The sequence below is a fragment of the Gopherus flavomarginatus genome, chromosome 4, assembly GCF_025201925.1.
Source record: "Gopherus flavomarginatus isolate rGopFla2 chromosome 4, rGopFla2.mat.asm, whole genome shotgun sequence".
NCBI lineage: Eukaryota > Metazoa > Chordata > Testudines > Testudinidae > Gopherus > Gopherus flavomarginatus.
This window is the reverse complement of record NC_066620.1, coordinates 82,232,683-83,386,115: the sequence shown is the minus strand read 5'-3', so window position 1 is coordinate 83,386,115 and position 1,153,433 is coordinate 82,232,683. Positions and strand designations below refer to the sequence as shown.

Genomic DNA, 1,153,433 nt, shown 5'->3' with positions numbered 1-1,153,433 from the left:
TGGGCCAGAATGGAACTGGTGGTCAGTAGATGAGCTTGAGCTGGACATCATAGTGTTAACCAATTGGAACACCTTCCTGGGACCATTTTCTGCAATTTTTTATGATCTTCATCATGGTCTTTCAGCGGAGGTCGTACTATGAAGGCTCTGCAAGAACCAGCTACCTCTTATGCTGTCCAGTTCTGGCAACTCATGGCAGACATTGAATGGAACAGGCAGCCAAACTGTACCAATTTCAGTGAGGACTTAGTGATGAAGTAAAAGATGAGCTAGCCCGCATTGAGATCCCCCACCATCTTGGAAGCCTTTATTGATATTTCTCTCCATAGTGACAACTGGCTGCGTGAGGAAAAGGAGAAAAAGAGGAGAACCATGTTGCCACCTCGCTCACATGCCATGCTGAAAACCCTAGGGCCCAGACCGTGAGCAGATGTGGGTTGACTAGGCCTACCAAAACTTGACCCTGAAAGAGAAGGAACAGCAATGGCTTAATAACTTATGATTGTTTTATTAAGCGATGGGACATGACTTCACCTCTTACCCATTGAGGATCTCGACCAGCAAAGAAGAGGAAAACGAGTGAACCTAAGCCTCATGGGGGGGCTGACTTGGCACCACCAGGACACTATGTTCCAGAACTACCCCCAGCCCTTGATGGAGACTCTATCCAGCACACGCAGGTCCTCTCCACACTTCTAAGTACAGGTGCAGCTATGTATCACAAATGGAGTCAAGTTGATTTCCCCTCAGTGGGCATTGATTGAATCCAAGGCCGCCAATAGTTTCATAGACATCAAAGCTGCCTGAGCCTTACGAAGCCCCCTCCAGTTGAAGACTAGGTCAGATCTTGTAGACACAACTGACAGGTCACTCCTGTGCTCAGAGCCAGTGATGCAGGAAATGGTATCATTAGAGGCTGTACTCTAGGACATTATTTAGTCTGCAGAAGAGTGAAGTGGGGATTTGATAGCTGCTTTCAACTACCTGAAAGGGGGTTCCAAAGAGGATGGATCTAGACTGTTCTCAGTGGTAGCAGATGACAGAACAGGAGTAATGGTCTCAAGTTACAGTGGGGGAGGTTGGATATTAGGAAACACTATTTCACTAGGAGGGTGGTGAAGCAGTGGAATGGGTTACCTAGGGAGGTGGTGGAATCTCCGTCCTTAGAGGTTTTTAAGGTCAGGCCTGACAAAGTCCTGACTGGGATAATTTAGTTGGGAATTGGTCCTGTTTTGAGCAGGGGGTTGGACTAGATGACCTCCTGAGGTCCCTTCCAACCCTAATAGTCTATGATTCTATGATATCAGGAAGTATTGCAATTTAATGTGATTAATTCTCCAAACTTCCCATGATTCTCAGCATCACCTGGCTAGATTAGCATGATTCTTGCGTCTCCTGGCAAGAGAAGAGGATCAGCTTTCTCTCCAAACATTGCCAAAGGGTTTTCCTGCATACTGTTGGCTTCAATTCCCCAGATGTGGACTTATGCACCCAATCAGAGGCAATAGCACCTGTGGGGAAACCCTGGACAGCAGCAGTTAGCCAGAAGAAACCACTCCCATGTCTGAGCCTCCATCTCACTGATAATCCTGGATTTATGTGGACATTTTTGAAAAGAGAAATGCAGGCACGCTACCTCCACACTGAGACTACAACTGCTCCATAGACCTAAAGCCTGGGGCAAAGGTCCCTTACCGATGAATCTATGCAATGCCTGAGCTGAAACTAGCCACCCTTTGTTCATACACCCAAGACAACTGGCCAAGAGTTTCATCCAATGCTCCATCTTCCTGGCAGGGGCTTCAGTCCTTTTTGTTAAGAGAAAGGAAGGAACACTCTACCTCTTAGTTCAGAGCCTGATAATCTACAAAGTGATGGTTCAAAAAAATCAGTGTCTCCTGCCCTAATCTTGAAGTTGCGAGATTATGTTTGTTCTGGCAGTATTTTCACCAGACTGGATCTTTGAGAGATTTACAACCTAGTGCACATTAGGTCAGGAGATGAATGGGAGATGGTCTTCCAAACCTGCTATGGACACTATGAATACTTAGTGATACCTGTCCATCTGACTAATGCCCCCACAACCTTTCATCACTTTGTGAATGATGTGTTTAGAGACATCCTGGATCAGTTCCTCAGTCTGTTTCTTAGCAAATCAACTCCATCACCTTCAAATGCAGCACCCCTGTCCCTCGAGATACACCCTATTTTCCATATGTGCCTCCTGAAGCCTTACATTGAGGAACCCTTTCCTGATCAGTCTGAACAGCCACCCCAACCAGTCCAGATCCAAGGGCACGAGGAATGCATAGTCTGCCCTGTTAACTTTAGACTGTAGTGGGAAGGAGAGACTGTACTGCCTCACAGATTGCGAGGGCTATGATCCTGAAGACTTATCCTGGGAACTTGCTTACTATGTCCATTCCCCCAACTTGGTAACAAAGGCTTCATCAAGACCATCTGGGCCTGGTATTAACCCAGAGAAAGGGCACCCTGAAGTGAGGGTAATATAAGGATCCATGGCACTAGAACCCAGGTCTGCAGAGCCTGGGGCAGCTCATGTTCCTACATTACCACAGGCAGGCAACGTAATGCTGCATCCAAGGAGCAGTGTAGAGATTGGGCCATAATTCCTGTGGTGCCTAAAGGGCCAGAATGACAGCAAACTGCAGCCCTTTGATTGTCCCACATTACTATTAAATGCTCAAGGGTACCCCAGGAAGTTACCTGGGCAATCATGCAAACTTCCAACTGACTTGCTGTGGCTCCAGACATTGCTTCATTTTGCCGCTCTCCCTGATCTTCGGTCAAAGACTCTGTCCTGACTTTTGCCTACTGATTTTGGCTCTTGCATTTACTCTGATCCCTGCTCACTGACCACTGCTTTGTGACCGCCCTTTGACTTTTCAATACAAGCCCAGCAATAACCTTTAGGCCATACTGCCCATGTCCCACTCCCTTACAACATATTGATGGTGATTTGAACCCCTCTCCTGATTTTTGAAGACTCATTTGTAGCTTCCCAGAAGATTTATTAGGAATATTCTCCAGCAAGTTATGGAAGATGTAGATCAAAGTCTCATTGCTGAGTCATTGCCTGAGAACTCTTAATTATTGTTTCAATCTTCAATTTTGCAGAGAAGGCCTTTACAATTGATTCATTTATAAATCACACAGCATGATGGAGGAAATTTCTAACAAACATATGACATTAACGTTGCTCTTTGCAAAATTACATTTTTAAAATGTATTCAGTTTTCCCCTAATGGGAAACAAGGGATACAACAGTGAGAATGAAAGAAAGGACTTCAAATTTATATCAGACTGTATCAGTTAATTTAGCATAATTACTCTAACTACAGACACATGATAAGGTGGTTATTTCAAAACCCCAAATCTTTTGGGTGGAAACCCTCATGCTGTTTCTTTGTGCATTGGTAAAGCTACATTATGAGCTTTTGGGCTAAATTAGACAAGAATGGATTGAGTCTGCAAACCCTCTCTCTTATATTTAATGGCTCTTATGTGAGTAGTCCCATTGTCTTCAGTGAGACTAATTCTGGGGTTTTCATAGGAGCCTTAGGAATTTAAATGCCCAGATCCCATGAAATTCAATAGAAGTTAAGCACCTAACCTCAGGCTCTTGAATATTCTAGCCTATGACTATAATGCCTCCACTGGGATTGCTGGTGTGAAATCCTGGCCCTATTGTGGTCAATTGCAAAATTTCCACAATCCCAAACTAGGGATTGCAAAATGAAGACTAATACTAGCAAGTGGCTTATCAGGCAGCAGCTTCAAGATGAGTTCAGTATATAAAGAGTCTTCATTATATTCTAGTTTCAGGTCTCGAGACAGCATCTAAAACATACTTTTCTTTATCATAAAGAAAGAACATTTTCATTTACTAAAGATACACAATTTTGCACAAGGATGGAGCTAATTTTTGTCCATAGACGGATTAAATTTTGCACCCTCCTTCTTATTTTTCACAACCCAAACCTAAGGGGATTGAAGCTCTAGTGTCTCTCAACAATATTTTTACATTCCAAAGCCAAAAAATTGTACTTCAGAATTTTTGTATGTTTTTTTTTATCTAAGGATAAAATTTCCTGCTGACCTGGAAGGTTTATCGGTATTATGAGTCAGGGAAGAACTCCCCCAGAGATGGGAAAATCCTGACTATATTCCCCAATAATCAGAACTCTTCTTTTTCTTTTTTGTGAGCAACTCCATCATCTTCCTGTCCCTCAGTCTTGTAAACTCAGACTCATCTTTGATTTCAATCTTCTTAAACATTCACACTTAGTGTGGCCAGTTTTCCTTCCACAATATCTCAAAAATTCATCCATTCTTGACACCAAAACCCTTGTCCATGCTTTGATCTTCCCGTGTTTTGATTATGGCTGTGCCTTTCTCAGTGGCTTCCCTATAGACAGCTCTACCCCCAACTCATCACACACCCCATTCCTCCAGTCCTTCTAGAATAATAGCATTAAAACTCATCTAGCACATCCATGACTGAAGAAATTTCCAGACACTACTCAGATTCCTTCATTGGTTTCCCCTCTTCTTCCACATCAAACTGAAGTTCTGTCTTATTGCTTTCAAGGCCCTGCACAATTTAGCCGCTTCCTATTTTTATGTACTCTACTTTCACTCCTACCTTGCACTCCTTGTCTCTGTCCAAAGCATAAAACTAACCTCTACCTCTTTTCACTCTTGTTTTTGTTCTTATTTCCATGCAACTCCTTAGGCCTGGAACCCACTGCCTGATGCTGACTGTCACATATCCACTTTTCCCTTCATCTCAGTTCTTCTGGGATGCATATTTTTGCCCTCAGAGGGGTTGGTTAGCAAAATTACTAATTGCTGGAAATGGGTGTCAATATTGGCTACAGTTAACCAATGCGGAACACAATTTAACTGCAAGCATAACCGAGGACAAACTGTCTTCAGCACCACTGCACAAACAGTGGATAAACTCTGCTATAAGTAGCATGGTATATACGATGATATAGAATCACAGAAAATGCAGGGCTGGAAGGGACTGCCAGAGGTCATCTAGTCCAGTCCCCTGTCTGACAGATTTTTATCTAACCTGTTCTTTAAAATCTCCAGTGACTTGAATTCATTGTCTCTAAGTAACCTATTCCATTGCTTAATTAGATAGTTAGAAAGTTTTTATTAATATCTAAACTAAATTTCCTTTGCTGCAAACTAAGATGATTACTTCTTGGAATGGGTGCCTAGCTATTCTCTTGATCTTGCATGGTACGAAAAATGAAGCTCTGGCATACCACATCTTATAAGTAATTTTAAATTTCTGTCATAGTTCTAGAAAAGTATGAAAAAATACATAACTTATCATTTTGGGTGAGGGAGGAAAACCTCAGATTCACAGTCTCCTCTTCTGAGATACAGTTGCAATCATCGGGGGCCTCTCTATTAATTGTTGCAAGCCTATTTCCTTCAGCAGGGCTCCTAAGATTCTGAATTACAGTCCTGTGTGCTGTACACAATTTTTATCTGCCATTCCAGATACGACTCTGAGGCTTCTTTAAAATAAATTTCTAACAAATTGTAACGTTGCTTTTTTAAATAGAAACATTGAGGCAGATTCTCCATTAGTACATGCTTGTACCATTAATAAGTTCAGTCCATTCTCTTAAGAGTAGCAAATTTTCCAGTCAGTGGATTCCACACTGCGAACGAGCACTAAGTTATGAAATCTTCTTTAACTGTTTCCTTTTTCTAACCATCTGGTTATTTCTTAAACTCCATCAAAGCGCTGGTTTACTTCATCAAGTAAAAACACGGAGTTTAGGCTAACAATCGTATGCATTCTTCTGCGGACTGAATTATTCCGAATTTCTGCCCTCCCTCCCCTTTCCCTCAAGATTTACTTTCCTCTTCTACAGCATCTGATTGCTATATATAATAATCAGACGTGAAGTGACACCCTCTGATATTGCTATGGAGAAAGTACATAAGGAAGTGTTATTTACTCCTCATAACACAGGAACTAGGAGTGATCAAATAAAATTAATAAGCACCAGGTTTAAAACAAACAAAAGGAAGTATTTCTAAACCCAATGCACAGTCAATCTGTGGAACTCTTTGCCAGAGGAGGTTGCGAAGGTCAAAACTATAATAGGGTTCAAAAAAGTATTGGCCAGATGGGCAGGGATGGTGCCCCTAGCCTCTGTTTGACAGAAGCTGGGAATGGGTGACAGAGGATGGATCATTTGATGATTACCTGTTCTGTTCATTCCCTCTGGGGCACCTGGCATTAGCCACTGTTGGAAGAAAGGATACTGGGCTAGATGAGCCTTTGGTCTGACCCCGTATGGTCATTCTTATGTTCTTATGAACCTGCTGCCCTCATGAGTGATGAGCAGACTTCAAAAAGTTCAAGGCAAAGTTTTGGGGTAAATTTCAGATGCTCCTCTGAACCTTTGAGTCTCTTTAGATTGCAAAATAGAGTTTGCAGTCTCTCAAGGCAGAGGCCCACAAACCAACAGAAGGAGAAAACTGATTCACCTTCTAGAAAGTCCTCATTGTTTTATAATCCATGTACAGTGCCTAGATACTATATTGAAAGGCATTGTGGGAATGTATAGGAGGAAAGACATCTGATCTTTCTGAAAAGTTTTTTTTAATACTTCAGAGTCCATTTGTGCCTTAAATGTCAGAGCAGCCTCACTCATCACTGTATTTGTCACTTTCACTGCTGATCCTAGGAAACTAGGAGATGCAGTTTTTTGTTTTGGAGTTTTCAACAATTGTTCAGGTTACAACAGTTCTGTTTTTCTCTGAACCAACTCAGTTGTGCATAACAACTCAGCAACTGGAATAAATGCCAAAGTTTATGGCTAAGATAGTTCATTTTATAATAAAAACAGATCAGAGAAACACCACTCAGCACATGTACACTTTAAAATAAACTACTCTGAAAAAAAAGAAAAAAAACACCCTACAAACATAAATACAATGATGACAACACACTTATGCTCTATCCCCCAGGAGCAGAGGAGGAACTTTACCCCTTCCAGATAGGCCCTGCAGCATGCCCTGTATGTCAACAAACTCCAACTATGCAGGGACAGGGAGGGGAGTAGCCTTCTAGAGAAGAGGACTCTCCTTGCTGAGAATACCCTTCCTCCAGCTGCTCCCTCTCTAGGTGATAGCTCAAACACTTCAGCAGATCCCAGCTGCTATCATCATGTGGTGTGGCTTGTAAGGTAGATTGGACCCAAACCATTTATTGGTCAAAACGAACAGCTTGATTTGCAACCAGAAAATGAATACGAGCCCAGGTTTCATTCAGTCCCTGTAACAAGCACTACTGCTTGTTGATAGGCCTTGTTACCTTTCATTTTTGGAGTCAGTCATTCTATTATTCTCTCACCAATAGTTAGAAGCAAAAGAGAACACCCTTTGCCCCCTCCCCTTCCAGAGAATGTAGAAAGGCAGAACAAATTTAAAACACCAGGAGGAGCAGAGAAACTGTTAAACTTCCACTCAGTTAAACAGTTTTAAAGATAGTGGTAAATCAGCCAGTAAGATGACCTGCTCTACCCCATCCCCCAAACAGTTGTTTGAGAACATCAGCAATACTTTTAGCACTTACTCTCCACATGTGCATACAACTCCCTTTGATGCAAATGAGTTACTTCTACATATCATGGGGAAAATAGACCCTGTAAGTAGTCTGGGAATCCCTAAAGCACCAGATCCTCGGTTACTTCACTCCATTTCCAAAAGCTGTCTGCATATTTATGTGTCACCTCAACTCATTTGTCCCAGCAGGCAGCTGGTTCTGTCATATAATACCATGCTTGCTGCTCCATAAGTATCCTGGAATAGCTAATGTCCATTTCTGCATGAAAGCTTCCTCTTCACATCCCCTCTTATAATGTGCCAGTTTGCAGCTTTTGTGAGAATTCTCTGCAATAACACTATTTTATCATCTGGCGCTATAAACCTACAGACGTGACTCTGTACACTGACTCACCATAGGGGCTACAAGCTAATGGACAAGTCATCACCTCCACTTTTATGGACTAAGGGTAAAAATTACTAGGCCTGGGCATGGAAGGGCAGAGGAATGGTGTCTCATCCACTGCTGTAGCTTTGGTCACTTAATCTTTCACCTGAAGGGCTAGAATACATTCACATATGGATGTACAAGGGAGGGAGAGGGTACATGGAGCCAGCTGGCCACAAGCAATGAGGTGCCTGTTACCCTCTTTAAGGATGGTGCAGTGGCTGCGTTTTCCAGGAGTCACTGCACCTCCCTAAGGTACTTTGCATCCTGGAAGTCCCACTGGGACAGAACAGTTTTGTACCACCCCCGATGCAGGGCTATGGCTTAATATCACAGGTTAAGAGATGATTTGATCACAGTCTATAAGTACCTAGATGGGGAACAAATATTTAAGAATAGGCTCTTCAATCTAGCAGGAAGGGTATAACACAGTCCAATGGCTGGAAGCTGAAGCTAGATAAATGCAGAGTAGAAATAAGGCATCAATTTTTAATGGTGAGAATAATTAACCATGGGAACAATTTGCCAAGGGTCATGATGGATTCACCATCACTGACAATTTTTAAATCAAGATGGGATATTTTTCTAAAAGCTCTGCTGTAGGAATGATTGTGGGGAAGTTCTATGGCCTGTGCTATACAGGAGATCAGATGAGATGATTAACACATAGATTCTAAGGCCACAAGGGACCAATCAATCTATGAATGACTCCTCAATTCGATGACTAGAACCACAATACGATAATGGGATCCTAAAGTAAGTTGAATTTTGCTGATTAAAAAAACAAACAAAAAAAATACCGCTTTTTCAGAATTCCTGTGCTATTTTCATTGCTTTGTGGTATTAACTAAATGCTTAGACAATTGCTTTTACAATATTTAAACAAGAGGGGGTTTGGTTTAAAAATTTCCAAAGATGTCTAGCATTCAGACTGGCAACAGTTGTATGGAATAAAATATGTGGACATAATTACAGACCAACTGTTAATTTGGCACTTGCTTGTACAGGAATGAAATTTCAATTAAGTTTTGTCAGCAGCAAATATAAATGACAGATCCCATATGAAACTTCATAGCCAGTAAACTGCCTATATAAAGATTGGGATGTCATCCAGTTAATGAATTAGATCACATGCACTGATTATATACTTTGTAAATAATGTGCTCCTTTCCCCTGTTCTTGAAAATGAATTGTTTATCCAGTTGTTGTTTTCTTAAAGAATGGCCCATATGGCAGGTAAATTGGAACAGTCACACTCTGGGCTGACCCCTAGGACAAATGGTGCCCCAGGCGAGAAGCATCTTCAGCACTCCCCTCTCCTCAATTTGTTAAACTTTTGGATACCTTTTTATTGCATTTGTAGCCCATTTCATGACTTTGAGGCATGATTTGCATGCATGATTTATCCCTGTCATACGAGACAAATATTACAGCTGGGCTCTCACTTCACTTCAGTTCGTTCTTATATCTCACTTATTGACTGGCAATGCCTCTCCCCTTATATACCCATGAGGGTATGGCTGACAACATCCTAGGAAGTTTGAGGCAAGTGTAGCTCTCACAGTCTGGAAGGTTCCACAAGATTATACAAAGGTCCAGAACATTCTAGGAGGTTAATGAAAAATGAATCCACATACGGAATACCCAAAACAGGTTACTTCAAACATTCTTTTTTCTTTTTGTTGCTAACAACAAAAACAGCACCCCGAGCCTGGGACCCTCCAAGCTCCATACCTCCAGCAGTCGCCTGGGTCGCTTGCCCTAAATCTGGCTCTGATCACATTGTGTTTAGAGCAGGGTGATACAACTGAGTGAATTATCCCATTAGCCCGATAGGCCAGAATTAAATCACATGCAAGATTTTTGAATATATATAATAAAATGACTGCACAAGGTCACAAAGCAGTTGTATTCACATTCATTTGGAACCATGCAATGAAGTACAAAATCCTCTCCCAAAGAATTCATGTTGCTACCAGACAGTGATTCAGCTGCTGTTCTCAGAGGTCCCAGGAGAAAACCAGATTATCTCAGCACCATCAGCAAGTTTCTGGAAAGAGAGACAGATTATTAATGGGGTAGCATGGAAATGCTCACTAGCATTTCAACTATGAAATATGTTCCTGTACTGGATGAACAAGCACTACATTTCCTGTTCTGTCTCAGCCATAATAGCTACCAGTGGCTATGAATGCCTCCCCCCTTTTAAAAAAAGTATAATACTAAAGAACTCTCAAAAAATTAATTCCAGTCACCCAACCCAAAACTATTTTATTGTCTTTCCCCGCACTATAGTTAGAGCTTGGATTTCATTAACAAAAATACACTCTGCAGCAGCTGATCCATGATAGTTACTGCAGATCTTCTTAGTTTTGAAGCAGTGAAGGCAATGCCAGATTAAGCACGCAAATCTTGTACTGTCAGCACATGTAGAAGGCACCTCTAGACCTATTCTGCCTTCATGCAACCCCTGATATTTTAATCTGCATGCACCCTAAATTCTAAAATTGACAACTGCAGATTCATAAATGATATCACAGTTCCAATCTCATTCACACTGGTGTGATTCAGGAGTAATTCCATTTACTTCAGAGGAGTTACTCCAGCTTTACACTGGTGTAACAGAGATCAGAGTCTGCTCCAAGCATTGGAGAACTTCTTGAATATGCTTAGTGTACATATTCAAACATGCAAATGAGGAGGTACTCTACTTTGGTCAACATTTAGATCATCATTCAGCTGGAAAAGGAGATGTAGTGGGGTTGGGGTTTTTTTTGTATATTTGCTTATATTGAAGTTTTTGGTACTTTCATCCTTTAGCAGGGTTGACTGTGGAAGTGAAAGCTATCACCAGCACCATCCAGTCGTGATGATGAGTCATTTTAAAAAATGAAATGGGTGTCAAGCCAGCTCCTTAGTTTAAGTTTGTATAAGCAAGCTACTACAGTCTGTGATGGGGCAAGGCCAGATGGCTACAGTAAAGTAGTGAGGAACAGGTATGTTAGCCCCATGCTAAACAAATCCCTGGTACCATGGTAACCAAATGGCAGTTGTTCCAGGTTAATCAAGACACCTGGGGCCAATTAAGATCCTTCTAGAAGTGGAGATAGCTAGATTGATTGGGATACCTGAAGCGAATCAAGGGCTGGCTGAAACTAGTTAAAAGCCTCCCAGTTAGTCAGTGAGGTGTGGGGGTCAGGAGCTATAGGAGGGAGCTGTGCTGTTGGAGGAATGAAACAGTATGATACCATATCAGATGCAAGGAAGGAGGCCCTGAGGTAATGGTGAAGGAGATATTGAGTGGGGGATGTTGTGGGGAATACATGTCCTATTTCCAAAAAGTCAGCTACTGTAGCTGCTAATTTTAGGGTCCTTGGGCTGGAGCCCAGAGTAGAGGGTGGGCTTGGGCTCCACCCTCCCCTCCCTGATTAATCACTGAGACTGGAAGATGACAGAGACTGTGAGGGAGGATTGCTTCTCCTCACCTCTGTTGTTGGGTTATGATGAAAATAGCTCAGTAAGCTGTGACCCTTGCCTCTAGAGAGAGAAGGGCTACGTGGAGGGTTACAGTGAGCCTCTGAGGCTAGCAAAATCTGCTAGGAAATGCAGGACCCACGGAGTGAAGGACAGAACTTTGTCATAAGTCTGAAGACTGTACATTTCACATCACCACTATGATACTGGCTATCATAGGACACTGGAGAAGAGTTGATCTCTATTTATACTTTCCAGTAGCTTCACCTCAAGAAAAGCATTTTTCACCTTTTAAAATGGGCTTTGATAGGCCAGCCAATTTTTTTGTGATGTTTAATGAATGCAGAAATCAAGCACTCATACATGCTGCTACTCGTTGCAATCAGGCACACAGCAGTCAGCCAAAACGTCAGTAGCACAATCAAGGCATGGATTGCTCCCTAGGTTATGAGTGTTGGGAAACTATTTGGCCATTCAGTTTCTTCAGAAGATTAGGGTGGTGAGTGCTAATTTGGGGGAAAAAAATGGAATCATCTTCAGGACTTTCTGAAAAGCTTTTGAATTCCCATATAGCCGATCTACTATATAGTTTCTGGTGCATTAGTGGCAGCTACAAATACAGCTGCCCATGTGGTTCCATTCCAAGTTCTTGTTTTGAGTCAGTCAGAACATCCCAAAACTCATCAGGTGACATTTTATAGCTCTTAAAATAAAAATCTTCAAGAATAATTGTTGAGCAAAGTTAGTGCACACCCTTGAGTCATTTTTGAGTGTGAAAAGTCCAGGAATGCATTATAAATGGAGGGAGATTAACAGGATAGGGAGAAGTTTTGGGTAGTGGGAGGGAGAACAGCCCACCCTTCACCTCCTGGCCTCCATTTCCCTGCCCCCCAACTTAAAACTTCTCCCTATCCTGTTAATCTCCCTGAATGTAACTTGCTTATATGGGAAATAGTCCGGAAGAGCTATTGTAGCATAGCTATTCCACTCTGGTGCCCTGTGTGGGCAATCTTATTCTATACTAAGAGTGCCTTTGTGCCATTTAGCATAATTACTATTGTGAACTAGCTATTACACTTTAAATTCACACAATACCTTCCCCTGTAGACAAACCAGCTCCAGGCCCACTCCCTAGATATATTTATAAGTCAGTCTGATCAGGCCACATGTAAAAAGTAGGGATGAACTACGAAATAGGAAGTCTTGTTTGCTTTTCCTTTGATTTCTTTGTCTGCAAAATAATAATTAGCATACTCCCCATTCAAAGAAAACAAAAACCCAGAAGAGCCCAAATTCAACTTCTATTTTCTGTTTTGAACATTGATTTTATTTAGAATTCCACAGATAGTTCTCTGAAATTATTTAAGTGTTAAATATACTTTTTTCTTTCAGAAAGTCATCTCACAAATAATGGGACATCATTATGTTTATTTTTTCTTTAATGTACCCCATTATGAGAAATTAAATGTTACACTAATTTAAGAAAAATCCACCAAATCATGAGTAGTTTAGCTCAAGTAGTTTGGGGGTTCAGTAACAGTTGCTTTAAGATACGAAGTGGGTCTCTTAATACTGTACTTGTTAAATTATTCAGGCCTGAATCTATTGTGGAAAGTGCTATCTTGTTTACAGGGTACAAATTCAAAAATTCTTACAACTGGGAATTTCTTGGCAACTGGAAAGATTTGCCTATGATGTTATTTCCCCAAGCACAAGGAAAGGGCCATTATAAGCACTTAGATAGCCTTGTACATAATCATTTTACGTTGAATTTTAAATGAACCTATCAGGATGGTCAATCAAGGGTTCAGAAATCCTCACTCTCAGTCTTTCATGACAGAGCAGAAAGGTAGAGGGCTAAGGAGTTAGCTGAGAACAAAGTGGACAATCAGTCATTATTTCCAAACTTTATCACTGGTAGTCACTGTGTTATCTCCCATTTGCCTATGAGCTTCCGAGACCAAGATCAGGCCAGGGACCTATGAATGGTTGTTTGTAACTTGTAATATGTTTATTTTTCTTGATAGAAGAACTTTCCAATAGAATGAACAGTTTCCTACTGAACAGATTAGTAAATTGGTTGCTGCATTTTCCCATGTTATTTCATGTTTCCTGTGCTGTATTTATTTATATATATATAAAAGTTAATAAAAGCTACAATTTTCTTTGATTGCATCGTATTTAAAGATGCTACCTCTTGGAGCATGTCACTGAAGTACACTACCAAAGAAGAGAAGCTATACCCTATAAAACAAATCCCAGTGGTAAGGACTCTCCAGTTTGCCTTCACAAGAGGCAAGGTTTTGCTACACTCTGTGGTCTGTTGCAAACACTAAACTCTCTGCCCCTCTGGTGAAATTGGATCTAAGTGTGGGTGTCCTTTATTTAAATAATAATTTTTAAAGGTGCCTATCTAAGTCTTTACCTACTCTGAAACATCATTAATAGTATAACAAAATCCCAGCAGCATAAAAATAGTCATTTCAACAGCTCAGCCAGTCAGCCACCTACAGAGATTCCTTTCTACCCTTTCAGAAGGCCACCAAACAGGGCCACCGACTGTGTGTTCGGGCCCTGGTGAAAAAATTTTTTCGTGCCGCTCAGCAAGGACGGACTGGCTAAACAGGGCCGACGAAGCTGGGCCCCAGGCCCACTTCTGGACCACCAGGGCCCAGTAATTTGTACCTGCTTCCCCTCCTCTCGTCGGCCCTGCCACCAAATTCATTCTTCTTTCAGACCAAGGGGGTGGGGAAGAGAGAAGTTCCAGAGTCCTTCTGAGAGCACTTTGACACCCTCCCTCCACCACCTTCTTTCATAAGGAGAGTGATCCAGCCCAGGCAGCCCTGTTGATTACAGCTGTTGCAGTATGGTACAGGGAAAGAGGAGATCACTCAGTAGGCCAGTATCAAGATATGTGGAGCTTTATAGGTAATAACTGGGACTGGCAGAATTTGATTTTTTATAAAATCAATGTTTATTTCTAAGCATTTTTTAAAAAAGATTTTTATCAATTGAAATTTTCACAGTTGCAAGGAATTATGTGGGGGAGGGACAGAATTATTTAATGATAAAACATTGTGGTTCAACAAGTTAGAGCTTTATAAACCATTAAAAACAAATTGTCATAAGAACGGCCATACTGAGTCAGACCAATAGTCTGTCTAGCCCACTATTCTGTCTTCCGACAGTAGCTGGTGCCAGATTCTTGTGGAATAAACAGAATAGGGTAATTTATCGAGTGATCCAGCCCGTGTCTTCCACACTCAGCTTCTGGCAATCAGAGATTGGACGCCCAGAGCATAGGATTTCATCCCTGACCATCTTGGCTAATAGTCATTGATGGACCTATCCTTCATGAACTTATCTAATTTTTTTTTAACCTAAGCATACTTTTGTCCTCCACAATATCCCTGGCAACAAATTCCACATGTTGGCAGTGCAGTATGTAAAGAAGTACTTTGTTCTAAACCTGCTGCATATTAATTTCATTGAGTGATGCCTGGTTCTTGTGTTATATAAAGAGTGAATAAACACTTCCTTATTCACTTTCTCCACACCATTCATGATTTTATAAAGGTGTATCAGATCCCCACTTAATCATCTCTTTTCTAAAATGAACAGTCCCAGTATTTTTAATATCTCCGCCTATGGCAGCTGTTCCATACCCCTAGTCATTTTTGTTGCTCTTCTCTGTATCTTTTTCAATTATAATATATCTTTTTGAGATGAGGTGACCAGAACTGCACTCAGTATTAAATGTGTGGGCATACCATGGATTTAAACACTGGCATGATGATAGAGTCTCTTATTTATCCCTTTCCTAATGTTATCTTTTTTTGACTGCTGCTGCACATTGAGTGGATGTTTTCAGAGAACTATTCGTGATGACGCCAAGATCTTTCTTGATTGGTAAGAACTAATTTAGACCCCATTATTTTGCACATATAGTTGGTTTTCCAGTGTACATTACTTTGCATTTATCAACACTGAATTTCATCTGCCAGTTGATGTCCAGTCACCCAGTTTTGTGAGATCCCTTTGTAATTCTTTGTAGTCTGCTTTGGACTTAATTATCTTGAGTAACTTTGTATTATCTGCAGATTTTGCTACTTTGCTATTTACCCCTTTCTCCAGATCATTTATGAATATAAATATGGTGCCAATACAAAACCTTTGAGGACCCTGCTATTACCTCTCTCCACTGTGAAACTGACCATTTATTCTTATCCTTTATTTCATAGATCAATAATTTGGATACAATAGGAAAAGACCTTCGCACTTACTCCATAACTGCCTACTTTGCTTAAGAACCTTTGGTGAGGGACCTTGCCAAAGGCTTTCTGACAGTCCAAGCACACTATATCCACTGGATCACCCTTGGCCACATTTGATGACCCCCTCAAAGGATTCTAATAGCTTGGTGAGGCATGATTTCCCTTTACAAAAAAGCCCTGTTGACTCTTCCCCAACATATCATGTTCATTTGTGTGTCTGATAACTGTTCTATACTACAATTATAGTCCAGTACCATGCAAACTGGTTGAAAGTGCCAAAATTGCCTTTGGGGCCATAAAAAAAATTGGCATCACATTCGATATCTCCCCGTCATCTGATACAGAGTCTAATGTAAACAATAGGTTACACCAGTTAATAGTTCTGCAATTTCATATTTCAGTTCCTTCCAAACTCTTGGGTGAGAACCATCTGGTCCTGGTGACTTATTACTGTTAATGAGTTTCTTCCAAAACATCCCACACCTAAGTGTCAATAAAGGAGAGTTCCTCGGACTTTTCACCTAAAAAGAGTAACTCAGGTGCAGCAATCTCCTTCACTCCCTCTGCAGTAAAGACTGATGCAAAGAATGCATTCAGGTTTTCTACAATGGCCTTGTTTTCCTTGAGTGCTCCTTTAGCAGCTCGATCATCCAGCGGCCGTACTGATTGTTTGGCAGGCTTCCTGCTTCTGCTATAGTTTAAAATTCTTTTGCTGTTAGTTTGTGTGTTTTGTTAGTTGCTCTTCAAATTCCTTTTTGGCCTGACTAATTATAATTTTACACTTACAAAAGAACAAACTCTGGCTAGGCATTTTCCTCAGTAGGATTTGACTTCCAGTTTTAAAAGGATGCCTTTTTGCCACTAACTGCCTCTTTTACTCTGTTTAGCCATGGTGACATTTTTGGGCCTCTTACTGTTTTTTTATTTTTAATTTTATTTTGCGGGGGGGTATATAAATAGTTTAAGCCTCTAACATGGTGTTTTTAATAAGTTTCCATGCTGCTTTCAGGCATTTAATGTAAGCAGAAGGTGTCTTGTTCTATCAATAGACTTCTCCCTTGATGGTTTGACAGGACATTAGAATACTATTGTCCTCAACCACTGAGGTGGTCCCTATGTGTCCTCTTTTCTGGCTTCATTCTCATAGCTCACCCTGGCTTATGGATGATCTGTGACGAATGAAACAAGAGGGAAGATAGCTAGAGCACTGGTGGTGGAAGTATCATGAAGAGGTTAAGAAAGCTCTTTTCCTCCATCATCATATCTGCAAGATCTCAGAAAGTAAATTTGTTTCAGGTGGTAGATAATCCACATGTACCTGAGTAGCTCAGATTGTTAGCTAGCCTGAGTCCATTCTATTACTTGTTCTGTTAACAAGAGTGATCAGATTGGATGGGCTGTCTGCTTCCATGGTAGAGGGACCTAGGTCTTGAAAAAACAAAGGCCTCATTTTCTCTGCTAGAGTTCCAGCATTGACGGTACTGGAGATGTTAAGAGAACTTCATTCCACCACCGGTGCTTTGGATCTATGACCTGTCTGGTGAAGGTCAGTGGGGAAGTAGCAGGTCCTTTGCACATAAAGACTGTCATTGCCTCTCAATGTAAGTAGGCTGTCTATTGCTCTGAAGGAAACTTCCCCCCTCGCCACCCAAGAAGTCATCATTTGACCCCGATAATGTTGCTAACTATCAATTGGTTTCACTCATAGTTGACAATGGGCATGGATGAGAGCAAGGTGGCCCGGACTTAATCCACACCAGGGAGAGGTGGTGATGGTGTTTTAGGGGAAGAAGCTGACAGAGATGGCAAGGGTAATATCAGTCCCTTTGAGGGAGAACATCCATCACTAGTTAGTAGAGTTTGCAATTTAGGGATGATTCTAGACCTCCACCTGCTCTTTGATCATCATATTACAGCAGTAACCCAGTCAGCTATTTACCATCTGCATCTGGCTAGGAATTCTCAACCTTACCTTTCAGACTTGGAACTTGTCACTGTTATGGTCTTGTTACCTCAAGATTAGACTATTGCAATATGCTTAGAAGCTATACCTTAAAACTACTTGGAGACCAACAGTACTGCAGAATGCAGTGGCTCATTCTTGAGAGGGGTATCATGTGGGGAACATATGATACACGTGTATAGACTACATACTGCTCTCTGGGTGGAGTTTAAGGAGCTGATTATTATTAAGCTTGAAAGGATTTGATTTTTATGGATAAATGTCAATTTCACATCTCACACAAACTGACAAATATTTCCATCAATAATAAAAATTCTCAGAAAGGCAAAGAAACATGATGCTTGTAAACACATTAGAGTCAAAATCCAATGATAGACTTCTGAATTAGGTTTGTTACAAATGGCTCAGTGAATGAATAGTTAAAAACGGGTCTGATTTATTGATTTAAGGGTATTTACTTTGTGTACTTTGACATTTGATATTGACATGGGGAACAGTAATCAGGGATTTTATTATTAGAAATACAGCTAGTTGGGTTTGTGATGACTAGGAGAACTGCATGGTGAATTGCCTGCTGGTGTGAAGGTTCTAGAGCTTTACATCTAGAAAGACTTGCTGAGGAGGCTGGGAAATGGCAAATCGGGGCCAGTGGGAGCTGAGGGGCTCCGTGCCTCTGGACACTCCAGGTAAACAAAATGTCCTGGCCAGCCAGCGGCTTACCCTGACAGGCTGGGAGCTAAAGTTTGCCAGCCCCTGAAATATAGGGTCAGTTTATGAAAGGGTCATACAGTTTTTGGCATTTTTACCTATCCATCTTGTGGGGGTTGGGGGTCAGCTTATAAATGAACAGGCTAATGAATAAGTATAAATGGTATCTCTTTCTCCCATATATTAGCCTTGGTCTGAACTCACCTCTCCCCCCACCCCACCCCTTGCTCTCTTGTTTATGGCTATACTTACTTCCACATTGGATTATCCCAAAGTGGATTAATAATTTCAAAGCCCTCAGTTCTTCTGTGGATTCTTCACTCTTTCTGGAAGAGAGCTATTTATCTCCGCACACTCCCAGGGGTCTCCAAACAGAGGAGTCTGTCACTCCCTTCAAAAAGCACCATTCCACAACCTTATGGGTGAACCTGCCCATTTCCCCCACCCCATCCTTACTGCCCCCAGCCTAACAAAATTAGGTTAGCTTTTTAAAACAAACGACTGCAGGTGCTGAGCTTTTTGTTTATTCTGGCAAGGCTGAAAATAGCAACTGCTAACAAATATTTTGCCCTTCACAAGGCTTTTCAGAGATGCAGCTGTTATCTCATCCAGTAAAAGTGCCAGCCCTAAGGGGAAAACAGACACTTAATTAGGTTAGGATAAGCTTCAAAAAGGTGCCTCTTTAAAAGTAATACCCATAATGCTCTGTGGCATAGGAGCATTGAACTGAATTCTAGCTCACGCAGAGAAGAACATTGATTTTAAGCTTTTTGGTTTGTTTTCCTTAGTTGTGTCTCATGTATTGATAGCTTTGTTTTAATCATCAAAAGCAACAACGCTTCATTCCTTCCATTATATGCTGAAGCAGACAGATCCCCAGGACATAATGCTAAGCTTGTGTGGAAAAGACCCTTTCCAGATTCCAGAGTATGAAACCACCAAGAAATCTATATTTTACATTGAGTGTAATGTGGTCTGGACTAGGACCTGGGGAGTTTAGTCTGAGCTGTGCAATTTTCATGCAGAGATCCATAGAGCTCATATGTCTCACTACCAAATTTTAGTATTGTAATGTAAGGAGCTTCTTCTTGTAAATAGGGATGCAACAGTTTCTGCCAAGCTTACTAGGAATGAAACTGCATCCAGGTCAGATTTCAAATCATTAGATGTGCTGAAATATGTATTAGCATTTCCTTGCTTTTTGCGTCAGGCAACAGAAATGGGTTTGTATATAGTCACAGTTGTGTCTGGAATTTGCCGGTTTCCACCTTCACATCAATTCCAGGTCTCCTCTGTACACTTAGGCCTGGTCTACACTTTTGGAGTGGGAGTGTGTGTGTGGGGGGAAAATCGATCTAAGTTACACAACTTCAGCTACGTGAGTAACGTACCTGAAGTAGACGTACTTAGATTAACGTCCTGCGATGTTTTCACTGTGGTAAGTTGATGGCTGACACTACCCTGTTGACTCTGCCTCTTGCTCCAGTGAAGTACCAGAGTCCATAGGAGAGCACTCTGTGGTCAATTTATCTCATCTAATCTAGACATGACAAATCGACCTCCGCTGGATCAATTGCTGGCCATCAATCCTGCTGGTAATGTAGACAAGCCCTTGAGGAGTCTGTCTCACTAGAAAGGTGACAAAGTTGTAGATATCTTTGATAAACCATTCCCACACTTTAGAAGGTCACGATCTTGACAATAGGACAATAACAGGAAGTTAGAGCAGTTGTGAATGGGTACACCACAGATCCGAAGATGTTTCAAGTGAATCCTCAGCTAGATTAGAGCAGCCTGGCTGACACAACACTTAAGTTTCATAAGATCATTGCCATTTTCCTCAATGCAGCAAATAAAGTGAGAAAAGATTGCTGGAAATTGAGCCACACACCAGTGTGTCACTGAGCCATTTCTAGTCCACTGTCTAACACAGTGTCAGCAAATAAAGAAATTGCCAAACACAGGCAAGACTAACCAAAACATTGTACTAGCACATCTGCAGCTGCTTTTATCTAAGAATCTCACTCTGTCCATTAAATTAACCCAGCCTCACAACAGAACCATGAAGCAGGTATTATTGTCACCCCTTTGTACAGAAACTCAGCCACAGAGAGGTTAAGTCATTATCCTACTATTCCTCTCCATTACATCTGCTTCTGAGGGCTTGAGTGCTTGCCTCAGAAATTTTATGAAGACAACCAGGGCGGTCTGTCATTATTATTATTCCCTGGTTGTATATATAAAACTATTTTTAAAATTATGGAGTGCTGTAGTTTGCTTAAGGGGCACAGGGAATTAGGTCTGATTTAAAACACTTGAGTCTAAACAATGTTTGATATTTAAACAGAAACATCTTCATGGATTTCATTTGGAGCATGCTGAAGATATTTGTCGCTTCAGACATTTCACTCCTTGTTGAAATTGCAAAGTGAACAAAGTGTTTGCATAAGACCTTCAAATTTATTCAAGACGAAACCATACTTGCTCACGTACAGGTGAGGGAAAACTTTTGTTTGAGTTGATAGCTATGAATAGTGAAATGATAGAAGATTAGGTTTCAAGACTTGATTTGCACAAATTAGAAAGAGACCATGGGTGCCACATTTGTATAATTTTTTGTGGTGCCCAGAACAGGCTCAAGCAGAACTGTCCTGTCCATAGGATGGGCAGGTGCAACCACCTCAGGCCCTGTGCTTTGGGGGGCACTTCAGGGGGACGTGGGATCCAGGGCAGCCTGGGGGGTTAGCAGAGGGCCTGGCATCTGCAGCAGTGAGAAACCTGGCTCCAGCCTGCCCCTGCTCTGCGCCCTTCCTTCCCCCATTCCACCCCTTCCTCCAAGCCCCTGCCCCACCTCTTTCCGGCTTCCGCTAGTTCCCCAGTCCGCTTTGGTCCAGCATTCCCCTGAAGCGTGGGGGGCCCCCCAAAGCACAGTAAGCCCAAATATTGGTGAAACCAGGCCCACGTTCCTAAATATTGGTGGAGCACGGACACCATGGACCCATATAAGTCGCTGGCTATGGAAGAGACTCCTAAAGTATTGTCCCCAACTCAGACCAAACTTGTTTGTTAGTCTGAAAAATGGTGGGATAGTGTCCCCCATACCTCCAACTTCTGTGCTTACCAATTCCAGTCATAGAAAGCTGAGATGCCATAAAAAGCAAACAAACTTGAGTTGCCTTTCCAATATTTCTGTCCTGACAAGAAACTGAAAGTAGAGGAAATCTTATGAGAGAGCCTGTTCTTGCCCATTTTCCAGCCTAGATTTGCCATCTCAAGAAATTGCAACAGCTACATCTGAATGTTTATAGTTGTTTATCCAAACAGAAACTCTAAACCTTTTGAGGTGCTCCCATCACCAGAGAAGATGAGTTGAATTTTGTATCTCAATCTCAATGTGTCTACATCTTTGATTATAGCAAGGCAACATCTCCGCTCTTTTCCCCTGCCTGTCCTTTCTGAACAGGCTGTACCCTTTAGTACTAATACTCCAGTCATGTGAGTTATCCCACTAAGTTTCTGTGATGCCAGTTATGTCAGTTAGTATTCACTAGTATTTCCAGTTCTTCTTGCATTAGTATCTAGACATCTAAGAGGATTATATTTCACCCCGATATTTCCTCTTGTCTCTCCTGTGTCCCTGCTGTGATTGCCTATGTTCCCCCCAGATTCTGACCCAAGTCCAAAATATGGAGCCCTAACTATGCACTTTTGTTTCCTGCTCCCTCCAACCTAGTTTAAAGCCTTGCTTCACTAGGTTAGCCAGCACGTATTCAAAGATACTCTTCCCCTTCCTTGTTAGATGGGCCTCAGCAGTCCTTCTCCCAACAGGATCCCATGGGCAAGGAAGCCAAAGCCCTCTTGTTGACACTATCCATGCAGTGATGTATTTACCTCCATGATGTCTCTGCCCAGGTCCCCTTGACTGGAAGGATTGATGAAAACACCACCTGCTCCTCCCTTGCTCCCAGATCCCTGTAGTCACTTCTGATCTGCTCAGGGTCATACCTTGCAGTACCATGGATGAGCAGCATGGGGTAGTAGTCAGAGGGTTGGATGATCCTCAGCAATCCTGTCATGTCTCTGACATGGGCCCCTGGCACACAGCATACCTCCCAGGATGCCAGATCAGACCTGCAGAGGGATACAAATGTAAAAGCATACAATAAGTTAATTTCATATGGCAATAACTTCAGAATAGCTTTTTAATTATTGTAGTTATAATAAAGCACCAGATGTTCAGCCAATCAGATCATTCAATTAAGTGAAAATTCACGTGTCTGTTCTAGGACTATGCAGAAGACACGCTGCCTGGAGCAACATAAATAAATTCTTTCATTGTTACTGTTGAAGGAGAAGATTTTTTATATTAAGAGAAACCCCAAAACTCTAAAAGGGGGAATATTTCCTTAGAAATTATTAAAAGCTTCAGAAAATGCAACTGTATCCTTAACAGGATCTATAATAAAAAAATGTAACATTTCTAGACTGCCTTCCATCTAGGGACCTTAATGTGCTTTACAAAAACCAATTAACTCAGCCTTGTAATACATACATGTCCACGAACTCAATTAAGGTAAAAGATTATGCCATTTCTATGCCAACTGAAACCATTTTAAAATTTATCACCATAACTTTATCAGGAATCAACAGATGGCACTAGTCCCACTATCGTTACAAGTGGGGTGTTTCTGAATGAATCAGCAGCTAGCACTTGAAGAAATGCTGATCATCAGCTGTGGCGCAGTTAGGAATGGTGTGCATCTTTGGCCTGTGTGTGTGAGATACTAAGAAATGATTCTTAGGTAGGCCTGCAGGTTATACCCATACAAGAAAACAAAACATTACATGATGTCAAAATCTTTTAGTCCTCAGCCTTCATTTTTGTCTGCCTTTTAGAGACTGTAAACTTCTCAAAGCAGGGACTGTCTTTGTGTCCTTTGCAGCACTGAGCATTACAGACGGTGCACACAAAATAAAGTTGTCATAAACAGATAGTTAAGGGTTAATGTCTTTCACCTGTAAAGGTTAAGAAGCTCAGTGAACTTGGCTGATACCTGACCAGAGCATCAATTGAGAGACAAGATACTTTCAAATCTTGGTGGAGGGAAGTCTTTGTTTGTGCTGTTTGTTTTGTTGTTGTTCGCTCTTGGGACTAAGAGGGGCCAGACGTGCAACCAGGTTTCTCCAATCTTTCTGAAACAGTCTCTCATGTTCAAAATAGTAAGTACTAGCTAGAAAAGGCGGATTAGTTTTATGTTTGTTTTCTTACCTTGCAAATGCGTATTTTGCTGGAAGAATTTTTGCCTCCATTTGCTGTAACTTGTATTTTAGGCTAGCTGGGAGGGAGTCCCTCTAGTCTATATAAGCTGAAGACCCTGTAAACATTTTCCATCCTAATTTTACAGAGATAATTTTTACTTTTTCTTTCTTTAATTAAAAGCTTTCTTTTTTAAGAACCTGACTGATTTTTTCCCCTCGTTTAAGACCCAAGGGGATTGGGTCTGAACTCACCAGGGGATTGGTGGGGGGAAAGGAGGTGGGGGGAAGGTTAATTTCTCTCTGTTTTAAGATCCAAGGAGTTTGGATCAGTGTAACTCTCAGGGTAACCCAGGGAGGGGAAAGTCTGGGAGGGGGAATGGTTTATTTCCCCTTGTTTTAAGACCCAAGGGGTTTGGGTCTTGGGTCCCCTAGGGAAGGTTTTGCGGGACAGGGAGTGTACCAGACACTGGAATTTCTGGTTGGTGGCAGCGCTATCAGATCTAAGCTAGGAATTAAGCTTAGATGGGTACATGCAGGTCCCCACTTTCTGGACGCTAAAGTTCAAAGTGGGAAAGATACCTTGACAAAAGTAAAAAATGATAATGTACTTGACAGAAGTACAGTATTATCCCCAATACAGACATGAGAAAATAGAGGTATGATTTCCCAAGATCCCATTCCAATGAGAAATAATGTATGGCAGAGCCAGGAATAGCATTCAGTCCTAACTGTCTGAACTGCAAACCTGATTCCTAAATCAGAAAGCTACCTATCCAACTGTTTTTCCCTACATTAGAGTGCCTTTATATTCTTGATTAGAACTACACAGAGCTACTCATACCTGTTTTCACCTCTCAGTCCTTTTGGTTTCTGAAGTATGTATGTGTATGTATGTATGTGTGTATATATATATATATATATATATATAAAATAAGCTTTCATATAGAATGATTCCAAAACACACTGCAGTTCATAAACATAAAGGGATTGTTTACATGCTAGTGAAGTACAGCAGAGGTTCATTAAAACACATCTAGATTTATAGCTAATATAGACAAAGGACTGCCCATAAATATTTCCTCTTCAAGCCCCACTCTGAACAGCATTAATGAAGAGGGGGGAAGAGGGGCTTTGCAGAGCGCTGAGAAAGCTAACAAATCTGGGCTCTTGCAACTCTACACTGCAGTCTTTAGGAGAGGATAACAACTTTCGGCTGACAAAAAGATTGCATGAGAGTCATTTTGGATTTCCACTGGGGTAAACAAGCAGAATTTGGCACAGATCAAATACCCACATACATACCTCAGTATTAGGGACCTAATTCTGCCCGTAGTTAAAACCCATTCAAATCCAGCATCAGTCACAGTTAAGCCCGGGTGGAATTTGGCACTGCAGGTTCTGAATAGGGTCACATGCCCTCTGTTTTGTTTCAACACAAACCAACATTCTCTATTTGACTGCTTCATATTCATTGAGTCCACGGCCTTTGTGAAGAAGTTTTGTTAAACTGAGGTGTACTAAATTATTCATTCTGGTTGATTTTCTAATTAAATTGAAGTCCATGGGCCTGTTTCAATGTCACATATACGGCAGTAAGTTTAACCCCACTGATTTCAGTGGCATTACCCCCAGGGCCGGCCTTAGGATTTATGGTGCCCTAGGCGAGATTATTAAACTGGTGCCCCTGTGCCTGATCTGCTCTTAGCAACACAAACATAAGCTTACAGTATTGGAAAACTTGCCACATTCACGTTATTAAAACCAATTTAACTTAATTAAGCACACTGTAATGCTGATGGACTAGCACTAAAGAAGCAGCACTATAGAAAAAATTCTGATGACAGAATGATGCAAATTTTTTTTAATTTATCAAAATTTTATTGGAAATTTATATGAAGAGGTATTGAAACAAAGATTTGTTTTTAATTAAAAGCAATCTTTCTGGCTTTTTTGGCTGCAAAATCAGTAATAATGTCATCGTATGACAAAGACAAAGTCGTGTCTTGTTCGACTGCAAGAATAGCAAGACCAGTTAAGCATTCCTGACTCATTGTAGAGCGGAGATAGTTTTTAATGAGCTTTAGTTTTGAGAAACTCCATTCTCCTGATGCTACTGTTACAGGAATTGTCAGTAGAATACGAGTGGCAATGTACACATTAGGATATATGTCAACAAGTTTGCGGGTATGAATAAACTGTACACTGTCCATCACCGATTTTGCATGTGGCAACATTGATGACAGTGTACTGAATTCTTCGTACAGTTCAAGTCCATTTAAATCAAAACTATCACCGTGCTTCAGGAGGCTCTCTAGGTTCTTGCACTTTGTCATTAGTTGCTCTTGTTTTCCTATTTCGTTGAATTTAGTTATGTCATACAAAAATCCAAACTGTTCATGGTGTACTTGCAAGGTATTAAACCTTTCATCAAGAGCAGATACTGCTTTATCCATCACAACATTAAAAAATTCAACCTCAAATTTCTTTTCTGGATCGTCTATGGGCATGATCTGCTGTACAGATTCCTCACAAAGAAGTGTCCCTGGCCTTTTTAACTCATATTAACTATGTATTTACTTTATGAAAGTTGGAGAAAACATTGTGAAAACGTAAAACATTGGCTGCCCAAATTCTGGGCTGGCAAAAGTTATACTGACTCACAGGGAAAAAAAAAAGCAGGAGAATCTTAGTACAACATATGGTCACTCTATACCAGGGGTCGGGTCGGCAACCTTTCAGAAGTGGTGTGCCAAGTTCACTGTAATTTAAGGTTTCTCGTGCCAGTAATACATTTTAATGTTTGTAGAAGGTTTCTCTCTATGTCTATATTATATAAATAAACTATTGTTATTATCTGAGGTCTTGGCCACCGGTCCTGCTCAGGCCACTGCCAGCTGAGTAAATCAAACCCCAAATCGGCAGCGGGCTAAGCGGGGCTGGTGCCTGGAACCCTAGACAAGGATCCCAGGCCCTGCTCAGCCCGCTGCTGGTCTGGGGTTCTGACCACCAACTCCTGCCAGCCAGGATCCCGGCTGCCAATTTCCCCCTCAGCCCGCTACCAGCCTGGGATTCTGCTCACCCAGGCTGGCAGGAGTCAGAGTGGGGCTGGCGGCTGAGCTCCTGACTGGCAAGGGGCCGGCAGCCGGAACCCTGGAGTAGCAGTAGGCTGAGTGCTGCTGGCACCCCAGACTGGCAGCAGACTGAGCCACTCAACCCCCCATCGGCCCTGCTCAGCCCGCCACCAGCCCACTCAGCCTGCTGCTGGCTGAGTGAATGGAACCCCAGGCTGACAGCAGGTTGAGTGGTTCAGCTGGCCTGCTCAGACCAGTGCCAGCCTGGGGTTCCTTGGGGGTCCCCAGGCCAGCAGCAGGTGCTGAGTGGGGCCTATGGCTGGTACCCCAGCTGGCAATAGGACAGCAGCCGGAACCCCAGAGCAGTGATGGGCTGAGCCGCTCAGCCTGCTGCTGCATACCATCAAAAATCAGCAAACCTGCCACCTTTGACACGTGTGCCGTAGGTTGCCGACCCCTGCTTTATACACTAGTAAAGAGATGAGCATATTACAGTTGTTGGAGGGCTCTTATCAGGAGTAACAGGCTATAGGAAAGTCAGTCAACATTTTTGGTTTCTCGGATGAAAACTGGCCCACTCCCTGCCTCAAACCAAACCTGTCACTAATAATTGTCAACAACTTAATTTTCTGTTTTTGGCTAAGATATTGATTTTTTTTTAAATAATATTGAAATTGGATTCAGGATTGTTAGCAAGAATTTTTGGCAAACAAAGTTGTTAAATGACAATCTAAATGGCAACACAGTACTGCTTTCATGCTTGGCTCACCCCCCAGCCCGTTGGTCCAACAGCTGCAGTAGAGGAGGAGATAGGTGGAAAACTGCAGGATCCCAAAATCCATCTCTTGGGGTGCAGAGTGGCAACAGCAGCAGCAAACCCTCAGGTCCAATCACATGCCAATGGGCACCACCACCAGCCTTATGGACCATGGTGAAGTTAGCACAGCATCTGATCTCAGGGACAGGGCACCCATGGAGCCACAGCAGCTCATCCTGCCCTATGCAGCTCCCCCCGGAAGAGATAGATAGCTGGCAGCTGCCAGCCCGGGGGAGAGGCGCTCCCCAGCTAGGGTGGCCAGATCCAGATGTCCTGATTTTATAGGGCCAGTCCCGATATTTGGGGCTTTGTCTTATATAGGCACCAATTACCCCCACCTAGAGTGACTAGACAGAAAGTGTGTAAAATCAGGACAGGGATGGGTGGGGGGGTAAAAGGAGCCTATATAAGAAAAAGACCCCAAAATTGGGACTGTCCCTATAAAATAGGGATATCTGCTCACCCTACCCCAATCCCGATTTGTCACACATCTGGCTAACCCCATCCAAGCCCTGTGTGACATTCCAATTCTGGCTGCCTGCCCAGGAAGTGAGTTACTTTCACTTTCATTCCTCAGCAAGTAGCCAGCCTCCCCTCCCCCCACCTACCCCCAGCACCTCACCCAACCCAGCCCTGACGGAGGGGAGGGAGGAGAGAGAGAGGGGTGCTCCTGGGGAGGAGGGAGAAAGGAGGGGGTGCTCCATGGGGCGGGGGGGAGAAGAATGGATGTTATGGGAGACAACAAAGGATACTGGTTCCAGAGCCACAGAGCCTGCCTCACCTCACCTCAGCCGGGGGGAAAGAGTCACACTCACAGGTGAGCTCCTTTCCCAACCCTTACCCCCTCCCCTGCCCAGAGACCCCAGCAGCCAATCCCATTCCTCAGACTGTGCTGCATTCACCTCTCTCCAGGACCCAGCAGCCCTGCTTCTACACTGTCTGGGCTGCCTGCAGAGTGGTGCCCCCAGGCAGTGTGAGGCCCCACGCCCGTTGCCTATTCTGCCTATGCCTAAGGACGGCCCTGATTACCCCAGCATATGTTAGAGGAAGAGCTGGCCTCTTGATTCTAGGATCTGAGAATAGATTCCTGTCAGGACTAGATTTGTGCAATGGCAATACAATAATAATAATCCCATGCCTGCTTTTGATTGCAAAGATCCAAACATTCTTCTCTGTTCAGGGGCGGCTCTAGACATTTCGCCACTCCAAGCAGGGCGGCATACGACGGGGGGCACTCTGCCGGTCGCTGGGAGGGCGGCAGGCTGCTCTGGTGCACCTCCTGCAGGCGTGCCTGCGGAGGGTCCGCTGGTCCCACGGCTTTGGTGGACCTCCTGCGAGCCCTGGGACCAGCGGACCCTCCACAGACATGCCTGCAGGAGGTCCACAAGAGCCGCCTGCCGCCCTCCTGGCGACCGGCAGAGCGCCCCCTGCGGTATGCCTCCCCAAGCACCCGCTTGGCTTGCTGGGGCCTAGAGCCGCCCCTGTCTCTGTTGAATGGTGACGAAGAGAAGAAAGGGCTGCACAGACAGACAAAGGGCAAAACAGTGGAAGTGGGTGAAAGGGGAGCAATAGCTTTGTACCATGTTCCCCATAAGCCAGTAGAAGCTCCTTTGTTAACATTGCACAGATCAGACTCTATGTGGTTCAGGGGAGCACACTTCAACAGACAGCAGGTTTTCCAGCAGAAGTTAATGCTGCTTGCAGCAGTATTAGTTGCACTTCAGTGGCTTCTGCTTCCCCTTGTAGTGCACTGCTCGGCAGTAGTACAGAAGGCTCTGGCAGCCTAGATGTTAAATGGGCCATGCTATCAATGGTTAGAAGGGGTAAGGAGGATCGGGGGGCATACAGCATGGTTTCCATGTCAGCCACTGAACTGTGGAGCACACAGGCTCCACAAATTGAGAGAAATGGCTCCCACACAGCTTTTGCAGAGCCACAAACCCAGCAATTTATCCCCTCCCTGCTGGTCCAAAGGTGCGCAGCTATTAGCAACAGGGACATGGGGACCAATGGATACATGGATGCTATTGGCGGGAAGTTTGACAGTCTTCCGTCAAATAGAAGCTGGAAGCAGAGATCTGTGTTTTTACTCCCACAAAGGATCTTCTTGAAAGATCTTATTCTTCAGTGAGAAGAGAAACATGAGAAGCAGAAAAGGTGGAGAAAGATGACACCAAGCTGACTGTTCTCAGTATCCTTCATGATTCATTCTGACTCACCCATCTGATCTAGAGACAAGCTCTGGCAAGAGGTTTTTTTAAAAAAAAAACCAAACCAAAACGAACCTTGTAAGTGTGTTTTTTGCTGAATACAGCACAATCTATCATCCACATTGCCTATTCCCTCCTTCTTCACCCCACACCCCCCCAACTGTGAGAGAGAACACTGCCAAATGGAGAAGGAAAGACCTGTCAAAGGAGCTGGCAAATGGAGTAAGTCATCCACTTCTGAAACAAAACTCTCAAAGACAACACAGAGCATGAAAACTGCCAGATCAAACAGACACAGGAGCTGTCAAGGCTCCAAGTGGGGGGAAGTTACCTGCATTATGTCTGCATTCTTAGCAGTGTCAAACTATTTAGGGAGGGAAGGGGGAGTGGTAGCCTTAGTGCGGGGGGGGGGGAAGAAGAGGGGAGTGTTCACAGGGGGAGAGGGACGAGAACACAGGAATCAAATCCTGTGCCAACAGCACACACTGATAAGTCAGAAATGCAACAGGCATCTTTTTCGCCACCACAGAGAACAGACAGCCCTATGGAACTGTACAGGCATTGCATCAAGACCTGTAGTAATGGTGACGATGCACAGGGCACTTCTAGATCCTTAAATTATTAGTTATGCCCATGAAAGGAGTCAAACTGACAGATGTCCATTTTACCCATACGTGAGCTGCGGTTTGGGCAGTGCCAGTGCAAGCTTTTCTATAGCATCCAGGCAACATGTTGCAGCCTATATCTGGAAACAGCTACGCACAGGAGCATAGTTCAGTTTTCAAGCCCCTTCATTCCTTGGACTCTCCCTCTCTATGAGAGATAACAGGGCCAGTTGCGGAGGTGGTTCAAGTGAGGAGGAAAAGCAGGGAAGTACAATTATCCCTCCTTGGCTAAAAGTAGGCAGAATTCCCACCCTTCTCCCCTTTCAGGGCTTGAGGTTTCCTGGGAGGTGTTAAATAAAATGTTGATCTAGAAGGATAACAAATATACAATTCACGTATCAGACAGGATTTTTATTTATCTCTGTTGTGCATGGAAGAATCACAGAGCTGGCATTTGGATTTCTGTTACATAATTCTTCATTTCTGATTTAATATTGAAAGCAAATTTAATCAGAACAATAGTCTAAGCAGTTTCCAGACTGCTGAGAATCTGTTCTTATGTGAGAAACCCTGCATCACTCTGGCCCGAGGCTAAACACAGATAAGCTGTAACAGTTCTTGTAACAAATGTTTAAGTTTCGAATATGAAGAAATTAAGTGAATGTTTTCTGTATATTAATTAGTGTCATACTGTGGACTGCTCATGGGCTTTTTTCTGCAAGCATTCCTTCTAGTTGTCACTCCTTGCAATTTGAGATGGGAGCTACAGTATGTTCCCTGACTGAATGAGCTAACCTGTAATACACCTTTACCCCGTTATAATGCCACCTGATATAACATGAATTTGGATATAATGCAGTAAAGCAGTGCTCCTGGGGCAGGGCTGTGTGCTCTGGTGGATCAAATCAAGTTTGATACAATGTGGTTTCACCTATAACATGCTAAGATTTTTTGTCTCCCAAGGACAGTGTTATATTAAGGTAGAGGTGTAACTGCTTCTGGACAAAATAAAATTATATTTTTTCATGAAACAAGTTTGCACTTAATGGGCAAATGAAGCTTAAAAGGCTCAAAAGTTTGTTTTCTGTGACTATTCAACCAAACAAGACTATTGGCATGAATGTTCAACTAAAAAAGGCTGTAATTCAAGTGAAATTCTGGTTACAAATCACTGAACTATGAAGAATAATTTTCCTCACTATTCACACAGCTCTAATTCTTAGGCACTTGTAGACAATAAGCACTCAGTAGGTTCTTACTATTTCAATTAAATCATGGGCAATAGAATCAGATAACCAGTGCCTTAGTTGCTAGATTAAAACATTATGCAAAGCACAAATCTAGCCACCCCACTGTACTATTATTCTAATAATCTTTCTACAGAGCATTTATTTTTCTAGCCATGATAACAGATAGTTGGGGCCCAGTTCCACCCTGATGTCAGCAAATGCAGCTCCATTGATGTAAAGGAAGTTGTATTTACATCCCCCAGGCTGAATTTGGCCCTTTTTGCAGTCAGCCAAACCTAACAGATGAAACAGTGTGTTAACGTGATGTAATTAGAAGACTGAATGGGGGTACATCAGACAGCTGTCAAAACACAGCTCAGACACAATATTTAAGCAACTCTTATCACTGTTTATTCATTCCGACCTCATACTGATAGAGAAAAGCTCATGTCCATTAGCAAATCTCTAGCTAGGAAGCCAGGTGGGTAGCCAAATAAGAACACATGTGCTATACCACTCTATGTATGACTGTTCTATGTAAGTAGTTAATACATATGATATATTGAGCTGTCATGAATCACACCCCCTCACCCCATTCTGAGACATTGGAAATAATATGCATCTCAGATTGTGGACCCAAATTTCTTGACCCCTGCACTGGTGATGCAAAACAGCCCTAACCATGCAGAAATGGCCTTTGAATGCCTTCAGCATATGAGGTATCTGTGACCAGCACAGAGGTACTGAAAGGGCTTAGGTCTGCCCACCTCTTTGCAGCCCCAGGCATAGGGAACATGACAGAAGGGCATACAGCTATTCTGCACTTCCCATGGTCACTAGCAGCTCTGGTCAGTACAAAGGGGCTCTAATTTACACCGCTGGCCTGCCCATTGACTTCAAAAGAACAGGATTCACCCCAGATTCACCAAACTTCAATTGTGCAAATGAGGACTGCAGGTTTTGGACCAATGTGTTAAATTCCTCCTCCAACACCCTCTCAACAGAGCCAAGTTCTGCTCTCAAATCCATTCATGTTGCTATCAATGACTGTAAAGGAACTGAGGCCACAATTTAACCAGTAAGCTATATTTTAAATAACAGAGATTTTTGTTTATTTTAACAAAAACTAACCTAAGAGTCCTGCTGGCAGGGACCATACTCTTAAAGAGTGATATAAACTTGTGAGCCACCATAGATCAGTTTTTCATTCAACTTTAAATGATAGTGTTAAAAATACTCTTTACCACAATAGTTGTTTATTTCAAAGTCTGCAGGTCCGTTTGATGTCTATAGCCTCATAGCTCAGTTGGCTATGGAGTATTTTTTGAATTTATACAAACATGCATATACGGAAGCAGGTTTTCCCCAACCATGTACTCCCAGTTTGTTGTTTAGATTACCATAGTGGGATCCTACTTCACTCTTTCCATTTGTTCTAATTCCATTAGAAGCTGTTTCCTCCAGCAGCTTAATTCACAGCTTGTCTCCATCTGTTTCATGGCTTGATCTGCCCAACCTTTGTACTTGAGCCTATTACATCTGACATGAGTGTAGGGTCCTAGCGGAGGGAGTGAATTTTCCCCTCCCCCCCACCTTTTGCAAATGGGAATGGCTTTATTGTGAAATTGTCTGTTCTCATTTGTTCCTGCTGAAATTGAATAGAAGATTCTGAATTAAGTCTTTATGGATTCAGCTAAGGGCTAGTCAACACACAAGTTGCTCCAAGTTAAATCTGATTAAAGTCCAGGGCCGCCGGCGGGGGGAGGGGAGTGTCATAACATTTCTTCCCAGATCTGGACCTTAGCGTCCAAAATATGGGTGTTAGCATGAAAACCTCCAAGCTTAGTTACCAGCTTGGACCTGGTAAAGCTGCCACCAGCTAGGAATTATACAGTGCCTAGCTCACTGTGGTCTCCCCAAAACCTTCCCTGGGGGACCCCCAGAGTCAGATGCCTTGAGTCTTACAACAAAGTGAAATAACCCCCTCCCCTTGTTTCCTTGTTACTTCCTCCCAGGCTCCCCTCCCTGGAGGGCCCTAGGAGATTCCCTGCTTCCAGTCCTGGAAACACAAGTACCGAGAGATCTAATCTCTCTTCCCCCTCACCCAGAGGGTATGCAAAGTCAGGCTTAGTAAATCTAACACAAAGAGATTTTCCCCTTGACTTCTTCCTCCCACCAATTCCCTGGTGAGCTGCAGACTCAATTCCCTGGAGTCCCCCCTAAAGAAAAACTCCAACAGGTCTTAAAAAGAAAGCTTTATATAAAAAGAATGAAAAAAGACATTAAAAATAGTCTCTGTATAACGGTGACAATATACAGGGTCAATTGCTTAAAAGAAAAAATGAATAAACAGCCTTATCCAAAAAGAATACAATTTAAAACATTCCAGCAACTACACACATGTAAATACAAAAGAAAACAATATAAACCTATTGTCTTACTATCCTTGTACTTACAACTTGGAAACAGAAGATTAGAAAGCCAGGAGATAGAAAGATCACTCTCAGAGATGAGAAAAGGAACAGACCAAGAACAAAAGACTCAGACCCAAAACTTCCCTCCACCCAGATTTGAAAAAGTCTTGTTTCCTGATTGGTCCTCTGGTCAGGTGTTTGGTTCCCTGTGTTAACCCTTTACAGGTAAAAGAACAGTAACCCTTAGCTATCTGTTTATGACAGGGAGAAAGTGGGCAAGTGGGGCAATTTGCCCCGGGCCCCACAGGGGCCCCCACGAGAATATAGTATTCTATAGCATTGCAACTTTTTTATGGAAGGGGCCCCTGAAATTGCTTTGCCCCAGGCCCCCTGAACTCTCTGGGCAGCCCTGTTAAAGTCCAGTTTAGCTAAGTCAATTGAGAACACTACATGGGCACTCCTATATCTGTTTTAAACTGGTTATGCTGGTTTAGCTTGCAGCTGTACATATACCAACACAAGCCAAACCAATAAAAGGCAAGTTTAAAGCAATTTAAGAGTGGCCACAAACAAAGTTGCACCAATGTATGTAAGTCAGTATAAAAATGAAATAGGCCAGTGCAACTTTCGGTTAAGACCAGGTCTAAGAATCTTCTTACTGTATGTTACCCTTGAAAGTAAGGTTTTTCAAAACATGCATCCCCTTCCCCACACTTCAATGACAGTAATTTTCCAGAACTGTGTAGAACAGCTCTGGAGGTGGGAGGTCTGACGGGAGGCAGTGGAAGTGTTTGTGATGCTGGAGTGCTGAAAGGCTGGCAGTCCTAGTGGCACAGAGTTAAGAGTGTGCTGTGTCATCTGTTGTGTAGTGGTCATTCTGGTGGTGCACTGTGCATCTCTGGGGGGGAGGAGCAGAAGTTACGGCATGACAGATGCTTCAACTTTTAATTCCCCTGCTTTTGTGTGAAGCATATTTGTGTGCAACCTTAACTCAGGTTTTTATTAAGGTTGCCCAACATTTCTCATTATGAAGACCTAGTTTTCAGTTGCTCATAACTTTGCCAGACTAACTGTTTGAGCTGAAATTGTAACATGGAGCAGAGGATGGAGAGTAAAATTGCAGCCAAAATGGTTGAGCTCTTTCAGAGAATGAGCCTATGGAGGAAAAAAAAATACATTTTTTTGCTCATATTTAAATAAAAACAAAACAAAAAAACCCACCCCCCACCAAGAACTCTTGTAACTTTTTCTTTGAGAAGCTTTATCATTCGGATGCTGTATAGCAGCAGTTCTCAAACTGTGGGTCAGGACCCCAAAGTGGGTCCTGACCCCGTTTTAATGGTATTAGACTTGCTGGGGCCTGTGGCTGAAGCCAAACCCCAAGCCCTATGGCCCAGACCTGAAGCCAAAGGCTTCAGTTTTGCCACCCTTCCTCCCCCACCCCCCTGGGGCAGCAGGGCTCAGGCTTCAGTCCCCTCTCTGGGGGTCGTGTAGTAGTTTTCATTGTCAGTAGGGGGTCATGCTGCAATGAAGTCTGAGAACCCCTGCTTTATAGCAGGGACGTGAACTTTGGGGGGGGGTGGTCTTACTGTAAGGGATGTCCCTTGTCATACGCATGAAAATTCATCCAAATTTGATCAAGTTATAAGCCTTTGAAAAAAAGTTACAGTTCACATATGTTCAGTAAACTTGCTAGAGCATTGCAGCTTCATTCCTTGAAAATTCCATCTGTGCTGAGCGTGCTCCTGCCTGGGGCTGAGCAAGACTTTCCCCAGTTACAGTTGCCTACTGCTCTAGGCCATATCAGAGCTGGGTTCAGGGACTGGAGCTGGGAGCAGGGAGCCAGTCTGTCCTTTGTTCTCAACAATTCCGCCTGCTGGGCCCATGCACTATGGAGGAGAAAACTGCTTGAATTGAATGCAGAATTGAATGGAACTAGAGGATTGGGAGGGAACAGGGAGTAGCTGGAGAAGGGGAGAACCGGAAACACTGAAATTGGACAAGGAGTCTGGGAAGGGAGACTGGAATGGGGAACCAGTGAGTACAGAGAAGGTGGGTGTGGAGGTGACTGAAGGCTGGGGTTGGGAGAGGGGAAGGAGACAGAGACACAGAGACAGCTGCGGGGACTGGCTGAGCAAGGGGACTGGGATGGGAACTCAAGGAGTAAAGACTGGGATCAGTTAGGTGAGGAGATTGGGATGGGGTGAGAGAGAGAACTGGAGATGAGGAAAACAAAACAAAAAAATAAAAAAAACAAAACAAACAAACACACACAGCACTGGGACAGGTTGGATGGAAAGGGACCAAACCAAACCAAACGAGTCTCTGCCCATTACAGCATACTCTCCTCCAGAGCATGGAACAGAACTCAAGATTCCCAAGTCTCAACATTCCTCTGTGGTCAGCAAATATCTGCAAAACCCTTTGGTGAAGGATCTCATCCCCCTCTAGTGCTGGCCCACATCGCAGAAGTAGCTTGTAATCCCCTATCAGTTAGCTCAGGGTGGCAGAGGACTGTGGTGATAGGTTCAAACCCTGCTTATAACCCATGTGGGTTTCAGTAGAATGCCACATGATAAACAACCAAATAAACTGGATTTCTATTTTGTCAATTCTCTCCCCCCTTTTTTGGGAGTGAGGGGGAAGGGGAGAACCTAGGAAATTAAACAAAACATTAGAAGAACATTATCATGGCTGCAAAGTCAAACACTCAAAAGTTAAGTATCAGAGGGTAGCCGTGTTAGTCTGGATCTGTAAAAGCAGCAAAGAATCCTGTGGCACCTTATAGACTAACAGACGTTTTGGAGCATGAGCTTTCGTGGATGAATACCCACTTCCTCAGATGCATGTAATGGAAATATCCAGGGGCAGGTATATATATGTGTGCTAGCAAGCAAGCTAGAGATAACGAGGTCAGTTCAATCAGGGAGGATGAGGCCCTGTTCTAGCAGTTGAGGTGTGAAAACCAAGAGAGGAGAAACTGGTTCTGTAATTGGCAAGCCATTCACAGTCTTTGTTCAATCCTGAGCTGATGGTGTCAAATTTGCAGATGAACTGAAGCTCAGCAGTTTCTCTTTGAAGTCTGGTCCTGAAGTTTTTTTGCTGCAGGATGGCCACCTTAAGGTCTGCTATAGTGTGGCCGGGGAGGTTGAAGTGCTCTCCTACAGGTTTTTGTATATTGCCATTCCTAATGTCTGATTTGTGTCCATTTATCCTTTTCCGTAGAGACTGTCCAGTTTGGCCGATGTACATAGCAGAGGGGCATTGCTGGCATATGATGGCGTATATTACATTGGTGGATGTGCAGGTGAATGAACCAGTGATGGTGTGGCTGATCTGGTTAGGTCCTGTGATGGTGTCGCTGGTGTAGATATGTGGGCAGAGTTGGCATCGAGGTTTGTTGCATGGATTGGTTCCTGAGCTAGAGTTATTATGGTGTGGTGTGCAGTTGCTGGTGAGAATATGTTTCAGGTTGGCAGGTTGTCTGTGGGCAAGGATTGGCCTGCCACCCAAGGCCTGTGAAAGTGTGGGATCATTGTCCAGGATGGGTTGTAGATCCTTGATGATGCGTTGGAGGGGTTTTAGCTGGGGGCTGTATGTGATGGCCAGTGGAGTCCTGTTGGTTTCTCTCTTGGGTTTGTCTTGCAGTAGGAGGCTTCTGGGTACACGTCGGGCTCTGTTGATCTGTTTCCTTATTTCCTCGTGCGGGTATTGTAGTTTTGAGAATGCTTGGTGGAGATTTTGTAGGTGTTGGTCTCTGTCTGAGGGGTCAGAGCAGATGCGGTTGTACCTCAGTGCTTGGCTGTAGACAATGGATCGTGTGATGTGCCCGGGATGGAAGCTGGAGGCATGAAGGTAGGCATAGCGGTCGGTGGGTTTTCGATATAGGGTGGTGTTAATGTGACCATCACTTATTTGCACCGTGGTGTCAAGAAAGTGGACCTCCCGTGTAGATTGGTCCAGGCTGAGGTTGATGGTGGGGTGGAAGCTGTTGAAGTCATGGTGGAATTTTTCCAGAGTCTCCTTCCCATGGGTCCAGATGATGAAGATGTCATCAATGTAGCGTAGATAGAGAAGGGGTGTGAGTGGACGAGAGCTGAGGAAGCGTTGTTCCAGGTCGGCCATGAAGATATTGGCATATTGTGGGGCCATGCGGGTGCCCATAGCAGTGCCACTGATCTGGAGATATATATTGTCATCAAATTTGAAATAGTTGTGTGTAAGTATAAAGGCACAGAGCTCAGCAGCCAGTTGTGCTGTGGCATCATCAGGGATAGTGTTCCTGACAGCTTGTATTCCATCTGTGTGTGGGATGTTTGTGTAGAGAGCCTCTACATCCATGGTGGCTAGGATGGTGTTTTCTGGGAGGTCACCAATGCATTGTAGTTTCCTCAGGAAATCAGTGGTGTCGCGGAGATAGCTGGGAGTGCTAGTGGCATAGGGTCTGAGTAGAGAGTCCATATATCCAGACAGTCCTTCAGTGAGAGTGCCAATGCCCGAGATGATGGGGCGTCCAGGATTTCCGGGTTTGTGGATCTTGGGTAGTAGATAGAATAACCCTGGTCGGGGCTCTAGGGGTATGTTGATTTCTTCTGGTGTTAGTGTAGGGAGTGTCCTGAGTAGATGCTGTAGTTTCTTAGTGTATTCCTCAGTGGGATCTGAGGGAAGTGGCCTGTAGAATTGGTGGAACCAATTGGTGGAACCAAAACTGAGGAACCACCTGATCAGCATCCTATACAGCAAACAGGAAAACATCAAAAAAGAGCTCTCCAACCTGGAGACTCTCATTAATAACCAAACTTCTATACAAACGGACTTCACTAGAATAAGACAGGAGATTTACATTACTCACTTCACCTCTCTTCAAAGGAAAAAGGACTGTAAGCTGTCTAAACTCCTACCTGCCACATGGGGCCACAACAGTGGTACCCCTAACCCACCCAGCAATATCGTCAATCTATCCAACTACACACTCAGCCCAGAAGAAAAGTCTGTCCTATCTCGGGGACTCTCTTTCTGCCCTGCCACCCCCACCAACATGATACAGTTCTGTGGCGATCTGGAAGCCTACTTTCGCCGTCTCCGACTCAAAGAATACTTCCAGGACAACACTGAACAGTACACTGATACACGGGTGCCCTCCCACCAACAGCACAAGAAAAAGAACTCCACATGGACTCCTCCTGAGGGTCGAAATGACAGCCTGGACCTCTACATTGAATGCTTCCGCCGGCGTGCACAGGCAGAAATCGTGGAACAACAACATCGCTTGCCTCACAACCTAAGTCGTGCAGAACGCAATGCCATCCACAGCCTCAGAAACCACCCTGACATTATCATCAAAGAGGCTGATAAAGGAGGTGCCGTTGTCATCATGAACAGGTCTGACTATCAAAAGGAGGCAGCCAGACAACTCTCCAATACCAAATTCTACAGGCCACTTCCCTCAGATCCCACTGAGGAATACACTAAGAAACTACAGCATCTACTCAGGACACTCCCTACACTAACACCAGAAGAAATCAACATACCCCTAGAGCCCCGACCAGGGTTATTCTATCTACTACCCAAGATCCACAAACCCGGAAATCCTGGACGCCCCATCATCTCGGGCATTGGCACTCTCACTGAAGGACTGTCTGGATATATGGACTCTCTACTCAGACCCTATGCCACTAGCACTCCCAGCTATCTCCGCGACACCACTGATTTCCTGAGGAAACTACAATGCATTGGTGACCTCCCAGAAAACACCATCCTAGCCACCATGGATGTAGAGGCTCTCTACACAAACATCCCACACACAGATGGAATACAAGCTGTCAGGAACACTATCCCTGATGATGCCACAGCACAACTGGCTGCTGAGCTCTGTGCCTTTATACTTACACACAACTATTTCAAATTTGATGACAATATATATCTCCAGATCAGTGGCACTGCTATGGGCACCCGCATGGCCCCACAATATGCCAATATCTTCATGGCCGACCTGGAACAACGCTTCCTCAGCTCTCGTCCACTCACACCCCTTCTCTATCTACGCTACATTGATGACATCTTCATCATCTGGACCCATGGGAAGGAGACTCTGGAAAAATTCCACCATGACTTCAACAGCTTCCACCCCACCATCAACCTCAGCCTGGACCAATCTACACGGGAGGTCCACTTTCTTGACACCACGGTGCAAATAAGTGATGGTCACATTAACACCACCCTATATCGAAAACCCACCGACCGCTATGCCTACCTTCATGCCTCCAGCTTCCATCCCGGGCACATCACACGATCCATTGTCTACAGCCAAGCACTGAGGTACAACCGCATCTGCTCTGACCCCTCAGACAGAGACCAACACCTACAAAATCTCCACCAAGCATTCTCAAAACTACAATACCCGCACGAGGAAATAAGGAAACAGATCAACAGAGCCCGACGTGTACCCAGAAGCCTCCTACTGCAAGACAAACCCAAGAGAGAAACCAACAGGACTCCACTGGCCATCACATACAGCCCCCAGCTAAAACCCCTCCAACGCATCATCAAGGATCTACAACCCATCCTGGACAATGATCCCACACTTTCACAGGCCTTGGGTGGCAGGCCAATCCTTGCCCACAGACAACCTGCCAACCTGAAACATATTCTCACCAGCAACTGCACACCACACCATAATAACTCTAGCTCAGGAACCAATCCATGCAACAAACCTCGATGCCAACTCTGCCCACATATCTACACCAGCGACACCATCACAGGACCTAACCAGATCAGCCACACCATCACTGGTTCATTCACCTGCACATCCACCAATGTAATATACGCCATCATATGCCAGCAATGCCCCTCTGCTATGTACATCGGCCAAACTGGACAGTCTCTACGGAAAAGGATAAATGGACACAAATCAGACATTAGGAATGGCAATATACAAAAACCTGTAGGAGAGCACTTCAACCTCCCCGGCCACACTATAGCAGACCTTAAGGTGGCCATCCTGCAGCAAAAAAACTTCAGGACCAGACTTCAAAGAGAAACTGCTGAGCTTCAGTTCATCTGCAAATTTGACACCATCAGCTCAGGATTGAACAAAGACTGTGAATGGCTTGCCAATTACAGAACCAGTTTCTCCTCTCTTGGTTTTCACACCTCAACTGCTAGAACAGGGCCTCATCCTCCCTGATTGAACTGACCTCGTTATCTCTAGCTTGCTTGCTAGCACACATATATATACCTGCCCCTGGATATTTCCATTACATGCATCTGAGGAAGTGGGTATTCATCCACGAAAGCTCATGCTCCAAAACGTCTGTTAGTCTATAAGGTGCCACAGGATTCTTTGCTACTCAAAAGTTAGGAAATACCAGAATTAAGGTTGCTAGTAGAACCTTAATTTGGTCCCCTTGTGCATATGTATTATGGTATTGTCTTTAACCTGATCATGCTGTTTTTTCCACAAGACACTGGCTCATTCAGTGCATGGGATGGATGGTGCTCATTTAATGAGCGATTCAGTACTTTGTTTTCTCTTCACTGTACCATGTGGGCAGGGCTGGGTCCAGCTATTTTGCCACCCCATGCGGGGGGTGAGGGGGAAACCCGATCGACAGCACTTTGACAGCAGCAGCTCAATTGTGCCGCTTCATTCTTTGGCAGCGAGTCCTTCAATCCCTCTCTTCTTCTTCGGCGGCAGCTCAAAGAGGAAGAGAGGGACTGAAGGACCTGCAGCTGAATAGGGAACCGGAGGGGCTGCCACTGGTGTGCCGCCAAAAGACCACCAGGGAAGCCGCCCTTTCCCATTTGCTGACCCAGGCAGGCAGGGCCGGTGCAACCATTTAGGCGACCTAGGCGGTCACCTAGGGCTCTAGGATTTGGGGGGCGCCATTTTCTTCAGCAGCAGCCATGGCGGCTGGATCTTTGGCCGCCCCGGTCACCGCCGGCAGTTAGGCAGAGGGAGCTGGGGCAGGGGAGGGCAGTGAAGGCCGCCTGCAGCAAGTAAGGGGGCGGGGAAGGTATGCAGAGGAACTTCCCGCCCCAGCTCACCCCTGCCCCATCTCCTCCCCGAGCATGCTGAGGCGGGAGAAGTGAAGCAGCCACAGCGTGCTCAGGGAGGAGGTGGGGCAAGGGTGAGCTGCTTCACTTCTCCAATCAGCTTAGGCGCCACAAGCCTGAGAGGCAGGAGAAGTGAAGCAGTGACAGCGTGCTTGGGGTGCTCATGCATGGAGCAGGGGTGAGCTGGGGTGGGGGGGCGCCTCAGGGCAGAGGGGGGAGCTGCCATGGGGGGGGGACCTCAGGGCGGGGGTGTCATAAACAGATAGCTAAGGGTTAATGTTCTTTTACCTGTAAAGGGGTAACACCAGTAACTTGAAACACCTGACCAGAGGACCAATCAGGAAACAAGACTTTTTCAAATCTGGGTGGAGGGAAGTTTGTGTGTGAGTTCTTTGTCTTGTGTCTGACCCTCTCGGCTCTGAGAGTGATCTTTCTAATCTTCTGTTTCCAAGTTGTAAGTACAAAGATAGGAAGACCATAGGTTTATATTGTTTTCTTTTGTATTTACATGGGTGTAGTTGCTGGAATGTGTTAAATTGTATTCTTTTTGGATAAGGCTGTTTATTCATTTTTTTCCTTTAAGCAATTGACCCTGTATTTGTCACCTTAATACAGAGAGACCATTTTTATGTCCTTTTCTTTCTTTTTATATAAAGTTTTCTTTTTAAGACCTGTTGGAGTTTTTCTTTAGTGGGGACTCCAGGGAATTGAGTCTGCAGCTCACCAGGGAATTGGTGGGAGGAAGAAGTCAGGGGGAAAATCTCTTTGTGTTAGATTTACTAAGCCTGACTTTGCATACCCTCTGGGTAAAGGGGGGGGGGATTAGACCTCTCAGTACTTCTGTTTCCAGGACTGGAAATAGGGAGGGTGGAGTCCCTCTGTTTAGATTCACGGAGCTTGCTTCTGTGTATCTCTCCAGGAACCCAGGGAGGGAACACCTGGAAGGGAGAAGGGGGGGGGGGAAGGGTTTATTCCCCTTTGTTGTAAGACTCAAGGAATTTGGGTCTTGGGGTCCCCAGGGAAGGTTGCTGGGGGGACCAGAGTGCCCCAAAACACTCTAATTTTTTGGGTGGTGGCAGCTTTACCAGGTCCAAGCTGGTAACTAAGCTTGGAGGTTTTCATGCTAACACCCATATTTTGGACACTAAGGTCCAAATCTGGGAAAAATGTTATGACAGGGGGTGCGGGGGGGGGGGGGCGCAAGGTGGAAGTTTTGCCTAGGGCATGAAACATCCTTGCACCGGCCTTGCAGGCTGGCCCTGCATGTGAGGCTCCAGGTCTTATTTACTGCATATTATTCAAACTCTGCTCTGAAGACAGGATTATTAGTTTCCTGTATGGGTTTTTCTACGGTACTCATCACTAGTGTCTCAATGCTTCACAAATATTCATTTTCACAACCCTGTCTTGTTTTACAGATGGGGAACTGAAGCACAGAAAGATTAAGGACAAAAGTATTCACTGATTTTGGGTGTCCAGCTTGAAACACCTAGGATCTGATTGTTCAGAGTATTTATATAGCACTTTATATGTTGAAAGCCCAGCTGCCACTGACTTCAGCTGCAGCTGTGTACACTCAGCACTTCTGCAAGTTAGACTTTAGGCACCCAGAAAATGAGAAAATTAGTGACCACCTGTGAAAAAAGTCAGGTTTGAGTGAGCTGCCCAGCATCATATAGAACTCTGCAACAGAGGCAGCAAGAGAGTGCATGTCTTCAGGCAGCACTCAACCTCATAACCAGACAACTGTCTTTTCTCTTTTTGCAACACCCTGCCTCACTCTCCACCCCATCCAACTTCTCCAACAAAAGATGCAGTGGTCCTACAGACAGTCTCCTTCACAATACACTGATTCACTACCAGAGCACAGTCTATCCCGGGCACTGAATGGGGCAGGGATCCTGTGTGGGGAAAAAAAAATAGTATGTGATCTTGTAATTAAAGATTATCAAAGTATACAGCACAAGGTGGCATGCACAGGCAACCTTAATTCTGCAATTTTTTTTAACTGAGTGCTTGACTTTGCAACCTTAAGAATGTTCTTTTAAGACAGTTTGTGGTGTGTGTTAAATGTACAATCCAGGAAGAATTAGTGCTACAGTTTTATAGCATAAATAGGTCATTTTGGTCTACAATATTCAGGGCTCTCCTCAAAGAGCTCAGTTGTGCAAGCCTTACTCATGCAAGTAATCCTACTGAAGCCAAATGTATAGCCAAGAGAAAAAAGCCTCATCAGAACATGAGTCAAAGCTGCTGATTGAAATAAAAGTGCGCAGGACCAAGCCACTATTCTCATTTTCTCCTAGTACAACTGGCACTCAGCGAAATGAAAATGCTTTGTGGAATTAAAAAAAAAAAGTTAGAGCAAGGCCAGATTTTCTTGCTGCCAATGAAAACACCAACACAGGAGCCCAGGTTTTACAAAGAAAACCTGTGTCAGTATCTGGGTGTGTGTTATCTTTTAGAACACATATTAGGCATTCCTGCTTGCTGTGCTTAGTTTAAGATTCTGCATGTATATACACCTTGACCTACTTGGTCCTTCACCTATGCACTATGTTGCCCCTATTTTCAATCAATCATACATAGACCAGTTTTCTAGGTGAGCATGTCCTTGCCCCTACTTTACTTTTTCCAGTTTTTTTGGAGGGGGGTGTTCTTTTGATCTAGCTGTAAATTGATCATGGACAACCCAGCCTAACACATGAATCATGCCAAAAAAAACTCTCTCAAGACTGACTTCACACTAGCCTTAACCGTTTAAAGCAGTGCACATCATGTGCTTATAAAACTGATAGATTCTTAGTCACTCTCCCTGGAAAATTATGTTCTAGCTCTGCAGAGGAATTTCAGTGGAGAAAAGTTTGGTGACCTCACAAAGCAAGACCCACGAAGAACCTCTATGTTATGTCCCCCAACTTATCAACGTATATTTCAGCATTTCAATTTCTTTGTTGAGTTGGGACCCAATCTGGTCTTCTCCAAACATGACTCATGTGCATGAAGTAAATGGGATATTGTAAGGCTAATCCTTCCCTCACACCTGTGGTAGTTCCTTTTATACTGATGAAACTCCATCTCAAGTGGAAGAGAGAGCAGACTCAGAATTGACAGAGGGGCTCATTTAGGTTACAGAAATACAGTTTACCTGAGGGGGTCTCCTTGGAGGTCCTCCACACAAAGGCATCTCACTCAAGTCAGTAAGTTGTGTGTGATTTGCTTGCAGGATTAGGTCCTTGGCTAATTTTGAAAGCCTAGGCCCAAGTGACTAGTACCTGAGTGCCCAACTTGAGGCACTTTAAAAACTGCCACGAAGCCACTCTCAAAATTAACTCTTACAAATGGTCTCGTTCTAGGCAAATAAGTTGAGACCACCAAAATCACTAGGCAAGAACCACAGCTCTTATGGCTCTTATGTACGAAACTATTGGCCTAGATTGATAGCATTGTCTGCGCTTATACTTGTCACTAACATTGGTTTAGGTCAGGGTTTCTCAAACAGGGATCTCTGCTTGTGTGGGGAAAGCCCCTGGCAGGCCGGGCCGGAGTGTTTACCTGACCCATTCGCAGGTCCGGCCGATCACGGCTCCCACTGGCTGCGGATCGCTGCTCTGGGGCAAAGGGGGCTGCCGGAAGTGACATGGACCAAGGGATTTACTGGCCTCCACTTCCAGCAGCCTCCATTGGCCTGGAGCAGCAATCCGCGACCAGTGGGAACCGCGATCAGCTGGACCTGCGGACGGGGCAGGTAAACACTCCGGCCTGGCCCGCCAGGGGCTTTCCCTACACAAGCAGAGACCCCTGTTTGAGAAACCCTGACCTAAACCAATGTTAGTGACAAGTATAAGCACAGACAATGCTATCAATCTAGGCCAATAGTTTCGTACATAAGAGCCTAAAGTCAGGTTACTAAATCCATATTTAGGCTCCTGCCAGCTTTTCAAAGTGCTGAATGGGATGACCAACTTCTTGGCTGAAACACCAAGAACTGACCCAAGGACCTTCGGAGCTAAAGGCATTAGCTTGAGCTGCAGCAGCTTGACAACCAAGGCTTGCTAGGTGGGGCTGCAGCATAGTCAGATCCTCTGCAAATCGAAGATAGACGGGAACCTGACACACATTCACTAGAGGGTTATATGAGCATCCAAGAGCTCCCACTGGGTCAAATTCTTTTATTGTTCTATAAATTAGTGCAAAAATGAAGAACTCAATATGTGGAGGTCTGTGGGAGCAGTGAAGGATAGGCTCCTAACTTATGTTCCTTTGTTACAGTAAAGATTTTCAAACCTGCACCACTCTAATACCTAGGCACCAATTCTCTACTGGCATTAAGAATTCATACTGTTTCTGGAGTAGATACAAGGTGCATGGAGATATTTGAGGAGTTATCTATTCTGAACTCATATTTGGAAAAAACATTGAAAACAGTCTCCAAGAACAAATCTCTGCCTGTGGTTACATAACCCAAAACTCTCTAGATGAATTCCCAGTTCTTCGCACACCTAACAGAATGAGTCTAGGATAGTATGTCAATGTCTCCTGGTAAATATGGAGTAGAGTAGAGACAGGCTTATGGTACTTTGTGTTTTCTAATTAAAAACACTCATTGTTACATTAATAAGACAAGAACATTTTGTTACGATGTAACCCTAGGTAACATTTCAGGTCTTTTGAAGCAAATGCATGGAAAAGAAACAAACCCAGCAGATTCTGCCAGCAAGAAAGCTAGTAAATGAGCTTTTGGTGTGAAAAAGAAAGAGGGAAGGTGTGAGAGAGAAAAACAAGAAAGGGGAGAGATCATTCTGCTTGAGTCTCATTAGTATCAGTAGATTTATAGACTTCAGAGGTCATTATAATTTGTCTTTCACTTAGTTCATGATATCAAAAAGGTAAAAAGTCTCCCCCTCCCCATTATTCTCGTTTTATAAGACAGCATATTTCACTCACAACAGCTTTGTGAGGAGTAAATGAACTGGTTGTAGGGTGAATAGATCACTGTACTCTGAAGAGATTAGCTGAGAAATCTGATTCTTGTGCCTTTCCCATCTCTGAGATTTTTTTTTGCCAGAGTTTGATGCAATCCCATTTCCAACAGGGGTTGGATCAGTTCCCTGTTTGTACCATGCATGCTACTCTGGTTTATTGACAGTGCTCCACCCCTTTGCTGTTCTTCAGCTGGGTTCTTTGATGTACCGGTTTCCCTGAAAAGTACATGCTGCAAAGAGAAGTGGAGTTGCAGTACTTGTTATTTGGGTGCAGAAGAGTGACTTGCTAGCTGGTGAGCACCCACTTGTGGCAGCGCGTGTTGTAGCAGGCTCTTCCCCCCTCTAGTGTCCTCTGCTGACAGCTGCTCCAATCTTGTGGTGTTCTGCATCTTCCTGTGACTTGGTCCTTCTGCCAGGTCACATTTAGTCCCACCTCTTCCTTGGCAACAGAATCCCATGAAACAAAAGTCCAGTGACCTTATGCCATGTCTTTGGCCCAACCCTGGGCTCTGTGGGCTCTCAATGCCACCCAGGGCTGGCTCCAGGCACTAGCACAGCAAGCAGGTACTTGGGGCGGCCAATGGAGATGGGCAGCCCATCCGGCTCATCGGTGGCAATTTGGCGGTGGGTCCCTCAGTCCCTCTTGGAGGGAAGGGTCTGCCACCAAATTGCCTCTGAAGAATGAAGCGGCGGCGGTAGAGCTGCTGCTGAAGTGCTGCCAATCGTGGCTTTTTTTGTCACCGCTTGGGGCAGTAAAAACGCTGAAGCCAGCCCTGATGCCACCTCTCAGCTGCTATTAAGGAAACACCCTGGATTTCAGTCCAGGGACCGTGTAGCAAGCAGCTAAGGTCTGTTCCTTCAGATTCCTTGCTCCATCAGCCTGCCTCTAATCCCTTCCTGGGATCACTCCTCCACAGACTCTCTGCAGCATTTTTCTAGCTCTTGTACTGAGCTACATCTCCCAGGAGGGCTGGCTCCTGTCTGCCTCCCCCAGTGCTCTGTAGGTGTCCATATCTCTTGCCTCTGGAAATCCACTCCAGGCTACCTCCCTGGTGTCAAGTGACTCAGTAGCTCAGTCACTCTCTGTGGCTCTTCAGTGTCTGCCTTGGCCCTTTGCCAGTGCTCTTTTTCAGGCAAGGACCCCAAACCTTACTTTCCCCCTGGACTCCCTGCCTCTCTACTGCTTTGAAGTTCTCCTTTATTAGTCACCCTGTTCTGCTCAGCAGGGACTCATCCTTAATTCAGTCACCAGCTTCTTCCCACCTGTTTCAGGGTTGTATCCTTGCTTTGGAAAAAAAAAAAATCTAGTGATGTGTTATGTTACATCCCATATCCTTTATAGAATTATGCTCCTGATATGGCATAATATATTGTATGCACGGTGGGTCTTGTAAGGTATCATTGGAAAGGTTATGATTTACAATTTTGCAGCTTAATTCAGAAATCTGAAAGTCTAATGGACAGTTCAAAGTAAAATATATATATAGTAAACTAAACATTGTATTTTTGCAGTAAGGATTATAGATTGGTTACAAAATAGTAATTCATAGAATTTAAGACTAGCAAGGAATGTTATGAGCATCTAGTCTGGCCTCCAGCATAACACAGGCCATAGAACCTGATCAAGTAATTCCTGCATCAATCCCTAATAACTGCTGGTTGGACTGGGGCACATCTTTTAGAAAGGGATCCAGTCTTGATTTAAAGGCTTTAAGTGATAGAGAATCCATCACATAGAATCATAAAAGATTAGGATTGGAAGACACTTCAGGAGGCCATCTAGTCCAATGCCCTGCTCAAAGCAGGGCTAACACCAACTAAATCATCCCAGCCAGGGCTTTGTCAAGCCTTTGTCAAGATAGAGGTTCCACCACCAACCTAGGTAATCCATTCCAGTGCTTCATCACCCTCCTAGTGAAATAGTTTTTCCTAATATCCAACCTAGACCTCCCACACTACAGCTTGAGACCATTGCTGCTTGTTCTGTCATCTGCCACCAGTGAGAACGGCCTAGACCCAGCCCCTTTGGAACCCCTCTTCAGGTAGTTGAAGGCTGCTATCAAATCCCCCCTCTCTTCTCTTCTGCAGACTAAACAAGCCAAGTTCCTCAGCCTCTCCTCTTAAGTCATGTCTCCCAATCCCCTAATAATTTTCATTGCCCTCCGCTGGACTCTCCAATTTGTCCACATCCTTTCTATAGTTGGGGGCCCAAAACTGGATGCAATACTCCAGATGTGACCTCACCAGTGTTGAATAGAGGGGAATAATCACTTCCCTTGATCTGCTGGCATTGCTCCTACTAATGCAGCCCAATAGGCCATTAGCAGTGTGCCCTTGTTGCCAAGAAGGCTGACTCATATCCAGCTTCTTATCCACTGTAATCCCTAGGTCCTTTTCTTCAGAACTGCTGTTTAGCCAGTCAGTCCCCAGCCTGTAGCAGTGCATGGGATTCTTCCGTCCTAAGTGCAGGACTCTGCACTTATCCTTGTTCAATCTCAGATTTGTTTGGGTCCAATCCTCCAGTTTGTCTAGGTCACTCTGGACCCTATCCCTACCCTCCAGTGTATCTACATCACCACGTGAACTGTCCTAATGGTTAATTATCATCAGTGTCAACATGTGGCTTATTTCCAGTTTGAATTTCTCTAGCTTCAGCCATTGGGTCTTGTATACCTTTGTCTGCTAAATCAGTGATCCTCCTCCAGTCAGAAATCTTCTCTCCAGGTAGGCAAGTATAGGCTGATCAAGTCACCCCTTAAATTTTTTGTCCATAAACTAAATAGATGGAGCTTCTTAAGTCTCTCATTTTTATTTTGTATCACTGTTGTGGCTCTATTTTTCAACATACTTTTAAAAGCGTGGACACCAAAATGGGATGCAGTATTCTAGTAATGGTCTCACCAGTATTGCCACAATATCACCTCCCTGCTTGTACATCCGAAGATCATGTTAGCCCTGTTAACTACAGCATCAAAGTAGGAGCACACGTTCAGCTGTTATCCACCGTGACCTCAAGTCCTTTCCAGAATCACTGCTTTCCACAAAACAGCCCTCATCTTATAAGCATGATCTACATTATTTCTTCCTAAATATGAACTTGTATGTGGCTGTATTAATGCATGTTTGCATGCTCAGTTTACTAGATATAGCAGATTGTGCTGTATAAAAGTGGCCTGTCATTTCTCACCACTCTGTATCATCCACAAGCGTTACCACAATTTTATAACATCTTCTATCACTGGTAAAAATAGCAAATAGCAAATAGCATTGTGCTCAGAGCATAGTGCTCTGAGAAACCACTATGTGAGGCAGTTACAGCTATAATCTTAATCCCTTGTCAGGTAAATTATATCTTTCCTGTACAAGATATACAGCAGTCCAAAACGGCTGCATCTTTTTATTAACTCAGCTAGGCACCATGATCAAACTAAGGTGTTTAGCGTAAAACATGTTACTGCAGATTACTCTTAACAGCCCATTTTTGCAGTTGCCTATAAGCTTATCTAGCAAAGATTGCTTTAGGTAAACAACAACAACACTGTTGCACAACTCCCTCCCTATGAAGGTTGGGGGATTACAACAAGTTATGTTCAGTGGCCCTGAGCTTCAATTAATATTGGCTAACTATTCAATTAAGAATGGCTAGTGTTCACTTTAGGGAAGTGACAGGATTATAAAACATCTGGGCAACCATTTTCTGGCATTTAATAGGCATAGAGGGACTTGAACACATTCATTTGATAAAAGTATTATCCAACCTAGTATCCTGTCTCCAACAATGGCCAGTATCAGATGTTTCAGAGGAATGTGCAAGAATACTGAACAATGGACAAAAATTAAATTGCTTTCCCACAGAAATGTCTTCCAAAGTCCCATCAGTTATAGTAGTTGGCTTATAAAACCTCTTCCTTCTGGTCATATCTTATACAGTTTTCCTAATCACCTGGCCTCAGTGAAAAGTCTTATGGTAATGAATACTTTTTTTTTTAAAACCACACACACACACCCCTATCCTCCTTTCTGTTTTAAAATACATTGCTTTTCAGTTTAATTGCATGTTCCCTTATTCTTGTATTGTGAGAAAGCATAAATTGGAGTGATTTACCATCTCTCCACCCCTATTTTGTATATTTCTGCTGTCTGTCTTCCAGGTCTCCTTTATACACTTTTGGCTGACAAAGAATTCTGGTAGAATGGAGAGGCATGATTCTCTTACAGAAGTTATGTTGGTTTGTCCTTATCCTATCAGGTTCATCTAGGCTTTTCCCCATAACTTCAACTGCATTTCAACCAATTCACCAAGATGGGTTCAACAATAGGTACCATATCTTAACAGAAGATTGCACCTTTTGTTGGCAGATCAGCCATTTCATGTCTATGTTCCTTCAGAATTCTTGGATAAATACTACCCGATCCATCCTGGTGATTCTTTGCTTTCTGATTTAATAGTGCACTTCATATTTGTCTGTATCAAACAGCTACAGCATATCAAAAGAGAAATATAGGAGGTTAGGTTATTAAAAAAATCACTATATGTATATAGAAAGAGTGACATTTGAAATGTATTGAGCCAAATTCGTCCCTCATTTACAGTGGAGGTGCGGAGCATTCTGCCCTTTACACTGTGCAACCTCACTAAAGTCAGTGGTGTTACATGTGTCTAGGAGGAGGCAAATTTAGCCCTGTGGCTTTTGATCTATGTAGGTTGAGGGGAAACTACACAAATGCAAATATTTAAGAGGTTTTAGAACACCAGAAGCCCTAGCACAGTACTAACATCACAAATGGTGCTGAAAAATGGTAGTGACACCAAACACAATCATTTGTTTTGTTGACTGTGTCCCAGAATATATTACAAACACAAGACCAATAATACCTGCCAAGTATAAGGGACCAACTGTCACTTGGAAAAATTCTGCATGGATTCCACACTCACAGCCAATGCATTTATCATGCATACTACTAGGATGATTAGGGTTCATGGCTTCATTCCTTTATACCCTTCAGTTAAATCCGCCAATCAATTTTCTTCCTCCTTAGGTTTCACAATGTGTTGGAGAATCATCTGAACAGAAGTGGAGGCAAATGAATAGGAAGTCAGTTCAGTAGCTCTTATAAGATAATCAGGGTATTACACTTGCTAGAGAGATTCAAATCAGAGAGGATTTTTTTAAAGACATGTTTTAGGGGTGGTGAGTGGCTCAGGGAATTCTACTTTGTGAAGACAGAAATCATTGGGGGAACCTCACCCATAGGATTTCATTGTATTTGTTTAGGTTCATCTTACCAAGATTCCTTTATGATAAGATGTCTGTTGAGGAACAAAAAGTAACCTATGAAGCCTAGCTCTTAGAGATCTAGCTTTGTTGTGAAGTACAGAGTCTGCATTGATCGAATACACTCTTGTCATAAAAGGCAAGAAAGGCTGCTAAAAGTTCTATGTCTATTAATTTAAATCATTTTAACATTTTTCATTGCACAGTACTGTTCATTAACTATGCACAGTATATTGACGTTCTATGGACAGAAAAACAAGGGCATGGACAACACCTCAAGGTATCAAATTCTATTCGTCTGTCTCTATTTCCAGAGATTTAAATGAAGTAACAGATCTCATTCACCACCGTTCTTCTTTCTCGATCAGAGTTGGAGGTAATCTAATTACACATCATTGTAAATTTCTAAGACATTATCACAGACAGAAAAACTGTTACAAAGACAAAATACACCACATAACTTGCTGACATACTCAAAATACTGAATATACATCATCCTCTCCAGTGCCATCTGTAGGCCAATGAGGGAAGGTAAATGGGTTTTATGTCTCACAGCTGAGGCAGAAAGAGGTTTGCAAGATACTATATGGAGAATAAGATGACAATACATTATCTCTTGTTCATAATGAACAGTTTGGATGGAAGAACAGTCGCCAAACTGTATATGGGAGGGTAAGAGGCAATATGCTGTAGTGTCTAACAATGAGTGGATTGACCAAAGAATGACCTGTGGTTGGGTATGTGGGGCTTATGGGGTATGTGTATGCTGCATAGAGAGTTTGTAGCCCATACATTTGAGATTATATATATATATATATATATATATATATATATATATATATATATATATATATATATGATGGAAGGGGGAGGGGTTGATCTTTGGTCAGGGCTTGATGAGAATAAATTTTTGCATGGAAAGGGGACAGTTGCGCGCACGCGTGCACACACACACACACACTCTGAATATCCCCCAAACCTTATTTACTTGACTGTATGATCTGAATATTTGCATCCCTTCCCTTAACTGTTCATTTTCCACATTTTTAAATTCGTCGTGGCTTTGTTTAACTAATGTATAGTAGCAACTTCAAACCTAAGATATAAGTTTGGTGGAGGGGAAAGAGAATTCTTGGCAACGTAATTCTCTTTGCAAATTCCTCATGCCAGTTTAGATAACAAATATTCAAGTCAAAACTTCCTAGGGGAATAGAGTCCTTTTAACTGCTAATATTTTTTCAGCAAACTGTACACAAGAGGAATACATGTGTACTTGAGAGCAAAGCTATTTGAACACATAATGTTAATTAAGAGTTTAATTAAAGTATAAGTTTGCTTAAAGTTAAATAGTTTAATATATCCCCCCACCCCCAAACAAAAAAACAAAAACCCAGACATCTGTTTAGATACTGGCAACCATTAAGCTCAGCCTTTGCCAATGTATTACAGCAGATGTTAGTTTCCAATTGCTTGTTTCCCTAGGATGTGGGTATTGTTTAACTAGATTGTAATGAGGGGACTGTTTGAATTAAATGGAACCAGCTACTTTAAAAAATAGGGCATTGTTCTCCAATGTGACTTAGTTACATTGGCACATTGAAGTGGGAGGAAATAATTTATATCCCATGAAGAAGCTTCCATGCCATCATAATGTTGTTTGGCTGATATTTATGTACAACATGAAATAAGGCTCCTAATGGTTCAAGCTGGCATCTCGATGAAAATGTGTTACTCTGCCCTCTGAGTGGAATTTAAAATATTTTATAGGACTAATATTAAAAACACTTATGATTTTTTTTTTAAAAGTCTCTTTAGCAGGAAGGGAAAAAATAGTGATTTTCAACCTGTGGCCCGCAGACCTCTGGGGGTCTGCAGACTGTGCCTACGATTTCTAGAGGGGTCCACACTTCCATTCAAAAATTTGTAGGGGTCTGCAAACGAAAAAAGTTGAAAACCACTGGCTTATATATACAGGAGTCCTCCTCTCTCCACCTACCCCCTATCCATTCAGTCTTAGACTCATTAAAACAGCACTTCAACTGACCTTGTCTTGAGGTCCTGACAAGCTCAGCTACTTCCTTCTCTTCTTGTTTATCTCCAGCTTCAAAAACAAAAATGCTGCTGTTTTTTGAATACTCCAGAAGGGGATAGTCTTTCAAGTGATCTGGCTAGAGGACCAAGTCACAGGAAGAGGCAGATCACCGCAGTGTTGGAGTGACCATTAGCAGGCGATTTCTGATTGGGAGAGCTGCCATGCCACACCTGGCCACAAAGAGGCACTAGCGGGGAGTCAACCCCTTCACAACATCTAAGGAGGACTTGAAACATTGTGTACTTTAGAATAGTCTCACTGCAGATTCAAAACAACTGCTTCTTTCACACTCAAGGAATGCAGATAGCCTAGGTAAAGAAAGCATGAGCTTGTGGGTAAAACATGTGATGGGAGTCAGTTTGTGTCATAGAATTCCTGTGTGACCTTGGACAAGTCACTTAGAGAAGGTTTTTCCAGTTTGTAAAATGGGAGTAATAACTTGCCTACCAGCTTCACAAGCTAGGCTGTGAAGTTCATTTCGTTTGTCTGTAAAATGCTTACATCCTCCATTGTAAGGCGCTGAAGCTGTGCAAAGTATTTAGGTAAAAACTGTTTCTTCCAATTGCACACACAATCCAACATCAGGAAAGACATGCATTCGAAGTGCTGATCTTAAGACTGAAAATCAATAAGAAAAAACCAGCCTCTACATGGCAGCACCTTTGAGCCCAGAGAATGAAGATTCTGGGCTTGATCTTGCTCCCACAAGTGTGACCAGATAGCGAGTGTGAAAAATTGGGACAGAAGGTGGGGGGTAATAAGCATCTGTATAAGACAAAGGATTGTTCATATTAAAAAAATTGGGACATCTGGCCACCCTAGCTCCCACTGACATTCATGGGGGAAAAAACTCTCCAGGTGTTGAAAGTGGGAGCAGAACCCAGCTCATGGACCCTTCTCCAAATAAAGTAGATTGACAACATAAAGTACTAACAGACCCAGAGGCCAATTCTCTTAAATAGGGGAAGAGTTGTGCCATTTTTGCCACAATGACTTAGCACTTGTGGGTCTCACTGAAGCAATGAGTTTTGAAAAGTCAAGGGTGCATGCCTTGGGGTCAGAAACACGACAGGGACTCCAGAGGTAGCTATTCAAGACCCATTCCATTGACAGTGTCATGGGTTTCCCTTCTCTAACTCCTGGTACAAAGTCAATGTTAAGTCTTTCAGTACTCCAGCCTTATACCAGCTTCACCAAGCCCCGGGATCAACAGCAGTTGGTGAAGGAAGGTAAGCGGTAAACTCACTCCCACTCTATTTCTAGTTAGCCACCAAATACGTGTGGGGTGACTGCTGTCGTGTTCTCCACAGTTGCTAAGAGCTTCCCTTGAACCATTTCACTGATTTCCCCCTTTGAGGCACTACAGGACCCAGTACTTCCTATTAAGTACTGTAAGGGCCAATGCTAAAGAGGATGGAGCAAATCTAAGGCAGATTGGATGCAAGTGGCCAAGTTTAGACTCATTGGCATAAAAAAAAGAAGAAGCCCTGCATCATGCACACCTAGCACCATGTATAAACTGGTCAATTATTTTGTGACAAGCAGCAGGATACACACTGTATATCCCTGTTAACACCAGAAGTGGAGAGAGGCATCACTATAACGTTTTACGGTGCTTCATTAAGCTCGCCTCTTTATACATTCCCTGGTAACAGTATTCAAAAGTGTCAGTTAACCAGTGCAAGAAGCATGCACTTATGGAACAGATTGCAAACTGCCAATACATTCAACAGAATCAGATTCACTAAACTGAATGCCAAACACAGAACACATTTTAAGTCTTACTGGCATAAAGTACTTTATACAGAAAGCCAGAGTGAGAGATACAGCATAGCTTAAGTGGATACAAATCTGAGGGATGATAGTAAGCTTGGACTAGAGGAGCTGTGTGATATGCAAACAGTTCATCTTCATTATAGCTGCACACAGTTTCTTCCCTGTGTTCTGTTCATTAGAATTTACAAAGGTTTGTTTCCTTATGGTAGATAGAAAAATCTGGTATAAGTGACAAAGACGGTTAGTTACAGACCTCTCTTCCTGCCATTTTCAAGCAATAAAGCTGCCCTAAGCTTCTGTTTGTTGTGCATCTACAGACAGCACAATGATGGCCCTGCACCCTATCCATTCCATCAGCAATTTTCCAAAACTATTAAAATGGACATTCAGGAAATTAAATGCTCCCTTGCTTCTGGGGGAGTTGCTCTGTAAGGAGACAATCAGTGTCTCTTAAGCCCATGACTTGAACTGTGCTAGTGAAAAGTGTATTTAAACACTGTTGTTCCTGTCCTCTTCCTAATCACAATCAAGAGGGGAATTCCCCCCTGCACAGAACCATACTAACAAGTGTTACAACTGAGTGGGTTGTTTTTCTGTTTCTATAGCATGATCTTAATCTGTTATAGTCTGGTTCTAAGAATCCCTTCTTCAAGGTGGTCAGAACTCTTCAATGGTCAGGATCTCCCCTCTAAAACTCCAGTAGCAGGCTTAGCACAGAGACCTTTAAAATAATTACAGCTTCATGGTAGCCAGTTAGAGGACAAGGTTCAAGATGTGGCTCTTATTCCACTAGGATTTATGCTGGGTTCTATTGCCATAAACCCAGGAGGAAGGCTTTGATGGCAAAAAGTCCCCAAGAAGAGAGGGCTGGTGCACACAGAACCTACCGCCTTCCTTGAATTGGAGCTGCTATAAAGGGACCAGCACAACCCAAGGAGTGGGCAGTGGTGGACAGGAAGAAGGCACTTCTGGAGTGGCTGGGCAGTGTGCCAATTCAGTGCCTTCCACCAGGCTTTAAACAGACTCTCTCTATAGCAAAAGCCTTAAGGAAGGGCAATGAAATTCAAGGGAAATTCAAGGTACACCACATGGTGCAATTCAATAGGACCCACAGGTGCTGGCAGGTGTAATTTATGCTTTGCTGTGGCAGTGTTTCCAAGCATGGCCGAGACAGCCTTATCTAGAGAAGCTATTTATTTCCAACTGTTCAGAATGAAATTCTTTACTAAGTCATTTTCTTTGTTTTATTTTTGCTTTAGTGCTTATGCCTTGGGTTTTGACACATGAATTATATCTACCCAAAGGAAACATTTAGGTCTCAGTCTGTTTCTCTCTGATATGGCAGGCATATTGCCATGCGCTTTATCTTGAAAAATTAACTGCTGTTACTCTGATGCATATTGTAAGGGAAAGCTGAACAGCATTTGCCTTGACAAAGGGTGACAAATTCCAAGGCGCCTTAACTTGCCATAAGGCACAATTACATTCCTCTCTAAAGAGCCTACAATACTTTTTTCATATAAACTTTGAAGAGTAGCTAATACAAGACTGCTTTGTTGAGCCACCATTCCTGGTCTCCAAATACTCTGGTATTTCTTATGGTTGCTGCTTCTCATTCACTATGGGACATGAGCTATTACGCTGGTTTTGACCACCATAATCAGCACTGTGTGTACATTTTCAGAGTACTGGGGACAGGAAGGTCCTATAGATATGAATTCTTTAGAATGTTCTTACTTTGCCAATGTTTTGTCTGGTCTTAAATCCAGAGGTGGAAGTAAGCCGGCACGGCCTGGTATGGAGTACTGGTAAAAAAAAAGGTGCAGTAGTGTACCGGCGAATAAGTGGAACGTTCAGTACTGGCTTACTTTCACCTCTTTTGGCTGCATAACAAAAAGTTCAAACTCAAAGCTAATAAAAGCTTGAAAAGGAAACTCGCTGTCACATTTGTTTGTTGTTTCTCTCCCTCTCCTCCTCCAGCCAGGCTGCCCAACAGGGCTCGGCTCTGTGTTCCCCTGACCCTCCCACTCAGCGGGGGCTCCCCTCTAGCTTGTAGCAGGGAGCAGGGGGACTGGCTGAGAAAGAAGCCTCCCCAGGTATCCTGCTGCCTGTATAGGAACAGTTTAAATTTAGCTGTTCACTCCCAGTCTGAACCTGGATTAGGGGCTATTTCTGGCATCCTTGTTAATTTCACTCTCGGTTGTCGGGGGTGGTGGTGACCAAAGCCGGGGCAGTTCATTTATATTCAATTTATATGATTGAAGATTGCCTCATCCAGGGGGCAGAAAAGAACTGCCCCGGCTTTGCTCACCCCCCCACCAATCCCCGCAACAACCCTGAACAAAATGAACAAGATTGCCAGAAATAGCCCCAAATCCTATAGTTCAGACCGTGGGGTGAACAGCTAAATTTAAACTCTTCTTATGCAGGCAGCAGGCTACCTGGGGAGGCTTCTCCCTCAGCCAGTTCCCCTGCTACCTGCTACAAGCTAGAGGGGAGCCCCTGCTGAGTGTGGGGGTCAGGGGAATGTGGACCCTAGCCACGTCGGGCAGCCTGGCTGGAGAAGGAGGAAGGAGGACAAGGAGAAAAATGTGACAGTGAGTTTACAGTTTCTCAGGCTTATTCCAATAGTAAAGTTTTATTACAGATAGTACCGGTAGTAATAATAGTAGCTTTATTTCTATATCTAGGTCATGCAATGGGAAGGCTCCATGAAGTATTTAAGAGAGGTGGGTTGCTTGTGTTTGGACTGTACAGGTAAGAAATGTAACTTACTCCCACCCTCGCCCCTCCCCTTCCATCTGAAGCCCTGCCCCTTCAGAAGGAGTCTGGGGGGCGGGAGAGGGACCCGTAGCAGTAAGAGCTGTATTTTACTTTCATTCCTGCTTAAATCACCCTTCACGTTATTTTAGAGATCTATCCAAGCTTCATGATATCAGTGAGCCAAATACTTCCCCTGCCCCTGCTTATAGCAACAGAGGAAAGCCTAGATTAGCAGATCTTGATCCAAAGGGTCAGAAGTATCTCCAGCTCTGGGGGGCACACCCTGTTCTTCTGCCCAACCCTGCAGAAGTCACTCTACTGAGGTTTGTCATCATCTGTGATTTATAGTACAGTGGCACCTAAAAGCCTCAGCCAGATCAGGGCTCCAATGTACCAGGCACTGTACAAACATATCAAATGACAATCTCTGCCTCAAACTGCATGCAGTCAAAGAGACAAGATATCCACAGGTGCATTAAATAACCAAGCAGGTGGGGGCATGGGATAGTATAACAAAAACCAGGTTGCTGTAGCAAGGATTGATGTGCACAGTTCAAAGTCACCCAGCCCACATCACAACCCAGCCCTTGGCTGGTTCTACGGGGCTCTAGAGCCACACATTTGGAGAGGGTAGGCCAGCCATTATGCTACATTTTCCTTCCAGACACCAATACAAGTTAATGCTGACCTAGTCCACACCAGAGCTATTTCCCATGTCATACACTAAGTGAGGTTTAGGGGAAGTGGTAGCTCTTTTGAAGACATGCTGCCAAGAGCTAGAGAAAGTGGGGCCCTTGGAACCAGTGCAAATATAGAACCATTATGCAGCTTGTCCTAGTCACCAGTGTACCCTGTATTTAGCAGGGATATCAGGCTCTCTGTAAGTCTCCAGGTCCAAATCCCTCCAGATGGTGGTGGTGTGGCAAACCCACTGTTCCACCAACAATGGAATTGGGAATGCAAACGCCCAGGATTTCCAGCCTCTTAGGTGGGAAATTTCAGTTTTAGGAGGATACCTGCCATTTTTTGGCAGGGCAGGGAGAGGGAATTGCATGTGCCAGTATGGAAAGAGATTTTAGCTCTTTTGATTGCAAGAAGGGCTGCCCACTAGCACATGGAAAATCAAGCATAAAACCTGCCAATAAAATTAGAGAGAGCAAGTAGGAGTCTAGAGAGAAAGTAAAGGTCAGTGAAAGAATAAAATAAAGTACATATTATAGAGAGATTGTACTGCCATGGCACAGATGGCTTAGATGTGAGCCAAAGTTTGGTTTCTTACTGCTCCTGATTCGGCCTTAACAACTGAAGCTCTCAGTGAATATTTAGTATCTTTGTTCACTAGGCGTCATACTTAAATATCACTCTGTGCCTTAAGGAACTGTATGCCTGTCTTGAAAAGTTTAAAGATTGGTATTTTCTTTGCATGCTTTTTTGATTGCTATAGTCTTTATTGTAGCTAACGACTCCTTGCGGGAAGGTTTTGGGACCTGCTAGAGTTGAGTACCAGTTAACAGAGACAGGCTTGCCAGACTGCTCACCTGACAAACTTTATGACTAAGGTTGAAAGAATGGCCAGGAAAAATCAGTGCTACCAGCAAGCATAGTTTGTCAGAAGTGTAATTTAAGACTCCAAACAGTATATAGGTGTTTATAGTTATCTTGATAGTGATCTTACATTTACAGAGCACCTATCATCTAGAATGATTCCTTTACAAACTGTATACACTGTGGGAATAACTTTCCTTCGCCCTCATCACGCCAAGAGTGAAATGCTTAGACGGCCATCTCTGCAGTGAAGTGTCGCTTCTCAGCTTTATGAGCTAAGATGCGAAAAAATTATCTAAACTAATAAAACCCAAGACTGTTTAGGACAGGCAGTGGAGAATACTATACTATCCAACTGTAACTATAGAGGGGACTTTGAGGGAGGCAGATGAATTACTCCAAATACAGTTTGATCAGGATACTGGGGTTAACAGCCTTGTTCTGTCAAAAGATATCATGATGTCTTTCAGGACGATCTTACTTTTCCATCTCCCCATGCCATCATGTAGATTCTCTCTCAGACACCCCCCAACCCCAATGGCCACTTTTTTTTGGAGAGAGAGAAAGAAAGGGTACGTCTACACTACGGGATTATTCTGATTTTACATAAACCGGTTTTGTAAAACAGATTGTATAAAGTCGAGTGCACGCGGCCACACTAAGCACATTAATTCGGCAGTGTGCGTCCATGGTCTGAAGCTAGCATCGATTTCTGTAGCGTTGCACTGTGGGTAGCTATTCCATAGCTATCCCATAGTTCCCACAGTCTCCCCCACCCCTTGGAATTCTGGGTTGAGATCCCAGGGCCTGACAGGGCAAAAATCATTGTCACAGGTGGTTCTGGGTAAATGTCGTCAGTCATTCCTTCCTCCAGGAAAGCAATGGCAGACAATCATTTCGCGCCCTTTTTCCCTGGATTGCCCTGGCAGATGCCATAGCACAGCAACCATGGAGCCCGTTCAGCTTTTTTTTACTGTCACCATATGTGTACTGGATGCCGCTGACAGAGGCGATACTGCAGCGCTACACAGCAGCATTCATTTGCCTTTGCATGACAGTAGAGATGGTTATCAGTTGTTCTGTACTGTCTGCTGCGCCATTGTAAATTGGCAATGAGATGACGGTTATCTGTCGTTCTGTACTGTCTGCTGCTGTCATGGGTGCCCCTGGCTGAGGTCGGCCAGGGGCGCAAAGACAAAAATGGGAATGACCCCCCGGGTCATTCCCTCCTTTATGGTATCTAAAAATAGAGTCAGTCCTGCCTAGAATATGGGGCAAGTGTAATCGAGAACCAGTGTATCAGAGAACTAGAGAGCACAGCCGCTCCATGTCAGATCCTGCAGAAATGATGAGCTGCATGGCATTTTAGGGGGTGTCCCTGCAGCAACCCCACCCGTTGCTTCCCTCCTCCCCAAACCTTCCTGGGCTACCGTGGCAGTGTCCCCCCCCATTTGTGTGATGAAGTAATAAAGAATGCAGGAATAAGAAACACTGACTTGTTACTGAGATAAAATGGGGGGGGAGGCAGCCTCCAGCTGCTATGATAGTCCAGGCAGTACAGAATCTTTTCTTTACACATGAAAGGGAGGGGGCTGATGGAGCTCAGCCCCCAGTTGCTATGATGAGGACGGTTACCTGCCATTCTGTACCATCTACTGGGAATGACCGGGAATCATTCCTATTTTTACCCAGGCGCCCCCAGCCGACCTCACCTGAGGCCAGCCAGGAGCACTCACAGGCTGATTATGATGATGGATAGCAGTCATATTTTACCGTATGCCACCAGGGAGGAGAGGGGAGCGGATACTGCTCTTCACTGCTGCAGCATCGCGTCTACCAGCAGCATTCAGTAGACATAGGGTGACATTGAAAAGAGTCAAGAAACGATTTTTTTCCCTTTTCTTTCACGGGGGGGAGGGGGTACATTGACGAGCTATACCCTGAGCCACCCCGGACAATGTGTTTGACCCTACAGGCATTGGGAGCTCAGCCAAGAATGCAAATACTTTTCGGAGACTGCTAGGGACTATGAGGTAGCTGGACTCCTCAGTACCCCCTCCCTCCCTCCATGAGCGTCCATTTGATTCTTTGGCTTTCCGTTGCGCTTGTCACGCAGCACTGTGCTGTGGACTCTGTATCATAGCCTGGATATTTTTTTCAAATGCTTTGGCATTTTGTCTTCTGTAACGGAGCTCTGATAGAACAGATTTGTCTCCCTATACAGAGATCAGATCCAGTATCTCCCGTATGGTCCACGCTGGAGCTCTTTTTGGATTTGGGACTGCATGGCCACCCGTGCTGGGCAAGAGCTCCACGCTGGGCAAACAGGAAATGAAATTCAAAAGTTCACGGGGCTTTTCCTGTTTACCTGGCCAGTGCATCCCAGTTCGGACTGCTGTCCAGAGCAGTCACAAGGGTGCACTGTGGGATACCGCCCAGAGGCCAATACCGTTGATTTGCGGCCACACTAACCCTAATCTGATATGGTAATACCGATTTTAATGCTACTCCTCTCGTTGGGGAAGAGTACAGAAACTGATTTAAAGAGCCCTTTATATCGATATAAAGGGCCTCGTTATGTGGACGGGTACAGCGTTAAATCGGTTTAACACTGCTAAAATCGGTTTAAACACATAGTGCAGACCAGGCCAAAGAGAGAGAGAGAGAGAGAGAGAAAGAACACACACAAACACCATTTGCCAATACCTACCAAATAGTGGTAGCTGAAATAACTCTTCATAGGATCTCAGCTGCCACTGTTTGGTAAATGCTGACTTCTTAATGGTCACCACTGTGGAATAATAATGATTGCCAAAACAAACCAAAAGCCACAAGCACATTTGAAAAGAAGAGTTATGTTAATCCCCAAACTCTTGTTTAATGCAATTACTAATGTCAGGCTTATTTCTGCAACCCTTCCTCAAGCAAGTAGTCCTCCCAGACACAGAGTTGTTTCTTGTAGCAAGCAGAAGTACTTGTATGCATAAGAGTTACAGGTGAAGGCCTTTGCAGATTAGGGAAATGTAGTGAAAAAAATGTTTCCTTGAAGTGCTGATCACAACTCCATAGTTAACCTTAAAGTGTTGGGGATGGGGTCACATTTCTTTTAAGTCAGGTTCCAAGAAGGAGAAAAGAATTCCACCTTCATTTAGCCAAGAGCAAAATAAAGTCATAAGGCAGCTTCCTTTGAAAACAGGCCCAAACACCACCAAATCAATGCAGGCCAGCATCTTTCCTCCTAGTCTGAGCACCCACAAGGCACATGGCAACTGCTTCCTTCAGCCTAGGATCCAGTTAGGGAAAACATGAAAATACTTCTTACCATAGTTAGTCTCTGGGCATCAGTGTTGTCTTAGGTACAAGCCAGACAAACACATCCTCCCTTCCTTTGGGAGTCTGGTTCAGGAGTCTTCTAACTGAGAAGGAGGCTAAAGAGAACATCAGTAGAACCACAACCCTTTCTTTCTCTGCCTCCCATCCCAATTTGTTTCTGTTTCATGGCTTCCCTTACTTAGGAGGCACAGGTGTCAGTTTCATGTCCCAACAGCTTAACAAGCCACAGCTGTTGGCTCTTTTCTCCAGGTCTGGCAGTTCAAGTAGTCTTTAAGGGCTAGTTTCTGATATGTACGGTCAACCTTAACTCCAGTTTAATATAGCTTCTGTCTGTGATTTGGATTTAAGCTTCTGAAGGAACTGGATAAACACCAAATGGGTAAAAATACTATAACATGGAAATATTTAAACAATGTGAAGAAAGGTACCTTCTTCCATTGCATACAGAATGGCCACAATCCTGAAAACACTTACACAAGTGCTTAACCTTACTACCATGAACTATCCTATTGAAGTCAATGACACTATTCACAGTAGTAAAATTAGACACCTTCATCAGTGTTTGCAAGACTTGAGTTGGACCCCAAGAGTACTGTAGTTTTGGACACAACTGTACTAGACCATAGGGTTTTTTCTTTAAAAAACTACACTAGAAATGGATCCAACTCTAAGTCATGCAGATGTGCATTTAGAAAGCACATATTATGCACTAGAACTGTAAAAGTAAAATGAGCTTTACTCTTGGGAAAACAAATCTTCAATATCTGGCTACAAAACAAGCCACTATACCTAGCAACTGAGATTATAGAATAATCTGAAAATGATGAAGCAGAGTTTATGATGACAGCAACAGAGCTGTAGAGCAGCCTTTTAGAACAGTTTATGGGAGAAATTGGGCATAATGACCACATCATAATAAAGAACATGAAAAATGTAACTAAGTTGTAAAACACACGTTAACAAATAGTAACTAAACCAAATGGTAACCATGAAGATGGTTTTTATCTTTTGAATAAAATTCTTATACATCTGGTTGTTTAGATTAATTTTTTCCAAGTGACCATGAACTGGAAGAACCACAGAGCAATCACAATCTCATAATACGAAAAGCCAAAGGTGGCTTTGATTTTTCAGATTAGTCAACAGATGACCAACTGTCATTACAGAAAAAAGAACAGGAGCACTTGTGACACCCTAGAGACTAACAAATTTATTTGAGCATTAACTTTTGTGGGCTACAGCCCACTTCATCGGATGCATAGACTGGAACATACAGCGAGAAGATATTTATACATACAGATAACCTTTTCAGGTCTTCATTTCAGTGTCTACATTGAGAGAATGCTTGTATGTCTTCGTTGTACCGCCCCACACTCCACATATTATTGATTTGAACATTCTTCTTGGGTCATACTAACTGTAAGAAAAACAAATTCTCTGTTTCCACCAAAATAAGAAAATGGAACAAGAGAAGAAAATTCCACTTGCTAAACAAATACCACTTGGTGCCATCCTGTGGTTTTGTCAAAGAAACACAGGCGTAGGAAAGTTACACAAAATTAATCAACAGCTTCCCCTGAAATAAATCTGCATGAAATCTGTAATGACAGGTTTCAGAGTAGCAGCCATGTTAGTCTGTATCCGCAAAAAGAACAGGAGTACTTGTGGCACCTTAAAGACTAACAAATGTATTTGAGACTAAGCTTTCGTGGGCTTAGACTGGAACATACAGCAAGAAGATATTTATACATACAGAGAACGTGAAAAGGAAGCTTTTTTGGGAGGAAGCTTAGAACGATAAGCAAAGACACTGATTTCTCTGTGTTCAGGGAGACAGGACTTTGTGTATGTTCTTTGTAAATAGGATTGCAGAGAAATACCTGACTCCATCTTCAGGTTCTCCTTCTAATGGAAATAACCCGTGCGATCCCAACTATTGGCTAACCACTTGAGACAAAAAGGGCAACACCCCTAACTCTAGTCTCATCCACACACAAAAGCCCTTAATTTGTGGTGGTATTTTTAACCCAAGCTGGCTAACCCATCGGGGGAATAGGCTAAAGCCTGAGTTAGCACAACTCAGGAGCTGCTAACACAACCACACAGTAGTGTGGATGCTCCACAAACGTGCCACTAGTCCTCCACTGACATCCCACAATTCCCCTCACATGCCCAGAAAAGACAGACAAGTTCTCCCATAAGTCACTGGAGAAAAATTCATATGGTGGCTCAGCTTGCTACATTGTAAAGAACCATAGGATATTGCCTCCAGAAGTCTTAGTGCCACACATGAACAAATGCAGCGCTGGTGTAGATACACAAGCTCAAGTGTTATTTTGCAATATGGCTGCTCTCATTTGAGCTGGGCTAACTCAAAAGTAGTAACTCAAGTGTAGATAACAAGTTAGCTCTCCAGTGAAGACTTGGAAAGGGCTACAGAATAGAAATCAAATGCAAACAGCTGTCAAAAAATGCCCAACCTATTCTATGTCCCTGCCTGCAGGTATATGGGATCTTGGGGAGCAATTACCACACAGCTGGGGTTCCAATTAATTTCTTTATTAAAGGAAAAAAAAGGAAGTGGTGGGAATTTAATAATGAAATACGATGGGATGGGGTGTATAGGGTGTTTACAATAGACAACGATGGGGGAGGGTTCTTCTTATTGAACAGTGTAGGGAGTTCTAATAGTGGGCTACAGCAAGTGGGGTTCAGCACAATGGGGTACAGTACAGTCAATAAGCAACTCTAGATACAGTGTGGAAATGTAAAGCGTACCCAAACGAAATGCAAAATAAAATGGTAGCTTCTATATGAGTTAATAGCTAGATACACAATGTAACACAGTGGCATCAATGTAAATACAAAGTATATCAGAAAAGTGGAGGCAACCAATGGGGTGTTATAATTACAAGTAAAATGTGAGTTACAGTACAACAATACAATATCAATATAAAGGCTGGGTCAAGAAACAGGAGGGGGGGAGGGAGTGAGTGATTAGTGGTATGCAGACGAGCGGCTGGAAGCAGCGAGAGACTCTGAAGCCCTGCAGGGTAAGGACAATGGAGCAGTGTGATGGTGATCTTCGGTAGGGGAGGGGCAGCGGAGAAGTGTAAAGAAGGGCTAGAGAGAGGTTTAAGCAACAAGCGGACACCAAAAACAAAGGTAAAAAAACAGCAAAGGGTTTGGGAAGTTTCACAGCGGGAGAAGCAGCAAGGGGTTTGGGAAGTTCGGAGGGTGATGCAGACGCTGGGGGGGGGAAGCAGCAAGGAGTTGGGAACTTCGGAGAGAGTGCAGATGCGGGGGAAAAAGCAGCAAAGGGTTTGGGAAGTTATACAGGGGGAGAAGAAGCAAGGGGTTTGGGAAGTTCGGAGGGTGATGCAGACGCAGGGGGGGAAGCAGCAAGGAGTTGGGAAGTTCGGAGGGAGTGCAGATGCGGGGGAAAAGCAGCAAAGGGTTATAACAGGGAGACACGGAGGAGCACACAGAGAGGGAGATTGGAGCAGGGGAAAGACAGACACGGGAAAGTTCAGGGAGAGATCGGGACAGCAGAAAGGCGAATTTAAGCAGCAAAAAACCTTATCTATCTTAACCAACGACTAGGCAAAACAAAAATATCACAATTCTAAGCAAAGCTATAACAAGCAACTATACGGAGCAACAAAACAGTAAACTTATAACAAGGCAGTTGAAACTTACAAGCTCTACAATCTTAACAAACTATGACTTATTAAACTAAAAAAACAAGACCTATGGTGCACCTTATGCTATGGGGAGGTTACAGAGGGCAGAGTGGTATGTGTCCAGGACCCAGCTCCCAAGGAAGCCAAGGGATGGTGGCTACAGCGGTGGATACAGCTGAAAGCAGAGAGCCCCAAGGCAAAGCCCACAGGAGCATAGTTTAGCAGCGGCACAAACTTACTTTTAGCGGCAAAGAGCCCTGGAGTTTAAGAGAGGTTTTAAGACACAGAACAAGGTTTAGCTTGAGTCTGTGTGCTGGGGAAACAGAGCCAGCAGCTAAAATAATAAAATAAAAGTATAGAAATTTTTGCAGAGGGATTCTTACCAGTCCCCAAGGCAGCAGCAAAGGCAGAAGCAGCAGCAACATCAGAAGAGGCAAGGAGGGCTCGGTACAGTCTCAATAATCAGGAGATCTCTCAGGTAGCAATTCGTTCTTTGTGGGGGTGGTTCAAAAAACGGGGGTACGCTCAAAAATAAAACGAGAGCGGAGAAAGGACCCCCCAGAACCCCTGGCTGATCAGACCAGGCAGCAATGCAGGAACCTTTCTGAGGTGTGTTTCAAAAATGTCTGGTTTTAAAGGCAAACTTGGGCAGTTTCCCACCAGTAATCCTGATAGGCTCCCTCTGTCACAGGGGAGGAGGCACAGGGAAAAAACTGAAGGTAAGCCCAGAGACATGCCTGGACATAGTCCTGTGCAATAGGTGACTCAAGAGCACATGAGGCCTATGACTCATGCCCAGGATCTTAAAAACACATTAGGTCTTGCAGCTCTGGACATTGCCTACCCTACACCAAGCCCAGGCTCAACGAGGTGATAACAGGACTAACCCTTTGAACAGGGCAGTGGTCCCACTTAGCACGCAGCACAAGTGGCCATCCCTTTGAGAAGGGCAATGGCTCTTGTTAAACAACTTAAGGGGCCCTCCCTTTGAGACGGGCAGTGGCCCTGGTAAACAACTTAACAGCCAGGGAAGGGCGGCCACAGGAGAACAGAAAACAAAATGGAGTCTGGGGACAGCTGTAAGAAACAAAATGGAATAGGGGATAGCTGTAACAGACATTCTATATTGAACCCAGTCCCAGTAAGGGTCAATGCTTAGCTTCACTGCCTGTGGAGCAGGGCAGGAACTGAGCAGTGGGTGATAATCCGGTCCTTGCTTCCCCCTGGTTCTAGGAGAGGGCATAGCCTCAGTCAACAGACGGGGTAACACAGATTGCACACCCCTCTGCAGTGCATCACAGGGCTGAAGCCAAAGCTCTGTCCCCTCCTACCTCTGAGTGATCAAGTGATTACTCCATATAGCATCTGCTTTCTCCCCTGCACAGGCTCTAGCAATGCAGGTAGTCCATGCACAGGCACATGGGGACTCCTTACACCCTGTTACTCCTGTGCCGATACGTTGCAGATTCACAATTGCATTCTTTATGAATAGCCAAGTAGGAGCTGTACTGCTGGGCTAAGGCAAACAGGGCCATTCCTTGTTGACAGAATTATCAAAGCCATGTTAAATAGACTAGAATCTTTAACCTGTTTGCCTGTATTGTTAGAGAATCAAAGAATAAGTGCTAAATGTGTCTATGTTTACTTGCATTCTATTAGAAATCGAACAATGTGATAGCTTGTAGATGCGAAATCCAGTTCCTGTCTTGCATTGTCATTCGACTCAGTGATCAAAAGGGGATATAATCATTTAGATGGGACTTGTGGTGCATTATTATTGTCCTCAGCTCTCTTTGGCCTGGGCTACATTAGTGGGGAGGGAGGGGGGTTCGAACTAAGAAACGCAACTTCAGCTACATTATGCGCGTAGCTGAAGTCGAAGTATCTTAGTTCGACTTACCTGGCTGTCCTTATGGAGGCAAGTCGACTGCCGCGGCTCCCCCATTGACTCCACTTACTCCTCCTGCTGAGGTGGACGGGCATCGATTCTCAGATCGATTTATCACGTCCAGACGAGACGCGATAAATCGATCCCCGATACATCGAACACTACCTGCTGATCTGGCGGGTAGTATAGAAGTACCCTTTGAAACCTGTAATTCCACACAGTAAACCATCTGTGAACTGTCTGGATCATTTGAATGGCTGCTGCTAAAGTACTGTCTGAAAAAAGGACACATTGAATAGAGGTCACAAACTGTTAGCTCATTTTCATCATAGCCACGTGATGGAGTTGCCTGTCAGCACCCAGCCTGCTTCAACTATATAGGAAGCTTCAGACCTGATCCTTTCATCTCTAGGCTGATTAAACTTTGAACAGGGAATGTATAAGTTGTAAAACAGAGATCCTGCAAATAATTATATGGAATACCCCAGAAAATGCATGGAAAGGCTTGAACAGACTTTACACCTGAACTGCCTATTGGACGATAACCTTTTAAGTTGATTCCAGGAAAACTTTTACAAATCAGCAGCCTCACCATCTGTGCTATGAAACTGATCTAAGGACGTTACACATATTTGTATGTATATTGATCTTTTAACAATTTGCAGTTCTCTTCTTTCTTTTCCTTTTATCATTTAACCTTTAGTTTTAGTTACTAGAGGATTGGCATCAACATGATTATTAGGTAAAATCTGAGACTCATATTGACCTGGGGATAAATGACTGGTTCTTTGGGATTGGTGAGTCTCACATATGGTGAATCAGGTTTTCAATAACCTCTCACTACATTAAACTTCTCTGTTAGTCTATAAGGTGCCACAGGACTCTTTGTTGCTTTTTACAGATCCAGACTAACACAGCTACCCCTCTGATACATTAGACTTGACTGTCTTCATAGGAGTCAAGGGCTGGAATGCCTAAAGAGGACTATGTTTGGCTTCTTGTTAACCAGTGTGGTACTGCAGAAGCTGTTTTGTTACTGGCTTGGTGAATCGAATTATAGAATAAACCACCATCTTGAGGGATTGCCTGCCCTATTTTTTGCACTCTGCCCTTAGTATGGCATTCTCAGTGTAGCCCACCAAGGCACCCTGATCACAGGAGCGCTCACCATTAAAAAAACATGTGGTGAACATCCTTCTAAAAGAAAATACACCTTATCAAACTGGCGTTTCTCTGCCACACACTCCCCCAAGCTAACACTTAGCAATTCATGCTGATTAATTTTGTTTTCTAGGAAATAAGGCCCCAGTGAGACATGCTTTGCTTCCTTTTCCCTGGATTTTTATTATTCACTTCATCCTGTGGTGGGTTTTTTTGTTTGTTTGTTTGTTTTTTGGTCTAACTGGAATACGGCTTTATGCATTTGCTCTATGAGAGCAGATGCAACTGTGAGTGCTGCCTGATGTCAGAAGTTTTGGGAAAGAGGACTGGGAAAAAGGAAGCTATCTTGGTCTCCCAAGCAATAGCTGGGACTTGTTTCAAACCCAGATTATCGACTGTGCCGTTTTTATTACATCAATTGAAACTAAAAAGGGTTTCTGCAGCCATGTTGTCCAAAGGAGATGATTTCTCTTCTCTGGCCTGGTCACCTCAGCTGCCCAGATTGCACTCTCTGACCCATCCCAGCTGGGACCATTAAATAACCACCCACTCTCATGTTTAAAGCAATTTGACATCTATACTTTTGAGTTTCAGCATCCTGTATACCAAGAGCTGTGCCTTCATTGCACAAATATACAAGGCTTTGCCTTCCCCAAAGGAATTATGCTTTGCATTGTGCTAATGAGCTAGCTACTCATGTCAGCTGTTCATTTGCATGTTAATAGAGCCTACTCCAAGAGATGTTACTGAAAGCTTGTCAGCATGGGGGTTTTAAACTGGATGAACTCAAGTTAATCCAGTTTGAAAAATGCTTGTGTATGCACAATGCAACCCATCAGACTGCACACTAATTCCGCATTCATCAGGAATTCTGGAGTCCGCTTGCAAAGTGGACTGGGCTTGCTTCGAACTGAATTAGTTCAGTTAGGACTTTTGTTCATATGCATGCAATTGCAGTGCATCACTTTTTGTATGCTTACAACAGCTATCCACAATTCTTTGAAGGTCAATAGTTACTGACCGTGTTTGTAGGGTGATTATTTTTCTCTACACTTTCTCCACGCCTGCAGGGGTGATAGTCATCAGTTCTGCTCTGAGAAACTGCTCAATGTTTTGTTTTGCACATTGTAGGAAATAGTTGCACCCCCATGCACCCCCAGTATAGCATTCAAGCCCCTTTCTCACCTGCAGCTTTTCTGAGCGGGACCACCCTGTAAAGCTATTCAGCAGGAACTCTCTCATCTGTCTGCCTTTTGCCTTTTTGAATCAAGCCACTCTCTGACTGCTAGTTATGCTGAGATGGGCGACATTAAGAGCAAGAACAGCCTAAAGAGAATGTATAGGGGATTGCTATCCAGCTCACCCTTACAATGCCCCCATTACACCTCCAATGACGTAGTAGCGCCTCCAATGCTCAAACGAAACTTCAAAAAGAAACCTGGAATGTAGCTCCAACCACCGCACCCCAACAGCATGGAAGCAGGTATGGTAGACTGAAATCCAAGTGTACCCTGCACGCCCCATATATGCAGATCACTCACCATCACTAAGGTTCCCTCAAGAATGCGGAGAACCTCAAGGAGAAAAGGAAACCTATACATGCTAAAGAACAACAGCTATTGTAACTTATCTGGGATATAAAAAATTAGCAACTTTTTTCAGGGCCTCCATATACTGCTGACAGGCTGGCCAACTTAAGGGGGAGCAAAAGGAAGATTCAGGACAAGATGTTCACACAACCCATGACAGAGTCAGAGGAAAACCAGTCTGGCTGAAAGGGTGAGGTTATACACAAGGACCCAGAGGGAGAAATGTAACTATCCCAGGAGATTCTGGCAGTGGCCAAGGACAGCATCACAGTGGCTGTGGCCAAAGACAGTGTGTCACCATGGTGAAAGAGAGCACGAAAGGAGACAGGTGCAGAGGCAACTCATGGATGCTATCCTGAGCTGGAAATCCCCCTCCAAAACATGCTCCTGCTAAGCCAGCAGGTCCTGCAGTTCCATAATTTGGGACCCAGCCAAGTCCTTCAGCCTCTGGACAACACTGGCTACTAGAACCAGCAGCAACACCCAGCCACTGCATTCCCACAAGAGTGCTTGCAGCAGCTCCCATTCATCTTTCTGATCCAACTTCTGGGAACTGAGAGATGTGGGTGTTCAGCCTGCAATGCCCCTGAAAATTTTGAGCCAAGGTACGCAACCCCAGAACCATGCAGACAAGAAGAGCCAAAGGCAAAGCATCTATTCACCTTTCACGCCCCTTCTTGCCTCCCGAAAACTGTTGTATTTGAAATGTTCTTATTATCGGACTTTGAGTTTTGTCTGCACTGTTGGAGTAATTAAAGGTTTGTGTTTAATTGGTTAACAAAGAAAATTGGTTTGTTAAATGTGTTTTTCAAAGGTAATGTTTTTCCATTGGCTTCATTAAAGTTTTATTGTTTTTTAAATGTAGTTTCATAAAAAAAGCTTTACAGTAGATCCATTGAGTCATCATTGCACTTAATCCTTTCAATAGCATTCAGTGCTTGCAATGTCTATATGCCAACACTCCAGGGCTGCCTGCGTGGGGGGTGCAAGTGGGGCAATTTGCCCTGGGCCCCACAGGGGCCCCAACGAGAGTTTTTCAGGGCCCCTGGAATGGGGTCCTTCACTCACTCTGGGGGCCCCAGAAAACTCTCGCGGGGTCCAGGCCCCCGGAGCTTCTTGCGCTCCAGGTCTTCAGTGGCAATTTGGTGGCAGGGGGGTCCTTCCACTCCGGGACCTCCTGCCGAAGCGCCTGAAGACCCGCGAAGGGGGGGTTCTTCTTCGAGTGATTGCTCATATCCATTCCAGGTAGGTGTACGCACCGCGCGTGCACATTTGCCGGAAACTTTTTACCCTAGCAACTCTAGTGGGCCGGCAGGTCGCCCCCTAGAGTGGCGCCACTATGGCACTAGATATATACCCCTGCTGGCCCGCCCGCTCCTCAGTTCCTTCTTACCGTCGTGTCGGTTGCTGGAACTGTGGAGTGCGGCTTGCTGTCCACATACCTAGCTCTCCTGTACTTTGTTTGTTGTCATAGTTGTAAATAGTTTATAGATAGTTCATAGGTAGTTTGAGAGTATATTAGTTAGTTGTGTATTGTATATAGTTGTTTAACTTGCTCGCGGGTGGGCCGTTGCCCTCCCCGGAGCCCGGCACCGGGCTCATGCCTGGCTCGCCGGGCTTCAAGCAGTGCTCGGCATGCAAGAAGCCGATGCCTACTAGCGATCCCCACGACGCGTGCCTCAAGTGCCTGGGGGAATCGCACATAAGTGAAAAGTGCCGTATTTGCAAGGCCTTTAAGCCTCGCACGAAGAAGGAGAGGGATCAACGACTCCGCGCTCTCCTCATGGAAGCGGCACTGACTCCGCAGTCGGCCACTTCTACTCCGGCACCGGACTGCGCCGGCACCGGCAAGACTCCCCGGCACCGACCATCCCCGGCACCGGGAGCAGACTCATGACACTCGGCGTCTGCAACACCATCGAGGCAGGCCCGAGTGGAGCGCCCGGCACCTACCTTGGCCGCGGCACCACCTGCAGGGCTGCTGTCGACTCCGGGCCCGGAAGGTCCGTCGAGTCCAGCCCCTCCTAGCTCCCCCTTAAGATCAGGGGTCGAGCTGCTGGTACCATCCACGCTGGAGACCTTTGCCTCGGCACGGGACTTGATCGCGCTGACGGAGCCATCGCAGCCTCAGACGGCACCCCCGGGACGGGTAACCTCCAGAGGCAAACTGATGATGCGAGCACTGTCTCCAGAGTCCCGGCACCGATCTCCCCGGAGACGTGAACGCTCACGCTCGGGGCGCCGCTCGCAGTCCCGGCACCGTTCTCCCAGGCTGTACCGGTCGTACTCGCGGCACCGATCGGCATCTGTACAGTCCTGGTCTGGCTCCTCTCATCGCTGGCACTGAGACTCTAGGAGCCGTTCGCCTTGACGTTCGGCTCCTCGGTCGACCTCCTGGCACCGAACCGGTGGTAGGTCCCGATCCCGGTCGACCTCCCAGCACCGCGCCGGTGGCAGGTCCCGGTCCCCACTGCCATCCCGGCACCGCACTGATCGAAGGTCGCGGTCCCGCTCCCGGCACTGACATCGCTCCAGATCCCGCTCCGGATCCCGGCACCGGCTACCACGCCGTTCCTGGTCCCGATCCCGGCACCGATAAGGGTCGCGGCACCGACCCTCGGCACCGAGGGGAGCATCGGAGTCGGCGCACAGAGACACCTACCAAACAGGCTCAGCGCCTCCGTGGCCTTCTAGGGAACCATTGGTGTCCTCACAGGCGGACAGCGCCTATGACTTGGGCCAGGACAGACGCTCAGCCCTGTTCCAGGACCCTCCACCACAGGAGCGAGGGCCTCAACAGTGGGGGTTTTGGACCCCATGGGCGTATTCCCAAGCCCAGGGTTCACAACACGTTGCCCCCCGTCCTGCGGCGGAACGCAGGCCACCGGAGGCGACGGTGTCTAGACCCCCTCCCTCCCTGGAAGCAGACGGCCGGTCCAGCCACCAGGACCCAGAGCTCCCTCCAGTGACGTAGGTGCAGCCCCACTTAGAACCCCCCATGGACACTCTGTTGCCGGGGTTTTCCTTGTCGTCTTCACCGGATGAGGCGGTGGCGGGTACCTCGTCCTCCAGCCCTCCCCCGCTAGATCTTAGGGCACACCAGGACCTCCTCCGACGTGTGGCACAGAACCTAGACTTGCAAGAGAAGGAGGTCTCTGAAATCGAGGACCCGGTGGTGAGCATCCTCTCCGCCGATGCGCCCACCAGAGTGGCCCTGCCCTTTATAAAAACAATCCAAGCCAACGCAGCTAATATCTGGCAGTCACCGCCCTCCATCCCTCCGACCGCTCAAGGGGTGGAAAGGAAGTACATGGCCCCCTCGAAGGGCTATGAATACCTGTACGTTCACCTGACACCCTGCTCACTGGTGGTCCAGTCGGTGAACGACAGGGAGCGCCACGGTCAAGAGGCCCCAGCGCCCAAGTCGAAGGAGGCGAGACAAATGGACCTCCTGGGCCACAAGGTCTATTCGGCGGGGGCGCTACAGCTCAGGGTCTCTAATCAGCAGGCCCTCCTTAGCCTTCAACTCGTGGGTAGCGGCGGGGAAATTCGCAGAGCTCTTGCCACAGGACGCTCGCCAGGAGTTCACCACCATCCTGGATGAGGGCAAGAAAGTAGCGAGGACATCACTACAAGCCTCTTTAGATGCTGCCAACTCGGCCGCTCGGACCCTGGCCTCGGGGCTCACGATGCACCGAAATTTCCTGGCTGCAGGTCTCTGGCCTTCCACCGGAGCTCCAACATACTATCCAGGACCTCCCCTTTGAAGGCCAGGGCCTGTTTTCCGCTAAAACAGACCCCAGACTAAAGGACCTTAAGGATAATAGGGTCATAATACGGTCGCTGGGGATGCATACGCCTGCGACACAGCGCAGGCCATTCCGGCAGCAGAACCAACAGCAGCAGCGTCGGCCGTATCCCCAGTTCCGTCCGCGGCAGGACCTCGCTAGGCGCCGCGGCAGGAACAACCGACGCAGACAGTCCGGTGGCCAAACGGGGCAGAACCAGGGCTCCACCAAGGCCCCTCCGGGGCCTAAGCCTTCATTTTGAAGGTGCGCCCGAGGGCGCAGTACCAGTTTCCCCTCCGGATCCTTCCCCGCAGTTTTCCAACCGTCTTTCTTTTTTCCTCCCGGCGTGGACCCGAATAACATCGGACCGTTGGGTCTTGCGTACGGTGCAGGCCGGTTATCGCCTGCAGTTTTCTTCGCCCCCCCCCCCACCCTCCATCCTCGTCCCTCTTCAGGGACCCCTCTCACGAGCAATTCCTCCGTCAGGAGGTGCACACGCTCCTCGTCAAGGGAGCCATAGAGGAGGTTCCAGAGAGCGAGAAGGGCAAGGGGTTTTATTCCCGCTACTTTCTAATTCCCAAGTCCAAGGGTGGCCTCAGGCCCATCCTCGATCTGCGGGAGCTCAACAAGTATATGGTGAAGTTGAAGTTCCGTATGGTATCCCTTGGAACCATCATCCCATCCCTGGATCCCGGAGACTGGTACGCCGCCCTCGACATGCAGGACGCTTACTTCCACATCTCCATTTCCCCCCAGCACAGACGTTTCCTCCGCTTTGTGGTCGACCGCCAACATTATCAATTTGCGGTCCTCCCGTTTGGCCTCTTTACGGCCCCGAGGGTGTTTACCAAATGCATGGCAGTCATCGTCGCACACCTTCAACGTTGCCGCATTCACGTGTTCCCCTATCTGGACGACTGGCTGATCCGGGGCACATCGGAGCTGCAGGTCCGCGACCACATCCGCAGGATCAGCAGCCTCTTTGCTGCCTTGGGCCTCGTCATCAACGTGGAGAAGTCTACTCTGCTCCCCACGCAGAGGATAGAGTTCATCGGGGCTGTTCTGGACTCTACCCTGGCCCGGGCCTTGCTACCCTTGCCCAGGTTCCAGTCGCTGTCGGCCATCATTCTGCGTTTGCAGGCGGCCCCGCTGACCTCTCTAGGAACATGTCTGGCCCTCCTGGGCCATATGGCGGCCTGTACATTCGTGACGGCATATGCCCGTCTCCGCATGAGGCCTCTTCAATCTTGGCTCATCGCGCAGTACTGGCCGGCCAGGCATTCATTGGACACAGTCGTCACCGTTCCTCAGAGGGTACTGGACTCCCTTCGGTGGTGGCTGGACCAGTCCGTAGTCTGTGCGGGGCTCCTGTTTCATCCGCCCCAGCCCTCGGCATCCCTGACTACGGACGCCTCAGATCTGGGCTAGGGGGCACACTGTGGCGCCCAGAGAACTCAGGGATTGTGGACCCCGCAGGAGATGGACCTCCACATCAACGTACGAGAGTTGAGGGCGGTCCGTCTTGCTTGTCAAGCGTTTGTCCATCTCCTTCAAGGTTGTTGTGTCGCGGTGTTCACCGACAACAAGACGACCATGTTTTACATCAACAAGCAGGGCGGCACCAGGTCCTCTCCCCTATGTGCCGAGGCGCTGCGTCTCTGGGAGTTTTGCATAGCCCATGCCGTTCACCTTTCCGCCTCCTATCTCCCGGGAGTGCGGAACACTCTAGCGGATCGACTGAGCAGATCCTTCCGCTCGCACGAGTGGTCCCTCCATCCAGACGTCGCCCTCTCACTCTTCCAGAGGTAGGGTCGTCCCCGGATGGACCTCTTTGCATCCAGGGAGAACAGGAAGTGTCGAGCATTCTGCTCCTTCCAGGGTCGGGAGCCGGAGTCTCTAGCAGATGCATTCCTAATCCCATGGGAAACCCACCTGTTTTACGCATTCCCTCCCGTTCCGCTGATACACAGGGTTCTCCTCAAGGTGCGCAGAGACAGAGCTCGGGTGATTCTCATAGCTCCAGCATGGGCCAGACAGCATTGGTACCCCATGTTGCTGGACCTCTCAGTAGCCAACCCAGTTGCCCTGCCCCTACATATGGACCTGATCACCCAGGACCATGGCAGGCTCTGTCACTCGGACCTTCCGTCTCTGCACCTTACGGCATGGCTCCTGCGTGGCTGACAGGCTCTGAGTTACGCTGCTCTACCCCGGTTCGGGAGGTTCTCCTGGGCAGTAGGAAGCCTTCCACCAGGGCTACTTACTCGGCTAAGTGGAAGCGTTTCTCCTGTTGGTGTTCGGAGAAAGGTCTTCGCCCTATGGAGACTCCCATCACCACTATTCTAGACTACATCTGGTTCCTCAAGACTCAGGGTCTGGCGTTGTCGTCCCTCCGGGTCCACCTAGCAGCCATCTCCGCGTTTCATCCTGCAGTGGACGGATGTTCCGTCTTCTCCCACCCTATGGTGACGAGATTCCTGAAGGGGCTGGAGCGTCTCTATCCACAGATCTGCCCTCCTGCCCCTTCATGGGACCTCAACCTGGTCCTAACTCGGCTCATGGGTCCTCCATTCGAGCCATTAGCTACTTGCTCCCTGCTCTACCTTTCGTGGAAGACTGCCTTCCTAGTGGCCATTACCTCAGCTAGACGGGTGTCAGAGCTACGGGCCCTCATAGTAGACCCCCCGTATACCGTCTTCCATAAAGACAAGGTACAGCTGAGGCCACACCCTGCCTTTCTTCCCAAGGTGGTCTCAGCTTTCCACATTAACCAAGAGATCTTCCTCCCCGTCTTTTTCCCAAAGCCCCATTTGTCCCGCAGGGAGCAACAGCTCCACTCGCTAGATGTCCGTCGGGTGCTAGCGTTTTATGTGGACAGGACCAAAGTTCCGCAAGTCCCCCCAGTTATTCGTGGCGGTAGTGGACCGGGTCAAGGGGCTACCGATTTCCTCGCAGAGGATATCTTCCTGGGTTACCTCCTGCATCAGGACCTGCTACGACCTGGCCCACGTTCCGACGGGCCGGGTGACTGCTCACTCCACCAGAGCACCAGAGCACAGGCATCATCGCTGGCTTTCCTTGCTCGCGTGCCAATCCAAGAGATTTGTAGGGCGGCGACCTGGTCATCGGTCCACACGTTCGCTTCCCATTACGCCCTGGTTCAGCAGTCCAGAGATGATGCGGCCTTTGGCTCTGCAGTACTCCAGGCCGCGACCTCTCACTCCGACCCCACCGCCTAGGTAAGGCTTGGGATTCACCTACCTGGAATGGATATGAGCAATCACTCGAAGAATAAAAGACGGTTACTCACCGTTGTAACTGTTGTTCTTCGAGATGTGTTGCTCATATCCATTCCACACCCGCCCTCCTTCCCCACTGTCGGAGTAGCCGGCAAGAAGGAACTGAGGAGCAGGCGGGCCGGCAGGGGTATATATCTAGTGCCATAGTGGCGCCACTCTAGGGAGCGACCTGCCGGCACACTGGAGTTGCTAGGGTAAAAAGTTTCCAGCAAACGTGCACGCGCGGCGCGTACACCTACCTGGAATGGATATGAGCAACACATCTCGAAGAACAACAGTTACAATGGTGAGTAACCGTCTTTTCTTCCACCCCAGCCCCCCTGAATCCTCTGGGTGACCCTGCAATACTCTCACCCACTCCCAGGCTAACATGTTCAGAGACATAACCCAAAATCTGAACAGTAGGCATCCCTGGTAGCATTTCCATGCCATGAGTGTTTGTTCTCTACGGTATGCCAGGCTGTCTGCTTGAACCAATGAGCTAATCGCTGCATGCTGGCTTCCCATCCATCACTAAGGCTTTCCCTCTTGCTCTCACAAATACTATGTGAAATAACACATGGCTAGAGCGATTGGAACATTTTTTTCTGCTGCTTCCAACCTATTCCATAAGCAGAATCTGCCTTTGCAGATGCATCCTGAACTACTCAGTGGACAAGCTGGCTAATCTGTCTGAAAAGACAAGATGATATTGGATGTGCAGTGGAGACTTGATGTCCTATCAGAAATTAATGAATAACACTATTCGCTGTGCAGAATCTTGTCACATTAGCTAAATGATAATAAAGCTGATTTTATAAGATACATGGTGAGGCACAGCCATGTACAGCATTTGAGAGCAACAGTGAGAACAAAAACAAAGATACTGAAAGATCTCCAATATTAAGATACCAACGTATACCTTTCTGGCCTGACTCAACCGCTGCTGCACAAGAATGCTTTTCATTTCAGTCTGGCATGTACTAAAAAAATCAGATCAGGTTAATGGATAGGAAAGGACTTCAACAACCTCTCCCAAAAGAACCAAAAAGTGACTCTAGCTATAGTAAAAACTGGTACCCCACTAGTAAAACTAGGACTGTAGCGCTGTGGTAAGCATTCCTTCTATCAGGCTTCCACTAGTGTAAGCTATTGACCCAAATGGAGAGAGCAGGTCAAAGACAGAAGATTGCTCTCACTCTCCTGTCAGCTCTACCCCAGGGAACATCACTTGGATAAATGACGTTTCTTATCCACTGGTCTGGAAACTTGCTATTAATTAGTTTCTCCCATTCAAGCTAATGCTTTAGAAATTCATCCAAGCTTTTCACTGTACTATCAATATTCTGTATTAAATGTAGACTTCCCCTTGCCTGAAAACCTCCCATGATAAACTCTAACTTCAGCTTCAGTGTAAAATGACTGTAGCCATTTCAGTTATTTGGAAGCTGGTGAAGAAGAGCTTTAGGAGTCATTTGGAAAGTCTCATGAATTCACAGCGGTCTGCACTACATGCTTAGGAATAAATATACACTATCATTGTAGCATGGGGCAACTGACTCCATTGACTTCACTGTAATTACTTCAGATTTACACTAGTGTAATTGATCATTTATCCCCTCTACTCACTGAAGGTAGAAGTGGAAGAGACCTGTTAGAGCATCTAAATCCATCTCTCTACCAACATGATGTTATCCCGTTATACATTTACTAGAGTGTTGTCCTGTCTAGTTTTAACTATCCTAAACAGCTTTTGCCACTTCCCTTGAAAGACGCTTCTTACAGCCAGGAAGCATTTACAAAATATTATGCTTAAATGCTAAAACTCAGTTTTCTTGACTTTATACCATTACTCTGAGTTCAATTATTTAGATATAATAGATTTCCCTCCTTGGTATTTATACCTTTCAGATATCCATGGACAATTGTGCCTCCCTTTCATTTTTCTTAATTTGTAACTTCCAATGAGACTTGTGCTCTTAAGTCTTGGGCATTTTAAAAAAATCTTACCCTTAACTTTTAAATAAGTTACAATTACTCCAAATGATTCACAGGGGAGTCAAAGACAAGTGTTTTTACAGCTAGTGAAAAGAAATCCTGCTCCATCATTGCTGAGAAACTGTAACACCCCACCTTCAACACCCCATCCTATTGCTCTGCTGCTCCATTCTTTCCTTCATTGTCTGAAATTAAGCCCCAGTCCTGCAAACTTTACTCACAGTAGTAGATGATGCTATTCGTGAGTAAAGATAAGCATGTGCTTATAAGATTGGGACCTTAAATGCAAGATCTTCAGGTCATATATTATATTCCCATTCTACTATGGAACATCAAGCACCCTATTGGGTGCTATAAAATGCATAATATGCTATGGTAGTATTTAATTGAAAACCACCCTTCCTCTGAACACTTGTATTGCTTTTCTCTGAGCTCCCTCCAATATGACATTACAATGAGGTGCTCACAAATGAATGTGCATTCCAGGGGCTGTTGCACTACAGCAGAATAAAGAGGTACTATTATCGCCTTATTTTGTGATGTGATACCTCTGTGCATGCAGCCCAAAATGGCACCAGTGATTTCTTAGCATAACTTCTTGCAAATTCATGTCTAACCTAATTTGCTGTCCCTGACTCTACATTCTTTTCAGCGTTAATGCTTTATTCATAGATTCCAAGTCCTGAAGGAACCATTCTGATTATCGAGTCTGATCTCCTGTATACCACAGGCCATAGAATTTTACAAGTTTCTCTCCCCTACTGAAGTATTTATGTTTTGGATTAATTTCCCCCTGGATCTATTTGCTTGCATTTTTCCAAGCTGAATTTCATTTCAAGTTCTATCCATGTGTGATGGGATGTCTGCCCCCACACTAGATTACAAAGGGTCAATCTCAGCAGGGAGCAGTGGAGTGAGTCCTCCGAGTGGCCCAAAGAGGCTGAGTGAGGCACAGCCAATCAGGGAGGAGTTGCAGGGAGCAACTAATCTGGGACCGGCAGGTTCACATAAAAGGAGATGCAGGGTCACAATGAGTGAGTTGCTGCTGTGAGCTCAAGGAGTGAAGACTGCATCTCTAGCAGGCAGAGACCTGTAGCACTGTGGACAGACCAACTGCTGCCAGGGACTGCGGGAGCAAGAGGGAGCTCCTGGCTGGCTGCTGGGACTAAGTAGCTGCATGCCTTGAGACAAGGGTGAAGAAGGGGCTGGGGCCATGGGAAAGTGGACCAGAGAGACATAGCAGCATAGTGAGAAGTTAGGAGTCACAGCAAGAAGCTGCTATCTATAGGGTCCCTGGATTGGGACCTAGAGTAGTGGGTGGGTCTGGGTCTCCCCCTTGCCACTGGGAAAGTGACAGGATTTTGACTGCAATATTAACTCACCACTCCTGTGCACTGGAAGGGGGAAACGCAGATGGTGATGCAGTTAGAAGGCTGAGTCCTAAAGAGGATGCTGTGGTTCATGAGGCTACAAGAGGGGCTGCAGGCGGACAACAGAGAGGTGTGATGGTGGGCAAACCACAGACAGGGAGTCTTGGCCTCAAACTAATCTCCAGAGTGACCAGGAGAAGGTGCAAGACCAGTGGTGAGTGATGTGCCCTGTGACACCATGTTACTAGTGTCTTTAAGTCTTTGCATAAGGCAAGGTTGAAGAAGGCACCTGAAGCCCCTTACTCCCTAAATCTGCCCAGATGGAAACACTGCAGTTTCAAATTGGGCTGGTGAACTGGAAGAAATGTATAGGGGCCAAATACATTGCTTGGGAAAAGGAAAATTCTTAGAGCCACAGATTAAGGCTAGATGGGGCCAGTTGATCTAGTCTGACCTCTCTAACATAGACCATAGAATTTTAACCAATTACTCCTGTGTTGAGCTCAGCAACTTGAGTTTGACTAGAGACTGGGCCCATTTTCTACAAAATAAGAGGGAGGAGACATTTTTTTTGGGGGAAAGTAAGCAAATAAATTATCTGAAAAAAAAGTGTTTCCCAAGTTGAATTTTGAATATTTAGCCTTCTAATTTAGAGTTCAAAACTTAAGTATAATTTGAAAAATTAGTAAATTTCTATGGTTTTAATTCCAATACAGTTACTCAATATCCTGCACATCGTTTAGACAAGCATAATTTATCAGTTCCTACATGTCCCAACACACTCTTTGCATGTACAGGTCCCAGTGCCTGCCAGTGTGGCATTTCTGCAGCTACAGCATTGTGATACACACCCTTTGACACATCCACGAGTAACAAATTCTGCACAGCTGTTGGTGACTGGCTCCAGTGACATTACTTGGGTATCAGTTCTCAATTGTATTTGCTCCAACCCACATTCTCTGGTGAGGGTACTGTGGGGTTGTTGCAGTTTGCCTGCCACAACACCCTGACTTGCAAGCGAGTTCTTTGGATGTGATAGCACAGTGCGTCACTTGTGGAGGGCAATGCCTCTGGTGACTGGCATTTGGAGAACAGCATCATCTGTGCCTTGTCGCAGCTCTCCTCACTGGGTAAATTGTACAGGATTCAGATGAACTTTTCCACTGAAATGATTTTTTTCATTTTTTCAATTCAGAAGTCCATATTTCTCCATGAATACTGTCCAAGCAGTTTTCTTGCTGTGCCCAGTGCTATGGGAAGCAGTATCACAGCCTGTCAATGTACAGAAGGAAAGTATTGGTTCTATGTCTGCTTGAGGAATTACAGGTAGAAGCTTCTCTTGACTAGCATACACAGGAATGCATTTGGGTTATTTTGATCTAGCCTTCATTCACAACTTACAAGGTATTTTATAGTATGCCACTAACAGAAGAACGTCAGTGTCTTGTGCTGACTCAACAACACAGTCAGTATCTATGTGCATGCAGGGCAGTTTGGTCCTGGTGTTGACATCTTCATGGTCAGCTTGCAACTGACTTGTGCCCAGAGTTGGGTTTGATGATTTAACTGCGCTGTCTTCTATGAACCCTCTGGATATGTGCTGTGGAGCATTGGCAAGGAGTTCGAGAAGAAGCAACCAGATCAGCTTTATTTTTGGAATGGACCAAGAGGTCTGGCCAGCTATTGGCAAGAGAAACAGATCTATCATCAATGATTTTCCAAATTAGCTTGGAAACTTTGGAGAGTGTCTGTCGGATCATTTCTTTAATAGAATCCCATCTGTATCTATCAAAGGTTACATCAAACCTGCTAAAAGGCTGTCCAGAATGAAGAACTGACTCACCAAAAATGTTTGCAAAGTCACTAAAGGTTATACATGGAAGAGGTTTCCCTAGTGCCATACTTGGCCATTGATCCCCCAAAAGGAAGTACTATGAAGTGTAATCTCAGGAGGATAAGAGGTGTCTCCGGTTAAAATGTCTGTCATAGCAGACTGATTTCCAACTCCAAGATACTCATTTATCTCAGCAAGAGCAAGTGGAACTGGCATTAGCTCTTGACTTAGGCTAAGATTTAGTCACAGGTATTTTACTGAAAGTCCTGGACTGGTCATGGACTGGTCAATAAACAAAAATTCATGGCCAGTGACCGGTCCATGACTTTTACTATAAACACCCCTGACATATCTTAGTTGCCCCAGGGTGCCACTACACTGGGAAGGCCCCAGGGCTCCACTGCCTGGGGTCACCAAGCAGTGGCTGATGTGGTCGCCCCCAAGGCCACCGCTCAGGCAGTCCCCAGGGCCAGCTGCCAGGGGCCACCAAGCAGGGGTTGGTGCAGCTACCCCCGGGGCCACTCCAGCAGCTGGCTCAGGGGGCGGCTCCAGAAGTGGCCAATGTGACTAGCCCCAGGGCTGCCTGAGCAGCTGGCCCCTCAGCCAGTTGCTCCGGTACCCCTGGGGTCAGCCACACTTGCAGCTCCAGAATGTCAGAGGTCTCAGAAAGTCATGGAATCTGTGACTTCCATAACCTCCATGACAAACTTGCAGTCTTACTCATGGTGCAATATGATGCACAGCTCCATTGTCTTTTCTGTATTATAGGCAGCAGTGATGCACAGTACTATGACATGATCAGCCTTTATTATGTCTACTTTGTCTTTGCTTTTCCTTTTCTCTCCCAAATGTATAGAGTGAGAAATGTCAGAGCCCTTGTCTTTTTCAGTGGGTCACAGAATTCAGTATGGCCACTTCCCTCTTTTGGCATCATTAGTCATTCCTGAACAAAGATATTCAGTTGCTCCTGCCCAAAGATTTCTGCATTCAGCAGAGCTTTCTGAGTCACTTCTGTAGCCAAATGTTTTGGAGCATGTTGGAAGCTGGCTCGCTACTTAATCATTTGAATGTTTTAAGTGGCATTAACAGTTTATTTTCATCAACAGGATCATGCTGCTTTCATGTTGGTGTAGATTCATTGAAAGTCATTTGGTGATCAAGTCCACAACTGAATAATTTTCAACAATTTTGGGCTGCAATTTGGGCAGTGCTGTGTCAACTCAAAGTACCTCCTTGTAGCAGATAAAGTGCCCACCATTGTGAAACATGTGGACAATGGTTTGATTTGTGTCCTGGTGAAGTGTGCTTCCAAGCCCAACATGTTTGGGTGTCCACTTCTTATCTCCACTTACATTGTATATTAAATCTTATGCAATACTTGCATGATTCCTGTTTCTCACCTTCATATGCTTCTGCAACATTATCTTCTGTCCTCCTCCTCCTCCACACCACCTTCTTTAACTTCCCCTATTAACTTCCTCTACGTTAAGAATAGACTAGCCCCTTGAGGAGTTGCAAAAAAACATCCATACCTGTCTGACAAGCAGTGTTAGTGCCTCTTCCTCACCGATATTAAGCCCAGGGTATCCAGAAGGAACAAATATATGTAAGTATAATTTCAGTGCTGTACATACCATTGAAAGAAATTCATCTTCCAGCTCAGTCTTGTTACCTGGAATGGGTGATCAATTTTCTTTTCCTGCATTGTCCACCAATTTACAGAAAGGGATGTAATGGAATTCGACAGGCACTAATCAGGTTTGCTCTCTGAAGCAGGTTGATCACATAAGACAGTTGACTAGTAAGTACCATCAAGAGGTAGATTAAGTTTTTCTTTGAAGGTTGCCATACAGCTTATACATGAATATAGGACCTCTCCATCAGCTTCATTTGAGAGAGAAACAGTACTGAGTCCATGCTTGTGAAAGTGCCAAAAGATGGCCTTCTTCTGCACAACGTGTTAACTCATTACTAAGCCAGGCCATTGCAAGTCAGTAGCACTGTGAGTGGTTTCATACTTAGCTTTTGTGACTTTTCTCAAGAAATACTTATAGTAATTATGGTGTGTTTCTTTTTGAGGCTATAAGGTCACTACCCCAGCTACATATACACTGAGCTTGTGTTTATACTCTGCTGCCTCAAGTATTTGTTTGTTCATTTTGAATGTTGTTCCAGACAAAAATGTTGTTCTGTAACTTCCATCCTGGCAGAAAATGCAAAGACTCCATTTCACTGGGGGGTCTTTTTAGGAACCATTAGGAAAGGGATAGATAAACAGTAAATATCATAATGCCACTATATAAATCCATGGTATGCCCACACCTGGAATACTGCTGCAGTTCTGGTCACCAAATATAAAAAACGATATTAGAAATGGAAAAGGTACAAAGAAGAGCAACACAAATAATGAGAGGTATGGAACAGCTTCTGTACACTGAGAAATTAAAAAGACTGGGACTGGTCAGCTTAGAAAAGAGACTAAGGGGAGATATGATAGAGGTCTATAAAATCACAAGTGGAGTGGAAAAAGTGAATAAGGAAGTGTTATTTATCTCATCCCATAACACAAGAACCAAGACTCAGGCAATGATATTAATAGGCAGCAGGTTTAAAAATAAACAAAAGTATTACTTCACACAGCACACAGGAAACCTGTGGAACTTGTTGCCAGCGGGGGGATGTTGTGAAGGCCAAGAGTATAACTGGGTTCAAAAAAGAACTAGATAAGTTCATGGAGGATACATCCATCAATGACTATGAGCCAAGATGACTAAACCACAGACAGCCAGATGCTGGGACTGAACAACAGATGAATCAGCTGATAATGGCCCTGTTCTTTTCATTCCCTCTGAAGCATCTGGCATTGGCTGTTGCCAGAAGACAAGATAAGGGGCTAGATGGACCATTGGTCTGATCCAATATGGCTGTTCTTATGCTCTGAAGATCTGTTGAGGTTTTAGTGTTTGTAACATAAGATTGGGCTTGCAGTTCACCCTTAATAGTTGGTGAAGTAGCTTCAGTGGATTTACAAAGCCTGATAACTTTTCCTTTATCTGTGTACATTGCACAACAGTCTTTGTGCCAAAGTAATGATTGCATGCATTCAGACTAACGACCTGTTGGAGTTCTATCAATTGCATCCCTATTTTGAAAATCCTTGAGTTTGTCTTGCACTGATTGATCTGTTCACAGAAGCAAAAACTGTGTTCTTTTTCACTTGTTGGAATATACATTGTTCCATAAGATACTGTTGAGGGATGCTTCTGGTTCAAGACTGCCTCCTTGTTTTGTCTATTAATATCAGGTACTCAATAAATTACCACATAAATAATGAATAAATAATACAAATATTTACCAGTACGTAGGTCATGCCATGACAGAAGTATTGATTTGGATACCTAATTCTCACTGTAAGCAAAAGTCAGCGTTAGGTTAAGTTAGTGGTTAGAGCTAATAATTTCTCTTTTTGAAAGGGGAGAATTTACAGAAATAAACTATATCATACTGTGTTGTGCATGCTGTTTTGTGTGATGCATAGCTGTCATGGTATAATTCCCCACTCTGAACCTTAGCGTCAAAAGATGGGGTACCAGCATGAATTCCTCTAAGCTCAATTACCAGCTTAGTACTTGTAGCGCTGCCACCAACCAGGAATTCCAGTGCCTGGTACACTCTGGTCCCCCCAAAACCTTGTCCGGGGACCCCCAAGACCCAGTCCCTCTGGATCTTAACACAAGGAAAGTAAACCCTTTCCCTCACCGTTGCCTCTCCCAGGCTTCCCCTCCCTGGGTTACCCTGGAAGATCACTGTGATTCAAACTCCTTGAATCTTAAAACAGAGAGGAAAATCCACCTTCCCCCCTCCTTCTCTCTCCCCCTCCCAGACTCTCCCTGAGAGAGACAGTAATCCTAACACAGAGAGAAATTAACCTCTCTCTCCCCCTTCCCTTCTTTCTCCCCACCAATTCCCTGGTGAATCCCGACCCCGTCCCCTGGGATCTCCCACCAGAATAAAAAAAACGATTAGGTTCTTAAACAAGAAAAGCTTTTAATTAAAGAAAGAAAAACAGTAAAAATTATCTTTGTAAATTTAAGATGGAATATGTTACAGGCTCTTTCAGCTATAGACACTGGGAATACCCTCGCAGCCTAAGTATACAAGTACAATTAAAACCCTTTCAGCAAAATACAAATTTGAACTCCTCCCAGCCAAATACACATTTGCAAATAAAGAAAACAAACATAAGCCTAACTCACCTTATCTACCTAGTACTCACTATTCTGGACATATAAGAGCCTGTATCAAAGAGATTGGAGAGAAACCTGGTTGCACGTCTGGTCCCTCTAAGCCCCCAGAGTGAACAACAACCAAAAACTAACAGCACACACAAACTTCCCTCCCTCAAGATTTGAAAGTATCCTGTCCCCTGATTGGTCCTCTGGTCAGGTGACAGCCAGGCTCACTGAACTTGTTAACCCTTTACAGGCAAAAGAGACATGAAGTACTCCTGTTCTATTAACCCTTAACTATCTGTTTATGACAATAGCAATGCAAATATCTCCTTCACATATCAAAAATACCTGAAAAGTAGCTTACTTAATCTTAAGTGTTGACCTAACTGCAAAACCAACAAAATTCAAGTGGATCTCATTATGTGACCAGAAGAAGCAGAGAGTATGATCATCACCAGAGACTGCTCCCTGCATTTTCTGATAGCACAGTATTCCAGATTAGGAACATATTCCATATTTAGTACCTCTCCCTTACTTTCTATTTTACTTTTAAGTTACAAGTGGTAGTTTTTATTTATTTTTGTTTTTTGTTTTTTACCTTAAAATTCAGCTTGGTAAATGTTTTCAGATTCAGCACGTTCAAATTGTGAAAGAAAACATGTTTGCTAACTTTTTCCCAGGAAGTCTGTTTTGTTAGTATCAATTTGTCTGGGAATTTGGCCTATTCCACTGAAAGGCATCCAGTCTTGATTTGAAGATAGCAAGAGACTAAGAAGCCACCATTTTCCTTGGCACTTTGTTTTAGTATTTAATCACCCTCACACTTAAAAAATTGTACCTTATTTCTAATTTGCATTTGTCTGACTTACACTTCCAGCCATTGGTTCTTGTTATGCCTTTCTCCACCAGATTAAGGACCCCTTTATAACCCAGTATTTTCTACCCAGGAAGGTACTGAGGGCATGGCTACACTGGAGAGTTGCAGCGCTGGTGGTGGGTTTACAGCGCTGCAACTTACTCTGTGTCCACATTTGCAAGGCACAGCCAGCGCTGCAACTCCCTGGCTGCAGCGCTGGCTGTACACCTGGTCTGCTTGGGGTGTAACGATTGCAGCGCTGCTCGTCAAGTATGGCCACCAAAAGCGCTTTTATTGGCCTCCAGGGTATTAGGAGGTATCCCAGAATACCTTTTCAGCCAGTCTGCTCATCAGTTCGCGCTCTACTGCCCTGGGCTCAGGTGACCCGCCCTTTAAATGCCCCGGGAATTTTAAAAATCCCCTTCCTGTTTGCTCAGCCAGGTGTGGAGTGCAATCAATCAATCAATCAGTAACCATGCCTCCAGGCACCAAATGAGCCCCAGCATGGAGCACTGTTGAGTTGCTGGACCTCATCAGTGTTTTTGGTGAGGAAGCTGTGCAGTCACAGCTGCGCTCCAGCCGTAGGAGTTACGATACCTATGGGCAGATATCAAAGTCCATGTTGGAAAGGGGCCATGAGCAGGACACGGTGCAGTGCAGGGTTAAAGTGAAGGAGCTGTGGAGTGCCTATTGCAAAGCCCGTGAGGGAAACCGCCGCTCAGATGCTGCCCCCACGACCTGCCGTTTTTACAAGGAGCTGGACGCGATACGTGGGGGTGACCCTACTGCTAATCCGAGGACCATGATGGACAGTTTAGAGCAGGGAGAGGAGAGGGAGGTGGAGGGGGGGAGGAAACCGAGAGTGAGGGTACTGGGGTTGGGGGAGACACCCCGGAGTCCCAGGAGGCATGCAGCCAGGAGCTCTTCTCAAGCCAGGAGAAAGCTAGCCAGTCGCAGCAGCTGGAACTTGTTGGTGAAGAAGAAGCAGAGGAGCGTGTTCCCGGTAATCAGCTTTTATCTTCAGGATGGAAATGTTTCAGGAGAGGAGGGGGGGGTGTTATGGCTGCATGCATGCATGCCTAGATGTGGAATAGCCCATTGATGTGGTGTATCACGTCTCGGTAATCGGCGTCTGTAATCTCTTCAAAAGTTTCAGCCAGAGCATGGGCAATGCGCTTGCGCAAGTTTATAGGGAGAGCCACTGTGGTCCTTGTCCCAGTCAGGCTAATGCGTCCGCGCCACTGTGCCGCGAGGGGTGGGGGGACCATTGCTGCACACAGGCAAGCTGCATAGGGACCAGGGCGGAATCCGCATTGCTGTAGAAGACCCTCCCGCTCTTCCCAGGTAACCCGCAGCAGCGAGATATCTTGCAGGATTAAGTCCTGTGTAAAATGTAGGGATAGTGTTCAGTGCAGTTCCCACCACGCTGCTCTCTGCCTTCCCCAATGCACCGAAACCCCAGTGCTTCCCTGACCCAAGCAGTTCCCCTTCCCAGGTGAGCCGCGGCAGTGAGAGCACTCATTTCCCATTACTCACCATGTCTTCGCTGCTGTGGCCTCTCTGTGCTGTGCTTGCTATGTGCAAAGTACGCTACAATGAGACTAAAAACTCCTTCACTGTGATTATACACAATGCAGCCTCTGTAATAAATGTTTCAATTTTTGTTTTTTTTCTAATGACAGTGTCCTTGACTAGTACTAGTAACATACCAGCCCTATCACAGACTGCTGAAAAGCTACAAAACCTGAGGAGGAAACCAAGAAAAAGCAAAGAAGATTTGGTGAAAGCAGTTATGAATCAGTCTGCCAGAGAGAGCAAGAGGCTTCAGGACTGGAGAGAAAAGATTCAGCAGTGGAGGGAAACACAAAGCAGGAGAAAGGAATTGGCTAAGAAGAAAAGCACTAAGCAGCTGATAAGCCTCCCAGGCGCACCAAACGGACTGTATGCAGTCAGTGGTAGCCATGCAGGCAGAGCACTACCGTGCTGCCCCGCCCCTAGTCCCAAAGCTCTCTCCCTTGTGCCCCAATGTCAGCTCAAATCCCCCTTCTCCAGCATCCAGGTTCTTACCACCACCAGTTGCCCCCAACATCTGTACCTTCACCTACCAGCCCTGAGAACTACGACCCTTACCCTCTGCACTCAACCCCCATCACCGTGCAGCATTTTCATCCTGAAGTGCAGCAGTCATTGCACAGCACTCCAGGCAGGACATATTCAAACCTCTGACTGTACAGTTCACCACCCTACCCCCCTGCCCTTTTACTTACTTTATTTTCAATAAATGATTTCTTGGCTTTTAAAACAGTTTTTATTATTGCAGAAAGTGAGAGACCGTACCCCAAGGAAAAAACAGGCACTGCAAATCATTGTAACTACTGCACTTCATTCCCGTGCAAGGCACCAAACATTACTGTTGGCCTTCAGCCTCAAATTGCTCCCTTAAGGCATCCCTAATCCTTGTAGCCCTGTGCTGGGCCTCTCTAGTAGCCCTGCTCTCTGGCTGTGCAAATTCAGCATCCAGGCGTTGAACCTCGGAGGTCCATTCCTGACTGAACGTTTCACCCTTCCCTTCACAAATATTATGGAGGGTACAGCACATGGATATAACCGCAGGGATGCTGCTTTCCCCCAAGTCTAGCTTCCCATAAAGAGATTGCCAGCGTCCCTTTAAATGGCCGAAAGCACACTCCACAGTCATTCTGCACCAGCTCAGCCTGTAGTTGAATTGGTCCTTGCTCCTGTCAAGCTTCCCTGTATACGGTTTCATGAGCCAAGGCATTAACAGGTAAGTGGGGTCTCCAAGGATCACAATGGACATTTTGACATCCCCTACTGTGATCTTCCGGTCTGGGGAAAAAGTCCCAGCCTGCAGCTTCCTGAACAGGCCACTGTTCTGAAAGATGCGTGCACCATGCACCTTTCCAAGCCAGCCTGTGTAAATGTCAATGAAACGCCCATGGTGATCCACAGGCGCCTGGAGAACCATAGAGAAATACCCCTTCCGATTAATGTACTCGGATGCCAGGTGGGGTGGTGCCAGAATAGGAATATGCGTCCCATCTATCGCCCCTCCACAGTTAGGGAAACCCATTTGTACAAAGCCATCCAGAATGTCCTGCACATTCCCCAGAGTCACGGTTCTTCTTAGCAGGATGCAATTAATGGCCCTGCAAACTTGCATCAACACGATTCCAACGGTCGACTTTCCCACTCCAAACTGGTTCGCGACCGATCGGTAGCTGTCTGGAGTTGCCAGCTTCCAGATTGCAATAGCCACCCGCTTCTCCACTGGCAGGGCAGCTCTCAATCTCGTGTCCTTGCGCCACAGGGTGGGGGCGAGCTCCTCACACAGTCCCATGAAAGTGGCTTTTCTCATCCGAAAGCTCTGCAGCCACTGCTCGTCATCCCAGACTTGCAGGACAATGTGATCCCACCACTCAGTGCTTGTTTCCTGAGCCCAAAGGCGGCGTTCCACAGAGCTGAGCATGTCCATTACTGCCACAAGCAATTTAGCGTCACACACGTCAGGCTACTCGATATCACCGTTGGAATCCTCACTGTCACTTTGAAGCTGAAGGAATAGCTCAACTGCTAAATGTGATGTGCTGGCGACATTCATCAGCAAAGTCCTTAGCAGCTCGGGCTCCATTTCCCACATAAATCGCGCTGCACAGAGACTCACAATGGCGCCAAACTGCTGGGATGTGAAGCGATGCACCACGGGGCGTTGGGACAGGAAGCAGAATGACCCGCACCCTTCCGTCCCCTTCCCACAACCCACGGCACCAAAATGGGACGAGGTGCTCTGTGGGATAGCTGCCCACAATGCACCACTCCCAACAGCGCTGCAAATGCTGCAAATGTGGCCACACTGCAGCGCTGATAGCTGTCAGTGTGGCCACACTACAGCGCTGTCCCTACAAAGCTGTATGAACACAGCTGTAACTCCCAGTGCTGCACACCTTCAAGTGTAGCCATACCCTTAGACACCATAAAGTCACCTCTCAGTCCCCATTTAATAAATTAAACAGTGTGAGCTCTTAAGTCTGACTGTTAGGCATTTCCCCTAACCTCCAAATAACTTTTGTGGCTCATTTCTACACCCTCTTCATTTTTTCCAACATCCTTTTTGCAGTGTTGTTATCAGAACTGGATGCAGTATTCCACTATTGGTCTCACCAATGCTGTATTTAGAGGACTACACAGCTTTTAGTGACACGGCCGTGTCAACATGGCCATGTTGCTAAAAGTCGGGCAGTGTAAACGCTGTTTGTCAGCACTTTTGCTGACAAAATACTTCCACCTCCTATGAAAGGGGTTCGCATTGTCCACAGGAGAGCACTCCTGCCGACAACAAACCGTTTATACTGCCACTTGCTGGGAAAAACTTTTATCTTGGGGGGGGGGGGGCTTTTTTAAGCAACTGTGAACGACAAAACTTTTGTCATTCACTTGGCAGTGTAGACAAACCCTTCGTATTTGAGCAATACTACTTCCTGCCTGTTATGACACTAACAGGACAATACAAGGAAGGGAATTTGTAGGTGATTTTAAGAATAATGTAATTAAACTGAGGATACATCTATACTGCAAAAACCAAGAACAAATAAAAACCCATGACAGCAAGTCTCAAAATTTCGGTCAGGTAAGTCAGGCTTGTGCTATAGGGCTAAAAATAGCAATGTAGACATTCCCACTTAGGCTGGAGCCCAGGCTCTGAATCCCAGCAAGGAATTCAGCCTCCAGCCCATGCAGGAAACCTACTCTCGTAGCCCTGGTAGCACAAGCCTCAGCCAGTTGATCCAGGCTCAGAGACTCGCTGCAGCAGGGTTTTTTCTTTTGCCATGTAAACATACATGAGTGTGTGGCCTGGTGGAGAGAACAGTCAACTGATTATTAGGTTTTGTTCTCCTCTCTGCTACTGACTTCTTTGTGAGACCTTGGGCCAGTCACTTAATCTCTCTCTCTCTCTCTCTCTCTCTCTCTCTCTCTCTTTCTCTCTCTCTCATTCTCTCTTTCCTTCAGTTTCTTTATCTATAAAGTGGGAATAATAATTTACCTACCCCACAAAAATGTTGACCCGTATTTTATTAGTGTCTGGAAAGAACTTTGAGTTCCTCAGAACGAAGGAGCCATAAAAATGCAAAGCACTATTATCATACACTGAAATAACTTCTTGTTTCTATCACATTTTTAGATGACCCAGCTTTCTACAGACCTCATTCCTAACTGCCCTCTAAAGAAATGCTTAAAGAGGCAGAAAGAGTAACTAGAAAAGAGGCTGTTCGTCATCCTAGCAATACGCCGCTACCTCGATATAACGTCGCCTGATATAAAACGAATTTGGATATAACGCAGTAAAGCAGTGCTCCGGTGGATCAAAGCAAGTTCAATATAACACGGTTTCACCTATAATGCGGTAAGATTTTTTGGCTCCCAAGGTCAGCATTATATCAAGGTAGAGGTGTAGTACAAAACCATCCAAGGGTGGCCATGTGTAATGTACATATCTAAAATACTTTTTTAAATAATGGAAATACCTGTCTACCACCATGTACTTTTCTCTTGCTGATCTATGGTTCTTGAAGCTAAAAATGAATACTCTTAGTACTTTTGTGAAAATGATGAATAACCCTTAAATTGTGGAGAACAGTGACATATTAAAACAAAGGTGTGATAAAGACAGTGAACTGAAAAAGAGCATTTCTAATGAAAGGAAGCACTAAAGAGGACATGTCAGCCTTTTTCTAGGTTTTAGGTATTCTTTTGGTGCTTCTGAAAGGGAAGAACTAACACTATAGCCAGGCATAGTGCCAGCAAGTACCGTGCAGACTTCCTCAGAGTTTTGCCCATACACTTCACTCTTGACTGACATCCACATCCCTTTGTTCTATTACAAATCTTCATCTCTTCAGCACAAACAATGAGGCCAAGCACATGTGGTGTTTTGAGAGGTGGGTATACATCCATCAGAGTCTTTGTTAAGCTTGCCAAACTCATTTTATTTTGTGACCCAATTAGCTCAGCTTTCCAAGAGCCTATTGTATTACTCTAATTTTGTTATCTGTAACAGGTGGTTATCTTTGTAACTCAGCAAATGGACTTTCTCAAAGAGAACATAAGAATGGCCGTACTGGGTCAGACCAAAGGTCCACCTAGCCCAGTATCCTGTCTTCCAACAGTGGCCAATGCCAGGTGCCCCAGAGGGAACAGAACAGGTAATCATAAAGTGATCCATCCCCTGTTGCCCATTCCCAGCTTCTGGGTAGGGACACCATCCCTGATCATCCTGGCTAATAGCCATTGATGGACCTATCCTCCATGAACTTATCTAGTTCTTTTTTGAACCTGTTATAGTCTTGGTCTTCACAGTATCCTTTGGCAAAGAGTTCCACAGATTGACTATGCGTTGTATGAAGAAATACTTCCTTTTGTTTGTTTTAAACTTGCTGCCTATTAATTTCATTTGGTGACCCCTAGTTCTTGTGTTATGAGAAGGAGTAAATAACACTTCCTTATTTACTTTCTCCACACCAGTCATGATTTTATAGACCTTTATCATATCCCCCCTTAGTCGTCTCTTTTCCAAGCTGAAAAGTCCCAGTCTTATTAATCTCTCCTTATACGGCAGCCATTCCATACACCTAATGATTTTTGTTGCCCTTTATTGAACCTTTTCCAATATACTTTTTTTGAGATATGGTGACCACATCTTTATGCAGTATTCAAGATATGGGCCTACCACAGATTTATATAGAGGTAGTATGATCTTTTGTTTTATCTATCCCTTTCTTAATGATTTTCAACATTCAGTTCACTTTTTTGACTGTCGCTGCCTATTGAATGATTGTTTTCAGAGAACTATCCATAATGACTCCAAGATCTCTTTCTTGAGTTGTAACAACCAATTTAGACCCCATCATTTTATATGTATAGTTGGGATTATGTTTTCCAATGTGCATTACTTAGCATTTATCAACACTGAATTTCATCTGTCATTTTGTTGCCCAGTCACCCAGTTTTGTGAGATCCTTTTTTAGCGATTTGCAGTCTGCTTGGGACGTAGCTATCTTGAGTAGTTTTGTATCATCTGCAAATTTTGCCACTTCACTGTTTTACCACTTTTTCCAGATCATTTATGAATATGTTGAATGGGACTGGTCCCAGTACAGACCCCTGAGGAGCACCACTATTTACCTGTCTCCATTTTGAAAACTGACCATTTATTCCTACCCTTTACTTCCTATCTTTTAACCAGTTACCAATCCATGAAAGGACCTTCTCTCTTAGTCCATGACAGCTTACTTTGCTTAAGAGCCTTTGGTGAGGTACCTTGACAAAGGCTTTCTGAAAATCTAAGTACACTATTATCCACTGGATCCCCCTTGCCACATGATTGTTGATCTCCTCAAATAATTCTAGTAGAGTGGTGAGGCATGATTTCCCTTTACAAAAACCATGTTGACTTTTCCCCAACAAATTATGCTCATGTACGAGTCTGACAATTATTTTCTTTACTATAGTTTCAATCAGTTTGCCCGGTACTGAAGTCAGGCTTACCAGCCTGTAATTGCCAGGATCACCTCTGGAGCCCTTTTTAAGAATTGGCATCACATTAGCTAGTCTCCAGTCATTTGGAACAGAAGCTGATTTAAATAATAGGTTACAAACTAAAGTTAAGAGTTCTGCAATTTCACATTTGAGTTCCTTCAGAACTCTTGGGTGAACAGCATCTGGTCCTGGTGACTTATTGTTTAGTTTATCAATCTGTTCCAAAACGTCCTCTAATGACACCTCAATCTGGGACAGTTCCTCAGATTCATCACCTAAAAAGAATGGCTCAGGTTCGGGAATCTCCCTCACAGCCTCAGCTGTGAAGACTGATGCAAATAATTCATTTAGAATATTATCCATATTCAGTTTAGTTTCTCCGCAATGGCCTTATCATCCTTGAGTTCTCCTTTAGCAGCTCAATCATCCAGTGGCCCTACTGGTTGTTTAGCAGGCTTCCTGCTTCTGATGTAGAAAAAAAATTTTTGCTATTATTTTTGAGTCTTTGGCTAGCTATTCTTCAAATTCTTTTTTGGCCTTCCTAATTATATTTTTACACTCCATTTGCCAGAGTTTATGCTCCTTTCTATTTTCCTCACTAGGATTTAACTTCCACTTTTTAAATAATGCCTTTTTGTCTCTCACAGCTTCTTTTACTTTGTTTAGCCATGGTGACACTTTTTTGGTTCTCTCTGTTTTTTAATTTGGGGTATACATTTTAGTTGAACCTCTATTATGGTGTTTTTAAAAAATTTCCACGCAACTTGCATGGATTTCACTTAGAGCACTGTATCTTTTAATCTGTCTAACTAACTACCTCATTTTTGTGTAGTTCCCCTTTCTGAAATTAAATGCTACAGTGTAGGACTGCTGTGGTGTTTTCCCTGCCACTGGGATGTTAAATTTAATTATAGTCACTATTACCAAGTGGTCCAGATCCTGTGTTCCACTTAGGACTAAATAAAGAATTGCCTCTCCTCTTGTGGATTCCAAGAGTAGCTGCTCCAAAAAGCATTTACTTAAATGATTTAAGGTCATTTCATTTAACGGCTTTATTGTTCTTTAAATGATTAGTTTCCTGCATGCTAGAATATTTTATTTACATGTATGACAAGCACCTGCTTGTGAATGGAGCGACCAATATGTATTCAGGAAGTCAATAGATCATGCTGACCACAATAAAACACCCCTGACTCACCACTGACACCTTGATTTCTCCCCTCCCATCTCAACCCAGACAATGTTCTTCCCATGCTATTCTCAAAAAAACCTAAGGAAATAGTTTAACCTTGCAATTGCTTTCAAAGCCACAAAATCCAGAGCCTGTTAGGGCAAAGGGTGAGCATATTACAAAGTTAATGACTTCTTTGTAAGAACCCCAGCCACTAGTCCCTTCTCATTTAAAAGTGGGGATTGTCAGCTTGACCGACTCCTGTGATCACAGGTATTCAGACAAGCAAAAGTGGGTTTTGGGTCTAAAGATAGCAATAGGTAGCTAAGCGAAAATCGCAGTAGGGGCCTAACTCCTAGTGAAATCAAGGACTTCATGTTTACACAGTTTTCTCAACAGCCAAAAAGGCTCCAAAAATTAACTTGTTCTTGTTTAATGAAGGCCAAGAATCTCATGTAACTATAGGATTCCTTCATTTGGGCCTCTAAGAAAAAACAGGACAAAGCATGAGAGTTCGCAACAGCCTATCGACCATGAGGTGTTGGTAAACACACACCAGGCATTCCCTGGTCCCTTACAGAGTGTAGCAAGTAAAGTCTCATTTAAAAGTAGTAGCCGTGTTAGTCTGTATCAGCAAAAACAACGAGGAGGCCTTGTGGCACCTTAGAGACTAACAAATTTATTTAGGCATAAGCGTTCGTGGGCCAGAATCCACTTCATCAGATGCATGAAGTGAAAAATACAGGAGCAGGTATAAATACATGAAAGGATGGGGGTTGCTTTACCAAGTGCAAGGTCAATCTAATGAGATAAATCAATCAACTGCAAGATATCAAGGAAGGAAAAATAACTTTTGTGCCAGCCATGTACATTGGCCAAACCGAACAGCCTCTATGTAAAAGAATAAATAGACACACATCTGACATCAAGAATCATAACATTCAAAAACCAGTAGAACACTTCACTCTCTCTGGTCACTCAATTACAGCCCTAAGAATGGCAATTCTTCAGCAAAAAACCCTTCAAAAACAGACTCCAATGTGAAGCTGTGGAACTGGAATTAATTTGCAAACTGGACACCATCACATTAGGCCTGAATAAAAACTGGGAGTGGTTGGGTCATTACAAAATCTAAACCTAATTTCCCCAATACTGATTTCTGCCTACTGTTACTCACACCTTCTTGTCAGCTGTAATGGGCCACTCTCTTAACATATCAAAAGTTATTTTTCCTCCCTGGGTATCCTGCTGTTAATTGATTTATCTCATTAGACTGACCTCGCACTTGGTAAGGCAACCCCCATCCTTTCATGTAGTTATACCTGCTCCTGTATTTTTGTCTTCCTGCATCTGATGAAGTGGGTTATAGCCCACGCTTCTGCCCAAATAAACGTGTTAGTCTCTTAGGTGCCACAGGGCTTCCTCGTTGTTTTTTCTTGTTTAAAAGACTCTCAGCCTAGCTCTAGGGCATGACCCAACACTGCCTGCAGCTCCCCGAGGCAAACTCCTGGGGGGGGGCCCCTCAGTGCCAGGCTCCCGCTCCACCCACGCTTGTCCCTCAGCCCCACCCACAAGAGAAGGGGCGGGTGAGCGCTAAACGTGGCCTTTGAGTCTGGAAAGGCCCCTGCCCGGCGGGTGCCACGTTAATAACCAGCCTCCACAAAGCCCCACAGGAGACCCGCTCCCAGGCAGCCAGCGCGCGGCTAAGCGAGAAGAGCCATTCGCCGGCCCAGCTCCGGAAAGGGGGCGGCGAGCGGGACCTGCCGGAGCAACAGCCGCAGGGGCCCTCGTGACAGGCTCCGCCCGCCCCCGGCCCCTCGCCATGGCCAAGCATGTTTTCCTCACCGGACCCCCAGGTAACGCCCCGCCCCGGGCAGCGCGGCCCAGCAGCGGGGATGCTCCGGGCGCCTGCAGGGCCGCGTTGGGGCTCGCAGCGCCGGGGGCCCCAAACCAACTCGGGTTGGGAACCATCACCCCCCCGGTCTCCTCGAGTGCAGCGGGAGTCGCGGGCCCGCGGTGAATGAGCTGCAGGCGGTCCGCCCCCCGAACTGGCCTCCCTTGAGCCCCTGCAAAAACTTGCCCCCATGTTACTTAAAGAGCCTTTATCCCAGTTCAGGTTGGTACATTTCCAAATGAAGCTTACACCCATCTTAATGCTATTTAAACTGGCTGAACTCCATCTGCGGCTGTAACTAATTCGGTCATTTACACTGTTGCCAAAACCCTGCCTGAAGAGCCGCCATTTCTCTACTGGGTTCTCAACCCGGGGCAGTGTAAGTGAGGGAGGGATTGATTGATTGATTTGGTGATTACCTTGATTTCTCAAATTCTCCATTGAAACGCCCAACAAAACCCTTAAATACAAAACAATACAAATGCTGCTTTTGAATTAATCCAGTCTCCTTTCAAAGAAGTAATCTGCAGGTTGCAGATCTGTATCTCACTCTTGCTGTCTGCTGTTTAGGTCAGAAATGTTGATTTCACTAAATCAAGACTATAAATATACTTTTATTCTCAACAGATTAATGGCATGTAACTTGAATTTCCAGGCACTATTATTTTTTTCTCTGTGTCCTGACAAATTCCTAGACAACTAAGCCCAGATCAATTAAACTGCAAACATTAGCAATTGCCTTTGCATTAATATTTTCTGTAATTTAATTGGAATGAGTTAGAATGTTAAATCTAAATGTACAATATCATTTGTCCCTCTATTCTGAGGCGGTAATTGGAATCCCAAATGGATAAGCTAGACTATGAGTTGAAGAGGGCTGAGTACTTTATCACTGCGAGGGAATCTGATGATCAGTGAGGTAAAACAGGCAGCAGAAATACTATTGCTGTTTTGTTACAAGTTTAATTAATAAACCAACAATTCTTACTGCTTAGCTATCAGATTCAGGAAGTGAGATTATATGGGCTTGATTCTCCACTGCTTTGTGCCTTCTGTAGTTGTGTAGCGTGAGCATAAAATGCTACCAGGTCAAAGTGGTAGCATGTATGCTCACTTTGCACAGGTATAAATAACTACAGAAGGTGCAAGATAGTGGGGGATCAAGCCCTTTGTTTCTGGATAGTGCCTAAGGCTGCAAAGACCTCACTTATACTGGTTTAACTACATATGGTTTTAAATTGATCCAGTTAAAGCAGGACACCCTCCCTCTTCCACATAGGCACGTAAACTAGTTTAAATCTTGTTTGTATCTGTTTAGTTTGTGCTGGTAAACTACTGAATTAAAATGACCCAGTTACAGATCTAAAATCTATTCAGTTAAACTAGTACAACTTGTCTCATATAGACAAGGCTGGTGAGGAAGCGGATACTGCCATGCTAATCATTTTATTTTGATTTGAACGCTCATGGTCATTTTGGCTTAATCTGTGCTACAGTTTCCTCTGTATTGTGACCTGCTGCTGATCCCAGTGAAGCCAGCTGGAGATTTGCCTAAATATTGGCCCTTTAGAAAGAAGTCTTAAGAGATTCACAAATCCTTGCAATATAAACATCATAGACAAAACAATAATCATTACAACAGTGAGCTTTTGTTAGAGAAACATTAGATAGTAATAGAATCATTAGATTTCTCTGTTTAACAGGGTGGTGCCGTATTACAGGGTGAGAACCATCGTACTGCCAACAACATGTTAAAAAACAATTTTTAAGCACAGGCTTAAAAGCCGTTGGTTTCTGCAAAAGCTAATGCTGGTTGGTGAGGATGGGGCATAACTTTGAGGGACATTTTTCTTCATTATCTATTTTATTTTCTGTGCCGCCCACCAGAATACATGCACCTCATTTAGCCACTAATCTCAAACTAATGGTCTTTGTTAAAAATGCCTGGTTTCTGGTTTTTCAAAAAATTTAAAGGGATTAGGTTTTTTTTCATAGATGAATATAATAGTTATACAAAGATAATAACACGTGATTAGTGAGCATAATGAAGTACAGGTATTAATCTCATTAATTTCTCATTCTTTCAATATCCATTGCAACTGTTGCAAAGCCGTAAATTGCAGAAGTAATTACTAAAACCAGCGACAGATTAGAAAACTATATTTAGCATGGAGCATTTTTAACATCTAGTAGAAATCTCACTAAAGAGAAGGTCTAAGGATGTTTAGGATTTTACAAATTGGTTTGAACTAAGTTCTGTCAAATATAGGCATTTTCATTACTCACCACCATGATATGTGGCTGGTACAACTGTATTTTTAAAAAAACTCTTACCTTACCTAGCCTAACCCTGTGCAAACTGTACTGTAGATTAGACCGGTATCTGAGGATAAATTGACTGCTACCTTTATTACTTAGATATAAAGCTCTATGGGGCAGTCTTCTTGTTCTGTATTTGTATAGCACCTAGCACAAAGGTGTCCTGGGCCATGGTTAGGGCTCCTAGGCATTACAGTCATACAAATAATAATTATGCTAGTATGCTTGTGCTGTACAAGACACGATAGACTATGAGACAGATGCAGATAGGCGCCTATTTGGATTTTCAAAAGTGCCAATAGCCCAGATCCTCAGAGGCTCCCAGCTTCCATTAAATCATTTAAATCAACAGTTAGGAGTCCCAGTATCTTCGAGGACCTGGGCCTAGGTGTCTAATCCCTATCAAATTAGGCACCTGGGCAACTTTTGCAAATTCCACTAGATGTTTGCCTGTGTTGTGACACACCTAAATACCTTTACAAATGTGACCCATAGTCTCTGCCTCCAGGAGTTTAAAGGCCTGCTCTGCCAGATACTTGACACTTTTGATCCATAAATAAATCTGCTTCGACAAGACAGCTGACTGGTATGATAAAAGAGACGAAATAATGACACCAGATTTTGTGTGAGATGGAGGTAAATTTGAGTTTAAAATAAGAGTCAGCCAAGAGGTGTATTTGTGATGTAGCCGGGAGGGACACGTCCATTGTGGGATTGGAGAGAACCTCTGGAAGACTGCCAGCATTCACTTAGAGGAAGAGGCATATTAAATACAGTCTGTCCTCCCCTGGTGGGGTATGTGGTGAGAAGGATTTCTAGATCCACTTTGGGATGGATTATTTTCCCTTCTGTTTGTTTAGAAGTTGATTCCTTTCATTAGAAGTCATTTTGTCTTCTAAGGCCTGATTTTTCAGAGGCAATGAGCTGCGCACTTACCGCTCCTCTGAGGCCAGTGGGCGCTGCAGATGCTCAGCATCTGTGAAAATCAGGCCCAGAGGGAATGCAGTTATTTTTAACCATTTACTCTAAAGATGTGATGAACTCAGACCTTTTTGCCAACGAGAGAACAAATGGCACTGGAATAAAGGGAGGTTATGTACACCAGAGGCCTACAAACCTTCAAAATGTAATATGAAACCTGACTTCTGTTCATTCTTTTTTCCCCTCTCCTGAATAGGGGGAAAGTATTCAAATATTAAAACTTTTTTGGAGAAATCAGAATTAGGAAAAACATCAATCTGTATAAAATGTGTGCAACCAGCTATCTGTCTGCCAAATGTGATTACTGCCTCAGAATGGACAAGTTTAAAACCAGGCTTTAGCGCTTTGCTTGCACTAATAATGGGCATTTCCTTATTTTAGGGATTGGAAAGACGACATTGATCCAGAAAGCCACTGAAGCCCTAAAATCCTCTGGGGTCCCTATTGATGGATTTTACACAGAGGAAGTCAGAGAAGGCGGCAGGAGGATAGGATTTGATGTCGTCACTTTGTCTGGGAGACGAGGAACTTTATCTAGACTCGGGTACTCCTGTTTTATAGATTAAGGTGTTTACTGCTTATGGGGCAGTCCTGCAAGCCCTTCCACGCACTAAATGCCCCTGGAAGTCAGTGGAATTTCCACACACACAGGGCTTTAGGATCACGTTCTTTGTCTTTAGATTCTCTGGGTCTGATTCACTGTTATCCTTCACTTTATGGAGACATTTGCATCTCTGCCAAGTTAACCTAAAACCCTCTACCAACTCAGAATGGGCCTCCGGCTTTCCCACTGGTGCAGAGCAGCAATGAACTGGGTCCTCTGACTGCAGAATGGTCTCTGAGTCCCTGTAGAACAATAGAACATGCAGGCTGGTTTCATGATCTCAGACACTATTTTTTTCAGGTTGGAAGGAAAATAACTTAGTTCCTCCAATTACTTTCTAAGGGACAGACATGATGATCATGAATCAGAGAAGATAAGTTCAGATAAGCTGTCTACAACAAGCCACTGACTGTCCCATAAATCCCGCAACTGGGTTTTTAACTAGGCAAGTATTTCAGATCCCCATACAAGAGGTCTAAAATACATATGAGTTCAAAGTTTCTCCTGCTTCACTGGACATATTCTCAGCATTTAACACTCCATGCAAAACTTTGGCCTCTTCACCCTGTTATCTGTCTTTCTGAACAATGTTTAATACCACATTTAAATGATACTGTGACTAACCTATGATAGTGTGTCTATATACTAGGAGGAAAAGCTGTATATTTTCTGTTTTGCCATTTGCAGCATATCCAATATAGGGATTTTGTTTGTTTGTTTTTTGGAGGGGTGGAGGGAGTCGAATTTTAAAGGAATCTGGCTGGTTAGATAACCACTTCCATCAGCACAGCTAAAAGTATTAAAGCAAATTATCAGCATGTTTGTGGTTCATATTATTTACACAAACTTTTTTTGTAAATTCAGTTCTGATTCTTCTACTGCAAGACGCGAATATCGTGTTGGACAATACGTAGTAGACCTGGTTTCATTTGAGCACTTGGTGCTTCCTGTGCTGAGAAATGTGAGTATCTTATGAAAGCTTCTAGAAAGCAAGTACAACAGAGTATTATAAGACGACTTGATAGGTTAAAGTTGTTGGGTAGCAATAATGACTCTTGTTTTAGGTTTAGCTGTCTTGCACTCACTGTAGGATCTGAAGGAGGTGCGGGGAGCGGTTCTCCTGTGATCTGAGAGACTTTCAGGAGATCCCTTTGCCTCCTCAAAACCACTCTTCCTGGTCCCCCGTCCCTGAGGCAGCACATATCTCGTAGAACTACTCTTATGACTGCACTGTATCAGCTGTGACAGGGAGCCACAATCTTGGATATTGGAGGATTCAGCAGCAGATCTTGCTGTGGCAAACTGCTGTTTCAGTTCACTCCTACACCCACAAAATGTATGCTTTCTTCCTGCAGAGCTGCAGTGGAGGAGTTTCCATGGGCTTCCAAGAAGGGGAGCTTCCTGCAGAGCCAGAACCTCTCTCTTACTATGATCCACTTTTCCTAGCTTTCCCCTTCCTGTGAATGTAGAGAGAATGTTTCTGGTGGAAACAGTTTGGTTTTTTTAAATCAGTGTTTTCCTTTTTTCATTAGCCTTGTTTCAAGAGACTTGCAAACGTGTTACATCGGCAGTTGCTGATAGTAACTTGAGGATCTGTCTATTGCTGCTTGCAGAGCACTCTGTTGTATTTTAATTTCCATTCTAGGTATCATCTGTTCAAAGCACATTCAATGGTACAAGTGTTGTCAGCATAGGTTTAAAGAATTTTCACCAGCATCCAGTAGTATAAACTGGGGTCTGGATTTACAATTTCTGTTTCCAGGCTCCACACACACAGTAATGGGAACAATGTTTCTTCACTTATGAAATGTATTGCTGACAAAATTGGCACAACCAGGTGTCTGAAGTGTAAATAATGAAATGGCTTAATGCCTCCAGTGCATGTGTTCCTTTGTGCTCCATCCTCCTCTTTCCTTCCATTCACATGCTATCTGAAGTTTGTTTGAATCATATGTGAAGTAGGTAGGTGATAACACATCAGATACTGTGCTTGTAGTGAATAATAGACAACGTCCTTACTGGAATTGCTGCTCTCCTACCCCTCGCACCCAAATTAAACTAGAACAGATCTTCTGTGAGCATCTTCAAGTAAATATTGCAACAGCTGCTGACACCACTACTAGAGAAACCCTTTTGATGGTGATTTAACTACATTGCTAAAATTAGGTTAGGCTAGGGGAGAAGAGAATTTTGCAAGGCATCTGGAAAGGACAGGGAAACAGAGGGGGTAGGAAACAAAGGCAAAAAACCTCAACCTCATCTATTTAACACTTTGGAGAAGGAACAAAAATACAACCGTATGGCAACAAGGAGGATTGAAGGAATGTAAAGAGGGTAGGAGGACAAAGGGGAGAGGCGACATTAGTAATATTTACAGATTTTGATTTTTTTTAAAAAATGAAACCTCACATATAGTAAACTTAATCTCTGGGGCAAAGACCTCGCTAAACAAGGGCTGCACTTCATATACTCACAAAGGATAATGTAACTGATTATTTAATAATATAAATTCAACACGGATCTTACTAAAGGGACTCGAGGAGTAGTCACTTTTTTCACAAGCATAATGGAGCTGTGTGTATGTGTGAAAGAGAATCAAGAGTAGAAAGGAGTTGGAGAATTGGGATAGGGCCTCATCCTGCTCCCATTGAAAATAGTAGCAAAAGTCCTATTGATTCAGTGGGAGCAGGATCTTGCCTATAGGTGGTACAGAATGGGAAAGGAATAGTGTGAAAGGGAAGGACAGGATCAGATTGGAATAGGAAGAGACCAATGGAAAGTAAAGGTAGGTGAAGCAAAGTAGATATATAAGAACTAAAGGGGAAGGTAGGTATTGCAGAAGGGTGGTAAGCTAGTAGAAGTATAATAATACAAATAATCTTAGATGGTTACCAGTACATCTACAGGGATCTCATTAATATTTTTGTAGGGACCATGGGACAGCAGCATATGCCAGATAGTTAAAGTCCTGTAGTGGATGGTTTGTAGAAATAACAAAATATATCAGATGTTAGTCTCTGAGTCCCAAGGCCCCACTACAATTTACTGGAAAATGTAGACTGTCAGTTTAGAATTGGATTAGCCTGCTTTGATCACAGAACCTCTTGAAACAGTATATGCTACTTAACATATTTGTGGGACTGCTTAGACTCTATGGACCAGCTCACACTGACTTCACCGGGAAATAGAGTGACTGCTAAAGTGGGTTCTGTTTGGGGCTCTGGAAACTACACCTGAAGGGACTGAGGATTCTGTATAAAGAAGCAGCTCCATTTCTTAGCACTTTTCCTAGTAGCAGGTACTGACTTTTCAGTTCACTGATCTGTGAAAGGTTTTAGATAAAACTACCCCACCCTGCAGGGACTCAGCTCTGAAAGGTTTTAGGAAATATGTTACGTAGTGCATCCATTTTTGAAGGCGCTAACATTTTCTAGCTTCACGAGGGACAACATGTAGACTGGTTTCTCCTGAAGTTACATACATAGGTGATGTCTGCACTTATTCATAGATTAACAGTGGGGTTTTGACTTGGGTTGATTTGCTGCTTACAGACATAAATAATAGAACTTGATTTTTCAGTTAATAGCCTTGGAAGAGGGTGGTGAGCTTGCTTTCATCTAATCTGTAGCCTGTCAGATTTCTGTACTTTATTGTTGTCATGGTATAATTCCCCACTCTGAACCTTAGCGTCCAAAAGATGGGGTACCAGCATGAATTCCTCTAAGCTCAATTACCAGCTTAGTACTTGTAGCGCTGCCACCAACCAGTAATTCCAGTGCCTGGTACACTCTGGTCCCCCCAAAACCTTGCCCGGGGACCCCCAAGACCCAGACCCTCTGGATCGGAAAGTAAACCCTTTCCCTCACCGTTGCCTTCTCCAGGCTTCCCCTCCCTGGTTACCCTGGAAGATCACTGTGATTCAAACTCCTTGAATCTCAAAACAGAGGGGAAAATTCACCTTCCCCCCCTCTTTATCTCTCCTGCTCCCAGACTCTCCCTGAGAAAGTAATCCTAACACAGAGAGAAAATTAACCTCTCTCTCTCTCCCTTCCCTCCTTTCTCCCCACCAATTCCCTGGTGGATCCAGACCCAGTCCCCTGGGGTCTCACCAGAATAAAAAAACAATCAGGTTCTTAAACAAGAAAAGCTTTTAATTAAAGAAGGAAAAAACAGTAAAAGCCATCTTTGTAAATTTAAGATGGCATATGTTACAGGGTCTTTCAGCTATAGACACTGGGAATACCCTCCCGGCCTAAGTATACAAGTACAAATTAAAATCCTTTTAGCAAAATACAAATTTGAACTCCTTCCAGCCAAATACACATTTGCAAATAAAGAAAACAAACATAAGCCTAACTCGTTCTATCTACCTAGTACTTACTATTCTGGACATATAAGAGACTGTATCAGAGAGATTGGAGAGAAACCTGGTTGCACGTCTGGTCACTCTTAGAACAACAACCAAATTCTAACAGCACACACACAAACTTCCCTCCCTCCAGATTTGAAAGTATCCTGTCCCCTGATTGGTCCTCTGGTCAGGTGACAGCCAGGCTCACTGATCTTGTTAACCCTTTACAGGCCAAAGAGATATGAAGTATTTTTGTTCTGTTAACTCTTACTTATCTGTTTGACAATTGTTTTATGCACCATCTTAAAAAGTAGTTGTGAAGTGAATAGATGAAGCATCGAGCGCCTATACTATCAATGGCACGCATATCACAGTTTGGAAACCCCTGCCCTAATTTTAAGTGCATTTGCATGGGTCAACAGATAAATACAGAGTTTTATGGGTGCAGTGATGTGAATGCAGCTTTGAAAATCTAGTGCCCCTCAGACTTAACTACAGTAGCTGGCACGTAAAAATATTATCACATCTCTGCCAAGCAGCAGCAGATGTTGAGGCTTTGCAAGTCAGTTTCCTTGGGAGAAGGTATCAGTAATTTGGAGTCTAAGCATTTTCTTATTGTAACTTGTTCTTTATACTATTTACACCAGTCATTGAACAGAGGTGGTCACAAACCACAAGCAGACATTCTCCTCTTTTTCTAAAATCTTAGCCCAAACACTAATAACTTGTTCATAGGAAGCAACTCTTCACCAAGAATTGACTCTAGTTAGGGAGATTAAGTTGGAGAGCAAACTCTCCTGCTGTTTCCAACAGCTTCCCCCAAAAGAACCTACATCACAAAACTAAAAACAATATACTACATCTTCAAAGATTCTACACTACTCACATGCTAAGAAAAATAACATGTAAAATTGTGTGAATGCGTCGTCAGGTGATTGCTGCCCTAAAACTGCAAATCTCAGTCAAGAACAACTGTTGGGTCTTCCTTTCTTCCCATTTGGGATCCTGTTGTTTTCCTAGGTTACAGGCTGGTTGGCTGCTGGCATCCTTAGCAACTGGGGTGACTGGCTTTTCTGCCCTTATGCTCCAGCACTATTTCAAAGAAATGTTTTTCCTGAACTGACATTTCTCCCACAGAGAAGAGTGGCTCTTAGTTCAGTCTTGATTTCTTCCTGCTTTTTAATCCATTTGTGTATCTTTCCTGTAGGTCGATCTTGGCAGTGACACAGGGAAAAAAGTGCACGTAATAGATGAGGTTGGTAAAATGGAACTCTTCAGCCAATCTTTTATTCAAGCAGTTCGTCAAACTCTGACTGCTTCAGGGACCACAATTCTTGGAACTATACCAATACCTAAAGGCAAGCCATTGGGTCTTGTGGAGGAAATAAGAAGTCGGAAGGATGTTAAGGTGTTCAATGTAAGTAATCTCTGATACCTTTAGGTCACCAGTGTGAATCTGGCTCAATTTGAATGCTATCAATGGATGCCTGTTGGATAGCTCCAGTGAAATGAAGTCAGTGGTCTCAGTTGAGTTCTTAATGGGCAGATGTTCACATCACACACAGAAAAAGCACAATGGGCACTTTTGCTGGCAGACTCTCACCAGAGAAACTAGAGATTGAATGAATGGGTCTGTTGAAGGAATATTAGTACTGTTGTTTCTAGTGTTCCCATCACCATGGTACGAAAGTGCCAGACCAGTGTTCATTCATTCTTTCAAGTATAGTTCATCTTTGAAAATTGTCCTGCAGAACCTTTGCCACCAATAATATGTGAGAAGAAAAGAACCTACCTTGACACTGAGCTAATTTTGAGTTTGAAGAATTGGTAATTAGAGGAGAAAGAAGGCTTTTTTCTTTTTTCCCCCCTCTCGTAAATTCAGCATGCCTTATCTGGAGTCACAATAACATGGAACCCATTGTTACAGCACTTAGTTTTCAGATAGGAACTGCACTTTAAGACCCTGCAAATCAAGCGTAGACAAATTCTCAAATCCTTATCCTAACAGTTATGTAGTCTCCTCATAGAAATACCAGTCTAAGAGGTTTGTTTATTAAGCATCCAGAAAGATACTAAATGTTTAACAAAACAAGCAAAGAAATAAAATTAAAAAATTTGGTCTCTGCCATTCAGTTTAATTTTGGTTGATATTTATGAAAACCTAGCACACAGAATTAGACCATATTTCCAGAACAGAACAATAGATTCTTATGAACTACAAAAAGTCAATAATTGTGACTTGTCAGAAAATTAAGATGCATGGAGAGAATGTTTTAATGCAATACACCATACAAGTAGATACTAATGTATTGTAGTTCATGATTAGGGTGATGCAAGTTATGATGTGTGCTTATTATATTTTGTGTACATCAGTAATTAAGACTGAATAAATGATGATGAAACAAAATAAGTATTTATTCTGATGCTGCTTTATAGGCTGAATGATCTTATTTAGTGGTTCTGTTTAAAGCACATAATCATAGAATATCAGGGTTGGAAGGGACCTCAGGAGATCATCTAGTCCAACCCCCTGCTCAAAGCAGGACCAATTCCCAATTAAATCTTCCAACAGATTTTTACCCCATATCCCTAAATGGCCCCCTCAAGGATTGAACTCACACCTCTGGGCTTAGCAGGCCAATGCTCAAACCACTGAGCTATCCCTCCCCCATGAAAATGTTTGCCTTACTGTGCCATGCAGCTCCCCTAAATAGTCACTTATAGTGTCACATGTTATGTGGTACGTGAAATAATACTAATGGCATGGGATGGTCCTCCTCCCGCCCCACCCTGGAGCTATACAGTGTCCTTACTAGGAATGCCATTGACCATTTCTGCATCATCTAAGAACCAGTGCCTTGTATCTGCAGCATCAATTGTGAGTTATCCATCCCTGTCATCAACCACTATATACTTTAATGTCTCCTCGCTTTAAAATCCAGGAAAGCCAAATTTCTTCTTGGTAGCAGGCCACATCTTCCTCACTGAACATCACAGCATCACTCATGCCATCTCCACCTATGTCTCAGCAGACATCTGGACACTAGGCCATCTCCATTCACTATTGAAGTCAATTGGAATTTTTTGCTGTTGCCTCTACTGGGACTAGCATTGTAGACAACCGTATCACATTCTCTGAGAAAGTCAGCAGTCTGTTTACATTGCTAGGATCAGGATATATAGTTCTGATTATGGAAAACTGCTTACTTAATCCATTAGCTGAAGTGCAGGTGATGAGGAATGTAACAGCCTGTGATGGTTCTCAAGTCACAGGGGCCTAATGTTCTGAAGCATCATCTAGCAGGATATCTGCCTTGCATGTTAACATGAATATATTTATCTGTTCCTTCCCTGCTGGTTCAAATTTGTGCATGAAGCAGGAACTGAAGTTGTCTGTAATGATGCAGGTGTTTCTGCTGGCTATTGTAAGCAATAGATCAGTCTCCATTCTTGAATTGCTATAACATGGGGGAGGACTTAGCATGCCCCCGCAGCCCTTGCACAGCCTCTCAGTCCTCAGCCATTTCTTGCTGATTTGTGCCATGGTGCAGTTTGTTTTTGTCTCCCAGTGTACAGGTAGACAGGCATCTCCAAACCAAACCTTGATGACTTATTGTGGAATTAGGCCATGTATGAGGAATTTAGCATAGTTATCTCATATCCTCTAATTAATCTTTTAATAGGCATTCTAATGTCCAAAGCTGAGCATGCAAAGGCTGCTGTTCTTTTGCTTGCACCATTGTTGTCCACTTGTGACCAAATCCTTAGCTGGTGTAAATAGGTGCAGTGCCGCTAACAGTGGTTGAGCATATAGGCGTTAATATTTAATGTATTAAGTATGAAACTCCTATGTAATAAGAGCGATTTTGTATTGGTGGTGGTATTTTAATTACTTCTTGTAGGGTAGCATCTTGCAGCCTCAGTCTTAGATCAGGACCCAGTTGTGGTAAATGCTGTAAACTATTGTCCCTGCCCTCAAAGAGCTTACCCTCTCTTTTTGCATGGCTCCATCTTTCTGAGGGAACTAAATCTTCCCAGTGATAATGCAGGGTGGTCCACCTTCACTGCCCATTTCCCTAGAACTTTTCCTTTATAGGTGTAGTATTATACATAGTATAGAAGCCTAGGTTATACTCCAAAGCTGGCTTGCAGCCGTTTTCTCCTTAAAACCTTCCTTTTGCTTTTGTGAAAATACACTAGTGAAGTTTGGGTTTCCAGCTGTCTTTTTTTTTTTTTTTTTTTTTTAAGATGACAAGAATCCATAGTAGGTTTCAGTGTGGAAAAACATAGCATCATCATAGATCAGGGCAATCAAACCATGGTGCAAGACCCAACGCGTCACAGGAGGTTAGGAACCAGTCTACAGAAAGTTAACATCTTTGAATTATAAATAATGCATGTTCTTTCCCTGATATTCAATCAGATTCCGTATGACATGGAGTAAGAGTGTTTATGGACTGTTAATACATAATCTTTATGAACTGCCCATACATCATCATTATAATTCTAGTAAACTGAATTTATGTAGATTTTTTACTAGTAGAATGAAAAGCACCCATCAGCAGAGGTGTATTTCTAATTTATAAAATTATCCCTCTGAAACATGACCTTTTTCTAAGCCCCACACTTATGCTGTTTATTGAAAGCAATATTTCTCCCTTTCCAATTTTCACCTTGTCCCTTCTGTTGCAACATTTTCATGGAGATTTTTTTTTAAATAACAACACTTCCTTTCCTCTGTCTTCAGCTCTTGATATAGTTATCTTGCATTTGGTTTTTGTGGCATCTGGTAACTACATGTCAAATCCTATTTGTATTGTGCCTAGTAAAATCAGAGGTACCAGACACACAATCATTAAAGTCAAATGCCCAAGATGTTCCTGATCTATCTGTGTCAGTTTATTTTGATAAAAGTATTGAGGAATTTGAATTTATTTTTTTTTTGTAGTCCACTTGGTTTCCCTATTTTCTTCCTTTGCTCAGAAGAGAAAAGGGCTCTAAACAGATTTTTTGCAAATTGATCTTTCCCTGAGCATACTTGTCTTTTTATTGGGATAATGGACTTCATAGTGTTCTTGCATGCTTGGAATCTTGGTGGTGGTTCCTTCTTTCTTACCTAGGTGCTTTGTAATAGTGATGTCCACAAACACTTTCAGCTCTCTGGATATGAATATAAATACTGGCATTTCTAACATAGGATATAAGCATTGCAGTTTTTTGTTCTGCCATGTTGTTGTCTGGAAGTCAGCCCACAACTTGGGACTAGACCATCTCTAGAGGTTAATAAGAGCAGAACATAAGTACGGAAAGTCTTGCAAAATAGCCATGAAGATTTCCTAATCTGTACAATATGTTTGCCAGTATTCTCAGTTTAGATAATTTCTTGCTGCATATATATACATAAAGGCTTTGGATACACAGGTATTTTACATGCCTTGAACATATGGATATTGCTATTTTAAATGTTCAGCGGGTCACCTGAAAGTCAAGATAATGGGTGAAGTCAAGAGGCTTACTGTGGGACCATGGCATCTGACTTACCTGTGTTGTTCACTGTACCTTGTGTCCCATGATAAATATCCTGTAGAGTGATTGCACTTTTGAGTGCCTCACTCTTTGTGTTTTTGTTACTTTTCTTGGCCAACATTCTGAGTAACATTTCAAAGACTTCTTCCCTCCCTCCTGTTTTCCATGTCACTCTTTCAGTTGCCCATTATTGTATCTGCTCCCTGGAATTAAAACGGCCTGGATGAAAATACTATCTCAAATTGCATACTGTCTCTCTTCAGGTTCACAATGTCTGTGGTCAGCAGTTACATATGGCTTCATTTATTGTATAGAGTAACAGATTGGGATATTACCAATATGTTTTATATGTATAAAAAGAATACCCAGTATTACTGTCTGTTTTCAGCATTAACTGTTGTATTGGAAGGGATCTAGAATCTCATGCTTCAGAGCTTAAGTCAGTTCGATCTTTGTTTACAGTGAGACTTTACTGGGGGCAGATGATCCCACATCTGCCTACTTTGCGCTTTCTTGCACCTGCCTCTAAAACATTTGTTGCTGACCACTATCAGAGACAGGATACTGGACTAGTAGACCATGGTCTGATCCAGTTATTGCACTTGCATATAAGAGGTGAAATCTTGGGCCCCACTGAAGTCAGTGGGAGTCTTGTCGTTGACTCTAGTGGGGCCAAATGTTACCCCAGGTCTCCACTTGTGCAGGCACAAGTAGTTTTGTACATACACTTCTGAAGTGCAAACACTTGCATAAGTGTTAGACCTTGTACTCACAAAATCCAACGGTTGTACAGGCATAAGAATTCATCAGTTATGTGTAGTGGTGTTTGCACTTTCAAAAGCTCCTAAACTTTGTGAGACAAGGTGTGTGAGGTGTTATCTTTTCTTGGACCAACTTCTGTTGGTGAAAGACACAAGCTTTTGAGTTTACACAGAGCCCTTCTTCAGGTCTGAACCTAAGAAGCGCTCCATGTAAGCTCAAGAGCTTGTCTTTTACCAGCAGAAGTTGATCCAAGAAAAGATATATTACTTCACCCACCTTGTCTCTCTCTAACAACCTGGGACCAACACAGCTACAGTAACACCTAAACTTTAACTTTTTTTAATTTTTTTTTAAATTATCCAAATATTCTGAGAAACCTAGGTATCTTAGCATCAAAGCAGTATTGTATAATATTCAAGAGCTTGTTTTAATTCTTCACTGCAGAAGTAGTTGACACAAATAAGACATCCTTATTGAAATATAATCCTATCAAATACTGAAGACAGAAAAATCACTGCTGTGCAGCATGTGAATGGTTGAAGGTATCTTGTAAAGCATTTCTAGTAATGGAGAAAGTATGTGGTGGCTGTTTGAATGATTTCTGTCTGTCATTCACAAGTGAATAATCACTTGTATTTGCAGCACTTCTAAAGATTTATTCTAACAGTTTTACATAGGTTTCTAGGTGTAGCAGATGGGGGTGGCCTGTAGCAAGAGGAAGCAGATGTTTCACAGAGTTATTTCTCTCCTAATAGGGAAATATATGCTGGACTTGATATTTTTTTTTTTTTAAATTCAGATGACAGAGATTGGTTATTTAAAGGGTAAGCGAAATCCTAACATGTTAAAATTTTGATTTTTTTCCCCCCCACCCCTCCCATCTAGGTTACTAAAGAAAACAGAGACAACATTTTGCAAGATATTGTAACAACTGTGCAGAATTGCAGGAAATGAAGACCATTTCTTGTTTGTAACCATAAGCTCTTATAGTGGAGGGCCCAACCCTACTCCAGGCCTGGGGCAACTTTACCAGTGTCTTCAATATGAGGAGGATTGAGTCTGTAGCACTCTAAACGTGAAAATGGGACAGTGGGCTTCCATGTTTGTTTGTCAGTTGTTTACATATAATTTACTCAGTTCACAAGGTTTAAAAAGACTCATCCTGGGATCAGAAAGTCAAGCAGTTGTTTCTGATGCCAATAATAGTAGCGCAAATTCAATTAACTATTTATTAAATTCAGTGGAACTATTGATTCAGCCCCTAATCCTGCAACATATGGTGAGGGTAGCGTGCTGTGTCTACAGAGAAGCATTAAAGTCAGCTCTGCACAGGCCCCACAGGCCTCCTGCACATTGCAGAACTGGGGGCTGACACCTATGTAATAGAATGTTGTCTGTGCAAGATTTTGCTCGATCTGCTTTGTGCATTATCACCACCACTAACACTGACCCTGGGGTTCTACAGCAGTGTGCCTCAACTAGCTCTCCAGTATACCTCAGCTGGGTCAGCATTACGAATGATGATGAACAAAACAGAATAGCTTGATTCTCACGTTGCAGGATAAGTAAACTGAGCAAATGTGATCTGAAATCATAAGACAAGTCCATAATATAACTGGACAATTCATTTACAGAGTTGAATTTTAGAGAAAAGATTAACTTTAAGTTGCTCAGACAGTGCTTGATAGGAATGCTGCGTACTCTGTTTGTTTTTCACATTTTCTAATAGCTAAAAAAAAAGTCTTCAGGACCATGGCTTTCTTCATAAAATCTTGACAGATGTTTTTCATAAAATGTTTAAAATATCAAGCAGTAGACTTAATGCTGCATTTGACTATCCAGGTTTAAAACTCCATTATGGTTTATTGAGGCTTAACAATTTGTTTCCTTTTCCAATTCTGTGCATGTTTTTTGGTTAATGATGAAACAAGAAACGAGAGTATTAGACAACATATATCCCCAGGAGGTTTGTAAATGTGTTTAGGAAAAAAGCATTTACCACTTAATCAGTCTTGCATGTCATAAACTAAATTTCCAGCCAGGTATACTTTTGTTTTCATGCAGCTTAAAGAGTTTTCTACTTCAAAGATTTTGGAAGGAAAAGGACTGAATTCCTTCCTTTCTTGTGTAGAGTGTAACAAATGTTAAAATAAACATGTTGGTTAAAGGCATATGGAAACTTGCCTTGTAGTTAGTCATTTATTTGTACACTAGTTCATAGTTATGCTCCAATAACAGATCTATGTGTATTTATAAAGCCAGGTTCTGACAACCCTTTTGCAAGTGTACAGGAGGCTGTGGGAAAGCATGCAAGGAGGATCCTTCCTCTTCCCCATACCCTGTGCAAGGGCATGTTAGAAGTGAGTCCAGGTGTGGGCCACTGGAGGTGCACATCACTCCCAAAGGGATGGGGCTAGGGAACTGTTCTTAATATGTACTAGGGAGGAGAATTCCCCCCAGAGCTCCCTGTGGGCTTGTGCAGCTCTGTGCTACCCCACCACAGGGCTGTGCCTTAAAGCCATAGTTGATTTCTTAATTAAACATCAGATGTCCACATTAGCTAGGAACTGTGGACAACTCCAAGCTATCACTTAAAATACTGCTATTGGGTGACCCAATCTTATCCAAGAGCAAAACATTTAGATGTGCAACTTACCTGAAGTTCAACAAATCCTGGTTTTGTCAGAACAAGGCATGAGAGTGAGGTTTCTCCACTGTGAATAGCCAAGCCAAGCCCTTGTCCTCAAGCACTTGAATCTAGGGAATTGGTAGGTATGTCTACATTGCAATTAAAAACCTGTATCTGGCTTGAGCTGTAAGACTGTTTAATTTCAGTGTGGATGTTTGGGCATGGGCTGGCACCTGGACTCTAGAACCCTGTGTGGTCAGAGGGTCCCAGAGTTTGGGCTCCAGCCCAATCCAGAACCCTGAGCCTGGACATTTCTTTGAGGAGAGTGTGTGACTCACTCTCTTCTATAAAGACAGTGGACAGAACCTTTGCCAAATTTACCAGCTGCTTCCCGCATCACCTCTCTCAGCTGGAGACTCTAAGAAGTTGGGAATCAACTCTTTGATTAAATAATGTTTTGTATGAAAAGTGAAATGAGAAGCTAAATCTGACTTGCTGAAGCTTTTTACCATTACTTGTGCTACCTTTCAAGAGCCTGTTTGCTTTCATAATGCTAAAATACCCCAGCTGTGCAATTGGTGTTAATATAATTGTCCTCTATCATTACTGATCCTTCTTGCAATTTTTTGTACTTCATTTTGTAGGGGTGTGACACTATCTTGTAGGTTGTATAGTACCTAGTATGATGGATCCCCCCTCCTCCCAATGGGGACCTTTGTGCACTTTACACTACTAATTTTTCCATGATAAATGCTAGCTAAGCCATCTGTCAAACCCTTTTAGCATTCAGACACTACTTTCAATAGAAAAGCCCTTTTTTTAACTGCATTCTCATACCCACCTCTCTACATAGAATCCCTCCTTTCCTGGTAATTGATATATATATAGGGTCAGATTTTTAACTATACATCTGTAGTCTTGTATGCACACACATAGTGGTCTAGCCAAAAGTATACCTCCATAATGTGGGTGTAATTGGACTTAGGCACCACTGCCCTGTGGTTTCTGGTCATTCCCATGATCATCTTCAGAATAAAATTAGTTATGTGTAATTTCCTTCACAGTGAATTGGGGAAAGAAGACTGTTCTGCTTTGGTAGCAGTTTTCTCAAACTGTCCAGGGAAAAATCCAGAGGGGGTGGTGCTTAGAGTTCATTTTCCAAGTCCCTATTCAACAGCAAGGTTTCTTGAGTTACAGCTCTATTAGTGATTCATACTAGCCACGCTAATGAACAGGTCATCATGCAAAAATTATAATATTACACTTAACATATCTCCAAATGTGAGTGGTATAATACTGTGCTGAGAGGACATTCCCTATTATTTAATCCACACCTCCCACTATCTCCAACTAGTGTGTTTCCTCCACTTGCTAAAGGCACTTTAAAGGTATTAATTCAGGTTGGAAATAAGGCACAAGTCTTTCACTTAAACTGGAATAGTTTACCAAGGGATCTGGGGGATTCACCAGAATTTGGCCTAGGATTAGAACCCATCCTATTGAAGTCAATAAGAGTTTTTCAGCTTAATTCACAGGACCCAGGATTTCACCCTCTAAACAAGATTGGGTCTCTTTCTAAAAAAACCAAACAAACATGCTATAGCACAGCCATAAGCTATGGGCGTGATGTAGGAGTTACTGCATGAAATTCTCTCACTGGTGTTATGCAGGTGGTCAGACTTTGATTTTAATGGTTGCTTCTGGCCTTTAAATTTGTCAGTCCCAAAGTAATGTAACATACCTGTTTCAAATGTTCAGTAAGGGGGGCGTTCAGAAACTAAGTTCCAAATTAAGGTCAGCTTTTAAGGTACCCTATGTTCATTGTAAAGGTAAAAATGTATTGCCTGGTCTCATGTGCAGCATATTTGGGAAGCCTTAACAGCACAGTGACAGCTAGAGCATTGGCAATTCCCCCAATCAGCTCAGTTACTAATAGCAAACATTGTGTGATGATAACCTCTGATATGGCAGCAAGACTCCTGATGACAATGTTACTGCACCTGAAAATTTTAATTGGTGTAAAAGGGAGAGATTAATTAGTGCCTCCTATTTTGTTTAAGCTCGAGCATTGAGGACATTGTAGGCAAGAAGTTTACAACAATTCCAGCATAAAACAGTGCAGGCAGCCTGACATAAATAGAGGCTGCACTATTGAGCATGTGCCAGCCAATTTTTTACTCATGACATTTGGGAAGTCAGAGAGAGGGGTAAGTCTTTAACACTTGACCTGCTACAGAGTTAATAATAGGGCTAAGAAATGTCAGTCTTACAGAATTAAGTACAAGAAACAGTAAAGTGCTCTAATTAATTACCAATCTCCCTTCCATGGAGCAGGATAAAAATGGCACTAATTTGGTAGTTAAGAGGAATAATTTATTGACAAGGAGAGGGTTATTACATGCTGACAAATTTTAGTATTTATTCAGCTGTCCTAAGGTGAGTTTTTTGAGTACATCTAATCCTGAACCTGAATTACACAGCCTGTTTACCCAAAGAAGAGTAGGCTGGAGGTAGACTAAAGTCAGACCAAAGAAGCCATTTTCCCCTTCCCCTATCCTCAAACCTAAGCAGATGAGCTGTGAATTAAACCTTGAGGACTCCCAAGAACTTGATGACTACGAGGAACACCAAACAGTTGTGAGATGGAGAAGGGAAATCGCACTGATCTCAAGTAGGCTTGACAAAGTTTGTCCCGCTCTTGAATGTATGTATATATTAAATCCTTCTGTTTCCTACCGACTGTACAATCAGACAACTTCTATAAACAAGGCTTGGAGTCTGCCAACTGGTGACCAGATGCTAGGGTGAACATAACTGATTTAGCAGCCCCTGGCTGGCTTCACTAATGTTGCTGAAGTCATTGATTAGATACTCTGGGCAGATTCTGACCTAATTTCCACCAGCGTAAATGAGATGAGTGCCTAACCTTTACTGCATGACTTGAGCAAGAACAAATTAGTGAAAGAATAAAATAGGTTTAAAGAAACAAACCAAGAGAGGGAAAAACAGTTAATCCGAGGGCTAAACGAGACTAGTCTGCAATTGTTCACTCTTATTTTACCATATAACCCCACTACTCTGCTTCCTCGCTCAGTCCTGATACATTAGAGGGATTCCCCCCACTGCTTTCCTCCCACTTTGGTCATCAGTAAAATGTTACTGAGCCAGGCTTCATACAACACTCTGAAGATTTTTATTTTTGCCTATAACTACAGTATTTGGGGCCAAGGCTCTTCAGGTGGATCAGTGAATGGGTGGTGCCGTCATTCCCTCACCACTGGAAGTGTTTTCATAAAAGTAGCACATACGCTGATTGTGCTTGGAGAGTGGGAGGTTCTCTCTCTCAAAGGCTGGGGCAGTTACCGAATAAGCTGGGGGTGTCCTACTTGAAAGCAGCAATAAAGGATTCACCTGGCAGCTGACTGGCTACCCATTGCTGCATTGCATGGGTCATAAGTGACTTCTTGCCCCTGCTGTTTTGGAAAATTTCAGCATGTCAACTAAATCTTCAAAATATTGATGTGTTGGATCACGCAATACATATTTATTGGTCACAGCCATCCTCCAAGCACCACTGTCGCTGCACATTCTGAACATGTAACACATACAAACTGTTCAACTGTAACAGCTTAGTCCGTATACACTGCTGGATGGATATTAGCTACAGTAAAACCTGAATTATGTTCGTAATGCTGAACAAAAGTTATGGTCATTCTTTCAAAAGTTTACTACTGAACACTGACTTAATACAGCTTTGAAATTTTACTAGGAAGAAGAAAAATGCTACTTTTAACTATCTTAATTTAAATGAAGCAAGCACTGAGTTTCCTTACCTTGCCAAATCTTTTTTTTTAAACCTTCCCTTTATTTTTAGTAGTGTACATTTAACACAGTACTGTACTATATTTGATTTTTTGGGTCTCTGTTGCTGCCTGATTGTGTACTTCTGGTTCCAAATGGAGTGTGTGGTTGACCGGTCAGTTCGTAACTCTGGGGTTTGTAACTCTGAGCTTCTACTGTATAATCTGTTTACAGCTCCTCTAGCTCCAGTGCTGGCCCAGGGTTCAAAAAACCAAGACAATTACCAAAAGTCATTCAATAAAAACATCTACCTGGACCCCAATTTAATGATTCCCATAATCTTTGATTATGCAGTGGGTACTATTGCTCATTTTAAATACATTGAAGATATAAGTATTCTTATTGACAACATATCCAACATGGTCAATACAAATCTATGGGCTATTGTCTCGGAGAATACCTGTAACACTTTGTAATTGTTCCCGTTGGGAAAGTTTAACATTCTGCTGTTCACCCAGCCAAGATATTTCAATAACAATTTTAAAACAAAAGAAAAATATCTGCAACACGTATATAGATGCTAAAAGTAACTGGATACTTTGAAAAAATCCCTCCTTCCCTCCCCCCAGTAGGCAGTTAGGATTTTTTTTTTCAAATAACTAAAATGTGTAGGTCTAAAGCCTGTTGTGAGAGGCCTGGGCACCCTGTGCTTGGGGGGCGTGGATAGGAAGCCACCTTTATCTGCGCACCTGTGCAGCAGCAGGTTGGGATTCATTATGAGCACTCTCCTAGTGCACAGCTGCCTCAAGAGGCCATTGTGTGTTGACTTGAAATAGGACTAGAAGCCTCTGCTGTTCTCTAGTGGAGCAGCACTAAAGCACATACACCTGTCACCTTGCTCCATTCAGGCCCTGTGGAGGCAGGATCTCTCAGTGATACCTCTGAAGCACATTCCACTTTCTCCCGTGTGTGGCCATAATGAGGGAGGGCAGGTTTTGCCCATAATGTTCAGAGCTTTAGCACCAGGCTATTAATGAGTGGGAGACAAAATGTGGATTTCCAAAGTTTGCAAATCAGCAAGTAAGCAAATAAATGTGACTGAAAAGAATGAAAATTGCTGCATCACAGAGTGTACTTGGCTCATTTATTTTGACCAGTGTCATTCAGGTTTTTTACAGTATTAAATAAATATGCCATGTTGATGGACAGGCCCTGTAAATGTGAAGGCAACCGTATATTGTGTAAAAGGCATGAGACCTTGCTACAGCATCACCTATTCAATCTTGCTCATTTAGTGGGACGAGACAAGCTGGTTTTGTGTAGAAAACCACCATGGGTGTGGATTAGTGTGATAAGGATTAGAAAGGAGCTGCTGTAGTTACAGTAAGGAAGAACAGAGACACCGATAGTTGTAAATTGTTTAATTACAAAAAAATGTATGAGCGTGTGTGTGTATATACGATAGTACATTAAGGATTTGTTTAGCCTCTTGGCTTCAGATATAGGCATGCATTCCTGTAGACTGAACAGGAGCGCCGGATTACATGTAAGAGCAGTCGTGTATCTAGAACTACTTTGCTTGCAAATAAGGAGCACCATATGCTTTGTGAAGGCTTTCCATGCACTGGCTATACTTTGTTCTCAAAACTTGCCTTGTTGCAATGTGTAGTCTCTCTCTTTCATACAGTATTTCAACATGGCTGCATGCAGTATATCTTCACCTATATTAATATGTTGCTAGATATAATTCCATCTGCGTAACACTTTAAGGAAGAATGAGGTTTGCCTTTAACAATTCTCAGATTCAGCTCTAACGTTAGTGTGTATTGTACCACCCTCTTACATGTTCATTGCTTCTATTCAGAATTGTTCTTTGTGATGCATTATGTATAAAACGCCAATTATTTAACATGCAGTCCTCTTTCATTATGGCAGGAAACAGATGGCGAAAAGCACACAGACGAGTTGTATTAAGATCTTCCATTGCTTTCACTTGCACTTCCATGCATGCTTCTTTTTGAGCATGTCCAGATTTCCACCACAAGCGGGTCAGGACTGTTGCGGGGGAAGGATATCAGGAAGAGTTTATTCATTGTTTTAGAAATGTGAAGAACCTGAGATGAAGTTGCACTGCATTTTAGGACATCTTTAAATTCTGTAAAGGTCCTTCCATCCCAAGCCTTTTTGCTGAAGAACATCTGCACATTGGGATTCTTTCTCCAAAGTTAGAAAAATAAAGCGTTTTGAGATTTGTTGTTACACTTGAAATAACTGCAGCTGACTGACCTAGATGTGTTTTTCTGTACTTTGAAGGCGTACATATGGCCCTTGACCTAGGAATATTCTTCACTGCTCTTCAGAGAGGCTCTGTTGAGAAGCTGTATCCTCCAGGGCCATATCCTCCTGGCTGGCTCTTTTACACTCCAGATTATGACTGTCAAAAATGGCACGGGCAGGACCTAGGTCTTTTCGCTGTCTAGATTTTGTAGCATCAGTCACTTCATAAGACTCGGAGAATTGCTTAAAACAAAATTTAGAATAGTTTAGGAAATGTCTAGATGGCACTTGGTTCTTTTCAAAAGGACATTTTGAAACAAAGAGATGTTAGATTTCTGGACTTCATACTGTTTTGTGTAATTTTATATGATTCACATTTACTTATACCGTGAACTTCAGGAGCTAAAAAGAAACAAGAGAAGACCCCAGTGCTTGTCCCTCTTCATGTGATAACAGCATAGAACTGCCCACATGAGCAGACTACCAGATAGAGATTGTGCAGTAATACCTACACTGTACTGTGCCTGATCATGTTAAGTCTGAAAAGGATGCCCCAAATTACCCTTAAATGTAATTAATTTAATTCTGCTCCAACTTCACTAGAAGACTTCCTATGCTAAAGCAGCAGGTTTAAATAAAAGCCTTATTTCACACCACATGCTGGCAAGTAGCCACCCTGACTGCAAGAGCTCACTTGTGCCTGGCCACGCAAAGTGCTCATCTTAGCTCTCGTAATTTCAAAGGGAGTTGAGAATGGTTGACAAGATCCAGACCTTAGACTGTAAACTCTTTGGGCAGGGGTTGTGTCTTATCTGTTTGTGCAGTGCCTTGCATGTCTACTGGTGTTGTAGAAAGACAAAAAATAATACTGGCATAAGTAAGGCGAGCAGTAGGCCCTAGGTGAATAATGCTCAGTCCAGCTCCTAATGGAGATAATGGCAAAACTCATTGCCTTCATTTGGAGCAGGACTGATCATTACATGATGCGGTTAGGACGAAACTAACTTGAGGCATAGACAACCTTGGTATCATGTGGGTTAATATATTTGTATGCTATGTACATGAGAAACCAGACTTGGACTATCCATATCCAATGATTTTGTCCTAATGACAACAAATCAACTTACTTGGTTCCACTTGGTAATGCCAAATTATTTAATGTTAGTTATGCCCTCAAACTCTCATTCGATTTGCCAAACTGCTTCATGTCTAAGGACTATGATTTTATTTTACCACTCTGGAGGGTCTGTAGTGAGGATGATGGACTTCAGGAAGGAGTCTGATTGGAATCAAAAGTTAAATCATAAAGTAACCAACCAAACAAAATACTAAAGTGCACACACAAATTTTCCCTCGGGAGAGAAGAAGAGGAAGAGAGAATAAAAGCACGTGACAGATGTTAGTCACGATGCTTAATGCACTCCTGGCAGACACTTGAATACTACAGTGGTGAGGGCAGCATAAGAACATGAGTATAATAGAATAGAATTATAGCTCCTGCTAACGTGACTCTGCCTTACCCGTGTTGCTTGGCTTGCAGCTCTAGCAGATGGACCCATGGTAATGTTGACACTGCTGGATGACTGGGTATCAGTTGTGTTTCCTCCATCAGCAGCCGAGAGCCCAGATATCACCAAAGCACTTGAAAAACTTCTCTTGCCAAACAGAAGGCTGAGTGTAGAGCTGGTGGAAGAGGCCAGACTGGACCTGAGCATTGCTCCAGCTCTATCCTGGACAGTTAACTGGCCATCAGCAGGAATGGCAGGGGTTTGAGAAAACACAGATGTGACTGAATTGTGGAAGGACAACTGGCTTCTGGAAAGCCTTCGGACAATTTCATGGGCAGATGTGGAAGCTTGGATAATGGGCTGGTAACTTTCTACAAGTGGTTCAGAATGACTTGAAACCGGTGGCCTCTGGTTTAAGGCAGCATGTGTCTGAACAGACTGACTCCTGAATTTTCTTCTGCCTTTAAAAGAGAGAAATAGTTTTATTTTAAATTATATTTTCAGTTACATACCATCAAAGCACACACACTACTGGTTCTATCCATTTACTAGGGTATATTTTATGTAGCGTTCTTTATCACACATACACTTTTATACTGAGCATCTAAACACTTTACAAACAAACATTCAGCGCATCATAAAAATTAGAGATTGATAAAACATATGAAGTCATTTGGTTCATCCTACTGGCAGTGCAAAATGTTTCAGATCTTCTGTTGCCTTTGACTGGGGCAGAATTTGAGCCTTTGTGAGGAACATAAATAATGTAATTATTAAATCCATTTCACAGATGAATAAATGGAGAAATAGAGAGCAAGATTCCCAAAGATATGTAGGTGTAGTGATGCTGAGTGTCACCATGCCTAACTTTCAGGTGTCTAGAAAATCACTGTAATTCACAAAGCCAGTGTTCGATGCTCAGGCTCAATATACAATGAATAGGTGCTTCAGCATGGTATTCACAGAAGCCAGCATGCTAGGTGGCTCCTTGCCTAAGCTAGCCAATGGGAGATGCCTAAGCAAGGGGTGTATCTTAAGCCCATCCCTCTCAGGGAGTTTGGTGCCTATGGGCTGCAGGGAGGCATCTTCCTCTGCTTGGGACTCTCCGCTACAAACCTTTTCTTAGGTGTTAGGTGCCTCCACCATTTCTACCAGAAGTGAAGGCGGCAGCTCTCCCTCAACTTTTAGCCCTGCTGTTAGAGTACTTACCTAGGCTGTTGGAGTCCCTTAGGATATGATGCATCTGAAGAAGCAGGTTTTTTACCCACTGAAGCTTATACCCAAATACATCTGTTAGTCTTTAAGGTGCCACCAGACTCGTTGTTTTTTTACAATATGAGGAGATTTGAGCAGGGATTTACCACTGCTTAGATGCATGCCCTAACCACTGAGGTACTGGATATTCTGATGTGGGGCTCCCTCAATTTCTCTTGTTGAAGCTGTTCTACTGTGGAACTCTTAAGTGCCTAAATCCCTTTTTGAAAATGAGATTTAGGCCCCTATATCAGTTGGGCATTGCAACGCTGAGCACAGCAACATCCCAATACCTTTAAAAATCTCAGCCCGAGTACTTTAGAAAATTCCACTACTAAAGCTTTATATAGTTTAATTGCAAATTAAAACAAAGTAAGGTTACACAGAATTACCCTTACATTCCTAGTCCCTGAGGGCAAAGACACTTCCACCTCAGTGTCACAGGGCAAATTATTTACAACAAAGGAAGTTGTTTGAGGTCAAGAATTTAAGAGGAAGACACCTATGTAGGGGCAGATTATTCCACATCTACCTACTGCGGGGTGTTTGCACCATCCTTTGAAGTTCCTGCTTCCGGCTACTGTCAGAGAAAGGATACTTGTCTAAATGGACCTCGGGTCTGAGCTGGTCTGGCTATTCCTACATTTGTACATAATCCCAAATTTGTCCTAATGTTTACAACCCAATGCCTCACACTCACAGCCATCAGCCACGTGGCCAAAAGACTACACAGAATTCCCGCTGGGGCCACCTCTGCTCCTCCCTGATTGGACAGAAGGATTGTGATTGAGCAAAGAGGACCACTTAAATGCACAGTTGATTTATGTATTTAATTCTTGTACGTTTGCATGTTCACAGAATAAAATAATAATAAACCCCACCCACAAACCACTGAACACACCAGATACCTGCTTGTGGACACAATCAAGTCCGCAGATCACAGACAGCAGGTTGGCACGCACAGCAGGCACCTAATATGCTTGATGCTTCTCTGTATCGATTCTATGTCAAACTCACACAGAGCGCCTGTTCATTTGACTGCAACCTTCACCTTCCATAGCCAGGAAACCCAAAATGTTAACATACGCTGGTACTTTAATGTCATAGCTGTTATTGGGGGGTTAAAAAGTATTAATATTTTTGAAAAAACAGCAAATCTGTAAGACCTAATGATGCAGGCATGAATTTTGCCTTTCAGGAATTCCTAGGTTGTTGATCTTTTTCCCCCAGTGCATGAAATAGGAAATGGGGGAAGCAAAGGTGCTGAAGTTCTATTATAAGCAGCCAATTCCTTCAAAAACTGACATTTCTCAGCTGTAAAGCAACATAAATCCTAAACGGACAATTCTCTATAAATCTGATTGCTTGCTGAATTCAGGAATAATTTCAATGAAATTAATATAATAACCCAACATCAAAGATATTACTATTACTCAGCTCTTTTATAGCTCTCAAAGTGCTTTTCAAAGAATAGTATCATTATCCCCATTTTACAGATGCTGCGGCACAGAGAAGTTACATAGCTTGGCGCAGAGCCGGGAATAGAAACCAGATCTTGTGACTCAGTCAGTGTCCAATCCGCTGGCTGGCAGCTCATCTCTTTTCCCTATATAAACTGGCAGTAACATGATGGAATCAGCTTAGCTGGAAGAAAGTCTAGTTGGCCTGGCAAGTAGTGAGCAATTTTCCATACCATTTACAACACCACATTATTTTTACTTTTATACTCAGAACGATAAGAAGTACACTTTCAACAACTGCATACTGGGCAGTGGCCCCTGTAATAAAAGCCTCAAGACTCCCACTAAAGCCAATGGGACCAATGCAGCTAAGCCTCATGCACTGATTCAAAAACGTGCCAATGGATGCTCTGCACTTCAGATGGGATGATTGGGGAGAGTGTTAATGGTAATTAAAGACAGGCCTGAGCTGCCAAGTTTGGATCTAGATGCAGTTCTGACTTTCCCAAAGATCCAAAGTGTTTGAACTCAGGGGTTTTGGTTAAGCCCTATTTCTAGGTCACTTGCTTATTTTAATGTTATCTTCTTAAAATATAAAGGACAGATATGAATTAAGAACAGAGAGGCTGTGATTTGTGAGTTCCGCCAAATATGTACAAACATCTGTTCATGATTTAAACTGCCAAGCTGACCGCTGTCCAAAAATATTCTATATTCAGCCCAAATTCAGCAGTTACAGTGCTGTGTAGTAGACCACCCATATCTACACATAAATAGCACAGCCCCTGAAAACACTTTGGAAACAAAGGCTGTTCTATATACTATACTGTACTGTAAAGTAAAGACACTTTTTTTGGTGCACCCACCGTATTTTCATGCTTCTGATTTTCCTCATTTTTATGTAGGGTTGTTAATTGCATTTTGAAGACTGAATGGCACCAGCCAGTAAAGTGAAATATTAAATTAAGAAACATGAAATACAGTTGTTTCATAAATTGTAAGGCCAGAAGGGACCATTGTGATCATGTGGTCTGACCTTCTGTATAACACCGGCCTTAGAACGTCCCTGAATTAATTCCCGTTTGGATGTTTTCCTAAAAGATGTGCTCTAGTTCAAACTTGATTGAAAAACTTCCAGTGATGGAGAATCCCCCATAACCCTTGGTAAGTTATTCCAATGGTTAAATATAATCACTTTAAAAACGTGTCCCTTATTTCTAATCTGAATTTGTCTAGCTCCAGCTTCCAGCCATTGGCTCTTGTTTGCAAGAGCCTCTTTTTTCAAATTTCTGTTCCCCATGCAGTTATTTGTAAACTAATCAAGTCTGTTAAGGCATGTTTTCCAATCCTTTAATTATTCACTTGGTTCTTCTCTGAACCCTCCAATTTATCAACATCCTCCTTGAATTGTAGACCTCAGAACAGGACACAGTATTCCAGTAGCAATCACGTCAGTGCCAAATACAGAGGTAATATAACTTCTCTACTCTAGTCTCATTTATACATCCAAGGATCACATCTGTCTATTTGGCCACAGCATTACATTGGGAGCACACGTTGAACTGATTATCTACCATGATCTCAAAATCCATTTCAGCGTCACCGCTTCCCAGGATAGCATCCCTCACATTCTTTGTTCCTTGATGTGTGACTTTACATTTGGCCTTATGAAAATCCAACAAGGGCACCCACTCTCAGGCTTCCCCAGCCATTGCCTTTCTTGGATGAAGACCCAGGTCTCAGTTCCTTCCGACAGGGGTATTTCCAGGCTGCACAGTTCCCTGCCTTCACTATGTTATTCGCAGCAGAGAGGCTGCCCAAGCACACGTGCTTGCTTTCTCTTCAGTGATTAATAACAAAGTGATTTTCAACAGTTATTTGTAACATATGACTTTTCCTATGCAAGGCTATTTTATTCTTAAGGCAAAAAGCATTAAAACAATACTAAAAACCTATATGCACGCTAATAAGTTTACCAGATACCATCACAACTCTAATGTGGACTCTGGCAGGAGCAGTCCTTCAATCCCCACCCATGGGGTGTGATGACGAGTCAGCTCAGAACAAGCACCCAGTCTTATGGGGCCTCAGCCCTTCCAACTCAATCCTAAGGATAGGGGATCCCCTAAACCAGGAGTCTGTTTGCTCGATCAGGAAGAAGGCCACAAAACAGTTTAAAAGCTGGCTATTTATCTAAAAGTCCTTTCTTTGTCTATTGGTCCCTGGAGAATCTAGTTTGAAGTAGTATACGTGTAAGTCTCCGGAGGGCCGGGAGGTATCGTTAAAGGGCAGATAACCAGAGGAATTACATTAGCATCACCCACCTACCAGAGAAGGTACGTACAATGCCACAATAACACATACACAATTGCTTTTTTAATACAATGGACTCCAAAGGTATTAAACCTAAATCAATAATTTAATCCAATAAAATTCATTCAGGATATTGTAGATAATTGTCAGTCTGTCACAGTACCAAGTCAAATGCCTGACAAAAGTTTAAGTATACCACATGTGACAAAGTTCCTCCTCTACCTTGGTGGGTCCTGTGCTTATAGACGGATTTGCTCGCCTCACAGATTCACCCTGTGGGTCGGGAAACAGCCCAGAGATCTTCCCCTCTGATAGAAGCCACAGGCCAGGTCAATTCCTCCTGTGTTTGATTAGGAGTTGGGAGGTTTGGGGGGAACCCAGGCCCACCCTCTGCTCTGGGTTTCAGCCCAGGGCCCTGTGGACTGCAGCCGTCTAGAGTGCCTCCTGGTACAGTTGCGCAACAGTTACAACTCCCTGGGCTACTTCCCCATGGTCTCCTCCCAACACCTGCTTTGTCCTCACCACCGGACCTTCCTCCTGATGTCTGATAACACTTGTACTTCTCAGTCCTCCAGCAGAATGTCTACTCACTCTCAACTTCTTGTTACACACACACACACACACACACACACACACACACACACACACACACACACACACACACACTCACTCACTCACACTCTCTCTCTCTCTCTCTCTCTCTCCCCCCCCCCCCCCCCCGCCCGGTTCCCCTTGGCCTGACTGGAGTGAGCCCTTTTATAGCATCAGAGGGGCCTTAATTAGAGTCAGGTGCTTAACAGCCTCACCTGACCCGTAGCAGGTTAATTGGAATCAGGTGTTCTCATTAGTCTGGAGCAGCCCCTGCTCTGGTCACTCAGGGAACAGAAAACTGCTTATCCAGTGGCCAGTAGATCTCCCTTCTACTACTCTGCTGTTACCAGCTGGCCTGTGTCTATCACATACATCAACACTATTACCTTTATCAACCAGACTTGTAATCTCATCCAAAAAAATATCAAGTTAGTTTGACAAGATCGATTTTCCTTATACCCATGTTGACTGGCATTCATTATATTACCCACCTTCAATTCTTTATTCATCAAGTCTCAAATCAGCTGTTCAATTATTATGCCAAGATTGATGCCCTGCTGCCAAGCTTATAATTACCTGGGCCGTCTTGTTTACCCTTTTAAATTATTGGCACAATATTAGCTTTTTTCGAGTCCCCTGGAACTTCTAAGTGAAAATCAACATTAGGATCCAGAGAGCTTCTCAACCAGCTCTTTTAAAAGTAAGTTAACTGAACCTGTTGAATTAAAAAATGTCAAACCAGAGCTGCTTCTTAACATTCTCCTTGGTTACTTTTGGAATGGAAACTATTTCATCATCAACAGCATCTTCATCATCATCATACATTATCTGGCTTTTTCTCAAATACAGTGCAGAAATGGATTTAACACTTCTGCCTTTTCTGCATTATTATTGATGATTCTACCATTTCCATTTGGTAATGGACTAATACCATTGATAGGATTCCTGTCATTCCTAATATAATTTTAAAAAACTCCTCCTTGTCCTTAACTGTAGCTTCTGATTTATATTACTTTCATCTTCCCCTTTGTTGCATGTGTTATATATAATTTTTTAAATGATTTTTATAGCTGTTTTCATTTCTCCTCTCAGACAGGTTGGTTTTTAACAATGTAGCCTTTTATCACTATTGTGGCTTTTTGGGCATCTAGCAAAAATGTTCTTAAACAGTTCCCAGTTATCTTTCATTATCATTTGAGCCCCTCGGGGTCATTATTTTACAATTAAGCTTACCTTTCTGATTACGGCACTGTCAAATTGTAAAAGTGCACATGGGGATTTTGCTCCAACACAGGAATCAAAAGCAGCAGTTGTAAACTTACAATATAATTTATATTCAGGGCAAGATTCTCTACGCCTTGTTCATTATTTTTAAGGTAAGAGCCAACAGATATAACAAGAAATGAACAAGTATCCTGTTCCTAGTTCTCTGCCTCAATTTATAACCTATAGCGTAACTGTGGTGTACAGTCAATTAACTCAACCTTTCAGCAAGTTCTGAGCCCTCAGAGATGTGATGAGTATGACTTATTTTACATCAGTATTTCCAGTGAGCAGGCAGCTAGCCCTGCCTTATAGATCATCACAAATCTAAAATAGTTTTTGGCTCACAATATAAGTTCAACGCATGCTTTTGTTCATAAGTGATGAGGACATGAATTACTTCATATCAGAATGACTGGCCAGGTCTAAATGTTGGTTTTTTTCTGATGAGTACTGTATTTATATAATGGAAGCTACACTAGAGAAACAACTCCACGTGCATTAGTGATCAGGAAACCCTCTTGCTCATATAATCAGGACATTTTGTTTGCTTTCCCCAATGTCTCCCATTTAGCAATTTAGTTAAGAGTTTGGCACAATTTAAGGGTTAGAGTTCTCAATAAACAGTCAAGGGATAGGGCTCACTGAATTCACTTTTTAACTACTTCCCATCTGTGTTTGAATTTCCACCATTACAAAAAGCATCTCCTGGGCCAGAGATCTAGCATTCAGTAGTTTGTCAGTGGGGACTCAGGTAACTTCGATAGCCATTCTGCTTGTCCTATGCCCTCCCAATGACCCTCCCCTGGAAGAATAAGTCAGAAGGTCACCTCCTAAACATGCCTGCTTAATAATTTGCTTGGAAATTAGGGAAGTTGAGATCTCTATTTCTTAAATTAGGATTTCCAGTGGATATTTCTTTTGTTCTCATTCTGGCCCCTTTGCACTGCTCAGATGTCACAAAGGTGCCAGAATCTGATCATAGCTAACCAGAAGAGAATACTCCGAGTGAAGGGGAACCCTCTGTATAAACAGGGGAACTGACTCCTGTGCTCATTTGCACTACTAGTATATGAGGTAAGTTGGAGGTAGGAAGGGGGTGTGGCTAATATCATATGGTCCCTTAAGATGTGGACTGGTTCCCAGGATCAGGGAGCTGTAACCCTAACCAGCTCCTTAACACACCTCTCCTCTAATCCTCTACACTGAGTGGATCTTAGACACAGAGGTGAACCTGGCCCATGTTGTCACTTACGATTTTTTAAAAACTTTTCAAAACACTGTATTTGGTATGAAGTGTAATAATTTGGCAAGATTCTGGGCAGCTTCACCATCTTTGCCATGCTCACACATCCCATCCAGCTCATCAATAAGTTAGCCCATTACTCTGGAATTAGTTTCAGAGCAAAGAAACTCTTTTTCACTTTGGTTAATTTTTGTGAACATTCAAACTCAATTCAGCTCCAGCAACCACATTCCTCCCTGTCCCCTGCTGTCTTCCTCTCTTTGATAATGTGATATCAACCATGAGAAGGTGAAGAGTGGACTGTGTGTGCTGTCCTCAGCTTTACCAGAGCACGTAAATATAGGAGTGACCTAATAAATGTAAAATTTGGTGAGCTGAGAGCTGTGAAGCTTTTCTGAGGCCAGAATCACCAGCAGATATAGTAATTTGAATCACAGTTTATACAGTTTGACTCCACAGAATCTAGAAATTTAGATGGTTGTTCCTCTAAGTACTTGAATGCATCATGTCATAAAGCTATAAAATAAAACACCAAACACCCCAGTCACATTTTCCCTGAGGAACAACAAGCCTAAACAGACTGTTAATAGAGCCCATGTTTTGGTATACCTACCTGCATACTGATGGGAATCTTGTGAAGGAGGCTGCATCTGGGGTGTTCCACTTCTTGTGTGTTGTGAGCTACTACTCTGGCTTGAATTACTTGCGGAATTGTTTCTGGATGAAGACCCACCTCCACTATCCACCTCTTCAATGTTGTTTCCACTGTTGTGACTGGCATGACAGTCCTTCCGCATTCTGTTTGTGAGATGAGACGTACTCTCAAGTTATGTTGCTTATTAGAATTTGTGCGGCCAACATTAGATAAACTCACAGTACAAGTGAATAGCTGTGTTCCGACCAGCCCTCTAGATGTATTCAACAGGCGAACACCAGAGCTCTGACAGTTTTGAAGACAGTAATTATATTACATTATAGTTTAATATTAGAGGTGGATAATTTGGTTTAGTCAAAATAAAAAGCAACATAAAACACCATTCATCGCCCAAACCAAATCTGTCTTAGTAGTTGGCCTTGGAGCCCTGAAACCAATCCAATGTCAAATTGGTCCCAAAAGGTGAATCTTTATATGAGGCAGCCAAGTGGCAGGCTCTTCTCTCCCAAATCTCATATGCTCTGGGAATAAAGTGCACTCTGGGAGATTAATATACAAAGGAAACCCCAGAGTGCAGGTTAGAGCAAACAGAGCTGCAGTGATGAGTCAAGCAAACCAGGGTCCTGTCCCTTCTCTACAGCCATGAAAGGAATGGAGTGGATGGCAGGTCAAATGCACTATTCCTGCATGAAAAGTGCTTACAGAGTGAAAAAAGAAAGATGCGAGATACAGAATTAATGGGGGAGAGAGAGAGAGCTATTGGGATGATATATCCTGGAAGTTGGGGCCTGATGGTGGAGATTCAATAAAAGGTTAGACTGTGTAATACTGTCTGATTTTGCATTGTCTGGTCTTGCAACTTTGACAAGTGACAAAGTTTCATAGTGGTATACTTTGATTGGATATCCTGCAAAAATTTGCAGTATTTGGTAACATATGCAAGCTATATCTTTTCGTATTTTTTGTTATTTGTTCCTTTATGAAAATTACACAAAAAATAAAAAAAAGGTTAGGTGTATTTTGGATAAATATCAGAACTTGGGAATGCCTGTCTGACCCAAACTGCCAAAGTTTAGAGCGTAACACCTATATTCATGTTTCAACACGTTCAGAGTCACTGCAATGTGGAAAACTTATATTGCTATTTACAAAAAATAAAAGATAAAATGCCTTGGAATCATTTTTATTTTGAGAAATCATTCTTTTCTGAATAAGATCATTGCCAATAAGGCTAAGTAGTATGATGATGCTGCTGTCTGGCTGACAGAGGACTATACTTGAATGTCATTAATGGAGTTCAGAGTTTTCTTTCCACAGTAATTGGGAAGCTATTCTATATATTTCTTAATAGAAAATAACATGATTGCAGACTTCCTCCCCCGCATATCATAATACAGGCTGAATATTGTCTAACCACCTACCTTAACCACTTGGATCTGAACCATGTTTTAATGTTGTCCAAACTGATAGGTCCACCCCAGATGTTCATCAGCTGGCTGTGTGTCCCTATGTAAGATGTGGTTAATGGGGAAACATACATTGGATATCCCAGTGGCTGATCACATGAAGAGTTAATCAAGTTCCTCAAGACTTGTTTATTGTTCTGGATACTACCTCGCTCTGGATTACGATTGCGCAAAAAAATTAGCTCCTGTTGCTGCCCAGCCCAAAGCCCTCTGACACATTCCTTGTTTACCTGCAGTTAAATAGAAAAATATGGACCATTTGAAAATGTTTTCAATTAAAAAAAAATACTACGATGGTGTATAATCCAAATAGAACCATACTTTGTATTTACATAGTATCTTTTATCAACAAGTCTCAAAAAATTTTACAAATATTACTCAAATAAGCTTGAATTTTTATTTCAGACGAGTAAACAGAAGGACAGGAAATTTAACTGAATTGATCCTGGCCACACAGTATGTCAGGAATAGAACCCAGGAGTCCTGGCTCCCAGTCGCCTGCCCCAACAGCCTGATCAACCTCCCTCTCTTAGCTAAACCTGCTTACTCAACAATGGTATCCAGGTCCCAAGAATTCACCAAGTGAAGATTGCCCGTTTGTGTAGTGCCCTGGACACCGATGAAATAATACAAATCTGAAATTTAGAAAGATGTCTTTGGTACCTTGATAACTTTGAAGCTCAGGTAGCTTTTGTGGAGCATAATAACTTTATATTCATCTGTCCCTTCATCCACTATATGTCTCAAGGTGAGCAGCTCTTCTCTGTTAGAGAGTACAGCTCTGCGCCAGGCAGGGTCACCCTCATGACAAATTACAATCTTTTCTTCAAAAGATTGGATTGCCTCATACAGAACTGCAGGGTCCTCATACTCATCTGGACAGGTGAACTGGTCCTGGTATTAAATGAAATGAATATTACTATGGTCAGACAGTTCCACAAAAAGAGAACAGCTATTGAAGATAAACTAGTTCCCGCTTTCATTGAAGTCAATGACAAAGAACTGTTGACTTCAGTTGGAACAGGTTTGTGTCTATAAAGGCTACCTTAGAGATAACACAGGCTAAGGGTGGGGATTGGATGAGGGAAAAGGAACAGAACCATTAACACCCTAGTACTATAGAAGGCTACATGAAGAAAATGTTTGTATGATTACAACTAACCCACAGAGTATCCAGCCTCTTTACTGGATAGACACAAAGAATGGCAGTTTAACCACTTTAAGAAAAAAGGATGGAATTGAAATAGATAGACCTGCAAGTTCTTTCATGTAGGATGTGACTGAAATAGAACAACCTGTGAAATGTTGTACTTTAGGTGGAACTCCATCATTGATTTTATATATATATAAACCTACAAAGCTGAATAACACCTGGAGATATCACATTATTGTGCTGGTTCTTTATCTGATACACAGTAATATTACCACTGTTAATGTAAGGAGACAATGTCAATGAAGTGTGGGAGTTCATATGCTTTATATAGCAATGTTTATAGCTGTTTTAAAAGCAAAAAAGATTTGTTCCTGTCTACGACATCATTAAATTAATAGTCCCTTATAATTTATCAGCATCACAACCCCCCCTCATCTCTCTCCAGAATGTCCTTTTAAACTTTTAGTGTCCCTTTGATCTCTAGGCTAACAGCCTTGGGAAAACATATGTGTAACTATGAGATGGAGCCTGCAACTAGGCCACTCTTTGGATTGCCCCTGCACAAGTGTTTGTTGCAGGGTTGCTTATCTGTAGCCACTGGGGGTGCATTCCTGTTTGTTTTTCCAACAGCTCCCTAGCAAGCTAAATCAATACATCCATACCGGAAAGTCTAATAACCCAATATATCTAGGCAGTAATTCACTGACCCAGTTGCATCCAGTCTTCAGAAAATTGTTATTGGCCAGTATTCTTAGATTATTACATAGCAACTCCACCATCCGCTACATTCACAACATGTAGAGACAATGCTATCAATTAAATAACACATTATATAGAACAAAAACTACTGTATGGTTAGTTTACATGAACCATAATCTGTTCTGAGTTATAGAGATGTAAATCTCGAGTAACTGCAATGACCTCAATGGAGACACTCCAGGTTTACATCTGTGTAACTGAGATCAAAATGTGGCCCCATTGTCTACATGTTCAGAAACCTCATAGCACAGTCAATGAAACAACTGTGCCATTTGACTGATAAGAAGCGTCTTAAACCTTCCAAACAATTTCCCCCTCAACTACATTTTTAAAAGGCAACAATATCAAGTCATTTGTTTGTTAGCACATAAACGGTTAATAAAATAGCAATCAAATCAGTTTAATTTTAAAAAAAATATAGGAATGAATCTTGTAGTTCTTGTGCAGCTAAAACTTTGATTGAAGTCAATGGGAGTTTTATCTCCATGAAGATCAAGGACTCTGGAATATAAATGATTTAAAATTGTGTGTGTGTGGGGGGGAGACAAAGAAAAAAAGATCAAATGGTGAAATATACATGAAACAAATATAATCACGTGCTAAGCTTTTCTATTTTTGTCAAGCAAGTTATTCAGAAGAAAGCCACAACTACAACCTTCCTCTCTCATTTTATTTTGGACCAATTTCAGAGCATTCCTGCATTTCCTTAAGAAAACATGTATAATAGTAATGGTGAAAAACCTGCCTGATGTAGCTTCAGGGACATTCTGACTGCTGGAGCGACCACCTTATGCAACAGATCCATGTCTGCAAACACCCATTCATCTTTTGCTGTAATTCGAAAGTCTCCTTTGAACAGAGCATGGAGTCCATAAAGAAAGGAATCTAAACTGTAAAATAACAACATTAGTTATTCCCAGAACAACAGTTCCATGTTGAACCAATCATTGCAAATAGTTTTCCATTTTCACAAGTTACAGGAGTTGATAGCGTCCCTGAAAAAGTGAGAAATGCTACATGTAGTTCTGTTTAGAAACTGTGGTTCAACTTTAACTATTTTCTCCTGCAGCTTGCACAGTAAATGAGTGACTACAAAATGAGAGTAAATTGGATTGTAACTACTAAACAAGTGTGGCTACTTACTAGTAAGGTTTTTAAATATATCTTGGCTGATCATCTGACCTACACCTAAGAGAAGAGTCCCATTGATACCAGTGGGTCTACTTGCATGAATAAACATTGCAAGATTGGGCTCCTTATTTGCTGACCTTTAAAATGCATCTAGTGCCATTAATTTTAGTAGTTTGCACTGGCAACGCACAGAAGTTTAGATATAGATACGCAGATGCCAACACAGCTGCAGAAAACACTTTCAATGAAGCCTGAAACCTGCCTGGTTTAGGGTTTCATTACAAACCTGAAAGTTAAACCAGGCATGCTGTAAAGTGTATTAAGATTCATGAACGTTTCAAGGAAACCAAGGAACAGTTTTGAGCAAACGTTGGGGTGTTTTGCATTGAAATAATAAAAACAACACTGTTCGGTGAGGTTTTGATAAGAAGCCAGTTGGAACTTGGTGCTTCTGACTGAGCTTGGTTTGGAGGTTTTGAGTTTGCTTGAGCTTGACATACTCAAAGCAAGATACACAAGGTGCAAATTCAGGAGATCAAAACCAAAGAAAATGTTTGCACAGACACCTGGGAGGCAAAACTACTAAGTTCAGCTCTAATGCTTATCTGAGACCAAAAGCTTCCCAGGACTATAACAGATGTTTACAAAAAGTTTGTATTTTTAATGAAAATGACTTAAATCGCAGTCCTAAAACTATTCAGAAGAAGCAGGCCATGATGTTCAAGAAAATAGAATTAGACCTTGGGACATCTGTTACAAACCCACAGGACATTGTTTAATCTACCTGACATGATTTTATTCACTTTTACAAGAGTGAAGTTTTTTACATTTTAAAGACTCTTAGGAGAAAAGCAATAAGATCTTAGAGATTTCCATTACCATCCAGGCTTTCTCCAGAGAATGTGTGAGCTCTTCACTTAATTGAGTTTTTGTAATTATTTTAGGAGAAGGAGGAGGGGAGGGAGGAAGTAATTCTCTTTCCAAGGGAGAGAACAGGGAGATTAGGAAACTGCCTGGTCTATCTTCAGCTGCAATACATTTCTAATTTTGGTCTTAGTGGGTAGCATGTTTAAAAAATTGTAATAGAAGGATATAGGCTATTACCAGCTGCATACCAATTTTCTCTTTAAAGATGCTGTGTAATAAAAACCAGCTATCAGTATGAACTGAAGCCATACTGCACATAGACTGAAAGGCAGAGACCGATGTCACTGCAGGGAATGTTATAAATATAGGCAAGCCCCTCTGAGTTCTTAATTTACTTATGGTTATTAGTATTTAATAACACAGGGTGGGATTTTTTCAAAAGGGCCCAAGTGAATTAGACACCTAACTCCTTTTGACTTTCAATCAATCTCACCCAGAGATTGGAAAATGCTAACATCCTGGTTTGTACCTGGGAAATCAGTATAAGGAACCAGTTTAGAAAACAGATTAATATGTATATCTAGTCTAGTGAAACACATGTTTCATAATGAGTCATTCTCACTTAAAACTGGATAGAAGAAGTCCTGCTGCCTCACCCAAGTCACACATTTGACGAAACATCCAGCATACAACTGAATCCTCACATGGAGAAATTGCTATTGTATTTAAATCCTTTTTATTGGGATAAAAATTAAGAAAAAGCTACTAATAATGAGATTCTATAGTGCAGTTTTTCTAAGTCAAGAACACTAAATCTGCAGCACGCAGTTGTCTGGGATGGGAGGAGAGTAGGCAGCACAGTGAACTGGTTTTTCATTTCTAGAGATTCAAATCCAATTCTTAGAATCACAGCTAATGAAGAGTTTGCATTCTCAACAAAGACCCTTATGGACATTTGTGCATGTTACACAATCTGGTGTGAGTGGCAACACCTGCTAAAGAAAGGTCCAGGATTAGAATGGCTGTGGATGTAGCAAGTAAGAATTCAACTGAATCAGCAGAGTGGTGAGTGGAAAGCTTACGCAGCACCTGTTCTCACTGTGCCTGGATTTAGAAAGAACTGTCAACCACACATTGTGATGTATACTAAATTCACCCACCAAAATTTCCTAAGAACCAGTATTGCTACTGCAAAGGAGATTCATATCAGGAACAAAACAGTAGTGATCAGAATCTAAAGGGCAATTACATTAAATATTATATATCATCAAAACATAGGGCTGGAAGGGACCTCAGGAGGTCATCTAGTCCAGTTTCCCATGCTGAGATAGGATTAAATACACTTAGACTACCCTGATGGATGTTTGTGTCTATTTATCATCCCTGACAGATTATACATGTCTCCTGAGACAACGGGATGAATTTATTCTATAAAAAAACCAAAAAATAAAAACAATTTAAACAAGTTTTTTCTTATGCTGATCATAATTAGATGTGAGTACATCCTTCCTTTAGTTGGACACAGTCTCAATTCATCACTTCCATGTACTATATATTTATTAGTCAACACAACATGCAGCCATTGTTATTTCTCGTGTTAACATGCTCTGTGTATTGAAGAGTCACATGAGATTATCATGAAGCAATAGCCAAGTTCTTTGATTTCTGGCCTCTCTCAGGGCTGGGTTTTGTTTCTTGGCCCAGTTTTAACATACGCATTTTAGTATCTCTGTTGTAGTTATTAGCTCACACCAAACCCACTTGGCTACAATAAACTTCCATGCCAAAGAAAGTACATTTACTAAATGGAGATGTAAGTGCTACATATGGCACGGTTTCTAAACCTATTAGGTAAAAGCATTAAAAACTGATGTCAATTAAATTAAAGACTATTCTAGAGAATTATAAGAAGATACTTAGGACTGAACTGTCCCTTAAAGTATGCCGGTGAGGAGGGGATTAAGAGACAGGATAATCTGCCATGATGGCCCCATAATTATCAGAGGCAGGGCAACCAAGCCAAAGTAGAATTGTCCTTCTTCTCTCTGAGTCCAGGGCAGCCATTCTACATAAACAATGGTTGTGTGTGCCCACACTACTTTTTTTCCTGAAAAATGCCTTAATGTTGCTAACACTGGATCTTCTGCACTAATGGTAGCAATTGTAGGAAAGGAAGTGTAGACAGGGCTCTGGACAGCCACCAGCATTTTAACCAATGTAGTCATATTCTACTCAGAAGAAGTCTGTATGGCATGGTGGTAAAAAAAGATTCTTGTCTAGATTAGTGGTACCACTATTGAGATGGAAGAAATGTTGGGACATTCCTCAACCTAAAAGCCTATTATAGATGAGACCCTGGGTTTACTGGGTGGGGATGTAGTGAGCCAAAGGAGGACAAAACTTTGTTCCTCTGGTAAACCCATTTCTGACAGCCATTTTAGAGGGAGTCATTGCTCCTCATTAGATACCATAGCGTTGGGTAGTATATTAAAACCTAAGCTAGTTCTAACTCCCACTCTGAACATTCTAACCCCTTAATGGTTAGGGGAACACAAGCACAGGCAGGGAGGCAATCAGCGGCCCATACTGGCTCCTCAGCCAGCCGTGATGGTGAGGGCAGGTGAGAAGCAACAAGGAGGGGCAAGCCCTCCGCATGGGTTGATAACAGAATTTTCCATTGATCCTCAATGGGGCCCAGTGTCTACTTATGGATTCTTCAGACTTCTAACAAGAATGAGGCTAGAGAGAGACAGGGAGACAGAGAGTTTAGGATTTCTCTGAGTAAGATATTGACTCTGGTTTCACCCATTATGTTGCTGGAGTAATTGTTTACTGGAACCTGAGACTCCTTGCTTCCTTGAGAATTCTACATATTGGTGATGAGAGACCAGTTGGTAAAAATATTTGAGAAAGAGAGCAAGCCCCAATAAATATATCACACTGAAACCTTAGAAACTCTGCTTCCTCAAGAACTCAGAATCCATGTCGTTCACAGATTATTCCCAATGTGCTCTTTGCAAAGCCACAATACCACCCCACAGATGAGACAATAGCTAAGAAACACCAGAGAGGAAGCCACATGAACTTTCCCTAGTAAGTTTACTTTTCCTGTAATCTTGTTGCAGCAGGCGATGCTTTAGCCCTAGATTTATATGAGGATTTTTATCCCCCTGCGTGAGAGAGAGCTTCCCTTAAAGTTTACAATGATCTGTATGTCTTAGCTGACACTAGGAATATCTTTTCTGCTGTGCTACACATGCTTCTTTGAATCAGCTGCATTGGATATTTTGGATCCTAAAATATTATTAGCTAAGGGCTTACTTTGCTTCAGTGAGTATATGTAACTCCTATTTGCATACATGAGAATTATCCACAAACATCTATCATAGAATACACACATCCTACAGATTTTAGACAAAGCCTTTGAGGATTAATTTACTTCACAGTTTCAACAACAGTAAAAGTTATAATGGTGAATATTCAACAATTCTGTCCCTTTACTTTCTGGAACCTCAAAATTTCATACTAGGCACATTTGAAAAAAAGAAATCTACATGTATTATCATTAGACAATATATTTTATCAACAGGGACTTAATATTTATTTGGTAGTATCACAGACAGTGTTATAAAAACATCATGGGCCAGATTCGTCCATCATTTATACAAATGCAACTCCTATTTATGCCAATGGGAATATATACAAATGTAACTGATAGCAAAATATGTGCCCCTTATTCTGTTCTGTTTAGTCTAACAACATTATCCTACCCTTCCTTCACTTGTCTTCTGCACAAGACCTGCCACTGTCCTTTAGGATAATCTAATTTAAAGCCTCAAGAGAAAGTAGATTAAATTGAGAGAAATCACAATGACTACATGCACTAAAAGAAATTTAGGGCTGAACTCTTCCCCTGCACCAGTCCGAAGCTCGAGCATAGCAAAGATAGGTGTGCTGACAGTGAGCTGATCATGGCTTCCTGATTCTGCTCTGTTCATCCTTGGCAGACAAATCCACAGAGGGGCTGCTTTAATCTACATGTAATATCTGTAAAGGCATAGTGGAGTCTTGCTTCATTGTGCCTCCCCTACCTCTTTCCCCCTCATGATAGGCAGTGCAGCCCTGATGGGGAAGGAGGCAGTGGTGGTGACTGATCATGGAGCAGAGCTAGCTGCCTTCACCAGCTTTACTGGAGCCATAGATTCCCCTGCACAGAGGAATTCTCCAGGGGGAATCTTCAGCTGGCTGGAATAATGCAGCACAAAGTGAATTCTGCAGACCTGAGAATCCATTCCTCAAAGTTCCTGGAACTCAGTTAGTTTCAGGGCTATCTCATTTCTTATTTTCTGCATTACAAAATACTGTTGTTTTCCTTAACCTTCAGCAGATATCTGGTCCTCACATCTCCTCTCATGCTCTAAAACAATGACATGTGGGGACTCTTTACTGGAACATATTGACATATCTGGAATTTTTCCAGAGTCTAAATTTATATTAAAGATTCTAAAATGTAGCTTTTTTTTCTCTTTGAAGGATTAATGAACATATTTCTTTATTTTTTTAACTCTCATACACAAAACCTCCTACACTAAATGAAAAATGACATTTACACCTGAATAAACTAGTGGTAATATGATGTTATTCTTCAAGTCACCCTGCTGAAATGTGCAAGATGTTGCCTAATTACAATTGAAAAGCATATGTGATTTGCATAGCAATATTCTGCTTCCTTAATGAGTAAATTCATTGTGTAATCTAGTATCAATGCTGGGGTTGTAATGACATTTACATGAACAGACACGCTGAAAAATTATTTACATACGTTATATAAGAAGATTTAAAACCTTGGTTTACAGAATAACATTTACTGATTAATAGATTAGACAAAAACATGTGTAAATGAGTGTAAATTGATAGTTTACATACACTTTGTAAACTTCCATTTTGATGTGTGTGCGTGCAGCTCAACACAGCTTTTTGAACATGACTTTGGCAATATACATTAGCATCACAGATTCTCTGCTGATTCATTCACCTCTGTCAGAATGCTGCACCTCCTCCCATGAGATCTACTGAATAGAAATAGCTAGCACTCTACAATCCTGACTACCTGTTACATCTCAGGTTTTCCTAATGGGAATTCATAGAGAACCTCTAGGAAGTATGTAGACAGAAGGGGAAGATTTTACTGTATTATCATATAGCACAATGGAAAGTACAAGTAGTGGTCCAAGGTTACTTCTGAAGACCCTACCTATGATTATATCTAAGTCAAAGAAAACCCATACATAATCTTTTAGCATTTGGACATGACAGAGAATGTTTTAGTGGTCCTGAAAGCCAGGGACGGCTCTAGGCATTTTGCCGCCCCAAACACAGCACACAGGCTGCCTTCAGTGGCTTGCCTGCGGAGGGTCCGCTGGTCCCGCGGCTTTGGCGGACCTCCCACAGGCGTTCCTGCAGGAGGTCCGGCGAAGCCGTGGGACCAGCCGACCCTCCGCAGGCATGCTGCCGAAGGCAGCCTGCCTGCCGCCCTTGCGACGACTGCCAGAGCGCCCCTAGTGGCTTGCCGCCCCAAGCACGCACTTGGCGTGCTGGTGCTTGGAGCCGCCCCTACTGACCGCTTATAAATTGGGGCTAAGTCCTTTTACTTATCTGATAGGCCACTAACACACATCTTGGTCTACGTTTACCAACTACTACCCATTTGAACAGAAACTGTGCACCAAACCCAAACTAATTTAAAAAATAAAAAAACCATTAATCCAATAAGATCCACAATATGCTTTGACGTCCTTCCATGGAAAGGTGCTGAATTTTTGCCTTTTCCACTGGCAAAGAATTTATCTGTGTCCTCCAGTATCAAATGCATACTTGTCTTACCTACTCTTCCCTCAGTTTATTTTAATACAGCACTGCAATACAGTCCAAGTCCTCAACATCGTTTCTCTGAGTAGACAAAAAGTCTCAACACTAATAAAATGCCAGTATAATTTGGGTATATTACGATATGAGTTCCACTGAATTCTGGCTTCTTTGTGTTCCTAACAACTTGTGACACTGTTTCAGATGGTAAACATGATAAATATGACAAGAACTATGCTTGCTGCAGAAGATAATGGATCTGTAGTTTTCTTTGTTGGTTAACAGCCTTGATGTCAACAGGGAAATATTCTCACCTTGGTACCAGTTAGCATTGTTTTTCTCAGGGTCCCTATAACAGCCATATAAACTTTATTCTGACCTTTTTCTTCAGTTCATCTCTATGTGCTTCTGATTAAAAAGGACCCTCAAAGACAGATATATACTTATTTCACCATGGCCCTATGACATATGTTCCAGATGAGTCACTCCATAGCCTGGACTCTCGTAGTAGGCGTCATTGTTTAAAAAATCTATTCTGAAAGATTCTGTTTATTATAAGATTTGTGAACTAAAAAGATAGGCTAAGCGACAGGCTTCTAGGGAAGTGCCTTGTGAGGTGGTAGCAAAGAAGATATTGCCCGAACTATCTTAAGTCTCACTTTAAGCCTTTTTTTTTTGTTAACACATACCCTTGCAAGGTACTATTGTCCACAACACTGGTCAGCCCATCAGTACAATATTACTAAAATGAAAGACACAAACTTAATTGGAGGTGCCAAAATATCTATAAGAGGAAAACAAAATCATCATGGTACTGATATAGTTGTACAAACCACATGGCCACTCCATATCTCATGTATATGTTTCTCCCACCTCCCAAGAAAGGTATTGTTAAGTATGAAGTAGGCTCAGGAAAAGAGACATCCAATTAGCTGGTAATGCTTCTATGTGTGCGGGAATCTATAACCTACCTCCAGTGGTCACAATTAAAATTTGTACAAAAGTCTTTGCAGGTAATTAACCTTACCTGCAATATTCTCTCTATATTAAACTTAGGGAAGACTGAGATAAAATTATCTATTTGCAGTAGCAAAGATATTATTGGCAGCCACTCCATTTATCTACTAACCATCCAGGCTGATTAAATGTAGTTGCCTTTTCTATAGTACTGATGCACGGTAATGGAGATTTCAGTCCCTGAGGGTAACAGCTTTTAGGCAGCTTTACTGGTATCTATATATGCATTTCTAATGCCCTCATCACTGTGGTATATCTTTGGTAGGCACAGACCAAGACTGCTTTAATATTTTCCCTGAAAATCTCGTCAGTACACATCAGTTTTTCCACAAAGTCCGCATATTCTAAAATTAGATTCGCAGAGAAAACAGTGTAACTTCAGGAGAGACTGGAATATTGCTCGCTTACTAAAAATCACACTAATTTGAGTGGTTAAAAGTGAAAAGAAAAAAAGTCAACCCCATTCAAAATAAAGTTAAAACAGCAAGGAAGCATGCAGCTGTTAATAGAGACGAGATAAAGAAACCTCTGAAGAAAGCAGAGAAAAGCAACACACTGAGAAATAAGCAATGTGGGCCATGAATGTTTTGAGTTACTGGCTCAAAGAGGAAGACATAAAAGCAGACTTTATAGACATCTCAAATAAAGATGAGAAAGCTATAACAAATATTTAAAGGATTGCTTTATCTTGAGAAGGGACAGGCTTACCACATAAAATGCTTTCAAAGTAATAGAAGTTGGTGGTGTGCTCATTCTTCCTTAAGCATTCAAATAAGACAAACACACTCTAAGCAGAGTGGCTGGGGAGGATTGGACCTAGTCTACTCACAATTTTTATATCAATATAACTATGTCAATCAGAAATGTGCTTTTTTGCTTTTTTAAATAGCCTTACCGATACAGTCCCCAGGGAGCACGCTATTATACAGGAATAAAAGCACTTTCTACTCCTTCCCATATGGGAATAAGCTTTACCAGATAAGCATTTTTCTACCCATCTAACCTCATTCACACTAGAGAGTTGTACCATCTCTAACTAAGGGTATGGCTACACTTGAAATTTCAAAACGCTGCCGTGTGGTCGGAGCGCCAGGGCTGGGAAAGACCTCTCCCAGTGCTGCACGTACTCCACATCCTCTATGGGTGTAACTTGCAGCGTTGGGAGCCACACTCCCAGCGCTGCGGCACTGTTTACACTGAGGCTTTACAGCGCTGTATCTTGCAGCGCTCAGGGGTGTGTTTTTTCACACCCCTGAGCGCGAAAGTTGCAGCGCTGTAAAGTGCCAGTGTAGCCAAGGCCTATACCTGTATAGTTAAAGCAGTATCATTTGTGCGGCTAGACAGGACCTTAGTCCCATTTTTTATTTGAATGGAAGCACTTTGACGTCTCTGTCTCCCACTTCAAAATGTGCTCAAAGGTGAGAAGGTATATGCTGTAACTAAGGCCCTTCATTTTCAGTTTTTATTTTATTTTATTTTTCCCAGGAATTTATGAGTGTTTATTACCACCACAATAAAAACGGGAAAATCAGAATAAAAAACTATTAATAATTTTTCTGGGTAAACATTGGGGATTATTTTGGTGGCTGGAATGACAGGGGAAATAAAGTATTCAGTAGATTATTGCTTTGAATTCCATTTATCAATGTGGTTTGCTGCAGAACTAAAGTGGAACTCAAAGCACAGTGCCACCTCTAAGTTTAAGAAAACAATATATCTCTAATCCCCAAATAAAACTTTTCATTTGAATAAAGAGTTTACTGTTGTAAACTTAGAACTATTAGCCTAGAAATATTTACGTTTAATAATTGGGCCATACCATTTACAGCAGGTACAGTGGACTTCATCCTTTTCTCTTGTTTTGTTAAAACTTTCGAATACTTCCTTGTGTTCATAACATATTCTGACATAGATTTTCATTTTCTTCCCATTTATTTTGGCAAATCTTTAAACCATTATCTGCTAGCAGCTTGAAATGTGTATGTGATGGGCACGAGAGTCATCAATACATTCAGATGCGCACGCATTCAGAGCTAGTGTGCGTGCTGCTTGTCTGTTGCGTGTATCTTCTAGACTAGTACAAAGCCTTACTTCAACAGGTAGCTTTGCATATACACACACAGACTAATGTATTATCATAATACATATATCATGTAATGTATTGTATTTTCCTAATAAAACAAGTTATTCTTTATATATGTGAATGATACAAATGTAAGGTGAAAATCAGAAAAAAATGAATAATGCTTTTTGTGAAACCCGGCAATTTTTCAGTAAAAATCTGTTTAAACTGAAAACGAAGGGGCTTAGCTATAACCACTTCCTTTATCATGAGTTAACTTCTTCTTAAACCCTTCAGAACTCTTAGGGCATGTCTACATGAAACACTCAGGAAACTTAAGGTGAAACAACTAAAGGTGTGAAGTTAATTAGCATAAATTTAAGCATGTTAATTCCTGTGCAGCTGTTCTCATTCAGGCCTGAAGTAACTTTAGTTTGCTGTAACTTACTCCTTAGGCTATGTCTATATTGGCAATTGAACGACAAAACTTCTGTCTTTAAGAGGAGTTTAAAAAAAAAAACCCAAAACCTGAAAGACAAAAGTTTTGCCATGACAAGTGCTGGTGTAAACAGCGTGTTGTTGGAAGGAGTGCTCTCCTGCTGAAAAAGCAAATGATGCTCGCTGGGGGAAGACAGCGGCTACACTGTGCGCCTTTTAGCGGCATGGCTGTAGTGACACAGCCATGTCACTAAAAGCATTGTAGTGTAGACATAGCCATGGTTTAATTTCTGCACACTGAACTTCACACCTTTAGTTAATTCATCTTAAAGTGCTCTCTAGACATAGCCTGAGGGTTAGTCTACAGAAGAGTTTTTGGTCATACTGTAATTTGAGCTAATTGATTGCCAATTAGCACAAATCAACTGTAAATGTTAGTGTAGATATTCAGAAAAAAAACTTGTGAATTATAATAGGCTTTCCATAAATGTTTGTTCCTCATTGTGGTTCACCCTGTCACAAGTCTTGGTGAACCACAAGCAGAAATACATATTGTAGAGGGTCTACAGTAGACTTTACAACCATGCTAGTTACCTTGAGTTAATTAGCAATTGCCACAGAATTCCTGTGTGACCTGGTCAAGTAATTGAGCCTCTCTGTGCCTCAGTTCCCCATCTGTAAAATGGGGATAATAGCACTGCCCACCTCACAGAGCAGTTGTAAGGAAAAATACATTAAAGGCTGTGAGACACTCAGATACTACGGCGATGGGGGCAGAAAAGTACTGCAAAATAGACAGAATTAGATCAAGTTACAGGACAAACATGCTAGTGTAGATATACCCTTATATTAGTACCACCAGCTCCAATGACTGTCATTATTTAATGTGTCAATTTGTTTCAGCACCAACCTTTTGCCTTTGTCTTGCTACCCAGAGGCCTTATCTGCCCAGACCATCACAAGTTGTAATAATGTCTTGTTTGTATTCCAGTAGAGCCTAGGGGCCCCAGACAACGGTCAGGGCCTTGATGTGATAGGCACTACACAGACAGAAGTATACAGACAGTCCTTGTCTCAGACAGCTTATTATCTAAGTTTATGCAGTGCTGTTGTAGCCATGTCAGTCCCGGGAGATTAGAGAGACAAGGTGGGTAAGGTAATATCTTTTATTGGACCAACTTCTCTTGGTGAGAGTATGTTTCCTAGACCTGAAGAAGAGGTCTGTGTGAGCTTGAAAGCTTGTGCCTCTCCCGAACACAACTTAGTCCAATAAAAGCTATTACCTCACCCACCTTCTCGCTTTACATTTCTAATAGGATTCAACAAGTGGACAAAAACAGACCAATGGGGAGGATGAGATAACAGCAGAATGAACTTGGTGCACATCATCAGTAGTCTCAGCTTAAAAAGAATTTCTAGAGCATACTGTTTGCCTACAACCTGCTACCCAACAGTTAGTCCTGAACCTGCGATACCAAGTAGTCATTGCCCTAATGCTGAATTTACTCTAAATGAGAAATTTTTTGGAGCTCTAAGACTAGGATTCCTGAGGGGATGCCTTTCTGCTATTTAGTGATCTCTTACTCACTCCATTTAAATATCTTCTACCTCTAAGAGGTGTAAAGGGTGTGGATCTTTTCTTGTTGTCTCTGTGTCCAGTTAGTCCCCATAAATCCAAGACATTCTTTTAGAAATCAATGATCCTAATACTTTTCCAGGCAATTGTATCAATTTACCAAGCCAACAGTTGGGGGATCCACCACTCTCCTAATCATGCAACACTAGTATTTAAAGCAGAGGCTGTGACTTGTTTCCCTGGGTGAATTCAAATATCCTTGATATGGATAGAATCAGCTCAAATCCCATACTCTGTTGAAGTAGCAATAATTTTATTTATAAAGCACCTTTTTGCTTTCTGAGCTGCTCAGGCAGAACAATAATAATTAAGACACCATAAAATACACACTATCAAGAGCCAAACAAACCAGATTCACTAGTGAAGGTGGAAGATGAAGAGAGTCCTATACCTGGGCCAAGCATAAAGAAAACTAAACATATCTCTCAGAGAGAAGTGTTTTGAAACAACGTATAGAAGTGGAGAAGAATGAGCTGAGTTGCATGCTCTGGAGCTGGATCCTCTCTGAGTCACCACAAAGCTCCATCAAGTCATCCTATTGCACAACAAAAGTGAATACAGCTCTGTTGAACACAGGAAGCCTGCTGATTTATTATTTAGCCTATGAATCCATGTCTCACTGCAACCCTCTACTGACAGGTCAACTGCCAGATCATTTAGCAGTTTCTTGCCCTTTTGGAGATGGCCATCATTGCAGTATCTCATTTCAAGATTCAACCTAAAATGAATAATTACTCTGGATCCTCTGCTGTGTATGATTTTATTTTGTTAAATTAAAAAAAACATAATATTCATTATCGTACATGTTACAGAGACAAAAGGTGGTCAAGGACAGAGTTTAAAATTAATATATGGATGAAATAGCTCTTGTCTCTGATCTAATGACCTTTTAGTTTTCATAATATGTGAAAGAGCCAAACAGCTTCTCATTTTAAGATGAGGAAACTCCTGAATCCCTGGAAAACTTTTACTACATTTCTAGAAATTACCTGATGGCCATATTGTGGGCTGCTGTTCCCAAAGCTCTTCTACCCAGAATACACAGGGCAAAGGAGAGAGTTACTAAAGGAGAATCCTCATCACTATCCAGATGCTGCAAAGGTTTAAGGACAGTGTGTTAGTTCTACATGCAACCTTATAAAAAAGTGTTATGACAATCCTATAACTAAAATAGATCAATGCATGACTAAATTCATAAGACTTATGCTGTCATGTAACTATACCCAAACAAAGCACTCTGCTGTGCAATTAAACAGAATAGGAAGGATGACCATCATGACCGAGGGTCTGCTGCTAAACAAATGAAAGCTTATTTAGTGTAACAGCTGGAAACAAGAAGTTTTAATATGAGTTGGATCCCAGGGTTGGTGCTTTAGTGATCAGAGTCTTGGAAAGAGGTTGATGAGCATCACTGAGGAGGGAATACATCTGTTTCCACATGGGAAGCAGGATGTGTCTGAAATCCATACCCTGTGTTCAGATCTTAGAAGCACAATCTGACTCTGAGAAGATCTGCAGGATTGGGCCTTTAGTGACTGACATCATCAGTTATATCAATGATGACAATGCCATCACATTTTGACAAGTGGTCAAACCATTTCCTTTACATTCACCACCTCAGCAGACCCTTTTCTACAACTCTTCCAAAAAGCTTGATGTCAAACACAAGGGAAATTACATAACAGGAGTTTAAAATTTTGTTCTGTTTCAGTCCATACATTGATGAATTCTTCTTGTTGCCCTTACCCTGTTCCTGAAACTGAGGCAAACATTTTGCAACTCTCTCTATAAAGTACACCAATGTTCAGAGCTGTACAATGCAGTTCTATTTTATACAGCATCTTCAACACAAACTGTTTCACAACACGTTTCACAGTATTAAAAATACAAGAGAGATGCAAATTGCAGAGAAGAGTTGTGTAGAGACATTAGGTAGGGTTTCCAAGGCCACCAAGAGGATTTGGATGCCCAGGTCCCATGAACTTTAATGGAAACTGCATTACAAATCCATAAGTTTTGAAAATCTCAACAACTGTATGAAAAAATAATTAAAGCACTTAACAATAAGGGTGGGAGAAACAAGTTAAGATGGAGATCAGAAATATTCCAAAATTTAAATATTTAAAGAGAGGTGGAGTACTGATGAAGCAGAGAAATCCAGGAAAGTTGTTCCAGATGTCAAGAACTAGAGGAGAATGTCCTTGCACTACAAAAGGGAGAGGAGGCAGGGTCAAAAGATCCAGCCTTGTGAAGGACTGAGCATCTCTTTTGGAGGTGATGAATCTCCCTTCAACTCAAGAGCTCAGCACCTCCCAACAGATGCTCAGCACTTGAGAGTGTAGGCGCTAAATGAGTGGAGAAAGCAGACAGAAGAGTAGAGAAAGAAATAAGTTCTGTGAGAGAGAGAACAGAAAGTCCAGGTAGAGATTTAAAAATAATAGTCAAGGTGAAAGCAGAAGCAGCTGAAGTCACAGGGGAGAAATTCAATGGAACTGGAATCAAAGTAGTATCTAGATGGGAAATGGTGTGGAAGCAGCGATAGGAAGGTTTACAGATATGACAGACTGGAGAAGGAATATTAAGAATCAAGGAATTTGCCAAGCTTCTGGACAGTGGCAGCAATGGAATGTGAAAATCAACAATCCCAAGTGCACAAATAATATAATGTGATGGGTGAAAAAACTGTGTTGTTGATTTATTTACACTGTCATCAATAATCTGAGTTTGCTCAATAAAATGTGTATTTCTCTGACTCTATTTTACTCTGTGTGCTGTCAACAGAATCCCACTGAAATATAATGATGCATTTTAGTTGGGAATGCTGAACATCCATTATCTCAGGGCTCAGAATATAAGAAAAGGTAACTATAAGCTCCCACTTGGCTCTCTAGAGTTGAATGGTAATTTTCCACAGTTTTGCAATAAAGTGTCAGATTTGTACCAGGACTTCTCAGATTTGACCTGAGCTCTTGGATAAGTGGTATACTTCCTTAACAGCTGAAGGTTTTACCCACGTGTCACTGGAAGGGTAATTTTTTCTAAATTTGCAATCATATTTTGCATTGGACCTAAAACACTGAAGTTCTGATCATTTGGGCATTCTGATCCCATCTCTACTATTCCTTGATTGGGAATCTCCCTAATGAAGAGCAATAATATTTTCTGAAAAGTTCTAAATGCAGGGTTACTGCAGAAAACAAAACTAATGATGGTAGGGAAAGCGTATTCAAAGAAAATTGTTCAAAATTCAAAGGTTCACTCCTTTGGAATGTTTTTCATGCATATTTTCATTATAATATTCTCTACAAACATTTTTCTGTTGTACAAAAACATACATTTCCCCACAGTGTCATGTTGTACAGTTTAGATAGAAATTAATTTACTTGTATTATTCTTGAGTCACAAAAGAGTAACTATTCAGTAATTCAATGTTCTAAGTGTTAAAGACATACATTTACCTCCCTTCTTTTTCCAGCACAGTACTGAATCCAGTCAAGATAAACACTGCAGAAGCTAGCTCTGGTTATTCCTTGAAGACATGGAACATAGTCCTCATCAATGTTAATGTTGAACATTGCAAGGTCACGTTCAATGTAATGCCATTTGGCATAAGGCTGTAGTGTCTTCTGGATTGATTCATCTTTTATCCAGTGTGAGATTTTGGGTGAATTTGCTGTAAAGTATATTATACTCTGTTGACAAAATGCAAAATGGTTAGTTATTGTATCTCTGTTTAAACCAGAAACAGCTTATTGACAACACAGAAGAGAACAAATCAGAATAAGAAGATGACACTATCCATAATCTTACGTAATATTCCTGCTACTTGCCATCATTGATTCATAAGAGTATTTATTTTGTGTGATCGTAATAATTTATGTCTAAATGAGAAAGAAGTCAGTTAACTACTAACAGAATTTAAATGAATGAAACTTAAAAAGAATATTAATCACAAGCATCGTACTCTGAATAGTGTAGATAGTGTCAAGGGTAAGTTAATTTGAAAATGTGGCTGTCTCTATAGTGTATACCATAATGGATGATGATGATAAAAGCTTATATTTTTCAAAAACAATATGCAGTTTTATATGGTCAGAAATGTTTGCTTTTTCCCATGTGAACTTTCAGCTTTCTGAGGGTACAGTTTCCCCATTTCTTCAACAAGAACACATCCATCAATTTAACTATTAAATAAGAACTTGCAAGAGTGTAGACTATAGCTCTGAAAAACCCTCTTTTAATTGCTTTCTTCCCTCTGCAGTAATAATTTTGTTTTTGTTGCCTATTGGATGAGGAGAGTATAAGAAGAAGAAAAATGGGATTTCTTTAATACTTATGCTTAACACAAGAGCTGACTGGTGGACAATTCCATGTCATGGCACATTTAGAGGTTTCAAAATTTGTTTTTGTTTCATAGTCGAACAAAGGATGAAGTTTTCTAAGAAATCTGGTGCAATGTAAATGGCATTTCAACTTTGTCAAACCTATAGTTAAATCAAAGCAAAATATTGAACAGATTCGAACACCTGCCAAATAATAGGCTGTGAACATCACAGAACCTGCACCCTACTGGAAACATAACCATTCGCATACCTCACTATTGCATATCTTTTAGTCCTACTACATGCTAGCTCCCATGTGAACACCCATAGGTTGGAACTCTAAACTATTTAATTACCTTTCTGTTAAACTCTGCCTTCTCTGTTTCTGATGACCTCATATTATCAACTCCTTACATTCTTCTATAATTTAGCTGATTTTAAAAGAGCTAAAAAAAAATTCAACTTGCCAAATACAGCTGTTCAGTACTTTAAGATTAATGAACTAATTTGAGTCTAACTAGGCTTGTTTTACAGATTTCATTGACCCCATGAAGACTCTAATGTACTGAGTGTTGCACACAAGTTTAAGCTTAGGTCTGATTTCAAACTGATACAGTTAAACTGGTGCAAATGGCTATGCAGACACTCTTATTTCAGTTTAAACAAGGCATATTTCAGTTTAGCTTAAATCAATTAGGAACAGCTTTAAACTAACCATTTTTAACTTGAAATATGAGTGTTTGCTTAGTTAAATCAGTGCAAGATTATATGTGGACAAGGCCTTTCTGTGTATAAAATTGTTTAAGAAATTCCCATTTGTTTTATATAAAAGTCAAAATAAATGAACAAAGTGATTCAGTAGTCTTGATTCTTACTGTATTGTTCATTTACCTAACAAATCACCCACTTCACTAATTTACAATGTCTCCCCCAATCAGTGCAAATTAGCAAAGTTCTGCTGTAAACCTTGCTATTTAAAATTTAATACTTCTTGTAGGTAAACGTCATTCTCTATCTTTTGAAGACTGCAAATTTCCTACCTAGGAACGGTAGATAGAACTCACTTCACTTATTCTGTACCTTTATGTAATATCTGATGAGTATTCTTCGCAGATCAAACACTTGCAGCATTGTGGCGGCATTGTTATCAATGATGCTATATCCTTCCAGTATATACTGGGCTCGTGTTATTTCCCATGTCAGCCATCGGAGGTTAAAGGCTGCGTTGCATGATAACAAGTGAGGCAAGTGACCTGGCTGACAGCAGCAGCAGCCTTCATTGTCTTCATCTCCTTCTGTTATAGCTTCCACTTCTCTCTGCTGGCAATATGTCCCTTGAGAGTTAGAAAGGATAACGCAATGGCAGTTATAAAAGTGTAACCAAATACTTCAAGCACTTAATTAAAGGCAAATAAAAAAGAGCTACAACAATGAATTAAATTTGCCAACTGATCTGTGTAAAGCAGAGAATAATGAGGGATACATCATCTATTTAATACTTCAATCCAAACAGCTCAATATCATGGTCTGGGCATCCTGGCATGATTACACATATCACATATTGGAGTTAACAACCTCCCCTAATAAAAACTCACCAGAAAACAGCAATAAAGACTTAGGATGAATTGCTGACTTGAATACATCTAACTTATCTAAATATTCAAATCCTGCATCTTGGCAGGGAGTTAGACTTGCACCAGGCATGTTAACAAACCCCTCTGGGTCCTCAACCCACTTCTCCCAAAATGCACAGAAGACGAACATAGATTTTGCAGTATGTCACAAGCAGAGGTTGGTGAATAATTGATTTTGTTGGGTCAGCCAGCAAACTGAATCCACATCTCCCATCTCCCAGGTGAGTGCCTTAATCACCAGGTGAGAGTCATTTATACTCTCCCCCTTTGGCTCAGTAAATATTTAGGAATTAATACAAAGTGGAAATTGAGAACCATCCACCCCACAATAACCTGTAGCCTAGTGATCTGGATGCTCACCTGGGAGTGAGGAGATCTGAATTCAAGTTTCTGCTCCAGAGCGTGGGTTCAAACCTAAGTCGCCCACATCCTACGCAAGGCACATCTAAGCACTAGACTAAAGGTTACAAAGGAAGACAGACAGACACATGGAAACCCTTCTCTGGCCAAAACTAGCAGGTCAAATTCTCCAATAGTTTCTTTTTTGGTAAATAAACTAGAGGAGACTAACCAACCTGGGTTCTGGCAGGTCACTTGGGTGGCAGATTCCAGAGAGACTGCCCAGCTAGCAGCTCCCTCTCAATCAATTCAAAGCAGCTTCAGCTTACCTGCCTCCATTGATAGCTACTGTGAGAGTAGACCATGAGGAGGGAAGTAGGCTATTACCTATGGTCTTGAAGTCTTTCTAAAAATTATATCCAAAGATATGCTCCAGCTCCTCCAGAACTAATGGGCTAGATGCAGAAAACACTTGATGGCATTCTAAGCCTCACTTTACGAAGGAGGTCAGAGTAGATTATCGTAACACTTCCCTCTAGTCTTAAAATCCATGCATCTTGTCCCAAACAAGTTATAGCACTAAAAATCAAAGCCAAAACATTGAATGGCACCAGGAAACCCACAGGTAACCGGTGCAGCTCAAAGAACATCTGTGTTATGTACTATTGATGGATGGCTTGGTTTAGTGAGCACATTTACCCATATTATGGACGATTACAAAACCCATGCGACCACGTAAGTCCAACATAAGCCCTTTTCTGAGGCCATAAGTCAGCTTTAAGTGGTGTATAAATCTTCAGTGGACCTTTTGCAAATGGTTAATTTCACTCAGTAAAAGAGTGGTTGAATTCAGCTTTCAACTGATCTCAATAGTAGAGAAATTTGCTGGAGATGTCATTCATCAGAGAGAAGACCTACTCAGTTAAACTGTATCTGGCCAAACAGGACACTGGCCGCACAACACTTTGGACCTGAAAGAAAGGTGACCATGTTTACAGGCACTATCTTGTTTGCTGTTTATGATTTCTATTACAAGATCATCATTTTCTTTAGCTTAATCACCAGCTGATTTGCTTTTGCATCTTCATCATCATTTAGCTTTAATTTTGATGGGAAGAGCGACACAGAATTTTGTTCTTCACACGCCAGCAGCAAGTACACCCCAGATGAAGCACAACGTTTCTATAGTTAAAAAATAGAACAAAAACTCACTAGTTTAAAGAAGACTTTGGGCTTTTTCTTTTGGGTAGCGTTGGTTAAAAATGATTTCTGCAACTCCTAATGAGAATGTGATTGCTTTAGATCACATAAACAAAAAGTAGAACTACCACACAATACCACAAAATTAGGTAAAATTCCCCTTAAGGATTTATTATGGGCCAACTTCCTTTCATATCTATGCAAACGAACACACTGAAGTCAATTTTGTTGCACCCATGTAACAGAGAAGAATTTGGCTATATCAGTGTTTAATAATTAGCATTGTAATTTAGATTGAGGTAACACCCAGTGTGTGCTCAGTGCTTTTTAAACACAGATGAAGATATAGGGTAAAATTCTGGCCCCAATGACGCTAACAGCAAAACATTTCATAATATACTGTTATCTAAATTTATTTACATTCTCCTTCATATACATCCCCAGATCTAATAATCCAATTAGCAAAAGTATCCAGAAAGTAAGATGGTAAAGGGGAGAGGGGGGAGACTGAATGCTTTTTTAAGAGAAATAAGAAGATTAGCAAATATTTGTGTCTTTTTTTTCCAGCACTGAAAATAAAAAAAATTGGATTATTTTTTAAAGTTCTCCAATTAGTTTTCGTTAAATGAAAGCTGCTAATGTATGCAATCTGAGGGTACTCTAGAGTAGTTCACAAACAAATAAGCATTACTGTTTGGACAATTTAAGTACTACAGGTACACACAATAAAACAGATTAATATACCCCCTCAGATAGCCCTAAAATAAACATCTCTCTTTTCCAGTCTACTGCAAAGTATAAACCATGACCTATCAGTGTGACGTTTACAGCTGGACAGATACAAAGAGAGCTGTTTCTACGTTACATTTCACAGATTTCTACATGAATTAAGGTTTAACGTTCAACTATAAAAAAAGGCAGCAACTGCTCTTGGTCAATGGATCTTTTTCTTAAATAAAGTCAAAAGACATTGTACTCAAAGTAAACTGGGCAAAGAAATATTCCTATGCACATGGCTTATATATGTTGGATGCTAAAGAAAAATACAATATTTGCATTTTTTCATTTTTGTTTCTGTTTTTAGCTTTTTGAAAAGTTAGACCTCAAAATATTAAATGCAATTAACAAAACATAAATCTCCGTCATAGACCCTAATATAAACAATACTACATAAAGCTGATATTATGCTATTGTTGATGTAAAATGAAAGCAAAATAAACAGCCCTAAGTTTGGCTGAGTTGATTTGTATCAAGAAGAGTCTTGGTGTTGTATGTGCTGCTTGCATAAAAGTATGTAAAATATGACAATTCTCACCATTAATTAAACCAATATACAATATAATCACTGTGCTATTGTGGAAGAGGAAGTACTCCAAAAGGCAGGAATTATAACCAAAAAGGTAGTACCCACATTTTGTGAAGTTAAAGGCCATACTGACAACTTGCCAGAAGCCCAAAAGACTCATGCTAATGTGCATAAAATAACGCAGATTGTGGACACCGCCATCTTTAAACTATGTGTGAAGTTCAACTTGTGAAAACTACAGATCCCAGCATGGAGCATCACCCCCTCAGATGGAGGCAAACACAGGTCATGTTGCAGAAAACTCTGTGCTGAACTCTGGCCACCCAGACTGATAGCAATATGCACTTTGGTTAGCATTTGGACTTTGAAAGGAAAAGCCATTCTAAATGTGAAAACATTTTCTTACAAAGAGTCAGGGAACAAACCAAGCAGTCCAGCTGGTTACTTTGCAGATTTAGCCTGAGAAACAAATAGCAAGTATTTTTGAACAGGAAGTCCCATTTGAGATTAGTGCTAATTTCTAAATGACAAATCACAGTATTTACACTTGCTTTCAGCAGGTTTCAGATTTATCATCTTGAAGGGGGCACTGACTTTCAGATGACAGGCTAGAGTGTTTTATGTATGGGAAACAAGATTTATTTACTAAGGAGCAAATCTTGTCCTTCCTCCAAAGAGGGGTCCTGACCTAGCAGAATCAGGCAGTATTGTCAACCCCAAGCATTCAAAAATCTGAGCCAAGAATTATTCATAAAACTGAAGAGCAGCGGAGTAGAAAATGCATTAATTTATGCAATAATTAAGTATGCCACTATTACATATTAAAAAACAGGAGAATATTTTTACTGGTAATTATTGATTTTAAAATCCAAGGGAAAAAATCTTTTACATTTTATAAAGAGAGTAAGTTCTATTACTTTTCACACAACATTCATCATTTGCTGTGACACTTGCTAGTATAGATGAGACAGATTCATTTACAAGGTATCCACACTGGATGATTGCCAAAAATCTTCTGTTAATGTAAAAATATGAGCCAGATCAGTGAAGCAAGGTCAATCTATTTGAGCCCAGGAGAAAACCAATGTAAGAACTGGACCTCTCTCTTTTCCTGACACATCAGGATTTAAAAACTCACTTTCACTCTGCCAGAATTACCTGACCTAAATGAAAGTCAGGAAATTGAAACTCATGACTCTAATCTGACTCAATAGGATATACAAACTGACCCAATTTGATGACCATCTATCCAGCAAAAAACATTTCACTGTTGCAAAAATAATGGATGAAATAAAAATATGCTTTTGATTTTCAACTTGCAAACATGCTGAGTAGCAGGAAAAACCTTTTAAATTTTTTGCAGGGAAATACATCAAATGCATTAACACTATTAATGATCTAGAGTATGGCGTGGACTGCACCCTCAGCAAGTTTGAAGATGACACTAAATTTGGAGGAGTAGTAGATACGCTGGAGGTTAAGGATAGGATACAGAGGGACCTAGTCAAATTAGAGGATTGGGCCAAAAGAAATCTGATGAGGTTCAACAAGCACAAGTGCAGAGTCCTGCACTTAGGATGGAAGAATCCCATGCACTGCTACAGACAAGGGACCGAATGGCTAGGCAGCAGTTCTGCAGGAAAGGACGTAGGGGTTACAGTGGATGAGAAGCTAGATATGAGTTGACAGTGTGCCCTTGTTAGCAAGAAGGCTAACGGCATTTTGGGCTGTATAAGTAGGGGCATTGCCAGCAGATCGAGGGACGTGATCATTCCCCTCTATTCGACATTGGTGAAACCTCATCTGGAGTACTGTGTCCAACTTTGTGCCCCACACAGCCACATTTTCAAATGGTTCTGTGCACATAATCTTCTAAAGAATGAATGTTCAGAGCAATTCCATGAGGAAAAATGCTAGGTCCTTCACAGAATCATAGATATTAGAGGTGGAAAACACCTATTATTAGACTACGCAGCCCAACTTTCCCATCTCCCTCCCAATGCAGGATTGCTTCCTATAGTACATTTTCTAATATTTTATCTAATCTAGTTTTACATGTCTCAAGTGTAGTAGTAAGAGGGTCAAAAAAGATGTAGTAAGAGTGTCAAATATCAAGAGTGGGCAGAAACATATTTTTCCACCTACAATATGCAAGACCAATTTGATAGCCATCTTGCCAGTGATCTATGCTTTTGTTGCACTGCAGCTGGATTATTGAAATACTCGCTGCTCAGGGCTGAAAGTGGACATCATACAGAAGTTTAAGATGGTCCCACACATATCACAATGGTGTTCCATATGCCACCCTGGCTCCCCATCCAATAACGGTTCTAGTTCTATTCCATTCATTACCTACCATGATATCCAAGCACCTCTGAGGGCTGAGACCTAATTTACAAAACTGTGCACTAAGACCTGACTGCCTTAGGGACCCCTTCTCTTTGCACAGAATACATAAAATTCTTTGATCAGAAACGCTGTTATTGATGGATCCCAATATGAAACTCTTTGGTGCAGAGGAAATATCTGTCTATTAATATTAGAAAGGTGTGAAACCCCAGGATGGAGAGGAATTATTTAGGATTGTATGTGAAGGCCTAAATGTTAAGTCTCCCAGCTTTTGCTCTCTCTTAGCTAAATGATATATATCTAATTCTTTTAGTCTTTCCTCAAAAGGTGATTTGCTCCTAGGGTGACCAGATAGCAAGCATGAAAATCTGGGACAGGAGGGTGGCAGGGGGGAGGGTAATAGGCACCTATATAAGACAAAGCCCTGAATCCCAGGACTGTTCCTATAAATACGAGACATCCAGTCACCCTAATTGCTCCAGATACCTGAGTATTATTAATTTATTTATTCAATTGCTCTTCTCTGAACTCCCTTCAGTTTGACAATATTTTTTGGCAATTTGGTGCAGAGAATGAAACATAGTATCACAAGTGCAATTGCACAAAATCTATAAAGATAGGGACTCTTCTTTCCCTACAGCATGAAACTATTGTTTATTAAATATGAAAAGAGAGTTACAGCCATTCTTTATTTAAAGAATCATGCTAGCTAATAGTACAAAGTCTTCAGACACAAAATTCACATAAATATTCCCTACAATGGTAATGTGCTTGCTACTGCAATATAACTACATAAAGTACAAATGTACTGTAGAACAGAAAAATATCTGGCCTTAGCACTTTAACGACATTACTGTGCCTGGAATATATCTTTTAAACTGACCACGTTCATGAACCATTTCTTTTTTGGTGGGCAGATAAACAAGAAAATACATAGAAAACCTCATGGGTGATTCCACTGCCACTATAACAGCTGCCTTCCAGATGTGCAGTTATATCTGTGCCTGCTCTGTGCCTACTTTTTCAATTCATCTTACAAAGTTCCAAGTGAATCATGAATATTACATTTGCATCATCAGTAACAAAAATCATGAGAAATTTAGTAGCTAATTATATTACTGAAAGACAAAAGGAGTCAGTTAGAAAACAATACCAGCACTACTATCCATAAGTGATTTCCCCACATATTTTGCTTTACTAGACATTCTCCAAGAGACATTTTCTTGATGCACAGACTCAATTGAAAGATCCCCCCAATCCATTTTGGCTGGAAATAATGACAGTGCTTTTGCTCCTTCCTCTGTCACAGATTTCTTCTCTGTTCTTGGCTTCAAATCAAATGAAAAACAGCACTCCATGACTGGCATTTTGTTTTTTTCTGGCACATTGCTTTTAGTATGAAGTAGAAGTCCAAGATATCATGTATAGTTACTAATTGACCCACTTCTTTCAATTTGTTTAGCCTATATTCATACCGTGATCTGAGAGATTTTTTCAGTTAAATGCTGGGCCAAATTTGCCTATCAGATACAATCCCTTTAACTTCAATGGGTTTATTTTGTCATAAACTAGAGGTGAGTTTGAACCAGGGTGCTTATAATGCCAGCATCCTGCCATGGCTGAAATGCAATTCAAGTTACAGCCTCACAGCTACTTAACTGCATCCTTTCAGCAAACCTTTTTAGAAAGCCTCCTGTGGTTCAGTCAGCAATTTTGACACCATCAGCTCAGGATTAAACAAAGACTGTGAATGGCTTGCCAACTACAAAACCAGTTTCTCTTCTCTTGGTTTTCACACCTCAGCTGCTAGAAGAGGGCCTCATCCTCCCTGATTGAACTAACCTTGTTATCTCTTGCCTGCTTCTTGCATGCTTATATATATCTGCCCCTGGAAATTTCCACTACATGCATCCGACGAAGTGGGTATTCACCCACGAAAGCTCATGCTCCAAAACGTCTGTTAGTCTATAAGGTGCCACAAGACTCTTTGCTGCTTTTACAGATCCAGACTAACCCGGCCACCCCTCTGATCCTGTGGTTCAGAAACCTACAACTTTTCCCTCCAGAGCACTCCCTTTTTCACCTATACTATCAGCATAGCTTCCCAGGTACAGCAGTAAGAAATATTCACAACAAAATCTGGAACCACTCAACACACATCTTGTTTTAGATGTTGTCAGGAAATCTGAGATTTACGGTGGCCCATGCAACCTTAGTTTTGCTTTCTTGTGCACTGAATGATCATGTAATTAAAGATAATTATACATGCACTCTAAGTGTCACAATTAAGGTTGTACATGCAACCATAAATCTGGCATTTCTTAACTTCCGACTGTTTGACTTTGCAAACTAAAAAATGTTATTTTACATGTTTTTTGGTACCTTCTCAGATTTATTTTAAGGAAAAATGTGAAAAAAATCTGTTATGTACAACTGTAACACCACAACCCACCATGCGTCATCAAGAGGGTTCGAACCCTGAACAAAACTAACTGCATCAGCTAGCAGCAGGAGATGGCTGTTGGCATTGTGTTTGTGAGGAGCCTGGCCTGGCTCCTTGCCCTGGGAGCTGTATGTGTGTGGGGCTCCTATCCCAAGTGATGCCTCCAGAAGGAAGGGATGGGCTGCTGGGGTCACTCATTGGGATCAAGAGGTAGTCAGAGGAAATCTGTCTAGATTCTCTCTTTCTTCTCCTCCCCCCGCCCCCGATGGAGTTTGGAGGATCTCCTTCCCTTTATGGTATCCCCAGAGGTAAGGGAATTAGCCACTGTACTCAGTCAGGAGGAGGGAGGTGTAGTCAGAATAGGAGGGACCTCTGTCCTTCCTTTCCCCCACTGCTATTGCTACAGCTTCTTTGGCATCCCATAGGCTTTCCCATTGCAGAATCTGCTGCTGCTGCTTTGGCAGTGACATAGGAACAGCTCTTTTCAATGTTCATGTTCAGTTATTATTTTAGGAGGCTGCCAAAATTTTCTTGTAGAACACAAGTGAAAGAAGGGGAATTGTGATTTTTAGAAGTTTACAACTCAGACAAACTTAAGTAGAATTTCACGGGACAAGTGAAAGGTCCCTACTGAATTTCAAAGGCTTGCTGTAAACCATGGCAAAGGGAAAGTTTTAGGCAACTTAAATGTAGGGATCGCTACCAGTTCCACCTATAATTATGTAAATATATGATTTTACACACAGTTTTAAGATGAAATTTATCAGGTGAAGCTCTGTAGTTTAAGTGATCTTTCCTTCCAGATTCAGATTCAAATATTACTTGAGGGAATAAACCAGCTTGGATCAAAATTAAGACAACATTTTCATTAACTCTTTGATGTGAAGCCACTGAGTTTCACACAGCCCTAGTTCCAGCTAATTATGCTCTCCCAATATACTCCTGATCTATTCTTCCCCCAAAGACAGGTTTGGGGGCACTTTGTCAATTTGTTATTTGTTATTTACTAAGCTATCTGGGGAAAGAGCAGATGGAAACAGACCCAGTGGTACTTAATAGCAAGATGGCTGCTGCACAGAAGGAGTATACAATTTTTTTTTTAAGTGGGAATTTTTCTTTTTAGGCAGTTAAAGCTACACAATGAGATATTTTCACCCAAAGGGAAGATCATGTTAACAGCTTTTAAGTAAATATAATGGAGATGCTTCTGTCCATGTTTAAATATTCCCCCACCTCAAAAGAAAGAAAAATAATCCAAGCTTTTTCTCATAAATGTAATTAACATAAGAAGAACATAAGAACGACCATACTGGGTCAGACCAAAGGTCCATCCAGCCCAGTACTATGTCTACAGACAGTGGCCAATGCCAGGTGCCCTAGAGGGAGTGAACCTAACAGGTAATGATCAAGTGATCTCTCCCCTGCCATCCATCTCCACCCTCTGACAAACAGAGGCTAAGGACACCATTCTTTACCTATCCTGGCTAATAGTCATTAATGGACTTAAACTCCATGAATTTATCTAGTTCTCTTTTAAACCCTGTTATAGACCAAGCCTTCACAACCTCCTCAGGCAAGGAGTTCTACTGGTTGACGGTGCGCTGTATGAAGAACTTCCTCTTATTTGTTTTAAACCTGCTGCCCATTAATTTCATTTGGTGGCCCCTTGTTCTTATATTATGGGAAAAAGTAAATAACTTTTCCTTATTCACTTTCTCCGCACCACTCATGATTTTATATACCTCTATCATATCTCCCCTTAGTCTCCTCTTTTCCAAGCTGAAAAGTTCTAGCCTCTTTAATCTCTCCTCATATGGGACCTGTTCCAAACCTCTACTCATTTTAGTTGCCCTTTTCTGAACTTTTTCTAATGCCAGTATATCTTTTTTGAGATAAGGAGACCACATCTGGATGCAGTATTCGAGATGTGGGCGTACCATGGATTTATATAAGAGCAATAATATATTCTCCATCTTATTCTCTTTCCCTTTTTAAATGATTCCTAACATCCTGTTTGCTTTTTTGACCGCCTCTGCATGCTGCGTGAACATCTTCAGAGAACTATCCATGATGACTCCAAGATTTCTTTCCTGATTAGCTGTAGCTAAATTAGCCTCCATCATATTGTATGTATAGTTGGGGTTATTTTTTCCAGTGTGCATTACTTTACATTTATCCACATTAAATTTCATTTGCCATTTTGTTGCCCAGTCACTTAGTTTTAAGAGATCTTTTTGAAGTTCTTCACAGTCTGCTTTGGTCTTAACTATCTTGAGCAGTTTAGTGTCATCTGCAAACTTTGCCACCTCACTGTTTATCCCTTTCTCTAGATCATTTATGATTTGTTGTTTTAACATAGGATAATTGTTACTGGACATTACTTTTATTTTCAGATTAGCAAAAAAAACAAAAACAAAAAACCCCAAACCAAAAAAAAAAGGGAAAAAGAAAAGATACTATGTATTTTATTTTAGGCTACACCTAGCAGACATTCTGAATGAGAGGGTGTCTAGAAAGCTGATTGGCTTCATAAAAGTTAATTATTTGACATACAGATTTTTCAGTGATGGAAATCAGTGCTATGTAACAGTCCTTGCTAAAGGCAGAACTGACATGGGCCAGGCTGCCCACAAATACAAGTGGTTTCATTGTAACACCAATAAGTTAATGCATTTCCTGTTGTGGCTTATTGTTTATGAAAAAGAATCAGAAAAGGGGGTGGGGTCTGCTGGTCTGGGCATGAAAGTAAGAGTCAGCAAACCCTGAGCAAATCACAAGCATGCCATTAATTTCCTCTGTGGCCTTTAATAAGGCACATACTCTCTCTGCCTTAATTTCCCTATCTCTAAAATAAGTATACTACTACTGGGACATGAGGAGAAGTTAATGTTGGTAAAGATGTCTTTGAAAATGAAGAGTGCCAGAGAGCAGGGCTATGTATTATCCTAATAATTATATAAATATACAGGACAGATAAGTGAACATTTTTTTTCTCCTTTACTTCTCCTTCAGGTCATCTCTTCTTACAATCTGTCCATCTACCAAGGTACCTATAGTATATGGCCCCCATAATAATAGCAGCAGCAAAGAATCATGTGGCACCTTATAGACTAACAGACATTTTGGAGCATGAGCTTTCGTGGGTGAATACCCACTTTGTCAGATGCATGTAGTGGAAATTTCCAGGGGCATGTATATATATGCAAGCAAGAAGCAAGCTAGAGATAACGAGGTTAGTTCAATCAGGGAGGATGAGGCCCTCTTCTAGCAGTTGAGGTGTGAGGTGTGGTTTTGTAGTTGGTAAGCCATTCACAGTCTTTGTTTAATCCTGAGCTGATGGTGTCAAATTTGCAGATGAACTGAAGCTTAGCAGTTTCTCTTTGAAGTCTGGTCCTGAAGTTTTTTTGCTGTAGGATGGCCACTTTAGGATTAAACAAAGACTGTGAATGGCTTGCCAACTACAAAACCAGTTTCTCCTTCCTTGGTTTTCACACCTCAACTGCTAGAAGAGGGCCTCATCCTCCCTGACTGAACTAACCTCGTTATCTCTAGCTTGCTTCTTGCTTGCATATATATACACCTGCCCCTGGAAATTTCCACTACATGCATCCGATGAAGTGGGTATTCACCCACGAAAGCTCATGCTCCAAAATGTCTGTTAGTCTATAAGGTGCCACAGGACTCTGTACTGCTTTTACAGATCCAGACTAACACGGCTACACCTCTGATACATAATAATAGTGTCTGAGAACTCACAAACGTTAATGATTTTCCCCACAGCACTCCTGTGAGGTAACAACATATTATTATTGTAAAAGCTGGCTAACTCCCCTTAATAGATTACAAGCGGCCAGTAGGTGGGGGGGGGGGGGGGGGAGTAAGTACTGCTCATGAACACAGTAGCTTGCATTTTTGCACTCTCTCTTTTCCTCTGCCTCAAGGCAGGAAGATCCTGCTCCAAACCAGTTAGTTCTACTTAGATAAGGGAAACAAGAGATTTTACACTTACCAATCAAGTATTAACACGCAAGGGTCTTTGTCTAAATGTGTATAAAAGGTTTGTGAAATTTGTGTAAGACAGAGTCTTCTGTACCAAGGTACAGGCTCTCCTTGTTCTGCAAAATAAAGCATTTTTCCTTATCCCTGTCAGGCTGTTAATTGGCTCTCAGCTAGGCAAACCCAATATTTCGGTAACAGTTTCTGGCGACTCCAGACGGGACTCTCCTAGCTTGGACATTGGATTCCAGACGGCTGCGGTGAACTAGGAGCAGCGCCACTGGGGTGCTTAACCCCCCTTCCTCACTTCTCTGCGGCTCCTCGGGTTCGGTAACATTATCATCCCACTGTATAGATGAGACGCTGAAGAAGAGTGAGATTATACGACTTGCCCATAGTCACAAAGGAAATCTGTGACAGAGCCAGGAAATGAACCCACATTTGTTGCTTCCCAGTCTAGTACCTTACTTATAAGGTTATCTTTCCTCTGACATCTGATAATGGCCCTGTACAACACACAACCTTTCTCAAAAAACATAAGTCAATGACCTAATGTTGTGTGTACCCAAGAACCCCATAACCGGCTCTGCATATTTCTTCCTCCTACTCCACAGCCTTGCCTACTACTTCCCTTCTACACCCATTCCTTTGTATGCTGTGCCTTTAGATAATTAGCTCTTTGGGGTAGGGAGCTGCTTTTTCAACACCTGTAACGTTCTTAGCACATTTTGGGTGCTACATAAATAATAATGAGACCTCTCCTTTCCTCTTAGCACCTACAGCAAGCAACCACAGCCCGCCCATATCTGCAGCATGAAGAGAACTTAAAAGCTGTTGGTAAATTCTGGTTTAACTTCTCTTTCCCTTCCCTCCTATCAGTAACAGACCTAGGACAGGAGTGACTCCACAATGAAAAGCACCCAGAAAGGAATATTCTCCTCCCTTCTCCCAGCAAGAGGCAAAGTGGAGCCCTCCCTCCTCTGTTTCCAGGACCTCACTCAGCAGCTGCACTTTTTAAACCTGGGAGCTATGAAGCCCTGATCCAGGGATCAGTTCCTACTCTCCCCCTCTCCTCCCTCCCAGCAGGAAGGCAGGCAAGGCCATCTCTCCCTCTGACAGCCTTCAGCACCTCTTCAAGACATGAGCTAGCCCTTCATGCTAACCATGAATAGCTTAACAGCGACACTTAAAAACTGTAAATACTTGGGAGGTGCTTATGTTCTATGGTGATGGAGATGACATCTGTGTTGCCAACTCTCAGGATTTGATTGCAAGTCTTGCGATATCTGGTGTTTTTCTTCAAGCCTCAGCACATAGAGTCAGGTGATGTCATGAGAATCTCAGCTTTCATTTTAAATAAACTTTCTAGTCCTCCTGATTGTGGGAAAAAATCCTGAAAACATGATCCAAGTACACCCGACAGACTCAGAAACTAGAAGGCAATTAAAAAATCCTCAGTGCTTATTGTGTTTTTAAAATCTCAATATTTTCAGGGGCCTGATTTCTGATTTTTGAATGCTTGGGGTTGGCAGTACTCCCTATAAATACCTAGAGAAATAAGTCCTTTCAACAGTATGCTATGCTGCAAACTAGCTGGGGATTTCAGTATGTGAAGGAAGCCTGACGATTAATTTGTTTGTATTTGTCTTTTCCTCTTTCAGGTATGCAGATCCTTACCTCGAAATTCTAGCCCTCTGAGCTGGAAAGTGACAAGGCCATTTCCAATTTCGATCAAGTGAACAAAGGCATTTAAATAATCCGATGCCAGAATAAAACAGTCTCCTGAACTGTAGTTTCCCCAGCGGCCAAGAATCAAATCTCCACAAAGAGACTCCTGCAAAGATCTTGTCAGATGCTCATAAAAAATGGAGTTGAGATTATTGTCATCATTTCCTAAAATCAGAGCAACAAAGATTTTTAAAAGGTAAAATGCATTAGAAACCATGCCTCTGTGAGAGGAGACCTATGTTCTTATTGCTTCCTGTGCTAGAACCTCTTCCTGTGAGGTGATGATAGTGTCTCCTTGGAGACATACTGCACCTTCTACTCCTGTTTGGTTCTCATCACCTCACAGAATCAGATCCCTAGTCTTTAGCTGATAAGAACAATACCGTAAAACAGAACAATACACCAGTGACAACAACCACTTCATATATTTCATGCTTTATGATGGCAGGCATTTTCTGGAAGCTCCTGACTACTGGGCTGAAGGCCCTCTACTATATTAAGATAGGTTCTCTTCTTTGTGTTGTCATTAACTGTAGGGAAATACTTGTTGAGTTTATCACAGCCATCTAGGAGATTTAGTCACCCAACTTCAATTAATTTCAATCGGAGTTGTGTGGGTAAAGGCTCTAATTAGTTTTGAAAGTCTCCATCACCACAATGTATGATGGGTAATTAAAAATGTGTTGCTATTATCAAACTTATGTGAAAACCACTTTTCTATAAAAAATTTAACACAGAGGAAAAAAGATCCAGGCTGAACCAAATCAGCTGTCCTGATATGTAGTTCTCAGATCAACTAGTCATCGGAAGGTTGGGTGAAGTAGCACCAAATCAGTCTAAAAAACTCATGGGGAATGCATGCTAGGGGCATTTAAAATGTGATTATAATCAGCACTTAATTATGGTTAGTGAAATGAAATAAAATCTTCACACATGCCAAGACAGTGTCACAGAGTATAATAAAGTGTCAGTATACTTGAATTCTCTTACATAATAAGTATGCTTGGTTTGGCCAGTGCATTCATTTTCTACTTTATATCAGTGGTACAAGTCAGAAAATGGAGCTTTAAGCCATATTAGAGCAAATGCATGTTTTGCCTGAGTTATGTGTTTAAAACCACAATTTGTTATTGTATATCATAATGCTGAAGACTTGCTATCAAATGACTTGGGAAATATCTTTATTCAATACCTTGTCATGATAAATAGCGGATGTGGTTCATTAAGATGTCCTACAGTTTCAAAGCACTAACATCTCCCCCACTATCTAAAGATACATTTGTTCACTCTAATTTCTACTTCAAAAATATTGAAAATGCTGTAGTAATAGAGTTGACTGTATGAGAGGAAAAAATTAAAATGTATCTTCAAAGCTATTCTTAATATCCTTTGGAAGTTACAAAACTGAGTAATATTTGACATATGGGTAAAACTGCTTTTTTGATGACAGGACAAAAACATATTTACAATATATTATAAGGGGAAGTCCACAGGTGAAATCCTGGTCCCACCGAGTGGAAATTTTGCCATTGATGTCAAAGGGACCATGATTTAATCAGATTCTTCTGTAAGGTCTTGATCCTGCAGGACACTGAGCAAGATCTCTGAATTGCTGCATGCCCTCCATTCCCATTAACTTCAATGAGGGATGAAGGTTCTTCCTACTTTCCAGGAACTGCTCAGCATAAGCAGGAGTATGTTCTGTATTTGGGCTTGGGAGGATTAGATTTTCATCAGTAAACGTCGATTTCACAATACACACACAAGCCAATACAAAAATATTTCCATCAACGATCATCAAAATTACAGACAGGCAAAGTAAGAAAAATGCTGCTTGAAAATTTATTGGTGTTTGATTAAAGGATATTACTTTGTATATTTTGATGTATGACGTGGACAATTTGTGTTTTAATGATTATAAAGCTTTAACATTTTTAATCTCAACATCTACTATCATTAAATGGTTATTGTCTGACTTCCCTCCAATTAATTTCATACAACTATGAACATTTAAATGGTACAAATAGAAAAAATGATTAAAATAAATATCTATATTATCCATGAAAATTATAAAAAATGAATAAATAAAATTTGAATTCTGACAAGTCTATCTATATTAACATTTATCAGGACTGGCCTTACAGGCTGCTAAGCCAGATAGTAGCCCATGTCACTGTGTCACTTGTATCTTCCACTCTCCTCCTGCAAAATTTCTACTTGCTCTAATAAAATTAGTTTTCAAACAGAATTAGAGAAGATCATACGTCTACATTTCTTACTTGTAGGGGACCATCTTACACACTCTCTCTCTCAGAAGCCTGTTTGAACAAAGACTGACCTTGGATTTGATTTACTATGTCTGCTATTTATTATACTCAAACTGAAACTAATTTACAACTCAGCAGCTACCTAATCAACTCTAAATAACATACCAAATCACATGACTTAATCAGGATCTTTGCATAGTTTTTAATTGCTGTTATATTTTAAATTATCTGCTTTATTCACCCAATGCTTAAACACTTTGCATCTATTTTACACTTACAGGCAAGCTACAATACGATAAATCAATCACATTTTCTAAATTATGTAAGAAGAAATCCCATGCCATACCTGGGTCCTTTTCAATCTGAATTGCCAGTCTTGTATTGGAATGGTCCACTCTTTTTGTGCTGAAAATAGAGACACACATTCCATAGCTAATTCTCTTTTGAAACAGGACTTCCTTTCCCCCCTTCCCCCTTGAACATTTCTTCCCACACTTCCTATTTGTACAATCACATAGTCCATATTCCTAATCTGTTAATTGATTTACTCTCAATATTAACAGGTTATCACTATGAAGTATTTCTTTTTCTAACATAAATCACGCAAACAATTTATGAGCATCTACAATCAAAAGGTATGTTTCTGCCATCCTTCGCTGCCTTACTCCAATGGGACCATTCGTGTGCTAAGGTGTTAGTAAGGGTAGCAGAATCAGGCTGAAAGTTAGCTTTTGTCATAACAAACAATATATATCTAAATACTTACGTGGCCTCCATTGCCATAATAGCCAAGTGCCTCCCAGGTATTTTACACATATAACAATTTCTCTCTCCCTTCCTCCCCAGTCCTTAGGGGAGACAGCTGGATTAAATTCTAGGGTTTTTTGAACTTTTCGCAATTCTATTGAGGGAAAGGCAAGTCAAATAAATGAGTTCTGTAGTTAGTTCTAAAAGTGCAAGGCCCATGGTCATTCTTACCTCTGAAGGAAGTAAGTTCCATAGTCTAGATTCCACTTGTGAGACTTCTGCCTCCCACATTAATCGGCCTCTCCTTGTTGGCCAGCATTTTAATAGTTTCAGTGGAGCATTGTGGTCATGGAGAGAGCGGGGATGACTTAGGGATCTCAGGGTTTTGTTCATAGATATAATGGGGTGCACTAATAAAGCCTGGAGGTCATGAATGCAACCATAACTGTGTCCAGATCGGAGTCTGACAGGATGGGATGTAACTGAAATTGTAATTTATTTGAAAATTTTATCTTACATGAGAAATCCCCATAAAAACCCTGTGAGGCAGGTCTGTAAGCATTAATCCCCCCCTCTGTAAAATGGGGATAAAATAAAAAGATGAAGTGACTTGCCCAAGGCTACAGATGGAGACAGTATCTGGTTACATGTCAGGGGTGAGATTCTCATCTCCTCTCCAGCCCCTTTACCCTTTCCACTGGGTAAAAGGGCCAGAGGAGCATAAATTGGTTCCAAAAGCACTACAGTCAGCCATGGGAGAATTCCCCGGACACGGGAACTGAGGAAGACAACCACAGACTCTCCTCCACGGACCCATTAACAAGCCCTGGGGGAGAGGGGAGTATTAGGGTGGGACACAGCGATATAGAGAGATTTTGAGCAATTCTGCAGCCCAAAGGGTAGCTTGGAGAGACTGACATAATTTAGACAGCCCCCTCCCCACCCCCAGAGCTGTCTAAATTATGTTGGTGGTGTCTCTAGCCCCTGGAACAGCCCAAGAGTAGGCAGGCACAATGTAAAGCCACATTAGCCCACTCTATCTGGGAGGCAAGTTTTGGGCCGAGCCACAAAGCACAGCACCTCAGCCTTGGTGTTTCTCTCTCCAAGTTCTCTTCCCAGCTCAGGCCCTGCTCTTCCTCTTTTGCATCACCATGAAGACATATTGGTAATTCTACAGGTATAGCACCATAACTCCCAATTATTAAAAGGCCAAAAAAATGTATTTCCATTTGGGCTTTCTTCCCACCTATATAAATAGAAAATATCTTCTTAAACTTTTTAAAGTACAGTTTTTAGATTTATAATGGCAGCACATATGAAATGTAACTTAATTTGGTGACTGAAACCACTTGAAGGGTATTCTGACTCAAAGATATAAAATCTATTTCTCCCCTTTACCCCCTCCTTTCTTTTTTTTGGTGCTCATGATTTTTTTTTAATCACCACACTCCAATTACCTCAACCTTGGTTTAAAAGCCTTGATTTAACCTAACCCCAACACATCTTACACGTTCATGTGACTACTGTGAATTTCATTTCCAAAACAGCAATGGGCAGAAGGCAACATTTCTGAAAGGGATAAAACTTTAGGTTTTCTGGGATTACCTATCCAGAGATATGGCTTAATTCATTAATGTGTCAGACATTGGGTTGGATTTTGGATCTCAGCTCATGTTCTCCTGTAGCGGAAGAGAGGGGGCTAATGCCTGCTTCATCATGTGCTCATGACGTGGGATTTGTCAATTGGCAGAGGAAGCAGGGGACATGTTCTTGGTAACCCGCAGATGTCCCAAGGTCCATGAGGAATTGCTGTCACTCTCAGAGCCCATGCCCTCCTGTTTGCTCCTTAAGTCCTTCCTTTGTCCCTATCCCCTTGGCAGTATGTCTCTTCTCTCTGCTTACACCACACACATCCCAGTCAGGAGATCTGAAGTTTCAGAACTGGAGTTGGCATAAGTCAATGCTGACATTTTCCATATCACCTTGCTGTATAAAATCCCAATAACTTTCCTAATGTCAAGCAGAAAATTGCTGGCCATTTCCTCCAGCCCTACCTCCACCACAAAACTCAGCAGAAAATCAGCCATCAGAAATTGGAACAGGAGTTTCCACAGGATGAGTGCAAGAGAGTTGGTATTGCTCTGCCTCAACTCCCCACCTGCTACTGATTTTTGCTCAAAAGAAGTAGGTTTTCTACTCTGCTCTACAGGAAATATTGTAGGATAAAATATGGGCCTTAATTAGTATCAGAATATCATCTGCATACATTAACAATTCAGCTGATGTATTATTTATCTCTGTGCCTTCTATTTCCAGTTGGCTTGTTGCATTGTAACTAGTCTTCAACCCTAATGCAATAGAAAACAGTTACAAGCAGAGGTGGCTTTCTAAGGTAATGCCAAATATGAAGAGTTATTCTAAATGCAATACGGTTGGATTTTTAGGCATCTGATCCACAAAGTAAAGCAGAACGTCTGCTACAATGAGACTCTTATCTGATAAGAATTAGCCATAAATATCCACCATTACTCAGAAAATTATAATTTATATGAGTGGGAATCACTCAGCTCAGGATGCTGCTCTATACAACCAGTAGTTTTCATTTCTGAGGAGTGAGAGATTATGATGCTTCTCAGGATTACCCCGGGCTACCCTTAGCATGAGGAAGTCTTCTCTGTACCTGCCAGGGGCCAGGTCCCCAACTTCACAAGCCATGGGTAACATACGCACACCTCTCTAGCCCTACACAGGTCTGACTGCCTCCCTACCGGTTAGTCATTGGCACACTGCAGTCCCCAAGCCTGGAGTCATCAGCTCTAGACAAATGCAGCATTCACAGATACACTGTTTCTACAGGAGCAGTAGACCCCACTATACCAGTTATACCTCAGATCACTGCTCCATTTAACACACAGCACTTAGATAGGTGTATAGACTAGGGTTGCCAACTTTCTATTTGCACAAAACCAAACACCCTTGCCCCGGCGAACCACGGCCAGTGGGAGCCATGATCAGCTGAACCTGCGGACACGGCAGGTAAACAAACTGGCCCGGCCCGCTAGCGGCTTTCCCTGAACAAGCGGTGGCCCAAGTTTGAGAACCACTGCTCTAGATCACTTAAGCTATGAAAATAGGGAGGCTCAAGATGAAAGAGGATACGGAATATTAGTTTCCCTAATATCACAGAAAAAACCCTGGGTCTTCATCCAGATACTTTCAAGGCATAATTTTAATATCGTGTAAAAATCCAGTGGAAAATATAGTAGATAGTGGTTGAAAAACAAAATATGCATAAATGACTTTGGTACTGAAATTCAGTGGAGCTCAAGTAGCTCATCCACAAAGTTCACTTTGGATCTTAAAATATTGCACAATTATGGTAACTGAAGCTCTGTTTGTAGCTTCTTAAAAGGAATCTTCATAGTATTGAATTATAATATACTGCATCTAATAACCAAACTCAGCTGCACATTTCCCCTGGGCTTTTTGCTGTCAGCTAGGATCTCTTAAAAATGAACTTCTGGGACTACTGGGCAATTTGGGCTTTCCTTCAGTGGTTACTTCAAAGTTAGTTCCTACCATTCAGCTAAGGTGATAATTAGCTCAGTAATTGGATTTCTTCCTGAATTGCATTAATCTACACAAACTGAGTAAAGGTCCTTGGGCACTTCCCCTGAAATATGTCTGAATCTCTTCAGCAATGGTCTAACTAACTTTAAAGCCCGCATCCCACTTCGTTCCTAAAATATCTCACTACCTCCTGTTTTATCCAGTGCCTGAGGTAAACTGAACCGAGCCAGGCAAGGAGCCTAGCATTTTGGTACGACTTAGACCATTCTTTTCTTATTATAATGGGGTTACCACCAATATTTTCCTCCCACAAAAATACTGCCTTGCCTTCCAACCTAGAAATAGTTTCTCTCCACAGTCATTATCTCTTCCTCTGCCACTAAAAATAACAACCATGAAGGTAAAATAAAGCAAGGATTGAGAGATAGAGATTTGGAAAGTATGTTGCTCTGTACATCCCATGTCCCAGCACCCTCATGTTCATCCTTATATGATTGTGTTTTATCCAATGCAAAGTTTATCATGTTGGGTGTCTTCAGAAGGCTCATAATGCACTGAGCATTGTTGTTATAGTCATGTTACAGGTTGTAAATTCATGTATATAGTTATGAGGCTGAAAATGTGTCCTCATGGCTTAAAACAAGCCCAGGCAAAACTCTCCAGGAGCAGAGGGGAAGTTCACACCTCATCAGGACATGTATGGGACAAACCCAGCCCAGCCTCACAGGAACAGAGGACACTGGCCTAGGCAACAACAAAGGATCTGTTGGACTTCTGAGTGAGTCACCCCCCCTTCCCTTGGTCAGTTTGGGACTGCAATGAGGTAATGCTCACCTGACTCTGAAGAGTGCTGGGGCAAAGCCAAGAGGAAAGAAAAAATATGGTAAAAAGGGAGACATGTTTGCCATGCTGTCTCTCTTCCACTTTCATCTACAGACACTATCACCACCAAGCAACTGAAGCACTGATCAAAGGAGAGAACCTGGCTGAAGGGCAACCTGCCAGCCTGCAGTGACAAGAGGTCCACTTCCTAGACACTACAGTGCTAGTGAGTAATGGTCACATAAACACCACCCTATACTGGTACCTACTGACTGCTATACTTGCCTACATGCCTCCAACCTTTCATCCAGACCACATCACATGATCCATTGTCTACAGCCAAGCTCTAAGATACAACTGCATTTGCTCTGATCCCTCAGACAGAGACAAACACCTACAGGATCTCTATCAAGCATTCTTAAAACTACAATACCCACCTGCTGAAGTGAAGAAACAGATTGACAGAGACAGAAGGGTATCCAGAAGTTATCTACTACAAAACATGCCCAACAACAAAAGTAACAGAACACCACTAGCCGTCACCTACAGCCCGCAACTAAAACCTCTCCAGCGCATCATCAAGGATCTACAACCTATCCTGAAGGACGATCCCTCACTCTCGCAGACCTTGGGAGACAGGCCAGTCCTCGCTTACAGACAGCCCCCCAACCTGAAGCAAATACTCACCAGTAACTACACACCACACAACAAAAACACCAACCCAGGAACCAAACCCTGCAACAAACTCTGGTGCCAACTCTGTCCACATATCTATTCGAGAGACACTATCATAGGACCTAACCACATCAGTCACAGCATCAGGGGCTCATTCACCTGCACATCTACCATGTGATATATGCCATCACGCGTGAGCAATGCCTCTCTGCCACGTACATTGGCCAAACCAGACAGTCTCCACACAAAAGAATAAATGGACACAAATCTGACATTAGGAATTATAACGTTCAAAAAACAGTAGGAGAGCACTTCAATCTCCCTGGTCATTCAATAACAGACCTAAAAGTGGCAATTCTTCAACAAAAAACTTCAAAAACAGACTCCAGCATGAAACTGCAGAACTGGAATAAATTTGTAAACTGGACACCATCAAATTAGGCCTGAATAAAGACTGGGAGTGGTTGGGTCATTACAAAACCTAAACTTATTTTCCCCAATAGTAATTTCCCCTTACTGTTACTCACACCTTCTTGTCAACTATTTGAAATGGGCCACTCATTACCACTACAAAAGTTACTTTTCCTCCGTTGGTATCCTACTGTTAATTGAATTGCCTCATTAGACTGACCTCACACTTGGTAAGGCAACTCCCATCTTTTCAAGTATGTATACCTGCTCCTGTATTTTCCACTCCATGCATCTGATGAAGTGGTTCTAGCCCACGAAAGCTTAGGCCCAAATAAATTTATTAGTCTCTAAGGTGCCACAAGGACTCGTTGTTTAAGTGTTAAAATCAGCTTAGAATGCATTTTGCTTTTCATTTGACCAAATCTGACTTGCTGTGCTTTGACTTATAATCACTTAAAATCTATCTTTTGTAGTTAATACATTTGTTTTTTTATTCTACCTGAAGCAGTGCGTTTGGTTTGATGTGTGTCAGAGACTCTCGGGATAACAAGCCTGGTACATATCAATTTCATTATTAAATTGACAAAGTCATATAAGCTTGCAGCATCCAGCGGACATAACTGGACACTGCAAGATGGAGTTTCCTAGGGTTGTGTCTGGGAATGGAGATATTAGCTAGTGTCATTTGGTTCCACAATTCAAGCAGCGGCTGGCCAAAAGTGCTCACTCACATAGCTGAGAGCAGCTTACATGCCAGAGGCTATGTGAGAACAACCCGGAAGTGGGGATTCTCACAGCAGAGCTGGGTAAGGCTGGCTCCCAGAGTCAAGGATTGGAGTGACCTAGCAGCAAATCACTGGTCCAGATAACACCGGCGGAACGTCACAGATAGTATGTGTGAGATATGATTCATAGTGAGGAATCAGTCAGCTTTATGGAAAGCTGCTTCCTGTGCTTCTTTCCAGAAGTTGGAGAAAGTGAAGTCACATCTGCTCTTTCAGCCTTGCTGCTGCTGCTGGATTTCACCCCAAGAAGCAGATTAAGGAAGAACCTTTGGACCCTTAGGATCTGATGCTCAAAGTAAAAGGGGCCCTTCACTTTGGAAGAAGAGGTACAAAGACAAGAGCCCACTGGGTATGTGAGTGGGAAAGTCTCTCTCGAGGAAGCCCAAATTTTTGGTGGATCTGGGCCCCATTTTGCTTTAATATACACGGCCAAGAAGCCTAGTAAGTGGCCATGAGAGAAACAGCACTATAATGCAGCTGCACTGGGTGTCTGAAACCCTACATTTCCCACATGGAAGCATTATGCTGCTGGCATTATGAAGGGGAAGTTTACAGTAAAAGAAAAAAAGAAGATCAGGCTGGAGAGATGGGGAGGAAAATGAGAGTTCTCCAATGGCAGAATAAGCAGGCACCAGTGAAGATGCAGAAGATGCCAGAAGGCAGAGGTGTTGGGATTCATTGGAAGCGAGAGTATGCCCCTGTCGTTTTAAAGCAATTTAATGTAAGATGCAGAATGATTACATAGCAATTACTGCAACGCATTCTAAAAGCCCCTTTATGTATAAGCATCCCCAGGTTTTCTGACCATCTGTATGCACACAATGCTCTAGACTGAAACACCCACTATAACAAAGAAAGATATATTCTCTCTTCTCTTTACTCGATTTGAGTCCTATTTTCCCTACCATTACACCCACACTGCCTCAGTGCTCCATATAATAATGTGTAAGCAAACATTCTGCTTCTCAAGCTATCGCATCAGTAGTAGTAGCACCATCTGTACAGTAGAGAATTGGAGGAAAGCTACTCTGGGAGGCTTTCTAAAGTTATAGAAAAAGGCAACATTGTTGAAGATTTCCACTAAAATAAAATTTGAACTATAAGATTTGACTACAGTAAACCAGGTTGGAGAGATGAGGAGGAAAATGAGAATGCCTGCTTCTTATTTACACTGTTAATCATTCATTATGGATCTTTTTTTTTTTTCAGTTATAAGAATCATGGCTGTTTTTTAAGCAGTGTGAAATATTGTTTAATTTGAACTATATTAAAAACTTTCATCTCTTCTCAAGCCTCATGCTCCTGTAGATGAGCTGTTAGTGAGCCCCTGTACAAACAAGAATCTACCATGCAAAAGTTTGTAAATTTGAGGTATTTTGGGGTATCAATAACAGAGACCACGAGTTTCACATGTGGGTGCCCAGGTGCCTAACTATGGATTCAAGAGCCTAAATACAAGGGACCTGATTTTCAAAGGTGCTGAGCACTTGCAGCTGCCACATATGAAAATACATAGTCAAGGCACTCAGATAACCGTAACTTTGTCCTTATAGCCACGGTAGCCTCCAATTTTCCCTTCTTTGTTTGTCTTACACTTTCTACAACCACTATTATCTTAAGTAAAAAGTGATGTTTGTAAATTTATTAATCTTTTATTTATTCTCTGTGAATATGCTTTCCAAAAGGGTGAAGAAAAATACTAGATAGGTTTTAGTCCTCCAGTTCTGTATATTCCATTATATTTTCATGTTTTATATGATGCATAATTCTGAACTCGTGTCAAATACTGTGGTTAAAATCCCGACTGCATCATATTTAAGGTGGTATCTTCTCAGAACCTCTCTCAAAAACCTCTCTCACTAGCACAAGAATGTTTCTCTCCAAACATTTATACATACCCACTGTTTCAACATATAGTAGCAAATTTCCACCGAAGATCATACTGATGGGATCTTAAGTATTTTCTAGTTACAAGAAAAGGAAAAAAAGTAATCAAAAGATAGCCTTTCCATTTCAAAAGGCACTCTTCTGACCCCATTAGCTGGGTAACCGGAGAATATTTTAAAAAAGAGACTTTTGTACACAGCAAAATCTTTGTCTTATTCGAAGACAAGCTTCAGAAACTGTTACCACTGAGGTTAAAACTTGGTTGTCTATTAGAGCTGCTATTGGCTGCCTCTTAAGGATGAGTGCTAAGAGGATCATTGGGAAAACTGTCTGCAAAACTGTGTCTATATAATTGTTAAATTCTTATAGTCACAAAAAAGAAGAGAAGTGAGACTTTTCTATTCTTCACATATTTGGTGTTGTGTTCTTTATTACAAACCTATGTCTTCTTTCCCCAGAAAGACAAAATGGGTGAATTAATATATTTTATTGGACCAATTTCTGTTGGTGAGAGAGAGAGGTTTTTGAGCTTACACAGACTCTTCTTCAGGTCTTCTTTCCTCACTCAGATGACTTTTCATGGCAAGACTTCTCCTTTTTGTTTACCCTCTTTTCTTATTTGTTTTTCTTGTTTGAATTTTTGGTCTTTGTGTTTGGGTTCTTGCCTGGCCCCCACGTGTTCTTTCTTTGATGCCTCCCTTCTGTCTTTACCCTACTCTATCTTAGAATGATTCAATGAACTGGAGCTGTGAATGCATCTAACTCGGCAGGGAAGTATTGAGCACCGAATCTTGGATGCATTTCCAATTCATTTCCATGCGTATGGCACCTATTCAATTAGCCTTAATTTATTTTATTGGCTGCCATAGACAAAATTTGAGAAAAAATATGCTACCAGTTAAAGGGATACTGTCAAATATTTAAAATATAACTTTGATTTTTTTTTTGGTACTCTCCATTGGTTGTAAAAACTCTTAGAAGCTTCAAAGCCATTTATTTTTATACCAGTTTTATCCACTTGGCAAATACTTCTATTCTCCTCCAACCATACCTTATGAAGCACAAACTAATATATTTCTTATTCTTTGTTAACTTTTTTTGCCATATCTACACTGATACTTTCATACTGGTACGTGTGCCTCTGAAGGAGAGGGTGTTTCTTACCAAATATTTTTACAGACCCACTGTTCCAGTTTTTTACCAAAGATCATAATTGATGGGAGCATCAATGTTTTTCAGTTACAAGTAAAGGAATAAAAGTAATCAAGGAGGAAAACCATTTTCTATCTTTAAAAAAAAAATACACGAATGTCCCTGCCTTTGTATCACTGTCAGTCAAGGAGTCACTACCACATTATGATCACAGTGCTCCATCCTGCCCAGTGCTTGAATTAAGAGGGAAAACATTAAGCAGCAGGGGAACCCTGGTACTTTGCAGCTATTCCGTTTTTGGGCTAGATTAATGTGCACAGTCCCCAACAGCACTAGCAGTTGGTGAAGTTTGTAAGTAGTCTCTGACTGCATCGGAAATTAAATGACAAAAAACTTCAGTAATGCAAAGTTCTTGTTGCCCAGTGATAGCGCATGCCTTTCCAGAATGTTGAGTTCAGCACAATTCAAACATATGAAAACCAGGGAATACAGAGTTAAGGTAAATGCCCACATAACCTTAACTCTGCCCCCCTGAAGCTGGCAATTATCTGCATGCACTCCAGAGGTTTTCACTGTGTTAGATGCAGCTGTACTGAAAGTTGGAGGAATAAACTGGAGCACCTTGGAAGAGCTGTGCTTATGAGATATGAGAATTAGTTTGATGGGCATGCTAGAGCTGTGCTTGTGTTATGAACAGATCTGTGTCTGAGTCCCACTATCTGTGGTATCAAAGGAAAGCAGTATGTACATACCTGGAGGCTTACAGATTCATAGATTCCAAAACCAGACGGGAATCGTGATCATCTAGTCTGACCTTATGTATAGCACAGGCCAGAGAACTTCCCCAAAAATATCTTTTAGAAAAACATCCAATATTAAATTTAAATATGGGCAGTGATGCAGAATCCATCACGATCCTTAGTATATTGTTTCATTGGTTAATTACTCTCACTGTTTAAAATGTATGCTTTATTTGTCATCTGAATTTGTCCAGCTTCAACTTCCAGCCATTGGATCATGATACAGCTTTCTCTGCTAGTCTGAAGAGCCCATTATGAAATATTTGGATGTAGATACTTATGGACTGTAATCAAGTCTCCTCTTAACCTTCTCTTTATTAAGCTAAACAGCGTGAGCTCATTGAGTATATCATTATAAGACATGTTTTCTAATCTTTAAATCATTTTGGGGGCTCCTCTCTGAATCCTCTCTAATTTATCAACATCTTTCCTAATTGTGGACACTAGAACTGGACATAATATTCCAGCAGCGGTCACACCAGTACCAAATACAGAATAAAATAACCTCTCTACTCCTTCTCAAGATTCCCCTATTTATGCATCCAAAGATGTCCTCAGTCCTTTTGGCCACTTCATCACACTGGGAGCACATGTTCAGTTGATTATCCATACTCAAGTCATTTTCAGTCACTGCTTCCCAGGATAGAATCCCCCTTCCCATTGTGTACATATGGCCTACATTCTTTGTTCTTAGACATATATCTTTACATTTAGCCATATTAAAAACACATTGTTTGCTTGCGCCCTGTTTACCAAGCGATCCAGATTGCTCTGAATCAGTGACCCATCTTCTTCATTATTTATCACTCTCCTGATATTTTTGTCATCTGCAACCTTTATTAGTGATGATTTTATGATTTCTTCCAGCTCATTAATAAAAGTTAAATAGTGTAAGGCCAAGAACTGAAGCCTGCAGGACCCTATTAGAAACAGATCTGCTTGTTGATGAGTCCCTGTTTACATTTACATTTTGAGAGCTATCAGTCAGTCAGCTTTTGATCCATTTAATGTGTGCCATGTTAAAAAACAATGATGTAAAATTAACCAAAATGTCATGCAGTACTAAGTCAAAGGCTTTACAGAAATCTACGCATATTACATCAACCCTATTATCAATTTGCATCATTTCAGTACAGAACTGTGTAGGTCAGTGGTGGGCAATCTGTGGCCCATCAGAGTAATCCACTAGCAGGTCGCAAGACAGCTTGTTTACATTTCCACAGCCGCCCGCAGCTCTCAGTGGCTGGGTTCACCGTTCCTGGCCAACGGGAGCTCTGGGAAACAGTGTGGGCTGCAGGGACACGCTGGTTGATGCTTCCTGCAGTTCCCATTGGCCAGGAACGGCGAACCACGGCCATTGGGAGCTGCGGGTTGCCGTGCAAATGTAAACAAACTGTCTTGCGGCCCGCCAGCAGATTACACTGACGGGCCGCAGATTGCCCACCACTGCTGTAGGCTGAGTCCTCAGCAGGGCACTGGAGTCTTCTTGCCATGGGTATTATCAGTAGTGAGGTGGGGTATGAGAGCAAACTGTGGATTTAATGATGAGTAGCAAAAAGTATAGGTTAAGGTACTATATTCCGTGTGCAAGTGTGAAGGGTTTGTAAAAGGGTATGAACTGGTCGTTAAATTTTACAAATGAGGTATTCTTTTGGAGTAATAGGCTCAGTGTTTGAGTATAGGGTAAGTGCAAGTAGCACCTGTCCATTACAGCAAAAAGGCAGAGTAGGAGAATCTGTCTTATGGGCCTTTGGAGCATTCCTCTAAGAGGGCAGAGTTAAGGTTGCAGGGACATTAACCTTATCTCTATTTCCTGGTTTTCATAGGGCACTAGCTATTATCAGGCAACCTTAATTCTGCGTTAATGAAGATTTTTGCCATTTAAATTTCCTAGGTTTTTTTAAACAGAAAGAGAAATGTTTGTTGGAAGGTGTTAGTGGTCATTTAAGCAGTTGTAGTTCTCACCTAGGTTTGCAGTTCATATGTTACTGTAGCGATTTTTATAGATCTCTATCATATTCCCCTTAGTTGTCTCTTTTCTCAGGTGAACAACTCTAATCTTTTTAGTCTCCCCTTGTATGGAAGCTGTTCTTTACCCATGATCATTTTTGTTGCACTTCTCTGAATCCTTTCCAGTTTGCCTATTTCATTCTTGAGAGGGGGCAACCAGAACTGGATACAGTATTCAAGGAGTGGGTGCACCTTTTGAATATTCTGCTGTACTCATATTAGATTTCTTCAAAATAAAAAAGCAGCTACATAGAAAAAACACACTTGACAGAGACAGATTTTTCCCAAATGTTTACAGTTCATTCTCAGATTTCTGCTCAGAGTGTGTTTCAGGCTCAAAGTTGCAAGCTAAGACAGGTGTTAAGTGGCCTATTCATCTCAATTAGATGTTGTCAGAGGAAAGAGAATACCCCATGGAAGTGAATACAGCTGGAAACAATAGCTCTGAGATGCACAAACTGCCCCATTCATGTCAGTGGCTGTTATCTTGCCTACTCCCTAGTGCTGGAGAGTTTCTGATGTGTGTCAAACATACTAGTTTTCAGCTCCTCGCCCCAGTCTCAGCAGTACTTTCTTCTTGGTGCATGTGCTAATCATGCCTATTGTAAGCTCCCCAAGCAGAGGACAGGGATTTCCCATGAGTGGCAGGGAGGGGGCCTCAGATCCTCCCAAAATCTGGCTTACATGAGGGGAGAAGGGAGTGTGAGTGACTGTAGATAGACATGGGCCAGGATCTGGGGGCCCCATGTATGGGGGACAGTGAGATGGGCTCAGACACCTCCATATCCCAGCTCATATGAGGGGGGCAGATAGAGTCTCAGAACCCACTAGAAGGGCAAGACCCCTCCCAGATCTGGGCACACACACAAGAGGGGAGAATGTGTGGTTGACTGGTGCCCCTGTCCCTATGCTTCCCCAGTCCCCCACCATTCCTGCACCATATTACTTTCCCACAGTCTCACCCCTTCACTCCTCCTAGCCCCCACACCTACTTCACCTAAGCCCTCAGCTTCTTTCCCTTCCCCTACCATCCATCCCCATTTTTCTAGGCTTGCTGTAGCTCCAAATCCCTCTTTCCCTATTCTCCCACATTCCTACACCTTCCCAATTAATCTTCACCTCCAAGGAAGCATTGACTTGTCTAATTATTCCCCCATATACTTTGGGGGATGCACTAGAGTTGGGATACACTGACAGAGCTGGGGTGCACTGGCAGGGCTGGGAGTGAAAAGGGTTGGGGCACACTGGCAGGTGTCAATTCTTCCCTCACTTATGTCCCAAACTTTCTCCCTAGCTCTACCACCCATTCCCACTTATCCGCTTCTGCATTACCCCTCTCCTCTTGCTGCAGACTCAAACTCCTCTCCCCATATTCCCATAGTCCTCCACACCCTAATACTCCTCCCCTCCTAGGAAGCATTTACGTCTCATTTCCTCCCAAAAAATACTTTGATTACTTTCCCCCAAGCTATGCCATCCATGACTCACAAATTGCAGCCACCTCCAGCCGCTCAATCTAAAACTCCTTTTGTGTTAGGTGGGGCCTTGCCATTAATTTATTCTTAGTTATAATAATTGAAGGGTGAGTTCACAGCCATCAATTTCAATGAGGTCTGTGACTCATCCAGTCATAAATCTCTCTCAATTTAGCAGTACAAGGCAACAAAAGGAAATCATTTTTGGAGAATCTGTAACTCTGGAACCCCTTAAATGACTTCAAATTTGGCTTACTAATGTTATCCCATGTCCCCAAGAGGCACATCAAATTTCAAAGGAATCCAAGTAACCACTCAGATTTTAGAGCCCTTACAAGAGCCAAGCTTTAAAAGCATAAAAATGGCGGGAATGGAAACCCTCTAGTTTTCTGTACTGGCACATGCACCATGTAAAAATCTACATTTTAAAAAATACAGTTCTCAGTTTAGGTCCACCAAAGACTTAGTGGGTGCCAGGTGTAAAACTTAACAGATATTTTTCACTAGCATCACATCAATAGTTCGATCTTTAGGCTCTGTACATAAAACAGCCATCCAGAAACTTTTATGAAAAATGACTGTTTTGGGGGTGCCTTATATCTCTGGAACCTTTGGCTCAAATTACTCCAAATTTGGGTCACTAATCTGATCTTATACTCTCCTGAGGCACACCAAATTTCAAAGGAATCTGACTAATCATGTCAATTTTAAGGGACTTAGAAAGGTCGATCTTCAAACGGATATGATGCAACCTTGGCTACCATGGCACTGCTGCACTACTATAATTTGTGGCTGCTCCCTGCTGTGCACACACTCTGACTAGACTGGGAATGTGATGGCTGTCCCTGCCTTAGTAGATATGAGGGGCACATTTCTAGACTGGCATGAAAATTTCAGACGCTCCCAACAGGCACTGCGTTATCATGGGAGCAACCAGCAGGATCTGAATGTGCTAATGCTCCCTTGGCTCAGGCTGGCTTGCTCTGCATGTTCCCAGCTGGATGTGTAGTTTGCAGGAGTTCCACACACAGACGGCTACTAAGATCAGATCTGGAGTTTCCAGAGTACAATAGTTGCATCCCCGGCGATCTGATCCAATGCCCTTTGAAGCCAATGGAAAGACTGCCATTGATTTCAGCAGGCTTTAGAACAGGCCTAGGTGACCACTCTGTATTAAATGCTGGACCCTGAACATTCGAATTGCCACTAATGTGTTCATTTACCTCTACGTGTTTTATTTTATAAATCCTCTCTCTTAAAAAAAAGTCTTTTTTCTTTTACAGGCTTTTGAATAATTTGTCTGTTAATTAACTGTAGCCATTTAAAAAAAAGATTTGAAGGTCACTGCAGCCAATTCAATGTAAACTTCTAATAAGTGCACCATGGTAGTCAAAAAGCAAACAGAAATGTTAGTTGTACAGAGAGTGGGAAAAGAAATAATACTGAGACTATTATAATGTCATGATATTATTCCATGGTACTCCCTGCCTGACCTGGAATAATGTGCCAGCTTCCAGCCACCCACACTCATACAGATACTGCAGAAACAGAGCAGCACCAGAGAGGCTTCAGAATGAGGAGAGACTGAAAAAATGGGGACTGTTTACCAGTTCTTTAGAGTGGAGCTTAACAGGAAGTACATGAAAAATAAATACAAACTACAGTAGAACCTCAGAGATATGAACTAATGGGTCAACCACACATCTCATTTGAAACCGGAAGCACACAATCAAGCAGCAGCAGAGACAAAATAATAATAATAATAATAATAATAACAACAACCACCACCACCAACTAAATAAAAGAAATACAGTACTGTACTGTGTTAAACGTAAACTACTAAAGAAATAAAGGGAAACTGTTTCTCTGATTGTTTAACTGAAATTAAGAGGTCTTAAAAGCAGCATTTTTCTTCTTCATAGTAACATTTCAAAGCTGTATTAAGTCAACGTTCAGTTGTAAACTCTTGAAAGAACAACCATAATGTTTTGTTCAGAGTTACGAACAACCTCCATTCCCAAGGTGTTCATAACTCTGAGGTTCTACTGTAATGAACAGTATTAAGAAGCTAGATCAAGGGCTCCGATTTATCTTCTCTCATAATACAAGCATGAGGACATTCAATGAAACTGCAAGGCAGCAAATGTAAATCCAGTAAAAGAATTTTTTTTAACTCAATGCAATTAACTGTGGAACTCACTGCCACAATTGATCTTTGAGGCCAAGAGCCTAGTAGGAATAAAAAAATTTCTCTGAGTTATGGGAACACCCACAGTTATATTAGACAGAACATAACACAACTTTAGTAGGGATATGCTTGAGGGCATAAAGCAACCTCTAATCCATGAAGGTTATGGGCAGATTATTCCAAACAGAGTTTCTTGCCTTTTCTCTAAAGTATCTAGACCAATGTCAGTCAGAGACTACTGAACTAAACAGTATCTGCTATGATATTTCCTGAGCAGGGGTGGCTCCAGGCACCAGCACGCTAACCGCATGCTTGGGGCGGCAAGCCACTGGGGGCACTCTGCCGGTTGCCGAGAGGATGGCAGGCAGGCTGCCTTTGGCGGCATGCCTGCGGAAGGTCTGCTGGTCCTGCGGCTTCGGCGGACCTGCTGTAGGTGTGCCTGCGGAGGATCCGCTGGTGTCGTGGCTTCGGCGGACCTTCTGCAGGCGTGGGATCAGCAGACCCTCTGCAGACCTGGAACCAGCAGACCCTCCGCAGGCAAGCCGCCGAAGGCAGCCTGCCTGCCATGCTTGGGGCAGTAAAATGTCTAGAACTGCCCTTGTTCCTGAGTAAACCTCACTATTGTCAGGGTCTAAGAACAAGAGGAGGAATGTCAGATACACAAGACTAAAGAACAAAGCAATAGAAGACTTTTTGACATCATCTTGCATTTTAAACATATGTGAAAGGAAAAATATAAATAGTTTGCCATGTGTAACTTGCAAACAAGAATTATGGAGAGGTGGGAGGGGGAGGAGAGTTTGTCCCAGTCCAGACGCCATGACAATGGGAGAGGAGAGGTAGGCGGGCTTATTGACAAGCAGAAGGAACCATGAGGTATCATGATATGTGCTTTTGGAGGAGGAGGGATGATTATTTTAGATATGGGGAAGGAGCTGAATGGGGACATCTTACTTTTTAGCTCCCCATGCCCTGCATGCATGATATAGGTAAGTTCTAATTATGGCCACACTGGCAAATGTTTCTCCTCTGAAGTTTCTCTGTACTCCACCAGAAAAAGGAAAGGTTGACTTCAGTACATATGTTATGCAGGGCTTCTTATCTCTCCTTTCCCAAGAACATTAACATTATATACAGCAAACAGGAAAACATCAAAAAAGAGCTCTCCAACCTGGAGACTCTCATAAATAACCAAACTTCCATACAAACAGACAGACTTCACTAAAATAAGACAGGAGATCTACATTACTCACTTCACCTCTCTACGAAGGAAAAAGGACTGTAAGCTGTCTAAACTCTTACCTGCCACATGGGGCCACAACCATAGTACCCCTAACCCACCCAGCAATATCGTCAATCTATCCAACCACACACTCAGCCCAGCAGAAAAGTCTGTCCTATCTCGGGGACTCTCTTTCTGCCCAACCACCCCCACAAATATGATACAGTTCTGCGGCGATCTGGAAGCCTACTTTCGCCGTCTCCAACTCAAAGAATACTTTCAGGATAACACCGAACAGCCCACTGATACACAGTTACCCTCCCACCAACAGCACAAGAAGAACTCCACATGGACTCCTCCTGAGGGTCGAAATGACAGTCTGGACCTATACATAGAATGCTTCCACCAATGTGCACAGGCAGAAATTGTGGAAAAACAACATTGCTTGCCTCATAACCTAAATCGTGCAAAGCGCAATGCCATCCACAGCCTCAGAAACCACCCTGACATTATAATCAAAGAGGCTGATAAAGGAGGTGCTGTTGTCATCTTGAACAGGTCTGACTACCAAAAGGAGGCCGCCAGACAACTCTCCAATACCAAATTCTACAGGCCACTTCCCTCAGATCCCACTGAGGAATACACTAAGAAACTGCACCATCTACTCAGGACACTCCCTACACTAACACTAGAACAAATCAAACATACCCTTAGAGCCCCGACCAGGATTTTTCTATCTACTACCCAAGATCCACAAAACCGGAAATCCTGGACACCCCATCATCTCGGGCATTGGCACTCTCACTGAAGGACTGTCTGGATATGTGGACTCTCTACTCAGACCCTATGCCACCAGCACTCCCAGCTATCTCCATGACACCACTGATTTCCTGAGGAAACTACAATGCATTGGTGACCTTCCAGAAAACACCATCCTAGCCACCATGGATGTAGAGGCTCTCTACACAAACATCCCACACACAGATGGAATACAAGCTGTCAGGAACAGTATCCCTGATGATGCCACAGCACAACTGGTTGCTGAGCTCTGTGCCTTTATCCTCACACACAACTATTTCAAATTTGATGACAATATATATCTCCAGATCAGTGGCAACGCTATGGGCACCAGCATGGCCCCACAATATGCCAACATTTTTATGGCTGACCTGGAACAACGCTTCCTCAGCTCTCGTCCACTCACGCCCCTTCTCTGCCTACGCTATATTGATGACATCTTCATCATCTGGACCCATGGGAAGGAGACTCTGGAAAAATTCCACCACGATTTCAACAGCTTCCACCCCAGCCTCAGCCTGGACCAATCTACACGGGAGGTCCACTTCCTAGACACCACGGTGCAAATAAGTGGTGGTCACATTAACACCACCCCATACTGAAAACCTACTGACCGCTATGCCTATCTTCATGCCTCCAGCTTCCATCCTGGGCACACCACACGATCCACTGTCTACAGCCAAGCACTGAGGTACAAATGCATCTGCTCCAATCCCTCAGACAGAGACCAACACCTATAAAAATCTCCACCAAGCATTCTCAAAACTACAATACCCACACAAGGAAATAAGGAAACAGATCAGCAGAGCCAGACGTGTACCCAGAAGCCTTCTACTGCACGACAAACCCAAGAAAGAAAACAACAGGACTCCACTGGTCATCACATACAGTCCTCAGCTAAAACCCCTCCAACGCATCATCGGGGATCTACAACCCATCCTGGACAATGATCACACACTTTCACAGGCCTTGGGTGCCAGGCCAGTCCTCGCCCACAGACAACCTGCCAACCTGAAGCACATTCTCACAAGTAACTGCACACCGCACCATAGTAACTCTAACTCAGGAACCAATCCATGCAACAAATCTCGATGCCAACTCTGTCCACATATCTATATCAGCAACACTATCACAGGACCTAACCAGATCAGCCACACCATCACCGGTTCATTCACCTGCACGTCCACCAATGTAATATACGTCATCATATGCCAGCAATGCCCCTCTGCTATGTACATCGGCCAAACTGGACAGTCTCTACGGAAAAGGATAAATGGACACAAATCAGATATTAGGAATGGCAATATACAAAAACCTGTAGGAGAACACTTCAACCTCCCTGGCCACACAATAGCAGATCTTAAGGTAGCCATCCTGCAGCAAAAAAACTTCAGGACCAGACTTCAAAGAGAAACTGCTGAGCTTCAGTTCATCTGCAAATTTGACACCATCAGCTCAGGATTAAACAAAGACTGTGAATGGCTTGCCAACTACAAAAGCAGTTTCTCCTCCCTTGGTTTTCACATCTCAACTGCTAGAAGAGGGCCTCATCCTCCCTGATTGAACTAACCTCATTATCTCTAGCCTGCTTCCTGCTTGCATATATATACACACCTGCCCCTGGAAATTTCCACTACATGCATCCGACGAAGTGGGTATTCACTCACGAAAGCTCATGCTTCAAAACATCTGTTAGTCTATAAGGTGCCACAGGACTCGTCGTTGCTTTTACAGATCCAGACTAACATGGCTACCCCTCTGATACTTAACATTTCAAGGTGGCTATTTTCCAGATCACAGTGACTGGAACAATAAACATTGTGATACACTTGAAAAGCTGGAGAAAAAGAAGACTTGTTACAAGATTCTCAGTATAGCAAGGAGCCTGGAAATACAGTTCTAAGATAACCAGCAATTCAATCGTAACCTCTTTAGAGACACTTAACTAATTTAGTTACACCACACACCAATTCACTGGAGTCCCTCAAAGCAAATGTAAGCTGTGCCATACCCAAAATAGAAACTGAGACAGATGACTGAGAAAGAATATAAACAGGAAAGAAGGGGAGAGAGAGGCTTGTAAGTGAAATACCAAAATTCCTGGTGGCAGTTTGCTTGCTGCAATGCATCAGAGTTGTAGCAGCAAACACCTTTACCAGGCTGCTTTAAGTGGTCAAGCAATTAGACTCAGTGGGCAAGAAAAGTAAACTTACTGCACTATTCTGTCCATTCCTATATCCAAGATATAAAATAAGAGACATGGAAGAGAGAAGGGGGACTTTAGAGCTGAAGCATGACAAAGTATGTTTTAAAACAAGAAAAAATGGAATGAAAGGGTAGTTTTGGAAGAGATAGTTGAAGCTTTAAAGTGCTATATATTAAATGAGATTTACTGCTATTTCCTTTTCACTCCCTCTGACATTTATGGTCTAATCATCTGAACAGCTGTGAAAATAAAGAGTAAAACAGGACTCTTTAAACTGGGAGTGGAACACATGCTAGTGACAGGACAGAGCTGGGTTTTGTATCCAGCCTCTTTTTTTTTTTTAAAAAAGAGAAGGCAAAAATTTCTCAGAGTTTGACTCCCACGGGGCAACTAACGATCAAGTAGTGAGACAACTTTGCGCTTTTGTGTATCCCCCACCAAATGCAGTGCTGTCTACACATTTGCTAAGTTGTAAACAAAATAGTAGCGTTGTAATTTGCCCTTTCCCATCATTCTCCTATTTTTTTCTTGTTTACTTCTTTGAAGGTTTCTTTTTTTTTAAAACTAATTGATCTCTATGATGGATTGGAGTGATTATTAGATATTGTATATAGTCAGCTAGGGTGACCAGACAGCAAGTGTGAAAAATCGGGACAGGGGTGGGGGGTAATAGGTTCCTATATAAGAAAAGGCCCCAAAAATTGGGACTCTCCCTATAAAATTGGGACATCTGGCCACTCTATAGCGAGCACACATTTTTATTATAAGCAACTATTATATTCTGTTCCTGTACTACACACAATGTGCGAAGTGCTGTGCAGACCCAGGAGGGCATGTAAAAGCAACGCCTAGTCCCTACCCCAAAGGAAGTTTTGCTTACTGGTACAGCTTCTTTACCCGGTTACATTTCTCCATCCCAATTTAAAAAACAAATAATTGGCCTAATTCCGTGTCTCGCACTGCCCGCTCCCTACTCTGCTGCCCAAAGAGGTAGGAGGGTCTGTTGCCAAAGTACAGACTTGAGGGATTAAATTTTTCCTGTCTAAGCAGAAATGGAAAGATTAGAAGACACAGTGGAAATGCAGGACATGGTATAAAGAAGCTACTGCATATATCCAAGGAGCGGGGTAAAGAGATAGCCAAACTGCACTCCACTGCAGAGTTGGAGAAGTTGCTTGCTACCCAGACTGGTGGCCTCAAGACTCTCTCCGTCCTGGTCATCAGTTCTCTGTCATCATCTCCCCTCCACTCATCCTAATGCTTTGTCAACATAATAACAGTACTCAAAGCTTTACACATATGCACCTATGGCTCTCCCTTACAAAAACTACTGGACAAAATAGTTCTTCCTCAATGAACTCCATATCTAGTTATGAAATGCCAATTCCTGCAACATCTGCTTCTGTATCTACCCATTTACCTGTTAACAAATATTAGCTATCAATGTATGTAAACTTGGCCTAGACAAATTGGAGGACTGGGCCAAAAAAAATCTGATGAGATTCAGCAAGGATAAGTGCAGAGTTTGGCACTTAGCAAGGAAGAATCCCATGCACTGCTACAGACTGGGGACTGGCTGGCTAAGCAGCAGTTCTGCAGAAAAGGACCTGGGGATTACAGTGGATGAGAAGCTGGATATGAGTCAGCAGTGTGCCCTTGTTGCCAAGAAGACCAATGGCATATTGGGCTGTATTCATAGGAGCATTGCCAGCAGATCGAAGGAAGTGATTATTCCTCTCTATTCGGCATTGGTGAGGCCACATCTGGAGTATTGCATTCAGTTTGGGTCCCCTCCACTACAGAAAGGATGTGGACAAATTGGAGCGAGTCAAGCGGAGGGCAACGAAAATGATTAGAGGGTTGGGGCACATGACTTATGAGGAGAGGCTGAGGGAACTGGGCTTATTTAGTTAGCAGAAGAGAAGAGTGAAGGGGGATTTGATAGAAGCCTTCAATTACCTGAAGAGGGAGGGGGGTTCCAAAGAGAATGGCGCTAGTCTGTTTTCAGTGGCGGCAGATGACAGAACAAGGAGCAATGGTCTCTAGTTGCAGTGGGGGAGGTCTAGGTTGGATATTAGGAAATACTGTTTCACTAGGAGGGTGGTGAAGCACTGGAATGGATTACCTAGGGAGGCGGTGGAATCTCTGTCCTTAGAGGTTTTTAAGGCCCGGCTTGTCAAAGCCTTGGCTGGGATGATTTAATTGATGTTGGTCCTGCTTTAAGCAGGGGACTGGACTAGATGACCTCCTGAGGTCTCTTCCAATGCTAATCTTCTATGATTCAATGATTCTATGATAGTGTGCATTCTTCTGCACACCCTAAGACGGATTTGGGAGGTGCTAGAACAATGTTCCAGTCCAATTCAACTTCCTGAGTCTTTTGTTCTATCATCTTCATAAGATTTCCTATCCCTTAATGCATCAAAATGCAATCCTTTTGATTTTGTAACTTTCTCTGCATTAGGCAGACCCTTTCATGGAGCAATCTCTAAAAACTACTACAATAGATATTTTCCTACCAAGGAGCTTAAGAATGTAGATTAGTCTCACTGACTTCAATAGGACAGTTTGTGAGGAAGGACTGCTCATGTAAGTAATGTTTTGCAGGATCAGACCCTAAAACAGTGTTGGTTTGACACTTTCTGATTATCCTCATCCCAATATTGTATATTGTTCTACTTTTAATATAATATTGTGCCCAATTTTTATCTGACAGTGTTTCTTTAAGGCCCTCAGGAACTTCTAAATTCAAACTCTCACTCTGCTTAGAAAGCTCTACTATTCATGAAAACAATAAAAGATTGACATGAAAGTGAAGAAAAGTGGAATCAGAGCCAGAAGTGCTCATGACAAAATGAATATAGATGCATGTAAGGTGATTATATACAAGTTTTGCAGGCCACCACATGTTCGGGCAAATGTTTATTTCACTTGGCTGGCTATCAGAATCTTCTGCAAGACTGCTTTTTCACGTCCCTTTTAAAAAAAGGTGAAAAGGAAGCAAGAAACCATACCACATTTTCTTGTGCATAACAAAGAGCAAATTTGGCAAAAGAATATGGTCTTCAAAACATGAACAACTTTAAGAAGAAAGACAAAATGTTTAAAAAATTCTGAATGACAAACTTTGAGAAAGGTAGGGAGATTCCAGCAGGCATAAACTTTCACAGTTCCATTGACTTCAGTGGAACTATGGGAATACACACCAGCTAAGGATCTGACCCTTTGAGTACATAGCATTAGTATATGCTACATGTGGGGTGAATTAGTAAGCAAAGAAAGAACTACAGAAGGGCACTAAAAAAATGCAGGATGCTTAAAAGAAAATATGTACTGCCATATGTGTGCCATTTGTGTAATGAGTAAAAATGACTTCTGGATGAGTGAAGACCATTAAGGGTCTAATTCTGCCTTGTTTGCTCATAAAGAGTATTGCTTTAGTTCATGAGTACTCCCAATGATTTCAGTTGGAATACTTATGGAGTAAGGTACTACTCAATGCAAGCAAGAGTGGTAGCATAGGCCTGAAAATTACTTAGGAAGACAGACCCATTTGCTTGGGAATATAAAATGTCACTGAACAAGGCTATGCAAAACACAAATACAAGGAGTAAAGGGGAAAATGAACTAGGGAGGCAAAAGTAATAACTAAGATGAAAACAGAAATTAATGACAAACAGAAACAAGTGTTTTAAATACATGAGAAAGAAAGCACTAGGCAAGCACTCAGGCAAATTATCAAGGGGTTAGACTGAAAATTTAATGACAGATGTTAATGTTGCTCAAAGCCTATCTTCCCTCCTCCACTGCCCAGTTTTCATAAAGAACCTAAAGTTTGTGTGTATCTTCAAAACTAGAATATATTTATTTTGAATAGGAGAGAAAGGGCACTGGAATTAAATATTAAAACATCTACCCCAAGATTTTCAAACTGGGGAGCCAAATGTCAGGTGCCTAAATAAGTGGTTTGATTTTCAGAGATGATGAGCAACTGCAGCTCCCATTGATTTTAAGGGGAGCTGGTAGGAGCTCAGTCTCTTTCAAACATGGATTTAGGTGCCTAACATCAGGCATCCAAGTTTAAACATTTTGGCCTTAATTCCTTTTGATGAAAAAAAATGTCAAACTAAACCAAACCAAAACCGCCCACTTCCACCTAGAAATAACCTGAAGATATCCAGATCTCTGACCGTTAGCACTGGCACGATGTGCCCCATGCATTCATGACTGCCATGTTTGATTCTGTAACTCATATCTAGGAAAGAAGCCACATGCCTTCAAAAAACTCCAGCTGACATAAAATACAGCAATCCTTCTGTTTAGCAACACAGGACCCCAGGAACAGATCGCCTCAGTTCTCCACTCCATGCACTTGCACTCTAGCTACCTGAGAGGTTCTCTCTCCTTCCACTTCTATGACCTCACACAAAAGCTACATTCCACTAGATTCTAGAGCAATTAAACTAAGGGATGCTTGTGAGAGCAGAAGACAGAACTTTCACAAAAGCTGGACCCAGATTATGAAATCCCCCCTACCCTCCACAAAATATAACCAAAAAAAACTAATAATTTTTGGAAATAAATACAAACCCTCTTTGACTTCATAATATTCTTCGTTTATTTATTTCTTCAAGCCCATGCATTCACACCCATCCATTCACTCACATAAACCAAAACCAACCTAACAGAAAAATCTACAAACTAATCACACTACTTCTCCTACAGGCTGGAAAGGAAGAAAAAGAGATAGTTATTTCTATATTTAAATACTTGGGAGGTGCTCAGATATCATGCTGATGTGAGGTCATGTATGTGCAACAGACGCACAAAGTGTGCTTCACTCCTTGTTGGTCTGGTCAGCTTCTATTTTGGCTTACATTCTTCACTGCCTGTCCTAAACTACTCTGAGTTTCTGTCTGCTGTTCAACAGCTGCAATATTTTACTCCAAAGCAGGCTGCATATAAAAGGTGGGTGAAAAAAACTATATATAGTCTGTAAACTGCTTTGAGATCCTACTGGATAAAAGGCACTAAAATAAAATGTATAGAATCATTATTAAATAATTTCTATGTTCTTAAGTTTATTTTCTTGTCCAACTAGAAGACAGAAAACTACAGTCAAAAACAACCAAACATGATCTCAATATCTATGAAATATTACCTGTTAAAATCATTGCGTCAGACTCATCGGTTTGCCCATTCACATTTAGTGCTGAGAGCGCCCCACCATCTGCAAACTGGTAAAAGTTTGCTAACACTAGCTACTAAAACAATAAAAGACACTTATGATTTCTATAGCTTTGTTGCTGTCTGTCTGTACAGTAAATGTGATATGACATATCATATGTATGATCCTGATAATTATTTAAGTATATTTTAATAAACAACTGAGTAAGTACAAAATATTAATACAGTAGGACCAAGACCTTAAGAAAAAGGTTATTCTCATGCCCTAGAGCAACATGTAGAATTAGCTTTTAAAAAACAAAAACAGCAGAAATGAAACTAATAAGCAAAAAACATTCCAAATAACAGGTATACAAAACTTTAATTGTCTTACTTGTAGTTTTTCTCCCAGAACTTGACTGGTCTGGCATACGATGTGATAAAAACGACACTACCAAGAAATGGACTCAGTGGAGTAGAAAAGATCGAAGTGGCCAGAGTTTGAAAGAAAAGCATGGCAGAGTCTGAAAAGTTCAAGTTAAGGCAACATGAATGAGTTCATCACACTTTCAAATAATTCTTCAGACAGCTCCTAAGTTATTCTATTTTTATCATATTTTCCAAGGTGGGCGAGAAGCTCTGAAGTCATACACAACGGGACTAATTATTAAGATGAGAACTATAGCTCTTCAAATTTAAATAGTTCTAATAATGAAGGCCATATGTTTAGGTGAACAAGTTGCAGGGTGGAATGGCTGGCAGCAGAGCCACTTGTGTCAGATTTCTGCCAGAGTTTCCCTGTTCCGGGGGTGAAGGTGGGGAGGTTCTCTACCAGCCTTCTCCAGCTGCTTTAATGCCATTTATACAACAGTCTTAATGGACCAGAGGATCTGGTACAGAAATCTCTTATCCTTAAACATTTTGGGTGAAATCCTGAGCCCACTGAAGTCAATGGGAGTTTTGCAACTGGTATCAATGGATCAATCATTTCACCTTGTGTTTTCTTCCCCAAGAGCATGAATATATCATCAAAACTGCTGATTTGAAATGAGGCTTTCCAGCAAGTGGAACTCATCCTAACTTTCTTCAGATATTTATTATCACATACTGATTGCCTAGTAAAAATCTTCTACATATCATATTCATTGAATTGTCCACAAAGTGAGAAGAAGAGTGCAGGGGAAGTAACATAGGTAAACATCCTGGTGCATGCATGCATTCATGGTTTACTACTTTAAAATGATTATTATATTATACATTCTAGATGTGCTGAAAACGAATCTAGGAAACATAAAGAAGAGATGGATAAATACATAAAGAAAGATGTAACAAGAGCATGATTTAAAAGACTTGGGAACAAATTCTCATTTTAGTTACACCAGGCCCTTGATTTTCTGGAGAGAATGCTACATGCAACCTGTTGGCATGACAGACTCAATTACCCCATTTTACACCTTACTTGGAAAAAAAGGGTATTTTATAAAGCATCATACGGCTGCTGGGCAAGTATCAAAGTACTGGGATTACACCACCAATGGTGCCTCTCTGAAACCAGAATTAAAGTCCAATCACTCAAGAGCAATAGCCTTTTGATTCAGCCTATTCTAATAATGTCCAGTATATAGATTCTGCAATCTTTGCAAAACTAAAGCTCAATTTGTAATGCATATTTTATTTTAAAACTGAAAAATATTCACATTGCAGTTTTTCCACTAGAAGTCTATTAGCCAAGCTTTGGAAGCAATATGCAGCATTTACGAACAAATAATTAGCAACAGCGATCATTGAAAATCCTTAAACTTATTAAAAGAGAGTGGTCTGGAATGGTGTCTGAGTGCATTAGTGAGTTTGCAAACTGAGCTGCCCTAAGAGGCTAAAAGTTCAAAAACCATCAGAGAGAACATACAGAAGGGCAAAAGTTTGTCAGCAAACTTCAATCGTTACATTACACTGGAATCGTAACCCACACTGGTTCTGAAAGATAAAGAATTATTTGCAAGTGTCAAATACGCTGAGTGATCAGAGGAGCTGAAAAGATGGGAGGAAAACAAGGAGCACAGATAATGACAGTCTTCTAAAGACTGCTTCAAAGTAATGAACATAAAAACAGTCAACATGATGATTTCACTGTGGAATGTTTACATTAAATGTACAGATCAAACAATAACAATCGTTGGGTTCTCTTCCAGCCAAATGGCATAATGATTATTATGTCACTTGGAAGACAATTCTCATTGACTTTTGGAGAGCAGTTTTAATTAAGAGTGTAACATACATAGACAGATCATAGGAGCAGGTAACAGGACCATGCCCTCTTTCTTTAAATTTTGGAATCTTCTTATAATATTTGTATCCTACATGCTCCACATTTTCCAAATGTCAGGACAGGGAATTTGTTTTGTCACACATACTTTAGCTATTGTAAAGTGTCATGAATATTTATAGAACATGATAAATAATTTTCTAATTAAGTTCATTTCTAAATATTCCTTACCTCACTTTGATGTGTAGTGTGGGTAATTATTTTTGTCTGTGATCACAGATCTTTTAACTCATAGCAACTAACGTATTTTTATTATGTTCGTTTATGTTTGGTAGCGATGCACTGATAATGTTCAAGTATTATTATGGTACTATGGTATTATAGTACTTTTATTACCATGAATTTAAAAGCTTACTTTCCCATATTATGTTTCAGTTAATTTTCCCTGTGCACCATCTTCTTTAAGACTGCTGTATGAGCAGAATTCATCCCTTGGCAGAAGGCACACACAAGACCCTCCATGTTACGGAACTTCCATAATAAGCCCATATGGGGCAAAGATGGACAAAGCAGATACCAGAGGCTTCCACAAATTCCCACAAAAACCTGCATGGACTTCTTTTAGGGCAGCATGGAAGAAAAGACTAAAACTGGCCAAGGGAGAGGGCAACTGGATCCAAGTTTTGCAAGAACCAGTAGTTGTGAAATCTTACAGAGCGGTCATGGAGCGGTTAGCATAAATAGGTTTCCATCTCTGTGCATATATTGAAGGCTGGAATAGTGACTGCTGAGGTGTTCCACTACAGCCCATGATATGTTGGGCTTTGGGTAGATTCCATCTTTTCCAACCCAAACACACAACCTGAGTCTTAAAGGCTTCCTTCTGAGACCAGCGCTGGAGTCACAGGTCTCTGGGTGGCAGCAATTGGAAAAAGGAGATGGGGCAGATGGGTGCTTTTGGCTTGCTTCTCTGATATCAGTGCAGGAATCACAAGGCAGCAGTGGTGGCACATCTTAAACTGTGTAATCTGAAATACTAATAATTCTGCTCTTGATCCCACAGCCATTTTATTCACATAAAGTTCCCATGGACTTCTAATTATATTAACGTCAACAATGAGGTTGGAATTTATGGAGTACAGTCATATTCTCTAGTTTTATGTACAAAGGAAAATAAAACCATTTTAGGCTCTTAAGTCACCTAGATGCTTTTGAAAATTTTACTCTACATTTATTAGTAACTGGTTGCGGGGTTGGCCCTGGTCTACAGCTCTCATACTCCCACAAATTCATTAAGACTTCCAAAACCAATTTGTTCACTTATAGTTGTTATATAAATTATATACATAATAGAAGCAGTGAGATGATCTCATTATCTTTCCAGGCAATGTTGTTACAATGGTTCATAGCATGGGAGGAAAAGTATTTACTATATTAAGTTATGTGGAAAAGGTTCAACAATGCAAATAAAAATGTTAAGAAAGCACTTTTAATATGATGATGGAAATAAGTGTCACTACTAGTCTTCTCGTTTTAAGGGTCAGGACATAGAAAATGGGCAAGTTTCAAAATGATTACTGTACACCCCAAACCTGTACATCTTTGAAAACCAAATCCTACTTACATTAAGCATACAACAAATCCCACTGGTCCTCAGCGTGTTCATTTGAATGTCTCTTTACATATACATGCGAGAACATTAAAATACATGCATGTTATGTTTGGTTTACTGTGTGATCTCTCACTGGATTTTTTCTGTTTTTTTAAATGAAAGATATTATGTTATTGTAACATCACAATTGGAAATTTACCTGAACATAATGTAGTCAATTCCAAGTTATGGTTCCCAGATCAACCATACTGTAATTTGGCTCTTTTGTGCCTATGTAGCATTTTTGCATTATTTTTAATGGGGATGATGCATAAAAGTTAATAGAAAATTCCATGCTTATATACACAAGGACAGAGTTATTGTTGTTGTGGGAACAGTAACTTTTTCATGTGAATTCTTAACCATAACATTACGTTAAGATACTGTTTTGCATTTAACACGGATATCATTAACTTAAATAATATATACCCAGTCTAAATGTACTTCAACAATAACTACATAAATCAACTAAATCCTATTCAGTAACTACCTTACTTTTTAAAAAAATCCTACTTAGGGATTTTATTAACATTAAAGTTAATGTCACTACAAAATAATTGCATTTGAAGAGAAATCTTGTTAAAATATAATCTTCAGTTTTGAAATGTTCTGCTAAATAACTTTAAATAAACTGCTTAATTGCAATTCCTAGATAAAAATAGGGACTCAAATTAATACAGAATGTGGATTTTGATAATAGCTCTTGCTACACCTACTGCTTCAAAATTGGTTGGAGCCAGCTTTACTTTTACTATTAACTTTTGTTAATAATGTTTTTTTGGAATCTTTCCTTTTGAGGGCTATTGTAAGTATGTTTCCAGCTATCCTATGACATTTGATGTCTTAGAACCAAAAGTGGAAAATTTTAAAAGGAGGAAACTTCCCAACCCACTCAATGGAAAATCTGTGTAAAAGAAAATCAAAGTCAGACTACAATTAAGATGGGAAAAATTTAGAAGGATGCAACAGGGAAAAACCAGATGAAGCAAATTCCTACATTCAGGCATTAGCCAAGGCTAGCTGTTAAAAGGATGTTCAGCACCTCACAAGAACAGCATTATAGAGAAGACAGTTCACCCAAGATGGACAAATTGTACTGAGAATACTTTTTCTACACAAGACCCACTAAGTTTTATGCTGGGATGAGAGAGAACATTATAAGAAAAGAGAATTAGCTGAATATGAATGGGGAAGAAGGAAATAGCATTAAACATCCTGGTTCAAATTCTGCTCAATTCCCCAGTTGCAATTCCTAATGTAGTCAACAGCTGCATCCAAATAACAGAGAAAAACTGGGTCCCCTCTGTCTAAAGAGACCTTATTAGAAGTAACATGGTATCCCAGAATCACTGTAAAATATTTTCAGTGTTTTATTAAATGTTACTCTCTTTGTTCAAACCCTGTACATACATGAACAGTGAAACTGGGAGTAAACAAAAAAACAAACAAAAAATTTGTAAAGGATATGAGGTATTGAGAAGAGTTGAGCGAACACATGAAATGAAGATCCCCACGCAATCTGCCAGGGAGCAATGTATGTCATAACAAACTGTAATTTTTGCAGTAGTTCCCACAGCTGAAAACAAGAGAAAGAAAAAAAAATTAGTGGCACTCAAGTGGAGTTACCCTTCATCCACATTTCAGGGTGGTTGTGTTAGCAGCTGATGAGTTGTCTAAACTGACGACATTTACAGGTATCAAGGTAATTTCAACAGTAAAATTTTAAAATTCTAAAACCTTTACAATTGTGCATTGTCTGGTAACTGTACTGGAATGAATGAAATTTAGTTTCTATTGTGCTACTTTATTCACTCATATTAAGGCCCTGATTCAGGAAGATGCTAAGGCATGCACTTAACTTTAAGCATGATTAGTCTCATGAACTACTCAAGTGTTTAAATTTAGATACATGCTTAAGTATCTAACTGAACTGGGGCCTAAGTGATTTTCTTTTAAAAGCATTTGTGCTCAAAGGAGGAGTAAAATTGTACAGTTATGTGCTAACTTGGTTATCTTGCTAACTTGTACTATTATCCATTAACTTCTATGATATTCTTTTAGCACCACCAGGGAAAATTGAAGAATAGGCACATATACAGCTGAAGAATAGGCATGTTTCTGCTAGCAGAGATTCCCTTATTAAATTGGGACCTCTTGGATCTAATCTATATGCAGCCTAATCATCGTAAGTCTTCTGAGATTTGTGTCTATCAATTTCCTTTCACATCTTCAGCTGTTCTGGTCAGAGAAACAAAAAACACATTCTATTAAATAATACTTCTTAAGAAGTTCTAACATATTCATTTAAAAAGCCAGAGAAAAAAATGTTCTTTTCACTGTGCATGACAATATGGTAGAAAAGGTGAGAGATAAATATATTGGGAATAACAGTGAATCTGTAACGGGTGGTCAGTAGAGAAAACTGGAACGCTTCATATAATGAACCACACAGCTGGGACAGAATGGCAAAGAACATTGGTTTTGACTTTTGTAAAATGTACATGGCTAGCTCCCTACTCAAGCACACCATATGTCTATCTCCTGAAGTGGTGGATTTTTACCCCCAGCTCCCTCTGCCAAGGCCTGGAGCAGAATTTTTGTGCTGACTAGACTGAGTCATCAACAGACTCCTATTGCAGTGTTGTCACCTGACAAATTATGACAAGCTTTGGCCTTCAACCAGGGTTGGTAAGAAGCTCACATGCACTGTACACAAGAACAAAAAAGGAGTGTACACAACACTTCATAACATTGTAGCAACACATCCTGAACAAGCATTTTGTACCTACTACTTATTTTGACTGGTGAAATGAAAAAAACAGGACATTTTAGGCCTCCCAAGAAAAGCCTGAAGGACACAGAGGCTATGACTTCACTGTAGAGCTAATTCAAGTTATCTACACATGAGTTACTTCTCTTGAGTTAGCCTAGCTCAAGTGAGAGCATTCACACTGCAAAATAATACTTGATCTGCTGTGTCCACTTTGGTGCTGCACTCATTTGTGTGTGGCACTAAGATTTGAGGAGGCATATCCCATAGTTCTTGCTGCTACAGCAAGCTGAGCCACTCTAATGAATTCTTTCTCAACGAGGAAGTCGAAGAACTTGTCTTTCCTTTGCACACAGGTGGAACTCTTGGAATGCAATGGAGCATTAGTGGCACTCAAGTGGAGTTACCCTTCATCCACATTTCAGGGTGGTTGTGTTAGCAGCTGATGAGTTGTCTAAACTGAGCTATAGCCTATTCCCCCTGACAGGCCAGCCAATTCAAGGTACAACACCCCATACTTTTTGTGTGTGTGTGGTGGGGGATGGGACTCAAGGTAGTAGCAACACTCAAACTATTTTTGCTACAAAGACAAGTCAAGACATCATTTGAAAAACAAGGACAGTCCTGGTAAAACCAGGTTGTATGGTCTCTCTAAAACAAACCTTCATGACTCTCCCCCAGATTTCTGTTGTGAGGTTTGTTTGTTTTGGTATATAAGGAATTCAGGTCTTGACTTACAGAGGAAACAAAGTAGACACGATTACACTTTGGAAGGACAAACCAAATACACAACTACAAAATGGGGAATAATTGGTTAAGCAGTAGTATTAACAAAAAGGATCTGCGTGTTGTGGTGAATCAGAAATTGAATATGACTCAAAAATATGATGCAGTTGCTAAAAAGGCTAATATCATTCTAGGAGTTAACAACAAGAGTGTCATATGTAAGACCTGGGAGGTAACTATCCCACTCTATTTGCCATCGGTGAGTCCTCAGATGGAGCGTGTCCAATTCTGGGTGCCACACTTTAGGAAAGATGTGGCAAAATCGGAGAGAGTCCAGGGGAGAACAACAAAAGTGACAAAGGATTTAGAAAACCTGACCTATAAGGAAAATTAAAAAATGGGCTTGTTTAGCCTTGAGAAAAGAAGACTGAGAGGGATCTGATAACAGTCTTCAAATATATTAATGGTTATATAAAAAGAACAGTGACCAATTATTCTTCATGTCCACTGAAGGTAGGACAAGAAGTAATGGGCTTAATCTGCAGCAATCTCTAGAACAGGTTTCTAAGGCAGGTTGTGGACTCTCCATTGTAACAAATACATCAATTTCCTGCAATAATTTTGGAAAATCTTGTTGAATTAAGTTTAAATAGCTTTGGGGTATATTGTATTATAAAAGCAAAGTTTATGAATTATAGTTATTATTTTTTAGATGTAGCTTCTCCAGGGTGTGGAGATGTGGCCAGCATAAACTCTGGGAAGCACTATGAGTTTCAAAGAACTACTTTAAACAATGTGTCAGGCAAGAGGGAACTTTTGGGACAAACAAAATTAAATGGGTTTCCTGGGAAATACCTGGTGGTGAGATGGGGAATACAAATTCCCACCTCCAGAACCAATCTTTTGATGCTACACCCTGAAGAGAGAACCATTAGCTAGATGATTACTTATTCATAGTATCTGCAGTCAAAGACCCAGACTGTACAAAAGAAAGGGTAACCCATGCACAGGTGTTCTTGTTCTGAGCAAAAGCTGTTACAAACTTGTGACCACAGAAAAACTCCTTGGTGGGGTTTGAAGGAATAATCCTGCCAGAGCCCTTGTTGGAGTTGGGGGTGATCTCTGATAAGCCTGTTAGCATGTGTGTAAGTTTTTTTATAGTTTTTAATATGTTTTCTCTAACATTTTCACCTTAAGAATTAATGTGCTTGCTTAGAAAGGGCTGTGTGATAGCTTATAACTTTGGGTAATTATGTTGTTTATGGCCTTCAAAGAGTAGGGAAAGCACAGACACTGGCTTGGTTAGGCCACCTGGCTTGTTGCGGAACTCACAGTGTAGGCAGAGAACTGTACAGCCTGGAAAAATCCTGGTCAGGAGGGAATGAGACATGGGTCTCCACCCAAGAGAGGTGACGGCTGAGGAGCTGGGAGCCTAGAGTTGTGCCCTTGCTGAACCACAAGGGGGAAACACAAGTGCAGTAGCCCTGAACTATATCACCCATTTCTGGAGGACAGATTGAACAAACACCTGTCAGGGGTCATTAGATTTACTCGGTCCTACCTCATTGCAGGGGGCTAGAGGTCTCTTCCAGTCCTACATTTCTATGATTTTCTGACTTTGACTGGAGGACTATGACATTAAGTATGGCATGCAAGTGAAATCTGATTGAGAGTAGAGCAGACTTTTATTCAGGCTGTTTAATCTTCTGGGTTTTTTGTTTGTTTAACCTCTATATATCTGAAATGCTTGACTGAACAGCTGGGGGAAAAATATCTCTTTTCTTAAAAGCTAACAACTCAAATTTGAGACCTTCAAAAACTCAAAGTGAAAGTATGGTAAAAAACACAAAGGTCTGCCTTTTCATACTGAAAATCACAAGCCCGCAAATCAGCCCAAATGCACTCAAAATGCAGTCAACATTCACCAAATGGTTCTCAAAAGTCAGCAAACATAGTTCAAGTTTTGTGTTGTAATAAAACCTAAACTAGGGGGAGCCTTTTCTGTTTTGTTTCATTCGTTTTATGAATCACTAATATCTACACCGTTTTCCAAAATAGAAGGGACTCAGTAGGTCTTGGCTCTCTGCTGCCTGTCACCCACAACCTCCACTGCTACTTCTGACAGAAGGAGAAAGGATGCTTTCTCCATCCAGCCAGTTCATAAGCTCAATGCACTCTTCCTCCAGAAGCAAAGAGGAGGACAAATCAAAAAGAGTTGCTCTCCTCACTGGCCATTTCCTGAACTTTCTGCTATTTGCCATCACATAACTAATGATTCTCAGAGATGGGTGGTGGAGTGTGTTACCAACTTCAAAAAAAATTATATGCAAAAAGGAAAATTCTAGTGAGTTTTCCTTTTTCTGCAGAACATTTTAATGATGATGTGACCTCTAGCACTTTTCATAGTCTGACAATATTTGCCAGAGAAATTGTCACCTTCATTTATTAAGCAACCACAATATAAAGAATCAGGAGCTAAAGACTTTCCTTTGCCAGATCAACCTGAACAGGTTTTATTCATCACTTGTTTCATCTAGATCAGAAATTATACTGAATACAGTCTTCTATGCCTAGCTTGAGAACTCAAAGGATTTACATAGTAACATTATTTTTGCTTCAGAAAGGTACTGAAGCAGCTAAAATTTGCCTCTCCAAACACTATCCTCAACCACACAGGCAATATTATTGACTTTTACTGGTGGTACTCTCATATAAATCTTCAATTAAAGATAAGGTGCTGCCAATTTAAAAGAAAAGGTTAAAATGTTTGTAAATGATCAGAAATATATAAACTTACACTTACTAAAGCTTTCCTTTTACTTTGTTTGGGAAAGATGGTAATTAACTTGATCTTGATAAGTTTACGGTAATATTAGATCACAAGAATGAAATCTCCTATCTGTTGTGAAAGCCTTTTTTTTTTTAAATCCTATGCTGAATTTTTGCTGATAAGCAGAAGAAGCTCCATGACCTCTCCCTCGGAGCTGCATTAAGGATGGAGGTTCTAATTCAGACTACCTCTATCCCATATGGGGTGGGTTATCAGAACGTATTCTTATTATAACATTTCTTTAGATCTTGAGTGTTTTGTACAGTTCACTAAGCAGAGGAATGAAATATTATTTAGTGCACGTAAAGTTTTAGTGTTCCCAGATGTTACTCATGTGATAGTTTTGCACAGCAACCAGTTTCTTGCTTTTAAATTAGTAAAAATTACTAGTATATTCAGTGACTTTAAACTACTGCATTCCTTTCACTGTAAAGTTAGAAAGCAGAACAAATAGATTTTAATTATATTTATTTTATACAGATATGCATTTTATTATACTAATCATCTTTAAAGTCTTCTGTAAGGTAAAGCTGTTAGCAGCCACAAAATTCTTCCTCATAAGAAATACCTTCTGACTTAAATGTACATCAAAGAGAAAGAAGAGCTAAAGGCCCTGATCTGTAAAAATGTGTTTTTGTGTATGACTATTCTTGCCTTGTTGTACATACCTGTCATAAACAGATAGCTAAGGGTTAATGTCTCTTTCACCTGAAGCACCTGACCAGAGGACCAATCAGGAAACCGGATTTTTTCAACTCTGGGTGGAGGGAATTGTGTGTCTGAGTCTTTTGTCTGTCTGCCTGCTTCCTCTGAGCTTTGGAGAAGCAGTTTCTACTTTCTAGTCTTCTGTTTCTAAGTGTAAGGACAAAAAGATCAGATAGTAAGTTATATGGTTTCTTTTCTTTGGTATTTGCATGAATATAAGTGCTGGAGTTCTTTGATTTGTATTCTTTTTGAATAAGGCTGTTTATTCAATATTCTTTTAAGCAATCGACCCTGTATTGTATCATCTTAATACAGAGAGACCATTTGTATGTATTTTTCTTTCTTTTTATATAAAGCTTTCTTTTAAGACCTGTTGAAGTTTTTCTTTACTTCAGGGAAATTGAGTCTGTACTCACCAGGGAATTGGTGGGAGGAAGAAATCAAGGGGAGATCTGTGTGTTGGATTGCTAGCCTGATTTTGCATTCCCTCTGGGGGAATAGGAAAGTACTTTTTGTTCCAGGATTGGGAACGGAGAGGGGGAGACTCTCTGTGTAGTTTCACAGAGCTTGTGTCTGTGTATCTCTCCAGGAGCACCTGGAGGGGGGAAGGGAAAAAGGATTATTTCCCTTTGTTGTGAGACTCAAGGGATTTGGGTCTTGGGGTCCCAGGGAAGGTTTTTCAGGGGGACCAGAGTGCCCCAAAACACTCTAATTTTTTGGGTGGTGGCAGCAGGTACCAGGTCCAAGCTGGTAACTAAGCTTGGAGGTTTTCATGCTAACCCCCATATTTTGGACGCTAAGGTCCAAATCTGGGACTAAGGTTATGATAATACCAGATATCACAGATTAAATTCTGTGGGTTAATTCAATAGCAAGATTGGGTAATTACAGTTACTTACATTAAATTTGTCCTGTAGCATCTGAAATACAGTTTTGTTTCTTTAATTATCTCCTTGTCTCAGGTCTGGTGGGCTTCTATCATCAGCGTAGCAAGTATCAGTTCATTTAATAAACTGAGATTGAAGTTGATAAGGATACTTTGCAAGGCCCCTATCTTGCAAAAGTTTTTGTCCGCATGGACCTGTCTATCTGTGTGGCATCCAGTGAGACTGTGTGGGTAGATCCCTTTGTAGGACTGGAGCTAAAAAAGCATAAACATGGAATTTACCTGCCATAATTAATTCTTGTAAACATGTTTGGTTAAAACAGAATTTTTTTTTAAATATATTTGTATGCTTTGTGTGCAACATAAATGGCCCCTAAAACCATAGTCTTTAAATACAAAAACAATTTTTACTCCATTGGAACTGGATGCCTTATGGTTCCACTTCTTAAAATTTCAGGTTAGGCCTGGAGGATTCTGGGCTCAGACTTTCAAATGTTTCTTTGGCATTTAATTTTCCACATATTCTATCAGTTCTACTTCACTGACTGGTACCACCTTGTGTGTTTGAACTAAAATCTGTATTTGTAGGCCTAATTATTTGTACTTCATCTTCCTGATTATATATGTACCTATGTCCATATAAATTAACAAAAATATTTCTTTTTTTTAAATGGTCAAGTTTTTTTGTGGTAAATACTAAATTAAAACCTGCTGAAACCACTGTTTGTTTGTTTTTGTTATGCTGATGTTTGCAACAGAGCAGATTATGTCCCCCGTTCATAGCCTAATGTCATTTGAAACACATGCCTCTTCTGAAATCTTGGAAAACAGGATTTACTGGAAATAGTAATACTTTTCAGTGCTACTGCCACAAGCCATTATAACATTCTGTTGGCATAATTTGAACAGAAAAATCAATTTGAATCAGCAACAAACAGGTTCTGTACAACCCCTATTTGCATCTGCTTCAGAAAGCTTGAAGCCTTTATTCTGTATGATTTCTTGATGATTACCTAAATGAGACATGTACCATTAATGCATTAATAGCATGCTCACCATTTTAACAAGAAATGGAAGAAGGAAACTGAGTTAACATTTTTCCTCTTCACAGGTTATCTTGTTAATTCTTGCTATATAATGTGGTTTAGCAGCAAATTAAAAAAACGGATACATAAAAATACTTGTTATTAATCTCATACATCTTTTTTTTTAAATGCAACATATCAGACAGGGAGGGAGGGTGATCAGTCTGGGGTACTGAGAGTTGGGGCGTCTAAGCTCTAATTGTGACTCTGTCACTGCCTTGCTGCGTGATTTTAGGCAAGTTACTTAACTTTGCTGCATCTAAGTTTATCATCTGTAAAGTGGCAATTACATTTACCTAACACACAAGCATGCTGTGAGGGTTTATCAGGGCAAAGTTATCTGCATAATGCTAATAATCTGCTCTCTACATGTGCTGATCTCCCACTGATATCAACAGGAGTTCAACACAAAGTGAACTCCACCCCTTTGCAGTGGGCCCTGCAAAAGTCCTCCACATCCTGAAAGCCCCGCAACACCTGGATATGGATGGCAGAGTGACTGCATGCAGGGCTTCTGCATTCCTTGTGTACCACAGAAGTGTGAAATTTATCAGCTCTAAATGGAGCAGGATGGGTGTATTTCACCAATAGGGAGGGGAGAGGATCTGCATAAAGATTCACTGTAAAGATCAGATACAAGTCTTCTGCTTTTAATGTTTCTAGGGTCCTTTGAAATTTACAGATGAAAGGCACAGTATAACAACAAACAGCAGTAACATCAGTCTTCCAAGCACTGTAATTTTAGTGCCACAGAGCATAACAAATTACCTGGCAGAGAATGACATAAGAAGCACCAGACAAACCATACATGTCTTATCTTGGGAAAATGGCAATTTTCATTCCTGTAGAAAGAAATGTGTTGCCTGTAGGTGAAACTAAAAAACTTTCCCAGCGATTTGGAACTAGCCAGTGCAGCCTACAAAATGGGCAGGGTTAGCCAAAACAGGCCATGAGGGAGATTGATTTAGCAACTCAGTGCAGGCGACAGGGTTCCAGATCCCGGGTGAGCTCATCATCCCCTTGGCAGAGGGGCAGGCGTACCATCCCCTTGGCACACCGATGGGTTTCCGTGTCTGGCAGACACCCGAGGATACCATCCAGGAGATCTTGCAGAATGCCACCAAGATCAATGCCTCCCTGCTGGCCACCGTGGCAGAAGATAAACACCCTGAACATCTTCCTGATCTCACGCATCTCGTTCATCCTAAGGGGATTCTCCGTGGAGAGGCAGACAAGATCATTTGGCAGCTGGTGAAGAAGTGGCTGTTCCTTTCTCAGAGAGCCAGCAACGAGATGATCTACATTGCCCACAGGCACGGCATCACCAACGTCCCCCACATGGGTGACCTGTGTGACATCATGGTGATCACCCATGCCTTCCACCTGCTGATGTGTCCTGACGCCACAGTAAGGAACATCGTGGTGAACACCCTGTGAGACGTGATAAAGAAGCAGATCAGCAGAGCCCCCTCCAATCAAGACATCACCACCTTGGCTCCCTGGATGGCGAATTCGGACAGGACAGGGGCGACATCGCTTCACTGTGGTCCTGCGCTAGCAACACCACACGTTGCCAGGGGAAGTGTGTCAGCTGCCACTGAGAGTGGTGCAAGGAGCGCCAGGAGCTGAGAGTCCTGGTGCCGCAGATCAGGTTCAATGACAACACCATCGTCACACCGAGTGCCAGGGCATGCTGGAGAGGACTCTGAAGGCCGCCGTCCACTCGCTGTAAGTGGAAACCCTGAAGCGTAAACCGGACCAAGGTAAAGCCTTTGAACTGACCAACAAGTGGGACGCCTGCAACCACTTCCTCACCAGGAGCAGCTTCACCCGTTTCACCGAATGGCAGTTCATCCACCGGGCCCAGCTCAACTGCGTCCCGCTCAGTGGAGCTGTCCGCCACGGGAACTGAGACAAGCGTTGCAGGAAGTGCAACTACTCCAATGAGATCCTGCCCCACATCCTGTGCAGCTGCAAGCCCCACCCCAGAGCCTGGCAGCTGTGCCACAATGCCATCCAGAACTCCTTGTGAAAGCCATCGCACCACACCTGGGGAAGGTGGCCGTGAACTGCACCATTCCCAGTACTGACAGCCAGCTGAGACCTGACATCATTGTCACCAATGAGGCCCGGAAAAAGATCATCCTCGTTGATGTCACGGTCTCCTTAGAGAACAGGACACCCGGTTTTCGCGAAGCCCAAACTCGTAAGCTGGAAAAGTATGCCCTCCTGGCTGACACCCTGAGAGCGAAGGGTTACGAGGTGCAGATGGATGCCCTGATCGTCGGAGCCCTGGGCACCTGGGACCCCTGCAACAAGCATGCGCTGCGGACCTGCGAGATCGGTCGACGCTATGCACGGCTTATGCGGCACCTCATCGTTTCAGACACCCTCTGATGGGCCAGTGACATCTACACCGAACACATCACCGGCCACTGATAGCAGCAGAGGCGTGAGCCGGAGCGACATCATGCTTCGACTTCGAGAAAGGGACCGAGAGACTTTGTTCATTGGACCATATGAACTGGAACCAAAAACTCACTGAACGTTAATTCTCACCAACTGAGGGTCAATGCATCCTCATCATCGTATCCACTCATTATACTCCACACCTGAACATACCCTCATATCTCAATTTCTGTACTTTGACCAGTTTATCTTTTATCCCCAATTGGGGATATTGCAGATTATGTATTCCTTATGCCATCTGATCTTTAACTGAACTTTGTTCCCCTTGATAATCTGTACATTATTCCCTGATAACCAGAAACTTCCACGCTTAAACTCTGTACCATTCACTTTTTTTTGTAAAACATCATCTTAATTAAAAACATTTCTTTCTCATGCACATGGCTACTACAGAGCACCACTTGGAACTAAAAAGTGTATTGCCCAGCTGGAGCCTAGGGAAAGCTTGGTAATCACCTTTGTTAAGACCTGATGTAAAGAGCTGCACAGAAGAGGCCATTTGTAGTGCACATCATATTTTTGAGTGCCGTCTACAGGCACCTAATCTTTTAACTATTTACAAATATGATACAGAACACTCATAATAAGAACCTTCTCTCCCCTGGAGAGTTGCTACCCTCATCAGTACAGAGTGTGTGTGTAAATTGTACCACACTATACTGCTAATGGTGTGTTTGTTCCATTTTTATGCAGTGCCTTAGTCCCCCCCCTTTTTATTTTTTTACCCCTTAAAATTCAGGGACTGTGTCAAGAGCAAAGTCTGATGTGGAGATCAGTGATGGAAGGATGAATGAAAATAAGTTAAACTACATCTCCAATATAAAAAAGGAAACATGAACAGCTAACCACAGGGATTATCCTGTCAAATATCAGATGTAGCCTTGGGTATTTTTGCTCAAAAGAAAGTGTCTTATCAGGGATTTACATGCCAGATATCAAAAGCTGAGGAAACAGCTGTGAGCTACGAGGGTGTGGCTGATTAAAACATTGGATTTTAGTATGCACAAAAGGCAAGAAATGGATTAGAATCTGAATTAATAATTTAGTGCCAGAAGCTTTTAACTGAAAGATCAGAATTACAGAAGGAGACTGAAAACTGGAAGGGAAGAAGAAAAAAATCAGGATTCTGTCTTACAATAGTAACTAAAATCACAGAAGCTTGCAGGTTAACTACGAGTCCTGTAGTCTGTATTCACAAAGACAATCCAAAAGGTCCAAAATGTTAATTAGTGGGCTATAGCAAAGCAAGAAGATGGTCAAGGGTAACATTCTGTCATAAAATGGTGAAAAATAAGCCGACATGCATAAATTTCACTCTCCTTGAGGGAATCATGATAATGATGTTAAACTCTCACAGAATTAAGCCTAATCTGAACAAGTTTGGCAGGTTGTTAGTGCCCGGCTCTTAGTTGGAGTTGCTGTGACACGAGGATCATCTTTCAGTAATACATGACATATGGTGCAAAAGCAGAGAGAGGCTATATTAAAAAAGCAAACCTTTATTAAAAATAAAGTGACAAAATGTGGAGTTTTTATTACTCTAAAAATTCATGAGGGATGGGGGGTGAAACAGAAGAAATATCAAATAGGAAAAATGTATCCATAAGTGAGCTCAGCAGGAGTAAGACTACTTAGGCAAATGAATGCAGCGTTAATGAAGGCAAATATAACAAGCTCTTTGATTACTCTGTCTTATGCATAAAGATAAATTCTGAACCCTCAGAGAATTTGACTATCAGAAAATATAAGATTAGTTCATATTTTAGTATTGCTAATTAGTTCATCCACACACACAAATTAAGAGGCCATTAGACTGCCTGTCAATAGCATATTAAAGACAGGAAAAGCTAAGATATAGTCCTATTGATTAGAGATTTAATGTCATTGGGTCAGATGCTTCCCACTAGGATCTATATGCAAGATGGTGTGTGCGAGGATGTGTGTACTGTTTCTTTAAGATTACCAGGAAGCTAGACAGCTTTACAAAAATTCTGTTTTTTACTAGGCCCAAAAGTAAACAGGCCAAGTTAAAAGGCATCTTTTTTCATTTTGGCATTCCAGATGAAATAGTATCTGACAACGAGCCAGTTTGCCAGATCTGAATTTTAAGCTCCTGGCATACAGTATGATTTCAAGCTGCTTTCATTGTTGCCAGCTCCCACCACTCACAAGGGAATGGACGGCAGTGCAGGTTGTGAAGAGTATCCTCCAACCAAAGCATCCATTGTTGCTTTGCTGATCTCATAGGGCAACTTTCTACATTAGTCACTGGATTAAGCCCAGCTCAGCTGGGTATCGGTTAAGAGATCAGAACAGAACAGATCTGGAGACAAATCTTCATCCTATAGCAAGTGGCCTTGCTTAAAAGTATAGGAAGCTGAGATACACCAATTCTAAGAGGTCACAGGCTTTTTAGTTATCAGAATGAAGCATGAAGCCTAACCAAGCATGATTCAAGAGATAAACTAAGATCCTATATGGTAGATACTGATCAAGGTACTCAGATAGAAGAAATAAGCAGCACCTTAGCTTCCAAAGCCAGTTGAATTCTGTGTTCCCAGTAGCAATAGTGCTATTACTATAGCCTTAAAGGAGATAAACCTGTTGAGAACAGCTATAAACCTCTTAAACAGGAGTCTCTCTTTTTGGGGATTTGATAATCCAGGTGAATTAACTGTACCATATGCCAGGGCAGGATTAACCTTTTGTGGGCCCGGCGCCAAACATATTTGTGGGCCCCCATGGAGCATGGTGCAAGGAGGTCAGTACCCAGAATGCGGGGCCAACCAGGGGCAATGGGGCATGGCAGGGTCAGCCCCACTCCACCCAGCTCAGTGCAGGGCACTGTTTACAAACCAGCAGTTGCCAGGCACATAGTGGTATGCTTGGCCGTGCGCTGACAGCATGTCCCTTCCCCTCGGGGTCAGGCCCATGCCATGCCACACAGCCCCCTCCCAACTCCCTATGGCCAGAGACCCCCGGACCCACTATGCCCAGCGCTGCCTCCCCGCACAAATGCACAGGGCCCTGCATAACACCATCCCTACCCAGCACACCTCTGTCCACAGCCTCACCACAACTGTCCAGCACCCCCATAGAACCCTCACTCTCTAGTTCCCCAACACACATCTTCCCCAGCCTATCACAGCCCAGCATCTCCCCAGGCGACCCACTCCCCTAAGCCCTGCCTCCTGGCTGCACTCACCAGCCCTGCTGGGAGGCAACTGTGGCGCAATCAGCCAGACCAGGGCCTGCCCCGGTCGGGCTCCCTCAAGACCCACTTGCCTGGAGGGACTCAGCCAAGCCCCCCACACTGCCCTGTCCCTCCCCACAGGCTGAGACTGGCCAGGCTTCTGCACCAATCCCAGGTGGTTCAGCTCCAGGGAGACAGGCGGGGCCCACAGGTGGTGAGAAGCAGACTTCCTGGAGCCGGATGTGCACTGGAGTGTGGCCAGGGGGCAGAGAGGAGCAAGGGAGTGGGGCAAGGGGACAGAGAGGAGCCTTCAGCCATCCGGCAGACAGGCCAAGAGGAGCAATTGGTGGGCAGGGGGGAGAGGGGTCTCATGGAGCAATGCAAGCGGAGCAGGCCAGGGCCCCTTCTGAGCATGGGCCCAGCTCCATGGAGCCACTGGTGCCATTGTAAATCTAGCACTACCATATGCTCCTCAAGGCCAGAAAGTGGCCAAATTGGTACAAGAGGTGAAGCTGGTTAGAGCACCTGAATCTTTGTTTTAAAATACTAACTCTTTTAAAAAGATTGTTTATATAGAAAAAAGGGCAGGGGCAGGGCAGACGTATGTATAGTTTGCTTAAATTTGCATCAGGAAGCCAGGCAGGAGCGTGAGGCTGGGAAGGTTCTAAGAAGCAGTTCTACAGTGAAAGAGAGAGAGAGAAGCTTGATAATACTGTTTTCTTTATTCTAGTTTAAGTTTCTCCTACAGCATTAGAAGAAAGCAATTTTTTAAAATTCTCTACCCACTGTCACATGGGGAAGGATGCCCCCTTTACCTCTCCTCTTCCCAGGACCATACAGAGGGATCTCTACTGGGTCCAAGATCTGCAAATAAGGAAGGGCAGGAAAAGACAGGTCAATGAAAAGTGCAGTGTCCTCCCAGCAACCCCACAGTGAGTGCACAGAAGAGTTAATGCAACGTACTAGGAGCTAGAATGACCAGATGTCCCGTTTTTAAAGGGAAAGTCCCATTTTGGGGGGGATTTTTTTATATATAGGCACCTATTACCCCCCACCCACTGTCCCATTTTTTCACAGTTGCTATCTGGTCACCCTACTAATCACATCCCATAGAACAGGCTACTAATTTGTCTGGATATGATTTTTATATATAAGCAAACCACTGCATACAGTGTGCACACTAAGGGCCAAATTATGGCTTTCTGGTACAGGGGGTAAATAATGAAAAGGATAGGTCACTGATTCAGAGAGATCTGGATTGACTGGTAAAATGGAAGCCAGCAAACAATACATCTCTTAAAATGGCTAAATGTCAACATATACATCTAGGAACAAAGAATGCGGATCATCCTTATACAATGGGGGACCCTATCTTGGGAAGCAGTGACTGTGAAAAGGATTTGGGGGTCATGGTGGATAATCAGTTGAATGTGAGCTCTGAGTGTGGTCAAAAGAGCTAATGCAATCCTAGAATGCTATGACTGAATGCACTCCTGTATCCACACGCTATGTACCACTGTACTAATCTTTGTACAAAATATGCCTTGTGATATTATTTGAAAACCAATAACTTGCTTCTCAATAATATCACAGTACAATGTGTGTAGCAAGTTATTAATTCTCCCTGATTGGTGTTGGTGGCACATGTTCAAACCCACATAGCCCTGATTAGGTAGGACTGGTCAGGGTGAGCAGGTCCTAAACAAAGAAATGTGTGTTTACCTCAATTTACATATAAGTTATAAACAGGGTCTTCAGACAGCAGAGGGGGAAGACAGGAGACAAGGCAATCTGCATTTCAGCAAACAGAGGTGAGAAGAAACAGCATGCATCTCTGTCACCACCAGACACCATGTCACCTTATTTATTGCTTGAATAACTTTAATTAGTCGCTACCCTCTGGAAAATACATTTCAAAGGGTAACGGAACTACAAAAGTGAGGGGCAAAAACACCCCAAGTTCTAGCTCTCTCCCTATCCATCTCTCTCTCTTTCATCTAAGAGGATAAACTAACCAGTCTTTGGGAGCAGATCCAGAATGGAAATTTGGCCAGCCCTGCTGCTGGACGCATGTGGTAAGGACTTCACCTTGAACCAAGTCTAATTTGTTAAGTTTAGAAAGGTTTTATCTTTATTTCTCTTGTAGTCATTTCTGACTCAATACCTTATACTTAGAGCCCTACCGAATTCACAATCCCTTTTGGTCAATTTCACAGTCATAGGATTTTAAAAATCATAAATTTCATGATTTCATATATTTAAATCTGAAATTTCACGGTGTTGTACCTATAGGGGCCCTGATCCAAAACAGAGCTGTAGGAGGTGGGGGGGTTGCAAGGTTATTGAAGGGGGGTCTCGGTATTGCCACCCTTACTTCTATGCCGTTGCTGTTGGTGGCGCTGCCTTTAGAGCTTGGTGGCCAGAGAGTGGCAGCTGCTGGCCAGGATCCCAGCTCTGAATACCACTGCCAACAGCAGCACAAAAGGAAGGATGGCATGGTATGATACTGCTACCCTTACTTCTGTGCTGCTGATGGTGGGGTGCTGCCTTCATAGCTGGGCGCCTGACCAACGGCCGCTGCTCTCTGGCCACCTAGCTCTGAGGGCAACACAGAGGAAAAGGTGGCAATACCATGACTCCCTTACAATAACCTTGCAACCCCCCACAATCCTCTTTCGGCTCAGGACCTCCTGTTTGAGAAACACTGGTTTCCCCTGTGAAATCTGTATAGCATAAGATAAAAGTACACAGAAGATCAGATTTCACAGGGGAGACCAGATTTCACGGTTTGTGACACGTTTTCACAACTGTAATTTGGTAGGGCCCTATTTATACTTGAACTCACTTAAAAAACTCTTTTCATAGTTAAATAAACTTGTTTGTTTTATCCTTTAATTAAAACTAATCCAGTGTTGCGAACTGTTTGGGTAACTTCATTTAAGGTAGCAGACTGTTGTATGTTGACCCCCTTAAAGGGGCAATGGATCTAATATATTTTGACTCCAGGAGAGGGCTGGACAGTGCAGAACACAGGTTTGGGGCAGGAGAGAATCCAAGACTGGAGTGTGTTGAGGTCGTCCTGCAAACAGTAGCCAAGGCTACTGGAAGGCAGAATGCAGCTGTGTTTGCGGACAGGCTGCTGAGGTCAGAATTGCTGGACCAGGACTATGGCTATACACAGACTCTGATGGAGTGACCTGCATGTTGTTTGGCTGTTTGTGAGTGGCACATGTGGGAACTACAGGAGCAAAGCACTGTGAGGCACCCCAAGTTGCAGAGTAAGGGTGACACAATCCCTTACTGGTCTGGGTTTCACCCTGGAATGTCATAGATGCATAAAGAGGGGAATTTTGAGAAAGAGTAGAGAGATTATTTTACCGCTATATTTGGCATTGGTGTGACCACTACTTGAATATTGTGTTCATTTCTGGTGCCCACAAATCAGGAAGCATGCTGATAAATTGGAGAGGGTTCAGAGAAGAGCCACAAGAATGATTAAAAGATTAGAAACACACCTTACAATGATAGACTTAAAGAGCTCAATCTATTTAGCTTAACAAAGAGAGGTTAAGGGGTGACTTGACCATAGTTTATAAGTATCTACACGGGGAACAAATATTTAATAATGGGCTCTTCAATCTAGCAGAGAAAGATATAATACGATCCAATGGCTGGAAGTTAAAGCTACACAAATTCAGACTGGAAATAAGGCTTAAAATTTTAATGGTGAAAGTAATTAACCATTGGAACAATTTACCCAGAAGCAGAGCAGATTTCCCCCTCGCTGACAATTTTTAAACTAAGATTGGATGTTTTTCTAGAAGATATGCTCTAGGAATTATTTTGGAGAACTTCTACGTCCTTTATTATACAGGAAGTGATCATAGATCAGTGGTGGGCAACCTGTGGCCCAAGGGCTGCAGGTTGCCCACCACTGTCCTAGATGATCACAGTGGTCCTTTTTGGCCTTGGAATCTATAAATCTAGGTGCACAGAATGAAGAGAGGAGGGGACCCCCAGTGTTCCTGTACCAATGCAGCCATACTAAAACTGTCTTTACCCTCTGAGCTCCAGGGTGGGTGCTAGGGGCGACATCAGCATTCAGGGCTCCAGAAGAGATTTGCACAGACACTTGTGCAGATTGTGGCCCCACTTGCCATACAGCAGTTTACAGGTGCACAGATGCACTGGGGGAAGCACAAACTACACCTTTAACAAACAGCAAGGGTGCTGGGTAAGCATTTCCATTCCCATCATCCCTAGTGGCATTATGCCTGTTCTTGGCTTATGGCCTTGGCTGCCTGTGAGATCACCCTCATGGGTTCATCACACTACCAAATATATCCCTTTCTTCCTTGGCTTTTTCAGCCAAAAGTTGCAGCTTCCTCTTATGCCAACTCCCATAGCTACATGGCTGTCAAAGGGAGCTATACTGGGTGTATTCCATTTGTGATGTGTTTGTGGGATGAGGTGGGGGGTAAACTATGTGTATTATCCACATTGTGATTTTCCCTGGCTTAACTCAGTTAAGCAATTGATTGATGGATGTCACAGAGATGGAAGAACAGACCTTCCTCTCTAATATCCCTGAATAGTTCATCTCTCACCTCCCTCCCTGAAACTGAATAATCTTCCAGTTTCCATCTGATTATAGGAAGATACTCAATGCCGATCCTTCCCACATGCTGAGAAGTCTAAGGTGATACACATTCAATTCTTGTTCCCATTTCATCTTTGCCTTACCACTGAAGAGTATTTTCTCAGCTCTTTGTAACTAGATCTTTTCAGATAACACAGGCACCCCATAAGCTGTCAGATGGATACTCAGGATGCCTTCCAAGAAGCCTTGAGAGAAGTGATGGCTCATTTGAAGTGATTTCATAAATTTGTAGATTTGAAGACTAGAAGGGACCATCACGATCGCCTAATCTGACCTTTTGCATAGGACAGACCAAAGAACCTCATCCAGTAACTTCTGCATCAAGTCCATAACTTTTCTTTTATAGCAGGTCTTTTAAAAAGACAACCTATCTTGATTTAAAGACTTGCAATGGATGCACTTGGATATGTCTGAGGAGGACAGTTTGTGAGCAGCTAATGTAGGTTCACAGTATGAAAAAGGCTGAGAACCCCCTATTCTAGTTCAATTAAAGAGTCAGTCATTTATTAAAAATAAATAAATAAGCTTTTCTAAGCATTACCTTGTTCCTTTTCCATGGCAATTTGAAACCCAACCTGGCATACTCATTTTGTGTATTTCTAACCAGTTTTAATACTAAACTTTTAAATTTTATATAAAAGTTGTAGAATTTAGAGGACAGTAAATGCCTTCAAAAAAGCAGTAAATTAGTCATGTGACATAAGTCAAATAGCATTCAAAAAAACTGAAAAATTCATGTTGATTAAAAAGAACACCCCTCAAAAGACCCCAAACCAAGAGTCGAGTTCACTACATTCTCACGTTATCTGCATCACCTTGATGCAAATGGCATGGTTATTTGCAAATGTGGATAAAATCTGTGAGCAGTCATTTTTGCTGCAATGTCCTGATTTGCTCAGTGAGCAGTCATATTGATTTGAATTCTCTGATTTGAATGGATTACATTACTAGCATCACGATGGGGAGAAGAGGGAAGAAACACAATCACTAGGAGATTCAGAGATAATCTATCTGACATTACTAGTGGAGCTTATTCAACAGAAGTCTGCTTGAGGATCAACTAACAAAACTGTGAACGTCTGTCAAGTTTAAAGGTAGTTTCCTCCTGCGTCTGGCAGAAGAGAAAACGGATAGGTGCTCACTGCAGCATCACTTAGAGAACATGCATGCTGTCTTGTACAGTAACTCTGCTCAAAAATTATCATCAAAATGATTATGTAAGACATAACACAGAGTTCCATTATCAGACAGTGGAAACCTCACACCTACAATGAGTAAGTGGATCTGAACTGCCATTTTATGAATTTGTTCTGCGTCGGCAAAGGTGGTGGTAATAAGAACTTGTTTTCTATTTTTTTAAAAAATAGTTGTGAACATTGAGATTACTGAACTGTGCATTGATTGAAGCTGTCAGCTTCTCTTGTTGCTGAAGCTGTACAAACCACAAAACTTTCAAGAATAGAGGTGGATGCAGTCTGTTTAAAGCTGAGTGTGTGGAGAAATTCCTACGCCATCTTTGTATGTTGTTATCTTTAGCCCCAAAGTGATGAGATTCTATAAGAAAGGTCCATACAATTTTTAGAACTAATAAAAGTTCACAGTTTAATTAGAGTAAAAAACATGTGCTTTAGGATCAGAAATTAATACCATCCTTAATACTGTGTTTCAGTTGTTTTAATGACCATTGTGTAACTATGCATGTGGTTTTCTAATATAAATAATGTAGCCATTTTTAATTTTTTTTTTAAAATATCACAAAGCCAGGTTCGCCTGCTGAACTAATGACCTGAGAAATTTCTGGTTTACTGAGATTTGGAAACAGTAGAAGACCTATACTATAGCTCAGTGGTGTAACTAGGCATTTCAGCGCTTAGGGCGAGCAAGCATATTTGCGCCCCCTACCATTTTTCATCATTTTTACACGCCCCGTCAGCTTTGCGCCCTGGGCAGCTGCTCTGCTTGCCCCACCCTGGTTATGACCCTTCTTAACCAGACTCTTAATCATGTCTATAATACATAACTTCAGCCCAATACTGTAGACTTTACCATATCAAGCCTCCCATAAAAACACACAGTGTGGTAGGCTACATTTAATTTACCATACACTTTTGATTATCTCACTCCGAGGGTATGTCTACACTACGGGATTATTCCGATTTTACATAAACCGATTTTGTAAAACAGATTGTATAAAGTCAAGTGCACGTGGCCACACTAGGCACATTAATTCGGTGGTGTGCATCCATGGTCTGAAGCTAGCGTCGATTTCTGGAGCGTTGCACTGTGGGTAGCTATCCCATAGTTCCCGCAGTCTCCCCCTCACATTGGAAGTCTGGGTTGAGACCTCAATGCATGATAGTGCAAAAACAGTGTCGCAGGTGATTCTGGGTAAATGTCATCACTCATTCCTTCCTCCGTGAAAGCAACGGCAGACAATCATTTCGCGCCCTTTTTCCCTGGATTGCCCTGGCAGACGCCATAGCACGGCAACCATGGAGCCCGTTCAGCTTTTTCTTTACTGTCACTGTATGTCTACAGGATGTTGCTAACAGACGCGGTACCGCAGCGCTACACAGCAGCATTCATTTGCCTTTGCAAGATAGCAGAGACTGTTATCAGTTGTTCTGTACCGTCTGCCATGCCATTGTAAATTGGCTATGAGATGATGGTTATCAGTCGTACCGTACCGTCTGCTGCTGTCATGGGTGCCCCTGGCTGAGGTCAGCCGGGGGCGCAAAGACAAAAATGGGAATGACTCCCCGAGTCAATCCCTCCTTTATGGTATCTAAAAATAGAGTCAGTCCTGCCTAGAATATGGAGCAAGTGTACTAGAGAACCAGTGTACCAGAGAACCAGAGAGCACAGCTGCTCCGTGTCAGGTCCCGCAGAAATGATGAGCTACATGCCATTCTAGGGGGTGTCTCTGCAACAACCCCACTCGTTGCTTCCCTGCTTCCCCCAACCCTCCTGGGCTACCGTTGCAGTGTCCCCCTATTTGTGTGATGAAGTAATAAAGAATGCAGGAATAAGAAACACTGACTTGTTAGTGAGATAAAATGAGGGGGAGGCAGCTTTCAGCTGCTATGATAGTCCAGGCAGGACATTAAACGGTGCGGGGAAGAGGAGCCCAGCATCCCACTGCTATAATAGTCCAGGTAGTACAGAATCTTTTCTTTACACATGAAAGGGAGGGGGCTGATGGAGCTCAGCCCCCAGTTGCTATGATGAAGACTGTTACCAGCTATTCTGTACTATCTACTGGGAATGACTGGGAGTCATTCCTATTTTTACCCAGGCGCCCTCGGCCGACCTCACCTGAGGCCAGCCAGGAGCACTTACGGGATGATGATGACGATGGATAGCAGTAATATTGTACCGTCTGCCACCGGGGAGGGGAGGGGAGAGGATATTGCTGTTCAATGCCAGAGCATCACGTCTACCAGCAGCATGCAGTAGACATAGGTGACATTGAAAAAAGTCAAGAAATGACTTTTTTCCCTTTTCTTTCACGGGGGGAGGGGGGTTAATTAACGAGCTATACCCTGAACCACCCCGGACAATGTATTTGAACCTACAGGCACTGGGAGCTCAGCCAAGAATGCAAATACTTTTCGGAGACTGCTGGGGACTGTGGGATAGCTGGAGTCCTCAGTACCCCCTTCCTCCCTCCATAAGCATCCATCTGATTCTTTGGCTTTCCGTTATACTTGTCACGCAGCACTGTGCTGTGGACTCTGTATCATAGCCTGGAGATTTTTTTCAAATGCTTTGGCATTTCATCTTCTGTAACGGAGCTCTGATAGAACAGATTTGTCTCCCTATACAGCGGTCAGATCCAGTATCTCCTGCACGGTCCATGCTGGAGCTCTTTTTGGATTTGGGACTGCATCGCCACCTGTGCTGATCAGAGCTCCACGCTGCCCAAACAGGAAATGAAATTCAAAAGTTCGCGGGGCTTTTCCTGTCTATCTGGCCACTGCATCCGAGTTCAGATTGCTGTCCAGAGCTATCACAATGGTGCACTGTGGGATACCGCCCGGAGGCCAATACCGTCGATTTACGGCCACACTAACCCTAATCCGACATGGCAATACTGATTTTAGTGCTACTCCTCTCATCAGGGAGGAGTACAGAAACCGGTTTAAAAAGCCCTTTATATCGATATAAAGGGCCTCGTGTGGACGGGTGCAGCGTTAAATCGGTTTAACGCTGCTAAAATTGGTTTAAAGGCATAGTGTAGACCAGGCCTTACTCTGCTCACTAATCCATCTCTTCCAGGGCTAACACTCCAAATCTCACAACAGCTTCAAATAGCCAACATTTAAAAACAAACAGCAAAAAACCTCCACATCATCCACAGCCACAAATATGCAGCTTTCAACACAAAAAATTGTGACATGGCTATTTTCAAAAGTAACTATTGATTCTGAGTGCTCAATCTGAGATATCCTAAAGGGGCCTGCTTTTCAGAGGGCAGCACTTACTGCAGCATCCAAGCATCTGCAACTCTGGATCCGCCTTGCTCATTTGAGCTAGTGAAAAAGTTGAGAGCACTTAGTGAAAAAGTTGAGAGCACTTATAGTTTCTATTACCAAGATCAACAACAATCTCTTTAGAGAAGAGAATCCTGCCACCTCTCCTAGAGCAAACGATAATCCAGCTCGTACTTAAAAATGTCACTCAACACAACCAACCTCTCCAATTACCACCCAGAAACCCTGCTCTCACTTCTGAGTAAGCTAATTGAGAAGCTTGACAAAGGCCCTCTAACTCCATCTCGGTAGTGTCAATATCCTGGACCTTTCCCAGTAAGGCGGTTAGGACATCGAATAGAGACAGCACTGGCTGCAGCGATGGCTGGCATCCATATTTATATTGTTGGATCTCTGCACCACATTTGTTAAAGTTAACCATGAAATCATGCCTTTCCCCTCTCAGAAATGTGACAGAGTTTAGCTGGATCACACTGACAATATATCTACACTAGGGTAAAGCAAAAAATATTCTCACCAGAGCTACTACTAGACCCAGTTGTATCAGGACTCATATACCATGCTGATAGGTGACTGCATTAAAACAAAACAAAGTAGATAATCAGTATTAGCACTGCTGGGAGCCCTAGTGTAGACAAAATTCAAGCAATTTCTGGTATTTTAGCACCATGTCAGTTTAACCTGCTTTTGGTTTGTGAGGAGCTGAAGAGGTCATGAATTAGGGTACAATCTGGAATTATGAAAAGAGTTTTAAGACTAATTATAACTCAGAGGAAAAAAAGAGAGAGGACTATGATAAAAATCCATGACAATTCAGAGTTAATATTGTAAAAGTAAAGAAGAAGCTTGAGTTTAAGGTTAAGCACAGTATAACAAGGATAATGGCCTGAAACTAAGGCAGGAAAAATTTAAGTCAGATATTAGGAAAAAATTTCTTATCATAAGGATGATTAGATATTGGTCTAATTTCCCAAAGCAAATTGTTGAGTCAAACACCAGAGGCTTTCAAAGGAAGACTAGATAAAAATACTCATGCAATTAATACAAAGGGCAACCCCGCACGAATGGCTCAAAAGGCCTCTTTCAAGTCATTTATGACTCTATTCTTAAAAAATGTGAATTGTGAACTTTTGTAGCATCATGCAAACAAAGAGGTAAATATGAAGTTCCCTACAGAAACGGAAAATACATTTAACTTTAAAACTATTGGTTTTATCCTCCACTGAGATTTTTTTCTGTGATACCAATGGCCTGCTTCTGTTAAAATGATATTATAACAATTATGTTTAAAAAAGATATTTTAGCCATTTATCAATGCAGTGACATTGGAAAGATAATTCAAACTATGAAAACATTTTATATCAAGAAAACAATGGTGTTTGTAAACTTGCCTTGTGAAACACAATGGACATCATGAAAAAATCCAGCAAGAAATTCTCTGAGATATCTCTGTAGTCAAACTGGAAGAAGATTACAGTAAAGCTCAAAGTAACAAATTGATGAACCGGATTACAGAATGAGGATCGGAGCAGCTTCATCCCAGCAATTGTTATCAGGAAAATATCACAGCTGTGTGAGTGAGGGAAAAGAAAACCTAATCAAGTTAACATAACAAAAACAATTAAACTATAACTAATGAATATGAATAACCATATTAGACCTACTCTTGATTGGTATGTCTATCTACACACATATCATTAATTTATTTTTATATTAATACTAGTTTTTGTTTTAATAATCACGTTTATTTAATCCATCTGCAACAGCACAGTTTTACATTGCCAGCATTACATATCTCTGGAGTACGTACAGAGCTGTAACATGGGAACAATTCTGTATTATAAGAGTAGCATCCATTATTGTAGTAAGTACCTTATAACATAATAAAGATATAATTAAATAAAATCCCTAAAATTCATTTTCAACTTGTGACTTAAGTCTGGCACCATTAATTTATAGCACTACAATTTATACAGCTTTATATTAGAAAGCAGCCTGTTGCCAATTACAGGCAATAAGCCTGAATCACCATGTTATCCAATTTTAGGCTGGTGCAGTGATGAATCAAACCCACTATTTGTAAAATGCTGAAAATAATCCTCCATGCCAATTACAAAACAACAGAATACTTGTGAAAGCATGTGGCAATTGACAGCTCAGAAAGTTCTAAATGGAGTGGTGCATTTTTGTCATTTTAAGGCTCACAGTTTGTGCAATTCCAAATTTATTTTATTTTTTGTGGCATTTATTCACTACATGTTTAATGAAGATCCAGCTTTATTTGAGTCAGGCTTAGTCATCACTGACTGGGTGAAATGCCAAAAGATCTCATTTCTTACCTTGTCAGAGATTCTTTCAATTTTATTTGGATTTCTGAGTGCAAAACTAGGGACCAAAATAAAGTGTTTGTGACCGTCTTAGAACACCCCCTCAGTGGGATGAGAACATTTGTTGGATTTGATGTTCATCAAGAACAAAATTCTTGGGGCAGCGAGGAAGATTTTAATGGGGAGAGGCATAAAATCACAGAGCAACAACAGCAACTGAAAGACCCTTTTCCTGATCAGGTTGATATTTATGCTCGTCTAATATCCACAAAATTTCAGGCAGAAAGGAGTTTTTGAGCACATAATATCTTGCTAAAGGATAAGGGAGCATTTGCTTCCTGGTAATTCTCTCTCTTTAAAGATATTGCCACACAGGATTCTTTTTTTTTGGGGGGGGAGAATGGTGGTGGCAGGGGGGCGGGGTTGTCTTAACCTCCTAGTCAGAGGTGAAAGTAAGCCGGTACGGCATACCAGCAAGAGCCAGTACGCCGTGCCGGACCGCACTGGCTTCGGGGGCCAGGATTTAAAGAGCTCAGAGCTCCCGTGGATGCAGGCAGCTCAGAGCCCTTTAAATCCCACCAGTGGCTCTGGCGGCTGGGCTGGGGCTGGGATGTAAAGGGCTCAGAGCTCCCCGCTGTTGCAGGCAGCCCAGAGCCCTTTAAATCCCGCCTGCGGCTCTGGCGGCCGGGCTGGGACTGGGATTTAAAGGGCTCAGGGCTCCCCGTGGTGGCAGGAGCTCCAGGCCCTTTAAATCCCGGCCCCAGTCTGGCAAAGCTCGGGGTCCCCTGTGGCGGCCGGAGCCCCGGGCCCTTTAATTTTCCCCGGCCAGCCACCTCTGCAGCTGGGAGCTCTGGTTGATTTAATGGCCCTGGGACTCACAGCCGCAGCCGGTGCCCCAGGGCCTTTAAATCTTGAGAGGCTCTGCCTCTTCTGGATGAGGTCATGCCCCTTCCGGAGGAGGCCACGCCCCCCTCAGGACTCCAGCAGCACCAGTAAGTCCTGTAAGTTACTTTCACCCTTGCTCCCAGTGGAAACATGGTACAACTGCCCTAGCTCAGAGTGATCTCTTTTTGTTGTTTAACCTTTTGAGGCAATGACAGCAGCAGACAACATGGTAAGCTGCCCTAGATTGTCCAATATGCATCACCAACCACCACTCCCTTTGGTTCTGGAACATTCCAGTCAGTTTCTGACAGTGCCGTAAGCAAGGGCTCCAACCCCAGCTCATCATCCCTCCCGACCCCCCCCACGCTCCCAAAACACACACAGAGCAATGCCATTTTTTAAATCACAAAAACAGATGCAATTAGAAAAGTCAAATACATCCAGCCAGATAGGAACAAGAAGATGAAATTGCAAAAACACATTGTCTCAAAAAACATCCTTCCAAATTCTGATGGTAGGTGGACAAGTGAATGAGAATCTTGCAAGATGATATCTTAAAAGTAGAATTGCAGGCGTGGAAAGTAACTTCCCCTTCTTTAAGCTACTGTATACATGACATTCTTCTTCCTGGAGAGTATGTAGCTAAGAACGGAGAGATAACAAGAGGACTAAAGAAACAAAGAATCTAGGGCTGCCCTGCCTTAGGAGGAGATGATAGCCTTGCTGGCTGCTTTGCTGAGACTCTTTCAAGCCCTTTTGCCCTAGCAACCAGGTATTGGTGCAGTTAAGCAGGTGTTGTTAATGACTAGCATGTGCAAACCCAGACAGAGATATTTAGTGCTGAGGTTGGCTCCTTCAACTAATCATTTCTGGAGGAAAAGGGCTGGGAGTTGATTGGTGCCTTTCCCACTCTTCTCAGATAATACAAGATTTTGGGACTGCTCTTCACTCGCCCTGCTGCCTCCACCCTGATTCTTCTAGATAGTTGCCCCAGGGGACTTCATTTCAGATGTCATAACCAGGAACAATACTTTAACCTTGTTTGGTGCTAGAGGCTCTGGGGAGCCCTAAATCCTCCCAAATAAACTCCTTAAAAAAGAATTATTTAAAAATATATATATGGTACCCACATTTGGCAGTTTCTGCATTTCATCCTCACATTTGTTTTGCAAAAGTCAGATAAAAACTGAAGGTAGGTAATTCTTCATCTCAATTTCTTGAGTGATACAAGCTGATTTTAATTTTCAGATTACAAGGTCCAACTATCTTAACAATTCTCCTGATTTTATTGCAAGTTGTGCAATGTTTGGAATTTTTTTTCTTGTTCTTATGATGTGATTTCTGTATTATCCCTCAACAGTGAAAGTACTTAGCCACTGGAACAACTAACCTAGCAATGTAGTGGATTCCCTATCACTGAAGGTAAAACTGGATGTCCTTCTAAAAGATATGCTATAGCTCAAACAGAAGTTATGGGTTCGGTGCAGGAATTACTGGACATGATTCTATGTAGTATTTTATGCAGGAGGTCAGCCTAGATGATTATAACAGTCCATTCTGGCCTGAAAATCCACAAAATTTAAATGGTCATCATCTCCCACTGCTTTCACTGGGGGCTGAGCCAGGCTGCCTTCAGGGACTAAGGGAGACCCCTTAGTCATTAGGTGAGGGCAAGCAAGGATATAAGAAAATGGGAAGGCACAAGGAATGAGAGTGTAGAGCAGCAGGGCAGGAGACTGTGGTAGGATCATGAGGAGTCAGAGGAGTGTGGGGAGAATTAGGTAGACTGAGAGAGTTGCAGGGGATTATAATGTACAAGAGGCTGACTGAAGAGGAGTGCAGAGAAATAAGACAGGCTGATGTGGTGCCTGGGAACATGGAGTGCAGGAGGAAAGTGGGGTACAAGGGAATGTGAAGGGTGGGAAACAGTGAGGGGAAAGGGAAGGAAATACAGGGAGGCAAGCAAACATAGGGGCCATATGGGAAATGTGGAAGGAGAACATGTGTGGGGTAGCTGCCATTCTATCCCCCACTATGCTCCTCTCTAAGTATTCTGTCAAGTTAGGGAAGAGGCTAGGGAGGAATAGTGTGGCAGCTCTCCACACCAAATGGGATAAGTAAAAAATGAGTCCTCTGTGAGCAACAGTCAGGACCTGCATTTTTAAGTGTGTCTTCAAAAGGGTGAATTTAAAATCTGAGATGTTCACGCCTACATTGGCGACTGGTGGCATTCCCCTAAAGGTTAAACTATCAGAAGGCAGACCCAAATATGATTACTTTTTAAAATCTCATGAATTGGGGGGAGGGGAGTCTGACTCATGATTTTGAACAGTTGGGGTTGCAATTCTACTCTGAAAAGTTACTGTGTAAAATAATATCTTCTTACTCAACACATCCGATCCTCCAATGAATTCAGAGATATATCTGCTGACAAGCGTCAAACTAACATTTGGCTACTTTTTAGCTCTGCTAGACCTGCAGAACCACCTCATCTACGAGAGCGAGCTGTATTTCATTCCAGGTAAAATTTTCAAAACATGCCTAGGAAACTTAGAAGCTTAAATCTCACTGACATTCAATAAGACTTAGTTTCTCAAGTGCCTATGTCACTTCTGAAAATAGGTATTTTTGAAAATGTTGCCGTATGCTCCTGTACAAAAATTGATATAGTTTGTTTAGAATGTAAGCTCTTTAGGACCAGAACCCTCTTTTGCTATATGTCTGTACAGTCCATAGAATCATGGGTCTGGAGCCTCTACATGCTACTGTCATAGAAATTATTATTATTATTAATAATAATTAATAACAAATAGTTTTTCACTACATCCAAGTTAAAAATAATCTGATTTTAAAAACTAACATCCAGACAATCTGGATACAGGAAAAATAAATGCTTTATTTGTAAAGGTTCTTTGTTCCTGAACACAGGCCAGTTTTTTAACAATTTAAATCACTATAGTACTGAAAAAGGCTCTGTACTGATTCTGCTCAGTGAGGGTATTGCAATCACTACAATACCACTGAATCTCACAGCAGTTTGTAGGTCATCAAGCAAAAATTGTCACCACAAAAGGCTATCTTCAAAGAACATATTATAATACTGTGGATCAGCAACATTTAGTTCTAATTACAGTCACAGATATTAGACATGGAAAAACCTTATATTGTTTTCCTGATCAGATCCCTGCTAATTCAGGACAGTTCTGCACTCTACATTCTTGAAGGCTTTGACCAACCTAGCCTTCAATGACTCTAGTAATGAGGCCTATGACACCTCCTCTGAGACACTTTTCCACAGTCTAATAAACTTTACAGTTCCCTGACATCCAACCTAGATTTCTCATTTCATCTAATTAATCCTGGTTACTCCCAAGGTGTTTACACCCTTTGAACACTTACAGACTGGTATAATATCTCCTGGTTTTAGCTGTCATTTGGGCATACTATACATATTTAGTTTTGTAATCTCGCTATATAAATTTAAATCTCTCTAGCCTCAAACATGTTTGCTGTAGCACCAACAGCATCTCTTTTATCATATTTTAAGGCAGTTTGAATTGTCCTTTAACAGAGCCTATAAATGATAGTATTTTGTATTTATTGTTATTCATTAATAGCACAAAACCAAATTGTGACAAATAACCAGACTAATTTACGCAACATTAAACTTCCTAAAAACGTAAGAATGGCCATACTGGGTCAGACCAGTGGCCCACCTAGCCCAATATCCTGTCTTCTGACAGTGGCCAGACGTTTCAGAGGGAATAAACAGAAAACAGCAATTATCGAATGATCCGTGCCCTGTCATTCAGTCCTCAGCTTCTGGCAGTCAGAGGTTTAGGGACACCTACATTGTGGAGTTGTGTCCCTGATCATCTTGGCTAATAGCCATTGATGGACCTATACTCCATGAGCTTCATCTTTTGAACATTAGTCTGAATGTGAACAGTCTTAAATCTATGAATCACATACTATGAACTATAATAAACTTACTGTGTACCAAGTCTCTTGTATTTACTAATTGAAAAAGCATCAATGGTGAGGGCATTCAATATTATTGCTGGATACAAGATGTATTTCTCAAAACACTGAAGCCACACATAGAGTCTTTCAAACCACATTAAATGAGCAGCATCTGAAATAAAAACCCAAACAACAGACCATTTTGTCAAATTATTATTTTTTCAGTGTATAAATACTGTATAGACAATAAATGCATTAAAGTCAAAAGGACAAATCATGAGTTCTGTATATCATACTAGTTAATATAACCACTAATTTATGACACTTCATGTAATCATTAATTCTTTTGCCATATAGCAATCATTTTGTTCTCTGGGTCTGGCCAATATTTATACATTACATATTTTGCTTCTTTTTGCTGCATCCACCAGATAGGCACATATAGTAGCTGAAATGGTACATGCTAAAGGATAGATCCTGCTAAGTTTTTAGAAGTAAAACATGACATGATATTAATAAACATATTTGTTTTTCATCACTTTTCTTACTTAACAATAGTTATTTAACTTAAATACTTATTAAAGAATATTTATAATTAACAAACACCTTTCATGTGACCTAGTGGGGAAGCTGTGTGACCAAGTGGAGAGAGCACTGAATGAAGACTCCAGAACCCTGAATTTCTATTCCTAGCTCTGTCACTGGCCTACTTGCTGACCTTGGCTAAGTCATGTCCCCTCTCTGTGCCTCAGCTTCCCCATCTGTAAAATGGGGATAATGATTTGTCAAGCTTTGTAAAGTGTTTTGAGATCTAAGGATAAAAAGCACTATAAAAGAGCTAGGGATTATTATTATTATTGTTATCCCAAAGGACCCAAAATACTTTACAAAGAAGCTATTCTATATATGTAAATACAGTCTTTTAACAGTGCACAACTATATTATTCAGCAGTCAGACAGGATGTGACTACTGTGTCCAGTTGAAATTTCAGGGAGAAATTAGGCAGGCAGAGTGAAGTTTCCTGAGTAACTTGTATTCTTGCAAAAGTGACAGGAATTCTTTAATTAGCACAAATAGTTCAGGTCATCTGAAAAAAAGTATTTGCAACAGCAGAGTGCACCATACTGGAGTACTGATGCAGTACTGACTGAAAAGTAAGAACCACTTGCTGAACTACCAACACCCCTTCCTACAGCAAGAAGAATAAAATAAGTTATTTCAGCAATATGATGGTGAGAAACAAGAGGACACAGTGAACCAAGATTCCATTGTACCATATGTTCAATAGATACAAGCGGAAAAGTCATGAACCAATCCTTCCAAATTACCTTAATTCATGGACCTATGATATCTTTGGTTGCGGTAACAGGCTTTCAAAAAGCTATACATGAATTTCTGAGACTCAATATCCTTCACTCTTTATAGCTTAAAGTATTTCCTCTTATTACTGCCTATGGCTCTGATGCCAGGCTTTTTTCATAGCTTTAATTAAAAATGTGATTCACATTTCAAAATCAAGCTCTTTTGCCTTCAAAGTAGCAGGTAGAAATGACCATGGCAATGCTGTGAGGGACCTGTTTTCAAAATCATTTTTCATACATTCTAAATTCAATATATTCTAACAGATATTTCTGAGTACACTTCTGCAATAATTAAACCAATACAGACTAGATGAACCCCATAGGAAATAGAGAATACAGAAGAATCTGAAAATGCCTTGACTCCTGATTGTACAGGGTACTCTTTGCTTGAGTGATACAAGTGTTCCCAAAGTATGAGCTGAACCATCAATGCAGATCAGTCAAAGTGTAAAATGGATTTGCCTGGTATATCTCTACTCTCAACCTCTTTAAAAGCTGAGCCGTTACCTTTATGAAAATTATGTTTTTCCAATGAATGAAGACAGACCTAATGGGGATAAGGGAAGAAATCCTATAATGGTCTTCTATGATTAAATGCATGCAAAAGACAACAAAGCCAGGATAGTCACAAGGGTTGCTCATTATCAAGCAAATGAAGCCTTTTAAAACAAGGTCTTTCAGCTGGAATACAAATCATTAATAAGATTTACATTTCCAGTACACTTTCCTTGGCATTTTGTGGTAACAGTTAAAAGGCAACCTTCAATCAAGTCTCTTGGGTACTTCTTGGTACCCAGGTTTTGTTTTGAAGACATGATTTTTTAGAGGTTTAAATCCTTAATGTATGGCAAATGCATGATTTTGCAGGGGATGAGCAGAACCCTTTTGTTGTCTAGTTTGAAGAACAGGATACTGAAGTCCTGCAGCAGACTGTGCTTTGACATTATTGTTTTCAAGCACCTCAAGAACATAGGTTGAGAATGATCCATCAAGATATGACAAGCAAGTTTCCAGCTGGGAGCAAAGAGAAGATGACAGCTAAAAAAACAATCCAAGTCGTTTGCTGAAATAAAAACTGCAGGAGAACTAGAAATTAGTCTCTGAGATTCTAAAATATTTACAGATATTCCTACATACCAAGGCAGCACCTGCTGAAGCCAGTAGATATTAGCAAGATCAAAATATCAATGAAGTTACATTGTTTCATTCAGCTTTAGTGATTCTCTTGAGATATTATGCAGGAAATGAAAGTTACAGACTTAAGTAACCATGTCACTCAAATTTTAAACATTCAAAAGTCAAAATAAATATAATTCTGCCTCAGTTTCTTAAATAGGAAAAACTATTTAGCAAATATAATTCACTTTTAAACACAGATGTCTTAAACACAGAATACAGCATATCAAACTGCACACAATATGTAACAGAGGTTGTAATTGTAACTGTACTGTAACAGAGGGTTAAACGCTACAGTACAGTGTTCTCAAAATATAGCTAATACAGGTGTACATATCAATTGGTGATTATAAATAGAAAGCCCAGCTAGTAGGTGAGGTAAATGTTATTGGTAAAGGAACTTCTCTGTGCTATATTCTCTCTTACAGGTGTCTATATGGATAACCACTAAGGCTTATATCGACAGAGTGAACACAATGGCTAAACATCACTGATACAACATTCTGTGTTCTCACTTTTAACTTGATTTTGTTACACTTTTTAAAAATGAGAAATGCCATTTAAAAAAGAACTCTTCCCCTGCATTGTTTCATTGCTATATTTTCAGTAAATCCCCATTGCCACAGATGCCAGGGAAAGACATTATTTTAGCCTTATTACTTCTGCTAGAAGAATATTATGCCCTGCAGAAATACAGTGGAAACTATGTCTGTCATTAAGAAGTTTATATATAAAGTTTTTATCATTAATAATTTGAACATTCCCTAAAGGTCTTGGGTATTAAAAAAGAGAAGGATTACTTTTATTTTCTCTATACCATGTAAAATGGCTAGAAACTTCAGTACAAATATTAGGCTGTCCTTCAGTTTACATAACTCTGGATTAGGCCATCAGTCACTTGACTCATACACAGTAGCTCAATGTGATGCAAGGCGAAGGAGGTCTTTGAGCTTTCATCTTCCCTTCTATCATCTGTGTAAAATTAGGATAATACTGGCCTCCTTTGAAAAGTGGTTTGAGATCAACTTATGAAAAGCACTATAGAAGAGCTATTATATTTGATATGTCCTCCATTTCCATACATAACAATTCCCCTTCTCCACAATCTAAAAGTTAGACCAGGGGTAAAACAACTTGCATTTTACACCAAGTGGTAAAAAAGAGGTTAGGATGTTTAATAAACAGGGATAAATATCCACTTGGGATTGCATGGAAATCCATTTTGTCCAGTAAATAAATTCAGATTTGAATCCAGGCCTACAGAGGTGAAATGTTTGAACATTCATGTTCAAGGGAAGGAGTAACTCAGATTTAAGCCAGACTCATGAATAAATATTAGATGGGCTAGCAGCCCTGTTACCAATAATTTGAAGAAAAAGTCTGAGATTCTTCTCACCATTATATTCCAACACTTTGAAGTTCTGGTCAGAGGTACATTGTGATGTTAATGACATAAAACTGTGAATGTACAGATCATTGTTGCAGCCAGGGTTCTATGGCTGCACCAGGTCTTGTACAGAGGAGGCCAAGTGGGGTGTCTATGGAAAGGCTGTAGTTTGCTGGTTATGATTATGCTGTCTGTATGTGTGTACCATATTTGTATTTGAAGTTATGAATATTGGCTATGTACTTGTTTGATTTTAAGTAGCCTCAGTGAAGCATTTGGTCAGCTTCTTGAGAAAGGGCTATTCTCAGTAAGTGCCCAATCAAGAAACAAACATTTAACTGACAATGGACTTTGAGAGACACAAATCCACATCTGTGCTTTCCTGAGAATGTTCAAACTAACATGTAAACAATGGCGTCGGCCTGCAAAAGCTGAATCATCCATAGACATGTGACTTGCCCAGGTGGTACAGACTCTATCTTGTTGCTGTGATCATGCACAGAAGAAGAAAGGGGTTTCTGCCCACAAGAGAGAGAATATAAAAAGCCCTGGAAACCCCTCCATTTTGTCTTCAGCTGGCTCAAAGGATAGCCTCTCCACCTCTAAGAGATGCCTGAAAGAACCTGGAACCAAGGACAGTAACTGGGGGTGGAGAGGGGGAGGAGTGATTGCTGGACCCAGAGTAGAAAGGAGGCTAGTCTATGAAAGAAACTTATTGGAACATCTCTGAGGGTGAGATTTACCTGCATTTAGTTTCCTACTGTATTAGGCTTAGATTGCATGTTTTTGTTTTATTTTGCTTGGTAATTTACTTTGTTCTGTCTGTTATTACTTGGAACCACTTAAATCCTACTTTTTATACTTAATAAAATCATTTTTTGCTTATTAAATTGACCCAGAGTAAGTAATTAATTCCTGGAGGAGCAAACAGCTGTGCATCTCTCTCTATCAGTGCTAGAGAGGGTGAACAATTATGAGTTTACCCTCTATAATCTTTACACAGAGTAAAACGCATTTATTTGGGTTTTGATTCCCATTGGGAATTGGGTGTCTGGGTGCTAGAGACTAGATCACTTCTTAAGCTGTTTTCAGTTAAGCCTGCAGTTTTTGGGGCAAGTGGCTCAGACCTGGGTCTGTGTTTGTAGCAGGATAGCATGTCTGGCTCAACAAGACAGGGTACTGAAGTCCCAAGCTGCCAGAGAAAACAGGCTCAGAGGTAGTCTCAGTACATCAAGTGGCAATTCCAAGGGGGTCTCTGTGACCCAACCCGTCACATACGTGAAAGCTGATGTTTAAGGGAAAGAGGCCCTTATTAATAAGGAATAATCTTATTCTGTAGGGGGAAATCTGTTCAGGGCCCCAGTGGATTTCCTAGACACTTTGGTGGTTGGCGACAGGGTGTGAAGTGTAAGTAAGTACCAGCACTTCCAATGATTAAATAAAAGGGGAGAGAGGGAGCAACAAAGATACAAAGGGAAGAAGTTGTTTCATGCAGAACTACATTCCAAGTCTAAGTGTAATAATGGGGTAGGGAGCTGAAAAGTTTAGACACATTTTTAATGTGAATCAAAATGTTCCACTCTTCAGTTTAACTCCTATGTGCCCTATCCTACTGCACTTGAAGTCAAGTGGAGTTTACCTACTCACATCCATGGATTCAGGGCTTGCTTTTCTACATTAGAAATAACACTTCTCTCCTGCTGGAAGACTGTCTGGGGACTGGAGAACTATAGGATAATGAAATTCCAATAGGTAGAGTTTGCAGTGGCAATTTTGCTAGACCTCACTTAAGACAGGAAGTGATGTTTACACAGACAGTTTAAAATTCCTTGGGCTTGAATGTTTTTGCTAAAATTGGATAGTTTTAGCAGAAAGCTCTGCATGAAAGATTCAAACCTACCCACCTCTACAATGAAAAGTGGAAAAGTTGAAGTTGGCCTTTCTACCTATTATGATGTCACTGTATTCACTTCCGTTCTTCCAGTCCCTGAGAGAGTCATCCAAAAGAAATATAGGAATCAAAACTTGATATTTCTAAGTAAAACATGAAAAAAGAAACTCATCTTGGAAAAAAAATGGTCATCTTTAAACATCACAATGGACACAAGCAAGAATTTTTTTTCTTTAAAAACAAGACAAAATAAGGCAACATCAATCAATATTCTGACAATATTTATTACAAACCTCTTACTTCCCGCTGATGATATTCTTTGTTTTTAAGTATGGGGTGTGAAATCCACAGCCAAGGATGATGCTTGCGGAGTTGAGGAAGTATGTAATGTGTTACGAATCCCACAGTCCATGCTAAAGCAAACAGCACAATGCTGAGAAATGGCTGAGCCAAAGGAGGAAAATAATGGAATCACATTTACAAATAATGTTTTATAGATATATAATATTTTTAATGTACAACAATTTAATCTTCCTTATACATTTGCGAGAAATATTGATTCTTGCATAAAAAGTATCAAAGACTACAGGTGGGAAGCAGATGTGGGGCTCAGGAAATGAAAGCAACAACCTTTGTTCTTTTTCAAAATGTACTTTACATACACATTTAACCAGTATTGTAACTGGAAATAAAAAAAACCAAATTGGTGGGTTTATGTAAGAATCCCTCTTCCAACAGCTTCTATGTCATAAAAAAAAAAAAGACTAGTATAAAGCAAAGGTTTAGGGAAAACAATTACTAAATGTATTAAATTGTGCCTAATATAATATCTATAACTGATTTGCAGTGTATATCAAAAGCCTTGAAATTATCTTTGCCATTAAATAATTTTTCCTTGACTCTTCTCTTCACAGCTCCTCTCTATTCTTAGCCATGTAGTTTTGCATAATAGAGATGATATCTTAGGGGAAAAATATTTAAAAGGAGGGGATTATAATACATACCCTTAATGACAGAAACACAGTGCTGGCGCTGACTGCAAATGATAGGACCGCAGCCACTGTGCAGACAATGAGATCCGATTTCAAGATTTCCTTCTGTGAATATAATTTTTTTAAAATACAGAATTATCAAGTGAATACTATTTTCACTGGACAAATTACATTACACCATTATGAATTACTAATAGTTTGCATCGTGATGACACTAGTCATTGTTTTACAATATATAAATATACTTTAATGTACAGGTATTTTCTGCAATATGCTTTGCAAAATTATTTCCCCATATGCTATGTTTGTTAAAAAGACCGTCAAACATATTAAAATTTTATCAAAATTCATTTAAAAACATATTGTGTAAACATTGTTTAATTGTAATATGGGGTACTTAAAACTAAACTAAACTAAAACGAAAATGGTTTTACATTAAATTTGTGTCTCCGTTTATGCAATGGTATTTGTGGGGTTTTCTGTATTTCCGTTTTCAGAAGTGGGCCTATCTCTAGTATTATGTAATGATAATGAAAGATAAGAATCTACCTTCAAGTAAAGAACTATAACTGGGTTGGAGTAATTGTATTTTGGAGAAATAGGAAAATATGTTCTTCCTAACCCATTTTTCTTGTGATTAAAATATCATCATGAACAAACAAATTAACAAGGTAGTTTTTGAGCTATGTGAATTTTTGAACCAATGTATTTTAGAGCTTACAGAAATGTCTTTGGTTAGCAAATCAATAACTTGGCTTAGACTTATGACTAGATATATTACAGAGGGTTAGCAGTACTTAACACTGGTGGCAAATGCAGGTGCTGACCGGCATAAACTGAATGCCTGCTGCTAGATATTTATGTAAATATTGACTTGTAGTGCAACGAAATTTCACTTAAAAGAAAACCTCCTCTGATTCAAGATGTTACTGTGCCTGTTTACCCAGCCTCAATAGCCAGCCTAGCCAACAAGTGTTTCTGTGGGGAGGAGGAAGAAAACATAGAATGATAGGATAATAGACCCAACAACAGGGAGATAAAAATGAAACAGAGATGTAGGAGACAACACTTGATCAACAAATGGATTTTAAAGCATAGGGGGAGCTATCAGTAACCACTATATTTCGGATCTTAACAATTTGGGTTATCAAAAGATAATTGTGACCTGTTTCTGAGAACACTAACACTGTTTATAGCAGGCCTTTGAAATTTAGCTGGACTAAAGCCCTTAGGCTTGAGGAGTGCCTTTTCTGCATCCCATAAAACTCCACTCAGGTTTAGCATAAATATAAAGTGTTAATTGTCCTTTTCCTTCCCTGGCTTGTGTGCCTCAGGAAATTTTTGGCAGACTGCCAAAGTATTAATGGAACGTGAACATTCTAAAGAACTAGATCCAAACCACTGCTAAAGCAGCAGCACCAAAACCACCATGTACATGTTCTGGCAATGTATGGAAGCCAGGAGGAGTGCGATCAGAGCTGCTGCAGGCTTCCAACAAACACCCTGCCTGCCTGGACTCAGCACATGGCTCCAGTGGTCCACACCCAACTCTGAAGATACCACATCAAACAGAAGCATCCCAGCTCAAGGGGATAGAGTGAAAGAGAGAACCAGGCCAGGCCAGCCTCTCACCATCAACTAACTCCTGATCTCCTACCTGGTCCTGCCCCAGTGGCCCATTCCTACCCACAGGATAACAGCCTTCTCTTGCCACCAGCTAATGTAGTTAGCCCTGTAGCTCAAGTGGTAGCAGCTCTGCATCAGTATTGAAAGTTCAGGGTTGAAACCCTGATGATGATACACATAATGGAATTTATTTTTACCTTTTTTTCCTTACTAAAAATCCTAGGAAATCACATACTAAAAACTACATTAAAAGAACGTTATTTAGGTTGCAAAGTTAAGCACTTGAAAGCTAGGAAATGCTAGATTTATGGTTGCCTGTACAAACTTAATTTAGCCCTGCTGGGTATATGCATTATAATATAAAATATAATATAATATAATCTTTAATTACATAATCACATACCATTCTCAGTAATGACAACTCCAAGCATTCAAAAATTGTGAGTCAGGCCCCAAAGAAATCATGAGGTTTGCTAAAAATTAATAAATGTACTCGGGTCATGTTTTCAAAGCTAGACTGAAGGATAGAAACTTACTATTTTTAAAATGAAAGCCGATATTTTCATGTAATCATATGCCTCCCAGAGCTGGGGTTTTAAGAAAAACATCATATATCATGACATTTGCAACAAGATAGTGAGTTGGTGAGAGTAAATAAAACACTGCACATTTTCCACAAGACCTCATGCACAGGGGAGTGCACAGAATGGATGCCAAAGCAGGCTGAATTAAAGTTGGACAGGCCATGATTTCCTAACTTTCTAGTTCTTTACTTTGCACCTGAACTGACATGTTTTTAATGCAATGTTTGATACATGTTATGTGTGAAAGGCATGACCTCTGACCCTAGTAAAAATTCAATAGTGAAATAATCATTACCATTGGGATTGTTTTGAAGTTTTGGGTAAAAACAGATCATGCAGACAAAGACTCAATATCACCCACCCACCATTCTATCAAAGAAATATTTCTTTATTTTTTTAAAGGCTATTCTGGATACCTCTTGATTGTGAGAATAAACAGGAAAACATGCTATAATTTTTTTTCTTCTTGTTTTAAATTATACATTGGGAGCTTTGTATAAATCCTTTTACTAGCTATCTGACTGTTTGTACTAAAGGCCAGGAAGGAAGTTGAGTTTGAATGTAACACATTAACACCCTCAGGCTACTGGTTAATGTAGTAATCAACCATAGGGATGCCTATAGAAATTAATTATAATGCTAGGAAGCTCCATTCTCAAAGTTGAATGGTCAATTATCCATGACAGCTGCTTTGTAATTCCAGTTTCCAAAGCTGACAATTCTTACATAGCCATTCGAGCAGAGAAAAAATTGTAAAGGTCATATAGCTAAACATTACAAATGCTATATTGATAACTACTAACATGAATATGAAGTCATTATGCAACACAACAGATTTATTTTAATATTTAAACCTATTTGCTTTCATCTTGGGAGGTGAATCAGTTATTTATATCTTAAATTTACTGATTAAAAAGGTTCTAATTTAGCCTGAATATTATGCATGCTTTATACACAGGTGCATAGGCCAGTGGACACTGGACATTTTGTTGCACTTTGCCATCTTATACAATTGACAGTGGAGGAAAAAGCTTGTTTGGGCCATTACACAGGGGCATGCTGAGGGAAACAAAGGGGGGAAGGATATGCTATTAAAATTTCTCCTTCTGGTCCTCATGTAACAGTGCACCCAATTCCCAGATTGACCAAAGTTCTTCTTACAGAGGATCTGAAAGCTATTTTTAGTTTGCTTTTGAAAATTAATCAAAACCAGACCTGGTTACGATAGCATACTCCCTTAACTATAATGCAATAAGATCAGAATGGATTGTAGTTTGAATGTTTCCCTCAAATTTGATGCATATATCTTTTTAGCTGTGTACACTCACCAATTTGCTATATTGGCATTGCACTGAGAGAAAAATTGTGGAGAACCTACTTAACTTGGTTCAACTATTTATTAAGACATAGGTGCCAGCCACTAAAGGGTTTAGACAGAGCATGTATTAAACTACAATTGCAATCTCCCCTGCAGGGAGTACTATCTGTGTCCCAGCATGGAAGAGTTAGCACTACATAAACCAATTTAGACTCGTGCACATCTGCTTACATTAATATATAAACTGGAGGAAACCCAAACAGAGGAAGAAAGGAAGGTACAGCATTAGGAGGCCCTTGTAGCAGCCAGTAAAAACAGCCTTTGTTTCTGGAAAACTACGTGAGATGTCAAACGTGTGTAGCAGAAATGTGCAGCTGACAAGCACCATGTGAAACCAATTCCCTGGCAGAAAAGAGCACCAAGAAACAAATTCAACCACAAAAAAGGGACCAAGACACAAAGCCTCTGTCCATATTACCAGTACAGCCATGCCAGAGCACTACTGTGGAACACAGTTATTCACTTTTCCTAGTTACATGGTTCCAGACTGCAATATAGTCAAGACCTTAACTGTGTTTTTAACCAGATCCTCATCTGCACTCTGAAATGAAATTATTGTAACCAGTTCAAGGGATGGTCATATTGTTAACTAGGTGGTTACTGACATGGTTCGACTTGTAGAATAGAAGAGGTCGGACTGTACATTTGCCTCAGGCAATGAGCAATACGTAGAAGGGAAGTGTGGGTTATAAAATCAGAAAAAAAATATGCCTCCCACTATACCTACAATACAGTCAACCGGTTCACAGAAATCAGTTGAAAGTGGATTTGCCCATGAACTACATACCAAAAACACCAGAGTATGTAGCCAAGCTTTATAATAAATACTTTATATCTTTGCTTAGAAGCCTCCCTCCATTAATAGCCAGACCTCTACTATGCACTTTAACAAAGTAAAATAATTAAGTTTAACAGAAGATGTGGCTTCTACACCAAGCAATGAAGTAGCATATTTTCCATGCACTCCTTAAACACTACTTACTCACATAGATACTTACACTTTAGGGATTATCTGTCTCCCCAGTGTTTCGAGGTGGCCATTATGGATGCTGTGCTGAGGAGCAGGAACGGTTTCTAGAAGCAGGGCAATTCAGAACTTTTGGAAGGAATTAGCCAAACCTTAACCCTTCTGGGAACCCCATCTTTGACCAGCCTGAACTCCTGAGATATCCAGCTTCCCCCTGGGGACCAGTAACCAATACTTTCCTACGGCCATGTCTACAGTGGCAGAGTTTTTTCGCTGAAAGTTTTGTCGATGATCAAAAAGCGCTAAAAGAAAATGGTTGCTGCATATTCACACTGTCTTCCTCTGTCGGCAGAGCGCCTCTACACTTGAGGCAGTAGCATCAACAATTGAGTATGGTTAAGGGTTTCCACATGGGTGGATTGAAGGTTTACAGTACATAAAATAAATAATTTTAAAAAGCCTTACCACCGACTCTCTCATCTTCTCTGGGAGTGGATCTGTTGAGGAATCTCTCAAATTTTGACGTAGAAAGTGAGGAAAAAATTTACATTGAATAAGGGACCTATTACAAAAAAACATTTGTTAGAATACTTCAGAATAACAGCTTTTCAGTTAATGGGATTATATGCCCTTAGTAAGGGGAGAATAGACATTTTAGAGCCCAACTTTACCCTTACATACGCAGTGACTATTCTACTGTTGCATGGCAGGGGATTGCTATAGAAAAGCTGAAAATCTGGCCAGGGAAGTGTCAGCTTCCTCACCAATAAGGAAGTGTAGTCTAGAATCAGCACAGTAGCATTAATTGGGAAGGGGTCATGTGAGAGGGTAGTTCAGTCCCATGCCCTTTCTAATCTTTGACCACTACTGAGAATGCTGGCAAGGGGGTTCTTTTGTGCCACTTCTGATGTCAAACACTGATATTACAAATAGGATGACCAGATGACCCGATTTTACAGGGACAGTCCCGATATTTGGGGCTTTTTCTTACACAGATGCCAATTCCTCCCCACTCCCATCCCAATTTTTCACACTTCCTATCTGGTCACCCTAATTACAAAGGGCAAAACGCTCACCTCAATAAAAATTGCATGTTCATCCTCATTTTAGTTTTACACAACACCTTCTCCTTCATCTTAAAATTTATGCCATAGGCCATCCCTTTAATACTGTTTCCAATCCCCTAAACTCCATTTAGTTAAATTCAGAGTCATTAAAAAATATCTAAAATCTCTTTTGGGGGATTATATATTTTAATCATGATTATACAATGAATACTTGATGTTGTTGTAGAATCAGAAACTCAAATTTTAATCTCAAACAAGACATTTAACAACCATTTGACCTGCTGAGAATTTGATTAAGGTCGTTAGGGGATTAGAAACTAGATTTAAAAGGTGGCCAAGCAATGAATTCAAGGATTCAAAACACCTTATTTAAAACAAAAGATAAGAGTTTTTGTTTAATTAAAGACATTAGTGGACTGGGAATTATATCCTGAAGAAAATACACATTTAAAATCTAAAGAACTCATTCTTGAGAGCTTATTTGGTATTTTTCTGTGTGTATTTTACAAAAGAACCGATGGTACTTCACCCCACTACCATTTCTGTATTCTATAGCATCCTGTAGAATGAGTTATATGTCACTCGTAGTGAACCTGATCCAGAGCCCATTGAAATAAATGAAAAGATTCAATGGGTTTTGGATTAGGCTCCAGGAGAGTAAGTGGAAGCACTTCTGTGATGAAGTGGGAATGTTCATAATGTTTTCTCTGAATACTGTGTGGGTGCCTCAGTTTCTCCTATGCAGTTCGTAAGTAGCTAGGTGGTGGGAGAAGGCCGTGTGATTGTTGCAGATCCCTAGAGGGCAGATGTGATGCTGTCTGGGACAGAAAATGAACAACACTCTGTCTCCTGGCAACTAATGGCCTGGGCCCTTCCCCGCTGCAAGGTGATAGCTAAAGGTGTTGGAGCACAAAGGAATCAGGTGACCTCCTGGCCTGGGAAAGGAACAAAGCAGAGGAGGAGGGGCTGGAAGGTGAGTCAGTTTTGAAGCTGGCTGGGGATATGGAGTGAGTGCAGATGCGGGTGTCTGGCTCACTGCCCCACAAAATGGACCTAGCTGAGGGGTCCTGTTCTCTGTACCTACAAGCTCTGTTTTACACTGTGTTCCTGTCATCTAATAAACCTCTGTTTTACTGGCTGGCTTACACGGCTGGCTCCAGGCACCAGCATTCCAAGCAGGTGCTTGGGGCGGCAACCTGCAAGGGGCGGCAGTCCGGCTGTTTTTTTCCCACAAGCAGTACACCGAAATGCTGCCACAGACAGCGGGGGCAGTCTGTGTGCTGTTAGGGAGGCACGCGCATTTTCGCGGCAGTAGCAATTCGGCAGCAGCTTCTATGTTCAGCTGTGCACGGCGGCGTAGCTTCTGCCACCGAATTGCCGCCGCCGCGGAAACGTGCCTGCCGCCCTAACGGTGCACAGACTGCCCCCGGTGTCCGCAGCAGCAATTCGGCACGCTGCTTGGGGAGGCAAAAACTGTAGAACCGGTCCTGCTGGCTGAGAGTCATGTCTGACTGTGAAGTTGGGGTGCCAGACCCTCTGGCTTCCCCAGGACCTCCTCTGGGCAGACTCACTATGGGAAGCACACGGAAGGGCAGAGGATGCTGAATGCTCCAAGGTCAGACTCAGGAAGGTGGAAGCCCTGTGAATCTGCTCACAGAGAGGGGATTTCATCAGAGTCCCGACTGGCTTCATAGGGAGCAGTTCCAGAGCATCATCCAGGGACTGCGTGACAACTTCTTACCGCACTTCCACCTCAGACAGAATACAGCAGGGATCATGAGGATGATGACGGAATTTACATAAACCACACCGAAGAACTTCAGTTAATGCCACAGCTTCTTTTCACCTTCTTTCCTATTCCTGTTTCCGCCCCTGCGTATAACAACTCCCCATTGTCTCCCTCAGTATTACCTGGCTCTCTCTATGAATGCCCAAAAAAGGCCTGCACCAAGATGGCATGGGGCCCCATGTTTCTAGTTGCATCTCTGCTTCTGTCAGCCCAACCTTCAGATCACCATGTTGCTTGTTCTACACTGGTTCTTCAGCGGCCCTGGACTCAGCTTTAAATGCTTACTACCTTGAAGAGCAGTTAACGTCAGTGGAGAGGCAAAGGTGATGGAACTGACACTAGAAAAGAGTTGTGATCAGGTCGTGCTCCCCAAGGGTCAGAAACTCTTCCTCTTGCTTCTTAAGTGCTTCCTAATGCATATCCACAAACCCTGATAATTAGCTTGTCCCCAGGTAGCATCCATTGGGGATTAGCAAATTCCATAAGGGTTAATCATATAATTCCCAGACAGCAAAATCTGACCCAGAGAACTTAGTACTGATGAAAGGTACTAGATTTATTGCCCTGGTGGTTGAAGCCCTTTATTCATTTACTGAACTGGTACATCATAGGCAGCAGGTGTGAACACTTCCCATTTCATCAAAGTAATTTGAGTACCTTGTGATGAGAAATTGAATAGCTTGGTTTCTGTTTATTCATTCATTGTTCTTTCTGCTGAGACAACTGACAGTGGCACCATTTAGTGACAAATCTGATGGTAGTTTTGCAATGGAGACAGCTGGCTACTGGAATGGATCAAGACCAAAATATATTTCATAACTACCAAACTAATGACACTATCTTTCAGCCACTGACAGCAGTCTTTGACCCTGATCCTGCAAATGCTTCACTTTACTATTGTACATCATCTCATTGATTTCAACAGGACTACTCATGGTAGTACACTTAAGCACATACATAAACATTTTCAGGATCAGTACCTTATTTTGTACCATTTATCTAGAGGTAAATGTGTATCTTATTGCTAGTCCTTGAGATATCCAGTCCCTCTAAAAAAAACAAACAGAGTGCTTTCTAAAACACTGGTACAATAATCATAAAAGCCCTCCTTTATCATACTTTTTCAGCATGTTTCTTTTCGGTGAGACCCAAGTTTACACAACCAACTTTGTTAGAAGATCCCTTAAGTCACTGAATTCAAAAATCTCCAGACTTAAATATCACCCTATGCAAGTTATAGTTTATATGCCACACAATATAACCAGTAAAAAAAAAGTTTACTGACAACTTACGTAAGTACAGATGGATCACTGCTTTGCCTGCTAAGATGATAAGAAAGTGCAACTAAAAGGCCACAGAAAGCAGAGAACAGTGCTGGAATGTGGCGAGCATCCCATGGTTCCTAATGGGAAGGACAAAAAGCAGAGTACTTTTACGTTAGGAATGCAAAACTTACTTTTTAAAGGAAGCTAAATCCTACAATACAGTGCTAGATCTACAGTACTCAATACATCATATATCAAAGAGTTATAGTTCAATCATATCACAATCTATTATTGTGAGAACGGCTGAAATACTACAGACATACTTTAGAATTACACAAAACTATATACAAAAATATCTCCATAATCAGCAATTAGAAAAGAAACTAGAAAACACATGAAAAGCAGATTTTTTACCCTCTAAATAAACACCAGAGGCAAAATTTATAATCCTCATTAAAAGAACAAATTAGAGATGTGAGTAAAATAAATTACATTTTATTTGCTAAGCCTTAAAATCAAAGGTAGTTTACTCAACCTTTGGCAAGCTCTCTCAATAGCCTGCATAAAATCATAGAAGTTTAGGGTTGGAAGAGACCTCAGGAGGTAATCTAGTCCAACCCACTGCTTAAAGCAGGACCAACCCCAATTAAATCATCCCAGCCAGGGCTTTGTCAAGCTGGGCCTTAAAAACCTGTAAGGATGGAGATTCCACCACCCCCCTAGGTAACCCATTCCAGTGCTTCACCACCCTCCTAGTGAAATAGATTTTCCTAATATCCAACCTAGACCTCCCCCACTACAACTTGAGACCATTACTGCTTGTTCTGTCCTTTGTCACCACTGAGAACAGCCTAGCTCCATTCTCTTAGGAACCCTTCTTCAGATAGTAGTTCTCTTCTGCAGACTTCTCCTCCTAAGTCATCTGACCCAGCCTCATAATCATTTTCATTATCCTCCACTGGTCTCTCTCCAATTTGTCCATATCCTTTCTGTAGTGGGGGCCCCCTCAAAACTGGATGCAATACTCCAGATGTGGCCTCACCAATGCCAAATAGAGGGGAATAATCACTTCCCTCAATCTGCTGGCAGTGCTCCTACTAATGCAGCCCAATATGCTGTTAACCTTCTTGGCAACAAGGGCACACTGTTGACTAGTATCTAGCTTCTTCTCCACTGTAATCCCCAGGTTCTTTTCTCTATGACTGCTGCTTAGCTAGTCAGTCTCCAGCCTGTAGCAGTGCATGGGATTCTTCCATCCTAAGTGCAGGACTCTGCACTTATCCTTGTTGAACCTCTTCAGATTTCTTTTAGCGCAATCCTCCAATTTGTCTAGGTCACTCTGGACCCTATCTCTACCCTCCAGCGTATCTGCCACTCCCCACATCTTAGTGTCATTAATGAAGATGTTGAACAAAACTGGCCTCAGGACCAACCCCTGGGGCACTCTGCTTGATACCAGCTCCCAATTAGACATCGAGCCATTGATCACTACCCATTAAGCCCAACAATCTAGCCAGCTTTCTATCCACCTTATAGTCCATTCATTTAATCCATACTCCTTTAACTTGCTGGCAAGAATACAATGGGAGACCATATCAAAAACTTTCCTAAAGTCATGTTACATCACATCCACTGCTTTCCCCATATCCACAGAGCCAGTTATCTCATCATAGAAGGCAATCAGGTTGGTCAGGCATGACTTGCCCTTGGAGAATCCATGCTGACTGTTCCTGATCACCTTCCTCTCCTCCAAGTGCTTCAAAATTGATTCCTTGAGGACTTGCTCCATGATTTGTCCAGGGACTGAGGTGAGGCTGACCAGTCTGTAATTCCCCAGATTCTTCTTCTTCCCTTTTTTTTAAAGAGCGACACTATATTTGCATTTTTCCAATCATCTGGGACCTCCCCCGATCGCCACGAGTTTTCAGAGATAATGGCCAATGGCTCTGCAATCACATCAGCCAGCTCCCTCAGGATCCATGGACTTGCGCATGTCCAGCTTTCTAAATCATCCTTAGCTTGTTCTTTCACCACTGAAGGCTGCTCACATCCTCTCCATACTGTGCTCCCCAGTGCAGCAGTCTGGGAGCTGACTTTGTTTGTGAAGACCAAGGCAAAAAAAGCATTGAGTACTTCAGCTTTTTCCACATCGTCTGTCACTAGGTTGCCTTTCCCAATCAGGAAGGGTCTCACACTGTCCCTGACCACCTTCTTGTTGCTAACATACCTGTAGAAACCCTTCTTGTTACCCTTCACATTCCTTGCTAGCTGTAACTCCAATTGTAATTTGGCCTTCCTGATTACACCCCTGCATGCTCGAGCAATATTTTTATACTCCTCCCGAGTCATTTGTCCAAGTTTCCACTTCCTGTAAGCTTCCTTTTTGTGTTTAAGCTCCCTGAAGATTTCTCTGTTAAGCCAAGCTGGTCACCTGCTATATTTGCTATTCTTTCTGCATATCAAGATGGTTTGTTCCTGAAACCACAATAAGGATTCTTTAAAATACAGGCAGCTCTCCTGGACTCCTTTCCCCTTCATGTTATTCTCCCATGTGATCCTGCCCATCAGTTCCCTGAGGGAGTCAAAGTCTGCTTTTCTGAAGTCCAGGGTCTGCATTCTGCTGCTCTCCTTTCTTCCTTGTGTCAGGATCCTGAACTCGACCGTCTCATGGTCACTGCTGCCCAGGTTGCCACCCACTTCTACTTCCCCTACCAATTCTTCCCTGTTTGTGAGCAGCAGGTCAAGAGGAACATGGCGTCTAGCTGGTTCCTCCAGATGGACCGAGAAATATGCCAAATTCTATAGGCAATGTTAATGTAAACAGCAGCATGTAAACAAAAAATGAGGCATAAACAACACTCTTGCAAAGATCAACAACTCTAACATTATTATTTATTATTAGAGGGGGAAAAACAGTGGTTGCCATTGTTAAGGCTCAGCTCCAGCATCCACTTTCAGTTGTTCCTAACTTTCAGCTAAAATTTTCCATGTTTATTCTCAACTCAGAATATTCATGGAAACTTTGATGATAATTAATTGATGCCCAATATCCTAAAAATGCTCCATCAAATACATACTTCACAATATGACTGAGTCATAATCTGCATCTGACACAGTGCAGCTACACACTTCCCCATACGTAGGTCTTATGCCAAAGCCACAATTGACCCTTCGGTGTGTAACTTCTTTTCCAAAACTGAAATACATTGAAGAGCCTTGTGATTTCAAAACTACATTATACTGTATGAGACATAACTCCTTCCCCTTCCTAGTATTAAATAAACCCTATATGATAATATATATTCTTTATATTACTTTAATATTCCATTACGTCATGCACCCCTCTGTTCTTAGCCTGCTCCCACTTCTGCAGCTAGTTACCTCTTTACTGTTTTCCAGAATTAAACTACACAGCAATCAGGGAAAGCACATTCTATGCCAATGTAGTATGTTTTACAAAAAACGTGGACACAAAATGCTTCCATTTCTCTAGCATCACTGTAAATGAACCATAACCATTTTGTCATTTTCCTTCCTGACTAATGATGTCTGGTAGAGCTCTAAATTTAAAAAGCTGAAAGAAAAACATAGTTAATAATTGGACAATGATTCTTCTCCCCGGGAGAAAAGGAATGACAGGGTTTCACTGTTGGATGGTGATGTTATCTGTCATTCTGGAGAGGGAGTTTGTATTTCTAGTTGCCGTCATTCTGTTGAGGTGATGTCTTGCTCTTTCATTCCATATACAATTTTGACTCTGATCCACACACACAAATAGCAGTTTTTAAAGCAAGTGAAATGCAGATGCAGGGTTAAGGATGAAAGTGATGAGTTAAATAAACACTGAAGCTGAAAGAAAAAAAGTTCTGTTTCAACAAAGGTTCACCTACTCCCAAAACAACCAATTAAAAGGAGAATAGCTTCTCCGGAATTTAAAAGTTTGTTGCCCTAGAAATAAAAAACTATTTTTTTAAAAAAGTTAAGCATAGTAGAAGTATCCAAACAAACAGAAAACCCACTCTCGTGTCATTTGTCCTCTTTTTTAAAAAAAGATAAGACTTCTCAAGCCTGATACATCTTTACGTTTCAAAGGTACTTTGTAGTAAATCCTGCTCCCCACTCAACACCAGAGAAGGTCCTGCACATGGTAGAATCATTGTGGTAGCATGTAGTAATCATGATGGTTTTGATTTGGAAAATCCTCCTCATCACAGATAGCTAGAGCAGGCTGCTGCTACCATATCAGGAGTGAAAGTATAAAGGTTGTAAGAATTGCATGGTCACTGGCTGCAGTGTAGCTGGATGCTGAGACAAGAATCAGTTGTGTAAGAGGTGACGTATAGGTTCTGAGTTTTAACCCTAACCCTACATATTTTAGCAACACATGTTGAGAAATATTTTGCAACTACTTATAATTTTATCATCATTCAGCCATTTTTGTCCCCGCCCTATCCTAGACACACAGTACTCTTCTTTGGGCACAATTTACAATTTGAAATTCAGCTGTTTTTTATTCCTTTATTTTTAAAGACATTGTAACAATTGGGAAAAAACCCTCACCTTATTCTTGTAAAAATATTTACCTCTTGGCTGAGATCATACAAAACAAACTTTAGCCAAAAATATTTTTTTTTGAAAGTTATGAGCAAGTGGAACCACGTGGTTGTAACGGAAACTTCTCCACAAATTTAACCATAGTATTTTGTTACCAAGTGTATTCTATTTTCAATGAACGTTAATGACTGAGGACTGCCAGTTGCTCTAAGAGCATTTATTATGCTCATTAGTCCGTTTATGTCAATCCGGAAGTAAGAATCATAATGCTGATTTATTTAGATGATCTGTTGATGGCAGAAAAGTTATTAGAGTGAAGGGAGGAGCTCCCCATAAATTTCTGCAAAGCTACCTCACTGTTCTCCTTCAAAACCTTCCTTTTATCTCCTGTTCCATAGTGCCTACAAAAAAACTGTTAAGCCACTTGTGGGCTGAAACCAGTGCCTATTATGCTGACTAACATGGTCTCATTGTTTCCTCATAGTCAGGACCAGCTCTAGGCACCAGCAAACCAAGCACGTGCTTGAGGCGGCACATTTTCAGGGGTGGCATTCCGGTCATCTTTTTTTTTTTTTCCTTCGGGTGGCAAAAGCCTAGAGCCAGCCCTGGCAGCAGCAGCGCACTGTCCCCGGGGAACGCCCGGGGGCCACTGTAGTTTGCGCCACAGGGGAGCAGCGCCCACACCTTGTGGCTGGACCAGGTAGGCTCCGAACGGGGAACAGTAGGGCTAGAGGCTGCCCTGAGGGGCACACGGAGCCGCCTGCAGGTGCCGCAGGGTAGCCGCCCCCTAGTGCCGCAGCCAGGGCTGAGCGAAGCGGCCTGAGCCATCCAGGGACTGCAGCAGGGCAGCCAGAAGCAGCAGCAGCGGGGCCATACAGGGCGGGGTGCTGCCGTGCGGGGCCCACGTCCCACTCTCCGAGGCTCCGCTCCCTCTGGGGGCTACCCTGCCCCAGCTCCTTACCCCCCTGCCGGAGTGGTCCCCTGGCTCTGCCCTCCCGTGTCTTGGCTGGTACTGGAGGCAGGAGCCCTGGCTGGAGGGACCCTGGCCTGAGGTGCTGCCTAGGAGCCCCACTGCTTACCTCGACCCTGCCAGCGCTGGACCGGCTGGAGGTGAGGGAGGAGTGGGTGGAGTCAGCACTGGTGACAGGGAGACCAGGGCTGGGGTGGCAGGGGGTGCAGATGTAGGAGGGCACTGGTTGGGGGCGAGAAAGCTTGGGGCGGCAAAAAACCTAGAGCTGATCCTGCTCATAGTCCCATCTGGCTGTATACATCTGTTGTCTCTTCTCTTATATTTCAACTGTAAGCTTCTTGGGGCAGGGACTGTCTTTTTTGGTTCTTTGTTTGTACAGTGCCTAGCATAATGGGGTCATGGGTCCAAGACATGAGCACTCAGATGATACTGTAACACAAATAAATACATAATAAATTGTATTGAATTTACACTGAGCCCTTGCTGACATCTTTGTAGTTGTCATAAATCTCAAGAACATTATTAGGATCCCAAACAGTATCCAAAAATGGTAATGCTTTTTATATTTATAAACCTTGAAAACAGCCAGTATTAAAAACGAAGTTTCCATGTGCTTGGTTTGACCTAAGTTTCAGCTAGTTTTCAATTGTTAGTTATAAAACTCTAAAAATAGGGGGGTTTGAAAGGAATGGCCAACAGATTTTTCCATTCAGCTTTACTATGTGGCACTGTATACTAATATATTCATTCTCTCACACACAGAAATAATTTTGGACCTTCTCTGCTTCTACAAACAGGTTTCTGCAAACACATTTTACTTTCTTTTTCTTAAATTCAGAAGATAATATTTTCATCACCTGTGAAAAACACTGAAATATAACAAAGATGGGTTTTTTGGACATGGATATGGTTACAAACAACTTACTACTCATTGCAAAGCATAGTATTTGATGGCCCTCTCCAAAAGTTACATCCTTAATAGTTCTTGCCTGGTCCCCAAGGGTCTCAAAATTGGGAAGTATATGAATTGATGAACCTGTCTCCAGAAATGTGCTTGAAGTATTTTATGTTGTTGAAATAAAACTGCAATAGGCCTATAATTCTATATTTGGTCCCTTACTCATCTGGGAATTCTATGTATACGCAAGGGTCCATTCAATCTTGTTTGAAAATATTTTGGGGGCAGTTCTAGCTGTCTGAAAGGGAGCTTTGCATTCTATTTTTTTTGCCACGGTAGAGCTTTAATTAGCACAAATATATACCAAATTATTAGTGTTCTTAAAAAGCATGTATTAAGAAGCACTGCTCCACTCATTATTATGACTGCTGAGTTTAGGCCTAAATCAGACTACAAATCAAACTATACCAATTCTGCGATGTTATGAATGGGGCTTAGAACGGGCACTGAACTTTAGAAACAGCTCACCAAAAACCATAGATAAATTATTTTGTAATATTGGATTCCAGGCATACAGCACAGCTACTTACATACTGATGATACACTGCTAATGAAGACAATTTGCAATTATCTAGAGATGGAACAGGCCACCCATGCCATTTATAAAATGAGTACATTTACTTCAGATTAATATTTTTCCCTAAATCCAGTATCTGTTTTTTCCATGATGATTAAGATAACCCATATGTTCCTTAAACAATTAAAAGAAATTGTACAACAATTAATCTGGATCTTTATAAGCCACAAATCAGTCAGTGGCTATGTAGTGCAAATAGGGTTAATTTTAAATGGTTGGATGCCAAGTCATTTATTTTAAAAATTACTAAAAATATTTAGTTTAGCAAAACAAGAAATAGTAGGCCAGGTCTTAATAATTTACTGTGTGTGTGTGCGCGTGCGTGCGCGTGCGGTTTTTAGAGATATCAGGGAACCATTAATATTGAGACCAAGCAAAATAATCAGAATTATTAATCATGGCTATTTTATTATCAAAGAAAGGAAAAGAAAACATTAAGCATTAAACCTAACGATAAAATGGTTATGTCCATTACAATCTCTTCTGTATGTCTATCTGTCGAGAGCTTTTACCAGAGATTACACCCTTAAGCATGAAAAGCCTCTGGGGGTGTTCTTTCTTTGGTAAATTAAGACTAAAGTATCTTATTTCCTAATTAAGTATTTTGGGGCTTATCTATAAAGAAGGATAATACCCTCTATAAGGGTGTCATTTCTAAAGCAAACCAATGTGTTGTGCATTCACTGGTCCGTGTGAACCCTGCTGGTGTGTTTTAACACAGTGCTGTTTGAAACAGTATTACACTGAAGTGCACTGGAACCTTTAGTGTGTACCAGCAGGGTCTACATACACCAATTAATGCGCAACATATTAGTTCTCTTTAGAAATCACACCCCTGTAGAGTGCATTCCTCCTCTGTGTAGACAAGCCCTTATTAGATCATTTAAAACTGTTTATGTGTGGGCAACAGAATTTGTCTAATGGCAGGTGGATCCTGTTAGTTATTATAAATAACCAGAATGCTTACTTTGCCCAACTGTAAGTTATCTTAACTAAATCCTATGATATTGAAGAAAATATTTAAATCAGTTACATAGAAGAAGCCATTTAAGGATCTGTTTTAAAACAGGCCAATTACGAATCTTAAGAATCTTAAATCTAATTTAATCCCATTATTTCTCTGTTTACCAATGTTTAGTCCTTGCCTCATCTTGGTCTAACCATTTGGTGATTAACAGGAGAAACTGTTAATAATTTTAAATTATCACAGCATTTCCATATCCTAACAAAATTACACGAGATTTAAAATCTAATCCCTTGGAAGTATTTTAGTTAATTTTCTCTCACCAATCTATGTTGAAATCTTGGGGAGGTTTCTCTGGTTTGGTTTCTTCTTGAGTCTTTTCTATTCTTCTAAGCTCTTTGTAGTATTGTTTTTAGAGATGGACAGGATGAGTTGTGGTGTGCTTGCTGTTTAAGCAGGGTAGCAGAGGTGCTCACTTCAGAGTTTTTTTTATACTCTTCTCCATCCTATTTCCATGAAATTATAGAAAAATTATCTCTTCCAAGCTTGTTTAGATTTAAGTTGGTTACAATCATTTCGTCATTGGCGCCATACCGTCAGGGTTGGCTTAGGTGACACTTTCAGCTCCTGAACATGCAGTCTATTTAATGAATATGCAACATTTCTAACTACCTTTGTTCTTCATGTAGCAGGAAAATCCCAGATAATCTTTTGAAGTTAGAGGTTAACTTTTTCTTTTCATTCAGTCCATTTTTTAAACTTTTCTTCAATTTTATTAGAATTCAACAAGAAATGAAATTCTGTTTTTAAGAAGTCCAAACACTCCTATTCTTCATATGAAAGCTTTTAGTTCTCAAAACAATCATCCTAAATTAAATAACTCTTAGAAAGCCAGTAGCTTAAATAGTTATTTAAGAAGTTGTTGATTCTTTTATAACAATTTTTAGAGAAATGATTCTTCAGGTCTGTGTAGGTGAAGGGGTTGCTTGCATTGTGCAAGTAATTAATTATTTCCTCATTAATATAAATACTCTATACTTAAATGGCTTCTTACATTAGTAACTAGCTCATCAAGGTTATTAAATTCCAAGCATTTTACCATTAGCAATGAAATTAGGAAATTATATTAGGAGCTTTGCACTTAACTAACATACTTGAAAATATTCCAATCAAAATTATTTCCCATTTCAATATTTAAGAACTAAACAAAAATTTAAAATATTTCCAACTATATATGTTTTTTCCTAGAGGCTTTTAAAGAGACAAGCAGAAGTTTTTCTTTGAAAAGAATGGTTGGAGGAGCTTCATATAGGTCCACTTTACCCTTAGGTTTTATGGTTTGATAAGGCTCTTCAGTAACTCTTCTCTGACACCCATTTTGTGTGTACTAGTTGCAGTCTTTACAATTAAAATGTCTATCAAATATTTTATACACAGCACCAATCACGACAACCAAGCTTACATCCATTTCTCAAAACACAATATAAAAAATTCATAAGACAAAATTAAAGTAAGTTTAAAATGCAGCTTTTCTGAATGTGTATACATACAGTTCTATGGCTAAGGAGAAGTTATCTTCCTGACATTTGCTTGTCTTTGGGGACAGAAAGCAGAAACCTTATGAAATTTCTTTAAATCATCCTGAACATTTTATAACATAACTAACTAAAACATACACAGATAGTGTTATATTTTCTAGCACCCTGGCTATAACATACTTGTAGCTATATCTTAATATTCAGTAAAAGTGCAAGTTTGTAATGGACCTAATATTTAAAAAATAAGTTATAATAATTTTTGCATCAGTTTTGAGGTCTGTCCACCACAGTGGGAACAACATAGAAGAGAGGAATCTGGCAATTCAAAAATATTTCATGGTGTATTATTATTACTCAAAACAGAATGCTGACAGACTGGTTGCAGAAAGGAAACTAATTACAACGGTAAAGACGAAAAGTGACACTGCTAAACCCAGCAATCTTAATAATTGTGGGGAAAGAGGATGATATACCAAGGGGTTTAAAAAAGCATCCTTAAATATTTGGGCACAAGTCAGAGAACAGCTCAAAGAGGGCAGAAAATGTCAACACATCATGCAGTCCCATTCAAATCAATCAGATTCCACATTGATGAATTTGGCTCTGCATCTCCAAACTGATGAATACAATATCTGAGAATAAAACCACCTCCTCCAGGAAACAGAGAGAGAACCTCTTCATAGACTGTGTTCTAAGATAGCTAGGAGGACTCCCAATTTCTGTTGACGCTTACAGAACTAACATGTAGAGCAGAAATAAAGAGAGAGGCTCAAGGGAACAAACATACTTTTAAAACTAAACACACGTTACCAGCCACTTCAAAAGAGAAAAAGAAAGCTCTATAATTGATGCTGTTAGATACACTAATGGAAGGTATGACCAAAAGAGTCAATGAAACCCTACCCAGGCAATTTAATTTTATAGGAACCATAGCTAAAAAAGTAAATTAATAAAAGCCAGAAAGAATTGGAATGATGCCTTGAAGGATGATATAGCTAAGTGATGGTGAGGAGGAATAAAAGAAAATTTCCTTGTAACCAGGCAACAAAAACAAGTATTAGCAATCTATGGACTGTGACATTTATGTTCTCACCCTGTAAAAATCAATCAAATTAATATACAGTAGTCTGAAATGTAAGATTGAGATAGGCAGCTGGTGTCATTTTGTTCATATGATGTGGAAGTATCATATGGTATAAGATTTATGGAAAGATATTGTGCTGCAGGTAATGGTTATAAACAAAATAAAATTTTGCCTAGCTAATAAACTCTGTATGTTTCAAGATCACTTAGAACCATCACGACACTCGGTGGCTTCTGTACACCAACTGTGTCAAAAACAACATTATGATTCAAAAACTTTCTCCCCTCATGAAATTTTCTGCTGATTGATCCAAGGCATATCAATTATAATATAATACCCACTATTCAATAGGGATGCATACTGGGGTCAGCTAGTGTGGAACATCTTGCAGGATCAGGGCCTTGAATTCCTGTTATTCCTTTTTAGAGATTTTTGCTATTATGACTTTAGTTGTGGCCAATTACTCTGAACAATTTTTTTTGTTACTGTTGTGACAAAGTTCCTCCTCTGCCTTGGTGGGTCCTGCGCTTTTTGGCAGATTTGCTCGCCTCAGAGGTTCACAGCAGCCCTCGGTTTGGCCGCTTCTGCTAGAGGCTCAAACCTGCCGTTCACTCAGTTAACCTCATCACTGGCCAGCATGGGGGAAATGGAGAACAATCCCTGCAGTCTCTGTTGTCCCACCTAGTGGGTCAGGGACAGGCCAGATCCCTTTCCAAATTAGACCTCCTCTTCTGGTGTTTCTCACAGACCGGGTCAACTCCTCTTGTGTCTGATTAGGAGTAAGGGGGAATGGGGGGAACCCGGCCTGCCCTCCACACCAGGTTCCAGCCCAGGGCCCTGTGGACAGCAGCTGTCTACGTCTCCTGAATCTGCTGCGTGACAGCTACAATCCCCTGGGCTACTTCCCCATGGCTCCCCCCCAACACCTTCTTTATCCTCACTGCAGGATCTTCCTTCTGAAGTCTGATCACGCTTTTACTTCTCAGTCCTCCAGCAGCACGCCTTCTCATTCCGCACTCCTTGCTTGCCCTCCACTAACTGATGGGAGGTCCTTTTAAAACCAGATGTCCTGATTAGCCTGCCTGCCATAATTGATTCTAGTAAGTTCTTAATTGGCTCCAGGTGTCTTCATTAGCTTGCCTGTCTTAATTGGTTCTAGCAGGTTCCTGATTGCTCTAGGAAAGCCCTTGCTCTGGTCACTCAGGGAACAGAAAAAACTTTTCATCCAATGGCCGGTATACTTGCCTTCTACCAGACTCCTGTACCCCACTGGTCTGGGTCTGTCACACTGTTTACTGAACATTTTGGAATAAAAAGGAAAAAGCAGGTTAGCTGCAACACAACTAGTATAACTCCTATTCTTCATAACATGCAAAAAAAAGTTCTGAAGTGATGAACACATGGAGACACATACTTGCACCCCCACTGAGAGAACCAACAGAGAAATTATTTGCAGAAGGTTACAGAAGAGCTAAAATATTACCCAAGCATTGTTTTCAGAAAAGTTAACTGAAAAGTGGAGGAAAGTTATTGAGTATTTGGTTAAAACTAAGAATACAAAAAGAATTGTTGAATTCCCATGGTGCTCTCAAAGTGAACTTTTATAATTACAGCACAAGGAATCCATGTGAAATTATCCTTGCAGCATAACCAAAACAATGTTGAAATGTGACTGCTATGGAGTTATTGTTCTGGGTACATATATGTTTTCAGTTATTATAGAATGGAAAAATGAAGGTCACTTGCATTGTCTCAAGAACATAAGTTCATAAATGTGGAATGTAACTTCTTGCTCTTTATACTAAAAGTGAAAATTATATGGCAGTGTATTCTTTTTTAAAAGTGCCTCCAACACAAAACATGGTGTTAACATTGCTGTTTGAATAATCTTATGTATACATGTGGCTTCCACTATGCCAAGATCAATATTTATTCCCTGACCAAGACTTGGCATCCATTTTTTCATTGATTCATAGATTTAAAGGCCAGAAAGGACCATTAGGTCATCTAGTTCTAGTCTGATCTCCTGTATAACACAAGCTACAGAACTTCATCCAGTTACTCCTGTATTGAGACTAATAATTTGTATGCTTGGCTAAAGCATATCATCCCTGACCTTCTCTTTCTTCTTGATGCTGCTTCTCTAGCTTTACCCCTTTTGCTTGTAGCAAAAAATAAACAACCAACCAACCAACCAAGGCATTACACTCTGATCATAAAGTTTTTTTGGAAGCCGAAGTCATCACACTCGAGGAAGCTTCTGCCATTAATAACTCGCCCCCTTGTATACACACCTGTGTAACCTAACTGATGATAAAGGTCATTCATTCAGTGTGGTATATTCCAGTTCTGGTCAGCTAATCAATGCAGACGAGCCCATGGCATACCGGAGGGAACATGTCAGCCAGCTACCAAACGCACTCCCAATTTCTTTGGACCCTGATATTAGGGCCGTATGACAGGTATTGAAACCCCAGACTGGGCAACAAGGGGTTGAGAAGTTTCTTCTGGCTCAGCCAGGCCCAACCCACCACACCTGCAAAACTGGATGCACAGACTGGAAGAGGCATTAAAGGGGAGTAGAATGGCTCATTTGTGGACAGACCAGGGAAGAGAAAGGACCTCTACTTTGTAGCTCCCAAGAAAAGGGCTGAGGGATGGCAGGATCACTTTCTCAACAACTGCCTGACGTGCCCTCCCTGAGAGAAAGGAGGACCTGCTTCTGTTATATCCAGAGAGGGAGGCATTTCCCCCTTTAACCTACTAACTCTGATGATTCCCTCTCTTATTTATGGACTACTCCTGAAGGAGAGAGACTTGGCACTGACCTAGCTGGAGGGGTAAGGCATCAGAGGTGGCAGCTGCTGCTCCAAAAGGGAGAGAGCTACCATCCTTCACAGCTACGCCCAGTGAGCTGACCTCCTTCATAGCCTCCCATGATAGACTGCAAACTTTGGAGAATAGCAGGATAGTAGGCAGTGCCCTATGGAGGGCAGCCTGAAGGCACTCCTGGTGTCAGACCCTTCTGTTGCCCTCACAGGGCGCTGGGCTTGAGGCTGATGGAGTGGGAGGGCAAACACTTTCCCACCAAAACTGCCCCTCCTCCACATGTTGAGGGCCTAAGTGCTCACCATTAGCCAATGCTCTCCACAAGCAAAGGCCATCACAGGCAGCTACTAAGCTGACTCATTTTGCACAAAATGATCCTGGCAAATTCACTATCCATGAAATCCACAGAGCTGCAAAGAAGCATAAGGAATTAAGGCAACAGGAACCTGTGGAATTCTTGTGGAACTGTAAAAAAAAATGCTGGACCAGCTATTCTTTTGTGGCGACAGACATTGTTCGATCTCATCTGGAGAACAGAGTCGATCCTGTCTGGCTAGCAAAAAGGCCTTATTTTACCACTTTGCAAATGTAAAGGCAGCAAATGAGACTTTCATAACTATTGCAGCATTACTCTATCTGTCCTGGAGAAAGTTTTTGCTTCTGTCTTGTTGGCCCAAGCCGCTGATATCTTAAGGAGCAAGAGAAGACTACAACAAGTTGGCTTCACTCCAGGTCATTCTACAATGGAATAAATGCTCAGTGTGCCAGCTTGCTGACAGGTAATCTTTTGGCTGAAACTCATAGGCCTCCCTGACAAGTTCTATAGAATGATCCATCTTCTATATGATGACTCTCAAGCTGCGTTCTTGTAAACAGGAAAAGAACCACTGGCTTCCAAATTCAGTCAAGCATTCAACAAGCATGCACTGCCACCCTAGAACTCTTCAATGCTGTCATAGACTAAGTGCTTCACCAGACTCTAAGTAAATGGATTTTAGGCATATGCCTTGATAAGAAAGTTAACAACATTGATTTTGCTGACAACATAGTGCTAGTTGTCAAATCAATGGATGAGCTAACCATGGCACTTAAAGCCCTGGAAAGCTCAGTGGTAAAAGTCTGCCTGAAAATTAATTGGGGTAAAACCAAAATACTTTCAGTCAGCAATTTCACACACATTGAAGGCTCTGGTATCTCGGTGAGTGACCACACAGTTGATATTGTCAGTGATTTCACCGACCTCAGCTCTTTTTTAATAATATGGGCAGCACTGGGCAAGAAGTTGAAACCTGCACTGCAAAAGCATCATCAGTAAAGGGTGCCTCATCAAGAACATCTTTTGTAACCCAACCAACTTGATTCATAGATTCCAAGACCAGGAGGGACACTGTGATCATTGAGTCTGACCCCGGGTAGAACACAGGCTATAGAACTTCCCCAGAACAATTGCTACAGCATGTCTTTTTTAAAATATCCAATATTGATAGAAAATATACAATGACCCTTTGTAAATTGTTCCAACAGTTAATTACCCTCACTGTCACAAATTTACATCTTATTTCCAGTCTGAATTGATCTAGTTTCAACTTCTAGCCATTGGATCGTGTTTTGCCTTTTTCTGCTAGACTGAAGAGCCCATTATTAAATATTTGTCCCCATGTAGATACTTATACACTATAACCAAGTCATTCCTTAACCTTCTCTTTGTTAAGCTAAATAGATTGAGTGCTTTCAGTCTATCACTATATGGCAGTGGTGGGCAAACAGCAACCCATCAGGGTATTCCGCTGGTGGGCCGCAAGAGTTTGTTTACATTGACAGTCTGCAGGCACGGCTGCCTGCAGCTCCCAGTGGCTGCAGTTCACCATTCCCGGACAATGGGAACTGTGGGAAGAATGGACATAATAGGGAGATCAATGGTCCATCTAGCATAGTATGCTATCTTCTGACAGTGGCCAATGCCAGATGCTTCAAAGGGAATGAACAAAACAGGGCAATTATCCAGTGACCCATCTCTGGTCTTCCACTCACAGCATCTGGCAGTCAGAGGCTTTGGGACACCCAGAGCATAGGGTTGCATCCCTGACCATCTTGGCTAATAGCCATTGATGGACCTATCCTCCATGAACTTATCTAATTATTTTTTGAATCCAATTATAGTTTTGGCTTTCACAACATCCCCTGGCAACAAATTCCACAGGTTCACTGCATGTTGTGTGAAGCAGTATTTCCTTTTGTTTGTTTGAAACCTACCGCCTATTAATTTCATTGAGTGACCCCTGGTTCTTGTAGTATGTGTAGTGTTAAATAATACTTCCTTATTCACTTTCTCCACCCTATACATGATTTTACAGACATCTATAATATTCCCCCCTTAGTCATCTCTTTTCCAAGCGGAACAGTCCCTCTCTTTTTAATTTCTCCTCATAAAGAATTCAATTCTGTTACCCTTCTCTGTATTTTTCCATTTCTAATATATCTTTTTTGAGAGAGACCAGAAATGCACACAATATTCAGTATAGTGGCATTATGATATTTACTGGCTTATTATCTATCCCTATCTAACCATTCTGAGTGGCTCTTCTCTCAACCCTTGCCAATTTATCAACATTCTTCTTGAACTGTGCATGCCAGAACTGGACACGGTATTCCAAAAGTGGTCGCACCAGTGCGAAATACAGAGTAAAAAGAACCTCTCTACACTTACTCAAGATTCCCCTGTTTATGAATTCCAGGATTATATTAACTCTTTTGGCCACAACATCACTTTGGCAGGTCATGTTCAGCTGATTAGCCACAATGACCCCCACATCTTTTTCAGAGTCACTGCTTCCCAGGACAGAGCCCCCCTCCTGTAAGTATGGCCTACACTCTTTGTTCCTACATTTACACATTTATATTTAGTTGCTTTAAAACACAGATTGTTCATTTGTGTCCATTTTACCAAGAAGATTACTCAATCAGTAACCTGTCCTCTTCATAATTTATCTCTCCTGCAATTTTTGTGTCATCTACAAACTTTACCAGTGATGAGTTTATGTCTTCTTCCAGGTAATTGACAAAAGTGTTAAACAGCCGTGCCAAACACCAATCCCTCTGGGACTGGAAATACAGCTGCTTGAGGACTATTCCTCACTTACAACCACATTCTGAGTGTTATCAGTTAGCCAGTTTTTAATCCATTTAATGTGCGTCATTTGAATTTTATACTATTCTAGTTTTTTTAATCAAAATGTTACGTGGTACCAAGTCAAACACCGTCAGACAATCATAGAAAATTAGGGTTGAAAGAGACCACAGGAGGTCACCTAATCCAACCCCCTGCTCAAAGCAGGACCAATACCAACTAAATCATCCCAGCCAAGGCTTTGTCAAGCCAGGCCTTAAAAACCATTAAGGATGGAGATTCCACCACCTCCCTAGGTAACTCATTCCAGTGCTTCACCACCCTCCTAGTAAAATAGCTTCTCCTAATATCCAACCTAGACCTCCTCCACTGCAAGTTGAGACCATTGCTCCTTGTTCTATCATCTGCCACCACTGAGAACAGCCTAGTGCCATCCTCTTTGGAACCCCCTTCAGATGGTTGAAGGCTGCTATCAAATCCCCCCTACCCCCACTCTACTCTTCTGTAGACTAAATAAGCTCAATTCCCTCAGCCTTTCCTCATAAGTCATGTGCCCTAGCACCCTAATCATTTTCATTGCCCTCCGTTGGATTCTCTCCAATTTATCCACATTCTTTCTGTAGTGGGGGGCCCAAAGCTGGATGCAATACTCCAGATGTGGCCTCACCAGTGCCGAATAAAGGGTAATAATCACTTCCCTTTATCTGCTGGTAATGCTTCTACTAATGCAGCTCAATATGCTGTTAGTCTTCGTGGCAACAAGGTCACACTTTTGACTCATATCTAGCTTCTTGTCCACTGTAATTTCCAGGTCCTTTTCTGTAGAACTGCCGCTTAGCCAGTTATCTCATCATAGAAGGCAATCAGGTTGGTCAGGCATGACTTACCCTGGGAGAATCCATGCTGACTGTTCCTGATCACCTTCCTCTCCTCCAAGTGCTTCAAAATTGATTCCTTGAGGACCTGCTCCACGATTTGTCCAGGGAATGAGGTGAGGCTCACTGGCCTGTAATTCCCTGGATTCTCTTTCTTCCTTTTTTAAAAGATGGCCACTATATTTGTCTTTTTCCAATCATCCGGGACCTCCCCCGATCGCCATGAATTTTCAAAGATAATTGCCAATGGCTCCGCAATCACATCAGCCAACTCCCTCAGCACCCTCGGATGCATTAGATCCGTCCCATGGACTTGTGCATATCCAGCTTCTCCAAATAGTTTTTAACCTGTTCTTTCATCCCTAAGGGTTGCTCACCACCTCCTCATACTGTGCTGCACAGTACAGCAGTCTGGGAGCTGATCTTGTCTGTGAATACCAAGGCAAAAAAAGCATTGAGTACTTCAGCTTTTTCCACATCGTCTGTCACGAAGTTGCCTCCACCATTGAGGAAGGGTCCCATTCTTCTCCTGACCTCCTTCTTGTTGTTAACATACCTGTAGAAACCCTTCTTATTACCCTTCACATCCCTTGCCAGCTGCAACTCCAATTGTGATTTGGCCTTCCTGATTACCCCCCTGCATGCTCGAGCAATATTTTTATACTGCTCTCTAGTCATTTGTCCAGGTTTCCACTTCTTGTAAGCTTCCTTTTTGTGTTTAAGCTCACCGAAGATTTCTCTGTTACAGAAGTCTGTATGTATTACGTCAACTCTATAACTTTTATCAACCAAACCTGTAATATCATTAAAGAATATCAAGTTAGTTTGACAAGATCTATTTTCCATAAATCCATTTAATTTCTATTAGTTATCACTGATAAGCAGAGAGACTTCGATGGTCAGTATTCTGAACTATGGGACTGAAACATGGCCGTTCTCTATCAAGATTAAAAAGTCACTGGACCCCACTGAGAGGAAGCATCTCTGAATGATTGAAAACATCCAATGGTATGAATTCAAATCAAATGAATAGATTCATTTTCTAACTAAACAAGTCTCGGTCTCTCAAACAGTTGGCCAATGCTCTCGAAGGTAGTATGATTATCTGCTCCAAATGCCTGCCAAACTCCCTGAAAAATCACCTTCAACTATGACCCAATGAAAGCAGGATGAAAAAGAGCCCCCTGGAAGGCCTAAACCACAAGAGCTGGACAAACACCTGTCCCTCACAGCTATCTTACCCCATAACAAGCTGGATTTGGCTCAAGACAGATCATAAAGTCACATAACGTGTTCTGAGGGCCGTACGTTGTCCAGTCGACAGCATGAGAACTAACTTAACCTAATAGCAGATTACTGCTAACAAACCTCACATCTCTAATACCTTTGTTTGATCACCTTTCTAATCCTTTGATTACTCTCTAAACTGAAACAGTCTAACAAAGCCTCCTCAACCTACTTTCTTCACAATTTCTCACACTTGCATAACCCGTATTAGTTTATTCTAGTACTCACTGTTCATCCTTCAAACCAAGGCACTAAGGAAAAGATGAACAGTGTCATAATCAAATTAAAATATCAATTTTATTTAAAAAATATTTCCAATTTGGGAGTTTTCATATTTTAAAAGTATATCCATACTTCAATTTTTAAAGAAGGGCCAGAAAAAGTCTGTTTATGCAAATACCTAAAGGGGGAAATAAGGCTGAAGTTATTCATTCTACAAAAACATAAGGACACAAGAAGCTTTTAAGGAAGGAGAGGTTCAAGTTTGATATCATTGGAAGGTCTTTTTCCATCTGAGTGTTTGGCATGAGCAATAATCTGCCAGTGAAAACAGTGAAAGCCACTAGGATACATATCTGTTCTTCAATTTAGTTCAGGAAATAGAACATTGCTGCTTACACCTGCTGAGATATAAGACGTCCTGTCAATAAACAGGTATAGATTTGATGGATTTAAGTTTCAGACAAGCAATATGTTTTGTCTGCTCATAATTTCTGTTTCTGGGTCAAGCTATCATGTTTTCCAATCCTATATCTTTTGGCTGATGTATTTCTTTATCTCCATAGTATATTAAAAATACCCAGTGTGTGTTTTTTTCTGTTGCTTCTTACAAATTTGAATAAAAATAAAAAGAGACCCCAAAAAATAGTGAATTTTGAACTTTAGCATTGGTTAAGCCACTGGTGAACTGTAGTTTCTGCTTCTGCTAGCTGCTCTGTTCCTTACTTTGTCCTCCCAATCATCACTACCCAGATGTCCAGTCAAATCAAATGTATTATTATAATTCTTTAGCCACATGCCATAGCACATACAGGGTATAAGATAAATACACCCCAACTATCTGTGTCATTCATTTGTTGCATCTTGTTCCACATGAAGTTCTGAGGCACACACTGTCTTCTTTCAAGTATCAGAGGGGTAGCCGTGTTAGTATGGACCTGTAAAAGCAGCAAAGAGTCCTGTGGCACCTTATAGACTAACAGACATATTGGAGCATAAACTTTCGTGGGTGTCTTCTTTGTAATTGGTATGCACAGTATCTAGCACAATGGGGCCTTGATCCTCAGTGCGGTTTCCTAGGCACTACCTTAATATAAATAAATAGTAGCTTTGAAGCCTGACAAGTTTGGAATTCATAATTTCTGTCTTTGAGATTACCACATGCTTAATAATATCACTTTCCCCCATTCATTGGGAACTACAGCTTAATGAACCAGACTCTACGGTGCCTGAGCTTCAGTTTCTAGTGTACAATTGTGATGGAGTGTACCAGGCCCTTTAGCAGGGGGCCTCAAAGGCCTCATGGTCTTACCACACTACATCCCTGAAAGGAGACGTGAAGGTGGGTCCTCTCAGCCTGCCTAGAAAGGTTACAGGGAAGCAGTTCATCAGAGTGCAGCAGGCCCAGTTAAAAGGAGATGCTGGTTCTGAGCAGATCAGTTGCTGGCTGGGACCAGAAGGGTGATGAGGATTTGGAAGGCTGTGAAACTCTCCAGGTGAGGAGGCCTCAGAGAGACCCTGCTCAAGCAGGGAACAGACAGAGAACTTCATCCCTGAGGTAAGGGGCTACATGGGAAGTGGCCTAGGGAATAGCAACAGCAACTACAGTATTAAAGGAAGCAGCATAGGTTGCTGTTTATAATGTCCCTGGGTTGGGATCCAGAGTAGTGGGCAGGCCTGGGTCCCCCCGCTGCTCACTGGCAGAGTTGCCAAAGCCCTAATAAGGGGACAAGTTTTATTTAGAAGCCCAAGTTAAGGGCAGGACTTAAAGAATCTCCAGGAAGGAAGCAATGGGGCACTACTCTATAACAGGGCAGGGACAGGCTTAAAGCTAGCCCAGAAGGGGCTGAGAACTGAGCCCAGAGACAAGGCTGCAGACATTACCAAGGGCACAGCGACAGGCCCTGTTTGTTCATTCATGTGTTTGACTGTGTGACTTAGCCAGAGGGATGAGCTGCTGAAGACCCACCTGATGATGACAACAGCCAACAGGGAGCCCCTTGAACAGAGAGAGTGCAGGTTTGTACCCAGATCATAAAAGGCGCTCACAAGAGGTGAGTGCGCACTGTTATAACAATGATTTCAGTATAACTCAAGAATCAAGTCCACTACCTGTAAAGAAATACTACTTTGTTTCTGATATAGGCATAAGAACACATTTCACAATGGTCACTATTTAGGACCACATTCTGCTGCCCTCCCTTAAGTTGAATTAGTACGCTTCCTCCACAAATAGTCTCACTGAACTCAGTGGGGTTACTCACAGTGTCAGGTACTAATCATGAATAAGAGTGGAAGAATTATTCCCTTACAATAGTCTAGGTAATTGCATAAAGAGACAAAATGATTTAGGTGAGACTTGGGAACAAGGGAAGTTTATGCCAGTGCTGCTTTCATGTTGTATAAAGCAAAGATGTATGAGACTTTTAAAACCCTAGTGGACTAAGGTTATGAGCCAAAGCAAGTGGAATTATCTCTATATGCTTTAAATTATCCTGCTTATAAATATCTTCAGGAAAAGAGTACAATAAAAATTCAAATTAGGTATAATTTTTCTGTGTGAAGAGAAAGTCTGCACTTAACATAGGTAATTTACAGCAGATATCTTGTAAATCTCTCACAGCACTCTCCAACTTCAGGGAAGAATTATAAGCATATTTCTAAGCAGTTTGAAGTCTAAATCCCTGGGCAAGATTGCTTATCTGCAAAGCCACTTGCATGTTGCAATTTAAACTAATATGCTGAAAAAGAAAGAGTTGTATAAACGGGAAAATATTTTAAAAGGTTTTTCCCTAATGCTATTTACAAAAGCTATTTTTAAACTCTTCACCTCACAACCTCCCTGACTCTCCCCTACCTTACTGATCCTTCCTTTTCCATCTTCATAAGAGACCCGACCCTTTCCCAGACACCTACAACAACTTCCATCCCCCAAAGTGTCCCTCCACACCTGACCAGTTTCCTACTAATTGGCGCCTCAAAATCCTCTCTCTGCACATGGCTCTGACCCAACCCTCCTCTCAACTGCCAGTTCCAGACCCATTCACAGAGTTGAGAACTGGTGATAGCGATGCAGAGAACTTGTGCCAGGGACTGGGAAAGTTTTCTAGCATCATGGAAGTGGGCCAGGTGAAAGCAATACAATAGAGGACTGGGGACAGCAGTACCTGTAGGCTAACATTTTAAGTGAGGCACTGCAACATACCTTGACTGCACATGTGTTCACTGATTAACACCACCTATGAAAGTTCCTTAAGTTCTCTGTATGGGCTGCTAGACTTTGCGTCAACATGATTCTCCTTTTGCTGTTTTGGAATGTGAATGATTTCACCCTTCATTTACACATACGTGGGGGGGACAGGGACAAAAGCCCCATCTACACCTAAAACATAGGTCCACCGAGCTACATTGTTCAGGGCTGTGAAAAATTTCACCCCTTGTGTGATGTAGTTAGATCGACCTAACCGCACTGTAGATGCCACCGCCTTCTCAGAGAGGTGGATTACCTAAATTGATGGGAAAACCCCTACTGTTGATGTAGGAAGCATCTACACTACAGCAACATACCTGCAGCACCATTGCTGCGCCGCTGTAGGGTAGACATACCCTCAGATTTTTCAGTAGTAGAATCACTGTTGCCTAGCACAGGGGTTCTCAAACTTTTGCTTTCTGAGCCCCCCTCCCACACGCTATAAAAACTCCGTGGCCCACCTGTGCCACAACTGTTTTTCTGCACATCCACTAGATTAAAAGCCATGGCCAGCATTAGAGGGTAGCAAACAGAGCAATTGCCTGGTGCCCCACACCACATGGGGCCCTGTGAAGCTAAGTTGCTTTGGCTTTGGCTTCAGCTCCAGGAGGTGGGGCTCGGGCTTCAACTTTCTGCCATGGGCCCCTAATGACATCAGTCCTGCTCTCTAGTTTATTTTGGCGAACCTGCTGAAGCCTTGTCACGCTCCGCCCCTCCCCACCCCAGAAGAGCCACGGACCCTCTGGTTGAAAACCTCTGGCCTAGAAGGATGCTGAGAGCTGCTTGAAAATGTATCTCACACCTTCCTACATCTTTGAAACACCACTCAATGGATATTGGACAGGTGCAATAATCAGGTATCAAGTCTGCTATATAGTACTATAAAAACATTAAGGAAAAAGAAGAGTTTGTTTTTATCTCTTGAGATCTAGGGTGAAATCCTGAGGTCAATCAGAATTTTACCACTGACTTAAATGGAACAAGGATTTCACCTCCAAAGTTTGTTTGTTTAAACGACACACCAAAAATTACAGAGGACATGCACAATCTGATCATAAAAAAACTGAATTATGCCAAGCATAAAATTACAACAAAAATTAAAACACCCATTTTCCTCTATTTCTGCAACGTAAGCATTGCCAAATGAGAAGGACAGGGGCTGTGTGGTATTAGAGAAATTATATATAGTCTATATAAATTCATTTTTGACGCTAGATCTTGTAGGACAAATTTCAATATGGACCATACTTTTAGGGCTCAATGTTAACCCCTCCTCCCCCACCGCCCGAAACAGGTTTAACAATGGAAATGTAGACAGATTCTAATTACAGTGTAGTGTTAGTAGCCACCATAATTATGGGTACATCTATACCACAAAAAAACCCACCAATTACAGAGTCTCAGTGTTCAGGTTAACTGACTCGGGCTCATGCAATGGGGGTCCAAATAGCAGTACAGACATTCCCACTTGGGCTGGAGTTCAGGCTCTGAAACGCACGGAGAGGGGAGGGTTTCAGAGCCCAGGCTGCAGCCCGAGCGGGAACGTCGACACTGCTTTTTTGAGCCCTGTGAGCCTTAGTCAGATGACTCAGGCTTTGAGACTCACTGCCATCAGTTTTATTTTGTGGTTTTTGCATTGTACATGTAGCCTAACAATGTTCTGTAGAAAATATAACAAGCTCAAAATTAGAGCAACTGTACTGCATGCTGTTATAATTTAAAAAAGGGAGAGGGAAGTTGCTTGGGGTGTGTGTGTGCGCGTGCCGTTTTGTTTTAAAGAAAGCAGAGTCTTTGTTAAGAATTTGAACCAAATTAATCATGGGCATGATCAGGATAACTCGCACTGAAGTTGGTGCCTATTTATACCACAGCTGCTTTTGGCCCTTTGTAGTGAAAACACAATGCAACAATTTCAGGTAGGATGGCAAGACTCCAGTGTTCCATGAAGTAATGGGTGTTAGGTTAACATTTACACCAGTATTTCACTTAGATTTCTAATTATTATAGAGTAGCTTATAAGAAGTACATTTATGAGCCATGGTTTAAGTTATTTTGGGAAATAAGAATTGATAAAATGGATGCACAACAAATTAGAACTAAAGCCACTCACTAAACTAGAGTATCTCCTGAAGCATGGATAGTCCATTTTGCCACTGCAGTTATTCCCACTTACCTTCACTGCACTGAAGCAAAAAGCGTGCAGTACAATCACAACTACAAAGCTTCGAGAAATACTGTAGAGGGCAGATACCAATCCAGCAGCAGCTGAAATGCAGACATCAAAAGTTACTTTCTAGATGAAACAAGTTGCAACCAAAACAAAAAAAGGTTCGCTCAACCAGAATTTAATTAATAGAAATCTTGTATCACAGTGTTATCCTCTTTCTTTGTATAAAGAAAGCCTTCAATATTTTGATCAGTTGAACAAGCTCCTCAAGAGACTTAAAGGTGAAATTCTGGCCTCACTAAATCAATGGGAGTTTTGCCATTGATGTGAGTGGGACTAGGATTTCACCCTAAAGGTCTATCATTTTTTATATTTTATATTTGTATGCCTTGCCAAAATGTTGCTGCCTATCCTTTTTTCATTTTTGAAGAGGAGAAAAGGAAGGATGCTGTTTTAAAATGCTTTAACTCTTATACTGCTGAATTCCATTGCAGCATTCCTCTGAAACAAAAAACAAAATGAAGAGGGAAAAAAAAAGTCAGCAAATTTGGTAGCACTCTCACCAGCTGAAATTCTGGTTCCATGGAAGTCAGAGCAAAACTTCCCTTGACTTTGGTGGGGTTGGGGTTTTACCCAACATGTTTTGCCCTCAGATCTGCTACATTATTCAAGAGTCAAGAAGTTAAGGAAAAGCTACCCCACATGCATATGGTAGTTTTAGCCATATGATTTTTTTTTCTTATTTGAGCCGACGGGAAGGGGAGTGGGGACTACTAAATAGTCTCTCTCTTTTTGGGCTTATCGATACTGTGCTTGAAATGATGACAGAAATCACCATGCTTCTAATATGTTTTCCCTCATGTGGAAAAGGATTTAAGTTTTACCAAGGATCATGTTAGATATGCTAAAAATATTTCTGGGGGGGGGGGATTCATAGTCTAGCACACAGTTTAAGTACTGCTGTTCTCAGAAAAAAATCTTTGTCCATATGCAAGAAACCGTGTGTAACTGCGTGACTGCCACCAGCACCATTTCAACTGTAGTGTGAATGAGGCCTCAAAATGTGCAGTACAACCCAGCTTAATTTATGGCTGTGGGCATGAACAGATGAGCTCAGGCTACAATAAACTACTTACCAGAACCACCAAAAAGTAACATGTCTATTTGTTCCAAGAGATATATACAGAAGGTGTTGATTTGAGGGAAAAGGCCAAGAAGAGAAATTGCAGGGAAGCAATACAAAAACACTGAAATTAAAACAAGATGTATGTTAGCACATATTTGAATGTCACAATAACTGAACATATTTGTATGAAAAATAGAGAAGTTGCCTCAAACTGGGATAAGCTACTTTTCCATTATATTGTAATGCTTTCTGCACAGATTTTGATATTAGGAACAATGGTTACATTTTGCAGGCATTTCATTGTTATTTAAAATTATTATTAATATTTAATGTTTCTCTAAAAGCAATAATAGGTAGTGCTAGCTATGAAGAATTCATACAGACCTATTTATCCTCCAAAGCACTTTATCGACATTATTTCTCACAACCATCTGAGGTAAATATTATTTCCTATTTTACAGATAGATAAACTAATACACAAAGGGTTAAAGTTCAGTTCTACTTTGACAAGGGGCCAGGGGAAAAATGGCATAATGTAGTCTCTATTCACCATTTCTCAACCACTTTTAAAATCAATTCTGTTCAGTTTAAAAGTAAAAAACATTTTTTCCTTAACTTGAGGGCTCTGCAAACTCAACCTGGAATTACTGAGCTCTAGCTAATACATACATCATCATCAATTAAGATTCTGCAACTGGAAGTTAGTTACCAGTTCTGATGATGATGCCTGAGCAAGAACAGAATCCAGCTCACACTCTCATAGCTGCCTTGACTCTGCAGAACGGCCAGAATTAAAAAACAGAAACTTATTTAAATTGTAAAAAAAAATATTCAAAGGTAAGGTGATCTATTGAGTAAGTGCCATTTATACATAGCCACTTTTCAGAGCGGTCCCTCACTTTAAGTGACTTTCCCACGGTCAAATGAAGCAGGGTCTGTGCTTCCTGTCTTGTGTTCTGATCACATCGCTGCTGTCTCTGTGGGCTCAATCCTGCAATGTACAGAGCATGCTGGCTATGATCTAGCACAGCATTTAAGCACATGCTTAACTTTAAGCGGATGAACAGTCTCACTAACTTCAACGGGTTAAATTTAATCACATGCTTAAACACTGTGCTGGATCCTAGCCTGAATTCTCAGCACCTTGCACGATCGAGCCCTGTGTAAGCAACAACACTGGGATGGGTGCAGATAATCAGTGATGAGGGAAGCTGAAGCCAGACATATGCAGGTGGCATAGTAAATTTAGACAAGCAAGAAATGAAGTATTCAGAGTGCTGCAGAACAAACAAAATGAGGAGGAAAGAAACAAGATAGAAATGCCAGTATGTTAAAAAAAATGAGATAAGCAGATTCTGAAGAAGAGATTTTCTTGGTAAGACCTGGGAAAATAAAAGGAGAACGTATGGCAAAAGAGCAGCGCATGAATTGCTGCCAACACGAGTCAAATTGAAACTGTATCATAAGAAACTAAGGAAAATATGATCTGTAGTCCATGTTAAAAAGGAGAGAGGCAACACATGGCAGGTTACAGTTTTAGTCAAAGAAACACCAATCTGATAGTTATGTTAACAGGGCCATTGGAAGACTGTGAAAAATTGTGTTGCAAATTGCATGGATCATTTGCCTCATTTCTTACAGAAAAAATATTCTGCTGTTCCTGGCAATTTTCCCCGTGAACAAGCATGTATTTATTAGTTATACATGCCGAGCTGTCTGCATTTTTTTCTTATTTGTCCCAAAAATACTTAGATGCAATAAACTGCTGACGTTTCTCTTATTTCCATGCTGACTTTTAAAACAAAAACAAACATTACCAATGATATTTGTTTTCTTTGCTATATTCCAATTATCCCATTTTACTTACAGTCCTTCCTGCTAATGTATCTTGCTGGGTTAAAATAATACAGCAATATGCTCCGTTAGATCTGACTGCATATATTAGTGCTTCTTCACCTATCATATTATTCTACAAGTATCTAGTTTTGTAACTCCTGCTGAAGAATTCAAACACAGAAGAGACATGACAAGCTCAGGGCTTGGATGCAAAAAAAGTATAAAAACCATCGAGGAATCTGGTGGCACCTTAAAGACTAACCTTACAGACAAACACGGCTACCCCTCAGAGAAAAAGTATAAGTGCTTTAGGGTTGGTGTGACACAGCTCAATGAACTGAACACCTATGCTGGTATTTATAATGTGCCCATCACCAGGGTATCCTAGCACTAACAAAAATTGCATATGCATAAAAGGATACAGAAATACTGTGTTCTCCATCTCTTGCTTGTAAAAGCCTTTGAAAGTGCTTACAACAGACGTGGGCAAACTATGGCCCATGGGCCATATGCGGCCCATGGGACTGTCTTGCCTGGCCCCTGAGCTCCCGGCCAGGGAGCCTAGTCCCTGGCCCCTCCCCTGCTGTTCCCTCTCCCCCACAGCCATGCTGCCACGTGGGCCACACTCTGGCCCACCACTCCTGCTGGGCAGCGTGGGGAGTGCAGCTGGCTCTGACCGGGTGCTGCAGCTGCGAGCTCCTGCTGCTGGTAAGAGGCGGAGAACGGTGGGGTTGGATAAGGGAGTGGGGGTTACTGGGGGGCAGTCAGGGAGGAGGGGAGGCTGGATGGGGCGGAGGTTCTGAGGGGGAAGTCAGGGGATGGGGAACAGGGAGGGTTGGGAGTGGGAGTCCCGGGGGGGGGGGGATCTGTCAGGGGGCAGGGAGGTGGATAGGAGTCGGGAGGGCAATCAGGGGACAAGGAGCAGGGGTATTGGATAAGGATTGGGATCCCAGGGAGACAGTTAGGGGCAGGGAGTCCCAAGAAGGGGTGGTCAGGGGAAGAGGAGCAGAGGGTAGTTGGACTGGGGGTGGGAGTCCCGGGGCTGGGGGAGCTGTCAGGAGGCGGGGGTGTGGATATGGGTCAGGGCAGTTGGGACAGGGAGCAGGGGGGCTGGATGGGGGAGGGGGTCCTGGGACGGGGCAGTAGGGGACAAGGTGCAAGGGGTTGGATGGGTTGGGAGTTCTGAGGGGGGCAGTCAGAGGACGAGAAGTGATAGAGGGCGGGGGCCAGGCTGTTTGGGGAGGCACAGCCTTCCCTACCTGGCCCTCCATACAGTTGTGCAACCCCGATGTGGCTCTCGGGCCAAAAAGTTTGCCCACCCCTAGCTTACAACCTCCACTACCTTTACTTCTCTTCTTTCTCTTTTTTCTAGTCATATCAAGCTATTCTTGGATTGTTATTGAGGAAAAGCAATGGTAAAGATGGCAAACTACCTAAAGTTATCTGGAGCCCTCCATTTAATCACAGAGATTTTTGGTCCCCCAGACAAAACATTTCAAGATCACTTGAAATTCAGTAATCACAAGGAGGGTTTTGCAAAAGCCTGGCACTGAAACAAGAAAGAGATCATCACTGTGAGGCAAGGGGAGTCACTTTATAGCTAGCTTGATATGACTAGTTTGAAGGCTAAATGATTGGTCTATCTGTTGTGACCCAAGAACAGCCTGGGTAGGAGCGGGGGAGTAATTAATAGGACAGGAAATAGAACTCACTGTCAATGTGTCAGAGGAGAGTGTGTGAATGAAGGGGTGTAAGCATGAGAGGGGGGTGAGGGAGGCTGGCTGACAAGAGCAATCTTGCCATCTCACTCCCTCTTTGATGCTCCCTGGAGTAATCCTAAAACATGTTAATCTTATCCCTTTCCCAGGCTACTCCCTGACACAGGATGTTTAAAAGGTCCTTGCCTTTAAGAGGACTGGATGTAGGAGTTTTCTGGTTTCTCCTGGGAAGAGCAGACCATTAAGAAAGGCTAGTTACACAGTTAAAGTTGAATTATGAATCCCAGAGAGGGCTGGAGTACAATGCATTCTTTAAAGTACCTAGCACCTTCTTGTTTAAGTAGTAATGCGTGTTTGCACATGCAACACCACCAGCTCCGAGAGCTGCTATTTTCACATGCAGTTTGGAGGCTCCCTCCAATACAGTAATAGAAGGTGGGGGGGGGGTTATATTTGGGAGGGACCTATGCGCATTTTGATTTAAAATACCATGGTAACCAGCGGCAATTTTGGTGCAAGTATTTTTGTTTGTAATTGGTTAAAATAAGCATGTGATTTTATCAAGAGCTAGTATTAAAAGGCTAGTAATCCAAATACCTGGTCCGTTTGCAGGAACTGAGAGCTAACTAGCTTTATTCTAGAATGGGGGGAGGGAAGGGAGAGTCCTTTGGCTGAGGAAAAAACGGATACCCACCTTTTAGTAACTGTTGTTCTTCGAGATGTGTTGTTCATGTCCATTCAAAGTAGGTGTGCGTGCGCCACGTGCACGCCAGCCGGAAGATTTTCCCCTAGCAACGTCCGTAGGGTCGGCCCTGGCACCCCCTGGAGTGGCGCCACTACGGTGCCCTATAAAGGGGCCCACCGACCCTCCACTCCCTCAGTTCCCTCTTGCCGGCACTCCGACAGAGGGGCCGGAGGGTGGGTATTGGAATGGACATGAACAACACATCTCGAAGAACAACAGTTACTAAAAGTGGGTAATCGTTTTTTTTTCTTCGAGTGGTTGTTCATGTCCATTCAAAGTAGGTGACTCACAAGCCTAACCTTAAGTGGTGGGGTCGGAGGTCACTGTTGACTGGAGTACTGCACGACCGAAGGCGGCATCCTCCCTAGCCTGGTGCATGATGGCATAGTGCGACGTGAACGTGTGGATGGAGGACCACGTGGCAGCTCTACAAATCTGAGTCGGGATCTGAGCCAGGAACGCCATGGAGGAGGCCTGCGCCCTGGTAGAGTGGGCCGTAACCGGAGGAATAGGGGTTTTGGCTATACGATAGCATTCCCGTATGTAGGTTGCGATCCATGAAGAGATCCTCTGAGAGGAGACCAGGAGCCCCTTCATTCTATCTGCCACCGCAATGAAGAGCTGGGTCGACTGTCTAAATGGCTTTGTCCATTCAACATAAAAGGCTAGGGCCCTGCAGACATCCAGGGAATGCAGCCTCCGCTCCTTACCAGAAGAGTGTGGCTTTTGATAAAACCCCTTTAGGAAGATATCGTGTCCCATATGGAATCGGGAGACAACCTTGGGAAGGAAAGTTGGACCTTGTCCTTATAGAAGACAGTGTACAGAGGTTCGGATGTCAGTGCCCTGAGCTCTGATACCCTCCTTGCCGAGGTGATCGCTACAAGAAAAGCGACTTTGTATGACAGGTATAGCAGAGAGCATGAAGCCAGGGGCTCGAAGGGAGAACCTGTGAGGGCAGAGAGGACCAGGTTCAGGTCCCAGGTAGGAGCTGGTTGACGGACATGTGGGAATAGCCTGTCCATGCCCTTAAGGAAATGACCAACCAGAGGGTTTGCGGACACCGAGGTGCCCCCTTCTTCCAGGTGGAAAGCTGAGATGGCCACTAAGTGAACTCGAACTGAGGAGAAGGAAAGGCCCAAATGTCTCAGGTGGAGCAGATAGTCTAAGATAACGGGAACCGGGGCCCGCAACGGTTCCTGCCCTCGCCGACCGGACCAGAAGGAGAAGCGTTTCCATTTGGCCAGGTAGGTGGCCCTGGTCAAGGGTTTTCTGCTACCAAGCAGCACTTGTCTGACCTGTTGGGAGCACTGCATCTCTACGGGGTTCAACTAAGAGCAACCAGGCTGTGAGGTGGAGAGATTGCAAGTTCGGGTGGCGAAGGCAGCCGTGGTCCTGCGTGATCAGGTCCGGCAGCAGGGGCAGTGTCAGGGGCGCTCTGGTGGACATGTGCAGGAGCGACGTGTACCAATGTTGGCGCAGCCACGCCGGTGCTATCAGGATTACATGGGCATGATCCCTGCGGATCTTGAGAATTACCCTGTGTATCAAGGGAAATGGAGGAAAGGCATAGAGCAGCCCTTCTTTCCACGATAGGAGGAAGGCGTCCAACAGAGACCCCGGGCTGTGGTCTCGGAGGAAGCAAAACCACCGACACTTCCTGTCGTCCTTTGAAGCAAACAGGTCTAACTGGGGATGACCCCAGAGCCGGAAGATTGAGCGCACTACGTCCCGACGAAGGGACCACTCGTGGCCCCAGAAGGAGTGGCTGAGGGCGTCCGCCAGGCCATTCTGTTCCCCCGGGAGGTAGAATGCCGTCAGGTGGGTAGTATTCTGAACACAAAAGTCCCACAGTGCGAGGGCTTCCCTGCACCGGGGAGAGGAGTGTGCACCCCCGTTTGTTGATATAGAAGACTGCTGACGTGTTGTCCATGAGGACTGAGACACATCTGCCGGCCAGGTGGGACTGGAAGGTAAGACGAGCCAGGCAAACAGCTCTCAGCTCCCTGACGTTGATATGTAACTTGAGGTCCTCCTGCGACCACGAGCCCTGTGTTCTGAGATCCCCCAAGTGTGCTCCCCATCCCCGATCCGAGGCATCCATCACCAGGGAGAGGGAAGGTTGAGGGGTGGCGAAGAGAACACCCAAGCACACCTTCTGTGGAGAGAGCTCAGCACCAGCTAGGGAAGAGTCACCACTGAGTCCAGGGAATCCCTAGCCGGGCGGTATACCGTCGCTAGCCAGGATTGTAGTGGGCAGAGCCGGAGTCTGGCACGGCTCACCACATAGGTGCACGCCGCCATGTGGCCCAACAGCTTGATGCAGTTTCTTGCCGTGGTGGTCGGGGCGTGGTGCAGACCGAGAATGATTTCGGACATGGACCGGAACCTGGACTCCGGAAGATACGCTCTGGTGTTTGTTGAGTCCAGGACCGCCCCTATAAATTCTATCCTTTGGGTAGACGACAAGGTGGACTTGGCCTCGTTTAAGAGGAGGCCGAGCTCAAGGAAGGTCCACCTGATGAAAAACATCTGAGCTTTCACCTGCTGCTTGGAGAAGCCTTTTATAAGCCAATCGTCCAAGTAGGGGAATACCTGGATACCCCGCTTGCATAGAAAGGCCGCCATGACTGCTATGCACTTCGTGAAGAACATAAGAACGGTCGTACCGGGTCAGACAAAAGGCCCATCTAGCCCAGTATCTGTCTACAGACAGTGGCCAGTGCCAGGTGCCCCAGAGGGAGTGAACCTAACAGGTAATGATCAAATGATCTCTCTCCTGCCATCCATCTCCATTCTCTGATGAACAGAGGCTAGGGACACCATTCCTTACCCATCCTGGCTAATAGCCATTTATGGACTTAGCCACCATGAATTTATCCAGTTCTCTTTTAAACATTGTTATAGTCCCAGCCTTCACAACCTCCTCAGATACAGAGTTCCACAAGTTGACTGTGCGCTGCGTGAAGAACTTCCTTTTATTTGTTTTAAACCTGCTACCTATTAATTTCATTTGGTGACCCCTAGTTCTTGTTGTCTGTTAAAGCTGTCCCCCTGCTGCATTCCTTTTCCCCCTCTCCTTTCTGTTTGTCCTGTGTGGCCACCCCTCCCGGCCATTGTGCTAACTAAAGTCACAGCCCTATTCATAGGAATGGCTTGTACAGACTAACTGGAGCCATTGCTCTGCCTAGGGAGGGAGCTTCTTGCTTCTTTGTTTGGCTCCTTTGTTCAGACCCGGGCATGGTGTGGGGGGCACTGCCCAGAAATGCAAGACCTGAAGTGGCCAACTAATTAAGCATATGAGTCATACCTGTGGCTCAGAACATGCCCAGGCATGCTTATGCTTACCTGCAGCCCTTCCCTGCCATCTCTCCTCCCCTGTATCAAGAGGAGCCAATCAAAAGTACTGGTGGGAAATTGCTTAAGTTTGCCTTTAAAGCCGGACATTTTCTGATCAGACCTCGGAGAAGGTCCTTGCTTTGCCACCTGGTCTGATTAGCTAGGGATCTTTGGGGGGCCCTCTCCCCACTCTCGTTTGTTTTTGAGCGTACTCCCGTTTTTAAACTCCCCTCCTACGAACAATGAATTTGTGCCTGGAGATCTCCTGATTATTGTAAGTGAATCGAGTCCTCTCTCCATCCTCCGATGCTACTGCTGTTCCTGCCTCTGTGCTTGCTGCTGTCCTGGGGATTGGTAAGAACTCTCTCTTGCAGAGTCCCCCTGTCCTAGCTGCTGGCCTTGTTTCCCCAGCAGACAGACCCAAGCTAACTCCTTGGTCTGTATCTGTAATCTGTTTCTTGCTCCGTATCGCCTTTGCTGCTAAAAATAAGCCTGTGCCGCTGCTAAGCTGTGCCTTCCTGGACTGTATCCTGGGCCGCCGGCTTGCAGCCACCCCACTGCTGCAGCCACCCCCGCCCCTCGGGGGCTGTACCCTGGGCACACACCACTCTGCCCTCTGGAACTGCTCCCCCTCCCGATCAAAGAATCGGCATAGTGTAAGATGCACCTATTAGAATCAGGTTCTTGGGCTAGATAAGTTGTAATTTCATTTTGCATAGCTGTGGTTAAGTTAGGTTTAAAGAATTGTTTGTATTGTGCTCTGTAAGTTAGGTTTAAAAAAGAATTGTTGCATTGTGTTCTGTTACTTGCTAATTTGTGTAGTCTTGGTTAAGTTAATCATAAATAAGATTTTGCTGTGTTCTGTACAATTGTGGTTAAGTCTGTCTTCCCGCTGCCCTAACCCCCCCCCAAGCTTGCCCGTGTCTCCCCCTGAGCTCCCCAGTCACTTGTTGCAGTCTCTCTGCTGTTTAAACTTGCAGGCTGTCTGCTCTCTGTGTCTCCCTGAGTTAAAATCTCCCTCCGCAGTGCCTCTGCCTTTGGTCTCTGCTCCACCACGTCTCCTCTTCCCTCATCCCCCAACCTCATTCCTCTACCACTGCCTTTCTCTCTCTCTCTCTCTTTTAATCCCTTCCCCCACGTGTTCACCCCACTCCTGCTGCTGCCAAACCTCAATTGTATTACTGAAGTCTAGCATAAAACCCCATTGGTTATCCTTTTTCTCTCTGACACACCTCACATCTTACATTTACACCACTGTGACATATTTTTACCTAGAGTTGTTGGTTATTTAACACATTTTATCCATAACTATTAGTTGGCTATATGCTGCTGACACACACTCTTTACATAGAAATTGTTAGCTACCTGTTACATTTATACTTCAGTGTTAATTGGTTACCAACTGTATTGTACCCCACTGTATTGTACCCCACTATTGAAACCCCCATATACTATTTACTAAAAGAAACCCCTCCCCAATTGTCTACCTTAACAAACCCTATACCCCTCACTATTGAATTTTCCCTGTTTTTGCATTTTCTTAATAAAGTTTATTTTGCACCCCAACAGTGCAGTAGTTGTCCCCCAAGATCCCCTACCTGCTGGCAGGGTCACTTGTATTATGGGAATAAGTAAATAACTTTTCCTTATCCACTTTCTCTACATCACTCATGATTTTATATACCTCTATCATATCTCCCCTTAGTCTCCTCTTTTCCAAGCTGAAGAGACCTAGCCTCTTTAATCTTTCCTTTTACGGGACCCTCTCCAAACCCCTAATCATTTTAGTTACCCTTTTCTGAACCTTTTCTAGTGCTAAACTATCTTTTTTGAGGTGAGGAGACCACATCTGTACACAGTATTCGAGATGTGGGTGTACCATGGATTTATACAAGGGCAATAAGATATTCTCTGTCTTATTCTCTATCCCCTTTTTAATGATTCCTAACATCCTGTTCGCTTTTTTGATCGCCTCTGCGCACTGCGTGGACATCTTCAGAGAACCATCCACGATGATGCCAAGATCTTTTTCCTGACTCGTAGCTAAATAAGCCCCCATCATATTGTATGTATATTTGGAGTTATTTTTTCCAGTGTGCATTACTTTACATTTATCCACATTAAATTTCATTTGCCATTTTGTTGCCCAATCACTTAGTTTTGTGAGATCTTTTTGAAGTTCTTCACAATCTGCTTTGGTCTTAACTATCTTGAGTAGTTTAGTATCATCTGCAAACTTTGCCACCTCACTATTTACACCTTTCTCCAGATCATTTATGAATAAATTGAATAGGATTGGTCCTAGGTTGGTGTTACCAACCTAGGTAACACCACTAGTTACCTCTCTCCAGTCTGAGAATTTACCATTAATTTCTACCCTTTGTTCCCTGTATTTTAACCAGTTCTCAATCCATGAAAGGACCGTCCCTTTTATCCCATGACAGCTTAATTTACGTAAGAGCCTTTGGTGAGGGACCTTGTCAAAGGCTTTCTGGAAATCTAAGTACACTATGTCCACTGGATCCCCCTTGTCCACATGTTTGTTGACCCCTTCAAAGAACTCTAATAGATTAGTAAGACACGATTTCCCTTTACAGAAACCATGTTGACTGTTGTTCAACAGTTTATGTTTTTCTATGTGTCTGACAATTTTATTCTTAACTATTGTTTCGACTAATTTGCCCGGTACTGACGTTAGACTTACTGGTCTGTAATTGCCGGGATCACCTCTAGAGCCTTTTTTAAATATCAGCATTACATTAGCTAACTTCCAGTCATTGGGTACTGAAGCCGCTTGGTGCCGACGACAGGCCAAACGGGAGCACTGTGAAGTGCAGATGGGCGTCGGCTATGACAAACCTGAAGTATCGATGGTGTCGGGGGATTATGGCAAATATGCGTCCTTTAAGTCGAGGGCGGCATACCAATCTCCTGGATCCAAGGAGGGAATGATCGAAGACAGGAAGACCATGCGGAACCTGAGCTTTTTCACAAACTTGTTCAGCCGCCGTAAGTCCAGGATGGGTCTGAGGCCCCCTTTTGCCTTCGGTATTAGAAAATACCGGGAGTAGAAGCCTCTTTCCCTGAGCTCCTGAGGAACTTCCTCCACTGCCCCTGCTACGAGGAGGAACCGCACTTCCTGAATTAGAAGTTGCTCGTGAGAGGGGTCCCTGAAGAGGGACGGGGAGCGGGGCTGGTGGGGCGTGAGGGAGGAGAACTGGATAGAATATCCCCTCTCTACCGTGCGAAACACTCAACTGTCTGAAGTGATTCAGGACCAGGCATGGTAGAAGGGAGACAGATGTGACCCAAAGGCAGGGAAAGAAGGATCCGTAGTCCTGATTGATAGGCCGTCCTCAACCATACCATCAAATAGGGTGCCTAGGCCCCAACAACAGCCTTGGTTGGCCAGATGCCTGGCTGGAGGCGTGGTGCTGGTGGCGCCTCCGCCCGTTCCTGCCTCGTCTGCGCCCAACCTCTGGATGATTCTGAGGCTGGAAAGGGCACGGGGCCGCTCGTGGCCTAAACTGCCTATGTTGGGTTGCCGGGGTATGCAGGCCTAGCGAGTGAAGCGTAGCCCTTCAGTCCTTTAGACTATGCAGACGCTTATCCGTTTTGTTCGAAAACAGCATCTGCTCTTAGAAGGCGATGTCCTGGATAGTCTGCTGGACCTCATAGGGGAGACTCGAGACCTGGAGCCAGGCTCCCCACCTCATGACCAGACCTGTTGCCATGGAGCATGAGGCCAAGTCTAGGGCAGCCTGAAGGGAGGCTCGGGAGACGAGCTTTCCCTCCTCCACCAAGGCCAAAAACTCTGCCCTTGAATCCTGGAGAAGGAGCTCGGTAAACTTCGACATGGCCGAACATGTGTTATGGCCATATTGACTTACAACAGCCTGCTGGTTGGCTATTCATAATTGAATGCCTGCCGTGGAGTACACCTTTCTACCAAAGAGGTCGAGCTTTTTGGAGTCCCTGTTCTTTGGCGTCGACCCTTGAAACCCCTGACGCTCCCTTTGGGTGGCCGCGTCTACCACCAGGGAGTCCAGGGAAGCGTGGGTGTACAAATGCTCATGCTCCTTCGAGGGCACAAAATAATGCTTCTCTGTTTTTTTGGCAGTAGGGGGTCAATGAGGCTGGCGTTTGCATAAGGTGCAAAACGTGTCCTCTATGGTCTTGATCAACAGTAGGGCCACCCTGGATGGTCCCAATGGAGCCAGGATGTCCACTACCAGATCTACGTCCACCTCAATTTCCTCAGCCTGGATTGCAAGGCTCTGAGCCGCTCACCTGAGCAGTTGCTGAAGGACCCTAGCATCTTCCAGGGCCGGTGCCGTGGCCGTGCCCGCGAACACCTCACCCAGGGAAGAAGAGGAGGAAATCACTTGGATCGGCCCGTCCTCTGGCGCTCCCAGCCCTTCGGGGTCCGGCAGCACACGGTACCAAGGTTGCGAGGCCACTGTCGGTTCCAAATGCGATACCGCAGCCGGTACCGGGGTCACCAATGAACGGCTTGGCGTGTCTAGCGGCACCTGTTGAACAAGAACCGTGGTCGCCGCCAGTGCCAATGCCTGGCTAGGGGGTGCTGAACTTAAATGTGGCACACCCCTGCCCGGCGACGGTGGAGGAGGCAACTGCACTGGGGCCATACATGTCGAGGAGACCGAGGCCAACCTGGAGCGAGAACCAAACGCCTGGCCCACCGACTGGTGGTAGGCCCAGGGGGGCCAAAACAGCCACTGAGAGGGCAGTTGCCATTGCTGCTGCCACTGAGGTGGGTGCTGCTGGTGGCTCACCCCCGAAGTCGATCTGCTCTGCGACCGGCTGGAGCGATAGGAGTCCGCCTCTGAGTCTGAGGTCTCTTGAATAAGAGGACCTTGGGGGAGTGGCACCCATCGTCGCTGGGGAGCGGCGCGGAGCTGTCTCTCTGGTCCGGTGCCACCCAAGTAGCGCGGGACGGAGAGGGAGGCAACAGTATAGCCAGGTTGCCCCTAGACTGTACTGGGGGACGAGCTATGGTCGGCAACTCCCTGCCACGATGCGGGGAGGCCGGTACCGGGAGTCTCAGCAGATCTGAGGCTGCCTTGAATGCCTCCGGCGTCGAGGGGGGACGCACGTCTCCACTAAGGCCCGGGGATGATGGTTGCTCCGGACTCGATCGCCCTCTCTCCAGTGCGGGAGTCAACAGAGCAGCTGGGAGCTGTAGCCCAGCCTGTCCACTTGTACCAGCGGACGGTGTCGGCCTGTGGAGGTCCTGGAGGGGCAATACCTCCCTCACCGACTTCTTCTTAGCAAGCACTGGGGAGGGCAAGCGGTGCCGCACGGAGGCCAACTTCTTATGACCCGACTCCCTCCGGTGCCGGGTTTTAGAGGATTTGGGCTGGGCCCTAAGTCCTGATGCCAGTGCCGGGGCACTCAGCACAGACGATGACGTGCTGGGCACCACATCAGCCGGCTCCGGGTCCGAAGGTGGCTGCAAAGCAGCCTCCATCAGAAGAACTCTAAGTCTTTGTGCTCTGTCTTTGAGAGTTCTGGGACGGAAGCCCCTGCAAATAGTGCATCAGTCCCTTTGGTGGCTCTCCCCGAGGCACTGCAGACAAGAAGAGTGCGGGTCACTCTTTGGCATGAACTTTCCGCAGTCCTTGCAGAGTTTTTTAAACCCAGCAGACCCGGGCATGCCCCAGCGGGGCAACAAGTAGGTGTGGGGGGAACAGCCAACAGCAAGAACTATGTACAACTAATCTAGATAGACTAACTAACTATATACACAAGGTTTTTTGGACACTGCTAAAGTTGCTATCAGCAAGCAAAGTTCCAGCTAGCCGTCACCGGCGGTAAGAAGGAACTGAGGGGGTGGAGGGTGGGAGGGCCCCTTTATAGGGCGCCGTAGTGGCACCACTCCAGAAGGCACCAGGGCCGACCATACGGACGCTGCTAGGGGAAAATCTTCCGGCTGGCGTGCACGCGGTGCATGCACACCTACTTTGTCCACGTCCATTCAACTACTCAAAAGAAGAATAATCTTTTCTTAGAAAGGGAGCTGAAGAGAACATTCAGGAAGGCCTCCCCACACCCCCCAGAGAAGCTTAGTTATTGCTAGAGGTAACAGGCACAGATAAAAGATGATTTGCTATAACATCATCATAATGGACATAATGGGGAGACCAATGGTCCATCTAGCAAAGTATGCTGTCTTCTGACAGAGGCCAATGCCAGATACTTCAAAGGAAATGAACAAAACAGGGCAATCATCCAGTGACCCATCTCTGGTCATCCACTCCCAGCATCTGGCAGTCAGAGGCTCAGGAGCACCCAGACCATAGGGTTGCATCCTTGACAATCTTGGCTAATAGTCATTGATGGATCTATCCTCCATGAATTTATCTAATTCTTTTTAAAATCCAGTTATAGTTTTGGCTTTCACAACATCCTCTAGCAACAAGTTCCACAGGTTGACTGTACATAGTGTGAAGAAGTACTTCCTTTTGTGTGTTTTAAACTTGCTGCCTGATAATTTAATTGGGTGACCCCTGCTTCTTGTGTCATGAAAAGAAGTAAATAACACTTCCTTATTCACTTTCTCCACACCAATCATGATTTTATAGACCTCTATCATATCACCCCATAGTCATCTCTTTTCTAAGCTGAACAGTCCCAGTTTTTTTAATCTCTCCTCACATGGAAGCTGTTCCACACCCCTTATTTTTTTGTTGGCTTTCTAATATATCTTTTCTGAGATGGGGTGACCAGACCTGCATACAGTATTCAATGTGTGGGCATACCATGGATTTATATAGAGGTATTATGATATTTACTATCCTCTCATCTATCCCTTTCCTACTGGTTCCTAACATTTTTAGCTTTTTAGACTGCTACTGCACATCGAGTGGATGTTTTTAGAGAACTATCTACAATCACTCCAAGATCCCTTTCTTGAGTGCTAATAGCTAATTAACTCCTCATCACTTTGTATGTATAGTTGAGATTGTTTTCCAACACGCATTATTTTGTATTTATCACTGGTGAATTTCATCTGCCATTTTGTTGCGCAGTCACATAGTGTTGTGAGATCCCTTTGTAACTCTTCGCAGTCTGCATTGGACTTTACTACCTTGAGTAACTTTGTATCATCTGCAAACTTTGCCACCTCACTGTTTACTCCTTTTTCCAGATCATTTTTGTATACCTTGAACAGCTTTGCTCCCAATGCAGATCCCTGGGGGACACTGCTATCTAACTTTCTCTATTCTGAAAACTGACCTTTTATTCCTGCCCTTTGTTTCCTGTCTTTTACTCAATTTCAGATCCATGAAATGACATTCCCTCTTATCCCATCATTGCTCAGTTTGCTTAAGAGCCTTTGGTGAGGGACCTTGTCAACGGCTTTCTGAAAGTCCAAGTACACTATATCCACCTGATCACTCATGTCCACATGTTTGTGACCCCCTCAAAGAATTCTAATAGATTGGTGAGACATGATTTCCCATTTACAAAGCCTTGTTGACTCTTCCAAAACAAATTATGTTCATCTATGTCTGATAATTCTGTTATTCACTATAGTTTCAATCAATTTGCCTGGTACTGAAGTTAGGCTTCCTGGTCTGTAATTGCCAGGATCACCTTTTTAAAAAATGGGCAGCACATTAGCTATCCTCCAGTCATCTGGTACAGAAACTGATTTAAGTGATAGGTTACATCTCACAGTTAGTAGTTCTGCAATTTCACATTTGAGTTCCTTCAGAACTCTTGGGTGAATACCATCTGTTTCTGGTGATTTACTACTATTTTATTTATCAGTTTGTTCCAAAATCTCTTCTATTGAAATTTCAGTTTGGTACAGTTCCTCAGGATTGGTCACCTAAAAGAACGGCTCAGGTGTAGGAATTTCCCTCACATCTTCTGAAGTGACAACAGGTGCAAAGAATTCATTTAGTTTCTCCACAATGGCTTTGTCTTCCTTGAGTGCTCCTTTATCACCTTGATCATCCAGCGGCCCCACTGATTGTTTCCTGCTTCTGATGCACTTTTAAAAAAATGCTGTTAGTTTTTGCTTCTTTTTCTAATTGCTCTTCAAATTCTTTTTCGACCTGCCTAATTACACTTTTACACTTGACTTGCCAGAGTTTATGTTCCTTTCTATTTTCCTCAGTAGGATTTGACTTCCAATTTTTAAAGGATGCCTTTATGCCTCTAGTGACTTGTTTTACTCTGTTTAGCCATGGTGACTTCTTTTGGTCCTTACTATTATTTATAATTTGGGGTATTTAATGTGAGCCTCTATTGTGGTGTTTTTTAAAAGTTTCCCTGCAACTTGCAGGCATTTCATTCTTCTGGCTGTTCCTTTTAATTTCTGTTTAACTTGTTTCTTCATTTTTGTGTAGTTCCCCTTTATGAAGTTTAATGTTACTGTAGTGAAGTTTGTTGTTGTTGTTGTTGGTTTTTTTTGTTTTTTTGGTATTTTCCCCCTCCAGGGATGTTAAATTTAATTATACTATGGTTGCTACTACTGAGTGGTTCAGCTATATTCACCTCTTTTACCATATCCTGTGCTCCACTTAGGACTAAATCAGGAATTGTCTTCCCACTTCTGGGTTCCAGAATTAGCTGCTCCAAAAAGCAGTCATTAATGGTGTCCAGAAACTTTATTTCTGTAACTGTCTTGAAGTGACATATACCCAGTCAATATGGGGATAGCTGAAATCCACTATTATTATTGAGTTGTCTATTTGTATAGCATCTCTCATCTCCCACAGCATTTCATAGTCACCACCCTGGTCAGGTTGTTGGTAGCATATTCCTACTGCTATGCTCCTATTATTCAAGCATGGAATTTCTATCCATACAGAGTCTATGGTACAGTTTGATTCATTTAAGATTTGTATTATATTTGACTCTATGCTTTCTTTCACATATAGCGCCACTCCTCCACCAGCACAAGCTACTTTGTCATTCCCAATATTTTGTAGGTAAGAGGGAGCTGGAGAGAGATCACAAACTCATGTTGGAATTTGGAACCTATAAAAAATAGAAGCCAGCTGCCTTAAGCATCTCACCCTCTTCTTGTTTTCTAGCCGTGAAAGCAGGCAATTGTTGTAATTTTACTTATTTTAGTAGTGCCTAAAGCAGCGGTTCTCAAACTTTTGTACTGGTGACCCCTTTCAAATAGCAAGCCTCTGAGTGCGAACCCCATTATAAATTAAAAACACTTTTAAATATATTTAACATCATTATAAATGCTGGATGCAAAGCAGGGTTTGAGGTGGAGGCTGACAGCTCGCGACTCTCCATGTAATAATCTCGCAATCCCTTGAGGGTCCCAACCCCCAGTTTGAGAACCCATGGCCTAAAGCATCATTTCTGGCTCTTCCTCACCCATAGTCTGACCAAAATTTCTCATTTCTTTTATTTCATGGTTTAAGGGCTATGGCTTGCCTGAGTGAGAATGCAGGGCATTGACTTAACCCCTGCAGTCCTGCCCACCATTTTCTTCCTTTATAATGCAATCTTCCCTCCGTACAGCAACAGCTATGTTGTAATATTTCCTCATGGTCAAAGATTTGGACAACCTCTTGCTGTTAAGAACACATAACATCATCATATCAAGCTTCTGGATTCTTCAAGTTGGTAAACTTTGTACCCTCAAGAGGTAGCAAATCCATTCTTTCACCACATGAAGAATTCTGAGTGTAGATTCAAATGTAGGTCTTGTGAGTGGTTACATATTGTCCTGCCAGCCTGCTGGAGCTGTCTGGACTTAAACAGTTCCTTTAAATGGTGAAGATATTCAAGTATTTCTGTTTTCAGTATTCTAGACTGTGCTAATAATATGGGGTGAACTCCTGGCCCTACTGACGACAATGGAAGTTTTGCCATTAACTTTAATGGATCTAGGATTTCACCCATGGTGTATAGATCCCTTTATAGGTACAGCATGAACTGAAAAATAAGGCATAGTATAATAAATTACAAGCAAAGTATATTATTTTTAAGTGTTTTGGAGTTGGATATTGAGAAATCAATGAACTGTTGTCTAAGGGACATAGAATATAAAACAAGTTTTCCAGAGGTACTGTGTTATTTCTGTCTTATTTCTGATAACTATGAATATTAATATAGTATATATGAAGAAAATCAACCAAAATTTTTGCACTTGGAAGACTGACTAAGAAACTGGTCATTCTGAAGCTGCACAGTGAATTACTGTAAAAGGTTTATTACTAGATTGTGAAACAAACTCAATTCAGTAGAAACTTGTTAGATGCATAACATCATTACATATAAAATGTGTTTTAAACTGGTCTATGCCTTAGCAGACAATCCATTTAGGAGACAATCAACAATAAATCAATGCCAGTTTTGCTATCTACTTAAATGGCTGTAGGATCATGCCTTTAAATCAGTTTCTTCATTGGATTCAATCTTGAATTCCTTATTTCAGTTGACCTCATTGGGAGATTAACATAAATAAAAAGTGCAGAACTGAGCCTATTTCAGCCAATAAATGCTAAAAGCATGTTTGTTAATGTAAGTGGTTATGTATTCAATATGTGGTAGTTCTTATGAGTGAGATCAGCAAATCACTTGACATACATCATTGAACAGCATACATCAGATGCTGGCAAACTTTGGTAACTACTGCCCTGTGCTGGATTTGAACCAGTGACATAGGATCCATGTCTCATTAGCAAGCCCCTGAACTACCAATCACCCCAATAAAGATTTATTTGCCATTCAGTATTGAACCTAATCAATCTGAATTGAGAACCAGGGAAGCTAGTACGTGCTGAGCACTTGAGAAAATCCAGCCACTTCATTTAAGTACCTAAATGGGAGTTGAGTACGTCTGAAATCTGACCCAGGTTGCGGGTGCTGAGCATCACTAACAGAAAATCTGGTCCTTGATTTTCCCCAGTATCAGATATATCTGTGGGCCATTACTGCTGCTGCTGCTGCTGCTTTGCAGGGCATCTTTTCAGTGTGAGTGAGACATTTGAATGTTGTATTGAAGAACCAGGAAAAGATTCTATGAAAACTTCTTCTTTTAGAATTGAAAAAGGAAATGGCAAAATACAAAAATAAATTGCCACCATCCACTTACCTGGTGTTATCTGTTAAAGCGTACTGCAAACAAGCAGTACTACTTTTGGCCTAGGAATTTGTGATAGGTTTATTAGGAATTGAGGAATCTTTTGGGAAAAGAGCAGCCTAAATAGGAAGGATGAGCTTCACCTAAACGAAAACAGAACCAGATTGCTGGCATGTAAAATTAAAAAGGTCAGAAAGGAGTTTTTAAACTAAGGGCTGGTGGAAAGCCAAAAGGCGCAAAGGAGCACATAATTCAGACAGAGACATCCCACAGAGAGGGGATCTATTAATGAAGATTCTCAATATCCTAGTAAAGAGAGGATAGAATTTGATAAAGTACAGGTAGGAACTGAAGAGAAACAGTCAAATGAAAAAAAAGTCCCATTCAGTCACATCACATGAAGGCAGACAACTAAAAAGTGACTATTTTTAAAAGTGTTTGTATACAAATGCTAGAAGTTTAAATATTGAGATGGGCGAACTTGAGTGCCTGGTATTAAATGAGAATATTGACATAATAGGCATCCCAGAAACATGGTGGAATGATGATAATGAATGGGACACTGTAATACCAAGAATTACCTGCTTTCACAGCTAGAAAACAAGAGGGTGAGATGCTTAAGGCAGCTGGCTTCTATTTTTGATAGGTTCCAAATGCCAATATGAGTTTGTAATCCCTCTCCACCTCCCTCCCTCTTTTCCAGTCTGCTTCAAGACTCTGCTCTATGACGTCTCTAAGGTCAGCCAAAATTAGCACATTTATAAGCTCACTCATTCTATAGCCGTTGCTATAGTTTTTCCATTTATCTTATCCCTGGAGTCATTTAGGATTCTTGACGAATTATGTATCAGAGTTTTTATTGTTCACTTTTGACAGGCAGATAAAATAAGATGTAAGAAGAAACTGTAATCAGAGCAAACAAAACTAATGAAAATAAGTGATGCAGGTCTCTGTTTCCCCCTAGTCTGTGGTGAGGGGAAATGGAAGCCAACAAAGACGTACAATGCCATAAGTCCATCCTAAAAATAGCATAAGCAAACTTTAGCTGCAGCTACACACAGATATAGCGATCACAGATGGAAAAGTCCTATTAGGTCATCTAGTCCATGCCACAAGCTTGCTCACTCTAATACTTTGTTTTCTCTTGTTTTAAATGTCTTAAACAACTGGGTTTCCACCACTTCCTTGGGGAGACTGTTCTACAGCCAACCCATCTCAGTGTCAGGAAGTTTTCCCAATATTAAGCCTAAGTTTTTTTTTGTTTGTTTTTGTTTCTTTTTCAGTTTCATCCAATTTCTTCTCTCTACCTTAAATTATGTCACCCTTATTGTTTATATCCTTAATTATACTAGTAATTGTTATAATGTTTTCCCCTTCATCATTGTTTACACACACAGCTCTTTGACTCACGATGAAAATTTAAATCTATATTTGTTGCTCTTGTCCTAAGCATCATCAGATTGCAAATATTTTACCAGTAACGAGGTGCCCAGACACAATGTGGTATAGCAGGTGTGACTTCCCCAGAGCAGCAGAGTGGGGAAGGTGGCTGAGCTGTGATGTGATGTCTTTGTGTACATGACTACCATACAAGGCATAACTGCATTCACAGATGTCTTTTTCTAATATCATCAGTGACTGTTAGTTTTCTACAGAGAATATAGATATAACCCTTCTTGTTTCAAGAACTGATTTTAGGGTGAGTGATGGATGCCCTACGCCATTATATCTGCATGCTGCCTTCTTCAAAGTTTTTCTACAGGTTTAACCTTTAGATGAGCGAAGGAGACAAAGACACTACTCCATAACATTAATTTGATTGTCAACATGGGAAAATGCAGGCTCTCCACCTAATGGTTAGTTCATTTTTACATTCACAGGCGAAGTATCAACTCACCTATTATATGGTCTCTGGCTGATTGGAGAAATCCAGGAGAAAAGAGCTTCAAGCCATATACTGTGTAAATCGAAGGATTTTTGTCTTTAGATCCAGCATCTAGCAGCAAAATAAGGCCACATAAGATACAAAAATATACTGGTCTGCTGTACATTATGATTTGATTGTGTCCCTGGAAAAGACAAACAAATAAAATATTTCTTAATGTTGCACTTCATCTTCCTCTTTATATCCATGACAGTGGCTAAGCACTGCATAAAACTGATAGGGGGCAGAGACCAGGCAGTAAGTATTTTCTATACCATATTCCTGTTCTTCTTTTTGTCTTAGTTTCATCCATATGGGGTCAGTTCTTCGAGTCCTTCTTCTCCATTCCATTCTGTCTTGAAGCAGTTCCTCAAACTCCACAACTAGTCAATTCCTTTTGTTTGACATCCATTATTCTAGTTTTGGGACTTCCAGCTCTACTCTTACCCTCCACTTCTAATTTTAACATCCTGTTTCCTCTATATTTTTCCAATTTTTTCACATGCCTAAATCACCTAAGCCCGGATTCCCTCAGTGTTTCTGTAATTGATACCACCTTTACACTTCCCCTAAATTGTTTGTTCTACTAATAGTAGATAAAAAGTGATTTTATCCACTTCTGAGTAGATTTTCAAAGGCACAAATGGCAATTACAGAGCAGGGTGCCTATCTGCCATTTTTGAGAGTAGCAGCCATGTTAGTCTGTATCCGCAAAAAGAACAGGAGTACTTGTGGCACCTTAGAGACTAACAAATTTATTTCAGCATAAGCTTTCGTGGGCTACAGCCCACTTCTTCTTATGCATAGAATGGAACACAGACAGGAGATATTTAAACATACAGAGAACATGAAAAGGTGGAAGTATGCATACCAACAGGAAGAGTCTAATCTGCCATTTGTGCCTTTGAAAATCTGCTCTTTCAGACCTTTTAAAAATAATACAGAATTGTACAGAAGTCATTACCATACTCTGAGAAAAATCTAGATCTAGCTGAATCTTGCTCTTTAATTTGCTGCCAACAACGTATAAAAGGAGCTTTGGGGCTCTCACAGGCATAAAGCTTCAACAAGTATAAAGCTTCAACCTTTCTCCGTTGGAAAATTTTATGTGTGATGTGTCTTATTGTAGATTTCAAGTGAAATAAGTTTAAAGGTCTTGATTTAAATGCCATTGGTAGATGCCTGGTCATTTTACAAAATTAATACACAGTTTGTCAGAACAAGCAGTTCCAGCTCAGAGAACACCTTCCAGCTCATCCTCTCCAATTCAGAAATGGTAGGGATGGTACAAGGGAAGATTAACCCTCGAGTTCAAATATGGTTCTCTTTCACCTCTGATGGAGTGATTTCCACTTCTCCTCTGCCTCTGTTTCGCTCTCTATTGCCACAATTACAGCTAGTTCCCTACTTTAATGTTGTTTTGGCTCTGCACCAGGAATCCTAGTACTGCTGCCTCTGCTGGGCCATATTCCTACATTTGAGAAGACAGGAAGGGACTCCAACCACTTCCAGACTTTCTGGGGTAGACCCAGAAAAAAGACTTAGATTCAACATTGCAATGCCTTACTTTTAGTCACCCTGCCACCTAATAAAGTCTACAGCACCAATTTAAGTTCCCAAATTCCCTATACAATGCATGGAGAGAGTTAAGTATCTAAGAATGGGATCAACAAAAACTGACTAAGCTAACCAATGGGAGACCCCTCTGAAAGGAATTGCTCCTCTCCACTTCCCCCCAGTACTCTCTGATGCCACAAAAACGGTAGGCGCTGAGAGCAAGAGGGAGATACTGATCGGCAGGACCTGCCAGCGAGCAGGAGGCGCTGGGGGAGGGAGAGGTTCTGGTAGGGGGGCTGCCGGTGGCCACTGCTCGCCTCCTCACCCCCACCTCCTGCTCTCCTCAGCGTCTGCCTGCCCACCTCCTCACCCCCTTCCACCTGCCACTCGCCTCCTCCCCCTGCTTGTCCAGCCGCCTCCTGCTTCACCTCCCTACACGCTTCCTCATGGTTTTATGGAAGTGCAGGGGCCTCCAAAGCGCAGGGCTTTCCGGTCTTCCTGATTTGCTGTACCCAAGGGAGGCTCTGGGTCTCACCTCTCAAATGGAGTTAGGCACCTCCCTCTGCTCAGGATTTACAGTCATGAACCCTCTCCTGGAGCTAGGTATCTAAGTAATTTCTCGCACAAAACAATGGAGGAGGAGAAGTTGGTGGTGGTACCATGATAACCTTTAACCCAGTGGTTACAGTACTCACCCAGCATGTGGGTTACCCAGGTTCAAATTCCCCCTCTGCCTGATGCTGCTGTAACCACTGGGCTAAATATTACAGGGTGAGCAGGAGCATCACCACCTACATGGTTTTGTGACAGGCCTGATCTGGAAAGAGACCCCTACAAATGCCTACCAAATCAAATTGGTGAGATAAGCAGAGCAATGCCTAGTTTGAGGATTCCACTATAGCTTAAGCATGAGTTAGATGCCTGGGACTTAGATGACTGTGCACATGCAGAAATGTAAGTGCCATGCGGACTTTATCAGTGGAACCATAGGCACCTAGGGAAGTTAGGTTTTGAAGATTTAAATTTTCAATTTAAGCACCTCAAGTTTCAGTTAGGCAGCTAAATCTCTTTTGGATTTAGCCCTCTGTCCCCTCCAGCTGAAACAATCCTTGATTCAAAGCTGTGGGTGAGGCAGCCTATGAGCAGGAAGAGGGAGGGGAAGGAGTGCACCTGGAATGGTCACAGGGGTGAGTCACTCATCTCAATTCCCCCTGCTGCTAGCTCTTCAGGCAAAGGAAGAGTTGCTACTTGATGAGGCGACTGGGGGGAGAGGAAGGGAGAAGAGAGTGAGAGAGATCGTCAAAAGCATCAGAAAAAAGCAAAAGGTAGTGACACTTCTACAGTGAAGTTGGTAGGCAAACTCCCATTGGTCTGGCTCACCCAGATGCAAAGCTCTCGCTGCCTCTGTCCAGTTATCAGAGTATTAGCTGATATGACCCACTCAGAAGATAGCTTCATATTTTTACCTAATCTTGCAAACATACATGAGAATCAGGAATCTGTCTGTAAATCAGAGGTTCCTGCCACCTGTATTCTAAGTAACATACAGAAGTGTTTACAGTGGGCACCCTTCAACATTTATTTTTACCATTAGCCAAATCCTTAATGGGAATATATTTCCTATATTATTGCAATGGGCATTGCCACGATCACCAACTGAGATTATGCCTTGCACAGCCTGCTTTCATGTCTTATTTCTTTGTTAATAAATTCACAGCTTAGTTAAAGTTTTGTCCTGGGAGTCCAACCTCAAGATTGCTCAGCTCAGACCCTAGATCTTCTCAAGAGAGAGAGTCACTGATACCTTGACAGCAGTAACTAGCCACCTATCTGATAGATTTGGCAGAACTCATTCAACTCTTACTCTGAAGGATCAACACCAGCTAACAGGATTGGGTGTTTTGGGTAGACTCTACTAGTCAAATTTTACCTAATGATCAAAAGCTAAAAGGAAAGATGTTTAAAACTGCCTCTGCATAATACTGTTACAACCTAGCTGGCTCATTACTGGGTAGTTTCCCCTCACCAAGGCTGAGCTGGAGGGAGGTACTGGATCACTGCTCTGGGCCAGTGGGAGCCGCGATTGGCCAGACTTGCGGACAGGGCAGGTAAATACACTGCCCAGCCCGCCAGAGGCTTTCCCTACACAAGCTGTGACCCCTGTTTGAGAAACCCTGATCTAGCCAGCAAAAGGCACTGCCTTGCCCAGTTTAACAACCAGCCAGCTGAGGCGCCATAATTCTTAGAGGACATTAAATTGAAGTGTCTAAGTCAGAGGGGATTGGAGCTGCGCTGAAGGCTGCACTCTGGGAGCTGGCTGCAGACGGAAGGCTGGGGAACATGAGCCTGAGAACTGGGACTGCAAGCTGAGGGTTGGGCAGGAAACCTGTGGAGCCTAATGCCTGAAGCACTGACAGTGCTTGCCTCTGAGCTCACAGTAGACAGAGCACCCTACCAGACATCTAAGGGACAGGTGTTCATCACACACAGTGACATCCTGCAGTGTGGTCAGTTACACTACAGACGTGTGGCTATTTCCACATGCTCTAAACACTGTGGGGCCAAGCAACTGTGATGGAAATTCTAAGGGCAGGCACACCCAACATTTTCTGAATGTCCTTGCTTTTAGTCAGGCCAGAAATACCTTTAAAAACCCTCTTGCAATCCACCTAATCAGTGTTTAAATTACTGGGGGGGCTTGTAGGGAAATAGGCCCCTTATTAACGGGCCACCTCACTTCTATCTTATGGTCCCCTTACTTCTCACTACTGTTTAAATTAAAGCAAGCCACTTGACATAGAGGGACCCACTACTTCCCCTCCCCCATAACTATTTGGAACTGCACAGAGAACACAAAAATGAAAACTTTTTTTTTTAAAAAGTATTTTCCGACATTTAAATAATTCAGTTTATCACCCAGAAGATAGCTGAGTCTATTCTTTTCTTGTATCGGAATGTGGTTTGTCCATCACTAAAATACTGTACATTTTCATAAGGGGCTTCCTGACAGCTCTTTCAATACCAAGGTCTTTCCTCAGGCCTTATAAAAATTAAAATCCTGATTCCTTTCACTGTATCCTTACATTAATCTCCAATGTAGTCTGGGAAAAAACACATTATGTTATGTTACCCAGAATGTCCTACCTTTGCTTTTTAAATGAACTCCTATAATTACAGTTCTGATTCAGCTCAGCTGGTCTTGGTCTTTTTTTTTTTTCTTCAATCAATCATTCTTTGTTTTTGTTTTTTTTAAAAAGCACTTCACTGAGAGCTGAACTAATGCCACCTCATTTGGGTTGAAAGCTCATCATATCTCACAAGCTAAGTCATGTCAGCACTTGGATGAGAGACCTCAAAGGAAAATGCAGATTTCTCCAGGAAGTGACTGATGGTATGGGTGATTTAATAGGTGGGACCTCTTTTCTCAAAACCAATATTAAACATATGCCTTATGGTGCTGCTGAGTGGCACTGTGCTTTTGGAGGTGTTTTCTGAGGAAGCTTAAAAGTGAGGCGCTGCCCACTCTCTGTTATGAGAGATCCCAGTGCATATTTTGCAAGAGTAAGTGTGTTAATCTTTGTTTCCTATCTCAGTTCCAACTTGGGTAATTATATTTTGCTTTAATTCCCTGTGCAGTTTCAGTCACTATAGTATTATTCTTCCTGTCCTTAATCATTGTATAGTGACACCATATGATGGTAAACAGCTGCAGCTTTCCTCCCCAGGAATGCCTCGATTTCAGCAGTGAGTGAAGCAATTCCTGTTTGTGTACTGAAGTATCATAGTAGTTTTGCCTGTGTAAGGATAGTTGGATCAAACTCATGGCTTGTGGGATTCTTTGGGACAAAAAGGACTATGTAAAATGTACCATATCACCAATATTATTCTATTTTTTCATCAACGTGAGTCATTTGACTATACACTAATGTGCTGCTGCCTGAGGTAGCATCCCCCATCAAGTGCTGCCCTAAATGCCAATCTCTGATAGGAATGCTGCAGTGGAGGGTAAATAACCCCGTATATTTAGAATAAATTAAATGCCTTTCATTTACACGATTCAAGCTGGTTCCAAAACATTTCTGTGGAGTGAGAGATGGAGAAAATACCAGCAGATATTTAAAGAAAATATTAACAGCTCTTCTGACAGCAAGCTCAAGGGTAAATAGAACATTTTATACACTGGCAATTCAAAGGATGCCTTGAGTGTGAAAAGCCAAAATCAAAGTGACAAGGATTCAGGTTTGCCTTATAAAATGTTGCCGTAAACCCATCTGTATTTGCAAAATGTAATTTAAGTGAGCAACTCTTCTCTAGTAAAAGAGCACTTCTTCACAATCTGTTTTTTAATCTAGAAGAAGAGACAAAGTGACCATAATTTTTGGCCTTCAGCCAGGCTCATACTTTGGTATTAATATTGACTGACCTGTAATCGCTTTTGGGATCACTCAGTTAGCAAGGCAGCAGATTACTAGGAACTGGTGTGCTTACATTGCATCTTGGATTCAGGAAATGTGAATTAAGTCAAAGTGAAGCCTAGTTAGCATTTAGTCCTGGCCTCAACATTATACTAAAGGCTGCAATTTTCCCTCTCTCTTTTTCTCTTAAATAAGTTGTATGTCCATGAAAAACAAAGTAAAGGTAGAAACCTAGGTATAATGGTAAAATTAGGAGTGTTTTCTAGTTGTCTTTAGAGTGTTATTGTTTTAGAGTGTTATTCATTTACCTTAGAGACAAACTGCATCCAAGAAAAACACTTAAAAAGCATTGAATTTTAGGAACAATTCCTCAGTGCCATGTGCACTGACAGCTAAAGACTATTTGAGCTTTGAGCTACATTTTTGTCTTTTATCTATTGAATTTTGGTACCCAAATTTTGACTTTAGCACAGTAACTACTTTAAGTCTTATGACTAGCTGGCCAGAGGTTTAGTTCCAAACAACCCTCAATCCCAAGCGGATATATTTACTGTATAGTTCTTTAAATTTTACTCCTGCTATTGAATATGTTGGAATGAGGTTTCCCGTGTAGTAGTCATAGCATTTTGCATTTATGGAGATCCTTTATCAGAGAATCTCTAAACAGTTTACAAAAAGTGGGTAAATACTATTTTTTCCATTTTACAGGCAAGGAAACTGAGGCACAGAGGGGGAAACTCAGGCTCATAGAGATTATCTAAAATCAGGCGGTGGGTCACTGGAACACAGTTAGGAGCAGCATTGTATCCACAAGGACCCCAATTTTGTAACACCTTGGCTGTTGACTTTAGAGCTGGGAAAACATCAACAAAAACATTAATAAATATTCTCACTGACTCTAATCAGTGAGAATTCACAGCCCTTAAATATTCACATTATGCTGACATTCATCTGAAGAGGATTTGTTTATATGAAATAGTTGTGAGTTCATCTTGGAAATCTCTTTGTGGATTTGCGATAGGACAAGAAGGAAGTTAGAGAAAAGAAAAAGCAGCAACAGGGATGTGGATGTGATGGTGGGAGATGTCCAAAGAAGAAACAAGAGACGGTCCTCTGCTCTGGTAGTAATCCAGGCTTTTAAGTGCCTTTTAGGAGGCACCTAAAAATATAGCCATATGCCTGGAGAGCAGCCAGACAATCAAAAAAAGGAAGAAATACCCTATGGCACCCATCTGTTAAGGTGATATCCTGACATATTTGCCACTTGATGTCTCAAGGAGCAAATATTGCCTAGATCATGACAGACCACTCAAGCTCCCCAGTCACAGGGGACAAGCAGTAGCAGAGAAAGGGGTATTGCTGCTGATATGAGTGTTGAAGGAGAGCCTGTCAACTGTGCCTCACATGAGGGTGATTGCTCAACACTGAGAGGTTACTCATGAGGCTGGGAAGTGGATAATTGACAGGAGGTAGAAGTTCCTTGAAGAGATCCAATACCTGCTAATTCTCCTACAGCAGTACTTGCTGGAGAAAACAAGTTCCTGTTGTATCAACAACTGGAGGTGGACACATTAACGCTTTTCAGAGGTTTAAGGATTAGAGAAAAGCACATTTTCAACCCATGCCAGCTGGCTACAATGGGCATGCTCCCAGACCAGACAGCCTTCCATTGAAAAGGGATGCAGGGATTGCAGTTCATCATTGACACAAGGGAATTATAAATTTAAGGAATAATCTACAAAATATTACTTGCTTTGTACTGGTCAATTTCACCATAAGGAAATAACTTCATCCTGGTAAAGCTGGCCTGCCCTTGAGTCCTCCTGCAACATTTTTAGATTTAAAAAAAAATTTTTTTACTGGGATTACCTGGTTATATGTACAGCTGGTTGGCAAATTATTTTCCCCTGTGAAAAATTTGAAACCACTTTTTTAAAATTAATTTTGTGAAATTATTTATTTGAAATTTTTAGGTTTTGGAGTTTGAGTGTCAAAAAATAAATAATAAACTCCAAGCCTGATTATTATTATTTAAATTATTTCAACAACACTTGAAAATATTCAACAAAAATAGTTGGTTTGTTTTTGTTTTTTATATTTGTTTTCCAGCTATTTTTGTTTAGCTGAAAAGCCATTTTTTCAATTAAAGATAATTTGATGGGAAAATTTCAACCAGCTCTATGTAATATTTTTCTCCTGTGTGGCTCTATTTCTGAAAGACACACAAAATGGGGAGGAGGGGAAGAAGTCGTCGTGAGGGAGGAGAGGGAGGAAGCGTGTGTGTGTGTACACACATGTACGTACAAAGCAGGAAACTTCAAGGGGCTTATGAATGAAAGCCAAGTGTCTAAGCAGGTGTTAGGTGGGAGTTACTTGCCTGAGCTAACCCAGTGCAGTGTGAGTGAAACTCAGGCCCTACCCTCTCTCAGAAAGTAGCATTAGAACTGTCAGCAGCAAGAATTAGGCAACTAAGTACTAAAAGCAGAGAACATTCCAAACTAAATGCCAAAGCAAAGCATAACAAAACTATTGAGAACATAACATTAAACACAGAAACTGAACATTAATCACATTAAATGAGCTCTATGTTCTGTTCTGAAGCTCACTAACCTGAGACTCTGGCAGACAACTAGTTGGAAAAAATTTCAAAAGGCAGAAGCCATATATATCTACCTATCTAAAATGTACCCACCACCTTGGTATCTCACACTAGTCTGCTGAGACCTCGGTTTTTTGTTCACAGAAGTAGGATCCCAGATGATTTCATTAGACTGCTTCTATGAGGCCTGCTGTGATATCTACCACAAAAATTTGCTCTGGACGGACATACAGGACTTTCAGGCTATTCAGCAACACCTTAAATTGCATCATGAAGTGAACAGGAAACCACTGTAGAGATCTGAGCACTCGCCTTATATGCTCATAGTGACACACTCCACACTAGCAGGGCCAGCTCTGGCTTTTTTGCCTCCCCAAGCAAAAAAAAAAAGGGGGGGGGCGGAGTGGCAAAGCAGGAGGCGGACAAAAACATGGCACAGATGGAGCGGCAAAGCGGGGGGGGCAGCAAAAAAACAGTGCAGCCGGCAAAGCAGAGGAAAAGAAACAAACAAAAAAAACCCTACAGGGCAGCTGGAGCCAGGGTGCAGGAGGACTTCCTGTGCGTGCAGGGTGTGAGCCCGGTCTAGTGGAGGGGAGAGGGAGGGGGCGGGAGCGAGGGGGGAGACCAGCGCTTCAGTGGGGCACTCTCCGCGTGGCCCCGACTGCCACGCCGCCAGCCGGAAGGGTTCTGCGCCGCTCCAGTCGGCAGGGAGGGAAGGACGCGGGCTGCCCTGCTGAGCTGGCATACCAAAAAAGAAAAAAAAAAAGCAGCCGTGTCGCCCCAGGTTTGGCCAGAATGCCACCCTATAGAATCTGCCACCCCAAGCACGAGCTTGCTCAGCTGGTGCCTGGAGCTGGTCTTACACACTAGGCACAGGCATTCTACATCTCCTGACTAGATTAATAAATTCTAAGGCCAGAAGGGATCACTGTGAACATCTAGTCTGACTTCCTGTATAGCCCAGGCCATAGAACTTCCCCAAAATAATATCTAGAGCACGTCTTTTAGAAAAAAAAATCCGATCTTGAATTAAAAATTGTCAGTGATGGAGAATCCACCACAACCCTTGGTAAATTGTTGCAATGGTTAATTATCCTCACTGTCAAAAATTTATTCTTTATTTCTTATTACTCTGGGCTGTCTTCAAGGACAGTCCTAAATAGAATCTGTTACAGTAGTATAGTTTCAAGATGACAAAGCCATGACCGACAACTGCAAGATATGCCTGAAAGAGATTGGAAAGAATGTTTGGAGTCTGCTAGAAGCCATGGATGATCAAAAGCACGAGGGGCCACTGTAGCCTGAGAATCCAAGAATAAGAATGGACCCAGAAGAACCCCCAGATTATCCCACTGCTCCCTAGCCTTGTTTGGAAAATTTCAGCTGCATTGTCATTCAGCTTTATAACATTGATCATTCTTTAATCTCCCTGCTGTTCTGCATCCTCTCATTAGCATCAAGCTATCTTTCTACTTTAACTTTAATGTAGCTGTGTGAATTATGAAGTAGTACAGTATGGTATCCTTTCAAGCCTACTTGTTGTCTTATTTTTCATGATGCCAACTAATTCCAGCAAGCCTCCATTAATACATCTCATTTTATAAAATTTAATAACTTTTAAGTGATTATAATGCATAATGCAATACGGATTAAATCTTCTAGTTTAATTTATGTTAAATATAAACATGTTTCATGTTTAAAATGTTGAGTGAAAAGATACTATGAAAAAATATTTTACAGGCACTTCTTAATAAACCAAGGCTTGTGGGACGGTTGGGGAGGGAATCGTTTATATCATCACTTTGTTATAATACTGCATGACATGTAGAGTATAGTATGATGGATGATGTTATAACATTTTTACTGTGACTGTAAAATTCTAGCCATGGTATTGTATGAAAATATGCCTCAATAAAGCTTCATTAGTTATTTCGTCTTTGATACTACAAATAATTTAGGCTAGGATGTGATTATAATGAAGTTTTGATTATGCTGGTTACCACCCCTCTTAAAACAAATGTGCACATTATCAGTGTTTGCATGTGGAAGTGATTTGATTACTGTTCACATTATTGTGTGTAGAAATGTGTTAGTCGAACCAACAAATATGGTCTATTTTTGGCATCTTGAAAATTAGCTCTTTCCTGAGGTCTGAATATCTTTTAAAGTCCCTGGAAATAACATACACTACAAGAAATGGATTTGTAAACTAATGTTTATCAACACTGTCCAGTTTTCAGGTAGGCACGAATTGCCTGCAAATGTGCAATAGCTGAGCAATTCCATAATTTCTAGGAATGATTGATGCAGGAAAGGAAACTAAGAATCCTTCAAGTTCACCTTGGTAGAATTTACAACTATAAACTGCAAAGAACCCTGATTTAAAAATAAATTTATATTTCCAGTCTTCAAAATGACAGGCTAAAACTCACTATAAAAGGGAAAGAATCAAGGAGATGGTGCTGATTTGTAGTTCCCACCCTCACCACACCATTCCCAAGAGCAGCTTGCAAACAGCAAGTGCTCTTTTACCTAACTGCAGACTTCCCAGAAGGTGAGAGAGCCCAAAATCAACAAACTGAAGGATAGGCACAGATCCTGAGTGAGTACACCCAATATTCTGACTTGGAGAAAAAGTTCAATCCTCCTCCAACAGTTAGCAAACTCCTTCCCCTCGCCCCCTTACATTACATCACATTATGCTTCTAGATAAGGAAATCAACTGTACTGATTTTTGCTCATGCCCCTTACCTAGTACTGGTTGCCTTACATTACAGCTAACCAACTGATAAGTGTCAGAACACATCTCTTATTTGTTTAATGTACTGTATCCAATATCACACTGCCATTTCTTTCACTATCCTGGGAGCAATAGATGCACTGAATCTTTTCCCCTGGTGCACATGTTATTTCTGGAAGAGATATTCCTAGATAGGACAATCAGATGCCAGCAAACCAATGCATTTCCAACATAGAATCAGTATTTCTAATGTACTACTGCCCTGGAGATATGATTCAGAATACCAGAGCAGCTAATACTCGCAGTAAGGCAGATCCTGCATATCTCTTCTCAATGTAACCTAATACACATACTGCTAGTGACAATTTACAACAATACATTGCTAATACCTCAATTATACTTCTCCCAGTTATGGTACTTTGTGAAGGAAGGATGAATATTATATAGAAATACAACGATAGGAATAGATTAATTTAATAAGGAAGCATGTGCTATTTGATCAGTCAATTATGTACTTTTTCTTAATGACTTTGAGGAAAAGATCAGTAATAGCAGATTAAAAATCAATGATCTGTCTTGAAGATGAATTTTAAATCCCTATTGACTGAAGACTGAGGGATGAGTCTGGATTGTTGCTGTTTTAAAAGCCAACAGTTGTTAATGGAAAACAGAGGAAATGTTGGTCAGATGCCATATGACTGAGTTTCTGAATAATCTAATTCAGACATATTTATGTTTATTATATTTTAGGACATAGAGTACCCAAAAGTAATGATGAATGCAAATAATCAATCATGAATAAAAATAGTACTGAAGCCACAAAAGCCACACACAATAGGGTTCTTGATAAACAACCAACAATATTTACAAGAGCCACTTATTTAAATGTTTCACTGTTATGACACTAAGAACCCATCAGTGCCAACAGACAAAGGGTTCACTGCTCTGTAACAGCAACTCCTAGCAGATCTGACAACCTCATTACACCTCGCACCCTGCTTTCATAGTATTTATCATACAGAATGTTACATGAGGTCTTCAATAAAAGCTGGGTTCTTACTGATCATTAATGTCATTGTGAAATGTATGCACAAATGCCATGAAAAAAGTTGTGTATATATACTGAAAATATGTTCCTAGAAAGAGTCTCAATCGAGGCAGCATTGGTTTCTGCCAGACAAAGGGATGTATATTCCCCTATCTGTCTTGGTTCACATTTAAATTAAGCATCTAAAGCCAATACAAGGAAGCCCGTTTACACATGAAGTCAACATGAAGTCAACACACCAGGGAATAAACCATGGGGGGTCATTCTGACTCTTGGGACCAATAATGGATGTTTGGGAGATATAAGAAGACAAAAGGACACCATTTTATCATTAACCAAGGAAGCAAAAGGACAGCACTTTTTGCATTCATGAAATAGGGATCCCAGTCATGTTGGCTGGAGATGCTGGGAGATTGCTTTGGGTGACAAACTTTTGTAGACAGGGGCTTGGCCTGTTAAATATATATTTTTTTGGCATTTCTTCACCCCATTTTTCCACCCGGGGCAGCTGCCTCGCTCATCCCACCCTGCTTACAGCATTCTTATGTGTATACTGTCCCTCTGGGGACACCATATCTGGTAACTCTTGTGAGTGGCTGGTGGACAAGGGGCTGGATGCTACAGGAATTGCTTCGAGGACTCAGGGGTTGTTGCGTGCCTATCACTAGCCTGCAGAGAGGGAGTGAGGTTTGCAGAGGCCTGGAAGGTAGCGCTTGTGTTGCCAGAGGTTATTGGTTCCAGGGAGCTGGACTAGAACAGGCACAGATGAGATGACAGCACACTAAGAGCAGGTAGCGGTAAAGTGGTGTCTCATGACGACCTTGGGTAGCATCATAGTAGTACCAACTGATTCCCTCTCAGTACAAAAGTGATACTATAAAAAGCAAACTTGCTCTGCTTGCTGAGACTTACGTGTATTGGTGAGGCAGGGTCAGGCTGAACACTCTAAAAACAAAAACAGAAAAAAAATATTTATAGGTTTTTGGATCCCCAAAAATTCTAGGAGATTTTGTGGATAGGAAAAATACTTATTTCTTACCTTTAGAAGGGAATACTGGCAACCAGCCATGACAACACAGAACAGGAGGACCCAAATGTCTTTACAAAAGCCTTGGTTCAGAGTCAGGAACCCAAAAAATGAGACAAGAGCTACTAGAAGAACAGCCAACACATTCTCCTTGATAGCATCAGTCCTACCGGAATAAAATAAATAAAAGGAGTTTCAAAAGGAGAGAAGTACCCATGTAACTATTAGCAGATAAAGGGACAGATTCTCAGTTGACGTACATTGCCATCGCTGCACTGTCTTGGCTACAACACTACACCACCGGAGGATCTGCCCTCAAAATTCTACACCAACTGCTTGTGGACTTAGTGTATAATTCTTCATTCCAAGTCTTTAATTGTACATCTCATTATGACACCCAAACCTTGTATTCAAAGTTGTTTATTTTATTTCATAGTTGAATAGATTTTAAGGCTAGCAGAGACCATTATGATCATCTAGTCTGACTTTCTGCATAGAATTTCACCAAGTAATTTGTATACTTTAGTGTGCATTTCCCTGTAAATCTCTCTATAAAATAGTTTTTAAAGCGAATGATATGCATTCATGTACTAAAAATGCTAAAGACAAAATATAGTATGTGGCCAAAGGTGGCAAGCAATACTGTTGTCATGTTAAAATTATTCTTTAAAGTGCAACCCTAATAATATACAATTACAAAAGATATACAATTTGTTCTTATCTGTAGTACTGAAACATATTAAATCTTTCATATGTTTAATAAGATTTATTAGAACAGGTGTGCAGAGAAAAGCAATTTAAATACTCAATCCATAACAAAAAGAGTGTATTGTGGATATTTTTCCATGCATTTGAAGTGCTTAGACAAGGCACTATATATACAGCAGCATATATACTAGATCTAACTTATCTTACTACATACACTAAAGCTGTCTTCTGAAATATCTGCAGCAGAGATAATATTAACATGTATATAGGGCATACACCCACACAAAGAGAGATCAAGCTTATGACAGGCTAGCCTGCAGTCACTGTCTATGTAGGCTTAGTTGTTTTGGGTTGATAATAGTCTAGCAGATTATAAGGGGCAGAGGGTCTAGCAGCAAAGAGCACTGCCAAAACAGCTGATTACAACTGACATGGGGGAAAGAAAAGAAGAAGAGATGCCAGAGAAAGAAACAGAATTGTGTCTTGTCAAATAATTGAGTTAGGGTGGGGAAACAGGAGGATTCCCTCCTGCATTTTGTTCTTAAAATTTGGAAGTATTTCAGTGACAAAAATCTGGCACCTTTCCCTCTTTTCTTCTCTTTTCCTGATTCACACACAACACTAATTTTCAAATCAGTCATATAGGCGCTAACTTCCCCTCTGCCAGGTGGTTGCTCGACACTTCTTTGCCTCTGGCCCTGCCCCTGCACATGCACCACCTCTTCCCATCTCACACCACCCTCACTCCACCCCCTTTCCACCCCTTTCCCAAAGACCCTGCTCCCATTCCACCCCCTTCTCCCAAGTCCCCGCCCCATCTCTTTTCCACCTACTCTCCTAAGCACGCGGCGTCCTTGCTTCTCCCACTCCCTCCCGGAAAATCCTAAGTACTGCCAAACAACTGTTAGGCAGCGGCGGGGGGAGGGGAGTGCTGGGAGAGAGAGGGAGGAGCGAAGACATGGCATCGTGCTTGGAAGGAGGAGGCAGCAAGGCAGGGGCAGAGGGAGCTTGGCTGGTGCAGAGCACCCACTAATTTTTTCCCATGGGTGCTTCAGCCCCAGACCACCCACAGAGTCGGCACCTATGCCAGAGGCAGGGGGCCCAGAGTCCAGAGTCAAATTGGGGACTATCGCACAAATGGGCCCTCACATAAATCAAGGTCTCTTCTCATATAGGAGGAGGAGTCCTGTGGCACCTTAAAGACTAACAGATTTGGGCATAAGCTTTTGTGGGTAAAAAAAACCCACTTCTTCAGAAGCGGAGGAATTCTTCGGGCTCCTCATTGATTTTGTGGATACAGACTAAGATGGCTACCCCTCAGATACTTCTTATATAGAAGGGTCATGGGCCAGAAAAAGCTCTGAAGTTTGAGGCTTGGAGCACAGAAACATTTCCCCACACTTAAACTAAACAGGTATTTATTTAAAAGGAGTCCCACCATTCACTCCTTTTTTAATAGTTTGCATTTTTACCTGTGAGGAGAAATTCATGACACTAGTATGAAGAAAGCTTACCGATCCAGTAATGCCAACAAGGCAAGTCGATCATACCAGACTTTAATCCACTTGCCAGGAAATATAATAAATTTGTAAAACTGCCTGTTACTTTTTCGTTGAGCTGAAGAGCATGAAGAGTCCTCAAAGTCCTGACTCAGATGCTTTAAAACAAAACATACACACACACACACACACACAGAGTTTCATATTGGCATACTGTTGCCACTAAAGTACATGGTCTGAAAGTTAGAATGTACATGTCAATGTTTCATTCCAATTTCTTTATAAATGAACACTGGTGAAAATTTTTACTCTCCATTTTATTTCAACTATAAGGAACACAATATATTAATCTCATTTCTTATAGATGGTCAGAAGTTATACCAAACATGCAAAATACTATTAACAATACATTATCAAGCTTTAGTAACAAATTGTTTCTTTAATCCCCATGGTTTATCTTGTCTATGGTTTTCTGCCTTCTTCCACACTGCAGACCAACCACAGCATAAGCCACAACTGTACCTGATGGGAAAAGATTCTTGCCACTAGAATCCTAGTGATCAATAATTCCAAGTGACATCAAATATGATTTGAGACAGATTGTGTTCCTTCTGTCACTGTAATTTTTAAGCAAAATATGAATTCAAATAATACACAGTTTTTACATTATTTGAGTTACAATTCAGACATTTTACTTAATGTACTGTGAAGGATTTTAAAAAGCCAAAAGTGAAATATGAACATTTAAAATTTTTGTTGATAATATCTATCATCTAGGAGTGTTTTCTATATTTGGTCTCCTGGCTCTACAACCTCTGCTCCAACAGGAAGTATTATAGTAATCAATTTTCCTGTTCTTTTTCCTTTTTATTTTTAATCACACTCACCTTAAATTCATTACTACTACTCTCTTAATTTAGTTTTATGACTTGAAAAAGAGTAGAAAAATGACAATGCTAGCAAAGGAATTGTTTAAAAATCTAAACAGGGCACTATGGCTCTGATTTTCCAAACACTTCAGCATGTGCTTAACTTTACACACATGAGCAGTCCCATTGACTTCACTGGAATTATACATATGCATGAAGTTAAACATGTGCATAAGGGTTTGCAGGACTTGGGCCTCGATCAGGACTTCTGTGTTGTAATCAGTGCTTTGTCACTGACTGGCTGTGACTTGCATGAGGCCACACTAAATCTACTGGTGCCTCCATTTACCCATCCACAAAATGAATGAAATTAAATTAGGGCTTGTCTACATGAACACTTAGTTTACACCAAACTGGAATGTGACTCTACCCTGAATTAGTCTGTCCATGTGGCCCCTGCTGACATGCACTGACAGTTTGTTAGCGTGCTTTGATTTACTCCACTTTGACATGAACTGTAAGTGCACATCTATAAGGTCTACACAGAGAGTTAATGCACTGCAGGCTAATGCAGGTAGATTCACACTGCAGCTTGCTATGAACTAAATCATCATATAGACAAGCTCTTAGCTAATTTATATGAGTGTCTGAAGCTCTGACCTGGAGTAGTCAATATGTTGACTGTGGGCCAAATCCTGACTCCCAGACACTTTTGAATGGACTTCCACATCTTTTTAATTATCATCATTGTTATTTTTTATTATTATTTTCTCTGGAGTCTGGACCTTGACTATACTTTGACCAAGAAATTTGGACATAGACCCATCCAAGTCAATGACTAAACTCCTAATGACTTCAACAGGGTTCACTTATAATCACAAGATCAGAAGCCATAAAAACATGGATTCTAGTCCCAAACTTGCAGTATGATCTTGGGCAAGACATTCACTTCTCAATACCTCAGATTTCCTATAGATAAGATAAGGGTGATGATAATTCTCTAGTTAGCAGGTGGTTTACAAATATTTATTAAGCCTGCAAAGTTTTTTGAGATTCTTGCTCAGAAATCTCTATACAAATCTAAATTATCATTTTATATGCATTTATAACATACATAGGCAAAAAATGAGTTTTACAACAGCTACTTTCCTGTCAACTTTTAGTTCCTGTTAAAAATATAAGTCAAGATAAATAATTATCTGAGGTTTTAGGTTTATTAACATCAGACTTGAAGTGGCCATGCTGAAGGTGTTAGGGCATCTCCAAACTCTGGAAGACAGCTTGGAGGGTGTCAGAGACCCCAAACCCACAAAAACTATAAAAATAAACTATGTCCTTGTCATATTACAAACCAAACTGAACACTAAAGGCCTGCTTCCGACAGGTGATGAGCAGCTCCAGCTGCTGCAAGTGGAGGGTGCTCTGCCATCCCACAAATGATATCCAGGACCCAGGATGAGGCCCTAAAAGTTTTACTTCCCAGTTCAGAAAAGAGGAGACAGACCTGATATTTTAGGCCTACATGCCCACACTAATCTGCAAAGTAGATGCGTCAAACTATTAACATTTGGCAATGTGTATAAAATCCTAACAGCTGTGTTCTCTGGTTTTCAATTTTTACAATAAGAGATTATTTACATGTTGGCAGTCTCTTTGTACAGCTAACATGTGCCTAATGCAAATGCTTAGCAGACTTAGACTCATAGTAATCTCTAAATATTCTAATATAAGGCACCTTGGAAAATTTGTCCCTGCTATTAAAAAAAAGCTCCAAAATGCTCCTTAAGGACCCAGCTCTGCCACCTTTGCTCAGAGTAGTCCCTTATTATTTTTAAACCAATGGAGCTACTTGTCTAGTAAGATACTACTCAATGTGTAGCCAAACAAGCCCTCCCAGCAAAGCAATACTATATAAATACAAAAGGGTTAAAATGGTTGCCTTCACGCCAGGTGGTCAGTTCTACAACATATTTACGTGACACGATTTGTTAAAATGTTAGAAACTGAAATACAATGTACCCGTGGTGTTTCTGACAGGGTTCTTCGTGCCACCATCAGTAAGAGCTGCTGCTGGAGTGCACTTGCAGCATGATCTCCTGAAGATGGTTCCTGACTCTCCGAAGTGGTAGTACTAGAAGAACTGAACTGTGTTTCACTGTGCACAGGGGTAAAAAGAAATGAAATGGTTTTAGAAAGAGTCAAGTCAATACCATTTAAAACAATACAGCAGGAGGTCTGGCTGGCTCATGGGATCCACAATGGGACATGGAGCCTTCCACCTCATAGCTCAGGCCTCTAGTGACCAAGAGTAATTTGTTTTTGATGGCTGTTTGTTGACCGCAATCCAGTTCCCTATGGAAAAGTGTTCTTTTCAGAAATGCCACTATCTGAAGAGGGACTTCTGAAGATGTATACTACTTCTTTAAGGAACAGCCAGGATCTTGCAGCCAAAAAACCCTGGGTGTAATCCAACAGGCGCTCTGCTCTTGCTTAGCTCTCTGTTCCTGTTTAAATAGACCAGCCCCAGGGCAAAGTAGGGAACCTCTTTAATTACTCAGTTTGTTATGATTGTGAGCCCCTGGCTGTCCGTTAAAGAGGTATTATGCTCCTTCACAGCACCCTTTCTGGTAGTCTCAGCAAACATTTCAAGGATGAAAGGGCAGAGATTTAACTCTTTAAGCGCCAGAGGTGGTCCATCCACAATGGGCTGAAGGCACACCGTATGACTGTGTTAACATTGTCCACTAGTACTTATCATGTAGACAACAGATATCAGTTTCCAACTATGTCAATCCACCACATTTCAGGAGCACTAAAATTTACTTTAAATTTCTGCAAGAGAAATCTTTAATATGCTTTTTCTTTTTAGTCAGCCCTAAATCCCTCTTTCTAGGCGTAGGTGTCCGTTAGCCCATCATTTTAGATATTGTGAAAACTCCCTTCTTATTCAATTGCATCTGTAATTAAGGTCTTAGAATGCAAGTCCCCATGGCAGGTCTTTCTCTAGTCCTTTCTTCTTGATTCTGTACATTTAGCACTTAAATAATAAAACCTTAGTAAAGAGTCTAATATACACTGTTTAATAATTAAATAAATACATACATACATACATACTACTACACACTGGATTGCAAAAAACAAACAAACAAACAATCTCGTTACTTGACATCACTTTATTTAAATAAAATTCTTGCTGAGAAATTCATCATTTAAATGTTACTCTTGGATGGGATTCTTTTTTGGATACCTATTCACTTTTCCTGTCACAACTGGGGTTTCCACATCTGCCTTCCCATTCTAATCTCAGTATCTCCTAGCCTTATCAACCCTATGTATTTATGTGGCCCCCATTACCATAGTATCTGAGGGCCTCACAAGCTTTAACTTATTTAGTCACACAACACCCTTGTGAAGTAGGGCAGTGCTATTACCCCCATGTTACAGATGATGAGCTGACATACAGAGAGGCTAAGTGACTTGTCCAGAGTAACATAGGAAGTCTGCAGCAGAACAAGGAACTGAGGACAGGTCTTCCAAGTTCCAAGCTCAATTCAATTCCATTCAAATTCCTTAAGCATATGCCAGACAAAAGGGAAAAGTAAACAGATGAGTAGCTGTCCAGTAAGCTACAGAAAAAAGAATGAAGTGTTGCATGCTATGTTTACATAGTTCATCTCTTTAAAACTGTCTGCCTACTCCCTTAGCCATTGCTTTGAAAAAGCCAAGTGAAGTCTGGTTCATTCTTACCTTTTGTCTATTTTCTTTTACCCCATATCTAATAAGGAACGGCCTGGCATGATGATGCTACACTCACACACCACAACCCTCTGGCCAGAATCCCTTGCCCTTGCCCTTGCCTTCTGGACGAATCAAAAAATCTGAGAACATTAGTATAGGTTAAAAAAAAATCTTACCTAATCTCTCTCGTTCTTTATTTCTCATGCTGCCTCCATCATCAGTCTCCCCCCGCCCCCACCTTCTTGGTCGTCTTCCTCCCTATGTCCCACATGGCTCTGATCATTCTCACTTTCATGTGCTACACCCTTTCCGATGCTGAACAGTTTAATTTTTAAACTACTTATATTTAAAGATATACACCATGTCTGATGACACATCACTATCACACTAACAATGAATACCAACAAGAAATTTTACAGTTCTGTTTGTGTTTTTATAAACCTTTAACAGGGTTCCATAAAATTAGAATATATAATGTATAAATAGGAGCAAACACTCCCTAATTACTGAATAATTATAAATAAAGCTGAACGTCATAGTGTAAGATGGGGCCTTGATGAACAGAAAATACATTAGTTGGCAGAATCAAATTAAGGCTATCAAGATCTACTGTAAACGGCACCATTAATATAAGCAAATGTATAATTACACTAAATTTTGAATTGTAAATTAATAACTAAAGATATGTTTGACAAACATGTAACATATGCAGGACTAATGTGAAAGGCACAGAGCACCCTCTGTTGATAACTGAAAGATTAACATTCTACTATATTTTTTTTTACTCCGCATACAGTTTTACTACATCATGGAACAAGCATCAATTTAGCTGAACAATTGCACAACACTAAATATTTTATTGTAACCACAAAACACTTGAAAGTCTGTTTTATAAATTTCCTGTTTGTCTTTCACGACTTTTTTTATGTCATTGAAAATTTTTGCCAAAAATCAGTCTAAGCAATAACACAGCTCATGCTGATCCATATTCCACTACTTATCCAGCCATGAGACCAAAGTTATGAGGTGAGATCAAGAAAGAAGTTTGTGCATTTTCTTCAAATGCAATCTACTTCTCCCCCGATGGACCCCTTACTTAAAATGTGTTCATACTGTTCAATAAATGCATGGACAGAGACAATATTCTGGTAGGTTAAAAGTGAGAGATCTCCAAAATGTGGCCCAATGTCCACCTTCTGGTAGCCAAATGGTGCTGGTTTTTCTCTTTATCTAGTGTTGCTGTATTGAATTACAGTTGAAAGAACATAAAATATTTTCCTAATATTACTTTTCTATTGTAAGCAGCTGCAGTTGTGGCCACAGAGATAATTGTGCAATGACGAATGGGAAGGGTGGGGACTGTACACCTCTACAAGTGGGAACAAGGGAGTCCACAAGATACTCTATTAAGAATGTGAGTACTTGTGGCACCTTAGAGACTAACAAATTTATTTGAGCATAAGTTTTTGTAGGCTACAGCCCACTTCATCGGATGCATGTAGTGGAAAATACAGTTGGAAAATATATATATACACAGAGAGAACATGAAACAATGGGTGTTACTATACACACTCTAATGAGAGTGATCAGTTAAGGTGAGCTATTATCAGCAGGAGAGAAAAAGAACTGTTTGTAGTGGTAATGAAAATGGCCCATGTGATTCAGATAGTTAAAAATGTCAAGAACTCCTAGATTAAGTCCTGGGCTGATCTTTCCCTTTCAGCATGAATGTGAAGAGGTGACAGCAAATGCTGTGGCTAACATTATGATTGTGCCTAAATAATAAAAACAACATGACTAAAGAGATATGCCTAATAAGCTATTAAATGGAAAGATCCTATAGTCAGTGCTTCAGACTGCAGCGACTGGGTCATATGAACTTAGCAAGAAGTCATGTAAATTGATCCAACTAAAATATTTTAGCCAAATATTATTTTTAAAAAAACTAGGAAAAAACCACAACCTCACTAAGCAGAGGAACAATGCAGCCAAGAAAAATGTGATATATATAGAAAAGACACATTTTTAAAATTTAAATTTGGGTAAGGTCCTAATTCAGCCTGTTTCCTTTTTGACTTCCTGTGATTAAAGTTAAGAATGTGCCTAAATACCTTCCTGAACTGAGGCCTAACTGACGAAGTTAAACAAAAGCCCATTAAGGCTAACTTGGTAAGCATAATTCTGAATTCCTAGCCTTTTGTGCACTTTCAGATTCTATCAGTTTGTTGTACTAATGCAGGAGTTTGCATTTATGATAGTATAAGGATATAAGTCTTGAATCAACATCTGCACAGATTCCCTTTTCTCACCGCTGTTGTCTTCCTGCTGCCACTTCACAAGACTCGCTGCTCCTGCCCCCATAGAATGGATCTACACCAGCATTTCCTTATCATTCTTACTCCTCATTTGCATGGCTCTCCTGCTGTCTCCCTCTTCTACATTCATTGCTGCTGGAATGATTCTCCAGCAGCACTCATCTGGCTCATACATCTAGATAAATCATGACATTAAACCCATCAGTTATGAGGATTTTTTCTTTTTAAGCCATGGGAGGTTTACATTTAATGCATTATGACATTAGATGACAAGGCTTTCTTCTTAAAAATTAGAAGGCAAATTGAAATATAGAATGAAAGTAGAAATATATAAAATCAGAGCACCAGGAAGATTAGATAATTGCCCATCAAACTGATTATGACAGACAAGGAAAAAGCTGTGATGTTTAGGAAGCGCTCTTTGATCTTTTTCTATAAATTCACTAATTATGTTTTTTAAAGGGACATTGTCAACTGAAAACCCTATATTTTAATATTCCTTAACAATATTATTGATAGCAACTTAGATTATTAAAACCAAAGTAGTTTAAAATCCAGTTTGCATTTTGCTATCTGTACTACTCTGTTTACTTTCTGCATTTCTCTCAGCTAGGAAATAATATTAGTGAAATTAGATATCCTTTTTTAATAGGCAATTTCACTTTCAGGTTCTCAGTGCAGCCGTGTAAACAGAGTACTGAAGGGGAGTATTTATTTGTTTTAAAATTAACTTTTCCCATTAGAAGTTACAAAAAATCCTGAAAACATTTTAATTAGTCTTAAATGTTGAGAAAAAATATTTTGCAACTATCTAAATCTTGATCGAAATTTGATTTCATATTGTTTCTTTAAAACAACATTATGTATTATGTGTACAGTGGTAGTTGTAACACAGTTAAGGTTATGTTAGAGTTTCAATTTGACAGTGGAAAGAATAAGGAATATCTGGTCTGAGTTTTAATAAAATAAAAAATGGATAATAATCCTTGAATAAATTACAGATTTTGTGTTGTATGATTCAAAGTTCCACAGCTTAGTATATATTTTCCAGAAAAATGGGAGGAGGGGGTGGGGAGGAGAGAGGGAGGGATTTAAAATATTTTTCCTGGGAAGCATCTCACTTTTCTTTGTACTCCTTTTGCAAGAAATTGAACACACTCTGGGATCTGCGACCTGTCATTTAACTACATTGCTACTCCTCACGTCCCGATTACTAGAATACCAGTAATGCACTGGTGGTGTTTCTCTATAGAGCATTTTATATGTTTTTAGCCTAAACAGAAAATGTGTGTGTCAAGCTGAATCCACTGAATCGTAATGTGCCACAGCCAGAATATTGCCACTTCCCAGAATGATAAAAAAAAATGAGAGAATGAAAGCAAAGAGAGGAAAAACCTTAACTGTGGCAAAATAACTTCCCAAATGCATGGAATGGGTGAAGGGCATGTGATTTTAAAGTTTTATTTCAGTTCTTCCACGAGGGGAAAAAAAGGGTAAAGCAACCTTGTTGATGATCTTCCAGACTAAGCACCAACAACTATATAGCTGTAGAGACTTTTGTTCCTCCACAGGATTTTGCTGCCATCATGTGGCAATGGTGCCCTCACGGACTCATATTACAGTCAAAAGATCCATTTCTCATCTATGTTAAAAATGCAAGAATAGATGCTGCAGCAGCTGAAAATCTAGAAGAGATTGTAAATGGATATATGGTAATATGTTACAAATCCTTTTCCTCTTGTTTACAGAATGGATGCCAGAAAGATAGCCACGGAATTGTGTTGCATTTTTAAAGGGCGGTTCACCATTTGGTTTAGGAAAATCTGTTTGCATTTTGCTATCTGTACTACTCTGTTTACTTTCTGCATTTCTCTCAGCTAGGAAATAATATTAGTGAAATTAAATATCCTTTTTTAATAGGCAATTTCACTTTCAGGTTCTCAGTGCAGCCGTGTAAACAGAGTACTGAAGGGGAGTATTTATTTGTTTTAAGATTAACTTTTCCCATTAGAAGTTACAAAAAATCCTGAAAACATTTTAATTAGTCTTAAAAGTAAGTAAAAGTCTCACAAGTGAGTCTAGAATTCAAAGCAGGATGGAATTATAACTTTTAACCACAAAAAATAAATTAATGCTTAAACTTTCCTATAGAATTACATTTAAAAAGGACCCTGGAAGAACAAATCTTTTGAAATCATCAAATCCCAAAACTGGGTAGGTTTGGGTCTCTGAGTTTTCTCCTCTAATCCCCAAAGATCCCATTGTATTTTTATTGCATAGAGTTCAAAATCTGTGCAGTGGAGCAAATGCATACATTTGTCAAAGGGCAACGTGAGTTTTTCACTAATAGTAAGAATCAGCAGCTTGTTACTATGGCTAGAGGCTGTCTCTGTCATTTGAGTCACCTTGTTGAGCGGAAAAAATAGCTGTTTTAGTGATATGACATCTTTCAGTGCTGAACAACTTGCAAACAGTGTATGTTACTATTTCAACACAAGTCTGAAGTGCAAGGGTACATTTATAAGGTGTTTGGGGAATTTGCCAGAGGTAAAAACTATGACGTATTAATGCACTTATCCAGAAGATGTGTGTTGCTGCTAAGGTGTTCAGATAGACGCTTTCGTACAGTACAAAGCACTCAGCAGCTACTTTATTTACAGAAGTGAATGTGAATCAAATGAGACCCAGGCCAGAAACACTTGCATTTTACAGCCTTTAAAAGCTATGTTGGAAGGATATTTTAAATTAACTTTTTTCTTAGTTGTTAGAAACACTATTTTTGTTGCAATTAGTTCTTTTTAGCCTAGGGTCCCAACTGCTGCTAAAGAAAGAGCTGACTGTGAAAACAAACAGACAAAACCAATTAAACCAGAGAGTTCTCTTTCTGTAGGAATGAATTTCACATTATAAGCTATCACAAGGCCTATTGGCAGCCTAGGTTTAGCGGCAGGGCTTCATCTAACAGCGTGAGCAAAGAGTCCCTTGCTTTCTTAATTTGAAATCAAGAATTGAATAAATCTGCACATTTTTCTGTTTATGTCTACAAGGGTCTTAAAATGATCACCCAAAGGTCACTTAGGGAGAAAGGATGGCCTTGAGGTGAAGACACTGGACATGGATTCAAGGGAGCTGAGTTGAGTTCGCAGCTCTGCCTCATATTTGGGCAAGTCACTTACCTTCTCCAGGCTCCAATTCGCAATCTTCAGCTTGTACACCTTTCTCTAACCCTTTGTCAATTTAGATTGTAAGCTCCTCTGGGCAGGGACTGTCTCTTCCTGTGTTTGTACAGTGCCTAGCACAATGGGCACTGTTGAAGCCACTAGCTGCTATTGTAATACAAATAATGATAAAGAACTATAAAAAAATGTCCACGACTTAAGCTTATATTTGAATGAATGAATCGAACACTTTTGGATCAAAGAAGGTTGCATAAAGATTAGCAACCATTTTTGAAGAACAAACCATTCTAAACAGATATCAGCTTGGTACCAATCAATATCAATGCATGTGTGTCATGAATCTGTCCTGCATGGATTCTGTTCCATTTGCAAGAGTTTAAATACTTCAGAAAGGAGACAGGCTAAAGAATACAAGTTCACATCTCCCAAAGAAGAGTATTTGCTAACTGAACCTCTTACCTAAAACTAAATGACAAAATGCTTCTCTGATATAAATGGATGCAACTATAGATGACTTTGGTAGGAATCGCACCACTTCAAACAAAGATGTTCCAAAGCCCATAGGTAATATCAATTATTTGGGCACACCTATACTTGGGTCTAAAATCAGTAAGTTAGCCTCTGAAACACTACAAGCAAAAACTGCACTTCTGAGAATGATGCTGACTCATGTAATTTTTGGGCATATGACCTTGCATTGGCAGTCATTTCAGGGGATGTTGACAAATTACCCATTCCCACAGATCAAAGTGCAGTAGGAATTGTGGGGGTAGGGTGAACAGATGTCCCAATTTATAGAGACAGTCCTGATATTTGGGGCTTTTTCTTATATAGGCAACTATTATCCACTACACCCTGTCACGATTATTCACACTTGCTATCTGGTCACCTTATGTGGGGCTGGGGCAGAATACCATAGTATTTCATCACTAAGTGACATCTAATCAAATACTGTGTGAAAAACTCCAGTGTATCTTTTGCCAATACATCAGTAATTTAGGGTACGTCTATACTGCAATTAAATCCGTGGCCAGCTCGTGCCAACTGACTCGGGCTAAGGGACTCAGGCTCAAGGCCTGTTTAATTGCAGTATAGACATTTAGGCTTGGGCTGGAGCCTGAGGTCTAGAACCCTGTGACGGGGGTGGGCCTCAGAACCTGGGCTCCAGCCCAAGCCCAAACATTTACACTGCTGTTTTATAGCTCTGCAGCCCAAGCCCAAGCCAGCTGTCCCAGGCCAGCGATGGCCATGCCACGGTTCTTTTACTGCAGTGTAAACATGCCAGAAGATGTGAACACATTTAGGGTAAGATGTTGTGATACAAAAAAAACACTGTCTCATCACACTACCAAAATCTATGGTAGAAAGCAGCCAAATTTCACAGTGCAAACATAACTGTGGTGCTAATAGATCTGTGAGCTACTTCAAGCCCTTTAAAAATGCCCTGGGAAGTTTGGACAGCTTATCCAGTAGTTTGGGAATATATACTAGGTACTAAAATTTTCACTAAAGATTTACCAAAAGCAGCAAAATAATTTTAAATGGCAAAGCAAACTGTGAGGGAAACTTGACAATGGATGTATACATTTCATAGATTATTCTGTGATTGAAGCTAAGCATTCTGTGTGTTCACATTTAGATATTGGATTTTATGTTCAAGATTTCTCCAAATACCATTATTTTAATATTAAAACTTGTAATTTTACACTAGCACTTAAATTAGCAATATATTTTTCAGCATTAGCAGAAAAATCTAGACACACTATGAAAATACTCAACTTGGTTTTACATTAGTAACCTCAAGTTTATTTCAATTCACCTTCTTTTTGTCTTTCTAAACATGATGAAGTATTGAGAGGGTATGTGAACAGGTTCTGGAAGTCCATTACTTAATTCTAAAATGAACATCTCCCCAGTAGGTCAGAGACAAACAGAGGGTTATCAAATATTCAACTTCTCTAGACTATAGGTTCAGATAGTGTGTCACATTGCTACTTGTAACTTGAAAAAAGTGCAGTAGTTTGCAGTAACTGAATTCAGTTTTTGATTGATGTGAAACCAGGAGGTATAATGTGTCCACATAGTAGTTAATCAATCTCTTGTGTTCTTAGCCATTTAAAAAGACAAAATCCTTAGAAGACAATATTTCAGACATACATTCTGGAATGCCATGTTACTAGAAGGTAATAAATATTGACACATTTTTACTTTTACATTAGGATTCTTGTTAAGAGCTTGGCCTTCTAATGTGTAAATACAGCACAGTTCAGACAAGCAATTAAATATGTTTCAGGGATATATTAGCTTGGTGCTGCAAGATTCAGATCAGTTTACTACTGTATAATTCAGTAGCTGACATTGAGCTAAACCTTCTGGCCCAATTCACTCTACTGCAGGGGATAGAACTCACTACTGATGCAAAAATAGTTATTGATAAAAATATTACATTTATTATTGTAATTGTAGGTTAAGAGCTTGGTTTCACCTTTACTGAATTTTATGAGATATTTACAATTATTTTCACACACATATGCTTGAGAACAGGATAGCTGATGTGCTTATTAAAACTAGTTATTTAATTACATAAAATATACATGACAACTAAGGAAATTCCATGTAAATACCTGTTTTCTGTCAACCACTGACAGGCACCAAAAATGTCAAGGAAAACATCACCTCCTTAGTCTTAAAACCATATTTATTACCTTATAAATGTGATTTCACTGAATCTGGAATGCAGCTTTATAACTTCTATTTTGCTTTAATGTTCCATATTATTTTATTTTATACCATGTTTCTGAACATTATGTAATTGTTAGTTATTCTGATTTATTCCTTGTATAGAATATTTGACAGAAGACTTCAACTGTAAATGTATTACACCTGTATGTGGTAAATCAAGGAACCATTTGGTCAAAAGGAAAACAACCAAAAAGAGTGTCTTCTCAAACAACCAGACACTTCCCCCACGTACAAAACACCAGTTTGATACAGACATGAGCTTTATTTCAAAAAAACCTTTTAGAATATTTATGTTTTGGAAAGAAATATGATTGTGTAAAAGAATGTGAGGATGCTCTTCAGTCAGAATATTTTTAAAATGAGTGATGCTTAGAATGTGTTATCAGAGTGGGCCTCTTTATGTCTCCTCTTTGCAAAGAGAAAAACTTTTCATTTTAAGCCCACACAAAGAATTCTAGAAATATCCCTACTGAAATTGATTTCTTTTATAAACACTCTAAAGTCTTCAAATTTTCAGAACATTTATGCTTGGAAGTGTTTTCAGAAGAAACTGGTTACTTCTAACTCATGTTTCCTCTTAACAGTGACAACCTTTGTTGTCCCTCAAATGCTGAAGATAGGATAAGCTTCTTTTGAGATGTTTATTTGCAAATATTTTGCATCTAAATGCAAGCCCTAACTATATTAACTGCCTGATACCATTGTGATATGAACAGTTAGATGTTTTATAGACCAATATGTAAACCTACTAACTTGTTATAACTGGTTACTAACATTAGCAGCCATGAGTATAAAACACGTATCTAATTGGGGAATTAATCAGTTATCTGGCAATGTTTAAGGAACTCCTTTTCAAACTCAGGAAAAGAGGAAAAATCAGTCCAAGGGTTGTTAAGAAGGAAAGACATTATATTATTTAAGTTTAAAGACTCTCTTTATGAATCATTTAAATTAAAAAACACTATTTAAAAAAACCTGCAAGATTTTGATATAGAAAATAAGAGTGTTTGGACAAAACTTTAAACAGAATTTTTACTCCCATAAAACCCTGATGGAACTAATGGGATATCTCAGAACAAACTGAACACCACAAAGAATTAAAACTCCAGCTTTAAAAATGTTCGGCAAATTTCCTGCACCAAAGACAAAAGCAATAAAACCATAAAATTGAAGAATGACAACCTGTGGCATACATATTAGCAGATTGATTATCCATGAGTTGAAAATCCTACCACACCATATCATGAAAGTGTTGAGCCCAATGCAGGGTGACAGCAGCTGATATCTGAATCCAGCCAAGCCCCTGAAGGTGTGTTTTCCACCTTCAGAGAGTATGGGGAGAAAAGAGTACAAATTCTTTCAGACTGAGACATGCTCTCACATACTCTTTACACATTATTAATGCACTCTTATGCTCTCAGCTCAACAAGCAAGTAAGCAGCAGAGGCAAGACATATATGAACAACAACAAAAAAGAACACAGCATCAAGAAGCAGCAACTTTCAAGTCCAGTACTGCTTCTGTGACATGATGACATCATCAGGATTTCAGCATCATTGATGCTACCCTGGGACAACAGTAACAGACTTTATGATCAGTGTCATTTTATAATTACATTCTTAATCACAGAAAATTCCCAGACCACGCACTGTAAATTATGAAATAGAACTGAAAGCTATTCTCATACATGACACCTTTCTTTTGCATGCTTTATAAATCGTTTTTGAAAGAACCACACAAAGGAAGAAATCTAGCACTGCTTATAACCAACCAGCAGGCACAGAACACTCCAAAGGCTTTATCTGGAATCCAATATGTGGTCGTGGAGTAACTTGTGTTAACCAGCATGACTGTAAGATGAGCTCTAGAGTAAAGAAGTGTCTTGGAATAAATGGTTGTGGAGTGTCTAGATTAGCATTCACAAGTGTGGCAATTAACCAATCAAGGTAACAAGTTATAACAGGACCACAAAGCCAGAAATAGCAGTATTGGTAAAGTGATTCTGGAGGAGGAAGTAGAAGGAAACACAGGTTACTGGGAATCATAGAATAGAATATCAAAGTTGGAAGGGACTTCAGGAGGTCATCTAGTCCAACCCCCTGCTCAAAGCAGGACCAATCTCCAACTAAATTATCCCAGCCAGTGCTTTGTCGAGTCTGACCTTAAAAACCTCTAAGGAAAGAGATTCCACCACCTCCCTAGGTAACCCATTCCAGTGCTTCATCACCCCCCTAGTGAAAAAGTTTTTTTCTAATATCCAACCTAAACCTCCCCCACTGCAACTTGAGACCATTACTCCTTGTTCTATCATCTGCTACCATTAAGAACAGTCTAGATCCATCCTCTTTGGAACCCCCTTTCAGGTAGTTGAAAGCAGATATCAAATCCCCCTCATTCTTCTCTTCTGCAGACTAAATAATCCCAGTTCCCTCAGCCTCTCCTCGTAAGTCATGTGCTCCAGCCTTCTAATCATTTTTGTTGCCCTCCACTGGACTCTTTCCCATTTTTCCACATCCTTCTTGTAGTGTGGGACCCAAAACTGGACACAGTACTCTAGATGAGGCCTCCTCAATGCCAAAGAGAGGGGAATAATCACATTCCTCAATCTGCTGGCAATGCTCCTACTTATACATCCCAAAATGCTGTTAGTCTTCCTGGTAACAAGGGTACACTATTGGCTCATATCCAACTTCTCGTCCACTGTAACCCCTAGGTCCTTTTCTGCAGAAATGCTGCCTAGCCACTCGGTCCCTAGTCTGTAGCAGTGCATGGGATTCTTCCATCCTAAGTACAAATCCTCCAATTTGTCTAGGTCCCTCTGTATCCTATCCCTACCCTCCAGTGTATCTAACACTCCTCCCAGTTTAGTGTCATCTGCAAACTTGCTGAGAGAGCAATCCACGCCATGCTCCAGATCATTAATGAAGATATTGAACAAAACCGGTCCCAGGACCAACCGTTGGGGCACTCCGCTTGATACCAGCTGCCAACTAGACATGGCGCCATTGATCACTACCTGTTGAGCCCAATGTTCTACCCACCTTTCTATACACCTTATAGTCCATTCATCCAGCCCATACTTTTTTAACTTGCTGGCAAGAATACTGTGGGAGACTGTATCAAAAGCTTTGCTAAAGTCAAAGAACAACACATCCACGGTTTCCCCTCATCTACAGAGCCCGTTATCTCATCATAAAAGGCAATTAGGTTAGTCAGGCATGACTTGCCCTTGATGAATCCATGCTGACTGTTCCTGATCACTTTCCTCTCCTCTAAGTGCTTCGAAATGGATTCCTTGAGGACCTGCTCCATGATTTTTCCAGGGACTGAAATGAGGCTGACTCGCACGCAGTTCCCCGGATCTTCCTTATTCCTTTTTTAAAAGATGGGCACTACATTAGCCCTTTTCCTGTCATCCGGGACCTCCCTCAATCACCATGAGTTTTCAAAGATAATGGCCAATGGCTCTGCAACCACATCAGCCAACTCCTTTAGCACCCTTGGATGCAGTGCATCCAGCCCCATGGGCTTGTGCTCATCCATTTTTCTAAATAGCCCTGAACCACTTCTTTCTCCAGAGGGCTGGTCACCTCCTCTCCATACTGCGCTGCCCAGTGCAATAGTCTGGGAACTGACCTTCTTCGTAAGATAGAGGCAAAAAAAGTATTCAGTACATTAGCTTTTTCCACATCCTCTGTCATTTGGTTGCCTCCCTCATTCAGTAAGAGGCCCACACTTTCCTCGACCTTCTTCTTGTTGCTAACATACCTGAAGAAACCCTTCTTATTACCCTTCACATCCCTTGCTAGCTGCAACTCGAAGTGTGATTTGGCCTTCCTGATTTCACTCCTGCATGCCTGAGCAATATTTTTAATTCTTCTCCCTGGTCATTTGTCCAATCTTCCATTTCCTGTAAGCTTCTTTTTTGTATCTAAGATCAGGAAGGATTTCACTGTTAAGCCAAGCTGGTCGCCTGCCATATTTACTATTCTTTCTACACATTGGGATGGTTTGTTCCTGCAACCTCAGTAAGGATTCTTTAAAATACAGCCAGCTCTCCTGGACTCCTTTCCCCTTCATGTTATTCTCTCAGAGGATCCTGCCCATCAGTTCCCTGAGGGAATCAACGTCTGCTTTTCTGAAGTCCAGGGTCCGTATTCTGCTGCTCTCCTTTTTTCCTTGTGTCAGGATCCTGAACTCAACCATCTCATGGTAACTGCCTCCCAGGTTCCCATCCATTTTTGCTTCCCCTACTAATTCTTCCCTGTTTGTAAGTGGCAGGTCAAGAAGAGCTCTGTCCCTAGTTGGTTCCTCCAGCATTTGCACCAGGAAATTGTCCCCTACACTTTCCAAAAACTTCCTGGATTGTCTGTGCACTGCTGTATTGCTCTCCCAACAGATATTGGGGTGACTGAAATCCCCCATGAGAACCAGGGCCTGTGATCTAGTAACTTCTGTTAGTTGCTTGAAGAAAGCCTCATCCTCCTCATTCCCCTGGTCTGGTGGTCTACAGCAGATTCCCACCACGACATTACCCTTGTTGCTCACACTTCTATACTAAATCCAGAGACACTCAGTTTTTTCTGCAGTTTCATACTGGATCTCTGAGCAGTCATACTGGGAGATGTGGGAGTCCACATCTCTTGTGCATGCCAGAATAGTTCTCTGCTGGGATTCCTCTACTCCAGCACTTGCAGGTCTCTTTGGATGTAGGTAGGATCAGTGGATTCACAACTACACAGGCTCAACAGCCCAGCCCCTCCTTTTTAATGCAGACTTCAATAGCCACAGACTACGATAGCTCTGAAGCTGTAGGAGCAGTCCCAGAATGGCTACATTGCTATACTGCAGACTGGGGATAAGGAAGAGTTAAAAGTCCCTTGACTACAGAAGTCCTGGAGTATAGTATGCTCTCAGCTCAAGCTCCAGCTATTTGGCCTCAGGTTCTCTCTCTTTATTTTCAATGAGCTTTCCATTAGCCCACAGAAAAAAAACTTTGGGACAGTTGAAAGTAAAAGGGCATTTGCAGGGCTAGTGGGCTCCCTCACCATCCAATGAAAAACAATGCCATGCCCAAGTAACTTTCAGGTCCTTCCCTCCGGGCACAGTTTATCAACTCAAATACAAAACTTAAGCAAAACGTCAAAGCAAAGCATGGGCTACAGTTTCCAGAGGCTTTCTCCCCTAGCCTCTGTCAGTGTTGAGAAGAGGACATGCCTTCCCTTCAATTCCTGCTTCAGAGCCTACTGCAGGCACCCATGTCCCTCTTGCTGCTCTCTCAGCTCTTTATAGAAAACACCTGACATCCTCCCAGCTGAGTCTGAAAAGGGCTGCTGGTACCAGGATCTTAAAGGGACAGACCATCCTGTTACAGCATTCCACTAAGCTGTCACCATTCCTAGCATGGCAATACAGGCATCTTTGCAAGGTCTCCTCTGAATGCCCAATGTCACATTTATTTTTAAAACAAAATAATAGTTATGCCTCATGACCAATGAGCCTTCTCCCCTAACCTGGTCCTGAAGTTCTCCGGGTGCTGTTCAACATGACATAGAAAAATATTCAAATATTATCATAAAACCACCTTTATGAACTTTTATACAAAAATCCAAAAACATGGAGCATAACAGATAAAGGGATGGGAGAACACTGAAGTGGAAGTAATTAACATGGGTCATTTTAAAGCCAATTTGAGAAAAGAACAACAACAACATTGTTTAGGTACTGTTCTGAAGTGGCATGATGGCCATTATGTATTTCAGACAGTTAGGAGGGTTAATATCCTAGAGCCTGCAAAAGCATGCTCACTTGCTGACATAATACATGATGGTGAGAGCCATAAAAGGCCAGTAGGCAAGGCCAAATAAGCAATAGGACAATAAGCTGAAAGTTCAGACCTACCCCAATATGTTTTAATTACAGCGCCAAAGACACCTCTAAATATAAAGTAAAGTAGCTATTACTGGCTGATAAGAAAAACAAACCATAGTGGGTATTTTCCTTTTCCTTATAGATATCGACATCATATCATATCACATCACATCAAGTCCTGTGGTGATGGACAAGTGACGAAGCAGCAGGTGTGGATACACTGGGAGCTGTAGCCGCGGACCTGCACACAGGCGGCTCAGGTATAATGGTCAGCAGTGGAGCTCGGCGTCTTCTTGAGCGACTGAGCAGCCCTATTCAGGATTGCACTGCTCACCTCCGTAGAATGAGGAGGGGGCTGGAAAAGGTGCCCTAAACATTGCCTGCTTCACCTTACCCTGGCCAGCATACAGCAGCTGGCGGTGATCCCATAAAAGCGGTTGAACAAAAACAAAAAAACCTTTTGAGTGACACCGATCACCATTGGGACATGGAATGTGTGCACACTACTGGACAGCATCACGGCAGACAGACCGGAGAGAAGAACAGCACTTGTCGCCAGAGAGCTCGCATGCTACAACATTGACACTGCAGCCCTTAGCGAAACTCACCTTGCTAATGAAGGACAGCTGTCTGAGTCAGGTGGAGGCTATACATTCTTCTGGAGTGGCCAGAGCAGTGATGAGCATCGCAAATCTGGAGTTGGCTTCGCTATCAAGAATCATCTTGTTCGGAAACTTGCCAGTCCCCCCTAGGGTGTGAATGATCGTCTCATGACAATGCAGCTTCCGCTTCAAAAAGGAAAACAAGCTACTTTGATCAGCACATATGCTCCCACAATGATCAAACCAGAGGACGTGAAGGATAAATTCTATGAAGAACTAGATGCTCTGCTATCATCAGTGCACCGCACAGACAAGCTGATCCTGCCTGGTGATTTTAAACGCAAGAGTTGGATGCGATGCCACAGCCTGGGAAGGAGTCATCAGGAAAAATGGAGTGGGAAAGTGTAACAGCAATGGCCTGTTACTGCTGAAAACTTGTGCAGCACATGACCTTCTGATCACCAATATGGTCTTCTGCCTCCCTACCCGTAACAGGACTTCATGGATGCATCCCTGTTCCAAGCACTGGCATCTGATTGACTATGTCATCATCAGGAGAAGGGACAGACAAGATGTCAGGGTTACAAAAGCTCTGTGCGGCACTGACTGTTGGACGGATCACAGGCTCATAGTATCCAAAATGAAGCTTCGTATCATGCTGAAGAGACAACAACAAGGCTGTAAGGCTCTCAAAAGGATCAACGTGTCGAAGCTGAAGAACAGTTGCATCACTGAAAATCTAGCGGAAGACCTAGAGAATGAGCTTGCTGATCTCCATACTGAGGATGACGCTGAGAAAAACTGGGAGCGATTTCGCAACACTGTCCATATACAGCTGCATTGAAGGTATTGGGGCCCTCCACATGCAGGCGGCAAGATTGGTTTGACGAAAATGATGCAGAAATCCAGGCCTTACTTGCTGAGAAGCACCGCCTGCATTGTGCATATCAGAACGACCCATCCTCAGCGGCAAAGACGACAGCCTTTATCAACGCTCGCAGAACAGTACAGAACCGACTGCGCAAAATGCAGGACTTGTGGCTGAGCGCCAAAGCAGGTGAAATACAGGCGTATGCAGACAGGAACGACTATAAGCAGTTCTATGAAGTCCTCAACACACTCTATGGTCCACAGTCTTCTGGGAGCTTTCCCCTCCTGAACTCTGATGGCACTGTGCTCCTTATAGAGAAGATGCAGATTTTCCAGAGATGGGCTGAACATTTTGAAGCAGTTCTCAACTGCCCCTCAGCCATCAATGATGAGGCCATTGACAAGATGCCCCAGGTTGCAGTCAATGACTCCATGGATGCTTCACCAGAAGAGGACGAAGTGAAGAAAGTCATCAACCAGCTGTCAAGTGGCAAAGCCCAGGGTCAGATGCCATACCAGCAGAGGTGTACAAAGTCGGTAGACCCGTCCTGCTACGGAAACACACTGAGCTGTTTCACTCCTTCTGGAAGCAGGGATCCATTCCACAGGAATTTAGAGACGTGTCCATTGTGCACCTCTACAAGAGGAAGGGCAATAGCCAGGTATGCGACAATCACCGTGGAATCTCGCTGCTCTCTACAGCGGGGAAAGTTCTTGCACGGGTTCTGTTGAACGGACTGATCGCTCACCTGGAGCAGGGCTTACTGCCAGAATCACAGTGCGGCTTCCGCAAGGGACGTGGGACTATTGACATGATCTTCGCTGCGCATCAGCAACAGGAGAAATGTAAAGAGGAGAATCGTGAGCTCTACACAACTTTTGTGGACCTCACGAAAGCGTTCCACTCTGTCAGTCGCCAGGGCCTGTGGAGGATCATGTCGAAATTCGGCTATCCAGACAGATTCATACGAATGGTACATCAATTTCATCACGGTATGATGGCTCATGTTCTGGATGATGGTGAAACACCTGAGGCTTTCCCAGTCACCAACGGCGTCAAGCAAGGGTGCGTTTTAGCACCCACTTTGTTCAGCATGATATTCTCTGCCACTCTGACTGATGCCTTTCAACACTGCACTGAAGGAGTAGGCCTGAAGTACAGAACTGACGGGAAACTATTCAATCTGAGGCGACTGTGTGCCATCACCAAGGTGAAGGAAACTGTACTTCGAGACTTTCTCTTTGCCAATGATTGTGCTCTGAATGCTAGTACAGAGCCAGAAATGCAAGCCAGTATGGACTAGTTTTCATCCGCATGCAGCAACTTCGGGCTCACCATTAACATCAAGACGACTGAGGTCATGCACCAGCCAGCTCCCCACACTCCGTACTCAGAACCGTCCATCACTGTAAATGGACAGAGACTTCAGGCAGTGGACCACTTCATGTACCTGGGCAGTACCCTTTCCCGAGCAGTGTCAATCGATAATGAAGTAAACTGCAGAATTGCTAAAGCCAGCTCTGCATTTGGCCGATTGTGCTCCAACGTCTGGGAACATCGAGAGATCAGCCAACCAACGAAGCTGAAGGTCTACCGAGCAGTGGTGCTTTCAACTCTGCTGTACGCCTGAGAGACGTGGACTGTCTATCGGAGTCATGCACGAAGGCTCAATCACTTCCACATTTCTTGTGTGCAAAAGCGTCTAAAAATCAGATGGCCGGACAAAGTGCCTGATACTGAAGTCCTTACCAGAGCCAGTCTGCCGTCAGTTCACACACAGCTGATGAGAGCCCAGACCAGATGGGCTGGACGTGTCGTGAGAATGCCAGACGAGCGCATTCCTAAACAGTTCTTATACAGAGAACTCACCCAGGGAAAGCGATCCCATGGAGGACAAAAGAAGCAGTTCAAGGACACGCTGAAGACCTCTCTGAAGTCCCTTGAGAACACCACCACCACATGGGAAACCCTCGCACTGAACCGTCCAGCAAGGTGCAGCCTCATTCACACAGGCAGTAGTACTTCTAAGGCGAGGCGTACTGCTGAGGCTGAAAGAAAGTGTGAGCTGCACAAGTCCAGAGCTGTTCGCACATCATTGACAGTGCCATCACATGTCTGCCCGACGTGTGACAGGACGTTCCACACCCGAATCGGACTGATCAGTCATCTTTGGACACACAGAGCCCGGTCATCGAACGAATGAGTTGTTGAGGTCTTCACTGACAATGATGGATGATCATCATAGATATCCTTACAACATGGTCGCTTCCCCTCCCCCCCTTCTACATAAAATTAAAAAAAAAATCTGCATGCCTTGACATCTCTAAAACAGATTAGCAAATTTCTGACTCATCATATGTCTCTTTCACAGCTAGAATCGGTTCTGTAGCCTCCAGCACTGGAAAGTCTAACATGTTTAAAAATAAGAATTTACTTACTGAGCATCAGAAATACAATCATAATTTGATGTCTGATATTGAGTATTTCCTTCCTTCTGACTGCCAGCCTTTAAATAGCAGGATCTAATTTCCCCTTTAAAAACATAAAAGTATCAGTTACGTGATGTAAATTATTTGTTTACACCTACAATTTAGTAGCAATCTGGTTTTCTCAGTCAAAAAATAGTATCTGTAAACCAAATGTTCTAACTGCTTCTTTATATTTGTGATTGGCAGTGTGGACGTGTTTTAAAACATTATAGAACAAATACATGTTAAAATAAACACTGGAAAACTGGAGACAAAGCCACACAAATACAGATATTAAGGGCAAAATTCTGTTTCTTGTTGTAAGAGCAGAGTAAGAGAGCTCTGTGCAAATGAAGAAATGGACTCCTGCCCCAATCTAACCGGGGGAGGGGCGGCCCTGATCTGACAGTACCTTAAATACTGTGTAGCCATTCATAGGTGTGCAAAGTAACTGTAAAACATTACCAGAAGTATAAGCAAGTGGAGCATTCTGATTTGTTCATGTTTGCAGAAGTGTAGATGAAAGATACATGGCAGTGGAGAATCAGGCAAAAGATGGGTAGCCACGGTCTATTACATCCCCATTGCCTACCTAACATACATACGGGGCAGCGATCCTCCAGTGAATAAGCATACTACTCCCCTGGCCTGTCCACAGCTGCCCTCTCACACACATGCAGAACGAGGGTCCACAGCATGCAAGAGGCTGCACTGGTGCTACACAGGAGTGAGAAGGGAGAAAGGACAGGATACTACGAGCCATGAAACCCAGCTACATGGGAGCTTCTTTTGTGCTTCTTGGAAGAGCGATTTGACGTGGGCCTAAGTGACTTGTGGATCTGCTACTACAGAAATGCACTTGGCCAGTAACCCACAAGGCAGATGGCATTGGAACACCACAGCCACTATAACTATTTCAGCCCAAAGCCTAGAGTAGCTGTGGAGTGGCCCTGCTGCTTGGTGTGGCCTGTTGTCCTCAGGGAGTTCCCTGCACCAAAGTCAGGTACTGATGGGGAAAGGAGTCCATTTGTTCAATACCCTGGAGAGGATAGAGGACCATCACTCTGAATGAAGGCAGCCCCAACATGATGGGAGATGGCTGCCATTGAAATCACCACCTATTCACACTCAGCTTAAAGATTTGACAGCAAGGGATGGGAATCTTTTGGCCAAGCACATTGGCGTAATTCCCTACTCAGACAAGAAGTTCTATGGGATCTTCAGTATCCAAAAAAAAACACAGTAGAGACCTGTCTTTTAAGCTATCGTCAGAAAAATACGCTCAGCTCCACAGTGAATGTCAGACAAATACAAGTCTGAGATAAACTTCTGAGTTTTCTTTAGAAATCTCTCCTCATGGTTTAATAGTTACAGCTGCATAAACTTACCATGCTCATCTATGAACACATGCATTGCGTCCACAGATATTTCATCTTTCATTGAAGCCTCAGGTCCACTTATAACTTGCAAGACAGAACTATCTTGCTGGGAAGTTACCCGGTAGATTATCTGCCGTTGCCTGTTGCCCTGGTAACTTGACACAAAAATGTTTCAAAACTACTATGAGGAACTTTTTTCTTGTTCTCAATAAAACAGAGAGAGAGAGGGGTTAATTAAAAGTTTACGTCAATTCTACTCAATAACACAGAACAGCTGGCATCATCATGCTTTTGAAGTACAAAAAATATAAAGTAACTGCCCTTACTGTGCTGTAAATTGGGCAGGCTCTGGTAGCACTGGACTAGCACTAGCCCAGTCTTGACTTTGTACATCTGACTTTTCCTGTTTAGAAACATGCTTGTAGTGCTTTCCTGTTTCCAGCATTTCTTCTTTTCTCTCTGTTGTATTGCTATCTGAAAGATACATGAATAAAGAAAGGAGATGTTCTACACAGATCACTGTAAAGAGTTCTGTTCATTCACTTCAGAACAAGAGCATTTTTAAGGGAAAGTTGTCTAAAGACACAGTGCTCAGCTGGCCTCCATTGGTGAAAAACAAGTTAGTTAGGGTGAATAAGGTAAACTGCTAATAGGAGGATTACTTGGTTCTTTTTTTTGGCACAAGTTACCCTGTGTTGTGCTTCTATGTAGGCTGAACCTCCCCGAACTGGAAATCTCTTAACTTCCAGACCATTATGTGTAAGAAATTTTTTTTAAAGGGCCCATTTTTTTAAAATATGGCAAAAGTGTCAAAAGTATTTAGAAAATCAAATTTTTACTCCTTAGCCAAACAGTCCCATTTGAAAATAAATCTGTGCATTTCCTGTTTAACTAGTGATTTAAATTGCACTTTAAGCACAAAATTTCACTCTAGTTTAACTATGCATCTCATACAGTGTTCCATAATCTCATAACTATACTCCAACAGGGGACAAGAGGCTGCAGAAACCTAATTAAATCCATTTTCCCTAGGGAGTTATGGTTGTTCAAGGATTAAGAATAACTGATAGCCAACAAAAAGGTTATATTAATCTAATTGGTCTCACACTGCCTAATGCTGACTTGAGGGTTGAAACAAGATTTTTTGTTTGATGATTTAATGGCTTGAAGGGGGGGAAAGTCTCACTCTTTTCCATTCCAGGTCTCAAGTCTTTCAATTCTCTTTCCCTTGAAGTGGTGAAAATTAATAATAAATAAAAATGAATGACAATTCTTAGTGCTCCTAGCACTAGAAAGATATGTCAGGAGGGTCTGCAATGGGATTTTAGTACAATGATTCCTGCTGATTTCTCTCCACAGAAGTGACTTGTACTTTCAAGTTTTGAATGAAGATAACACATGGGGGCGGGGGGGAAGGGAGAATGGTTCTTCAGTCTCTGCCAATGAATAAACATTAATCTGATGACTCATAACTGTCAGCTCAATTCTTCCTCTAGATTTTGGTAGTATCGTTAAAATTAAAATCTTCATTTTTTTCCCTCTCTGCATCTCTTCTGCATGTTAAGATGTAACTTTGTCAATGATGTAATTTACAAATGCAGAAACTATTACTGATTTTTGCAAAAACGAACAAATACATTTACAGTCTGGATTGAAAATCATTACTGTTTACAAACTGACTCCCAGCAAAAAATTCTCATGATCTGTTTTTACACATTGCACCCTGGAGCTAGTTTAGTCAATAATGCAATATTCGAATGCAATTTGTCAGCTAACCTACATTTTGTTTTTCATGGTTTTCATTGAGCAAACTGCTAAACACAGACTTTAAACAAATATCTGTCACATGAGAAACAAGAGGATGCCAAAATTCAAAAATAGAAATAACTGATAAAAAAAACATAAAAAGGCAACAGACAATCTAGTAGAGTTTACATTTCAGTAAGTACTTGCTTACCTGGAAATGTACTTCCTCTGACTCAAATCCACAAGGATGGAGCCGCTGAGATTTATTGCTAAGTCAAGCTCAGGAAAAAAATTCTAATCACTCGCACAGAGATAACTAAGGCCTGGTCTACACAGCTTTTATGCCCATATAACTATTTCAGTTAAGGGTGTGATATTTTACCTGTATACATATAGGGGTTTAATCCTCTAGTGTGGAGGCAGATATACACGTTCCTTACACTGGTATAGCTTATTTCCCTTTCCTTTGGGAATTATATATGCCTCTGTAAGCACTATTATACTAGTATAACTGCATCCACATTAGAGGGTTTGTACAGCTTTAACTACATCAGTATAGTTAAACTGGTACAATTTTTGCATATAGACAATTCAGCTGTGTGACACAATGTGATTGTCTCAGTTTTTTGGCTGTTGGCTAATTTTAAATGAAATCTATTGCTGCTGTGATCAGCTAAAATATTTCTCTGAATTCTGCTTTTTCCATTTTAGATTGGTGTGCCAAGGTTTCTTCTGTTTATGCTCCTGATTTTAAGTGTGTCTGCCTCTAGCCCACTCTTATAGGTTTAGTTTTGTCCTCATTTTAATGTAAACTGAAATGTCACTGCTCCTATACATTTTAATTTTGTCTTGTTTCATTGATCTTTTTAAAAATCAAATTGAAGTAAAATTCAAATAAAAAAATCATTTCAAATAAAAAAATCAAATCATTTCAATATTTTCAGTTTTTTGGGGGGAGCAGTTTGAACAGAAATGTTTTGGCAAAGTTATTATGAATTCATGAATCTGCATTTTTTGGCAAAAAACAGTTGTCTGAAAAAATCTGCCCAGTTCTACTAATAATAGGTTTTAAATTTAAGCAACAATTCCAATATCTAAATAATATTAAGACTAAAGCCCATCTGATTTGAAATCTGTATCTTATCTTACAGACTTGCACCTGTCTATTCTGGGTGTCATATATTCTGTAATTCCTGTGATGCAGAATCTACTCTTTTCAGAAGAATTGCACTCTGGAATATAAACTTTCATTTAAAAAAATTAGACCTTTCTAGCCCTTATGGTTTCAAAGATAATTTTGTAAATGTAAGAAGACTGTACACAGCAGAAAACAATAGTTCTGAGACGTGTGAAATGTTCAGAGTGTACTCTCTGACGCCTAAGGATGACATTTTAATTGACAATAGTCTTAATTATTTCACTGTTGATCATTTCAGTGGAAAAGTCTAGCTCTGGGTCAGGCAACCTATGGCACGTGTGCCGAAGGCGGCACACAAGCTGATTTTCAGTGGCACTCACAGTGCCTGGGGTCCTGGCCACCGGTCTGGGGGGCTCTGCATTTTAATTTAATTTTAAATGAAGCCTCTTAAACATTTTAAAAACCTTATTTTCTTTACATACAACAATAGTTTAGTTATATATTATAGACTTACAGAAAGGAGACCTTCTAAAAACCTTAAAATGTATTACTAGCATGCGGAACCTTAAATTAGAGTGAATAAATGAACACCCGGCACACTACTTCTGAAAGGTTACCGGCCCCGGTCTAGCTAATATGTTTTTCCCACAATCCCAAACTGCCTTGGAAAGGTGCAAAAAAAGACATTTAAAAAATGTATGTGAGGCTGAGGCAGAATATCAACCACAATGCAGTAGAATCCCGGGATGGGGAGGTTTAGGTTGGATATTAGGAAAAACTTTTTCACTCAGAGAGTGGTGAAGCACTGGAATGGGGTACCTAGGGAGGTGGTGGAATCTCCTTCCTTAGAGGTTTTTAAGGTCAGGCTTGACAAAGCCCTGGCTGGGATGATTTGATTGGGAATTTGTCCTGCTTTGAGCCGGGGGTTAGACTAGATGACCTCCTGAGGTCCCTTCCAACCCTGATATTCTATGATTCTATAATTTTGGTCCAGCTTTCTGAGGAGTACATGAGATCTTAAGTCTGGTCCAATACTAATGCTGCAAGGTGCGCAGTGTGACAGTGTAGAAACACACATTTTGTTCCTGCTTCCCCTTCAGGCTAGTGGGGAGCAACTTATCTGCATCATATCCTGGGGTGAAATCCTGGCTCCACTGATGTCAATGGCAAAACTCCACTAAAGTTAATGGCAAGAAATTAAATAGGGGCAGAATTTCACCCTGTAGTGTGCTTTATTGAATATATGTGTATAAGGGGCTGTGGGGCCCTGGCATTTAACGTGGCAGGGCATAGATCAGCTCACTCTGCCTGACCGTCCTCTTCCCCTTTCAGGAGCTCCCTCTCCCTCAGCAGTAGCTTCACCTCCTCAGTCCATAAGACTCTACACTTGTGTCTACCATATTTTTTTAATCACTAGGTTTCTGTATGAGATCAAAGTACTGAAATAATATAGTTGGCGATTAGGGTAGCTTGGTGAACCTTATATCCATATGTATAATGGCAATTTTAAGGTTTTAGATCTGATTTTTGTTTAGCTTTGCCTCTAGAGACCCAGATATGCTTACCTCTTCAAAGTTGCCATCCCTAAGCATAAGTTTAAAATCAGCAGAGACAGCATTGTCTTTGTGGCGAGTACCTTCTGCAAACCTCAGACAAAAGAGTCTTCCAAAGTAAAAAGAGATTCAGGGCAGTCTGCACTACCACTTAATTCAATCTAATTTATGTCGCTCAGAAGTGTGAAAAAAGACACCCCTATGAGCGAAGCAAATTACAGCGACCTAAGCATTGTCCACACTGGTAGTATGTCAGTGGGAGATGCTCTCCCGCCAACATAGCTTCTGCCTCTCACAGTGTGGAGTAATTATGCTGATGGGAGAGCACTCTCCCATTGACATAGAGTGTCTTCACCAGACGCACTACAGTGGCGCGACTGCATCAGTGCTGTTGTGCTGATGGAGCACTTCTAGTGTAGACCTGCCCTCAGTCACTATGGTGAATAAGTATGTAAAAACACTTAGCTCATAAACAGCATTGCTCATAAACAGCATATATACCAGTAAATCTCCAAATGCTTTACAAAGAAGGTCAGAATCATTACCATATTTTACCAATGGGGAAACTGAGGCACACAGAGATGTGACTTGCCCAAGATCACCCAGCAGACCAGTGGCAGAGCTAAGAATATAACTCAGGTTTCCAGAGTCCCAGTCAAGTGCTTTGTTCACCAGACTTGACTGGCAAACCTACAACACACATGAATACCTCCAAATTAGCTCCCAATTTTCTCACAGGCATCAGCAAGAGTTGCCATTATATTTTGAACTTAAATATTAAAATCTGAAAATGTCTTTAAAATAATTACAATTTTTTTCTAACACTGGGATAATTTTTTGAGACCCAAAAGAGAAAAGTCAACATTGTGGTTTGTGCACTGCACTACATGACGAGTACAGATAGTCAAATTTCTGTTTTGTGGTAAATGTTGACCTTTCAAAATTTGTTTGGAATGGAAGTAAATATTTTCAATATTTCCCATGTGATGGAATTTCTGAAAAATTTCAGATTTGGAAAATTTTATTTTGGAATTTCAAAATTTCATTCAAATTTTATTTTATGGGGCAGTTATATTATTTTTATTATTTTGTTTCATAACTTAGTGACTAAGTATTAAACTGTTTCACTACAACATAAACTGGAGACACTGATCTAGAAAATAATTGTCGCAATCAGTACTAAATAGCAGTTACCCTTAATGATGTTGAAAATAAAATGCAAATAATACAACATTGCAACTACAATTTTATGTCTTATTATAACACATCAGTAGCAGTGCATAATATTCACTGATGTTTTTTATGTTTTGACATATGATGTTAACAATTTGTGTTAATGGCATATAAAGCTTTAATTTTTTGAATCTTGGTACCTATTGTCATTAAATAATCTTCCCCTCCCCCCTGCAATTACCTGCAACTGTGAAAATTTAAATTGATAAAAAATTGCTTAAAACATCCATATTATCCATCAAAATTATAAAAATAAAAATAGAATTCTGCCACGCCTAAGAATACTGTATCCAAATGAACATGTAAGGCCTCCCCCAAATAAGGAAGCCCACAAATAACTTGCAGGGAATCTAATTGGGGACAGACTAGGGAAGGCAAAGGACTAGTTGTTTAGAGTAGCCTAAGAAGCAGCATATCAACTGATGGGAGCCAAAGGGGAAGAAAATCAATTGAACAATGTGGTCTGTGGAGGCGTGGTCAGAAAGGATGTACTGAGGGGCCAGTGGACAGAGAATGGAGTGATGCTCTACGGTAGGAAGTGACAAAAATGGAATAGATCTTTAAACTGATTGGAGGTGCAGGGGGGGAGTGTGGATTGGGAGCAGAATCAATGGCTGAATGGGTTGGGGAATGTAAAAAAAATTGATTAGGGACAAAGAATAGACTGATAGGATTGGGATCTATAGAATTCCTTGGGGAAGCTACATGAAAGACAAGCAGAGAACTGAATGGAGAGGCTTGGGAGGAAGGGCCGAGAATGGACTGATAGTGCTGGAGATGAACAGTAAAGAAATAGATGGAGGGGACAAGAGAAGAGTATAGGAAAGAGAGCGAGAGCAGGGAATAGAAAGTAGCAATGAGTGAACAGAAAAGGGGAGAGTAAGTAAGAGTAGAAGAAGGGGAATGAAACAAAACTGATAACCTAACATGGAATAGAAAAGGTTAGAACTACAGAGCGAGATGGAGAAAGATGAGGGCAGGATTTAATGAGCTTGATAGGGGTCAGAAAAATGAAAAGGCAGGAGATAATTACAAGAGGAACAGGATACAAAGGAAGAAGAAAGCAAGTCAAGTGGATATCGTATGACAAAATGTTTTATAAAGTCAATCAGGTATGTGTGTGTTGGACCTCTTTTGTGGGATGTAGAATGTTTGCAGCTAGTCATGGGAATCCATATTTCCTACTGGAAAAGGAGGATAACTTCCCCATGGAGGAGGATAACTTTTTTTTAAAAATGTTAACACTGTTTTATTAGAACATTATAATACATCTCCTGTGTTTTATGGGAAAGGCATAAGTGCATTTTGGTTGCATGCTTTTTGGGTGTCTTCATAGAATACAGTTTACCATCGATTCCACACAAATAAGAGGCAGGCTTCCTAGGATTTGTTTGTTTTGGTTAAAGTCTTCTAAAATATGTGAAATTGCATTTGGTAGTTCAGACCTTGCTCTGAGAGGACCATGAGGCCTCTCCACTGTATTTTGTCTTACATCTCCACAACACATAGCCCTCCCCCTTAGTTTAGTTCAGCTAGATATAAGGCTAGATTTAGTTATTGTTTTATAGAAAGCAAGGTGCCAAAACAATTAGAAACAACACACCTATACATTGCGTTGGGAGGCACAGGGATGGAGAAGAGAGGTAGCAGAGCTAGTTGTGGGTGAAGAGCCAAACATTCTTATATATGGGAAAAAGAATATACAGCTTTGGTTTTATGTCATGGGTAGAGCAGCAGAAAAATTCTCAAACTATTTAAACAAAAAAAGCTTTTGACTAAATGGAATGTTTTGTGCAAAAGTTCCAGTTTTCATCAAAATTTTGGTGGCTTTTCTGTTATGAAAAAAATGAATATTCTTAGTTCTCAGAAACTGAACTGCCAACAAATTTTCAGTTTTCAGCTTCCAAAATATATAAATATTTTGATGTAAACCTAAAAACCTGTGTTAACTTTTTTTTGAAGGTTATTAAAATACAACTAGAGCTGCTCAGGAAATGTAGGGATCTGGGATTTGAGTTTGATTTTTAATACACATAAGTGACTCTGACTTTTTTAAATATGTGCATATATTTAAGAAGTCCTCATATGCACTTAATGGAAAGAGTATGACAGGGAGTGGCACAGCCATTTTGCAGGTTTTTGTAAACACGTATTGGTATTCTAACAGAACCAAGCTTGCCCCATGCAGGTTATTCCAATGTAGAAGTCCAGCTAAATACCAGCTGAGTGCTTACTTTACTTGCTCAAATCTTTTGCTTTGAAATGTTCAAAAGCCTTCTAAAACTACAGGAAACCGCACCAGGTATTTTTTAGGATAGACCCTTATGCCCACCCTTTTTTAGCACTTCTCCAAGTTGGATTTGGCTAACTTTTTATGGACCTGAGATTAAATTACCATAAACAAAGTAGGTAAGAATCTGGCAATCTTTCATTTTCTTATTCCAAAAGAGTAGTTTTAAAATATGATATGATATCATACTATACCTCCAACAAACCCATCATCTTTTGTAGTCTCTGTTTTGATATTGGACTGATTTGATGCTGTCACCTTTGCAGTATTAATGGATTCCAGCAGGGACACAAATTCTAGGAAGTTAGATTCATTGGGTATTTGTCCTTCTTTAGCTTCTAAGTCAGATTTAGAAGTTGGCAAGGTCTTTTCTTTATCACTGATTATCTCCATGGAATTCTTACTTAAAAAGATGTTTGTCCCACTGTCTACGCTCAGCACTCGAATGTGTCTCTTTTCATGGGCAGTTTTATAAGATAGAGGATCAAGGTTCTGTTGACTTTCTTTAGAATTGGAAGCGGTGACCAGCAAATTCTCCGAAGCATTCTCTAGATTTGGACCTAAATGAGTGTTAGTTTCTGAATGACTATTTGCTGGATTGCTATGGTCCTTTACTGCATTGTCCAAATCACCAGACTCATATCCAGAACACTGGTTGGATGATGCATCAACCTTTAAACGTTCTGGCGTTCTTTCACTTTCACTGGCTTCCAGATGAACATTGCCTCCACCATCATCAGACAATTCAAAAGTTATAACCGGAATTTTGATCTGTTCATTATTTTTTTGACTGTGGAGATCTGCTATAGCTACACCAGAGTCTGGGTTTGAGCCAGTTTTCTCAGTACCTGACACCTTCAGATGGAGACCACCTTCTATATCATTCATTGTATTTGGTGTACTACTCATTGTAATAACTATTTTAATGGGTTCATGTAAATTAAGTTGGTCTCCAGGGAGAGAACCATCAACAAGAGCAATAGCAACCTCACCATCTGAATAATCAAGATCTTCATCGGTGTTATCAACATGGAAAGAAATTTCCACAGGCCCATCAGTCTCTTTGGTTGCAATTGTATTACACTGTGGGCAGTTACGATTAAAGCTTTCATGCACTGATCCATCGGGGAATCTCTCTCTTTTGTAACTTTTTGGATTACTTAAATGCTCTGAAATAATAACTGAATTTTCACTGCCCCATTGCTCAAAAGAAATGCCAGTTCTTAAAATGTCATACTGTGACAGAGAGAGGTTTGACAACTTTTTAACCAGATCTTTGTCCATGAGAATATCTTCTGATCCAAAGTAGCCAGAAGGGTGCATCTTCTCCTCTTTTTCATTTGTTCCATTACTGATAAACATCTCCATAGCTGTTGGCTTTGTTACTATTGCCGATGTGGTAGAATCTGACATATGGGCTGTAGAAATAGGTAACATATCTGCTTTGATATAGGGTGAGGTAGATAAAACTGGTGGTGAAGCCTGGTCTTCTAACGTTGTTACCCCTAATAAGAACATACATATGAGTGAGGTCGCACAAACAAAAGTCATTATGCATTATAGATGTCAATATTCCTATGCATCAAAACCAGCCCGCAGACTTAAGGAAACATGGAAATACAGAACAAAATTGTTGATACGTTTAGACAGAAATTTACTATGGAATGTAATAATTGTTCTCTGCTAACTTCCACAATTTTTTGCATCTAGTTAACAAATTAGGAAGATAATTTTCTTGTTTAGGAATTGTATGAAAAATATTTTTATTTTAATTACCTGGAAATATGGTTCTTACTCATGTGAACAATAAGAGAAGAGTTTGCAGGCTCAGGCCCAGTCTCAGGGTAAAAGAGGCCTTTACAATATGTTAGAGTTGCAGTTCTACTCTATGTCAGGTTTCCTCACAGATCAAGAGATAGTAGCAGCAGCAGCATAAACATTTTAAAAAACAAAAATAAAATAAAAATCACAAGAACCCAAACAAACAAAAACAATCTACCAAACCGAAACATTACACTGCACACACAATTCTCTCCTTGGGGACAGGATGATAGAAAGAATGAACCAATGCAACAGAGATTAGTCATGTCACCTCATGCACTGCAGGAATCGTCACAGACACTACAGTAATGAGGGTGGTGTAAGAACCTACGGAGAATGGAATTCCAGAACTCGTCGTCCATGGACCATTGGAACTGAAGGCACACCAAGGCATGCTGGGAATGTTGTCAGAGTGTATGAGAAGAACCAGAGACTTTAAGGGAGCAGGATGTGTTGCTGAGTCTCTCCAGGCAAACAGCTCAGGAGGGTCTTTGGTGGAGATAAGGGAAGAAGCAAAACTGGTAGTGATTCTGCAGGCTGAGTTGAACTGAAAGGGGCCAGGCTATGGAGGAGCACCTAGGAGCTGGAAGACCTGGGAAGAAGCCAGAGGGGCAGATGATGAGAAGGACCAGGAACTCCATGGAAAAGAGAGTTCTATGGACTTTGTCACTGAGACATGGGTTGGATAAAGCTGGGGAGCTAGTAACAGACAGTTCTGAAGTACCGGGGAAAAGGTGGTGATAGGCTAAAGAGCCAAAAGTAGCCAAGGGGAATAAGAGGCCATGATCAAAAGAAGTATAGAAGGTTTGGGGTGTGAGCTGAGCACTAGCTTCCTGCTTTGGGGCCCATACCACAGGGCTTCCAAGAGAGAGTGTGAGGAAGTCCCCTTCACTCCCCTGAATCAAAGTGCACAAGATGCATAGATCCTTAAGGAAGGGCTGTGGCCCAGAGCAAGTGAAAGGTAGGGGATGGGAAACTAGTTTTGGGACTTTCTTTGGACTTTTGTTTACCCTGGCAGAGGTGGAGTTTTTCTAATTTAGCTAGAGAACTCAATGAAACTATACAATTAGCTATCCCCAAGGAGGGGAAAGTGATGCGGCAGCCACACTTGGCCCTGGAACTAGTAAGCCTCTGGTACATGCTGTGCATGTGCTGAAATACTTTTGGCAAGCAATGTTTATAGAAAACAATTAATAAAGGTTAAAAAAAAGCTTTCAAGATACCTTTGAGATCTTCAACAGTTTCTTGTGTTGGCAGCTCCTAAAAAAATGAAATATATTAAATTAATTGTATTTAAATTAATTTTAAAAATGCAGAATATAAATCCAACAATCATCTAATCAATTGTTAGTACATAACATTCAGTAACTTGTGAATGTACCAGTGGGAACTGCAGATAGTGAAAGGTGATGCTATAGTATCAGTCATGGTCTACCTAATAGTTCAAATCACATTTGTGACATTCAGGATAAATTCTGAGATGGATTTTTTTTTGTCAGTCAGCAGCCTCAGATGTGGGTTTTTAGTCAGAAGAAACAGAGAGCACATATATTGGTTTCCCTTTTTCAAACTATAGAATTTTTTTTTAAGCTGTGAGATGATCAGGTTTTCTTTCCAATACACCTCTACCCTGATATAATGCAACTCGATATAACACAAATTCAGATATAACGCAGTAAAGCAGTGCTCCGGGGGTGAGGTGGCAGGGCTGCATGCTGCAGCGGATTAAAGCAAGTTCGATATAACGTGGTTTCACCTATAACGTGGTAAGATTTTTTGGCTCCCGAAGACAGCGTTATATCGGGGTAGAGGTGTATTTGAAAAGAATTTCTTACACAGTGCTGGAAAAGAAAGCCATCTAATTTAGCAGACTAGGCTGATAACCTGAAAAAGAGTACTACGGAGAAAATCAACGTGGTGTTGCTCCTCCTAGTAGCCAGAAGTGCCTCTGGCACTGGGCACTAGAACTGAGAGCAGGAAGACCATTTCTCCTGTCCTCTTAATGCTCCTGCTGCTGATGCCCAGGCAAACAGGAGAAGGAACCTAGACTGGCAAGGGAATAGACTGGGACAAGGGGAGGTGAGAATAAGGAAGAGTGGAACTGGGACAAGGAGCTGAGGAGGGAGACTGGGACAGAGACAGTGACAGGTGGGGGAAGGTAGAGGCAGAAAGGTCTGTAATACCTAGAGCACATTTCCCTCAGAGCCTGAAGTAGAATCCAGTATTCCTGAGTGTCAATATTCCTCTGCTATCAGCAAATAGCTGTGAAACCCACTGGCAAAATGTGTATTTCATCTCCTTCTAGTGATTGTCCAAAATAGAGGATAACAACTTGCTACTTCTATCAGTTACACCATTATTACTCAAGTGGCAGAGCTCTGTGGATCTAAAGGGTCTAACCCTGCTTATGAGCCATGTGGGACTCGATATGGTTATATATGATGGAATTTGTTTTGTTAGTTACATTCTTAAAAGCCTAGGAAAGTACATTTAAAAACTACGTTAAAAAAAACATTAAAGTTGCAAAGTCAAGCACTCAAAAGTCAGAAAGTGACAGAATTCAAATTGTCCATGCAATCTTAATTCGTCCCCTTTGTGTGTATGCATTATGACACAGTCTTTAACTACATGGTCATGTAATATTTCTTCTACAAGACCCTGCCTCACTCAGTGCAGAAGAAGAACTGTGCTGTGCGACTGACTCAGGGTTGTGTAGTGAAAGAAGCTGTTTTCTGTAGGACCCCTGCCCACATTTGTTGCCAAAGTTGGAAAGTGTGTAGTGAATGAGGCATGGGACAGCAGGCAAATAAAGGATGATTTTATTGTTTAGGCAGTTGAATGATGCCCTTGAAGTTTATATTCTATCCTTACCTCTGTCAGAGTTCCTGTGTGAAGCTAGACAAGTCACTTAAACCAAAAACTTTTCACAGATGAATTCATTTTCTGTGTGCTTAATTTGATACATCTGGATTCTAATATGCAGAAGGTCTGAGCACTAACAAATGCAACTGAAATTAATGACAGCTCATCTCTGAATAAATAAAGCACTACCAAATGCTAAATTTCTGAAAAATGATCTCAAATTGCACACCGGAATTCATTGGCACTTTTGACATTAATGTCTCTGTGCCTCCGTTTCTCATCTATAAAATGGGAGTTATAGTATTACTTTACAGGAGTGTTGTGAAGATAACTCCATTAAGGTTTGTGAAGCACTGAAATGCTATAGTGGTAAACACCCTGGATAGACCTACAAGGAAATTAATAGTTCTGTATGCAGTGCAAGATTTGAATAGTGTGCAGTAAATAGGGGCTAGGGAGACACATTGAGCAATGAGGATAAAATAAAATATTGAATAGCTACTCATTAAGTGAGCACCATACAACCTGTGCACTGAATGAGGCAAAGGTTCTATTGAAAAATAGTATGTGATCACGAAATTAAAAATTTATCGTAATGCACAAGGGGGCTGAACTAAGGCTTCACAAGCAACCTTAAATTTGTCATTTCCTGAGTGCTTGACTTTGCAACCTTTATAGCATGACCAGATGTCCCTATTTTATAGGGACAGTTCCGATATTTGGGGCTTTTTCTTCTATAGGCGCCTATTACCCCCCACCCCATCCCGATTTTTCAACCTTGCTGTCTGGTCACCCTAAACCTTTGTGTTCTTTCTATAGTTTTTGGTATGTAATATGTACGTACATTGTCACTCAACTTCAACTGCCCCACTGGCTTTAGAATGTAACTGAGCCATGAATATTTCAATAGTTCAGAGTTCTATTCATGTTGTAAACCCCATCGTGGGAGTTAAGTCAAATGTGTATATTTCAAGACAGGCCCCAAGATGAGATATGGGTGATTTTATAAATCTAAAAATAAATACAGTAATGAGGAATAGCTGTGCAAGGGCTGTTACTAATGGTCCAGGAGAAAAGTCATTCTAGGCACACAAAATGGTTATGCCGCATGTCTTAGCAGCCTGCAATAAAAGTGCTCTCTTTACCCTCCAGGAAGATCCCTTTTCTTGGTTTGAAAGCAGCAGCAGGTCCTAGTTGTTCTGTGGCCTGAAGATGCAGACAGATTCCTACTGGAATTTACAAAAGTGCCTAAGCAGGTTACAAATGCGTTTGTAAATATGGCTCTTTGAAACTAGCAAAAACTGACCAATCCAGTGCAGCAAGCAAGCTGGCTGCTCTGGCCTGCTTGTGTACTAAAAGCAGACTGCTAAAAGTCAAACACAGGAAACAGCCTATGTACCTCTGTGCAGGATCAGTTCCATAATTTACATGCAGCTGTATGTACTCCCATAAGATACAAGACACTGTGTAATACACTGTATAGCTCTGCACAAAAAGAAGGTATACAGAAAACAGCCTACTAACCACAACTCCAGAAGAGTGGTGCAAGTTTATAGCCTGTACTCTTGAACTGCCATGGATTGTTGGGGTTGAGTCATTTTGTTTGACCTCTTCAATTGTACCATTCTCTCCTACGTTATTGCTGACCCAAAAGAAGAAAGTACGTCAGTGGTGGCATCTCTTAAAATAACTATGACTGTGTTTTCATACACAGCCGCTGACCCATATTTATGACACAAAAATCTTACCAAGATCACAGTACTTGAACTGGGGGTCAGAATAAGGAATATGGTAGGGCACTCCCCAAGTGACAGTATGCTTCAAGGTTTTCCTCTCTCCCACCCGCAAATGAGCAGCTGTGAAAACTGTACATGGCAAAAGTTTCTACTCCTCCCAAATTCAAACAAACACGGAAAGATCAACAATAGTATTTGTAGAAGTTTTATGAGGAACAAAAAGACAAAATCTTAGACCCAAAAAATAACACAAAATGATTCTGACATTCCAGAGAAATAGGACACAGCCAAGCTAAACACACAATGCCGCCACTCCAAACTCGGTATATAGGCTGGCTCACTTGTGTCTGCCCGATACTGGTTTACAAATTGATTTATTGCACCAAATACTGGCTTGCCCTTCCTACTAGTAGTATAATAATGAACTGTTAGTATTTCTATGTTACTTTCCATTTACATAATTCAACTTTATCATCTCGGGTATACTTTCTGTGCCTAATAGCTCAGTCATGTATGTACCTCCTCGTAATTATCCATTTGAAACAAATAAATACTGTAGTCACAGAGTTGCAGGAGATCTGTATTGTATTATATCCATTAGACACTGAACAGAATAGTTTCTTCTCTGCCTTTTGGCTAAGGTCAAGTGTAGAATCAGTTTAGCATATGATATGTCTGTCAGTTACAGTAACATATACTTAGCCATTCTGTGGAGATGTTTTTCTTGCAAGCAGATGAGCACAGACCCTGTTTTGTGGGCAAAGTACAATGTATATAAAGATATTCCATTTAAAGTTTCACTGCTATTACCAATGGCGTAACACCAAAAGATTTTTTCCCATTTATAGTTTTAAAACACAAACACTTGTAGCTCTATGTCAGCTATAAACTGTATTACATCGAAGTCACAAACATCTTCATCACAACACTATATTAATTTAAGTATCACGGAGGTAGCTGTGTTAGTCTGGATCTGTAAAAGCAGCAAAGAGTCCTGTGGCACCTTATAGACTAACAGATGTATTGGAGCATGAGCCTTCGTGGGTGAATACCCACTACATGGATGCATGTATTCACCCACGAAAGCTCATGCTCCAATACGTCTGTTAGTCTATAAGGTGCCACAGGACTCTTTGCTGCTTATATTAATTTAGTTATTTGGCTTCAAATATGCTATTTAAATATGATTCAAATGTCACATGTCTATGACCAGACTCCACTGAAAATTTTTGCCACCTGTCTTATAACCATAATATTTGAAAACAGTACACAGAGCGTTCATTTTCTACTATAAAATGAAGAAGGCCTAGAAAAATACCACTTAAAAATCATGAATACAGATTATCTTTAGCTATTATGGTAATCAAATGCCATTAATATATCCCTCATATGGAGAAGGAATTTTTCTTTATCAGGTTAAGAATTCTGCTGTAACATGGCTGAATAATGAATGTTTAACCAGAAGAGTATAGTGAAAACCTATTCATCTAGATGAGGCAGATGGGTTTGCTTACTTGTCACAATGCTTTATTTCAGTTTAATTTGATATTTGTATTTATTATTGATGGTGGAAGTGTGTGTTAGGCTGTGACCAAGAATTATGTAACTGAACTAAGCATTGTAAATGGGATCTCCTAGCAGAGGATGCCTGCTTGACATAAAATGAAAGTTTTATAAGAGTTACTACTTGGAATCATTAGCAATACAAAAGGCAAAAGAGTAGAAATGTATGCGTCTTCCATTGATCATATTTATTAAGGAATTTTTGGTTTACATTTCAGCAAGTCTAAAACAGTGGATGAGCCTCTTATGTCACTATGTCAGTATATCTGATGTTAGTAAAAAAGAAAATTATAGTTTTGTAGAACGGACAGGATTTAAAAGGACTGGGAATCTTAAACGCAAACATATACTTTTGACAGACACTGTGGAAATAAACATCTTTTATAAATACTGGCATCGGCACATCAAAGGAAGATACTTTTATAGCTAAAAGGGTTTTTTTAAGCAGACACTGACTTTCTCAAAAGAAGTTACTGCTGGGCAGTGCAGTCTCACAGGTACCTCAGCAATGCTAAAAGCTGCTAGCTAACTTAATTTCTTTCCTACTAAACTCAAGCCTGTTATGCCAATTTTCAGAGTCTTATCAAAGATTTAATGTTCAAGAATGAGAAAGTTTTAATTAACTTTTAATTTCTCTTTTCTTCTCTATTCAGTAAACTGCCAGTAAATAAATAAATTAAATACAACTTTTTTTAAAATGAACATGAATCTGGGGATGTTACCAAGTGGTGCTTTCACAATGCCTACTTTTGCTATATATCCTAGCATTGTACTGTGCAAGCAGTCTCATTAACTTCCATGGACTCTTTGTAAGGTAAAATACTACCCAGAGTGAATAATGGTGCAAGAACTGAGCTCATACGAAACAGAACACTGTCCTCAATGAAAGCAGAGAAAGGCAAATGTGATATATTGTGTATCAGTCAAGGGAACTGAGAAGGCTGAAGTTTTCCTTTAGAGCAATACTATAGAAGGGCCTAATGAAACCACTATGGGCTCAAGAAGTAGGGGTAAACAACTTGAGGGTACAGTATTCAGTCATATATTGGGGGAAAGAGTTACTATGTACATGAAGAAGCACTATAATAAGAGCACAAATACTGTAAGACAAAAAAGGATATATGTTAATCCTTATCCCATATGTCCTCATTGCAAGGCTTTATACTGACTTTCTATTGAACTATCTACTGTATACAGATATTTATACCACGCCCAACAATATGGTATTTAAGTGCCTGTATCTGAGTGTACATTCCTGAGCCTCATCCCAATGGGTGTCTGAGCTCAGACACAACCTTACTCTTGGGCATCCCAACATTGTATTATTAGATGGTATAAACTAGTGCCTTGTGCACTAACAGGGAGCACTTCCTCCTCACTAACATCTATCTTAGTCATCTCTCATTACTTCTTCAGGGCATCTGAAAATCTTTTCATTCCAAATGTGTTTTTAGCATTACCATTGTTGACTGGATATTCATTCCTTCTCTAGTCCTCCCCCTCCCCATTTTCCCCCTTTATTCAGACCATCTCAATTGGTTTTATTTGAATTTCTAGAAAGTAGTCTTCAACATTACTGTTTAAATAAAATTTGTTTTATAATGCTTTTTACCAAACCAAGCTCCTTATATAATTACTATTATTTGCCCTACCTTTCAGATTTTTTTTTATTAATTTGCGTTTAGTTTTAAAGGCTGTAATTAAATTTGCTGTGATTCTACATTGCATTGTGTAGCAAGAGTTTCTTCCCTGCTGAGATGAAGTTATATTATACAGAGATTTACTTGAAGTCAAACTAGTCCACTAGAGACACAAGGTAGGAAAGAGAGAATTAAGAGACCATAGCTGCATAAACCTGAAACCACAGCAGACATGCTCCCATGAATAAAAAGATGGTCACATTCCTTCCTTCCTTGCTCCTGCAACTCCCCTTGCAGCTCAGTGAGCAACAGCCCAGTAGCCTTTATTTTCTCTGCTCCTGCATTTGGCTCTGAGTACTGCCACAAGAGTACATGCAGTCCAGATGCAGAGTCACTAGTAGATGTTCTCCAGAACAACATCTAGGCAAGGCTGGGGCAAACAGAGGAAAGGAAACCAAGCAGAAGAGAACAAAAAAGAATGTGGAGGGAGGAAATTAGGAAGTGGAAGGAAAAAGACTAGAAAAGGACAACCAAGAGAGAAAACAGACAGGAAAAATGAAGAGATTGACAATTGTGCCAAGATATGATGCAAGAAGACACAAGGGGCGGGGAGAGGATCCTTTCCAATGATGATGGGGCACTGATAAGAGAGGTCTGGAAACCCTCAGGGTTAGAGTTAGCTATGTCCCTATGCCAGACTTAAAATACTGAACATAAACAAAAAATTAGAGTAACAGCCCACTTGTGCATTGCTTGCAAAAACAAAACACTCATTACAGTCAGCAGGAGTGTCTGCTGGGCTGGAAAGGCAGGATCGGGTTGCAAGCTTGTACTTGTGATGAAACTATGGAATGGTTCTGCATGATGAAAAACGTACCTAAGATTTGAGAAGTAAACTGCATTTTCTCTTTTGGCCTCTTTATCTTTGCTTTGCCTTCCATTCTTTCGCGAGATCCTTTGTTGAATTACTTCTCCTTTATCAAACATAAGGTGCAGACGATAACTGACTACCTTTATTATTGTGAAGAACACAGTCACAGAACTACAGTAGATAAAAACTGTCACTGCATTTGGAGGGAAAGCCTAGAGAAGAGAATAATAAAGAGTTAATGAAACAGTCAGCAATCTATCATAAGAAGATACTGTTATTTATGCACAATGTAATAACATTGTTTTACCCTTTATTTCTTATTGTCTGATACTGCTAACACCACTAAGTTTTCCTAACACTTCAGAATTGTTGCATCTACAAAGAATTTCACTATTTCAACTCATAAGAAGGCTGTAAATCTCAAAATTTCAAACCATTTCCTTTGGCTAGCTATGATATATCTAATATTATAAAAATCAAACAAAATTTTTTTACAATAGAGAGTTGCTATGAGCGCTCTTAAAACATTTCCCTCTCAGTCCCTGGGCTACCAACAATAGCAAGCATTACATATACTGTGTGCATACAGACACACAGTATATCATTAATCTACAAACTGGCTAATTCTCCCACAAAAAAAAAACTCCTCAGCCAAGAGTTTTAAGAGTAAAATGCTGTAATTTGATCTTCTATTATTCAGGCTTCATTGCTTTTATACAAAGTACCTTTACTGGTATGCCATGAACTAGTATAAATAATTAGTCTTATCTAGTCAAAATAAAGGAACAAAGTATATTTTATGATGCAGCTTTTTTTCTTTTAAAATCTTTGCAAATGTTAATGATTAGCGATGGCGCTCTCAATCATTAAAGTGAATTAGTAGAGTTTCAACTCTAGTTTGCAAAGTTCTTTCAGATCAAAGACATGATATATGCACATTTTAATGACTAAAGCCCCTGTATCATGCAAAGAAAATCATGCAGATGGACCACTGCAGTCCTCTTTACAGGAACAGGGCTTTTCCCTTGAATCCCCTTTAGTAATTTGTAGTCTCATAGCAGATTTTGATCTTTTATTGGAAACTTTTTAGAAGGGCTTCAGTATAGCACTCCACAATTTGGAGTGGGAGGGAGGCACAAGCATCCAAAGCCTGCTAAAGTCTGTGGACTTAAATGGGTTTTAGATTGGGCCCTAGATGTACTATCAACTCAAGGGTCATTTGGACACAAAAGATATTCCAAAAGAAATCTTGATTTATTTCACATTGGTTTTTCAAGTAGGGAATTCAGACATTAATAGATGACACAGCCAGGAATCTCTCTGTACACATAGGTATGAATTTTCAGTTTTTCATTGGAGTCCAAATAGATCACACACCACATTTTATTTCAAAAAAGTAATTTTCCCCCTTCACCTCAAAAAATCTCAGTGGTTATCTTCAAATTTATAGCAGCAACACAGATGAGATCTAGCATATACAGAGAGTGCAGTGTTACTTCTGTTCTGATGTCAGCTTAGTGTAGCACTTACTTTCCAAGATGTTTCTGGGAAATTTTTCAGGCAAATCTTTTTTTGAAGATCCAATCTGATTCTTAAGTAAGGAGTCTATTGCATAGGAGTGGAGTAACTATTAACAACTAGGTGTTACTGTGACGACCATTTTATAAATAACTAAAGATGTTAATTTCCACAAATTGAGGCTCAGTCTAAAGTACTGAAGTGCATGGTTAACTTTAAGCACACAAGCGGTTCCACTGAAGTCAAAGGGAATACTCACATGCTTAAGTTAAGCATGTACTTTAGTACTTTACTGGATGAAGGCCAAAGAGCTCAGCAGCTGGTAGGATTGAGCCCTCAGAGAAGTAAAATTTCTGGTCATCAGCAGTGGATAAAATATAATTTAAGACTAGTCCTAGTGCCTGTTCTAAACAGAAGTTTTTGAACGTTACAGGACTCAGATCACAATGGAGGTAGCTGTTAAGATAAGTTCCTGTCTGCATCCTAAAAACTTGCCCATACCGGTATTGCCCTGGCCTCTTCTTTTGTCATTCAGTGTTAAACGCATTCTAAACTATATGCATTTCCTTACCTTTTGGGGGCGAAGCCAGACTTTTAGGCACCTGCTCCCCTACTTGGTGTAAACTTTGCTTGTACCAATCAGAAACGAACACATACAGTTTTTGGGCCCCGTCCCCTATGACACTTCTATGATGTCATAGTGGGTACTTTAGGCTGCTCTGCCATGTGCAGGAAGAAGAGGAGAAAGAAAAACGAATCCTGTGTACCTTGTGCACATCCGTAACCGAGCCTGATCACCTCGAAGCCTCTCTCAGCTCACATGTTTTAAGCAGAGTTTCTACATTTGCCGGTCGTTATGAGTTGGTTTGCATTCGTAAGTATTGGTTATTACTAAATGCTGCATCTGTGTTTATAAATATTGTTTACTGCATCTTTGTTTATAAATATTGTTTGATAGTAAATACTTTAGCCATTGTGTTTTAAGTTCCATTAACCCTATTAGCTAATCATACGCTGCTCCCCTACCCCTTGTAACTATCCCCAATAAAACTTTAAATTAATTAATTTTAGTTGTGTGCGTGCCTGCAGTTTGCATCGTGATCCATACTCTCCTTGCATCCCTTACCTATACAGTCTATTGCCACGTGCAGCCTGGTAAATAACAGGACTGCATTTTTCTTTCGCCCCTAAAAGTACGTGGCAATCTACAGTAGCAAAAAAATCAAATAGGAATTTGTTCAAGAGGAACTGTTCCACATCACTCTCCAGGGACTCCCTCCAGGCTCCAGGTATTATAAACCTAGTCCCAGATTTGGACCTTAGCGTCCAAAATATGGGGGTTAGCATGAAAACCTCCAAGCTTAGTTACCAGCTTGGACCTGGTAAAGCTGCCACCACCCAAAAAATTAGAGTGTTTTGGGGCACTCTGGTCCCCCCAAACCTTCCCTGGGGACCCCAAGACCCAAATCCCTTGAGTCTCACAACAAAGGGAAATAAACCTTTTCCCTTCCCCCCTCCAGGTGTTCCTGGAGAGAGACACAGAAGCAAGCTCCGTGAATCTAAACAGAGAGACTCCACCCTCCCCGTTCCCAGTCCTGGAAAACAGAATTACCGAGAGCTAATCTCTCTTTCCCCCTCACCCAGAGGGAATGCAAAGTCAGGCTAGTAAATCTAACACACACAGATTTCCCCCTGACTTCTTCCTCCCACCAATTCCCTGGTGAGTACAGACTCAATTCCCTAGAGTTCCCCACTAAAGAAAAACTCCAACAGGTCTTAAAAGAAAGCTTTATATAAAAAGAAAGAAAAATATATAAAAATGGTTTTTGCTGTATCAAGGTGACAAATACAGGGTCATTTGCTTAAAAGAATATTGAATAAACAGCCTTATTCAAAAAGAATACAATTCAAAGCACTCCAGCAACTATATCCATGTAAATACAAAAAGAAAAACAATAGAAAACTTACTGCCTTACTATATTGTACTTACAACTTGGAAACAGAAGATTAGAAAGCAGGAAACAGAAATCACTTCTCATAGCCAAGAGAGAGTCAGACAGAAGACCCAGAACAAAGGACTCACACACAAAAAACCCTCCACCGAGAGTTGAAAAAATCCTGTTTCCTGATTGGTCCTCTGGTCAGGTGTTTCAGATACTTCTTTCCAGGTGAAAGAGACATTAACCCTTAGCTATCTGTTTATGACACTAGGCCATATTGGGAGACCTGTGGTTGTTAGACAACTCCCCACAGAACCCCATAATCCAGCTCTTCAATAGACCTGTGGAGAACCAGCCGCTATAATAAGAATGTTTTGTAGGTGACATTCATTAAATTTCATTGGATACTGAGTATGATTATTATCAATAAGATATCACAAAATAAACAAAGTAGCAGGCCCCATTTAAGTCATCACATGCATCTATAGGCACACAGTAAGCTCTCTCCACAAAGTACCTGATGCTATCACAGGATTTTTGGGGAACTACCAGACTTCTAGACAAGATGCCCTTAGGTGTGGTTAGATGAAGGCTATAAAATGTGGCTTTAAGATAAGGAGGAGGTAGATCACATGGGAATTAAATTATAGATTTACTTCTGATGTGCTGTAATTATAAATTTTACCATGTATTTTGTTGGATAACTATTTTCCTTAATCACATCAGCCACGCCATCAGGGGCTCATTCACCTGCACATCTACCAACGTGATATATGCCATCATGTGCCAGCAATGCCCCTCTGCTATGTACATTGGCCAAACTGGACAGTTTCTACGCAAAAGAATAAATGGACACAAATCTGACATCAGGAATCATAACATTCAAAAACCAGTGGGAGAACACTTCAACCTCTCTAATCACTCAGTGACAGACTTGAAGGTGGCAATTTCGCAACAAAAAAACTTCAAAAACAGACTCCAAAGACAGACTGCTGAACTCGAATTAATATGCAAATTAGATACAATTAACTTAGGTTTAAACAGAGACTGGGAATGGTTGGGTCATTACACTAATTGAATCTATTTCCCTATGTTAAGTTCTCCTCACACCTTCTATGGGTCATCTCAATTATCATTTCAAAGGTTTTTTTTCTCCTGCTGATGATAGCTCATCTCGATTGGACTCTTCCAGTTGGTATGCATACTTCCACCTTTTCATGTTCTCTGTATGTATAAATATCTCCCGTCTGTGTGTTCCATTCTATGCATCCAAAGAAGTGAGCTGTAGCCCACGAAAGCTCATGCTGAAATAAATTTGTTAGTCTCTAAGGTGCCACAAGTACTCCTGTTCTATTTTCCCTTTATCTCTTGAGGCTGGGATTCTACCAGGACAATGTCCCCCAGAGTCCTCTCACCACCTAAGCTTCCACTAATGTGGAAACTATATACAAGATGGACAATACAAGCGCCTGAATGAGAACGACTGTGCTGCGATGCATCATCCGCTTTTCCAACTTGCAATTTTACCTTCACATTTTATTTAGACTTTTTGTAAGAGCAAACTCTTTGCAGCCTGTACCTAACCAACTTTTTCCTTCTTTCATATCAAAAGAAATACTGTAATACACTGCATACTCATGCTAACCAGTATGTTTTATAGTTCTCAGACAGGTACTCTTTACAAGCATATAATCTCTATGCATCCATTAAGCATTTTTTTTCAAACATATCAACTGAATCTAAGTCTCAGATGAAAAAGATGTGATGAGTCAAAGCTGCTAGGTATTGCAGCTATTTGTAAGAAAATTCATCTGCACTAGAATGGGTACATTTGGGGGGAATTCCCCAAAAATATCCAAAGAAAATCTACAACTAACTTCATGGAAATTCATGTCAGAGTGGAGACCAAAAATCTCCATTTTAAAGATTCTGGTATTCAAAGAAAACTCAGCACCTTACCAAAACAAATGGAGAAACATAGCCATAAAGACAGGTTTCAGAGTAGCAGCCATGTTAGTCTGTATCAGCAAAAATAACAGAGTACTTGTGGCACCTTAGAGACTAACAAATTTATTTAAGCATAAGCTTTCATGGGCTACAGCCCACTTCGTTGGATGCATACAATGGAACATACAGTAAGAAGATATTTATAGATACAGAGAACATGAAAAGGTGGAAGTAGCCATACCAACTGTAAGAGGCTAATTAATTAAGAGAAGCTATTATCAGCAGGAGAGATAAACCTTTGAAGTGAAAATCAAGATGGCCCATTTCGGACAGTTGACATGAAGGTGTGAGGATACTTTAACATGGGGAAATAGATTCAATTAGTGTAATGACCGAGCCATTCCCAGTACCTGTTCAAATCTAAGTTAATGGTATCTAGTTTGCATATTAATTCAAGTTCAGCAGCTTCTCCTTGGAGTCTGTTTTTGAAGCTTTTTTGTTGCAAAATTGCCACCTTAACATCTGTCACTGAGTGATTAGAGAGGTTGAAGTGTTCTCCTACTGATTTTTGAATGTTATGATTCCTGATGTCAGATTTGTGTCCATTTATTTTTTTGCGTAGAGACTGTCTAGTTTGGCCAATGTACATTGCAGAGGAGTATTGCTGGCACATGACAACATATATCACATTGGTAGATGTGCAGGTGAACGAGGCTGCATGTATAAATCTCTGTATGTATAAATATCTTCTTACTGTATGTTCCATCCTATACATCCAATGAAGTGGGCTGTAGCTCACGAAAGCTTATAGTCATAAAGGTAATAACCATCTTTGAAGAAACCAGACTTTAAAACTTCGGACTGAAAAAGGCTTGCTTGTTATGCACGGTAGGTCGGTTATTATTCCTGATTTTCTCAAAAACAAGGGACAGGAATCATGATGGGGAATTTGGCCAAGACAGAGGTGCTGTGAAAGCCATACTGTTGGCTTTCCTCGTTCTTGTCCAGTTAAACTCTCAACTCTAATGCTAAAGTACTGTAGTTTCTCATTTCTATGTAATATATAAGATATATGCCTGCAAAGCACTGCGTCAGTAATTAGATAGACAGAAATATGCATAATTTTATTGTACTCCTTGGATTACGTGTGGGTTTCTGACAAGCAAGCAATTAACATGCTGATGGAAGGCACTGAGCTCCCACATCATTTCTACCTTTTAAGAGTGCTTCCAAAGCACCACAATATAGAAAATGTTATATGTCATTAAGTTTCAAGCCTTTACCATAGTGTGGTTTTTATTAATATTAGATGTATATTCCTTAATATAGAGACATTTAACCTTTTAACAAAACATTGCAGCTTGGAAATTTGACAGAGAAATTAAGGTTGGTTGTTATGTCTTCATGTATTACAGAGTAAAAACAGCCAAATTACCGAATAAACTAATATACAATCAGCTGACACATATAAAGAGGCATATAAAAAGAGAGACGGAGATAATGTTAAGCTGGGGCAGAAGATAAATATTCTGGTTTCGATAATATAGCTTGAGCGATTGTCACCAACTTGCCTGAGCCCATGAGTGTCTTGCAAAGTGAGCTCACCTAGTTTTCAATAGCCCAACCAACAATTAACTCGGGGAGGCCACCAGGGCCTTACACTCAAGAAGTCTCTCAGTGACCTAAACACAAAGTTTGGTCAGCAATGGGCCCTGACCTAGCCTAGCTTCTTGGGTTATGGTACAGGGAAGATCCTTCCCCCTGGCTCTGGCTTCACCCAGGAATTGCAACTATATGAAAGATGCAGTCAGCTCTTTTTTGGCCTGCTGGGCCCTGACTGATTGCCAGCTACTCCCAGCCCTTCTAGCCACTGGAGCTCCAGGTCTCACTGGCTCTACCTGTGGCTGAACCTAGAAGGCCTTTCTAGACTACCCAAAAAGTCCCAAACACTCTGCCCTTCTGCTTTTCATAAAGGGTCACTTCCTCAAGTGGGCTGAACAGTCTTTGGCAGAGGGCAGCGAGTGCCTGGTACACCTCATCGCAGAGATGACCAAGAGACAACCCAGTTCAATCACCTGGGAAAGCAAAGGAAAAGAAAAGCTCCTTGGGAACAAAATCTCAAATGTCATATTTAGATTTATTGCATCATTATACAATTTTAAAATATAATGTGAAAGAACCAATAAACCTTTACAATAGCAAGTTTAGGGAAGTATTCTGTCCAACAAAAGGCAGAAGAAACAGTCACTAAAACCACAACCAATGACTCATAAATACCTGGATGTGTATTGTCTTGTATCTTGTAAAATATGCTGCAGTTCAAACATGCACAAATTCATCCCTTGATTTTAATGGAATTACACTAGTAGGGATGAATTCAGCCCAATGACTTCGTAACTGTATTCTCTCACCCAGAACATAATAGAGCCCAGTGTAATTAGGTAGTATAAAAGATCTAATTTATAATGTCTTATTAGACCTGATAAAACAGCAGTTATAAGATATATGATAATTTTGGAGGGTTGATTACAATACTAGTTATGTTGCAAATAATTATTCAATGCATAATTTCTAAATGTAAGCCAACCATTACAAAGGGACAATTAGGAGGCTACTCATACTGAGGTACAGGTTTGTTTTTCTTGATAGTAAAACTATTGATAGTAAAAGGTACCATCCTGACAATGTTATGGACTGAAATCCTCAGTTCATGCAACAGGTTCAGTATTGGTAGCACTATGCTTTCAATGTTTCTCAACCTTCTTCTGGAAGAAACCACCTCTAGAGAAGGTGCCTATTCAATACCTACCCTAAGCGCTGAGACTTCCAACAAAGTGTGACGAAGTGGAGTTTTACTCCCCTTGTTATGTTGCATGTGAGTCTTACTGTTCTATACTAATACTGTGTGCGTACCTCAGTTTCCCTCTGTATTGCATCAAAGACTAGGCAGTGGGAATTGGATGCGTGACTTCTGCTGAGGCCCTCAGGGCAGGGGAGGCTGTTCAGAGGTCTGCATGAAGGAGATGGTTGATGCCCTTTGTAATCTGAGATCCGGGGGGGGTGGCGTGCAACCAGGTGACACTTTTTGCCCGGGGAAGCAAGACAAAAGACGAGGAGCAATGGGCGTGTGAGAGACCAGGCAGGGGGAATCAGGGCAGTCGGGTTGTGGGGGATTGGAGACGGCGGGAGTCCAGGTTGTCTGGCCCAGGGTTCCCCCAAGATGGACTCTGTTGAAAGTCACGGATTCTGTGCAAACAAGCTTTGTGCTACACTGTATTCCTATTGACCAATAAACCCTTCTGCTTTACAATACTGGCTAAGAGGCACCGATGACTGCGGAGTTGGGGTGCAGGGCTCTCTGGCTTCCCTCACCAAGGGGAAGTGTGAGGTGTGAACAGGTATGTTGAATACTCCAAGGTCAGACCAGGAAGGCCGTAAGCAAGGAGGCTTTTTGCCCTGGGCAGCGTGCCCTCAGGGGAATCAGGCTACTCAGAGTCCTGACTGACTTCATACCAAGCAGTTCCAGAGCATCGGACCTGTGACTCCATAACACAATGACATTAATTCAAACCAGTTTAGTGACATTCTGTGTGATGCTGACACATGTCCCCTTAGAAATGAACTGAAAGCAGCACCAAACTAATTTCAAAAAGGCTTAAAATGTTAGTGACTTTTGATCCTTACTAACCTGGGCCAGATTAAAGCCAGCCACCTAGAATTGAAAGGTTACTTCTCCCATTATTTATTGTCTATAGAGCCTACAGACATACTAGACACATGATAAAGACTAGTCCATATTCTGATAGTTTACAATAAAAAATGTTGCACTAAACAGATGAATGAAGATATAAGAGACACCATGAAGCAGGGAAATGAAAGTAACCAATATCAAATTAAGTGGATAATCCATGTAGGCATATATTACAAAATCCCTAAACTCCTCAGATCTTCACACAGAAATATCTTTTAATCTGGTTAAAAGCAAGACAATTTGCCCCAGATTTTGCCATTCTCATCTCTAAATTGGAACTGGAGAGTGCTTTGGAAGACAGACATTTTTATTTCACAGATATACTGGCAAAAACAGAATTAAACATGCAAAGGATATTTCCAAAAAGGTAATCTTAAACTCAGCTGAGACCTTCAAGGTGGCTGAACTACTACCTTTACCCACCTATTCTTTCTGGTAGCGATAATTAAGGCTACGATTTTATCATGGTTATTTTTAGTAAAAGTCATGGAAAGGTCACGGGCAATAAACAAAAATTCACATAGCTCATGACCTGTCTATGACTTTACTGAAAATAACCTGGGGACAGGTCTGGGTAGGGGGGAAGAATAGAGTACCATGGGGGGGACTGAGAGACCAAGCACCCTGCCAGCGGCTGCAGCAGGAGGCACACCCTTGTGGAGGCACACAGCCCCAGCTCGGGAGTTGGCTGCAGCTGCGTGACAGAGGTGCACAACCCCAGCTGCAGCTGCTGTCAAGCCCCAGCTGCAGCTGGGGTGGAGAGGTGCATAGCCCTAGGAAGCCATGAGGGGGGTGAATGGACCCCAGTGCAGCCGCCAAACAGAGACGTGTAGCCCCAGCTGCAGGTCCCAGTGAAAGCCGCAGGGCTGGAGCACACAGCCATGGCTGCTGCCCCCGCCAAGCCCAGGACACTGCAGGGCTGTGGCACACAGCTCAGGCTGTAGCCCCCGTCAAGCCCAGGACACTACGGGGCTAGGGCGGGCAGCCCCAGCTGCAGTCCTTGATGGAAGCCACTGGGCTGGGGCAAGCGGACCTGCCTGCAGCCCCTGGGGGAAGCTGCATGGCTGGGCCTGCAGAGTCCTGGTTCCACTCCAGCCAGCCCCAGTTGCAGGGCAGGGGTGCACAGTCCCACCTCCAACCTCCTTAAGCCCAAGAACCTAAAAGTAGGTTGGGGGGCGTAATGTGCTGTAAAAGTTAGCCCCTCTTGTAAACAGCTAATGAGGAAGATTTTCAAAAGCAAAAGGGAAGTTAAGAACCCAACCCTCACCGAAAAATCAATGTGAGATGGGTGTCTAATTCCCATTTGCACTTTTGAAAATCTCCACCCACAATCTTATTTTAAGACAAGATGCCACATGTGAATGAAAATAAACTTATCTGTGGGGAGATGTAAGTCAGAAATAGAAATACAATAGAACCCCATTTATCTGAGCCTCCATTATCTGGCTCTCCATATTGACTGAATCGGGTGGCAGGGCTCAGGCTGTCAACCCCACTGCCCGCGGGGCTGACATCCTGAGGCCCACGCATTCTCATTATCCAAATTTTTGATTATCTGATCTGGCCCCAGTCCCAATTAGATTGGATAAACAGGATTCTACTGCAATATGCATACTACAAAAGTCTTCCATTTGTCATATCACAAAACACCTGCTTTTTCCTGTTAGTCCAGTTGTTTTGTTTGCTCTTAGGATCAATTTCATTTTAAAGTATGGTTGTTGCACACTGAAACTACAAATACCAAACTGGCAGGTAACTGATAATTTTTAACCCTGAACATTGCATAAGATTCCCAAAACAAAACAAGTCAATTCAGAATGCGTTAAGGTTGCTAAATGAGAAGAACGTAGCTACCTGTCACAAAGTTTACAAAATCCAAGCACTCAAAAACAAGAAAATTGATAGTCAAAGACATCCTTACTCATAGACAGTCTCTGTAATAAATATAATATTCTTATCGAGGATAAAGAAACCTAATCATGGTACACTTGCTTAAGAACAGATTCTGCAGCTGATCAGATGATTCATCACAAAATTAGCCAACCTGAAAAAGGCAAGTCTACTCGGAGAGATGAGGAAGAAGCCCAGGAAGTGGAAAGTTAGGTCATGCACATAAATTAAAGTTGGGGTGTGTTGGTGGGAGAAGATCTAAATATTTTCACTATTTCATCTTTGTTTCACTCCATAGTTTTTAGGCCCAATGTTCTTTAAAACATCTCTATTTTCTATTTCATTTGTGATTAGTTTCCGACATCCTCCAGAAAAAGTAATATTTTCCTGCAGATATATTTCTATCCACACCTAGGGAAAGGTTTATTTCACCACAAATCAGAGTCTGTGAACAAGTTCTCATTTACAATTGCAATCTAAATAACAGAGATAGGATCTATAGCTCTTACTGTCTCACACCAGATATTGATCTGGCATCCTGGGAAGAAGCCACCCTCATGTTGTTACCTGATTGGAGTCCATGGGAATGCTCAGCAGAAGCAAATGGCATTTTTTCCAGGAAATAGGCTATATAGCCTGATTTTCAAAGATAAGCATCTGCATCTCCTATGGACTTCAGAGGGAGCCTTATAGGGAGACTGATGAGGAATGTTTAATATGGCAGGAAAGGTTTTTTCTTCATTAAAGAAAAATCTGCAGAAATGAGTTGAGTCTACATCCATGAGGACATAAAGAATGGCAAATATTAGAAGCTAAATATTGGGGAACCTAATACTAAAATCATGCACTACTTTACCTAACAATATGCTCTTGCTCTTTCTGCCTACATCGCATATTGATATCACGCTAAGAATAGACTAAAATATTTCATTTTTTTTCCAAGGAAACTATTTATATTTAACAAACAGAATGAAGTTCCTAGTTACTGCAATCCATTAAATTATAATTTAGTTGCATTTCTCACACTTTAATAGAAAGAGGTGGAGCAGTGGATGTAATGAAAAGCGGTGTGCTTTCACACATTATTTATGTTGCATCTGTGTCTCTATACAGATGGGGAGAAAGTGAGAGTATAATTTGGCCACATTGGTTATTGACTGCCAGCTTAACTGCTCATATACTTTCCTGCATAACAACTTGATTATTGGGCCTATAAGGCTCACCCATGTTCAGGACCGGCGCTAGAGTTTTTCGCGCCCTAGGTGCAAGGCCATTTCGCCACCCCGCGCGCCGCTCACGCAGCTCCGGTGGAGCTGCCGCAGCCATTTCTGCGGAGGGTCCGTTGGTCCACGGCTCTGGTGGACCTCCCGCAGGCACGGCTGCGGCAGCACCACTGGAGCCGCGGACCAACGGACCCTCCGCAGGCACGACTGCAGCAGGTCCACCGGAGCTGCCTGCCGCCCCACCCCCCGGCAAAATGCCGTTCCCCGAAAATCCTGGCGCCCTTAGCGATTGCCTAGTTCGCCTCAATGGAACCGCCGGCCCTGCCCATATTTCAGGATGAACACAGAAAGTACTGCTGGCAAAATTATAGTATTAGATCCTGGGGAAGGGTGGGATTAAAATTGGCATGCACCTCTCTAGAGCAGCTGCATTAGCCACTAAAATATACACAAAGTGTGTTTATTACTATTTATTCATCTTTCACTAGGACAGCAAATTCATTCAAAAATCTCAGCAGAGCACAATGATATCAGTACAGAAGACCACAAAATTGACTATGTCTAACAACAACAGGGCAGCACTTAACTGGCACTGACAAGGAGACACTGTCCCACAGTACAGTCAAAATGGTAAAACACAGCAAAGTGGGAGGGGGGATTTAAAAACAGTATCAAGAAAAAATACTCATCCAATTATATCAGGCTACTTCCCTGCCCCATTCCCTCTCTCTGCCGCCCCTCCCTAATTCCAGCCCTCCGTTCCTTGCCCCCACCTCCATCCCTACCCCATGGCCTGCGTCCCTATGACCGCCTCAGCCCTGCCTCCTCCGTCCATCTTCACCGTGGCCTGTGCCCCCGCCCCATAGGCAGGGCCCTGCTCTCCCGTATCCCCCCCCCCATCCTGTGCCCCGCTCCCGAGCCGGGCTCGCCCCTCACCAGGTGCAGGGCGAGCGGCAGCGCCAGCAGGAAGAGCCACAGATAGAGGTGGCAGCTGTTGGTGAATTTGCTCTGCTCCGGGTCGTGGTACCAGCCGCCGGTCAGCACCGCCCACACGCCCTGCCGCAGCAGCTGCACCGCCTGGGACACCATCGCCGCCCGCCACCGCCTCACCCGCCCCTGCACCGGCTCCTGCCGCAGCGGCTGCGGCTGCGGCTCCTCCCGGCGCCGGGCGCTGCGGCCGCCATGCCGGATGCTCGGGGGATTTTCCCATCATGCCCCGGGCCGCCGCCGTGGCTGAAAACTCCCCGCCCCGCCCCGCCCCCCAGCGGCCGGAGGGAAGGACCCAGGAGCCTCCCCCCGCCCCAACCACCGGGAGTCCCGCCACAGCCCTTCAGCCCCTGCTTCTTCCCACTCCCTCGTCACCCCCACTGCCCTTCCTCCTGCCCGCAAACCCCACGCCCCAACCCGCACCGCCCGTCCTCCTGCCCCCGCCTCACCCTCTCCGCCCTTCCTCCTGCCACCACCCCCCACCGCCATCTAGTGACTTGCTCACAAAGAGGGTAACAGTATATTGCTACTACCAATTACCTGTTAGCTGAAGTGGCAGAGGTCAGTGATACTATGGATGTAAAGATCTGAACCCTACTGTGACCCAAGTAGGGGGCCATTATGGTTCTATATGACGGAAGTTTTTTCCATTTAGTTGTAGGTTTGTTTTTAAAAACAAACCTACAGTAAAACATCAAGGTTGAAAATTTAAGTACTCAGAAGTAGGACGTGCTAAAATTAATGTTGCCTGGTAAAACTTGATTCAGCCCTCGTGTATGCACTATATGAAACAGTCTTTAATAAAATGAACCTATAGCTATATGGTGACATGCTATTTTTTTTTCCACAGAACCCTTGCCTTTGCACAGGATGGACTGTGCTGTGGGAATGAATCACGGCTGGGTAGTGATGATGTCTGCAGAGGCCCTACATCATTTGTTGCAGGAGGTGGATAGTGAATATGGCATAATTGCTGGAAGAGAAAGGATGGTCTCCTGGTTAAGGAAATTGAATGCTATCCTGGAGAACTGAACTCCATCCCTTCCGTTGGCACAGAGTTCCTACCTGATAGTAGGCAATTACTTAAACCAACATTTCATAGTTGGTTACTATGTTTCTTCATTTTCTGGATGCTATTTTTATGATACACTTGTGAGCACTAGGCATTTCTACAAATCTGGTTCCAACTGTAACAGAGGTCGATTGGAGTTATGCTTTGCAGATATAAAGTACTATTAAAATGCTAACTAGCTATTCTGAAAAATCAAACCTTAGGTGTCTCAAGTTGGGCACCCCAAATCAGTGGATACTTTTGAAAATGTTGGCTTTAATCTTCCTGTGCCTCAAATCCTCAATTATAAAATGGAAATACCACCACCTACTCTCAAATGTGGTATTGTGAAGATAAATTCATTAATTTGTGAAGCACTTGGATACCATGGGGAGAGCACTATCGAAATGCCATGAGGAAAATAATTCTGTATTAGGTGCCAGGGTGTGGATGATGTGCATTAAATAAGGCCTGAAGCCACACATTGAACTAAGAGGATAAAACAAGTGTTGAATAGCTAGCTATCCACTGAAGGAGCAGTTTCTGTGGGGGAAAAAAATAGTATGTGGTCATTGAAATTACTAACTGCGTCATCATGCATATGCACCAAGAGCTGAATTAAGGTTGTAAAGGAATCTTGGTTTCACCTAACCTTTGGGCACTTGACTTTGCAACTGTATTGTTCTTTTTATGTAGGTTTAGGGTTTGTTTGTTTGGTTTTTTGGGGGGGGGAGAGTTGTTTTAGATATACTGTAATATATTTACCCTGGAAAAGGGGTTTTGTAATTGCCAGTGAAGAGATTTCATAAGGATATTTGCTGAGGATGCAATGCAGATATACAATCTTATATTCCAAAATCAATTTAGCACTGCTGCTAAAACACCTGGGCATTCCTACAGAGAAAGCTAGCTGAAGAGAGCAAGAAGCTCCAATTCTTGAATTGGTTGTGTTTGCTTAAAGAAAAATCCACTAGAGGGAGCCATTAGAGAATTTATATGCATGTATTTTATTTTTTTAAAATATAACATTTTTTATTACCATAGCACCTCCAAGCCCTACACATGGATCAGGCCTCCCTTGTGCTAGGTGCTGTATAAACCCAGAACAAAAAAAATATTTATACTTGTGCCACAGTGGGGAAGTGAAACACATTCCACAGTTTATCAGTCATTGTGGCTTATGACAGATACTACATAAAATACAGTATGGAATTTGTTCATATGGCTGAATGTTTCTATTACATTTATAGCTTTTATAATGCCAAGCAAATATTCAGATAGAGACTATATTCATAACACTCCCATGAATGGCTGCAAATCTCTTTTATATAAGAAAAGGGGAAGAGAGCTGATAAAGACATACTGAGTTTTGATCATTTGACTTGTAGATAATGTTTTATTAAAAATACATTTTAATAAAAAATTATCTACAACTTTGTTGTCTTTCTGCAGAACTATCCAGGAGCACTGGGGTTGCCCATCAGGTACTAAAGGAGATGGTGACTTTCAATAAATGGTGGCAAATAAGTAAATCCTCTTTATCTGGAAGAAGTCAGTGGACCTGACTGGCAGTTGGGTCCAGAGGGCAGAGTCCTTGTTCTTAGGAAAGGCAGCTATAGGACATACATATAAAGAGGACCTGTGAGGTGTGGTTTAGGCTGTTGTTCACATGTGAAGCAGCTTGCTAGTGAGAACTGCTACACTGGTGTAGGAGGACAATGTGGAGCCCCCTCCCTGTGGAATTGAAACCTGGCAGGTAGGACCAACAACAATACCTAATAGATTAAAGAACTAGAGGATGCACCCCAGACAGTCCTGAGGGACCCTATCCTCTTGGGGGCTGCCCTCAACTAGCCAAATTAGGAACTATTCTGTTAATAACTATCTTTTAAAACTGCTGATATATTTACAGTTTTTTCCCTGTGAGTAAATAGTCTTTGTCTGAGTGCTTTTGGGAATCCATCAAGTGCTACAACCTATAGAGACTTCAGTACTTAACATGTCATGTGTACACTTGAGAAGTTATCAACTCTTTTAAAAAGGTATAATGTACACAGCACTCCAGTAGTCCCGCTATCTGGGGAGAGTGAACTCTTATTGACATTCTAATAAGAGGTTTGAAAAGATTCTTTTTAATTTGGAAGAGGGGTACTGGACTCTGAGGTACTGCAACCACTCTGTTAAATTCAGCACAATTACAGAAGAATGTTAAGGGTTACTTACATGATCCATTGTCTATAGCCAAGCTCTAAGATAGAACTGCATTTGCTCCAATCCCTCAGAAAGAGACAAACACCTACAAGATCTCTATCAAGCATTCTTACAACACCCAGCTGCTGAAGTGAAGAAACAGACTGACAGAGCCAGAAGAGTACCCAGAATTCACCTACTACAGGATTGGCCCAACAAAGAAAGTAACAGAATGCCCGTAGCCATCATCTTCAGCCCCCAACTAAAACCTCTCCAGCACATCATCAAGGATCTACAACCTATCCTGAAAGATGATCCCTCACTCTCACAGATCTTGGGAGACAGGCCAGTCCTCGCCTACAGACAGCCCCTCAACCTGAAGCAAATACTCATCAGCAACCACACAAAAACATTTACCCAGAAACCTATCCTTGCAACAAAGTCCATTGCCAACTCCATCCATATATCTATCTATTCAGGGGACACCATCATAGGACCTAATTACATCAGCCACACTATCAGAGGCTCTTTCACCAGCACGTCTACCAGTGTGATATATTCCATCATGTACCAGCAATGCCCCTCTGCCATATACATTGGCCAAACCAGACAGACAGTCTCTACACAAAAGAATAAATGGACACCAATCAAATATCAAGAATTCTAATATTTGTGACAAAGTTCCTCCTCTACTTTGGTGGGTCCTGCACTTATTGGAAGATTTGCTCACCTCAGTGATCTTCACCTCTGGTGGAACCCACAGTCTGGATCAACTCCTCCTGTGTCTGATCAGGAGTTGGGAGGTTTCGGGGGAACCCGGGCCCACCCTCTACTCCAGGTTCCAGTCCAGGGCCCTGTGGATCACAGCTTCCTACAGTGTCTCCTGTAACAGCTGCATAACAGCTACAACTCCCTAGGCTACTTCCCCATGACCTCCTCCAAACACCTTCTTTGTCCTCACCACAGGACCTTCCTCCTGGTGTCAGATAATGCTTGTACTCCTCAATCCTCCAGGAGTACATACTCTCACCTCTTACTCCCAGATCCTCACATGCACACTTCACTGACTAACTGGGAGGCTTTTAACTAGTTCCAGCCAGCCCTTGATTGGCTTCAAGTGTCCCAATCAATGTAGCTATCTTAATTGACCCCAGGTGTCTTGATTAACCTGGAGCAACTGTCATTTGGTTACCACGGTACCAGGGATTTGTTTAGCCTGTGGCTAACATACCTGTTCCTCACTACTTTACTGGGCTATCTGGCCTTGCCCCATCACACATTGAAAAACCAGTCGGAGAACACTTCAACCTTCCTGGACACTCAATTACAGACCTAAAAGTTGCAATTCTTCAACCAAAAAAAACTTCAAAAACAGACTCCAATGAGAAACTGCAGAATTGGAATTAATTTACAAACTTGATACCATTAAATTAGGCTTGAATAAAGACTGTGTAATGACCCATCCACTCCCAAACTACAAACTATTTCCCCATGCTAATTTTTCCCCCTACTGTTACTCACACCTTCTTGTCAACTGTTGGAAATGGGCCATCCTGATTATCACTGCAAAAGTTTTTTTTCTCCTGCTGATAATAGCCCACCTTAACTTATTACTCTCCTTATAGTTAGGATGGCAACACCCATTTTTTTCCATCTCCCGTCTATGTATATCTTCCTACTGTATTTTCCACTGCATGCATCTGATGAAGTGGGTTTTAGCCCACAAAAGCTTATGCTCAAATAAATTTGTTAGTCTCTAAGGTGCCACAAGTACTCCTGTTCTTTTTACAAGATTGTGCACTTGTTCTTTTTAATGTATTTTAATGCTAGATTGCCTTGCACCTTTCCCCTTTAGTCCTTCACTCCAGTTTTTTGTTTCTTTTACTGTCTGATTTGCATCATTATAATTTGCATTATTTTCTTCCCATAATTTTTTCCTCCAGTTTCCTTAATCTCTTCCCTGATAGCCTTGTCTACTACATTTTTTTCACTACATTTTCTTACCATAGGTAAGAATGGTGGGAATGCTAGTGTAGGCCATGAACAGTAGCCAGCATTTTAACCACCATGTTGGTTAGAGCTGGTCTGAGTAGATATAGATGACACCATAGTTAAAACAAACTGCAAACTGTCCACATTAATGATCTGCAACAAGTGGGAGCAATAAGGGGAAATTGTAAGGGGTGGGAGGAAAGAAAGCAATGCAGCCAGGGCCTAATTCACATGCTTACATACTGGCACGCCCCTCTCTCTCTGCCCCGTTACTCACGCCTTAGCACCGCTGTGCCCAGGCTTGTCTAGTCTCCCTCTGGCAGGGAAAGAGAGTCCCTCGTCAGCTTGGTTTGAATGCAAAGTGTTTGCTAAGTCTCTCCCCCAGGGCTGGAGGACGGACTTTGCCTTGTGTTGCACTAACACCTTCCCGCGCGCTCTCCCGGCGCGGTTGGCCCGACTCACCCACAGTGGGGCCCTGCCCCCAGGGCGCACTGGCCTATCTGCGGAAGAAGCGAGCACGGCACCTGCACCTGCTTTTGACCCGCCCCTCGCCTCTCCCCGTGGATCACGTGTCCCAGACTGGCCAATCCGGCGCGGTCGAGGGCGGACGTAGGCCCCGCTGGGCTGGGTGTCTGGAGCAGCTCTGGCCGGGGTGGCGCGGCCGGTGCTGGCCCCATGAAACTGCGGGCAGGGGCGGAGCAGAGACCGGCCTGGGCTTGCCCTGTTACCCCCCGCAGGCTTGGCCGCTCTAGCTGTGGGTCGCCCCCGGCCGCTCAGCGGGGCTCGCCCCACGCCGCCCGCAGGTGCGATTAGCGCGGCAGGTGAGGATGAGCTTCCCCGGCGGCGCCTCCGGCTCTCCCGGATGCCGCGGCTGAGGCTGCTGCGGCCCGTGCCCCGGTCCCTGCCATGGCTCTGCTGGGCTCCGGGGCGGCGGCCCAGGGCTCCTCGGCGGGCGGCGGCGGCCCGTCCTGCCCGCTCTGGACCGCGCTGTACGACTACGAGGCGAACGGGGAGGACGAGCTGAGCCTGCGGCGGGGCGACGTGGTCGAGGTGCTGTCCAAGGATGCGGCCGTCTCGGGGGACGATGGCTGGTGGGCGGGCAAAATCCGCCACCGCCTCGGCATCTTCCCGGCCAACTACGTGACTTACCAGCCGGGCCGGTACCCGCGCCAGCAGGAGCAGGGCGGGCGGCCGGCCCCGAGCCCGGCTCCGCAGGACTGGCGGGCCGGAGGCGGGGGAGACCAGCCTGGCTCCCTAGCCCAGATCGACTTCCAGCATCTGGAGCTGCAGGAGATCATCGGCGTGGGGGGCTTCGGCAAAGTGTATCGGGCCACCTGGCGGGGCCAGGAAGTGGCGGTGAAAGCGGCCCGGCAGGACCCCGATGAAGACATCATGGCCACAGCTGAGAGCGTGAGGCAGGAGGCCAAGCTCTTCTCCATGCTAAAGCATCCCAACATCATCGAGCTGCACGGAGTCTGCCTGCGGGAGCCCAACCTCTGCCTGGTGATGGAGTTTGCGAGGGGAGGCTCCCTCAATAGAGCCCTGGCAGGGGCAGCTACCACCGGCGGGGGGAGCCGTTGGGGCCGCCGCGTACCCCCGCACATCCTGGTGAATTGGGCAGTGCAGATAGCCCGCGGGATGCTCTACCTGCACGAGGAAGCTATCGTCCCCATCCTACACCGAGACCTCAAATCGAGCAACAGTAAGTCTTCTAAACGACTTCTCTTTTAAGAGGGTATTTTAACTATGTCCTTAGTGTGTTTTAACCGTGTTTTTTATTATGATCAGCAAAAGAGAGGAGGCTGCTGTATAAATCAGATTTATGGAGTGAGCCGGACATGGCCTGTTAGAGCTATACATTTGTCACAGGCTCCTGGATGTGGACAGCTGGAATGAAGGAGCAAACACGTGAAACTTTGACTTACACATTGTGCCTGTAATTGTGACTTTTTGTAACCAGTTAGACATGTTGATCTTAACTGGCTACAAGTTCAGTTGGTGTCCACAAACCAACTTATTGCGATTGTGTTGGTGTATCTGCACCCACTGTGTTGCTTAGGTTACATTATATTGTTTTCTGGGAAAATCTGGGCAGCTAGCCTGTGGTACCTCAGCGAGGCATAACATGCCCTCCCCTCTCCAAGTAGGTCCTGTGGTAATACATTTGGGGATATCCTTCTGTACAGAGAGTTAGAGAGGAGGATGACGACTGGTTAAAACCATAAACTTGACCCCATTAGGAAGTGCTATATTGAAATAAGTGTTTGCTTATTTGCTACTGGAAGACAGTCTTGTGGCAGTGTGAGCTTCTGGCAAGAGTGACATGGTTGGTTGGTTGTCTTGGTTACTGACTAGTCATGATATGTAAGCCAACCATATCACTAAATAGGTAGAATCTCTGTTAAAAATTAGCACAGAGTTTATATACCTAATTGTAACACAGAGAGCAAAGTCCTATCTTCCTAGACAGAAACTTAAAAAACCTGAGTAAAATAGCAGACTCATAATATACATTCTTCCTTGTCTGTTCTGTGGTTATAAAACACTCTACAATAAAATATATTTTTCAAAGTCTCTTATTTTGTGCTCTCCACCCCTATTTTTCTATTAATTAAAGATTTAATGATGGTGACTCGCATGATATTTGACTTCTATCATACTTTTTTCATTAACATGATTTAGTGCTGATGACTGGTGTCAGATTAATGGACATGAGATTCTAGTTCTTTCATGTCAAAAAAAAAAAAAAAAAAGCAGTGAGATGGTGGCAGTAGAAGTTCCTCTGCTCTTAATATAGAAAACCACCTGAAGGAGTGAGAGGGAGCTCAGTTTTTTTGCCTAGTGAATCCTTGATCTTTCTGCAGGAGTTGCTAAAGCTGCTGGTATTTTAGATCCTTTTGTCGTATGAGTGCTGGTCCCCTAGAAACTGGATTTAGACCAACAACACTTGGTTTTTACTATCCTAGGACATGTTTGAATTAGTGATCTAATGGTGAAAAGCTGTGTTCTTTTGGTTAATGTCATTTTAAGTTTTTGGGGCTCTGTCTATGCTAGCATTTTTTACTTTAATATTTCACACTAGTAGTTTCACCAGAGGGGGATAGTGAGGGGAGTTTTTCTTGCAGACAAGAGGTTTACACTGTTTAGACTTGCTCTGAATGGAGTGATTAAAATGTTAGTGACTGTTGGCACCTTATCTACACTGCTCATGTTGCAACCAGTGGTGATAAATTCTAGCTTTCATTTTAGATTTAACATTATAAAAACACTCATAGAAAAGCTCCGAGCACCGTGACAAAAATACTTAAAATAACCACCCATCAGCATTAATACCAATGTAAAAATAGTTCATCAGCTTTAAATAATCATACAGAAGTAACAATTTAGTTCAACTAACAAACAGTACAAATGGAAAAAAGCATCAGAAAAATCTTTGTACCCAAATCATACCCAGAAACATACCCTCATCTTTCTCTAGAAGACCTACCAAACCAAGACTTTTGCAGGTCATCAACTTTGGGTTGTTTTGGACCAAGATGGGGACCAAGTTCAGAGTCCTGGGGCCCTCCGTGAGAACACTCAGCTGATAGTCTTCTCTTGTTTTAGCAAAGGGGATCCAGCTTCAATGCTTCTAGTGATTGCAATTGCTGTGGTATGTCACAAGGAAAGAAGTGGTTCCTCCAGTAGGCTGTTGAGGGTTTTATAGGTCATAGCCAACACTTTAAATGCTACTAAAAGAACAATAGGCCACCTATATCATGACTCATTCAACAAGTGAGCTGTTGCATCTTCAGTCTGTGAATGGTTTTAAGCTTTAGCCCTGTGCAGAGGGCATTGGAATAGATTAGACATTTTAAGATGAGAGGCATAGCTAGATTGCAAGGTCCACATCTGAAAGAGGTCACAACATTCTGGCCAGGTGTGGTTGTTAAAAAGATGACTTGATTACTGTTCTAACATCAGCCTGGTGGGGGAGGTCCTGAGATCTCCACCAGGTTGTGAATTCAAGTGCTAGTCGATGCATTTCCTCAATAATAAGGGTTGATATAATCTCCAGAATCCTTTCTGGTTGCTTCTTCCAACCAACCATCATCATTTCTGTCTTGTATGGGTTGAGCTTCAACCAGCTCACTCTCATCTAATCTTAATCTCAATGAGACACTGGTTGAGACTCAGAACCATGTCATCATCTGAGTTGGATGTGATCAGCATAGTGAAAACACCACCCCCTATGCTCAGTACTGTCCTAATGGCCCTATATACATGTTTAATGTGGCGGGTGCAGGGTAGAATAGCACACTGCAGCTCCATTCACTTGAGTCCTTTGGGAAAAGGATCAGTTGTCCACAGCTACCTGTTGAAATCTTGCCAAAAAAATAAAAAGCTGCTAAAGGGCAACTGATCACTCCTGACAATGTTTGCAGGCTACTCAACAGCATCTTGTGATCAATGGTATCAAAAGTAGGCGATCTAATATAACCAGCATGGACATTCAGTCTACCAGAAGGAGATGGTCAATCACTGTATTCTGTCTGCCAGTGCTCGGTCTATACACAATTGAGAAGTGTGAAGATTATGAAAGGCATCTAAATACTTTGAGTTGTCTCATAGTTTGGGGAAAAAAATTAATGTAGCACAGCCTGGGAGTGTATCTAGGTACTTATTTACTGTATTAATGTGTACTCATTGTTTTGAAATATGTTCATGAAATGGATTACCTGAATCTGAAATTTGTCTGCCACTTTGATAGCATCCTCTTGTCCAATAATTGGTCCATCTGACTCAAAGTTTGGATTCTGCTCTATTCAGATAAGAGTTGGGTGGGGGGAAGAGGGAGGTTATTTATTGATTTCATAGAATCATAGACTTTAAGGTCTGAAGGGACCATTATGATCATCTAGTCTGACCTCCTGCACAATGCAGGCCACAGAATCTCACCCACCCACTCCTGTATCAAACTTGTGTCTGAGCCATTGAAGTCCTCAAATCATGGTTTAAAGACTTGAAGTTGCAGAGAATCTTCCAGCAAGTGACCCGTGCCCCACGCTGCGGAGGAAGGTGAAAAAAACCCAGGGCTTCTGCCAATCCACCCTGGAGGAAAATTCCTTCCTGACCCCAAATATGGTAGTCAGCTAAACCGTGAGCATGTGGGCAAGACTCACCAGCCAGACACCCAGGAAAGAATTCTCTGTAGTAACTCAGATCCCACCCCATCTAACATCCTGTCACAAGCCATTGGGCATTTTTATCGCTAGTAGTCAAAGACAAATTAATTGCCAAAATTAGGCTATCCCATCATACCATCCCTTCCATAAAATTATCAAGCTTAGTCTTGAAGCCAGATAGGTGTTTTGTCCCCACTGCTCCCCTTGGAAGGCTGTTCCAGAACACGTCACTCTTCTGATGGTTAGAAATTAGACGAAGGTTTCAAGTCTAAACTGATTTTGTACTATTTTCCTCAGTGGGAGCAGAATCTGACTTAAGACTCACTGACCTGTTCCCTACCTGGTGCAAGATGTTAATAATTTAAGATCAACAACCACAGTGCACACATGGAATATGCCCAAACAAGCATGTAAGTCATCTAATGTAGTTTGGGTCTTCTGGACAATACCTTTATAAGAGTACTATCTCACAGCTGCCAACCTAGAAGAAAAGAAAATCCTAGTTCATCAGGGCAGCAACAGTGAGAGCCAGAGCCATCCTTACCCATACGCAAAGTATGCAACTGTGTAGGGCACCAGGAAATTTGGAGCACCAAATTTCCTGGTGCCCTGTGCAGCTGCATGCTGCTCCAGCCCCTGCTCCGCCTCCTCCCCATAGCCCTGGCCCCAGCTCCGCCTCTTCCTGTCCCTGCCCCAACCCCACTCCCCTGAGGACTGCAGCAGGGCTGGGCCTGCACTCACCAGCAGTGGGAAGTGCAGCTGTCTGGCCCCAGCCACACCACCAATGAGTGCTGGAGAGTGGTTTCTCCTTGCTCCCCTCCCCCCGGCAGAGGCATGGGGCAGCTCCCCAGAATGCTCTCACCAGAGCTGTCCCTAGCTAATGAGATTTTTTGCAGAATGAGTATAAAGGCAGGCTAGCTTTGTGTAAACTTCCTCAAACCAGTGTCCATGGGGAGGGAAGCCAGTGGCATGTACTTTTCTTTATCCCCAGATGAGAAGGAAAGTTGGGAGGTGCCAGATCTGTCATTTTCCATCCCTGTGATGACAGAGAAAACTAGCAGGGAGAAAACTCCTCCTGTAGTGGGGGGAATAAAGGAATGTAGATTTATTTTGAGGGGAGGGACCTTTGTTTCCTCTTACCTGTTTTGAATGTGATGCTGTCAGTTTCACTTGTTCCCCTTATTCTCTGAGGAAAAGGTAGTTAGGACTTACCAGATGGATTTAGCTGGCAGATATCAGTACAGGATATCACTTCATATGGGAAGGCTCTGAGCACCGTAATCTCTCTATATAGGATCCATCTCTTCTATTTGTTGTGTTCTTGTTTCATGCAACTTGTGAAGAAACAGAAGGAGAGGATGTTCACAGGAAGCTGAGCTCCCAGAAGCATGAGTGAAGGGTACACTTTTAGCTGGGGTGAGGAGGTGGGAGAGGCATGCACAGCTGTGCTCCCCCATGTCCCCTCTTTCACACTTAAAGGTGTCATCACAAAAATACATAACAGATGTCCACTTTTGAATACCACATTTTTACTTTTAAAATATAGATGTAACATTTATCAATTTTCATGTATGCATTGTATATTTTGCAGTCTTCATGACCCACATCGATGGCAGTAATGAAGGAAGAGGTGTTTGGAAAGGAACATGGTCCACCTCTGAGTGGCTTGCAGGATCTCTTGTCACTAAGCAATTCCAAACTTTAGTATTAATCTAAAGAAATTCCAAGGCAAAAAAAAGTAATCAAGATTGAAAGGAGGATTTTACCTTCCTTTATCTGATGCATCTGCCTAAAGAATCCCGAGGAAATCATTGTAGTTTCTCAAAACATAAATAAGTTGAGAAATTATAAATTCACGTTCCACTTAAGAAAAAGAAAATGTTCAAAACTGTGCAATTACTTACCTGTACATCCTTAATTGTGTCCTTGGGGTACAATCTGAAATCAATCAGACACTCAAGTCTTCTTTAACTATCATATGGGTTTGTTACTATTAAAGTAATGTATTGTCTTATTGTTGCTGTTTGACTTAATGAAACTGATGGTTGAATGTTTATCTAAGAGTTTCTGGTTCACAGTTATAATACTGAAGAAAGAGTTAAAGGTGTTTTGGTGACCATAACTGTTTGGTTTTTTTTGTTTTAAATATTTAACTCTCTCTTTAAATAGTCAAACATTTACTTCTGAACAAGGGCACCAAATTAAATGAGAGGGCTAGGGAGATTTGGGTTAACTTGAGCCGTTGGCAGTCTTTCCAGGATCTTGTCTAGATTAGGATTCTATATTGTATGTTAGCGAACACCTATTAGCCTGCACTTTCCAAATGCTACTTTAATTCCAGTACCTGATTTTAGAACATTCAGTGCCTCCAGCTGGAAAAAACAAGTTCCACATCCTGAATGCATGTGTTAATACCTGCAGGAAACTTTCCATGGAAACTCAGAGTACAGTAGTTCATAATTTTAAAGGAATCGCACACAAAGTGAACAGTGAAACAACAGAAAGTGGACTGTCTATCTGATGTGGCTTTATTTGAATTAAGAAGGGAATAGCAAAACTGAAAATAGGAAACTGTGTTTTTAAAAGCTGAATAAACAACTGTGATGTAAGTAGATTAACGCTATAGTACCCATACAAATAGCATTCTCATGCACTTATTGAATGCTGTTATGTAGAATATGCTGAGGATCTCCCTCTCCACCCCACCCCCCAAATGCACAGAAGTTGGCTGTTTTAGAGATATTGAAGGGCTTGTTGTCATGGTTAAGAGGCACCAGAAAGGGATAGTGAGAAGGTGTCCAAGACAGTAGGACAGAGGTGCCTCAGGAACCAGGGTGGGGGTACTGGTGAGGCTGCACAGCCTGCACTCATTAAACTGCTGTCAGCTGTTAACCAAATCACTCTCTTGTTACTTTGCTCCTGACTGAGATAGGGCCCTGCTGCTCATGAGCAAGGCAAAAATCAAACAATCTTTCCTAGAGTTTCTCTGAGGTCCTTCCCAGCAAGACCACTCAAATTATGGTGGAGTGTACTATTAAAATAACAGAGAGAGAGGTTATTCCAGTCAGCAGATGATACTGAAATCTTGCAAAGACTTCTGTTCCCCTGGAGTTTCTTTTCAACCCTCTGAACTCAGGATTGTTTCTCTTCAGCTTTTCTTTCTTTGTCTTCTCCTTATGGAGAAAAATTCTTGGCTTTTGACAAGTCCTAGATTAATCTATATGAGCTATACTTTTCAGAACCATGAGCTCTCCTTAGTATGACAATTAGAGACAAACCCATAGCTTCATTCAGAAAATGTTGGGGACAGTTTTTCCATCCTGGAGTCACTGGGCAGTGTGGGTCTATGTTTTCATGTGATCTCCCTTGGCTTTGTGAGAGTTGGGAGGAGGGAGAGAGACTGCAGCGTTAAATTCTGTCGCTCAGTTTGCCCATCTATAACATGGGGGTAACGCTTGCCCATCTTGAAGTGCTTTGAGATCTATGGAAAAAAGGAGATATGTAAGTGGAAAGTAGTAGTATTGTCCATCTTGCAGCAAACTTTTCAGAATGCTGTGCTAGCATAGAACAATACTTGCAAACTTTAGTTGGTGTCATCTCTCCCTAATGACTTCCAAAGTAAGCCTTTCCTAAGGGAATAGGGTCTGTTTGCCACCTTTATCTATGTATCTTTTGTAAAATGAGGTCACGCTTTGTTTCTTACCTTGTATTTCTTTTGTACCGTTTTTCTTCTTCTTTCTTTTTTTGTGGTTGATTATACTCTCACATCAAGGTCTTGATTCTCCACACACCCCAAGGTTCTGAGCACCTGACATTCCCATGTTCTTGTGTGGGAGGCCCACATGCTCAGCACCACTTAAAAACACTGCTCTACAGCCAAAATGCTTCTGAAATAAATGTAGTTCAGCTTTACTAATTCTGGGTCACTGAGAACAAAAATGATGCTTAAAATTGTTGATTGGCTCTAGTTTTCAAGATATGCTATTGGGTCAGTATATACGACCCTTGACTTGGGAATGGCGGAGGATAAGTGAGTTATAAAGGGAACGGATCTCAATTTAAACCAGAAATGACTAAAATACATCTTTGACTGGATCTATGAATAAATCTATGACTGGGTTTGGACAGTACTTGCTTTTTAGGCAAAACAATGAATGCTGCAGTCTGAAGCTGGTATTGCGTCATACATGATATGAATTGCATCACGTTATTCCTAGAAGTCATGGATGATGCAATCATAAGGAAGCTTACATCACTCTGCTGAACAAATTGCCCTATATCAGCTCTAGAAATCATACAGTGTCGTGCTCTCTTATTTGTCAGTGTTTGATTTTGCAAAGGGACACATTTCTGTTTAGCCAAAGTGAGCAGAGATGCCTGGTACTTGTGTGAACAGTGCAGATAACTTCTGCTATGTTTGTGGTGAAGTGACTTTTGCATCACAAAAGCACAGTATAACCACTATGGTTAAGAGAGCCTATCACCTTTCTTTTGGCTGCAAAATTGGAGCTCAGGACAAGAGGTGGGCCCCACACATATGCTGCAACACTTGTGCAACAAATCTTCGCCAGTGGTTGAACAGGAAAAGGAGATCTATGCCTTTTGCAGTGCCAATGATTTGGAGAGAGCCAACAGATCATACTAGCAATTGTTACTTCTGCATGGTGCCTCCAGTTGGGAAAGGCACAGTCCATTTTTTCTTGACACACATTATCCAAACATTCCATCAGCTATACGCCCAGTACCCCACGGTGAAGGACTGCCGGTTCCTGATGCACCAGAATCATTCTCACTTGAGTCAGATGAGGAAGAGGAAGAGGATGAAACTTCTGGTCCTGAACCATCAATGTCACAGGACCCCCATTTTCTCCCATCCTCCTCCTCTGAACCACACCTCCTAACACAATGTTTAATGTTGTTGTTTTTCATTCAGTGGCTCTCTTTTGGAAATATACCTATTTTATTAGTTCTATGCAATACAGTGTTTGTGTATAAAGTCCTTAACCTTCCAAAGAGTGAATAATAATCAAGTTATGTCATATGTGGGTTGAAAACCTAACCTATTGAGCCAAAGCTATTAACTTTGATTTGCCTCCTCTGAATGTGTTAACTCTAACAAGTGGAAAAAAAATTAAAAATCCCGTACACAAACTTCTTTAAATTAGAGTTAAGGTTGGTCTGATACGTTTCCTTATAATGCAAATACCAAAAGCCAGGAACTCATACATTAAAGGCAACACCTAGTACAAACTGAATTTTCAAGCATTAGTCCACTACAGTCACAACACTCCACCATTCTACAACACTAATGCCTTCTCTGACATATGCAGTTTCATTTCAACAGGACTCATTCAGCCCAACAAACAGCTGACAAGCAACCTGAAATACACAGCTTTAACTCTGACCTATTCATTTATTTTGTTAAAGATTGTGATTTGCGTCTTTGCATCCCTGAACAGCGATTGGTTCTTTCAAAAATGTAGTCATGACCTAGTTTTTCCCTTGACCCTACTTGCCTCTCCAACAGCTTCCCCGTCTTTCTTGTTACATTTTAATTATTATTTTATATCTTCCATCTTACTTAAGTGAGCTGTTTTACAGCTGTTCTTTTGAGTTCCTTTTTTCCAAATTCCATCTTGAATTCCCTCCAGTCAAGTTTCTCCACTGGAAATCTTGGAGAGGGCAGGTTCTGTGACCTTTTCGAGGGCTAAAAACAGGGTTCAGTTCTAGCCCAAACATCGCATTAATTTTGACTGTTTTTTCCTCAAAGGAAAATATGTTTTGGAGCTTTTGATTGGTGATAGCCAAATTACTGCTATCCTAGTTGTAATGACATCAGTATTCTCGTGTGTGTGTGTGTGTGTGTGTGTGTGTGTACACACAAATAAAAAACATAACTTCATAATTTACCCCTTTTATACAAGGTCTCTAGAAATATTAGGCCAGATTTTAAAAAGTATTTATGTACCTAATGATGCAGATAGATGCCTAGTGGAATTTTCAGAAGTGCCTGTGTGTCTTAACTTCCATTGAAATTAACAGAAATAGACATCAAAAAAGAGCTTTTAAAACCTCGGGCCTCACACTTCTGAAGTGATATATATGCCAAAATAAAAGGAAAAATATGTTGCATGCTATTTAGGCCTATATATCATGTGGGAAGAAGAGGCTTTGTGTGGTGCTGGTAAACTTGAGAAAATCCAGCTTGATTTTCAGTTTTATGTTTTACTGTTTGGCATGAATGTGTTTGAGCACTGTTAGCTAGAACATAGAAATTCCATTAAAATTTTTACATAGACTTGTAAGAAGTAGAGAAGTAACATTAAGATTAACTTTGGAGCTTTAATACCAATTTATGGATTCTTGAAGAATCTAAAGGTTAAACTAAGGCCTTGTCTGCACTACAAAGTTGCAGCGCTGGTGAGGGGGTTACAGCGCTGCAACTTAGGATGTGTACACACCTGCAGGGCATTACCAGCGCTGCAACTCCCTGTTTGCAGCGCTGGCCGTACACCCGGTCGTGCCTCGGGTGTAGAGGATCCAGCACTGGATCACCAGCGCTGGTCATCAGGTGTAGACACTCACCAGCGTTTTTGTTGACCTCCATGGAATAAGCAGGTATCCCCGCGGTGTGCTCTGGCGTTCCCCGACCCCCGCTCCAAGCAGGTCTCCTTCCCCGCGGTGTGCAACAGTGCTGCAGCGTGGCCACATCTAACACCACTTGCAGCGCTGGTTGCTGTAAGTGTGGCCACTCTGCAGCGCTGGCCCTATACAGCTGTACTAATACAACTGTAACAACCAGCGCTGCAAAATTGTAGATGTAGATATACCCTAAGCTATTGGATTTTTTGGTTTGCAGACTGTCAGTTTCTTATCTCTCAAAATATTTTCAGCCTCTGTATAGCAGGGCTTGAACTGAAAATGGCTGTGTAAAATAAGTGTTTAAAATGTGTAGATGGGCACTTTGAATTATTATTCAGGGTACTGGGGCAAAGTTAAAAGCCTCTAGTCTTTCCTTCTTTCCAAAACTAATTCTAATGCCCTAAGTTAACAATGGCTCCAAAGAGTATATGCTTTTAAAAAAAAAAAAGTTTCATTTTTTCATTTTCTGAAGGTAGAATTAGCATGCATAGCAGCATAAAATTTGATGGAGTCTCTCATCAAATTTGATGGATGAGCTATAATTACTTATTGTGGATCATAAGATGAGACAAATATTTTAACATGCTTGTTAAATACAAATTAACTTGTGGTGTATAAGGATAGTAACAAACTTCATGACTTTACCTAAGTTAAATTTCTGACTTCTTGAATGTTGGAAGTTGTGACTCTTGGGATTTCACCTAAATTCCATCATGTCTGCTTTCTTGCACCACACTTTCCTATACTTGAAACCTTATTCCTGCACCTGTAACTCAAAGTAAATACCAAAATTACATTTTACAGAAGTTTTAAAAATCTTTTTGTGGCATCCAACGCTAGTGTATTAAAACCCGGGGTAATATACACTAATATGAACAATTAAAGCATTTGAGTAAAATCATAAATAAAATCTTCTCCCTCCCCCTAAAAGTCTCTTGCCAAGTTGATGCTTCTGTGTTTAGGGTCATAGCTCCAGTTAAATCAGCCCCAGACGTGCCAATGTTGGCAGCATAATCGGGCTTTGTTCTCTTCCTGGCAACTGAAATCTATGTTTTGACAGGTGTGCTTTTAACTCAGGCCTGATAAGGCAGCCCCTCCCCTTTTGTTCCTCCTAAAACTGCAGTGGTAACTATTTCACCTCTGTAGTTCATTGTTTCATTCTCCCCCCCCCTCCCCCAATAATATTGGAAATTTGAAAAGAAGCTTCACATTTATTTTTGTATTCTTGGCTTGTCATTAAAACCAAACTGAAACACTGTTCTCTAGTCTAGAGTCGTCATAGTGATTAGTCAAGCATTTGTTGTAAATTAGGAAAGCCTAGGTCAGCTTAGAATGAGAAGAAAAGTTTGGTGTCTTTTTAAATTATCAAAGTATGTGATCTTTGTAGCTCTCTTAACTTTGCACTAAAGTATGTCCATACAGTACTTTGGGCCAAGATTCGGAAAAGCCAGTTGCCGAGAGCAAGCAGGAATTTTTCTATGGGACTATCATTAAATTCTGCAGAATTTTAAAAAATGAAATCTTGAAGTGTTTTAGTTCTTATTTTTGTGAGAGAATTTCCAGGTGTGAACAAAGCATAAACCAATGCAGTCTTGTTTTCTTAAATCTACAGAGTGGCAACTCCAATGTTGCTCTCACTCTTAGGGTAGTGGGGGGCTGGCTATTGCTGTTATGAGCAGGAGACACTGCAAGGGTAGTAGGAAGAGGGCCCCCTACCATTGGTCTTCAGGTTGGCTGTGGCCTCCCTGCTCTTTATTACAGTTGGTCAAAAAAACAGACACTTTTTTAAATGAAAAATGTCCTTTTTCAAGTAGTCAGATTTTTGACACATGATTGTAAAAGCTTATCAGCTGTACTCAGTGGGCTGCTCCTTGGTTTTGTGTGGATTGGGATCCAGTCAAGAGAGGAGAAAACCTCTACCACCTCCTGCCCTGAGACTCGATTTAGTGGGACAAGAAGCCCCTGCTGCAAGAGAACTGTATATTGGACAGCATACATTGATTTGTTTTGGAAGGGAATGCGTGTTCAAATAAGGGCATCTAGAATGAATGGTCAGTTGCTCTTTCTTTAATTTTGTACAAATTTAAAGAAATATATTAAAATCTTAGAAGTGATTACTACTGTTACAAGTAACATTTATGAGCATTTTATATTTGAATCTCCTTGCATCATATTCAGAATTTTTCCGCAGTTGCTGGGTCAAAGGCAGAGGCTAGAGGAAAGCTATGTTTAAAAACAAAATAGGAAAAGTGACTGGCTTTATTTAAAAAAAAAAAAAAAAAAGGAACAAGAGCTCATGGGTAATTGTATAATACTTGAAATAATTCTGAGTGAATTTGCTCAAAATTTTAAGTTGACAGTCTCTATTGGTGACTGCTGTCTGTATGATGCAAAAATCACAGTCAGTTTAGTACTGTAATGTTTGTTTAAACATGGAGTTTAAATAGAAAAACTAATCTTGAATAATCCATTCTTTTAAGAATTACAGAATGCTTACTATTTAAGGTTCTTGTAATAATAACTTGTCTAATGAGAGCTTTAACTCCTGCATTTAAATTGAGTATTTAAAATAGCAGGGTTTTGTGTCTACTTGTAGTGGCTTACCACTCAAGTTCACCCTCCTAGAGCAGGATTGAAATTTCTATCAAGCATTCTAGCACAGCATCAGCTAGAACACCTGTAAAGTAACTCGTAACTTCTTTAACTACAATATTTATCTCCTCGGCAATTTGTCTAAACTGTTTCATTCTCCCCACAATGGCCATGTGCCCTAAATTGCTGTTATAAATATTGCAACAGTGGAAGTGGAGGGAGAGTTGATGATGCAAGGTGTGTTCAACCTACAGTGTATGCTTCATGAATCTTTTCATATTGTTGTAATTTAGCTTTTCATTTCTCTTTCCCTTTCCAAGAAAAAAATCAGATGATTTAATTTTGCATTTTGAGTGCATTAATTGCTTTTGCCTGGTGCATTTTCCTTGTTTATAATGTTGCCTTTCTCTTATGAGATTAGTAGCATCTATGTCAGCTTTTTCAATCAAGGCCTTTTCATGACAGTTGTCATCAAGTTCTGTCTCTGCAGTTGGGAGCACCTCTTTTCAGACTTGATTTTAGAATGTGATTGCTGTTGAGTCTAAAAATGTCTCCTTTTGTCCAATTTAAACAGTAGTGAGTTTGAGAGCAAAATGGAGTGGGTTGGAGTCTTCCACAGTTACTATCTAAATGGTGGTTAAAAAGCTATCAAAGGGTCTATAACAAGCTGTGAGAAACATTTTGCAGGTTATCTCTAGCCCTGACTTGGAGGGTGGACAAAGTTCTAGTCTGTCTCCCCATACTATTTATTTTCCAGGATAAAAAAAATCTTCTAATATGAATGGTGAGCTGTAAGAAAGTTCAGTCCACAGCTTGAAAGTCATTACATGCACAACATACAGGTGATATCCTTGCCCCTAATACTTAAAGGGAATTTCAGCTGTAGTAACTTGTAGGCAAGTGTATCGACAGAGGTGCAAACTCCTAGTGTAGGCAGGTAAAACCATTATTTGCCCTGGCAGAGTTTACTCAAGTTTCAAGAAATACTCATTTTTGCAACATAGATTATAATTGAGGCAAATCCCTCCATATAAACGAGGCACTTGTTGCTGTAGTGTGCTGTTAACTAGCAGGCATGGAACACATTTAATATAATGGCTAATAATTGGGTTTTGGAAAGAAGAGGTATATGATACCTGTCAGTTCAAATAAAAATGCAAGATAAGCAACTCTACTTCATGTTCATCTGGAATTTACAGGAACTGAATCAGTTGACAAGCAGTACTTAAACTGAGTTTGAGAGGGAAGTGATGTTGCCACCCTCCAAAAAATTATATGGTCCAACTTCTAGTCAGCCTATTGCAGTAAGAAGTATGGGATATGTGGTATAACCATATATAATTTGCACTCCTGTAGTCTCAAAGATCTGTGACTATCTATGGCAGCAAATGTAGTAGCACATAGGTACCTTCCGTTCTAATCTTGCTAGGTTAATGGCTAAGCAAACTAGCTTGTATTTGCAAAATGCACAAGAGTGAGCTATTTAGAGAAGTCCTAGATAAGGCAGTAGCAGAGGGTGCTGCAGAAACGAACTCACTATTAACTAAAGAAAACAAAGTGTGAATGTCCTTGTTCTTCTGTTTGCATCTACCAATAGCAAAAACTTGATAAAAAAGGACTTAGCTACTCCTGGAGAAGTTTTTGTAATCAAAGCATCAAAAGAAAGTTCAGGCAAAATGCAGTCAGTGATTGTCATCAGCAACTCTCAAATATATGACTGTCTTTGTGGTCTCTCCATGGTTAAAATTAGGAGAGAGGCTAACAATTTTTTGAGTTAAACTGCTATGGACTGCAGATCAACTAAAATCATTGGAGTATGCAATAGAACTTCTTCCAAAACTGCTTCCACAGATTTCATGAACCTTGTCAAACAGAAACGATGTAAGCAATTGCTTCATATTTATATTAAATAGGGATTATAGAAGAGCACCCGTAATTGGAGAAATGTAATAAAAAAGCAGTTTATTATATCGGCCTTTTTCTTCTATTTAATGTACTAGACTTGGAGAGAATGCACAAGTGTAACTAGAAGGGTAACAATTAGAGCTCACTAGTGCTGATGGGAAATCTCCTGGATATGCTGCAAACTAAAACTCCACCCCAGCCTCCCTAAGGAACATTGCACTGAGGAGGGTTGGGAATTCCTTGGCTACACTCTTTGGTGTTGTGAAGCACTTGTAACCACACTAGCTAGCCCTTCACCTCAGTACCTAGGGAAGCAGTTCTGGTATAATCCTGGTCCCATTGGAGTTAGTGGGGGTCTTGTTGTTCATTTCAGTGGAGTAGGATTTCATCCCATGTCTGTGTGCCTGGATCCTGCATTGGTATGTTCTGGGGCTCCTTGTACTCTTCTCTGTACCTCCACTCTCAAACAATCTCTAAGTTACACTACTCCAGCTATGTGAATAATGTGGCTAGAGTCAATGTAGCTTAGGTCGACTTACTGCGGTGTCACAACTGCGCTGAGTTGACAGGAGGCTCTGTCCCGTCGACTTACTCCACCGGAAGGAGAGGGGTAAGGTACCAGAGTCGACTGGAGGAGAGTGCTCTGCGATCAGTTTACCAGGTCTTCACTAGGCCTGCTAAATTGATCCCCACTGTGTTGATGACAGCAGCGTAGATCCCTGGTAAGTGTAGACATGGCCTATAACTTACATTGTAAGCTCTTTTAGACGGGCCATCATTTTTGTTGTGTCAGTGCAAGGCCTAGCACAGAGGGTCCCTATTCACTGTGCTACTGCAATTAGAAATCATAAATAATCTTTAAAATTCCCTGTCTCTTTAGTAAGCTACTACTTGTTTCCGTTAGAAAATGTTAATTAGCATTCCAGAAGGATTCCTTCTCAATAAGGGACCATAAGGAGGTGGGAAGAAAGTAACTGTTCCCTGGAAGTTCGTAGTTGTGGGGAACTGCCTTGAAAAGAGTATTTGGAGTGAAATGAAGCAGTGAAGAACACATTGGTATTAAAGCTGGGGAGTGCCACATTGGTGGAGGCTTGATTAGTATGATGATAGGCCAGGATATCTGTTTAAGTACCTTCATATGAGAGAGAGAATGAACTCTTATATCCTTGAAGATCAAAATGATCATAGTTTGTAACTGAAAGGAGGTAGTTAATTATGACACACAGATCCTAGGAGAAGCTAAGTACTTAAGAGGAAAGAAAAAAGTGGATGTATCAGATGTTGCTTTGCTCAAAGAAGCCTCAGACTAGGAGATGCAAGAGGGTGAGAGAAGAAAGCTGTCACTGAGAGATGGTCTATATAAACTGTAACTAACCCTATAGTACCTCCCTAGTTTATCAAATGTCAGGTTAGTTTGTAACTGTTTATATTACTAGAATGCCTAGGCTAAATAAACTAGCAGTTTTATGTATACTGTTTCTCTTGATTTAGATGGATCTATCATCTCAATCCTTTTATTAATTTTACAGTTTGGATCCCAGACTGGGAATTTCATACAGCCTTTCCCAAAGAGGAATTCAATATCTAAAAAGAGGGAGGATGTTGGGGGGGCTTGCCTTTTTGCGGTTCTGTCAAAATGGCACAGAATTCTCTTCCATTGAAGAGTTGTGTGAAGGGTTGTGGTCTAGAAGAGACGTTGGGAAATATTCAAGGGCAAAGGACAGGAACTTAGTCGAAAGGAGTAAAAGTGACACAACCAGTAGTTTTTATACTATCTATTTATTATTTATTTTTAAAATGTGGTTGTATAGTCACCCTTTCATAGTTCAGCACAGGCAACATTTGAATAGCAAGTATTTCAGGCTTTAGTTTTGCATTAAGAAATGTAGCATTTTAATTAAACAGCATGTTAGGTTGCCATAATTTTCAGAAAGCAAATACTTCAGAAGCAGTTTAAACACTTGTCCAGAGGGCTACTGATCACTTCCCAGTACTGGAGAAGGGAACAGGATACTGAAGAAGGGAAGGAAAGATTTTTTTTTCCTCAAGCATCCAGTCTGATAAATATATGCTATTCTTACAAAAGAGAGAACTCATTCTGTAGCTCTGTTTTGTTACAGCTGAAATGTTTGACTTTTCGGGATGTGTGTGTTTTGAGGGGGTGGGGAGTGGAGGGGAGAGGAGGAAGGATGCATAAGCTTTTACTTGCGCCAGTGGGAAATAGTTTTATTTAGTGTCTACGTTGTCTTGGGGGGCTCCAATCCTTCAGTTACATTTTGAGTAGTCCTGATTAGTAGCTTTTGGTTTTTCTGATTTAAAATTTGGATATACTATCTGTAGAGGACAAGTGTACGAGTTACTTAGGACCTGCGCTGGTGCTTTTCTAATGTAATTGTGACAGATTTATTGTTCGCAGTGTAAACTTTTTAAAATTGTCTTTGGAATTTGCTCTGAGATAGTTTATGCTTAAATTTTAGACATGCGAGAGTACTAATGTAAATGTAATTTTCAACAAAAAATTATATAACTTGTTATGCACTTCTGAATGCTGAGTAAATAGGTGATAAATTGAAAATGTTTTTCACCCTGCTTTAATATCTGCTGTAAATAAACTTCTTGGTTTATGAAAATATGTTTTCTAAATAGGGATTAGAAAAACATTTGGCTCAGGATTGAGTGAGCAGGCTAACAAGGTTGTGAAGGCCAGTTCTGGAATGAAGCTAATGAGGATCAGAAATCTGCAGAAGTCACAAAAGGATAGCCTAACACAGATTGCTAGGTTACCAGTCTAGAAGAATTTGCTATGGACCTGGGTTTTAGTTATGTTGAGCATTTTGCTTCCCAGATGATTAGTGTGTGTGTGTGTGTGTGTATAATATATATATATATACACAGTAATGTAGTTCTTCCTGACTACCAGCAGGAAACGGAAGTTTGAAGTGCTATAAGCCTTTTTGTACTTTTTGTAGAATGAAACTTGGTCATATTCCAATTATTGACTTGTGCAAGAGTCACTGTTTTTAGTTTCGGTGACACTGACTGACAAGGAATTTCAGGAATTCTACTGAACTCATTTGAAATGTAATTGAAAACAATAGGCCTTTCATTCAAATCTAAAGGTATAACACTCATAATTATTTTAATGTTCTCTTAATACTAATTATTGAGATCTTAGCCTACACATTCATGTTAGCCCCTTAGTATCTCCTTTAGAGTATAGGTGAGAAACTTATTGGAAGAGACCTATTTGCTTCAGTATTTTACCTCTAAGTTTTAAGATATAATTCTGAAATATCAGTAACAACTTTTTAATTTACTGCCCCAAACTAAAACAGTGATCAGTTAATACAAATGCAAGGTCATCAGTTCAGATTCTTGCTGAAACAAATTTCTTATAGGGCAAGATGATTCTTCATTTACAGTTTACTTGGTTACCTTGTTGTTTCGTGCTTTGCAGCTTATATTGCTAGAAAACACTTGTGCTCTAATTATTCCAATCTGTAACTTAATCTTTGATCTGTATGCCATAAATACTAAAATAACAGTTGCTATTGTGGGAAGGGATTGTGGGAACTGGACAATGAATAAAAATTTTGTGATAAGCAGGGTCAGAAGAGGATATGATTCATTGGGGTAGTGATCTGGATCTCCCATTGTGAGTTAGAACACATGATCAATCACACTTCTCTGCCTCTTTTTAATAAAGGAATCTATATTCCAAATCTATGTTAATACAACACGGTAGCTAAGATTTTTAAATACAAGTCAAGAAATTCTAAGTGAAACATGCACATTATGCTGTAGATTAACCGGGTAATTCATAGGGGCACAGTGCAAGGTTACAGTAGCTATCACATCAAAACTCAAAATTAGTCACTTCTGGCCACTTAAAATATTAACTACAACACTGAATTAATATAACATTAGTATTTAAAATGTTAAAATGTAAACATGTATTTTGCTACATGAGAACATTCTCAAATTCAAACTTTGTTTTTTCTGCAGTTTTGTTACTTCAGAAGATAGAACATGATGACATTTGTAATAAAACTTTGAAGATTACAGACTTCGGCCTGGCTAGGGAATGGCATAGAACAACTAAAATGAGTGCAGCAGGTACCTATGCATGGATGGCACCTGAAGTTATAAAGTCATCCGTGTTTTCTAAAGGAAGTGATATCTGGAGGTGAGTGTTTTTGTCCCACTTGAGACTGCTTGATAGCAAGTTCCTCATCCAGAGAATCTTGAAAAATGGATATTTGAGGAAATCCTCTGTGTTGAAATTGTTCTGTCTGTTTTAATGGTTTACTGATGGTGTTGGTCTGAGAGTGTGGAAGAAATTTACCATTTGCCAAGTAAAATTCTAATAATTCAAAATATACCCTGATTTGTCTACCTATGAATGCCCTTATCTTAACTGCCCACAGTAGGTATCCCTACAGATCGACATTCTGTCCCAAGAGAAGAATGACTGACTGAATCATTCTTACAATCGAGGAAATAAGTGGCCTTTTAAACGAAAACAATATTTCATTAGGAGCAGCCCTTCAGTTTTTCTGTTGAATATCCAGATGTTTTACTTGGGAGACAAAGGACTCTTTTATTCTTGTTACATTAATGCATGCACTAACTGATAATAGGGTATTTATTTTCTACTCAGAAAGCCTCATAGTGAATATAACAAATGAGACTAGTTCAGGATTATTTTATGTATAGTAAACAGAATGGATAAAAAAATCAGACGTCTAAAAATGTATTTTTATTTAAATTAAACATAGTTTTTTTTAAATAGCCTGATTTAAAATTAAATTTGAATTGACAACCTGTCTTTAAGTACTAAGCTTACTACAATTTATTAATCATTAAAATTAAACACAAAAATAATGTTAAGTACGTTTGCTGTCAGAGTTTCCGCTGAACTGGTGGAAGCCACTGGCTAAGTACATGGAATCATAGTTTGTTGGTATGCTAAACCAGATTTTAACAGCACTATCTTCTTCTGCAGATACGGAGGAATATTTTCTTCATTTCTGTTTATTGAACTACTTCAGTTCAATAAATAATTCTTTCAAAGTTCAGAAAGCAATTGGGAGTTAAAGCAAGAGAGCTTGTTTTTCCTCTTCCAATTTAGGAATGAAAACTAGGTGTGAGGATGAGATGTACAAGTTCTGAAAACTAGGTGTGAGGATGAGATGTACAAGTTCTGAAATCTTGAAGGACATAGTGACCAGAAACAATTCAGGTCAATTCACTAATGACAGATAATATTTCCTTTGTTTAATAAGTTTGGTTAATTTTTAAGTACAAAACATGTTTAAACTTCTTTTTTTTTCGAATGTATCCAGCATATTTAAGGTGGTTTTTATTTATTTTTTTAATACTCTTTTTTGGTGCATTTTAATTGAGTTTGATTATCCATCCAAGTAGAGCCTGAGACAAATCACAAGTTTAAAAAAAAAATCCTTTGGTAAATAAGAAATGGATCACAAAAATGTAAAGATTAATAATCTGACTAAATGTAAATAAAGCTATATAATGTCTGAATAAATGTGTGTAGTTATAGTGCATCTTCCTGATTAGCAAAAAATACAAAATTTAGTGTAAGGACTGCATTTAATTACAAATCAACATGTTTTAATCCCGTAAATGTGTACTGAATTTATTTCCATTAATCAGGATGGAGTTGGAGGTGCAGTCAGTATAAATTAAAACTGTATTTCTACTTTATCTTCTGCGGTGGGCCGCCTTGTTTTAAATTCATGTATAGTTCTTATTCAATAAGGACATTCAGGATACTTCATGTAAACCACAGGACTTTGCGTATCAATGAGGTTTTTGAATGAGACAGTTAAGTCTCTTTAGGATCAGAGGATAAAATCATTTAAAATCATTTGTGTAGGGGGGAAAAGTAAGTTATATTGTGAAAAGCAATCATTGTGAAATGGGCTTTCCGAGTTCCTGTGCTCTACCTGCAAAGCTCCTGTTGTCTGTCTTCCAAATTTGTATTTATTAGGAGAAACCAAAACATATGGGGCTGTGTAAATGGCAATTTGGGGAGGAAGGAGGCTTTAGCTCCACAATCTATTGTGTGTCTGAGGGTATGTCTACATCTACAATTTTGCAGCGCTGGTTGTTACAGCTGTATTAGTACAGCTGTATAGGGCCAGCGCTGCAGAGTGGCCACACTTACAGGAACCAGCGCTGCAAGTGGTGTTAGATGTGGCCACGCTGCAGCGCTGTTGGGCGGCTTCAAGGGGGGTTCGGGGAACGCGAGAGCAAACCGGGGAAGGAGACCAGCTTCGCCGCGGTTTGCTCTCGCGTTCCCCGAACCACCCTGCAAACCGCAGGGAAGGAGACCTGCTTGCTCGGGGGTTCGGGGAACGCGAGAGCAAACCGGGGAAGGAGACCAGCTTCGCCGCGGTTTGCTCTCGCGTTCCCCGAACCCCCCTGCAAACCGCAGGGAAGAAGACCTGCTTGCTCGGGGGTTCGGGGAACGCGAGAGCAAACCGCAGGGAAGGAGACCAGCTTCGCTGCGGTTTGCTCTCGCGTTCCCCGAACCCCCCTGCAAACCGCAGGGAAGGAGACCTGCTTGCTCGGGGGTTCGGGGAACGTGAGAGCAAACCGCAGGGAAGGAGACCTGCTTGCTCAGGGGTTCGGGGAACGCGAGAGCAAACCGGGGAAGGAGACCGGCTTGATTACCAGAGGCTTCCTCAGGTATGCTGGGATACCTGCTTATTCCACGGAGGTCAAGAAAAGCGCTGGTAAGTGTCTACACTTGATTACCAGCGCTGGATCACCAGCGCTGGATCCTCTACACCCGAGACAAAACGGGAGTACGGCCAGCGCTGCAAACAGGGAGTTGCAGCGCTGGTGATGCCCTGCAGATGTGTACACCTCCTAAGTTGCAGCGCTGTAACCCCCTCACCAGCGCTGCAACTTTGTGATGTAGACAAGCCCTGATACAACAGAGAACATGCACAAGATTTTTTTTTTTTAAACTAATATAGAGTCCTGTGTGGTTTTTTGTTTTTTGTTTTTTTTTTTGTAAGAAGTGTCTCACTGCTATTCTGCATTATGAAGTAATGCTTTTGGTATGTTCAGGTTAGTTCTGTAGACTTCACCACTTCTTTGTGATGCACCTCTTACCCATCTTAAGTTTGAAACTAATTCCTTAGTATGTTGAGTGTTTTATCAGTCTCAGATGGTGTCCATTAGAGAAGAGGCATTAATTTTTGTTTGGGTAGGGTGGAGGATGGATGTAGGTATTTCCCTAACCAGCTGTGTTCCATGCTTAATTACAGGTCCTGTCCAGTCTTGTTGCTGTGATTTTTTTTTTTTTAGGTATCTGAAAGGGGGTATGCTTTGGTGCAATTGTTGTATTCTACTACAACATTAGTTTACATTTTTGGAATCTACAGTATTTCTCTTCTTCACCTTCTCTTCTGCACGCCTCTCTTGTAAAAATGTAAGTATTTAGTTCAATGATGAGTTTTAACAGGAGAGGTTTTTAATTAGTAAGTCTTATGTTGTGCAGTTTGGTTTAGGCTTTCTTGGTTTCCAAATATTGTCTTTCGTTGCTCTTTACCCTTGCTTTAAATAATAGGAAGATGGATTAAAATGGATTGTAAAATGTAGTCACACTGTGACTGGGCATTGCTTCTTAAAAAACCTTCTGGGTGCAAAGCTTGGCAAGGATTTCCATACAGCATGTTTGATAGAATTCTGTACAGAATATCTAAATTGTGACTGATTTCCTTTTAGAATGTTCTCACCTTAAACTGCAATACCTTTAGGAATTCTGCCATACATATGTGTACCTCAAATCCAAAAATCTTCAGCAAGATTCATAAAAAGTATCAGCAGTAGACACTGATGAATTTCCTCCTTGTGTCTTGTGTTTCAAAATCTAGCAACACTAGGAAGCTCTGCTGGATGAAATTAAGTGTATGGTTTTGCTTTAGGAGATGAAGCAGAGAATAAAATACATTTTTAAAGAATATCTAAGTTCAAGCAACTATCATTCAGGATTGTATCAGTAGGAAGAAGCTGTGCTAGGAATAATAATTGAACTGAGTATGCAATGGCTGCCTTGTGTCTTAATACAACAGGAGTACTTGTGGCACCTTAGAGACTAACAAATTTATTTGAGCATAAGCTTTTATGGGCTACAGCCCACTTCTTCGGATGCATGGAATGGAACATATATTGAGATATATATACACATACAGAGAGCATGAAAAGGTGGGAGTTGTCTTACCAACTCTGAGAGGCCAATTAAGTAAGAGGGGGGAAAAAAACTTTTGAAGTGATAATCAAGATAGCCCAGTCCAGATAGTTTGATAAGAAGTGTGAGAATACTTATAAGGGGAGATAGATTCAATGTTTGTAATGGCTCAGCCATTCCCAGTCCCTATTTAAGCCTAAGTTGATTGTATCTAGTTTGCATATCAATTCCAGCTCAGCAGTTTCTCCTTGGAGTCTGTTTCTGAAGCTTTTCTGTTGCCAAATGGCTGAGCCATGTTTACCAGAAGAACATGAGACTTTTCTGTTTGCCTAAAGTTGGACTTAAAAGCAAGAGATACAGTGGTTCAGTAGAGTTCCTATTCGTGTTCAAAGTTCAGCACTCGTGAGGGAATTCTGTACACAATATTTTAAATATTTTAAAACTCCTGTAAATTTGATTATTCAATAAATAAATGGGGAGGCTCCAGAATGGCAATGGGGAGCGCAGGCCACTGGTGGCGTGGGGATAGGAGATCACCCTACATCCCCCTTCCGACGCGATTTCGGCAGCGAGGCTGTACCCAACCCTGACACAGCGCAAGGGCCAGGCCTGCCCTAGAGGTCAGGGTCCCAAGGACTGGGGAAGGAGGGGTTGCAGGGCGTTCTCCCACCTCCATGCAGCCAGTGGCATTGTGCTCCCCACTGCCATGCTGGAGCTTCCATGTTTTTTTATTGAATAATAAAATTTGCAGAATTTTAAAATATTGTGCACAGAATTTTATATTTTATTGGTGCTGTCAGGGTTCCTTCCCCACACTAAACTCTAGGATACAGATGTGGGGACTCACATGAAAGCCCCCTAAGCTTATTTTTGCCAGCTTCGGTTAAAACCTGGTACGCTGCCACCACCAAGTGATTTAACAAGAAACAGGGAACGGACCACTTGGAGTTCTTCTTCCCCCAAAATATCCACCCAAGCCTTTACACTCCCTTTCCTGGGGAGGCTTGAGAATAACACCCTAACCAATTGGTTACAAAGTGATCAAAAGACCCACAGCCCTGGGTCTTTGGACAATGGAAAAATCAGTCAGGTTCTTAAAAGAGAGATTTTATTTAAAAAAAAAAAATCTAAAAATTATCTCTGTAACATCAGGATGGAAAATAACTTTACAGGGTAATCAGATTCAAAGAGCCCAGAGGAACCCCTTCTAGCCTTAGTTTCAAAGTTACAACAAAACAAGGATACCTCCCTCTAGCAAAGGTAAAATTCACAAGTTGAGAAAACAAAGATAAACTAATACGCCTTGCCTGGCTGTTTACTTACAAGTTTGAAATACGAGCGACTTGTTCAGAAAGGTTTGGAGAACATGCATTGATGTCCGGTTCCTCTTGGTCCCAAGACTGAACACCACAAAAACAAAGAGCACAAACAAAAGCCTTCCCGCCCCCCAGATTTGAAAGTATCTTGTCCCCTTATTGGTCCTTTGGGTCAGGTGTCAGCCAGGTTACCTGAGCTTCTTAACCCTTCACAGGTAAAAAGATTTTGGTGTCTCTGGCCAGGAGGGATTTTATAGTATTGTATACAGGAGGGTTGTTACCCTTCCCTTTATAGTTATGACAGGTGCAGAATTCCCTCAGGAGTAGCAAGTGAATCAACTCACCAGGGTTAGCAGCCCTGCACCAGGCACACCAGCTGTGGGCTGGCTCGCTCAAGATCCAAGTGTGGAGGGGCTTAGTGTGTATGTGATCCAGGTATGGGGCTTTTGTTCCTTCCTAAAAAAAAAAAAAAAAAAAAATCAGTTTCACACATACAGAATGGGAAGAGACTGTCTAGGAAGGAGTACGGCAGAAAGGGATCTAGGGGTTATAGTGGACCACAAGCTAAATATGAGTCAGTAGTGGGATACTGTTTCAAAAAAGCAAATGTGATTCTGGGATGCATTAACAGGTGTGTTGTGAGCAAGACCCAAGAAGTCATTCTTCCACTCTACTCTGCGCTGGTTAGGCCTCAACTGGAGTATTGTGTCCAGTTCTGGGCACCGCATTTCAAGAAAGATGTGAAGAAATTGGAGAAGGTCCAGAGAAGAGCAACAAGAATGATTAAAGGTCTTGAGAACATGACCTACGAAGGAAGGCTGAAAGAATTGGGTTTGTTGAGTTTGGAGAAGAGAAGACTGAGAGGGGACATGGTAGCAGTTTTCAGGTATCTAAAAGGGTGTCATCAGGAGGAGGGAGAAAACTTGTTCACCCTAGCCTCTAATGATCGAACAAGAAGCAATGGGCTTAAACTACAGCAAGGGAGATTTAGGTTGGACATTAGGAGAGAGTTCCTAACTGTCAGGGTGGTTAAACACTGGAATAAATTGCCTAGGGAGGTTGTGGAATCTCTATCTCTGGAGATATTTAAGAGTAGGTTAGATAAATGTCTATCAGGGATGGTCTAGACAGTATTTGGTCCTGCCATGAGGGCAGAGGATTGGACTCGATGACCTCTCGAGGTCCCTTCCAGTCCTAGAGTCTGAGTCTATGAGAAGGTTCCATGTGGGGCATTGTGGGTGCATGTGGCTCGTTGTGGGGGATCTGGATGAACAGGGGCTCATTGAGAAGGTTCTTGGTGAAGGGATATTGAGACTGTGGGGGAGTCCAGATGATGGTGGTGGAGGCTCAGCTGGGGGGTGGGGGCGGGGGTTGTTGGGTGTGAGCAGATGGGGCTCCCGGGGGGGCGAGAGTGTCTGGGTGCTGGGGGAGTGGGGCTTGGTGGGATGGGGGCCTGGGTGCAACTGGTTTGGGCTCAGTGGGGTGGGGGTTGTCGGGGTGAAGATGTGAGTGCAGGGTGGTCTGGGTGTAGAGATGGGGTTCAGATGCAGGAGGGGGGTGGGTTGGGCTGGGAGTAGGGGTGAAGCTCAGCAAGGTGTCCTGGTATGGGGGCTTCAGCTGCACGGCGGTTGGGCGGACAGGGAGTGGGTCTGACCTACCCTAATTCTTGTAGTCTGCCCTGAGTTGACATTCTCAGCGTGGCCCGTCCAGGACCATGGTCACCCATACTGTATGTGGAGTTTGAATAAGGAGGTAGGTTTTGACTAGCAGTATGTGGGGATGTGTCAGTTGGGGTGACCGAGACACACAACTGTCAGACCTTGCTGAAGGAGAAGACATGCCATTCACCTAGGGTTGCCAGGTGTCCGGTTTTCGACCAGAACACCCAGTCAAAAAGGGATCTGGCGGGTCCAGTCCACACAGCTGACCAGGCTGCTAAAAGCCTGATAGGCCACAGTAGCTGGCATGTACCTCCGGCTTGTAGGCGCTGGTGTGACCAGGGGGCTCCATGCGCTTCCCCTAGCACTGGCTTCACAGCTCCCATTGTTGGGAAACTGCCAATTGGGGGTGGTGCCTATGGACTGGGGCAGTACACAGAGCCCCCTGTCTGCCCCTGTGCCAAGGGGCATCAGGGACATGCTGGCTGCTTCCAGGAGCTGCATTAGGTAAGAGCTGCCCAGAGCCTGCACCCCAAATCCCCTCCTTCACCCAACCCCCCCTTCCCCAGCTCTGAGCCCCCTCCCAAATGGCTACATTTTATAAAAAATTGTTAATATAGAAAACATTTATTGTGATTAGTGATGTCCTTTTCTCATTACACAACAAAATATCAAGACGACACTATCTGGACACAGTTGACTGCCACAAAATCATGTTTGTTAACTATATACAAATATTCAAGGTCTTAGTTTAATGAATACTTCTTAAACCATAGAAAACAGTGAGCACCAATACAGTGCTCACAAACTACTTAAATGACTGCTACCCTGTATCTATATATGTCTTTATTGTTGCTCCGAGATTCATACAGCAGGAATGTGACTTGGTACACTTCAGAGGAATTCGGAGAACTCTATTTGTTGCTAGAATATCTCCACCTCCTTTCCTTTTTCATCCCAAAATTACATCATAGAAGTGCCACTCATGAATTTGGCCAAGTTTATGGAAACATGTAAAGTACCATCTAATGTTGTATGTTATCCCAAAATGGTTCCCAGCGTTGCATGTTATCTCAGCAACTTTGCACCTATAATGACAACACTTTTGCTATAATGAAGTCTACTATTTATGTAAATAATGTTGATGATTCTGTTGAACTAAGCAATATTTGAAACTTTATTTTAAATATTAATGCTTTATTCCAGTTACATAGAAAAGAGCTACAGAGAAGGTAGATGAAGGATTTTTGTTGGGTAGGGACATATCAATTTTGTCTGAATAGTCAATGAATGGTATCTGAAAGAGGCAGGTCACCACGTTGAGATGCTTCCACCAAAATGCATCTTGGTTTCTTTCAACTTATTTGCTATCATGCACAGAAATTTCTGGAAATAGCCAAGCCGTCACATTTTTAATCCTTTTATGATCAGACTTATATGCAAGTGTAGTGAGTAATGGTTCACCATTAATGAAATGACATGTACTTGATTGAATTTGTTTGCTTTGGCTTTGAAACTGTAAAATCAGTAAAGAAGTCGCTATTTATAAAAATAAAAAATTGTGCAATTGTTGATGTTGGTGCTGATCACTGGTGACATCTTTAAGTATTCACAAGGATTTATATAGGACTTTTTGTTTTGCACAGAAAGGAAGTTTTTTTTATGAATTTCCTCATAGTATTGCTGCATAATTTGGTGCTGTCTCTCTGTGTAAAGAGGTTTTTATGGTCTGTAATCCTAACGCAACCAACCACTGCACCAAACCCCCCACATGGAGGGGAAACTTTGATAAAGGGGTGTGTGTGTGGGCGGGCGGGCAGGCAGGCAAGCAGGGTTTCAAAGATTTGCAGGCTGAAGGGGACCATTAGACATCTAGTCTGACCTCCTGTGTATCAGCATAGAATGCCATCCAGTGACCCAGCTCAGTAACAGCTTCTGTTTAACTAAAATATGTCTTCTTGAATAGCATCCACTCTTGATTTGAAGACATTAAGAGATGGAGAATCCATCACTTCCTTTGGTAGTTTGTTCTGGTAGTAAACGTGTTCACTGTTAATAAATTAAATAAAATAAAAATTTCTCACTTGGTTTTGTCTGTCTTCAGCTTCTAAACATTTGTTCTTGTTCGTTGTTTCCCCACTAAATTAAAGAGCCTTGAGTAGTACCCAGTGTTTTGTCCACATGAAGGTATTTATATGTTGTAATCAAGTCACAGCTCAGTTTTCTTTGATAAAATAATAGATTGACCTCTTCAATTCTCTCACCATAAGACATTTTCTCCAACCCTTCAATCATTTTTGTGGCTCTTTTCTGTGCGTGCTCCAATTTTTCAGCTTCCTTTTTAAAATGTGGACACCAAAACTGAATGCAGTATTCTAGTATTGGTCTCACTACTGTCATACGCTGAGGTAAAATCCCTCCCTAGACCTACTCATAACTCATGTTTATACATCCAAGGATCACAATAGCCTTTTTTGCCATAGCATCACAATGGGAACACATGTTCAGTTTTTTGTCACCTTCATGAATGACTTAGATAACGGAGTAGAGAATATGCTTGTAAAACTTACAGATTGGCACCAAGTTGGGAGGGGTTACAAGCAGTTTAGAGGACAAGATTAGAATTCAAAATGATCATGGCAAATTGGAGAATTTGTGTAAAATCAACAAGATTAAATTTAATAAAGACAAGTCTAAAGTACTACATTTAGGACAGAAAAAATCAAATGCACAAATACAAAATGGGGAATAACTGGCTATGCAGTGGCACTCCAGAAAAAGATCCTAGGTTTATTTTGGATCACAGTTTGAATATAAGTCGACAATGTGATGCAGTGGCCAAAAAAGCTAACAGTGCTGTGGTATTACGAGGAATATATAAGACATGGGAGGTAGCTGTCTTATTCTGCTCAGCACTGGTAACCCAGCTGGAGTACTTTGTCTTGTTCTGATCACCACATATTGGGAAAGACATGGACAAATTAGAGAGAATCCAGAAGAGAAAACAAAATGATAAAAGGTTTGGAATACCTGACCTATGAAGAAAGGTTTAAAAAAAAAACAAACCAAACTTGGCATGTTTCGTCTTGAGAAAAGAGGACTGAGGGGGGGACTTGATAAGTCTTCAAATATATGTTAAGGACAGTAATAAAGAGGACTGTGATTAATTGTGCTCCAAGTCCACTGAAGGTAAAACAAGAAGTAATGGGCTTAAACTGCAGCAGGGGAGATTCTAATTAGATATTAGAAAGTTTTCCTTAATTATACGGATAGTTAAGTTCCAAGGGAGGCAGTGAAATCTGCATTGTTTGAGGTTTTTAAGAATAAATTGGACAAACACTTGTGAGGGATAATCTAGAGGTATATTTGGTTGTGCCTCAGCATGAGAGGATGGTCTGGATAACTTCTCAAAGTTCCTTCCAGCCCTACATTTCTCTGATGCCTAAATACTTTTCAGAGTCACTGCTTTCCAGGATGCAATCCTCCATTTGGTAGGTATCGCCTCCATCCATTGTTCCTAGAGGTATTAAAACATATTTTGCTTGAATCCAGATCTCTGGAGGACGGCTCTGTCCTCATAATTATTTACCGCTCCACCAATCTTTTGTCGTCCAAAATTTCATCAGTAATGATTTTATATTTACTTCTCATTCATTGGTGAAAATATTCAATAATGTTGGACTACTGTTGCTCCCTGCAGAAGTCCATTAGAAACACCCATGTTCAGTGATGACTCTGTATCGACAGCTTCTCATTGAGACTTCCCCATTAGCGATTTATTAATCCATATAACATGCTTTAATGATTTGGTTTTTTTTTAAAGCACTATACAGTATCACTCTGTCATGCAGTACTAAATCAAAGTATATGTACTCTCCAGATGTTCTTATACCGCTCTCCTCATCCGGTATCTGAGCACCTTCCAGTAGTTGATCAAGCAGTATGATTACACATCTATCATATGGTGTTTGTGCTTTCATCCTCTTCCCAGGAAAAGAAGCATGTGCAATTGAGTTTCTTATTTTTGCAGGGATTTAGGTTTTGTTTTTTAATTTAACTATACAAGTTGCTATATATGTGCTAGAGAAGGTAAGTTCAAAGAAATTAGTCTTGCACTTGGAGCAGAAGGTGGCAAGGTTTATGATGCATTTTAGTTCCTGGGAGAGTTCATGCCACAGTCTGGGGCTGGCCCACAAGGAAGTTCCTTCTACTGCACAGACAAACTTTACCCTTATTATAGAGTTTCACTGTTCCTGACGAGCAGAATTGTTGACCACGGTCTTTGTTCTGGAGTTTAGGAAATCTTTTAGATATCCTAGGACCAGTCCATTGCGTACCTTGAAGATAGGGCCTGAGACCTTGAACTAGATTCTGAATTCTATGGGAAACCAGTGTGGAGTATGGATGTGATGTATTAGCGGATGAATGTGTTGCTGAGGAGAGGTTGTGCAGTGTTCTGTACTAGCTGAAGTTTCCTAAGTGCTGAAGGCTTTGTGGCCAGGAAATTGCACTGCTGTAGTCTAGCCTGAAAGGTGCTTCTACATAAATAGGTGCCTCTATATAAATCCATGATAGGTCCACATCTTGAATACTGCATGCAGATCTGCATGCATTTAAAAAAAAATGGAATTAGAAAAAGTACAGAAAAGGGCAGCAGAAATTATTAGGGGTATGAAAAAACTTCCATATGAGTAGAGAGTAATAAGACAGGGACTTTTCAGCTTGGAAAAGACAACTAAGGGGGGATATGATAGAGGTCTATAAAATCATGACTCATGTTGAGAAAGGAACTGTTTGTTCCTTCTCATAACACAAGAATTAGGGGTCACCAAATGAAATTAATAGGCCCCAGGTTTAAAACAAACAAAGGGAAGTATTTCTTCACACAATGCACATTCATTTTGTGGAACTCTTTGCCAGAGGATGTTGTAAAGGCCAAAACTATAACAGGGTTCAAAAAACAACTAGATGTATTCACGGAGGATGGGTCCATCAATGGCTATTAGCCAGGATGGGCAGGGATGGTGTCCCTAGCCTCTGTTAGCTGGGAATGGGTGATGGGATGGATCACTTGATGATTACCTGTTGTGTTCATTCCCTCTGAAGCACCTGGCGTTGGCTACTGTTGGAAGACAGTACAGTGGGCTAGATGGACCTTTGGTCTGATCCAGTATGGCCATTCTTATGTGTATAGCCAGACCTAAAATTAGACTCAGGCTCCCTGGTTATGTACCTCATAAAACTGATCCAGTTTGCCACTCCCGTTCACCTGACAGTTCTTGTATACTAAGCCTCACTGCTAGGCTACCTCCCTCACAAACAGAGAGGGAATAGCTACACAGAAACTTTAAATGCTGGTTCTGGTCAAAGCCTCAAGTGTTCCAGGAGCAAGGCCCTTACTCAGACACAGAGACCTGTCTCACCTGGCCAAGTCAGGGCTCCGCAGCTGAGTCACACAACACTCACAGAGAATGAACAAATCCACAGCTTCACCTTCTGAAATCCCTGTTAGCTGCTGCTGTTGCCCTGCTAAAGGGTATATGTGTGTTGAGGGGAGGAATGGTGACATGGGCCACAGTTCAGGGAGTTCCATGCCTTGCTACATTAGAGCAGTTTAACAGTGGTGGGGAAATGTCAGTTGAGGTGAGATATACAGTGGTGTTCTAGCCATGTTGGTCCCAGGGTATTAGAGAGACAAGGTGGGTGAGATAATGTCTTTTAGTAGAACAAGTTCTGTTGGCAAGAGAGACAAGTTTTTGAACTTACATAGAGCTCTTCCAGACCTGAGGAAGAGCTCTGTGTAGTTCAAAAGCTTGTCTCTCTTGCCAACAGAAGTTGTTCTTCTAAAAGACATTATCTCACCTACCTTGAGATGAAACTTTTTCTTTTTTCTTCTTTAAATCATATTGCCCTTTAAACCCTGGCCCCTTATATAAATTCCATATACAAAATGTAGGTAGGGGAACAAAGCTTTGGGTCAGAGACGGCATATCCTAGCTCCTTGTAGACAGGGCTGGCACTAGGTTTTTTGCCACCCCAAGAAAAAAAATTTTGGCTGCCCCTTACCCCAGCCTTGGGCTTCCTCTGCACCCTGCTGCCGCCCCAGCGCTGGGCTCTCCCCTCACCCGCACCTCCTGCAGCCCCAGCGCTGGGCTCTGCCCCCTCCTACACCTGTACCCCCTGCCGCCCCAACCTTGGGCTCTCCCCGCCACCTGCACTCCTGCTGCCCAAACTCTGGGCTCTCCCCCTCACCTCATCTGCACTCCCTGCTGCCCCAGCCCTGGGCTTTCCCCCACCAATGCTGATTCCACCCACTTTCCCCCTCATCTCCAGTCAGTCCAGTTCTGGCAGGGTCGGGGTAAGCAGCGGAGCTCCCGGGCTGTTCATTAGCCCAGAGTCCCTCCAGCCAGGGCTCCTGCCTTCAGGACCGTCCAGGACTTGGGACGGCAGAGCTGGGGGACCACTCGGCAGAGGGCTGAGGAGCCAGGGCAGGGCAGCCCCAGAGGGAGCGGAGCTCCGGAGAGCGGGGCGCGGGCCCTGCACAGCAGTGCCCTGGGCACTGGTCCCCACTATTTCCCCGCTGCTGCTGCTCTTGGCCACTCTGCTGCAGTCCTTGGGTGACTCGGGCTGGTTCTCCCAGCCCTGGCTGCGGTGCTGGGTGGTGGCCACCAGGCTGCACCTGCAGGCAGCTCCATGTGCCTTGGGGGGGCGGCCCCCAGCCACAGTGTCCCGCGCTCGGAGCCCAGCCGGCCGTAAGGTGCGGCCACTGCTCTCCGATGCAAACCACAGCAGCCCCAGGGCAGCCCCCGTGCAGGACGCACTGCTGCTGCCAGGGGCAGCTCTAGGCTTTTGCCGCCACAAGCGTGCCAAAAAAAAAAGATGGCCAGAATGCCGCCCCTGAAAATGTGCCGCCCCAAGCACCTGCTTGGTTTGCTGGTGCCTGGAGCTGGTCCTGCTTGTAGAACAGTCTGACAGTTGCCAAGATGTGTCCCTTGTGTTGACCCAGAACCTGTTTTGTCACACACGGCCAGTCAAAACTCAGTTGCTTATGCATATACCATATATAATATGGAAAGAGGTGGAGGTCTGGAATTCACCAGCATATTGCGCAGGAATAAAGATTTGGGTTGGCAAGTGTCATGTACCAGCTCCTTCAGAACAATCTGATGTTTGTGAGGACATGTCTCTTGGGGATGATCTGAGACACATTTCTCATACAGCTAGTCAAATCCCAATTCCTTATTCGAGGGCTCTGGGGAAAAAAAAGTGAGGGGTGTGATATGTGGCAGCATGTTGCACAGGATTGAAGCTTCAGGTCAGGATAGCATGTCCCAGCTACTTCAGAACAGTCTGACAGTCACAGGGGCATATCACTTGGGGTGACCTGGTATATTGTCATGTACCCAGCCAGTCAAAATCCAACTATTTATTTGATTATTTAATAATTAGTAATTTAAACTTTTATTGCGTTCAGTCACAAGAATTTGATGAAACTTCTAAAAATGTAATCCTACACTGATGTATTTTTAAATAATTTTGGCCTTTGAATAAGGAACTGGGAACTACAAATAATGAGGCTCAAGTTGGTTCCTTACCTTATCCTCTCCCAATTAAAGCCACCCCCAAAAAAGTTGTGGAACGAACATGACATTTACGATCGTCATATTGTTCACTCTACTGGTGTGTGATAGCTCTTTCCCCAACTTGTGTCTGTCTTGTCTGTTTAGACTGTAAGCTCTTCAGGGCAGTCACCATATACTTTTCTGTACAGTGCCTAATGCAATGGGACTCTACTCTGGTAGTGCCTATGGGCCAGCCAGTATTAAACATGCTTATTACAAGACAGATTTACTGGAAGTCAGAGAAGTAAAGAGAGTGAAATTGTTTTAATTTTAGGGTGGAGTTTGTATCTGAATTTCTTTTGGCTAATCTAATTAGCAGTGACAGGTATATTGGTACCTGACACACAATCAGGAGATAAAACTTTTCCTCTAAAATTTAGGAAATGTTTCCTCCCTTACTTCTGACAGCAAGCAATATTTTTTCCTTGCCTAGCCTGGCAAAAATGAAATTATGTCATGAGTCAATCCTGTTGTACATTTTATGAAAGGGAAAAAAGTTAGGGGCTCATTCTGCAGTATGCCGTAGGGATGCAGAAATTTCAGTTCTCAAATGAAGCCGCTTTTAATTCAAAAAACAAAATGGTGTGTCCATTGGGATAAATTGTCCAGGGATCAGTCTGATACTTCATTGTTTTGAAGTAGAACTTTTTAGTTCTCATCTGTTCTTTGTGCTTATTCTCTTCCTTTTCCATCCTCTTTTCATCAAGGTTTACATGGTAGTGACATCTGATTAAAAGTTGACTGGAACCAAAGTCTTTTTTTTTAAATAGGAGTTTTGTTTGTTTTGTTGTTTTTTTTTCTGCCAGCAAAGTGACAGTGATTTAGGTAGGATATGGTTACAATAGCCCATCCATTTGACTAGCATATCCAGTTTTACTAATTGCTATCAGAGAGAAGATAACAGGTGAGGGGGAATAGTCCCCTGAAGATTTTGACAAATGATAGTGAAGACAGTCTCTCTTTTAGGACTACATACTGGACAGAGTATCAACCTGTTTTGTCCCTGAGTAAACCGTGTCAGTATTCAGAAGATAAACTTAACTATTTAAAAATTTGCTTTATAGTTACGGAGTGTTGCTGTGGGAACTGCTTACAGGAGAAGTTCCTTACCGTGGCATTGATGGTCTTGCTGTGGCTTACGGAGTAGCTGTCAATAAGCTTACCTTGCCCATTCCATCCACCTGTCCTGAACCATTTGCTAAACTAATGAAAGGTACCTGTGCTGCTTCTCTCTACTTATCCTAGATGTAAATGTGTTTTAATATCTATGCTTTTTCTTATGATTTATAATAATTACACAACTCAAACACTTCATTTGGTACTGTGCTAACTCTGTATAAAGTAGTGGTTTCCCCTTTCTTGGCAATCCAGTACTAAGACATTTTAACCCATTTCAGAGTAAGCCATGCAATACTACAGTATCCCATATCATTTTTAAAGATGCATCACCTTAAGCAGTGGTTGAATTATTTCTTCTGTATTCTTGTGGTTTGTTTTCTTTTATATGTAACTAACTATAATGTCCACCAAATGTAGCGGTAAAATACAAAATCAATATGACTGACTTCTTGTGGGGAGGGGATATCACTAGCTGTTACCTCGTAGTCTTTTTGACTTCCAAAGATTGTTGGGTTTCTCCCTCCTTCTCCAGAGAGATGAGGGACCCTGACAACTGTGCATAATCATAGAATCGTAGATCATAAGGGTTGGAAGGGACCTCAGGAGATCATCTAGTCCAACCCCCTGCTCAAAGCAGGGCCAATCTCCAAATGGATTGTACTCACAACCCTGGATTTAGCAGGTGAATGCTCAAACCACTGAGCTATCGCTCCCCCTATGCTACAGTGTCCAAATGGAGTTCTTTGAGGTTTTTTATTAGCTCAAGAAGCTTAACTACTTCGGTGCTGGCAGTTCTGCTGCTTTACATCCTGAAAATAGAGGTTATGTTGGAAAAAATTGACTTCTCATAACCTTTTAAAAACCTTGATGTACTGTAGGGTAAGCATGCCCTATACCAGCAATGATAAAACTAGGCAATTCTCAGGGAGAGGAGTAAGCATTAGAACTTTGAAGTATAAATAACAAATATTTTGAAATTCATGCATTGTGTAAATAATCCCCCTAAAACTCTGTCAATAGTGGAACTGATGGGATTTTGATGAATTTTAGAATGCTGGGAGCAGGATCCTCATATCCGACCATCGTTTGCCTTAATTCTTGAACAGCTTACTGCCATTGAGGAGGCAGTTATGACTGAGATGCCTCAAGAATCTTTCCACTCCATGCAAGATGACTGGAAATTGGAAATTCAGCAGATATTTAGTGAACTAAGGACAAAGGAAAAAGTGAGTGAATTTTTCCATCTGCAAATGCAGTAGTTTTAACAAGAGAATAGGGCAATTGAGGAGCTGCTATTTTTTTTTTAAAGCAGTAGGTGGGTTTGGAATTCCTGGTAGTGTTCCAGAATATTAGAAGTGTGAATTTATTGTAGGACAGATTAAGTTTTTTTCATAAGTAAACTCCTTCTTAAATTTCATAATTTTTTTCTCATGCATATAATTACTGAAATATGTAAATCTTCTGGAAGAGGTTTAAAGGACTTGTTAACTGTCACTTAATTCATCTCAAGTTTCAAATACTCATACTTTCCTTAATTTCAAAAATAAAGTAACTGCATAAGAATGTGATTCGGAAGAGGGAACACTGGCATAATTATGTATTGATGAATGTTCTTTTCTTTTAAAATCTGCATGCAGCATGGTCAAAGAGAACTCTCTGAAAATTTAAGCATGATTTTAACTTCTTGCTTGTGTTAGTCATAGTGATTTTATCCCATACAGTAGGACTGCGGTGGCCCTTTAGAGAGGTACAAGCCCTCTACTCCCCGCCAAAACCAAATCAAACAAAAATACTCCAGTTTATATGCCAGGGGTCGGCAACCTATGGCACACGCCACAGACAGCACACGATGATTTTTAATGGCACGCTGCTGCCTGACAAAGTCCTGGCAGACAGCAGCATGCCATTAAAAATCCGACCTGGCCTGCTCTTCTCCGCGCTCTGCTCTTCCCCCCAACTCCCCCCCCCCAGGGGCAGGGGGCAGAAGCTTGGTCCTGCTGGCTCCGATGCCTCTTCTCATAGTGTGCTGGGTTCCTGCCCCTCCTCTGCCTCTCTGTCCCTCCCTCCCTGCCGGCCGATCAGCTGATGGCCCTTGCGAGGGAGGGGGTCGGGAAGGAGCAGAGTCATCATGCTCGCTGCTCCTGGTGGAGGCAGAGAAGTGGGGGCAGGGCTTTGGGGAAGGGGAGGTGGAATAGGGGCATATCCCCTCCAGCCCCCTTCCCTGACCCCTGTCACACACCTCTGCTCTGAGTCCCGCAGCCCCACACCCCCCCAGGCCCCTGCCATGAGCCCTGTACCCCCCTTATACACACCCAGCCCTCTACTTGATTTCTTCACACACACCCCCACAACCCCTGCCCTGACTCTGGTACCCCACACATATCCAGACCCTTACACCCCCACCCCCACCCTGAGCACCAAGCGGGAGCTCTTGCACCCCCTCCTCACATTCCCACCTGCACCCCTCTCACCAAATGGGAGCTGTCCAGATAAGTGCCCCACATTCAAACCTCCTGTCCCAACCCTGAGCCCCCTCCCTCATTCTAGCTCCTGGCCAGACCCTTCACCCCCAGCCTTCTGCTCAGTGCACTTTCACCCTCTGCTCAGTGCAGAGAGGAAGAGAATGGGCCAGAACCAGGGAGGAGGTAGGTACCCACTGTATGTGGGCAGGGCTGGGACCCCAGACCGGAAGCGGACTGAACGGGTCCATCAGCTAGGATCCCGTCTGGCAGAAGCCGTCAGATGGAACCCCTGAGCGGCAGTGGGCTAAGCCGTTCAGCCCACTGCTGGTCTGGGGTCCCGGCCGCCGACCCCGCACAGCCCGCTGTCGCTCTGGGGTTCTGGCTGCCAGACTCTTGCCAGCCGGGGTCCCGTCCACAGGCCCCGCTCAGCGCACTGCCAGCCTAAGTGAACAGAACCCCAGACTAGCAGCGGGCTGAGCGGGCCGGCGGCGTAAGATCAACATTTTAATTTTATTTTACATGAAGCTTCTTAAACATTTTGAAAACCTTGTTTATTTTACAATACAACAATAGTTTAGTTATAATATATAAACTTATAGAGAGAGACCTTTTAAAAAACATTAAAATGTATTACCAGCACGCGAAACCTTAAATTAAAGTGAATAAATGAAGACTTGGCACACCACTTCTGAAAGGTTGCTGACCCCTGTTATATGCAGTTATTTTTCTGTACTTTTGAAAGACAGACCCAGACATGTGATGATGATTATGCTTTCACTGATACTAAAAAGTAGATCAGTTTTTGGAACACACAGGCCCTGAGGGAGTAAGTTTTTGTTTGTTTGTTTTTAAAGAATATATTTAAATGTTAAATAAAAAAAAAAAAGTCCAAATGTTCAAAAACAATTGTGATCTGTGTTTGGAAGGGAAATCGGTAAGACATGCAGAATATAGTGGCTGGTACCCATAAGGGAACATGGTGTCTTCCAGCACTTCGGAACCACAATCAGAGGGATGAGAAAGTAGTTAAGGATTAGAATCCTGATTGACGGTTGCAAATTAAAAAAAAAAAAAAAAAAAAAAAAGCCTTAGTCCTTGGTGGATGATATTCTTTGTTACAGAACTGCTACATGGTACAACAAAACATGGCAACGTTTGTAGTCTAAAACAGGGGTTCTCAACATTTTTCTTTCTGAGGTCCTCTCCCCGCCCCCCACGTGCTATTAAAACTCCATGGCTCACCTGTGCCACAACTACTGTTTTTCTGCATATCTAGTAGATTAAAAGCCAGGGCAGTGTTAGGGGTAGCAAGCAGGGCAATTGCTTGGAGCCCCATGCCACCGGGGGCCCCATGAACCTAAGTTGTTCAGGCTCCAGCTTCAGCCCCGCGCAGAGGGGCTCGGGATCCAGTTTTCTGCCCTGCGCCCCAGCAAGTTTAATAGCTTTGGTCTCTGGTTTATTTTCTTAGACCCCTGGTTGAGAACCACTGCTCTAAGACTCAATACAGTAATATTAGGGATGTTTCAGTTCAAGCCATAGGACTTTCCTGGATCTGTACTAGTGATGATGCTTTTGGAATCTGGTTGTCCAAGAACTGCCTCTCTGAGCAGTATCTCTAATTGTTCTTCCAGTCCGACAGTCTTTTCATGTAGCACAGCCATCAACTTGTGTTGTGCCTCATACACAGGAAGTCCCTTCTGGCTTCAGGCAGGAAAGGAAACCTGACACATACATAGCAGGTCGCAACCACTGAGCCATTTCTGGCCATCACACTATTGAGTGTAAAACTGCACCTATAAAGACAGCCTCTCATATTCCCTTCATAACTGCCCAGTTCGCCTACTCAGGAGTTCACCTAACAACTGGCTTGTATACTAACACTCACTGCTCAGCTTCACCCCTTCGCTAATGGAGGGATTATCTACTCAAAGACCCCAAACACTGGGGCTGATCGGCGACTCATGGGTCCTAGCCACGTATCACGCTTTGAGACGCAAAGAACACAGTCCTATTTCAATTGACCTGCTCAGGAGTCCATAGTCCAGCTAAACAACCTTCATGGAAAGCAGACAGACAAACTAAACACACTACTCACCAAGTCCCTTTACCTCCAAGCTCAGTGTCCGCAAATATGCCCTCTGAAACTCCCGTTTGCCGCTTCTGTTTCCTTTTTTTTCTTTCTTTTTTTTTTTTTTAAGTGTGGGTGCCAGGACTGGACTGTATTCTATTAATGGCCCCAGTGATGGCCTCAGTTATGCTGTGTACAGTGACAATAACACGTTCCTGCTTCTATGGTTTGTTCCCTTACTTGTACATCCAAGGATTACAATTTTTTGTTTTAACCACCACGTCACACTGAGAGCTAATGTTCAGTGAATTAGCTGCCATGGCCCCCAAGTTCTTTTCTAAGTCACCACTTCCCAAAATACCAGCCTCCCAACACCTCTGTTCTCCGTGTGACCTCTATTCTTGGTTCCTAGATGTGTGTGACTTGGCATTTAGTTGTGTTAAAGTGAACACAGCTTACCAAGAGAGATGATTCTCAGGACAAAATTTTTTGTGGCCTCCGACTGCGGCCACCAACTCCTGCTGGTGGCAACTCTGGCAATTTTTCCTAAAATACTTAATTAACTTTAGAAAAAACAAATAAATATGTATGTACGCACATCCAGATCATTGCAATTTATTTATTGCTAGCTAGTAAGTCTGTTATGAAAAGTGATATTAACAAACATACAGGTATCACTTTTCACAGCGGCCTTACTTAACCCTGGCAAGCCTAGGGAGAAATTAAGCCCTGGATGGGGAGTCAGGAGGGGCAGCAGGGTCCAGGAGCAATGGGGAGATTTGTGGGGGGCAGGGCAGGCAGCAGAGGGCTGGAGCCTGAAGCCCTGCGCCCAAAGCCTGAAGCCCCATGGCCGGCAGATGGAGCCCTAAGCTGTGTGGCTGGAACCTGAAGCCGTGCATCCAGAGCCTGCTGTCCCACTAGCCCAGAGCTGAAGCCCAAAGCCTGAGCCCTGCTACCCTTGGGAAGGTGAGGAACTCACCTGCTCCTTCAGCTTTGTGCCCCAGCAGTCTTCAGAAGGGGGCAGGGCCAACCCTTGCTGGTGGCCCCAGCAATCAGCACCAAGGTGGTGCATCCTGGAGCAACAAGTATGGGGAATTTTGCCCCCCCCCCCACATCACAGCCCATGAGGCCCACACTGATCTAGATCATTCTGTAAAACTGACTTGTCCTTATAATTATTTACCACTCCTCCAGTTTTTGTATTGTCTGCACACTTGATCAATGATCTGAAAGAAAATATAAGAGCATTCCTGGTAAAAATGCTGAGGAGCATTTCGCTGTGTGGAACCTTGCTAGAAATGCCCTCATTGGATGACAATTCCCCATTTAAAATAAATGTATGTGATCCAGTTGTTAGCCAGTAACCCATTTAATGTGTGCTTTGTTGACCTTGCATGGTGTTAATAGACAAAGCAGACAAAAACGAGGAGGAGAAGTTCCATCATTTTACAAATGGAAAAAGGAGGCAAAGGGGCTGAGGCCATGTCTACACTAGCGAGCCTACAGTGGCATAGATGTACTGATGCAGCTGCACCACTGTAATATAGCTTGTGTAGCCGCTCACCTGTCTACATAATGAAACAACCACGAGCAGCGATAGCTATGTTGACGGGAGCAGATGCGCTGTCCGCATCGGCACGTCTGTTGGTGTAACTTTTATGTCACTCGGCTGTATTTTTTCATACCTATGAGCAACATAAGTTTTATACCAACGAAAGTGGCAGTGTGGACAAGCCATTAGTTCCTGTATGCAAGGTTATGCATGAAGTCTTTTAGCAGAGCCAGAAACTGAATTCTGATCTTCTAAATCCCTGTCAGTTGCCTTAACCAGAAGACCATTGTCCTCATCCAGATTCATACATTGTTGGTGCTGGGGTCATGTATCACATATGAACAAAACTCAAAGTGCTTGAAAGTTAAGAGGTGCCAATTTTATGGTTTCTCATGCATCCTTAATTCTGCCCCTTGTCCATCCAGTCTGTGCACTGAATGAGGCAGGGGTCTTGAGGAATGAAGTGTAAGTGATAATGCACCTGCATAAAGGGGCCAAACTGCGGTTGACAGGTAACTGTAAATCTGCCTTTCAAGTTCTTGACTTTACAACTTGTTTTAACTTAGTTTTTCTTAAAATGTAATTTCCTAGAATTTGGTGTTACCTTTTTTTCTTTAAAAGAAATCTGTATGTTTCTATAACAACCCCCAAGTGCATCGCCAGCAAGGTTTGAACCCTGAACCTTCAGCACTGCAGTGCAGACTTTTCCACTTGTGCTACAGGACTAAATATAGGGCAGAAGGAGAAAACAGTTAACTCAGAGAGTGAAAGAACCCAGCCCAGGCATTCCTGGGAGTTGTGTGAGCTCTGGGCCAACCAGGGCTGGCTCTAACTTTTTTGCTGCCCCAAGCAAAAAAGAAGCGTAACCTCCCCCCTGCGAGCACCGCACCACCGAAACCTCAACCCCCTGAGTGCCGCGCCAACCCCCGAGCCCCATGCCACCCGAAGCCCCACCCCTGCAGAGTGCCACGCTGCCCCAAGCCCCCACCCTCCCCAAGCGCTGCATCAGCCCCTGCCCCCCCAGCGCCGCGCCAAGCCCCCGAGTGCTGTGCCACCCGAAGTCTGCCCCCCTGAGCGCCCCGCCGCTGAAACAAAAAAAAACAAACCCTCCAGCGCTGCCTAGCCAAAGGGGATTCCTTCAGGGCCTGCTGCAAACAATTTAATCAGTTTGTTTTATTTATTATGTTTGTTGTGGTAGCACCTAGTTCTGAACTGAGAACAGGGAGCTAGGCACGATACCAGAGATGGGCAAACTACGGCCCGCAGGCCACATCTGGCCCACAGGACCCTCCTGCCTGGCCCCTGAGCTCCTGCCTGGGAGGCTAGCCCCTGGCCTCTCCCCTACTGTTCCCCCTTCCCCACAGCCTCAGCTCACTCTGCCACCAGCGTAATCCTCTGGGCAGCGGGGCTCTTGCAGAACTGTGGCCTGACCTGGTGCTGCATGGTGGTGTGGCTGGCTCCAGCCAGGCAGCGTGGCTGCTTGTCCTGGTGCTCTGGGTGGCGCAGCTGTAGCGCCGTCAGCCACCAATGCTCCAGGCAGCGTGGTGAGGTGGTAGGGAGCAAGGGAGTTGGATAGAGGGCAGAGAAGTTCAGGGTGGTAGTCGGAGGTGGGGGTGTGGATAGGGGTTGGGGCGGTCAGAGGGCAGAGAACAAAGGGGTTGAATGGGGGCAGGGGTCCCGGGGGGCAGTCAGGAATGAGAGGAGAGGTTGGATGGGGCAGTGGGGGTGGTCTGGGTGCAGTCAGGGAGAAGGAGGGGTTGAATGGGGGCAGGAGTCCCGAGGGGCAGTCAGGAATGAGAGGATGGGTTGGTGGGGAGCAGTCAGGGGTGGGAGGGATGGGGGCGGTCAGGGGATGGGCAGGAGCGGATGGGGCAGGGGTTCCAGCGGGGTTGTCATGGGGCGAGAAGCAGGGGGGAGCGGTCAAATAGTGGGTGGGAGCCAGGCCATGCCTGGCTGTTTGGGGAGGCATAGCCTCCCCAACCGACCCACCATACAATTTTGGAACCTGGTGTGGCCCTCAGGCCAAAAAGTTTGCCCGCCCCTGCACTATACAATCATAGAATAAGAGACACTCACTTCCCCAAAGAGCTTACAATCTAGGGCATGTCTTCACTGGCAGTGTTAAAGCACTGCAACAGCAGCACTTTAATGTGGTTTGTGTAGTCACGGCATAGCTAAAAAGCCACCTCAATGAGGGGTGTAGCTACCAGCCCTGGTGTACTATCTACACTGGCACTTTACAGCACTGAAACATGCAGCACTCGGGTTTGTGGTTTTTTCACACCCCCGAGCAAGAAGGTTGCAGCGCTGGAAATGCCAATGTAGACAAGCCCTAAATGGAAGATATGTTCTGGTCCAAGTATTTTTTCATGATCACCAATATCATGATTATAAATGCTGGGATCCCAGTGTATGGTGGTGTTGATAGTGCTAATGCTACCCTAGCTTAAATAAACTTTGATTGCAAATAGATGCCTGAAAGAAATTTCTGTATACTTGCTTGCTACAGAAAGAGCCGACTTTTGAAGACCTGAATAGCTGTGAATATAATGCTTATTTGTATTATGTGCACACAGTGTATCAAGAAAATTAATTAAGGATATATAATTTAGTGCTATGTTTTAAATAGACTAATAGCAGAAAGAATTGTTTTGTGATTTACCTATATCTATGTAAATCTCATTCTTAGGAGCTATGTTCACGTGAAGAAGAGCTGACAAGGGCTGCTCTTCAGCAAAAATCTCAGGAAGAATTACTAAAGCGACGTGAGCAGCAGTTAGCGGAACGCGAGATTGATGTACTGGAGCGTGAGCTGAATATTTTGATATTCCAGTTAAATCAAGAGAAGCCCAATGTGAAGAAGAGGAAGGGAAAGTTTAAAAGGAGCCGGTTAAAACTTAAAGATGGACATAGAATTAGTTTGCCTTCAGGTTTGAAATTTTTCTCCTCCTCTACAAAATCTTCCTTTCACAATTAAATATTCAGATTAAAGTTCCCTATCTGAAACATTTAGATATTGTATGTTACCCTGAAGATGCCTAATTCCACCACCATGGTCTCTGATCTTTTAGGCAAAAAGTATGCAATGGTTGATAAAAGGAAAAAAAAAAAAAAGAATCTAAATGGCCTTTAAGGGATAAAATCAGAACTCTGAGATGTACCAGAGTTTGCAAAATGTTTCTCATTTCAGTTGAATAAAGTTGAGGGAGAGACTCTTACCCTCCAAAAACATCTTGTATCCTAGAGGAAGGTACACTGAATTGGAGCCAGGGCATCATGAGATCTGGCCTAACTAGTGTTTATATTTCTGTGCACTTCTGTCCCTTTGCTGCCGCCAATACCTACCTCCATCCTCCGCAGCAGTCAAGTTTTAGGACCAAACACCCTGGATTTTACAAACGAGTTAAAAGAAGGTCCCCCATACCAGGCTGGGAGTAGACACCATGTCTCATTCACTCTGTCACATTGTGTCTCACAATGAATGGGCCTGTTGTACGTGCTTTAGCTATCCAGTTTCTAACAGTTAGACAGCACTCTCCTCCCAGAGCCAGGAATAGAACCCAGGAGTTGTGATCTTCAGTATTCTGCTTTGTCTAGCATACAGTTGTTGTATAACTTATTAACAAAGCGTCAAGTCCCCCTCATGGCTGGTCCGTATAAATAAGAGATCTGTGGTGGGGAATGAGAAGTGCCACAATTCAAACCCCACAAGTGACCCATGTAGGAGGATTTCATGTTTTCCACTTGATAGATTCTCCCCCACCAATTTAAAAAGAAAACAAAACATGTTATTTAATTCAGTGAGGAAACATCCTTTAAAGCAGGTTTCATAGTTAAAAGATATGGTGCAGACATAGGCCAAGTTTGCAGTTGAGAGGTGTGGATAAAACTTATTTTTCTACCCTGTTCAATTAATTACTTTAATGTTACCAAAACTTGTGGACATAGCAGTACTCATCTTTCCCAAATTGTGAGAAACAAATTTGAATCAGTCCTCCGTCCAGAAAGATCAGTTGGCATAAACTTATTTCAGTACTTAAAAGTATTGGAACTATGCAGTCGATGTAATGTTTTGTAGAAGGCAAAAGAAAAAGTGACACCTGGGTTGAATGCAGGTAGATAGCTAATTTTCTTAACCTACTGCCTTGTTGACCACACTTATCTTAGAGTGTTTGACTTGTAAGCACAGTGAGAAAAAAAAAGCAGAGCATAGTTGGTGTGGGGTGTGTGTGCACGTGCTGTATGTAGTGCGTAAAAATGTGGTAATAGCTAAAGAGGATATCACTTCAGGATCTGTTTTCAGGCTTCATGGGCATGTAGCAAAAGGTCACCATCGTGGCATCTGAACCCCCAATGGATATATCCCGTTGCTGGTTTATCAAGTTATTGTTCCTACAGGAGTCCATGGCAAAATATCTATTCACTAATGGCATTGTACTAATGTTGTCACTAGATGGCACTGTACACTTCACAAGACTGTGGGAAGCAGTGGAAAGACATGTTTCGTGATAGTAGAATCCTGCCATTGGTTGCTGCATTTTTTAATGTGTGTGAATTAAGTATTTGTAAGGGTGCCAGATGGAGAGTCCTAGAGACTGGAGTCCTAAGACTTTTCCCGTAATGGTACAGAACATCCAGCACCAATACAGCCTTCACCACAATGCCCTGCCAATATGTCTCAACTGTGACCTATAAAGAGCACTCTGAAACCAAACAAAATAGCTGTTTAGCTTTTTGAATCTACTGAGCACCAGCAAGGCTGCAGATTGGCTTGTAATGTTGATTTTCTTAGTTGAGCTCCCATTGAGCCACCAAACTAATTTAGAGTGAAGCTGTAAAATTCTACCGGCATGACTCGAAGTTCAAACCAATAATTGTACCAGCAGGCTTAGAATTTTTCTCTGTTACAATAGAAATCTTATCTAATGAAATTCACTTACATAAATATACATTTCATTTTGGTTAATGCTGAAAAAATACAATATAATCTTTCTTTCTTTAGAACAGTGAAATTTACCTAGTTTTGCTTTCTTCACAACAGATTTCCAGCACAAAATAACAGTGCAGGCTTCCCCTAATTTGGATAAACGAAGAAGCTTAAACAGTAACAGCTCTAGTCCACCAAATAGCCCCACAATAATTCCTCGCCTTCGAGCTATACAGCGTAAGTTTTCGTCACCGTTTCAGTTCATTTTTTTAACCATTATGAACACACTCATTTTACACAGCTACACTGCAAAACACTGGAAGGAATATGTTATATGTGGATGTAAAGAAAATGAATGTGTTTGGGCCCCTAGATGTTCTGTGAACAACATGCTGCATGAATTGATAGAGAAAATCTTGCTAGAATGACTGTTTTTAGTGAGTATTTCAAGATTTGTAGCTGAAGAGAATGCAGCAAATCATAACTTATCTGGCTTTTAGTAAAATGTTGAATTGTTTCAGGACATTGTACTTGGAAAAAATATAATCTGGTTTGGATGAAGTACTGAAGGATCATAGACAAAGGGCTAATGATAAATGGCAAAGTATCATGTGAGAGGGGGCTGCTGCCAAATGGAATGTTAGAAAATCAGCTGTCCTTGGACCAGAGCTGCCAGCCAAGCACAGGAGCATAATGTCCAAAGACACAGGGAATAATGCAGCCATAATATGTTCAGAAGGGCAAAACTCCAATTGATGGGAGGCGGGGAAGAAGGGGAACCAAGCACATGGGAAGCAGGGGAGGGAGGAAGAGAACAGATTGGGGAGGAGATAAGTGCCTTTTATTTATTTTTTTATTGATTGAAAATCACACACTTATTAAATACTTAAATGCTGTTTTTTGTAAGCAACTCCTGGGGTTGCTGTAGGGAAGTTGTCTGTATAAATGGCAGGATGAGGTAGCAGTTATGAATGGGAGGGGAACTAGTCCACAAGACACTCAAGATGTTATGCTCACTATTGATTTTTGAGAACACAATATCTAGAGATAGAAAAGATCTTTTAATATATATGTCGTTTCTTGATTTTAATAGTGTCTGGCCTTGTGTACAAAGCAGGCTGACCGACTGCCCATGGGCATAATGGAACACCACATGGGATGAACAGTAAAGCAAAATCTATTTGTTTATTCAGGGTCATTTCCCAAGAGACAAACATGTCATGTAGTGTCCATCCCAACAAATGAACCCAGGACCAGTTTTTAGTGCCAAAGTAGTTTAGAATCTAGGTCATCTTTTGCTTCTGAATGATACAGTCTTCTCTTTTTCCCCCACAAGATCCTCTGAGGAGAAAGATCCCAGTCTTTTCTCTGGTGCTTAATCAGAAGTATATGGCTCACTTTCCTGGCTATTCCCTTCTGGAGATCAGGTCTTCTCTGGTTGCCTTTGGATCTTGGGAACTAGCTGCCTGGGCTCCCTCTAATCTTGGGTAGAAAGACTCTTTCCCTCTGGGTGAGCATCACCGTCTTAAGCCTGCCCTCATCATTATCTCTTCATAGTCACTAGTTATAGCTGGAGGGCTGTCTTTACTAGAATGACCAGCTGAGCATTTGTTGGGTGTAGCTGATGTACTTCCATAGACTTGGAGCACTCTGTTACCTCATATCTGGTTGGGACGGGAAGGAGTTAAGTATAACCTGTTTCTTTATCGTAGTCTCAAGATTGTTTGAAAAAAGCATCAAGAGAAAATTGTGGGGTTTGTCTTTTCAAGATTGGTATAAGAAGTGTGGTTGATGTTCCCTTTTTTGCTACAGCCTGAAGAGAAATTATTTTTTATTAAATCTACCTTGTTTGCATGTGAAATTTGAAGTGCTGCCATGGCTGTTTAGGTGTAAGCTATTTTCAACTTCATGACGATACTTTCAGCTTAATACCCACTCTGGCAAACTGTATCATGAATTTAAATTGACCTTCCCAAGTTATAAAGGACTTCTAGCACTTGACAGCTAAAATGAAACAAAACACATTACATGAGATGTTTTTGGAATTCATACTCTCTGTAATTGTGAGTGAAACCACAGTTACCTGTCCCAATTACAATTACTGCACATCACCTTTTATACATTCTGCTAATCTTTTTAATATTTTTGGTAGGGCAAAACATTTCTAATGGTATATCTCATAAAACCAAAATCTTGAAATAAGGTTGCTATTTAATTTTTGATGTCTACAGCACTCAACATAGAAATGAAATAAAAGTTTCAGGTATTAGCCTACCTCTAGAATCTTGAGATTTTTTTAAAAAGGCAGAAAATAATTTACATTTGTACCCATTCTAACTCCCACAGTCATAGGCCCCTGTCCTTCAAGGAGATCCGCCAGTGCAGACCCATATGCCTGTGAGGAATTCAATTGATGGGTCTAACTGAGCAAATGTTTCCCATTGTAGGACCATAAAAATTACTGTATTAAACAAAGAGTCTCTCCCTCAAATGGAATACTTTCTAATTTTGAGTTTGGATTCCCAAGCTTCTAGCCAAAGTGCTCAGATCTTTTGAATATATCTGGCTGAAGCAACTTAATTTCCGCATCCCTGTGTAATTGCATTCTACCTATGTAAAATACCTTCCTCCAGTGCTATTTAGTCTTGATTAAACTTCAGAGCTCCCTTGTTTAGAGAAGATTTATTCAAGTGTGTGTGCTTTGAGCAAGAGTATCTAACAATTGCTTATTTGATCACACCTCTTTTGTTCATAATATTTCAAGCTTCCAAATCTAAGTTTCTTAAAAATGAAAAAGAAATCCTAGCTTATTGTAAAGAAAATTTAGTCAGAGGTTTGAATTCAGCTATTTCTGAACACTAATTTTAAAAAAAAGTAGGTTGTGAGTAGTCTCCAGAGAATCCTGAAAACTTAGTTGTAATATCTTAGCAAAGGCAAGCATCTGTGCTGCAGAGCAAGTTAAACTGGAGTAAGAGTTGGGGCAGGAGTGAGAAATAGGTGAATTACAAACCTCCTAAATTTTACCTTGTTAAAGACGGTCTGTCATGGCAGAAGTTGTGCTATGTCAATACTATCATCTTAGTTGTGAGCATATTGAGAATTTACTTTTCTAGTTGTCAACCTGATGCTGATCTGACACAGGAATTTTATTTAACTGATTCAGATTCACAGACTTTGGGGCCAATTACTGTGTACTCCTGTGACTGCTTGGCTCTTCCCAGGAGGCATTTTACACCTTTGGAACTGGGTTTCTGGTTCTAGAGCTAAAAGTATAAGGAAGAATTGGTCCCTCTTCTGCAAATAAAGTAAAACTACTAAGATCTCTACTGCATTCTCTTAATTTTTCCTCAGTGATTTCCAAAGCAGACACAAATACAGCTAATGGCCGAAGAAACAGTGTATATGTGTACCAGCAAGATGTAGATATCACAAGTGAATATGAACTTTCCAGTGGGGTTATGAAAAAAGGCAAGATCCAAATAAATTGTAAAGGGTGTTGGTTGTATTAACTCTGTAGCTGAACTTGTGTTAAGTGACAGACTGAGCACTTAAACAGAAAATATCTATTTTAAAATATTTGTTTTGGGTTAATGAAAAACAAAATCACAGTAATTGGTCATAACTGAGATATTCTAATTCATTTGATATGATTGCATCAAAAAAAGTTCTACTGAACAAAATATTAACTGGTAAATGCTCAGTTTGCCTCATGTATATGAATTACCTAAATATAAAGTACTGAGTTTTAAGAAGCATGAAAAATAAGATCTTTCTTGCTGCTTTGTCTTTAATTTTCATCTTTCTTGTCAGTTTACAAATTGTTCCTTGCTTGCTTATCGTTTTGATCAGTGCAGTTTGTATTTTGGCATCAGTGGGGGGGAAATCATCTCAATTTTTAAGTTGAACCTTTTTGATTTTGCTATTGTGATTCAGTTTTAGTGGAGAAGGCTGCTTTGCTAAAATCCAAATTCTTTCATTGGCTGTAACAATCCTTCTAATGAGCACTAAACTACTGTACCTGTCTCTAGTAACCTCAGATGAAAGCAACAGAACCTGGGGAAGAAGCACAGCTTGCCACCAAGAAGAATTTGAAGACTTGAAGAAAAGCTTTAAAAAGAAAGGTTGCACATGGGGACCAAGCTCAGTTCAAACAAAGGAACGTGCAGATTGTAAGGAGAGGTATGACTGCTGTATTTTATATTCACTTAACATGAGGACAGATATTTTGATGATTAGATTGGAAGCCAAATTTGGGCGCACAGTTCTGCAACCCTTATTTAGCTAGGTTGTTTTTAGCTAGAATTCCTCAGACCCTCATTTTATTAATCTGGGAATTTTCTGGTAGCCATAAATGGGATTCATGCAGACAAAGACTCACAGGTGCTAGAACAATCACTTACCTTACAGTCCCTGATTCTTTGAGATGTTCTGTTGATTCTTTGATGTGGCTTCAATGACCCACCCTCCAACCCCACACCTTCGGAGTCAGGCTCTATTGGAATCCTGAAATAGTCAGGAAACGAAGAGGCAGTCGAGGGCATTGTGCCTGTACCTGTTGCTGCAGTGTATTCCAGGCTGTCTAGATGCTGAGTAAAGGAAGTATTTCCTGTTTACTACTTTGAAAGGCAATACATTTTTAGAATGCTGTCATTTTGTTGTTAAGTGTTGAAAGCAACTGTCTGAATTTTCACTAGTACTCTTCATATTTTTTTTTTTTTTTTTATAAATCACTCAAGATCCTTCTTATCTCCTTTTCAGGGTATATTTCCTTGTCTGTCAAGTGTCCATCAATTGAAATGGGCACTTCCTTGATTGTTAAACATACAACATCAATATAAAATCATAAGTCTATGTTAAAAGCAGCCAGGTGAAAGTAACTAAAGGATTTACCAGTACGCAGTTGCCAGGGTCCTGCACAGAGAGGGTGGGGCCATTAAATCCCCCAGGCACTTTAAATCACTGCCGGAGCCCCGTGGTAGCGGTAGCTGCTGCAGCGGCTGGGAGCCCCAGGGCTCTGGTGGCAATTTAAAGGGCTTGGGGCTCCAGCAGGACCCTTTTAAATTGCAGGCCTGAAGAAGCTGCCCCCTGCCGGTACAGTTGGCTGTTTACTAGTTCTTGCTGGTACACCATACCGTACTGGCTTACTTTCACCTCTGAATACAGCTTCCTCTTTTGTGCTTGCTCTTTGATCTTGCCCAGTTCTCTTTTACAAAAGTTTGTGTTTTTAAAGAATTTTATAAACCCCCATCAAACAAGTTTTAGACCTTGTACCATATACAAACTTCCTAGCCACTGTAGCTTTTACTGTTTTAGCACTTTGTGTGTTACGTGTTTAAACATACACAAGAAAAGAAATTCTGTAGAATAGATAGCTTCTAGTTATTCCTTCTTTTTCTCTTTAAACCTATATTAGTTCTCATTAAAAAAGTTATAGAAACATGCTGTTCTGTACCGTGTCTAAAGAATCATTCTGATTTCAGAATAAGACCTCTCTCAGATGGCAACAATCCTTGGTCAACTATTTTAATGAAAAGTCAGAAAGGTGTTCCATTAGCCTCCCTGTTTGTGGACCAAGGTAAGAGTTGTTTATCAATTTATGGAAATTGCCATAAAATTATATGAATTAAGGCACCACTTCCTACGCACATGCTATATGTTAAGCACATAAATAGTCCATTGAACTATTCCTGTATATAAATTTAAGGCACATATTTAGATGCCAATTCTGCAAAGACTTAATTTTTTTTATCAGTAATCATTGTCTGTCTTGATCACTTGCCTTGGAAGTGTAGTTCTTGGTTTGTGTTGAGAAATCCATAAAGTTCCATAGTATCACCATTTCTAGTACCACCAATTGTTTTTCATTTACCGATCCTGATGTTTTAGTTGCATAGAACTATAGAACTGAGTTTTAGTAAAAGCTCCTTAGTTAGGGTTGTAACACCAATTCCATCCTTGGACCAGTTTTGAAATGCTTTCGTCCAATATGAGCAATAAATCTTTCATTTTGAAATTTGTATAGCTAGTCTTAGACCAGAAGAAATGTGTTTTTAGAAAGCTTGTAATCAGGCCAGGAATCTTAAAATTATGGGACTTACAAATATAAACAATTTTTTCTACTTTTTTGGAGAAATCTTTGGCCATTCTTCACTCACATCTCAAAAAATTTATTGAAAAGACACATATTTTACTCATTGATCCTTAATAAAACTATTGCATAAGCCTAAATTTCTTTCCAGAGTATCTCTTGCTACTCAGATTTCTCCACAATAATAATATAACCTCTGTTCAATATTTTGCAGAGCTTTGAAGTATGCTTCACGTACAGATCTCTCAAGTGCATAAAAACACAGAAAACTTTAGGTGCTGCAATCCTTATGTTTCCTGATTTATTGATTAGAAGCTTGCATGGTCTACAGGCACTGCATAGAGAATGCCCAAGTTTTGCCGGCACAGCCTGATCTGTATCTGTTCCACACACACAGTTCATGATCTATTATGGCCCTGAGCATATAGACTTTTTGGCAAACTTCCAGTTTTAATTTGAAAGTTTTTGTTTTTACTAACTAAGACACCTCAGGTTAAAATATCAGCAACGCAGAAGGAATCTTGAAAATATTTTATGAAATTTTAGTAAATTTGATTATTAATAAAAGGAAAGTTAGATGTATATGTCTTGTTTCTATTTTTAGAATTTGCACTCCATTCGGACAATGAAAATAACAGCTTCATTTTCTGTTTCTCATGCACTGGTATAATGTTAGACTGTAGTTAGCTAACTATGCTAGGAAATATTTATATCAAAACAATTTTCTTGGTATTTAAAAAAGCCGAGGAACCATTTTTATCATCATCATCTTTTCAAAGATTTTTTTTAAATAAGATAAAATTGAGGACTGATCTACTTCCAAGGTTCCCCTTAAAAACAAACAAAAAATCCCTTTCTTTTAATTTTATGCTGAAACTTTTAGGAAAATGTAGGCAAAACATCAAAGTTGTTGGGAGCAAAGTAGGGAAGGGAAGGGATGGAACTCAGCTGCAAAACATTATAATTAAGCTTGACTATCTAAGACAGGACATTCAGTAATTGAGACTGAAACAGTAATTTGAACGATCAGTGTTTACTGTCAACTCTTTCATCCTACCCTACTGTACAGAATAACAGTTCATGTACTTGAACTGTGACTCCTCCCATACAGTTACCACCACATAGAGAAAAGACCCAGTCTCTTATTTTATATGCTTGCCTTCTAAAGAGTCTAGTAAACATTCTGCAGCCATCACTTGCCTTCATTTGTTATTCCACTGTGAGCTAAAGAGCTAAAACTTCTGAATTCATTTTCATCATACAGACTGGAAATATCAAACTTATTCATAGTGGACCTAATAGTCCATTGAACTTAATGGAAATACTCCCATTGACTTCATACAAGTTTTGATTCAGAGCCAACTGAACAGGTCATACACCACAGCCTTCAGACGCTGCACACAAATATAGAGTGAGAGTGAGTGAGTGTGTGTGTGCGCTTGTGTCTGTATAAAAATCATGTATACTACTCACAATAATCTATTCACAGAAATATGCTGCAATTTAAGTTCTTCAACACAAAAGGAAAATGGAAGCAGCGAAATATATGTATTTATAGTCTTGGAAAAAAGTATTTATAATCCACCCAGTATTAGCTGTGTGATGGGTAGAGATACAGAGGCAGTTTGGTGTTTAGACTTTCACAAGTAAGGGTCAGTTTTTTAGATTTTTTTTTTCAAATTTTACAAACAATATGTAGCTAGTTTTATAACGACACCACTATGTCGATATAACGCCACCCGATATAACACAAATTTGGATATAACGCGGTAAAGCAGTGCTCCGGGGGAGTGGGGCTGCGCACTCCGGTGGATCAAAGCAAGTTCAATATAACACGGTTTCACCTATAATGCGGTAAGATTTTTTGGCTTCCGAGGACAGCATTATATCGAGGTAGAGGTGTATCATGGAAAAATGCTGCTGTTTGAATTTACATTTTGAAAATAGTGTATTTGTTGAAAAATTGCTTTTATTGTTTTGAGTACTAGAGATTTCTTTGATATTTATCACAAAGGATATGGAAAGATTTTGATTTTAGGAAATTTTGAATCTGACTTAATGGTTATCCCTGTGTGTTCCTCTGAGTCTCCAAAAGATGTGTATATGGGGGACACAGAACATCTCAGGGTAGGTATGTGTATATTTAATAATGAGGAATCCTAAGGTACATGTACAAGTTTGCCAGAAAAAAGTATCTTATTTTGCAATATTTAAGTACCTTCCAATATTTTTACATTATAGATGTTTGTACAGAGCAGAGACTTTTCCTTGAAGGTTCAGATGCAAAAAGACCAAAGCAAATGAAGTTGCCAAATCAGGCTTATATTGATCTACCTCTTTGGAAGGATGATCAGGGAGAAAACACTATAGAACATGAAAGCTTTGAAGAAGGAACCTCTGCTAATTCTGCAAATAGTACTCCGCAAATGACTCCTACAAACAGTCTCAATAGAACACTGCAGAAAAAGAAAACTGACTCTATATTGTATGGATGTGCTGTTCTCCTTGCATCTGTAGCTTTGGGCTTAGATATTAGAGAGCTAAACAAATCACAAGTTCCAGACGAACTGTTGCCAAAGGAGGAGAAGAAGAAGCGGGAGGGAATATTTCAACGTGCTTCAAAGTTTCGCAGGAGTGCAAGTCCTACAAGATTGCAGTCCAAAAAAGAGGAAACCCATATTCCATCTCTAAGTCCATCTGCAAATACTGTGAATCTTCTCTCTATGGCTTCCCTTTCCACCAAATGCTTGCTTCAGTCTGACAGTGAAGATGCGTTTGTAAGCATCGCTCCCGGTGATTGTGACACAGGCATTCCCACTGAGGCATTTTCATCTGAAACTTCGGCAACTAAGACGGGGGAACAAAGGGTAAAGCCAGTGCTTGACACTGATCCTGTGATGTTAAAGAATCAGTCTCCTATTCTTCCTCTGAAACAAGAATCTGAAAAAGTGCCAAATGACTCTTCATCAAAATTGAGACGATTGGGTCACAGACGAACCATGTCAGATGGAAATACTTTCCAGACTACATGTGGGTAACATAGAATATCAGAGAGATGCTTTATCTATAGTGCATAAACAAAATTGAAAATCTCATGGAATTATAACTTACTGAATATATTTTCAGTAAGTAATTATCAAGAATAGTATCTTACTCCAGTATGTGGGGAGGACAGGTGTTTCATTTGAAGTACAATATAAATTCCACTCATGTCAGCAAAATAACTTCACCTAAGGATTTAGTGGAAGTCTGTGGGGATGTGCTGCCTGGTAGGATATACCAAAATCAGTGTTGCCAGTGGAATTACCAAAATTGATGCTGAGGATTCCATTCAGGTGGTTTCATCATATTGTAGTTCTTAAAGCAAAACTGGATTGCCAAGTGTAATGGGAAATGTTGGTATTTCTATAAACATTGTAGCATCAGAGCTTCAAGAGGCTGAAATAAATGCTGAAATTGTTACTTAATGTAGCTTGGCAATTGTTCAACTGAGACTAATTCATTAATGTCATTTTAGTGATGTCCATTTATTAACTCATAGCAAAACAGGTTTAATAAGTTTTACTTCCCTGACTGGCACAGGACTCCTACCACACAATGAATATTTAATGAGCTATTGTTGAGACATATCCAAACTGAAAACACTTGTCCTCTAATCTACTGGTATCCAGTAGAAATGTTGAGTTTTGTGTTTGCTATTAATACTAGCATTGCCCTATGTAATTTGAAGAGCATCTTTTGCGACACAATATTGCTCTTCAATATTATTTTGCGGTTTAAATTCCTTAAATTAATTTGTTTTTCTCCTTAATAATTGAGGGTTTCCAACTTGAATGTGTCTTAAAATGATTTGGCAAAACTTGACAAACTTCTCAGCTTTATTGCATCCTGCTATTGAGCTGACTGAATTCTGCTGACTCTCTGACTGATGAGAAGTAGGCTCTCTTACCCTTCAACACAGGAACAATATGGTTCAGAGAAATTCTTTGTGTGTTGAATGACTGTGTCAGACCATTATCTGATGCTGCCATGCCTTTATGGGGCATCACTAATTCCTACCAGCCTGTGTAACTTTTTTGGTGAAGTAGTAGTTCAGGTAGTACCACTAAAGTTGCTGTCAGTGGTATGTGCTTTTCCAGATGTGAGAAGTAGAGGTGATCATCTAATATTGTCTTGTCTTCTCCTCCATCTAGCTAATGGAATCACTTCACCTAACGGAGTCTCTATGTTGCCAGTTCTTCCAGTTTCTGGGATTCTGCAGTCTACATCTGTTCCGCAAAGAAGCATGCACCATGACCCGTCACCTGAAAAGCAAAGAGCTGTCAATATTATATCAAGGCCTCGACCTTCTTCTCTAAGAAGCAGAATAGATCCATGGCAGGCTCTTCCACAAAGTATAAAACCAGACTCTACAGAAGTGGACTATTTAGAGAGTTATGTAGGTCCCAATGTTAACTTTGTTCCAGATACTGAGGAGAGAACTAAATCCCACATGCCCTCATTACTTGATATTGATGTGGAAGGTCAAAACAGAGACTGCACAGTGCCTTTGTGTAGAATGAAGAACAAAACTTGTCGGCCATCTATATATGAACTGGAGAGAGAATTTTTGTCTTAAGTGCCTGGCATTTTTAAAGTATTGCCTTTTTTAAGGAGAAGAAGAAAAATATTTAAATTCTTTTGTACATCTACTATTTCATGCTACTGTTTTCTAAAATACTGAGGCCAATACTACCAAAATTTTTGTAACAGGCAGCTAATTTTGTACAATGTATAACAAGGGGCCTATCTTGAATTTTTATGGGAAACCCATCTAGTAACTTTAAAACACAATGCTGGAAAACAGTATTCTTGACATACATCTCTAAGCACAGTTTGAAATGCTAAATTAACTTGTCCAATTACCTCCCACAAAATCTCACCTTTTCTCTGCTAGAGCTCTTGCTTTTTGGTGTGGTTTTTTTGTTTTTGTTTTCTCTCACACATTGAAGGACTAATTGGCATGCAGAGGATTTGCATTCAGATCATGGGGAGTTTTGTGCACATACATTTTTCAGGAACAGCCCCTTACGAACTGTGGAGTTAAGGATTTTTTTTTTTTTAAGATGCCTGAATAGAAGTGCTCTACCCACTCTGCCCCAAGTAGTTGGTTTTCCTTTGGCATTGACTACATTATGTGAGTAACTTATCACCACCAAATGAATTTGCATAGTTTTGCCCCTGACTATTTTGAAATACAGTAGATTGTCAATCGTAGAATTAGCTTACCTAGAAAGTTGTGCTATAATTTAAATTAAAACTAAATTTAAATTTGAGTGACTGGAATTTGGTTCAAGGTATTTAACGTTCTTTGTTTTTTGTGTATGTGAAGCAACATTCCATTAGGTAAAGATAAACTGGAACTTTAATGGTTGTGCTCTGACTTTTTTTGAACACATCAGTATATTTGCACTGAGACAACTATTCCTGATGATTTTTAATTAAAACTGAGTTCTCTGGGTTACTGTACCATCTGTTTGGGAAAGAGGAGTTTGTTTAAATGAGAGAGTACAGTTAACCAAGTTTAAGTTTCTAGCACAATTGCAAACTGTTACAGAGTCTATTTCAAAGTCAACCCTGCCATTTCTTCCTTATATTGTCAATGGGGAGCCCAGTTTTTCGTGCCAAGGTGTGGTATGAAAAGGCAAAAATCTGATACACTTGTCTGTAAATGTCCAACAAATTCATAAATATAGAGTTGTGGGGGGGAAGTGTACTTAAACTTGACCATGTAGCAACTTCATTTTCCCAAATCACTAAATTAGTGGTAACTAATTTAAAGGCTGCTTTACCAGTAATTGTTGGAAGTGCTGAAGAAGAGCAGCATTCGAATTAAGGAGTATTTCTTGAATTTTGACAACTAGAAATTCTCTATCATTTTTAGACTTAGATACGCTGCAGAAATAAAATTACTTAAATGAAAAAGAAATTTCATTTCCCATCAGGACATTTCTTGTTTTAAGGCCTTTGGTTAAATACTTTGTCTCCTTTACCCTTAAGTCTGGGAGTTCAGATTGTCCATTGTTAAGCAGAATTCATGAGCACCTAATATCAAAGCAAAGGAATTAAAAAGCCGTTTTTATTCTCTAGTGCACTACATTGGTTATACTGAAAGTGGGAGAGAAGAATTGGAGAATGTCAATCATGCAGTTTTAACCTTGCAGAGAAGTGGATAGATGGACATAACTTCCCTGAGAACAAGCTCACAATATTAAGAGTGAAAATGAGAGAATATTTTCTTAAAGTATTATTTCTACAAAAAATGTTGACACACTAACCAATGGTTGGCTGTAAACTGAGTGACTGTATAACAGGTTATTATTAAATTATTGCATTTTTGTTCTATCCTGTTTGTTTTCAGTAACCTGTATAATTTCTATTAAGTTTGTTGTAAGTACTGCATTCTTCAAAACTTAGGTACCACAAATTTCAAATACCATACAATGTTCTTTAACTTGTATTCTTTAAACTTGTACTTAATTTTATCAGGTACACTTCAGTAGATGAAGTTTAGTTTTTAATTGAATATGTAATGATTGGTTCTCATGTTGTACACAATTAATTACACGCAATGCTCTGTGGAAAACATGGATCACATCTTAAATATAGTTTGGTAGTGTATTTAATTTTGAAGATGAAAGTTACAGTTGTGAAACATTGCGTCTCCTTAAACTGTTTCAGGAGGAATCATGCCTTTATAATATTGAGAGACATTGAATTGATTATATTATACAACTATCCTCCTGGGGAAAGTACCTCTACTAGGCTTTCTAAAGGAAAATCTCAGGTGCTGTAGTCATATTGTCTTGTAAATTTTTATTCATTTTACTTGGTTTTATTTCATTATGAATGTTGAATTATGCACCATAGATTTTTGGAGTCTACAGTCAGCATAAAAACGACCCACTGTGGGCTGTTGTTTTCTCTTACCAGCGGTCCTTATCGTGATCTGTTTTTAAGCAGAATTCACCATTGCTTTTAATGGGGGATTCTTAAAAATGAATCGCGTGCTATGGCCCAATTAGTGCATGGTAACAATGTTAAGAGCTATATACTCAAGAGTTTGCACCCCAAGAAAAAGAAGGTATATAAGCCATCTCCAGCAAATTGGTTTTATTGATGCAGTCTTTTAGCTGTAGTATATAGTGCTTTAGAATTATTTTTTCACTTCTTCTTTTCTGTAGTTTAAAATTATAGGCCAGTCTTCACTAAAATGCAAAGATTAAAAATAAAGATTAAATCCATAGTTTCACAATTTCTATTTCACATGTTACCAGAGATACCTTTGTACAAGTAAGGGAATCTGGTGTATATTTATAATGATTTTACTTCTGTATTGGGTATAGCTGGTAAAAAATGTATTTATTGTCATGTATGTGAATAGTCTGACCATATAAGTGATAAATTTATACTGATCATGTTAGCATACAATTTCAAGGTGCTTACACTGCAGAGATTAAGGTAACTACTTGACATGCTGTTTTATAAAGCCTTATGACTGAAATCTTTTTATTTTAAAATAAACTTTTGTAGCTAGTGTATTGAATGTTGGCCTTGGCCTTCTTGAAATTAGGGCAGGTTTTAAAGCATTTTTATATCTTAAACTCCCTTGTACAAATTTCAGGGAGTAACCAAGAACTATGAATAGCCTGTTCTTAGTCCTTCAGAATGTGGGAACATGAAGTTATTGTCACTGAACTAAATGTAAGTGATTAATGTTAATCTGAGAAGTCCTGTAGGTTTTTGCAATCTTGAAATGCAGATTAAAATATTAATAGTAGCAGCCTGCACTTTCTTTCATCCATGTAAACATAACACTTCTCATCTGTAGAACCCAGTGCATTACAATGATGAGTAGGTGTCTTGTTTTGTAAAGATAGTTCGGGCACTGGAAGATTCACATAGTGAATCTGTGGCAGAATTGACTTTCTTTGGAACAAGAATATAAACCTTGGGTGAAATCCTCTCCCCATTGAAGTCAGTAGAAAAATTCTCAGTGACTTTAAGTGGGCCAGGACTTTGCTCCTTATATTTTTGTATTCATCGTTTTTATGGGTTCCTTCCAGTTTTTCTGAGATATGCTTCTGCCTTGTTAACCCATCCTTGCAAAAGAAAGTGTCTCCGTGTATACAATAGCAGTAGGAAAAGTGTAATATTACCTCTCCCATCACATTGAACTCTAATGATGGTGTGAACTTCAAAGCAGTGTGCCCAGTCCTGAAAATCTTTCCTCAGGTGAGTAATAATTCAATGAAACCATTCAAGTAATATATTTATGTGGGTAATGAATGGCAGGATTCAGTCCCAAGTTGGGATCATTTATATGTTAACAGACATTGGCAGTCCCTTCCAGGCTTCCTTTAAAAAAGGATACATTTAAAAAAACTACTATAATAAAATTATGTACTTAAGCATGTGTCAGGAACTGCAAAAGATTGAGATTCTCATAGTAACTGAGCCATTTTGCATATTGTAATTACTGGTAGGGGCAGTCAAGCAATTGAAAAAATTACTGGTAGGGGCAGTGAAGCGATTGAAAAAAATAATCACACAATTGAACAATAATAGAATGCCATTTATTTAAGTATTTTTGGATGTTTTCTACATTTTCAAATAAATTGATTTCAGTGACAACACAGAATACAAAGTCTGCAGTGCTCACTTTATATTTTTGTTTACAAGTATTTGCACTGTAAAAAAACAAAAATATTTTTTTTCAGTTCGCCTAATACAAGTATTGCAGTATAATCACTTTATCACGAAAGTTGAACTTACAAATGTAGAATTGTCTGGTTTAAAAGAAAAAACTGCATTCAAAAATAAAACCATGTAAAATTTTAAAGCCTGTAAGTCCACTCAGTCCTACTTCTTGTTCAGCCAATTGCTAAAACAAGTTTGTTTACATTTGCAGGAGATAATGCTGCCTGCTTCTTATTTACAATGTTCCGTGAAAGTGAGAACAGGCATTCTCATGGCACTGTTGTAGCTGGTTTCACAAGATATTTATGTGCCTATGTGCTAAATATTCATATGTCCTTTCATGCTTCAACCACCATTCCAGGGGACGTGCATCGATGCTGATAACTGGTTCTGCTCGATATCAGTCCAAAGCAGTGTGGACCAATGCATTTTCATTATCTGAATGTGACAGGGTGCTAAGCAGAAAACTGCTTAGCCAACCCTTTGTCACTCCAGCTCCAGTTAAGGGAGGTGAATTGGAGCAGGATAAACCACCTGGCCCTGGTTGGGGAAGTTTGAACAGCTGCTGCCTCATCAAGCTGGGGATGGATAAGAGCCCCTGGGGAAGGAAGCCAGGGGAAGCTGGAAAGAGGAAAGCTGCAGCAGAGGAAAGGCAGTGAGGGGAAGCAGAGAGAGAGAGAGTTTGTCCCCCTCTCTCTTGCTGGTGGACTGCAAGAAGGGGACTACTTGTATGGTGGAAAGGTGGTGGGAGCACAGCCTGTAAATAAAAGTATCAGGTGGGCACTGCACCTACAGCTGTCTGTGTGACTTTCTCAGCCCAGCGGGGGCAGGAGCCAGGAGGGCCCTGCAAGGACTCTGTTACACATGGGGCCTTGTCTGGGGTTGTGCCAGAGCAAGAGTTTGGCAGCCCGAGATGGAAGAGATCTTGCAGTGACTGATCAAGCAGCAGGCAGAGCTGTAGAAGGCAGTGCAAACCTTTCAGCAATCCCAGCAGCTGGAGAAGCAGGCCCAGCTCAGCTTGTAAGCTGAGCAGCAGAGGAGCCTGCAAGATTTTATTTGGGAGCAGACCACTGTTCAATAGCAGCTCCTCCTGAAGGTGATGAGTCCCCAAGTGGGGGATGGCATGCGAGCACCGGGCTTGGGACTATGTAAAATGGGCCCGGCAGATGACCCTGATGCCTTTCTAGGCACTTTTGGGCAGGTAGCTATGGGGGCAGGATGAGACGGGACAACCAGGGCCCTGTCCTTCACAGTCTTGCACTAATTCACCTTCATGGGCTTAAGAGACTCATTCCTTTGTTTGCCGTAGGGTGAAGACTGCTGCTGACTTCCTACCTCCTGTTCTGCATACGCTGCCAGATTGTTCCCAAGTTACTTTTTATGTTTTATATCCTTAACTCAGCCAGAGAGGTTCATAAATAACCCAACTGCTACACTGTGTATGTCCCAATTGGTTTTTAATTAAGAATTAAGGCCTTAAATCTGTTCTCTATCAAACAAAGTCACTGCCCCACTTCAAGACTATATTCAACAATAATGAGCAGTGCCCCTTCAGAAGAGGTTTTAAACACAATGCTGTGAAATTGTATTGATTCAATGATGTCACTTTCGTTATCTTTTTTGAGGGGTGGGGGGCATAAAATTTTCAGTGTATACATGATTTAGGAGACTCCTATATCCCACTGAGTTGTAATGGGACTTAGATGCTTTTGAAAATGTTGCCTTTGATCAGTTAGAGATCTTCTATCTTTTCCCTCATTGACAAGTTTAATTGCATGCAGTGAAAACATGGCAGTGAATTAGGAACTTCTAAAGTAGCTTGGTCATTTGAGTTTCTGCCTTGTTTAATGCAATGATATCAGAAGTGAAGTATTAACTATGCACCATGCCAAATGGTGATCAGATCACTTGAGTTTTACTCCCTGTTCTGCCACTGATTTTTGGCAAGTTACTTAACTTTTCTGCGCCTTGGTTCCCTTATCTGTAAGACATGAATAATTGTTTCACCCATCACTGTTAAGAACTTTGAGATCTGGGGATGAAAGTTACTGGAGGTGGTAAGTAGTAGTTTATTAATAAACTTTGGTTTTGACAGTATTGGTTATGCTATTAATGCGCGTGCACACACGCACAGTTCCAAGCAAGTCAAATGTTGATCCAGGTAGGGAATTCTTGTATTAAACTCTGATTGCAAATGTTTAACCGTGTCTTACTATAGCATAATAGATTTAATTTGTATAATTCTTAAATTCTAAAGATGGACCTAAACTGTAAAATTGAGCTCTGCATTCAAACTCCAATGTAGAAGCTTTTGGATTTTGCGTGCGGGGAGGGGGAGGAGGGTTCAAGCCATTTCTACGTAAATACTTTCATAAACATTCATTAAATCTATTTTTAAAGATTTATCAGTCAACACTGACAGCTGTTGTTTTTAATCTTAATTCACACACCATATGCTGCTAAATTTCTCCCTCTAAAATGTATCCCAGCCCAGGGAATACTAGTTTTCCTGCATTTGAAGATAGGGTGGTAAATTTCAGCAGCTCCTGTTTAATGCTGCTTATACACAGCAGCATTTTGATACTTTTTGCTGATGATGGTGAGATCAGATGAAAAGAAAGAGTAGATGGATAGTTTGCTGCAGAAGCTTGAGTGAGATCTTGACTCAAGCAGATGCTATATATAAGTCTCTTTCCTCTCCCCATTACTTCTTCTCAATTGTCTATAGCATTTTTTATACATTGCATCCTGTCTCTAAGGTAATGTGAGACAGGATGTGTGCGCTGAAGACAGTGCTAAGATACAAGAAAGCAGTGGGAGAAAATGTTCTTTATTTCAGGCATTTACCTGGCATTCATCACCATGGTAGCTGAGTGCCTTACACGGGTGAAGTTGAGCATTTTTCAAGATCTCAGTAAGAAAAATCAAACAGCATGGTCTCCTGCCTTCAGCTTTGAGTCTACTTGAACTTGGGACAGAGAGTGGCTTTCTGTCCTGCTTGTACAGTGCCTAGCACAACAGAGTCCTGGTCTATGTGTTAGGGTTCTTTTTCGGCACTACAATAATTAATAGGGAGCCACCTAGCAAAGCAGGAGAGGGAGAGGAGGCTTCCATTGCCTATGTTGCAGAAGTATAACAAATGGGCCATCTCTCTAAACAAGTCCTAGGTGCAGTTGTTTTTCTTGAAGTTAAATAGCTAGAGAATTCAAAGTGAGAATTCCAACAGATTAGATGATCCTCCCTAGGCTCCCCCCCTCCATTTTAAGTGGAGCAGCTTTCATCATTACCTTGTGCAGTGAACCTCGTACCAGTGTTAGGTTGTGCTGGTACATTAATGGGAGAACCTACAAAACATTTTGGTGCTGCAGGAAGTGGTGTAAGTGGCATACTCCTCTGGGTCCATAATGGTCCAATGCTCCAAGCTGGTGTTTCAAATCAGCTGCAGAAGTATGATTGCAATGGGAGTTAGGTGCCTAAATACCTTTAAGGACCTGGGCCTTGGTTCTTTTGAATGAGACACAAAAAGTAAAATCTTGTCCTCTTGTGGTTTGCAAGATTCTGTTCCATTTTCCCCCAAGAGTAGCACTCATATCCTGGCCAGATTCCAGCTTGTGTTCAAGAATTAAGTTCTGCCTCCCTAAATTCCCTAATAGATATAAATGAAGCTGCAGCTGCTCTGATCCTAATTTGCTGTACAGTGTTGATATAGACTGGTATTAAACTATTCCATTGCACTCCACAGGTGCCTGCATTTCAGTAAAAGCAGCAAAGAATCCTGTGGCACAGTATAGACTAACAGACGTTTTGGAGCATGAGCTTTCGTGGGTGAATACCCACTTTGTCAGATGCATTCACCCACGAAAGCTCATGCTCCAAAATGTCTGTTAGTCTATAAGGTGCCACAGGATTCTTTGCTACTTTTACAGATCCAGACTAACACGGCTACCCCTCTGATGCATTTCAGTGACAACCAAAGTAGTCCCTGTATGTCCTTAACCTATCTCACAGTGATAACGTGTGAGTTTTGCTTAATATTTATAAAGTGCTTTGAATTTTTTTATAGTAGTTATAGAAACATAAATCTTTCTTTTACTCAGTCAAGTTTCAGCTGCCCAAGACTTTGACTCCTATTAATGGACAGGACATGCATTAGACACTTGGTTTTGTATTACCCAGTCTTATCAAAACAGCTCTGCACAAATCAAAACTCTAACCTGAATAAATCGGTGTGTAATAAAATATGAATAGAGAAATATTACATGAAAAGTAAGTCACTTCCTAAGCACACAAGAAGGAAGCGGTGGGAATGGATTAATATAGTTACTACTGTGTGTGCTGCTACACTGAAATAGTGTTAAAAAGCTTTTGTAAATATAAGTAGCAGAGGAGAGTAGATGAGATTTGCCCAAAGGCTCTTTGTGTAGTAGATTATCTTCCCACAGAATGAAATATGAATTAAATTAATCTACTCTTTTTAGCCAGTGAAGTTTGGTGACTGTACAAATTGTGACAATTGCAGTAGCTGGAAGGAAGAAATATGTTGTGATGGGCATAATCAAGTCCAGAATCAAGCCATGATTTATAAGAGGCGCTAATGTCAGTGTCAGTATTTACAACAACGTTCTACTTTAGTATATCATATACATTACATTCTCTTATTGTCTTTATTGTGGCAGGACCACCCAGAGGATTCAGGGGGCCTGGGGCAAAGCAATTTTGGGAGCCCCTTCCATAAAAAAAAGGTTGCAATACTATAGAATACTATATTGTCGTGGAGGCCCCTGTGGAGCCTGAGGCATATTGCCCCACTTGCCCCCTGTTCCCCGTGGGCATCCCTGTATCATGGGCAAAGGAAATACACAATTTTAATTTGAAGGCCTGTACAAAATACAAACCAAGGTGGAAGGAAAAGAAGCGACATACTAATAATGAGTCAGGGTTTTTTAGTCATCCTCCTAGCAAAAATTAAGCTACTTGAGCAAGGAGCTAGATATGAGAGCAGGTTTGGGAGATCTCAAAGTGCTTCACAAAGTAGGGAGACCCACTATGACAGGTGAGGAAATGGAAAGGCAGATAGGATGTGACTTGTCCAATGACACATGATGAGTCACTATTAGAATAGGGGCTAAGGCCCAGGTCTCCAGATCAGTCCAGCATCTAATCCACTGGACCACACTACCTGTTCTGAATAAAAAGGATATCTGAAAGAAGTATATTTTCAGGAGCAACTTAAAAGAGCACATAAAAACTGTTTTATAGTCCTGTTATTTAAACAAATACTGTATGTCCCTGTATTTAAAAGTAATTAAAAAAAATACTAACAGGCTTTCTATTAACCTGTTTGAACAAAGGCAGTGTTATTTTAATGTGCTCATTTTTCTGTTACTATAGGTAGGCAATGGTGAAAAGTGTTTTGAAGTATTGTTGGGGGTGAGATTTGTGAGAGTTCACTAGTAGGCTAAAATACTCTTTGAACTCAGTTTAAATGTTTTGACATATTTTGTCCCCACTAGCTGTTGGAAAAACATAACACATTTAAAGGCTTATTGTTGCCTGGATACTGGTAGTAACAGACCTACTAGGGGGTGCGGGGGGGGGGGGAATTTACACATTTTATAGGTAACAATAGAGCTAAAACTAGCAACATCAGCTTAGGAAAATGGTCATTGGCTGCATTTATACTACAAAAATTGGCACCTATTGTGGAATAGGGACATCTTGTGGATATTGTATGTATCTAGCAGGAAGTGTAGAGGCAGCAGGAAGTAGGTTAGTAGGAAATAGGGAGATAGACAGGGGTTCTATGAGTAAGACATCTTGACCCCATGATGTTGTTTGTAATTGTTCACTAGAAGCATTTTCCTGAAACCTGAATCTCCCTGCTTTCTCGAGAATACCACACACACATAGAGCTCTGCTGTTGTAGCTCTACCAGCAGTAGCAACAGTGGGGAGTGTGGTGTAGGGTTGGAGGAGAATTAGAGAACATGCCCAAGTCCTTTTTACACCAGAACTTATGCTGATGTGAACCAGAGCAGTTGTAATGGTGAATTTTGTGTCCTGATTTTCCCAGTGTAGACAAAGTCAATGTGTTCTGCTCAACAAAGATGTTTGCACAAGGAGTGCAAGCCCAGTGTGAAGGTATCCTGCTCCACTTCTGGTTCTCCCCGACTCTCACAAGAGCCCCTGTTCAGGCTTTCTGTGAGCCTCCAAGAATGGAAACAGAGGGTTCTTCTGAGGTGAGGCCTGTGTGTGTTAGCTCAAACACACCCTAATTTGTCTATGGCACCACACAATAAATACCAGGCTATTGCTGCCAGAAACCGGAGTAATCTGGAAGCTGTAGCTGCCTAACCAGAATAAAGACTCAGTAATGCTGCATTATTATTATCATTAATGTGCATCAGTTTTCTAGCCAAAATCAAAGAGTGCCAGAAGTTAGTTTGAGTGATGAGTCCAATTTTGAATGCCTCAGCTACAAAAAATAAATAAATGAGAAATATCCAAATAAGGGAAAAGTAGGTGGCCAAAGGCAAGATGTGACAAACTCAAAGACAGTTAAGACAAAGGAAATAGTGTTTCTTTACCCAGCACCATCAGTTGTAGAATTCACTGCCAGAGGGTGCAGAGTCAGATAGTTCAACAAGATTATGAGGAGGACTGGATAATTTTATGGTCATCACCAACAGTGGCAATTATGCAAGCTAAGACAATGTTAAAAACATAATGAAAGCTCTTGCTTCAAAGCATAATTTGGCTGTTGGGGGAAAGTGTAAAGTTTTATTCCCACTCCCATGTTATAGCAGCATATGACTGGACAAGAGTAATATCTTGCTGCCCTTGCTATTTCATCCACTGTGGCCACAGAAGTCTTTGAAATGCAGTTGAACCACTGCTATTGTATTATATGGTTTGAGGGCAGGCTATTGAAAGACCATACACAAAGACTCACTTGTGCTACCTTGTGGTCTACTCCACAGAACCATACCATGTGGGAAAGGATTGTGAAGGAGTTGGGGTGGGCATCGATGGCACAGATCCACTAGGTACGACCGCTGTGTAAGAGGGACATAGTGCGCAGTTCACAAGTCGTAAAAGTGGCCATTGACTGGATGTGTTGGTGCCTTGGCACTGTTAGTTGCTGGTAAGGATGGTTTCCTGGGAGTAAAGAGGAATGGTGGTAAAGAGGAATGGGTGAAAGATGCACAAGATTATTGTCGGTTTAGGAATGAATTATTTTAACAAACTGAATCTTTATAAATATAGTTTGATTTATTTTGTTACTTGTATCCACTAGATGTCACCAGTGTATTCAATATTTCAGACAATTCAGGTTTGATTAATTTTGGAATGATTCATAATAAATATGTAAAATTTCTATTATCTACTAGTAAGATGTCTAAATTACTGTGTCTCAGCAACTTACCTTCATTAAATTCTGAGATAATTAATTTGCTTCCTTGAAAGAAGCAAGTGAAAGTATTGCTGAAAGAGAACTATAGAATAGTCTAACATGGGTTAAATTCATAGGCCCTGATTCCACAGTTGGATCCAGGCAAACAGACTGCTGCACCTGCTTAGAGTGCCACTAACTGCAGTGGGGTTGTGTACAGATGTAGGATCACCTCGTGTGGATCCAGTTGCAGGACTGTGTGCATGCTTATATATGTAACAATGCTGGTATAAAAAAAGTTTTAAAAAAATGACATTGAAGGGAGAAAAGAAAAAGAAAATCAATCAATCAATACTGCTGGGGATCACAACTCCTGATTCTCCCATCCCATCCCTCAGTGTGAAGCCTGGGACTCCTGCTTCTACCTAAAGGGGCCTGTGATGAGGGGTATAGACCTCAATCTGTGACAGCTAGGAAAGAGTTAATAGACCAATTACTCCTCCAGGGGTATTTAAGGGGCTGGTGTGCCACAGCTAGCATAAAAGGCTTATACATATACATATTTCTGTTCCAAAGAAAGATAGCAATAAATATGTTATGAAAAAAATTGTACTTGTGTGATCGCACACAGTTTCTGGGAGAAATTTACTCTTATGCATTGCTTATGTCTCACTTAAACTGTCAGACAGGGATAAGATGACATTTAAGAGGTGCATAGGCCTTGTTCTGGCCCTCTGCACAGGAGTGAATTTCATCCCATAGGCCAACTTCCATTAAATTTAATGGAAAGACTTTGACACAGGCAGACCAGGTGCCAGCTCATGCCAAAACCAGTCAATTCACTTGTGTGTTAGTATAGATCAAAGTAATTGTTAAATGTGTAAGTGTATTTGGTGTTTAAATTTCATTAAAATTAATGGGATGTTACATGCATTGTTTTGTTTATCTGAAGTCTTTTTATAATTTACTTTGTAAATACCCCTGTAACTAAATAACCCATCAGACAAGGAAGAAACCTTGTGAAATACAAATGAAGAACTTTAACAAAATAGTGCTGATTTCAAAGCAAGTAGTCATGTGTGATGACTGGAAGTCAAAGACTCAAAATGCATTGCTCACTCTGTATCATCAGAGGAAAAGCCCATGTGGGTAGTGACCCTGTCAGCTTGTTTTCTGTGAGAAGAAGCCATAAGAATGGATTCAAGGAAAGATCCTTCATCTCTGGGCTGTTTGGATTCTAACAGGGCTGAATAACTGAACAAAAAGACTCAGATCCCCACAGTTATTCTGGGTAGCCCTCAGAGACTTCTGGGAAACTGGCAGTCAGGGGCGGCTCTAGGGATTTTGCCACCCCAAGCATAGCAGGCAGGCTGCCTCTGGCGGTCTGCCTGTGGAGGGTCTGCTGGTCCTACGGCTTCGGTGAACCTCTGCAGGCAAACCACCGGAGGCAGCCTGCTGGCCACCCTCATGACACCGGCAGAGCGCCCCCCACAGCTTGCAGCCTCAAGCACGTGCTTTGCGTGCTGGGGCCTGGAGCCGCCCCTGCTGGCAGTTTACTACATCTCTACTACCATTTGGAATTATAGACTGTGACTTACCTGTACATCTATTTTACCTGCTTTAAAACCTCTCAACTCTCATTTCTTTTTCTTAGCTAATAAATCTTTAGTTTTCTATAGAATTGCCTGCCAGCATTGGCTTCAGTGTAGCATCTGGAGAACTAATTGATCTGGGGTAAGTGACAGGTCTCTTGGGAATGAGAACAGCCTGATGTGGTGTGATATTTGGTTTGAGTGACCTTTTATCACTAAGTCCAGTGTATCTGGGTCACAAGATAGACTGGACCATCTGTAGACTGTTACAGTGATCCAGGAGTTCACATTTGGTACAGACATCGTGAAATCTCATTACAGAACACACCACCAGTTTGGAGTGTCTGCCCTGTTTTCTGACAGTCAGCCCTGAGACAGGCATTCACAGCTGTGAGCCACAACAGACAGCATGACACAGACACTCATTCAACAGAAGTTGAATCAGGCTGTATATGCATATCTGGTGTGTATCTAGAGAACCCAGTCCTGGCTCAGGAAAAACTACTTTTCTAAGGTCGGTGGCGAATTTTGTCTGAGGAGGGACTGTAGAATCAAACTAAGGGTATGTCTACACTATGAAATTAGGTCGATTTTAATAGAAATTGATTTTTTTAGAAATTGATTTGATACAGTCAATTGTGTGCGTCCTTACTAAGCACATTAAGTCAGCGGTGTACATCCACAGTACCGAGGCATAGGCGTCAGGTTATATACATTTGCCGTGCTCGAGCACCAGGAATATTCAGGGCCGGGTGCCCTGCTCCAGCAATATTTGGAGCTGGGTCTCTTCCCCCGGCCCTGCCTGGATCGGGCCCTGGCCCCGGCGGGTCACCACCCTTCTCAGCTGCGTCTCTGCCTGCTCCTGCTGCCGGAGTAGAACGGATCCTGGCAGAGCTGCTTTCTGCTGCCCCAGGGTCCTAGCACCCGCCATCCACTAATGGCAAGGCAGGCTGCCCTTATCCTGCTCTTCTGCCCTAGCCCTGAGCCTCTCCAACGCCCCAAACCCCTCAGCCCCAGCCAGAGTCCTCATCCCCCTGCACCCTGATCCTCAGCCCCAGCCCTGACCCCCCCCCCACAGTGTGAACCTCTCAAATCCAGCCACAGCCCTCATCCCTTCATACCCTGATCCTCTGCCCCAGCCCTGAGCCCTCGCCCGCAGCATGAAAGCCTCATCCTCAGCCCCAACCCTCATCCCCCGCACCCTGATCCTCTGGCCCAGCTCTGAGCCCCCCCCTTCAGCATGAACCCCTCATCCACAACCCTCACCCCACACCCCAACCCTCTTCCCTAGCCCCGAGCCCCCCCACATCATGAAACCCTTATCCTCAGCCCCACAACCTTCATCCCTGCACTCCCTCCTATCCCCAAACTCCCTCCCAGAGCGTGCACCACATCCCCCTTCCTACACCCCACCCCCAGCCCAGAGCCTGCACCCAAACTCCATCCCAAAGCCTGCACCCCTCACCCCCTCCTGCACACCCACCCCCTGCCCCAGCCCAGAGCCTGCACCCAGCACCCAAACTCCATCTCAAAACCTGCACCCCTCCTGCACCCTAATCCCCAGCCCAGGACCTGCACCCGAGACCTCCCCCCCCAAAACCCCGCCCAGAGCCTTAGGCAGGTGGGGGCAGAGTTGGGGGGCGGGTTCTGGGCACCACCAAAATTTCTACAAACTTGCCACCCATGTACCGAGGCTAGCGTCAACTTTCGGAGCGTTGCACTGTGGTAGCTATCCCACAGTTCCCGCAGTCTCCGCTGCCCATTGGAATTCTGGGTTGAGCTCCCAGTGCCTGATGGGGCAAAAACATTGTCACAGGTGGTTCTGGGTATGTCATTAGGCCCCCCCCCCTTCCCTCTGTGAAAGCAACAGCAGAAAATCGTTTCTCGCCTTTTTCCTGGGTTACCCATGCAGATGACATACCATGGCAAGCACGGAGCCCACTCAGCTCACTGTCACCGTATGTCTCCTGGGTACTGCTGGCAGATGCGGTACTGCAGTGCTACACAGTTGCATCCTCTTGCCTTGCCTTGTGGATGGCAGACGGTGCAATACGACTGCTAACCATCGTCATCATCCCATGGGTGCTCCTAGCCGACCTTGGTTAGGTTGGTTAGGGGCTCCTGGTCAGACAGGGGTGCTCCAGGTTGGTTGGGGGTTCCTGGGCAAAAATGGGAATGACTCCAGGTCATTCTCTTCTTTAAGTTTTGGCTAACGGAGATTCAGTCCTGCCTGGAATATCATGCCAGCTGGAGGCTTCTTCCTCAGGCTGCTCTCCCAGTCAGCAGCACCACGCGGTCGCACCGACCCCAGCCTACCCCTTGCTCCCATGGCTCATGAAGCCTGGACAGTAGTAAGGAGAAGTTCAACTATAGGCTGAGCAAGTGCATAATGGTGGTAGAATGTGCCTTTGGACGTTTAAAAGCTTGTTGGTGCAGTTTACTGACTCGGTTAGACCTCAGCGAAACCAATATTCCCATTGTTATTACTGCTTGCTGTCTGCTCCACAATATCTGTGAGTGTAAAGGGGAGACGTTTATGGCAGGGTGGGAGGTTGAGGCAAATTGCAGCCAGACACCTGGGTGATTACACGCAGCCAGACACCTAGGTGATTAGAATAGCAGAGCAGGGCACACTGTGCATCAGAGAAGCTTTGAAAACCAGTTTCATGACTGGCCAGGCTACGGTGTGAAAGTTCTCTTTGTTTCTCCTTGATGAAAACCCGTCTCCTTGGTTCACTCTACTTCCCTGTAAGCCAACCACCCTCCCCTCCCCATTCCACTTTGATCTTCACTTGCAGAGGCAAAAAAGTCATTGTTGTTTCAAATTCATGCATTCTTTATTAATTTGTCACACAAATAGGGGGATAACTGCCAAAGTGCCCGGGAGGGGTCGGGGAGGAGGGAAGCACAGGGATGGGGTAGTTGTAGGGGCACCCTCTAGAATGGCATGCTGCTCATCATAGAAGAAGCATGTCCAGGGCTCTGACCCGGAGTGGCCGTTTGCCTCTCTGGTTCTTTGGTAGGCTTGCCTGAACTCCTTAAGTTTCATGCGGCACCTCTACGGTCCCTGTTATAACCTCTGTCCTTCATGCCCTGGGAGATTTTTTTCAAATATTCTGGCATTTCGTCTTTTGGAAGGGAGTTCGGATAGCACGAATTCATCTCTCCATACAGCAAACAGATGCAGAACCTCCTATTTTGTCCATACTGGAGCTCATTCAAAAGTTCGCGTGGCTTTTCCTGTCTGCCTGGCCATGTGCATCTGAGTTGAGAGTGCTGTCCAGAGCAGTCACAATGAAGCACTCTGGGATAGTTCCCGGAGGCCATTACCATCAAATTGCGTCCACGCTACCCCAAATTTGACCCAGCAGGGTGGATTTCAGCACTAATCCCCTCCTCAGGGAAATCAATTTTAAGAGCCCTTTAAGTCAACAAAAATGACTTCATCATGTGGATGGGCTCAGGGTTAAATCGATCTAACACTGCTAAATTCTACCTAAACTCGTAGTGTAGACCAGGGCTTAGTGTGTCTGTGTTCATATCAAGGGGCAGATTCTAGAACCCTTACTCATGCAAGTAGTTCTGACTTACTTCAATACTCACTTCACTTCAATACTACTCACATGAGTTGGAGTTAGAGGAATATGCCCTAAATAGTTCAGATGTAGTTATTTTGGTGTTACTTGGACTCTTCTTGACAGAGGTAGTTTTAACATGCACTTTAAATTAAGTGTGCATCTGATGCCAGATGTGGCAATGGGTCTACATGTGCTAAGATCTTTGGGGTGGAGCTTGTGTCTTAATATGACATGTCTTAGGGCATGTCTCAACTACAAAATTAAGTAGACTTAAGTTAGGTCGACCTACAGTCACCAGAGTAATTAAATCTGCTCTTCATGTCCACACTATGCTGCTTCTGTCGGTAGTGCATGTTCTTACCAGAAGCACTTTGCACCGACTTATGTGGGGCATTGTGGGGCACTGCCAGCCGAATCCCTGCTTCCAGCCCAGAGGCAGCGGGACTCACAGTTCAGGCTGTGAATGGCAGCAACAGACGATGTAAGCAATGCAGTGTCTACACTGACACAGCATCAACGTAACTACATCAACCTCAGCGGAGGAGGAATTATTAGATTGGTGTAGCAGGCGAGTTAAATTGGCAGGAGGAACATTGTAGTGTAGATGCTTACACAGTTAGGTCAACGTAAGCCACCTTACATTGACCTAACTCTATAGTGTAGACCAGGCCTTAGAGTCTAACAGAATGGGGTCTTGATCCTAATTGGGATCCTCTGGGAGCTATTGCAATACAAATATTGAATTATAATAAGTACGCTAATGAGCATTAAAATGCAAAAGTGTTGTTTCATTTGAAATTAGAGGTCAACCAGGCTTCTGCATTCAGCATGCAGATCATACAGTCACTGCAGCACTGCCATTCCTGTCTGAGGAAAGAGGAAAAAATGAATATTCACAACTTGTTTTTGCTCTTCTGAGACTATCATGGGCTGTGTCATTCTCTTTTTCTCTGTCTTGTTCTTTGAACTATTAAGGGAAGCTTGGAAGAAAAGGGGACAATTAAAACGTGTTCTCTCTTACCTGATTCATTTTCGGACTTTTATCTCAGTTCTGTTTAGGATTTTGCCCCTGAGCGAGTGTGTGTGTGTTTGGGGACAAATCATCTGAAATGTGCTCACTGAATGAGATCCACTGGCTGTAGAGAAGTAACTAACCTTTCTCTTCTCCCTACATTGGTGGTTACTAAAAATTGACTTTAAAAAATTCTCTCACACATCTGGCAGTAGCAACCACTCAAGAATCATCATCACCACACGTATGGCCTCATTAGGCTATCAATACAAAACATCCTCTGAGGCATTTACAGTTGTGTTTATGGCCATTTTTCCCTAAAGAGCTTTCCCTCTGCATAGTTCACTGGGAATTTGAAAGTACAAAAATCTAAAATCAAAACAAAACAAAAAAATCTCTGCTCAGTCTCTGATCTCCTCATTGTGTTGATCTTTGTTTGGGCTTGCTGATAGTCAGCCATGAGTGAATGACCCTGCTCAAGAGGATGATGCACATTCTATTGTTAGCAATTCTACTGTATTTATCAAAACTCTAATTTGTTTCAATGTTAGCACTGTATTAAGGAATGTTCACCTTTAGCACAGTGTTCAAAAACCAACAGGCCCTTCCATCTTTCCTTTTATAAATAAAAGCCATGGAGGTAACTAAAAGGGAAAGCAATAGATGCCTGCAGTTAGAAAGAATGATTGCTCTAGGACTTCTTTTCAACACCCATCAAATCATGCCACAAAGCACTTTACTGGGGAAAAACATGGGAAGAGGCTTTTCACATCAGATTTTCCACATTTTCACTCTAGCATGGCTGGGAATACAAAGAGAACAGCCTTTACATATTCCTAATAGGAGCTGTTGAAAAAGCTACCTAGTTTCCTGCAAGTGCACAAAAGCTTTAGTTTAGGGCTTGGGGAATAAATACAATTTGTGAACCATATTGTGTAAAGAAAGAGTATTAGCTGGTCAGAGTATCAGAAAATCTGAGTTTTAAGCTCTGGGTCAGCCACAGGTTTCCTGGCAGCCTTTGGCAAGTCACTTAACCTTGTGACTCCATATTCCAGTTTTTACAGAGAGGGAAGATAGTTACCTACTTACCTGATAAGGAGGTTGGAATTGCTCACTTATGTTTGTAAAGCACTTCGAGATTTTTGAACGGAAGGTACCATGTACATTTAAATTATGACTAGAGTTGAGATGGTGTAATCTGGAAGAAAGATAATACTGCATTTCCCCCTTACTGGGACCCTAGAAAAGCTCTTTTTTGTTGCTCAATAAGGGTCTTCATTCTCCTGGGTTTTAGGGGTGCAGATTGAAGCAGGGGCTTAAAGAAAGAGCTATGCTGCTGGGAAAATGTGGACTAGTGCAGCAGAGTCTGTGTGGCTAAGCATATAAAGAAGGCTTCTGTCTTCAAAGATTTGAGAGTGCCTTTGGTTTTGAGTCCTCTGATATGGTGGGGATGGGAAGCATTCTCCACTGCCCACTCCATTGTTCTCCCACGAGACCCTTCCACTAGGGTGAACTAACTCCTGAAAATTCCATAAAATGAACTTTGGAGTATTCGGTTTCCTTCTGCTCTGTTCCCATGGGTTTCTCAAGGGCAAAGGACCATGTAGTCCACAGCTGTTGCTGAATGCACTTCTTTATCTACTTGCTTTAACACTGTGACACAGAATATCACCTCTACATTAGAACGGATAATGTATGACATCACAAATCAAATCGAAGGGATGCTTTTACACTTAGGCAAAGGACTCTGTAGAACAATTTCTAATGGTAAACTTACACATTTTTTTGCTGTGTTCTCAATCAAAAGAGCGACTCAAAGCCCCAGTTCAAATATTTTTGGGCAATTATATGGAAATCTGCTCCATTCAATCTACCACCCTGGAACCTTAGTCACAGACCAGCAGCCAATTTGCACTCTAAACTGATTAAGGATTTTGAAGTTGTTTCTTTAGGCAGTGATACTGTCAGTCACTATAGGAATACAACACATCTAAACCTATTAAAAGCTAAGCATACAGTTAAGAAGAAGAACGTAGAGCACTCAGCATGACATCCATTACTTTTTCTGTTGCTAAGCATGAGTAATAAGCTCATAGTTACACTTCTGTAAGCAATTACTGGGTGGTGCTATCAATGCTCATCATGCTTCTGCAGACTGCCTTGCAAAACACGGTAGAACATGTGAACCAGGAAGTCCTGGAAAATTTGGCATGTTTATATACTTTTATATGTGATACCCATGTGAGAAACTGGAGGGGCATGCAATAAGTGTACCAGTATTCTCCTAGACTCCTTGTTGTTTCTGGATTCATCAAGAGCCAGAGCTGGGAGAAATCTCCTTTTCCATCTATGGCTGGCAGGAAACTGCACCTGCTCTTGCTGGATTTGCACTTCACCACAGTGTAGCAACTATTCATGACTTCCAGGTTTGATTATTGTAATTCTCTGTATCTAGGCATGAAAATGATGGTCTTAAAGGGTGTACTGGCTTGTAGTTAGGGAATTGGTCTAGGACTCTGAAGCCCTAAGTCTTCAATTCTTGGCTTTTCCTCAGACTTCCTGTGTGACCTGGGGCAAATGACTTAATCTCCCCAATTCTCTAGCTGCAAAACAGGGAAATGTATTTATTTTATGATGGTAGCAACTTAGAGCACTGCTCATGGTCCAGGACCCCATGGTACTAGGTGCTGGACAAATAGAACAAAAGATAGTCCCTAACCCTTCCTTTGTCAGCTCTTTTGTTCCCAAAAATCAGTCCTCTTCTGGGCTCAGTGGTACCCAGTGGTACCTTCCATGACTGAGGGTGTGGGCCTTTAGTTCTAGGTGGACTTAAGGCCCACCCCCTCAGGATGCAAATGGGCTCATAACACTATTACTCATTCCCTCCACCTAGGAATTGGTCTAAACTTGGCACAGATGATGCTGAGCCCCAAAGGCCCCAAAAATATGTGATAGAAATTAGCTTGGATTTGTTTATACAGTTGGCCCTAAAAGCACTTCTCCTCCTCCTTCCTGGCCTGCAAAGAAAACAGTGAGAAGAAACAGCAGCACCAGAGTAACTCAGGCAAATGTAGCAGAACAAAAATGAAACACAACCATGCCAAAACAAAAAACCTGTTCTCCCTTGTCACCTAGCAATGGAGGAGCAATTTATCTCAGTGCAATCCTATGGCAAGTGCACCTGAGATGTGCTTAATCTGTTTACTATGTTCTCAAACCCTTCCCACATCGTCATTGTAGATTCTGCAGATCAGATAGCAGAATCTATTCTTGCAGCTTTCACTCCTTGATCTGTGTGTTCTGAGATCACCCCAACTCTCCAGAATGAGAGCAGCATTGACTGTGCAAAAGTAAATGGCAGTTTGCTCTCTAGAAGCTTGTAATATGGATTGCTCCTGATCAGAGGAGAATCTATTTGCAATTGGAAAATCCACAATGGGGCCTATAGTTATCCAAGTGTGTGAGGGCATTAAGGCATAGAAGTGTGACTCAGCACTGTGCAGGATATAGTGCAAGGTTTGCAGCCGGAAGCAATAGAGGGGATGTATATTCCTATTCTGGAACTACTCCCCCTTGCCAGTGAGAACACAGGACTATTTTAAAAGCTGCAAGCTGGGACATACTTCCCTGATGGTGCATTACCAGTAGTGATGTTGAAATGCCAGTAGTGATTGTGGAGACCCAACCTACTCTTTACGCCCCTAGCTTATGAAACCATACATTGACCACCTCAACAGCATCACGCAAAGATTCAACTAATGGCTCAGCAGATACCATTCGAGTGGCAGTGTTTAATGACTCAGTCTCAGTGAGACAAACATTCCTATTGTTACTGCATATTGCATATTTCATAATATCTCTAAAGCAAAGGGGGAAATGCTACTGGCAGGGTAGAGGGGTGAGGTGGATCAGTTGTCTGAATTTGAACAGCCAGGCACAAGGCTATGGAGCCACCATGGAGCTATAAAGCTGAGGAATGCCTTAAAAGATCATTCTAACAGTCAGACATAGTAGCATTGCATGATGCTTTTAGGAATTTGTCTACCTTCATATGAATAGACCTTAAACGTGTGTGGGTTGCTAATGCTCTGTAATGGTGTGGCTGGAGTAACAGCCCCTTGTGGACCTTCCTGGCAGCCTGACACAGCTGCAAGTCTCCTCAGAAGCAAGGGGTAGGTAGGGGGACATAGTCTCTATCCCCTGTATCCACTGGATGCTCCTACGGTCTTCCCTGCAAAAGAGTTGCTGGAGGGTCTTATCCCAAAATGTTCCCAAGCAAAAAGTGAAGTAAACTCACTGTTAGCTCATCCCTAGTCTCCTAAACAGTTTCTTAGTTGAGCATCGCTCTCTCCTGGGGTCTATGTGCTTCTCCCTTGTGGCTGCCTGGGCTATCAGGACTGTTTCTCCACCAGCAAAGTCCCTTCACGCAGAGAGGCAGACCTCTGTCCTGCTTCCCCACCAGTTAGGCCAGATCTACACTATAAATTAACATCAGTATAACTGTGCCACTCAGGGGTGTCCAAAATCCACACCCCTGAGCAGCACAATTATACCGTCCTAAGTCCCAGCATAGAGACAGTGCTGTGTTGGCAGGAGAGCTTCTCCCAGCAACATAGCTACCGCCTCTCAGGAGGTGGGTTAACTACACCGATGGGAAAAGCTCTCCCGTTGACGTAGCTATCACCTTCACTGAAATGCTCCGTTAGCGCAGCTGCACCTATGCAGCATTTGAAGTACAGACCTGCCCTCAGTCCTGCACTGAGCCATCTTGTCTCCTGTAATTTCCCCTCCAGGCTTGGCATTGGCTACAGGTGGAGTGGAGTGGGACTAGCTGGACTAGAGCTTCTGTTTAACCCCTTCTCAGCTGGTGTGGGGCTTCTGCACTCCATTATACTCCCGTTACGAATTTTGTAATGTGACACATCTGCCTTGAGCAAACCTATATACTGAGTTTGAAAAAACAAAACTTGATTGCAGGCAAATAAAGAGGAAACAAAGTTAAAGTGCAAATAAACAAGTTAAAAACATTTTAGCAACACTGTAAGAAGGTGATCCATACCTATAAAAGCCCAGGAAAGCAATAAACACACATGTTTACATAGTACAATGTTTCATTCATGTTAAAAATAAGTACTACAGTGTGCTTGCTGACTGATCCTGTTGTTATGACAGGCCAGTGTAGGTTCTCCTTGTTTTCCCTGTCAGAGGGGTAGGAGGAAGGGTTCATGCCATGCTGCCACCTGTTATGCTGGGGGAAACAGTGAGCAGTGACCAAGGAGTATTCCAGGTAATGGCAAGGCTGCTGTGGGTGAGGTCTTCAGGAATTCAGCTCAGTAACGGTTCTGCAATGTCTGCATTTGTTGCCTGAGCAAAGCCATGAGGTACGGTGCACTTCTTGCTGCACCTCCTGTGCCTCTGGTAGCAATCGTTCTCTCCATTCTTGGTCATTCATCTCAGTCTTATACCTTCAGCCTCTCCACTCCCTATGTTCTCAAGCAGCCTGTGTAGAGGAGTGAAAAGAACTAGGAGTCCTTGTGGCACCTTAGTCTCTAAGGTGCCACAAGGGCTCCTCGTTCTTTTTGCTGATACAGACTAACACGGCTACCTGTTAGTGGAGTGGAGACTCTGGCAAAACGTATCCTCCTCGATCTGCTTCTTTCCTGGCTTGATCCAGGACAGCTGTTCAGCAGGCAGAGAGGAGGCACATCTCAAAGCATCCATGCCAGAGGCTGCTGATAAAAACAGACACAGCATTACATTTACAGTTGCAACAGACAGGAAAGATACGTCTCAGAACTCCCTTACATTATTCCCATAACCACCCCTAATAAAAAATGCTAATTGTTGCTTTAGCTTTGGATCACCTCATTACCACACCATTCTGTAGCTCAAGCCATAGGGAGTACAGACTAGCAAAGGGGGTGGGGAACTGCTAAATGGCAAATTTGAATGCTGGGCACCCCTGGCTGTGAGTATAGGGAAAGTGCAGTGAATATCACTAGTACATTCCAGGCAGTGGTAACTTTGGCTGATATCTCACTCCAGAGGGTGCCAAAAGTCCAGAGAAAGCAGCTGCTACTGGTGTCCTGAAGCCACCTGGGCCTGTATGCTGCCAGCCTGTTCACTGAACAGGGCCAGCAGATCTCATCCCAGAATGGCATGGAAGTGTCCTCTTTTGTGGAGGAATAAACAAGGCTGCCGTTCCTAGAAATGTTCAGGAGAGGATTGCAGAGTATCTCCATGAAAGTCTTGGAGATGATTTGAGAGAATTAAAGGGACAGCCCTGTTCAGATAAACAAAGTACAGTGCACAGGGAGAATTGTGCCTGGCCCCTGCACTGGGCAACAAACCAAAGGAAAGAAAATGCCACATCTACCTTCTCCCTCTATCCAAGCACAGGACGGTGATCTACTGTGGGCACTGTAATTCTGACTGCTATGCTAATCTTTTAAAATTCATTTCCTCGTAAGTAGTAGTTGATTAAATGGCAACAATATGTGCATTCCAAAGCATTAACTTTGATTGTATTTTAAGTACTGTTTTTAAAAGTAAAGCAAAGACTCAAAAGTCAATGTCTTTGTTCTGTAAAGTTGTGTATGGGCTAGGTGCCATTTTTTTAAATAGGGAAGAAGGGTGAAGGGGAAAGAGGAACGGTTTTGGTCACCGGATAAGGAAACAAACATGCTTCATCACCAGACTCATCTGTGCTCACCTGACAGAACTGGCTCAACTCAAGTGGAGTTTCAAAGAGCTTCGGGATCACTACATGCTTTGTGTCTCCCCCATTCCTCCTCACTGTGCACTGCAGGGGGTTTTGTGCCTAGCTCTTGCAAAATGTCCACAGTTCTATTTAGAGTGCTGGTAGGTTCCCTGCCAAGTGGGGCATGCAGTTCATTGTAGAAAAAGCGGGTCTGTGTAGCAGCCCCAGATTCTGATATATCTTCTGAAGTTCCACAGCTTTCACCCAGCATTGATTCTCATCCCTGTGGTGGGCAACCAGGAAAAAGCATTTAAAAAACACACTGGTTTTTGTGAAGGGGTGGTGGCAGGAGGTTAGCTTCTGTTACCTGTGACCCCCAGGGTTGTGAAATTCAAAATTGTGACCAGAACAGCCACTGTTGTAGGGACTGTACCATTGTGGGACAGCTGCCGTGGAGGACTGTTAGGGTCAAAACAGGTAATGCAGTGTCTACACTGGCATTACATTGATGGAAGTAGATCTTGCTTTGGCTCTCCATTGTTTGGGGTGCTGGTGTTGTGTCAATGAAATGGGCTGCCTGTGCCAGTGGGAGACAATTTTAGGCATGCAAAACTAAGCTGAAACAAGTCAACTTAGGTGGACGAAACTTTGTAGTGTAGACCAGGCAGATTGACCTCAGCAGCCCACCCTACCCCTGCATAAGGAAATCTTCTAAGAACAATAAATGACAGAATCATCAGCACGCCGCTGAGGTTCAGATTGCAGATTTGTGGCTACTGGGATGCAGATGCTCAATACTCTGCCCCCCATCTATGTCTCTATTTGAGTTTCTTTTAATTGGCTTTATTAGTGTGTGGCTGTTCTGTGTTTGATATGAGCATGTGATAGGACCATAATCTCTTGTAACCCTGACCCATTTCATGGGGCCAGGAAATAAAGGTCAATCCTTCCAGGAGAGCTGGCGTAACACATCTTTGTTTTGGTGGGAAAGCCAAGGTAATAGATGTCAGCACAGGATCAGGGTCTTAGTTTGTGCATACTTCTGAAACACGTGTTTGAGACCTTTCTAGTATAAGGTTATCACTCACTTCCTGTAGATTTCCATGAGGTGAAGATGGTGGTGGCTTTGAGAGAACATTCCAGGTATTGGGAGTAGCACAGCATAAATCACCATGATATTTGTGAGACGAAAATAAAAGGATTGTAGAGGCTGGCACCACTGTACAGAGTGAAAGGAGTGGAAGTAACATAAAATGAAATCAGGTTGGATATATAAGCAGCAGCTGCATGAATGTTTAATGTTTTTAAAAATATGGGTAATAAAATACCTAATTTTGATAGGACACTGGAAGCATAATTTACTGTTGCATTAGAAATGTGGTCTTTCTCTGGGTTTATTCCAAATCTCTCAAATCTTTTTTCCCCTTTAATCGGTAGGGATCTCTTACTTGTGCATTCTGCTATGATTTCCTGGAGTTCATGGCGCCTGAAGCTCTCCTGCAGTTGTAAAGTATTTCTATAACTAGTGATGGGTTCTCAGCACCATGCAAATACAAAATCCTAATTGCCTCCAAAGAGAAGCACTTGTAAAATGTTACATCCTCTAAAAAATATAAATCATTTCTGTACTGTGCCCTTCCAGAATATTGATCATGCTTGTAAATTGAAGGGCTTATAAAACTTTCCAGAAACTTTTTAAATTGCTCTGCGTGGAATAAAGTGATTTCAGCTGCTTGGACTGCATTACAGACCGAGTGGCTCTTTATACGTGGTGGCATGGGGGCAGTCAGAATTGGAGTCCCACTGGCTCCATTTGTTCCCTCCCACCCCCAGTATAGGTTGGCCAAATATTCAAAGTGCAATTGGACATCAGCAGGAGTGTCACAGTGAAGTGTTTTTTCTGAGGGAAGCATGAAGGAAAAACAGTCCTCTTTATAGTCCCCTTACCCACAATTCTGCCCCTTTCATACTGGAAAAAAACAGGGACTCTTTGCAGGAAAGGGAGTGCTATGAGACAACAATAGTGACCCTTTACCATACTGTCCCAGTCCTAGTGTGGTGTATGTCTAACCCTCCAGTCTAGCTCCTACACTTGTCCCCTCCCCACCCATTCATCCACACATGGACTTTCACCCATTCCCTCCACTTAACCCTATTTGCCGAGCCCTGCCAATCTAAGCCATCCCCATCCTGGCTCAGAACTCCTCTAGAATCTCTAGGCTTCTGACAACCCAACTTAGTTCTGCTCAGAAACCCCTCCCAACTGAATCTGTCTAGATTCAGGACACCCCTGAACCCCATGTTCAGACTCAGAGGTACCGAGATTGAAACCCAGCAGTAAAATAAGCAGGCAATAAACATTAAATTGCCATTTGAAAACTGTATCAGTGAAAGAGCTAGTAATTAAATTCTCCCTGTTTCCCCAGTGCCACAGTTTTTAACAAGACACAAAGTGAATTACATGTACAGGCAAGAACACAATTCAATAGGGCCAAAAGAAGAGAATGAAGCGAAAGCTGATAAGGTATGAAAGGAGACACTGAAAACTACAACTGATGAAAGAAAATTACTAGGAGAAAACATGGCAATGGGAGGGGACCAATTGCAAAGCCAGCCTTAAGAAATTAGTTCATTATTAGTCATGGAACACAGTGCATTTGGTGCATTTGAGTTTCTGTGGATACTTGGCTCATGTAGATCTATAGACTCATGTAGATCTGTAGAGCTGGCTGGCTATTTTGACATCTCTTTTCCCTTTCCATTGGGTTGCTGTTACTTTACTTTTTATTATTACAGTAACTCCTCACTTAACGTTGTAGTTCTGTTCCTGAAAAATGTGGCTTTAAGTGAAACGATATTAAGCGAATCTGATTTCCCCATAAGAATTAATGTACATACATTTTAAACAATTTTAAACAAGCAATTTAATATGGTATAAATTTTAAACAATTTTTAAACAAGCAATTTAATATTACCCTGAGAGGGTTTCAAAGCGTGGTAGATCAGAAGCGTTGCATAAATTTTAGATGGAATGAAGGGCCAAAGAGTCAAAGGTGTTAACATGACCCTGTAACCATCCAACATTAAACAGCATTAAATAAGGTTCGGGGGATGGTATATAGAGACATCAGGCTGCCTAGTCCCATGGAAAACACATCCTTAAAAATCCTAGCCTTTTATTAAAGTTACAGAAAAAAGGGGAAAACAGTTAAAGCACTTAAAATATAGAGTATTAAATGATGCTTTCATTTTAACATCCCTTGTTCTCTTTCCCTTTAGCTGGAGAGAGTATTTAGAAGCAAAAGCAACCCTTCTTTGACAGTCTTTTTCAGATGGCAATAGCTATCCTTGTGAGGAAAGGAGTCAGCTGAGGTGGACTGGAGCTGTTATTGCTGTTGTTGTTAAAGTCCAGTCCAGCTTCCTAAGAAGACAAACAAGACAGACACACATAAAAGGGGAGAAGAAAGAACAGCAAAGAGAGAAAACAGCTTGTCTCTGGAGAGACACTTGCAGCCTCACTGCTGGAGAGACACAAGTCCAAAGTCTTATTAGCCACTTTGAAAGCTGGCAAACTTGTACCAAATTGCCTCTCTGGTCACAAGCTCACAGCAGTGTTCTGAAATATGCAGTCTTGGCCTGCTAAGCCACATTTTTGAGAGAGAGAGAGAGAGAGAGAGAGAGAGAGAGAAATAAGATGGGGAAGGAAAAAGACACATGGGGAATGGGAGGAAAGATATGAGACTTTGTCTCCCATACCAGGTGATGGTCATGATTTAGCCAAAGTTGTAGGAGGTGGCGATATATCTGGGTCTCTCTCTGTCACCCAGTCTGGTTATGGCATCTCTCATGATTGGGACTAAGCCGATCCTAACTGTGAGAGATTTAACAGAATTAAAGCTTGCTGCAGTGGTTGTTAGTAGACAGCTGCTATTTTTTGCCCAAGAAGAAAATAAAGGAATCTTAGGATGGACCATTCCTTCCTTCATTTATTGTGTCTACCAATAGGCCTAATTTCCAACACAGCAATGTTGGTTCATTGATTTCCAGTGCTCTACTCGTCTTGTTTACCAATCATAATTTTAACACAATCCTTGAGTGGTATCAGTACAACTTTTTTCTGTTCAAATTAATTCGGTCTTTCTGTCTCCTTCATACATCTTTTCTTAACCAATTTTATGTAACATTGTGACAGTTTATGAAATTTCACTCACTCTTTGCAGTTGAGATTACAAGTCAAGTAAATTCATAAACCCAATTATTACAACAGAATGCACTAGGGAACCGTTAGTTTGTGGCATCAGCATCCACACCGGCACTTAGTGCATGTCAGACTAGTGAGGGGTAGATTTACAGCCCAGCTTGCATCAGACCAAGCGTTGTGTTGTCTCTTCCCAGCCAGGCTCCTGCCTCAAGCCCAGATCCTCAAAGGTATTTAGGTGTCTAACTCTCATTGAAAAAACAGTGGTAATTAGGCATCTAGAACCTTGTGAGTATCTGGCCCTACATTAGTCAGACATCTGCAGGGTGGGATATGGGGTGGGTGCAGGGAGAGGAGATTTAGCTCCAGCCTCTAGAAAGCCGAGCATGGAAGGCTGGCAAAGAATCTCCTTCAAAAGTGCTCAGGTGTCCCTTACAGAACCACAAGCTGTGGGACAAAAGTGATTCCCCAAATGGTGGAAAGCTCTGGTGGATATGTTCCCCCAACACACTGTTCATCATATAATCACACCCAAAACATTTAGGCTTGGTGCCCCCTTGGGTAAAATAATAGAAATCATAGAAATGTAGGGCTGGCAAAGATCTTGGAAAGGCAGGAACCCCATTGCACTGAGACAGGAACAAATAAATCTAGACCATTCCTGATGGGATTGTTCAACCTCCCTTGGAGGCCATAAAACCTTCAATGGCGAGGATTCCACAACCTCCCTTGGAAGCTGATTCCAGAGCTTAACTACCCGTATAGTTAAAAAGTTATTGCTAATATCTAACCTAAACCTCCCTTGCTGCCAACTTACCCCATTACTACTTGTCCTACCTTCAGGGGAAATGAAAAACAATTGATCACAGTCCTCTTAATGACAGCCCTTTGCATATTTGATGACTTATCAGGTCCATTCTTTGTCTTATTTTCTCAAGACTAAACATGCCTGTTTTTTTAAGCCTTTCCTCACAGGTCAGGTTTTCTGAACCTTCTATCATTTTAGTTGCTGTCCTCTGGACTCTCCCTACATATTCCTTAAAGTGTGACAACCAGAATTGGACACAGTACTCCAGGTGAGGTCTCATCAGTGCTAAATAGAGTGGGACAATAATCTCCCGTATCTTAAATACAATATTCCTATTAATAAACCCCAGATGTGTATAAGCCTGTTACGCAACTGTATAACATTGAACAGGAGTACTTGCGGCACCTTAGAGACTAACAAATTTATTTCAGCATAAGTTTTCATGAGCTACAGCTCGCTTCTTTGGATGCATAGAATGGAACATACAGACAGGAGATATTATTCATACAGAGAACATGAAAAGGTGGAAGTATGCATACCAACAGGAAGAGTCTAATCAATTGAGATGAGCTATCATCAGCAGGAGGAAAAAAACTTTTGAAGTGATAATTGAGATGAACCATAGAATGTGTGAGCACTTAACATAGGGAAACAGATTAAATTAGTGTAATGACCCAACCATTCCCAGTCTCTGTTTAAACCTAAGTTAATTGTATCTAATTTGCATATTAATTCGTGTTCAGCCGTCTCTCTTTGAAGTCTGTTTTTGAAGTTTTTTTGTTGCAAAATTGCCACCTTCAAGTCTGTCACTGAGTGATTAGAGAGGTTGAAGTGTTCTCCCACTGGTTTTTGAATGTTATGATTCCTGATGTCAGATTTGTGTCCATTTATTCTTTTGCGTAGAGACTGTCCAGTTTGGCCAATGTACATGGCAGAGGGGCATTGCTGGCACATGATGGCATATATCACATTAGTAGATGTGCAGGTGAACAAGCCCCTGATGGCGTGGCTGATGTGATTAGGTCCTATGATGGTGTCACTTGAATAGATATGTGGACAGAGCTGGCATCAGGCTTTGTTGCAAGGATAGGTTCCCACGGGATTCCTAACACTAGGGCAGGGAACCTACCCATGGAACCCCTAATGCTAGGGTGGGCACCCCTATCCATAGGAACCCTAACCCTAGCTGCAACTGCCCTACTCATAGGAACACTCTCCTGAGGGCAGAGAGCCCTGCTCATGGGAACTATCTGCATGACACCCTGAACCCTAGGTCCAGAGGACCTGCCCATAGGAAGCAGAACCCTAGGTCTGAGGGCACTGCCCATAGGGACCCCAACCAGAGGATGGGGAGCCCTACCCATAGGAGCCCGACCTATAGGAACACTAGCCCAAGCTCCAAATGTCCTATCCATAGGAACCCTAAACCTAGTGTGGGGGCCCTTTCCCATAGAAACCCTGACCTTGGCACTCACAGGGGCCTAAATGCCAAGTGCCCTACCCCAACTGGAAGGTGTGGAGCCCTACCCATAGGAACCCTAGCCCAAATGCCCTACCCATAGGAACCGAGGGTGGAGAGCCCTGCTCATAGAACCATCTCCATGGCACCCTGAAATCTAGCTCTGAGGGCCCTACCCATAAAAAGCAGAACCCTAGCTGCAAGTGCCTTACCCATAGGAACCCTAACCCTAGCTCCGAGTGCCCTACCCATAAACCCTGACCTTAGCGCCAAGTGCCCTGCCCAGAGGAACTATCACTCTAGGATGGGGACCCCCACTTCTGACTCCCAGTTTGAGAATCCCTGCCCTAGGATTAGGGTTCCTATGAGTAGGGCTCCCCTCCTTTGCATTAGGATTTCTGTGGATAGGGCGCTTGGAGCAGATGTTAGGGTTCCTATGATTAGAGCTCCCCACTCTAAGATTGGAGTTCCTGTGGGTAGGGCACTTGGAGCTAGGGTTGAGATTTCTGTGGGTAGGGTTCTGCACCGTAGGGTTAGGGCTGGACCGGAACAATTTACCAGAATACCAAAATGCGGCAATATCTGCCACTTAGCACTGTTTTTTTTTTATTAATCATAGTTTAGCTCAGCGGTATTGATGCAAGAACTGGTTCTTCACTTATACCACTGAAACAGAAAATAGATAACCTTGCTTTGGTCACTAATGACCAATGGATACGGGGTTTTATTTATTTATTTTTAAATGGGAGACGGAGAGTGTTCTCCTCCCCTCCAGTAGTCGTTCTACACTCCTTTCCACTATGCTGGAGAAGTAAGGTGCAGAGTATTCACAGAGAACTGCCTTTGGAGGAAGTGACCTGGGAAGGAGTTGGCTCGTGCCTTTTTAATACATGGTTTTCTTCCTTCCTTTGTGTCAGAGGAAGCAGTGGTAGATAGGAGTGAGAGAGTCCCAGCAGTAAACTAACCTGCAGACATGCATTTGGTTATCAGACTGTTCTGTGTTGTATAAAGCTTACTGGCTTGTGTGTTAGCGTTTGTTGGGTTTTTTTTTTAAATATTGCTTTTATATGCATTTAAATAATGAACACCTGGTTTTGCAAGAAACATCCATCTCTAGAGGGGTTTTTTCCCCCGTGGCTGCTCCAGGTCTTTCTGCCACCGCATATGTACTGTACAGTGAGATAAGGGTAGCTAGACGTTTACAAGAGGTAATGTGTTCAGAGCCCCAGTAAGGAATGAAGGACCCAGTATTATCCTGAAGGGACCTTTCTGACACTTTCAAAGGAGCATTGGAGGCAGCTCCCTCCAGCTAACTGTCACAATGTGGGGTTGTGAGTTTTGGAGCAGAGGGAAAAACAGAGAGAGTGATCTATGGGATCCCAACAGGCTCTTGGAGACTCTCTTAAAGGGTTGGAAATGGAGACTGAGAGAGGTACTTGAATTTGTCATCTTTCAATAGAAGGGATGTGTGAACCAATCAGGGGTATGCAGTGCCTCAAGGAACCCCTATGACCTGAAAGAGACCTTGAGCTTGTGAGAAGACTAAAGAGTACAGTTAACCCTGCATAAAACTTAAAGCACACAAAGGAAATGTCAGAGTGTTTTCATAGTTGTCAGCATGAGTACTGGGGAGGGAGCCGGTTTTGAAGTAGGACAGAACTAGAGACCTTTGTCTTGTGTGGCAGCAGAATGTGAAACCCAAAGTTCTATCAGGCGTGAAGGGAAATGTGATGTCATATATAAGTGACTTCCAGCTGACAGAGCTACTGTACTCCAAACGTTTACTTCCTCAACAACTCCCTTTGCTCACTCCCTTGGAACTGCTGCCTGAAGATCACAGGAGTCCTGATTCTCAGGTCTCAGATTACACAATGTTGAAATAATGCATTCAGTGAGGAAGGGAACATGCTAACTAGTGAAGTTTGCTCCACTATATGGCAATCATAACCCTATATTTGAATTCAAGGCACCCTTGAATGTGGACAAGAAGAGTTGTCTGAGAGATTAAGATTGAGACAATAAATCAAGATTATGCCAGGTCTCCTTGCTTGTAAAACAGCTAATTCCTAATAATTTACTGTGGGCTCATCTAAATAAATGCATTATATTCTAAGACTGTAGCACATTCAGAGATGATTACTCTTCCACTTAGTGTATGTGAAGTATTGCTTGCTTGTTCTCTCTTGATTAGTTAGGATGTCTGCAATTATCTGAGCATTCCTGTACCTCTGCTCATTGTATAAAGCAATATGACATTCATGTAGTGTATCAATGTGTCTTCCTCAAATCCTTTGAGCCTTGGGGGCCTTTCAAACACTACATTGAGATTCTGGGACTCTAGGTTCTCTGGCTCTGCCTCATTATTACTAACCATGTATAAAACTTTGACCACATCTTCTCCCTTTTCCATTCTCCTGGTCTCAGTCATTATGCTCAAAGTGGGGAATTATAGGCCTGTGAGTGCTTCCTGCCAGCTGGTTATGCATGTGGTGAGCCTGTGACATCCTCTATGAATGGAATTCACAAGGGGGACTTAGGGGCCTGGGTCCCACATTTAGGCCCACTGATATGCACAGAACCCCTGCTCAGCTGCCACCTAATCCTCTAAGTGCCTAAAATCTCTAGGTTGCTTAGTTTCCACTGCTAAAGTCTCCAAGGCACCTAAATTTTGTCAGCTGGGCATGTGTCCACCTAAGTCCTGACCCTGCCTAGCAATCTGGGACCTAACTTGTGCTTAAGCCTCAGTGTGGTTCAGAAAGTAGGCATTCCCCTGCCCTTTTTGCCTTTGGGTCCCAATCTGCTAGACTTGCTCTGGGCACATTTAAACCCACACAAAATTAAGGGAGGAGGAGGAGGTGGTGCCCCACCCTATAAATTTTAGCCCTGGGGCTAGAGCATTCCCCCAGGCTGTGGGAGATCTGGATTCAATTTCTCCCTCTGCCTGATGTGGAGCAGGAATTTGAAGTGGGGTCTCCCGTCTCCCAGGGAAGTGCCTTAACTACAGGGCTTTAGAGTTAATCTCTCTTTGTCTTTAGCCCAGTGAATATTTATTTATACAAAGTGGAACACCTTCAACAGGAGCAATTAAGAGAACCCCACCCCAGAATAGTCAATAGCCTAGTGCTTAGGGCATTGAGGCGGGAGACCTGGTTTCAAGTCTCTGCTCCAAATCAAGCAGAGTGGGGATTTGAAAATAGACCTCCCATATCCCAGATGAATGCCCTAGCCATTGAGCTCTTGACTATTTTGAGATGAACTTAAACACCACCACCACTCCTCCTGATCTCATTCCCAGCTGTCTTTTTTGTGGATTAGCCATGCTTGGGCACCACAGGCAAGACAGGTAGGTGAGTGCCTACTTTGTGAACCCCACTGGGGCTAAGATGTGAGCTAGGACACTGAGCAGTTCAGTGGTGTCAGACTTGAGCTGCTCTGCGCGTATCTACTGGCAGAAACTTAGGCGCATTGGGCATTTAGGTGCTCACAAGGTTAAGTGACAGCTGAGGATCTCAGGTACCTAAGTCCAACATTTAGGTACCACGAGTCTCTTTGTGGATCGAGCTCCATGTACTTAGCACATGTTTCTAACTCTGAGGAAGATGGGAATGGAAACTGATAATTTAAAGAATGAAAGGCTGAAATGCACATGATTATAATTGGAAAATAAGATGCTGCTTCTAGATTCCCTCTCACCCTGCCTTTTTTCCTTTCAAATAAATGCCAAAGGAAACTTCTTAGGCTGTGGAATAGTGCTCAGATTCATTCCACTCTCTCTTTCCTCCTTCTTGGTCCTTTTTCCACTCTGCAGGTGGGATTTTCTCTCTCCTTTTTTGTGTGTATGTAACTCCAGGCTCTCACATTCCTGCACTGCATCCTTCCCACCTTCCATAAAACTGAAACTAAACCAAACTCTAAATATAAATTGAAATCTTACCTATTTTTGGCACTCTTTAAAAATGGATTGTCCTAATCTTTGTGAAGAGCATTGAAGATGAAAAATAGTAGGAAAGTGCTAAGTATTTATTTATATTTTCTTTCAACATTGTCACAATCTCCCTCACATCCAAGCTGTGCCACTCTGTGCACACTGCAAGAAATTCAGATTAAGACCTTGTAATGCAGATGTTTATTCTTGGAGCCTGTTCCTCTACCATGTTATTTGATTGTGATTTCATTGTGTGCTGGCAAATGGTGAAGTGAAGTTTTGCTTTTTACTTCCTTGAGAAGCCTACAAAAAGGCAACATTTGCTCACTTTGTATGTGAAATTTTTGTCAGTCCAAAGGGCAATGTACCTATTGGGTTTCCGGGAAGTGAGCAGGCAGACAAAGGGCAATGTAGCGGGGTGGTTACCTGCTCCTGCCCTGCCGGGCTTGAAACAGCCCAGGAGAGGGTTGTGGCTAGGGCAAGAAGCCTGGGATGATTGGGAAAAAGCAGACTCAGCTGGGGCCATGCCCCAATCAGGCCCAGCTGGCCCCTATAAAAGGCTGTGAGCCAGAGGCCCAGGCAGTCTCTCTCTGCTTGTAGATGGAGAAGGGCCTGGCTGTAAGGTGCCAAGCAAGGAACTGAAATTGGAGCAGGGCTGGGGAAAGGCCTAGGGAGCTGGGGTGCTCTGGCCTAGGAAAGCCCCAGGCTGCAGGCCTGGTAAGGCCTATTAGATACTGGGTTGCAGGGGGCAGTCCATGGGTAGGCAGAGGCAGCAGGTCTGAACCCCCTTTGCCTATGATGAGTGGCTTACACTGCAGTCTGCCCCACTGAGTGGGGGCTAGATGGGGACTGGTAGTAGCCTAACACTGAGGTGAAGTGTGGATAGTGGGTGGGGGTTCCCCTGGAAGGGGGAGACCCTGAGGCTGTGAGGTGTTACTGCTGGAGGGGCAGCACCCCAGGTAAAAGGGCACTGGGTCCTGGGAGGGGCACAGGCCAGCAGTAAGGTGGATCACTGGCCTGTAGAGGACACTCTGGATGCTGGAAGAGTTAATTCCCAAGGACAACCAGCAGGAGGCACCGCAGGGGTGAGTCCGCATTGCTACAGGCAAGCTAGTTATTTTAATCACACAAACAAACTCAACCTCTCCACCTGACAAACAAAGACCTGCTGCCAGATAACATACTTGTCATAACCTCAGGCCCATATCTTGTCTAGTCATTTATAATAGCCTCATCATTACAGTCACAGGCTGCCATATACCTGATTAAGAAAACTGATGTTTCCCTTCTAAAGGACAAGACCCATTCTGCAAACTTAAGTGAAAATTCACACTTTATGATCCTTTCCAGAAGTGACGTTTCCAAGCTCTTCTGCCACAGGTTGTATTGAGAGAAGCCTTGCACAAAGAGAAGGCTACTGGAGTCCTAAAGGTAAAGAAGCTCTGTCTTCTGCTGATTTATGGTGGTAGAGAAATACACCAGCTAGGACTTTCCCCAGAGAAAACACTGCTCCAGTCCATAAGAGTTTCACACTGAGGATGGTCCGTTGCAGAGTTCTCATTCACTGAGCATAGCTGTCATGGTGGGTTGCTGACAGGAAGATGGTCTGTGAGCTGCTAAAGTTTAGAATAGGTAAGAATGACAAAAACAGAAATAATAAAAATTGCTTAGTGTTGAGTGGAGAATTGTTACAACATGCTCTAAGCCATTGCAGGAGATTGAAACATCCACCTCCACATACAATAGCTACACAGGAAATTAGATATAATTATGTTGTGGTGACTTTTCATTTAAAGTGTGTTCTCATTAACATTTCTCTTAGACCTCAAACTTTTGGTTTTCTTTGGACAGCTCTTGTGGATGGTAGGAATTCTCACTCATTTGAACAGCTCATATAGCCCTGGTAATTACACTACATCATAGCATTCCGGTCATTAACTGCAATGATCACTGATTTCCTCTGAGACCATTGTTCTATTAAAAATATGTCTGTGCAAAGTGACCTTCAGTAAGATTTCTGTATATAAAAATATCCAGCGGTTTTGAGCAATAGAACTGTACAATTCTAACAATAAACATTAGCTATCATAGTGCAAGTAGGAATGATTAGGTAATTAGTCTTCATTCTCATATGAGTAGCATTGCAAATGTTGGTTTGCTGCTGCGTATCACTCCATGTAAGTTTGAGAGATGCCCTTTGGAACTATACATTGTCTTCAATGGCCACAACTAATGCAAAGCCAAATCTCCCAAGCCCAGGATAAATCACCATGTTGCTTCTTTGTGACATCTCAGTCCTAGAGAAGCCCCAGTGTTTGGACATGACCCTGGTAGGAAAGGCAGCAGAGGGCCAATGATTTACTTAGTGCTGGCTGATGCTATTTCCCCTCTATATAACCAATTATTCACCTCATCTGCTTTTTGTCAGGCCCTCTAAAGACCACAACATTCCTAGACATTCTGTGATCAGCATGGCACTTCACCTCTTCCCTCTCCTAAACATAATTTAACTTTCAGCAGGTCCTGTCCACCCAGGAGAAAGGAAGCTATGCTAAAGCACTATCTCTGGGCTCCTGGGACCATACATCCATGCTTTCAGAAAAATCCACTAATTTTGTGTGCCTTCAGTCTTTTGTCCCGAAACTAAGACAACCTTTGTACCCAATTTTCTGAGATGCTGAGAATCCACAGATCCTATTGACTTCAAAAAATGGAGGTGCACAAAATTAGTGAATATTTCTGAAAAAATTAGCCATACTACATATGTGATTATTCATCAAGATACTTTTTCACATGAACAGGTGTCAGAGGGGTAGCCATGTTAGTCTGGATCTGTAAAAAGCAACAAAGAGTCCTGTGACACCTTATAGACTAACAGATGTATTGGAGCATAAGCTTTCGTGAGTGAATACGCACTTCATCAGATGATGCTCCAATACATCTGTTAGTCTATAAGGTGCCACAGGACTCTTCGTTGCTTTTTTCATATGAACAATAAATCAGCACCTTCTACATAAAATGCCTTGCCTCTGTCAAGTTTTCTAAATGCCAAGTGTCATAAAAGCTCCCATTAAAAAATTATTGTCCCTCTCAGTTCAGTGGATGTTTAGTACAGGTGTTACATTTGTAAATTGTTCTTAGATGGCAGATAACAAAATAGTTGGGGTCAAATTAACCTTACGTGTGGAGACTTCCTGATCAGTTCTGTCCTTCTCTAACTAGCATGGCATTAGATTCTTCTTTTCAGTTCCAGAACATTGTGACACTGACAGATATGAAGACAGACTTTCTCATAGCATTTCTTACATAAGAGAAATTCTAACTGAAATGTTCTTGAGTCTGAGTATGTGTGTGTATATATGGGGAGATGAGCAGGGAACAGAATAACTGCATTTTGAAAAGTTGCGGCCTTGTTGTTTGGCTGATACTAAAGTGATTTATATTTGTGTAATTGTTCTCCAGAATTCTAGTGAAATATCACATTACATCTTGGGAGGTAAAGTTATGTTATTCTGTATCTAAGCATTTAATGTAACTTATCTTTCCATGTAATTTAGCAGCTGGAAACAAGCTGGGGATCCAGCACTATGGCCCAGATTGTCAAAGATACTTAGGTGCCTAATTCTCATTAATTTCAATGGGAGTTAGGTGTCTAAATACCTTTGAAGATCTGAGCTTATGTGACTTCTCAGCTTTTAAAACCACTGGCATGTGTCTATGGACAAACTAGGGTCATGGACCACACTTTGCTAAGCTCTACTCTACTAATATGAAAAAATGTTGCATAGTTACAGAAATATCTCCAGTGGTAGAGAAACTCCATTATCATATGTCACGGACTCACAGATCGTGCCCACTCTTGGCCCTGTGCGGTCCATGGGGGGTGCCCCTTTTAGTGAGACAGCCCTTCTCGGGGGTCCACTCTCTCTCGGGGTCAGGCCCCTCCACCTCCTGGAGCCGCACCTCTCTGCCTTAGCATGTCTGTCTCTGCCGTGGGCCCCCTCCTGGAGTCCACGCACTCTGGACCCCCTGGGCCTCTTCACCCCCGAAGGGGCTGATGCAACCCTGTTCTCTAGACCAGAGTGACTCTCAGCCAGCATAAAACAGGAGGGTTTATTGAGAGTTGAACACAGCACAGGAAACTCTCAGGGCCTCAGGCCTGGCCTCTCACAATAATAGCACATCCCAGTCTCCCTGCATCTAGGTGGGCTCTGTCTGCTTCCCCTCACCAGCCCCGAGCCCCCCTGCTTCCCAGCTGGGCCTCTGATATCCCCGGCCTCAAGCCCCGCCTCTGTCCATTGTCTTCTCTCCAGGTAAACAGGGTCGTAAACAGGAAGGCCTGAGTCCCCTCTCCTTGCAGCTCTCCTCTGGCTGGAACCGGCTGGTCAGGTCACCGGGGTCCTCTCTCTGCAGCCCCTTGTCCTCCCACTGGCCAGAACCAGTTGTGTCTCCTGGGCTGGGGTCCCGAGTCCCTCTCCGGTCCTCTGTAACAACAAACTCCCTCTCCCCTCACCTCATTAAACCAGTAACACCCAGGTACATTGAGTCCCACCCCCTGTGCATGCAAACCCTGGAAAAGACAGAAAACCCCAAGAAAAAGCCCCCACTTCGTCACATCATCCCACATGTGAAGTGCTTTCTTGTAGCTGAAGATTTTCAGGTGTTGGAGAATCTGCTTGAGGGACCTAGAGGAGATTTTGAGTTCAAATTTTTAGTATTGCAATGGTTATTATGTCTTGTCAGCCTTCACAATAGTAAGCAAATACTTATTTCATTAAACATTCATTCTTTCTTATATATCACACCCTTAGTTTGTGTGTTAGACAGTGATCTTTGGAGGTGACATATCCATCTGAGCTAGGAAAGTGATTTATTTAGAGAGTGAACAGCTATCTGACAGATGAGATTTGGCAGAAAGAGGCCACCTTGACTGACTTGTGCCTATACCCTCTTATCCATGGTCTAGTTGCTTCATCTTTCCAAATCAATTTTGTAAATATTCCCAGTTTAATTTTCTAGGTAATTGTTGATTTGGGCCTGTTAGGAGAGTTAGGAAAAGAAATGCAGGTATTTGGCAGAAGTCTCATCTCTTTCATTACTACCAATTAAGGGGTGGGGAAAGCAATGTTCATACATTAAAATCTTGAATTATGTTTATTTGGGGGAAAGAGAGAGGATTTTAACTAAAATGAATTCAGAGAGCAGGGGATCACAGTTTCTGTATAAATGATGTTTCACATTTACATATCCACTGTTTTAATTGCGATCTCCAGTTAGAAGTAATCTTCTCAAAAATGAAATCTGCTAATGTTGTTGTAACCTAAAATTTCACCATGTTCATTCCATCAGTAATTGAAGGAGAAATTGGTTAGGATTCAAGCTGAATAAAGCACATCTTGTGCAGATGACATTTTACGTATCTCTTCCTCAGTCATTACTTCTAATTAATGAAGCTTCATTTATTTGAACAAATGACTTGTTAATAATACAACAGTAGAGTAATGGCAGACATCCCTGCTGTGTAGTTTGCCTCTGGAAAGTGTGAAGTAGGGATGGGCAAACTTGCTTGCCTGGTTATGAACTCACTCTAGCATTACAGGCTTGAAAGTTCAGCTTGAATTCTCATGAGCAGATGTGAGGGGGAAGGAGCAGAAAGCAATCAGAATGGAAAATCAGATACAGAGAAACTAGCACCATATCTACCTTACCAGCATGTCTAGATGAATAGTTAGAGTGCAAAAGCTGTGATGTACTATAGCACACTAGTCTGCTGCTCATTAACTGTCCGTGCTGCTCCTGCTACAGTGCGCTGAAAGTTCACTAGTGCACTCTAGTGTATTCTGTCTCAAAGCAGAGTAAATCAAAGTGCACTAGGGACCTTTTAGTGCTCAGTAGCACAGTCCATATGGACATATTTAGTGCACAGCTGGCTAATGAGCTGCAGATGTACACCCCACCTTGCTGTGCACTAATTGTTCTTATAGACAAGCCCCAGGAAAAAAGGGTGTGTAACAAGTTAGTTGATTGAGGTAGACCTTGGGGGAAGACCTTGGTGTTTACCACAACCAGCGAACAAGTTAAAACCACAATTGCCTGTTCATACTAGGATTTTAACATGCATTAGCTAACACCTGTTCTTTCCTAGGTCTGGTCTACACTACAGACCTATAGCAATATAACTACTTCGCTCAGGGGTTTAAAAATTCACACTCCTGAGTGACACAGTCATACCGACCTAATCTCCCATGTAGACAGTGCTATGTCAGCAGAATGGCTTCTCTCATCAACATAGTGAGTCTGGCACCATTGATTAAGGGCAAGGGATTGGAAAAGCCAAAAGGAGACCAGGTCCCAGATTTACTCATGGGTTGTGTGGTGAGGGGCCTGGAAGGCAAAGACACAAACATTGAATATGAAGTAAAGCCCAGAAAAGAGCCAGTAATGTGATTCGTAAATTAGAGGAGACCTGGCCAAAGTAACAGGAAAGAACCTCCTTATTGAGGTTGCAGGATTCTTATTGAGGTTGCAGGAAAAAACCATCCCTAAAGAATAGTAAATATGGCAGGCAACCAGCTTGGCTTAAAAGTGAAATCCTTGCTGATCTTAAACGCAAAAAAGAAGCTTACAAGAAGTGGAAGATTGGACAAATGACCAGGGAAGAGTATAAAAATATTGCTCAGGCATGCAGGAGTGAAATCAGGAAGGCCAAATCATACTTGGAGTTGCAGCTAGCAAGAGATGTTAAAAGTAACAAGAAGGGTTTCTTCAGTTATGTTAGCAACAAAAAGGAAGTCAAGGAAAGCGTGGACCCCTTACTGAATAAGGGAGGCAACCTAATGACAGAGGATGTGGAAAAAGCTAATGCACTCAATGATTTTTTTCACAAACAAGGTCAGCTCCCAGACTGCTGCACTGGGCAGCACAGTATGGGGAGAAGGTGACCAGCTCTCTGTGGAGGAAGAAGTGGTTCGGGACTATTTAGAAAAACTGGATGAGCACAAGTCCATGGGCCCGGATGCGCTGCATCTGAGGGTGCTAGAGGAGCTGGTGTGTGTGATTGCAGAGTCATTGACCATTATCTCTGAAAACTCATGGCGATCGGGGGAGGTCCCGGATAATTGGAAAAAGGCTAATGTAGTGCCTATCTTTAAAAAAAGGGAAGAGGGAGGATCCAGGGAACTACAGGCCAGTCAGCCTCACCTCAGTCCCTGGAAAAATCATGGAGCAGATACTCAAGGAATCAATTCTGAAGCACTTAGAGGAGATGAAAGTGATCAGGAACAGTCAGCATGGATTCACCAAGGGCAAATCATGCCTGACTAACCTAATTACCTTCTATAAGGAGATAACTGGGCCTGTGGATGAGGGGAAAGCAGTGGATGTGTTAATCCTTGACTTTAGCAAAGCTTTTGATACAGTCTCCCACAGTATTCTTGCCAGCAAGTTAAAGAAGTATGGGCTGGGTGAATGGACTATAAGGTGGATAGAAAGCTGGCTAGATAGTCGGGCTCAATGGGTATTGATCAATGGCTCCTTGTCTAGTTGGCAGCTGGTTTCAAGCGGAGTGCCCCAAGGGTCAGTCCTGGGGCCGGCTTTATTCGATATCTTCATTAATGATCTGGAGGATGGTGTGGACTGCTCTTTCAGCAAGTTTGCAGATGACACTTAACTCGGAGGAGTGGTAAATATGCTGGAGGGTAGGGATAGGTTACAGAGGGACCTAGACAAATTAGAGGATTGGGCCAAAGAAACCTGATGAGGTTCAACAAGGACAAGTGCAGAGTCTTGCACTTAGGATGGAAGAATCCCATTCACTGTTAAAGACTAGGGACCGAATGGCTAGAAAGCAGTTCTGCAGAAAAGGACCTAGAGGTTACAGTGGATGAGAAGTTGGATATGAGCCAACAGCGTAGCCTTGTTGCAAAGAAGACTAACAGCATTTTGGGCTGTATAAGTAGGGGTTTTGCCAGCAGATCGAGGGACTTGATCATTCCCCTCTATTCGACATTGGTGAGGCCTCATCCGAAGTACTGTGTCCAGCTTTGGGCCCCATGCTACAAGAAGCATGTGGAAAAATTGGAAAGAGTCCAGCGGAGGGCAACAAAAATGATTAGGGGGCTGGAGCACATGACCTAAGAGGAGAGGCTGAGGGAACTGGGGTTGTTTAGTCTGCAGAAGAGAAGAATGGGGGGAGATTTTACAGCAGCTTTCAACTACCTGAAAGGGGGTTCCAAAGAGGATGGATCTAGACTGTTCTCAGTGGTACCTGATGACAGAACAAGGAGTAATGGTCTCAAGTTGCAGTGGGGGAGGTTTAGGTTGGATATTAGAAAAAACCTTTTCACTAGGAGGGTGGTGAAGCACTGGAATGGGTTACACTGCTCTACAACCAAAAGGCTTCTGAAATAAATGTAGTACAACTTTACTAATTCTGGGTCACTGAGAATGAAAATGATGCTTAAAATTGTTAATTGGCTCTAGTTTTCAAGATATGCTATTGGGTCAGTATATACGACCCTTGACTTGGGAATGGCGGAGGATAAGTGAGTTATAAAGGGAAGGGATCTCAATTTAAACCAGAAATGACTAAAATACGTCTTTGACTGGATCTATGAATAAATCTATGACTGGGTTTGGACAGTACTTGCTTTTTAGGCAAAACAATGAATGCTGCAATCTGAAGCTGGTATTGCGTCATACATGATATGAATTGCATCACGTTATTCCTAGAAGTCATGGATGATGCAATCATAAGGAAGCTTACATCACTCTGCTGAACAAATTGCCCTATATCAGCTCTAGAAATCATACAGTGTCGTGCTCTCTTATTTGTCAGTGTTTAATTTTGCAAAGGGACACATTTCTGTTTAGCCAAAGTGAGCAGAGATGCCTGGTACTTGTGTGAACAGTGCAGATAGCTTCTGCTATATTTGTGGTGAAGTGACTTTTGCATCACAAAAGCGCAGTATAACCACTATGGTTAAGAAAGCCTATCACCTTTCTTTTGGCTGCAAAATTGGAGATCAGGACAAGAGGTGGGCCCCACACATATGCTGCAACACTTGTGCAACAAATCTTTGCCAGTGGCTGAACAGGAAAAGGAAATCTATGCCTTTTGCAGTGCCAATGATTTGGAGAGAGCCAACAAATCATACCAGCAATTGTTACTTCTGCATGGTGCCTCCAGTTGGGAAAGGTGTGTCAAAGAAGAAAAAGTGGACTGTGCATTATCCAAACATTCCATCAGCTATACGCCCAGTACCCCACGGAGAAGGACTGCCATTCCTGATGCACCAGAATCATTCTCACTTGAGTCAGACGAGGAAGAGGAAGAGGATGAAACTTCTGGTCCCGAACCATCAATGTCACAGGACCCCCATTTTCTCCCATCCTCCTCCTCTGAACCACACCTCCTAACACAAGGTGAACTGAATGACCTTGTCAGGGATTTGGAACTACCCAAGAGTAAGGCAGAGCTGTTGGGCTCCAGACTACAGCAGTGGAATCTCCTGGCAGGCTATCAGGGCAAATGGAGCCCATCAATGCTTACAGACTATTGCTGGACAGTGACAAGAGATGCTCCATTTAATGAATACAAGAGACAAGCCAAGAAGCGCCAAGTAGACACTGAATAGGACTAAACTATGTACATAATAGTTTTTTGCCTTTTGTTTCATAATAAATTTTATTTATATAACCCTTTTGCTGATGTTTAAAGTGTTACATAAACAGGACAGGTGAAATATTATCATGAAAAGCAACCATAAACATGAAAAGACCTAGGTTTACAATTTATGATTAAAACTCTACTATCTACACAATATACATAGACATAAAATGTAAAAACTTAAATATCTTAGAAACGGTAGCCAATCAGTTGTTTTAATTGTCATATTTGAATTCAGCACATCAAAATACATAATAAATATCACATTTTATCTCTGAAGCAGACGACTTCTCAAAAATTGTAGACCAGTGCTATCTAGGGAGGTGGTAGAATCTCCTTCCTTAGAGGTTTTTAAGGTCAGGCTTGACAAAGCCCTGGCTGGGATGATTTAGTTGGGAATTGGTCCTGCTTTGAGCAGGGGGTTGGACTAGATGACCTCCTGAGGTCCCTTCCAATCCTTACATTCTGTGATTCTATGTTGCCAGTATCCTGCTATCAAATCCACATAGGTGAACCTCTGCATCTGTGCTCAATCCTATGGACATAAGGGATGCCTGGGCCAGAGAGATGTTTGTGAAATATTATAATTGAGAAAGACTCCTTCATGAGGGATAGTAGTATGAATACAGGATTTTTGAGAGATGCCCTGACAGCAGCGGGGTTGAGAACAAAGGGTAGGTAAGTACAGCAGTTCATGGATACACCATAGTTTTTCGGAAGTTTTATTCCTTTCTCATTCACTAGGTTGTTTAATGAACCCCAAGATCATTTTGCTGTCTCTCTCTAGTTTATAGAAAGTGCCTATCATGTAATGGGAATTATCATAAATGATTCAGCCTGATCAGATCCTTGGCATAGAAAATTTCGTCAAGAATGTTTAAAGTTTAGCAACGTTATAAGCATCAAAACACAAGGTGTTATAATGAAAAATGTCAGGCAGTCTTAACTATGGGTATTGATACAAGCTCCTACAATGATAAATATCTCTAATCCATGTAGCCGCTACAGAGAAGAGGTCTACAAAATTGGCATTCGAACTATTGTTTTTAAGATCAACCATTCTTTCTGTGGTAGTTCAGGATAAAACCTTGAGTGTTGCCAGACTAATAAGAGACCAGAACTTGCTTGTTTTTGTGCTCAGCATTCAACCATTCCCAGAGACCATTAAAATGTTTCTCTTAAATCTAGGCTCTGATATCAATAAATTATTGACCTGCATGCTGCAGGGGTTTTATACAATTTACAGCATCTGCAATTTTCAGACAAAGAAAGTTTGCTTTGGTGTTTGGCATTCCTAACAGATTCTTTATATCTTGTACCAAAAAGCAGCTACCAATATCGCAATTCATATGAGCACATAGTGTACATGAATAGGAAGGGAACAGTATGACACTTGCTCGTGTAATACCGTTCCTTGGTAAATTGTTTTGCCATGTTACTCCTAACAAGTTAAAGAGCCTTTATTAGGGTAATGTAGCTTCATATGAGTTCATTTTCTTTCTCCCTAGTATCATTCTGTTTCTTTGCATAGAAGTGGTAATCTCCAAACTTCTAAGCAGGGCACAGGGAGCAAGTAATCTAAAAGTAAAGGTAAAGAATACATTTAGTTGTCCTGCTTTAGACCTTAGCTCTGCCAAGGTCCTCTATAGCCCTTACTAAATCTATGTATTATGCTTTGGAAACTCTAGCTGGGTCCCAAACTCTGGACCTGCCCTATAATCTTTAAACTCACTTTATGATCAAAAATTCTTGAAGCCAAATATCTAGTTTTCCTCTGACACTGAAAGAATCTCTGTTGGCATCAATGGAAGTTTTGCCAGAATAAGGACTGCAGAATTAAGGCCTACATTTTAATAATGTAGAACAAGATTTGTTTACATTAGTATCTTGACATAACCAAACATGCTAAAGCTTTCTATTTTTTCCTCCCTTTTTCAAGCCCTTTTGGCCTTTCCTGTAGTCCACTGTGAATGTCCCTGGGTATAAATTTTCCCCAAACAATAAATTGCAGATGGTTCTTGACAATCTCATCATCAAATGTTGCAAAGGGATACGTGGAATCTGCACCTCAGGTAAATATACTTTCAGTTAAGTGAGAGCATGGTCGTTGGATAGGCAGATGGCAGAAAGCCTAGGATTCAGTCTAACTGATTGATAACAATTTTCCAATGCCAGTAAATACTGTAACGATGCAGCTTGGGTGCACAACAAGGATTCCCTCCTAAATTATAGTACATGGGGTTTTAGAGGTTTGTTAGTGACTATGGGACGGGGGATGACTCATGAAAATTTTTGTCACAGTGGACATAGCAGAAAGAACTAAATACAATATCTGAAAATGTCTAGCCCAAGTCTCAACAGGCGGGCGACATCTATTTAAAAGAAAATATCCCAAGAAGAATGGAATTTCAATTTCATGTTTATTACAGTATTACCTAAGGGCCAATCAAGAATGGGGACCCATTGTGCTAGGCACTGTATGGACACAAAGCAATAGATTGTCCTTGCCTTGAAGAGCTTACGGTCCAAACAGACCAGACATAGACAAGCAGGGTGAACAGTGTGATGTGGCAAATATCATGTTAGTTCAACTCTTTTTTTTTTCTTTTTTTTTGGTTAGGGATTTTACATAGGAGATGATCAGCTGAAAGGGACTGAGGAGGATAGGTGGCAAGGGAGAATAGAGTAAGGAGGCAGGTGGTGAATGAAACTCAGGTGAAGCAACTGTGTGTGTGGAGGGGGAAAGGATGAAGCAAACAGCCTGTCTGTACAGGGCAGCCCTCAGGATGCTGGAACTTGTTACAGAGTTATCCCAGCTGTCTTTGGCAGACCTTTTGTTCCAAAACTGTCCCTCTTAATTGAGTAGAAAATGAAATGTACTACACTCAGAGGGGATAGGATCAACATCTTTAGATTTACAGAGCTGTAAAATCAATTGGTATTGGTTGGAGTCTTTAGGGCAATATAAATAAAATGTTATCTAAATTTCATTTATTGCATCCACTGGTGAATAGTTTCACAGCAGCTAAAATAGCTACTTTTCTAGTATTTCTTTGTGAATTGGGCACATTTTTAGGGCTCTCAGATTACCAGCATCAATATACTTCATTTTCTTACATTCCTAAAATCTCTTGGTTTTCTTCTGGCTTTGAAGCTTTTCCCTCTGCTCCTTAAGTTTTATCTCGGTCAGAATGCTATTCAGTGTTGACATGCTGGCACAATTACGAGATTCCTTGTGACATTGCCATCTTGAACAACAGCACCATTTTACTTAATGAGATAAAATGGTGTAATTGAATATAATAATATATTGTTATATAATAACAATAACCTGTTCCACTACACATTATTCAGGAGGGGAGTTCCTCTCTGCCTTTGTCTCAAAAGATGAACATTTTATAAGGTGTCTGATTTCGATACCCTTACTTATGTCGAAGATTACATCAGAATCAGGCCCAAAGTTAGTGGTAGTGGGGCTCCTTCATATTTTGTAAATTGCTCAGGAGAGATGCCTATTCCAACATACCTTGTAGGTCCACAGCTGGAAAGGGGCAGTGGTCTTCCACATCTGCACAGCTCCAAGGGTCCACCTGTGTATGGAACAAATCAACAGCGTATGACGGTGTCTGGCCAAATGCTTCCAGATCATGGAATTGACATAAGCTCTCACCATTTCTTCCATAACAGCAGAGCTTCTATTATCTGGAGAGTGAAGCTCCTTTAATTTTCTTTATTTCCTATCTCTGATAAAGTTAGAAATGAAATTCCATGCATAAAACTAAGATAATATTGAAGTTATATGGTTAAGCATACAAAAGTCAGGAAATGACAGAATTAGGGTTGCACGTCCAACCACAGTGCTAATTCCTTGTGCATGTGTTATTTGTGTTTAGTCAGAGAACGATTTTTCCATGGTGTCAGTTCTTTATATTTTATGGCGGTAAATTAAAATTCTTTTAGAATAATCAAACTTTTCTAATTAATAAATGCTCATCCAAGATTGACTTCCAGTCTTCATTTAAGGTTAATGTTCTAAAACAATTAGCAGTAACATTTACAAAAAAAATCCATGTGTAATTTTTTGTTGTGAATTGTAGATTTAAACAGTGAAGAAATAGCACCAACTATCAGCCCCCCATTAGGGACTAATTATGGAGAAATTATATTAAATGAGCTGAGCAATGCATTTGAAAATGTAACACTAAATAGTCTGGATATAGTTAGTTTGGCTGTAACAAAACTGAATGCTAAATTGAGCTTAACAGGTCAGAAAATGTTATGAATGCAAAATAGAATACTCTTTAGGTAGAAAATAATGAAGCTCACATAAAAGAGCAAATATGTTTAGATATTTAAAAAATGTCCTTTTTACTTAAGAACTTTGCAGGTTACTAAAATATTTCATGAGTATCTCTGGGGACAGTGAGAGTAGGTTATGCTAAAGTCAATATTCAAGGCCAAATCTACCATATTCATGGTATCTTCTGAAGAGCGGCTGGGGTAGAAAGTGATCATCCTTCCCTTGTCATAACCTTTGGATAAGAGTTAAATTAAGGGAACATCTGCAATTTTAAGCAAGAGGGAGAGAAAGGAATTTGCTTGTGCTACATTCTGCTCTTGAAAGTCCCTGTGTGGCATCCATCTGAAGGAAGAATGAGCTTCTGTGTAGGCTTGAAAGCTTGCCTCTCTCCCCAACAGTAGTTGGTCCAATAAAAGATATTACCTCACTACCTTATTAATAAAACAGTCACAGTGAAAAAGTAAGGGCACAGTTAGTAATATAAAACCGTTTAACAAAAATGAAGGTGATGACAGCAATAGAAGTGACATCTAAATGGGACAATAATGGCTCTTTAAAGATAACTACACAATTTATGGTTCAAAATAATAAAAAGGAGGATGGTTGTGTGGGTCTATAAAAGACTGTAGGTGACTTAATAGTGGGACCAGGAACAAGAACACCTTATTAGGTATAGGATAGACACTATTTCCCTCATTCTTGTTTAACTTCTTGAAGTGCAAAACAGTCTAAAGATGCATCCGACAAAGTGGGTATTCACCCACGAAAGCTCATGCTTCAATACGTCTGTTAGTCTATAAGGTGACACAGAACTCTTGGCTGCTTAGTCTAAAGTCTATCTCCAGGGTGTGTGTGGTGGTTGTTTGAACATTGGTTACAAAATGAACTAGAAAATTTGCCAAGAACGGATGTTCATAATATGATAGAGTAGAACTAGGGATGAGCTGTATAATCGAGTGAATGCAATAGTGAGGAAAAACAAAGATGCACAGTGTGGAAGAGGTAAGATATTGAACTTATATACCGGGAAGATGAAGAGTCCAATTACTTTATTTTGACTCATGAAGGAATCTGGTGCTTCATCCTGCCTCACTGAAGTCAATAGGTGTTTTTATTGCTGACTTTACTGAGTGCAGGATCAAACCCCTGGAGAGAAATATGCATATGTTGGAGCCATATCCTATTTGCCATCTCAAATGTTGGTCACTAGTGCTAAAAAAAAAAAAAAATTCAGAATACTGAGAATCCCTCTGATTACATGATTGAAGTGCAAAATACTGTCTATAAACAACGAAAAATCCTCTAATTAAGTGAGGCAGTGCGGCAGAGAACAGGGATGTTTACATGTGCATTTGGAAGGCAAGAAGAAGCTAATTCCCAGTTCACAGAATCAAACATACAGAATGACCATCTCCCTAACCCACAGACCTAGTTCCCAGTAGGGTGTTATTTCTAAGTGTTGCTTTTCATTACTATTCTTCACTGGCACTTTCGGGCAGGCTCCTGCAAAAAGGGAAATGCTGTGTTCAGTAAAGCCTTTAGATGGAATGAGACACAATTCTAAAGAGAGGAGGAAGACACAAGGGATGAGAGAATTATTTGTTTTTCCTCCATTAATTTTTCTATCTCCTATTAAAAGTACCAGGTGTAGCAGACTTTTTGCTTGGTGTGTATGCCAGTAGGGAAGAACATTTGACCTAAGAGCAGAATGTGGTTTTGAAACACCAGTGTACAAGTCTTAGCTCTTAATACTGAATAGCTTTTGAACTGATTGCTGTCTCATTTCACTGGATGCTGCCCTAACACAGGCCAACTCTCGCTTAGTCTCAGCACTCTGCAGGGGCTAAGGCTTAGCCAGAACATGTTTGATTTTTTCCAAGGCAGAAGGATTCCAAATGTCAATAAATCTCATATATAAATGAGCAAATTAACCCAATAAACCCCATCCAGTTACAAAGGAGCTCTTTCTTGACTGCCAATAAATTATTTTGTTTCTAATATTCTGTTACTTAGCCAGATTCTTTCTTCAAAGTTTTAAAATGGCTACATATTAAACTGCTTCTGCTGCAGAAACTGATTCCCTGCTTCAACACTCATTAAAAATTAGTTCACATCAGTTAACAATTTAATTAGCTGAAGTCTTTCAATTACATTCATTTATGAAGCATTCATTGTCAGTGAATTTATGAAATTCCCACCTCCATGAAACATCCAAAGGACACTTAGAATTGGATTGGAAACTCAGAATTGAAAAAGGTACAGAGGGCCAACAAATGATTACGGGTATAGAACAGCTCCATATGAGGACAGATTAAAAAGACTGGGATTTTTAAGCTTGGCCAAGAGATGACTGGCAGGGGGAGGGGGGAGGGGGAGGATGCGGTAGCAGTCTATAAAATTATGAATGGTGTGGAGAAAGAGAAAAGGAAGTGTTGTTTATTCCTTCATACATAACAAGAACCAGAGGTGTCACAATGAAGTTAATAGGCAGCAGGTTTAAAACAAAGGGAAATACTTCTTCACAAAGCGCACAGTCAACCTGTGGAACTCATTACCAGGGAATGAAGTGAAGACCAACGCTATAATGGGGTTCAAAAAACACTAGATAAGTTCATGGAGGCTAGGTCCATCAATGACTATTAGCCAAGAGAGTCAGGGACGCAGCCTCATGCGTTGGGTTTCCATAGCCTCTGCCCAAAACAGGGAGTGAACAACAGAGGATTGATCTCTTGTTTGCCTGTTCGTCCTCTGAAGCAGCTGGCATTGGCTGCTGTCAGAGGACAAGCTACTGGGCAAGATGTACTATTGGTCTGACCCAGTATGGCTGTTCTTATGATACTTAAGTGCTTTAACAGTAGCTGGGGTGGATTTAAGTAGCAGGGTCCAGTGGGCAAATAAATGCGGGAGGGTAATATTGAGGAAAGAAAAGCTGGAAAGTCAGATGGTAGCTGGGTGAGCAAGAGAAGGCAGGTCTTGGGAAGCCAGAAGAACAGGTGGTGTAAGTGGAAGCTGCAGCCCTCTTCTGTGGTCTGGACAGAGCATACTATCAAAGGGACTCGTTGCAGCTTCTGTAGCTCACATGGCTTTCCAACCACCCTCCATTCCCCAGATTCAGGGCTGGACTGGCTAGCACATTTCTGATAAGAAGTGCCTTTTGAACCACCTGAAAAATTTAGTCAGAACCCCCTTTTATTTATCAGATCTGGGTCTGAGTCTGTTACACAAGCTCAGGGACTTTGTGGAGAGTTAGAGCTGAATTCAGTGAATAGCTCTAAAGAACTCATTAGCCATATAAAGTCACCCCCTATGTATGTGCATAGAGTTCATTTTGGCACCAAATTTCAATATTGTAACTGAGGCTGTTATCCAGGCTTCCAGAGTTAATAAAAAATGGTAACTTTTTAAATTTTCTCTCCAGAATGCTGGTATCTTTTATCTCCTCTAATTTTGGAGAGCACTGGAATGGGACTCGGGAGATCTGGGTTCAATTCCAGAGACTTATTGTGTGACCTGGTCATATTGCATAATCTTTCCATTCCTCCTCTCTAAAATGAGGGTGACAATATTTCCTTTGTCAGTCTTGCCTATTAGATCTATAAGACCTTGGGGCAGGGATCCTCTGCTGCTATGCCTCCTACAGTGCGCATTACTGTAAGCCCCCCAAATAAGAAACCACAACTAAAATGCACATGCAATCTCAGTTTTAGATGATCTGCAGGCACTTGCACCACTAGTGAATTTATTCCTAAGTGTGCTGTTGTAATGGCCAGTGTGGCTGTGCAGATGCCACTTTGTGGTGGGAAAAGTTGCATTAGAAGGGTTAATTTAAAAACCGCGTCCTTCTACTGGATTTAGGACCACATAACTGTCAAGCCTTTAGGCAAGACATGTACACTGCTTGGAATGTCCTTTTAATTTCCAATATTCCCTAAATAGGCTTTAACATAATTTTTTTTGTTCATTTAAAATTGCTATTTCAAACTTTTCTTTAAATGCATTTAGACACTTCCCTGGGTGATCAATTATCTCAATTAATTTCAGGTTCTCCAGCATGAGCATTTCCTCTGATAGCAATAAATGAAATTCAGTGGAAAAACTCTGTTAAAAGTATTGAAGTCCCACAGCCACAGATCAACGTTCTCAGCTCATATAATGCTTCCCTAGTTACTTAAATTATATTACATGCCATTACACTTATAATAGCTCTTAATATTACTCCTCCTAACAACCTCCCAAACATTTGGAACTGAATTTACAGTCTCTCATCAATGCCTCTCTAAAGTTTGTTGCAATCTTTCTTTTTTAAATATTCCTGGGATCTGTGTTTCAACATTAGGCTTTCCCTCCAAGTTCTACTTATTAACTCAGTTATTACCTTGCCTTTTATGCTTTGTTTTGCTCTTCCACCACAACCCTATTTGTCTTACTCTTCTCTCGCCCCCTCCAAATGAGCCCCTCTCTAGTCAGCTGACAAATAATAATAATCAGTCCCAATTCTGCAAGACTCCAAGGACAGAACTCCCACTAGAGACCATGAGAGCACAGCACACAGTCTGGCAGGATCAGAACCTAATACCTCTTGGTGCCATTATTGTTTTTTGTAAGCCTAAGGCAGGCTCTCGTGAAGGAGAAAGGAAAGGCTGCTTTCTTGCTGATCACTGACTTTTTTTCCTTAAAAATACAGAACGTAATTTAGTGAAGCAAACAGAGTCCCTACAATCTCTGCTGTTTTTGCTTTTATCTGACCATCTGCTTCTCTGAATCGGTTTTCTATAACTGACTTCTCACATGCCCAGTTCAAGCTAGTAATTATTGCTGACCAAGCTGATCACAAGATTCCAGTGTATGGCTATGAGATTGTTCCCGTTTTATGCCTATTAATATAGACCCTGATGGGATTTTATTGTTACTAAAGCCACTGAAGCATCAAAACATGGTGGTATAATGATCTGGAGCCACCTGCTTGAGCTAAGCATCACTCCTAAATCCAGGTCGGAGTGTTTGAGTGTCTCAGGCTAGCCACAGGTTTTGCGTATCTTTCACATTTTCCATAGTCAGATTATATTGTGCAGGAAAGCACTGACAGAGAAGCAGGCTACAGTGGGCAGAATGAGTAGGTATCATCTCAGACTTATAAAGAGTTCTTCTTTAATGGAGAAAACATGTACTGAGTTACAGGCAAACTAGTGTAAATCCATTAAGATGACAAGGTTTTAGGATTTTTTAAATATTAAATGGGTTTGGACACAAATTCTGTACTTGGTACACCTGCTGAGTGGCTGGGCCACGTACTAATTTTTTTTGCAGGTGTGGGAAGAGGGGTTGGAATGCTCCCACCAGACAGCTCTGTAGCTGATATTGCAGGCCTGGGGTAATGGGTGATCTATATAGCCTCAAATTTGCTGGTACTGTCCCAGTTTCTCCATCCAGCCCCACCCCCACTATTCCTCCCAGTATGCCCAACACAAATGCCCGTTGAGAAATACAGCTCCATGGTGAATTTGTATGTCCTCTACAAGTTCCACAAATTCTGCTCTCTGCACCAGCACCACTACATCTGTGAATCTCTATCAGTCATGGAGCAGACTCATGCACTGGTTAAAAATTGGAAGGGAGAAAACTCTCTTTTCTAAACCGCTTCCAGAGAAGGGAAATGAGACTAGCTGCTGCTATGCCACACTACTAGCCAATAGTATAACGCTAGCATTCTAAGTAATGTGAGTGAAACCAACAGCAGAGTGTCCTTTGAATGAGCAACCACTCCTCAGCCATCTTATCTATCTTACATTTCTGTCAGCTCCACTGTATATTCAGACTTGCAGAAATCTGCCAATACAGCCTTTTCCAGAGGAGGAATACCTCCCTTATCATTGCCGCTCCTGAAGCCATATCGGCACTGAAGTTCTTCGAGATATAATTGCTGCAACTCCAAATGCAGGAGAGATGGGTACAAAGAGTACAAGGCATTCATCAACAAGGTAGCTTACATAGGAAGTGGCAGTGTGTGTGTGTATATATAATATATATATATACAAATTTTCATGTCTAACACTCTAAATGACAGTTATAATTAAATTCACCAATGCAGTCAATAGGTCCCAGTATTGTATAATTCCAAGTCTATACAATAAAATATTTTCTGTAGAGGGCCCAAAAGGCAATAGAATGGCCCTCTTCTTTTCATTGTTTGATAGCAGTCAAAAGGGAAATCATTATTTAGCTAGCTCATTATATAGAGAAGAATTCACTTTTCTCTGAGGCCATTCCTTAAATATTGTTATATACAAAAATATCTACCCTGCTAAAAATATTCTTCCCCCACATGTGCACTCACGCATGTTTCTAAAGTATGTTTGTGGGGAAAGCTTTCTGAACACACTTGTCTTCAGCATCCTTTTAGCAATTAATCCCATTGCACAAGAAGTCACTTACTACAGTCCAGTGTAGGATAAGCTACTATGATCTTCAAACAGCAAATGATGAGAACACACTGAATTAATTTTGCTGTCACTTGCGCTGGTGTAAATCCAGAGTAGTACCATCAACATCAAAGGAGCTATTATGAGTTACACTGGAATAATCCAAATATGGTCAGCAGAATAGAATTTGGACAATTCTGCTTTCATTTACACTGATGTCTCCCCACTGAAGTCAGTGCAGCTGCAATGGAATAACCGAGAGGACAATTTAGCTCATTGATGAAAACCCACAAAACTTTAGGGCCTCAATTAGTGCTCAAATGGTGTAAATCAGCATATCTCTGCTGAATTCAGTGAAGCTACACTGATTTATACCAGTTGGGGATCAGGCCCTTAACATCCATTGTAGAGGGGTTTAAGTTGACCAGAACATAACCAAAAGAAAGCAGGTTTCAGAGTAGCAGCCATGTTAGTCTGTATCCGCAGAAAGAACAGGAGTACTTGTGGTACCTTAGAGACTAACAAATTTATTTGAGTATGCTCGGGGGTCGCATAACTAGTTTATTTATTGCTCAAATAAATTTGTTAGTCTCTAAGGCGCCACAAGTACTACTGTTCTTTTTGCAAAAGAAAGCAGTGAGTTATCTTCAGGTTAACCTGTGCACCCATGATTACTGTATTCTTAGAAATGAATTGTTCTTGTGCATGAATATTGTAAATGTCCTTTTAATTGCACATGCTCACAACACACACACACACACACACACCAGTAAAAATGGTGAAATGGAATAAAACCTCTGAGAATTCCTAGGTGCTCTGTATTTCATATTTGTGTGTTCATTATCACAACCTTCAGTGAACTCTGTTCACGGTAAAGCAGGTTTCTCTTATGCTTAATGCAGAGTAGGTACAAGAAGAAAATACCATCTATTAATTCACTGACCTGGTAGTTATCTGATTTTTCAGCTGTTACATCTAAAGAGAAAAAGAAGAAAAGAAAACATAATTCAGTACACTCTAAAGATGCAATTCAAATTAAAAGAAGCAAGCAGAGTAAAACTGTCATTGTTCTTCATCTGTGTGTGTCAGTACTTTTTCACATCCTTTTCCTATACATTTCAGAATTCAGATTTAATGAACTGCAGTTACAAGTTACAGCATCTTGCTTTTAGTCAACCACCAGTTAATTTGATCTTCCTTTTAAATTTGATCAAAACCTCAGGAACCAAATCACTTATTAAAAATAATACTTCCACCTTCTGTTTTGATTGGCTATAGTTAATACAAAAGGCAAAAAATCTGAATTCAATTTGTCCACTGCTAAAGCAGGAAGCACTGTGATAACATCGCTCCTAAGTATATTTCTTAAAGCCTTAATCTAAAGATTTCTAAAGGTCTAATCTGTCCTGCTTCCATCAGTTTTACACCATAGACTTCATTGAAGTTAATCCTAATATACAGGCTGATCCTTGGGATATAAAGGCTACTCTAGTGACTAACGGATTGGGCTGGGTCAAAGAGATCTCAATTCATTTCCCAGCCACTGACTTCCTGTGTGACTTTGGGAAAGTCACTTAATCTATTTTATTTCCCAATTCTGCAATTGGAAAGTGGGATAAAATTGCCCCCACCTCATGGAGTGCTGTGAGGATAAAAACCATTTATGATTTGGAGGTTACTACACTAGTACAGGCCATAGGAGTATATCAATAATTAGATCAAACTCCCATTCTCAATGAGAGTTGGATTGGGCTATTCCACTAATGTGAGTGAGAAGAGAATTGGGTCCTCAATCTTCAAGGAGACTTCCCTATGTGATCATAGACTTTGATCAGAGACTTGCTTCTTACACTCAAAATTTGTAGAGCAGAGGCAGGGCCGGCGCCTCCATTTAGGCAACCTAGGCAGTCGCCTAGGGCACCAGGATTTGGGAGGGCAGCAATTCGGTGGCGGGGGATCCTTCCGTGCTCTGGATCGGCGGCAGCAATTCTGCAGTGGGTCCTTCACTCGCTCCAGGACCCGCTACCGAAGAGCCCTAAAGACCGGGAGCGCGGGAGGAGCACCCCCTCCGCAGAATTGCCGCCAATGACCGGGAGCACGGAAGGACCCCCTCCTAGGGCCCCAAAAACTCTGGCACTGCTTCTGAGCAGAGGACTACATCTACAGCAAGCTCAGTCTAAGAATCTACTTTCTTTGCAGATCCCTCTGGATCTACTCCACCTTCTCTTGCTCATTGTGCAATTAAGAATTTAAATAGGGCTGTGATAATTCAGCCCAATAGTGAGGTCTCTGTGGACAGGGACTTAATTTCCATTGTATCTGTTACAATGGCAAATTTCAGCATCTTTTCCAAGAGTGGACATATATTGCGGCTGATGAGTCACTTTTTCCTTCCCTGGGAATAGCTCTGTGAGTGCAGTTATCAAAGGATTGAAAAGACAAAAATCCATTGCTTTTATAAACAATTAAAAAGAAAAAAGTGTCTTTGATGCTACAGCAGTTTTCTCAAGGACAGCTGTAAATTATGGCTGCAGCATCTGAATAGAAATCAGAAATGATCTGAAATAAACAAAGCGATGAACAAACAACAACAAAAAGTAGTTTATTTCCAGGAAAGTCTTTCCTTCTCATTAATATAATTAGCACTTGGAGTTCCAACTCTGAATGCCATTTACAATTAAAGTTACATCATGTGCAAATGTTTTCTCTTTTTGACAGTGGAACAGGGACAAAGGCTTAGCAATGTCATTCCATCCATCTTCCTTATGCATAAAGGGATCTTCTCTTATTTGGCAATTTACCTCTCATATTTACAGACCTAGGGCTAGATCCCTTGTTGATATAAACCAGCATGGCTCTGCTCAGGTTCATGGAATTGTGGCAGTTAAAACTGGATAGTGATTACCACTGAAACAAGGATCTCCTTTAAAGAGGACATTTATAGTAAACATTTAGTGAATTATCACCGCTTTCCTGCTTTCCACATCCACTCTCTGGAAAATTCATAACATTTAAGTATTCTGATGTGTACTAAAGTGATACTAAGAAGAAAGTGTCCTTCCTTGATATTTACAGGTCACACTGTAGTGAAATGGTGGTTTGTAGATTTATGGCAGCTCTTCTGACTCCTGTCTGTCTTAAGAACTGGACACAAAACTGCAATTGTGAGAGGAGAATCAGCCTGATCAGGTTCCATTTAAATTCCATTGAGATGGATCCTGGAAAAGGGGTCTGGGGAGCTGCATTTCCCCAACTCTCCCTTACTTTAATCCTGAGAAACTAGCGCTGTGGAGTGGCAGCAGCTTAGGGGGATTTGTCCTCCCATTCCACCTTGTTAATGCACAACTGGGTGCTGCTGCTGGGATGTCCCTCTTCACCAAGGTTTTACCCCTGGCTCCCAAGCATACTGTACTGACAGGAATTACCTCACAGCAGGAAACAGTGCTCCCTGACTGAGGGCAGCTGCTGCTGAAATATGTCAGGGCTATAGATTCTCAGAGTAAAATGTAAAAGTCCATCATCTTGCCTTCCAAGCATGAGAAATCAAACACCAAACCCCAGGGGCAAGCAGCTAAAAAGTTCAATTGAGGCAGTTTTGGTCCAACCTCCCTGTCCCACTTTCTTTTAAAAACTAACTTTTTGGAAAGCTGACCCTGACGTTTGTGAGTCTCTCTTACTAACAGGCTGTTTCTGTTTTGATATTGTACACTTGCTGTTAAGCATTTTTGTACTTCTTTCCGTCCAGGCACCTTACCTTAAGTATAGGTCCAGTTCTGTCCACACCTGAATTCACTAGGATTGTGCCTGTAGCTTCCTCCGTTCCATACTGGAGTTGAGAGAAGTGTAGTGGATGCAGGGGGCACATTTTGAGAAGGCCCTATCAATAAAGTACAATTAATACAGATGGCCAATGGGAACAGAGGAACTCTCCTGCAGATTCTTTGCACAATTTAACAGGTTTGAATCAAATCTACCTACATTTTGTTTTGGTGGGGATGCTGGGGCACAGCCTGTAAAACCTAAGCTCTATCCATGACAATTGTGTGATGTTTAAAGAGTTATGTACTACAGTAAGCACTGTATTATAAGAACGGCCATACTGGGTCAGATCAAAGGTCCATCTAGCCCATTAGCCTGTCTTCTGACAGTGGCCAATGCCAGGTGCTGCAGACGGAATGAACAGAACAGGTAATCATAAAGTGGTTTGAGCATTGGTCTGCTAAACCCAGGGTTGTGAGTTCAATCCTTGAGGGGGGCATTTAGGGATTGGCCCTGCTTTGAGCAGGGGGTTGGACTAGATGATCTCTTGAGGTCCCTTCCAACCCTAATAATCTATGATTCTAAGTGATCCAGCCCCTGTTGCCCCTTCCTAGCTTCTGCAAACAGAGGCTAAGGACACTATCCCTGGCTAATAGCCATTGATGGACCTATCTTCCATTAATTGATCTAGTTCTCTTTTTAACCCTGTTGTAGTCTTGGCCTTCACAACATCCTCTGGCAAGGAGTTCCACAGATTGACTGTGCGTTGTGTGAAAAAATACTTCCTTTTGTTTGTTTTAAACCTGCTGCCTATTTTCATTTGGTGGCCCCTAGTTCCTGAGTTATGAGAAGGAGTAAATAACACTTCCTTATTTATTTTCTCCACACCAGTCATGATTTTATAGACCTCTATCATATCCTCCCCTTTAGTCCTCTCTTTTCCAAGCTGAAAAGTCTGACTCTTATTAATCTCTCCTCATATGGCAGCTGTTCCATAACCCTAATAATTTTTGTTGCCCTTTTCTGAACCTTTTACAATTCCAATATGTCTTTTCTGAGATGGGGCAGCCACATCTGCAAACAGTACCATGGGAGTACCATGAATTTATATGAGGCAAAATGATGGTAAAACAGAAAATATCTATCCCTTTCTTAATAATTCCTAACATTGTTTGTTTTTTTGACTGCTGCTGCACATTGAGTGGAGGTTTTCAGAGAACTATCCACAGAGAACTATCCACAATGACTCCAAAGTCTTTCTTGAGTGGTAATAGCTAATTTAGACCTCATCATTTTTATATGTATAGTTGGGATTATGTTTTCCAGTGTGCATTACTTTGCATTTGCAAATGCTGCACAATAGATGTGATTTTTTTTTTTGGTTGAGTCAGTTTGCCACAAGCTATAATTAGCAGAGTCCTTTGTGCAACTTTCAACTGCCCATGGAAAAATAAATCAATGCCATGACATTGTTTGATCTTACCTAGACTTCTGTACATTGAAATGAACATGATAGGGAGGATGTATGTTTTAAAAAAAAAATCAAGGGCAAAAACCTCTAATCCTTGTTCAGTCCAAACTCTCATTGAAGCAAAGGACTGCAGGATTTGAACCACACTTTGTATAATCTTTGCAAATACTTTGTTATAATTTTTAACTATAATGGTACTACTTGGGGGGGAGGTGGAGGGGAAGGAAGAGTCAATGACTCCACTTTATGAGAGAGTTTTGAGTTCTGCTCTCCAAGTGTTCATTCAAAAACATTCATCAGCAGAAATGTCTTTATACACAGTGTTTGTGCTGTACGTGTGAAGTGATGTATCTTAATAATGCAAGAGCACTGTCTGCCACAGATTGGTCATCAATATCACACTCTCTAGCTAATAAAATGGCATATGTGGTCATAGATTAGTGTTCCAATAGAGGATTGTGGGAGATCATAAATGTTCTTTATTTATGTGGATTTTGGGTGCTGTGAGAAGGTTGTTAATTTGTCCTGTGGCGTTAATTTTTCTGGGGAACAGAAGCCTACAGCTCTTGTTATATAAATCTTTTGTTTTAAAGTTCTTCAGCACTTGTTGTGTTGTCCATTTGTGCTTGCAGAAGTTATCTACTAGAGCATGCAGTGAGGGACTTACCAACTCATCTGGAAGTTCATCTGTGATAATTATTATAGTATGTTAGTATATAAAAAAAATCTTCTCTAACTAATAGTAACTATATGGGTCATTCAAAGACAGTTGGCTAAAACTCAGCAGGGACACAGAATCTCATTATATTTAGTGTTTGTTAGTCACTTACTTTATTTTCTGTTTCACAGATGCCAGCTGGAGAAAACTCAATGGGGGCAGCAAGTGCGTACAGGGGTGGCGGGGAGTGCAGGCATGGTTGGGGGTTGATTTAAATGTCCCCTTTGCAGCCTCAGCAATTGTGGGGATTTTTCTGGGATATCAGGAAAAGAAACATCTGAGGCCCTTTATGGGTTTGTGACACCCACTGGCTCTCAGCATCCTCCTGAGCTTGGCAGAGGGTTTCCTATGGCAGGCTGTGTGTACCCTAGCCATGTGACTGACTGGCCATGCTGTGGTAGATGCCCATCATCTGCCATGGGTTAGAATAGGACTGGGCGTGTTGTGGATGAGACACCGCTTGCCTTCTGGAGCTGCAAAGGAATTTTCCCCTCACTGCCAGATTCTGCTAGGAGCGGGGGAGGGTTTCAGCAGCCCAGTGGGTATGTGGGTTATCAAGGTGTTTATGCTGTTGCAGCTTGGCAGGCTTCTCATACAGGCCCTCCTTTAACAGAGGCTCCAGCTCCTTGAAAACCTGTAACTGGAATCTGATTGGGGGGAGGGCTTCCCCAAAAGAAAGTGAGGGCAAGCAGGGAGTGATCCTAATGTCTGGTACAGCAAGGGGCCACCTCCTTTTCTCCATGCCCTCAACCCTGGTCTGAAGGAAGAGCCAGAGGGGTCACAATAGTGGTGCTGGGACCAGGTCAAGGATTTGGAGGATGGAGTAGGGATAGGATGATGCTGTGGGCAGCCCTCTCCCAGGTGGTACAGATTACTAGAGGAAGGATGGCCTGCACTGGATGAACGTTGCCAGATAGTTTCCCAGATCTGTTAAGTTAATAAAGTTGCAGCCTGGTTAAAGCACAGTCATGGTGTTTTGTCTTTAAATCAAGTGATATCCAGGAGAACAGCCCTGTCTCCTCCAGTCTGGTGCTGCTCTCCACCTATACTATCAAAAGTGGGGAACGTATGATATGGATGAGAGCTGCACATCTTAAAATATTTGTCTCTAAGATGGGTGAAATAGCTGGGACTTGGTATCCCTATGCAGTTACTGGCAGACCTAGTGATTGGGGTAAAAAAGTCTGGGTGCTGCTGCTGGAAGCTGAAATCAGTTGGAGGGACTCTTTGACATGAATTTTGTCCCTCATTTGTGTCTTGCCATGGGGGTATTCTAATGTCCTCACAGGGTGGAAAGCCATCCACCACATATCCTGTGGGCATAGAGAAATGGGGTGAAGTTTCATGAAGTTTTAATGCTGTTCCTGCCTCTGAGCCAAATCATGTGCCCAAGATCCCTCTTCCCCACTCCACAGTGGGAAAAACATGGGGAAAGTCAGCTGTCCCCCCTTCCCTACTGGCACCATTCCTCCTCCCTTACCCTTATGTACACATTGACACCTGTGCAAAGGAGGTACAACATGCTACCAGTGGTGTCACTGTATAGAGAGTTTGGACTGGTAGTGTTTTGCAGCCACTCTTCACAGTTGTAAATGACCACATAAATTGGGGCAGTGAAGAATCAGATAAATGGGTGAATCTTCCATTTTCTATTGAACTTAACTGGATGCAAAAGTGAGAGAATCTCACTTTCTACAATCCTTTAAATTTTGATACATCTAAACATCCTTTTTTTCCACTTGACCACAGAGCTATATTGACAATGACATGAAGAGTTGAGATCAGGGAATAGAAATGACACTATTTAAGTCCAAAGTGAAGTAAGACATCTTGTCAGTGCAATGAACTGGAACCTTTGCCAACTCTCTGAGCATCTCAGATTTGTAAATTGACCAGACACTCTATTCTGGTGGTTTTTAACCACTGATCTCTTGGTACCACAAGTTGAGCATCTTGATGTTAATGTCTGGTGTGCTAAGTACAAGCACACCATGTCAAGAGTAAGCAACCTTTAATATTTCATATTGGGTCGACTCGCAAAATAGCGCTGTGTTCCTTCTTTTCTCACAGACATCCTATGGGATGTCTCTGAGACTTTATTGGAGCACTGCCTCCAGATTACAATGCATACAGATTACAGCAGCTCAACATCAGTTTCAAAACCAGTGCAGTGAATTTAAATCTTGTGGATGATGGAAGAGGACTGGGCTAATAGAAGGCAAAAGGATGAACCACAGGTCTTTAGAAGTCTCATTTTCTTGGCCTAATGCTTTCTCTTTTAGGACAAGATGTGATTGCTTTTAGACATTGATGCTATGACTCATTACTGCTTCCAGTTAATGAAGACTGGTTGTTGTCAGGGATTGCCTTTGATGGATTAAAGGCATGAGAATGAACTGAAGGGGGGAAGATACCTGTGATCTGCTAGTCTTGTTTTAAAAAGGGGGAAAAATTCTTTTCTGATCGGAGTCAGGAAAAACATTTTTTTGCTAACGCTTTTTATGTCTGTTTTATGGGAATGCAGTGAAGAAGACATGTCAGTTCCTTTAAATTTTAATCCTTCCAAATTTAGTGTTGGTGAAAGATGCTGGCATGACAGCACTGCCACTTGAAGCACAGCTATATACAAGGAGCCACCACTCCTTTCTCAGGATCTGACTCTGGTTTGACTTATAGGCTATAAAATCAGTGAAGTTACAATAGTAAAACTAGTGAGATCAGTATCAGTAAGACTGTAATACCATGGTAATGAGTGTAGTGTAATAACCTGAATAAAATAGAAATATTGTCAATGTCAGACTTTAATTTACATTCTCATTCACAGTTCCTTCCCTGGGCTTCTCCTGAGGTGATGCAGAGTGAGACAAAATCGTAGAGGAGTTATATAATGAACCTACTAATACTCTAAGACCCCTGGGGGTCCACAAATTATGTCTAAGATTTCCAAAGGGATACACACCTCCATTTGAAATTTTTTAGAAGTCTGCGAATGGAAAAACAGTTGAAAATCACTGCTCTGGGATACAGATAAGAATTAGTATTAGTATGTATACAGTCACGTTTTCTCAATAATCTTTTTTAAAGCAATTAATTTTACAGGGTTATTCCTACTTCCTAATTGTTCAAATTTCTTTATTTAACACAATGAAGAGAGATTTGTAAAAAAATCACCATCTCAACCATTTTGTCACTATTAATTTCATCCCTTTCTCATTTTTAATGGAGCTGTTGTCTCTCAAGTACTACTCCCCTTCAGCTACAACATGTGACATTTTTTCCATGTTTCTCTTAACCCCTTTAGCTAGCAGTAACTCATTCTGCGGTATTTGTTGCATTTTTAATTAAGGTTGCTGCAGCCCCTTTGGCCCAGAGGCCATCACTGCATGCTAGAAAATACTATAAGTCATTAACATGCATATTAAATACCAGCCAGCAGGGACAGCTGCTTCAAAGAGGCGCTAGTCAGCAGGCTGGACTGGGTAACTGAGAAGAAGGATGGTCCTGTAGTTGAGACAAGGGGTGAGGAAAGGTAGGTGGGGCAAAGCTGAATAGAGTTCTTCCCCACCCCCCAGAGAGAAGTCTGACTTCGTCTTTTTTCAAAAATCTTTAATATATTATGTCTGTAGCATGAATGCAGTATCCAAAACATTCAATATAATCTAGTAGGCATGGCATGTAACCAAGTGGAGGGAAAGGGTTTCAAGCGAAAATCTCAGTAGTTTGGAAAGCATCCTTGTTTTGTTTTTTGTGTTTGGTTTTTTTTGGTTTTGTTTTTTTAATATAGCCCTTTTAGGATTGATCATACATAATAAAACTACCCCAGCAAAATGTCTTAACAAACAATTATTCAAATAAAATGAGAGTAAATATACTCACTCACCATTCTCTCCTTAAATAGTGAACCTCACCATGGAAATCGCTTGGTTGATGAGAGCTTTCTGCAGTGAGTGCTTATGGGAGTGAGACTGGAATGGAGGGATTCTGAATATAAGAAAAGTTAGAATTGAATTTCTCCTAGATCACTGTGATTTAGGAGATCATGCTGTTTTGAAAGATACATTTTTCAAGATATGCAATATATGTATACTGTGATATCCTGCCCTCAACAATTACTCACATGTTCCATATGAGCAATACACAGGAATGTAAAACTGGCTAGAATTCTACTAGCGTTTGATTAGTGTTAAGATCCAGTCAAACAGCAGAAGCCCATTTTGCCAGGTCTTGTACAAACACAGGAAAAAAGATGTACCCTGATCACATGAGCCTGCAATCTAAGTATAAGACACAAGACACAGGGGGATAGCTATAGACAGGCGAGTGAGTAGAAGGCAACAAAGAGACCCTACTGCTCAGCATGAAAAGCATTAGTTGCAGAAGATCAGCTGCCTAATCAGAAGCAGCTCAAAATGAGCTGCTCAGTTTGCACAGTTCATTCATTTCTAACATTAACTTATTTACATTGTTATACTCATTCCATACACGTCACTCGGCAAAAAAAATCATTAGCTTAATAGTACGTTATTTGTGCATACATTTAAAAACGGTCATCTAGCGGTTACTGTAAAGGATTGGGAGTCAGGATTCCCTGATTTTATTCCTGGCTCTTCTACTGCCTTGCTGTGTTAGTTTAGTAAAGTGACTTGGCCTTTTGTGCCTCAATTTACCCATCTCTAAAATAGGTATAATATTATGGTCTGCAGTCATACTACCTTATGCTGTGATCTAAGCAGTCACATATGGTCAGTAGCTTGACATTAAAACAAAGTCCAGCAATATTGTGAGAGGTCACTGCGCTGTTGTAAGCATGCTGTCTTTTTGGAGGACATGTAGAATGAATTTTGTTACCATTTGGATCATTAAGGGTTTCAGGGAACTTTCTGTAAGATCATGGATGTTAACCTTGATATCCTGGCAAGATTCCAACTTGGTTATTTACATTTCACCTCCCAAAAATCCCTCTGATGGTTTCAAATGGTGAAGGTATTCTTCACTTCCTGTCCTAAACTGTGGTATGGGATTGCTGTTAAACACTGAGTTTCTGTGCTATATAAAGTATAGGTCTTTGGTACAGCTTTACATTTGAAAGTGGCTTTGAGATAAAAAGCTAATGAACACTGTTTAAATATAAGAACATTTGCTATTAGCACTATCTACCTACCTCATATTGGTATGAGGATTGTTGATGTTGGTGAAATGGTTTGAGTTCCTTAGATGAAATGAGATGTATAAATGCAGTCATTCTTATTAAACCATAAGCAAACCTGGTGTGTCAGAGTAAAAGTAATTATGACACACTTCAAGATATCTCATAACACATTTGCAAAATACAGTTCCCCATGTTAATGGAGGGTAACTAACGCAATAAAAGGCAATACAGCCAACTTACAGAACAATCTAAAATCATTTATTTTGTACAAGTACTTTAGGAAGATATTTGTTGTACAAGTAGCTTATTGGCTGGCTATGGTACGCTCCTGGCAACCAGAGAGAATATTAATCAAGTATATTGTATTGAGTCAGAAAATCCCCTTCTCTGAGGAGGAATTCTCCATGAAGATCATCTCACTGAGACACCCTCATTATCTTACTTGGGGAATGCTCTCCCTCTTCCTATGAAAATAGTTATGGGGGATCCAAAGATTCATGGGAGGCCAAGACCACCTCCATTGCAACTGTACTGCTGGGGACTCATTGCCCATGCATGTTCCAGGTCCCGCATGGAAATTGATACTGATAAAACCCTACCTGTAATATCCTTTTTTCTAGGGAATTTCCATAGTGCTAAAGAGGGGGAAAGATGTGTGTCCTGACCCACATGGTCTCTAACTCCTCCCCTATCATGGATTCTAGACCCATAGAGAGAACTCCAGAGAAAGAGAGAACAATGACAGGAATGGACAATTCCCCTTCTGCATGAAAATGAAGAGATCTAAGCAAAGAGGGTTCTCCATGCACACTTCAGGTAGGGTTGCTCCTGGTCACTCAGAGAAGAAAGGCTCCAGTGTCATACATAGGAAACCAGTGTTTCAAGGAAAATCATTCTTTTGCACCAAATTATTAGCATTTCAAAGCTAGTTGCCATTGGGAATATGTATCCACTCTGACATATTTCCCAAGGGGATCTATTCATATGGATCTCTCAAGAACGTGTTGATCCATCAAACAATGTCAGAATGTAGTTTCACTTTTCAAGACCTAAATACCACCATATTGGCTGCCTTTGTTACCCTTGGGAACCATTTATGTTCATAGGAATACTCATTAAGAAATAAAGATTGTTTCCAACAGCAAAAAATCACAGGGAAAGGTGTAATAAAGAATTCTGATGCCAATCTTAACAGCCAGTTCTTTCTCACACACATACCTGACCCATCAAACAGAAACAGTTCCAATGACCAGCACCTAAACAACTTTAACTCTGCCCCATGTAGCAGAATAACTACAAAGTGTAAATGAATCCTATCTCTTCATCACAGCGCTCTCTCAGAACTACACAGAAAAACACTACTATTTTACTCTCATTCATTGATTTCAAGGGGCCTTGAATCAAGGATTCTTTCCAATAGAAATTCATTTTTAGTTTCAGACCTTTGTATTTTCATGGTTCTAGTCACAGGCTGCTAGCTGTTCTTTACATTTTCTTCTTTCATCTAGTTCAAAATAACCAGGCAAGCATGCTATTCTAGTTGAATGTGTTCCTTAGTATAGATTTTAAAAAATATATTATTATTGGGACTGTTCGCAATGACAGATCTTGTGAGCCTGTTGTGTTTTTTTAAAAGAAATGACATCTGATTGCTAAGCCCAGCAATCTAAAAGGTAAGAGCCTGACCACCAGAAATACTCACTAAGTAACCCGTGGGACTGCTCACATGAGCAAGGTGAGCAGAATTTGGTCCCCTTCTATTTCCAGTGTAAATTTCTTAATTACAGTTGACACTTCTGAACTTGCCGCTGTTCAAAAAGTGCTGTAGTTTGAAACTCTGCCACATCTGGCTAATGTCACAAGTGGTACCGCTTTATCCTTGCAAGCAGAAATCAAATTGCAATCTAATCTAAACTGTTTTCAAATACAATTTATGCTGAGATGCATCTTTTTTTTAACCTTTCAGATGGCTGAGCTGAGTAACATGGTTATTTTTTCTTCTGAGATTCAGAAAAGCTAAATAGAGAATATGTGATCGACAACCAATAATGTTTGTTTTATTTACCGATAAAACAATTAAGACAAAGGTAAATCTCTGGGAACTGCAGTTTATTTGGAATGGAGGAAATCCAGCCCTTTATGGAACAATGTGGCAGTTATCCTGCTTCCTGGCTGTCCCCTACAAGTGATTGATTTTTCCATAATTAGAGTAGTGTTTAAAATGGTGAGTAGGGGCATTAGGCTTGAAAGCCTTGGTCAAGCTGGCTCAGCAGGCATAGAAAAAAGCTGCAACATACCTAAGCAGGATCACCATGGGCCAGATCCTCAGCTGGTGTAAATCAGCATCATTCAATAGTGCTATTCTGATTTGCACCAGCTGTAAATCTGGCCTTATGCATTCAAATCTCTACGATTCTCTGCTATTGCCAAAAAAGGTATCATACATAAGGAGCATACTTTATATGCTGTGTGTTCTAGCTATATACTACAGTAATCATAGCACAACAATTGCATGGCTAATAGGTTAAATAACAATAAGGACTTGTGGCCGGGTGCTGCTGCAAACACCTAATCAGCCCCAATCAAGGGGGATAAATTTGGGCTTGTTGAAAAGCCTATTGTCTGCCTGGGAATTGGCAACACTTACCAGCCTGATAGTCCAGGTACTACAAAAGCTGGGAAGGAGGTAGAAGGGGTAGGGGAGGTCCGTTGGTCAGAGAGGGAGGTGAAAGCCCTCTAGTTGGTTAATAACCTTGTCATAAACAGATAGTTAAGGGTTAATGTCTCTTTTACCTGTAAAGGGTTAAGAAGCTCAGTAAACCTGGCTGACATCTGACCAGAGGACCAATAAGGGGACAAGATACTTTCAAATCTTGGTGGAGGGAAGTCTTTTGTTTGTGCTCTTTGTTTTGGGAGTTGTTCGCTCTTGGGACTAAGAGGGACCAGTCGTCAATCTAGGCTCTCCAAATCTTTCTGAATCAGTCTCTCATGTTTCAAACTTGTAAGTAACAGCCAGGCAAGGCATGTTAGTCTTATTTTTGTTTTCTCAACTTGTAAATGTTCCTTTTTGCTGAGAGGATTTTACCTCTGTTTGCTGTAACTTTGAACCTCAGGTTAGAGGGGGTTCCTCTGGGCTATATGAATCTGATTACCCTGTAAAGTATTTTCCATCCTGATTTTACAGAGATGATTTTTACTTTTCTTTCTTTAATTAAAAGCTTTCTTTTTAAGAACCTGATTGATTATTCCTTGTTTTAAGATCCAAGGGGATTGGATCTGGACTCACCAGGAATTGGTGGGGGAAAGGGGGGGTTAAATTCTCCTTGTGTTAAGATCCAAGGGGTTGGATCGGTGTTCACCAGGGAAATGGTGAAAAAGCTTCTCAAGGCTGCCCAGGGAGGGGAAGCTTTTGGGGAGACTGGATGTGTTCCAGATACTGAAATTTCTGGATGGTGGCAGTGTTACTAGATCTAAGCTAGTAATTAAGCTTAGAAGTGTCCATGAAGGTCCCCACATCTGTACCCTAAAGTTCAGAGTGGAGGAGGAACCTTGACAAACCTAGCCTGCAGTAGGCAAGAAACCTGTCAGGCTAGTATGTAGTTGGACACTGGTGGTGGGAAAATGCTTAAAGAATAAAGGACATGGGTATTGCACAGAGCTGAAGTTTCCCTGGACTTATTTGGGAGAGCAACTGGGCCTGGAAGAAGAGGGCCTGACCATGCACCCTATGGCAGGAGTGTATTTGATTTAAAAAAACCTGTATGGCTTCTGCACAATCTCTGCAGACAAATCAATATTTAAGAGCTAGCAAAGCCTTGTGTGGCTGCCACAGTGGAGAGACTAGATGGATATTTTATTGAATCCAGCACTATGTAGTTGCAGAGTAATGTGTGTGGTTCATGCCCGGTAAAATAAAGCCCTGGCTGCATGGACATCAGTGCTGGCAACTTCCATACAAACGCATCTATGTGTGTGTCTGATTTGGATAAATTAACCATACACCTGATTGTATTTGAAATCTAGAAAGAAAGTTGGGAGTAGAAAAGATTTTGAGATACAAGAAGCAGCTGGTATCCTAAAAGGCGTTTATCTAATCAAGTTCCAGGGCTTTTGCATGAGGTTTTCTCAACATTGGACAAGTAAATGATGAGTAAAGGCTCAATTCTATAAACTTCTTCAGCCCATAAGATTCTTCATAAGATTGGGCCCTAATAGACTAGCCTCATCCAGCCCCTACTGAGGTCAGTGCAAGCCTTTCAGTTCATTTAAGGTCTGATCAAACTCCTATTAAATCAGCACATAACTAAAATTTATATTAGGGGTCGGCAACCTATGGCGGCACGCAAGCCAATTTTTAATGGCACGCTGGGGCCTGCCTGGACTCCAGCGTGCCATTAAAAATCCTGCCGACGCGGCAAGCCAGGGGGTCCGTGCTCCTGGGCTGGAGCACCAGGCTGAGCACAGCAAGTCGCAGGCTGCCCCCGCCTTCCCCTGGAGCCCTGCAGCCGCGCGTGCAGTGCTCTGGGGGCTGGGGCTGGGCGCTCCCGCAGGACAGCGTTTGGCTCCATGGGGAGGGAAAGACGCTCCCCACTCATCTGGAGCCCTGCGCACAGCGATCCGTGCATGGCGGCAGGGCTCCGGATGAGCGGGGAGCCTCATGGTAAGAGGTTCGGGGTTGGGGGGTTGGATAAGGGGTGGGGTCAGTCAGGGGACAGGGAGCCGGGGGTGTGTGTTGGATGTGGGGATTGGGATCCTGGGGGGGAGTGGTTAGGGGCAGGGATCTCTGGAGGGGGCAGTCAGGGATCAGGGGGGGTTAGATGGGGCATGGGAGTCCCGGAGCCTGTTAGGGGGTGGGGGTGGATAGGGGTCAGGGCAGTCAGGGGACAGGGAGCAAGGAGGGTCCTGGGGAGCAGTTAGGGTGGGGGTGTCTCTGGAGGGAGTGGTCAGGGGATAAGGAGCTGAGGGGGTTGGATGAGTTGGGAGTTCTGGGGGGGGGATGTCAGGAGGTAGGGGTTTGGGCAGGGAGCAGGGGGGCGTTGTATGGATCCAGAGTTCTGGGGTGGGGAGTGGTTAGATAGGCATGGGAATCCAGGAGGTTCTGTCTGGGTGCAGGGGTGTGAATAAGGGTTGGGGCAGTCAGGGGACAGGTGGGGGGCAGTCAGGGGACAAGGGGCAGGGAGGCTTAGATCGGGAGTGGGGTCCCAGGAAGGGGTAGTTGGGACAAGGAGCGGGGGGGTTGGCGGTTCTGGGGGGGGCAGTCACCCAACCCTCTGCCCTGACCCCCCACACACACACTCAGCCCTCTGCCCTGAGGCCTGCACCCCCCCACACACACCCCAGACCTCTGCCCTGAGCCCTGTACCACCCGCAGGCCCCACTCAGCCCACTGCTGGCCTAGGTGAGCAGAACCCCAGACCAGCAGCGGGCTGAGCGGGCTGGCGGCGTAAGATCAACATTTTAATTTTATTTTAAATGAAGCTTCTTAAACATTTTGAAAACCTTGTTTATTTTACAATACAACACTAGTTTAGTTATATAATATATAGACTTGTAGAGAGAGACTTTCTAAAAACCATTAAAATGTATTACCGGCACTCGGAACCTTAAATTAGACTGAATAAATGAAGACTCAGCACACCACTTCCGAAAGGTTGCCAACCCCTGATTTATATCATGTTAGGCTTGATTGTGCTCCCACTAGGGTCAGTGGCCAGACTCGTGGTGGTGGTGATTGTGGTTTATTTGTTTTACAGTAGCATGTAGCAGTCCCAAACCAAATTGGGATCCCATTTTGCTGTGCAATGGAGAAACATATGAAACAATTTTTGCCATGAAGAGCTTTACAGTCTAAATAGACAAGAACATAAGGGCCACATGGTCTCAGAGCAAAGGTCCATCTAGCCAAGGGATGGGCAAACTTTTTGGACCTAGGGCCATATCAGGTTCAGATATTGTATAGAGGGCTAGGTAGGGAAGGCTGGGAGAGGCTATGCCTCCCCAAACAGCAAGGCATGGCCTGGCCCCTGCCCCCATCCAGCCCACCACAACCCTCACCCCTATCCAACCCTCCCTGCTCCCCAATCCTGACTGCCCCCCCGGGACACCTGTCCCCTATCCAATCTCCCCTGCTCCCCACACCTGACCGCCACTCTGGGACCTTACCTGCCCCCATCCAACCCTCCCTGCTCTCCCCGCCCCATGTTACCTGTGGGTTGGGGTGGGAGAAAGGGGAGCTCAGTCTTTTCCCTGTGTATTTCCCCTGCTCGTTTGGGATCCCATTTGGCAGCCGGGCAGGGCTCATTCCCTGTCTGGGCCTGGCTGCTGGGGGGCAGGGGCCAAGCATGCTGGGGGTTAAGGGGGGCCCTGGCTTGCTCTGCCCCTTCCCTGGCAGCAGGGTCCAGGCCCCTGCAATGCTTCCTGCCCCTAACTGTGCCGCCCTGGAGCACCAGGTCTGGTGGTGTTATAGCAGTGCTGCCCAGCCGGAGCTGAAGCCATGTTGCCCAGGTGCTGGGGGAACTGAGACTGTGAGGGACGCAGGGAGAGAGGGGAGCAGAAGGGGAGGTGCCAGGGGCTAGCATCCATCCCGCTCACCATGCTGCCAGGGAGTTGGCCTGGCTCCTCCACAAGCCTGTCCTGACCCCGCTCCCTGGCAGGAACTCGGGGGCCAGAGGAAAGGGTAGCCAGTGAGGCCTGGCTCAGGCAAATAGAGTAAAGACATGCCTGAAGGGTTGTGGGGATGTATGCGAGTACAGACCTTACATGGCTCTCTACTCACCCAAGCTGCCCCTCCCCATCTACACTTGTATAAGTGTCCCACTGCCTCCTTGCTGCTGGAGTCTTTCTCTAGAAAACACTCTGTTAGCAGGGAAAGGCTCTGGCAGCAAGGAGCTGCTGAAGTCTTTCCCTGTTGTCTCCATTCTGCCTTTTACTGATATGTAGCTGCATACCCTAGTGTGTAGCTACATATACTACATGCTGCTGAAAGTGGTATGTAGTGTAGACATAGCCAAAGGATAATTATCAATTAACTGCTGTTTAACTTGGAGGACATATCTAGTGGGGCACACAGGGGTCAGTCCTGGGTCTGCTACAGTATTCAGTATTTTCATTGATGACTCGGGTAAAGGAGAGGAGAGTATTCTTATAAAATGTGCAGCTGACACCAAGCTGAGAGGGGTTGCAAACAGTTTAGGGGATAGGATTAGAATTTAAAAATCACCTTGACAAAGTAGAGAATCGGTGTGAGAGCAACAAGATGAAATTCAATAAAGGCAAGTGCAAAGTACTACACTTGGGAAGAGAAAAAAATCAAACACACAACTACAAAATAAGGAATAACTGGCTAGGTAGTAGTACTGCTGAAGAGGATCTGGGGGTTAGGTTACAGTGGATCATAAACTGAATATGAGTCAACAATGTGATGCAGTTGCCAGAAAGGCTAATATGATTCCCAGGTTTATTAATGGGAGTGCTGTATGTAAGACTGTGGAGATAACTGTCCCTCTCCACTTGGCACTAATGCTGCCTCAGCTGGTGTACTGCATCCAGTTCTGGGTGCCAAACTTCAGGAAAGATGTGGATTAACTGGAGAGCAATAATAATACAATAAAGTTTAGAAAACGTGACCTATAAGGATAGGTTAAAAATATTGGGCATGTTTAGTTTTGAGAAAAGACAACTGAGGGTGGGACCTGGTAACTGTCTTCAGATATGTTACGGGCTGTTATAAAAAGACAGTGATTAATTGATCTCCACATCCAGTGAAGGTAGGCCAAGAAATAATGGGCTTAATCTGCAGCAAGGGACATTTAGGTTGGATATTAGGAAAAACTCTCCAACTATAAGAATAGTTAAGTTCTGGAATAGGCTTCCAAAGGAGGTAGTGGAATCTCCATCATAGGCGGTTTTTAAGAACAGGTTGGACAAACATCTGTCAGGGATGGTCTAGGTTGTCTTGGTCCTGACTCAGTGCACAGGGCTGGACTTGATGACCTCCCAACATCCCTTCCAGCCCTACATTTCTATGATTCTCTGACAATTTGTATTACAGTAGCACCTGCAGGCTTCAGCTGAAGTCAGATTCCCATTGTGCGAGGGGAAATGCACAGGGAAAAGACTGAGCTGCCCTTTCTCCCACCCCAACCCACAGGTAACATGGGGCGGGGAGAGCAGGGAGGGTTGGATGGGGGCAGGTAGGTCCCAGGATGGCGGTCAGATGTGGGAAGCAGGGGAGATTGGATAGGGGACAGGTGTCCCGGGGGGGCAGTCAGGATTGGGGAGCAGGGAAGGTTGGATAGGGGTGAGGGTTGCGGGGGACTGGATGGGGGCAGGGGCAGGGGCAGGACCCAAACATTTATATCTGTGCTAGGTGGGCTATGTGGGTAGGAACTCTGCACACTGCCCAAAGAAGTGTGCAGTGGAGATGTATCCTTTGATTCTGGCTTTCAACCACTTGTGCACCCATTTTATAGTAATTTCATCTAGACTACATTTCCTGCATTTGCTTATTAGAATGTTGTGGGATTATATCAAAAACCTTACTAAAATCAAGGTATATCATATGTATACTGCTTTCTTCCTATCCACTGGGACATTAATCCTGTCAAAGAAAGAAATTAGGTTAGTTTGGCAAGGTTTTCTTGATAAATACATGTTGTCTATTCCTTATAAACCTATAATCCTCTTGGTCAGTAGTTCTCAACCTGTGGCCCATAGGCTGCTTGCGGCCCAATCAGCATAGAGCTGTGGCCCATGTGACATCCTCAGGGCCATACAGGTAGTATTGGATGCAGCCCACAATGGTAAATAGGTGAGAAGTACTGCTCTAGGTGCTTATAAATTGTTTGATAATTTGGTCCAATGTCTTTCCAGGTGTTAAAGTTAGGCTGACTGGTCTGTGATTTCCAGGTCCTCTTTGTTCCACTTTTTAAAGATAGGTGCCCTTCTCCAGTCCTCTGGTATCTCACCCATCCTCCATGAGTTCTCAAAAGATAACTGCTAATAGTTCCAAGATTGCTTCAGCTAGTTCCTTGAGTACCCTAAGATGAATTTTCTCAGGCCCTGCTGACTTAAATGCATCTAACTTATCTAAATAGTCTTTAAACTGCTTTTTCCCTCTTTTGGCTTGCATTCCTTCCCCCTTATTGTTAATATTAACTGTGAGTTGCTGATCACCATTAACATTGTTAGTGAAGACTGGAGCAAAATAAGCCTCCTTGCTGTCCTATTAGCTCTCATTCTCCGCTAAGTAGAGGACCTACACTTTCCTTCATTTTTCTCTTGCTTCTGATGTATTTAAAGGACCTTTTCTTGAGTCCCTTGAGGTGTAACTCATTTTGTGACTTAGTCTTTCTGATTTTATCCTTACATGCTTGTGCTATTCTTTTGTTGTACTCCTTTGCAATTTATCCATGCTTCCTCTCTTTGTAGGATTGCTGATTTTTCAGGTCATTAAAGAGTTTCTGATGAAGCCATATTGGCATCTTACTATTCTTCCTACTTTTCCTTTGCATCAGGATAGTTTACAATTGTGCGTTCAATCTTGTCTCCTTGAGAAACTGCCAGCTCTCCTCAACTCCTTTATCCCTTAGATTTCCTTCCCAGGGGACCTTACCTACCCATTCTCTGAGTTTGTTAAAGTCTACTTATTTGAAGTCCATTGTCCTTCTTCTGCTGCTCTCACTCCTTTCCTTAAAATCATGAAATCTAACTTTTCATGATCACATTCACACAAATTGCTTTCCACCTTCAGATTCACAACCACTTCCTCCCTGATGATTAGAATCAAGTCTAAAATAGTTGTTCTTCTAGTTAATTTCTCCACTTTTGGAAACAAAAAGTTGTCCCCATTACATTCCAGAAACTTAATTATCATAAGTGCAAGCAGAGTCTGAATGAGCTCTCCCCTGACATCTAGTGGTGAGCTGTGGAAAAGGACTTTAGGAGCTGATCTCATTTGCATGGTCATACCCACCCTGCCTAGGTGCTCAGCATGATGGGATTGCTTGCCCAAATGATCACTTGTGGCTGGTGTTGGATCCCCAATCTACTTGTTATTGGGGCAGGAGTAATAAAAGGTTGTTACCTTGTTGTGTGAAGTGAAGGCAGCAGAACTGTACCTGGCATACCACAATGGGGGGACTCATCCTCAACTGAACAGCACTTGCTAGGCAGAGGACATGGGTTCCAAAGCCAGCAGGAGGAGGGGATAGGCATTTGTATCTGGTGGTGTGGGTCCTAGACACTATTTGACCTGTCCTCTTTCTGTGGTAATTTAGCTAATTTAGACTTTGAGAGTCTTGTTACACTGTGTAATTCTTCCAGGTCACTGTTTGGAGTCTTAAGCTGATTTGGTGTTGTATTGGTAAAAAAGAAACACCAAGATATTGAACCCAGCCCTCGTTGCTGCTGGTTCTACATGACAGAAGGGTTACATAAGAAAAAATAACACAACAGCTATAAAGTTAAACAAAATTAATGCTGAATTACTTGGAGAAAATTGAAATCTATTTACAAATATTCCAGAGACAGAAAAAAATGTTGAAATTAAAATAATAATCCTTACAAGCCATTTGCTCAACATTATTTGTCATTTTGTTTTGTAATTAAGAGAAAATCTTAAGAGGACCATGAGTTTTATTACATTCCACTGAGGTGGTTTATGTGTTTTTTCTGATATATTAGAGCAAGTGACAGATAAATAATTAAAGGATAAAATACATACAAACATAAGAGTTTAAAAAACAAATCTATAAATAAAATGGCAAACCAATATTATCACAAAGTAAACAAGCATCATTTTGATAGCCATTGCAAGTGAATCTGTAAAAATGTGTTGTTATAAATGATGTCATTAGTTGTATTCTTACATTCTTGGGGGAAGAGGGAACCACGCTGGTAAGTTACCATAGTGATTATAACAAATGCATCACAGTTTTATTACTATAGCACCTTTCCTATGTATAACCATTTCAAATATTTTAGTTAAATCTTTGCTTTTATAAAAAGACACCAGAACAAAATAAAATATCACTGTTGAAATGCAGGTGCTATTTAAATAGAGCAAATAAGAGTTAGTTTCACTGTCACAGAATGAAAGGTATTTATAATAAAATTCTATGCTATCCTGAACCACAAAAGAGCCTATTTCCTTCTATGTTATAGCACCACATGAAGCAAGGAAAATAACAAATTGTACTATTGGCATTAGAAGAATCTATTACTGCACTAAACAATAGGTTATTTTTATAGCTAAATATAAAGACAGATTCCGCCTAAAGTATGTTGCAAGAATGCAATTTTCATAACAGAAGACTAAACTTTGAAAGGCTATAGCTGTCTGTTCCACTAGGGTTGCAGTTCGTAGGAATGTGAAAATGTGCTCAAACAGGTTATGCTTGAACTATATACAGATTTTTTAAAAAAACTCAACAGGCAATATAATTTCCTCTGTAGTTAACTGTGGTTAGTCTTAAAATAGTCTCCTTATTTTTCCCCTTTTGTGGGAGAGAACAGGAATGTCAATGCAAAAGTGACAAGTTGAAGATTCAATTTTCTGCTATAACACAACAAAAGAAATATGTTTCCAGTCTTGTATTTGAAGTATTTCATTTTCTGCTGCTATGTATTGTACTATTTGGCAGTAACTTCAGTCATAAAAGAAGCACCTTGGGATAGAAGTCACTTAAATGTCAAAAGCAAGCTGCATTATTATATTTAAAATGTTGCTGACTTTTCATAAATATTTAATGCCTTAGGATAAGTACTTCTAGCCTCTACTTCAATTCAAACCGCTCAGGACAGGGGCAAGATTATGTGGTCCTGTGGCATTTAACGTTTTGTTCTGCTAAAAAAATGTCCATATACCTATCACATAACATGAAGAGTGATTGCCAAGCAAATCAGAATTGGATTGCTATGCATTAGATTTTCTTCTATGAGAGGCTTTTCCTTATGTAATTTGGTGTCAGAACCATCCCCCTCCCCCAAGCTAGATAGCTATAAAGCTTTTCTTCTACACACTGTAGTCTATGGCCAAAATGTTCAACCTCTAAGTGCCTAAATCAGCATTTAGATGACTAAACAAAAGGTGTCTGTTTTTTCATTGGTGCTGAGCCTTTGTAGCTCCCTTTGAGATTTAGCAAAATGGTCCTTTGGGATTAATGGTCTCTTTGTCTATGGAAATAATCACACAGATTAAGAGGGGTAGTTTCTGCTTCTAATTGCAGGACTGTTGGAATTGCCATACTATGTCAGACCAGTGGTCTAGGTAGTCCAGTACTGGAGAGGAAGGGTGGTTCAGTGGTTAGGATGGTAGCTTTGGATGTAGTAGACTGCTCTGTCAGACTTCCTATGTGACTTTGGGCAGGTCACTAAGAGTACGTCCATGCTGCATTGTAAACCCAGAGCTGTGGGCCCAAGACTGGACTCCATGTTTCCAAGCCCAGGCTTGAGTTTCCATACTGTGGTGTAAACCAGGGTCCTGAGTGCTAACTGACCTGAGTCAGATGTGGTGGGGTTGGGCTCAGACTGGAATCTGAGCCTCGGTTTACGATGCACTGTAGACATATCCTTAAGGCTCGGTTTTTCAAGGGTTTTGTTGTGCTGGAAGGTGTTTATAGCTTCCAACAAACTTGTTTTTTGATCTATAGGTAATCACAGTCCCCATTAAAGCTGGAGGGCATGCTAGTCACCTTTCGTTCAAGCTCATTGGAAGAGCAATTAATCTCCTTTAGGAGTAAGACAGCCGAAGACCATGGAAGCGACCTCCCAATGCACTAGGCCTCATGCATGAGGCATCAGCAGCTAAGCCATGCAGGTGAAGGAGTTTCCTGGGTACTGATTGCAGTTTCAGTGGCTGGGACATTGAGTGGCTATAGTTGTGTGTATCTGTGTGAAAGCCAGCAGACAACATGAGATGTGTGGAGACGGAGTAGAGATAAAAAGCTCCTTGGGACACATGACTGGCTGAAAAAGGCAGGCTTGGAAATTCTGAGCAAGGGAATTGTCACTGTTGTTTATTCCTACCGTGTTCGGGGAAAGAGGACTGTGTGTACACTTTTGGTAAAAACAGGGCTGCACCAAAAATTCTATGCACATAATTTCTCCTCCTTAAGAAAACAATCTGGCAAGGCCCCAGATGTTGGCTAACTGCTCAAGTCAAAGGGCAACAGTATTTAGGCACCTAAGGATGCAATAGGCATCTAGTGGGAATTTACAAAAGCACACACAGTTAGAATTTCAATAGGAGTTAGGTGCCTAATCTGCTTAAGGCACTTTTGAAAATACCACTGGGTACCTATCTGCATCTTTTGGCATCTAAACACCTTTGAAAATCTGCCCCTTAGTCCCTTTGTGCCTCAGCTTCCCATCTGTAAAATAGATATAATAGCACTTGTGAGGATAAATACATTAAAGAGAGGCCCTCAGTTACTGTAGTTATGGGGGCGGGGGCATATAAATACCTTAGACAGTATTCTGAGAATCCTTGTAATGGGCAATTATAGAATAACTTGCCCAGAAGAAGTTTTTGTAACCTTAGGCATAATTACTTTTTCTACATAGTAGGAAAATAATTAACAATAATAATTCTTAGCTCTTATCTAGTGCTCTTCTCCCGAGATCTCAAAGTTTGAAGTAAATACACACCATGCTTCACTTAAGAGTACACAATCACATGATTCTTCACTGGTTTTGAAATTCAGCCTGTAGCAGCCAGTATGTACCCTCTGTTTTTGTCTTCCCTTGTTTGTTTTCTTTGTGCCTTTAGGTTGTTAGCCCTTTGAAGCACCTGCTATCTGTCTGGCACTACTTTCATTGCATAGCCCCAAAAGCTCTATGTTATAGCTCTTCAAAGCCTTTATTTTTAAACTTATTACATGTGTGGCTGTGCTTGAATACACTATTTTTATTTGTTAGTGTCTCTCGCACATTGATATTATACTCCTTAATGGGTCATCTGACCACATGTATTTAATAAGAATTAACCCTGTTAATGTGATTTCCCCTGTTAACATATTACAAAGTAAGTACCTTGGGCCAGATTTTTCTTTCTACCACTTTTCTTCAATAGTCACTTGAAACCTACTGAATTTTTGATAAGCTAGGGAAAGTGCATTGATTGTCTAGCTTGCTTGGTGAGGGAATTCTTCCTGACAATGGTGCATCAGGGTGTTTGCCCAGTGATTTTGCAAGCTCAGTATACACTGTGGAAAATAGTAAATTTATCTTATGAGTATCCTTTACTTATAAGTATTGCAGAGATGTTACTGGAAAGGGCAAGGCCATGCTGCCATCTAACTCCTGCTTGGTCATGGTGCTCTTTCTTTTTTTTTACGCTTATGTCTGTGCTCTATTGAAAGGACTTCAATATGTTATTGTGGCAAAAATATTTCAACTTGTGCACCAAAAGCTAGGCACCTACTCCATATTGGATCACCTTAAAGCCCTGATTTAACAAAATACTTATGCATGTGGGTATTCTCACTAACTTCTGTGGGATTACATGCTGATTCCGAGTATGAATGTACTTAGGTACCTTACAGTATCAAAGCCTACATTTCCCAATTTTCTAGCAGGCTGAGTGGGGCAAATAACAGATTTTTTTTGGTACATGGACAATTCCAAATCGATACATGAAATCATTTTGGGTTGAACTGGAAATGAATTTTTTTTGACATTTTTAGTGAATCAAAAAGTTAAAAAAAAAAATTAAATGGGCTCAGACAAAACACTTACTCTACCCAGAACCAAATGTTTCATTTTGACTTCAGGCATTTTTTTAAATCTTAAAATCTTTTAAAATAAAGGAAATTTCAAAACAAAAAGCCATTTTGAATAAAAAAACCTGTCAAAATAAAATGTTTTAATGTTGAAACAAAATGATTTGATTTCCCCTCCCCCCAATATTTGGTTTTAGGGGGGTGGCTGGGTGGGTGTGCACGTGCATGCTTGTTTGGTTGTTTTGTTTTTTAACCAAAACAACTTGGCAAACTTTGACATGAATTCACAAAACATTTCAGTTTAGCTGAATCTGTTTTGTGCCAAAAGAAAAGTTAATTGAAAAAAATCTGGCACAGCACTAGTGCTGAATGTCTATAACTCCCATTAACTTCAGTGAAAAATTAGGCCTAGGTATGTACTCACAGAAACACTTAAAAGATGTAGAAGAGGAAAGTGCAACAGGATTAGTGCACACATTTTATAAGTAATATTTTGAAAATTCCTTTATTTTCAGAGCATTATAATATAGGCTGGTGCCCCACCCCCCATTCTCTACTGAGATCAATGAAGCTTTGACACTTGACTCCAGCTGAGGATCTGTCCCATACTGTAGTCAGTTACTCCAGGCTCAGACTTGTAACTGAAAGCTGAATGTGGCTGATTGACTACAATTTATTTCTCTGACATGTTCTTTCTGTGGATTTTTCTAAAATCTTCTATTAGCTGATAAAAAACAACCATTTTATTTTAAGGCTATTGTAGTGCCACTTTAGCTACGCTCAGCCCAGGGATTGATGACATCAAAGACATTGCTGCTTATTTGTGATGCTTCTCTTGGGGTACCCAGAGCTGTGAGCCACTGTGTTGCCTGTCTCAGCTTCCAGTGGTCTGCCTTGCCAGTAAATGTTATAGGGCTCTGCAAGTCCCAACTCTGCCTTGCAGATAAGAACCAGTGAATTCCTGGTTCCCCTGAGAGTCTCTCTGCAGTGTCCAGTCTCTCTCTCTCCCTCTCTCTCTCTCATTCTCCCATTATTAAGTCAGCATTCACACCAGCCTGTTAGGTTAGCTGAGGACTCACTCTCCAGTTTCTTATATAGCACTGGGATGTTTTTTTAATGAATACGTTTATTAACAGAGATTTAAATGATACTGAGCAAGAATAAGAGAGACGGGTTGTTACAAATAAAACAAAACCTGCTTTGTAATGACTAAAACTTAATTTCACAAGTTATAATCTTTGTCTAAGCAGAGTTCTCCCCCGTAGTCAGTTTCCAGGTCCTCTTGCCTCCTAGGCCAAGAGGATCCCCTTTTCATGAACTCCCCTTTGTCCCTTGGGTGATGGATGACTCAAATGTCTCTTTGCCCCCCTCATATTACCCCATTGTCTCTGTTTCAAGAGCCAGGAAGGCTTCCTGGGGGTACAGACTCTTGCTCTCCATTGTGATCATTATGCAGTCATCTCACCCACTTGCCAGTTCTATGGCTTTGTTTACCTTATATGTAAATATACTTTTCATTGTCCTCTGCTATGAAGCTGCTCAGACATGTGAATACCAAGTTCATTTGTCTAGGGCAGGCTGGGCTTTATGCACAGTCTGCAAAACACGTTTTAAGAACATATTTCAGCAAACACTTTATAATTCTTTGCACCCCACCCCTACATACATGCAATGATTTTTGGGACCAGCTAGTTACTAGTTTGCATATTATATTTTACACAGAACCTTTTAGATGCAGATTATGACAATGTGTTGAGGCAATGAATGTGTCAGGCCTGATGTGAGTTATGGTACAGTGTTCCCTCTGCAAGTTGGTACTGAAGGGCTCCCAGGGTTACACTGATATAACCTTACCAATATTTCATAGCAGCAGTAACAGTTTTTCAATGACAAGTACAGCTTAGAAAATGGTGCTGAGATGTTAGTGAAGTCAGACTCAATGATGGAGAGTGGGATAACTTTAATATTCTGTTAATGGAATAAACATTAATAATGAAGAGGTACAGTATACTCAGTACTAATTACAAGACCTAATCTGACAGTTCTGTCACTGAGGGCTACCCTTCTATCTGAAGTTGGGCCCATCTGGAAGAACAAAAATCACATGAGGTGCAATGCAGATAATGCATCTGTCACAGAGTGTGTGGGAGTCAGGGCCCTGCACCTCCCACTTCCTGCAATTCAACGTGACTCTCAGCCAGCCAGTAAAACAGAAGGTTTATTAAACAACGGGAACACAGTCTAAAACAGAGCTTGAAGGTACAGAAAACAGGGCCCCTCAGTCAGGTCTACCTAGAGGTGTGGGGAGCCCAGACCCAGGTTCTGGGCCTCTCCCCAGCAAGCACCAAACTGAAACTCCCTCCAGCCCCTCCTCTGGCCTTTCTCTTTCCTGGGCAAGGAGGCCACTGATCTCTTAGTTCTCCAACACCTTCAGTTGGCACCTTGCAGGGGTAGGGCCCAGGCCATCAGTTGCCAAGAGACAGGATGTCGGCCATTCTCTGTGCAGACAGCAGCACACCTGCCCTCTAGGGCCCTGCAACAATCACACACCCTTAGTCCACCACCTAGGTACTTAAGAAATGCATAGGGGAAACTGAGACATCCACACAATATTCAGAGAAAACATTAAGAACATTCCCACTTTGTCACAGCATCCATAAAGAAACTGGCCAGAATTCAAGTGGGCAGGAAATACTGTAGATTGTCTGTTCTCTAGTTTCACTTGTTTGGCCTCAGTGAAAGAGGATGTGCCAAGTCCATTGAGAAACTGCTCCTATAGAAAAGGGAAAGAGCTCACTGGTGGGAATGGTGTGACAGACTGGATAATACCTTGCAATATCCTGGCAAACCTTATGGAATTAAGTAAATCTTACTGGATTAAGTATTTTAGGAACTCATATTATTAAAAATCACAACGTTTCTACACTGTTGTGAGACTGAATAAAATTTTGTTAGGAGGAAAACAGGATTAATGCAATCTCTGGTAAGTATTAGAAACTTCAAAGGATTTATTGGGACAATACGTATGAAGTGGATTTCTTAGGAAACAGGTGGAGTGAAGGGAAATGCAGATAACCCACCTCCTAATCCATCCTTCTGAAGCTCCACCTTGAGCAGAAAAACATTGATTGATTACTCATTCATGGCCTCTTCGAAGGCTCAAACTGGATAAATGAGTGACTCTCAGTCATGAAAGTTCTTGTTCTGATTAGACTGCAGTCCGCCCCAGGGTGCGAGGGCTAGACGGTGACTGGCACCAGCCACGACTGAGGTGAATGTGGGGATAGGGGGTGGAAGTTCCCCTGAGTGGGGAGACCTTGAGATTGGGGATTCCTGCCAGAGGGGCAGCACCCCAGAGAAAGGTCCTGGGAGGGACATGGGGCCAGCAGTAAGGCAGATCACTGGCCTGCAGAGGGCACTGTGATGGCTGGAGAGCTAATTCCCAACAAAGACCAGCAGAAGGCACTGCAGTGGTAAGTCCGCATGCTTACAAGCAGTAACTGAAGACAGAGTTGGGCCCTGCACTTGGAGTTCAAAACAATTCTGTTGATGATCCATGCACCAGAGTAGAATCCAGCTCACCACAGCTATGTGGTGATTCTGTCATGATAATAGCAGGAAAAACGTATTTCTATCTTTTAAAGTCAGCAGCTGTGACTCTGAATATACACAGTAAATAGAGCTGTTTAGTAAGAATGTGTCACTTTTACATAGTGACTTTTTTCAGACTAGAATTGCACTTTGTTAGCCAGAGTGTGCTGAATGCCAAAAACTCTTTGTATTTCTTCCTCAGCATTTGATGAGCTCTGCATGCCAACATTACACTTCAGCTTTGTGCAAGAAGAATTTCATCTTCTTATGTTTGTACACTCAATGATAAAACACATGAAACCAAGAAAATGAAAGAACAGCATCAAAAGTGGCTACATTTAGGTAAAAGCAAATGAACACATTTCCTTCTTTAACCACTGAAGGATTCTCCCCAGTCAAGTGAAAGCTGAAAATAACTGTTTGTATACCTAGGGTTTTGTGTGTGTGTGTGGACCCAGGGAAATAATATAAGAATATACAGTATTTTCTGACAACTGGATTAAATTAAGATGACAGTGTACGGCAGTTCATCTGGCTCAGTCAGAAATCAAGAAGCCTTAATATAAGAGGCAACTTAGTTCACCAGATTTCTTTACTGCCCTGAGCTGCTCTATCAAAATATTTCCCTTAGAGTGAAAGTGTTTGAAGGATTAGTGCCTTAGATGGATAGGTTAGATAAAACCTTTTTTAAAATCTTAAAACATTTCACTATGAACTTTATATAAAAGATGATTCAGGAGTTGCAAGAAGATCTTAATTGATTTGAATGACAGTTTTTTACATTACTTTTTTGATAAGTTTGATAGGTTGGTTGTGAGTCAGTGGGTGAAAATAGGACTCGGATTCAGTTTTGAGTCAGATCCCACAGTTGAGGAAAAAGTAGGACACTGTCGCTTGTTTTCCTTACCTCTGAACAAAAGGACTAAATATTCACAGGGTTCAGGTCTCTGGAGTGGGTTTTGTGCTTGTAATAACAGGTGCTGATGGAATTTTCACCAATGGTCACTTTTCAAAGAGAAGTACCAGTGGGGGTGTGAGTTAGACCTACCAAAACTGTCCCTGCTAAGGCAGGATAGCCAGAAGAATGAGCCTTTCCAAAGTGGCAGCAACCGCAGCTCCAAAATCTGTACCATAAATTGCACTCCATAATGTGTCCTCCCCATAAGTAGCTGCCACCAGCTGCTCTGTTTGTTTGCATCATTAGGCCAGCCATTTTTTCATACTTCAGCCAGATACAAGCAGACATTACTCAGGCAGCAGTTTGTGCCTGCTTGGCACTGTATCAGCACCATTCTTCTACCTCACAATAAGGATAACCCTTCACAAAACATTAAAAGAAACAAGTGGAAGCCCATTGGTCCTGGAGATGAACTTGCTTAGAAGGTACCTTTTCAGTTAAGGTATAAAGCAGTTACAGTTTGGGGGTTAGGAGAAGTAACCTAGTTAATGTAATGTTCACATAGTGGTATGAGAGATGAGTTAAGAACAATTTTGATCCTCAGTGAAACAAGCATTCTACATATCAGACACCTTGCTCTCCAAGCTCATGGCCTCCCCAGAATAATTGTGTTCCACTGGAACAACGGAATGATCAATCTTAACAGTGAGAGGTGTCTGCATGAGAGAGGCAGGGGTGAAGTGAGTGTTTTCTGATCAGCTGGCCAGAATAATTAGACCTACCACAAATCTCATCACCTTCAGCTTGAAAGGCAGCGAGGCTGAGCCCAAGCACACAACAGCTTTTGTTGAGAGGAAAGCCACTGCGATGGCTGAATAAACAGATTGCCAGATCACCATCTAAAGAGTCCTCTCATTCAGCCAGAGAGACTGAAGAGTATTGAATTTGTAAGTTCTCTATCCCCTCTTCCACCACTCCACTTGATGTGTGGGAGGAAGAAGATGAGAATCTAGAGTGGTTAAACAGGGGTCAACTATTGGATCTGGAGTAGATGGACGATATCTGCTTTGTTTCCCACTGGATCTTCCAGGGCCACCCTGGTGTAGTGAAGGTAGGGACATTGCCAGAGTATAGGTTTTTGTATTTAAAAAGAAAGAAAGGGGAGGGAGGGGAGAGATTTTACTAGTATCCACAAAAACAACAAGGAGTCCGTTAGTCTTTAAGGTGCCACCAGATTCCTCATTGTTTTTGTGGATATGGACTGACACAGCTACCCCTCTGATACTAGTATCCAGTATTAATTGAAATATTTTCATGATTTTAAATATACAATTTAGTGTAAACCTTCCTCTAAACATTTAGTTAAAACCCAGAAACAGGGTGCTAATTCATGAAACAGAAAGTGAAGCTAAGCATGCCAGATCATTCATTCCCCTAAATAGGAGCCAAAAAGTAAGATAATAGTATTAAGTGGCAAAACAATCCGACTGCTACTATAACCTGCACACCTGTTAATGCATCTACTATGCATCCTACGTTTCTGAACTCCAGGGCTCGTCCTGATCCTAAAACAGCATAACTGACTATTGCATCACTACATTTCCAATCAAGTGTTTTGTACCAAAGAAAACTTATTTTTTTAAATTCTCCACCAAGAACTAGTTCATTCACTACTGCATGCATTCAAAAATCAAGAACTGTGAAAGTTAAGCTTGCATGTACAACCTTAACTTTGCCTGTTTGTGCATATTGTGAGGGGGTCTACAAGCTGTAAAATCTCTAGTCTAGTGGCTCTAAACTGGGAGGGGTGTTTTATTCACATCCCTGAGTGACATAACCTACGTAGGTATAACTATGTAGGTATAACTACACTACCACTTAAGTGGCTTTCATAGTTAGGTGCAATTTAAAGGATGGTGCAGACAGAGCCTTGTTCATTACTGGAGACCTTACTATAAAGCTAATGATGTGCCATAATATGAACTATTAATAAGCTAGGAAGAGTTACACTCAGCATGACCAAACTCATATTTGGATAATACTATAGGGTAAACCTTATTACAAAGGGAAGTTACCTTTCCTATTGGATACAGACTGACTACACTGTGAAAAGTGCATATCCATCACTAATATATTCAGGATATTGAGATAATAGGTCACATAAGTCTTCATTGCAAATTTAAGGAATATTACTTTTACAAAGAATGTGGCATGACTAACAGTCTAGAAAAAGTTTGTGTCTGGCCATTCATATGAAAAATAAGCATTCTAAATGATACCATTCCATTACCTCATCCTTTCTCTAAATATAACCCATAACTGGCAGCACTCTTTTTTTTTGCTGCCTCAAATTGGTAGTTTTAGCTTTTGTGGACAATTCTGCACCATTACTGACAGAAAAGGATTATCTGAAGAAGCTACTCTATCTCCATCATTCATTGATCCCTCTAGATTAATGGGACCAGGCAGGATATTGAAAATGTTATGGACAAATTCTGCTGTTTCTTTTTTCTTTCATAGCAATAGCTTTTCTGTCAAAAATTGGTCAGACACATTCAGGTTTTTTAAATGTATCAATCTCCTACTACTATGTCTCTTTCCTACTACATTAGGTTGGGAAGGAGTCCTCCCTTGAGAAATTATTTTACTGGATAAAATCAGATGGTGAATTTTGACTTTAAAAGATGTATATTTGATAACCCATTTTAGGCAGGACTCCTTTTAGTTCAAGTAGAACAGCAAAACATGGCTACTAATTTTCTGCTTCTCAACTTACCTCTTTCTTGTTGGTGCATCACAAAGCTGTAGGGGTAGGATTCTTATAAATCCGTGCCGTCTGCTCACAAGAGCAGAGCAGGCAAGCGGAGTGATATACATATCTACAAGCACAAATAAATCCAGTGCTCTAAAGTAATTCCTCTGGTACATGACCCACTAAGAAGCAGAGATTCTAGGTATGTTTTAGCCCTCATTTAGGAGCTCTAACGGATACCGTAGGATGTGGAAGGAAATTGTTTTTGTGTCTTTTTTTTTAATTAATAAAATGTGTTCACAGGACCAACTGACCTTGTGAGTATCATTATAAGTGACGTCATAGAGGGCCTACATTTCTGGCTGATACTGTACTAATACTTTATGATTTGACCATTTAAGGTTTTGATTTCCTACATTTAATGCATCTATAATTTACCCTAAAGCCAAATTTGAAGGAAGGTCATGAAGGATGCGGCAGTTCATTATTGCAATTCAGTCTTCTCATTGTAACTTGAAGCTAATTTTGTTTATTTCAGGTTCTCCAAAAGTAATGACTATCTGGCTCCCATTCTGCTGTGATACCCTAGTGTGCACTGTGCTGTGATGTCATATTGTGGCTATCACAGAGCAGAATGAAGATTGCGCACATGATTTGGGTTCAGGAAGGGGACTTTATTTGATATGTTGCACAGAGTTCAAAAGTTTTTCAATATTATTACTTACTCCTAATAGAAGGTGGGTATTTAAAGGGATATTTTCTTCTGGAATCATCCTCATTAAATAAGGGGCCAGATTTGTAAAGGTATTTTCAACCTTTGAATTTGTAAAGGTATTTTCATCTTGGTGCCTAACACCCATTGAAGGCAATAGTATTAAGTGCCTTAGTGCTTTTGAAAATCTCACTGGGTGCTTACATACCTTTTAAAAAAATCTGGCCTGAGAGCCTTAAATTCTTTGACTACACTGGAAGAGGATAATCTAGAAGACAATGCCTCATTCTTTCTGGACTACATGCTGGAGAAGCCTCTCGACTAGCGACAAGAAAAGGCTGCCACTGCTGCTCCGTTGTAGTGTCAGAGAAGATCAGTGACTCCTTGTCACGTTTGGCATTCAGACCAGGCATGAAGATCACAGAAATGTGGCTGCCAGTTTACTTTTGTGGGGGAAATCAGGAGGACCTCCAGTTTTGTCCTCTACCACTTTCACTGGTAGGAAAATAGGAAGATGCGGAATTGGAAGAATGTGTGATCTTCCCCTACAGAACAGTGAGCTTGCAGACAAATTTATTCATGCCTCAGCACTGGGCTCAGCGCCATGGGGAGCATTGGCATCTGTCCCAAGAGCTCTTTCCCCTATAATATTGGCAGCATCCTTTCCAGCACAAGGGAAATTAGGGACTTAGCCAGCAGCACGGTCAGGTGATGATGTGATTTAATGAGGTATCTTTAATAGGATTAGGAGGAAAAAATTCCTGGATACAGGCAGTCCCATAACAACCTATTGCAGGGTTTTTTGCACCATCCTCTAAAGCACCTACTAATAGTTGCTTTGAGTGACAAGATAGTAGATTAGATTCACTGATCTGATCCACTTGGCCAATGCCTATGTAACACTGATCTTGACTAGCAAAGTGAGATGGGCAGAGAGTCAGATCTTACTCTAAGATTAAACTTGTTATATAGCTGAATGCAAAAATATGATACTATAATGGCATGTCTGAGAATTTAAACCCAGACAAGTCAGTATCACAATATCCTCCTCTCTGCTCCCTGATGTGTATACATTGCTATGGTATCTTTCATTAAATGATCAGTACAGATTCTGAGACAAATGTATAACTTGGGGGCTTTGAATTAAGACACTATTTTACGGAGTGTTGGCCAAAATTCAAAATGCCAGAAAGTCTGGTTTGAGAGCAAGAGTTTGAATGCTTAAGTGAAAAGGCCCAGCTCGGTTGTACTCTGTGACTGATCCCCATGTCCCATATTTCTGATGATCTTTGGAGAAAAGGTCACAGAGTTAAGAGCTGTGAAGTTTTGGGGCAGCAGAGAGGCTCGAGTCTCTCTCTAGGCAGGCATGGCGGTGTATGAGAATAACTGATTCACAGAAATGGAGAGCTGAGGAAGTAGCTGGGAGTCTAGTGGGATTCTATTGAAGGTTTGCGTAGATGTTTTTTCACAGCAGTTTCCTATTGCCTCTCATAAGAGGTGCATTCTTAACTAAACAGTTTCTAACTTTGAAAGGACATTTGTTTTGGGAGTTAGGAAAAGGTGGAGGTTGATTGTTATATTTAAACTAACTGGTTTGTCCATCCCTATCCCTAACGAGAACAGTATCTATTTGATGCTGTTATATTTTGGGAAACAATGTACTGTATCTCGGTCAGACTGAATGCAATGGATGAAAGCCCAGTGTCTAATAAATACTGCTTTCATTTAAATGGTATTTTTAATTACATAGGAATCTGGGGGAATTAATGATTAAGCTGTTGGAGGAAATGAGCCCAGGTGTGTGTTCGTGTTCTGCGTCATTACTCAGCTAGGTTTTCCGACTGCTCTCTGTATTTAATGACTTCTAAATACACACACTCCTAGATGGAAGCCAGAAATGTTTGCTCCAAATGCTCCCTTCAACAGTTTTGCATTGCACTCTTTTAGACATTTATTATTAATCATCATTACTGATTGCTGTAGCACTGTTCATTATGCATCAGTATCTTACAGCTAATGAATATATTTAAAGACAATTTAGTGTTGCTGAAAGATACTAGACTGACTGGGTTGGGATTGATTCTGCTGTGTAAGGAAGTGATGCCAAGTGATTTCTGGGAATACATTTCTAGGAATGTTGCTTCTTTAGAACTCCAGGTTACCTGCATCTCACCCCAATTTGATGTTTGCTTACTTTGATGTCATATACCTCGGGAATTCAGCATCATGGCAGTGGCAGACCTGGCGCTTTCATGGGCTGTGTGCACACAGATGCCCAGACCCCCCGGCCCTTGGCTGGCTGTTTCCGGAACTGGCGTGGGAGACCTCCCTTTCTCAGTTCACACTGGGCTAGCAGAGGAAGCGAAGCATTTCAGATCATACACACCTGTTCTGTTCGCACGACACCCCCCCGTTTTCCATCTGTCCCTGCAATCAGTTCCGTGTGGGGCAGGCTGTTCCTTATCTAGAGCCAAACCCAAGATAGCAGGCGGGCCCTCTGTGTACCGGGGGCGGGGGGCAAGGCAGGGAATGCGGGGCGCAGGAGGACGGTCGCAGGCCTGGCGCTGTGCGTGCGAGCTCGCCCGGGACTAAAGCGCCTGCACCGCGAGCAGGGCTGCTGCTGCTCCAGTGCCGGTTACCTGAGCCGGGAAACCACGTGAGTGCCACATCAGCGGCGCTTTTTAGCCTGAAAGTCACAGAAAGGAAACAGGCAGCGGAGAAGCGGCTGGGGGCGGCCGGCGCGTGGCTTTGGGAGGGCGGCCAAGGACTGGGGCGGGCCGCTGGCAAGTCCATTTCCCCGGGTGTTTATTAACCCCCCACCCCGGGGCCAGCCTGGTCCTCCCCGCTGCCCTGGAGGCTGCTGCGGAGCGAGCCCAGCAGCCCGGCCCGGAGGTGCTGGTTCAGCGAGGCGGCTCCCTCCCTGCCGCGCGTTTCCAGCTCTGTCTGCGGCGGCGGGAGCTGCAGGGCGGCGGCGGAAGATGCTGCAGTCCCTGGCCGGCTGCTCCTGCGTGCGGCTGGTGGAGAGGCACCGCTCCGCCTGGTGCTTCGCCTTCCTGGTGCTGGGCTACCTGCTCTACCTGGTCTTCGGCGCCGTGGTCTTCTCCTCGGTGGAGCTGCCCTACGAGGACCTGCTGCGCCAGGAGCTGCGCAAGCTGAAGCGGCGCTTCCTGGAGGAGCACGAGTGCCTGTCGGAGCAGCAGCTGGAGCGGTTCCTGCGGCGGGTGCTGGAGGCCAGCAACTACGGCGTGTCCGTGCTGGGCAACGCCTCGGGCAACTGGAACTGGGACTTCACCTCCGCGCTCTTCTTCGCCAGCACCGTGCTCTCCACCACGGGTAAGGGGCCGCGCTCCTCGCCCCTCTCCTGCCCCCAGGGCTTCTCCATCCCCCTCTGCACCATGGGCTGCGCTGGCTTCATCTCCCACCCCCTCTCTCTGCACTGAGGGACTGCCCCATCCCCCTGCACTCAAGGACTGCTCCATCTCTCCCCGCTCCTTAATCTCCACCTGCAACTGGGGCTTCCTTCTCTATCCCCTTCCTGCACCTACAGACTCCTTTCCCTCCTCCAGGAGCCCGTATCTCCAGGACCCAGTATCCCTGCACTAGCACCTCTTCATTCCCATCCTATCTGTCCCTATGGCCCTCTCTATCCTCCTGTCCTCCTTTGCACTCAGGACCTCTCCACTCTTGTGGAAGGTGCACAGAATCCCAGGGAGAAGAACCCCCATGCCCCGTTTCTTTCTTTACTTCTCTTGGGAGCTAAGGGCAAGAGAACCAAGGAAACGCCTTTACATCCCGAGGTCCAGTCTTCTCATCAAGAAAACTTAAGTAGCAGCCAAGCAGATACTATTTGCTTTGATGATTTTTTTAGTGTTACATAATCCAGAAGAGTTTTACTCAAACTGCTGCTTTTTGTCAGGGGTGTCCCTGCATTGCAAAAAGGGTTACTGGGTTTGTTTGTGGGGAGGAGAATAATTGGCAACATTTACTAAAGTAGCTGTTCATAGCTCTTTGCATTCTTGGATTTTCCACAAATCTTTATATCTGACATTACTATTGGGGGGGGGCGGGGAGGAGGAGAGGGGGAGAGTGTCACAACTCCTTTTGTGTTCTCAAATCAGTGGTGGGGATTGCAGCCATCCTGGCCTTTTCTGCAGTGCTCAGTGGGGAGGTTGGATGAGGATGGGGATGCTGATATGGAAAAGATAGAGAAGCACTATCTTACATAAATCAAGATAGCTAAATCCTCCATTTGTGAGGACGTAATACCATTGGCCATCATTCTGTTCCCAGTTACACAAGTATAAAACTATAGTCTCTCCACTGGTGTATGATTGTGGTAATTGGAAGAAAACTGAAAACTTCAGGGGCCTGATTTCACCCTATTGTTATACTGGTGTAACTCCATTGAAATCAAGGAGCTTATGCTAGTATAATAGAATAATGCTGTGGTGAATGAGGACCCAGGTTCTGTCAACCTGATCTCTTCTTGTATATAAAGTCACCCAGTGAGGCCAAGTGGGTATTGGTTTCTTTGCACAGTGGAAAAAACAATTGCTCATCCTGTGTGCTGGAAAAAGAGCACACCCATAACTAATTCCACATACGCTTTCACTTTGGGTACTCTTGATATTCATATTTAGCGAGTGCCTGCCAACACTGTGGTGTCTACTTATTTGTTTGGACTATGCTATGGTATCTGCCCCAAGATGTTTACCATGTAGTTAAGTTTTGAACCATCTGCCTACTTGTGGACTAATAGCTCAAACTAACATTTTTTTTCTTAAAGAGATACCATCAGCTTAAAACTCATGGCCCAAGGTTCTGAGATGTCTGGTGCTTGGTGCAGCTCATGGTGGAGGAATTGAATGTGGCTTTACTCGCCTTCACAGCCCCTGGAATTTGAGACTGGCCATGGGTCTTTTCCACAAATCTTTAATTTATGCCCACCTGCCCATGGCTCCAAGGGTCTATTCTGGCAGATGGGGTCAGTCAGAGTGAAGAGGCACCCTGGAAATGTCCCCTTTGTAAGGATACTACAGGGGGCCTCTACAGGGGAATACTACAGCTGCTATGTGACTCTACCGCCACCCACAGAATCCCCCTATTTAAAAGGAATTGAAGATACATCTACAGAGGGATAAAATACAGCCATGGCTGACCTGAGTCAGCTGACAGACTTGGGCTCACAGGGTCCCAGAACTCCCCAAGCCCAAGTATCTACATAGCAATTTTTAGCCCCACAGTCTGAATCCCATGAGCCTGAGTCAGCTGACCATGGTTCTGCAGGTTTTTATCCCTGTGTAGACAGATCCTTGTGACTGAGAGAACTTGTGCTGCCAACACAAATTTCTTTACTCGTGTTACTGTAACACTTTACATTCTTAAAAGTGAAACATCTTTAAAAATCCAACTTGTTACTATGGGCCTGATTTTTTCTTGAAAAGTGCAGATGGGTTCCTACAGCCCTGACTCCTATTGAAATCAAAGGGAGTTAAGACACCTAGGTGCTTTTGAAAATCCAAATAGGTGCCTAGCCACATCTTTAGGCATCTAAACCTTTTTAAATCTGGCTCAGTGCCCTTACTTCATTTTTTTGCATTTCTTTCCGTTTGAAAAATGAAAACCAATTAATTAATTTTCATTTTTGTTTATGTAGTCGCTTTCAATTTTAAATTCCTGGTGTATTATGTTGACTCTACAACACTACAGGAGAACGTGTATTTGCTTAAAAACAGCTACTTTCATTAGGATTTTTAAAAAGTTGTGGAAATAGTTTTTAGTTTTAGGTCTTGTAAAAGCAAGATTTTGTAAAATTTAAATTTTTTGCATCTAATTTAAGTTGACAGTGTCCCTTTAAGGGACAGTATAGGTACATGTGCCAGGAATGTTAGACTGTGATGATTTGAATGGTTGAGGTTTTAAGTGATCATTGAAACAAATAAGTGTCTTCTTTCATAACTGTGAGATGCTTTTGGAAACGCCCTTAAAATTGAATACTTTTCCGTTAACTGAAGATTTGGAATGATGATTTCAGTGATTTAACACACTGAACCTCTAGTATTTCAGTAATTGTAAATTTGTCACATACACTGAAGAGTTATAAACTCAAGTACTTAACTGTGTGAACTTTATGCTGTAACACTACAATGCAATATCTTCATTCCTAATCAGTGAAACTGTGTGTTTTTATCTATTGGAGAATATTAAAAAGTTATGTTAAGTATTTAAGAGCTATTTTTAATCTTCAAATTTATATTTTGTTATACAGTATTCAGATACATTATGGAAAATATTATACATTTTAATATCATTTGATACTTTTTTCTAGTGCATAATCTCTTTATAAAATAAAATTGTTAATCCAAAAAACCAAAATATGGTTCTTAATAATTTTGGTAAGTTTTACATTAGGGATGAGGAACCGTAGAAAAAGTTCAGCGCCACTCAAATAAACAAAGCAGTGGGATTTGGTTTTGACTCGGCAGTATCATTTACAGTTCATTATCCTCCCCTCCCAACTGCACATCTGCATAAGGTCTCAAGTGTTTAGCTGATTAGATTACAGAGGCCCTCAAAGGTGAATACTTGAACATACATGCAATCATCAAATATGTTAATAAACTTCTTGAAAACCCTCTTTTTAATGACCTTTCAAAACGTAGTCAACTGCAGTCTAATGGCATGTAGGTCCAAAACATAAGCAGCAGCAATATTTTCTCTGTATGTTTGGAATTAAAATGAATCCATCATTGTAAGAAGGGGAGAGAATTGTACTTCTTTCAGTGGGCCGAATCCAATCCATAGGGCTTTGGATGAAATCTGGAAGTGAGGAAAATAAAAATGTTGTTCCATTTATGTTTTTTAAAAAAAATCCGTTTTATTGTTTTAGTTTGCAGTATATGTACAGGGCCTAGCACAAAGAGGCCCCATTTTTCATTAGTCTGTAGGCACTACCATAACAAACATTAATAATATTGTATGTGTGCAGTAGTTCACAAGTTGATGTGTTCTGTTTCTTTGGGAATAGTAGGCCTGGTAATTCTGTGAGTGTTCAACAGATGAGGGGCTGGACTCTGCAGGAAACTCTCTGAGGACTTGGGTTGGTGTGCACCTGTTGGTACCTGTACAGAGAGAGAGAGGCCTGGATGGTAATGCTTGTGCTGCCAGAGGCTGATTGTTTCGGGGAGCTGATCCTCACAGGCACAGACTAGACTTCCTTAGGCTAAGGGACGATAGTGGTGAGGTATCTCGCAACCCTGGGTACCACTGGGAAGCATCACAGTTGTTCCTTTCACTATGTATTAAGAAACATAACTGTTTTCAACATTCAGAAGTTAAAAATTGTTGTACATCTAAACTGTCTTTCGCCTCTTCTCCCAGAACAATAAGGGCAAGCGCAGGAAAAAGAATACTAATACTTAGACCAACCAGTGAATAGCCCTGTGTTGTGAAGAGGATGGTTTTGTATTGATGGAGCACTGAAATGCTTTCTGTGAGCAGAATGGGTTGGCTGATCATCACTTAAGTAGATGGGATACCCGTTTCCTGGGCTCAAAGCTAACAGGGCTTGTTACATAGCTTTAAACTAAGTAGAAAAAGTGTAGCGGGGAACGATTTGAATGTAGCCAAAACAAAAAAAAATCTGGTACTTCCTTTCACTTGAACAATGTGGAGATGAAGATGACCTGAAGAAGAAAATAAAAAGGCAACTAAAAAAAAATTGTTAAAAATAGTGTGCCTATACATAAATGCAGTATGTGGAACAGGCAAAGTCAGATAAAATATTATTTGAAAACAATTCAAATTGGCCGGATAGGTGCATTATCACAGGATTAAAAACTCCGGCACACAAGGGGCAATCACAAATGGGAAAGAAATTTAGTTGAGTGCTTCTGGGACTGGCTTTAGGTTCTTTTTTTAGTAACTTTATTCCTTCATGTAAAATTTCAGCAGATACACAGAATCAAATATGAACAGAGTACATGCAAAAGGATCTCCCTCACTAGGTACCTACAACATAAACCATTTAAAAATAGTACATGAATGTATTTTAAATGTATTTTAAAAAATATTAATTGGAAACCCTTAAGAACTATGAACTACTTAAGAGCCCGGCTTGCTGCCTGGCAGGGTCTTAGCTGTCACAAGTGGGCCTTTTGATGGCAATGGCTCTGCTTCCAGTACTGTGCTAGAGGTGGCTGTTTGTAGGATCAGGCCCATAATGTGTAAGTCAAAATTTAATTGTAAACATGTGCTTACTTGAATTAAAAAATAGTAATTCTTGTCCTGGATGTTGGTCCCTGTCCTGGTAATGCATGTTGCCTGTCAGTGTGCAGTTCTGTGCCATCCCTTTGTATGTTAGAAATGGGGAAGTCTGTGAGTGGAAACAGAATGAAAAAGGAAGGTGGTGGAAGAGTTTGAAGAAGAGGATTGTTACCTGTGTTTATGAAACCTGAACTGATAGGCATCAGGGAGCATACAAGTTGACTTATCACTGATCCAACAGATTGAGACCCTCCTTTGTGATGTGTTCCAGCATGGGACCTACCTGATGTGAGAATGTCTGACAGTATTTCCTGGGAATGGGAGAATAAGTCTAGGCTGGCTGTCTATTTTGCATTATGAACATGAACACAGGTTTAATTTTCCACTTGGTCAATTGGGATGAGGGGTACCTTGGTTCTTTCCAGCATCTCAGTGTAATGGAGCTGTGAGAATAGACTTTTACAAAGTAGGATAATATGGGGTTGTCTTCACCCTTCTGCAATCCTCCACTTTGTTTTTCTGGATGAAGTGGAACTTCAGTGTGTTTTGTAATGCAGGTTCACATACTAGGGTGGAGAGAAGATTTCCTCTGGTCTAGCCAGATCTCCAATGTGATAATGAGGAGAGTGAGTTGCTACACCTCCATATAGGCACCAATTTCTGCTCGCACTGGTGGATGCTTGACCCCCTCTGCCTCTGGCCCCTCCACGACTCTCGCCCCTGCCGTGCCCCCATTCCAACCCCTTCCCCAAAGTCCCTGTCCCAACTCCACCCCCTCCCTGCCCCTATTCTAACTCCTTCCCCACATCCCCATCACCACCTCTTCCCATGAGCATGCCATGTTCCCGCTCCTCCCACCTCCCTCCTGGAGCTTGCTATGCCGCCAAATAGGTGTTTGGCAGCGGCAAGTGTTGGGAGATAGGTGGAAGAGCGGGGATGTGGAGCGCTCATGGGAGGAAGCAGAGTAGGAATGGGGTGGGAGCAGGGAGGGGAACTTGGCTGCCAGTGGGTGCAGAGCACCCACTAATTTTTCCCCATGGGTTCTCCAGCCCTGGAGCACCCACGGAGTCGGCGCTTATGCACCTCCAGCATGTCTCTGAACCTGGAAGTGTTGATGTTTGCAACATGGTGAAAGTGTACCAGAATTTCTTCCAGAATTTATCTTGCATTAACTGTATTTTGGGTGATTGAGTAGGTATTTCTTATATTGTGCAATGTTTTAGAGGTATGAAGCATAGAAACAGTGAGGTGCCAAGTTAAAATTTCTATTTGGTCTTGAATAAGGATGAGTATAGGATACTAGCAGCTAGATGCTGACAGTGGTCAGACCTCTGTAAATTACTTGATATTGAGTAAGGCATCAAGCAGAGGTGCATTTCAATATGGTGAGTTTTGTATTAAGGTAAAACAAATGCTTTGGGTATGGTAGGCAAGTGATATAATCCATCCTTGGTTACAGCTGATATAGTTCAAATATCATTTGACTCTCAAAAACCATTCTTCATTAGGTCTAGTTTTAATTAATATACTTATTAATGATTTGGAAGTGAAGTTAAACAGTGCATATAATTGCAGAAGATCTCAAACTGGGAGTGTTGATAGCACCAGTGAAGCCTGAAGGGTAACGCAAAGTGTCAAGGAAAGATTAGCAATAAAAAGGTTAGATCACTCTTTACCATGGTAATGTCCGGGGGGAGGGCGGGGCAGGTGAAGGTGAAAGAAAACTCTCTGCAGTTCTGCTCATGGAGTTTCCCTCATGTCATTCTATCAGGGTGCCATCTGTTAAGGTCACCTGTCTCACTCTCAGCAGCATAGACCCCAAAAACCTATGCGTCCTTCCAGTATCCATGCAGATCCCAGGAAGGCAGTATGAGGCCAAGGCCCTCCATCTCTGCAGCACCTCTAGCTGATTGCCAGAGCCATGTGGCTCCTACAGAGCTGAGCTAAGAGGATTACAGTTGTCCATAGGGAATCATCTTTTAAAAGGGGAAGATTCCATCAAGGAGCATCCCTCACTACCCCTGGCACTCTTACTGTTCGTTGGGGTCCAGTTCTCCAGCAATGAGACATCAGCAGGTAAGCCCACCAAGCCAATTTGGTAGCTAGTAGTAATATTTCATGAAGTATACTATTTCTGCTGTCAGATTTGCCATTGTATAATGTCTGCAACTCTGATAAGAAATCAGATAGACTTTCATCACCTTTGTGTGTGAGCATTTCAAAGCTTGTTTTGTCTTTGCCTGGTGCATGCTTTTGCCCCTTATCACTTTTTGGAGTTTCTTCATCCTGAAGTTTTCATTTAAAATAAGATCCACACCATCCGCCCACCTCTTCATCATCTGATAGTTATCACTAAGAAATGTTCTTTTCCTTTCCCTAATTTCTATCCGCTGATCCTCCTCATTGCTCACTTTTTGAAACATGGCAGCCAGAATTTCCACTTTTTCTTTGTTGGAGCTTATTACTACATGGCCTTCACCTCAGAGCTTGGTATTGTGTTGCCCTTACTCTTTATTCCAGTCATTTCCCAGAGTTGCTTGTATATCTTTATTTACTGTCCAGCAGTGTTGCATCCAGCTTTTTTTCTTTGCCATTTTTATAGCCCTTGTGCAACTGCCTTACTTTTTTAAAATATGTCAGTAAATCCTAGCAATTTGTGTAGTTTTTTCATTCTTATATGCCTTCTTCCTTTCCTTAATGACCTTGACGCATTCTGTGTTTCACCACGGTATACTTTTTACTATCTTTAATTAGGGTAGGTATTTTAGGAATAGCTAGGCTGGCTGTTGTTATAATTCCCTTTGTAATATTACTACAGAATTCCTTATCCTCTTCTCACCCACATAATCCTCACTCTTGTGTCTAAAGAGTTTCCAATTTGCCTTTTTTAAAAGTTCCAAATGCGGGTTTTATTCTTGTCTTCAATATGTCCTTTTCCTTGATATGTAATTAATGGTGGGAAGTGGTGACTACCCATTCCCTCCTCTCTGTAAAGTTCCCAACTGCATTTGCTTGCTATGTTACTAGAAGCTATTCCCAAGTCTAGGCAAGAGAGGCATCTGTCCTCTTCACAGAAACTGGTAGGTGCCTTATTTAATATTACTAAATTATTATTGTCACAAAATTCCTGTAGACATTTTCCGTTTGTATCATTTGTCCTACATCCCCACAAACTGTTGTGACTGTTCAGATCGCTCACATATTGAATGGGCATATGACATCTGCATTAATTCTTCCAGTTGTATAGCCTCTAGTTTTCTGCACAGGTTATAAACATATCATCTGAGAATTGTTTTGTATCAGTATCTCAATAACATTAGACTCAATATTTAGCTTTTTAACCTCTACTTCCAGGTTGTTTAGATTCTCCTTAATGAAGGTGCACATAGCCCCCCCATTTCCTATTTCTCTGTCATAGTTATATATGCCATATCCTGCAATTTTTATACTCTAGTTTTTCTATTAGCCAAATCTCTTGCATATATATTATGTCAAGCTTTGTTTTCAGGTCAATATGTTTCTTTAGCACCTATGTACTATAAGACTATGTGTATTCCAGCTATTAGTCACTCCCATTCTCTTACCCTTCAGTATTTCTTCCACTTAAGAAAATATGAAGTCGTTCCACTGATAGGGTGCTAGCTGGTAGGTACTTTTCAGCAGCTTTAACTGTAATTCTTATTTTCGCTGTTTGCATTCCTGTCTGAGGAGCACAATTTGACTTCAATCGTAAATGCAGTGAATCTCTTATTTTTCTATAAGTAGCACATCATCTGCTTCTACCCCAGTGTCACTCATTACTTCCTTCCCAGTGTTTTGTTGCTTGCTAATCCCTGTCCCCATACTGGGTTTTCTTTTTTCCTCCTCCTCCTTTTTTTTTTTTCCTCTCTTCCTTTTAGGTGTCTTCTGGCAGTTTCTGCATATGAGATATTGTTAATGATTTTGGGTTTTATATTTCTCTAGCTTGCTTTCCCTCAATACATCCTTCATGTACGGAGCTGTGTTTTCTTCCACAGTCAGAACATTTTCATTCTGTCCATTCCTCACAAATATATGAATAGTCACCTCCACACTTGCCACACCTTAATTTCCTTTTGCAATTATTTGCTACGTGACTGAATTTTTGGACACCTGCAGCATCTCAATGGAGGAGATATATAGGGCTTAGTCCAGAACATCTGATACCCTAAAGATATTTGCAGTGGTGGTGTAGTCATGTTGGTCCTAGGATGTTAGAGAGACCTTGAATTAAGCTATGACATGCTCCGCACCCTTCCCAGACCTGAAGAAGAGCTCTGTGTAAGCTCAAAGCCTTGTCTCTCTTTCACAGAAGTCCAGTAGAAGATATTGCCCCATGCACTGTATCACCCTAAAGTTACTCTATCTGGAAGTGTCCTTCTCTTAAATGTGACCAGCACAGCTATCACCACCTCTTCTGCTAGTTACCATCTTGGATGTATCATCTTATTTTCACCTATTCCTTGCTTTATTTCCTTTTCTGACATTCCAAATGGCACACCGTATACTATGTCTCTTGTTTGTTAGAAACCAGAGTGGCTCAGCTTATTTTCAGCTTTTCTAGCGCCTTCGTCTTAAGGAGCTACTCTTCTTGTTCTTTTGTTTTTGCTCTTCGCTAACAAGTCTCCATCAGGTAGTTTCCTAGCTTGTACTAAGCCCTGGTCTACACTAAAAATGTAGGTCATATAACGATGTTGCTCAGGGGAAAATCCACATCATAGTTATACCAACCTAATCCCCATTGTAGATAGCACTATGTTGGCAGTAGGGCTTCTCCCATTGACATAGTGACTGCCTCTCGGGGAGATGGAGCACCGACGCTGATGAGAGAAGTTCTGCTGGCATAGGAGTGTCTTAACTAAGTGCCACAGCAGCCCAGCTGCGGTGCTGTGCATGTAGACAAGCTCTGTATCTCCAGCACTTTTTTCTGAACCATTCTGCAATCATCGGGGGGTTGACATCCCCTATCGTTATGCCCTTTGCTAGGGATTTTACTGTTGGGGAGTTTTTCCCCATGGCCCATTCCTGCCTACCCATTTTCTGCTCCTTCTGCTGTCTCTAAATCTACCCTTTTCTTTTTCCTTGTTTGCATCCAATCTTCCTCAGTGCTTTCCTAATCCATATTTTCTAAGGCTGCTTTCAGTGTTGTTGACTAGTATGGGCTGATTAAAGTGATAAAAAATCTAGCCAAGCCACCCAAGCTCCCAGTCTGCTCTGACCCTTTATAGCCCCCAGGCGCTGTCTTGCCCTCTTAAGTGGCTCAGCTTAAGCACTTACGCTGGAACCCATTTGTTACTTAGCATCTACAAGAAAGTATAATTTGTTAGCAGGATTATTTAAAAAAGATCAGAGGACCACATGCTTTACTCTGCTAAGGTCATTTTGTGACTTAAAGCTGCTTTAAAGAGACAGCTTATGACTTCCTTAGTATGAAGGAATCCTTGTTAATTTCACACTAGTCCTTCCTGGCATCCCCAGTGCAAGAGTTTTGTTGGGGCTGTCTGAAGGTGGTAGCAGGCAAAGGTAAAGTGCAATGCACTGTCAGTATCTGACGGGTTGGATGTTACCTAAGCAACCTGCAAAACGGGGCCAGTGTGCTGGCCCCATGATTAGATGAGGAATACGAATGGTTTCAAGATACCTCCATGTAGCCTCTTCCCTTATGTGTCCCAACCCTGAGTTCAGTGCAGCTCAGGATTGTGCTCCATGGAAGTTGTGTGCATATATAAGGAGGCAGAATCATCCATATGAGTTAAAAATTCCATGTTAATAAAGGTAATCAGGGTAATAAGATGAAACTGGGGTGTCAGAAGTAGAGCTGGAGCAAAGTGATAATTTAAAACCAATAAGTCAGCAGGCCCAGAGGATATACAGCCAAGAGTTCTGGGAAGTTAAGTACAAACAAAAATATGCAATTGCACATTAAAAATCAGCCACTGTTCAAGAGGATTGGAAGGTAGCAAGTTTTGTACCTATAATTTAAAAAAGGCTCTCTGGATGATCTGGGGAATTGTATATTGGTGATCCTGTCATGAGGCCAGAGCATAACTGGCCCATGAGGCTCTGTGGGCTACACCTGGGAGTAATCAGGTGCTCCAGGGGGTGTCCCTTTAGCTAATTAGTAATAGAGCAGCTGAGCTAGAAAGTGGCTGCTAGAACTGTATAAAGGAAAGGGAAGAGAAGGAGTTCTAGAGAAGCCCTGTAGTAGGCTGGAAGGGGTCTATAGAAGGTGGGACCAGGCCCTGGCTTCTATTGGGCCAAGCCTTGAATGAGGAGTTGTAGTTAACAGTGAGAGCGCTTGCCGTGTCCCTTGGGAAGGGAGGCAGTGTGGGAATGCCTCTCGGGCTCTGGGAAGAGAGCTGCGGTTGGCCTCCAGATCAGAAAATCTAACAGGTGGAAACTGGTTTCTGGGAAAGGAGTAAGAAGGAGAGAGCTGGTAGGACAAACCTATGGGGAGCAGAGCAGACTAGACTCCTGTTGGGGAAGCCCTGAGGGCCTACAGAGGGTAGAACAAACCCACGAGGGAGCAGGTTAGGTTTCCATGGGAGAAGTCCTGGGATAGGTCTTGTAAGTGGGAGCAGGGTGACACCAGATGTAAATTGCTGGGGTCCCTGGGGCAGGGAGGCAGTGTGGGGAATCTTGCTGGAGAAGTAGTAGTTATTAGTTTGACCCAAGAGGGGCCAAAGAAGAATTATTACTTAGGATTTGTTAAGTTTTTTGTTTGTACCTTTTAATTATCCCATAAGAGGTTTGGGCTTTGTGATTGAGCCAGGGGAGATGACCTGTCAAAAGGCAGATATCCCCAGCACCTTCTGCTGGCTGAGGACCCCTTGCTGCATCACACCCTGACATAAGGGGGTGCTACAGGTAGTGAGAACAAAGCCTTATGTCTATACTTGGCAAACTGAAATAATAACTAATTAAAAATAGAATAACAAACAGCTAGAAGTTCATGATATGATAGGTTCTACAGCGTGGTTTCTGCAAAGGAAAATTGTGCCTCGCTAATGTCTGACTTCTTTGACCATGATAGAGTAGTGGATAAAAGAGAACTGGTTGACATAACTAATTTAGATTTTTCAGAAGGCCTCTGGAAAAATCCCTCCAGGAGAGGCTGCTAACAAAACTAAGGAGTCATGGGGTGAGGGGCAAAGTTTTTGTCATGGATCAAAAACTGCCTAGGAGACTGTAAACAGAGAGTAGGATTAAATGATCAGCTTTCATTATGGCAGCAGGTTAACAGTGGAATGTCTAAAGGGTCTGTATTGTATCCCATGTTTAATGATCTGAAAAGGAGGATGAGTAGTGTGGTAGCAAAATTTGCAGATGATACAAAGCTATTAAAGTTAGGTCTGTGAGAAAGTTCAGAGAGACTTGCACTCCCCGTGCATCTAGCTTGTACAATGGCAAATGAAAGTGTCAATAAATGCCAAGTATCAGAGGGTAGCCGTGTTAGTCTGGATCTGTAAAAGCAGCAAAGAATCCTGTGGCACCTTATAGACTAACAGACGTTTTGGAGCATGAGCTTTCGTGGGTGAATACCCACTTCCTCAGATGCATGTCATCTCATGACATGCATCTGAGGAAGTGGGTATTCACCCACGAAAGCTCATGCTCCAAAACGTCTGTTAGTCTATAAGGTGCCACAGGATTCTTTGCTGCTTTTACAGATCCAGACTAACACGGCTACCCTCTGATACTCAATAAATGCCAAGTAACACACACTAAATGGGGGAAAAAATTAAACCGGTACACTTCATGGGGATCCAAATTGACTATATCAGCTAAAGAAAAGGCCCTGAGCATTGCTCTAGATGGCTCAATAAAGACTTCTGCTCAATGTACAGTTGCAGTCAAAAAAGCCAGCAAGATGCTGGAGTCCGTAAGGAATGGGATGGTGAATAATACAAAAAAATTACTATGCCTTTATATAAATCAGTGGTGTGGTCTCATTTAGAATGCTGTGCAGTACTGGTCAGCCCATCTCAAAAATATATCAGAACTAGAGGTTGGGGGGTTCAAAAAAGGGTAACAAGCTTGATCAAGGGCCTGAAAAAGCTTTCTTATGAAGAAAGATTTAAAGGACTGGAATTGCTTCCCTTAGAAAGGTGATGAATGAGAGGGACATAACAGTACACACAAACAATTAATTGACTGTCAGATTGGGAACTTCCTTTCTCCCAGTCCAATGACCAAAAAAGAAGGGGACAGTCAGTGAAATCAAAAGTGGTTTTGAAAGGTGGCAAATTCAGAACTGATGGATGGAAATACTTTTTCAGCCATGTATAATTAAACTGTGGAACTGTCACAAATTGTTAAAGCTAGGTTTTAAGCAAGATTCAAAAAGGATATTGGATGGATATTCTTGATATCATAGAATTATCATGAACAAATTTTGGAAGGGATATTGACTTAAGTGCAGAAGCACCAAGGTTAACCTATAATTAATGCGAGATCAAGATGAGGTCTAATGTGGAGGGCAGATTATCCCACACCCACCTGCCACAGGGTTCTTACACTTGGTGCTGGTCATTGTCAGAGACAGGATACTGAACTCAGAGGGCCACGGGTCTGATCCAGTTAGGCAGTTGTTTCTATGTTGCCTTCTTAAGAAAAAATGTTGCTGTATTGTTAAGATTTCATACACTACTTAGTCTGACAAATTGGGAACTGAAAGAATTCCTATTTCAATGTGAGTCAGTATTTTTTTTTTTGCATATAGTTGAATTTTAAAAATCCATTTCTCCAAGCATAACCGTTGAAAGGGAACATGGGCACACTCCTCAGCTGGACAGAACACATGAGTGTTGCAGCTGAAGGAAGGGGATGGCAAAGATAGTTCCATGCCAGCTTTATGGCCTCTCCAATCATGAGGCCCAATGAGCAGCAAAACCAGTTTTTGGCCCAAATTACCCCTGGTCTACACTAGGGGAGGGAATCGATCTAAGATACGCAACTTCTGCTATGAGAACACTGTAGCTGAAGTCAACATATCTTAAATCGACTTAGAACTATTTACTTCGCATCCTTGCGGCATGGGATGGATGGCCGCGGCTCCCCTGTCAACTTTGCTTCTGCCTCTCACCAAGCTGGAGTTCAGCAGTCAATGGGAGAGTGATCAGAGATCAATTTATCATGTCTACACTACATGTGATAAATCAATCCCCAATAGACTGATCGCTATCCGACGGGTAGTGTAGACATACCCTTAGAGCACCCACAGGGCGGCTTTAACTTCTATAAGCTAGAGCAATGCTGGTCAGTGACTGGTGGAGCATGTAATTTTCCAGCTTCCCACTCCCACCAACCAACACACACACACACCTGGAACCTCCTGACCCTGTCCTGATATGCTCCTCCCCTGCTGGAGGACAACCCAGAATTTCCCCCATAGTGGGAGAATAATCCTCCATTGCTGCTTTGTCAGCTTTAGGGTCACTATAGTCCAGATCCTCAAAGGTGTTAGGTGCTTAACTCCCATTGATTTAAATAAGAATAAGGTGCCTGAATACCTGTGGGGATCTAGGCTTATTCACTGCTCCAGTTAGTTGTTTTTATACTTCAATATGTTTTAATGGATTGCGTTAAGTAATCAAAGGGTTAGTGTAAAGCCAAGGTTCTATTTTCCCGCAATTTAAGTTTATACATGGCCAGTTAGATTATTGCCCTGGTATTTCGGCTTTAGTTTGAGCTCTGGTCTTTCACCTCTCTAATGAAAGTAGAGGATTAATTTCTAGAAAATCTGACTGCTGTTATAAAGGCTTAAATTGCTCTATTTATATGGTACTTCTTGAGTCTTGAGCTGTTCCTATTCTGCTGACATCCCAAATTAAAATTTTAAGCACAATGTTAAGTAAACTTTCAGAGAAGGGTCTCTTTCAAGATCTGCAGACCCAAAATCCTGCAGTTCCTATTTGCTCCTTCCGATTTCAGTAGAGTTTGCCTGAGTGAGACTTTGCTTTGCATTTGTATAACTAAAGCTACAGCTTCCTTTACTCTCATAATGGAGAGAGAATTACTGTTTTGACCTCTTTCCACCAATGCTTGAGTCTCTTATGCCTCTGTTTTGCTCCCCATGTCCATCTACGGTGTATTGCTTTACATCCAAAAGCAATAAAAAGAAGAAAATAAGATTTTCCTATAATTTACATTAGAAGGAGACTCTTCTAATGCATCTTTTGACCAATGGTGGTAAAGGTGATGATTGCTTCTTGGAAATGGGAAGGTTTTGGTGAGGAATGGAAAACACTTGTGGAAATTTCCCTGGATTGACTTTACCGGTATGAAGGGTTACATCTATTTATTCAAGCAAATGGGACCACAGCTAAAGGAACTATGGGAGACATTCTTATAACAAAATAGGCTCAACAGCCAGACACTTCATCAGCATCTGTCCAGTTGTAAAAGTGAGACACTGGTCCACTCTTACATCTGTGATAACATGAGTTAATCTCCTCTATGAATCCTTAATGTGTACACAGCCTTAGCTATGGCTAGCATATCCATTATAGTTCATCACCCCAATGGTGCACAAAAACACTGATAATGCAAATGCTTTTTTAATTATTTGTAATTCTAAAGGGGAATTGGTGGGTAAGGAGGCCAAAAATATGCAGAAAAAATATAAAATTCCTACAATAGCCATAAATTAGACTTCAGTGTTTCCTCCATTGGTGAGCAGCATACATACAAATAATATGACTCTTTGCTCCTTTGCACGTGACCACTAAGGGCTTGCCTTCATTACCAGGGAGATTGACATTGCTGCAATCGATGCAGTGGGTGTCGATTTTAGCGGGTCTAGTGAAGACCTGCTAAATCAACGTCAGGGCATTCTGTGATCGACCCTGATACCTTACTCTTCTTCAAGAGGTGGAGTAAGTCAACTGGAGACCATTTCCCATTGACTCAGCACAGTGAAGACAATGGGATAAGTCGACCTAAACTACATCAACTCCAGCTGTATTCTTCACATAGCTAGAGTAGTTTAACTTAGCCCGGTAGTGAAGACAAGCCCTAAGTCCTCCCAAAAGCACTATGAGTGGAGCTGGACACATTGCTTCAGGTGATATAATAACTAATCCACATTTTTTATATCAAGCCTTTACTTAAAATACTTAGAGTGAACAAAAAAAGCTGTCCTCAAACACTAGCTAAGTATAGAACACCATAAGGGTACATACAACTATTAAGTTTTCTTGTCCCCAGACTATGAAGCTATCAGAAAAGGGGGAGGTGGTTACTATACAAAATGCAGAACCCCCCCCCAAACTAATACATGTATCAAACTCAAGATGATAAATAAGACCATCTCACAAAAGGCCAGTCATAAAGAGGACCAAAGATACACACTCTACTAATAATTTACTGTGACAGGGTGCCTGGTGGTAGGACTCATTTCTGCTTACTCGCCTGATAAGGGCTTCACTGTAAGAAGGAGAACCCAAAGAGTGCAAAATACAAGAATGCTCTGATGTATACAGTTCTGTATCCTTAAATTCAACCTATCCTCCATGAAGTGTGTTTCTTGGAAGGAACTCAGTGGTCCCCCTGCAGGACAGGTAGACTCTTAATGCCTCAAGACGGGTAATACTGCACAAAAGGTTGATGTTGAGGGTGGGAGGGTGATGAAAATACCCATTTTTTTTCTTTTCTTACAATGCTAAATCTTGGTCCTATCACATGATAGGTGAATAAACAGTGTAGAGATCCATCCTGCAGCATCAACTTAATTCTTAATCTGTATAAGCCAAAATACATTTAAAAAAAAAAAAGACCCTTCTTAATAATGGAACTGTCCTGGAAGTTTAATCTATTTCTGTATGACATCCTCACTGTGATTGATAGGGATAAATCTGCACATTACTCCATGCACATCATAACATGAGAAATGCATACAATCCTTAGGATAATTTTTGAGTGCATGTTAACTTCTGAATGACGAACACAATTTTGTTCATAATTTCTACAAAATTCCAATTTTGAATACAGCTCCAGAGAACCAGAGCCAAACATTGGTAACTGGTAATGAATCAAAAGACATTAGGAGAAATGTCTGACATCAGTATGGTTTTTAGTCTAATATTCCAGCTTTTGAATTTATCTGTTTCAATTGGTTTTAAAGGTAGGCAATTATATGGTTCTAATTAAGCATTTAGTAGTGAAGTGACAGAAATGAAGTAAAACTTTACAAATAGCTGTGCCTGGAAAAATTACTGGAGCTTTGTTATAACGTTAGCTGGATTTTCTTTATTCTGGAGAGAGAGCTAATAGGTTTTCATATTCAGAGATTAATAAGAGGGATGTCTATAGTCTCCAAACCACAAATCTGAACCTGTTGAGTTTACTCACGAATGCATACTCAATGTTAGAGATTACTCTTCACAGACTCTGTGCCCCAAGCGTTATCAACTTCAGCAAAACGTCTCTGCTTCTTTTTCTCACCTACGCAGAGGATTGATTTATGCCTGTTAGGGTCAGAGAAGGTATTGAGGAGATGCAGTGCTCTGGCAGCAGTATCTGGAAGTGCTGAGGGAATGGAATGTGCTAGGCGGCAGGTTTCCCCTGTATAACAGGTGTAACCCTCCCTGTCCAATCCTGCAGGTATGCAGAGAAGCTGGGTTGTGGCTTTCCCCAAGTCACATTCCTCCTGTTCTTTTTGCGGATACAGACTAACATGGCTGCTACTCTGAAATCTTTCCTTTCTGTTCACCTACCCTGTGGCCAAACTTGCGACAAATCCCTGAGTGCTAAAACAGAAAAGAGCTCCCTGTGTCCTCTTTCCATCCCACCCTATAAAGTGAGTGGAATAACTATAAGTGGGCCCAGAGTGTTCCCATATGTAATATAATTTGTCATTTTAAAATAAACATTATCTTGTAAAAGATCAGAAAGCACTAGCTTTGGTCCTGAAGTACCTCCCCTGCATCACATATTGAACTTATGTTCCAGCGTGTTAAAATGCAGGAATCCGAAATGAAAAGGTTAAAATGTGCCTGCAAATTCCATCCTACTTTTCAGTGTTTTAAAAACTTGTTTCTGTGCCACTCACTTATTTAGAGACTTAACATGGATTCAAGTAATTAAATAATCTTGAGAAACTCTTTCACAGCCATTTTTTTTTGCATACTGAAACCTTTATTTTTCAAGGCCATAAGTATAGACTGAATTTTTCTGAGAAATTCAGAGTTAGATGTTTAAAATTTTAATTAAAAGAATACATCATACTGCTCATATCTGAGGGGGTTTTTGTTTGTTTTTTTGTAAACAGAAATCTTGTCTAATAAAGAGAAACGTGTTTCAGAATATCTACTTTCATTTCTAAAAGTATATTTAGGTGAATTTTAGATTCAAACTTTAGTTTAAAAAATTGGAACTTGTGAGGTTGTTTGCAACTTGACTGAAAAGTTTTTTCATTTGTGATTAAATACTGTCCTGCAGTGTTTGCAGCTCAAACACTGAAGCATTGAGATGCCAATAAACACATGCTAATTAAAATCACAAGTATGAATACAAATAAGGAATTTGTGTGTGTGTGTGTGTATATAAATACACTCTCTCCCCCCCCAAAAGTAGAGATTGTTCTTCAACAGTGTAAAAGAATTGGGGTTCCCCAACTATGAATAAACAAATTGTTTTTGTACCTATGGAAAAATAATCCTCTGAAAGAGCTCAGTGCTTCTCCCTTTGAAGCCCATAAGTACCTATTTGTACTGATTTCAATGGGACATAGTTCTGGCCCAAAGTGAAAGACGGGCAAATCTATTTGGGGTAGTAATGAGGGGCTACTAATAGTCTTCAGGCACAAGTGAAAGAATGGAGAAAAAGGGAGTTTAACGAAAGTAGTATTTCCTCTTTCATTGTTCACTAAAAGTTGTGCAGAACTGATCTAAGGTTTTGTTCATGTGAATTTTGTTTCAGCATTTTGTTTGACTTTTCAGCACTGGTTTCTCATGCTAGCTGCTTTGTTTGGGGGATTTTTATTCTCATGCTAGCTTTGTGTGTTCTACATTCAGGTATCTTAAAAATACAAGGCAAACCACCTAACAGCAGGGGCAGCTCTAGGTATTTTGCTGCCCCAAGCATGGCAGGCAGGCTTCCTTCGGTGGCTTGCCCGCAGGACGTCCCCAGTCCCATGGATTCGGTGGCAGAGCGCCCCTCGTGGCTTGCCACTCCAGGCACGCGCTTGGTGTGATGGTGCCTGGAGCCGCCCCTGCTTAACAGCAATATTTGCCAGCATCATTCTTTTTTGTCCCTTTGGGACCCCAAAAGTTCTATGTTCCCGGGGTTGGGCTGCAGCATGTAACACTGTGGAGACTTCAAGAAGCACTACAGCCCAGGGCTGCCTAGAGGATTCAGGGGGCCTGGGCAAAGCAATTTCGGGGAACTCTTCCATTTAAAAAAAAATTACAATACTATAGAATACTGTATTCTCATGGGGGCCCCTGCAGGGCCTGGGGCCTGAGACAAATTGCTCCACTTCCCCCCCCCTCCCCCGGTGGCCCTGCTACGGCCTCTGAGCAACAGGGAAGCTACTGTAACTTACACAGGGCCCCAGGATTGTCTGAACTACATAGATTCCAAGGCCAGAAGGGACCAGAATGGGGATGGGCTATGCTTTGAGCAGGGGGTTGGACTAAATAACCTCCTAAGGTCCCTTCCAACCTTGATTATTCTATGATCATCTAGTCTGACTTCCTGTATAGCACAGGCCATAGAATTTCCCCACAATCATTCCTAGAGCAGAGCTTTTAGAAAAACATCTTATCTTGGTTTTTAAAATGGTTAGTGATGGAGAATCTACCACGACTCCTGGTCAATGGTTAGTTACCCTCACTAGTAAAAATTCATGCCTTAATTCCAGTTTGAATTTGTCTAACTTCAATTTCCAGCCCTTGAATTGTGTTATACCTTTTTCTGCTAGATTGATGAGCCCATTATCAAATATATGTTCTTCACATAGGTAGTGATCAAATCACCCCTTAACTTTCTGTTTGTTAGATTCAAGGAGCTCCATCTATTTAGCTTATCACTATCAGGCACGTTTTCTAACCCCTTAACTATTCTCATGGCTCTTCTCTGAACCTTATCATTTATCAACATCCTTCTTGAATTGTGGACACAGGATTCCAACAGTGGTTGCACAAGTGCCAAATACAGAGGTAAAATAACCTCTCAACACATGAACAAGAATATCAAATAGGAGTAAAGAATTGCATTCACCTGTTTGGCCACAGCATCACACTGGGAACTAGTGTTCAGCTGAGTATCCACCATAACCTCCAAATCTTTTATCAGAGTCACAGCATCTAATGATATGCACAGGATGGGCAAACTATGGCCTACATTTTTTTGTTCCTAAATGAGAATTCACAGTTTACAATGATCGTTTGAGACATAGCAGTTAGCCAGCTTTTAATCATGTGTGCCATGTTAATTTATCTTTTTAATCAACATTATCATGCAGTACCAAGTCAAATGCCCTACAGATGTCTAAGTGTATTATGTCAATGCTATTACCTTTACCAACCGAGCTTGTAATCTCATCAAAAAAGAGTATCAGGTTAGTTTTGACAAGCTATTTTCCATAAACTCATGGTGACTGGCATTAATTATATTACCCTCCTGTAATTCTTGGAATCCCAAATCAGCTACTCCATTACCTTGCCTGGGATTGATGTCAGACTGAAAGGCCTGTAATTACCCAGGTCATCCCATTTACCCTCTTTTACATCAGAGGCTACAAAGCAACCCAGGATCAGGAGGGTACAGAGATTAATAAACCTTAGCCCCACAGCCCCTGAGCTACAAAATCTGTGTTACACTTCCAAGAGGTGCAATGCAGCATGGGCTGTAGCCCCCACAGAAAAAAATAGTGGGTACTTAGCACCTACTGGCAGCCAGCTTCCCCCCCTCACCCGCAGTGCTTCCTGTCTGCTGTTGGCCCCTCTGATCAACTCCTCCCACTCCCACCTGCTGCAAGCAACTGTTCTGTGGCATGCAGGAGGCATGGGGGGGGAGGGGAGAAGGAGAGGGGGTGGAATGGAGCGGGAAGAGGCAGGAAGGAGAAGGGGGCTTGGGGGAAGAGGTTGGGTGGGGGCAGGGCCTGGGGCAGAGCAGGGGGTTGAGCGCCTCCAGGGTCTGGAGAAAGCCGGCTTCTGTGCAGCACAGAACTTCACCCAAGCTGAAATATGGGATTCAAATTTAAAAAAAAAAATGCTGCTTGTGTTCTGAATGGAATGGGCAAATTAATGCTCTGTTCACTGCATTGGCTACCAATTGACCACCAGATGAAGTTCAACATGCTGGTTGATATATCAGCCGTGAATGGTCTAGGCTCAGGCTCTCCAGGACTGTCTCACTATCTCCAACCTGCATATAAACAATGTTTTAAAAGTGCTAGAAATGTATGTCTCAAGAGTAACTATTGTGGGTACTGTTGGATGAGCTTTCTCATTAATGGCATCCTGTCTCTGCACTTCACTCCATGCAAAAATACAGTTAAGCAATAACTTGATCACTTCTAGAAAGAGTTGCAAGATGCATCTCTTTGGCTAGGCTTCCCAGGCTGATGAAAACCTGGTTTTCTTAATAAGCTGCAGGCCAGGGAGGGGAGGTGGGTATATGGTGTCTGATCTCTCTTACTAAAATCTTAAATGACTCAAGCCTTTTAATGTGCTCACATGCCATAGTGGTGGGTGTCAAATGAATGCTTGTAATTATAATTGATATGTTTGTAAGCCATTAAGATGATGACAAATTATAAATGCATTTAAGCTAAATTACTGTACTCTATTTGTACCAGCATCAGTGAAGGCTTAAAGTTCAGGCTTTGATATACAAATGTGCAATGAAACTTATGAAATGAGTGCAAAGATTTTTCAGGATTTTTTTTTTTACACTGTTTGTTTAAAAATGTGGTTATTTTTTAACCTATAGAAAATTGTGACCACTTAGCCTTCTGGGAATTCAATCACAGGTGCATGGCTGCTTTTTCCTCTTCTGCTTTAATATGCATAAAAGTGACCTCAATTCAGAGAAGCACGGGAGCTATGCCTGAAGTTAAGCATATGCTTAGGTCCTGACCAGAATGATGCTGGGACATCTTTATGTATAAATGTGCTCTCTGAGTACAAAAATTATATGCATGTATACTGATTGATCCTCTAAGTGGTGACTGGCTAACCTGTACTTCCCTGTGGCAACCCAGCATGCACTAGGCTGTGAAAGCATCTACTAACCAACCTAGTATTGGGTGAGTCTTGCGTAAACCTATTTGTTACTTCTGAACTTTCCAATGCCAAAGCAAATGGGCCACTTAAATGACTTCTCTTCCTTCTACAATAACTGGCTTCATGCTAGAGAGAGACAGCTGTAATGTCAAAGAATGGTGCATGTTGGGATTCACATCAGTGGTAACCAATTAGAAATATTTTCAGGGACGGGGAAGAAACAATAGATAGCCTTAGTATTTAGCTTAGTGTTTAGCTATTTGGCACATTCAGTGCAGAACCCTACATCTAGCTTATTTTGCAAACCAAAATATCTGCATTTCACTCTTAAGCTTATGCAAGAGCTGTCAAACCTCTATGCTGTATATTAAAGAAACAATTATTTGTCTAAGTGCAATGGTGCATCGGGGAGCCAGCTGCAGCAGGGCAGCCTCCTACCAACATCCTGGGCACAGCTGATCCTGGCAGAGGCTGCCTCACTGCACTTCTTGCGTGGTGGAAAGATCAGAAACCTTTCAGAAGTAACAATTTTAAGGTTTCGCGTGCCAGTGATACATTTTAAGATTTTTAGAAGGTCTCTTTCTATAAGTCTATAATATATAACTAAACTATTGTTGTATGTAAAATAAATAAGGTTTTTAAAATGTTTAAGAAACTTCATTTAAAATTAAATTAAAATGCAGAGCCCCCCGGACCGGTGGCCAGGACCTAGGCAGTGTGAGTGCCACTGAAAATCAGCTGGCGTGCCGCCTGTGGCACGTGTGCCATAGGTTGCCTACCCCTGTGCTAGCTGCTACTTGACCCATCGGCAGCCAGAGCTCACTGGCTGCTCAATTTATTTATACCCACAGCTACACTTGGTCCAGCTTCGTATGTCAGCCTGCTCCTGCCCAGCTCGCTGTTGTTCCTGCTTCAGCCCCTGCCCTTCTCCATCCTTGGTTCCACTTCCTGACCACATCTCCAGCTCACCCATTGGCTCTGACATCTTGGCTTCTAATCCCTGGCTCTTGCCATCAGCTCTGATGTCGACTACAACCCCTAGGTGTCCTGTGGTCCTGTTTCTTGACTCCAGCTCTGCTCTGCCCTAATTTCCAGGCCTTGCCATCCTGGCTCCGACCATTAGGCATGACTGCTCATGTCCTGGTCATGTCCCTGGAAAAGTGTGACAATTTGGAAGTCTGTCTCTGCAATTTGTGATTCAGTTTCAAAGTGGTAGCCAGGCTCCACAGAGGTTTTGGGCAAAATCTGAAACTAAGGCGCTCACCCTTCCAAAATTTTTTCCATAGAAAAGAGGCCCTGGTGGGGACAGGGGAGGTTGGAGAGTGAGCTCACTCTGCTGTGAATTGTTTGCTGTATGTATGTATTATATCTAGTTATATATATCTGGCTGTAGTAGGGCCTGCTAAAAAGACCATTGAAGTCAGTGGGAGTTTTTCCAATGGTTTCATTGGACTTTGGGTCAGAATCAAAGTGCCTAAGCTAAAAATATATTTTAAAATATTTTTAAAGTTGGGAAAAGTCATCACTTTTCTAAACAAAATTTGAAATATGCCTGTGGGACTGTGTTCCCTGCCATACAGAGAAAAGATATGGTCCCTGCCCCTAGGAGCTTACAACCTAAAGTGGGAGAGACCCTTACGCACCTTAGAAAATCTTTCACTCTGTTCCAAAGCATTTAGATGCATTATCAACTAATGCCCAATTAAATTTAAGTTTAAAACAGCCTCACATACTTTTCATGCCGGAACAGCACACTTGTTGCTATGAAGTTTTACTTGCGACTTCCTGAAAAAACTTAAAATCAGAATGCTGACTCAACCAGTAATGCAAAATAATCACTGCAAGAATCAAAGGCTTGTAAACATTTGACTACTTAATATGACTAAACTGTTGTAAATCCTAAGAGTTGATGTAGTGAGAAGGAGCTAAATGATGTAACCCAACCAGAATAATTAAACCATTCCTACCTCCTGAATGAAAACATTCCTACCCGCTGTTGAGGCAGCCAGAAGAGAATTTATTTTAATTGACTTAGCTGCGTTTGCATGTCCATCTAGACATAAAGAGCTCAGTGCTGTGCTCATACATAATAACTGCAGTTCCAGGTAAGTGAGCAATAAACTGTTAACACCACAGGATGCTGAAGAATGTGCACAACAGTTTACATGCTGGTAAGAAAAGAACAAATCCTGTAGGGGTAGCAGAAGTGTTTGCTGACTCTTTCATTATTCTTCTTCTTACATTTTCCTCCTATCCATCTACAATTAAAAAGTCAGACTCTGACCCTGCAGACAGAGCCATATGGATGCAGGAATCCAGCCTGTCTAATCCAATTGCAGGATCAGGGCCTAAAACAGTAAAGTCTGAAAATAATTTCCATCTTACTGAATTTCATATACTTTTATGAAAGCACTGTCTTCATTAGCAAGTACCTTTGGGGATGAGCCCAAACCAAAGGCTCTGACCACTCTTCAACTTTTTGGTAATTTGCAACAGAGATCCGAACTTCGTATCTGGGCACATCTCTAATGTGGGAGCTGGGAGTAATGCTTTACGTTTCTGTAGCACCTTTTGTTGTTTGGATCTGAAAGCATATGCACTAGTGTAAGGTAGTATTATTTTTATATGCATGGGTGAACTAAGTCAGAGGTTAAATAATTTGTGAAAGCTCCACCAGTGAATCATTGCCACCATCAGGAATACAAACCTATAAATCCTGATTTAGTTCCCTGCACTGTTAGGCTAGGAGGGAGTGATGCCTAAGTTTTTTCTATCCTTAAGATCGGCTTCAATGTGACTTGATGTTGTTGCATTTAACTTTAACATGCTCTTTTTTCTTTAAACAAAATAAGTAAAAATTTCACCATTCAACAGTGGTCGAAAATGCCACAGTGAACAAAGCCTTAAAACATGATCCATGTTCTACAGCTTTTTTGTCAGTAAAAGAAATGGCTAACCTCTTGCAGAGATACTGCTGTTCCCACGATTCCTCCATTGCCCACTCTGTGCAGAAAAGAGGCTGAGTCACCACAGCCCATCAAATGCATGAATGACTGCTAATAAAGCAGCCAGTGTATGTGCCAAGTTATATCATGTTGGTTGCATTTCCTTGTACATGGCACAGTATTTGCTCTATGAAAGTGTGTAGAGAGTCCAAAATGTGGAGAGGATTTAGCAGTACAATAAAGGGCAGGTCTACATTTAAAAAGCTGTAGCTCTTTAGTGAAGAGCTTCTCCTGTTGATATAGTTACTCCACCTGCCTGAGAGGCACAGGAGAAGCTCTCCTGATGACATAGAGCTGTTGACGCTGGGGTTAGCAACACAGTTATTCTGACCTCAGGGGTGTAGATTTTCCACACCCCTGAGCATCGTAGTTATACTGATAAAAGTTTGTAGTGTAGACCTGGCGAAAATGAAGGGTGTTTTGCTTCCTGTAGTGGTAGCATATCTGATAATTCTTACCCCCTCTTGAAGGAATGCTGCTGCAAACAAGATTAAAACGACAGCTAGCAAAACTGAAACCACTTAAGGAGAACCACATCTTAAAAAAATTACTAGCTATGGCCACTGAGTATTTCTATTATGTTACTGTGCTGGCCTCACATCCAATAGGCCTACAAATACAATCATGATACAAAGACCTTCAGCTGAATTTATGTTTGGGGAACCTCAGTTTTTTAATTTGATAACTTAAAACCCGCTAGCTATGGATGAACTGCAGTGCCTTTGAGACCAATTAAAAAAAGTTATAGTAGTGCATTAGTACTGTGTGACTCACCCTTGCTAATGGTCAGTGACCAAATGTTGTAAGAAAGTGGATATCCCAGTGAGGGCAGACTTCTGGAAAGAAATATCTCCTGTGGAATAGCTGTACAAGAAGCTAGCTTACATAATGCTCACCTAGACTGCTCATTACTGTACTAAGACTACAGTGTGGAATTGTAGGTGCAGATAGTCAATGCAAGGTTATACTGTGGTCACGAAAAATGGCAGATCACACTAGTCTAGACTCCTTTGTTGTGGCCAAGATTTTAAAACATGATTAGTGATTTGTGGCAACTTGAGACAACTTAAAGGAACAAATTTTTAGAAGCTGGTTGCTAAGGCCATTCTGAAAATCAGGCTGCTTTAGGATGTCACAAGTTGGGTACCAAAACCCACTGATCACTGTTGAGAATCTTGGCCAGAATTCTCAGGTCCAGATTCTGACACCCTTCTGCGCATTGAGCTGTAACTTCCTCCACAAGCAGTAGCCCCACTGATTTCAAGTTACACTGACAAACGTTGAATAGTATCAGATTCTGGCTCTTTCAGAGTGCAGTGAAGCACTGCCAGTGTGAAAATTCTACTACAGGAAGTTAGGGGTTTAAGAGGATCTGTAAAAGGATTGATTTTTATTTATTTTTAATTTGTAATAAACCATTTGAGGAAATGTTTGACCACTTGTGTGAGGTAAATAATCTTTAATCGGTGCATACAGTATAATAACTGAAAACCATGAAGCAAAAAACTTGTTCTCGCTTTATCTGGATATTGTCAGCCTACTTTGTGTTTTCGTGCATCTCACTGGAGTTTCTATCTTCTGAAATATTAGGTCACAATTCATTTCTAAGTAATACGTGCTCATCCTCTCTAATATAAACGTGTTAATAACAATTCTACTGTTTGCAGTTGCTGTGCCATTTTGTACTTTCCCTGTGGAAATATATTCCTTTTAAGTATCTTCCTTTGTATATCTTTCTTTTGGATGCTACATATCTGCACTCTCCCTATGTGCAGCAGTATATTCTGCCACGTTTCTGGTATTTCCCCATCTTCAACTAAAGAAATTCCTTTCCCATCATCCCAAAGGGAATGGGAGCTGAGGGCTCTCAGCAGTTCAGAGACATCAGAGACATAAGATTTTTTACGTTTGTCTTTTTCTGTATCATATCCAGAAAACCAACCTGAAAACACCACCTTCGCTTAGCACAATTTTACTGTGACCAGGGTTGCTAGAGGGGCCTCTCTGAGATTGCTCAATAAGATGAACTGCAAAGAATGGGGCAGACAATCCCCAAAACTAGTGGTTTATTTTAATAATTAGCTACAAAAGCCAGCAACAGAACAGCTTCTACAATACCTTACTGGTTATTCAGAACCCAAAAATACAGCTTCCCCCAGCAATCCAGATCTAGACTCCCACCCAGACAGCCAAGTCAAATATGGTGCGGATTATTTAAAATCTTATTCGCCATATATAAAGTTCTACCAATCCCAAGAGATCAGACACGTTGCCCATCAGGTCAATGCATATTTCAGCCTTTACCCAAATGCATGCTTACAGCCAATCCTTATTAACTAATCTAAGATTATTAAAAACGAAAAGAAGGTGATTATGGTTAATTCATATCTATATGTATAATGATCTTTTAAGTACTTATGTCAGTTTTGTAGTAGAGATGATGGGCTGCTGAGTTATATAAACATGTTTCCAGAGTCAGTTCATTAGATTACAGTCCAAATAGGCAGTCCATGTGCAGTTTCTTCCGTTGAAAAATAGCAGGTTAATCCAGACTGGAGCTGGAGGCCTCGATCTTGCGACTCAAACCTCCCCTGACCAGGTTCAAGCAGACTTGAGATGACAGGATCAGGCTCTAGAGTTTTTATAGATCTCCGGCAGGCTAGGACAGCTTCCTGATAGCAGATAACACAGCAGGCATTCCTTGGAAGAAGAATAGGTAATTGTTGCTTTGAAGTCCATTCATATATCCTGTGTACACACAGGTAATTAGTTACATTGATTAGCATAAGGCTATTAACCATTCAAAAGTTCACAGATAGTTTACTACAAATTTCAAAGAGAAATAAAGACAATGATATTATTACACCACGTGTTTCTTTTGGTTGCTAATATTCCTTTTTGATCTCTGAATCAATAGAACATAGTAATAGACAGGAAAAGAAGTTTATCGTCTACCAGCTAATGAGATCACCATTGAGAAGCTTCTAACAGATATAGTATCGGAGGGAGTAGCTGTGTTAGTCTGAATCTGTAAAAAGCAACCAAGAGTCCTGTAGCACCTTATAGAAAGCTTATGCTCCAATACGTCTGTTAGTCCATAACGTGCCACAGGACTTTGTTGCTTTTAACAGATATAGGTAAACTCCGACAAATACAATTAGTATTTACTTCTAATTCTCTGATCCTAGAGACTTGGGTTTCAAACACTTGGTCTATCTATCATGGCTTTGTTAGCTGTTTACAACAAATGGCACTGTTTACCATTTCAATACTTCCCCATGTATTAACGGTTGATCTGGGTCACTTTAGCCTGCTGGTTGCTTAACCCCTTTTCACTCAGTGTCAGGCTTATATATTAAGGGCTTTTGTACATTGGAGAACCTAACTGAGCTTGATCTATCCTTTGATCAATGTATCCAGAAATAGTGATGTAGTGCAAGATGCTGTGTTCACCATCCTAACATCAAAAGTGACAAATCAGTATCTCTATGTATAAGGTAGGTAGGGCTGATATAGTCTCAAAATTTGAACATGGGTCAGCAGATTAGTTCTCAGAGCAGTAAAAATATCTGCCTGCTGGTCCTCTCAGAATTAATACAGAACTTGGAACATGTGAATGTTTTTATATTTATTTGGGCCGATTACGATAGGTTGTACAATATATGATGGGATCATGTTTGTGGATTACTCAGGTCTGAAATGACCACATTTATTTTGCTTTGACCCTAAGAGAAACATTATGTGAGCTTCAGAGAGAAGAGTCTTACATTTTTAGTTACAAAATGGATCTTCCAGTTTGAAAACCTGTTCCATAGAAATGAAAACCTGTTCCATAGAAATGGAGAATTGTGTATTTTTGTCTGGTTTGTAATAGTTTGTTTCTTTTGACTGATTTTTAGGGATTAATGGGCTGTGAACACGTTTGGGAAGGAGAAAGGATAAGCCAGTGATTATATGTGGCAGTTGTATATGCTGTTAAAATTTTAATATTTCCAGAAATTGCTACATTATCAAATGAACCAGAATTAGACTGTCTCTCTATATATGAAAACATATTAAAATGTAAAAGGATTGGAAATGATGTATTAATGCATATGCTTTGAATGTCAAAATGTCCTACAGACATGGGTAGGGATTATCATCCTCATATTTCAAATGAGGGAACTGATGCTATGTGACTTGTCCGAGGTCCACATAACAAATCAGCTTTACGAATAGAAATTCCTCAGTTGGTGGAAAGTTGCATTTCTATTTAAATAAACTATTTGCAGATGTGACCTTTTTTTATTTTTTTAAACTATCTACATTATAGAACTCTGGTTCTGCGCACTAAACAACTGGTCTCATTCACTGATCCCACTCTCAGTTCCTCCTGAAGGTGCAGTAAATAGTATTCTGTTTGGGAGAGGGAGGTGGAAAGCAGCATACTCTGCAACTGGTTTGTTTCTCTATTCCCAGATGGTGGAAGAAATACAATTGCAGTTCATTTCAGTGCAAGAAATGATTACCTTGCAAAATTACATATCTTTTTCACTAATTAGATACTTGATTAAAGTACTGCATTAAATGGCTCTGCGACACCTTCAGAGCTATTGACACATCTAAGATGCATTTGAGAAGGTAACAGCAGCCCAATATCAGTTTTTAGAAGCCTGTTCTTGATGAACTGCACCTGACTTTTGTTCCTTTCAAGCTGAGTAACCATATCGCACAGGTGCGGGGCTCAGCATTGGCAGCTGGTACATCCCTACAGTGTGCTGTGCATAAACAAAGTCTTTCAAGTGGCAGAAGGCTCAAGTAATTGGGATGAACTTTAAAAATGGATGTAGCACAGAAAATGTTACTGCAGGAGAGTAAAAGCATAGCTTCGAGCCTTTCTGGAGATATCCTCCTACGCTAACCCCCAAGACAGCATGTATCCTCTGAGGCTCACTGCTCAGCTGCTGTTGCCACAACTAACACTCTCTGTAGTGGACTGTAATATTGAACAAATCCAGGGTAGTAGTATTTGTGGTACAGGAGCACCTAGATGGCCCAACCAAGGTCACTGTACAAATACATAGTATGAGGCAGTCCCAGCCCTGTGTGGGCCCTCTTCCTTAGGTGAATTTTACCCATGGTAAGTAATGGTTAAGAATGGGCTATGGTAGGAGAGCACAAAGAAATATGCTGCTACGCATAAAGGCACAAACAGCATACGCAAAAAAATCAACTCAAAAAGCTGTCCATTTTTGTAACATTTCAGTTGGATAGAAATAATGCTCTCCCTTCTAGAAGCCGTTTGAACTTCATTGAGTTACTGAGATTCTTGAGTGAGTTCTACCAGGCAACAGCCATAATGAAATAGCGTCTTGATGGGAGCCTGACTCTGGTACAAATTTGACCATCTGTTGCCTGGCAGGCATGTAAACCAATAAAAAAAAGAATAACTGGAGTTATCATTACTGAATCCTCAAAGCAACCCTCAGGAAGTCTAACCTTGCCTTTGACCTGTTGGTTGGCTGGTATTCAGCAGCCTCTTAATACTTGCCCTTATTTTTATTTTATTAAAAGATTAATCTGAGATCGGAGTTAAAAATAGCTAAAGCTTTTATGTGAGATTCTGCTGGAGATGGTAAAGATCAGGTGGATTTATTCTGTATTGGTTGGCTTTATTTCTAAATACATATTTTTATTTATCGTTGTGTGGGTGGGTGGCTGGGTGGGTGGAGGGGCTCCAAATGATTCCTGTTTTGATCATCATAAACCCTTGGGATCTTAGGTCCAGTTCTGACATGAGGGCTTCAGCTATAAAAACAAACACAACAAAACACTGATAGTAATGGAGGAAATATACTTAACTCTTTTTGACTACCATCAAATTGCTGTAAGTCAGAATTTTTCTGTTAAGGTATAGGTATAGTAGCTCTATATCTGCTAAATAAGCTTGTAAATTTAGTCCTTAGTCCTGCAGTGAGTGCTGTGTAGAACCTTGCACCTACTTGGCACACCTGGAAGCCTTTAATGATAGGTTGGCTCAATGTAATTGAAATAATTGGGGCTCTTTGTGCCCCCCAGATCTTAGCCACATGGAGCTCATGTCAGGGTCAGGATCAAGGTTTAAATGTATCCTAGTAAGAGGAGTTTCACTCTACGTAATTCTGTATAAACTGAGTAACATGCTAGTACTGTATTGAGACTTGAAAAATCTAGTTGCCCTCTTTTAGAGGGGGTGCGATTGCAAGATAAGTACCATCAGTTTCTGAAACATCCAGGCTTTCACCTCCTTCAGAAATGTTAGGTCTATTTAAAGGCATGTTTATTGGTCCTGGAAATGGTATGACTACAGTCACAACAGTTCTGTATCTTTCTTTTCTCCAGTGGATTCTTTTTTGGTGACAGTCGGAATGCATGCTTTCATGCTAATTAGACATCTGTTCTGGAGTAGTGTGATCATTTACCTTGAGTTGATGCTATATGCTTAGCTCGTGTATAATGCAAACTGAGTGGGATTAGCATGTCCGTGGCATAGGAAAATGCTATCATTTTCCACTTCAAGTCATTTCTGTGGTGGACAAAAGAATATACATTTCTCTCTGATGCTTATGCTGAGAATTGTGATTATTGAGCCAAACATTAATCTGCTCAAATATGACACAAGAATATATTCAGCAGTATTCTTATGCCTATAAATATAGAGAGAGTCTGTTCCTTTGCAATTGGCTGCCCTGTATACTTCTGCAATGCAGTAAACCATATGGCATTGTCATATCTAAATCTAGCTTCATCTAGTTTAGTCCAATTTCTAATCACCCCTGTAATTCATTATGGATGTCTGTCAGAATTTTTAAGTGGAAAAAAATAAATAAGAGCTGTACTTATTACACATTGTTTTTCCTGTCTTATTTCCATAGCAGGAGGAACAGCTCTCATTTTAAATATACAGGACAAAGTGAAAACACACACTTCTGCAATATGTAGTCAGGTAAATTCATCCATCTACAGAGACCTCTCCAGCACTAGCCACAAGGATGGAGGGAAGGGGAGCACAATCACCTTAGTCATGCTCCCCAACTGGAGACAGACTTGCAGATGCTTTGTAATACAGTTGTATCTTCTGCAAATCATATGGTGCTTTATAAGGGCTACCCTACTGGTCTCATTTTGGAATTGTGAAGTGCTGTTCATTACTGTTTGAGTATCAGAGGGGTAGCCGTGTTAGTCTGGATCTGTAAAAGCAGCAAAGAATCCTGTGGCACCTTATAGACTAACAGACGTTTTGAAGCATGAGCTTTCGTGGGTGAATACCCACTTCGTTAGATGCATGTCAGATGCATAATCTGACAAAGTGGGTATTCACCCATGAAAGCTCATGCTCCAAAATGTCTGTTAGTCTATAAGGTGCCACAGGATTCTTTGCTGCTTTTACTGTTTGAGGAGTTCCAGGAACTGATAAACTGCAGTTTGTGGTACTAGGTAGTGCCCTAGCAACTTAAAAATGTATTTTAAAATAGTCAACAGAGACAAGAGAGTCTTTTTATTACGGAGAGAGTACTACAGTGTCTTGACTGCTAAGATTGTAACTAGATTCCTATTCTATGCTCAGTACTGTTCTCCCTTTTAAATTCCTCAGAAATCATTTTACCCTCAAAATTCTGCAAGTGTGGTCAGTGGTCAAAGGAGTATATATGTATTGGTTCATAGCAACAATCTTCTCTTCTCCCTAGCAGCCACTACCTCTCAGCAGGTCTGGCAGACTTTATACAATTTGAAAAGGGCTACCAGATATCTAGCAAACTGCGGGAAAGGTGTGCTGTATGGCAGTGGTGGCAAAGTACAAAATCTCCCTCATGCAAATTTCTTGGGTTCAGGGGCTGCAAACTAGTATGTGAACTCCATGGACTGGACATCTAGGGTTTAAATAGATTTCTGACTTAGCTGACAGCCAGCAGAAATAATAAATTCTCATGCACCAAACTGTTTGGGTTCAAAGAAACTACAGCCTGTAGTGATTCAGCCAGTGGCATTTCTAAACATATTAGTTGAACCACTCTTTTTCAAGGAGGCTACAAACTTTGTTGGCAGAATATTTGTTTTAAGTATTTAATTTTTTTTGTTTCATTGGATTATGATAGCAAAATATAGTCTGTCAGAAGGGAATGAAACATTGTACAATATAGCAGATCTTAACAGTCAGTGCATTGGAATGTTGCTTAGAAAATCAGTGAATTCCCTGATAAACTTCAGGATACAGTTGGAATTATAACTAGAGATTAGTAAAATTAAAGTGTGGTTTTACTCCAAAAGATGATTGTTAGAACTCACTACTCGATAGACCTGCTAATCCCTTTGTATACTCAGTCATAAGTGCTTTATTTTATTGGTTAAAATTACTTTTTATCACTTTTTATTCATGTCAGCTTTCAGAAACTATATTACTATAGGAAGGGGAGCTGGGTTCTGTTCAGGTTCATGAATTAACAGGTTTTTTTTAATTAAGTCTTGATTAAATCTTTATTGTTGGTGATGTGAGAGTTAGAAGGAATCCAGCTTTGAGATTCCTGGTTGAGTTTGCAGGTTACAAAAAGAGCTTTTTATTTAAAAAGTGTACACAGTTGGTCTGGAGTCACTAAGATACAATAAATATGGACCCACACAATGCCATTTTAAGTCACTTTTCAGAGGAAAACCATGTTTTAAAAGAGCATTATTAGAAAGTTTGAAAGTCACGAAATTTCAAGGTTCCATAGACCATCTTAACTCTGATCCTCAAATCTATACCAGTATCATAACAGCCAGCAAACTTGTCTAATCTACATAAGAAGCACAAACCATACCACACTGTAAATATAATATATTAAAAACGGGATTGTTTATGGAAATTTCACAATTTTTGGCTGTGGTTCCTGCTATTTTTGGCATATGGTTCAGCTATTACATACATATCTAAAACCTCACCTGCTGTCATCTGCACCTCACCCCACTTGACCTGAACACAAAACCTCATTTACTTCAGCAATCCATTGTCGTCTGTAGAGAATATCTCATCTCCTATACCTTCATACATAGTATTGCAATAACATGCTTATAGCTACCATTTTCACTCGGAACCAAACGTATCAGTCTATGGTGTCTCTCACGTGATTCACAATATGTATTGTGGACATCTCCTTCCCCTCTTTGATTTTTCTCTTTCATTTACTACCAGACATTTCCTTTAGAGCATGCCTTTTTGTAAAATGAAAGTCTCCTTTCCCCAACGATGGTCTCCTTTCCTATGCTCCTGATATTGGGATCTTTCTCCCTTCTGCCCTCCATGATGGAGTCTGTCAGCCTGCTTAGAAAACAACATGATCAAATTTAGCTAAGTATTGTTGACCTCCTTAAAATAATAATTTTTACTATTGCTGTAGTAATGTACGATTCTGCTTTCATGTGTGTGTCCCCCAGTGGCATTTCTGTATTTTAAACCTTTGACTCAGTGCTAAGAAATCTTTTCAGGCTGCCTTTTGTAATTGAGTTGTGCATCTTTAATAAAGGGACATTTCCCATCCCCCCTTCAGTCATTATTCCCTTTCCCATCTTTAATGCAGGGGAAAGGTGCTCGCATGTCAGGTATGAGCTGAGAAGCTAATAAACTAGCTACCTAGAATCATCATTTTATTTTTAAAGCCTGTAACTGGTTCCTTTCCAATCCTAACATTGTCTGATTTTTTTTCTTGCAGAAACACAGGAGGCAAGAAATTCTTCTTAAAATGCATTTTAATTTAGATCTGACATTATGGCATGTTGACATAACATGTCTGTGCTGCACAAAGTGACCTTTTGAATTTCATTTTATTCATGCTGCATAATATGTGACCCTTGCCTCATAATTTATGCCCCAGCGAGCTTCTGTATTTTAAATAAACTCACTAATCAGTTTTTTTAATCCTGAGAGCAAGCTTCTGATCACTTGAGTTACTGCTGTGTACCTCCTACCAAAACGAAGTGCTGAAGAGTTGTATCTAGGATTTATATAGCCCATGAGCATATCAACAGCTCGTATAAAGGAAAGAGTCCAGCCATAAATAATCAGTTTGTTGCACTGTTAGCATAGGTTCCAGAGCATGACAAAGGCTTACACAAAAATAGTGTAGAAAGAGACTTAAAACATGTAATTGGCCTACATCACCCCTCAGTGATTCATGTATGGAAGGTGAGTGTCCATGAAGAAAGCGGAGTCACCCTTCACCGTTCCTCCTCGTTCTTCCCATTGATCCATGGATGCAAGCTCCTGAGCTTGGGCCAGAAAAGGATGGTAGCACTTTTCACAGCATCATGTGGAGATTTCTGCCTGGAAATTCAGGCTGGAGGTAATCCAGCTCAGAGCTGTATCATCTCTTCCTTCCAGGAGACCTCTGCCTCTGTTGCTGGAGAAACATACCAGGAATATGGTTCTGGTCTGATGTACTGGAATTCTTTGATCACTTCAACAAAATAGACAAAGGGGAACCAGCAGTTATAATTTTTTTGAACTTTCAGTAAGCCTTTGTCAAAGTCCTCTGGGAGGCCATAAAGGAAACAGTACGCTATTGTTCTGGATGAGAAGCAGTCTCAGGGATTGAAAACCAGGATTAATTGGTCAACTTCATGGTTTCCTCAAAGATCTGTGCTAGGACAGTATTTAAAAGATTTCTAAATTAATTGAAGGAGGGACTGAACAATGAGGTAGCAAAAGCTACAGATACACTGGACTAAATAGTTTTGACTAGCAATTGGGAAGCATGAGAACAGATAACTCAGTGTTGACAAGGTAATGCAATTTGGAAGAAATAATGTGAACCTCTCTTACGTGTTGCTGGGTTCTAAACTGATGCTAGCCATTTGGGACAAGGAACTGGGAGCTCAGTGAAAACATCTGTTTAATGGAAATCCGAAAAGCAAACAAAATATATGGCTATAGAAAGAATGGGATAGAAAATAATCTAATGCTATTTTATAAACCAGTGGCATACCTAAGATACTCTCCTCATTGCTAGGATATAGGAAAACAGAGGTATGGAAACAGATGAGGAAAATAACTAGAAGGGATCAATAATAGGGAACATGAGAGGCATATAAAATGAGTTGTACAGAGAAGGTAGAATCAGTAACTCCTGTTTACTGGTATGATACAAGAACAAGGGAACAATTAATGTAATTTAAACAGCAACAAATGTAAACCAATAAAAGAAAATGTTTTATCCAACACATAATTAACCTGTGTAATTGCCACAAAGTATCAAAGGTCAAGGGCTTAAAAGGATTAGAAAAATAATATCTGTTTCTATGGACAATGAGAGTATGCACAATTACATCCTATAAGATAAAAATGTATAAGTGTATACTATGCCTTTTAGGTTATAAAAGTAGCCATTACATGACTATTAGGAAAAACATCCCCTATGGACTGATTGTTGAATAACTTCCATTATGTGGGGGATGCTCTTTCCTCTGAAGCATCTGGTACTGATCACTGTCCATGACAGGGTGCTGAGCTAGATGGACCACTGGTCTCATCCAGTCTGGCAATCCCTCTGTGTTTTGCAGTGATTTCTTTTCTCCCTGTCAATTTTCTTGCAGAAGTGGGTGACATTTACACTGTTTCATATCTTTATAATTGCTAATTCAGTTACCAGATATGTTACTTGGACCATTTTAACTCTAGTCCCCTAATCAAGTCTGTCCCAGTCCTCTCTAGACCTCAGGTCCCCAATGCGATACCTGCGGGCACCACGGTGCCCGTGGGGGCATCTAAATGCGCCCATGTCCTGGTCGGCAGTGGAGCATCTATCGAAATGCCTCCAAAATTTGACGGCGTTTCAGCGGATGCTCCACCACTGCCACGGTCCTTCGTCTGGCGCCCACCAGACAAAACGGTTGGGGACCACTGCTCTAGATGGATTAAAGTAATTTCATAATTTTAATAATGGGACTACAATTCCCCTTAATTTGAGTCCTTTTCTCTCATAAGGAAAAATATGTCTTAGGACTATTGTTGTGATATACATAAACATGATTGCTTCAGCTGAATAATGGAAACTGACACATTATTATATAGCTATACAGAGCCAGATGTGTGCACCACTCTTAGAAAATCCTTGCCCTGAATAGGTTACAGAGCAAAGCGGCAACCCATAGATGAAGGAAGGAAATGAGATGCAACAGAAAGCAAGTGATTGAGCAGTAAGATTTAGCTTATCTGTTCAGTTCCCTGATTTTCTCTGAGACGTAAGGCTATCCTCTATTGTGTTAATACTTCTTACAAAGAAGGACCAAGATTTATAGGCATTACAAAAATATTGTAACTGTTCTTCAGTATTAAAGTGGCCTTCACTTTATCTTAATTCACTTTGGAAGTGAATGAATTCTGTGTAAGGGTGTTCACGAAGGGGTTAAATGCAGTTTAACTAATCCACTGACTTCATGATCTTTGGATCAGGCCCTAACATTTGTAAAAGGCAAAAAAAACTGTGGAAACCACTAACGGGATGGTCCGTGTATACAAAGTAGTTAGGAGTGATTTTTCCAGTTGTTTTTAATATGGTGTTAGATTTAGGCAGAAAATTCTATAGGGCCAACTCAATAAAATATGAACAGTTCCATGTACAAGTAAGAGGTATTAACAGTTTAGTGTGTTTAAAAATCTTTGAGGCTTGTAATGGATTTCAGTAGTACTATAAACATAAACAAAAAATGTACCCTGCAGCATGACTTTTTTTTTTCGGGAGTTCAAATGATTGAACTTGGATCAATTATTCATCAAGTCATTAAAATTCATGTAGGACTGAAGACTACTATTTGGTGCATAAGTTATATAAAGCAGAGAAGTTACACTGCATAGGGTTTCTTTGTGCATGTTGTAATGGGGAGGAGATGCAAATATTGCTTCCTCTAAGACATTTAGTACCAATTTTTAGACCACTGGAAAACTTTCAAGAAGGTTTCTTTTTTATGGCTGACTTGTACGGTGGATAAGATTGGAAGTACAGGATTCAAGTGACTCTTCATGAACTAGCAGATTTTTAGCTGTAAATGGCTAGGACTTGTCTGAACTTCGTAGCCTTTTATTTTACTTAAAGTAGATTTTGTAATGTGGTTTTACACCACCCTGGTTCGGCTCTGGTGGCTACAGTTTCAAACTCTACAGAGTGAAAGTCACCTCTGCTACCTAGAGGATTTAGGTACACAAAGACCAAAATTAGTGACCACACATACAGTTAGAAGTACATGGTCTAGTCTGTTTTACAAGTTTTATTAAAGTTTCAGTTAAGGTTATGATTACCCATGCATATAGAAATCTTACAAAAACCCACACACAAGTTAGAAATATAGTCATACTCACATTGTCATGGTATAATTCCCCGCTCTGAACCTTAGCGTCCAAAAGATGGGGTACCAGCATGAATTCCTCTAAGCTCAATTACCAGCTTAGAACCTGTAGCGCTGCCACCAACCAGGAATTCCAGTGCCTGGTACACTCTGGTCCCCCCAAAACCTTGCCCGGGGACCCCCAAGACCCAGACCCTCTGGATCTTACCACAAGGAAAGTAAACCCTTTCCCTCACCGTTGTCTCCCAGGTTTCCCCTCCCTGGGTTACCCTGGAAGATCACTGTGATTCAAACTCCTTGAATCTTAAAACAGAGAGGAAAATTCACCTTTCCCCCTCCTTCTCTCTCCCCCTCCCAGATTCTTCCTGAGAGAGACAGTAATCCTAACACAGAGAGAAATTAGCCTCTCTCTCCCCCTTCACTCCTTTCTCCCCACCAATTCCCTGGTGAATCCAGACCCCATCCCCTGGGGTCTCACACCAGAATAAAAAACAATCAGGTTCTTAAACAAGAAAAACTTTTAATTTAAAGAAAGAACAAAGGTAAAAATTATCTTTGTACATTTAAGATGGAATATGTTACAGGGTCTTTCAGCTATAGACACTGGGAATACCCTCCCAGCCTAAGTATACAAGTACAAATTAAAATCTTTTCAGCCAAATACACATTTGAACTCCTCCCAGCCAAATACACATTTGCAAATAAAGAAAACAACCGTAAGCCTAACTCGCTTTATTTACCTAGTACTCACTATTCTGAACTTATAAGAGCCTGTATCGGAGAGATTGGAGAGAAACCTGGTTGCACGTCTGGTCCCTCTGAGCCCCCAGAGTGAACAACAACCAAATTCTAACAGCACACACAAACTTCCCTCCCTCAAGATTTGAAAGTATCCTGTCCTCTGATAGGTCCTCTGGTCAAGTGACAGCCAGGCTCACTGTTCTTGTTAACCCTTTCCAGGCAAAAGAGATATGAAGTACTTCTGTTTCATTAACTCTTAACTATCCGTTTATGACACACATACTTAATGCTATTTCTTGAGGTCTGATGGATGCCTTGCCAATTGATCATCAGTAGATGGATGGTTCTGCTGGAGTTTTCCCATAGGGAACTCATTATACCCAACCTGGGAGCCCCGTCTTTTATAATATGATTCTGATTATTCCTTTTACCTTGCACATGTGCATGAAAATGTCAACCCTCTTTTCCCATATTTATATTGTGTCCCCCAAGAATATTGGGATACCGCATTTTTCATAGGTCATGTGTAGATCCTTTTGTTCTCATTAGCATTTATGCACATAGTGCACCCTGCAATTAGGACGCATGCTAGAAAAATGTGACTACCAGGTATCTTGTCATCAAAAATTAATCTTACAGTTAATTTTTTTTGCAGTACCACCGATTAGTATATCTTTTCTCATAATTTTGTGGCATAGGGTAATTCTTTTGTCACTTATTTATGTCAAGCATTTTTTAAGCTTATAGCCTAGTGTGGCTAAGCTGACGACATACAGGCCTCAGCCCGTAGGCCAGGCATTTCAGCCCTACTTACTTAGATACCTAATGTGTACTTATCACGTCTAAATACTGATTCAGCTTATTCTTCTACAATACTACAATTTAACTCTATTTCGCATACAATGATTGTATACGATGTGACATGTTAGTTAATCATAACATCACACAATAAATGAATGATAAAATGAACCAATTGGCTACAACTTGCTTGGAGTTATATTACTACAGGTCTTTCTGTTGGTGTGATTAACCTCCCTAGATTGCGGGAGACTTCCCCTACCCCACTACAATAACAGTAAAATATTAATGTCAGCTGACAAATAAAAGAATACGTTTACAGTTTACAGTGGATTTATTGTGCTTGTGGTTTACTTTTAAAACCAAATAGTCTGGCATGGTACACTTTCTGGCCTGGGACTAGCATAATTCCATACATTGGCATCAGCAGCCCGTACAGCACTGTATAAATTCCTGCATTCTAAATTAGACAGATTACTATTGACACTTATAATGCACCAGTGACCTGGTGAAGGTCCAGCCTTCAAGCTGCTATTTTTGCTGTGGAGGTTTGTTTTGTTTTTAAATATTCTTAGGGGATTATCATTGAAACATTCTATGAAAAAATGCAATGTGGCGTACTAATTACAATCATACTTTGCACTTTTTAACACTTTCCTTCTAAAGATCCAAAAGTGTTTTACAATCAGTTAAGCCTAACAGTCTTGTGAGGTAAGTATTATCCCATTTTGACAGGTCAGTAAATTGAAGCAAAGAAAGGTTAAGGCCCAGATCCTAAAAGGTATTTAGGCACTTCCATTAAAATCAGTGGCAAAGTGCCTAAATACCTTTTCAGGATCAGTATCCAGGTCACTTGCCAAAGGTCAAACAATAAGTCAGTAGGAGAACCAGAAATGGAACCCAGATGTCTTGATCTCTGCTCTCATGCTTAGAATACTAGACAACACACCCTTTCTCCAAAATATACACTGTTAAAATGACGTGCATAGTTTGAAAAATGTTTTCCCTTATCCTTTGTACTGTATATGTAGCTGTTAACTCCCAATAGTCTGGCTGTACCAATAGTTCAAAATTATCCTTGATAGTAGTACATTTAAAGTGTAGCAGAGTTCAGTTTTGTGAAAAGTTCTTTGTGTAACACAATACTATACAGTCCCATATGCAGCAAATGAGTTCCCCACTGGTGGTATGTGCCTGTTCCAATTTATTTTCCACATTTCATGTACACCCTTCCTCTGTTTGTTTGTTTTTTCCCTCCCCCAGGTTACGGTCACACTGTGCCTTTGTCGGATGGAGGAAAGGCCTTCTGTATTATATACTCCGTCATCGGAATCCCCTTTACGCTGCTTTTCCTAACTGCTGTGGTGCAGCGTATCATAGTCTACGTCACCAGACGGCCTGTATTGTATTTCCACATTCGCTGGGGCTTCTCCAAGCAGATTGTTGCCATCATCCACGCAGTGATTCTTGGGTTTGTTACCGTCTCATGCTTTTTCTTTATCCCGGCAGCAGTATTTTCTGCTATGGAAGATGACTGGAACTTTTTGGAATCTTTTTACTTTTGTTTCATTTCCCTGAGCACCATTGGTCTTGGAGACTATGTTCCAGGAGAAGGTTACAATCAAAAATTCAGAGAGCTGTATAAGATAGGAATTACGTGTAAGTACCAAACTAACCAATGGGATTTCTACATATTAGGTGCCTCTTTCTCCTCCTCCATATTCTGTGGTTACTTACCTGTTCATCTAGGCTTTGTGCCCCATTTTGAGTTGGTAACAGTGATTTTTAGGTTCTTCCTCATTCTCCCAGCCCCCTTCAAAAGCACTAATCTGAATAGGTAGTTGGTTAAATGAAGATTAGTATTGGGTATTAGTTTTTAGCTCTCTGGGCTGTAGGGTTGTTTTTTCCACTTCTGTGTGTGGGGTTTTTTTTGTGTGTGTGTGTGTGTGTGTGTGTGTGTGTGTGTGTGTGTGTTTTTAATATAAACTGAAATAATGTCTTGCCAGACAGTGATTAATAAACAAACCAGCATCCCCCGTTACAAAAACCCCAAGTGCAAATTGGCATTAATGCTGTGGCAGTCAAATAAGTGGTAAGGAGCAGGATAATTTTAGAACTAGAACTGGTTGAAATTTTCCAAACTTCAATTTAAAAAAATAAACAAAACACTTCCTTTGAAATTTCAAATGAGAGCCAATAAAGGGACAATGTTCAAGAAAATTACATCCAGTTTTTTGACAGCTCCATTAAAAAAAAAAAAAGAAAGCTGTGCAGGCCTCCCAAAAGCTCCGATTAGACCTTGCCAAAAAATTTCCAACTGGAAAATGATGATTCATCGAAATTGGAACATGTTGATTTTGAAGAAATTTCATTTTGGGGGAAAAAAATCAGCATTTCATTTTATAATTTTTATTTTAGTATTGTATAAAAAAATTAAGAATATGCAATAAATACGAAAGTATAACAATCTGCTTTTTTAAATTTTGACTTTTATTTTTATATTTGGGTCTTAATGCGTGTCACTGCATGTTTGTGAACACATGGCTATTGCATATGATGCTGAAAATTAGAATTTGGTTTTGGTGCTTGTTAATTTACATCACAGCTATACCAGTAGGGAGCCTGTGCACTGATAGAATAAGGAAGCAAAAAGGCTTTAAGATCAGTTAAGAAGTGACTTGCTAAGAAAAAAGAGGCAAAAACAAATATTCTGCTTCCAACTCTGAACTGCTGGTCTTACTATTTGTAATACTCTAGTGTTATGGACCAGGATCCCATTCTGTTAGGCACAATATAACTATAGAACTAAAAGATAGTGCCTGCCCCAAGGAGCTTACAATCCTAAGTAAAAACGAGAGACAATAAATGGCTACAGACAGATGAGGGAATACAAGGAAACATTGAAACAATATTGGGTAGCATGACAGGCAATTGTCTTGTATCCATAGCCTAACTGTTGTTAAGCTGCTTGTGGGCATCATGGAAAAGGACTTTTCAAGAGGGTTTTAATGGAGGATAATGAGGTAGCTTTGTAGACGTTTTATGGGGAGCTCCTCCCAAGCCCTAGCACTGGAGAAAATGTGAAACTGTGTGTTTAAAAACTTAACAAGTGGGCGATGGAGCTGCCATGGGCTGATTGGAGGCAGGAGTCAATAACTTGGTAGCAAGGACCTTGAAAGTTAAAACAAGCAACTTATGCTTGATGCGATAGAGAAGGGGGCACCAGGGGAGGGAATGCAAAGAGAGGGGTTACATGGTCAAAGCGATGGCCTAGGACAGGGGTTGGCAAACTACAGCCCACGGGCTGGATTCAGCCCCTCAGGGCTTTGGATCTGGCCCGTGGGATTGCCCCCTGTTGCACCGTGGGCCCGGTGCTGCTCTCAGAAGCAGCCCCCAGGCAGGGGGGCAGAGGGTTCCGCGTGCGTTGTCCTTGCCTCCAGGCACCACCCCCCGCATCTCCCATTGGCCGGGAATGGGCAACTTCGGGGGAGGTACCTGGAGGTGTGGCAAGGGCAAAGCACGTGGAGCCCTTTGCCCCTCTCTCCCCAGGGGCTGCAGCATTTCCTGGTGTGGTGCGGTGTGGGGCCAGGGCAGGCATGCAAGGATCTGCCCTGGCCACGGTGCATGCTGCTGCCACCGCCACCCCAGAGCTGCTTTAGATAAGTGACGGCGGGCCGGAGCTCAAACCCCTCCTGCACCGCGCCCTCCAACTCCCTGCCCTAAGCCCCCTGTCTGTACCTCGCACCCCTCCTGTATCCCAACCCCCTGCCTTGAGCCCCCTTGTACACCCTGCACCCCAACCCCCTGCCCTGAGCTCCCTCCTGCACCCTAATTCCCTGCCCTGAGCCCTCTTGCAGTTTGCACCCCTGCCCTGAGTCCCCTCCTGCAGTCTGCACCCCAACTGCCTTCCCTGAGCCCCCTCATATGCCCCTCCTCTGCCCCAATCCCTTGCCCTGAGCCCCTTCCTGCACACTGCATCCCCTCCCACACCCCAACCCCCTGCCCCGGCCCTGCATACAATTTCCTCACCCAGATGTGACCCTCAGCCCAAAAAATTTTGCCCACCCCAGCCTAGGAGAATGATCTGTTGCAACAGCATTCTGAAGGAATATGAACAGGGCAAGATTCTACAGTAGTAGCACAACGGTGCACATCATTTGCCTTCAAGCTTCATGCCAAGCAATCCTGAATCTATAATTAAAATGCAGACCAAGTCAAACAAGTCCTTTCATCACTTTGGTGGACTGCTGTGTGTGCCTCCCACACCAAGGGCATGATCCTGCAATCTTAATGCAGGTGAAATTCCTGTTCACTTAAATGGGTGGTGTGGTTATATAGGGACTGCAGGATCATGCCCTGAATGATCATTTTCAGAAGCAGAGACTTGAGCTACCCCGCAGTACACTTTATTTTTAACCTTTTTGGCAATATGCCAAATTACCCCTGTGGCTAAAGGTTTCCCACCTGTCACCTCTCCTCCCCGCCTTCCCCCCATCATGACTGTCCCATTGGTAGGAGCATTTAATTATTAATGACTATGCAGCTCCACAGAGTAATATGTCCAAGCTAGGGCTACGCTACAGCCTATGTTGATCTAATTTGCCATTCAGAGGTGTGACTAAGACATGCCACTGAGCGACGTAAGTTACACCAACCTAAGCACAGGTGTGCACAGTGCTATGCCAGCAGGAGAACGTCTCCCACTGCTAGCTGCTGCCACTCGGGGGGTGGATTCATTAAGTGGACTGGAGAACTCTCTCCTGTCAGCTTAGAGCAGCTACGCTAGAGAGCTTAGAGTGGCGCAGCTGCAAGCTTGCTAGTGTAGCCATAGCCCTAGTCAATGACAGGCTGAGAGCAAAATACAGTGTCCAAGTCTTCCCAAGAAATAAGGGGAAGACCTAGGGCTCTCAGTAAGTCCTGTGGAAATTCAAGTGGGTTGGGAAGCTCGGAAAGAATTATCTAGCTCCTAGTGCAGATTTAAAACAACCTTGCCATTGTTGTGCCCTATATAAATAGAAAGGTATCTTCATGCATAACTCACTTGGTGCTTTCATGAACTAAAGCTTTAAAATGCTACATAAATTGGAATTGTACTGTTGGTTTAGATCAGCGGTTCTCAGCCTGGGGATCATGACCAGGGGTGAAAGTAAAGCCAAAGACTTACTGGTACGGGGGCCGGGCTGGGGGTCAGTGTCCCCCAGCCAGCCCTTCCATACTGCCTGGCCCGCGCTGCCCGGGGCTCTAGCAGCAATTTAAAGGGCCAGGGCTCCAGGCCAGGGCCAGCTCCAGCATTTTTGCTGCACCAAGTGTCGAAGGAAAAAAAAAAAAGGCCGTGACCGCCACCAGAGGGACTGAGGGACTCGGTGCTGAATTGCCACCAAAGAACTGGACGTGCCACCCCTTGCCATTGGCCACCCCGAGCACCTGCTTGCTGCACTGGTGCCTGGAGCTGGCCCTGCTCTGGGCCCTTTTAAATCGCGGGCCCTGGGGCAGCTGCTCCTTTTGCCCCTCCCTCGGCCGGGGGCAAAAGGGGCAATGACATTAAAGCACTGCCGCGACAGCACTTTAAAGTCAGCTGGGTATGGGCCGGTACTGGCGGACACTTTTTACCAGTACACTGTACTGGCCGTACCAGCTTACTTTCACCCCGATCATGACTTAAATTGGTTTATAGCGGAAGAAATGTGGGGTCTGCGAAACTTTTATGCAGAATTTAGTCTGTCTTTATAAAAACTGGGAATATATATAACTCCATTATAAATAGTTTAGTCCCCATAAGTCTGTGCAATAATATGCTGTATAGTAATTATTGCAGCCCTTTACATTTGGACAGTGTTCTTGTAACCAATATATATTGCACAGATTTATAGGGACTGTGCTGTTTATAGTGAAGTCAATTCTTGCTTCCCTTAATAACACAAGACTCCCCACAGAAGCTGTACTATATTAATATGGGCACATGCAATAGTATTTCTGAATTACAAATCGAGGTAGTCTAGTTATAGTATTTAAAATAAGAAATCCTTGTTGGACTACATTCCGTGGAGTCCTGTTCAGGAAATGGGATGTGTCTGTGTTTGGAGAGGAAAATAAAAAACATGATGGATTGTTAGTCCTAGGAGGCCTGATTTTTCGGAAGAGCTCCAATGCAAATTCATGGGAGTTGGACCACCACAGAACCTCGGAGCATGATGGTTTTCCCTTACAAAAACAAAATCTCAAATGTGTACAATATGCAACAAAAGTCAATGGTACTATCTGTGTAAGTAACACCAGCAGGATTTTGCCTAATTAGCGTAATGTGTGTAATATGGGTACAGTCTTCATGATTCGACTGTGTAATTCTTGGAGGGAAAATAGAAACATTTGTCTGTTTTCAAAGAGCCAGCAGTGATTGCACATGTTTATGTGAAATTTTAGACTTTTTTTCTTTGATTTTTTTGCATACATTTCTAGGCTTTTGCACTTGATTTGTGATACAGTTTTTCTTATGTTTTTAAAACTATAAGTTTATACATCAGGAAAAGATACTTTCATGTTATATTGTTTAACTTTTCTGTATTATTGAACAGATTTAATAGCCAAATGACTGTATTGAACTTTGTAAAACTTCTACTTCTATTAACAATGTGCAATAGCAATAATGAAAACAAACTTTGAAGAATGTGCAATTCATTAAATGTTATATAGTGTACATGATTATTGAAGTTATAACATTCTTATGCATTGCATGTCATTGCCTGCTTTCCCGTACGGAACACAATGAACTAAAACAATTAGCAAATTATGACATATTATAGCATTTTCAGTGGTCTTGTCGAAAAAAAGTGTAATACAAAGGACTACATGCAAATTACTTTTCTTCTGTCCCCAAAAATTCTAGGACAGAAAGGAGGGGATCATAGGTGGGGAAAAACTCCAAGTTAGAGCTTTATCATCTCAGCTTTCCCTGATAATGCTTCGGGCCCTGTGGTGTTTTTCTCTGAACAAGCTCAAAAGCTTGTCTCTTTTACCAACAGAAGTTGGCTCAGTAAAAGACATTACCTCACAAACCTTGTCTCTCTCTTTGTTTCTTGGGCAGGTTACCTGTTGCTGGGCCTCATTGCAATGTTGGTGGTTCTAGAAACTTTCTGTGAACTTCATGAGCTCAAAAGGTTTAGAAAAATGTTTTATGTGAAGAAGGACAAGGAAGAGGACCAAGTGCATATAGTGGAACATGACCAGCTTTCCTTTTCTTCGATTTCGGACCAAGCAGCTTCCATGAAGGAGGATGAAAAAGCAAATGAGCCTTTTGTGACTGTTCAACCTGCAACTTACTATGATGGCTGTATAAACAATTAATACAAGGGCATCCATACCAATATTATAGTGTGCTTACATCATTACCGTAAGAAATAGAATGCCTCTTTATTTTTTTGGGGGAAAAAAGTTACGAAAGAAAGATTGTGCTGCATTAATAAGTATTCATCATTTCAGATGTTGAAAAGACTTCTGACACAAATGAATGTTGCTAAAATGGAGCTACACTGGGAGAGTGGGAGGATATGTAGCAGCTGGTGGGGTATCCATGGGAGGCGTTATGCCTGAAGAGACCAGAAGGAAGCAGCTCCCTGCAACACCCTTGGGATGGGTGTAATCTGCTCTCCTTCAGTGTAGCCCTATAGCTACTGGCAGGTGTGCAGGGAAGTCGTGCTTTATGCACACCCCTGTCCAGTTACCAGCCCTATGGGCAGTGTACATTGACAGTAGAGGTGGCCAGCCTCTCCACCATGCTTCTGCAGTGGGATCCTGCCCCATTAAAGTCAGCAATGATAGATATGCTCCAGTTCACCGCAAGCTGCCAGGCTAGATGCAGGAATCATTGAGTGAAATTCAACAGCCTGTGTTATGCAAGCAGTTGGACTAAATGATCATAATGGTCTCTTCGGGTCTTAAAATCTGTGCCATGAGAGTTTTACAACTGATTTCTATGGACATAGGATCTGGATCCTCTAGCACAAGTTGCCATATCAAGACTGCCTCCCACGTAAGAGCAGTGCTAGGGAAAGCCCTCTCCCCTGCAGTGCATGCATGCCAGATGGGCCATAACTTGGCTTTTAGTGTTCAAAGATGAATATCTTACTGTAATAAAGCAGCAAAATTAAAGTGTCTAGACTTAGCTGACGTGAGAATACTTGAAATTAATTACCTAAAAGATACCATATATGAGTTTAGTTATAGCTAGTGTTAAACAGATTTTGTACATTTTCGGGAAAACTTTACTTTATGGTTAAATCTGTTAAATCTATATGACTAAAACTTATATTTAAGCAAAACAAGCTAAAGATTTTTTTTGTTAGGTTGAAGCATACTGGGTTTGCATGTTCTCAACAAAGTGGCCATTTTTGTACAGCCTAAGTTAAAACACCTCTATTTATAATGAACATTTAACTAGTATATGTGTACATATATACATAAATAAATATATTTCTATACTGAACATATATTGTAGCCCACTAGAGTTTAACCGATTTAGGAATGATATTTTAGGTATATTTTTTTCCCCAAGATTTCTCTTTATAAAAGGAAAAACTCAAAATTGCAGCACTAAAAATGTTGACTTCAAGATTTAAGAGTAGTGTACAAGGAACATTTCTACTGTTTTTCAGTGACGTTTTTGAAGTTGTCTTCAGTACTTGAAAACACGATTTCTGTCAATTTGAATGTATTGCTAAACTCTGAAGAACATGACATGCATAGAAACAAAGTGATATTCAGTGTGTGCACAAATTGCAAAGTATAGACACTTGATACTAAAGCACAGAATTAAAAATAGAAGAAACAAGCTGAACAGTCTACTATGGTGTCTGTGAATATACAATACTGTATTTTAAACTTAAGGTTAAATAAACAGTGTGTGTGGCTTCTGGGTGCCTGTACTTAATTGTGCTCAGTGTTTTCTTTAAGAACTTATATGAAAAAAAAATGTGTGCATAAGGCTAGATTGTGCCACCCTAGCCCTGGTGAACAACGTCAATGGGACATTCATTCTGAATATGCTTGCCAGCATGAATAATGAATGTACAGTCTAGTCCTCTACTGATTATTCCTATAGAATGTTTAGTATTTGAAACAAAAATAAACTCACTTTAGAGTGATAACAGCAAACAAAGCACAGTAATGACATTTATTTTAGTGTCTCAAAATAACTGATAATTACGGTTAATGCAAAAATAGTCATTTCCAATTATTATTAGAGTCTATAGAAATATATGTTCTAGTTCGTACAAGTAGTCATGTGAAACCAAAGTTAAATTAATGATTGAGACTAACATGGTTAAGATGGGCTCTGGATTAGAAAAAGGAAAGATTCCTTTGCATCTTATCTAAATTGGAAATGTGTTGCTGAAGCTAATCAGAAGTCAGGCTGGCAGATATAAATTGAAAGAGAGAGCAAGAGTCTGCAAACATAAATGAATGATCTGTCAGGAGTGTAGAAGTCCTAAGAAGAGGAGTCAGAAGAAGTAAACACTTTTTTATTTTTATAGAGAACAGAATAAGGCCCTATGGCTTCAGTCTTCCACGTACTGTAAACCTCCCCCAACTTCAGCATGTATATGCATGTGCCCTATTTGCAATTAGAAAAGCATTATTACTGTGCAGACAGGCCATATTCTTTCTTTCCCCTATTTGTCTTGCATTTGTAGATGGGAATTGTTTGTTTCTAGGAACAACATTGTCAGACTATTCTGTAGCCACTTTTGTTGGGAGAAGTTTTGACAAAGTGATTAGTCTTTGGGCTTGTCTACACCACCTACCGGATCATCGCTTTCCCATCGACTCCGGTACTCCACCAGAACGAGAAGTGCAAGCGGAGTCGACGGGAGAGCGTCAGCTGTTGACTTACTGCAGTGGAGACGCGGTAAGTAGATCTAAGTACATCGACTTCAGCTATGCTATTCATTTAGCTGAACTTGCATATCTTAGATCAACCCTGTGCAGTAGTGTAGACAAGCCCTTATAGTGAGCCCTAAATGTGCTAGGACTATGGCTCTATCTAATCTCTAGTGTAGGGGAGTTTCACAGTCAAAATTCATTCTGCTGCAACCCTTCTGTCCTATCCTCCAAGAGTTTTTCACTGGAGACTGTCAGTGGCAGCTTGTCTGCTGAGTACAGCTGTTGCAGAGAGAGAAGCAGGCTCTGGGATAGCTAAACTATAACCCACTGAATGCATAAAGATTAGAACTGGGACCTTAACATCTAGCTAGCTAGACATTAATATCAGAGCCATTGCTATAGTATCTGATAAGGCTAGCAAGCCAGTGCACCCGTGTAATGTGCTCTTATCTATGTCCCACATAAGAAGCAGGCTGATGCACATAGAATCACACAGCGACTTTTATATACCCACCACGCTTTCAACTTAATCCTAGGTACAGTTCTTGCTATAACCAGCCCACATATGCCAAAGGCCTGGATTACTGTGGCTAGGTGGGATAGCCAAATGAGAGAGGTCCCCTGGCCACCTGGAAATAAGGAAAATGATTGTCACTACTACTACCTGGCTATTTGGGAGCAGTCTGTACACCACTTTTCACATGTTCCCTCTATTTAAATTTATGATATGCCCACATCTTGAATACTGTGTGCAGATGTGGTTGCCTCATCTCAAAAAAGATATACTGGAATTGGAAAAGGTTCAAAAAAGGGCAACAAAAATGATTAGGGGTATGGAACGGCTTCTGTATGAGGAGAGAGTAATACTGTGACTTTTCAGCTTGGAAAAGTGATGGCAAAGAGGAGATATGATAGAGGTCTATAAAATCATGACTGGTGTAGAGAAAGTAGATGAAGTATTGTTTACTACTTCTCATAACACAAGAACTAGGGGTCACCAAATGAAATTAATAGGCAGCATGTTTAAAACAAAAGGAAGTATTTCTTCACACAACGCGCAGTCAACCTGTGGAACTCCTTCCCAGAGGATGTTTGAAGGCCAAGACCAAAACGGGGTTAAAAAAAGAACTAGATAAATTCATGAAGGATAAGTTCATCAATGGCTATTAGCCAGGATGGGCAGGAATGGTATCCCTAGCCTCTGTTTGTCAGAAGCTGGGAATGAGCGATGGGGGGGTGGATTTCTTGATGATTACCTGTTCTGTTCATTCCCTCTGCAGCACCTAGCATTGGCTACTGTCAGAAGACAGGATGCTGGGTTAGATGAACCTTTGGTCTGACACAGTAGGGCCATTCTTATGAACTGAAATCTCACCACTCCATATGATTAACTTTAACAATACTCATATTTTGATAATGAAGGCTTTGTTGTACTTATAAAGCCAGCTGTTAGAAATGTTAGGTGCCCAGTCCCTAAACGAACAACACACAAATGCTGGCCCCTCTGAAATCAACAGTAAAACTCCCACTGATTTCACTAGGGCAAAGATTTGACCCTTAGTTCCAGATTCTGCTCTGTCTTAAATCTGAGGTAACTCAAATAATGTTAATGGTATTACTTCAAAGCTACACTGTTGTAAAAAGTTTGGTTCTCACACCATACAAAGTTAGACTAGTCATGCTTAATATTGTAATATGCTTTTAACATAATATTCTACTAGACACACATTATTTTTATCTTCACAGTGTACTAGTTCCATCAAATTTGTTTCACTTGGAAATAGTGATTTCTAATTGCAGTAGGGTCACTTTGACTTGATCTGAAAAATCACGTTATCTAATGCAAATTTCACTTGCTGAAGTATGAGTGAGTGCTTTTTATCGGTGGTGTCCTTTTTCACCAGGGAAGATTTCTTGGTCCAATTACTTTGAAATAGCATTATGTTTCTGCTGATGGTTAGTCCCATTGTACGGTGTTATTTTACTCATCATGATCCACATACACTGCACACATCATCTAATTGACAGAGAGAGACTACTGGGCACCATGGAGACTTTGATTAAATGACAGACTGGATAATCAAGAGGCAGAATATAGATGGGAACATGGAAAAAGCTGACAGTCATCCAACTGAGTGGCACAGTGTGAAGGCTTATTATGATGGCGAGCATAAATCTGAATGATGATAAATGTCATGATGACAACATGCTGACATTTTGCAAAGTGTAGCTCATGGTTTTAGCCTCAGCTGTTACATGGCTTTATTCCAGTGAGAGAGAAGAAAGTTTATAGTGTGAGGGAGGAGAAAAGATATTGCTAACCCTTACCTGAAATGAAATTCAATAGAACCCTTAGATGGTGAATTTTTTCCCCCATAGAATAACTTCACTATAAGATGAGGTTCACTGTATCTGGAATTGCCATGTATATGTAGCAAGTCACTAAAAACACTTGGAACTTCATCCTAACCAGAGTTGCACTGCTTTTGTGCTCATTGGAGGAAAATGATATTGTTAGAGTAAACAAAGGATTTTATATAAATGTCCCTATATTAAGTTTAGGGGATAAATGATCAGGTTGCAAGAAAGGTAATTAAGCATCACAACTAATGGCTCTAATTTGGTCGTACTTTTTAAGCTACTAGTTTACTTAATCTGGAGTTGCTAACATTGTTAGATCCTTATCTCTGCAGATGATAGAGTGATTCATTGAATGGTGTATCAGACACAGCCGTTCCTTCCAAAGTGAAAAAGCCACTCTGCTGGGAGGAGGAGGGTTCACACAACGCAGCTCATCACTAGAGGCCCAGTTTTCTGTTCTGTTACACAGGTGCAACACATTGATGGCAACAGAGCACAGAGTTGGTCGTAATCTCTTTCTTGGAGGTACCATAGGTAGGGAGCCTTGGCCTATCTCTGCTCCCACTGACTTCAATAGGAGCAGAGTTAGGCCAATCATTAAATGTTTTTGAATATCCTACTCACGAACAACCAAAATAGGCTTAAATTAACTTTCACTATTGTCCTTAGGCCTGCCAATTTACTTTTAAAAAATAAGACCAAGGTCCAACATGTGATTGTTGTATAATCCACCCAACTCATCTCCATATAAGTCAGCTAGAGTCATATTTCTTACCGAATGTCGATTATAAAAACTAATAGATCACACAGAGAATTCAATCTTAGTTTTTCCTACTTAAATGAATAGTTGCTGTGTTACTTGCCATATTCATACACAATAAATGCACTCAGGTTACAATGTCATGTTATCAAACACCTGAAAAGCTTTTGTTTCAGCTGTACGCTAGCAAATTTTAATTAATTTGTGTAAACAGAAGACTGCAAAATGTAATATCAATTTAGATGGGAATTAATGAACCCTAAGTCAGAATTCCATGGGTAGGTTTTCCTGATTGCAGTAGGTGATATGCTAAATTCATTCTGTGATTTACTGGCATTCCTTGAAGTCTTCAGGCTGAACACAGAGGTGATAAATATTGCTGTCCAGTAATAAAATACAATATGACCTTTGGGCTTAGTTCCTAGAAATGTTTATTTGGCTGCTTTAGCAGATTAATCCTATTTGCATGGAGTAACAAGAACTTGTCTGAAATTCATTATGCAGGATAAAATTGCAATCCATGCCCCATTTAACTCAAACTCCTAGTGCATGCTCAGGCAAAAAAACTAGGGCTCAGTTCTTTATCCTTTGAGTTCCCTGAGAGCAGTGCCAGGCAGAACTCCATCTTGAGGATAATGCAGAGCCACAGTCCCTCTGAAGGAGTCCAGGGAACAATTTTGCCTCAGCAAGGAAGTATTTCTCCCTGAGAATTGCAAGTGCAATTGCTGCTATATCCATGCCCGAAGTATTATATTTTCCCCCTGACTTGCTCTATGGACTGGTGTAGGAGGGGAGAAGCCCAGGACCTGCCCTCCCAATGATCCCTTTGTGGTATTATGTGCCCCAAGAGCCTAGGGGATGTGCAGAACCTGTGCTACCCAAGCACAGGGACTGTGAATGTGACAGGCCTTTTGTGTCACACGGAAGGGCTTGCACTCATGCCCCTCCGTGCATCTGTGTAAAGACCACTTTTGGGCTCACCGTGACCTCTGTTAAAAACTCACCATTCACAGCCCGAGGCACCAAAATTAGCCACAGTATCTTCAGGTGCTTAAAATGTGAGATATTGGGGAAACCCCAATCACTGAAGGGTGGAAAATAAGCTTTTAATGGCAACCAATGCACTAATTCTATTTGTTAGCCACTGAATGTGTTGCACCTGTACAAGCCACAAATGCAGACAATCTTCCCTTGAAGAGCTTTCAATCTAAGTAACAAAAATGGAGAAAATGGGATGCACTGGGAAGCCCACAGGTAAGAGTAAACTTGGAGCCAATGTTATTCTATGTATGGCTTGGTTCGGCTCACTTTTTGTGGGCATTGAGTCTCGAGAGATTTGAATGTGGGCGCATGGTGGCTTAACAAGCTGGAATGGGGATGACACAACATAGGGGAAGATCTGGAGATGAGAATGGGGTGAATGGGACATTGAGGTTGGCATCTGTGGAGCCAAGTAGGAGGTGGGTGACATGATGAGAGATGGGATCAGAGAGACAGACAGAGCAGTTATGTTTCATCTTACTGATGGGCAGAGCAGTGTCAAGATAAACCCTTTATTAGGAACAGGAACTATGTACACAAATGAGGTAACAAACTTCCTACTACTCTGTGTACTTGTAGCCTGTGACCGCCCTGTGATGGGCTTCTCTGTTTCTGCCCCAGCAGAAACTGTCCCCAGGAAATCAAAGACTGAAGAGAATATGGGAAGTGTCATCCCTACACTTCCTGGAGAACTTAGCTCGATAGCATATCTTTCCTTTTCTAGAGCCCCTTTTTAAAATTCTTTGTCTGAACTAAAACTCTATTAAATTAAACAATCAAATTATTACAAATACAATAACTGAGTTAACTGTCCAGGTTGCTTAAAGACAACTCTAACCTATCTCAATCAGTGTTGTAGGACATTTTAGTAATCTTCCCAATCTTGCAATTCCTCTTCAGTCAAATCCTTGTCTGTACCAGACTGTTCAGTCTCAGGGTAAATAACAAGGTCAGTTTGTTAATTGTTTTCACTTTGTATCTGCTCTCACTTCACTTGCCTTGGATCAGGTATCTCAAGCAGATGCTTACAATTCCTTTGTAAGATTGTGCCTTAATCTGTGATCACTTAGTATGAGCAAGGTGACTCTTCTTTGTTCACTGTAGCTTTGACTGGCCGGTGACCAGATGTCTCGATTTTATAGAGACAGTCCCGATTTTTGGGTCTTTTTCTTATATAGGCTCTTATTACCGCCACCTTTTGTCCCGATTTGTCACATTTGCTGTCTGGTCACCCTACCATCTTGCCAACTTCTCATTGAGTCTTTTGTTTTTTAACTGTGGAAGAAGTCTTGCTTTTATTGTAACATTTTGTCTGATGGTACCTGCCAAGTCTTTTCCTCACTATCACAGACTCTTAGTCATCCTCTGTTTTTGTCCTATATCTGGTAATCAATTCTTTATATGTCTGTTCTAGAGGAGTGCAACAGGTGACTTTCCACATTGTGGGCTTCAACACCACTCAGCTATGGGGTCTTACATAGCTGCCAAACCTTCCCCCCACCCCACACTACAACTGCTAGAGCATGGATGGGTATTGCCATGCTGAAGCCCACAGTCACCTGCAGCTCTTGTAGCAGCATGACGTATACTGGAGGGGAAACAATTAAAATGGGATTTATTTAATCAAGTTGCAGGTTAACATTTAGTTTAATAAAACCCTCATTTTCTTTTAATGTTTTCTAATCTATTCCACACTGTTAGGGAAATTGCAGTTTGACGCGGGGGGGGCGGGGGGAGACCAGTTGGTGTGATATTTAAATTATTCAGATCCTGCTGACCAAAGAATTCATGGCCCCTGGCTATACATCTTAATTATTTCTCTCCTATTTATTATTGTAACTCTTAACTCTGTAAAGTGCTTTGAGATTCAGTTAGTGTGGAAGATGCTATGCAAAAACAAAACTGTTTCGTAGGAGAAACTTGCTCCATTTACTTACAGGGAGATTGTGAAACTTGAAGTTGGTAAAGCACTGTGGGGGGGGGGGGTTGGATGCAGGGTGCTGTGGAACTGAAAATTTTTCTCTCCCTGCCCTAACAGATCCCTCATGTTCAGAACAGAGAAGAAATTCATTCTGAACATTTACCGTCCATGGCAGTGGGTATCACAGGCCAGAGGAGGCTGAGCCTCCCCAAACAGCCAGGCATGCTCCGCCCATACTCCACCCCAAGGCCCCCTCCTGCTTCCCACTCTTCCCCTGTGGCCCCAGCTTAGGTTGATCCTCTTCCCCAAAGCGGACAAGGTCTGGGGCTAGGGCCGGTCAGTGGCCTGAGATCCAAGGTGGCTGGGGCCAGCTCTGGGGCTGCCTGCCTGGCACTCTGGGTCTGGGGACACTCAGGCATGTGGGCGGGGGGTGAAGGTTGAGGTGGGGGCGCTAACAGCCGCAGTGGGGGACTTGTGGCTCTGGCACGGTGTGAGGGGCAGGCGAACTTGCAGTTCACGCGCCGCCCATGTTACCATCAGTGATTTAAAACAGCCACATGCTTTATAATACCTGTGGTTGCACCTCGCTTCTTCTCGGTGGATTACACTGATGCTGTCTCTGTTCAGCTTCCCGGTGTGAGACTATGTGCGGTAGTGTCCCTCAATATGTGTGAAGTTGTCAAAGCCAGGAGAGATATAGGCAAATTGTTGAAAGGGAGATTTAGACAATGGCCTTTAAATCAATATCAGAGCAATAACTTTAGGTTGTAGTGATAATTCATCATTTATCTTCACTACACTCCCAAGGACCATTGACTAAGCAAGTGCCTCGGGCATGAACAAGATGCCTATTTCATGTTTGAGAGTAAATACACTTCCATGGTACAGTGCTGCTTGTAAGTGAAATGACTTCTATAGTGGGCATTACAAGACGGGGTGGGGGGGGGAGGAAGAAACCGTTTATTAACCTCACTGTATAGTTCAGAAACATGACTTTAAAATAAATTCTTTTCATTTCATTAGAGTTGCTATAACACCCCATCTTCCACTTCAACTGCTCACATTTACTAACAGAAGGTATATCCATCAGCATCATGCTGCAACATAGGCCCTGCTACTGAGTGCCTTTAAACATAATACACAAGTATTTGGCCACTAAACTAAATAATGTACTGAGCTGTGTGCAGATACCAGGATATGGACTTGGAGCCAATAAGTGAGACACATGTTTGTCTATGGGGTAACATGTTACCCAGAATTAGAATGGGACAGGGAATGGTTTCCCTATCCCCCAAATGTTTTTGGCAGTTCAAAAACTTTTCCCATCTTGAAAGAAGATGAAAGGTCAATCTTAAAAATATTCACGAACTGGGAGGGAAAAAACAGTTCAGATCAATCACAAAAGTTTGTTTCAATAGTTTTGAAACTTTTTGGTTTGATTTCAGTGTTCTTTCCCTTTTTTTAACCTTTTCTTACTTGGCTTAAATTTTTAAAAAAGGTATTTTGATTCAGAAAATTAGAATTTTTCATTTAGAACATGTCAAAATGGAATATTTTGACAATTCCAAAACTTTTTTGCAATTTTATTTTGAGTCAAGAGATTTGTTTGAATGCAAACCTGTTTCATGACCACTTTTGATTTTCAGTGAATCAGTATGTTTCGACTAAGAAATGTTTCTTTTAAAATTTCCTGACCAGTTCTATCCAGAACCTTCCTTTCCAACATCGAAAACTATTTGAATACTGGGCCTGAAGAAAATGCCCAGAAAGTGTCAAATAATCATAGAAGTAAGAATTAGAGAAGGTCTGTTAATACCTATTAAGTCATCTAGTCTACCACCCTGTCGGTGCAATAATCACTATTAAAAATTTCCAGTCTAGTTTTAAATGTCCTAAGTGTGAGGTTCCCCAGATTCCCTGACGATACTGCTCAGAAGCCTTCTCATGATTCTTCAGCTGGGCTGTGTGATCTGAGCACAAGATAGGGCCAGAGCACGAACAGATGCCTGCAGTACTTTACTAAAACTCTTCTCCTTCCACAAAACCTTGCAACTTATCATTATACCCTTTCTGCTCCTTGAACCAGTTTTCAGTCAGTATTATTCTGCTCACATCAAAGCCATTTTGAAAAGATGATTTTGTGACACTGCGTCCAAAATATGATTACATTTCAAATGCCGTCATCTTGGCAGACAGACCTTAAGCTCTTTGAGGCCCATCCTGTGGGTTTATTTGGTATTTAAACAGAACCTCGCATATTGGGAGTTAGTGGAAACAAGCAACACATAATAATGCAATATGCAAAACAGGGAATTTTCATTCCCTTTTTATCTACAAATTTAGCATGTGAGTCAGAAGAAAGAGCCAAGTTGGTCTCGCTGGACCTAGTTTATAAACTCTTACTGCTGCTTGCTTATGGTTCTGTTATCTTCTAGAAATGTAGTTAAATTCTTTTCTCTTGAAATTTATGCCATTATTTTATTAGAGATCAAAATATTGAGGTAGGTAAGTGACTTACCATTAGAGTCAACAGCATGTTTGTAATAGAGCTGAGAATGAAACCTAGATATCCTGAGACCAAATCTAATACTTCCTCCTGTTTTGGGTTGGTAGAGTGAGGGTATGCAAGATGTTACTGCAGCATGGCTAGGCACACCCGTGCTAGCCTGGCTATAAATAGCGGTGTAGATGCAGCAGCACAGGCCTCAATGCAAACTCTACAAACACACCAGAGACCTTTGGGTATAGACTGACGTTCCCAGCCCATGCTGAATTCCATACAGCTGTGTCTACGTGGTTCTGGTATGCTTACCTATCCTGCGGTCACACCTCAAACTGCAATATATTCATACTCTGAAGGAAAGAGGAACAGTAGGTTAGGAAGGAACCATTACCTTCCCCCTTCATATTCTCCTCTCTTGTTTCAATTTGATTCATACCGCACACCCTACACAGCAGGCATGATACTCATTCCCCTCAGCACTCCGCAATGGAAAAATAAATGAGGTCTATTTACATTCAGACATTTCAACATAAAGCACAAGCCCCAGCATTTACAGTACTTCTGTGATAATTTATTGTTTAATCTGTACAGAATAACTCATATCAAGTTTTTACATAAAAATATTTGTGACATGTCATACATTTCCAGATGAACATTTAGAATATAACAGAACAAACACAAACAGAGAGTTAGGTTTCAAGTACCCATTAAAGCTGCATTATCCAGGTACAGTATTGCTCTTCAGAGAGAGGTTGCTGTCAAATTTGGGAAATATGATGGTTTAGTTTAATTACATATTGGACAACAATGGCTCTGTAGTGGGGCAGTTACCCCACTCCTGGGATAAAAGGAGTGAGAGCAGCCGGGGGAGGCTGGCTGAGTAGTTGGCCATAGGTGTGGCCAGCTCAATCAGGGCAGAGCTGGCTCTGATAAGAAGGCTGTGAGTCAAGAGCTGAGAGTGTCTCACTCCAACCTTGGAGTGAGAAGGACCCTGGAGGCTGGGCTGGGCTGAGGCAAGGCAAGGCAAGGCTGGCTACCTCCCAGGCTGAGGCCTGGCAGGAAGGCCTAAGGGTGTACTGGGGCTGTAGGGAAATAGTTGGGGCTAGAAAGGCAGCAGGTCCAACCTCCTAGCCAATGATGAGAGGCCGTTACAGACTGCAGTTTGCCCCAGAGCAAGGGGGCTAGATGAAGACTTTCAGTATCCACTGAGGCAACGTGGGCATAGGGGGAAGGGGCTCCCTTGGCAGGGAAGACCCAGAGTGTGGGGGCACTGCTGGGGGGGCAGCACCCCAAGGTGAGGAGCATGGGGCCAGAGGTGGTGGAGATTGATTGAAAGACAAGTAGCAACAGCAGGAGAGACACTGGCCAGCAGGGGGTGCTCCGAGACTGGAAACAGCTAATTCCTGGACTAACCAGCAGGAGGCGGGATGCTGGTGAGTGTGTGTCACTACAGGCTTCAAAAGAGATTATGGGTAAATAGTACTTCTGAGAAGGAAAACTGTCTGAGTAAGTGTTTACTTGGTAAATGAAATGCTGTAGGAGAAAAAATGTCTCAACTTATTGAGTTAATAAAATACACTTTAAAGATGCTTGCTTACAGGAGAGTTATTTAATTATGTTAAAATGGACTGTCTCGTCTCTGTATTTACATGCAGTTTTCTTTTTTCTAATTTAATAGCAATTCTCCTTTTTACTAAACACTATAAAAAATCCAGTGTGGATGTAAAGCTTGGGAATGGCACTAGTCTAAAGCCCCAGTCCAGCACACACTTCATGTAAATTTTTTTCTGCAGGGAAATAGGCTCTTTGAGTTCACTGGGATTATTCACATGCATTATTTCCTCACACATACAAATATTTGTAGGGTTGGGTCCAGTTCAATTCCCAGTGAAGTCCAAGGAAAGATTCCCACTGACTTCAATGACGACTGAAACACAGATGGTGATTGCTTTGTCCTAGATATTTTTTTAGTTTTCTTTGGTGCTTAAGTACATCTCCCATTAATGCTACATATTGGAGTTTGCGCCCCAAAATGAAACTTACATTTTTGAGAAAAGTGCTCCCATTCCTTTCTTTTACTCTTACTCTTTAACCAGTTCCACCTTTATTGGTTTCTTTTAGGGTAGGTCTACACTTCAGTGGTATGTAAAGTACAGACACTGCACACCCGGCTACCGTGGGTATAAATAGCACTTTAGATAGTGGGGCACTGCTTAGGTGAGTAGAGTACAGAAATGCCAGAATCCTAGTGTGTATACTCTACCTGGTTGTCTACATTGATATTTGTCCTGATGCAGTGACAGACTCTAGCAGTGAGGGAAAGCTCTGGCAAAGGAGAGGAGGGCAGCAGTGAGGAAGGGTGCCAAGAGATTCCCCTGGAATTATTCTCTGCTGCCTCACTCCTGCCAGAGGCTTTCACTGACACATGTAGCTATGTGCTACAATGTGGACTCCGCCTGCCTTTCACTGTGGGGTGTAGCTACGTGTACCATACTCACTGCCACAAGTGTAGACAAGGCCTAAACTATAGCTGATCCATTTAGTTATATAGTTATGATTATACAAGAGGAAAGTTTGGAGCCTATTGTCACTGGGTCTTTATGCTGCTTGGATTCATAGGGGCAAAGATTTCTAAGCATAAGCAAGGGATCCCCAGCTGCTTAGCCTTCATTAGACCTAAAATATATGTCAAGCTTACTTATTATAGAAGCTTTTACCATCTTTTGGAAACTCAAGACTGTAACTCACTTGTGTGTGCCAGTTTACATGCTTTAACCTTGTAAATAACTCATTTCTCTTTCTTAGTTAATAAATCTTTAGTTAATTTATTATAGAATTGGCTACAAACATAAGGTGGTGTTGACGTGGTGTAAGAGACCAGTCTTTTGGAACTGGGAATAACCTGAATATTGTTGTTTTGTTTTTTTTAATCGTATAAGGGACGATCTATCACAAAGACAGGCTTACCTGGGTGGAAAGATAGGTTGGAGTACCCAAGGGGATTGTCTGTAACTCATGTTAAGGTTGCTCTAGTGCCTGAGCAGTTCACACTTGGTTGTTGAAATCTATGTATAGAACTCGCAGCCCATTTTGGGGTATGTGCCCTACATCTTAAGTCTCCCCTGAGGTTGGTGCTCGTGCTCTAGAGCCACTCCAGACAGCTTGACACTGGTGTAGTCTTGGCAGGATTCACATGCCACAGGGTCAACTGGGTTTATAGATCATAACCCAGTGCTGTTAAAAGTTTAATCTTTAAAACTTTCAATATTAAGTTTAAAGATTAGTCCCAGTGGGTGAATTAATCATAGGAGGGTCTTGACTGAAAAGACCTTGAACAATTATGTAAGGAAAGGGGAATATCCCATAAAAAGAAAACTCCAGTTCAGGAGCTGAGAGCTTTGGACGCTTGGTCAAAACTTCTGAGCAAAGATCCAGCTGCCCAAGGCCCTGCAGGGGAAAACGCTGCAGTGGAACTGGCTCAACTGCAGGAAGTGGCATCGCAGGAAGAACACAAGCTCAAGAGACTGATGGCGGAAGTGCGACTCAGGGAGACTAAGGCAGCCCAGGCCAGAGCCAAAACCAGTGAGGAGGCTGAGGAAAGAGACCATCAAAAACTCAAGGCTAGTGAAGAAGCTGAGGAGAGAGCTCACCAAAGATGCATGAAACAACTAGAAGCTGAAGACAGGGCATGGGAGACAGATGGAAGCTCACGCATTGCAGCTTAGAATACTGGCGTGGCAAAAGGATCTTCCTCAGTCAGTAAGTACATTCCCTTCTCCTGCAACACAAAGGAGTGGGAGGAAGTCTGCCCAATTTATGAAGAAACTGCCTGTATAGAAGAGTACCTGTCCACATTTAAGAGACTGTGGGATGCATTATATCCCTGGGGATAAGCGGATGCCCAGTCTCCTAACTGGGGAAGCTGGACAAATTTTGAACGATCTGGAGGAAAGTGATACTATGGGCTGGTCTACACTGGGGGGGAGGAAATCGATCTAAGATACTTCGACTTCAGCTACGCTATTCACATAGCTGAAGTTGCGTATCTTAGATCGAGTTACCTACCGTCCTCAAGGCGTGGGATTGATGTCTGCGGCTCCCCCTGTCGACTCCGCTACCGCCGTTCGCGTTGCTGGAGTTCCGGAGTCAACAGGAGCTCATTCGGGGATCGATATATCATGTCTAGATGAGACGCGATATATTGATCCCGGAGAAATCGAATGCTACCCGCCAATATGGCCGGTAGTGAAGACGTACCCTAAGATACACACACACACACACACACACACACACACACACAAAAAAATATGACATTTTAAAGAAAATTTATTGAAAAGTTTTAAGATTACCCCAGCTTAACACCTGGGACCAACATGGCTACTACAACACTGCAGACAGGTAAAAAATGTTGCAGTTGTGGGGAGTGCCAGTAAACTTTTAACTGGTCTGACCTGATGTGGCAACTCAGCTGCTCTCTCCTGCAAGGTGGGATTTGAGGTCTGTGTATGCATCTGGTTTTGGCAGTTCACTTTTTTTATTGATTTGGACATAATGATTATTGAAGGAGCAATTGCCCAAGTGGATTCTTATAAAAGCATCATCATCAACGGTAAGAGCTAGATTCTTAGAGCACAGCTGAGAAAGGGCATTACAACAGAGCAAGGTGTAGCTTCCTGATGATGTAGCTCATTCTATGCCATCTCCCTTGTACTTCAGAGCAGCCTCTTTGCTGGTCTAAAATACCAGCCAGTAACAAATTCTCAGGGAGCTATGTACTGCCCAGGGATTGTTGGAACTCCGCATGCTCTCATCTCGTCCCCCTAGCCAACCTTCTATGCAGCTGAAAGGGGTCAGACAACAGCTCAGGATCTGGCTCTAAATCTAACTGATCTTTGGAACAAATGTTCTATTTTTATGATCCAGCTTTCTGACAGTTCTTCTGTGGTAATTAGGTTGAACTTTGTCTGTTTATCATTGCCTCTAACCCTCAAAAACATTGCAACAATGAATGGAGAAGGAAAAAAAGATTTTGTGTGGGTGTATAAGAGAGGGAGTGGATGGAAAAATAGTCAGAGCAGACTTACGTGTTAGGAAATACAAGGTCTTGACATTCTTGAAGCTGTTAAATATTTCTATCACTTTTGTTGTTGTTGTTCCCTTTTTAAGCATGGGTTACAGGTTCTCTGTATTGTTGCCTATACATCCCCTTCTCTGGCAAATCCTACATTTAGCTTGCACAGTGTCTTTTATACAAATGGTCTCTGAAAATGGTTCACAAAAGCTAAATAAGAGACACAAGGAGCTAGAGGATGCAAGTGTGGCCTAAGGGCCAAAGCCCTGGATTGGGACTCAGAAGATGTAGGTTTTATTCCCAACTCTGCTACTGACCTGCCAGATCATAGCACTTTGCCTCAGTTCCCCCTTCTGTAAAATGGGATAATGATACTGACTTCCTTTGTAAAGTGATTTGAGAGTTACTGATGAAGAAAAATGCTATCTGAGAGCTAAATATTATTGTTCGATAGATTTAAAAAGTAAAATCAGAGCGAAGTGAGCGAGACCTTCAGAGATGCAAGCAAGGGGGAAAAGATGCATTTTCTGATTGTTGACTCTCCATCTCCTTTCAAATCTGAAGTGGAGATAAAGGCTTACAGAAGAGAAACTTTTTGCACCATCTAATATCTTGCACTGTGAGAACAACTTTCATTCTCAGTGATCCTAAAATCCTTTGCAAATAGAAGATTCCTCTTTGTGTTTATATCTATTCAGTCACTACCTTGAATGAAATGCAGCAGCTGTGTAAAAAGGCAAAGCAATTCTACACAGTGGTTTAGGAGCAGTCTGATGGACGTTGCAAACCCATGCAGTACCATTGGAGACCACTGTATTAAATGTATGGTTTGCATGTGATTGTGTTCTACTCCATGGGAGAGGATTACCCCAGCTGCTACAGGAGCTAAAACAGTAGGGGATGATTACACTAGGCATTGTAAACCATTTCAGAGAAGTCCCACCCCCTCCCCCTTCCATCTGGGGTGATTTTTCCATCTGCTGGCTCAGGCTGGGTTTCTAGAGACTAGGAAACACAGAAACGGCTTTTGGTATAAAAGGATGAGGTTGAACTGACCCGTGGCCCTCTTTCTGATCCAACACATTGATGTGAACCATTGTGTGATGCGCTGCAATCCTGCCGAAGGGTTGGAAAGACTTTGGTTTACTAGGGCCTCTTCTGCCCCCTCCCTCCACAAGCAGACTGATGGGTGACCTCTGGTAAACTTCTAGAGTGAGTGTAGAAAGGTTTGTTTTTGTTTTGTTTTGTTCCCCCCTCTGTTATGCTTTTACCCTAAGGAGAAATGTGTTTTGCTTTGTGAAAGCTGGGAGGTAACTGGCATACACTATTGTCGCGTGGTTAACCACAAGGGCTATGCTAGACCCTGGATTAGACCAGCTGAGGAAATCACAGTGAGGAGAAGAGGGAGTGCAAGCTTAGCCCCCCAGTCTGGAGGGAGCAAGACTAGGTTCTCTGTCAGACAGAGGTGATGGCAGGGAGCCTGAAACCCTAAGTGGGTGCTCTCAAGGACCTGGAGGGAGGGTTGGGGGTTAAAGGTGCAGTTAGCCCTGAAACTGTGACAAGTAAATTAGCATGACCATTTGAAAGTGAGTGGACTTTAGCTCAGTGGTATATAATAGGCTACACTGGAATCAGGCCAGGACACCAGTGTTAATATACACTTACAAAGAGTGAAGTGAAGTTTTTAATGAGCAGAAGGACATTGGTTCTGCACCTCCTGAAAGGCATGAAAAGACTCACTGCATCAGTGGGAACTGGATTAGGTTTAAAGATGGGACTTCCAATACACAGTGCTGTCTGCAGAGCCTTGGTCCAGTATTAATTCAGAAGGTGCTCTGTTCAAACCGATAATGCTTCCTGCAATACACTGGGTTTTCTATGGAGGTCACTCCTCCAACTATGGGACTTGATAATATCACAGCCCTAAACTGTACAGCTACTGGCTATTTTACAATAACTGCTGAGTTATCTTGGACTGGCACTAGGCAGTAAAACTAACAGATGGTCAGGAAATCTAGCATCCTTCCACTTACTCCCATCAACACAAAACTCATTAATAAAATAGACTCTGCCAGTTTTCTCAGAAAGGTCAAACATATGCTGGCTAACATCAAACTGTTTTTTCATGATCTAGCTAATGTTGCCACTAGCTTGCTGTCTATTTCTGCCAAATGTTTACAGAATTTATCATCTACAGAATCAGCCTGCAGTTGCATATTATTATTGTTTCTTTAACCATTTCCTGCTTTGAGTGTTGGGGGATTTTTGTGGTTTGTGTCTGGTTTTTTTGTTGTTGTTGCATCAGCCACCATGCTCCTAATACTCCTTCATTCTGTTCTAATGCCTACTGCTATTCTTGGCATCTAAATCAATGTTAACTGGTATGTAATCAGCCTGTGTTTTACTGACCAGGCTTTGTTCCCTTGTCAGCTTTCATTTCGGGCTCTGCTCTGATGCCAGTTACTGTTCTGTTCTGTCTCTAACTCTGAATTCTTTGCCACATGCTGTACACCAGTATTTAGTCCAGTTCTAGTTATTTCTGCCTTGGGTTCTTGGGCAAGCAGCTGCATAGGAAACATTCTTCACTTCTTATTAAGCTCTCCTCCATATTCCTTCCTCACCCCCATTATGCATCAGTTTCCCTTGACCAATACTCTCCTGTCTCACATTTTCAGGACTCATATTCATAAATCCATAGCCTTTTTTCTTAAGTATAAAATAACTAAAGTGCTATATAAATGCATGCTGGCAAACTTTATGTAATCATAGGAGGATATTTTGAGTGATCTGACACAGAACAAATTCATTGCATTTGGTAATCAAAACACTATAAAAATTCATTCTACTCCATTTCCAATTCGTACTAGTTATTTGTTTTAGCTGAGTGCTGACAGTGTGTGCTCAGTGGTATAAATATAAGTCTGTCTATCCAAGTACTTGTGTTCTGCCAGTTCTGTAGATAGGTGTTCAGTTGTCATGGCTGTTTATCTGGCACCATTTTATCATCACTAAATTGATGTTAGTTATTCAAGGGTTACACACCACTCTCTCTAACCATAGATCTATGGGAAGTCACTTTTGAAAATGGGACTTAGGACCTTAAGAGTTGTTGAAAATTTTATCCTAATTCTTGTTTCCTTGGGTATTTTCTTCCAAAACATTTTTACTCCACCTGAAAATGATGTAAGCTGATCAGTATATTCACTGCCATATACTGTATCTGAAGGTAGGCTCAAAGATGTGTAAACCATATGCACAGCTTTACATATTCAGAAAATATTCGTGAACAAAAAAATCTGAAGGTGTACACCAGCATGGACAGGGTCAGGGTATGTGGCCTGAAGGAGTACGACAGTATCTGAGTTGTGATGCCTGATCTGCATTGAGGGCAAAAGAAGGGATGGTCTGATTCAGAAGTAGTGGACAAAGTCACAATTCACTATTCAAAGTTTCTAGCCTCCAACAGACATTATAATCTTCATGAGTTCTTAATTTCAGAGTCTATTAAGTTTATTTGCTCTCCAGGTAAACTAGAAGGCCTAGCACTTCAAAATACATTTAAGAACTTAATAATACCTAGCTTTTCCTCTCTAGATCCTAAGGGAGGGCACTATCATTATCCCCATTTTAAAGATGGGGAAACTGAGACACAGAGGGCCAAGTGACTTGCCCAAAGTTGCACTGCCAAATTGAACCCAGGTTTCTTGAGTGCCAATCCAGTTCCCAACACAGGCACACCACCACCCTAAGAAGGAGCCTCCAGAGGAGAGGTGATCTGTGGGACAGGGAAGGAAAGTTTGGGGTCTGAGGAATGGAATGTTAAGACCAAATATAGATTACATTTAAAAAAATGTTTTCCTTATTTAAAAGGATACATGTAAAAATGAAAAAGGCATTTAAATGGGCATATGTTCTCTTAACACTGTGGATAAGATGGAGTCACATGGGTTTCACAAAGAAGAAAATATTTTAGTAGAGATAAGGTGCAGTAATTGACTGTGAAAAAATGAAAGAAGACAGGCTGAATGCCAAGATAAGGAAAATGAGGAGGCAAAAGAAAACATGAGCTCAATAAGAATCTGGCAGGTCTTTTGTGTTGGCTGATGTGTTTTCAGAATTAGCTAAATCACCTTCTAAGGAAATGCCAGAGGACAGAATAAATGTAAAGCTGAAATCACTTCCATGTCTGCTACTACAGCGAGAGCAGATACTACCCCTAGATCTGAAGGAGGAAGTGAGTCTCTAACTTCTTCTGATTATAGTACAGAAAACATATAGCTAATGCTCAATGCTTTCTTAAGAGTTTGTTTTGCTCTTTTCAACCTTAGAAGAACTTTTTAAAATCGTTGGATTAAAAACGTTTTAAACATGGAACTCTTCTGCCAAGTCATGTCAGCAGCAACAACGGACCCTCACTTACAAACATGGTAACCTGCCCACCCTCCCTTCTATGTCACTGAAACATTTCCACTCCAATACAGTCAGATTTGATGGTCAGATGAAAAAGGCAGTATCAACAACCAGGGGCGGCTCTATGTTCTTTGCCGCCCCAAGCACGGCAGTCAGGTAGCCTTCAGCAGTGTTTCTGTGGATGATCTGCTGGTCCCGCGTCTTTGGCAAAGTCACGGGACTGGCGGACCTCCTGCAGGCATGCTGCCAAAGGCAGCATGACTCCTTCCCTCACGACGACCCGCACGCTGCCCCCTGTGGCTTGCTGCCCTAGGCATGTGCTTGCTGCGCTGGTGCCTGGAGCTGCCCCTGTCAACAACTAAACCGAGAAAGCTACAAGTTTCCAGAAAACTATTACTCCTGGTCTATCGTCTCATGAAAGCTGGCCTTGCAAGATGTAAAATTGCAGCCACTAAATATTATGTATTATTGTTAGGCAATTCTACCTTGGCTGACCCAAGGTCCCTTCCAGCCACCAGAAACAGGACTTCACTCCTGGTTGTTTTTAGAGTTGCTTTAACCACTTGAAGGAAGTGGCCATAATAGCTGCCAAAGTCTCTGTCCTATAAGTCATTTTTACACAACTTTTAGGATGTTCTGCATGGCTCCATGTAGAATTGCTTTGTCTGTTTAGTTGGTCATCTTGCCTCTTCATCTGACCATCAAATACGATGACTGGTTTGGAAAGATAATGTACTGTGCAGTTCCAATCTTCTGCTATTTTTGCCATTTAGTATTTGGTTTTAATGTGTTATGAAAACTGAATGTTCCTTGTACTGCCCTAACTAACTTGTAGACGCATTTTTCTCATCAATAACTTTCATTCTCTGCCCCCTGATCTTCCATTATGGACACGCTAACCTGATCCATGTATATCAAGTTGGTGGTATCCTCCACCTGAAAGCAGTTCCTTGGATCCAATGTTCCTAAGAGCATGTAATGAACAGTTAATGTTGTGTTGTAAAATTTGGATAATGATGGAGAACATTTGCTGTCAACCAACACAAGATCAGTCATAGTAGAGGAGAACTGATGTAGCCAGTAGTTCATATTCTGGGGAGATTCATGGTCATGGTGGTGAAGGAACAAGAGCAATAGTTAGAACCAGATATAATACAGACTGATACAGTGCAAGTTTTTACATGTAGCTTTATCAGCACCTCTCGATCCATTTTGGGTAGCTAAACTTCAACAAGCTCCACAATCCTGGGCAATTTCTGTTTTAGGATAAGTCTTACTGAGCTTCTGATACAATACATTTTTGCTAACATACTAATTTTGTTTGAGAATTTTCTGGAAGCAGCAGCTTTAGTCTGTGCCTAAAGAAATTATTTAATTCTCTGAGACTTTGGTCAATGAACAAAAATTATTGGTGATATTTTTCAGCTTCTAAAAAGAATAGCACCACAACTAACAAGAGTCAGTCTCTTAAGATCAAGCTGCCTGTGCATTGAGTTAAACGGAACTTGTAAGAATGTAATAATACCACTTCATAATATTACACCAACAATATTTTGCTTTCACTATGTGGTAGCTGTCAGGAACTGCATTTTCATTTGGGTTATCTCTGGTAACTTCATGAAAATTTGGTTATCATTGAACAAAGAGCCACTGCAGGGGTAGGACTGATATTATAATTTAGTATTCATCTCCTCACATACTTACTTGATGCCATGTTTCTGTCCTTCACTGCCATGATGGCATATCTACAAATAGTGGGTGTGAATCTCCTCTCACTTATACACATTTTACATCTATGTAATTGGTAACTTCACTAAAGGCAATAATCTAAATGAGAGGAGATTAGGCACAATACAATCTTCCCTTTAACACCAATTCAGTTACTTCATCCTCATATAACATTATTTCCAGATAAGCTATACTTGTTTGCATGCCATTAGAGCATGTACAAGATTAATAGGCTTTTTAGTTTTCACGTATCTCTCTAGAGCTCTTGGTGAAAATTACATTTGCTCTCCAAACCAAGATCAGAATGTTGTTCATCATTACCTTTATAAATACTTGATACCCCAAAAGGAAGGTCTAACTCTTCCTGTGCATTACTAATTTCTCATCAAGTTGTTCATCACAGTAATGATTACATGGTTTGCTTCTAAATTTCTTATCAATGTTCTCATCCATACTACCAGGTGCCATTCTGAGAAGAATCAATTATCTTGACTTTTTTGCCCTTAGAGACCGTAATTAATAACAAAACAATTCCCTTCCCACTCATTTCTCAAAGCTTTGCTTTGTAGGTGGTGAGGAGCGGCATATCTCTAGCATGAGCAGTGCGAGGCACAATCCTGTCCAGCACAGGGTGTGCATGCAGCCTGCTCTGCTGCCTGGAGTGGAAGGAGAATGGGACATGATTCTACTTCCCACAAGGAGAACCAGGAGGGAGAAAACCTGGTGCACAGGGGAGAGGAGGGACTATGACAACACTGAACAGAGGGAACAAGTATGAGAGAGGCTCTTAAGCATTTGCAATGTGGCCAGGCACAATGTGGCTTTCTGTCAGTTGGTTGCTGTGCTGGCTGCTTGTTCCTTGGTGTGCGTACAGGCACCCCCCTAAAGTGTGTGGCTTCTCTGATACCAGAAGAATTTGTACCTCAGGAAGTGATTCTACGTGGCAGTTCAGAGGTATCTGCTCTCCTGCCTCTGAGGGAAAGAGGCAGGAAGAGCAGTAACTCCAGCACCCAGGGGGCGAGCCACCTCTTCCAATAATAATGAATAGACTTGGTTCTTTTGGTACCTGATCCACTATTCCTGAGACTGTGCCTGCTTGTACTATGCTGCCAATAAATAAGCCATGAGGTCATGTAATGATACTTTAAGAATTGCCATGCACAAACTCTCACTGAAAATGTGGCACATGAATGGTCATGCTGATGATACTCTGTATGGCTCATAGAAAGCTCAAGTTTTGTATCTTAAGGGCCATATCTTGAGAGATGCTGAGTATCTGGAATATCCATTCATCTCAGTGGAAGTTCCAAGTGTTCAGCACCAAATTTAATTAACCTAAAAATGTCTGATGTCTAAGGGCAAAATTCTCCTCTCCTATATCTGGTGCATCTTGACTCAGATATTTTGCTCTTTGCAGGTGTGTGGCACGCCCATCAGCATTAACTGGAGCTCAAGGCTTGTAGGGAGGGCAGAATATAGAAACTGAGAGAGACCATGCAGAATTGAAGAATTTTGTCTCAAGTTTGCTCATATCATTTGTAGTTACTTTTTAATTCGATCTCTAGTTATGCATAAAGATGAGCAAAAAAGATAAAACCAATATAATTTAATGTAGTTTGGAGTAATGAGATAAATATATGTACTCACTGCTCAAACTGGGGGAGGAGAATGAGACAGCTTCAATTTTTTTGTGCCTTTCCCCTTCCCCCCACCTTATTTATATTTTTGCTGAACTGTAACCGCATGGGCTGAAATTTTCCATGCCAAGTGTCTGCCTCGGGCTGAATTTTTCTGGAAAATTTAAGCTAAAATGGTTTGGCAGTTTCTGAGAACAAGGCTAGGGCAAAATACATTGTCCATATTACATTCTCTTTATGTTTCAGTGGCCCTATAATTCAGAGCAGAGACTTGAAGTTTGATAGTGGAGTGACCTTTGTGTGCCTTTTGACATTGCCATGAACATCCACCCATATTTGGAACTGGGAATGGCTGGGCAAAGTAGAAAGGGAACAAGGTGAGGGAAGAATAGGACTGTGATGAGGAGTCCACATAGGTGGAGACTGGTACTGGCTAGGTGAGGGAAAGAGGACTACAATGAGGAGCCAGAGTGGAGAAGAGACAGGATTGAAACAGGGACAAATTGGAGGAGAAGGAGCAGAAAGGGTCAAGGTTTGGGGGAATTGGCAGAAGGATCTGTGCCCATTACACCACAACCTGCCACTCCTGCTCTGGAGGGGAAGCCTCCTGAAAGTCGGAGGGCCACCAGTGCCAAACCATGGTCCTGCCCTTTCCCCCAAGGTCCTGCCCTGCGCTGCCTCTCCCCCTGCACCCCTGACCCCACTCCTTTCTGTTCCCTCCTCCCAGTTGCTTGCTCTTACAGCCCTGCTTCAGAGCCTGGAATGGAACTTGGTGTTGGGGCAGCACATGAGGGCAAGGAAGTAGATGGTATGGAGCACAAGCATATACAGATGTTCTCTGGGTACAGTTCAAAGACATTGTCTGGATAGCATTCAGCCTGCTCAGGTGGTTTATGGGGAGACTGGGGGGCTTGTAGGGCAGAGACTTGATGACAAGCTCCAGAGGGTGGGGGTGGATAGGTAGTCACAGAACCCACTGAAGATAAGTGAAAGAAACAGAGGCAAGGCTGCCCTCCTCTCCTGGAGTACACAACCAGCATAGGCAACCCCATCCACTGGTCAAGCACCACAGGGTCTACTCAGTCCCTCCAACCATCACCCAGGAGGTCTCTGATTCTGGTTACATGAGGCAGGACCATGCTTTGGCTCACCATCTGCACACAAAGGTGAGAGTTGTGTAGCTGACGTTCTACAAGGTGGGTTTCCCCCTCAGTGGCCATGATGAACCTGGTTGCTGAAAGTAGCTTCAAGATCCAGGTAAAAGACCAAAAGCTCTGAGAGGCCTGGGGGAGACCCATCAGGTGGAGATAAAATAGCTATCAGTTGTATCAGAGCTCTTTGAAGTTGGCGGAGGAAGGCATGGGAAAGCATGCTCCATGATGGATTATGAGCACCACACAGGAGTCTCTTTAGGGCCTGAAGGTGAAAGGTGTGGACCTGGCTGTGAATGCAGACCAGGGCCTGTCTGCCCTCTCCCAGGAGGAGGGTCTGGGCACCTACAGAGATCCAGTGTTTCCCTAGCCAAAATAACTCCATGATCTTCCTCAGGAATCTGGTTAGTGTTCATGGAGGTGGGCTTAGGGTGCTGGACCTGCGCCAGAGCATGGACAGGTCTAGCTGGTTGATCACCCCCCCAAAGGGAAAGGCATTGGAGCTTCTCTGTCCTTTCCAAAACTAGTCAGACACCAGGGCCTCCAACTGATCCAGCGCCCCAGTAGGTAGGGATCAGTGAAAGAAAAGTAAACACCATGACAGAGCAATGAAACCACACCACACTGGATGGCCTAGAATGCGGGGGGCATGAAGCTCATCTCCCACCTGTCCCCAACCATCAGGATTTCAACCCAGTTGGAGGAGGCTGCCAAACAGGTGGCTTGGAAGGCCTCCACCTGGGCCAGGTTTGGGCCACAAGATGCACATTGTCCACATATCACCTTCATTCAACAGCTCCATCCACAAGTTTGGCTCTTAATGCACCAGACCTGTCATCCTCTCACAGATGAGATAGAGGATGAGCTCAGTGGTGATGCTGTATAATTGGCCAGGCAGCCGGCAGTCCTGATTTACTGCTGGACTCATCATGATGGAGCATTAATGCTGATTTTCAATAAGTCTTGGAGCACTAGGGAAGTTCCAGAAGACCAGAAAAAGCTAATATTGTACCATTTTAAAAAGGGCAAATGGAATGACCCAGGTAATTATAGGCCTCTCGGCCCAACATTGGTCCCAGGCAAGGCAATGGAGCAGCAGATACAGGACCTGATTAATCCATAATTAAAGGAAAATAATGTAATTTAGGCAAATCAACATGGGTTTATAGAAAATAGATCCTGTCAAACTAACTTGATGTCTGTCTTTTTTTTTAATGAGATTACAAGTTTGGTTGATACATTATAATAATGTTGACATAATTTACATAGATTTTTGTAAGGCATTTGACTGGTACCTCAAACATTCTGATTTAAAAAAAAAAACTATAATGACCAGACACCTGGGCCTGTAATTAATTGTAAAATTAATATAGCGCACATTAAATGGATTAAAAACTGGCTAAGTGATGGGTCTCAAAATGAAATTGTAAACGGAGAATCATCATGGAATGGGGATGCATCTAGTGGGATCCCAAATGCATTGGTTCTTGGCCCGATGCTATTTACAATTGTTATCGGTGACATGAAGGAAAAGGTAAATATCACTGATAAAGTTTAAAGATGTCACACAAAAACTGGGGGGGTGGTGAATAATGAAAAGGACAGGTCACTGATTCAGAGTGATCTGGATCGCTTGGTAAATTGGATGCAAGCAAATAATACACATTTTAATATAGGCAGGGTCTGAATGAGCTCTCCCCTGACATCTAGTGATGAGCTGGGGGAAAAGACTTCAGAAGCAGACCATGTTTGCATAGACATGCCTATTTGGCTTAGGTGTGCAGCAGATGGAGCTGCTTTGGCAAAATGATAAATTTGGGCTGGTTTGGATTACAAATGAAATGTTGTTATCCTTGGTGTAGGAGTAAAGGACAACAGAGCTGTGCTTGGCATACCTTAATTGAGGGGGTCACCCTAAACTGAACTCACTTGCTGAGCCAGGGGATAGGGATGTCAAAGCCTAGTGAAGAGAAGAATGGGTTGGGTTAGATATTTCCATTTTGGGGTGTGGACTGTGTCTGTGGAGTCCTAAACACCATTTGACCTGCCCTTTTCCTAGCATTTAAAGATAGAGCTGAGTAGACTGAAATGTGAATTCTTGTTTCTGGTTGGTGATTCCTGGAGCTGGCTCTGCTGCTGAACCAGTCTAGGGACTCTGTCTTAGACCTTGCACCAAAAAACAACACAAAAATGGCAGTGAGGGTCCCCGCTACCTGTTGACATCACTAAGAGCTGGGTGAAATGGTGGAACTGCCGCACATGACATTGTGGAAGCAGCAGCAGAGAGTTGGGGCAGACAGATGGGGTCAGCAGCCACAGAGAGACAGCAGCAGCTGTGAGCCACTTGCAGAAGTGGTAGCGGCAGAGGCATTGCTCAGGACAGAAATGATACAGGCATACAAATTGGATAATTGCATTTAGTAAATCATAACCTTTCCAATGATATCTCACATGAGCCATCTGGCATCAGGTATATCTCAGTTAAGTCATATTAATATCATAAGCAGATTTTCATAAAGAATATGGAATGACACATCACACCTTATTTTCTGGATAGCCACCTTGAGATCCTAGGCTCTGACTTGCAGAAGTGCTGAGCGCTCGCAGCTGCAATGGAAGTCCATTGGAGCTATGTTTGAATATATTACATCCTATAAAGTGATCTGAAAAATCAGATCATAATCATCTCAAATTGGACACCCAAAATTTAGTGGCTACCTTGACCTTTAAACTCTGTCTCAGTTCCCCCTGTGTAAAATGGGGATAACAGCACACCCAGACTGCCAAAGGGTGCTGTGAAAATTCATTAGTATTTGTGAAGCACTCAGATACTATAGCAGTAAGTGGTGTAGTAAAGTCCATCAAGAAATTAATGTCTTCAGTGCAGGGTTTGAACAGTGTGCAGTAAATAAGGTTTGAAGCTACAAACTGACCAATGAGGATAAAACAAAATATTGAATAGCTGCTCATTAATTGAATGCTGTCCAATCTGTGCACGAAATGAGACAGAGATGGAAAAAATATGTGATCATGAAATCAAAAACGGTATAATGCATATGCGCAAGGAGGACCAAATTAAGGTTGCACAGGCCAACTTAATCCTGGCTTTTCCTAGTTCTTGAGTTCTTGACTTTGCAACGTTAATGTTCTTAGAATATAGTTTTGTGTGTGTAATTTTTATGAAGATTAGATAAAATTTAGCAGACTTAAATGGAATAAATTGATCAGAGAATAGTGAGGATGGCAAAAGAATATATTGTAATTGCATCTCATTAGCATGTTTCTTCTTGTAGGGTGTGATTTTTTTTTTTAAAAAAGCAACAGTTGAGCCCCAACTGGCTGTTCCTACACGGCTGAGTGTCTTCAAAACTTATGCCTGAGCCAAAGTCCGCTGATGTTGATAGGAGTTTTTCCACTGACTTCAATGAACTTTGAATTTGGCCCGCATTAAGTTAATTAGGAAGTGAAGGCTGCTCAGTACAGCACATGAGCTGACCTTTAATGTTTTGAAAGAGCTTTTGGATCCCAGCTGAAACCTGCTAGCTGGACAGAAGATCAAAAATACTTTACTATCATTAGCCCTGCTGATTTTATAAACATTAAAATTCACTGCAATAAAGAAATGTCTTTGTTCCAACGAAAAAAAATATCAAAGAAGTTAAATATTTGGCTTTGATCTTGAGATCTAGAATTTTTTCATATCTTCCCATTACCCAGTGACTGCAACTTTCCAGCCTTTAAATTTGTAGCCCCGGATTGTAGAAAGATTTTTTTCAAGTTGTAGTTTTCCATACATTGTTTTTGTTTTGTTTTTTTTCCCCCTATGGGATGAAAAGAAGGTGGAGAAATAGCCAGGCAAAGACAAGTCTCCTCTTTAGAATTTCACTAAAACATTTAGGCAAAATTTTTTTTATATAGTCAATTTTTAACCAGTTGTAATTAGTAATGACTGAAACTCATTGGTGTCTATATTTTGGTGACTATGTCTGGATGTATAGGCCCTATGAACTCAATGACTGAGTGCTCTGAGGCTGAACAGACCTCCCTTGAGTTTCTCAACATTTGTGAGTGAGTAGAGTAGAGAGACAGTACATATAAAAGTAATGTAAGACATGTTCAGGCCACCTCTACAAGAGGACAGTTTCTGCATCCAAGAAGACAGCCCTCATCAGCTAGGTGGTTTTGGATCCCTGAAAGAGAATTTCTGGAGTGCAGTTAAGTGAGAATTCTTCCCTTCCCAGCTGTGTTTGTTTGACCAAATTAGCCAGAACAGGTGTCCCTTATTCTTCTCACAATCCATCCGGGGAGAGGAGACTGATATCTCCTATTACAGATGTGTTCTATAAAACAGAGGTTTATATGAAAACAGTTAATGTGCCAGTAGATGGCGCTCTCTGAATATACAGTTTTGCTCCTGTTTTATAGGACCAATAAAATTTCTTATTGTGCTCTACAAATGGTTTCCTTTGTGTAGCTCTTTTGTATGCCTCAGCAGGGATGAGAAGATGGAAATAGATTATGAAAATTCTCTGGCCCTACCAATGTCTGTGGCATGCTGAAGTTATTTTGTTTAAATGATGGTTAACGGTGTAAGGAAGAATGTGCTTTTTTTTTTATAATGGACACCAATGTTTGTCTTTAAGGCCTAGGGGAAAAAACAATAAATGCAAACTGTGGAGTGGAGGTTTTTTCTTTTTCTAAATAAATGTCCATCTCTTTTTAGGGGGCTGTTCCAGATTATCCCATGGTCTCTGCAGTGTTCGTCTTATGTTTAGCCCATCTTCTAGTGGATAATTGTCCATAGCATGAAAGCACAACTGGCACTAATTGATATTCTTGCTGGCAGCTTTCACAAAGTGGTAAAGGAGTAAATGGGCATGAATTATTGTCACTGAAATGGGATGTGTGTAAAGTACCACACACTAAATTAGACAAGAGAAAGAATTACCTGTCTATGAAAGAAACAGGGAAGAGGACCTGTCCTCTCCTGGAGATACTATTCATCCTGCTCATCAGCATGGGAGCGTGGTCAGCTGGGCTCATAGCTCAGGCTGGAGAAGGCCTCTGAAAGGAGAAGTACTTTCATCCTTTCCCCTTTCTTTCTGCCATGGAAGGAACTGGGATTAGGAAGATTCTGATCAGACCAGAAAAGATTTGCGAGAGAGAACCTTTCTGCAGTTTCTCTGTAGCCTGTGCTAAAGAAAGTTCATCCTGTTTGTTTTGCTGTTGTGTCTGGGGGGAAGCTGTGGTTCAAATACCTGTATTATAGAACATGGCTGAAAATACCTGTATTTTTGGGCCAGTGCTGAGGAAAAGTTCTAACTGGTATGCATGTGCCTTAAATGGATGAAGATATTGTATCTTCTTAGGGTATCTCAGCTCCAACCCCAAGCCACATACACACAATCCTATCTTTAGAGTGATCCTTCTATAATGGACTTTGGGTATACTCTAGTGTGGAGAACTTAAACTTCCAATGCTGTTGCTTATGTGATGGCCACCATCTTAGCCAACATACCAGGGATGGAGCACGGGACTTCCAGAGCTAAAAGAATGAGTCTCTACAAATTAAGCTAAAGAGTCAAGGTTCTTTAGCTAAGACCTGTATTAGACCTGTATCCCCTATGGATTGGGCACAGGGAAAGACATAATACATGGACTCATCAGTGGGTTATTATCCCTGCTCTATATCTGAAGGGATAAGGAAGGTATGTAGACTATCATACTAACTTTTTACCCTTACCCTTGTCATGAGGAACTAGCATTCTTTCAAAACTTGTCTTTAGCTCCCAGAGCAGAAATCAGTCACTTGACTTCTATAGCATAACAGTGTTGAAGCTTTCCAGAATTTCAGAATGTCTTTAGCCCAATGCCATAGAATATAGAAACTCTTTTTAAAAAGGAAACAAGAATTTTGTGTGCAGCAATAGGTTTGACAACTGAGGCAAATGCTATAAAAGCTCTAATTATATTATCCTGCAAAGACTTATACATATGAATAATTCAATACAACTGAGTGAACCTATTGAATTTAATGTGTGTACGTTTTTGCAGGACTCAGGTTTTAGTCTAGTCAATCAACTTTGCACTATAAAGTCCATTCAATTCATGCTATCAGCAGATTGTATTAGAAGGCTGTGGTGTCCCATGCTGTGGATAGAGGCAGCTGCCTCTCAAAACTTATCTTTGTTTTAACTCTCCATTGATTGTGCCTGTCTGTCGTACTGACCTTCTCTTCCAGTTCCTCAGCTGGCTCCTTCCATTCATCTAGCGCTGGCCTAATTTCTGTGTCTTTAGTCTTGTCCACTTTCTTTGCCTCTTGTTGGGAGACCATACTCCTGCAGTCTAATAGTCTTACTGTATCTCTCTGCCTCAGTAATTCATTTCTCTTCTCATTTGACTAATAATCCTTGATTTCTCCTTTCTATTTTATTTGTTACCTCTGTTTAACTCTGATATATTTTGGGAGTTCAAGGGACAAAATAGTTAAATGTTTTAACAAATGTAATCTTCTCTTCCCCTCCCCCTTCTCATTACACATTTGAGGCTCTTCTGACATCACTAGACATCATGCTTAATATCCCGTCATGTTTTGATGGGTGAGTTGCTTCAACTTTGAATTGCGCCAGCAATTCATGTGAAAAAGAGAGCTGTTGTACTAGTTTCATATCATTTTTCTTGGTCAGGTCTTTCCAGTCAAACTAAGTGTTCTCTCTGTTTTGATGTTTATAATCTCCCTGGGTATTAGCACCTCATATTTCCTCCAGTTGCCAATATTGTACTCCTCCTTGACTCAAATTGTCATGGAACCATTCCTTAATCTTCTGCTGGCAGCCCTCTCCCTGACCCCCTTTCCCAGAACATTATGATTGCTGCACTCTTTCTATTTCATTTGTTGTGTTCTGTTTCTTTAGAGAGATACATGAATCTACTGGTCCTTTGTTTGAAGCCGTTTTATCCCACCATTATAAAGGGAACATGGATGGACATTAGCCCAGGCTTGGCAGAGTTCTCAGGAGAAGTGACCAGCCAGAGTGTTGTTGTTCAGTCTCCTTTAGCCAGTTGAAGTGCCCACATCTCTGCTGCTCAACCGCTGGCTTCAGACAGTCTCTTCACGTGGTATTTGTTAGGAACACAAAAGAGTGATGTAACAGCTGAGAGGGGAGTGTGGATGATCTTGTTTCTAGGTCTTATCCCAGCCATTGGAAATTCTGGCTGTGGCCTTGTGTACAATACACTATTTTTTCCCTCTACATCATGAGTTTTTTTTGCAGCTAATCAAGTATGTAACTCAGGACATGTTTCTATTTAACACGTGATCAGAAACATCTTGCAAAAAGACTGGCTATTCACATCTACTTGTACTTTTTCTCTACAGGCTTTTCTGAATGGCTTTGTATCCTTTCCAATGCATTTTTACCTCGGCCAGTATATTGTTCACTACTCTTCTTTCCAGTTTTTGACATCTTCCACTTGTTTTTCACTCAGCTTGATTTGTTAATTTACACATTTTGTCCCAGCCCTCTTCAGGTCTCTAGCAAATTGTTTTTTGCATTGAATTTAACATTTGGAATGCTAATTCTTGTCAAACTAGTGACTGACTGAATGCCTAGGAGAGTGAATGCCTTTGAAGTCAATGGAGTTTTGCTGACTTGCACCACAGTCTGCATTAGAGGTTAGTAGAATGACATACCAAACCAGAAGAAGCTCCTGCAGGCAAGCACCAGGAAGCACCCAGAGAGCTTGGTCATTACTGCTATGTCCTTTGAAAGAGTGTCATACCATTTTAATAGCTCTCACTGTAGCAATTAAAGACTAAACTAGCTCTTTGCTTCCGTATACATAACACATACTTGGCCATGTCAGACGAGGAAAAAAATTTAATTTAAACAACTCAAAAAATTGCTGGAGATTACAGTCATCCCTTTAAATGCAAGTACACATCTGGCTTGGAAAGCTTTGGCAGAAAGTTTTGAGTGCATTTGTAAGATGCTACAATACACAAAATGAAACTTCATTAAAGAGAAATTAAAATAAATTCATCCCTTGGGTAGCACCAATTCAGTCAAGATAATTACTTGTAGCAGGGATCATTTTGGTCCATACACAATTTTTTAAAAAAAGACTATAGAAGATTATCCACCATGCCTCTTATCTAAAAGTACGAACTACTCATCATGCATTTTCAATGTGATGTGTATGATTCCAATCTTAATTGAGCCCCTGCAGTTTCTGTGCTCTTGCACATGGGGCTCCCTGGCGTTTCTTGCTGTCTTTCATTTGCAATTATACGGCATTGACAGGAATTGGCCCTTCTGCTTCTGTTACAGTATGTAATTTATATTCTTATCTTGCACTGTGGTTATCTGCAGAACTGACATCACACCCAGAATTACCTCCAATTTATGAAGGCTGCAATTGATTCTAAAATGGTGGCTGTTCATATTTTTTTGTTAAAATTTTCTCAGGCATTATAGAAAATATTAATATATTAAACTTTTGTTTGAATGTTCAGGGCATTCACTAGGTGCTATTGAGCCACAAGTGTTGATATGGTTTGTGTTTGCAAATTCGAATATGTCTATTGTCTCTTTTGATACATGCACTAGGCCACCAATTAATGCTAAGGGAAATTGTTAGTGTGCGTTGAAAGAATAATTCCGTAAGAATTTTTGCATGCAATGACTCTGCCATAGCTTCTGAAAATGTATTCTGATTCTCTGATATATCTGTATTTACATCTGTAATATAGCAATGCACATGGTGCCTTTAAAAACCTAGTTCGAACAGAGGCAGAGCTAGGGAGGGCAGTAGCTTCTGCTGCTCATGGGCATGCTCCGTGGCTGCAGGGTTGCTCAGGGATAGGGAGCAATGCTACACCTGGGCAGGCCAGGCTGGAAGGGCTGAGCATGGCCCAGAGTCAGTGGGTGAGTCACTGGAGCCATTGGCTGCAGTGGGGCTCCACAAGCGCTGTAGCAGCTTTGTGGGGACCCAATCGGAGTTCCTAATGCAACTCCTAGTCAGAGATCTGAGGCGATTCCATGGCATTAACAAGAGAGTCAGTTCTTTCCCAATCTCATCCCTATATTTTTTGCAGAGCTTTGGTAGAGTGGCTTCCATGGGATTCCATGAATGAATCAGCAAGCTGTAAACAGCACCCCTTCCTATTCCTTGCCCCACTTTGCTTCCTTTCTCCTGCCCTTTGACCCGACCCTAACAGCCCACACACACTACACTTCCATCAGCAGATTCAGCTTCCCTGAGCTTGTGGAAGTGAAAGAAGGAATCTGCTATCTTAAGAGATAAAATGATCATTAAATGATTCCCCCAACACTTAAGGCTGCCTCAGAGGCACCACCAAATTTAAATGTCATAATTTTCAAAAATGTTTTCAGATACTACATTTTCTCTTTGAATCCCTTGCCAGTTTTTGTGGATTTACATAAAACCTCTAAACCAGGCCAATTTCACTAGTTCAGTTTTCTTCATCAGTTGCATAACTGTAGCTCTTGTGGCATCTAGTTAGGTGTTCTTAAACAATTACCAATTATTATTAACATTTTTTCTTATTAAATTCTTTCTCCCAGCTGATTTGGTTCGTAATTGTTTTCAGTTTTGTGAAACTGGCCCTTTTAAAGCACCAAGTATATATATCACTGGTCTGCACTTTATTCTCTTTGCACATAATAAGCATGAGCATGTCATTGGTCACATGTATGTAAGCTACAATTAAGTTTTAGTTCTGTGATCAGTTCCTTTTTATCGGTCAGGAAAAGGTCTAATATAGAATTCTATGATGGTTGCAACATTTTTTGAGTTAGGAAATTGTCATCTATAATAAATTCTGAGGATGTAGTAGTACTGGCAGCATGAGACCTCCAGTAAGTGTCGATCAAGTTGAAGTCCCCCATGGGCATGCAGATTTCTTTTAACTACATGCTCTAGATGTGTGCAGGTCATCTTGTTCCCTAGTGTGATTTGGTGGTCTAGAGCAGACATCAGTTTCCCATCCCTGTGCTTTATCTGATGGGCCATTGATCCATATGTAATCATGATCATTTTCTTCTGAAGTATCAGAGGGGTAGCCGTGTTAGTCTGGATCTGTAAAAGCAGCAAAGAATCCTGAGGCACTTTATAGACTAACAGATGTTTTGGAGCATGAGCTTCCGTGGGTGAATACCCACGCATCTGAAGAAGTGGGTATTCACCCACGAAAGCTCATGCTCCAAAACGTCTGTTAGTCTATAAGGTGCCACAGGATTCTTTGCTGCATTTTCTTCTGAGTTATCAGTGACTAGGAAACCGGTAATGCCATTTTTGACAGAGTACTACTTCCCTTCCCCCTTTGCCCATTCAGTCCTTCCTAAATAGGTTGTAACCATTGATTGTTAACACTCTGGTCATGCAAATCATCCCACTACTTTTCAGTAACCAACTAGGTCAACTTTATGCTCACAAATGAGCAATTCCAACTTCTCTTGTTTGTTACCCAGGCTCCCAGGATTGGTGTATAGTCACTTCAATGTATTTAGTTCCTTGATTAATTTTGTTCACAAGATATTGATTTTGCGCTAAACGAGTGCTCATATCTTCCCCCTTTTTACCCTCCCCTTTTGTTATTCCTGACTATTTTAGCGAGCCTGTCCTGAGAAGATTGGTTCCCCTTCTAGTGAGGTGGAGGGCATCCAAATTGTCTACATCTCCATCTTCTCATACAAGGTGGACCAATGTTTCACAAATCAAAACTCTATACCACTTATTTAGCCAGCAGTTTGCTTCCAGAATCTTTTGCCCTCTGTCTTCCTTTGTTCATGAGACCGGAAGGATCTCTGAGAAGATTGCTTGGATGTTCTTCCTCTGCTTGCTTCAGAGTTCTGTTAAGTCTCTACTATCTCGTGCGAGAAATCTCATGATGGTGTCAGTGTCTTCGTGAACAAACTTGGTTTTCTTAGACAAAGCTGCCATCCACGGATGTGCCTGGACATTTCTCTATTCTCTTGGACCACCTGGATCTTGAGCAAATCTTCCATAGTGTCTATATTGAGGACCTGGTTGTGATGGGTTCAGTTACAGAGACACTCCCCCCCACCCCGGGACTATCAGCTGATGTGCTGAGACTACCTCTGAACCCATTTTCTCTGCCAGTTTGGGCCTCCAGAACTCTGCCTTGCTTGTGTGGCTGGCTCATCCTGATGTAACACAGACCCAGGGTCTTAACCACACCCCCAAAGCTGCAGACTTAACTGAAAACAGCTTAAGAAGTGCTTCTGACTCCAGCACCCAGGCCCAGCGGGATCCAAACCCCAAATAAATCCATTTTACTCTGTATAAAGCTTATACAGGGTAAACTCATAAATTGTCCACCCTCTATAACACTGATAGAGAGATCTGCACAGCTGTTTGCTCCCCCAGGTATTAATCACTTACTCTGAGTTAATAAAATCACTTTTGTTTATTAATTAAGTATAAAAAGTAGGATTTAAATGATAATAGAACAAGGTAAGTTACTAAGTAAAATAAATCAAAATATGCAAGGCTAACTTAATACACTAAGGATTTAGTTACAAATACTAACTTCTCACCCTACATGTTTTCTCAGGTACAATCCTTTTCAGACCAACATTGTAGTTTATGGCCTGGGTCCAGCAATCACTCTTATCCCCATAGTTACTGTCCTTTGTTCTAGTTTCTTTCAGGCATCTCTTTGGGGTGGAGAGGCCATCTCTTGAGCCAGCTGAAAGGCAAAATGGAGAGGCTTCCAGGGCCTTTAATATTCTCTCTTGTGGGCAGAAACCCCTTTGTTCTTCTGTGCAAAATCACAGCAACAAGATGGAGTTTGTAGCCAACTGGGCAAGTCGCATGTCCATGAATGATTCAGCTTTTTGCAGGTCAAAACCACTGTTTTTTACATGTTATCCCAGGAACGCTCAGATGTGGATTGGCGTCTCTCAAAGTTCATTGTTAGTTAAGTACTCCCAATTATTTGAATAGCCCCTTCACAATATATTGGCCAAACATCCTTTATGTGTTTCCTACTGCAAACACTTCAACTACACACATAGAGCCAGTGCTCATAACTTCAGATATAAAAATGACACATGCATACAAATAGGATGAATGTATTCAGTAGGTCATAACCTTTGCAAAGATGTTACATGGCATATCTAGCACAAAGCATATTCCAGTTATGTCATATTTACACTCATGGAAATATGCTTAAACATATATGGAGTGCAACATCACACTAGTATCAATTGGAAATGTCTAGTTTTGTTGAATTCCTTCTTGTTCTCATCTCTGTTAGTCACAGCCTGCGATTCTCATCTATCTCCAGCCATGTAGCATTCTGCTGTGACCTCTTGCCTCTGGTGGTTATGTATTGCTAGTTTCTGACTCTCCCCCCATCCCCACCCCCTTCTTAGTGGCCACTCTTTCTTCTTTGAGCCTGATGTTCTGCTGTTTCTCAAACCTGGCTGGCTAGGAACACCTCAGCTTCTCTGACTCACTGTAGCATTTCTATTTGCCCCTCCAATCCTAGAACCTTCTCCACCAGCACAGTCACCAAACTTGCACTTCGTACACAGGAAGTCCCTTCAGGCAGGAAAGAAAATATGGCACATCTGTTACAGGTCACCACCACCATTGCTGGCCATCTGGAAACTGCACATAGAGATGAACCTGAAAGGAAAGCCTGTATCACTCCCTCTGACACTCTCCTGTTAGCTTCCCCTGTTTGTGGCTCTCAAGTTTGCCTGGGAAGTGACTTTATACTAAGTCTCCCTGAGCTCCTTGCTGAGGCTCAGGTCTGCCTCTCCCCATGAGCAAATGATTAACCACTCAGAGATTTCAAACAGTGGGCCTGATCAAAGCTCCAGGGCTCAAAGCCACACAGCCCTTTCCAAGGCACCAACAAACCTGCCTCACCTGCTTATTCATGAGTCCACGGCTCAGCTATGCAGCCCATACATAGAGAACAAACCGACAGACCAAAAGCACCAGTCACCAGGGTTATAGGTTGGGCACCACCAGCATCACCTCTGCCTGTCAGATTTTGAATGAAACCCAACCCAGTAGGCATGCTCAGAGGTCACTTACCAGATGCACATGATTGGGGAGCTGAACACCTATCTTCCCCCATTTATGAATCCCTCTGAGATAGGGAAGCAGCAGCACGCATAATCAGAGGCAAAAACTTAGGCACCAAGGGAACTTGAAAGCTTGTGAACATGATGCAGTCCTGAAAACCTAGCTGCTGAGGGTTGGCGATCACAATTAAGCCTGAAACTGGGACTTAGGTGCATAAGCGCCAGACTTGGGTGCTAAGTCTGAGGTTCAGGAGCCAAAGAACCTGTGTGGGTCTGGGTCACTCTGACTTCTGAGTCCTGATAAATGGGCACAAGGCACTGCCTGCCTGGATCTATCCGCAGGATCAAGGCCTTCATTTGTGTCAACAGTAGGTTGGAGCTTCCTATTGTTATAACCTTTTGAGGAGGTGCACCCAACGCCATCTCTTATCTCAATATTATTGCTGTTAGTAAGGAAATCATGGCATCATGCTGTGACTCAACTCCTCTCCACCCTCCTGCCCCAAAATAGTCATTGACTTAATTGGACTCTGCATGGGCACAAGGTACCACCTGTGTGGATCCAATTATAGGATCAGGGTCATATGTGGCAGATTATTAAATAGAGAGGCCTAGAACATAACGAGCTTCAGCTAGAGCATATCAGATGGGCTAGGAAGACTGAAACTTTAATTGGTTTAAAAACTCTCAAAAAACTGCTAATAAACTTAAGTGCCTGGGGTGAGATTAAAAGTATTCTCCACAGAAATCAGCAGCTTATGAAATTAAGCTGAGTTATTTTATTACGGTGAGAAGGCAAGTACTTATTCTAGCCCTTTAACTTTGGAGCTGAGCTCGTGAAAATGTTGTTAAAGGAAATGAAGACTACATCTTGTGCTCTTCCAGCAAACACCAAAAAAGCCGTTGAGGAGTTACATAAAAATTGCATACAGTAGAAAAAGTTATAAAAAGGCAAAGGCAATATGCACTTGCTGTTTGGCTTGTATTGAGCATGCTTCTATGGACTGAGCATGCTTAATAACTGCCAAAGCCGGCTGCCCTCACTCCTCCCCTGCTACTATTGGCCTGCCTCAGGTCATCGCTATAAAGGGGAGATCAAAAAAGGAAGCTAAGGGCTAAGCTTTCCAGACTCCTGAAGGGTAAGTTACAATTAGATGTTTAAAAATATGGAGAAGGTCCTAGAGGTAATTAACTCCTTAAAGACCAATAAGGCCCCAAAGCCGGTTAGTTTCAATCTTTTAATTAAATGGCCCAAGAGAGAACTCCACTCATTACCAGATCATACAGACATCTTCTGAATCTGATCACTTTTACCTGATTCTGTGCATATATTGCCCCAGACCACTTAAATAGTGAACTTTTTTTCTTAATCTTTGGAATGACATGGTAATTCAATACTCTGCAATATATATAAGTACCAGCTGGGATTTATTCAGGGGATGAACTCTGCAGGTCACCAGAAAATGAAGCCTGCTGTTCTAATCAAATAACCTGCCCAGTCTATTGTTGTCTTTGGATGCAAAAGGGCACTGGACAAGGTAGAATGCCCCAGCTTGTTCACTGCTTTGTTTGTAAAACTAGAAGCAAAGGTAATGGTGAATGGTGGTTTTTGACATGTGCCCCTTCCTAATGAATGGGGGCTATTTCTGTATTGGGATGGTCACTTTTCCCTTTATCTGCCCTACCACTTGACCTCCCACAATTTAGCAATGAAAGAAAACTCCCCTAAGGAACAGAGGTGACTGGAATATGTGACAAGCCTTGGCTAACTAACAGTCCCTCCTATTTCTCAATCCAAGACTGTTTGCTTCTGTCTGGGATAAACTTCACCCACATTTCGGGTTATAAAATAACTGTATCAAACCTAGGTCTTTCCTTTAGACTTCTTCCTTCTGCCCACCAAAGCTAAGTGAGAATTACTTCATTTGTTACATTTCAAGGAGCATCTATTTTGAAATACATGGTTGTACACATAATCTTTAGCTTTCAGTAGGAACTCTAACTTCCTTGAAATATTCTATTGGTTCAATAAGGAAACAGTACCTTTTATGCAACCAGGATCAGAAGGATGGATGTTATCCAAGACTTAGTGATAAATGAAATGGTGGATTTTGTTTTAGAGGATCTGCAGTATTCTTTTTCTTAATTAATTAGTTGTATTACCATAATGCTTAGGAGCCTTAGTCATAGACTAGGACCCCATTGTGCTAGGTGCTGAACAAACACAGGACAAAAAGGCAAGTTGTTTACAATTAAGACAAGTGTGAGTTTTAAAGTGATGACTACTGCTTTAACCACAAAGGCAGCAGGTTTTCCACATGGCTTGTGTTCTACTTGTTATAACTATAAAGGGAAGGGTAACAACCCTCCTGTGTACAATACTATAAAATCCCTCCTGGCCAGAGACACCAAAATCCTTTTACCTGTAAAGGGTTAAGAAGCTCAGGTAACCTAGCTTACACCTGACCCAAAGGACCAATAAAGCGAAAAGATACTTTCAAATCTGGGGGGGAGGCTCTTGTTTGTGTGCTCTTTGTTTTGGGATTTGTTCACTCTTGGGACTAAGAGGGACCGGACATCAATCCATGCTCTCCAAATCTTTCTGAACAAGTCTCTCATATTTCAAACTTGTAAGTAACAGCCAGGCAAGGCGTGTTAATTTTATCTTTGTTTTCTCAACTTCTAAATGTTCCTTTTGCTAGAGTGTTTACTTCTGTTTGCTGGAACTTTTAACCTAAAACTAGAGGGGGTTCCTCTGGGCTCTTTGACTCTGATTATCCTGTAAAGATATTTTCCATCCTGATTTTACAGAGATGATTTTTACCTTTTTCTTTCATTAAAATTCTTCTTTTAAGAACCTGATTGATTTTTCATTGTTTTATGATCCAAGGGTTTTGGATCTGTATTCACCAGGACTAATTGGTGAGGGTATATTCTCAAGCCTACCCAGGAAAAGGGAGCAAGGACTTGGGGGCAGGAGGGAGGAATTAGTCTCAAATCTGCCCAGGACAGGGAGGGGTTAGAGACTTGGGAAATCTTTGGGGAAAGGCAGAGTTCCAAGTGGCTTTCCTCTAAGCTTTGGAATGCTTGGTGGTGGCAGCTTACTGTTAACCTAAGCTGGTAAATAAGCTTAAGGGGCTTTCATGCAGGTCCCCACATCTGTATCCTAGAGTTCAGAGTGGGGAAGGAACTTTGACACTACTGAATATGCAAGTGTGGTTTTGTCAGCACATAGTTTGAGTCTGAACCCCAGAGGAGCAATACATTCATGTTTTAATATCTATGATCAATAAAAACAAGTGACTTATCCAATAAAAAGAACTAGGCAGCAAGATAGGAAACTGATGAGACTTGGAATGAAGTTTGTGGTATTGATCTTTTATTTTATTTATGTATTTTATTTATTTTGGACTAGGCTTATTAAATCAGCTCCAACTTGATCCTTTTTACTGAATAACAAAGGAAGAGTTGTGGCAAGGAGCAACTTCCTTAGTTCTGTTAGAGGCAATGATCAGGGATAAGTGATTGCTGAACACCTATTTTGATTTTATCATATAGCAGAGAAGCATAGATGGCTTTTTTTTTTTGTGAAGGGATACTCTTGTGATCATTCTCTTACCTTCCAGAGTATTTACTTTTCTTCAGGTATTGCACAGTATATTGACTAGGTTATTCTGTGGTGATGGAAAATGTGTGCTAAATTCTAATATGTGGCCTTTTGGATTCTGAAGACATCACAGGCCAGATTGTCCACTCTGCCAAGTTTACTTCATACAGTAGGTCAGTCAGGGGCAGCTCTAGGAATTTTGCCGCCCCAAGCACGGCAGGGAGGCTGCCTTCGGCGGCTTGCCTGCGGAGGGTCCACTGGTCCCGCAGCTTCGGAGGACCTCCTGTAGGACCAGCAGACCCTCTGCAGGCACGCCTGAAGGAGGTCCTCTGAAGCCGTGGGACCAGTGGACCCTCCACAGGCAAGCCGATGAAGGCAGCCTGCCTGTTGTCCTCGTGGCACCCGCAGGGCGCCTCCCGCGGCTTGCCGCCCCAAGCACGCACTTGGCATGCTGGGGCCTGGAGCCACCCCTGAGGTCAGTGATGAAACTGCAAACAGAATTCAGGTCTCCTGATTCTTAGTCCAGTGTTGAACCCACTAGACACCACTGTCTCTCAAAATCTAATATTTTCAGTGATATCTGCCTGAGCAGTGCCAAACAAATGGTTAGAGTCATGTACTTGAATGTTTGGCAGGCCTAAGCAGCAGACAAAATAGTTACTGGATTTAATGTATTTAAAATTCATTTCTCCAGTAGAGCCAAAGAGCGTGTGTAGGGGAAAAGGTGCTATTAAAATGCAAATACCGTTCTATGTATATATGGCTTGGAAGAAACATAACCATGCATTTGAGTATACCACAACTTTATATATGGAGGATTATCAAATTTACATAGAGTGAAAATTTGAGGCATTTGACACGTGCAAGAAGGTAACTGCAACTAGACTTCAATGAATTGGAGTGTTGCAGCTGACTTGGTCTTCCGACTGCCCAGTGAATCAACATGACCCCATAAAAACTTATTAATAGTCAAATATCTACAAGAAGCCTTGCTCGTATAAAATGTACAATATTCAAGCCAGACTGTTTCACTTACCAGTGATTCTTTACTTTACCACCCTTGAGTGTCTGCCATCAAGGGCAATTTAAAAATACTTTGTAGTAATTCTAGCTTGTGGTATCATTTAGATAAATCCATAATGTATTTTCAGCTTTCACTACACACCCATGCAGTGGCATTAGAAAAATTTATATAGTGGGGGTACTGAAAGCCATTGAATGAGCTTTGTAAACCCTGGATATGATGGAAACCACTTCAAGGCAAGAGGTGTTGCAGCACCCAAGGACCCTTAGTGTCCAGCCCCCCTGCTCCCATGAAGAAAGATGACTGATACATCTTTCATTGTAGAACACAGAGTGAGGTTTCTAAGGTCTGCCTCTTCGCTAGTGGCTTCTTCAACAGCAGAAACTTTTATTTTGGTTTTGACAACTAACTTAGTAGTTTCAACAAAAGCTGAATAAGTAAAGTTGTTGCGGGGGGGGGGGGGCTGTTTTTCAAGATAATCCTCCAAAGGTAAGGTTTTGAATGAAGCAACTAAATACCAATGAGATTTTGTTTTCTGTTTTTTTTTTTTTGATCTGATGCTTATTCCAAGATAATACTGTAGATTTGTGTTGTGTCAGTAGTTCTTCTATAAATACTTGTTTTTTTGGAGTTTCTAATTTAACTGTTTTCGTGTGGTGTCGGGGGGGTTGTTTTGTTTTTTTAAAAGAATGTGTGAGGTTGCAATTTGATGCCTTGAGTCTTAGACTAGCAACATATTTACTTAAAAATAATAATAATCTTCATACAACCCTGTGTTATACACAGTGGAGTGTGTTGAACTGCTTTTGATGAGGGTGGTTTAGATTGTCTTACTACTCCGCAAAAGCAGATTAGTTATTTAATATGAAATGTTGCAGGTTCTGCAAATTTAATTTATACTTGGTGGTTGTGTGGGTTTTTGGGGGTGTCTTGGTTTTTTACAGTTAAAAAGATTGAAAATCTGCTTTTATATGTGATACATTAACGAAAAAAATAATGCGAATATGAGGCACTGTGATCTAAGGAACTGAGCATAGGAATCGGGAGGAACTGTGTTCTAAGCCTACTTCTTGAACTGACTTGTTCTTTGGCCTTGAGGAAGACCCTTCATACCTCTGTCCCAATCTATATATGTTAAAGCATTATATCCATTTCACGTGGCTTCTGTGAAGACTTAATGTCATTGTAAATGCTAAGTATTGTATTCAGAAAAGTTGTACAAAACTTGATAGAGTTGGTCTGAAGCATTCCTGAGAATTTTTTCTTGTGATGAGGTGTACAGGCTCATAATCTCAGTTACTTTGTGGGTCTTGTTTGAATCGGTCCAAAAGACGTAAGTGAAATTTGTCTTAAACAGTTGTGTTTTGCTTGGTTTGATGTTGAAGCCTTGGACTTCTGTAAGGTATCTGATACAATACTACATTGGAAATTTATTAGTGAATTTAAAGAAGATGGGGATAAGTATAAGTACTGTGAGGTGAATAAGGAATTGGCTAAGGGAGAAAGGCAACAGGTTGTTCTGAAGGGTGAACTGTAGGACAGAAGAAAGGTTACAAGTGGATTTCCTCAAGCATTGGTCTTGGGACCAATTTTATTCAATATTTTTATTAATGACCTAAGCACAAAAAGGAGCATGCTAATGAAATTTGCTGGTGATACAAAGTTGGGAGACATCATCAAAACAGCAGAGAATCAGAGTGCTCTACAAGAAGATCTGGATTACCTTGAGGACTGGAGTAACAGAAATGGAATGAAATTCAATAGTATAAAGTGAAAGGTCATGCACTTAAGGTCTAATAAGAATTTCTGCTATAGATTGGATACTCATCAGTTGGAAGAGAAAGAGAGAGACCTGGGTGTGTTGGTTGATCACAGGATGAAGATGAGCCACCAATGTGATGCAGCTGCAAAAAAGGCACACGTGATCCTAGGATGTATCAGGAGAGGCATTTTCAGAACAGAGAAGTATTAATGCCATTGTATAAGGCACTGGTAAGACCTCCTTTGGAATATGGTGCACAGTTCTGATTGACCATGTTCAAGGAAGTTGAATTCAAACTGGAGCAGGTGCAGAGAATAGCTACAAAGATGATCAGAGGAATGGAGAGCCTATCTTATGAGAGAAGACTGGCTTGGCTTGTTTAGCCTAGAAAAACACAGGCTAAGAGGCAATATGATTGCTCTTAATATATACATGCAGCAGGGGTTAAACACCAAGGAAGATGAAGAGCTATTTAAGCTAACGTACAATGTTGGCACAAGAACAAATAGGTATAAACTGGGCATGAACTCATTTAGGCTGGGAACTAGAAGAAGGTTCCTAACCATCAGGGGACCAAGATTCCACAACAGCCTCCCAATAGGAGTTGTGGGGGCAAATAACGTAATTAGTTTTAAAAGAGAACTGGAAAAATTTATGAGTGGGGAATGTTTGTTTGGGTTTGCTTGTGATGGGTGAGGGAGAAAGGGCACAGCAGTTCTAAAGTATTATGCTTCAGTCATTCATCTGCAGGTGTCTGGGGGAAAAATCCCTTCCTATCTATCCTGGCTTTTTCCCTCTCCTTTCTCTGGAGCATTGGAGATGGTAACAGCTGGATATGGGACAGGTTGCTTGGTGCTCTGAGGTGGCATTGAGCATTCTTTTTCTCATATGCTTGACTATCTGGTTCTTGCTCACATGTTCAGGTCTAACTGATCACCATATATGATGGGGAAATCTTTCCTGATCCCACCAGTCATATTGGCTAAGGCCTTGGGTTTTTACACCTTCCTCTGCAGTGTGGAGTGCAGGTCATTTGCTGGGATCACCTGTGTATCTCTCAGTTAATTCCCTGCTGTTGCAGGGACCTCAGACATTGGTACACTTTGGTCTCTATTTTCTGCCTATGGTGCATAATAGTCTAGTCTCCTGAAGGCTATGCTGCTTTGGTCTGGTTTTAGTTGCTGGGTTTGGTGTGCGGGTGCTGGATGGTGTTGGTGGCTTGTGATGATGTACAGGAGGTCAGTCTGGATGATCTGGAGGTCCCTTCTGGCCTTAAATTCTGACTGTTTTTTTTGCACAACCCTGTCTCATTCATCCTCCATTCTGTGTACTGGGGGTCTGATCCCAAATGTATTAAGTCAATGGAAATACTTCCAATGACTTTAATGGACTTTAGATCAGGACTTGAATGAGGTTGGTGTCTTGCAGAAATAATGTCATGACATTAAAGACTGTATCACAGTGCATACAGATAAGAGGACCGAATTAAAGTTGCATGAACTGTCTTTATTTTGACACTTCTGAACTCTTAAGCATTTGACTTTGCGATGTTAGCATTCATTTGATATATTTTTTTCTAATGGAATTGAGATGTAAACCTCGTTACTAACATTGGAAAGCAATGAGAGAATATGGATGGTGATTTCTCAGCTGCTACTGCTGCTGTTCCCAGGCTGGTTCAGATTGTAATTGTGACTGTCACTTACTGGCCAAGTAGACAAAGTGAAATGTTTGGCAGCCATTCCAGCTTCTCCAAACTTGTTTGGCTTGTTGTTCACATCAATATAATTAAAATTGAAATCCATAGTTTTGAAGCTGGCATTAGAATGCTTAAACACATAAACTTGGTGTTTTTGACTTCTTTAAAATTAGCTGGCTAAAGCATTTAAAATCCAAACTACAGGTCCCTGATGTAGGAAAGCATCCCTAGTCACAGTAGAACTTAAGCATGTTTAAGTCCATCTATATTTAGGATTGCATTTAAGCATGTGCATGCGCTTTCCTAAATCAGAGCCATAGATTATTAGACCGGCTAGATAACTAAACAAATTGTCACTGTGACACCCAGGGTACAATCTAGACTAGTGAGTAGCTGTGTCATCCTGCCCTTGAACCCAGGATGCCCTGTACATTGCTTTGCTATTGTTGCCTCTGCTCCTGAGCTGCTAACAAACAGCCTCCAGCATGTAAGTCACTCCGTTATGTCTGTGTGTGACTGCAAGCTGCTAGCCTGAATTACACTACAGGGTGACCCCAACACACTCCCAGATTTACCCCCACAAATGTATGTCTTGTACTGTTCAGCCCTCTCTTGGACAACAGAATCTCTCATAAAGTCTGTCATTTTATTATTAGAAATGATATGCATAAATTCTGTTATCCCAGGTGGAGGTTCCCAAATACTTAAATCAAACACACTGGTTTAGATAAAACAATAAAACAAGCTTATTAAAGACAAAGAGAGAGAGATTTTAAGTGAATATAAGTAATAAGGCACAGAAATCAGACATGGTTACAAGAAAAATAAGTTAGCCATTAGTTGTGCATTTTTTTTAATCTAAACTGTTAATTTTTTCTCACCACATGTTCTCAACTGTTTTACCAGCCAAACTTCTTAGGCCAGGGCCTCTTCCTCTGTACAATGTCTACTTCCTTTGTTCCTTCTGGTACAGTGAATTGATGAACAGAGTGAGTGAGCGAGAAGGGGTGCCTTTGCAAACGTGATGCATAGGGGATGCATGGAGGATACAAGTGCCCCCCTCCACCCCAAATTGGCCTGGCAGGCAGGAAGAGAGGTTCTGTTCTTCTCTCCCTGCGCTTTACCCCAGCACGTTTGGCCACTCTGCCAAACTGCCAGGGAGTGAGACAGAGCCACTTCTGCCTGAGAGAGCCTGGCTAGGAGGCTGTGGCGGCCTGCGGCCTGCTACCTGCCTGGGTGCAGCTATCAGGGACAGGGGCTATGCATGACGGGGAAGAGAGGGATCCAGGTTGCTTGAGGATTTCAGAAAAATTGCAAACATTTCCCCCCTATTTTAATATTTGAACTTTCCAAATACGAAAAACTGCCTGGTTCTGCTCCCATGTTCTCTTATCTATGCTGCTGACTCACTGGGAGACTTTGGGCAAAATGCTTTGATATACCATCTAATGTATTGGGGGCATGGAGAAGGATGAAGTCACAGAGAGCCTCATTCTTCCTCTGAGTCCTAACTTGATAAGGAGGAGGGTAATTCCTCTCTTTAGTACAAAGCATACTAGGGAAAGGGACCAGCACACATACTGTGTCACTGAAGATGCTCTGGCTAACAGAGTGTGGACCAGTCTGCTATTCCAAGGATGCAAAATGCTCCTACTTAAACCATCAGCAAAGTGTACGACAGCATGTCTTCTAGACCTCTGCCATGGAATCCTGCAATGGCCAATAGGATTCCTCTATCAGAGGACACATCTTCCAACATCTATGTTCTCTCTTTATAATACCTACCTGCTTCAGAGGGGCGGTGAGGATGAAGTGTTTGTTCTGGTGTTTTGAGAGCCTATTGTTATGAATCTTCTGCATCAGGCATTTTGGTAACTCCTCAGCAAATGGAAGCAAAGATCTACTGAAGATCACTTCAGATATTGTTACAGGATGAGGTGGTAGTACCACCTGTAGATAAGTTGCTGGACACATGTCATCATGATATCTTGCTTTCAGTTGCTTAAATTTTTTTTGCCAAACTTTAACTGTTCAGGCTGAGATTGTTGATGCTGAATATCTGCCTCAGGCTGAATCTTTTTTTGGAAAGTTTCAGCCAGAATAGTTCATCCATTTCAGAGAATGTTTGTGGGTGTTCAGTAATCACTCTGGGCCTAAGGGGCTTGAAAGAGATCTTCTGTATTAAGTGACACAGTTCCCAACTGCCTATGCATTCAGACAATGGGCTTCTGCTGTGCACCTCCCACAGGCTTCCTGTCTGGGATGCTAACCTAATTAAAGTTAATTCCCAACATTGCAATAAGGTTCAGGAAAAAATATTTTCATCAATTAAAAAAATTCTAACCACTATTTCACTGAGAAGCTTCTAATGCCCCCATGCGATGGAGCAAGGGTTTGAAATTTGGTCGGGGAGTGGCTTTTATGAAGGATGTGCCTTTTGTGTTCCCATGAAAAATGGCCCAATTTGGCCAAGTTATAAAATCTTCTTTTAAAAAAATTGGTTTGCACATGCTCACTAGAGATTTGTTAGAGTTTGGCAGCTAAATTCTCCAAAGATTCCATGTATGCTGAGTGTGTTCCATCCCAGGGCTGCAGGGGCTGAACTGGACTTTCCCTTCCATTACTGCTGCAGCACCAGAGCTGAGAACAGGGAGACTTTCTCTCCTGTGCTCGCAATGCTTCTCTCAATTCAGCCCCATTGTGCCCATATGTTATGATAGTCTTTAATGTACATGATCTCATACTATATTTTTCGCAGGACCCCTTCCTCATTAAGTGCACAAGATGGCCTGCTCTAGGGTTGAATCAGGGTTGTGTAATGAAGGATACTATCTGTAGGACCTCTGCTTCATGCATTACAGCAGTTGGGTGGTGTGTAGTGAATGAGACCGAAGACTGTAGGAACAGGAAGGATGATTTCATGGTTAAGGCAGTCGATTGCTGCCCTGGAGAACTTGATTCCATCCCCACCTCTTCCACAGAGTTCCTATTTGCCAGTAGGCTAGTTACTCAAACAAAACTTTTCACAGGTGGTCACTAAGGGCTTGTCTTCACTATCGGAGTGAGTCAACACAAGTTATGCTACTCCAGTTACATGAATAACATAGCTGGAGTTGATGTAACTTGGGTCGAATTACTCTGGTGTCTTCACTGTGCAGGGTCAACAGGAGATGCTTTCCGGTCCACTTCCCTTACTCTTCTCAGAGAGTGCTCTGCCATCGATTTAGTGGGTCCCACTAGACCCACTAAATCGATCCCTGCTGCATCAGTTGCAGCAGTGTCAGTCTCCCCATAGTTAAGACCAGCTCTCAGTGTCCGTTCCTTATTTTCTGGGTGCCCAGCTTGAGACTCTGGGATCTGATTCACAGAAGTGCTGAGAATTTGCAGTTGCATCTGAAGTCTGTGGGAGGTGTGCTATAAAATGCTAAGTACCCTCAAAAATCAGGCCTTGAGTACCTCAGATCTTTAATCTGCATGCCTCAGTTCCCCTTATCTCGCAGGGTTGTTATGAAAATAAATCTACTAATATTTATGAAGCCTTCAGATGCTATACTTACAACCAGAGCAGAAGCTGAATAAATTCAATGAATTAAGGTTTATTGCCACACAACAAACGAGAATAAAACAAAATATTTAATAATTGCTCATTAAGTTAGCCCCATCTATTCTGTGCACTGAATGAGGCAGGGGTCCTGTGGAAAAAATAGTATGTGATGATGTAGCAAAAGACTGGTCCAGAATATAGTCACACAGTTGGGCTGAATTAGGGTTGCATGGGCAATATTCATTCTGGTATTCCTAACTTTGGACTGCTTGACTTTGCCATCCTAATGCTCTTTTAATGTTTTCTGAGTATAATTAGGCCTGAAGCCAAATTTCCCAGTTCCAGTACTGAACTGTCACTGCCACATCAATTGCCCAAGAATGAATTAAATCCCTGCCTGACCAAGAAACAAAATCTACAGTGACTGTCTAGGATATGCAAGGCCAACACTTCACACATTTGGCCTTCTGCTTGGTGGATTTACTGTGCCTCTAAACTCTGTTGCTGCTGCTTCATGATAGTCTCTTATTAAGCAAGAAATTGTGGCCAAGTATTATAAGTGTGCTTTTGGCTGAAGTTTGCCAGACGGCTAGGTTTGTGTTAATAAATGCTCTTGAAAAGGTAAAAAGATTGTTACATCCCTTATTAATTAAAATATGTTAAAGAGCCATAAAAACTACGGAAAATCAATGATATAGTCTGAGTACCTGTGAGGGGTTCCGCCAGGGCTCGACCCTCCCCGAGGGGGAGGGGAGCCACACCGGCCTCACTGTCGTCCCCAGGGCTGCTCCTCGGGCCCGCGGTCCTGCCGCGGGGGAGGTCTGTCCCTGCAGTTACAATCAGCTCTGGCCCTTTGGAGCAGGGCAGAGCAGTGGCAAAGTCAAAAGGGACCCAGCCCTTGGCTCGGGCAGGGCACCAAACACAGTACAATCAGCTCTGGCCCTTTGGCTGGGGAGAGGGGGAGTCTGCCACCCGGATACGGGTGGCAGGGGGAACGCAGGCCCACCCACTCCTCTGCATTCCAGCCCGGGGCCCTGGTAGCAGCTGTCTCCGCTACCGGTGGTCAGTGGGGGTCCTGACCGAAACACACTGACATTGGCAAAGTTAGCTCTGCAGCCTGACTGAAGTCAGGTGCCCCTGGGCTACTTCTTAGCTCCCCCTTCTTAGCTCCTACCTGGTCCGGGGCCTCCGTTCCAGGAACGTCCAGGATCATCGGTTCCTCCCAGTCCGGGCTGGGTGGCAGGTCCGGTAATGTTTCGGGGAATGTGGGCCAAGCCTGGTCTGGGGGCTCCTCGGGGCCGTAGTAGGGGCGAGGCAGCTCCAGCAGCTCCTCGTCGTAGCAGCCTCGAGAATGCTCCAGCGGCTCCTCGTCGTAGTAGGGGTGAGGCAGCTCTGGCAGCTCCTGGTCTCGGCCTCTGGCTTGAGCAGTCTCCCAGTTACGGGCGTCAGGCGGACACATCTGCTCCTGCCGGTGGCAGACCTGCAACTGAAGGCTGGAGCCCGGCTTTTATTCTTCCGGGTCGCCGCCTGACCCTCTGAGGGGCGGGACTTCTGCTCAGCGGCCTCGCCCCCGTGGATGACTGACGGGGCTCGACTCTCCCTGAGGGGGAGGGGAGCCACACCGCCTCGCTACAGTACCCAACTGCTCTGGTGCTTACACAAACAGGAAATAACTTAAGCAAATTACATAATGTACTCCTTGAAAATGTGACATCTGTCCCTTCCTTTCGTGTATGACTGAGACTGTCATAGCTCTTTAGCTTCATACTACTCAGATAATGCAGGTTGAATAAAGGATTGTTTTTTCGGTCTATGCAAAGTCCCTGTTGGGGGAGGAAAAGGAGTTCTCTTCAAATAATAATACTACTTATTCAGAGGCAGTGCAGTCCCGTGTACTGCATGTATTGCTGTGAGTTAGTAACTCCAGAGCCATCCTAATCCTATGGAACTGACTTGCTGCATAGCTTTAACTTCTTTGTGCTATACTTTCCATATCTATAAAATGGATTGATCTTTCCTGCCTCCCTAGGGATTTGTGGGGATTAATTTAGATAAGGCCTGACCCAAAGCCAGGCTCCTGTTGTCTCCAATAGACTCTGGGTCAGGACACTTTAATGCTTGAAAAGCACTTGATAGTTATTTCCAAAGTGTTAATTTGACCCAGATTTTTACTATGGGAGTCTCAAGACAGAGTGAGCCATGAAAAGTGAGACTGTCCTTCAAAATTAGTCTGCATGTTACTAAATATCCCACATCTAGTTTGTGCAACACTCTGAACAACCCAGGGTTCATTCCAGCCACACATCCCAGAGATTAGTTCATATTGATCCATTAGAAATTTGTTCAGAGGTACAAATGCAAAGAGCTGAGGATAGAATGAAAATACTAATATTTATTAAGAGCACCTATCTAGGTTCTTATCATATGGTGATGGGTTCAGTGCATCACAGCAGCTGACGTACCCATTTGAGGAGCACTACATTTGTTCCCAGCCCCCAAACAGATTTTGGCATTTTGCATGGAAGGCATGTATTTGGAGCTGTAACTGATCCAATACCATTAATTGCAAATATCACGCTTATAAAGTAGCTAATATCTCCATGGGTTTTGTCAACATCCTACAGCTTTCTATCTATATCTGTATGAACATCTTATCGGCAGTCATTGTGAAGTTCTCACTCCACTTTGCCAATTTATTCTTGTACTGGACTGTAAAATATGCCACAGCAACGTTCTTCGTATATAGAATAATAAAGTACACACTTTGTCATGAAAGGCACTATACATGTGTCCAAGGAGCTGTACAATTTTACAGCTTTTATTTTAACTAAGTAAAAATACTTGTGAAGAATGTAACTCTTCAGCTTGTTTTATAAACCTAAGAGACAATGGAGCTTTGAACTCCAAAGTTTTGGAACATAGCAAAGCCTCTCAAAACAACTCTATATTATAGTCTGTATTTGATGGTATGTGCCTGTAGTCAAATAACATAGTAAGTGCTGGCATAAAAGGGAACAAGAAGACAAGCTAGATTGGTCTGTCTCTCGGAGCTTTTAAGTGAGTGCAGTTTTGTTTTTGTTTTTTTTTTTTTTAAACTATTTAGAAAGTTTTGAAAAGATTTACAAATCCTTGATATGTTAATATCAGAGACCCAAACAATAACCATTACACCAGTGATCCTTTGTTTGTTACTGTATAACGTCTCTTTAAAATCATCAGAGCTCTCTATTTAACAAGGTGCTACCATGTAACAAAACGAGCATCTTTACACTACCCATAACATGCAGCTTCTGATGACTTTATTAAATGGAGTGAAATCTTTGCTTACACATATTTAACAGATATGTCTATCAAATGTAAATATTCCAAAAAGATGGGACAAACATGCTGGGTTTTTTGCAGGTGAGTGTACTTTGTCCAAGAATTGAGTATCTATCTGTCCTCTGTCTACTTGCTAGGTATGTAGTTGGTGAGTTAATGTTTCCATATTTTTGAACCATTCCTCTGGAGTTGGACTACTTATTTTTTACGATGAGAGGCTAGTCGAGTGGCTGCTAGCGGATGAGAGGATTAACAAAGGATCATTTGGTAATAAATATCCAACAACATGCAATATTTGGTTATAAATTGCATCCCTATACACTCTAATAACTGGATATGTCCATCATATATGTATAAAATCTCCTCTCATGACTTCTCCAATATATAATTTTTTATTCTTAATTGATCAGTCATGGTCATTTCTATTAAAGTTAGCTTTCCATATAAAACAACTTTTCCTAGACAGTTGAGACACAAAATGCCTTACTTGAAAGTGCTTGTACTGGAAGAAAGTGGGCCAGTTAAAGTTAGTTTTCATCGCTAAATAATTATTTAAGTTTCTTCACTGAATAGCTGACCAACTAGATGTCTTCCATGGCTCTCCAAATCTTTAAAATTCTCCAAGTTAAGATCTGGATTATTTGCCATTCACAGAGTAATAGACTGGAAGAGACCTCGAGAGGTCATCTAGTCCAGTACCCTGCACTCGTGGCAGGACTAATAAGCCAATGAGTTTTTTGTATTTCAAGTTCTGAACATTCACGTAAAATTTTCAAAAGTGCTTAAATTACTTAGGGTCCTAAATCTCATTGGATCTTAGGAAATTTTTACCTCTCATTCTGAAATACTGACAGAAACCCTTCTAACTGAGAGATTGTCTTATAGGAAGGCCTTCTATCTCTATCTGGAGTTGGGGTTGGAGTGAGGACTTGAGTTAGGACAATGGGTGATAAAATAGACTGCTATTAATATTAATCTAACATTATTAAAAAATACTAATTCAACAGTGGGGGAAAAAAACAAATCTATGTTGCAAAGTGGATACTTTAAAATAGCCCATCTACTTTTGAAGTTTATAAAGAAACATGGTCTCCTTATGTTGCGTACTCAGGCGGGGATGGACCACAAAGCCATAAATATTTGGGGAAGGAGTTTTGGTAAGCCAGGCATGATTCTCAAGTGTCTTTTCTGTTTTCCATTTTGTTTTTAGGTTTTATGCATAAATATATACTCTTATAATGGAAAAGTATTGGATACAGGGATTTATTCTTTTATTGTGGTAATGTCCAGTGGCCCCAAATGGGGAACTATGGTGTATACCCATTAAATAAAGACAGTCCTTGCTACAGAGAGCTCATAGTGGCATTTAAAGAGATTGTGTAGAGGCAAAAATGTATCTTGTGTGTGTTGTTCAAATAATTGAAAGGAAAATTTAAACTAATCTTGGGCTAAATCATGCCTTCCTCGGTAGAAAGCTGATCTCCAATGGCAAAACGTGCTGCTTCAGGGGTGTGGTGTTTGCAAAGAACAAGGAAGAAGCAATTTTTGCTTCCCCAGAAGGTCAGATCCTCTGAGGTGCTAGGTGTCTTCAGTTCCTACTGAAAGCAGTTGCTGCTGAGGTTATGCAGCTCTTTATAGGAGAGGCCCATATTGAGCAATCAGCATGGCCTTTCTACCCTGCAGATATCCTGAGATCAGTGGGGAAAGGCAATAGTTCTCATCTCTGGGAGCCACCCTTGGATTCTTTTTAAAGCACAGTACAAATATTTAAAGCAGTGAACCTGCTGGTGCATAAAACAATATGATGGGTGCCAGACAGAGATTAACTCCAAAATTATATTTTTTAAAAGGGGAAGGAAAATCTTTATGCTATTTAGGGGGTTGTGTTTTATGGCTTCATCATGTCAAGTCACTGTGGAAAAACATGTCAAAACATTTCTGGAAATTCAAGGAGTCCATATATCATGTTGACACGACAATACACGTTCCTAAACATCTCTATGAATGCAGCTGCAAACAGGAAGAGTGACTGTCAAAACCTCTCTCATGTAGGATATATAGTTAGACAATTTACAGAAATGACATACATACTGGTATTTCTGAATGTACATGTGGCTTCATTTAGAAATGAGAGCATATCCTGCTTTTAGAGGAACAATTTCTCCTTTCTTTCTGGAAATGCGATGTTACTGTATTCTTGACAGAATAAACACATCTTCTAGGAATAGTCCAGGGACAGCCTCAGCGTCTTTAGTCATCCCAGTTGTATTTTTTTCCAACTGAATTGTAGAACTGTCCTTTGCAGTAACCTCGAATGGAGGTTTTTTAGTTCCAAATGTAAAACTCACTACTTCAACTTTAACAAAAAGGAGTCTGGTGGCACCTTAAAAACTAACATTTATTTGGGCATAAGCTTTCGTGGGTAAAAAACCCACTTCTTCAGATGCATTGACTTTGCTTTCCTACATAGCAACAGAGAACATTAACTACTCTAATCATTGTAGAAAAGAATGATGAATACTGTTTCTATAGAAATCTATGGCAGGAATATAATTCAGTAATACTGCAGAATGGTTCAAGAACATTATAGACATTTCAGTAGATTTCTAGTAATAATTTCTATAGAAAGTTTTGGTTTCATCCTTACTGCATTCCACAGGAATCTTCTCTAAATTGACTAAAAAAGCCAACCTAAAAGAACCCTTATTTAGCCTGAGTTTCACCTGAAGCAGACCTTTCATTCAATTAACTCCTTCCTCCTCTTAATGTTCCTCTAGCAACCTCTATGCAGTTTTCTAGCTACAGTCCTATTCAGTAGTCAAAAGTGACTAATGGACAAATACCAGTTTTATTTTTAACAGTTTGCTGGAATATCCCATTTAGAATTTTTAATTTTTTGGATTTTAAATAATCATTGAGGGCACAGAAGCATTGGACTTTATGTAAACAAAAAAAGGGAAACAAAATTATACGACTGGAAATGACGATGAAGAGAGAAAAGGCAGGGGTCAGGGCTAGGGGGGATTCTAATTTAATCTCACAGTTTTTTAAATCCAGAAGGGACCGTTAGTCTGAACTCCTGCATATCACAGTTCATTCCATGCCATCCAATTACCCCTGTTTGAGCCCCATAACTCATTTGCTGACCAAAGCATATCTTCCAGAAAAGCATCCAGTCTTGGATTCTCCATTGCTTCATGTCTTCACATAACCACCTCCCATGGTAGTTTTGTTCCAATGATTAATCGACTGCACTGTTAAAAATTTGTGTCTTAGTTCTGATTAAAATTTGTTTGGCTTCAGCTTCCAGCCATCGGTCCTTGTTGTGCTTTTCTTTTTTTTAGATTAAAAAGACCTTGAATACCTGGTATTTTCTCCCTGTGAAGATACTATCCACTGTAATGAAGTCACCTCTAAATCTTTGAACTAAGCCAGGGTGGCCAGCCTGAGATGGAGCCAGAATTTACCAATGTACCTTGCTAAAGAGCCACAGTAATACGTCAGCAGCCCCCCAATCAGCTCCCCCCACAACACTCCCAGCACCTCCCACCCACCGGCAGCCCTACTGATCAGTGCCTCCCTCCTCCCTGCCCGTACTTCCCGATCAGCTGTTTCATGGTATGCAGAAGGGTCTTGGGGTGTGGGAGGAGGAGTAGGAGGAGCGAGGTCACGGCAGGCTCAGGAGAGAGGGTGGGAAGGGGTGGAGTGGGGGCAGGGCCTGTGGCAGAGCCAGGGGTTGAGCACTGCCTGGCAGATTGGAAAGTTGGCACCTGTAGCTCCAGCCCTGGAGTCGGTGCCTGTACAAGGAGCCACATATAAACCTCTGAAGAGCTGCATATGGCTCCGGAGCCACAGGTGGCCACCCCTGAACTAAACAGCTAGAACTCTCAAATCTCTCACTGTCAAGCATTTTCTCCAGCCCTCAAGGCTTTTTTGTGGCTCTCTTCTGCACCTCTTCCAATTTTTCAACATCTTCTTTTTTTCAATAACTCATCCAGTTCTCTGATGTGATTCAGCAGACCGCCATCAGTATTCCCTCTTGATCTTTGAGAGTTAGCACATTGATCCATATTCAGTAAGATCCTGTGGTTCTCTTCTAAGAATACACCTTTACCCCGATATAACACGACCCGATATAACATGAATACAGATATAATGCAGAAAAGCTGTGCACTCCGGCAGATCAAAGCAAGTTCGATATAACATAGTTTCACCTATAACACGGTAAGATTTTTTTGGCTCCTGAGGACAGCGTTATATCGGGGTAGAGATGTAGTTTTCTCTTTTTTTTTTTTTTTTCCTCCAGTTTGAAGAGTCAAAATTTCCTTGTTGGGTCCTGGAATGTTGGGACCATCTAGATCAGGGATCAGCATCCTTTCAGAAGTGGGGTGCCAAGTCTTCATTTATCCACTGTAATTTAAGGTTTCCCTTGACAGTAATACATTTTAATGTTATTAGAAGGTCTTTCTCTATATGTCTATTATATATCTAAACTATTATTGTATGTAAAGTAAATAATAGCATAGTGAGGTGAGCAGAGTGGTATCCTAGGCCAGCAGCAGGCTGAGCAGGGCTGGTGGCCAGGACCCCGGCTGGCAAGGGGCCAGCGGCCGGAACCCCAGACTGTCAGCAGGCTGAACGGGGCCGGCGGATGGAACCCCAGACCGGCAGTGGCTCAGCCCGCTGACTGTCTGGGGTTCCGTCCACGGCTCCTGCCAGCCGGGAACCTGGCCGCCATCCCTGCTCAGCCCGCTGCTGACCCAGGGTTCCATTCATCCATGCAGGCAGTGGGCTGAGTGGGGTCGGCGGCTGGGACTCCGGCTGGCAGCAGAGTGCCACTAAAAATCTGCTAGCGTGCTGTCTTTGGCACACATGCCACAAGTTGCCAACCCCTGATCTGGGTTAAGTGATATAAGGAAAAATGTAATTATTGCTTAATACTGTGGATGTTTTATTCTTGTTTATTATGCAGCATAATCCTGTATTTCAAGGATTCTAATTAATTACCAATAGCAACCTGAAGATGCTAAATTTAAAGTAATCAAGGAGGAAACAAAAATCTCAGATTGCCTGTTGTGACAAAGTTCCTCCTCTACCTTGGTGGGTCCTGCGCTTATTGGTGGATTTGCTCACCTCAGTGATCTTCCCCTCTTGTGGAACTCACAATCTGGGTCAGCTCCTCCTGGGTCTGATCAGGAGTTGAGAGGTTTGGGGGGGAACCCAGGCCCACCCTCTACTCCGGGTTCCAGCCCAGGGCCCTGTGGATCGCAGCTGTCTATAGTGCGTCCTGTAACAGCTGCATGACAACTACAACTCCCTGGGTTACTTCCCCATGGCCTCCTCCAAACACCTTCTTTATCCTCACCACAGGACCTTCCTCCTGGTGTCTGATAATGCTTGTCCTCCTCAATCCTCCAGCAGTACACTCCTTCACTCTCAGCTCCTTGCCCTCTTGCTCCCAGCTCTTCACACACGCTCCTCCCTGCCTGACTGGAGTGAGCTCCTTTTTAAACCCAGGTGCCCTGATTAGCCTGCCTTGATTGGCTGCAGGTGTTCTAATTAAAGTAGCTATCTCCACTGCCTTCTAGAAAGATCTTAACTGGCCCCAGGTGCCTTGATTAACCTGGAGCAATTGCCATTTGCTTACCAGGATACTAGGGATTTGTTTAGCCTGGGGCTAACATACCTGTTTCTCAGTACTTTACTGTAGCCATCTGGCCTTGCCTCATCACACTATATAAAGAGACATTGCCTATAATTTGTGGTATGGGTTTTAGTAATAAAGGAGTAAAGCAACCTAATGAAGTCTTGTTGGTTTTTGTTGCTGTTTGGGCTCTGGAATTATGTTTTTGTCAAAACTGACAGTTGCCTTTTTGACTAGGTTAAGTTTGTGAAATGTTTAGAAAGTGTCTTTGCATGGATCCCAGAGAGTTCAGATATTGTAAGCTCACCCAGTGAGTCATGGTTGGAGTTGAATGAATGTGTTAGTTTGATTTCCCTCTTGGATTTTAAGCAATCTACTAAGAGCTTATGTTGCAGAGAACTTTACAGATCTAGGAATAAAAATAATTGGTTTTTCTGTGAGGGAGAAGTCAATCCAAGAGCTTAAGGTGGGTGACATTTTTTTTAATTTTTCTAATCCTAAATAGTTCCTAGCTATTGTACACATTGATTTTAAACAAAAGCATTTTGCTATTAGGTAAAGCATATTAGCAGATCTGCCTTTTACTTATTAATTTTTGAGCACCTTATCCTTTGTTACACACCTCAGAGAAATACATAGAGCTGATCTCTACCCAAAAGGGCATATAAACTAATTCAGATGTGACAGAACAAGAGAGGACAAGAAATCAAACAAAGTGGGACAATAACAAAGGAAGGACAAAGGTTACAGAAATAAAATCTGATTATTTAAATAAGGCACTCTACACCTCTTGTTCAGATAGTAGATATCTTAGTTGCATGAACTCACTTCCCCTATACAATAGGAGACACTGAAGAAGTGAATTTTTTGAGAGATTTGAATGAAGAAACTTTGGCCTGGTGAACAGATTTAAGGGAGAGCATCATACACAGACAGGCAACATGAAAAGAGGCCTGGGGGTTTCCAAGCAGGCGAAACAAATGAAGGCAGCTGACATCACTGGAACAGAGAACAGTAGGAGACATGGTCAGTTGTAGGTTGAGGATCAGTAATTGTCATAAACAGATAGTTAAGGGTTAATGTCTCTTTTACCTGTAAAGGGTTAACAAACAGGGAACCAAAAACACCTGACCAGAGGACCAATCAGAAAACAAGATACTTTCAAATCTCGGTGGAAGGAAGCCTTTGTTTGTGTCTTTTGGGTTTTGCTTGGTTCTCTCTGGGTCCTGAAAGGGACTAGACGTGCAGCCAGGTTTCTTGCCAATCTCCTTGCTACAGTCTCTTATATATTCAGAATAGTGAGTGTTAAGTAGGAAAGGCGGTTATAGTCTTTTGATTGTTTTCTGTATTTGCAAATGTGTAGTTTGCTGGAAGTATTTTAAATTGTATTTTGCTGGGGGGAGGCTTCTCTCTAGTGTCTATAAGCTGAAAGACCCTGTAACTTTTACCATCTAAATTACAGAGACAACTTTTACTTTTTTTCTTTCTTTTTATTAAAAGTTTTGCTTTTTAAGACCTGTTTGATTTTTTCCCCTTGTTGAGGCTCAAGGGAATTGAGTCTGTACTTAACAGGGAAGGAGAAGGGAGGGGAGAAGGGTGGAATCCCTTTGTTTTAGATTCACGGAGCTTGAATCTGACTCTCTCTCCAGGATAGCTCAGGGAGGGAACACCTGAGAAGAAAGGAGAAGGGGGGGGGAATGGTTTATTCCCCTTTGTTATAAGACTCAAGGAATTTGGGTCTTGGGGTTCCCAGGGAAGGTTTTTGGGGGGACCAGAGTGCCCCAAAACACTATAAATTTTTTGGGTGCTGGCAGTGTATCAGATCTAAGCAGGTTATTAAGCTTAGAGGAATTCATGCTGGTACCCCATTTTTTGGACTCTGAGGTTCAGATTGGGGATAGAATACCATGACAGTAATGTGATGCCTTGAAAGTCTAATCTTGGAAATGGTAACAAGTTGAACATCTGTGCATTTAACAGAAGCAGAGGAGATGCAGAGACCCACTTGCAAGACCAAGAGTGACTTGTCGTCCCTCTCAAATCTGAACTGCAAGCTCTAGAAGTTCCATATGCTCATTTGCCTCATTGGCAGGATAGTCACACAGGCACTGATTCAGCAAAGCAATTAACCATGTGTTTAAGTCCCAAAACGCCTCAAAACTGTTCTCAAAGTTAAACACATGTTTAAGTGCTTTGCTGAATCAGAGTTTCTGTCTCTAGAGAAAACCCTAAAATAGACTGTGCCGTGCTCTGTAATAAATGCTAGCATCCCAGTAACAGATACTTCTCTCACTAGGAAAAAAAAAAAGGGGGAGGGGGTGGACAAGAACTTCACATGCAATGTAGTCTGGAGCAAGTGGAAGGAGTCAAAGGGAGGTGGGATGTGACATAAGTGGCAATTGAGAAGTTATTTTGACAAAAGTATTTTGGGTGGACCGAAGGGTGAGGGGATTGAGGTTGCAGCAGTCATAGAGGAAGAGATCAGGGTATGGACAAGTGATATAGGCATCAAGATGGATATGAAAGTGCTTCTTTAAAAAATGTGGCAGAAAAAGCAATGGCGTTTAGTCACTTCCTAAATGCAGAGGGACGTAAGAGGCGAGAAGTAAAAGGTTGAGTTCGGTCTTGGCCATCATGAATTTGGAGTAACCGAGCAAGGGTCATGAAAATGCAGTTCTCTGGTTCTTCACTGGCTCTATCTACATCTGTGTCATAAACAGATAGCTAAGGGTTAATGTCTCTTTCACCTGAAAAAGTAACCTGAAGCACCTGACCAGAGGACCAATCAGAAAACAGGAGTTTTTTCAACTCTGGGTGGAGGGAAGTTTGTGTCTGAGTTCTTTGTCTTCTGCCTGTATGCTCTCTCGGATGAGGAGTGATTTCTATTTCCTGCTTTCTAATCTTCTGTTTCCCAGTTGTGAGTACAAAAGATCAGATAGGATTTATATGGTTTTTTTTTGTATTTACATGTCTATAGTTGCTGGAGTGCTTTGATTTGTATTCTTTTTGAATAAGGCTGTTATTCAATATTTCTTTTAAGCAATTGACCCTGTATTTGTCACCTTAATACAGAGAGACCATTTGTATGTATTTTTCTTTCTTTTTTATATAAAGCTTTCTTTTAAGACCTGTTGGAGTTTTTCTTTAGTGAGGAACTTCAGGGAAATTGAGTCTGTACTCACCAGGGAATTGGTGGGAGGAAGAAGTCAGAGGGAAATCTGTGGGTGTTAGATTTACTAGCCTGACTTTGCATTCCCTCTGGGTAAAGAGGGAAGTGCTTTTTGTTCCAGGACTGGAATTAGAGAGGGTGGACTCCCTCTGCTTAGATTCACGGAGGTTGCTTCTGTGTATCTCTCCAGGAGCACCTGGAGGGGGGAAGGGAAAAGATTTATTTCCCTTTATTGTGAGACTCAAGGGTTTGGGTCTTGGGGTCCCCAGGGAAGGTTTTCGGGGGGACCAGAGTGCCCCAAAACACTCTAATTTTTTGGGTGGTGGCAGCAGTACCAGGTCCAAGCTGGTAACTAAGCTTGGAGGTTTTTCATGCTAACCCCCATATTTTGGACGCTAAGGTCCAAATCTGGGACTTGCAAAATGTATTACAATAAGCTTTGCAATCATAAGAAGGAAATTAAATTTTCTAATTACACTATAAGATAAAATGAATGCAGTAAAATGAAGGTTTTGTCCCTTCTGATCTAGCTCCGCTATCTGACATAAGCACAATCCAATTTTTCTCATTATGTTTATCATGTAGTTCTGCAGAGAATTCAACTTAGTCACTGGTACCTAGAGAGAAACCAGTAAGTCAGAGACTACGGAACAATCTGTTCTTGCTCATAGTCTGTGTCATTGTTTCAGGACTAGCTGTCCCTCTGCTGCCTCTGAGAGCACCCACCTCAGATCTTGGACCTCTTGCCTTTACCGGGCTTGGGATGAAATCACATTATGCTTCCATTCTTAAACCGAGACCTAGCTATAAGTACTCTTTGTATATCAGGTCCTAATTACACTGTGGGTCTGACTGGCTTTGGGGCATCTATATTTCCTCAGTTTGGGAACCTGTGACTATTAATGTATTGACTAACAGCCAGCTTAAAACCAAGCATTGTTGTTTAGCCCTTGGAACAAAATGTTAGAGAAAACACGTAAAACAACAAACACCCGGCAAGCATATTGAATCTCATCTAATCTTACATTTAGCTACAACCTAAGTTAGGTAGGGTTTCCTCTTAAGTTACTAGAACAGAACTAGCTTCAATTATTTTAGGAAGCCAAGGAGCTCTTGGGATGCAGCCTAGTCTCTGTCTCCCAGAAACTCTCTCAGGGATTGTATCTAAATTCTCACCTTCCCTGTGCATGTGTCAGCCCTATTACCATATTGCTCTATGATGTCTTTGTTACAGGGCCCAGGTGTGAAGTCTTCCTTCTGACTTATATTGGTTTTTCCCAGTGGGCTTCCCAGGCCATCTAGGAGACTGTCCCTGTGATGGTTGCTCCACTTTTCATCAATCAGACCCATTCATCCTTCATGGCTTGCAATCATAGATGTGACTGTATTTCTGTGGGGAAGTACCTAAACCACATTTGGGGATACAAACCATTATGCATTACTGAGCATCCCATATTCATCAAAATATGTCTGTTTTAATCACTGATGATCAGATTCTGCCAGCCTTACTCACAATGAGTAGTACCTTACTCTATGAACAGCTCTGCTGAAATCAGTGGGATCCTTCACAACATAAATTACCCTCACTCACTCTGAGTGGTATCAGTTGGACCCTCCATTTTTAAGAAAGTGTTCTTTCATTTCTGGGAACAAGGAGGAGAAGCCAGCGTCATGTCACATGCCAGCTTTCCACAGTTCACCAACAAATGCTCTATGTGCCACCAATGTTTCACAGACTATTTGGGAACCACTGCCCTGAATAATCTGTGTCTGCAGTAAACTGAGACTCAGAGAACTTTCATACCTTGCTGTAACCAGGGTCGGTACAAGGATGTTTTGCACCCTAGGCGAAACTTCCATCTTGCGGCTCCCCTCTTAACCCTGCCCTGAGGCCCCCCCCCGCTGCAGCTCCCCCTATCTGCCCTGAGGCGTCCCCTCCCCATCCTACACCCAAACTCCCTCCCAAACCCCGAACTCCCTCCTGCATCCCAATCCCCTGCCCCAGCCCCTTCCTGCACCAAACTCCCTCCCAGGAAAAAGACTTGACTACAGGAGCCCCAAAAAATCTAATAGCCCTGGGCCCACAGGAGATTTAGTCCAGCCCTGATCAAGCTTAATGTTTTCCTGATTAAGTTATTTTCTTTATAGAATTATAGCTAGTTTCACATAGCCAGAGATTATGCTCTGCATTTATTGCATCATGTAAACATTTACTACAAGGACATAATCCTAAATTAAAAAATCAACAGAATAATAAAATCGCTAGGCTGTATACAAGTGTAACCCTTCTGCCCCTCTGAGTTGGCAACAACAAGGGCCGGGTTCAGTATCCAGGGGTTCCGTTTCAGTAACACAATGCATAACCGGCTCGAGCCCCTACCCAGTGACCTGGGACACTCACATATCACACCCCCCTGGATGCCTCTAGGAGGCAATACTTCCCCTCTCGCAAGCACAGAGTCTGAGTGTAGCAAAATCTTTTTAATAAAAGAAGGAATCAATGCGGCATCCCATTGGAGAAACACCACAAACAGGGTTATAACACAAACCATAAACAAAAACCCACCTCCAAGTAGGTTTGGCACTGTCCTTTTTCCCCTTAGGGTTTTAAGTCCAATCACCCCTAAGTCCAACAACCCAAAAGTCTCTGGTCAATGCCACCCCAGAGTTCGAGAGTTTATCTGTAGAGGTCCCTCCCCCCAGCCTGGGTAGAAAGGGGCACCTTACGTGGTCTGGGGCCAACTGCCCTGCCTCTCCATGGGTTCTGCTTCCGCCTTCTCCACGAACTGCTCCGTTTCACCAGCCGCTCCACTCTGCTCCTCCAGCCGTCCTCAGAAACTGCTCCGCTCCACCAGCTGCTCTGCTCCATGAGCTGCTCCAGTTCTCCCTGCAAACTGCTCGGCTCCGCTCACTATGTGGGCCGCTCCACCCTTCCCACAGCTACTCCGCTCTGCCAGCCGCTCCGCTGCCACCAGCTGTCCCGTGATCCGCTCCAGCTGTCCGCACAACTGCTCCACTCCACCAGCCGCTTTGTTCCACAGTATATCTTCAGGCTCCCCCACTAGTTAGCACAGTACTCAGTGCTCTCAGCTCAGTAATTTCAGCTCTTTAGTGATTTCAACTCTTAGTGATCTCAACTCTTAGTAGGGGAGCCCCAGTGCTAGTGCACCATTAGCCCAAAGTGAATTCAGCTCAGTAACCTGTATTTAGATTCTTGAGAGAATAAAAAATCAACTCTGACATTCCACCGTGGAGAGAGGAGGGGGTGGAACTGGTGCTTCTGGCTCCACAAGGAGACTGCACCACCAGGCACAGATACCTGTCCCCAGCCTCTCTCCCTTCACTGGGTTTTGGAACCCATGTCCCTTGTCTAGCAAGTACCACCCAACTGAGGGTGAGTCATTTGTCACCAAGCAGTCCCACAGCTCAGAAGTCTGGGATAGGGTAGGCGTGCCTATGCAAATACACTCTCTGAAATTCTTTCCACCAGATGTCAGGGTAGAGCTTATCCTGACTCTGCTTACACAAGCGTCTGAGGCACATGTAGTTAAATTACTCATAACTATGAGTAGAGATTCTGGGGCGGCAGAAATGATTACAGTAGATAATGAAAATGTAAATTTTTTAGTTTGAGAAGTCATGAAATGACAGGCAAAGGTGTCTCCCATCTGTCAGTTTTAATAGTCACCCACCCATTCTCCCTCCTTTTCCCAGGTGGATCACCCACCCACGCTGCAGTCTACAGAATTCCATGTCCACTGTTAGTGCCTGAGATTGCAATAGCTTCTGCTGCTCCAGTGCTCAGCCATTATCCAGATGGTTTGGATTGGGTCAAGTGCCTAAAATAGTTTGTATTTAGTCAACTTTTAAATTTGTAATTCCTAACTGGTTAGCAACCGGCTCTGACAAGGTCAGGTCGCTCTACATTAATTGGTAGCAAGATCCTTTTTTGATAGCCTGCATTACCTCTTGCTGCTTCTTTGTCTGCAAGAAGACCCTGATTCAGCAGACCACTTAAGTACATCTCTTAGCTCCAATTCTATTCAGAAAAATACTTACACCCATAGTTGGCACCATGGAGTAGAAGCAGAGGGACTACAGAAAATAATCAGTACCACCCTCTTTCATGGTTATAAGTTCTGTTCTGCTTCAGATACCTGGTGCCTTCTTTTAAAAATGCACATTCAAATCCACTCCTCTTGGAGTGTAGGAGGTTGATATTTTCTCCTGACTCAAAAATTCTGAACACTTCACCAAAAGAAAACTGGGCTTGCTGTATATATGGTTTGTCTAGCACTAAAATGAAATGCAGGCAGAAAACCAGTTGTCTACCTATCTATCTTAGCAGGCTTTAGATGGATGGTTCTGTCATCAGACAGACTTTCAGGTCAAACACACTTCTAGCAATGTATAAATTAAATAAAGCAAGAAAGCAAAGATAAATTCCAACACTACAAATAATTTTCAAGAGCAGACAGGCAAAATCTATAAGTTACTCAATCTAAAAGCACTTCAAAGGCTGGTTTGGTTAAATCTAGCACTGCACTTTACTTTAAGCATCAGCAAACATATACCTCTACCACATGACAAGCTACTTTTCAGATCCTCAAGATAAAGATGAAAAACACACACTTTAGTGTAAATATAGCAGGCGTGTTGTTTTAACCTCCGCAACCTCCAGATTCCTGAAAGAAAAGGATATCAATCAATACCTAATTATGATAAACATATTTGTATACTTCATTTGGGTTTTGAAAATTTGAAGTGAAATTAAAAACAAAAACAAAAACAAAAAAACAAGCCAACAATGGGAATGGTATGAGGGCCAAAAAAAAGCTTGCAAGGGATCTAAATCACACTGGACCTGATTCTTCATTGTCTGGCACTCTATGTAATCATTTATGTCTGTGCAAAATGGGTGTAAAATGCTACCCCTCACAATAGTAATGTTACATCCACTTTGCACAGCTGCAAATGACTAAAGTGTAGAGAGCTATGGAGAATCAGGAGTGACTCCATTTAAATCAGTGGAGTTACATTAGAATAAACCCAGTGTAAGCAAGAGGAGAATCAGACAAATATGCAGTTTACTATTCCCATGAAATGTCTGATAGTGATGCTTAGTAACTACAGTGGCTACCAGCTGTTCATATGGTACACTAACTTCTGCTTGAGCCAAAGGCAACCACCCTGCTAAGGGTGAATGGAACTGAAACTAAAAATATTAGGAAGGGTACTGATCATAAAGCATAGAATGAAGCTACAGCACAGGTGACTTGGTGATAACCTCTCGTTAGTCTGAAGCAAAACATAGATCAGAAAATATTGCCCCAGTTAAAGGCAGTTCTTCAGCAAATACAATATTCTCCCACCAATTGCCTTCACTTCTAAGTCACTAGGTGGAATGGATGTTAAAACTGTTAGAAGTTGGTATACTGCCCAAACTATCCAATAACTAATGCTAGCCCACTTCTAGCTTCCAAACACAGAAGTACAACAAAGATACTCTACTCAGATGCTGTTAGATAATCTGGTTTCTTCCAAAGAATTACAGTATTTATTCATGAAGTAGATCAATGTTGATTTAATTTCATATAATATTACAACATTGGAAAGTTTAGCACTTGTATATAGTCATGTGTGCAGTAACTTGAGAATGTGTCACTTGTGGTTCAAACATTTAATCTTTGCTTTGATATTAAATTAGCAACATAAGTCACTTATTACCATATACAGAGAACACTAATTACTGAAATATACATCAATCATAAAGTTTCCTTCTTCAGGCATATTCTGCATTGCATTGCTGCTGCACCTGACGTCTAGATGGCTTGCAAACAAGGGTATTCAACTATTTCATTCAAAACTGTCTTATTTAACAGTAAGAAATGTACATAGTTTAAATGTGCTTTTTCAAATGGATTGCATCCGTATCAATGGTTTAGTGGAATGTCTAAAGCTTTGAAAAATGCTTTTACCAAATGATTCATGGGAACTGGTAAAATTACCAAACAGTCAATTGGATATAGTGCATTAGCTCTAATTGCTTAAGGTGCATTATACAGTGTAGTTGCAGCTGTGTCAGTCCCAGTATATTAGAGAGACAAGATGGTTGAGGTAATAATGCCTTTTATTGGACCACTTTCAAGTTTGGTCCAAGTTTAAGGCCTACAATTTAGATTTTTATTCTAATAGAGGGGGAGGTGATGTTTTCATGATGCTTTGAAAAAATTAATAGTACACCATTTTATCAAATGTATTTAAACATTTCTCTGTGAAGGTGTGAACATGGACATACCAGGGTTGTTCTAGATCACAACCAAACAATAAAAATGACTCTCATGCCTGCTCAAAAATGGAATTAAAAGTTCACAATTGTTGAACTTTGTCAAAATTTGAAATTTCAATGAGAAACTGTCAACATTCTGTATTTAGAAATATTTTGACCAGCCCTACTGGCTAGAAACTGTCAGGGTACAAAAGTTAAATTAACCAGCCTGTTTTTAATTGCCTGATATGACTGAAATGGAAAAGGCAAAAATTATAAATGGTCAAAGGTAAATTAGATTAATAAGTGAAGAATTTTATAAATATAAATTGTTCTTAGTGTAACCTCTTTGTACTGGATTCTGCGTTCCATTTCTAGTAGCATGGGTGTGTTTGTTAAATGCCCATACAAGGAATGGAACACTTCTTTCATTTCACTTCACAACACTGCAACACACCTACCACAATCCATTAATTTGCTGTTAACAAGCTCCAGCCCACAATCCCTCTTTACATTCTTCTCTCTATGCTCCACACTTCATGGAGTCATGGTAAACGTATTTGGATTAAAGATCAGAACAAGATTCTCCTGATTCACATCCAGTTTCAATGCTGACTTTTGTGAAGAGACCGGCCCTTTTGTTCCCTGATTGCAAATTAGGGCAACACAATCCTCATAGCTCCAGTTTCTTAAGTTTACTCAATTCACTTTAGAGCTCTTATCGTGTCAGTCTGTCTAAATCAAGAATCCTCCAATTATAGACTCTTCTCTTCATCCCCAAACCAAGGGTTCTTATTTGTATTATGGTAGCATCTTGTGCTAGGCACTGAAGAATAAAAGGCAGTTCCTGCCGCCAAAGATTTTACAATATAAAAAAGATCAACAAACAGCAAAAAAAGATGCTTTGTACCATCAGGATCCAAATGAGGACACCTGAAGCTGGTGCTATTGAATGATTCCTGAAAAGTGCCTCCAAGTTTTTTCTTTCTAGTTCTTTTTTGGTGAGTTTCCACTGTTTCCTTCTTCAAATTACAAATATTCAGTGATTGATATATTTATGTCTCTCTACTTCAGGAGTTTGTATGGAACCTATTATTATACCTAAGCACTTTTAAACAGAAAAAGAGCAAGATAAAGAAGGTCACTTTTGAAAATCTTTCCATAGTGAGTTTGGGAGACTCAGTCTGAGACACCCTAAATAGGGTTTGATTTTTCAGAGGGTGGGTTCTCAGACCTTTCTGAAGATCACATGCCCTTTCAGTTATCTCAGATTGGACAGCCAAAAATCCAGCCATCCCAAATTACCTGACACATCTGAAAATGTTTGACCATTGCCTATTTTTTTGTCTTTAACATAGTCACATAAATCTCTTATAACAAATAACAAAAATGCTAAATTGTTCACTATATCAAAGTACAACTGTAACTTTAGGAATTGGTCCACATCACCATCTAGTGATGGCAAGAAGCCATGTTTCTAGAGCACTAACAGCAACTCCTTTACGTTAGTAAAAGATAGGACCTTTTTTTAAAGTGGCAAAAGGGAGAGATTCATGTGGAAAATGTCCCTTTAAAGTATATCTGCTGCATCAGAGTTAGTAGTGAGGTTTTCTCTAAATGTCTCCAGAAAACATCTATGGAGAGTCAAAATTCACAGAAATGTGACTGAAACATGGAGGACTGCCTTTCTCCTGGGCTCCTGGATTGTCCATATTTTGTGGAAATACTGCACATCTAGAAACCAATTCTTGTTTCCACCTTTGAATATAATATGTCTTACTCAATGGAGGAGAAGGAAATCATGTCAGGAAAGCAATTTGGCATAAGTATCCCTCACCCAGATAGGTTGTTTTTGGATTCAGGGGTGGCTCCAGGCACCAGCACTCCAAGCGCATGCCTGGGGCAGCAAGCTGCGGGAGCGCTCTGCTGGTCACCGCTAGGGCGGCAGGCAGGGTGCCTTCGGCGGCTTGCCTGCGGAGGGTCCAGCGGTCCCATGGCTTTGGCGGACCTCCCGCAGGCACACCTGCGGGAGGTCCGCCGAAGCCACTGGACCAGTGGACCCTCCGTGCTTGGGGCGGCAAAGCGTCTAGAGCTGCCTGTTTGGAATCTTCATTCACAATGGGTGAGGGAAAGAAATGCAACATAAAGCTATTCCTAGGCTTTCTTTGGCCCAAGATCTAGTTTCTCTACATTGACTGAAGATGCAGTGGCTTGTTATCTCTAGCAAGGGAGGCATTTAAACTATAGTTTGTTTTATATTTAAATTGCCCTGTTGGATAAATCAGATCTGATATCTCTCCGTTAGAAACCAGGAGCTAGATTCACAAAGGTGCCTAGGCAGCTAACTGCCTCTTTGGCACCCAACATTTAGGGGCCACTGACATTCACAAAAGTGCCACCTAACTCTGTAGATGCCTAATTCCTGGGCATGTAAATTTCTGCCAGAGGACATGCACAAAGCCATCTAAATCCTGATGACACCCCCACAGCTAACAATTTTGTCCGTGCTCTGCCAAAGCCCTGGCAGGACTCTCAAGCTAGATGTTCCCATCCTATCTCCCCAGCAGGAGCTGATCCTCTAGGTGTGCTCAAGTATCAGAGGGGTAGCCGTGTTAGTCTGGATCTGTAAAAGCAGCAAAGAATCCTGTGGCACCTTATAGACTAACAGACGTTTTGGAGCATGAGCTTTCGTGGGTGAATACCCACTTCCTCATGCATCTGAGGAAGTGGGTATTCACCCACGAAAGCTCATGCTCCAAAACGTCTGTTAGTCTATAAGGTGCCACAGGATTCTTTGCTGCTTTTAGGTGTGCTCAGAACATGCCTACAGGATCAGGCCCTGCACAAAAGATAGCCAGAGGTCAGCAAGGTTGTGTCTCTGTCCATCCCCATGTTAACAAATAGCCCAGTGGTTAGGGAACTGATGTAAGAGACCCAGATTCAAATCCTGCTCTGTCTGATATGGAGTAGCACCTTTTCCTAACCACCAGGCTACTGACTATTTTGGGGTGGGGATCTCCCTCCCAGATCAATGGGAGTTAAGCCCAGATCCTCAAAGGTATTTACATGCCTAAGCCCTGAACTTTTCCTCTGCTTTTCACTCCTGGCTAGCTTAGGCAGCTCCCTGCTCAGCTTGCTTCCTTGAGAATCCCTTTCTTAGGCTTGGTCTACACTTGAGGGGGGAGGGTCGACCTAAGATGCGCGACTTCAGCTACACGAATAGCGAAGCTGAAGTTGGCATATCTTAGGTTGATTTACCTGGCCATGAGGATGGTGGTGAGTCAACTGCTGCCGCTCCCCCGTCGACTCCGCTTCCACCTCTCACTGCGGTGGAGTTCCAGAGTCGACAGCAGAGTGATTGGGGATCGATTTTATCACGTCTATGTGAGATAAATCGATCCCCGATAGATCGATCACTACCTGACGATCTGGCAGGTACTGTAGACGTACCCTTAGGCACCTAACTGTCCCCAAGCCCTGTATGGAGAGCCAGAGTGGCTGATTTAGGGCTAAGAATTCCACTAGGCAGCAGGGTCCCTAGGAGTTAGGCGTTGCCGAGCCCATGGGTATGTTTACACTGTAATGTCAGCTCAGGGTTAGAAGAACACAAGATAGCAGACCCTGGGTTTGTTAACCTAGAGCTTGAGCATCTATACTCATTTGTAACCCCAGTTTAGGAATTGTTGAACCCTGGGTCCCAACCTGGGGCTCCAGCCTCTCCGATGCATTGTGCAGGCTTGAGTCCATCCCACACTTCCTAGCTCCTTCTCAAAATGTGGCCGCTCTAGACCTTTGTTGGTGGTGCAGTGTGGTAAAACATGACTGTCCAGAGGACAAAGAGTCAGCCTATAGGATTGTGGGATATTTTTGATGTATATTAGAGCCATACAAGTTCTCAAAGCCCACTTGGAAGACAAGCTCATTATAAGGACCCTCTCAGCATTTTAAGCCTTCAGTTTTCTATGGCTGTTGGTCTTCTTGATTCCCATCTTCTCTTTAGAAGCAACAGGACTTCTAGAGACTCTTTTTATTTTTTTTAAACACCTTGAACCTACCCTTCCCCTTTTTACTGCTTCTGATACTGCCTTATATTTGTTTCTCTGTTTACTATTACAGAGCTATGACTTTTAAAGGGGGCTTCTGGGAGCCCTACATAACCTGCTGAATGAATGAAAACCCAGACCTGGATTCTATTTTCCAGAATTTTACAGGAGCTAATTTGCCAGAATTCTAATCTGAAGAACTCTGTGTAAAATGCCATAGGCCATGCTTACTCAGAACTGTAGCATTGTTACTCACCTATACACTCCAAATAGTCTTTCAAATATGATGATGATTTAGCATTGAGCTGTTCCATATTTCCCAAGCTAAACTACCAGGTTCAGCAGTATGTCTCCTATTATTACTGATTTAAGAATATATTCTCTACAAAGGAGGAGTGACTGTTTCTATTCCCTTCTGATTTCTTTCTTTTGTGCAAATATACATGTATTAGACACCTGTGACTAGATTATTCATTGTCACATGAATATTTCACAATACATTTACTGAAATGGATTCAGCCTTTCAAAAACTGCTCTAAAGATTTAAGTAACTGTTAGTCTGTGTTATGAACAACTCTTTTGTATACTCTTAATAGTTACCCAAGATCTTATCAAGGCATGTGTACTTTTCATTAATTACTACTGGGTGCTAATTATCAGTAATTCTACCATCATGCACAGAATAACAGCACAGTGAAATATATTGCTCTATTCTGTACTCTATTTTTAAAATTAAAATTAATGCTTGCTATTAACTGAAAAATCAAACTCCCACTTAGCTGACTTTAAAGTAAGGAGTACTGGAGTATCAGTTTGAATCCAAACTCTACATACAGAAGTGTTCATACTTGGTCTTCCAATATGACCCTGCATATTGATAGGCCCACACATCTGATTTGTCCGTCTTGTGGTGATTGAGGGAAAACATGTATTCTTGTGTCAATATCAAGTTAGAAGTTTTATCAAGCAAAACCATCTTTGAGTTATCCGAATGCTAGTATTTTTGAAGTATGAAATTTCTTTGCAATGGTAACTCAGATCAAAATTAACAGCTTTTCCTCAAACACACATATAAACAGTTCACCTTTGAGCTGAGAACTAACATGATCAATTTAATCTAAAAAAGGTAACTTTTGAGTAAATTTATAAATATTTGGAGCCAGAAGTCAAGCCTGGCCTCTGAAGCCTTGCCTATAGTTTGGTAATAAATATGGTGCAGGTATCTATACAGGTTTACATTTGGGGTGGAAGCTGTTAGATTCCCGGTACTGTAACTTATTGTGTGGGTGGACCCATCTGCCGAGGCAGAACTCACTGGTGTCAGTGGGTCTCCATACTCTTGCAGGAGTCCACCCATATGGAACACATGCACAGGATTGAATTTGACACTGAGGGTATATCCAGACTACCCGCCATATCAGCAGGTAGTGATCAATTTATCGGGTATCGATATATCACGTCTCATCTAGAGGTGATATATCGATCCCCAATGCACTCCCGTCTACTCCGGAACTCCACCAGAGTGAGCGGTGGTAGCGGAGTCGACAGGGGAGCCGTGACTGTCGAGCCCGCGCTGTGAGGATGGGAGGTAAGTCAAAATAAGATATGTCGACTTCAGCTACGGTATTCCCGTAGCTGAAGTTGCGTATCTTACATCAACCCCACCCTCCCAGTGTAGAGCAGGCCTGAGTGAAGCTATATATGCTCTAGAGAGGGAGTTATTAGGACCACTAGCACCTCAGAAACTTGTTTCCTTTTATGCACAAACCAAATCTTAAGCTGCTCCGCAGAAATGTCTTGTTTATAAGACCACGTCTGTGCTACAAACTTTCTTTGATACAAATTATGTCAGCATACACCCGCCAAAGTTAATATATTGCTCATATGTGAGTATACTTGGCTGCTTGCATCTGTGCTGTATGCACTCACCAGGAGTGATTGTGTCAATGCAAAGTGTGCATCACAAGTAGGCATTCCAGTGTGCCGAGTGCCACCATCAGGCATGATACCTTTTGGGATATTTTTTGCAATGTGTCATGGGATAGACAAGACTCACTCAGGGATATGTGAGAGCTATAATAAACTTTCTAAAGATTTATTCACTAAGAAAAGAAAGGAGTTATTTACAAGGTTAAAGCAAGGGAACATACACACACAAATGAGTTAGTCTATCATTTCAAAAAGTAATTGCAGTTGCTGTAATGTACTAGCTCTGTGTGTTCTTTAGAGCTAATCCAAGCCAAATAGCCAGGGGATCCCTTGCTTATGCTTAGAAGTCTTGCCCTCTCCATGATGTCCAAGAAGCATAGGGATAAACAATTTCTTCTTGTCAAGGATTTTTATCCTCACCCCCCAGAGTTCAAGCTGTGATGAGATGAGTGTTGTGCATTCTCCTATTCAGGGGTGTGTGGGGAGCAATCAACGAAGTCTTTTGACGAGCCAGTCACAAGGGCTATTAAAAGAGTTCAGAATAGAGCTATACGGCTGAGAGAAGCTTTGAAAGAGCATTTTAATGGGCAGCCACAGTGGTGTTCTCTGGGTCTGGAGCTCTTCCCTGTCATACCCCTTTGCCTGCATCCCCTGTGCAATTTGTCTGCAGATGTCCACGTTTCTATGGCTGGTTCGTAGATGTGCTTGCACAGCGTCTTCTCCTCACAGGCCGAGGCAATCCAGCATCTCCTGTCTCCTCCAGGCAGGAGCACATCTAGTGCCTGAAGCCAGCACAGTCGGTTGGGCAGTGCACACAAAAAGGGATCACTGATAGATGTGCTTGCCAAGGTGGGAAACCAAGAAAAGGCATATTAAAAATATGGGGGTGGGACTTAAGATGGGGACGGTTTCTGGTCTCCAGGATCCCGGAGCAGTGGAATTAACAATTGTTACCCAACTGGTCACTTTCACAGGGAATGGTACATTGTGGGACAGCCGCTGGAGGACTGTTAGGGTAGACCTAGGTTGCACTGTGTCTACATTCGCACTGTGACCTCAGTAGGTCGATCATGGCTTCATACCATTCGGGGAGGTGGTTTTACTGTGTTGCCGTAGTGGGGCACTTACTTTAGATGGAGATAGTTTTCAATGTAGACACATGCAAAAACAAGTTGTCCCAAGGTGATTTACATCAGCCTAAAACTGTGGTGTAGGTCAGGCCTCAGTTCAGTTTTGAATGATCCTTCAAATGCTTATGCACACACTTGGGTAGCCTCATTCAGCTCAATAGGCCTACTCACATGCATTCTGTTAAGCATGGTTAGCTGCTTGTAGCATTGGGGATCTGCTGTCTATCTGCTGTCTTCTACTGTTATTGCCTTTTACATCAAGTCCTTTGGGATTTGAGGGTTTGATCTATTTGAGCTCAGTACTTTTAATTGAGGGCATGAGGATAACCAGTCTACTGCTTAAACAAACATTGTATTCTATGTCAGAGAGCAGAAGTCAAATAATGTGGTTAAAGACAGGCTCCCAAAAGGGGGAGGAGTGGGAGGGAAGAACACTGTGGTATGTTAGTAAATGTGCCCAATTAAGAGACAGGCACAAGGGATCGATACCAAGAATAAGCTGGAAAATGGTTTACAAGAGTAAAATGTATCTGTACCTAGGAGCTCCCATGCTCACTGTAAATTGCATATTTCTGGTTATATCTAATTGCTTACTTGGCTGAAAGAAAAAAATAAAGATTTTTAGGCAAATTAAGCCTAAACAGGAGTAGCTACACTAACTGCAGTGGTATAATCCCTTCCCTACACCAGGATTGAAGTTGGCCCCTTTACCGTCTAACAAATCAGTTCTAAGGCCCTTTATTGAACTCCTGCAACAAATAAAGAGGAAGTTGTTCTTTGTCTACATAAAAATATTATACTCATGTAACTACATTATTTTTTAAACGGACTCACTTTAAATCGGTGCAACCCCCTTGCATGGGTGCTTTTATTTCAGTTTAAGTGTCTTAAATAGATTTAGCTTAAGACGGTAAGGAATCAATTTAAGCTAACTCAATATAACGCAGTTTTAACCCCAAATGAAAGCAAAGGGAGTTGCATTGATTTTACTAAGTATGTTTCTAAAACGATTTACTTAAATCAAATCAATTGTGTAGACAAGGCCATAAAATGAAGGGTGGTTGTTTTTGGGTTTTTTTTAGCTACATCAATGGGTTTCCATAGTGTATATCTGAAGGGATTGACTTGGACTATTCCTCTAAATGAATATAAGAGTGTAGTGTCTGTACAGCTATCTAATTGAAGGTATTTCTAAAGTGCTTATTGTTGTGATATCCAAGTGCTGCACAGCAGTTAGAGAACTGAGCATGCCTCAAAGGGCAGTTCTTATGGCAATGTTTTCAGTTTTCTTTTCCCGGTGTGCATACCTTGTGCTGTGGTTGCTATTGGGTTTGGTGATATGTTGCTAATTTAAAATTCTGTCTTTTTCTCTAAAGCACCCAAGGAATAAGTGCTTAAACCAATTCACACAACCAGTGATCTGTGCATGGAGCTCTGTTGCTGGGTGTGGGATAACAGCACTCATGACATTTTAGATTAATATCACTCCTGCATGATGGCATCTGGCCTGCTATGTCCTCCTTTCCTTTCTTTTCTGTGGCTTGTTTTTTCTTTTCTCTTTGCTTTGGTTCCTTGTCTCTGAGTTGAAAACTACTATTTTGTTATGATTAATGTGCCTTTATATTCTAGCTGCATTTTTCTCCTTACTGTAATTTTTTCATTCATACTGTAAACACATTTAACAAAATCCCTCTCTCTAAGTATTCAAAATAAGGATGCAGGGTTGTTTACTCCTAGTGAAACTGTTGGTAACTGATTAATTATGGCCCAATCCAACAAATGTTGCTATTAGTGTTTGCAAGATTGAGCTTTTTGCATTTTTATTGTATTTTTTCTCTGTCCTTTGTTCTGCCTTATTTCTTTGCTGCACAATAAATTCTAAGACTAATGTAGGAAATAACTTCTTATGTATCAATCTGAGCACACGCATTCAACTAATGAAGTAAATTATCTCTTCCTCTTTGCCTCACAAACTTAGTGCTCTATACACCTTCTCTTTTTGGTATGGTGCTTACAGGAGTGCTCCTCAAAGTATTCAAATCAAAGGACAATATGTGCCTTTTTTTTGCTTTATCAGAGGGTTTCCCAGTAGCGGGTAATGATATACAGCCAGAGTGGCCCTGTAACAAAAACAGATGGTGTGGTCAAAGCAGTGCACAATAGTTAACCAACAGATACGTTAGTGTAGCACTTAAGCCACTTTGATGCATTAATTTCTCCACTGTGGTATGGAACTTTGCCAGTTTTGTGGATTGTTCTAGTAAAGGATAAGGTGCTGAAGTGCACAGGTACAATAGGGCTGAATTAATGCTATTCTAACATCCCCAGGCTCAGCTGTAACACTAGTGTAACTTTTTGTTTTGTCTAATTTCCTCTTGAGTCTTTTCATTTCATCATTCTCTTTGTTTGTTTCTGTTTTTCATAGAAACAACCGCAGGTCCTTTGCCATTCTTTACATACCTCTAGGTAGCTCTGTGACCCTGCCAGTGCCCCTTAAAGTGAATTGTAAAATGCTAGTGCACAAAGCCTGTGAACAGTAACTAACTACTTTCAAAACTCAGCATGTAGTCTCCAAAGGATTAAATGGCTTATTCTAATATGAAGGCTAGGGATAAATCCTAGCAAACTATCGGAAATTGGTCTAATGAGTCTCCAACTCTGCCACATACCAAACTTATGCTAATGGTGACTTATTGTGCATCCATATGCTGGATGTCAGAACAGAAACTTAATACAATTAGTACCTACTCCATTTAGCAATAATATGCATTGGAGGCTGTACACATTGCTAGTTAGAGAGCATATGCCTATTAATATGCAGAACACACACCAGGTCTAATACCCACATGTCACCTTTCAACAGGGCTTGCTGGGCTGTCTTTCTGTAGGTTTACAGGGGAACAAGAATTGAGATGGCCCTCCTTGCTAGTGTGCTCCAGCAACAGCATGAGAATGTATGGCATTTCTCTGGAATGTGACTAGCTAGCGGTATTTTTCCCTTTATGCCTTTTTTTATTAGTGCCATTTTTCTAAATAAAAATACATCAAGCTATCTAAATCACTTTGACATTTGAAAACTCAGATATGTAAACAAAATAATAATCATAGCAAATTTTAAAGTAATAACTTCAGAACCTTCCAAATGGCAACCCCTCTTACCCAGACTGCAGCATGTACAATGGGCCACATTTTAGTCAATATACCATTGGAGTTCCTGCTGTGAGGAGCAGAAAGCAGCACTGCACCAGAGAGAGGAAATATCCCTCACTGTATCCTGTCTTTAATACTTTCTACAGAGCCCACAGAGAGATGAAGGATTCTCATCCAATAAAAACTGAGAATGAATGGGAGGGATTGGAGAAGCGATGCGTCTGGCACAGACATTTTCAGCAGAGAAAGACATTGCACCCAACAGCAGTGATGCTCTGGGGCTTGGCTTAATGGTCTGAAATATTTAGTCTTGCTGGAGCAACAGGCTCAAATCTGGGCAAGGTTTATTTAGCCCTTCAGCCATCCTCAAGGTAGATAAAGCGAATCTTATGTTTACTGTCCAAAATCAGACAAGACATTACAGCTGAAGTCCTGGCTGCAACATGTGAATGTTAAAGCAGTAGGGGGTGTCACAGTATAAACTTTGCCCTTCTTCTATGCTGTTATGTAGCCCCATGAGTGATGCTTGGCTTCCTTGTTCCACCACAGAAGGCACTGCAGTTCAGTGATGTTGGAGTTATAATATGATTGTGATGATGTAACATTTATATATTGCTTCATAAGTTCATAGACTCATATGGCACTATCCAAGCAGAATAAAGGCATCATTTCTGTCCCAAGTAATTAATTTAACCCCGCAGACTGACAGGGTACTTCAGCATGTGCCAACCTTTTAAGTACTGGAGTAGTCTCACAGAAGTCAATGGGATTACTGATGTATTTAAGTACTTTGCTGAATCAGGTTGCAAACAGTGTGACATGATGAAGGGAGAGACTACAACAGAGAAGAGAGTGTGAACTCAGTAAATCCTGTTCACGTCAGCAGAATAACTGTTGTCAGTACTGGTTGTGAATGAGGGCAGGTCCAGTGTCAGCAATACAGTGGGTGTTCTGACCAGCAGAAACAGGTCTTGCCATCAGGGGATTGGTCACCTGATGAATTGCCCTGTTCTTTTCATTCCCTGAAGCATCCGGCATAGGCCACTGTCAGAAGACAGGGTACTGTATAGGTCAGGGGTAGGCAACCTGCGGCACACCAGTTGATTTTCCGTGGCACTCACACTGCCCAGGTCCTGGCCACTGGATCGGGGGACTCTGCATTTTAATTTAATTTTAAATGAAACTTCTTAAACATTTTAAAAACCTTATTTACTTTACGTATAACAATAGTTTAGCTATATATTATAGGCTTATAGAAAGAGACCTTCTAAAAATGTATTACTGGCACATGAAACCTTTAATTAGAGTGAATAAATGAAGACTCGGCACACCACTTCTGAAAGGTTGCTGACCCTGGTCTAGGTGGACCATTGGTCTGATCTAGTATGGCCATTCTAATGTTCTTATGTCAATACAGTTAAAACAAAATAAATGGCTTTGTTTCATACAAAAACATTTTTCATTTGCCATATTGTGAATCTCATCTAAGCCGCTAGAACATGCAAAAAGAAAGTGTTAAACAAGAATGAAGGAGATGAAGGGAGAACATCAGAAAAGGGTACTAATTATAATAATCCAGAATTTAGGTATAGTTTTGTGTAGAATCTTACTCAATGAATTTCAGTTTACCTTTTGAGTTTTAAAGCGAGACGTGGGAGTGGTGAGCTTACTTGAACCAATCCCACTTCCCCTCCCTGGTCTCAAACATCAGCAAACTAAAAAAAAAATGAGTTTTGCCCAGTTCTTCTCAGGCCAGCCAGTGGGCTGCTGTGTGACACACTAAGATCACATTACTTGTCACCAGAAATATGTGATATTGAAACTTTACATGGCACTGCTGATGCTAAGTTAGCACCAAAATAAACTCTTCTTCCGTCTCTCTTTCATGTAAACTATTGTGCTATCTCTTGAATATCAAAGTATTCTAATTTACATCTCTTTGGTGCCAGGCAGGCATTATGTTGTTGGTGATCACACTTATTTCCAAGGGCAAAGGAGGAGTGGCAGAGACAGCATCTTCCTGTTATTGATAGAAACATTAAAGATGTTTCCTCCATGCATGAAGAATTCAGTGAAATCGAGTCACTCCAGAAGTGACCTATATTTAGAAATTTGATTATGACTGAATATTGTGCGTAACAGGGAGGAAAGGAAGAGTAGAAGAAACTGCAAATCCATCAAAAGATCATTTAGGCATTTCAAAATTAGTTGGGAACTAATCAGGTTAGCTGAGATGAAGATCAGAATGGGAATGGTCCCTTTGAGCATGCCCAATACAAAATACAATTAGACTATCTATTTATAATTTCTCATGTGAATTACACTTGGTGCATCCATGGAGGAAGGAGAAGAGATACACAGGTGATGTGAAATTCCATTTCCTGGGACACTTCACTGAATGACTCTTTTGGTTCAGTTTATACCCCATTTTAGATTTTGATTGCGTTTTGCCTAATATAGTGGAAGCTGGATTGCATGTGTCCTTTACTTTAAAAAGTATTTGTGTACATGACCCACCAGTGTGTGGGAACAATGAAGACCCAGGATTTTTAACAAAGTCACATTAATAATAGCTAAATTAATGTGAATAACAACTTTGCAAACCAACCCAGTTTCCAACCCACTTCTGGGAAAAGTTCTTCCCCTTCTTCTGGCATATGCGTAGCATGCCCCTGTAACCTGAATGGGGTTGTGCACACTGGCACACAAATGGGTTTGTAGACAGAGACATCTTGTCTTCAGTCAACCAAATGCACATTTCATCATCATCCTGCAACTGTTCAGCAAGTAATTAAACCTTCACCTGCCAGGTGCTCTGCAATCAGGGTACAGTTTCATGAGCCAGACCCTGCATAATGAGCAAGTTGTCTTCTTTCTGGTTGATGCATCCATGTGTGCCTTGTTGGGGTGTGGACAGTGGGCACGTGTGGGCCACCAATGGTCCTAACACAATTCAGGAGCCCCCATCTCTCAAAGCCAGCTTTATTTTGAGGACTAACAAACTTCACCACCTGTGGGCAATAATTGCCTCACAAACTTCCAACACTACAGTACCAACAGCTGATTTGCCATCACAAAACTAGTTAGCTATGGACCTGTAGTAATCTGGGGTAGCAAGTTTCCAGAAGGCAATAGCAACTTGTTTCTGGACTGGTCTGGCCTCCCTCTTCTGTGTGTCCTGGCTTTTGGGTCAGAGGGGGTATATCCCCATCTACATCAGAAACGTGCAAAGAAACAAGTGATATCCCTCACAGAATGTCTCTCATATGGATGCTGTTAACTTGTGCACAGGCTAGCAGGGATGTAGATTCCACAATCTCCTTAGGTAACCCATTCCAGTGCTTTACCACCCTTGCAGTGAAATAGTGTTTCCTAATATCCAACCTAGACCTCCCCCACTGCAACTTGAGACCATTACTCCTTGTTCTGTCATCTGCTACCACTGAGAACAGGCTAGATCCATCCTCTCTGGAACTCCCTTTCAGGTAGTTGAAAACCGCTATCAATCCCACCCTCATTCTTCTCTTCTGCAGACTAAATAATCCCAGTTCCTTCAGCCTCTCCTCATAAGTCATGTGCTCCAGCCCCCTAATCATTTTTGTTATCCTGTGCTGGACTCTTTCCAATCTTTCCACGTCCTTCTTGTAGTGTGGGGCTCCAAATTGGACACGGTGCTCCAGATGAGGCCTCACCAATGTCAGATAGAGGGGAATGATCACGTCCCTCGATCTGCTGACAATGCTCCTACTTCCTTCTGTAGAGGTTTTTAAGGTCAGGCTTGACAAAGCACTGGCTGGGATGATTTAGTTGGGATTGGTCTTGCTTTGAGCAAGGGGTTGGACTAGATGACCTCCTGAGGTCCCTTCCAACCCTGAGATTCTATGTTGACTGACACTAGAGGCAGTTGATGAAAGCCTCTTGTCTTATGTGGCCAAGTGAGAGTGCTCGATACAAAACAAAACATGCCCCCCAAGGGTAGAGGGTGGCAGGCTCCAAGAAAAACTCTGCTCACTTCATTTGTGTCTGCAGGAAATGTCATTAGAGACTCTTGAAAAGTTATTGTGTTTTTTGGAAGAGGTGGCACATTAGCTGTACTCTCTAGGGCTCTAGACCAGTGGTTCTCAGCTAGGGGGTCTGAGGCCCCTGGGGGGCCACGAGCAGGTTTCAAGGGCGTCTGCCAAAATAAACCAGAGAGCAGGGTTGGTTTTGGACTCACTGGGTCCCAGAGCAGAAAACCAAAGCCAAAGCCCAGTCATGTGAGGCTGAAGTCACAGCCTGAACAACAAAGCTTCGCAGGGCCCCCCGGGGCATGGGGCCCGGGCAGTTGCCCTGCTTGCTACCCTGGCTTTTAAGATACTGAATATGCGGAAAAAGTTGTTGTGACACATGTGGGCTGAGGAATTGTTATAGCATCTTGGGGGCCTGAGGAAGAGAGAGGTGAGAACCTCTGCTCTAGATGGTGCTGGGCCTGGGTCAAATACAATAGATCTGATTCTTCTCTCTCTCTGACACTTGTGTAAATCAGGAGCAACAATTTTGTCAAATAAATTAAGTGATTGTGGAGGTAAGAGAGTCATTCTCTGGTGCAGAGTTCACTCAGAGAGGGAAATCAAGTACTTTCCAAGGCCTCAAACTTCATTTCTTCTCAACCTCATTTTTCAAACAGAACATTTCAAGAGGCAGAAGTTTGGCCTGCAAAGAACAGGTCTGCCATGCACTAATCTCACACAAACCTCTCTGGCTCCGATACCTCTTTGGCAATGGTTTTTCTGTTCATTTGTCAGTTTTGTTTTCTTTCCTGAAGAGTTTTGGTGCATAGTTCAGGAGACCAAGACAGCTTTCGTTAAAAATATAATCTCACTTTCCAATGGTAGATAATTAATAATGGAGGGAGAGGACCTATCAGAAGTACCACATCTGGATGATGGGAGCAGTAAATCTAAGATGTTTTTGCCACAGAAAAATGAGCTAGAAGCAGCCATGTCAGTAGAGTACAAGTGGCCCAGAACTCATGTTTGGGCAGAGCAGAACAAAAAACTCAAGCAATCTATGTTTGAAATTCTCCTCTGACTCTGGATCAGATAATTTTGAGTGACTCTTAGGTACAGTTACACTAACAGCTGCATTTTAAAGAATTAGGGAGAGCCTGCTAAAATCTGAGCCAACTCAAATCCTTATCCAGAACTTCATCTCAACCTTTACTGGGGTTCCGAGAAGTCTGATTAGTTAGTTTTTCCTGTGGATGACTCTGCAGAAAAAGCATCTTGTCTTAGATAATTCAAAGCTTCTCTTCCAGGAAAGGCCAAAAAAGTTCTTCCCCCGGCAGACTCTGAATACACTGTTTGATAGCCACAGGTATCCCTGAGGGGGAAAAACTTTCCCTGCTATAAGCTATCTTTATTAGCATTGAGATAGATCTCTCACTATAAATGGTGACAAACATTTTAAGATATGTTCCTTGTTTGAAAGAGTTTATAATCTACACTAGCTAGTGTAAAAGACACTGTACAGCATGTTAGATCTAAATTCTACATAAAGATCCTTGGCTTGATGCCGCATGGCCCTGCTTGATCAAACTGAGGAGCTCCACAGGCAGCGCCCTCCTTCTGCACTTCCAGCATCAGAGGATGTCAGCGAGAAAGGAAACCAGAAGAAGTTCTTACAAGGCTGTAAATCACCAGTACAGCATTTTTATGGATTGAGGCAACATCACATGGGCAGTTCTGTGCATCTTCAAAACCTGGGGAATTAGTTTATGAGCAACTGCATGTTGTCAAGAGGGGGTTGGTTGCAAATATGGAACCTCAATCATGGATCATGTGTGGTAGGGAGAGGAAAGGAAAAACCCAAACAAGGCTCATCTTTATTACTGGTATCAAAAGGAATTTATTGGATTTTGCCATAGTAGCACGATTGGTGCCAAAAGCCAGATTAAGAGTCGTTCTGAAGAGGATTAATTCTGTTTTAGTAGAGAAATTGCACATTTCAGGTTACAAAACATTAAATTTAACAATAGTTGAAAGCTAGAATTCCATTTGTATATATGGATGTGTGTAGTGGAGAATGACCAAGTGTTATCAGCAATTCTGTGTTAAAGCAGTAGCCTTGATTGATTTTAGGGGATATTTTAATTCCCTTTCACTGGTGACAAAATACATTGTAGGGAATATAGAAATCCTGTGTGATTACCTCTTAACTGCACAACAAAGCAGCTGGTACTGCACATATTTTTCAGTTTTATGGTGTGTGAAATTATAGCCAAATCATCCATATATAGTGTAAATAGATGAAAAATTAAATAAGATAAATAGCTTACTGATTTTTTTTTCTCCAGCATTTAATACAACCAAAAGTCACAGAGGTGTAGCTGTATCTGGCATAGATATAAAAAAGTCTTCACATTAGGATGGTTTGTAATCTTTTCTTCCGCCTTCCTGGTCACACTTTATAACCAGAGACTATCAAAGCTAGCTTAGCTTTCTTATTTATCTTTAAAGTCAAATGGCCTATTGCCAACACTTGAGCCTGAACAAAATCCAATAAAATTATTTTCACTTAATATTTCAACATAGGTCTGTTCAAAGTAATGATAAATTATAGTTGTGAAGAGTCCATGTGGCCACAAAGTTTGAAGAAATTTAAAGGTGGAGAAAGAAGACACACCACAACATTAATATTGCTGTAATGGTGTGCACTCAGCCCCAGAATGCCCCCTCATGTCAAGATTCAGCATTGCAAGGGTTCTGCCTCTCTAGCACCTTCTGGTGGCCTGATTCTGCAGTGGTCTACCACTTCCAAGGCCGAGCCCGCTGGCCAGGTCCGCTCTCAGTCCAGTTCCTTTCCGGGGTTAGCAGAAAACAAATTGAATCTCAACTCAAAATAGGAATCTAAATGTTAGAGTTCAAAATATAAACTCTAGTCCTTCATAGAGATCCAAGGCCAATGTTGTCAAGGTTAGACCCCCAACTAGGCCAGGTTACTTGTATTTGGGCAGGGAAAGCAAGCCTTCCCTTTCTAGGCTTCACCCAGGACTAGCTCCTACTAGAAGCAGCCATGCCAGACATTTTTATGTGGCCTGCTGGGTTCTGATTGGCCTCTTCCTGCTTCCAGCCCTTCTAGATGCCAGAGGACAAACTCCCGGCCCTTCTAGATGCCTGCAGCTGATAATCAGAGGCCTGTCTAGGCAGCTCCTGGAGGTCTGAACCAACTGCTCTTCCTTTCCAGCAGGACACCTTTTCAGGATGCAGTGTGGCAAGGCAGCAGGGCCTCTGGCAGGGGGCAGCAAATGCCTGGTACACCCCATCACAATCCAGTCCTCTGATAATTGTAAAACTGACGGTATTGGTTCATAGAGTTTAAGGCCAGAATGGACCAACAGATCATCTAGTCTGACCTCCTGCATATCACAGACCACCAACACCCACACACTAAACTCCAAAACTGAAATTAGATCAAAGTATTACAGCCCACAGGAAAGTAGACCATTATGTGCCTTGGCAGAGAACAGAAGGCACCAGAGTACACCAATGCCTGAGGCCACAGTGGTGTCAGAGAACTGATTAAGTGAGAGATCCCCAGATATTCCCGGTATGGGACCCACACTCCATGCTGCAGAGGAAGCCAAACAAAAAAAAATTGCACAAGATCACTGCCAATCTGACACAGGGGGAAATTCTTTCCTAGCCCTATATATAGCAGTCAGATCCTGAACATATGAACAAGACCCAGCCAGCTAAACACCTGAGAGAGAATGTTTGGTGCTGCCTCAGAGCACAGGCCCTCCCCCATCCAGTGTCCCATCTCCAGCTGTGACCACCTCTGAGGCTTCAGAGGAAGGAGGGGGAAAAGACTACACTGGAGAGGGGAGATCCATTCCTGACCTCCATAGGTGACTGGCTGAAGCCTTGAAGAATGAATTTTAGGAATGTAAGACAAACTGGAAGGGACCCTCAAGGTTGCTGAGCCCTGTCCCCTACCATCACAAGCAACCTCATCAAACAATCTCACTCATGAATTTGTCCAACTGTCTCTTAAAATTGTTTAAGGCTTTTGTCCCCACAACTCCTTATGGGACACTGTTCCAGAAATTCATCCCTCTGATGGTTAGAAATCTTCTAATTTCCAACCTAGATTTGTTCATGGCTAGTTTATACCCATTTGTTCTTGCGTCAGCATTGTCCTTTACCTCTTTACACTCCATGGTGTTTACCGTCCAATGTATATATAGAAAATAATCAGATCCACTCTGAGCCTTCTGTTTTGCTAGGCAAGCTCTGCCAGTCTCATCTCACAAGATAGGCCCTTCATTCTCTTGATTATCCCAGTAGCTCTTCTCTGCACCTGTTCCAGTCTGAAGTGATCTTTTTTGGAACATAGATGACCAGAACTGTACACAGTATTCCAGATGAGGTCTTACCAGAACCTTGTACAGTGACATTAATACTTGTCTATCTCTACTGGAAATGTCCCATCCTAGGTATCTGCATTTACTCTTTGCAGCTACAGCATATTGCTGGCTCATTATCATCCTACGCTTGACCAGCACACCCAAATCTTTCTCCTCCTCTGTCATTTCCAATTGAGGGGCCCCCAGCTTGTAGCAGAAATTTTTATTATTAGACCCTAAAGTGATCCCGTGGGAGCTTGAGGGAAGGGGCATGGGTGGGGTAAGGCCTGGGGCAGAGTGGGGGGAGTTGAGCACCCCCAGGACCCGGAGAAAGCTGGCACCTGTGGTAGGTGGAAGAGTTTGCTTATTCTTGGCCTCATTGAATGTATTCTATAATCTAGCTGTTAAAGTTTCTGAGAACTCTTTGTAAAATTCAACTGGGAACCTGTCTGCATCAGGAGTTTTTCCAAATTTCATTTCTTTTATCGCCTGAGTTAGTTCCATGATGTCTAGAGGAGCATCTAAAAGTTTGTTCTGAGAGTCAGAGATCTATAGCAGAAGCAATCCATTAAAAAAAGTTATCTAGGGCATCCTTACTGATTTCTTCTTCAGCTAAATATAGTTTAGAATAAAACCGTTGAAATTGTTTTTTAATATCTGTATTGTATATAATTTATTGCTACAGTCATGAAATAGTAGCAATCTTATATCTGTTAGCCTTTTCCTGAATCTGCATGCCAACAGCTTGCCAGCTCTTTCATCAGATTTCCAGTGGTTTTCCTTCAAACCAAATAAAGCAAACACTGCCTTTTGGAACAGAATTTTGTTGATTACATAACTTAGACCGATAAGGAGTCTGAGTTTTTCTGGGAGAGGCAGAAGAATAGTTTACATCCAAGGCCTTGATTTCCTTTGCAAGAGTATCAATTCTATGTTCTCTGAATAGAGCTTGTAGCGCACTCTTTGCAGCTTCTACCCTGCAGATGTTAGTCTGCAGGGTAGAAGCTGCAAATTTAATTCCAACAGTATCTGTGGCCATCTGTTGTAGCACTGCCATCAGCTGCATTCCATCAGGCTCAGGCATCATTTTGTCTGTAGATGGGATGAGGCAGATCTCCTCGGTTTTTTCAGTGCTTTCAGATTTGGAGAGGAAGTTGCAGAGCTAGAGGATATTTTGGGAATTTCTGTGGTCAGTCGCAATATTTCTTGGTGTTGCGTGATGGAGCTTAGGGAGATGATGTATGGGGATTCCCCATGGGCAGAATTCAGGCAACATTTATCCACTTGGGTCCCAGGATCTTCTAGTGTTCAGTACGCAATAACAAGTAAAGGTGGGACACTTCCAGATAGTATCCAAATGGGGTATCAATCTTCCTTGGTTAAACCATATATTTTTCCCACCCTCTCCCTATAATTGTCAAATATTTGGACATGGGGCAGCCATTTGTAAGGGAACAATGAGATGCAGTAAATGTGGAGGAAATCACTCATGTGAGAACTGTGTAGAAGGAACTGAACTTAATTGCAGGGGGAAAGCACAATGCAGTATATAAAGGATGTGCAGTTGCAGAACAAGCTAGAGAAATACAAAAAAATAAAATTATTCAAAAAGTATCTCACGTGGAGGCTACCAAAAAGTTACCCACTGCAGACAACAGAAAAAGAAAAATACATAAGTAAGAGAAAAGACATACAGGAGCAGCAGAATACATCTCATCAGGGAAGAGAATACAAGAGGAAGTGGAGATGATGTATTGCTTGTAAGTAAAGAGAAGTTTATAGTGTTCATTATAGACATAATTAACTGCACCTTGAAGAAAGGGAAAAATGAAGATTAAAATCACAGCAAAAGCAGCAGAAAAATATTTAAAGATAAACAACCTCTTGACAAACTGTATTCATGCAACTTTAAATGAAGGCAATAATACATCTTTAATATAGTCTTAATGATCCTTCGTTGGCATGTGCATAGTTTAATAATGCATGGACAGGAATTTAAGAACCTCCATCTTTGAAATGGGAAAAAGCATGATGTAATATGTGTGCAAGAAAAATAGCTAATAAGTAAACTTGTGTTCAGTCTTCTGGGATATGATATACTCCAGAAGGATCAGAAGTATACCCGGGTATAGGGGGTAATCTGCGTATTTATAAAAGAGGGACTTAGATACATCGAAATGGATGTGCAGAAACTAAGTTTTGAATATAATGCTATTGAGAATCCTTTGCAGAACAAAACACTTATATATAGAATTATAATGTTTGTAATGCACGTAAAAAAGTAGTTATTTTAGAACTAGAAAAAAAATTAATGTCAAAACCCATTCAACGTTTGTGGAGACTTTAATAGTCATAATGAGCTACAGGGAAGTAAGAGAACTGATCTAAATGGCAAATGCTTAGAACAATTTATTGATATGCATAATCTGGTAATCTAGATTTAATTTAGTGGATGGATCCTTTTTGGTTTTGGATCTGGGAATTACAACAAACAATATAGCTAGTAAATTCAGCTGGGAAATTCATAAAGAGGATGGAATGGAAAGTGATCCATTCCCTATGCTTATTGAATACCCAGGCTGAGGAAATGTCAAAAATACAAAAAGAGTTTCTATCTGGAATTTTCAAAAAGCTGATTGGGACCTTTTCAAAATTAAATGTGATGAATAGTTATGCAGTAATGGTACAATGCTGGGGCCAGCGCACTGCGGCTGCTCTGCCCGGCTGCCTGGGGACTAATGCCGGGGGCCACGGCAGCAGCAGCTGGTATGGCTGTCCCCAGCACCACTCCAGCAGCTGGCTTGTGCGGTTGTCCCAGGAGCCAGCCCCTGGAGCCAGCTGCTAGGGCAGCTCTGGGTCAGCCACACTGGCCCATGCAGCAGTCACGGAGGTCACGGAAAGTCATGGAATCCGTTATCTCAGTGACAGACACAGAGCCCTAACTATCAGGGTAAAAAAATGGGAAAAGGAGATATTTTTTAAAAAGAAAAATAGAGAGAACTAAAATTTTTAGTCATGGGAACTCATATTACAGCTGGACAGCTATTCCCCCATTTGTGGATTTGAACTGTATGAAAAAACTGAAGGAAGGAAAAGCACACATAATGACTAGTGACATTTCTGAATTTATTTATGAAAAATGGGGGCAGCTTTGGATCAAAAGTTGACAGCATGGGTAGAATGGGAACAGCATTCTGTGTTACTAGTCTTGGAATACAGAAATCTACAAGGCTATTGAATTATGGGACCATTTTGATGGCTGAACTAATGGGGATAATGTTAGCACTAACCTGGATAAGAGCTGTACAACTAGCTGTAGCTGTAATTTTATCTAATTCCTTGTCAGCCATAATAATAATCAGAACAGGGAATTCAGAAAGCAGAAATGACATAAGTGAAATAATGTGTCTAACTGCGGAAATAATGTAAGCAGGTATCTGTGTAACAGTATCATGGATTTCAGCGCATATTGGAATTCCTGAAAATGAGATGGCTGGCAAAGCAGCAAAACTTGCTTTTAAAAATGAGGAGGCTATTACGTTACCCTTAAGAAGACAAGAATTTAAAAGCATAGTCACAAAGGAGCTTGCGAAGGAATGGTCCAAGCTAGGCATTAAGGAAACAAACAGATGAAGGTTCTATGATGTATGCTCAAAAATAATACTATACTCCCCAGTCATGACAGGAAAAGTGAAGTAGTCATTTTCACAGTGTTAACAGGTCATTGTTCCTTCAATAATAAATTAAATTTATTAAAAAGACATAAAGATGGGTTGTGTAATGTGTGCAAACCCAAAGAAACTATTGATCATGTCCTATGGCATTGTAGGCAATATTCTATATAAAGTTTCTTTATGAAAAATTTAGTTGGCTTGGAATCAAAGATTCTTCCCTAAAAGGACTAATGAGAATGTCAGGGAAATGAAACAGTGGGGAAAAAAAAGCCTTTCTGCCTTTTCTTAAGGATAGTAGGCTGAGTGAAAGGATATAAAAACAATAAAACCTGGCTAAAAATGAAGGAAGTGGCAGTTGTAATCTCATACGATGAGGCTGCTGCACTCAAAGACAAAGATGGGGGCAACCCTGAGAAGGGAACAAGCTGTTAAGCTCCCCAGCCCTGATGAGAGGGCTGACAGCCAGCAGAGCCTTAACCCTCACAGAAGCATGAGGATCCCCTGAGCTGAAAGGGGGAAAAGACCTGAGACCCAGCAAACTCTGAAGTGGACTGTGCTACTCCCAGGGTTCTCTGAAGTAAAAGAGGCCCATACTCTGACAGGAGCTGCCTCAAGTTTTGTTTGCTTCCTGTCTTTTCCTTCATACCTCTATTTAACCTTGTTTGTTGACTGTGGGGTGTTCTTCCCCGAGAGGATAAGAAACATCCAAGAGGCCTTGGCTAGAGGGTTGGGTGCTGGCTCACTAGAATGACACATCTCCGTAGCACCCACTGCATGATTCAGATTATGAAAATGAATATGCATCAGTCCGCACTTCTTTTGATCGTTATCGAGCAGAATCTGTCATCAGCATGGACGCATGTCCTCTGGAATGGTGGTTGAAGTATCAAGGGACATATGAATCTTTAGCGCATCTGGCATGTAAATATTTTGTGACACTGGCTACAACAGTGGCATATAAATGTCTGTTCTCACTTTCAGGTGACGTTGTGAACAAGAAGCAGGCAGCATTATCTTCTGCAAATATAAACAAACTTGTTTGTTTGAGCAGTTGGCTGAACAAGAAGTAGAACTGATTGGACTTGTAGGCTCTAAAGTTTTACATTGTTTTGTTTTTGAGTGCAGAATTTTTTTGTACATAATTCTACATTTGTAAGTTCAACTTTCATGATAAAGAGATTGCACTGCAGTATTTGTAGTAGGTGAATAGAAAAATCCTATTTCTTTTGTTTTTTACAGTGCAAATATTTGTAATAAAAATAAAGTGAGCACCGTACACTTTGTATTCTGTGTTGTAATTGAAATCAATATATTTGAAAATGTAGAAAACATCAAAAAATATTTAAATAAATGGTAATCTTTTATTGTTTAACAGAGCAATTAATCACAATCGTTTTTTTACTCGCTTGACAGTCCTAGTTCAGACCAATCTCTAATTAAAAACAAATTATTATTATTAATTTATTTACTCTTGTAAAGTTCATTTGTAATGAAAGCAAGAAAAGGCAACCCTTATTTGTTCTTCTGTCTTTGCTGTTCTCCACCTTCATGTTGGTTTTTTTCTGAGTTATTGCTGAGTGATTTTTCCCCCCCCAGGACTATTTGCTAGATACCTTGCCAAGTTCAGATCAATTTTTCTACCAAGTTTCATCTTGAGAAGGCACCTGTGGTGGGTTTAGCACCATACATGGGCAAATATTACTTCATAAATATTTTATGCTACTTATGAATATTTTATTCTTTTCCTGGAGCTTTTCTATAAATGTACTAGACTGTCTTGGGCATTAGTCTGTCCCGGTGTGGCTTTGCTAATCTCTCTAGATGAGAGATGTTTTAGAAAGAACATAGAACACAGGCATCAGAAAAGAAAGCAAACAGAACCATAGTTGATGTCAGCTATGGGTTTTTATTTAAAAAAGGCAGGCTTTGGGAAATGAAGGGAATTAGTTAAAGAAGTCAACTGGACTGAATAGTTCAAGGACTTAAATGTGAAGGAATCTTAGAATTTGCATCCCGAGCAAGAGGGGGAAACTGGCAGGGAAAGGCTCCAGACTTGTTAGTCTCTAAAGTGCCACAAGTATTTCTGTTCTTTATTCTGGATGACTACAGCAACTCAAAAGGGTTATTAGGAGCAAGAAGAGAACCTGTAGGGAATGGAAAAAAACATTTGAGACCTCTTCCTGGGGTAGATTGCCAGGCAGTTTTTGTTCCCCCATAGACAAGCAGTAGTTCTTAGTTTGGTTTTCTTAATGACCTTTTATTATCATATTAGATGACATGGTCATTCATAAAATTTCTTTAGAAGGCGTCCTCAGAGAATCTCCACCATTTTTAGTTCCTTGGGAATTTTTCCTGGATCAAGATGGGAAGATCAGATAGTCTCTTGCTCGAGGTCCTTCCAGACCTATATGTCTATGATTCCATGATCAGCATCATTTATTATTTTATGACTACAGCACCTAGCAGCTTTAATTGAGGGCTTTGAAATATTGATTTTTCAAGAAAATGAGAATATTAAAAAGTTCTTTAAAACAAGGAGATTATCAGACTGAGTACAAAGCTATACGAAAACTCATCACTTATAAGGTTGTTTACTTTTTAACTAAACATTGTTCATAAGACAAAACTTTTAAAAACTATTGCAAACAGATATAGGGAACAACTTTGCCTGTACTCCCATACTTCACTGAAGAGATGATAAATAATTCCTCTGAAAAATCTCCAGTCTTTGAAACAAAGTGTGTGTGAATTTTGTGGGAATTAATCAGGAATAACTCCATTAAATCAAGGGAGTTATATCAGCATTAAAATTTCTTAAAATGAGATTAGAATCAGACCTTTGAATTTCAAATTGGAGGATACTTTGGGCTTAAATTTTTATGATTTTAAACATATATATGAGTCAGCTTGTACAGTATTTTAGCAATGCAGAAAGACAGCTGCTTGTGCCTAGGAACAAGGGATTGTTTGCTGCTGAATCCACTGGGAAAAGACTACTTGTTCATTATTCATATACCCATTACCATTTACTTGTCAACACAGTTTGCACAATTACATTTGCCACACTGATTTTGCAGAGAAACTGAAGATGTTGGTCTTCTTGACCTTTGTATAGTCATTTAGACCTGGTAAAGTGCATGTATACACTCATTTTAGGTAAGTAAATCCATTTATTCATGTCTGAATATTGGTGACATCATAGCAGAATTTTCCATCACCAACTTCAAGCACTCAGCAAGTCAGCTTCCAGTGATCTGCTATACACCATGCAAACATCCCCTTGCTGGTCATCCCCTACTACTTCCTTCCATAATAACCTTCTGAAGGTTATTTCCATCTCTACCCCAATGTGATCAAAGTATATGGTTGTGCATCTGTTTTCTGACATCAGGATCTGCTCCTCTCCAATAATATTTCTAACATAGACATAGGGGGAGGGGGGTGGCTCATTGAGGACATACTCAAGAGTCTTTGCCAGCACCACATTTCACAACTTCAATTTTCTTCTTGTCAGCAGCATTTAACTTCCCACAATTCACATCCATAAATCACTATGGAAAAAATTAGGCTTTTCATCAGTCCCACATTCTGTACATTTTGGAATGCCAGAGTTTTTCCACACTTTCTCAAGGGAGGTCCTAGCTGAGTGAGCCATCCTTAGCTGTCTTCTGATTTCTGTGGAACAGCCTTCTTGGTTGGATACATATGATCCCAGATAATTAAATTCATCCACTGCCTCAACAGTTTGTCTGTTAATCGTGATGTCTGCTTGCATTTTGCATTTGTTAGCTGTGTCGGTGTACATGCACTTTGTTTTCATGGAATTCAGGAATAGTCCTTATTCCTCATTAACCGATTTTACAAATTCCAACATTTTGTTGCATAATGTTGGTGGTTGTCACAAGAGTATCATGTCATCGGCATAACTGAGTTGGTCCACCAACTTCCCCTCTGTCAAAACCTCCCAAGGCTTGTCTCATAATAAATTCTGCATATATGTTTAAGAGGCTTGGGGGAAAATATGATTTTGTCTCAAACTCTGCCCAGGGGAAAGCCACTCACTGTCACCTACTGCTGTTTGCACCATGGTCTACTGCTGGTGGTGGAGACTTGCAATGAGTTGTATGAAATGCTTTGGAATTCATGTCTGCCAGTATCCTTCAAAGACAGTACTGTCAGACAGTATTAACTGCTTTTGCACAGGTGTAAATGCCTACACAAAGGGTAAGGCAGTGGAGAACCAGGCCAATTGGTTCTAACTCAGCCCAGACAAATGGAGTTTGGCCCACATACATCAGGATGAAACCTGGTCCATTCTGTGATCCTACTTTGTGTCAATCACTAAGTGTGAGAGGATGACAGTTTTTACATATGCCAGCTTTTTTGTTTTACTTTTTCAATAGGTCAAGCAAATGCAAATCAAGCTTGATGCTTCGAATAACCAAAATAATAAACCACACCACTTCTGCCTGTATAGTTCTGTACACCAAGCACCACTAGCATGAATGGGGAAAAAATGTTCTAGCGTATTCCGGACTAAAACTCTCACAAGGACAGCTACTGATTCAACCTTTAAGAATATGATTTAAAAGCTTTCTGAGTTTCCTTAGCACATGCCCTTTGGCATAACTGAACTCGCACTGCCGCCAATCCAGCTCAATCCCAAGCATGTTAATGAAGTGTCTTCGCCTTTTTATTAATTCTACCAGCAAACAGTCCATTCAGCAGTAACTCTGAGAAAGTTTAATCAAATAATGCCATTATTCCAAACTTATCACCATAAGAAATGGAAAATCAGCTAAAGAAATATAAGATGTAAATATTAGCTTCCCACTAAACAGTCTTCCACTGAGAAGCAGTGCTGTCTTGAGGCTCCTATGGAATAGTGATGCTAACCTTTGGCCCGGTGAAGACATGCAGTAAGGCTGGGATATTGTTGACCAGAAATGAATGGAGTGGAGAAACTTGAATAGCACCTGCGTGTATTATGCTGTGGCAATAATCAGGCAATCAGTCCTTGCTATCACTATAATGACAAACTCATCTATTTTTGAAACATTTTAAAAAAAATCTGTTAAATGTCTCAAAACCAGCTGAAAAGATACTGGAGTGGAATAATGTACCACTTGGGTAAATGGCAGTTTTAAAATATACCAGTTCCAGATAAGGAAAGGCTGAACATTTTACAGGAAGAACATACTTGATGTCTTGGAGGGAAAAGTGAGTGAACTGTAGTCTCAGCCAGGTTGGGCAAAATATTTTGATAACTCCTCCTTTCCCCCCTCCAAAAAAATTCTTCCTGAACAAGACATTGAAAAGATGTGTCTGCATACTGTGATAGACCCAGGCCAGTTGGGAACAGCAGAATAGCAGAGGGCAGATATACTGGCCACTGGATTAACAGTTTTCTGTTCCCTGACTGACCAGAGCAGGGGCTGCTACAGGCTAATAAGAACACCTGACTCTAATTAACCTGCAAAGAGTCAGGTGAGGCCATTTAGTTAATGTGACCACCTGACTCTAATTAAGGCCCTGCTGATACTATAAAAAGGGCTCACTCCAGTCAGACAGGGAAGAGCCAGGGGTGAGGAAGTGTGGCTGAAGGGCTGGTTACTGAAGACACCCTCAGACCATTGTTAAAGGAGCCCTAAGGTAAGGGTGAAGAAGGGAGAAGCAGGAGAGCTGTGGGGAAGTGGCCCAGGGAAATGTAGCAGCTCTGGCAGTAAAAGGTTGGCTGTCAACAACTGCTACCATTGGGGTCCCTGGGACCCCAGAGTAGAGGGTTGGCCAGGGTTCCCCCCAACCCACCACTACAGGAACATCTCCTGGGAGGGGAAGTCAGGCCCCTGTCAGGACAGGAGGCTGAACAGAGACTGTGGGAATTCTCTCACCAACCTCCTTGCAGGCCTGTGATGAAAAGGGCTCAGTAGACTGTAACCCTGGCCCTAGAGAGAGAAGGGCTACATGGAGGGTCACAGTGAGCCACTGAGGCTAGCATAAACAGCCTAGAAGCACAGGACCCACGGGAGCAAGGTCAGCTCTGCCACAATAACTTATTATAGTGTTCAAAATGCAACTATGGAGATGATACCCATGTGATTACATTGCAGGGCCATGTAATAAATACATTTATAATGCACTCTTGACTGTCTTGTATGTTCTTAGTTCATAAACCCAGCTCCCAGGATTTTTAACATTCCAAACAGCTGAGTAGCCTCAACCAGCTGCCATTGTATCAACCAACCCCTCCCCCCAGCCTAGTAAATCACTCTCCAAATTTTCCTTTTTCTCCTCAAAAATTGCCCCTACTCAAAGACCCACACAGGCATGATTCAGTCCTGGGCCAGTGATGCATTTTCTGTATTTAAAAATGTCACAGCTTTACACTCCTTCACTACTTCATATAGCTGCAAGACTAGAAACAAGGGGAGACTCCCAGCTTCCTAGTGAGACCAGCACCCTCTCAAGATAATTGACTTTGAACATAAAATAGGTGTCATGTTACACAACTCACCAAACACATCAATTTCTTTCCCCCCACACACAACCAGCTTCCTTCCAGTTCCCAGCCCTCACCCCTTTCCCCTCAGATTCTCCATGGCTCCTTGTGGGGTTCTCTTCTCAACACAGCGGACTGAGCAGGCTGCTGCTGTTATGACTCCTCTCTTTCTCTTATCCCTGGTGGCTCAGCGTACCTCTCGGCCAACAAAGCCCCAAATATGGGATGCTGCATCTGACAATGACCCAAAATGAGTGGGACACAAATTGATATGGAAAATTTCCATGGCCTCAGGAGCCATTCCTTCCGTGTAAATAATTATTTTTGTAACCTCCATTTCAAGGTTCTTCCTTCCTAATTATTTTGGAGAGTAAAAATGAGGGGACAGCAAATTGGTGTGGGACAGCAGTAACCTTGGGATTAAAATGAGTGTGCTGCTCAGCATTTTGTATCTTTGGCACCTCCTCTAGTTCCCTTTGGGGCTCTCCCTAGAGGAGAAGGAAGAAACTGAAGGCAGGGAGGCAAAATTAATGGGTAGTAGGGGAAGCAGCAGAGGGTGTCTCACCAATCGATCCTGAGAACCAAAAAACCTGACGGTCAGCAGGGAGGCCAGGGAGCCAGACAAAGGGCTAGCAAGCCCTACTGCAGGGAAATGTGATGGACAGGAAGTAGGCTGGGAGGTGGTGAGGTTCCACTTCAGTTACAAACAGCACCTTTGTCTGGGAGTATTTTACTACTTTTTGCCATAATCCAAAACCAAAGACAGTTTCCTTTCAGGGAGCACTGGCCTCTTCCGACCACAGGCTGATCATCAGAGCTGGATCCCTTCTGTGATCTCTTCAGAACAGTTCCAAGCCTTAAAGGGACAGGGCACAGGAAAACATAGTCCAGGCTTTCCATCCAGTTCTTAAACAAACACCGGTATGTTTACATTAAAACATTCTAATATACATATTCTGACTTATGAGTCTTACACAGGAGAGCAGTAGGCAGGAGGGAAAATGTGAGGGGTCAAAGATTGAGGGGAAATGAAATAGCTGAATATTGGAGTTAGTTGTTATTCTGGAGGAGGGGCAGGAGACTGGGCAGGGCAGGGCAGGACAGGGAGGGAGCTGGAAGAGGGCAGAAGAGGGATAGGGGAGTGGACTAGAAAAGGAAATGCTTTGTTTTGCATGTGTCCTGGCTGAGTGGAATGGGAATGGGGTTTTGTTTTTTATCTGTTTATTTTATTTATTTTAGGAAGTTTTAACAGATTTACAAATATTGCTGTGTAAACATCAGAGATGATAAAACAGATCATCAGTGCAACAGTGATGTTTGCTCAGAGAAACTTTATACAATATTATCATCAGATCTCTCTATCTCATAGGAAGCCCCCATTCTGCAGATGAAGCCTCTTTATGGTACTCAGGATGTGTCGTTTCTGGTGAACTCCCCAGACTGAGTGAAACTTCTGATTACACTTCGATCAAACCAGACAAGTCTATTAAATGTTAGCATTTTTTTAAAAACAGAGAAGTGTGCTATGCATTGTGGGAAAGTCAGAACAGTAGATGAGCTGAATACATATGCTACAACAGTCTTCAGCAAAATGGGATAAATTAGAGATGTCAGTCACTGCTTGCATAAGCAGACGGGACTTCACTGAGGTCAACTGAGTTGTTTCTGCTTACACCAGCTGTGAATTTGGCCCCTGGTGTCAGCTCACAATTTCAACCTGAACTTTAAATTTCCACACTTTTGTGGCCATAAGTCAGTTGGATAGATATATTTTATGGAAATATTTCATATTATATAAAAAACTTAATGAAAACATTTTGACAGGATAGACTAGAAGAGCTCCAGTTATGCAATATGTTATGTTACTGATCCCAAATATTTCACATGTAAAACAGCCTGTCAGACTCTGATACTCTTACTCACATTGACTAGTACCGTAATCACCAAGTGGTTCTCATTGATTTCAATGGAACCACTTATGGCTTTGGTACCACTCAGCATGAGGCCCCAAGTTTGTTTATATGGCAAAACTGTGTAATTTATCTATATAGCATCTCCACACATCCCTACAGTAGTGTCACCCTTTGTGTTGTATTTGCCTGAGTGACACTGTGAGCTCCTTGGTATAGGAACCTTTTCACTTAAGGGTTTCTGTATACCTGCAGTGCTCAGTTAAACAATACAGATAGCTATGACACAAAAGTATTGCCTATTTAAAAGACTCAGTTACAAGGAGACTCATTTAGGACGAACTAGCTTTTTCCCCACCACATTGCAGAGCTTCTAGGTGCGCTTTTATGAACCCGCGGAGAGAAACCAAATTAGATGGCTTGATGCAATAATTTTCAGAGCTATAATTGTTTTAATGTATTGTGATATAACATTACTACCCTTATTGTGGTCATATGTACAGAATGTGCTATGTTAGTCATGCACAATTCTACTTACTCTCTCCCTTAAGGTATTATTTTTTGATAGGTATAAACTCCTGTCCCAGGGAAACTTTTGTCAAACTAGTGCTGGTGAAAGTGAGAATAATCTTTGTCTGCAACAAGGTATTAGGTTGTCAGTAACACAGCCAATAGGACATATCAGTACACTGCCTGTTAAGATCTGACTGCCTAAGGATCTGTCAGCTGAGCATGTAGCACCCTGATGACTAGAAACATCTGTAGCTTCTGGCCCAGATCCACAAAGGGATTTAGATATTGCACTTCTCAGGGCTGGTTTACACTGGGAACTTACATTGGCATAGCTCTGTCACTCAGGGGTATGAAAAATCCACACCCCGGAGTGACATAGTTAAGCTGATATAACCCCCAGTGTACGTGCTAAGTTGATGGAAGAATTCTTCGGTCGACTTACCTGCCGCCTATCAGGGAGGGGGATTACCTTTGCTGAACTTCTCCCATCGGCATAGGTAATGTCTACATTGAAGTGCTACACTGGTGCAGCTGTACCACTGTAGCATTTCAACTGTAGACAAGTCTACAGCGTCACAACAGATAATTTGCAGATGCCTTGAAAATCACTGGGATCCACAAGCCCTTTGTTAAGCACCTTGGCTCACTATATAATGAATGAAGAGAGAGAGGTGGCTGAGAATGCAATCCACAAAAGTAAGTACACTATGCAGGGAGCTGCCTAAGCTAGCTAATCAGAGATGCTTGAGGAGGTAAGTGTGTCCTAAGGCCTACTCCTCTCAGGATGTTAGGTACTTAAGTCTAGGCTGCAGGGAGGCACCAATCTGTCTGGCCCAGTCTTATTTATCTATACAAAGTGCACCAGTGTCAACAAGAGAGACAGAGACACTCTCATCAGAATACCTTATAGTCCAAGAGTCCTTCAGTGGCTCAAGAGAATGAGCACCAACTTCAGAGCAGACTGTTAAGAAACAGAACACAACCCTCAAATTGGTTGTGAGTTTCATATGCAGATTTCACCAACCAATTACCAAGCGTAAACTCCTCGGGCACTATAACAGCCTTAACACGGAGTCACACACAGTTCTCCTGGGTACTTGGATCCATCTTACCACCCAGGTGAGCCTACCTTTGTGATAGATGGTCCCTTAAACCATGAATTACACCAATATTCAGGTGACTTCCAGCCCCAAAAGGACCAGTCACCCCAGGTAAATTGCACCTTAGATCTCACATCAAAGACAACACTTGTAGTGAATCCTATAATAAATGATATACAGATTTATTGATAAGAAAATAAATGAGTTGTTTACAAGGTATACAAATGAGTTCTAATCATAAATTTAAAAAGTAATAGACACTACTATAATAAGCAAACTCTATGTCATGTAGGCTAATCCAGGCCAAGCACCGGGGATCTTTTGTTTATGCCTAGTAATCTTTGCCCCCATCCTTACCCCCAGAGTCCAAGCAGCATAAAGATACAGTTCCTCCTTGTTAGGGGTTTTTATTCCCTTCTCCCACTTCTACTTGGAGCTTCAAACTCAGCCTATGGGAGAAATTCACTTGCAAGATTCATGTTTGGGAAGGGGACAGGGGGAAAAGTGGGAGTTGGTGGAAAGTAAACAGCAAAGTCTTTTGTCCTCTTTGATGTTCCAGTCTAGTCTGTCTGGTGTCTGGGTCCTCCTTGTCAGTCAGAACGTAACACCTTCTGTTGGAGACCAGCATTTCACACTAATTAATGCCTCCCTCTCCTGTCTGGTGATTTACACCATTAGAAAGGCTTGCAATGCAAATGCCCAAATATTACCTTAAGATACAGGGTTCACTTCTGGGTCTAGTTCTGTTTAATATCTTCATCAGTGATTTAGATAATGGCATAGAGTACACTTAAAAAGTTTGCAGACGATACCAAGCTGGGAAGTGTTGCAAGTTCTTTGGAGGATAGGATTAAAATTCAAAATGATTTGGACAAACTAGAGAAATGGTCTGAAGTAAATAGGATGAAATTCAATAAGGACAAACGCAAAGTACTTCACTTAGGAAGGAACAATCAGTTGCGCACATACAAAATGGGAGATGACTGCCTAGGAAGGAGTACGGCAGAAAGGGATCAAGGGATCATAGTGCTAAATGAGTCAACAGAGTAATAGTTGCAAAAAAAAAAACAAAACCAGCAATCATCATTCTGGGGTGTACTAGCAGGAGTGTTGTAAGCAAGACATGAGAAGTAATTCTTCAGTTCTACTCCAAGCTGATTAGGCCTCAACTGGAGTATTATGTCCAGTTCTGGGCACCACAATTCAGGAAAGATGTGGACAAACTGGAGAAAGTCCAAAGAAGAGAAACAAAAATTATTAAAGTTCTAGAAAACATGACCTATGAGGGAAGATTAAAGAAAATTAGGTTTGTTTAATCTGGAGAAGAGAAGACAGAGGTGGCGTGATAACAGTTTTCAAATACATAAAAGATTGTTACAACGAGGAAGGAGAAATTTTTTTCTCCTTAACCTCTGAGGATAGAACAAGAAGCAATGGGCTTAAATTGCAGCAAGGGTGGTTTAGGTTGAACATTAGGAAAAATTTCCTGTCAGGGTGGTTAAGAACTGGAATAAATTGCCTAGGGAAGTTGTGTAATCTTCATCACTGGACATTTTTAAGAGCAGGTTAGACAAACATCTGTCAGGGATGGTCTAGATACCACTTAGTCTTGCCATGAGTGCAGGGGACTGGACTAGATGACCTCTGAAGGTCCTTTCCAGTCCTATGATTCTGTGAATGTGAGATACTATAATCTCACTTATAACATCTGAATACTTGTAGGTTGCTGCATGCATTAAACACTAAACACATTCTTAGTATTCTAGTATCTATTTTAACAATCCTAACACACAGGTGAGCCAGACTGATTTCAGCTATGTATTTGTCAGTATTCAGTTGAGGCATGGGGACCTTGGCATGACCTGGCACCTGATCTGCCAGCATTACATATGCATTAGGGCACTCATCTGAGAGGGAGGAAATCCCTGTGCAAATCCTTTCTTCTCATTAGGTGTGGGGCAGGGAGAAAGAGGGGAAATTGATCTGCATTGTCCCACATCTCAGATGAGTGCTCTAACCACTTGACTAGAGGTTATTAGGGAGGCCCTCTTCTCCCTCACCACCTTCTGTGCAGCTAGGCATGCTTTGAGCATATTTAGTGGACTGGACACCATAGGGGAGATACATGGGGTGATGCCTATCTCCACCAGGTATGAGGATCCTGTTGGGTTTAGGCATGAGATCGGCTTCCAGGGGCCTACCAAATCAGCAGTGCGCATGCCCAGAGGTTGTCATTCATGCACCAAGAGGATTTTTAAAGCAAAACAGTAGGCACCATGTGAGTTTAGGCACCTAAAGATTTATGTGGCAGTTGAGCAGAGGTTTTGTGGATTACAGTAGCACCTAAGTCCCTTTGTAGATATGGACTACTGAACAGAATACTCTGTGCTCTGTTATAGCAAGTATTACCTATTCCTTTGTGCTAAGACATTTTGTGAATACAGCTGTTTTTCACAATACAGTAAAGCCCAACTATACACAGTGTTTGGGGTTATTCATATTCTGCACACTCTTGGGAGACATTCTGCAAAGAGATGTTTACACAGGTGTAAGCTCTCTCATGGATTACTGCAGCAAAACTCTGGTGCCACAACAGCCCCACCAGATGTCCTAATTAACATTCCAGCTGACACACTGTGCCAAATCTTACTTGAGATGCTTATGTCAGTAAAATAAACCAGATTTTGCCTACTGTCTCTCAAAGTAGCATGTTCTATAATACTATATTGTCAGTTTCTCTGCCTTACTATAATATTGTATTATTGTTGCTTGTTGTGGGATAGTGTTATTAATATTGCAACATCTCTCAAATGTTGAAAAATCATGAGTTTTTTTTAAATAACTGGTTTTGGTCCTCTTTATTTGCCTTATAGGGTGCAAGGAGGGTCACATTTTCATGCTTTCCCCTGCAACCATGAGGACAGAAAACATACCTCTTTTTTAATGAAAGCTAAAACTCTTTTGTATTCGCAAGAATCCAGCAGCTGGAGCTTTAAGAAAAACATCAATTATTGTAAGACTCACAAAATCATGAGTTCACAATTATGATGTTTCCTTTTACTGTAGTTTTGACATTTTAACTACTTACGTCCACAGAGCCCTTTTAACTGCGCCCCCTTGTACACTTGACCAAAGGAAAAAGGAAGTTCATCTTTCTATGAATGACTGTTGTAACGGGTTGTCAGTACTATCACCCAAAGGATCCAGTGTCACACGTTGCTGTGTGCCGCTTATAGTGTTACATTCATTTGTGTAGTTTCATTTACACTAGTTTCTTGCTGTAGTATGAAAAAGAAGAGAGCAGGAAAATAATCCCCTATCAGCAGGTCTGAGTGCAAGGAACAGTTCCGGTTTATCTCTAAATTGACATGTAACCACTGTGGCCCCATCTCCTTTGTACCGCTCTGGTGGCACAGAGGATGGAAAGTTGTCCTAAATAGGGCAGATGGGCAGAATCTCAGTGAAATAGATGGCTTTATGCCTCCCCACTTCTGGTGTCAAACTAGGTCTCACGTTGAGTGAAACTTGGCTGGAACCAGGGAACTGAACCTACATTACATTATTTTTAATATACATTGCTGCATTTCTGTAGAGTTTAAAAACTCTCATTCAGACACTTCAGGATATTACAGACATGAGAATTCCTTCATGGTGAATTCCCACCCTCACCTTCCACACACAGCCCAGGCACCTAAGCTCTGTGTAGGGAACTATGCTGGGTTTGGGAAGGAAGTAATCCCAACACAACTCCATTTATAGCTATTGTTCCAGATGCTACTCTGGACTAGGGGATGAGACCCCTGGACGCAGTTTACATGAAGCCAATGATCTATGTAATTACAGATTCAGTGGGCATCTTCTTGACACTGTCCCAGCCATCCTTAAATTCATCTTGCACTGTGGTTTATGTTTAGCTTGCAAGGAACCCAGCTTTGTTGCACACAGGGCTGAGTTTACCTGCACAGCTCCTACCCATCTCTGTATAACAGGACCACAATTCTGCTCTTTTGGAGGGTTTTACCCTGAGTTCCCAAGCAACAGTTGTTTTCATTTTAGCATACTGCTATTCAAAATAATGATTGTGTATGCAATAAATAAAATATTTTCAATACATTCATTCAATACAATACACAGTTCAGATATTTAGTTTAGCTTTTGTCTGATTTTTTTTGTTTTTATTCTAGATAAAGCGACAATGATTCTTTAACACTATGCAGGGCAAGTGGTTTTATTTAACTGATGTCTATTAACTTTGCAATTAAATGCCTAGGTGCTCTAAAATATATCAAATTGAAGAGGAAAGGGGGAACGATTTCCCTCTGGTCCTTCTACTAAGATTCTTCTATCCAAATAAAAAAAAAAGCTATGCTTCCAGCTATGTTCCTATTTTCAGATTGTCAGATGTTCTCATAATAAATAATGCTTGCAGATTTTAATCCAATTTTTAATTGTGTATATGTACACAATGAAACAATATATAGGCATTAAGGCACTCTAGACAATCATTCCCTATACTACTATAGGTCCTGATTCAGCAAAATATTTAACCACATGCCTAAAATGAGCAGTCAGTGGGGCTACTCACAGACTTAGACACCTTGCTGAATTGGTAATGGTCCTAGAAAAGATCCAGACTTGTAGTCTCTTTTCAGGCAAAGTCATTAGGAAGTCAACAGGAGTTTTTCTGGACTAAGGGCTCCAAGATTGGGCCCAAAGTCTTTGCAGCGTTAACACAGATGTTTAGATAGGATTTTCAAAATGTACCCAACACTGGGCTAACTTTGCTCTCATTGACATCAGTGGGAGCAGAATTAGACCAATGCTGTGTTTCTGAAAATCCCACCTATAATTTTTGGTTACATGATATATTATGCTGGGTTAATGAGTGCTTAAAACATTTTAATCAATGGTTAATCAATTGTTATAAAGTCAAACATCTCAATAGGCTGGCTATAAGTGTGGCTTATAGCTACCTACTGATATGTTCATAACCACCTATAAAATATTCTAATTATGTCTGTAACATGCTTAAAACATATACTAATCACTTACTAATCCTTTATAAATCTTTGAAAATGGAACCTAAAAGTGTTACTGTTCCTTTTTCTTTCAATAATGCTGTTGTCCTTCTTTGTTCCAGTAGTCTCAATGCTCTGAATATGTATTTATTTGTATGGCACTAGCAACTAAAGGTCCCAGCCCCACTGCACTATGCATTGTTCAAACACATACTAAAACGCCAGTCCCAAACTACCCCAAATAGTTTGTGTTCTTGTGATTAAACCATGACTCTAGAAACTTGGAGATCCGGACTCAAATCTCAACTCTGCTGCAGTCCAGCTATGTCACCGTGGGCAATGATCTTAAATTCTCAGTCCCAAAACGTGCCTAATTGAAATCAATGGGCGTTAGCATACCAGGATCTGAGCCTCTATTGACTATTCCTCAATTTCTACAAAGGCAAAACGTGGATAATTCCTACCTACCCCACAAGAGTGGCTGGGTTTAATCACGACTGTTGTTGGGAAAGTGCTTTGAGATCCCGGGATGGAAGATGCTGGAGAAGTGCCAAGTGTCATCCAGCCAATCTGTGGTTCTTAGGAACTCCCCGAAAATCCACTCTCCAGGTTTAGTTACCTCCCGAGCTCCCAAAGTCAGCCCGGCTGAAGCCCAGGGTAAATCCCCACCAAGTCCCTACGCTTGACGGGAGCAGCACTACGTCTCTGGGCGTTAGCTACAGCCCCGCAAAGCAGCCCCCCTACAGTGCCGAGTGCAGCTTCGGCCGGGACTAGCCCAGCGGGCGGACCCGTCCCGGCCTTGGCCGCCAGGGTCGGTGCCGGTGCCGGACCACGTTGCAAGCCCGCCGATTTGGAGGCGCGTTGGGAACAGGGCGCCCCTGAACCTGCCCCCCTGGGCGTTTGACGTCACCGTTGTCCAGTCCCTGCATTTGCCCAGCGCCGGGGTTCAGCGGGGCCCCTCCCCCCGCAGCTGAGCTCTGGACACCCGGCAAGGCTGAGGAGCCGCCCCGGCGCTGCCGGGCCCCCAGCAGTCGGAAGCGAGCGGGACTGGCAGGGGCGGAAGGAAAGTCGGGAACGGGGCTCCCCCTGCCGGCGGAGCGCGGGAAAGCAGAGCCCAGGGAGGTGGGGGGCGTGAGAGCGGGCGCGGAGCCCTTCCCTCCACCCACTGCCACACGCTCCGCTGCAGCCGCAGCCAGCAGCCAGCACCTGGCCTCCGCTGGGGACAGGAGACGCACCTGCGGCGGCAGCAGCAATCTGGGCACTTCACTCCTCGCTTCGCGAGCGGCCGGTGCAAGCCCCGGGAGCCCCCCTGCAGCGCCTGCGGACCCGGCACCTGCCCCCTTCATCTTCTTCTCTGTCCGATCGGCCGGTGACAGCCCCCGGCTGCACCTTTTCCTGAAGTCTGGGAGCCCCCACTCCACCCCCGCTCTTCCCTATGGGGATCCGAGAGTTTCCCAACGGCACGGCGAGGGGCAAGACCATCACAATGTGAGTATCGCCCCCGGGGCGACGCGGGCAGGGCGCTCCCTTGTTTTGCACCGGGGAGGGGAACAGGTACCTGCAGCGGCAGGAGGCGCCCAGCTGTGCTGTCCACTAGCCCACACTGGTTCCCCGGGGGCGGGAGGATCTGCGGGTCAATCCCAATGGGGGTGTGTGTCCCAGTCTTGTGGGAGGGCAACACGCGAAGTTCCCGGTACTCCTGCCCCCATCCCCGTGGGAGGCCGGGAGCCAAACGCTGCAGGCTGCGCACCTGGGGAAGGGAGTTCTTCTTGGGGTGCTTTACGCAACGCTAAACTTGCTCTGGAGGGAGCCCTATGGTTTGCGGGAGGATCAGCTGTTTGTAGGGTCCGCGCTCAGCAGCTCTGCCCCTTTCTCGATAGGCAGCGCGCGGGGGGCGCCGGAGTGGCTGGCAGAGGGGCGCTTCTCGCACGGGCAGTGCCCTGCCCCTCCTGCCCCTGTACACTTATTGGGGAGTGAAAGGGGAGCTCCCGTCCCTTCCTTCGCCAGGTCAGCGCTCGGCACCTCCCAGCACATCAGCTGTTACCGAGCTGTGTTCATGTCCCTTTCCTGCGTTGCCAGTGGCATGAGGAGATCTCCAGATGTCAGTCCCAGGAGGCTGTCAGACATCAGCCCGCAGCTCCGGCAGCTCAAATATCTGGTGGTGGATGAGGCGATCAAAGAGGATTTGAAATGGTCCCGATCCGTGGAGGATCTCACCAGTGCTTCCGTGGGGCTCACTTCCATCGAGGAAAGGATTCTGCGGATTACCGGGTATTATGGCTATCAGCCCTGGGCTGCCAGCTACAAAAGTAAGTCTCTTGTTTATGCCTTCTCTTCTCACCAGCGGTAGCAACACTCCTCCCCTCCCCCCTCAATTTTGTCGTCTGCTGCTGCTGCAGCTTCTCAAGCTGCCTGCAGGGTGTGGGGCAGGGCTTGCATTGCACTCAGAATTTAACCCCGTCTCCCCTTTTCTGTGGCAACCCCTCACATTGCTACTTCAATGTCCCAGCAGTTTGGAGTGATGGAAATTAACTGCCTAATTTTATTTACTATCCTCTTTTTTCCTAAACTGGATCATATCAGCTTTGTCAGTTTTGTAGTTTCCTCTAAAATATTCCCTTTCCCTCAGTTGGAAGGTTTAATTATATTTACTTTATGAACCCCTGCTTTGCCTGTTGACATTTGTGTCTGATGAGATTGATAGCTACTTCAATGCTAAACAGTGGAAAAAGTTGCTCACACTCTGGGTCTGTGTTTGATGTTGCACTAGGTGGTGGCATTATGATCAATTCAATACAGATTAGTGTGAGATTTAATCATTTGAACTTTCTCCTTATTAGGAAAAATGCTGGTGATTATAGAACATGTTAGCTTTTGTAATGAGGGGAAAAGGGATTTCAGTTTAGTGCTGGAACTCAAGACAAATGTGATCTGTACAAAAGGTTACTGTGACAACATTGTTAAGTAAATCATTACATTACATGTAGGTTAAAGTTTGTATCTTTTATACTGAAAATGATAATTTTTCACTTTTTTAGAATGTCTAAGTTGAAAGATTTAAAGAAATACTTTCATTCTCTGCTAAAGGATTTAGCACATGATATTCATTTTTTGTGTAAAATCAGGCTCTGAGTGATTTGGTGTTAATCATATTAAATTCAGTATTAAAAACATTACGCTCTGTATTGCTGATGCCGTAAGTGAAGTATAATGATCAGCTTAGTTGTGACAATTGCTTCGGTGCTTTTTAAACCTGTATTAGTTTTTGAAAGTAATACATTATTCCATATCCTCTGCCTACTATCTTGAAGAATCATTGTATTTTCACAGGAATTAAACTTTTCCCTGAATTAAAATATCTTTACCCTTTCCAACACAGCCTCCTGTTTGCATGTTCATAAACTTTGGTGAGAAACTTATTCTAGCGTATAAGGGTGTAAAGCTTGTGATGATATCTTGAAAAGCTTTAATAAACATGTTGGAAATATTCATACGTCTATAACATGTATTTGTATAACTTGTGTAATGTTGATCTTCCATTGTTCATCATTACCAAAGATGACGGCATGTAGTAACAGTTTTTAAGAATTCATTTGCTCTTGTGCAGAAATCATAATACTGTTTGTATCATGATAATACTGTTCATAACATCACAGTTTTCTGTTGTAAAAATATTATTATACTAGAGGATCATGATTTTGGTGGAAAACTGGTTTTGACAAAAGAAATCTTTGTTATAATTATTAATTATATGCATTTCTAATGCATTCACCCTTGGATTAGCTGATTGCCAATGCACTTAATAATAAAGGGGAAAGGTACAAAAAACATGTTATACTGTATTTTTCTGTTTTTCATGAGCCATCAGCAACTCATTAAAACATTATTGTAGGATATTAGAATATGAATTAGCAGATAAGGTCATGATAGTTTTTGTGCAAAACCAGTTTATTTTATTTTTTCTATGGTTATTACTATTCTATGAGTCTGATTTTGCTGTCCTTACTCAAAGGGAGTTGTACCTTTCTTAAAGAGTAGTCCCACAGACCATTCATCTATGCAAAGTTATTGGATCCTGTGATCAGACCATGTATGGGTGCCAACTTCTGAGTTGGATATTAATGTTCCTATCTGACACTATGACTAATAGGTCAATTGAATTCACGGTGAGTTGTTGCAGATGATCCTTCTAAAATAGTAAAAGACATTTTCAGCTGCTCAATTATAATCTATTGAGATTTATAACTCCACCATAAAAGTTAATTATGAGCCAAAACTTGGCCTTCAAGGTGTATTTTCTATAGCAATTTAAAAAAATTACAAATGACATCTTAGAATTATAATGGTGGGAAATATATATACAACTTTTCTGAGGATTTTTTAAAAAAATCTGTCTCAGAATAATTTTACCTATGATTTGAACCCATTTCACAAACTAAAAAGATAACAACAACCATATTTTATAAACTGTGTTGATAGAAATGTAGAAAAGATTATTTACATCTCTAGCTAGTGTTATTTGGCATGACTCCAATGGAACTACTTTGATTTACATCTGCAGGGGATGTGGCGGAATGCATGTAAGTTAGATAAATCAGCAAAAGTAGAAGGCTGGGTTTATAACAACACTCTGAAAACATTTTTAAAAACTCCTTTATTTTGGCTCATGGACGTGTTGATGAGATAAGGAACCTTTTACATTTTAAGCTGCCAGGTTTAATCAGACTAGGTCAGTGGTTCTCAAACTTTTGACTTGGTGACCCCTTTTTCATAGCAAGCCTCTGAGTGCAATCCCCCACCCTTTATAAATTAAAAACACTTATTTATATATATTTAACACCATTATAAATGCTGGCGGCAAAGCAGGATTTGGGGTGGAGGCTGACAGCTCACCCCCCCATGTAATAACCCCATGACCCCCTGAGGGGTCCCGAACCCCAGTTTGAGAACCCCTGGACTAGGTACTGTGAACAGAAATAATTTACAATAAATTTAAATTGTAAGCTCTTTGGGTAGGAATCTTGTCTTCTAATTATATATGTCTGTAAAAAGTCTAGATACTGTTTGCACTGTATAAATAATAATGAGGTGCTCTCTAGGAAACTAGTTGGTGATCTAGTTCTTAGCTTATGAATGCATAAATCAGATTTCATTTCCCCTCACCCCCTTTTAAGCCACCTCCGCCAGTGAAGTTTTAGTTACTGAAAGTCTTGCATATAGTGAGCAATTCCACATATTATTTAGACTCATATAGATTATCTAATTTATTTAGACTTTCAGAAATCCTTTGACGGGGTCCCTCACAAGAGGCTACTAAAGAAATTAAGGAATCATGAGGTTAGAGGCAAAGTATTGTCATGAATCAAAAATTGTCTAGGAGAGTGGCTTTTTCCATAATGAAAATTGACCTAATCAAGCTACATGAAGAAGCAAACTCATGGTAAATTAATGTTATAAAGGTGAAGCAATGCACACTGGAGAGGGGGGACATTTAAATTACTGATACACCTTACAAAGTTCTATGCTAACAGTAACCATATCAATTAAGGAAAGGGACCTGAATGTCACTGTAGACTGCTCAATGAAGACTCCTGCTTAAAAAAGTGCCGCTGTTGTCAAAAAAGCAAACGAATTTGGGGTGCATAAGGAACGAGATGGAGTAATTCAAAGAACAATACAGAGACAGTGTTCTCTGTTAGGATACTGATCCTTCTTAATCAAAAATTAAGAAATGATTTCAATTATTTGCTGTCATAGCAACATTGTAATAATTGTGTTTAGTTCTGGCTGACTACCATTTTTTAGTAAACTCTGAATAGACATTTTTATCTTGTGTCTTTCAGTTTCAGGGAAAGAAAAGAATTAAATTTTCATCGTCGGAATGGTCATTGATTTCTAACAAACAAATCAATTGCCTTACAAATTTCTTCATGCAGCTTTAATTAAATCTAATATCTTCTGTAGTGTGCCATTTATGTATGTGGAGATTCTGGGCAGAACTGTGGCCCATAAGAGAGGCTGTGCAAGCTGTTGTAACTTGAGCAGGTCCTCAGGGCTGTCTCTTTATGCTGGTGACTGTAGACCAGCCCAGAATCAAAAGAGCACAGAGATGATTCGAAACTACTTTAGCCGTCACCCCCATCCCATACTGCCGGCTGCAAGTTTTGTATACATCTCTTGGAGGCACACCACAGAGTCTCATCCTAAATTCTGTTTCATTGGAGATCTTTGCATGTTTGGAAGGCCTGAATAGTGATGCCATAGGAGGTTAAAACCTGAGCTGCAGCTTTTCTAAATTCAGATTGTATGGGGAAGAAATGCAGAATCCAAGCCTTAGGTACTTAACAAAATAATTAGTCAGAAAGGTCAATTCATGCTCTCATTAGTTCTTTTGAAATCATCATCATCTTCCTGTTGCTGAGGCAGGAGCACAGAACGAAAGAAATAAATATGTTGTTTCAAATATTACAATGTATTTAGGAATGTACTTTTTAATATCTGCAATTACTTTAGTTCTGCATTTTCCGAAATTTGTAGAAACATAGTTCAACTACGTTATTCTAAATATATACTAACTTATTTGCCACATTGGGAAGGGTGTACATTCTGGTGATTACTGAATTTCTGTAGGCACCAGTGCTTCTCTAAATAGAAATAAAAATGGAGCATAAAGCATGATAACATGAAATAATATATATTTTCTACACAAAACTGCTTATAACAGAACTAGGTTTTGAATTTTGTATGATGGCAAGACTTCTTAACCCTCTGTGGTATGTGTACCAGAAATTAAATTTCAATGGAAATAAATCTAGCAAATAATGTAGGGATTTTGTACTTACTCCTGGAAATCTCTGGATGTGGAGAGGACTTTACATAATATTTTCTAGAGGAAGATTTGATATTGCTTTATAATTACTCTTGTGTACCAGACAGTTTTATTCTTTTCTGCATTTCAGATTATTTTCCATCATCATTTAACACTTTACAAGAAAATGTAATATGCATTTCTCTGTATAAGAGAAATGCAATCTCTAAACAATGTAAAGTCAGTATTTTATGACTCGCTAAGCCCTTTTCCTCTCTTGATGAAATTATTGCACAAGGGGAAATGGAAACCCCCCCTTACTCCCTTCATTCTTTAATAGAGCATTTCTCGCTCAAAAAGTTGTTAAAATATTCCTTTCTATTACACCCTCATACAAAGGACAATGTTGCAAATAAATATAGGAGTAGAAAAGTCTTTGGGTGAAATCCTGGCTCCCCGGAAATCCATGGGAGTTTTGGCCTTAACTTCAATAGAACCAGGATTTCACCCTGCAGGTTTAGGTCTTTGAATTTGCCTGCTATGCACACTTATTCTCAGAACTGTGCACTGAACACCTGTTCCTAAGGCAACTGCATCCAATTACACCTACCCATACATTTTTTAAAAAGATCCTGAACCCTAGTGAAGAACTCTATTTAAAATGTAGAATAAGTTACTATTAACAAATGCGCAATTTTAATTTTCTTTCATCCTCCACTTGCTATTTAATTACTACTACATATTTTGTCCTGAGATGGGTGAGGAGCATCTACAACAAAGGGAAAGAGGAATATTTCTCCTTCGCTCTCCCCAGGAAGTTAAACACAGGGTTCTGTATATAAGTGGGAGTGGGGGAGAAATATGTATACTCATATGTACATACACACTCTCTCTTTCTCACTTATTAACTCTCTCTCTCTAATCTGAGACCAAGAATGAAATCTGCTAATTGTTATCTTGGATGTGCCAATCAGTAATACATTGAAAAATACATTGCTCAAAACATAACACCTCCTCAAGTGTATATAGCATTGCATTTTAGTGGAGGAAACAAGCTAATACAAAGCATTAAATATTAAAGACGTTAATGATAAATGGGCTTGACCTTTTCACAGTCTATTGTGGAGTAGGATGGTATAAAAGATGGAATTCTTTGCAGATAGAAACACAGATGATGGTGGGTGGTGGGGGTGCATGAAAATGTTCTGGAAGAAATTCAAAATGGCACTAAAGAGAAGACAAAGTTTAAATATGATTTTATATAACTTGTTGGATTTTGGTTTTCTTAAATCTATCTACCACAAAAACGTATAAATAATACACAGGAGGTGTGTTACAGGAATGTCTAATTCAAGTTTAAAGTCTGTCTACTGAAGACTAGTTGGCTTCAGATTAATGCATTAACCTCTGACCTTTCGGATTTTATTTTAAAGTCACAATCTTGCAGTCTTTACTCAAGTGAAATTCTCATTGAAGTTGATGGGAGTTTTTCTTGAACAAAGGTTAAAGGATTGAGCCTCCAGTGTACTTAGGTCCTAAATGGATTACTGACCACCACACAGTTTGCTAGGGGAGCATTCACAAACCTTCACACTTGCCCAAGAATGGAGTAGATGTTGTGTCCGGAGTGTGGTGACTTGGCAGCATTGTGGAGAGAATACTGTACAGTGCCTGCTTGTACTCTATTTGGTTTCAGTTAGAGCTTTTTACTGTCTTCATAAGTACCAGGTACTACTGTAAGGCCAGATTCTTGCCCCCCTGTTCTTTGTGGCTTTGTGCCCCTCAGGTAGTGCAAAGTGGCAGGAATCTGATCCCAGCTGGCCACATGAGAATTCCCCTAATTGTGCTCAGCTAATGTAAACTAGGGTAGCCAGCTTCCTTGTCAGCTCCCTGGTGCAGAGGAACGGAACATTGTGTGGTTGTTCTCCTGCAATCCTTGACGGGCCTGTGGTCCATTAGGGACCATAACTATCCAATGTAAATTATGGGAGCCTAGTGGCCACTTTAACTCTTGCTGGGCTGAAGCAGCTTGAGAGCCAGAGAACTATAACTAACTCTCAGACTAGCCCCACCCCCACCTTCTCTGAACGGGTCTTGGGGCAGGAGAGAGTTGGCGCCATGTTTAGTTTTTGGGGAAGAGGATGATACTTGGCTGTATGGCATTAACCAAAATCACTTACATTATTACTAGCCAGAATTTTGCCTTTATATCAAACCGTGCACATACTGACTTCTGTGGGAATTATGTGAATGTGAGGTTAGCATAAAGCAGGGGTGGCCAAACTATGGCTTGTGAGCCACATGCGGCTCTTTTATAGTTAAAGTGCTACTCACGGAACCCCCATACACACTCCATCTACCAGATGTGGGGGAGGAGTTGGGGCTTCTGCCCTGTGGCAGGGTGGTGAGCTAGGGGCTTCAGCTAGAGCAGGGCTGAAGCCCCAAGACCCCCCTCTCTCCAGGAAAGAAGCCCCAGCTCCACCACTCCGCCACTGGGCAGAAGCTCTGCTCCAGCTGGTGAGCTCCAGCTGGTGAGCCCCAGCTCTCGAACTTCTGAAAATTGTCGTATGTGGCTTGGAGGGTCAGTAAGTTTGGCCACCCCTGGTATAAATCAAAAAGGGCTGGGAAACATAGCACAATAGGAGGAATTTAGTCTGAGGAACTTATCCCAGACCTTGAACGGATGTAGGAGGCATTTTTAAGTCTTATGTATCTCCCCAGGACAGGACACAGTAGCTCCTCCAACTGAATTTCTATGCACTGTGTAGTAACTGTGGGGTACGAAATGACATTGGATTCCATGATAGCTTCTTTCACTTCACATCTGTCTTTTTTAAACAATGCAAGGTTGAACCAGTTGTGCTGCCAACCAGCTATTCTCAGTAGATTTCACTGTAACACTCCAGTGGCAGCCAAGTTTAAAAAAAAAAAAAAGAACTACATAGGATTGAATTTAATGGGGATCTAGGGTATTTCTCTGACAATAACCAACGTTGGAACTTTAGTCTTTTTTCTTCTTTTTTTATAGACAATAGTTCTACCATCTCATTAGAAAGATTTTAATAGGTAACTTCTTTATGGGAGAAATTTAGAACCTTAATTAGGACATTTCTTTTTACCTGCTATTGATTTTAATATTTTTTCCTATAACTATGTATTCATAAATTCTTGGGATTAACTAGTGAGCACAGTTTAAAGTTTATATTGTTTTCACTTCCCACTTCTTTTATCATTTTCATTGTTTCTGTTGTAGTCGTGAAACAATGGGGATACTCTTCAGTGTCCAAAGTAATACCTGTAAATTCTCTGGGCTGCAAATCCTAGGTGATATTTCCCTAGTGCATGATGTGTCTGCTTTATGTTTTAAAGGAGTTTAACTAAATTTATCCTTGATGTAACTTCATTTTGTTCACTGGAGTTATGCCACTGAGGAGTTTAGAATTCAGAGTTCATAAGAAATACTTCTATATTTAAAATAATATTTTCAGCACATAGGTCTCAATCGTACAAAAATGCATGTTAGCAACTTTACTCATAGACTGTTGGTGTGCATAAAGTTATTCAAATGTGTAAATTTGGATGTTTGAAGCTTTTATCATATCATATGTATTGTCTTGACATAATCTGCCTTTAACAAGTGTTAATATGACATTTTTGCTGAGGATTCAAAAATACTATTCTCCACTAACTTAAAATGCCATTAAATTTGTCAAGTATCAGAGGGGTAGCCGTGTTAGTCTGGATCTGTAAAAGCAGCAAAGAATCCTGTGGCACCTTATAGACTAACAGACGTTTTGGAGCATGAGCTTTCGTGGGTGAATACCCACTTCCTCAGATGCATGTAAATTATTAAATTTGTCATAATAGTTATCTATATCTAGATGATTATTACTAAGTATCACTATTATACCATCCATTGTCAGTTCATTTGTATATGAAGAAAAAATATTTTTCTATGCAAACAGAAGTGTTTCCATTTAGTTTCATAAATTCATGGATTCCCTGGGTAGTTAGGTCATTTTAGCTACGCAGTTTCCTATAACATTGATTGATTTTATTTGTGCTTTCATTAAAGTTTCTATTTACTTTTTCCATCAGTTTCTTTTCTAGAATCACAATATAATCCAAAACATTGCACCTGGGTTAAACAGCCAAATTAGTTTGTGTCTAAAGAAAGGATATCTATAGTTTTGTGGATGTTCCTGAGGGTTTTTGCTGGGTGGCGGGGAGGTGGTTGCTGTTTATCTTATGCAAGTTATACTAATTTTGAGGTAAAAAAATTGTTTGGTTTATTTTTCTCAAATCAACCAAATATCCATTTTGATTGGTAATCATTTTTTTCTGCTGTGAATTGAACATTGCAGCAGGACATACACTGTTTGATACTTTCCTTGTCAGAAGTCCTTTTCCTTAAGGATAAAACACATTTCAGACTAAGTGCATTGTTTGTGCTGTTATTGATTTAGTGAGATTTCTTGTGAAGGAAAGTACTACTCAACCTGAGCAAGGTTTACAGATTCAGGCCCATAATGAATAGTTTATAGAAGGCCAAATAAGACACATGATGGACCAAATGTTAGAGCTGGAGGGAAACAGAGAGGCTTTGAGTTTTCTACTGATGGTTAGAAAAAAATTATTTAAGGCTACTAGGATAACCTGGATCTCAAATATAATTGTCCAAAAAAAAAAAATGGTTCTCCAGTCTCTCTGTGACCAAAATAAGCAGGGCAGGTTTTTATCTTTATTTTTAATTTATGTTTCATGTTGCTGTTAGTCATGGAACTGTCATCTTAAAACAAACAAATATTAGCTACCCCTTTGTTCAAATGATCCTACAGGACAGTGAACATGACACCATCTTAGTGAGAGAAAGAACTCCTCAGGCCCAGCTACTGGGGAATGTGGCAGAGTGTGAGCTGGGCTGTTACAAAGCTATGATATTGCTTTCTGTCCCACCCTCCTGCTCAGATCTTAGGCTGCTCATCTCCGTCTGGGAGCTGAAGAGCAGCAGAAGGGTATGTGATGAAGGGCAATAACAAGGTGAGATGATAGGTTGACCTGAGCAGCAGGGGTAGGAGCGGAAAACACAAGCTCAGAACAGATGACAGTCCTCTGCATTTTTGTTTTTTTTTCAATGTGTCACTTCCCTTCCCTAAGGACAAGTCTCTTACCTGATCTGACAAGCACTGAAAGCTCCTGGGTACCTTGACTGACTGGCACATCCAACCTGAGGCGAAAATGAAACTTGGCCTTCCACCACATTTGCTCTGTAAATATTACTGAATTAACCCTGTACGGTCTTCTGAAAGTGGACTAGAGCCAAAGGAAGGAGTTGGCGATGTGTTAGATAAACCGTCTTTGTAGTTTGCTGGCAAGTGTGAGGAAACTGAGTCAGGATGCCAGTTTTCATTTTTATGCTGTACTTAGCTCAAACATACCCGTCAGTCAGTGCATTAAACACTAAGTGCAAATCAGCAGCAGGCTGGCAGTCTGGATGTAATTAAGCTTCACTTTCCTCACATAGTTTTCAGGTTGTCCCAGGTGACTGGGCAGTAGGATTTTTCCTACCCTGTTTGTATTAATTTTCTTGCTGTGGGAGTGTGTCCTTCAGCTATGTGTTGGGATCTTTGATAGCATTCACTTTTCTCTTTTAGGTACTATGGCAGCTTCTTGGCTTGGACCTGTGTTTGGTCCCTAGTTCTCTTCCTCATTCTTCTGCGCCAGTCTCTCCCTCTCTTTCCCCTCCTTTGTCTAATACCCCTTTACCCTTCGTCTCTCAGCTGCCAATACATTTTTTTCCTTCTTGTATTCGGGTTTTGCATCTATCACTGTGGACCCCTCTCTCCCTTGGTAGCCAGCTGCACAGCACAGTTATAGTAATAGAAGGCAATACACGGGAAAAGGAACTGTGTGTCTCCATACAGGGTAGAGAACAGATAGCCAGCAGAGGAAGCACAGAGGGGTGGGAATAAACAGCCAGCAGCCCACACTGACAGGTGAAGTGGGTGTTACATCCCCTCTCTTCTAAGACTGTGAATTCTCAGCATAAAGCCACAAAGGGTAAAGTAGAAAATCCTTATATCATTCTCTGTTGCAAAGCATAGAAAAAACAAGAGAGGTAACCTTCATTTCTCTTTAGCCTGTAGGTATATCACTTTTTAAAAGAGATCAAGGAAAGAACAGGGAAGCATAACTCTTGCAGATAATTTATTTAAGTCCATCCCAGTGCAACAGTATGAATTGCCTGCTGAACCAAGCCTTACAAGACTGCATGAACAATCACTGTAACCCACTGGTCACTGTGGGTTAGGTGTTCCTCTCTGTGTGTGATTTACAGAGGACCTCGTCTGTTACGAGAACCAGCTACAGAATCTGGCTTCGTAGTTCAGGCTGTAGAAACTCATGTTTTTAGCTCTGTCAGTCACTGACTCCATACCCAGTGTTGGCCAAGATAGTGTTCATCACGTAAATTCAGCATGGATTATTTAGAATGAAAAAAACTCCATTGAATATAAAAAATAATTTGCATAGTGCCATTTTGGAGACTGGAAGTAAATGGTTAAAAATCAGACAGATGGAAAACGGTGTCTTACTAGACACAGATGGCCTACAGGAAAGAATACAGAGCAAGTTGTGGAACTCTTTTGAGGAAGCACAATGAGCAGGCCTAGTTGATCCCCAAAAAGGCTACTCCAAAAGCACAGGAAGAAATGGGGGATTTGTGGCTTATGCAAATTAGCCTGATGTGTAAATTAACGATAATAGGGTTGAAAATGATAAATAGGTGTTGTTTCTCAGTGGCAACAAGGTAGAAGTCCTGATTTATTTTTATTATTTATTACAAGTTCTAGAGAGGCTCTAGGAAATAATGCAAAAAATTACAAAATGCAAACAAAAACATAGACTTAGAACAAAAGACTGTATTGTGCAGTAAATGCAGTTGCCTGTTTAACATTTAAGAATAAAACCTAAATCATAAAAGTGTAGCCTGGAAGACAGTCAAGAGCTCATCTAGTCCAGCCACTGATGCAGGATTAAATATAGCTAGACTATCTTTGACTGGTGTTTGTCCAATGTGTTCTTAAAATCCTCCAGTGAGGGGGATTCCACAATCTCCCTTGGAAGCCTATTCTAGAATTTAACAATCTTTATAGTTACAAGGTTTTTCTTAATATCTAACCTAGATCTCTCTTGCTGCAGATTAAGCCCATTACTTCTTGTCCTATGTTCAGTGGACATGGAGAACAATTAATTAATCACTATTCTCCTTGTAAAAGCACTTAACATATTTGAAGATGATCAGCTCCCCCTTCGGTCTTCTTTTCTCAAAACTAAACATGCCAAGTTTTTTTAATCTTTCCTCACAGGTCAGGATTTTTAAATGTTTTTATCATTTTTGTTGCTCTCCTTTGGACTCTTCCCAATTTGTCCACCTCTGTCTTAATGAGTGACACTCAGAACTGAACAGCTGAGGTCTCTCAGCAGTGCTGAGTGGAGCAGGGCAATTACCTCCCATGTCTTTTCTTACAAAAGTCCTGTTAATGCACCCAGATTGTTAGCCTTTCTCACAACTGTATTCATGTTGTTAGCTTATGTTTAATTTGTGATTCACTATAACAGCTGGTGCTTTTCGGCAGTACTACAGACGATCCAGTTATTCGGTGTTTTATATTTGTACATTTTGATTTTTTCCTTCAATAAGTGTAGTACGTTTTACTATTCCAGACCAGTTCTCCAATTTGTCAAGGTCATTTTGAATTCTAATCCTGCTTTCCAAAGTGCTTGCAACCCCTCTCATCTTGGTGTCATCTGCAGAATTTATAAGCATACTCTCTACTCCATTATCCAAGTCACTGATGAAAACGTTGAAAAGTACCAGACCCATGGCAGTCCGCTGCTGAACCTCACTAGCTGTAAGTCCTTCCTGTTGGACAGTGAACTATTGATAATTACTCCTTGAGTGGTCTTTCAACCAGTTGTGCCCCCAGTTTACAGTAATTTCATCTAAATGACATTTCTGTAGTTGGCTTATGAAAATATCATAGTGGACTGTGTCAGAAGACTTACTAAAATCAAGATATATCATGTTTACTGCTTCCCCCATCTACTAGGCTGTTACCACTGTCAAAGAGGGAAATTAGGTTGGTTTGAAATTATTCATTCTTGACAAATCCATGTTGCCAATTCCTTATCACCCTCTTATACTCTATGTGCTTACAAATTGATTGTTTAATAATTTGTTCCAGCATTTTTCCAGAGATTGAAGGCTGATTAGTCTATAACTCGCTGCTCCTCTTTGTTCACCTATTTAAAGGTAGGTACTACTTTTTTCCCTTCTTCAGTCCTCTAGGACCTCACCTGTCCTCTGTGACTTCTCAGAGGTAATAACAAACGCATCTAAGATTCATTCAGCTGGTTTCTTAAATACTGTAGGGTGAATTTTGTTAGGCCCTTATGACTTCAATACACTTAACTTATCTGTGTATTCTTTAAACTATTCTTTCCCTTTTCTGGCTTGTGTTCCTTCCCCATTTTTGTTAATATTAATTTGATTAAGCATCTGGTCACAATTTACTAAAAAAAGTTAAGACTAAAGCAAAACTGGCATTAAATCTTCAGCCTTCTTGGTGTGAACCCTTATTAGTTCTCCTCCAATGCTTAGTAGTAGGCCTTTGCCTTTGGTTTGCTCCTAATGTATTTAAAGGACCTTTTCTTATTGCCTTTTATGTCCCTTGCTAAGTGTAACTCAGTTTATGCCTTAGCCTTTCTGATTTTGTCCTATGTGCTCGTGGTATGCTTTTGTACCCCTCCTTAGTAATTTGTCCATGTTTCCTCTTTTTGTAGGATTCCTTTTTGATTTTCAAGTCATTAAAGAGCTCCTGAGGGAACCGTGTTGGTCTCTTATTATTCTTTCTATCTTTCCTTTTGCATCAAGTTAGTCTGCAGTTGTGCTTTAATATTATCTCTGAGAAACTGCCAGCTCTCAACTCCTTTTCCCCTAGATTTTCTTGTGATGGGACCTTAGATACCAGATCTCTGAGTTTGTTAGTCTGCTTTTTTGAAGTCCATTGTCCTTATTCTGCTGCTTTCACACCTTTCTTGCCTTCGAAACATGAAATCTATCATTTCATGATCACTCTCACCCAAATTGCCTTCAATCTTCAGATTCACAGCCAGTTCCTCCCTGTTAGTCAGAATCCAGTCTAAAATGACAGTGTGCTTGGTTACTTCCTCTACCATCTAAAACAAGAAGTTGTCCCCAGCACATTCCAAGATCTTATTGGCCATTTTGTGTTTTTGTGTATTAATTTTTCCAACAGATATCTGGGTAATTGAAGTCCTTCATTACTACACAGTTTTGTGTTTTATTTTGTTGTTTGTTTTATAAATGCCATATCCGCCACCTCCTTCTGATTTGGTGGTCTGTAGTAGACCCCTACCATGACATCGCCTCTTCACCCAGAGACTTTCAGCTGGCCTGTGTGTCCCCTCCTTCTGGACTTCAGAACAAGTGTATACATTTTTACGTATATAGCCACACTTCCTTTCTTTTTACCCTGTCTCTCCTTCCTAAACAAGCTATACTCCCTATACCAATATTCTAGTTGTGAGATTTATCCACCAAATCTTAGTGATACCAATTAAGTGATGATTTAGCTTAGTTCCAGTTCTTTCTTTTTATTCCCCCTACTCTTTGAATTTGTGTATACACATCTAAGATGTTGAGCAGATTCCCCCACAGTTTTCCCTTTTGTTGCTCCTATGACCTTACTGTAATGTTTCCCCTCCCACCCCCAAAATCTAGCCTTCAGTTAAGATCACCTTTTTTTTATACTTAGTGGTGGGCTTTTGTCACCTTCCCCCTTTGAATCTCACATTCCACCACCCCATATTTTCCTCAGGCAAGATATCCTGCAACCAGCCCAAGCCTCTTTATATTAGGGGGCTTTTTGGTTGTGTGCCTCCATATTGTGCTATAACACACTCATGTATGATCTTTTAAATAGCCAGTTAGAAAAAAGTATCTAGGGATTATACATTACAGACAGATAAAATGTGGGGACTTAAAAACCTCAGTTCAATGTCTGGTGAAGTTAGTAAGGCACATAGCTCTCTGGAAGTGTCCATGAGAAATAAAAGATAAAACAGAAGAGATCATTTGGTGTGTCTAAGAAAATGTTCAGGGTGCTACAGAGGGAATGTTGGACACAATGGGACAAATTCATCCTTGATACAAATGTAGTGAAGACAAGGGTCTTGGGTACATGAGGATATTTTTTGGTGGAAGAGAAGTTATGCAGTAGCTGGTTTGTATAATATTTTTAATGGCAATGCTGTTTAACTATATGTGGTGATAATATCATTCTTCTCAATAGGCCTGCAAACAAATCCCATTTAAACCCCCCAATGTTAGGCTTAGTACCTTTAATATGAACAGAAATTAAGTTAAATTCTGCCCTTACCATCTCTTCCCTAAATCACACACTTTTCCAACCATTAATACTGTCTGGGCTATCCTAATACTGCTAGGTCTTTTCACAGTCAAATAAACAAGTTTAAATTAAAACAGTGCAGCTATTGCTTTTGAGAGTGTCCATGGGGGAAAATAAAGCAACATTTTAGAATCAAAAGGACCTTATCTGAAAAAATCAAAATCAGAAACCATGTCACCTAGTCACAGTAGAAATTAACTGTGCCCAAAGTCTTGCAAATATTAAAGAGAATGGTACAAAAATTCCCTAGAATGAAATGTCTCCCCTGCTGCATAGTAAATCTGAAACATACAGAATATACAAAAAAACAGTTGCCAGATTCCTGAGCCTTCCTAAATCCCCAGAAGAAAGGGACCTAAATCACCTCAAGGTATCATCTGAAGATCCTCCTAATTTAGGAGAATCCTTGGCTAGCAAACCCAAACCTCTCCTGGTGCCCTCCCATACGTAATTCTGTCCTAGTGGGTGTATGGGGCAGTCTGAAGGGGGTGTTTATAAGAAGGGGCTGGAGCACAATCCACAATGACTAGGCTTGACAGAATTGGGGGAGGGATAGCTCAGTGATTTGAGCATTGTCCTGCTAAACCCAGGGTTGTGAATTCAATCCTTGAGGGTGCCATTTAAGGATCTGGGGCAAAAATCTGTCTGGGGATTGGCCCTGCTTTGAGCAGGGGGTTGGACTAGATGACCTCCTGAGGTCCCTTCCAACCCTGTTATTCTATGAATTAGATTTGTATTTTTATTTTTTATAATTTTCACCAATTACTATCAATATTTATTTTTAAGCATTTTTAAATTTTTTTATCTATTTTAAATTTTCACAGCAGCATGAAATTGTGAAGCAGCAGATGAATCAATTATTTAGTGATAGCAGACATTGAGATTCAAAAAGGTAAACTTTATAAACCATTAAAACTCAAATTATCAACATCACATATAGAAATATACAAAGTAAATATCCTCTATCAACAAATCAGACCTGTTTTTACTGTTCATTCGCTGGTCCATTTGTAACAAGAATAATTCAAAAGGCTAAATCACTGGAAATTGGCTCCAGTGAGTTCATAGGCAATATTTTTCTTTGTATCTGTGTTTGAACTTTGATTATTATCGATTGAAAATATTTTTTCCTCGGGTGTGTGTGTGTGTGTGTGTGTGTGTGTGTGGACAGTGAAATTGACATTTACTGACATTTGATGTACCAGTAAAAATTAAATCCTTCCAAGCCTAGTTATGAATGTAGTAGCCTCCAGGATTACAGATGGGCACCTGCACTTCCAGGTGCACTTAATGATGGGAATCTGGCCCCTATGAAGGCACATGTTATATTTTACAATGTACTGTTATTCCAAATAACACAGTGGAGGAACCCAGTGTAATGAAGGAGGGGGAAAGTCCAGTAATTACGACTTTTTGTGGTAGATTTAGACCTCTTCTTTCCAGGTATTTTACAGTAGCCTTAAATTAGCCATTTCTGAAGTCTCAGCAGTGAATGCTGTATAGTTTGACAGCCAGTTATTTCAAAATACGTACAGCCTTTATAGTCCTAACTGCAGTTTCTAGCAAAAAGGGAAAACTAATAAGGAGGTGTGATGGAAAAGTCAATGTACTGTGCTTTTTACCTTTCCTCTTTCCCCCAGGTTAAACTCTCTGGAGGGAAGGAAGCAAAAAAAAAAATTGTTGTTACTTTCCCTGAATAAACCACATTGAAAGGGGGAAAGTTTCCTGTAGCTGTTGTACTAATACGTTTGTGAACATCCATAATATACTTAAAGGCTTGAAAAGATCACTTGCTTGGATGCTCAGTAGTATTTGGTGGAAGATTTTTTATACAGGAATCAGAGTATGCATTTCAAAATACCTGCAAGAATCTAATAATGAGCAGTAGATAGATATACACAATTTAATTCAGTATAATATGTCAATACTAACGTTAGCCTCACTGTGCTGATAAATAGGAAGCACCATAGTGCCTTTCTGGTTTCCTCCAGAACCAGAAAATGTCTTGCCTTCCTTGTTTCTCTGCCTCCAGGGAGGCTGAGTGGGCTCTATGTATACACTAGTTGTGAGAAAGACCATGGATGTTTTAGGTTTATATGTGACTATTCATCTGGAAGATCCCCAAAAATGGTGTAAAGCTACCAAAAATATATTATCTGAATTGATTTAGATGTTCATTAAGGATGCTTACAGCAGCCAAAGTCAGCCTTACCTATTTAGGGATGGGGCTCATCCCACTTGAAGAACTGGACCTTCCACGACTGAGACAGGTATCTCTTCTCTAGTTAAGGTTGTTACTGTGGTGATACTAATTCTTGATGGGAAGATAGGAATTGCCATAATGCATAAGACTAGTGGTCCATCTAGTCCAGTGTCCTGCACCCAGATGTTTCAGGAAAAAGGTTCAACGCCGCTCTTCCTACCCATGGTAGGCAAGTTTCTTCCTGACTGTCATAAGGTAGTTGTGAAGCATAAGAATTTATAAATTTAAACTTTGAAAGGGCAGAACATAGGGGAAACATTAATATTCTGGCAATTGGTGCATTATAGGTTCAGACATTCAAACACTATCTTAAAATAATTCAAAAGCTTCAATGAATGTATTGAAGTACAATACATTTTAAAAAATACTAAATAAGTTAGTTGTAACATATACGGGATCATATAGCTATCATTCTGTTGGGCTGTAAAGATCAGAACCAGTATTAGTGATAAATCTATGACTATTAAAGTTAGTTCAGCATTCTGAAATGGCTAACAGTAGAACCTCAGATTTACAAACATCTCGGGGATGGAGGTTGTTCATAACTCAAAACCGTTCATAACTGAGCAAAACATTATGGTTGTTCTTTCAAAAGTTTACAACAGAACACTGACTTAGTACAGCTTTGAAACTTTACTATGCAGAAGAAAAATGCTGCTTTTGCAATCTTAATTTAAATGAAACAAGCACAGAAAAAAATGTCCTTGTGTTGTCAAGTCTTTGTTTTTGTAATCTTTACCTTTATTTTTTTTAGTAGTGTACATTTAGCACAGTACTGTACTGTATTTGCGTAGTTTTTTTGGTCTCTGCTGCTGCCTGATTGGGTACTTTTGGTTCCAAATGAGGCATGTGATTGACTGGCCAGTTCGTAACTCTGGTGTTTGTAACTCTGAGGTTCTACTATATAAATATGTTGCTGAGGATAAAACAGGGTTCTACACTGGCAGCAGGCTAATGTTAAAATAGATATAGATATTGCTAAGCAGTAAACAAAGCTTAATTGCCAAAGTAAACAATAAAGAATCAATTGTTTAAAATTTCTAGCAGTACATTTAGAGGGTTTAACTGCAAAATTAAAAGAAGGAAAATTCTGCAGGAACTTCTAAGAAATTTGTCCGATACCCTGTTATTTCAGGAAACACACCCGCAAGATGGGATGAGAACCAATGATTCAGGGAAACTTGTTTAACCAAGCATATTTCTCTTTATACCGCTTGAAAAGGAAGAACATGATTGTATTGATAGGTGGACCTCATTTTAAATGAAGGACTGAAAGATTTAAAAGCTAGAGTTCTATTACTTAAAGAAATGTTATTTGAAGGGAAAATTACTTTGGTCTCTGTATATGCATCATATCAAGTGACATTTTTATGAAATACAGTAGTTTCCCAAGAACTGCAAGGCCTCCAATGAAGGAGAGTTTTCTAACTCAGGGAAGGGGCATGAGAGGAGTGAGATTTTTACAGTGTAGTAAACCCCAAACTGGATAGGTCAGATAGAAGAGTCATAAATGATAGAGATGCTAGTAAAAAGTTAAATGGCATTTAAATAATCTGCCATTGAGAGATGTATGGAATCTGTAAATGCAAACAATAAGGAAAATTCATTTACTTCAGCCATGGAATCACAGAAATATAGATCTGGAAGGGGCCAGCCTCCTGTACTGAGACAGGACTAAATATTATCTAGACGATCCCTTACAAGTGTTTGTCCATCCTGTTCTTTAAAACCTCCAATGACAGAGATTCCACAATCTCCCTAGGCAATTTATTCCAGTGCTTAATCACCCTGCCAGGAACTTTTTCCTAATATCTAACCTAAATCTCTCTTGTTGCAATTTAAGCCCTTTACTTCTTGTCCTGTTCTCAATGGATAAGGAAAACAATGTATCACCCTCTTCTTTATGACAACCATTTATGTACATGCAGACTGTAGTTATGTCCCCTTTCAGTCTTTTCTTCTCCAGACTAAACAAACTCAGTTTTTTCAATCTTCCCTCATAGATCATTTTTTCTAGACCTTTAATTAATTTTTATTGCTCTCCTCTGGACTTTCTCCAATTTGTCCATGTCTTTCCTGAAGTGTGGTGGAGATAACTAGACACAGTACTCCAGGTGAGGCCTTATAAGTATTGAGTAGAGCTGAAGAATTACTTCTTGTGTCTTGCTTACAACACTTCTGCTACTACATCCCAGAATGACGATCATTTTTTGTAGTATTACATTGTTGACTCATATTTAGTTTGTGATTCATTATAATACCCAGCTCCTTTTCTGCTGTACTTCTGCTTAGGCAGTCATTTCTCATTTTGTATTTGAACAGTTGATTATTCCTTCCTCAGTAATTCTAAATGTAGTACTTTGCATTTGTCCTTACTGAATTTCATCCTATTTATGTCAGGCCACTTCTCCAGTTTGTAAAGATAATTTTGAATTCTAATCCTGTCCGCCAAAGTTCTTGCATCTCCTGCCATCTTGGTATCATCCACAAACTTTATAAGTGTGTTCTCTATCCCATTATCCAAATCATATCTGAAGATATTGAATAGGACCAGACCCAGGACAGAACACTACAGGACTCCACCCGATATACCCTTCCAACTTGATTGTGAACCATTGATGATTACTCTGAGTATGGTTTTCCAACCAGTTGTGCATCCACCTTATAGTAGGTTTGTCTAGGCTATATTTCCCTAGTTTGCTTATGAGAAGGTCCTGTGAGACAGTATCAAAAGCCTTACAAAAGTCAAAATATATCATATCTGCTACTTCTCCGCATCCATAAGGCTTGTTATCCTGTCAAAGGAGGATATGAGGTTGGTGTGACATGGATTGATTCTTGACAAATTCATGTTAACTGTTATTCATCACCATATTATCTTCTAGGTGCTTACAATTATTCTTACCAGCTTGACTCTAGATATCCATAATGAAGTTTAGAACAATCTCACTTCATTTCTATCATCATTATCATCTTTTTATAGCACTGAACTTATCCCAGATGGTAGGAGACAATATTTTGGGGAATTTAAAGAATGAGGTGTGGTTGGTATTAGGTGAATGAACCAAGTATTTTTGGAGTGAAGCATTCATGGCTTATGGTGAAATCAAGTCTAATATAATAGTCCCTCTCGAATTTTATCAATATTTGCAATTATGCAACTCATTTAGGCAGAACTAATACGATAAATAGACCTCTCACCTGGTCTGAGACAACCTAACAGAGAAATAAGTAAGCATTCATTTCTAACATATACAAATTATTAGTTGAAATTGACATGAAACCGTATACAAATGTTAAGAATTGGTGGAATAAAAGTATTAATAGAAAAGTTCCACTTAATGAGTAGATCAAAATATAGAAAACAGACCATTTCTGTTTATAATATTACTATGGAAAATTACTTCAAAATTCTTTATTGCTGGTATTTGATTTCAGTAAAATTTAAGCACATTTTCAAAGCAGAATCAGATCAATTCAGGAGGAGAAATAAATTTTATCCATATACAATAGATATGCCCTATTATCAATATCTGCTGGTCCAAAATTAGAGCACATTTGAGGCTAATTATTAAATATAACATTCCAATTGATCCAGGCAATGTTATTATCAGGTTTCCTTATGAAGAGTATATATCACAACAGTAGCTTGATAATGTACAGCAAGGTGGATCTTGATTCAGGACATCCATCTATTATTTAACATGAACTTGCCATGGATTCCCCAGTCTTGGAAGAATTCACTCATCATATTGAGATAATGCAAGGAAGATAAAAACATGATAAATAATTAAACACGTGGATGCCTTTTATTGTATATTAAGTGAAAGTAAAATCAGTGCAAAACTTCAATCTATGCTGACTTCTTTTGACTATTGAGGACAGTCTCGGAGGTCTAAATGATTACACATACCCACCCACCCCTGACTTACACAATCGTTCAGTTCCGGAAAGCCTTGAATAATTCGAATTTTACGTAAGTCAGAAATGTATACCTGTACATTATGCAAAAATTTCTGCAACTCAAAAATCCTATTTCTGGTTTATGGAACTTTTTCCGTAAGTGAGAATTTGCATAAGTGAGGTCTTACGTAACCCAGGGAGCATCTGTATTGTTGTTACTATTATTTGTATTCTCTCTAGTGCCTAGGAGCCCAGTCATGGACCAGGACCCCACTGTGCTAGGCACTGTATACATACACAACAAAATCATGGTCCTCACTCCAAGGATCTTACAATCTAAATATAAGACAAGAGACAACAGATGGAGACAGACAGATGGAGAGTGAAAGGAAACAATGAGACAGTATTGGTGATAGGTAGCGAGGTGAAATCGTGGGCCCATTGAAGTCAATGAGAGTTTTTTGCCTATGATTTCAATAGGGCCAGGATTTTCACCTCTGTTTTCTTAAATGAAGCATAAATTGAAAAATGTATGTGGGGAAAGGGGCTATTTTATCTTATTTTAAAAACAAAAAGGATGGAGGAGTAAGATTTGATTATATTACTGTCAAATGTATTAACTCTTTAAAGCCTACTGTGCCTGGTTGTGTGCAGATTTGACCATATAAATATACACAATGTAAACAACAACAATTTTTTACTTGTCTATACTGTTGCAAAGAAATGCCTCAAAAATATGTACCAATTCTATGTCATGGACAAAATTAAAATACATTGAAAAAACCCCCAACCCTTTATTTTTACTGATTTTAATGTGCTAGGATTTAGTGCCATTAAAGTCTAGCTTTATGTTGGAAACAATGTTATCACAAACACCTTAAGTCAGGATATATTATAATGTAAAAGATTGCTTTAAGTAGATTAAATGAAGTAGTCTAAATAAAAACCTTTAGCTCAAAATATTTCCCATAGCAGAGAGAGTTGAGAAGCTGTATGACTGAAAGGACAAAGAAGAGTTTAATTATATCAACACTAACTGGGCTATGTGGCGTGTTTACATTATTAGGGGCTTTATAAATGGCCTAAAAATGTTCACTTCAGGCTGTACCAAGGCATGACCTAAGGGCAAGTACTTTTGAAAATGGCATTTAAGAAAAAAATCTGGTTTGCACTTTGTTACACAGTATAAAGCAATTTAGCAGTTTATTGCTTCTAAGTATGTTTGTGCACTGCTGATCTTTTTTTGAGGATTTTTTCTAAAATGGAAATGTGTTGCTTAAATTCTTTTGGCAATAGTGCAATACAAACAGTAACTCTTTACATATTGTACTTATATCCTTTCTCCCAGGCCAGCCCTAACACATACTTATGGGAAAAGCTTCTAGTGAAAATCCATACAGGGACTACTATGTTTTCCTACAAGCCCTCATAACTCACCTCTTCCATATTGCATACAGGATACTGCAATCTGATAACACAGATGAGTTTTGATTACGGCTCCCAACTTGGCTAAGAATTGGGTACATCTTGTTGTTTTGTTACCCTGTCTCCTCCAACTCCCACTCCAGCTCATTTATTTGTCTTATGTACCTGTTATGTTGTTTAGGTTGTACATTCTGTGGGGCAGGGAATGTAATATGGTATATGTTTGTACAGCGCCTAGCACAATGCACCAACTTAGTTGCCGTCTAGGTGTCACCGGAATATAAATATTAAATACTAATCAATACATAATAATGAAATTGCAATGACTCCATATCATGAATACATTTCTGAGGTATTAGGTTATAGATCAAATAACAATTCAGAAGGAATTGTGTTAATTAGTACAAAGATCTTCTTTAAAATGCATATAAAAAGTGATTTATATGGTACAGTAAAAGTGCTTTTAAAATTGCTTAAATATAAATTTACATAATAAACCAAAATGACTGTGTATCAATCAACTCCATATTCTAAATCTCTATTTTTTTTAAAAGTCCCTAAATCAAGCCTGTACCTGAGCAGGAATATATTTCAACAGGAAGCTTTCTGTTCAGCCAAGGAAAAGGACAAACTGCTAGTAAAATGAGCTCTTGATAGCCTAAAATATTATTCTTTGGATAGAAAATTGTACTGATCAAAGAGCTTTTCAGTTATTAAGCCAAAAGCAGGACTAACTCTATCAATTTACCTGATAACTTGTCGTATAATCCATTCTCTATGCGATCAAGCACAAGCAATTCCAGCCGAGGATAAAAACTGTAATTCTTTCCCACATTTTAGTAGTTGTGCATGGCTGGAAAACTGTGTTTATTGAAGGTGCTCAGGCCTGCCTATATCAGGCAAGGTCAGTAACCTGATGAGCTGTTACAACTCTTGTGTCCTTAACTCACCCTATCATGTATAAGAATTCCAGGGGTCTCCCAACGATATTTATACAGTGCAATACTGCTAGGCTCCCACAGTGGAGTAAGCTAAGGATCTAGTTTCAGCCCTACCTCTGAATCCTCTGATTTTCTGGATCTAAGCTGTACTTTTAATGGCATTAGAATATGGAGAGGGAGGTTATCTGTGGGGTTTAACAGTCCGTGAACCCTAGCTTAAAGTATCATATAAAGCATTATGGATTGTGCTGCCTTTGCTAGAAAAGAGGCATCTATAATGGTTGCATAAACTTTTTTTTAAAACTACTAAAGGTTTATTTAAAAAAAAAGGAAAATAGACACTACAGGAGAAACTTTCCTGTTTATAATATTCAATAAATATTAGATGAGATGTTATGGTGTGCCCAGTAAAAGCTTGTTACATCATTATTTGTAATGGAAAGCGATTCTGTTTTTATCTATTTATTGCTAGGTGGTAGTGAAGTATTTGTGATAATAGTAGTGGAGATGTTGTAATGGAGATGTTGTTTTTCCACATGAAGAGAGTCAATACACTATTTAGGTTAAACAGAAAGAAAAATAATCTACACCAGTGGGAAGCTTACATGGGGGGACTTTTAACACAGAGCAGAAACTGGGAAGGGCACCCCAATGCTCACTACCCCCACTCTACCACCTCTTAATTATGGAACCTTGATGGCTTAGTAGAATTTCCCTGGCAAACTGTTACCCTCCACTTCCGCCTTGTGGATGATGACAAAATGAAGATATGCATTACTTTTTGTAGTGGTATGCAGTAAGTTAGGCCTAAATCCTTACTCCTTTTGCATATCCTTGAATTTCACATGCAGGCTAGGTGTGTGCAAAAGTGCATGCACATTTTTAAAAGGAGGTCTTAATCACTAGAGATGGGCAAATCTCCAAAGATTTGAGGTTTCAATACAGTGACCAGATGTCCTGTTTTTAAAGGGACAGTCCCTTTTTGGGGGCTTTTTCTTATATAGGTGCCTGTTATCCCCCCACTCCCTATCCCATTTTTCCACAGTTGCTATCTGGTCACCCTAGGTTTAGAAGCTTATGTGAATCTTTTGGTTCTGCAAAAAGGGTCCTGAAATCTCATCAAACAGGCCTTCTCATGAGATTTGCATAACTCTCTCTTACTTTTGGGTTAGAAATACCTTGAGTTCTTTTCTGGTATTTTTGTCTCCAGTCTTAATATGAGCATGAAAAAAGAAAAATTTAACCAAACTTTTCAAAACTCCCTGAATGGATATAATGAGGACTAGCCTGAACCTTCTCTTGAAATAATCCTAATAAATTTGTGAATCCGTAGTTACTAAATAAAATTGACGAGGAGTCCTTGTGGCACCTTAGAGACTAACAAATTTATTTGGGCATAAGCTTTCATGGGCTAGAACCCACTTCATCAGATGCATGGAGTGGAAAATACAGGAGCAGGTATAAATACATGAAAAAATGTAAGTTGCCTTACCAAGTGTGAGGTCAGTCTAATGAAACAATTCAATTGACAGCAGGATAGCAAGGGAGGAAAAATAACTTTTGAAGTGGTGATAAGAGTGGCCCATTTCAGACAGTTGACAAGAAGGTATGAGTAACAGTAGGCGGAAATTAGTATTGGAGAAATCAGTTTTAGGTTTTGTAATGACCCAACCACTCCCAATCTTTATTCAGGCCTAATCTGATGGTATCCAGTTTGCAAATTAATTCCAGTTCTGCAGTTTCTCATTGGAATCTGGTTTTGACTTTTTTTGTTAAAGAATTGCCACTTTTAGGTCAGTTATTGAGTGACCAGGGAGACTGAAGTGTTTTCCTACTGGTTTTAGAATGTTATGATTCCTGATGTCAGATTTGTGTCCATTTATTCTTTTGCATAGAGACCATCCGGTCTGGCCAATGTCCAGAAAGTGGGGACCTGCATGTACCCCTCTAAACTTAATTCCTAGCTTAGATCTGATAGCGCTGCCACCAACCAAAAATATAGTGTTTTGGTACACTTCCTGTCCCCCAAAAACCTTCCCTGGGGAACCCAAGACCCAAATCCCTTGGGTCTTAAAACAGAGAGAAATAAACCATTCCCCCTCCTTCCCTCTACCTGGGTTACCCTGAGATATACACTGATCCAAACTCCTTGGATCCTAAAACAGAGAGGAATTAACCTTTCCTCCCTCTCCTTCCTTTTCCCCCACCAATCCCTGGTGAGTTCAAACCCAATTCCCTTGGGTCTTACACAAGGAAAAAAATCAATCAGATTCTTAAAAATGAAAGCTTTTAATTAAAGAAAGAAAAAGTAAAAATTATCTCTGTAAAACCAAGATGGAAAATGTTTACAGGGTCTTCAGCTTATATAGACTAGAGGGACTCCATCCCCCCTAGCCTACATTACAAGTTACAGCAAACAGAGGTAAAATATCCTTCCAGCAAAATACACATTTGCAAATAAAGAAAACAACCATAAAGACTAATCCGCCTTCTATCTAGTACTTACTATTTTGAACATGAGAGACTGTTTTAGAAAGATTGGAGAAAGATCTGGTTGCACGTCTGGCCCCTCTGAGCTCCAAGAAAGAACAAAGAACAAAAAAAACAGCACAAACAAAGACTTCCCTCCACCAAGATTTCAAAGTATCTTGTCCCCCCATTGGTCCTCTGGTCAGGTGTCATCCAGGTTCACTGAGCTTCTTAACCCTTTACAGGTAAAAGAGACATTAACCCTTAACTATCTGTTTATGACAGAGCCCCTGACAGTGTGGTTATTGTGGTTAGGTCCTATGGTGGTGTCCTTTGAATAGATATGTCGAAAGAGTTTGCACCGGTGTTTGTTGTAGGGTTTGGTTCCTGGGTTGGTATTTTTGTTGTGTGGTGTGTAGTTGCTGGTGAGTATTTGCTTCAGGTTGAGGGGCTGTCTGTAAGTGAGGACTGGCCTGTTCCCCAAGGTCTGCAAGAGTGAGGGATCATCCTTCAGGATAGGTTGTAGATCCTTTATGATGCGCTAGAGAGGTTTTAGTTGGGGGCTGTAGGTGATGGCTAGTGGTGTTCTGTTACTTTCTTTGTTGGGCCTGTCTTGTAGTAGGTAACTTGTTGGTGCCAATCTAGCTCTGTGAATCTATTTTTTCACTTCAGCAGGTGGGTATTGTAGTTTTAAGAATGCTTGATAGAGATCCTGTAGGTGTTCTCTGTCTGCGGGATCAGAGCAAATGCGATTGTATCTTAAAGCTTGGCTGTAGATGATGGATCATGTGATGTGATCTGGATGAAAGCTGGAGGCATATAGGTAAGTATAGCAGTCAGTAGGTTTCCATTATAGGGTGGTGTTTATGTGACCATTGTTTATTAGCATTGTAGTGTCTAGGAATTGGACCTCTTGTGTGGACTGGTCCAGGCTGAGGTTGATGGTGGGGTGGAAATTGTTGAAATCTTGGTGGAATTCCCCAAGGGCCTCCTTCCCATGGGTCTAGACGATGAAGATGTCATCAATGTAGCGCAAGTAGAGTAAGGGTGTAAGGGGACCCTTGGTATTCTGCTGTCAATTGAATTGTCTCGTTAGGCTGACCTCACACTTGGTAAAGCAACTCACATTTTTTCATATATTTATACCTGCTCCTGTATTTTCCACTCCATGCATCTGATGAAGTGGGTTCTAGCCCATGAGTGCTTATCCCCAAATAAATTTGTTAGTCTCTAAGGTGCTACAAGGACTCCTAATTGTTTTTGCTGATACAGACTAACATGGCTACAACTCTGAAACTAAATAAAATGTTTACCAATGTACTTTCAAAGCCAAAGTGTAAGCATACTTCCTTCATGTATTAAATGAGCATGTTCTGGCAATGTTGGCACATGTCAATGCTTGTTATATTAAGACTCTGTTCGTGCATAACATTTTTTAAGAAAGAAAAGGAAAATAACTAATTCAAACATGCATTGCTCATAGACTCGTAGACTTTTAAGTTCAGAAGAGACCATTATGATCATCTAGTCTGACCTCCTGCACAACGCAGGCCACAGAATCTCACCCACCCATTCCTGTAACAAACCCCTAACCTATGTCTGAGTTATTGAAGTCTTCAAATTGTGGTTTAAAGACCTCAAGGTGCAGAGACTCCTCCAGCAAGTGACCCATGCCCCATGCTGCAGAGGAAGGCGATATGGTCTGTCTCCCTCAAACTCTTATAAATAGGTCTGACAGCATCCCATAAATATTCACCATCATACCTAACTGATGGAGACACTATATTTTTTGTATCTTGCTGGGATTCGAGTACTTTTCCACAAAGTGGTCTGTTTGGGAAGCATGAGACCACACTAGCTAACCAGTAGTGTGGGCCATATGTTCCTTTCCAGGAAATAAATTTGCAGAGGAACAAATTAATTCAAATAATTTTGCGGAGTTGCCACATTCTCCTTCCTGACCTGTGAAATATGAAGCCACTGGGGAAGGGGCAGGGCAATAATTAGTTTTTACAAACAGAATTAATTAATCCCTCTTTTTGACATGGAACTTAGTTCAAGGAGGAGGGGAAATATGTCTCATGTAGTGATTCTTCTCTGGCTCTTCCCAGTCTCTGGGTATATTTTCTTTTACTGTGTGACCTGGAGCTAGTTGTGGAGGAAACAGAAGCAACTAAACAGGGAAGGTAAATAACTTGAATAGCTGCCTCTTCCCTCTGAGTGATCCTATGGATGTAGCTCTTCCCATTGTTTTGTTCCTCTGTGCACCATGCAGTGTAGGGAGAGCATGGGGTCAAGGACATATCTCCCAGGAGTAATCTCTTGGTGCAAGTGCACCTGGAATATGATGGCATCCAAGTGGAAAGCCCCTATATATTCAGTGGAAGGCTTAAATAGCCACCCTGTCATATGGTTGAAAGAGATTACAATTGTGACACCATCAGGTATTCCATGAGATCAGTTTTTGTAGGTACAGGCCTGATGAGATAATTAAAATGTATAGAAGTGTTTTGGGATGATGGAGTCTAACATCCTTAGCTCTTGTCTGGGGAATTCTGCTGGTCTTGGTCCAGTTAATGAGATTCCTTCACATCCTGGCCAACTATACTGTACAATAAGCCCCCACCATTCTAGCTTTGACAATTTAACATTATTATTATTATTTAGTTCTTACAAGACTGTCACAAAAAGAATGTGGATATCTGATATTTGCTGAATTAGATAGCAGCAGCATTCATGAGGCTGTGTTTGAGAACTATAATGAGGGGTGCTAGTGCTCCCATATTAAAATCACATTATTCCCCTTTTATAACCAAGGTGGAGATTTTTAAAGGCACAGGGACAAAGTGAGGTACCTAGTTCCCACTGAAAAGCAATGGGAGCTGGGCCCCTCAATCCCCTTTATGCCTTTGAAAATCTTCCCCCGTTAGAGAATCACAGAAATGTAGGGCTGGAAGGGACCTCAAGAGGTCATCTAATCAGTTCCTTGTGTTGACGCAGGTCTAAGTATACTCTTGCTGGTGGCCCTGCTGACCATTTGTCCTAAATTCCTTAATTAACTTTAGGAAAAATAAATACATATGCACACATGTCCAAATCATTATTATTTATTTATGTAGGGTTTTTTTCAGACTCAATAATAAAAATAATTTACAGTTGTCTCTATTCTTTATTGGACCTAAACAGAATAGAAACACCAATAGGGCGCTTGCATGTTCTTGTCTTTTTGTTGTTTCTTTTGCTTTTTTGGTTGTGTTTTTTTTTTTCTTTCTAAGGCTTGCTAGCTGGTAAGTCTTCTGTGAAAAGTGATATTTGTATATTTGTTAATATCACTTTTCACAGCAGACTTACTCAGCCCCAGCAAGTCCTGGGACAAATTTAAGTCCTGCATAGGGAGGCAGCAGGGCCCTGGAACCAGAGCCTGCCACCATGTGTATGGAGCCTGAAGCCCCATCACCGAAGCCTGTCTCCCCTACCCCTGGGAAAGTGGGGAATTCATCAGCTGCCTGCACCTCCAGAGTTTTTCTCTCTGGAGGGGGGCAGGGCCCAACCGCTTTGCCACTGCTTTGCATCCCCCCCATCACAGACCAGATGGGGCTGTGGCTGTAAGGAAAGGCCCTGGTGGCCACATTTGAGAAACACTGACCTAGACCATCCATGACAGGTGTTTGTTTAACCTGTTGTTAAAAACCTCCAATGACAGGGATTCCACAAGTTCCCTTGGAAACCTATTTCAGTACTTAACTATCCTTATAGCTAGCAAGATGTTCCTAAACTTTCTACTAAAGTTGAATTGTCCCTTAGCTCTAAATTTGTAGTATTGTAAGTTCTTTATAAAATCTTAGAGCTGTCAACAGTGAGTGACTACTTCATTGGCATAATTGTTTAGCTGATGTTTCATTTCTGCTTCGTGATGTGAATTCCTGGATTTGATATTCAAATGTGAGATGCAAAAGAAAGTTTTTGCCTTTGCTCTTTCTAATTTCTTTACTCCTTCCCAATGTGTAATGACTGTCTCAAGTTTCTTTTAAAAAATGCTTTTTGTTTTTGTCTTCTCTTTAGAAATATCAGGAATATCAAATTTTAACTTCCCTCTGTTTTGCTGGAGAACTCTCCGGAGTTCTGTAAAGTTAGTTCACAACATGAGATGTAAGACCAACTGTTTGTTGGGAGTTTGTGTAAAACAGATTTGAACAAAAATGAACAACAAAAAAGCAGTTTAAACAGCCTCACTCAACATCCTCTTCCCCTTCAACTAGAAACTGCTGAAGTTGGAAGATGCAGCTAAAGTTTTATTCTATTCTGCTGTCCTAATCCCAAAAATTCTCCAGCAAGTCAGCAACAAACTGAGAGTTTAACTTTAGACCTGTTATTCCGAATGTCAGAAACAAGCATAAACTCTCCTTCCTACCTTCCTCCTTATTTTTTTATTTGAGTAACATCTTCTTCAAGACATTCTGTGTTCATCATAAAGAAGAAATGAAGAGCGCAAACACTTTGTTTTTGCTTTGCTGTTCACCTTTCTAATGGTTCTTTTTTGTCAGTATCACAAGAGGCTGTTCCTTTAGGCCCCAATCTTGTGGGCTACTTTCTGTGCATGACTAGTCCCATGAGTCATATGTGTACGTGCTTGCGGGACTCGAACCTCAGTTTCTGAATCAGTTTAAGCTAGAATAAGGGAGGATAGCTTGGTGGTTTGAGCATTGGCCTGTTAAACCCAGGGTTGTGAGTTTAATCCTTGAGGGGGCCATTTAGGGATCTAGGGCAATAAATAAATAAATAGGGGACTGGTCTTGCTTTGAATAGGGAGTTGGACTAGGTGATCTCCTGAGGTTCCTTCTAACTCCGATATTTTATGATTTTATCTAGACATGGTTCTGTTTGGAACTTGAATTGCTTAGCCTGCTTTATCTATTGCTTAAGGCAGGAAGAAAACCAAATGTGACCAAGATTTGTGTACTTTTCAGCAGACCACTATAAACTATGAGGATAATTTGGTCCTTATTAAAAAAGTTTTACATCTTGTATATAATTTTATAGTCATATCTTCCATTGATTGTTTGACTTTCTTTTATGAGGTCACATTCTTTCATTTTTTCTGTGCTGATCCAAGGTATTCATCTTTGATGTTTGTGATATTAATTTTTCTAGTAAAGATGGAGAGATTTAATGGAATTGTGTATCCAGTTACCTGCCATCCTCTCTTAATTCTTTTTCTTTGGTTGTCTTGGTTACTACAGTTACACTGACTACAGGTACTTGTTTCTCCATTTATCTCCTTTCCTTTCGATGCTTTTGCTTTATTGCTGGGTTTTTTCCCCTTTTTTCAACTTGTATCTTCTCGCTATTATATCATGTTGCCTTTTTATGTGTAATATTTGTAATTTAGTTATATTACGTTCACAATTGCCTTAGGACATGAGATGTCTTGTAAATGAATAATACTATTGTTAACAAGTCTTTGGTTTCTGGGTTTTCTCCGTCGGAGTTTTCAGGGGGAAAAGTGTTTTTTTTTTAAAAAAAGTAATAATTTAGACTCTTGGATGAAAGCTATTACTCTGTCTGTTTGCTTCTATTTCTCTCAAAATTGCTTCAGTGCATTCTTTCTCATATTCTACCATTTCTTCAAGATCATGGCCTTTTCATCTAGGAATTGGAATGTGTTACGGCAGGCACTCACCCCTGGAGTTCACCCTTGCCTCAAAGCTGATGTCTCCCTACACACACCCCTGGCAGCCTGGTGCAGAATCACAGCTACGTCCCTGCCTCAGTTTCCCCTACTGGGCTTTCAGTGAGGCTTTTATGTAGTGCACAGTGCCCCGTCAGGGATCTAATTTCTATAACCAAAGGCCAAATGTGGTACACAAACAAGCCTTCACCCCAGCATCCTGGAGAGAGGTGTGTGTTAGACTCACGTGGGGAGACAGGATAACGTTATCTGATTCCTCCATACAGGCTTCTTACTAGTGACACCCTCTCAACCCACATTCCCCCTTTGGAATCAGGCCTCTTCCTATCACCTGGAGAAAGGTTCCTTCTCTGGGCTCCAGGTCCATGCAAAGATCAAACCACTGCAGTTCTTCTCCATCGTGGCATATAATTTCTCTGTGGTCTGGAGCTCCTGCTGCTGTCTGGTAAAGTCTTCTACAGGGACCAACTTTCTCTATGGCAATTACAGTTCTTCCCAGGCGGAACTGTTTCTTCTAGGAACACTCTGTGATGGGTTGGATCACAGAAACCAACTTTGGGACTGCCACCTGATGTGCTGAGACAGCCTCTGAGCCTGTTTTCCCTGCCAGCTTGGGACTTCAGTGCCCTGCCTGATTGTGCCAGACACGCTAGCCTGCTACAAACATAGACTCTGGTCTGAACCACATCCCCCAAAAGCTGCAGGCTTAACTGAAAACAGCTTAAGAAGTGTTCTTGTCTCCAGCACTTAGATACCCAACTCCCAATGGGGTCCAAACCCCAAATAAATCCATTTTACTCTGTATAAAGCTTATTTAGGGTAAATTCATAAATTGTTCACCCTCTATAACACTGATAGAGATGCACAGCTATCACCCCCCCTCCATATTAATGCATACTCTGGGTTAATTAATAAGTAAAAAGTGATTTTATTAAATACAAAAAGTAGGATTTAAGTGGTTCCAAGTAATAACAGACAGAACAAAGTGAATTAGCAGGCAAAATAAAATAAAACACTGAAGTCTAAGCGTAATACTGTAAGAAAGTGATTACAGATAAAATCTCATCCTCAGAGATGTTTCAGTAAGCTTCTATCACAGAGTGGACGCCTTCCTAGTCTGGGCACAATCCTTTCTCCTGATACGGTCCTTGTTCCAGCTCAGGTGCTAGCTAGGGGATTTCTCGTGACTGCAGCCCCCTTTGTTCTGTTCCACCCCCTTTTATAGCTTTGGCACAAGGCAGGAATCCTTTGTCCCTCTCTGGGTTCCCTCCCCTCCTTCTAAATGGAAAAGCACCAGGTTAAAGATGGATTCAAGTTCAGCTGACATGATCACGTCACTGTAAGACTTCATTACCCACTTGCCAGCACACAGTATACGTGAAGACTTAAACAGAGCCATCTACAGTCAATTGTCCTGGTTAATGGGAGCCATCAAGATTCCGTATTTCATATTTCTAGTTTCAGATACAAAAGTGATACATTTATACACATAGGATGACCACACTCAGTAGATTATAAGCTTTGTAATGATACCTTACAAGAGACCTTTTGTAGAAAGCATCTTCCAGTTACATTATATTCACACTCATTAGCATATTTTCATAAAATCATATAGAGTACAACGTCACAAACCCTTCCTAGATTCCCTTTCCTGGCGAGTTCCTTAACTAGTTCCCCTGAGAAGTCCCTCTCTTCAGGAGCTCTGCCCAGATCCACAAAGAGGCTTAGGTGCCTTTTAGGTACCTAGGAAATCACAGGAACACCCTTCAGTTCAGAAAGCCTGGGTTAGGTGCCTAGGCTCCTACAGCATGAAGGGGGAGAGATCAGCATCTTGGAATGCAATCCACTAAAGCCAGCACATTAGGCAGAGATGGAGCTGCCCAAACTAGCCAATGAGAGATGCTGGTGACAGGAGTCTGTGCTAAACCCTGCTGCTTTCTCAGAGATAGATGCCTATATCTGGTCTGTAGGAAGATGCCAGTCTCTGCTCTGTGATCCACAAATGGAAACCCGTTGCCTGGAGTGAGGCAGCTTAGGCATTTAAGGCATTTCCTGTGGGAGGTAGTTAGGCACCTGCCTTGCTCCACACGAAATGGCTGGAGGAGGTGGTGATGCCCATTTTATTACTTTTAGCCCAGTGGTTAGAGCCCTCACTTGGGATGTGGGAAATCCAGGTTCATCTCCCCCATCTCACTGTTCCACTGTGGATAAATATTTAGGTACTCATTGGGTCAGAGAGAGAATGAGAATGACTTTGTATCAAGTGGTTTGGGCACCCAGCTGGGAGGTGTGAGACACAGGATCCAGTGCCTCATTTCCAATCACTCTTTCATTATTTATTCACAGTAAAACAGTTTCAACAGGAGAGACTAAGGGAGTCCCATATCAGACTGTCCCATAGCTCAGTGGTTAGCGCATGCTAGCAGAGAGGAGGGAATTGAACCTGCATCTCCCACGGCCCAGGCAAGTTCTCTAGTCACTGGACTAAAAGTTATTAGGTTGGAGGCATCATCTCATCCATTTTTCAACAGTGGTGTTGGCGGGGTGGGGGGAAGATATTGAATGGGATTCAATATGATAGGCAGTCTCTGAGCATGCCTACTAGAGCACACCCCTCATGTGACTTAGACAGCCACCTTCCCTCGATTTGTGAATCACTCTGGGGCTTACGCGGGAGGTAGGCATCCAGATGCCTACTGGAAGGCAGCAGTGCACATGCCTAAAGGCAGAAATTTAGGTGCTGAAGAAATTTTATCCTGTAAATTAGGCACTGAGTGAGTTTAGGTTCCTTTAATTTGGTGGGAGTTTTGTGGCTTGCAGTAGGGCCAAAACTTGGACTTAGGTGCAGATTTAGGCCCCTAAGTCTGGGGTTTAAGTGCCTAAGTAGCTTTGTGGATCTGAGCCATCGTGTCTTCTGAAATCTCCTGATTGAGCCTTCATAACACTTGGTTAAGCCCTTGTGTTCCTGAGGTAATTAATTGTCACCCAGCCGTCTATGCAATTAACCACACACAGGTGGATCTGGATTGACTTGTTCTCCTTAAAGGAGCCTGTCAGAGGCAGGCTGGATGCCTGATCCCCTCAGAGGGCCAGCTACCCTGTGACAGGGTGCTTTTCTGAATTGACATCGTAGTGATTTTTTCACATGGCTATTGTAATTGCTTTTTGCAGGTCTCCTTGTTTCTCCTTTTTTTTCCATCTGCAGTCTCTTCAGAACTGTGCAGCTCACTTGATTTTATTATTGTTGTTGTTCTTAAGTCACATTGCGTCTTCACTGTTCATGCAATCATAATGGCTACCGTTAATGTTGAGTATTGGATTTAAAATTCTTCCTTTGCTGTTTAAGACTCTTCATACCTGTGTGCCTTCATGTCTACATTATTTATGGTTAAGCTCCTCCCAATTTATTCTTAAATTCTGATTTGAATATGGTGCCTCTAGTATTATCATTTGCCACAACAAAATACTGAATACTTTGTAATCATTGTCCAATCTGGTGGAATTATTTTCCTGTATAAAAAAAAATCCATTTACTTTGTTTACTATTCACCTAGTTTTAAAATATATTTCTTTTCCAGCTTCATTGGAAGAGTGTGGTGTTGTCAAATTTGCTCTGTTGCCACATTGGTGTTGTGGAATTTGATTATTTATTTATTTTATCCTGTTATGCAGCATGTTGGCAGTTGAAAAAGGTGTCATCCCAATTACTCAACAAAAACACATAAGCTGTAACATAACTTCAAGTCTTTTAAAACAGCACATTTCTTCATAAGTGCTTTAATTGCTCTCTGGCTTACAGGGCATCATAAAGTAAAAAATGCTGGCTGAAAATGAATGGTATCTTCTCACCACAATGAGTTTAGCATAGTATTTCTGAATAATTGGGGAGAAGAATCATTGGAGCAAGTAATATATTGCTGGTACAGTTCTATATTTAACACTAATTCTACAGAACATCAGTAAGAGCAGTGAAGTAATACAAAGGGACCTAGAGCTTTTCGGAATATGGGCAGAAAATAAAATGAAAATCAGCTTGGAAAAATACAAGCAAAGAGCCTAATCCTGGAGAGGTTTTTGCCTCATAACTGTGGAGAAAAATAATCTGCAACACAGATATTCAATGGGAGGAGCATGAAACAGCTTCAATAAGAGGAGAAATTAAAAAGACTGGGACTATTCAGTTTAGAAAAGAGATGACTAAGGCGGGATACACTAAAAGTCTATACAACCATGAATGGTGTGGAGAAAGTGAATAAAGAAGTGTTATTTACCCCTCCACATAACAGAAGATCTAGAGGTCATCCAATGAAATTAATAGGCAGCAGGTTTAAAACAAATATAAGGAAATACTTCTCCACACAGCACACAATCAGCCTGTGGAATTCATTGCCATGGAATGCTGTGAAGGTAAACGTATAACTGGTTTAAAATAAAAAGTCAAATAAGTTAATGGAGAATAGGTCCATCAATGGCCATTAGCTAAGATGGTCAGGGATGCAACCCCATGCTCGGGTGTCCCAGAACCTGTACTGGCACTGGAATTAGAGGGGATGGAATACTTGATAATTACCCCTGTTCTATTCATTCCCTCTGAAGCATCTGACATTGGCCACAGTCAGAAGACAGGATACTGGGCTAGATAGACCATTGGTCTTACCCAGCATGGCCGTTCTTATGTTCTTCAACTGGGAAATAGCAATGCTGAAGAGATCTAAGACTGATAGTGGACAAAAGGATTTAGACATGAATTTGCAATGTGATATGACAGCAAAATAGGCCCAGGGAGTTTTGGGCTGTGTATGCAAAGTCATCACAACATGGAACAAATATTCTCTATGGCTCTAGTGAGAGTGACTGAACTGGGAATACTTAGTTCAGTTTTGGGCACCCTATTACCAGAAAATATGTACAAATTTAGAGAAGAGAAATAAATATGTTAGGTGGCTGAAAGAGATTAGCTTGTGAGAAAAGATTAAACGAACTAAATATATTTAGCTTGGCTAAGAGCTGACTAAGGAGATGACACTCCCTGTGCCCCCTACGTTAGCGATAGCTTTCCCAGAGGTAGGCATGGGGCTATGAAATGGCCTTGCACAGGAGGAGCATACTCTGTGCCTAGTAGAAGTGTTGTACATTAACTGTGCTCACCCTGTATTCCTGGAAGCATTGTCCTTATCTGAGGCAGGTGTTTCAGGGGTTCCTGCTGCAGCTGTGTATCTCTGTGCTTTGCTGCCACATTATTTGTGATGCAGCCTTTTGCATCACAAATAATGTGAACCCTGTGCATTTTTCTGAACCCTATGCATTCTAGGAAACTGTCCTTCTCTTTAGAAGGGCCTGAGGATAGCTCAGCTATTGCATGTTTATATGCAGGGCCCTTTAAGAGAGTGATCCTGCACTGCTTGCACAGATATGTTGTGTCTTTTGTGCAGGGTCTCGCAAGTTATTGAAACAGAGTGTAAGGGACAAAAGCTTGAAAAGATTCATATCCAGATAGCATGAGGCAGGATAAAACAAACACATCAAGGGCACTGAAGGCTCAGGCAACTCAACCATTCAATGAGGAGATGTCCCTAGACATTAGCTGCAAATACCTTAGCCTCGTTTTGTTTTCCAGGCCATTTAATTTAATGAATAATGACTTTTTATCCTTAATCATGACTGCTGGTATCTTAGTATCCTGTGTTGTGCATCTGAGACCTGTAGATCCATTACTCTTACTGCAACCTTGCAAAAGCTCCTTGATGTTACCTCAGCTTGTTTTCTGACTAATAATGGCTACAGTCAGGTTACTTTGGCAGTAACTCGGGTTTGCATATGTTGCAGCCTAAGGTGCCAGATTCTCTGTGCACCGAGGAGATAGAAATGAGCCCCAATGCCTAAGCAGTGTGGGGAATTGGTGTGCGGGACTCCCCAACAGGCTTAGAAATGGTGTAACTGGCTCCTTTGCTGCCTTCCAAGCAGCCCCTAGTGCAGAGGCCAGGGAGGGATAAGTGAGCGAGGAAGAGGGCCAGGAAGGTGGCATGGTATGGCAGTACATTATGCTCTGGCTATGTTTGGCTGGAAGACTGTCCCTTACGGATAACTGCCAGCTAGTGCATACATTAGGGCAGCTTCCTGATCAGGATATCTATCCTAATATTACATGGAAGGGAGGCTTCCTGAATGACCTTCTCCTCTGCCAAGTGCAGCTGAGGATCCAGCCCAAAATGCTGAATGTCAGATTCCCACATAGTACCATGGGAGGGAGGGAAGGGAGTTAGGGAAGGATAGCACTGCAGCATCATCTTCCATTTGATTCTTTGAAAAGCAGTTTATGTGGGCATAACAGGCCACATTCACCAGGGGAGGGTATCTCTGTGATTCAGATTAATTTCTATGTCTCAAATTTAATAAGCAGATACGACATTACAAATAACAATACAAAAAAGTCTAGTGTTATCATGAAAAAACCATGGAAACTTGACCAGACTTCGTGAGTGCTGGTGCACCCTTCTCTCTTCCGTTTTCCCTAGCCTCTCTATCAGGGATGGAATTAAGTGAATAGAAGATGAAGACCCTAAGGATTCTTTTTTTGCTTCATGCAGCCTTTTTTTCAGATCTGTCTGATTCCACTTCTGTGCCACTTGCACAAAATTACAAAGACCAGAGGATTATTTTGAAAGACTCCAATCTCCCCTCTCCCAGCTTTGCTGTGCTGAGAAAGTGTGCATGGTAATGCCATTGGTTTGACTGCTTTCGGGAGTTGTGGGAAAGCTTAGAGTAAGGAGAAGGATCTTACATTTTATTCAGAATGTGGTAAGGTCATTCTAGTATCATATGGAAATAGCTGGGCTACTGCTGGGAAAGCTTGTGAGTTTCACCCTGGCTTAAAACTAGAGTTGGTCAAAAATTTTGGCTGAAAACTTTTCTCAACGAAATATGAGATTTTGTGGAAAAGACCCTTTTTTGTGGAAAGTCTATATCAACTAAACTTTCCTACTTTTTTACCAGGAACATTCAAAACAAAACCTTCAGTTTTGAATTGAGATTTCAAATTGACAACATTTAGTTTTTAACTGACATTTCAAAACAAAAAGCTTTAGTTTCCTTCATTTCTGAATGCTAATGTTTTTGCACTTTTTGTCCTGTGAAAATTTTTCATATTTTTATTTTTCATACCATTTTAGGATGAAAACAAATGTCAAAATATCAGAATTTCCTGGACAATGGAAATTTGGGTTTCCAAACAGCTTTAAATGTAATACATCATTGATGAAATCCTGGCTCCATTCAAACCAGTTGCAAACCTCCCATTGATTTCCGTGAGACCAGGATTTCAGCCCAAATACCTATTTTTAATGTGACTGTTTGTATTTCTTAGATTTGTTCTTTTAAAAATCCATTTTGGGGACCATTTTAAGGAACATCATTATTGTTTTCCTTTTTTCCCACTTGATAGACATCCTTTTGTTCTTTTTGAGGCCCACAGCACAGCTCTCCATTTAGCTTGTTTAATTGTTGTTATTGCTTATGCATCTTGTAAGTTAATAAGGCCACATTCTGAGGTCGTCTTAAATAATCAGCTTTTCCCCCCAGGTGGAATGTTTTGAAACCGTTTTTGTTCACCTTGTTTTTCAAACATGGTAAGAATCAACTTTTTAATAGTGTGCAAATGAGGGGATGGAAAGTTTAATAGAAAAGTTTAATAAAAGTACTGCTGTAAAAAAGTTAATCAGCAGCCCTGAGACCTTCTAACTAATGTCACAGTAAATATGCCAAGAGGTTTGGAGTTCCAGCATCTTATGGAAAGTTTTAAAATGACAGGAAGAATAATATTAATCAGTGCTTATTATATTAATTGGCCTAACTCTGCTCACATAGAAGTCAAAGGTAAAACTCCCATTAACTTCAATGGGAGCAGAGTTAGCCAACACTGAGTATTTTTGAAAATCCCATCCTAAATGTTCAAAGTATTGTACAAATATTAACTAATCAGTTAGAGATCAGTTACCTTTGAGGAAAATGGAGATGTTTTCGGCACGTTTGTTTGTGTTTTACCTTCCAAAATGGTGGCCGTTTGTTCTAACTTTCCAAAACTCAGAACAGCTAAAAGTTCTGGTGGAGCTGGATTAGTTGCCATAGAACTGGCGAGGTGGTTATAGGTATATAATAATGCAATTTATCACATGGCTGTCGCCACACAGATTGTGTGGATATGTATCTGGGGTGGGGGGGGGGGCATATTGCTAACTCCCGGTGACCCTGTTGATTTGTGTTCAGATCTAGCAAGGAACATCCAGTGATGTTCATGAGCATTTAATTAATGACTGGCATCATTGCAAATAAAATATTTTTGACAGTAATATCAATCATATGTGCCTTATCAATTTCATCTTAACCTCCCTACCCTGATGTCTTGTCAATACAAGTATGCCTTCTGATAAATATCCTATAGCTACAATTATTCCTGCTCTTCAGTTTTGTGAAGTGGCATTGTGATATGCATCTGTACTGCATGGTGATGAAGCCTGACGCAGTGTGTCATTCCCCTTCCACATAGTACTCAACCTGTGGTTTTGCTTCTGTTGCCTCATCTACTACAATTTCAGCCTAATGACAACTTCAAGATTTTGTACTTCAGTGTGATCCTTAATTACACCCATCTCAAATAAAAGTGTAGCTGAATCAGCCCTTCAACTTACTGAATATTAAAATGACTCAAACTAAAACATTTTCTACATTTACACGTTTAAAAGATCTTTCAGTTGCCTGGCAACTATAGGGAAAAAATGCAAACATAATTCTGCTTTTCCGTGATGATAAGGGAAGAGAATGTTTAATTGTTGCAGTGGTGCTTGGAAATGTTCAAAGTTCCACATTAGACAATTTTTGTTAATTTAGGTCTCTGTCTAGATGAAAATGTGCCCTTCTCTCTGAGCTGTGCCAGCCCCTGAAGATCACAGATCGTGACTCCACAGGAGGCGAGCTTATTTATCTGAAAGATCAGTCAGTTACAGAAACCACTGGGTGGATTGCAAGTTGTAGAGCAGCCTTTATAAGCAGAACATATGGAACGGAGTCTTCTTTCAATAAAACATGTGGGGTTTTGAAACCTGTCAGTGCCTATATCTGTAGCCATACAACAGAGCTGAAATTAGGCAGCCCTCTTCTCAGGATATAATTTTTTTGGAAAATCTGAGCGAAATCAGTTTAGCTTGTTTTTAGAATGAAGAGATTGTCTGGCTATGCCAAAAGAAGGACAGGAGACATTTGACATGGTTTTAATCGCGCCGCAACTTTATTGTTGGATGTCTGGGACTACCTGGCAAATAACAATGTACTATGCAGGTAACCCCATGTTTATTCCATAATTACCCGGGGGGCTTTTACCAGCTCCCCCTCTTTTTCGATCCAGGTCCCTTCAAAAGATCCATCCAGGTCCCTCCAGAAGATCCACCATGGCCTCGTATTTGGGTTAAGGTGGTTTATAAGAATGGGGGTTGGCTCCCTGCCGTACCAATCATAGGAGTCCCCAACTGCCTCTCGTTCACTCCTTTAATGAACACCTCTTTTTAAGTCCTTTTCCAAGCCATTTATCCGGTCAGTGTATATCTTTCCTATGGAGTACTTGCACTGGACATCCGCCCTACACTTTAATAATGGGTTGTGACATATGGCCTCCTGCCCATCATGCCATGCATGAACAGAGCCCACCTGAACCCACTCTGGGGAAGGTGAAAAAATCCCAACTGCACCCAAGCCAATATGGTGGTAAGGGAAAAATTCCTTCCCAGCCCCCCCAGACAAGGGGCAACTAGTGTAATGCCCACAGCAAGTGTTGACCAAAGCTGATATTTTACCGTCTAAAAGGGGACGGGGGGTGAGCAGCCTTGGTCCATGTAAAAGGAAGGCTCCAGGCACCCTCCTACCCCTTTCCAAACCCTGCATTCCCTTGGGATGACTCAGCGACCACTCTGCCCCTTTTGCAGCAGTTTTCATCTCTTCTCTCACCCCCTCCTCCCCCCAGCCATAAAGCACTGTTCCCTTCACTTGGCCAGGCCAGCCAACCCCCACATCCCGCTGCTTAAAAGTGCAGGGTGATCAATGAAAAGCAAACCAAAAAAACTCACTAGATTTACATTATAATAAAAATTTGCATAGCCATTTCACCTCAATACTTTGTGTATGGCAGGGACGTAGTCTGTTGGTCACAGATATGCTTTCTGGTGGTCTGGTAAGAATTGGTTATAATTTGTGAAAGTTATAATGATTTTTAAAAATATTTTGCACACATTCACTGAATTTTGCAATATGATTTCTTAAACATTCTTACAACTGTCTTATTTCTATTCATGTACGTGTAGCTTAGGAAAATTCGTAGGGACTCAGGAGTCCTGCCTCTTTCCATATGATAAATGAAGGCATCATGGAAGAGGGCAGATCTCTGAAGAAGTCCTATCTTCTTCTATATTGTATAGAAAGCTGGACATGGAAAGCAGCAAGGACTCAGTAATTGCACGTATTACATAGTACAGTTTCTTCATCTTTCTTTTTTTAAAAACCCCATAGAAATTCCATTAATAAACTACATTTAAAGAATGCTCAAATTGCAAATTGGAGTATTCAAAAGTCAGGAAATGGCAAAGTTGTTCAACATGATCTCTGCCCCCATGTGTGTAGGCATTGCAATATAGTCTTTTGTTATGTGAGAACGTTCTCTTTTCTTTTTCTCTGCAGAACTTCTGCCTCATTCAGTGCACATGCTGGACAAAGAATGAGGTAGAATTATGTAGTGAATTGATCTAGGGTCTCCTGCATCATTCACTTCATTTGTTGTGTGTCAAATGAGGTGGGTACTTGTGGGATCTCTGCCTTGTTCTTGAAGTTGTATAGTTTATACTGAACGAGGCCAGGGTCATGCAGAAAAAATAGCATGTGAGCATGTAACAAAGGAGTATTGTAATGAATATGTAAGGGAGGCAAAGATAAGGCTGTGCAGCACTGATTCAGATGAGGAGGTCTGCCGGGGCCCTCTCAATCTTGGCTGTAGGTGACAGCACTGATCATGAATAGTGAAAAGTATTTTAGATATTTTAAATGATTCACTTTTAATAATATAAAGTGTAATTTGTAACTGATAAGTAAACGTTTTTGAAACAAATCTGTGTGAGTCAGACCCAATTGTCGAGATTGCTTGCAAGTCTTTGTCTGCATTGATGTCTCGAGCCACTATAACCTGTGCCGATGCTACCATCAACTTTTACTGAGTTACTTTAAAAAACTTACTTTTACTTATTACTTTTTTTCCTCTGAAAGTCAGGTGAGGGGGGAAATGTATGTTATCTTTTTTCATTGGATTTCTTTTCTTTTTTAAGAGAGCTTTATATGTAGCATTTGAGAAAGACTATATTTATAAATTTCCCTAACTATTACATCTGGCTGATTGGAAATAGTTTATGAACCAATCTATCTATGTCTGTCCTTATATAATTCTTCTATTTAATATCTCTCACATCTCTATTTTATCATCAGCCTGGCCTGTATTCTTCTCTTACCATTCCAATGTCTTTGTTTTTCAGGTGGATAAAATCATGATTTAAAAACAAAAATAAAAAAGACCCAAAATAAGTTTTTAAAATAATTTAAATCATATTTTTAAAATTTACATATTGCTTATTCTTCATTTTCTTCCCATTTTGTAGTCTGAAATTGGCAAAGTGGACATTTTGTACTTGTTTCTTGAGTGTGTTTCCTGTTTCTCTAGAATTTCAGATTTTAGAGAGAGTTTTTTTTCTCCTAAAAGATTTCACTCTTTAAATGCTGATCTGTGCTGAAAAATACAAGTCCAGGGCCTCATTAACATCCTTTCTATGAGAACAACACAGACAAAACATTGAGAAGCAAATTGTTTTTGCTATATTTCCAACCAACACCACTATCGGATATATTGAACTTCTACAAGTCAAGAAAGCTACAATACTTAGACCAGGTTTATACTTTTCCATTAGGGTTTGCAGCTAAAAGCCAGTGGGGCTTGTGTTCTGAATCACTTACATGTTTTTGAAAATCCCTACTTCAGATGCCTGAACATGGGTTCAGAAGCCTAACTTTAGATGCCTATTTTTTTTAAATTGGCCTGTGTGTATTAAAATATTCACAGTAACTTTATTAATACTTTGGAAATCGAAATAACTTTTCATTGTTAACACTGAAACTAAGAGAAAAGTGTTTATATAATATAATTTTAGCCCCTGATGCTGCAAACACTTACTTACATGCTTAATTTTAAGCACAAGAATAGGCCCATTAAAGTAAATGGGATGTTCAGGTAAGTAATGTTATGTGCCTGCTTAAGTATTTGCAGGATCAGGGCCTTAATGTTTAGCATTTTGTGTTTTGCTCACAGCAATTTTGTAAAATTAAATAAGTTACCCTGGAAATAGTGAAATGTAAAAAATACCAGAATTTATAACTTAGTTCTTTATCAATTTTAATCTAAAGCTGCAACAGCACAATTTTTCAGATTAGTTGACAAAGCCTTAACTTGGTAACTTCATTTAAATCAAAGATTTTTTTTTAAAAAGTCAAGCAATTTAAAGCAATGATTTAAACTGACATGAATTAAATTTTCTAGTCCCTGATTTTTCAGCCATTGTCTATTCCACTCTCTCTAGCAGTTTTTCAGTCTCTTCCTGTGCCAGCCTTCTCCCTCCCTACCCCCTTCTCACTTGCTATGTCCATTCCTGTCTCTTCTTATCTTGGTTTTACTATTCCATCCCCAGCTAATGCAGTTTTACAGCTCCTCTTACAGCTCAAGTGGCTTGAACTTCACAAGACTAACCTTTCTGCTGTAGCTTTGATTTGAAAGTGGCATCAAAAGCATGGAACCTGTCCTTAGTTCCAAAATCCTTCATCAGCAGCAGCAATGGCAAGTGTTTTTAGGAAAAATGTGGTGCCCAACAGCTGCTGCAAATTCTCTCTTACGAGTGGGCAGCAGGATTTTCCCCCAGACTTCAATCATAAACTCCTTTATAAAGAAGAATTGGACATCTGCTATCTTTAAGGTGATACAGAGATAAGCAAACCAATAGATCGTGTTGATGAGACATAACCTATTAAAAGCCATCTGTAAATCTTGTAGTTTTAATAGCAACTGTGATTAATTTTCTTAGTCCCAGCCAGTGAGCATATACAGTAGAAATGTTCTAAGAGAAAATCAAATCAGTTCATACATCATTTCAATGCAGACTCACTCAAGCTATTTTTTTTCAGTGTGTTTTTAAGTCAGTTCAGTTTCTCATCCATAATTTTAACAAATTTGCCTCAAATCACTTGGGAGGCACAGGTGGGGGGAGCACAGGGGAGTAAAATGGGTGAAACAGCCCTGACAGGAGCAGTGGCTCCACAGCATGCTTTCACCTTCCTATGGGCCACAGAAATCCCACTGTGGCAACTCTGTGGGGTCAATGTTCTGTGGCTCTGATGGTGGGGCAGGCGATCTAAAGGAAGGTTCAGGAATGGGGAGCAGCCTATTGACATGACATGATCTGCTCCAAACTGGGCAGAATGACCCTTTGCTTCCTAAGTGGTACAGGTGGCCAGTGGCAACAAAGCTTTTGAGGGAGCTGTGCTGCTGGCAGGAGGGTACACCAGAGAGCAGTGCAGGTGCACAACATTGGTGTTTACTTTTTGTGAGATTTGGCTCTGTAACCCCTGTCTCCTTCATGGACCAAAGCAGTCAAAAGAAACTATGAGGTGAACCCTAAGGAGTTTCCTGTATCCTCTTGCACCATTCCCTCCCCCCCCCCATGCCCAAGTTTTACTGGGGAGATGGAATGGTAATGCCCTACATTTTAAGTACAGTAGTAGCCAAATAATAAATAATTTACATACTGACAAGAAATATTTATTCAGATTTATCCTGCTATGTCTTTTGGCTTAGGATTTAATGTTAATGCTGACATTAACAGTGAAAATATGTACATTAGGGTATACACACTGAGAGACTCGCAATATCCTGCAGTATCCTGAATGAACTTTATTGGATTAAGTTAAACCTTATTGACTTAATTTTAATACCTTTGGGATCCTTTGTATTAAAATTGCAATTGTGTATATGTTATTGTGGAATTGTATGTATGTTCCATCTCTAGGAGGCTGACGAATGCAGTCTCTGGAAGGTGTTAGGAACTTCAGAGGGCTTTTTGGAACCATACCTGTGAAGTGGATTTCCTAGGAAGTATCTGGGGATAAGGGAATAATGCAAATGACCCATGTCCAATACACCCTTTTGAAGTTACACCCTGTGGAGGAAAACCCATTGTCTGCTAATTACATGCCCTTGGAAATGCCAGATCAAAGACCCCTGAAATGTATAAAGGGTGGACTAAACAAGTTACGAGGACGCTTGTTCTGAGCTGAAGCTGTGATGAACTTGTGACCACACAGGAAATCCCTTGGGTGTAGTGATGAAGAATTGCTTCTGATAGAGCCCATGTTAGAGCTGGGCTGATGTCTGGTAAACCTATTAGCACGCGTGTGTGTTCTTCTGTTGTTTTAAATATGTTTTCTCTGTAGTGCTTTTACCTTGAGAATAAAATAGTTCTTTGTAAGCAAGTCTGTGTGGTACTTATAACTGTTGACAATCACTCTATCAGTCTCTGAACAGAAAGCAAGCAAATGTGCTTGGGCAGCCTCTCTCTGCTGGGAATAACACTGAAGGCAGGGAACCGTGCAGCCTGGAAATACTCTGGTCAGAAGAGAGTGAGATGTGGATCTCCACACAAGAAAAACAACGGCTGGGGAGATGGAAGCCTGGGAGTGGATGCCCTTGTTGGACCATTTAGGGGAAATTCAGGTGCAGTTGCCCTGAACTGGGGCAGACACAATGGGTCTCAGTGATTAGCGTTTTTTAATTTAATGTAACTGATCAGACAATAAGAGTAAGGATAGTGCTCATCAGATAAGATGAGATAACTTTAGTTGGACACTGCGTTGTATGGGAAATCTATATTAATCTGTGTACTTGAGTATATAGATGACTGTAAAGTGGCACTGTGTGCCTAAAAATGACTATAATATGAAGCACAGAATAGGGTTTGAATTAGACCTAAATACAAATAAATCCAGTAAGAGAGGGAAGCTGGTGGGGATTTTATGGTCAAAAAGCAAATTAAAGCTTTACAGAGCTTAGAGAAGAGATTTAAGCTTAAAGTCTGCATGAAAGCATGAAGAACTTGTCAAAGAAGTAAAAGGCAACAGTTTGCAGAAGCAAATTTCCTTCATCCTAAATTAAAACTCTGATCTCAGGTTTCACTAAGGGTAATCTAAATCTACAACTGAACCTGGAAATTTATTGGGAAAGGAAAAGGTTGAGGTGAGAAAAGTACTAGCTATATGAGAAACGGAATACAGCCTACCAAAAAGAAGAAAGCCATCATAATTTTTGCACAGCAGTATAGTAAAAGATTAAATGGTGGGACTGAGTGGTTTCACTTGGGGAAACTTGCCTGCTACATTCAGAATGAGATGCTAATGTAAACCCTGTTAAGGTTTTGCATGTTTGAGAACAACTGTTTCATGAGTGAAATCAGTCTGGATGAGTGGAAGACTTGTGAGCCCAGATTTCATAGTCCCAGTACTTGCAAGGGCTTAATTTAGACTTTCCGCCTTTACTTAAGTGGAAGAACCTGGGCACCATTATGAACTTTCTCATGACTTTTAAAAGTCTAGATTGTCAGTATGCGATCTAACCTCTAGCAAGGCACAGCACATTGTATGTTCCAGGGGCATTCTAGGAGGGAGATTGTGACTATTAGGGTCACAGTCTTTCTCTTGGTTGCCCTGCTACTCTGGGGAGTGAACTGAGGTTTATACTCATTGCTGCATACCCTGATGAGTAAATATAACTAGGTGAGCAGATCACAACAGTAAAATATCAGGACACATTGGGGTGCTGTCAGCCCCGCCCTCAATCCACCCCAGCTCCTCCCAGGCTCTACCCACATTCTGCCCCAGGTTCCGCCCCCTCCCTCCTCAGTCCCACACCCACCGCTCGCCTCTTCACGCCTCTCCCTCACCCTGCCTGCCACTTGCTTGCCACTCACCTTTTCAGAGACACACCACACCACTTGCTCCTATGGCACCAACTTCCCCTCTGTCCAGTGGGTGCTCACCCACCCCCCTGCCTCTTCCTGTCCCTGCAGCACCCTCACGCCACTCCCTTTCCCCCAAGTCCCCGCTTCTGCCGTGCCTCTTCTCCCCTGAATGGGCCACGTCCCTGCTGCTCTCCCCTCCCTCCGGGGAAAGTTCTAAGTGCCACCAAACAGCTGTTAGGCAGCAGGAAGTGCTGGGAGGAATGGAGAGGAGCGAGGACGCACCGTGCGGGCGGGGAGAAGGAGATGAGGAGGCAGGAGCTTGGCCGCCAGTGGGTGAGGAGCACCCGCTAATTTTTCCCTGTGGGTGCTCCAGCCCTGGGGCACCCACGGAATCGGCTCCTCCCTTCCACGTGCCTCCTTACCTGAATATCAGGACAAATGAGGTCTCAATCGTACATTGTTTGGGATGCGGGACAAAGGGTTAAATATTGGGAAGTCCCGATTTTATCAGGACATCTGGTCACCATAAGTGTAACTATGTTACTGGGTACATTGGGGAGGTGGAGTTAAAGCTCTACCCACTCCCCACCCCCTCCAGTACCTTCCACCCACCATCCTGAGGAGTGGGAGATGTAGCAGCTCTGAGGAGCCTGCTTCCACCCTCTATAAAAGCAATTGGTATGTGATGGTTTTGAAGACAACCTCTTTATGAGGAACACAATTCCAATATGGAAGGAACAGCCAGGTACTCTACGTGACCATGTCAGGCTGTTTGTTTTTTTTTAAAATGGAGCTGCAAAGTGAAAGTCAGGGAACATGCATGTACATCAAATTTCCGAATTTGAAAATGTTGTTCATTGGATGGTACTTTAAACCAATGTCTCTTTTACCTTGTAATCATCCAGGTGGTAAATGTTCCTAAAAGAATAATGGATAACTCTGATGTTGTGGCCAATTTTTTCTTTCTAAAATGTATAACTGTCATTAAAGAATGAATTTATAATGGCATACGTTTGCATACAAAATCTCTGCACTACTTTCTTACTGTATATTGAAGTATTATTTGGCCCAGTGGTAGAATATAAATAAGAATAAGAAATTGTAAGGGATGTAGCACTGGTGTAACCTTTTCTATTCACGTTACAGACAAAATTGATAGTTTTTCTTTTTATAAAATTTAAATATTAATAGCTGAAAGAAAGATGAAGAAACATTATATAGAAATTGAAGAAACATGTATTTTAACTGTACAACTATTTTATATCTTATTGCGGAGATAGAACAACATAAATATCCCCGTAATGGAATTTGCAGAGCATCCTAAAGTGGGAGGAGTTGCAGACATCATTAGGAAATGTGAATTATTATGAAGAGACATGTAGCAAATAGAAATGGGAAAACTAGAATATGAGTCATCTTGGAAAAATGCAGGTTAACATGACAAGGAAAGTATAGACTGATAATGAATGGAATGAAGAAATCTAGATAGCAATAATACCAAAAAGTCTTGGGAATTATTATAATGGACAGCAAATCCAATATAAATTTATGAAATATAGGATCAAAAATGGTCAATACATTGTTCTACAACCTATCCAGGAAGGGATAGCGACTATCTAGAAAATTAAACATTCTTTTTTTAGTGACCTGAACAGATTTTTTCCCCATTTTTGTATGGAGTTACTTTTCAGCATTTATTGTATAAGTGTGAGGATTTCTCAGATCTAATCAGTCATTAGAGATGCTGTAGAGGAGGTTCCATAAAACACACAGAGTATACCAAGCTGTATGGGGATGAACTGGGTGTCCAGCCAACCCTGTTGTCTCTGACTGCAATGTTTACTTGCTGTCTGGGAGCTCATTTTATTTATTGACTGCTACTATATTTTTAATTATTCTTTCATTCAAAATGTAAGGCTTCCTCGGAGAGACAGAGAAGTTAAGAACATTATGCAAACACACTTTAAATTATTGAACAACTTCCTGTCAGCCTATACTTGACCCTTGTACTATAGCCCTTTCATTGCAGTTCCAGGGCAATGTGGTATACTGTTCTTTAGTGTTTTTTCTCCCTTAATGGTTTCCACAATTTGATACGTTACAGGTTCTGAAGCAAATTCCCTGAGAAGTCTTGTCAATCCTGTCAGAATCAGTCATAACTGGCTTAAATGAACGTTGTTTGTGACAAATACAAAGGCTTTCTGACCATCAGGGAATCAAGTAAGGGTGCACCATTTAAAGTGTTGTAGATGTCATAGTGACTTGTAATAGCAATACCAAGGAAAGCAAATATTAGCATCCATGGAGACAGGAGATCAGATGTCAATTCATTGTAGATAGCCATAGAAGAAATAATCTTTCTTCTGAATTGGCTCTAAAAGGGAGATTCCAAGAGCAGCTGGAGAGGAAAGTGATCTTAAAGAAACATTGTCAGTATTTAAGACATAACATTTTACTTATCTTTAATGTGTTTAACTACAGAGGTTTTATTTCAAAACTATTTGGATGCTTCTACTTCAGGGGTAGGCAACCTATGGCACGTGTGCCAAAGGCGGCATGCGAGCTGATTTTCAGTGGCACTCACACTGCCTGGGTCCTGGTCACTGATCCGGGGGGCTCTGCATTTTAATTTAATTTTAAATGAAACTTCTTAAACATTTAAAAAAACCTTATTTACTTTACATACAACAATAGTTAAGTTACATATTATAGACTTATAGAAAGAGACCTTCTAAAAATATTCAAGGCATTTTGGGTCTGATTTTCAAAAAGTCAAGGGGATAATTGCATGGCATGATGTTTTGCCCATTCTGCAGTGTTTACCTGGTGACCTAAAAGTGCAAAATATGTAATGCCATTATGTGGCAAATTTGCATGCAGGAATTTTACTAGCCTTGAGGGGAAGTGGTTGCTTCCTGATTTCGGGGCAGATTAAGATGATGTTTCTAAAGACACAAGCGCAGAGGTTTGAAACTGACAATGCAGGTACCTTGACCACTGAGGGAGAAGAAATGTGTGCGCTGCCAGGGTTTCCAATGTATGGATTCTGAGCAATTCCTGGAGGTTGCAGAAATTTGGGAGAGGAAGGAGTGCATCATGACATGGAGATTGATGACTACAGACTGATTTAGGTGGAGAGGGGTGGCTTGCCTTGGCATCATGTTTTGCCCACTCTGCAATGTCTTATCACTATACATTGTGGTGATTCATGTGAGTGAAGTGATCTGGGCCTCATTCCTGGTATGAACCTCATATAGTGTATGAGAGCAGATTTGAACTGCATACTGTACTGTAGTACCCAGCTCTCCACAGTTGTATCATGTGCCACTATGTAGGCCAAGGAGTGAGAAGAAGCAGAAGGAGAAGAATGACCATTTACTTTATGGGTCTACTGGCAGCCAGAGTGGATACTATTTCAGCTGAAAGGCTGCAGAAACAATGATGGGTTAGCCTCTCTACCACTGATGGAAGATTCTGTGTCTCCCTCCTCTCCCCTCCTCATCCTCCCCCCATGTCCATATCCTGGAGAGATCACTGGAACCAATTTTGTGTTGAAGAGTTTGACATGGGGACCAGATTTACCTATAAACTATCAAGAGACTGTAGAATCGTAAAATAATTATCATAAAATCATAGAATCGTTGGGCAGGAAGAGAGCTCAAGATGTCATCTAGTCCAGTCCCCTGCACTCAAGGCAGGACTAAATATTATCTAGACCATCCCTGACAGGTGTTTGTTTAACCTGCTGTTTAAAATCTCCAATGACGGAGATTCTACAACTTCCCTAGGCAATTTATTCTAGTGCTTAACCACCCTGATAGGAAGATTTTCCTAATGTCCAACCTAAACCTCCATTGTTGCAATTTAAGCCCATTGCTTCCTGTTCTATCCTCAGAGGTTAAAGAGAACATTATTTCTCCCTCCTTCTAGTAACAACCTTTTGTGTACTTAAAAACTGTTATCCTGTGTCTCCCCCATCAGTCTTTTCTCCAGACTAAACAAACCCAAATTTTTCAATCTTCCCTCATAGATCACGTTTTCTAGACCTTTAATCCTTTTTGTCGCTCTTCTCTGGATTCTCTCCAATTTGTCCACATCCTTCCTGAAATGTGGTGCCCAGAACTGAACACAATACTCCAGTTGAGGCCTAATCAGAGTAGAGTAGAGTGGAAGAATTACTTCTTGTGTCTTGCTTACAACATTCCTGCTAATACATCCCAGAATTATGTTTGCTTTTTTTGGAACAGTGTTACACTGTTGACTCATATTTAGCTTGTGATATTCTGACACCCAGATCCCTTTCCGCATTACTCCTTCCTAAGTAGTCATTTTCCATTTTGTGTGTGTGCAACCGATTGTTCCTTCCTAAGTGAAGTGCTTCGAAGGACATTCTGTGAGGAACTGTCACAGAAGGAAGTGTCATTAGAGGTGGTTTTGGAATGATAAACTTAACAGTAACAAGTCACCGAGCCAGATGGCATTCACCCAAGAGTTCTGAAAGAACTCAAATGTGAAATTGCGGAACTGCTAACTGTGGTTTGTAACCTGTCCTTTAAATCAGCTTCTGTACTCAATGACTGGAAGATAGCTACTGTAACACCAATATTTTAAAAGGGCTCTACAGGTGATCCCACCAATTACAGACCGGTAAGTCTAATGTCAGTATCGGGCAAATTAGTTGAAATAATAGTAAAGAATAAAATTGTCAGACACGTAGAAGAACATAAATTGTTGGGCAGGTCAACATGGTTTCTGTAAAGGGAGACCATGTCGTACTAATCTGTTAGAGTTCTTTGAAGGGGTCAACAAACATGTGGATAAGGGGGATCCAGTGGGCATAGTGTACTTAGATTTCCAGAAAGCCTTTGACAAGGTCCCTCACCAAAGGCTCTTACATAAATTAAGTTGTCATGGGATAAGAAGGAAGATACTTTCCTGGACTGAGAACTGGTTAAAAGACAGGGAACAAAGGGTAGGATTAAATGGTAAATTTTCAGAATGGAGAGGGGTAACTAGTGATGTTCCCCAAAGGTCAGTCCTAGTACCAGTCCTATTCAACTTATTCATAAATGATCTGGAGAAAGGGGTAAACAGTGAGATGGCAAAGTTTGCAGATAATACTAAACTGCTCAAGATAGTTAAGACCAAAGCAGACTGTGAAAAATTTCAAAAAGATCTCATAAAACTAAGTGATTGGGCAACAAAATGGCAAATGAAATTTAATGTGGATAAATGTAAAGTAATGCGCACTGGAAAAAGTAACTCCAACTATACATACAAGTAAGTTCTTCTTCACACAGTGCACAGTCAACCTGTGAAACTCCTTGGTTGAGGAGGTTGTGAAAGGTAGGACTATAACAGGGTTTAAAAGAGAACTAGATAAATTCATGGAGGTTAAGTCCATTAATGGCTAATAGTCAGGATGGGTAAGGAATGATGTCCCTAGCCTCTGTTTGTCAGAGGGTGGAGATGGATGGCAGGAGAGAGATCACTTGATCATTATCTGTTAGGGTCACTCCCTCTGGGGCACCTGGCATTGGCCACTGTCAGCAGACAGAATACTGGGCTGGATGGACCTTTGGTCTGACCCAGTATGGCCATTCTTATGTTCTTGAATTTTATCCAATTTACTTCAAACCATTTTTCCAGTTTATCCAGATCATTTTTAATTTTAATCCTATCCTCCAAAGCACTTGCAACCTCTCCCAGCTTGGTGTCATCCACAAACTTTATAAATTTATTCTCTGCCATTATCTAAGTCATTGATGAAGATATTGAACAGAACCGGATCCAGAAGATATCCCTGCGAGACCCCACTTGATATGCCCTTCCAGCTTGACTGTGAACCAGTGATAACTACACTCTGGAAAAGGTTTTCCAACCAGTTATGCATCCACCTTATAGTAGCTCCATCTAGGTTGTATTTCCCTAGTTTGTTTAAGAAAAGGTCAATACGAGGCAGTATCAAAAGCCTTACCATATCTACCATTTCCCTCCATCCATAAGGCTTGTTACCCTGTCAAAGAAAGCCATTAGGTTGATTTGACACGATTTGTTCTTGACAAATCCATTCTGTTACTTATTACCTTATTATCTTCTAGGTGTTCACAAATTGATTGCTTAATTATTATCTTTTCAGGTACTGACTGATCTGTAATTCCCTGGGTTGTCCTTATTCCCCTTTTTTTAGATTGGCAATATATTTGTTCTTTTCCAGTCTTCTGGAATCTCTCCCATCTTCCATGACTTTTCAAAGATAATCGCTAATGGTTCAGATATCTCCTCAGTCAGCTCCTTGAGTATTCTAGAATGTGTTTCATCAGGCCCTGATGACTTGAAGACATCTAATTTGTCTACGTAATTTTTAACTTGTTTTTTCCCTATTTTAGCCTCTGATCTTACCTCATTTTCACTAGAACAATGGGGAGTCTGGTGACACCTTAAAGACTAACAGATTTATTTGGGCATAAGCTTGCATCTGAAGAAGTGGGTTTTTTACCCACGAAAGCTTATGCCGAAATAAATTTGTTAGTCTTTAAAGTGCCACCTGACTCCTCGTTGTTTTTGTGGATACAAAACACAGCTACCTCTCTGATATTAATTTTCACTGACATTCACTATGTTAGATGTCTAATTACTAGTAAACTTTTTTGTGAAAACTGAAACAAAAAGTCATTTAGCACTTCTGCCATTTCCACATTTTCTACTATTGTTTCGTGGCCTACCCTGTTCTTGGTCTTCCTCTTGCTTCTGATGTATTTGTAGAATGTTTTCTTGTTACACTTTATGTCTAGCTAGTTTAATCTTGTTTTGTGCCTTGGCCTTTTTAATTTTGTCCCTACATACTTATGTTATTTGTTTATATGAATTTGACCTAGTTTCCACTTTTTGTAGGATTCTTTATTGAATTTCAGATCATTGAAGATATCCTGGTTAAGCCAGAGTGGTCTTCTGCCGTACTTCACCCAAGCTACCTTCCACTTTCAAATTCTCAAACTGTTCCTCCCTATTTGAGGGAGGAAAGAAGCAAGTGGGCAGAGGGTCAGGTATTCCAAATAATATATGATCATGTAATTAAAGACTGTATCATAATGCTAATGCACAAGGAGCCTTACTAAGATTGAGTGAACAACATTAATTCTAGCATTTTCTAATTTTTGAAAATACAATATTAATAATATTCTTTTAACCTAATACTTTTTTAATGAATAGTGTATGTATAAGTTGCCAAATAATATTTTATGTTAGCCAGTGGTTTCATATCATAAGCTCCCATATTCACTTGTACGTGAGAGCACTCTATATCGGTATCAGAGGGGTAGCCGTGTTAGTCTGGATCTGAAAAAGCAGCAAAGAGTCCTGTGGCACCTTATAGACTAACAGAAGTTTTGGAGCATAAGCTTTTGTGGGTGAATACCCACTTCGTTGGATGCATGGGTACTTTCATTGTGAAAAGGCATTATGCTTTGGTGGAGGAATAGCAGCTGCCCTCTTCCTTACCACGGTTTTCTTGGATGAAGACTCATCTTTTTCCTGAAAAAGTCATTGAGGAGTTGTTTTGTGTCCTGCCCACTTCACTAGCAGTAGGCAGTAGTAGTAGTCTGGTGATGGTGTGAGTGTTCTTAAGAGACTCTAGAATGCTCGAGATCTTGGTCCTTCCAACATTTCTGTTACTAAGGAAGCCACAGAAAGGAATTTTTCTAATGAGCTTAGATCCTAGCACCAAAAGTTAAGGGTAGTAATTAACAGATCCCATCACAAATGTCAAAACGCTACTTGTACTAGGTCTGCTGAAGAGATGAGCAAAGGTTTATGTTTATTTTCAGCCAAAGCAGTTTGCCCATCCTTAGTTGCAGTTCGCATACAGGAATGCTAATGGAGGTTTTTCTGATTTTTTTTTTTTTTTGCTTTTATGTTTACATTCTGAGTGTTAGCTTTGTATTAGCATAAAGTTTTGTCAGAGAATTGTCAGGTTTTTTTTTCCAGATGAATGCTTGGTTGAGCATGAAAATCTGTGAAGTTTTCATTGATACGGTAATAAAAGTTCTTTCCATTCCAGTTTTCTAAAAACCCTGAAACTCTATCTAGGACTCCTCAAAACCCAAAAGTGTGGGTTTGAGTGTCACAGGGCCTTATCTTAGAAGAATCTGCCACCTTTTTGGTTGGAACTGAAAGCTTTATATCTGTCATAAAGGAATGTATTTTTCAATAGAAGTGATCTTCTTCTTCCTCTTCCTGAAAAATCTTTTCAGGTTTCTGGATATCGTTTCTGGTTCGCATCAGAGGTGTTACTGAAGCTTCAAAGTGATATTATAGATGATGGCTTTTGAATGCTGACTTGTCAAATTGTTTCTAGAATCTTTGTCAGCAATTTGTCATGACACATACATAATGCACAAATACTTGCCTATTACAGTGTTCTGTACTCTGGCTATATTAAGGTGGCATGGTCAGTGCTTTTTTACAAGTATAGCTTCAGCTGTTTATATTTGTACTTCGAATTGCTTCAAGTTGCTTCTTAGGAGCTTACAAGTAGTCCAGGAGAGCTGGCTATATTTTAAAGAAGCCTTATTGAGGGAGCAGGAACAAACAATGCCAATGTGCAGAAAGAACAGCAAATATGACAGGTGACCAGCTTGGCTTAACAATAGGGTGACCATGTGTCCAGTTTTCAACCAGAACGCCTGGTCAAAAAGGTACCCTGGCGGCTCTGGTCAGCATTGCCAACCTGGCCGTTAAAAGTGCAGTTGGCGGTGCTGCAGAGCTAAGGCAGGCTCGTCCCTACCTGTCCTGGCTCTGCACTGCATCCAGAAGTGGCCAGCAGGTCCGGCTCCTAGGAGGGGAGGGGGGACGGAGCTCCGTGCTCTGCCCTCACCCCGAATACTGGCTCTGCACTCCCATTGGCCGAGAACCACGGCCAGTGAGAGCTGCGGGGGTGGTGCCTGCAGAAAAGAGAAACCTTGTTTATGTTTTGGTCACTTTCCTCTTTGAGCTTGAACATAATTGATGACGTACTCAGCAATGTCACCACAGCTCTGAGAGTAGGGTTTAACTTATGCTTCCTTGGCTGTCTGAAGTGATCTTTAGAAATAGAACACAACACAATTTAGCTGTAACTTTAAAAGGTGACTATTTGTTTCAAGATTTTTTTTTCAGTTTCTTGGCAACAGATTAGTATATATTTCTTTCTTTTATTTTTCTTCAGTAGATACTTAATCTTGAGAGGACATTTCCAACCAGACAATCATCTTTACCTGGGTCAAATTCGGGACCAAAAACTGCTTGTCTGTCCTATTCAGAGCATCGTACGTTCTGAAGTTAATTTGTGCTCCTTCAACTATTGTTGCTCATCTTGTGTCATTCTAGTATATAGTTCTATTTTCCACATCTTTGGTCCAGGGCAAGAAATTTAGCCAGTCCAATCCCTGGAAGATAAATAACTGCTGTACACTCTACCTGTACAGTACTTGCTACATCTAAGCAAAAAGAATGCTTTCTAATGCTGTTGGATAGTGTCACATTCTGAGGTGCAGTCCAGTGAGAGATTTGTGTTATTTTCTGCCCCGTAATCCTGGATGCCTGACAATGCTCTGTTCTTGTAGCTCCCAACCTGGGCTTCTCACAACCAACTACCAGCATGCAGGTCACATCCTGAGTATCTGTGTGGTAGACTTCAGTGACTCAGGAGTCAAATTAGTGATCAGCGTTACCGAAAAGAGCCACAGTAGTGTGAATTAATTGTTTCATTTACTATAGTACTATATATTCATATTTAAACAGAATGATGGAAAATATTCAATGTATGCATATGTGTGTGTGTGTGTATATATATATATATAGAGAGAGAGAGAGAGAGAGAGAGAGAGAGAGAGAGAGATTGGTTAATAATTAAATCACATGGTATTTTAATGTCATGTGCTGCAAAGAGGTGCAGGAGACACATTAAAGAGCCACTTGCAGCTCCTGAGTCTCAGTCTGAGTGTGCTAGACAGCCCTGGTTCAGCAGCTCTGACCTCAGCAGCTGGGCTACAGCCCCATAACCCACTCTGGCTTCCTCGAGTCTTGGTTACTATTTGCAGGGTGACCCCAGCACACTCACAGTCCCGGATTTCCCAGAAACCTGTTCTGCAATGTCCAGACCTCTCCTAGATGGTTCAGATATTACAGTTTGTGGCTCCCGAAAGGAGTCAATATTTAACAGTTTGTTACTTTAGCTGGAGTTACCAAACAGTTCAGTTTAAACACAGCACAGGATTGCCTTACATAAGAAATAAATTTATTTAACAAAATAAAATAAATGTATTAACAAAAGAAGGTAGGATTTAAGTGAGTTCAAATACAAGAGATAAAGTTACAAATGGTTACAAGCAAATAAGTGTGAAAACATGCATCTAAAGTCTAAAACTTAATCTAGCAAGTTTTGGTTCAAGGCTTTGTTGAAGACGGCCTGTCTCACCCGTAGTCTTTCAACAAGATGGTGACTGACCCTTTCCTTGGTCAGGATCTCTTCCAGAGGCCCAAAGCTGCTGGTTCCTTTGTCTTCTTAGGTGAAAGAGAAAACTTGGGGTTCTCTGCCCCTTTCTTTTATTGTCCAATGAACTTTTGAAGTGGATCCTTCTGAAGGTTACCCCCACAAAACAAGTTTTATCCAAACAGTGAGGAAAGTGATGTGGAGTCTGTCAGTGAAAGAGGCTCCATGTTCTTTCTTCCTCCACTTGTGGTTGCTGAAATCCAAATTGTTTGGTTTCCTGACATCTCTTTCCCCCTGCTGTTCTGAGGACCCTGTTTACTACTTATATGTAAATTGAGGTAAACGCACATTTCTTTATTTAGGATACGCCTGTTTAACAACTTTTGCTTAGGCAGAGCTGTCTGGTTTTGAAGGTGTGCTAATAACATCATACAGGGGAAATTCATAACTTTACATATAATGTTGCTACATACATTTTGACAAGATATTATTGGTCAGTGAATTATTAGTTTTCAAATGATACCTCACATGGCATATTTTGTACAAAGATTATTACAATGGAGTGTAAGGTGTGAATACAGGAGTGTTTTTGATCAAATGAAGTGAACCTAACTGAGATGTAAATAAGCTGTGGAAAATCTTAGGAACATTATCTCAGATTTCATTGTGCAGGATATATCCAAGTATACTGTACCATACTTGAAAAATTCCTTTTAGCTCATTGAAAGTTGCTGTGCTCCTGAAGAATTTGTCTTCTGTTTTTACACTCTGGAGTCTCATTTCTGCAGAGATCTTAATGGGAGAAAGTCCTTTCACACCATTTGCAGGCATTGGGCATCTTTGTGTTTATTTTTTCCTAATAGTTCGTTTGGGGAGGAGTATGCCAGTGACTCTCACCATCAGTTTTGTCTAGACTAGGAAAAGTGATTGAGGTTAGGTTGGAGTTAACTAACATGTTTTGTTTAACCTCATCTTATACATAGATTTAACTGATCACGGTCCACTCTAGGTTCTCCCATAGGGTTCACCTCACCAAGCTAAATCAAGGGACTTTTCCCTAGTGTATATGCAGGTTAACATGTTTTAGTTAACCCTGCGCTAACGTCAACCATATTTCCTAGACTAGGACACCCACGTAAGATTTCAGGTTCCCAGCTGTCACCTCTCTTGGGATGAGACCAGAATCTCTCTCTCCCCGTCAGACCCTGTGGTATCCCTAGCAAGCCAGTCTGCCTAAAGGCCAGCCCATGTGCTTTGCTTTCTCTCCAATGGTTATGAACACTGGTTACAAGTCACCAGTGCCAGTGGTTACAAGTCACCAGTGACCACACAGCTCTTCCAAAGTAAAGTACATTTATTCTTAGAGTAAAAGCATAACAGAGAAAACATAAAAACCCTACAAATTCCTACCTGCTCACTAAACGTAGCAAATTGGGGTGTCTGGCAGGCCACTATCCTATCCAATGCTTCAGCAAGGGTTGCCCCTCTGCCTTGGACAGAGGGTGCTATCTGTTTCCTGAATCAACATGAAGGCTCTAAGTATGTTTAAACTCAGCCTTTTATACTAATCTTTCTTTATCTCTTGGTCACTTTGAACCAGTATATGCAAACTTTTCCAGTGGGTGTGGTGCCTTTCTGGAGTTATTTACAGTCCGAGTGACTCACCTTACTCACACCCCAATGATTTTAGTTCCTGGAGGAGCTGTGGTAACCCTCCCCTCATGGGGTAGAACACAATCATACATAACTCATTCATAATTTTAATACAATGGCCCCCAACGATACTGCATGGGATTGCTGTATCTGTCACAGTGAGCATGAAAGGAGGAAGCTCAGATGGCAAGGAGGGCTGCAGGGAGAAGTCTGCAGTCCTTCCGCGGTTGGTAGAGGGTGAAGGAAGGGCATAGAGAGAAGTAGATTTACAGTAAGCCCAGAGAGGGGCGGTAGGAAAAGTCCAGAAGCAGGCCCAAGGTAGGAAGAAGTCCAGGGAGGCAGTGAGGAGTCTATGGGTATTTAGGGACACCCTGACACAGGGACAGAAGGACTGCATAGCTGCAGATAAATCATGGGAAACCATGATGTGCTTGCTGTTTTGTGTGCTAAATCTTATTGCGAATTGAAGCAGTTAGATCAGCCTTTCTGTGTGTATGGTTGTGGAACCGAAACCAATATGGATTATGGTCTCTGCCATCTGCAGGGCTAGGAACGAGTTGTCATAGTATCTTTCCCAAATCTGAACCTTAGAGTCCAAAAGTTGGGGTACTAGCATGAATTCCTCTAAGCTTAATTACCTCCTTAGATCTGATAAGCTGCCACCAATCAGGAATTCCAGTGCCTGATACACTCTGGTCCCCCCAAAACCTTCCCTAGGGACCCCAAGACCCAAATTCCTTGAGTCTTACAACACAGGGGAATAAACCATTTCCCTCCCCTTCTCCTCCCCTCCAGGTGTTCCCTCCCTGGGCTCCTGGAGAGATATACGGATTCAAACTCCGTGAATCTAAAACAAAGGGATTCCACTCTTCTCCCTCAATACAGACTCAATTCCTTGAGCCTCAACAAGGGGAAAAAATCAGACAGGTCTTAAGAGCAAAACTTTTAATAAAATAAAAAAGAATAAAGAAAATCACTGTAAATTCAAGATGGAATATTACAGGGTCTGTCAGCTTCTAGAAACTGGAGAAAAAGCCCCCTCCAGCAGAAATACAATTTAAAATACTTCCAGCCAAATACACATTAGACCTCTATCAGCCAGATACACATTTGCAAATAAAGAAAACCAATTAAAAAGACTAAACCGCCTTTCTACTTGCACTTACTACTTGAGTAGAAAATTAGAGCCTGTAGTACGTCCAGTCACTCTCAGATCCCAGAGAGAACAAAGCCAAACCCAAAAAACACAAACAAAGGCTTCCCTCCACCGAGATTTGAAAGTATCTTGTCTCCTGATTGGTCCCCTGGTCAGCTGTTTGGTTCCCTGTTTGTTAACCCTTTACAGGTAAAAGAGACATTAACCCTTAACTATCTGTTTATGACACGAGTGTGTCTTTTTGTTGAAATTTCTAATAAATTTGGAAAGAAAGATGAAAACAAATGAAATAGGATTACAGTTCAGGATCTTTGGGGAGTCCTACAATACAAATATTTTTCCTACAGTCCTTGTTCTCACTATCTTTTGCACATTCTTCAAGCTGTTTGAGTTTCCTTTCCAGGGTCAGGAATCTGTCTTCATAGTCCTGCTGAGTTTTCTTTATCAGTGTGAGTTATTGGCCTAGTACTTCCTTATTTTCAGTTAGGTCTTTTAGTTCATTGAAAACACTTTCAAGACAGAATATGGAGGACTGAAAACCTTTACATGTTTTTTTTCCATTACTGTGGTAATATTCTGTGTAATTTCTTCCCCACTTCTGACTGTCTTTTTCTGTGTCAGTGTCTGAGGATATACTGCTACTGGCACCATTTTGTTTCTTATCAGGGCTAGGAGGCTTTGGCTTCTCATTCAGTGCTGATCTAAGTTCCAGATCTCGATTTCATTTTTTTTTCCAACAGAAATGTGTCCAAGGAAACGTTTATGCCTTGGTAAAATCCTATTTTGGTTCTGTATCCTACTGTTTTCAATGATGATTTTGTCAGATTGATGGAGAATAGAGCTTGTGCTTGGTGTGAATGCAATTGCTAGGTAGGTCTTCATTGCATGCCATTTTAAAACATCCCTGGAATAGAACAAATAACTTACTGTATATACCCCTGTATGTGCTCTGAATGGCTGAGAGCCTACAGCACTCAAGCAAAACACATACAAAATGACATTGGAATCACATACTTGGAAGTTTGTTATTGCACTTAGGGAAAGTTTATTTCAGTTATTTCTGGTAGATTTTTAACCTCAGTTACACAAAACAGAGCTTCTTGCCAGTCTTTCAGTCAGAAAAGGCTGCAGGATTTGGCCATTACTAATTCTGTACTCAAGCAATGTCAGGTGGAGTTAATATCAACGGGAATTTCAGATGAGTAAGGACTTCAGATATTGCCAGACTTAGCCCTGCAAAATTCCACCTCTGCTGGGTGAGTTCCACTAAATAATACTCATTTCCTGTCAAGGGTGAAAGTAATTTATAGAACTTACTGGTATTGCCGGAGTCCTGAGGGGGCATGGCTTCAGCCAGAAGAGGCGGGGCCTCTTGATATTTAAAGGCCCTGGGGCACTGGCTGTGGCTGGGAGCTCCAGGGCCTTTAAATCAGCTGAGGGCTCCCAGCTGCAGTAGTGGCTGGGAGCCCCCGGGGCTCCGGGACAAATTAAAGGGCCCGGGACTCCGGCTGCCATGAAGCTCCAGGCCCTTTAAATCCCAGCCTCAGCCCGGCTGCCAGAGCTGCGGCCGGGATTTAAAGGGCTCTGGGCTCCCCACTGCGGCGGGGAGCTCTGAGCCCTTTAAATCCCAGCCCCAGCCCAGGCACCGAGCTGCGGGTGGGATTGAAAGGGTTCTGGGCTCCCCGCAGGAGCGGGGAGCTCCGAGCCCTTTAAATCCCCACCCCTGCCCAGCCGCTGGGGCTGCGGGCAGGATTTAAAGGGCTCAGAGCTTGTGGCAGGGAACCCAGAGCCCTTTAAATCCCCGCTGCAGAATCCGGTGTGGTCTGGCACAGCATACTGGTTCTTGCCGGTACGCTGTACTGGCCCATACCAGCTTACTTTCACCTCTGATTCCTGTACTGTTCCAGCAGGACTGTATTATTCCTTAGATATTTTTTCCCCTGGGAAGCTGTTTCATACAAAGTGCCTGACCCAAAGCCTATTGTAATCAATGTGAGTTTTTTCTATTGACTTCAATGGGCTTTGGATCAGGCTTAAAATCCCAAAGTTTACCCTGCTTGTTGATGCTTCGAGTCTTAAACATGTTGGAAATCTAAATTAACCATACTTCAGTATTTCTACATAATTTTACATACTTTACAGAACTGATCCTTCATTTATTTCAAAAAATAATAGATTTGGTTCTGGCAGATAGTTAATATTATAGTTATATGACTTCAGCAAAGCTCTGTGAGGATGGACTGCTACACCCATGAATAACCCTATTATAATAAAGGGAGGTCCATCAACCCATGTAGATGACCATGCATAATCAGAGCTTAAAGTAGAATTGCGGGGGGGGAGGTGGTATTTTCTCAATGCACCTTTGATAATTTACACCAGTTGAGAATCTGCCTCTCATGTCAAGCACCCACTGGAACCTTTTCTAACAATACTAAACTATTGAAGATCAGCTCCCCCTGCTTATTCTCAGATGTCATTAAAGGAATGTCATAATGAAAGTAATAGTGCTATTAGTAATATTAGCAAAGAGTCCTGTGGCACCTTATAGACTAACAGACGTATTGGAGCATGAGCTTTCATGGGTGAATACCCACTTCGTCAGATGTATGTAGTGGAAATTTCCAGGGGCAGGTGTATATATATGCAAGCAAGAAGCAGGCTAGAGATAACAAGGTTAGTTCAATCAGGGAGGATGCGGCCCTCTTCTAGCAGTTGAGGTGTGAAAACCAAGGGAGAAGAAACTGCTTTTGTAGTTGGCTAGCCATTCACAGTCTTTGTTTAATCCTGAGCTGATGGTGTCAAATTTACAGATGAACTGAAACTCAGTAGTTTCTCTTTGAAGTCTGGTCCTAAAGTTTTTTTGCTGCAGGATGGCTACCCTTAAATCTGCTATTGTGTGTCCAGGGAGATTGAAATGTTCTCCTACAGGTTTTTGTATATTGCCATTCCTAATATCTGATTTGTGTCCATTTATCCTTTTCCGTAGGGACTGTCCAATTTGGCCGATGTACATAGCAGAGGGACATTACTGGCATATAATGGCGTATATTACATTGGTGGACGTGCAGGTGAATGAACCGGTGATGGTGTGGCTGATCTGGTTAGGTCCTGTGATGGTGTCGCTGGTGTAGGTATGTGGGCAGAGTTGGCATCGAGATTTGTTGCATGGATTGGTTCCTGAGTTAGAGTTGCTATGGTGCAGTGTGTAGTTACTGGTGACAATATGCTCCAGGTTGGCAGGTTGTCTATGGGCGAGGACTGGCCTGCCACCCAAGGCCTGTGAAAGTGAGGGATCATTGTCCAGGATGGGTTGTAGATCCCTGATGATGCGTTGGAGGGGTTTTAGCTGGGGACTGTATGTGATGGCCAGTGGAGTCCTGTTGGTTTCTTTCTTGGGTTTGTCTTGCAGTAGGAGGCTTCTGGGTACACAGCTGGCTCTGTTAATCTGTTTCCTTATTTCCTCGTGTGGGTATTGTAGTTTTGAGAATGCTCGGTGAAGATTTTGTAGGTGTTAGTCTCTGTCTGAGGGGTTGGAGCAGGTGCTGTTTTATTAGTAATATTGTGTTCTGAAATACATCAGTCCCCTGAGACTGCAGCTGCAAGCTGAATTGTTTAATATAAAACGGAATTATCCTTTTCTGAACTGCATGCCTATTTAGAGCTTGATCTTTCAAACAGTTATGCACACAAGTATTCCCAATGAGTATAATGATACTGCACATGTGCATAAAGTTATCATGAGAACAAGTATTTGCAGGACTGGGGCCTTAGTTTTTATTAAAAGAATAGAATCCTTGCAACTATAGAAAATTGTCTTGATCTTGGAAGGATTTGATCATCAGAATTCTTAAGAACATAAGAACATAAGAATGGCCATACTGGGTCAGACCAGAGGTCCATCCAGCCCAGTCATAGGTGGCAGGTTATATATGTTTGCGGTGCTCAAGCACCAGGAATATTCAGGGCTGGGAGCCCTGCTCCAGCAATATTTGGAGCTAGGTCTCTCTCCTGGCCCTGCCTGGATCGGGCCCCGGCCTCTGCGGGTCTTCCCCCCCGCACCCCGCCGGGTCCCTGCTTGACAGAAAGCAGTGCGGCGCCTCTCCCTTGCCTGCTTCTGCTGCCGGAGTAGAGCGGCTCCCAGCAGAACTGCTGTCTGATGCCCCAGGGTCCTAGTGCCCACCATTCACTAATGGCAGGACAGGCTGCCCTTACTCTGCCCTTCTGCCCTAGCCGTGAGCCTCTCCAACGCCCCAAACCCCTCATCCCCAGCCAGAGCCCTCATCCCCATGCACCCTAATCCTCTGCCCCAGCCCTGAGCCCCCCATCATGAACCTCTCATCCTCAGCCCCACAGCCCTCACTCCACACCCCAACCCTCTGCCCTAGCCCTGAGCCCCCCCGCATCATGAACCCCTCATCCTCAGCCCCACAGCCCTCACCCCACACCCCAACCCTCTGCCCTAGCCCTGAGCCCTGTCCTGCATCATGAATCTGTCATCCTCAGCCCCACAGCCCTCACCCCTGCACTCCCTCCTATCCCCAGACCCCCTCCCAGAGCATGCACCCCCTCCCAGAGCCTGCACTACCTCCCCCTTCCCACACACCCCTTCCCACCCCAAACTGCCTCCCAGAGCCTGCACCCCCACCCCTTCCTACACCCCCACCCCCATCCCAGAGACTGCACCCAAACTCTGTCCCAAAGCCTGCACCCCTCACCCCCTCCTGCACACCCACCCCCTGCCCCAGCCCGGAGCCTGCACCCAGCACCCAAACTCCATCCCAAAACCTGCACCCTGCACCCCTCCTGCACCCTAATCCCCAGTCCAGGACTTGCACCCCAGACCTCCCCCCCCGACCCTTCCCAGAGCATTAGGCAGGTGGGGGTGGAGTTGGGGGGGTGGAGTTGGGGGGGCGGGTTCTGGGCACCACCAAAATCTCTACAAACTTGCCACCCATGAGCCCAGTATCATGTCTACCGACAGTAGCCAATGCCAGGTGTCCCAGAGGGAATGAACCTAACAGATAATGATCAAGTGATCTCTCTCCTGCCATCCATCTCCACCCTCTGACAAACAGAGGCTAGGGACACCATTCCTTACCCATCCTGGCTAATAGCCATTAATTGACTTAACCTCTATGAATTTATCTAGTTCTCTTTTAAACCCTGTCATAGTCCTAGCCTTCACAACCTCCTGAGTCAAGGAGTTCCACAGGCTGACTGTGCGCTGCGTGAAGAACTTCCTTTTATTTGTTTTAAACCTGCTGCCCGTTAATTTCATTTGGTGGCCCCTAGTTCTTATATTATGGGAACAGGTAAATAACTTTTCCTTATTCACTTTCTTCACAGCACTCATGATTTTATATATCTCTCATATCCCCCCTTAGTCTCCTCTTTTCCAAGCTGAAAAGTCCTCTTTTCCAAGCCTCTTTAATCTCTCCTCATATGGGACCCATTCCAAACTCCTAATCATTTTAGTTGCCTTTCTCTGAACCTTTTCTAATGCCAGTATATCTTTTTTGAGATGAGGAGACCACATCTGGATGCAGTATTCAAGATGTGGGCATACCATGGATTTATGTAAGTGCAGTAAGATATTCTCTGTTTTATTCTCTATCCCTTTTTTAATGATTCCTAACATCCTGTTTGCTCTTTTGACTGCTGCTGCGCACTGTGTGGACGTCTTCAGAGGACTATCCACAATGACTCGAAGATCTGTTTCCTGATTAGTTGTAGCTAAATTAGCCCCCATCATATTGTATGTATACTGGACTATTAGAGAAGTTCTTTTGTTTCATGATGTGGTATGAAAGCGTTTAATTGCTCAAACCCATGTACTGTACAGAAGGAAATTCTAGGCATTCATTTGTAATTTTAAGTATGTGGGGGATTTTTCTCAAAGATTTTTGCTGAAAACTTATTTAAACACAATTTGTTTTGCTTTTTTTTGTATGATCATGTGAAATTATGAAACAGTCAAAAACTTTGTCTGAAAAATACAGGGAAAATGTTCCAGTAGATCATTATCTTAAGGATGATTATGAGCATTTTACACTTGCAAATAAAATTGGAAAGTGTCATCTTTCTTTTATCACATCATACGATATGAAACAGTACACTGATTCTTTATTGGATTGAGCTTACTTTTCATATTGCTATTATCTTTGTCAGACCTCACATCCTGCTGTTTGTCTCATGTATAAGCTTAGAAAGTAATCCATTAAGATGGCTGAATGATTCAGGACACGTTTTCCTACTGACGTGTTGACTGTAAGCTAATATATTCTGAAGCTGTGTTGTTTCAAAGAAAAACTCATTGCAATTAAATTTTCAGAGTAAAATGTGTACTTTGTGTTTCCATAAAAAATAATTTCTTTTCTTTTCAGATGGAACATTTGAAAAAAAACTTCCTCTCTTATTTTTACCTAAATAAATCTGCTGTGTTTTTAAAGGGAAACTATCAACTTAAAAATCACACTTTTATTTGCAAATGTTTTCCTGCATTTATTTCATTTGAAAGTAGACTTAAAGAGATTAATTCAATTTAAGAATCACCCTTTTGTTTTGGAATTTTTAAACAACTAGTGTTTAACTAACTACAAAGGTTAATATAATTGAAGGAAATTGTAGGGGGAAGATGTTTATTTGCTTTATTTAGTTTGTTCACTTTGCATTTGATGACACATTGTAATAATCACTTTCTCCTATACAATCACATTGTAATAATCACTTTCACCTGTAGTTTGTGGTCTTTTGAAGAGCAAATAGAGAGAAATCTTTTTAAAAACTGGAAAATCTGCTTGGAAGACCATAACCATTGGCAGGCAGAGTCAGGGCCAGATGTAGTTTCTGAAATTACTTTACACTCTTTAAAAAGCAACAACTAGATTTCAAGTTGACTATGTCCCTTTAAATATTAAGAGATCACTACTATTCAAGATTTTTATTGTCCATTCTTTTTGGTGAAATCTTGAAGGGACACGGTCTATTTATAATCTAGTCAATTGTACATACAGACTAACATAGATATAAAATGGTGGACCTGATTTAATACTTAAGTACATGCATGCTTAATTCTAACTCTGGTTTCATGTAGTTCTTAAGCATGTGCTTAAAGTTAGATATTTGCTGATTTTTTTTCTGAATGGAGCCCTAAGACACAAAAATTGTACAACCTTTACAGGAATGATCCTGTAAACATGTGTTTACGATAAAAAGTAAGCACATTTCACTGAAACCTGCAGTTTTCCCTTTTTTTTTTCAGATGTAAATCAGCATTTTAGGGAAAATGAAAACAATACAATAAATTTAGAATTAAAGCTACTAGCATACACTATGCAGTTTTATGATAAATATTAACCGGAGTGTGTGTGTTTGTGCTTTTTTGATAAGATATACAAAATTCAAAGCAGCTGCAGTTTTTCATTTAGTAGATGACAATAAAATCATAAACAATGAAAGATTTTAAAGATGTAAGGTTTTGAATAAAAGATTAGTGGTGATGAAATTCTGTCTAATGTTATGCTTGCTGTGCTGTCCCTGTTAACTGTAACTCAGATGTTCTTTTCCTCCTCCTGGCACTGCACATAAATATTTTGAGTGGCTATTGTGTTTCTAGTAAATTGCTAGACAATTGTATGACGATTTTTTAAAAGGCTGTGGATGCTTTTATCTGTGCCTTTTTAATCAATAAAGTTTCATTACTTTTAACTTCACCTAGAATAGGCATTTTAGGAAATAAAAAGGAGAGAATGGTACTTGAAATTGGAACAGTAATGGTGAAAACTTGTGACAGAGTCGCTTAGCAAAATAATTACCTCTTAGTCCTAGATTATTCTTGTTCCTTGGAACTGAATTAATTTCAGGAACATTGCTGTGCAGTTTGGTTATTACATTGCTAATTCTCAGGGACTTGAAGAAACAGTGAGGCAACCTTCATAGCTTCACTAGGGGTGTTTCTTTTTGTTTTTCAATCCTGAATATATCTAAAGTAATCCAATTCTTGCTGCTATTCACAGATTTTGTTGTTGTTTTTATTTATTACTGATTTGGGCTCTTAATTGAAAAGCTGTCTTTATAAAGCACCTTGTACCATCACTGGGAAAATAAGCAAACTCATCTATATGGCACATAGTCAGAAAAGTTATTTAAATATGCATTATGATGGCTTTTAGTATTTTACACTGGTAAAATATGACATTACTATATGGGCTAGGGCAGTGGTTCTCAAAGCTGGTCGTCTGCTTGTTCAGGGAAAGCCCCGATGAGCCAGACCAGTTTGTTTACCTGCCGCATCCACAGGTTCAGCCAATTGTGGCTCCCGCTGGCCGCGGTTTGCCGCTCCAGGCCAATGGGGGCTGCAGGAAGCAGCGCGGGCTGAGAGACATGCTGGATGCCCTTCCAGCAGCCCCCATTGGCCTGGAGTGGTGAACTGTGATTGGCTGAACCAGCTGACACAGCAGGTAAACAAACCTGCCCAGCCCGCCAGGGGCTTTCCCTGAACAAGCGGTGGACCAGTTTTGAGAACCACTGGCTAGGGCAATACCCTACACATTCAAATTATTCATACTCACCTGAATATTCTGACTGATGTCAGTGGGAATACTCGTGTAAATTTGGAGTACTGTGAGGAGTAAAGGTTTATACTCGAGACCCGTGAGACATATTCCTTGCAATCTATGAGTTAGACTGTCAGATGTAACAGTTTGCCCCAGTAAAGGGCAATTCATAATAACATAGCTCCAAGGAGCAGAACAGGAAGGGAGTTGTGACTCTCTACTTTCTCACTAGCACAAGGGGGAACCAGTCCGCCACTAGTATACACCAGCAGCAGATTATTTCCCTTTCTGCGCCAGTGCTGCTAGATGGTGCATTGTGCGGGAGGGAAAGGGCAGAGGCGAGGCCTTACACCCTTGCATGCTGTCGTAAGGTGATAACCATGACCTAAACAAGGCAGAACTAGGGCAGAGTGACTTTCTATTTATTTACATACCTTTTGATGATGATCCCCATTTACAGTTACATTTTGAGACCTAGCATTTAGCCATCTCATAAATCTGTTGAATATGTGCCATGTTAATCTTACATTGCTCTAGTTTTTTAATCAAAATGTCATGTGATACTAAAAGAGACAAGATGGGTGAGGTAATACCTTTTATTGGAAACAACATGTTGTACCAAGTCAAACTTCCTACAGAGATTTAAGTATATTACATGAGCACTATTACCTCTATCAACCAAACTTGTCATCTCGTCAAAAAAAGATATCAAGTTAGTTTGCGGGCTCGTTTTCCCATAAACCCATGTTGACTGGTATTGATTACATTACCCTCCTTTTAATTCTTTATTAATGGAGTCCTATGTCAGCTGCTCCAGTCCTCCTCCTCTGTCAAAGAAGGGATCTGAACTGTGGAGTCTGCAGGCAAGTGGAAAGAGAGAGTCCTCTGAGAGATGAAAAAGGACAAAAAAGTTTACAAGTTACTTTATAAATAACCTAACTATCCTTATAAAACCCAATCTGGCTGACTTAAAACTACTATATGAAAACAAATTGCCTCATTTTTAAATCTTAAGGATTTTGGATGAGGAGCTGCATGGCCTCTTGGAAGACTTAAGCTTTCACTGAGAGACCATTAGTAGGATCCTGTGTTGCCACTCTGCATTTGCTGAGATCCTGCTTTGTCTCTCATGTCTATCAGATCTGTTGCTTAAGTTTGTTCTATTTACCATGACATCTGCTCATCTAGAGCCCAAGACCCCAGTATGACAAAAACAAAGATGAAAATCATGGCATATAATCTATGGCATTAACCAGCCTCCATAGTTTTCAAATAATAATTACTCACTTTTAGTCACCTTTGTTTCATTGCACTTTTCCTCCTTGCAAAACGTCTGTGGGCATGTAAAAGCAGCAAAGAATCCTGTGGCACCTTATAGACTAACAGATGGATGGACATAATACCAAATGGACTAAAGGTAAAAAATCCACTGCTATCTACATAATCCACAGACCACAGTGCGAGATTATGCCATACTCTATCAAAGAAACTGAGGAACCACCTGATCAGCATCCTATACAGCAAACAGGAAAACATCAAAAAAGAGCTCTCCAACCTGGAGACTCTCATTAATAACCAAACTTCCATACAAACGGACTTCACTAAAATAACAGGAGATCTACATTACTCACTTCACCTCTCTACAAAGGAAAAAGGGCTGTAAGCTGTCTAAACTCCTACCTGCCACGTGGGCCACAACCGTGGTACCCTTAACCCACCCAGCAATATCGTCAATCTATCCAACTACACACTCAGCCCAGAAGAAAAATCTGTCCTATCTCGGGGTCTCTCTTTCTGCCCTGCCACCCCCACCAACATGATACAGTTCTGCGGCGATCTGGAAGCCTACTTTCGCCGTCCAAAACGTCTGTTAGTCCATAAGGTGCCACAGGATTCTTTGCTGCTTTTACAGATCCAGACTAACACGGCTACCCCTCTGATATTTGTGGACATGTCTCATTATGAGTTTTCTGATGTCTTATTCAAGCAGTTGCTTCTGTCTCCATTTGATATCAATTGCTGGCAAATTACAGCGGATTGCTGAATCTTGGCCTTATCTGTTACAATACTTGCAGCCAAAAAAAAGCATACATAGAAATAGTACAGTGTCCAAGTCCTTTTGTCTAATGTATTAACTGACTACTTAAAGGCGATAATAATTTGTGCCTCAAACAGCCAAAATATAACTTTATTTTCCTTTCAACTCATGTGAATCAAATCTCTTACCTGATGAACAGACTGTTGCAATGTATATATTACAACCATAGAAGCCATACATTTTAAAAGATATGCATGTTCTGTAGACATATTGATGGTAACTTAGTTTAAAATATTGACTTTGGAATTCCTGATTTTGTTGGTTTTTTTTCCAGAGGAAAATCATCCAGGATTCCATTAATCCCTCAGAACCTGTGATCAGGAAAAGGCTAGATCAGCATTAACTAACCCCAAGTTAGCTAACGAGAATTTAGCCAGGCCCTTTTGAATTGTGTAGATGCAGGTTAACACCTTTTACTCTGATTTAGCTGGTTAAGGTAGACTGTAGACCACCCTGCCTTCATCCTCTCCCCACCAACACACACACACACCTGTGTTAGCTAACTCTGACCTAGCCTCAGTTGTTGTCTAGTCTAGACAAGCCCTCAAATGACCTGATCCATCCTGACCGAAAAGGGTTGATTATAGCACCCTGCTGGGCTCAACAGACCCTCACCCGGATCAGCAAGATGGGTGGCTGTAAATCTACAGGAGATGTCTTCCTCTGAGGGTTGGTTTTAGTAATTGTGTTGCATTCCATCCCAGGATTGTCACTATTTAAAAGTCAAAATAACCTAGACACCACTTCCCTTTAAAATATGCATATATTTTTTTTTGCCACAGAGTTTATTCTATGCACCTATTCACCTTGTACAAAATATTCCAGCAAAGGACATGTATTCCTACATATGTCTCGGTTTGCGGTATGTATATTTCCGCATATACATAGCCATTTCTGAATTGGCATCTCCCAGATATTTGACAGAAATGTAGTAAAATCGGTTAGTAAAAAATTATAGTAATTATAGTAGTAACACTGTATTTTTGCCAGTGTACAATGCTAGTGTAAGTTCATAAGTGTTGAATTATTCAAGAAGAATCTTTATGACAGCTGGAGTAAGAGACTTGTATGAGAATATATCTTCTTCTTAATAAACATGAACAATCTTTTGAGGAAGAAAATCAGCTTTATCTCTTTCAGGATATTGATGAATAATAGTCTAGTCTGAATTTTCTTTTGAAGCTTTAGGGTGTAATCTTTTGATGTGCACATGTAATACTCATTAATGAAAGCTGCATACACCAGGCTTAAGTAGTATATGTAGGGTAAGTGTACTGGAGAAGGTACAATTTTTAATCACTAGGAATCTCCAAAATTACGTTATATAGTGACTCTGCTGCAGCTCACAGACCTGTGTGCATTCCTAACATAGTCCATAGCAGCCCTGGAATAAAAGTTGTTCTTTGTATTTAAACATTGACATTTGAATAAAATATCCAATTTAGCCTATTGGTTCCTTCACGAAAGGAAAAAGGTTAATTTAGTCTTGTCCTGTTAAGATAAACTCTGTATATCACTTGATCACAGATACTTTTATTATCATAATATCTGAACACTTCACAATCTATTAATGTGTGTATCTTCACAACACCTATATGAAATAGGGAACTATTATTCCCACTTTGCATATAGAGAACACAGAGAGACTAAAGGTACATCTATACTACCTGCCAGATCGGCGGGTAGCATTCAATGTATTGGGGATCAATTTATTGCATCTTATCTAGACACGATGAATCAATCCCCAAATCAACACCTGTACTCCACCTGGACAGGAGGAGTAAGCGGAGTTGACGAGGGAGTCGTGGCAGTTGAGGACGGCCAAGTAAGTCGAACTAAGATACTTCGACTTGAAGTTGCATATCTTAGTTCAAACACCTTCCCCCAACCCCCCCAGTGTAGCCCAGGCCTAAGTGACTTATCCAAGATCATGCAGCAAGTTAGTGGTAGAGTAGGGAATTGAACCCAGGTCTACAACTAGTGCCTTAGCCATTAAACCATCCTTCCGTTCCTATTTTGATTCAAATTTTATAAAAATGAGTTAATAAATTATGTAGCGTTTTAGAGGTGAATGTGAAATACTTCACAGTTCAGATAACAGCTGTTGCTGAATTTAGAGAATTGTTAAGCCCTATGATTACTATTTAGTCTGTGGCTATTCTAGAACATGTAGTAGGGCTGACATTCCAAGTAATTTCTCGGTTTACTGGACCCTTCAAAGCTTGCTTTCTTACCTGAAAGCTTAGGTTCTGTTATCCCTAACATCTCTATTTTGCCAGCAGTCTAATTCTTAGCTCCTGGGCCCTCTGTTCTAGCATGATTCAAAATGCAAGTCAGAATAACCAACTTGTTTATATGTGGTACATTAAGACAAACCTTTTGCTGAAGACTTTTACATTTTTTTCTAGCTGTTTCAAATTCTATTATCAGACAAGACTAACACAATGAAGCAGTGTGAGCTATGATGGAGTACCACTGACTCTCACATTTATAGCAGATCTCCATGATAAGTGAAAATCACCAGTGTGCTTATACAAAGCATGCTCATCACTTAAATCTCATGTAAGCACTATTTTGAGGAGTTATAGAGTGCCTAGGCCTTATGTGAGTTCTCTGCACAGGTGTGAATATCAGCCTACATGAGATCATGGTCACGTTTTCTGGAATTATATGTGCTATGAATATAAGGTGTGTGCATAAATATGTATTTCTAGACAAAAATAACTCTGGTTATGAGGAATTAGGGCTAACACTATACTTCCTTTTAAATTGATTTGAATAGAATATTAAATATCTATATTTTTAAAATAAGTACCAGATGGTAGAAATTTGCTGTTAAGCTTCCAACAACTGCCAAAACTACTTCATATTTCTTCTACTTAGGACTTGGAGACCATTACCAGTAGCCTCATGTTACCTAAACTCAACCCTGTCCAATATATGAATTGTACTATTGATAACAATAAATGAATTAAAATTTACCTATATTTTGTAAGTTTACAAGTATTTTCTATGTGGATATATAATGTTTTCCATATATCCCAACCTTCATCCTGTAGTTAGTTATGAAAATAAGGAAAGCATCCTCATTGAACAAAATAACTCCATCTTGTCTGGTGCATGTGAGTAGCTTTCCTAGGACCAGAATAAGATTAGGACTTGGGTGAGAGCTAGCTGACTGAGGCTTCACCTAGAGAAGATTGAGGTGATGTTTGTAAGCTGTGGGCAACAACTGTAAGAAGTGGCATAGATTATATTGTCCCCTTTGATTAAAAGCTTGTGCTCACCATTTGTTTCTCAGGTTCATAATTTAGGAGCTTTGTTAATGTGTATTATATATAAAGTTTTAGCTAGGTGTGGTTGTCAAGACTCTCCTTTGCAGCTGCTCTTGGCAGGAAGGATGCAATATGGACCACGGGACCATTACTCAACTCTTGTCACCTGTTAGTTAACAGTATTTCAGTGGCAGTATCAAGCAATTAGTGATGACAAGCATTGTTTTATTGAGACAGATTAGTAGGTATAAAATTTTTCTGCACTGTTTTCAGTGCACAAGTCTGTAAGTGGCAGTGATCTGGATTTCTGCACGTTATAGATGGAGCATTACTGACATCTGTAGTTTAGAGAGACAAGGTAGGTGAGGCAATACCTTTTATTGGACCAACTTCTGTTAGAAAAAAAGACAAGATTTCAAGCTTACTCAGAGCTCTTTTTCTGGATCTCTAAAGTTTGTCTCTTTGACCAACAGAAGTTGGTCCAATAAAAGGTATTACCTCATCCACCTTGTCTCTCTAATCTCCTGAGATCAACATGGCTATAACAACACTGCAAACAACCTATAGCTTAGGTGCTTAAGTGTTACCATTGTAAACTCACTCTTTCATTTGCATACAGCTTTCTGAAATTTTCATCATTCAGGATGAAACGTTCAAAGCCGGGTCTTTGCCTGAGGCAGAGGTATTTCTTTTTAGAGCAAAAACAGCTGAGCCCTTTTTGAGACTCTGGACAATGGGGAGAGGAGGAAAATACATTTCCATTGCAGCTGAAGATTCCATCCACACTGAGCATTCTCCAGCTGTGGGATACAGGGGCAAAGTGAGCCTTTCCCTGTGATTGCAGCCCGCAGCAACTCCTGACTGGGGTAGGCACCCAGACTAAGAGCAGGGATACTTCTTTTCCCTCTGCCCTCAGTACTCCCTTTGCTGGCTTTGAAGCAGCCTGGAGGAGCAAACTTCCTGAATGAAATATGGAAAGGATGGACCTGGGGTTGTAGGAGGGAGAACCTGGGGAAGACTGGACTGAGAGACTAGCTGGGTGGATAGAAACAGAGAGAAACTTGGACTGAATGCCAGGTGTGTGGGAAGAAGGGATGGGGAAGATTGGCAGTAGTGAGCAAGAAGACTGGAACAAGGACCTGGGGAAGGAGAGACTGGGACTCCAGGGAGGGGAACATAATGGGGACTGGGAGGCAGTTTTAGGAGGGAAGGCCGAGACTGGACAAGGTCCCAAGGAGACTAAGACTGGCTGGGTAGAGACTAGGACTGGGAACCAGTTGGAGGGGAGCAAGGGAGGGTGGGACAGATTTTATGAGGAGCTGGAGTTTGCAGGAGACCTGGGATTGGCTGGACAAGGAGTCAGGAAAAAGGGAAACTGGACCGAGGTGCTGGGGAAATTGAGATTGAATGAGGAACCTGGGGGGGGGAGACTGGGATTGGGAGCCAGTGGAAAGGGTAAACAAGAGCAGGCAGAGAGACAGATAAGACTGGGAGTCAGGAATAGAGAATTGAGACTTGGCTGGGGGAGGTGAATGAGAACGAGAAGCTAGGGGTAGGACTGGGCAAGGAGACTGGCTGGGGAGCAGGAGGGAGTGACTGTGATTGCAAACAGAGGAAGACTGAGACTCATGCAGAGCCCAGAGGTGTGGGCATTGAGATTGGGACTGGGCTGAGAATTCTGAGGAGTGGAGACTGGGACAAGGAGCCAGCTGTGGGGAAGAGACAGGTCTGGGATAAGAACAGTTTGGAGGGCCAGGGGTCAGGCTTAGGCTGGAGGGTGAATGGGCAGAAGGGTCTATGCACACTGACACACACTCCCCTCCAGAGCCTGGAATGGAACCCAAGATTACCGAGACTCTCCATTTCTCTGCTGTCAGCAAATATCTGTGAAACCTACTAACAAGACACGTTTCCCCCCCCCCCCCCCTCGTGTTGATCCACTAAATTTAGGCATCGTATTTTATAAAGTAGATATAAGGTTTTCCAGATACGGGGATTGCACTTAAAAAGGTCATTCAATTTTAAAAGCATCGAAGAGTCCTGTGGCACCTTGTAGACTAACAGACATATTGGAGCATGAGCTTTCGTGGGTGAATACCCACTTGGTCGAATGCGTCGGTATTCACCCATGAAAGCTCATGCTCCAATATGTCTATTAGTCTACAAGGTGCCACCAGACTCTTTGCTGCTTTTTCAGATCCAGACTAACACGGCTACCCCTCTGATACTCAATTTTAAAAGTAACTTCAGAGAGGTTCCCTATATGAGGGATACTGCTGGAGCCAGAAATATCTCTAAACACAGAGTGAGTTTTCTAAGTCTGACCACTGTACATTCACATAAATGTATCTGACATGTCTTTTATCTTCAGGTATTCCTAGAATCCTAACCATTTTGTTGTGCACTTATTTCTTCTTAATCAAGTTTTTGCAAATCATTAGCTACCCACGTTTCAGAGCGCAGTTTTCCCATGTTTACCTAATTCACATGCCTGAATGCTGTAACTTATCCATCATTCTGTATGCTCATGAGGTCACACCTGTAAATCACTACATTTTTCCTAATTTTCTAACTTCTTTGATGCTGCTTCCTGCAGTATCTGAAGAATAGAAGCTTAATGCGTTTACAGAAAAGCCTTTAAGGCTCAGTTTTGTACGGGGCTGTTCTGACAGCAATACAAGAAGAGAAGCAGCTCCAGTGGGATTATTAACAGGCATGCGGGGGGGAGTTTGGAGAGAGAGGAGGGGAGAGAGTAGGCAAGCAAGCTTTACCCATGCAAGTAGGCACATAGGCCACTCGATGGGAGAGCTAGTATGAGTAATAATAAAGAAATGATTATGGATGTGGGAGGGAGTAAGGAGTGAAATGAGGGTAGAGTGGGAATAAGCTTTAAAGAAAGAAATTTAAAGCCATGTATTAAAAATAAATGATAAATTATTAGTAAAAAGTGGAATACCATCTTGGGTTTCTGCTGGTTCAGCCTACTTTTGGTGGAGTTATTTTTTAATGAGTGCCCTGGAATTTTGGGGCTAAATGCTTTCAGAATGTGTAATGAATCACTGCCACATGCATGTACAGACAAACCTGGTCATTACAGGAATCTAACCCTACACAGTGCAGCACCAAAAGCACAAGCCTGTGCTATGAGGGCTGAGAGTTTCCTTAGTTGTGTGAAAGTAGCAGACTGTATAGTCACAGGGGACAGCTAGTACAGGCAGACATGATCACATGCCAAAAGCCAGTGTATGACAAGTGCCTGCAATTTAGGGGGAAGGGGTTGTTTGTTTTCTGTTATGAACTTGGCTTTGCACCATTCAATCTTCATGTGCTAGGCTGATCAGTAATTACCATATAAAAGGAGCTTTGGTTTTGTTTGTTGTTCTCTGCTGCTGCTTGTCTTTCATGATGCTGCAAAGTAGTTTAGGCCTAATTTTTCTAAATATTATCAAATCAGTTGTCAGCCAGTCTAGGAAACGATGATCTTTTAAAGACTGTTGTGGACATAAGGCCAGACTTACAAAGGTGTTTGGGCACCTATAGAAGCAGCTAGGCACCTAGTGAGATTTACAAAAGGCCTAACTCCCATTGAAATCAGCACTTCTGAAAACCCCACTAGGAGCCTGTCTGCATCTTTAGGAGCCTAAACACCTTGTGAGTCTGGCTCTTTGTTCCTAGAGTCTGCTAATCTCTTTAAAGGCCTGATCCTAAAAAGGGATCAGCAATATCAGACCCATATGCCTGCCCAGAGTCCCACTGAATTGGGTTTTATGGAAAGTTACAATTTTAACCTGTGTGCAACTTTAACTCACTCCTAGGTCCTATGCCTCCAATGTGAGAGATGTAGGAAACTCCCTTAGCTCTTTAGACTTTTGACCCTCTGAGTTGCCTGCCATCCAGCTGTATGGCTTTCTCCTACTTAGCAGAATCCAACTTCTGAGACCCCAGAACTTTCCTTTCCGAACGCAGTCAGTGATGGAGCACCAGCCCACCCTAGAAATAATAGTTCTAACATTGGTGTCACTAGCTGGTAGTTCTGCAGCCCCTGTTAGAGGCTTGGTGTCCTTTTCACTTTCCTCTGTCTTCCAGTCAGTCAGTCTATGGGGCCAAGAAAACTTGTCCATGTGAGGTGTTGTTTCACTCAGAACTGACAGAGTTCATCATTATATTATTTATGGCTGGGACATCTAGACTGATCAACTGTTGTGTAACAATTTAAAAATAAACACACAACCTACAGCCAGAAAAGAATTTCTTCTTTTTTTGTATGTAATTTTAGAGGTTTTGAGAGATTTCAACTGTTGGTCATGAGGTACCAGAGGTTGGAGCAAGCTTAGCAGAGCAGGGCACTTAGACCACCTGAAGGGATCAAACATAAGAGTGAGGGGGTGGTCTTGCATGAGCAATGCAGGAGGCACAAGACACAGGAATGAAAATTCTGTGTATTTTCAGAGAAGCAGAATTACTAAGTATTTCAATATTCCCAGCTCTTGGGATTTTATCATGAATCTTGATATTTGTTGTTTTTCTTGGTGACCAGATGTCCTGCTTTTAAAGGGACAGTCCCATTTTTGGGGCCTTTTTCTTATATATGTGCCTGTTACCTCCCCCACCCCCCTGTCCCATTTTTTCACAGTTGCTATCTGGTAACCCTACTTATAGCCCCAGTTCCTGGAATCCTGTGATTAAGCTTCTAATTTTTTAAAATGTAAATTTCTAGCCCTCAAATTTGCATAGAGAAACTTGAAAATGTAACCCAGGTGTACCCTAAAGTCTCAAAAACCAGAAGACAGATTAAGAAACCCCAACTATACCAATCTCATAATTTTGGGACCTAACTCCTGATTTTTAAATGCTTGGGGTTGGCAATACTGGTGTTTTTCCATTTTAAATGGAAAAGATTTTACACCTTTGATAGTTTGCCTTTTAGGCACAAAACATTAAGAGTTAGCCAGGCAGTCACAGTGAAATATTAGACAAGATGTCTTTATCACGTCATACATGATCTCACTGATGAGTGAATACCAAAGGTGACAAAATTCAGCGCTGAATGTATAATCACTATAGTTGGTTAATATCTTACCTCATTTTTCTGCAAGACATTGATGTTCTAAGTTTATTGTTATACTGTATATTTAGTTAGGTTAACAATAGCTTTATACCCTAATCTGAGCTTCATCTACCATTTAGACACATTTGTACAAGTCCCCTCGTATCACTGAAAGAGCTCAGCTGATTAATTTTGAAAATCTTACTCACACTCTTCAGATTCATAAAACCACTGAACATTGACAAATGTGATGGATTTGAGATAGCTGAATAACTTCCCAGAACCAGGTTATAAATTGCCTGAAGAAGAAGCTCTTTGCTAGAATTCAAGAAGAAATGCAGAAAAATGTTTTAAAAGATGAGTAAAAACTAGCTGTTGCTTTTTAATGTTTCACATACTAGCATCACATAATAATGGACCGGAAGTACTATGAAACTTAAATGTCTATTCACTTTATGTTCAGTTCTTTACGTACTGGCAGAAGGAGTGTTAAAAGCTTTTAAGTCATGGACTCGATTTCACATGAGACAGTTTAGTAGCTGGCACAATCCCATAGCAGCAGAACAATACAATAAAACTGAAATGGCTGTAATTATTTTTCAAAAGGTACAAACTTCAAAGCTGCAGTTCAGTATACTGTCTACACATACTTTTTATATACAATGCCTCTAAACTTTCAGAAAAGGATCTTCATCTAACAATGATCATCATCTAGCAAGAATTCCAAGAAGAAAATGTGCTCTAGTCTTAAAATTAGACAGTTGTGACTTACTGGAGTCTGCCTTTTCAAATTACTGGGAGAAATGTCTTCAGAGACCCGAGGAGTTCTGCTTAGGCATAAAACCTTCTTAGAGATGTGTTCAGTGCTTCCAGACAAAGAATGCAAACTTTTGCTCTCAGAATTTATTTTACGGATCTGCAGTCTTCACACACATACACTGTACTCATCCCATGAGGACAGTGTGGTGGAGAGAGTCGCTGCATTTCATGTACATTCTTGTTATATGGTTAAAGAGTAGATTGGGTTGAAAGACAGATTCCTTTCTCAGTCACCAAAAATGTTAATCTTTCTGAATCCAGTGAGAAGGAAATCAGGCAACTAACTTCATGTCCACACTGGAAATGGAATAGTGACAGCTCCAAGTACATTGAAACTAGCAGAATTTTAGCAGAGTTTCCCTGACACAGGATAGGTAAGAATATTTTGTCTTATAACCAGGGCCCAGATCATCTCCTCCCATAGAAAACTCTTCAGCAGGAGGTCAGGGAGAAGGAATCCATGTGGTGATCTCCTTGTAGAGGACTTCCCTTATTGTCTCATCAGGGATGGGGGGAAAGGCAAGTTTTGGGTCAGGAGGAAAAGGTGGCAAGACCAACCCCTAGTGGGTCTTTGGGAAGTCAGGTCCATCCAGGCAGCACCCTGTGCCTCTTCACCAGCTCTGACCTTAGCACACCTTCTCTCCAGTGCATCTGGATTGCTCATTTAGTAACGTTTAATATACACATTTGTACAGAAACTCTTTGTTCTTATTATACTGCCAATTCAGGTGCTGTATCAGGCACCCTGAAGAAAATAATTGCCTGAGACTTTATTCTTTGAAGTACAGCTCATCCAGCTGCCAGTTTTCTTGAAGGAGCAAAGACAGGCATCTAAAATAGCAGTGCTTAGCTAATGCCTCTGCTCCAGGCTCCTACAAATCAACTTACAGCAGAGCTGCCCAATTTCAGCTCCAGGCTTGCAGGAGATGTGCTCAGTACTTGAGCAGAGAATAAGATTTAAACTACTGGCACTATCTGTTCTTTACTGTGAAATAACAAAAAATTACCCCGTTAATAATTACCGCAAGTAAAAATGTAAATATTTTTAATGTAAATGTCCTTGATCAAAACACAGGAAGGGTGCCAAGGGGTCAGAAGCTTTTTGGAAAATTATGTGTGAAAGAAAATTTGGGGAAAAATACATAGGTTCCCAGCTGGCTGAGAGACACTTCTTCCTTAGTGTATGAGATTGCACACCCCATTCTTCAACCTATCAGGCAAAAAAATAGTGTGATGAAGTGTGCAGACCCCAACCTATATTAGGAAGTATCAAAAGATTAACCCTCTCCCTGAGTGGGGGAGTGCACCCACGTCTTCATTCCAATGGTTACGGTGGATAAAAGCAGCAGAGAAAACAGGGTGCAAAAGGACAATTCCTTTTTACTCAAGGGAGGCTAAAGAGAGATTTGATGGGTTTCATTTCCCGCTCCCCAAAGAGACTGAGTAAGAGAGCCTGGATGTTCCCAGCAACTGTCTTGAAAGAGAGTCTTGTTCAATTTTTGCCACCATGAAGAGTCTCTGAGCATTCTTTGGGGGCTGAATTCTGTGGACAACCCAATGGCAGGTGTTGCACCTCACCCAAAGAGCCCTTGCTTTCCCGCATCACCTATATAAATCAAAGTCTGGGCTAGAAGTCAGCACTCAGCCAGATGAGCTAGTTAAATGTGCAGGCTTCAGGTACATTCCCAACTTATGTTTACAGCTTTTACATCTCTTGCACAGACTTTAGGGAGAGGTTCCCAAGGCCCTTCTATTTCTGTTGTGACCAGCAGGAGACTCTGAATGGTCCATCAACTTCCCCACTATCTATTGGATTTTTTTATTTCGTTTGGGAGGGTTTTTTGGGTTTTTTTGAATCACTGACAGAGTTCTTTCTTCACCTGGGCTGGAGTGTGACTGCATCAGGACCAGCCGTGCAGCCACTGTCAGCCTGGGGAAACAGCTGTCCAATGCATGGCACAACAATCTGTGATAAAGCAGTAATTCCATAAGATGTAGTGTTCGGCAATTATTCTGCCTTGGGGCTTTTCAGTTGCTTTGGCTTCTTCAGGATTTCTTGATTATCCAGCATTTGAGAAAAGTCTTCAATCTTTTCACAAAGGACAACACCTGGGCATGCTCTGCAGGTTTTCTGGTCTTTTTGTTCCATAAACTGAATTGTGGAGAACTGGATTCTGCAGTGGCAGCTTCTTGCAGGCAAAATGGGCAGCTTCAAAGAGGAAAGCACCAATACTAGTATAAAATGTGCTGGCTTCTCTATCTGTAAATTACCTTCTTTAAGAGGTATCTGCATCTTTTGTGTTGTGATAAATACAATGTGTGACCCCCTTATCAGAGAGATGATCCTCCATGTTTTTGGGATTAAATGAAGTCAGACATATGGCTGAGTAGGTAACTGCTATCACTTTAAGGAAATGCTCTAGTCAGTTCTTCAGGAACTTCTGCATTTGTGATGTTAACAGGTAAAAACATAGGGAACCTGTCTTTGCAGAATTGTGTTCAGTCCTGTAAACGCTGATCAGAGAGAAGAGCATGAACACCTCTGCCATTGGGTCGGGGCATGCAGACTTATAAATCTGTTATGACTCTTGGTGCTGGACAAGAAGCAGCTCTCCAATCCTCTGTACTGCCTGAATTCCCTCTGTATATGGTTTGTCCACACTGTTGTCAGTGAGTGGTCACATAATCAAGTATTTTCTTAGATTTTTATCACAAAACCTACAGGAAAAACTGCAGTATTTTCTTAGTGCTTGTGTCAAACCAATAATCAGATCCCAAAGTGTTGAAAAAAGTAACTGAGGTAATTGAGGGAATATTGTGTATGATGAAGCATAGCCATCTCCTTACATAAATGGAAGGGTTCTTAGCCAGTGCAGTACTTATCACTGAGATTACCTTAGGAGCTGAAATCTCACACACTTCTTAAGGGGTTATATATGGGTTCAAATTGCTTCAAATGCTGTCACTGTTAGAGGATTCATCTTCCGCCAAGTCTGAATTATTGGCTATATTGATTGCAAATGAGAAGGAATTTTTCATTTTCCTAACCAATTTTGCTTTCAAGCAAATGCAGATACTTTGTTCTGGCTGCAGAATAAGGGTTTCCAGAGGGACAATCTGTGAACTAGATCAACTGCAACTTTTACTGGAGCTCTGCTTGTCTCTTAGTTTCAAGCTGAAGGAGATTTTCAGACAGGGTTCTTACCCAGCCATTAAGTGTCACATTCATTTTTAAATCTGTCCCTTTATCAGTGAGGTGGTTGCTATTGATATGTTGGCACCCACCATGGATTCCCTGATGTCGGCAACTCAGTTCTGTTCTGCAAGGACCACGCAAGAACTAAGTTTTAGAACTAAGGTGCATCACCATGTTTTTGTCCACTCTGACTTGACTGTAGACCTATATCTGTAAAACAGGGCTTTTGAATTAATGGTCGTCTGCCATAGTGAAATATCCCATGAATATCTATGTAATACGTCTTTTCTTTTAAATTTTTCTTTCCTCTATATGGAATCGAATGGTTTTATTTGTTTTCCAGCCTGTCTAATAGCTACACACACAAGATAAAGAACAAAAGAGACAGGAGTGTCTGTTTAGATCTAATATTAACCACTCCCTTTTCTGTCAGAGGGTTAAACATTATATTTTCCCATCTCCTCACCCCTCATCCCAAGTCCAGCATGGAATGAGATATTAGTCTCTGACACACACTAGCAGGAGGTAGAACTGTGAAATATTCCTCTTCCTACCATTCTGGGGGATCTTACAGGCTTCTCTGAAGCATATAGTGCTGATTATTGGTGGAGACAGAATATTCTCTGATCAACTGGTTCTAGGGTTGCCACCTTTCTAAACTCACAAAACTGAACACCCTAGCCGCGTCCCTTCCCACAGGCTCTGCCCCTATCCCACCGCTTTCCTAAGGCCCTGCCCCCCACTCACTACATTCCCCCTCCCTCGGTGGCTTGCTCTCCCCCACCCTCACTCACTTTCACTGGGCATGGGGATGCGGCTGGGGTGCAGGAGGGGGTGAGGACTTTAACTGCGGGTGAGGGCTCTTGGGTGGGGCCAGAAAGGGGTTCAGGGTGCAAAAGAGTACTCCAGGCTGGGGCAGGGAGTTGGGGTGCAGGAAGGGGTGAGGGCTCTGGCTGGGGATGTGCATTCTGGTGTGGGGTTTTGGGTGCTAGAGTGGGCTGCGAGTTGAGACAGGGTTGGGGTGTGAAAGAGAGTATGGGCTCTGGGCTTGGGGTGTGGGCTCTGCAGTAGGGCTAGGGATGAGGAGTTTGGGGTGAAAGAGGGTGTTCCAGGCTGGGCGGGGGGGAAGCCAAGGGATTCAGAGTGTGGGAGGGAGCTGTGGGTTGAGGCAGGGGGTTGGGGTGAAGGAGGGGTACAGACTTTTGGCTGGGGGGTGGGCTCTGGGGGTGTGGGCTCTGAGGTGGAGCCAGGGATGAGGGGCTTGGGGTGCAGGAGGGGGCTCTGGGTTTAAGGGGGCTTAGGGCTGGGGCAGAGGCACAGGCTTACCTCTGACAGCTCCTGGTCAGCGGCACAGCGGGGACGCTAAGGCAGGCTCCCTGCCTGTCCTGACTCCACGCTGCACCCTGGAATCTGCCAGCAGGTCCGGCTCCTAGACAGTGGGGCCAGGAGGCTCCGCACGCTGCTCTCGCCTGCAGCAACTGCCCTCACAGCTCCCATTGGCCACAGTTCCCAGCCAGTGGGAGTGTGGAGCTGATACTTGGGGTGGGGGCAGCGCATGGAGCTTCTTGGGCCCCCCACCTAGGAGCCGGACCTGCTGGCCGCTTCTGGGGTGCAGCGCACAGCCAGGACAGGTAGGGACTAGCTTGCCTTAGACTCACAGCACCACTGACCGGACTTTTAACGGCCCGGTTGGCAGTGCTGAGCAGAGCTGCCAGGGTCTCTTTTCGACCAAGCGGTCTGGTAAAAAACTGGATGCCTGGCAACTGTAATTGGTTCTGAAGTGAAATAATTCCAAATACATTGCTGGTGATGAAAAATCTGGGCTTCACAAAGAATGCTAAGGAAGAAATGTTTCCATGGCTAGTGGTTCTAAACTCATAGTGGAAACTTCTATATTAACTTTCTGTTCCGTTGTAACTGGTAATCAGCTGAATGTGAACTCCCAGTGTGATGATGTGGCCAAAAGGGCTAATGCAATCCTTGGATGAATAATCAGGATAATCTAGAGTAGGAGTAGAGAGGTTGTTTTACCTCCGTATTTTGTATTGATGCAACTGCTGCTGGAAAACTGTCTCCAGTTCTAACACCCAAAGTTCAAGAAAGAGTTTGATAAATTGGAGAGTATGAAGCTGTCTGGAGTGGTTCACGAACATGGGTGCCAACTTCAAGGCAGGCTGTTACAAACCTGGACACAAACCCCTAACTGGTTGTGTGTTCTAGAAGTGGATTTTATCAGCCAAGTATTAAGTGTGAACTCCTCAAGTGCTAGGACAGCCTTAATATGGAGTCACAGAGAGTCCCCTTGGATACTCCAGTCAATCTTGCCACCTAGGCAAGCTTGCCTTTGTGACAGATGGTTCCTTACACCAAAAATCACAACAATATTCAGGTTACTCACAGTCCCAAAGCACCAGTCACTTACCCCAGGTCAATTGCACCTGAGATCATACACCAAAGGCAATGTTTGTAGCCAATCCTGTAATAAACTAACTAAAGATGCATTAATTAAGGAAAGGAAACAGGAATTATTTACAAGGTTAAAGCAGGTAAACGTACACACACACACACGAGTTACAATCTTAGGTTCCAAAAAGTAGCAGAAGTTGCTGTAATGTTCAATCTCTACATGTTCTTTAGGGCTAACTCAGGCTAAGCAGCTGGGGAATCTCTTGGCTTAGAAATATTGCCCTCTCCAAATTCCAAAAGGTATAGTGATGACAAATTCTTCTTGAAAGGGATTTTTATTCCCTTCCCCCAGAGTTAAAGCTGTGGTGGGATGAGCATTTGTGCACATCCCCTCTTCGTGGGGTTGTGGAAAACATGCGCAGGTGAGCCAGACTGCTTTCCAGCTATGCATCTGTTAGTGTTCAGTGAAGCCTAGAGGCCCTGGCATGGGCTGTTACCTGGTCTGCCAGCATCACAGAGAGGTTCAGAGAAGAGCCACGAGAGTGATTAAATGCTCAGAAAACATGCCTTAAAGTGACTGACTAACAGAGTCCAATCTCTTCAGTTTAACAAAGAGAATGTTAAAGGGTGACTTGATTATGGTTTAAAAGTACCTACACAGGGAACAAATATTTAATAATGGGCTCTCCAGTCTAGCAGAGAAAGGTATAACAGGATGAATGGCTGGAAGTTGAAGCTAGACAAATTCAGACGGGAAATAAAGCATGAATTTTTAACAAAGAGAGTAATTAACCATTGTAATAATTTTGCAAGGGTTGTGGTAGATTCTCCAGCACTGATAACTTTTAAATCAAGATTGGATGGTTTTTCTAAAATTTCTGTTCTAGGAATTATTTTGGGGGACTTCTATGGCCTGTGTTATACAGGAGGTCAGACTAAATAATTACAATGGTCCCTTTTGGCCTTGGAATCTATGGAAAAAAACCTGTTTCACTGGTTAAAATATTACTTCTCTCCTAACAGCTTTATAAATTACATTTGTTCCGGGATATCAGGGTTTTCATACCATTCACTGTCTCTCAAACCTGTTGCTCAATGTCAGCTAATGGTAATGCTTTTACCTCTGTGACCCAATTCTAAATTGCTTTGGCTACTGCCTTCACAGAACACTGTGACATTGGGAACTTTTCTAGCAAATTTTCAATTCTCTTCCCGTTCCTGTTGCCACTCTACAGTTCTGAAATCTGCTGAAGTTCTTGTTCATGGTCTTAAACTCAGGAACATTAGATCCAATATACACATGTGCAATATTCATAAGTTCAAACTTGAACAGCAAGATAGCATAAAGATTAATGTTCTAGTTTGTGTGTACTCTGTCATATAGTCTACACAGGCATCTTTGGAGGCAGTCCTTGGTAACTCATACAAGATAGTAATGCGGGAGGGTGGGGTAAGTGTGTGCGTAGTTTCCTAAAGTCCACCACATTGCTTCATTTAGCACTGTTCAGACAGTTTTCACAGCCAGGCAGAACAAACAATCTCCAAGTAAGCTAAGCTGGAGGAGGCACAAGGTAAGATATGACAACCACCCAAAGAACAAATATTTTAACTTTAAATACGAAGTTAAAACCTTTGGGACTCATTTCATCTCTGTTTTCCTTAACTTCTTTTACCACACAAAGACTGGTGTTGCTGCGAAGTGATGGTTAACAATATGTAGGGGTAGGGAATTCCCCTGGCAATGGCCTGGAGCTCAGATCCTAGGGCTTACCTACCTTGTGGGAGCAAGTATCCCACTCCAGGTCCACAGATTTGGGCTAGCAGGGCTTGCGCTGGCACTTTAAAAATAACAGTGCTTTGAACTTGGGCTGGAGCTCAGTCTCTGAAGCTTGGGGAGAGGGGAGGTTTCAGAGTCACATGGACTGCTAGTGTCTGGCTAGTGTCAAACCCCAGTTTGCCATACACTGTTTGTCTGGACAAGCCCTTTGTGTGAAGCCCAGCCTTCTTGCCACTCTACACTGGCGCGAAGGGGCATGATGCTCGGATTTCCAGGAGCATGCTGTCCTTGGTTTCTGCTCGGTGGCTCCATCTTTTATATCAGCTACTAGCTAGTTAGATGTCTGACATATGTAATGCTTTAGCTCCTCTTACTGGTGGAAGAGAAATTCAGCTCTCCAGAGTCTCCTGGCTGCTGTGAGTTGGAGGGAGGAAGAGGTCTTTTGCTACTCTCATCCCCCAGCCTCTGATTTATGGTCCTATACACCAGTAGCTTTCCCACACACACACACCATCCCCTGTCCATAACTTCAGGGCCTGCCTCTGCTGTTCCCTGCCTTATATATTCAGTATGGCTAACTCCAAACATTCATAAATCATCATTCAGGGGTCAAAATATCATGAGAGAGACTTAAAAATCATAAGATTTTAAAAACAGAATAAATTTGGGAGTAGGGGAGCTTTTTGCTTGCTGGTTTCTGAGTCTCCAGGGTGTACTTGGGTCATATTTTCAAGGTTTTTCTCCATACCCATGAGGACTTGGAATGTATTAAAAAAAAAAAAAAGCTGAGATTCTCACATAATCAATGAATACAGGAGCTGGGACTATAATAAAATAACAAGTATCACGAGGCTTGCCCTAAAATCAGGAGTTGTCAGCTGTCTAGATTTCCTAAGCAGCACAATGAAATTAATATGACTCTTAGCAGGAAGATGATGCTGTTTCTGTCCCATTTGCTCTTGAAAGTTTTGCAGACATAAGTGCTGGAACCTTTTGTTTTGTTTTTGTTTTAAACAATAGCTTACGTTCTGCAGGCCCCTGAGCTTGCCAAGTAAACTTCTCTCTTTTCAGTGTCTAGTGGGTTTTTTAAGTCCTGTGCTACAATATTTGGTATCCACAGATCATTCTTTTCAGGGCATACCTGTACACTAATAAATGAGGGGCAGGTTTCATTCCTATATCAAACTCTTCTTTCCTTTCCTGCTGTAATTTAACTTAGTCTTTTAAATTTCTAACCAAGTAAAGCTATTTAATGCTTTATAGTTATGGAGACATCAAAGTTAGATGGCTAGAGCACTGGATGGGAATCAAGAGTTTTAGAGTCTATTATCAACTCTGCAGGGCCGGCGCTTTCACTGGGCTACCCTAGGCAGTCGCCTAGGGCGGTAGGATTTGCGGGGTGGCATTTTGCCGCCTTCGACGGCAGGGGGTCCTTCCGCTCCGGGTCTTCAGTGGAAATTCGGCAGCGAGTCCTTCACTCACTCCGGGACCTGCCACCAAAGTACCCCGAAGATGCGGAGTGGAAGGATCCCCGCCACCAAATGCTCAGAGGAGGAGCGCTGCCACCTAGGGCGGCACAAACCCTGGCATTGCTCCTGAAGTTCTGCCACTGATTTGCTATGTGACCTTGAGAAAGTCATATGTGCCTTAGTTTCCCTATCTGTAAAATGGAAATAGTGATACTCACCTTGCTCTGTAAAAAGCACATTGAGCTCTATGGCTAAAAGCACTATATAAGAGCTATTGTTATTCCAGGATTTACTTTGCACATGGATGAAACTCATAACTACGGCTGAGTTCTTTTTTTTTTTTTTTTTTTAGAAGGAAGAATAAACTTTGGCTGATTCTGGTCTCCCATTTTTAGGCCTCAGATCATTGCCCCATTAACTTCTGATTGCATGCATTGAGGAAGGAAAAGGATTCCAAATTGCTTCCATAAATTATTTAAAAATGAACATGTGATGTTAAAAGTAAGTGAACAAAACAGCACTATTTTAATGGATCTGTGAGAATAAAGGCAGAATGGAGCGTGCTTCCTCTGCTGGCCACAGAGTAGCAGTTATCTGAGCAACCACTAACTCAAAGACTGAACCAGTCAAGATATTTGGATATGACTTGGTGTTCTTTGGAAGCTCAAGTAGCAATGTGACTTTAGATGTAGAAAAAATCCTTTTCAAGCTTCATGGAAAAGTTATATGTGTGGTGGCAATCTGAGAGGGAGGAGAGAGAGGTTTGGATTAAATACCAGGAAGGGATTTTTCTCTCAGTGTTACTGGGATGTGGAATAGTCTGCCGAAGAAGTATTCAATATGTGGGGTTTTATTCCAACATATCCTGGGAGTTGTAATGAAAGCAATTTCATCATAGTGTAACATCAGTTGGAAAAGTGGATATACGTAATACAGCATATTAAATAATATACTATATTATTGTAGAATTCTGAAGAGTCATAGCCAGGGTAGATTGATTTAAATCAAAATTATTTTAAAATCACCAACTTTAATTGCAATTTTAAATCACCAATTTTAATAATTTAAATCAGCAAGCAGCCTGAAACCTTGATTTTAATAATTGAGGTTAATTGTGTTTTACATTTGTACTTTTTAGTTATTTTCCTGCAGAAAGATTGATTGATTGGTTGGTAACCATTCAAATATATTGATTCTCAACTAAATATAGCATCTACTCTAAATTTGGTCCTTCTTTTTGGTAAGCAGGAAGATAGGATATATGTATACACATGTATTTAAGCAATTATATAGCTTCACTTATGTTTATTAAGAATCTTAATTTTACATCATTTATTATGTTAAAAGATGGTGAATGATGCATTTCTTTACTAGTTTGATTAATGTTTTACTCTTGGTTTGTTTCAAGCGCTATTTGGATAAATTTAAATTCAATTAAAAGTGCACAAAACCATTATTTTATTTTATATTTTCATATTTAAATAAAGCTACTTTAAGTGTGCTAGTTACAGAAGAATAAAGTTTATCAAAACATGTTTTGTATTTTAAACTGATTAAACAAAAGAAGTATTATCTGTAGTTAGTGAACTGAAGTGATTGTTTCTGGTCACCATGTCCTTCAAAACTTTATAACTAATAGATCTTACCCTCTCACACCTAGTTGTTCATATATTGGAATACGAAAACAAGCTTTCTGAGTTTTTCAACTCCAGATTGGTTTCTTAACCTTGAGTGAACTAGTCACTGAACTGGTCTAGTTGAATAAACCAAAATGAAGAAGAAAATATTCTCCCCACACCCGCAGAAGAGGCTTCTGCTCTCAAAAGCTGGAGTAGCACTTCAGCAAACTCTGGTTTCAGGTGCTTGGCCAGTGACGTCCACCAGTTCAGTCAGTGGTTTGGGGTTTTTTTTAAATTTCAGCAGCAATTGTGTACTGCTTAATATTTATTTTATTTTAAATATTTTAATAGATTGTAGTAAATTTTGGCCTTAGCATGGGTGGTTATAATGTCAAATAGGCTTATTTTTTTAAATAATCCTGTATTTAATTTAAATTTAAAAATCATTTAAAAAAACCCCAGATTTTATCCACATTCTGGGCCCCCTCAGGTCCTTCCCACATAAAAAACTAATAGACTGTACCCCATGTTTGTGAAAGTCTGTAATGCCACCTTTCTCTTGCTGTCCACAGATCTGTGACAAATCTAATGTATGTGTAACCCACTAAACTTTGATGGCAGAAGTAGCCACTATAATTCCATTTAACTGCAGGAATAGTGAGCAGATTCAGATGGTTTTGAACTCTTTGCTGTGGATAACACATAAGATAAATATGAAAAATTTGGACTGTCATGGATGCCCATAAACTGAGTTTCTCCAGTTTGGAATAAAAACAGCACAATATGGTAAAGCAGCTCAGAACTGGGGGGAAAAAAACCCAAAAAACAAAAACCTTTCATCTGCATCTATTCTGCAGATATGGCACCTTATCTCCAGAGCTGGTACTAGATATATTATGCTCCGACCATTATGTTCTGCTGCATCTAGAGAGATTTACATGTAGACAGAACAATCTACATTATAAATTGTAAAAAGAACGAGGAGTCCTTGTGGCACCTTAGAGACTAACACATTTATTTGGGCATAAGCTTTCATGGGCTAAAACCCACTTCATCAGATGCATGGAGTGGAAAATACAGTAGAACGATATATATATACAAAGAACACGAAAAAATAAGGGTTGCCATACGAACTCTAATGAGACAAATCAATTAAGGTGGGCTATTATCAGCAGGAGAAAAAAAACTTTTGTAGTGATAATCAGGGCCCATTTCAGACAGTTGACAAGATGGTGTGAGTAACAGTAGGGGGAAAAATTAACATGGGGAAATAGTTTTTAGTTTGTGCAATGACCCAACCACTCCCAGTCTTTATTCAAGCTTAATTTAATGGTGTCCAGTTTGCAAATTAAATCCAGTTCTTCAGTTTCTCATTGGAGTCTGTTTTTGAAGTTTTTTTGCTGAAGAATTGCAACTTTTAGTTCTGTAATTGAGTGTCCAGGGAGATTGAAGTGTTCTCCGACTGGTTTTTGAATGTTATAATTCTTGACGTCTGATTTGTGTCCATTTATTCTTTTGCATAGTGACTGTCCGGTTTGGCCAATGTACATGGCAGAGGGGCATTGCTGGCACATGATGGCATATATCATATTGATAGATGTGCAGGTGAACAAGCCCTTGACAATGTGAATAATGTGATTAGGTCCTGTGATGGTGTTCCTTGAATAGATATGGGGACAGAGTTGGCAACGGGCTTTGTTGCAAGGATAGGTTCCTGGATTAGTGTTTTTGTTGTGTGGTGTGTGGTTACTGGTGAGTATTTGCTTTAGGTGGGGGAGCTGTCTTTAGGCGAGGACTGGCCTGTCTCCCAAGGTCTGTGAGAGTGAGGGATTGTCCTTCAGGATAGGTTGTAGATCCCTGATGATGCACGGGAGAGGTTTTAGTTGGAGGCTGAAGGTGACGGCTAGTGGCATTCTGTTACTTTGTTTGTTGGGCCAGTCCTGTAGTAGGTGACTTCTGGGTACTCTACTGGCTCTGCTCTTTTTCTTATCTATCAAGTGTTCTTAAAACTACAATCCCCACCTGTTGAAGGGATCTTGTAGGTGTTTGTCTCTGTCTGAGGGACTGGAGCAAATGCAGTTGTATCTTCCTACTGTATTTTCCACTCCATGCATCTGATGAAGTGGGTTTTAGCCCACAAAAGCTTATGCCCAAATAAATGTGTTAGTCTCTAAGGTTCCACAAGTACTCCTCATTGTTTTTGCTGATACAGACTAACTACCACTCTGAAAATTGTAAATTATGTTTTCTAGATTGCATGAAATTATATATACCAAGGATGATATCTGTAGAGGTGCCTATAGCACATTCTCTGATGCCCCAGGAGACGCTCAGTTACTAAACAATCTTCAAAGTATATCTGTTTCAGTCTATCTAATGTTGGAGGGCACTGCTGCCAGAATGATAATTTTAGGAATTAGCTGGGACTGGACATTGTTTCTGAACTCAAGGTGGCACTATAGGACTATATTTGGTACCAACTTTCTGATTTATTGTTAAAAATGTAGCTGTCTGAATTTGTGTACACTAAGAATTTAGAAGAGGTGTTGGGGGTTATTTTAATGCTTTTTTCTCTTTTTGTTGTATGCATTATGAGCAAGATACAGTATTTTGGTTTACTGTAGTTTTCAGGAATTAGAATTTGCGTGCTTATTGCAAAATGAACAGGCAGCAATAATGCCAAAATAATGTACTGATCACTGAATTTATGGTTGATTTTAAATAAAAGAAAAGATTAAAAACAGAATTCAGATGCCAAGCCATTATAAAACCCTGGCTTGTAACTGTTACCAGTCCCAGTGCATAAATATCTCAAAAGGACACTGCCAGCCTCTAACACAGCTTAAATCTGCAGGAGCAAGCCAGACTGATTACATTTCTTCATTCCTTGCTGCAAAACTATTGGAGAGAAATTGTTCTGTTGTATTTTCAGGTCTTTGAAAAGCTCTTGATCCTTTCATTGCTGTGTGCTTTGGTGCTCCTGAAAACAGGCTTACAACTGGGTAAGGGTCCCAGAGCTACAGCCCAAGCATCTACACTGCAATTTAACAGCCCCTTAGCCCGAGTCAGCTGGCATGGGCCAGGCCTATGTGTCTAATTGTAGTGTAGACATACCTCAGTCTTATCACTTTCTCCTCAGTCTGCCAACAAGGATGCCAATTGTGATGCAGACATCAGCACAATATCTGTTTAAGAACACTATCTCATCTCACATGTTATCGAACAGCCATCAGATGGTAACAGGTTCCAGTTAGTACTGACAAAGTCTAGATTTGAACAAATGCCCTAAAAGGAAAAGGCTTTACTAGTATCCTAAGTCATCCAGTTTTCTCTGCTATGTTTTAAAAATGTGTAGTTATAACAACTTTTTAAAGGTTGTGACCCACAGAACTTGGCTGGGCCATGAGCTGTTACGGTGGTTGGTGAGCACTACACTTCAATGTCAAAGGTTCCACACTACAGCAGGGTGTCTGAAGAGCAAAACGGGAGCAGAGCATTGCTGGCTGGAGTGGCACTTGGATGAGCCATTTGTGAAGGCAACAGAATTATTGTTACCGGAGCACCTTCAAACTGCTGGAGATAGAAGACAAGCATCAGATTCTTGGTCCAGGACACTCTGTGATAGACTTATGGGGAAGCTCCTGGTGCTTGGAGTCAGGTTGCTGTACAGAGGCCCAGTGCCTGATCCTAATGACCCAATTGGTTTTGTCTTTGGAACTGACCTTCGTACTTCCCTCTGGAAGGAGCAGTCGTCCTGTCTGATGCTGACATTACAGATTTAAATGTGCTACAGAAAATTCAGGAGCTGCTTCCTGCAGAGAAGGTGGATGTTATCTGAGTGACACTTGTCCTCATCCCCTCTTTCCTTCCAAGGCTCAGCAACATCCGTGGTAAAAATTTTGAGGTCTGTGGTAATTTTTTAAAAAAATTGAATGACTGAATGACATAACACCCTCCTCCCCCTGCCCCAATATCCATCACTAAGTACTGTAATTTTGTCAAGTGTCCATCACGCAACATGGTGGTGCTGACCCCTGTTTCCTTCCGTAGGATTTGGCATCCCTATCCCCTGCTAAGTGAGTGAAGTTTGTTTAGGGTGATTCCTTCAGTCAAGCCAGGCTAAGTAGTTTGGCTGCCCTTTACTCATACAATAAGGATAACAACATTTCATTACCGTGGCGCTCAATACTAAATGATTTGTAACCCATCACCAGGCACAAGTGATCATTCTAGCACAGCAGCTCCATCATGCTGAGCACCTAGGCAAAGTAGGCACATCTATGCAAAGATGGCCTGTTCCTGAAGTCTCTTCCCCCAGCTCATCACTGGATGTTAGGGGAGAGCTCATCCAGACCCTGCGTACATTTATTATTTTTTCCTAAAATAACAAACCCTGATATTTCCAGTAGAATTGCAATTAGAATATACCAAGAGATGAGAAACTGCTTTGTAAATTAAAACATTATTTAAAAAAAACAGAAACAGTAAACATCTGCTTTAGGGGAGCAGGGGGAATGAAAGAAAAGAATATTTCAGGTGCAACATAGAATTAAAGGAAATTCCAACTTCATGACAACATACCCCTTTCCCTTGTACCCCAGACAAGTTGCTCCATATGTTTTGATAGAGTTGGAGGGCATAGAGTAGGAGACTCTCTGCTGTCAGACCATTACCTGCACACCCACCAGATTTCCATAAAGAAACATGGTTGCATGTGAATACACTTACAGCAATAAGTAAGGTTTGCGAAACTGGGCCCAGACTTCCCCGAGACAGAGTCAGAACTTATGAGGGAGCAAGAGTAAGGACACAGATGCATCCAAAATGCTCTTAATTGTGAAGAGATGTGATTCATTATAAACCAAGTAGCACTGTCATAAAGACAGGTTTGGAGAAGAAATGGCACTTGACATGTACTGCATGCTGCCCTGCTGATCAGCTCGCAAGCATGCACCATTTCATTCCATTCCCAGATTGGGGCATATGAATGGGTAGCTAAGAAATTATATGAACATCAAGCTTGCTCTCATCAGAGAGCCAAGCCTGAGACACAGGAAAAGGAAAGTAGAAGACAAGCAACACAAGAAAAATGAATGATGGACAGATTTGGCCAATATAGACATACAGAGAGAACAGCAGATCAAGTTTCAGGAATACAGGAAGAGACCTGTCATATTCAAATCAAACCCAAATTAAGAAATAATGGCTAGATCCTGAAAGGTGCCAAACACTCTGGTTCCAACGAGGCACTTCATCATATATTTAACCCTAATGAGGGACTCATGCTTAAATTGAAGGTCAGGTATAACCCCTCACTAGGTATGTCTACACTGCAATAAAAGACGTACAGTTCAGTCGTGGCTGGCCCAGATCAGATGACTTGGGCTGGAGGGGCTTGGGGTGTGGGGTATAAAATTGAAGTGTAGACATTTCGGCTTGGGCTGGACCCTGAGCTGTGAAATCCTGTGAGGGGGAAGGGGCATCTACACTGCAATTTTATAGTCCCACAGCCTGAGCTCCATGAGCCCAAGTCAGTTGACCCAGGTTCTGAGAGTTGGTGCTACAAGTCTTTTATAGCAGTGTAGACTTAATGCACTAAGGGTGAGGCCGGGGAAAGGCTGGAGCAGTACTGGACCAGGAAATCTCTGTCCCTCAAGCACTTCTGAGTATGCTCCTGGGAAAGTAACAGAATAAAAAGAGCTCCAGCAACTCAGGTAGTGTGGAGAAGAGAAACCATTTTCAGGAAGAGAACGGTCAAGAAGCTCTTTCTAAGGAGGTCTGGCTGTGAGTCTTCCAATCCTCCCCACTCCCTTTGAGATATCACCCCAGAAGTAGGGAGAACCATGTGTGAAGGCACCAGAGGGTCACTTGCATCAGCCTTGAGAGTCTGGGGGTTTGGAGCAAAGGACTATAATCAAACAGCAGCCGCTCCTCAAACTCAGACATCAGGTGGTTAGGAAGTGGACCTGGAAAGGTTAGCAGGAGATGGGCTGAATATAGGCCATCCCAAGCTGTCACAGTTTCAGGACCATGGGCTAGGGCCTGGTGGAATGGGCGGGCCTGGGTCCCCCTACCCACCCCAGATTCTCCCACGCCTAGCCCTGGAGTTTACAGACAAGGAAGCTGACCCCAGCTGAACCCTGTTCAGGGGTACTGAACAAAGAGAGAGACTGGGGCAGCTGACCGAAAAGATAACCCTGCTACAGGAGGTTAGAGGGAGGGCTGCCCTTTGCAGAATGACGTTGTGATTCCAATTCCAAACTTTGTAGATTAGAAGGCTCTATAGGAGGCAAGAGTCAATGTAGGAGAAGGCCCTTGGGACTCCGGCTTTGCTCACTGGCCGTGTGGCTCCCAATTAAGAACACAGTAACTGATATAACGGATCCAGCCAGAGGCCCATCTAGTCCAGTGTCCTGTCTCTGATAGTGATCAGTACAGGTGGCTTCATAGGAAGGCCCAACAAGATGCATAATGGACAGTTGTGGAATATCCTGCACACTGGAGCATAGCCACGGGTAGGCCATAGCCCACATGATTAGCACCCTGGTCTACCCAAATCTGAGTCTGTGTGAACCTGTTCTGCTGTCCCCGTTGTGGTTACTGATTCCTCCTGGGAGAAGCCACTACCTCCACTGACATCCATCTGGGGCTCTGGAAGAGAACTCGGCTCCCACCAGTCCCTGTGGGCACATGGCATATGACAGGAAGAGGCACAAGGGCAGGAACTGGTGCGGAGCAGCCCCACCCATGCTATGTGTCAGCAAGAGTTAGAGGGGTTGCCGGGCCATGCCAGCTGCAGGGACTGAGAGTTCCTAAGCTGCTGCATTGAGTCCAACCACTCCACAGTGCATGGAGCCATGCCATTATGTGCCACTGCCTGAGCATGGCTGCTACTGCTAGGACCTGAGCCAGAATGTGAGCAGTGCTGCTACCTCCAAGCCTACATGGCGCTGGCAGGTGAGTGGTGGCACCTTCCCAAGTGTAGCTAGGGACCACAGGTTGCAGACAACTGTGTGCTGTGAGGATCCATTCTGAGCTAGGGCTGGGGAACCTGCAAAATCATTTTGCCTTGGGCTGGAAAACCAGGAGCACACTTGAGGGTGGCACAGGCTGGGAGGGGAGCAGGCACTGCATTTCACAGACTGCACTGAAAGAGGTCCTGTATCTCTGTGCCGTGCCCCACAAGGCCTCTCAGTGCCTGCCTGGAGCATGTGGCTGCTGAATAGGTGTACTGATAATTAAATAAAACCTCCATGCTGGGGAAGCTCTGCATGGGGCCGGTGCAACTGTCCCTCTGAGGATGACAGAGCCTGCAGGTGTCTGCAGGTATCCTTGTCCTCTTGGGGTGTCTCAAACAGTGACTCCAGCTAATGTGATTGCCCGTCTATCATGAATTAGGCCAACCCAAATTTTGACTCCTAGCTATGCTGCTTCTGCACCCCATGGGAAGTTCCTTTCTAACTCTTGTCAGTTAGTGGCTGGTTTATGCCCTGATCATGTAGCATTTCTCAAATAATGCACCATAATTAGATGCAGTCAAATTTAAATGACTATTTCTGGGACATGAATCTTTTTTTCAACTCAGCTCAAATCAGCCCATTAAAAAACCTATTCTTAACTTTCCATGAGCAGAGCAAAAATGTCTTTCTGCTAGGACATTGGCATTTAGCATTTTTCTTTCATATTTTAATGTAATTAAAATTATTTAGATTGTAAGCATTTTGGGGCAAGGACCATAATTTTGTAGTTTAAAAGCTGTATAATTCAGAATAGTAAAGTGATGAGAAATGCAGTGCTCAATATAATAAAAGAAATATCAAGCAACAGCGTGTAAAGATACAAGAAGGCATAAGTCTACAGAAAGGCAAAAAAACTAGATAAACATGAAAAAACCTTTGCAGAGACAAACCACCAGAGACTGTAGGTAACTTCCTCAATTGGGGGAAATCAACAGAGTTCCATAGTACCCAGTGGAGCTACACCAATTCACACAAGCTAAGGCTCTGGCCACAAGCCTGTTCTACAGTATCAACAACAGCCTTCCAGATAGAGGCCCTCTCCCTTCATTACCTGTGCAGTCATTTACAAGAGTTTCAAATAACCATTAAAATATAAGAAAATGCCCAAGAATCAAGTCTGTGATGGAACAGTTTTACATTCTCTACAACATACATTATGTATCATAATATGTGGGATGCTTCAAAATAAAAAAATCATCTAAAGTAAGGGTCTACTACAACAGTGCTTCTCAAAGTCGGGCTGCCGCTTTTTCAGGGAAAGCCCCTGGCAGTCAGGGCCAATTTGTTTACCTGCTGCGTCTGCAGCTTCGGCCGATCGCGGCTCCCACTGGCTGTGGTTCGCCGCTCCAGGCCAATGGGGGCTGCGGGAAGTGGCGCAGGCCGAGGGATGTGCTGGCCGCCCTTCTCGCAACCCCCATTGGCCTGGAGCAGCGAACCACGGCCAGTGGGAGCCACGATCGGCCGAACCTGCGGACGCGGCAGGTAAACAGACTGGCCCAGACCGCCAGGGGCTTTTCCTGAACAAACAGAGGATCGGCTTTGAGAAGCACTGTACTAAGGGATCCTAGATTCATGACTCCAAGGCCAGAAGGGACCATTGTGATCGTCTAGTCTGTGTAACAGGAAAAAAATACTTCTTAGAGCATATATCTTTTAGAAAACATCCAATCTTGATTTAATTGCCAGCAAGGAGAATCCATGACAACCCCTGGAAAATTGTTCCACTGATTATTTACCTTCATGGTTAAAAATGTCTTCTTTCCAGCCTGAATTTATCCAGCTTCATCCTCCAGACTTTGGATCATGTTGCACCTTTCTCTATTACACTGAAGATCCCATTATTAAATATTTGTTCCCCACATAGGTACTTTTAGTACTTTTAATCAACTCATCCCTTAACTTTCTCTTTATTAAGATAAATAGATTGAGCTCCTTGTGTCTATCATTATAAGGCATGTTTTCTAATCCTTTAATCATTCTCATGGCTCTTCTCTGAACCCGCTCCAATTTATCAACATCCTTCTTGAATTGTGGACATCAGAACTGGAAGGATTTTAATTGATTTCATTGGGCATTGGATCAAGTCCTTAGTGAATGCTTCGTTGGTGTATGGGAGAAATGCTGGTGTTCACACTCTACTCTTACACTGTTTCCCTCCCGAAAGGTTTTTTTATTTAGCCACTTCCTGACCTACATTTATTCCAGAACTAAATGAATTGTAAATATTTTAAACAGCTTTCTGGCCAAATTTCAGTGTCAGTAATTACATTCTGCCTAACAACATTTCCCCTGTAGTTTTGAGTAAACACAGTATTCTTCTAAACTTTCTGTCTTATAATATTATCTAGTGTTGCTGTGTGCCATTAAACAGAGTGGTTCCATTCCAAAGGCTGCCTTTCCACACCGGGAGAAGTAAGGTGCTATATAAATCTGACATCCAAAAAAAAAAACCACCCTATGTCAAAAGAACATTAAGGTTGCAAAGTCAGGCACTCAAAAGCTGATTAATACTAGAATTAAGGTTGCCTGTGCAACCTTAATTTGCCCCCCTTGTGCATATCCATTATAATATTTTTCCACAGCGTTCATTACTCATGCTCATAGTTTTCATCTTTAATTAATATTTAAGCTATCTGGTACAGTTTTCAATGAAAGTTTATCAGTTTGATATCCTTGGATGAATGCCACAGTAGTGAGCCTGACAAACAGAGACAGGCAGATAGCTATTATAGATAAATGAATCATATTCTAAGAGAAATTTTAGACTGGCTTCTCTCATATCTCGTAAGCTCTGCCCATCTGTTCTACTAAACCTCTCACTCTCCTTGGAATACTTCTATCATCCTTCTATAGACCCTTCCTCCACACCATTAGGAAGAGTTGTTCCAGACACACACAACTTGTTGTTTATCCAGGGTGGCAGTTGAAATAAGTGTCTGGTATTGCAAGGGAATATTGTGTTTGCTCCTGAATGAAGTGAAGAGGTTACTTTACTGAGCATGCTTATGCTATGTATACTGGTCTCTAAACTGCTGGACTAAACTGGCAGTCTTCTATTTCTTTAAAAAGATTCTTTGCTCTTATGACATTCTTTCTGCACTATATTGTTCTCTTCCAGTTCTGAAAGTTGTGGAGAGAAAGTAAATTATCACTAGCAAACCATATATATTTTTGATTTCACTATTTCATAGTTCGGTTTTATATTTTCCTTAAGTAAGGGTTTTTCAGGTGAAAGTCTCCCCAGTGCAAAGGGCCGGCTCTACAGTTTTCGCCGCCCCAAGCAGCGTGCCGAATTGTCGCCCCGGGCAGCAGGGGCAGTCCATGTGCCCTTAGGATGGCAGGCGCGTTTCTGCAGCGGCTGCAATTCGGTGGCAGCTTCTACGTTTAGCTGAAGCCGCCCAGACAGCTAACATAGAAGCTGCCGCAGAATTACCTTCACCGCGGAAATGCGCGAGCCGCCCTAAGGGCACACGGACTGCCCCCGCCGCCCAGGGCGGCAATTCAGTGCGCTGCTTGGGGGCAAAGCAACAGGGACTGCCGCCCCTTGCAGAATGCCGCCCCAAGCACCAGCTTGGAATGCTGGTGCCTGGAGCCGGCCCTTCCAGTGCAGAGAACCAGCACCACATCTATGCACCAGTTAAGTACCAGGGTTTAAATGGGACTTACCGGTAAGTAGTTGTTAGCTCTTCTGCTGGCTCTTTGATTATGCAGGTGAATTTCACTTGTTCATATCTAACAAGAATTTTTGTTGTTGTTCTAGTATTTAATTGATTACCGTTGCTGCAGAATCTTTTCAAGTTATTCTATAAGCAGGTAATTTATTTGTGATTTAAAAAAAAATAAATTACAAATATGTCATAATCACTCTCTTTTTATTATCTAATAATTGCATGTCTCCTTGTAAGACAGAAAACAATGGCTACAGACTGGAATCGATGCCATCTGGAATGTTTAGCTATAACTGCTTTATAATATTATGTCTCCAAAACCATTGAAAATTAATGTTTTGAGGCAATTAGGATACAGGACATGTTAAATTAGCTTGACAATTACTATGATCGCCAGGAAAATTAGACACTCACCAACAATGTAAAACAGTGAATAATGAAAATATATTCTGAATCGGCATAGTAAGCAAGTAATACAATTGAAATAAATACATATTTTTACTGAATTCTGCTATTATGTTGTCAAAAGGACTGTCACCTCTGGATACCATTAGATGATTTATCTCACTGGAGATATCCTGGTTAAATATTTTAATAAATATACATAAATTCCTCTAGGCTTCATCTCTACATATCTTAACATAGGAAAATACAACAAAATAAGGCATGCAGATTCCATTTTTGGTTCTGTTACCCCTGCCCTTAAGAATTAATTTAGAAATAAAATCCCTCAGCTTCAAATCATACCAAAATTCATATCCAGTTACAGAATAAAGCTCTTCCCAGTCTTACCAGCACATGTTAACTTCTGGTCATTTTAGGTACCTGGGGACTGATTTTTAAAGGTTTTTAGGCGTTAGGCACCTATGTGCTTTTGAAAACACCACTAAGTGCCTTTCTGTATCTTTAGGAGCCTAAATACCTTGGAGTCCAATTCTGTGAGCTGCTGAGCATTTCTTCCTAGGCACTGAGGGTGTGTCTAGACTTGGAACTGGAGGTGTAAATGCCAGATCAAGGAGACATAGCTCAGTCAGAACTAACGCAGGTATCACATGTAGCACAAGGGGCAAGCCACCTTGAGGTTGATCCCATCTAAGACCCTTAGTACATACTTGGGCGGTGAGCCCCTCCTGCTGCTGCAGCTACATTCTATTTTTAGTGTGCTAGCTCTACCAGAGCTTGCATAGGCATTTCTCCTTGAGCTGGGAATCACACTCCAGCCTGAAGTGTAGTTGTACGCTGGCAGCCCTCAGCTCCCACTGGAGCCAGACAGAAGACAATGAGAGTTAAGGGTGATCAGCAACCTTCAAAATCAGCCTTTTGTTCCCTGCCATAATTCAGATTCAGGTGCTGTATACTGGGTGAGAAATGGGTTTCCTGTCCTGTGAGAATTTTCAAGATTTTAAACAGAAATTTCCATCCCTAACCAGAGCAAAAAGTTGAAATCTCTGCAATTCTGTGAATGGAAAATCTGGAAAAAAATCCTCATTGGGCCAACTTAAATATTTATTTCCAATAAATCTGAAAGGTTTCATTTCAATTTTGACTTTTAAAATTATTTATATTATAAATTAACTTATTTTTTAATTAAAAAGTTGTTTAGATCCCCCAAACAGAACCTTTTTCAGTTAGTCCTGTTTTGACAATTTCAAAACTTCTTTTCCAAAATCATGAAATTAGTCAAAACTGAGCCTTTCCTGCAAAGTTTCAGTTTTAAGAAATTGGCAGTTACCTACAAAAAATACTTTAAAATTTTAAAAATTCCCAGCCAGTTCTAATACTGGCAATTTTGTTTGGGCATATTCCTGATGGTTTCATTACATGACATAATTTTTAGTTAAAGATTGATCTTAATTCCTGGAGACTCCAAGACAATCCTGGAGGGTTGGCAACCCTACCAGAGCCGATAAGCAGGTCTTAGGGCTACACCTTATGGACAGAGGTGAAATGAAAGACAATGCAGAGACTGTACTGGCAGTGTGACTCCCTGATACCCAGTGAAATCACTAAGAGCTGAAATCATTGAAGACCTGGGTTAAACAGTAGAACCTCAGAAATGGCAGTAGGGGAAAGCAGCAGAGGTAACAGCAAACAGCCAGTGGCAGAAGCCTACAGCAGCCACAGAGACATTGCACGACATCCCTCCTATACCCCTTTCACATGGAAGTGAACCCCTGTGAACACACCTCTTGACTTCTGGGTCTTCGCAAATCAAGGACAGCCAACTTGGGTGCCACAGAGGGAGAGGGGAGTGATGTGTTAAAGAGACATTTGTTCATTGAATTTTCTCACCACAAGGTAAGAAACTGAGGCAATGCACTGTGGAATCAGGTTTGTTTATGGTCACATGCTTTTGAATGTGGTTGTGGTGTTAAACTTTTATTTTGTAAAATGTCTAATTGAAATAGCAAAATATAAAACATAGAATATAAACTTTGAGCATTGCTTCAATGTTTCATGGTTCCTTGATGAAAAATTAATTGATTCAAAGAGAATAATTAGACTTTAAATTACCTCCCTGGGCAGTTTTTCACTAGATTGTCTCACTTTTCCTTGTATGCTGTTTGCAGAAAATCCGAAATTCTCTGCGACCTGACCTGTGCCTATGTTGTTGCTGATTATTGGAATATCAGTTATGCACCAGGAGCGGGTGCCTATAGAGCATTTTATGACTTTTTGTCCATAGCAGAACATTAATTTTCATTTGACAACAACAAATCTGGCATGGCAGAACACGATCACCCACTTGCATGGGCAAAAGAGATTGAGGGAGAGTCTGACGTACACACACACACTTGTGCTCGTTAACGCAAAACATAAACAGTGGGCTCAGCAGTGTTAAAGTAGAATAACTTTCCAAACATATGAAATTTGTGATGGTCAGATGTGCTGATCTGTTGATATAAATGATATAAACAGACATGAGGTCACTGTAAAGCTTTGACTTTGAGTGCAAGTTTGATTAAGTTGGAATATGTATTGCTTTGGGGTATGGGTTGGAGATGGACGTGAAAGCCTTATGGTGCTTTGGAGTATGTTATCAGCAGTGTTGCATGTAATACAAAGGAGGAAAGGAATGCGCGTGTCTTTCCCCGTAGCATCTTATTTCCATTATTTTAAGGTTTTGAGTAGGTGGGGTGTGCCCCATTGCAACCTTAATGACCACCAGCTGCTGTTTGTGTGCTGGTATTATATAGGTTGATAGTTAATTTTATACCAGATTTTTGTTGGAGCATTGACCCATGAAACTGGCAAAGCACATTTCAATTGTTACTTTTGGGATGGATGCAATGTGACCATCATTATTGAAATTAACTCCATAACCTGATATTAATTAATATCTGTTCAATTCTACCACTAAGGTCTTGTCCAGACTAGAAAAGAGGTTGAGGTTAGATCAGAGTGCGCTAGCTAACATCACCCTAACCATGATGTTTCCCTAGTGTAGCTCTAGGTTGCTAGGGTACATTTGGATGAGCTGAATGGAAGAAAAGGGTGTCAACTAAAGGCTTAGTTAACACATCCTGACCTAACCTGAATGGCTTTTCTAGTGTTCATAATTCCAAGAGACTACAAGGCGCTTGGGGCACCAAATAAGAAAAAGAACAGAGATATGCTCTTGATCAGCGTTAATGAGGAAACCAGAAGCTGTGGGCACAAATCCTTGTCACAAAGGGTTTGATCACAAGATTCTATAGAAGCAAGGATGAAACACAGCCCTGAAAGCTTCCCCAGCCAAAGTCAGTGCTAAGAGATGTCTGCTAGTACTGAATGACTTCAGCAGATGGATTCTGGTGAAGGGCTGAGTGTTGTCAAGTGTTGGAAGGAGTGTTGGGTTCATTCAGCAATCCAAAGAAAAACTCCAATTGATGCAGTCAGAAGCATTCTCAGTATCTGATTGTCTGAGAGTACCTGCTGATATGTAAAAGTCTGTGATCACCAGGGAAGTGGAGTGTAGAGATTTGTGTCATTGTAGTGTCCTTACATTACATCATCATCTTATGAATCCAAGCATAAATGCTTTTTCCCTGAGACTTTCATTATACTTTGTTTTCCATAATGTTTGAAGGTATATGTTCTCTTACAGTAAGTTTTCTGAGGCACACGTAGAACAATACCATGCTTTCTGGTATTAACAACACACAGCTACTATGTTTTGTGGGTAAGTGATAAACTATTTTTAGGACTTTGGCTTTCCTTCTCTCTGTGCACTCTGTTAACTAAAACAGGCAATGTCAGAAAAGAAAGAAGAGAGCAAAGGTATTCCTTTAGCAGCTGGAGTGCTACCTATGCCTTTTGGGTAGTCAATCTCAGTATCCTGTTGGCTCCTTTCCAAGTTATTTACTGGGATTCACAGACCAGAAGGTCCAGGTAGGTTGTGAATTAGCAACTCTTAACAAGTCCATTGAGGAGCTTTACAAGAGTCATCTATTGTTTTCCCCATTGTTCATCTTCTGTATGTCTCTCATTAGGTTTCTTCTTTTTCACAGCATCTTATTGATTATTTTGTTTCTTTAGTTCAGACCTATGTGTTTTATTGTTGTTGTTCTGTTCTTGCTCCTGTAAGACATCAAAATTTGTGTATCCTGTTTTTTCCCCTACACTGGTATTTCTACTCGTCTGTTCTGCCATTTTCTGTTCACATTGTGGTCATATAATCAATGATTATTAGCAAAATGTACCCCATCAATTTACAGATATCTGATGTCCATACAATCATGTGCTTCCTTATTACAAATCTCTGACCTGAAGCCTTTTAGATTTTTTGGTCACTTGTATTTGTTACACTTTTGTAATCAGTTTAACTTTAAAATCTGAAAACCTGTATAGTTTCTCAATAAATTTAAAAACTGTTCTATGTAAATCAATTCCCAGACATTTTAGACATTTTCAGAAAATATGGAAGCCAGACAATTCTATTAGTCGTGAAATGACATTTCCCCCAAAGTTTCAGTCCTGCTGTTTCGCTACTGAATACTGCAACTGTCTTGTTATAAGTCTGGAATGGTTTATTAATAGAATGATATTATGTTGCCATACCCTACTTACTGATTTTGGATATTTCATCTGACATTAATGATAATAACTATGACATTTTGTTGCATTGTTTAAATATTTTCATGAATTTTGACCCAAAAATACATGGTTACTGCACTCTCACCTATCAAATCATGCTGAGGTGGCTTTCATTGGCTGAGAATGTTCTGATCATTATTCTTTAAATTCATTTGTCCAAAGTAGTTTACTTTTGTGGTTCTTGTAGTTTTTCCCTCACTCTTTTCTCTCTATGCCCCCAGTTTTTAGGTCTGGGTCTTAAAACAGCCTTCTTTTGGAGTTGGAGATTAAGGCACATGCACACTAAAAAAAACTTTGAAGTTTTGGTACAGATCATTACAGCCAAGACATCCCTATTTTTTTCAGACAATATACCCTATTAATCTTTCTGTAGCTATGGATTTAAATAGCTCTCCTCTTCCTAGTATCTGAGCATATCCCAAATGGAAGAAACAGCTACAGAGAAAAGTCTCTCTTACTCCCGCTCCCTTCTCCACCTCTAGGAGAAGCATGTGGTGAACTGTGTATGTAAGTCAGCAGGGAGAGCTTATTGTAGAAAAGCTAAGTCAAAGAGATGAGGTTTGCATTAAATTATGAATACAGTGAGGCCTGTGATCCATTCTTATTTCTTGCCTGATTTGAATTCCACAGTCTAGATCTGTCTCCCAAGAACATTCTAACCCCTGCACTCACAAACCTCCCCCTTTGGTTGACGGAGGGCGAGGTTTTGGGGAAGCGATGATTTCACATGTTGTTAGGGCCAATCCTATAGAGCGCTTTGAATATTAAAGCAAAGACATCTGAATAGAATCTAGTTCCAGGAGGCGCTGAGCAGAGTACTAGAATGATGTGCACTTGTGAACCTCTGCTATTAACTTAGTACTTCTGTGGTCCATATTCCCCTAATATCTGAGCACCTCACAAATTTTAGGGTATTTATTCTCCTCATATTCATGTGAGGTAGGGTAGTAGTGTTAGCTTCCCATGTGTAAAATGGGGATGAGACACAGAGAGACTAAGTAATGAGCCTAAGGTCATACAGGAACTTTGTGGCAGAGCAAGGAACTGAACCCAGATCTGAAATTAGCACTCTAAGCACCAGACAGTCCTTCTTTACATGCTACTAACACATGGGCTGCTGCATTCTGAACCAGGTTTTTTAGGGTGGATAATTTTGTTACTACGTATAGGCCCTGGAACGCACCTAAGCATGTCAGTAGGACCTAAGCACATGTCTATGTATTGTCCTGAAGAGGGATGCTTTCCTAAGTCAAGGCTGTAATGAATTGCATTAATCAAGTCTGGAAATCATGAATGCATGGATGCATATTGCCAGATCTCTTCTGAGTAAGACAATCCAGAAACACTGGGGACAAAGAGAGGACAGGAAGAGAAAAATGTTATTGGAATCAAACACATAGTTTCCTAACAGAAAAATACTCATCAGAAATTGATTATTCTTAATGTCATTTTTATACTATAACAACTGTCAGGTAATATTTTCAAAAGTGCCTAATTGACTTAGGTGCTGAAGTGGTATTGAAAGTTGTAATAGGGGGCACTCACCTTTTGAGCACCTCCTAGCAGCTGGATGTGGTACTTACCCTGGCACCACCTACGAGCTGCCAGCCAACCTTGGTGGATCTTCAGCCCTTTGTTCAGGCTCTCAAATAGGCCCTGGCATCCTCCTGGGGTTTATGCCACGGTAGTTGGTAGAGGAACCCTGGCCTGCCCACCACGCCAGGTTCCACCCAGGGACCCTATAAACAGCAGCTATGCACTGCTCAATTTCAGTTCAGTGCTGCTTTTACCCTACCAGGCCTCTCTTAGCTTCACCCTTATTTAAGGGTTAAAGTTCTTAGGTCCTCTCTCTCCCTGCAAACCTAGCTTAATCAAATGCAGCCATAAATAAACTCTAGTTATCCCTCAAGGTCCTCTAAACAGAGGAGAGCACCCTTCCCTGCACCTCTGGTCCCAGCCAAGAACTGACCTGCAGATCCTTTTATCAGAGCCTGTTGGCCTCTGATTTGTTGCTTCTATGAGACCTCTCTAGGCAGGCCTGGAGAACCCGCCAACACTTCCTCTTTCCTGAGGCAATGTGTGGTAGGACTATGGGGCCTCCTGGAGGGAGCTGCAAAGACCAGGTGCACCCCGTCACAAAAGTTAATGGAACCTAGGCGCCTAAGTCACTTGGGTAAAATGTTCAAAAGCCCCTGTTTGGCTGGTACAGTCTTCTGTGCATCACCTACGTCTTATGCAAATGCACCAAGTAGCGCAGTTATTACGTACAAGTAGTCCTCGACTTTATGACATTTGACTTACAACGATTCTGAATTGACCCCCTGATTTGACTTACAACAATTGGTTTCGACTTTACAATGCTGGGTCTCGCAATGGAGTGTATTGCGGTTCCGAATTACAACGTTTCAACTTACGATGCAATTTTCAAGAACCAATTGTGTCATAAGTCCAAGGACTGCCTGTACTGTGAACACACTGTAACTTCTTATCCCGCTTCTTCTACACTGGTGTCTCCACCAGCTTGTGACAGATTGATTTTTTCAGATAGTATTGTCTCCTTTTTGGTTGTTTAGCAGGAGCCTGAAACTGCACCTGAGTGTTTGATCAACCTGAGTTCAAGTTCTCATCCTGTTTGTTCCCTTCATTCACATGATCAGTCAAGTAACTATTCCTAGGCTCTGCACTACTGGTGGCAGCCTGACGTTTTTGCTTTATGCTGACAAATCAAGAAAAATATTGATAGAACTTTGGCTTAGCACACCCTGTTGTGGATTTCATAGGCACACACAATGTAATTGTCAACACAGCCATGATTATTTCAATTACTATTTTTTACTATAACCCTACAGCATTTTGAGATCTCTTCATGAATCATGTAACATAGTATAAATAGAACTTGATATTATGGTATAAAACATTAGAAACAAAATTCAGGGCCGCTCGGGGGGTGGGGGGACAATTTGCCCCAGGGGCCCCCACGAGAGCTTTTCAGGGCTCCGAGGCGGAAGGACCCCCGCTGATGAATTACCGCCGAAGCGCCAGGTCTTCTGTGGTAATTTGGCTGCGGGGGGCTCCCGCTGCTGGTCTGTGGAGCACTCTGACAGCGGGTCCCGGAGCGGAAGGACCCCCGCCACCAAATTACCACCGAAGCGAGGGCCCCCCACTGCCAAAGACCCCAGGCTCCCTGAATCCTCTGGGCGGCCCTGGCAAAATTACCCTGTTATGCAAGGGAGAGCACAGTCTGATGGACACTGATTTGGTTAGTGTCTAGTCCACTGTAGTGGGAGGATCTTCTTAGGCAAAGGACTATCCTGAAAGGAGTACTTAGCTCACATAGGGCCTGATCCTGTCAGGTGGTGAGTATCCTCAACTCACACTAAGGTCAATGGGAGTTGAAGATGCTCAGTACCTTGCAGAATCAGGCCCATACTAGCTGTAGTCTATAGTATATTAAGGTGTCAACTTGTTATGTTTAGTTTACTGAATCTGAGCTTCGTCCATTTTACTAACTTATTTTTCTTTGAAAAATAATGGCCTTCACCTGTGACCAAAGTAATGTGAATGCTGTTGGTATGTGTTTGGGATCAAGAACCTGTGAGTTAGATTTTCAGAAATTCGGAGTACTGACAACTCCATTTGAAATCAGTGGGAGTTGAAGGTGCTCAGTACCTCTGAAAATCAAGTCTAATTAGGTCCTGGAAAGTAGAAATAGCTAGGTATTCATATTGTTTCTCACACTACACCATTCCAAAATATTTACATAAATATTAACTCAGCCCCTCAATATTCCTGGGAACTACTGTATGTAAAATGAATATTTTAATACACATTTTATAGATGGGTAAACTGAGGCACATAGCGAGTCAGTGACTTCTAAAGTGATATATCAAATGAGTGGCAGGACCAGGAATGGAACATGGTTAGACATGCTATTCCAGTGGTGTTGTGTAAGTTCCTGGAAAGCACAGAGTAGGAGTTACTTCTGTAAGTACCCATCATTATAGGTAAATTGGATACTTTTGTTACTTCCACCTCTAATAGTATGTAGGCTATGGAGTGATACAGCACACGTGTATAATAACTTCATCCAGACCAAAGAACAAAGCAAAGATGACTGATACAAAAGCAAATAAAATGTTATAGTAGTATAGAATACTGTATGTAAAAGTAGATTACAAGTAATTATTTCAAAAGAAACTTCCTTTCTGAAGACCCTCAATGGATTTATTTTAAAAAAGACCCCTGAGAATAGCATATTATTTCAGTTACAACCTATATTTGATATTATTTAGCTGTTTTAAGACAGATAATTACCAAATAATAATTTCCCCCTCTGAATGTCGTACTTTGAAAAAGTCAAAAAATAAAATGAATAGGACCATCAACGTCTATTTCAGGAAGGGGTCTGGGGAATTTATTTACTTATTGAGATGCTAATTAGCTTCTATTGAATAATGCTTCATGCCTACAGTGTAATTAGCAGTATTTCTAAATCTCCAACAATAACATTTATCACAATTAAATTCATTTCCAGAGTGGCAGTACAGTGGCACGTATTCATTCTATAACAGTTAAAAATGCTCTGAAAAGCACCATGTGCGTCTAAAGGGACTGTATGGAAATACTACTAATAATACATTAAAATTACTCTCTTAATTTGGAGCATATTTTTTGGCATTTTATTGCTTCAATTAATTTAAAATTATGTTAGGAATGTTTTTCCTAATCTATTTCTTAATATAAACTGAAGATTTAAGCCCTACTTTTTAATAATCTTTCTTTCTAAAATGTGTAGTCCTCAATCCTCAGGTCTACCCAAACTGTGGTCAGCATAGGACCCAAGTGGGGTGGAGATGAGTGGAAGAGGTGGCTACACACCATATTGAATCTATTCTGACCTTTGTGGCAAGTTAGAGCAACCACTAACCTCCAACTTGTGCTGGCTATTGACAGCCCATAAAAAGCTGTTACAGAACCAAGGAATAACTGGAACACAGAAGCTCTTCAGACATTATGGAAAATCTAGTAACGTGGTAACATTTTAACTAGAGCTGGTTGAAAATTTTCCAATGAAACAATGTTCCATCAGAAAATGCTGATTCAACAAAATCAGAATGTTTCCTGGAAACAAATTTATTTATCCAAAATATTCATGGGAAATTATTGAAACATTTTGTTTTGAGAAGATCAAAATATTTATTTTTGACTTTATTGTTTTGACTTCTGTTATATGTATTTATAATACAAAAGTCAAAACATTTAATCCTAACACAATAGGACTGTTTCATCCACACTCTGAAAAAAGTGCATTGGCTTCCAAATCCAGTTCAAGGTTGCCCTTCTTGTTTTCAAAATGTTTTCTGTACTGGCTTCTTTGAGCTCATAGCCACCTGCTCCGGCATTCATTCACTCTTAGTACTTGGCTTCTTTTTCATTCTCTCCCTGAAGCTCGCTACAGTCCAGGTTTCATCATTGTCTTGTGTAGTCCCATTTCAAATTTAGCTCTGAATTAATTATCTTCCAGCATCAAAAAATGTTCCATTCCAAGCTTCTCCTTGTTTCCCAGGCTGACACCAGTGCATAAATCATCAGATTTAATAAATGATGTAGAGAAACACAAAAATAGCAAGGGCTTTTAATTATCATTTGGGGGGATGGAGGATCCCATGAGGGAGAGAGAATAGCATCTGAGGTCATTTTACTTCATACCATGAGTTTTAGGCCCTGTTTAGTCTCATGGATTTCTGGTTAAAGGACAGAGGAAGCAGGCATAGATGTCCCATCCTACTGCTGCCCCTCTTGTCCATAACCCCACACACAGACTTGCAGCCAAATGAACTTTCATGTCTTGGTAAATCAGTATGAATAGGTCAGCAAGGCGAATCAAGTTTTTCCCCACAACCTTCCACTGAACATTTATTGTGAGAAAAGTCTTAGCATAACGTGTCTGCTAGAAAAGCAGCCCTTCTGTCTTCCAGGGTTCCGCTCAGCAGTTTATGGAAAAGCAAAGTAAATCTTATTTTATGGTCACTATGAAACATGATAGATAGATAAATAAGCTAAACTGTGGAACTGTGAAGATTAGATGGGCAAATAAATCTGCTTATAGTGCATTCACGCCCATGGAGCATGCAGAGGATAAAGCGAGATGTGATCTGTCCATACTTCCATCCAGAATAGCTATTAATGGAATAGACAGTTCAAAGAAGAGTTGCATTTGAAAAATGGGCAGGACAAAAATAACCTGAGGAGATAAAAGATGCATTTACTTCTCCTTAAAGGGCTGACAGCATTCACTTTTTTAATCTTTCATGAATGAATTATGCATGTTTTTATGCCTGCCTTATGCATTAGACCTTACTGCACATGACCTTAGAGGGCTTGTTTTTTCTGTAATAGCCAAAGGGAATGCTGTAGGCCATCACATATCCCTTGTCGGTACTGTAATTAAGGACATCCTGATGGCTGAAAAAAGAATGTAAGGCAGCTAATAATATTATAACTTTGGCAATGGAGTACTAATTTTGAATCATATATTTTAAATAATGATATGAAAACTCATCTTTTTAAAGACATAGATAAGTTTTTTAATGATAAACATTCAGGGTAACATTGGATTAGTGGAATTCAATGAGTTGTGTGCATGGAGCAAACTCATTTTTCTAAAACTGATGGACAGTTTAGTTTTGTAAGCCAATTATTTTGAATGGATTTCAATTTGACTTAAGCTAAACATCACCATGGATCTTAAAAAAAAAAACAAAAAAACCCCCAAGGAGCACAAGAAAACACGTTTTTTTTAGACTAAAGTGAAGTACAAATGGAAAACTAGAACACTTAGAAGCTTTGTCAAAATCTACTTTTCAGCACAAATTTAAATAGGTAAGTTCTTTCTTGTAGTTCTTTGTTGTGACAGAGGTTGCTGCTGAAAGGAAAAAAGGATTAGACCGAAGTAGATGCACTTGATTTCTTGATCACAGAGAAAAGTAGAGTGTTCAGATTTAGAGTATCCATATTAGAATTCTTAAAGTATCGTTGAATTCCAAAGGGTTGTAAATGAGTTTGAATAACAGAAAATCCAAACCATTATTGTCTTGTTTATAATCATCAATGTAAATTATAGTCGAAATTTTCCAACTGGTCAATAAAATCGTTGTTCTAAATTTCACATCTGTACTTACAAATTGTGTATGCAAAGGTGTACTTATTCATACAATTACCCATTTTGTAAGAGCAAATGAGGTATTTGCAGCTATAATTTAGGGTGACCAGTTTTTAATATCTGACCTTTCATAGGTGTGTACAAATTGGGCTCCTGTAAAATCAAAATGTATTTGTCTGAGCCACAAAAACAGCATGTTGACAGGGGAAATGATATGGGGTATTGCAAATCTGGCAGGCTAAAAGATTAATCAGATACAGTCACTGCTTGAACTCTACCTCTGTTAAGGTCATTTAGACATTTCTTTACGGATCTTGATTAGGAGAACAAATTGTGAGATTCCATAGAGCACTAACGAAGATCCAGTCAATGTCCAATCAGGAAATCAACAAACATTAGTACACCTCTACCTCGGTATAACGCTGTCCTTGGGAGCCAAAAAATCTTACCGCGTTATAGGTGAAACCGTGTTATATTGAACTTGCTTTGATCCCCCGGAGTGCGCAGCCCCCTCCCCCCGGAGCACTGCTTTACCGCGTGATATCCAAATTCGTGTTATATTGGGTGGCGTTATATCGAGGTAGCGGTGTATCTGAAAGTATAATGGAATTCAGGGAGAATTCCATATGTACATAGGGATAATAAAGCTCCCTCTTGCAGCACATGGCTACTTTGTGTTATTAGCAACAAAAAAGTAATAATTCCACAGAAATATTTCTGTACTTTTCTGTCAAAATGTAGTAAAATGGGATGATGAGAGCTACATTTAGTCTTATAAGATCCTTGTTGATCACCGTATCTAACAGAACAAACCCTGAGCATCATGGGCAGGAAACAAAGATCACAATGCAGCCAAATGACCTGCAATAATGGAGGAAGTGGTTGTAGCATTAATATTTTGCATGACATTGATTTAGCAGTAAGCCTCAGCATTTTCTCTGTGTGGATATGGTCAGGCTCCAATTAGGTTAAATGAGATGATAGGTAATGTTTTCCAGGTGAAACATTTCTCCTTCTGGTGGCTTCAGGACTTTCATTCATTAAAGGGCACATCTCTGCCTAATCTGGATTGGTCTCTTCTAAAAGGCGATACACATTTCTCTGGTTGGGGGATGGGAATGGTTCTGCTCAAAGTAAAGTGTCTACATAAGCATGAAAGAGCAAAGTAGTAAAAGGAGCTACCTCTTAGCCTTCCAGGCCTCGATCCTCAAAGCTGTCTAGAGGCTTATCTCCCATTGATTTCAATAGGAGCGAGGTGCCTAAGTACCTTTGAGGATAGTGGGCCCCAGTGAATTCTGTTAGGCAAGCCAGTTTTCTCTCCAGGCTATCCACCACAGCCAACTCTTAAGCTGAGAAATCACATCTGATGTCTCAGTTTTGTCCAGCAGGCCATTGTGATGCTTTATTTAAGACTATAAAATGTTTAAACCTTAAGACTGTGTGAGGGTAACTCTTTCCTACACACCTCTCTTTATATTTTTCCAAAGGCCAAAGCTGTCTTACATTGTGATATAATGATGGTAAGCACAGAACAAATCCCTCCCTGAGTAGCATTTTCTTGATGACTGGTTGGTTCCTGTCAGCTTTGTTCAGTATAAAGTTGTTGTCTTATAGGAAACCTTTCCCAGCATGCTTTTCTGGAGCTGGCCCTTTAAATTTGGCAGTGACGGGCAGCTCCAGTTATCTTGCAACTGGCTGCAGCAGCATTTCTGTCTCTTAGAGTAAGTATTCCTGAATCTTATTGTTGTTTTTCCCTTTCCATTTTTGAGGTGATACATGGTCTCATCCCTTTTGTGACACCTCTTGTGCAAGATTGCCCGACAGATTTTTACCAGTCAGAAGATTATCCTTGTTGGCTTCCTTATGAAGCTTGACACCTTAGATGTCAGAAGGCCTCTGACCTAAACTGAGAGATGGCCAAAGAAAGGGCAGGACACTAGGGCCATAGGAATTTGCTATTCATAGGGATTAGAATGTGTATTCTTAAAATGTGTGTCACTTGAGGTGAGCCTTGTCTCATGGCAATAAGAAGTGCAGTTGTTTCTTGAATAATTACAGGTTTCAGAGTAGCAGCCGTGTTAGTCTGTATCCACAAAAAGAACAGGAGTACTTCTGGCACCTTAGAGACTAACAAATTTATTTCAGCATAAGCTTTCGTGGGCTACAGCCCACTTCTTCAGATGCATAGAATCAAATGTATAAAGAGAGATATATACCTACAGAACATGAAAAGGTGGAAGTAGCCATATCAACTCTAAGAAGCTAATTAATTAAGATGAGCTACTATCAGCAGGAGAAAAAAAATTGTAGTGATAATCAAAATGGCCCATTTCAGACAGTTGACAAGAGGTGTGAGGATACTTAACATGGGGAACTAGATTCAATCTCTGTAATTAAAGTTTTTCTTCTCCTGCTGATAATAGCTCATCTTAATTAATTAGCCTCTTAGAGTTGATATGGCTACTTGCACCTTTTCATGTTCTGTAACTTGTATATATATATCTCCTTACTATATGTTCCATTCTATGCATCTGATGAAGTGGGCTGTAGCCCACGAAAGCTTATGCTCAAATAAATGTGTTAGTCTCTAAGGTGCCACAAGTACTCCTGTTCTTTTTTCTTGAATAATTAGTTATCTGAACGAGGGTGAAGGGAAGTATCTTTTGAACAAATCTATGAAGCTGCTGTATGATTCTCTGCCACACTTTTGTTATACAAGATGTTGAACATAGTAAACACATATGCCTCTGCAGGTGCAGTTTGCTGCAGAACTGTTGTAGCCTGTATTCTTGAGGAGTCCTATCACCGTATGATATAGAAGAAACCTACTCAGATCCCATCTAGTTAGAGAATGACTTTTCCTTTTGGAGAATAAATAACTTTTCTTACCTGTGAATAGTATTTCGCTGGTGGACATGTTCAGTTTCTAAGTACTCACCTTATCTTTTTTCTGACTGGATTAAAATTTTCTACTAAAGCCTATGCTAATCAGAGTGAGTTTTGTTCCATTATCAGTTACATTAGTAGGTTCACTTTTTATTTGCTATGCTACTTCTGACATCTTTCTAGTGAGGAGAATCTCTGCTAATCATTTGTAATTTGCATCTTTTTGATAAAAGTTGTTCCCTTTAAGCTTGAGTGAGACTTGATCATTCTGTATCCAATTTCCAGTCAAGTGTCTCACTTTGCATATTGTAATCCCTTCTCATAAATAATGTCATTCGTGCTAGGAAAACTAATGGGAGCCTCAAGACAATTTATATCAGTGCTCAAAAATTCTACTGCTCCAGTTAACCAATTGTGTCTGTACAAATATGCTGAAAGCAAAACCATAGCTAGAGACTGACTTGTCAAGCAGAGAAATAACATTTGCAGGTAAGAAATAAACTATGGCTTTCAAAAAATCAAACTCCAAAACCCAGCATCACCAGCTGGGTAGACTAAATGTCTTTAAAAATCAAAAACTTTAATAAGGCTGAGACTTTTCATCAGGTACACACACAGCTCATTACATTGGTGGTGTTAACTCTTGAATTTGTTATAAAGGTATGATAGAGGGTTTGGAGACCTGGCCATAATTCATATTTTCAGCAAAGGAAAAAAATTGCTTGGAGAGGAAACTTAAAACCTCTCTTTATTAGCCAAGGGCCTGGATACAGTGGATTCTGACAGACACAAGAATCTGTAGAATGTTATCTCTGAGCTGAGTTGTTTAAATGTTCTTTTTAATCAGATTACAATTTGGTTGATAATGGTAATAATGCTGATGTAATATACTTAGACTTTCTGTAAGGCATTTGGCTTTGTATTGCATGGCATTTTAATTAAAAAACTAGAACGATACAAAATTAATCACACATTACATGGATTTAAAAACTAATGGGCAATTGTAAACAGGGAATCATTAAGTGGGTGTGTTTCTAGTGAGGTCCCACGGGGATCATTTCTTGGTCCTACGCTAACATTTTTATTAATGACTAGGACAAAACCTAAAATCAGTGCTGAAACTTTGCGGATGACCCAAAGATTGGGAGATGGTAAATAATGAGGAGGAGAGGGCTGCTTCTGTCGGGGAGGAGCAGTACCTATGCTGAGGGGAAAAGCTCTTCCATCGGCATAGGTAGCGTCTTCACTGAGTGCTACAGCACCAGTACAGCTGCGCCTCTGTATCACTGTAAGTATAGACAAGCCCTTAGAGATTGCAGTGTATTCCAAAGCCTATTCTTGTTGGAAACTGGAGATAACATCTGAGAGTTCTGAGCAGATGGGGAGGTGCCTAAAACCCAGATCAATGGGAGTTAGGCATCTGAATCCCTTTGTGGAGCCGGGCCTTGTGCCCTGCCCCTTTCCTCTGCATTTCACTTCTGGCTAGCTTAGGAACTTTCCTGCTCATCTTGCTGGCTTCTGGGAATCCATTCCTTCAACACCTAATTCTCCCCATACAATGCATTGGCAGCCTGGGGCCTAACTCAGGGCTGACCCTTGCAATGCCTAAATCCTCTTTGTAAATCTAGCCTCTAGGTGTTTTTGAAAATTGCACTAGGTACTTCTCTGTATGTTTAGGTGTCTAAATACCTGTACAAATTATTAGGCACCTAAACACCTTTAAAACTTTGCCCTTAGACTGCAGTTTAAACTCTCTGAAATCAGTACTAGTCAGCAAGTTCTTTGTCACTCTCTCTAGGGTATAACTTACAATTGTACATTATAATTAGTTAATTAGCCTTTATAATTAGTATATTAGTCAAACGGGCATTCAGGAACCATTCTAAAGTGCACTGAAGGAGCTCAATCACAGAGTTTAATGAACTGTTCCTAAGGTTCTTAACAAATGGAACGTGAAGTACTAAGAAACTAAAGATAAGGTTTTTCTTAGTGTACCTTTCTCTGTCCTTAACAATGTATGCGGTGCAACTCCTGATATCTGATCAGCCCTTTGACTGCACAGTAAATATCAAGCTTCCCACAAGATTTTGAGAATTAGAACACTTTTTCAATATCCATGTATCAAGGTCTCAGTTGGTCCACTGAGCTGCTGAGGGGGCGGTGGGGAGCTACTGCTTCACTGAAAGGCCTTGGTCACACCTCTCCATTGACGGGGAATTAGTGGAGGGAGGTGTGTCATCACAGTTGGCACGACTCAGGAGTACCGGTCAGAGTCTGTGGCATGCCCCTTAGGCCAGGGAGCACTGGCAAGAGTCCTCAGCTTTTTATCGGGGTTCTCCCACCCCAAGGTGAGGTGGCAGGGGTAGGGGAACACAGGCCCACTCAACTCCACCGTGTTCCAGCCCAGGGCCCTGACAGTGGCAGGAGGAGAGGGTCCTGCCACTGGGTCAGTAGGGATCCGTCCGCAACACGCTGACCAAACACTAACTCACTGCACTATCCAGTTCTGCCCCTGGGCTACTTCCTACCAGATCTCTCAAGTGGGTCCCTCTGGTTCCTCCAAATCGTCGGGGTATGTAGCCCCAGTAGCTCCAGCTCCCCCTCAGCATCGGGCTCACTCAGGCTTGGGTTGCTGCTCGGCTCCTCCAGTTCTTCAGGGTACTCTGCAGCCAGCAGTCCTGGTAGCCCAAGTCCTTCCTCTGGGTCAGGTTTCCCCTGGTCCAGGGCATCCCCTGGTTCGGCAGGAGGGTCTACAGGGAACAGCCAGCATTCTGTGTCTGTCTCCCTCCCTGGTGCTGCCCTGACTGCGCTAAAGTCTCTGCCTTTTGTACTTCTTGTTTCACCCCTTCTCTTCCAGGGGGTGGAGTAAGATTGACCTGGCTCCACCCATTCAGGCTGAAAGAGTGGTTCTTTACCCTCTGGTTCGGAGGGAGGCCACCCCGGCTCCCTACAATCACTATGCAACCAGGATGGATTGATTTGAATCAAAATTATTTAAATCACCAATTTTAATGACGACTTATGTCAGGAGGCAGGAATTGTTTATTTAAATAATTGATTTTAGTCTTCTATTTGCATTTTTACTTTTTTGGTATTTTCCTAAAGAAAAGTTGATTTTCTTGGTTGGTAATTGTTAAAACATTGATTTGCAACAAAATATTGCTTTTATGGTACATGTAATGGCATTTTGCTAAACAGGAGTATACGCTCATCTATGTACGTTTATGTATGTAATTATATGGTTTTACATTTATTCAGATTCTTAATTTTTTATGTTACAAATGGTGAATGATGTGTTTCCTATTTACTAGATTATTAATTTTTTCCTTGTAATTTGTGTCGACCTCTATTTGGGTGGAAATTGGAATTCAACCAAATTTTGCACAAAAACAGCATTTTAAATTTTTATAAGTTAAATAAAACTATCTTTAATATGTGAAAAAGTAAGTTTATAAAAACATGTTTCTCATTTAAAACCAACTGAATTATTAGACAAGGGAAACAGTGAATGGAAGAGACTGTTTCTGGTCACCATGTCTGGCAAGATTTTAGAATGAGTTGATCTCATCCTCTCACCCTCTATTCATGGATTCAAAGACATAAATAAGCTTCCTTGGTTTTTCAGTTCCCAGTCCATTTCTCAACTTTGAATTAACTAGTCATTGATGTGACCTAGTTTAATAAACTGAAATGAAGAAAATATTTCTTCTGCACCTGCAAAAGAGACTACTGCTATCAAAAGCTGGTTTAACACTTCAACAGACTCTGGTTCCAGATGCTTAGCCAGTGATTTCTACCAGTTCAGTGATCTGACTTTCTTTAAAACTTCAGCCGCAAATATGTACTGCATAATATTAATTAATTATTTTAATATGTCATAGTTTAGGCCTTAAGATAGGGTGTCATAACCTAGATTTTAATTTTAAATGGGTTTATTTTTAAAGGAAAAAAATGTATTTAATTTACATTTTAACATTCTGATGTTTTTATTTTAATAATTTGTTTTTTATCAACTTTCTATGTAACTAACACCTTCTCAGTTGGTAAACTGTACCTGCATTTGTAGAAGTGAACAGGGTTCACAAGATAGATCCCCTGCACTGAAAGAAAAGGAAGACAGCATAGGTGTGTGTGAATGAGGGAGAATTGAGACATGCTTGCCATGTGGAGGGCTTGTCAAGAATTGTCTGTGCTTTATACAAAACAAGTGCTCTCGTACTTTAACATGGTGTGGTCTATGCAGAGGGATTCTCACTGGCCATCTCCCATCTGTTTGTAATTGCACAACATCCTTGTGTTAACTAGAGCAAGCTCCTGGATGGAAAAATAAAATATGTCTGTTACACTGTCCTGAGTGGCTCATGATCCAGAGCATGATCCATGGCTCATGATCCAACCTCAGGGCAGACTGTCAAAAAGCAGGGCAGACACCCCAAACTGGTGATACGTTCTATTACTAGACTGCGCCAACCAGAGGCGGCTCTAGCTTTTTTGCTGCCCCAAGCACGACAGTCAGGCTGCCTTCGGCAGCGCACCTGTGGGAGGTCCCCAGTCCCGCGGATTTGGAGGCATGCCTGCAGGAGGTCCACCAGTCCTGCGGCTTTGGCGTACCCAAATTGCCACCGAATCCACAGGACCGGCGGACCTCCTGCAAGCATGTGCCGAAGGCAGCCTGACTACCACCCTCACAGCTCATACCAGGAGCGCTGGTGCCTGGAGCCACCACTGGCACCAACCCAGGAACAAATGTGAACTCCTGGAGCACTGTAACAGTCTTACCAGAGAGCCACAGACAGTCCACTGGGGCACTCCAGTCTATCTTGCCAGGCAAGCTGGATTTAGTGATAAGTGGTCACTTATACAAAAATCACAAAATATTCAGGTTGCTCCCCATCCCAAGAGACCAGTCTCTTACCCCAGATCAATTTGTGCCTTGGATCTCACACCAAAGACAATGCTGGTAGCCATTGCTATAGAAAATGAATTCAGGATTTATTAACTAGGAAAAAGAAATGAGAATTATTTATAGGTTAAAGCAGGCAAGATATATGCACAAATGAGTTCAGTCTATGGTTCCAAAAGGTGACAAAGATGTAGTAATCTGCCAACACTGAATGCCTTTTTAGGGCTAACCCAGGTTGACCCTGGGGATCTCTGCTTATTGTTTCTTAGCTCCAGTCCTTGTCCAAACAGCAAAGAGATGCAAAGTGTTCATGTCAGCGATCTTTATTTCCCTCTTCCAGAACTCAAGCTGATGGGATGTGCTTTCTCAAATCATCTTTATGGGTGTAAGAGGGCCATTAAACCAGCCTTTGGGTTGTGATGTTTCACAGTGGCCCATTTAGTCTTGATAGTTCTTCTGTATTGGTGGGAGCAGCACTTTTCTTGCCTAGATTCACAAGTGCAGAGCAGGCATTTTTACAGTTATAAAGCAAAACGTACATATTACCTTATAGCGTGGGCTACAGGCATTACAGGTAAGATTAATGCATGCAGCAACTTACAAGCATTTTATAGAGTCTAAACACATTCTAACAAGCTCAGCAACTATCTTGAATAATATTAACATACAGGTGAGCTGGTCTTGTTTCCAGCTATGATTTTGTCAGTGGTCATCTGACGCCTACAACCCTGGCAAGAGCTGGCACCTCGTTTTCCAGCATCACAATGTCTGTACTCTCCAAATATAAAATTAACTTGAATGCAATACTCCCTTGTGTTGGATTACTCCCAAAAGCAAGTTCCCTGGATCAGTGATGTGGAATCCAAATCTGTCATGAAGACATTTGTTGCCTTACACGCTGTGATGATTTATACCCCTCATCTTCAGGACTTTTGGCCCAGTTCAGTTTCATGCATCTCTCTTTGTGCGTTTCATTACTCACCTAAGAGCACAGGCTTCCCTTTAGCTTAGTAGAGCTGTAACCCACTTATTTGATATTTCCCACACAAACAGGTAAGTTAGAATATTCCTGACAATGTGAACTTGTATTGTTTCCTAACTGATAATGCCCCTTAAATGCTCCCCAGTGACTGCTCTGAAACTAGTTAAAGCTCTTCTGCTTGTTGCTCGTTCCCTCCCCCTTGTTGTCCCCAACACTAACAGGATGTTAGAAACTCTGCTTGCTTACTTCTCTGAATAATAATAACCATAAAGCTTATCCTCCTGATGCACCAATCTAATTAGAATGCAGACTTGTATGCCAGAAGGATTTGCCCTGCAGTGGAGATTGTGGAAGGAATCCCATACAAAGAAATATTCTAATAGTGTTCTAGTTTTGTAAACTGCAGCCAAGCCAGTTATTATTTTACATCTTGTAGTCATCACATCCTCAGTAATTAGCATCAAAGGCTACATTTTGCAGTGTGGTCTCTTTAAATGTAGGTGCCAAAGCTGTATTTTTGTCTTTCTTTTTTGTTTGGTAGCAGATAATGGGAGAGTGAAAAGTTTCCTAACAATTGCTGACAAATTGCAATATCCGTAATGAAGAAAGAACAATCCTATCTGAATGGAATGTCAAGTAGGGCAATTTCCTCATTGTAGACAGCAAATATTGTATTAGATTGTTGCTTATTGTATTTTTTTCTCCTGCTAAACTCCAGTCTTACTTATCCACAAAAGTGGGTAACATTTTATCTGACATATTGTGAGAAAATCCTGTAATCTTTTGCTATACAGCTAAATCTAAGTGGCTAAGCAGTTTCTAGAATAACGCCCATTTTCCTTTCCAATCACATTAATTACAAAAAGAAAGAGTATCACAAAACATGAATCAGGTTTTATCAAGAAACAATTCAGAAAGGGCACTGAGCATAGAGTGAATGATTATCTATCTCTGGGCTTCAGAAAGGAGGACAAGGAAATCACATTTTTGTTTTTGTAATACTAAAAAATTCTTGTTGTAAAAAGTTGCGCTCGCTCTCTCTTTTTAAAAATCAGGTTTCAAAGTGCAGAATGTTCCTCTCACAGACAGAAATAGACTGATGCTGCAGCTCTGGCTGTGAGTGCATGTACAACATCAGAGGGAATGAAAGCTTTACTGGGCAAGTGAGACTTGTTCTCTCAGTGGACAGAAATGTATCGTGAGTGGGAAGTATATAAAGTGAGTGAGGGGCTTTGAATAGTGTTTTGCTAGAAGGAGACTAAAAATAATTGTGTAGGTTTTTATGAATTCTGAAGTTATGATAAATAACAATATCCAACGCAAAGTCCACAAGGCATTACAACTAAGTTATCTCAGTTCTGTTACATCAATCTTGTCAGCAATATTTAAAAACCACTAACATCCTGAGGTGGAAAGATCTCCCAAAAGAAGAAATAAATCACATCTAGCGTGTTAATCATTAATCAAATTTTAAACCTGAAGGATATAATATAACACTAGACATTTAAAAAGATGAGTCTGTCCGTTATCTACAGCACAATACAGCTGTGATGTGCAGTTTTAAATCTATGATTCTGAATCACTTTCAGGAGCTTCAGAAAGACTTTCTCAGTTCGTATGTAATGTTACTCTATGGATATTCAGGTGGTACTGTTGATCAGCAGATTTTCTGAGGGGAAGGATAGTGTTATGGCTTGAGTACAGGACCGGGAATCGTCAGGGCCGCCCAGAGGATTCAGGGGGACTGGGGCAAAGCAATGTCGGGGCCCCATCCATAAAAAAAAGTTGCAATACTATAGAATACTATATTCTCGTGAGGGCCCCTGTGGGGCCTGGGGCAAATCGCTGCACTTGCCCCCGCCCCCCCAGGCAGCCCTGGGAATCATGAGGTCTGGTTACTATTCCTGACTTTGCTGTGTGACCTTGAGCATGTCAGGTTAACCTCTCTGTGCCTATGTACAATGATGATAATGTCTACTTACATCTTAGGCATGTATGAGACTCAAGTCATTCGGGTTTTTAAAGGTCTTTGAGATCCTCAGATAAAAGATGCTATAAAGGCCAAAGTGTTATTAATTATTATTATTACTGTCGTGTGGGAAATCATTGTTTTTCATTTTTGCCTGTTTCTACACCTGTGGCTTCCAAATGGGATGGGAAAGAGAAATGCTGGAGTACCAGGCGAGAGGCTGTTTTCTTCTCACAGAGGCACATGCAAGCAAGAACCACATGAGAAAAACAAAGCTACAATGGGCTCAGGTTTAAAGTGGCAGATAGCTGAGGTGATTCTTTGATTCTGGAAGAAGTAGCACTGTGTTCACAGAATAATCAGGGAGTGTCTCTGTCCCTGCCTTCAGAAGTGTGCAGAGCCCAAGGATCCATGAGGAAATGCAGCACTTTCCCCATGGAATTCATCGGGGCTGGCGGAGGGATGCACTGGACACCATCTTGATGGTCCTTCTAGCTTTCACCCTCCAGACAGCACAGATCCTCCAAAAACCATGCTCCCAAAAGTTCCTCTAGCTGCGATTGACTGTTCCCCACTGCTCTTCCTGGAGTAACAGGGGCAATCTAGAGTGTAATTCTGCTTTGAGTAGCATTAGGTTACATGAGGAAGGATACTTAATATATGGCAAGATCCCTAGAGAACCTACTTCATGGATTGGCTTCTCCCCAGCTCCACTGCCCCACTCTGTTATGTCCGTCACATACAATAGTGAATCCCTCAACCATAGCAGTGTCCCAACTAAGGGCTTCCACAGGTTCCCAAGGAAGAGGATGCTGCACACTCACTACTCTCAGCCCTCATTTGGTCCTTATCTGGGCATATTTGATGCTCATTTGTTCTCCTCTATCATGCAGAATGGAGAAGTAAATGGTGGCCAGGCTATTTTGAGTCTGGTCAGAAGCAGCAATCTTCCTTGGTTTTCATGAAATTCCCAAACTGTTGAGCTATGCACATTCAGATATAATGTTTGTTAGATATTCCTCAGGCATTCAGTAGTGGGGGATCACATCCAGGCCTGCAGCTCCTAAAACACAAGCATGTAGCCACTTGAACTAAAAGAGAATCTCCATTAGATGTAATGATAGTAGGGCTTTTATCTTTTCCGTGGGAAGCCACTAGAGGGCAACACATCCCCACACAAAACAGACAGTATATTACAGCACATAGGCAAATCAAAGAGGTTGTGATAAGCACTGATGTTCTTAGATGCTTACCTGAAACAAAACTTAAAACCTTTGGCAATCCACACATGACAAGTGCCAATAGAGGCAATATAGGTTTCTGGTGATAATTGCACAGATCTCACTGTCTGCCACATAGCCTGAGCTATGTAGTGCGTAACATACCATCATCAGAACCAAGGCAAAAGAGGTGACCACGGATTTTCTTTTCTCATGATGTAGTAGGATTTCATTCCTTACCATTTCCAAACTCTGATATTACAGTCAGACTGTCAACAGCAATTCTTATAAGAGTAGATGACCACTTCCTTTCCTTTCTGGCCATAGGGCAAGTGGAAGTTAGAATTTCACTTTTCTCTAGCCAGCTACCAGCCTGGAGTTGCTGTATGGAAGGCAAAAAACTGGTTAGGAAGATCGGGCCACTGCTATCATTTTGAAATGGATAATGTTCTACAAGAGGTGTATCTTTCAGGGAGGGAGAGGAATCCATTTGTTTGCTTCCCCCGAGGCTGTCCTATGGGTAAATGGCATTCCCTGTTGAATTAGCAGTTGGAAGCTGAAAATTCAGGGGGTTTTCTTTTCCTTCTGAGACACTGGGCTGCAAAATGCTGTCAATAGTAAAATTGCAAGAGGTAGTGCAACATTTCTTGAATTCTGCGTTTCTCAAGTTTTGTTTCCCACTGCAGCTCTGAGAGAAGAATAGGAGCAGGAGGCAGGAAAATAAAAGACTTTTATCTGATTCTGACTGCAGGATTTCCATCACTGTGCAGTAGTAGAAGGAAAAATAATGGGAGCACATTGCTGGAACTTGCCATCAGTCAGAAAATTAATAATGGAAGAAACTGCCCTCGGTTTAAGAACACCTCAAATCAGATGCTGTGAAATGGTATTTAACAATCCCTGGTTTTAAACTACACCAAAGAAGAGGTCCTGATGCTTGAGACCACTGCAAACTCTCTTTTCATTCCAGTTTTAATCAAATTTTGAAATTGGCATTACTAATTCTAAGATAGAGCATGTTTTCCTCATGACTGCAGAGTAATGAAGAAGCAGAACGGAACTGACTTTAAGATAGCATTCACCTGATTGTCAGACCACCTCCGTCTTACATGTTAAACTCAACAGTGACTCCTGATTTATGCTGTTTGAGAGAGATCATAGCTGGGGCCTCTAGATACTATTGTAATACAAATATTAAATAATACCAGTTGCCATTCCATGCCAGGCAGCAATATTTCTGCCTGCTGCTTGAGGAGGTCTCATTCTGTAGCAGTCACTTGTTTTGTGAGCAGAGAGCTGAATTAACTGTTTCAATCTTCTTTTACCTACTGGTGAGCTTCTGAGTTCAGGGTTCTGTGTTTCTCCTGCAATAGCTGATGGGCTCAGGCCTTGCCTACATTAGAAAGGGTTTGAGAGTTCGTTAGCTAGTATAGTTTATACTAAATCCTCGAATGAAATAAGCTGTCCTGGCAAAAAGACACTATTGCCATTATAACTGCATCTATACTAGGACTGTTGCCAACATAGCTATGTTGGTTAGGTGAGTGATTCTTTCATACTCCCAACTGACGTAGCTGTGGTGCCAAAACTTAACTGTAGACCAGGCTTCACTGACACCTAAGGCAGTTTTCTGCACCATTGAAGTCTGGATGTATAAAATATTGAGTGCCACATGCTTTCTCCAGAAGTCAGTGTATTTTATAGGCCCTAGGTGTTTATGATGTCATCTACTCTTCTGGGAGAAGCAAAGAATCTTGGAATTGAGTCTTCGCAGGTTGAAGGGAAAATGCTCTTTCATTTTAACTTTAAATTGTATTTATTCGTCATTTTAAAGCTCCAGTATGTCATTTTGTTGATGGTTTGGGATCTCACACTGTCTCCATGTTTGTTGATTTATTTTTACAGCCTTTCATCTCATCTTTAACACGCTGAGTTATTGTAGCTTGTCCTCTCTTCTCACAGCAGGCTTTATGACTGTAGGATAATTCACACTTGCTTTGCTGTTGTATATTTACTTCACCCTTAAATTATAGCTGTAGTATTTTGTTTCAGCTTTAGGTCATTAATCAGATTTCAAGATGAAGCCTTTTCTCAGACTGCATTGTAAATGTTATTTCAATTAAGACCTAATGTGTTAGTGGCCTTTGTTGAGCACTTGCAATTGGGAAAGACTTCATGCCAGAGAAATAAGTGTTACTTACAATAAAGACTGTTAATTGACATTGGCATATAGGGCATAACATTGTAGAGATTGTATTTGAGGCACTGCCAGGGAAATCAGAGGGAATGTCAAGAGCTCCTTGCTACCTTTTACTTTCATGCCAAATTCTACCGTCAGGTATGTGCACTTTCATTTCAGTCTTTACTCCAATGGAACAGTGCCACCTTCACTGTCTGGATAGCTGCTGGCACATTGTCAGAACTACCAGAGGCAAATAGTAGACAAGTATCTGATGGCAGAATTTGTCAAATTTCCTGCATTGCTCTGGACCTGTACTCTGCATGGTCTGGGTACCTAAAACCCTTAGTTGATTAGAGGACAGGCGTCTCTGTTTGTGTTTATGCTTTGGCTATTAAAACTGGCTGCCTGTTAGCCTAGAAACACTCTCCTCTTCCCTGGTGAGGAAGGAGGCAGACATTGCCCAGGGGAGAGAGCTGGCTAGGAAGCATAGCGCAAGGCATTCATCAGAGGGGAACAAGAGAGGAGAGAGTTCTGTCGGGATGTGTGGAGGAGAGGAGAATGCACAAGCAATGCATGGAGGGTGAGGGCAATAAGAAATATTAAGTTAAATGTCCTTGCCATCATGGAGAAGGAATAGGGGGAGGCCCCCAGTTCATATATGCACTTTTCATACATCTCATGGTCAATCTGAAATGCATTCACAACAAAGGAAGAAGTTTCCCCAGGGAGTTCAAAAATCAAGAGACAGATCCAAAAGAGTGGGATTTTTTTGTCTTTAACCTCATGATTGTAAAGTCAATAATGCCTTTTATTTTAAGTCTATCTCATAGTTTTTGAACTTGTAGCCATGGCAATACTGGAGTTGGAGGAGATCCCCTTTGGAATTTATTGGTTTGAAGACAGAGGAAGGCATAGGAAGGATTAAACTCTGGGAAAGCTTCCCACTGGTGAAATTCAGAAGAAATACTGTATGTGTTTGAGAGAAGTCTACTGAAAACTATTAAGGAATAACAATAATAGAAATTGTAACAGTGGGGCAAGGGCTTAAGGTGAAAGAGGATTGCTCAAGAACTTGGGGCCTAGATTATTAAAAGCTTTTACATACCAGTATTAAAGACCAAATACAGTTTGTCTTAACTTATCTGTGATTTTTTCCACAAAATGTAACATAATAAAAATCACTATCCTAATCAGTGATCACATGGGTCAAGCTAAGGACGATTGTCTTGAGCTATCAAACCATTCCGAAAGGTCTTACTAAAATATAGTCTTATTCTTGACAGGTATCAAAGCTGTCTGTACAGTTTCAGTGCAGAAATAGCAAGGATGTAACAAGTCAGATTTGAGAAGTATTAGAAGTACTCTCTGTGGAAGTGCCCACACCATGCTTGTAATGTGTGTGGGTACTCCACATAAAGGATAACCGTCCTGCTGCAAATAACTGGCATTATTTCCTTAGCTCAAGAGATGGCAGTCTGTGCTTTGGTGTTAAAGGTTTAGAGTTCAAATGTCAGTAATGAGCTGTAGTGGTTATCATTACTCTTTCACATTCCTTCTGAGTCAAAATCTAGGCCATAGTGAAAATGTCCTTGCTTTCAGGAGCACTAATTTAACTAACAACAAAGGTATAGCAACTTAAGCAAAGGAAAACTAGTGTTTGTTTTGTTCATAATTGTTATAGCCAAAAATAAATGTCAACTTCTCTCAGCTCTCTCTTTTTTAAAAACTGTTATCTGAGTTCTCCTGAATGAGAGGACATTTTTAATATGCCCTAGATCTTGACACAGAAGGAATGTGAAAGTGTAACGACCACCTGCAGTTCCAGGAAAAAGGATTTTGAATCAACCTTTATTTGGTTATTTTAAGCAATCGTAGGCTGCTGCAGTGTAGGTGGGTATCATCTGCAGATACGCTTTGTGTTCCTGACAATGTGTTTTGTGACATTTTGAAACAAGAAGGTTGAGATGCATAGCACATTTTTGACTTGTAGTATTTCTAACCTTGTTCTTCAGTTGGAAAAGATTTTGTTTCTTTGATCTGAGGACAACTTCTATAATCTTCTCAGCAGGATCAGATAGGCAGAAAGCAATGGAACATCTCTGTGACTCACTGTATTGCATTACAAGTACAAAATCTGAGCTCTATATCTCTCCAAAGAGAGGTGGTTTGATTTTAGAAGTCAAGGTCAGTATAGATTAATTATTTAAAGACGTTATAATATGGGAGCACGGTTACCGTTGTATGTTAAATCTGTTGAGCTACAGTGACTGATTTCTCAAGGTTTTCTATAATAATGAATCTCTGGGCTTGGACAGCTCTGAAGTATAGAAGATTTGCCATTCCCTTGGTATCAAAGGCAAAATGCTCATAGCTCTAAAAGCAAGTGATCAACTCATTCACTGTGTCACCAGTGGAAGTTTTGTGTAAATACAGATTACAGAACTTGTCATGAGATAACTAGAGAAATAACCAATCACGGTTTATGTGTCCCTGCTCCTGCCCCTGTAGTCCTGCAGTGATGTCAACCCTGGACAGAAGAGAAAGAAATTCCCCCCCAGGTTCAAGCTCCCCACATTTACAAGTAAAAAGGTGTGTTTTTCCTAGAGGTAAACTCAGTTGGGGATCTGAAGTTCAAGCTGGGTTCTTTCTTTCTTGTATATCACCAACAGCAATAAACATTCTGCAAGTAGAATGTACTTGGAAGGTTATTCAGGAAATATAAGATGGAAAGTAATCTAACTGGCTACCCTATAGCTGTGCTAGTCTGCATGGCTAACAAGAATGAAAGTTTATGTTAGAAATATCATCTGAAAACACCCATGCAGCAGGCAGTTGAGTGAGAAGGTGCATTTTAACATAGTCACTTTTCTGTGACTTATAACCATGTTTATAGGAGAATTACAAAGACATACATGGATTCTAAACTCGGCACTGCATTATGAACCAGGGATAAGGAACAAAGCACAGAAAGCTTGTAAAATAATCAAGTTCAAATTCTGCCCACAGAAATTTGCACCCAATTCCCACTGAAGTTAAATGGCATGTGCATTCATTCTTATGGGCAGAATTCGGTTCTGAAGCTTTGCTTTTCCTTGAATTGACCATAGATCTACCCAAATAGTGGGGGAGGGAGGAATTGTCAAAAATGTATTTAAAAATACCACAAAAACACAAATGTTATCCACTGTTTGATTAATATTGTTTTACAAACATTAACTGACCATAACAAATACCTCCTTTATTGCGATTTATAGTGCTTATTCTTTTTGTTCTTTTGGAAATTTAATGCAAAACATTTTTAAGATAGTGAATATTTAGTTTTTATTGGTACCCCATGTGTTTGCTTTGTGTTACTCTTTTTTGTTACATTGTAAAACACTGATACTAGTGAAAGGTGCTGTTTAAAGAAATGATACTGTTTTTCAAAAAAAGTCTTTAAAAATGTGGATTAAGATGACTCGTGTCTAATTTTGAAGGAAAGGCTTTATGCTTCATATTGTCCTTTGCAGACCTTTTCCAAGGACAGTTTGTCCTAGGGAAAATATTACTAATGCTAAAATCTGTGTCAACCTGTGTTATTTGATGTAGCAGTGCAGTATTCTGTGTCCCAGACATGCAAGATAAAGCTTCCCAGGGCCATATTTTCCTTGCCCACCTACTACAGCTCTTATTAAATGTCTTTAACTTTTGTGATTATGAATTAGTGTAATTTGCTTGTTTATTCTGGATCCTCACTCTTTTCCTCCTCTTTTTTAAGCTATGTTTTCTACTCTCACTCTGGAAAAAGTTACCCTCTTCCTTAAGGAAAACTAGAATTTCACAAAGGTCTCTACATTTCCCAAGCTATGGAGGAGGATTAATGTAGAATGTGCACTGAAGGGTAAATAAGAGTGGGTTTTTGTCACTTTCAGTCTAAATTGTTATGGCCTTGATCCAAAGCCCATTGAATTCATAAGGTGAAATCCTGACCACAATGAAGTCAAAGGCTAAACTCCCATTGACTTCAATGGGGCCTAGATTTCACCCAGGTGGTTTTCCCATTGATTTCAGTGTGCTTTGGATCAGATTCTGTGTTTAATAAAAAAAAAAAAAAAGACTGGTGAGAAAGTGGATGGGTGTATTCTGAGAGGAGATTACAGCTCTTCAGAATGAATGAAACAATTATCTAACTTCACAGTACTCACTCAGAGTATAATCTTCTGATTTGTTTTGTATGCTGCCAGCAAAGAAGTCTTTTGCTTTTCACTGTCAGGTGTGTTTACTTGCAAACTAACTAATGCACCCTTTCCCAGCTGTTGATATCAAAACTGTGTTATCATATACATTTGTTACAAGACATTATTAATGGGTTTCTTCCCTGTAAATCAGCAACCATCAGGAAGCTCCTGAATTCCTGTTTATAAAATAAAACCCATAAGGTTTATATAGCTTTCCATTAATTATCTGAAGCTGTGGGGTTTCTGAATCTTTCCCATTCTGTGATATATTATGGCTTCTGTAGTTCCACATTAAAAACATCCACACTTGAAAACTTCAAATACCAGGTACTCTGAAGAGTGTAACAAGGAGAGCTACTTATCTCTGTGACCTGGACCCAGAATCAAAAGACAGAATCAAAATCTGAGACAGTCTCTAAGTGGAGGTTAATGAACAGCCTAAAAGAATGCATTTTAGTGGATGAACATGAACAATTTTAAAAAGTAATTGTTTATGTAAAAATTCAGCACATTTTGTCTGTTCAAATTCCAACTTTAAGGGCTCCATTCTGTGATGGAAATATGTGTTCATTGTTGTTGTTTTTGTTGTTTTTAACTGGCTGCAAGATGGTTATGGGGAACATCTAATATAGCAGCAATGTACAATCTCTTGAGCTAACAACTAGGGACAGATCCTCAGCCCACGTCAATCAGTGAAGCCCCATGGAAGTTAATGGAGCTATGCCAATTTACACCAGCTCAGGATTTGGCCCTCATGCATCAGCTACAAATATTATATAAAGCAGTTAAGAATATTTAGAAAATAACAATTCATTAATGGAAAAAAGGGTTTAATCCTTCTCTCATACAAATCAATGCAAAAATTTCCATTGCCTTTCATGGTGCAGGATCAAGCCATACATGAGCAGCAGCAGTGATATAAAGGCCAAATCAAGAGAAGTTCTGAGTGGGATTCACCTGTGGGATGTAGGCCATTAGCATTAATAAAAAAACCCTCTCAGCTGCCATCTAATGTTTCTCTGTGCTTAAGTGTCTGCTATAAAGTCCCCATTGTGCCCAAATTTTGGCAGCCAGGCATACGCACAGTCACCTCAGTCCCGACACTGCCCTGCACCAAAGCCCCAGTGGATTTACAAGCTAGGTATTGCCCGTCCATCTTGCATGTGGGGCACAATCTGGTAGACGTGCTCAGAGCACCTCTAAACCCACCCAAAACAGCCAGAAAAGCACATGGTGCCCCCCCACTTACAACTTTTAGCCCACTGGGTAGGATTCTTACTCAGAATGGAGGAGACCTCAGTTCAGTTCCCACCTCTGGCTGATGTGGAGAAGGGATTTGACCTTGGTTGCTCATCTCCATCTAACAGAGAGAGAGGGAGGGAGAGAAAGAGCGCTAACCACTGGCCTATTCTAGGTCTTATTTTTTCCCATCTCTCCTATTGGTTTCAAACCACTTTGTACAAATAAATATTCACTGGGCCAGAGAGTGAGACTGACTCTCTAGTCCAGGGTTTAGGGCACTCACCTCGGAGGTAGGAGCATCTAACTCTTTGTGAGGGTTCATGGCTGTCAATCCCATGTAGAGGGACGGCCTCCCTCCTGCCTGGTCCTTGGTGTCTAATGCTGTTTGAGGGCCAGGGCATAGGCCCAACCTCTGTCCTTGGTATTTCCTAGTGGCTAGCTTAGTGGTTCCCTGCTCAGCATGCTGGTTCTTGTGAAGCCCATTTTTAGGCACCTAAGGGTATGTCTGTACAGTAAAAAAAAAAAAAAAAAAAAAAAAAAAAAGGCCCACTGCAGTGAGTCTCAGAGGTCGAGTCAGTTGACCCAGGCTCTGAGACTTGCTGCTCTGTTTTTGTATTTGTTTTCTTGCAGTTAAAGGTAGCCTAACTGTCCCCAGGCATTGTATAGGGATCTATTCCAGGCACCTAACTCAGGATTGTAAATTCCCCTTACGGCAGGGCATCTAGGAGTTCAGCACTGCAACACGTAAGTACCTCATATCCATTCAAAAAGTCTCCTGGAGTCACACGTGTTCAGTAAGTCAAGATTTGGCACGTTTATTAACTACTGTCCATCATTTCTTTGAATACAAGACATCATTAGTATGGACATGAAATTAATACAATTAAAATTGTATGACATAAGTTATGCTTTGCTTTGTTTTCCCACTCATACTCTTAAGTTGCATTGAGGGTGAAAATTGATGTCCGTTTGAAGCTTATTTACAGTAAATTGCATACGTCGGCAATGCTGATTGTAATATGACATTCTAAAGTTCTGCAAATTTTGCACGTTGTTCCCACATCAATATTTTGTTATTTGATCAGTCCTCATAAAGATCAGATGCTAGCTGGCTGATAACAAAAGAGGCAAGACTGTGCCTGTTAAACTTCTGCACTGTTTCTCTCATCCCTGTCAGAGTGTTTACTGAGTTTTACAGCACCCGCAACTGACTGCTGGAATAAACGTTATTTTATCAAATGCTTCACACTTAGGTACAGATTCTTTGCTGGCACAGTTCTAGTGTCTGAAGTGGAGATGTTCCAGTTGAGACTTGGGTACTTGTGTAATAACCTTAGTCCCAGATTTGGACCTTAGCGTCCAAAATATGGGGGTTAGCATGAAAACCTCCAAGCTTAGTTACCAGCTTGGACCTGGTACCTGCTGCCACCACCCAAAAAATTAGAGTGTTTTGGGGCACTCTGGTCCCTCTGAAAAACCTTCCCTGGGGACCCCAAGACCCAAATCCCTTGAGTCTCACAACCAAGGGAAATAATCCTTTTTCCCTTCCCCCCTCCAGGTGCTCCTGGAGAGATACACAGACACAAGCTCTGTGAAACTACACAGAGGGAATCTCCCTCTCTGTTCCCAATCCTGGAAACAAAAGTACTTTCCTATTTCCCCAGAGGGAATGCAAAATCAGGCTAGCGATCCAACACACAAATCTCCCCTTGATTTCTTCCTCCCACCAATTCCCTGGTGAGTACAGACTCAATTTCCCTGAAGTAAAGAAAAACTCCAACAGGTCTTAAAAGAAAGCTTTATATAAAAAGAAAGAAAAATAAGTACAAATGTTCTCTCTGTATTAGATGATACAACACAGGGTCAATTGCTTAAAAGAATATTGAATAAACAGCCTTATTCCAAAAGAATACAAGTCAAAGCACTCCAGCACTTATATTCATGCAAATACCAAAGAAAAGAAACCATAGAACTTACTATCTGATCTCTTTGTCCTTACACTTAGAAACAGAAGACTAGAAAGTAGAGCTACTTCTCCAAAGCTCAGAGAAGGCAGGCAGCCAGAAAACAAAGACTAAAACACTCAATTCCCTCCACCCAAAGTTGAAAAAAATCCGGTTTCCTGATTGGTCCTCTGGTCAGGTGCTTCAGGTGAAAGAGACATTAACCCTTAGCTATCTGTTTATGACAACCTGATCCAAAGCTCAGTGAAGTCAATGAGCTTTGGAACTGGACCTTAGCCCTTAAGGCCAGATTAAGAACCCTTGACCTCATTGGTAAGCAAATAGTCAGATGAGTCCTCCCAGTAAATGAAAGTACTCGAGTGAATAGCTACTCTTCTTTGGGAGTAATGAGTTCTCAGTCTGGCTCTAGGTTTCCTGCATTGCCTGAGTCCCTACCACAGTAGTTCATTGTAAATAAAGAAGGATTTAAAGTGGCATTATAATACAGCTGTTAATGCTTTTACCTAGTTTTCCTGCTGATTCGTACAGCAGGCAGAGAGACAAGCTAATCACCTTGAATTTCTGATTCTGTTCGCATGACTTTAGACCATCACTCAAGCATGTAACTGATTTTTCATTTGGGAGTAATCAGATTTTTATATTTGTCAAATGCTGTGGCAAATTGTGCATAAGACCCTGGGATGTCAGTCCTAAGTGTTTTGATAGTCAATCAATTTAGCTTAAAAAAATAATACTTCATGGTTTATCATCTAGTCTTGTGTGCATGGAATCCGAAATTGCAGCTGACATTGTTTATTCTACTGTGATTCTCATACTATTTTGATAACAATAAACCTTCAGCAAATGAAAGAAAGGGGAAGATAGTGATGTCTAGTAGTTATTGCAAATGAACACGAGTCAAGATTACTGGATTTCCTTCCCAATTCCGGCACTCCCCATGGGCAAGTCACTGCATGTTGCAGGGCCTCAATTTATCCATCCGTAAAATAGTTACCCCAGATCTGTTGTGCTCCAGGTTGAGGTGAGGCTGATGTGGTAAAAGAAATTAATATAATTGTAAGCAGAGTCGGGATGAGCTCTATCCTAATACCTGGTGGTGAATTGTGGTGAGTTGTGGAAAAGAACTTCATTGGCTGGTCTTGTTTGCATAGGCACACCCACCCCGCCTAGCATGAGCCCACAGCCACCCAAATGGTCACTTTGGCTGTTGTGGGATCCCCAGTTTCTCTGTTATTGGGGAAGGAAGAACAGAGTGTTGTTTCCCTGATTATGTGAATCAAGGCCAGTGGAACTTTTTTATGACAGAGAGACTCACCATCAACTAAGTAGCACTCGCTAGACAAGGGACATGGGTTCCAAAACCCAGTGAATGGAGAGAGGCTGGGGATAGGTAGTTGTATCTGATGGGATGAGCCCCTTTTGAGGGCCTGAAACACCAATTGCACCTCCTCCTTTCTCCACTCTTGAATAGCAGAGCTAATTTTAATTCTGTTTAGAGTCTAGTTACAGACTGCTGTGCTGAATTTGCTTTAGGCCAATGGTGCACCAGCACTGGGGCTCCCGTACTATGAGTTGAAATCACTAAAAAGCTAAAATTACTGAGTGCTTTAACTAGTGGGGGAGCCTGAAGATATATTGCTAAGCGGCTGGTGGAGTAGAGCTGAGCAGTTTGCAGGGCGGTTGGGGTGGCCCACGGGCAGGGCCGTCCTTAGGATTTATGGGGTCCTACGCAGTATTATTAAACTGGTGCCCCTATGCCGGATGGCAGCCCAAGCTTACAGTCTGGTGGGGGAGGGGGAGGAGGGACTTGACAGCAAAGGATAATGAGATGCCCAGCCTGCCTCATGGTGGCGGAGAGTCACAGTTCCCCGCAGAGACTTCCATGCACTCTCCCTCATGCAGAATGGACATGAAGAAAGTACCTAATTAAAAGCACTAAAATTTGGGAATAAAAAATGTCAGTCACAGGTTTTTTGATATGCCCGGAAGTTTGTCAGAGATTTATTTGCAAAAACTTCATAGTAAGGGTGAGTCAGCTCTCCTGCTGAATACAACATTACATATAATGGAATACATGATGCAGCTCTTCTCTGTTTTACATTTTCTTCATCAGTATTTCTAAGTTGAATTTATATTTTAAATGTACTCAAATCTTAAGCCAGCATTCCAGATTACTACATATTTAACTTACTGAAACAAAGACATTCTTTTAAATTAATCAGAGAGGTTTAGTGTGTTCATAACAATGTTCATTGCTTTTAGAAAAAGGGAACAGTAATTTACTTTGTGTGATCTCCATAACAAGAGACATGGTTATGAAATTTCACCAACTTTAAAAAAAAATGTTTCCAAAGATTTTAGGTATAACAAGGATTTTGTCTTACTAAGGTACTGATTTTGCTGGAGGGTTCTTTTAAAACTAGTTTGTCGGATAGTCAGAAGTAAAGAAAGGGAACTCTTTGTCCAGCTATCTGGAAGGGAAGGACTGTTGTCCCTTTAAGGGCTCTCTTCAGTGCGGAGTGGGGAGAGAGGTGGTGAAGGGATGGACAGAAAGGACAGGAAGACTTGGAAGCACTTTTTTTTTAACTATAGTAATTAAAATGTGTATTTTAGATAAGGGAGGTCTTTTGAAGGATTTATTTAAAAAACTCTGTGTGAAGATCCACACATTTAAGGCTAAAGATGATTGTGCATCTAAAACTCTATGCAAGCATTTTTTAGAAATGTGATTTTATAATCTTCACCAGCTCACTAATGAAATATTTTTAAAGCAAATTTTAAACTAAGGTCCTGTAGACTGACATGTTCTGTGTAAATATTACATTAATGCACAACTGTTTTTGTCAGTAAAGCCAGAAACTGACAGTGTAAAAATTTATTTGGGCATAAGCTTTCGTGGACATCTGATGAAATGGGTTCTAGTCCACAAAATCTTATGCCCAAATAATTTGTTAGTCTTTGAGGTGACACAAGGACTCATCCTTGTTTTTGCTGATACAGACTAACAGGACTACCACTCTGAAACCTGTCAGTATATACCTTGGGGTTGGCAAATGCCTGTTAAATGGCTTTATTACCCCTTGAATGTCTCTTTAACAGTTTCAATGTTGTGCTAATAGGTCTGGCAGGCTGGAGGTTTTTTCACTTTTAACTACTAGATTCCCTCCCAAGGAAGACTCACCAGGCTAGAGCAGCCATCTGTGGGAGCCTGCAGGAAGGGTCAGAACAGGGATAGGAAAATAAGAGGGTGGACACTAAGACCCAGTGGTGCCCCAAATTTTCAGGTGCCCTACGCAGCTGCCTATGTTGCCTATGCCTAAGGACGGCCCTGCCCACGGGACAGCATTGGAGTGAAGTGGGGCGGAGCGGAGCAGGGTGGAGCAGAGCAGTTCGTGGGAAGGCTGGAGTGGCTCACGGGACGACTGGTGGAGTGGAGTGTCTCATGGTGAAGGCTGCAGCAGAGTCCCGCAGAGAGGCGGGGCAGTCAGCCTTGGACTATGTAAGGTGCCCCTTAACACCCCGCGTGCCCGCCCCCATTTCCACCCAGGCTCGTGGTGGGGTAAAACTCTGCAGATAAACTTTTGAACTCTGGGGCTGCACTGACCAAGGACAGAGACTTTTGGGTGATTTTTGGGTTGCTGGACTCAAAAGACTTTTGGGGTGTTAGACTTCTGGGACGTTGGGGTGATCTTCTGGGTTGTTGGACTTAAGACCCTGAGGGGAAAAGGACACTGCCACACTTACTTGGAGGTGAGTTTTTTGGCCATTGTTTGTGTTATGAATCCTGTTTGTGGTGTTTCCCCAACATAATGCTGCATTGTTTCCCTCCTTTATTAAAAGGATTTTGCTACACTCAGACTCCGTGCTTGCGAGAGGGGAAGTATTGCCTCTGAGAGGTGCCTGGGGAGGGTGGTGTGTAATTGTCTCAGGTCACTGGGTGGGGGCTCGAGCTGGTTTTGCATTGCGTTATTGAAACGGAACCCCTAGATACTGAACCCAGCCATTACTGCTGCCAACTCAGACGGGCAGAAGGGTTACATTTGATACTATGCACGTTACTCTTTACAGAGAAATACTATGACAGCAATGCATAGCGAGTGTGTCAGGCCTGGTAGGAGTTACAAAACAGTGGGATCTCTGCCAGTTAGCACCGAGAGACTCTTAGGGTCACAAAGGCCTCAAACCTCTTGCTGAACATCAGAATTAGCCTTTTGGGGGCTTTTTATGTACCCTGGAAGCAGTGGAGACAACTGTGGCCCATCCAGAATCATAGAAGAGGATAGACCACAGCACAACAGGGGATGCCACAACAGAAGAACGCCTGCCACTCCCTTGTCCGAGCAGTAGGTGGTGTTTGTGGGGGAGCGGACGACTTCACAGTTAGCTAAGAAAAAAAAATATAAGAAACATAAACTCTCATGCTCCAGGGCATACGTCAACCAGTTAAAGAAAGGGAGGGTTGTTAGTAGCCTTTACAGTAGAGTGTCAGTTCAGCAAAGAACTGAAGCTTGTGCGCTGTCTTAAGCATGTACTTTAAATCTGCTCAGCAAAGTACTTATTTAAGCACATGCATAGCTGTAAGCACGTGTTTAAGTTCTATTGAAGTCAACATTTGGGCTATGTCTGCACTACCGCAGTAAGTTGACCTACGCTATGCAACTCTAGCTACATGAATAACATAGCTGGAGTCAACATACCTTAGGTCAAGTTACTGTGGGGGGTCGATGGGAGAAAATCTCCCGTCAACTTACCTTACTCTTCTTGTCGGGGAAAAAGTACGGGGGTTGACTGGAGAACAGTCTGCAGTCGATTTGGCAGGTCTTTACCTGACCGCCAAATCGACCACTGGTGGATCGATCTCACAGCGTTGATCCTCACTGTAGTGTAGACCTGCCCTTGATAACCAATCATTTCAAGTGCAGTACTGAAATTAGAGAAAATATTGGAACCCCTTTCCTGAAAGCAGTTGAACGTGTGCATAAGTGCTTTCTTGAATAGGGATGTTTTCTGAATCAGGGCCATACTGAAGTATAATGCCAGTGGGAGACAAGTTACAGCAGCTATATTATAGAAAATAGAATATAGAAGAAAACTGCATAAAAAGGATTATGAGAATCATGCCACACAGTAGATACAAATAGATTTAAAAGGAAGATATACCTTCTAGGGGTTTTGACTTAGCTCCAGCAGTAGCTGAATGCAAGACTGCAGGAAAGGTTGGGCTTGACAAGGAACATGGGAACTAGACACAGCAGTAGCCTCCTGGTCCAATGGGTGCACTATGATTTTCAGTCGCTGCTTAGATGAAAAAACACAGGCAGATACACACTCACACACAGTGACAGAGGGATACGCATGCAGAGATTTGTACTGAAACCTTAACGTATTAAGCACCATGCTGAGCCTGTACACTCTTCGAGACCCATTTCCTTCTATATACGATACATCCCACATGGAACTCTGTGCCCATTAAATCTATTCTCCAACTCACTTGCTTGTGTGTTGTGCAGTGTATTGTGTATTGTTTACTAAAACAACAATAAACTTGGCAACATAAAATGACAACGGAGAAATTAGTCACACAAGAAGAGGAGTCTTGTCTTAAAATGTTCCCAAAAAGTGAATGAGCCTGTCATTAGCTGAAATGAACTCCTTTGCAATTTTAGACATCTTCAGTTCATACACAGTTGGTTTACACACATAATACAAAAGCATTGCATTGTTCAAACATTCTTGGGCCATTATTGTTCTCAGAGAGGTTTTCAGTCTTCACAGTGCCTAGCATTGCTCAGCTGTAGCAGTGGATACTGGTAAGGTGAGGAACAAAAGTGAATGAACTTTGGGAAAACAAAATGTCAGAGGCTTGGACAGTATTGAACACATCAGTCAAAGTGCCCACCTTCATGACTTGAGTGATGTTCAGCTTCAGAACTTTATTGGCTGCACAAATCAAATCTGGTAGAGTCTTCAGCTGGTTTTGTAAACAAGTGAGATCCACCTCTTTTGCATATGAGCTGTATAACTCGAGGAACAGCATTTTCGCTAACTTGTTGCTGGTTTCTTTCTCCATTAGCACAAGAAATCAATACGTTTTCAATTGCTCCTGGCAGATCCAGGGTGGTTTTATCAAACTGCTGTCTCAGTTCACCTGAAAGAATATCAATCACTTCAAAATATTGTTGCCTAAAACAGGCATCTGAAGTTTCAAATTGATGAGTGATCTGTCATCAGGATTCTTGGGCAGCCTCTTGGCTCTTGGTATTGAAGGCTCACCTGATAACTTAGTTTCTTCTGCAGCCAGGGTCTGGTAAAATATTTTAAATGCTTCATCAGTTCTCTGATGTGTCTGATATGCTACAGCAAGCTCAGCAGATTGTGAGCCTTCTTGCAATGAACAGTCTTTCTTCTTGGCAGAACTCAAGAAGTGCGTTTAGTTCAACCGAATATTAGATGTGCTAACTGAAGTCCAAAACATACCTTGAACTGTTTGAGCTGGAAAACACCTCCGACTATTCTGCCATGCTCAGTCGGACAAGACGAACTGATTTGGGGGCAATGTTCCCAAAGAACATAGTGGCTTATGAGAGCTACTTTGATGGCTCCTGTTTGAACTGTTGACCTGGACCTGTTGACCTGTTGGAAATTCCTGTGAATGAAAATTGGTTTGGGACTTGTTCAAAAGTCACCATCCACTTGGCTGAACAGCACGCAAGTTTTGCAATGTCCATGCATCTATCTAAAGTATTCCTTACTGTGACACGCTGGCAGCTGGAATCCTGCAGGGACAAGGTTAAACAGTGCACAAAACTGTGTTCAGACAATGCTGCTGGTTCTAATTCCTGTATCCATGCAGCAAGTCCAGGAAGTTTCCCAGTCTTATTACCCACTTCATCATAAGTATGTCCCTGATGGGAGAAAGGAGTGACATGCAACAAAGCAGTATATCTTTCACCACGGTGTGTGGGTATTGCGCAACAGTTTTGTCTAGCTGTAGAAGGCCTATGCAGTCTTGGTGAATGTGAAAGAATTTGTTGACCTATCTAACACAAATAGACATTTGGTCCTTTTTAGATAGGTCAGCGGCTTCATCAGCAGTGATGCTATACCAAGAGTACTGCATTTCCCAAGAGACAGAGAATTTCATTTATAATCTCATGTGATTGATCATTTTATTAGCAACCCTGCACTGACATTCAGATTGTCTTCAGTTCTTAAAAATAACAGCTGTTGGAGTTTTCCCAGAATTTTAGGTCTGCATATTGCCATGTCATGCCATAACAGGAAAAGCACGGAGTATAGCTGAATCATTAGCATCCTTCGCAGTACAGTTCGTTCTCACTGAAATTGGTCATTCAGATGCACTGTCACAGAGGGATGATCTTTTGTCAGATATTTCATCTTGGTTTAATTACAAAGATCACTTTTGTTATGTTCTCTGAACCTTATCATTGCCTTCCAATTATTGTAACCCTTCTCTGTGAAAGCATTGTTAGCTTTCTGACTCAGAGTTAATTTAATATGATTTTTTTAATTAATGGAGATATCCTATCTCTAGAACTGGAAGGGACCTTGAAAGGTCATCGACTCCAGCCCCCTGGCTTCACTAGCAGAACCAAGTACTGATTTTGCCCCAGATCCCTAAATGGCCCCCTCAAGGATTGAACTCACAACCCTGGGTTTAACAGGCCAATTCTCAAACCACTGAGTTCAGTTAACAAATTTTGAGCATTTCCCCAGGAACAATAGAAGTAAAATGCCATGTTCTGTCAAGGACTCAAGCTCAGCCATGGATAATGACTGTGCCAGCTTGCTTGAAATGTGATGTACACATTCTTGTGTCTAGCTTGTTGTCTGTCTTCAAATTTGTCGTTTGATATACGCTGTCACTATGAAGCAGCTGCTTCTCACCACCAGAAACATTTGCTTTCCTTGTTGCGTGATGATAAAGGCACATTATCAATAACGCTGTAAGTAGAGATTGCAGCTTCCCACACTTCAGTAACTCACACTTCAGTAGTTGATGGGTACAGGGGGTTCTGGAGAGAATGCCTTTTCAAGAATTGTCTTGTATCCATCAGCACTGCACAATAATAGCAATGTTGTGTGTACTGTTTCTTGGAAGGAGCCAGCTCTTGTTTCTCCTATGCTGAAGGAGAGGAGATTATATCTTATAACTAAGTTTTGGTGGGCACTGAAAGAATATCATGTACTTCTTTTGCTTTATTTAAACATATATGAGAAAACAAAGAAACAGTTCTTTCCTCTCCTCTGCATGCTCCCAACATCCCTTCTGCCTGGAGACTGGGACACACGGAGGCATCACCTCTTTTCTCCTTTCCCCTTGTGGGCCTTCTGGCAGAATTTGTCCTTCAGACCTCCATAGCAGTGCATGATTCTGACCTCTTCATGCAGAGACATGGACGGGGAGCAGCACAGCCACGTTCTGCAAATGGGAGTGCATGCGGGTGGGTTTTTGTTTAGTTGTTTGTGCCCTTGGTTTCATTATGTCTGTGGGTGCAGTTGAACCCCCATTAAAGCCACTCCTTCTTGAAACACATGTGGTTAATGATGTGTGTCTGAGCCTTCTAATGATCCCTGAGCTAAGTCTGATTGACTTCTGGGGTTTAGATAGTTTTGCTTTCTGTTTTTGTAGATGTGATGCTCAGTTCAGGCCATTGACGGAGTTTGTTGCAAATTGCTGAATCTTGGCTATGTTGAAATTTAATCCAAGGAGGAGCAGAATACATTTATCTTAAGTTTGGTTAAAGGAATATGTGTTGTAAAGAAAGGCCCTAAATAGCAAGTAGAAGGAAAGCCTTGAAATGATGAGTTATAAGGCCAGAAGGAATGAAGTAGGGAAAACATCTGGCTCAAAGAATAATGAAATAAGGAGAGGCTTTTAAAAAGCCAGCCTCTAACCAATAGGGGTGACTGCAGATGGTTTTAAATAACACAAAGAGAATCTGTCTTAGAAAGAGCCAACATGGAGCTTTCCTATCCCACATACCAGTGTTATCTCAAAAACTACTGCCTATGTGAACCCAGATGCAGAGAGGGGGAGAAAGGAGGCTGAAAATCTTATCTAGATTGAGACTGGAAATAAGAGTGAACTGTCTCAAATAGGTTTTTAGCTGAAGTCCGTAATTGGCGATGATGTCAATTGCTTGTTAAAAGGTATAAAAAGTAAACACTTAAAGGATTCACAACTGATACCTGCCTGACAACTCTGGAGCCGACCAATATGGGTCTAAGCACCCTGAGTTTAGCCCATTTGTAAGTATATTGATCAAATGCATATATAAGTTTTGTTACTGTTTGGATGTAGTAAGTTGCTTATTATTTGGGCTTTTTAGGCCTGTTTAGAGCAATTGTATAAATAGCATTTGGCTTTTGGATTTAATAACAGAATTTATGGTTAAATTAGTGTTGTGATAATAACCTGCATAAATAATCATTCCAACAGGTGGGAAAGCATAAAAGAGAAAATATGAAAAACTAAATGGCTCCCTTTTGTGATTTAATAATAAACATGCCTGACCCTCAGATCATAGCTTACAGATTTTCCAGGGTTTGGTTTGATTTTTTTTTGCTTGTTTTGGGCTTTTCTGAGTGCTTTTTTGATCTTTCTTATTTTTCAGCTAAGTCTTCATTCTTCAGTGTTTATATTCATTGTAATCTTCTCAGTGCTAAACGACAAATAATTCTCCTCTAGTCTGGAGAATCTTCTTTTTTCTCTCTTCTCAGCCTATGCTACGTGCAGTAGCAGTTCTAATAATGACTACAGAATTTCATAAACAGTTTATAAGTGATCTTGTATCTTATTTTGACACAGTCCTATTCTGATGGCAGTATGTCTAAGATTATCTCCCATCCTCCTGTTATGTTGTTTCCCTCTGAAAATGGCTATGAGGATTTGAAATAGGCAAGATATAACCATCCAAGTTCAAAGGTGGCCAGTGCATTGAGTTTATGCTCATACTCTTGCTAAATAAATAAATCAAGGGATCTTTAATAACCACAACTCACCAAGACTTCAGTTTTACATCTCATTTTGAAGAAAGCCTCTCAGTTGTCCCCTAATGCCATAATGACATGTCACATCTATGCTCAGACTGAAGAGGACTATATACAGTACCGAATGACCAATCCCTCTAGAGGTCTCCCTTTCAAGTACTGACCTCCTTAACCTGATTTATGTGTAAGAACCAATGGATACACGGCCTTGTGGTTCAAGGCTTTGAAAAACCAAAGGGATCATGGAATATATCAGGACTGTAATAAAATGTGCTTCTGTGGGTTCTCTACTGATGGTGAATTTTAAATATTTTATTTCACAGACATTCTTGGGAAGAGGGCAATAAAAGGTGGAGAGAAGTTATTATTTCACTGAGGACCACAAGTAAGCAGGAGAAAGTTAAAAATTACTACATCTTCCGATAGGCAATAAGTCCAAAACCAGAACTGCCTGTCCTGGAGTTTTATAGAACCCAAACAAAAACATAATTAGCAAGACTCTTTTAGCAAGAAAATAATTCTGATTTTGCTTGTTTCTGTGGTATAAGTGTTATGGATGGTGTCTGTCAGCCAGTGCTTTATTTTCTTTAAGAACAGATAACTACATTGTTATCTGGTACATTAGAGTAGGTACCAGATATTATTGTATTTACATTGCTAGTCAAAATATTCAGTCATCCTCACACTAGATTGTTCATGTGTCCTCTCTGATGTGGAACACTATGGTGAAGATCCGTTCCTCCACTGACTTGGGTAGGAGTTTTGATGTTGATGTCAATGCGTGACATGAACTACAGCCAAGTGAGAACACTGGGAGCAGGCAAGCAGCATGCATGTAGGTAACTGTGGTGCTGCGCTAGGCCACAGATTTTTTTCATTTGCATAGTAATTGAATTATAGGGACATTGAAAGTGAAAGGGAAGAAAAATTTGATCATCCTCTGTCAACACTAAGAGTAGGATCTTTGAGACAGGAAGCACGCATTTGCTCCAAAAACATACGTCGTTATTTTGAATGCACTGGTTCTCTTGTTCTTCCTCTAAAGGAGAATCCCTTCTGTTTCATGACTTGCCATTGCATCCATCTGTATTATCTTTTATGTGCTATTTTAATGTTCTGCCACTTTCCTTACCTGAATTCAGATTTTATAGTTCTTGACTCTGAAATCTGACTCCATGGTGGGGTTACTCTGGAAAACAAATGCAAGGAGCATGAAAATCCTCCTGGACAAACTTATTACATTTTCTCACTTTGCATATGCTGACACAAGAGGAAGGATTTAAGTTCTGATGAAGAGGGAATGAAATATCAATGACATAATTAGAAACTTTTAAAATGAGCTTTTGAAACTTGGCAACCTATTAAGACTTTACTATCTAAACTCCAAGTTTTCATAATCAGCTGCTTTTGATAAATCCTCAGTATCAGAAAAATCACAAATGAAGAACTCCAAAGGCGGATGAAACAAACTAATGAGACAGGAAATTACAGAATGAAAATAGAGATGGCTGGGACATGCAGGGAGGAAAGACCCAAATAACATAACAAGACAGGTGTTGGACTGGTATTGCCACGGCAAGAGGCAACAAGGTAGACTAAGATTAATATGAAAACATACAATCGAAGCAGAATTGAAAGCTATCAAAATGACATGGAAAGTGGCTAACACTGCAGGAGGAGACTGGCAAAGATGGAAGTTGTGGTAAAGGCTCTGCATGGAATAGAGAGGCATAAGAGAAGAGAAAAGGAGCTTTAGTTGCTGAATGCTAATTCTAGTGGCCTTTATTGATTTCATAGACATCAGAACTAGAATTTTATCTGACAAACAAGTGACATTCTGCAGCTCTCTTGTGAAAGGGTGAAAAATGAAATAGATGCTGTCTAATTCAAAGAAACATATAGAAAAATTATGTTTGAGGTATGGAAGAGATTAAGGACACTTTGAAATGTATAATTTGGCTAACAGTATTTCTTTTAAACTTAACAATTAGAACATCATTGGGCATTGTCACTTGCATCATAACATTGACAAATAATATGCCATTGAGCAGTGGCATTATCATCTAGGCTACAAAGGGCTATTTTTTTTAAGGCAATGAGATTTAAACCAGTAATCCTCCTGCTCCTCAGGGATTTAGGCATTTCGAGATAAAACATCAAGTGGCAGTTAAATTGGGTAAAGCTTACTAAATAAAGGGAAAAGATTCAGTAAACCACAATAGACTTATTTTCTGATCTGTAATAATACTTTACACTTTTAGTTAGGAACGTCAGAGTTTTTAAAAGTTATTATCTGCTTCACTTGGGTGTTGTAGGGCTTAATTATCATTATTCCTATTTTATAGATGGGGAAACCAAAAGGTTAAGTGATTAGCTCAAGATTTCTTATATTCCTATGACAGAACCAGGAACAGAACCCAGATTCCCTAATACCTGGGCCAGACCATACTTCCTGACTTCTATTCATTTAAAGTGCTGTTTGATGAAAATAACAGTCCTTCACTGTCCTGATCAGTTGGATCCTGGTCCTGCAAGTCTTACTGAGCATAAGGCTTGCTACCGTGAGATGTCCACTGCTGGTAGATAGTCTCAGGATTTGGCTCTTAATTTGATGACTGGCTTCCAAACAAGTGAAAGCAAAATGGAAGTCATCATATCATCAGTGACCCCTCGATTCAAGGATCTCTACCATGGATTTATATATAGGTCCTAAGCCATCTAGACAGACTTATGTGTAGTGCTGGGGAGGAGCCGTGGTTGTGGTACATGGAGGTACCGATGACATAGGGAAGGGTAGGAGAGATGTCCTGGAAGCCAAATTTAGGCTGCTAGGGAAGAGACTGAAATCCAGGACCTCTATGGTGGCATTCTCAGAAATGCTCCCAGTTCCACACGCAGGGCCAGGTAGGCCGGCAGAGCTTCAGAGTCTCAATGCGTGGATGAGACGATGGTGTAGAGAGGAGGGGTTTACGTTCACTAGGAACAGGGGAAACTTTTGGGATGGGGGGAGCCTATATAGGAGACATGGGCTCCACCTCAACCAAAGTGGAACCAGACTGCTGGCACTAAACATTAAAAAGGTCGTAGAGCAGTTTTTAAACTAGGAGATGGGGGAAAGCCGACTGCTGCAGAGGAGCATGTGGATCGGACACAGACTTCTCTTAAGGGAGAGTCTAATAATAGAGAATCTCCAGGTTATAGTCAGGAGCAGAGGATGGAAGAGGATAATGTAAGGGCCAGATCAGATGATAAACATTCACATAAAAAAGAATCTGACACATCAGAAAAGGGCAGACAAATAAACAGGGACAAGTTTTTAAAGTGTTTGTACATGAATGCTAGAAGTCTAAATAATAAGATGGGTGAACTAGAGTGCCTTGTAATAAAGGAGGATATTGATATGATAGGTGTCAAGGTATTTTTCCCACTTTGAACTTTAGCGTCCAAAAAGTGGGGACCTCCATGTACCCTTCTAAGCTTAATTCCTAGCTTAGATCTGATAGTGCTGCCACCAACCAGAAATTCCAGTGTCTGGTACACTCCCTGTCCCCCAAAACCTTCCCTGGGGGACCCAGGACCCAAACCCCTTGGGTCTTAAAACAAGGGGAAATAAGCCATTGCCCCTCCCTCCCTCTCCCAGACTTTCCCCTCCCTGGGTTACCCTGACAGGCTACACTGATCCAAACTCATTGGATCTTAAAACAGAGAGGAATTAACCTTCCCCCCACCTCCTTTTCCCCCACCAATCCCCTGGTGAGTTTAGACCCAATCCCCTTGGGTCTTAAACAAGGGGAAAAAATCAATCAGGTTCTTAAAAAAGAAAGCTTTTAATTAAAGAAAGAAAAAGTAAAAATTATCTCTGTAAAACCAGGATGGAAAATGTTTACAGGGTCTTCATCTTATATAGACTAGAGGGACTCCCTCCCCCTTAGCCTAAGATACAAGTTACAGCAAACAGAGGTAAAAATTCTTCCAGCAAAATACACATTCACAAGTTAAGAAAACAACCATAAGACTAATTCGCCTTTTCTAGCTAGTACTTACTATTCTGAACATGAGAGACTGTTTCAGAAAGATTGGAGAAAGACCTGGGTGCACGTCTGGCCCCTCTTAGCCCCAAGAGCGAACAACCAACAAAACAAAAGCACAAACAAAGACTTCCCTCCACCGAGATTTGAAAGTATCTTGTCCCCCGATTGGTCCTTTGGTCAGGTGTCAGCCTTTGGTCACTGAGCTTCTTAACCCTTTACAGGTAAAAGAGACATTAACCCTTAACTATCTGTTTATGACAATAGGCATCACAGAAACCTGGTGGACTGAGAGCAATCAATGGGACACAATCATTCTGGGGTACAAAATATATCAGAAGGAAAGAACAGGTCATGCAGGTGGGAGAGTGGCACTATATGTGAAAGAAAATGTAGATTCAAATGAAGTAAAAAATCTTAAGTGAATCCACATGTTCCATAGAATCTCTATGGATAGAAATTTCATGCTCTAATAAAAATATAACATTAGGGATCTATTATCGATCACCTGACCAGGACAGTAATAGTGATGAAGAAATGCTAAGGGAAATTAGAGAGACTATCAAAATTAAGAACCCAATAATAGGGGGGGATTTCAATTATCCCCATATTGCCTGGGAACATTTCACTTCAGGACGAAATGCAGAGATAAAATTTCTCGATACTTTAAATGACTGCTTCATGGAGCAGCTGGCACGGGAACCCACAAGGGGAGAGGCAACTCTAGATTTAATCCTGAGTGGAGAGCAGGAGCTGGTCCAAGGACCGCTTGGAAATAGTGACCATAATACAATAGCATTCAACATCCCTGTGGTGGGAAGAACACCTCAACAGCCCAGCACTGTGGCATTTAATTTCAAAAAGGGGAACTATGCAAAAATGAGGGGGTTAGTTAAACAGAAGTTAAAAGGCACAGTGACTAAAGTGAAATCCCTGCAAGCTGCATGGATGCTTTTTAAAGACACCATAAAAGAGGCCCAACTTCAATGTATACCCCAAATTAAGAAACACAGTAAAAGAACTAAAAAAGAGCCACCGTGGCTTAACAACCATGTAAAACAAGCAGTGAGAGAGAAAAAGACTTCCTTTAAAGTCAAATCCTAGTGAGGCAAATAGAAAGGAGCATAAACACTGCCAAATTAAGTGCAAGAGTATAATAAGAAAAGCCAAAGAGAAGTTTGAAGAATGGCTAGCCAAAAACTCGAAAGGTAATAACAAAATGTTTTTAAGTACATCAGAAGCAGGAAGCCTGTTAAACAACCAGTGGGGCCCCTTGATGATTGAGATACAAAAGGAGCACTAAAAGATGATAAAGTCATTGCAGAGAAACTAAATGCATTCTTTGCTTCAGTCTTCACAGCTGAGGATGTTAGGGAGATTCCCAAACCTGAGCCGGCTTTCGTAGGTGACAAATCTGAGGAACTGTCACAGACTGAAGTGTCACTAGAGCAGGTTTTGGAATTAATTGATAAACTCAACATTAACAAGTCACCAGGACCAGATGGCATTCACCCAAGAGTTCTGAAGACACTTTACAACAATGTGAAGTTGCGGACCTATTAACTAAGATTTGTAACCTGTCCTTTAAATCGGCTTCGGTACCCAATGACTGGAAGTTAGCTAATGTAACACCAATATTTAAAAAGGGCTCTACAGGTGATCCCACCAGTTACAGACTAGTAAGTCTAATGTCGGTACTGGGCAAATTAGTCCAAACACTAGTTAAGAATAAAATTGTCAGACACATAGAAAAACAAAAACTGTTGAGCAATAGTCAACATGGTTTCTGTAAAGGGAAATCGTGTCTTACTAATCTGTTAGAGTTCTTTGAAGGGGTCAACAAACATGTAAACAAGGGGGATCCGGTGGACGTAGTATACTTAGATTTCCAGAAAGCCTTTGACAAGGTCCCGCACCAAAGGCTCTTACGTAAATTAAGTTGTCATGGGATAAAAGGGAAGGTCCTTTCATGGACTGAGAACTGGTTAAAAGACAGGGAACAAAGGGTAGGAATTAGTAGTAAATTTTTAGAATGGAGAGGGGTAACTAGTGGTGTTCCCCAAGAGTCAGTCCTAGGACCAAATTCTATTCAATTTATTCATAAATGATCTGGAGAAAGGGGTAAACAGTGAGGTGGCAAAGTTTGCAGATGATATTAAACTGCTCAAGATAGTTAAGACCAAAGCAGACTGAAAAACTTCAAAAAGATCTCACAAAACTAAGTGATTGGGCAACAAAATGGCAAATGAAATTTAATGTGAATAAATGTAAAGAAATGCACATTGGAAAAAATAACCCCAACTATACATACAATATGATGGGGGCTAATTTAGCTACAATGAGTCAGGAAAAAGATCTTGGAGTCATCATGGACAGTTCTCTGAAGATGTCCATGCAGCGTGCAGAGGCGGTTAAAAAAACAAACAGGATGTTAGGAATCATTAAAAAGGGGATAGAGAATAAGACTGAGAATATATTATTGCCCTTATATAAATCCATGGTATGCCCACATCTCAAATACTGTGTACAGATGTGGTCTCCTCACCTCAAAAAAGATATACTGGCACTAGAAAAAGTTCAGAAAAGGGCAACTAAAATGATTAGGGGTTTGGAGAGGGTCCCATATGAGGAAAGATTAAAGAGGCTAGGATTCTTCAGCTTGGAAAAGAGAAGACAAAGGGAGGATATGATAGAGGTATATAAAATCATGAGTGATGTGGAGAAAGTGGATAAGGAAAAGTTTTTTACTTATTCCCATAATACAAGAACTAGGGGTCATCAAATGAAATTAATAGGCAGCAGGTTTAAAACAAATAAAAGGAAGTTCTTCTTCACGCAGCGCACAGTCAGCTTGTGGAACTTCTTACCTGAGGAGGTTGCGAAGGCTAGGACTATAACAGCGTTTAAAAGGGGCACCTGGCATTGGCCACTGTCAGTAGACAGATACTGGGCTAGATGGACCTTTGGTCTGACCCAGTACAGTTGTTCTTATGTCCTTATGTAGGAGTCCAATCCTGGAACCACAGATCCGACCACAGTAGGTACAGACATTTCCTGGTGGGTCAACTGCCTGCTGGAAGAAAGGTCTTCCTTTTTCCTTCCTTCTCTCTCTCTTTTCAGCTTCAAGGACATGGTGCTTCTCCTCGAAGCAGGCCACTGCCTGATGGAGGATGTGGCACCTTTGGGGTTGGTTGGTGGCTTGCTCCTTCCAGCTTGTGATGGCCACATCAGTTTTGAGAAACGCTTTCAGTGCGTCTTTGCAGCATTTCCTCTGATGGCCACAGGATTTCTGACCATGGCTGAGCTGAGAGTAGAGAATTTTTTTGGGGAGGCGAGAGTCTGGCATCCACACACAATGTCCAGCCCAGCAGAGTTGGTGCATGAGGATCATTGCGTCAATGCTGGTGACATTGGCTTCAGTGAGGATGCTGGTGTTAATGCAGTGATCTTCCCACTTGATGTGAAGAATCTTCCGGAGACGTCGTTGGTGGTACCTCTACAGACTCTTGAGGTGCTGTCGATAGATGACACAGGTTTCACATCCATAAAGGAGTGTAGGAATAACAATTATTTCAGGATCTTGGTGTCCTGCCGTAGGTCACGGCCCATGAAAACACATCGGAGCAATTTCCCAAAGGAAGCACTTGTGCGTTGGATCCTGTGCGGGATCTCACTGTTGATTTTTGCATTTTGAGAAAGTTGACTACCGAGGTAGCAGAAGTGCTTGACTGTCTCCAAAGTCTGTCCCTCGAAGATGATTTTTGGAGGGTTATGTGCAAGGCCCAAGGCAGGCTGATGGAGCACTTTAGTCTTCTCAATACTGAGTGAGCGTCCTAGGCTTTGATAAGCTTGTGCAAAAAAATCCAGTGTGGACTGAAGGTCATTCTCAGTGTGCGTGAAGATGGCACAGTCATCAGCACACTGAAGATCAGTAATGGATGCCCTGAGGACTTTAGATGTCAAGCAGAGACATCAAAGATTAAAAAGCTGTCCATCCAGTCTGTATTGAATGTCAACTCCACTGGGGAGGCGTTCTTTAATGAGGACCAAAATGATTGCTAAATAGATGGAGAACAGGGTTGGGCCAATAACGCATCCTTGCGTAACCCCAGTTTTGACGACGAAAGGGTCCATCTCCAGGCCATCACAGAGAACTGTGGCAGTCATCTGATCTTAGAGAAGCCTTAATAAATGTTGGAGCGCAGCCAAATCTGGCCAGCACCTTCCACAGGGCTTCGCTTTTACTGGAGTCAAAGGCCTTTGTCAAATCGATGAAGGCCATGTACAAGTCCTGATTCTGCACCTGAGTATTTTCCTGGATTTGGTGGGCAATGAAGATCATGTCAGTTGTCCTGCAAGATGGTCTAAAACCATACTGAAATGCCGACAGTATATCCTCATGTCAAAGTTAGAATCAGGACTCGCAATTTGTCAGACCACTCTGTTTTATTAGCGCAGCGCTCCGCCAATAACACCAGATAATGTGAGCACCATGCAAGACACAAACTATCTTATTTATACAGATAAAAGGGCGAGCACTTAACAAGATAACAAAGGAAGCAGAATCTGATAAGTTTACCTGGGCTAGGCATGCATATCTTATTTCCTTACTAACTATTACCGATCTTCTGTTAAAGTTTTGCCATTAGCACCCTTGTTTATGCCTAATGTTTCTTTTTCTGGCACCTGTATTTCAACATTTCTTATTTCTGCTTAAAGGTACATACAACATTTCTTTAATCCATTCTTATTTTTACAATTTAATTCATTCTACTTTCACAATCCCTCCTTTTGGTCAAGCTCACGCCATGACCAAAATTTTACTGGTTCCACAAATCAATCGTTCTTTATTTCTTTATCAGTGATATTTAAAATCATCATATTAGCACTCTGGTTTGAGGCAGCTATCTGTGTGGCATGTCTTACCCCATTTTGGATGCAACAGGAGATTAACTGAAAGCATACAAAAATCACTAAGATTCCAAACAGGATAGTTAGGGCTCCCTGAAACAACTAGTTTCCTATGCCAGAGAAATTGAACAGGTTACTTAGCCACTTCCCTAAAGAACTCGACTCTTCATGGGGAAGATATGCGATTTGTTTTAAGTGGCTATAGCGATCTATTACCTTATTGATATTGTATAAACACACAACATTGTTTTCCAGTGAGAGCACAGGTCCCTCCTTTGGCCGCCAGCACTATGTCCAATGCCTGACGGTTCTGGAGGGCCACCTGTCCGATCACCCCTGTTTTTTTGGCCAGGGCTCTTAAACTTTTTCTGGTTTTATTTGCCATTATTTTAACTACTGATTGTAACCTTAGGAGCCTTTTTGCCTGGTGTATTGCTCCCCCAAGTGGGATAAAGGAACTGCCAATAGCCTCTTCCCAGGTGCCATTACTGTTCCATATTGTGTTAAACGGACACGGTCCTCCAGTGAGGTCTTGGGAATTGAGTGGGATAGCCAGGACAGGAACACCAGTTTGAGAGTGGGCTGGGATGTGGCTGCAGACCCAGCATTTAGAAATAATAAGGGTCTGAGCTATCCACACTTGCTGCTGGATAAAAGAATTGTCATTGTGGACTCCCCAGACCTTAAGACACCAGCAGCCGAAGAACAGGCACCACCAGAGGCGCATGTTGGAGGCAGGGCCCTTCTGGTTCTGACAACCTTAACTGAGGGAACTGCAGTCACAGTTTTATGTCCACCAGGCAGCAGGCACTAGGCTCACTACTGCTTCTTCTTGGGCCTTGCTTTATGTAGTCATCTGCTTCTGGCAACCCTTACGAGAGCATAGATTGTAAGGTATTGCAGGCTGTTCCTCTACGTCATCTTCTGGAGTCAAAAAATTGACTCTGCGTGGTCCTGAGGTGGTGGTTGGTTCACTGGGGGTGGTGCATTCTTACACTGAGAAGCATGTATTCACTCTGAGTTGCCAGACAGTTTAACAGCCGTCCTTTGACTCTGGCTATAACAATGGCCTTTACACCTTATCTTTTCCTGATGCATACATTTCTCATTTACACAAATAGATTGAGAATACAAACAGTAGTATTTTATATCGAACAAAAAAGCATTGCAAATTAAACCTTGCTAAGTTTTACAATTGATAACTAAGGGTATGGCTACACTTACAGTTTTGCAGCGCTGGTAGTTACAGCTGTGTTAGTACAGCTGTGTAGGGCCAACGTTGCAGAGTGGCCACACTTACAGCAACCAGCGCTGCAGTGTGGCCACATTTACAGCACTTGCAGCGCTGTTGGGAGTGGTGCATTGTGGGCAGCTATCCCACAGAGCACCTCGTCCCATTTTGGCGCTGTGGCTTGTGGGAAGGGGAAGGAAGTGTGAGGGTCTTTCCGCTTCCTGTTCCAACGCCCCGTGGTGCTTTGCTACACATTGCGAGCAGTTTGGCGGCATTGTGATTCTACAGCGCTATTTCTGCGATTTTTGTTATAAATGGAGCCTGAGCTGCTGACGACCTTGCTGATGAATGTTGCCAGCACATCACGCATGGCAGTGGAGCTATTCCTTCAGCTGCAAAGTGAGAGTGACAGTGACAGTGAGGAGTCAGACAATGATATTGAATCGCCTGACGGTGAAGACACTAAATTGCTTGTGGCAGTAACAGACGTGCTCAGCTCTGTGGAACGGCGCGTTTGGGCTCGGGAAACCAGCACTCAGTGGTGGGATGACATCGTCCTGCAATCCTGGGACGACGAGCAGTGGCTGCAGAACTTTCGGATGAGAAAAGCCACTTTCATGGCACTGTGTGCTGAGCTTGCCCCTACCCTGCGGCGCAGGGACACGAGATTGAGAGCTGCCCTGCCAGTGGAAAAGCGGGTGGCTATTACAATCTGGAAGCTGGCAACTCCAGACTGCTTCAGATCGTTGGCGAACCAGTTTGGAGTGGGAAAGTCTACCGTTGGAATGGTGCTGATGCAAGTTTGCACAGCCATTAATCGCACCCTGCTAAGAAGAACTGTGACTCTTGGGAACGTGCAGGACATTGTGGATGGCTTTGCAGAATTGGTTTCCCTAACTGTGGAGGGGCAATAGATGGGACGCATATTCCTATTCTGTCACCACCCCACCTGGCATCAGAGTACGTTAATCGCAAGGGGTATTTCTCCGTGGTTCTGCAAGCGCTTGTGGATCACCGTGGGCGTTTCACTGACATTTACTCAGGATGGCCTGGAAAGGTGCACGATGCACTCATCTTTAGGAACAGTTCCCTGTTCAGGAGGCTGAGGGCCGGGACTTTTTTCCCAGACCGCAAGATCACAGTAGGGGACGTCGAAATGCCCACTGTGATCCTTGGAGACCCCGCTTACCCCTTAATGCCATGGCTCATGAAACCATATACAGGGAAGCTTGACAGGAGCAAGGACCGGTTCAACTACAGGCTGAGCCGGTGCAGAATGACTGTGGAGTGTGCTTTTGGCCGTTTGAAAGCCCGCTGGCGCTGTCTTTATGGGAAGCTAGATTTGGGGGAAAGCAGCATCTCTGCTGTTATATCCGCGTGCTGTACCCTCCATAATATTTGTGAAGGGAAGGGTGAAAGATTCAGTGAGGAATGGACCTCCGAGGTTCGACGCCTAGAGGATGAGTTTGCTCAGCCAGAGAGCAGGGCTAACAGGGAGGCCCAGGAAAAGACTTCAAGGATTAGGGATGCTTTAAGGGAGCAATTTGATGCTGAGAGCCAACAGTAATGTTTGATGCATTTGATGTGCTTTGCTGTACCTTGGTGTACAATATTTACCACTTCCAGCAATAATATAACGTAGTGAAAAAGAAAAAAAATCCTTTATTCAACATACAGTACATAAAAGGCAAGGGGGTTGGGGTGGTGGACTGTACATTCACAGGTTTGAATATGTCCTATTTTGATCACTATTCAATGTCTGCTGCACTTCAGGATTACTATGCTGCAGGATAATGAGGGTGGAGTGAACAGGGTAAGAATTATAGTTATCAGGGCTGGTAGGTGATCGTACAGGTGTTGGGAGCAGCTGGGGGTAATAAGAAACTGGCTGCTGGAGAAAGTTGTTTTGTGGAAATACTGGGGAACAAGAAAGAGGGCTTTGGGAGGGCTGTGGGTTACAACGGTACATATTTGTCTGCATGGCTACGAGAGACTTGAAAGACTCAGTTTGGCGAGCCAGGAGGCTTATCATCTGCTTTGTGGCTTTTTTGGCAGACAATTCCTTTCTCCTGCTTTCTGTTTGCCTCCATTCATGTACACTCTGTCTCCATTCATACATTTTCTCTCTCCATTCCTGTGTCTTCCTACTTTCTCTGTTGTAGTGACTCATAACTGATTTGATCAATTCCTCTTTTGATTTTCTGGGATTTCGTCTCAAGTTCTGCAATCTACGTGAGGCCGGTGATCCGGCTGCATTAGTCAAGGTCACTAGAAAAAAGAGAGATAGAACCATGTAATACACAGAGGCTACATTGTTTATTATCACACAGTGAAGGACTTTTTAGACTTTTGGTAGCATCCTTCTCACATACCTCACATAACACAGAGAGGGCAGGGAAGCTAAGTCATGGCGAACAATGGGGTGAGTGGTTTTCCCCCGATTTCCCCTTGGGAGTGGGAATTGACCAATGGGTCACTGGGGTATATCTGCAATGGGTACAGGAGGTAGCTGGTGTCCTGAAGAGGGGACAGTAGTGAACAGGAAGGTGGTGAGCTGCTTGTGGGGGGGGGGGGGGTTGGGGTTTGGTCCGCGTTCACGCCGTCCTGCTGGTGAGGGGGGGGGAAGCACCGCGGTGCTGGATGCCTGCTTGGAGGGGGGTGCATAACACTGGAGCACACCACGTGGCTGGCTACGTGCTGGGAGGGGGGTTGGGGAACACCAGAGAGCACCTCGGTGCTGGATGCCTGCTTGGAGGGGGGGTGGGGAACACCGGAGCGCACCGCGGTGCTGGATGCCTGCTTGGAGGGGGGTGGGGAACACCGGAGCGCACCTCGGTGCTGGATGCCTGCTTGGAGGGGGGTGCATAACACCGGAGCACACCGCGTGGCTGGCTACGTGCTGGGAGGGGGGGTGGGGAACACCGGAGCGCACCTCGGTGCTGGATGCCTGCTTGGAGGGGGGTGCATTACACCGGAGCGCACCACGTGGCTGGCTACGTGCTGGGGGGGGGGTGTTAACAACAGAGCGCAATGGGCTGGGGAAACGCGAACCTAGCGCCCTGCACTCAAGTATCCCTAAATTCTCAACAGGGTTTCCTACTGCCAGACATATCACTGCTGCGTGTTACCTGGGAAGAGAGGGAGGGTCTTCTACAGCAATGTGGATACCGCCCTGGCCCCTATGCAGCTTGCCTGTGTGCAGCCATGGTCCCCCCACCCCTCGCTGCACAGTGGATCGAACGAGTTAGCCTGACCGGGACAAGGACCACGGTGGCTCTCCCGATCAACTTGAGAAAGCAAATTGCAAACGCTCTTGCTGCAACTTTTCAAGAGATTACCGAGGCAGATTACAGAGACGTGATAGAGCAAATCAATGGGCTATTCCACGTTTAGGCATGCATGCAGGCAGCCATAACCAAAACCCTTCTCTCCCAAAACATAAAAATCTACTTACTCCGAGCACGATCCTCAGTTTCTTCCTCACCATCAACTTCCTGCTGCTGCGACTGGCTAGCCTCCTCCTGGCTTGAGAAGAGCTCCTGGCTGCATGTGTACTGGGACTCCGGGGTGTCTCCCTCCACGCCAGTAGCCTCACTGTCACCGTCCTCTACAACCTCCCCCACTTCTCCCTGCTCTGAACTCTCCATCGTGCTCCTAGGATTGGCAGTGGGGTCACACCCAAGTATGGCATCCAGCTCCTGGTAAAAACGGCAGGTTGTGGGGGCAGCTCCTGAGCGGCGATTTCCCTCACGGGCTTTGCAGTAAGCACTCCTCAGCTCTTTTATTTTGACCCTGCACTGCAACGCGTCCCGTTCATGGCCCCTTCTCATCAAGGACTGCGATATCTGCCCATAGGTATCATAATTTCTCCTTCTGGAGCGCAGCTGTGCTTGCACAGCCTCCTCTCCCCAAACACTTATGAGGTCCTGCAGCTCTGTATTGGTCCATGCTGGGGCTCGTTTGGTGCGTGGAGGCATGGTCGCTGATTGATTGATTGATTAATTGCACTCCACACCTGGCTGAGCAAACAGGAAGGGGATTTTTAAAATTCCCGGGGCATTTAAAGGAGAGGTCAGGTGAGCCCAGGGCAGTGGAGTTTGCATGATTACCAGAGAGGCTTCTAAGGTATGCTGGGATACCTGCTTATGCCACGGAGGTCAATAAAAACGCTGGTGGGTGTCTACACTTGCTGACCAGCGCTGGATCACCAGCGCTGGATCCTCTACACCCGAGGCTCGACCGGGTGTAAAGCCAGCGCTGCAGCCAGGGAGTTGCAGCGCTGGCCGTGCTGTTCAAGTGTGTACACATCCTAAGTTGCAGCGCTGTAACCCCCTCACCAGCGCTGCAACTCTGTAGTGTAGCCAAGGCCTAAGACAATTTACATTGAGACCCAGGCCTTCAATGTTTCTCTAATTTACTTAACATAGACACAATAGAGAATCCTGTCTCTTACTACCTAAATCTTAAAACAAAGAGTTAGAGGGGGCCCAATTTGTAATGCATATGAGAAAACAGAATTTTATCGTCCCAGGGGGTCATTTTTTTCTGCTATTTAAAAAAAATGGCTAGCGGGATGAAATCAAATTATACTTTAATTCTTATGGGACATTATAAAATCCTACTCCTACATATCCCCCTTTTGACACTAAGATTATTAATCGCCAGTGTCACTTCTTATTTAGTCCATGTAATAGAAAATACTGGGAGGTGATTTGGGCCTGTGGCTTTAGCTTTGCACACATTTGTTTTATCCACCAGCACATTTTAAACATTTTAATTACACACATACAATTTAAAACCAAAAACACAATTAGGGGTAGTAACATTAGTATGCCAGTAGTTGTGGGAAACCATCCAGAAAATATGTTATACCAATGGTAAGCTGTTATGTTTTTTTGTAGTGGCAATTTTTAACATGTCCCCATTTGTGTGTATAATATGAATGGTCCAGTTTTCCACATTTTTTTTATTTTTTATTTTTTTATTTTTATTTTTTTTTGGAACTATGTTACCTTTTTACCTTTTAACAGATGATTGGTAACTGTTTGCCATTTAATGCCAAGCTTGATAGAGAACTCAGCTAAATCAGTGCTTACAGTAAGCTGAGACTTTTTGTTGTTGTTGTTGTTGTTGTTGTGGCAAATAGTAAATGTGAGTATTGGTAAACACAGTACTTATATTATATTTACTTTTGTCTTCTGGTGGGTTGCTAACACTTTTTAAACACTTTTCCCCAAGAATTAACACATACACATAGCCCATTATACAGTACTTTGGATTATCTGAAAGACAAAAATAACATTTTTCTACCCCTTTTGGGGTGGCATTGATTATTACTTAAAAGATTCCTTTCTTTTACAAATACCCTTGCTGATTGCAGGCAAAACAGAGGAATTACCCCCATATTTTCTTGTGTTTTTTTGTTCTATAGGCAGGCTTCTACTTTTTAAGGGTTATGCCGAAATTATTTCACTGTTTAGTTATTAAATTTATGAGGTGGTGTACCTCAAGTTTTTCCTCTTATATAGCAGACCAAGTTTGTAATGTTTTTCCTGCTATGTTAAGCTTTAAGTTTATTTACAGGTAATAGCTGAGAAGCATCATTACCATATTACTTTAAAGGATTTTTCCAAAAATCATACATACTACAAGTTGTTACAGGGGTACTTACTAACATTAAAGTTATTTTAATGTTTAATATTAACAGTAACAGTAGCATTAAATCTATTAAAGGTATCTTGTTATACCATGCCTTTTATGTAGGCAATTTGTTTGTTTGCTGACCAGGTATGTTCTTTATTTGCAGCTTCTTTTGTGCTGGCAGTTCTCACCTTTTTTTATCAGTTAGGTAATTTGCATCAACACAGGCTAGGCCTTTGGATTCAAAGCCATCAGCAGAGTTCAGAGACTCTCTGTCTTAACATACAGGAATCTGAAAAAGAAAACACAGCCTATTGCGGCTCTTTTTGGAGCCCTAATAGGATTTTAATTCAGCAGCACGTTTCATTTGCATTTTTTTTACCCCTTTCTACAATATAGGCACATGTCCGAGGGAAAATGCACATTCCTTCTATACTGTAACTTTTTAAAAACATTAGCCATATCAATTTTTACATAAGGTGTAACTGTTTCTTTTGTTCTTACAGAGTTTTTATGTATTCTTATTAAAGTGACAGTCTGATTACACAGAGCCATTTTGAGGCTCAGTGTTTTTAACATTGCTTCTTTTTGTTTTGTGCACCTCACCTCTGCTGTTGCTTTAGAGGGTCACTGTTAATTTCTTATTCTTTTATTAGAGCTTTTATCTGCTATTGTTACAAAACAAACAAACAAACAAACAAGAAGACTTTAGAATCTTTTCCTATTTTCCTGATTTTGACTGCCCTATTGCAGCCATGACTTGGTCTTTATTTAAAAACATTTTAATTTTTGTAAACAATTAAGTTACCCCTTAAGGGTTAAATGCTAAATCCCAAAGCCAAACAACACTAATTACCTGTGTCTTGCAAAAAGGTCTGTCAGTTTTGCAACTTTGAATTAAAGAGTCAAATGAATTTGTAGTGGCATTAAAAACAAAAACAAAATCAATTTATTTTACCCCTACAAAACAGGAGTTTTACAAACCAGATATGCTGGTTTAGATTTTTAGAACTTTACGTATTTTCACAGACAAATAGATACATACACTTTTTTTTCCTTAACATTCCTTTACACTGCTCTGTTTTTACATAGCTGTATATACATTTGGATTATTTACAGGCATTCTTCTGGAAAAGGGCCCATTTTTCCTTCAGAATGGCTGCAAAGAAACCAAGAATTTTCTTTTTAACATGGTCCTTTTTAACATTTTCCACAAAGTTTAACTGCTTAATTTTCTCCAGCCTCTGTAGAGTTAACTTTTTACTCTTTTTCCTTAAATCACTTGTTTATGTCCCAAAATGACACCTTTATTACCTCAGATTTCACCATTTTAAGTATTGTTCCAGGGGTTCATGCCTGCACTTACTGCTTTTTTTACTTTTGACACTATTTTCTTAGGGCTTTTAACCTGTTTTTTTATCTGTTGCTTGCCTGCTTGTCTGGGCCCGATCCTGTTTTTTCCAATGAACCATTCGTGAGTAATATTGTGGTCATTTCACAATTTAGAAAGAAATGTTTAAGGAAAGGGACCAGGAAGGGTGGGGGCTAGTTGAGGAGCCCACCCTCCTTGCTGAATTGGTAGTGGAACACTAAAGAATCAGTTTTTGCGGCAGACAACAAAGGGGAACAGAACAAGGGGCTTTTTGGTCATTTTTACAATGAGATGGGAGTATGAAGGGGGTTGGATCGATCCGGGGTTTGGAGAACGGGGTAAAGGGGAGCGCTTGGTCTAGTGGTGGGAGAGGAGGCTTTTAATAAAGCTTTTAACTTATTATTTGAATAATTGAGAGAGGCCAGTTTTGATTTTAGAAAAATCCCACCCTTTATATCTTAAAATGAAAAAACCTAAATGACTGAGAGTTAAAACCATCTAGCAGTTTCCATAGCTAGTCTAGCTGTTTGGTTCCACCCTTACAATCAGCTGTTCAGATCTGAGAAATGCCAAGTAATTTGCCTTTGGTTTTCACTGAATCCAAAATCTGACTATTGAAGAGATTTATAGGGGTTGTGAGAGGAAGCATGTGTTTTGTGCATATTTGTTTTTTGTGCTTATTCTTGATTTCAGTTATGTGCAAACACAAATCTAGGCAACATGTCAATATTCATGAATCAGATGCAATAAGTCACACAGACACTCTAATGATGAGGGCCATCTGGATAGACAGAGAGAGCTGAACCCATTTCAGAGATGATGTACGTCATCTCTAGCACATTTCATCCCAAAGAGTGTGCTTTCTTACAGCATTTGCCTCTTGACATGGAGTACAGCCACAGGGCAAACAGATAACAAATAGATATTTTGGTGGTGACGACAGTAAAAAAATGCCTCAAGAGATACACCAACTTACAGTCTTACCTAGATATACCAATATGTAACATATGCCACAAAACATCACATCTGAATTTGGCCTAAGCCATCATCTCTTTATTTATTATAGCAACTCTTTACATCTTCAGATTAGATTAACTAAACAACTCCACATGAAGCTACTTGAAGTGTCCATTTTAGACACTGTCCTGGACTGAACTCCATTCCATCTGTCCCAGCAAAGACAGTTTGTATCGGCAAATTTCATCTGGGTAGTAAGTCATGTGCTCACTTTGTTCTCCAAGGTGTAGCATGGATCTACAGTAAATTCAATATGTTTCTCTGCCTGCTGCCTCTGGAGCATTGTTGAGTCAACATTATGTTGGTTTCAACATGTTTGACAACAATGCACAGAAATGTTGTGCAATATAGTCTGTTGACCTTCTGGCAGTTTCTTTTTATATAGCAGTTGTATGAGTGTTTGCTGCTGCTGTTGAATGTTGGAAGCCATACTATGTAGAATTTCCTGTCAGTAAAAATAACTGTCTTTACCCATGTGTGGTTGGAATAATGTTGTCTCAAGCTTAGTCACTAAAGGGTCTTAGTTTCTTTTGTATTTGGAGTCTCATATCCAGTAGGGCCTGATCTTGCAAGCCCCCTGTGCATGGAATGACCATTGAAGTTCTAGCCTTCTTTATGCTTCTAAAACAACCCAAAAAGGGCAAAGGGTCAGTCCCCTCCCCCTTTTGCAGGCAGGTCTCTTGGAAGATTTCATGAAATCCAGAAGGGGCTTGTCATTATCTGCATATAATCTTGTACCCTGAGCGTATCTATCTTTCTAAGGTGTTTCTAAAGCTCCTTTCACTGTGCTAAGTGCATCACTGCAATTGACAGCACTGAGTGTGCCTAAATAGCAATATTCTTGTAGCCTGCCTTATTTCTAAATGCACAGTAGCATGTTGGTTTTCTCCTTCTTGCCTTCCCCTATAATATCCACAGGGTTAAACCTAGAAAGATGCCATTGCTGGGGAAAGGCCTTAGCAAGAAGTGGGTCTTGCATTTAAACCTGGACCTAGGAGAAGTAGTTAAACATTCACTGTGCTTTCCAAAAGAGCCATCATCCATTCCTCCAGTGATAGGAGACCGTGAACTTTGCTTGCCTGAGGTTCACCTTCTTAGCTCTCCAACCACAGACAAAACTACCTTGTCTCACACATTAGAAATGCTAGTATCTGAGCCAGCTTTAAATCTATGCTGTATGCTAAGGAGCTACTTATGCTCAATTACTTATTACCTGGAGGGATTAAAGTGATTTGCAGTGTGTTTGTACACCGTTAACTCCAATACAGTGTACATGTGTGATGTTTATTACCATACTGGGAATGGGGAAAAAATAGAACTTGATGTTGTACCACTGAGTATCAAAGACCTTAAGCTACTTTTTTTTTAAAAAAGAAAGCAGGTTACTTAAATTATTTAACTTATGTTGTTATTGTATGAATTAGTCTGAATTATGATATTCTGAGGAATAGGATAGCCCCAGCTGTACATGCATCATGACTATAATTACATTAAGCAGCTCTAGTAACATTATGAACTGAGAGCAAACTTCAAGTGATCTTTAATGCCATCAAAACCCTGAAACAGTCATGTTTTATGCACAGTTTCAGAGAAAAGTAGTGGATGTAATATGTGGCTACATAAATCTGTTTCTCCCTCTCAGTGCTATGGGGAAAGTTTAACCAGAAATACAGGGCTGAGGCTAGTAGACATGAGGGAGGAGAGAAAGACACAGCCAGCATGGTTGGAATGATCCATAATTTGAGACTTTTCTGAGGAATGTGGTCTTGGTTATACATAGGGGCACAGAGCCTGGTCTCTGGCTAATGAACTAGGGGAGCTCAAAGGTAGCTGTAGGCCACCTTTGTGTCCCCTGTTCCCCCCCTCCCCCTGACTTGGGGCCATTCAGGCACCAGTCTGCTCCCTGACAGAAATTAGAATATTGTTCACTCGATTCTAATTTACACTGGTTGCAAATGGCTCCCAAGGGCTGTTTCAGGAGCTTGAGATCACCAATGCAGGAGGGAGCTCCAGACACAACTTCGTTCCCTGCTTACACCCACTACACCAGTAGACAGAAGCTGGGTGGCATATGAGCCGCTATATCGGCTACGTGGCATCCAGGGAATTCTCCTGAGACCAGATCTGCCAGATTTAAGGCTGATTTATGCCTCAAAGCAGCTGGGATGCACCAGAGAGTTCGATCCAGGTCGCTAAATGAGAGGATCAGACTATATCCTAAGGTCTTTTTCTTGGTTTCAAGACCAGTGAAAAGTCTCTTTAAACAAAATTCGTTCTTAAACCCAAGCGATACATGCTGCAAGACAGACAGACACATTGTGCTGGTAATCAGTAGGTGCACTGGAGCAGAGGTTACGCCAACTAAAAGAAAGAAGAACCTAACTGTTAATATCAATGGAGAAAGGTCAGACTCTGATCTCACCTGAATCCCTCTCTACCACCAGTCACAGTGAATTTAGCTAGCACAGGAGAGTGCTTCAGCTTTGCTGAATTTGGCCCAATATCCTTGTAATTCCTGATTGTGATGTGTTTCTTTGTGTAACTCACTAAAATAATGTTTATATTCCCTTAAGTTGCTGTCTCTGGTCCTCCTCTCTCACCTTCTATACCTTGGAAACTCTTGTCTGATATCGTTGCCCTTCTTCATTTTTTCACATGTACTTTGATCCTCCATCCCTGTCTCCAAACAGCTTCATGTTTTTATACCAATTAGGTTCCCAAATATAAAATAAAACTAGCAAAGAATCCTGTGGCACCTTATAGACTAACAGACGTTTTGGAGCATGAAATGTGACCATCACTTATTTGCACCGTGGTGTCAAGAAAGTGGACCTCCCGTGTAGATTGGTCCAGGCTAAGGTTGATGGTGGGGTGGAAGCTGTTGAAATCGTGGTGGAATTTTTCCAGAGTCTCCTTCCCATGGGTCCAGATGATGAAGATGTCATCAATGTAGCGTAGGTAGAGAAGGGGCGTGAGTGGACGAGAGCTGAGGAAGTGTTCCAGGTCGGCCATAAAGATATTGGCATATTGTGGGGCCATGTGGGTGCCCATAGCAGTGCCACTGATCTGGAGATATATATTGTCATCAAATTTGAAATAGTTGTGTGTAAGTATAAAGGCAAAGAACTCAGCAGCCAGTTGTGCTGTGGCATCATCAGGGATAGTGTTCCTGACAGCTTGTATTCCATCGGTGTGGGGGACGTTTCTGTAGAGAGCCTCTACATCCATGGTGGCTAGGATGGTGTTTTCTGGGAGGTGACCAATGCATTGTAGTTTCCTCAGGAAATCAGTGGTGTCATGGAGATAGCTGGGAGTGCTGGTGGCATAGGGTCTGAGTAGGTGCAAATAAGTGATGGTCACATTAACACCACCCTATATCGAAAACCTACTGACCGCTATGCCTACCTTCATGCCTCCAGCTTCCATCCCGGACACATCACACGATCCATTGTCTACAGCCAAGCACTGAGGTACAACCGCATCTGCTCTAACCCCTCAGACAGAGACCAACACCTACAAAATCTCCACCAAGCATTCTCAAAACTACAATACCCGCACGAGGAAATAAGGAAACAGATCAACAGAGCCAGACGTGTACCCAGAAGCCTCCTACTGCAAGACAAACCCAAGAAAGAAACCAACAGGACTCCACTGGCCATCACATACAGCCCCCAGCTAAAACCCCTCCAACGCATCATCAAGGATCTACAACCCATCCTGGACAATGATCCCACACTTTCACAGGCCTTGGGTTACAGGCCAGTCCTTGCCCACAGACAACCTGCCAACCTGAAACATATTCTCACCAGTAACTGCACACTGCACCATAATAACTCTAGCTCAGGAACCAATCCATGCAACAAACCTCGATGCCAACTCTGCCCACATATCTACACCAGCGACACCATCACAGGACCTAACCAGATCAGCCACACCATCACTGGTTCATTCACCTGCACATCCACCAATGTAATATACACCATCATATGCCAGCAATGCCCTTCTGCTATGTACATCGGCCAAACTGGACAGTCTCTACAGAAAAGGATAAATGGACACAAATCAGACATTAGGAATGGCAATATACAAAAACCTGTAGGAGAACACTTCAGCCTCCCTGGCCACACTATAGCAGACCTTAAGGTGGCCATCCTGCAGCAAAAAAACTTCAGGACCAGACTTCAAAGAGAAACTGCTGAGCTTCAGTTCATCTGCAAATTTGACACCATCAGCTCAGGATTGAACAAAGACTGTGAATGACTTGCCAACTACAGAACCAGTTTCTCCTCTCTTGGTTTTCACACCTCAACTGCTAGAACAGGGCCTCATCCTCCCTGATTGAACTGACCTCGTTATCTCTAGCTTGATTGCTAGCATATATATACCTGCCCCTGGATTTCCACCACATGCATCTGAAGAAGTGGGTATTCACCCACGAAAGCTCATGCTCCAAAACGCCTGTTAGTCTATAAGGTGCCACAGGATTCTTTGCTGCTTTTACAGATCCAGACTAACACGGCTACCCCTCTGATACTTGACACCATGCAAAGCACTGCATTTAGCCGTATGGAGTGGAAATCCATCAACCTCATGAAGAAACTTGCACAAATACAGACAGATATCATCTTCCTTTCCAAATGCAAACGGATGGACATCATACCAAATGGACTAAAGGTAAAAAATCCACTGCTATCTACATACTACACAGACCACAGTGAGAGATTATGCCATACTCTATCAAAAAAACTGAGGAACCATCTGATCAGCATTCTATACAGCAAACAGGAAAACATCAAAAAAGAGCTCTCCAACCTGGAGACTCTCATTAATAACCAAACTTCTATACAAACGGACTTCACTAGAATAAGACAGGAGATCTACATTACTCACTTCACCTCTCTACAAAGGAAAAAGGACTGTAAGCTGTCTAAACTCCTACCTGCCACATGGGGCCACAACCGTGGTACCCCTAACCCACCCAGCAATATCGTCAATCTATCCAACTACACACTCAGCCCAGAAGAAAAGTCTGTCCTATCTCGGGGACTCTCTTTCTGCCCTGCCACCCCCACCAACATGATACAGTTCTGTGGCGATCTGGAAGCCTACTTTCGCCGTCTCCGACTCAAAGAATACTTCCAGGACAACACTGAACAGTGCACTGATACACAGGTGCCCTCCCACCAACAGCACAAGAAGAAGAACTCCACATGGACTCCTCCTGAGGGTCGAAATGACAGTCTGGACCTATACATTGAATGCTTCCACCGGCGTGCACAGGCAGAAATCGTGGAACAACAACATCGCTTGCCTCACAACCTAAGTCGTGCAGAACGCAATGCCATCCACAGCCTCAGAAACCACCCTGACATTATCATCAAAGAGGCTGATAAAGGAGGTGCCATTGTCATCATGAACAGGTCTGACTACCAAAAGGAGGCCGCCAGACAACTCTCCAATACCAAATTCTACAAGCCACTTCCCTCAGATCCCACTGAGGAATACACTAAGAAACTATAGCATCTACTCAGGACACTCCCTACATTAACACCAGAAGAAATCAACATACCCCTAGAGCCCCGACCAGGGTTATTCTATCTACTACCCAAGATCCACATCCCCGGAAATCCTGGACGCCCCATCATCTCGGGCATTGGCACTCTCACTGAAGGACTGTCTGGATATATGGACTCTCTACTCAGACCCTATGCCACCAGCACTCCCAGCTATCTCCGTGACACCACTGATTTCCTGAGGAAACTACAATGCATTGGTCACCTCCCAGAAAACACCATCCTAGCCACCATGGATGTAGAGGCTCTCTACACAAACGTCCCCCACACAGATGGAATACAAGCTGTCAGGAACACTATCCCTGATGATGCCACAGCACAACTGGCTGCTGAGCTCTGTGCCTTTATACTTACACACAACTATTTCAAATTTGATGACAATATATATCTCCAGATCAGTGGCACTGCTATGGGCACCCGCATAGCCCCACAATATGCCAATATCTTTATGGCCGACCTGGAACAACGCTTCCTCAGCTCTCGTCCACTCACGCCCCTTCTCTACCTACGCTACATTGATGACATCTTCATCATCTGGACCCATGGGAAGGAGACTCTGGAAAAATTCCACCACGATTTCAACAGCTTCCACCCCACCATCAACCTTAGCCTGGACCAATCTACACGGGAGGTCCACTTTCTTGACACCACGGTGCAAATAAGTGATGGTCACATTAACACCACCCTATATCGAAAACCTACCGACCGCTATGCCTACCTTCATGCCTCCAGCTTCCATCCCGGACACATCACACGATCCATTGTCTACAGCCAAGCACTGAGGTACAACCGCATCTGCTCTAACCCCTCAGACAGAGACCAACACCTACAAAATCTCCACCAAGCATTCTCAAAACTACAATACCCGCACGAGGAAATAAGGAAACAGATCAACAGAGCCAGACGTGTACCCAGAAGCCTCCTACTGCAAGACAAACCCAAGAAAGAAACCAACAGGACTCCACTGGCCATCACATACAGCCCCCAGCTAAAACCCCTCCAACGCATCATCAAGGATCTACAACCCATCCTGGACAATGATCCCACACTTTCACAGGCCTTGGGTTACAGGCCAGTCCTTGCCCACAGACAACCTGCCAACCTGAAACATATTCTCACCAGTAACTGCACACTGCACCATAATAACTCTAGCTCAGGAACCAATCCATGCAACAAACCTCGATGCCAACTCTGCCCACATATCTACACCAGCGACACCATCACAGGACCTAACCAGATCAGCCACACCATCACTGGTTCATTCACCTGCACATCCACCAATGTAATATACGCCATCATATGCCAGCAATGCCCTTCTGCTATGTACATCGACCAAACTGGACAGTCTCTACGGAAAAGGATAAATGGACACAAATCAGACATTAGGAATGGCAATATACAAAAACCTGTAAGAGAGCACTTCAACCTCCCTGGCCACACTATAGCAGACCTTAAGGTGGCCATCCTGCAGCAAAAAAACTTCAGGACCAGACTTCAAAGAGAAACTGCTGAGCTTCAGTTCATCTGCAAATTTGACACCATCAGCTCAGGATTGAACAAAGACTGTGAATGGCTTGCCAACTACAGAACCAGTTTCTCCTCTCTTGGTTTTCACACCTCAACTGCTAGAACAGGGCCTCATCCTCCCTGATTGAACTGACCTTGTTATCTCTAGCTTGCTTGCTAGCATATATATACCTGCCCCTGGAAATTTCCACCACATGCATCTGAAGAAGTGGGTATTCACCCACGAAAGCTCATGCTCCAAAACGTCTGTTAGTCTACAAGGTGCCACAGGATTCTTTGCTGCTTTTACAGATCCAGACTAACACGGCTACCCCTCTGAAAATAAAACTAGTGCTCTGTACTTTGTATGTCACTTTCTTGTGTATGTATTTTGTGGTTACACTATGTGGGTACTGCTTTCATTGAAGTCAAAGACAAAGCTACCATTAACTTTAGTCGGAGCAACATCCATTTTGTGTAAGCCTATTACAGGCTTCCATACTGTACTATTAATTACCAGTCCGGATCCATTCTTCAGAAGCATTAACTAAATCCACAAACCCAACTATAGAAGCTGAGGGATTAGTGATACGCAAGAAAAAGTCTTTATAAGTAGCTATCTCATGACGGTGTGTGTAGAATACTTCAAAATGTACTATGGGTTATCTTGGGATCAGGTCTCACTGCTTGTACTAATGTTATGATCCTCCCCAGGCACAGTGAAAAGCAGAGTCATATTTGGTGCCACAAAATAAACATACTTTCCTATAGAAAAAAATTTGCCAAATAGTTCCAGTGAGAGGTGATTTATAGAGTGGGTTGGCTCATCTTCTATGGGCATATCCAAAAATTTGTGTATCCGACTATATTAAAAGTAAAATTGCACATATTAACAACATGAAAAATATTTTAACAATAGCTAATTAATATTGGATGGGAAAAAGCTATCATATCTGCTCCCTCCTACCCCATATAGAAACAACAGAAAAATAGCCAAGACACAATGCTACTGCATTTCTAGTAGATTAAAACAAATCTCTGGCAATTGCAGGAATATATTGATGACAGTCCCCTAAACGGTAGCAAAAGTCAAATAATTTTTATACATTATATAAATATTCTAAACCTTTTTGCAAAGGGGACTCAGAGTTTGTCACATGGGCTCTCCTTTGTTCCTCCTAACTTCAGTCATGAATAATGGACTGGCTAATGTCTATCTGTACCTCTGTGCTCTTCTGGATGAAAAGCAAGAACTGCTCATGTGTGTGTGATTGTTACTTTTTAATGCCTACAACTGATGAAGGATGAAGAACTATTTAAGCTAAAGGAGAATGTTACCACAAGAACAAATGGGTATAAACTGGTCATGAACAAATTCTGGTTGGAATTAGAAGGTTTCTAACCATCAGAGGGGAGAGGTTCTGGTACAGCCTCCTAGTAGGAGTTGTGGGGGCAAAACACTTAGTTTTAAGAAAGAGATGGACAAATTTACGAGTACAATTGTATGGGGGGGAGGGATTGCATGTGACGATAGGGGACAAGGGTCATCAACAGCCCTGGGGCTCACTTCTGGTTTATGTCTTATGTTCCCAAAGCTCATACTTCAGCATTTCAGATGACCATAGCAGGGGCCAGGAAGAGATTCCCCGCTCCCCGCCAATCTATTCCAGCAGGGTTTTTTATCTCTTTCATCTGAAACACCAAGGATGACCATAGCTGAAGATGGGACTTGGGACAGGGATCTTAGGGGCACTGGGCATTCTTTTTCTGTCAGGTGCTTGGCTGGCTGGTTCTTTCTCATACGCTCAGAGTTTATCTGATTTCCATGTGTAGAGCTGGGAAGGAACTTTCTCCCAGGTTTGATTCGCAGTGGCTTTGGGGGTGTTTTCACCATCTTCTGCCAGGATTTTCTGGGTATATCTCACTTAATCATTTCCCTGCTATTGCAGGGGCTTCGGGCACTGACACACCTTGGTCCCTCCTATTCTCTAGTCTCCTACAGGCTGTAATACTTTGGTCTTATTTTAGTTGTGTTTAGTGTGCGGGTGCTGGTATTGGTGGTCTGTGCTATACAGAAAGTCAGATTAGATAATCTGGTGGTCTCTCCTGGCCATGAACTCTTAACTCTAAAAGCATTACTTACAATATTACAGCAGCTAATTTAGATTCTTCTATAAATCAAATAGTGCAGTGCAGATCTATGTCTGCATAGTCTATAGTTTCTAACCCTGTCCCTGCATCTGTGTAGTTGAGCTGATGTCTGCATGTTTGCAGCATGCAACAGCATCATTTAAGAGAATACTCATTTCCCCTAAGCACTGACTATCAATTTGTGGATGAATCTAATAGCAAGGTTGTAGTATTTTCCACTGCTTCATTTTGGACTAGCTACTATTTATAACTGCATCTTCCTGCTCCCACATAACAGTTACGTGCTGCCTGCACAAATACCGTATTACCCTGTGCAAGGGACGAGAGGAAGGAGAGGCTGCATGCCATATCGCAATCAGCTGCTAAAAGTGTAGAGGTGCAAAAGGGTGATTCAGGTGAGATCATACACTTTCCCTCTGTATCCACTTTCCTCTACCCTTCCTATTGGTCCTCAGGATTCATCGGCCATGACTTTTCTGCATCTACTAAACTCAACAGCTGTGTAGTCAATTATCTCTTCAAAAACATTCTGTTTCAAAGGCATCTGAAAGTTAAGAATACAGGAGACAAAGTGGATTATTTATGCTAAGTACTTGTCGCTGAAACATCATTCTTTTTTCCTCAGTCTCATCATCTGGGAAGTTATTATAAGGATCTTTATAATGTACTCTAATTGTTGGCAGCATTATTTTTGTTAATAGGACATCAGACAGTTTAAGATGTGTATTAATGCTAGGCCTTTGGGACCAATTATACTCACTGCACTTGTGTAATTCTAGGGTAACTTCACTGAAGTCTGTGATGAGTTGAGAGAGCTGTGAAGGATGTGGGGCTGATCTATAATCATTAAATGAATTCTGCATATGACCTGGTTATTGAGATATTTATTGCAGTTATATTGGTTACTGGAATGCTTATTTATATATTGATTTAGTTAAATATCAAGACAGTTAGTGCAATAGCAAGAAGGCAACATAATGTCTCTAGATAGGTAACTTCCTAATAAACACAGCAGGGGTTCATTAAGAAACAATTCTGTGCTATTAATATGCTAAGATGCTCCTTGGCTCCAGCCACAATTACACAGCTCTTTAGCCCAGGCCCGGAACAGAGACCAAAATAACTTGAAATGGTTAATTAACTTGCTAGAAAGAAGGGGAGGCAGCTGTCAGAGGCTGTTTCTGAGGACCACACTGACACAGAGATAGGCCCTACGAAGGGGAGTCAAGCATTTGGGCCATCCTAAGGCTTACCACCCAATGAAAGCTTAGGAAGATAGAAAGACATGCATATAAACTGTTTTGTTGTTTTAAGATCCTTCTCTTCTGCTTTACTATGTTCTTACTGTTAAAATTAAACAATACTTTTTAAGGAAGTTGTCTGGTTGCTACATTAACCACTGATCAGTGCTCTCAAAGGGAAGACTGGCAGGTGTCAAGGCCAGCTGGACCTGCTGAGGAATCAGGGCCGGCCCACATGGAGATAGGGCCCAGGGACCTACTCTCAGAGCGAGAGAATCATGGGATTCCACTGAGACAATGGCTTCAGGGAACTGTATTGCATTTGTGAATCTTTTGAATCCAGCATAGGTCAGAACAGACCAAATGATCTGTGTAAAATGAGTTGATGGTCTCTGTGCATGCCTCTTGGCTGTCCACCTTCTAAAAAGCTCCTTCACAGTTACTGTAGTGCTAATGGTCAGTCTTGTCGGCAGACTCAGCAGAAAGGTCAGGGACTGAATGAGTTTAGAGTCTGAACTTTCCTTTTCACCCATGGAGATGTTTTTTCTGCCTAATTAGATCTGAAGCACGTTGACAGAGCAATGTAGTGAAGCACACATCACTGTTGCCTGTGCTTTGTATAAATATAGTGCTCCTTTCTTCAAATCGGTTACCTTTTCAGGAACACTAAATTCACTTTTAATAAAAATCAAAATAGCTAGTGGTAAGATATTTTCCCATTTGCAAGTTGAAATAAAACATAGATATTGTCTGTCTGCACCATAAAATGAAACCTAAAAATGAAGCTTACATAGTCTAAAGTTAAAAGGTCCAAGACCTAAGCAAGCTTTTTATTTTATTGGTGTGACAAAATGAGGGAGAGGCAAACAGGGTTAATTGAAATGCAGCAGTCTAAAGTCAGAAAAGTGGGTGACTGTCTCAGAATTTGTTACAGAGAGAAAGTTATGACTTTAGTAAAGTGCACCACCATGCGGATCTTTCTTTACTGCTCACAAAAGCAATAAACATTAAAGTTAATTGAAAAAACCCACAGGCAAGATATTCCCACCAGGGCTCTTTATATCCATGTCTAGGAACTGGGTTATATCATTCCATTGGTGAAGGAATCTGAAATACACTGGGGATAGGAATTATTAATCAAACTCTTCCAATTTCATACACTCTGGCAAACAACTGGAACCAGATTTCATTCAGCTGCCATGACTTCCTTTTTCACCTGATATCCAGCTCTGTGGACACTAGTGGAATGACAGAAGACACATAACTAACAAAGTGCTTGATGGATGTTGGGAAGGCAAAGATCAGAAAGACATTGTCATTACAGTGAGGCAAATATTGCAAAATAAAACTAAAACTGACTGAGTGTAAAACTTCTTACTGAATTTGCATTGACTAGACTCGATTCTTTTGTGTTAGATTCCTGTGAATATGAAAGACTCGCGAACTATATTACTGGTGAGTTTTCATCAACACAGCAAATTTTGAGTGAATTTTGCAACACATTTGCAGAACAAACTTCATATTCAAAATTACCAGCATTTGCACAAGAAACAGGCTTCTAACAGATAGTAGGGATCTCGTTAGAAATAAAAACATACCAAATAACCACACACACCATAAAAGCTTGAATTTTAAATACAACCAACTGCTCACAAACAAGCTACAGACTGAGAATTATCTGAAGAGATTATTGAGCAAGGTGAAAATTTGTGAGGACAATCTTGTACAGTGAGTTTCATGAGAATACTTGTTTGAAATTTTTGGACATTATCCCTCTGTCTGTATCTATGTCTGTGTTTACTGTATGTCATCTCTTTGTCTTCAGCTCAGCCTGTTATATTCTACTTTGCGTGTTTGAGTTCTTGTTCAGTGATAAGGATAATAACCTGTCTAACTGTTTCATTTTGTGTTCTTAATTAGTATTCCTTCATTTTAAGTCTTTGCAGCATTTGTGAACCATTCAGCATTTGTGTACGTTTACAGTAGAGGATTTCAAGTGTAGATAAGCTACTTATTTACAGCAGAATATTTCAAGTGTAGATAGGCTACATATTGACCAGACAGATCACTATGAAGAGGAGATTTGAAAGTGGTGCAAGCAAGAGACGGTGAAAACAACTGAGTGAAGCAGCAGCTAAGAGCTCTGTAGTAGAGCGGTGCCGGGGCTCGACCCTCCTTGAGGGGGAAGCAGAGCCACACTGGCTCGCTTCACTCCTTCTGCCTCGGGCCCGTCCCTTGCTGCGGGGTTGAGCATGAGAGAACAGTATATAAGTATGCCCTGGCCCTTGGGCAGGGCGGGGCAACACACACAGTCTAGGCTCAGGCCTTTCAGCAGGGGCTGAGCAACAAAAGAGCGGAGACGGCCTCCTCAGGTCAGGGGAGCGGGAGTCTGCCACCCTTGGAGGAGTGGCAGGGGGAACGCAGGCCCTCCCACTCCACTGCGTTCCAGCCCGGGGCCCTAGCAGCGGTTAAAGCTGCTGATGGTCAGTGGGGCATCCTGACCGAAACACACTGCCATTGGCTCAGGTGAGCCCGCAGCCTGATTGGGGTCGGCTGCCCCTGGGCCACTTCCAACCTCCCCCTCACCGGGTACCTGCCCTCTGCCAGCATCGTCCGGGGGGTCCCAGACCATGGGTTCCTCAGGGTGTCTGGCGTCGGGAGGTCCAGTCCACTCCTCGGGGTATCGGGCATTGGGAGGTCCGGTCCACTCCTCGGGGTATCGGGCGTCGTGCGGTCCGATCCACTCCTCGGGGTACCAGGCGTCGGGAGGTCCAGGCAGCTTCTCCACAGGCTGAGCGTCGGACCGCTCAGTCGGCTCCTCTGAGTACTGGCCCCAGGGGAGGTCAGGCCAGTACCCCTCCAGGTACCGGGCACGGGGTAGGCCAGGCCCAGCGGGAGCTTGGGCCCTAGCGTCTGCCTTCTCTGGCAGCCTCCTCCTAACTGAGCACTGGGGCCGGGCTTTTGTATTTCCTGTCCTTCCCCTTGACTTCCAGGGGGCAGGGACAGGCGGTGGTGTCCTTGGACTACCTGTCCTGCCCCTTGACTTCCGGGGGGCGGCGACAGGTGGCGGGGGCTCCACCCATGGCTGCGCCCTTTCTGGCCTGTTCTCCTCAGGAGCGCGGGGGAGTGGGGCCCACTCGCTACAAGCTCAAAGCCAATAACTTCATTTCTTAAACCACTGGAAAACGCACCTTATTCAACAAACAGTGCTACGGATAATGAAAACTCTGCAACTGCAACAGATATTTCAGTGCCAATATCTGAACATGAGTAGTCAAGAAGATGTGCCAGCCATAACAGATGCAGCAGAAGATCCTGTGTACGATCAAGAAACTCAACAGCAACATGAAGATGTAGATCTTACGCAGCAAGAGCAATTCATGAGTACTACAGGTTTGACTGTGACTGACATTGGAATTATTAACAAGCACAATACTGCCCAAATGCAATCTTTTCTTTAAATTAGTTATTTTGAAATTCCAAGTAACATTCCACGAGATGCTGATAATCATGCTTTCCCTACTCATCTGCTGACAAAAACTCTTCCAAATGGTGAGACCTGCACAAGAGACTGGTTATGCTGGAGTACAGAAAAACAATCTCTGTACTGTGCACCCTGCTTCATTTTGAACAAAAGTGCTGCAAATGCATCAGTTCTCTCTGATCAATCAGGATGGAGCATCAACAGAGGTTGGAGGAAGTTGAAAGACCGAATATCATCACATGAGAGTTCACCGTCACACAAAGAAAACTATGTTGCATGGAAATCAGCCAGTAGGGCAGCATCAGCTGAAAGTTCAGTTGAAAATTTACTCTTGACTGAACTCTCTACAGAAACTAACTGGAACCCCAATCCAGATTTTTCACATTTGCTATCTGTCACCCTAGTTGAGAACCATGGGTCCATTTTCTACCACTGGACAGGTTTATCCTGGAACCTGTTTGGCTTCAGTGCACTGAAAGAAATTGCATCAAAAGAGAGAATTCTAACCTTGCATGGTGCTCTCAGTAGGAATATTTTGCTCTTCTACAGTGAAGTTATCAGGGGTTCTCAAGACACTTTACAACACAGTAATTCGTTTTCACAACACCTTGAGCGCATCCTGAATGCCATCCTTTTTCTTTCTGAGCGGGGATTGGCTTTCTTTGGTTCCAGTCAACATATTGGTGATCATGCAAATGGAAAATTTCTAGGCATAGTTGAGTTCCTCAACAAATCTGACCCTCTTTTATCAGAGCATGTTAAACATGTTCGAGAATCACAAGAGAGGTAATGAGATTCAAAATGCCAAGTATTTTTCAATCATTGTTGATGCCACTCCAGATTGCTCTCACAAGAAACAGCCTACTGTGGTTCTTTGATATGTTCAGATTGTAGACAGCTCAAAATTTTCAGTTGAAGAAAGGTTAATTTTGTTTGATAATTTCACGAGAAAAACTGGAAAAGAAATTGGTGCTTGAGTACTAGCAATTCTAGAAGGTTTTAAGTTAGATTTTCAAGTCTGCATTGGCCAAGCCTATGACAACGGATCTAATATGGCTGGGAAGTACAAAGGTGTACAAACAGTTCTCCTTGAGCATAATTCAAACTATATTTTCTCCAGCTGTGGAAACCACACCCTAAACCTTGTAAGTGTTGACTGTGCTGAGTCATGCAAGGAGGCAATTACTTATCTTGGAATTGCTCAGCAAATGTACATTCTCTTTGGTAGCAGTCCACAAAGGTGGGAAATTCTGAAGCAATATCTTCCTGTTTCACAGCATGGGGTGTCCAAAACTGCATGGTGTGCACATATTGATGGTGTTCAACCAGTTGCGCAGCATTTGAATTCAGTGAGAAAGGCTTTAAATGAGTTTGAATCACTCAATCTCACTGCACAGGCTCAAACTGAACTTCAGTCTATTCAGAAGCACATGTCCAAAATTGAATGCATTCTAATGTTATCTTTGTGGATGAAGCTACTTACAATGATCCACCAAACTAATCTGGTAATCGAAGCATGCATTGCTACACTTGATGTTGAGAAAGATTGAAAGTCTTATCAATGACATTCAACAGATTCATGAACAATGGGATGCGATCCTGACTGAGTCCAAATTAGTAGCACAAAATATTGGCCTTCCATCTGAGTTCTCCACCTATTTCAACTTACCTACTGAATCCGATGCTGAGCAGCATTATAGGGTCAATGTCTTCCATGTCATCATTGACTCTGTTCAGTCAGGTATTACACATCGATTTGAGTCACTGCAACTAATTTGTACCCTTTTGGGGTCTCTTTGGCAGTTCAACAGACTGAATACTGCAGAAAGTAGATCTTCATCTGAATAATTTCAGCAACAGTACAACAAAGAAATCTCAAAAGATCTCAGTGACGAGGTCATCTTCCTCAAAACAAATATATTCCTTTAAATTGGATTGCAAGCCAAAAGAATTGCTTCAAGAAATACTTGAACTTGGACTCTCTGGGTTGTTTCCTAATATCACAATTGTATTGCATATTTTTGTCAGTTTGCCTGCATCAGTGGCTTCAGGTGAACGCACCTTCAACGTGTTGAAGCAGGTAAAGAACTATCACCATTCAACTATGGGACAAGAGTGTTTGAATGGGCTCGCCATGCTTAATATTAACTGAGACATTGCACAAAAGCTAGATTTTTCCTCAATAATTAGTGCATTTGTACAGAAAAAGGCTAGAAAAGCATTTGTTAAATAAAAAAATATTCAAATTATGTTTCACTCTTTCTCTGGTGCCTTATTTTGTTTTCATGTGTCGTCATTTTTATTTTTATTAAGGGCCTCAAAAGCTGGAAGTGGCCCAGACGTCTCTGGACCTCTGAAAGGGCCTGTGTGGTGCGGCTTGGCCGCGGTTCGTCCCTCAGCAGGGCTGTGGGGTATCCCACCACCTCGCTCTAGTTCACCGGCCGATGGCTCTGCGGTTGTGGGGAACAACGAACACTTGGTTAGGTGCTAAGGCCCTTGGAGCGGGGGCTGAGTCAATAGTCAAATGGCGGCCCAGGCCCTATGTCAGGGCGGGGCAGCCAGCAAACCGTCAGAGACTCAGGCTTTTAATCGGGGACTGAGTCAAGAGTCCAAATAGCAGCCCAGGCCCTGGATCAGGGCGGGGCAACAAGCAAAATAGCAGCCCCGGCCCGAGGTCAGGACGGGGCAGCAGGCAAATGGTCAGGGACTCAGGCCTTTCAGCAGGAGCTGAGTCACTAGTTCAATGTCAGCCCAGGCCCTGGGTCAGGGCGGGGCAGCAAGCAAACAGTCAGGGACTCAGGCCCTTAAGCAAGGGCTGAGTCAATAGTTCAGTAGCAGGAGGGCCTAGCCTCTCGAGGCCAGGGAGAAGGGGGAGTCTGCCACCGAAGGAGTGGGTGGCAGGGGGGACGCAGGCCCTCCCACTCCACTGCGACCCAGCCCGGGGCCCTAGCAGTGGCAAAGACTTGCTGCTGTCAGTGGGGATCCTGGCCGCAACACACTGACATAGGTTCCAGCAGTACGGCAGCCAGACTGGGGTCAGCTGCCCCCAGGCTACTTCCACACTCCCCCTCGTAGGGTACCTGAGTCATCGTAGCATCGCTGGTGGTCTCAAACACCATCGGTTCCTCTGGGTAAGTAGCGGATGGTAGGCTCAGCTGCTCTTCGGGGCAGTGGGCAAGAGGCAGGCTCGACTCCTCCTCGGGGTAGCGGGCAAGAGGCAGGCTCGGCTCCTCCTCAGGGTAGCTGGAGCGGGGTTGTCTCGGCCAGTCCTCCTCGGGGTAATGAGTGAGGGGAAGGCTCAGCCAGTCCCCGGGTAGCTGGAGCGGGGTAGGCTCAGCCAGTGCTCCTCTGGGTAACGAGTGAGGGGTAGGCTCGCCCGGCCCAGTGCAACCTCAGGCTGGCCACATCCTTCTGCTGTCTTCCCTGAGGGAACTCAGCTGCAGACGTCTGGTCTCTGCGGCAGCTGGCTCTCAACTGAGCTCTGCAGGTGAGCTTTTATACTTCCTGATCTGCGCCATGACCTCTGGGGGTGGGCGCAGGACCCAGTAGCTCCGCCCACATTGGTGTCAGGGGAGGTTCATCCCTCAGCGGATCTGGGGGGTATCCCACTGCCTCGCTACAGCCTGTCTTGAAAAACTGAGTAGGGAGGGGAAGGATGGTGGATTTCTAATCCAGGAAGCATAATACAATTAAGATGCTGGCCCTCATCTCAGTGAGAACCCTACAGTAGTTTCCCCCAAGACTGGTTTAAAAATGAGCTCAAAGCTGACACCATCCCCAGAAGACAGGGGGTTGGCATCAAATATGCAAATAAACAAGGAGTCCTTGTGGCACCTTGGAGACTAACAAATTTATTTGGGCATAAGCTTTTGTGGGCTAGAACCCACTTCATCAGATGCATGGAGTGGAAAATACAGTCACAGGTGTGTACATATGTACATAGCACATGAAAATATGGTAGTTGCCATTTTGCTGATACAGACTAACACGGCTACCACTCTGAAACCTATCAAATATGCAGTCATTCTAATTTTATATGTGCTAAAACAAAATAAAATAGCCCCCCAAACAATTGGCACTAAAATGGTTGGCAGCAGCTGTAGAGGCCTCATAGACAGGCTCCCCCCCGAGGTGGGTGCTGAGATCCTGGGAGAGGCAGGAAGGGAAGCTTGCAAGGGCCACTATCCATACAACTGTCATAGTGTCAGTCTCTGGAGAGTCATTTTCACACGCTCTATAGCCACTAAAAAGTGTAACAGGTGCTAGTGGGTGCAGCGTTTCTGTGGGCAGAGTCGTGTGAGTGTGTCCCCTTCATGTCTTGCTCCTGGACGTGTGTGCCTGTGTCTGCCTCTCCATGTATTGGTCCTACCCATTCGCATGAGCTGTCACAAAGTCTGCAGTGGGCGGGGGGGAAGGGGAATAAGAGCCTTCCACTCCGAAGGTGACAGAACCACTTGCTCGTCCATGGAAAGGCTGCAATGGCCCGGGGGGCTCCCATAGCTCTGGGCGAGTGAAACGCCCAAGTAGTGTCCACCGCTACCCCCGCGCCTCAGTCAGGCACGGGCACAGGGCCTAGCCACACAGCATCTGGGCGCTAAGGGGGCTGTGGTCGGGGCCGCTTCCTTGCGGAACTGAAAGGTGAGTGAGCGAGCCAGGGCAGCTCCCCTTCTGCCCAAGCCGGCGGGAGCGCGGCTGAGGGGGGGGGGGCGAGTTGCATGTGACGTTTTGTTTGCAGCAAGCCTCAAAGTGGAGGCGAGAGCGCGGGGTGAGGGAGAGGGAGGCAGCGGCGAGCCTGAGGACTGGGCGCTGCTGCGGCAGAGGGACGCGCAGGGCAGGGAGAGCCCGCAGAGCAGGCAGCGCTGGCTGCAGGAGGCAGCGGGAGCGGAGGGCGCTGCTGCAGCCGGTCCCAGGATGTAGGCGAGCAGCTGGAGAGCTCCTGCCGGCACAAGGGCTCACCATGAAGAAACACTCAGCCAGGGTAGCCCCGCTCAGCGCGTGCAACAGTCCGGTCCTTACCCTCACCAAAGTGGAAGGTAAATCCGGCCGCAGTGGAGGCGGGGCGGCGGGAGAGCTCGGCAGCCCCGCGGATTGGGGCGTGGGGACCCCGCCGGTCACTCCGCGGCTGTGCGGAGCTGGACGTGCCGCGGCGGGAGCTCAGCGCTCCTTGGCCGGGCGGGAGAAGGCTGCAGCCCGGCGCTGCCTGCGGGTTCCTTGGCTGGGAGAGGGGCCGCGGGGCGCGGTGGCGCTGCTGCTGGAGGGCGAGGGGCGGGATTGCTGCAGCCGCGCGGGGCCCTATCCTGAAGGGACCCGCCGACTGCCACTGAAGGAGGATTTCGCCAATGCAGACATCGCCGTCCAGTGTGCTGAGCGTCAGCTCCCTGTCGCGGGGCCGGAGCCCGGCACAAGTTAGCGCTAAGTTTTCCCGGGCGGGGAACAGGCGGGGAAGGGCTGTGCATTGAAGGAGGGGCTGCTTTGGGAAAGGACATGCTGCCCTCATAGGAAATGGAGAAACGCTCATTGCCCACATCGTCCGCCTCCTGCGCGCCTGCGACTCTGCTTTCCGGCGGAGGGGGGTTGGTGGGAGGCTACATTGCGTTGCATTGCTGCGTTATTCCCACTGCTGTACCAGAGCCTCCTCCAGCGCTCCCCGGCCCCCTCCTGAAGCCTTGGAGAGCAGGAAGCAGACTCTGCCTTCAGCTGTGCTGGCACTGAGCTAAAGCTGACCCCATGACTCCCCCTCAGACACACCACCACCATCCTAGGTGCTGGAGCTAGGAGTGCGGGGGTGCTGCAGCACCCCCTGACTTGAAGTGGTTTCCATCAAATACAGGGCTTACGTTTAGTGGCTCTCAGCACCCTCATTGCAAACATTGTTCCAGTGCCCCTGACCACCATCACACTGACTGACTGTGCACTGGTCACAGGACACCCCTGTGAGGCAGGACAGTGCTCTTATCCCATTTGACAGATGGGCAGAGACTAAGGGATTTACCTACGGTCACACAGGAAGTCAGTGGCAGAGCCAGGATTTAAACCCAGTTTTTTCAAGTCCCAGGCTCACACCTTAACCACTGGACCTTCCACTTAGTTGGTAATTGGTCAGAATCTGTCAACACTAGTAAGTGGGTCGGAACGGAAGCATCAGAAGTTGTTCAGGCTGAGCTGATAAAGCTGGTGTGCCCTGTTGGCCTGAAACAATAAGCACGTTGGCTCCATACGGACTGAAACTGGAGGTGCTAGGGGTGCTGCCGCATCCCTGAGCTTGAAGTGGTTTCCATCATATACAGGGTTTCAGCTTGGTTCAATGGCTCCCACTATACAAATTATTCAGTAGCTCTCAGCACCGCTGATTGTCTCTAAGGCCATGGCTACACTGGCGCTTTACAGCGCTGCAACTTTTGCGCTCAGGGGTGTGAAAAAAATACCCCTCTGAGCGCTGCAAGATACAGTGCTGTAAAGCCTCAGTGTAAACAGTGTCGCAGCACTGGGAGCGCTGCTCCAGCGCTGCAAGCTACACCCGTAGAGGATGTGGAGTACATGCAGCGCTGGGAGAGCTCTCTCCCAGCACTGGCGCTGCGACCACACTCGAAACTTCAAAGCGCTGCCGCGGCAGCGCTTTGAAGTACAAGTGTAGCCATACCCTAAGGTTAGTAGAAGTGCAGAGAGATTTCAAGAGGCCGTTTGCAACCAGGAGAGGGGATCCTGCAGTCATTCAGATACCAGGCTCTGGGTGTTCTGGTCTACAGTGGTCTATAGTGAAGCAGCAGTTGCAGAGGAAAGCAACCAGGGAAACCTGAAGAGGTTATGCTCCAGGTGAAATGACCCTGGAGTGTGGCATGGCATGTGGGAGGGCAAGGCACCATGGTCTGGAATGCAGTAGTCATCAGAGGAATGGGGACAAGTGGGCTAGGTGCTGGAGCAGAGGAAGGAAGCTGAGTGAGGGTAGTATGGGAAAGATGTGGAAAAAGAGAATGAAGAGATGATGGGGGCAGGGAAGGGAAAGGGTCAGTGGAGGAAGAAAGAGGGTCCTAGAAGGAGCAAGTCAGTCACTGTAGGAAAGGACAAAGAAGTGCAAATAGGCATTGGGAAGAAATATAGACAATGTGGCACTGAAAGAAAGTGGCTGGGAGGAAAGGAAGAGAAATGGACTGTGAGAGAAGAGGGGTAATAAGAAGGGCCATCAGAGAAAGGAGGAAGAGAGAAAAGAGGAAATAGAGATTGAGATTCTGGAGCACTCACAGGAGGAAAAAGACAGAGGGCTTCTGGAAGGAGAAATAAAAATGAGGGGCTCCAGTAAAGTGGGGAGGAAAAGCAGAATAAGAAGAGAAGTATTGAAAGAGAAAAATAGAAAGGAAGAGGAGAGAAAATGGTAGAAATATAGATGGAGAGAAAGAGGAGGAAATGAAGAAATGGGGTGAGAGAATGAAAAAGGAATAAATAAATGGAAGGTGAAAAAGAAAAATCAAAACCACACAACATTAAGGCTGCTGGTTCTATTTATTCAGAATACATGTTGCTCTGTTTCCCAGGCAGTAATCCTCCTGGGGACAGTGTGTAGCCAATCTCCCAGCCAGTTCTTGATGGAAGAGTTTTTAGTCTGATTGCTCTTTCCTTGAGCTGTAAATTGAATCCTTTCAAGCCTATCCCTGTCAGCTCTGTGTACCAACTTTCAGAGACCATATTACCAGCTGCCAAGAACTTAGCTGACCTAGTTGGCTTTTTCCAACTTTAGTTTCTATGTGCCTGATTCTTCTTCCATTGAAGTAATGGAATGGCAAAATTTAAAATACTGTACTTAAATGATTCAGGCCCAGAGATTTAAGGAAACAGCTGGAGTTACTCTTGCCATTTATGTCTTTTTCATGAGATAGACAACTCTGTGTGAGACTTTCTCTTACCAAACTAATCAACAGGGCAGTTCTTGGAATGGTTACCAGTGACACAGCAGCAAAGAATCCTGTGGCACCTTATAGACCAGGGGTCGGCAGCCTTTCAGAAGTGGTGTGCCGAGTCTTCATTTATTCACTCTAATTTAAGGTTTTGCATGCCAGTTATACATTTTAACGTTTTTTAGAAGGTCTCTCTCTACAAGTCTATATGTTATATAACTAAACTAGTGTTGTATTGTAAAATAAACAAGGTTTTCAAAATGTTTAAGAAGCTTCATTTAAAATGAAATTAAAATGTTGATCTTACGCCGCCGGCCCGCTCAGCCTGCTGCTGGTCTGGGGTTCTGTTCACCTAGGCCAGCAGTGGGCTGAATGGGGCCTGCGACCAGGACCCCAGCTGGGAAGGGTCTGGCAGCCAGAACCCCAGACCGGCAGCGGGCTGTGCAGGGCCAGCAGCCGGGACCCCAGTCCAACAGTGGGCTGAGCGGCTCAGCCCACTGCCGCTCAGGGGTCCCATCCGCTGGCTCCTGCCAGCTGTCATCCCGGCTGCCAGACCCGCCCAGCCCACTGCCAGTCTGGGGTCCCGGCCCTCCCCACATACACTGGGTCCCTACCTTCTCCCTGGTTCTGGCCCATTCTCTTCCTCTCTCTGCACTGAGCTGAGGGTGGGAGTGGACCAAGCACAGGGCTAGGGGTGGAGGGTCTGGCCAGGAGCTAGAATGAGGGAGGGGGCTCAGGGTTGGGGCAGGAGGTTTGGGTGTGGGGGCGCTTACCTGGTCAGCTCCCATTTGGTGTGAGGGGTGCAGGTGGGAATGTGAGTGGGGGTGCAGGAGCTCCCGTTTGGTGCTCAGGGTGGGGGAGGGGATCTGCGGGGTGCATGGGATGTGGGGGGGCTGGGGATGTGCAGGGTGCAAGAGTCAAGGCAGAGGGCTAGGGGCATGTGGGGGGGTGCAGGTGTCAGGGTAGGGGGGCTGGGTAAGTGTGGGGGTGCCAGAGTCAGGGCTGGGGTCATGGGGGGGGGAGGTAAAGGAGTCAGAGGGCTGGGTGGTACAGGGCTCAGGGCAGGGGCATGGGGTGTGTGGGGGGTGCAGGGCTCAGGGCAGAGGGCTGGGTGTGTGTGGAGGGGGGTTAGGGCTCAGGGCAGAGGGCTGGGTGACTGCCCCTCCCCCCGGACCCCAACCCCCCCATCTCCTTTTCCCGACTACCCCCTCCTGGGACCACACCCCCTATCTAAGCCTCCCTGCCCCTTGTCCTCTGACTGCCCGCCTAGGACCCTACCCCCTCCTGGTCCCCTGACTGCTCCAACCCTTATCCACACCCCCGCACCCAGACAGAACCCCCTGGACTCCCATGCCTATCTAACCGCTCCCTGCCCCCTGACAGGACCCCCAGAACTCTGGATCCATACAACCGCTCTCTGCCTGCCCCAACCCCTCTCCACCCCTACCTCCCTGATGATCGAAATACAAAAGGAGCGCTTAACGTTGATAAAGTCATTGCAGAGAAACTAAATGGATTCTTTGCTTCGGTCTTCACGGCTGAGGATGTTAGGGAGATTCCCAAACCTGAGCTGGCTTTTGTAGGTGACAAATCTGAGGAACTGTCACAGATTGAAGTGTCACTAGAGGAGGCTTTGGAATTAATTGATAAACTTAACATTAACAAGTCACTGGGACCAGATGGCATTCACTCAAGAGTTCTGAAGGAACTCAAATGTGAAGTTGCAGAACTATTAACTAAGGTTTGTAACCTGTCCTTTAAATCGGCTTCGGTACCCAATGACTGGAAGTTAGCTAATGTAACACCAATATTTAAAAAGGGCTCTACAGGTGATCCCGGCAATTACAGACCGGTAAGTCTAACGTTGGTACCAGGCAAATTAGTCGAAACAATAGTTAAGACTAAAATTGTCAGACACAGAGAAAAACATAAACTGTTGAGCAATAGTCAACATGGTTTCTGTAAAGGGAAATAGTGTTTTACTAATCTATTAGGAGTTCTTTGAAGGGGTCAACAAACATGTGGACAAGGGGGATCCAGTGGACATAGTGTACTTAGATTTCCAGAAAGCCTCTGACAAGATCCCGCACCAAAGGCTCTTACGTAAATTAAGCTGTCATGGGATAAGGGGGAAGATCCTTTCATGGATTGAGAACTGGTTAAAAGACAGGGAACAAAGGGTAGGAATTAATGGTAAATTCTCAGAATGGAGAGGGCTAACTAGTGGTGTTCCCCAAGGGTCAGTCCTAGGACCAGTTCTATTCAATTTATTCATAAATGATCTGGAGAAAGGGGTAAACAGTGAGGTGGCAAAGTTTGCAGATGATACTAAACTACTCAAGATAGTTAAGACCAAAGCAGATAGTGAAGAACTTCAAAAAGATCTCACAAAACTAAGTGATCGGGCAACATAATGCCAAATGAAATTTAATGTGGATAAATGTAAAGTAATGCATATTGAAAAGAATAACCCCAACCATACATACAATATGATGGGGGCTAATTTAGCTACAACGAGTCAGGAAAAATATCTTGGAGTCATCGTGGACAGTTCTCTGATGATGTCCACGCAGTGCGCAGAGGCGGTCAAAAAAGCAAACAGGCTGTTAGGAATCATTAAAAAGGGGTTAGGGAATAAGACTGAGAATATATTATTGCCCTTATATAAATCCATGATATGCCCACATCTCAAATACTGTGTACAGATGTGGTCTCTTCACCTCAAAAAAGATAGTCTAGCACTAGAAAAGGTTCAGAAAAGGGCAACTAAAATGATTAGGGATTTGGAGAGGGTCCCATATGAGGAAAGATTAAAGAGGCTAGGCCTCTTCAGCTTGGAAAAGAGGAGACTAAGGGAGGATATGATAGAGGTATATAAAATCATGAGTGATGTGGAGAAAGTGGATAAGGAAAAGTTATTTACTTATTCCCATAATACAAGAGCTAGAGGTCACTAAATGAAATTAATGGGCTGCAGGTTTAAAACAAATAAAAGGAAGTTCTTCTTCATGCAGCGCACAGTCAACTTGTGGAACTCCGTACCTGAGGAGGTTGTGAAGGCTGGGACTATAACAGCGTTTAAAAGGGAACTGGATAAATTCATGGTGGCTAAGTCCATAAATGGCTATTAGCCAGGATGGGTAAGGAATGGTGTCCCTAGCCTCTGTTCATCAGAGGATGGAGATGGATGGCAGGAGAAAGATCACTTGATCATTGCCTGTTAGCTTCACTCCCTCTGGGGCACCTAGCATTGGCCACTGTCGGTTGACAGTAAGAACGGCTGTTCTTACGTTCCTGACAGCCCCCCTACCCCCATAACTCCCGACTCATCCAACCCCCCACAGCTCTTTGTCCTCTGACCACCCCCTCCAGAGACCCCCCCCAGACCCTCCTTGCTCCCTGTCCCCTGACTGCCCTGACACCTATCCACCCCTCACCCCTTAACAGACCCCAGGACTCCCATGCCCCATGCACCCCTGCTGCTCCCTGACTGCCCCCTCCAGAGACCCCCGCCCCTAATCACCCCCCCAAGATCCCACCCCCCCTCCCATACAACCCACCCTGTCCCTGTCCCCTGACTGCTCCCACTCCTTATCCAACCCCCCTCCCCCAGTCCCGGACCCAGACACCTTACCATGAGGCTCCCCGCTCATCCAGAGTTTTGCCGCCGCTGCTCGCGTGCGCAGCCCTGCCCCTCAGAGCGCTGTGCGCGCCATGGCGTTGCTCCAGATGAACGGGGAGCGGTTTTCCCTCCCCATGGAGCCAAACTTTGCCCTGCGGGAGCGCACAGCCTCAGCCTCCAGAGGGCAGCGCGCGCAGCAGCAGGGCTCCAGGGGAAGGGGGGGAAGGCGGGAGAGGGGCCAGCGGCTTGCTGCGCTCTGTCCATGCTCTGGCCAGGCAGCGCAGACCCTGCAGTTTGCCGCTTCGGCGGGATTTTTAATGGCACACTGGAGTCCCAGCGGGCTCCAGCGTGCCATTAAAAATCGGCTCATGTGCCACCTTTGGCACGCGTGCCATGGCTTGCCGATTCCTGTTATTAGACTAACACATGTTTTGGAGCATGAGCTTTTCTGGGTGAATACCCGCTTCGTCAGATGCATGAGACACAGAACCTCTTTTCTTGCAAACTAGGGGCTTACAGTGCTAATGAAAAAGACAGAACACAGTTCTAGACATAAATGAACCGAAGTACATTGCAGGCAAGCTTTGATACCCAGCCCTGCTGCTGCACCTTTGCAAAGGTGTGCTACACCATCATTTTGCTCGCTGATCTCTGCTTAGCACAGGCTGAGCCCTGAAGTTTGACACGCTGTGTAGTAGAATCAAGGCTGATTCTGAAATAGCAACACACAAAAAAGTTTGTCCCGGCTTCAGCTAGCAGGAGTGATTACCATTTTCTGGCCCAGCACCAAAGCTACTTGGAGGAATTGGAACTGGTGGAGCCTGAGGAAATGTGCCTCTCGCCAGTCAGCCAAGAGGAGCCTTTCATTGATATGCATTACTGTAATGCCTTTCAGCATTCCCTCCTTCTCTGTCTGTACAGTTGCTACTTTGCTTTAAAAGGGAGATGAGGACTTTGTGCTCTTTCAGAAGCGTGACTGCCTTTTCAAATTATCCCAGAGATTGAATCATCACTATGCACCAAGCCTGCTGTACCAGCGCTTTGAAAGACAACCACATCATATACATATCATTCAAAGAGGCAGTAACCAGACTCCTTTCTCCTGTATCTGATGCTGCACCTGTTTGTTTTTGTATAGCTCCTGCCAAGCATAGGCTCAATGTCCATTGCTTATGTTTGTCCATATTTCTGTTGTTTTTATAGGCAATTTCTGTAGTGCAGTGGCCATCTTAAAGCTATGCTTTTTCTCTCCAGCCAGTGAGCTAGCTTCACCTCCACAGATACATGGAAGTGCATTTTACTCTGACGTCTGTATTCACCCCCAGGGAAGGGTAGCTAGTGTTTTCTCCTACCCTCCATCTTGGGGTCTTCCAGAGAAGGGCAGCTTTGACTTTCACCAAAAGCTCCAGGACACCCTCTCTGTGCAAAGTGACTACACCAAATCACTATCAGTACATCCTACAGCTATCCTAGCCATGCCTCTCCTTGACCGCTACCACCGAATTCCAAGCTCTGGGCCCATACTAGAGGGGAAATGGTATCTTTTTTCTGCTACTGCAACCGCCACTTCTAGCTGTGCACAAGGCTATCCACTGGCTAAAGTCAGCATAGATTCAGGAATTATTCTGGCCCATTGTTTTCTCTGTTTATTTTGTCCCTGATAATTGTCTGGTTATATCAGATTTTTGACCTGGTGTTCATCTCATGTAAGGTAAATTAGGATTCCAGTGAAGTCAACGGCGTTATATCAGTGTAAAGGAGTTCAGAATCAAGCCCTTTTCCTCTAAAGTTTAACTTTCCTTTGGAAATTTCCCCCCAAAAAAGATATGAAAAGTTAAAACTTTTTCATCTATTAAATCATTTGACAGTTTTATTGCATCTTAAAACTCAGCTGTGAATCATTATATTTGCAGTACATAATATAACCTTGGACTTTTCAGGACTTTGTCAGATATATGTGTATGTGGGGAGAGAGGGAGAAGGACTAACTAAAAGGCATTGTGCATAAAAGTATAAATATATGAAGCTACTCAGATTCACATCCACTGAGGATTTTGCCCTTTATTTACCTCAGTTAGGGATGGCAGCATCTCAGTCACACACGCCCACAACCACACCCTCACACACTTTCCATATTGTATAATTATACCTCATTTAGGTCTTTCTAATTACATTTATTAAAATCATTCAGACTTTTACATTCTTGTTAATTAACAGGAAAACAGTGTTTTACTTTTGCCAGAAGTTTAGCTGAAGCTATGGAAATGCAACTAGTGATGTTCAGAAGCTGCTCACATCACAGGTTATATCTCTCTTCTATAAATTGTTGCATATGCCTGTCTCTATTTAGAAGTTAGGGTCAAATTCTGCCTTGTGCAAATCTGGAGTAACTCCATTGGCATCACTCGAATTATTCAGGATTTCTGCAAGCATAACCAAGGCCAGAATTTGGACTTTAATGTGTTATACATTTTCAAGTTAAATTAATTCACCACAAGTGCGAAAACATGGTAATCACTGTAATAATGATACTTCCATAGCATCTGTTATTTAAAGATTTCAAAGCACCTTAAAACTATTAATCTTTTCAAAACCCCTTTGAGGTAGGTAACTCTTATTCCCATTTTGCAGATGGGGCAACCGAGGTATTGCAAAATTAAAACCAACTTGCCTAATTCACAACAGCACATCTGTCACGTGGACAAGAATAAAACCTAAATTCCCCTAATGCCAACACACCATCCTTTCTGTTGAAAGGATGCTTTGGGATGCAATAAGACTCTTTCCACTGATAACAGTGTGCACGGGCCAAGCCTTAATTTAGTGACTGTCTTGATTTTCATAACAAACTTCCTTTTTCAGGAAGTTACCTCAACTGTTGCACAAATATACTTGAGGCTAAATACTGTAGAAGAGCTGGCAATGCTCTATGGGACTGGTCTAAAGCTCATACAAAGATTTTCCCAGACTTCCATTGACTTTATTGGGCTTTGGATTAGGCCTCATAAGAACTCGGCCACAGAGTCAATATTTTTAAAAGCTTTCAAACATTTGACATAAAGAGGCTAAGCTGTGAAACAGAGAGAAATACATGGCACTCACTTTAAACACTCTTCTTGTGCTCCTGTACTTTGGAAAACATATAGCAACAGATGGGCCAATAGTAGATGCCTCTGTTTCTTTTTGTTTGTCGTGGTCTATGCTTTCAGAACTGGGAATATACCATGTGCATAGAAGCCAATCCTGAATTCCATGGGCATCCATAATTTCCACTGACTTCACAAGGAATGCATGATTGGGTCTACAGTGAATAACTTGCAACATGTCTTCTTTAGTTTTCACCAAGTTTTTGCTAAGAAGAAGGCTCTATTTTGAAACTTCAATGGTTTCTCTGATGTGGTGTTTGTGATCAGAACTAAAACTGCCAAACTCATTCACAGATGTCACTGACAGATGGTAACAACTTTCAGTAACTGGGACGGGATTCAAATCAGTGACCTAGCGGTGAAACTGGATGGGTAGAGTGCCTGAGGCTACCAATCTCCCCATAGTGTTCCCTCTTAATACCACAATATCTTTGGGCAGATGATCAAGACCCTGTTGCAGTGGTGTTGTCGGTTTCTGTGCTACACAGCACCTGCCACCTTTCCCAAGCGACACAACACTTTCATAGTCCTTAAACAGACTCAAAACAAACTTCTTTCTAGTTGTCGTAAGCTCACTCCTTGGAGATTCGATTTTGATCATGTTTTACTGTTTTTTAAAACTTTGTCCTACCTCACTGGTCTTAAGGGAATAAACCCTAAGTTATAGGTCTAGTGAGGACCAATTACATATAATATATCTGCCATGAATAGCATGTAAATAAAATGTACATGGGACCATTTCTATGCTATGGGTGGGTAGATACACAGAAATCTCTTACTACACTGTTGGGGAATGCTAAAATGGAAACTTTATTGCTTTGTGAAGCCAGATGATAATAGTTATTGAATATTTCTTCATGCTTTGTCACTTTTAAAGACAAATGCGTATGTGAATACATATGCAGTTTGAAAAAAAAGTGTTTTAATTTAGATTAATAGATTTATAGAGTTTAAGGCCAGAAAGGACCATTAGCTGATCTAGTCTGGCCTCCTATCTATCACAGGCTATTAAATTTCACCCAGTCACATCCTGATTCATTTTTGGTATCTTCTAGGCCAGTGGCTCTCAACCTTTCCAGACTACTGTACCTCTTTTAGGAGTCTGATTTGTCTTGTGTACCCCCAAGACTCAGCTCACTTAAAAACTACTTGCTTACAAAATTAGACATAAAAATACAGAAATGTCACAGCACGTTATTACTGAAAAATTGTTTACATTCTCATTTTTACCATATAGTTATAAATCATTTGGAATATAAATATTGTATTTACATTTCTGTGTATAGTATATAGATCAGTATAAAGAAGTCATTGTATGAAATTTTAGTTTGTACCGATTTCGCTAGTGCTTTTTATGTAGCTTGTTATAAAACTAGGCAAATATCTAGATGAGTTGATATACCCGTGGAAGATCTCTGCATTCCGCCAGGAGTATGTGTACCCCTGATTGAAAAAACATTGTTCTAGGTATCTTGAATTAATTGAAGTGTTCACTCCCAAAAAACAGCCTAGAAAAATTATTGCTAGTCAATTGATTTCATTTTAAAATATCTCCCACTAGAACTCTGAACATAGTATAATCAAAACTTCAGTTCACAAAATCTACTATTGATGCTTCCTGTTTACATTGTATTAGTTTTCTACAGAAGCAAATGCTGTCTCCCCACCTTTCCCCTCTAGAGAGCTTAAAAAATAATATTTTTAGGCAGGACTCTTCATAGTAAGGAAGTTCTTCAAATTCCTCCATTTAGAGGGAAGTCAATGATAAAGAAAAGATAGGGTTCATAAATGCTGTAATGCCCTGATATGGTACTAGCACAGAAACCCTACAGTTTCATACTGAAAAAGCACATAAATTATGTAGCAGATGTGTTTTCACATTGTATGTTGGGCTCAGCAGAGGATATAGTGCAATATACCAAAGCAGCTCCCTTTGTTCAGTTGAAGTACTGGTAGAGGAACCACTCTGCATCCTTTAGCCCAGAATCCGACCTCCTTCTTAAATTCTCAGATGGCAGATCAGACCCTGGGTAATATTCCTCAAGAAGCAGATATCCTACAGATAATGGAGCAGAGTCACTCCAGGATCAGCATTGGCTTCTGCTGGTAGAGATGCTGGCATAGTGCTAAAGACAATAGGAAGGACATGGCATTGATTATGGTACCCTATGCTGCTCACAACCTCCTCCACAGCAGGGCATTCCAGCAGCCAGTGCTGCCACCAAAGTTTGTGGCCCTATCCAGAAAGAGGATCTTGCTAGAGTAGCCAGGGAATGTGTCAATGCGATTTCTGTTGCTAGGTTCTTGAGGAGCTTTCTGTAGAACTTAAATCTGTCTTGCTTTGGCATAAATGTTACTGGAATCTTTGCCTATCCAACTTGAGAAATGAATTCCTCCACTGGACCCAGAATCTTTTGCTGATATAGCAAGGTACAGTTTGTACCTTCTTGGAGCAATGCGGGTAAATCTGGCCCAGTATCGCTGTTAATGTTAATGTTGTTGGTCAGATAACATACTCAGGAGATAGACTGATAGATTCCCAGGCCAGGAGGGACCACTGTGATCATCTGGTCTGACCTGCTCTATATCACCATAGAACTTCCCTGAAATCATTCCTACATCACATCTTTTTAAAAACATCTAGTCTTGATTTAAAAATTGCCAGTGATGGTGAATCTACCATGATCCTTGGTAAACTGTTCCAGTGAATAATTCCCCACACTGTTAAAAATGTATGTCTTATTTCTGACCTGAATTTGTCTAGCTTCCAGCCATTGGATCAAGTTGTACCTTTCTCTGCTAGAGATTGAGGAGCCCATTATTAAATATTTGTTCCTCATGTAGATATTTACAAATTGTTATCAAGTCACCTCTTAACCTTCTCTTTGTTAAGCTCAATAGATTGAGATCCTTGAGTCTGTGCTAAAAGGCAGCTTTTCTAATCCTTTAATCATTCTTCTTGATCTTCTCTGAACCCTCTCCAATTTAGCAACATCCTTCTTGAATTGTGGACACCAGAAGTGGACACAGTATTCCAGCAGCGGTCACACTAGTGCCAAATACAGAGGTAATATAACCTCCCTATTCAATATTCCCCTGTTTATACATCCAAGGATTGCATTAGCCCTTTTGGCCACAGCGTTGCACTGAAAGATCGTGTTCAGCTGATTATCCAACACGATCCCATGAGTCATCACATATGAGATTGTAATAAGAATATGCAATTAATGTGGCTGGGCTGGATAATTCAACCACAGAGAATATAAAAGCTGTGTAGGCCAAACCTAATACCATTTTAAAACACCAGCGTGTGCCTTTTCCGTAGTCATCTCAGCTTCCACAATGCAACTTTCAACAAAGAAGGGAATGTCTTTTGCACTGAAAACACATGAATTTGACCTCCACAATTGACTGACCAAATGCGGAACAGTGGGATGTAATTGCACCAATGAAGGCCATTTCTTTCTAACATCTACAAAAGTCTCTCTCTCTTTCTCTCTCCTTTTTTTGAAAGAACAGCAAGAGAGTAATTGGAGATAAAAACAAAAACTAGGATCCCTGCAGGTAAGTGTGCTCTTTGCTATGCAGAGTGACTTCTTGCTAAGGCAAGTCGAGCAGCATGACTACTGAGATTGTCAGAGCGGAGCATCTTTCTAGTTCTTATGGTAAAGCCACTGCCTAGAGATCACAAGGGCCTCTCCTGGGTTCTTAGCTGCCATATCACATGGGACTTGCATGCTCACTCAGTGAGTCCAGCCAACATAGGCTCTGCTAATTTGTCAAGTCTATTCAAGTGTCTGGCCACCAGCTGACAGACAACAGCTTCTCCAAATGTCTTGTTCTAAATTGTAGCAGATAAATAAAGTGTTGTGAGCAGTTTTTGTTGCCTTCAGCTCTTTATCTTCATAACTAGCCACAATCAAATGAAGTCAAAATTTAACATGTGAGAAACTAGTGGGCTGTAGGATCAAGAGTAGGTACTCTTTTAATAAACGGAATCACCCATAGCAACATTTTCTGTCTCAAGTTTAATAAAGCAGACAGGAATTTTAGAAATATCTAAGACAGACAGATACTGTAGAAAGAAGTTTATCCCTATTTTTGAAGATTTTCGTGTCCTTGATTAATTCTGTAATCAGCATGTCTACTCTTCCAGCATGAACTCACCTACACCTGCAGTGAGCTCAATATAAATGCCTGGATGTATGGATAGACTTCATCCGAGATGAAGCCATTCCTTGAGAAGGACATTCACTTGCTCACGTGGTGCTCAAACTATTGGTTAATCAATATAACAGTTTCTTGCTGAGAATCCAATCTCTTTTTCATTACTAAGATCAAACATGTCTAAACCTTTCTGCAGACTGAAATCCCGTACAGATCTAGCAAGATATTTGCTCCAGAACCCAATACTGTGTCTTTGGTCATGGGAGTTTTATTCTATGAAAGCTCTGCTTCCACACTCCAGGGGTGAAATCCTGGACCCATTAAAGACAATGTCAAAACTCCAATTGACTTCACTGGGGCCAGGATTTCACCCCAAGGTTCTTTCTTAGTTGCAGTGAAGACTGCGGGATCCTTTTGAGCGTTCTAATGCAACTTCAGTTCAAAATGAGAATAAAAATAAGGAATAAAAACAAAAACATCTCAATTTCAGACTATCACAGACATGTTTTCTCTGGCTATGACGTGCATGATTCCCCTCTTGACAGGGCTGTCCTTACCCATACGCAAAATACGCAGCTGGTGCCTCTGGGAATAAACTAAACAGCCCCTTTTTAGTACAACTTTCCAAGCTGTTTCAGTTTGGACTGGATAATTTATCATCTCAATTTCCCCTAACAAATTAGAATATATATTTTCCAGGAAATATTTTCTGAATGTTTAATAGAGAAAGAGGGAATATGTAAAAATAGAAAGGGAAACTTAATACGTCTAAGGCTAATTTTATGCAATTGAAAGTTTATTTTTACCTAATATTTCCTATTTCGAAATTCATCGCATGTAATACACAATAGTTTGCTATTATTTTGTATAAGGGAATAATTTGCTATTTTTAAAAATTGATACATTAATCAGTCTTTCACTGATGAAATGTAATACGTTAGTTCTGTTGCCCCTTTGACATTTATGGTTTTCTGTGATACCAACCATGATAAGGAATGTAGTCTCTTCTTCACAGGATGCGCTTTAGGAGCTCTGAAACCCTAGTAATATAAGTAACAATCATATAGTTTAAGCAGTATGGGGTAGTATACCTTTAAATAGCTTGTGACCCCTCTAGTCAAGAGCAGCATACTGTGTTCTCTGTTTGGAAAGCCACCAGAATCCAATCAGAGCATCAATATTATGTAGTTGGGTCTTGTCTGTTTAGTGAACATGGTTATTTGGGACACAGCTGTGTATGATTTCTTGATATTGTAATTCTTGTGTGTAAACAACAAAAGACATCACAGTTAGAGCTGTGTGAAAATATTTTGGTTAATTTTGAACTTCTTCAACATTATGGATTTGAAATTAGACCCCAAATTCTAACCTTTTGAGTTTCAAGTACCATCTAATGTAGCTGTTTTGCCAGATCCTCTTTTCCCACTACTATTTTCCCCAAAGTTCTTTTGTGAAATGCCCAAACTATCAAAGAATAGTTTGAGTGACTTGTGATGCACAAACACCTTAAGGTTTGCTCATTGTAATTGTTAGTGAGATCCTTTATCATGTGAAGAATCCTCTTTCTTTCAAAATTAAGAAAAGCTTAACTCCTTTTGGGCCCCAGTTTAGGAAGCTGTTTAAGCATGTGCTTAAATTTAAGCACAAGAGTAGTCCCACTGAAGTCAGTGAGATTGCTCACAGTAGGTGTTTGCTTCAGTATCTTCCTGACTCAGGTCCTCAGATCACGAGGGACAGTTGATGATTCCAGAAGCCTGGAGTAGGCATACTACACACGTTTAACCTCCGTCCTCCATTAGTGATGCAGATTAACAGTGGTTAAAATAGTTAACAGATAATTGAATAAATATAATTGATAAATTGAACAAATGGGGTCTAATCTCATATCATTTTTCATTTCGGTGACTTCAGTGGTGTTTCTCCTGATTTACACTGGTGGTGTTAGAGCAGACAGAATCAGGATCTTAGTTTTTATCAGTATCACTTTATTAGACCACACAGGTTAGCTATAAGATGTCCCTGTAGTGTTCATGTTAAGTCTTTAACTACTAACAGTGCACAAGAGACTTGTGCCGTCAAGTAGTTTCTGAGCAGGTGTAGACAGAGTAGTGTAGACACTGAGGCCATGTCTACACTAGCAAACTTACACCGGCACAGCTGTATGGATGCAGCTGCACCATTGTAAGATCGCTCATGTAGCCAGTCTGTGCTGATGAGAGAAGCTCTCTCACCAGCATAGCACTACAACACTCGGCGGGAGGTAGAGGCTGTTTTTTCCCACACACCTTGGGCAACATAAGTTTTGCTGACATAAGTGGTAGTGTAGACATGGCCTTAGTCTCTGGGGAGGATTGCAGAAGGACAGCTGCTATTGGGCAGGGCCGCCCAGAGGGGAAGGAGAGTGGGGCAATTTGCCCTGGGCCCCGCAGGGGCCCCCACGAGAGTTTTTCGGGGGTCCTGGAGCAGGATCCTTCATTCGCTCTGGCGGCCCTGGAAAACTCTCGCAGGGCCCAGGCCCCCGGAGCTTCTTATGCTCCAAGTCTTCGGCAGCGGGGGGGGTCCTTCTGCCCTGGGGCGGAAGGACCCTTCATCACCGAATTACCGCCGAAGTGGGACCCGCTGCCGAAGACCCCAGGCCCCCTGAATCCTCTGGGCGGCCCAGCTATTGGGCATAGGCACTGTCCTTGGTTGTGAAGGCTGCTTCCCTTCATTGTCACTGAATGATAAGGGGCAATGGCTAAGATGAGAGAATGACAATTTATGAGGATAAAAAGTAGAAACGATTGAATGAAAGTTTTCTTTAAAAAAACAAAAGTACTTTTTCTTTGTCCTGTTGTCATGATTGACTGCCCCTAGTGTATACTTCAGCCTGCTGGGAAGGAGCAAAGGGAGCATAAATGCTGGAAATCTCGAGATCAGAAAATAGAATGTCTTTAGTGTACTACATTAGCAAATATAAAAGGCACTTTGTTGGTATGATACAGAGGCAGAGCTAGATTCTAACTGACCTGTATGCTGATGTGCTCTGGTGGAAAGGGAGTGAGGAGTCTTTCCTCCCTCTTGTGCATTTGCACAGAAACTGGCCAGAAATGCGCTCCACTCCACTCAAGGGACTACTCCAGAGACATTTCCCCAGGGCAGTGGTCTCCAAAGTGGAGTGCGCAGGAGGATTCTTTGGGGTGCATGGCAGTTCGGGCGGGAGTCCGAGCACCTTTTTTTTTCTTTTTTTTTTTTGCTTGGGGAGGCAAAAATAGCACGGCAGGGGGTGCATGCTAAAAAAATTTTATTGATAGGGGTGCGCGATCAGAAAAGTTTGGATACCACTGATCTAGGGAGGCAGGGAAGGGAGAAGATAAGCAAAGCTGTAGCTTCATCTATCATACATGCCAGCCAATACACTGTCTGATCCCACCAGGATAGATGTAGGAGATCTCTGAACACTTTAAAAAGGTGTTGCAGTTTGTATACTTCCGTACACTTTATACAGCTTCAGGAGGCAATCTGATTCTGGGACAATGTCGCTGGCACTCTCTCTCCAGGACAATGCAACTTTCCCAATTGATGACTGTACCTGTATGACATATTCTAGCCCTCCATAAATACAGGAAATCAAAGATGGATGGTGCAGTTTTTCTTACAGGACAAATTAAAAGAAACTACATGCAGAACTCTTATACAATAGGGTAAGCTTGAAAAAGCTTTTTGAAGGGAGGCACAGGACTTTTTCTCCAACGTTATGTAGCTCATTTTGACAGGAATAAGTTTTACTTCATCCAGCATGCAAATTAGATGGTCTAAGGTACGAGCATCCTTAGAAATTCAAACCCTGATCTGTGAGATCATTTTCAAAGTAAAGTGATACATACAGTATTGTATTTCACTGCATTTGTGCAGTGTGAACACCTCTGTTGGTGTATTTAACACATAGGTTTAAGTGCATATGGATGATTCATTTTGCCTATGAATTATATGTAAAGTGCAAAATTTTGCTCTCTTTTACAAGTTGTAATTGCCATGGAATGTATCTTAAAGATGCTGGTATTTCCATATGAGACGTCTAATTGGGCGGTTGTCTCAGGAATGTGTGCATAAAAATAATAATAGGGCTGAGAAGACAATTCTCAGCCCAATATTTGGTCCCTGGCAAGGGTGGTGCAAACGGGGGCAGTAGAATCTAGTGCTCCCACAATGGAACTGTTGCGTGGGCTGACCTATGTTTATGCCCTTGGGCATCATTCCACTATGCACTCTGGGAACCAGCGTGCCCTGTAAACTGCATGCAAGTGCATGAGAGCAGGACCCGGAGTGGCTGGAGCAGCCACTGCAAGCACCCGGGATCCAGCCGGGGAGCAGTTAGAAACTGGGATGATAGGGCCGGGAGGAGCAACCCCCAGTAGCCAGCAAGAGAGATGCAAACTGCTTTAGTCCCTCTTCCCAGTCTAGAGCCCAGCTGAGTCTCAGTAGCTCCCCTTGCTCCCCATGCAGAGCAGCCACCCCACTACCCCTCCATTCAAAGCTAGCTTCAGCCATCTCTGGTGCCTGGCTACAGCAACTACTGCAAGGTATTGGAGAAGAAGCACTACCCACTATTCCCCTCTCTCCTGCCCCCATGTGGAATTTGGTGTCAGGGATAGGGTTGCCAACTTCGTAATGTTTAAAAAACGGACATTCCAGCCAGAGTGCCGGAACCTCCCTCACCCCACCTCTTCCTCCAAGGCCCCCTCCCATCCCACCTCGTCCCCTGAGGCTCCACCTCCCATTTGATGCTCTTCCCCACTGCCTCTGTTGCTCTCTGCTTTTCTCCTCTCCCCAGATTGGGAGGGACTTGCCTGCAGAGCTGGGGCTGGGATCTGCAGCTGCTTGACAGAGGTTGGAGATGGCTGAGCAGGGGCTGGCGTAGGTGATAACCCAGTGTCCCGCCTGCAGTAACCAGACTTTACTGTCAGGTCCCCTTTTTGACTGAACTTTCCAGTTGAAAACCGGACACCTGGCCACCTTACCAGAGTCGGGGATCTATACTGTGCTTGAATTCTGGCCACATCCCCAATATATTAAGGTCCCCGTGCTTGTTTTCTGCTTTCTAACCCATGAGTGCAGAGGTAGCACATTGTTTATGCTCTGTTTGGATCTTACACAGCCACAGTGACACTCCGCATTTGGGCCTAAAGGAATATCTTCATTGCAATTAGAGGTGTGACTGCAACATGTGTAGATTACCCGAGCTAGCTTTCATGTAGCTCGCTCAAATAACAATAGCAGTGGCAGCGTGGGCTGAACAACCCTTCCCAGGACCCTGGGTATGTACTCAAATGCTAGACCCTGCTGTCAGAGCTTCATTGCTATTGTTATCAAGCTGGCTATATCAAAGCTAGCTCTGGTATATCTACATGTGCTGCAGCCACACCTCTGATTGCAGTATAGACAGACCCTCTGTGTGCACATACAAATTCAGGAAAAGCAGAGGAAAAACCTCACACATCCTCACCTACTTGGGAAAATAATTCTATTGCAGATCTAAGTGCTGAAAAGCCTGAGGGGGCGAGACCATTTCCCAAAGCTAATGCATGTTATATGGCATGAGGTACAAAAGAGACAGGGTCAAAGGACGCGCCGCATGTGCCCGGGGCGGGCTGGGGAGCGGAGGCTCCACGGGGAGGACACCGCGCGGGGCCGGGGTGCTGTGTGCTATCCCGCGGCATGACCGGGGCCTGCTGTGGTGGCTGTGGTGATGTTGGGGCCGTGCTGAACATGGGGCGCGATGGCTGAGGAGCTGGCCCCTTCGCTCCTCCGGCCGCACCTGCCACCCACACCCCCCCATGGCTCCTCTGGCTATGCTGCTCCCAGCACCGGCCCTGCAGGTGCTGTTTTTGGAAAATGTGCTGAGGGGAAGCGACTGCTCCCCCTGCACCCCGCTAGCTACGCTACTGACCTTAGATCAGGAATAAGAGTAAAGTGGGGAAGAGGTGTAATGAAGGTAAATTCATTAAAATTTGTGAATCACTCAGTGCTACAGTGACACATGCCATAAAGAAGACTATGAGGAAATTAATAATTCCTTATTCATTGCAAGGGTTATATTGTGTACAGCTTATAAGTGTGGGGAATTACACACTGAATGATTAAAAAGAAAAAAAATTGAACAGCTGTCTTGGTCACTGAATTCAGTCCAGTCTATGTGTTGAATGAGGCTGGAAGCTTTAATTACATGTGATCATGTAATTTAAAAAAGGTATAATAATGCATCCACACAAGGGGACATGAATTAAGGTTTAGTAAACAAGTCTATCTGTCTCACTTCTGGCATTTCCTAACTTTGAGTGATTGATTCTGTAATCTAAATGTATTTTTAACGTAATGTTTTATTAACTTTGGATAATAAGTTGACCCTTTAGTGCATGTAAATTTACATGGGAAGTTGCCCACATGGGTTTTCCACTGAAAATTGAAAGTAGATGACTAAGAGATTAGCACTCTCTTTTCCCTACTTCTGTGTGAACATTTTAAACCCATTAAAAAAAATCTTATATAACTGCATATCTACTTAAATATCCTTGCTCCTGTATACTTACGCGTGGCCCCATTTTTTGATGTCTAGATGTGCAACTGATGCACAAGTTTTGAAAACACCCCATTGTGCTTAATCGGGGGCAGGGAGGGAGTTCTTTTTTCTTTTTTTCTGTGTCAAAATAGTTTTATTAGATGATATAGTTACCTCGTATCATGTACTTGATCTTTTTTTTAGGGTTAAGTAGGAACACAGAGTGTACTATTGGAGAATACCTTTGGTCTACATTTGTATTGGCTTACACACGTATTAGCTTATATCAGTAAACACCCAAGTCACAGTGTAAAACTCTAAAGAGACATATAACAGTTCAACATACAGATTGCATAATCTCTTCAGTAAAAAAAAATTATGTGTGGATGTCCCATAACCTGGATTTAAATTTCATAGTGATACAGAACTTTTGGTTTCTACTTTTCAGTGTATTAAATGACCTGTGAATGCATTTGAAGCTTTCTAGGTTCCATCCCCTCAACACGAATTAGCATTTCATCTGTGTTCAGAATGAATGGACTAGTATACCTTAAAGAAATCAGCTTTTAAAATTAAAACACTGCATAACAGCATCACATGCAGATGATTAATGACTTAAACAGTGCTTGAATGACTTTAGACAGCCATCTGAAAGCTTGTTAGGGGACTGGTCCTTCAGGGAGCAGAGCACTTCCTGAAATATGCTGAGGACCATCAATGCCATTCATCAGCATATAGGACTGGCCTTTAGTTCAGAAGGTAAAAGTACAGTATATGCTGGTGTGAACATGGTGCCTGGAGGGGCCACACTGAGAATGTTTACTCAGGGCAAACTGTAAGGAATAGGGCAGACAATTCCCAGAACTGGCAGTTTAGTCTATAATTAATTAGATTCACCAAGCTAGTAACCATATAGCTTCTGTAATACCACACTGGTTACCAAGAAGCCAAACTACAGTCCCCTTTAAGCAATCCAACCTTTGGCTTCCATCCAGCAGACAAGTCTAATATAGTGAGGAGTTATTGAAAGCCTTATTCACCATATTTAAAGTTCTACCAGTCCCAAGGGACCAGACCCATTGCCCACTAGGTCAATGAATATTTCACATCTCACCCAAATACATGCTTACAGCCAATCCTTATTAAGTAAATCTAAGGTATAGTAATAAAAGAAAAAAGAAAGATTTGCATATGGTTAAGAGATCAAAATACATACAAGTGTGTGTAAAGTTCTTAGATTAGTTTCAAAGCAGAGATGGTGAGGCTGCTGATTTGTAAAAGTCTTTCTGGAACCAATTTAAAAGGATACAGTCCAAGTGCAGAGTTTGTTCAAATTCTTCCATGAGAATTCCAAGGTAAATCCAAAGAAATCCTGGAGATCTCAGTCTTCTGGTTTAGACTTTCCCTGTCAAAGTTTAAACAGATCTGAAATAAAAAGGATCAGGCTCGAAGTTTCCTTTATAGTTGAAGCCATTGGATAAGTCTCTTGACAGCAATTGCCACAGCAGGCTCTTTGCTTTGAAGTTAATCTCCTGTTTCCTATGCATACACAGGTAACTAATTGTATTCATTAACATAAGGCAGTTAACCAATCAAGTTGTAAAGGCAGTTCATTATGGCATAGACAATGAAGCTGAAGACAAATGTAAATAATATCATTTCCTACAGTAGCCTATGTCTTTGATCTTAAGGTTAATTGACCCGTTCACATGCAATTAAGACATGAAAGGGAATTAGTATCTACAAACTAATCTGGTTACATTGTTAACTTCTAACAAGATATAGGTAAACACAAACCCACAACATCCACATTTTGATTCTCTAACAAACAATACAAGCAAACATATTAAAGATTCTAGTCTACTTAACATGGCTTTGAGAACTACCTACAAGGAATGGCCCTATTTACCATTTCAGTGCCTCCTGTTAAGTTGGTATGGGTCACACACAAATTGACCAATCTGTCAGCGTCACAGCTGGTAATAGAGAAGACATACTGGCTGTCATTCAGCTACTTTCAGGCAAAGAATAAAATGGTGGCCAAGTTTTCAAATTTAGCCATGTAATGTGCCTACTGCAATGCTATAACTCATCACTCAAATGGGCACATAGGTGCCCAACTACCCAGTTTACATGCCTATATGCAGATTCGAGCAGCCAAATATGGATTTTGCACATTCTGTTAAAATATCAATGTTTGAAAATTGGTTTCCCTGGGCCATATTTTGATTGCAGTTACACTGGTGTAAATTTGAAGTCACTGGGCATGTTCCTCAGGTCTGGCTGAACCCTGGTTGGTACAGGACTCAAGGAGGTGCAGGCTAAGGTGACCTAGTCCCTAGTGCAATTTAGAGAATCCCAAAGGCTGCTCTGAGTTTCACCAACTGGTAACAGCCTTCCAAAGGGCTGTTTCACCAGCCAGGGATTACGGGAGTTCAGCAGTTGCTCCAGCCATACCAACAACACTAGCCCATTGCTGTTACTCCAGAGTAATGCCAGTGTAATTGAAAGAATAAATAAATTTTCCTCTCTCCTCTTTAAAAAGAAACACGATGTTGCATAAAATATGCAGTTCTAAGACTCCCAAGACAGTATTGGTTGTGAGTGTTGCTGTTATTCCCATTGATCTTTCATGAAGCTAAACAGCACAACATTCATTCATTTGCATGTCATAGCAGAGTTCAGTATTATTTTTGTAAATCTTCTAACGTAATGACTACAAAACAGGGTGTAATTTCACTTTTCATTTTGCCCCCTTACTTCTAACTGTAGAGATGATAATTATTATTAGACTGCAATTGTCCCCAAAATGTGCTAGGTGCTTTAGTGTGATATGAAATGAACTACATATTTGTGGCAAGATACTTATTTATTGGGGTAGATGATAAAACTGCCTTTGACTCCAAATGGGGCCAGGATTTGGTTCTTGGAAAGTAGAATGCTGTGTAGAATTCTTTATTAATTCTTGTGTTTACATCTCTTCAGGGGATGAGCACTCCCGGGAATCTCCAGCCCCAGCAGAAGCACAGATGCAGGCTGGGGTGGAAGTCAGTGGAAGGGGAAATCGTTGCTGTTGGAAATGCTCAGTGACCCAACTCAAGAAATTTTTCTGGGGAGTGGCAGTGGTCCTGGGTGTCTGCTCCTCCTGGTCAGGTTCAACCCAGCTAGCAAAATTGACCTTTAAGAAATTCGATGCACCCTTCACTCTGACATGGTTTGCAACAAACTGGAACTTTTTATTTTTTCCTTTGTATTATATTGGACATGTTTTCAAATCAGCTGAGAAACAGTCTCCGAAGCAGAGATACAGGTAAAAGAGCTTTGTGTTTTCAATTTTGCTTTCATAATACTTGAATGTTGCTGTACCCCTTGAGTTGATGTTTTATTCAGATCACTTTGTTAAATCAATATTGAATGTTTTTCTTTTCAGCATTGTTAAAGAGGGTTCTGAATTCACTATTGAAGGCTTGCAAGCGGAGTATGCTTTTTATTCCTTCTATGAACTTATTCCAAAAGAACACTTGCAGGTTCATTTCCAATGCTTGTTTTAAAGGCGTTTGATTGAAGTGTGCACTTTATTTTGTTACCTTTCTGGGGTTTTCCATCTTATTCTTTAAAAAAAATTGAGTTATTCCTCTACTTTACAGCTGACTTTCTTGCAATCTCTCCCTCATAGTAAAATGGGAAAACAGCTGCTTCCAAAACCTATGCTTCTGTGGCACCATGGATTGCCTACAAAGAATGCTATAACATTGGGTTGGCAAATCCCTTTCATCTCTAGATATTTAGGGCTGAACTCTGACCCCAGTGACACCCCAGCTACCCCATACATTTCAGTGGAGTAGCACAGTTATAGCTGAGGATAGAATTTAGCCCTTACTGTAGTTTTTTCCATCTACAAGGTGTGGATCACCTCATGGGAAGTGCTGAGTGCCTAACTCCCATTAACTTCAGTTGCAATTGAGGGCGCTTAATCAGCTTCAGGATCTGGCTCATTGTGAGGTTCTCCCCCAGTCTTGGAACTGCATTTTTCACGCCTTTTCCAGCCTTAGCAAAAACTTCTCAAATAAAATGTCTGAATTTAAGATATCCTTCGATGAATAAAAGGCTCTTCTATAGTCCAGTGATGCTTAGTGCAGCTTGCTGCAATGCCAGAGTCCAGTATTACTTCATGTAAACAACCTCCTTTACATTTATGTTCAAAAGGTACGAAGTCACCAAGTTAGTCCCATATCAGTCTGACATCTTCGCAAATATTACCTTCCCTTTTAAAAAAGTTGTAGAATCAGGAATCTAATTGGGCTATGCAGAGATGAGATGTCACTGTTAGAGACCCACTTGAAAAAGTCTTTAGGCCAACGTCAGGGCAGTGAAAACCAGGACTTGGGAACATCTTTTGTCTCAGAATACCAGTGGGACCGTCATGACTTCAGAGAGGTTGCCCAGATATGAGAGCGGGTATAATTTGCTCCTTCAATGAGATTTTTTTAACTTCCAGATGTGTAGTAATGGGTCAGAAACTTTCTATAGAACTTACCTATGAAATCAGGGCACTCAAGAGTTACTGTACTCTATGTTACTATGGTAAAGATTAAAAATCATGGCATTTCATTCTGGTTAATGTTCGTTATATCTTCTTACTGTTATAACTTCATCAGGGAAATTGTGGAGGAAGGGACTTCACCACAGTTCTTCAGTTCCTATGGCAATACCAAGGAGTTTTAGAATAAGATGACGCTGTCAACACACTTCAGCTTCAGCCTGCAGCAAGCCATAATGTCAATGAAATATATTTCCATTCATTTTTATCCCCCTTTTGAGAAATGAGAGAACCTAGACGTTAGAGATTGTGACAGTTTTGTCCAAAAGTGATCATGAATGCTAACATATTACTACCAGATTTTATTCCTTTGGTTTGCTTGTTTGTTTGCTTGTTTGTTTGTTTTGGGGTTTTGTTTGTTTTATTTTCAATTTGCTGCAGACAACCTTATGTTTAAATACCTGTGAATCCTGGTGTGAGATACTGTAGCCCTTCAAATCCCAGAGCTTAAAAGCAGCACACTAATTCTCTTCTTCTTTAAGGTTAATTAATTCTGCTGATAGTCTTATGCCTTCCATTCATTTAATTGATGACTGAGCTGAAGAAACAGTGCAAATCCTAAATTCTATTTGAGAAGTAGCCGAGATTTCATTTCAAATAAATATGTAGCCTGTTTAGTGAACAGTTGTGAAGATTGTATATTTGTATCTTTGACCAGCAGAGTGAATTGTGATTAACTACTCATATTATAGCCATCTAGTGGATAGGGCACTGGATGGCTTGTTAAGAGACCTGAGTTCTATTTCTGTCAGTGACTTACTGGGTGATTTTGGATAACTCACTTCACCCCTCTGTTTTTCCGTCACACTTTCTCTATTTAGATTATAAGCTGTTCACGGAAGGGGTTGTCCCTTGTTAGATGTATATGTAGTGCCTACCACAATGGGTCCATGATCTAAATTGGGGCTTTTATGGGCTACTGCTATACAAATAATTATTAATAACATATATGCAAAATCCTATATTATGCCTGAGGAAACACACGGGTACGTTTCCTGCAGCAAGTGTTATTTATTGCCTTTTCTGCATATACGTGGTAGTACTTTTTATTGATTCATAGATCCCAAAACCAAAAGGAACCACTCTGATCATCTAGTCTGAGCTTCTGTATAACACAGAACTTCCCCAAAATTATTACTGTTTGAACTAGAGCATCTGTCGTAGGAAAAGCATCCAATCTCGATGTTAAAATTGTCAGTGATGCAGAATCCATCACAACCCTTGGTACATTGTTCCAGTAGTTAATTACTTTCACTGTTAAAATGTATTAGCTCAGAGAGAGGCTGATTCTATAGCCTGGTGGTTAGGGTAAGGTACTCACTTGGGAGGGGGGAGAGTCAGGTTCAAGTCCTTGATCCAATAAACATTTAATTAGTTATACAAAGTGGAACAGCTCCAACAGGAGAAGTTAAGAAAGACCCAACCCAGATTAGCCCATAATCTGGTGGCTAAGGCACATGCCTGGCATACGAGAAAACTTGGATCAAGTCCATGCGCCAAATCAGATGGAGAATGGATCTGAACTCAGACCTTCTACATCCCAGGTGAGTGCCCTAACCACAAGCAGGGTCATAGGTGCTGGAACTGGTTGCGCTGCCACACTCCCTGGCTTCAAGTGGTTTCCAGAGTTTACAGTTTGGTTCAATGGCTCTCAGCATCCCCACTGTACAAGTTGTTTCAGCACCCCCGAGTGGGGTTACCTAGTCCAGAGGTATTATAAAGCGGTTCAGGAGGAGATGCAGTGTCCGCACCAAAGGACATCCCAGATGTATTAAATGTATTAAAACAGCCATATTATTTTACTGAAAAACTAGCTGAGGTACAAGTTGCAAACAGCCACTTATAAACTAGTTGGTAAGGATTACTGGTAGGATTCTCTCCACCTGCATAGTAACACTACAGGACCTGTAAAACCCTACTGAGAACTCCTTGTCAGAGCACAATGGGAGTATCAGTGATAATTCAATTTGAACAATATTGATTCATTTCAAATTATATCCAGGTTGAGGGACCTTCATAATTAATAGGATGCCATTCTTCAGTTGTACTTTTGAAGATGGGTTAGGATAAACAGAAGCACCTCCATTGTCTTAAGAACTACTTTGGGCCTAATTCTTCCCTTAAACTGTAGTCCATTGTATCTCATTGAAGATAAGGTAGACTTAGAGCCTTAGTAAGATATTGTTTAATTCTTCATTTATCCAGGGGGAAGTTAAAGTACCTCTTAAAAATTCACTTTAGGTTTGTCTACACAGGGATACTCAGGAAGATTATTCCAAATTAACTAAAGGTGTGAATTAAAAGTAGATTAGCTAAACTGTATTAAACCCCTGTGTGGACACTCTCCTTCAGAATTAGTGTCTCTAATTTGGTTTAGCATAATTCACTGTTAACAGTTTGTTAATGGGCGTCAGCAGGGCCTGCAGGGACAGTTAGACAATGGCAGGATAGTGTCGGGTAGATTCGGCCTCCAGCTTGTTGTGAACTAAATATTTGTGTAGACAAGCCCTGAGAATAATGCCTAAATATAGGTTTATATGGAATTGGGCCAGAATACTGGTTTTAACAATTTGCAGGGCTGGGGGTTGGTGAGGAAGAGGGACCTGATTCTGATCTTATTTACTCTGATATAACTCCATTGACTTCGTTGGAGCCAGTTTGATTTACATTTGTGTAGGATTAAAATTGGGTACAGAATCATTAATTACTAGAAGTGATCGGTGTCTCATTTTTATATTACACCAAAAAGAAAGTGGATTACTATAGATTTACACCAGCAACAAAGGTCAGACTCTAGCCTAGCATCTCCCATAACCCCAATAATTTACTGGAGCCCATTAGTTGAATATCGACTGAGGAGTAGGAGCACACTCTACTGAATCACCAACACCACTTCCTATGTGTGGGTTCCCCTTAGAAATCTCCCATCCAGAAACAGGCAATCACCTGACCAAGTTGAAATTAGGAGAGCTAATAAGGACGTAGTCTGAGATGGTACAACTTGGGAGCTTTTTGCTATTGATTTTTAATGTTCTATGTTCATGAATCATTCTTATCGAAATAGCATTAAAATGCTGCAGTGTGGTTGGTTATTGACATTCCAGTAATTTATATTTCTGCTTATGTATGAGCATTACCACCAGAGAACACAGCATTAACAAAGCCATAAATAAGACGGGGAACTATCGGGACATGATGAATTTAAGCATATTTAGCAAATGTTATCCAGCAAAGCATAATATATTTTTGCTTTTAAAAAAACGTCCGTTTATAAATTCTACCACTACTAGTTCGGTACATTAGCCTTAAATTAATGCACTTTTACTCCACATTCCTACAATATAATTACTTTACAATTCAATTCCACATTAGCAAATTGAAACAAATTCCATTTAAAATAAAAATACTTTGAGCCGGATTCTGATCTCAGTGATTTTAGACTGGTGTAAATCTGGAGTAACTCCAAATGAAGTCAGTAGAATTACATGGAGTTTAAACCAATCTAACGGGGATCTGTCTGGCCTAATGGGCATACTCATGCAAATCAGTTAACTGGGATAACATTTGAATATTGCTGCCTTACAAACAGTCAGATCTCTGCTGCGGAAGCATTATTGGTGTTCTATGCACGTGGATTATCATAATCATAGATAGCTAATTCTGAGTTAGAGGTGTCTTCCAGGTGAGTTATTTTTGACCACTGTCATCTTGGGTACTGGTCCCACTACTCAGATTGCTTTAATTGAAACTATACTTTATTTCTAACATATTTGACTCAAAGGAGACAAGGCAGGAGTTTCAGTATCATTCATAAAATAGGGCCCTACCAAATTCACAGCCATGAAAACACATAATGGACCATGAAATCTGATCTCTCGCACGAAATCTGGCTATTGTAGGGGAAGAGGGCTCCTACTGTGCGCTGGGCTCCAGCTGCTAGTCCTGGCTGAGGTGGGGAGGGACAGGACTTCCTCTGCCCTGAAGAGGAAGTCCCATCCCTCCCCAGCCTGACTAGCAGCTGGAGCCTGGCACACGGTAGGAGCCCCTGGTTGGGGCACCCCCAGCAGCATGGGGGAGGTCAGCTCCACCTCCGGGAACCTCCCTCAGCTGCAGAATGCTCCATGGCTGCTGGTTGGGAGCCCAGCTCTGAAGGCAGGGCAGAAGTGAGTGACCAAGAGCTTCCTGCAGCTGGAGGAGGTTCCCAGAGGTGGGTTTGACCCAGCCCTGGGAGCAGCCTGTGCAGGAGAAGAGGAAGTCCTGTCGCTCCCCAGCCCTACCGGGACTAGCAGCTGGAGCTGGCGCATGGTGGGAGACCCTGGCTGGGGCGCCCCCAGCCCTGCCCCTCCCCAGCTCCGAATCTAGCCCTCGGGGATCAAAGGGGCCTTGGGCTAGCTGTGTGGGGGCAGTGTTATGCAGACAAAACTACACAGGATCATTTCATGGGGCAGGGCAAAGATGCCACATTTATTATGATAACACAATTTGATTTATGACCAATAACTAATACCTATACACATAAATCAGAATTCTGCAGCTGCTGTATAGTTACCAGTCCTGAACGTAGCTTGAGTCCGTGGCTTGATTTCGCAGCTTGGGTTCATAGTTTGTGGCAGCTAACTGGCCAGGAAAGCCAGGCACAAGGAAGGGCTGGGTCTGCCCTCCCACGTTGGCAGCAGAACTTTACCCTTTCAAGTCTTCCATCTCACTCATCCTTTTTGTAGGCTTTAGTTTGAATCCAGAGTCTATAGGTCTTGCTGTGTCACACTGCCTCTGGGTTTGGTGTAAATTGCAGATGTGACTTTCAGCCTCAGACCTGGCTTTGATCTTCCTTGTATTGTACATTTGTTCTTTTCTTTTTAGGGTGGACTCTTCTTACTTTGTTAGGGCTGTTGTCTGCATCTTCAGTCGTTGGTGTTTGAACTCTGTTTCATCAGGACAGGCTGGTGCTGGATTTTGATTCCATCATCCCTACATACCTCAGTCACACATCTAAACTAAACTAATACAATTACAGCAGAGTTTTGCAAAAATGAAAGTTGCAGCAAGCTTTTACAAAATGAAGTAAGCATTGTAAAATGGAGTTTGAATTACAATATGGCAAACAGTGAACAGATGTTACAATATAGACAAGAGTAATGAATGGCAAACAGTGAACAGAAGTTACAGTACTGAAACAGTGCAAGTCTCAGTGATTTAAGCAGGAATTGGATTGACAGTGAAACTTACAAGGGCAACTGGTTGAACAGCTATGGCTTTTAACAAGCATCTTAATTGTCAATTAGCTAGTTATTGGGGTAACCGGTTTTATGAATGAATGTTGTTTCATTCATAAAACTTTACCGATGAAGTTACATTAATACAGTAAACTATTAAAAACTATTTCATTCATCAGTTATACAGCAGGGAGACCACAGCATCCTGCTGGCCATGGGGCCTGAATGGTTGCTCACCCCTAAGATTGGCCCTGCCCCTCCCCAGTGACATATCTCCCCCCATACCCTGCAACCCTCACTTCTACACTGCTCCTGGCAGCAGTGCTGGCTTTAGGGCTGGGAGCCCAGCCATCAGCCGCTGCTCTCCAGCTGCCCAGCTCTAAAGGCAGTGTCCCTGCCAACAGCAACGCAGAAGTAACGGTGGCAATCCCATGACCCTGTTTTAGGACAGGACCCCATGAAATTTACAACATCATGACATTTCAGATGTAAACATCTGAAACCATGAAACTGACTATTTAAAAAAATCCTGTGACTGTGAAATTGACAAAAATGGACCATGAATTTGGTAGGGCCCTCTTCATAAACAATAAGACCTTAACATTGCTATAGCCATTAGCCCTTCTGCTGGAGGGACAGTGTCATGGTGTTTATGGTAAGAGAATTAAATATCTGCTGTTTAATGTAATGTCAACAGAACTCAGTTGTCAGCAGGCAGGATTGAACCTCAGTTCTCTGGAACTTAGTGCATGAGCTAAAAGCCATAGGGCTGTTAGCTAAGGCTGTAGCGCAGACTCATTAATCTCTCTCTCTAAGTGGTCCCAGTCCCACTAGAGGGAACAGAACATGACACCCCCGAGGTGTATGGGTTACATACTTCCCCGAGCTGAGGAAGCGCATCCTGAGCTTCAGAGACTTCCCAGTTGAAATCCTGGATGAGCCCCCACTTGTAACACCGACAGACCCTGGTCGTCGTCGGGTAAGATCAGATGTGGGAGCTCTGGAGCTTAGTGCCTGAGACTTTATTGCATGAGCTGAAAACCATATGGCTGTTAGCTAAGGCTGTAGAGCAGACTCATTAATCAGTCTCTCTCTCTCTAAGGGCTAGTCTACACTGGCAATGCTAATGCACTGTGCTGGCAGCGGTTTAACATGCCTTATGTGATCATGGCGCAGAACTGGGAGAGAACTCTAAAAAAACACCTCAACAAGGGGCGTAGCTCCCAGTGCTGGGAGTGTGGCTCCCATCTCTGGGGCACTGTTTACACTAGCTCTTTACAGCACTGCAACTTGCTGCGCTAAGGGGGGTGTTTTTTCACACCCCCAAGCGAGAAAGTTGCAGTGCTGTTAATTGCCAATGTAGAGAAGCCCTAAGTATATCTCGGTGCCACTAGATGGGACAGAACACCACACTCAGGAGGTGTGTGGGTTACACTAACACGCTCCCTCCCTTCCTCCAAATACAGAGTCAAACTCCTTATATGGAGGTTGGATTTAGAGTTAGCCCAAGTTAAAGTTGAAATCAATGGATAAGTGTAAGTGAGCAGGATTTGCTCCTGTATCTTCTTATTGGCAAAAATGGCTTACATCAATATAGCTGAAATTCAGGGCAAGGGTGTGAAGTTAGAGTCATTTAAATTGTATGTTTCCTTTTGGAATTACTGTTTTCCCCAATCAGATAATAAATGCTTCCTCTAAAGGAAAATGTGCTTTTCTCTTTAAAGGTGTCTGTTTTTCTCCATTTGATATATCAGTCTGGAACTAGTGTCATTTGCTGTCACCTTGTGAGGGATAGGAAGAGGCACCAGACTCACTGTGACAAATATTATAAGAATGGCCCTACTGGTTCAGACCATAGGTCCATCTAGCCTAGTATCTTATCTTCCGACAATGACCAGTGCCAGGTGCCCCAGAGGGAATGAACAGAGCAGGTAATCATCAAGTGATCCATCCCCTGTTGCCCATTCCCAGCTTCTGGTAGACAGAGGCTAAGGACACCATCCCTGCCCATCCTGGCTAATAAGTGAAGAGCAACAAGCACTCTCGGCCCTTCCCTGTCTCCCACCAATTCTTTGCCTCATTTTGAGTGAGTCAGAATGATGCTCCTGTTCCTTTGATAGAAAAAGATAGAGTTATATTTATGTTCCATGAATCAGAAGGCAGGTAAACCAAGACAAAGGGGCAAGGAATGTGCACCTTGGAGAGCAACTTCAGCCCATGGCTACTGGATCTATTTGTCTCTTCTGCCCAGAGGACTCTGACCCTTGATGGTGACAGTCTCTGGCACCGCTTGTACCTGTGCCTTCCACCTTCAACACTTCTAACTGTTGTGCTTTTCTGGATGCACAGAATCATAGAATATCAGGGTTGGAAGGGACCTTAGGAGAGCATCTAGTCCAACCCCCTGCTCAAAGCAGGAACAATTCCCAGACAGATTTTTGCCCCTAGATCCCTATATGGCCCCCTCAAGGATTGGACTCACAACCCTGGGTTTAGCAAGTCAATGCTCAAACCACTGAGCTATCCCCAGAAGAAGCAGGAAATCCCCCTGCATCTTCTCGATTCAAAATGTACCATCTCTCCATTTTTCTGACTAACCTGGCCTTATGAACAACCAATATTTTCTTAGAGGCAAGAATACAAGTGGCCCCCCAATTCTTCCTCTCCAACTAACATAAGCAGGCTAGTTACTGAAGCTAAGAAGATGTATTGGTACTCTTCTGCCACAGATCAGGCCTCTTACTCTCAGCTCAGACAGATTCTGTTGTTAAACTGTGTCAGAGAAACTAAGATTATGAAGAACTGCTCCTTGATGGAAACAGTGATAACCACATTCTCTTTTCTTCTGAAGTGGTTGTGGATCCCACCAATCTGGAGGACCCAGGGATAATGGCAGATCCACCCCATGGGATGTTCCAGAGTTAGCTCCCAATTTCCATCTTCAGGTGTTCTGTTAAAGATCCTGCCATAGCTATGCAGAAATATCACCAAATTATTACTTAAACCCATCACTTTGGTCATTTCCTCAGGGAAATTTCTCATTTTAGAGAGGACTAATTTATAATAACCTGTCTCTTTTTCTGTCAGTGAAAGCTCTCATTAATAACCTCTCGGTAGCCCCTGACACAAAATTCACCAATCTGTCAAATCAACTGCATTGTACAAATTCCCTGTTATTAAAAAAATGTAATCCTTGGCCTCCAAAGTATTTCTTCTCACATAAGTCTTCTCTACTCGCTGAAGAGAGCACCAGTTCCCTGCATCTCCTAGAAGGGAGATCTCAGGAGGCTGTTAAGGGAGATCCTTTGAGTTCGTATCTACCTAACTTGCTATCTCTATCCCCTCTCTTTAAGTAGCTTAGATAGTCTTTGAATTCTTAGTCACTATGTGAAGATTCTCTGTTCTTCCTTTATGAATCAGTTATTTTATAAAAACAATGAAGAGTCTGGTGGCGCTTAAAGACTAACAGATTTATTTGGGCATAAGCTTTCGTGGGTAAAAAACCCACTTCTTCAGATGCCTGGAGTGAAAATTACAGATGCAGGCATAAATATACTGACACATGAAGAGAAGGAGTTACCTTACAAGTGGAGAACCACTGCTGACAATGCCAATTCAATCAGGGTGGATGTGGTCCAATCCCAATAATTGATGAGGAGGTGAGCCAGCCACTCCCAGTCCTTATTCAAGCCCATATTAATGGTGTTAAATTTGCAAATGAATTGTAGCTCTACAGTTTCTCTTTGAAGTCTGTTTTTGAAGTTTTTGTGTTGAAAGATGGCCACTTTTCACTCTGTTATTGAATGTCCAGGGAGACTGAAGTGTTCTCCTACTGGCTTTTGTATGTTATCATTCCTGATGTCTGATTTGTGTATATTTATTCTTTTATGTAGAGATCATTACTTTCTCAGTTTCTACATGGTACAATTTTAGAGTCTCTTTGTATTTCAACCTATAATGTAGTGAGAACAGTTTTATGGCTATGCTGTATCCGTGCCGCCTGGCCCACTGGAGCATGCTGCAGCTGTGCCACCCAGCCCAGCCCACTGGAACATGCTGCAGATGTACCACCTGGTCTGGCCTGTCAGAGCAGGCTGCAGCCGCGCTGCTGAGCCGGCCGGAACAGCTCCAGCCAGGCCAGAGACATCCTCCCCTGCCCCCTCCCCAGATAAGGTGGTAATGGATGGGATGGGGAGAGTGTGGGGGTCCTGGGCTAGGGGTGGGGTTACGTGGGGGGTGGTCACAGGGGTTACTCCTCTGATCCCCAGCTTCTCCCCCCCAAAAAATTTCCCCACCATTTGCTGTCCCAGCCCATCAGGGTAAGCAGCTGGCGTGTCAGGACACTTTGTTTACTTAGGTTTACCTCTGTGCCTGCAGATGCTTGAGGTAAACAAACCATCTTGGCCTGCCAACAGCTTATTCTGAGGGCCCTCGAGCCAAAGTTTGCTGATCCTTGAATTATAGGATCGGCTTATGAACGGGTCATAAAATTTTCCATTTTTATTTATCCATCTTAGCAGAGTCGGCTTATAAATGAACTGGCTTATGATCAAGTTTATACGGTAATTGCCACATCATACCATCCTCTCCATAAACTTATCAAGCTTAGTCTTGAAGCCAGATATGTCTTTTTCCCCCACTGCTCCCCTTGGAAGGCGGTTCCAAAACTTCACTCCTCTGATGGTTAGAAACCTTCATCTAATTTCAAGTCTAAACTTACTGATGGCCAGTTTATATCCATTTGTTCTTGTGTCCACATTGGTACTGAGCTTAAATAATTCCTCTCTCTCCCTGGTATTTATTCCTCTGATATATTTATAAAGAGCAATCATATCTCCCCTCAGCCTTCTTTTGGTTAGGCTAAACAAGCCAAGCTCTTTGAGTCTCCTTTCATAAGACAGGTTTTCCATTCCTCGGATCATCCTAGTAGCCCATCTCTGTACCTGTTCCAGTTTGAATTCATCCTTATTAAAGGTGAGAAATCAGAACTGCACACAGTATTCCAGATGAGGTTTCACCACTGCCTTGTGTAATGGTACTAACACATCCCTATCTCTACTGGAAATACCTCGCCTGATGCATCCCGATCCTTCTCTGTATTGGCAATACCTCCAAGCTTTGTGTCATCTGCAAACTTTATTAGCACATTCCTGCTTTTTGTGCCAAGATCAGTAATAAAAAGATTAAATAAGATTGGTCCCAAAACCAATCCCTGAGGAACTCCATTAGTAATCTCCCTCCAGCCTGACAGTTCACCTTTCAGTATGACCCATTGTAGTCTGCCCCTCAACCTGTTCCTTATCTACCTTTAAATTTTCATGTTGATCCCCATCTTTTCCAATTTAGCACATTAGTGTGCTTGCAGATTTCAGCCATTTAGGTCACCCTTTATAGATTTAACAGAAAGTTATAACCATTCTATGGATTATTTTTAGAGCAACCAATAGAATTATTTAGCAGCGGGATAATCCTCTATAACATTCTGTAGGTTCAGGAGTAATTTCTAGAGAACTATTGTTTTTGTCCTTATTAAATTCTATAGGACTTTTCCTTACAGGAGGACTTAGTTAGATGTGCTAAATGATGGATAAGGTCACCATTTTGTGGTTTGTAAAGCATCAGAGCTGAAAGCTCTGGGTAATTTATTTTTGAAATAAAAAAGATAGAAAATTAATTCTTAGAAATGATAAACCAGATTTCCTTCAAAGTTTTATATTGACATAATTCCAGGTGGAAGTTTCCAGTGGCAGAGGTCTCCACTGAGAGACAAACTAGGCCATTTCAAACCTCTGCCTGAGATCTCTCTTGTGGTGGTGAAGGGGGTCGATAAGAAGTCAGAGATGCCTGACAGAGTTGAAGGATGACAGCTGTAGTAACAACATGTGTCATTTTTAGGGCATAACTGGTCAGGGAGGTCTAGGTTACAGTCTCCTCCACCAGTTTTTCTGATACAGGCCCAATGAACAAATGTTTTAAATCCTGTGATTTAGAAATAGAACCCTTAAAATACCATTTTGAGATTCCACACCTAAAATAGTCAGAGCACTTTAGCCATAGTCGTCATCAAGGCAAATTGCAAAGGATAGGAATCCAAACCAAATTTAACTCAGTAATACCTAATGGAGTTTTATTCATATCAGCAGCTGATGTTTCAGTTGCTGACAAACCTGCTCCTTGACTAGCTGAATGGCCAAATTAAAAGTTCCTGTAGTAAACTCCATAATTTTGTTAAAGATACATTCTCAGGATCTTTTCTAAGGCCAAGATTTTCAAAAGTGAACGCGCAAAGTTAGACCTCAAAGTCCATATTAAAGCACCCAAATAAAAGGCCTGATTTTCAGAGTGGCTATATTTTGAAGTAAACAGGAGCAGATTTGACAATCAGGTCATGTAAACAGATGTATAAATATAGACCTAGGAAGCTAATTTTTGGCCACTGGGCTTGAAAATCTTGGCCTAAGCTTTTTTATTTATTGATTTTGTTTTGTTGTTTTCAAAAAGTTAACAGCTGGCTTCCAAAATGCATCTCTTTCAAGAAACTAAAGACCAGTAACTGTTGTTTCTTAATAAAAATTGTACTGAAAAAAAACCTGTTTTCTATGTAAAGATTGCTTTAGACGTTGGCGCTATTAAACCACAGGTATCTGGAGTCTTGTTACCCAAAAAGCCTTGTCTAGTGCAGAATGTTAATTAACTACAGATTTTATACTCATGTAGGAGTATCTCATTAAGGAAATTTGAGAGCAAGGAGACAAATAATGAGTTTGAATCAATATAATATCATGATCTAAATATGTAATTGCAATCCTTCCTCCTTCAATTAATTCAGCTACTGAACCGTTGTAGAAAAGTATGTTTCAAGATGGGAGCACATCTCTTGAATGATAGGAGTGTTCTCTACCCTTAGAAATAAAAAGATGCCAACCAGCAGTGACCAGACACCTAGCAAGGAGGAATGCACTGATGCCACCTGACTGGATGTTGCATAGATTACAACAGGAGTCGACAACCTTTCAGAAGTGGTGTGCCGAGTCTTCATTTATTCACTCAAATTTAAGGTTTTGGGTGCCAGTAAAAATTTTAATGTTTTTAGAAGGTCTCTTTCTATAAGTCTATAATATATAACTAAACTATTGTTGTATGTTGTCATAAACAGATAGTTAAGGGTTAATGTCTCTTTTACCTGTAAAGGGTTACAAGCAGTGAACCTGGACCACCTGACCAGAGGACCAATCAGAAGACAAGATACTTTCAAATCTTGGTGGAGGGAAGTCTTTGTTTTGTGTTGTTTGTTTGTCTGTTGTTCTCTCTGGGTTCTGAGAGTGACCAGACATACCTGCAGGCTCTCTAATTTTCTGTTCCAGTAGTAAGTACAAGTAGAAAGGTGGTTTAGTATTTTTGATTGTTTTCTTTATTTGCAAATGTGTATTTTGCTGGAAGCGTTTTAATTTGTATTTGTGCTGGGGGGAAGGCTTCTCTCTAGTGTCTATAAGCTGAAAGACCCTGTAACATTTACCATTTTAATTACAGAGACAACTTTTACTATTTTCTTTCTTTTATTAAAAGCTTTTCTTTTTTAAGACCTGATTGATTTTTCCCCTTGTTGAGGCTCAAGGGAATTGAGTCTGTACTCACCAGGGAATTGGTGGGAGAAAGGGAGAGAGAAGGGAGGGGGGAAGGTGGAATTCCTCTGGTTTTAGATTCACGAAGCTTGAATCTGTATTACCTCTTGGGGAGGGGAAAAGAGGAGGGGGGAAGGTGCATTCCTCTCTGTTTTAAGATTCAAGGAGTTTGAATCATAGTGATCTTCCAGGGTAACCCAGGGAGGGAAAGCCTGGGAGAGGCAACAGTGGGGGAAAGGGTTTACTTTCCTTGTGTAAGATCCAGGGGGTCTGGGTCTTGGGGTCCTCTGGGAAGGTTTTGGGGGGACCAGAGTGTACCAGGCACTGCAAGTCCTGGTTGGTGGCAGCACTACAAGATCTAAGCTGGTAATTAAGCTTAGGGGGATTCATGCTGGTACCCCATCTTTTGGACGCTAAGGTTCAGAGTGGGGGTTATACCATGACATATATAAAGTAAATAAGGCTTTAAAAATGTTTAAGCTTCATTTAAAATTAAATTAAAATGCGGAGCCCCCCGGACTGGTGGCCAGGACCTGTGCAGTGTGAGTGCCACTGAAAATCAGTTTGCATGCCACCTTCGGCACCCGTGCCAAAGGTTGCCTACCCCTGGATTACAAGATAAAGAAATGATAGTTGATTAGTCATCTTGTATAATTCAGACTTTTTCAAAATGAATGGCATTTAAACCCCCATTTCTGTTATACTGTAGATGCATAATAATCACATTAAAATTGTCCATCTGCCATAAAAGTGATTAGGGGTTATTTGCCTTTCTAGAAGATATTTTGAATAATAAGTATTTGTAAAATCCATCTGCCATCATATTATCCAATACTCACCATTCTGGCCAGTTTCTCAACTCTTTTACACTCCTGTGAAACCAAAATAACACCACCAACTTTGGATTTGAGCTCAGAATCTGTAGTCTAATGCATTTAAATCTGGAGTTTTTTCAAAATCCTTCAATAGCACTTTGCTAATCAAACCAAATTAGTGTAATCAGTAAACTCCCCTGACCTGCCTGCTTCGTTCTCCACATCATTATTAATTAGTTTAAACAGTACTGGCCCCAATACCAATCGTAGGGATACTAACACTGCTGACTTGTCTCCTCTCTGAGGAGCAGCTGTTGACTATGACTTTTTCCCTATTTTTCTTTTTTTTTATATTTTCTGTTTTAACAGCAGCAACAGCAATGTGCGCTGTATGGTCAAATTGTTATTAGCATCAAACTGGTAGGCTGAATCCTGAAGTCCTTACTGAGTTCCTACTCAAGCAAAACTTTGTGGATGTTAATAGGAGATTTTCCTCAGAACTAAGTAAAAGGTGAATAAGAACCATTAGAAAACAGGTTTTAATTCACAACAATACTTTACCTCTGACTATGCTTAGTAGTTAGTCACTTTCTTTAATAGTCTCTTATCGCAACCATTTTGAAAATCCATGTAAATTACTCCATCTGGTTATCTTTATCTACTATTCCAGGAACTATTCAAAGTAGATGAGTCACTGCTGCAGGGCAAGCTGTGTTTTACACCCCTTGTAATTCTTCTCAAGTGCACTCCGTAGGGACAGGTGTGGCTTACTGCATCTCCCTCAAAGGTGAAACTCCACAGTTCAAACTAGTCTAGAACTGGATTTCTGGGTGGCACCATCCCTTTTCCTAACATGACAAGCCCACCTAAGTTTAGCACCTGTGAGCCCTTTTCCTTCAGGGGCCTGTGATCAGCAACTGATTAAAGTGACCCAAGAACAGCTTCTTCAAAACTAAGTATCATTTATGCACCCAAAGGTACATTACACAGAGAGACAGGGGATAAAACAGAAGGCCTACATGTCTGGTTCCAAACTAAACTTTATTCTTTTCTTGCAAGTTTTGGATAAGTTCCAATAAGCTCAGATTCCTTGCTTCGTGGCTGGAAGCATCAAATTTGATCCCCGTTTCAGGCCCAGGAAGAATAAACCTCGCTAGCCCTACTTGGAACCAGGCTGGTGGACATTGTTTCCTGAAGGACCCTTGGTAGTCTCTCTGACAGTACCTTGTCTTTGTCATTGTTTCATTTCCTGTTTCCTTCCCCATAACATTCCTTGCAGTTAGACAGTATACTATCAATCAGGTAAACTGAGGCACATGTGATGTTTATAAAAAAATACAGATAACGTTTTCATTCCCCACAGCGACTCAGCTGGAAGCATTATTGTGGAATGGAATGAGTATTCTCTGCCTTTAGAAATCCAAAGAGATCAAGCAGCAGTGACTAGACACCAAAGAGAGAGGACCACATTTTTCCCTTAGAGAAGCTTTGTTAATATTCTTCAGGGGTTGATTATTCTATTCTTAGAGGCTCAGCAAATATTATGTGGACCTTCTGATTCATAGATCATGCTCAGTAGGCCCAGTCCAATTTCTAAGAAACTTACTTGCTTCATAGTCTTCCAAGTAAATTTTAGCATAAAATGTTTATGAATAAACTGGGATGCCTCATGGAATGATGGAAACAGTTTTCACTTCAGGATACAGAACCATATGATAGACCTCCCCAACCAGCTTCTTTCTGCTGATGATCCTTCTGCCTAGAAGAAGGAACTGCAGCTCCTTCTGTGTGGTAACTCTGATTATGGAGAACCAACTCATAGACTTTAAGATCAGAAGGGACCATTGTGATCATCTAGTCTGACATCCTGCACATTGCAGGCCACAGAACCTCATCCACACACTCCTGTAATAGGCACTCAGTCTCTGGCTGAGTTACTGAAATCATCGTTTAAAGACTGAAAGTTATTCAAATCATCGTTTAAAGACTTCAAGTTACAGAGAATTCATGATTTGAACTAATTTAAATCTGCAAGTGACCTGTGCCCCCTGCTGCAGAGGAAGGCAAAAAATCCCCAGGGTCTCTGCCAATCTGAACCATGGGGAAATTTCTTCCCAACTCTAAATATGTTGATCAGTTAGACCCCAAGCATGTGGGCAAGACCCACCAGCCAGACACTTGGGAAAGAGTTCTCTGTAGTAACTCAGGGACTTCTCTATCTAGTGTCCCTACTCCAGCCGTCAAGGATTTTTGGCAGTTGCCGATGGACCACAATCCATCATAGGCAGTCCCATCATACCATCCTGTCCATAAACTTCCTCAAGGCTGGCTTGCTCAGCAGGTCTTCAGCACATAAATCTTCATGTACTTCAGTGAGAGTTCAAAATATTGCATCTTGTTCACTGAAGTCATGCTGAGTTTCCTGCGTTGAAGAGGCCAGATCTTACACTCACTACAGCATATTAGTTTTGAAGAGAGGGTGAATCCAACTGCTGAAAATCCAGATGATAAACAAATAAGTGAGTTCCCAGCAATGTCAAATTAGATACAGTTCACTCAGTGCAAAGTTACATCAGGATGCATCAGGTTACATGCATTGTAAATCAGTGGGACTCAGCCTTGAGGAGTACATGAGGCACTTTGCTCCTTGCTAGTGATGTCAGAGATCCATACAATAATCAGACTGTGATACCTAGATATTTTGGGTGGGATTTTCAAAAGCACTCACTGTTGGCCTATCTCTGCCACTGACAATGGTAAAACTCCCTTTGACGTCGATGGGGGCAGCATTAGACCAACACTGAGGGCTTTTGAAATCCCTCCCTATGTTTGTTCCATAAAGCTACATCACCATAAGCCACTTTCACTACATGCTGAACAAAGATAGAGCTAAAAAGACATTGCAATGCAATGTCAGGCCATCATTAATTTATTGCTTTCTGAATCCCCTCAACTTACTTAATATGCAGGGGTCGCTCTAGGTATTTTGCCACCCCAAGCACGGCAGGCAGGCTATCTTTGGCAGCTTGCCTGTGGAAGGTCCCCGGTCCCACAGATTCGGCAGTACGCCTGCAGGAGGTCCTCCGAAGCCACGGAACCAGCGGACCCTCCACAGGCATGACGCCAAAGACAACCTGCCTGCCGCCCTCACAACGACCGGAAAAGCGCCCCCCCGTGGCTTGCCTCCCCAGGCATGCACTTGGCGTGCTGGTGCCTGGAGCCGCCCCTGTTAATACGGTTCTTTTTCCTGATTCCACAGCCCCTATCTTGGCAGCACAGAGTGAATTAAAGAGGTGCTGACACTTGTGGTCTATTAGCCAAATGCCCCCTGCACTTCTTTGCATCTGTTATCATATTGCATGGAGAACACTGCTGTGATTGGTGCTCTCCGTTAGGGTGACCAGATAACAAGGGTGAAAAATCGGGACAGGACTGGGGGGTAATTGGCACCTATATATGACAAAGCCCCAAATATCGGGACTGTCCCTATAAAATCGAGACATCTGATCACCCTGCTCTCCATTCACTCTGCTACAGACCAAAATGAGCTCTGGGTCCTGTGGACTCTGTAGGAGATGCAGATATGGCTCTCAAAAGTGACATGTGGTTCTAATGCTGTGGTTTGGGTATTGTTACTGTTAAGCAGTTAGATCTATAAAGTGTTTGCCACTTTTCAGCTATCTTCTCTCGTCTTACTTAGTAATGGGTTTAATAAATGTGTTTTGAAGTCTTTGTGTAGAGATAAGAGGGAATTTGAATGGAGACTTATCCTCTCTCTTTCTCTTTTTAATTTATCCATGTCTTCTCAACCATGTAAGGATTCACATTAATACAGTGGATAATGAACCTGGTCTAGATTTCTGAGATGGACACCTAAAGGAGGCTTAGCAGCAAGAGATTTATGATGCCATCAATTAGTATAGGATTTCCTGAAATTTACATTCATAAAATTTGTATCCATTCCCCTTTTTCTCTCTCCTACTCAAGAAAACAACAAAAAGGAGGCCAGATCCACTAATGCTGGTGCAAGGAGGTCTAAATTAACCTTCCTGCTTTAGTGAAGGCACTTGTGCCTCAAAAGATGGCAGGCGGATTATCTCAGACCCCTTTCTTGAGTTTCCCCAAAAAGAAACCCATGCCCAGAGCTGAGTAGGAGCCCGCCAGTTGGGAGCCACTGCGGCATTCAGATCATGGTCACAGTTTTTGGTCACAATTGCCAACTTTGAGCTGTGCTGGCCCTGTACAGTCTACACTGGCCCAGGAGTGAATCTGTCCCATGATCTTGGTGGAGGTATTACTATTATCCAGATCTCTTTTCCCAAAATAAAATATATATATATTTTTAATTATGAGTGATATTGCCCTGAACTAGAGAGGGGATTCTGTTGATTTTTATAGAATCATATGGCAAGAGTGATTACTGCATAAATGTGTCTCCCAGCATGGAAATACTGAAAGGAACAGTAATACTGAAGCTGAAAAGACAGCTGAAAAATTGTGTACCAAAGTGACTGATGGTGAGTCATCAGGATCACAGTCAGTATGGCTCAGTGTGAAGCATACTAGTCTGTCAAAATAGCATTAAATATTTTCAGAAGTGTCTTTGGTGTTCTCTTTAGAACAGCACAAATTGATTTTACATCAGTAAGAATCCTCCTACAGACACATTTTTCTTGTAGTTGATACCTTATCTATGACCTTGTGTGCTGATCATGCCTAAACTGTGCTGCTGTAGAAAAACACATACCCTGTTGGTTTTTTATTGTTAAGGCATATCCTATGGGCTCAAATACTGCATATACCAGAGGGGCAGTACCCCAGGAACTCTGAGAGGCGTTGTTTTGGGAGTCACACTATCATAACCTTAGTCCCAGATTTGGACCTTAGCGTCCAAAATATGGGGGTTAGCATGAAAACCTCCAAGCTTAGTTACCAGCTTGGACCTGGTACCTGCTGCCACCACCCAAAAAATTAGAGTGTTTTGGGGCACTCTGGTCCCCCTGAAAAACCTTCCCTGGGACCCCAAGACCCAAATCCCTTGAGTCTCACAACAAAGGGAAATAATCCTTTTTCCCTTCCCCCCTCCAGGTGCTCCTGGAGAGATACACAGACACAAGCTCTGTGAAACTACACAGAGAGACTCCCCCTCTCTGTTCCCAATCCTGGAAACAAAAAGTACTTTCCTATTCCCCCAGAGGGAATGCAAAATCAGGCTAGCAATCCAACACACAGATCTCCCCTTGATTTCTTCCTCCCACCAATTCCCTGGTGAGTACAGACTCAATTCCCCTGAAGTAAAGAAAAACTCCAACAGGTCTTAAAAGAAAGCTTTATATAAAAAGAAAGAAAAATACATACAAATGTTCTCTCTGTATTAAGATGATATAATACAGGGTCAATTGCTTAAAAGAATATTGAATAAACAGCCTTATTCAAAAAGAATACAAATCAAAGCACTCCAGCACTTATATTCATGCAAATACCAAAGAAAAGAAACCATATAACTTACTATCTGATCTCTTTGTCCTTACACTTAGAAACAGAAGACTAGAAAGTAGAACTACTTCTCCAAAGCTCAGAGAAAGCAGGCAGACAGACACAAAGACTCAGACACACAATTCCCTCCACCCAGAGTTGAAAAAATCCGGTTTCCTGATTGGTCCTCTGGTCAGGTGCTTCAGGTGAAAGAGACATTAACCCTTAGCTATCTGTTTATGACACGCCCCCCAAATTGCAGACAGTGGGGAAGCTCACTGGCAGCGATTTCCTTCTAGAACTTGAAAATAAACAGATTAATACAACACATACACCTTTACATATACTCCTAAGTATATAACTAACAGACTTCTACATTTTAAGAACACTTTTTAACTACTGAATTCTGGGAAACTCTCACGGGAGAGTGCATCAGCTACTTTGTTAGAAGCTCCTGTGATGTGCTGAATTTTAAAATCAAAATCTTGGAGAGCTAAACTCCAACGAAGAAGTTTCTTGTTGTTCCCCTTGGCAGTATGAAGCCACTTTAGTGCAGCATGGTCAGTTTGTAGTTGGAACCACCGTCCCCAAACATATGGGCGTAGCTTTTCCAGGGCGTACACAATGGCATAGCATTCCTTTTCACTGACTGACCAGTGACTTTCCCTCTCAGACAGTTTCTTGCTGAGAAACACGACAGGATGGAAGTTGTGATCTGTTGCTTCCTGCATGAGCACTGCTCCTATACCACGCTCAGATGCATCTGTGGTTACTAGGAATGGCTTGTCAAAGTCCGGGGCCCTGAGCACAGGGTCAGACATGAGCGTTGCCTTAAGTTGGGTAAAGGCCTTTTGACACTCATCAGTCCACTTAACTGCATTTGGCTGGGTCTTTTTGGTCAGGTCGGTCAATGGGGCAGCGATTTGGCTGTAGTGTGGTACAAATCGCCTGTAGTATCCGGCCAAGCCTAAGAAGGATTGGACCTGTTTCTTTGACCTTGGGACAGGCCACTTTTGGATAGCATCCACTTTGGCCTGTAGGGGGTTTATGGTTCCTCGACCCACCTGGTGCCCCAGGTAAGTCACTCTGTTTTGGCCTATTTGACACTTTTTGGCCTTAACAGTTAGTCCTGCCTGCCTGATGCGCTCAAAGACCTTTTCCAGGTGTAGTAGGTGTTCGGGCCAGGAGTCTGAAAAAATGGCCACATCATCGAGGTAGGCAACTGCAAATTCTCCCAGTCCAGCTAGTAGACCATCTACCAGCCTCTGGAAGGTGGCGGGTGCATTTCGAAGGCCGAAAGGAAGGACATTGAATTCATACACCCCCGCATGGGTGACGAATGCTGACCTCTCCTTGGCAGGTTCATCTAGCGGTACTTGCCAGTACCCCTTGGTTAAGTCTATTGTAGAGATGAACTGGGCACGTCCCAACTTTTCCAATAGCTCATCGGTACGTGGCATTGGATAGTTGTCCGGACGAGTTACAGCATTTAGCTTACGGTAGTCCACGCAAAAGCGTATTTCCCCATCTGGTTTGGGTACCAGAACCACTGGAGATGCCCATGCACTGGTAGATGAGCGGATTATACCCATCTGTAGCATGTTCTGGATCTCCCGTTCTATAGCAGCTTGGGCATGAGGAGACACCCGGTAGGGTGGGGTTCTGATTGGGTGAGCATTACCTGTATCAATGGAGTGGTATGCCCGTTCAGTCCGTCCTGGGGTGGCTGAGAACAATGGGGCGAAGCTAGTGCACAGCTCCTTGATTTGTTGCCGCTGCAGACGTTCCAGGGTGGTTGAGAGGTTCACCTCTTCCACGCCACCGTCTTTTTTTCCGTCGTAGTAGACACCGTCAGGCCACTCAGCATCATCTCCCTGGACTGTAAACTGACAAACCTGTAAGTCTCTGGAATAGAAAGGCTTGAGAGAATTAACATGGTACACTTTAGGCTTTAGTGAGGAATTGGGAAATGCTATGAGGTAGTTTACAGCTCCCAGGCGCTCTTGGACCGTGAAGGGCCCTTCCCATGATGCTTCCATCTTATGGGCCTGTTGCGCCTTCAAGACCATAACCTGGTCTCCTACCTTGAAGGAACGTTCTCTGGCATGTCTGTCATACCAGGCCTTTTGCTCTTCTTGAGCATCCTTTAGGTTCTCTCTAGCAAGGGCTAAAGAGTGTCGGAGGGTGCTTTGTAGGTTGCTTACAAAGTCCAGAATGTTAGTTCCTGGAGAAGGCGTAAACCCCTCCCATTGCTGCTTCACCAACTGTAATGGCCCCTTAACCTCGTGACCATACACAAGTTCAAATGGTGAAAACCCTAAACTGGGATGTGGTACAGCCCTGTAGGCAAACAGCAACTGCTGCAACACTAGGTCCCAATTATTGGAGAATTCGTTGATGAATTTTCGTATCATGGCCCCCAAAGTTCCATTGAACCTTTCCACCAGGCCATTGGTTTGATGGTGGTACGGGGTGGCAACCAAGTGATTCACCCCATGAGTTTCCCACAGTTTTTCCATGGTCCCTGCCAGGAAATTAGACCCTGAATCTGTAAGGATGTCGGAGGGCCAACCTACCCTGGCAAAGATGTCTGTTAAGGCCAGGCACACAGTGTTAGCCCGGGTGTTGCCTAGAGCTACTGCTTCCGGCCATCGGGTAGCAAAGTCCACTAAAGTCAGTACGTACTGCTTTCCTCTGGGCGTCTTTTTTGGGAAAGGGCCCAGAATATCCACAGCTACTCGCTGAAATGGGACCTCAATTATGGGGAGTGGCTGGAGAGGGGCCTTGACCTGGTCTTGAGGCTTTCCCACTCTTTGGCATACCTCACAAGACCGGACATACTTGGCAACGTCCTTGCCCATCCCCTCCCAGTGGAAGGACTTCCCCAACCGGTCCTTGGTTCTGTTCACCCCAGCATGGCCACTGGGATGATCATGGGCTAAGCTTAAGAGCTTCTCCCGGTACTTAGTTGGAACCACCAACAGTTTTTGCGGCTGCCATTCTTCCCGGTGTCCACCAGAAAGAATTTCCTTGTATAAAAGTCCTTGGTCTATAACAAACCGGGATCGATTAGAAGAGCTGAGAGGCGGTGGGGTGCTCCGTGCCGCCGCCCACGCTTTCTGAAGGCTGTCATCTGCTTCCTGCTCAGTCTGGAACTGTTCCCTTGAGGCTGGGGTCACCAGTTCTTCCTCAGACTGTGGACTTGGGCTTGGTCCCTCTGGAAGCGATGTAGGTGATGGGGTTGTTTCCGTTACTGGTGAACCGCTCTCCGCTGGTGCACCTGAGGGTATTTCAGGCTCTGGCTGAGCCTTTTGGGTATGGTTGTCTTTTGCTTCTGCCAGTTCTGGCTCGCTGGCGCCCTCTGGCGTTGAGTTTGAAGATGTGGTTGCACTTGCTGGTGCTGGTTGCTGTTCCAGTTCCGGGCCTGGGACTGGAGATGCTGTGGCTGTTTCAGTGGGAGGCATGGAATCCGGGTCCACTACCTCTGTCTGGGTCTCTGGTAACACAGACGGGGCGTCTGTGGACGGCTCAGGAACAGGAATGGGTCTGGAAGCTTGCCTGGTTTGGCTACGTGTAACCATTCCCACTCTCTTGGCCTGCTTCACCTGGTTGGCCAAGTCTTCCCCCAGTAGCATGGGGATAGGATAATTGTCATAGACTGCAAAAGTCCACATTCCTGACCAGCCTTTGTACTGGACAGGCAGTTGAGTTGTAGGCAAGTCTACAGCTTGTGACATGAAGGGGTAAATTGTAACTTTGGCCTTTGGGTTGATGAATTTGGGGTCAACGAAGGATTGGTGGATAGCTGACACTTGTGCCCCCGTGTCTCTCCACGCAGTAACCTTCTTTCCGCCCACTCTCAAATTTTCCCTTCGCTCCAAGGGTATTTGAGAGGCATCCGGGCCTGGGGATCTTTGGTGTGATGGTGGTGTAATGAATTGCACTCGCATGGTGTTCTTGGGACAGTTGGCCTTGATATGTCCCAGTTCATTACACTTAAAGCATCTTCCATCTGATGGGTCACTGGGCCGAGGTGAGTTACTGGAGACTGGTGAGGTTGAAGGGTAGGGTATCTGTGGCTTTACTTGGGTGGTATGTGGGGTCTTTGGTTGTCCTCGGTTGTAGGGTTTATGGTCTGTGTGCCCCCTGGGGTAATCGTTCCCCTTGACAGTAGCTTTTTTGCTTTCTGCCAGTTCCATCCATTTGGCTCCAATTTCCCCCGCCTCAGCGATATCTTTGGGATTTCCATCTTGTATGTACCGTGTGATGTCTTCAGGAACACCATCCAAGAACTGCTCCATTTGTATGAGGAGGTGCAGTTCTTCCAAGGTTTGAATGTTGTTTCCTGTTATCCAGGCCTCATAGTTTTTTGCAATGTAGTAGGCGTGTTTGGGAAATGACACCTCTGGTTTCCACTTTTGGGTTCTGAAACGCCGACGGGCATGATCTGGGGTTATCCCCATTCTGTATCTGGCCTTGGTTTGAAAAAGTTTATAGTCATTCATTTGCTGCTTAGGCATTTCAGCTGCCACCTCTGCTAAAGGTCCACTGACCTCAATTTGACCTCAATTCTACCATGTACTGGTCTTCGGGAATGCTGTACCCAAGACAGGCTCTTTCAAAATTTTCCAAGAAGGCCTCGGTGTCATCACCTGCCTTGTAGGTGGGAAATTTCCTGTGCTGTGGAGCAATAATGGGCGCCGGGTTGTTAGGGTTGGCTGGCACATGCAGCCCAGCTTTTGCCAAGTCCAGTTCATGTTTTCTCTGTTTTTCCTTCTCTTCATTCTCTTTTTGTTGTTTTTCCATTTCTTTTTGGTGCTTTTCCATTTCTTTTTGGTGCTTTTCCATTTCTCGGCGGTGGGCCAACTCTTCTTCTGCTTGTTTCCTTCGGTAGGCCACCTCTTCTTCTTCTAGTTTTCTTTTGTGTGCTGCCTCTTGGGCTGCCTGTTCTCTTTGGAAGGCTGTCAGTTTGATGCTTTCTTCCTTTTCTTTCATCTCCATCTGTCGCCTGTGTTCAGCTTCTTTGATTTGTTCTTCGGCCTCAATTTTTGCCTTAGAAGTCATGGTTCCTGTTTTCTTGTGTTGGGGTGCCCTCCGGTGTTTATCTTCTGAACTGCAGGTTCTGGTGCCTCCTGAAGTCTGCCTAGCAACAGTGCCTTTAGCTAATCTTCAATGTTAAGTAAACCTGAAAAACCACTTTATTTGCATGCATATAGTGCTGGAACTTGCCTCCTAATGGGAGGGCTATTGCATGACAAAAGACCCTTAACAGTCTGGTAATGGCTTCTTGCTTAACATGCAAGCCACAAACTGCCAGAGAGAGCAGAAAAAAAAATTCTCTCTGGTTCCCTTTTAAAACCAAACTGTTTCTCTCTGCTAAAAAGCCCTTAGCAGAGAAAAGAAAATATAATATTCCTACTGGCTTCTGGATTCTGTCTATATCCCACCCGCTGCTACACCATATCATAACCTTAGTCCCAGATTTGGACCTTAGCGTCCAAAATATGGGGGTTAGCATGAAAACCTCCAAGCTTAGTTACCAGCTTGGACCTGGTACCTGCTGCCACCACCCAAAAAATTAGAGTGTTTTGGGGCACTCTGGTCCCCCTGAAAAACCTTCCCTGGGACCCCAAGACCCAAATCCCTTGAGTCTCACAACAAAGGGAAATAATCCTTTTTCCCTTCCCCCCTCCAGGTGCTCCTGGAGAGATACACAGACACAAGCTCTGTGAAACTACACAGAGAGACTCCCCCTCTCTGTTCCCAATCCTGGAAACAAAAAGTACTTTCCTATTCCCCCAGAGGGAATGCAAAATCAGGCTAGCAATCCAACACACAGATCTCCCCTTGATTTCTTCCTCCCACCAATTCCCTGGTGAGTACAGACTCAATTCCCCTGAAGTAAAGAAAAACTCCAACAGGTCTTAAAAGAAAGCTTTATATAAAAAGAAAGAAAAATACATACAAATGTTCTCTCTGTATTAAGATGATATAATACAGGGTCAATTGCTTAAAAGAATATTGAATAAACAGCCTTATTCAAAAAGAATACAAATCAAAGCACTCCAGCACTTATATTCATGCAAATACCAAAGAAAAGAAACCATATAACTTACTATCTGATCTCTTTGTCCTTACACTTAGAAACAGAAGACTAGAAAGTAGAACTACTTCTCCAAAGCTCAGAGAAAGCAGGCAGACAGACACAAAGACTCAGACACACAATTCCCTCCACCCAGAGTTGAAAAAATCCGGTTTCCTGATTGGTCCTCTGGTCAGGTGCTTCAGGTGAAAGAGACATTAACCCTTAGCTATCTGTTTATGACACACACACAATACCTCGTGGAGGTCTGGGAGCCAGGAGGGTAGCACATCAGCTATGTCAGCCTTGAAGAAGATGGCAGTATCTGTTCCATTCTGTATCTGGACCTTATTTTCATTTGTGAGAACTGGTATTTTCAATTCAACTGCCTTGTACCCTTGTGCTTTGCCTCTATGCGTGTGCTAGAGTGCACACAGTAAAATGTGGCTCTTTCAGAAGTGTTTATTCAGGGTTATCAATACCAAGAGGCACCAAGAGTGTTAGAAAGCTGAGTGGAACAACAATAGCAAAGCCCAGAAGAAATTCTATCAAATCCTATTGCCATGAAGGCAAGGGACTCAGCTGACAAGTTTTCTCCCCACTAAGGTAAAATCGAGCAGGATTTGGTCTATAGTATGTTGTACATATCATCTTAAGGATTTAGCTAGAAATTGATGTACCCCCTTTTTCTGTGGCGTGGTATTATTACCTAGACAATTCCAAGATAGAATTTCTGTTTGTTCAAATACTGAATAGTGGAGCTGATTCCAGCCCAATACTTAACAAAGATCCCCCTACCCTACTGCGTGAATTGCAGAGTATTACCCATTGGTGCGCCTCTGGAAGGGATTGGAAATACTCTAGGTTTAAACTGGTGTAACAGATCAGAATTTGGCCCTTACCATGTACACCTCTACCTTGATATAATGCTGTCCTTGGGAGCCAAAAAATCTTACCCCGTTATAGGTGAAACCGTGTTATATTGAACTTGCTTTGATCCACTGGAGTGCACAGCCCTGCCCCCCTGGAGCACGGCTTTACCGCGTTATATCCAAATTCATGTTATATCGGCTGGCGTTATATCGAGGTAGCAGTGTATATTCACAAAATTACTCCTGTTTCAAAACCAAATTTCATCAAACATGGAAAAACAACTGGCTCCTCTTTTGGACTATGGACATGCCAATTAAAAAAAAAAGATATTTGTTACCCACAAACAAAAAATCTGAAAAATTTCTTAGCTTCTGCTAAATATTTCTTCTCCCTCCACAGCCACATTCAGATACTTCAAAAAACCACAGAAATAAAATCACTTCTGGATTAATAGCAAGTATGAGAAGCATTATCCTAGAAGCCTAACTTTAAAATCCATATTTAGATATCTAAGTATGTGACCCGACTCAGAGATGCTGATAGCCCACATCTCCGTTTGAAATCAGTGGGAGCTGATAGTAGTCAGCCTCATGAAAATGGCCATGGATTGAGGTGCCTGAATATTAATTTATGTTTTTCAGTTAAGTTCTTTCATGAAAATACAAGGAAATGAATTCCTTGCAGCTCTGCCTGTATATCCTGTATCGTTTAAGAATTGTTTATCAGACTATTTTATATAATCTTCATGATAATTCAATTGAATTTTGCCAGACTGAAGTCACATGCCCCTATTGGTTTAGCCATTTTCATTTTCCAAATTTTTTTATTTATGCATTTAAGAAATGGCCAGCATTTTCTTTACATAGTGTGTAAATGTTAATTTACAAAGAAGACATGGGACACCCAAAGCTTTACTAAAAGCAGGATGTCAAATACAGTGACCCCCTCTCCCCATTAAGGTTGGAAACACAGACAATCCAGATAAAAAGAGCTTAGTAAAATCAGAGTTTACTTGTTATAATTTCACAAAATGCTCTTTATAATTAAGTGAAAACTGACATTCATTATGTACGGTAACTATAAAACTGATTAATTATATAGATATTTGTCATCACAAGGGAACAAGTCAAAAAAAATTATTCAAGGAACGCAAAAATAAAATTAAAAATGGATCATAAATCAAAATTGGCTAGCCTAGAGATTATTTCTGCTAGGCATTGCACCCTCCTCTGGTGGTGTCTTCACCCATCCTGTCTCAGCCTGCGGCCTGTCTCTCTCCAGGAACTGCAACTTCCTTTTTGTGACTGAGCCCTCTGGCTGGGTCATCATACATATTCCCCTTCTAGGGTTGATGTAGCAAAGTCTTTCCCGGACAAACCATCCCAGTCAATTGTTATCCTCTCCCAGGCCTGTGCCACGTCCCTAGTGGCTGGTAGGGGAACCTGGGCCTGCCTTCTACTCCAGGTCCTCCAATCAGCAGCCACAGCCTGCACTGTCCTACTTTGATGCTTTCCGCTGAGTCTTTTCCTGCCTTCCTAGCTTCCCCCGTCTCTCGGTTCACCAGCCTCCCAACTCCCTCCTCTCAGGCCCCTAACCCTCTAGCCCTTAACGCACCTCCCTCCTCCCAGGGAGTGACTGCAGCCTACTTCCCTGCAGCCCCTTTCTGCTGCCAACTCCTGGGCTTTATACAGGCCCTCCTATTCCTATCCATCTGAGTCTGCTCCCAATCAATTCCCTGCTCCTGGCTCCTTCTGCGGGGGCAGGAGGGATCGGATAGGGGCTGGGGCCGGGCCACGCCTGGGTGTTTGCGGAGGCACAGCCTCCACTAACCAGCCCTCCATACAATTTTGGAAACCCGATGCGGACCTCAGGCCAAAAAGTTTGCCTACCCCTGATCTATCCACATGGCATTCCATCATGTGGTATCTGAGCATCTAAATGTAAGCATCTCAACAGGCTGTGTTCCAGATACTTTATTAAAAGCCATTACCAGAGAAACATCAAAATGCAATAAGCATGAAGACAGATAATAGCTTGAATAGGTTCCATATGAAATACAGAGTCTATACTATGTAAAAGAAATCCAGGTTAAAATTTGTCATGTCAGCTTTAAATGATCTCCCATTCAGTTTCGCATTTCTCAGACAAGTGCAGGTACTGTTCTCCTCAATCACTTCTGCTTTATCATCAACAGCAGACTTCTGCAACTGTAAAAATAAATGATTGCCCTGCCAAATTTTCCCTATATTCTTGCTGGAAAGAGTAATACCAGGATGGATAGTCCTGAATCTGCCATAATTCTCAAATAATCTTTATTCTTTTATTTAAAGGGATTTAGCCTCAGTAAATCTCAACTTTCACATTATGAAACATTATCATTCCAGCTACCATGGATATTTTATCTCGTAGAAAGAGGTACAAAAAATTGGCAGAGCAGCCTGCCATACAGAAAGCATTGATTTATTCCTCATATCCTTCTGGCAATCTCTGGGCTGAGCTAAGCCCAATTGGTTTCAAGAAGTCCATCCCAAAAGTTCACTTAATCACTTCATACTCAAAAAAAGCAATACTTCTACTTTGCACTTACACCCAAGGAGCTCAGAAGACTCTACAAGCATTAATTAATTCTCACTGCTCACTGACAGAACTGAATTATACTTATTTGATAGGTGGATAAACTGATGGATGGTATGGTTATGATGTGCCCATAATGAAAGGGTGGAAGAGTGGGAAATAGAACCAAGGAGTGCTGATTCCCAGGCCCCTTCCCAGCATCCAGTAGAAGACACAGTGACATTGTCCAGCTCCATCCAGTCATAAATAGCTGTGAGTTAATTCCTCCCTGCCATAGCTTTTTGTGGAACGTATTATTGTTTCAATCATTTTCATGCTGAAACATGAGTGAGGCATTTGGACCAGCAGATGTGTTTTCCAGTTCATTAACTCAGAGCTCCACAATCTGCATCTTGTTCAAAAGAGTTTCAACGTTATTACTACTTACAGATAAGGAGTCCTGGGTGGTATCAAGTCTTTAATGAAGTAAGTCTGTCCTGAAATCCTGAAGTGTAGATTCAGAGCCAAGATCAAAATGGCACAGTAAGTAGCAGTGAGGCACCTCCCTTCTACTCACCATGGTGGGCTTTTCAAAATGCCTCTGGCTGGAATTGTTCTGTCTTGGGTGATCACACAAAACAAAGTAAAGAGATGTGTCTGTTTAATAAATAATAAAAATGTAAAGAAAAGAAGATTAAGCAAATGAGAAAGTACCTCTTAAAGAAGTGGGGCGGGGGGGAGAATGTGCTATAAGGGCCTGATCCAAAATGCATTGAAGTCAATAAGAGTTTTTTCACTGACTTCAAGGGGCTTTGGATCAGGCACTAATATTTTACAGTTCCATAATTATGTGGTATCAGAAGCTGCCCTTGGGCTTTTCATGTCTGGCAGAGCTTGCTGACAACTCTACCATCTCTAGCCTGGGAAGGTTTAAATGTTTAACAAATACTTAATATTTTATTACACAGTTTTAACTTTTATAAAAAATTTTTTTTTTAAATAGAGTGAATCTGGAGAACATATCAGGATCAGGGGAAAATTCCGTCCTTATCCCTGAAGGGCAGTCAGCTGCCTTGCTCAAAATAAAGAACTAACTGATATTTAATGTTCCACTCTATATAGCCATTAGATGCTTTTCATTAGTTGGTGTAGTTATTAACACTGTTCCACTCCATCATCTCAATTTCAAGCCCATTCTATTTATTCATTACTCGGTTTGTAACATGGGACCTCCTTAAATTCTTCTTATATATAATTCCTGGTTATCTTAAACCCCTGGCCTATTTCTGGTCTTTCCAGTGGTTACAAATAGATCATCAATCTCATATTTCTTATAATCTGTAGGTAGTTTAAGTACTTTGGCAATATCACTTCTGTGTCTTCACCTCTCAAAACTCATCAATCACAGTCTTATCACTTTCCCCTCCTGTGTATCTCTCTTTATTCCATTTAACACCTTTTGTTTCCCTGCTGCACACTCAATGAGGTGATGAAGAGCTAAATTCATCCCATTGTTTTATTTATTATGTATTTATCATCTTTCTCGTTAGAATCAATAAGAAGCGTCCATACACAGGCTCTGAGTGCCCTGCCCATTACTTAAAATTAACAAACTACAGTGCAGTACAATCACCTCACCCCTTCTATCTAGCACAGCACCTAATCAAGTACCAGCACACCAATACCTCAGTCCACAGCTATGGCAGCATATCAGGGAAAGAAGACAATCTTTTCAGGTAGGTTGCTCCTAGGTCATTTAGGGCTTCATAGGTCAAAACCAACAGGCTCACAGGTAACTAGTGCAGGACCTAGAGCTCAGGTTTCATGTGCTATCTGTAGGATGTTCCGTTTACCAAGTGGTGGTTGTCTTCTGCACCAGTTCCAGCTTCTGAATCAATTTAAGATGTAGCCCCATGTAGAGCACGTGGCAAAAGTCAAACCTTGAAGTGACAAAAGCATGGAGCCTGGGAAAATACAGACACATGCATCTGACCAGGCAAAGATGGGGAAATGCCTTTTAACCTCTGTTGCCACTGCATTTTCTGACTGCAGCTCTTGGTCTAGCCAACCCCTTAAGGTGTAAACTCAGGTTGCCAGCAGCAGTTGAACATCCTCACACTTAGAGGCTCGTACATACTCACCATTTCTTCCAGTTGTTTCTCCTAACCCAGTGTTTCTCAACGACTCGTCTTGACCGGCGCCAGTCCTTGAGATCTCCCAGACATGGTTTAGGAAGGCAGCAAGCCAGTCCCTGGTATCAAAAAGGTTGAGAAACACTGTCCTTCTTGTCCAGATTCAACCTGTAGCTGCTGCCTCTCATCCATACTGCCACGCAGTAATTGCCCCAAATTTGTTTCCCCTTTTCCAGAGCAAAACCAGTTTTGGTGCCAGGGCCCCACACACACCACAGAACTGAGAGCAGAATGTTTGGCTTTGTTATTTTTGTGCTTTAGATATTTGTTTTGTGGTTCTATTTTAGCACTCCCTGCATTCATCTTTGCCGAAATGCACTGACTCTGGGAGGGAGTTTGGATGTGGGAGGTGGTGAGGGGTCGGGCTCTGGGAGGGAGTTTGGGTGTGGGAGGGATGAGGGGTGCAGGAGGGGATCAGGGAGCCAGCGCTTACCTGAGTGGCTCCCAAAAGTGACCAGCACACCCCTCTGCAGTGACTCCTAGGCGCCGGGCCCAGGAGGTCTCCACATGCCACTGCCTGCTGGCACTGCCCCTGCAGCTCCCATTGGCCGCAGTTCCCAGCCAATGGGAGCTGCAGAGTCGGTGCTGGGGGCAGGGACAGCGCTTGGAGACCCCCTCCCCTCCCCAGGGGCTGTAGGGCCATTCCAGCTGCTTCCAGGTGTGGCACAGAGTGAGGGTGGGCAGGAAACCTGCCTTAGCTCTGCTGCACTGCTGGTGGCGGCCAGGGACCCCTGAGCCCTTTTAAATCACCCTGGGCAATTGGCCTTTTCCCTCCTCCCATCGGCGGGCCAGGTTTTCCAGCCCTGTCTCCTTCAGAACCAGCAGTAAAGCCAGAAAGTTGCCTCTCCCACCTTGGCCCTGCAACCTTTCCCCCTCTGGCAGGGGTAGTTGAAGCAGAAGGAAAATTAGCACACTTTGCTATGTGAGTGTGCTTCACAGAGCAACTGCTCCTTAGCTCACTAGCCACATCTCATGCAAGATGTTGCTGGCAATGAGAGGCAGACAGGTAAGACATGTCACAGAGACATCTTTCTCCTCCATCTCCATGTGCACACCGAGCCCTCGTTGAGCATCTTCTCCCCTCCACTCCATGGCACCAGGGAGCAGAGGGGCCACCTCCTGCCTGTGGAGATGAAAGATTTCTAACCTGATTAAGAGGAGGGTGGGTGACGATCACAGATTTTTTGAAAATGAATGGTAACAGAGAGACTTGTTTGGGCAACGGTAGGGCTCTGATGGTGGGGGATGGCTCTGTCCTGTTCAGCTATAAAAAAGTCTAACTGACGTGTTCTAAACCTAGGAGAAATTAAGTAGTTCCTGTGCTACAGGGAGAGAGAGCAAGCAGCCGCAAGGGACATTACAGAAACTGGTCAGGAAGAAATTGGAATTCAATAAATGTTTTTACCTGAGGATAGAGCTTGTGTTAAGCTCCACTAACTCCTCTCACTACTGTGTGAGGATGTAAAGGGAAATCAGTAGCTTTAAGGAGTGTGAAACTCAAAGATCGATCTAGTAAATCAGATGAGATTGAGCTGCCAACTGATCCCGTAGGGATATGTAGAGCTTGAGCAAAGAATTACTAGGACTTAGGCTCCTCACAGTGGAATTTTTTGAAAGATATGTAAAAGTTGTATCTGGCTTTGTCCCAGGAACCTAGCAGGGAAATGTATAAAGTAAAAAATCTGTGCTCTATACCCTGAGGAGAATCTTAAAGAAAAGTTTTGGTTTTATATAGTGCCCTTAATAAGCAGTTTCGCCAGAAATTTTTCAGAGTCTGTTGTAAATTGAAGAGGCAGGAAGGAGAGAATTCCCGATAGACAAGGCAATTGAATGGGTGAATCTGTAATTTCTATGATGGGTTCCAGCTCTTATGTTTTCTGCTTATAAGTGTGATTAAAGAAAGCCTTATATCTTTATTGAAGGACCTCTCTACCTCATTATTTATAAGGAATACTACAGAAAACAAAGCACAATGTAAGGAAGGACAAAAAGACACCCAGATCTCAGAACTTGGTGGTGGAGAGGGTATTTCACATTTAATTATTTCTCCACTGATGCTAGCCATAGGTGCCTTTTATTCAATAATATTAAAAATATGGTTATGAGGCAAAAATAGCAGAGGGGTGATTAATAGAGCTAGATAGGAAAGTGGGATCCTGCAAAATTTTTGAGATTTTGAATTTTTTTTCCCCTTGTGAATCAGGACAAGGTCAAAACCTTGAAAATTTTTGTGAACCGAAAATCCAAAATAAATAAAAATTCAGTTCTGGTTGATTGAAACTTTTTGTTCAACTTTTGATATTCTAATTTTTAAAATTGACTGTAAATTAACATTCATTTTGAACCAAAAAGATGGAACTTTTCATTTTGAAATGTCATTTCCACAACTTCAAAACTTTTTTTCAAGATGTTTTTGGAAATAGGAACATTTTGGTTTCGACAAATTGGCATGTTTTTGACAGCAGAACGAGTCAAAAAATTCCTGACGAACTCTAGTGATTAAAAATGAAAGGTTTCATTGACACAGAGCCCAGTGGAACATGTCTCCAAAAGCATGACCTGCATGACCTCCCTTGGATATTCATCTTTCCAAAAATTAAACTGCATCACTCACCTTTTGTGGATGTGATTCACTGAGATTTCAGATTCCACAGCTCCCTTTCTGTGTCATATATTATTCCTTAAAAAAAAGAATATAGGTGTCAATGTTTTCAACTCTGCGAAGCTTTGCCTGCCTTCTACCCAAACTGAGAAAAAACATTGACTCATATTGGGAGCCAAAAATGACTTATTTCTGCCAGACAGCAGATAATTTATTTCCAAGGTGTCCTCCTTCAGAATGCAGTTTTAATGATCTATATGTACCAGCAATGAAGAGAAGAGCCTTTCAATTAGTGTTACAAATCACAGTGGTTAGACCTCTTCTGCTAAAGGAACAAGAGTACTTGTGGCACGTTAGGGACTAACAAATTTGTTATGCTCAAATAAATGAGTTAGTCTCTAAGGTGCGACAAGTACTCCTGTTCTTTTTGCGGATACAGACTAACGCGGCTGCTACTCTGAAACCTTTTCTTCTGAGGTTCCTAACTAAATTAAAGCAACTAGCAGCAAAAACGTATCATGCAAATGGGTTTATTGGGGAACTGTCCCATTGGAAGAAATGTCAAAACAAGTAGAGCCACCAGACAAAATGAATAACAGGCTGTATTTTGTAACACAGCCCTATTGACGCTAAGACCGTTGATTGGACCCCTTCATTTAGTATGACATAATGGAAGTAAATTTCTAGGATTCTCATACTTTCATTTTCATATCCTGCTACAATCTGAAACTTGCAGTGATCTCAGGCTTTGGAATTAAATGTAATCAGGGGGCCTGGAGAGCTCCCACTTTAGCTGCCATAGGAAGTTCTAAGCTCATTGCCCTCCTTGCTGTGCTGCTCTATTAGTGCCACTACTGCAGCGGTTGGGATGCTTTTTACTGATGCTGTCCTGCTAGTATATACAGACCAGGAGAGAGCAAGACAACTGGCAGGAGCAAGAAAGGGCATGAGAGAGAGACAGACAGACAGACAAAGTGCGAGAGAATATTGGAAAGAGATGCCATCAACTTAAAAAAATCAAACTTTTCTGAAAATGTTCCCCAACTATTGTTACAGGTTTGTTTTGATTTGTTCCTTTTTATCTTTTCCTTTTGCATCTGTTAGCAATTTGTGTGTAGTCAATGACTTTTTCTCTTATGTCAGTGAGTTAGTCATTTTCCTTCCACCCCCAGAACTTCTCTTAACTTCACCAGGAATGTTGCATGATTATGGGGTGCAAGATCTGACTCTGTCAGTCAGAGGCCTGAAGCCTACAGTTTATATTCTCTCTGACTATATTCTTATCTGATGCCCCTCACTTATTGTCTGAATGCTACCCAAATACACCAGTGAAATTGCTTTGCAACACTCCTATGAAGTAGAGAAGCATTATCTTCATTTTACAAGTGAGAACTTTGAGGCACAAAGAAATTAAGTGACTTGCCCAGAGTCACACAGAAAGTCTGTGAAAAGCTGCATTGAAAGTTGCAAATTGGAGCCAGATTCAGTCTCTTGAATCCCAGTCCATTATCTTAAGCACAAGACTCTTCTTTCCTTTAAGTCAGGGGTGGAGGGGTGGGCAAACTATGGCCCGCGGGCCATGTCCAACCCATCAGACATTTTAATCCAGCCCTTGAGCTCCCTCTGGGTTGTGGGGTCAGGCACTTGTCCCACTCCATGCATGCCGTGGCTCCACGTGACTCCTGGAAGCAGTGGCATGTCTCCTCTCCAGCTCCTATGTGTAGGGTCAGCCAGGGGACTCTGCATACTGCCTCGACCGCAAGCAGCGGCTCTGCAGGAGTGGCGCCTATGGATGGGGCAGCGCGCAGAGCCACCTGGATGCTCCTCTGTGTAGGAATGGGAGAGAGGACATATCACTGCTTTTGGGAGCTGCTCGAGGTAAGCATTGTCCAGAGCCTGCTCCCCGACCTCCTCCCATGCCCCAGCCCTGATCCTCCTCCTTCCCTCAGAATCCCTCTGATGGCTAGCTTGTCATATGTTCCTGTTGAAGTCCACCATTATTTTAGATAGTGGATGGTATTGAGAGCATGTGGTCTTTCTGTATTAGAAGGAGAAAAGAAACAACGGAAGCAACTGTCCAATTGTGCCTCTGGCAGAAGACAGCTACGAATTAAATTATGTATTGTGACCCAAAGACCGTCATGCACAACAAATTTCAAGGTAGATTGTCTTGCTAGATTATACCAGGCACTGTATAAATACATTAATAATAATCTTTCTAATAGGAGTTTGGGACTCTTGCCATTAAAACACACTTAAGATATCATTATTGGGAAGGAGGGCGTACGTGGTAAATTTAGACAGGCAGTGACATAACCTTAGTCCCAGATTTGGACCTTAGCGTCCAAAATATGGGGGTTAGCATGAAAACCTCCAAGCTTAGTTACCAGCTTGGACCTGGTACCTGCTGCCACCACCCAAAAAATTAGAGTGTTTTGGGGCACTCTGGTCCCTCTGAAAAACCTTCCCTGGGGACCCCCAGACCCAAATCCCTTGAGTCTCACAACCAAGGGAAATAATCCTTTTTCCCTTCCCCCCTCCAGGTGCTCCTGGAGAGATACACAGACACAAGCTCTGTGAAACTACACAGAGGGACTCCCCCTCTCCGTTCCCAATCCTGGAAACAAAAGTACTTTCCTATTTCCCCAGAGGGAATGCAAAATCAGGCTAGCGATCCAACACACAAATCTCCCCTTGATTTCTTCCTCCCACCAATTCCCTGGTGAGTACAGACTCAATTTCCCTGAAGTAAAGAAAAACTCCAACAGGTCTTAAAAGAAAGCTTTATATAAAAAGAAAGAAAAATAAGTACAAATGTTCTCTCTGTATTAAGATGATACAACACAGGGTCAATTGCTTAAAAGAATATTGAATAAACAGCCTTATTCAAAAAGAATACAAATCAAAGCACTCCAGCACTTATATTCATGCAAATACCAAAGAAAAGAAACCATATAACTTACTAGCTGATCTCTTTGTCCTTACACTTAGAAACAGAAGACTAGAAAGTAGAACTACTTCTCCAAAGCTCAGAGAAAGCAGGCAGACAGAAAACAAAGACTCAGACACACACTTCCCTCCACCCAGAGTTGAAACAATCCGGTTTCCTGATTGGTTCTCTGGTCAGGTGCTTCAGGTGAAAGAGACATTAACCCTTAGCTATCTGTTTATGACACGCCCCCCAAATTGCAGACAGTGGGGAAGCTCACTGGCGGCGATTTCCTTCTAGAACTTGAAAATAAACAGATTAATACAACACATACACCTTTACATATACTCCTAAGTATATAACTAACAGACTTCTACATTTTAAGAACACTTTTTAACTACTGAATTCTGGGAAACTCTCACGGGAGAGTGCATCAGCTACTTTGTTAGAAGCTCCTGTGATGTGTTGAATTTCAAAATCAAAATCTTGGAGAGCTAAACTCCAACGAAGAAGTTTCTTGTTGTTCCCCTTGGCAGTATGAAGCCACTTTAGTGCAGCATGGTCAGTTTGTAGTTGGAACCGCCGTCCCCAAACATATGGGCGTAGCTTTTCCAGGGCGTACACAATGGCATAGCATTCCTTTTCACTGACTGACCAGTGACTTTCCCTCTCAGACAGTTTCTTGCTGAGAAACACGACAGGATGGAAGTTGTGATCTGTTGCTTCCTGCATGAGCACTGCTCCTATACCACGCTCAGATGCATCCGTGGTTACTAGGAATGGCTTGTCAAAGTCCGGGGCCCTGAGCACAGGGTCAGACATGAGCGTTGCCTTAAGTTGGGTAAAGGCCTTTTGACACTCATCAGTCCACTTAACTGCATTTGGCTGGGTCTTTTTGGTCAGGTCGGTCAGTGGGGCAGCGATTTGACTGTAGTGTGGTACAAATCGCCTGTAGTATCCGGCCAAACCTAAGAAGGATTGGACCTGCTTCTTGGACCGTGGGACAGGCCACTTTTGGATAGCATCCACCTTGGCCTGTAGGGGGTTTATGGTTCCTCGACCCACCTGGTGCCCCAGGTAAGTCACTCTGTTTTGGCCTATTTGACACTTTTTGGCCTTAACAGTTAGTCCTGCCTGCCTGATGCGCTCAAAGACCTTTTCCAGGTGTAGTAGGTGTTCGGGCCAGGAGTCTGAAAAAATGGCCACATCATCCAGGTAGGCAACTGCAAATTCTCCCAGTCCAGCTAGTAGACCATCTACCAGCCTCTGGAAGGTGGCGGGTGCATTTCGAAGGCCGAAAGGAAGGACATTGAATTCATACACCCCCGCATGGGTGACGAATGCTGACCTCTCCTTGGCAGGTTCATCTAGTGGTACTTGCCAGTACCCCTTGGTTAAGTCTATTGTAGAGATGAACTGGGCACGTCCCAACTTTTCCAATAGCTCATCGGTACGTGGCATTGGATAGTTGTCCGGACGAGTTACAGCATTTAGCTTACGGTAGTCCACGCAAAAGCGTATTTCCCCATCTGGTTTGGGTACCAGAACCACTGGAGATGCCCATGCACTGGTAGATGGGCGGATTATACCCATCTGTAGCATGTTCTGGATCTCCCGTTCTATAGCAGCTTGGGCATGAGGAGACACTCGGTAGGGTGGGGTTCTGATTGGGTGAGCATTACCTGTATCAATGGAGTGGTATGCCCGTTCAGTCCGTCCTGGGGTGGCTGAGAACAATGGGGCGAAGCTAGTGCACAGCTCCTTGATTTGCTGCCGCTGCAGACGTTCCAGAGTGGTTGAGAGGTTCACCTCTTCCACGCCACCGTCTTTTTTCCCGTCGTAGTAGACACCGTCAGGCCACTCAGCATTATCTCCCTGGACTGTAAACTGACAAACCTGTAAGTCTCTGGAATAGAAAGGCTTGAGAGAATTAACATGGTACACTTTAGGCTTTAGTGAGGAATTGGGAAATGCTATGAGGTAGTTTACAGCTCCCAGGCGCTCTTGGACTGTGAAGGGCCCTTCCCATGATGCTTCCATCTTATGGGCCTGTTGCGCCTTCAAGACCATAACCTGGTCTCCTACCTTGAAGGACCGATCTCTGGCATGTCTGTCATACCAGGCCTTTTGCTCTTCTTGAGCATCCTTTAGGTTCTCTCTAGCAAGGGCTAAAGAGTGTCGGAGGGTGCTTTGTAGGTTGCTTACAAAGTCCAGAATGTTAGTTCCTGGAGAAGGCGTAAACCCCTCCCATTGCTGCTTCACCAACTGTAATGGCCCCTTAACCTCGTGACCATACACAAGTTCAAATGGTGAAAACCCTAAACTGGGATGTGGTACAGCCCTGTAGGCAAACAGCAACTGCTGCAACACTAGGTCCCAATTATTGGAGAATTCGTTGATGAATTTTCGTATCATGGCCCCCAAAGTTCCATTGAACCTTTCCACCAGGCCATTGGTTTGATGGTGGTATGGGGTGGCAACCAAGTGATTCACCCCATGAGTTTCCCACAGTTTTTCCATGGTCCCTGCCAGGAAATTAGACCCTGAATCTGTAAGGATGTCGCAGGGCCAACCTACTCTGGCAAAGATGTCTGTTAGGGCCAGGCACACAGTGTTAGCCCTGGTGTTGCCTAGAGCGACTGCTTCTGGCCATCGGGTAGCAAAGTCCACTAAAGTCAGTACGTACTGCTTTCCTCTGGGCGTCTTTTTTGGGAAAGGGCCCAGAATATCCACAGCTACTCGCTGAAATGGGACCTCAATTATGGGGAGTGGCTGGAGAGGGGCCTTGACCTGGTCTTGAGGCTTTCCCACTCTTTGGCATACCTCACAAGACCGGACATACTTGGCAACATCCTTGCCCATCCCCTCCCAGTGGAAGGACTTCCCCAACCGGTCCTTGGTTCTGTTCACCCCAGCATGGCCACTGGGATGATCATGGGCTAAGCTTAAGAGCTTCTCCCGGTACTTAGTTGGAACCACCAACTGTTTTTGCGGCTGCCATTCTTCCCGGTGTCCACCAGAAAGAATTTCCTTGTATAAAAGTCCTTGGTCTATAACAAACCGGGATCGATTAGAAGAGCTGAGAGGCGGTGGGGTGCTCCGTGCCGCCGCCCAAGCTTTCTGAAGGCTGTCATCCGCTTCCTGCTCAGTCTGGAACTGTTCCCTTGAGTCTGGGGTCACCAGTTCTTCCTCAGACTGTGGACTTGGGCTTGGTCCCTCTGGAAGCGATGTAGGTGATGGGGTTGTTTCCGTTGCTGGTGAACCGCTCTCCGCTGGTGCACCTGAGGGTATTTCAGGCTCTGGCTGAGCCTTTTGGGTATGGCTGTCTGTTGCTTCTGCCAGTTTTGGCTCGCTGGCGCCCTCTGGCGTTGAGTTTGAAGATGTAGTTGCACTTGCTGGTGCTGGTTGCTGTTCCAGTTCCGGGCCTGGGACTGGAGATGCTGTGGCTGTTTCAGTGGTAGGCATGGAATCCGGGTCCACTACCTCTGTCTGGGTCTCTGGTAACACAGACGGGGCGTCTGTGGACGGCTCAGGAACAGGAATGGGTCTGGAAGCTTGCCTGGTTTGGCTACGTGTAACCATTCCCACTCTCTTGGCCCGCCTCACCTGGTTGGCCAAGTCTTCCCCCAGTAGCATGGGGATAGGATAATTGTCATAGACTGCAAAAGTCCACATTCCTGACCAGCCTTTGTACTGGACAGGCAGTTGAGCTGTAGGCAAGTCTACAGCTTGTGACATGAAGGGGTAAATTGTAACTTTGGCCTTTGGGTTGATGAATTTGGGGTCAACGAAGGATTGGTGGATAGCTGACACTTGTGCCCCCGTGTCTCTCCACGCAGTAACCTTCTTTCCGCCCACTCTCAAATTTTCCCTTCGCTCCAAGGGTATTTGAGAGGCATCCGGGCCTGGGGATCTTTGGTGTGATGGTGGTGTAATGAATTGCACTTGCATGGTGTTCTTGGGACAGTTGGCCTTGATATGTCCCAGTTCATTACACTTAAAGCATCTTCCATCTGATGGGTCACTGGGCCGAGGTGAGTTACTGGAGACTGGTGAGGTTGAAGGGTAGGGTGTCTGTGGCTTTACTTGGGTGGTATGTGGGGTCTTTGGCTGTCCTCGGTTGTAGGGTTTATGGTCTATGTGCCCCCTGGGGTAATCGTTCCCCTTGACAGTAGCTTTCTTGCTTTCTGCCAGTTCCATCCATTTGGCTCCAATCTCCCCCGCCTCAGCGATATTCTTGGGGTTTCCATCTTGTATGTACCGTGTGATGTCTTCAGGAACACCATCCAAGAACTGCTCCATTTGTATGAGGAGGTTCAGTTCTTCCAAGGTTTGAATGTTGTTTCCTGTTAGCCAGGCCTCATAGTTTTTTGCAATGTAGTAGGCGTGTTTGGGAAATGACACCTCTGGTTTCCACTTTTGGGTTCTGAAGCGCCGACGGGCATGATCTGGGGTTATCCCCATCCTGTATCTGGCCTTGGTTTGAAAAAGTTTATAGTCATTCATTTGCTGCTTAGGCATTTCAGCTGCCACCTCTGCTAAAGGTCCACTGAGGTGTGGCCTTAATTCTACCATGTACTGGTCTTCGGGGATGCTGTACCCAAGACAGGCTCTTTCAAAGTTTTCCAAGAAGGCCTCGGTGTCATCACCTGCCTTGTAGGTGGGAAATTTCCTGTGCTGTGGAGCAATATTTGGCGCCGGGTTGTTAGGGTTGGCTGGCACAGGCAGCCCAGCTTTTGCCATCTCCAGTTCATGTTTTCTCTGTTTTTCCTTCTCTTCATTCTCTTTTTGTTGTTTTTCCATTTCTTTTTGTTGTTTTTTCCATTTCTTTTTGGTGTTTTTCCATGTCTCGGCGGTGGGCCGCCTCCTCTTCTTCTTGCTTCCTTCTGTGGGCCAACTCATCTTCTGCTTGTTTCCTTCGGTAGGCCACCTCTTCTTCTTCTAGTTTTCTTTTGTGTGCTGCCTCTTTGGCTGCCTCTTGGGCTGCCTGTTCTCTTTGGTAGGCTGCCTCTTTGATCTGTTCTTCTCTTTCTTTCATCTCCATCTCTTTTTGTTTTATTTCCAGTTGTCGCCTGTGTTCAGCTTCTTTGATTTGTTCTTCGGCCTCAATTTTTGCCTTAGAAGTCATGATTCCTGTTTTCTTGTGTTGGGGTGCCCTCCGGTGTTTATCTTCTGAACTGCAGGTTCTCTGTTGCCTCCTGAAGTCTGCCTAGCAACAGTGCCTTTAGCTAATTTTCCTTTTCTCTCTCTAGCTAATGTTCAATGAAGGGAAACCAGAAAAACCACTTTATTTGCATGCCTATAAGTGCTGGTACTTGCCTCCTAATGGGAGGGCAATTGCATGACAAAAGACCCTTAACATGCAAGCCACAAACTGCGAGAGAGAGCAGAAAAAAAAATTCTCTCTGGTTCCCTTTTAAAACCAACCGTTTCTCTCTGCTAAAAAAGCCCTTAGCAGAGAAGAGAAAAATAAAATATTTCCACTGGCTTCTGGATTCTGTCTATATCCCACCAGCTGCACACCATGACATAACCTTAGTCCCAGATTTGGACCTTAGCGTCCAAAATATGGGGGTTAGCATGAAAACCTCCAAGCTTAGTTACCAGCTTGGACCTGGTACCTGCTGCCACCACCCAAAAAATCAGAGTGTTTTGGGGCACTCTGGTCCCTCTGAAAAACCTTCCCTGGGGACCCCCAGACCCAAATCCCTTGAGTCTCACAACCAAGGGAAATAATCCTTTTTTCCCTTCCCCCCTCCAGGTGCTCCTGGAGAGATACACAGACACAAGCTCTGTGAAACTACACAGAGGGACTCCCCCTCTCCGTTCCCAATCCTGGAAACAAAAGTACTTTCCTATTTCCCCAGAGGGAATGCAAAATCAGGCTAGCGATCCAACACACAAATCTCCCCTTGATTTCTTCCTCCCACCAATTCCCTGGTGAGTACAGACTCAATTTCCCTGAAGTAAAGAAAAACTCCAACAGGTCTTAAAAGAAAGCTTTATATAAAAAGAAAGAAAAATAAGTACAAATGTTCTCTCTGTATTAAGATGATACAACACAGGGTCAATTGCTTAAAAGAATATTGAATAAACAGCCTTATTCAAAAAGAATACAAATCAAAGCACTCCAGCACTTATATTCATGCAAATACCAAAGAAAAGAAACCATATAACTTACTATCTGATCTCTTTGTCCTTACACTTAGAAACAGAAGACTAGAAAGTAGAACTACTTCTCCAAAGCTCAGAGAAAGCAGGCAGACAGAAAACAAAGACTCAGACACACACTTCCCTCCACCCAGAGTTGAAACAATCCGGTTTCCTGATTGGTTCTCTGGTCAGGTGCTTCAGGTGAAAGAGACATTAACCCTTAGCTATCTGTTTATGACAGGCAGAAGGTGAGTTAGGGCTCTAGAAGGGCAGGCAGAGCTAGATGGCAGTTTTTATACATGTTCAAATACGTGTAGGAGCTAATGCTGGATCTGGTGATTGAGTCTTCAAGTCTGGTATCATGCTTCCAGCAAATTCCTGATGCTTCAGAGGTAGAGGGCCCTCTTTCCCCCTCTCCATAGAGTATGTGGGCAATTTTGCAGTCAAAAAGATGTTGAAGGTGGATTCCTTCTTGACTCCCACAGAAACCATCTGTCACCTTGAAATTTGAGATATAATTATCTGAATGATGAGGAGGGAGAAATTTACCCCTCTCCTGGGGTCCAGCAGAAAGCCTACTAAGTCCTATTTTTGAGGGGTAACTGGCTTGATACTGCTCTCGGTGAAGTCAGTAGCAAAACTCTTATTTATTTCAGTGGTTCAGGATCAAGCCCTGACCAAGGGATCAGTGGTGCATAGGTTTTGTACAAATCTTCTGTACAAGGATGTGCTGCTATGCAGATCTATTGCTTTGTAAGTATTTGTTATACCTGAGCACTAGTTCTATTTTTCCATCACTGCATTTTCATCTATATTTTAGCATTAATGTAAAATATTTTGAACCAATGTATGAGAGGGGAAATAAATTAAATGCATTTTCAATAATGCACCAAATGTGTCAAGTTAACAATGTAGAAATAAATGGGGCTTATGACTTTGGTGGCATGGCCGTATAGTCAAAAACTTCATTACAAGTGACATGGGAAGTGTATTCTGAAGTCGTGGGACCTTGGGACTTTTCGTTCAAAAGAATTTGGCACTTGCTTCCCTGAACATTTTAGTTTAAATTAGATTTCCTGTCATTCCTTTTGGCACAACTTTGCAATGAAATGTAATTCTATTTTTTAAGGTGATTTATTCTGCCTTTGATTCATGGGGATAACTCCCATTACACTGGCATAAGAATGGCCAGAGGAACTATCAGCATCCATCCTTGCTCTTCCATAAGAAAATAGGGAAAGCAGTCTTTAGGGTGTTGCAGGAGCTGAGAAGGGGTAAGGCTCTAAGTGAGGCTGGGAAGCTCTTTGTGCCTCACAGGGACTTCTGTGGGTTTAGGTAGTTCAGAAATGCACTCAAACGGTCAGGGAGTCAGGAGCAAACAGGGAGGGAAGAATCCATCCAGAGTGGCTGATCCTTATTTATTCATTTAATGAAGCAGAGTGGGGAGAATATTGGTAGATTCAGGCCCTGTCTAATCCACCTCCTTCCACAAGACAGGTACCAAAACAGGCAACTGTGGCTTCTTCTCTAAGTGACTCTCTACATAGATTCCCCACTCTTGGTGTGCATGAGATCAAAGTCTTTTGGCCAGCAGTGTTGGTTGGGAGGACCCTCCTGCATCCTATGTATCCTCCTGCCCCACCCTGACCCTACAGCATTAAGGGCGTTAAAAAGCATTTAAAATCCCAAACTTTTTATCAGTTGATAGGCTAGCTGCCTCGGCCTGCCCTGGACAGGGGGTCTAGCCACCATGGCAAAAGTAAAATCCTTGTGAGGCTGCTGCACTTTTAAATTATGGGCATTCTATATGCCTTTTTTGTTTGGGGGAAGGGTATATCCTGGAGCACTGCTCCATCTGCCACTCGTTTTCCAAATGGAACCAAAAGGCCTGGTAAGCTCACCTAAAACTATTTCTTCTTAAGCAATCCATGAAGACCTCTTCAAAGATGGAAAAGAAGGACCCTAACAAAGGCTCAGTCTTCTGCCCAGACCTTTTTCATGAGCAGAAAAAAGAAACAACCTAGCAAAGATTCAGTCCTGTGCCTTGTCCCTTTCGATGAGTGGCCCAGTCACCCATGGTTCCACCCCAAGCTCCAGGGCAACATCCACTGAAAGACAGCAGTCTTTGGTTTGTTCCCTGGGATGGCAGCTTCAGAAAGGAGTGGGAAGGAGCACCACTCTAGAGGAGTCTAGCCAAGACACAGGTCACCCTTCCCAGTGCCTGCAAAGTTCAGACACACTTCATCCTGGATCTCACCTTCCCCATCTGAGCAGTTGAAGGGCAGCCATCAGCCTGACAAAAGTCCCTCTGGTGCTTTGGTACCAACTGTTAAACTGGTACCTTCCATACCCACAAAAGCCTGTGGAAGACTCCAGCATCAGTTCCTGTTTGAAGAATGTCCCTGTTTCTGAAATTTGTAAGGAAGCTAGATGGAGCCCAGTTCACATATTTACAAAATATTATTCTTTAGTAGAGGCTTCCAGATTGGATTCCTGTTTTGGTAGAGCTGTCCTGCAGTCATCATTTAAGCACGACTCCTTGTATCCACCTTCAAGCAGACAGCTGTTTGTTAGTCACCAAGAATGTAGATAGTCATTCGAAGAAGAATTACTTTACTGTAACTGTGGTTCTTCAAGATATATTGTACATAAGGGTACCATTACTTTCCCTCCTTCTCCTTTACTACAGAGTCCTATACCACTGGGTTTATGCATTGGCAAAGGAAATGAAGGACAGTTGGACCTGCTCCGCTCTTTATGCCCTTGGTGTGGCGAGTGAGGACAGATTCCAGAGCACAGGTGTGGCCCCAATAGACACTGCTGGCCAAAAGAATCTTATCTCATGCACCTGGGGCACATGCACACCAGGAATGGAATCCATGTGGACATCAAATCTTGAAGAACCACAGTTACTGTAGGATACATAACCATTCTTCCTGTTCACCTTCTTCCCTTTAGAAACGTGGAACCATCCCAAGTCTGACGTGTCCCCATCTTCTGGCTGTCTGGAGAATTAGGAATCACGCTGGGTTTGGGATTTTGGACTTCCCACATGCTGAAACAGACAAGTACTGTAGCAAGGCTACTTGGCTGGTCTGTTGTTCAGTTTATAAATCCTCAAGAATGGTCTGGAACAGAAGAACAACTTTTAATTGAAACCGATTATATTTTTTATAACTCGTTTCATTCTAATATAAACCATAGATGGAAGGGAGCAGAAACCATTCTTGAATAAGTAGAGTTAAACCCCATGATGTATTTACGTTGTTTACATTTAACTGAAAGGGACATTTAACCTGCCTTAAAGATTTATTATTGTATACATTGTACAGGGTGAGGTGTGGTGTAAGTGGTTTGAGTGTAAGTGGGAGCCAAGAATGCCTGAATTCTAATCCTGACTCTGATCATAATGAAGATTTATGTACTGTTTCTTTAAATTGGTGGCAGGAAGTCAGACAGGTCTGCTGAGGGTTCTAAGTAGAAGCTCTGCAACAAAGCAGAGAGAGAGGACAGTAGCTTTAAGAATGATGCTGTTTTCCTTTTGATAAAGTTCCTTCTTCAGAATTAGAAGGAAGTGATTCTTTTTGTGATTCCTTACCATTGTCACATGTCCCTTTCAGGCCTTGGGCAACGCATGTAAACCTTCCAGAGTAAAACCTCCCTGGTGTAACTGCACCGAAGTCCATGGAGACTCACCTTTGCTTAAATACTGCTGCGCTTAAATACTGCACTATCAAGAAACCTAAGACAAATAAATAGAATGAAATTGGCCCTCGTCTTCAATTTCTTTCTCTTCAAGATATCAACCTCTTAGGTACTTAATGTTTGTAAAGCACTACACACACTAAATATTTATAATTAATTACTATCATTGATTATGAATGCTTTATTTTGTGAAGGTTGGATTCTTATATACAACATAAATAGCACCTTTCTTTACATAGCCAAAGTGCTGTTAGGTTTTATATACTATACAGAGATTATTTGACCCACTTCTCAGGTGGAAAAGCAGGAAATATAAGATAACGCACAATATTATGAAATGTCATCACAAAATGTGTAGCATAATTTTTAAAGGTACTTCCTAAAGCAAATACTTGTTACCAGATTTTTTAGGAATTGATTCTCTGGATCTCATGGGAATTCCATTAATGTTAACTATCCCATGCAGTAAACTGGGGCACAACACTATATATTACTGGCCTGATCATTAATAATTCCTATGGAATTCCTTGCAATAACATTGCTTCAGGGTGAACTCATTTGGTGTTAATGTGGATAGATATGATTCCAAAGAAAATCTATTGTCACGTCCACTTTTATTAATGTACACAGTGTAATTCCTTTGAAGTGTAACCAGCACATTAATGCCACAGTCTGACCTTTACCTCCCTTGTGACACTTCCTAGCATGTCATCTGCCTCCGAGTTAGCTGCAGACTTGCTTGTGGAAGAACAGCCAACTTACCCACAGAAACGTACACTGTCTTCTGTAACTAAAGTTCACATAAAGGAATGAAATATTCATTCTAATGTAATTTGAGTGCATATAATCTTTGCTGCTTCCAAATATATCGAAGGATTTATGGGAATACTGCTATACATTTTAAATAAGTTGATATATACAAAGTGAGTCAGATCCTCAGCTGTTGTAAATCAGTGTAGTTCCATTGACTTCAGTGGCACTAAATCAATTCACTCCACAAAGAATCTACCCAGTGTTCCTTTTTTGTATTGATAAATATTAAGCAGCCTTAGAATAAGAACATTTGGCAGTCAAAGTAATTTGAAGAAATTGGAGACAGCGTCACAATATTTTGTTGAGAAATCCAGCTATTTCTTCGATTACTGTTTAGTTTTGCAAGTACTATGCAATACTACAGTAGTTGAGGACAACATTTTTAAATAGTTACAACATAGTGGTGTCTGAGATACCACAGGTATTTCCCTAGAAATAAAGTAGGAAACCAGTATGGTATCTTGAGCACCACTGTTTTGCAACTTATAGTAATAGTGACCGCAGTATATTTGTGTTTACTGCAAATAAATTTGGAAAGCAGTGAGCACAGTGTTTTAATCAATATTAACTCTCCATTCTTGCTCCGTACAGGTGTGATCCAAAGCACCCTGAAGTCAATGGAAGCCTTTGTATTGACTTAAGTGGGCTTTGGATCAGACTTAAGGGCCTGAAACTTCAATGAAGCTGGAGACCGCAAGGCCTATCAAATCTTAGGCCTACATATTCCCTGCTGCTAGATTTTAGAGTGGGGAGAAATCAGAAATTTCCTGCAGCAACAAGGTTGGGATGATGACCAGGAAGAAAACTGTCTATGGTATTATCCCTTCCATGCTGCCTCTATCCCCTTGGTGAATTCAGGACCCTAGCAGCCAGAGACATGGTGATGGGAAAAGATCAAAGAATAGTTGCTCCACTCTGCATGTTGCCTTCTCAGGGCTCTGATTTATAGAATATCAGGGTTGGAAAGGACCTCAGGAGGTCATCTAGTCCAACCCCCTGCTCAAAGCAGGACCAATCCCCAGACAGATTTTTGCCCCAGATCTCTAAATGGGCCCCTCAAGGATTGAGCTCACAACTAGGCCAATGTTCAAACCACTGAGCTATCCCCCCAAACGATATTAATTCACGCTGTGTCTTTGAGTCAATGCCATGAGATATAGAGCCGTGGGTGGTGGAGTGAGGAGCAGGCACTGGTAGACTGGCAGGTTTTGCTGCTGCTGTTCAGGGAACCCCATCTATTACATTCTAGCACCAGCCTTGTTTCCAATAGAGAAGGTTGCAGGTCACACACGGCAGCCTGTGTGTTTTTAGGTGGGACGGGGCAAAAGTTCTAAACAGGAGACCAGACACAAAGAAATACCCGAGCCACCTCGTGTTGCTTATTTGAGAATCAGGCATTTATTCTAACAATCTGAATCCACGCAAAATAAACAAAATTGATTTGACAGGAAGAGTCTGGATTAAACTGGGAAAACCCGAGATACTGGGCCAAATTCATTGCAGTGATATGGAAATCAGTGGAATTGCAGCAGCTTATGTAACCCACACACCACCTGGGTGTGATGTTCTGTCTCCTCTAGTGGTACCGAGACCATTTAGAGGTTAATGAGTCTGCTCTACAGCCTTAACTAAGAGGCCTCTGGCTTTTAGCTCATGCAGTAGAGGCTCATGCATTTAGCTTTCAAGGTCCCGGGTTCGATCCTGCCTGCCAATGACTGGGGTCTGTCGATATTACGCATATGCCAGTGGAGAATTAACTGCCACCACCCCCCAGCTGAAATTCAGCCCAGTGAAGTGAGCTGGATAAAGTCTACACATAAGTTCAGTCCCACTTTAGCCACTGAATGTGACTTAAATGTTGCATAGGCTTTGTGCAGGCCTGCTACACCATGGGGGAGCATGGGTAATATAGTCTAGGTGAAATCCTGGCTGTATTGAGATTAGTGGCAAAACTCTCATTGTCTTCAATATGGAGAGTATTTCACCCTCTGACCTTAACTGCGACTTTTAGTGCAGTATTATTGCAGGAGTTAGCCCTGGTAGGTGATTTTACATACAGTTTTGTGTGCGATGCAGTACTGTGACATGATAGGACATGCTCAGAATGGAGTTCCTCTTCAATTCTGAAGGTCCTTGCTTTGGACAGTTTAAACTCAGTACTTTATAATTTCCTGAAGCAGTTTACTATGTGTGAATTTTCCTCATGGATTTTTTTTTTATGTTAGTTTACACAATCTCTCATCAAGGCATCTGAGTGCATGTTAAGAGGGAGGAATTTTGGAAATATGTATTCAGGCAGTTGGTAAGATTTGTATGATTTACTTCTTTTGGAGCCATTCTAGTCTAAAATGTAAATCCATATTTAGACATTTCCTGAGACCGTTTATTGTGCAAATACATAGTTTGGCACATGTACAATACTGAGTAAAACCAATTGTTTCTCCTTCTACACTCTAAGGGAGAGATAAGCCTATTTTTTTTTTGTTAAATTTTTTTTTCTCATTTAGTTTCAGATCAGAGCGGTTTCTTACAAATGAGTAGTAAACCCCCAAAATATTTAACCCCCAAAAGTTTTAGAGCCGCTAAACATCAGCCAGAATGTTTACTTAGGTACCTAAATATGGTAATTTAGGAACCTAGCTTCAGGCACCTAGATTCGAAAATTCTAGCTATAGTCTGTATTAACTCAAATAGGCTTCCACGATCCATCTCGGAATCACTCACATTTAAATATATATTTATGGTGCTGAATGTGTAAATAAACACAATATAATGGTGCCTGCTGGTAATGTCAAACTATTAAATTATTTTGTTTTAGAGGGAAAAATAACTTTCATTTGGCAAAAAAAGAATATGTTGAATTATCCATATTTTCAAATCATTGTAGTTACATAAAAGACAGTTTTGGAGGCCGCCCCCAACATGTCTGTTGTACTTCATCTTATTTTCAGGCTTTCCTATAGATATGTTTATAGATCTCTAGTGGTTGTATAAATGAATTCCCACAGAGGGTTGAGAAAAGCAGAAACGCCAAGATTTCACTCTCTGAAATTATGACCTTCCTGGTGCATATTTAGGTCCAGCTCGTGCCAGTGAGTTTGAAGTCACAACTGATTGTGATCAGAAACATTAGCAGTTAGCCATTTAGGAGCTGACACTCAACCAGGCCCTTTGCAGCCTCAAGTTTTATGGGCATAATTTTCAGAAGGTGCTGAGTCAATGGGAGCTGGCGGCACTCAGCATTTTGCAGGATCAGGCCCTAACAGACTGCTGAAGGGGAATCAAGTCTCTCATGGATCAAGTTCATGCTTTGGCACATGACCTCTATAAAATCCAGGAGCCCAGTTTACCAACCTGAAAAACTCTGCCAGTAATTTCAGCAGAGGTTCCTGCCCTGGCCTGTGACCCTTCGGAGGTGTAAAAGGAGCATGAAGAGGAAAAGGAATCCTGGCTTTTGATGTTCGAGTAGTAGTAGACTTTTGGGGGCAGTCATTCCAAACACCATCTCTTTCAGTGGAGACAATGAGAGAACAATTGTGCCTGGCCCTTATGTTGGTGCATAGCTGGTGGTAGCACTTGAGTGTAGACTTGCCCTCACTCCAACTATCATGCAGATTAGTTTACAGAAAAAAATCTAATAATCCATAATCCACTGGACCAACATTAAAACGTGGGCTTAGTATATAATAGAGACAGGTTGCTTTGCAAAACAAACCAACATCTGCATTTAAATGTCCTTTCTTTGCTAAGCCCATCACACTAATTGTGTAACTTTGCCACCAAACAGCTCTCTCAATATCTTTATTACAGTAATGAAACACTACAGCAGCCTGAGTATTACTGTGGGTGTAGTGTTGCATTAGTAAAATACATCAGAGGATGACAATGTACAAAATATTTTCAGCTGTGAGGAAGAGCACTTTGTAACCCACCCGCAGTGTTATCGCTTGTAAATTATGGGCTGAAATTCTCGTTCAAGAGCACCAAAAGCATACATAGGGAAAAACCTACATCAGCCCTTGTTTCAATGCTAGCATGTTAGTGGAATTAACAAGGTGGCTTGCTACTTGAATTTCATGGAGTGCAGTTTTGGTAGCAGTATTTCAAGATCAGATGACTAAAAATAAGAATGCTCAATTATAGAAATGTTTTCACTGTGAAATCTACTGCAAAAATGACAACTGTTTTATAACATACTCTGCTCACACCATGTTTTCCATGTATGTCACAGCACCATATCTTCCATGCTTGCAGCCTCTTCTTCATATATTTGTTAGTTAGCACCTGGTCACACACACATTACGAAGCAATAAAGCAGTTGCAATCTATTGGCCCTGGCCTCTGTAACACATTAGGAGGGGTACTGAAATAATAGTATGAAAAATTCTCAGACTTTGCACTTTTTCCTGCTTCTCAGACTACTTATCTGCTGAAGTATGAGCCAGAGCTCAGTCTTTTCATGATGCTAAAAATATTACACAGAGTTAAACCACCAAGAGAGTGTGCCATACAGTTTCTTAAGAAATGAAATGGAATATTTACAGACTTTTGCAACTGGCATTTGGAATACTTGTGAATTATTTTCTTAAAACTATTATGCAGTACCTCTGCTGGTGTTTTCCCCACACAGCCTCCCCCACTTCATTGCTGTTAAATATGCTTCAGTGTCAGGTACACCTTAACACACACCTACATACTCCCCTCCAGTCTTCTCTGCAGTGTGGCATCAGAATGCGTGTGTGTCACCTGAACTCTTCAGAGCCAGAGGAGAATGGCAGCCCAGCTCCCCTCCAAACTCATTATCATCTTCTCAGCAAAAACAGGCCAAAGAACATCAGAGCCAGCAGCAATTCCAGTTCCTTCCTCAATAGCTGGTCATCTCTTCAGCTTCCAGCAAGGTAGAGTGTCTTGTAGGTAAGGGTCTCGGGCGCAACTCTTACATCAGACACATCTCAGTCCTGCATCGGTCAGCTGCTGAGTCCACAGGCCTGTCTCCAACTCCCAGTATTTATAACCTTTTCTTTACTGAGCAATAATTGGCTCAGCTCTCAGAAGGTGAATGTGTGATTATGTGGGACCAGCAACACTGCCTCCCCATAATAGAAACCCTATGCAGATCTTCAGACATAGTTATTGAGTATGTCTGGTAGCTGCACACCCTGTTTCTGGACTCTTCTAACTAAGTTGCCTTGCCTGCTTTCTGCATGGGTGCAGAGACACACAGGATAGGATTCAACTAAAATCCATGTCACCTTCCCACTGCGTCTTCCTTTCTTAGTACACTGCTACCCCGACATAACGCTGTCCTCGGGAGCCAAAAAATCTTACCGTGTTATAGGTAAAACCGCATTATATTGAACTTTCTTTGATCTGCCAGAGTGCTCAGCCCTGCCACCCCAGAGTCCTGCTTTACCGTGTTATATCTGAATTTGTGTTATATCAGCTCTCATTATAAAGGGGTAGAGATGTATTTGTAAAAAATATGTCAAATGCTGCAGTATAAGCCTAAGAATTATGCTTCCTTCATGTTTCTGACGGTCTAGGAACCAAATCACCCACTTCCTTGGCACAAAAGGAATTTTCACATTTGCAGCAGAGAGCCTGGATGCACAAAATATACCCTGCAGAACAACTTTGTTTTAGTACAGAAAGCTATGTGTTTACAGAAAGCATCACACTCAGCCTGCAAGAATTTCACAGGGTCTCTGCACTATTCATTTTTAGCTGATATAAACTGATCTATTCTTACTGTTATTTTATGTTATTATTATTGGGATTTGTTATTAATTTATATTGCAGTTGTGTCTAAAAGCTCTAATCAGGAATTGTGGCCTCATTGTGTTAGGCGCTGTACACGCATATAACAACCTTTCCCTACTGCTGAAGCCTTTCACTGCTGCATGTAGCTACACACCTCAGTGACATGCATGGACACAGTCTGCCTTTCACTGTGGCATAGTGCCAGTACTGTATACTCTGCCGCAAGTGGAGACATAGCCTTAGTGGCATTATTAGCCAGCTAGTAGCTTTTAAATAGTATTCTTATTTATTTATGTATTCAAAATTATAAGATGAAACATGTATAGGGAACCTATCTCATGGGTTAAAACACAAAATAATACCAGAAGATGGCCCAAAAAATATGAATTTAACAAGAAGACTTTTGTAAATAGGCACTGATATGTTGATTACTTTGGAATGAGATGTTACCACTGCATGTCCACTCTAAGCTATTTATTAGAAGATTGCAAGAGATGTGCTGCTCATTGTCAAGCACGTTTCTCTGTCTTGAGACACGGAGGTGGCAAAGAGGAAATATTAGGTCTTTCTGAACTGTTCATAAAAGAGCTTAAGTGGCAGATTTAACAATCAGCAAGGTGAGCAAAATCTGACCGGGCCCCTCCCTTCCACACCCCGCGTCTCCCTCTCCCAGTGGCAGAGGAACAAAATGATGAGCCCCAATGCAGGTTTTTATTGTGGGCCATCTCACTTCCCTCACCCTACCTGCCTCTGCATGCTGGCTCTGCTCCCCCATCCTCCCACCTGCCCAGCTCCATGCCATGCCATCTGCTCCCTCTGCCCGAGCCCTGCACCTGCCATTAGAACCGGCACCACTGTTCCCGCCAAAGCCAGGACTGTTGTTGCAGGAGTCAGAGCACATCAGTGCTGCTGCCACCAGAGCTAGAGTCAGAGCCGTTAGGAAGAGCAGCGCCCCAGGTCCTGCTGCCAGCATTTGAATTTGCCCAGGCAATGGGAGGGGAGGAGGGGCCTCCGACCAGCATGGAGCCTCAGCCATTGGTGGCCCCACTAACCGGAATTCATGGCAGAGTCCCCATTTTGGAGGCCCTGTGGAATTTGAAACGTGGGCAGTGGGGAGCAGCACATTGCTCTTCCTACACGCTCCATCAGGCTGTAGAAAATGGCAGCAGCCTGCGCCAGGGATGTGTTATGCAGCCGAGCAGCCATGAGCCGGGGCCCTCCAAGTCAATGGGCCCCTCTGCCACTGCCACCTGCCCTCCTCACGCAAATCTGGGGCCTCACCCTCACAAGTAGCTGAGTCAGTTACCATGGCAAGGGGCCCTCTTGCTGCCTCAGGGCTGATGCAGTCATATGGGTTGCATGTGTCTAATGCAGCTCCTGGCCATCATCCCCCATTTTATAGGGGTACCATTGCCAGGGGACCCACCCGCATCTGTCCTGCAATGCTATGCCTTTGCAAAATCCCACAGCACTGAGCATGCCCAGCAGTGTGGTAGTAGTAGATGCTTCCTACACAGAGCCGGTGCAAGGATGTTTCGCGCCCTAGGCGAAACTTCCACCTTGCGCCCTCCCACATCTCCGAGCCCCCACCCTGAGTTGCCCCCCCCACCCTGAGGTGCCCCCCCCCGCAGCAGCTCCCCACCCCCCACCCTGAGGCATCCTCCCCGCCCCAGCTCACCCCTACCCCGCCTCCTCCCCAAGCACGCCGTGGCTGCTTCACTTCTCCCGCCTCCCAGGCTTGTGGCACCTAAGCTGATTGGCCTCGCAAGCCTGGGAGGCGGGAGAAATGAAGCAGCCATGGCGTGCTCGGGGAGGAGGCGGGACAGGGGTGAGCTGGGGTGGGGAGTTCCCCTGCGTGCCGTGCCCCCCATTACTTGCTGCAGGTGGCCCTCTCCGCGCTCTCCTGCCCCAGCTCCCTCTGCCTAAATGCTGGCGGTGACCGGGGCAGCCGAAGATCCAGCCGCCGCGATTGCTGCCGAAGAAAATGCTCCCCCCAAATGCCAACGCCCTAGGCGATCGCCTGTGTCGCCTAAATGGTTACACTGGCCCTGTTCCTACCCCTCATGCAGGGGTCACGGCCACTGGACATGCTCCTGTGCTGAATGGGCTGCTATTGGGAAATGTAGTTTGTTCCCATAGGCTCCATATCCTCCTCTTGCTGTGGGACACAAAGTTTTTGTGTCTGCCTGCTCTGGCCTCTCCCAAGCCCCACAGCACTCTTCCCAGCCAGCCCCACTGTAGTTTCACCTCTCTGTGCTAGATTCTGCACAGAAAATCAACTTTTTTTAGGATTACCCCCACAACTGAAGGAAAAATTAAACAGCACAAAAATACACTTTATTTAGGACTATATACTTCCAACTTGGTTATTCTCATATGTTTGAAAATGATAACCATAAATACAAATACAAATCTGGTTTTACAAAACAGAAAGAAAAATATTTGTGTTAATGAGCACATTAAGATGTGTCAAAAACTACATGCATTCAACACTGTCACAGACATGGCTGAGCGACCTTGCTCTCCTTGCTGTTGGGAAAGATGAGACAGCAAGGTTGGAGCTGGACAGCATCATAAAACAATTTGCGAAGGAAAAGTGTCACTGAGGTGTGAGGTTCCAATAATTGGAATCCGCAAACCAACACAGTGTGGGTGAGATTCCACTTTTGTTTATCCTTGTGATTTTTGTTTTATGGGTGTGTGTTTTAACATTTTAAAAATCCTCAGGGAATGTGACCATTGGGCCACATGCTTCATGTTTGCTGACCATGGTCTGACCCTTAAATCTGCCCCAGAAGAATACTCTTTCTTAGAAGGGCATATATTTGGAGATTATTATTTAAAGAGCATCTAAAGATATGCCGGAATCTCACAACAAAAAGACACAAGCCCTGCGTGAAGGGGTTTACCAGCTAAGGCCTTGATCTTGCAACTGACACTTCGTGGAGTTCTGTGCTGGGGTAGCTGTCTACCCATGTGCTGTCAACTGCAGCATCAGGGCCTCACTGCAGGCAAGATGTAATGAGATAGAGGGGAAGAATGGTGAGTAACACCATGTAATAAGATTACATGGTGATACAGTGTATGCTACTCTGCAGCATGATAGAGCACAAGACTTTTTGATAAACAGAAAAATGAAACAGTATGAGACTTAATCAACAGCAGGTTTAACCACTGAAGACGTGAGCTGTGATGATGGATTTTAAAAAGGCGAGAGATGAGGTTTTGAGGACAAACTCAGGAAAGGCATTGCATGCACAGAGTTGGCATGAAAGAAGGTGCAGAGGTACGTGTGGGAGAACTGAACAAACAGGAAACGAGGCAGCCATCATTGTAGTAGAGAAGAGGGCATGGGAGGTGGGTATGTAATAGTGTAACACGGGAAATTGTTAGGGGAACCAGCTACAGATGCAGCCACGCCCCAATCAGGGCCTAGCTGGCCCTTATAAGAGGGCAGTGGGCCAGAAGCACAGAGACACACTGTCTCTAGATGTGGAGAGGGATGGGCCTGGCTGCTAGGAGCTAAGCAAGGTACCGAGACTGGAGCAGGGCTCGGGGAAGGCCAGAAGAACTGGGGAGCTCCAGCCTAGAAACCCCTGAGGCTACAGGCCTTGTTAAAGGCCAAGGAAAGGGTACTGAGGTTGCAGAGGGCAGCCCAAGGGTAGGCAGAGGCAGCAGTTCCAAACCCCCCTTACTGGTGATGAGTGGCACTTACACTGCAGTCTGCCCCAGGGAACGGGGGCTCGCTGATGACAGGCAGTAGCCATAGACTGAGGCGAGGTGGGGATAGAGGGTGGGGGTTCCCCGGGGAAGGGAGACCCAGATCTGTGAGGGTACTGCCAGGGGAAGCACCCCAGCCTGAAAGGGGCACTGGGGTCCAGGAGGGACTCGGGCCCAGCGGCAAGCAGGACACTGGCCTTCAGAGGGCGCTCCGGAGGCTGGAAACACTAATTCCCTGGACGACCAGCAGGAGGCGCTGCAGGGGTGAGTCCCGCCCCGTGACAGGCACCTTCTGAGTGGAGGTGGCTGACGGGCTTTTCTGACTCATCAGAGCTAGGGAAGAATCTTTTTCTGAAGCTTACAGCGTGTTCAAGAGGTGGGGAGTTGCCTCTCTGAGCCCAGAGCCAGAAGTAAAGGAACAGGGAGTGACACTTTTGTTAAAGAGACATGTGATGGGTACTACAAGTCACAAAATAAATGTTGGATGCCTCCATGCAGAATCCCGAGGGTATGTAGACTACTCCTCAGTGTCTGAACTGTGCAACATCCTAACTGTGATCTTCAACTTTCCACAGGAGCCGGCATGCAACATTGTACTGACATGTAAGCTGGTGGAATAACACAGCAGGGAAAAAGCAGTCATAGCCAGCAAGGTCTTTTCCTAAAAGCGTTGGTTAGTGTTGATAACAAAAGTGTTGTTTGTAGTGTAGCTGTAGCCGTGTCGATCCCAGGATGTTAGAGAGACAGGGTGGGTGAGGTAATGTCTTTTATTGGACTGACTTCTGTTGGTGAGAGAGACAAGGGTGTTTTGGTCTTTTATATTTTTCCTGTGTGAGGAAATCTGTGAGGGAGTGTAAAATGGTATTTGCATCCTTGGATCAGATGGCTTAAACTCCCTCTGAGATTTCTACAACTTCAACAACCACCATCCGTCCATTAAACTCTCTCTGGAACTCGCCCGCACCACCATCAATTTCCTGGACACCACGATCAGTTTCAGCAATGGAACCCTCCCATGGATCACCACACCTAGCTCCTGGATCCAGTAATCACTCCAAATATGCCAAAAACTCTGTTATCTATAGCCAGACACTCAGATGCCACAGAATATGCTTCGAGGCTAAAATCCAGGATATACACCTTAATACACTTAAAACCGCCTTCACCAAACAAGGATACTCTACCAGAGAAGTAGATTTCATCATGAAACAGGCTACCCAAATACCCCGAGAGAACCTGCTTCAATACAGAAATAAAATCCCCTCTGACTGCACATCCCTAGTTATCACCTACCACCCCACCCATGGAACCCTTATGAGGGATCATCAAATAACTACCTGCATCCCATACTCGATGGAAACCCCATCCTGAAAGAAATCTTTTCTGACTCCCACTTCTGGTCTTCACACAAGCCCCCAACCTCTCCAAGCTCATCACTAGAAGCAAGCACCCCACAGACCAGGACCCACCAACTCAAAGTGACACCAGACCCTGCCAGAACAACAGATGCAAAACCTGCAGAGATATCTCCACTGCTACAATGATCAACACCCCCCACAACACTCCTTTCAAGATCCATGGGTCCTACACATGCCTATCACAACATGTGGTATACCTCATCCAGTGCACTAAATGGCCCAACAACAACGATGTAGGTGAAACCAGACAATAACTATGCTCTTGAACTCACATAGGAAAATGATAAAAAACAAAAAAACCCTATTTACTTATAGGGGAACGCTTTTCACAAAGCAATCACTGTATATGTGGCCTATCAGTCTCCATCCTCATAGGAATCCAGCACAACACTTTCAAAAGACGAGCCTGGGCGCTTAAATTCATTACTCTGCTAGATACCAAAAATTATGGACTGAACAGAGACAATGGATTTATTGCTTATAACAACAACCTATAACCCACTAGCCCCGTCTTTTTGTCTTTTGACTGCAGAGGTATTACCAAGCTACTCTACCTTGAATGGGCCCTTACAATATGTGCTATTTGTGCTAAACAATCTGTTCCACCTTACATTTTTGCTGTGGTGCTGGGAGTTCCTTTCCCAGACCTGAGGAAGAGCTCTGTGTGGCTCAAAAGCTTGTCTCCCTCACCATCAGAAGTTGGTCCAATAAAAGATATTACCTCCCCCACCTTATCTCTCTCAAAGAGTTAGTTATAAGTTAACATTAAAAAAACCCCTCCATAGTTCAAGCCCGGCGCAAGACCCCAGAGGATAGAGCAGCCCCAGGCTTGGTCTACACTACGCATTTAAACCAATTTTAGCAGCGTTAAACCAATTTAACGCTGTACCCGTCCACACTACGAGGCCCTTTATATCGATATAAAGGGCTCTTTAAATCGGTTTCTGTACTCCTCCCCGACGAGAGGAGTAGCGCTAAAATCGGTATTACCATATCGGATTAGGGTTAGTGTGGCCGCAAATCGATGGTATTGGCCTCCGGGCGGTATCCCACAGTGCACCACTGTGACCGCTCTGGACAGCAATCTCAACTCGGACGCAGTGGCCAGGTAAACAGGAAAAGCCCCTTGAAATTTTGATTTTCATTTCCTGTTTACCCAGCGTGGAGCTCTGATCAGCACAGGTGGCAATGAAGTCCCAAATCCAAAAAGAGCTCCAGCATGGACCGTACGGGAGATACTGAATCTGATCACTGTATGGGGAGACAAATCTGTTCTATCAGAGCTCCGTTACAGAAGACGAAATGCTCAAGTGTTTGAAAAAAAATCTACAGGCTACACAGTGCTGCGTGACAAGCGTAACGGGAAGCCAGAGACTCAAATGGACGCTCATGGAGGGAGGGAGGCGGTACTGAGGACTCCAGCTATCCCACAGTCCACAGCAGTGTCTGAAAAGTATTTGCATTCTTGGCTGAGCTCCCAATGCCTGTAGGTTCAAACACATTGTCCAGCAAGGTTCAGGGAATAGATCGTCAATTTACTCCCCCCACACACACACGTGAAAGAAAAGGGAAAGAAATCGTTTCTTGACTTCTTTCAATGTCACCCTATGTCTACTGAATGCTGCTGGTAGACACGATGCTGCAGCAGTGAAGAGCAGTATCCACTCCTCTCCCCTCCCTGGTGGCAGATGGTACATGCTTGATAACTGCTGAATACCCCTGGCTGGCCTCAGGGGCGCCTGGGTAAAAATAGGAATGATTCCTGGTCATTCCCAGTAGATGGTACAGAACGGCTGGTAACCATCTTCATCATAGCCACTGGGGGCTGAGCTCCATCAGCCCCCTTCCTTTCCTGTGTAAAGAAAAGATTCTGTCCTGCCTGGACTATCGTAGCAGCAGCATACTGAGCTCCTCTCCCCCGCACTGCTTAATGTCCTGCCTGGACTGTCATAGCATGGGGAGGCTGCCTCCCCCTCATTTTATCTCACTAACAAGTCACTGTTTCTTATTCCTGCATTCTTTATAACTTCATGACACAAATGGGGGGGACACTGCCACGGTAGCCCAGGAAGGTTGGGGGAGGAGGGAAGCAACGGGTGGGGTTGTTGCAGGGGCACCCCCCGTGAATGGCATGTAGCTCATCATTTCTGCAGGATCTGACACGGAGCAGCTGTGCTCTCTGATACACTGGTTCTCTAGTATACTTGCCCCATATTCTAGGCAGGACTGACTATTTTTAAAAACCATAAAGGAGGGATTGACTCAGGGAGTCATTCCCAGTTTTGCTTTTGCGCCCCCAGCCGATCTCAGCCAGGGGCACCCGTGATAGCAGCAGACAGCACAGAAGGACAGATAACCGTCATCTCATTGCCAAATTACACTGGCAGCAGACAGTACAGAACGACTGATAACTGTCTCTGCTATGAAAAAGCAAATGAATGCTGCTGTGTAGCGCTGGAGTATCGCTTCTGTCTGCGGCATCCAGTACACATACGGTGACTGTAAAAAAAAAAGCTGAACGGGCGTCATGGTTGCCGTGCTATGGCGTCTGCCAGGGCAATCCAGGGAAAAAGGGCGCAAAATGACTGTCTGCCGTTGCTTTCGTGGAGGAAGGAATGACTGACGACATTTACCCAGAATCACCCGCGACAATGATTTTTGACCCATCAGCCACTGAGCTCTCAACCCAGAATTCTAAGGGGCGGGGGAGACTGCGGGAACTATGGGATAGCTACGGAATAGCTACCCACAGTGCAACGCTCCGGAAATCGATGCTAGCCTTGGACCATGCACACACACCACCGAATTAATGTGCTTAGTGTGGCCGTGTGCACTCGACTTTATACAATCTGTTTTATAAAACCGGTTTATGTAAAATTGGAATTATCCCGCAGTGTAGATGTACCCCAAGAGTATGTATTCCTGCTGCTTCTCAAGCAGCTGCTCTCATAATCCTTCCCTGGAGCAGCTGTTCAAGGGAGAAGGAAGCTGTGCTGGAGTTAAGCCCTTGTTCACTGTAGGCCCCTGTAACCCATGAGAGGGCATCTTTCAGGGATGACCTCAATGAAGTTGGATGTAATATCCACACAGCTTTTCCATCTTGTTTAGTTCGTAAACACAACGCTTGGGGAGTAAGACTCTCACTATGACCCAAACAGGGTGAGTGATGACAAAACAACCCTTGTATATTCTTTTATGTTTTAAGTGAATTCACTGGCTAAGACTGTATCCAGATAAGATTGAGGTGACGTTGGTTCACACTGCGTTCAAACCTATTTTGTCATCCCTTATTATTATGCTCACAATTATCTAGCAAATGAGCTCACTGGCAGAAATGTTCACTGAAACAGGGCGCTTTATGCAAATATCACAAGCTAAGTTCCCACTGAACTCTTTGGGGACTGTAAGGAACACAGAAGCAGGAACCAGAGTCTGATGGCACCACTTTGATAAATGTACTGTGTTTCCTTCGTTGCTTCATTGTTCTTGCCATTTGTCCATATTTTGAGGGGCTTTAATTTCTTGCCTATATTTTTCCGCTTGTTGTAATTCCCCCTCCTTTTTGTTTCTTTTTTTTTTTGCAGCTTTAGCTGCACCCTCATTTGCAGTCATTACCGCTGAGCCAGAATCCAGCTGAGTCTCTTTGTTCCCCTGGTAACCCAAAACACAAACCAATGCATGTTGTTTTATAGACTAAACCTTCCTCTCCCTCATTTAATGGATTTTAAAGTGTTTAGGGAGGCCAGCATTCCTACAGTTATTGAGGCTTGCACACCTCTATTTTAATGCAGTCAAAATAGCAACCAATTCTAAGTATATCAACAATCAGCCCTCTGTGAGCTTTAGTCAGTCAGTGTCTTTCTTGGTACATGAAAGGCTGCCATGGCATATCCTGGCTTTAAAGTGTTTGATCCAGTAGTGCAAGTTTCCTTAAAACAATGGTTATTTGCTCCTTTTATCGTCTGCATGTTACATACCGATAATTACTATTCTTTAGCATAGTTGTAACAACATTATAGGCCTCATTCTCACATGACGTTGTCATTTGCACCCTGTGTAAAATGAATGCCAAGCAGTTGTGAAATGCTCCTGTATCAGAATTCTGCACTTTTTCACACTGCTTTCATGCACACTGCTTATACATGCTAAACTCATAAGTTTTTTGCCTTCTGTGACACTGACAGAGAGATCTACACAGCTGTTCTTCCCCCTCCCCCCAGGTATTAATACATACTCTGGGTTAATGAATAAGTAAAAAGTGATTTTATTAAATACAAATGGTGGGATTTAAGTGGTTACAAGTAATAACAAACAGAACAAAGTAAATTACCAAACAAAATAAAGCACGCCAGTCTAAGCCTAATACAGTAGGAAAGTAAATGCAGGTAAATATCACCCTCAGAGATGTTCCAGTAAGCTTCTTTGACAGACTAGCCTCCTTCTAGTCTGGGCCCAATTCTTTCCCCTGATGCAGTCCAACTTGTTCCAACTCAGGTGGTAGCTAGGAGATGTCTCATGACTGCAGCCCCCTTTGTTCTGTTCCACCCCCTTCTATAGTTCTGGCACAAGGCGGGAATCTTTTGTCTCTTTGGGTCCCCACCACTTCTAAATGGAAAAGCACCAGGTTTAAGATGGATTCCAGTACCAGGTGACATGATCACATGTCCTGTGAGACTTCATTCTTCATTTTCCCCAGCCTGCTTCACAGGTAGACTTGCAAGTAAACAGAGCCATCCACAGTGAATTGTCCTGGTTAATGGGAGCCATCAAGATTCCAAACCACCATTAATGGCCCACACTTTGCATAATTACAATAGGACCTCAGAGTTATATTTCATATTTCTAGTTTCAGATACAAGAATGATACATTCATACAAATAGGATGAATACATGCAGAAGAACATAACCTTTGCACAGATATGTTACATGGCATATCTAGCATAAAACATATTCCAGTTGTATCATATTTACATACATAAGCATATTTCTATAAAGCATTATGGTGTGCAATGTCACACCATCCTTCACTTAAAGAGCAGGGCCCTAGTCTCCATTTTCAGTAGTCTAATAGCATCTGATTAGGGTACTCGGGGGAAGGGGGTGTCCCATCCTTTCCCATATATTCTCTGTCAGTATTTCAGCCACTTTTTCATACCATAAATGAACTCATAGCATTTTCAGCCCATTCCTAAAATTTTCATCGCTGTTCACATTCATTAGGATTTTTTTTACGTAATAATTTCATTTTACGTAATAATAACACTGAGCACTTATACACTGCCCTGCATTTCAAAGTGACATAAAAATATTAACTAGTTAATCAGCTTTGTGACAACTTGCCCATAATACATGATCTTGTATATTGACTTATCCTTCAGTTAATTGTGAAAGTTCTGCCTGTTTCAGTGATATTTATATTCAAGGCTTGAGAACCTCCAAGATGATAGGTATAAGTAGCACAAGGAGGACTTTATACATTCTAGGATGCTTGTAGAATCTCACAGGATGTGTAAGGCTGCCATGCTGTGAAAGACCCCAGGCCTGCAAAGGGATCCATACAGGCATGAGTTTCCATCCATAAGGTTCTTTTGCAGGATCAGGGACAAAGTGATGACCAGCAGCAGTTCCGCCATTTAGACGTAGATGATCTCAGAAGAATGAGAACCCCAAATCAGAGTAAAATAAAATCAAAGATAAATAAAATAATGTAATACAATAGCACTCAGAGGTCTGAATCATGACTGAGGCCCCACTGTGCTAGATCTTGTGCATATGCATAACAAGACATGATCCTGGCTCCAAAGAGTTCACAGTCTGATTTAATACAAGGTGCACCAAGTGGGTGAGAGAGCCTGAGGAAGTGACTACTAATGTGATGTACTTTCATCCCAATTCTATCCATGCTCAAGGGTGTTAATGGAACACAGTCTTCCAGAGGAAGATGCTATATGGAGGCAGCTGCTCCATTGTGACAGGACAGCTGTTCCAAAGTACGTAGGCTCATAGCATTTAAGGCAAGAAGGGACCAACAGATCATCTAGTCTGACTGCCTAGCCACCCGCACACTAAATCAGAGTTAGCTTGAATCCAGCTAGCACTGGTAACAACAGCAGTGAAGACAGCACCACCCAGGCTTCAGTGTAGGTAGTGCAAGTCTAGTATGGCCCCTGGATGCATTTTTGGCTCACTAGCCCGTACTGAAGTCCATGCATCGCTGTCTTCATTGCTATTGTTACCTGCTCTAGCTGGATTCAAGCCAGCCTGGATAGGCTAGTTCCTGCACAGCGCTAGCTCCGGTAGGTCAGCCTGTGCCCAGCTTTTGCTGTGTAGACATGCCTCTAATGTCACTTGGTGATAGCAGTGTAGCTGCTATTATATCACAGTGATGTGTGTGATGCACTTAGATCCTTTAGTGAGAGGTGCTGTAGGAAAAGCCTGTGATGGATCTACGGAATAGATCACTGTTTATGCCATTGACTCGAACTAAACTGTTCACTACTTTAGTATTTTATGTATTCATTCTTGTTTTCTTCATAATCTTTATGTACATCGTCATTAACGTAGTAAATGGCAAATTAATTGGTGCATGACAATAACACAATCAGCTCCTCAAAAACATTTCTAAACACGGGGAGCTCTGCATCTCCAAATAAGGTAAATCAAAAATGGTTACTGCCTAAATTGCATGCTAAATAAGTAAAAGCAGGTGTTGCAACTAAATAAAACTTCTAACTGAAATGCTACATTAAAATCATTGCTTCTAAGTTTCTTTCCCATCAGTCTCACAATTAAAGTTTTTAGCAGCATGCATCATCCTTTGCCTTTTCTGTCTTTAATTATTGTCACATAATTGGTCTGATTCTCCATTGCTTTGCATTATATGTAGTCATTTACACCTGTGCAATATGTGCATCAAACCCACCAAATGAGAATGGATGCATTTTATACCCACTTTGCACAGGTGTAGATGATTGCACAGGTTGCAAGGCAGAGGAGAGTGAGACCCAATATTTATATAGCTGGGTAGGCCAGAATAAGTATGTGTAGAGTTGCACCAGTGCTGACCTGAGTGATCTGACCAATTGGTGCTACAAGCCAATAGAAAAGATGATTGAAGATAACCCACTGGAGTTGACAGTAAACATATGGGAAAAACAAAGTGAAATATGAGAAGACATGAGAGGAATATTTATCAGAAGTGAATAATTTAGGCAAAACAATCACTTTCCAAACCTTTTACTTCCTGTATTTTTGATCCTTTAATTACACAACTTGCTTATCACTTTAATACTATTAGAGTTTAACTTAGCTCAGTGGTCAGAGGCATTTGTATTGGAAGCAGAGTTCTGTCCTCACTAATGTCCTTGAAACATGAGTTGTCACAGTGTGCAGCAAAGCTGAAAACGATGAGGAGCTCTGTCATTGATCTCCATTGAAATTCTCCATACAATTCTTCAGTGCAGAATGGAGAGGAGAATTTTGTCCTGTATCTCTAGTTATGTTGAAAGCCTACGAGTGAGAGTATATGCCCACAGAGATATATTTCTATGGATGCTTGTATTCTGGTTTTGTAAAAAAACAAAACAAAAAACTGTCCATTGGGATCTTACTATAGGCAGCCCTAGCTGTTCCACAAAAAGATTTCAATGCCTGTTCTGGGGTCTCTTCTCTTCTGGGAACATATTCTTTACTGTAACTCCCCTTTGTTCTAACTAGACTTACAGGTGAGAATCTAATGAGACTAGAGGCTAGGTTTGCCATTGGCATGAGCAAATGCAACACTATTACTAGCAATATATTACATATTACACATGCTGACAACAAATGCAAATTTAGCCCTTGCACCTATTCGATACCTTGTTCTTCTTCAGTTGTGATATACATCAGTTGAGAAATACCTTTATTTGTTCAAGGATTCAGCACTCCAGTGTTTTACTGACATAATCTAGCTTTGGACAATATACACAACAGACGCTGGGACAGACTTTGTCTGGCACCAGAATGTAGCACTTAATACAGGGAGCCTTTTTTGTTTATTTTTTCTCAAGAAGACACTTTTTTATTTGTGTGTACTTTCAAGAAACCAAATCCACGTATTTTCTGTGTAGAAAGTGTGGGGTAAATATCTGGGGCAAGATTTACCAGAACACTCACTGCTTTGTGCCACTCCAGCAACACAAAACAACTGTAGATCCAGACAGTTAAGCTGGCTTTAACAGCTGCTTTGCATTGCTGGCACTGAGTAAAGCAGCTGGAAGGTACCGATGAATCTGGTCCCATGATTAGGGGTTAACAGGTGAGTCGTATTAGATAACCTTAGCAACTCTTAGACCGGCACAGAGTTTGGAAGAGTTCTGTTATCATTCACATCTGTATTCAATCTATAGAAAAGGACTACAGAGAACTGAAAAGGCAGCATCTTTTCAGGGAACTTGATGCCAATAATACTGAGCAAGGCCAATTAGAGAGAGTGACTGTGTCACATATTAAAAGACAAAAAAAACCAACCAAATAGAAGGTGCGACAGGTACAAAACTCCATTGCAATCTAGTTCGTACACAGTTCTGTGGTGGGAGAGCCCTATTCTGGTATAGCTCTCACCAGCCAGGCAGTACCATTGCACAAACTAAACAGCAAGGCAAGGTAGTTTTGGCTCAGTAAGGCAGATCAGTGAGACCTCTTGCTCTGATGAGAGGTTGCAAAATACTTTTTCCCCAGCAGCACATCCTTCTCATCCAACTCCTGTAGATTTTGTTTTTCAGCTTCCAGTGCCTCCCCACCCAGACAGCTCCACCACTCCTGTAGAGTTTGATCTACCAGCAACCACCTCACACACACCTCTGGGTTATGATTTTTACTTTTTCCAGCAGAATCCTCTTCCTGGCCACAGGAGAGGTTCTGCAGCTCCATATGTTTGATTAATTTAGGTCTCATTTAGGACCAGGTTCTGACTAGTCCCACATGGGCATGCAGGGTTGTGGGTAAGGATGCTGGAGCAAGGAGCCAGGGCAGAGGGCAGCCACTCTACCTTGAGTTTGGGCACTGTTCCTTCTTGGCACCTCTGTGTGTTCAGGCTACCCTAGAGGAGGCAAGGAAGAGCAGGGTCCCATTCCACCCTCTGCACCAGCTAGCACAGCTGCCAGGACACACAAGGGGATATATATGCTGTAGCATCCTAAAGGATTGTGTAGCAAGATATGCTCTCCCTCTGTGCCTGGTAGTTGTGGGCAGGAATTATGTCACAATGAAACAAAAACCCTCCTAGAACTGCCCCTGGGGCAGGATAGCTTTGAGTAGCTAAACACCGCCTTTAGCTTTGCTCTGTCCCAGTTCCGAGCATTCCCAATCAGTACATGGCTCTGCAATAAACTCAAAGGGCTCTCAGACTGGCGTAAGTTAAGAATTTAATGTAGTTACACCTGCATCAAACTTGTGTGAGAGAAAAGAGAATCCAGTCCAACGTGTGGCATGTGCCTGTCTTTATCGCCTATACTTTCATCTAGAACTATGCAGAGTGAAACTGGTTAAACTACGGGTGCGTAAGCACACCTGCAGTATAATATTTCTCTGGAAGTGGTTCCAAACTGCCACATGTGACAAGCCTCCCCATCTCTCAGTTCGTAATGCCATGCTATGACGTATTAACAGAATTATCCACTTTCTACTTCAGTCATGGTCTTTGGATTTCTTGAGAGTGTGAATACTGTATTTCTGAATGCGAGCAAGACTCCCAGCACTAACAGAACACAGAAGCAGGCTGTTGATACTTACATTGCCACTTTCTACCACCTTGAATTCTACCCCTACTTATGGTTTTCATTTTTTTAAACCGGTGCATGTGATCAGTTGCAATAGCTTATTAGCAATCCTGGCAGCAGAATCAATTAAATTAATGTCTGTGACCACCCTCTCTCAGGAACGTGTTAAAATGGTGTTGTGTACCGTAACATGAAAGCATCCTGCTGTCCTGCCAGTTGAAATTACTGCAGAAGATTCACCATGGGTTACACCTGCAGGTGCAGGGATCCCACAGGCTTAATGTCTACTAAGGGAAGGTTTTGACAGCCGACAGTGGTTGCAGCCATCTCTTCACTGGGGGGTCCTTAAAGAGCCAGTACAGCCCAAAAAATGGTCAGCAGTGACCAGGAAGGGAACGTGACCAGAGTGACTGAAGGATCCACTGATCTGGTGCACCCTCTGAGTTCCGTACCCTGATGGGATTTCTATAGACCCCACTCCAGGGCCAAGGTTCTTGATGGTGCAGAGGGATCCATTTTGCACTGCCCTGTTCCAAGCAGAGTGAAACTTGGTCCATCACTGCACAAACAAAAGCTGGGTCAGCAAGAGTGCAGCCAGGCAGTTTTTAAGACATAACTTTGATATACGTGAGACTATCTGAACTGTGGAATTTCAGTAGGTTATGGAGGGGGATTGGGTTTGATCATTTTCAGTTAAGGATCAATGTAATTTGCAAGCTTTGAGAGGATTGGGGGTATCTCTGGCTGAGCTCAGTCTGAGATTTAGAAATTAGAAGAGCACTACAAGATTATTCATTTCACATAACCTGTCTGCCACCGTTTGACTTTCAGCAGGACACGGGCACTTTTGAAAATTTTAGCCCTTATCTATAGCTATGAGATGACAAGTTAACAAATCCACATGCACACACACTATCTATATAATGGAACAGGCAGAACAGGTTAAGGCAGTCACTCTTGCTGGGCCTCTTGTAGGCACGTGACCATAGTATGTCCATGACAGACATATCTGATTGTCCTCATCAGTCAGTCCCTTATTTAAGCTTAAAATATGCCACTGGATATGAAGGTGGGGTGTTCACTGAGAGCTTCAGACTGAGTCACAAGGGTGAGGACCAAAGGTACAGGTTACATGGGAGTGAAGCTTGTAGGAGAGAGTCTGTCAATCAGTAGTTCTGAAGGGAGCTGCCCTTGACTGCAGAAATGCTCCAAAATTGTAATGGCTTTGAGTTTGGAATAAGGACTCTGCCATTGCTCTACATGAGAGTACCTAGAATTAAATGAGGATATTGATATAATAGGCATTACAGAAACTTGGTGGAATGAGGATAATCAATAAGACATGGCAATACCAGGGTATAAAATATATAGCAATGATGAGTAGGTCATGCTGGTGGAGGAGTGGCTCTATATATAGCAGTAGGAAAATGCTGCTGACCACTTCACCAGGATGGTGACGGTGATTGTGAAATGCTCAGGTTGATTAGAGAGGCAGAAAACCCACTAATAATGGGAGATTTCAGCTGTCCCCATATTGCCAGGGTACGTCACCTCAGGAAGGGATGCAGAAATAACATGTCTAGACGCATTAAATGACTGCTTCCTGGAACAGCATGTCCTGAAACTTACAAAGCAGTTCTGGATTTAGTCCTAAGTGGAACACAGGATCTATTCCAAAAGGTGAATATAGTTGAATTGCTCAGTAAGAGCAACCATAATGTTATTAAATTGAAATCCCTGTGGGAGGGAAAATGCCAAAGAAGCCCATCACTGTAGCATTTAACCTCAAAAAGGGGAACTACACAAAAATGAGGAAGGTAAACAGAAATTAAAAGGAACATTCACAAGGGTGAAATGCCTGTAAGCTGCACTGGGACTATTTAAAAACATCATAAGAGAGGCTCAAACTAAATGCATACCCCAAATGAAAAAAACAATAAGAGGACCTGTGATGTCGTGTCCACTCCACACAAGTCCTCAGCAAGTTAATATTGGCCAGAAGGGGCCAATCAACCGCATATGCTGCACCTGAAGAAGAACCAGGGATTGATATATCTAATGGCAGATGAAGCCTAGCTGGGGTAGGATTATAAACCAGGAAGAGTCTGCAGGAAAGAGGTTTGCAGTCACTCCCTAGATGGAAAGATTGTTGGCCACAGACAAGGAAAAGATTCAGGGGGAGAGTAAGTTCTGGGGTCCTGCTCTGGACTGAGGAGTCTGGCAGGAGGCCAGGAGACTCTCCCGTGACAAACAAGAGATAGGCAAGGTGATAGAGAGATGAGGTTGGAAGGAGCCCAGGGAAACACAGCCTGAGCAAACCTGGATTGCTAGTCATAGGGCTCCTGGGCTGAAACCCAGAGTAGCGGGTGGGCCAGGTTCCCCAACCTGCCACAGGAAAGTGACACAGGACCTGGAGACTGGAATGGAAGACTATCTGAGACAGTGTCTGGACAGTTTGTCTGGTGAGACTTTGTTATCTCAAAAGGGGAGGAACTCTATAGTGACCTGGTGTGAGAAGAAGAAGTACCCTGAGTCACAAGGGGGGGCGGTCCACAGCATGGGCATCCAATGGAAGGGGGTGCCACATGGGGTGAGAGTTATTTTCCAGCCCCAAGGAGGCACATAAAAATGCTGCATGGGTAAACAGCAAAGTAAACGAGGCGGTTAGAGGCAAAAAGGCACTCTTTAAAAACTGGAAGGCAAATCCTAGTGTGGAAAATAGAAAAGAGCATAAACTCTGACAAGTGTAATAAGGAAGGCCAAAAAAGAATTTGAAGAGCAATTAGCACAACACAACACAACACAAACACTAATAGCAAAAAACCCTTTAAGTACATCAGAAGCAGGAAGCCTGTTAAATAGTCAGTGGGACTACTGGGCGATTGAGGCACTAAAGGGGCACTCGAGGAAGACAAGGCTGTTACAGAATAGCTAAATGAATTCTTTGCATCAGTCTTCACTTCAGAGGATGAGTGAAAATCCCCACATCCAAACCATTCTTTTTAGGTGGCAAATCTGAGAAACTGTCCCAGATTGAGGTATCGATAGGTTTTGGAACAAACCAATAAAGTAAACAGTAATAAGTCACAAGAACCACATGGTATTCACCCAAGAGTTCTGAAGGAACTCAGATATGAAATTGCAGTACTACTAACTGTGGGGTGTAACCTGTTGTTTAAATCAGCCTCTGTGCCAGATGCTGGATAGCTAATTTAATGCTGATTTTCTTTTTTAAAGGCTCCACAGGCGATCCTGGCAATTACAGGCCAGTGAGTCTGACTTCAGTACCAGGCAAATTGATTGAAACTATCATAAAGAACAGAATTATCAAGCAAACCCAATATGTTGGGGGAAAGTCAACACAGCTTGCCTCACCAATCTATTAGAATTCTTTGAGGGAGTCAACAAGCATATGGAGGAGGATGGTTCAATCAATATAGTTCACTTGAGCTTTCAGAAAGCTTTTGACAAGGTCCCTCACCAAAGGCTCTTAAACAAAGTAAGCTGTCATGGGATAAGAGGGAAGATCCCCTCATGGATTAATAACTGATTAAAATATCAGAAACAAAGGGTAGGAATAAGTAGTTTTCACAACAGAAAGAAGTAAACAATGGAGTTCCCTCATGGGTCTGTACTGGGACTAGTGCTGTTCAACATATTCATAAATGATCTGGAAAACAGGGTGAACAGTGCGGTGACAAAATTTGTAGATGATACAAAATTACTCAAGATAGTTAATTACAAAGCTGACTGCAAAGAGTTGCAAAGGATTCTCACTAAACTGGGTGACAAAATGGCAGATGAAATGCATGTTGATAAATGCAAAGTAATAAACATTGGAGAAAAGTATCCCAACTATACATATAAAATGAGGGGCTCTAAATTAGCTCAAGAAAGAGATTGTGGCGTCATTGTAGATAGTTGCCTGAAAACATCCACTTAGTGTGCAGCAACAGTCAAAATTGCAAACAGAATTTTAGGAACCATTAGGAAAAGGAGAGATAATAAGACAGAAAATATCATAATGCCACTGTATAAATCCATGGTACAGCCACACCTGGAATACTTTGTGCAGTTCTGGTCTCCCCATCTCAGAAAAGATATATTAGAATTAGAAGAGGTGCAGAGAAGAGCAACAACAATGATTAGGGGTATGGAACAACTTCCATACGAGGAAAAATTAAGAAGACTGGACTGTTCATTTTAGGAAAGAGACGACTAAGGGGGAGGCTATGATAGAGGTCTATACAATCATGAATAGTGTGGAGAAAGTGACTAAGGAAGTATTATTTACCCCTTCACATAACACACGATCCAGAGGTCACCCAATGAAATTAATAGGCAGCCATAGGCGCTGACTCTGTGGGTGCTCCAGGGCTGGAGCACCCATGGGGAAAAATTGGTGCATGCTCTGCACCCACCAGCAGCTCCCCGCCCTGTCCCCCCGCACCAGCTCACCTCTGCCTCTGCCTCTTCCTCTGAGCACACTGCCACATCTTGATCTCCTCGCTCCCTCCCAGTGCTTGGGGGAGGAGGCGGAGATTTTGGGAGGGGTCCAATGGGGCAAGGAGGGGCGGAGTTAGGGCAGGGACTTTGGGGCCAGGGTGGAGTCGGGGTGGGAGCAGGGCCGGGGGCGCGATTACCCACCGACGCAGAAAAAAGTTGTCGCCTGTTTAGTCAGCAGGTTTAAACCAAACAAAAGGAAATACTTCTTCACACAGTGCACAGTCAACCCATGGAGCTCATTGCCAGGGGATGTTGTGAAGGCCAAAAGTATAAATAGGTTCAAAAAAGAATTAGATAAGTTCATGGACGATAGGTCCATCAGTGACCCAGTATGGCCATTGTTATGTTCTTGTCAGTGATTGCTGTAGGCTTTTCTTGCAGTTGCTTTGTGCTAAGTGTTGTACAGATATAACGGCCACCTGCTGCTGGTGTGTTATGTTCTTCTGCTATAGAGTGCACTCTAGGGGAGGACACACACACACAAACACACACTTTTAATCTCCATAGAGCTTGTCAGCACAGAACCCAGTTACTCATTCTGTGTGCTGGCATCACATTGTTTGAAAGTGCAGTTGTGTTGTAATTAGTGCCAACAACACAGGAGATACTCCTATTTACAAAATTCCCATTTACAAATGTTTATTTTAGTTCTTTTTAAAAGATGCCCATTCAGTGTCCTAAGTGCATGTGCCCATATTAAGATATGGCAATAATTTAGGACCAGTATCCAAGAGATTGAACCCTCCTAATGAAAGTACCACTGTCTCCATCTACCTGATCACCCTCTCCCCAGGCCCCAGAAAAGCCAAAGACCAGTCTGGCAGCAAGACTAGGGGGACCAACAAATTCAGGCATTGTCAAACTGAAGCAGGAAGAGTTGCACAGTTGAGGACCCTCACTGAGAGCAACCTGTCACCTGCACCCTCATAATCAAACCAGAGGCTGCTAACTGAAATGCTTCAGATGATCTGAAGTGCTGGAGGCACATCACACAAGGCAAGTTGCAGTCTCTGACTACCTAGAGTTGGTAGACAGACAAGCAGGCTCCAGTCCACTTAAAGCTCTATGGGTGTGATCAAAAGCCCACTGAAGTCAATGGAAATCTTTCCACTAATGTCAGTGGGCTTTGGATCAGGGCTTATACAAAACTCCATGACCTGTGTTGCGCAGGTCAAGCTAGATTATCATAATGGTCTCTTCTGGCCTGAGAGACTCTGAATCTATAAACAATTGATAATTTTTTCTTGAGAAATAGGAAGAATATTTTTGTTACTAGATGAGATTGTTTAAATATTTAAAACAAGTTGCCTCTTTCAGTGTATTTAAGCATGCATGGATGGCAGTGGGACAGAACCTCTGATCGAGCATATGATTAAATTGATTTTTACCAAACAGTATTCGTAAAATATGAAGATTAAAACATTTGATGTGCATCATGTAGCTGTGCGGCTGGAATAAAAATGATGCACAGCATGCTGATATTTAAGAAATAGCTGCCTCCAAAGTGTACTTAAGAGGTGTTTAATGAAGAGGCCAATTATCCATTGCTGATTTCACATCGAGGCTGTGCTATAATTACCGTAGCTCCAGAGGTCATGTCTTAGTCCTATCTTGTTTCTCACAAAACTTTTGCAGTGGGGTATTTATCTAACATTATTCATCCACAGCAACCTTTGTCAGATGCCTGTTGGTAAGTCTTCACAAGTAATGGGCTTTTTCCTTTGAGCACTGTATTGTTTTGGTCTCATCTGATGGTGCACCAAGAAAACATTGAGCTGCTCTGATAAATAACTAGGAAGATGTAGGGAGAGAAATCTATTGAGAGCAAGCTGTCATACTTTGAAGGATTTTGTGCATAAAAAATGCCACATATCCCTCAGGTCTCCTTGGACTTTATTAGCATGATGTTTAGAAGGCACCAAAAATGAGTAGATTTAAGGGTGAGTATATTTGTCAGCAACAACAACCCCTTACTTCTCACTTACCTGGAAAAGACATGGCCTGATGGTAAGAAGACTGGGGTTCTGATTTTCCATCTTTTCACCTTGTGCAGTCCTTCATACATTTGCAGAATGCAAAGAGGGTACAAAAGACTAGCAAATCAGAATGGTTGTATTTTACACTGGGCTTGCACTCTTTTTGCACAGGTTGAAGTGATTATACAAGGTTCAAGGCAGTGTAGAATCTCTCAGGAACCTTTAGTGTAGGAGAGCACATATTCTGATCCCAGCTGAACCACTGACTCACCTTGGACAAATTTCTTGACCTCCTTGTGTCTCAGTGAAATCCAGCTAAAAAATTAGAAGGGCCTAACCAAAAACCTGTTGCTTTTCAAAGAAGAGAACTCCTCCAAAATGTCAGAGAGCAGCCCTTCCCAAAGTAACAACATGACAACATTTCTGAAGAGCCCGTTTGTGTGTGTGAGAGAGGTAGCTGGGAGAAGCTCTAGATTACTATTCTTTCTAATGTGGTAGCACCAAAAGATCCCAGGATTGGGTCCCCATTGTGCTGTGTGCACCCAACCCAACCAGAATCCAGGTTTCAGAGATGAATTATTGTCACCAGACTGTGAAGACTCCTCCCGCTATCTGCTGCTACTTCCATGTGGAGGATTGCAAGAGAGGCAGAGGGCTTGGTGCTCTAGTGGGTCTCTCAGGATGCAGGACTGGGCTGGAAGGCCCTGGTTTATCCTCTCAACTCTAATTGGTATGGGTTGTTTTGGGGAAAGAGCTCTGAGGGTCTGGTAAGGGCCATCTGAACGTCATTAGGCTGCAAACAATATTCTTCAGATTACAAATCCCTGTGTTTCCATTTTGCATTACTGAATTTGCATGCAAACAACTTGACTAGCACATGTCATTTTAGTTTTACAGTAGTCATAAAGCCAGTGACTCTTGATTTTTAGCTTACAATGTTTGCACCAAAAAAGATGTCCTACAGCTGTGTTCTTGACACCTCTAACTATCTAATCCCTGCTTTATCACCATCTCAGCAATCTGTTTGACATTAAACATCATGTTTATATTGATGACACCAAACTTTTTCCCATCCATCCTTTGTCCCTGCCAACATCTCCACCTCTCTGTGCACTCTCTCTGTCATATATTCCTTAGTGCTTGGTTCCACTCAAATTTTCTCCACCCTATTGTCTCCAAGACTGGTTCCTTCTCTTAGACTAGAGTAAATGCCCTAATGCTCCCTAATTTCTTCCATCTACCTCCTTGACTGATCTTGCCTTGTCGGATGTACCAGAAATGATCCATCAATGTTTATTTTTCCATCTTACCAACAGTATCTGCAGGACCTCCTCTAGCTGGACCTGGATTCATAATATAATTCATACCTGCCCTTATCTTCACTTTCTGTCTGCCCACTTCCTTAATCCATGCACTCCCAACCTCCCACTTTGATTACTACAACTCCCTCTGGGCTGGTCTCCTTGCCAAATTTCAACTTGCCCGAGAACACTCTGACCACCTGTGTTCCATCAAGAACTCACAAGCATAACCTCGTTACCCTGATCCTTATTTATCTTCACTGACCCTATTGCCCCCTCAGACCTGACTTTACCAACTCCCTTTTCCTCTCCTCTGTTCATTGAACTGGTTATGGGCAAGACTTAGTCCTCACTGTGAGTCTCTGACAGTGGCAGTGCCTTTAGCCACATCCACCTGTCTGATGGAAAAGCCTTGTCCTGAACTTAGTTCTAGTGAGTCCCCAGCCATTTCAAATCCTGCCTCAATATCCATCTCTTCTCTTTTCTGCTTACCGAGGAGGCCGCTGGCTCAGTGGCTAAGGCAAAGAGTTGGGCATCAGAAGGCCTGGATTCTGCTCCCAGCCTGGCCACTGATTTGTTGGATGATCTTGTGCAAGCTAAAGAATCACTTCTGTTTCCCCAGCTGTAAAATGAGAATAATGAAATAAAGCGCTTTGAGAAATATAGATTAAAAGTGCAAGGTGCAAGCACCCTATTAATATTGTAGTTATTCACTTTGATCCCCTACCTCCACCTTTCACCATACTCTTATGTGCTCATCGTTTTCAGTTTTATAATCCCTTCTGTGTGTTCAATATTTTTGTGCAAATGACGGCTTTTGCAGCAGACTGAAACTTGTTACCCTTCTTGTAGGAAAGACATGGTACCAGAAATAGCATTCTAATTGGTACGATGCATGAAGGACTTGTTTGCCACTCAGGTATAATAACATTGCCTTTTTTTCCTTGTTTTAGGGAGTGCTGCCGATTTTTTGGAGACAGTGGCTTGACTATGAAGGTGTTTTTTACCAAGGCAGCACCCTTTGGTGTTCTTTGGACACTCACAAACTACCTGTACTTACATGCAATAAAGAAAATAAACACTACGGATGTCTCCGTGTTGTTCTGCTGCAACAAAGCTTTTGTGTTCTTGCTTTCATGGATCGTTCTCAGGGACAGGTTCATGGGAGTGAGGGTAAGTGTCTCCTTATCTCTCTGTCTCCCTCCCTCCTTCGCTTTAACCCTTTTCCAGCTGGCTCATTTAGATCAGCATCTGACACTAATAACAGCAGGTTTCTCTGATCTTTTGAAGAGGTGAAGTCATGAGCTGAGTCAGCATAATATCCTTACAGAGCTTGCAGTCCTCCAGCCTGTGCAGAAATGCATTCATTACAAAACAAATCAGCACTAAGAACCATCACTGTGTGGATCTCTCTCAACACTGCAGCCTCCTCTTCCTAGATCTTGCTCTCTTTCCTCACTGTCCCTTCCAAAGGAGATGACTTATCCCAGCCTGTGACATGAAGGATAACTGGTATCCCTGTGTGGTCATGAACATTTATCATCCTTTTCCTGTTCTCTTTTGATTAGAAAGGACTGAGCCTATGGTACTTAGACATTTTTTTTAACTGTGCATTTCTACGGGTGCTTTACATGTCCTTGTGAATTTTTTGTCCATATTCTCTGAATTCATTGGTGCAGCTCATATCTGCATATGACACAAGCCCTGTGCTATTGGAGTATTAAGTTCTGTGTCAGACCTGGTTGTTGATAGCAACTGATATAAACATAGATGTGGCTAATTCAACTCCTATTTTTCAAGTATCTGTTTTTAAAAAGGTTTGTTTCTGTGTGGAAGTGTGAGGGAGGGGGGGAGAAATGCCCCTGTAGTGTGCTCAGCAATCCATTCCATGACTGCACAGTTTGGGCTAAAATTCAGTGAGATCTCGTGTACGAATACTACCTAACACAGTCTGTGTAAGTCACTCTGGCAGGTGAAGAGCTAGAGAGAACTATCGGGTCTTAGTTTGTGTCCAACAGGCTAGATAGAGGGGGGGAATTCTGGAGCAGGAGATCTCTGAGTGGGGCATTGTGGAGGCTGGAACTTGCCAGCACAGCTCCAATAAAGCACAACTTCAATAAATTCTCTGTTAGATTTTCTGCTTAATTCTGTGGGCCCATAGGTAGGAAACAGAGATTTCCCTGCAGCCTTCCCAACTTCTGCATAGACCCTGCAGTCACACAGAACCCTCTGTTTGGTCCAAGAGCTGCCACCAACACAGTTTACCCCTTCCATGGGAAAGATGGAGGAGGGGCCCACAATGCATAGCTTTGAGGGACAATCTGATCCAGAGTTCCCTTTGCAGTTGTTAAAATTAAGTCCTGTCTCCCTTATGCCCTTGAAGAACATTCCAGCCCTTAGAACCAAGAAGCAGCTTCTCACATTCCCCTCTGACAGCAGAGGCAGCACCAATCAGCAGTTGGCATTTATCGGCACTCCCCAAAAGTGACACAGTGTCAGGTCTGTGGCTCCTATAGTGAGGCTGAAAGCAATTACCGTATGAAGACACCAACGATTTATTCCTGTCCCATTACACCAGCTGAAGTGGAGATGAGGAGTCAGCTCTCTTCTTGGTAAACCTGGGCAATATTTCTAGTTTGTTTTCAGAGAGATTTTAAACCCCAGGATACGCAGAGATTAAAAATTAACTTTAATAGAAGAATTTATTTCTGTGTGATTGAAAATCTTGAGCCACACTGTTGTTATTGCAGCATGGCCCTGAGGCTGCAATAGGGAAGATTACAAAAGGTACCAGCAAAGGAGTACCTTGCCCTTCCAGCTGTTATCTGCACATTAACCTTCAAGACTGACTTGACTCTGAACTTCATTTAACTACGGGGGAAGGGGGTTGAGTAACCAGTGAGGGAGCCTCTGTAGGAGAGCTGTAGTGATTTTAGGGGGTGATGGTAATGCTAGTTGTGTTGTCTTTTGGATAAGAGGAAAAAACAATCAGGGTCTCTAGCCCTCCCATGGGACTTTTAGTAAGTACTCCATTGTCCTGGTCAAATTCTAGTGGAAAACATTTACATCCTTCCCTCTTTAATTCTCCTGCATGTGCAGCTGGAGATGGTATTCCTAGTGACTTTCCAAAGCAGTGTATAGTGTTGCTGTACCCTGTTAAACAACTGGTGTGTTGCACCCCTTTAGGTGGCTGCATTTCTGTGGTGAGTGATACAAAGATTGTAAACACACAATCACACACATGGGCAAGAAAGATGGTGTGTTGGCAGAATGCTTTGTAACCTTGCTGGATGAAAGGCACTGTATAAATGGAAGATACTGGTAATGATGCATTCATGTCAGAAGGATCGTATCTGGATTCCTAGGCTCAGATCTGGGATTTTGGCTTGACTGAGTACAGAGCTAATGACTGAAGGGTGGATCCAGGTCTGAACTTTCCCCCATTTCAAGAGAGGAAAGGGGGTGAATGATGAATGGCCTGGATCTAGGGTTTGGTCTGAAGCATCTTTAATTATTCTTTATTAATTTTTAGTATTGTCTTGGGATAAGCCAACTTGTCAGTAAATAAGTAGAAAAAAAATGGAGACACAGTTCTCCAATAGTCCCTGATAAGAAAATAGTGCTTTAAAACCATAGGTATGCCAAAATATCTCCACCTATCATTGATGGCATGTGGTACCAGAGGGAGGAACAACATGACAAGGAAGGGTATAGTTCATGGAGAGGTGCTGTACCCTTTCCAAACTTCAGTCCTCCATAGTGGTGCCTGGCCCTAATCAAAGATTTAGTCCAAGTGGTTTTCATGAGGAACTGTCTCCCATTTGTGCTGAGTAAGAGTGACATGCTACATTCTCCTCACCCAGCTATTAACTGACAAAGTGCTAGAGGATGAGGGAGAACTTTCTGGGATACTTGAACTTCTTGGATATTAACTTCTTGTCTGAGTAGTGGCAAATGTATTGCAGGTGTGGGATGTATTTTGTTTCCCCTGGAAAATGAGGCAGAGAGGACAGGCTCTTCCTTGACTCCTTTGTATCTTTCATGGGGATTAGGAAGGGCTCCTCCAGGGAAGGGCTTGGGCATTTTGGTGGAGGGAAGATGCTGCAATGAGAGTTTGTTCTTTCTTTTCACTGTGTATTGAGTAGCAAGTGTGCTAGGGTACTTCCCTTTATGACTGGGGATTTGAATGGAGTCTCCTCCTCTTTCCTTGGTTGATGGCTGGCCACCTTTTCTTCCTTCTGTTCCTTCCCTTTTCTGTAAGTTCCTGAGTCATAGTGGAGCTGATTTATTCAGGTACAAGGACAAACACCACGTGTTTGGAATTTAATTTGGGGGTGAACTTCTAAAAGGTTGGCCCCTTTCTAAAATCAGGAGCTAAGTGTTCGGAGTCACAGTTAGTTGTTATTTATTATTTTCCTTGAGGCCAGGGTCCCACTGCACTAGACACCCTACAAACATATAACCCTGCACCAAAGATTTTATAATTAGGGCTCCATGTCTGTCATGGAAGTCATGGATTCCGTGACTTTCTGCAACCTCTATGACTTCTGCGGTGGCCAGTGTGGCTGATCCCAGGGCCACCCAAGCAGCTGGCCCCAGGGTGGCCAGAGCAGTTGTTGTTCCTGTGGCCCCTTGCAGCTAGTGCTGCTGGCCCTGCCCCTTCCAGCAGTGACCCCTGGGGCACCCTTCAGAAGCGGCGCCCCCATGGCTCACACCCCGCAGCAACAGATCCCCATGATGTGCCACCCCCAAGCAGCAGCCCTCCGTGACACACACACACACCCCGCAGCAGCAGCCCCTCGAGGCCCCCCCTTCAGTAGTGGCTGCCGCAAGATTTAGTCAGGGGTATTTATAGTATGTCAGTCATTGACTGGGCCATGAACTTTTGTTTATTGCCCATGACCTGGCCATGACTTTTACTATAAATACCCATGAATAAATGGTAGCCTTATTTATAATCTACTGCTGATGCGCTGCACTAGTGTTTCAGATTCTGTAAGGCTGCAAAGCCTCAAGAAATAGTTAAAATCAGATATTGAGGGCTCAGTTCTCCACCACGTCCAGGATGAAAGAGGCTTTCAGTTTACAGTTTAGGTTTGTGGTATTCTCTGTCACTGGCAATTTGTAAATCAAGATTGGATGTTTTTCTAAAAGATCTGCTCTAGTTCAAACAGGAATTATGGAGGGAAGTTCTGTGGCCTGTGCTCTGCAGGTCAGACTAGGTGGTCACAGTGAACCCTTCTGGCGTTAGAGTCTATGAATCCTGCAAAGTGCTGAGCTCTCTCAACTCCCATTATAGTCAGCAACTTGTCGGATCAAACCCCATCTCATTAGCATTTCTAATATTGAGCATTAATTTTATTTAGCTAAAGGTCCCAGCTCTCTACAGAATAGATACAATTTTCAAATGTTTCGGTCTCTTCTGATTTTGTCCTTTGCTCTGCTCATACGACTCTAACTCACTAAAGAGCCACTGGCAAAATTGTACATTCAAGCACACAAGAGTAACTGTGCAGGTAGTGGCATACCCATATATAGAAATAGGTTGTGTGTTTGATTACTTGTGCATGTACACCTTTGCAGGTGAAACCTAGAACCTTAGTTTTAAAATTTGGCCCTAAATCTGTAAACTGCCTCCATCCAGCCTGCCCCTATCCAGCTGTGGTATGTCAGATTAGTTAGTATTTAAGCTTTTCAGCTCTTTCTTGTAGCCTAAATTCTGTTATATTCTCTAAGGCTGTAGATTTTTGGACTCTGGAAAAAACTGATGGGTTCACCTGCGTGAAAGTTGTATAACCTTATTACAGGGATCCCCTAGCTATGGTTTGAATAGGATGGGTTATTCTAATTACATCACAAAGAGAGCAAAGAATGTGAGGCCTGGATATAAGGTTTAAACAGGTGCCTCTCACCAAAACCACCACTGGCATTAACTGGCCTTCCTGTCGGTAGTGCTGGCAGAGGCATAGGATTGAATGGGGTTGGAGATTGAATGCTTCCACCCCTAGAAGGCCCACCTCCGAGGAGTGCTGGCGGGGCAGTGTGGCGAGACCTACGCTGCCATGAGCCAGGCTGCACCTATTGTGTAGAAAGAGAAATTTACCCTCAAGGGCAGTCAGTCCAGCATCTTCAATGAGCAACTAAAGTTCCTCGGGCAAAAATAGCATTCGGCCTTTGATGCTCTGAGGAGTGACATTACAGCATTTACTTGGCTGATACATAAAATCTCCCTTTCCTTTCTAAATGGAACATGTATGATATACTGGTCTCTCCCTGGTTTTCCAGCCACTCCTTTTAGAATATATAACCAAGATCTTGGAGGAGTGAAACTAACGAAATCTGCAGGATAAACAGGGATTCTCCTATTTTTATTATCCTTCTTTCCATCCCTTTGCTTCCGATGCCCAGGATGGCTGAGACACTGTGCTGACTTTCTTCCCCGAGGGATCTGTATGAGTAGTCTGTGAAGCAGGAAACATCCTGCTCTCCCCACTCTACTGTGCCTACTGATCCGCACTATCAATACTAAATACGCAGCACACAACCAATTTTCTCAGCTAAGCTCTTCTCCCAAATCAGTGTAGACTCTATGCTCATAGAGTAGAATTTTCAAAAGCACTCGATTTAGGAGCCCAAGTGCTACTGCAAGTCAATAGAAAATGTGCTCATGGCTCCTTTAGGCACTTCTGAAAATCCCACTCAAAATGTAAACATTCTTCTGAATCATAAAGTCTATCTCCCCCGTTACATCTGAATAAACCCACTGGCTGACTTGTAAAATACTCAGATATTCTTTATTTTACTGTTTTTTTTTCAATAAGCCCCTTTCCCCTGACATCTCCCCTGAATTTTAGTTCATTTCTTCAAGCACTGGGAAATTCAAAGTCATGTATTATTGTGAAACACCTGATGCAGAGGCCACCTGATGTCAAGACTCAGTGACGGCTGAAATTCACTCTTCAGGTTTATCAGGAGACAATGCTCTGAAGAGCACCTCCTCTCTGGCCAGTTGCTCTGAGATCTGACACAGTCTCTTCTTCACCGTTCCTTGCAGACAGTTTCTCAACCAACTGGTGGGGCTTGTATATTCTCTTAACACATTAGCAGACTGCTCTGCTCTCTGTGGTTGCTCTTTTCTCATCAGTAAGGCTTAAAGTAGATGGCGCAGAAATGTGGAGCTCTTATTCAGAATGGCTCTTAAATATTTCAGTCACCAGGGGCTGTTAAATAACACGTCCTTTGTTTGTTTGCTTCCTCCCAGATTGTGGCTGCTATACTTGCTATTGCAGGGATAGTCATGATGACCTATGCTGATGGATTCCACAGTCATTCAGTTATTGGAATAGCACTTGTTGTGGGATCTGCCTCAATGTCTGCTCTTTATAAGGTAAATGCATACAAACCTCTTCGGGCTAAAAAATACCGACCACCTCGTATTAATGAGTTGGTCCCAACTTACCACCAAATACTACCTCTCCTAAGCTTTATGCAGGGCAACATTGCATGCTCTTTTTATGGGTACCTGCTATAAGCATAAAGACCAGTTTAACATTGGCAAGAAATATTTACTTATGTTGCCATCATCTGTCCCTATTTAAGGAGCAATAAGTGACTACTTTTCGGGGGGGAGGGGGAATGACTCCCACCAAAGAATCCATCTGCTCCAATGCACTTCAGCAGGAGCTGCAGGTGCTCAGCATTTCTCAGAATCAGGCACCTTTCATTTAGGTGCCAAATTTTAGCAATCCAAGTCTGAAAATTTTGTCCAAAAGCTCTTTCAAGCTCTTGGCTTTTAAAATGTCTCCGTACCCTTCTGACTTGGACCCTGATTCAGCAATGTGCATAGCACAGACCTGACGTGAAGCATTGATTTTTGTGGGAATAGCACATGCTTAAAATTAAGGTGCTCGCTTATGTATTTTGCTGAATTGGGTCATCAGTCTGGGGGCGGGGAAAGCTTCAGCTCAGGTGTCACCTTCTATGAAGTTACTATAAGTTCGCTAAAGATTGTAAGAGGCCTCCAGTTCAAAAAAGGGAAGTCAAGCCCAGATGCTATAGCTCTAATGTAAACAACAACCATAAGAACATTTTTAAAACTCCTAAACTTGAATCAGTCTGTCTTTAGCCCTCTGAAAGGAGGAGTGACCGGACTAATGCTCCTTTTTGGGGCTGTATTTGCTTTTGTTTCTAGGATTTTAATCAGTTTTTCTTTTGTTCAGAACAAGGAGCATGGTGTGATTACTGTCAGAAATTACAGGAATGACTGGAAATTAAAGTCCACTCCCTCCTAGTCAATTCAGACAGAACAGAATTGATTATCTGCCTTGTGTTTTTGTTTATTGGTGATAAAAGGGGCGTATGAAGACATAAATGTCATGTTATGCGGATACCAGATTTTCCCATCACTAGTTGCAGGAACAAACAGCTGACATTGGCTTGTTGTCAGTCCTCTCCTGCAGCCCCTTCGCCATCTCTGTTACACAGACACATTGACTGTCTGTCTCCTCTGTTCTCACTCTTTGTCATTACTCTGTAAAATAACCAGACAGACTGCCCTGAAGGTATCAGATGAGGAGCAACTGGAATTCAGATTCATTAAAGACCTGATCCAGAATGGACTCAGAATAACAAGTATGAAAAGTAGCTGCTTTGGCCAGCTCTGACTGTGGAGATATTTCTGATGGTTTCCTGTCACTAACATGGTTTTGTGTATTGTATTAGGATGTTCTCAGCAGAATGAACTCACTAAATAAAGGAGAGATAGTGGCTAATTGAATCTAACAACAGCAGTACTGCCAGCACACTAACCTCTTTAGATTTTACTTGATACACAGTAGTTTAATGTAAGGCAGAAACTCAGTGTCTTTAAAACCATAGTGAAATAGGAACATAGGACTTGCTGTCCTAGAACAGTACAATGGATCGTTTAGTCTAGCAACATTCAGGCTCCAAGTCTTGTCCACATATATTGCATGTATCACAGCAAAAGTTGCAATGCACCTTGACTAATTTGTGCTTTGCTATTCTGGAACAGGAAATGTCTTTCTGACACCAGCTCGTGATGGGAAACAAGCCATTTGACAAGTCAATAGGAACACTAAATGAGCCTTCTCTCCCCCATTCATTGTGTTATATCACTCTAGGATATTGCCTCTGACTCCTCTTCTCAAAGTAAACAGACAGGGGGTTGCAAATCACTCCTCTTCGTACACTGTTGTTCACTGGGCCTTTTCTGCTCCTGCAGCATCCTCCTGTCTGAGATAAGATTACCAAAACTCAGTGCTCCCTCGGCTGCAAAAGTGAATGGTGGTCCCTGCTAATGATCAGAACTCGCCCTGTCATTTCTTATGGGATGGTGGGGATGGGTTCATAACTCGCTGTTAAGGAAAGTGTACAGCCGTCACTTTCTGTATCTTAAATGTAGCAGGTGACTTTTTTTTCTACAAAACATAAACAGGTTTCTGATTGATTCAAGATAGTAACACGCCCATCATCCTTTTGATTTATGCACTAAAGCTTGAATTGAGTTACTGAATTTTAGCGACTAGCATTCAGTAGAGGAAATCCTGGGCCAAAGTCAGGTTTGACTTACTAATGTAAATGTAATGCAAACACTGAAGTCAATGGTGCTACTCCAGATTGATGTAAGTAAAACAGAAAGCAAAACTGAGCCTCTTTGTACTTACATAGGGAGATTGCTTTAAAAATCAATGTTTTTCTCTTTTTCTTCCCCACAAACCTAAATCCCTTTAACAAATCACCCCCACCAGAAGGGAAGAACCAAATGTTTAACTCTCCCTGCCCTCTTTAGTACTTTTAACATGGCATTCTAAGGGGCATGGGGACTGAGGTCTGGTCATTGGGATGTACAGCCTTTCATGGGCAATAGGATTTAGAGAGTTCACATACTTGCTAGGTGAGTGAAGACTGTTGCCAACTGTCCAGTGGCCTATGGGAGTGGTTTGAGTTCCTAGGAGAGAGAAGAAAATTTACATTATATAAACCCACTGCCATAATGCAGGTAATTGGCACTCTGGTCAGCAGGTGATTGGAAGCAAAGATGATTGGGATTGGAGGGGCCTGGCCGCTGAATTGCCATCACATCCCTCAGGGTGATGACTGTAGGTCAGGGCTGAGGCACGTTCATGAGGCGACACGTGGGGGCTGGTGAGCATGTTGGGAGAGTATAAAAAGTAGCACTTCTTTGTGTAATATCTCAGCTATAAAACACTGCAGCTCTTTTCTCCAGCACAAGATTACTGCTCAATTTATTTCATTTAGTATATTTACAGAGCTTCCAATGGTGTGAGAGATGCTTTACACACACACATATTTTCCCAGGCAGGAAACGTTATGATTGAATTAAGGTTGTGTGTACGTCAGGAACTGAACATTAAAATCCTTATAAGAATGTTCTAATGAGTGGGAAAAAAATCAAAAGCAGGAACTGGGAGTTATGGTTAACATTACAACCAGGATCAGGGCCTAGCTAAGCAACATGCAGCCAGATAAAGGAGGTCATGAGCATTTATTTGTTCCCCAATTCTTTCATTTTTAGTTTTATTTTTACTTTTTCTGAAGAGAACATTATAGAGAAAAACAGGTTTAAGAGAATATGCCACTCAAGAAACTTCTTGTATAATTCCTTCCTGTTTTTCAGAATAAAAAGTGCTGAGCCTCCGCCACATACATATTTTATGTTGCATTAGTGGTATCAGCTGCAGACACAATCCTTGCATTAATATATTGCTGGAGTGGAAAGGGGTCAGCTGATCAGGCATGTTTTTGAGTTAAAGCAAACCTACTTATTTTTTCTCTTGCAGGTTTTGTTCAAACTTCTCCTGGGCAGTGCTAAATTTGGAGAAGCCGCCTTATTCTTGTCTGTGTTAAGTGTCTTCAATGTCCTTTTCATCACCTGTATTCCTGTCATTCTGTACTTTACCAAAGTGGAATACTGGAGCTCTTTTGATGTTATTCCTTGGGGGAACCTTTGTGGATTTTCAATTCTCTTATTGAGTAAGTAAATGCTGTAAGTTTGTAACACTCTCTGATGGAAGCAGTAGCCAGAGGCCACGCCCCCCCCCCCATGGAAGTTTAGATTTTTCTGAAATGGTGTAGATTTTTCTTTTTTTCTGCTCCCAAAGTTTAGCATGAGACATCATCTGGAGGGCCCATTGCACAGCTACAAATGTAGGGCCGGTTCCTCAGACTATTGTTGGGAATAATGCTTACTGCCATGCAGCGTCCCATTGACAGCCACAGAACGATTTCAGTAGTAAGCACTGCACTCGCTCGAAAGCGTTTGCAGAATGGGGCCCATAAAGTTTTTCCTAATGCATACTCATAAACTCTCCTTCACACAAATGCAGAATGCCCATGGTTCCAATGGAATACCCACATGTTTGAAGATGTGGGCTTGTCAGCTTTCCCAAGCTAACCAGAGCCAGGCCAGTTCAGCCACGGTCTCATCAGCTAGCACTGAAGTCAGTGGGGCTCTTCCCATTGACTTCAATGGTAATTATATTTACTCCCTAAATGCATAGGAACCTCCAAAGACAATCTAGTGTGCTGCAGTACTGCTGGTGGTCAGTAGTTGGCACTCTCAGCTTTAGTTAATGATAGGGCTGTACTGTGCTACTGAAGGAAGAGTTTGTGGATGAGCTGTAAAACAAAAACCTTGACTACATGTGAGCATTAAAGATGCCGTGCTACTCTTTCCTAAATTAGAGGTATTAACCTGGTGCCTTAGCCAGGTTCTAATTTGGATAATTACATTCTGCCCGCTAAAATGTGTCAATTGGAAATAGTATTTTCCCCTTCTTGTCATAGATTATAGCGTAGTTCTTTGTGCTTTCAAACAGCCGCCATGTTCCGCTACAGAAGTGGCGGCATTTTAGTTATTAAGCCAAGGCAATAGTTTTATATGAGCAAAGAGTGCAGAATTTGGACTTTGGTGTCCTTTGAGTTGAAAAGCGCCATATCCATGCAAACAGTCATTTCTAGAATATTCGAACATACATTGTGGGTCAGACTCCCCCCTGGCATATCCTTACTGACTTCAGAGGAGTGAGACCAGGGATGAAGTTGGTTCCCCAACAGCTATTTATTTGTCATAAAAACTCTATTTTAGTCATTATGTTCTTTTTTTTTTAAATGAAATGCTGTTTATCAAACAGGTTGAATATCATCAAGGTTAGATTTATAGTATGTGCAGCCATCATCTACAGGCAGTTGATATGCAAAAATGCCTGGAAACAAATGCTTTTTTCACCCAGGATTTCCCAAATGAAGACATTAAATTTTAAAATGGGAGGACAGACTGGATAATCGTAGGGAATGGGGACTGTCATGGGGATGTAGTTGTGTTATTGAATACTACTGTATGATATGGGACATATTCTGATCTGTATGGCCCCAATCCTGCAATCGGATCCCTGTCAGCAGAGTCCTGTTGAAGTCAGTGGGCCTCCCATAGGCTCAAGGGTCTGCCCAGGCAGATCAGCTTGCAAGGTAGGGGCCTTTGTGTACAGGTAACTTCCAGAAATACTAACAGGAGTTACCTGAAGGCTGGGGAAATGCACCATTAAATACTCTCTTTGTACTGTAAAATAAGTTAAGCTTGGTTTCACAAGAACTGTGTATCTAAAAATGAAAGTTGTTTTTCTTTCTTACTTCAGCATTCAATATTCTATTAAATTTTGGAATTGCTATTACATATCCTACCTTGATATCTCTTGGAATTGTACTCAGCGTACCTGTCAATGCAAGTAAGAATTTTTAACTTCCTTTTTTATTTTACTATATATACAAAGCCTCTTAATGTTTAAACAGTCAACAGAACTAAAAACTAAGAGCTTATCTGAAGTGAATAAAATGATGTTTTGTATCCACACCCACAAAAAGCAGAGAACAAACTGGTTAAAACAATATATATTTTCCTGCATTACATATGGATGAAAACTAATAGCTGAAGAAATGTTCTGCTAATTGAGTTTTTCACCAGTTCAAGGAACGTGTCTAATGCTAAACATACTTAGACCAATCATATTACATTTCAAAATAAAATTATGAGAAATCATGCTGGGAGGTGTATAATAGTAACAGGGGTGCTGGAACAATTTTTGTAGTGGGGGTGCTGAGAGCCATTGAACCAAACTGTAAACTCTGTATATAATGGAAACACAACAATTCACGGGGTGCTGCCATATCCCCCACACCCGTAGCTGCAGCACCTATGAATAGTAATAGTTCAGCCTTGGGCAAGTAAAATATCATTGGTGTTTAACATCCTCAATCATTATGGTAAAGATTAGGCAAGTAGATTTTGGCATGGGCTGGTAAATTTTTATGATAATTTTGTAAGTCTTCAACCTATAGCCCCTCTCAAGCAAGACTTTCCTGAGAGATAAAGGATAAGCAAGAACAGCCACAGAAACTGGTGCCTGGCCTGGGAATTTAAGGGGAGAGCTGGTTAGAAAAATGGTATTTTCTGTGAAAAATGGCTAAAGAAATGAAAAAAATTCTGAGTTTTCAACAAAATAACAAAAACAGTTACCAAAACTCAAAAATATTTTTGCCTTCTTAAAAAATATTGAAATTTTTGAATGAAACAAAAAACTTCTGTGCAAATGTTTGCTTTGGGGAAAAAAACAAAACAAAACAAAACAAGTTTAAAGAGGAGAATTTCAACCAGCTCTATTTATGGGGCTTTGAACCTCCCTTCCATTAGGCAGTGCGACACCAGCACATAATGGGAAAAGAATTGTCCACACTGGGAATCCTCTATCGGCCTCTGCCTCCTTTCTTCTGCAGGAGAATGTGTCTGCCAGTGGGTTTCCCCTCCACTGCCAGGGTTACAAAAGGAAACTGGTAAAACTAAACACTAACTCCCACGCCGGTCCCTGGGAAATGGAGACCATTCCAGCAGCTTCTCTGATTCAGAATCTTGGGAAACAGAATGTGCCTGTCCATTGTCTCTCCCCTGTTGGCTCTTCCTAGTGGAGAGGGTGGTTGGGAGCACCAGAGTTGTCCTCCAGCTCCTCACTCTGTGCATGCACTCACTCTCACATACACTTGTTTAGCTGGCCCTGGGCCTGTGGGGGACATAAGCTCTTTTCAGATACATTTATTCTCTTCCCCATGTCTCAGCACACAAGAAAATGCAGAATCACTTCTTTGCTTAACATCAGCACTCATGAGGCCATATAGTCACCAAGCGTGGCTAGCTCCCCCCCCTGCTATTTGGTTTTAACCACAGGCTGGTGTATAGCTTGAGGCAGCTAAGGCCCAAAGCTCCTCTCCCCAATGCACAGCTGTGCAGGGGAGAAGAGAAGATGTGAGGTGTCAATGCAATGACTGCTCATTACTGCCCTGCAGTCTTGGGCACAGCAGAACTGCCCCGGGTCCTCTGCAAGAGCACTTTCAGCAGGTACTCAGGAAGGGGAAAAGACTGCATATCGACCACCACAATGCAGCAGGCACTCTGAAGCGAGATTGGGAATGCAATACCTATGGGAGGCTTTGGCATTTAAAACTTACAAGTAAAAGTAACTCTTAAGGGAAATAAAATTTGAGGCCAAAAACTTTCTAGTGGAGCCTTCAGAAGGTAAGACGTGGTTCTCACCAGTGAAAAAACAGTGTACACCAACATTATAGTATTGTAATTACAAGAGCTCTTTACTACAATGTGTTGTGCGGCAAAGTTTATTTCATAATAAGGCAATGTGATAAAACAGTTAGCAGAGGGTCTTGCAAGCTAAGAGCCTTGGGTTCTTTTCTCAGTTCAGCCACTGACTCACTGTGTGTCCTAGGGCAAGTCACTTGGTCTCTGGGGGCCACAGCTTTCTCATTTCTCTAATGGAGCTAATGCTTACCTGTCTTTGTACACCACTTTGAGCTTGTCTGCTGCAAGGTGCTATGTAAATGTGAAATATTGTTACATGTTCAGAGCAGATCTTTGTGTGCCAGGGTTGCTAAATCTTGTCATACCAGGGCTGCACAATCACACACTAGCAGCTGGTCCAGTGCAGCTCTTCCCTAGCATCTTTTGTGCTTCCTCCTGTGGTGCTTTCCAAAAGGCACTGCAGGGATCAGTACAAAGGATTGTGGGTCACAGCCAGGATCTGAGGAGAATGGTTGCAAGTGGCCTACCAAATCTGCCTCAGTGGCAGAAATACAGGGAATAGGATCAGGCTCATACCTCTGCTCCCCCGAACCCCAGACACCTGCTCGTCACCAATTTGAGAGTCACAACCCAGAAGTAAAAAACCATTATTCTAATAGCTTTGCTTGGAACTAATGACCATACTGTTTGTGCAATGTCCTTTGCCATTTAATCCAAGTGTGCGGCTATTTACACTTAAACAATGAAAGTAAAAGCCTAACCTCTCTGCTGTAATGAATAATCCAGATAAAAGAACCTCCAGAGCTCAGCCCATTTTGAGCTTCTTAGGATACATCTGCACTGTAAAAAGGTGTGTTCTTAACTCGGGTTAAAATGACAGTGAAAGCACTTCAGCTTTTCACACAGGATGGCAGCCTGTGTTCCTCCTCAGGTTCCCCTATAGGTTGAACTCAAGCTGCTGACTCAAATTCAAAGCTGAGTTGCCATGTTTTCATTGCTGTTTTAACCCGAGTTAAGAACATGGTTTATTTATTTATGTATTTATTTGCTTATTTTTCCCCTCAGCAGCTCCAGGTTTGGGAGGTGAAAGAGATGCACACCTGAGCTGTGGTGTCAGGAGTCTTTGTAAAGCAAGGATAGACAGCAGGCGTTGCTATACCTTTAAGAAGCTGCCTGTCAGTACTGGCTAGTGTGCAGGGTGAGAGGTGCAGTGCCACAGCGCACCTCGGCTCTATTTAAGGCAAATTCTGGCTACTCTCTGCCCTTGGTAATCTGGACTCACTGAATGCCCAGGTTAAACTAACAGGGAGAGCGCTAGACCCACAAGTCTGTCTCTAACAGGCTTATTCTCCAGTGTTTCATGTCCAGAAGTCCACGCGTTCTAAGTGAGCGAGACCCCACCTATATTAAAAGCCTGCCCTGTGCTGCTTCTCTGCAAGCAATGTACTGCAGAGTGTATGGGGGGTGGGGTGAGATGCTGCCCCAATGCCGTATCCCTTTTAATAATATCAGTTCAATGTTTCATACAGTTGTTGATCACTACACGAGTGAAATTGTCTTCAACAGTGTCCGTGTAATTGCCATTGTCATCATTGGCCTGGGCTTCCTCTTATTGCTTCTACCAGAGGAATGGGACGTCTGGTTAATGAAGCTCCTCACCCGCCTCAAAGTGCGGAAGAAGGAAGAGATCCCTGACGGGAATGGAGACATTGTTTCAGGACTGCAGAGCAAAAGCAGGAGAACTCGCCCTTCCATGTCATCCTTTGCTCATTAATGTTATTTTTACTGAAACTCTGTGATTAACATTGTATGTTATGATTCAAGGGTCTTTTCCTGCGAAGCACATACGTCCAGTATAGTGTACATACCTGTACAGTTTTGATATGATACAGTCTAAGGCATCAAGTTTTGGCATGTCCTATTTGCTTGCACTTTTTTCACATCAGACCTTTCACTTAGAATTACCACTTCAAAAAAAATCAAAAGAAGAACCTCTCTCCTCTTTTTCAGTGAATGTAATGTATAGTCAAATTATCTTTGCTTATATCATTTTCAAGATCAATTTTCATGAGAAGCAGGGCAGATATTTTGAACATTAGAAACTAAATGACACATCACACACTGTGATTTAAAATGAGCAGATGCTATGCTACGTCATATGTTTATTTTCTACCAGAGCTATACGTGTAACTTTAAAAGTTAAAAAAAAAATGCAAATCTTTTTGAGAAGGTGGGAGAGGAGAGAGAGAGATTAGGAAACTGCTCAGTGAACTTTGTGCTAGGACAAGAGTGAGGTTAATGTGCTGAAAGGCTTGCACTGAAGTAATACAGGAGAAGCAGTCAAGAGCTTATACTGCACAGTCTCCTTATACTGCACATGACTGCACTCCACGTTTAAGATCATGCAAGAGAAATACAGTGCCTTCTACAGAATCCTAGTCTTTATCTGTGTAGAACGGGTCACTCTGAAAGTAACTTCTGTCATTTTACAGTATAGGGGGCCCCAGCGCTCCTAAAACTCCCATGAAAGTCAACAAGTGTCAGTCACAGACTTCATTGGGAATTTAGGGGGCTCAGAGACTGCAAGTTCATGCGCTGTGCACCTGAGTCTCTTCTCACTTGCACAGATTTTACCCCTATATGGAGTTACTCTTGATTTACACTAGTGTGAGTAAGAGGAAAATTTTACTTGAAATAAAATGAACAAGGAAGCTGACAGCCAGGTCTAGAGAAACACGGTTCATGATGTACAGTTTGAGCCCAACAAGGTGAATTGCCAGTTGCTTTCACTCTACAGTTGGGAGTTTTAAAAAGAAATGTACAATATTTACATCAAATGTAATGTAACACCTTTTTATGAAACTTGTAAGCACCAGGATGTTTACTTATGCGATTTAGGTTCGCCATTAAATTTCTATCTGTGATAGATCACATGCTATGTAAAAAGGAAAAAAAGTTATAGTTTACTATTTTTGAAGTTTGCATTATTGCATACAAAATAAAAATGTTATTTTCAATGGTTGCCATAAGCTGATGGTACCTGCTGTCACAGAGGCATACTTTGTGTCAGGCAAGTGTGGCGTTCACTTTGAAACTTTTTAGCAAATGAATTTCAGATCCATTATCTGTTTGGCAAAACTAATTAATAAAAGGTTTTAAAAAAAAATTCTAAGTCAATGACTTCTGTGTTTTTTCTTCCTACTGCCTCCCTCCCAAGTTATATTACTTTCATTCTTTCTGTTTGAAATACTTTATCAAAAGTGATGAAGAAGGAGGGAGATGAAATACAAAAATATGGCCCCAATCCTGCAAAGGAATCTACAACCACAGAGTTTTACCCTCCCCATGCAGAGTCCCACTGACTTGGGCTACAGAACTACATCTGCACCTCCAAAGAGTTTCGTAAGTGTGGTCTCATGCTGCCACCTGGAGTCCCATGGAAGTCAACAAGACTCCTTGTGGGTGTAAGGAGCCATTACTGCCATAGCCCTTTGCAAGAGCAAGACCCATAATACACAACTGTGGGACAATTATGGCCAAGATACTGTATTTAGGCACCAGTCAGAAAATCATAAGCCTAGCAGGAGGAACATAGGGTAAAAGTTGTCTGTCCAAAGCCTGACGTCTTTGAAATCACCAGGGACGGTGTTCCATAGGCCCTTTGTGACTAATATTTCTGATTCAGCGCATAGTCCACAATATTATCTACGTACATACCCATATCTCTCAAGACCTTTAAATACCCACTACTACAGAGATTTGTATGTGCTAATAATAATCTGTGGGAGAGGAAGCCTGACTGGGCAAGTGGGTGCTGCCCCGGGCAGCAGATGGAGCCCCCCCTTAGGGAGGCTAGCTCCCAGCTGCGTATCTTCCCCACCCCTGCAGCTGGGGCCATGAGTCCCATCCCTTGCCCCTCCCCCCCCCGCAGAAGTCCCACATGCCCCCTCCCTCGGCCAGAGGAGAAGTCCTGAGTGCCCCCTCCCTCGGCCAGAGAAGTCGTGGGCCACTCTAAGATGTGCCATGCCTCCCCTCCCCAGACCCCAAGACGCTGCAGGGAAAAGCCCTCAGCAAGCTGCCTTGGGGGGGGGGGGCTACCTGAGACCTTTCCCTCACTGACGGGCTTCTCAGTACCTTGTTCCTCTGACAACCATTTCTGGCTACCTTCCCCTTCCACACTTCAGATGGTCCTCAAAGTCACAACATCACAAGCTCACTCAAGGCCCCTTTGGCTTTAGAATCACCTCTGGAGGGCCACAGTTTCTCACGCCGGCACATCCTTCCTTTAAACCTGCAGTGACCAGCTATTCAAAACACAGACACTTCCAGGATGGAATATGCTGTTTCCAGACGCTGGCGCCTGGGAAGAATTCCTCTTTCTCTTTTTTTCTGATGGATTTACTTGATTGACTTTCCTTCACCAAGCGGAAACTAGGGACCAGCTGCTGGCTCTCTTTGCAAATGGACGCACTCAGGTTAAGCCACTAGGTACATCTCAGACGCTCTGCCACCGAAAAGCAATGCCATGACTTGGGGTATGGCTACACTTGCAGCTGTACAGCACTGGGAGTTAAACCTGTCTTTGTACAGCTGAGTAGGGAAAGTGCTGCAGTCTGACCACGCTGACGGCTACCAGTTCACTGTCATGGCCACATTTGCAGCGTCTGCAGCAGCATTGGGAGCGATGCATTATGGGCAGCTATCCCAGCATTCAAGTGGCTGCAACGTGCTTGTCAAAAGAGGGTGGGGTGGGGTGTGACAGGGAGCGTGGGAGAGAGAGAGAGAGAGGATTTTTGGAGCCGACACTCTGTCAGATCCCTGCCTTGCAAGTTCCCACCCCTCTCTCACTCACTGAAGGCAATTAGCCCTCTTTGTTTTTTTCCTCACAGACCAGCTAAGCAGCCTCCCCAAAAACGGATCACCTCCCCCCCCGCCCTCTGTCCTGCTTCTCGCCTCAAGCGCCCTACCTCCCTCTCTCTTCAAGCTAACACCAGCTGTTGGCCTTCCAAAGGGAGCCCCCCTGCCTGTTTGCTCATTCACAGCAAACAGGAGCTGTGTTTGTTTTTTTGCTAAGCAGCTCCGAGAGCCCCCGTTCACAACAAAACAAAGCGAGTTATCCTTCTTTACTTAGGATTATGGGAAGGTTCCAGAGGTCAGTTACGGCATAGTAAGATTAATCCCTGTTTATACTGGCACCCCAGCGCTGCAGCAGCAGCACTATTGTCTTTATTCCTCTCATGGAGGTGGAGTACAAGCAGCACTGTAGCCAGGGAGATACAGCACTGTATGTGCCTTGCCAGTGTGGATGGGGAGTAAGTTACAGCGCTGTAAAGCCACCACCAGCGCTGTAACTCTCAAGTGTAGCCAAAGCCTTGGATTCGAGCTGAGGTTGCCGCAGCTATGGCTCAGAGTGCTAACCAGTATACAACCATGGCCAGCCACTAGGTGACACACAGCAGTACTGCGCTCTCGGGGTGGCCACCTACCTACGCTGCAGCCACAGGTATTAATCAAGTCTCCCCGTTACTGTCACAGTTAAAATGGTAACAAAAGGAACAAAGATGGGAGACCAGCCTGCTGCCTGTCTGCTTTTCTCTTTCTCGCCCCTTGACCAGCTGCCTCTCCCCCTGGTTTGGCTAGGTGAGTGTCATCATGCCCTGGGCCAGAGTATTTCCCTTTGCGACTCCGAAAAGTGCCCTGACATGCAGGTCTTGAAGCTGGGCCCAGTCACAGTGGCGGAAGGCGCCATAGAGGGCAAGCAGGCACAGTGGCTGTGTGGGCTAATTGTCTCTCTGAAGGTGAAAATCGACAGTTCAGGGTGTGAACAGAAGTCACCATAAAAGGAGGTGAGGAATATGCTGGTCAGGCCAGGCATGTCTTTCTCCCCATTCAAAAGGCATTGCTCTCCCTGGGGTGGAATTGAACCCTGGTCTCTCACATGACAAACAGAGATACTCACCACTATACTAATAAGGAGTAGGGTCAGGTTTTGCTGCATTCAACTCCTTAAGACCTGCTATGGCCAGATTATGCCATCCCACAGGCCCCACCCTGGTAACACTAGCCCTTCCTGAAGGCTGTAGCAACAGCCCTGGGAAAAGCCCTGTCCCTCCTCATATGCGGTTGCCTCTCACTCATCCAGAGAAGCTTTTGATATGCCCCATGCAGGTTGCAGGGCCACTGAGGAGGTGGTATTTGCTACTCACCTTCCTAGGTCCACCAGTAATCTCCCTGGAATCCAGAGTGATTACTGATAAACCCAGGAAGCTGAATAGCACAGACTGCCTCCTCAGCCACCCCAGAACCTGCCTTTGGGCAAAAACGTCCCCCCCAAAACCCTACAACCGGGGGTCCATCAGCAGCAGCAGTACCGAGGGAGGCAAGGCCACCCCAGCCTATTATACCCACTGCCCATGGTGTTGCAATAGTACAACATTAACAAGCCTGATCTTTTCACCCTGTTTTTGGCTAGGAGGAGAACACCCTGCTTACCCAAAATACAGACCCTACAAACATTGCAGTTGTTTCTGTGGAGCGTTTACCAGCCTACTCTTTCCTCTTCTGAATTAAAAATTCTTACATCTCGTGGTGTAGCAGGTTTTGCTGTTTTCACATAGCTGCCCCAGAGTCCTGTTAGGAACAATGCCAAAGATGATGAACCAAAAAAATCACTTCCTGGTTACATAAGCCCAAGAAATGGGAGCTCCTCTTCAATCGCTGTATTTTATTGGACAGCGAGTCCAATAGGTTCAACCAGGCATCCCACAGGATTGGAACCGTTTTAATGTCAGCTTCTTAATACATTTTACTCCTAACCAATGTATAGTAAGGCCTTAAATGCCAGTATATTGCTTAAACCTAGGACATTTGCACCTGGTACTGCAGCATCAGTAAGACTTTGTGTTATGGTGAAATGTGAATACTAAATATGCTAGGTTTCTAAAATCCTTCCCAAGACTGACTAAAGAGGACAAGACACATGATTTATACAGAGTAAATTATAGCTGGTCCAAGTAGAGACTGGGCTAGCCAAATTGGCTGACGGCAGCAATAAGCCCCAACCTAAATTTCTTCATGCAATACACCACGCTAAGATGAGCACCTGATGAAGACCAGAACCTGGATGGGACTTGATGAAGTGTCAACAAAGGATGTGTGTTTTAAATGATATTTAAGCCTCTCTGTAGAGCTGGAGGTTGAGGAGTGGGCTGAGAAGAAGCCAGGAAGGAAGGGAATAATTAGCTCTGTCCCAAAGGGATCAGTTGTAGAGCATATTGTACTGGGAAGAGTTCATGAGGTGATCAAGCCACCAAGCTGAGGAGGACATTGTGTGCTGTCTGAACTCGCAGCCCAGGGAGCGTGTGTTGGCAGGAGCTGCTAAGTTGGCTTTCTGTCTCACTCTCTCTCACACACACACACACACACACACACGGCTTGCTAGGTAGACTCCTCCCATGGCAGGAACTGGTGCTTTTAGATCGCTGGAGCTAAATGCATGAGACTACTGCGTGACTTAAAAGCCATATGGCTGTTAGCTAAGGCTGTAGCAGACTCATTAATCTCTCTCTAAGTGGGGACAGAGCACCGCACACTGAGGAGGTGTGTGGGTTACACATACACAGAAGGCAGAGCAACATTTGTTACATTGCTGTACAGCATAGCCACACCTGCTGTCTCCTTATTTGCTGCCCCTACTCTCTGTGCTTTAAGATGCATGACTTTGAGGGCTAGGATTGGGTAACTGGTCCTGTGAGAGGCAAGGCCCCAGGTCTGCAGCTGACCCAAAGAAAGCACTGAATGATCTACAGCTGCCGTTCTAAATTAGCATACAGCTGTGGCCCAGCTCAGCTATGTGCTACAAGCTGGAGGCTCTAGGCTTCCTGGCTGCCTTGCCACACGGTGGGCTTTGGGCTCCAGCTTCCCTGCCGCCCGGCGGGCTCCAAGCTCCCACCCAACAAGGTCCTGGTGCCAGGGTCCTGGCTGCCCCTCAGCCCCACATGGTGGGCGTCGGAGGTCCCTGCACAGCAGGGTCTGGGGTTGGGGTCCCTGCCCCACGGCCCACGCCCAGCTCTCAGCTCCTGGCCCCATGCTGTGGAGGGGTCTCTGGGCAGAGGGTGCTGAACACAGAGGTTTGTCAGGAGGGTTAAGTAGGGAGGCACTGTGGTTCTCAGCCTGTGGCCCAGGTAAGATCTGTGGGCCGCATATGCAGCCCACAATGATAAATAGGTTGAGAACCACTGATCTACAGTTACCAGCTATAAGAAATGACAAAAAGGTTGTTCTGTGAGACGCAATTGAAAAGTTGGCTACAGATGGGATGCCAGGGAGCAGAGCCTCCAAGCCCAGGCCTAGGGAATTGGAACCAGAAGAAACAACAACCTGGCCAAGAGCAAGTTGGAAAAGGGGAGCACTGCTGCACTGAGGCGCTGGGTGTCACGCTTGTCTCCAGCTGCTGCAGGCCGCACTCCCCAACCCACCCAACAGCTTCTGAGGTGTCTATATCACAGCCGTAATTGCTGTGCAGCCTCCTCCCGGCACTAGCTCTGCTCATCACACCAGCAGCCCCAAAGGGCCTCTCCCAGCCCAACCATCGCTGCCTCCCCTTTCGGCTGCTCTCCTTTTTCAGGTGTGAGAGGGACTAGTTCCCCTCACCCTGCACTACTGCTTTCTCCGCCCTTCAGGGACCGGGCCTGCCAGCTCTCAGACTGTGCTGCCAAGCGTCGCCCCGGCACCAGTTCCCTGGCTGTTTACAGGCTGCTGCTCACACTGCCGCTAGCTATTCCTGGTTACTATGGATCGCTCAGTAGTGCATCCCTTTCTTCAGCAGGTGCAGACCCGGCTCCTCCATCCTGGGGTGACCTGTGGCCCAATCTTTGCCCTCTAGGTCATCATGAAATGTGTGTGTGGAGGCCAAGGGGACCCAGCAATGAACCAGCAGGCTCATTAAAACAGTACATGAAATAGCTCTATGGACAGTACATAGCATCACAGCGTCTTAGTCACTTATTTCCGCTGCTGCAGAACATGGTGCTGATTATTTCAGTGAAGTAGTGACAAGTGCCCTGCTCCCCCACAAGTCTTTTTTCTGGTCTGTTTTTTGTAGCATTGCATTGTGGCAGGCTCCTGCTTTTATTAGTACTTTTAGTCCTGGGTCTCGACACTTGATATTTTTACAGTGACTGTGTGAGTCTTGCATCAGCCCATGATTTGGAGTTATGCTCATTATTTTGAATGTTTCTTCTGTTCTGTCGAAGCTGGCTGTGTTTGTGTCAGCAGGGAGATGCTATGGGGAAACAGCTGCAAAGAGACCCAGAGTCAGCCAAAACATTCAATGGAAGAAGGTAAGAAATTGAAAATTTACTTGAGCCTCACGACCCCCCACAACCTGAGAGCTTGGGGTACATTAGTGAGATTTGAAGAGCACAAAGTGAAAGGATAGGGAGAATGCTCCCTATGACTCAGAATGGATGAGCCTCCTGCCCCCAACCCCACACTCAGTAATTTCGTAAGATCTCCTGACTTCAAGGACTCTGAGCGGGAAGAACCTCAGCTCCCTCAACAGTGCCATGAGGAGGAGGAGGAACAGACTGAGTAACCCCTGTGGCTATCTCTGCCTCATGTTCTGATGAGGCAGCCGCATTGGTCTCATCACTGCCACAAAATCACTACCCGAACAGTTTCAGGACCTCCTAAGGAGAATTGCAGAGCCTCTCCGGGTTGCCCTGGAGAATGTTCAGGACCCTACCCACAAGGTGTCCATATTACAGGCCTTAGCAATGTGGAGCCCTATTCAAGGAAGCCATATTGGAACTGGTCAAAGCAGTTTGGAACATTCCAGCCACCTGTGCCCTGACTCCAAAAAAAGTTGGAGAAAAAGTACTTTGTTCCAGCTAAAGGGGTGAAATATTTGTTTTCTCACTGCACCCTGAATTCCTTGGTTGTCCAGGCAATCACTGATCACAATACACTGCACCAATCTAGATCCATCCCTTCCAACAAGGATGCCAGAAGATTGGATCACCTCAGAAGAAAGAGTTTTTCTTTCACCAGCCTACAATTTCATAGAGCATATTAGCAGGCACTGATATCTAAATACAACTTTATTAAGGATAATAAATTGAGTGTGCTAACAAGCTTCCACAGGAGTTCAGGCCTCAGTTGCAGGCTATTCTTGATGCGGGAAAGTTGATAGCTAGGTCACCCCTCCTGGCATTACTGGATGTAGGGGACACAGCTTTCCAATCCGTGGTGACTGCAGTTGTCATGAAGTGGGTTTCATGGCTTCACGCCTCTGGTTTTCCCAAGGAAGTTCACGCCTAGATATAAGACCACCCCTTCAAGGGCAAGAATCTGCTCAGCAAAAAATCAGACTAGTTGTTACACACCTTCAAACACTTCTGTGCAACTCTCTGCTCCTTGGGTATTTACATGCAGCACCTTGGAGGAAGTACTCCAAGCCACTTCCATATAGACAACATCTTCAGGAAGCAACAAGGGGTACACCCTCAGTACAGGGAACACCCTGCCATCATTTCCCTCTCAGTCCCAGCCTCACACCAAAAAGTCATTTTGATGGGACCTTCAAGAGCCACCAACCAGCCTCCACACTACCAGATACCTTCACCCTCTTCGGTGACCACGTTGCCAGTTTTTTTCCCCCAATGTGGCAACATATCACATCATACAGATGGTTCTTAGAGATCATCTCCATTGGCTACTCCATAGAATTCCTTTCCATCCCTTCTCACAAGAGGACCCTCAGACAGGGAGTAAACTCCCTTGTCCAACTAGGAGCTATAGAGCCCGTTCAGCCTCAACACAAGGAGAAGGGCTTCTATTCCAGATACTTCTTCTTTCCCAAAAAGAAGGGAGGCTGTAGACCCATTTTGGATCTCAGATACCTAAATATTTTCAAACACCATTCAAGCTTCAGGATGACCACCCTGGCCTGTTTAATCCCCTCTCTAAACTAAGGTGACTGGATTGCAGCTCTTGATTTGAAGGATGCCTGCTTTTATACAGACATTCACCTAATGCGCAGGAGATTCCTGCTCTTTACAGTGGGCCTAGAACATTATCGGTACAGAATTCCTCCCTTCGGTCTCTTGGCAACACCAATAGTTTTCATGAAGGCGCTCTCCGTGGTAACAGCATACCCGAGTCACGAGGGCAGCCTAGTTTTTCCTTACCCTGGTGACTGACTGCAATCATTTTGGGAAATTCAATCATCAGTTCTGTCCCTTCTCAGCCTCTTGCACTTCTTAGGACTTCAGTTAAACCTAGAAAAGTCCACTTTAATCCCCACACAGAATATAGATTTAATTGGAGCGACTCTGGAATTGGCCAAAGCATACAAACCATAGGAGAGAGGGACCTCATCACTCAACTTTTACTGAGCCCTCAGACGACAGCTTGTTTATCCTTCTAGGCCACCAGGCCTTCTGCACTGACTTAACACCTTTCACAAGGCTCCATCCTTGGTGCCTGCAGGCATGATTATAGACAGTCTACAGTCTGACCCGAGACACACAAGTCTCAATTCCCCAGAGCATCCTGGCATCACTCACCTAGTGGGAAAACAAAGAGACTATGTGTGTTCGGGTTCCCTTCCTTCCCCCTCCACTCATGAATAAGCTAGTTACAGATGCTTCCCTATTGGGTTGGGTAGCACAGCTGGACAACTACATGGCTCTATGCTCTTGGACCCATCAACTATCTGTTACTGTCTAGCACTGAAATATTTTATAGCAACTGGTTTTATGTACTGATAAGACACAGCACCAAGGGTCTACAGGACCTCAAACAGGAATATAAAACAGGGTTTTCTTGGCATGTTTTTAATTTAATTTTCTTTGGGCTATATTATTTCTTAAATTAAAACAGAGATGAAATGATTATGTATGCCTGAAGTACAAGCGAAAAGAGTTGACATTCAGAAAACTGGAGAAACTGCAAAAGAATCTTAACTAGGTGAAAAATGAGTCAAGATGTCCCATACTCAGCTAAAACAAGGTGGTCTGAAAACAGCTTTAAATTAGGCCTTCAATTTTTCTAATATTTCAGAATATTTCTAAAACTAAGCTATATATATATATAAAAACTATATACTGATTGTACATCATTAAAATGAGATGCAGATAACTTGTTCATTCAAATGATACATAAGTATAAGCAAAGTAGATGTGAGTAACATTCACATAGAGCCTGTGATACTTTCTGATTCCTTCGGAACAGAGTAAGACCAACACAGGCTTCCTCCTTGTTAATCAGAATCACAGTTTTGTTTTGCTTTTGGATGCACAGAAGAGCAAGGATTGTGTCAGACAGCCTAGTGGGAAAAAGGTGCCACTTACTCCACTTTTCAACATGAGCAGTTTCCCTGCAGTCATTCATCACGTTAATGGACTCTCTCATTGCATTACAGAAATTCTGTCACATTTCCAAGCAAGATCGAGCTGTATATAGGACAGAGACATATTGTCCTTGCCCCCTGCTTCGGCTGAAAGGTATAAATGTGCTTTAAGCAGCCTGGAGCAGGTTCAGCAGTGCCTGGGCACAGTTCCATCCTGCAAGAAAGAGCTTCACAACACTCTCCCTGGTCAATATGCCACACTGCAATAGGTTTGGGCCTGACTTTGCTTTCATGTGCAACAATTGTTCACAGCTTTAACCATAGTGACCTCAACAGAAGATCCCGTTTAGCACCGTGGCCAATTAAGAATTCTCTCTAAAAGTGGTCCCCATCTAGCCAGTTTCTGATGAGTTAATCAAGCTAGTTTTTATCAGGAATATTTCACTGGTCTTACTTACAGCTGGTAAAGCCATTTTGGGGAAGAAGGGATTTTCGGCAAGTAGATCCAGAAACAAGATTCTAGAGCAGTAATTTTCAGCTTCTTATAAGGAGGTTTGGATGAGGAATCAGACGTCAGTATGCTCTGGAGGAAGATTACAATTTCAAAGCTACACAAAATAAACAAGCAGGCTGATCCTTAGCAACTCATCTGGATGCCCTGAAATGACATAGGACAGGATGCTTACTGAAAACTGAAAAGTAGTTGGTTACTAGTTCTCCTCAGAAGCTGAATCTAGTCCTGAAATCCTTTTTTAAACTCCAGCTGAACCTTTGCATTCAACTATTGCACTTTATGATTCAACAGCTTTACTCATTACCTTCTGTTCACACAAAATACGGCCAATGAAATACAGGCATTTTCCACTAGAGGGTATTGCTGATAAGTGCACAAGGAAAACGTTACACAAATTTGTTCCAAAAACCAGTGTGGATTTCCATAGCAACCAGGAGATCATCCTACCACGGTTCCATCCAAATCCAAAATCACAAAAGGAAAGGGAGATGCATAGATATCAGAGAGAGGCGCTTAACGTGGATTTGGCAAAAATCAAATGACTTTTTTGCAATCAGTAAAGGATTGGCAGCTTCAAAAACAATCCTTGCCAGGGGGATTGTAAAACGTATCGCTAGGAGACATTGTAGCTAAGCTCACTTTTGTGTCTCCTCATAGTACCCTGCAAATGGTCAGCCAGCCAGGGAAATCAAAGCTGCAGCCCAAATTTTATGAATCCTGCCAAAACTACAAGAGTTCACATGGACACTTAGGCCTCACTGGGGTCCCAGCGTTTAGGCCTCGTGCTGAATCAATTGAAAGTACGATGACAGGGCCAGCCCAAGACATGTGCAGCCACACACGTCCCCAAGCTCTGGAATGGCATTCCTGGCAAGTGTATTGACTAAAAGATCTCCTGCTACAAGCAGGGGGAGAAGGAAAGGGCAAGATTTCAGCAGGACCTAGACCTTTCAGTGATCTGCCCTTTCAAGCTGAAATGGAAAAGGACTACTGGTTTTGTCATCCCTCAACTTGTGGGGCGTGATGGATAATCAGCTGAACATGAGCTCCCAGTGTGATGCTGTGGCCAAAATCCTGGCTACACTCCTGGTATGCATAATCAGGGGACTCAAGTATGAATCGAGAGGTCATTTTGCCTCTATATTTGGCACTGGCAACTGCTGCCGGTGTGCTGTGTCCTGTTCTGGTGCCCACAATTCGAGAAGGATGCTGATAAATTGGAGCATTTAAAGAAGAGCCATGAGAATTAATAAACGATTACAAAACAGTGATAGATTTAAGGAGCTCAATCTATTTATCTTAACAAAGAGAAGATTAAGGGGTGAGTTGATTATAGTCTGTAAGTAACTACATAGGGAACAAGTATTTAATAAGGGGCTCTTCAATGTAGCAGAAAAAGGTGAAGGGTGAAAATGATCCAAGGGCTGGAATGTCTACACCACAATTAAATAGTCTCATTGCCCAAGGCCCACAAGCCCAAGTAAGCTGATATGGGCCAACTGCAGGTGTTTTACTGCAGGGTAGACATACCCTAGGAGGTCCCAGCCGAGATGCCATTGTAGTTTTTGTTTGGGAACTTCCTTGTTCTTTTAAATTAAAAATATCATACATGAACACTAAACAAGAAACAGAATGTCACCATGTAATATTTCTAATGAATATATGAAGTATCAACATCAAATCATATTTTTTTTACTTTCACTTTCACAACCAGGTTCAGTGGTGCACTCTGGTTGATTTACTTCATTCTGGAGCAGCACAAAACAGCCATAAAATATGGGCCAGTTAAACTGGGTTTACAGCTGCTTTGTTTTGCCAAGCAGTGAGAACCAACAACAGGCATCAGCTGATCATAGATCTGGAATACTGTGTAAATCCCCAAACACTTCACCTCAAGATATTCTGGGACATTCTTGGAAGATGATTACCCGTTATAGTTGTAACCAGGAGGTTTTTGAGCACCACAGAAAGCTGTACTAATTTGTAAGCATATACATCAGAATTCATATATTCTACATAATTATGATATTGCTTACTATGTGCTACACCTCCTGGAAGTCTACTATCTGCAATTATCTGCCATTTTTGGCACTTAAACTACAGCCCTTGAGACCAGAGCATGTTGGGCAGAAGCTAGAGGAAGGGCGCTACTGTTGCCAGCTGAGTCTCTATGACTGCTGCCATCACCAGTTCGAGTGTGGAAAGGGCAGTTGAGGGACCTAATCCTCCTCTGTACCTCTGGGCCATCTTTCACTGTAACTGAGGAGCAGCAGCTGTGCCATGTGGCCCCAGGAGCAGGGAAGAGCAGGGGAGGTATTTGGGTTGTTTTTTCTTGTCCCCATCAGACATGACCTGAGTTGGGGCTGGGGGACAGATCTGTCCGAGCAATAATCCCCACTTCTGCGTGGGAGATGAAGGGGTTCATGAAAGGCTAGCTCCAAGAAACCCCCTGGTCAGAAGGAGCCCAGGAATGTTGGGTACAGTAACTCCTTACTTAACGCTGTCCCGGTTAACATTGTTTCATTGTTATGTTGCTGATCTATTGGAGAACATACTCATTTAAAGTTGTGCAATGTTTGCTTTTAATGTTATTTGGCAATAGGGGTTTGGAACCAGGGTGGGCCGGCAGCCCCTCATCAGCTCCACTCAAGCCCCCCAGCACCTCTTGGCTACCAGCGGCCCCACAGTTCAGCAACTCCCCCCTCCCTCCCCACACCTCCCACCTGCAGCAATCAGCTGATTCACGGCGTTCAGGATGCTCTGTGAGAGAATGGGGGAGAGAGTGAGGATGCAGTGTGCTTGAGTGGAGGTGGGGCTGGAAGAGGTGGGGTGGGGGTGGAACAGGGCAAGGAAGAGGTGGGGCAGGGGTGGGGCTTTGGGGGAAGGGGTGAAGTCGGGGGCAGGCCTGGGGCAGAGGAAAGAACAGCAAGAGGAGCAGCTGGATGATCCACCCTCTTTCACCCTCTGACTCCACCACCTCAACCAAGCTTCACAGTCATCATTGCTGAGTACATTATTACATTGTTTGTTTAAAATTGTTTAAAACTTATACTATATATATATATATAATGTCTTTTGTCTGGCAGAAAAAATTTCCCCGGAACCTGGGCACCTGTCCCAGAAGGTTGCACCACCACCAGCAGCAGTGCAGAAGTAAGGGTGATATGGTATTGCCACCCTTTACTTCTGCACTACTGCTGGTGGCAGTGCTGCCTTCAGAACTGGGCGCCTGCCTAGCAGTCACAGCTCTCTGGCCAGCAGTCACAGCTCTCTAGGCGCCTAGCTTTAAAGGTAGTGCCTCTGCCTGCAGCAGCACAGAAGTAAGGATGGGATGGTACGGTATTGCCACCCTTACTTCTCGGCTACTGCTGGCGTCAGCACTGCCTTAAGAGCTGAGTTCTTGGCCAGCAGCTGCCACCCTCTGGCCACCCAGCTCTGAAGGGAGTGTAGAAGTAAGGGCAGCAATGCCGGGACCCTCCTATAATAGCCTTTTGACCCTCCCCCGACTCTCTTTTAGGTCAGGACCCCTACAGTTACAATACCAGGAAATTTAAGATTTAAATATCAGAAACCATGAAATTCAAAATTTTTTTAAATACTATAACCATGAAATTTACCAGGATGGACTGTGAATTTGGTAGGGCACTAGTTATTGGTCTGCCTTCACACTTCAAAGCAGAGAACACCCCTCCAGCTTGGACATGAGAAACTCTGGTCACAGGTTTGTCATTCTAGCTCCCTACAGCGTGTCTGTATGGCTTGGAGTTAAACAGGTTGCTATACAGTGAAAATACATTGTAGAATCTGTGGTCTTATCACGTGCCCACAGACCCCCAGCTTAGCCTTGACATGCCTATGCTTGGCTGCATCCTGAATCCTGCATGCGTCCCGCTACCCAGCGCCATCGACTGTGAATAGGGTGACCAGACAGCAAGTGTGAAAAAGCGGGACAGGGGCTGCAGGGGGTAACAGGTGCCTATATAAGAAAAAGACCCCAAAATCAGGACTTTTCCTATAAATCGGGACATCTGGTCACCCTGCGCGTGAAAGACCAAAGATCAGCGTCGGCCCACGAAGCTGCGACATTTGCCTGGCTCAGCACTGGCAGGACCAGCTGTCACATGGTGTATAAGTGGTGAGAGGAGTCCGTCACGAGTAACAAGCCACGTTCAGCATTCACACTTCAGCCCGTGGGGTACAACCGCCCCGCACAGACCAAGCGCCTCGCCCCTCTGCTGGGGCTGCAGCCCGGGGCAGGACTCGGCTGTGCGCCAGTGGGGCTTTGCCTGACTCCCAGCCCCCGGCCTGAGCACGCGGGGGCACAGACGGGAGCTTGGGAGCCCGCAGAGCCAACTTTGCTCGGGCGCCGCCCCCTCGCCTCAGAACCAGGATATTTGTGCCTGGGCCAGACAGGTCCCGCTCCAGCCGCGCCCCGGACCCAGCAGCCTCGGGGCGCCCCCGTGGGACTGCAGCATCCGCTGCCTAACGCTGCGGCCGGGAGCGAGAGGAACAGGAAGCCGTGGCACTACTAGGCCTGGGAGCGTCTCTTAGCAACGCAAATATAGCAGCCCCCCCCCAGCATTGCGCATGCGCACAAGACATCTCGGCCCCTCCTATGGGTTGTCTTTGCCGCCGTCACGTCCGGCTCTCTAGATCTGTATCCGGTCCGAGGTCACATCCTGCGCTGTTCGGCTGCCGGAGGGACGCGGCGGGTGAGTGGGGCAGGTGCCTGGGGACAGACGCCAGGATCCTGCCTTCCGGCTCTGCCGGAGCAGACGGGACCGGCCTTCGGGCGTGCCGCGGCCCAAGCCACCCTGTGGGGTGGGGAGACGCTCTGAGCCCCGAGTACATCCGGCAGGACCCTGCCCGCGGCACCTGGGGGCTCCCTGCTGCTCTCCCGGGGGCCCCCCTCGCGGGAGTGGAGGTTTCGCCGCGCAGGCGCTTAGTTTTCACCACCCGAGCAGAGCTTGTATCTGTTTGGGGCCTGGGGAAATAACCTCAGATTCCTGTTATTAAACTGTAACAGGGGCCAGGAAAGGGGGAGCCTTAGGGCAGCGTTGTCATGTCCCTGCACTGATTTCAAGTGTAGTTGAGGTTTCCTGTTGCTCTTCTGAAGGGAGCATATACCCAGATTTGTAACTGGCGTTGGCGTTTTGTTAACGTGCGGCCCCTTTCTGGCTCCTGTAAGTGGAAGGCTGATGTGAAGCACCTGCCTTCTTTCCAAAATTAAATGTTGGTGACGATAACGTCTTGTCGGGTTAAGCTTCTCAGACGTACAGCAGCTGCCTATCAACAATATGATTCATTTGATTTAGTTCTCCACATTTACTGTGGCACAAGATCACGTGACACACTCGAGGTTATTGAAGCCATTACAAATAAAGTCTCACATCTTGCCAGTTGAATCAGAGAGCCTCACTCATGAATCAGAGATTATTAGGGTTGGAAGGGACCTCAGGAGATCATCTAGTCTAACCCCCTGCTCAAAGCAGGACCAATCCCCAACTAGCCCCCTCAAGGATTTAACTCACAACCCTGGATTTAGCAGGCCAGTGCTCAAACCTGGATCTTTTTCACTAATCAGTGCAATATTTGTGTGTGAATAAACTTGAGGCAATAGGCAGATCAGTGTTTAAAGGGGACAAAATATTTACAAATTTATTTTATTTTGCCAGTAATAAAGATGTCAGCACCATCAATGGAGGAAAGGAAGGCTTGCTGGGGAGCCAGGGATGAATACTGGAAATGCTTAGATGAAAATATGGAAGATGCATCTAGGTGTCAGAAGCTTAGATGTTCTTTTGAATCTAGGTGTCCACAGCAATGGGTGAGTGCTAATAGCTTTTCACCAGTCATAAGATGCAACCTGACAGTTGTGTATCAAAAATGAATTTCTTCTGCAAATAAATTAGTTAATAAGCATTCAAGTAATGCTGCAATCTGCATTATTCATAATGCCATACCTTACAGTAATATTTTCTGGTTTTTCATTTAACAGACACTGCTTCCCTTTAATCTTTCCAGTTGTGTAACTATCCATAATATTTGTACACTGGCATAAACACACAAGCAATGCCCAACAAATAGTTAACTTCTGCTGCACAGTGAGCAAAGCATTACTATTGTAGATCCTCTTAAAGATGGGGTATTTGTTTCATGGAGTGGTGTATTGAAAAAACAAAAGTGTGTGTATTAAATCCAGAAGACTGCCTAGTCAGATAATTGGTGAAGTAGATTTCACTCTGTCTAAGTTGTGTTGCTATACCATTGGCAAGGTATTTGGGAAATGTCCTGTCAACGCCTATAAACAGGGAAATTAATGGATAATATTGCATAAGTGAAAACACTGATCTCAAGGGGAGAACACTCATGTAATAGTGGCAGGGCTAGCAATTGCATGGCACCTTGAGACCAATGTAACTATGTGCTACATCCCATTTTTTCTGCTCCAATGACTGAGTTCACATTCTCAACTATTAACATACACAACTTTTCAGTATCAACTTGGTCAAGTGTGTATATTTAAATAATGATCAAAGACCGTTCTTTCCGCAATCCTGTTAGCTGATGTGTGAATAAGAACTTTTCATGTTGGAGTCCCATACTACCCCTGTTTGCTTTGATGTACATAAAGTGATCTCTTTAAAACAGGTAAAATACTTTGACAAAAGAAGAGACTTTTTAAAATACAAAGAACAGCTTCAAGCAGGAGAATATCAGCCTCCTGGAACTACTGAAAAGTCATAGCTACGCATCAATTTATTGAAACACAATCAATGAAAATAATCTTACGGAAGAGTAATCTGATGGAAGAGAAGTACTGAAATAGGACAAGAACTCCTTGAGTTAAACCTAACTGGTAACCTGTACTGTATTGCTAGAAATTCATGCTGCTTTCCTTGTTGCAATGTCTCGCTTTTATGCGAGAACAGTAATTAAACGAAAAAGACAGTGACTAAGTGTGTGTATCAAAGAAATATGGTATATAATTTTTCCTATACCTGAATTATTTATCGTGTAACTAGGATGAAAAGCAGTGTTTCCCAGAAATTAATGCACTAATTATAAATTTATATTTTAGGGAGAATATTGAACTGTTTTCAAACTTGACAATTTTTTCTATGCACGTGAACTAACTTTTCTAAAAAGCTCCTGCATCTATCTATCTTCTCTGAGGATAATGTGTCAGTGTAAGTGAGCAGGTACACTCTATGCTAATTCGTTGAAAAATTTTTGTGAATCAAAGTAATTTCAGCTGTTGCTGTATGGCAAGATTTTAGATAAAGATCAAGAGGTATAAATGACTGCATCTCTTTCTTATGTAGTTGGCCTTCATTTATGTATTTTTTATAAACATCTGCACAATTGTAGTTGAGATTTGTAGGTGAACAATTTCTCAATCATTAGTATGTTGTTTTTTTTTTTAATATGGAGATATATCTATCTCAGAGCTGGAAGGGACCTTGAAAGGTCATTGAATCCAGCCCCCTGCCTTCACTAGCAGGATCAAGTACTGTCCTTGACAGTTTTCCCCCGGTCAGGACTGAGCTCACAACCCAGGGTTTAGCAGACCAATGCTCAAACCACTGAGCTATCCCTCCCCACTGTATTTGTGAAAAACACAATGCTACAGGTATGATTTCTTATGTCCCTGTTTGTATAATTTGTTGGCAGTGATATAACCAACTCCTGTATTATTCACAATGGATTTGCTCCAGTAAAGGTTTGTGAGGTAGTCCTTAGGCAAAATAGCAGCTGCTTTAATAACAACAGCATTTTCCAAATTGTCAGGGGAAAAGGATTAAGAAAACATTGTGTATTAAGACAGGGCCCTACACCTGAACAATTCACCTTGATAAATTACCAAGCATAGAGTTTACTGGGATCAGCAAACATTGTTTAGGTGTTTAAAACTTGTGTTTTAAAAATGTTCACTAACATACTTATAGACATGATTTATCCCATACTCCTAAACCACTTCATTTCCTGATGTAAGTCCCTTTTAACCTTAGCTACAGCTGTTGTGACCAGAATGACTGCTATAGTAAAAACCCTACATTTTGAAATACACTGTTTGAAACAGTTAAATGTCAGTGAGTTGTGTGTTCGAGGGGATAAGAGTCTGTTAACTCTGGTTGCTTCCACTGCAATAAGAGACCCACACATATGTAAGCACTATACAAACAAGATTTATTACAAATAAAACAGTTTGTATACAATCAGATAATACGTTAAGGCATTTAAAAACAATTTTTGTAGTACATAATACCATTATATAACATGCAAAATTTAAAAATTGTCACTCACCCTGAGTCTGTAATAATTTCATGTGTTTAAAAACATTTTACAGCACCATAAAAAGCCATCCAGCTGCATTACAAATAAGGCACAAGACTCGAAGTTATTTCAGTTGTTTTTGCTTGATCAGTTGTTGCCTTGTATACTCCCAAATCAGCAGTGCTCCACTTACATGAACATTCAGTGATCGAATGATACCCTGCTGAGGAATTTCCACACAAACATCCAGATGCTGAATCAGGTTTGCTGGGATTCCCTCATGTTCATTTCTAATAAGGAGGAAATTAAAAAGATTTAAATCTTTTATCCAGAAAAGAAGGAATAGAAGAAATATCACTTCATGCTGTCTCCAGCATGCACCTGTCTGGAGAAACCCACGTGTCCCACAACAGAAAAAACAAGAAATTAGCTACAGTAGCAAACACCACTAGTTGCTGCCAGCTCCACCCATCATGGGATAAAAGTTTCTTATCCATGCAGCTGATGCTTACTTCTTCATACATGTCACTGATGAGCACAAAAAAAGTAAACCCTAAAAATTCCATAGCATTGTAATTGGAAACTTACAAAATACTAAAACTAGTGTCTTGCTTTAGAAGCAAATGTTACAGAAACACTGAAGACAATTGAAACCAGATAGTGTAGTAGTTTAGTCCACTATCTTTTTGCTTTAAGAAAAACTCAGATTGGTTCATTTTGGTTGTGACTTAACCAAAATATAAAACGGTCTTATCCTAATAGATATTTTCCACATCTCAAACATGAGACTGATGTACAAGGATCCTAGATTAATCTTTTCGGATTAGGAAAACACGGAATTTGCATTTTTACAGAGAATCTTTAGTTTTTACATTTTGTGAAAATAGTTAATATATTTTTATTTTAACTAAATTTTATTGACAGTACCAGTATCCCTTATTCAATGTGCGCAACCTCCCTGCTCTTGTGGTTGATTTTTGAATGTGCTTTAAATTTACATAGCTAAACATACTCCAATAAACTGCTTCTGGCATATAGAGGTTACTCAGTGGCCTATAGGAGTTCATGTTTTAATGCATCTCAAATTTCACTTCAGCCTCCAGATGTAATTAAAGTTATGAAAAGATGCCAAAAACTTTAAAAATCACCCCCCTAAAGATCAAGTCACTGAGTTTGGCAAGGACAAATTTCACGTTCATGGTAAGCTTTTAATTTGCTTGCAAATGTAAATATATCATTAAACACTGCGTCCACCTGATACCTATATACAGATAGTGTGGTTAGGGAAAACTAAAGTTCAGCCCTTCATTTTGGTTTTTTTAACAACAGAAAACGAGGATCCCTGCTGATATAGCACAAATGTTGCAGATCAAGACTGAAGTTTAACAGAACTGTAGCAAAGGTTGCACTAATCTCTTCCTGTATCCTTAGCCAATGCTTTTAGTTTGTCAGAAAAACTTAAATCCCTCAGAAATGGAAGATGCTGAATTACAATAGCACACTCAATAGAAGGGATGCTTCACATATAGCAATTACTGATTATATTACTTATTCCCCATTAGTGCAGAAATGAAAGCAAAAAAAGCAAGGGATCAATTTCTTTACTTTTATGAAGAAATAGAAAGTCTGATTCTGAAATTTCTGTTTCCAGGGATAGGCCAGCTAGGGGATATCCAATCACTAAATACTTGTGACACTCTTAAATATTCCCACACTGGTCCATAGGTATCCAGGTCTGCTACTTCTAGTGACAGCACCTCAGTAAGCACTGCTTATGCAGACTGTACCCCCTTCTGAATGAGGTCACTGAAAATAACACCACATAGCTATGCTGAAGATAAAATGGGTAAACTAAAGTGTGCAATATAACTGGAAAACAAAGGTGTGGAAAAGGAGGGTGAGTGAAAGAGAGGCTGTCACATTACAAAAGAGAGTCAGGGCATTTATTACTATACTGTCACGTGAGAGATTTATTACTGAGTTTAACTTTAGCTCATTGGCAAGGCAACGTCTATGAAGCTCTACATTAACACTGTATTCAGCTCATGAGAGATGACGGCACTCTTTGCTCTGCAGTGATTCCTGTGACTGAGCAAATGAATTAGTATTATTGGGCTCTAAAGTTCCATCCAGAAGCCGTAGCCAAGGAATAGTGTCATGGTGTGATGCTTTGAGGTGAGCCACTGAGACAACAGTTATAAAGCCCTCTTTAAAGACAAAAGATATTTCATCCATGGGGTTTATATTTTAAACCTTTTATACCAAGTGACGAGAAATACTGTTATATACCATCTCTCTTCTTTCCTTCCACCAACATTGCTTGATTTTCAAATCATTAAGCTGCTGCTCAGGAGGAAGGGTGGCTTGATGGACCACAGTATGGAAACTACACATACAGGGTGTTTGTAACTTACCCCAGCAACAACAAGGATTTCTCTGGAAAGCAATATTCAGTCAAGTCAGAACTTTTAGCAGTTTGCTCCACACCTATGATAGTGTAGCCTTCAGTTTTCTTCTGCTGTAAATAATTAACAAGCTGAGATGGTTTCACCTGCATGTTAAGAATAGGGGGGAAATATATTTTTATATACAAAATATTTAAATATTTGTATATTACCACAAAAAACTTTTATACAGGTCAAAAGTTGAGAATAGAAAATTCTACAGAAGAAAAAAAATTTAAACTAATTTTAATATTTTTTTTCAGACTGGTAATTGGTAGTATACAGAAATACACTAAGGCTCTGGGCTTCACAGATATTTGTATAACACAGATCAGAAGTTTTACTGGATCCATACATGATTATATCATATGGGAGTGTTACTGCAGATCAAGTGCCTAACAAAAACGAGCAGTCTGTTTGCTTACAGACTGATACAAGGAGTCCCACATAAAGAATGACTGCAGGACAGCTCTACCAAAACAGGAATGTGATCTGGAAACCTCTACTAAAGAACAGTGTCTTGAAATTGCATGGACCGAGTATCAGACAGGTAGCAGTTTTATTCCGTATCCACAGAAACAAGGAGTCTGGTGGCACCTTAAAGACGAACATTTATTTGGGCGTAAGCTTTTGTGGGTAAAAAACCCACAAAAGCTTATGCCCAAATAAATCTTTTCACACATGCTATCTGGTCAGCCTAGTTGCAAAGAGGCATGCTACAATGGATATTTCTTTTTTAGATGGTTCCCAACGTTTAGCAGTTCTAGGGGGTAGAGAAATGCATCTCATAACTGGGCATATGCAGAGGCCACTGCAAAAATAATGCTGTTCTACTGATAGAAAATACTTCTTTCTAATCTTGACAGACAGCTAAATAAATATCCTGAGAACTGTGCTAACCTAATGATTTTGAAGAGCAAAACCAAACAAAATATAAAGCTTTAGATTTATTTCTTCATGAACTTGTCTATATATGAAAAAATCCTTTTTGCATATAATGAAATGAGAAATTTAGTATTTACCCTAGAATCCTTTTCTGGAACTCTGGTGTTTAGCTGATGTGTATACGGGCTCTCTTTCTATTGCGTACGCTTGTGTGGTATCTCTGACTGGGACCTTGGAATCCAATATTTCTTTTTTTCCCTTCTTTCTCTCATTATAATCTCAATTTGTCAGATACATATCAGAAGCCAAGTCTCACAAGCAGTGTAAAATGTATCACTACTATAGTGTTCTATATAGGCTGGGTGTAGAAAATGTTGTTTAAATGCAGGTCTGTTATCATGTAATTGAAGCAAAGTACTGTATGGCTTTGTAATTTATTCTGAAAACAGTGCGATTTTAAAGGATTGACAAAACTGAAAATACAGAGAATTATACTCTGACATCAGAAATAAAATTTTCCAGAGATTAATTGTAAGTAGACTCAGTACTATGAAAATATACAAAACAGACTTTGAAAATGGATCTCTCTATTAGGGCTGTCAAGTGATTAAAAAAATGAATCACAATTAATCATGATTAATTGCACTGTTAAACAATAATAGAATACCATTTATTTAAATATTTTGGATGTTTTTTAAATTTTCAAATATACTGATTTCAATTACAACACAGAATACAAAGCGTACTGTGCTCACTTTATATTTATTTTTGACTTCAAGTATTTGCACTGTAAAAAAAACAAACCCCAAAATAAGGTTTTTCAATTCACTTAATACAAGTACTGTAGTGCAATCTCTTTATCATGGAAGTTGAACTTACACATGTAGAATTATGTACAAAAAACTGCATTCAAAAAATAAAATGTAAAATTGTAGAGTCTGCAAATCTCCAGTCCTACTTCTTGTTCAGCCAATCGCTCAGATAGACAAGTTTGTTTACATGTACTGGAGATAATGCTGCCTGCTTCTTGTTTACAATGTCATCTGAAAGTGAGAAAGGGTGTTCTCATGGCACGGTTGTAGCCGACATTGCACGATATTTATGTGCCAGATGCACTAAAGATTCATATGTCCCTTCATGCTTCAACCACCATTCCAGGGGACAGGCGTCCATGATGATGACGGGTTCTGCTTGATAACAAGCCAAAGCAGTGCAGATTGACATGTTCATTTTCATTATCTGAATGAGATGCCACCAACAGAAGACTGATTTTCTTTTTTGGTGGTTCGGGTTCTGTAGTTTCCGCATCGGAGTGTTGCTCTTTTAAGACTTCTGAAAGCATGCTCCAGACCCCATCCTGATCAGATTTTGGAAGGCTGTTCAGATTCTTAAACCTTGGGTCGAATACTGTATCTTTAGAAATCTCACATTGGGTACTTTCTTTGCATTTTGTCAAATCTGCAGTGAAAGTGTTCTTAAAATGAACAACATATGCTGGGTCATTGTCCAAGCCTGCTATAACATGAAATATATGGCACAATGCAGGTAAAACAGAGCAAGGGACATACAATTCTCCCCCAAGGAGTTTAGTCACTAATTTAATTGACTTTTTTTTTTTTTTTTTTAAACAAGCATCGGCATGGAAGGAAGTTTTCTGGAATGGTGGCCAAAGCATGAAGGGGCATACATATGTTTAGCATATCTGGCATGTAAATACCTTGCAATGCCAGCTACAAAAGTGCCATGCAAACTAGGGCTGCCCAGAGGATTCTGGGGGCCTGGGGCAGGGCCGGGTCTTTGGCGGCAGGTCCCTCTCGGAGGGAAGGCCCCGCCGCCAAAGAATGAAGCGGCGGCAGTAGAGCAGCCTAAGTGCCACTGATCGCGGCTTTTTTTTCTTTCCCCTCACCGCTTGTACTTACCTGGCAGCGCCCGCCACCACAGTGGCGACAAAAACCCGGAGTGGCTTGCGGGGCCCGGAGCAAATTGCCCCACTTTCTCCCCTCCCCCCCCGAGCAGCCCTGATGCAAACACCTGTTCTCACTTTCAGGTGACATTGTAAACAAGAAGTGGGCAGCATTTTCTCCTGTAAATGTAAACAAACTTGTTTGTCTTAGCAATTGGCTGAACAAGAAGTAGGACTGAGTGAACTTGTAGGCTCTGAAGTTTTACAATGTTTTGTTTGAGTGCAGTTATGTAACAAAAAAAAAATCTACATTTGTAAGTTGCACTTTCACGACAAAGAAAAAGATTGCACTACAGTACTTGTATGAAGTGAACTGAAAAATACAATTTCTTTTATCATTTTTACAATGCAAATATCTGAAATAAAAAATATACACTTTGATTTCAATTACAACACAGAATACAATATATATGAAAATGTAGAAAAACATCCAAAATATTTAATACATTTCAATTGGTATTCTATTGTTTAACAGTCCTTTCAAACTGCGATTAATTTTTTTAATTGTGATTAACTTTTCTGAGATAATTGTTTGAGCCAAATGTGATGACAGCTCTAATATCTATATAAAAGACTTTACAACCACAGACTTGCATATAGTGCTGAGTGTTAGACCTACAGTCTGAAGCAAGATGCCCTGATTTTGATAAATTATAGAAAAGGCTCTGAAATCTACCTTGTAAATTAGTTCCAGGCAAACCGTGTGATTAATTATTCTCATCGTCACTAAAAGAAATGGGCTAAACAAGATGAGATTAATAACATTTAAATTAATCACTTAAGTTTTACAAAAGAATTTTAAATGTGAATGTACAACCATGAGCTGTAAAACACTAGAGTCAGAGTATGTTACAAAACAAGAGGCAACTAGTACAATCAGTTTCACTAACTCAAAAAATAATCAACATACCAACCATTTAAAAACTGCTACAAGGGTTTTCAAAAGCAGCAGGCTAATGTAAAAATACCTTGATACTAGCATAAAACAGAGAAGTAGGTACTTGTGCAAAATGGGTAAAGCAGTTAATTTTCAGGAGAGGGGAAAAAAGGGAGACCCTTGACTTAGAGCACTGGTCCCCAACGCGGTGCCCACCGGGGCATTTATGGGTGCCTGCCTACTGCCAAGGGAGTGCCCCACCACCAAGGAGCACGGCCGCCGGACAAGCAGCTGCCGAGAAGCGGCAACGCAAAGAAGTGTCGCCGAGGAAATGCCGCTGCTTCTCGGTGGCATTTCAGCAGCAATGCTTCTCGATGACGCTGCTTCTCGGTGGCATTTTAGTGGCTGGTTGTCCGGCACCCGCCACACTGAAAGGTTGGGGATCACTGACTTAGAGGGCATCAGTTTGAATGAATTTATATGTACAGTGCTCCTTTTAAGTAAGCAGCTAAAATACTTTTTCCACCCACCTCAACAAGAGGAAGCCACTGTTCCGCAGAAACACTGAGATGTTGAAATTGCTTATCATTTATATAATGAAGACTGCCAACAACTAAAGCAGATGCCCCAAATATTTCACTTGTACGACACAAACCTACAAATAAACACAAGATTTAAAATATAGAGATTACTTTAAACAACAAAACTAAGGTATTAAGGCACATGAAAAAGAGAAGACAATCTGAAAAAATGATCTCCAGCAATATAAACATTTGTCTCTCTAGTCCTCTAGTTTTAGTCAATAGGGTTATGTCCAAGTGCTTTTCATGTATGTTCCAAATCATGACTCTCAAAATGTCAGCAGAAAAAGGAAAATGCATTCTATAAGCTATCAGGATGTTTGAAATAAATAAATAAAAAACAAACCAACCCCACCTTTACCACCATGTCCTATAAAATATTCTGCAGTATTTACTTCCAATGATGTTACAGTGCAGTGGGACAGCATATATGTATGACTTTTGGGTTACATACACACAAATGACAAGGAGAAATCTCTGACCAGCAGAGTAAAGAACAATAAGGAGTTTTGTAACTATATTAGGAATAAACAGAATCCTCTCAATGGTATTGGTTCATTACTAGATGGAAATGGTAGAATTATTAATAATAATTGCAGAAAAGGCAGGTCTATGAGTGCTCTGAGTTCCAGTATGGGTCTCCAACCCTCTTTTTCCTTTGGTAACTGGAAGTAACAAGAGTAGAAGCCTCTGCCTCTTAGAATTGTGTGCACTGGCTCTCTGGCTCCTACGCTGAGGAGATGGTTTCTCTCTTGACATAGTAGGCTCTTGTGAGAAGGGTCTCTGAAGGAGAACAGGGAAGGGTGTTTGGTAGGGGGAAGGGAGGGGAAATGGATGAAGTATCCCATCACAGCTGATCTCCAGCACCCATTTGTTGGAGATTATCCATTCCCAGGTGCTGCGGAATGAGGTGAGATGGTTTCTGAAGGAACGGGTGGGGTTTTCCAGCGTGAGATAACAATAAGGAGAATGTTCTATGGGGACCTTAACCATTCGTTAAAATTGTTGCTTTGAGGTGGAGGGTTGAGAGGAAGTGGGCTGTGATCCTGACATCTTCCATCTGGGTAACCTGAGCTTCTTCATCTGGGGTACATATGATCTCTGTGCTGAATATTGAGATGAATATTGTGATGAGTGGGGCTTGATTGGTGGCTGAGGACTATATTGTCTTTTGTACCCAGGTGTATAGATCCTGAGGGTTTGAAGAGTGGCCCTGGGATCTTTCAAATTGTGAAGGGAGGCATTGGTCTTCTTGGTTAATAGCTTTGTCCCTTCAAAAGGAAGGTCCTCCACAGTCCATTGGACCTCCTTTGGGAAGTCAGACAGATGAAGCCATGAGGCCCATCTCATCACAATGGCAGTAGAGATTGAACATGAAACTGTGTCAGATGCATCAAGTGTAGACTCGAGAGATGTCTTAGCCACCAGTTGGCCTTCATTGACTATGACTTTAAATTGCTCCTTATGAGAATTGGGGAGCTGCTCAATAAAAACAAACCTGAGTTTTGCGTAGTTCTGATAGTCATATTTTGCCAATAAGACTTGATAGTTTGCAACGTGGAACTGGAGGATGGCCGAGGAGTATGCTTTCCTGCCAAAAAGGTCTAGACACTTCCAGTCCTGGTCATAAGGGGTGCATTTAAACTGGTGTTGGCAGCCCTTAGAATTAATAGCATCCACAGTGATCAAATTGGGAGGTGGATGGGAGAAGAGAAACTCTGTCTCTTTTGCTGGCACATAATATTTCTTGTCAGCAGGACAGATGCAGGGGCCTGCCATATGACCTTGTCGGGGTCCATTAGTGCCTCATTAATAGGAAGGGCCACTCCAGAGGAGGTGGAGGAATGTAAAATGTCCACCAGCTTGTAGTGTGATTCGCTCACCTCTTGCAAAGGTATTTGCAATGTTTCTGCCATCCTCTGTGCCAAGTCCTGGAACAGTTTAAAATCATCTGCCATAGATCATGGAACAGGTATCACCGTCTCATTTGGTGGTGATGATGAGACGTGTGCTTGAGAAGTAACTTCCTGCTCAACTTCAGCCTTCAGTTCCTCCCTTGCCTGTTCAGGAGGTTCAAAAGTCTTCCACGCAGCAGCTCAATGGTGTTTCCTCAATTGCTGGTAGGTCACACTAGAGCAGTGATTCTCAAACTTTTGTACTGGTGACCCCTCTCATATAGCAAGCCACTGAGTGCGACCCCACTTATAAATTAAAAACACATTTTTATACATTTAACACCCAGCCTCCATTTATAAATGTTGGAGGCAAGGCAAGCTTTAGGTTGGAGCCTGACAGTTCACAACCCCCCATGTAATAACCTTGTTACCCTCTGAGGGGTCCCAACCCCCAGCTTGAGAAGCCCTGCACTGGAGGTAAGGGAGACTTGTTGTCTTTGAACCTGCTAAAGATCACAGTGTGGCCATTGCGATGGGAAGGGGCCGGTGGTTGGTGCCACAGCTGACCAAACCAGGAAGGCTGTGGACCAGGGGGATGATATGCCTGAGGTCCATAGTGAAACTGGGTCCCATATGGCAGGTGAGAAGAGTGGCAGGAAACCATGTTCTCTTGCTCACTTTCTGACTGCAACAACAAAAAGGATGGTGCATGGTAAGTCAAGGGTGGTCAAGGGCAAGTCAAGGGCTCTGGGTGAACTCGGTACTGGGTCCTCGATAATAAGCAGATGCGAGTCCGGTGCGTCAGACACCAAAAGATCCGTCACACACTGGAAGTCTGGTGGTGCAGAGGGCATCGGTACCAGCAGCGGTTGTCGGTGCCAACAGGCTTGTTATCCATGGGGTCAGAGATGTGATTCAGATAGCAAGCTCTATTGGTGCCAGACGTATCACAGGTGGTACTGATGTTGACGTCCATATTGACGGAGTCTTCCCCAGGTCGGATCTTATATGTTTTTCATACCCCTGTGGTACCAGTGCTTTCTTGCCTGGGACTGTTGGGTCATTGGCTGGAGCAACCCGACTTGCTCCATTGGTACGATACTGCGCATGCTCTGGGTATCAGATTTAGACAACTTTGGTGCCTTTGGTACCGATGACACTGATTGAGCCAGAGATTGTTTTTGGCTTGATTGGGGCTCACTATCGGGACTCACACCTTTTCTTATGTGAGTGGCTCACATGAATCTCCCTGAGCTCACCTCCCTTCAAAGTAGAAGGTTGCAGTGAGGGCTCCCACCAGGACTCCATGAAGTGAAGTTTGAGCCTCAGTTCTCTGTCTTTCCTGGATCTGGGCTTCAGTTGCTGATACAAACCACACTTCTGTGGAATGCGGTTCTCTCCCAGGCAACAAACACACTGTGAGTGTCCATCAGTCACTGGGATAGACTCCTTGCAACTGCGGCACTTTTTGAAGCCTGGGGTGTAGGGCATACCCTTGTCCAGGGGGGTCATCTCCCCCCCCCATGCCTCCCCTCTACAACAAGGGGTTGGCAGAAGACAAAGTCCTTTTTTTTTTTTTTTTTTTTTTTTTTTTTTTTTAAGGCAACGGCCAAAATAAAATCTAACTGAAGTAAAGAAAGAAAAAGGGCTTCAATGGAAGCTAAAAATTAGCAATTCTAAAAGAGTTAATGATCTGCGGAGGGACAGCTATAGCTCTGTCATTAGTTGAGGCGGTTGAGAAGGAACTGAGGAGGGTTCGCCCCCATATGCTGGCTAGCCTTGTGGCAGGCGAGGAGCAATTCATGAGTAGGCTGAATGGACACTGCTACCAATGTTCTCTGATCAGCAGTGCAGGGACACAGACACATGTACAATGGAGCGCTCATAGGGACACTATTCAAAAGCAGCAGCAGTGATTTTTTTTTTTAATTTAAAATCAGATTTTTTTAAAAATTTAAATAATTTTTCCAAAGATATATTTATTTAAACAAATTACATTTGAAATTATGACAACCTATGTAAAGGCCTAAACTTAGTATAATCTACTAAAATCATCTAAATTAAATACAAAAATAATATTCAAGCACTCCATGTTTGCTGTCGAAATTTTAAAAAAAGTCAAACTCCTGAACTGGTAGACTAAGGCTAAGCACCTGGAACTAGAGTTTGTTGAAGTGCTAAATAAGTTTTCGACAGCAGTAGTTCCTTTTGCAGATGCAGAGTGAATATTTTCTTCATTTCAATTTATTCAACTAGTTCAGTTCAATGACTAGTTCATTCAAAGCTGAGAAATGGCCTGGGAATTGAAAAAGCAGGAAAGCTTATTTTCCTTTTCCAATCTATGAATAAAAACTACATGTGAAAGGCAGTGATTACGAGCTCTAAACTTCTGAACAACATGAAGGCCAGAACCAATCAATTAACTAAGTTCAGATAATTTTTACTTTGTTTAATAAATCAGTTGGTTTTAAAGGCAAAACATGTTTTGCTAAACATACTTTTATTTCTTATGTATCCAGCACATTTAGGATAGTTTTTTTAACTAATAAAAACAATTTGAAAACACTTTTCATAATTTTTTAATTTAATTCTGATTTCCAATCCAAATTCAGTTTAACACAAGTCACAAGTAAAAAATGTATCTAAAAAATAAGATCTGTGTCATTTTTTCACCATTTTAACAACAACAAAAAGTAAAGATTAAGAATCTGAATAAAAATATGTTGAGCTATATAACTGCTTAAATAATATCTATCTAATGTATTTTCCTGGTTAGCCAAAACAAAAAAGTACTAAATTATACCAACCAATAAGAACCAACATTTCTTTAGGAAGATAAATAAAAAGTACAAATGCAAATAAGCTTTAAATTGATTATTTAAATCAATATTTCCTGCTTACTGATTTAAATCATGAATAAAATCAGCTATTTAAAATCACAAAAAGTCAATCCACCCTGCTCAAATAAAGAATTAAAAATATGCATTGAATCTTACCTCCTAAATTGGTGGGTTTATCAATAAGTGAGGCCACTACAATCAACCTACTGTTGGATTTACCAAGTTTAGCTGCCCGGTCCTGAAATAGCAGTTCCAGGTCTAAATCAGGACTACTGTTTTTCCAAGGGATGATCTTTTTCTGAACATCTGTCCATTCTGTTTGGTTATCCATTTCAACTAAATCTGAACCTAAGAAAAAGTGTTAGGTTTAATTATTTAGATGTGGAAAATACTGACATGATCATGAAACTGTTTGGCGTCCTAGTAAACTGGGGTTCCCAAGGTTATACCTTTCTGAAACTATAAGGGTCACATGCTATCATCAATCTCTATACGTTATGTTAATAGCACAGCATAATTATATGCTCTACAGCAGGTTTTTTAACAATTATGTTTAGCAAAGCAAGTACTGACAAAATATATTGCTACTACCAACTCCAAATAATTAATCTTAGATCAAAACATAAATGAATTTATATTTTACCCATATCTTGCTGAGACCAGTCACTTGGTTTTAGATTAAGAAGTTCAGTTCGAGAATGCAACCAATGAAATGCTGCAGGCAAAGAAATGTCAGTATATCTGGTAAATTTACAGAGTGGGATCCATTCATCTTCAACTAGTTCTGAAAGGCGTGGAAGGGTGTAAAATATTGTCTGAAATGTAACACAGAACTTTTAGGACAATCTCAGAAAAAAATAAACTTCAAAGAGATATAAAATAATGCTGAAGTTAGATAAAATATTTGTAATACTAAACTATCATAAGCTATAACTTACTGATTGATACATCTCTGAATACTCATCACCTGGTGCAATACAGTAACATATACTTAACATTATGGACATTTTCCAGTTTTAAAGATAAAACCCATAAAACCCTACCAAAGCAACAATCTAAGAAAAGGTCTTTACAAATATGCTGGAAAATGCCCCAAATGTACAACTTTTCTAATGTTAAAAATTGTTAGTTGAGGGGGCTAGCAGCAAAAGGAAATCAGACACACACTGGAAGCTTATACCTCAGAGCACAGAGTTTTGAAGGGCAATAATTTTTTAATCCCCATATTTCAACAAAATAAAAAAAAACAATAAAAGATGTTAACTCCTAAAAATAAGCCCTAACTAACCTAAATACAAAACATGGGGTGGAAAGGGGAGGGAAAATCAGGAAAAAATAGAAAACCACAAATTGGAAATCCAGACCTTCTTTCAATTTCAGTGATTAGTTTTATTTAATCAGTGGAATGTTATGCTGCCCTCATATGTTAGTACAGTCACTAAACTTCACAATAATTTGGAACTAAAAAATTTATATGTCGGGAAAAAAAACAATCCTATTGTGATGTTTCACTCATTCTTTATGAAAATATGCTTATGATATGAATATGACATAACTGAAATGTACTTTATACAAGATGGAGCTTGTAAGATATCATTGGAAAGGTTATAGTTTATTGAATGTGATTTTCCAATTTGTATGCCTGTATCATTTCTGTATCTGTAGTTATGAATATTGACTATGTATCTGTATTTCAACTATGCTACTTTGGGTGACACCCACTGCTAACACTTCAGGTACAACAACGGAAATGTCAGACAGGGCTGATGACCCATCAGCAAGGACAATGGACTGGCCTTGAAAAGGCTTGGCCTTCCTGCAGACGCTCCATACTGCCACTGACTCATGGATGCTGTGATTCTATAGAATCAGGTGGTCTTGTCACCTAATACTAAACATTACCTGGGACTTCTTGTAACTTTCCACTGGAAGGGAAGGGGGGGTCAAGTTTGGGAAACAAAGGATTCCTGTCTTATGTAAATCCTATTTAAGGGTGGGGAGGAAGGCAAGCTGATGCCTCCATTCCATGGCCTGCCTGCCCAAGAATAAAGACTGCAAAAGCCACCTGAAGGGAAGATTGGCAGGGGGTGGAAATGAGTCCAGACTGTGACGGGTTCAATCTGAAAGGGAATATAACTGGAACTCTGAATCACAGAAACTTTGTGGCCTGCCTAAAATAACATTTAGGGTGAGAATTTACATTTTGTAAGCTGTTCCTTAAGTATATTGAGCTTAGCTTGCATATTTTGCTTTATTTGGTCAGTAATCTGCTTTGTTCTGTTATCTCATATATTCACTTAAAATTCACCTTTTGTAGGTAATAAACTTAGTTCTTGTTTATAGTGTAACCCAGTTTATGTAATTCTAACGGGGGGGGGGGGGCTTGGAGAAATTGTGCATAACTCCCTCCACATTGAGGGAAGGGGCGAATTTCATAAAACCTTTGGGTTTGTACCCCTTAAAAGGAGTGGGTACCAGGGTGTTGGGGCGAGCACCTAAGGCTGAATCTTTCCAGAGTGGACTTCTGCCTCTCTGTGCAGCTGGGTGTGGCGCTTCCTGTGTGCTTAACTGGAAAAGGCTTGTGAGCCTAGCCCAGCAAAGCCAGGTAAAGGGGATCCAGGCTGGCAGAATAGGCTGACCCAATGGCACCCAGCAGCACATCAGGTGACACCCCACAGGGCCCAAACTCATCAAACCTTTCTTTTGAGAAATTTATGAAAATTTAGTCTACAGGAAAGCTAAGGCAGTGATCTTAGCTGAATCTTCCTGAGAGAAATGAGCAGATACAATTTGGACCCTAAAGAAGCAAGAAATGTAATTCATTCAATGATTTCCTGTTACGGTTTTAGAGCAACAGATTGCAATCCTAGCTAGAGTGATTTATAGAAATTTATTGGACCATAACTAAAAAATATTAAGATATACAGAAAACTAACTGATCACCAATAGCATGGATGGATTGACTATGTAAACTATTATTTTATTAACTGAGATGCTCAAGTATAGAAGACACTCCAGATTCATACTCTTATGTAATACATCTGAAAACAGGTAGTTTTCCCTCAATCAACAGCAAGCAAATTTCAAATTCTGAGAGGATGTTCTGTTTTTGTCAAGATAGCTGTGCATTTTTCCTTATTCTTGCCTCTTTTCTGCTTTAGCCACCCTACTCCTGTTTTTCATCTTCACCTTTATTTTGCCTTATTTTCTCTTCCCCTTTTGTTAATCACTCAGCTTCGAGTTATTTTGAGCCACAGTGATGAAGCTGAGCTGAAGGAGGAAATGATGAGTCTGACTTAAGTGCATCTTTGTCTTTAACTGACAGAAAGTGAGTACTTTAGCTAAGCCACTTCAAAAAGCAGTTTAACACCACATCACAGAACAAGTGCAATAGTGACAGGAATAAAATTCTGAAGGTGGGTCATATAAAAAAACATTGTGGCGGACCACGTGTCTTATTAGCTGCAACTGAGCTACTGCAAACAATTGATCGAGCAACAAATACAAATATAACTAGAAAGGAGTTCACTTGTCTACTTCCTCCAGATTAACCAACAACAATTATAATACATGCCTACATTCTTGGGTTTTCTATGTAATTGATATAGTTTTCTAGCCATGATCGCTATAAAAAAATGTAAAAAATCATGAGTCCAAATATATTTGTTCTAGTCTAAAATGCACTAAAATGTTATGAAGTTATTTTTCATGAAAACCAAAAATCAGTTACAAGTGATCATTACTCATCATGCAGTAGAACAATGTCCAAATTACAAATACAGCAGCAAAGCAGTGAAAAATCATTGACTATTATATACAGTATTTTGTACTTGCCTCTAGACTGTAATCCTTCAGGGGATGAAATGTTGCAAAAAAGAAATGATCTTGGATTCGTTGCCAATTCTTTCTGGCATTCCTATGCATTGCAAAAATACAGTAAGATATATGCCAAAATTCTACATATTCACTTATTACAGTCTGACAGTAAAGAAGTCCAGTCTAAATGCATATATTCTATATTGTATTAATGGAAAAGAGGCTACTTTAAATATGTATTAACCAAACATGTTTATGAAACTAATTTATGAATACAATGAACTGGAAATAAATTCACTTTGTGTTTCCAGGAACTGGGAAGGAACATATCTCTATGAATTATGGTAACTAAGATAACTATGTTGATAGGGAAAGGTATCATACCCTCTCTTAGAGAAAGGGAACAAAAGTTCTCCCAGGAACTCAGAATAAGAGGACTTATCAATGGTGACAATACAGATGAATAAAAAATTAAAGAAACTAAACTGCTTAAGACCCCAAACCAGTAATAGGAGGAGTGTTCATGTCGATCTAATTACAAATAAATACACTGCAAAAATAGCAGATAATTAATTTCTCTATTATTTCAACCTTCTCTTTCTTTTGCCATGGTTATTGAAATTACTAACACCTAAAACAGTGCAGGGAGTTGCATTCAACATTTTATTTCTTTGGGTTTCAGTGATACCACAGATATTTGCAGGAAGATCCTAATTTCTCAAGTCTGCACAGATTTGATTAGATGTGGAATAGGGAGATAAATGAACAGATTATTAGCAGTATTAGTAACATGTTCACTGTAGGTTTTGTGATGTGATCCTACACTCAGGAAGGAATTTGTAATGCTCACTAAACATGACTCTTTGAACATGGATCTCCTAAGTGAATGATCCTTTAAGCCAAGTACAGGTGAACCTTGATTTTATGAACACCAATGTTATGAACCATTTTTCCGTCACAGAAAAAAACAAAAGGTCATATAATGAGAGAAATGTTGATGAAAAATAAGTCATCCCTTCACATTCCTATGCCTTCAATGCACTGAGAATCACTTTGCAGTGGTTTGATCAACAGGAAGGCGGCTATTGCAGTACCCCATCCTGCAATTTGTACACCATATGTACTGTAATTTTGAGATGTTCAATGTTAGGAACTTTTGAATTTTACAAACTCATCAATCCACAATTAGTTCATAAAATAAGGGTTCTACTGTAACTCCAAATGCTGTGGACACACAAGTACTGGCATTTCTTTATATATAGCCAAGAAATGCAAATCTTCTGGATAAATATGTTAGATTAAACATTTAAACACCAGTACTTTGTAAACATGTTATATTGACAAACTAGCCCCAATTCACAATGCACAGAACAAATAAACATTTATTGTAATTTATTAGCTAATAAGCATTGTTTGTTTTTCAATCTGGGAGGCAAGATGAGAAAATTCAGGACAGACTACAAAAAGTTATAAGCCCTATTCCCCAATCCATTAAGCTCATCTCCATTACAGTGCTGATTGTCTGAACAACAGACTGCTCACATTCTCAGACAGGCATTATAGTTATTGGATGAATGCAGAACTTTCTACTGAGGATTAAAATTAAATGAAACCTTTTAATTCTGAAACACAGAGAAGGAAGGAAGTTTTCTATAATTTCATTTTATCTGCTGATGACATGTCTTTAAATTCCATTTCTAATTGTTCTACTTAAATAGATGAAACACATCAAAATCACAAAGATTATCAAGTGCTACTTGACAAGATTAGACAAGTGGTTTAAGAAGGTCCTTAGACACAGCAAATGATTCCAGCAAAGATAGCTGGAAGAGCTGCATTCTAAATCAGAAGAATTTTACTAACCCTGCACCATGCATGTTTTCCACTTGATGAAGACTCGATTCAATAACTGGTGTCAAAGCTTCAAATTCTTCCACATACAGTGCTTTGCACATGCCCCAGATTTTCTTGAGGGCTACTAATGCATAAAGTCGAACACTGAAATTGTGGTTGAAACACCACTGTAGAACAACAAGAAGAGCTTTCTTCAAAATTGGTTTCTAGAGAGGGAAAAATATTCTTTAGTTTACATTTTTGACTCATCACAGCATTTTGCCCCTGGAGAGCATAGGAAATAGTTTGGGATTGCGAGATAAGAACATTAGCTAGTGTTCTGCTAAAATGGTCAGCACTGAAATACCTAACACAGTTTCATTTAAGTTGCAATCTTTAAGTTTCAGACTTGACAACCCATTCACATTAATGGAACAGTTCACATCTCTCAGAGCCAAAAGCTTGTCTGTACATGTAGTTATTCAGAAATGAATTAACTCCACATGTGGACACTTTTATTCCAAAATGAGAGTGCCTTGCTCCTGTTTAGGTTATTAAAAAACAAATACAACTCTTACCTATAAATGTTTAAACTTCATGTTGGCTTTTCTTTGTAAACACACCAAAATATTATTGACTATTTGTATTACCATGGTACCCAGAAGCCCTAGTCATGGGCCAGGAGCCCACTGTGCTAGATGCTTACTAAAACAGAACAAAAAAAATAGTCCCAGCCCAAAAGAATAAGACAAAAGATCAATACATTCAGCTAGACAGGAACTACCAGGAAACAATGAGACAATATTGGTCAGCATGATAGGCTGTGATTTCAGCACACCACTGGCCTAACCATTGTCACGTTTCTTGTAGACATCACAGGAAAGGAGAGTTTTGAAGGAAGAACAATGAGGTCACTTTGTGGGTGATTATGGGGAACTCCTCACAAGTATGAGAGGCAGCATGGGAGAAGCCTGCCATCTTCTCCTGGAAGTCTGTATCAAGAAATTAGTTAAATGGACAATGTCAGCTTGAAATCTAATAAGTTTCAAAAAAAATGGGTTAAAAATAGTCTCAAGTACTATACCCCTTCCCTAAATTCTCCTCCCATTGTGGTTTTAAAAATCACCTTTTTCTATTTTTTTAAAAAAATATCTCTCTCTCCCTTCTTGCTGTGTGAAAGCTCTCACACAAACTGTAGAGGAACCCAAAGTATTATTTTTTGGTGGGGAGAGAGGGAGTTGTCAGTAAAACTGACTAAAAACAAAGTGACCAAACTGGAAAAAAATAACAGAATGTTTTTCCTTCAACCAGTTTCAGCTCAGTAATCTGAAATGCCAACTGTAATAATATTAGGTAAATGTTTTTCAGACACAGGTGTGATTTTGAAGTTGACAATGTTCCTTTAATAAGCACGGTTACATTTTACACGTGGTCCAGAACAGAGAAGAGGACAGAAGACAGCAGTGTGTGTAGGTTTCTGCTCCATAAGAAACACAAAAGGATGGGGTAAGGCAAATAGCTATGCTAGGCTCAGAAATTTAATTGAACATCACACAATGCTATCTAAAATGTTAAAACCTAAAACTGAACAGGCACAATCAGATATTACAAACACACTAAACACATTAAAAAAAAACTTCCACAACTACATCTTCAGGGTTGATTTTGCTTCTCTGATTTCCTTTGGACATTTCTGCCTTTAATTTAACATTTTGGACAATAAAGGAAGAGCTTTAATTAACTTTGATAGTCTAACACTGATTAACTTGATCCTGACAACTTATACAAAACGCACTGAAGACAGCAGAATTACTTATATGAGTAACGGTTTGCAGGGTTGGTCTCTATGTGCATTTGGACTTTTATCCTGTACAAAAGACTCCAGAAGTCATCTAAAACTAGTGGCAAACTGACCAGGAGTGGTGCCAGGGTTTCTGGCACCCTAGGCAGAATTCGGGGGCAGCATTTTGTGTGCTCCCCACGGGGCGCGCAGGAGCTTCCGGTTCCACTCCCATCATGCTGCCGAAGAAGGACCTTCCGCCGAAATGCCACAGGCGACAGCGGCAGTTATTGAGCTGCTCAATTGCCTGCCGCTGTTTTCCGCGGCACGTTGGCAGAAGGTCCTTCTTTGGCGGTGCAAAGGGAGCGGAACCGGAAGCTCCCATGTGCCCTATGGGGAGCACACAAAATGCCGCCCCCCGAATCCTGGCACCCCAGGCGACCGCCTAGGGTCGCCTAATGGAAGCGCTGGCCCTGAAACTTACACAGTTACAATGAGCACAGGAAGTTAACATTTGACAATGTAAGAGAGAGACTGACTAAATTACTAGGGAAATAAACATTTCCAAGATTCCAAGAAATTATTACAACCAATTTTTAAAAATCCCTATATAATGCAATTGTGACCATACCTTAAAATATTTGTTCTCGTTTTCTGTAATTTGAACTTACCTTCTCAGAGGTATTTTCAAGAATAATGTCAAAGTGAGACAACACAGATAAAAATGTACAGATGCTAGTTTTAAGCTTTTCTTCACCCTGAAGTGAACACAATGTAATAAATGGAAAAATGTTATAGCTGTACCTTTTTGTATTTCACAAAGTGTTCTATAGACTCCAATTATAGCTGCAGTCTTTGTAGCCACAATGACCTTTATACTGGAAAAACATGTTTCCATTAGCAACATTTATGCAAAAAATTAAGTAATTTTGTACAAGAGCATGGTTTTCGTTATTCATATTGTGTTCATTTTTGTAAAATATTTTAACCAATAGTAACTATACTATGGTATATATGAAATAAACTACATTCTCAGTTAAGTCTAGAAAAAAAATCATCATGACAATTTGTCCCTGTGCAAAAAAAAGCAAAAATGTGAAAAAGACTGATTGGAACTGAACTAGCTAGGGGACTGAACTGTTTTGTTACTTGCAGTGATGGTGGCTGTGTAATAGGGCTGAAGCACATTGATGAGACAGCATGGAAAAGCTTGTGCTACTGTAACTTTTGCTGTACCTGTTCCATGGAAAAATAAGGAGGATTTGGTTTCCTAAGTGGCTATTCCAGAACCTTTCATATTCCACTAGTAAGGTCAATTTCAAAAAAAAAATTAATTGAAAAACATTCCAAAAAATAATGCTTCCAAAGTCTACTTTGTCAAATTGGGAGTCCAGGAGAAGAACATCATGCTTCACAGATGTAAGCAATATGCAGTGCTAATAATTCAGAGTTTAAGGCCAGAAGTGACCACTAGATCCCCGAGCTTGACATCCTGTATAACACAGTTCCTTACATTTCATCCAGTTACCCCTGTCTTGAGCCCAATAACTCGTGTTTGACTGAAGTATAACTTGTATTTTGCTAAAGCTGATCTTATAGAAAGGCACCCAGACTGGATCTGAAGACTTCAAGAGAAGGAGAATCTATTACTTCCTTTGGTAATTTGTTCCAAAGGTTAATCATCCTCACTGTTTAAAAATATGTACCTAATTTCTAATTTGAACGTGTCTGGCTTCGGCTTCCAGCCACTGGTTCTTGTTATGCCTTACTCTGCTACATTAAAGAGCCTCATGGTACCTCATATTTTCTCCTGTGAAGGTACTTTTACATAGTAATGCAGTTGCCTCTCAATTGCCTTTCTGATAAATTAAAATAGATTGAAGTCTTTAAGTCTCTTACTGTGAGGCATTTTCTCCAGTCTTCAAATCATTTTTGTGGTTCTTCTCTTCACCTTCTCCAATTTTTCAACACCCTTTTTTGGGCACCAGAACAGTATACCGTATTGGGTTTTATCAGTACTGTGTACAAAAATAAAATCACCTGCATATTCCTACTCCCTGATTATACATTAGCCCTTTTTGTCACATCATCACATTGGGAGCTCATGTTGAGTTGTTTGTCCACTATGACCCCTAAATCCTTTTCAGAGTCTCTGTTTTCCAGTCCCTCAGTCTGTAGGTATGGCCTGCATTCCTTGTTTCTAGATGTACAACTTTGCATTTGAAGTATTAAAATATATTTTGTTTGAAAAGGTCCAGTTTACCAATCAATCCAGATCACTCTGTATGACTGCCCTATCCTCATTATTTACAACTGTGCCAGTCTTGGTGTAATCTGCACATTTTATCAGCAATGATTTTATATGTATTTCTAGAGCACTGATTAAAATGTTGAATAGTGTCAGACATGCAAAACTCCACTAGAAACACCCCTTTTCAATGATGATTCCCCCAATGACAACTACTTTTTGAGCTCTGCCAGCGAGCCAGTTCTTAATCCATTTAACCTGTGCTTATTGTATACTACTAAGTTTTTAATTCAGAATGTCATGCAGTACTAAGTCAAATGCCTTAGAAAACTCTATTATAGCCACACAGTTACGCAGCTATCATTGTCAACCAAGTTTGTTATTTCAAAGAGTGAAATCAGGTTTGTTTGACAAGATCTATTTCCTGTAGAAACATTGTGACTGGCATTAATTACAGACCTATTCTTCACTTCTTTGTCAATTTAATCCTGTATGAACTTTTCCATTATTCTGCAGGTATTGATGTCAAGCTAACCAACCTACAGTTAGCTGGATTATCCCACTTTTCCTTTTTGATAATGGCACATTAGCACTCTTCCAGTTTTCTGGAATTTCTCAGGTACTCCACAATTTATTATGAGTTAACATCAGTAGTTCAGAAATCTCCTCAGTCAGCCCTTACACGATTTTTGGATGCAAAGTTATCTGGGCCTACTAATTTAAAAATGTTTATCGCTACTAGATGTTATCTAACATCCCCTTCAGCGATAAATGGACTAGAAAGTATGTCTTTATCCTCATAGGATACAAGTACATCATCCTACTTCTTTCCAAATATAGAACAGAAATATTTATTGAACACTTCTGCCATATATCTACCATCAAGATTCAAATAAATATTTACTTTATTTGTACATTTTGTTTGTTAACTGCTTTAACGACTTTGGAAGGTTTTCCCTCCTCTCAAGATGGTGAATTTTAAGAACATTTTTTAGCAACATATGAAAATGCAAAATATCTTGCAAGACAAAAGTGAACCGTATTCAAAATTTGTCTCCATCACTCATAACTGGGTAACATGATTCTGAGAAAAACACCCATATTAAAAGCTGTAATTTATAAATGGGAATATTAGTTATATGACATAAGCACACTAGAAACCAGATTCTATGCGGCACTTGACAGATGACACAACTTAGATGGGGAAGCAAATCTGACTTTTTAGCACCTTTGTACTTCCAAGATTTGGGGCTGGTCCAAAGGCTGGCACAACTCCCACAGTAAGACAGTTCCTACAGCTGTTTTAATTTACAGTGCCTTCAATGACTTTTTGTGGAGCCATCTCATGTCCCATCACACCCCTGAAAGCCCCTATGTTGTTGGCTGCCAGGAGGGGTGTTACTAGGCTCTTACACCAATACTAGTCTTCCTGGGGAACCACAGCGAACATGGGGATTTCTGAGCTGGTGGCATCCATGTGGGTTACAGCCCCCTTTCACACCAAGGTATCATATCAGAGCACCACACAGAATCAGATTCTGTGGGTTTGATCTTGTGTTCTTTAAGCACTCAAAACACCTACTGACTTTAAGGAAAATTATGGATGTACAAAAAATATTGTATTAGATCGCATGTATGTGAGAAGACATCTTACATTTGTTCAAATTAGACACAGAATGAATGTCAAAATTCTTACTTACATAGCAGAAACAATTCCAAAATTTTTCAAGACACTGGGGGTATCTCTGCAGAATCAAGATGATAATCCATTCTATTAAGTATTTTATGGATGCTTGATTGTTACCAAATCCAGCCTGAAATATCTTGTCAAGGGTCCCAGTCAAAAAATTCTGAGCAAAATAAAATTACCACTCCCATTGATTAGTCATCTAAAGTTTCATCAGTAAATTTCAAAATCTTGCTAAACTACAAAACTCTAAAACTTTACTATCATTTGTTCCTCAAATCTTGTTTGAAACACTTTAGAACAATCAAAGCAACAATATATAATAGATATATTTACTATCTATATGCTACATGTTCACCAATGTGGAAAAAGCTCTACTCTGTAAGAAGATACTGAAATATCTGGGGCCAAAAGGCAATATGCTGCAGAACTGCTGCTTTAGTCTCCTCTGCCCTATCTTGCCAAATATGTTAACCTCAACACACAGCAGAAGGTGGTCCTTTATTTTTAAGAGGTAGCAAGGAAGTGCTGTGGTTGTTTTGTTTTTTTTTAAATTATAACTGTATTAACAAAACCCCTTACTTTCAAAACAACTGTTCTATATTGCCAATTCATACGAAGTGGGAATAAAGAGAGTATCTTTTGAACTTTTATATTATTAAAAATTATATTGCTGTGCCTGAATTTAGATCATCACTCTAACTGTTCTAAAGAATGAATATAGCACCTATACAATTCTTTCAATGGCTTCTTTCAATTCTTTCCATGCCAGCCACTGTGTTTTTACATGCATTATGACAGATTCAAACAAGCACCAGAGGTTTAGAAAAGTAAATCCTAAACATTCTGAATATTTTAAATAGTAGTATTTTTATTAAATGAAAACTAGAATCAGCAATCTGTCCATGATATTTAAGGGCACAAATCACTACAGTATCTAGGTGTTGGCTATAAAGAATTTAAGGACTAAATCTTGCAAATGGATCCAACCTGTTCACATCCCAGACCTACTGAAGTCCATTTGCTGGATCCAGCATTAAGGCAGCACATACAGATAACTGTATTAGTCAGCCTTCACGTAAATAAATTAACAATCAAATCTGTTGTAATGTACATAAGTGTTACAACTAATATTTTGTCTCTCTAGAAAATCTATCATACGTGAGAGTTCATGTTGCAGAAATGAAGTTTATATTACACGGGACTTTTGGATGCCAAGTGCAAATATAGATCAAATATTTATGAAATTGCCTACTCCACTTAATATATTCAATTTTGCTTAACAAAATTCCTAGTACAGAAATAGATTCCATTAAAAATAAAAGCAATTATATAATAAAGGTAATACCTGATCAAGTTTTGGAAAAATAACTAGCAGTGTTTGCCACAGCCGATTTTTCATTCTGTGCTGTAAAGAGTTCACATAATAGCGTGTTCTGGATTTGGACACCAATTCATCCTGAAAAGAAATTCAAAGTACATGTAATAAGTATTTTAAACCTTTAAAATTTTTAAAATGGATTCAACGGTCGGTATAAGTAGTCTCTTCAATAGCTCTTCAAATATTATTCTGAAATGTATTGGTTTTTTAGAGTTACATTTTGAAATCCACATACATAAAAGTTACTCAACTTAGAAAGGATACTAAGCAAAATTAGAAGGTCATTCTTATCTTAACGTACAAGCATGCAAATCTTATGTGTTGAGATGAGAAAGAATGTGTCCAAAAGACTATCCAAAAACAGCACCTACAGCATACAAGTAATTAACTGAAAATGCAGCATAAACAGAAACATGGATCCCAGTTTTCAAATTAGATTGCCTAATTAAGGCACTCAAATTGACATTTAGTTGTATAAAATAACTATTAAAGCTCGTACTTGCAGATATGAATAGCCAAATGAAGAAACAAATTGTTTAGTTTCCAAATTGAAATTTGGGATTAGCATTTAGATAATACTATAAACATTGCAATAATGCAGTTCTGGAGTTTGGCTCAGCTTGTAACTGGAGTTCTAGTCAACAACAGATACAAACTGGAGTTCAGAAACATGTTTGTATGAGAGAAAATACGTCAAATAAATCAAGTATTGACAGCTGCTTAATACAACGCACACTAATTTAACTTTAGATCAGGCAGGTATTTCATTACATATTCTCCTTTCTACTTATCAAAATATTTGACTGAAAGTATTTCCTTAATGTGTACGTGTGTGGGTGTGTACATGTGTGGCCGAGCCCCCCTACACCTCAGCCACAGGGGGGCTCCCCCACCACCCACAAGCAACCGCAGCCACCGAGAGACTGCCCCCCTGAGGACAAGCCGCTTCAGTCCACGAGAGCCCTGCCCGCCGATCACCAGACGCTCCAGCTGCCAAGAGATGTCTCTCCTGTCCTCCTGTGGTCACCGAAGACACCCCCTGTGCTCCAGCAGCTCCAGCCATTACGAGATGGCTCCTCCTATCCTCCTGCGGTCACTGGACACACCTCCTGTGCTCCAGCCGATACAATATGGCTCTCCCATTCTCCTGCGGTCACCAGACACGCCTCCTGCGCTCCAGCTGTTACAAGATGGCTCTCCCGTCCTCCTGCGGTCACCGGACACACCTCCTGCGCTCCAGCCGCCACGAGATGACTCTCCCGCTCTCCTGAGGTCACTGGACACACCTCCTGCGCTCCCACAGCTCCAGCCGCTATAAGATGGTTCTCCCGTTCTTCTGCAGCCACCAGACACGCCCCCTGTGCCCCAGCAGCTCCAGCCGATTCGAGATGGCCCTGCGGTTCTCCTGCAGCCACCGGACACACTTCCTGCACTCCAACAGCCTCCGCCGCCTAGGGGCAACCCCCCTACCCTTCAGCAGGACACCCCACGAGATGACTACTCAGCCTCAGACAACGTCTACTTCAAGTACCCCCTTGCTGCAGATGCACTCACCTACTCCATCTGCTGGCCGCCCCGACGCTTCCCTCTCCTCGGAGGGCTCACCAGGCATCTGAGAAGGTGCCACAACAAGACCACCGCCTTCAGCTGTGCCCTCTGCAGCCTGCCCTTCGAGTCCCAGAAGAGATGCAAGGCGCACCAGGCCAGCTGCAAGAAAGTCCACACAACATCAGCCCTGGCCCTGACCCCCCGCCATCCCGTGCCCCGGCCCGCTGCTCCTGCGCCACGAGGGAACAGTACAGCCCCACCAGCCGCCGTCCAGAAACCTACCCCAGTCCCTGAGCTAGTGGACCAGGGCCCCGCCGTCAGGACGACGCCTGCCACAGAAGGAGACATCAGCCAAGCCCCTGCCAGCAGGGATCCTGTCACATCCTCGCAGACCGCTCGGAAGCTTTCCGAGCTGAGGCGTCTCAGTGCTTCCTCGAGGCCCATCCAGCGTGACCCCACCTCAAGAAGGGTCAGTGCTCCACCACACGTGGCCGCCCAAAAATCTGCCCCTGAAGGCACCACCGCTGGCCCTCGGACCACCCCATGAACACCAGCCACAAAGGGAGCCGACGCAACTCCCCCACCCGCACTACGAGCCAAGCCCACTGGGGGAACAGGAACCACCCCCCAGACCACTCCGCACACTACTACTGTCGCAGGACCCACCGCCACAACCAGACCACACCACCAGTCCTCCATCATCGGACGGACCGACACGGCCCCAAAAGATGCCAGGCCGATCCCTGCCACCAGAAGGTCACATGCTCCTACAGATACCCACCATATGACAACCGCGCCACCTCCACACCCACCAACCCGAACCAAGTCCCACCAGCAACCAACAACGGTGTTACCCCACCAGTGACTCTACCTCAGGAACCAACCAAAAGGCCCCCTGAGCCGCAAGTGAGGCAACCCGTCGATCACGCGGCAAACCCACTACCCACACCAGTCGAAGAACTCAAGCAACAACGGTCGAAAGATAGGCCAGCCACACCTTGGCAGGCTGCCTGGATCGAGGAGCTCCAAGCGGTAGCTTCCTTCGAGGACTCTGACTCGCTCATTGACAGGCTCACCCGCGAGCTATCTACAGAGGCTGCATCAAAGAGGGCACCAAACCAAGCGACCACCCGGCCTGCCTTCAGGCGGCCCGTCCCAAATCATGCCACCACCTCCGGAGGAGCTAGAAGAAGGAACACCAACCATCGCTACGACCCGGCAGCAGCCTCCAAGATCCAGAAGCTGTACAGAACGAAGGCTGTAAGAGAGGTCCTCGATGGCCCCCCCATCCTACTGCACGATCCCGCCCGAGCGCCTCTACAGCTACTTCCTTGGAGTGTTTGGTGGCATACCCAGAAACGACGCACAGCGCCCAGAGTGCCTCCGCCCCCTGCCCCACATCACCAATACAGGCAACCTAGAGGCCAACTTCACGCCCAAAGAGGTGACAGCCAGGCTTTCCAGAACAAAGAACACCGCGCCCGGAAAGGACGGCATCCCCTACAGCCTGCTCAGGAAGCGAGACCCTGGCTGCTTCGTGCTCTCTGGCATTTTTAACTTGTGCCGGCACTTTGGCAAGTCTCCCACCTCCTGGAAGAAGGCCATGACTGTCCTGATCCACAAAAAGGGTGAACGAGACGACCCCAGCAACTGGAGACCCATCTCCCTCTGTTCCACGATATACAAACTGTACGCCAGCTGCCTGGCAGCCAGGATCACGGAGTGGGCAACGGCCGGGGGAGCCATCAGCCCAGCCCAGAAGGGCTTCATGCCGTCGGAGGGGTGCTACGAGCACAACTTCCTGCTCCAGACCGTTCTCCAGATGACCAAGAGGGCGCGGAAGCAGTGCGCGATAGCGTGGCTCGACCTGTCCAACGTCTTCAGGTCCATCCCCCACCACCACATCTTCAGCACGCTACAGGAGTTCGGGATGTCGGAGACCTTCCTTCGCCTGATCCGGGAACTCTACGAGGACTGCAGCACCACCATCCGTTCGGTAGAAGGAGAAACCGCCGAGATCCCGATCCACAGCGGCGTGAAGCAAGGCTGCCCCCTCAGCCCAATCATCTTCAACCTCGCCATGGAGCCGCTCCTGCGGGCGATCTCGGACTGCACTGATGGCCATGACCTGCACGGCGAGAGGGTGAGCGTCCTGGCCTATGCGGATGACCTGGTCCTGATCGCGGACGACCTCGAGAGGCTCCAGAGGATGCTCAACACCATCGGGGGAGTTGCGGACTGGACGGGACTCCGCTTTAACGCCAAGAAGTGCGCGTCCCTCCACATCGACGGGAGCAAGAGAGACTCGGTGCAGACGACGGAGTTCCAGATCCAGGGCGAGTCCGTCGTTCCCCTGGCAGAAGGGCAGGCGTACCAACACCTCGGCACGCCAACGGGCGTCCGCGTCCGGCAGACCCCTGAGGACACCATCCGGGAGATTCTACAGGACGCTGCCAAGATCGACGCATTCCTGCTGGCGCCGTGGCACAAGATCAACGCGCTCAACACTTTCCTGATCCCCCGCATCGCCTTCGTTTTGAGAAGTTCCGCCATGGCAAAGGTGCCCCTCAACAAGGCAGACAACACCATCTGGCAGCTGGTTAAGCAGTGGCTGTCCCTGCCCCAGAGAGCCAGCAACGAGCTCATATACATTGCCCACAGGCACGGTGGTGCTAATGTCCCCTGCATGGGTGACCTCTGCGACATCGCGGTCGTCACGCACGCCTTCCACCTCCTGACGTGCCCGGACACCATGGTAAAGAACATCGCAGCGGCCGCCCTACGCATTGTCATCGAGAATTGCCCCACACCTGGGTGAGATCGCAGTCAACCGCACCATCCCCGACACCGACAGCCTGCTGCGCCCGGACATCGTCACGGACGAGGAGCGGAAAAAGATCATCCTCGTCGACGTGACGATCCCATTCGAGAACAGGACCCCAGCCTTCCGCGAAGCCCGAGCCCATAAACTCAAAAAATACGCCCCCTTGGCTGACACCCTGCGGGCAATGGGCTACGAGGTTTATACCGATGCCCTGATCGTCGGGGCGTTGGGTGCCTGGGACCCCTGTAATGAATGAGTACTTAGGGCCTGGGGGTGGGCCATCGCTATGCATGGCTCATGAGACGTTTGATGGTTTCGGACACTATCCGGTAGTCTAGGTACATTTACACAGAGCACATCACTGGCCACCGCCAATACCAGCAGTGAGCCGGAGTGGCTTCATGCACCCACGGGGGGGAGGAGGCCTATAAACTCCCCCTACTGAACCATATCCCCTGAGCCCTAAACCCACCGAACTGGATTCCACCATGCAAGGGTCATCCTGTCCCCATTACCCGGCCCGCTTACTTACATCCATGACTGCATGTAACCCACTGTATGAGCGATGTACCCTCACTGCTTCCTTACTGCTTCTTGATCCCACCCACCGTACACCCTGCATTGGGGACCTTACAGACTGTATATGTTATGTGCCAACCAATTTCCAAATACCAGCATCCCCCTATACTCTGTATGTTGCCCCCAATGACCAATAACTGACGCTTCAAACTCTTTGTATCATCTTTATTTAAATATTCTCTGGAGGTTCAATTTGCATGTTAATAGCATAACGTGAACAAACTCATAATTTATTTACGGTTTTATTTGTTCATTTCATCCTATGTATTTAAGAAATAAAGAATGCCTATATGAAATCTCTAGGCACCCTAGACATTAAACTCATGTCCTTAAACTTATAACAGAATTGTAATATGTGCCCCATATGGTATGTCTACACAGCAAAGAAAAACCCAAAGCTGACTCGGGCTTATGGGGCTCAGGCTGCGGGCTGTTTTCATTGCTGTGAGTAGACTTACAGGCTAAGACTGGAGCCTGAGCTCTGGGACTTCCCTCCCTGCAGGGTCATAGAACTCCAGTCCAAGACCGTAAGTTTACACAGCAACGAAAGAGCCCCACAGCCCTTCTCTTTTATAGCAAGGAGAATTCAGGTCTCGTGCCTCTGCTTACTGCAACTCTGGCAGTATGTCAAAAGAAGAAAGCTGTCTCTTCAGATAACATAAAAGTTAAACACAGACCAAATAAATACGAGCAAGCCCTCTGCCAAATGGGATTTAAATTCTGGCACAAGGGTCCTTGGAATCTGCAGCAAGTTCTTTTCATTTTCTGCAAAATGTAAAACTCATTGAATTAAATATGAAAATACAGAATACAACCAGGACAGTAGCCTGTATATTATTTATTCTTATATTAAATTCAATTTATTTTATACTGTGCTCCCATTTGCAGTTTTTAAGTTTCCATGCATTTTTGAATTCACAAGGCATAATTGCTCTGCAAAAGTTGTCTATGGGGAAGGTGGTGGCTTTGGGAGCTGGGTGGGGAACCTCCGAAGTTTCTGGCATGAGAGAGGAGGGCGGTTGGTATTGTGAGGTAAATACATTAGCTGGACGTTTCTCACAAAAATGATCAGCAGTGAAATAGTTAACATTGACACTTAAGGCTGGGCTTTTTAAGAGACCTATAGGGAGTTAAATGCTTAACTTCCCATGAATTTCAATGGGAATTCAACACCTAATCCCCTTAGATCTTTTGAAAATCCCAGCCGAAACTAACATCTTTAGAGTTTATATTTAACCACCACTGAAATGAATAAGGCAATTAATATATCTCAGAACTAACGTTTCAACCTATCCCCTGGAAAAGAAGACAACACTGAGGGCTTGTCTACATCAGAAAGTTGCAGCGCTGGTGAGGGAGTTACAGCGCTGCAACTTTGAAGGTGTACACATCTGCAGGGCATCACCAGCGCTGCAACTCCCTGTTTGCAGCGCTGGCCGTACTCCCGTTTTGTCTCGGGTGTAGAGGATCCAGCGCTGGTGATCCAGCGCTGGTAATCCAATGTAGACACCTACCAGCGCTTTTCTTGACCTCCGTGGAAGGAGGAAGCCTCTGGTAATCAAGCTGGTCTCCTTTCCCGGTTTGCTCTCTCGTTCCCGGAACCCCGAGCAAGCAGGTCTCCTTCCCTGCGGTTTGCTGGGTGGCTCCGGGAACGCGAGAGCAAACCGGGAAAGGAGACCAGCTTCGCCGCGGTTTGCTGGGTGGCTCCGGGAACGCGAGAGCAAACCGGGAAAGGAGACCAGCTTCGCCGCGGTTTGCTGGGTGGCTCCGGGAACGCGAGAGCAAACCGCGGCGAAGCTGGTCTCCTTTCCCGGTTTGCTCTCTCGTTCCCGGAACCCCGAGCAAGCAGGTCTCCTTCCCTGAGGTTTGCTGGGTGGTTCCGGGAACGCGAGAGCAAACCGGGGAAGGAGACCAGCTTCGCCGCGGTTTGCTCTCGCGTTCCGCGAACCACCCTGCAAACCGCAGGGAAGGAGACCTGCTTGCTCGGGGGTTCGGCGAACGCGAGAGCAAACCGGGGAAGGAGACCAGCTTCGCCGCGGTTTGCTCTCGCGTTCCCGGAACCACCCAGCAAACCGCAGGGAAGGAGACCTGCTTGCTCGGGGAACGCGAGAGCAAACCGCGGCGAAGCTGGTCTCCTTTCCCGGTTTGCTCTCGCGTTCGCCGAACCACCCTGCAAACCGCAGGGAAGGAGACCTGCTTGCTCGGGGGTTCGGCGAACGCGAGAGCAAACCGGGGAAGGAGACCAGCTTCGCCGCGGTTTGCTCTCGCGTTCCCGGAACCACCCAGCAAACCGCAGGGAAGGAGACCTGCTTGCTCGGGGAACGCGAGAGCAAACCGCGGCGAAGCTGGTCTCCTTTCCCGGTTTGCTCTCGCGTTCGCCGAACCACCCTGCAAACCGCAGGGAAGGAGACCTGCTTGTTCGGGGGTTCGGGGAACGAGAGAGCAAACCGGGAAAGGAGACCAGCTTCGCCGCGGTTTGCTCTCGCGTTCCCCGAACCTCCCTTGAAGCCGCCCAACAGCGCTGCAGTGTGGCCACATCTAACACCACTTGCAGCGCTGGTTGCTGTAAGTGTGGCCACTCTGCAGCGCTGGCCCTATACAGCTGTACTAATACAGCTGTAACAACCAGCGCTGCAAAATTTTAGATGTAGACATGGCCTGAATTGGCTACACTTGATTTATGTTTTCTTCACATAAGTGTGCAATAGGATTTTTTTAAATTTAAAATCTGAGGTCAGATTCTCAGCTGACAGAAACTGAAATACCTTCATTGAAGTCTGTGGAGTTACGCAGATTTCCACTAGCTGAGACTCTGGCTCTTGATTTGTAAAAATACTCACATGCAACTTTGACATCTGGGCCAACTGTGGGAATGTTCATGCCAACCAAATGTAAAAAGAGGCAGCATTATGGAGAAAACAAATTTATTTTAAAATCTGAATATTAAGATAGTTTTTACTCTAGTAATTGTGGGGGGTAGAGGGAGGTTGGGCCTGGAAAACAGAACTGGGGTGGATGTCCCTGCCAAACATCATGGAATCAGTAGATAAGTAATTTGTTCATAGAATCATAGGATTGTAAGGGACTTCGAGAGGTCTTCTAGTCCAGTCCCCTGAACTCAAAACAGGACTAAGTATTATCTAGACCATCTATGACAGGTGTTTATCTAACCTGTTAAAAATCTCCAATGATGGAGATGCCACAATCTCCCTAACAATTTATTCCAGTGCTTAACTATCCTGATGGAATTTTTTCCCCAATGTCCAACCAAAACCTCCTTGTTGAAATTTAAGTCCATTGCTTCTTGTGCTATCCTCAGAGGTTAACAAGAAAATTTTTTCTCCCTCCTCTTTGTTACAATCTTTTATGTACTTGAAAACTTTTATCATGTCTCTCCTCAATCTTCTGTTCTCCATATTAAGTAAACCCTATTTTTTCCAATCTGCCCTCATAAGTCATGTTTTCTAGACTTTTAATCATTTTTGTTGCTCTTCTCTGGACTTTCTCCAATTTGTCCACATCTTTCCTGAAATATGGTGCCCAGAACTGGACGCAATACTCCAACTGAGGCCTTATTAGCACGGAGTAGAGCTGAAGAATAACTTCTCATGTCTTGTTTACAACACTCCTGCTATCAGTGGTTCCCAAACTTTGGTACTGGTGACCCCTTTCACACAGCAAGCCTATGAATGCGACCTCCCCTTATAAATTAAAAACACTATTTTATATATTTAATACTATTATAAATGCTGGAGGCGAAGCGGGGTTTGGAGTAGAGACTGGCAGCTCGCAACCCCCCCATGTAATAACCTCGTGACCCCCAAGGATCCGACCCCCAGTTTGAGAAAACCTGCGCTATTACATACCAGAGTAATGTTTGTTTTTTTTTTTTTTTTTTTTTTGCAACAGTGTTGTTACACTGTTGCCTCATATGTAGCTTGTGGTCCACTGTGACCCCCAGATACCTTTCTGAAGTACTCCTTCCTAAGTGGAGTACTTTCCATTTGTCCTTATTGAATTCCATCCTATTTACTTCAGACCATTTCTCCAGTTTGTCCAGGTCATTTTGAATTTTAATCCTATCCTCCAAAGCACTTGCAACCCGTCCCAGCTTGGTGTCATCCACAAAATTTTCTAACTGTACTGTTTATGCCATTATTGAAATAATTTATGAAGATAGTGAACAGAACTGATCCCTGAGGGACCCTCACTTGATATTCTCTTCCAGCTTGAATTTGAACCACTGATAACTACTCTGTGAAATTCATCTGGAATTATAGTTTACATGACAATTTTACAAAGCTGTAAGATCAAACAAGTGATAGTCCAAAACAACACCCCAAGGACTGCCAAGCTGGCTTTCAGTCACTTTTGCACTGATCTGATCTTGAACCAGCTGTGCGCTAGTCTAGTCACCCAGCAGACCATAGAGTAGTTTAAAGTCTACTCTAAATTACACCAGCTGCCGACAGCCCTAAGGGGATGTTTCAGTAGCCAGGGACTGCTGGAGTGTATGGGAGCCCTGGGTCAAGGCCCTACACCAGAAACAGGAAAGGGATTGCCATAGGAGCTTACATGCCTCCGGAGGGGCTCCCTATGCATGGGCAGGTGATCCTCTCATGGCAGCTTTGGAATGCTTTCGTGCCAGCACTGGGAGATAGAGTAACTATAGGGTAGCTGAAGATTGGGCTGTCCACCCCTATCATCCAAAAATTTGTTTTTATAAGCCAAACCTCTTAGAAATGCTTACAAATAGCCTAGAGTTTACTGGACATGAAAGATATTAGACAACACAGTAGAAGGCAAGGGAACCCCAGCATTTTCAACATCACCAAGCCAAATACAAATTCTCAAGATGATGATACTTATGTTTTGAAATGTGCAATGAAAAAAACAGCCCAGCACAAATGGAGTAAAAAACCTGAGACTTGCCACTGTTACTTCCTCAGTTCTGGCTGAATAAACTCTAATCTCATCCTCAAGCAATAATATAGCCAGGAATATTCAAATCACACTGACAGGTCTTATGGTGGTAAAAAGATATTATTTATTGGATAAGGAAGTCAGAGCTAGAGATGCTTTAAAAAAAAAAGATTTTGACCATTCTATAATACCCCTTTGAATTTATATTTCAACTAATTAGTATGATATCAACATTATGTATATTAAATAAAAACAAAACTTACTTTATCAAGTAGTTTGATGACAAGGTCTTCCATAAACATCTTGTGCAATGTATTTGATCCATCCAACCAGCATAGAAATTTGATGGCACAAACTCGCACATAATGGTCATCTCTGTTTGTACTGTAAAACATTTTATTAACAGAAAAATGAGAATCAACTAATTCAGATATTAAGCAAGTTGAACCTTACACATTACAAAAAACCCATATATATTTATTATCTAAAATAATAATTTGATAATGAAGACAGAAAGAAGCTGGATACTTGGGGAGAGTCAGAGGACACCCCTAAAGGTTAGTATATTTTGCACAAGTACTTGGTATCACGTTAAAAGAATATGCATATTTTAATCACATTATATGGCAAATGAAAATCTAAATTCCAAAATACATTCCAAACAGCAGGTAAATGTCTTCTAGATTTCCATGTTACAAATGAAACACCCATCAAACGTTACAAAGAGATTTCTTTAGCATCACAGCATCCATCTGTCAAGAGGGACCAGGTACTTGTATGATGCTGAAGCTATATGTAATGAAATTCTGTGAACTACCCACACACAGAACTACAGTTTTATCAACCAACTTCAATGTAAGTAACTAGCAGATATTCTCTGAAAGGTTTCAATTGTGTGTGTATATAGCTTTTCGTTCATCAAAACATTTATTTTTTTCTTAGAAATAAGCACATTTTGAAAGCCATATCTGGACTGCAAATGTCATTTTTACCATTTAATTCCCTCCACCCCCACATTCCTCCTTCACCCACACCACACTCAAGACAAAAGACATGGTTCTCTATTAATAATGTTTTTTTTGCCATATAAGGCTCCACTCCTGCAAAGGTTTATGTATATGCTTACCTTTATGCATGTGAGTAGTTCCACTGACATCAACAGGACACATGTAAAGGTAAGAACATAAGCAGGCAGAAAGCCTACAAGGAATGAAAGAATGGATCAGCAAGAAAGGGTACCTCTTGGAGGCCAGAGAGTGTAGGGGAAAGTGAGACCTGCCAGAAGCCAAGCAAAGTTGGATCTTCCAAAAGAAATCAAAATCAATACTAAAAAGGTTCTTTAGCCATATAAATGAGAAGAAAACAAGGGAAGAAGAAGAGGCGCCACTAAGCACTGAGGATAGGGTGCAGATTAAAGATAATGTAGGTATGACCCAACACATAAATAAAATGTTGCCTCAGTTTTTAAGAGTAATGAGGAGCTTGGAGACAGTGGCAGGATAGCTAATGGGAATGAGGATATAGAAGTAGAAATTGACACATCCAAGGTGAAAGCAAACTCAAGCAGTTTAATGGGACAAAATCAAGGGGAGGAGGGCAGCTAATCTCCATCCAAGAATATTAAAGGAACTGCCAAATGAAACTGCAAACCCACTAGGCAAGAATTTTTACTAAATTTGTAAATTCAGGGTCATATCCTATGATTGGAGAATTGTAAATACAGTGCCTATAATTTAAAAAAGGGGGGGAAAGCAATCCAAGAAATTTTGGGTCCATTAGTTTGACCTCAATTTTATGCATGATCTTGGAACAATTTTTGAAGGACAAAGTAGTTAAGGACATAGAAGTAAAATGGTAATGGGAATAAAATACAACATGGTTTTACAAAAAAACAGATTGTGCCAGATCCCAACCAAATCTCTTTCTTTGAGAAGATAAACAATTTTCTAGACAAAGGAAATGCAGAAGATCTAATCTACTTGGATTTCAGTAAAGCATTTGATACAGTTCCATGTGGATAATTATTAGTAAACTGGAGAAGATGGGGATTAATAGGAGGATCAAAAGATGGATAAGGAACTGATTAAAGGGGAGACTACAGCGTGTCATGCTGAAAGGTGAACTGTCACGCTAGAAGGAGTTTACTAGTGGAGTTGCACAGGAATCAGTCTTGGGCCAATCTTATTTTTCATTAATGACTTTGGCACAAAAAGGGGGACTGTGCTAATAAAATGTGCAGATGACACAAAGTTGGAATGTACTGCCAATACAAAGGAGGACCAGAATATCATACAGGAAGATTTGGACAACCCTGAAAACTGGAGTAATGGAAATGACATGAAATTTAATAGTGCAGAGTTCAAGGACATACACTTAGGGACTAACAACAAAAAATTTTGCTGTAAGCTGTGGACATATAAGTTGGAAGTGACAGAAGACGAAAAAGACACTGGTGTTTTGGTCGATCACAGGATGACTATGAGACACCAATGTGATGCGGCTGTAAGAACACTAACGCATTCCTAGGATGCATCAGGTGAGGTATTTCCAGTAGAGATAAGGAAGTGTTATTACCAGTATACAAGGCACTGGTGAGACCTCATTTGGAACACTGTGTGCAATTCTCATTCTCCATGTTTAAGAAAGACGAATTCAAACTGAAATAGGTGCAGTGAAGAGCTACGAGGATGATCAAAGGAATGGATAACTTGCCTTAGGAGAGTAGAGTTAAAGAGCTTGGCTTGTTCAGCCTAACCAAACGAAGGCTGAGGGGAGATATGATCGCTCTTGATAAATACATCAAAGACATGTTAATGATAGGTTATGTGACTACGCTATCACTTCAGAAAATTAATTATGCCTGCAGAGTTGGGTAATAAATAGGCCCTATCAAATTCACAGCCATGAAAAACATGTCATGGACTGTGAAATCTGATCTCTGCTCCACCCTACCCCACCCCAGTGAAATCTGGTCTTTCGTGTGCTTTTACCTTATACTACATAGATTTCACGGGGGACACCAGTGTTTCTCAAATTGGGGGTCCTGACTCAAAAGCGAGTTGTAGGGGAGTAGCAAGGTTATTTTAAGGGGCTTGCAGTATTGCTACCTTTATTTCTAATCTGCACTGCCTTCAGAACTGGGCGGCCACAGAGCAGCAGCTGTTGGCCAGCTGCCCAGCTCTGAAGGCAGCATCCCACCAGAAGCAGCACAGAAGTAGGTGTGGCAATCCCATACCATGCCACCATTACTTCTGCACTGCTGCCTTCAGAGCTGAGCGGCCAGAGAATGGCAGCTACTGACTGAGGGCCCAGCTCTGAAGGCAGCAGCGCAGAAGTAAGTGTGGCAATACCACACTATGACATTCTTAATTATGCGCTGCTGCTGGCGGTGACTCTGCCTTCAGAGCTGAGCTCTTGGCCAGCAGCTGCTGCTCTCCAGCTGCACAGCTCTGAAGGCAGCACTGCCACAAGCAGCTGTGCAGAAGTAAGGGTCGCAGTACTGCAACCCTCCCTACAATAACCTTGCAACCCTCGCCCCACAACTCTTTTTGGGGTCAGGACCACTACAATTACAACACTGTGACATTTCAGATTTAAATAGCTGAAATCATGAAAATTTACAACTTTTAAAATCCTATGACAGTGAAATTGACCAAAATGGACTATGAATTTGATAGGGCCTAGTAATAAATGTTCCATTTACAAAACAGTGTTTGATTACATATGAATTAGATGAAAGGGTAACCTGAGACTTTTGGAGTGAGTGATCTCAACTCCAGGTTCTCATTACATTATGGACATCTGAGTACCAGGCTGTCATACACAACACTCTGTAAACTGAGACCCTCTTGGGTGAGAATGCTGAAGCAATAAGCCTCTTGAAGTGTTAAGCAAGGGCTGGTGATTATCAATTAAGTTTTTAAGCAGCTATTGAAACTAGCTAGAAATGCTATTTGGGGGCAGAGGTGCTAGGGAGGACACATTTCCTTGGATCTGAGTGGAAGTGTGTCTCAAGCTGCACAAAGGATCAATATTCTGGTGGCAATAGTTTTTCATTCAAATTCCCAGCTACAGCAATGACAGAAGGCAGAGCTTGCTGATGAATTGTGCCTATTAGACCAAACTGAGAGTGGTCTACAACCAAAGGTGAACAGAGATCGAGACATACTGGTAATAATTAGGACAGACAAGAGATCAAAAAAATTAAGCACTATTTATCTCGGTTTTAATTGCATGTTAAACAGTGCAATTAAACTCCTGTTAAATTCCTTTTACTGAGCTAGGTGGGCTCCTTTCAGCTGAGTGAGCCCTTGTTTGCAGAGCAGGGTGGATTTTACCTTAAGGACTCCACATGTGGCAGAAGAGGTGAGGCTGGTGCAAAGAGGCTGAGCTCCCCACGCCTCTGTTCTCTACAGGAACCCGGGGGGCGGGAGAGGGAGAGGTCAGTTCCCCATCCCCAGAGTGAGGGGCCAGGTCGGGGGCATTGGGGCATGGCATGCACGTGGGGGTTTGTCATCTAGTCCAGTCCCCTGCATTGATGGCAGGATTAAGTATTATGCAGACAATTCCTGAATATGAACATATATTGAAACATGTATGATTTACCAGTATTTAGGATAGAGTTTATGAACATGTACATAAGAACTTGGCTTTGAAGAACATACAAATAATATAATTCCAACCCGCAGCAACAATGAAGGATGCAGTTACCATACATGTTAAATGTTAACAACATACCTTTCTGTGACAACATTTGCTGCACATTCATCTCCAAGATTTTCTACAAAGGCATGGACATCCTGAATGAGTCTTCTCAAATGAAAAGTTATTTGAAAGAGGAAGAGAGAAAACACAATTAAGTGAATAAAATATGAAAATCAGATTCTAAACAGTTCACTACTTCTACATTAATTGATAATCTCAAAAAACTAAACCGCGGAGCTAAAGAGCACAACATTCTAACAAATATAATCACACATTCATAATGAAAATCTAATTAAATGCAGGTATTTTATACCTTTGGTCTCGCCTAAATACCATTCCAAAGACACAGGCCTCCGTGATAAGTTCACTGTAATTTCCAGCATTTGAGAAGGGATTCTCTAAAGCACCTGTGTCATCAGCCGTAGGAAATAACCATGACTGACAGCAATAACTAATCACTGTATTAAAGACTCCAGTTCTTGCAGTGGACATTTCAACTAGCTTGACTATGATCTGAGGAGGGAAGAAAAAAAAAAAAAAAAAAGAGAGATCAAAATCCTAACTCCCAACAAAATATCTAGATTATTAGAGTCTTATTGTAGCTGTATTGGTCCCAGGATATGAGAAAGACAAGGCAGAGGTGAGGTAACTTATTTTATTGGAAGTTATATACACCTTTCATATAGCAATTGGTCCAATACAAGATATTACCTCACCTTCCTTGTCTCTTTAGATTATTTAAGTGTATTTGCAGTACTACTCCAACATGTTGGGCTTGATTCCTGAGTCCGAGATTTGCTCAGCATTATGGAGGTGAGGGTGTCTTAGAGCCAGTTATAGTTCCCTAATTCTGAGGGCCAATGGCTGGGAAACAATTCATTCATTATGCGGGGGATCCCACAGCTCAGAGCTGCAAGGGATGGGACCCTGAAACTCCGAGCCCCCATGGGTGGTGGCAGCCCCTGGAGCTCCCAGCCAGGCCCCCGCAACTGTCCAGCGACTCCCCATTTTGTGATGGCTATTTTTAGTAAAAGTCAGGGACAGATCAAGGGCTTCCATGAATTTTTCTTCATTGCCCGTGACCTGTCCCTGACTTTTACCAAAAATATCTGTGAAAAAAATCTTAGCCTTATATATAAGACATGGTTACTCACTCTGTGCATTAACTGTGATTCTTTGAGATGTGTCCCCCTATGGCTGCTCCACTCTAAGCGCATTTGCGCCCTCTGCACCTTTGATGGGAGATTTCTCATAGCATTATCTGTTCAGCCTGCGCGTGCATATTAAATTAATCTCGTGCTCCGTGGCATTGTTATATAGCATGGGCAAACTGTAGTCAGTTCCTTCTCTACTGAGAAGCTGCATAGCAGAGAACTCCGAAGAAGAGGGGAAGGAGTGCATGTAGTGGAGAATCCATAAGGACACACAACTCAAATAAGCACAGTTACTGCACAGGGTGAATAACCATTTCTTCTTCTTCGAGTGTCCCTTTGGGTGCACCACATCAGATGAGTACTCAGCAGTTCCCTCTAAGGAAGAGAGGGCTTTGGAGTTCAGTCCAATACTGATGAAAGTATAGCCAAGCCAAACGCAGCATTGGAAGCAGAGTCATGAGTTATTGCTAGTGCTCACCAGACATGTGTACAAAGGTCCAAATCACACTCTACATATTTCAATGATGGGAACATTTTTGAGAAAGGCAGTAGAGGTGGGAATAGCCCTTGAAGAGTGAGTTTATATACCCCAGGGTGTTTGGAGATTTTAAGATTGATAGGAATAAATAATGCAGTCAGATATCCACTTGGAAAGTCTTTGTTTAGAGAGCGCAGACCCTCTTGATCTGTCCGAGATCAAGACAAATATTTTGGGAGTCTTTCTGAAAGGTTTAGTCCTGTGAACATAGAAGGCCAGGGCTTCCCTACATCAAGTGTATGTAATGGCACTTCCTCTTTGCTTACATGAGGTTTAAAGCAGAAAATCAGAAGGGGAGTGGGTTGGTTTATATGGAACTCAGAAGATTTTTTTGGTAAAAACTTGGGATGTGGTCGTAATATGATCTTGTCCTTGAAGAATACTGTAAAAAGAGGATATACCGTAAGGGACCTTATTTCCCCAACGGGAGAGTCAACGTGGCGACTACCAGAAATGCTGATGTTCATGGCTAAAGGGAGGAGTGAGCAGGTAGTCATTGGTACAGGCAGTGATCTTGTAAGGCATTTAAGAATCAGATTGGGGTCCCAAACTGCAGTAGGATGCTTAACTGGCGAAAGGAGAATTCCAAGCCCCCTGAGGAACCTCGTGTATTTGTACCAATCTCCTAGAACTGGAAGGGACCTTGAAAGGTCATCGAGTCCAGCCCCCTGCCTTCACTAGCAGGACCAAGTACTGATTTTTGCCCCAGATCCCTAAGTGGGTGGGTGTGATGAGAGTTGATGGTATTGTGAATCTCGACCACTCCTAGGGGAGTCCAGATAGAGCCCGAGTGGGCTTCTTCGGTAGTAGGTGATAAGAGGTAGAGCTCTTCTTGCCACCTTGGTCCACTGACAGTACCAATGACCTCTCAGAGCCCAAGACTTTACAGTCTTTAGGTTTGAGAGTGCCCTTGATACCTGAGGAACAAGCAGCTTCATTGGCACTGGGTCAGAGAGCAAGGAGTGCTGAAGTGGATGGAGTTATCAGAGACCACAACTTCTTCAAGGTAGATTTCCTACCTGGAGAATTCGAGCAACAGTCTTTGGGAGTCTTTTGGGTACTCCTCTGAGATGCCCTTGAGGAGTGCAGTTTGGAGAAAGTGGAGGAAGCAGACTTACTCAGAGGCTGGTGTATGGGGGGGTCCTCTGGCCTGGGTCAGAGGCTGGGCGCAGTGACCTCTCCATCATGAGAAGTCAAAGTATGATCTCCTTGTTTTTTTCTGGTTCTAAATTTTAATGTCAGATGGAAGTTGCACTTTGGGGAAATACAAGATTCTCTGAGTCGACTGATGCACTGGGAGTATCCATCACTCTCCAGGACTGCCTCCCAACAAGACAAGCAATGACCAAAACCAAAAGAACTAGGCACACCCTCCCAGTGAAGTAAAACTCCAAGGAGTGGAGAAAAGCTATCTGTCTATATATAGTTTGAAATATATGTTTTTTAAACTACTACAACTAAACTAAACTCCTACTACAAACAACTAAGCTAAGATAAAACCAATGCAGACAACTGTTAAGGCACTGTCTCAGACCAAGGCGGCTGAGAAGGAAAAGACGGTTACTCACCTTTGTAACTGTTGTTCTTCGAGATGTGTTGCTCATATCCATTCCAGTTAGGTGTGTGCGCCGCGCGTGCACATTCGTCGGAAAACTTTTACCCTAGCAACTCAGTGGGCCGGCAGGTCGCCCCCTAGAGTGGCGCCGTCATGGTGCTCGATATATACCCCTGCCGGCCCACCCGCTCCTCAGTTCCTTCTTGCCGGCTACTCCGACAGTGGGGAAGGAGGGCGGGTGTGGAATGGATATGAGCAACACATCTCGAAGAACAACAGTTACAAAGGTGAGTAACCGTCTTTTCTTCTTCGAGTGATTGCTCATATCCATTCCAGTTAGGTGAATCCCAAGCCTTACATAGGCGGTGGGGTCGGAGTGAAATGTGGCAGAATGAAAACTGCTGAGCCAGAGGCTACAGCATCTCTTGACTGTTGAACCAGGGCATACTGCGAAGCAAAGGTATGGACCGAGGACCAATGGAGCTGCGCGACAGATCTCGTGGGTAGGAACACGGGCAAGCAAGGCGGCAGATGAAGCCTGAGCCCTAGTAGAATGCACGGTGATGTGGCTTGGGGAAATATGAGCCAAATCATAACAAGTGCGGATGTACGCCATCACCCAAGATGAGATCCTCTGAGAGGAAAACAAGCAAGCCTTCCCTTTGGTCTGCTACCGTGACAGAGCTGGGGCACTTTACGAAATGGTTCTGTCAGCGCAATATAAATGCGAGCACTCTACAGATGTCCAGGGAGTGCAATTGTTGCGCCCATTGCGTTGAGCTGTGGGTAACATGAAAGGCCGAAACCACCTTAGGGAGGAAAGCCGGGTGCGGTCATAACTGCACCTTGTCTTTGTGAAACCTAGTGTACGGCGGAACCCCCGTAAGAGCTCTGAGCTCGGAGACTCGTCTGGCCGATGTAACAGCTATGAGGAAAGTTGTCGTCCAAGACAGGTATAGCAGAGGGCCGGTCACGAACGGCTCGAATGGGGGAGACATAAGTCTGGTTAAAACTAGGTTGAGGTCCCAGGTTGGGGCTGGGCGGCGCACCCGAGGGTGCAAGCGCTCCAAGCCCTTGAGGGACCTCGAACCCATAGAGTGTGAGAACACGGAACGTCCACCTTAGCCTGGCTGGAAGGTAGAGGTGGCTGCCGAGTGTACCCTCAGCGATGAAACCGCCAGGTCCTGCCGCTGAAGGCCAGAGGCAGGCCAAATAGAGGGGATCGAGACCTCAGTAGGAGCAAGATCGAGCGTATTGCACCTGTAGAAGAAACGCTTCCACTCGGCCCGGTACGTTGACCAGGTGGAAGGCTTCCTGTCACCCCGGCTCAGTTACGCAGGTGACGAAGCCTGTCGTGGCCCTGAGTGATGAGGTCTGGGTGGGGTGGCAGGGTAATTGGGTCGGTTATTGACAGGCCAAGCAACGTGGTATATCCGTGCTGCCTGGACCACGCTGGAGTGATCATGATGATGCGCGCTCTGCCCCTGCGGAGTTTGAGTAGGACCTAATGAACCAGTGGGAACAGCGGGAAGGCATAAAGGAGTTGGCCTTTCCACGGCATCAGGAATGCGTCCAAGATCGATCCCGAGGAGAGACCTTGGAAGGAGCAGAACATCTGGCATTTTCTGCTCTCGCGGTGAGTGAACAGGTCTATGTGAGGAAAAATCTCCACTTCTGGAAAGCAGAACGCCTCACATGGGGCAGAGTGACCACTCGTAAGACAGGAAAGACCTGCTGAGTCAAAGCGCCAAGGCGTTCCGAACGCCTGGGAGAAAGGACGTCACCAGCTCCATCGAGTGGGCCATGCAAAAGTCCCAGAAATGGATGGCCTCCTGACAAAAGGAGGGAGGACCATGTCCCTCCCTGGTTATTTATGAAGCACATGGCCATTGTGTTGGCTGTAAACACCGAGATACCACGGCCTCGCAGCTGCCGCTGGAACCCCTGGCACGCCAGGCGGACTACTCTCATATTTGGGGCATTGATGTGGAATGCCAGCTCCCGAGAAGACCAAAGGCCTTAAGCTTGGAGGTGACCATGAGCACTCGAGCAGAGAGAGGACGCGTCCGTCGTCAGGGGCAGTGAGGGCTGGGGCAGATGGAACCGCATCCCTGCCCACACCAGGGAGGGAGTTAGCCACCACTCTAGGGAGCCTAAGGTGCTCGAGGGAACGGTGACTACCATGACCATTGGCTCCCTGTCCGGGTGGTACGCCGAGGTGAGCCGGACTTGGAGAGGACGGAGGCGGAGCTTAGCGTGTTTGGTTACAAACTTGCAGGCAGCCATGGACCCAGGAGACTGAGACAAGTGCGAGCCGAGGTCGTTGGGAAAGTCTGCGGACCTCGGATGATTGTTGCCATCGCCTAAAACCGCAGTTGTGATAAGCAGGCTCCGGCTAGGTCGGAGACCAGGATAGCCCCTAGGAAGTCCAACCTCTGCGTGGGAACCAGAGTGGATTGCTCTATAGTAATCATCAGGCCTAGACCTGTGAATAAGACCGTGACGATGCCCACGTGCTGAGTGGTTTGTGTCTCGGAGTCTCCTCGGATAAGCGAATCGTCCAGATACGGAAAAACGCATATCCGACATCAGCGAAGGTAGGCGGCGACTATGGCCGTAAACCAGAAGTACTGACGGTTGGCTAGAAAGCGGAGGTATCTCCTGTGCGGAGGGAAGATGGCGTTGCGAAAGTACGCGTCCTTCATATCGAGGGCGGCATAGTAGCCCCCAGGAGGCAAGGATGGAATAATGGTTCCCAGGGATACCATGCGGAACTTCAACCTTATCCTAAACTGGTTGAGTCCGCGCAGGACTAGGAAGGTCTGAGACCTCCGTTCGAGTGGGGGACTAGGGCATAACGGGAGTAGACCCCCTTACCCCTTTCGTCAGTCGGCGTCTGCACCTCTTGTACGAGGAATTGCTCGTGAGAGGGGTCCCTGAAGGGGGACAGGGCTGGAACAAATTAGAGGTGGTACCTATGCTCCACCGTGCGCAGGACCCAGCGATCTGAAATTAACTGGGGCCACGCCAGGAGAAAGCGGGATTGGGATCCCGGCCTGTGACTGGTACACCGCCCTCAGGCGCACCTTGGAAGGTTCGTCTTTGGTCCCAGTGGTAATTGCGAGGGACCTTGACTCTTTAGGGGTCCTGACGTTCGTCTGCGACCACCTTGGCCTCGCCGTTTGCCAAAGTCCTGTCTCTGGCTAGGCACAGAGTATGGCGGCTGGGGACAGAAAGGGCTGCGTTTGGTCGCTGGCATATGCATGCTGAGAGAGCGCATTAGGACCCTATTGTCCATCAGGCTTCGCAGCCTGGGGCTGTCTTTGCCGCGAAGAGGCCTTTACCAACAAAGGGTAAATCCTGAATGGCATACTGCAGCTCCGGCCGGAGGTTTGAAACCTGAAGCCAGGAGATGCACCTCATGGCGACACCAAAGGCCAGAGTCCTGGCTGCTGAGTCTGCTGCGTCCAACGAGGCCTGGAGGGACGCTCTGGGTACCTTTTTTCCCCCGTCCTCCAAGACGGCAGCGAACTCTTGGCAGGAGTTTTGAGGGAGAAACTCCATAAACTAAACTACCTTCACCCAGGTGCTATAATTATAGCAGCTAAGCAAGGCTTGTTGCTTTGCTACCCAGAGCTGCAGGGCCTCTGCAGAGTACACCTGGCGGCCAAGTAGGTTCATTCGCCAAGCCTCCTTCAGTTTCGGGCTGGCACCCGCTGGCCATGCCAATACTTCTCCTTAACAGACTGAAAGACTAGTGAGCAGAGAGGAGAGCGGACAGATGAGTAGTCGTACCCCTTAGAGGGCCCCATACCGGGTCCTCTACCTCTGGGACCTCCTCCACCTCAGGTTGTCGGGGGGCGTATCAGAATCGTGGTCCTGAGCATAAGATCTGCGCATGTGGGATGACACGGATGCGTGTCTGGATGGCCATGGAGGTACTAAAAAAAAAGGCATGGGCAGAGTCTCTGACTCTATCGGACCTTGCCCAACTCGGCACCGGGGACCGGCACCGGGAGGCGTACCAGTACCTGGAACGAGATCCAGACCTGCAACCAGAATGGTGCCGGGAGGTCAAGTGAGATCTCAAGGCTCGGGGAGAGGCTACGGGAGTCACGGTACCTGTCGCGGTGCTGGGAGTCGGAATGGTGCCGATAGTAGCGGGTCAGCGAACGGGATACCGACCGGTGCGGCGAGTGCGACCGGTACCGATGAGGAAAACAGCACCGGGACAGCAAGTGGTGTCGGGTGTGCCGACGGGACCTGGAGCGTCTGCGGGACCGTGATCATGAACGGTGCCGCTCTGCTGTGCTGACAGAGGACGGTCATATGAAGAGACTGTATTACCCGCACCTCCAATGCTCAGGCAGCATCGACTCTGTCATGGCAATGAGATCCCTCGCCGATGGTAATGTCTCCGGCGTGGAGGGAACAGCAGGCTCAACCACAGTGCATACTGGGGAGCTGTCAGGCACCGGATTCGACGGCCCTCGTGGGACCGAGATCGACGGTACCGAGGTCGTCAGAGCTTCGGTAGGTGTCGGTGCCGGGTGATCCGACTTAGACGAGCTCTCTGGCTGCGGTGCAGTTGGCACGGAAGCAGCAGGAGCAGTAAGCTCAACCACGGCACGTGCCGGGGAGCCGTCAGGCACCGGATTCTACGGCCCTTGTGGGACCGGGATCGACGGTGCCGACGTCGTCGGTGCCTCAGCAGGCGTCGGTGCCGGGTGATCCAACTTAGACGAGCTCTCTGGCTGCGGTGCAGCTGGCACAGAAGCAGCGGGAGCAGTAAGCTCTACCACGGCGCATGCCGGGGAGCTGTCAGGTACTGGATTCAATGGCCCTGGGGGACTGGAATCGACAGTGCCGATGTCATTGGTGCCTCTGCAGGTGTCGGTGCCGGGCAATCCGACTTAGACGAGCTCTCTGGCTGCGATGCAGTTGGCACGGAAGCAGCAGGAGCAGGGGGCTCAACCACGGCGCGTGCCGGGGAGCCATCAGGCACCAGCAGGAATTGTAGGCTCTCTCGACCTTGGAGGGAGGGAGCAGTGCCGAGCTGATGCCAGCGACGGCCGGTGCCGAAAGGCCTTGGCAGTACCGGCGGGGTCCGGTGCCGAGGAGGCGCTTCTACCAGCCGCTTGATCATCGCTCGGTGCCAAAGGTGGAGGGGTAAGTGAAAGTCCCGCTCCTTTTTGTTCTCGGCTTAAAAGCCTTGAAAATGGGGCACTTAGCTGTCAAGTGTGATTCCCTGAGGCACTTCAAACAGGAGTCGTGTAGATCTCCCTTTGGCATCGGCTTCTGGTAGGCCGAGCCCATTTTAAAACCCGGTGAGCCGTGCATGGGCTCCGGCACCGGGTGCAGGGAAGGGGCTACTTCCTGAACCCCGCTAACTATTACTAAACTAACTATGTTAGCAAAGAAAAAAAAAACATATAACTATACAAATATATATATAAAAGGATTATAACTGCATAACTATATACGAGAACTACAAGTAGCTAGGGAAGTGGAGGTCAGCTAAGCCGCGCTCCATTGTTCCAACGACCAACACGGGCGGTAAGAAGGAACTGAGGAGCGGGTGGGCCGGCAGGGGTATATATCGAGCACCATGACAGCGCCACTCTAGGGGGCGACCTGCCGGCCCACTGAGTTGCTAGGGTAAAAGTTTTCCGACGAATGTGCACGCGCGGCGCACACACCTAACTGGAATGGATATGAGCAATCACTCGAAGAAGAACTCGGTGGTTCGTTCATGCAGTGGTGTGGAGCACAAGACTGAGTAAGGCCAAACAGACACTGTTATAAGAAATTTCTGATCAAAGGGGCAGAGGGCACAAGTGCACCTAGGAGTGGAGCGCCCATATGGACACTGCTCAAAGAAGAATACAATGATCCAGCGTTTTCACACAAGTAAAAATCCTTGCCTTTTTCTGACCCTCTAATATTTGGAAAAAATGCATCTGTTTATTTCGACAGGCGCATATATTTAGAGTTGTAGAAATGTTTCACAATTTAGTGGGGAAAAAAATCTAATTTCTATTTCCAAACTAAATTTCTTCATATATATCAAATGGTACTTTTTCTAATTTTCCCAAAGGAGGATTAAGTCCATGGCAAGTTTAAAGTTAAAATGGTTGAATTACCAAAGTGCAAAAGTGTGTCCGAAGCATTTTCTTAACATGTGAAACCACCTTTCTTTGTCATTGCTCTGACATTTCAAGGAGCTGAACAGATTTTAAACTTTTCCGCCCCACAAAACCCCCAAAACCATAAATACACTCAGCCCAAATTGCAGGCCCAAAGTAGAAATGCTTAGAAAAAGTGATAAACCTCTAAAAAACAGATTTAGAATGGTAACAGTTCAGCTATATTTTATATAATATGTAATTTGAAACAAAGTTTTAATTATGATTTCTTCTCAGAATGGTTTACTAAACTAGAATCAAGCCTGGGGAAGGCAGAAGATTTTATGGAATAAAATAAATTATTTCCAGAAAAAGATACTATTTTGCCACTATTATACAATCCTCTGACTGCCATATGAGCTGTCTCTGTAACCATAAAAAGTGCTGTGATTACTACAAACTAAAATATTCCTGGAAGAATCTTTAACTGAAATACTGAAATATATCTGATCTTTCAAATAAAAATAATTTGAGAAATATTTAATATTCTTACAAAAAAAAATCAGACTCGTGAAATTCTCTCTCTGAAATTCAAGGATAAGAGTTGGTAAAACCACAATGAAGGAGGGATCTATACTGCTCTTCATCTATCTGTTTAACCTTCAGAGAACAAGCATGATACTTTCTGTACATTTCAACAAAATCCTAAAATCCTTTTCCACGGATTCCTTAACCAATAGAGTAAAAATCCATCACATACAAAAAATAAATTTAAACCCATGGAAAAGTGTGCATTAGTATGGATCCAGTGGAAAGGAAGAAAAAGGCAGAAGAAATAAGACCATAAGCACAGAGCTGTGGACACCTCTCTGTGTATTCTGTGGTGGGAGTACTCCATTTTTAGCTCAAAACTACCCTTATGCCCACTTTTTGGCTAATGTTTTAAAGCCAGTAGAGTCCACCGTGGCAGACAGCAGACACATTTTAACTATATTTCTAAAGCAACTTAGTATTCCACAGTTCAATTTTTAATGGTCTCTTAAGCTAAAAACTATAGGGACACTGTACAGGAGTCAATGGCAAGAGCTACTGCCAAGGAGTAGGGTAAGAATGTACATAAGTAGACACCTGCTTAGGAACTTTATCTTCATTTTCTTATGAAGGGATAGAAGGTAGGTTGGACTCTTAGTTGTGTATAGGAGACCTTCATTATCTCCTTGATTCCTGTGGCCATGGTATGTTCCACTGCAGACAATGCGATAGCTGTCACAGAGACTCAAGACTCTCAATACTGGCACAAATATACCTTGGCATGAAAATATACTAACGCTACATAAAAATACTAACACAAAAACTACAAATATTTAAACAAACAGCAGCAAACAAACAATGGCTACTGCTCATAGGTTCAAACAACACTGAGCATGTGATTGCCAGGTGTGGTGGTCTGTGAAGAGAGAGACCAAACAGAGAGGTCAGATACTGATTTCTATCACTTGGAATTATTTTACCTGTATATGCTAAGGCAACAGCATGTCTTCTTTCAGCTGGGATCCATGCAAGATTGCTACTGCTAAATATGATGTAACTATTACTGTGTAGATACTGTTATATTTTAACTTTTTTTTGATTAAGTGAATTTCAAAGAGAATGCACTCAAAAAGAATGAACTGACAGAAAAGAAAACCAATGGGTATTACCTTTTAAAGCTCTAAAAAGAAAAGGTTACTCACCTTGTGCAATAACTGAGGTTCTTTGAGAGATGTGTCACTGTGGGTGCTCCACTTCAGGTGTCAGTGCGTCCTGGCACTGTCGATCGAAGATTTATGGTAGCAGTGTCCACATGGGTCATGCATGCACAGTAGGCATCTTGTGGTGCCGCGTCTAGTGCACGCATGACCCAATCCCTCCAGTTCCTTCTCTTCGCAGTAAGCACTCTGCAGTACTCTGAAGAAGAGGAGAGGAGGGCGTCTAGTGGAGAACCCACAGGGGGACACATCTCGAAGAACCTCAGTTACTACACAAGGTGAGTAATCGTCTTTTCTTCAAGTGCTGTCCCTGTGGGTGTTCCATTTCAGGTGAATGTAGAGCAGTGCCCCTCCGAAGGAAGGAGGGACTTTGGGTTAATTTGAGTCATAGAGGTAGATACGGTTAGGCCAACTATGGCATCAGACCTGGAGTCTTGAGTGATTGCATAGTGCTCAGTGAATATGTGGACAGAGGCCAAAGTGGCTGCCCTGCAAATCTCTAATATCGGAACAATGTTTAGGAACACGACTGAGGTTGAAACTGATTACATGGGGTGTGCTCTCATGTGCACAAGAGGGTCCGTGTTCCAAATACAATAGCAATGCTGAATGCATGTGGAGATCCATTTAGACAGCCTCTGAGTAGATATTGCACAGCCTTGCTAATGGTCGGTAGTAGAAACAAAAAGTCTAGGAGATTTCTGGAAGGTATGGTCCTTTCCAAGTACAATGCTAACGCATGCCTGATGTCCAGCGTATGCAAGACAGCCTCTGTTGGGAGTTCTGTGAGGCTTGGGATAGAACATGGGAAGATGGATTGGTTGATTCATGTGATGTTACCTTCAGTAGGAATTTAGGGGGCAGATGTAGCGCGACTCTGTCTTTGAAGAATAACATGTAGGGAGGATCAGCCATGAGAGCCCATATCTCATCCACCCATCTGGCTGAAGTAATAGTGACCAAAAAGGCCATTTTCATGGATAAGTGAAGGAGGGAATAGATGACTAGGGGTTCAAATGGTGGTGTGATGAGGCATGTCAATACCCGATTGACGTCCCAGGCCAGAGCAAGTTAGCGAACCTCTGAGTAAATGTTCTGGAGACATGCGAGAAAGCGTTTAGTAATAGGGTGCGCAAAGATCAAGGTCCCATCAATCTCATGATGGAATGCTGTAATAGCCACAAGATACACTTTGACTGAGCTTGTTGCTAAACCCGAGCATTTCAGCTCCAGTGGGTATTGCAACACTAATGGTGGCGATGTTGTGGAGGCTGTCACACATTTTTCTTAACACCAGGAGGAGAATCTCTCCCACATCTGAAGGTAACTATTACATGCGGTCATTTTCCTGCTGTTTAGTAATACATGTTTAACTTGCTCCGAACAGGCTACTTTACCATAATGGAACCATGCAGGAGTCATGCTTGTAGGTGGAGTTTTTTCATACTCAGGTGAAGAGTGCAACTGGTGTTCTGGGAAAGCAGGTCTGGATAGCAAGGTTGAGCTTGAGGGCCACATATTGCCATGCCCATCAGGTAAGGGTACCATGCTTGCCTGGGCCACGTCGGGATGATGAGGATGACCTTGCCCTTGTCTATTTGTATCTTGTGTATCACACCTGATATCAGGGGAATTGGTGGAAATGCGCACATTAGTGTGCATCCCATGCGGTGAAGAAGGCATCCCCTAGTGATCGTGGTTCCATTCCCACTTTTGAGCAGAACATTGCGCATTTGTGGTTTGTTGGGGATGCAAGCAAGTTGATGAGATGAGTGCCCCACCGGCAGAATACAGATTGCAGGAATCCCTTGTTCATTTCCCATTTGTGGTCTTGAGAGAAGCACCTGCTTAGTGTGTCCACCATTGCATTCTGGCAACTGGGAAGGTAGGAGGCCAAATTGTTTGTGTTGTGGAGAATGCACCAGTTCCACAGTTTTATGGCTACGGTGTATAGTGAGTGAGATAGAGTGCCTCCGGGTGACTGATGTAAAACATGCAGGCACTGTAGTCAGTCATTATGCAAATTGGATTCATTCTTTATGTGAGGTAGGAAATGTCTGCAGGCATTGCGGACCACACATAGCTCTAGTAGACTGATATGCAAATGAATCTCCACAAGAGACCATTTACCTTGAACTGTGTGCAAATGCATGTGGGCACCTCAGCCTATCAGTGAGGCATCCATCGGAATTACTATTGACTGGGGTTCCTGTTGGAAGGGGAGGCCCAATGCATACATTTTTTGGTCTTGTCCACCAGTGTAGAATCCAGGACATGGTGTGGTACTGTAAGTTGTCCAGGATACTGTGATACTGTAAGCCGTTTGTATAGGCTGTTTGCGCTATGTCTTCTTCACTCGGGACTCAGTGGTGCTGGAGGTGCCTGGAGTGTCATAGGTGCTCACCCAAGCATGTGTAGGCATCGGGGGTATCGACCTGGCAGAAGACCACCTATGTTTCTGTGCCCTCTTCCTCGGTCTTTTAGAGGAAGGCATGTCTTCTGCTCCTAAAGGAGGGGTGCCCGGAGAGGAGGTCCATTGTTCTGTCTCTGGTTGGAGACATTTCTCCATCAGGATCATTTTGTGTCAGAGATCCCAGTCACACCAGGCTCTTACCTTCGGGTTGTTACAGTGGGTGCATTTTCATGGATATGCACCTGACTGAGACATTGGACACACAAGGAGTGTCCATCAGAAACTGTCACTGCTTCGCAGCAGGAGCTGCATAGCTTAAAGCCTGGGGAGCCAGGCATCTTACATGGTTAACCGACCCACAGTGGGGGAACTATGGGAAGGTAAACTGGGAGAAAGGAAATTTTTTTTTGATCCAACAAAACTAATACTAACACTAACTACAACTTTCCATATGACTAACTAACTATTTAAACTATTATTTCTAAAAGTTTGGCAAGAGTGATGAACACTGCCCCAGAGCTCAGTCTTCAGCTGAGAATGATTGACAAGGAATTGGAGGGCTCAGGTTATGTGCGTGCTAGACTCGGCACCAACAGCACCACAAGACACCTACTGCACACGTGCAACTTGCGCAGACACTGCTATCATAAATCTCTGATCGACAGTGTCGGGCTGCATTGATACTTGTAAATGGAGCATCCACAGGGGCAGCATTTGAAGAAGAATCAAGATCACACTCTTAAAACGCTTCCCAATATTTATGGTTTTATCAGCCAAATACAAGCACAAAGCTTTTTGGAGATTATTTAGTTTCGCCATAAGAAATTCCTGTTCTTTATTATTTTGTAGCCTCTTAATGCAACTCACTCTTCAGTATTGTCACAAAGGATATGCTATCTTTCTATTGCACTGATCATCTATAGTGGAAACAAATATTTTTAAGGGAGAATATTTTTCCTCTTTCATCAGAAGTAGGAAGCCAGTGGAGTAAAAGGTTTTTCTTGTCTTGACATTAGTCAAGAGATCACACAAAGTCCTTCAAGTCCTTGTTGGGTTAATATTGCTGTGGGCATCATCAAAAACTCAATATTTACTAAGCTACTATAAGTATCATCTGAGATACTACATTTATTTTCTATTCTAAACACAATGGAAAAACAATAATACTCTCAGCTACCACTACGTGGTAACTAATGGTAAACAGTGACTTTTTAAATTCATTTACTAGGTAACAGATTAAGAAAAACATAATTCATAAATTGATCAAACATATACACAAAGATGAGGAAAGGAGCAAAAGAAAATGCTACAATTTAGACCACACTGGACTACAGTTATTTGGTGCCAAAATAAACCATAATAAACTTGCATGCTGGCATCAAGGATCTAACTGTAAAAATGATAAAAAAAAATCCATAAGCTTTATAATCAATATGAACAGCCAAAAATGATTTTACTAAAAACCAGGAAAATAGGAGCTTTCACTCAATTCAAAATTTTCCTGAAATTCCCCCTCTCTCTTCATCAAATGTAGCTGAAGCAACTGGACTCCTGGAGGATAGCAAATGACATACCTCACCAAAGTCAACAAAGATGGATTTCCTGTTTTCCAGAATGGCAAGTAAAAATATAATAGAACTGACTCCAAAGTTAATAAATTCATCTTTCTTTAAGTTAATAAAATCTCTGTTTGCAAGATTACATTTTTAACTCAGCATTCTGGAATCCTGGGGAAAAAAAAACCTCTCTACAGCAGCAGCAAAAGTATGTTTAAACAGTGTTTTAACTTCATGTCTAACAGCTCACCAAAGTTACAAAAAACTGATCTATAAACCACTGGATAAAGATACAAGTAATAATGCATACTGTAGATATGAAATTATAGCAAAAAAACTCACTAATGAGACCAAAGGAAACTGAAATTATTTTCAAAAATTCAGAAAATCTTGGATAGGCAGGGAAGTGAATAATTTACAAGTCAAAGGTACAGTACCTTTCATTACCTATATCACAGGAACAAGTAAAGGGGAACTGGATGAGTGAAACAAATTGCAATGAGATATAAAGGCTCTCTCATGTAGGTCACCATTTTGAAGCCAGCACAGATTGGTAGCGACCAAAAGTCATTGCCATGTAATGATTTTTTGTGATCTACAAGAAATGTTCTTTTTCTGTGTAGTTCACAGTAGACAATTTTCCCTCCACCGTTCACTAGAACCCTAGATGGCAGGACCAGCAGAGACAGCATGGACTTAATGGACCTGAAAATTAAACAACCTTCTTACCCCTAGAGGCAGTCCCTTCTGAAAGGGTGGAATACACTGATGTTCTGAAGATGAACAAAAATGACTTTGGCTCTAGTGCTCTCAATCCAGCATCTTTTGTGAGGAGAAAAATTCATTGAGATAGCTGAGAGAACTAAAAATCATCTCTTAAGAAAAGATGTCTTCTGCTCAACAATTTACATACATTTACAAAAAAGAACACTAACACTTACCTCCTTTATTTTTGAATATGCTTGACCCTTGCTACTTGCAGCAATAGCAAGAACTTCAGTGTCAAACACAAACTGAACAAAGGCTTTTAAATTAGACCAAAATATTAACTGTGTGTTGCTCAAAGAGGATATAACTTTCCAAGCCAGATCAAATGCATCTATGCAGAGAGATTCGGATGAGCACAGGAGCTGAAAAGAAAGAGAAGGAAAGCAGTGTTTAATTTCTGGGTGCAAAAAATCTTCATTACTGTTACTGACCATAGGTTTGCTTTTGTCTCTTACCTTGGGAACAAGCACTTTCATGCAATGAAACACAGGTAAAACCTGGTCAGAAGGCAAAAGAGTTAGAGCTTCCAGTGCAGACTGTAGAGTTCTTATTGGCCTTTGGACTGCAAGCAAAGACAGTTCTAGAGTCTCATCATTTGACAATGGTATACATTTATGATACTTATTTAAAATAAAATGAAGGCAAACCCACTGGTCATGTATATAGCTTGCAACGATTTTCCCCCATCCTTGAGAAGATGTGGATTCCTCAAATAAACTGTAACAGAGAAAATACTTTTAAGTCCATATTAATACTTCAGTTTTTTTACATACAAACTATAGGCCATAATGTAATGTTCTAACAGAAAGCAGATTAGAATCAAAAGTCTAAATGCCAATTCAACTCCTATTAAATTCAGTGGAAAGATATCAATTCACTTCAGTAAGAATCAATTGAGTCCTAATTCCCTGTCTACTACAGAAAGAGCTAAGATGAGCAAATCCATTTCGCTTCCACCATATTCTAGATCTGAAAAGTAAGAAGACTCATTTAGCTACTTAGACATCCTGAATTCATTAACGCTTACGAATTTTTTATCTTGTCAAAAATTACCAAAAAAGTTATCTAAGAGTTAGTTTGTATTAAAGATGTGTAGAGAGTGATTTGAACTGTAGCATGGACATACCTATTTTTTTCTTCAATATAAGAAGGCTTCTTTAATACTTGATTAAGTTGAACAGAGGAAATAAAACCTTTTAGGGTTTCAACAGCGTGTAGAGATTTAAGTTGAAGTTCAGGTTTCTGATCAATAATCTCACAAACCACAGTTAGTGAGGCCATACTAACTGCTTTTTGAATCTGTTCTTCAAGCTTTGGTTCCTAGTAATGAAAAATTAAAAATCACACAATCAACCTACTAATATTTCCCCTAATAAATTATGAATAATATACAAAAATATACTGAATACCTTTAAAATATCCTATTACATATGAAAATCTGATTAGAAAGTAAAATGTAGGGAAAAACAGATGTGTGTATACATATTTATCTCATCTTACAAATTACAAGCATTCCTTTATCAGCACCAACCCTGTAGTTTGACTATGACATGACATTCATAGTCAACTGAGTGTGCAGAAATTAACTTATGTATTTGTACTAATAATGGAAATGGTAAGAAATTAATTTCATTCTAGTACATTACAGCACTTATGCCAGTACAGTTAAGGCTGAACTGCAACTAAGGTCAGTCTTAATTTCATATTTTCTATTTTATGTCGCAAACAGTGTTAAGCAAATATTCAAATGTATACCTGACACAAGGATATTTTCCCACAAATCAAATTTCTCACAAACTGTAAGTTTGACTTCTATTATTTATGGAAATCTGAACAAAAAGTAAAATTCGGCACATGTAGCCAGAATCCTCCAAGGCCAGTAGAGAGAGTAGTTAAAGCAGTCTAGAAGGCAACAATGGTCACTCCAACTAAAGGGGAATTATTGTGTCTGAGAAGCAGAGCAAGCAGAAGAGACTATGCTACCTATTACAGCATAAAATGCAGCTCACTCCCAATTAAAATATATCAATTTGTGTGTAAAGTTATATAGGAACCAGTATGTAGGGATGCGGAAAAGGGTCAGAAGATTATATAAAAAATTACTGAGCACGTCAATGTGTACAGCAATGTACAAAATGCAATATTATAACAGACTATTTTCTGAATGCCTCCAGCTATCAGAACCACAGAAAATGTTTCTAACCTCTGCCCGCCTTCTCTATGAAGAATGGCTGTAAGAATTTGCTGCAATCTTTCAACAACACACAACTAACAGAGACTCTATTCAAACACTCATTACTGAGGAAAACCCCTTCTGATTCAACTAAAGTATGGACTTGGGAAGAATTACTGAGTTAGGCCTCAATATACTGTTACAATATGTTACTAATCCACAAATGACATTTTTGTTTGATAAAATGATAATGATAAAATCACAAATAGCTGAAAAAAAAAAACTAAACTTGTTTTTCCACTAGTCATGCAAAATGATACTAGTGTGTTTTGTTTCTCATTCTGCTCTCAGTGTATGATTTAATTTCTTAACTTCTTTGAGCCTACTGATTTGTTCTGACAAGGACAGGATCGGGATATTAGAGGGTGTTTATCACTGCCACTATAATTAAGGTTAAAAAACAGTTTCAAATATATAATTCTGTTTTTACACAATTTACCAAAACATTCAGTTTGTGTACCAAGGGTAACAGTGATTTATGCTAATACAAAAATGAGAAAGTGAGCAAAATCTGTCCATCCATTTTTTCAGTTTGTCAAGGCTGAAAATAAACACATTTTTTCCCATTGTAAAATTCTATCCTTTTAAAAAATATCAGGGCTACCATAAAATAAAAACAGATACGGATTTGGCATGAATGTAATCCTCCTCTCTTTTTGAACTAGTATCTTTGCTTGGATTGGGGGAGAAAAATATTTTGATTTAAGAAAAAGATGAATGCATATTCTGGAGAGGATATACCTTAAACCTAGAGACACCAACTTAAAGATGTACTTTGCACACATTCACAGCTCAGTTAAAGACATTCTGCTCCCACTGTAGTAATCATTAACGTCCCACTAACTTAAAAGGGAGGAAGAAAGAGACACACACACACATACAGGAAATTAAATCCCGCCAAAATCTTTTTGACAAAGCATTAATGTCGAGTCTGGAAATTCCAAAAGTTAAAGTTCCTCTAGCAATATGAATTCAGCCATGTTTCACATCAAACTTTTCTCTTTCTCTTGAAAAATGAAAATATTAACCTATTACTCTACATATAACACATACATAACTGTGGGTTATAAAACGTGGAGGAATGAATACTGCAACAGAAAATGTTAGCTTTTGGAATTTCTTGACTTTGCAAATTAAACACTGTATTAATACTAACGTTTCGGGGATGGGGTTTCAATGTAATTCTATTTTCAAAACTATCCAACATTTTACTGTATTTTAGGCAAAGGCCTTTCAGCACTACACAATTGTATTTGAGAAAAATGTGTTTATTGCCACCAACGCATTGCTTTAGCTATATAGCAGCTGTATACCCTTAAAGAACTACAGCACTACAGTACTAACAATGTCCTTTAGGAAACAGAGTGTTTCACTGCAATACAACACTGCAGATGAATTACACAAATGAGTTTTCTGTAAAGTAATATATTCATTAATATTTGTATCATATAGTTATGCCATTTATCCCTTGTAAAATTACCTGTTCATTGCCCGTCTCCTGCAGATTTTTAACAGAGGCATTTATCAGAGAAGAGATGAAATTCCAAATGGAGGGCCCCTTTTTCCAGCCAGCGTCTGAGCATAAATTCACCAGCTCTGACAATAATGCTAAGTATAAATTACAACGATCCAGATCTGAAACCTAAAATGAAGAAGGTAGATAGAAACACTAAAAAGGGGAAAAAATAAATAGAAAATGAGACAGCTAGAAAAAGGCAGGAGCAGCAGCAACAACTACAGTTGAACAGCCTTTCTTCTTGTGGCTAAACACACTTTCTTCTCTCCCTTCCTGTCAGGTTCCCCCACTCCACCTCAGGGTTCTCTGAGTAACCAACAACAACTTTGGTACTATGAAAGAAATCTCCAGTGTTCTTTTTTTTTTTTTTTTTTTTTTTTTTTTAAACACTAGAAACTTCCTTTCCTCTCCATTTGACCACAAGCTCTGCCCTTCTTCCTGTGGGTCCATATATTGTTTCAAGCTCTCAGTGCAAAATCAGCTGTTTGATAACTGGACCACTGCTTTTTCTTCTTCTGCAGATGTCTCACCAGAGTCTTAAGAAAATAGTGTACTTCTCCCTCGCCCTACTTCACTTTCCCACTATGTCTCCTCTGTTCTCTAGCTTCAAGCTTCTGCACTCCCCTTCACTTACTTCTCCTACTCCACACCACATCATATCAACACCACCTTCTTTTTCTCCTCTCTTCACCCATTGTGTACTTTCATGAACTTTACTGCCTTCTCTACTCTTGGGGAGGTAACACCTCCTCTTCTTTAGGAACTATTAGGAAATGGACAGAAAATAAGACAGAAAATACCATAATGCCACTATATAATCCAGGGTGCACCCACACCTTGAACACCGTGTCCAATTCTGGTCACCTCATCTCAAAAAGGATATAGTGGAACTGGACAAGGTTCAGAGGAGGGCAACGAAGAGGATCAAGAGTATGGAAAAAGCCAGCAGGGGATGGATCAGGGGCAGATCACTCCAACTGCTCTGTTCTGTACACTGCCCCATAAGCTTTGGTACTGTTAGAGACAGAATACTGGGCTCGATGGACCACCAGTCTGACCCAGTACGGCCATTCTTATGTTCCTTTTCTCACTTTCACAAATCCTCTTCTCATTTCAACCTTAGTCTTTGTCTCAGTCCAGGTCCCCTCTTCATCCCATCCTCTATCATGAACTTCTCTTGGACTCTTTCCTTATCAGTTTTATTTCCATACTCCACGTTCCCTCTTTGATTATGTTCCCTCTCAAAACTCCCACTCCACTGCTGAAAAACTCACCCTGATTCATAACCTCTATTTTCCTGCTACCCTCCACTTCTTCACTCTTGCTGAAACGCAGCTCTTTTCTGACGCCTCAACCTCTGTTGCTACATTCCTCTTACAAGGACCATCTTTTTGCATTCCCCCAAGTGTTAGAAGTGGCTATGAACTTCTCCCTCCCTCCCTGTCAGTCACTTCCTGTCCCTTCCTCCTTCCCATACAACTTCCTTCTTTGGAGTCTACACTGGCCAGGTTAGCCTAGATTCACAAAGGAACCTGGGCGTTGTGACACCGTCACTTTAGGTACCTAGAAAATCACAAAACCTGAGTTAAGCACCTTGGCTCCCTATACAACAAATGGGGGGAAATAGGCAACTTAGAATGAGATTTACAAAATCAAACAAATTAGGCAAGGAAGCGTCTAAATTAGCAATAGTAGATAGCGATGAGAAGAATGTGTGCTAAATCCCACTCCTCTCAGAGAGGTAAGTGCTGAGACCAGGCTGTAGGGAAGTCCTCATCACTGCTAGTGATTTATAGCTGGGAATCCCTCTCATGGAGTCAGGTGGCATAAGTACCTAAAGGTGTTTCTTGTGAGAAAGAGCTAGGCAGGGCCTAACTCCACACAAAATGGCCGGAGGTGATACCCACCTTATAACTTTTAGCTCACTGATTAGAGTACTAACCTGGGATGAGGGAGACCCAGATTCAATTCCCCCCTGAAGCAGCGGGGGAGAAAGGATTTGAACTGGGTCACCCACTGCTCAGATGAGTGCAGTAACCACTGAGCTATAGGATATTCTCATGCAGGGTTCTCTCAGTCTCTCCTGTTGAGGCTGTTCCACAAAGGATAAATACTTAAAGAGTCACATAGCCAGAGAGAGAAAGAATGAGACTGTAGTCTGATACTTAGGGTACCCTCCTGGGAGTTGGGAGACCCAGGGTCCAATGATTCATTCATTAGTTACATACAGTGGAACAGCTTCAACAGGACAGACTGAGGGAGCCCCATATCAAACTATCCCAGAGCTCCAGGGTTAGAGCACTCTTTTGAGAGGTGTTGGAAACCTCTGCTCAAATCCTTTCTCCTGCTCTGGCACAGAATGGGGAATTGAACCTGGGACTTAGACACTAAAGGTCCAGATTCACAGTAGCATTTCTCCCTTTACCCTCTGAGCAGCCACTAACTACTGCTAAAACTCTTGCCCATGTTCTCTTTTCTCTTATCTTGTTTACAGTAACCTTATTTCTGTCTTTCATATTCTCACGTCTCCCCATCTAATCTATCCAAATTGCATCTGCTGAAGTCAGCTTCCCCTTGTCACAGTGCTCATCTCCTTGTACTCATCTTCAAGGCCTTTAAATCTTTGATCTCATTTCCTTCTACACTTCTATTGTCACTCAACTCCCCACAATTCTCCCAACCCACTTATCTTTTTGCTTTCTCTCTTTCCTCACCTTCTGCCTTTGTACTTTCTGTTATACTGCCTTGTATACTTTGAACAGTCCTCCTCTGTCTGCCAAGTCCCCCTCTCTCCTCCTGAAAACCCACATCCTTCAGGAATACTACCTTTCTTCTCATCACCATGTCTCATTCTACTCTTTCTCCCATGAACCGTTTATTACTGTTGGCACACAATATTTTAAAATTCTGCATATTTTAGTTGTCAAAACAACACAATATAATCACTCCATTTTCAATAATTTTGGTAATTTATTTAAAAATACCTGTCAACAAGTATGTCAACAATACAGACAACAACAAAAAAGAATCCCCCAGGAGTAGACAGTTTAAGAAACCCCTACAACAACCCAGTTCCAGTTGGGGGGCTATTGAGGGGGCTGTGTGGGGCTCCCAGAGCCAAGACATCTGCACTCCCATCCCCCAGAGCCCAGCTATGGGGCTTCCCCCCAGAGCCAAGCCACGGGGCATCCCCTGGCCTAGACACCAGCTCCTCCCCCCCACACACACACACAGAGCCCAACTGCATGTGACACCCCTCTAGCCTAGACACTAGCGCCCCCATACAGAGCCCAGCCACGGGGCATCCCCCATACACCAGCCCCCACTCCCCCCCCAGCCCAGCCGCAGGGCATCCCTCAGTCCCTCCTTTCCCCCCAGAGCTAAGCTGAAGGGCAGCCCCCAGCCCAGACACCAGCCCCGCCAGAGCCTTTACTCCACTCTGCTTCTATACTGTCCCGCTCAGGGACATGGTGTAGTGTGACCCCCCCTGCCCTTCCTCCCACTTTGCTAGAGCCAGCTGGGTCTCCCAAGCCCTCTCCCGTCCTGGGAGAATGAGGATCAAAGAGTATGCAGCCTCCAGCCCTGCAAGACTGGGCGCTCCAGCAGCCCTTGGTGGCAGCCAGAAAGTCTGTGGAGAAAATAGGGAATTCTGCATTCTGCAGTAGCGCAGAATTCCCCCAGGAGTAAACTAGTTATTAGCTATTTTTCAAGAAGTCAAATACCACCAGCACCTCTCGGCTTTCATTTTAGGACTCTCAGTGAAACCACAACATGAAAAACTGTTTACATTTTAACTAGCCATTAACTGAATACAGTAAAGAGGGAGAGGGAAAATAAAATTTTGACTAGTACTATAAAAACAAATCACCACATAACTTTCTCTCAAAACCAGCAGTTCAGTATCTCTGCTATAGGATTTCTTTAGACCAGAGCAGTGACAACTAATATAGTGAAGTGTTTCCACTAGGGAGAGGGATACCTCAGTGGTTTGAGCATTTGCCTGCTAAACCCAGGGTTGTGAGTTCAATCCCTGAGGGGGCCACTTAGGGATCTGGGGCAAAAATTGGTCCTGCTAGTGAAGGCAGTTGGCTGGACTCAATGACCTTTCAAGGTCCCTTCCAGTTCTAGGAGATTGGTATATCTCCAATTTTTTTTTTCCACTGTGCCAAATTTCAAGTCAGTTTACTGGCTAAGGTAAACTGAATCTTTGATGAATTCCCTTTACTAGAAGAAACTTCAGATCTCTGTCTCAGCAGGCTTTTATCAAAAACCATAAGAAGAGTTTAAAGTATTTCCATGCAAGACAATGTTCTGGGTGTTGAAATATTTCATTTGGAAACATGTAAAAATATTGCCAATTCTATGCACAATAGATTAACAATCAGAACTGCACTGAAAAAACAAGAATTAGTGAGTCTTTCAAGCATCTACAGTAAATACTTACAGTATTCAACTCACTTGTAGTGAGTCTTCTGAGGATAAATTCCAGTATACTTTCTGCAGCAGTCATAACAGAATTAGAGAGAAAACTTAACACCACATCTATACAGAAAACAAAACAAATGCACTATTAAAACAATGTACTTTTTTGTCTTAGAGATACATGATATACAAAGTTGATTAAATCAGGTTACCATACAATGCCAAGCTATACAGGAATAAGCATTTACAGTTCTCTTAAGCTTCTGATCACTCAGTATAAATGACTGCTCTTCATTTTATTGTATACTATATTATTCCAGTGGGTTCTACTTCTCTTTTTGAGGGGATCTGCACCTGATTGGCTAGAGGGCTATAAAATGGTGCACAGAATATCAGGGTTTTCAAGAAATGTTTATGATTGTCTTTTTAGATTCAGGCATTCTATTTTAAAGGACATACGCAAAGCTCTGCTGCTTAAAAATTTATAAAAACTTGATGTTAAGAATCCCTCAAATCTTCTCAAGTGTTAATAGATCTAGAGGGCATTCAGAGTTCCAGATCAAATCTCATAAACTGGTAGGTCCAATTTAATGGCCTGTAGTTCACTGGTTTGCTTTCTATGTTTTTCAGAAATCAATTTGATTGAATAAACGCCAGAGAGATCTCAAAGTCAATGAGATTATGCAAGTGCTTAAAGTTAAAGCACATACTCAAATGCTTTGCTGGATCAGGGCCTAAATTAATTAGAACGACTCTCAAAATTTATTATAGTACATTATATTACATATATGAGGGGAGGGATAGCCTGCTAAACCAAGGGTTGTGAGTTCAATCCTGGAGGGGGCCATTTAGGGATCTGGGGCAAAAATCTGTCTGGGGACTGGCCCTGCTTTGAGCAGGGGGCTGGACTAGATGACCTCCTGAGGTCCCTTCCAACCCTGATATTCTATGATTATGGTATTCTAATGCCCAAATTATGCATGTGTGGTTGTTTGACCTTTACTACAAAAGTTTCTGAGTCTTGAATCAACAATTTAAGTTAAGGCTGCAAAACATGTTCCATTCAAACTCAATTTTCACAGTTTCATAACATGGTGAAATACTCACTACTGATACTGAAATTTTCAATATTAAGCCTCTACACAAATAAAACATTTTTTTTTGCACATCAGAAGAGATCATCATGGGCAAGACTGTCACTTGCCCAACACATCGATGCAGGAAAGTAAGGGACTGGGCTACCTGGAACACCAGAGTATGCAACGGGGACAAGAGCAGGCATCACTGACACTAGCCCTCCTTTACCTCCGCAAAGGTAACCAGGGAATGGATAGAGAAAGGGTGGGAATGAAGACAGCCACTGGCTCTGTTCCCACAATATGCCAGTTAGCACAGCTGAATTGGCACAGAGGGAGAAAAATTTGTTACTACGATAGCCAGTAGCAGATACTTTCTCCGTTAGAACAAAAACAAAGGAAACTGAGAAAGGAACTCTTTCCCCTTCAGAATCAGAACTCTTTCCTTGCTGCACCACACTCTGTGATAGGTGTAAGCTTGCACTCTGGCTCAATGTCTCTCAATAGACACAAAGATAGATCTATTTCATTTTTACGCACAGCTAGTTAAAGTGGGGTGCTAGTCAGAAAAGCAACTATGTGAAAATGACATGTTCTAACTATCGACCTGCTCTTTGTTTCTATCTAGCATTGTATCTGCTCTTTTTAATGATTAAAATAAGGGTATTTAAACTCCTTTGTACTTTCATAGCATTGCAGAGCCACATGCTGCAGTGTGAAGTGGGTTATATTCCTTCTTGTGAGTGATCAAAGTTTAGTGAAGTTTGCAAAGATGAAAGATAAAGAGCTGGACTGTTTTCAAATGTTCATATTATTAAATTCCCAGCCCATTTTTTCCCCAACTTTGACATGAGCTTACTCCTCAGTGAGGACATTTAGAATGCTCAGTTTCCAAATTCAGCCACTAATGTAATGGACCTGGGAAAAAGTTGTGGTTTTTTTTCTAAAACACATCTGCATACACAACAGCTAAAAGAGCATTCCTTGAAGCTTTCTAAAGTAATTCATCTTTAGGTAAATATCAAGCATGGAAGATTTCAGCCTAAAGTTATTTTCAGAAAGTTATAAGCAAATGAGTGCACACGATTACAATGGAAAATAGCATTTGTTACTTAGGGAATGCTATGATAAAACAAAAACAAAATATAGTGCCTCACAATACATTTGCATGGCACTTAATCATAGAAAATGACATAGGTATGTTACTTTGTAAGGGCTGTAGTGGGTAAATGTGGCAAAATGTACTTCACCACCTACATATCTCAATCTATATATCAAGGGAAACCACGGTGGCACTGAAAGTCAGACGGATAATACATCAATACGGAGATGGTACTGAAAGCCTCTGCATGCCCTTTTTGCACCAACATATGAGTTAACAGAACACAGGGAGGATAACAAAACATTAAAGTGGAGTCTATCTGATTAGACCTGCTATGAAATAAACATCTATGAAGCACAGGTTGAATTCCCAGAGAGATTCTCAAAGAGTACCTTTGAGGATTTCTTCAAGGTTTTCTGTGTCACCTTAGAATTACACCAAAGAGCAAGCTCAGAGGAAAGCCTAGTACCCTTCCTGGAGATTTAACAGCCAAATCTTGCTCTGATATTTAAATTTTTGAAAACAAGTTTAATTAAATGGAAAACTGCCAAATGCCAGAAACAATATGGACATGTTCCAAAACTATATTGTGCTTATTATCAATGTTCTCTATTTATTAACATGGCTGAAAATGGCTCAGCTGACTGCTTTTATAGGACTGCACATCTCTAGTTTGTTCACAAAGTTCAACATTGTAATTTAGTTCCTACATCAAATTATTACTATTATTACACCATAACTCCTCCTTGCATGCTGTTTGGTTCATTCTTTATCTGTAATAACAATTCTGCAAATGGAACTTAGGAATTCTTTTGATAAACCACAACCCAGAACAAAATCCAGCTAACTCTCCCATAGTTCTCTTGGACCTCAAACATTATCAGGAATAATAAATTAGTAAAAAGTCATTTTTCAACACTAAAGTCTGCAGACTCAAACACAGGGAGCAGATCTGTTGAGTAAGAAAATGCCAATAATACAGTCACCTTTCTGACCACAACCACATTTTGAAAGGAACATCAAGTACATTTTTGTACTTTTAAACAAAGCATTCACCACTGTTAGTAACATCACTGTACAAGTTTGAAAACAGAACATGTTTGTATCAGTTTTCCATACATTGCATCCCCCTCCCTTTTTTTTAAATGGTAAACATGCCAAGACAACTTGTACAGTTACTGTATTTCCCTGTTCATGAATGATCAGCAAATAGGTCAGTTCATAGCTCTGGCAATTAAGTTTATTACTTGGCTTTACTCTGCAGCAGAGAAGCATGAAAACACAGCAGGTCATACCTAAAAAGTGGCTTTTCTTTTCTTACATGTCTTGATACCAAAGCATTTAAAAGGAGAAAAGAAGTTTGGAGTTCAATCCTGTAAGATGAAAGCAGCCTCCTGGGAGATTCCTCGGACTGCTAGAACTCTACAGGCTCAACTCCCAAAGAATGGGCTCATAGTTATTTATAATATGTTCATGTTAGCCAGGTTCTAAATACCTGTGGGTCCAATCTTGGAAGCATTCTACATCCTCAACTCACAAGCAATGGTGGGATAGTCCAGAAGGGCTTCTGTAGGATTGGGCCCATAGTTTCTGATTTGGAGGGCATGCCCCTGATCATAAACTTTTTTATGAACATTACTTATGAACTGACATTACTTAATAATAATCCCTTTACCATAGTAAATATCCACAAGTTTAGTTTGATTATAAATTATATAGGATGCAATATATTAAAGAGATCACTAACCATCTTGTGGACTGTACTGTTTTAACAAACAGGTCTGTAATAGCTTCAAGAGTAGCTGTAGACTTTTATCGGTTTTCAGTGTTGGTATGTAAGCATTAGTGCCAAGTTTCAACAAGACATCCAGAAGAGGGTGCAAGAAAGACTTTAATTCAACCCTTTCAGTGTTCCTTTGTTTGCTGCACAAAACAAAAATTAAAAACAAATATTCTGTGAACTTTTCTTAAGTGTTTAAGTCACTTGAAAATCAAAGTCATTTAGGCACTTTTGGAAATTTTACAAGACAAGTTTAAGTCAATTGACTACAGGATGACCCAAAGCCCACTGACGTCAACTGGAATCTTTCCACTGGCTTCAGTGGGCTTTGGAACAGGTCCAAAAGAAAAATTTGATGCGATTCATACTTGCCTGTGTTTATTCTTCATCTCTTCCACATCTGCAGCCAGCAGAATCATTGTAGAAATAAGCTTAGCTTCAAACCAGTCAGGCATAAAGCAGTTTTCTCCTGATTAAAGAGAATTTAAATTTCCATATTTTAAAAAAAATCTCAGAATGGTAATTTTAACTGTTAATGTAGGTTTCCAATCCAATTAACAGCTGGCAGTGATAAATAAATGATTCATTAATTCAAATGTACAAAATATCAGAATAAATATTAATAACGAACACTTTGGACTCTTGTATATAAATTTAATTAAACCTGGTTCATTTTCATCCTCTACCTACTACATAAGAGGGCATCTACCAGCCTTTTGGATAAAATACATTTTAGGCTACATGTTAGGTTCTTTATCAGTAAATTCTGATAAACTTTTTTTTTTAAGTACTTTTTAAAAGGAGGCTGGGATTCTCAAAGGAGCTTAAGGGAATTGGGTGAATCTCCCTGAAATTCAACCTACTTAGACTCCTTTGAAAATCCCAGCCTGTGTTTCTACCAGCCAGAAGTTTCATACAGCACGAAACCCACTGTCAAAAGAGAAAAAAGCATGAAGTTAAACTGAAGTTTTCCTCCCAATTGATCACTTACACAAACAAACAAAACATATACACCAATCTTACACCAATTATTTGCTATAAAAACTGTCTAAGAGCTGTCATTTTAGAAAGAATTTTGGACTTATAGCCCTGAGAATTCAGAAAGCGAGACAGGCTTTCATATTCCAATGCAAAAGTAGTACCATACCTGAAGGCATAATTTTCTCATCAAGCTGCTTATAAACTGAGCTGCAATTCAAGTAAAATAACAGGAACCTATTCTATAAAAGCTGTTTTTTCAGTTAGCTGACCTGTAACTCCAAAGCAATGGCCTGAACATATATTTCAGGAGCAAGGAAGTTCTGCCAAATTAATTTTTAGGGAAGAGTAAACCTTCAAAATTTCCAAATGAATTTGGCAACAATTTTAGCCTAATTAATGATAAATGAAAGAAAGAGTTTGCAACATCTCTGATCATAAGAAAAACAGGTTTTGGTACATTATTTTCTATTGATACCACAACTTTTCTGATGATATTCAGCAAAATCAAACCATGACCCCATTTTCTGGTATACTCTAATGGGATAACTAAAAAATCACTGACTATTGAAAAGTCACACTTTGTATTATAAACTTCTTCAAGCACTGTGTTTTCCTAAATTTGTACTACTACTACTGTGATAAGTGCTATACAAAAATCAAAGCTCCATAAATAGATATGTTTGAAAGAAAATTCTTAAAAACAATTATGAATATTTGAAATGTGGCTGTGAGGCAAAAGTAGAAAATTCTGTTCAGAATTTAGCTTTGTGCTCATGATATGAATGCATTTATTAAACTGCATACTTCTTGTGTTATAAGAATTTACAAATTCATCTGCTGAACAAGGTAAATACTAACCTCAAAAATCCTAATTGCCTGCAAGCATGTGCAGAAAGCTGTTCAGCTCCAAACTAAAAGTACAACACAACACATTTGTATCTCCACAAATACGTTAGTTCAGAGTATGTAATTTATAAATTCTGTTAGTGCAAGCTATGGATTTTGTAAACTGTGCAACCTCAATAACTCCATATTTTTTTCCTTTCCTAAATGGAGACTGGGAAAAAAGTAAAGAAGGAAATTAAATGTGCAAAACTACTAGTGCTAATGCAACACTGAAGTTGCAAATCAAGCACTCAATTCAGCTAATTCCAAAAGTTTAAATTTTTTCTGCAATATTGTATTTTCTATTCCTGTTTTCTTTCTTAAATGCAAATACTTTTTTATTAAGCATTAACAATACCATGAACTAGATAGGACTGTGCAATGTAACAAAGTTAACATTGTATAAAAATCTTTAATTTTACAAATTTGACTTTAAGACACTAAGCTTGTTATATCACTAACTCTAATTTTTGCATTTAGGAGCTATTAATTCATAAAGGTTAACTGAACTTACTTGTGGATGCAGGTGCCTTAAGGTAATCTTCCACAAGAGTATGTACATATACACTTAATGAAGATCTTTCTTGATGCTCAACATGGCAGTTTATGGACTTTCTGAAGCATCTGTCATGAGTATACAGCCAATCGCAAAGCTAAATGAAATAAATGTTACTATTTAAACACTTCTGCCAACTTAGGTTATATAGAAGAAAATAAATAATCCGACACAACCCGATATACTTAAATTCTCTAGAAGTGTGTGTGTTGGTGAATGTATTAATACACTTTTGATACATATGTAGAAAAAAGAAGAAGAAACCTGTAGTATTTAAAAAAAAATGTTGTGCTTGTTTAAGCTTTTGATACTCAGAACAAGAGTAGAACAGATGCTGAGCATAGTCATTACTTCATTAACCTGCTGTACCATCGCATGTAGGTTTATCAGCCAGAATGTTCTGAAGTCCAAAGATTACTTCTTCCATGTTTTTTCACTTAAATTTCTAATTCCGTAGCTGAATATACCCCTTAAAAGGTTGTGATATACGTGTATTTTGAGAGTTAAAATTCACAATGGAAAGCAAATATTAATCTTACATGCAAATTTGTCTTCTTTGGTAATGGAGTTCTGTTATTCTTGTAAATGCTGGGTTTTGCCACACACACGAAAATCAGAGGCAATTCTCAAGCAATTTTTTGGCACCCAAATACTGGCCCTTTAAGAGGCTCCCAGATACCCACTGCCTCAGAAAATACTTCCAAAACTATGAAAAAGGAAAGACACATACAGCAGATAATCATTCTGAAGAGAAGGCAAATTTAAAGATAAGACAAAACAGTTTATTAATCCAGCAAACAAATACTATATCCACTAAGCAGGGTGGATAAAAATCAGTGATTTAAAATATATATATACACACACACATACACACACACACAAAAAATCTGATTTTTTTAATTTAAAAATCGGATTTTTTTGATAAAATGTTTTTTGAAGGAAAAAACCTATCTAAAGATAGTTTTTAATTAAGATATCTTTGAGCTAAATGTATCTCATCATGGAATAGGAATGATAAAGTCTAATGCTATAGTATGAGACAGTATATTCATGTAATGTTTAAGAAAAGTTTTGTAATTGAGTTCCGTTAGTTCATGGATTAGGGACCCAATCTTATGGAGTTCCAGGGGCTTCTGTATAGATTATTTAGGTTAATATCTAACCCAATGTGACTCAGTTCTCAGTCTAGAAGATACCATCAGAGATGCTCAGTTTTGCAGGTCTCAAACTGTGGATTTGCGTCTCCAGAAATAACACGCTTGTTAATGGCAAAAATGTTTTAAAATAAAAATTAAATTAAAATAAAATAAATAAATAATATATAGAGGTGAGAAATAACAGACAACTCTGTTGTCCCTCTGCAAATTTGTGTACACAATCAATCCCTTATCTCTCTCTAAAAGTGCAAAGTTTCAAAAAGTTCAATGAACAGAAGATTGCTGGGGGTGGAATAGATCCAGACAAGGAAAAGAAGTCTGGAGATAAATGTGAGAAGGGAGGGACAGGCAGTAGAAACAAAAGTGAAACTGTTTGAGCATCATATTCCAGAAGTCTGGAGGTCTTTCTGGGTGTAGCCTTATTGATTTGAGATCTACCAAAGCAATCTCTCACTAGAAGAGAAAAGCTTTGATGGCAACAGCGGTAAAAGAGACCCAGTTTGGGAATATTTTAATGAAGTTCCTCTACCTGTGGGTAAGACAGGCATGCATGCAAAAGGAAAAGAGCGCAACAAAGAAATGCAAGGCCTGCTTGCCCAAATGAAACAACATCATGAGAAGTGTTCCTTCTCAGGAGGAAGCTGCGATGATGATGATGAAGAAAGGAACATGTCTGAACATGCAGGATCTTCAGGTTGGTAAACTTTTTTATTTCATACTTCTTTCTTAAGGACTGCCTGTCTTTCTTCTGGACTATTCTTGAATTCTCAGGTTTGAGCAAAAAATGTAGTTGTTGCTCTATGGTACTATCACTTTAAATGCAGTTGTGATAAAAAATAAATAGCTGAAATAGGCAGATCTTCCTTTTACAATTTCACCTTTAAAGTAGTACTGAGTGTCAGTGAATGCAATGAGTAAAACTAAATGAGCAGTATGGTAATAATAATTAAATAACTGCATTGACTTATTTGGTTTAGGAGAATCCCATCCTCAACATACAGGATTCTGAAGACTATTTACCTTCAAGATCACCATCATTTTCTATAGTTTCAAAGTTATCTGCCAATTATAGTGTTTCAGTCACATCATGTATGTCACATAGCCACAGTATATCACCTGTAGCAAAAAGAAAAAAATATCTCCATCATCCAGAAACAACCACAGATACGTTTGTGATAGCCATCAGTTTACAAAAAGAAGTAATAGATGAAAAAATTGCCCAGTTTGTTTATGGAACAAACTCCCCTTTCCATATGATTGAGAACCCACACTTCATTAACAAGGTTCAGTCATTAAGACCAGGATACAGTCCATGCAACAGAGCAGATGTTGCAGGAAAATTGCTGGATAAAGTGTATGAAAAAGAAATTCAGCAGTGTGAAAAAGGTCTACAAGGTGAAATTGTTAACCTGAGTCTTGATGGGTGGAGCAATGTCCACAATGATCCTGTTGTATGTGCCTGTGTGACAACAGAAGAAGGGAAAGTCTTCCTTACAGAAACGATCGATACATCAGGAAATGCGCACACAGCAGAATACTTATTAACAAGTAGCAGTAAAAGCTATAACAAATGTATCCAAGATGAGAAGAAATGATTTAGAAGAGAGTCCCAAGCTAACAACATACAGTTGCAGTGCTCATCTGCTGCACTTCCTAGCAAAAGACTTCAGTGTTCCAGAAATAAAGGCTAATGTTGTTGAAACTGTAAAATACTTTCGTAACAGTCACTTTGCAGCAGCTTTTCTGAAAAATGTGGGAGGAAAAGACGGTTACTCACCTTTGTAACTGTTGTTCTTCGAGATGTGTTCCTCACATCCATTCCAGTTAGGTGTGCGCGCCGCGCGTGCACGTTCGTCGGAAACTTTTTACCCTAGCAACTCCAGTGGGCCGGCAGGTCGCCCCCTGGAGTGGCGCCGCCATGGCGCTCGATATATACCCCTGCCGGCCCACCCGCTCCTCAGTTCCTTCTTGCCGACTACTCCGACAGTGGGGAAGAAGGGCGGGTGTGGAATGGATGTGAGCAACACATCTCGAAGAACAATAGTTACAAAGGTGAGTAACCGTCTTTTCTTCTTCGAGTGATTGCTCACATCCATTCCAGTTAGGTGAATCCCACGCCATACCTAGGCGGTGGGGTCGGAGTGAGAAGTCGCAGCCTGGAGCACTGCAGATCCGAAGGCCGCGTCCTCTCTTGACTGCTGGACCAGGGCGTAGTGGGAAGCAAAGGTGTGGACCGATGACCAGGTCGCTGCCCGACAGATTTCCTGGATGGGCACACGGGCAAGGAAAGCCAGCGACGACGCCTGCGCCCTGGTAGAATGCGCAGTCACACGGCCCGTAGGAACATGGGCCAGCTCATAGCAGGTCCTGATACAGGACGTTACCCATGAGGATAACCTCTGCGAGGAGATAGGAAGCCCCTTCATGCGGTCCGCTACTGCCACGAAAAGTTGGGGGGATTTGCGGAACGGTTTGGTCCTCTCCACATAGAACGCGAGAGCCCTACGGACATCAAGCGAGTGGAGCTGCTGCTCCCTGCCTGAAGAGTGAGGTTTCGGGAAAAAAACCGGGAGGAATATCTCTTGGTTGATGTGGAAGGTCGAGACTACGTTGGGGAGAAAGGCAGGGTGTGGCCTCAGCTGCACCTTATCTTTGTGGAAGACTGTATACGGGGGGTCTACCACAAGAGCCCGGAGTTCCGACACCCGCCTAGCTGAGGTGATAGCTACTAAAAAGGCAGTCTTCCAAGAGAGATAGAGTAGGGAGCAAGTAGCTAACGGCTCAAAGGGGGGCCCCATGAGCCGAGACAACACTAGGTTCAGATCCCAGGTTGGAGCAGGGAGTCGGACGTTAGGGTATAAACGTTCCAGCCCTTTCAGGAATCTAGACACCGTCGGGTGAGAAAAAACGGAGCGGCCATCCCCACCGGGGTGAAAGGTGGAGATAGCTGCCAGGTGGACCCGCAACGACGATATTGCCAGACCCTGCTGTTTGAGGGACCAAACATAGTCTAAGATATTGGCCACCGAAACTTCCATAGGGCGGAGACCTTTCTCCACACACCAACAGGAGAAACGCTTCCACTTGGCCGAGTATGTCGCTCTAGTGGAAGGCTTCCTGCTGCCCAAAAGTACCTCCCGTACCGGGGTGGAGCAGCGCAGTTCAGAACCGGTCAGCCACGCAGGAACCACGCCGCTAGGTGCAGCGACTGCAGGTCCGGGTGACAGAGAGTCCCGTGTTCCTGGGTAATCAGGTCCGGGTGAAGGGGCAGGGGAACTGGGTCGGCTATGGCCAGGTCCAGCAGCATAGGGTACCAATGTTGCCTGGGCCACGCCGGGGCTACCATGATCACGCGAGCCCTGTCCCTGCGCACCTTCAGAAGGACCCTGTGGACCAGTGGGAACGGGGGAAACGCGTAGTACAAGTGGGTCGTCCACGGAATAAGGAAGGCATCCGCTATAGACCCGGGCTCCCTGCCCTGAAAGGAGCAGAACGCCTGGCACTTCTTGTTCCCCCCGGACGCGAAGAGGTTCACACGGGGATAACCCCACCTCTGGAAGATGGAGAGGGCGACGTCCGGGCGAAGGGACCACTCGTGTGATAGGAAGGATCTGCTCAGGCGATCCGCCAGCGTGTTCCGTACTCCGGGGAGGAAGGAAGCCGTGAGGTGAATGGAGTGGGCTACACAAAAGTCCCAAAGTCGCATCGCCTCGTGACATAGGGGAGAGGATCTGGTGCCGCCCTGCTTGTTGATATAGTACATGGTTGTCGTGTTGTCGGTAAACACCGCGACACAACGACCTCGAAGCTGGTGACAGAACGTTTGACAAGCAAGGCGGACCGCTCTCAACTCTCGCATGTTGATGTGCATCCTCACCTCCTGCGGGGACCACCGGCCCTGCGTTCTCCGGGTTCCCAGGTGGGCCCCCCAGCCGAGATCTGAGGCATCCGTTGTCAGGGACACCGAGGGCTGAGGAGGGTGGAAAGGGAGCCACGCACACACTACGGACTGGTCTAGCCACCAGCCGAGAGAATCTAACATCCCCTGGGGGATTGTGATCAGCATGTCTAGCGGCTGCCTTGCCGGCCGGTAATGTTCGATGAGCCACAACTGGAGGGGCCTCATGCGGAGCCGAGCGTAACCGGTCACAAACGTGCATGCTGCCATGTGGCCTAACAGGGTTAGACATGTCCGTACTGATGTCAAGGGGGCTGCCCGCAATCGCTGAACGATCGCCGACAATGCCTGGAACCTCGGTAACGGCAGAAGAGCCCTGGCCACGGTGGCGTCCAGGACGGCCCCGATGAACTCCACCCTCTGCGTGGGGATCAGGGTGGACTTGTCCATGTTGATCATGAGGCCCAAGGTAGCAAACAGGCCGGTGATCACGCGGACGTGGCTGCAAACTTGTAGTTCCGACGTGCCCCGAATTAACCAATCGTCTAGGTAAGGGAACACGTCGATACGACTGCGCCGAAGATGTGCCACAACGACTGCCATGCATTTTGTAAATACCCTCGGGGCCGTAGAAAGGCCAAATGGGAGGACTGCAAATTGGTAGTGAAGGGGGCCCACCACGAAACGAAGGAAACGTCTGTGGTGTGGCCAAATGGCAATGTGAAAATAAGCGTCCTGCATGTCGAGGGCGGCGTACCAGTCTCCCGGATCCAGGGATGGGATAATGGTCCCCAGGGATACCATGCGGAACTTCAACTTCACCAGGTATTTGTTGAGCTCTCGCAGGTCGAGGATAGGCCTGAGGCCTCCCTTGGCCTTGGGGATCAGAAAGTAGCGGGAATAAAACCCCTTGCCTTTCTCGTTTTCCGGAACCGCCTCTATAGCTCCTTTGTTGAGGAGCGTCTGTACCTCCTGTCGAAGGAATTGCTCGTGAGAGGGGTCCCTGAAGAGGGACGAGGAAGGGGGGCGGGAAGGAGGAAACGATGTAAACTGCAGGCGGTATCCTGTCTGCACCGTACGCAAGACCCAGCGATCCGATGTTATCTGGGTCCACGCCGGAAGGAAAAACGAAAGGCGGTTGGAAAACGGGGGGGAAGGATCCGTGGGGGAAACTGTTACTGCGCCCTCGGGCGCACCTTCAAAACGAAGGCTTGGGTCCAGGCGGGGGCTTAGAGGAGCTTTGATTCTGCCCCCCTTGGTTCCCCGAATGCGTACGCCTTCCATTCCTGCCACGGCGCCTATTGAGGTCCTGCCGTTGGCGGAACTGGGGGTATGGCCTGCGCTGCTGCTGCGGCCGGAAGGGTCTGCGCTGCGTTCCCGGCGTGTGCATCCCTAGGGAGCGCATAATGACCCGATTGTCCTTGAGACTCTTAAGTCTGGGGTCTGTCTTTTCCGAAAACAGGCCCTGGCCTTCGAACGGGAGGTCCTGGATGGTATGTTGGAGCTCCGGTGGAAGGCCAGAGACCTGCAACCAGGAGATACGGCGCATCGTTACCCCCGAGGCGAGGGTGCGGGCAGCCGAGTCTGCAGCGTCTAAAGAAGCTTGCAACGATGTTCGTGCAACCTTCTTGCCCTCGTCTAGAATGGCCGCAAATTCTTGGCGGGCGTCTTGTGGCAGCAGCTCTTTAAATTTGTCCGCTGCCACCCACGAGTTAAACGCGTATCTACTGAGCAGGGCTTGTTGGTTCAAAACCCTGAGCTGCAGGGCCCCAGCCGAGTAGACTTTGCGTCCAAGGAGGTCCATACGTCTGGCCTCCCTGGATTTGGGGGCTGGAGCTTCCTGCACATGACGCTCCCTGTCATTCACCGACTGCACCACCAGGGAACATGGTGTCGGGTGGACGTGGAGGTACTCGTAGCCTTTGGAGGGGGCCATGTACTTCCTCTCGACGCCCCTCGCCGTAGGGGGGATGGAGGCCGGTGACTGCCAGATTGTATTGGCGTTGGCCTGGATCGTCCTAATGAAGGGTAGGGCGACCCTGGTGGGAGCATCAGACGAGAGGATGGTGACAATCGGGTCCTCGATCTCAGAGACCTCCTCGGCTTGTAGGCTCAGATTCTGAGCTACTCGCCTAAGGAGGTCTTGGTGCGCCCTGAGATCCAGCAGGGGAGGGCTACTGGAGGAGGTGCCAGCCACCGCTTCATCAGGGGAGGAGGATGAGGAGACCCCCGGCAAGAAAGTGTCCAATGGGGGGTCTCCCTCGGCCCTCGCCTCTGTCTCAGGAGCCAGAGCGGAGTCTTGCTGCTTGGATCCTTCCTCTCCATCCGGGGAGGGAGGGGGGCGAGACAACGAAGCTTCCGGCACCCTGTGCTCCGCCGTCGCAGGCCTAGCAGGAAGCTGTTGGGGGCCCTGGGCTTGATGGTATGCCCAGGGGGTCAAAACCCCCACTGCTGCGGACCTTAGTCCTGTTGCGGCGGGTCTTGGAAAAGCGCCGCCTGCCTGTCGGTGCCCAGCGCATACCCGCTGTCTGTCTGTAAAGACACCGACGGCTGCCTAGAAGGCCATGGCGGGGCCGACCCCGGCTGGTAAGGGTCTGCGCGGGTCGGCACCGAAAATCTTCTCGGTGCCGGGGATCGGTACCGGGAGTCATAGCGGTGCCGGGATCGGGACCGGGACCTGCCTCGGGACCGGTACCGGCCGCTGCTTCGGTGCCGGGATCGGGACCGGGACCTGCCACCGACGCGGTGCCGGGAGGTCGACCGGGACCGGGACCTGCCACCAGCTCGGTGCCGGGAGGTCGACCGGTGCGGCGAGTGACGGCAGGACTGGCTCCTGGAGTCACGGTGCCGGTATCGGCGGCTGGAGTCAGACCGCGACCGTCTGGAGGTCGATCGGTGCCGCGAGTGCGACCGGTACCGCCGAGGGGAGCGGTGCCGGGACTGCGAGCGGCAGTGGGATCTTGATCGACCGTGGCGTCGGGACCTGGATCGCGAGCGCAAGTCCCGAGACGGTGCTGACATCATGGGCTTGCCTCTAGATGCGACCCGCACCGGAGGTACCGGGGGTGGCAGCTGAGTAGACTCCGTTAAGGCGATAAGGTCCCGTGCCGAGGCGAAGGTCTCCGGCATGGATGGGACCAATAGCTCAACCCCAGATCTTATGGGGGAGCTTGGCGGCACCGGACTCGACGGACCCGCCGGGCCCGGAGTCGACGGTGCCGGCGGCGCCGCGGCCGATGTCGATGCCGGGCGCTCCAATCGGGTCTGCCTGGCTGGAGTAGCAGACGCTGATGGTCTCGGCTCTGCACCCGGTGCCGGAGAAGGTCGGTGCCGGGGAGTCTTCCCGGTGCCGGTGCGATCCGGTGCCGGCGCCGAGATCACAGCCTGCGAAGCCGCCGGGTCAAGTGCCGCCTCCATGAGGAGAGTCCTGAGTCTTTGGTCTCTCTCCTTTTTTGTCCTGGGCTTAAAAGCCTTGCAGATGCGGCACTTGTCCGATCTGTGCGATTCCCCCAGGCACTTCAGGCACGCGTCGTGGGGGTCGCTGGTAGGCATAGGCTTCTTACAGGCCGCACACTGCTTAAAGCCCGGCGAACCAGGCATGAGCCCGGTGCCGGGTGCCGGGAAGGGCTACAGCCCCCGGCGAACAACTATCTACAATACTATTTACACCTAATTACTTAACTAACTACACTTAACGATCTAACTAACAACTATAACAATAACGATAGTTAACAAGGAGAGCTAGGGACGTGGAGGACAGCTATGCCGCGCTCCACAGTTCCAACGACCGACACGGCGGTAAGAAGGAACTGAGGAGCGGGTGGGCCGGCAGGGGTATATATCGAGCGCCACGGCGGCGCCACTCCAGGGGGCAACCTGCCGGCCCACTGGAGTTGCTAGGGTAAAAAGTTTCCGACGAACGTGCACGCACGGCGCGCACACCTAACTGGAATGGATGTGAGCAATCACTCGAAGAAGAACCAAGCTAATTCTCCCACGAGATGTCTGATGGAACTCAGTAGTGGACTGTTTTGAGCACTATATCAAGAACTGACCTAATCTGATGACAGTTTGTGAACAAAAGCATGAAAAAATAGATGGCACTGTCACAGCCAAAATTCTCTACATTGGGTTTAAGAGAAATGTTGAACACATGCTGAGTACCCTGAAGCCTATTTCTGTAGCCTTGAACAAAATGCAGGGAAACCGCTGTTTTATTGCCGATGCTGTTGCAATTTGGAAGGAACTGAGTGAGATTTTAAAAAGAGAAATATGCAGTAACAAAGTTAAATTACAAGTATTAAAAAATGAATGGGACAAGCACTATTCTCCAGCTCATTTTCTTACATATATTCTCAATGCTCGGTACCAGGGTCAAACTGCAGAAGAACTGCAAAAGAGGAGGAGTTGGCTATGACATGGACATCCAGCAATCATCCCTCCATAATGCCAACTACAATAAACTTCAGAGGTAAGGGTGAACCACTCAAGAAATACATGTTTGCTGATGATGTTTTAAAGAAAGTCACACCAGTGAACTGGTGGAAGTCACTTAAGCACTTGGATTCAGAGACTGTTGAAGTGATAATCTCACTTTTAACAGCAGTAGTTTCTTCTGCCAGCACAGAAAGTAAATCTTCTTCCTTTGGACTAATTCATTCCAAACTGAGAAATTGTTTGGGACCTGAAAAAGCAGGAAAACTTGTTTTTCTTTTTCAAATTATGAACAGGAAAATGAATGTGAAGATGACCTGAGTTAGCTGCAGAAGCCAATATTTTAAGTTTCTCATGTTGACCTGGCTGACAGTCTATTTAAAAAAATTTTTTTAATATTTCATGTAACTATTGTAGTTAAAAAACAATTTTAACAAAAACAAACCTGATTTTTAAAAAAAAGTTAATATTTAACTAAATTCAAAAATTCATATGCTTGTTTTGTTAAAATATTATTATGTTTGCTGTTGAAGAAAAAAATCCAGAATACATAACGTTGTTGTTTTAGTTAAATAAAACAATTTTAATGTCTGTCTGGTGATGTTCTCCTCCTAATACAGCATGGCAACAAAATCCTCCAAATACTAATGATTAACCTGTTGAATTGGAGATATTTACAAAGTCATTGGGAGGTGAACTATCTGCTTCAATTACCTTTGGTAAATGAAATAACCAAACAATCATTCATTTTCTGATATAGCTGTAAAAGTCATCTGAAAAGTTTTCAAAATAAATCACTTAAAAAAAATGTATAGTGTGTACCCTTCTAAAAATGAAACCTACATCTCTGAGCTGTGAAGAATATGTATTAAAGTTATAATAACCAACAAGAATGCACTTCTATGTAGAAATTCATGATTAAATCGAGTCTTTCTGACTAGTGATTTAAATCATGATTTAAATCAAATCCACCCTGGCACTAACTTTGTAATTTCTGAAAAACAGCAAGTAGTAGGGGAAAAAAAGTGAGGGAGAAAAGTACCTAAAATGAAGAAAAGAAAAAACATGTAATACAGGAATAACTGCTTGAAGGGCAGCCACCGAGGATATTACATCCATCTTGTATCGTTAATAAAAGCAGAGGGAGATGCCCAACTCGTGGCTCTGAATATCTCATCAGAAGTCCTGCTTCACTTTCTCTCCATGAAGTTACCACTGATCTAATGCAGTGAGCATAGATCTCTGATGGAGATTATAGACACCAGTACAGGCTCCCCAAACTGTTGCCTTAACTCCCAAGGGAATGGCAAGGGAGAAAGCAGGCTGGCACTGTGGATGCCTGGACGTCTCTTATAGAACAAGCATTTGGGCACCAAAAAGTGTGCATGAAAGAACTGATTCTGATTTGCACTACGATAGGGCTAAACACAAAAGTTATCAATTGGCTCATGTTCTCTCTCTGGAGAATGCTGTGGCAAAGCAGGGCATAAAAGTCCGGTACGAGCTCAGCTCCAGCTCTTATGCTGCTCTGAAGTGCAACAGAAGCTCTGCCCTCAGGAGAAAGCTGCTCTTGTGCAGAATTCAGGTGCTCTGCAGGAGAAAAGAAAAAAAACACCTTTCCCCTTCTTCCTTACCATCTCACACAACGGAGGTGCATATTAACATCTTCTGACTAACTACCTGCTGGATAGCAGGTTGAGGGTTAAAAGTAATCCCCTTCTTAGTGTTACATGTTACAAGGTACAGATACAAAGCACAAATCAATTACCATTCAGTGCCAGAAGCGCCAGATGTGTCAGTGCAAAAGGGACTGAAAATTAGTTCACATGCATAAAGTATTAGAGAATTAAAACATTAGCTATAACTAATAGACTGTTCTGAGCTATTGGTATTACAGAACATTTTGATTAACACAAAACCAGTAACAGTTTCAATTCTCACCTCCATCCATAGTATAGTCCCTCTGCTTAAGGACTCCTCTGGTCTAAGAGACATGAGAAAACTTGAAATCTCTGGAAGTGACACTTTCTCCTAAAGACATTATTTAAGGTTCATTAGTCCCCAACACACACACACACACACAATATTTTAGTGTGAAACTGAGAAGAGTTTGCTTTCATCTGGCAAATGTTTCAGTAAGAAAATAATCTTTTCCCTCCCACCCCCAAATTATTACCACAGGGATGTGAACTTTCCAGAAATATTAGTTTTTGCCTTTTTTCAGGACACACACACTGTTCATTTTCCTACAGTCTGATGTACCCATATAGAGATGTACACTGAAGGCGAATGAATGGCTTGCAGCGAGGTATTCACTGATGGCTTTTTTTTTTTTTTTTTTTAAGTGAGGGGCAGGGTGTGTAAATGGACAACCTTAATTATATTTATTTTAGATATTTAGAAGCCCCTGACTAATTCTTCTGTTTCTGCCTTTTCACAGGAAGCCCTGCTCAGGTCAGTTCATGGTCAGCCACGGCAAAATCTGAGGCCATGTCTACATCTAAAATTTTACAGCGCTGGTTGTTACAGCTGTATTAGTACAGCTGTATAGGGCCAGCGCTGCAGAGTGGCCACACTTACAGCAACCAGCGCTGCAAGTGGTGTTAGATGTGGCCACACTGCAGCGCTGTTGGGCGGCTTCAAGGGAGGTTCGGGGAACGCGAGAGCAAACCGCGGCGAAGCTGGTCTCCTTCTCCGGTTTGCTCTCTCGTTCCCCGAACCCCCGAGCAAGCAGGTCTCCTTCCCCGCGGTTTGCAGGGTGGTTCGGGGAACGCGAGAGCAAACCGCGGCGAAGCTGGTCTCCTTTCCCGGTTTGCTCTCGCGTTCCCGAACCACCCTGCAAACCGCAGGGAAGGAGACCTGCTTGCTCGGGGTTCGGGGAACGCGAGAGCAAACCGGGAAAGGAGACCCGCTTCGCCGCGGTTTGCTCTCGCGTTCCCGGAGCCACCCAGCAAACCGCAGGGAAGGAGATCTGCTTGCTCTGGGCTCCGGGAACGAGAGAGCAAACCGGGAAAGGAGACCCGCTTCGCCGCGGTTTGCTCTCGCGTTCCCGGAGCCACCCAGCAAACCGCAGGGAAGGAGATCTGCTTGCTCTGGGCTCCGGGAACGAGAGAGCAAACTGGGAAAGGAGACCCGCTTCGCCGCGGTTTGCTCTCGCGTTCCCGGAGCCACCCAGCAAACCGCAGGGAAGGAGATCTGCTTGCTCTGGGCTCCGGGAACGAGAGAGCAAACCGGGAAAGGAGACCCGCTTCGCCGTGGTTTGCTCTCGCGTTCCCGGAGCCACCCAGCAAACCGCAGGGAAGGAGATCTGCTTGCTCTGGGCTCTGGGAACGCGAGAGCAAACCGGGAAAGGAGACCCGCTTCGCCGCGGTTTGCTCTCTCGTTCCCGGAGCCACCCAGCAAACCGCAGGGAAGGAGACCAGCTTGATTACCAGAGGCTTCCTCCTTCCACGGAGGTCAAGAAAAGCGCTGGTAAGTGTCTACATTGGATTACCAGCGCTGGATCACCAGCGCTGGATCCTCTACACCCGAGACAAAACGGGAGTACGGCCAGCGCTGCAAACAGGGAGTTGCAGCGCTGGTGGTGCCCTGCAGATGTGTACACCTTCAAAGTTGCAGCGCTGTAACTCCCTCACCAGCGCTGCAACTTTCTGATGTAGACAAGCCCTGAGACACCAAAGAGAAAGGTAAGCAGCTGTATTAGCAGACAAAAGAAAATGGGGTGGAGACTACAAAAGAGAACTTTTCATGTGGCTGTCAGGAATAAGCAAGAGTACTGTGCACTTCCCTTTCATTCAGTCACACAGACACCCCCATTCTCACTGATGATCATATGACATGCTTATTGCAACTACAGCAACTGCTTATGTGGAAATACATTAGGAAAGAAAGTAATTTTAGATTATTCTAAAAGAGATTTAGCAGATTAAAAAAAAAAAAAAGAGCCAGCAACTATATGATAGTAAGTTCTCCATATACCACTGGTTGGGAATTGCTACTTTGCAGGAAATTATTATTAACCTACCACCGTACCTGTTAGGTGATAAGCAAACAACAATGCATTAGTATTATTGATTAGTAGTAGTCTTCACCATGTGCTATACATTGTCCTAGCAAGAAGACATCCCCTACCCCAAAGAGTTTATAATCTAAGAAAGCCAGACACACGTGAATGGAGGGAAAGAGGGATACAATCAAATTATGTATTTATATCATGTAGGTTTTGTATACATTATATACATCAGGGTCATTTTTTTAAAGTAAAACATATAAATTGAACTCCATCACGCCATCAGCCTATCCACTGTTAGATGGCCAATGTCTTGTAGGCTTCACAAAAGGAACGAGGCCTGAGGAGAGGGCTTTGTAGATCAGTTCAAAGAGAACACACACATTGCTGGTATAAATGAAAAAGGCAGAGAAACATTTATCAGTGGGTGAACAACAGGCAGTCAGGATTAGCATCACTTGATGGAAGAGGCAGGAAGATAATGCTATCAGAGATAAGAGCAAGTAAGGAACAGGAGAAGAGTCTTGAAGGTGAGGAGAAGCCGTTTCTACTTATATGTGGATTTCTTTTAAGTTTAACATTAACTCTGGATTTCCTGGGTTTCTATTGTGCCCCTCCACTTTTTTTTGGGGGGGGGGAGGGGAGGGAAGCAACAATTACAACATAGCTGTAATATTTTTACCCTTAAACTACTGATATGTATTCAGCCTTAACTGCAGTTAAATAAAGTTTTTATCCAGGAATTCTACTGAATTACATCAATCAAGATAAAAGCATGATCCTTGTTTGAGGTCAAGTTTGAAGTTTCAGACGAAAGTTTTCTGAGCTATCCAAAGCATCGAAATCATTTGAAAATTTTTGAACTACATTTTATAGCTTTAAAGTGCCCAGATAAACTCTTGTGATGTTTTAGGGGAGAAAGGGGGGAAGGATTTCCTTCTGGTTCAACACTGAGCATGAAAAATTTCAGTCCCATAAAATAATTGAGAATTAGACAACTTATATTCAACATTCTAAAATGAAAGTGATATTTTAACGTGACTATAAAGTCAGCACGCTAACATTATAAATATCATTTTAAAATCTTTTATGACATTTTGAATGTCTCTTTAATATTAAATTTTAATTGTTAAATAACTGCTTTTATAGCACCCAGCACAACAGGATCCTGGATCCATGACTAGGGATTCTAGGCATTTCAGTAATACAAATATCATCATCAATAAAATACTGCAAATGAAATGATGAACACAAAGGATCAAGTTGTTTCATATGAAAAATGAAGTTAAAAGAATTATTAGTATTAGCATACAGTCCTACATCACTCAAGCACATTTTTAAAATGAACATTGCCAAAACTACAAATTCAGTAAAATCAGCAGCTTAAGTTGTATTTGGCAGCACTTACATATTGCATTATCATTTCTGAAAAAATAAAACATTACACTAGAAAAAAAAAGAGAAACTTACCACATCAGTCAAATGCATAGCTGTTTGGAGAAGAAAACACTGAGCAGCTCCCCGCAACAAAATTTGATGTGTGATCATAGTGCACTGTAGGACATCTCTGCAAATGGATAAATATGCACCTTAAATTATAAACAGACTAAGTAGCTCTTAAAATACATATTTACCAACTATATGTTAACTGTACTGATCAATATATTTAGAATGCAGGAGCACTCAGAATGTGCGTTGCACTTTCTAAATATACAAGATGATATGATTCCTGCCCTGAAGAGCATACAATCGAAAACAAGTTGGGTTCTGATTCTAAATAAACACAAAAAACTTTTCTTCAGTGACAATTAAGGTTGCAACTCAAAATATGAAAAGCATGGAAATGAAAAGGTAAAGGAAGTCTCTATTCCATGTCACATTTACATTGCATACAACACTGTTGGTAAAACATTCCAACAATTCAGAAGACTTTTAATTCACTTACATCTCTAACAGATATTGAAAAGCAATACGTATCCAGAGTTCATTAAATTCTCACTCTAATCACAAAACCTTAACAGAGATCTCAGATGCTCCTGTATCACCAGATTGGCACACTTGTCTGTCATACATTCCATGCATTTGGGAAATTACTCCCTTAATGTTGCTGAGGTCATCGATAAGATTTCGTGCTAGAATTCAAAGTCGATTATGTTGGGATAAGCATTGCTCTTCAGTATCTGTTGGAGACAGAAGCAAAAGCCTTACAGATCGATGGAGTGTATTATTAAGTGTTATAGGCAATGTGAATGCCAGATACTTTTCCCTTAGTTTTTCATTTTCATGTTTCAGATTTTGAGTTGGTTGAGTATCCTGACACAAAACTCTAACCATCACTAAACTACATTTTTTGTGTTATTTCCTAGTTCTTTTTATACAAGGTTGGTGTACCTCAGTGGCGAGGCTCCAGGATCAAGCAAGGAAGAGGAGCTGACAAATGACAAATGTATTTTGACACATATCTGGACTAACCGCAGTTCCTGCACCAAGTGAGTAACCTCTTCTTCTTTGAGTAGTGTCCCTATGGATGTGGCACTTCAGATTACTTCCAAGCAATATCCCTAGATGGAAGAGGGAGCTTTGGAACAGTCCAGAACTGAAGACAGTACTGTAGAACCAAGTACTGCTGATGGAGTGTATGAGAGAGTAATGTTTCAAAAACATATGTACTGAAGCCCATGTAGCAGCCCTGCATACTTTAGATACAGGTACATTCTTTGTTAATGCCGCAGATAGTGCCTACAATCTAGCTGAATGTGCTATCACCCTTTGGAGGAGATGAACACCCGCAGCATCATAACAAATGATAATACATCCAGATATCCATCCTGACAGTCTCTGAGTAGAGCTCAAGGACCATGCAGATCTATCCGTGAAGGAAATGAAGAGCCTAGGTGACTTCCTAAATTGCTTGGCCCTATCTAAGTAGAAGATCAATGCCCTTCTAGCATCTAGGGTATGTAAACTGGATTCCTGTAAAGAACTATGTGGCTTTGGGAATAACATTGGTAGATGAATGGATTGATTAAGGTAGAATTCCGATATAACCTTACGTGAGAATTTAGGGAGTGGATGTAAAGAGACCTTATCCTTAAAGAATGTCGGGGGCGTAGGGGAGGGGAGATCTGCCATCAAGGCTCCAATCTGCCCGACCCTACGGGCCAACGTAATAGCTACTAAAAATGCTGTCTTCATAGATAAATCCAACAGAGAACAGGTTGCCATTGGTTTGAATGGTGGTCTCGTAAGGTAACTGAGTACCAGGTTGAGATCTCAGGTCGGGGTAGGGTCTCTAATCTGCGGGTTGTCACTTCTCTGACCCTTAATAAACTTAGATGAAACCAGATGAGCAAATATGAAGAAACCATCTAACAGAGAACGAATGGCTGATATTGCAGCCAAATGGACCTTAATAGAACTGATAATCCAAATTTCCATAGATCCAAAAGACAATCCAAGATGACTGAAAGTAGCATCAAATCAGGCAATTGGGAGTGACAACAACACTAATAGAAGAATCTTTTCTATTTCTGCAGGTTGATCTCTTTCTACTAACACTTGTACTTCCACAGAGCAGGAGGATTCTAACCACGTGAACTATCGGAGAAGCCATGCCCCGAGGTGGAGAACCACTGGTTGGGATGAAGCACAAAACCCGCATCCTGTGACAGGTGACGAGGAATGGTTGGGAGCCTGAATGAGAGCTGACACGTACGTGTAGAAGGTAAAGGTGCCAACCGTCTCTCAGCCAGGTCGCACTATAAGGATAATTCTGGCTGTGCCCTGTCTGATCTTGTTCATCACTCTCAGTATCAGCAGCATTGGAGAAAAGCATAGAAGAGACCCTTCTTCCAAGATAGAAGAAAGGCATCTCCCAAGGACTGGTGGCCCAGACCCCCTCTTGAGAAGAAAAGAGGACACTTCCACTTCCTGGAGATGGTGAAGACATCCACTTCTGGCAGTCCCCATTTCTGCAATATGCTGTAGAGAACTTGGGTTCTAGATCCCATTCGTAATCCTGTGAGAAATGTATGCTGAGGAAATTGGCTCTGAAGGTCTGAATACCTGACAGGTATGCCACTGAAATCTGGATTTAATGAACTATGCACCAATTCCATGGCTTCAGCACACAGGGAGGGGGATCTTGCTTGTTGATATAGAATGCATGACCTTGATTGATTTGCCCGTGATTAACGGTAGGAAATCAAAGCAAGAATTCCTGACAGCCCTATTCTCTAACAGATTGACGTGGAGACTGGTTTCTCGAGTTCTCCATTTGCCTGGAGTCGTGAAGGTATGGAGATGGGTTCTCCATCCCAATAGTGATAAATCTGTTGTTAAATTCACTGATGGGGCTGCACTACAGAAAGGAATGCCTGCACAGACGTTAAGTTGATCCTCCCATAGTCTAAGGAGTTCCTCACATGGTAAAGGAACTGTCACCTGTTTGCCCAAGCTGTCTTTGACTGGAGAACAGGTCATTCTGAGCCAACCCTGGAGGCAGTAGAGACACAGCTTTGTGTGATCTGTCACAAAGGTGCAAGCTGCAATGTGTCCTAGCTACTGAAGACAGTTCCTCATAAGTGATACGTAGGGGAGCATGCCGGGTTAAGTGCCTCACCCCCAGATTTCTTCTTGGTCTGCCAGGGTGCAAGGAGGAGGGGGCCCTGTCCTCCGCTGCACCTGCCCCCTGGCATGCTCAGCCGCTGTCCCTGACAGCCGGGCCCAGGCAGGGAGCAGAAGGGGTGGGACCAGCCACTTCTCACACCAGCTGTTCTTTGTCAATGCTCAGGAGAGCAGCTTCCTGAGAGCGAGCCTGGCTGGCACGGTGGTGGCAGCAGCAGGCCGCCCTCTGCCCCGGCCCAGTTGCCAGGGACAGGGGCCGAGTGAACTGGAAACCAGTGATCTGGAAAATTGTTCTTGATGGGCAACCTAGGGGTCCCAGTATGGTCATTGGTAGGGCCTGTAGTACAGAAGTGGGGATGGCATGCAGGGTTGGTTCCACCACCCTCAATAATGAGTCCAATCTTCCCTATGACTTCCAAAGAATGTGTTTCTGAAGGAATATGTTAGAGAACCATGAACAGAAATAGAGGAGACTGACTGCAAGCCACTTTCATCCTCCTTCATCTCATTCAATGGAAAAGCACATGTAGAAAATGGTAGAGTCCTGTGGTCCAGATGACAGCAGTCTAGAGATCTGGATCTTAGTACCAAGAGATTCTTAGTACCCACCAGGAGCAGGGACTCCAGTTCATCTGTTATTGAGAAGTTTTTAGTATATCTGAACTCCTGTAGTACTGATGCAGTATTCAAGGCCACAGTCCCTGAAGCTGATGTACTGAAGTAGATGCCGATGGTGTCTAGCATCGCTGCTTGTTCAATGCTGTGGATGCCACATGCATGGGTTCTGTCAGCTATGCTGAACATGGTAGTGCCAGTCACAAGTGTCTATGCTTCCCCTCCTTGCTGACAGAAGGTACCCAGGCCCTACTGGAGAAATGTCTCTCCTTCATGGTCTGGGACTTTACAGTCCCACTAGTACTGGAGAAGGAGTCCTTCAACTCAATAGTAACAAGTCAAGAGGTTGAAACTTCAGACATTGTGGATCTCACCTGGACCTTTTGGAGCTGGCTCCTTAAGCGGACTCTTTTTGTAAGCCTTCCCCATCTGGGGGGGGGGGAAAGAAGGCCACACAGGAGTTGGGGGGTGTCTCCCAACCTAACTCAGAAGCTGGCCAAAGGGAGTGTTCCATCATTAGCAGTCTGCTTTTAATCTCCCTGTTTTTCCTTGCCCTGGACTTGAGGGCCAGGCAAAAGTTGAACTACTGGGAGACGTGGAACTTCCCCAAGCAACGGACACACTTTAAACCCATCACTCACAAGTACAGGAGAGACATCATTTGAAACCTGGAGAGCCAGGCATTCCCTGCCACAAAAAAACAAACCTACCAAAAAACCTCTCTGAGGGGAAAGAGGAGTAAAACAATCCTCTCACTGCTTATCTAACTGTAACTATTCTAACAACTAACTAAAAAAACCATTTTACCCACTATAGAAATAATAGAAAAATCAATGCATGTTCAAGGCGGACATACTATGGCTCCAACTCAGGCCCGAGGAGTTGAGAAGTAACTGAGTGTGGTTTGCCCACATACTCCTATATAGCCTTGGTATGGGGCACAAGGAGGCATAGGACACACACGCAGGCCAAATGGACACTAACTGAAAATCTCCAAACAAGAGCTTGTGTGACACATGCGCACCTGAAGTGGAGCACCCTTAGGGACACTATTTGAAGAATCCCGGATTCTATTGCTGACTCTGGAAGAAGCATGAAGCTGAGCAGTTAGAGACTGAATGTGATTTGATTATCCTATCTGAAAGGCAATGCAGCCAAATAGCTAAAATCTGGGTCTACCATATTAGAATCCTATTTCTGCTATTAACTTGTTTGCCTAATGCAGTGGCAGCTCTTAATCGTCTACATTCTAGGATCCACATTCATGCCTTTGGTTAACAGTAAGAGCGGGGACCTGCATGAGGCTCATGGTTGTCTCTTGCCTAGCTCACAGAATTTCTCCTAGGTTACAAGGGTATTTGGTGGGTGTATAGGCTCTGTCTCTCTCACACACCAACAGATGATTTCATCAGAATGGATGTATTACATCAGCAGTGCTAAATATGGTTGGTTCATCTTGGTGCATGTCTTTTTCCATTTATGGAGGAAAGAGTGAAAAGTCATGACAAACACAAGCACTATGTATTTGTAATTGATATTGTATTAATCAGCACATAGGGAACAGCACATGGAGCAAAGCTAAGAGCCCAATCTCTTAGATGTCCTGCAAAAGAGAATCCAAGAAAGATGAAACAATCCATTGAAAAACTTCAAAAAGGGGATTATTTTGGAATTATTGTTCTCTCTGAATCAACTCAATTTTCAAATCAAACATTAAGAATTCAAATTGTACTCAAAATTTACAGTCTAGGTTTTGGCCATGTTAATAAAAGTTTAAAGTGCTTGTTGAAATGAAAACTGATTTAACCTTTTAACTATAAATTCATGACCAATGCCTCCATAATTAATGACAATGTAATATTGCCATGAGTACTGCAAAAGAACCTTCTAATGTTAAACACATAGTGCCTATAACCTATCACCCACTGAAGAGCTCTCCAATTAAATCAAGTTTTCCCTCAAAACTAAAAATTGCAGTCTATGAGTTAATTCACTCCCACTGGGTGGGTAAGAGTTGGAGTGCAAATTGTATTGCCTCTAAGCAAGCAGAGACAGCTTTACCCAAATTGGGGAATTCACCCCTAAAAGAGGGTAAGCACCATTTGAAATATTGCTTTCACTTGGAAGTTCACCAGAGAGTAGCAGCTTTACATTCCAGAGAGTTCTCCACAACATCCTTAGTGGCAAAGGAAGCCAGGAAATGCACTGAATTAGCGACATCATTCTTGTGCCCTGACATAACCCCTTCCCAGCCAGCGTCATGTGCTATGTGGGTTGTGGTAATTAGCTGCAAAAACGGTGCTGTGTCAGGGCTCACAAAAGGGTTGTGCTTGCTGCCAATACCTCTCAAGGCAGACTTTCTGTCACTAGAGCTTGGCAGATCCATTCGGGAACCAACCAAGACCAACATGGGAGAAAAATGTGCCACAAGTTTCACAGTTTGTCCCTCACATTCACTTTAAATGTGTTCTTTAATCAGAATGCTGTTGACTACACCTGTTTAATGCTGCTTAATTTACTACTGTGCTTATATTCTTAGATACTAGGAATATGCGAAAGAGCTTGCTTAATGAAGATGTCTCTTTACTGAGTCAAAACCTCTGTAGAACATGGAAATTTGTATTAGTAAATATGCCATGTAGTCATACCCATGTTGCTCCCAGGATATTAGAGAGACCAAGTGTATAAGGTTATATCTTTTATTGGACCAACTTCTGTTGGTAAGAGAGACAAGCTTTAGAGCTTTCACAGAGCTCTTCTTCAGGGCTGGGAAACTAAGGCATGGCAACACTAGCACTGTCTGCAAAATGTTTTTTTCCCCTCACACCCCTAAGCAACAAACACTCACCTCAAGCGACATAGTTCTGCCAGCATAAACACCAGTCAACACACTCTCCCGTCAACATAGCTACCGCCATTGGTTGAGCTGATTTTATTATGTCGATGGGAAAGCTCTCTCCCATCAGTGTAACACAGCTACTTGAGCAATCTCATGTGTCGGTACAGCTGTGCCACTGTAAGCTTGTAAGTGTAGACATGGCCTAACTCAAAGTATCACTGCTAAATACAAGATTTGAACTGATTGTGTGACATAAGCAGTTAACACATATTTCAAGGGACCATTCAAGGTGAAATGCCCCATTAAACACCTCTCCAGACACACGGAGGAAAGGAAGAGTGGAGGGAACAGCAGCTGGGAGAAGTTGTCAGTGGGTTCAGACTGTTGTAATAAAGGTATAAATCCAGTGTTTCTATTCAGTCCATAATTTTTAGTGTCTAGCACAGCTATGAATTTAAGCTCCCAGGCTCATCTTTTGAAAGTGTTGTGCAGGTTTCCTTTGAGGATAAGGACTCGTAGGTCAGATATAGTGTGACTGCTTTGTGAAAAGTGAGAACTTTTCTATTGGACCATAGTAGAAGAGGGGGGAAGGATACAGAAAAAAGTTTCTTTACAGTTTAAGCTTTCTATTACACTTGATTATTTATATTTTCCCAAAAAGAGTCAGACTCTGCTGTGCATTCCCCAGAATTGTTTTATTAGTCTCCCAGAACCTGTGCATAAGTAAGGGACATAAAGCCGCTGAAGTGTGTTACCTTAGAGAATGAAGTCCTTCTGTACCCAATGCTTTACATGATGGGATACATGCCAGTGCCATAGACAGAAACAAAATGGGAACAGCACACCAGTGCCTACTTGTCATCTTCTGAATAAACTTTAACAGGAAACTACCTTTAAATAAAAGAGCAACCAGAAAAAAAAATTATTTTGTAGGTCAGCTGAAATACTACACTATTGAAACTATTGTATTTTGAAAGAATATCTAAACTGATACAGTAACATTTTCAATGAAAAATTCCATTTTGTATAGCCAGAATCCATTTCTTGTTGTTTTGAAACCATTTAAATGATGTAGGTGCAGAGAGAGGGAAAGAATGCGTGCTTTCATAATGAAGATTCAGGGTCAGTTCTACACTGCTTGAGCAAGAAAGCCAAAAAATCAAGCTCTTAAATAGCAAGGATTGTCTACTACTATTTGGTTTCAATTTTAATATTTAATTTGGTTTTAAATTATCTATTTTATAATGGTTTTCAGTTGTATATTTTAACTGATTGTGCAGTGCTACAAACACTTCCACAGAAAGGACAGTAGCTTTTCAAGAAAACTGAACTGCACAAGTGTAAGATACTTTATTTTAAATAAATACTTTTCCATCTACAGTTACTGAAATACAACTTTCTAGAAAAGCTTATTGACGGTCCATTACTTCTCTTTTAACTATGTTACTTTGCTATAGGAAATTCAATATTTAATTTTTTTAAATGAAAGAATAAAAACTAGAGAAAACAAAATGGACCGCTTAACTGCTGAAAGATAAATTGTTTTCTAAAAATACTACATTTTGACCCTTCCTCCTACCTCCCTTTTTCTTCCTCGTTTGCCTTCTTTCCTCCCTCTTATCTCTTTTCTCTACCTCCTTTTTCCTCCCAACAGGTCAGCAAGGCTCCTCCTTCTCCTGAAAATATCTGCCATACATTTGTAACACTGTTTCAAAACTGAATTGGGAAAAAAGATTTACCATGTGCAAGCAAACAAGAGAAACTAAAAAAACTCTAATATACAATACCTATTGTGGAGACGAGACCCAATGGATGGTAGGAAGGGACTTGGAGTACAAGAAATGGCTCAATCCTAGGTTCTGATTTTAAAATGTGATCTGCGTGATCCAAGAGCGAGATTGGGGCCCATCCCACTGAAATCAGTGAAAATTATCTTGAAGTCACTGGAAGTATTTGCCAATTACTTCAATAGAAGGACTGAGCATGAATCATAAAATCATAAAAATGCAGGTCAGGAACAGAGCTCAAGAGGAGGAAAGTTAGTCAGTGGGTTCTTAAGCATTTTTAAAGTATTTTTTCTTTTGTTTGCTTTTGATTTATTTTGCTTTTCTCTTTCTTGTAAACTTCTGACATTTTTTGTTCCTGCTAAAGAAAACAAGAGGCTGAAGCACTGTCTGTATTGCTGGAAAACAGCATGAAAATTCTGAACCCAAAACCACACAGAGCAAAAGGATTATTGCGGAGAGAATTGCATGTCTGAAGTACTGTCACTGAAAAGTAACTCTACAGCAACTATACAAATCCCTGCATTATGATTGCCCACTAAGACTAATCCAGAATCATATACTGCATAGCTGAGAAATAACCATATGATGCGTACGCAGATCAGACACTTAGAACCAAAGTTCCATCACTGAGAGGGAAGGGGAAAGTTATTTCTCTGTGGTTCTCAATGGGAATTGCTGGGTGCAGAATATTTTTATAAATCACAGAACAGGAAGGGACTTGCTCCAGTTCCCTGCTTTCATGGCAGGACTAAGTATTATCTAAACCAGAGGTTCTCAAACTATGATCTGCAAGCTCCATTCAGGTGATCTGCAGACAGTTCCCTCTAAAGGTGCGCACCCAGGCAGTCAGATCCAAGAGGATGAAGGGCCACCCACCTAATTAGGTGCCTGGACCCGTGAGAAGACGCACATGTAAGGTGAAGTGGTGGCCTTGCGGGGGAATACTGGGTAGGCGGGATGGGGCAGTGAGGTCAGAAGAGGGGGTGGGGGGAATTTGGGACGTGCAGGGCTGTGGCGGCCAGAGAAAGAGGCGACTTTCCCCAGCTCCAGGACTGCAGCTGCTGGGGAAAGAGGGCCCTCCTTCCCAGCCTCAGCTCTGTGGCTGCTTTGGCAGAGGACAGACCCCTTTCTCCTTCCCAGCCCCAGCTTGGTGGCTGCCATGGCAGGGGAGAGAGGGCACATTCATCGCATTAGAAAAGTAAGACTTCTGATATTAAAATATGAGTTGTGTGCTTTTACTTGTAGAACAAAAAAAAGTTAATGTATTGAAGGGTTTTTTAAAATTTATATATATCGCTTTTATCCAAAGCACTTTACAATAACTAGCTAACGGTACAAACAACATTTGGAAAGATCATTAAGTGGTCTGCCAAGACTGTCAGCAATTTTCAAGTGATCTGCAAAAAGAAAAGTCTGAGAACCAGTGATCTAGACAATCCCTGATAGATGTTTGTCTAACCTGGTCTTAAAAATCTCCAATGATGGAGATTCCACAACCTCCCTAGGCAATTTATTCCACACCTTAACCACCCTGACAGCTAGGGAGTTTTTCCTAATGTCTGACCTAAACTGCCCTTGCTGCAATTTAAGCCCATTGCTTCTTGCCCTATCCTTAGAGGTTAAGGAGAACAATTTTTCACCCTCTTCCTTGTAACAAACTTTTATGTACTTGAAAACTATTATGTCTCCCCTCAGTCTTCTCTTCTCCAGTTTAAACAAACCCAATTTTTTCAATCTTCCCTCATAGGTCATGTTTTCTAGACCTTTGATAATGTTTGTTGCTCTTCTCTGGACTTTCTCCAATTTGTCCACATCCTTCCTGAAATGTGGTGCCCTGAACTGGACACAATATTCCATTTGAGGCCTAATCAGCGTGGAATAGAAAAGAAGAATTACTTTTGGTGTCTTGCTTACAGAGGTACTGAATCTCTGGAGGTCTTCCATGGCACCAATGACAACGATCAAGCTCTGGACTCAGACAGTACAGGAGGAGCACTGTGGACCAATACTGATATGCCCAGTGCCCACTCCAAACTGTCGGCTCCAAGAGAGGATGAGTGCCACCTCCACAAGAATACACTTAAACTTGGCCACTCTGTCCTTTTTTGAGCGAGGCTTATAACCTTTGCAAATGTGACATTTGTCACTAACATGTGACTCCAAGTGATTAAGGCAGCTGGGGTGCAGGTCGCTCACCAGCATTGGTATGCTGAATGAACAACATGATTTAATTCTGGAGATTGAGGTACAGTTCCAGTACTGCTCCCAGTAATGAAAGCTGAACCCAGCAGTCTAAGATCTAAATCTGAAACTTATAACTAGCTAATTATCTTAACTACAGATTCCCTAAACTCTATGAAATTATGCTAAGCAAAAACTAGGTATATTTTACCAAGAGTGAGAGAAGAATTTGGAACAATTGTAGCCTTACTACTGCAACAACCATCATGGTTGGTAATAAGGACCTTAGAGGGGCCGGGGCACCTCCACCCTTTATACCTGTACACAACAGCATTGGGTGCTCAAGCCACCCTAATAGGCACTGCTGAGGGAAAAAAATCTCCAGCAACCATGCACTCACCTACAGTGGAATGGACATGTGCAGTCACTCAAAGAAGTACTACTGCTCTTCCAAATTTGGTGTCTGCTCTGATTGCCAAGTCAAAGGCATAATATTTCATGGAAGTCAATGGGTTACTCCACATTACTGCCTTGCAGTTTTAAGGGATTGGAAGGTTTCTGAGGCAGGCAACAGAGCATAGCCTGCAGCTAGTGGCATATTCTTTGATATGCTGAGGGAAAGGCTCACTGGCCAACTGACAGCAGGTGGAAATGCACAGCATTTCAAGTTGGATCATGAGACTGTTCCAGAGCATGACATGTCAATATTACTGAAAGATAGACCAAGAGACCTGAATGTCCATCTGCTTCAGGAGTTGCATGCAGTCCAGGATCTTCAGTATCAGAACCTCCAGTGGGTCAAACTGTTTTGATCTGACCAAATGGAGAATCTTTTCCACTTCGAGGAATAGGTGTTCCCGTGGACAAATCCCTGCTTTGTATGATAATTTTTTGAACCTGAAGAGAGGTATCTCTGTCAGTACTGCTAAATTAGCCAACACCCAAGCAGTCAGGTGTAGTGACTGTGGATCTGAGTGCACAAACTGATTTTGGCTGGAGATATGTCTGGGCAGGCTAGGAGATAAACAGGAGGTCATGCGGACATCTGCAGGAGTTTGACAGCCAAAATTGTCTCGGGAACTATTAGGATAACTAGCTTTGTCCCTCCTGACTTTGAACATTATCTTGAGGAGAAGGGAAAGTGGTGGGAAGGCACAGGGGAGTGCTCAAGACCACTGGAGGAGAAAGGTGTGTGGCAAGGAGTCTGGGTTCACACCTCTTCTGGAGCAGAACTTAGGTCATTTGGTGCTGTCCTCTGTCAATTCTATTATGAGGGTCATCCACTAGCAGAATATGATGAACTTCATAACCCATTCATGGCTAGTCACTGCATGCTTGCTTAGAAAGCCAGCAGGTCATTGCTGATCCCCAGGAGCTGTACTGCCAGTGGGGTTATCCCATGACACCCCTTCTAAAACCTGATGGCTCTCCTGTCAGAGAGGATGATCAGGTGCCTCCCTGTTTGTAAATATAGGGCATGGGTGACAGGTCGTACATCAGGATTCAAACTGTAGAGCTCCACAGACCTGACAGGAATGTTACACAGCCTAGTCTGATGACCCTCAGCTCCAAGATGCTCATGTATAGTCTTAAGTCATTTTAAAACCAGGTACCTTGCATCTGTAGTTGGTTCAGGTAGGCACCCCAACCTGTTCCTGAAGCATCTCTGATAACAGTCGTAGTTGGGAGGGGACAGGGAATGACCCCTTTTTTTATATACATACACTGGGTCCATTCCCCTCTATTCGGCACTGGTGAGGCCTCATCTGGAGTTCTGTGTACAGTTTTGGGCCCCACACTACAAGAAGGATGTGAAAAAAATTGGAAAGAGTCCAGCGGAGGGCAACACAAATGATTAGGGGGCTGGAGCACATGATTTATGAGGAAAGGGTGAGGGAACTGAGATTATTTAGTCTGCAGAAGAATGGAGTGGGGGGGGGGGGGAGATTTGATAGCTGCTTTCAACTACCTAAAGAGGGTTCCAAAGAGGATGGATCTAGACTGTTCTCAGTGGTACCAGATGACAGAACAAGAAGTAATGGTCTCAAGTTGCAGTGGGGAAGGTTTAAGTTGGATATTAGGAAAAACTTTTTCACTAGGAGCGTGGTGAAGCACTGGAATGGGTTACCTAGGGAGGTGGTGAAATCTCTTTCCTTAGAGGTTTTTAAGGTCAGGCTTGACAAAGCCCTGGGTGGGATGATTTAGCTGGGAATTGGTCCTGCTTTGAGCAGGGGGCTGGACTAGATGACCTCCTGAGGTCACTTCCAACCCTGATAGTCTACGATTCAGTCCTCAAGTAGTATCTAGCAGGGCTAGGGGTGCTACTGTGACGCTTTGGTACCTGTGGTATCTGGACAGGGCATACATGGACCTTAACATAGCTGCATGGGCTTCAGATGAAGTCTGGCAAGCAGCATACATACACACTAACATGTGGCCTCAGAGCCTCAGACATGTATGTATAATCATTGTTGGGTTTGACTTTACATTGTATGCCATCGACTGGAGAGAGTGGAATCTCCCAGTGGGGAGGCGAGAGAGGTTGGGGGTGGCAGCCAGCTGGGAGCCCAGGAGGCAGCTGTGCTCTCAGGAAAGAAATGAGAGTCAGCGGGGAGAGGGGATGGGAAGAGCCAGCGTGGAACAGGGAGCTGAAAGCCCATGAAACAGCCAGGTTACTGGCAGGGAGCTGCGAGCAGAACTGAGAGTCTGGGCTCTCAGCTCCCTATACTGCCCTTCTTAGGTCAGTGGAAGTGCTCCTGGTGAGGACGCACACCATTGACCAAAGGAGGATAGTGTGGACGTGAACCACCACAGTAATTACTCCAGTGGCTGTAAGTCGATCTAATATAGGTTTACGTAAGTTTTTAGTGTAGATGTACCCTAGGTATACCTAGATCATCGGCGACAGATGTTTTTCTAACCAGTTCCTAAACATTTCCAATGATTAGGATTCCACAACTTCCCTAGCTAACCTGTTTCACTCAGCTCTAAGGTCTAGCAGGTGTCTCAGCACTGATAACGGACCTGGTTTTGACCCTAGTTAGTCTCATGCTCAGAGGCCAGGGTCAATACCAAAGAGAACACTGTCGGAGCACCAAGATTGGTTCTAGAGGAGTCTGTTGTGTCACAGGTTGCTCCCTCTCTCTAGTCCTTGACATTCTGCAGGGCATGAAGAACTTCCCTCTGAAGCCTTGGTGTCTGTCCTTATGGGAGGACACAGATCTCCTTCTTGAGCTTCTGCCTTAGAGCTTGGAGTAGACTCTTTCAGTGATTGACTTCAACATGGGAGTTGTTGGTGCCTGATCTGACATTCTTGTTGAGGTCAGCTTCTATCTTTTTTGTCTCAGTCTTAGGCAATGCCTGACTGCTCAGTGGTCACTTGATAACACTGGTTTGTTCATTAGTAGGATTTTGGAACTTGTTTCATTTATGAACTGTTCCAAAAGGTGGAGTTTCAGCCTTGTCATGTGCAACTTGCACACCCATAATGATCAACTGTTTAGAATGTGCAATTCGCCCAGGGAACAGAGATACCTATTGTATCCAACCATCCGAGGAAATAGTCCATTGCAGGATGGACAGGGCTTGAAGCCTGCAGGTTTCAAGTGCAACATGCAGATGAACCCTGTTAGATTGGGAGCGGGAGGGCTGTACATCGTGGGGGATGTACAGAGAAGGAGCATATAGGGTCTGACCAGCAAAATTTGGTCCAGGCAGGTCACCTCAGATCATGGCAGTTGAAAACAGGAGATAAGAAATGGTTCTGAAAAAGTTAGTTTGAGCTACAAACTAGCAAGTTAGACACTCTTCCAGCTCTGTCTTGCTGGCACAGATAGTAAAAGAGAACTGAAGAGACGTTAAAAGCAGCAAAGAGTCCTGTTGGCACCTATTAGACTAACAGGTGTATTAGAGCATGAGCATGAAGAGACGTTGCAACTGTTCTTCCTTTGATGCCCTCACATGGGAGTACAAGGAAGCACAGGGCACACGCACAGTTCCAACAGATACACATGCTCAAAAATTTGAGGTCTCATATGCACTGGGAACATGCGCCTACAGTGGGATCCACACTGACACACACTCAAAGAAGAAGAAATTTTTGTATAAAAATATTTTGAAAGCCAGAGATAGACAGAGTAAGGAGATTCAGTCTATGATAGTGCAGTACACTAGCAGGGAGAAAACACACTGGTAAACATGTACATTAGATACTGGAAATGGATCCATGACCCTTACTTCCCTTATCTTTCAAAAGAAAAAAAATTCATTAAAACATACGTCTTTCTTCTTCTGAAAGGAGTGTGAGGTAAGTAGACAAAAACTTCTGTAACTTCATCCCTAAAGGAGGACAAGCTCCTATCAACTGGCCTGGTGATCTGTTTGGTTAAAAACATAAAATTAACATTATGCACTTTATAAGGAGGTATCTCAAAGCCCCTTATAAAACAAATTAATCAAAAATGTTATCTAATTGTCGAACTCATTAGAATGCAAACAGCCAAAGTAAAGTGTTTCAGTATGAAGAATTGTTTGGGGGGCGGTTTAAGTGCTTCTCATACTTTTAAAAGGTATTGAAAATGTAAATATTGAAACTGAAATACAACAACAATTGCCATGTCGAATCAGAATTGTGGTCCATCTAGTCCAGTCTCCTATCTCTGACAGCACCAGATGATTCCCAGAAAGATGCAAGAAACCTTGCAGTACCAGATGTGGGATAATGCAATCGCAATGAAGGTTTCATCTTAATCATCTTAAGACCTGAAACATGAAGTTCTATATCCTTTTCAAAATGAATCAGCATTAACTATTTATAATTCTGGATATTCTTGGTATCCATATAAAAGTCCAATATCTATTTCTCTACCTTTTTAAAATACACCTATATCCACTCATCCAGTGCTTCGAGTGCCTATCCCACATGTTAAAAATTACAAGAAAAATATACACTGTTGCTGCAGCCATGTTGATCCCAGGATATTAGAGAGAGACAAGGTGGGTGAAGTAATATCTTTTATTGGACCAACTTCTGTTGGCAAGAGAGACCATGAAAGATATTACCTCATCCACCTCATCTCGCTAAGAAAAATACAGACAAAGGACTGCCCATAAATATTTCCAGCTCAACCCCCACCCTGAACAGCCTTGACAAAGTGGGGACAAGATGGGTTTTGTAGAGTGCTCAGAAGGCAAACAAATCCTACCTCTGGCAGACCAAGGGGTTGGGGGGGAGCAAGTTCCAAAACTGAGGATCTTTCACATAGAATGCACTGCCAGCAGTTCCCTCTTATTTATATTGAGGGAGATCCAGATAGAATGCCTCCGCTGATCTCAGCTGCAGCAGAATATCATAAGAAGAGAGGCAAGCTCTCGGGTAATCAGGTTCCAAACCATTTAGACTTTTTATGGGTTAAAAACAACACTTTGAACTCTACCCAGAAACATACTGAAAATTAGCAGAGATTATGGAGATAACGTGCTCCCAACATGCAACTCCACTTAATAAGCAGGCTACAGCATTTTGCACTACCTTCATCTTCTGAATATTCCCAATACAGCCCCATGTATGACACATTACTGCAATCTAATCTTGAAGTGACAAAGACATATATTTTTGTGGCAAGGGCCGCAGAAGAGAGAAACGGTCACACTCTTCTTGCTAGGTGCAGAAACACTCTTGGCTTCAGCCCCAACCTGGGAATCCAGGAGCAGCCCAGGATCCAAAGCTATCCCCAAACTGCACGTGTTTTACAAATGGTGGTTGCATGCCCTTTATGAGCGGCACAGATGTATGTTCTATCAACTCTTCCAGCTGCTCTCCCCAACCCACCAATGCTATCTCAGGGCTGGTCTGCACTACAGAGTTTGGGTGGCTTAACTACATCGCTTAGGGCTGTGAAAAATTTCATACCCTGTGCTATGTAATTAAGCTGTAATTAAGTCCCAGTGCAGACACAGCTAGGCGAACAGAAGCTGTGCCACTGTAACCTTTCTAGTGTAGACATTCTATGTCTATTCTGGTTTGAGTTTGAACAGTCAGCTAATACTTATCCAAACTCCAGGTTCATCTAGGGCACTGGGATAATTAATTCTGCTGTTCTGGCTGGGTAGGATGTGATAGAAACCTAGAGCTGGATGTCATCAGCATACCAAGTGCACTACAACCTATGTCTCCTCACCATCCATTCTAGTAGCCTCATATACACATTGAAGAGGTCACAATAGATTCTTAGCCTTCAAGATATCCTCTAACAAAGCATTCCAAAATCTAGTTACATAGAAATTTTATCAGTTTTGAATTTGCCACCTTTTGACTTCATTGACTACTCCCTTGTTCTTGTGCTATGAAACACAGAGAAAGAAAGCTCCCTATCTTCATTACTTTCATCATGTCCATGCTTATATTTCTCCTTTCTAAAATAAACAATCCCAATCTTTTCAATCTCTCTGCACATTAGAATTTTTCAATGCCCTTTTTATCACCCTCTCTGAAACCTCTATTTCTGCTGTATCCTTTGAGATAGCATGCAGTTCTGAACACTCTTATTCCCAATGAGGATGTACCAGTTATTTATATAATGGTGTATTATGGTTTTTCATATTATTCCCAATTTGTTCCTTATGTATTCTAACACTGTTTGCTTTTTAGACCGTAGCTACATACCAAGACAAAGTCTTCACTGAGCTGTCCACAGTGACGCCAATTTTTTTTTTCCTGAGTTGATAACAGTTTGTTTAGAACCCTATGAGATGTATGGTTAACTATTTTTTTCCCTTTGTGTGTGTATCACTTTGCATATATGAACACTGATTTTCACTTGACATATTGCACATTCATCTAGATGGGTCCATTCCTTCTGCATTTCTTCCAGGCCTTCTCCAGATTTGATTAAGCTAAATAACTTTCTGTCTTCTGTAAATTTTGCTACCTGACTGCTTGCTCATCCTCTTTCCAGACCATTAATAAATACAGTAAACAGTATCAGACTTAATAAAGAACCTTGAGGCATCCCACTATTAAACTTCTGCAGACGATGAAAACTGACCATTTATTCATATGCTTTGTTCCTGTCTCTAAGCCAGTTTTTGATCCATGACAATTTTTTGCCTCTCACCCATGACAAAGTAAGTTTTTTTAGAAGCTTCTTGTCAAAGGCCTTTAAAAGTCTAAAAAATTATGTCAACTGGTTCTCCATGCTTGACTGACATATTTAAAGTGATATCAACCGATATCTCCCATCAAATGTAACGGCTTAATAATTACTAAACTAAATAATCAATGGTTTACCTGCCATAGAGAGAACTTTCTGAAAGTGCATCCAGGAATGGTCCAATAATAAACTGGAGAGAGAAAAATTAAATTTACATTAAAACCAATCATGAAATTTTATACATGCACTAACTAGATTTATTTTACTTGTGGTAAACAAGATAAAAGAAGGATTCTTACTGATGAGAGAGACTTTTATCATTACTAACCTACAGCAGCAGGGGATTAAGCAATGAGCTTTGTACAGTCAGTCATTTTTGCTAGAACACCACCACTAAAAGAGCAGCGGTTTGCCTATTTGGTATAGAAGTTGGGCTACTGAGGAGAGGATGTAACCTGATTCAAGGAACAAGAAAGGCATTAATATTAGTTGCACATGGAAGTTGAAAGGAGGAAGAAAGTGAGTCTTCACTGATCACTAATAAAAATGTTAAGTAAAAACAGTCAACTTAAAAAAAAAAACAAAAACCCAACAACTGTTCCCCACTACTGTTCATAAGTAGGGCCCTACCAAATTCATGGCCATGAAAAATGCATCATGGGCTGTGAAATCTGATCCTACCCGTGAAATCTGGCTATTGTAGGGGAGACCAGATTTCACAGAGTTGGGTGACTGGAGAGCAGCAGCTGCTGGCCAGAGCCCAGCTCTGCAGGCAGCATTGCCACCAGCAACAACGCTTTACTTCTGCGCTGCTGCTGGCGGTCGCGCTGCCTTTAGAGCAAGGCACCCGGCCAGCTGCTATCCTCCATCTGCCCAGCTTTTAAGGCAGCAGCACAGAAGTAAGGGTGGCAATACCACAACCCCCCTACCATCGCCTTGCGACACCCCCCACACACACACAACCCTCTTTTGGGTTGGGACCCCCATGGTTACAATACCATGACAACTCAGATTTAAATATCTGAAACCATGAAATTTATTATTTTTTAAATCTTATGACAGTGAAATTGGCCAAAATGGACCATGAATTTGGTAGGACCCTATTCATAAGTAACCTTTAAGAGTACTATAATTGAAAAAGAAAAAAAAACACATTTTCACTTTGTACATTTCACAGCACTTGGTGTATAGTCAGTTCCTCTACTATAATCCCCTACAATCTATTTTCCATTTGGGTCTGTTTTTCATAAAACAAAAAGGAAAAAAAATTTTTTTTTACAAAATAAGAAAAAAAAAAATTAGAACCATAACACTGACAGGAGTACTCAGAGGGATATATTGTAATTGTAGATATTTTTAACCTTTTTAAAGCTGACTATTAATCAAGTTGGTGTCACTTTAATGAGAGATTGACTAACTGTATAAATCAGAAATGTTGGCTTTTGAGCTACCTGCAAGCTATTTCTTGTAAGTGGGCCTGGATAGAGTACAGAATAGATCATTTATACCCTGCGAGATGTAAGTGAACTACTAAATCTATGCAAATGCAATATGCTATTACAACAGTAAAACTGAGAGTGTAGTTTTAACAGCTATAATAATTCTTGATCATATAGTAAGACAGACTTTTTTCATAATTTAATATAAGAGATACAGTAAAAAAAATCATTATTCAACAATCTCCAGGGATATCAGAACCTTCCCACAATAAGAGGGGATTAACCATCAGGCTTCAAAGTCTGTCCTTAGAATAGTGAAACGCTGAGCATGGACTTCAAAACCTCCTCAGTAATCTCCTTCGTGGCCAGATGGTTCTGCTGAACCGAGGTGATCAACAGCTCCAGTTCTGAAAAAGCTGAGGAGCTCTACAGAACTGGAACATCAGCAACTCTCAGGGAGAAAGAGATCATATCCAACCTTCATATAAAAAAAGTCCCAGTTAAATGGGATTCAACTAATTAAGGCTAGACTACACTGGTCCCTGAAATAAGGATTTGTGGTTAAATGATAAGGAACACTGCAATAGGCACTCTTTCTTTGACTAACGTAATCTTAGCCCTGAGATCACTTCTAAATAACGTCATTACTATTGACATAGCTAAATTTGGTATGGTTTTATAGAATTTGTCTAACAACAACTCATGATTTAGGTAATCAATTTAGGAAATATTTCCAGTTAAAATATCTATTTATCCTGGAAAATAGTTGGGAGGGAGGTTGGTTAGGGGAATGCTCTTACCTCTGAAAATCCTGGTGAATTTGGAAGACGTTTTGTTTCATAAATCTCTAGAAATTGAGCAACACCTTCTCTTGTCAAAGTTTTGTTTTCACTCTCAAACATCCTTTTGTAAATGCACATATGCCATGATGGGTGAAACAACCAACAACCTGGTACAAAGATGACAACTTTAACTCGTGTCAAATGATAGCGACATCAGCATGTAATCTGTCTAGTAGTAAATTTTTTTAAAAGTGTATCAAAATAAAGTGCAAAATATTGAAGGTATCATGACATGATGGTTGGCCATTACAAAACACTATTTAGAAAGATGTTATACAGGTAGCTATTTATCTGGTGTCTAAAATGTGCTCTTCTCTAAAAACACAATATAAACATTTATTAACATAGCTTTAAAAACTTACCCAATGCTTTCTAGCCTAAAGACTAAAACTAATAGCAAGAGTGAAAAATACTTGTTTCCTTTTCCCCTCCAAGCCACTCCCTCTGTAATTCAAAGCAATAAACAGCTATCTACTATATTTACTTGTCACAAACTGTCAACTATTTATTTAACAGATTACAATTTAACTTACTACTCATAATTTATTTTGGTTAGATCTTTATTCCCTTCTCAGATTCACTCTATCATGGTGTATCTTTCCTAGTGTTGCCTCTGGTATCCAGTTCCTTCCTCTCCTTTGCCTACTGCAATGTTGCCCAGGCAGCCTGGCTCAGAACCTCCCTCCCCAACATGTGAGCCAGGGAAAAGAACTTAAAACTGGCTTCATTGTTCATATTCCTGGCTCCCTGGGCCAGGCTGCTGCACTGTTCTCCTGGCATTCTAGATGGCCATCTTATTCTCTAGCTCCCGCTGCTATCTGGCTATCTTAAGCAAAAGTAAACCCAGTGGAAATGGGCCTATTTGTGAGGTGGGAGGGATGAGAATTAAAGGAATTTCATGGTGATAGAATAAGTAACTTTGCTGCAGATACTGGTCTAAACAACACTGACTGTCAGCACTGAAATCAACAGCACCGGTAGGTCATGTCTCACTTCAGACAGTAGCAGGGGGAATTGAGCCATAGTTCTCACTCTGACTTTGGTACCGTAAGACTCATGAGATGATGTGTGCAAAGAGTGATGATGACCCGAGTCTCGAGTGCTTGAGTAGCCCTTCCTGGGTCTTGATTCAAGTTTTTATACCAAAGAACAAACAAACAGTCTTTGGAACCTTGTGAGAAGATCCTAGCGAATGTGACATCTCTCCTCCTCATGCAATCTAGAAGTCTTTGAATCCTTGTCAGGGGAAGCAGATGCAGAGCTTCAGGGGCAGCAGATGCAGAGCTTCAGGTACACTTCTAGTCAGTATATACCTCAGCTCTGCCAACTTCTGTATGGACTAGATCAGGGGCTGGATGCACTGATTGTTCAATAAAGTAGTCCCTCAAACACACCTCTTGTTATTTGTGTCCTCTTCTTGAATGACTTGCAGATGTCTACATTTCTCTCTCACATGCCTCTCTCCCAAGAATATGAGGCATCTGATGTAAGCATCGCTCACTTGTGGGCATAACAGCCCTGCAGAAGGACAATGCTTGAAGGCCAGAGAATTCTGCATTTCAAAGCTAATGCTGGAGGCTTTGATAAAAATATCAAAGGAAAGTCCCATCCAGAATGGAAGAAGAATTAAAACTAGTAAGCGATCTACTAACACTACTCTATTTACACTAACATTTACAAGATAGTAAGTGATAAACGTGAGCGAGAGGGGGCCACTGGCACCAGACTCACAGGGAGCTCCAACTCCTAGCCACAGGCAATTCAGTTTGAGAGCATGAATAATTCTATGGGCAAGTTAATAACAGAAAGGTAAAGGAGGTGTCACTCGATACATAAAAATCTACAGAATCATCATTTCAGTGGTGTCACCCTGTATATCATGACAGGGAAGATTTGCTACTCTCCCAGCTCCAGGTCGTGGAAATTTTGCTAGTACAATGTCATCAGAAACGGACAGAATTGGGTATCCTTTGAAAGCCCTTTTTCTCCCACAAACACAATGGTACCAAACACAAACAAACTTAGAACAATTATGTAGATATATATATATTCAAGAAAATGTTTAAAACAATCAACTTTTTTTTAATTATACTTTAGCACAAGCATGTCAAAAATGCAGCCATCACAAAATTAAATTGTGGCTCTCAACTGACAGTACTGAATTATCAGTTAATGCTCATAAAACGATAGCTAATTCCAATATGATCAGCCTTTGACTTGGCACTACACGAGATGCCAGAATGAATGACCTGTGTATAAATCCTGCCAATCACAGCACCGAGCCCCACTGATTGCTCAGTTCATTTAACATTCCTTATGCAGCTGGAACACATCTGCAGAATTGAATCAAAACGTGTCATGGGCCTGTTCGACAGGAGAAGGCTAAACGAGAGAAGATATGAGCAATCAGAAGGCACAAAATCAAGATGTTGGGAACAAAATTAATCAAGAAACCCAAGGCATGCAGAGAAAAAAATGCTTGAATCGTCTATGCATTAATAGTAGCAGTTCAAGTAACCAAACTGGAATTGCTCGTTTATGAACATAAATTTGATCTAACTGGTATTGCTGAACCCTGGTGGGATGATTCAAATAACTGGAATGTTAACATCAATAGTTATAACTGATTTAGGAAGGACTGAGTGGGCAAAAGAGGAGAGGGAATGGCAGTCTACATCAAATATGGCTTTACCTGTCTCCGAGTCACCGATCAAGATCATTTTCTTCTGAGTTAATGCTTATGAATCAATAACCTCACAGACAACGCACAAGATGAATGATCGGACACATAGATCAACACAATTTGTTGGAGAAGAACCAATATGGCTTTTGTAAAGAGAAATCCTGTCTCACAAATCTATAAGAATTCTTTGCGGACAGTCAACAAACATGTGGACAAAGGTGATCCAATGGATATCGTGTACTTGGACTTTCAGAAAGCTTTTGACAAGGTCCCTCACCAAAGGCTCTTAAGCAAACAAAGCAGTCATTGGATAAGAGGGAAGGTCCTTCCATGGATCAGTAACTGGTTAAAAGATAAAAAACAAAGGGTAGGTATAAATGGTCAGTTTTCAGAATGGAGGGAGGTAAAATAGTGGTGTCCCCCAGGGAACTGTACTGGGATCAGTGCTGTTCAACATACTCAAACGATCTGGAAAAAGGGGTAACCAGTGAGGTAGCAAAATTTGGAGACAATTCAAAATTACTCAAAATAATTACTCGGTCATTATCCCATTCGTTTATAAGCCAACCCCCCCAAAATGGATAGGTAAAAAACAGCAAAAACTGTATGACCCTTTCATAAGCTGACCCCATATTTCAGGGGTTGGAAAACTTTGGCTCCTGGCCCATCACAGTAAGCTGCTGGCGGGTTGGGATGGTTTGTTTACCTTGAGCATTCACAGGCATGGAAGCCCTCAGCTCCCAGCAGCCATAGTTCGCCGTTCCCAGACAATGGAAGCTGCGGGAAGTGGCGCCACTTCCCGCAGCTCCCATTGGCTGGGAACGGTAAACCGCGGCCACAGGGAGCTGAGGGGCTCCATGCCTACAGACGCTCTAGATAAACAAAACAACGATGTATTAGATATACAATTAAATGATTCCACAGAGTTTTAAATCATCACATTTTGGTGTAGACCCTTTTATAAGCCAACCCCCGCTCTTTGATGAGTCACTTTTTAACCAAAAATATTTGGCTTATGAATGAGTATATATGGTAAGTCCAAAGCATACTGCAAAAAGTTACCAAGGGACCTCACAAAGCTGGGTGACTGGGCAACAAAATGGCAGATGAAATTCAGTGTTGATATTTGCAGAGTAATGCACATTGGAAAACATAATCCCATCTATACATAAAAATGACGGGGTCTAAATTACTGTTACCACTCAAGAAAGATCTTGGAGACACTGTGGATAGTTCTCTGAAAACATCCACTGAATGCGCGGTGGTAGTCAAAAAAAGCTAACAGAATGTTAGGAACCATTAGGAAAGGGATAAATAAAAAGACAGAAACTATCAATGCCATTACATAAATCCCTAGTATGCCCATACTTTGAATACAGCACACAGTTTTGGTTGCCCTATCTCAAAAATATATATTAGAATTGGAAAAGGTACAAAGAAGGGCAACAAAAATTAAGGATATGAAACAGCTTCCATATGAGGAGAGATTAAAAAGACTGGGACTTTTCAGCTTCGAAAAGAGACAAGAAAGGAGGATATGATAGAGATCTATAAAAACATGAATGTGCGAAGAAAATGAATAAGGAAGTGTTATTTACTCTTTACAATTTACAAAGACCATGCATCACCCAATGAAATTAAAAGGCACTAGGTTTAAAATTAACAAATAAAGTACTTATTCACACAATACAGTCAATCTGTGGAACTCGTTGCCAGAGGATGTTGTGAAGGCCATGTCACAATCAATAAGCTACTGTCTCACACTTGTATGAAGGACAAGTTAACTGCATACTTTGCAGGGGAAATGCTACAACAGGAAAAAACTGCTCGAAGAATTTTGTCATCACATGAAAGAAGAAAGCTGAACAGTGTGGAGTTTCTTCAGTAAAGGACACTAAAATCATCTTGCATCAATGACTAGAGAGAGTTGCAACTAAAATCCAGATTTTTGCACAAGACTCTACCCGAGACTTCCATGAGATTCTGTTTTTGTGCCTTCTGCTAGGGATCAGAATTGCTGTATAATCCTCAGAAATGTGTCCCTATCATTCAAAGCATTAAAAGCCGCTGCACTGCCAGGTGTCCATGCCCTTTTAGGATGTGATACTACTGGAAGACTGGCATGAAAAACCAACTTATCTTACTGGAAAGCATCTGATTCAGCCTTCGAAAATTCTCCCCTCACTCTGAAGGGGCTCGGAATGGCTGAGACAGTCATAAATGCACTGAAGAAGTTCATAACATGTGTTTACCATTTGAAAACTAACAGTACAACACTTGCAGAGATACAATGGTGGGTGTTTTCCATGAAACTGACAAACAAAGAAAAATTGCCAGGGATAAGGGACGCATTTATACTTGCTATCAAGAAGGCAAGAAATGGAACAGTTCTGGGATGATCAAACACATCCAAAGCAATCCTCCCCTTTCAGGCATCGATAGGTCTTGGAGAACAGACTGATCACACCAGATGCACTCCCAAATCAATCCTTCAGCTAATCAAATGCTTGCCTGCAAAGACCAGATGTTTGCCACCTAACAAATTTATGGCCAGCGGCTTTCCCTAAACAAAGATGTATGAGCGTGGCGCAAACAATAACAGTGTTACCACACAGATTCATAGATTCTAGGACTGGAAGGGACCTCGAGAGGTCATCGAGTCCAGTCCCTTGCCCTCATGGCAGGACCAAATACTGTCTAGACCATCCCTGATAGACATTTATCTAACCTACTCTTAAATATTCCAGAGATGGAGATTGCACAACCTCCCTTAGTAATTTATTCCAGTGTTTAACCACCCTTACAATTACAAACTTTTTCCTAATGTCCAACCTAAACCTCCCTTGCTGCAGTTTGAGCCCACTGCTTCTTGTTCCATCCTTAGAGGCTAAGATGAACAAGTTTTCTTCCTCCTCATGACCACCCTTTTAGATACCTGAAAACTGCTATCATGTCTCCTCTCAGTCTTCTCTTTTTCAAACTCAACAAACCCAATTCTTTTAGCCTTCCTTCGTAGGTCATGTTCTCTAGACCTTTAATCATTCTTGTTGCTCTTCTCTGGACCCTCTCCAATTTCTCCAAATCTTTCTTGAAATGTAGTGCCCAGAACTGGACACAATACTTCAGTTGAGGCCTAACCGGAACAGAGTGGAAGAATGACTTCTCGTGTCTTCCTCGCAACACACCTGTTAATGCATCCCAGAATCATGTTTGCTTTTTTTGCAACAGCACCACACTGTTGACTCATATTCAGCTTGTGGTCCACTATAACCCTTAGATCCCTTTCTGCTGTACTTCTTCCTAGACAGTCTCTTCCCATTCTGCATGTGTGAAACTGATTGTTCCTTCCTAAGTGGAGCACTTTCCATTTGTCTTTATTAAACTTCATCTTGTTTACCTCAGACCATTTCCCCAATTTGTCCAGATCATTTTGAATTATGACCCTATCTTCCAAAGCAGTTGCAATCCCTCCCAGTTAGGTATCATCTGCAAATTTAATAAGCGTACTTTCTATGCTAATATCTAAGTCATTGATGAAGATATTGACCAGAGACAATCCCAAAACGCACCCCTGCAGAACCCCACTTGTTATACCTTTAAAGCAGGATTGGGAACCATTAATAACTACTCTCTGAATACGGTTATCCAGCCATTTATGCACCCACCTTATAGTAGCCCCATCTAAGTTGTATTTGCCTAGTTCATTGATAAGAATATCATGCGAGACTGTATCAAATGCCTTACTAAAGTCTAGGTATATTACATCCACCGCTTCTCCCTTATCCATAAGGCTCATTATCCTATCAAAGAAGGCTATCAGTCTACATGATGTCTAGCAGTGGTAGCTGGAGACAACACTGATGATAACTTTGATGAATAAACGTTTCCAGTTCTACATGTCAAGGTTAACTTCCCTAAGATTACCAAAGATCAAAGTCTTTTTCATGTACACAATGCATACCTGTGTTGAAGTATAATTTAAAAAAAAAAAAAATTTAACATTTTCATGATTATGTCTACATAACTGTTCTGGTTTTATAATATTTGGTGATTTGTATTCGTGGGAGAAAGGGCTTTTAAATGGCACTCAACTCAGTCTATTTCCGACAACATCGTATTAGCAAAATTTCCAACAACCAGAGGACCTGAAGCTGGCAGCAAGTCCACCCACCACAATGCAGAGGGTGACGCCACTGCAATGATGATTCTGTAGATTTTTATGAATCAAATGACACCTCCTCCCTTGCCTTTCTATCACTAACTTGCCCGTGGAATGAGATTTTACTACATTATGCTCCCAGATACCATAGTAAGAAGAAACTGAAGTGGGGTGATTTCACTCTTTATAGCCGCAACTGGAGGCACCAGGAAGCTCATGAAAACTCTCTGACTCAAGTGCACTCAACACACACACACACAGAGCTAAGTGAAACAGACACGAGTACTCAAAGAATTAGGGGTTCTTGCCACGAAATTAGATTCCATCTTACTTCGGAGCACAGTGGACCCTGACAAAGTATGTTTGGTGGATAGTCTATAAATCAATATGGAAAGCAATTCTGGATAGGACATACATTTAGTTAAAAGATAGTTATTTCAAGTGAATGGTAAGGAAAAAACATTACCATACAAATGAAAATAAAATAACATCTGAAAACAGTTACCTTACCTTTTTCTGATAACGCATATTCATACAAACTGTTTAACTTTGGTAAGACTGGCTTTATAACATGTATCTGAAATTCAAAAGCAGATTTTATGTAATTAATTTAGTTCAACACTCAAAACCAAAAAGTTGGTATCATAGCTATACTTATGGGTTAGAATTTGCTCTGTTACACTAGCATAAAACTGGAGTGACTTTATTTAAATTAAGAGTTACTCTGAATCAGTACCTTTTGTAATTAATCCTAGGATCTGGTGCATGGTACTTAAAGTTAGTTTACAGATTTCTTATTGAACTGCCTTCACTGTCATGCTGTCCTATCACACCAACCACCGCACTTAACCATCAGCAATTGACATTTTCATTCATGATTGAAAACAACTTGTGGATTTTCAATTCAATAAAACGGCACAATATATTTACTAAAATTTGAAGTTTTAGTTAAGCAAGAAAATTGTAGGCGTTATTTCTCTCAGAAAAGGCTATCTGTTGATACATTTCATTTTAGACAGTGAAGAAGTGCAAATGGTTTGACTGCAGGTGATGGATAGGACCCTACCAAATTGACAGCCATGAAAAACATGTCATGGGCCATGAAATCAGACCTCCCCCAAGAAATCTAGCTACTGGAAGGGTGGGAGAGAGTGGGGCTAGGGGCTCCTACCGTCCACCAGGCTCCAGCTGGCTGGGGAGAGATGGGATTTCCTCTTCCCCTGCACAGCCACTTTCGAGGGGAGATCAGACCCACCTCTGGATACCTCCCCTTATTGCAGGAAGCTCCCTGGCTGCTGCCAGCTCTGAAGGCTCCCAGCAGCATGGAGGAGATCAGACCCATCTCCATCTCCAGGAATCTCCTCTGGCTGCAGGAAGCTCCGCAGCTGCTGCCTTCTCAGCCCAGCACCGAAGGCAGCATAGAAGAGAGGGTGGCAATCCCACGACCCCCCTTCATCAACTTTGCAATCCCCCATAACCTCTTTTTGGGTCAGGACCCCCATGGTTACAACACCATGAAATTACAGGTGTAAACATCTGAAAATATGAAATTGACCAATTTTAAAACCTTCCAGCCATGAAATTGATCAAAATGAACCCTGAACTTGGTAGGGTCCTAGTGACGGGCTTTACAGACCCCACACTATGGATAAAAGGAGTAAAGCAACAGTATTGTGCCCAGAAGGCCCCACCTCTCAGCAGCTGCCAGGCATGTTCCCTATGGAGGATCTGCTTAAACGGGAAGCTCTGGCAGTCAGCAGGAGGGAAGAGTGAAGGGGAGACTGGCTGCAAGAAGGCAAATATAGCTGAAGCAGAGCAATATATAGGGGGAAGACTGAGACTGTGAGTAAGACATTGCCAGGAGACCAGGGTCTTGCCCCCTCTTCTCTCTGACCCAAGGGAACAAGTGGACTTTGGGAGCGAGCTGGAAATCTCCCCCTGCAGCTGGAGCTCTGAATTACTGAGACTGTGCAAGGATGGGAAACTGAATGCAATAATGAAATCTGATTTTCATCATCAGCTAAGTGACTTACCCAAAGTCTTTCAGCAAACTCAAATCAGGTCTCCCAACTGCAACCCTCTGCTCTACCCACTAGAGTTACTGTTGTCTCAAAGAAGTTATGATTCAATCACACTAACTTATAAAAGCTACATGTTAAATGTTTTGCATATGAAAACCAGAAAGTCTAAGGCAAAAGACTTATAAAGCTGTAACAGGCTGTGAAAGTAAAATAAATTATATAGTAAAAATAGAAAGGATTAAAGAAATGCAGTCTGTACCTTTAAGCAAAACTGTTGGAATGCTGCAGTCCAGGTGTCAGAAATACAAACATTAACATAGAACAATTGCACCGTTTAAGGGCAATTGGTAAAGTATTAGCCTTAAATCAATAACAGTTAGTAAAAAAATAAAATATGCATGCTGTGCCCCAGGTAAATTTTCCTGTTTTGCTTCCTTTGTCCCTTTGTCTAATTCCCGCTCTTTTATCTGTATAAATAAAACTGTTTGGGCCTTGCATGGCCACTCACATATTCTAAATGTTACTGGCAAAGCGCTGCGCTAATAAACAAAGTGGTCTAACAAATTGTAAGTCCTGATTCTAACTTTAACAAGGCTATTTAAACATTCTTGTTAAAGCAAGATTACTAGTTTGTGATATCTGAACAAAATGTGTGATTGACAATACTGTTCAGCATATGAACATATAATCAAAAATACTCGACATGTTATACACAAACTTAAAGTACACTTACCTGATTTCCTTCCAGAGTCTCCATTATTAAAATGTAATTTTCCCAAAATTGCAAGAGTTTGTCATTCTTTTCCACAGACCACCAGAAAAGACTTGGTTCTAATTGAAAATATTAAATGGTTTAAATTACAAAAATATTTCTGCTCCTATTCTTCAAGCAAAAAGTTATATAATGCGGTCTCCAGCATGAGTTATCATCACCAAGAAGTGATAACACAGGACTTGATCCTATAGTCTTTTCACTCCTACTAATATCAACAGTTTTTCCTCAACAAGAGCTGAAAAAAAATCAAATTTTGCAATCTACTTAATTTTAACGGCAATTTCCCATGTGGCTGAAGTGAAAATATATGAACATTCACAGATTCGCCTGATAAACCCATTTAAGATTAGATAGAAAACTGTGACCAGGCTAATCACCTGTCAGAATTTGCTATTCTTTCCAGATCTCATCACTTGTTTTTCCAATAATAGTAACTCATATTTTGTTATCTGCTGCATAAATGGTAAACTGACATGAAAGTGATACTTCTCTGAATCTGCTAGCAATAGCAGAAGTAGGGAGATTGAGTGTTTTATCACTTTGTGGGGATGTTGGATTGCAGATTTTATTTTTTAATTAATATTTTGCGCTCGCTTAAGTAGCTTGCCCACAATTACACAGGAAACCCAAGAAAACAGAACCATGTTATATTCATGCCATGTGCTTTTAATGACAGTGCAACAATCTTGAAAGTTTCAAATATCTGAGACTTCAAATATTTGAAACTGTTAACGGAGAATCTTGCTCCTACCCCTTAAAAACCAAGTGCTAAATTATGCCTTGCTGAGTGGGTGAGGCATGAGCAGGGCCAGCAACCCTTCCCCATGCCATTTCAAGACAGCCCTCAATGGCCAGGCTTCCAGCACTGGGGGATAGAAGGGGGAACTAGCTGGTACAACTGCCAACCCTAGAAGCCCTACAGTGTATATTTCAAGATGCACTTTTTCCAGTGATCTCCCAGACTTCTGAGTTAAGACTTCCATAATAGTCTACAAGACTGACTAGTCATCATGTGAAGAGCGTTGACATAGAAAGTATTCTGCAAAACGAAAGATCCTCTTGAGAGGCTACAAAATGGGTCAAAATTTGGAATGCACCTTTGCCCACTGTCTACCTCCATCTTTACTTAAGCCTCGGTCAGTGGTTCCTTAGAAAGATGCTTAGTTTCCTTGGCTACTTAGGCAGGGCCCAGGGCTTGTCTGTGCTGATTTTTACCAAGTCTGAAATGAGGCTGTAACATGGTGGACTCCATGAACAGTTTGTTTCCATACTTGATGGTTAACACATGCTTCTGAGCCATGTAACTGCAGAGATTCAACTCAGCTCATAAGTAGTTGTAACAAATGCCAGGGTGTAGGCAGACCCTAACACCATTTTTGTGTGTGTACTGGTTAACCAAATTTGCCTACATTCCTACCTCCCAATGCCCAGTACAAGAGAACAGAAATACAATAATCTCCCAGACACCAACAACTCTGCAGGGTACCTATGGAACAACTATCATCTTGGTACCCAAGCACCGGCAGAACAGGCTGGCTGTGCAGACTGCCCCACAATGCAGTAATGCACAATGGCCGTGCAGGGTGGCAGGCCGTCTAAGCCGCTGCTGTGTGGATATGCCCGGCGGGGTTAGCGAGGGCAGTCGGCCGGGGCTGTCACCCGACTGACAGATGTGGGCTATGTACCGTCTCCATCGTCCGGGGGGCAGGTGCAGTCCGTGCGCAGCTGATCGGACACCTCCACCGCTCGCTTCAGCAGGTAGCGGGCTCGTTTTCGGCACAGTCCGTCCCCGTCGGTGAGTCCCGCCTGCAGCACTCGCCAGAAGCCCCCGCAGAGCCGGGCGTCCAGAGCCGGGCCCTCCCCGCCGCCATCCCCCTCCAGGCCGGGGAACAGCAGGTCGGCCAGGGCCGTCAGGGCCAGCAGGGTCCGGCTCACCCGCCTCTGCTCCCCGCGCCCCGGCAGCAGCCCCGCCCAGACCCGCCGCAGGGCGGTGCGGTTACTGCTCAGCGCGGGCAGCAGCCGCCCCGCCACCAGCGCCGCCGCCGCCTCCTCCCCGGCCTCGCGCCCGCCCGGCCGCACGAGCGCCAGCGCCGCGTCCACCGCCCGCTCCAGCAAGGCCGGCTCCTGCAGCTCGGGGGCCACGGCCACCAGCGCCTCCACCGCCGCCTCGGCGCCCAGCCCGGCCCCCGGCGGCTCGGCCCGCAGCGCCGCCAGCGCCTCCCCGGCCAGCCGCGCCGCCAGCTGCGCCCCGCAGAGCCGGGCGCAGAGCCGCAGAGCCCCGCAGGCGGCTCTCACCAGGCGGCGCCGCTCCGGGCCGGCCGCTCCCCCGCCGCCGCGTAGCAGGGGCCAGCAGCGCCCCAGCGCCACCTCCCAGGCCGCCCGCCGCAGCGCCTCCCCCCCGGCCCCGCCGGCCTCCAGCCACTGCAGCAGGAAGCGGAGGGTCTCCACGCGCTCCACGGAGAGCGGGGCGGCCCCATCCCCGCCGCACACCGCCCGCAGCAGCGCGCAGGGGTCCGGGCTCTGCGCGAGGCCCAGCAGCGCGTCCGCCAGCACCAGCTCCATGGGAAAGGGGTGACCAGGGCGCGCGCGAGTTCAACCGACCGGCCGCGCGACCTGTCACCGCCTCCGTCCTCCGCTGCCCCGCCCCTTCCCCCCAGCAGCCTTTGCGCCAAAGGCGGGTGGGGGGCCCCCCCCATGGTGTTCAAAGTCGGGGGCTGCCCGCCCCAGTGTGGGAAGAGCAGGGTGGTCGCAACCCTCTTGCTACCTCTCGTGTTCACCCTCTGTCTTAGCCAAATTATATGCGGTTAATATTTGGCAGCTCATCTACTTGTTGTTGCAGTGATTTCTGCAGGTCTACTCTGATGGTAGTGACTTTGCCAGTAGTCAGTGATATTAACCCAAATTGGAGAAAGATTATGGGCAAAATTACATGAACTGGAAGATTATTATGCATCCCTGAGACCCTCATTTCATGCAGTTATCAAAAATATATAAATATGGTACCAGCGTGTCATTAAGGTGACCAGATGTCGCGATTTTATAGGGACAGTCCTGATATTTGGGGCTTTTTCTTATATAGGCTCCTATTGCCCTCCACCCCCGTCCCAATTTTTCACACTTGCTGTCCTGTCACCCTGCGTGTCATTATTGACTTTAGCTGCTGTCTTGGATTAATAAAGTGGGAATAGTCCAAAAGGGATTACAAAATTCAGAAAGAAAAAAGAAGTATTGATGGCGTTTTGGGTCCAACGGAAACTTGTCCTCTCATGAAAAGGTATTTCCATGTGGTGCTCTTGTAGGCTCATCATAAGATCCCTCCACCAGGGCTGACAAAGGGCAGGGGCAGAGCCGGTACAAATTACCGGGGCCTGGTGGTCCGGAAAGGGGCCCAGGGCTCAGCTTCCCCAACTTTGTCGGCCCTGTTTAGCCAGTCCGCCCTTGCTGGGGGACCCGAAAAAAAATTTTCACTGGGGCCCAAGCCTGCTCTCGGGGGCCCTGTCCCCCCCAAGCTCTATGCACAGTTTCCCCTCCCCCATTCATATGAGATGGGGCCTCAGATGCCTCTGCAGACACCATCCTTTCCTCTTGAGGCTTCTCTACATGGTCTCAGATCCCTGGGGGGAGGGAGTGCACAGCATCACCCCATCCAGCCCTACTATGATTCCTTGAAGAAGAGAAGAGGCATACAGCCTTAGGCTACACTTGCGAGTTAGTGCGCAATAAAAGAGCCCTGTGCGCACTAGCTCACTCCCTGTCCACACTGGCAAGGCATGTAGAGCGCTCCTGGTACTCCACCTCAGTGAGTGGAATAATGTTTGCTGCGCCCCGCTGGAGCACCGCAGCACCAATGTGGACAACCTGTCCTGTTAATGCGCTCTGATCGGCCTCCAGAAGTGTCCCACAATGCCTCTGGTCATCAGTTTGAACTCTACTGCCCTGCCCTCAGGTGACCAACCATCAGATCCACCCTTTAAATTCTCTGGGAATTTTGAAAATCCCCTTCCTGTTTGCTCAGCTAGGCGTGAAGTGCTCTCAGTGAATCTTTCCAGGTGACCATGCCTCCACGCACCAGGCAATCCCCAGTATGGGGCAATGGCAAGGTGTTGGACGTCATCAGTGTTTTGGGGGAAGGAAGCTGTCCAGTCCCAGCTGTGCTCCAACCATAGGAATTACAATACCTTCGGGCAGATATCAAGGGACATGATGGAAAGGGGCCATGACCAGGATGCTCTGCAGTGCAGGATTAAAGTGAAGGAGCTGCGGAATGCCTACCACAAAACCTGCGAGACAAACGACCACTCCAGTGCTGCCCCCGCGACCTGCCATTTCTACAAAGAGCTGGATGGGATGCTCGAGGGCGACCCCACCTCCACTCCAAGTACCAGCATGGACACTTCAGAGCCCAGTTCAACAAGGCGGCAGGAGGAGGAGGAGGAGGAGGAGGAGCAAAGCGGGAGCAAGTCTGCTGAGGTGGAGGAAGGCAACCCAGAATCCCTAGATGCATGCAGCCAGAAGCTAGTCTCAAGCCAAGAGGAAGGTAGCCAGTCGTGGTGGCCGGTGCTTGGGGAAGGACAAACATCAGAGGAGGTTCCCGGTAAGCAGCATTTTTTTTGGGAAGGAACTTATTTAGGGCAGGCACTTGGGGCGAGGAGGATTAGGGCTGGATGCATGCCTAGATGCGGAATAGGGCAAGATGTGCTTTCTCACATTGTAGTAATCGGCCTCAGTGATCTCTTCAAAGGTCTCATCCAGAACTTGGGCAATGCGTTTGCGCAGGTTTCTCGGGAGAGCCACTGTGGTCCTTGTCCCAGTAAGGCTAACTTGTCCGTACCACTGTGCCATGAGGGGCGGGGGGACCATTGCTGCACACAGGCAAGCTGCATATGGGCCAGGGTGGAAGCCGCATTGCAGTAGAAGACCCTCCCTTGCTTCCCAGGTCACCCTCATAAGCGAGATATCTTCCAGGACAAACTCCTGTGGAAAATGTGGGGACAGTGTTCAGTATAGGGACCCTCTGCCACTGTTGGCTTTCCCCATGGCACAGAAACCCAGAGGACAATACAGCCATGAAACAATCAGTCATGCCTGACCCTGTGCTTTCTCACCATTTTGGTGCTCCCATGGGTTATGTGCGCTCACTTTGGGACGGGCAAATGATGCTATTGTGTAGACTGTGCTTGCCCTTAAGTATGGGGGAATCATTTCTCTGTCTGGTGTGAACAATGCTGCCTCTGTTAAGTGTTGCATTTTGCCTTTACAGATGCAACCTTGAGATCTCAGCCGTCTGTGTTATCATCGGCCGAAAGACACCAAAGAATCAGAAGGAGACCACGTAGAAGCAAGGAAGACATGTTGCATGAAGTAATGCAGCATTCAAGTAATGAAAATCAAAAAGTGCAGGAGTGGCAGGAGAGTGAAAGGAGGTTCCTCAAACAGAATCGGGAGCGCTGGCACAAAAGCGCGGTCCTCCGGCAGCAAAGCACGGATTGGCAGATAAGCATAATGGAGCTTATCTGCCATCCAGGCACTCGTAGCCATGCAGGCAGAGCAGTACTGCACCTGCCCCCCCTTGCAGCCCTTGTCCCAAAACTCTCTTGTGCCCCCATTTCACCTCCAACCCACTTTCCCCAACATCTGGGTTCTTACCACTACCAGCTGCCTCCAACACCTGTAGCTTAACCACCCAGCCCTTACAACTATGACCCTTACCCACTGCATTCAACCCTCATCACTATGCAATATAGCCATCCTGAAGTGCAGCACTCATTGCACAGCACTCCAGACAGGACATATGCAAATCTGTGATTGTACCATTCCCCACCCCATCCCCTTGCCCTTTCTGTTTCCCAAGCAGTTGTGTTTCTTTTTAATAAATGAATTTTCTTTACAATAAATGGATTTTTGGCTTTAAAAAACATTCTTTATTATTGCATAAAGTAAAAGATACCTTAGCCCAGGAAAGAAACAGGCACAGCAAGTCAGCCTAGCAAACACAGATTCCTACTAACATTGGAACCACTACGCTTCACTCCCGTGGAGGGCACCAGACATTACTGGTGGCTTTCAGCCTCAGATTGCTCCCGTAAGGCATCCCTAATCCCTGCAGCCCCAGGCTGGGCCCCTCTAATAGCCCTGCTCTCTGGCTGTTCAAATTCAGGCTCCAGGTGTTGAACCTCCAAGTACCATGCCTCAGAGAATTGTTCACCCTTCCCTTCACAAATGTTATGGAGGGTACAGCACGCGGATATAACCGTGGGGATCCTGTCATCGGCCAAGTCCAGTTTCCCATACAGTGAGCACCAGCAGCCCTTTAAACAGCCAAAAGCACACTCCACAGTCATTCTGCACCAGCTGAGCCTGTTGTTGATCCACTCCTTGCTGCTGTCAAAGCTCCCTGTGTAGGCTTTCATGAGCCATGGCATTAAAGGGTAAGCGGGGTCTCCAAGGATCACAATGGGCATTTTGACTTCCCCACGGTAATCTGATCTGGGAAAAAAACGTTGAAAGATGGCACCAAATATGGAAGGAAGCACAGGGAATGCTGGGATGCGAACCGATGTATCACGGGTGTTGGGACAGGACCCAGAATGCCCCGCACCCCCCACCCCCTTCCCACAAGCCACAGCACCAGAATTGGAAGAGGTGCTCTGTGGGATAGCTGCCCATAATGCACTGCTCCCAATGCCACTGCAAGTGCCATAAATGTGGCCATGCCAGTGTGCAAGCAGCTGTCAATGTGGACAGACTGCAGCGCTTTCCCTACTGCACTCTCCGAAGGTATGTTTAACTAACAACGCTCTCCATCTGCAAGTGTAGCCACGCCCTTAGTGTGGATGGCATTAAGGTACTGTGGGCAAACTTCACCACTCTTCTCAGCAGGAAATATGGGGTAGTGGGAAAGGTTGGGGAAGAGATCTCAGTATAAAGGAGTCCTCCAGGAGATTTCCCACTAGAACCCTGTCCTACAGTAACATGGATTCTAATTAAAGCACTTACTGAAATTCACAGATGTGCCCAAATATGTTAGATGCCTCTCCTTGGCTTTCCCAGTGCTTCCAGTGCTGCCATGCAACAAGTAGCCCCTTAATTGCCTTATGGGGCAGCCTTTGCAGTGAGAAAAATACAAGGAAAGAGGGGACTGGGTCCTGTGGCTGATGTTCTAATAAGGATCCAAAGTGTGTAGCCACATGCATTGCAGAAGATTACCTGAAATTGGGTAGGCTAGGGGACAGAAAAATACAAAACAACAGAAAATGATTGCATATCAAGCCGCAGAAAAGAAAAAATAGTAATAGATGTTACCTACAATCTTGTGACTGAGCTTTTGTGAGGAAGAGAAATAAAAGAAAAACGGAGTGCAAGCCAGGATAAATTATAAGAGATCTAGAATACTTGCAGCAGCAAAGCTTTCACTCTTGAAAGGCAGAGTAGTAACATAGTGGCTCACCGTTCCCTGTCCTGAGCAAGATATCACAGTCCCATCCTAGCAGACAGTGGACTGGCCTTAGTTATTCATACCTCTGTCACCTCTCAGCTGACACAGCAATGAAACATACTTGGACATGAAGCCTCCAACTGGTACACAATGCTGCAACATATCTTCTAAGCGACACAGGTTACTGCAAACACATCACACCTCTCCCTCCACTCTCCACACTGCCTCCCCATAGTATGTTTACTTAAGTTCATGTTCTTGGTCCTTTTTCTCAAGGGCTTCATGGCTTGCAACCGGGGTATCTGAAATGTTGCTTAAACATCTAGGTTGAGGACCATGATCAACAACTTTGTTCCTCTGGCACAATGTCGCTTTCTATAAGGATAAACTCATCTGTGTGGGAGACAGAACCTTCTCAGAGGCTGGGCCAATGAATTCCCACAGGAACTAAAGACCATCACAAATCTCATCATCCCCTTCTGCTCTAAGTGTAAAGCACATTTCCTTGACATTGCCTTCTCTAACATAAACTTATAGCAACATTCCACACATGTATCTACACATTATTAATTTTTTAAAATTCCAAAACAAAATATTCCCCCGCACCAGGGACGGCTCTAGCTTTTTTGCTGCCCCAAGCATGGCAGTCAGGCAGCCTTCGGCAGCTTGCCTGCAGGAGGTCCACTGGTCCTGCAGCTTCGGCGGCTTGCCTGCGGGAGGTCCACCAGTCCCATGGCTTTGGGTCCCCGCTGAAGGCTGCCTGACTGCCGCCCTCACAGGGATCGACAGGGTGCCCCCCGCAGCTTGCTGCCCCAGGCATGCGCTTGGAGAGCTGGTGCCTGGAGCCGCCACTGCCCCGCACACACTTCTCCCCTGGGGAAAGGATATTAAAAAAAACGTGACAGATGTGTAGTCACATTGTTTAGTGCACTGTTGGAAGGCACTCAGATACTACAGTGATGAGCATAATATAAGTAGCTACACAGAACAGAATATACTTGGCAAATTACAAAATGCAAAATAAAAAGCCCCCCCCCCTCCAAAAAAAAAAAAGCCAAAATACAATGTCCTAGTTATCACCTTGCAATGAAGCATTACTGAGACATCCACATTTGAATCACAGGCTCAAGGCTAATGCTTCTTTGGTGAGCAAGGCTGGGAGCACCGCAGAGGTAGCTACATTCAAGAGAAGAACCTGTTAGGATATTCTAGGAAGTTGATGATAATATAATATGTAAAAAAGGTTGTTCAAGATATCAAAGGGGCACTGCTTTGTGGTATTTAGTATTCCCCTTGACAACACTTTACGTAAATATCAGTAAATATGTATAGAGTGAAGACCAAGTCTTTTTTTAAAAATAAGTGTAATATTGCTGCAATTTCCAACAATAAAACAGCCTACACAATATGCACTGTTAATCTGAACAGGCAGGTTTCTTTTGCTGGTTTATTCAATTAAAAGTCCTCAAAACCTGAAGGCAATCCAGGTAATAAACTTTCTGCTCCTACATCAGTTTAAAATCAAAATTAATCTACTTATTCACTTAGACCAAGAATTTTAACATCCTTCAGAGTTTGCAAAATCTGTTCTCACTTGCACTCGTGTAACTGAGTGGAAAATTTGTCCCTTTGTGTTTAAAGCAAATCCAAAGTCCAACTGCTCTAATGCAGTCAAAATCTTTCATTCTGCAGCTGAGAATCTAAATGGGTGGTTGGGAAATAGTGTTGTGTCTGACTTGAGCATTCCCAATGAATGAAAAGTAGCAAAGCTATAGTAGGTGGTATGTCACTGTCAGCTGTAGTGGGGAATTAAGCTGGTAAAGCTCTAGTTAGAGTGAGTGAAGTACAGTGGTCTGCGATGGCTATGTTAGGATGAAGAATTAGACTTAATCCTTCACCATCTATCTTTATTTTGCTAACCTACTTGAGTGGAGACTACAGAAAGCTCCACAAATCATGTTTTATCCCTTTCATGTGGCTGAAGAGCATTTACCAAACAGTATGTAGTAGAACTATTATGTTCACCAGTAACAGTCTGCTTTCCCATTTATTAACCTGGATCACCTTCTTTGTAGGAATTTCCACTTAAAACTACATAGGCAACAGCATTCACTTTTAAATATTTACATGCACTTAGAGTTAGAGCCAAGTTATTGTGGTGAAGCTTAAATGGATGTCACCATTGGTTCACTAGCATGATGATGTTAAGATGTGCATAGTCCAGATTTCTTTAGCTTTCAGCACTGAAAAGCTTATCTGAATTAGGCAGAAATATGATAATGGAGAACACAACTCTGAATTCCATCACTCACCTTCTCCATAAAATCAGCCTTCTTCATATAGGTCCCCATGCATCAAATCATTTAAACACGTGCTTAGATTTAAGCACATGCTTATGTGGCTTGCTGAATCAGGGATATAGAGTACAAGGGAATCTACTGTCAATGAATTGGATAGTAACTGTTCATAGTGAAGAAAGCACTATATTATTTCAGAGCATTTTACAGTGCCAACTGCAATCCCAATTACAGTGACATTAATGGGAGCATAGTTTGAGTAAAGATTGGGGATTTGGCCCATGGACTATAATAAAGTTATTCTGTTTAAAAAACAGACCACTACTTCACTGCCTTACTATGGGGCCAGTCCAATTCCCATTGTCTTCAATGGGAGTTGAATCAAGCCCTTTTGGAGGTTTCCACTTCATTTTGACTCCTTGGTATTGTCTATCTGAGAACATAATATGTAGTTTTTCTTTTAAGAAGTAGGCAAAATTTGAAGAACTTTGAAGTTTCTTGGATTAAGAAAATAAAATACAGTTGAATAGTTTTTCGATCATCTACTAAGCACAGGTCTTCTCTTCAGAAAAGCAGAGATAACATGCTACCTATGATAAAGTTATTTTTGACTTGGAAGACTGATGGAGACAACTAATTGACACTATGTTTGTCCCATGATTATGAACTTAGACCGAAGTTTAGGCACTGTGAGCTCATCCATTCAATTCAATTCATTGCTGTGCACCTTGTATAGTCATTTGTTCCAGTCCAAAGTGAGTGCAAGCTGGGTATAAAATGTTCTTCTTCAAATGATACCTCCAATCTGAAGTTTGTCAACTACCACCTTCCATCTTTTGCAGTCATAATGAAGTGGTAAAACTTCCACTCTCCTTTGGATACCATTCCATCTGATGATATTTCTGACATAAATGGCTCTCTTTCTTCCTCTTCCTGATTTGTTTGCACTCTTGTCTGATAGTATGAGTACTGGAAGCAAGTTGCTCCGTGATCCATGAGCTATGTGTCCACAAAAAGATGTTATTCTGTACAAAATGTTACCACTCTTATCTGGTAGTATTTATATTCACCTTGAACTGTGTAAATGGCTACACAAGGCACAGAGTAACACTGAATTGGGCCCTCTGTGCCAACATCTCATTGTCACTTTTTGGCTTGTACATCAAACTATAGACTTCAAAGAGTTCCCTCTTAGTTTATTTTAGTGTGAGATGTTTCAGAATAAAGACAGCATCTCATCAATTTGGTTGACAACAGTACCCTTGAGAACATCAGCCACGGGAAGCTCTAGTGTTTAGAAAATAGAGCTTAATGCAGTACGTTCTCTTTAATGAGTATAGCTAATCCTCTCAGTCTGCTCATATTCACAGCAGCTCCTTCTGAGTTGAGGCTTGCCAGTTACTTTGAAAACTCCTGACTCATTCCAATATCACTTAGGGTTCCCTTAATTGAGTGTAGAACATCTTCAGCATCAGAGGAGGGCCCTTGTTTGATGCTGTAAAAGGCTTTCTTGGAGGTTACAATCTCTTCATTTTTTGTAATTTACTTTAATCATTCATGGATCAAAGAAAAGCCCCCAGATCAGCTCCCTTTTAGAAACTCTCACCTCACTTATACCATCTAATTACAAAGGAAGACATTTGATTTTTTATTTTTAAACTCAGCGTCCAAGATACACCTTCAGACCTTTCCCTGTACTGTTTCACAGGATTTATTTCAACAATATTAACACCATGTTTCCCCTCTGCCCCACCCCCTATTTCTCAACCCTCTTCTATTTTAAAAATAAAATAATGCTTTGCATTTTCATATCACCTTCCATTCAAGCTATTTCAATGCAATTTTTAAACATGAATGTATTAAGTTCAGAGCACACTTTTGAGGCAGGCATTACCCATTTTATAGATGGAGAAATTGAGTCCAGAGAAATTAAGTGATTTTCCCAAGGTCATATGGGTCAGACAAGGTCATACTGATTCCCAGTTCTGTGCTTTAGCCATCAGACTATTTTGTTTGGTTAAAAAAAATAGACACAACTTGAAAGACAACATAACTAACAGGGATTTGGGGTACCTTGATTTTTGTATGCTTAATTGGAGACATCTTAAAAGGACCATTTTTTCAGAGGGTGAGTGCTCAAAACTCTCTGAAAACCAGGCCCCTTTAAGGTGCCACAGACTGGGCACCCAAAAAGTGGAAACAACCAAAATCACTAAACACCTTCAAATATCTTGGCCTCCGCTGTTTTGTTTCTTCCCATCGCCCACCTTAGTTCTGTGTTTAATCCGTCTCTTCCCTGACAGATCAGATACCTGCAATGAGTTTAGTAGCAAGAAGTTTTAACAAAGTTTTCCTCTTTTCACACTTAGTCATTTTGGGCCCATTGTGAGACATGCCCATTTGCTGTGCATCTTCAAGAGCAAGCCACTGGCACTATGCTCTGGAGAGCAAGTAGGACACTCAGAGAAATAGTGGCTACCCCACACATTGTACTGGATTGTATGAAGGTTACTTAGCCCTGTTTAGCCCCTTTGGAGCCCAGCTTATGAAGTCTGAAAAAATGATTGGAGACAGAGATGAGGAGACAACAGAGAATGAGTAGATACACTCATGCTGTATTCTCAGTGGCTCTTACATACCCAATGGGCTGTCTAGCAGTCTCTTCACTCCCAGTTGCTGTTCCTATGTAGTTAACTCCAGATGGTTTGCTAAAGAAAGACAGTGTATATTTTTATTTCCAACATTTATTACTTTGCTCCTCACTCCTTTACCTTCCTAGCACCTCATACCTGAACACCTCCCCTTTTTCAATCTCTCTCCCACACTTATCTCTGTGCCTTTTCCATGCTCTTCCTTAGGTCTGGAACACACTCTCTGAGGCAGAAAACCCAGCTCCCCATTGGTCTGAGATCCTCAGCAGCTGCCTGGGGCCAATACTTTTGCCAAAGAGTTACTCCTTATAGATTTATTTTAGCTGGTATAAGTGGAAAGTCATCTTTCTAGACCCTGGCAATTCCAAATATTGAAAAAGAAACACCCCACATATCCCATTTAAAACAAAGCAAGCCTAAAACACCTATTTATTTATTTAATTATTTAAACAGTCTGCACATGGGCTAACCCCTAAATACCAGCCCCAGTTCTGTGCTTCTCTCTCTGTCAGCAAAGGGCCCTCCCAAGGGGAAATATGCATTAGTTACCTGCTTGTACTTGGATGCTCCTTAGCTGGGGCTCAAAAGTACCTAAATAATTTCATTTGAAGCCTAGGGCGCCGGATTGAGCCCCCCTTACATTGGCAGGAACCAGTGTACTGTGTCTTGTACAGCATGGGTACTATCCATTTAAAAATAATAAAGACATGTTGTCATAAACAGATAGCTAAGGGTTAAAGTCTCTTTCACCTGGAAAGAAGTAATCTGAAACACCTGACCAGAGGACCAATCAGGAAACAAGACTTTTTCAAATCTGGGTGGAGGGAAGTTTGTGTGTGAGTCCTTTGTTCGTGGTCTTGTGCCTATCTCCCTCTCGGCTATGGGAAGGATTTCTCTATTTCCTGCTTTCTAATCTTCTGTTTCCCAGTTGTAAGTACAAAAAGATAGGTTTGTTTTTTTGTAGTTACATGTGTATAGTTGCTGGAGTGCTTTGAATTGTATTCTTTTTGAATAAGGCTGTTTATTCATATTTCTTTTAAGCAATTGACCCTGTATTTGTCACCTTAATACAGAGAGACCATTTTTTATGTATTTTTCTTTCTTTTTACATAAAGTTTAGATTCACGGAGCTTGCTTCTGTGTCTCTCTCCAGGAACCTAGGGAGGGAACACCTGGAAGGGAGAAGGGAAGGGAAATGGTTTATTCCCCTTTGTTGTGAGACTCAAGGAATTTGGGTCTTGGGGTCCCCAGGGAAGGTTTTTGGGGGGACCAGAGTGCCCCAAAACACTCTAATTTTTTGGGTGGTGGCAGCTTTACCAGGTCCAAGCTGGTAACTAAGCTTGGAGGTTTTCATGCTAACCCCCATATTTTGGACGCTAAGGTCCAAATCTGGGACTAGGTTATGATACATGTTAATAAGAATGACAAGATTACTCCAACGCACAGTGGTAGCCCTGTGACTTTACAGGCATCTAAGATCAAGGCATTTGAAACCATCACACATATATTCTTACAATACAGATGGCCTTTTGTTTAAAAAAACAAACAAACATGTGAAGTGGTATTTTCAAAAGCACTCAGCATTGACCTAACTCTCCCATTAAAGTCACCCTTGAATGGTTGATATGTGCTTAATAAACATTTCTCCTTGGGGATCTGACAGTTTCGCTTTTAAATTTGAAACCAACTGAAAACCAAGTCATGTTCTTTCTGGCTTGTGGCTCACCATTAATAATGAAGATACCGCAGCTGGATTTTAGTTAATAGTTCTGTTGATATGCAATGCAAGCCAGAATCCAACTCACTTTCAAATAGCTGTGTTGGGTCTACAGAGCTAACAAAAAATACAAATTAGTAAAAACTTATTTTTGTCAGTAAAAGAATCAGACTAAAAATACCTATATGAGCAGATCTGGTGATTAATAAGGTGACATTTTTACATGCCCCTAAGCATGGCTTAAATATTTCCCACAAAAGCGAAACCTCGGTATTACAGTCATGCAAAATGCAGATTAGCTAGGGCACCTTCCACAAGGAGTAGGACTAGTTCTACATTACTCACTGCTCCTTTCATTTATAACTCCAAACTAGAGAGTCAAAAAATATATTTAAGAAGTGGAGGGTTAAGGGGAAAGAGATTAAAGGAAACAAACAAGTGCATGAAAATGGGGCTCAACCTACTACTGCAATTACAAGAAAACTCCTGCAGATGGCATATGAAAACCATCATGAGAGGTTATGTTCAGACTTTTGTTTCTGTTATGGATAATAGCCCTTAAGAAATATGTTCCAGTGTCTTATTACTTGCAGCACATAGTATATTTTAAACATAAATGGGATCAGAATTTCCTAGTCTTTAATTTTGTTAAGGTTTTCAAAAAGTAAAGTGAAATAATGCATAAGCCATTTTGAATGAAATGTCAAATTCACCCTATATTTTTAAAACTAAAATGTAGGAAGTTTTTCTCCAAAGCCCCAATCAGAGAGTCTTTGCAATAAAGATTAGTTTGACCAGCCAAGGTACTGAAATGAGAATTTTTTGCAGTTATTTGGATTTATTGCCAGAACAAGTGGATAAGCAGCTGCACCTTCCAAGCATGCCCCAACATGTTGCTTTGCTCAATTGCCTGGACTTGATGGAGATAGAAGGAACATTCCATATTTATACCATAATGATTGTTGCAGTGACAAGAAGCTGCAGCATTCTCTGGGTCAAGTAACTTCTTTTTCAGGAGAATCAATGAGAACCCAGAATTCAGGGGTACATCAGCTTTGAACTCAAGTGATTTACGGTCATAGAGGTTGACATTTCATTTTATCAGGTTTATCCTTCACATACAGTTTTTACTTTTAAAGCCTTGCATATGGCAAGTCAAAACAGAAATGAAACAATCAAGAGGACAACCATGCTGCATTTCAGAGGGGTCCAACATATTCAGCCAAAGGACCAAAATATAGCATCCAACTCCACTGCAGGTTGCTATTGTGAATTTGTGGTACACCAGTCAGACAGGCTCTGCAAGCACCAGGCTCTACAGATTCCAGGCCTTAGTGGGTTCCTGTACACACTCATATATTTCCAACAAGTAACAAGATTATTTTACTCAAAGAGGACAGAAAATAAACTTGCAATAACCTAGGCACAATTACTTTCACAGTTACACAAAGATCAACAACCCACCAGTTCCGCACCCAATTCCTACAGGCAGTTCTGCATGATGCTATAATAACTGTACCTCCTATGGTTCTTCAGGCCTTGTGCCATAGCTAGGTAATTCCATCTACCCTCTCCCAGAGGCAATGAAGCCCTGGCCTGCAGACCTCATTGGCCAGAGTTCAGTACTTTTGTCTGTGGTCTCATTGGGGTCTATCCATACCATGCTCCTGAGGCCTGCCATGCATATGCAGTTTAGGGTTGCCAACTTTCTACCTGCACAAAACTGAACACTCTTGCGCCGCACCTGCCTTGACCCACCTCTGAGGCCCTGCCCCCACTCACTCCATCCCCCCTCCTTCTATCGCTCGCTCTCCCCACCCTCACTCACTTACTCATTTTTACTGGGCTGGCTCAGGAGGTTGAGGTGTGGGAGGAGGTGAGGGCTCCAGCTGGGGGTTCAGGCTCCAGGGTGGGGCCAGAAATAAGGCGTTCAGGACGCGGGATGGGGCTCTGGGCTGAGGCAGTGGGTTGCGATGCAGGAGGCGGTGAGGGATCTGGCTAGGGGTATGGGGTCTGAGATGGGGCCAGGGATGAGGGGTTTGGGATGCAGGAGGGGGCTCCAGGCTGGGGCTGAGGGGGGGTGGAATGTGGGAGGGGGCTCCAGGCTGGGACAGGGGTTTGGGGTGCGGGGAGGGGTAAGGGATCTATATGGGAGTGTGGGCTCTGGGGTGGAATCAGAAATGAAGGGTTCAGGTACAGGATGGGGCTCTGGACTGGGGCAGGCGATTGGGGGGATGAGGGCTCCAGAGGGGATGCAGACTCTAAGGTGGGACTGGAGACGAGGGGTTTGGTGTGTAGGCGGGTGTTCTGGGCTGGGACTGAGGGATTCAGAGGGCAGGAGGAGGATCAGGGTTGGGGCAGAGGATTGGGGTGTGAGAAGAGGTAATTGGTGCAGGTTCTGGGTGGCACCTACCTCAGGCAGCTCCTGAAAGCAGCAGCATGTCCCCCTTCTGGCTCCTATGTGGAGCAGTGGCCAGGTGGCTCTGCGAGCTGCCCAGTCCACAGGCACTGCCCTTGCAGCTCCCATTGGCCGTGGTTCCTGGCCAATAGGAGCTGCGGAACTGGCTTTTGCAGAAGGACAGCGTGCGGAGCACCCTGGCTGCCCCAGGAGCAAGAGGGGGGACATGCCGTTACTTCCAGGAGCCGTGCGGAGCCATTGCATGTAGGGAGCCTGCCTTAGCCCCGCTGCACCACTGACTGGACTTTTAACAGCTCAGTCAGTGGTGCTGACCAGAGCCGTCAGGGTCCCTTTTCGACTCTCCATACCTGGCTATCCGCTGAACCCAATACTCTGACTTCCCGGCATTACTTCCTTTTCCTATACACTAGGGATTATGCCTTCTACTGGCAGACAGTTGAACTGGGTAACCTGGTGTCCTCCATGGGCTATATCCTCCCCCTCTGGCTCATGGGAGGAAGGGAAAAGGTATCCAGTAATGAGACAGCAGGTACATTTCTTTATTTCAGAAAGGCCAAAGGATCACAATCAATACTGTGGGGCACATCCTCTGCCCTGTTCTGCTTCCTTTGAGCCTCTCGGGCTCTTACACCTCCCTCTCTGGAGCACTGCCACAGGGGACATCGAGGCTGAGGAAGGAGAGAGGTTGGAGTGTGCAGCATGTCAGCTATATCCAGTGGGCACACAATCCATGGGACTGAGACAGGGAATCAGGGACCATCGGTGGTTCTCAGCTTCTCCTCTCTTCAATTCTCCACCAGCTGCCCTGGGTATGCTATGGTGTGAGCTAGGTACAGCCCTAATCTCAAGCAGCGCTAGTCATGCTCCCATCCCATTCTTCTGGGGCTCCAGCCCAGAAACAATCAATGGAACAGCCAGAACTACTTTCTCCTTCCTCCCTTGTGATTCAGTAGCTGGCCAGTAGGGGAGCTGCTGAGCAGTTGCCACAGAGGAGTTGAGCGCACTCCTTGGGGGAGATATTCAAAGAGGAGTTAGGCACCCAACTCCCATTAAAAGTAAGTAATTTTGTAAAACCATTTACATGCAAAACCTATTTTGGGACCTAACCCAGTGGTTCTCCTCTGGGAGTTCACAGAGGTCTTCCAGGGGGTACATCAACTCATCCAGCTATTTTCCTAGTTTTACAACAGGCTACATAAAACACTAGAGAAGTCAGTACAAACTAAAATTTCATATAGACAATGACTTATTTATACTGCAGTATATACTATACCCTGAAATGTAAATACAATATTTATATTCCAATTGATTTTCTTTTTAATTATATAGTAAAAATGAGAAATAAGCATTTTTTCAATAATCGTGTGCTTTTGAATTTTTATGTCTGATTTTGTAAGCAAGTAGTTTTTAAGTGACATGTAATTTGGGGGTACACAGGACAAATCAGACTCCTGAAAGGGGTACAGTAGCCTGGAAAGATTGAAAACCACTGGCCTAAACTACCTGATTGGTCTGATGTGTTTTGATCCTGTGCCCAAAATTCCCACTGACATCCATGCGCATTTTAGGTGAACAGGGAATGCAGGATGAGGTGCAATCACCTTTTTAATGGTCACAGAAGAGTCATCCCCACTGGCCTATTACACTCAAGGTAGCCCCAAAGCACTTGGTAAAATAATGAGTGAAATACTGGTAGTGATATGATTGCATAGACAAACAAAGTAACCACTATGCACTCAACAATAGTACACTTTGACACCAGAGCAACCTTGACACTAGAGATTGTGTGTACATATAGTTTACAAATATCCTCAGGGATCAGAAAGTCCCACAGCAGCCCTCCCCCATTATACCAACTACTGAACATATGTTTCCAGTTGGGGACTCCTTTCTCATACAGAAGTTGAGATCTATCATTATCTTCTCTGGAACATTTTGGCCTGCTGGTCACCTAACAGCGTGTCTTTATGTACGCACAGTTACAATCACTTGGCAGACATCTAAAAATTAAAAAAAAAATTTGTATTCTCAATTTTTTCCAACTAAAGGAAAATGTGAAGGCATAAATGCAAAAGTAAGTAAGAAAGAGAAAAGAGAGAACACTGGTTGTGGCAGCATCTTGAAACAAAATAGGGAAGTGATGATGTATTGAATGTTGTTGGTCTTGAACCGGATTTAAAACAACTTAAAGCTGCATGGATGGGGGAAATGACCAACATGCGACTGATGATTCTCCTGTTAACTGAACTCTTTGAAGAGATCCCAAACCACTCGAAAGCCTGTATTCTACTTGACATGCTTGCCTTAGAAATTCAGATCAAGCCTTCCTCTCTATGGAACCTAAGAAACTAGAAATTCCATGGGCCAGATCATCAGCTGGTATAAATCTATTGACTGTAATGGAGCTACTCCAATTTATACCAGCAGAGAATCTGGCCCCCTGAGTTTGGACTTGTGGCATTTCTACCGTGACATTTCCGTGGGGTTGCATTGTCCCTCTGCATTACAAGCGGTGTTCAAGGCCCCAAAATGGGACAAAGAAGAAAACGGAGGGATCCACCAAAGGCCAGAACTCAATGTACAAAAGCCCTGGTCCTCCACACTACTGCCCAGCTGCCGAGATCCTATTCCTGCAGGAGCAATACTTTCCCCACTTCTACAAGCCCTCGTGATGGGTGGCATGGGAAATGGCATATATTAATACTGACCCCTTCCACATTAATTAACACATGGAATGAGAGGGAGCAAGGTCAAAGAGAGCAGGTGTCCCACCAACCTTTGGTCTGGCCAACCCCCACCCCATCTACAAAGCACCACACCTGGGGAACACCCACAAGTGGGATTCCATAGGATCAGAGGAAGGACATGCCATGCTTTGAAACAGCTACTTTCTTTCCCCCATCCCAGATCCCCTAAGTTGCTATTCATGATAGAGGAAAGAATAGTCTTTGCCTCAGTAATGAGAATCAACGCTGTAAAATAATATGTAGAATTTCTAGGGTGAGTGACTGATGAAAATGAGTTTAGAAATTCTGTCTGGAATTTTCAAAGGATGAAATTCACCCCCATGCAAAGAGTTTGCAGAAGCCTCTATGCACCACTTAAACCTTATGCTAAGTTGGAAGTCATCCATATAGCCTTGTGTGGGCACTGTCGGGTGAAATTCACCTAAAAAGCAGAGTTAGGAAGGAGAACTTATGAAGAAGAATGATTATTAGTTATATACCTGTCTTTGCAAAGGTATGAACTTAATTATTTAATAGTTCTTTTCCACTGCTGACTACTGTGATATTATATGCTGTATATCAAACTAACAAAATAAAAGCTTTGGAGTATTTTTTTTCTTAGCCTCTTTATGTCAGGACCCAAATCTAAACTATGTTTGGTTAACATTTATCTGGATAATGAAAAAGAAACCTACTCTAAAATTAACTACTAATTATTGATGGGACACTCATCATGTCAATCTTCTACTCACTATCTCAATAGAATGACAATAAGGCAATATCTTGTGAGAAGATTCATTTGTCATAAACATCCTCGTTTTTTTGTAAAACAACCCAAAGCCTAACAAGCAATACAATTGTGATTAAATTGCCCCAGGCATCCTCTGAAAGAAACAGCATGGGCTGGATTCTAAGCTCACTTACACTGGAGTGAATCAGGACTAATGCCGTGAAATCATGGAGTTAAACTATTGCAAACAAGAGGAGAATCAGGCCCTGGAATCTAATTCCATGATGAAATTGCTAGTGTAAATAATGAGTGCTGTCATTCAACCTTTTTCTTTTTCCAAAGTGCTTTTAATTAATAATGAATTTTATGAATAAGCTTTAATGAATGACTGAATACATTTTAATGACTAAACTAATAAGATCATAAGTTAGAGTGCTTTCCTTCTTGCTTTCCTCTCCTCCTTCATCCCCTCCCTTGCAAACACACACACAAGCACCCTTCTGAAACTTCATATCAATCAGAGGAACAAGCAGGGGTCGGTGACAAGGGACTACCAAACTGCAAAGGTGCACAGGATGCACTCAAGGAACAAGAACAGCCCCTAATTACTGTAAGTATGTGAGATATTCTCCAAGACACAAGCATCTGAATGGAACTGACATTTAAGCATTTATTTCATTGATGTTTTTTTGAGAGACATTAAAATCCATACATGTCAATCAAGCAAGTCAGAGGAGGGTTGTTTAATGAATCCTCTTACTGGCAGTTTAATATAGTGTATAAGGAATTCATACTGGAGGTCAGAGAGTCTTTTGTGAGCTTGCGTATTGTCAAATAATAATAGTATTTAAATAGAGTAACACTTTGCACTTCTATATTGCTTTCCATATGAGGACTTTAAAGCACTTCAAACATTAATGAATGAACCTCCTAGCACCCTTGAGAAGTGGGTAAATACATTATACCAGATGGAAGGAAACTGGGGCACCGGGAAATTAAGGCCCAAATTTTCAAAGTGTTCACCAATTTTGAGTGCCTGACAAGAAGTAGCTTCTCAGAGCTGCTGACCACCTGCAGTTCCCATAGACTTCAAATAGAGTTGTGAGTTCAGGGCCTCTGAAAACTGTGCCCCTAGTTAACTCAAGCTGCCCACCTAAAAACAGAGGCACCCAAAATTAGCAGGCACTTCTGAAAGTGTGGACTCATGGGATCTGACTACACTGCACCTAGGAGGTATGATTCCCAGTGGGGGTAGACAGACTAGCACCAGCTCTGCAGTGTGAATGTTGCAACATAGGTGGCAACTCCGGCCAAGCACCTGTGTCCAGGCCCACTCAGCCTTCTGGGTCCAAGCTCAGCGACTCGCCCAAACTGTTACCTGTGCTGAAACATCCACACTGCTATTTTTTACACACTAGCCTGAGCAGAGCTAATGCAAGTGTGTCTACCCACAGTGGGAAGCACACCTCCCAGCTGCAACAGTGACATACCTTCAGTGACTGAAATAAATTTGTTAGTCTCTAAGGTGCCACAAGTACTCCTGTTCTTTATACCTTCCGTGACTTAACCAAGTCACATAGATAATCAGTATCAGAGCCGAGGGCAACTTCTCAACAGGGAAATGTGGGCTCAATGGGGTGGCATGGGTGTGTAGTTTTAATTGCTGAGAAAATTAATGGAAACAAACAAATAAAAAAAAACTTGAGACTAGAACTAGGAAGGCAGTTGAGCACCTCTGTCGTTATCTGATGAACCTGACTATGCTGCTGCAGCTAGTGGATCCTGTTTAATCCTGCTGGCCACCAGCTTTTACGCTATCTTGTTTATATTTACCTACTCCATAGGCTTTTAACAATGTTATTGGGCTGGATCAGTCACATAATGCAAAAGGATTAGCCAGTTATAAAGATTAACAAGAGACACTAACCACCAGGTATCAGAGGGTAGCCGTGTTAGTCTGGATCTGTAAAAGCAGCAAAGAATCCTGTGGCACCTTATAGACTAACAGACGTTTTGGAGCATGAGCTTTCGTGGGTGAATACATGCACATGCATCTGAGGAAGTGGGTATTCACCCACGAAAGCTCATGCTCCAAAACGTCTGTTAGTCTATAAGGTGCCACAGGATTCTTTGCTGCTAACCACCAGGTAATAGCCCGGGGGTAGGGAATGGGAAAGAGTCAACAATACTCCAAGGGATAGCAAGATGCTCCAAAATGAAATCTCATCGTTCACTTACCTAATATCCACTCAAACCCCATTTAGCCAAATCTCAGTTATATCAAATGATCATTCTTCTGAAAGAAGGTCACACTGCAGCGACATGGATCAAACACAATGATACCACCCCATCCCCATCACCTAAGTAAAAATGCATTGATCAAAATTACTTTCGCTTACCCCATCTCATTTGCCTCATATCCATTTACCATTCCTGCAGGAAAGCCAGTAGGGAACACTATGTTTTGTCATGACAAGAATCACATGTAAGGATAGTGAAAGGGGGAAAGGTTAGAGAAATATGCTTTGTACAATGTTGAAATCCTCAGGCACCATTTTGCTCCCGAGTCATCTAATTTCTTTGTGTTTGTTTTAGGGCAAACAACAAGAATAGTGCTTAACAGTGTGTATTTTTTTAACGTAGGAGCTGCCATACCAGAGCTGATCTTTGTAAGCCCAACCCGGCTCCTCATACTTTTGTCTGCGACTGTCTTTCTTTCTGTCTGTCTTTCGCCTCGGGGGAAACGTGAACTTCATGACCAGGACCAGTGGAAAATATAGGGGATCTTTTTACAGCACACTGCAATGTTCACATAGATAAAGCTACCTAAATCAAGTTGTTGTGAAGTTACTCATTAAAATTGCCTAAACAGGTCCACTTGGGTATAAAAAAGATTTCAAATATACAGCTTATCAAAGCAGCAGGGGTCCTTCCGTAGCTACAGTGGGAGATGGACACTTCGGCTTGGACTGATTCGTCTACTCCTAAGGTTTGGGCAATAAATCCTAGTATCTGCTGAGTTCCCAGGGGTAAGGTGCAGGCCTTGTGACTCCAGAGCAGCCCCTTTCCAGGTGATTTATGCAGCAGTTTAAAGAGCCATGTGCCAATCTCTTACTGTGATTGCTACAGAACAGTGATTGAGAAATAAAAGGAAACATTCCAGTTTTTCTAGTATCCCAACTTATGGCCCCTTGAGGACTAAATGCCCTCAGCAAGATTCCACTTCTTTGACCCTCTGTGTTACTACAATCTTGTCCTTGATTTCCTGCTCTCTTCTAACCTCCCAGGCCCCCCTGAATTCCACCTTGCCACTCCTGAGGCTCCCAGAGAAGTGTCTTCACCACAACCAGCCACACTCAAAAAATTACAACATGCAAATATTTCATTTATTTTCATATGTTTAAAAAGTGCCCATCACAACATCCTCAGCTCCCTGTAAAAACATTCCTAACACAGTGCACACAACACATGAACTGAAGCCCCTATATAATTAAACAGACTCAGCAAAGGGTTAAGCTATGCAAAAGCTCCAGAATCATTCTTGCCAACCAGTCTCAGCCAACAGATGGGTCTTACACTGTGTTCTGAGAGCCAGCAACTTGGAAGCAAATTCCAGAATTAAGGATCCTCCACTGAGATGGTCACATGTAGGGATTGGTCACAAAAGCTGCCCCAGTTGATTTCAGTGGTCATGGCATAGCATGGGGAAAGATGCAAGTGAGGATTAGGGTGACCAGATGTCCCAATTTTATAGAGACAGTCTCGATATTCAAGGCTTTTTCTTATATAGGCACCTGTTACCCCCCACCCCCTGTCCCGATTTTGCTGTCTGGTCACCCTAGCTAGGATGCAAATTAGAGCTTTATAGATCACTATCTACATCTTGGCGCCTGCTCTTACCTCCATTAAAGTCAATGGCCATGCTCGCATTGGCTTCCATGGGAGCAAGGTTGGGCCCTGGAGCTACACCTATGCTTCATTGGGAGAATTCGTGCGACAGGCTCTCTGCAGGAAACACTGCTGAGCAAGAAGGCAACTATATGCATCATTTGTAGGTGGTCAGTGGTCGTTTGTGATAGCCATACCTCAAAAGCCATTGATATTTTCAAAGTCCTAAGCTTTTTGTGTACAACAGACCCCAATTCTAGCACTAGCAGACAGTTCTGTGACAGCAGTAGGTAAATGCAAACTCATTCCCAAGCAGAGTTTCATTCAGTTAAATATTAGAATAATGAAACAGTCAAACACAATACAGTGGTTGTGTTTCAATTTCTCTGTTCTTAAGGTTTTGCTCCCTATTTCACATTGTCACAGAAATGTCAGTGTGCAGCAGATTTTACTATTGACAATATAGATTTGCATTACAATAATAGGCAGTGAGAGCCAAAGTATTTGGCAACAGGGATAGACTGGGACAGAAAAGAGTAAGATTTGGGGTTCTATGCCTGAGTTTGGGGAATTTGTTGAGTTATAGCAGTTGGAGGAAGAAAGGAAAGTGGATGGGAGGAATGAATTGTGTGTTTTGAGAGAAGGACGCACTTAATCTCTCTTTGACACCCCTCACCACTGATAGGAGAACCTCTCTTTCCCCTAGGTGGGTGCATGGCCTAGGTAGATACCCGTGGTATCTCCCTCCAAAAGTGGATGCATGTGAATCTTTTGCTCCCACTCTGGAGGAACCAGAGTCATCCACATGGCTAGGTCAGTTTTACTCAGTGCTATCCTGTCCTGCATCAAAGTAGGCAGCAATCCTATAACTGGTGATAATCTGTTGGCTATGTCCAAGCACCAGCCAGCATATTCACAGTTCTGTCAAGTGATTTCAGGAAACAACTCCCTGCAGGGTCCTGTGCAGGAGGCAAATTCCACAACCAGGGTCAAATTCCATGGCCATGGAACTCACAAAGCCTTCAGTATTTGATAAAAACATGAAAATAATAGAACTCGTGATTCCCAGGACAAAATTCCAGTTTTAACTGACAGAAGGTTTTTTCAACCTGGCTGCCTGTCAGTTGATTGTGTAAAATGCACTGTGACAATTATAAATCATCAGGTAGATTTAATAATGCCCTTTGACCAATAGTAAGTTAATTATCAATTGATTTCCTAGACTGACTTCTTTAGCTGCTTCTTCTTTTTTTCCCCCTCAAACTATTAAATTACAAGCACATGATTAAGTACTATAGCAACTGGATTGCAATTTTAAGATGATCACATAAGAACAAAAAGACACCAAAAGAAGAGTAGATGTTTACCTTTAAGCTAGAAGGAATATTTTCTAATCTGGTGAAGTTTATCCATTTGTATTTTCAAATAAAAATAGAAACAAAAGAGAACACAACCAGTTATGTGGAAAGGCAGAAAGTGAGGCAGGTTAATATGTAGTTAAATATGAGCTCTGTTATTTCTCACAGTTTTAACTAATTATTTATTGAAGCTAGAGGTCACTCTGCTCACAGTTCTAGAGCTTTCAGGCTTTAACCTGAAGTTATTGCATTTAACTTGCATTCCTGAAACAATGTCAGATAGTGTATCCCAACTGTTAGCAAATTCCAGCATCCAATCTAACACATAGGGTTTCATTTTCTACAATGCGCCGTTTTGAAAGGATAAACAGGGTGCCTTTGTCAAGGAATGCTGCTTTCCTTAAGAATATAAACAACAGTCAACCTACAGAGAGACTATCCACTTCATTCAAACCTGAATGTAAACACTTTGACTCCCAAGAAGGTATTAAGCATAGTCTGTTTTTCAAAATGGATTACAGCAAGGAGATACACTAGATACTCTGTCAAAGTGTTTTTGGAAGAGGAAAAGAACTATTCAGCATTAAAGATTCAGGAATGTCTGTTGACATATTAAGGAAACAACCTCAGGGGACAGCTGACAAGGCTCCAAGAAGCATTACCAAGGGAACAGTGACGCAAATGTGTTCCATTTTTACAGGCTGGCAATTTGCCAGATGTTCTCACCTGATGTCTGATGTAATGCTAATCCCTATCTGGGTTAGTGCTTAGATATCAACCATAGCAGCTCACTCTGCAGCAATCAATATAGGGCACTTTTTATAGAAGATAGTAAAAAAATATTCTGTACCTAATATACTAGGGACATGCACATTACAATAACAACAATAATGGGGAAACTAAAATGTCAAATGAAATCCAGTAATCTTCATAAATATTTATGTGCATAAATATATGTTTCACACACATATATATTCACACATATTAATGCCAGTCCTAATTTATAACCAGATTCAAAACCTTTGACTTCAATGTAGTGTAGATCAGACCTAAGAGAAACAAGGAATCTAATGTTAAATTGAATATAAATGGAAGAAAATGTACAGCGTGAAGCTGGAAAATAATATTTATTATCAATTAAGGCATAGTTAAAAGGTTTCTTTATGTAATAATGTTAATATTTTGCACTTACAGCACCATTCATCTGTGTACATCAAAATGCTTTATAAACATTAATTACGCCTCACAATACCCTTATGGTGACAGGTTTCAGAGTGGTAGCTGTGTCAGTCTGCATCAGCAAAAACAACGAGGAGTCCTTGTGGCACCTTAGAGACTAAGTTTATGTGTTAGTCTCTAAGGTGCCACAAGGACTCCTCATTGTTTTTGCTAATATCCTTATGGGATACTAAGGGCCTATGTAGCATGGTGAATTGTCCCTAAACTGATAAGTAAAGGATACGTAAAGAATTACTTTATCCAAGAGTGGAGTACAGTCACCTCTGAGATTTGATGCAACAACTTTTTTATTAGTTCGCAGCAGCACTGCAGCAGTTAAGGACAGGAAGTGAAGGTAAAAGTGTATATAATAGAAATTGCAGGGGAATTTAGGGGTTCTAAATCATCGTTGAATCACCTGAGTAGGAATTTTTCTTGCCCTTAGAGAAAGCATAATGAGCTCTTTAATGACCTCAGATGGTTAGGGCCTTAGTTTCATGTCGCATGTAAAGGCCAGACACTCCAGTTGTACAGCATATTGACCAACATTTTACATTAATTTCAGGGAGATTGGTGGTGGTCCTTAATTTGCTAATAAAGCCTATCTCAGTAGACACATAATGAAAGTTCCCTTATGTTACTTTGCTGTATAATAACATAAAAACACACTTTCCCCTTATTAAGGATCTTGCTAAACTACAGTGAATGTAACACTCTTTGCCTTCTTTAGCATCTCCTTGCTTGGACTGAGCTGGTAACAGTCCTGTTTGCACTCCACAAGATTTTCTCTGATTCAACTGGTGAGCCCCAAGTAAAGTTTTGCTCTCAGGAAACAAGATGTGACTATCCATTGTGGCAACCCCAAAATGCTGCTGATCATCTACAGAAGCCTGCATGGGAAAGTTATTTAGAGACAATTAGGACCAGCCCTGGAGTCCAGTCCCTTGTCTAAAATGCCAGACCTCCTGCCCCTGCACACAGCACAGAAGGAAAGTGTGCTCCATGGTTACTTTCAAGAGGTCCCAGCCAACCCTGCAGCTGAGTGTGGGACACTGCTTCATCTGCTCCTGAGCTGGCAAGAGGTTCACTGCAGAGTGGTATGTACGGAGGTTTCTGTTCCCCAGGGGAAGGCGTCTGCTTCCCAATCACTCCTGAGCAGCTTGTGCCTGTGCTGCTCTACATGAGGAAGCCTGCAACTCCCAACAGCTCCGGGCCCGCCCTGTAGGTTTACCTACAGTGTAGAGAACATTCTGTAGAGCTCCTCCAGCATGACGGGGTGCCTCTGGTCCAAACCTCAGTGGTGCTGTGACCCAAGTGGCAATGCCCAGAGTGGGGAGCCTGTCCCAGTCTCACAGGACACAAGAGCAACCGTTGCAGGGTACATGTGGGGCAAGCTTACTCTCTGACATGCCACCATCAGGGGCCTCCCTTCACACCGGGCTGGTAGCGCGACCCACCTAGAGACTTCCCATACAGAAGTGACGGACACACAAAGAAGTCACGGTAGCCATGACTTTTTCACTGCTATTACAAACCTGCCACCCTAATAATAGTATACACATGTCCCAACTTGTATCCAGAGTATCATACACCTTATGGCTTGCACCTTTATTGGCCAATTTAATTTCTTCTTCTATTCATCCCATTCTATTAAACAAAATATAGGAGGAGTTTCAGGAAAACAGAGGTTAATGCTTCAGTAATAAGAGTTCATGGATTTATTTCTAGTGGATGTGAAAAGAACTTAAATAACTTCATAATTCAGGGGACTCTTAATGGGGTCTGCTTCACAGAACAGCTTCACTATGGGTGAAATTTCATGCATCAGAGTTTACAAAAGAGTGAGTTCCACTGTAATGCAATGCTTATAATAACCAGGCAACTGTCCCTAGATTCCCAGATAATTTGTTTAATGTGAATTGACATTCTGATTGCTACAGCCTCCTGAAATAGTCAAGTGGAGAACACTAATAAAATGTGGATTGAGCTCACCTTGCCTGTGAAGATTTAGGAAGTTGTGAAAACTTAGGAAGTTTGAGTACTGAGGAGTCTCTATTCTTACATAAATCACTTTACTGTGTTTTTGCTTACATGTAAGAAGGAGTCAGAGAATATTTCTTTACAAGCTAAGTAAGGGGATACAAAAACTTCTTATCATCTTGTACGCACCAGAAGATATGGTATATTATATGATATTATTCCACACGTACCATTAGTTTGCAGCAAATTCCTGCAGAATAGAGAAAGAAAAATATGGGCCCAATTCTCCTCATTTAAAGTAAATCAAGAGTAGCACCATGGAATTGCACTCATGTGAATTCAGTGTGAGGGGAAAATCAGGGCCATTTATATCTAATACCTTGTTAACTTGCATGATTTTGTTTGTACATATTTCTGCTTATATTTAGGATTTTATTACATGTTCAAGAACAAACATGTTTTGCAAAATGTTGGTGTAAATATAGTTGGTTGTGTTTAAATTTCCTCCTAAATAGTCATCTGCATGTTATTTTTTCCACATGTTGATATGTACATTATATTAAATACATATTCTACCCACACAGACACGGATTGTGTGTTTTATAAATATTTTGCATATTTGGAAATATGTTTTTCCATATGCAATATATTTGGACCAAATTCTGCTCTCCATTACACCAATATAAAAGCAGAATAACTCCACTGAAGTCAGTGGTCCAAATTCTGATCACTGAAGTCAGTAGGATCATAAGGGTATAAATTAATACAGAATTTGATCCAATCAATTTACTCTAGATTTACAGAGAGAGCAGAATTTGGCCACTTCTCTCTCTCTCACAGCACTGCACAGTTAAACAGTAGGGTCTCCTAATCAGAGGTCCTATCTGAAGAGTCCAAACAAGTTCATAGTGCAGTTTAGATAGTGACGTGTTCTCTGATACTAAACACAAGATATATATTTCTTAGCATCAGTGTCCTGCAGGGTTTACTGCCCTCCTAGTTTCTCTTTCTCTCTCACACACGCACTTAGGGTGCTCCAATAGTCTCTGATGAGCCAATTACTATGACTCAGGTATTATCATGCGTCCTTTCTTATTCACATCACCCCACCTTGTTACTGCATTTCTGATGTTACTTATAAAGAGACCATTCAAAAGAGATGATCCCATAGAATTTAAAAATGTTATTGATATATTCTTAATGCAAAGGCTTGTGTGCATAATTCCTAGCAATCAATTAATAAAACTTGGCAATTTTAAGGATAATCCTTCTGTGAAATTCACAGGGAGTTAAAATGGCAGCTTTTTATTTTTAGGGCAGAAATTGTCCTCTAATTTCGGTGCAGAAATCATCTTTTCCCAGTCCATTCCATGCTTCACATGGGGATTTCCACGTTATTGCTATGCACAAAGAAAATAAATCAGGGTGTAGTTTGGTGTAGCTGTTCTAAATCTTCTGATTCCATTCCAAAATGATGGCCCTGTTAGGTACAAAATATATTCCACCTCCAAATTAGGATGACTGGTACACTAAAGCTACTGCAGAGGCTAGGTAGGTGGATGGACATATGCTATATGCATGTTAATAGAAAGGTCACAAAGCAAATATTAGCAATTAAGAACATTAAGTGGACACTCCCTTTAGGATATATCTTTCTACACCCCATAACTAAATTGGCTGCTTGAGAGAGGCACAAGCCAGCTATCATGCTTTAATGTTTGACAACACCTTGGCTTGACAACAACTAGGTTTAACAAAATTCAGGAAATACCAGTGATAGATGGGTTTTTCCATAAACAAAACAATGCCCCCCCCCGAAACCCTACACTGAATTTTGAAAAGAATTTGGAAATTTGATTGCTTTTTATTGAATTAACAGGAAAAAATAACTCGTCAGAAATCAAGCCTATGACATTCATTTTTTATTTACTAATGAACGACAAAGGGATAACAATTGTGGTTTAGGTCTTGTTTAGTGAACATGCTTCTTTTGTGTTGTTAACTGCCAATCATTATTTGTCTTGACATAAATCCTCGCTTCGATTTGTTTGAAGCTGCACCGACTCGTGTATGTGTACCATTGCCCTGTATTGGATGGGGTGTCAAACCTGTCCAAGCATGAGTGACCATGTCACACTGTAGCAGATGGGCTGGCAGAGGATAAAAATCTTGTTAATACAACTGATGAAGAGTCTCATTTAGCTCAAGGTGTAGAGGCCTGTGTTTTGTTTCCCTAGGCTGCCTATGTGTGATTTATCTAGAGATGGAGTGTCAATTGTTTGTGGGCACTGCTTTGTTAAATAGGCTTTATGTACAATTAAAGAAAAGTGTACCCATGCTCCTAACAATAATACTCCAAAATATCCAAAGATTCATGTCTTGGCATGAAGGCACTAATGAAGAACAGTACATAGAATTATCCCTTGAAATAAATGCACAACTTGCTGAAGAAGAAACAGTTGAACAACACGTGTGAGGGAGCCATAGGAAATTATACTTCCCTATCCTCAACATTACACATTCCTTCTGCATCTTGCTGTATGTGACTGCATGACAATCATATGAACTAAGCATGGGTCAAACTAGTTCGCAGGGCTGGATTAAGGTATAGACAACCTAGACACATGCCTAGGACCTAGTTTGTGTATGGGGTAGGGTGAGGGGCAACCTGAGCTCTGGCTGGTCTGGTTCAGGTACTGGTGCAGAAGATGGTCCTACCTCAGAAGTAAGGAGGAGCAGTTCTAGCCACCTCACTGCCCACTCAGGTTTGGCCTCATTGACCCTCTGTCATGATGGGGAGGAGGCAGGGTTAAAATTGAGGTGAGTGGTATTGCAACCCCCGGTGCACCAGCTCGCAACATCACTCGCTTTTGGCACTGCCAACCCCTCTCATGACAGAGGGCTGGCCGGGCCAAACCTGACTGGGCAGTGGTGCGGCCAGATCTGCTCTTCCCACTCGCTGTTGTTGGCTGGCTTCTTCACCAGTACCTGAAGGAGACTAGCTGGAGCTTTGCTGCTGTCATCCAGGCACTGGATGGTGTGTGCCTCCATGTGGGAGCTGGCAGCGGGGTTTGTTTAGGACCCAGAGATGGGTTAATCCAGCCCTACTAGTTGGAATTACTTTACCCTCTGATCATTACTATAGTCAGTCAGGGTTCCACAAAGAATGTGGGAATTAAAAGCCTAGACAAAAACTCCTTAAACCTAATCCTGACTCTTACACAGACTCTCTCTGGTTTGAGTAAGGCACATGACACCTCTGCCTCAGTTTCCCCATTTGTAAAATGGGGCTAATAATATTTACTCTCTACCTCACAGGGGAGTTTTGAAGACTCATAGTTTAAAGTAAAGTGTCTAGAAGATGAAAACGGGGATGCAAATATCAAGTATTTTCATGACTACCCACTGTTATCTCCATTTTTTTGAGAATTGCTTTTCCATTCGAAACCAAGGAAAAATATTCCTTTTAGTCTGACACCATCAAAGTTCTGCACTGAATTTCCTACAGATTTGGTAAGGACACTCAGGAATATGAGAAAAGGAAACAAAATATGGCCCCTCAGTCCTAGTTTACCTCACAGCTCCCAGGAAATTGCTTTGAAAGTACCTGACATTTGGTGCAATATGCTGCAAACCCAAGGCAAAATGTTTCCCCTTTCCAAAGCATTTTCATGAGCCCCAGGAATAAACTGTTTCTAACACAGATGATTCAGCAGAATCTGGAGGGAACGTGACACCCCAAGCTTTCCTTCAGTTTCGTGGTGGAATTTTGACCAAGAGATCTTGAGAGCCTTTGTCCAATATGTTGCTGGAATATCAACATTTAAAAATTCCAGAAAAAAATATTTACCTATCAGATTATTTTCTTCTAACTCAAACCAGTTAAACCTCGGATTTTAAGGTAAAGTTCCAATATGACTAACCATGTTTAAAGAAGAACAGTCAGTACAGGCAACAGCAACATTATGCTTAGGTCAACATCTTCAAAAACACTTCTGGAATGGTGAGTGACAATAATCTCTTGGTGTGCTGGGGAGGCTGGGAGACTGGTGATTCACTTGACTATTATGATGCTAGTTGTACTGGGAGATAATTGAGTGCAAACTACAGTAAATGAGCATGGAATGATCAATTTAATAGTAGCAAATGCCAATATTATTGGGGGCAGGGGGAACTGTTTTTTTCCGTCCCAGAAAAAACATTTAGCCTGTTATGATTACTCTGACCCTTCCCTATTCCCTGACAGAAATTGTTCTCTCTCCTAGAAATTAGAAGCATTTAGCTATTGCATATGTTTTATAATATAGTTAAGTGATTCGTGCACATTAACTAGCTCTCCCGCCCCCTCACTGTGAACTATTGTTTAACTTTCATATGCATCATAGGAATAATAAAATGCCAGAGAATAGGAGCTCACATGAGCTGAGCTCCAGGACTTGGGTTTTTTAACCACACAGTCTGAGCCAGGTACCAGCATGTCTCCTGGATTTAAAAATACTTCCCTCTGTTTCACTTGAACAAGTAAACAGATGATGCCAAATTTAAAAACAAAACCACCTCCCTCCCCTAACCAAAAAAAAACATAAAGAGAAGGGAAGAATGAGACCAGAAGTGTAATGTCCCCTCCTGCTTTACCAACTCTCCATTGTGCGGTGTTCCACAGAGCCTGCACTGCAGTCTGAGTTGCCCCACTTCGCACTTGGATTGTTCAAATCAAACAGGATTGGGACCAGTTTTAGGATTTTGAAGAAAGCTGGGCCAGATGATTCTGTGGGAGAACTTCTTTACTCTACTGTCCCCTCCCAAGCTGACCAGAGGCATTTACAATGAAGTGGGATAGTGAGGAGTTGGGCCCCACAGTAGGGTATAGCTGCTCCTGTGCTCGGATTCATGAATACTAGAGATGCCAATATTTGAATCCTTTTCCAAGGACATTTCTAAATAAGCTGAGGGTCTGGGAGCAACCAGAGGGTTGTATACATATATTGGTGATTTTCAGGTTATTTTCTTTTCCCTTTCCACTAATTACTCATGGATTTTAAGGCCAGAAGGGACCATCGTGATCATCTGGTCTGACCTGCACATCGCGGGCCACAGAACCTCACCCACCCACTCCTGTAATGAATCCTTCCTCTGGCTGAGTTACTGAAGTCTTCAAATCTTGATTTAAAGTCTTCCAATTACAAAGAATCCACCATTTATTCTAGTTCATACCAGTAAGTAACTGTGCAGAGGAAGACGAAAAGCACTCAGGGTCTCTGCCAATCTGACCTGGAGGAAAATGCCTTCCAGGCCCCAAATATGGAAGCCAGTTAGACCGTGAGCATGTGGATGAAACCTACCAGTTGGACACCTGGGAAAGAACTCACTGTAGTAACTCAGAGCCATCCCGCAGAGCCCTCAGAGCACTCCCCAACAGCAGTTGCAGATGGGCCACGTGCCATTGTAGGCAATCTCATCATACTGTCCATTCCATAAACTTATCAAGTTCAGTCTTGAAACCAGTTAGGTTTTTTGCCCCCACTGCTCCTTTTGAGTGGCTGTTCCAGAACTTCTCTGATCGTTAGAAACCTTCCTCTAATTTCAAGCCTAAACTTGTTGATGGCCAGTTTATAGCCATTTAGTCTAGTGCCAACAGTGGCCCTTAACTTAAATGGCTCTTCACCCTCCCTGGTGTTTATCCTTCTTATGTATTTAATGAAGGCAATCATATCTCCCCTGAGCCTTCATTTGATTAGGCTAAACAAGCCAAGCTCCTTAAGTTTCCTCTCATAAGGGAGATTCTCCCTTCCTCTGACCATCCTACTAGCCCCTCTCTATGTCAATACATAGGTATAGTATCGAGAGCGGTCAACAGTAAGTGATGTAAACAGCCATCCCTATAGACAAATAAAATGTCTGACAGGGCACTACAGTAAAATGTAATAGCATGAAAGAAATAAAAATAAAAGTCACTAACCTAAGAGCAGCATGTATCTCTCCTTGCTTTTCCTGCCTTCTCCCATTTCTGTATCCCATTTGTCTCTCCTTCCACCTCTGACTTGCTCTATCCATCTCCATGTCATTCTTTTAATTTCATTCTATTTTCTGATGTGTTTTTTAAAGGTTTCCCTCCTTCTCTGTCCTTTTCCATTTCTTTGTAAAATAACATCTCCTGTCCTGCTCTTTTTCAGCATCATCCCCATTCACTCAATCACCACTCTCTTGCTCATGCAGACCTTACATTCTCTCTTCTTTCTTCTTCTGCTCTCTCCATGGCCTCCAGAATCTCTAGCATCTTGATGGTGCCACAGCCACAGGAGCTGCGACCATGAGAGTGAAGCTGAAGAGAATAAGTAATAGGCTGCCAAGAGTGTTCATGAATGCCACAGTTGTCCTGTTTCATCTAACATTGGGGAGAAAATACTTTCAGGATTAATTTTCATTTCACGATTTCAAGGTCAGGAGTGGCCACTGAGATTGTCTAGTCTGATCTCCTGCATAGCGCAGACCATAGGATACCTGTACTAATCCCTTCTTCAAGCCCAATAGGTATGTTTGAACAACAACAGACCTTAAGAAAAACACCCAGGCTTAATTTTAAAATTCCCAATGGTGGGAATTTATCACGGCTCTTGGTAAGTTGTTCCAGTAGTTAAACATTTGTGCCTTATTTCTAGTCTGAGTATTTCTAGCTTCATCTTCCAGCCATTGGATCTTGTTGTACCTTTGTCTGCTAGACTTAAGAGCACCTCTATTATCACTTTTCTGTTCCCCATCTCGGTACTTATAGACTGTGATCAGGTCATTCCTTAACCTTCTGTTTGACGAGCTAAATAGATTAAGCTCATGTTGTCTTAATTTGGTATAATTTTCTCCCCAAAATGCTGGAGGAAAGGTCAGCAAGGGAGAGAAATCTCAGCCTTTTCAGTTTTTCATAGTAGACAGCTGTGTGTGCCCCTGATGCTGTTGCTCCTTTCTTTCCGTACATAAGAATGGCCATACTGGGTCAGACCAAAGGTCCATCTAGCCCAGTATCCTGTCTTCCGACAGTGGCCAATGCCAGGTGCCCCAGAGAGAATGAACAGAGCAGGTAATCATCAAGTCATCCATCCCGTTGCCCATTCCCAGGTTCTGGTAAATTAAGGCTATGGACACCATCCCTGCCCATCTTGGCTAGTAGCCATTGATGGACCTATCCGTGAACTTATCTAGTTCTTTTTTGAACCCTGTTATAGTCTTGGCCTTCACAGCATCTTATAGCAGGAGTTCCACAGGTTGTTTGTGCGTTCCATGAGTTCCCCTGCCACCCTTCCTCTGTCCTACGTGTTTTCTCCTCAGTCTCTCATGTCATATTTGGAGGTGGGAATTGTTGCTGTACCTAGGGCATGTATGTTGTAGAGCCTGATTCCTTCTTCCTCTGCAATCTCTGTGCATGTATCCTGGAGCTGAGTCAGCTCCTCCAATGAGCTGCCCCTCCTTGTGGCTAGAGACCGCACTGGCAGATCAACAGAGAATCAAGCTCAGTTGCTGGCAAGCAGCCAGTAAGTGGTTGGGAGGGTGCTGATGGAAGTCCTAGTACCAGCATCAGAAGCTCAAGTGGTCCTCTTCACAGCAATGAATCCACAAGGTGAGACACTCCAAAATTGGAGATCCATGGATTTAGGCTTTGCAGAGCCCAAATATTGACTCTAATTATCTGGTAGAGACCCAGATAATGAAAACAAACCAACCAAAAAATCTGCCATGACAAACTTTCTACTCTAGTTTACCTAGCTATGGTTATCTTCACAATGAGAATGGCTAAAAGCCAGACCAAACTCTTCCCAAGGATAACCCTACTAACATCAATAAATTTGCACTACAGATAAATGTGGCCCACTGTTTTAAAATAAAAGCCAAGATAAATAATGTATTTAAGGGATACTCACAAAAACTGCTGGACCTGGACCAACAAAATTCAGAAGCCCCAACGTCGGCCCTGTGCAAGATAGGATGCTAGAAACAGTCACACAACTGATGACATTTAGCTTTTTTACTTCATAACGTTGTAGATCATTCTTCTTCCCAGACCCCTTCCCAAGAAATGAACACACTGAATAATTCTTTCTGCTCACAGAGGGCCTAAAATTCACGCAAAACTCTTCTGACACAGGGATGCAATGTCTCCATTACAAAGATGGAAAACCTGAAACAGAAAGGACTCACCTTCCAGTCACTTACCCCAGGTCTCACAAGAAGTCCAGGGCAGAGCCAGGAATAAAGCCACACCTCCTGACTCCAGGTCTTGTGCCTAATCCACAAGACCATCGCTCCTTCCATCCTGCCTGTATTTGTACAGTACGTTGACCTAACTGGAAGAGCCACACTAACTTAAAATATATAAAATCCATGTATTGGGCCAATTTTTTAAAAAACGTTTTCTTGTGATGGTTCATTGTTTTTTCTAACTAGACATTAGGCTGTCTCCGTAAAGCGAGACAGCTTTCCTTTCAGAATTTTCCAGGAAGCACAGTTGTCTCCCACATGTTATGCTTAATGTAACTCAAACAAATGTTTTAGGAAATTCCTTCTAATTCAGTGAAATTGTGAGCTTGGCAATGGTGCACTGGAAATGAGACTGAAAGATACTTTTTTTTTTTTTTAGTGTAGAGGAAAGTTTGGGCTTAAAATTGGCAGCTCAGGGAGATAGAAACTCAAGTTATGCATAAGGGAATTGGCAGGTCTGAACACAGAAATTTCCAGAAGTGTTTGCGTGGCAACAACTCTAGGCCAATCCACATTTTTTAGCTATTCTGGCCAGCTGCCCAGCCTACAAGAAAGACTTGTATCTCCACACAGTTCAGTGGCTTCCCTGATGAGTTTCCATACTGCATGGCAACATTGGATAATCTTATTTGTGTGCCAGAAAAACTCCTGTTACTTATATTGTTACTAAATACCAGATGTGCTTAATAAAGAGTAAGTGGAGCCAAACCTAGGGTAATCACATAACCTATCATTAGCATTTTCTAACAACAAAATTGCAATTGGAACACCAGATTACTGTTTTGCTTTGTTTGCTTAACGCCCTATTACTGGAACCCCTAGGGTGATGGGAACAGAACGCAGTAGGAGTAGACAGTTCTCGCACAGTTGATGACGTTGTTTACAATCACACCCCTGCACATCTGAAACATGTGTGAGAAAGTAAAGGCTAAGCAGATTTCCTTTGCACTCGGCACCAGGGCTGAGAGGGAAGGGAAAATTGCAGCAGAAAGTCTACAATGAGCTAGAAAGTAAAGGGATCGTATTTCTTTATCCTATGGTGGGGGATAGAACAAAACAACTGTGTGGGTTTGATCCCGCATTCCTTGCACATCCAAAGCTCCCCAATGCACAAGGAATGCAGGAGTGGGCCTTGTTAGATTAAATTTAATGACAACCAAAATCCTCAAGTCCATTAAAAACATATTTTTGTGTGTGGCAGGGTCCCAATCACCACATGAAATGTATGCATATTGAAATGGGAGTTGTACATGTGCATATCCCAGACTGACCAGACCCTTGGGGGAAAAAGAGTTCAGTCATGCCAGTGGCAACAGGCCTCTATTGTAACAGGCACATGACAGAAGGAGGGAAACAAATATGCTCTGACATTTATAGATCCTCTGTATCACCAAAAGAAAAGGCCTGCTGAGATTCAACAGGCACACTGTAGAAGCTGCGAGTCAACCCAGTGCAAAGAGATGTCATCCTGACTGAAAATAGATGTGGGTGAAAAGGCCAGCTTTTCACCACAAAGTTATCTGAAATGAGGCATTTTAATGAAACGAATAGAAAAAGTTTTCATTTATCAATGCATTTTTAATCTGCATTGTTATCTGTTTGTGGGGAATCAGCAAAGATACATATAACTGAAACTATATTGAATCTATCTCCCCTTGTAAGTATTCTCACACTTGCTATCAAACTGTCTGTACTGGGCTATCTTGATTATCACTTCAAAAGTTTTTTTTCCCTTACTTAATTGGCCTCTCAGAGTTGGTAAGACAACTCCCACCTTTTCATGCTCTCTGTATGTGTATATATATCTCCTCAATATATGTTCCATTCCATGCATCCGAAGAAGTGGGCTGTAGCCCACGAAAGCTTATGCTCAAATAAATGTGTAAGTCTCTAAGGTGCCACAAGTCCTCCTGTTCTTTTTGCGGATACAGACTAACACGGCTGCTACTCTGAAACCAGTTCTTCAGTGTGACTTTTTCATTTTTTGGGTTGTGGAAAAGAAGATGATTGGGCCAAGGTTGGTGGGAAGTTCATGCATTTTTATACATTATGTGGTGCAGCAGTGAATACAAAACAAAGGCCAACAGTAGTCCCATTCCCTTGGTCCCTGAAGAAAAAACTCCCACTGACTTTATATAGGAGTTTCACCTATACAAAGATTGCAGCATTGGTCCCAGGATCCACAGCCAAGGTAACAATGGGTGAACAGGTTACAAAGGGTGTAGTGAGAGCAGCCTGGAGGCTAGAGGGTGGATGCCTTGACTCTTGATCTTACTGTTGTGTAACATGACTATATACAAAAGTGCATTACAGTTCCTCAGCAGGGACAAAGAGGAAGCCAGTACACAGAGGGAATACAAAGGCCTCAGTCCTGCAAGGGGAGCTACAAATGCATATCCTTCCTCCTGTGTAAAGTCCAATTCATTTCAATGAGACTTGGTGTGGATGTAAGAATCTGTGTTCTGCAGGATCAGAGTCAAAGCCCATTTCACTTACCATCAGTTTGATGATACTGGTTTTCAAGATTGAGGCAAACTAAGTGTCTACACTTTGAGCTGGGGGTGTGATTCCCAGTTTGAGGAGACATACTCATGCTAGCTCTGATGGAGCTAATGCACTAAAAATAGAGAATAGCTGCAGCAGTGGAAGCAGCAGCAGGGGCTAGCCACTCCAAGTATGTCCCTAGGGTCTTGGATGGGATTGTGCTTGGGGCGGCTAGCTCCTCCTGATCAGAGCTAGCTGGGGTACATCTCCTCAAGTTGGGAATTATATCCCTAGCTCTAAATGTAGATGTCCCCTAATACAACTGGCATGCTGCCAAGTAAGGAAGGCTTTCCATTAACCAGCTTTCCACACTTGACCTCTGAACTAGTGCTATTGTAGTTACTTCTGTTTTCCTCCTGCTTCCATTTTTTGCTTCATACACAATGTGCATATCACATCTTCTTTATCTGTGTCATCACGACCGCCTTTCCTGTCTTTGTCTGTTGTCATAATTTCCTGTGCTAGTACTACATAGTTAGGACCATATGTCCATCTACTCCTCTATGGAGTCTTATAGACTTCAGTGCAACTTGGTCAGGAGTAATTATATGAATGGTTGTAACGCTTTTCAGGGTCAGCCCTTTAGACTGTAAGCCTGTCAGTGGCATGACTCTCTGTTTAGCACCATGCAAATTTATGGTGCTATTATTATATAAATAAGCAATAAAATAACAGAGGGCTCTATCATCCATCCTTCCTCACATGGCAATATACTTTACTCCACAGGTAGTTCCACTGAAGTCAGGGGAGCTGAGCAAGTCCAGAGGAAGAAGAGAAACATGCGGCCCCCTGTGAAAGGATAGCACAGCTCTTGCTTGTATTGTCAGAGAGGTCCTGGGCACTATGACTGACCCAGCCAGAATGCCTTCGGGGACATCCTCTGCTGCACCTTCCTTTACTCCAGATGGAGTCATGCTGCTGGAAGCATGAGGAGGATGCTGTCTCTCAGACCTGGTTCAGAGGCAGAGGACTCCTGCACAGATGGCCCCATCCCTCTTGCAGAGCCCAGCAAAGCTATGGGGCTTGGGAGCCAGACTCAAACTCAGGGAGACCAGATTTCCAAAGTGAAAAACTGGGACAACTGTGCAATGGTGGCAGCTCCCTCCCTCTGTCCCCACCCTTGTGCACCCACTTTCCTGGCACCACATTACTCACCTAAGGTAACAGTGACTGAAAGCTCCACTTTAGGATAGTCCTGCCTCTTGGGGGGTAGTTTGCCGGGCAGACAACAGTGAATGGAGTAGCAGCGTCTCCTCACTGCCTCCAACATCAGCCTTTTCAGGGTCTAGACACATCTTCTGGAAGGGTTAGGAGAAAGTATAGGAGAGCAACTAATCCCATCCCTTGTGTGAGCATCTTCCCTCCCTCACCTCAAACTCCCCATTCCACTTACCGCAGCCACTTCCAGTCATCTGCCTTCTTCCTGGCTACACCCTGCCTTTGCAGCTCTAGCTAATATCCTGCACTTCCCAGAGAGAGCCAAGTCCCTCTACTCCCAGAAGACTCCAAGACAGAACATTGACATGAAAATCAAAACCTGACTGAGCCAGTCCAACATCTGCTGATCCTAGATGTGGGGGAAGCTCCACATGAGAATGTTCATGGAATTTTGTTCCTCCTGAGCCTCTTCCTGCAGGTTTTAAGGCAGGAGGTGGCAATATGGCCGGTAATTCTTTAATTAAATAAGCTGAGGCATTTCTTTCGAAAATTGACTGGGACACGAAGGCACTCTCATAAAGGAATGTGTAGCGGGGTGGTTACTCGCTCCAGCCCTGACAGGGTAGAAGCCAGCCCTGGGAGAGGGCTGGGGCTTGGAGAAAAAGCCCAAACTGATTGGGGAAGGAGCTACACCTGGGCCATGCCACAATCAGGGCAGCTGGGCCCTATAAGAAGGCCAGGGCTGCTAGAAGCAGAGCAGAGTCTCCCCTCTAGCTGTGGAGGGAGATTAGCCTGGCTGCAGGGGAATAACAGGGTACCAGGGAGTGAAGCAGGGCTGGGGAAGAGCCAGAGGAGCAAGGGAGTTCCAGTCTGGTGACTCCCCAGGCTGCAGGGTCTGGTTCTAGGCCCATAAAGGTACTGGGTGGTAGAAAAAGGCAGCAGGTCAAACCCCCTTGCCTGTGATAAGTGGCTTTTACATTGCAGTCTACCTCAGGGAATGGGGGCTTGGTGAGGACTGGCGGTAGCCCAGACGGAGGCAAGGGTGGGGTGGTTGGGGGTTCCCTCGGGAGGAGAGACCCACAGAGGTTGTTGGGGTATTGCCAGGGGGCAGCACCTCAGAGAAAATGGGCACTGGGTTCAGGGGGGAACCTGGGGCCAAGCTGTGGTGGATCACCAGCCTGCAGAGGGCGCTTTGGGCTGGAAATCGAGCTAATTCCCTGAGAGACCAGCAAGAGGCACTGCAGGGGTGGGTCTAGACGCTTACAGAGTGAAATATGAGAACCTAGAGGCCAATCCCTAAAAATACTTTGTCAAATGGATTCTTTCCATGCTAGGCCCACATACTCCATTCCATCCAATGTGCAATAGGAGCTAAAAGAAAGGCACAACGTACCACACTCACTTAGAACCAGCCTTTTACGAGGACCAAGGATTTTATTGTCTTTTTATTATTGTTTTTTGAAAAGAACCCCCCCTACACCAAATGATCTCTCAAGTGAACACCTAACCGCAGCACAAGGTTGCTCTCCAGCTATACAGGCATAGAACACACTGTCTGGTTTCTCTAAACAGTCTTACTTGCAAATGCGAGTACAATATTTGGCTCCTGGCAACCCAGTTGTACAGTAACATCCAGGATACAGCTTGCTTCAGCTATCCCCCCAGTAGATACATCCCCTTTTCAACAGGAGGCTCTGCTCTGCTCTGCTGGGTAAAGCAACTTTTTCTAGCTCAAGTTCATGCAAAACTGAGCCCTGCTGCTCAGGCCCTTGGTGAAATGATCCTTCCCTTGACTAGAGCCCCTCTCTTCTGAGAGAAGTCTCTTTAACTTGTAACTGGGTCCAGCTAGAGTATTTCCTGTTATCTACCCCTTGATTCTGCCTTAACCGTTTCCCTGCCATGATGCAGGCTAAACAACATTCCATCACAGAACCATGCTGATCCCAACTGGGCAACACAATGGCAGGAGATAAATACAAATTAAAGCACCTGGAAAAGATCTGCGAGCGTTCTCATACACATTGACAAGTCTTATATAACCTATTACCATTCAGGACAAAGACCTAGACTAGTATTAGTGAACATTAGCTGGGCACTCCTGTGTATTCTTTTTAAAGAACATGGGAACAGCCAATTTAATTCGAAGGCTACAAACACATTTACAACTGTTCAAAGGAACAACCTAAAAAAACAAAATAAAACCAAATCATAGTTAACCCATGGAACTCACTATCACAAGGTATTACTAAGACAAAGGTTTTAGTAAAAGATATACACATATTAATTTACATGAATAATAAGGATATCTGCAGTTTACTAGCTAAGCTAAAAATGTATAACCATGCAAGCAGGTCATTAACGGCTAGGGATTAGGAAGGAACTTTTTCCACAGGCAGGTTATTGCAACATCGTCCATTAGGAGTTTTGTAGATCTTCTTCTACACAGCACATAGTGTTGGCCAGGATACTGGACTAGCTGGACTCGAGAGACAATGTAGCCCAGTGAAGGAGGCACTGAAATAGAAGTCAAAAAATCTGGGTTGTATTCCTGGCTGTATCATAAGGGACCTTGGGCACATCTCTTTGCATCTGTTTCCCCTTTGTTTATTTTAACCCTTGGCTCATTGACACAGGGATTGCCTCTAACAGTGGCTAACATGAGGGACTCTGATCTGGGCTTTGCTTTCAGGTTCTATCATAATATAAAGAAGTAGTTGCACTATTGGTCTGTACTGTTATGCCCATTCCTATACTTCTTACAAATGGGGACAGTGGGCCTGATTCTGCTCTCAGTCACACCATTGTAAAATTAATCAGCTAAACCATATTGCTAGCTAAAACTTTTGTTAAGCATTGTTCTGTGCTGGAAAGGTGCTAACTCAATTTCCATAGCCCATGCAGAAAAGGTCTAGCTAAATTCCTATTTGAGTTCCATAGGCTTGTTTGTGCTCTCATTTACATTCATTTTTTACTGGTATAACTCCACTAACTTTGATGGGGTTATGCCTCATGAAGAGGGATTCCAAAGAGGATGGAGCTAAGCTGTTTTTAGCGGTGGCAGAAGACAGAACAAGGAGTATTGGTCTCAAGTTGCAGTGGGGGAGGTCCATGTTGGATATTAGGAAACACTATTTCACTAGGAGGGTGGTGAAGCACTGGAATGAGTTACCTAGGGAGGTGGTGGAATCTCCATCCTTAGGGGTTTTTAAGGCCTGGCTTGACAAAGCCCTGGCTGGGATGATTTAGTTGGTGTTGGTCCTGCTTTGAGCAGGGGGTTGGACTGGATTTCCAGAAAGCCTTTGACAAGGTCCCTCACCAAAGGCTCTTATGTAAATTAAGCTGTCATGGGATAAAAGGGAAGGTCCTTTCATGGACTGAGAACTGGTTAAAAGACAGGGAACAAAGGATAGGAATTAATGGTAAATTCTCAGAATGGAGAGGGGTAACTAGTGGTGTTCCCCAAGGGTCAGTCCTAGGACCAATCCTATTCAATTTATTCATAAATGATCTGGAGAAAGGGCTAAACAATGAGGTGGCAAAGTTTGCAGATGATACTAAACTGCTCAAGATAGTTAAGACCAAAGCAGACTGTGAAGAACTTCAAAAAGATCTCACAAAACTAAGTGATTGGGCAACAAAATGGCAAATGAAATATAATGTGGATAAATGTAAAGTAATGCACACTAGAAAAAATAATCCCAACTATACATACAGTATGATGGAAGCTAATTTAGCTACAACGAGTCAGGAAAAAGATCTTGGAGTCATCGTGGATAGTTCTCTGAAGA

The 1,153,433-nt window shown here is 42.2% G+C and overlaps 8 protein-coding genes and 2 long non-coding RNA genes across 16 annotated transcripts; 5 read left to right on the top strand and 5 right to left on the bottom strand.

The window, feature by feature from the left end:
- Nucleotides 1-9,908: 9,908 nt before the first annotated feature.
- On the bottom strand, nt 9,909-22,973 carry LOC127049009 (uncharacterized). Of its 2 annotated transcripts, none has more exons than XR_007773845.1 (3): nt 22,361-22,973; nt 21,591-21,674; nt 9,909-10,100 (listed from the first exon to the last, which is right to left on the bottom strand). It is a non-coding gene; the product is annotated as an uncharacterized LOC127049009 (long non-coding RNA). The 2 variants fall into 2 exon arrangements; XR_007773844.1 differs by having other exon boundaries at nt 22,475-22,973.
- Nucleotides 22,974-100,058: 77,085 nt separating this feature from the next.
- NTPCR (nucleoside-triphosphatase, cancer-related) lies at nt 100,059-123,232 on the top strand. 2 transcript variants are annotated; one of them, XM_050949207.1, is made up of 5 exons: nt 100,059-100,154; nt 103,874-104,036; nt 104,961-105,057; nt 109,655-109,864; nt 115,621-116,906. In XM_050949207.1, the coding sequence occupies exons 1-5, from the start codon at nt 100,121-100,123 to the stop codon at nt 115,687-115,689; spliced, it is 573 nt and encodes a 190-aa protein (XP_050805164.1). In that variant the 5' UTR covers nt 100,059-100,120; the 3' UTR covers nt 115,690-116,906. The 2 variants fall into 2 exon arrangements, with proteins under 2 accessions (XP_050805164.1, XP_050805163.1); XM_050949206.1 differs by lacking the exon at nt 115,621-116,906 and adding an exon at nt 123,101-123,232 and having other exon boundaries at nt 100,104-100,154.
- A 143-nt stretch (nt 123,233-123,375) lies between these two features.
- PCNX2 (pecanex 2) lies at nt 123,376-365,625 on the bottom strand. The gene is made up of 34 exons (XM_050949217.1): nt 365,473-365,625; nt 352,274-352,479; nt 347,982-348,099; nt 344,819-344,855; nt 341,969-343,279; nt 334,141-334,288; nt 333,824-333,969; nt 332,406-332,499; nt 312,669-312,804; nt 309,796-309,938; nt 307,586-307,739; nt 307,459-307,491; nt 294,161-294,332; nt 273,550-273,660; nt 272,420-272,511; nt 248,042-248,151; nt 244,359-244,455; nt 239,351-239,443; nt 238,640-238,790; nt 232,561-232,702; nt 226,747-226,924; nt 203,004-203,114; nt 198,019-198,146; nt 172,057-172,115; nt 169,393-169,608; nt 155,529-155,782; nt 153,585-153,818; nt 151,116-151,219; nt 137,856-138,000; nt 135,862-136,092; nt 135,154-135,428; nt 133,691-133,875; nt 124,963-125,411; nt 123,376-123,685 (listed from the first exon to the last, which is right to left on the bottom strand). The coding sequence occupies exons 1-34, from the start codon at nt 365,623-365,625 to the stop codon at nt 123,512-123,514; spliced, it is 6,390 nt and encodes a 2,129-aa protein (XP_050805174.1). The 3' UTR covers nt 123,376-123,511.
- A 6,037-nt stretch (nt 365,626-371,662) lies between these two features.
- MAP3K21 (mitogen-activated protein kinase kinase kinase 21) lies at nt 371,663-432,985 on the top strand. Of its 2 annotated transcripts, XR_007773827.1 has the most exons (12): nt 371,663-372,458; nt 391,066-391,246; nt 406,945-407,093; nt 408,050-408,225; nt 415,771-416,011; nt 418,123-418,245; nt 421,360-421,476; nt 422,037-422,187; nt 423,489-423,583; nt 426,338-427,126; nt 428,290-429,272; nt 430,226-432,985. XR_007773827.1 is itself a non-coding variant. In XM_050949036.1 (11 exons), the coding sequence occupies exons 1-11, from the start codon at nt 371,663-371,665 to the stop codon at nt 428,712-428,714; spliced, it is 3,243 nt and encodes a 1,080-aa protein (XP_050804993.1). In that variant the 3' UTR covers nt 428,715-432,985. The 2 variants fall into 2 exon arrangements, 1 of the variants encoding a protein (XP_050804993.1); XM_050949036.1 differs by having other exon boundaries at nt 428,290-432,985.
- Nucleotides 432,986-520,211: 87,226 nt separating this feature from the next.
- Nucleotides 520,212-569,963, top strand: KCNK1 (potassium two pore domain channel subfamily K member 1). The gene is made up of 3 exons (XM_050949168.1): nt 520,212-520,988; nt 562,309-562,704; nt 568,127-569,963. The coding sequence occupies exons 1-3, from the start codon at nt 520,634-520,636 to the stop codon at nt 568,384-568,386; spliced, it is 1,011 nt and encodes a 336-aa protein (XP_050805125.1). The 5' UTR covers nt 520,212-520,633; the 3' UTR covers nt 568,387-569,963.
- Nucleotides 569,964-623,782: 53,819 nt separating this feature from the next.
- Nucleotides 623,783-675,018, bottom strand: LOC127049011 (uncharacterized). Its single transcript, XR_007773846.1, has 4 exons — nt 674,448-675,018; nt 668,991-669,121; nt 631,622-631,763; nt 623,783-624,920 (listed from the first exon to the last, which is right to left on the bottom strand). It is a non-coding gene; the product is annotated as an uncharacterized LOC127049011 (long non-coding RNA).
- A 135-nt stretch (nt 675,019-675,153) lies between these two features.
- SLC35F3 (solute carrier family 35 member F3) lies at nt 675,154-977,442 on the top strand. Of its 4 annotated transcripts, none has more exons than XM_050951543.1 (8): nt 675,154-675,467; nt 676,059-676,288; nt 882,599-882,923; nt 960,633-960,852; nt 966,941-967,066; nt 970,503-970,695; nt 972,357-972,446; nt 975,832-977,442. In XM_050951543.1, the coding sequence occupies exons 1-8, from the start codon at nt 675,415-675,417 to the stop codon at nt 976,074-976,076; spliced, it is 1,482 nt and encodes a 493-aa protein (XP_050807500.1). In that variant the 5' UTR covers nt 675,154-675,414; the 3' UTR covers nt 976,077-977,442. The 4 variants fall into 4 exon arrangements, with proteins under 4 accessions (XP_050807500.1, XP_050807502.1, XP_050807503.1 ...); XM_050951545.1 differs by having other exon boundaries at nt 975,869-975,943; XM_050951546.1 differs by lacking the exons at nt 675,154-675,467; nt 676,059-676,288 and adding an exon at nt 858,758-858,889.
- On the bottom strand, nt 833,910-836,505 carry LOC127050026 (zinc finger and SCAN domain-containing protein 20-like). Its single transcript, XM_050951550.1, has 2 exons — nt 835,722-836,505; nt 833,910-834,535 (listed from the first exon to the last, which is right to left on the bottom strand). The coding sequence occupies exons 1-2, from the start codon at nt 836,242-836,244 to the stop codon at nt 833,985-833,987; spliced, it is 1,074 nt and encodes a 357-aa protein (XP_050807507.1). The 5' UTR covers nt 836,245-836,505; the 3' UTR covers nt 833,910-833,984.
- A 14,365-nt stretch (nt 977,443-991,807) lies between the features above and the next one.
- On the top strand, nt 991,808-994,568 carry LOC127050029 (cytochrome c oxidase assembly factor 6 homolog). Its single transcript, XM_050951552.1, has 3 exons — nt 991,808-991,880; nt 992,844-992,995; nt 993,820-994,568. Exons 2-3 carry the CDS (start codon nt 992,852-992,854, stop codon nt 993,913-993,915), a joined length of 240 nt encoding a protein of 79 aa, XP_050807509.1. The 5' UTR covers nt 991,808-991,880; nt 992,844-992,851; the 3' UTR covers nt 993,916-994,568.
- Nucleotides 994,569-995,337: 769 nt separating this feature from the next.
- TARBP1 (TAR (HIV-1) RNA binding protein 1) lies at nt 995,338-1,111,961 on the bottom strand. The gene is made up of 30 exons (XM_050951553.1): nt 1,110,963-1,111,961; nt 1,109,236-1,109,333; nt 1,106,992-1,107,058; nt 1,099,598-1,099,746; nt 1,097,496-1,097,548; nt 1,094,486-1,094,583; nt 1,086,995-1,087,130; nt 1,079,630-1,079,726; nt 1,076,092-1,076,181; nt 1,064,620-1,064,758; nt 1,062,612-1,062,708; nt 1,062,207-1,062,382; nt 1,058,304-1,058,401; nt 1,053,824-1,053,985; nt 1,051,237-1,051,430; nt 1,050,566-1,050,827; nt 1,050,284-1,050,472; nt 1,034,567-1,034,766; nt 1,034,287-1,034,358; nt 1,029,813-1,029,933; nt 1,019,643-1,019,753; nt 1,018,308-1,018,457; nt 1,015,031-1,015,117; nt 1,012,610-1,012,806; nt 1,010,765-1,010,846; nt 1,007,574-1,007,745; nt 1,007,087-1,007,278; nt 1,002,145-1,002,269; nt 997,860-997,996; nt 995,338-995,735 (listed from the first exon to the last, which is right to left on the bottom strand). The coding sequence occupies exons 1-30, from the start codon at nt 1,111,837-1,111,839 to the stop codon at nt 995,570-995,572; spliced, it is 4,794 nt and encodes a 1,597-aa protein (XP_050807510.1). The 5' UTR covers nt 1,111,840-1,111,961; the 3' UTR covers nt 995,338-995,569.
- Between the last annotated feature and the right edge of the window lie 41,472 nt (nt 1,111,962-1,153,433).

What these genes read in the sequence shown, in the direction of transcription:
- NTPCR (XM_050949207.1), top strand. Translation starts at nt 100,121, where the DNA reads ATGGCCAAGCATGTTTTCCTCACCGGACCCCCAG. An exon ending in GGAACTTTATCTAGACTCGG is followed by an intron (nt 104,037 to 104,960) that starts GTACTCCTGTTT and finishes TTGTAAATTCAG; the next exon opens with TTCTGATTCTTCTACTGCAA. An exon ending in TGCTTCCTGTGCTGAGAAAT is followed by an intron (nt 105,058 to 109,654) that starts GTGAGTATCTTA and finishes TCTTTCCTGTAG; the next exon opens with GTCGATCTTGGCAGTGACAC.
- PCNX2 (XM_050949217.1), bottom strand. Translation starts at nt 365,625, where the DNA reads ATGGTGTCCCAGGCGGTGCAGCTGCTGCGGCAGGGCGTGTGGGCGGTG. An exon ending in CCTGCCCAATTTACAGCACA is followed by an intron (nt 333,970 to 334,140) that starts GTAAGGGCAGTT and finishes TTTTGTGTCAAG; the next exon opens with TTACCAGGGCAACAGGCAAC. An exon ending in GTTACTTTTTGGTGGTTCTG is followed by an intron (nt 272,512 to 273,549) that starts GTAAGTAGTTTA and finishes TCTGCATTTCAG; the next exon opens with CTGCTGCTGGATTGGTATCT.
- MAP3K21 (XM_050949036.1), top strand. Translation starts at nt 371,663, where the DNA reads ATGGCTCTGCTGGGCTCCGGGGCGGCGGCCCAGGGCTCCTCGGCGGGC. An exon ending in ATTTGCTAAACTAATGAAAG is followed by an intron (nt 407,094 to 408,049) that starts GTACCTGTGCTG and finishes GATGAATTTTAG; the next exon opens with AATGCTGGGAGCAGGATCCT. An exon ending in CGTGCAGATTGTAAGGAGAG is followed by an intron (nt 422,188 to 423,488) that starts GTATGACTGCTG and finishes TTCTGATTTCAG; the next exon opens with AATAAGACCTCTCTCAGATG.
- KCNK1 (XM_050949168.1), top strand. Translation starts at nt 520,634, where the DNA reads ATGCTGCAGTCCCTGGCCGGCTGCTCCTGCGTGCGGCTGGTGGAGAGG. An exon ending in CACCGTGCTCTCCACCACGG is followed by an intron (nt 520,989 to 562,308) that starts GTAAGGGGCCGC and finishes TCCCTCCCCCAG; the next exon opens with GTTACGGTCACACTGTGCCT. An exon ending in GTATAAGATAGGAATTACGT is followed by an intron (nt 562,705 to 568,126) that starts GTAAGTACCAAA and finishes TTTCTTGGGCAG; the next exon opens with GTTACCTGTTGCTGGGCCTC.
- SLC35F3 (XM_050951543.1), top strand. Translation starts at nt 675,415, where the DNA reads ATGGGGATCCGAGAGTTTCCCAACGGCACGGCGAGGGGCAAGACCATC. An exon ending in CAATGTCTGCTCTTTATAAG is followed by an intron (nt 967,067 to 970,502) that starts GTAAATGCATAC and finishes TTTCTCTTGCAG; the next exon opens with GTTTTGTTCAAACTTCTCCT. An exon ending in CAGCGTACCTGTCAATGCAA is followed by an intron (nt 972,447 to 975,831) that starts GTAAGAATTTTT and finishes TGTTTCATACAG; the next exon opens with TTGTTGATCACTACACGAGT.
- LOC127050026 (XM_050951550.1), bottom strand. Translation starts at nt 836,244, where the DNA reads ATGCCTCCACGCACCAAACGAGCCCCAGCATGGACCAATACAGAGCTG. An exon ending in AACTGAGGATCGTGCTCGGA is followed by an intron (nt 834,536 to 835,721) that starts GTAAGTAGATTT and finishes TCTTTTTTCTAG; the next exon opens with TGACCTTGACTAATGCAGCC.
- LOC127050029 (XM_050951552.1), top strand. Translation starts at nt 992,852, where the DNA reads ATGTCAGCACCATCAATGGAGGAAAGGAAGGCTTGCTGGGGAGCCAGG. An exon ending in CTAGGTGTCCACAGCAATGG is followed by an intron (nt 992,996 to 993,819) that starts GTGAGTGCTAAT and finishes TCTTTAAAACAG; the next exon opens with GTAAAATACTTTGACAAAAG.
- TARBP1 (XM_050951553.1), bottom strand. Translation starts at nt 1,111,839, where the DNA reads ATGGAGCTGGTGCTGGCGGACGCGCTGCTGGGCCTCGCGCAGAGCCCG. An exon ending in GAAAGTTCTCTCTATGGCAG is followed by an intron (nt 1,094,584 to 1,097,495) that starts GTAAACCATTGA and finishes TTAACCAAACAG; the next exon opens with ATCACCAGGCCAGTTGATAG. An exon ending in GAAGGACTTCATTCTCTAAG is followed by an intron (nt 1,079,727 to 1,086,994) that starts GTAACACACTTC and finishes ATCCATTTGCAG; the next exon opens with AGATGTCCTACAGTGCACTA.